General features: G+C 33.2%; 31 protein-coding genes and 4 long non-coding RNA genes across 89 annotated transcripts; 19 read left to right on the forward strand and 16 right to left on the reverse strand.

The window, feature by feature from the left end:
• Positions 1-61,901: 61,901 nt before the first annotated feature.
• On the reverse strand, positions 61,902-277,386 carry LOC122566368 (telomerase-binding protein EST1A-like). 7 transcript variants are annotated; one of them, XR_006316484.1, is made up of 30 exons: positions 277,202-277,386; positions 276,299-276,423; positions 274,874-275,306; positions 274,511-274,802; positions 274,153-274,431; positions 273,829-274,076; positions 273,517-273,711; positions 273,314-273,446; positions 273,058-273,236; positions 272,731-272,952; positions 271,783-272,109; positions 271,502-271,678; positions 270,889-271,413; positions 270,732-270,810; positions 270,539-270,649; positions 270,445-270,456; positions 269,566-269,790; positions 269,329-269,390; positions 246,406-246,551; positions 187,331-187,512; positions 185,130-185,203; positions 179,370-179,482; positions 169,604-169,707; positions 169,070-169,243; positions 166,903-167,106; positions 146,003-146,165; positions 138,519-138,739; positions 137,849-137,933; positions 136,661-137,067; positions 61,902-61,960 (listed from the first exon to the last, which is right to left on the reverse strand). XR_006316484.1 is itself a non-coding variant. In XM_043723510.1 (29 exons), the coding sequence occupies exons 2-29, from the start codon at positions 276,345-276,347 to the stop codon at positions 136,931-136,933; spliced, it is 5,148 nt and encodes a 1,715-aa protein (XP_043579445.1). In that variant the 5' UTR covers positions 276,348-276,423; positions 277,202-277,386; the 3' UTR covers positions 128,811-136,930. The 7 variants fall into 7 exon arrangements, 5 of the variants coding, with proteins under 5 accessions (XP_043579445.1, XP_043579444.1, XP_043579449.1 ...); XR_006316483.1 differs by lacking the exon at positions 61,902-61,960 and adding an exon at positions 95,788-95,992; XM_043723510.1 differs by lacking the exon at positions 61,902-61,960 and having other exon boundaries at positions 128,811-137,067; positions 273,517-273,708.
• Positions 277,387-277,691: 305 nt separating this feature from the next.
• On the forward strand, positions 277,692-280,740 carry LOC122566369 (3-oxoacyl-[acyl-carrier-protein] synthase, mitochondrial). 2 transcript variants are annotated; one of them, XM_043723516.1, is made up of 3 exons: positions 277,692-278,093; positions 278,761-279,033; positions 279,106-280,740. In XM_043723516.1, exons 1-3 carry the CDS (start codon positions 277,895-277,897, stop codon positions 279,846-279,848), a joined length of 1,215 nt encoding a protein of 404 aa, XP_043579451.1. In that variant the 5' UTR covers positions 277,692-277,894; the 3' UTR covers positions 279,849-280,740. The 2 variants fall into 2 exon arrangements, with proteins under 2 accessions (XP_043579451.1, XP_043579450.1); XM_043723515.1 differs by having other exon boundaries at positions 277,693-278,093; positions 278,653-279,033.
• An 89-nt stretch (positions 280,741-280,829) lies between these two features.
• LOC122565709 (gametogenetin-binding protein 2-like) lies at positions 280,830-285,460 on the reverse strand. Of its 2 annotated transcripts, none has more exons than XM_043721945.1 (11): positions 285,184-285,460; positions 284,000-284,165; positions 283,778-283,921; positions 283,492-283,704; positions 283,227-283,430; positions 282,984-283,152; positions 282,745-282,909; positions 282,580-282,669; positions 282,234-282,497; positions 281,749-282,153; positions 280,830-281,669 (listed from the first exon to the last, which is right to left on the reverse strand). In XM_043721945.1, exons 2-11 carry the CDS (start codon positions 284,098-284,100, stop codon positions 281,493-281,495), a joined length of 1,932 nt encoding a protein of 643 aa, XP_043577880.1. In that variant the 5' UTR covers positions 284,101-284,165; positions 285,184-285,460; the 3' UTR covers positions 280,830-281,492. The 2 variants fall into 2 exon arrangements, with proteins under 2 accessions (XP_043577880.1, XP_043577879.1); XM_043721944.1 differs by having other exon boundaries at positions 284,000-284,190; positions 285,184-285,458.
• Positions 285,461-285,503: 43 nt separating this feature from the next.
• Positions 285,504-287,672, forward strand: LOC122565711 (neuferricin). 3 transcript variants are annotated; one of them, XM_043721947.1, is made up of 6 exons: positions 285,504-285,642; positions 286,050-286,096; positions 286,363-286,747; positions 286,845-286,985; positions 287,046-287,232; positions 287,294-287,672. In XM_043721947.1, exons 3-6 carry the CDS (start codon positions 286,435-286,437, stop codon positions 287,478-287,480), a joined length of 828 nt encoding a protein of 275 aa, XP_043577882.1. In that variant the 5' UTR covers positions 285,504-285,642; positions 286,050-286,096; positions 286,363-286,434; the 3' UTR covers positions 287,481-287,672. The 3 variants fall into 3 exon arrangements, with proteins under 3 accessions (XP_043577882.1, XP_043577884.1, XP_043577883.1); XM_043721949.1 differs by having other exon boundaries at positions 285,517-285,642; positions 286,036-286,096; XM_043721948.1 differs by lacking the exons at positions 285,504-285,642; positions 286,050-286,096 and adding an exon at positions 286,104-286,194.
• Positions 287,673-288,199: 527 nt separating this feature from the next.
• On the reverse strand, positions 288,200-289,590 carry LOC122565897 (protein tantalus). Its single transcript, XM_043722394.1, has 4 exons — positions 289,537-289,590; positions 289,054-289,154; positions 288,739-288,894; positions 288,200-288,659 (listed from the first exon to the last, which is right to left on the reverse strand). Exons 2-4 carry the CDS (start codon positions 289,077-289,079, stop codon positions 288,269-288,271), a joined length of 573 nt encoding a protein of 190 aa, XP_043578329.1. The 5' UTR covers positions 289,080-289,154; positions 289,537-289,590; the 3' UTR covers positions 288,200-288,268.
• A 59-nt stretch (positions 289,591-289,649) lies between these two features.
• Positions 289,650-295,376, forward strand: LOC122565885 (transcription initiation factor TFIID subunit 2). 4 transcript variants are annotated; one of them, XM_043722367.1, is made up of 19 exons: positions 289,650-289,688; positions 290,142-290,194; positions 290,268-290,431; positions 290,518-290,734; positions 290,806-291,044; positions 291,117-291,338; positions 291,416-291,629; positions 291,701-291,952; positions 292,024-292,232; positions 292,319-292,558; positions 292,691-292,940; positions 293,017-293,157; positions 293,239-293,429; positions 293,504-293,715; positions 293,787-294,006; positions 294,079-294,232; positions 294,307-294,462; positions 294,551-294,724; positions 294,818-295,376. In XM_043722367.1, exons 4-19 carry the CDS (start codon positions 290,543-290,545, stop codon positions 295,061-295,063), a joined length of 3,312 nt encoding a protein of 1,103 aa, XP_043578302.1. In that variant the 5' UTR covers positions 289,650-289,688; positions 290,142-290,194; positions 290,268-290,431; positions 290,518-290,542; the 3' UTR covers positions 295,064-295,376. The 4 variants fall into 4 exon arrangements, with proteins under 4 accessions (XP_043578302.1, XP_043578300.1, XP_043578299.1 ...); XM_043722365.1 differs by lacking the exon at positions 289,650-289,688 and adding an exon at positions 289,723-289,850; XM_043722364.1 differs by lacking the exon at positions 289,650-289,688 and adding an exon at positions 289,767-289,825 and having other exon boundaries at positions 290,140-290,194.
• A 123-nt stretch (positions 295,377-295,499) lies between these two features.
• Positions 295,500-298,364, forward strand: LOC122565893 (transcription factor E2F4-like). The gene is made up of 7 exons (XM_043722388.1): positions 295,500-295,751; positions 296,066-296,175; positions 296,289-296,562; positions 296,653-296,870; positions 297,109-297,218; positions 297,296-297,343; positions 297,429-298,364. The coding sequence occupies exons 1-7, from the start codon at positions 295,644-295,646 to the stop codon at positions 297,536-297,538; spliced, it is 978 nt and encodes a 325-aa protein (XP_043578323.1). The 5' UTR covers positions 295,500-295,643; the 3' UTR covers positions 297,539-298,364.
• A 218-nt stretch (positions 298,365-298,582) lies between these two features.
• Positions 298,583-300,663, forward strand: LOC122565896 (mpv17-like protein). Its single transcript, XM_043722393.1, has 4 exons — positions 298,583-298,853; positions 299,459-299,730; positions 299,805-299,936; positions 300,019-300,663. The coding sequence occupies exons 2-4, from the start codon at positions 299,473-299,475 to the stop codon at positions 300,262-300,264; spliced, it is 636 nt and encodes a 211-aa protein (XP_043578328.1). The 5' UTR covers positions 298,583-298,853; positions 299,459-299,472; the 3' UTR covers positions 300,265-300,663.
• LOC122565892 lies at positions 300,649-302,579 on the forward strand. 2 transcript variants are annotated; one of them, XM_043722387.1, is made up of 5 exons: positions 300,649-300,789; positions 300,887-301,200; positions 301,398-301,712; positions 301,789-302,016; positions 302,098-302,579. In XM_043722387.1, exons 2-5 carry the CDS (start codon positions 301,012-301,014, stop codon positions 302,545-302,547), a joined length of 1,182 nt encoding a protein of 393 aa, XP_043578322.1. In that variant the 5' UTR covers positions 300,649-300,789; positions 300,887-301,011; the 3' UTR covers positions 302,548-302,579. The 2 variants fall into 2 exon arrangements, with proteins under 2 accessions (XP_043578322.1, XP_043578321.1); XM_043722386.1 differs by having other exon boundaries at positions 300,685-300,789; positions 301,028-301,200.
• Positions 302,580-302,793: 214 nt separating this feature from the next.
• LOC122565891 (leucine-rich repeat-containing protein 28-like) lies at positions 302,794-305,440 on the reverse strand. 11 transcript variants are annotated; one of them, XM_043722380.1, is made up of 8 exons: positions 305,265-305,439; positions 304,999-305,031; positions 304,176-304,535; positions 303,914-304,100; positions 303,651-303,809; positions 303,323-303,517; positions 302,992-303,237; positions 302,794-302,937 (listed from the first exon to the last, which is right to left on the reverse strand). In XM_043722380.1, the coding sequence occupies exons 3-8, from the start codon at positions 304,522-304,524 to the stop codon at positions 302,871-302,873; spliced, it is 1,203 nt and encodes a 400-aa protein (XP_043578315.1). In that variant the 5' UTR covers positions 304,525-304,535; positions 304,999-305,031; positions 305,265-305,439; the 3' UTR covers positions 302,794-302,870. The 11 variants fall into 11 exon arrangements, with proteins under 11 accessions (XP_043578315.1, XP_043578314.1, XP_043578320.1 ...); XM_043722379.1 differs by having other exon boundaries at positions 304,999-305,183; XM_043722385.1 differs by having other exon boundaries at positions 304,176-304,475; positions 305,265-305,431.
• Positions 304,542-306,044, forward strand: LOC122565898. Its single transcript, XR_006316309.1, has 2 exons — positions 304,542-305,035; positions 305,341-306,044. It is a non-coding gene; the product is annotated as an uncharacterized LOC122565898 (long non-coding RNA).
• A 57-nt stretch (positions 306,045-306,101) lies between these two features.
• LOC122565888 (little elongation complex subunit 2-like) lies at positions 306,102-310,348 on the forward strand. 2 transcript variants are annotated; one of them, XM_043722370.1, is made up of 10 exons: positions 306,102-306,662; positions 307,223-307,607; positions 307,723-307,953; positions 308,076-308,491; positions 308,600-308,835; positions 308,975-309,129; positions 309,257-309,404; positions 309,521-309,749; positions 309,808-309,998; positions 310,065-310,348. In XM_043722370.1, exons 1-10 carry the CDS (start codon positions 306,637-306,639, stop codon positions 310,103-310,105), a joined length of 2,058 nt encoding a protein of 685 aa, XP_043578305.1. In that variant the 5' UTR covers positions 306,102-306,636; the 3' UTR covers positions 310,106-310,348. The 2 variants fall into 2 exon arrangements, with proteins under 2 accessions (XP_043578305.1, XP_043578306.1); XM_043722371.1 differs by having other exon boundaries at positions 306,103-306,662; positions 308,978-309,129.
• A 137-nt stretch (positions 310,349-310,485) lies between these two features.
• LOC122565895 (ribonuclease H2 subunit B) lies at positions 310,486-319,517 on the forward strand. 2 transcript variants are annotated; one of them, XM_043722391.1, is made up of 7 exons: positions 315,237-315,419; positions 315,532-315,599; positions 316,207-316,620; positions 316,853-317,091; positions 317,220-317,505; positions 317,650-317,870; positions 317,948-319,517. In XM_043722391.1, exons 3-7 carry the CDS (start codon positions 316,533-316,535, stop codon positions 318,038-318,040), a joined length of 927 nt encoding a protein of 308 aa, XP_043578326.1. In that variant the 5' UTR covers positions 315,237-315,419; positions 315,532-315,599; positions 316,207-316,532; the 3' UTR covers positions 318,041-319,517. The 2 variants fall into 2 exon arrangements, with proteins under 2 accessions (XP_043578327.1, XP_043578326.1); XM_043722392.1 differs by lacking the exons at positions 315,237-315,419; positions 315,532-315,599; positions 316,207-316,620 and adding an exon at positions 310,486-310,918.
• On the reverse strand, positions 311,624-315,092 carry LOC122565894 (annexin B9). The gene is made up of 7 exons (XM_043722390.1): positions 314,975-315,092; positions 314,758-314,809; positions 313,661-314,042; positions 313,391-313,543; positions 313,051-313,224; positions 312,303-312,484; positions 311,624-311,816 (listed from the first exon to the last, which is right to left on the reverse strand). The coding sequence occupies exons 2-7, from the start codon at positions 314,785-314,787 to the stop codon at positions 311,763-311,765; spliced, it is 975 nt and encodes a 324-aa protein (XP_043578325.1). The 5' UTR covers positions 314,788-314,809; positions 314,975-315,092; the 3' UTR covers positions 311,624-311,762.
• Positions 319,518-320,317: 800 nt separating the features above from the next.
• LOC122565890 (bystin) lies at positions 320,318-322,153 on the reverse strand. Its single transcript, XM_043722373.1, has 3 exons — positions 321,868-322,153; positions 320,682-321,613; positions 320,318-320,614 (listed from the first exon to the last, which is right to left on the reverse strand). Exons 1-3 carry the CDS (start codon positions 321,997-321,999, stop codon positions 320,386-320,388), a joined length of 1,293 nt encoding a protein of 430 aa, XP_043578308.1. The 5' UTR covers positions 322,000-322,153; the 3' UTR covers positions 320,318-320,385.
• Positions 322,154-322,262: 109 nt separating this feature from the next.
• On the forward strand, positions 322,263-326,611 carry LOC122565887 (DNA replication licensing factor Mcm7). 2 transcript variants are annotated; one of them, XM_043722368.1, is made up of 12 exons: positions 322,265-322,400; positions 322,485-322,557; positions 322,996-323,157; positions 323,250-323,458; positions 323,950-324,113; positions 324,198-324,378; positions 324,446-324,583; positions 324,672-324,857; positions 324,940-325,153; positions 325,228-325,705; positions 325,824-325,975; positions 326,057-326,611. In XM_043722368.1, exons 3-12 carry the CDS (start codon positions 323,118-323,120, stop codon positions 326,470-326,472), a joined length of 2,178 nt encoding a protein of 725 aa, XP_043578303.1. In that variant the 5' UTR covers positions 322,265-322,400; positions 322,485-322,557; positions 322,996-323,117; the 3' UTR covers positions 326,473-326,611. The 2 variants fall into 2 exon arrangements, with proteins under 2 accessions (XP_043578304.1, XP_043578303.1); XM_043722369.1 differs by lacking the exon at positions 322,485-322,557 and having other exon boundaries at positions 322,263-322,400.
• Positions 326,612-326,899: 288 nt separating this feature from the next.
• Positions 326,900-575,568, forward strand: LOC122565889 (division abnormally delayed protein). The gene is made up of 8 exons (XM_043722372.1): positions 326,900-327,810; positions 343,565-343,705; positions 398,382-398,952; positions 403,944-404,145; positions 501,593-501,867; positions 557,175-557,319; positions 565,786-565,993; positions 566,915-575,568. Exons 1-8 carry the CDS (start codon positions 327,579-327,581, stop codon positions 567,019-567,021), a joined length of 1,881 nt encoding a protein of 626 aa, XP_043578307.1. The 5' UTR covers positions 326,900-327,578; the 3' UTR covers positions 567,022-575,568.
• LOC122565899 lies at positions 537,466-541,201 on the forward strand. Its single transcript, XR_006316310.1, has 3 exons — positions 537,466-537,585; positions 540,330-540,540; positions 540,664-541,201. It is a non-coding gene; the product is annotated as an uncharacterized LOC122565899 (long non-coding RNA).
• A 13,138-nt stretch (positions 575,569-588,706) lies between the features above and the next one.
• Positions 588,707-595,360, reverse strand: LOC122566091 (inositol polyphosphate multikinase). 3 transcript variants are annotated; one of them, XM_043722829.1, is made up of 5 exons: positions 595,074-595,360; positions 593,756-594,079; positions 591,605-591,781; positions 590,581-590,841; positions 588,707-590,317 (listed from the first exon to the last, which is right to left on the reverse strand). In XM_043722829.1, the coding sequence occupies exons 2-5, from the start codon at positions 593,922-593,924 to the stop codon at positions 589,608-589,610; spliced, it is 1,317 nt and encodes a 438-aa protein (XP_043578764.1). In that variant the 5' UTR covers positions 593,925-594,079; positions 595,074-595,360; the 3' UTR covers positions 588,707-589,607. The 3 variants fall into 3 exon arrangements, with proteins under 3 accessions (XP_043578764.1, XP_043578766.1, XP_043578765.1); XM_043722831.1 differs by having other exon boundaries at positions 595,326-595,356; XM_043722830.1 differs by lacking the exon at positions 595,074-595,360 and adding an exon at positions 594,594-594,732.
• LOC122566093 (meiotic nuclear division protein 1 homolog) lies at positions 594,820-597,813 on the forward strand. Of its 2 annotated transcripts, none has more exons than XM_043722833.1 (5): positions 594,820-594,960; positions 596,935-597,174; positions 597,255-597,360; positions 597,450-597,596; positions 597,659-597,813. In XM_043722833.1, the coding sequence occupies exons 2-5, from the start codon at positions 596,948-596,950 to the stop codon at positions 597,794-597,796; spliced, it is 618 nt and encodes a 205-aa protein (XP_043578768.1). In that variant the 5' UTR covers positions 594,820-594,960; positions 596,935-596,947; the 3' UTR covers positions 597,797-597,813. The 2 variants fall into 2 exon arrangements, with proteins under 2 accessions (XP_043578768.1, XP_043578767.1); XM_043722832.1 differs by lacking the exon at positions 594,820-594,960 and adding an exon at positions 595,413-595,553.
• On the reverse strand, positions 595,913-596,619 carry LOC122566094 (zinc finger HIT domain-containing protein 1). The gene is made up of 2 exons (XM_043722834.1): positions 596,478-596,619; positions 595,913-596,365 (listed from the first exon to the last, which is right to left on the reverse strand). The coding sequence occupies exons 1-2, from the start codon at positions 596,617-596,619 to the stop codon at positions 596,043-596,045; spliced, it is 465 nt and encodes a 154-aa protein (XP_043578769.1). The 3' UTR covers positions 595,913-596,042.
• On the reverse strand, positions 596,605-597,995 carry LOC122566095 (general transcription factor IIH subunit 5). Its single transcript, XM_043722835.1, has 2 exons — positions 597,839-597,995; positions 596,605-596,885 (listed from the first exon to the last, which is right to left on the reverse strand). The coding sequence occupies exons 1-2, from the start codon at positions 597,871-597,873 to the stop codon at positions 596,699-596,701; spliced, it is 222 nt and encodes a 73-aa protein (XP_043578770.1). The 5' UTR covers positions 597,874-597,995; the 3' UTR covers positions 596,605-596,698.
• Positions 597,996-598,513: 518 nt separating this feature from the next.
• On the forward strand, positions 598,514-601,202 carry LOC122566097 (cytochrome c). Its single transcript, XM_043722844.1, has 4 exons — positions 598,514-598,624; positions 599,811-599,860; positions 600,186-600,327; positions 600,407-601,202. Exons 2-4 carry the CDS (start codon positions 599,822-599,824, stop codon positions 600,550-600,552), a joined length of 327 nt encoding a protein of 108 aa, XP_043578779.1. The 5' UTR covers positions 598,514-598,624; positions 599,811-599,821; the 3' UTR covers positions 600,553-601,202.
• A 1,450-nt stretch (positions 601,203-602,652) lies between these two features.
• LOC122566099 lies at positions 602,653-604,378 on the forward strand. The gene is made up of 2 exons (XR_006316393.1): positions 602,653-603,861; positions 604,191-604,378. It is a non-coding gene; the product is annotated as an uncharacterized LOC122566099 (long non-coding RNA).
• Positions 604,379-609,962: 5,584 nt separating this feature from the next.
• Positions 609,963-864,514, forward strand: LOC122566096 (rap1 GTPase-activating protein 1). 8 transcript variants are annotated; one of them, XM_043722839.1, is made up of 12 exons: positions 643,257-643,584; positions 644,176-645,992; positions 649,472-650,216; positions 768,521-768,626; positions 768,918-769,010; positions 838,314-838,622; positions 854,998-855,180; positions 857,537-857,775; positions 859,613-859,891; positions 860,175-860,340; positions 860,490-861,332; positions 861,402-864,514. In XM_043722839.1, the coding sequence occupies exons 3-12, from the start codon at positions 650,176-650,178 to the stop codon at positions 861,561-861,563; spliced, it is 2,421 nt and encodes an 806-aa protein (XP_043578774.1). In that variant the 5' UTR covers positions 643,257-643,584; positions 644,176-645,992; positions 649,472-650,175; the 3' UTR covers positions 861,564-864,514. The 8 variants fall into 8 exon arrangements, with proteins under 8 accessions (XP_043578771.1, XP_043578774.1, XP_043578775.1 ...); XM_043722840.1 differs by having other exon boundaries at positions 643,257-643,513; XM_043722838.1 differs by having other exon boundaries at positions 643,257-645,992.
• Positions 864,515-865,506: 992 nt separating this feature from the next.
• On the forward strand, positions 865,507-883,739 carry LOC122577947 (disks large homolog 5-like). Of its 7 annotated transcripts, XM_043749693.1 has the most exons (14): positions 865,507-865,574; positions 866,223-866,328; positions 866,944-866,961; positions 867,367-867,514; positions 867,641-867,989; positions 868,086-868,505; positions 868,895-869,983; positions 870,060-870,624; positions 870,901-872,007; positions 872,173-873,196; positions 873,289-873,530; positions 873,652-873,881; positions 874,058-874,277; positions 874,366-883,739. In XM_043749693.1, the coding sequence occupies exons 2-14, from the start codon at positions 866,286-866,288 to the stop codon at positions 874,470-874,472; spliced, it is 5,562 nt and encodes a 1,853-aa protein (XP_043605628.1). In that variant the 5' UTR covers positions 865,507-865,574; positions 866,223-866,285; the 3' UTR covers positions 874,473-883,739. The 7 variants fall into 7 exon arrangements, with proteins under 7 accessions (XP_043605628.1, XP_043605622.1, XP_043605624.1 ...); XM_043749687.1 differs by having other exon boundaries at positions 870,060-872,007; XM_043749689.1 differs by having other exon boundaries at positions 870,060-872,007; positions 873,289-873,455.
• Positions 883,740-885,965: 2,226 nt separating this feature from the next.
• On the reverse strand, positions 885,966-897,427 carry LOC122566300 (protein spaetzle 4). 3 transcript variants are annotated; one of them, XM_043723394.1, is made up of 6 exons: positions 897,235-897,427; positions 895,735-895,910; positions 893,096-893,251; positions 892,108-892,899; positions 890,011-890,133; positions 885,966-889,231 (listed from the first exon to the last, which is right to left on the reverse strand). In XM_043723394.1, exons 1-6 carry the CDS (start codon positions 897,262-897,264, stop codon positions 888,991-888,993), a joined length of 1,518 nt encoding a protein of 505 aa, XP_043579329.1. In that variant the 5' UTR covers positions 897,265-897,427; the 3' UTR covers positions 885,966-888,990. The 3 variants fall into 3 exon arrangements, with proteins under 3 accessions (XP_043579329.1, XP_043579328.1, XP_043579330.1); XM_043723393.1 differs by lacking the exon at positions 897,235-897,427 and adding an exon at positions 896,897-897,014; XM_043723395.1 differs by lacking the exons at positions 895,735-895,910; positions 897,235-897,427 and adding an exon at positions 893,401-893,519.
• Positions 897,428-902,429: 5,002 nt separating this feature from the next.
• LOC122565756 (monocarboxylate transporter 14-like) lies at positions 902,430-920,315 on the reverse strand. 8 transcript variants are annotated; one of them, XM_043722063.1, is made up of 9 exons: positions 920,253-920,315; positions 919,716-920,154; positions 913,175-913,361; positions 911,122-911,392; positions 910,202-910,446; positions 908,585-908,888; positions 905,677-905,904; positions 904,351-904,545; positions 902,430-903,290 (listed from the first exon to the last, which is right to left on the reverse strand). In XM_043722063.1, exons 3-9 carry the CDS (start codon positions 913,253-913,255, stop codon positions 903,106-903,108), a joined length of 1,509 nt encoding a protein of 502 aa, XP_043577998.1. In that variant the 5' UTR covers positions 913,256-913,361; positions 919,716-920,154; positions 920,253-920,315; the 3' UTR covers positions 902,430-903,105. The 8 variants fall into 8 exon arrangements, 7 of the variants coding, with proteins under 7 accessions (XP_043577998.1, XP_043577996.1, XP_043577999.1 ...); XM_043722061.1 differs by lacking the exon at positions 920,253-920,315 and having other exon boundaries at positions 919,716-920,224; XM_043722064.1 differs by lacking the exons at positions 919,716-920,154; positions 920,253-920,315 and adding an exon at positions 918,331-919,692 and having other exon boundaries at positions 913,175-913,288.
• A 2,669-nt stretch (positions 920,316-922,984) lies between these two features.
• LOC122565579 (monocarboxylate transporter 12-like) lies at positions 922,985-945,205 on the reverse strand. 2 transcript variants are annotated; one of them, XM_043721662.1, is made up of 10 exons: positions 941,058-945,203; positions 937,004-937,379; positions 934,227-934,353; positions 933,744-933,887; positions 932,163-932,290; positions 931,722-931,862; positions 928,682-928,973; positions 927,828-927,983; positions 925,792-925,983; positions 922,985-925,582 (listed from the first exon to the last, which is right to left on the reverse strand). In XM_043721662.1, the coding sequence occupies exons 2-10, from the start codon at positions 937,082-937,084 to the stop codon at positions 925,419-925,421; spliced, it is 1,425 nt and encodes a 474-aa protein (XP_043577597.1). In that variant the 5' UTR covers positions 937,085-937,379; positions 941,058-945,203; the 3' UTR covers positions 922,985-925,418. The 2 variants fall into 2 exon arrangements, with proteins under 2 accessions (XP_043577597.1, XP_043577598.1); XM_043721663.1 differs by lacking the exon at positions 937,004-937,379 and having other exon boundaries at positions 941,058-945,205.
• Positions 945,206-945,482: 277 nt separating this feature from the next.
• LOC122565578 lies at positions 945,483-955,292 on the forward strand. Its single transcript, XM_043721661.1, has 10 exons — positions 945,483-945,963; positions 946,966-947,185; positions 947,817-947,943; positions 951,093-951,307; positions 951,391-951,481; positions 952,323-952,591; positions 952,968-953,227; positions 953,683-953,975; positions 954,273-954,467; positions 954,879-955,292. Exons 2-10 carry the CDS (start codon positions 946,979-946,981, stop codon positions 955,055-955,057), a joined length of 1,836 nt encoding a protein of 611 aa, XP_043577596.1. The 5' UTR covers positions 945,483-945,963; positions 946,966-946,978; the 3' UTR covers positions 955,058-955,292.
• A 2,058-nt stretch (positions 955,293-957,350) lies between these two features.
• LOC122566234 (cytochrome P450 4g15-like) lies at positions 957,351-964,966 on the reverse strand. Its single transcript, XM_043723195.1, has 5 exons — positions 964,799-964,966; positions 964,218-964,286; positions 962,116-962,284; positions 958,979-959,144; positions 957,351-957,600 (listed from the first exon to the last, which is right to left on the reverse strand). Exons 1-5 carry the CDS (start codon positions 964,964-964,966, stop codon positions 957,405-957,407), a joined length of 768 nt encoding a protein of 255 aa, XP_043579130.1. The 3' UTR covers positions 957,351-957,404.
• On the forward strand, positions 963,022-964,038 carry LOC122566235 (cytochrome c iso-1/iso-2-like). Its single transcript, XM_043723196.1, has 3 exons — positions 963,022-963,152; positions 963,810-963,814; positions 963,854-964,038. The coding sequence occupies exons 1-3, from the start codon at positions 963,022-963,024 to the stop codon at positions 964,036-964,038; spliced, it is 321 nt and encodes a 106-aa protein (XP_043579131.1).
• A 2,287-nt stretch (positions 964,967-967,253) lies between the features above and the next one.
• Positions 967,254-985,350, reverse strand: LOC122565684. Its single transcript, XM_043721900.1, has 3 exons — positions 982,968-985,350; positions 982,309-982,709; positions 967,254-971,648 (listed from the first exon to the last, which is right to left on the reverse strand). Exons 1-2 carry the CDS (start codon positions 983,597-983,599, stop codon positions 982,316-982,318), a joined length of 1,026 nt encoding a protein of 341 aa, XP_043577835.1. The 5' UTR covers positions 983,600-985,350; the 3' UTR covers positions 967,254-971,648; positions 982,309-982,315.
• A 10,979-nt stretch (positions 985,351-996,329) lies between these two features.
• LOC122565690 lies at positions 996,330-1,010,476 on the reverse strand. 2 transcript variants are annotated; one of them, XR_006316240.1, is made up of 3 exons: positions 1,010,201-1,010,476; positions 1,006,619-1,006,994; positions 996,330-1,002,947 (listed from the first exon to the last, which is right to left on the reverse strand). It is a non-coding gene; the product is annotated as an uncharacterized LOC122565690 (long non-coding RNA). The 2 variants fall into 2 exon arrangements; XR_006316239.1 differs by having other exon boundaries at positions 996,331-1,002,947; positions 1,006,619-1,006,760; positions 1,010,201-1,010,468.
• A 44,506-nt stretch (positions 1,010,477-1,054,982) lies between these two features.
• LOC122566360 (achaete-scute complex protein T3-like) lies at positions 1,054,983-1,055,885 on the reverse strand. Its single transcript, XM_043723489.1, has one exon. The coding sequence runs from the start codon at positions 1,055,883-1,055,885 to the stop codon at positions 1,054,983-1,054,985; it is 903 nt and encodes a 300-aa protein (XP_043579424.1).
• Positions 1,055,886-1,153,433: the final 97,548 nt, after the last annotated feature.

Genomic DNA, 1,153,433 nt, shown 5'->3' on the forward strand with positions numbered 1-1,153,433 from the left:
AAACGTTAGATATAGATAATGGATTTGATAATAGATTTCCTTGGAATATGCATGCAAAGTACGTATTCCTTAGAATGCTGAACAAGTTGCTCTGGTAGAAATTGAAGCGTTGGAAAAGATCCAACAGAGAATCGAAAAGAGTTAATGAGATGGTCGTCAGATAGTTCTTGATGAATTGATTGCAGTGAAGTGTTTAACACGAGTAGCACGTATTCGCGATTGCGTGTGAATTTGTAAACTCCTTCCTAGTAGATTAAAGGAACAGATTAACCGAGTTTTGACGTAAATGATAGAAGATTGTTCGGTATTGAAATGCTTTTCGCATTCTTCTAAATTTTAATTGCAGTATGTAGCTAGCTTCTCACGATTTAAAAACAAAATAGTTTACCGTAATATAACAAACAATAAATAAATTCTCTTTCGTAATCCCAATATTAAAAAAAAACATAATTTAATGATATGACTCGACTGCAAAATGATTGCGGATAATATAGTGCGTTCATACCATTGGTCCTTAATCGATTAAATAAACATTCCTCGAACAGAGATTTTATCACGACGACCACAGAGAGAATCAATGGAGTCGAGGAACAACGTTACAAATAATCTACATTTCCGCATTTCATAAAAGACATCCCATCTGAATGGTATCAACGATTTAAGAACGATTCCACCAAGAACGTTAATTGTATGCTGTGCAATGTGCATACTATGCAGATCCACGAAACATTTCCTTGCTCGTGGATTGCACGTTTGATGCTTTTTACCGTAAATACCATTAAAGTAATTAAATGAAATCGCAGCATCGATAAATGAGGGGCGAAAAAATACGCGAGCCTGCACTCGGAATCGTCGAAGTAAATCTGTGAATTAGTTAGGACGATTACTACCGTCGCTTATTATCGCTGACGTAACTCGTCGACTATGTTTTAGTCGGCAACAACAACGCCGAGTTGCGAGCCTCACTTTCTACACGCCGATACGCTCTCTCACAGCAGGACGTCTCAGATCTTTTATTGCCACTGGATGATCGTTCCCGGTCGAACATAGATGCTAATTATTGCTATTCAAATGCGTCTGTGCTAACGACAGCCTATTGCCGCGATATCGTGAACATTACAGAAGATATTGAAAACGGTTATCTTTTGATTTTTGTACAACGTCCATGTAATACGAGTGTTTCCCAGTTTTTGCTGTTAACTTGGTTAACACGCTTTATGGATAGTAGTATGAAATTTTAATAAAGAAAAATTTCTTTCGAGAATTTATTAAAACTTTTTAATTATTTAGATATAGAATGAATGCGGAATGTAGAAAATATTACGAAAGTGCATAAAATTATTTATTATATTCAAAATAAAACTAATTATTTAAACATGGATTAAATGCAGAACATAGAAAGCAAAGGAAAATTTCTATTAACAATTTATTATAAACTTCTTAAGTATTTAAATTAAATTTTTGTTAGGAATATATGATAAATGTATATAAAGTAAAGGAAGGAATAGTTAGATTTAATGTGATTTAATATTAGCTTGAAGTACACTCGAGGCTCATCTTGTTTTAAGTCAAATGTGATTTAACTTTGTCCGTGATATCAAGTTACAGTTGTGGCACGAATTATAATTTCAATTCAGAAAAAGAACTCAATTCTTCGGATTGAATAGCAAATTATGATATTTCAATATTGTGTCATCTGAGAGTTACAACGGTGAATGCCTTGTTTAAAAAATTTCTTAAGGGAATAATAAATGAGCGAAGTAGAACATTTTACGTTGATATAAAATAGATAAAGTGAATAAATATTACGTACTCTTATTGAACGAATTCAATAGCACGTCCAAGTTAGGTTTTTATTCATAGAGATGAGTAGAATTTTGAAATATGTATAAAAACTTATAGTTATATTTCCTTTATAATTTTTAATCTTTTTATTCTAAAATTTTAATCTTCAACATAACATTTTAATATAATGTGTAATATACTGAATAAAATTTCTTAACCTGTGATAGAATTGCACCTTTCGAAAATTTCTCATATCTTTTAGACCCAACAAACTACCTCGACATACACTAACCTGTTCAGATTTTAAAAAACGAGTCAAAGTTCAAATTTTTTCCTCGATGCGATTACACAATGCAACACTCATTTTAAATCGATTAATAACCACAAAATCAGGCGGAGGCGTAAAATATTATTTCTCCGAAGGCATAACTACTTGAAGCCCGTGATTAATTGTAATATAATTAACACTTTTATTGCTTTGATTGATTGACCAAAATCAGAAAGTTCCTGTAATGCGTCTGCCAACAAATTTTGGGTAGACCGTAATTTTATTACCTTGCGAGATGAAGCCCAAAAGCCCATTACGCCAACAGAATCCATAGATCATTTTAGTTTTTAAAATCTTACTTTATTAAAGAATTATCTTAGCCAGAAGAATTTTGTTAATATAATATATTACTGAAACTAAACATCACTTTGGTCAAATATTTTCAATAGTTGAACAATTTGCAAGAAGAATATTATTAATATCTAACTGAAGCTAAAAGTCATTTCTAAGAAAGATAGATTGAAATTGCTCCAGTCAAATATTTCTTCGTTAATTCTCATAATTTGTTGTTTGGTTGTAATTTCTCATATGAAAAGAATTAATCAGAAACTAATTCTCGATTCATATCGACACTCTTAAATTCCCTCACAGAAGGAAACTCAGAGTATCGTAAATTATTGTAGTATCGTAAGATCTATTTATTCTCCAAAGCTGTGAAATAGCAGAAAACGGATACAAATACCATTAAATCCCTTCGACTATCGGTCAAGCGTAATTGAGAAAAACGAACGGGAAGACGTTGAAGGAAGCTAAGGATCGATTAATCGATGACTGAGTTACAGGAAGGCAGTCGTTTATTGGCATAATCGATACCTTACCGGCCTAATAAATACATCCTTGAGGGACCTAGAGCTCGGTTCTCTCTTCGCTAAGCTTCTTCTTCCTCCCTATCTCTGAAATCTGTGACTCGAAAGAGAAAAATCCAGTTGTGCTACAACCATTGAATTCTGTTATTCTCCTTTAGACGTTTGCTCATCCATGCGCCATCTCTGGCACATGGACTGCCACTTTGGTTTTGGGATAATTAAAATAAGATAAACTCCATGGACTAACAAATTTTCAACAATATGAATCAGTTAGATGAAGTCGTCGGGAAGAAGCGCGCAAATATAATATAATATTTGATGTAGTATATTTCAATCTATTGCGGCTTCCAAGGTCAGCTACATAAAATCCCCGTGGCGGTTACTATGTTAAATGTTCGGCCGCCGACCGTCTGGCGAAAATGTAATACCTAAGTGCGAAAAGAGGATGTCGAAACGGTTGGAAAGTCGCGATCAAGGTTTATGTACACTTGTCGAGGTTCAATGACGTTCATCTTCTTCTGTTAGAGAGTTTCATAGGAACTTTAGATACTTTAGACAGACTTGTCAAATTAGGAATTACCACTGTGATAATGATGGCGAGTTTTTATTGCTTCATGGGTGGGTACAATGTAAGCTAATAGAGTGAATGGTATAAGAAAACGAATGAAGGATTGCGGGTTAATTAGAGTGCAAAAACGAGATACAGCTACTTGATGGTGTAAGCCTAATCTGGTGGCTTTATTAGTAAATAGCTTTATTGGCATTATTCACTGAATGAATCGAGAGCTAATGAAGAGAATGTTTTTGCTGTAATTTCTGTCCATTAACATGTTCACTCGTGATTCGATTTTCATTTTGTATAGGTATTATATGCTAAAACATTATCTAAAATTTCTAATTTTTAATTTTGTATATGCGTTCAATAGATGACTGTTCTGATAGAAATATTAAAAATTGGCCGACTTTTGAGAATTTTTAATGAAGAATTTTTCTCGCTTAAGAAATTTGTTAATCGTTAACTGATTCTTGAATCTAATCTTCGATTTTTGAATTTTCTCATTTAAAAATTTTCGATGAACCTATGAACCTATGAATGTATATCTTCGTTTAGAATATTCACACTTAAAAGTTGATAACGCGGAATACATTGTAACTAAAATATCAAAATATCTGTGTAAATTGAAACATCTTCTAAAGCGAATAAGTATTCTATAGCTTCTTTTCACAGTTTTATTTATCATTTTCTCTTAAAACTCAATAACGGAGAATACATTCTACGATATAAAAATATGAATTCAAACTTCTGTCGAAGCTTTCTTCGCTGGGAGGAGAATCTTCAACTTTCTTATTTCAAGCCCGCTTCCGACAGCTTCATTCCTCCACGCTCGTAGACGAAGGAATCTGATTCATCTGTTCCAACTTCGAGTGCGCTTTAATCTTCCACGTTCAACGTTCATCACAACAAAACCATCTAACATTGTACCTGAAAGTTAAATCTAATCGCAAGATTGTAAGGTTTTCCGTTACCAAAGTCTCTGTGAATCTCTCTCATCTCTACGTACAGTTGCACGCGATTCAAGAGTAGTACAAGTTGCACAACGCCACAACGGTGAAGATTAATGTCATCCACGACGCGAAATCTATTCATCTGACATTCTCTGCCTACAATGTTAGGGAGTTGCAATGTTGGAACACGAATAGTGTACGAAGTAGCGACTAGATTATAAGCTTCCTTCGTTACCAAGGACTAATCATGAGTATCCAACGATTTATCATTTTCCCACTAAAGAAGTTCTCACCCAATTAATCATTGACATATTAATTATAATTTGTTGACAATTTGTTGACGCGCTGTGTTGATTAAGATCACGAATTATTCTTGGTTAGGGATGAAGTTCCGTTTTTGCATTTCCTGTTACGAGGTTAATATTTGAACGTAGGGATCATGGTAACGTACTTCTATAATAGACGTACGATACACGATTGATCTACGATCTTCTATAACATAGGATTATTATTGGAATCAAGTAATTCAACGAAAATTGTACTGTTACGAGTGATTAATGTTTTTATAATAGGAAATTAATTAAAATTAAATTTAATTAAAGTTCTGTCAATAAGACTTTTATAATAGATTTAATATTGATCCAATATCAAATATTGCAATTAAAATTAGTTTCATTAGCAAATATATTTCTATGATATGTAGGTCTGTAACATTTTTGTAAAATACGAAATTATTTAAAATTAGATATAGGAATTAAAGTTAACTTTTTCTAATAGTTCTGCAATATGAAATTATTCGAAATTAATATTTAAATTAAAATTAGATCCTGTCAGATATCCGAAGAAAAGTTATAATAAACAATTTTCAGATAAAGTAGGAATTTATATTCGTACAGATTACACACTTATCATAACAACCGATATTCATTCATGGCTCATTTTGAATTTTAGCACTAACGAAACGAAGTTCAACGGATTCTAAAAATAATGAGGTACGACCACGTGTATTCTGGTTACGCGTACAGTTTTATTCTATCTTTTCCCTCGGCAATGTTAACACCTCGAAGTTTTACAAACACGGCTAGTCGGATAGGATCCTAAAAACTAGCAGATGATTTTAAGTCAAATATTAGTTCGTTAACGTATCAACGATGGCTTTTTCCGTGATAAAGTTCGTTCACCTCTACATCCCCGTACCATCGATTATAATCAGAATGTACATGAACTGCCGCGGTTACACGTGTTTCATTTCGGTGAAAATGAAAACGTATGGACTTGGCAAATATTATTACGTACTGCTGCAGGCGGTGTAATAACAGACTGTACCGATAATTCTCAATGCACTCACCAGACAAGGGTGTTGATTTAATGAGGAAGACGAAAGTAATTGGTTATAGAAAAACGCGTTAAATAATTGATACAATTTGTTAGATATAATTTCCTTCGTTTACTGTTACATCATAAAGCATAGTAAACATATTGCCGTAATCTACGATTAGTTGTATCTAGCTCTATACAGTTGAATGTGACAATTATTGTTATTAAAAAAAAATACATATATATATAAAGTCTTAATATACTTTTAATTCGCTCTTTATGGATTGGTATCTTTCAATACAAAAAAGTTCATCAAATCGTTTTTCTAAATAAATTTCGCTACAATGGTACGTGTTTAATTCATCAAAAAATTGACAGAATGAACATTGACGTTAGAAATTGTCCAAATTTTGACTATACGCAATAAGAAAAAAATAATCCTTCATTATCTGTTTTAAAGAACCATAACGTGATAACCATAGAACTATATCTGAATCTTCCTGCACAAATTTTCCTGTATATGACGCAGCCATGCACTTGGTCCGAAAATAGAAGGTCAACGACGTGACGGAAGAACCGTTGTACCAATACGCTTTCTCTCGAACGATCGATTCCCGGAATACCTCTTCCTCTCAGCTCGATTTCTAGCAGGAAGTGTCGTCGACCTCGGGGAACGATTAAGTAATCCCGGCAGCGAGATCCCCGTCCGTTTCTGGCCGACATGCGACAGGAGGGAAGTCCAGAACGTTCTTCTAGGTACACGCACGGGTGGAAAGAAATCGAAAGGACCAGTGCGTGGCCGTAACGTGCGTCGCGTTGAACTCGCCTCGAGGGTAGGGAAAAGGGTCAACCACCTTGCTGCTTGCAAGTGTTCGACCAAGAAGAATGCTGATTACCCTAATGCTTGTCTTTTCCAAAGGAGCATATAGTCTTTCACGATCTTCAATTCTGTAATGTTCCTTGTTGATTTGCTCCAAGGGTATATTTTACTTTTTGTTTACTATTGTTTTTGATAGTTTCGGCCAGATCAATTTGGTCGAAATTACCTGTTTATCTTACGAGAATTAACGTTTTTCGAATTATTAGTATGAATCAGAATATTGTTTAGAATTGTTTAAGATTATAAATGACATAATATATGTTTAGGATATAAGTATACTTTTTGTTCAAGAAAAACGTAAATAATGCTTAATTTTGTTTTACGAAGCTCATTCTCTTTGTTGATTTTCATTAAGAAGGTAGTGCGTTATTAGGTAGGTCCAAAAAAGTTTCTTCGCACATTTTAAAACACTACGTTCGAATTGTCTTATTTTCAAAACACACTTTAAAACAAGTATCCCATACATTTTCCTAATTTCGATCTTCCTTTATCTTCATTTTATTTTTTACAAATTATTTGTTTCGCAAAAATCACCAAAGTATTTGTACGGTCAATTAACTATTATATTAATAAGCTATAATATTTTGTTATATTCAATTTTCAAGGCCGTTATTCTAACGCTGTATACTAACATTTTAAGAAGTGAATATTCGCAATATATAAGTTGTAGCTTCTATGGTCGCATTCAGATTGATTCCAAATTTTATCACGATGCTAATGTAGCCTTAAAAGGCTTCAGGAAGACTCCAAAACTTACGGTGAACGTTCAGATACTTTTGTAAGTTGCTATAGTATACGCAAAACTTGAATTTTCGCCGCCGGAACGGAATCGGCATCCCCGTCGGCTGATGTCATCGCTGGATCGAACGATTCCTGCGGCTGTCCTTTAGATCGAATCGCGATTGTCTCTGAAGAAATTAACCGTTAGCTCGCGGAATCGATGGCTCGCTGTGTCTGATTTACGTTCGTCGCCAGACTCCGTGGTACACGCCAAAGAGAATCTTCCCGTGGTGAACGTCCATCGTAGTCTCAGCGACAGAGGATCTCGCGTGGAGGACTGAGCATCGTCGCGGAATAAGTTAATCATAATCGTAATTGAAATATTTCTTGTCGCTCGGTTTGGTCGTTCCACGACTATCCGCGCTGCTTATTTATCGGTCGATGAATTATGGAGAAGCCCACGGGAAACGTGGACACCTCTCTCCGCCGGTCGGCCTTTGCTTTTATTTATTAACCTCCGTTGGCCGTTGAACATCCTGGCTCAGGACGTTGTTCAACCGCGCCACGAGGCTAATGTACACCGTTGCAAGTGAATACTTTATCGTTCCGTCGGCTTCGCGAACGGTGTAATAACCGAGTTGTACTATTCGCTGTTTACCACCCGTTCTTTCCCGCGTTATGGTCGATCGGGGGAAAAGGATCGATTTATAGGACGTTGGATTAGCTGCTCGTAAGTAAATACATGCACCGAGTTCTCCGCGGTTTTCATTCGTCGCGATTTCATCTTGTTAACTGCGTATTAATCCTTTGGCTCATAGTGTCGGGTGATAGTCGCGATATAGTTTATAGACCGAATGTAAATGACACAAGTTATGTATGCGCTTGTGGTGCGTATTGTAGCACAGAGTTTACAAATGGGAATTGGGCTCGTGGTTTACTTGTCGTTGTAGTTCGGCTATAGGTAGGACTGAATTTATCTGAACTTGTCGCGGGATGAATAGCTCGTGTAGATGAAGTTTAACGAAAGCTTACTATGGAGATTCTCTTTATTATATCTGATCTATTTTTTAATTTAATCTAAGCTTTATTCTATCTTAATGTATTATTTTTCGGACGATAATGATTTTTCACATAAGAGGAATTTATAGTGAAATAAATCGACAGAAATTTATAATAGTAACATTTCCGTTGCTATCAGAATATGGATATTTATTCGTTTAATTTAACTAATAGTTTTTGCTTTAGCTTTAATTGCTTGCTGTTTGTTCAAATTCAGCAGTTGAATCGGAAATTATTACTAAGAATACGACAGTTACGTTGAGATAATTAAAACGACTCAACATATGCGTCAATAATATCAAACGTGTTAGTGGGACATTAAAATTTCGGAACCATAAAATGAAATGTGGTAATAGTTACCTGATCGTTTGTTTTAGCATAAATTCTAAGCCAGAAATTATTAGAAATTATCGAGAAATCATCAATATTACGATTTGATTCAATGATTGTACAAAATGCAAAGGTTAATTGTCTCGAGACAAGAGGGAAACGGGTTTTTGATGTTTCGTACGAGGTCGTAACTTTTAAACGAGACGAAGGATTACCGGACGGTTAAAGAGCGGCTTACATGCAACTTTGATGCGAGCACCAATGGGCCAGGATGGTTCTGCGATGAGGGGAATTATTGAACACCTAAGGAGGAGATTTACATGCTACTTTTTGATGCTTCTACTTCGTAATTCTGCCGGGCAAAGAATTATTGAACACCTAAAGAGGTGTTTCCTTCTAAATTATGGTTCGACAAGAAAGCTCGAGCAGGGAAAAATTCTCGAACACAACCACGAAAGGCGGCCTTTATGGAGGAGTTGCATGGCGAAATTAATCATATGTTCTCTGGTCATTCGATGAGCTTCTAGTGGTTTTCTTGGGTTACGTGTTAATCGTTGGCGCGCGAAATGGACACGAGATGGTTTGCTTTATGGTTTCTTGTGTGTTTTTTAACGGTTATGTATAAGCAACAGGATTTATTTTTCGACCGACCCTTTCTGGGGAAATATATTTCGTGGAAACTCAAGGAATCAAGGATTTTAGTAGATATTTTCTTTTAAAGAGATGCATCCGATACAATTTATGATCCCTTTTGGTAATCGTTTATTTATTACACTTTTGCAATATTCTTCGAAATCTCCGGTATTTCTGTCCGAGAATGGTTTATAATTCATGAAAATGTCTATGAACTTTACGTTCCCTTTACGTTTGATCCTGGCAGCAATTTCAGAGAATTATAATCATTCTGTAGAATTGTCATACTTTATGCAATTAAAGCTCTTTTCGAGTCACATTACTCGGAGGACTATGAGTTTTGCACTCTTATACATATTTGTGCTATAATTATTTATAACAATATCTGGCGAGGCGAGGAGATTAGTAGAATCGTGTTCTAGTGGAACAAGCTCAATTATTTTGTATCATGTACTTTAAACCTCGTTATTCCAGATGAAGTAACCTGCTAACTCTAATTCTTTAAAAGATGGCCTTTACATCTTTCAAATATCTTCTTTATCGGAACAGACATATTCACCATAAAACAGCAAAATCATTTTAAACTTCTGTCCTGTTTCAATTGTATAATACACTTAGCATCGTTTCTTGCGAAACGTTTCAACCCTCGACTCTCTAATCGCCTTATGACAAATGGTGTTCGTGCGGCAGGGCACGAAACGTTTGTCAAACAAGCGACACGAGTCTTCCAGAGGAAAGTGACTGGCTCGATGCCATGTGGATCAGTCGAACAGCTCCGTACTACGTAGTTCGGTTCGTGAAACGGTAATCAGTGTCGGGTTACCGCCTTTGACGGATTGGCGAAGGCTCGTAAACTTTCTTGCCGCCGTGACACGTGATGTCAAGGTCTGCCGAAGTCACCGCGAACCACCCACCGAGAGGAAACGAAGACTCTGGTCCTCTGGTCCCCTGGTCCTCCTGTGTTTACATTGCTCCGGATTAAAGCTGGGCTCACACGAACTTCAAAATCGGCGTCTGCTTTTTATGAATCCGAATCTTTTCATTAGTAATGACGATTATAATTATTTATAAAATGTTCGCGTCAAGAAAATCTACCACTGAATTCTATCTATATATATGAAGTTGTCGAACCACTTGTGTGATCCATTTTTTCCTAAATCATTGGAACGATTGCAATTGAATATTGATTGAATATTCTACCGACAGCGTTAGAGAAATTGAATACACAACTTTTTCATGAATCTTCCATAAAGCAATTTTTCTACAAACTGTTTAAAGTATTTTTTCTACAAATGTAGATATCCGTAACAAAAACGTTCGGCCTAAGATAGAAGGTACAAGGACCAACGTGATCTTCGATTTTTCTCCCTCTGTTTCCTGGTTATTTTTAGGCCCTCCCCCCTTTCCAAACAGACTTCCATGTGCCCATAAACTCGGAAAATGAATCTTCTCTGTCGGTGGAATAGGATATTTGTTGGTCTTGTAGATGGTGTACTGTTTGATCAGGAATGGTTAGCTTGGGCGGCAAATGGAAATTAAAGGAAGTCGGGAAAAAGTAAGGGAAACGTCAGGTTGATATTTATTTAGCTTCTGAGAGTCTCCTTGCTGTATTTGAGACTTTGAGAGAATTTGTTATCTTTCATCGTAATAACTGTCGCAGTTGAATCATAGTGATGTAAGTGAAACTTGGAGAATTATTCAGTCACGTATCATCTAAAACTTTGTTACATTTTGTTAGTACAATAATAATAAATAAGCGAATGTAATAAAACAAGAATTAAGAACACAAGTACATAAGCGTACATCACTTTCGAGGGACGTATAAACCATTACAGAGGGTTAGTACCTAACCACCGAATTACTCGGCCAATTCTACCCAATTTCGTCTCACTCCTATCCACTGCGTAACAAACCTACCCTCGGCGAGCAACCGAAACAATAAAAACTCCCACACACTAACCGAAAAATAGAAGCTTGGTCCAACAAACTTGGGCAAAAAATATTTTCACGAACACGTTGAACCTATGGACAACGCTTTTACCCCGAACGGACGAAGCGAGGGGACATTAAATACCGTTCGTCATAACGATATATATCTCTCTCTCCGGTGGTTATGCATTTCGTGCCCACGTATTTGGTTACAAACCGCGTAGCAATCTCGCTGATTCACGAGACAAGTCGCGCTAAACGACGTCGTTCAATTATATTTATATTTTTGCTAACGGTCCATTCCGCGTGGTTCGTGCACGGCCTGCGACAAGACGCGAGACCCGTGCTATCCTCGTTTTCTTCCTTTTTCCCCTGCTCTTTTTCGACTGAAATATCGATGCTGGCACGGCGGCGCGTGCATCCAAAAAGCGGTAGCGTTCTGCTACCGCCCATGGAAACGCATCAAGATGCGCCTCGTAATCCGCGGAACTCGTCCCTTTCCGCGGCCGCGTGGCCGCATGGAAACGACACGGACGATTCCTTTCTCGTCGCAAAATGGACGTCGCCGCGGCCAATTTCTTTTTACGCCACGCAACCCGGCTGAATTCAAACGGTGCCTACCGTCTCCGCTGCAGCTATGTTCCCTCGTTTCGTTAATATTTTCGGGGAAAATCGTAAAAACGCACTCACCGGCCCCTGGCTGCCCGAGTTCGGAGATGCAGAATGTTAAAGTGGTTAAAAGTAGTGGGATGAAATTCAGGAAGTGGTGGCGAATGAGACTCTGTACACTGTACGGGGTCCAGGTCTGTTGCGCGGAATGAGAAATAGGCTGAATGGGTTTTCGCCGCATATAGGGCTTTAAGAGCGCATACGTGGTTATTGAAGAGTCGAATGCTTGCTTTTATCTTTGTTTCGGTTGTTAGTTTTGAGTGTCGTTTAGCTGGTGATATCGTTTTCAGAATTTTAAACGAGGCGGCAGATATCAGTTGCGGATAAACCCGTGGGAAGTTATCGTGTACGTTAATCATCGCAAGAATTTTAAATTCCTTTTGAAGTATTGTCGGTTTACTTCTTTGTTTCCTATGTTTTGTTTCATTTGATTATGATTGCATTTCATGAATCTTGATTTTGTACCAATCGAAGGTATCATTTCCTGAATTTTGATGCTGCGTCCGTTGAATATACTTCTGTTTCGTGAACATTTACTCTCTAAATTTTAAATCGCTAATGGAACACATTTCTTACGAGTAATAAAATCGATAAAATGGAGAAACGACCGTCGTTTATTAATGTCACTTAAAATCATAAATCTTTGAATATTTTCAGCTAAAGTAACACCCGCAGGACCATTTACATCGATAATACGCTCGTATATTCACGATCCGTTTCCTGGTTATCATTCCACCTCACCCAATCACTCGTACTCGTGTAAACAGGTACCTGTCGCAGTAACGATGCAAACGAACAGCCATTGGATATCGCTACGAAACACTATCCCAAGTCATGTTCTTTCTTCGTCCGTCAAAATTTACGTAGTCGCTTCAATTGATCCCAGGAACCATTTCGTTCGACGACACTTGTTTCCAGTCGTTTGAAGGAATGAATGAACATTCAGGTTGCGAAATCTAGTCTCACTCATATTTCCGATCGAATGACGTTGAATTTCACGAATCGTCATTGCTGGTTGTTGTTAGCAACTAGTTATAAATTGAATGTTTATAGCGTATAACGTAACAAATAATAATACACTATACCTATTATGGATTAAAATTAATACGATAGAGCTCAGTAGTTAGAGCAGAAAGCGACTAGACAAAATATTCGCACCCAGACTTATTTCCCAATGAAGCGTTTTTTTATCAGGTTCTATGCTCCATTTTTATAGTAACAACCTTAACAACTACTAAGTGGAAATTGAGTATAGCTGGATCTAACAAATTAGTAATTAAATTTGTTTAATGAATACAACGGCGAGTCAATTCTTTTTGTATTCACTTTTCACATATGAGCGGCTTATTTACCAAAACGATTAATTGTCACGCAATAAAAAGTAGAAAAGATTGATGAAATTACGTAGGATAAGGAAGTTCAGAATCAAGTGCTTTGGCACTAAAATTTCGAAAATTTCATCAAGTAAAATTAATCACCTTGGCCTTTGAACGGTTCATACATAAATAATTTATGTGATACATTTTTTTCGCAATTAGATAGAACCTGAAATATCGAATTTTATATCCGTGTTATCAGCTGTCGTTGATAAAGTGTTTTAATAAAGCGAACTATATGTTTCATTTTACATCAACTGAAAAGAGTTCCAGGATCCCGACGAAGGTTAAAAGCTAAAGGCTCACAGCCACGCTAGGAACAGGATTCCAAAGTTTAATGACAACTCAGTGTCACGATGTGCGGCACTGTTATTGAAAACGCCGACGATGTTGCTCGTCGATAACGGTCCCACGAGATTGCCTTTAGATAATGCTGTTCAAGGAGGATAATCGCGGTTGTCCCGATGAAGTTGTGCGACTGGAAAAGTCCACGGGAATCGGGATATCCTGCCTCGATGAAGTTGCTTCTTGAGCGCGTGCATTAATCATACGTCCACGGAATCCGAATGTCCCCGACGACTAAACATTAACGTCGATCCTTAATTGCCCACGCAAAAAATGTTATTGCCTGATGAATTATTGCGAATGTGGTTAGTGGCAGTTGGCTTTTGCTTTGAATTAGAGGTTCTCAATCGTTTGCGGCGTTCTTTAGTTGTCTAGAGAATTCGGATAAATATTTTAAACAGAGATTATAAGATACTTTATTACCAATATGCTAAGTTCTGTCCAGTATAATAATTATTAATATTTATATGTAGTGACTCACAAAAGTATTCGAACGCTTATCATATAGAATTTTTTTTTATGAATATGTTAAGTGCATTATGCACGTGAAACTTCTTGAAATTTCATTGGTACTATAATGAGTCGTGGTTATAACAGTAAAATTTGAAACCAACCCGAAAATGTATATAGAATTTACAAAACATTTACAAAACATCGCAAACATACACTTAGTGAACAATTAGCATACAGTATGGGCAGTAGCCTTAAACATACAATGAATGGTGAAGATGGGTTCATTAAACCAATATACATTGTGGTTTATTAATAGAACGAGTAATTGACTGTTCAAATACTTTGGTGATCTTTGAGAACCTTATGCTTCCTATACATAGCTTGTAACTTGTATACACATTTCCAAGTCCCTTTCAAATTTTACCATCATCGAACATTTTTCAATCTTTACCGTAATCGCGGTAGCCCCGTTACAGTGCTAATGAGGTTTCAAGATGTTATTATATAATGTATCAAAGTTTTCTGAAGCTGTTTCAATACTTTTGCGAGCCACTGTGCCAATCTTAAACTATCTTTGTATATTTTCCTCCTACAATTCTGTTGTATCCCGAAATTTCTTTGAATGTTTTCTATCTAAATAGAATAAGATATGCAGTAAGAATAAGTAGCTTCCTGAATGGACAAACTGCTGGTGAACTTGTGACGCGTGTTCAGAAAGGGCGCGTCGCGTTCGTTCATCCCCCGCACGTAAAGGAATAATCCATGGCTTGTCGTTCTATTTTACCGGTTCGGCCACGACCAATTCCTCGCATAACTGGCCCAACTGTTGCGTGTATCCGCCCACGCGAAACCAGTTTCCACTTCCTGATCGAGATTGGCCTAGCGTCGTCGCGTGCGGCCCAACGCAAAAGGGAAAATCCGTGCGGAGTACATAATTTGTAAGTACGTCCAGCCGGACGTTGCTTACGAATGCATAATGAAAGCACCGGTCAGCGTATCGATTATCGAATTACAAGCTATGAGCGCCCAGTCGATCACGAAATCTGCCTTCATTTACAACCTTCGGTAGGAAGTTTTCAAGGCTTTTTAAAAATATCACATGAACAATACCCTTACGCACTCTGTTCAAGTTATTTATTTTATTATTATTTAAATCAATCTTCAATTTCATCTTATAATCTCCACTTAAGTATACATATGTATAGTATCTTTATTAAGGGGGTGTCCTGAATTAGAATGTTCTAAAACAGCTTTTTTTGTAATTTCTTTTAGAAGGGAATGAAGGGAATTTTGAGGTATGGTTTTATATATATTTAACGAATACAAAAACATTTTCTTCAAAGTAAAAACAAAAATTATAATAGATTTCTAAGACTATTTCATGGGCTGCAGTATTCAATCAGCGGGAAAGATCCACCTCGTAATCCTTGACTGAAACAAAAAACCAAAAAAGGTTTAAATTACTATATATTTTTCTTCTGGGTGAACTAAACAACGTCAGAAAAAAATGTGAAAATATGAATTTTGGCGGGTTTAAAAAAAATGTGTTTTTTAAAAAAAGAAAATAACTTTTGAGATGCTATAACAATTATTTGAATAAACTTTTTTCTGCCTTTGTTTATTTCAGCCAGAAGAAAAATATATAATAATTTAAACTTTTTTTGATGTTTTGTTTGTCAAAAATTACGAGGTAGATCTTTACCGCCGATCGAAGACTGCAGCCCATGAAATAGGCTTAGAAATCTGTTATAATTTTTGTTTTACTTCAAAAAAAATTTTTTTGTATTCTTTAAATATACATAAAACCATACCTAAATATTCAATAACTACGTTTCTTTCTTTCCCTTCTAAAAAAAGAAAACACAGAAAAACGCTGTTTTAGAACATTCTAATTCAGGACACCCCGTTAACGTTTAAACTTTATAATATTTTCTTTAGAAACGTGTTAACATTGTTATTATTCAAGATGTTTTCATATAATAATGATGTTTTATAATTGGTTGATTAAAACAAAGGTATAACTTGTAACCGGAGGAGAATATTTTAATCAGATGGCGAACGACGAGGTTCTCCGTCAAGCTCCTAATGAAGCTACACGTGATATTGGCAAAATATATAATACTCCTCAAAATGACGGGGCTTACAGACGATATTAGCTCCATTCTCCGAGGTACACCGAGGAAATTAACTCTTGGATTCCCATAACAGTATCCCTTTTGTCGTGTCTCGTATACCATAGTTTCAGAGTATCGAAGCAACTGTCTAATCAAGTTTTAGTCCGGAACCGTGAATGCGAATATGAAATTCCTGACATAAATCGTAATCCATGAATATAGGACAGAAACTGATTTCCGACGTTCTCCATTTAGAAACTAATTGAAATGTCTTCCAAAGTTCATAACAAATTTCTACATTTATTTTACATTGTATCGTACAACGAGAATACTTATTGATGCAAAATGTGAACGGAATTTTTCGCTATGCCAACAAACACTTTTTAATAAATAAATGTACTAGATTGTTCGGAAAGTGTTTTTCTTTTACAGACACGTGTCTTCCAACAACGCATCTTTATACAAACTTGAAACCTAATCTGTCGAACGTTGTGATCTTTAGTTTGATAGGATAAAATGGATCATACGTAATTCGATAAAATAATATAAAACGGAAAATGTTGTGTTTTCACAACTTTTCTAATAAACTCCTTCAATTATATCCATTATAGAATTTTGGTCTAGAATAGATCCATCTTTCATAATCTGAGTTAGAATTTATCTACATTTCTACTTCAATGCAACAACTTAATCACGTGGAACACCATTTCTATTTCTCAAAGATCACATATACTAATAAACGACTCGAGCCTATTTTATATAACAGTAAGACCGAATCTACAGAACGATATTTTTTCTTCTCGGAATACTAATGAAATGTTCGAAGTTTTTCAATTAGATACGTTCAAACCGATTTACGATATATTCAATCCCATCTGTAAAATCTACATACCTGCCATTCGTATACCATGTCGCAAGCTAACTTTCCAATTCTACGCAGTACAAATTCGCCGATAGATTTCAATTCTACTGGATGCCATGTTCACGGATAAATCAAGCAATCACGAACGAACGAGTGCTCGTAATTCCTAGTATCAATCGAACAAGAGAAGCCCCTCTTCAACGATCGTCGTACGCTGTTATCAAACGATCCCTAAGTCAATCTCTGAACCGGCGATCGATCGAAAGAGGATTACGCACGGCGTTCACGCTCGATTCCATAAATCCGTCGCGTGATTCCGCGCGGAACGCAGCCGATCAGGAGTCGGAGGATCGCGGACACGGGAAGACGGATCGACGAAACGTACGGCGCTCGATGTACGGCGATGTTCGACGAGGAATGCCGGTACCGAGCAAACCTTCTAACTACGGTAGTCCGTGTACGTTTCCAAGGGGGATTGGTGGAATTTAATGGAAGCTAATGGTTATAGCTTCGGGTCTCATAGTCCTTCGTTCTCCACAGAATCCGTAGATCGTATCCGTTTTTGTCTTTTCTGCCCTCTGAATCGCGTTCCTATTGATAAGTGCTGCAGGGAGACGAGCGTCCCGTTACGATGTTCGATCTCCGTGGTAAAAGTGTCTCTCGACGATTGGATGTATCGATATCGAGCCGACTCAGAAGGGGTTGTAATAAATGTTGGAGGACTCGCTGTCGAGAACAGAGAGGAGAAGTTTCGAGTGGAACGCTTTATTGCTGTTTGATCGGATGACCTAGCGTTCAAGGGTTACTTGACTGTTGAGAGCACCGATGGGAAATTATGCTGGTTTAACGATTGTTTCAGTATGTTCGGTTTCGTTTTTGAACGCGTTTTGCGGAGGATAGATTTGACGGATTAAATAGAATGTATGGAATTCGATTTTCAGCGATTAAGTGATCTTTTTTATTCGGAAAATATCGCAGTTAAAGAAGGAGAATAACACACGAGTACGACATTTTGAAACATTTTAACGTATACGATTAATCCTAGAAATACCTAGTTCTTTTGATAAGATATAAATATCTTTCGTCTGCTCGATATGATGGTAAAGTGACATGTGAATACAGGAGGGAGAAAGGGAAGGAAGAAATGGTCTCAGATTCCTGTTCACCAATTACCAACGTGGCGATCTTCTGGAAGACGCACCTCGTTACAATTTATCGGGGGTCGCGAGGAGGGCATCGCGCTGCCTCAAAGTCACCAATTTCTCGTAGGAGCCTCGCCGAATAATGGCTCGGTTGTCCAGCCACGATTTATTTCAAGCATATAAACGCGAAACGAGCCGTTAACAGCGGCTTCAAGAAGAGAGGGAGTTCTTTCTAATTACCGTGAAGAAGTCGATAGAAGCTGCGCCGGTGCGCAGGTTCGCAGTGGTGTACGCGAATTCCAGGAAGGTTCGGTAAATCTAGTAGAATCTAATGGGTATAGCCGCGTAGAGGTTAAAGCCACGAAGAGTTGACGCTTGTTCCGTTGAAAGGACAACCGTCCTGTGAATGGAGACTTAAATACGTGTCCCGTTAGCGTTGCGCCACCGCCACAGTAAATCTGGGGGGACCTGTGCACCAATACGAAGGGGGGATTCGCACATTTTACTTTTGTACAAGCTCTCTCGCAAGTTTTTCGCCCCCCGGGGAAAAATTTGTCTCACAATCATCGTCAGTTTCTTCGTTCAACCGCTTCATCATACGTCTCGTCGGGTATGTGGAACGAGAAATGCTAGAATCATGGTTTTCATTAAGACTGGAAAAATCATCGATTTACGAGGCTTCGGTGATTTATTCGACGCTCCATGTGTTGTATTGATTGGCAAGGTTTCGGTATTTGGGTACAGTAGGCGGTAGAACAAATATGTTTGATCGATGCCTGTTCGTTTTTCGTGGACCTTTTCGTTTTCTCTATCGAGGGCAACTGCGATAGATACGAAAATTAGAGCCGAGACCAAATATTTGTAAAATCTAGATATGGAATTTAGAGTCGAGGGAAATCTGTATCTGTAAAATTTGTACAAATCATTACAACATCGATACAACATTCCGAATTTTTCTAGGATCGATAAGTTCATTCTCATTCAACCAATTCTCCATCAAAAACGAACAATAGAATCTGACAATAATTCAAGAAGAAGATAGTAAATTAATTCAAACTTAAACTACTAACTCTGAACCACGCTAAAAAACAATTTCTCCGCTCATAATATGTTACAAGCAATCCTGCTTCCTATCCGACAGCGCGTGATTTATACAGTCGCCAACTATGCTTCCATGCCCTTTTAGCTCACGGCAGTATAATATAAATCGTGACAAACGTTCCGTTGCTTTCGAGGGAAACATCGAACTCTTGGAACTGGTCGATATTTCCAGCGGTGTATCGCGGTTACATAAAGACGTGCGTGAAATGGGCTGTGCACGATTATCATTCGCCGGACGATTCTGAAAATCGCGACTTGCAGAAAGTAGGCGCCTGCTGATTCCTGGCTGACAGCCAGGAGCATCGCGATCCCACACTCCGGACTTCCAGAAGTCGAGACCCGGTGGAAAGAACTCTGGTATCGATCTCTCGAAACGATGTAACGTAGAGAAGTGTTTCCTGGACGTGTTTGGAGTTGACACGTTGATAAATAAGATAGTCACGTCGCCGTCATAAGTATGCGAGTTCTTTCGTCGATCGAGCGAACCATCGCATCGCCTCGAGAAATCAATGTATCGATAATGGTGTGATGACTTTTTCCTTTCGAATGATTTAGGTATACTGTTCTATAGAGTGAAAGATACGCGTTTCTTCTCCTTTTCCGCTCGAAGCTTACACAGGAAGGCGTGGAAATCGTGATACGATTGAAAATTAGATGATTTCTTGCGAAAAAGTTACGTGCGATACTTTGATTTCGAAAAGGACAATCTTGAAAATTAATCTTCAATGCATTAACTGCCTTAAAATCGACGAATATCCATTTGGCATATAAATAAATAATTTTGGTAAATAACAATAATTGACAATAATAAATAATAATATTCCCATATTTCTATCTAAATTCTCTACAATCTCTTCGACTAACTGATCATACCACAGCCTCAAGTTCAACCGGAGTTCCTCCATTTCCGCTCAATCATCGAAATATGTATTCACGAGTGCCCCACATACAAGCAGCCGGTCACGATCAGGCATTAAAGGCGAATTCCCACCGTAAAGCGATCTCTGTCGGCGTCCTCTGACGGGAAGATAATTTTATAACTAAATTACTTCCACTCGCGATAACCGGTGACCGTTAGTCAACAAGACAAGCAGCCCCATACAAAGAAGTAACAATTAGCCTAGCAACTTGTTTCTTTTTCCGATCAAAATGGCGAACGATTGTAGTCTATGGTAGTTTATGAAGAGAAAGAAGCGAGAAAAATATTAGCATCCTTTGGCTTTCAGGTAATCTCCTCGTCGAACACCTCTTGACCGTGTCTATCGTAGACAGGTTGCTTCCCAGGCATCCATTTCTATGCCCGATGATGAATCCAGTCATTAGCCCGATCCACGCTCGATCGTCGTCATCGGAATGATTAGTGTCGATCGTTGAAGCGTCGTTACCGTTCGCGGAGCACGGGGGTTAACGAGAGTCTATACTTCCCTGGTCATCGGGGTTATTTCGCTATCGCAGCAGGAATTGACCCAGTACTCCTTTCTGTCACGGAATCTTCGCTTCGTTCTTCTATCTTCGATCGCTGGGAATTTTTCTGTGAACTTCGCTTCCAGAGAGTTTCACACGAAAGACGAATTAAAAGATAGACGTATAAATAAATTTTTTGATTAGCAGGTTCTTTTAATAAGCCACGCGTAGCTGTTTCTAAAAAGTAAAATGTTTCATATTCGATAAGGATAACTTCAGCATTTAAAGAATCTATCTACTGTAAAATTATTAAATTTTGTTCTTATAACAATGGAACATCTAAATTGCTATAGTGTTAAGAGAGAACCATTAACGTTAAAGGTGTGAATGTATTGATTGAATAAAAATTATTATCTAAAAATAAATTTATCTTTATAATAATTTGATAATTATAGTCATCATTTTAAAATAAATATCAACTTACAACAATGTCAATTTCATATGATACGATCTAATATGAAATAAACTTTGGAATTGCCAGAAATGGTAAGAATATCAAGTGGATTCAAAGAACGTGTACGATGGTAGTACGGAGTTTCGAGCTTGAAATGGTATTAAGTCGTCCAGTAATCCGGTATTACTCGCGCATTACGTTGAAAACTGTAAAATTTCACGGCCATTCCATTTCAGTCGAGCAAATGAAAATGCTCTAACTGCCAGTCTTCAGGGATTTATAATTTTCCCTGCCAGTTATGAATTATACGAAAAGTGTTCGCATCTAGCCACGGATACACCAATCCCATTATTACAACACGTAATCTGGTAAATAATCATCATTATCGTCGACACACATATACATCCTACATACCATTCCCTTAAATGAAACTCGTTCACTCAGAACTGCCTCATCAAATCGTTATCGCTTATTACCCTTGTAAATCAACACATTATCACCTTGGTTCCAATAATTTCCTGAATAACGAACAATATTTCGGGTAAAATCTTAAAGAAAGATGTATTTATTTGAAATTAATTACTAGATTGCAAATGTTAAGAAATTCATATTCTGTGTAAGTAAAGAAGTCGATCTTCTCGCAGTTCTACAGCGTTGTTGAAGGAAATTTCACTGAAAATATTTTGAAAGAAACCAAGAAGATGATAAAGCTTGGAATTGAAGTTCCACGAGTGAAACGGATACCGAGGAACTTTATCCAAAGTCTCAAGAAGCCATTCTCGTTGACCATTTAGCAATATAATCTATTATATCAAAGACTTTATCTCGTAAATAAATAAATAAATAATAGAATGGGAATGGTTAAGAAAATAATAATTTTTTAAACGAATATTCTTTCTCGTTTTCGTTATCAAGAATTTTGCACTTTTCAACGTAAGTAGAAGATGTAAATAATTGTGATAATAATAGAACTGTGTTTACACTGCGTAAAGGTTAAATTTGCAACGTGAGGTCTTGCGTTATCGTGCCAATTTAAAACGATTTTTCGGATTGCAATATCCAGACGTCGACATAAAATTTTATATTTTAACATTAAGAGAGGGAAATATATAAAAGTTAGGAAATAATAGCTAGAATACTGTAATACAAAGGCCATAGACAATGTGTTATAACTTATATTATTACTTTCAATGCGATATGAAAACTACATGAGCTTACGAACTAACCTAATATATTATCGGCTATTGATTATAACTTCGTCGTGGACAGACGAGAAAGAGAGGAAGTCTGGATCGAACGTCGCACTATAAAATAAATCGGTCTGCCAGATAAAAGAAGCTTAATTACTCACGATGAGACATAAAACGAAAGACCGTAAGCGTAATATTATTTTATACGCTGCATTATGTATAACGTTACATTTTATGGCGAAAATGTTAATATCGGCCGGAGAGTCAGCAACTGCCGAGTTCAACTTTCCTGGTAGTTTATTTCTAGTTTCGCGCGCGTTTAAAGTACCAGGATAATTATACTATTATCAATTTTGTACGCACCGAAATTCTTTCCACGATAGATTAGCTTCTTATATTGAATCTCATTAGTTTAAATAAACTATGGTTGAAAGACGGCAAATTTTCAAGACCTTAACAGCGGTACGAGGATAATGTGCCTACTTCAGTGAACTATTGTAACTTCCTGTATAAATTGTATAAACTCACAATATTGCTTTCTTTTTTGTTACTCCGTATTTAATGTTTTAATCAAACGCTATCCTTTATATTAGATCGTCCGCTTATCTCGCGAACTGTTTTCAAAATTCTACATAATTTGAGCCTTGTTTGTACAGGGAACAAGCTTATCGTGTTAATAGAAGAATTTTATGGAATCTCTGTAGATAGACGATCTAAAATACTTGAATATTTATATAATTTTTTCTTACCTTTTTTATTTTATTTTTACGAATATAGAAGATTATAAATGATAGCTTGCTATTTCATTGTCACGAAAAAGGTAGCCTTATATCTTTTATCACCACGCACTATTATATTCTATAACAAACATTCATAGATAGAATGCAAACATTCTCGCATTTCTCAAAAATTCACATGCACAAAAGTAAACAAAATACCCGAAGTAGATATCTAGTTCGTTATAATATTTAGAGGATGAAACTTTCATGTAGATTCGATTTTTTCAAAATTCATAAAAACATGAATATACATAGATATCCGGAATCTACTTGTACAGGAATATCACAAACTCATAAAATCTTTTCACAGGCTGCATAAATTATAAACAAACGTCCAAGGTGGCAACACTTTATAATCTCTAATCTACTTGTATCCAAGATATTTAGATAAGAGATGATCATCGACTGCATTGCCGGTGTTCCCTTATTCGTCACTTATCCTTCTACATATCCCATTTTATATCAGTGTTCAATGATTATATGCAACGGAGATTTAATCGAGTATAATCTCGAATTCATTAGCTCGAAAAGACAACCGGATCCGGAATCTGCGCTCCTGCAAACCAGATACACGTGAATCATTACTACCGACGACATGGCGCGTCATTTTTCATCGCTCGATACGTTAACACATTAATAGCCGATCTGCGTTATCTCTAGCTGGCTTTTACTCGGATTCGTCGAGACTACGCAACGGATATAAATAATCGGCACAGCTCATCGGTGCCGGCTAAACACCTGTAATCCCTTTCAATTTTTGTGTCAGACATTGTGCAGATAGGATCGGTTCTGTCTTTGTCTCTGACATAAGACAAAGAAGTTGAAGATTAAATTGGTATCGTAAAAGTCGATCCCAGGAAGGTTAACGCGTTCTGTATTCGGAGAAAAGCTTAATTGTGTGATTTGTAAAGTGGCAGATCGCAACAGCTTTTACTTTTGCGGTAACTTGGAAAATACCTGTTCCAAAACATTGTGCATATTATAATGTGTTTTAATCGCGGTTTCATTAATTTTTAGATAATATAATAAATAGTTATGATATGAAAAAGTTATAAAATATCCCAAGTATACTAATAATATTATTTAAGGAAAGAAACAAATCTCTATTTAGATACCATCTCTCTAATTGTGTTCATAAAAATATATTGTATATTTGTCTAAACGTGCCTAATCTAGTGATAAGTCTATTCTTTTATTCTTTTATGTACTTGACAATTTCTACTATATTTCTATGAGATCCCGTGAATCTCATTCTATTGTTTCAGTGCTAAAGATCGATAGTGAATAGAGGATCCTTTGGATGAGCAGCTAATTTTTGTCCGGGATCTACGTTTCGCGCATTTTCAAGATTTATCATACTATTGTGTGATTAGTCTGTTATTAGTTATGAGTCATTAAATAGTCGGTCGATAACTCTTCTCTGACAGTTGTTTTCTCATCTTATTCATTATTCATCGTTATTGTTCAACTTGCCCTTTGCATTGCATCGTTGCAAGAAAGTGCCACCCTATTCTTTGAATTGTTTTCTACAGAGTGTGCATATTAATTATGCACAATAACCGTGGAACATCGACAAAGAGAAATTAAACTTGGAGGTGTATAATGAACTCGTCGTCTTTTCATTTTTCATTTTTCACGTTTCTTTTCAACTTTATAACCCTTAAAGGAATGCGATGTCTGTAAGAAAAAAAACATTTTAGAAAGGCAAGATAATTTATTGAGAAATATTTCCACGCAATTCACGTTATGATTCACTAGGGAATTGTACAGATTTCTTATTCAAAGCATGCTTAATTTTTTACTTTCTTCTGTCGACCATTAACTCAAGATTGTGACACTCCTAACACCAGATATCCTTCGATAAGGATAATACAAATTATCAATAAATTTCAATTAACAAGTTCTACTAGATTCAGCACAAATATGCTTTGACTATTTTTCACAATTTTACGAATAAACTCCACAATCAACAATTATGAATATACCATGAAAATCGGCTTTCTACTTCAAAATAATAAAGCTCCTACTACAGGAAATACGTTATTCTATTCTCGTTTAAGAACCCTGTATTAAATCAACAATTCTTTATTTGTACGAATCTAAAAGTTGGAACAATTAAATTAAGGTGCACTAGAGCCGTTTCGATAAAGCGGAAAATCCAACAATGAACTTTCGGGACAGAGGAACGAACAGAGGCCAGGGCATGAGGAAAAATTCAACGCAATTCCTGCCATTAAATAAAGGAGAAAAAGCGTCCCTTCAATTTCGTTTCCGCGCACCCTTTGCTTCTCCCTAACGTTAGCCATTTGCTCGCGGCGTTCCGTCGTTTCGTTACGATTATGTCCCTGAATTTTCTTTCGTCTGGCTGAAAGAACATCGACAACCCGGCGCCAGGCTAAAAGGTAAACGAAGAAGGGCGGCCTTCAGGGTGAAATCCAGTGTAATGCGTTTCATCGAGCTGGACGCTCATCGAGCGTATTACTAACATGATTAATGGTTGATAATGCAATTACGCCGTGATACACGATTCGTATCTATGGTACCTCATTTCCATCAAACTGTCACCTCCCCTATTTTCCTCGTTACGCTTTTATCAAATTTTTTTTTTCCTAGAGTAGATGTTTTGTTTAATAAAATCAAGTGACTTTGGAAAATTGCTTCATTAATGTATCAATCTGGCGCAGCTTCTAAATATAGTATGTTCTATTTTCTTTTCCCTTAACTCGAAACGTGTTATCGTATTTTTCTGTTTTTTTTTCTTTTTTTGCTTTATTTCAGGTAATTTATTGTACGAGACAGGGATTGAATTAATTTCTTGTCGATAGGTTTGACGAAGAATTATTGATTGATAATCGTGATGAGTAAACTACACTTTGTAGAATTTTTATTCTTTGCTTAATCTCTTTGTTCTTTTTGGATTGTACAAGTTTTATCGTTGACTACGTTATATTACACGGCTGAGCTGTGGTAGATATGATTAACAATAAAAGAGATAGCAGGATTAATGATCTAGAGGAGACGAGATTGAAAGCACTCGTTAAGTAATACCTTGCTTCTCGACGACGTGTGAACAAATTAATGTCTTTAATAATATTAAACAATCTTCGCAAAGCGCAAATGTACATTTCATATCGGTATCCTACTATAAAATAAAATCATGTTCAATAATGTGTATTAGATATTTTCTGATTGCAGTAAAATAGATAATCTTCAATTCTTTTCTCTTCCATATCATTTTTACCGTCGTCAAAAGAATTTTTTAAATTTATATAATAATAATATTATTATTTATTTATTAAATTATTATTATAAATTTTATTACACGATGGAGACAAAGGATATATGTATAAATATTTTCTATAGCAAAAAGAAAATTATGAGATTTTGTGCCTCAGACTTTTATAATGTGCCATACTGAGGGGTAGGTATTACATTTTTGCAAAAGTTAGTGATTTGAATAATGATAATAATGATATTACTACCCCATACTTATCCTAATTACTCAATTTCATTTCTCATTCCTCTATTTAATTCCCCATTAAAGAAAGATAATCCAGCTGCTGTACTTTCGTATGAAAACCATCCCCCTGATTCTCGTATCGTGAAAATCTAACTTAAACGAGCCGAAGTCGCATAGTTTTATCGTTTCCAGCATGGTGAACGTAAATCTTTCGCCTCGATCCCGCGAGATCCTCGCGATGACTTACTCGTTCCCGGGCAACGTGATTCACGTACATGCCGATGGCTATGTGGATAATTATCCTTGGTGCAATTAGGTGCACCGCGTTAGGAGAGATAGAGAAAGATGGAACGTCGATTGACTCGCAGAGACTCGGGTGGGGGACAGCGATTAATTACCCGGTGGTTGACGCGTCGGAATAAGTAATTGTCGTCCGCTTCATGAAGTAGTCGTGACCCGAAAGAAAACCGCCAACCAGGGAATAGAGTGATTTACTGATCGCGACGTAATCGGTGATAAATGGCGGGTACATGTTTCCTTATCGGCGAAAAACGCGACGGAGAAGAGGCAGCGGTGGTGGCGGTATCATAATTAAAGGCGCGCTGCCACTGTGAAAATCTGTTTATTTCGTACCGTTAGAAGACTGATAACGTTTCCCGGGTGTATTTATCTTTAGACATTGTACATTTTATGGAACGACTACCGTATGTTAATTAGGGTTCCGGCTCACGGGCGCCATTTACAGCTTCGCGGATGACAGTGAACGATGTTGCGACTTATTTGCTACTCGATCGTGGGATTCGCGAGGGGAGGCGTACCCAGTTCGTCCTTCTTTTATATCAACTTTATAACTGATAAATTATGGTTACAAGATGCAAGGATTGAAAGGACTTTAATTCTTATCTTGTGGAAGAAACTCATTCTGACGGTTGAGGGGTGAGAATATTTAAAAGTTAAAGATTGGAAATTAAATGTAACTGTGGTAAGTAGATTTTTGTTCATTTTTTAAATTGTTTGTCTAATGACAGAGTATTCAGATGATAACATTGATTTATGTATATTAATAGGCAATAACAACATTGACGTTGGTAATTATCAAATTTTGTTGGACGCTATTTTTAATTCAAAGGCTAAAAAAAGTAGAGGCTACTTGACTAATAGAAAAGCTAGTTTTAGATGTGACTTGGTAATAATTTAGCCATAGTTAGAAATGAATTAATTTAATTGTGATGTATTACTGTGTATTAAGCTTCCTAATAGATACTTTAAATTTACAATCCATAGTTCTGATTCTATAAGGAAGCAGAAGCTACATCTATTGATTAACTCGCCAATAACTTATACCCTTTGGTAGAATCCATGTACTGTTAGTATAAATCAGTTAAAGCGTTCGAATACATAACATATGTATGTATGTAATGTAGTAGTATGTACATATACGTACATGAATTTATGATCACAAACAGTCTTTGAAACTGTAGGTGCTATTTAATTATATTCTTGCGTTTCGAAATGTGTCTAGTTTTTATCTTTCAACTGTGTAATTGGAAATTGTATATGGATAACTATATGTGGTTAATACTCTCTTTCAATGAATAAATCGATAACCAAGCGACTTTTACACTTCAAGCAACTACATAAATACTATTAGATGTTTATTTAATTTGCACGCAATGTTATCGTAGTAATATTCTATAGCAAAATTGAGTGGTAACATTATGAAATTAATAACTTAGATTCATAGCTTTTTTATCATAGAATATATCAACAAAGTCTTTGCGAAAGAATACACGAAGAATTAAAATAAAGATATGAAATAATTAAAGATCTAAATTTTAATGAAATTGGAATAAAAATTTCATTAATGAAAATTTACGTATCCTATAAAATAACATAATAATAATTACAAGATAAATTTAAGATAATATTGCTGTAAAATTAAATAATTTGTATCTTTATAATTAAACGTATTAAAAATCTCATTCAGATTTTAAAAGCAATAAACAGAAACGTTTAAGCAAATAGAAGGTTTGAACAGAAATCGTGTCAAGTAACGCGTGCAGCTTTTTGCGCGCACTAATACGTTAAAACTATCTGGATACCTTCTTCCTGGTTATAAAAACAAAGCGCACAGTAATTTCAAAAGCCAATTAAACCAGGTTCCGGCGATCTAGTCCCATTATCGATAAATTAAACAGCCGTGATGCCCTTCGATTTCCAGGTAACGATCCCGCTGCCTGGGAATTTGAAGTTGGAGAAAAAAATAGCTTCTTGGAAGAGGGATAGATATAAAAAGTTGGGTTTAACGAAATGTATTTATTTTAGCTAATTAACGATACACACACACACTGATCTCATCCTTGAAGAGAAAAGAAGGAAAAAAATTGTCATATAATTAGATCCTTTCCTAGTAGGAATCTCAATAAGAATCAAAATTACTTTTGCAGTGATTATAAAAAGTTCTACATATTTTAATTTCATAGTATCAAACTGTTTTAAATGCTATATGAAATACTTGAACTTAATTAATTGGTATATAAATGTTACAGTAAATACAATAACGTACAAATATTATCTATAGCCACTGGGTGATTTGATTTCTTAAGAAAATATAGAATATTCTTTACGCAAAATGCTTTGTTCCCGAGAAGAATAAATTTGAAAATTTATCGTACTCGCGTACCAGTCCAATTTTTAACTAAACATGTTCAAACTGTATTTGTATTTTTTAACGAAGCCTTAAACGGAGAAACTTTCTTGTACATTCTTGACATATTTTCGCACGAAGAATAACCTTCTGTTGATTGTTTGCTCATTGTCAATTGATAATTAACCCAGTTCAAGAATACTTAAAAAATTATCAAACTCGATTGTGTCGATAAGCGTCGTACAAATTTCCTTCCTTTTCCGTAAGGAGCCATCTCATGGTTGCTTCTATCTACGTGTTACTCGGCCGCATTCCGTGTACAATATAAAATATAATATACAAAATTGCTCTAAAATAAGCATATAACTTCCTCTATCCTTTCTCGTTCAACCAGTATCAGTCAACTTAAAATCCTTCGATACGAAAACAGAACAAGCCAAGGTATGACGAGATGGCAGGTAACTAGGATAACGTAATAATTTTAGAAGCTGGCCGAGCTATATTTAGCCCAGATTGCCTCGTGTAAAGTGTCTTCTGCGTGCGTGGATTCCCGCTTATCGGACCATGACCGCCTCGGCCTTTTCTTCATCGTTGTTTCTTGCTCTTCCTCCTCGGCTAGCTCGCGCTGCTACGCCTTTTCCCTACCCTTTTTACCTCTTTCTACGTCCACCGATACGTTCCTCCTTTTTCGTACCGACCAAGGCAAGGCATTCAGAAAACGAGTTCTACCTTGGTATGATGTGCGTGTTATGGTTCGCGAAGGGTAATCAGCTACCGGATACTTGTCTTAGAAGGATTTCACAGATGGAATTAGATGCGGAATCGGTTGAAAAATCAGTAACGGGGGATCATTACGCGAAGGGGGGAAAATTTGAGGTTAGAATGTCGGCCTCCTCCGAGGGTTTATGGCGCACGGCGCGGTAGTATAGCTCGGGTTAAGTGTGGGGGGTGATCTTGGAAGATGGTATGCGCTGTTGTTCCTTTTTAAGGGAGGATAGGTGAAAATGCTAGCTTCGGAAATAATTTGTGGCAGTCCTTATGCTAGGGTTACCTTAACATGGTATTTTGTAAATGCGAAACGATAATTCTTTTGTGTGCCAATTTTGATTTTATAAGGAGGCTTCCCACATTATCATAGAGTTGAATAAGTTTATCGTGATATTTGGAAGAAAAGACATAAGAGTAATATTTTCCTCGGCTAAAATAGAATTTATTTATCCGGTTAAATATATCCTGAAGCAAGCAATAAACTGAAAAATTCTTGTTGATATTATTAAATATATCCTGTAGTATGTAATTCGTTAACAAGAAACACGATCAACATATATAAACCTATTTCAGTTGAATCTACATAGTCGTACAATCCATCAGAATGAAGTTAGGATCCTATATCATCGTTATGTCCTTTTCATTCCTTTCTATACTTTGACAAACTACACCGAGTATAAACGAATGCTGAATGCAACCATACAATCAAAAAACTGTGTAACAGACATCCAAGAATGACACATTATAGGGATAATCGCGATAAAACAAGAACCACAAGGGGAAGAGGAAATTGAAAAACAGAGAGATACGAGCGCGTTAAATTACATTAAAATCGTTTCACAATCACAACACACAGATAACAGATGAAACATGTTTAGAGACGAAAATAATCCCGCGTCTGTCTATCCAAGAATACCGCATTAATCCTCCCCGAGCCTGTCTGATTGCCCGTTCTCTCCGAATAGAAATAAGCTCTTCCTGTTTCTCACAACCGTGAACGTTGAATCAACCCCGAGCCGTGAGAAGAAATACCCAGCATGGAAAAACTAAGAGAAAAGACCGGGAAAAAGAAAGAGAAGAAGAAAAAAAAAATTAGAAGCCACAATTCCGTTTACAATCGCGTCGAGGAATTTCCATAGATGAAGAAGAAATATATGTGTGGCAAAAACGTGTATCGATTGCCAGTTGTTCGATCTTGAACAGACTGCAATTTCTAAGGCGCTGTATCTTCTTTTTCTGTTGCAATACGATCATCGTTGAAGGAAAGTGTTAAAGTACATATACGTCCTCGCATATTTTGGCTCGTGAACCTAACGAATGCTTGAACATTTTTTACAGAAACACTAATCAAAATTTTGTATCATGCCATTTAATTTGTTTATATTACGAAAATTGTCCCTTTACTTCACTTTGGGGTTAAATATACATTTTTCCACGCTCTAAACTAAATGCTAAAATATTGAGAGAATATTTGCACTGAATCCCCTTTCGGATCTTCAACCCGAATTATTTCGCGTTATTCGCATGAAAGGTATTCTCGATCAACCGAGAAATTAATCTCACCGACAGGATACTTAATATTCGACGGAATATCTTCGACGAAACGTCGTCGGGTTTCATCGAAGTGGGAGGCTGGGAGAAGGCGAGAATCTTCCCTCCTCAGAAGCTGATGTCTCGTCGTTGGGCCTCGTTTCTGCTCGATTATCCGGTAAATTGATGTTCCACGGCACGAGGGACGTAACGAGTGCAATTATCATTGTCAGAAATAACGCGGGGCTGCGTCGCTCGGTTGGCTGGCCTGCTCTCTGCTCGTCACGCTGCCGCAATTTAGCCGCTCTCTCGCTTTCCTCTTCATCCGTCTCTCGCTCGCCTCTTTCTGGCCACCAACAACGAATTAAACGCGCTTTAATGAGACGATTTTCCAGTCACCTTTCGAGACGCGCGGACTCGAGAGAACGGACGCTTAACGAGCGTGCGTGCATGAAGTCGAAAAATAAAGAGGCCATCGAAGAAAAAAGGGACAACCGAAGGAGGCACAGGGTGGATGCGGAGAAAAAAAGAATAAAGTGGATGAAAAGAGAAGAGACAAGAGAGAGGGTCGAGAGTCTAAGTTGGAAGCTTCTGGAGAACGTGGAACGCCTTGGGACCCCGAAGGGACGATCGACTCCAACGACGGAGGTGAGATTGAAATTAAAATCAATTAGCCTCGGGTAATTGTGTAATCGTTAATCTGTCACGTTAACCACATCACATGACAGTAAGGTCCTGTAGTAGTTCACCTTACTCCGGTTAGCGCGGTCTTCGTGACGAATGAGCGAGGTCGACGAAAAAAGGAACAGATATTTAGTCGGCAGGGATGAGAAGACGAAAGTTTTCGAGTCTCTTAGCCCTTAAGGCCTTCGATGCAGATCGATCGAGGATGTTTCGGAACTTGTTACTCGGTGGTTGAGGCGAGGAAGCTGATTATTATCGTAGTTCAACTCACTTGTCAGGCGGTCTCAGATCTCAGTGCGAAGTTTTCCTCAGGAAATTCTGACGACTATGTGATTATAATCTCTGTACGAGTTTTAGTATTGTTTTATCTTTTTTCATCTTCGAGGTATTTTAAAGTAAGTATACCACTGTCATTAGGATAGTAGCATGAATATATTTAGAGCTCTGATGGTACTTACAAATATTCCTTCCGTAGAATATATATAATATACTCGTATATACCTTCGTATTATACAGATCACGAAGAATGAAACGGAAAAGAAACACCGTAATTTTACAAAGCGAAATTTCAATTGGGAAGGGCAGCGAACAGATATAATATACCTTGCTATATGAACAACATTTAAGTATTTGGCATAAGAATAGTAATAAGAAGTAAGGATGAAATAATTCGGAATAAAATTCAATTAACAAAGGAAGATGTTAAGAAGATTGGCCTGTGAATAATTTTCGCTTTAAACTTATTAAAATAATTTGACCATTCTAGGAATTTTATACAGCAAATTTTAATGGATATCGAAGTAGCCAGGTTTTAACATTAATGCTTTAGAATCACAGTTAGTTTAGCTTATTATCAAGTTTATATTAGAGGGGAAAAAAGGATTGATTAACCGATACTTGCACTTCTAACACGTGTTAGAATCCTAATCGCTTCATTACCAATTTGTCAGTGCCTTTATAAATGTATGGCATTCTTATGGTTTGATAATTACCTGCGTGACAAATGAGATACAACGGTTTCACAGATACGATTTGATAATGACAATTTCAATTCTACGATTAATCACGATGGAATGTTTAAAATATACGTCCTGAATTTCCAATCATTATTAAGTAAACAACCTTGAATTACAGTTATTAAATCGTAATTATTACACTCAGGAATTAATTACGTTACAACCACTTCATTTCACTTCTTATATCTTCCCCACAACTGTCAACTAGTCGTCATATAGTAATCTCTACTTAGCAATATATCACATTTGTCATCGGCTCCTAAAAACTTATTTTTATCCAACATTAATTGATTCGACTTGTCTATATATAATACTAATACTCGTATAATACTAATTATAACAGTATATTTTCGCATACTATATGCACTTTGTGAATCTGAATACGTTTAAACTCCTCATAAACGTATACATATGCACAGTCTACTTATTCAAAATAAAAAATGTTCTCTTAAGGTTTTCAAATGGGAGTAAAAGTTACTTGTAAATGCTTACAGAAGGAAAGCCGATTCGTTTTCGTCAATATTATTCACTTTCAAACATTGCATAAGATATAAGAAAAGATTCGATTAATGGATCCCTTAATACACAGCGTTCACTCTTCATAGAAACTAGCTCGATGCGCCACAAGCGTAACGCACGTAATCGTGATCAAGTACTCGGAAACACGTAAAGTACGACGTCCGTGCACGGTACTTGCTCAAATCCCCACGGTGTCCTTAAGCAGAAACGTGAGAAACAGGAATTGTCAGGATACACTTTATCGTCTGGAGAGCAATCCATGGTTCGTAGTTATCACGAAGAAATGATTGTCGTTGTACTTCCTGGCATTGCTGATCACTCGTTCTAAACGACTACACGCAACGCTGTCGAAGCTGTGCTGATACAATTTCAGATATAATCGAACAACTTTTCGCATACATACGTACTTTTACTACACGTAGCTTTAATATATCTAATTGTAAGTGATAGTATCTTACTTCTTTACTATTATTTCTTTTATGATTAAGCACTCCTTTGATAGTCGAAAATAAGTGTACACCTTGAAAGTACGACATTTATTCAAAATTCTAACACATACGTTGGTAATAAACTGAAGATTGATTGAAAAGATGTAAAATATGTAAGAATACAAATTAGTTGTAAAAATACATAGATAAATCTCTAGGTAAGTCAATGTTATACCTCGTTTTTGTAAATATGTATACTTACATTTGTCGCTCGCGTGAGAATTCTTCTATTAGGTTGTCCGAAAAGTTTCTTTCGTTTTATGAGAAAATAATAGACGCACAACGTTTTTTGTTTTATATTATTTTGTCAAATTACGTACGATCCATTTTGTTCTGTTGAGATGAACACCGCGACATTTCACAGATTTGGTTTCACGTTTGTACGAAGGTGCATTGTTATAAAAAGCACGTTTGCGAAAGAAACATACTTTCCGGACAACCTGATACTTTCTGCGCGCATGCTTATTCTACTGTGCCAAATAATTCACTTTCAAGGCCATAAAAATATTGTTACCGAAAAAAAAGATTCACGCTTGTCGCTTTTCATCGGAATTAATACGAAAAGAAGACGATTAACAGCATCCAACAGCGAAAGGATGTTGGCGGCACGAAAGGAATGGTAAGTGCAAGAAAGAGACTATCCAGCGAAATCCCATAGCCGTGGCGGCTAGCCTAACGCACGATGGTTCTTCGCATCTCCGTTAAAACGGCTCGTTTACGGACTTATCGAAGCCGGTTTATGAGGCGTCCGAATCGATTTTTTTTTTTCTAGCAGCGACGGCGCATAATCATTACATCGGACACGCTGGTTTAACCAGTCCCGATAACATCTTTCCCATGCTAAATATACCACGGTGTCGGCTAAATCCGTATCGCGGATTCGAAACACTGAATCGTGCGGTTCGGTCGGTCGCGAAAACCGGGTCTCCTTCCCTGGTCCTCCTATGGTGACCGCGTTGCAATTCATTTCGAGGTCTTGTTTCACTCGCTACGACTCCATAAATTCCGAGGTGGATGCGGTTTCTTGTAATTATTTCGTTAAATATTAATGGCCAGTTGGTCAAAGGTGTGGTATGTATGTCGGGTTAGAAGAATAAGCGGAAAGCTATGGAATGTTTGAGTAAACAGAGTTAATATCCTTAACCCCTTTTCCTATTGTTTCCAAGATAAATTAAGAATATTAACCAACTAAAATATAGTACGATTATAAAATTGTAAATTTAGTGAGATATTGTACAATATGTGATGATGGGAAAGAACAATGAACGTGAGAAAAATTCTGGAAAATTGCAATTGATCGGAACCGCGAAGAAAAGTTAAGGTTACATTTTACAAATCTTTTTGTCTGAGCCGGTAATGAAAATTTTGTTGAAGGTAACCACTTTTAAGAATCATCTGGTCTTTTTAGCTTTCTAAAGCACTGAAGCCATCGACAGCGCATAGATAAAAGACTGGGACGAAGGCAGACCATAAACAGTCGACAGGCGACATTGGCTTCGGGTTTTTCAGTTTTAGAGTAACACTGCTAGTGTCTGGACCAGCTCAAATTATTATTTCATTCTTGTACTTTTCACTTCTGTATTTAAAATATATTTTTCTACCTTATAATTTATCCACGCGTCTCTCTCTTTATACATCTAATAACCTCAACAAATTTAAACAATATTTTTTTTAGACTTATATACATGTATTTCAGTTATATATGTCGGAGAAGGATTGGAAGTATGGGTGTCTGATGAACGAATTGACCATCGTGGTTCGGTATTCTAGCCGATCGTTATGCGTACCGAGGTGATGATTACAAGAGGTTACAGGTAATGACAGCAATCGGACAAACGAGAGGTCGATGACAATGAATTTAGGTTCGATACGAATCCACGGCCACGGAAAGACGAGTCCGATATGATACACGATCCTGGTGTGACTCAACGTACAAGTCGTTATGATTCTCTTGATAACTAACTCCATAACTTTCTCGATACCTAACTAACTCCCAGTATAAATGGAACTGCCCTTATATAGTCCTCTCCCCACCTCTTTCAATCTTTGTTTTTAAGGAGAGCTGCATAATTATTCCATACCTCTGTTGTTACATGTCCATCTCGTGATCGCGACTACGTTCGGCGATTCACTATGTCACCTCCAGCCCAAGCCCATCGTCATAAACCCTGAATACACATAATCGGATTAGCGTCTTATAACTATTTCCTATTTTTATTGCTTAAGAGTAGCTACAGTAAAAGTCCGGGCTAGGATATTGGGGGTTTTCCCAAAAGAAAGGCTCGATGTCCTTTCATCTCCGACATATATACATACTGAAATTTTCATAGAAATCGATTAATGTTGCTACGAGCTATAAACGGTCAAAAATGGTGAAAATCGCGATTCTCCGCGACTTTTGATCTATATTAAATCTAAAGATTTTTCCATTTTGTACGCCTGTTGTATGTTTCTGTATCAATCGATTTCGGTGAAATTTTCACTGTGTAAGATAGCTGATACAAATCTACAAAACGTACTGTTTAAATTATCTCTACCAGACTCGAATAAAGAAGATACAAAAAGTGAACCTTACTATCTTCTTCCGACTACTTGCAATTTTGTCAAAATCTCCTTCGTAAATTAATCCCCTTTTCCTTTGAAAATAACTCAAGCTTTTTGGTCCAAATTTAAAAAACTTATTCTGCTTTACAGTGTGTTCGAACATTAACGTGATCGACTATGATACCTATACATATATATTTCAAATAATATATTTACAGAGAGCTAATTAGCTGTTTCATAAAATAGGAAAAATCTTGAAGATCCTTAAATACATAGTTTATTAAAAATAATTTTTCTCTTAAAAATATGAACACCATATAGTACCAAAAGAAGAATTTACTTCTACACATAAATTACACCTTTTCTTTATTATTCATTCACAAAAGAAATTGTAAATCTTCTTTAAATACATCTGGCTATACTGTCAAAAATGCAGATTAAAACCCTTCCTGTCTTTCTTTTCAAAAAAAAAAGCTAAAAAATATCATTCGTTCTTAATACGACATTGAATAGATATCCTTTTGAAAAGATAAATACCTTTAAGATACATATTATCCGCGTGAGTCAGCTATCTGTGCCGCGATAATCCGCGCGGAGCTTTAAATATCGAGCATTCAACTTCTCTCGCCGCTAATTAATGCGGCACGCGATTACGCGCGTATTGTGGTGATCTGATTCGCCTGCACAGATGCCTGTTGGGAGCCCCGCTCTCTTACGTTCGCGGAATCGCCGTCGAATGTAACGTACAAGATTAATGCGCTCACGGTAATGCGATGAATTAGCCGTGCAAGATTAATCGCGGTCGAGCTCGGACGATGAATTATCCGCGATTCGAAAAATCAATAAGGCTGGCTGCTGGTAATTAATTTGGCGGAACCGCGGTTAATCGCGATGGAAGGTTATGGAGTGAACGATGGAAAGCCACCTTATCGAAATGTAATGGCGGCCGAGTATGCGAGTATCGCGACAGAGACGTACGAATCAGACGTGGATGGGTACGTGTTAATTGGTGTTAACGTTTTCATTTGTCCACCCGCTGTGTTGATAACTGCTAAATTATGTCGTTTGAATCGCTGATGGATGTTGCGTAGATATACGATGAATATAAATGAACGAATCTTTTGGTTACTTATGGGTTTGATAGAAGATCGTGGAGGATGCTAGAGGGATGGATTAATTTGTCGAGTGATTAGTACGTTTATAAGAATAATAGGATTGTTGACGTAGAGGTATAAATAGTTTAGATCTAGATCTGCTTTGATTTTTTATGAAAGAATCGATATAGAGTAGATCGTTCCAGAATAGACAGATAAAAATGTCTGATACAAGAACGACAACAGAAAATTGTCAGTTTATTTCAATATTTAAGACAGATTCATTGGGAATAAATTTTGAAATTCCTTGCAACTGTAAGAGATTGAAGTAAAGTATATTTCTATCGAAGATTAAAAATCAGTGATTTATTATTAATATTTGCAACTATTAATATTAGAGGATAGAGCATTAAGATTCCCTCGGGAGCTGGTAGTTAAATCGTCGTTTCTTGGGCACAGTAAAGTATCAATTAAGGAACGTTCCTCTTTAACGAACCATCTTCCGTTAACGTTCGTTTTTAATTGCATCGTTCTGGTTCTAGGTAATTAAGGAAATCCTCCTGATAAAGGACACATTTAGAAAACGACTCATTCCAACAGAGCATTAAGTTTACTGGTGGCATTCGTTACAAGTTGGAATAAAAAAAAGTGTTTACCCTTTTTATCCAGTAATTGTTTAATGGTTCGGCATAAATAATCCACGTTCCGACCGGGTAAATAAAATCTCATTTCATATTGATATATCTTTCCAATACGTTTTACTATGTCTCGTATATCGAGCACTGCAGCAACGAGGCAGATTGAAAAGAGCAATTTAACTCATTCATCGATCGTTAAATTTTATATGTTGAGAGTTGCAAGGAAGATATGGGTCATTTATTCGACAACCGTTCGATTTCGAGATCTCATTTCTGTAAATTGAACGAGCATCATTTGGCTAATTAATTGTTTACTTTCGTATTAATAATAATTGAAATTATACGAAAATTTTCTACAGTTATTAAATAATCAAAAAATATTGATTTCGTTCTGTTGAGTTTTCCAATTGACAACACTTTTCCAAAGAAACTGATCTATATATCTGAAGATATAGTAGATAGAGTAATACTTATGAAAATGAAAGTTTTAAATAATTCATTAATATCTGTACTCTCATAGAACCTTTGTTCTTCCATTTATATAGAAATTGCTGAATTTCATGCATCATGCATTCCAAATGTATTTAAATAATTGAATAGTTATTTCTCAGTTAACAATTTTGCTTTCGATTACTTCTCTCTTTTCATAAGGGAGTACTTTTACTTTCGATTACTTCTCTCTTTTCACAAGGGAGTATTCTAGACTAGAACTTTCGAGAAAAATTTACAAGTTCCTAAAACTATGTCTACGAAAAGATCTTTTCTAATTCGTTAAAACAATAGAATTATCAAAGTTTGAATGCGTTTTCATCCCCTCTCGTATTCTACACAAAATAAGCCTAAAAAGTACAATTCTACGCTAGAATATCTCTACAATGTTACTATGACTTTTATCATAAATACTACATGCAATGCATAGAATTATAGATTACAGCGCATGTTATCAAAGAACAGTAAGAAATCATAACAAACGATGACATGTTCTACATGTACATCTCAAACACCTTTTAAGGCTTCGCTACTTATAGAAACACCTGTTGCACGCTCGAGGGGACATGTTTGACATATGTAGCAATCCATCAAATACTAATATTCCATTACGTCGTCTAATTACCATCAACATGACTCTAGAACGCGCGACTATCTTCTTCGGAGTTCGCAGCATGTTCGGTTCACTCGGTTGATGGACTAGCTTCGCCATCGACGTAAGTCGAGATTGAAAGGTGCACAAAATTATAATCCCGTTGGTATATACGATCTATACGTTCAGCCCGTTAGATATTACGAGCCTGGTTGAATTTGACAAAGACAAGGTGAAGGTGAAAGAACGGGAGGGAAGGATAAAGAGAACGAGAGGAGGGACACGCTGGTCTCTCCGTTAGATCGGATCTAGGTCGTTACGCGCATTTCTAAAACGATTCGACATTAGGAGCAGCGCTCGAGATGCGCTCGACCTTCATACTAATCTCGACCTCGAACCTCCGAATTTTTCGCGAGGACGTCGTGTGTCCGTGAGAACGTGGGTACTTTGAAAATCGAGGAGGAATAGTTGGAATTAATCGGATAGTTAGCATATGAACCATGATGGAATCACAGACGAAAGTATTTGAACATTTATCATAGAAGTCGATTTTTCTGTTTGTACAGAATGTTATATTAAACTGGACATTTCTTAACTATTTGTAAATACGGAGTTTTTAACGTTTTCTTTTTTTTTTTATCGATACTTTGAGTTAAGTAATTGATGTTTTAAAGTCGAATTATTTTACGCAATGCTCAACTTCCATTTTTTCACGCTTCAAAAATTAGCAGTAGGTAATTAAAAAAATAGTTTGATTATTTTCTGGTCTTTCATAAAAAAATCTTTGTTATTATCAATTCCTTGTTATTATTCTCACAGGTACGTTACAAAAATCCTTGCAAATAATTCTTGTTAAGTATTATAATTATAAGATACCAAGTTTGTATTTCCACAATTTCTTTATATTAACGGTAAGATATATTATTTGCCTAATAACGTTACATTCTACAAACAATTGGAGACAGATAGAGAGATAACTAACTGTACGACACACCAAACAATACGAGGACAAAGTAATGCTCACGTTTCGATCGTTAGAGGATCGTTCTAATTGCAAGACGTTGATTCGTAGTACCGTTTCGGTAAGAACAGAAAATGACGCTCATCAGGAGCAACGGAATTCAGATCGTTAGACAGACGACGTAGAGGAGACGTAGTACAGATCGACGGTGATAAGTACGCTGACGTTTCAGTACACTCAACTCGGGAGTAAACAAAGGAGAGTTCTCACACAGAATATGACAATGAACCTGAGAGCCCTTAGGTAACATTAACAGACTCCAGACGCGACAAAGACGCCTCGCATAGACGTGATCTCGTAATTATGCGCGGCCCGTAGACAAACTGTCTCCCTCTTCGCAGTTTTTATTCTGCTTCCCTCTTGTTTATTCCCTCTCAGGCGAGCATTCGTCGATTATGAATCATTAATAGTAACTTTTAAATGTTTCTTTTAATATTTTCCATTTAGAAATTGTTGCTTTTTATTTTAGTTACTTGGAATGTTTGTTTCCTCTTTCCTGTTTCTGACTGATTTTAGTTTATTTTAGTTGACGTTGTGAACGTCATCGAAAATAAAAATGACGAAACCTCATAAATAATTCGAGAAGTCGAAATCACGTAACTAATTAGAATATTTATCTCACACTGTTTTTTCCTTTCAAACGAAATGCTTGCGTCATCTAAAAATTCCTTTTAAGGAAACAAACATTTGCATGCTCGATCCAAAAGAATAGATGCTAATTTTCTACATACCTACATAATTTTTTCCGTTTCACGTTAGTGATTATACAGTTTACGACCTCGCTGTATTTCTTCTAACAATACTGCCTCGATTCTTGTCCAACAACCCAATAAGCAACAGTGAAAAGAGGTGACCAACAGAGTGGAACTGGGCCAAGAAAAGATGGTGGACAGGAGAGGAGGGCACGTATCATTCGCAATTCTCGGTAGCTGGTGTCGGTAAACAATCTGATCCCAGGACAACGGTTCGGAAGCATCGGTTGACAGTAAAATATCAGCAGGTACCAGTCAGTATGGCCGCGATACGATCGAGAGAGGAGGTAGGTATATAAGCGTGGTCGAGCTCAGGCGCTCCTATCCTGGCAACAGTCCTCGGGGTACTGTTAGCCACCGATGAATGATAACCATATCGCGATATGCGTCGCCGATACAATGGAGAGTAAACGGGCGAATGTATCGGATAGAGGAGGGCCTGGACCTCTCGCACGAGCCTGCGTTTCTGAAATAGAAGAACTATGTGATCGATAATTCACGGAACAGGAATAGACGCCGCTGTCACCGGCTCGATTCGCTGCCCTCGTGATCGAGAGTACTAGCTTCGAGTCTGTTAACTAAATGGAGATGTTTGTGTATTTTGGGGAAATATAGAGCAGCGAAAATAAACAAAGTGGAGGTGTTCTTGGAAAATTAATGTTAACTTTAATGAATTTTTATTTGTTGGAATACTGAAACGAATATAGAAGTAAAAAAGATATAGTAAGATCTTTATGTTGAACATTTATATATGTTTGATATACCTTGGTGTGTAGGTAGAGGCATGTCTCAAAATTTATACATCTTGTAAATTACGTAATACAAGTTGTCAGACGCGGATGAGACAGTGAGATTTAGTCACGATTTTTTAACTACGACGCTCTATGGCACTTTTATCTAACATTGAATCTCTGAAACACACGAACTAATGAACAGTACATCTTTTAGTATTTTTATAAAATTGCTTCATCTTGACGTTATTTTTATTATTAACTGTTAACGTAGACACAAACACACAATTGAAGTTAATGTATTTCAAATTTACTCTCGAAACATTTTCGGATTTTTTTCAATTACTACTGCAAAGGATAATTAGTGTAGCGCAATATCTACTTTATATATACGTTGTTTCTCAATATCTTCCTCGAAAAGAAAAAACATAAAAGTCAACAACCTCGAAATAAACTCCGTACTAATTGAATTAAAAGATAAACCAGTGCGATAAAGAACAATTCCACCACTGAAATATTTTTGCCGCACACCTGAACCACTCGATGAGCCAGTAGCAATTTTCCAATGAACGCCCAACGAAATGTTCCCGCAGGATTAACCAGCAACGTTTGTCTCCCAATTCCCATCCTTCCCTCTTCTTCCTTGAGTTCGTTACTCTAAATTTACGAGATTGCAACAACAAGCCTTAATTAACCGCGGTGCTCGTGGCTCTCAAGTTCGCTGATAATTGAACTCGTACTTCCACGTGAAGTGTTTCCGGTGCCTTCAACTCGTTCTTCGACCATCACCCGAAACGTTTTCTTTTTCTTTCCTTCCACTGATAGAATTTCTACTCAATAGAAATAGTCCGATAATATAATTAAATATTTTTCTCAATTTTTCCGCTCTTACGTCAGTTGATAGGTAAAAAAAAAATATTTTTACATAAAATAGTTGCAGAAGAAAGTAAATCGATAGATTCGAATATACAAGCCTTTTGCAGATAAACGGTGATAAGTCTACAATGTTTCATAAGAAATGACTAATTTTAGTTTAGCTATTCTGTTAATTTAATTTAATTAGTATCAGTTCGCATAGGTAAAGTTTTCCGCATAGCCAATGTCTTTTTATAGAAAGATGATTTTCATGTGAATTTTGTTAAAACCATGTTGAATTTTAAAACTGCTCTTCTACGAACGAAATAAAATGTGATTCATCGTGTTCGTGATTATAGTACGATAGTGAATATTAATCATGACCACAGACATCGCGTTTATTCTAATTTTGTACTGCAATATCTACTTCCTTCTTTCATCTCTTTTTTTGTCTAAAATTTTCCGCCTCAACCTATCGACAAGCTGCTTTTCAACCTTCTTCGAACATCAAACGAACGAACCTGTCCGCTTCCTGGAGCTCCTCTCGGTTAGAAGTTCGTCATCCGGCGCGATGTCAATGTCCTGGCTGTGTTTCATCACGTTTGGGAATCCGGCGTGTACCACGCGACCCGCTCTCTGTTTGTTCTTTGTACACCTCAAGAGGAAAGACAGCGCGCTCCTTGTGACGCTCAAACTGTATATATACCGATGCTTCTTTTTGCCTTGTTTCGTGGATCCGGGAAATTGATGTTCAACTACATTAGAAATGTTAAGAAGGTTTCACAAAAAATTCGCAATTTTTAGAACAGTTGATAGATTGCGGATTTCCATGCATTTATGGAAAATTTGAAGATGCAAAAATGTACAGAGTACAGGTAATATGCAAAGACATAAAATATTCGAAATGTGATACTCTTTATAACACTTAGTAAATAATTTAGTAGCATAAAAATATGAGTTCACATAAACAATCTAGATGTTTGTTTTACGTCGTGTCAGTCTTAAAAGACAGTAATTGGGAAGAGAAGAAGACTGGAGAAGTTCGTTTGATCGTTTTTGGACTGAGCAAGATTAAAGATCTTGTATGGATAATAAAATATTTATATTACTTTTTAGTTTTATTGATCATTTTTTGAACAGGTGAGATTGGTAGTTTTATACTTTTATGATATTTTTGGATAACGTCTTAAATAACATTAGATTTTGTGATAAATACAATATGTGTATAGAGATGAAAAGAAAAGAGAAAAATAGATACGACTGCAATTTGCTCTCACTTTGTTCTGAAATACCAGAGAACCGAGAGACGAGGAATCTCGATACAATTTCCACTTCCTTACAGAATCTTGGAGGCGAAATTAAGTAATTTACAGAAGTACCTGCTATTCCGACCAATCACAGGTTTTCCCCGAGCACATCTAGGCCAGTCATAAACCACCGTTTCTACCTGTTTTCGCCTGAAGCGTCGAAGGTGAAGATTCTTTAACGAGTCCCTTGTCTTTTACCTATAACCAGTAATATACCATCGACTATAGCCTTCGAAGAAACAAACTAGACAAAAGAAGAAAAGGGAAAGGTAAGAGGCACTATCAAGGGATATTCCCAATTCAATTCCACGAAATATCTTACGATACGATACGATCTTTATCCACGATGAAAATATATCTTGCATCAAAAAAATAGACAACTTACTTTCTTCCTATCTTTGTATTATGAAACAGTTATAAATCTAATATTATTACGATACAATATAAACAAAATGTTCCACGAAGAACTAATTCTTCTTTATTATGTATCATTGTCTCCATTATGTATATCTTTTATTTTCTATCTTTACATTTAAATAGAATTGTTGTAGATTTACGAAATAGTCACGAAGAAATCGTTTTATTACAAAATATACTACAAGATACATTATACCTTAGCAAGATACATACAAAATAATTATTTCCATGAGAAAAATCATTTTTCTCCGCCGTATATCTAACACCTTCCTTATTTTTACTTATATTTATCGAAAGGTGTCCTATCTGTTAAGGAATTAACAAATTTTTCGCAAAAGAACGATAATCTTTCTATATCATACGTACGTTCGCGCCCTATTTTTCGAGTGAAGTTCCTGCTGACTTACAAAGTGGCCTGAAAGAATCGTGTCTCGTGTGAGAAAAAGCGATTGACGCGCGAGACGAATCTCCTTTTTCCGTTTCCTGAGCGCGGCGGGTTGCTCCACGTCGTGAACAATTCCATCGACGAGGACGTCTCGTAGCCCGGTTTTTGCTAGTTTTCTAGATTAATAGCGAGCACAGTCTCGACGATGTCTGCGGTGTTTTTTCATCGATGAACCATGTGCACCATGGTCGCGTGAAATCACCACTGTAGTGAGAATAATGGCGACGTATGAACGGCAGGTGCGATGAAGGAACGATCGATGAAAAGTAGCAAGTTCTTTCGATGGTTTTTGCTCTGTACGGTATAACTCATCAATAAAAGCTCATCAACGAGGCCTCATCAATGGCGCGAAATTGAACGAGCCGGCGACTCGATAATGGCTAAAGTTGGCTACTATGTAGCTTGTATGCTTGTACTACCCCGGTTTATAAGATATAAGAAGCTTGATGGATGTTAAAAGCTGAATATGCATAATGAGTCATGACTGCGTAGGTTAATAGAATGTTTTAGTAGTTTTAATTTCAATTTTATATAGTACGTAATATCGTGGGATTCTTCGTGTTACTTAAGAGGATAGTTGCATCTACTGGCAAAGTCGAAGTTTCTGTTGTGACATTTGTCTGGGAATACCTTCTTATTTGAAAGTACAACATTCTGGAATATTTACGCTGGAAATATTGTAATATCACAGTTCTTAAATATTTGTATAAAAGTTTATATCAAGATTTCTTTATTGTAAAGAAAAATATTTCAAAAATCTGTAAGATAAATTTCACTGAAATTTTGTAGAATTATTCTGCACGAAATTATCCAATTTTTATTACATTTTTTACGTTCATCATAGAAAATCACAAAGGAACCAGTATATTTTAAGTTAATTACGACAAATAATAGATCATTTTATTTAATTTAAAAATCACATCTCTGTCATTTTTATCCTAAAAATGCCAATTTCAATATTATCTTTTAATTTCTTCTAACGAAATTTAGCTGATTTCTGAGCTTAAATAAATTTTCTCAAAAATCCTTGCATAGGTAAATTCTTTATAGACGATCATATTTAGTACTTCAACTAGAAAAATATTCGAGCAACTTCTGTTTGATAATAGGTAGCTAGAGTGCTTCTAGGTAAGTTAACTTTCCAAGAGAAGGACAAAAATGATTATCTAAATATTCTAGGAGAACGAAGATTTTGATGAAGTTTTATTATAGATAATGGAGTTTTAAATATTTGATCTAACTTCCGAATGTTTGATTTTACTGGGTCGTATTTAAAATTCATAAATGTCTATATAATTTAGAACTCGGGTTTCTGTGCAAGATTTTGCAAATATGTATATTGAAATTTATATTCACTACATTTGATGTATTTTGCCCTGATATTTGTATTTCGCCCTGATGTAATGTTTGACTTTTATTAACGTTTAATTGCTTTATTCAATCAACGTTTACTTAATATCGAAAGTGACACAAGGACTTCTCGGTACTCCTAATATCTGTGCGTAATTTTCCTATTTCTTTTTTTTTTTTTTTTTTTTAGAAGCATAAGACACGTCACCCGCCAATTTATTCGACATTATAAACCATCTTTTAACATTATATACGATTTCAATTTTTAAACTTTTCTGATTGGAAATAGATTTTTTTAAATCAATTGACTTGGCGAAACACGATTGAATTAAACATCTTATACGTTACGGTCTAGTAATAAAATCTTACAATTAACCTAACAATATCTACAACATTTAGTTACAATCAAATAATGATATCTCACAATTCCTATAGAAATTCATTAATCGTAGAAAAGAATGAATTGAAACTTGGAACGAAAAAAAATCGTACGTGTTGTTCACATGTAGTCATTTATGTACGAAAAAGCCAATATTTACAAGAACATGTGGGCCATGGCCCACTCGTCCTCGAAATTCCCTTTAAACATCGTCAATCGATCATCGTAAGAAGCAAAACTCATAAACCGACCAAGACAAGACGACTCTTTTTTTTATTCGCAATCATTCCACGAATTGAACAATGTTGAAATAATAGTATGACGAAATCATTAAAAGTTGGTCAACTGATTGCGCAGAAACCTACGCAATGAAAGTCCATCGGAATCGGAAAGTTCAATTTATTACTAAAGCTCGAAAAATGTCAGAATATTTGGAGAGTACATTACACGATTATGTAATCAATAGATATAGCTCTCGTTGAAGATTATTTCTATTTAATAATTATCACGTTTTTAAAAAATTATTATGAAACATAAAGTTTCGAGAAATTAATTTCTTAGGCAAATTTACTGGAATTTAATTTACTGGTTACAGTATTTTCGTATATTTTACTAAAGCGCAATCATAATTTACATGAACTTTTACATAATCCATCCTATATAGATAAGTAACATTTTGATCATTAAAATTCGTTTCAAGTTACAGTTATCATTCTGGAAATTGCTATAGACGAAGTGAAACAAGTGTCGATATTCAATTTTCGAAACAAACAGGAAGTGAACAGATACGAAATTCGGATAAAATGTCGAATTTTTACGAATTACTGCTATGAAAAGCAGTACTACAATATATGGCAACGAAAGCTAGACTAGTTCAATAATTTAAAAAAAAAAATCAATGCAATGGATTGAGTTTTCCATCCGTGCGAAATCGGTTACATTACGACGTCTACGTTAAGCATCGCGTCGTATCATACAGTACACCGTTTCCTGTGAAAAGATTAAAAAGGAACTGCGGAAATTTAGCTATCTGGCATCGCAACGCGACATCGTGCCCGTTTATCGGTTACAGGTTACGTTATTTGCGATGCGAAAGTCCAGCTATATCGATAAAAATCCACGGGGTAATTGGTTCCGGACGACCGGCGATCGTAATTACCGGATGATTGAGGTGAGGCGTGGCAAGGTGAGGCAAGGGGAGGCGAGGCGAGGTCTTGGCAGGTCGTAAAGAGCAGTTTGCGGGACGCGTGTGTTGCGCACGCACGTTGTACGATCGATCGTCTTCGATAACATCCGATCTTGCGGCTAAGAGAAGCAACGTCGACTTGTAGAACCTGAATCGGTGAAAGATGATCGAGAAACGAGCGGTTTTCGGCATAGCAATGGGGTCCATTTATGGGTTTTCAGCCAGGATCTTGTTGTCGCAGGAAACCGACCGTTTTACGACGTTGTCTAGGATCGTAGGAAGGGCTGACCGACCGACCACGTTTTGTTTCGTCTTGGATGGATGACTGGCTATCGAGACACGTAGATCGATCGTCCGTTAAGTATAATGTACGCGACGTTGTTACGGTTGAGGTTTGGAGCGGTTGTTAGATCGGCAGGAAGCTTGAATGGGTCCGCGGACGATTTTCATGGCCGAGGAAAGTATGCGATGCTTGCTAATCGCGATTTTTGACTGGCCGGTTTCCGATGCAGTTTTCGAGACACTGGCAATTGGACGAGCAGGTTGAACGGAAGATCGAGAGAGGAGACGGCTGATTGCTCGCTGATGGGAAATAGCGAAATGCTTGATCGATGGAAATAGGGGGAAGGGGGTGATGGAGTATCGGTGGAGATTGTTTAGTCTGAGTGAAAGAAATTCAGTTTGTTAACTTGCTTGAAGAATTAGACTGAAGAAGTAACTTTTAAATTTTCTGTGATTTTGTATACTGCGAGTTTTTATAAGAAGTAAATACAATTTTGGAAAGTACGTTATTAAAAGAATTAAAAATGGAGAAAGAATCAAATTGAAGAAAAAAATTGTGTAAGTGTCTTTGTGCAATATAATATCTTTGTACAAATTCAATATTTTTAATTTGATTAAAACATTGGAAAAACATAGTTTCTATTGATATGTCCAGAATTCCAATATTAAATGTCCGTTCGTTTCCATAACAAACTGAATCGGATTCTTCATGTCAGTCGTTTTGAGGGACACGTTCAATATTCGTCAAAACGAGAATCAATTCGTCGGTTTGACAGCAGATCGCAATTTATTGCTGATAAAGAAAGACCACGACACCATTCCAAGCGACAAATATACCAATCCATCAATCAAACGTTTAAATAACGAAGGTACAGGAAAAGAAGAACAATGGGAACGTTCGGATAGAAGATGCGTTAATCTAATCTGTCTGCTCGAAATGGTTTTGAACTCTGTCTAGTGTACGATATTCATTTGAGAACCATTTTGAATGATTAAACGCCCTATAAAAGATGAAAATTTCGGAAAATATTCCTTAGTTTGAAAATATTTCGAATGCAGTAAAGATAATTTAATAATTAATAAGAATAATTATACAAATTGGTGAATCTTAAAGGATAGGTTTTAAATTGTATCAGTTTTAAGTTATCTTTCTTTAGAAAAAAAATTTCTTCTCGAAAACTTTTGAAAACGAACAGATTCTTCATGAGTAACTTTATAAATGAGCAACTTTATCTGTAAATTCCTCGTAAACACATAGACATTCTCTATCCACTAATTACGTTCTCTCCTATAACGTTTAATCTCCTCTCCTTTTCTGACAAAAATATCACGAAAAGAATAGATGCAGATTCGAGGCTACTTAGAAAGCGAAGTCGAAGACAGGATTTCGTTGCTGTCGTTGGATAATCGTCGTAGCGTGAGAACAGCCGCAGGATATCGATAGAATGGATCCTGTGGTTGATGATCACCGATCGGCGATCTCTGTTCGAAGGATCGCGTTCTAAACTCCCTTAAATCGGGTCAACGGCGTTCGCACGAGCGGCGCGGTTGCCGCTGATTCGCGATTCACTGACCTACGCCGATTTACGGGAGTCGCGGCTAACGATCCGGCTGACCTTTGATAATCGCGCTCCCGAGCCTTTCGTCCCCTTTCAGGGTGAAAAGTCAAGTCCCTTGTAGTCGCGGACGAACACCCGGCACCGTTATGCCAATAGACGACAATAAGTCATTATCACGGTGAAATCTCCATTATAGTTGCGCCGCCCGAACATCTGTTGCGCCTTGTTCCCGAACAACCGCCATGGCTATAATCACGTGTTTGCCTTCGAATCGAGCTTCGATTTTTTTCATTTTCTTGGTCGTTAATAAGATGGTTAATTGATGGTTTGCGCAAGTTTGGAGATTAGAAGTTGAAGTTAAATATATGGTTAGATGTGAAGTATATATAATTAGTTGGACGTTGAATGGTTAAGAGAGAAGTTGAGGAGACGGTGATGAGAAGTTATTTATTTATTACGGAAAATTTAGTTACTCTCTAGTTAAGTATACGGTTAGAAATTGATAATAATTAGGTAGAAGTTACAGTTCAATTGAAAGAAACAGTTAAAGAAAGTTTATTCATTTGGATATTAGAGGAATTTATTTATAGGGTTTACAGGTACTGATTCAAATGTATTGATTCAAAAATAATGATTGATTAGCATTTGGTAATGTAATATGAGCTAGGAAAAATAATTTGCCCCATTATTTGTGCAGTTGTTTGCCGCTCCCGTGTTCAAAATGTCTGTCCTACATTTCTCGTTTCCATCAAATTTAAATCATCTGCAGGTGTGAAATATGGAATGATTCTAAGAAAAATGAATCCTATTTCAGTAACTAGAAAAGTTGTAGAATTCAGCAGAGAAGAATAACAGTTTTCTTTGGACAAGTTTCCTAGCAGATTGAACTACCTCAGCTGCCAACTGATTCTTTCTTCCTCGATCTAATATTCCAAATGGCTGCCGTCTACAGCTCCGTTATCCTGACAAATGCGACCGTTTTCGATCACGTCGAGAACTCTGAGTAATCCAAGGACGCAATGTGCAGGCACGAGAATGAATTATACTTCCGAAGGTAAAGAAAGGAAAAAGAATGGTCATAGAATATCTCGAAGAAACTTTAATAAAAAGGACTATGAACCTTTACTACGTCGCAGTGATTACTGCACTGTTTGAATTGTTCATATTCTTAGCAATATTCTAATAAACTAATTATTTTAATTTAGTATTTTACCAATATTATAAGCAATAATCTCAGCGATGAATGTGGTCATTAAATATACTAACTATGTGGTCATTAAATTTTAAAACGTTTAATTAAAAAGATTGTTTACATATCAACGTAAAACATTATCCGACTAGAAATATGGTAGCACAAAAGATATAAATGTTATAAAAGTGTTTGATGGACGATTAGTTAGCTCGAACACAATTGACAACCTCTTCGAATGAATTTTTTAGTGGCGTGTATCAATAACGAAAGCGACAAGGTCGTCATTAGCTGGATTCAAATCCTAAGACATCCTATGTATGGATGAATCATCGAGAGATATACATCAATCATACTTGATATGTGAAAATTTTTCGGCGCATATCTACATGAAACATATTACAGTATCTTTCAATTTTTGGCCTACGTGTATCGAAACATATGAATTAAAATATTTATACGTAATAAATCTTATTAATTACGTTGAAGCAATCTATGTTGAATATTCTATGTTAATGTACAATTCTATCTTAAATCCAATCTACGTTAATAATTACGTGTGAAGCAATCTATGTTGCGCAATTCTACGGTAATCTGGGAAATGGTTAATGTGCATCATTAAGTTAAATACGTTTTCAGTTACTATCACAAACAAAGTGAACACAGTGAATAATTTTTTTGCGTTTCTAAGTTGAAGGTGCATATGGCATCATAAGACAGTGGCATAATTATCTCTTCTTTTTATCCCCGTCATTTGTTAATTTCACGTGTTGAACTTTGTTGAAAAGTAGAGAAAATTTGTCGACTGGCTTTTCTTGCGTTAGACCGTATTCACACGGAATTGTTCAGAGCGAACGCGTGTAATTTGGAGGTCGTTACCGTGACGGAAGTACCGGCGATAAAGGCGCGATAGGACGGAAATGTGGTACACAAAGAAATTACTGAACTTCAAGGAAATAAAAAATCTTATTTGCCTCAGTCCTGTGTTCTTTCCTTTTCCGGCAGCCATGTGACGTCTATTAACGTTAAACTGTTGGCTAGCGTTAAGAAATGTCAAAATTAATAGAAATACGTTTATCCATTTATATTGCAAATATTCACATCTGGAAAGTTTCTATTAAAATTTGTTTTGATTTCGAATTGAAAATTTACACTTGCAGTAGAACTTCATTTACCTGAACTTACCCAGGTACAAATAGTTTATATAATTGCAGCTCATTATTATATAGGAGTTCACCAATCTTCTCCACTAAATATAAATATTTCTCTTTTATATCCCAATAGAAACTCACGTTCAGATAAATAAATCTAACCAGCATGAGTTCAGTTAATCAAACATTACCTACAATTCTGTTCCAACAAATATCCCGATTGTACATCGTTTGCCATTTCAATTTCTCGCTGAAACTTCATTTTAAAGTCTATTTCTCCTAAACATACCACTCCACCTCACCCATACAAGATCATTCGAAATTCGAAACCATCTAAACAACATTTTAAACACAGCGTGTTTCAGTGGGAAATGAAGGTCGACGTTCAGTGGTCGATGTCGGTTTCCGGCGTCGTATCGCGTCGGTTCTTCGTGCCGAGCGACATTTCACAAAACATCGGGCGGAGCCTGCGAATTCTTCCAGCAAATATACGATAACGATTCGAATGACTCGTAATCGTTACAGGAGGATAACGAAATAGGAACAGAGCAGACCCGTTATCTTTACTGCTCAATCTTTTTCGCAAAACTACGAACTAGAGGGTGGCCGTGCAGCCGATAAGAGATAACGGGAGCCAGAATCCAAAGCCGAGCTCTCTGTGGTTTTATTTACCGAGTCAATGCTCCAGCATGGGCTATCGTGGAAGCTAGTTTACGTGCATTTCGAGTGCCTCCGTCACATTCCGCGTGACAAACACGGTGTTGGAAGAAGCGTGAAGCCGGAAGTGGCTCGAGAACCAAAGGGGAGGGAAGGAGACAGAGAGGGTGAGGCTCGATCGAGAGTTTACGCGACGGACGCGTTAGGCGGTCGAAGTAATTTAAATTCTTCTGGAACGATAGGAATCGCCGTGACCCGTTCCCGGCTATACGAACGAAGGTACTACGAACGTTAGTCCAACTATTGGAGATGCATTGAGTTATCCGCGGGAATGGGATGATTGTGAGAAGACTGGTAGAGCGCCGGAAGATGCTGCAAGTGGCGTAATGGGTTGATCGAGCGAATTTTTTCAGTTAACGTAAGAAATTTGTGGAATTTTAAGGGGAAGATGAATATATATTTTAATAGTTTTTTAATATGGCTTTTTGTTTATTATATATATTAAAGATGATGAGTATATGTATTGTTAATAGAGGTTTTTTGTTTTTTGAGTGAAAAGTTAATAGATTGATCTAAGTTTACGTAATATCGTATCGAAGATTTAGTGATTTTCCTGTAATATACGAAAACTTATTTTAGAAAGTAATATATTCTGCGAGCAAAGTTCTTGTAATTCTTTATAGATTTGTTTTTTCTTATTTCGCGATTGACTTTAAATACTTGGCACAATTTTATCACAAGTCACCTTTTACATTAATAACCGATTTACAAAAGAAAATATTATGAGAAAAGTAAAAGAATGAAAAGCGCGGTCGTTTCGATTAATTGCATCGCATACAATGGTCCACCATTGTCCTGAAGATCCATTTCTCTTCTGGCTTCCTTTATCTCATCCCGTGCACGCAGTATTCCACAGAAATTTGCGGGAAATTGGAGTCGAGCGGCGATCGGATCGGTATGCGACATATGCGCGATAGTGAAAGAGAAATAATGAAACCGAGACGCAGAAAGGGCTATCGTCCAAACGTAACGTGTCCTCCCTTTTTGCTTTCACCGAACAATGAGCATTCCGGTTCGCGGGTACAATTAGCGAAGAATCCAGAGATCGTTCGGTAGAATTCAGACACTGTGACACGGGGCAAGGGTGAAACCGCCAGCTCCTTTAGTCGCTGAAACGTCTTCTAATTGCGAATCCCTCTAATTAAGGTTTGCACACTGTCGTAGAATGAATTGAAATTTTCTCGTCATCGATTCCTTTTGCTGATTAAAACGAAAATTAAAATTTAAAAAAATTTTTTTCTAGAACCCACTGCTGTTCTTTGGATTATTTTTGACCGAATTGTATTTCTCTATCGTTAGGAAACTTGTTAAGATTTGGAAAATAAGAAAGAATCAATCGTACATACGTAATTTCTTGTTTCAACGTTATGCTTAGAATTTTCTGAAGTCGTTATAAAACCACTTTGTTCGATCATAACGAAAGTGAAATTAAAATATGAAGAATTGGAGGATCAAAGAAAGGGGAAAAACGTAGAAATTCAAGATCGCCTTAGTCAAATTTTCCGGTTAATTAGACTTGATAGATATTGCAAAAAAATCGTATATGAGCAAATACACGGAAGAACAGAAGAATTTTTACGGCTGTTTTTTGGCCAACGTTAACGGAGCATTCGATGTATTCCGTGGACCGGAATCTCGTAATCTGGTCGCGTGACAATAAATCTTGTCGACGTTATGCACGCGGATTCCTTGCTCCTTTTCTTGCTCCTCTTTCTTCCGTGGCACTTAAAGGCCCCGGGAGTAATTGCCAGCAAATATTTCTGAAAGCGTCAGCTGAGAGACAGAAGAAGGAAGAAGGATTGTCAGAGATGGACATGGCGCGGCTTAGAATGCAGGCGAAATGAATTTTCTTCTCTTTATCCTTGCCTTCAATCGAATTCAGTTCCACGCCTTTTTTGATTGAATTAAATTCTTGCTCGAGTGCAACGGTGCATGGAATCGATATATTCGATAGTAAAAGCTTTATTTATATACTTTCGTCAGATTCTTCTTTCATCGACGACATTATGATTAAACTACGGATATTTATATATTTATGAGAAATTTCAAATTCAATCAGTCTCGTGACTTTGCATTGAGTCACGATAGTTTGAATTAACTTACTGCGTTTCATCTTAGATTGTATTTTGTAATTTTTAAAACTATATAGGATACAAAGGTATAAAGGTATGCTAAGATACAAATGTACATTAAAATTCAATACACTAAAATAAAATTAAGTAATTTAACACTAAGCATATAAAAGCAATAGGGTTACCACTTTTTCCTTTTATCTATGAAGCATTGTCACCAAAATTCTATCAATACCGTCTTTTAAATTCCGTTTTTCGGCGCTGATCAAAGACATTACATCTCTATGAAACGAAAGAAATTTACCTTCGCAATATCGCAAACGAGAACTGCATCGATGCGCGCTTCAAAGCAAATTGTCACCGCGCCCAAAGAGATAATCGCTCGCAATAACGTTCCTGCCGCATTTCGACAATAATCACGGCAGCTTTTTGCCGACGAAATAATCGCGGCGGTGCTGCAGCGGCGCGACTAAAAATAAAGTCGTCAGCCACTTGTCGCTCCGCCGCCGATTGTACTCGATCTTTTCTGCCACTGTGTCCCTTCCTGTTCTTCTTCTTCTTCTTCTGCGTCTCCTTTCGCATTGCAGTCGCGTTATTTATCCGATTATACATTCGAGTTCACTTAACCTGGCTATCGATCGAACGAAAATTGGTAGAATAGGTATTCAAGTATGGTTAGAGAGATACCTATTAAGAGAAATAACTGGAAAGCTCAAAGAATTTGTGAATTTTTTTCTGCGGAAATTAAAAACTTTACGAGCTTATTCTTTTGTACGTTTATTTGCCTATATTTTATTACTAATCTTATATTAAACGATATTTTCTAAGATAGGAACTCGAATGTTTCATATTAAGTATTATATAATATTTTAGTCGTTTAAAGTAAAAGATATTCATTAAAATAAATAACGTAATAATAGTAGTGTTTACTGAAAAGAAAACATTTCTATGAAACTAATTTACGAATTATTTGATATAAATTAGAAAGGAAGTTTTTCAACTAGAAAAATTAGTATAACGAAAACATGGATTATATATGGCAAGAATTTTAATGATTAATAGTCGCTATTAATCTAAACTGAGGCGGATACGGCTTTAAATAAATAAACAAATAGGTAAAATTGTGTAGGCAGAAAGAAGAAAGTCGGACGAGCTAGGATCTCAGTCTAGCCGAGTGTTTACTATTCCGTTGGGTTGTAGATCGCCTCTATCTTGGATCTGGTCGCTCTTATGGCCGCGTCGCGTCGTCGGGCTGAAGTTGAATGGCAAAGAAGAACGAGCCACGTTGAAGTCTCCCGTGTCAGCGCGGAGTAGTCGCCGCTGCTTGGCCAAGGATTTACAAGCCGCCGCTGTTCATCCATTATTGGTGCCATCCGCCTTACATACATCGAGAACTCATCGTGCGAGCAGCGTCCGCTTGGGGAACACGCGCGACCGTGACCTCTCGAAAACGGATTGTAGACGCGAGCAAACCATACTCCTCGATCGTCCATCTCGTGGAATTCGAGGAAACTTGATTGGTGACGTACTTATGTATGTAATTGCAAGTTTGAAAAAATTTTGATTGACGTTTGAATTTGAAGGTGAAGGCAGCAATCGAAGATCTGCTTTTCTTCCTTAATCTTAGTTTCTTGGATTTGAACGACAGTAACGAAGGTACCTAGGGATCATCGAGAGGCGTGGAGATCGCAGTTCTGATCTTTTTTTTTAATTTTATCCTCTGCTGCAGGTTACTGGAGAAATTGTGCAACGATGAGACTTTTCATTCTACTGGATTTTCTAGTATAAAGAAGATAAGTGTGATACTGTTATTAATTAACAAGAAAATGCTTGAATATTTCAAAACCGATCCAAGTTTTTTTAAGCGAAAGTATATATCATTTTTTGTAAAAAAAATACCAAGATGTTAAAGATAAAACAAACATCTCAAAGTACTGCTACATAAAAAATCTTCCAGAAACCAAGAACTCTCGTCTAAAGATTGATGCTCACAGATTTCAATCTCCCTTTGTACAAGGCCGTTTCTTACCGAATGCTTATCCGAATATCTGCGTATGTGGTAACGAGTGCACCGGACAAGCATTATTCAACACTTCGAACACCCACGGTTGCGTAGGCGAGCTGAACATTGTGCTGTAACGCACAAGGGAAACTAGGTTCACGCAACGAGGTCCTGATCGACATCGGCACTCGCTGCCTATAAAGCAAAGCCCTTCCTGAAAAACTTCGTCGTATTCAATGAATATTCACCGGCTTTTAATTTTTTTCAGTTTCGATATTGCTGATTTAACGGTATCTACGTACGGTTCGCCTGCTCTTTAGAATACGCGAACTTTAGAATATCACCGTAATGTAATACGTCTGAGAAATTACCTCGAATTACCTGAAAAACCTCGATAGGGAAACGTCGATTCGACGATGATAATTTAACCGAATCATTTGTTGGAAATTACAAAGGCAGCTACTTATAAATGCTATTTAGGTTCAAGATTTCTAGTTCATCGACGGAAGTAATTTTGGAGCATGATTCGTGAACTATGGATGTCTATATAAATTTACGTTTTTAAGAACACATTTAAAAATAAAGATAGACTCTTAGCAAAGATTTGGTTCAGCAGTAAATAGCATTAGTAGTCTTTTTTAAATAGAATAAATGTATATTTTTATGTATTATATCTTTTCTTTCTTAAAAGATACTTTTTGTACAAATATTGCATTCATGTATTAATCTTAGCTTCTCCTTTCTTCTTTATCAGTTATTTCTTCACTTTCAACTTCACTGAGGACAAAGCTTTACGCAGCTTATGCTCGTTCTATACCGCGCTATGGTGTATAATATAATGTAATAGTTCTAAGTAAAAGGAGGAGAATGAAAGAACGGAAGATAGCAATATGCAACGTAGCAAGAGGTTGCAAGATAAAGGAAAACTGCCTCTGACAACCTTTGAACCCGCGGTACTTGATAATCATGCAATCATATTCTGTGTAAAATATTCTCAAGCTAGGATGATTTTAAACGTGATGATGAATAGTTCATCTATAACTTCCTTTAAAAAAGAACGTATATACGTTCAGTGTAAATTACCATATTGAATTTAATAGAGAATCGCGAATAACCAATTAGATATTGATAAAATGTGATTTGTTGTAGTATTTCCAATTTGCTCCTCTTGTAAATCCAAACTTTTGAATTTCAGAATGTTCACAGGTCTTGCGATACCTAGTAATAAATGTTCAATCTTATAATTCCATTAGCTGTGCTTGAATTTTAAGCATCATACGTTGTCGTTGTATGTCGAATAATTTTTAAATTCATAGCGTATTCATTTCATGTTATGACATTGTTTGTCTCTGTACTGTGCGCAAGATGAGCACGAGAGTGCTTACACGTTTAACTTTCGAGGAAGACAAGATTAGACGTCGAAGAGAAGGCACTTGATGATTGAGGAGGACGTATCCAGTGTTCTATTTTCCGAAGATGCATTAATGCGATCCATTTCACTAGTTAAATATTTATTTTAGCCCCTCAAAATAATAAAAGCTTAAAATAAATGGAAACTGGATCGTGGATTGATGCGAAACCATGGTTCTAAATTTATTTCTTATTTTTCGAAAGTAGGTTGGCAGTGAGTTCATGTCATAAATAAAACCGGTCTATACAAATTTATGTTTTACCTCTTGAGCTGAATTATTTTGGAAAACATCCTTTTATCGCGCTTATTTTAAATTTACTTCCGTCATCTCTAATTATCAATCAAAATTTCTAAGAAAAATTTCTGATTTACACTCAAATTAATCTACCTCATTCCATTCAATAATAGGCAGATCAGCTCATACTTATATTTGTCAACATATTATTCTTATTCGAAAAATCTACTTCGTATCCAGTAATTATAGTTCTTATAAAACATATAAAAATTGTCTGTGGTAAGTGTTCCAATACTTACGTGAGCCACTGTAATAATTAGATTCACGCGTTAGCTTTGGTCGTAATTATCGTGGTAATCTATAAAAATTACAATTTAGATCTAAATGATGATCGTGCTCATTCGATTCCTTTTCCTTTGGTCCTATGAAACAAATGCAAATGCGAGACAACTGGACGGCCAACCAAAATAGCCGTGTTTATCTCGGTGACGTTTATCGGATCGTTAAACTTACATATGTTCGTCTTTCGTGGAAGCGAAAGAAGAGAAGGGCGCGAGCGAACGACACGTTACGCGGCGCATCGCTGCGAGGGATCGCGTGCAGAGAATCCAACGCGCTTGGAGGTCCTGTCCAAGGATCAGTGGATCAACACCGACCTGCTACGCGGGCCCCGCCGCATCGGCTATTTACTCGTCTCTTGATTTAACTGTGATTCAATGCGCGCCGAGAAAATCGAAACTTCTTACACCTTCGTTCCTCTCTCCCTTTTATTTGTCCCTTTTTCTTGGTGTTCGTGTTGTTTAAGATCTGGAAGCATTCCAAACTGACGTCGAAAAATTGGCATATTTAGATGTAGGTGCAGACTAAATTTATTTAATTTTCTAAAATTGTTTTCCATTTCTAGTATATTAAGTGTATATTAACTTCACTCGGGTTAAATATAATATTTACTATATAATCTCATAATTTATTAATATTTTCTGAGCGTTTATAAAAAAAACAGCAATTTCCTTAAAATGATAAAATGCAGAAACAATATAAAACGCTATGTAAGTAAAATTAAAACAACATATTTCAGTAATTTCTCTTGTTAAAACAAAACGTTTCAAAAAAAAAAGGTGCATATTGCACTATTCAGTTGTAACAATCTCCAAAGAAAGAAACAAATATTCAGAATCTTTTCCAAAAAAAACAAATAAGCTTAAAGAAACTAATATCGATCAATCCTCTCTTGCAACTACTAATTTACTAAAAGAATTTTCCAAGAATTCACGAGAGGAATCTCAAGACATCCAAACATTGAGGAATTTCCGAGTTCCGTGGATAAGCAGAACGCGACCACACGAGTCGAGATTTAATTCGTTCGCCGCAAGTTTCGAATGCTGTAGCAAGAATTCGCCGTGGCATGCTTCACAATTCACAGAGAAGAGAATCGTTCGATTGTATCAGCAAATGTTACCGGCACAGAATTTCGCGTATCGATGACGTAACAATAACGGCGCGAATATTTCTACGATTACGATACATTCCAACGGCGTCGACCTTAACCCTTTCTTCGAAAGACGCGCAATCGCGAATAAATCGTGATCGCGAGTCTCTCGTTTATAGCGATGACATGCGCGTATGTTGGGTGTAAAGGTGCACGAATTTATTTTGTTTAGATCTGCTGCTTGTGGAATGCCATCAATCCCGTGGTGATCGATTGCTAAGGAAATTGCGAGTTTGAGTCATTGGGAATGATGGTAGAGTTGGATAATCGTCATTCACGGGCGATTCGTTGATTTACGCGGATGCTGAGTTGGTATGTTTTTATCGTGTCAGTGAATCAGTTGTATAGTTGATTTCTTCTACTATTTTTCCAACGATATTTCTCCAACTAAAAATTGATTTTATGAGATTTTTATAGAATAGTATAAGGTGCTTTCTAGTTTGCGAGAAAATTGACTTATGGGAACGATTGCCTTTTAGATTCACTTAAATTGATCGAAAAGTTGCGAAGCTTCTCCTTATCCGAAGGAAAGAAATTAACTACTTTAACGAAGTCTGTATCAATTTAAGTTTAATGTAATGTTCATTATAACTTATATGAGTAGCAATTTTCCAACGATTTATTTGCTTCTTATAAGTCATTTACTTTCTTTTTATTCCTGTTATTAAAATTCTCTTTCAATGTATCATAAGTATTTTTCAATATTTATCTCCCTTCAAACAGTATTTACTTGAAAACTATATTGAAAGTATTGCAAAAGTGATGCTTCTACACTTTTTGCCAACAAAGTAGAACAGTAGCCACATTCTTAAGATTGCGGTCAAATAAAATAAGCAAACGGACACGATTCTTCAGACATTTTATTCGATTGATCAAGCAAAAGTAGCGTTCGGATAATGAAACATAACAGTTCGAATACTTCATGCTATCGATGTATCAATGTCTAATTAGGAACAAGTCTAAACGAGGCAGAGATAAGATAATTAAAGAATTAAAGTAACTGTTCATGTATTCAGTTGTATCAGTCGTGCATATATTATCACTAATTACAAAAGCTGATTGTGGCTAAGAGCAGAAGCATTTTCTAAATTGCCAGGATTTTATTGCTTCTATCAATGATACATCACTTAATGCCTCACCGCTTAATTAGAAGCTGAATAGTAGCTAGGAATTTTCGAAATTGCAAAAGAAAATTCCATACTGTACACGTACACCCTTCATTGAATACATATAGAGGTAAATAAAAAGATGATAAAAATAATATTTCTAAGCCTTCTATCTCAATCCCAAGCTTATACTGCGGATTTTTAACACATACTTATATCTTTGAGGCTATGGTAGATTTATGATATGATGATTTGAGAATATAATTTAGATGCTTTATATATTTTTCCACATTATATATATTTTAAATTTTTCATAAATGCATACAAAATCCGCAGTCTAATTATAATTTTATTTTAAGTAATTTTATATATAATACATAATATATTTGCATATTTATCTATAATAAATATATATATATTAAATTTATATTATAACTTGATTCTAAGTCTAATCATAATTTTTTCTAGATCGCAATCGGATGTGTCAAAATTTCATTCTGCTCACATAATTAAACACTCACGTATCTTCTGTACCCAGGGAAAAATATACACCTCTTCCCACGCAGCTGCATTTTCTTGCACACCCGCAAGAGCGTAGACGCTGGAATTTCCGCGATAGGCAATCGAACGATCGCTGCCGGCGACGCCAGCGCCTGCAATAACAAGAACATTGTTAAATTATCGGAAATCTCGCGTCATTATAGCCTGGTCGAGGCTCCTGCCGTGGTACGTAGGGAATCTCGCCGACTGAATCGCCGAGAAAAGGGGGATTAGCCGAACGAAACGAAAGAACGACCGCGCGCCGCCGGATATGCGGGTGTCGCGGCAGGCGATAATAAAAATAAGCTTGGAACCCAGGACTCCTGCGACGATCGTTGCCGCCACTGTGTTACCGCAGAAAGGTAGGGTTAGTTCTCAATAATACTGACGCATCACGCTGTTTGACGAATCATGGACGAATCCTGATATATACGCTATCTAATGAAAGTATTCAAACATTTACTATAAGAACTTGTATGTCCGTAATCTATACTATAGAAAAATTTTAAGTCCAAGTATGTGCTAGGTGAAACATTTGAAAATTTCATTAGCATTTAATGAGACACGACTGTCACGTTCATATTGGTAAAATTTGAAATGAATTCAGAGATTTGTACAGAAATTACAAGGATTTGCCGCAAATATATATATATACATATATTTAGTAAACGTAAAATTATTATGTGCACTCTGGTAATATTATTTAAATAGATAAATCGTTTGTATTTTTTAACATGATTAGTTAAAATACCATGATACTTTATTTTACTGATAATTATAGTTATTAATGTGCAATTAAAGTTCATTTTTAGTAGGCTAGGTAACTTTTAATTTAAAATCTAGAGGATTGCAAAAGTTAATAATTCATCTTCGTTTTGTGAAGGAGTAGCTCTACTTGCGTTTAAAATATGGCAAACGAAGTATCGAAGTTTTCAATTTGTTCCTTTTTTAACGTTCAGCTTGAGTTGTTTGTGAGCAGAAAGTAATTGAATTTTTCGCGGAGCTAGTTGGTATTATCATGCTGCGATAGCTACATGTATACAATGCCTCTTTTAACAGCTTCTTGCTATAGCTAATTGCGCGATACATTTACATTACATCGTTGTATTGTTGTAACTAACTATCCATTATCTTCGCCGATAATTCCTCCAGGCTGTATGCTGGAGCTTGTTCCTTCACGGTAGCTAATTATATTATGCTAATCGATACAACTTTATATTACGCTCGCCATTCTTCTTCTTTTCATTTTTCCAAATCCGTTTCTACCGAACGAAATAATACAAAAGACAGCGAATAACTCAACGATACTCACGAGAATACGCACATTAGAAGCTGTCATAGTATTAAGTCGCATCTTATGAAACATTCAACTTTTAAGGATTTATGTTTCGCTAGATTTTACACAGAATACATATAAAAAGAAATTCTCCACTTTAAAATGATATATCTACAAAGATAAAGATGTTTAAATATTTAAGGGGAATACAACTCGCACCCAATGAAAATACTTAAATATTCGAATACCTTTTTAATATTCATAGTCAGGAACAAAATGACAAACGACACCGTATTCAAATAATTCAACCTCGACGACATAAACACTCTAAAGAACGGTCAGCTATGTCAGCTGAAGTATACAGTGCGGCAGATCAGAAAACACAAAGTCAAGAACTTTTTTCCTACATATAATACCTTCCAATTCAACGGTTATCCTTTCTTTTCAACATTAAACATCCTGGTACTTCCTGCAGCATCGGACGACCGTTCACGTGGATCGCACGATGGCTACGGTGAACGGCAATTTAGATTATGAATTATGTAAAATTAACTGGGACAGAGGACAAAGGTTCGATCGTTCGGCGAGAGGCGAGCAACGTGCCGGCTACGGCGATGAATCAAACAACAGCCTCATCAGGATTACGCCGCCGGGTATTTGCGATTAGTGTCCATTCGACGCCGTCTTAAGGCCACCTTTTCCCATGACGACTCATTGTTACGGTACTCGCGTGACTTTTTCACCCTCGAACATCGCTATGAACGCGCGCGCGGCCGCATGCATGCGCTCTCTTCGACACGCGGAACGGAAACGGGTTATTCCACCAGTGCAGCTTCGCCCGGTGACCTTTTCAGGTGGCAGAATTTCTTTAGCCAAGGGACATTTCGCTTTTTTACCACTCCTCGATGTTATTATTTCCTTTCACATGTATTTCGCCTTTTTATGCTTGTTTCCTGTTTTAGTAATACGGCCTTCGAATAATGTACGAAATAACCTCAATTCCCGTATGCGCCTCTTAGGAGGCAAAGCGATCAACTTCACATTTTATAAACTTCTCGATTTCATTACTTAAATACATAATTAATATTCTACATATCAAGAAACAACTCTTTTTCGCCAATTTATTTATCAGAAAAGGATATTACAAATAATCGCAAATTTCAATATAAATTTGAAACATTATGTCCGTAATCATCATTCCCCGCTGCAGTTCAATTTACCCCTCTCTATCAGCGTAGCTACCGAGTAACTCATCTCAGAACTCGTCGACAAACATATCCTCCTCCACTCTCTAACAAACACCCCAAATCACAAGTATTCTTTGAATCACTGCATCAGCCTCGTTCATCGTTCAATAAGCTCCAATCTCATGCAATCAGGCCCATCAATCTGAACGCCGATCTAAAATCATAGAAAGAAGCATCCATGGAATAGGAATTCGCGCGAGGAGCAAAGGTTGCCGCGATTATGTAGGTTCCGTGTGCTGCACGTCGGAAGACCGGACCGGGACGATGGTCTTCGTCGATTATTCGTTCGAGTGGCCACGAACGGAGCCCTTTTCCGTTGGAACGCCATAGGGACGTTACACACGGTTCCGGGTGGACGTCGAGAGACGGCCTAGGCATTGACATTTCGGCGAGTGCCGCTGCTAATGAGACTCCTTTATGCTAATCGCTCGCGTGCTCTCTTACTTCGGGACCCCGCGAGCGGCTCATGAATTTTATCGGCGGCCTTCATCATTTTCTTCGTTGGCTTGGAACCGCGATTGAGTCGTCAGAGCGAGGAGAACGGGCCCGCCTTCCGTTACCACGAACCACCGTGGCCTAGTCCAAGCCGAGGGAAAAATCGAACCTTTCGCTCGCTTCGCTGTGCACGACGAGCTCCACGGCCGACAGATACCGGACACCCGCTGCTGGACGCAACGCGGATCGTGAGAAATGCATTCGTTGTCAGCCCTCTGCTCGCTCATTTCTCCGGTTGATGTTCCAGGAGACTGACGAGTTATGTGTTGCTGGTAATTGCTCGGCCAATTTGTCCGAATGCTGGTTCTCGGTACGTTGAATTTTTGGAAAAATGTAGGAGGAAGCCAACTGCTGGTTTATGTTGCGCACGGAATTGAAGTTTTGATGTTCGGTAAACTGGAGAGGCTTGGTTTCAGGGTTTAGGGGATGGAGCAGTGTAATCGAATCGCGAGGAATCGTTTTGTTTTGGAATTTTGGAAATTAAATTGCAAAAGTGATTTGATCGAAAGCTGATTGATTTTCGATTCGTTGAATTATTTGGAGAATGTAGAGGGATAACTGTTAGTAGCGCGTGCAATTTATTCATGCAAATTTTGGTGTTTGGTGAACTGAGGAAAGTTACATAGTTGTGGCAATTAGGGAAGAATTATCAGAGATGAAGTAATTAAATAAAAAAAATTAGTTTTGCAATTCTTTAGATTATTATTATTAGGAATTTGATTCTTGGATCGTAGAATTTTCGAAAGAATATCGTGGATATTCTTCAGATAATAGCTGAAAATAAAGTAACCAAAAGTACGAAAAATTCGACGATTAATTTTAAGTTTCTAGTCTAAGAGTGAAGATAATTCGACTAAAAATTTCCGGAACAGATTTTTAAACACAAACAAATTCCAAGTAAGCATCGCTCAAGTTAAACGAGTACTTTCAAAGCCCTACATCCACCACCGTAATCGCCATAAAATAAACACACAGCGCGTGACAGTTTCCTCCAGCGTGTCCCTCTTGAACGAACGAATTCCCGCAAATCTTCAAGGTCGTTCCTTCCATTCGTACGATTCAGTCGCGGTATCCCTCGAACGCTGTACTGTAAAAACACGCGACACCCCATTGAGAGCAGACGGTGGCGCGGAAGGTTGAACTGGCCATGGCACGTCAAAAGGTAGCCTTAGCGTAGAAAGAAACTGAAAAGAAGGAGACTGAAGCATCGAACAAACGTCCCTGAAGGGCTACGAGAATCTTCTTTCTCACCATAAGGGAACAGGTATACACAGAGACGACACAAAGAGAAATATAGAGAGAGAAAGAGAAAGAAAGAATGCCGCGATGTCGCGCAATGGCGATGGGAATTAAGGCAGACGATAGCTCGAAGGCCAGGTCCTTGGTGCAACGAGTCACGAGCGGCAGTCACGCCCCGCCGTGAGAAAATTAATTGATATAGATTTTTGCACGGTTTCCACTGGTTCACCACTGGTGGCTCCAGTTGAAGCCTGCACAGTCGATCAAACAGAAGATGCAGCGGACACTGGTTAGTAAACAAAAGTTGCTTTCTATAGTAGTATTTAACAAGACCGCCACGCGAATTTTATATATTTGCCCTGGCAGCTATTGTTATGTAGATAAAATATTATATTATGTATTATATTTATATCGTAAATGCTGTAAGTGAAAAAAGAAGAAAGAAGTCAGAAAGAAGTACGTAAATACATCGTATTGAGTTGTATTGCAATGGATAAAATATTATATTATATATTATTCATTATATTATTCAATTAATACATGACATAATATTTTATCTATTGCGATATAATCCAATGTATTTACGCACTTCTTTCTGGCAATGTTATCCAAGTTATTCACATTGTTGAAAACATTTTAGTCCATGAAATTTAATCCACACAAAATCTAGTAAACGTGAATCATCGATGATTCTTTGAAGTATCCAGCAGCGCAAGATATTCTTCGTAATATCAGTAATTTCCCTTTTGTTTCTAACAAACTATATTTTTCTTGCCATTATATACTGCGATAACAAACTTGTTCTTCCTGCGCACATATCTATTTCACGCTCCATTTGATATTGGCTTTTGAAATAAAGCATTTTCGTATAACTTACTTTTCTTTATCTTTACTTGTACATTATCCAGCTACAATCTGGTGATTTTAGAAAAATAGGAAACGCCTTATATGTGAGTCCAGATGTTCCAGATCACTACATACAGACGAACAGACGAAGAAGATGGTGCGTTTGGTATGTGGCCATTGCGAGCCTCGACACAATCAGCCCGTAACAAATGAACAAGGGGACCTTATCCTCTGGCTGTCGTAATAATAAAGCGGCGGATGCCGCAATCGCGTTCGCGGTCGATTAGTAACGATTATGCGCTATTAAACGGCAGCAATTACGGTCGAGTCGAGCCGCCATGGAGAGGGACGCGAACGTCCTTGCAAGGATGAGCGATCCGGAACGAGAAGACGACCGTTTCACCGCGAGAGGCTACGGAATTCTTCGTCAGTGAAGACCATAGCGTCGTTTTCTCTGCTGTTTCGTTGGTTTTGGTTCGCTTGGCTCGACTTGGCGGACGTTTGTCATCGGACGTTGAATGCGATCTGATAAGCACGATTCTTTCCTTGACGCTGCTGGAATGCACCGCTGTGGTATATTCTTTGTCTGGAGTGGGTTTTTAAAGGGATACGGGTTGCAGGATTTATTATCCACACGGGATATCGATGGTGTCTTGGCTGCGTTGCGGTGCATAAGAGGAATTGGAATAGAAACTGGCTAGATTGATGTGGCTTAGGCTTTGATAGCTCTTTAAATGATCGTTGAGATAAAATCGGGATGCTCTGGATTTGGAAGTTGAGTTAAAAGGATTTAGATTAGGTTCTTAACTGGGGAGTAAATGCTAGAAGATAAAAAAACGATATTTTTAGCGAGAAAAATTATGGAAAATAACAAGTTACGAGTAACCAATATTAATAGATACCCTCGAATAACATCGACAAGGTTCGTGATAAAACGAAGTTTTATTTTACAATGTACGTATTAAATGTATTTTCCAATTAATTTTGCATGTTATCCGATCATTCCATCAGCCGAAAAATTATAAAATTGCAAAAGATTATATACATATGCAATACAATTAATTGAAAAAATTATTGTGTACGAGAGTCCTGCAGAAGAAACAAGGCAAACAAAGAAACATTTCGATAGTTGATTCCACTTTCACGCTGATTTTAAGGAACGAATTAGAACCTGCCAGAGGATCATCGACTTCTCGACCCTCGAACCCCATCGGTCAGTCTTTATTTTCACAGTCGTCGTGCACAAACTGGCAAGCGTGACAGATCACTTCCTCGAGCAAAATCCCATCAAACACGACAGAGGCCACGCATTAGGAAACGCCGAACAGATCATCTGCCTTGGGAGATCAAATACGCTCCCATCTGTCGTAATAACGCCAATGACGCGAATTTTCGTCGAGTTTCGCAATCCTCCATCCTACGTGAGCAACGTTACGTTCATTTCAGTACGATTAAACCGTGCCTCGTTTCGTGATGGCTTCACGAAACGACGGTGTTCGTCCTTGATCGCACCAGGAAGTGTGCGAAAACGCCTCGAGTGATTCCCCGAATCAGCCTCGAAATTTGCAGCTTAAAGAAGACGATGGACACCTGTGATGCAGCTGAGAATGCAAACGTTCTGCGAATCCTTCTCCTTCTCGTTTCATTAAATTCAATGACAAATCGCCAGCGAATCGCTGTCACATGCGCTCGTTAATCACGGTTCCTGTATCGATTGGTAACGAGCTGTCACGGCGCCTCGAAAAGGGAAAATAGTCTCGGTCCGATCACGAGATTCCGGAAAGCTGGAGGTTTTCGCTAACAGAAACGTCTCAATCGAATCAAAACCTGCGTGCAACTGTGATTTCATTGAATTTTATCCGAGAGATGTCTCCATTTAGTTCTGATCTTATTTGGTCGTCACGGCAACGTCTTAATTGGGTTTTGCCTCGATACCTACGACTTCTAGCAAGTCTAATTCCAGCTCCAATCGCTTGTCGGATCTTCTAATGCGATTCTTGCGATTCTAGGAGATTTCTAATGAGTATCATGAATCTATCGCATTTTATGGGCGTCGAAGGACTGGGTCTGTGGATTTGATAGAACTCTGTTATTGATGAGGTTGTCATGTTGCGCGGTTTTAATTATCTCCTCTATGACTTTATTGATTTGTTCTGTGACGTTTTTGGAATTATCGAACGATACGGCAAGCAAGTTAATGCGACTGTTTTATGTTTTATTCATAGGGCCTGTGGCAATTGTTTAATTGTCTTGTATCTGTATCGGTTTGGTCTGTGACGTATTTGGAGTTGTTAGCTGGACGCAATTACTGAATGTTTCTTAATAAACCTGATGTGATTTTTGTTGTTTAAAATTTGTGACAACTTTAAAACTAAATTAGTTAATTTTCAAATATTAGTGTTAAAATTAATAATCATCCGATACGTAATTATGGCGCACACCTCCACCCCCTTTTGTGGCAATAACCAATCATCAACATAAATAATCAACATAAATAAATTGACTAATCAATAGGTTGATAAAATTTTTCTACAAATCGAACTCTACCTTACAATCACAAGCATATAAAAACCAAGGTATTACCATATTAATTTTTCCTCAAACTTTATTATTCTACTCATGCATTTCACCAAAGACGAGAGCTCAGCAGGCGAATCGCTAAGAACAAATTAAAAACGACTAACAGCTAAACAAAATCGTCGTGTCTACGATCACGAAGCAATATTAAAACCCCGAAGGAGGCGCCCAAAATTTTACGATATCGATAACGAATGCTTTTGACGACTTTGCCACCGGCGACGTAGCCTCTGGGAACGATGTTTTCCAGCGCGGTTAAAGCATGGCAGACGATAAAACGCGCCGTGTCGTGGTATTTTATTGAAATCGGAATTACAAAACGTCGGGATGGCCGAGGTCAGCGAAAGTGACGTCACCCGCGCGGATGATAATCATCGTGGAACACGAAGCCTTGAGGTGTCTGTTTGTCCTCGTGCCTGCCAAACGTCTAACGATCCATCGATCCGCGTTTCGTCCGCGTTCCCATCGCCTAACGCGACGAAACGTTAAATGTGCACACGCTAATGTTGGAACCTTGGGTGTCAAGGTCGTGAAGACGAAAACTTCATTACAGCCGACTTTGTTTCATTTCTTTATGAATTAATCTCGTATCACGTTTTTTCTGTTTTGGATGAATTAAATATTGCGAAGTTAGAAGTTGATTGGAAGTGGTTGTGAAAGTTTGACATGTGTTTTAGGTGGATTAAACCTTCGTAGACGATGCGGCTCGTTGATAACCAAAACAAAATTCCACCCCTTCTGTCCCTTCAAATTTTCATTTTATTGAAGAAAGATTTTATACACAGAATTTGACTTGACGAATGCTTGTAATGCGTTAGAAGAGAAAGATATGATAAGTTCATTTTGTCCAACTTTCTTCAAGTCCATTTTACGTTTATGTTAATTAGTGGACGAAACGAATTTTTCGCAAGTAGATGATAATCTTAAAAAATACAAAAGATAATGTTATAATTATCTTTGGCAATTTTCCGTAAAAAGGATTCTTAAAGAAATTTTATTTCCTAGCGCAATCAGGCAATTCCTGTTCTATGAGACTAGATTTTAATAGATTACAGACATTGTGAGAAGAGAAAGAAATCCTAATAATATTAGCAGTGATAAAGGCTAATGTTAATGACGATCAGAGTAGCAGAAATTATAGCGGTAGACATAATGAAAATCGTAATGATAGCAGGGTGTTAGCAGCGATAGTGATAATGGTAAGAAAAATAGTAAAAGATGAGGAGGACTAGCAACGGCGGTAGAGTATGAGATTAGGTTGATGACAGTAATATTAATAACAGTAATTGAAGTTGCGATGACGGTGGTATAGTAATAAAGGCGATAGCGTTAGCTGTGATAAAAGTGACAGCAATATTCATAGCAATATCAGACGTAATAAAAATATTCACAGTAATAAAACTAATAGAAAAAGCAAAAAAAAAAAAGAAAGTAACGATAGTAGGTGTGGAATGGTATTAAGGATAATAGAAGAAGTAACGATAATCGTAATAAAATTACGATGCTATTTTATATCATGCAACGTAGTATATAAATTACGATTCTCAGAGCAGAGACGAAAGAACAAACGAAAGGAATAATTATAATTATATGAACTTTTGTGAAGAAAAAGCGCGAGAAAAAATTCTGCATAACGAAACAAAAATTATTTTCCATTACCTTTGCCCTTTCGAGGTCTTAATAGTAAAATTATAATATTATTATAATTCTTATGGCGGAAAATGAAAGAAGTACTATTAGCAGAAATAATAATGATACTTAAAAAGTTATGACAGGAAAGAGAAAAGGGAGGATAATTCTTTAAATTTCTTCTACAGAATAGGTCAAGAATAAAATTCTACGTAATTAAACAAAAATTTTTCCCAACTACCTTTGCCCTTTCGGGATCCTGAAAACGAAGGAGAAGAACCTTTTCTTCTGTAATAATGATGGATCGCAAGTCTCCTTCGTATGTCCTTGTAGAAAATAGAAAGATGAATTCTCTGACATATAATCGCGCGCTGTTTAGATCATCTTATTTCCTGACCTCTGACATTAATACGTTTTCGTCTTGCAACTTTAGAACCTTTATGACTAAATTATTTGTGATTTAAGTAAGATTCACCGAGGAATATTCCACCTAATTACCTCATATAAGAAAAAAAATTATGTGATTCCACTTAAAATGGAATTTTATTTGAGTCTTCGGTACAAGGTAGCAACAAAAAGCTTTTATGTCATCGTATGTAGGTAGCCTTTTAATCCATGCAATTTTGAATCGTCCGTTTACCTTTCCAAAGTACAAAAAAGAAATTATGTGGTTCTATATTAATATCCCTGAATGAAAGAACATCGCATCATCATTTTTATTTGTGCACTTAAAAACTCAACCTTGACAGAGATCTTATATCTAAAGCAGAAATCAAATGGAACGTAGAGACAGGAGAAAATCTGTCAAAGTGTTTACTATTTAAGAAAATAAAAAATTATAAAGATAACATATCAAAACAATATGCATAATAAAATCTCCAATTTCTCCATATTAAAGATCTTTCCATACGTTCGGTAGCACAAAGAATAAAATTGCAAAATATGGAAAATAAAGTATCCGAATAAAAAAGAAAAGAAACAGAATAAGACGAGCGAATCTCCGCTAAATCTATAATAGTACTCAACGCAGAATAAAACACTTATACATTAACTCACGCCATATTCAGAAAACAAGGACGTAAATCAAGCATGCATTTCCACGGCCACTCGACGCGGTTTGCAAAGATGTTTGTTTGACAAACCTCGTTGACAGCTTCATTCTTGCCACGTTAAAAACGTTTGTCTTTCGCAACGAGATTATCTGGCAAATAAGTTTTCTCCTTTCCTCCCCTTCGCCTATCTTTCTCTGTCTTTGATTTGCGCCATACACTTTATCTTCTTCTTTTTTTGCTTATGTATCGTCGATTATGTTCACCCATTTATATAATGCGTTAATTTCTATGCTAAGTAAATATGACTCAACGGATGAAAAATTCCTAACGCGTTGCAGCCGCGTCGAAGATCGAGCGAAGAAAAAGAGAGGAAAAGAATAATTACTATTTAATTATCGCTCGAGCCGCGAGTGTTTAATTATCAGCAAATTTCGATCGACCAGTCGCGAGAAGCTCTTATCATCGAACATCGACATCGATGACAAGCTGCTTGTCAAATAGCATTAATTTCATTCGATTGTTGATCTCCTCGAGGATGATCTCGAAATACGAGAAAAAGGAAGGACGAGAGCGATGATGGTTTGGTTACGTTGACAGACGAAGAAATCGATTCCAGTTGGCTCGATCATTTAGCGGAAGATTACTCGCGAAGATTTCGTTGTCATCGTGTCGATCATTCGTTTTAACAATTTCGAGATTGGAATGGAAAATTTATCGTTTTGTTAACTGAGTAATATGTAGTGAAAAATGACTAGTACTAAATCAGCCAGAAGATGAACTCGCGTTGAAGATAAGTTCGCGTTTGCACTAAAGCTATATCGCTGTACTTTGAAGCATCTTGATAAAATTTAGAAACATTTGTTGTTTGTCACTTGTAACTGAGATTATAAGATATTTTAAAAATAACATACTCGCGATTTGTCTTTCTCTCGAATATTAATCGAAATACACTTCGACCGAGGTTTCAAACGCTTACCAGAAAGGAAACAGATTTGTCTGATTGTTTATTTAATTTCTATTTTTACTTTATTTCATTTCATTTCCATCTTTTTAGGAAGTGTTTCCTTCGAAAAATATACCGAACGTAGAAATCCGATAAGTGTCCTATTCTCCAAGATATTATCAGTTTCACAATATATCATTATACCCATATCGGTATGTTAAAACTATGAAACAGTGATTGATTTTTATGACAAGAAGTTATTACAACGTCATACGAGAATTCTCGAGAATCTAAAATCACCTTGGTTATTTTTCAAGAAAAGGAATAATGGTAATCGATAAATCGATTGATTAATGTTTTTCTTTTTCTCAATATACTCGGTTAATTGGTATTAGCTCGGTGGATAATTGAGTATGAGTAAAACGTGAAGAATTTCGTTAGACACTTTTGCTTTATCTTCTTCTTATGGGTTTCAAGCGTTTGATAGGGAAACATGATTTTAGCAGCAGATTTTTTCTAACTGTTACTGGTAAGATGTATGACTCCTTTCTCACCGTACCGTATCGATATCATCTTGAATCTTGATAACGCTGGCTACAAGTCGGAAGTTACTAGGAAAGAAGGTGGCTTGCGGCCGAAGATGTGGGAATTTCGAATAATCTTTACGATCAAGGAAGCTTCAAATACTCAATCGATGGCGAAAGCGACGGGGAGGTGCAATCACCTGCTATTCATCTTACAAATATTGACATTGTAACTTAAACTTCTGTTCATTTCCTGTCTTTCCAATGATTATACGTAATTCTGCATTTATGTTTGTTCTTATTTTCAGTTGCGTCAAATTAAAATCATCCTGTTTAATCATAAGGTAACATTAAAACAAGGAAATTAATAAAATAATTTTAATCATTATTCGTTAATTGCATTAAATACTGCTCGATACTGAAACATTTGAATACCGATCTCCACACTGTCTCCATTCGCTCAAAATTTTTATATCATCGACAGTGTCTCAAAAGTTCCATTTCAAATTTCGCGCAACACATTTACCAACAACAGTTCACCGCCTGAATGGCAAATGGCTCGAACGAGTGGTTCGCTCGTGACTGAAAACCTTCGACAGATTCAATATCAATAAAGACACATGGCAAAAGCTCACGACTACGAAGTAGCATCCGCGTCTATTTTATCCCTCGATGAATATTCGTTTCCGTTCCTCGTAAGGGCGATCGATCGTGATTAATCGAGCATCATCCCTGTCCCGTGTTTTCCAGTTGGAAAGCGGGGAAGAGGACGAGAACGATGACAAATTACGCGACGCGACCCACAAGACGCTCTCGTGGTTCGCGACTCTGCCCACACCGTGGAACAATAACCTGTCGCCGATCATCGGAGCTCGATCGATAAGTCATCGCCGGACACTCGATTTAACTCGACCTCCAGCGCCCTTCCTCTTACATTAACCGATGCACTTTCCTAGTGATCTTTATCCAACGCGCAAGCTATTGCAATATCTACTAATATTTTCAGAGTTAATATACAGCCTTGGATAAAAATAAGTGAACAGATGCTAGAAGTACAGAGACGTGGAAAAATTTGCAACCAGAATATTGTTCCATATATCTAATAGAATATAATAAAGTAACTTTGAACAATATTCTGTGTAAGAATATGATAAATAAAGGAAAATAAGGTAATACGCAAATATACTGTTATATAGTTGTAATTAATTTAAATTCTTTACAATACCGTTTCTCTAATAGGTAGTTAATGTAAATGTATTCAGCGGAATGTTTTCCACGACACTGTTCATATCGATTTAATCAGTAGATATCAGTTTAATCGAACTATGTAGTAGTAGTTCTATATTTAAGTTTTAATTATTCTATATTCCTATAGTATATAAGTTATTTATTGGTAAATAATTGCAATTAATATTTACATGTTTGTGTACGCAAGCCGTATTTAACGAAACTTCAGATATTCCTATTTATATATATATATATATATATATATATATATATATATATATCATATATATCTATTTCCTCGATGATCGTTACTCAGTTATTTCTGAAATCTTCATCGCCTGCAAAACACAAAACATCGGGCGTCCACGTGCAAAGTTAGCGAGCCTTTTAAAAAATAAAGAGAACCCGTCATTACTTTAACAGAAGATTACACCCGAGCTAATCGTCGCTACCGTTACCAAAGCACATTTCTAACTAATTGCTTAAACAGTACGTCATCTTCTGCGGCACAAAGAAAAACGCGACAAGATCAACGCGACCCATCAGACCCCTTATTATCTATCAGTCCGTGAAATCAGCGTGAACAAACTACCCAGCGCGGAAAAGGCGAATTTGCCGAGGGAAAAAGCTGGAGCGCCGTGTCGCTTGAAATCTAACTGGAAAGCGTGGTGAGCGGATTAATCACCGAAGGGGTTAATAAAGACCGGGTTAACGGCATCGTAAGCGAACGTTTAATTAGCCTTCTTTGCGCCGCTGCCTAATCAGCGTTGTATGCCGCACGTTCGCGGCTGTTCGCGCGAAAAACTCGTTAATTATGCCCGGCTAACTGTTCCTTTGACTGCTCGTTAACCCTTATTTACCGAACACGACTAAAACCTTATATACCTTTCTGTAAAAAGGGAAAGACCCCGGAGAAACAAAAACTAATAGAAATTGGCATTATTGAGTGGCGATCGAATCATGCGAGTAGCTAGCCACGTACAGGTTGCGAATAGTTTCTGACTTTTAGTTTCATTTCGTTAATTTAATATTTTTATTTAAAACATTTAGCATTTCCTATGAATATTTCTAGGTATATTGGTATTAGTATCTTTTATCTAAAACACAAAATGAAATGACGTATTTTTGCACGCATATACGCCCATTCTTCCAACTACTTCCCATATTTTCAATGTTATCGATGATGGATTTGTTTATTATAATTTGTCCGCCAAGTTTTCTAACATATTGATAGGCAGCTGCGATTTTGATTCGTTGTAAACTTCGATAACAGATTTACCTGCGATTTATAAGTAAACCTGTATGCATATGGCTGTTATAGTTGAAACAGCCGAAAAAATCTTGTAATAGCGTTTCCGATCGTAGTATAAGCGTAAATAGAATTAAGTTGACGATGGTTAATAAATCTTGAGAGGAGAACGTATTAGAGCTGTCTGCAGTGAAAACGTTTACTCGTCTGCCAGAGGAACGATAATGGAAAATGTAGTACTATTATGCATATAAATTAACACACGTGTTAGTTTAACGCCTCTATGTTTGAATTAGCACTAAAATTACCGTTTTGTCTCACCTACTTAAATTTTATATGTAAATCATTATAATTCAAATGACATTAATTAATGTAAATGGAATTCTACTGTCTCCAGTTAAATAAAAATCGGCATTAATTTTAACAAAAGTACCTATATATCTTCGGTAATTGTAAAGAAGAAAAATCTGATATCCGTTATTTTAACAAACAATAATTAAAAAACAACTTTCACAGCTTCTTTCAGAGATTTTGTCTTTAAATTTTTATAAGAATTTTTCACAAACGAAACGTTCAATACTATAAATCACACTGTAAATGAAACTCACAGAAACACTGAAAAATATTTTAGTAGATGAGTAGATGAGAAATTGTAATATGTATATTATATAAATAAAGAAAGTTAATGTATTCACGTTGACTTAATTTATAATTACATGATACAATTAAAATCATTGGTTTAAAATTTGAAACATAGTAATTGTGTACGTCCGGAAATGAATTTCTACGCGTTTGCAAAAGTATCTCCGGTATACGTAAACAGCAGCACCGACAAATTGCGGATTGAAAGTTTCATTTTACCTGGCTGTTTACGTGGGATGTAATTAACATTCGCGTGAGTCCATTTCAGATTCGAGTTTCCGTGTTAGAAACGAGTTTACTGGCTGAGTTTGGTAATTTTCACCCGGGCCTCGAGCATTGATTTTATAACCGGCATTAACCAAACGAAGTTGATGAAACTCAGCGAGATTAATTATTAAGTTGGATGAGGTAAACCTAGGTAATTTAAACCTGTAATGAAAGAAACGTAGAAAAATAGACGAATCTCAATAGGTATCATTAAATACGTAAAACGTTGAGGAATCCAAAAATGGTTCTTATATTCCAAAAGTTGCAAAAGACTCAACAATCTCTATTAACCAGGAAGATAATATGAAATCTCATGCTGATCAACAAAAACCACTCCGAGCTTATTATTATTTAAATCGTAGAATTTATGACTTGATCGATAACAGATAGATCGCTATGTATATCTAAAAAAATATCGTTCTTCATTAAGATTGGAAAGAAGAAAATGAGCTTAGATAAATCGTATACTCTAACACCAACTTCGTCCCTACAATTGAAAAGAACCATCTCAACGAGAAGAGTGTGGAATAAGGAAGAAATTGCGAGTGGTCGATGTTTACCAGAATCTTTTTACTTCTTTATACGCGACTTCCGCAATTCAACTACGAAGTTCGCTCATTTCTTCGCGATTCCTAATGAACTTCGTTCCACGTATCGAAGAAACGCAATTGCTACTCTATAGCATGGTCGTTCGTCATCTCACAGCCTGCAGTGGCAACAGATGAAAGACTTTAATGATAACTTTGTTTTATTGGACGAGAAAAAAGGATCGGAGAACAAGCGAGAAACGTGGATCAACAGAGAGTTGGTAAAGTTGCTGGCCGTCGATTACCGTAATCGACCGTACGATATAATTGCGATAATTGCTGGTGGAAAAAGCTAAACGTGCAGATACCTTGATAATCTGAAGGGAAATACAACTAAATTTGAATCGTATAGTTTCATTCTATATATGTTCTATGAAATTTTGATGTATTTATGGTGCATTGGAAGATAGTTCGATTAACACGTTGACTGCCATGGAGGTCACCGGTGATCGGCACTCGATTTGGCTATAGCGCCGTGGGGGCCACCGGTGACCGGCGACGCAGCAAATATTAAAAGTATATAGCACGATTGTTTCAAAAAAGGACAATCGTAATAATTGTCTACAACGCCGTGGGGGGTCACCGGTGGCCCTCACCACGAAAAATGCTTCAAGCATGATTTTATAACTCACTTTATTTGCTGCAAATAATATTTCAACATAATATGCATCGCATAATGGAAAGTTCACGTCTGCGCCTTGAGCAAACCATGGAAAATTCGTCTGACAGTCAACGTGTTAATGTTAAGAAAAAAGTGACAATTGTATAGTTTATTTCAATCCTTAGAATCATACTGTTTATTTATAAAACTTCTCTCTACCATCAATTAACTTGAAATATCTATTATGTGTTTTTAAGTACGAGTCGAACGTATTTTAAGTAGAATAGGAGCCCATATAATCAGACATCGGATAAGGTCTAATAAAGTGCCATAATTTTTTCTTTTTTCCTTTATATTTCCATTACCAGATTCATTGAATACACGTTGTTATTTGATAATACGTGCTTAACACATTGTTAACAGGTGGAATTTTATTGAAATTTTGCTACATGTTGAACAACGATGAACGAGCGTTCAAGATATTAAGTTTAAATGTTTTACAATAAAGAATCTAATGAAAGAACATAATTAACAGCAAAATATAAAATGTTCGAAAATCGAGAAATCTCGTTTTCAATTGTCAATATATTTCTCTACATACGATCAACATACTGATATCGAACACAAACGTGGATGTGTTGCTTGCAACGCAGAATTTTACTCAAACACGTGTATGAGTCTCTAGATCACAGTAAACGTTTTATCAGAGTACACGCGTGAATTTGTAATAATGGAATGATTAAAACTGCACACATAAAAGATTAACAAAACTGTAACGTGAAACACGAATTCTCGCTTTGCATTGTTTCAACGGAAAACAACACCTTTTCATCTGTCGATCGAAGCTCTTTACAAACGATAAGCTTGTTCCAACGACAGATGAATTATACCGTATACCGTTAATACCGACACCAGTTATTAATAAACGAAAACTAAATTGATTACTTGCACGAGAAAAATTTAATCGTCGTTTAAGGGGTCTTGCTATCTATCAATGAAATGTTCGCTAATCGCATCGTTAGTACGTAACTTTGATGTATGCCAAAAAGATCCAATTTGTAATAAACAAGAGAAAACTGTTGGAAAGGTATCAAGAGTCGAGATGTTAAACGAAAGAAGCAAGTATAATGCGTTGCGTGGGATAATCATCTGTTGAGCGATGTGGGAATATTAAATGAGAAGGATAATGAACTGGTGAAACGGGATTGCGTTAAATATAGGAAATGAGAAAACACTTAGTATGATTGATACCGTGAAAACTTGAGATGTATCATCATAAATCGAGTGACGGAAAAGAAATTCTGAAAATGTTAAAATTATGCGACGCTCGGGAAGAATTAGAGGAAATGGGAAGAGCTAAACGTTATTTAAAAGATAAGATAGGTAAGAAAGGTAGGATATTAATTAAAATTAATAAAAAAATGCAAAGCCTTAAGGAACACCGTAAGGGTTAAATAACGCTAAACAAACTAGAGTTTCATTCATATAATGGTCCCTAATAATCATAAATAAAATGACGATGAATCGCAATGAAAGGTCCAAATTGTACAATAAATATCACGTATCTAATTATCATATGGAGAGGGACATCACAAAATATTACATAGAATCTCATTGAACATTTATAAAATACCAAAATGCAATATCAGACGCAAGAAAACGTTGATTAGAGCGTATTATAAAAAAAAGAAGGAAAAGAGAGAAAGAATTTAATATAAAGCAAAGGAAGGTTCTATCGATCGAAATCTCAGCTATCTGATTCGATCTTCTTCGATGGCAATAAGACGCGAGTCTCTAGTTTGACACGTTCAATCAACGGCTTCCGATCGCCATCGGTTCAATTAAAACGGTACTGGAAAAAACGAACTCGATCGACAGGGGATCCTGGCCGTTTCTTTATACATAATTTCCTCTGCTATATTGTATTGTCCTTTCAACGACACCTGCACGATTCGTTCACGATACCAATACAAATCAACTTTTTTCTCGACAGGTTGCTATTAAACTCCATTACACCGTATTTAAGAAGTAAAATATCTTTTCTCTGATAGATAGTCTGCAATACCAAAAAATGGTAGTTGTCACGCTTTTACGCAGATACAATGTTTTATTGCAAAAATTTGGTAGAAAGGACCTTTTTTGTACGCGTGGATATTTATAAATGACAATAAGCGAGCTTTAACGTTTCTTTGATCGACCAGACGAGTCTGATTACAATTGTCGCAAAATTTATTCACGTGGTCTTAGTTAGAAGAAATTTACAGATTTACAAACGCGCCTCGAAGGGATGTCGATCAAAAATGGCTAAGAGAATGCCGTTGAGCGTCGTGACTTATGGCAACATAAGTAACTGTGATGTCTGTTCGACTATGACTGTTGCCTTAACAGAATTCTAATTTGTCCAAGCAATAAACAGTCCTCGAGACGGCAATTTATTTCGTTCTATTCACTTCCGCCAAGAGGATGCCTAGGTGAATGCCTAATATTTCACATCTGCCTAAGCTCCATTTGCCAACCTGTCGATTTGAATCACAGCTATCGAGCTTACCAGCTAAACCAGCAGAATTGAGAAATATCGTATCTACTCGCTTAATGAAACGTTTCATCTCAACGAAATCCAAATTAGATGTTACAATAATTTTCTCGCCTGTTATTTTGTTATAAAGTTGTAAGAGAAAAGAGACGAATAAACGGGAAGAAATGAAAGAACAAAGAAGAGACAACAAGAGGAGGAAAGGAAGCCTGTTTTACCATAACTCGATCAAGACATTTAATCGTAGACACCTCCTATGAGATTCTTACAAATTACTTTAATTCACCATAAAACCATCTATATTAACGTATAACAAGCAACGTCTAAATCTTTATTCAGCGTCTGAAGGCTCTCGTAGATCACATGGAAGCACCAACCCTCAGATTGATTTCACTAAATTGCTCGATTGCCAGCATCCGATTAATTACGTTGGCGGATCGAGAGGCCACGCGCTCGCAGCTGCGAACCCAACGATCGATCCGATCGGCTACATATGGCGATTCGTGGCAATCATTACGCCCTGCCTTGTACCAATTCCCATTTACAGGAATATCAGACGCGCCGGACGGAACTCAATTTCGCGCGCCGCCTCTGACGCCGCTCCGCGAGTTCGTTATCGAACCAACTTCCTTCAAGCGGCACCAGAGCATTAACCCCGTGGGTTAATTACCCACACGGGACACCCTGAGTTCGTCGGCTACATGGTTATGCTTTAGTAACTGCATTACGGTTTTTCAGCATACTCGAAATTAGGAAACTTAATTATACTCCTTTTTCGGTGTGTTGTTTGGTTGAAGGTCATTACGAACAGGGTGGGTTTTTTGCTGGATTCTTAAAGAATGACGGTGCAGTGGTAAAAAAGGAATTTTTAATGGCTTTCGAAGTGGAATGATGGCAAAGTAATAGGTAGGCTACGGAATACTTATGCATTCCCAGGATAATTGAAGAATGCATAGAATGCACATAATTTATAAGAATACATAGTATATCAAAAGTACAGTGTTTAACTCTGTATAATGTTTAACGAGTAAAACAATTTTCTACCAATGTCCCATTTGTTTAATTATATTTATAAGGATATGGATTTGCATAAATATCCGCAGTAATGTAATGATAAGTATACGGTTTCGTAAGAGTTTCCCGTTCCTATCTCAATCGAACCAACTTATTGTCGATTATATTTTTCCGCTTACCAGTCCTGTCTCCTAAATCTTCACCACCGTTTAGTTTATTCGACATCTGAGATTTTAATCCTAGCTATGGTTCGATAATCGATCGAGATTGGACCGAAGCAGCCGGGCCGATGCGTTCCATGCACAACGCGCCACGGCAATTACGTACCGAGCGGCGGACATTAATTAGACGCGACGAAATAATTAATCTCAGGCACTTAGATCATCCTCAGGAATCCTCTTCGGTCCAGCCTCGGCAACCACATGAATATATGCATCAGGCTGCGTGCACACGTGAATACAGGCTCGCTCAAACGCAACGAAATTCTAATTGGACGTTGCGTTGGTTGTTGTGGCTATGTTGCAATTCAGTTTTAGATATCTTGTTAAAATGGAATTTTATGTTGCGTTTGTCTTGTTGCAATTGGAACGTATCTAAGTTAGATTGAAATGTAATTTCGTGGTGGTTTATTAATGCATGTGTTTCCTTTTATCTTTTTCTTTCCTTTCTGCAAAATTTATTGCTTGTGTTGTAACATATGAAACGTCACTCCTAAGAATGTCTAGTTCTGAATTGGGCAAGTTGAAGTACAGTTGACAAATTTTCAAAGCCGATTTATTGGAAAACCGAGAAAAAATTTATTCTATAATTTCGATATATTTCTTTATGTAAAATTTGTATCATGATTTTTATCACGATATTATCAGAACATAATTACATATTAATACGTGCTGTATTTCAAAAATTTCTTGCATCCCTGAATCGCTTTGTGCGATACTGAAAAGCGTAATGGCCGCGGATGCGCGCCACCACGTCGTCACCGTTGAACAGATCGATTTATCGAATTTATTGCCGCTTCTATCTTGCTGGCGATCGCGCGCCGTAATCTCTATATATAGAAATCGCGGGGACACCTGCGTCTTCTTCGTAATTTCCTCGCGTTCACTCGTCTCCTCTTTTCTTCTTTCTTCTTTTTGGTCGCCTCGAGGATAGGGGAATGGTGGCTCGATCATCGAAAATCGCCTGAACGACCCTTCACCTTGACAGTAGTCGACCATGCCAGGTGTTAACGACGATCACGGAATGTAACTTGATTCGTTTCACAAGTTTACTTCGGTTTATCGATTTTGCCTTTTAATTCAACATCGTTCGCCAATCGATGACGATTTATTTCGCTTTAGCATTCTATTAATTGCGGGTTTCGTATAAAATTATCCTTCAAATTCCTCTGCAGAAATGTTATTTTGGAAGCATTGATATTCAAGGATCTTCGAGTGGCGAAACGTTAAATTTGTGGGTTTGTTTACTAGAGAACTTGAGGAATAAGGAAAGAAAAAAATGGACAACTTCGTTTAAGGAATTCGATGCTACTAAAATTTTACAGATGTGCGTGGTTTTTTGTTAGAAAAACGTTTCTACTTCAATAATGTTTATTGTAACACGTTACTTATTGCATCATCATAAAAGCGCGATACTTGCAACATTATTTATAGTGGAATTTCCAATAACCGTCAGTCACATCTGACGTAAATGCGATGATTGAAAATCTTTTAGAAATACAAAAACTTCTTCAACCTATACATATATCATGATACAAGCATTTCACACAGGTATTAAATATCTACTAATATATTTATAAAAACGCATGCAAAACGATAAATGTTAAATCGTGAAATAACACGTCTTACTGCACAAAATGAAATAATCGTCGGTGAAGCGTCGAAGCGAAAAATAAGTACCTTCGTTTCCAGCCACAGTCGGCAACGATTTCACGTGAAATGGCGCGAAAGGTCCCGTGAGCGACAAACAAAAATCGAGTACGCCCTTCCTATATCGGAAGCTCGATTCCCCGGTGTTCTTTGATCGCGGACCGCGTAATAACGCGGTAGAGAGACTGCGACGTGTTCATTAAGCGTCGTTCGAAAGCTCGGCGTGTTTGTCGAAAGCGAGGTGAATTTGCACGGTGCGTGCCGGAGGTCGCGATTGGTCCTTCGATTTGAATTTCAAATACCTCCTTCTCTCTGTCCCGCCTGAAAGGAAGCCGCGAGTGGCTTCTTGGAACTTTCGAGTTGATTACTTTTTCTTTTACTAACAATAAGAACAAACACTGATTTCTTACTTGTAGTATTTTATTACATATAGCAGTAGTTTACTGTACGCGAGTGCCGTTTTACCGATTTTTAATCGCTTCCTTAAATTTCTATTTTGAAGATCGTGTGTTTTGTATGCTGGTTTACCTTGAACAAATTTTCAAATATTTTTCACGTGAATCTAATTAAGGAGATGATAGAAGTAGAAATCTAATAATATATAGCGTACGGCCAAATAACTTGTACGTGTGTAAACAAAATTAGTAAAACTATTTTATTCTACATTTTTTCAAGAAAATTGAGTTTGATCACGTTTTGTTAAGAATTAGACTGGTATAGACGTTCGGTAAATTTTCTTCGTTTTTCTCAAGAACAAAGCATCTGGTAGACAAATTTTATTCTACATTTTCGATTTACTTCCACGTGTAGAATAAACATCTGTCGATTATTTACTCCTATGCAGTCCGAAATTAATCATGTTCAAGTATACTCGATAAATTTTTTAATTCGATCGTCTCGAAAATGAAGAATTATATGAAAAAGTTTTATCTTATATCTTCTTCTTACGTTTTCATAAAGAATCACCTTACTCTCACTTGTTATATGTTATTCGGCCGTACCCTGTATAAATTAATTTATAAATCTAAAAAACAATTTACTTCATGCATTGGGTACTAAAAATAAAGGGGTGGATTCAGCTTTATTCATATAAGTATCCTAGGTGTCTACCGAAGGATAAAATTGACGGTTCAACTGTGAAGTCATCGGTTTTAATTGCAATTCAAATATTGAATTACGAATACGCACGCGGGACACGCGAAGGAAAAGACTCTTTAAGTGGTGGATCGGGCTGGCTTTTAAACGAGCTCGTAAATCGTCAACGGGTTTCGTGTTGTCATTCATTACTCGTTGTTCGATGATTGTCGACGAGCTGACGTCGGCTATCGTACATGAAGGGCTGCTGATCAATGTCGACGGGTTTCGTGCCAGTAAAAGGACGTGTAATTTCTACCTGATAAACCTGTTAACGATTACTTGTAATAACGAAGATTATAAAGTGCTAAATTGGTTAACCGATAGGGAACCAAATTGAAATAAATAATAGATTTTAAGCTTGATGAAAAAGTATAAAGTTGTTGCTTTTCGTACCTCGCTATGAATTTATGAGAAATATTTTATGGAAATATTTATAATAATTGTTATTCAAGATTTTTCGATTAGATTGATAAGTTGTTGAACGAACGACAATAAATAAAGTGGGAAAATTATAGATTGAGATTTAAAGGATGACGTATTTGATAATATCTCTATTAATGATATAATATTATATTACCGGAATTCATTATTTCTTAATATATGCGATAACAAAGAGACTATTTCGTCTACTGATATGTAAAGACTGATAAAATAAATATAATTTTTGTAACTCTTTCTTTTTGTAAAAAATATTCCAGTTTGTACTAAATATTCTACGTGCCAAGCGCATTGACAAGAAAATCATACGTTTACAACTAAGTTTTCCAAAGTAACAAATAAAGGTATTAACACTACAACTATCGATAGTTAACACGAAGCTATTTCTACCAAAATCAGTCAAAATGACTGGTCTTTAAAAAATACATAATAATAGAATATTTTTCTATTTCTTGATTTATTACTTTCTTATAGAAGGAATTCCATGTTATGTAGTACATTTTAGGTATCATTAATCCATCTGGGACCATGATCCCTAAACGAGGGTTGATACATTTATAAGATTGTAGAACCAATCATTTTGATTGGTGTGGTGTTTTTAGTGTTAGGATCTAGCGATCGATCCGGAATTTTCCTGATAACTGATATCATCATATTGAACGATACGCAGTAAAAATTTAAAAAATGTGTGGGAAGTTGTACAAAACGAGGAAACTGGTTAATTGGGGTTCGATAAACAAATTGCAAGACCCTTTTACACTTTGACAAGTACCAGATATTTTGACTGGTATTGGTATAAGTAGCCTTGATACAAAATTATTTTCAGTTTGAATACATAGAAAAGAAAAGAAAATTCATTATATTATTCTTTTAGTTATCGTTGCGAAAGTCACTATATCATTGTGGAAAAAAGATGTGACATGAAGTAGGAATTTTAAAATAAAATTGTAAAACCAGTGAATTTGACTGGTGTGGTGGTTCTAGTGTTAAAGAAAAATTCCTGAAGTCAAAATTTCATCTCGCTTACCCCAAAGGGGTAGAGGAGTAACATGTGTTCATTATCGTGAAGTATGTATGTAACTTAACGAGGACGTTAAGTTACAGCATTAGGTTTCAGATGATGCGAGAAGAGAAAGAACGTGCCAGGAATCGAGCGAGGCTGATGATCCAAGAATAGAAAGAGAGGATGATTTATGCCGGATTATTTATGTACCTCGATTATCATCGTCCCCGGTCAAGTAAGTGCGCAGAATCGACGTTTATCGCTACTCGATCGTCGATCGATCGTCGATCCAACCACGTTTTTCCCCGGCTGACCCCTTCGTTTACGTAACAGCTTATTTTTTCTCTTCCTATCTCTCTCTTTTCACGGCGGATAATTTTTATTTCTATCGATTATCATCGTGTACGCATGATGTGAAGGACTGTGAACATTATGGAGGGCTTTTGATTCGCGTTTGGAACTCGAAATGGGATTATTAATCGATCGAATCATCAATGATGATTCAGCGATCAATGCGGGTTAAAACAACGTGATTCCGAACGAACCATCGTTGTTGTGATTACTGGTGATCTCATCTCGAAGATTGAAGTGTAAACGACGGAGAAATATCGAGGCGAACGATCTTGATTAATTTTTTGATTGAGCAACTCGGATCGGATGAGAACATGGAGGATTTGGATTTGGTAAGTTTGTCTGGATGTAACAGAGTTTAATTGATTTGATAAATAGTAGGTAAATGTGTTTATTTATCTTATTATTTACTTACCTTTATTTTTTATATTTGTACTTAAATGTTATATTATTTTTTATAACTTTCTGTAGCATGGGCAAAAATATATCGTCCTAATTTCTGCACTTTCTCAAATATTATTTATATCTTTGTCGTAGAACGGATAAATGAAATTAAGCACATCCCTCTTTTCTCTCGAAGACAGCCTTAAATTACGCAAAATTATGACGCTTATGTGTTTCTTAACGTCTGCACTATAGTCACGGTCCAGCATTAGACTCCTTAATTACGCTTTACGTAGCGTAGGAAGGCCATCTGAACTGCGAAGGTTAATGATTTCTTTCTCTTTTTTTTTTCTGTTTATGCTTCTTTTTTATTTCTTACTAGTCCGTGAAAGTAAAGGAAGTAAGATATTTAAAAAACCACGTGCGCTGGCCTCTGTTTTTATGACGTAATAAAATAAAATAATGAGCCAAAGCTACGCGAAGATGAATCCAGCCGATAATTTAATTGCCGTAGTATCTTTGCACACGAAATATCCAGCTACTTTTATTCAGATTCTCAAATTGATTTGCCAAAATTATACCTGACATTTATTAAGACGTGATCCATTAGGTCTTGAATTTCCAGGAGTTTTCAATAATGGAATTTTAAGCTATTTATTATTTTTAAGCTATAGAAAAATTAATGGCGCAAAAAATGCATAGAATTCGTATAATGCACAAAAATAAATAACTCAGCCGTTATACACCAAACGTACACATAATGCTATATTACAAAACACAAATATCTTCATCAATCTTCTATAGAAAACAACTCCTTTTTATAAACACTACAATGCAGTAGAAATTTTCTTGCAATTCGCACAAAATTCGTATACAATGTATTATGTAAGACAAGTTTCAAAACATTAAAAAAAAAAATCATATATTTATTTAACTTTAATAACCTTAAATCTTTCGAAATCTGGAAACTTCAATCTTTCGAAAAACACGGATTTGTCAGAAGCAACTATCAACAACTCGGAATCAAGAAACGAGAGGATATTCGTAATAAAGCGTAAATTGCAAAACAACATAATCACTCAGTTCAGCCGAGACAAACACGACGAAGTCGAAATTGAAATCATACGTGATAATTATTTTCTCTGTAATTCATCATCGAAATCTAATTGTTCCTTGATTAACACTTACTCAACGAGGAAAATTGTCCATTAACATTCTAATTGCCGATTATTAGAATCGTCGAATGATTAGTTATTGTTAACATGTTGCTGTTCCGTCGCCGTTTCGGATCGTATCTCCTCGATAGCAGTTACAACATTGAGAATCTCCGTTCTGGCTATCATACAAACGTAACAATAGCCACTTCGAGCGATAACTCGCAATAAAAAAAACAGTCTAATTGCACGAATGCATTTATGCGAGATTCTCGTCATCAGGAAACCGGCTGTATGACGTGTCGAAACATTACAAAATACTCTTGGCGAAGATAATGATCGTAATAATTTATGTTGAAGCGTGTTCATTCAATATTATCGGATGAATGGCAGAAAACGTCTTATCTTTTCAATGGGAATTATTTAATCTGGCTTTTAATTTATTTGAATGCTACGAACTGTTGGAAATGTTTTAGTTTTGTCTCGGTTGATGGATTATTTAAATATTTTAAAATATATATGTATGTAATGTTCAGCTTTGAATTAATACATAGAAGAGGAGAAATTAAATTTTTAATTTCCTTGACACGTGAAACTTTATAAAAAATTCTCTCTCATTAAAAATTAAGATAGAAGAAAGATTTTAAATAGCACGTATAAAACGGGATACAAGAATGTTGGTCTGATTCGCGAGTAAGTGACATAACCTGAATACATGTACCGTAATGTTCTTCATAACACAGTTTTTAATCTTCTAGGTTCCTAAATTTAGATTTCTATTTTAAGGTGCTCGCCATTTTATTTTCAGAATCGTCGAGGCTAGTGAAGAATAATGTAAATTCTATGAGTTCTTCGCGAATGAGGTCTGACCCTGACGATCTGATATCTTCCTCAGACAACGAGTCCCCTGAAAATATCTTATATTTTAAAGCTAAAGTTACATAAAACCCGTATTCCTGGAATTACAACACTGTAAGGAGTCCAAATGTTTTCACGGCATAAAGAAAGACATAATGCGGATATAACTATAGACATAATTAATTTCTGGTCAGTTTACATTCAAACTGAAACTATAAATAGATCTGCGTTCATTCAAGTTCCGTGTTTACCTCTAATAAATAATTACCACTTCATAAAACATGTTTTATGAAAATAAAGTTTTAGAACGTAACTAGAAATGCATATTTCGCTTGCCATAACATGCAAAAATTGAACAGACATACTTAGAGCCACGTAAATCGTGTGGCTCCGCGGAGCCAATTTTCATTCACATTCAGTTACTACTTCTTTATTTACACTAATTAACATTTACTATCGTTTTATTAGATAATATCTCTTAACTGTATATGGTTACTTGAGATGAAATCGGAGATTGCAATTAAATTAAAAGGTTTCATTTGAAAGGTATATTTTATACAGTGACCATAAAAATTATTTGCACGCGTCCTTATTTTCCAATGAAAGTAAATTTTTCCATCAGGTTCTACATCTCATTTTCATAGTATCAAATTTTTCTAGTCACCTAAGAGTGCTCCAAAATAATACGAAATTTAATATACTTGAACCTAACTCATTAGTAAATAAATTTTATAATACTATTAGCCAACGTATATTTAAAATAAAAATAATTTAGTGTAATGTAACATAATGTATCGCATAATGTATAGCAATGTACATACAAGTAGCATTCTCTCGTAATATTGTGACGATATCTAGTTCATACCAGATGCTTCACGATGTATCTCGATGTCCAGGAAACAGTGGCAGAGAGCGGTGGCGCGGTCCAATTTCAAGCACGTGCTCGAAATCACGATAATTCAAAGCACGTGCACGGTCGAACACGATGTAAAAAGGTCCAGAGGTTCGGTTAACCGAAAGAGCCGTTCGTTCGTTACCTCGCGTTCCGACCAAGCCGAGAGGCGGTGTAATTTTAAATTTTACCATTACAGACATTTACATTTAGATTAATCTGTTCAATGAATGGCAAGTATATTTGCAAACGTACACTCGCGCGAGTGCCATTCTCGCGATATTATTGATTATTCAAATAGATGAATATTCAAATGATCTCGCCCCGTTATCCAACTGGCGAACAGCTACTTGCACGCGCCATGATCTTTAAGTATCGTCAGCTTCGCATCAAAACTCGATCCTGCACCCATCTACCGATCCACCTCCGCCATTTGCATTTATATTAGTCATTAAACGGACGATATTGTAGCAAAATTAGGGGATGCTCGAGATCGTGGCGTCTGCAGCCATTGATTTGATCCTCTTCCTTCCTATGAACCATGAGATTCATCAATATTGCATGAATAGAAAGGAATCGATTGAAATATCGGTGACCTGTTTTACGAACGATAAATTCATGTTAAACGATTCTATCCTTCATTATTTCCTACGAGTTTCTATGATGTTTTATTCGTTTGATTCTTTCGCTTTTTATTTTTTGTTTCGTTTGTAGATCACGAGGATTGTCGAACCTTGCGGAAAAATGAAATCAAACGCGAAGTATGAAATATAAAATATGTATTATTATACGTTATATGCTTTTTCATTTTTATATTTTAATATTTTAACGTTTAGCTTTTTAGTTCGGTACATTCGATCAAATATTCTCTATATGTAAGAGAATAAGAATCACGTGCTGTTTCACTTTCTAACGCTTGCTGAATAAGCGGCTGATTACACGATTCTTAATTATGGTTCTATAGCGATCATGGTTATGTGATTCGTTTCTAAGAGTTCTTAGAAATTAACGGCATTTTAGAAAGGGATCTTCTTTAATAATGATAATGTGATTATTAATATGACTCTTCGCGATCTTATAGATACATAACGTTTTATGTTATACCATCGGGTTGTATTTAATCGACGATATTATTTTATTATAATACCGTCATTTTAATTCCGATTTTACCGAGGCGGAGGATTACTTATAAAAAAATTAATTAGATTATCCTAACTGAATTATTGCTCGACAAACCAGTATACTTAGATCAGTCGTTTTTAATTAAAATATCGAAAGATAATAACAGAATAATCTACAATACACACGATGAATTTTAAAGAATGCGCGATTCAGAACGAATTAACGTATCAAAAAGAATTTTTGGCAATTATCATCGAACGTCTTCGATCATCGATAATTCTTTTATCTCTTTTGAAAATAAAATTACATCATAACTTATTTCCTCGGGTAACGTTCTATCTACAACTGAATCTGTTTTAATTGGACGACTTAATTAACGATTTAACGGTATATCCGTGTTCCGGAACTCGCGTTTCGTCTGCCACCGGAAGATGACGCGTACTACACTTCGATCCCACGGACATTTGCATTTATTCTCCTGGCGGAATCACGCGTCAGATCCGCAGGTATATTTCATAGAGAACTCGGAACATTTTTGTTTCCTGCGATATTTTACCTTGTTTATGTGTCTTACGGTTCTTATACTAAATTCATATTATATCAGAGCTTGTACGGAACGAGATTACGTGAACTAATTTTTGTAAGAGAACGAGTATACTACTTTAAGTACGAAAACAAAAATTTCAAAATACTTTTCTTTTACAGATATTTTGATAATAAAAAAGACAGGAAAGATTTAAACAAAGATGCTCGTTTATTATTGAATTACCTTTTCTATATTTCTAATAACTAATAAATACTGTAAATACGAGTACCATTTAAATTTAATGAAAGAATTATGTATTTATAATAAATAGATTTTTCTCAAAGAATTCTTTCAACCCACATGTAATAAAACGATGAAATTGTAGTAATCTAATATTTATTTTGAATAAATACTATATTTTCTTTCAATGAGTCTAAATTTATAGTAACCTGGATAATACGATAAAATAATACATATAATTAGTTCGTTGCTGTTTGATACGAAACAACGTTTCACGAAGGATCATAAAGTCGAAGAAACATTCACAAAATAATTTACGATCTCCTGAAGCGTGTAAAGAATCCGGGAAACGGCACCGCGTAAAGTAAGCAGGTCTCATGGAAGCTGTTAGAAATATTCGACACAATGACCCGAGTCCGTTAGACGATTCGTTCCAGCGTCGATAAAACGCGAACGATAGATGCATGTAATTATCCTTAAGCGGTTTTAAACGTAAGGGGATCATTGAACTCCACCGGCGATAGAATTCGAAACACGATAAGACAATACGAATTCACGCAACCCAAGCAGTAAAAACTGATAGAACGATCCCTCATAAATGTTGTAAAAGTCCGATTGATTTATACGATCGCAACGCCTCCTTTACGAGGGTAGTAAATGTACCGGAAATATATGACTGAGATACGATTACAATTATCCAGGCGGAAGGAAAATAAAAAGAAGATAAAGAGAACTGATGAATTAAAACATGTTATCTTTTCCTTAATTCTCTCACGCATAATTAGCTAATTGAATTCTGTTTTTCTGTAGGGAAAGAAATATATCAATTATTAAAAGATGCTAGTGTGCAAATTGTGATTGTAATTTTATGGAAAGTATTTATTTTTTTGCTCAAACTGAGGCTGTTATTTGGAGACAGAATCAATCAGAATATCGAAATATTTTATAAATTTTGTAAATTCTTTATATAATCTTTTAACTTTTCCTACAAAATAGATATTCTTAATAATTTGTTTCGGTTAAGGTAATATTATAACGAATATCGGAGACAGAACAGAAAAATAGATATGCAGAAGTTACGATCAATTAACACTTTTCTTCTCATAAAGAAACAAAATTCCAATTAGAGAACGTTGAATGGATCTCTGACTGAAATGTACATACATTAAAAAATAAGTACATCGTCTCTTAACCGAACCACTTAAAAAATCCGCTTGAAGAACCCGAAAGATATCTTTCGAAAAAAAAAAATCCGGAACAACGTTCGATCTGCGGAAAAATGACTGGAGGAAATGCGCCTGTTTTTATGACTTCATTCCTCTCGATTCTTCAATAATTCCAGCGTACGGAAGGTATCCCACGGTGAGCCGGATAAAACCGTGCAGTTTCTTTCAGAGGTACTTCACCCTTGAACGTCGGAGGGCCACGTGAGGTCAAGTACTCGAGCCAGGTCGAGCTGCAATTTCGGTAATTTCGCGCCGCGAATCTTCGGTTATCGAACCCTTGGAGGGCGGCCCACGCGAGGCCTACGCGTTTAGGTGACCCGGCCCTTCGCCCTCCACCCCCGCGATCGCCCTCTTAGATTGCTCTGAACAGACACACAGTGGGGGGGAAGGTGAAACCGACAGGAGATGGGGGCGAGAGATCGTTCTCGATACAGGCGAGCTTCACCCACCTATCCTTGCCAGGGTCATCGAGAAATTCGACGGGAGGTCGTGCACGAAGGGGAGGAACGAAAGGTACACGTCGCGGAATTTATGGTGAGAGAGGGAAAGAGAAAGGATCGTAGTACCGGTGGTCCGAACGAGACGAGGCTGGATGGTTTTTTAAGAGACTTTGATGGTGAATTTTTGGTGGAATGATGATGTATGGTTGAACTCGTGAGTGACTGAGAGTATGCGAGGGGTAATTGTAAGAGAGAGTCAGTTTGCCGCTGTTATTAGCCAAACGATGCGACGGGGTAATTTGCTTAATTTGAGTCATTGGTTGCTTTGCGCCTTTTTCAGTTTTTGGATACTTTGTTATGAGCAATGTACAGTGGCTCGGGGAAGTATCTGAATACTTACAGATTTGTTTAAGCGTATAATGGAGCTTTTTATCATATAATGGTACGAAAATTGTATTTGTTATAGAATTTACGTGCTATTTAATTAGTAGATGGAGCAGCAGCAATTTCGCATTTCCCAAGATCATCATATTTAGTTACGAAATAAGTTAAAATATTAACGGACTATTAATATCCTAAAATATTGAATTCTTTTATAAAGAGATCCTTTTCCAAAGAATAATACTCGAAGCCTTCAAATTTTCACAAGAAATCATTCTCATACAAAATCAACTAACGTTCCTCAAGCAAAATAAATTATTCCAAATAAAACCTTTACTGCATGCAATCTCCAATACTCTAAATCGCAACTAACACACGAAAAGTACCAAGACAAACGCAACACGCAAAGACCCGAAAGACACAGATTGAAACAGAAGAATAAGGCAATTTTTCCATCCACTGGCCAATCCACGAAACATTCAGAATTACGTCCGAGGCGTAATTGCTTCAAACAAAGTCCCAACTGCTTCAATGCATTACAAACCACATCCCTTCGAAAATGAGAGAGTATTGGCAATCTAACGCTAGCTACCAGGCATTCGCAACACGCGATTCTTGCCGTTGGCAACGAATAAAAATCGTAAGAATCGAGAACGAGCAACATTCCAGCAGCGCGAGGTAACGATTCGGTTAAAGGTACGATAACATCCCGAAACGTACGCGCCACCGTGCACGAAAGTGGTTAATGACTATCGTTAAGTATCATATAATGATCTCTGGCATCCTGCTGGGGACCAGGTAAATAGTTGGTCGACGATGGAACCGATCAACGCATAGCAAGGAGGGGAAGACAGCTACGCCGTAATCACGAAAGCAGATCTCCGCGAAATTTATTCGAGACAATATTTTAACAACGGCCGTCGCAAATTATACAAATTGGATCCTTGCTAAATAATGTATTTCGACCGTATTTCTTTATGTTACTTTATCGTGACTGTGGCGGAGAGCACGGGGACGAAATCATTGCGTTATCCAGAGGAACAGCTTGAGAAATCGACCAGTTAAATCTTCGACAAATAGCGCGTTTAAACCCCGGGAATTCCTTAGGCTCTCGAGTGTGTTGCGTTAATGGCGGAACGTGGATTTAAATTTAGTCACCGTGCGCGGATTCGTGCTCGTTTTCTTCCATTATATTACCGTTTATGATCCGTGTGATAAAAATTTGGTAAAAATACATACATACGTATACATTAGTGTGTAATAAAACGCGTTATTATCGTAATTGTGCTGCTCTCAATCGAGGTAATGTTTATGGAATAATTTATTTATACGGCATAGGTATATGGCGATAATATCGGGAGCAAGTGAGACCAATAGCAAGTTTTCAGTGTTACTGTTAATTAATTCTGGAAATGTGAAACAACAACTGGGAAAATGTGTCGAGAACTTGAAGATGATGGCGATTTAAATAGTAGCAAAGGAGTTCAGGCTAAGATATTGGAACGATGAATAAATGAAAGATACCCGGCTCTGTTTATGGGTGCTTACAAATTAACACGGATGTGATGAATCGCAATTATCTGATGATGATAAATAATTCATTCTTGACAATGTTTTATTACTTGGTTCACCGATCAAACCATTAGATATAGAACCAATAAAACTTGCATTAGTTAAAATGTTTCAGTGGAATAATAGCAGAGGATATACTATAAAATATTCTAGATTTTTGTATAGTAGGTATTTCTTATAATACTAAATACCACGTACAGAAAATGAAAATATAAAACAAAAAACATTGATTTATTACATTTAGTATCAAATAAAGTTAATTAATAATTTAGTTTAGTATCAAATAAAGGCTAATTAGTAAAGATCGAAAAATCATAATAATCAAACCGTTCATAATATATTCTGAATATGCAAAAATAATTAAATATCATGAAGGAACCGTTTAAAATGCCAATGTACGTAACAAGCATTTGCGTTATGCTTGTGACCGTGAGACGATCAGCAGGTGAAGGCTTAGCCGAAAGTTTGAGGCGTTTGTCTGACGCTAAACGTTCTCGAAACGGCCGTCTTGTTAATAGATTTTGCTAACGGCAGGGCCATTAAACGATAATGGCTGGAGAAATCCTGCTGAGAAGGAATAATATCCCTGGTCCCGTTGTTGGCTCCTGGAACAAAAGGGAAGAGGGTGATCCATCGGTTGGGGGTGCAGAAATTCGACTCGAAAAATCGGACAGCCACTCGTTTTAACGACGAACGAAATTTATTGATGTCAGTGTTCGATTTGAGAAGAGAATAGATATTTTTCTTTATTTTTTGTCGACCGAATTAAATTTGGAGGTGTTGTATGTATATATCTACGGTTGTGTATTTTTTTTTAATTGATTTTTTGAGGCGTGTTTGGTTCAACAAAATATATATTAGAGCTTGAAATATTCATTAAACTATTTTTCTTCATTTATATGCGAGTTCACAAAGGGTATAACCTAACAAACACGAAGATGGTACCCCGTTGGGGGTAACCATCCACATTCTATGTATATTTAAGATATAATATTTTACCAAACGTCCCACTGGACAAATTGTAAAATTGCAATAAAATAATAATAAAAATAAAAATTTATATGCGAGTTGGATAATGTTTTGATATCAATTAAAAACTTATTCTTTTAATCGACGTTAATATACTTGCTATTAAAATATACTTATTCTCTGTTTATTCACTATTAAAATTTATTCATTGCACGAGTCGTACATAAAAAATGCAAAAATAGTTAAAAATTGAATAATGCAGATTTTCTCGTAAAATCAAGAGCACTCAAAAATAGTTGAAATAATTAACTAGTAGAATGAAAACTTTTTAATTATATTATTTAATTAATATATCGAAATGTACAGCAAATGCAATGACGTAAAAACCAGTTCGAATAAAATACTATGTCTTTGACCCGAACAACGAACTCAATTAAAGTTAAATTCCACAGTCTCTCGAGACACGTTGAATAACATTAATTACATCATCCGTTTCCTTCGTTTCATTATAGCTACATGAAGGCGAAGACAGAAACAGAGAGAAGCTCTTATAATTCGATCAAGTAATTCGAGATTCGAATTAAGGGGAAGCCAGCAAATCGTTGCGACACAACTTAATTAACATACCTTATTAAGAGGGACAGGTTTTGGAAATGTTACGATAGGTCAAACATCCTGCTTGTGGTTAACGATTCATTCAGATTCCGTTACAGGATCATATTAAAAACGAGCAACGTGAAATAAAAGCGGAATTCTTCGCAGAACGGTACGAAGTCGCACCGTTTTTCCTCCGCGAAACAACGCAACAACAATCTAAATACAAAAGCTGAATCTTATGAGCTGTGAAAGTTATGAATCTCTGGCCGCGATCGGACTCACATCGTCAGACCTCTCGATTTTCCACCTTAGGAACACCGTTGCGAAACAGTTTTCCCTACTGCTTTCTTTATGAAAAATGCAATAAAGATTCCCGTTAATTTCTATACTGTGATTAGAGGTAGATGGATACGGATCGATGTAGATTTACCTGTGAAGTTACTTAGAGGTAGTTAGGTGAGGCGGTTTATGATGATTAGGCGATTAATCAGTGGATTAGACGAATATTAATATGTTTATTTTAAAAATAGGAAGAATAATTTTTCTCTCTTCTTTTATTTTACTCTATTTGATTTAAATTCATTAAGATTTTATTTAACTTTCTAAGATAGATAGACACGTTAAAAAATGATTAAAAACAGAGAAAAAGATGCTCAAAAATTCCTCAAAAGTATTGCTTTAACAAGTATTACTTAAAATTTTAATGAAAAAATAATACGTGTAATAAAAGAATAAAAATAAAGATCGGAATATTCGATGTTGAATTGCAACGATAGTGAAATGTCATTATCCAAGAACATAGTAGATTACTTGTATCTTTTTCTTTTATGAATAACAAGTACTTAGAGTACATATTATAAGATTCTTGTCTAATGACTGGTCTTACAACAAAGATTAATTTCAGGATACATATGTATATCATGAATCTCTGACAATTTAAATACAATGATTAAAAGCGTTCATAACAAAAGCTAGATGTAATCGATCGATACATTCTAATCATTTGAAGAACGTCAAAGGACATCGAGGAAAAAACGTCTTATTCGTCCCCGGACAAAATTTCGAAACGCGCCGGTAACGATCTCCTCCGAAATGATCGTCCCTCCAAACTATTATATTATTACATCAAAATTCACATCCCGATCCCGTTACACGACAAAGCGTCAATCATTCCACCCATAATTACTGCGGATACTCAATCACAGGAGAACTGTAGAGCAACTGAACTGTCGTATATATCTATATGTACACTGCGTATCAAAAATTTCAAATCGCCAAGTGCTTCATAAAGCCTGCGAATTTATAAAAAGTCAATTTAGAATTTTGTTTAATGCATTCAAGACTGAATTGTTATTAGTCTAGGAGAAAGAGGGATCATAGAAGAAAAACATATTAAGCTAAAATTGTTTATATTTTACAATTTATTTTTCTTGTTTCACTTGCTTCTATTTCTAAGTATATACATATATCTTTCGTCAACATCGTAAAAGTGTCGATTGTCGTAATATTTTTGTTACGAAATTTGGTACATCTGTCAGCTATTAAAAAGCTTGTATCAAAATATTAGCTACTGATTAGCAAGTAGCGTTGCAATTAAATAATTCTCAAAAATATACTTATCATGTTTTTTCCTGTGGTCTTCAGACCTGTCAATCTTCACGTAACCAATTCTTATATTCCATACATCTTATCCATTTGACGTATTTACCTATATCATACGATATAGCAGTCAAACGATATAATCTCTCGTCGTTTTCACCGCTACGCAGTAATTTGTATTCTTACTTTACAGCCGACAAAGCAATTCCAACATTTTGATCGACAGTGTACGATCGTATCTCGACAATTTCTACGATGATCGAACGTGTAACGTGGATCGCCCATAGGCGACAACACGAGATCCCGACAGATCGTTCGAAAGGGTCACGCGATAAAACGTATTGCCCACATACGGATTTCTTCCGTTCGTTCTTTTAATTGACGTTAATGGAGCTCTGTCGGAACGTGGACGACATAACTTGATCGAGGAACGGAATCTAGTCGAACAAAGCAATTAAACATCGCTGACAAAGATAGAAAAAAAATAGGAAGACAAAAAGAAACGAACAAAAACGTGGCTCGAGCCGAGATGCCAGGACGAAGAAAGGAAGAGGAGGTAATGGGGGTTCACGAAAGAACCGACGGTGAGGTCGACATCCTTGCGAATCCTTGGACAAAGGTTCAACTATTTTGCTCGATTACAGTTAATCTGTTTCGAGGTCGATGTCTGCCCGATCAGACACGATGAAAGATGCTCGAAATTTTCGACCGTAACGCCATGGATCGTACATTAGATCGGTCGTTTTTTCGACTGGGATAAGAGCGTTTCGAATTGCTTGACACGTATAAATATACCGGCTGAAGAATCCTGGTATTAAGTGGTAACACTCGCTGAATGTGATAGCTGGAAGAATACTATCGAAAAAATAAATAAATCCCGGATTATATTATACACCGTGGTCCAAAGTTCGTAATACAAGCGAAATGAGAGAGATTCTATGGCTTGAAATATGACGAAAGTCAGGAATAACAGAATTGCGTTGGAGACTCCATTTTTTAGAAATTCGAGTTTAAAACCTTGTCAAGTATGCGTTAGTAGCAAGTAGTAAATTGGTAAAAATAGATAATTGACAGATGATTGATACAATGACTCACGAAAATATTTAAGCGTTTAGAAGATCAAGATTACATTTTTTTTTTTATTTTAAACCATAAAATCTCCATGACTTTACTTACAACACAAGTTTAAGACCACGGTGTACATTTGAACGATAGGTAAAGGAGCTCTATAGTCGCTTGAATCTTGTATTTTTTTATATTTTTCTTAATTCTTTCTTAATTCTATTTTTTTGTTTCGTTTTATTAAATAAAATTAAAAAGTTTATGTTACCTGTTTATGGAAGCATTTAGCCTTATTTATGGGATGAATTAACCGTTCATGAATATTTATCGCTTTATTGCCCCTGATTCATCTTCTTTCCATGAAATGGACAAAATCGTGCGTACAAATTGAAGTCGTAAAATAATCCGCTGATAATTTTAAAAGACCGATATCTCCTTATATTTTTGGAATCGGCATAAATATCAATAAAAAGATACATAAAAGAGGATGAAATATTTTTTTAACTATCACCGATGTATCTAGGTATAGATAACGAAATACAAAAAATAAACGAAGGCTAAACAAAATTTCAGACACGAATAAATTGCTAATGAATTTAATTTAACATCGATGAAATATGTGTTTGTCAAAAAAAAAAAAGAAAAAATGAAATACGATTTAAGATATTCCTGTTTTTTAAAATCAATCTTATAATAAATTTTATATTTCTCACAGGTTATCGTAATAATTAACATTCTTATTCAAGTTGTGAATCTGATATATTACAGAGACACTCTGATGACAGCATAAACCGAATCTCCTTGCGATACAAATCGCAGAAAACAAAAACTAAAAGGTATAATTTGAAAAAAGGAAGAAACCCAGACACGCGAATTCCTTTTCGGTCGCGAATGGTATAGTGTCGACATTCCAGACGAGGTCGATATCGCGATCGGCTAAGGTGAAACGCACGTTGTTATACAACACGACGGCCTTGAAACGCATAATCGTTGTCCGCGCCTTACGTCGACTCCACCACATCGCCTCGATCAGGCCCCTTTCGTTTCTCTCTTTTTATGTTTACCAACGTCTTCAACGCCAATGACTTCTACGATCGATCGATGAATTATTAATAACGTTATTAATAACCTTTCCAATGAACAAAGAAGACACATAACGAACCATGACTTTTGAAAAACTTTTTCTAACGGATAATTCTTTATATCGAGATGTTTTTATATGAAACTAGATAATAGTCATTTTAGATGTATGACGATATAAACAGATGGTAGATTTATATCACTAATTAGTTTGTATCGACATATTGATGTATACATATGTTAACTATACAACGAATACAGAACCAATACGATGAGAAACGTGTTAATAAAACTTTAAGATTCGTTTCCACGACACTAAATTTCTGCAATGAATAGAAGTATGCATTTTTACATAATAGGGTATTGAAAAATAAATACTAAGTATAGGGTAAGTACTGTTTTTAATTTAAAGAACGAGCGAAATTCTCCATAATAGTTGATTAAACAGTGAAGAAAATATAGGGCGCTAGAAAAGCAGTTTCCGTGTATCTTTCATTTTTCTCAGCTACATTTTGTACAACTACAACAGTATTCCTGATGCTCGAGTTACTCGAGTTTCTTTTCAAGCTGAACGAACACCCTGCAATTTCACCGTTTGTTACATTCCCCCAAGGAAACAACCCACGTTATCCGTACTGATGATTCCGCGATTCATCGAGCCGCGTTAAATCGAAAGACGATCATTTGTAATTTATTTCGTAACGCACTTCCTAGTGCAACTTGCATCTCGCAGTCATTTGCATAATAGTACGTTTTATTTTCACCTATATCCGTTATGCTTTCGGTGACCTTGAAATTTATTCTATCCAACGCGCGTTCACGTAACGGATGTTCTCTGCGGCCACGGTATTTTATTATTGCCAAGCGGCGACGCGCCGCGTTATTTTCTATGCAAGCATTGAAGTCTCCGCCGCTATTGCCACCGCGATCGTCCAAGACATGATTTTTCGCGCAACAAGTACGAGTTGAAAATTGAGAAACTTGATAACAGGACTGTGCTTAAAACTCGTATATTTACGATAATAAATAATATTTCTTTATATCATGCGAAAGCGGATAACAGAAACTTTTAAATTTACATCCGGCTTTACAACATTCACAAAAAATTGATTAATTCCAATAATTTGAAAACTTACCCTATAAAGAACAGTCTTTTTTCACTTGGCATATCGTTAAGAAACAAATCTATGCATGTATAACACGATATATATATTTACGATATAATAGCATAATATAATATGAATGATAATTTCAGCCTTACCCGCAGAACTGAGACTTCCATCGTCAATAACGCCACACCTTGCCGTACACGAATTTTAAAAAACCAGCTCCTTACAGTTTCTCAACGCAAACCCTTGCCTCTCAATCTGCATCACATCGACGCATCATAAAAAAAAAAAGAAAAGAAAAGAAAAGGGAAGCAAACGAGAGAATGAAAAACACGAAGGATTTAAAATTGGCCGAAGTCTGAGGCCACGAGGAAGCTGTTCCCATGTTAAATCTCCCTCGATACCACAAAACTTGTGCAATAACCGCACCTCGACGAGGGTAGGGTGGGTAATGAAAATATTTCAGCGGTGGCAGGACTCGGTCGAGCGAGAACGTGGCTCTAGGGAAAGAGCTCGAGTTGCTCGTATGCGCATAATGCGGCACGCGATGCGCTCCGACTCTTCTCGTTTGCTTTCGCATTAACGAAACACGCATTCCTGCGCGAGAGTAACTTAAGCACCCTGGAATCGCCTGGCTTCATTGAATTTCACATCGGGCGTCTTGTCATCGCGCCTTAGAAACGAGATCTCACGCGAATCCTTCGCATTTTTCGAATATCTGAAAGTCAAGCTACATGGATACTCCATCCGAGGCGATTTTTTGACGTAAAAAGGAACTCTTTTTGTAGTGGTTAGAGGGATTACAGCTGTCCGCAGCTTTTGTCAACAGGTATAAATCGATTTTCCTGTGAGATTCTTAGATATAGGTTTTCTGGTAAAATGATTCTAACTGATTGCTGTTGTAAAAAATGAATAAAAAATTTTATGAAGTCTGGTGCACTCACGAAACAATTATTTGACACGTTTTCATAGCAGATCGTTCAATTAAAGAAATTGTGCAATAATTCGTGATCTTTAATCATATTTTAACCTCTAATAATTAAACAGGCAGTGCTGAGTTTAAATGTTCACCATTTTATACACGTATTAAAATATTATTTATTTTAAGATTCAGAACAGCATAACCAAAAGTTTCTACATTTCGTTCCATCGTATTAAACACTGAACGGATTTAATCACAAGAATCTCAACCTAAACTCGTCCAAAACGGGTTGAACCTATCCAGGATCCATTCAACCCTTCCTGAAAATCATTTGAGCCTGCAATCATCTTGAATCTTCAAATCACGGCACAGCCAGATCGTACAACATCTCGTTTCTCCGCTTTCTCTCGTGCTTGGTGCACCCCGGCAATTAAAACATTCCTGCTTAACCGTTCACGGGAGAAAATAGAAAAATCCGCGTCGTTAACGCGACGCTGGAACGAGTTTGAAAGAAGCAACCTGTACGGAAAGAAAGTCAAAAGACGGACGAGAAGGAACAATAAGAGACGAAAAAGCGGCTGACGTGTCTAACTGCCCATTATAATAGCGAATATTGCGCGAGGCTGATGTATGGCCGCAGTTGCTGGCTCGGCATAGGACTCGGGCGAACGAACCTACTTCGCTAAAAGAAGCGAACGAAATCAGGTACAGGGTGTCTCGACAATCGTGCTACGATCGGCAGGGAAGCGATTCTACGTGCAAAGGTAAGTCGAATATTAAAAATAAAATTTGTCCATATGATGTCTTATTCTGAAGAAAATCGAGTTTGACAATTGATCAAGTATACCTGAACTTGCCTAATTCCGGACTAGGCAAGTGTGAATAATCGACAGAAGGTTGTTCAAAATAAATCGAAAATGTGGGATACAATTATGAAGCTACGATTAAACGTGTTGGTGTATATAGTGATGAAACGAATTGATACTTGGTGTAGTCAAATTTATTTAAAAGTATTCGCAGTACAGAGTTGATCGTCGTTTGCTCAGTGTTGTTCGATATGCGTATACAAGATAAGACTTACGTTCGCTCGATACTAATTCGCTATAAGAATGCTCGATACTAACTGACTGTCTTAACGATCGTGTTCGTTTATTTATACTGGAGTACCGGAAACTTTAAATTCAACTTCGGTTGACGGTTGCACATAGCGGCGACATTGTTTTGCCCGCAGTTTGTTTATCGTTACATTTTGTACGTCAAAACGGTGTCAATGTCCCGAGACAAAACAACAACATGAGTCGCTCTTGATTCGCATCGTCCTCTGACTCATGTGCCGCTAGACAATTTTTGCGTGGGACGCTTCGTTTCCAAGAAAATGAAACGTAGAAATGTATCAAACACGCGTGTACCAGACCAATTCTTAACTGAATATACTCGAACTTTATGTCTCGAATACGAGGCCTTGAACGAAGGCCTTAAATTAGCTAAGTATAATTAGCATGCTTATATTAAAGAAATTTCCACATTCGATTTTATCAAACATCCCTTGTATAAAAGAAAACCTTATTCTAGATACATCTGCGACTTATTCTTTCACGCTATAAACCACCTCCATGCCGATTGTGTTACATTTACTGGAACACCCTGTATAAAAAGGAGAGAAAAGCTAAGAAATGAGAAGAAAGGAAGAAAGTAAAAAAAGAAAACAACGAACGAGCGAAGAGGATAAGAAGGATTGGGGGTCCCTCCTCGATTCGCCAAATAATTGATGCACCTTCGAGCCTCCGCAGGGTTCGACGGTTAATAATGGGGGTACAAGCCTCGCGGTTGCATCCTCGCCCCGTTCACGCGGCCTTCCAGCACCATGTTAAATTGGATCGTAGTGAAAAATGAACGGGATACTTGATCCAGTCGCTTTCTCTGTCTCTCTCTCTCTCTCTCTCTCTCTCCCCGTTCGCCATCGTTTTGGACGTCGTCGTCGTCGTCGTTGTTTAGGAGCTTCTATATTATGCCCGAACGTTCGCCGATAATGCGTGCAGGGGATCACAAGAAACGCAATCAGCCGGTTCTCCTCGACGCTTATTTTGTCGCGTCGCGTGCGCCCGTGAAAAACTGACCCGCTGCCGCATAGCTAACGAACGAGCTGCGCCGCATCGAAATTATTCATCCTCGCGCTTCGCTCGGATAACGAAGATGTATGCTTTGGGAATGGAAGCCGCGAAAGAGGGGGTCAAGAGTGGAAAAACGGACGCGTTGTTAAATGGGTTGTTAAACGTTCGGTGATTATGCCTCTGAGAATGAAAATTTCTTGTGTCTGTTTAATTCAAACAACAACTACCTCTAACTCTAAAACAGAAAACGACAACAGACATTTTCTCTTATCACACGCTATATCTCGCAAAATTCTATCGTTCTCGATAAACAGATCTTATTACGATTGTACAATTTTTATATTTCAATACTTCTTTTACTTTAACAAACAAGAATGATTCGTTATCTTTTATGAAGATATTTAACATAAAATTGAAGCAAAGAATCACGTGAACCGGTAAGAACTTTTTCATATCTTGTTCGAACCTGAAATATTTGTTAACGTTAGCAAGTTACAATTGGGTCGACGATGTCCGAGAGAAGACAACAGGATTAAGTTTCAATATCTTATGTCTCATAAACATCTTCAGTTTAGTTCCTATACACAATGTGAGTAAGCACTAGCATTTATTGCACACGAGTGACGTTAGATATAGAAGAAACCTCAACAGTGAAAAAATAATTATTCTCTATAATAAATCATTCAGCCTATTATCATATAAGTCAGTGACGGCCGTATCGATGGTATACTAAAACTAAAGGTTTAGATTAAAGACATAAATGAGAGAAACTTAAACCTCATTATGTGTTACAGATTAAATCTTCGGTAAATTTATCGGGAATTCCGGTTCAGTCAGGATAGCCGCATCGATGTTCGATATTTAATTTAATTTGAAACACTTCCAAATTGAAGATAGTTTAGGGTATTTCTAGTATTATCGATTTGAAGATAGCACGAGATCGTCACTAAGAAAGAGAGACGATAAAAAGAAGAGGGGCAAATATTGATTAAATGTCATAAAAGCCAAATCGAGAAGAGTTATTCTAAAGTATTACGTAAAAGGAGATTCATTCATCTATCGTTAAAGAGTTGTTATAAAATGTTATGTCAAAAAATATTTGTTTATTTCTTATTCCGAAATATCATGTTATACCATGAAAACACTAGGATTCAAACTATTTTTTAGGCAAATACGTTTTTAAGCAAAAATTACAGATACGAAAGTCGATATTTCACAGGAAGTTCGCCATTAAAAAATAAGAATAATAATAATAAAAATATTGTACTTTATACAAAATTAGAAGTATCGTGGATTGGCCATTGGCCAGAGCCCGTTTTATTTCTGTTCCAGCTCTTCCTACTTTCATCCCTAGTTGACAAATCACGGCACGTCGGTGCACGGCCACATTTTTGGTTAGAAACATTCAAATTTCACGGAGTGAGCAGAAATAGCGGGATTACAGCGACCGAACGATAGCGCGGATTAACATTCCATCCGGCAATCGTGCGAGGTATTTCGATAATTCGACGGAGACGTGTCGTCGATCGTGATCGGCGAACGAATTCGCGAAACGAGGTGAACAGCGTGTCGAACCAATGTCCCACGAAACATTGATGTCACCTAGCCTATCTTTCTCTTACGTTCCGCAAGTTATCTCTTTTCTCCTCTCATTCGCGCGATCACATAACATAACGTATACCCTGGCACATACTTAATGAAAGGAATCGCCGAGAATGAACGACCGTTGGATCGTCTGGATTCGGTCGAAAATTCTTCGCGGATACTCGAATCGAAGTTTGGTCACGATCCTTCGATTTCCTTCGATTCGTGTGTTCCACGGTCTCGTCGTTACGATCTTGTCACTTATCGGGAAGATCGAAAGCTATTCATGGACGAGTATACGAAATCGAAGTCAAAAGTTGCAAGCATACAAAATTTAACTTTGTTTCATGCTTCGAACTTCTGTAAACCCTATTAGGACTTCTTTAACTCGTTTATTAGGTCAAGCTATCACTATTAGATTGCTGTATATCAAATCTAATTATACGAAATATAAAACTTTAATTTTACGTAGTTCGTTTCCAGGTCACGGAGCTTCCTGAAAAATATCGAACATTTGCTAAATATTGGATTGTAACATAAATACGTTCGATTAAACTCGACATCTTTCTTTATTTGGCCGAACTTATTTATCTTACAACCAGAAATAGTATACTTGTTCAAGATAATCTCCATGTCGTTCAATATACTTTTACTAACAAAATTTTCTTAAATTATAATAAATGTCTTAAAACACCTTGATGGAACTCTATTTAGTCAAATCATACTAATAAAAATTAAATAATCGTCCAAAAATTGAAGTTTCCACAGTTGCAAAAGCTGCTCGCTCCACGGATCAACGAAATATTTCAACCATAATCTTAGCTTTTCAGCATGCGTGCGATCGAACGCTGTCCGTATAGCTCCTTAACGGGCGATTCCGCGGCGAAGCATTTGATCGTTGGCAATTAATCGAATAATAATACGAAAATAGGCGGATTTTTCCCGCGGCGCGGAGGTCTTTGAACCTTATACAGCAAAAGGTGCTTGGCGTTGCTTGGTATCACCGCGCGAGAATGTCGAATGGAATTACGTCAAGGGAAACATCCTACTCTTGCCGCGTTTACCGTTTCGCGTTCGACTCTCTCTTCTTTCTTTCCCTCCACTTTGTTTCTTTCTTCTTCTAACCAACGAACAGGCCTAAAGGTTACAAACGCACTGACCCATGCGTGTCACCGTTATTCCCATTGATTTTTTGTCTCTCTCCTTCCCTCACTCTCTCTTTCTCTCTCCGCTCAGCTCGCCTATTGGTTCCAACTATGTGTCTTTGTTTCTTTCTTTTGTTCGAGCACGAAAAATCGGCGAGTTCGACGAGGAATCGAACTCCTCCCGTGGCACGTAGCACCAGCTTCGTGGCCTGAACCCTGGTGAACAAGGTGCACGAGGCAAGGCCTCTAGCCGACCACGGTTATTGGTTTACGATGCCACGAATCATACGTCATTATCCTATGTGGTACATGGGAAGCCGCGGTCATAGGTTTTCCAGAGAGCCCGCAGCTTGTTATGTTTTCCCTCTTTCTTCGACTGCCTCGTTTCTCGTTCGAGTCTCTGTCTATTCCATGTCGTATTTGCATGATTGGTGGGATCTAAGTTGCGTGATGATCGTCTATCGAACGCACCGATAACTAACCGAGCCGATCATCACCGAACGTACTTACATATCTAAGCGAGCGTAATTGGATAGAGAGACTGGATTTTCTTCGGGCGAGTTGATCTGAATTGTTAAAGACGAAAAGACGATAGGATTAGGACGAAAAGATTAACGTGGGATATTAACATGAATTAGTGGAAATATCGAGGTGTTGTTGAAGATATGGTTTGAAGAGTTTTGTTCGCGTAAATGAAAAGTATAGATGGTAACGATTCAGAGATTTATTACTTTGATTCAGCTGTTTTTATATACTCCGTAACGATAAATGGTTTGGAAGATTGCGAGTATGGATTTTTGTACTTTGTATTCTTCTGGGCATAAAGAATTGCAATTTAAATAATTGTTCGTTTCACTTATCCGCTACTGATGTATTAACAATTTTGTTAAAACATGCGTGAAGTTTAAAATTCATAATCCCATTAAAGACAGGTGTGTTATAAAGTTTTTGAACGAGAATGTACAAAAGATATTCGCGATATTCTAAAATTTTCCACAATAACTTAGCCCTCAGACCTAATAATCGACTAACGCAGACGTAAACAACTCGATTCCTGCCCGATAAATCAGCAAATTGTTTGCTCTCCGTAACAGGGTTGTTTACGCGCCGTTAAATCGCGCCTACGAAATTTTCAGCGAGACGACGGCAAGTATTTCCCTCTCGATGCCAACTAAATCAACTAAAAAGGAACATGCCAGAGATTTCGAAGGGACGTTCGTTCCTTCGAGCCAGTTCGCCCCTAGACATTATCAAGACCGTAGCATCCCCTCGAAGACGCTTCCCCTGCTCGAGGGATCGAATCGATCCTCAGGCTAGGGCCGCGCGAAGAATCTCGCCGAAGGGGAATGAATATGTATCCATTTCTGTCTGGTTGGTCGTTTACGATACAATGACGAGCCTCCTCGTCCCGCGACAGCCAAATTGAATCTTAATACACCCCCCGTATTTCTCGTCTCGTGATTCATCTTCGAGGATCTTATCGGTGGCGGAAATAGGGGATGTCACCCTTAACAAGATAATCGACTTTGGGTTTATCTTTCCGCGTTAACAGCGGTTCGGCGATATTGGGGACCGAAGGAGATCTCTCTGATTGAAATGATTGTTTCTGAGTTTTATGTACATATATCACCGATTATATACAGGTAGAAAAGAACGTAATACGAGTAGCCTTTTTGTTTTGGGGAAAATAATTGATTCGACATTTATTATATATATATATTGAGCGTGGTCTATAAATTCTTTACTATATATTATCAGTTCTTAGGACACTGTTGATTGTGGGAAAGATACGTTTGATATCGTATGGAGTAGGGAGTTAATTGGTGAATTTGATTCGAATAGATGGATTTAGAGACGCGAGTTGAATGTTGAAGAGAATAGGCAGAGCGAACGTATTGTACAATGGCCAGTGCGCGAATGAGGACGTTTGTATTCTTGTGTTCGGTCGGTGTAGTTTTGAAGAACAAACGATGCTAGTTGATGAATGAGTTTTGTGCGTTAGTTTGATCGTATCTCTATTCATACGAATGTAAGTAACATCTCCTGATACGAATAATAAAATAAAGGAACGACTACATAATTGGAATGTAATAATAGTATTATGTTCGTTCATAAGTCTTTTTACCTGTGTAAATACGTACATTATGTAGCGCAGTAGAACTCTATTACGGTAATTTTATATAAACTTGACCCGAGACAAATATTTTACTGGTTAATTGGTGTTCATACAGTAGGAGTTTACGTTCAGATAAGACAATAAAATGACACTAAAATAAACAAATCATCATGTTTCTTTCCTGTGATCTTCAAATAGATTAATATATAATTATACCTTCCTTTAAATGATAAAAATCAGAATTAGTTTTGTCAAAAGAATGGTCCTATACAGAAACGAAAAAGCTAAAATCTATCATTTCCACAGATTTAGTACTTAGTTTCAGCGTCAATTCTCTAGTTATCCTCTCTCGCTGTTAATTCCCCATTATCTCACCACGACCGTCCTCATCTGTCCAAAGAACGTACATGCCATCGTCGTGTAACACATACTCGAAAATATCGGCCGCCAGTACAAGCCCACGGATTCGTATAAGTTACAGCATCATAAGTATCCTTGAACATGCAGTTTCTGTTCACGAAGCAACATCTTCCGGGCCATCTACAAGGCCGCCATTCTCTCACAGCGGCTGTGGTACCGTTAACCCGGCGAGTTTTGCCAGTCGAAGACGAAACATCTATTAACATTAATAAGAAGAGCTGCCCGTAGGTGGTCCCTCATACAGAAGGACGTTTCCATGGGTTTTAGCCGTGGAATCGAATGAACTCGATTAAGTCGCGAGATGCAGTTCTTTGAATTTCCTTTTGCAACTGTATCTTGTATCGTTGAACCGCGTTGTCACCGTTGAACAAAAGAGAAGAATTTCGTAAAAATTCGATTGGTAGAAAGACTTGGAAACGTCAACTGAAACTTTAAAGAAACGTGAAGAGACAAAAATGGCTGTCGAAGTCCAACTTCCTACGTGTGCGCAGCGTACTTCAGTGAATACCAATGGAAGATGAAGAACGCCGAAGTGAATTCAGCCGCTTGACTTCGTCGTGATTTCAAAACCGTTATAAAGTGGAATTTCTGTTTAGAGGAACAAACATGGTTGAAAAGAACGAGGGTTATGCTATGAAAGGGTAAGTCGTGTCTAAAATATCCACCTTGATCGATGTAACAGACGTAGGAATCAATCATATCTTTTTTATGAAACGTTCAATATTTATAACGTATAATACCGCACAAAGGTGTCTGGATACTCGTTTACTTTGCTAAAATGTACTTTAATTACAAAATGGACGAAACAAACTTCCAGGAAAGTATAGGTTTGCTCATGAATCAAGTATAAAACTGCTTACGACAAATTTCTAGTTCATAAACGAGGAAGCTTGTAAATTTTGACAATGTACTTTCGCCATTACAGAACTTTGACGTCTTCTTTGAAGGGAAATGATATATCGTTGGCCGAGTACACAAGATGAATAATAATTGTCTCAAGAGTTATGGATAGTAACGAGATTTCATATTTATGGGTTTATGGTAACGAAGTCATGGAACTTCTGCTTTTAAGAGATCAGAGTAACTACTGTGCATCGCCAGCTCGAATAAAGTAACTGTATCCAAGAATAAAGTACCCGTAGCTTATACCGATTAACATATGTACTTTCCCGCTTCTACTAGTAAATAGACATAGTAGCCTGCAAGAATATATTGTTTAGTATCGTTGTTCTTTGAAAAGAACCGAGAAGTTAAAATATAAGATAACAGATTGGCGATCAGCCGTTGAATAAGACCCACCGTTATTGTACTATTTCTATCGTTTAGTTAGATATAATTATACCTTTCCTACTTTCTATTTACTGACACTTGCAATTCATTAACATATCGTTGCACCTTCTAATTCACTGCAGCAGACTTTTGCTTCTTCCTAATTCCAGCTGAGTAGACACTGTACGGAAGACGTCTACGGAATCGGCATAATCGACCGATCTAAACGAGTGCAGACTCCATGCCCATTGTTATGCGGACCCCGTAGGCTCATGGCTTTACGCGTGACTTCCCCGCAACTAGCAACAGCCTCAAAACGCTTCAAATCGTTTTACATGTTTCACAGTGAAACCCTTTGAAAGAAAAAATTGTATTTTAAAGGAGAGATTGAAAGTATCTATAAATTTGGCAGATAGAATATAAGAAATAACCTAGTTAACAGGTTAAACATTACTTCAAGTTTAACTCATCAAGGACCAAGCAACAATTTATCATAATGTTACAAATACTTTGTTTTTTAGTTTCATAAAATTGTAGAATCTAGGTGAAACAAATAGTAACAAAGAACATATCAATATCCCTCGAGTCCTTGAAATCTCTTTTCATAACTATAATTAGAAAACAGGATTTGTTGGTATGAATCAATTGGAAACAAAACTGCAAATGAAACATTGCGATCGTGTAATGTTACTGCCAGGGCTGAAATTGTTCGAAAACTCGGAGGAAGAAGAATTGAACGACCATCACTACCAGTGGTCGCCTTACCTCGACGTCCACCCACGAGAGGAACTCGCGAGACACGCTCACGCACGCTTACTCAGGCACGCACGCACGCACGCCTCGTGAGAACAACGCTCGTGCGTTCTCTCGATTCTATTGGCGCCACGCTGCAAACTTACCGAGCGTGCGAGAAGACGAACGGGCAGAGGGACGCAAGGGAAGAGAAGGAACGCGACAAATTTCCGTGCTGCTCGTCGTATATACCATTGTCCAAGGATACCAGCCGAGCTGGAGAACCGAGTGCATGGGAATAAAGGAAAATGTGCTCCCCGATCGGTTGACCGATCGACTGAAACTGTAAATCCCGTGGTACTACGTGGCCATTATATCAATAATCCTGTGTCTCCTGTTACCGTTTGTATCCTTCAGCCTGGTATAATGGTTAAGTACTCGCTTCTTAATAACACAGTCACCTAATATAATTTTAACTTTGGATACGTCAACAAATTTCCAACATTTAAATGACAAAATAATATTGGCAATCTTGCAAACTATAATCAGTAGAAGAAGATTTATCAGTTTGAATATTAGGATGAAACAATGGAAATGAGTGAGAGTTAGAAATACGTAAGCTAAGTCCTTTCTGCTGGCTGTGAAGTGAAAAAATAAATAAAATATATTTACGTATATATTAAGATGAGACACTTGTCATAAATCCTAAGTCATGTGGAACCTTATCAACCCCTGTCAAAGACTCTACAACGTCATGTTGTTCACAGAAGTCATCGTATATCCGATAACAGGAACTATCTTTATTAAAATAAATTTTAAATCAATGTTAAAAAATAAATCATCCAAAGTGAATTGATATTTGTAATTCTGTAAAAGTCTTGGCTTACTCATCCCATTACCTTAACCAATTATTCGGATTCAATATTTTATAGAGACGTTGTTTCGCCTCGAAACTAATTTTCATCCAATCTCCCTAGCACAGAATATATCAACATTACCACAGAATTTGATAAGATTCTAACAAGATTATTTCAAAAAAACAACCTCGTTATATACGTATCACGACTTTCATGATCGCCTGTGATTGTTAGTACCGCTACTTGACGCTTCAATCCAAGCCTCCCCTATATTTCTCCCATCAACCACTCTTTCGAAAGATATCACAATCTATAGTACCAGTAAATAAAACAGTTCATCTTACCAATCGAATAATACATCCAAAGAACATTTCCACCGATGCACGTGTAAATCGAGCAACATGTGTGACGAGTGTTCCGCTCGCGATATGAGAATACGGAATATGAGTATAAATGGCGTTTCGAATCGCTCTAGTCGGTCAAACGGTTGGATTACGTACCCGGCAGAGGATGAGTGTCGGCGAACCGTCGATCGCCGCCGATAAAACCGATTCGAAATTGCGATAAGAGCTGGAGGTAGCGGTAGATCGTAGCCGAGCTTTTCTACCATGTTGATCGGTTTCCCGGATCGCGTGCGCTCGCGCGCGTCAGCCACCATACTCCTGACACGTCTAACGAATGCACCATTAGCCGGGATCATTGATAAGTTCAACGTCGACTGATATACTGTAATCCCCCAACAAATTTATGCCTTCGTAACTGTATAGCTTCGTGCGGTTCGTTGGCCAATGAGACACGGTTAAAACACGAGCCGAACGAGTTCTTCTGTCACGGTTCGGACTTTGCCGAGGTTAGGATGATACCTCTCGATAGGTGCGTTTTACAGTTTCGAAAAAATCGGCGAGGTTAAGTACGCGGTGAAAGTTTGATCGTAGTGGTGATAGGGAATAGAATGTTAGGCGATAGTGGATTAGGTTTAGAATAGTTTTGATGTAATATGAGTGAGGGGAATTGATAGGAAATGCTTTGAAGGAAACTTTTCCTATGAAGCTTCTTGGATTTTAGCCCCTTCACAACGTAATTCAATTTAGATTGAACGATTTTAAAGATAAGAAGATCACGGTTTATCATTCTGTAATATATCATTTTGGATAATATCCTTCATATTCTTTATGGATTGGAGAGCATAGTGATCGAAAGAATCTTGACAGAGAAATGGAACGAAGTAAATTCATATTGGTTTGGAGAAATCTATTGGATATTTCAAGAAATATTTCGAGCGAATAGCATTTATTCTAACAACGTAGTGAACTATACCTACAGTGAATACGAGATTTTTCATTCAGAATAATGTGGAGAAGGCTATCAGACACTTTACGAGGTACCTTAACAGAATAAAATTTACCCTACTATGTAACCAAGTACTTACATATATCTACTATGAATATAACATTGCTTAATTAAAATAGCTCAAAATCTCATGTAACACCTGACTTATCGAACTTCTATTAACCTCTTATTATTTCGTACAAACTTCTCTTATATCCGAATTTAATCAAACTTTATAGATTTTCAAAAGTAATACCTTTCAGTGAAAAAGAAAAATTTTTGCTTTAAAGAAGAAGGTCCTTCTCCATTTCCTTATCTTTTAAATACATATTCTTAAAATTCGGAACATTACTATGGAATTCGTTTATATAAACTCAAAAGTCATAAGCAGTGGGAAGAATTAAATGCTCTCTTGTTATATAAAACAACCTGATTAGATGAATCTGTTACCTTCTCGACAGGTTCACATAAAAGCAGCTCTACTATAGGCTCAAATAGATGAGTCTACCGTATTTCGGTTATTCCAGAATCGTTCATTGTTAGACTAAAATCCACATCGACCCTAGCTCGCGCGTGGACACTGATACAGCCATTAAGCCCGGCGTCTGTCCGTAATGCGACCGCTAAGTGATGTACTACAACGGAGCTCGTACACCGGAATCCATTCGCGCGCGCGTTTCGATGGATGTAAAGTAGCTGCATCCGTCTATACATATACGCACCGCCTGCTGAATGGACGAACGAGCGATAGCGTTAAATAGTACGAGCTTGAACAGAGACACCTCTACCGACGAGACATCAGTTCCAGCTAGAGTCACGGATAGTCATCGAGTCCGGTCAGGCGTTCGCTGAGTCGCGCGAGCAATTCCATCACGTGTGAACGAATTGACCAGCTGGTCAATATAAATAAATAATGCCCATTGGTATGCGGGACGCGAGCAAACCGCTTACGTGATCGATCGTCGAACGCGGGCGTCGTTCCTCTACGTGTAGGCGGTAATCGGCCGTAATCGTCTACCAGGGCCATGGGAATCGCGAGCACCTGCTAGAATTGCTCCTCCTCCGTTCTCTTTCTCTCGTGTCTTTCTTCTTTCTTTTCGTTCTTTTTTTGTCTTTCATTCTTTCTTTCCTCCCTTCTCTTTCGGTCCCTAGGCTTTCGAGATCGTCGTGGGGAATTGCGTTAACCTGTATCGGACGAGTGACTCCATCGAGCGATAAACGTGAGAGTGCTGCAGTCATCCTACATAGTATGTTCCATATTTTTCTTTAAATTTCATATTTTTAACAAACCTTGCAATTATTTTCTAAATTATGTTTTTCTTCAATGCGCAGATCTTTGAAATAGCAAATATCAGCTTTACAAACCTTTCCTAAATATGTAAAATATCTTTCATATTGAATAAATTGAAAAACTTTCAATCCGCAATTTGCACATTTAACCAATATTTTCAACATAAAGTTAAATATAATTTCACATATTGTTGTATTTTGGCAGGTTGAAAGGAATGCTTCGTATGGTTAATCTGAATCGTTCTGTACTTTGCACTCCACTCTTATACGCCTGAATCGCTTGGCGGTCGAGATAAGAAAGAATAATAGCTGTAACGTCGACCTCTCGCGATTATGGCACAATACGTAACAATGATACGCTCGTGGTAACAACAGGTGTCGCAATTACACCGATTTTATGTGTCCTCTAACACACATAAATGCAAAGTGAAAATTACAATTGGAAAGCGAAACGAAGCATTTTCGCTCGTTCCAATTTTTTTTTCCTATTACAACTTGTTTATTTTCTATCTTTTTGCTCGGCCGTTCTACGTATATCATAACGCGCAAATTGCCGCAACCGGTCCTCGAAAATTCCGCATCCGCTCGTCGCGTGCGGTCATCCTTCCTCATCAGACGTCAAAGGGAGCGCAGATTCTTCACTTCCGTTGCGGGCGAACACGCGTCACCTTCCTAGAAACGCGTTAAACGCGTTCACGGATTTAAAACAGACATGATCACTGGTAAAACAATTCCTAAGCGAATTCGTTGAAGCTTTGGAATCCATTGAAGAAACGAAACACGTGTTCCCCAAATTGCTACATTCCGATGGAATGTGTCAATGTCTGGTCGTCGATCGAATTCGTCAATGTAACGACGATTAATTACATTAACGTCAGGTATCGGACTCGACTGGATAACGCATTCTTTACCATTCAGTTCTTTTTTTAAGAGCGTTTCCTCTATCTTTTACTAATACGCAATTATACTAACACCAAATGATTTATTTATAACGATCGTTAGTTTCCGAGTTCCATATTAAATTAAAAAATTGTAATCAAGTAGGCACTTTTAATACGTGCCCATAGATACATATGTTATACGAAATGTTATATGAAAAGGAGGGCCTCGGTAGAAAATTGTTTTATCCACCAAGTATTGTAGAAAATATTATACTTTGGATATTTTATATATTTTTTACATTGGCATAAAGATCTACAATCTATTAGTAAATATATATAATCGTGCTTCTGTCACATTAAAGATAAACATTAATATTACCAAAAATACAGGTTTTTAATAATTCCAAAATCTGGCATCAGTCATTTTGACTGGTTTCGTACTTCTAGTCTTAATACAATCAAACTCACGTTAAAGCGACATTATCGCGTTGACAAGTGTGAAGAAATGTTTTCGGTGGCAAAGGATCTTTTGTAACATTTTACGAAACTTTCTTTGTCGATACACCCGAGAAAGTGCATTGTGAAGAGCAAAGGTAAAAACTCGTTGCTTTGAAGTAAGAGAAAATATTTACATCACGTACGGTTCCTTTTAACGAAGAATCAGAAGTACGTTTTTATGCTGTTCACAGAGATGCAAATGTTTCGAAAAGGAAATTACGCCCGCCTCAGGGCGATGTAAATTCTTAAAGAAAAAGAAAATGCACGAATTCGGATAAAAATAAAAAGAATAAATAATTTAACATACGTGAGAAATGTAAACCTCGATCATCGCAGTATCTGTTTTTGTTTCAGCACCTTCACTTTATTGATCACTACTGATAGTTGGGCTGCGAATTTTTATGCAAGTTTATGTTCTCATAGATACAATTGAACGAATGAGACCCAGAAGAAGATTTGTTTCACCTATTCAAATTTTATATGTTTTTGCATATAATGTGAATTTTATGTGTTTACATATATTTTACCTTCAACTTTCTCTAAATTGCATAAAAATCCATAGTCTACCTATAGGACTCCCTCATTGTAATATTATTTGCTCCAACGTACCCTACTGTATATACGCTTAATACTCTATTTCCAGCGCCAAATAACATCAGAACCAGAACCCAACGAAAGTATATTTGCCATATTTTTGCCCTATGGTATGCATCCCTATGTTCTGCATCCCTCTGTTCCATTATAAACTGACGAAATTTCATGTCAGCGGTTGCGAATGTTTCTTCACATGCCATGCTTTCCTCGCGAAAAGAAAGGAAAAAGAAAGAGGGAAAAAAGCCACCCTTGTACGTTCCCATTCGTCGGTCAGGGTAATAGAATCGCCTTTGCCGGCGCGCGTATCTCTTCGAGATAGACGCTGGCGCTGGAATTCTTGCCGTCTCTTTCAAAGCTTTCGTCCTCCGGTGGACAATTACTTGTGAACCCGAGGGCCGGCCACAGCCGGCCACTGCAGAGACAGGGATTCCCCAGAGTCCCGGCGATCGTAGGCTTGATTCACTGGGGCATTGTCTCCGACGACGATACGCATACAATGGCTCAAAGCGATCTGAATCTAATCTATGACTTATGGCCGTGGCGCTCGCCTCCTGAATGAACAATGTGCCGCGGCGCGCGCCTTTTTCCTCCTTTTTCTTCCTCCACTTCGATCCTGGGCCCTTGGTCCCCTGCTACACCGACCACGAGCGCAGGGATACCAACGTCAGCTAGTCCGGCAGACGTCGTTCTTCCGGTCATGCGTAAGCGATCCAAGCGGAACTTCGTTAAACGACCTCCAACTTCCACCGAGGGGACCAGACTCCTTCCTTTCTCTTTTTTCTGTTTCTTTCTGTTAGACAGATATGAATCCCATCGTGGATTCGTGTTTATTAATATGATGTACGAACAGAGTGGCGGAAAATCTTCGACTGTTAGATGAAGTGTCAGATATGGCATCGCAGTGTTAGATAAAGATTTGATCGTTCGTTAAGGAAGTGCTTTATTTGATTCTTTCAGTTTCTATTTGCGTTACTGAGCTTCTATTTTTGAAAGAAAGAGGGATTTGCTTAATGTTGTGCTCGTCACTATATCTTTTATCGCATCTGGATCTTAGAATTTTATGATATTAGAAGAAATTGGATTAATTATAACAACTACTGTGATATACTGTTTTCTGTTAAGTCATGGGAATCTTTCTTGCGTTTTTGATTCATGGTAAACTATCTATTATAATGGGATATATTTATCGTATATTTATTATGTTAAATATACCTTTTGTACTTTAGGAACGTAATATATGTAAGTTACTTTAAGCACGTATCTCAATAATACGGACTATGTTTGTCAGAAAAGGAATCTTATCTCTACATTTGACGAAAAATCATTCAGAATAGGAAGATATGATACATCGGCGCAAATATAAACGTAACATTGCTATGAGTAATAAGAAATTGATCGTTACAATCAGTTTGTTAGTTCCAATGTTTAAGAAAGCAGTCACCGTATGGACGTATTCGCGTGTCAGCCGATGCGTGAACCGGCGCGGTGTTCCGAGCGGAAGGCCAGTTTCCCGTTGACGAGACCCGTAGCCAGCTTCCGTCGCTCGGAACTTAGGTAAAGCACCGCGCGAACGAAGAAGTCAACGGCACGACAATATGCATTTAGCTGGTCGCCAGTGGTATTACCTAACGCACGCCTTAAGATTGTATCTCCTTTACGCAGACACACAGAGAAGAAAGAGAAGAGGACGCGACTGGATGACTTCCTACATAGATAAGAATCACCATGGACGAGTATCCTCTTTAAACGACGAGGTCGCCGCTTCTCTCTCTCTCTCTCTCTCTCTCTTTTACTCTTTCTCTGCTCTCCTCTAGTATATCCGCCATTACGTTATTCCGTGAATTCATACGGACGTGTATCGATGTCCTGCTCGTCTTTCGCGGGACGGTGTACCTGTTGTCCTGTCGACATGCCTGCGATCCGCTCGTCAATCGCTCAGGATACTTCGTGGAGCAGTTGAGTCGGTTGGTTAGCTGATTGGCTGTCTGGTTACGTGGCGTCAATGGGTTAGAAACGATAGAGCTTACTTTATGTGGGTTGTTTGTGCTGTTTGACAGTTCATTTTATTCGATTAAAACAATTTTATAGTAATTATATAAATACTATAATTCTATAATTATATATAATAATAGATTTTATCGTAGTTACACAGAAAAGGACAGGACTTTTAATTCATTGATTTCATTGACCTTGATATAGGGAAAATCCGTACAGAATCGAATGTGCGCTTGGGATTCTGCGTCTATAACTTTTTCATTTATGGAACAAATTGTGTGATCGAAATTGTATTTATTAATTATCTTCGTAATGAACATAAAATAATAAGAATAGAATTCAAAAGTTGTAAAATATTTAAGATAGTAGAATTCAGAGGTATATAAAATATCAAAGTAATAATACATCATAATACAATATAATAATACATCATATAATAATATAATAATACTATATAAGTATTGACACATATAACATATACTTTATAACATTTGAAACAGAAGATATATCTCTGTGCAAGTATAACAGTCCTATTACCATCTTTCTGACTTTCGATCCAAATCCCATCGAACCTCCCCATTTATATACTAAACAAATTTAGTTTAGGTTTAGCTTCCTTCAAACTAATATTTCATAGCTAATATTACCCTACACTCGAATTTTCGTATCATGAAATTGCACCTACGATACCTGGATCAACCCCGACTCCAGTAAACCGATCGAAACTTTCATCCTCCCTGATATCCAATACAGGTTAGATGCGTACATCGTTTATCAACCAACCAGGGAAACGTATACCGGGTTTTGCATACTTTTAACGTATAAATACATCGGCTATCGGAAAATTACCGTGCGTGGTATAAATTCTGTCAAGGGGGATACGACATGAAGTTGTTCTCATCCCGCGAGCAAATCAGTAATGACTACACGCAGTGAAAATAAGGAAAAGCTTGAGAGTTGGAGGGATGGAAGAGATAAAGCGAAATAATGGTAAAAAAAAGACTGGTAATGCTACGAATTGCAAAATATAATAAGCCTGAGTTACGACCACGACCACGACTGTGTGGTCCTGTGGTGCTCATGGCAGCTAGTTAACTTTATGTCTTAGCACACGGTGCATACCTTGTAGAAACGAAGAAAAGACTCGCTGTAATGTAACTACGTAGTATTTTGTTCTTTCTTTTACGACTAATTGTGTAATACGTTTGATATCGATGATTATATGTAGTAGAAATTAATCTGACATGATTTTTAATTGAGAAAGTATCTTGAACTGAAATAATTAACTCTTTCATGCTTAATGTTGCAAAATTATACTTCAGTAAGTCATTAATTAAGTAAATGACGGATGTATCTTTTTTAACGTATCTTCCTATCTGTTTAGTTAACATACTGCAATTCATTAGTACAAAGATTCTTAATTATTTCAGTTGCGATGGCTACAAAAAGGAATCTTCACGTTATTGCATCTATTATAGAATTATGTCAATTAACTAGATCCAAGCATATTTCGTATCCTTTAATAATACAATATTTTCATAGAAAGAAAGTTAGAAAAATTCAATACTATGAAAATGTGCGATATGTATTTTACATATATATATATCCAAATATTTTTTGTGGTCATTGAAGACCTAAGTCGTTAAATTTCTATTCTGGCCCAGTGTGGCGTGTGTTTCTCTAGACATTTCGACCACCCCGTAGATCGAACGGCTCGTCTCCGCGAACGGACATGTTCCCCGAAAGAGCGGAGCTTTCAGCACGAATCGACGCGACGAGGGGAATGCGATTACCGCATTCGCGCAGTACGTCTTCTGCATTTCGTAACCCAGACGAGGCTGGAGCGCCTCCGACGAATACAGAAAACGCATCCGAGTGACCGGAGGGTTAGGAACCTCGTCCGGGAATCGGCGTGCGTCGCGATACCTGTCCGCGTCGCCGACTCTTACGCAACACTTCGGAAACGGAACGCGTGGGATTCGACCGCGAACGAACTGAGAGAGACAGACATCGCCGTGTGTTAAAACGACTGTCTGACTGCGAAAAAGTGGACGAACCTTGGCCTGGCGCTTAACTATTCCAGTTACTGTATTTATTTTTTTCAGGTAGATAGAAGTACAGTAGAGTTACGTTTATCTGAACCGAGAGACAAGCAGATTCGTATGACCGAATTGATCATACAATAGAGATTTGCCTAATTCTTTCGATTACTAACGACTTTTTAAACGTAATTTTGTCATTAATCCAGTTAATAGAAATTCACGTTCATACAAGTTCTAAATTCTAAATTCTATTTAATTACTATTAATTGTTAACTTATTTTATACGGAGACACTCGTACAAAGACACAGTAACGGGCAATGAATTTAGACAATCGTTGCGATGTGTTAAAATGAGATTAATCGAATGCTTTGTGGAGAATAGAATATTAAATGATCTGTATTGTACAATTTAACCACAAAGAAAAATATGAATAATAAAAGTATGGGAAAAAGTCAGTCAGATTCGTCTAATTGGTGTGATACTTGGTAGTTGTTCAGAACTCAACTAGAACTCAAGTGATTAGACACTAAGTATTTCGTTCGTTGTAAAATATAAAAGGAGTTTTGTTAGATTAGATTTTGATCTTCTTTGTCTCTGAAAGCTTTACGAGACGTTTTTTCTCCCTGTTCACACGATTATTTCGTTGAAGCAGCCCGTCGAGCGAAGAATTACGACAAGTTCAAGATCACGAGGTCGTTGCACGTGCTCTTGAGAGCGGAGGTGTAGTCGTGCTTTATCGCGGAGTCAGCTGGCCACGAGCCAGATGCGCTGGGACCAGCGCGAGCCGAACGACTTTCGACCCTCGCGGGTGGCCTCCCCGACGGTAATTGTGTTCCTTTTCTCGAGGAACGGGGTTGGGGAGATTTCGAGGGATGGGACACGAAAGATGAAAGGGTGAGTTTTTGTGGAGACTTCTTTTTATTTAGGGGATGGGAGATGAAGACGTTCTACGAGGACGCGAGTGTTGGGATGAGTGATAAGTCGCTGCTCAATTTATGTAGAAAGTTTTTGTCTTCCACGAATATTCATGCAGTGAATTTTGAACGTCGATCTTTCAAACAGAGATATTGTGTTTTATTCCTCTATATGATCGTTAGCTTTATTAATTTTATAATATATCTTCATCCTATAAATTGATTTTTGCAGTATGCAATATCACCTTATTACTTTGAAGCTTTGATAAAATGTCAAAAAGATTAAGAAAATTTTCGCAATTTTATTTTTCTACCAAAGAAAGGCATGTAATAAAAACAGGACAAATTTATGTTACAATCCAATACAAATTATGAAAAGATCCAACTATAACCTAACCCTAGGAAACATTCGCAAGAATTTAGGAATTTTAAATGCAATTACAACGAATAGAAAAGGGGAAGAATGAAGGAAGAGCCGAACGAGCAAACGGAACAAAGGAGAAGAGAGAAGGCTCGTTCTTCACCGTGGAAATGGGAAAAGGGACAGAGAAGAAGGCGCGCAATTTTAATTGCTACCAGGAAACACGACGCGGACAACACATGCGGTCCGTCGTGCGTGTCAGAATCTGGCCGGATCTACGCGCAACTGCTCCGCTTCGGTGGTGTCTTTTCTTCTCCTCTTGGCTCCGCTCGAAAACTGGCCGTACGGCATAGAAGAGATTTTAGATTCACGGGAGGACACCGGGATCCTTTTATGCCGGCGCACGCCGACCATTCTCTTTATGCTCCTGTCGGTCAAGTGCAGGCCTCTCGCGATTACGTGCTCCTATAAACGTAATTCCTGGACAACCGTTTCTGGCCACAGTTCTACTATGTTACTACTTACGTATAACAAGAGAGAAATACGTCTGACAATGAGTAAAAATGGAATTTGTTTTGACAGGTTTGCTCGTGGGGATTTAACCCTTTGATTCTTTAAACGTCGTTTTCACGAGTAAGAAACAGGGTTGTCGATGAATCTAACTTTAATGATCGATTACGATGGGTATTGCCATGTTGTGAAATATTTAACTAGTACCAATAGATTTTCATATGCAATTAATAATAATCGGACTCGGGTTATTTATGTAAATTCGTTTTAAATTAGATATATTAATAAACCACAATATATTCGGTAGAACCATATTTAACACTTACTATGTGCTTCCAATGGCACATGCTGTGATATACTAGATTCTTGGTAGACATATATTTGCAATAAATATCTTTCAAAGTGTTTCAATATATTCATAATTCAGTCGTGTTTCATTACAGCGCGCATAAAATTTCAAAACGTCTTACACAACACACACAGTATGAATATTAAAATTTTCTATGGTAGGCGTTCGAATACTTTGGTGAATGGTAAATATACATAAATGACAAATGGACGAAATGATCATATATACCAGAAGATCGACGTTCAAGACGAGGTTCCATGGGCTGATTCGACGTTCCAGGTGACCAAGAGCACGGCCGGGGGCCCAAGAGCGCAACACCAGGTATCTCGGTATGCAGGTCACCCCATTCGTGAGTCCACAAATCACCGGATGCATTGTCTGATCAGATAACGCGCGAGTTTATGTTATCTCGCGGTGACTACCGCATAACTCTCGCGGGAGTTATCACGAGCATCCACCTAGGGGGGAACCATAGACGGACATGCCGGCGTTCCTGACGTACAGCCGTGTGCACACACCGCGGCGTGAGCGTGTCTTACGCGTGTGTTGCAGTTACCAGCCGCGACAGTCACTTTTGTTGCGCTTCCTCATGAAAAACGGCGTGCACGGAACACGTGCAACTACGTGGACTGATAACTCCGATTAGCAGCTCTTGGATCTGCACGGTGTGTCGGGAAAACCATTTGACCACGCGGGTTTCCGGCGAAATGGCACGATCTTTGATCCTTATCTTCGTTTTACTTGACATCTCATTTCCAATTTTAAAGAACACTCTTTTCTTTGGTATTTTTTTCTACCTCTAAGTATTCTTTCGGTACTCTTTGATACTCTTTCGTACCCTTCAGTAAGGGAGTCTATATGAAATCGTGTGCTAGGGTAAAGCTGTATATTATACTTATTTCCACAAGTGATTGAACATTTTTAAGAGAAGATGATCACATTTGGCAGTTGCTTTTTGCCATATACTAGCAACTACCAATTGATCCCAAAACACGTATACTACGGTAAATTATTAAATTCCTACTGTTTCAAACATCCTGGTCTTACTTTCGACGATATTCAAACGACATCTATTTGTTGAAAGTTCATCTGTAAGTATTAGAGTTATTAAAATCTTTAAACGCTATTACCTAGATTACAGCCATAATGAAAATGAGATTATTGTTGCATGTATATTTGGTATATGAAAATGATACGTTCAGGATACCCATATGCTCCGGTTACCAAACGAGCGTGAAAATTTTTGTTAAAAGAACTGAAATAGTCGAAGCAACGTCGAACTCAGGAAAGATCAAACAAATATCTCGGTTCGATTGTTCCATGGGGAAGGCACATCTTTAAACATAACCCCGGCGGTGCAAGCTACGTCGTGGGACATATACTGGCGAATGTTAAGAGGTCCCTTTCGAGCGTGTCCCCGAGCCACGGTACCGAGGCCAGGATGTAGTATAACGTACGTCCGTGGTAGGCTGCTGCTGGGAATACAGCGTGGGTACTTACCTTTAGCCGAGAGAGCCGATCGCCTTTCTCAGAATTAGATAAGTCCCTTTATTGGTGATCGGATCACAGCAGCAGCAGCAGCAGCAGGAGCAGTAGGAGCAGGAGCAGCACAGCAAGTTCAAGGTTGGCTGGTTAAAAATAACCAGCCTGGCGGACTCTCGCTCGCCACAGAACTGCTGCTGCCGTTCCCTCCGTTGGATAAACTCGACCGGAAATCTACTGTCCGACGGTGAACCGAGTTTCCAGCTCCCCTACGTGGCTTCCCGACAGAGAGACGGTGATTATTCGAACGAACGAACGTCGCTTGACGATCGTCCTCGTGAAAGTAAGTTGGTAGATTTGTATTGCGCAGATGGATTCGGTGGATGATCGGAGTAGAATTAATGTTGAAAATAGTACAGGTAATCCTTCTACAGGGATTATAACAATCGTAACTCAAATTGAAAATGTTACTGTATAAGAATTAGTAACTTAATTTAAATGATTTTGATCGAGAATAACCGAAGTAACTTAAATATAAACGTATTATATGCATTACGTAAATTTGTATGGATTTCAATTTCCTAAAAATGTATAAGCATTTGGAGTGTAGTTATGATGCACGGTATATTATCCAAAAATCGCCCAGATAGGAGACAACATGCTTTCGAACAAATGTTCCGATACGTAGCTCGGATGGCTGTACGAATAAAGAAAATTAAATGATCGATAAGGTTCGTCGATGAACTCTGTAACGGTACGTCGATACGTCCAAGAGGAATTGCTTTTCCTTCGTCGGTGGAAAAACTATTCATGGAGTTTTCAGTATACTGGAACGCACGTTAGCCCGACGTGTTACGACATAACTGTTTATCTAATTACCGATATTGTAACCAGGTCGATATACATACACGTCGACGTAAACTTCGGAATAATATAACGATATAATTTTATGAGAAAGACTGTGTGTGCGATATAATGTGTTCAAACGACGCGAATAAAGGATGTATCATTTTTCACGATTAGGAATGCTATTCGCTTGATATGTTAAACATTCCATACGACCTAACTGTTAATATTACGTTACAGTAAATACACATTTTTATCGTTTCTTATCACCTTGCATATGTTATGTTGTACTCTAGGAGAAGATAATCTCGAGAAACGTTTTTACACGTGTACGCACTCTATTTTATTATCGAACACGCACGGTTGTTACGTTTATTTCGAGCGCGTTCGTTTAATTTCGAAGTATCTAGTTACTAATTACCGTCGAGACACATGCATGACCCAGCCTAATGGTTCATTACCTGTAACGGCGCTTCTTCGTTTAAAACTAATGCAATTACTGTTCCATAGTTACGTAGCGATGTGTTCTTCGTATAGCATGTATAGTATCATTATAAAATTGGTATTTCCGTTTGATATTTTTTCATTATCTATATATGAATAAATTTCGAATTTTCCTTAATTATTAAGGGGACTATAAATTATAGATTCCAACAACATTCCAACATCTTTCCCGTGTGTTCGTTAATTTCTTGCTAGTTATAGCACAGACTCGACCAGGTGAATATTAATAATCGAGAAAATTGCAGAATCTATCATATTTTAATCAATGAAAATTGGAGCAATTTTCTTTGAGTTAAAACGAACGTTAAAGATTCTAAAGTTATTCTAATTTTAATCATTTTTAAGATGTGTATGCTTTTTTAACTGCGAATAGATCTATCACAATTTCACTACTACCTCTGCTACTTATATTTCAAGCAATCATTATACATTTATCTTAACAATTTTAAACGTATAATTTAACTCTACGATATCTATTTCATTAGAAATAAATTTAACTCATCTCAGTTCATTAATCAAGTTCAATAATTTCAAATATTATCGAAACATTCTATAATTCTTCTAATCTAATCCAATCTATATTTATCAAACCTATCCAATATTTTTCGTATTGTTTGTACGTTTTTATTAGCCTGTAAATTACTGATCCTATTATCTCAATAATTCTAAATATCGTCATATTTTTTAACCCCGACGATAACCTACCTATATTATTATTAATAAATTTATTTCACCTCAATAACCAACTACCAACCCTTGTCTCAATAATTCTCTACACCATCAAACACATTTTACGACCACCACTCCAAGCTACCTATTTTATCGTTACTAAATTTAATCAACCTAGCAATAAGGGATTTAATTTAACCTGCCCCAACTTTATGCCCCAACCATTGTCACCAACGTCAACAACAAGCGTCGTAATTTGTTGTTCACGAATAGCCAATAACTTCGCGTCGAAAATTCATATTATACGCGGTAATGGTTCGTAACATGAAAAACGTTATCGGCATCCCGAGCCAGGACAATACCTAAGAATAAATTTAATAACACGAGCTGACCGCACGGACATAGCTTACTCTCTCGACTCAGCCTGAACGCCGCCACGGTGAAGTATTTAATTTCAGCTGCTCTATCTAATTACCTAGCTGGCCAAAATTCAAATGCCCCAACTCATATCAAAGCAAACAAAAGTTTGCTTTTGACATACTGTAAAACTCTGCTTATATGAACTTCATTTGTACGAGTGAAATTTTACAATACAGATCATTTATCATTCTATACTCCATAAAGTATACAGTTAATTTCATAATAATACGTTGCATCAGTTGTGCATACTTATTGTCCTGTATACACGGTATAAAATAAATAAAGAACTATTATTCTCAAATTCATTCCCAAATGCTTCAAGCTCGAAACATTATTATATACATACAATATTTGCGAGCAGATATTTAATGGAACTCGATTATATACACGGAAAATCCTATTAACTGAACCAAAAATCACATGTATGTAACGACTGATCAAACACTGGTTCTCAAACTGTGTGGCGCTCAGCGAAGCTTTGTAACGAGGCCGAGCGTGTTCGATCGGCTTTCAATGCTCGTGTTCGATCGGCTTTCAATGCTCGAGTTCGCGTGCTTTATAGACCTAAATATCGCGAAGTGGGTAAAGAGCTCGCGAGCAAACGATCCCAATGACGCGGGGCCATCGGGGTCGAATCGAGCCGGGAAAAGGCCGAGCAATTACTCGGAAGCGCGCACTAATCGCTGCGCGAGATTCTTCGATCTCATAAACGATGAAGAATGATAATGGACGCTTTGCCTGTTCGGAGTATTGCCATGCTTATGGATACGTAATGCTCGTATAAGAGCAAGAGGAATTTTAGTTGGGATCAAGTTTCTTAACTCTTTGTACCCTACTGGCGCCTTTATATATAGGGATATAATATAATATATAAATGGAATATAATATAATAGGAATATAATATAAAAATGTTTTCTTATGTTATTTCTAATAATAAAGAAAGGACAAAGCGATAATCAACTTATGTGGAAGTAAATGTTGCATCAGTATATAAATACAATGTGATATAATGTGAAGTGCATAAATACTGTATAATCCTAGAACATCATCAAAATTCATTTCAAGAATTCAATTGAAAATTCTTGAAATTCAATTCGAAATTCTTGAAATGAATTTTGATGGTTAGAAGAAGTGGGATCAGAAGAGTAAATAATACACCTTACACGTGAATATGTAACAGCGATTCCGTCAACTTCGCGTTTTATTGAATAACCAAAGTGGTAACACTATAGTACTGACATTCTTCATAAGTGTAATAAATGATTAGCCTAAAAATTCTACCGCTGCATCGTACTGATTATCATCATCATCGTCGTCGTCGTCGTTCTTATCGTCGCCATAATCATTGTTATCGTCGACAATTATTCGTCACATTATTCAAAAAGAAAAAAGAAAATCCTCTTTCCGAGTCAAAATATAAACGTACCATTTAACACCGTTCTTTTACATATTTAATTACTATACGCATATAATTGGTATTGTGACAATCTTGAATTAAAATCGATGGCCAGTGGTGTGTAATCGGTATAGTTGTGTTCGCGTGTATTCGTATTTTATATATAACGTATATCTTATATGCATTCATAGGTACACTTATGGTGTAAATCGTTCCGGGATGGGATAGAGACCACAGCTTTCGGCACGCGTATAAAACGTGCCATAAAAATCGTAACGTTAACAAGTTGCACAGATCGGTCGTATTCGTCGACGCCATATTTAATTCTATTTTCACTTGTCTCTAACCATCGTCTATCTTCCTTCTCTTTTCTTCTTTAAATCTCACCAAATTTTTACAGCCAGCCAGTAAAATCAATCAAGGCAAAAAAAGAAAAAGGAAGCAGAAGATCTCGATCCTCCGCAAGTTGATACAAAATAATGTCATTCTCACCAAGAATGTCTGGCGTGGTGGCTGAATGGAATGTAAAATTTCGGTTTTAACAGGAAACACAGTTACTTTATTGCGAATGTTATCCGATAACCACTTGTAATTAACCCTACTGCGATCCTTCAGTCTTTTCGAAAAAAATCATTAACATACGATTCAAACGAGAAATCAAGAACGATTACCCTATAATTTCCTCAAATTTAAGAAATTTTCGGATGTTAAAAGATACGATTCGATCGAAAATGACCCATGGAGCACAGCAAGATTAAAGGACGCCGTGACTTTAATTGCAGAAGAGATACAGTAGAAAAATAGACGCTTTAAGACGTTCTTGAGCTTGGCGTCGGCGCATCTCGAGAAGCAAAGGAACTGACGGCAAGTTGCGGAGGTTCGACACGCTGCGTTCCTCGACATTTGCCAAAGGAAAAGTCGCGGCAAATTTTTTGAATTTATTCGACGCACGATTCAACGAGCATTGAGCTCGTCTGGAGCGATGCGATGTCCACGTGATTTTGCATCAATCACAGTGACGCTGTGGGATTCGGCAGCTTTACATTTGTAAGAATGCAACAATCGATATACGATGCGATAAAAAGAAAACGCGCGTTTCAATCTACCCATCAAGAAGATCTCTCAACTGAAACGAGCATTTTTTTTCTTTTTTTTCTTTTTCTTTTCTTTTCTTTTCTGTAACTTCATCTTCGTCGATGTGTCGAAGAAACGATTTGAAATTTTCTAGATAAAATCTCTTATAATTTCTGCGGTATATGTAGATATTTAACTATCCAGTTGGTCGAATCGAATTCGTCGATCACAACACCGAGGACTCGCGCGGATCGACCGGAGACGTTACCAGTTTGCCACCTGTTATTGCACTATTCGGCTATTGCGGAGGAATCAACGTGATATGATGATTACAATCGGTGTTAGGACTTTTTGACTGATTCTGTTTATCGCCATTAACGCTAGAAAGACCAATAGAGTCGGTTTCACTAATGAACAGAATTGTGATAGCTATTATTCCCACTGACAAGTATAACTATTCGTAAATTTTGTGCTTTTGTTGTTTTGTTTGGGTCACTGAAGGTGTTTTAACACGTAATAGTATCTGCAGTTTTAGTTTATCTTTTAGCTGGTTTCCAACTTTTTTGCCAAAACAATAAAATATGATAAAAGGATTATAATTCGTAAGAAAATATGAAGCAGAATAGTTTACTTGTAACTTTACCGTTTTACATCAATAGAGATAGATATTGACAAAATGTTCATATTGCACAGTAACTGGAGATAAGAGCTAGAATAATGAAAGTTTTAGAAATACGTGTTTTATCTAAGACAATAACAAATTATTTTTCAACCATGGTGGTATTTCTAGTGTCAAAGGATAATTGTGTTAACAGTTTTTAAAGAAGCTTCGAAAATGGTGCAGCATCGAGCTGATCGTCTCTACCATTTAATGCATACGTACTACATGATGAAAAGAGGAAAAGAGTAACATTAATATCGACGATGTGTACAACTATCTTAAAAAGAAAAAAGAAAAGTGAACCAGTCGAAAAGATACGATCAAGAGGAGTTCCAGTCGATTACGAATGCTCTTATTTCCTCTTCGTGTCTCTTGATCACTTTCTCTTTCACTTGTTTCCTTGCACTCGCTCTCTTCTTGCAGAATTAATCGCTATTGATCGTTAAGTAACTAGAGTTTTCATCGAAAAATAGGACACGTCGCGTTCTCATCTCTCACGGTCCCTTGTTTATCAGTTTCATTCACTCTCTCTTTCTTCCTCTCTCTCTCTCTCTCTCTCTCTCTCTCTCTCTCTCTCTCTCTCTCTCTCTCTCTCTCATCCTCTCTCCTCCATTCTCAAGGATTAATACATATGAATTGTGGCGGCTAAAACGTTAAATACGAACGGATACAATTGTTCTCGATTACTTTGCTGACTCTCAATTATCATCGCCATTTTTTGTTTCTTTTCATTTTTATGAAACAGTTTGGAACAATCTTGGAGATAAGGCCATATAGGGCCTGAAAAACTTCTCTAAATACACATGTAGTTAAAGAAATCTTTGAACAGATTATTTTTATTTGAAAGTCTGTAAGTTTGAAGGACGATATTTATTATAGATTTATTATAGATTAAAAAATTCATTAAAAAAAATTCATTATCAATGTTTCTACTCGGTAACAATGACCGAGAATCAATAGATCAACGAATAATTTACTATTGAATTCAGTTTTAAAAAACGCAAGTTTGGTAGATAACAATTAACGAACGAGTCTCGTCCAAGTAACAAATCGGAATAAAGCTAAACGATAATTTCCCGATTCATCACGTCGCGTGCGATCGTCCCACCATGACATGATCATCGAATTCCGTGGAAAAACATCACGATACCAAAATTATTCACGATCAACACGTTCAACCAGTTCGATATCAATCCTTCTATTCGGAATGTTTGTGATCTCGATCGTACCGAATCTTAAAATACATTTTAGACGCGTTCGATTCGAGTCGATTAACCCTTTGTGGTCGATCATTTTCTATGTACGTGTGTATAAATTACTCACGATTCCTCATTTAATGTACACACTTACGATGATTATAGATTCGTTCGAATGGCGAGTATGTTCTAGAAAAATAAATACAGCGTGTACCGTAGAGAAGTATCGTAGACATTGGTGACCTAGCGATGAAAATTCCTATCACATGAAAAGTCGCGACAAATATACAGAGTGCTATTAGAAAAGGAATTAAGAGTTTGTAGACTTATACAGCGTCAGATGGAATAAAAAGAATGTTTGATTAACTTAAGTTGAAAAGCCGATACCTTTAGTGTAAAATGTGATTTTGTATGTATATTTTGCAAGGATAATTAATTTTATAGTATTACGATTTGCCTCATCCATAGGAAATAATAATTAATGGAAACTATATCAAATATATAAGTTTTAAGATGCAATGGATAGATATGTATGTTACTTTTCAGTTATTGCATATTAGCAAATACAAAATTACATTTTACTACAAAAAATATAGACTTTCTAAATTCTATATCGATTAAGAATTGTATACTTATTCTTGATGAATACTATAAGCACTTTAAATTTTTATCCTTATTCCTTGATACACTGTACAATATTTCTTTCTATGTATAGATATATATGTATATATATATATATTTATTTATTTATTATATGTTTTTTTTTTCTATAATCTTAATCTCCCGCAAGGGGTTAATCATTGATATGCAATCGAGCAAAAGTCATACGATCGTGTTAGGACATTCAAGACCTCCCGAAATCAACGACTACATGCGACAATAGATTTCTGTTATTTCTCCTAGTCTCTACACTGTTCGAGTGTTCTGAAAGTTCGTCGACACAGGCAAGAAGAAAAAGCGCAAGCGCGTATACACGTATCAGTGTTTCCTCTACATTTCCTTCCGTTGCTTTCTGCTTTGTTCACGTACGCGTAAAAATATTCTTTTTCTTCTGTTCGATTTATATCCGCTCACGTACGGTGGATCACGATGCAACGTTACGATCGATAGTTTCTCCTTTGATCGATGATTTTACAACGCAATTTTAGCAATTTTATGTCTTGCAGAACTGTCAAATATTGATATTAATTTGTTATGCTGACGCACGATTTACGATGATCCTTTGCAACGCTATACGGTCATTTTAACTATTTCGCGTGTGATTAATAGTTTCTCTTTCTTTCTTCTTTTTTTACCTCTTTTTTACCTTCGCCTTTTATGTATATACATGTATATGCATACATATAAATTGAAAAAGAGTTCATATATATAATATATTTCATCGGTGTTTTAACAATTTACTCGGTCCATTAAATTTCTATAAGATTAATTCATCATTTAAGACAGTAGAAATGAGTAAAGATAGTAAAAAAACATGATGCAGAGTTGTGTGTCACAAAAGAGTAGCGAAACCTATATAATTATAATTATAATATGTACACAATTATAATTATAATATATACAATTATAATATAAATTTCCCGTAAGATTATCGACGTTATAATTTCACAATTACAAACTTTGACTTTGTCAAATTAAATTAATAAGCGGCTCATTGCTCCACATACACGTGATCTTGATGGAATGAAAGGACGCCATTTCCGTCTAAAGAGTAAGACAATGCCAACTTTGATAAGAAAATAATTCGATTTTCACTAATATTATTAATAACACGAATAACTTGATACAGTTCACGTTTTCAAAAAAATGACATAATATTGCTTCATTAAATGATATTTACTTCGTTGATTAGATAACCACTTTGTCGACCAAATTATTAAATCTTGTTTAATAAACAAAACGCTTCTAGACATATTATTATTATATTACATTTATTCAAATACATCATAAATTAGTTTATAAAATAATGTAATCATTCGCTTGACAAAATAAACAATGACATTTACTTGATCAACGAATAATATTCCTAAATTAATCAAATATTATCAAGTCGATTCACGAAATACAAATTTGAAAAAAAAGTCTTTTATGTTATACTGTTTGCTACGCCCTTTAAGTAATTTTCAACGGAAGCTGAAGAAATTTTCTAAACTTGAAGAAACCACGAAAGATTCAAGCTTTTATTTTATGCCAAAGTTCATTATATATTAAGAACATTTTTGGTGCTTAAATCAAAAACAAGAACGGAGCGTAAGAATTTTAACACCTCAGCAGTATTGACGAACAAAATGATGAGCATTTAATCAAAAAAGTAATACCATTTAATCCAACAAAACAAAATCCATTTAATTTACAAATTAACATTCTTGATTCCCCTGACGAAATTTCACGAATTCATTGGGACATGGAAATGGTAGCAAAGTTAGTCGACAAAATGGCATCCGCCAACAGAAGGAAGGTCTCTGGCGGCAGTTATAAGCGAAACAAATGACGTTTCAATTTCGTGTCTGTGGCATTTTGACGCGAGCAAATTGTCTCGATTAAAAAATTCACATGACATTCTCGACAATGACACGCGAGCAGTCGCTGGAAAACGACGAGGATTCGGGACCTCTACGCCGTCATCCTGGAAAACTTTGTTTTAGTGGGAATGCAAATGGGGAGCGTCTCTCATGATTATATCCGGCTTAAAACACGTTCACCTTTTTTGTGTTGTAAAAATCGCACTCGTTCTCGCTGCGCCAACACCGAGCGCGTAAATTGTTATATAAAAAAAAATTAAAATCCTTCTTGTAATGCCTTACGGACCACAGGTGTGCTAGACTCAGCTATGATAGATTGAATGGATAAGCAAGTATATTAGTTTACATGAACAAAATTTTACTTAGTGTCTAATTATTTGAATTCTGTGTAATTGAGCACTAAGCTAAACATCACTGTTCTTTATTTTGACGATTAACGAATATTTGCAAACAAAATATGTTAGCAATTAAGTTAGTACGCGGTGGCTTTTTAAAAGAAATATTAACAAAGTAATTAATTGAAAAATATTAGTATGAAAGATAGAGAATATCTCCGGTAAACTGAAATAGTTTTACGATGAAATCTACGGATACAAGTATCTGAGGACCCGTATTAAATTTCGTTTTACGTAATTTGCACTAGTCAGTAGTTACTCCTGTTTCTCAGTTGATCATATGTATCTCTCCCCCGCCAATCTAAAAAATCTATATATATACATATATATTTATCAAACACACCTTTCTCTGCTCTAGATTACAATGGAAATTACGCCTGAAGAAACTTCGATAAAGTCCATAAGGCGTTACGAGACTCGTAAAAGGCAAAAAGAAGCTAACAACGAGTAAAAATAAAGGCATCGAAATTGTACGAAAAAACCATAGAATCGTTAAAGAAAAAAGTGAAGAAAAGTGAAAAAGTACGATACAAATATCGAAAATTGCATCCAAAAAAAAAGAAAAGAAAAGAAAAAAAAGAATAATACACGGCGTGCAAGGATAACTTTTTCGTTACGCGTACAACGAGAAAGAAAAAGTGTAGAAAAAGAAACGAAGGGACAGTCGAAAGGGAGAGGAAAAACAGAAAAGAGAAGAAAGAGAGAAAATTAATTCCAGAACGATCCGGTACGAGGGAGGGAGCTTGCTAAAAAGGACAGCATAAGAAAAGAGAAGAAAAAGAAAGACAAGCGACACACACGCGGGGCGGGATGTACGCGGATTCCGAACGCATCCTCCAACGACCGCATACGGTGTATACAATATTCAAAAGTGCGTACAAATATACATATATATATGCATATATACGCGTGTATAGACCGTTACAAACATGATAAAAGGTAGAGAAAAATGAAGCCGGCCGCAGAGCGGTCGTCATCGATAAAAATCAACCAAAAAAGATATTCACGTGTGTAAAAAATATCGACCCCTCTTCATCTCGTCTCGTTTCGTTTCGTTTCTCGCTTCATTCATTTTCTTGCTTTACTTTCTCATATGTTTCTCTCAGATCGAGTAGCATACTTTCCTGTCTCCGTTCTCGGGCAAATTACTTTGCCTCGATACGATTCAGCTATCAACGTTCTCGCGCCGCTTTACATCCCCCTTTCTCCTTACATGTACGAAAATCTTCATAGTAGCTGTTAATCGTGTTGAAGAAAACAGAAATCTATATTTCTCTAAATATAACTATTAGATATAATATATTAAAAACAGGGAAAGAAAGAAAAAGAAATCAACGATGGAAAGCGTCGCGATCACGCATCGTCGTTTCTATCTAATTATATCTATTTCCCTCTCTCTTATCCCTCTATTTCCGATCCTACTCGAAACAAACTACCGTTCTCCTTGTGTTTCTCCTAGTCTCGGTCGCTCCTAAAAACTCGATCTACATCGAGCAATGTCACCATGGAAAATGACCAGTCATATTCTCTCTCTCTCTCTCACACACTAACACACTCACTCACTCACTCACTCACTTACTCTCACTCTCATTCTCACTCTCACTCGCTCGCTCGTTCACTCACTCACTCACTCACTCACTCACTAAGTCACTCATATTCACTCTCTCATACACACACACACATTATTTGCCGATCTCTTTGACATCCTCGCCGACACGATGAATGCATCACCGCGGGTATAGGCACGACCTCGACAATCAGAACGAACTTACGTGTGGGAACGGAAGATCCGTCGCACGCGCGCGACGGCTGATCGGCCACGATTGAGGGAGCACGATGCGAGATATCCTCTTTTCTTTGTTTCCCCTTTTTTCCTCCATGCTCTTTCTTCCACGTTTTCTTTCCTTTTCTTTGTCTTGCTGCTGCTGTTGCTGTTTATGGTTGCTGCTGCTATTTCTGCTGCTGCTGTTGTTCAAGTTTACTCGGCGGGGGTGGTAACGGAAGATTTTTCGTTAGCGGGTATGTTTGGTCGGAAAAGCGTCTCAACCAAGGCCGGCCCATTGCATAAAATCGGGCACCTCTCTTACGGGAACATCCCTTGCTAGCGCCTTCACCCTCAAGTTCCTGTCATCCGTTAGTAGGACAACTTCTCTCCTGAGTCGTCGTGGCTGACCCTCTTCTGTTGAAACGAAAATTCCGGGATTGTTTAGCTTTCTAAAGGAGCTGTTGGTTCGATGATTGGATGAAGAGAGTGACATTCTGGTTGAGATGGTGGGTGTTTTTGTTAGATCATGGAAACTTTTATCCAGAGACGCATTTCGTTTGATCTATCCTCCTTAGTTAAAACGTCCTACCTACCATCTCGAAACATCCAAGAAAACTGAAGTTTTATTACTCTTTCTTGCGTCAATTTAGAATATTTGTCCATTATTTCGTAACACAGCCTATATAATATAAATTTAAAACCACAATCCAAATGTTTTAATATATATTAGCTCACGAATGTATTTGGATACTTGTAGAGTATTATAAAGAACGAACAGATATTAGACAGGACATTTTAACTAAGGAAGGTAGCGATGTAGTTTCGGTATGTCTTGCACAATCATGCCATGTTCTTGAACGTTTTCCCAATGAAGAAACCTCCGAGACTCAGAAATTCGAAAATAAAACAAAAATTACGTAATAGCAAATTATCAGTATTACAAATTGAGACGAATAAGCAGCATCCTATCAATTAATAAATTCTATTCCGATAAAGGCGAACAAAAGTAACGAATAGGTCGATCACGAGACCATATGTACTGTCAACGCCGATAACGGTTTATCCGCGAGCGGAACGAGCATTACAATCGGCCAGAGGCGGTATTAATCACCATCAAAGCGTCGGGAAACGCTTGAAACGTGTTCAGAGTACCCTCTGAGAGAAATATGCGCGGTGGCACCGTGTATGTACGTACCTGCATTTACTTGATCTTTGTTACCCGCCTTGCAGAGGCTCAAGCACGTAGCCAGTATTCTGTCATCGTTTCTTGTCAACCCGTCCTGCAACAGAATTACAGATGTTTCGCTTATTATTTTTATAAAATGACACGCGACTCAGCATCGCGGGAATTTCAATTGGCGGCGCTTCTGCAACCTCAAAAGATTCTTCTTGTTAGTTTCAGAATTTTAACCTTTTATAACGGCACGTGACTTCATGAGTCAGATATGGATTGGGTTGTTCGAAAAGTTCGTTGCATTTTCATTATAAATTTGTATTAAATAGTAACAAGGCGTTCGAAAAAATATTGTTCTTAGTTGTATACTATAATAAAAAAAGTTAAAGAGAAACATAAAAAATTCGTTACTAAAACAAATTTCTTCTTTGAATGAGACAACGTTGAGCTTCATATATCTAAGAGATTTGGAATTTTAATTGGAATGCTTATCTCTATCTGTCTCATTCACCGAATATGGTATAACGTCATTATTATTTATTACGATCTGTACAAAGCTTATTAGTTATTTTTTACTTTATTAATTATTATACTATGTATTATTTGCATTTTCTATATTTGAAGTTTTCCATAAATGAATAAACATTCGCAATCTCATAACCATCTGCATAAACCAAGCTGATTCGCTCACCTTGTCAACATCCTCCTCTACCGTAAACGTACTGGACGTCAGCACAGTTCCTCTGGTGGTCAAGCACCGAATCGCTGGATTTCTGCTTCTCGCGAAAGCCAGAGCTACCTTCGCGCTCTCAGCCACCCTGGCCACGTGTTCTGGATCCAAAGTCGCCCTCGAAGCCGGAGGACAATCTCTGGCGTCCGCACCCCTTGCCAGGCCCTCGAGCTCGTTCAGAACTGCAACAACAATGGGAACGTTTGATTATCTACTAGACAGCGGATGTTTATGTAAATTCATATCTTGTATAATTCTTTTTTTATAAAAGTTTCTGTGTATATTGCTCAATATATGTGCAAACATTTTGGTAATTCACTGTATATAAAAAATAATAAAACTATATCATCAGAAAAAAATTTGTTGGTATCGACATCTGTGTAAATAACAATTAAAAAAATAGCGATTTAAATATTCCATTGAACTTTTCTCGTCGAACAAACACAATATTTTTTGGTTTTTGTATAGTTAGAGAAATAATAGAATTTGTATAAAGAAACGAATAAAGTTATAAAATTAATTTCCTTAATCTTAAAACAATATTTTCTTTATTATGTTCAATTGTTTCTGTAAGTTTCTCTGTCTTTGGGGGGAAGCATGCAAGATACATAAAATCGAGAAAGGGAGGACGGAATAACAGAGGGATGAATCTATTCGTGGCAAGTGGGAAAAGTTTTTTCATCGAGGCTGTTGCCCAGAGAAAACAAGCGTCAACGCAGAATTTCAACGAAGGAACCTTAATAGTGTTTACTCGGACTTCGCTTGTCCAACCCCCGCTGCGTGAAAACGCCCCTAACGAACTTCCTGTCGAGTCATGCGAGGGTAACTTGGCTGTTGAATGATGCGGATATGTGTGAGACTGCTGAAGAAATAACGATTCATTCTGCTAAATAATAGTTCTGAATGGCTGATTGTATCGCGAAATAAATAAGTAAAGAAGTGAGATAAAATAAATTTTAGGAAGAGATAGGTAACAACGAATCTACATTCATAATAATATTATGCAGAACGTCACTAAATTACAAATGAGAGACGTTTAAAATCATTGAAACCAACGATATTAGCCTCTCTTTTTGAAGAAAATCCCATCGCGCGCAACTGTGACAAAGATAGCAAAAAGAAGAAGGAAATAGAAGTGAAAGCAAGAAAAATTCACTAGAAAGTTAAAGAGTGGCAAAGACTTAGTGGCTTATCTGCTGCACTAACAAATGTTCTATCTGCATCTAAACTAAGACTATCTAACTTAATACGTGATACGTGCGACATTACAAACTATTAAAATCATCTAATAAACAATTGGATCGAAGACCATTTCTAGATTTCTACAAAGAAATTTCAGAACTTTCCAACTTTGCTTAGAAGATAAAGAAAACACGGAGAACTTGAAATATTTCAATACATCTGGAAAAATGAAAAAATGCTAGATAAAATACTTTACCTAAATGAGATAGAAAACAGATATCACTGTGCCGCTCGTACTACTAACCAGATTTATTGAATAGTTGGGATGGACAATGAAATAAAGCTATTTTTTTACTCAGAAAATTCTATTTATCAATTTAAAAATTTTAGAGTTCTTTAAGAGTGCCGTTTTAAACATTGCATCGATATAATGGCAAAGCTTAAAAAATGTAGGAAGTGTTAATGTAGTCAAGAGTGTGTATACCTCATGAATCAGCAATATCCAATTATTCAGGAATGAATATTCGTAGGCAAAAATATTGACTTAGATTCATCCCCTTTTCAGTTGTACCGCTAGTAGGAAACATCGTGTATAAATATTGAGAGAATTTCTCGATTTATTTCGAAAAAAAGACGCAAAGGTCACAATAACAGAATTATCTCGTCGCAAATTATCGATGAACTCGCGGGAAAGCAATTTGGATCTCTCAGATAGGAGAAAGAAGTCAGTTTCTCGCAGCATGATGCAAGAAAGAAGACTCAATAAGTAAAGAATCAAATAATTCTGTAAAAAAATGTCGTGATAAGGTTCTGGGTTATTTTTACGACAATTTTCCTACTAATTGTTTTAGCTATCTTTCTGTCAAAAAAAAAAAAGATACGAATATATTAAGAACTGATATTTATTAAGTTCACTCGGTTTATTTTCAAGTTTATTTTGGAATAATTTATATATTATACATATATATATATATAGAAGAGATGAGGTAGACTATACAAACGACTCATTGTCAGCAATTTCTTTTGCTGAATAAAATGAAATATATATTTTATATACAAAATATTAACGGTCTTCCGTTATTATTTTTCTCTTAATTTTTCCAAATGAGTGGAGACTCGTATAACAAGTTTGGGACACCATCGTAAACGCCCCAACATATCATTGGAATCAGCACAAAATCAGCACATATCATTGTGCAAAATCAGCACAAAAATAGCATCGCTGCGTTTCTCGACATCACAATATCCAACAAGATTCCTATTTGCCGGGACATAACTGAGATAAACTGGGATATTGTGTAGTGGATCCCAAGATCCAAACGTCTTGTCCTGATTTTGCTGAAAAGTTGCTTCGATCGACCGCAGGGTAACACGCGGCGAGGTAACATAACATTCGTAGGCATTGTGACTTTCAGCAATTACCACATCAAAACTGTCTAGAGGTATAGACGTGTCTTCTAGCGATACCTGATGTTTAGGGATGTCACCTTCGATTACGTTAACACAAATCACGTCATCATTGGGCAAGATCAAGTCAGCAATCAGCTCATAATGCATTGCAACTGGTTTTGGAATTATCATGCCCATAGGAATCAGATCGAGCGGAGATTTCTTTGTTATGACCTTATCTACGATGAATGCACGACAAAGTAACACAGCATTCAATATGCTACTGTGTAGATGCTGAAAAGCACAAAAAGGGACTACGTCTTTGATGGAAGGGACCACAAACGCAAGATCATTGTATACGCATTTCAACAATAGAGGAAAATGTCGAAAAATCCAAATTATGGATAGACATAGGCGGAGAAAAGGAATTGGGATAATAAGGTCCTTTGCTCCACAAACGCTCAACCTTGTCACCCTTCACGATCTTAGGTATCTTCTGCTGTGCCAGAATTTGCTGCATCAGAATTTTCTCAAAAATTCTGCTTCGTCCAACTCCGTTTATTCCGAGTAATTTTACGAAATCAGATTACCGTTCTGTTTTCTCGGCCTGTTTCGACAAAATATGAAAACAATGAAAGAAACGTCTTCGTAAATTTTACAACGTAACAATGTTTCGATACACTGTAAAATAATTTAACGAAAAGCAACCGATTGTTACTAGATAACGATGGAAACGACGACACAGGAGGATCTATCTCGATCCAACATTTCATATTTCCGTACATTTACTTCAAAAAGGAGCACTTAATGACAAACAGGTTTATTTGCCAAATAAAGTTGGAAATGTTTGAATAATAAAAGATGGAAACCTGCAGCGCCTGCGCTAATAACTGTCTATGAAAGATAATTTTTACAAAAATAAGTTGATCTGTAATTCTCTCGAGAAGTACGACCAGATAGCAACTTCAAGAATGAAGATAGATGCAAAATAAATCATATAAAATAAGTCCATTAATTTGGTCAAATTTTTCCCCAATCATTTTGTATTATTGAATCTTATTCTTCTAACATCGTAGCTGTAAATTTCAAGAATTTCCTGAATATCTTTTTCGTCATTAATCTCTTCTTCCAGAAGATTGAAGTATTTATAACATTATAATAAACTAATTTTCTTTTCTGTCCTTTCTCAATTATGAACATTTTTCTTCCATCGCCAATTAACAATTAACGACTCTTACTCTATCTCCAATTAATCAATTCATCTCTTCAGCAATGTAAGGGTTGATCGCTGCTAACCATGAAAAAGAGAAAACAAGAAAGCTGATGGTATCGATTGACATTGCTAGTTACTTTCGTTGAGACGAATTGTCATGAAGAATCGGACTCGATGAGTGGCGTTTAAGGGCGCTAATGTTGCGCGAGGAATCTTGAGCGAAAAAGAAGTCTGTTCTGTGTTTCAGTAGCACGTGTTCTGTTTCAATAAAATTATTTTCTGATAACGATGTTCAGATCATTTGTCACTCTCACGACCCTATTTATAGCACAAATAGAGCAATAGGAAGGACAAAGATCGAAAAAGCATTCTCCATCGGTCGGCGACCACCAGCCATCGCCCACGTACGGATCGTGGCTGGGCAACGTGGCCGTGTCGCGTCGGGCCAATCGCTGACTGTTTCAGCCAGTATACACATGCATTCATGTATGAGCCGTGAGAACCTAACTGTGAACGCAGTCCGTTGTTGGGGCCAGACGGATCCTGGCTGTCCGCGATGCGCGACAGGGTCAAAGGGCAGCGCCAGTCGATTTTGCATGAACGCGCACTTTCGTTTTTCCGTACCACCCGGGTGGCAAAAGAAGACCAAAGAGAGAAACTAACAAGAGAACTGTCGCCTTTGAAGGCGAGCACGAGGATGATTAAAATATTCATTCGGACACCATCGACTTATTTCTTTCTTCAGATCCGCCTCTCGGAGGAATTTTCTCGAAATAGATTCTGTTCTTTTCTTTTCTTCGACGTTGCTGCAGGAGAAGCTCCTAAGAAGCATCTTTAAACAAATTCCTTCGGCAGAATTTTTCAACGAGATTTCTGTAATATATCTTTAGAACGTTCTTTTAGGAATAATTTCTGGAAGAAGATTTCTGAAGAATTTTTTAGATGACATCCCTTAGACAAACTTCTGAGAAAGACTGTCCGGAGAAGCGTCCCCAAGAGTCTTTTTAATGCAAGTATGGATGTTGATACGCGGAGTGTTTTATTGGAAATTGGATGATATTATCGAGTGAATGAGAAGAATTTTTTTCATTTCGTGGACCTCTTGATGTGATTCTGAGATCGTAACGATACCAGTAAATTACTCCACTTACGATACTTTCCCCATTCCGGTGCGGCCTCAACATCACGAATGGAGTTTCAACAACCAACGATCCCCCTCTCGCGAAGACGAGTCGAAGAAACATTTTTTTTCCACAAGCCCAAATAAATTAACCCACTGTCGGAGTAGACTGGAACGACAGGAAGCAAACTTTCATCCATATTCACGAAAAATCAGGGGAAAAGAATGAACGAGGGTCGAATTGTACCTTCCGAGTTGCTCGAATAAACTGCTGTGTGCGACGTTCGGCCGCCAAAAAGTTTCGGAGAATCCACAAGCAGACGTGTCTTTTTGTCACGACCCGTTGCCTCTATGTGCTTCCTTCTCTTCTAGTCCGCTCCATCCTCTTGGAACAAGCGGAACCCCTTCAAATCCAATAATCTACTGGCGTATACACAGAAGACGAGGGACGAAAATACCGGGACGTGGTTTCAACGGCAAATACGACGCCACCCATTCGAAACATTTTTAATTGGAGATTCAACGACATTTGCTATGCGTAAGACTATCCCCACCATTCACCTGCTACTATATAAGTGTAAAATTCGATAAAGATTCGCAACAATTCCCTCGATTCATCGACGGATCGGTTCAATTACAAATCCAACGAAACAGAAAATGGAAACGCTTGAAACTTGTATTACACTGTTCGTAACTATCTATGGGATGGGTGATGAGATAAAATATTGAATAAAGTGTCAAAAATCGTCAACAAAGATTTAAGTCTATGATACCCACCATTCATGTGGGATGAATATTTCGACAATAGTTTGAAATTCATTAAAAATACAATAGAGAATATTAAACCAAATTTTATAAAACATTCCTTAGATAGGATTTCGTAATGAACACTAACGCTACTACTGGCGAAACATAGCATAGTTCGTGATAATGACCGCGCGATGCCTCGAAATTGATTCGCCTGAATTATCGAGGCAATTATCACTAATTTGTGATCGCGTAACAGTGATTGGTGAACCTTCCATTTTAGATAACCTTGAAACCTCCTGAGTATATTTTATTTCAGAAGAACGACCCACTATTGCTGCTGTTTCACGAAGGTTAGTATAATAATCGATTGAGGTGATTTCAACGTAAAAGTGTGGAATTACAGTATAATTACTCTGACATATTGCATGAACAACCTCTGGCGATCTCTTCAATATCGATAATATAAAAATCTGTTGAAAATTTTGAGGCAGATGTTTTTCAGAAATTGACATGGTTTAATATGTCGTTTGCTTATATTAGAAATTGAATAATAGTAAGGGGACTGATAGCTCTTATTTTTGCTTGAAGATTTAGTTTTCGTTACGTTAGCCTTATATAGAAAAATGTTCTACTCTTTCTTTTGTCAGGAAGGAGTTACGACAGTCAGTAGGTAAAACAAAGCAGAACGTATTAAAACTACTCTCATAACATAAAAACTGAACTAACATTTATCTCTCTCAAATATTTGTACACTTATTTATGTTAATCAGATTTCAACAATTGAAGTGATTGCGAAGAACACGAATACTTCTTTACACTTTGGGGACCGTCTGCTCTGACAAGCATATAGCCTAAATTCCTGCGTGTTTTTGGAGCGAGAAAGAACTTTCCAGGCAACCAATATTATATCTAATATATTGATAACGGTTTCGTATTATTTGAACACGTAATTTAAAAACACTTTCATTCGTAGCATCCGTTGCTTCTTTTACCGTTTTACTGTTTTTTACTGTTTTATTTAACGACAGTTTTATAGGATACCGCATGATGCATAAAAGACGCGAGTTCGCGTCTCCGGTCCCCAGAGTGTTAAAATGCGCGTAACAGGAATCAGAGAAAGAAATACGATACGAATTACCGCAGTTCGACTATAAACAGAAAATATAATCTTACAATATCATAAATTATGTGCCAAGAATTTTCATTCCAGGATATCTTCCAAACCTTCATCGAAGAAAAAAGAAAATTGCATGAGATAAAAAGAAAAGGTAAAAAGAGTGCAGTAAGAAGATAAGAAACACGTCGGGATTACGATATTCGATCCGATACATCGGGCCGCCTTTTATTTTCGATCCGCGAACACAGGCCTTGGGACACGCGTGCTCGTGCACGAGTCACGACCTCCCGCTCGTTATTTATCGACGATTATTTCATACGTTCTACTTTTTCTTCCCCTCGCGACTTATTTCGCATGGCATTACACACCTCCATCTCGCATATGATAATCGTTGATTTTCCTCAAAAAAAAAAAAAATTCGCCCATCGCGACCGTGCAGAATTATTTCGTCTCTTTCTCGTAGCTCAAATTACCTAAATTATGTTTTATATTTGATATTAGCGACATCAAAATATTGAATATTAAAAATGGTAAAAGTTACGGTGGATATTAAATTTTACAGTCTTAAGAAATTCTGAAAGATTGATAATACCGGAAGTAAGAAATTTACTAAGCACAAATTGTATTTGGCATACTTGGTTCAAAAAGCAATTAAGAGGAGTCTACACACTTACCTACAAGTGGCACCATAAGCGTGTAAATCGGTTGAGCGCCAGCAATCGCTTTCGCGATATTTTGTAATTGCGGTAGATAGTCGATAAAGCAGTTAGTATCCGGCACCAATTGTCTAGGTCTCACTTCGATTTCCACCGAAACTGATGACTTTTGCAAGATTTGCTAAAACACAAAAATTCAATACATGAGTCTTTTTTCTATGCTATATTTGTTGTACTTACCTTACGTAAAGATTTAAAATGCATCCAAAATGTTTTAAACATTGTTACACCGATTGTAAGAAAAACAGAATGATACATTTCAACGAAACAAGAGATTATTACGCTACACTTAAATTAAATATAATTATAATATTGACTAGACCGTTCAGTATTCAATACGAAAAGACGACTTTAAGTTACTTTCGCGACGCCACGGCAGCGGTGGTATGATTCCTAGCGCAAATGATTTTCGTGGAAGAAGAATGAATAATGCGCAGAATAAATTAAAACTATTGAAGAGAAAAAGGAAGAAACGCGAGAAACTAAAAAATGAGACATCTGATCTCTTTCTTCTCTCAGTTCGATCCATACGAATCTTGTACTATTTGTTTAAGGATCGAGGAGGAGGCAGGATGTAATGGAAGACGCATTGACCATCGATTGAATCCCACGCATGTCCTCATTGTCAGTGAAACCATCGCGTAGAATAATATTGAGCCAGAGGCATAACGCGAATGCCAAGTAGCCATTGTTATACCGAGGGAAACGAAGATAATGGTCCTCTAATGTTGCCCTTGCTTCGTGAAATGATATAGATATAACACCTTTCATGATACTTTTCAGTAATTAAAACGTCTTTTTCAGATTATTCTTCATCAACTCTTAAACGATTTTCTCACACTTCTCTAGTGTCGACTACCTGATGATTAGCACGCGATTTTCAGACTAATAGCTGTTTCCATTTCTAGCCACGTATATATAGCTTTCTATAGCGTTCTTGTTTACACTTACGGTTGGAACTGACGGTTACAGGAAATAAACGCAACCAGTGATAAGCTAATTGTAATGAGATGAATTTCGATCCGAAAAATTAATACGGAAAGAATTCTTGGAAAGTAAACAGGTCGAAAAAATACGAATTCGATTATTTGATAATATAGATTATACTCCGTTCAAAGAATTGGATCGGTAGAGATAAGTAGAGATAAGTAGAAATAAATAAGATCACTAGTGTTGTTATACTTCTTTATTGGTGCTCTAACGAAGGATATCTTTTTTATGGGGATCTATCACCCTGGGTATAATAGATTGTAGCCAATGTACCTTCCTAGAGTAATGAAAAAAAATTTCCTTATCGATAATTGTTGGTAATAATTAAAAAATGTTTTCATCCCTTATAATAGTTATTCAAACCAGACCGCTTGAAAGTTAATACCTTTTAGCTGTGATGTATAGAGGGGCCTTGGCTTCCAAGAATTCCTCCCAAAGAGGCAAATATTCCTGCACGTACGATCTCCACGTGCAAATTGCACGTGATCATCTACGCGCGTGCGTTTGTTTAGAACAAAGGATGACGTCACGTGCCCAGAGACAAAGCCACGTGTACCTACAGCAACTCAAGAAATGCAATCCCAAATCAGGCAAAAATCTAGCAGTCGAACGGTCACAGATCTGTCATTTGGAACGAACGATACCAGAGCTGTTATGGAACATTTTAGTTGACTATTTTCTGTTATAAAATTAACGCATTCCTATGAACTGTTACTCCAGCGTTTTATCGATCGTAAAAATCGAAAATATTCACTGCGGCAAGGAATGGCGTCTGCATGACGATGCATAATGAACGAACGTCGTTGAAAATCGTCTCGCGGCGGTGATATTACGAATTCGTAGGTATTTCGAATGGCAGTGGATTCCGGAATGTTAGCTTTCCACGAGCTCGCAACGAACGCACAATACATGATAATTAAGCGCGGAACTGAACGTCTTATCGAAACGTAAGAGATGAGTCGTTCGTTTCGCGTGACACAATCGCAATATCAAATGCCAAAATGCTATAGAGGGTAAAACTTATATCGAACGCGTTGCTTGCATATTTGTACGCGTAAACGCTATATGCTGTTTATTTATCTCGAGAAAACTAAACCAAGAATAACAAATTCTTTTTATATGAATCGTGCGCAAAATAGATTACCATCGCCAATATTTCTGTACGTCATTGTATATCCATCATGTATAAATTTTCTTTTAGAATAAAATATTTCATGAATTTCTTGTTGGAAAAATCAACATAGCAGCCAATTGTTCGTATCCCTGTTATCATATCATTTTCGTACGATATATACCAATATTTGATGTTTTATCTTGCTCGAAATCTAACATCAATGATATTTATATAAATTAACCACGTAAGAATATGTTTAAAAAGAATGAAGGTATTCTTGAATACAAAGTTCGCACTTGATAATTTTGTAAACTCGGCACGTTTCAACGATTCATATGAAATGGGAAAGATCGTGCCAGCATAACTGGAGTTCCATGTGCAAAGATTTAACCAAGCGGAATTTCCTGGCCAAATTCCATTTTTCAACTTTTAAATAGTCGACAAATATATAGCATGAGAGTGTCGCTTTGCAGAACATTGTGATACGCGGCGCGAATTGCTTGCGTTTTGCCTTTGTTCCTTGACGTTCGTGATAGCACGCGACGAAAGTCGAAGCGGAGTACCGGTCGCGCTTTTACTCCCGTTTAAAGCATTCGCGAATTCCTAAACGATCGAGCACGTACCGTTGTGCCCGTCGCCTCCGTCCGCGTCTTCGTCACTTTTCCTTCGTTCCGATCGTCCTGCACCCCACGCCGTCCCTCGAGCACGAGTGGCGCGTGAGAACCCGCCTTGAATCACGCACCGCGGCTCCAACACCCACGCATATTAAGCGCGCCTCTAGCCACATTGTAAATGTTCCACGTCCACGTTGACGCGGAAACCTACTCGCGTCACGTTAAGGACAGGTTCACGGTTCAAGAGAAAGAGAGAGAAAGAAAGAGAGAGAAGCGTAGAACACCAGACACTGGCCGATCGCGCCAATTTTACCGGACAACCTGTATGGCGAGGCGTTCTGAGAAGTTGGGCGAGTTCGTGCGGTTAGGTGCGGTGGATCGTAACTGGGATCGACGATTGACTGATAAAATGCAGAATCTCAAGAGTGGAATCAGGTACTCGTTGATTGACTAATTGATTTAATCTCTCTTTGGAAATGTTGGCTCTCGGATTTTCTTCTATTTAGTAGAGCTTGCTCAGAAATGTTAAGTACCCGATTAGTTGGCTCCTATTGTTTGTGGAAACAAAACGGTCATGAAATTAGTTCACATGATGAAGGTTTTATTGTATCGAATTAATTAGAAGGAGACGCTAAAATGCTTTGCTGATAGTGCGAAGGATTAAAATTACCGATTACGCAATCCCGACAACATTACTCTTCTTTTCTTCAATGTTACATACACGACACCTGCTGGTCTCGAATTAGCATAAGCGCGATGGGAACGCGTTCATGGCGTATTCCCGCGCCCGTAAGAAATTTCATTCAACTACCACGGGATGAGAATCAATTAACGGTATCGCATTCCAGCGAAACGACACTACACCTACCATAAACGATAAGGTATACCATAATTAAAAACATAGCCGATCTGTTCGGTGGAATTGATAACTGGGTCAGAAAGCGTGTGGATCCCGATGAACTTCCGATTGAGCAGCGAATAAATGAAGTGCCCAGCAGCGATTACGTTCGAACACGATTACTCGCAATAGTTGCCAGGACTCACCTCACATTCCCGGCTCTCTCGTGATTATAAATTGCAGACCGGAAATGACATAACCAGTCTACCGGTTGAATGGAAGAAAAATCGCTCTAATTTATAGTGCATAGGATTATACACGATCGTCTAGATCGAACGTGTATACTAGCAGAGTAAAAAGTATGTTTCGTCGAACGGAATCGTTATTATAAAGCTCGCTATTATAAAAATATGTAGCTCCAAGTAATGTAGAAATCAATTTCTACAATTTCGTTACACATTTTTTGGAGAATTATCGAAAGATACGAACGTTAAAGAATATATGTGATCCAGATACCTACATTAATAACATTAAATTTAAAGAATCCTTACTAATCTTATTGCACACTTGCTTATCGTAAATCGTTATCGTCATTATCATCCTCCCTTTTCCACAACTCCGCTCTATTACATCTCTATACAAACAACCCAAAGCTTCATTCAATATATACCATCTCCTTACGTAATCAACCATACATACTCAAGTGTATAATCAAACGTGTGCAATAAGCAACAGTAACACCATCCCCGTAACATCCATTACCCAGCCACATAAATTCGCCTGACCAAGCTTCAGATCGCGTCATCCGTTGCATTATCGCCCAGAATTCCTCCGATCAGCTCGTGTACGCGTCATGTTCCGTGCTCTAACTCGTGCGAGTAAGATCGTATCTGCACGTCCTCCGCAGTCTCTCTTATCTGAAACGCCTTAACCTCTCAGAGATAGCGCGCGCAAGAACGCGAGCGGATGAACTACACCTGCGCGTGCGCGCGTGGACATCCTCCGCGCGCGATCAGCGAACGGACGAACATGGAAAAGAGTGGAGAGTCCATCCGTGCTCCTTTCTCGAGGAAGCGTGTAAATAACCGAGACGCGAACATGCGATCAGCTTTGCGTGATTCGATGGGACACGGTAATTGGGATGACGAGCCTCGTGCAACTGGGATCATGGAACGAGATGCGACGGCAGCTCGTTCACGGCCGCAACGATATTCGGACTTGATTAATTGTGGCGCATTCTCTGAAGTTTTCAAGTATAGAAACTATTTTATTTTATCTTATTTCATGTTATGTTATGCCATTTTATTTTATTTTTTATTACCATTACTTTTACTTTCTATATCTTGTAATTTCTATGTACGCCATCAAAGTAGTTTCGAATCGTAGATACCAATATAATTGTCACATTTGCGTCTCGTTAGTATTCATTTGAAAATTTATATAACACACATGGATATAAAGGCTTCCCGCAGCGAGTGTTCAAGTAGATACTTTCGTGTGCCAATGTACCTATCATAACATTCTACTTCATTTCTACCATCAATCAACATATTCGATTCTCCAAAAAGCCATTCATACGTCATCCCAAATCCCATGCCGTGCACGGAATAACGATAAACCTTCCTGAAAATAGCAAACGGCGAGAACAAAAAAAGAAAAAGAAAGGAAGAAAGCAAACCACCGACTAAGAACTAACAGGTATTAAAAAAAGCATCTCTCGTAAGTCCGTCTAGACTTTATTGGCCGCTCCACCCGGCCGTGGAATTAGCAGGCAGAGTTACACGCGCGATATATTAAGGGTAATCGCATTCATAAATGCAACAGTTGCGGCTACAACGATCGGGCCGCGTGTAATGGCGCTCGCAAATCAGATCTTCATGCGCACCCACCTCTCGATCGTCTCTTCTCCCCGCAGTCGTAAAGTACGCCCACGCCGAGATCGGCTCTCGACGACAAATACCGGAACACCTGGAGGGGCCAGCTGATGGCTGACGCCACCTCCGCGAGGACCTGTTACACGCCGAACAAGTATCCTGCCGTGTCAAAGTGTAATCCCCCGGGGCCGTACGTTTGCAAAGCGGCCTCGCGGAAAGCTCGAACCGTGTACGCTTCCTAGCGACCCGTAATTTATGCACTGACATCTCTGCTGGCTTGAACTTTTCGAATATCGAGAACGACAAGCGGAAGACGAGCGTGAAATGTTTAAGGGCGACTACATACGGGTCGACTAGATCGGTCGGCTAAACTTGGTCGAGTCGGCTAGTCGATCGCCGACAAAGTTAGTCGATTAAATTTTTGCTTCCACACAGAGCAACTTACTAAAATTTCTCGCCAATCAATCGCTTAATCGAACCGCTTGTACCCAACCTAAGGACAGCTGTGCATTTTACATAATTTTCCTGCGATAGTTACGCTACAAATTGTGTATCCACATAGAATAGTTTCAAGAATTTTTACTATGAGATACGCGGTAGAAAACTTGCCGAGAGCTTACTGTCACTATCCAACGAAGCTCTCAAAACAGTATTCATTTGGCATTTGAGGAATACCTTCTGTAGATATAACAGTATAAAGTATAATACAGTCAAGTTTGAAAAAATATTAGATGATCATTATTTTTTCATGTGATATATAATTCAATAACGTGATTTTATATTTCGATATATCTCACTTGTGTTCGAAAAATTATAACAGTGGAGTAATTTTTCTGAAACGTACCGTGGAACGTATCGCGTCATTAGTTCCATGTGGGCTGAATCAATAAGACCTGCATTCCTTCCGCTAGCCAACGTTCCAACATCGAACGGTACGTCTGATAAACGTACTTAGAGGCATAAAGAAGGATCGCAGAGAGAAGGCGCGGATAAGCAGGCACCGTTGACGTTTCCACGGCAGGAAGAAGGCAGGCCAAGAGCAACAGAGACTCGTAAGACGGAAAGGAGAGATACCAAGTCACGGGGAAAAGCTTGGAAATTAATGGAGGTTCATTGAGGTAGTCCCCGCAAAGAGCGACTAGTTCTACGTACCCTCGACACGAATCCATTCTTCCTGTACAACCTGAAGACACTCAGTCTCCGGCCGTCCTGAGAGTGCTTCGGTGCAACGACGCAAACATTGACATTGTCACGAGCCATGCCACGCTCTCTCTCTATCTCTCTACTTCTTTCCCTCTCCCTTTCTCTCGCTCTCTCTTTTCTCCGTTCCTTTCACCCCGTTCGTGAACCGGGGATTTCTCCTCGTCACGCTCAATCTTCCTCCCTTCGCGGCTTGGAATCGCGCGCTAGCACCCGGCGGGAAGCATCCGCAGTCTCAAGTGCATCCCGACTCGAACAACGTACCACGCGCAACACAAAGGAGTGTTTGCACTGTCGATGACTGAACTAATAGAAACGACGCGGTACGATCCTTCTCGCGTGTACCCTCTTCTCGCCACGACTGGCCACCAAAGCCAGGAATGTTCGCCAGGTGTCGACGAGTGGAATAGATTTTCCACGCTAGGAACCGTGCATTCCGTAAATGCTTTTCCCTGTCCAGGAACACGAATTCTTCCAGACGAACGTTTCTTTCTAAGTTCTTATTTTATACAGTTTGGTGGAAGCTCAAGTGTGGATGGTTTCAGATCTACTCTTCATTCGGATGATAAGAGTAAATGAATGGAAAGATCGTAGTAGAAATCAGGATTCGACGTATGAGATTTATAGCCCCAATTTCTGAACAAGAATTTAAAAATGGCACTGATGATCAAATATATCTTTCTATGATTTGATAAGTCAAGTAATAAAATCTTAACACATTTTCTACATATCTCTATATTAATTTTTCGTCTTAAACCATTTGTAAATTGTTTATTATATTCTATCTTATTGCAAAAATTAACATTGGGTTATATCATTCTAATTCTCAGTCAGTCAATTATCATTATGTCATTTAAAATTTACCTGGTGCTTTCTTAAACGATTCGTTTACCCTGAACCCTACGTTTCATCCTGAATCCCGTGTGGAAAGCGTTCGCACCACCCTCGACGTGTATACAAAGGGCGAAGTGAGTGGTCGATACAACATGGCGACACGCCTGTCCCTGAGATAGCGGAATATTGACCTAGGAGAGGAGTTTTCGCCGAATTGGAAAGGAAATCACGCCTTCGACTGTGACACGTCGGGAAAAAGTAAATCGTCACCTATGTACACAGGCGACTAGATGGCGAGATGAGTGAAGGGTGCTTCAACAGTCTGAGGAAAAATCTATCGAGAAGAAAAGGTTGCTTGTCGAACGCATCACAGCCAGCAGGCTCTCCTACCAAGAAAGGTTATGCTTCTGATTCAAAGAGATGAGCTCTCTTTAACTCGAAACGAGAGAGACAGAAACATCAGGAGGTCTGATGGAAAACCGTTTCAGAGAAATTCTATGGCTGTTAACGAAAGTGTCTGTCAGGAATGTTAGTTGAGCTTAAATGATGGATACGTCGAGATCAGAATCAAATCTTAATGCTAATGGAAAGATGAATAATGTAGAAATGGACAAAGAATATTTTCGTGCACGGTTTTAGTTTGATTCGAAGTTACTGAAACTTTTTTGTATATCTCAAGATATTTTTATAGAATTTCCTAGATTGTTGTATTTATTATTTCACTTTTTTCGTGTATATATACATATTTATCTTTTTTTATGTGAATAATGGAATGTACAAAATTTAAAGTTATTTCTTATATACAATATATTATTAATAATTCTTAATTTCTATATTTATGTTTAATTGTTATCATTTATATTAATCCATTGCAAAAGTAATATTATTATTAATAAATATTTAAATGCATATTTTCTTGAGATGGTGTTCTATTGTTCAAATTTCTATTGCTACTTATATTTCTGTGATACGTCATAATAAATTGCATAATATAGGTAGTTAAACATATCAATAAAAACTATCATGAACTTATTGTAACGAAGAAGTGAAAAAATGTATCGTTATCAAACAATGATCTTAAAACAGTATATGTTTTACGAGTTGAAAGTACACAAAGCCAATTTCGTTCCTCTGATTCTATTATCTCGTCTGATGAATCCAGAATTCTCCAATTCCCTCTGTGCTTCCACGTCGAGCTTTTAAATCGATTGCACTCGCAGAATAAGAATCACTGAACCGAATACGCATGAAACGTGCATCGTTCAAAATGTCGTGGAACTCAATCTAAAATCCACGGGAGCAATTACATCCGCTGGTAAGACAAATAAAAGAATGGTTTATACTTGAGAAGGTATTATACACTTAGAGATTACTATTGAGAAAAAAATACTTGTTAATACATCTTGGTAACTATAGCCAAGTGACGATTGTACGTACATATATGTGAAATTCTACAAAATAATGAAATTCGCGAAGAGTGCCTTTCTACATAATACCTAACTTTTCCACCTTTACGCGCATCCATCGTAACCATAGTTCAAGAGAACCACGCACGACAAAATTCTAAGAATGAGACAGCCTCCTCCCGAACCCGTTCCCATTCCTCACGTTTCGACACAAAAGAGGAACGCACTCCATAACCCATCTGTCAGAACGTTAGAGCGTAAAGCATTGGGAAGAAAAGACCGTGTAGTCCGATCTAAGCCGCCGTGTGCTCCATGAATCAAGCGTGCGGCCAGATTACTCTACGGGGGCGCGTTTCTCCGTACGAGGCCCCAGGGAGAACGAGTGTCTCTTAATGTCGTGGAAATTAAAGATTTCTCTCGTTCCGCAGAGGGGTGAGACCATTAGCCATGACTGCGTTGGGGAACAACCAGCACAATATCCTTCTGCTCGGAGGCCTACCCTTACGTCGGGGTTGACACGCCGGAAAACGTTATCTCGCTGGCGCAGATGACGCAAGGGTGAACACGAGGACGCGAGATCGCCTCCCACGGGATCGTCCGCCCCGTAATATTTCGACCATAAATGTTTGAATATCACCGTGTTGCCGTGCTTTTCCTTTTTGCGAAACGTACGAGGGTGCCGGCGAGCCGAGGGTGAATGCGCGGCGAATCGAGAGAACGCTCGGTTTCATAGGGTTCGCCGCGATGGGATTTTTTTTTTTTTTAAAGGCCCTATATGGACTCTACGTCACGGAAAAGTGGACAGGACGAAATGCACGCGCGGACTATCGGATAAAATTAACTAGAAGGATTAAGGATTATTTTTTTCCGCTTTTTGGAGATCCAAAGGTGTAACGAACGATGGTATTTTGGGGGAAGGATGATCGACTTTTTTGTGAACCAAATGAGCAAGGGGAACATTCTCGACTAATGTTTTGGAACATTTCGAATAATAGGTAGCGGGTTTTTTTCACGTGGAAATGGAAAATCGTTGCAATGCTGTAATAGGGATTTGATTCTCTCTGAATGAAACGATATTTTTCCAGGTACTATGGTATCGAGAAATGAGAAGTTAATCTCTTGCAATATTGCTGAAAATGAGAACAAGTTATTAAGTCTACAACTATAAGCCTTCTGCAGACCAACGGTGCAGCTATCAAAACAAGCGATATTTCAATATCTTCCATATTTTATAATAATTTCCAATATTTTAATATTATATATTAAGGGACTGTGTGTACAGTCTAATAATAATCTTCAACATATAATTCTCCATTTCTCAGTGACAACCAGTCGAATAAATTAATAAATTCCGGTAGCTGTTATTTAATCGCGCGTAAAAACGATTATCTCAACCTGCCTTAATGAATTACACGCGTTATCTGCGCTGCTCGTGATTCCACGAAGTCGATCGAGCATTAAAAGACAAACTAGTTTGCGAATCGAAATCTCGATAGCTCCTCCTTCGTTAAGTAATACTTAAACGTGAAAATTGTCGACACCGATCGGTTCACTAATAGTTCATTAATAACTGGTTAATATTCGTTAGTAACGTTTCCATCCGTTGCTAATGAAAATGTCATCTATCTACTCGTATAAACTTCTACTCGGGACGCGATAACACCATGACATCTGCTACCTTCAAAGGAACAACAAGTCAAGGTAGCATCGGCGATGTTCTACCGACTGTTACATCGATAAAATTAACTCGTACAACCTAGCCGAAGACAGCAGGTTGCAGTCATGTTATCGAGCATTTGTATTATCAAGGACACCGATGGCTCTTTTAACAACCTAACCATCGCGACTCGCTTCTATTTCAAATCCTCCGCTCTTCCCACCCGTTAACTGGTCACAAGCACGACTGACTCCCACGCTCTGTTCACCCTCTCCCAGGATATTGGAACGCTCGAATCTGCCGTATAAAGAACCCAATCCACGTGCAACCAACACCACGACGAATCGATTGTGATCGAGCGGATCGCGCGCGACAATTACGACACTATCTTTGTCGCAGGTGATAGCAATACCTCGCACGCTATCCTGGTGCGTGATCCTCGTTATTATTAGCGGTGCGAGCGATGCGGATCGCCAGTAGCCGGCGGCTGTCCGCGCGAAGTCGCGGTGTGCCGATATATGTATACTTACAACCGATGCCCGGCGACGATGGATAATTTATTGCGCGTTCGGCGTTTCCGCGCGATCGTTTAGGCAGGCCCGGCCACCGCACCGGTCGGAATATAAATGGCGGCGTGCGGCCGATTCCCATGCAGAATGCATGCGCGCGTGCAACCCCGCTCCAGGCGGCCGTTGCTTCGCCGCCCGGCATAAATGAGATCGTTAATAAACGATACGCTTTATTGTGATTTACGCGCTCGACCGGTCGCTCGTACTCGCGCCAACGACGAAACACCCTTCTTCGCAGAGGTGGTTTGGTTGAGATACGTTTTCACTGAATCGACAATCAGCAACTGTTTGTTAACGTCTAATAAATATTAATAAACCATACTTTCACGACATTATTCGCGAATGATTTTATCCTTTTCTGAAAACTGCCATTTCATACGAAGACCACGGGTGAAAAACATTAAAAGCGATATGCCTTGTATTTTATAGGAGAGCAATTTTCATATTCACTGCGACGTTCAAATATATATCGAAATCATCTTTTCGTTTGATATTGAGATTAAATATGTATTTTTGTTACCCTATTATTTGTTTCTTACGGAACGTTGTGCTACTGAGCATTGTGTTATAGAACGGTTGCGCTACCAAGCGACTAAATTCAATGCAAAATCCGCTGCATCATTTCATTCTCACGCCATTTAAACACAAATTCTCCGTGTTTCGAGCGATATTACACGCGTTAAGAAAAAACGAAACGCATCCTTATCCAAACACTATTCATCGATTCCGACCAAACAAAACCAATGCTAAGCTTTTTCGCGATAAACGAGGGAAAGGAGAAAGGAGGAAAACGGTCATTGTATACGATTTTCCCATTATTTCGCCGTGTTTCAACCAAGTATTACGTGGCTAAAGCACGAATCGCAATTGTTACCATCGTTGAATGCCGCAGCGGCGCGAGCCATTTTAAACGAGATCGTAACACCCGGACCAGCCTTCGTGCAACCTGCATTTGAATAGAATGGCCATATAAATACGCGACAAATATATGCAATTAGAGTCGTTCAGCGAGTTGCTGTTCCAACTCCTACCGTTGTCCCCCTTTGCATCGCGTTCTTCCTGTACAAGTGGTTGACGAAGCGTGTCGCAGGGAATTTGCGAACAGATTCGACCACGAATAGGGTCGAAAGTTAGAGAAATTGGAATTGCATGGGTTTCTAGTGCTATATTTGACCAGTTGGTGACGGCGGTGGTGTAATAATGGTCACGTTTGATAGGGAGAATTTACGGATGGACACATTCTACGTGCTGTTTAATTAATCTCTCGATGTTTGTTGTGCAAATATTTGTGGGTTTGAATATCTTAAAGGTGAAGGTAGGAGGTGAATGGGTTACAGTATTATTCTTAGTTAAAATATGTTAAATATTTACCTGCAGGCATATTCCTGGTTGCAATTTATATTTAGCAGAGCATTTGATCTCAATTATTGGTAAAGAATTAACAGTAGAGAAATCTTTTATTATAACTTTATCAATATACCGATAATAATTATAATATATGATAAATCTTTTAATCGGAAGCAATTTTTTCGGATGTTTCGAAATGGTTGATGGGACATTTTAACTAAGAACGAAAACATAACAAGTAGAAATGTATAATCTGTATAACCGCAAAACAATCCAATTACGAAGGGTGAAATCAAAGCCATTCTCGGCCACGAAGCTTTTTCAACGTCTGCCTTTCGTTTTCTCGTCTCTTCTCGTCACGAACTCCCCTTAAAAGGCCCATCGTTGTAATTGCTCAAAAAATAACGATTCCTACCGAGTCGAGTCCGTCGTTTATTACACGACACACGCATAAGCATATACATATGAACGTGCACACACAATCGCAGAAAGACAAAGAACAACGATCGAACGATTCATCCAGCGTTGTCGCTCAAGGTTCACGAGCTGAAGGGTCTCGAGATACTCCGTTGATGCGGTGCGGTGCTAACAAAAGGTAATTAGTTTAGAGTAATTAGCTGTTTCACTTCTCCCCGCTTTTTTCTTTTCTTCGTTGCCCTCGCGTTCCATCTGTTCTGCTTTTTCCCCGCCGTCGAAAGTGAACGCGCTCGTGATAGTAAAAAGTAATTGTTCTGTGCTTTTTTTTTTTTTCTTTAATAATACGATACCGTGGCTATTGACACAGAACCGAGAGAACTTTGCGTGCTCCCTTGGCTTCGCAACCTCCAAAAGATTTTAATGAGGAATCTGCTTAAACATCGCAGACAGAAGCATTTTGGAAAGGTTCGTGTGTACTTGTTTGGCTTTTAACGATCGGGTACAGAGGTTCTGTTAATGGCATTGTTCGTATAATCAGTTCGTAGTCGGTATTGTTCCTATACTTGTTTGATCGTTTAAGCAGTTGCAGTAAGCAGTGTAATTTATTTTCTTTCCAGATGAAACGGTCTCATAGCTAATTTAATTCTTTTTTGTTCTAACTTCAACTTTGTAACTTAAACGTTGAGAAAATAGATTACCGTTGCCAAGTTAGTTAGGAAAGTGGACTATGTATGTTATTACGATTAGATGCACAGAACTAGTTAAAAATACGTTCCAGATTCACATGACAGAATGAGGTTCGGGCGCTTTTCCGGAAATAATAGAGCCCGGCTTTAATTAACGTCTTTATTCCCGGACGTTTAATTAAATACAATGTCTTGAGTTAATTTACAGCCCGGCTGTTGAACTTCTCTTTGAAGGGAGAAGGGGACCCGCGTTGTTTTATGTAAATAGATCTCCGTCGGTCGCTGCACGAGTTGGAGAATTTACTTTTCGCAAGGGAGACGAAATTTCATGGACTGCTATGGTGGCCAAGTGTTCGAATGGAATTTGTAATATACAAATGAAATTATTACGTTAGCAGCAATGTAATATGTGTTGAATCATTTTGTGAAATAATATTATTAATAACATTACCGTAGAACCCCGTTTATATGACATTATCATTAACATAATAGCAGTCCACCTAGTTCTTTCCAGTAATTTCATAACGAAGCCTAAAACTTCACTAAATTCAATTTTTCTAAGTATTTCTCGACGAAAACTAGCACATTAATCTGTAGAAGAAGAAACAGGAGCTTAAAAAAGCTCAAGCTTTGCTCCAGCAAATTCCATCTTCGATCTTTCAACAACACGTTGATTGGCCTTCCGACGTGATAAATTGACCTTTGTCCGATTATGAACGACACCACCGTCTACCTAGAAGAAATTCCATAATACGAACGGGTCTAATCGATAGGCAAGCAGATGATCGTGGCCCGCGAGAGAGACACTCTTTATTCTAGCAATTATTTCTAATTAGCGACGAAAAGTTCGCCGACCTCCGCGGTTCAAGTGACTTCCACGACTGTTGCTTTAGAAGATCTCGAGCTTGCACCGCGGGATAAATTAGCACCAGGCTGCAAAATGACCGACGTCGTTTCCGAGGAGAGAAAGGGGACCACTTTCATCTAACAACGGATTCTCCGCGACCCAAGAATCTAGAATTTACTCGCTACGAACGTCTGGTAGAAAGGTTGCAGAAAAAGTCGTGGAAAATATGGTAGAAATGGATTTAGAATGTAAAGATAACATTTTTAAAGTACCTTCGTAAAAAGAGAATGGAAGATTTAAAACATTCGCGTATAGATGTAGGAAACAAATATAGAAACGTCGATGTAAAAAAACTACAAGAATTTTGAGAAAGTTTGTGAAGAAAGATATAAGAATTTAAGAATAAATATTGTAATATCTATTATATATTTTCAAATCTATCTGAAACTTTATCAGTATTATTGTGATAACAATTTCGCAATTGAAGTATATTTTGTTGAAAATAAACAAACGTGCAGATCGAACGATAATACGTAACGAACCAACGTTCGAACAAATTTATTACATGGCAATTCGGACATAATTGATCCTACATCCTAATTACACTCCTACGTAACACGTAATCTCATCAATTCACGGACATCAACTTCTTTGGGTAACGCGCCTCTTCGAAATTCCGGCGAACAAGATTACCGAATCTAACGCGTTACCCTCGAATCAGTCGCCGATTTCGTCCGAAATAAATGACCTTTTCTTAACGGTACGCGTAATTAGGAGCCTATCGGCTGGTCGCGTTTCCTCACGAAACGCCGCACGTGAAATATTTCCAGAGCGGCAAAGGTTCTCGACAGACCTCCCGGCTACGTTCTAGATCGTCGATCCAAGGTTCATCGACCAACCATGACGGTTTAGCTAGAAATAAAGGGAAAAAAGAGGAACCGTTCGAGATTGTATTGCGAAGGAGGGATATTTTAAGCGAGAAATTAATTGGTCACATTTCGCAATGGATGCGAACAGCGTCCAAGATTTCTGCTAGTTCCGCTAGGATATTGTCGGATGTAGTAGATATAAACATAAATTGTAATGTAAATTGATATAAAACAAATTCAAACTAATCGCAAAGTAATAAATATGAACGCGTAGCACGAATTTATATTATGACTGAATTTATATTACGCGTTAATTTATGTCCGTAAAATGATCAAACCGATCAATCACAAAGTTCTAAAAAAAGAAACAATAAATAGCAATCATTCGTATTTTCGAAGATGAATTCACATGGAACATCAAATCATCGCGTAAAGTGTTATACGTAACCTGTAATCGCTGCAAAACAACCCGATATTTACCAACAGATTAGCAGGATTCCATACCGAAAGTTTCGCAATATCGTTGAATCCCACGAACAACAATATTCCCGTCCGAATTAACGGTTCCGTTCATCGTTCGTTTTATCCTTGGATCCGAAACAACGCTTCTTGGGCCGTCTTTAATTCCCGCGGCCACGTTACCCAGAACCACTTTTTACGTCGCTTCTTTCGAGCAATCAAATTTGCATTTTCGAGTCTTCGTTCTCACGCGTCCGTTATAGCGTCTTGATCCAATAGAATATGGTTCTTTATGCCTGAGTTGTTTGCCAAATATTTTCAAATGAAATTAACATATTCATGGGCATGGCCGTGGTACTGGTTCTTTTCATGTGTAAAATCAAGGGTCACTCGGACACTTGTTATAATCAGACCTTTGTTATCTTTCGTTTGAAATTGTTTCGTGATCTTTCTGTTGTGAAAACACACGATGAAAGGTGATTCTCGATGAAAACTAAACGTTATGAGTATTTCATAAAAGAATTGTTTCTTACTATTTATATATAGAAATATCGAATTTAGAATAATTCCGTAAAAACCCAGGTAGAAAGTGTTGAAAGTTGAAAGTATATATTGAGATTATCGATTAAGAATTTCTTAAGGATATAAAAATTCGGAAAAAAGCAGGTATCAGATGATAGAAAATGAGAAAAATCATAGCTTTCTCCAGCACTAAACGCCACAACGTTTCGGCGCGAAATCGCGTGGGAAATGACACCTAGCAACTCGCGTTGATGTCGCTGGAAATACAGTGGTCGCATCGTTGTTCGGATTAAAAGCGAATTATACAGGCAACATTATCCAACTGGTTGTTGAACGTGTTCCAAGAGAACACGCGAAATTTCGATTGGATGCGCGCGGGACACGCCTTTATTTCCGTCAAGATTTATATCCCTCGTGGCGAATGAATTTTCGGCGGGAGAGATAAGAAGAAAAAAAAGTAACAAGCGCAATCTATCAGGATGAGTATCGCGGAGATTTAGAGTAAACCCCCTACCACCCTGATGACCGAAACGATTGGACGTCGCTAATGGTGGAACGGGTTCGGAACACCAAGTTAATTTCGGACGTACCCACGGCACTAGTTTGCTTTCGGTGCGTGATTATTTGATGCCCGGCCAAGTAATTGCAACGTGTCTCGGGTGTATCCTGGCTCGAAGGATGATAGGGGCGACTGTTGTTTTTGGATCTTGGAAAAAATGAAGATTTATGACTGTGTTCGATACGGCTGCTTTTTATTTCGCCTTTTGAAACTTTAGATTTGAAACGATCGGAGGAGAATAAGATGATGGGAAGATAATAATCAAGAAATGCCATTTGATTTGTTAGACGAAAAGTTGCTATTTTTAAATCACTTTTTATAATCTTTTAGATGCAATAATTACACGAGCAAGAAAGTAGACGAAGAAATAATTAGAAAGCGCAGTTAATTATCTCAGCCAAAAGCTATTGACTTTTCGTTATTTTCAATGTTCGAAAAAGTAACAGAAATGTAATAAAAATACTAATTGCCAAATATTTTCATTTGAACTGTTCTTTAAGCAGCAAGAACAGCTATGTTTGCATACTTTACTTTTACTTCCATATTTTGCTTTACCCCTTTAATCTCGTATACCAGAAACAGTTACAAAACCTGAAATGTTGCTTAATTTCATGCAAATGCTTTTGATGCAAATGAAGACCGACATTATTTTTACGAAATTTTAAGCTAATTAAATACATGATGTTTTTATTCGCAATTTACATTTGACCGGTAGGGACACGGACGAATTCGGAGCATCCCCTTGACGAATGACATAATTGGACGTCGACACAGGTGGAACAGGTTCCACTTGACGTGGAAATTGTTCCAGATATACGCGAACAGGTTGCTGCTTTCGGTTCAGAGATAATTGGCGCACGCGACTTCAACATTAAGTGTACCTATTTACAGAACAAGATAACGCGAATACCGGCACAGGTCGTAGCAGATACAATTTCGTTCCCACTGTGATCCCTGAGAATCTGACAAATCAACAGTTAGTCTGACACGAATAAAAACCAGCCCAATTATACATTCAATTATGTGGCTATGCAAATAAAAACATGCATTTTAGTGAACCTGCTTGCGAAAATTACTACAACCAGTGACACATTAAAGTATAATAGCTCGCTGGTGCTGAAACGTATGTAAGTGATTTCTTTTAATCTATTCATGCATGAAGATAACAGGAGAAAAATACGATAAATACATTTTAGAAGACGAAGTGATTTCTTGTATCTTATGCTGTCTTAGAGAAGTCGCTTTCCGCAATTCTGCAACTCTATCATCCTTCTGCCAAGTTTCCTTTATGAAACGAGTTTCATCGTAACAAGTTATTCGCGTTATTTATGCTATTATCTAAACAGGCTATGGATCAGAAACTCTAGAATTTCCAATCTCAGAAAACCATTCTCAAAACTTGCTCAATTTTTCAAGCAAAACTTTACCTAAAAATCTCTTGTCAATGACTAACACCAACATCCTACTATATGCAATTGAAACACAACGCCAACTTATCAGCCACACGGCATTCATAAAAACGGAACGTTTCGGACAACGAAAGCGAGGGTTGGGATACTTCAGGAAAGAAGAACGAGCAGCGATACAACAACCAGGATCCGATCGAACAGACTACCGAGCCGTGTACCATTCGGATATCAAAAGGTGTCCTTTATTTCGGCGCGCTTGTCACCGAGTCCCTTTATCGTTCCACGTCCAACCAAGCTAACTTTATATTCTACCATGATATTCCCTGTTCCATGGCGAAACTGTGACTGCGATAAGACTAGCGGCTTGGCAAAAATTCAGCAGATACAGGCGAATTTATTTTACCTCCCCGCATAAGGACGAAAAAAGTCGACAGGGCGCGGATGAAGATAATGCGAGCAAGGCGAAACGAATTCGGTAGATACTCTTGAAGGGGATTTCGTTGGTTGATCGAGTGGAAAGAGAATTTTGATGCAGTGTGAAGAATTAAAAGTGTGTATAGCGAGAGAGAATGAGAAACGGGCGGGTATTAAAGTTGAAAGGTTGATGTCGGCAGAGAAGATATTACGGTGGAAGCAGTGTGGATAATTACGAGTCTCTAGTGGTATTGGGTGGAAAACGAATGTGTATTAAATGGTTTTTGTTGTTGTAATTACGTCGAGATTTGAATTATAGCACTTGTAATTCATGGCTAGTTTTAAAAGAATCATAAAGTGTATATTATATCACCGGTGTAATATGATTCGCGGTTGCTACAGTGGCCCAGAAAAATATTTTAATATTTACAGGAGGTTTTTATGAACATATATAAAACATTTTGAAATTTCATCAGCACCGCAATGGGACACGACGATCATGATTATCCTCGTAAAACTTGAAACGAATTGGAAAATGTTGTTACGTTTGTTTCATGAATACAAATGGAACATCACTTTAAATGCGAACAGGAAATAATCAGTTAGAGTTCTACAAACCGTCTAACACGTATCTAATTACCCAATATCTAAAAATTTCACACGGTCCATGAAACAAAGTAGAAACATTAATTCGGTATTTATTTAAGATACAGGATACTCATTGTAAAGATAAAATCAACATATAAATATCATCCTTACATTCGACATCTCGAGAAAGATGTTCATAATTGGTAATGCTATTAAATATTTAATTTTATATAATTACATAAAATTCTTAATTACTCCGAAGTTCTATTAATTTTAAAACGTTCTTTGTATAGTTTCGTTAAATCTTTTTATTGTCTATAAATTCCTTAACTAGATCAGTTTTATTTGTAATATAATACGAAATTAGTTCGTTTTAAACTGTAGATATGACTAAATGATTGACGGCAGGCTTGACGTGACATTATTGCCAGAGACTTAATTTACCATAAAACGCTTTACTTCGTTCTGAAAGGAGTTGCCTGTAAATTAATAAATTAATAGAACCAATAATATATTCATAAATTTATCAATCACCGAAATACAAAAATTTATGTACTCGTAGGCGTAAAAACGAATTTACAATCGATATACTTCCTTTTGCGTCTTACCCAGATAAAAAATATGCTCTAGCTAAGCAGAGAAGCAAAACGGAGACCCAAAGACCATATAGTTCACGCATAATCCAGCCTCGGTCAGGGGTTCAATAATAAATATGCAAAAAGGAGGAGCATCGATGCCGTAAATAAAAATGGCGGGTTTGCGTGCTGCGATCACCGCGCGTAAAAGAAGAAGACGAAGAAGAAGAAAAAGAGGCCCGAAATAAAAGGACGAGATCGAATCGAGAAGAGAGCATACGAGCAGAAAAGAAACGAAGGAACGAACGAAAGAAACGACCAGGCAACTGTACGCAACCAGCGTGTCCTGGTAATCTCTTGATTTAGTTTGACTTAGGGCCCAAGGTACGTGTTCCCTTGGCCACTTTGTCGGCTACCTTCGCGAACGAACGATGAAGATACGGGAACAACCGGTGGATGTATCTTGAACTTGGAATCATCGAACCCCGCGATATCGAACTGACATCTTTATTTATAAAAGTTTCCAGTTGGTCGGTGTGAATTTGGAAATTTCGGTTTCTTCCAGTTTGCTCGGTAGACCAAGAATGTTTGATCACAGAACGAATAGTTGTAAATGTAAAATTCGTTTTAGAACGTGATTTTACAAAAGATATTCGATATACTTGTATTAAATTTACTAAACTTTCCCCTCCCACACAAAATAACAATTTTATCAATCGTATCACTCCTATCCTCCAAACCTCTCAGTTTTATCTAATATTTCGCATGTCCTACCTATAAATAACAATAAGAAAAACTTATTTCGTAAAATGAAGTAAAAACGATGATATATCAAATATTCTACGAAGAACACTTAACAAATATATATCACTTAAACAAATATTTCCTCGCTTTCGTCTTCCTCACAGTTCGTTTCAACATCGAGCTTCGACCAAATACATCGTCTACAACAACATAGCGAACAATGATCAATCGATATTTGATATCGATCGGACAGCTCGATAGATCATTTATCTATGCGTTTAACGAGCAACGATACAGTCTGAAGGTATTAGGTGTTTACCACTCACCTGCACTCGCTGTCTATGACGATCCTGTTTCCGCTGCCGCCTCTCCAATTCTTCTTTTCTCTCGATCAACGACCTTATCTCGACCGCGGCTACGGGCGCGATGCTATCGTCAGGTACGTCTGTGCACGAGGGTAATCTCTTGAGGGTGGAAACTGGCTCGTCTTCACCCTCGCTGTAACTTTCCACCAGGAGCTCCGAGTCGCTCTGAAAGCGAATCAAGGATTCCGTTTGAATTCATTACTCGGGACGACGAGTATGAGAAAGGGAAGCTGGAACTAATTTTCTCCATAAATTACTTTGTTTCACCTCAATTTTTTATTCTTATTGATCTTTCTAGATGTGTTTCGTGAAATTAAATTCCTTTGATGAAAATGATTAGAGTGTTTCGTATAAACTAACTTGTGTTTGTTTATTGCATTCGTTTTTTGAATTAGAAGAATAATTTTGAGTGGCTCAAATTTCACAGTTCACGTTACCTTTCCGAATTATCTACCATTTCAATAATGAAATATTGAATAATTCAATATTCAATAATGAAAATCCTCCGTAACAATATCACCAAACAGCTACTCCCTTCTTCTTACTACATTTACCCCTTCCCTTCAATTTCCCTAAACGACACGTTAATCCTCTTTCATCAAAATTCCATCTGCTCCTGAACGAACGCGAATGAACGAATGAATAATTCACAAAGGGGGAACGAAGAATAAAGATCGTTGCCATCGTCCTTAAACAAAATTCTTTTTCCTCGCCAAATGACAATTTTCAACGAAGAAGATCCGCTAAGTAACTTTGCTAGCGTGTTTAATACATTTCGTGTGGCGGAAAAATGAAAGCTGACGAGAGAATTTAGCATTTCTAAGAAATGTGAAATATAGTCATGCTTTTTTAGACTCTAATAAGGTAAATTTGAAAAGAGGATCCCTAAATTCAGACGATTTAGATTCACTAAATTTCCTGTTACTCAATGTCTCAAGCTCAGCATAGTAAAGTTTTATCCTCTTAATACACAAATTTTTCTTTACTTTACTGATTATGAGTAAATAAAAATAATCAGTTGGTTAAATTAAAACTAACCTATTGGCAATGTGAGAAATATCCTTTTGCCTTTTGATATACTGTATTTCGTTGATCAAATTCTTGAGAATACCCCTGGAATAAAATCCCTACGCCTGTTCCAATCCGAAACCCTGATCTATTGGAATTTAAATAAGCACTGTCGTATGACTATCGTCCTTAATAAGGTTAAGTTAACTGTATTCCGAGGAATACGTCAAAACTATGAAATATGTATATAAATTCTTATGAGCATACCTACGCATTTCGATCTTCAAATATTTCAATCATTAGATCACGCATCCATTGTAACTGTAGTGTAACGCGATAACCTTTCACAATCTTGTACATGCTATTAGAAATTACTAAATTACTTGTTGTAAAATTTACATATCAATATTGTTCCTTATTAGAAGCTGATATAGAGCACAAAATAAACTTCACACTGACAATTATTATGCATCAAGTAAGTTTATCAACTTTAATACAAATATTAACGAAAAAAGAGAATATCGCGTAAATTTATGAAACTAACAAACGCGAAAGCAAAGTGGCGTCGCGCATGCGTGGGAGTGCAGCGCGATTTTCGGCGCATCAGTGGCGCCCACTGTTGCAGTATCGGTGAGCGCTAACGTTAAACGCGCGTAATTCGAGTGCAACAATATTCAAGTTTTGAAATTTTTATTTTTTATATTGAACTTATTATCAGATTATTGAACTTTATGAATACACGATTATACAGAAAAATTATTTATAACAATTATTAAATCTTGGATCAACTTGTTGATCAAGGCATTACTTAACCAAAAACTTGTATAATTATAAAATTAATTATTAATAATGACAAATTGATTCTTGAGGTCTTGAGTCTGCAAGTCTAAATATGATGTAATTTATTTTTAATAGAGATGATACAATGAATTAAAAGATACGAAATGTATAAATAATGAAATTGCTATATCCTTAAAATCTCTTCAACATAATGGGAAACTGAATATCTAGTCTCCCTATATCAATAACGCATAAAATCTGCAATCTCTTCATAAGTAAATAAAATTCCGATCATAGGAGGTTAATTGACTTCTCCTTTTTCTTTTTGCAAGTTAGTTACCTGCTCTGGTGGTGAACTCGGCGTGCTCGTGCTCGATGCCTCCACCACGGAGACGTACTCGCTAATGCCAGTTTCGCTCTTCTGCAACTTCAATACCGGCGTCTCGAGACCGCACAGGAACACTTGGCCGAAGAACAGAATCTTGTTTATCCTGAGGCACACTTGAGCAACTTCCTGGAATACAACATGAGCCAAGACTTAGCGTGGACGGAAGAGAGAACGGAGGACGCAGGTCTGTTTTGAAATTTCAATCACGAGAGAGATCGACCTTTGTTCGAAGTTTATAACAAATAAGCCACGGGGAACGATATCTACGTCCTTATTATGTTTGATGGAAATTTTGAAATATTTTGAACAATATTTATTTAAAGATAATTTACAAGTAAGTTGAAAAATACTATGTTATAATGTACTTAACGTTTTCGATACTTCACCATACGACAAATTTTTTGTAAGGCTTTTAATGAAAATACCGCAAGAATATTTTATTATTGCATTTGTACGCAATATATTTATACATAACAAATGACCTACCATATCTTCGGTTTTTTCGGCGTAGCAAGGATCTTGCGGATTCGACATCAGCGGCGTGAATCCTGCCAAGGTCATATCTTCCGGCAGTTTTACCAATTCAAGTTCTGAAACGAACAGTTAGTCGACAATTCTTTAATAAATCGCAAATTTACAATCAACGATCGCTAAAAATAAGACCCCGTGCATGAATTTCACGCTTAAAGAACAAAATTAATCGCACACCCTGTCGCAGCAGCTTCTCCAACTTGGAAGTTGCTTAAATATGCATGAGCGTAGTTCACCAGTAAAGTACCGTTTTTCAACTTCATGTCATAGATTAAATCGCAATCGCGAAAGATTGTTAATTAAACACTTCTTGTACTTTGGGAATTAGATTTTTAAGAAAATTGAGTGCCCTTTCATAATAAATTAACACGATATTCATTTTAATCTTGAAAAGTTTTGGGATAACACAGTTCAGGCGCTTAATAATTCTGAAATTGTCTAAAGATTATTTCAACTTTAATGCACAATACGTTTACACTCAAAATGATTGATCAATATAGGTTTTATACACAAAAGACAATCCAGGAATTATGATCCGGAGGATATGTTAGTGCACAACAAATTCATATTTGATCTTAAGGGGTCGAACTACTTTTGTATAATAGAGTCACTCCTATTCCACAAAATCGAAAAATCTCCACCACCCAATTCCAATTATAAAATTTATAAAAGAATCAAACGTGCGTCCCACGAGGAATCAAGATCGTTCTTATGCATATCATAACTATTTTCAAAACATTCCCAATCAAATTATTCGTTACACATCCAACGGTAAACAAGTGCCATTCAAAACAGAAATAAAACTCTTCTATTCCACAAACGATAAAAAAATCATCTTATCACCGATCTCCTGGAAACATTACGAATAATACCCTACATTAACTCCCTTCGAATACCAATACCACGGTATCACATATCATTAAAAAAATTCGACCAACAACCACGATTGCCACTCTTCGGTCACGTTCCACCAAAAATGCACTCGAAAACCTAACAGAAAACGTAACTACAGTTAGAACGCTTACACCCTGTGAACACAATTACCAGTAGAACAGTCTGCGCATACAACGTTAGTACCGTTGCGCGAAAATCTACGATATAAATATGGAAATAAATAGTTACGAACAGCAGTTAGGTATTGCAGCCAGACGGTTTCCCGAAAATTATGCCGCTGGATCGAAGCGACAGATAATAACGATCGGCAGTCTGTTATCATGCAAATATCGAGCAAGTGCACCAACGATAAACATTGGTCAACAACTACCGGGGAGTGGCAGGGCGTTCCGGTTGGTCCCAACCACGGATGAAAGGGGCTTAAGAATATTCAACCTGTCCGATGACACGGTCTACGTGTACAGATCGATCCGTTCCTTCGAGTTACATTGTAGCTGCGCATACCTCGCGTCATTGATCGTCGATAATGGAACGATTTAACGACGGGAGGAACAGCCCTGCCTCGAGACTGTCCGGAACAGGTATATGTAATCGTTCCTGTATGTACAAGATGGTACTTTGAAGGCATGCTTTTTCGTACCCGTGGTATGCTACGAAAATTATGGTAGTCCTTGTATATGTATAATATAGATTAAAAAACAAAAACAAAAAAGACATGAGCGTAGTATAACGTAACTTTATTGAGAAAAAGCCTAGTTTATATACAGTCAACCGCAAAAGCTTTTGTACATATTATTAAAGGTAGCCCAGATTTTAGAGCCAAAATTGAATTATGAAGTTTAATATAATCGGTACTTAATAAAGCAATATCTTATACAGCTATTGAATTTGATTATATGTATTCGCTTTATGTAATAAATTTTACAATATGCAATTTATTGATCCCCAATGTTTGAAAGAAGATGGAATCACATTATAAGATTTTCTAGACAGCAATATTCATGCAGCAAAATTGTACATAGTTGTCTTAACAAACTTTCTCTTTTCCGTCGAATCAAACTCCCTAAATTCGATCCCGCAAAATTTCAATATTCAATATGCCTATCTAAAATTTCAATATCCGACATGCCTATCTAAAATTTCAATATCCGATACTCGAACGCCTAGCAACTCTCGAAATACCCAAACCTATCTATTATAACAATGTCCAAAATCTGATGGAACCGTGATGGATACCTTGCATCGTATTGTCAAATTCATGATTCGCTCGTGTTCGACATCCCCAGGACGATGTTGCGACTACCAGCGATTTCGAATGCAACACGCCAGCCGCCATTAATATTCGGCTGACCGCGGCTTGAATCGCTTTACACAGGCTGCATTTATCGCGAATATTACACGAAGTTCATGGTCAGCGTGGCCGGGAACTCGCGCGGAACGTGAGGAGGATCGAGTTAGGAGGATCAGCGTGGCAGCCTTCGCAATCGATCATCCGGAGGACCTCGCGCGAGGTAGATTAAAGCCTGGCTCTCGTCCCGAGCCTGGTGCAAGGAAATATAGAAACCTAATCGCGCAGGCGAAATAGAGAGCGTGCTCGCCTTGTTAATGCGAATTCCAAATAGGTGTCGTGGCATTCACGATCATGCGAAACCCGTATCATTCGTGCTAACGACGCGGAGGTTACATACTTTCATGAACAGAGTATTTTAAACCGCGTGGCATGACTTTAGGGATGAATGAAAAGAAGATATTGAGGAAAGTAGGAAATATAAAAATAAGGGGACAAGCTCATAGAGATATAAAGATAATAGGAAGTTTAAAAAAAATATGTACTTTTGTCTTGCTTATATCTTGCAATTGTTTTTAATAATTATGCTGTGTGTAATAAAATCTAAGATGTAAAGTTTTTAGTACTATTCTGGGTTGTATATGGGTTGTAAATGACCCAACTTCTTCGTTGCAATTTTATCTACTAACTTAACTCATACATAAAATTTCAAAGATCCATTCTTATTTTTTCAGTTAAAAAATCCAAGATCCCTCGTTCATCAAACGATCCCAAACTTCTGAGGATCAAAATAAGTTTGCAGAACCAAAAAGCTTAACTCGGTGTCCGGTAGGTATACCATCCAACCAGCCCTTGAAACATCATAATCTCACACGAAACTCTGCCATCAAACAACAACCACTAGTAACATGACGCAGCGTAAACTCTTTCCTCCATCGAACGTCTGAAAAGCATCTCTGCTTGAGTCCGCGAGAACCTATCTTCTCGAGCCGGTCGAAGACCAGCATTGCCCAGCACAAAAAGAAAAAGCAGAAGGAAAGTAAGAGAAAAAAAGAACTCGTGAAACAGGGAGAGAAAAAAGAAGAGTGGAAAGAGAGGAAGAAACATCTTGGATGATCTTCACAATAACATTCTTTCTCGGGTCCGGTGGGCACGTTCGCAACGCATTGGCCCGCCCAACGCAGCAGCCACCATCCTTTTCTCCTCTTGTACCTTTTGTCCAATTTATCCATTGTGCCTCGGGTGTAACGCGCGGGTAAATCGAGAGAGAAGAGAGAAAACGTATCGAGATCGTCGAGTGGACAACGAAGGATGGAAAGAGGGAAAAGAGAGGAATACAAGGGAACGCAAGAAACCATCCGAGCCAACAAATTGGCATTACGGCACACGTTACTGGATGTACCGTTACTGTCTCAGTTCCTTTTTCGAATCGTATCGCCGGCTGCGTTCTCGCTTGCACGCGATCCAGCAGAACCGGACGTTCCTGCTGCTTAGCCTTTCGATGTTTCGTGATTTTTCCCCAGGGATTTGGTTTTGTTCCTTTTCAACCGGGAAGAATGGATTTGTCGCCTTGGTATGCGCGCGTATGTGGTGTGGTATTCGTAGGAGGATTGAGAGTTCTCGTGCTAACTGAAGGCGGAATAGATAACTGCTTGATAGTTGATGCATTCGCGTATGATTGGTTGCCTCTTTTGGAGGAGAAAGAATTTTTTGGTATTTGCTACTTCACTCGTAGTTAAACTGTATCGATTAGTCGATTAAAATCGATTAAATTGGAGCTCACAAAGTATTCGAACGCTTGTAAAAAACTTTTGAAGCAGTAATATAAAATCGTACTAAGTTACGAGGAAAATATTTTATGTCTCAATAAAGAACGAGAACTGATCGAATTGTCCGTATTAATATTTTCGTTTCTGATTCTTTTATTCCATTTAACATTTCATATAACTAGACTTCGTATAATAAGTGTTCCATTTTTCTTACTATCTATTATTTTTCCTTCATATAATAGAAGTCTACTGTCACATAATAGATTTAACCGCTACAAGTTCAATTAATCGAACATTGAGCACAGAAATATTATTTGGAATACTTACGTTCATGTTTCTATACAGTATATACTATTATATACTGTATGCTATACCGTATACGATAGATCTAAACATTTCATCAAAAATTCGAGTAACAACTATAGTTCTATTCAAAGCACGTAACCATGCACTGCTTAACATAATGCAATCGAGTCGCCGTATCAAGCCATAAACTTCCCATCTAACCGACTCCGTCGACTCGAGATGGATAATCCATGGCGGATAACAGAACACTGTCGGACGTTGTGCTAAACACTTTTTCGTCCACTTTTCAAAGGAGAACAACTGTGATTTAATGAATTAACAACGGTCCACCTTGTACCGTCGATACGTACCACGATACGATCTATGAATTATGTACTGTTATCGCGTGTAAACCTGTCTCAAAAGTAAGTATAACACGACCAAGGACGCGCCTTGAAACTGGAACGCTCTTTCCCAGCAGTCTAGATCCGTTAGGGTAGACCTAGTTCCAATTCTGGAAGACTCGATTCTACATGGAATTACGAAGAAAAGTTCGTAACACTGTGATTTAATATCATCGGCACCGATGAAGCTACAAAGCCTTTAAGTTGCCATTTTTCATTGTATCATTGTGGCGATGCGAATTAGTAAAAATGACGAGATATCGAAAAACTTTCGATTGACAGCGATGAATGCTCCTTAAGATCGCATAAGTAATCAGCAATTGGTATGATTTGCCATCGTAGTACGGGGTAAAGCGTGAAAAAATTCGAACACCGCTAGATTCGTCGTCGATTATGAATTTTCGCTTGAATCACTGACTCGTCACTGGTAGACCTGTTTATTTCTCGAATCGCAACGAAAGTTAGAGAAATGGAAAATTATATAATAAAGTATTGCCAAGGATACGAAAGAATTATATGAACTATTGTAAAATATTAAACTTGTAACAAATAGAAATTAATTTTAGAAATAGTATTACATCTGTAATGTGGTGATATATTTATTATTAACTCTTGTTCATTTTTGTGAAATGTTTTGTAACCAACGCGATAGATTTTGATTTTGCACTTAATTTCCTAGCTTTGTATTATGTTTAATGTTTGACTATCAGTTTCTTCTCCAGTATAGGGCAATCCACATAAATACCTCATAATACTTAACGAATTGAAGAAGTACTATAGATACAAGTTCAACACGCCACAGTTCCCACAGTCAGTTATGGAAGGTCAGCAGGATTACTTTAAAATTTATTTTCCCATTTATTCAAAATTCATTTCGCATTTTTTTATAAGGACCGTTACTACCATCAATCCTTGTAGTTGTAACCTCCGCGACAAACCTAGAAAAATCCGCGGAATTTGAGCCAAGGAATCAATTAACCCAAAATCCCCCTTAATTCTCCATCTTCAGAAGCGTCAATTCAACACGACCTGTGTATTAGCGTGTAACTTCACCCTATGAAACATTACCGTGCATTCATAAATCATGCTGCATACGAAATACATCCAACGCATCAACACACCTGTTTCATTAACTCGTAACACGAACTTCCTTCCTAATGCCTAAATATCCTTGTATTTGTACAATTCGAATATTTTTTGATATCATTTGTTCGAAAAATATCCGAATTTTTGAATAATATAATAATATCTTGCTAAACGATGAAATTTGTATATTACTGACATCTACTTTTTGACGATTTGCCAATCCATTCCAAAGAATATCATCGATTTTCTAGAAAAACGGCGCAACTAAGGGAAACGAAGAAAAACTGTTTAACGCCCGAATACTATATATTAAATATCTTCAAAAGTACTTTAATTTGTCACAAATGAGCTAAAAGACTGTCGTTTAAATATTTTTAAAAATTTTGAAATCCAGTACGAATGTGCTTAACAATGACAATTATTTGAATATCCTGGAAGCTTTTGGAATCCGGAAATGTAGAAATAAATTCAAGAAACTATGTCTGAAACAACTTCGAAAAAAGATTGAAATCCAACACGAACCAACTCAAAAATCATAATTTAAACATGCACCTATAAAGTCTATACATTATAAAAATTAAAATACAAAATCTAAAATACATTACAAAAAGAAATGAAAGTGGCATAAACGAATAGAAAAAGGGAGCAAAGCAAACTCGAAAGAACAGACACGGTAACTTGGCGTATTTCTATAGAGCAAACGCTGGAAAACGATTGGCTGGCGACTCGTAATCGGTCGGCCAAGACTTTGAGTGTATATGGCACTGCAGTGGTCACATCGAACGGATTCACCGTTACGTAACCGGCGGCTATCCGCGGGTCAACACACGGCCAGAGGCTTCACCGTTCGAGGAACTTAGGTTTTTCGATTAAACGACTGGTCCAGAGGGGACTTCGAGAGAGACGCGTTATCGCGGGATATCGTCGCGTCACTGGCGCATGAACGTTCGCTCGGGAATTGCCGCATCGGAATGGTCAGACCGCGTAATGAACATCAGAATGACGTGGGTGACGTTTGCTAAGTCGCGAAGCGAGATTTTTGAGGCTAAGGGAGAACGATGCCAGACCGATCGAACCTGTGGATTAATATTTTTCTCTCTCGACAATAAAATGCTTGCAGAAACAATTCGACATGTTTGAGAAAGTTGCGTAATGGTTTCAACTAGTTCCAAGGTATTTTAAGTCGAAGATTCTTTTGATTTCGATCAAGTTGGACGGATTTTTTTGGTTGAAGATATTTCTGGTGTAGATTTGGATTACATTCAAGAAGAATAGCGATTCCTGTAGGAAGATTCGTCGAGGTCTGTTGATTTGAAAAATCTTTCGTATTCATATTTTTATCTTTGGAAATTAATACACTTTTGTGGACTTCCTGCGTACAACCATTAGTTAACTCCTCGACTATAAAACTATCTACACGTCTGATAACTCCGTTCAATAATTACTAATTACTTTCCACTTGTACTATTTTCATCCCGTTTTACACTTAAAATTATAATCTCATCCAGCTGCTACTTCATTCCGTCTTCGAATTGATCACTACTAAATCTAACTAAAGATCGAGCGAAAATTAATTCGCTTTTAATCACTTCAAATTTCATGTCAAACAGAATCTCATGACTAACGATCCGGTGAACCGGTCAAGCTGAGTTTACTTTCTCTATTTTCCAAACTACATTTCCACCGTAGTTGTGTCAAACTATCCACAAGCGTTTCGTGTTAGACAGATAATCGTTGAACAAGTTCTTTATTTTCAAAAATACGTATTCCTTTCTTTCAGAAATTTTATTTCTTTTGTCACAAACTATAATAAGTTATTAATCCAGCATCCAATACTCTTTCTAACTGCGTAGTACACTGTATATTCTATCCATAAAACAAACTAATCAACACTCTCCATACTTCACAGAATCCCCCATTTATTCTTCCCAAAAAGAACTCTCTCTTCTCTTCGATCACTCCAGTCACGTTCTTCGTAAATGAAAAGTGCAGCACGGTTACACACGCAACCTCTTATCAACCCTGTCCAAGATTACTATTGTTACGATACGCATTCCTGTGTAACGTTCACCATGCAAATCACTGCCGGAATATTAATTTAGCACCGATGCGAAACGAGAACAAACAAAAAGCTCGATTCCACCGTGTGCATCCGCGTGATACTATTAGTCGGCGAATTATTGACGTGACATTAGTAATACACGTATGACTGGCGATATCAGCAAAATCCGTTCGACAAAAACCGAGTTCCTGAATCTCTGATTGCATTCCTACGGCCATTAGTCGCGCAATTATAATACGGTTACTCCACTTGCGTTGCTCGTACTCACATTTATAATGGCGTACATGCCGTATCATTACAGTAAAGCCCACAGATAGTAAAGTCCCATTAAAATTGTGGATTTGAAATAAGAGCATCAAACTATCTTATACCTCGTCTTCGATATATGTATTCAGAGCCACTGATTATTATTACAGAGTATGTCCGTATAGGCGTGATCGGGCATTAAGGAATAACGCTATCGATCGGTATCGAATCGATAGATGTCTTTCGTTTAAATATGCTTAAATAAAGTACATATTTTGTTATTTGAGTAGATAAAATATTTAAGATTCATTTTTCTTTGCGGGAAAATTTCTTGATAATTATGTGGGAGAGGACACAGCTCGATTTCAATGATCTCGATGAACCAGTCTCTCAGAAGCCGAACTGATCGAATCCGCTTTTTCTCAATTTCATTATATAAACACACGATTAATGTTCAATTAAAAAACAAGATAATTGACTTTCTTGAGAATGTTTATTAGAAGGAGATGATACAAATAATAGAAAACTCCAAGGTAAATTTCGAAGTTCCTTTTCAATATTATCACCCTTTTCTGCTTTTCAATTTATTAATAATAATATAGCTGTTGATCGATGTAGATTCTGAACCACTCACATGTTATCGCGACCAATATTTAGGATCAAACCTGCTGATAAAAGTATTAGAACAGACCAGCTTCTCTTACGAATTTGTAAAAGAAACACGATCATTTATTAGATTCTTTTGTGAAATAAAAGGAACAGTATAATAATTAGCATTGCTTCCTTAGAGCAATTCCTTGACTACTAAAAATCTTGTTTTTTTATGTAAATTTAAATTATTCTTCGTCTTAACCACGTAAAACTTTTGGTAGTCGATGTATCAAACTCAAGTCTAGACAATCCTAATTAAGATAGCATTTTGATTTCGTGACCGTGTAATGAAAAGCAATGCCAACTAACGACAGATCCAGCCGTCAGCAAGATCATTATTTAACAGAACATCTGATCGTTATCTGCTCTGTTTGTGCCAATCATCGTCATGTCAAGGCGTGTCAACGATGTTTTAAGAATGCTGAACGGGTGGAAGGAATGGTGTTTGAATTACTGTGATCGAATCGAAAGTGGTAGGCTTGAATTGGTTCGTTGATGGATTTCTAACCTGCACTTTGTTTTCTAGAATCACTCGGTTTACTTGAACGTGTATTAACGATGATCGAATTAAATTGGTCCTGGGATGTTCTACTGAGAAGATGTTTCTCTTGAGAATGTTTGACGTTGAAGAAGTCAACAGCGTTTAGCTATTTATGAAAGGAAATGCATCGATTTACGAGAAATTTTATTTGCAAGTGGACAGTATTTGAATTATATCAGCATATATTACGTGTAGATGGAATTTTTTCTACCGTTTCTCTTTTTTTATTAGATACTAGTTATAATTGTATTTTTATAGTGGATGTAAGATAGCGCAAAATGTGATTCTGTTTTGCGAAATGATTAAGAAATAACAGGGATAATGATAGAAAAGACGAAAAAGATATATTTAGTTAAAATTCTAAATGATTCGAACATACAAAGGCAGAGAATTTAAAAAAAGGCAAGCTATCGTAGGTATGTAAATGGATTAAAGCGATCTCAAAAGCGTGTTTTACAGCATCCCTCGGGGATATCAGTTTATAAATTCACTCACCGTCTTCTCGACCCTCCGCGTCCTTGGCCTGGATAAGAATCGTTCTGGAGTAATTCAATTTTTCCAGTAGGTTCACCATCATGGCCAGTCTGCTCCAGGCGTCTCCAGGTGGGCTGCAACCAGACCAGAGTTTTCGTTCAACGTAAATAAGAAACGAGTCAAATTCCCATCGTTAGAGGTGTCTAGCTATCGGTTGAAATCGCGTAACTAGAAACCGGAAGGATCCAACCGCGGATGATACTTCCCTATTGCAATAAATATTCCAGCAGTGATTCAATAAGCTGCCAGAACAACGAACCAACTACATCACATCGAATAAGACAATTAGACGGCTTTGTGCTTTGTAAAAGTGACTTTACTCGTTTCGTTACTACTAGCTTACTGGTATTATGCAAAAGAATTTATAGCACGGATAATTTGTAACCTGTGACTGACAAAATTTCACTGATAATATTAGCTCAACTGTTTCGTCAGAATTTCACGATCCTCGCGTTCGTCGAACAGCACGTATCGGTGACATCGTTAAATATACGAGATGTCGGTCCACCGGTGTTTCTCTGACGATCGCGCGAACGTTCTCGCGAGAGAGCGCGTATCCATCGGCCACTTCCGTGTTACTGTAAATCCAAAGTCGTCCGTTTAATTATTTTCACCGCGATGAATGGCAGTGCGCGGGGGATCATTTTCCAAGCTATCGATCATTCGATGCTATCGTGCACAGCCCTGGAGGCGGCGATAAAGAAACGCGCAAGCAGAAAGACAAGGAGGAAGGAGAAAAACAAGAGGAGGAAGAAGCCGAAGAAGAAGAAGAAGAAGAAGAAGTAGTAGAAGAAGAAGAAGCGGATGTAAAAGAAACGCGCACGACGCTTGGCTCCAAGCCGGGATTAATCGATTGCCGTCATGAAAGGTCATTCGTTAATTGCGCTCTCTCCGCGTGCTGCACACGTTTCCGTTCGTCGTCCAATCGGCGAACCTCTTTATCGCTAAATTATTATCGACCGCTTCTGCGGCGGCTTTATTGAAAATTAACGCGTTCCTCGGAAAAATACTTGAATTACGGAGACGAGGTGCCGTGAATGGCTGACTAGCAAATGCTACGGTTACTGCATGCCTGCGATTAACGCGTAGAGAAGAGATACAGTAGCATGTTCGTTGCGAATTGAAAGTTATTATAGGCTACTTTGTGTACATATCGTGATTGGGATAAGTTGTGTGTTTAAAACCAGGACCGCTAGAGTTACTGTGTCTAATTTAACGTGGAACATCGCAATATCTCAGCAAGTAATTAAAAAAGTCAATCGATAACAGAGTAAAATATTTGATTAAAAGCAAAAGACAAGCTTATCCGCATTTGCGCTTCGCTAGGAAATCTGTCGTTCAATACAGTTGATTGTTGTATTTGAGGCGAGTTAAAAATAGTGAAATTTTTTAGCAAAGGCAACATATTACTTTTGCATGATTTATCATTTAACACGTTTGTTTTTAAGTGTTCGAAAGAAATTTATAGTTAAATTTATTTTCTTCTTAGTACAATTACCTTCTTTCTGTCAAAATACGTATGTAGCCAGTACGGAACACATTGAATGGTGCATAATATGAAACTTGTCAATGATGCTGCTACGATGATGATGACACAGAATTACACTTATTTTATAGCGGAAATTACAAAAGAGATAATAATAGCGAAGAGTAAGTCCAGAGTAAGAAGAGTTCAATGTAATTGTTGTTTTCATTGGGATCACAAAAATGTACTTTACATGCGTCATTCACGAGATCAATATGTAGAACACGAAGAAAACGAACATAATGTAACATAAGTTACAAAAATAGAGAACGATTGTTTTATTTGTCTTTTCTGTTTAAATAAATATTCATTTCTCACAGTAAAAATAAAGGTTTCTCAGATTACTTTAAAAATCTCTAAGGTGTTCCATATTACCTGCCATCTTTTTTAACTCGTTCCATTTGATCTTTTCCACATTTTTTACCATGACTTCAAGACCTAAACTTTTAATAATATTGTGTCTCTTATATTTAACAAATTCAATAACTAATTCTCAGCTATTAATTATTAATTTTGTCATGTTTCAACGTTAGTACCGTTGAAAAGAAAAGCATGTTTCGCTTTTTCGGGATGCTTTTAGAATCAAATGTTCCATATTCCAGGATACAGCTACGCTGTATTAGTAAATTGACAAGTTGTAAATCATAGGTATATAGAGCTTCTTTTCACAATTTTACAAATCTTACGTCAGATAGGAAAGAATATTAAACGGATCTCTGCAATTCTCTTTCATACTCAGATGCTAAAAAAATAGAACTCAAAATATATTGTATGTTGACCGATAAGAATTAGAAGTGAAATGTTCCATTAACACAACATTCCCGGTGGGTTAAACCGTAAAGATCGCATTTTTATCGATGGCTTCCCTCCAATAAATATTCCCTACCTCCTTCTCACCCTCTCAAGACACTCAAGAACGCCATCAAACACTGGAACCTCAAACTGGACCAACCTTCCAGCATAAAAAAGGCAGACAACGCCATAGAGCATAAATAGAGAAGTTTGAGTGGAAGAAAGGAATAGTGGGAGGACATGAAAAAAACGGTGACAGTGATTGATCTCGCAATTACACGCTCTCAGGCACGCGCGGTGGGAAGATCAAAGTTGCTATCCTCGATGAATGGAGGTGAAAAGAAGAAGAGAATAAAAAAAAGAGGAAAAGGTGAAAAAAGGAGAGGGAAAGAGATAGAAAGGGAGAAGGAGAGGGAGGGAAGGAGAGAGAGAGAGAGAGAGAGAGAGAGAGAGAGAAAGAGAGAGAAAAGGAAAAAAGAGCGGCAAGGGGATCGACGGAGTCGCGATTCGACGGCAGATTAATTGCGATCCAAGTTCTATAAATAACACCGTAGAGCAAATCCACGTTATTCAACGAGCTAAGAAGAGGATCGAGGAGGACATGGAAGACGATCGACGATGTTACGATCGCGTCCTTGCCAAGGAAACGCTTCGCTCGCATAATTGTTAATCGCTAACGAGCAACAATAATTAACTTATCCAGGCGGACATAGTATAGTATGGTAAGTTAGGTTGGTTGGGCTGGTCGAGTTGGTTGGTTGGGTTGGTTGCGCAAAGAGGCTGAGTCTTGGATCGCGAGTGTTCGCGCAGTTACGGGACTAAAGGGGCCTTGAAACTCGTTTAATGGACGATAGATCGCATCAGTCGGCCAAGCACGACTGTTTTCTCTCTTTTAGACCGGTCTTTTTTCTTTCGTCTCGTTAGAAAGATCCTGAGGATCGATACATTCCCTCGGTCCCCGCTCGATCCTGAATAAAAAGCCTTGTCTCCGATCGTGCTCGAATCATCGACGAAAAGACATCCGGCGCACGTCTAAAACGGTCCTCCTCGCTTTTTATAATCTTCGACTCGTTTGTAATCACAATCAATCATAATTAGACTGCGGTTTCTGACGCGATTTCTTACTTTTGCGAACTCATTTATTTCCTCGGATTGATTTTTTTTTTTTAATCGCTCGCTCCTTTCTCGACAACATCGAATTTCAGTGACCGTCGAAACGAGACACGTTATCGTTTCACGTGCGCACTGACAAGACCCTCGTTCCTTTAGGCTGGACCGTGATCGCTAACAACCTGTCGCGTCGATCCTCGCCGGCGATTCCATGGCATGGCTTTCCTTTGTCAGCCATCGAGAGGGAGAACGCAAAAAAATAATTACACGTTGATCGGCGTTTCCTCGAACCTGGCCGTGTTTTCCATTGCCATCGCATCGGTATCCTGTGTACTTTTATTTCGATGAGTCACTCCCACGCTCGACGTTTCGAGAACGGAACAGGTTCACTAGCTAAGATACTTTAACGGACGTTTGCTACTCTACCCAGCTGCACATTTTCCTTTTCCAGTCGAAGGACGATGTTGAAGAGAGATTTGTCGGATAGGAGTCGAATTCGACATTTTATCATAAGTGAAGATTACATTTTTTATTCTAATGTGATTTAGCTTAGTTAAAAACGGAAACAACTTACTCAGTTTGAAGATATATAATACGTCTTTAAAAAATCCATGAATTTCCATGAAAACGATAACTATACACCTGATATCCATTAGTATGATCAACATTAAGACAGTTTTGCTAATATTTGATTGATTAGGTTTAAAAATTGCTCACGTACAACAAATAAAAAGTGCGGTATATCATATTTTATACCTGTGGATTTGCTTTACGTTCAAAGACCGCAAGAAGAAACACGATAGGTCTATTTGTGTTGGTTTTCTGATCATGATGATATTTATAACGATCTCATTCGTCCAAACGATGATGCTTCGTCACAAAACAGTAACGAAATCATCATTAATTATTTTGAACCACCGACACGCACAACGATCAAGCATCCCAGAAGACAAGACCCCCACGAAGATAAGTTCATTCGAACAATTAAGCGGTTTTCATCGAAATTTCTCGTGCTGTCACTCGCGATAAATCACGAGCACACACCGTGATAGCGTTCGTCGTCGCGCATGATGTCTCTAGCATCCTGAACTTCCTTGGTCTGAGAAATTGATGCACCACGAAGAGAATTAATAGTCCAACACAACAGTCATAATTCACAACACCTGAAGTGTCAACATGAATTCGTAGTCGAGCGCGCTATAAGCTACGAATACCTTTCTGTCTCTCTATTCCTCTCTTTTTCAGGCGCTAGAATTTCGAGAGATTAATCGGTTTGACAAATGCAGCGCATAAAGACGACGTTGCATGCGTGTTCCTCGTCGAATTAAGGGCGACTTGGTCTCTACTACGCGAGAGAAGGCTGCTGAAGCTTCGCGTTATCCCAGATCGAGAATCGATGAAATTTTAGTTAAAAATCACAGAAAGACGCCTGATAAGTCATATTTCCCGAATTTTACAAGGGAACAATTTTAAAATATAATACACTTTTAATTGATCTTATATCGGCGATACCATACTTTTATTTGGTTCTCGGATTAGATACTTGCATTTTTTACGCTCTTAAACAATCGTATTGATAGGCTCAATCGTGAATAATAAAAAAAATACGACAAAGATTTAAAAAAAGAAAGAAATAAATAAATTGAATCTCTTGCAATGAATAATTTGTGGCCGTGGCGTAATCTGCTGGCGAACGTATGCATCGCGCGCTTACCGACTGGACTCTCTTTCTCTCTTCCATTCGAAGAGAGCGAGGATTCGGACCACAAAACCGCAAAACCACAGGATCAGCGAGTTCAAGATATATCACGTGTTCTTTCCACAACCGGCTGATCCTAATACGTACAGCCAAGCCTAGAGAAATTTCTATCCCTTGATGGCATTTAATGGTAGCGTGCCAGCTGCATGACGATAACGAGAAAGTTTCGAATAGCCGTACATGCGAGAATTATTCGCGTTTAAACGACGAAAACCGACTAAACGCCAGAACTTCCCCTATTATATGTAACTTCGGTCGTAAATGTTGGGAGTTGTGGATTTTCGAGGTTCGGTCGAATTTATGTTTGCAGCAAATGTTTTGGAACTTCTATCTACACTTTTAGATCGGTCCCAAGTTTTACCAATACATATAATCGTGACAATCGCGTCTGTTATATCGTTAATGGAATTTCGATATATTTTATAGAACCCATACAATATACACATAAAAGTCTGTTAGAATAAGCGTTCAAATACTTTCGCGAGTCATCATATAGGAAAAGAAGGAAATGAAAAAAGATTGTTGGACGACTTACCCGACTCTGTAGTCCGTGCAAGATGGCGGTGGATTCCAAACGGTGCTGTGACAAAGCATCCAGTCGCACCAGATCTAGAACAAAAAGATTCAGCGTGAAAGGAAACTATGTTGGAATGTTGGAAACTGTTTCTATTTATAGAATATCTAGGAGACATTTTACTCCATCCATCCTCCGGAAAGTGAATCGTATAGCAGCAGTCGTGTATCACGTCTACTTTATCGCTAATATTAATGGTCTTACGTGAGACGAGAGCGAAACTGTTGTTATTATTCCTGTGTTACGATAGCGATCGAAATTCTTTCCAGGAAGATCCACTCTCAATTATGCGATGACTTTAGTAACGGAAGTTCTTCGTACGCGATGTACTTGAATTAGCAGTCGAATGCACTGTAATAAATCTAATAGACCTGTGAAACATTGTGCACCGTAATAAGTCTACAAGAACCTTTTTTTCTACTAGAAATCCATCGTTATACACGCATCTAAAGGAGATTTTTTTAATCGAAAATTTGTTCCTTTTATAGACATTTCAAATTGATCATTTTTACTCTGCTAATTCTATCGATATCTCACTTTGCAACTAAAGCGCAGACAGAGTAATCAACTCTTTATACGATATTTATACCAGAGAACTCTAACAAAAGAAAAACACCGTAATTGAAACTATTTCAGGGGCATAGCCCATCACGAAATCCTTAACAACGACGGTATCGCGAATCGGTGCGCATCCTTGAAGGCTACATCAGCTCGAGAACCAGGAAGAAACGGGTGATGTCGCGGTTCCAATGGCTTGTCATACGGTTGACCTTTATCGATGGAGCGTGCGTGCATAGCTTACGTGCGATAGGTGCATTAATCGCGAACGCCAGGTTGCATAATAAGTCGAGACACGAACGAACCAGGTCCTGGGCCTGACAACGGCCACCGGCGCGACGGACGAATCTTGCGTGGGTGCGAACCAACCGTTGCTTCATAAATCTTCGACCGCTTATGCGCGCGCGCGTGCACATACACGTTCACGGCTCGGGATTATAACGATGACAAGAATGTCGACAAGCTACGATCGGATCGAGTTCAACGGAAAAATTGATATACGTTCATACGGAAGCTTGTGAATCACGTGATTGGCTTAAACCGTGTCGATTAAAAATGATAATAAATTATGTCGAGCGTGGTTGCATTGTTAAGAATGATTTGTATAGTAGATTAGTATATAGATTAGCGATAGTGGAAGACGGACAGAAATGCAACGTTGTTAATGGATGGGTGAAGAAATAGTATAATACAAACAGCCATGCTATTCAATATCCTAAAATTAGCCCTGAGTCACGTACCATTTGAGTGTTGGCACCGAAATGACCAAAGCGCTCAAATCCTATCTCGCGAAAAAAGCGCTTATTCTTGACCGTTGTATAAACTTAACTTAACGGGATCTTTTGAAGTTCGCAAGTTCAAGTGACACTCGACTCATATCGAATAGATCAATGAAAATGAGATACAATCAAAATAGAAGAATAGGAAGAGGAAAAACTTATTGTTTTGTTGGAAAATAATAAAATGAATTTAAAAATAAATTTCTATCTTAATGCTTAATTTACAATAAAAACAATAGATGAAGTACGGGTTTACACGATTGTTAGCACTAAACTTCGTTTAACACGCTTCATCCTGTATATATTATCAATTTACGTATCGATTTTCTCGACACTCATTATACCGTTTATCCAACTAAAATGATTAATCAAAATTCAATTTACAACATCGCTGTTGATTGACCGCTAAGTCATTCCACGTTATTTTTAGACCTCGCTGATACGACAATCCAAGTTGACTCATAACGACGATTGTTCATCATCCTCGACGGAGGCTGACTTTCTCGAGTCAAGATTCTTCTGATCGATCGATCGATGATCGATGCACGGGATAACGCGCGAAGGAATCTTCGACCGCATACATTACACGCCATATTTGCACGAAACGCGATAAAAGATCAAAATAACTATCTGAGCCTCTCGTATAAAATGCACGTGGTTTTATGTTTCTATTTCTTTTTTCTTGCCATTTTTCTCGAGATTAGACACGTCGATTAAAATCTGTGCAATTAGAATGACGCGTGGTTTTCCCGGTACGGTGAAAGTTTCTCGGAAAAAGAGATCTTGATAGAGGCCCATTAGATATGCCAGAGATAACGGAAATACCTTGATAGCTGGTAAAAGGACTTGCATGTCCTCGCTAACAACCATCCTCGACTCTTCGCCGCTGTCCAACTGAGACTTGAGCAAGGACACGCCACGTTCTAAAATCAGATTGAACATCTGCAAGGATACAACCAGTGCCCTTTCTTGGACCTCGGACCGGTACCCTTGCTCCATTTGGGAATCTGAAACAACAAACGGAAGGATAGGACCGTTAGCGACACGGACACCAACTAATCGCTTTTAAAAGGTTTCTTGCTAATGGCGATAGTTCAACTGTCGAGAAAAATTTATAGCTGCAAATATGTTTCATCATATATATCGCTAGTCTTGGAAATACCTAATTTTTCCATTATGCGAATTTTATAATTTTTCGAACATTACTGAACGCCAGCGGACTGTTACGTCGCTAATTTAGAAATTGATTTTAGTTTTCAAACTTCTCGTTGCTAAAGACGATTTTTTTTCTTTTTTTTTCCTTTTTTTTTTTTTTGTCAATAATATATTATAGCAAGTTTTTGGTCAATCAGAGATTTTATACACGGACCTTTACTGTAAAGATAATGTCCATAAACCGCATGTCGTTCAAGAGTCAACTAATTTGTTATTCGTAATTTAATAGATACGAAAATAAAATTTGAAAATTCGAGGTTAAATTGTACTGTAGTTAACCTTTTATAACCTCGTGTGACTAGAACGTAATGATCTATGTATCCGTATTTTTTTCAATATTATTTTGCACGCTTATTACCGTACCACCTTATTTTATCATTGTATCATTACTTTGCCAGGAAGCAATTTATACTAGTTATTAGTTCCTATCTCTCACATCAGAATGAAAAACTGTAATCAATCCTTTTTTCTTGCGAGTCAAGAAAAATTTGATTATAGATGGTTAAAGCGGCTGACCAGTGAAGCTATGAACCCGAAGATCGCGGGTTTGAATTCCCATCGCTAGAACCTTCCGCTTTTCGTACACTTTTTCACTGTAATATTGTTATTTTTATGTTTTATGGCATAATCAGCTAAAAATCTACTTTATGATACTAACCTGATCCGCAATAAACGCTATAAAACTATCATTTCCCAATGTAACATTATAAATTAAAAAAGAAGAAAAAACATCGCAGATTTTGCATTAACAATTTCACCAAACTACTTCAATACTCTCAAAATATCTTTCGTTCTGTCATCGATGATGATGTTTACAATCGTGATAATAATTTAAAAATACAGAATCGAAAGTAGAGGAAATTTCAACATGCAACGATAAATCTATCTCTTAGTTGCCCTATCAAATATTGTTTCTTCTTGAAACAAATTAATACAATTAGTACAATTCAACGTAAATTGCAAATAGAAAAGCCTTGGTTAATTCTACAATAATCGCTCGTTAATGCCATTGAACATTTCGCGTACAAATAGTAAATCTAGCATCGAGCATCCTCTCCTGAGAGATATAACGCTACCGATGCTACAAAACCAAACTGTACTACAAAATCCATCAGTGATTTCAACAAACCAGTCGAATATTCCAAGAACATGTTCTTCACTCTGAATAAAGACATACAAAGGAATATACGTATTCAGCGTCCTGTGGCGAGGGAGAGACGTAGTACAGCAATAGAGTAAATTGAATTTGCTAAGGGCAACCGGGCGAATGTGTTCGGTGTCCCTTCTCTTGTAACGCGGTCCGTGGCGAGCTATAAGTACGCGAAACGTACTCTCCCAACGATACCCATGGCGTCTGGCAGTTTAATTTATCGCGTACGAGGATAATAATTAGTGTTTAGCTTCGAGGTTCGCTCGAACCACGCGACCCGTGTGGTCTTCTTCCAGAGTTGGGAGTGTAAAGGGTAATTAGTTAGGAAGATTTATAGAAAGGCCTCGACTAATTACCAATACGATCATTAGCGAAAATTACGCGTATCGTTCTGTCGACTTCCTCTTCGATTTCCATCCCCTCCTTCTTCAACCCTGGGTCGTTCTTACCATTCCACGAACGCACGAATACGTTACGCGTACCTGCCATGAGCAGGAAGCTAGTGACGCGATCAAATTCGATGAAAAGTTCGAAACATTTATAACAACTGCTTTTAACAATTTTTAGTTATTCGCCAAACTGTCCCAATACTTATAGAGATCTTTTATTAAAAAATATTGAAATTTCGGTTGCACCGTAAGGAGACACGACTGTCCTCGTTCTACAAAAATGAAATCAATCTGAAAATATATGTACATAGAAGTTACAACACATTTGCTGCAAACATGATGTATAGATACAGCGTGTTCGGCTACGGGTGTCAGGAAATTTGTAGTTTCTTCTGGTTCTTTTATTTTTTCATTTTATGTGTATATATGTGAATATTGTAATATGCAGTGATCAGTAATTTGTGTGGAAAATGTGCGTGACTCATGTAAGACAGCGTTCGGCCACATTTAGCAGCTCCTCCAAAATATTTAATGCGTATGTGATTTCTCTGTGAACACCCAGTGTGCGTATATGAAGTTTGTGTGCGCTATTATTTATTAATTATTTACGGAGACGAAGGATTAGAGGAAACATTAATCCTCTCTAACCGAAAAAGCTATGAGGCGGTTTTTGATATGCTGTTATGGATTTTAATCTGTTTAATGTACAATTTTTCTTACGAGGTAAGCTACTGCACATGTATCGTTCGATTGGAGGATCCCTATGTACCTCCTTGCTTAGGCTGACCTACTTTCGTTCGTGTAAGGAGACTTGCGTGCAGGGATATTTTGGCCGATTTTTAATTGCCAATAACTAAAAGATATAGCCGAAAACGCAATATTTTTATTCTTGATTTTCGTCTTATTTCGGCTTCAAGAATCACCTCTTAATCTTCCGTAACCGAGCATCCTGTATACATGAAAGTTTTCCACACGGAATATTTAAATCTCAATTTTGTAAAGCTTGTTCTACGTATGGAAAATAAGAAAAGACGTTGCTCACTATATATAAGGATAACAGTATAACTTATCAATCGTTATCGTTCAACGAAGACCGAGGCCATCGTCCCTTTACGAGCTGGCAATTAATTACTCGACTGGCTTCTCTGTTTCGCGAGTACCAAGCGTTTAACTGGGAATTAACCCCGAGTAAAGAAGGCGAAAACGATCGGACGTGGGGTGAGCGAGGTAGTGTGTATGATTGACGGTGTGTTATTAGTTGTTAGTCACTAGATATTGCGGGAACCGAAGGCCTCCCGTTTTGTGAAATAATTTTTATTGTCGTTTAGAAATCGTTTTTCATTTTTCTAATTCTAATTCCATGTTTAATTTGCTAACAAATATTTATATTAATAATCTAATGAAATTCATAAATTTTCTTTAAAAAAAGAAAAAAAAGCTTCCACCGACTTCTTCCCTCTCTCACCTTACATTTTCTTTACTAGAACTTTCATTCCACAAACTTTACCGAGAACCAGGAAATCCAAACACAAACGATGTAGAGATCAACTCACAAGCAATTAACCGTCGACGAGAGATTTGATTGCCACTCAACAACTTCCCCGACTCTCAAACCTCGACCTACGCTCCGAACTACCAAACTCGCAAAGTATCAAAGCCGAAAGTTGCAACAGTTTGCGGAGGACGACTCTGGTAATTCGATTGATGCGCGGAACAAGAGCGCAACGAGGAAACCCGTCATCTTTTTCTCCTAACGAACTCTGAGCGCATCGTCTCTGGCGAAAAGCGGCGTGCAAACGCGTGTGCCGTCTAACGAAGTCGGCGAGGTACCGAGGTCAACCTTTCTGTTTCCAGGACCGATATTAACGCGATTACCATGCGAAAACGGACAGAGAATCGAGTTAGCCCAGCTGCGCGGATAATTCCATTAGCATCGATTCTAGCGGCCGACTGATTCGCCGTATTTGCAACGCCGGGCCGTCGTTCCACAGCAATAATGAATTTTCACGAGACGTTTAATTCGCCGACGCGACGTCGAGAATGAAGTCTCTTCGTTGTCAAATTAATGCTTCCTACCAATGCTGCAATGGTGGATGAAGTGAATGTCGTGGAAGAAAGAGAATACTATATCGTCCGTCCGATGGAATAATAATACAATTAAAAACAATACAAATTTGCAAATTTTGTGTTAAATGCGTCGCTAGTCTTAGAAGTAGCTACTTTTTCCTGTTACAAAAATTAATCGAATTCTAATTAAAATTTAATATAATAAAATGATATATGAGTGTGTATTATACGTATAAACTGTACCTTGGCCGGTTCGCATAAATACATACCAGTACATAGAATTCTACTATACTTGTACATATATATATTGATATAGTAACTTTTGTACTAATTATTCGCCATACTAATAACAAGATGATCACCTATTCTAAGATTCATGTTACATCTATCCATTGCTTTTGTACAATATAATTCCATTTTCTAAAATTATATTGTTTTTCTCGTGCTACTTGCTACTTAAAATTTCGTTTATCTGCCATTTCATTAAATAAACTATTACTAGTATGGTAAGGAATATTAGTATAGTTGGTCTAATCCGATTTAAATTCTTTGACAAACTTTGCACCAAACTCTCTGAAACAATTTCATGTATCATTTTATAACCCTACATATTTAACACTAGAACTATCGATAGTTAACACGAAGCTATATCTACAAAAACCTGTCAAAATGACTGGTATTTAAAAAATACGTGATAATAGAATATTTTTATATTTATCGAGTTATTACTTTCTTACAGAAGGAATTCCATAATATGTAGTACATTTTTGGTATTATTAATCCATCTGGGACCATGATCCCTAAACGAGGGTTGACACATTTATAAAATTGTAGAATCAGTCATTTTGATTGGTGTGGTATTTGTAGTGTTAGCATCTAGCGATCTAGCGATCGATCCAGAATTTTCCTGATAACTGATATCATTATATCGAATGATACGCAGTAAAAATTTTAAAAACGTGTGAGTAGTTGTACAAAACGAGGAAACTGGTTAATTGGGGTTCGATAAACACACTGCAGGACTCTTTTACACTTTGACAAGTACCAATAATTTTGACTGGTATTGGTATTAGTAGCCTTGATACAAAATTATTTTCAGTTTGAATACATAAAAAACAAAATAAAATTCATTATATTATTCTCTTAGTTATCGTTGCGAAAGTCATTACATCACTGCGGAAAAAAAATATAATATGAAATAGGAATTTTAAAATAAAATTGTAAAACCAGTCAATTTGACTGGTGTGGTAGTTCTAGTGTTAATCTTTGGGAGAAAAAAGGACAAGCCATCACTAGTAACATCACAAGATTAAAGAAAACAGTGAGGGATTTGTGGAGGGCAAAAAAGGCCATGGGACAAGCCGTGACAACGCGGGAAAACGGCTGTCCGTGCGTGGAAATGCAGTGAAGGCCGTGACGAAATTCCCGGTGTAGGTATTCGCGTTACACGTAGGTGCGAACAAGGCTTTACGTCGTGGCCAACGGCTAATTTTCTGGATTTATGATTTAACACTCGTCCCAGGGGAAAAGATTGCAAATGCGCACCATTTTCTCGTGCGGAAATAATCTTGGCTACTGCTTGCATGAACGAATACTCATTACCATGATAATTATCGTTATTAAGAGGAATGACTGTTGACTCGATTATTTTACGATTTTATAAAGTGCATGAATATCGTTTCGAACGGCAGTGGTGAATAAAACTTCAGTCTTAGAAGCTTTAGCTTAAAGGTGAGTTTTTAAGATTGACTTTATATGAAGTTCAAATTTTTTCAACATTTTCAGGTTGGAGATTTAACTTAGAGTTTCAATTTTTTGAAAACCTTGAGGTTCAAGTAAGAAAATTAATAATAATTCCTGTGACACATTTTACTTATTTCCTTGAAAGGACAACTATAGATCTCAATTCGTGGTTAAAATTGTTTCTTTGTAATTAAATTATCTGCCTTTAGATTATAATCTGTTCGGTTTGTACATGATTTTTTGTATTTATCGTCTTATAACATAAAATTACTTTAATTTCTGTTTTAATTATCGCATAGAAAGCGTAACTCTGCGATTAACCACCATTTCTCAAGTACTTCCAATAATTTGTCAAAGAAATGTTTTAAACAAAAGCTGATTAGTTTTCGGTTATACATTCGAATATTAAAAATTCTCCCAAAAATATCTTTCTGGGTCATCAAGATCATAATATAGTAGGTCGTTAAATTCGTTTCGACGTCAGCTACAACATCTATATAAGTGCGCAACTCAGGCTAACCTTGACAATTTTATTAAAAAAAAATTTTTTGGAAATTCTTAATATCCAAATATGTAGCGGACCGAAAACAAAACATTTTTTGACAGATTGTTGGAAGTGCATGAAAAATGGTAGTTAATCTTAGAGGATGTACGCTGTGTATAGATCTCTATTTAATCACATAGAATGCAATTTTATAAGCTCGTTAAGAAAATGCAAAGCTGATCTGTCCAATCGATGTATAATTTGAAGGAAAATTTGTCATCATTCCTGCAGAGCGCCAATGCTTCGTCGCGTATTTTCGCTGGTGCCGCTATTATTTTCTGCACGACGTGTTGCATAGCAAAAGAATAGCGGGGTATACCATCAGGCCAAAAAGAGGATAAAACAGAAAATAAAAGAAAAAGAATAAGAAAAGACGACGAGAATACGAAGGGGAGGACAGCATCAGTCGTGGATCCAGATACTTATCGCGTCCGTCCTGGAACCGTGACGCCAAGGGATATACAATGTTACAACTGCAGATTGATCGGCTGGAACATCGAGACGAAACGGCGTGTTTCACTCATGGCGAATCTCCTAGAGAGATGACTGCGATGATGGGTGTTCAACCCGTTGCTTGGGAATATATAATTGGACGTCGCGGGATTTTATAGGGGTGGCGATTATCAGTGGATGATACCTCTCATAAATATGCATAAATTTCACTCGCTGCAATTATGTCAGGTGCTATGGGATACTAGAAATACGCGAGAGCAGAGCTTATTGATTTCTTTGATGTTTCGAATGATGTATAGAATGATTTTTGTGCCTAAGAGTTTGTTGGTATCTGCATGAGGCTTTAAAGGTATTGCTTCTGATTCTACGGAGTGCTTTATGTAAGGATAGTGGAGAAATTTGACAGTAAAAATAAACATTTCTTTACAACTTCTAATATAAGCAAACACTTCCTCGCAACTTCCAATTCAAGCAAATACTCTCCGAAAATATTTCTTCGCAATGATCTTTCAGTGGCCAAACATGTTCGTTCAACACGGTTATAAAGACGTTAGAAGCAAGAAGAGCAAGCAAAGCATGATCAACGGGGGAAATTTTTCAGCAAGCAAAAGTAAAACAAGGCTCGCACGCGAACGTCATCATCGTCGACAACTAATCCCTATTAACATATCGAAACAGCTCAACATCCGCATATGTATTCCCTATTATCGTGAAAATTGATGATTTCAGTGTCTCTCTGGACTGGCAAGGTATATGGTATAACGAGAGGCATCAATCGAGTGAAACGGGAGGAGTGACGGTGGCACGCAAAGAAGCTGATCGCCTAAAGGCGCCTGGCGCCAAGACAGCTCGCCTCCAGACGCTCCGAGACGCCATGCCTCCGGCGCCGTGTGAACCTACCACTCACAACTATGCCGACACTTTAGTCGATTTGCACTAACAGTAGATGAATTTTACAAAAGTGTAGGAATTAAAGGCAAATGAATGATTAGGAACATCATTTGCTATCCTTTTACGAAGGCAGACTATCAATTAACCCATTAAGATTAAAGCAGCGAACGTAATATTAGCGGAGAATGTAAATAAAGTGAGTTACGTGCTCTTTTTTTCTTTTTCTTCTTCTTTATTTTTTTTTCTTTTTTTTTGGGATATAGGAAGTATGTCGGAATAATAGATACTTTATAGATGATCATTGGGCAGGTAAAATACAAACAACAAATTTTTAGTCGAGCTAAGAATATGATGTTATTATGATAAATATCTCAATTTTTTCAAACTTTATAAAATTGACGAATCTCGATAGTAGAAGAAAAAAGACGTCAACGATTAGAACTTGATACTCATAGACATTATTCAAATTTTATAATGTAAATTGACTTTTAAAAAAACTCATAAATGAAATGTACTAATGTTATTGGACAGCGGGATTCTTAACCCGCGCTCCGCGAACTTCCGAGGGCAATGAAATCCTCGCACACGCAAGTTATTATTGCATCATTAAAACAAAAAATACTATACTTATATAAAAATACGAACGTGTATTTATTCATTTACAACGAATCGCATCTCTCCGGAAAGTTTGTTGACGAGCAGTTGATAAGTGTTTTAAATATACATATTTGCCACATAAGAGACTTCAATTTTGAGTTAAATTTTGGACGACGAAAGATTATTTAAAAGGAATCCGTGGTAAACAAAAGGTTCAGAACCGCTATTGCACGATAAAAGAAAAGAAAACGCTGCGATAAAGAGATATTAAACAAATGGAATTTCTACCAATAATCACAATGTTCAGAAACAGAAATCAATGACCTTAAATTATTACGTAAATTAAACGCGATATTAGCCCTCGATCTTGTACGCAAAGATATGAACTTCCATAGATATCCACAGTTCAATGACCACAAATGCTTTAGGTATCTCAAACATTTTAAATCGAAGTAAATTGCTACAAAGATCAAGGAAGTATCCAGATATTTTTGGCCGGTAATGTATCATAAGGCTCTGTACACAACGGTCGAAGTGGATAATGCGAGGCGTCCTTGGCGTGTTCTTTTTCACCATGGATAGAGGCGAACGCGATCACGGTCCCCAGAAAGAAGGAGGGCAACGCGTGCACGCGGGCCATGAGGAAAAGAAACGACGAGGAAGAGGCAAACCGTGGTCGTTATGCCCGCTGATCGTATACGCGAGTTAAGTTATCGTAAACTGGTTTGCTTGGGGCTGGGGGAATGGCGCGCGGATTGCGAGGACGATTTAATAAAATGGCGCCAGCCTAGCTGGATATCCGATTACGATATACACAGCGCCGGCATCGAGCTGCTGATAAATTCCGCGAGAAACGGTGGGTCGCGTGTCGATAACCCTGGACACGGCGAGTTAACATGCCCTTCCACGCTACCGCTAATCGTACGAAACCGCTTTCAAAAGTCATCAATAGCACCTCTTCTCTTACGAATCACGAAGCTTGTTGTTCGACGGTGACGATGTCCTTCGATCGGACTGAGTGATTTTTTGAAATGTTAAGCAGCTACGCAAGCTCACGTGTGTGTTCGAACTGATTCTTTTCGTGAATATTCTTATATTTAGATACTCTTTATGAATATATCAGTGTGTTACGCAAAGCACTTTGACATTTCATTAACACCTTTATGAGAGTCGACTGTCATAATTAGGTATGTTACCACTGATCTCGACAGAAACGAAAAATTCTTACTTCTCCTGGACATTGATATGATTAAAACGCGCAGACAGAACTGAGACCCAAAAATAAAATTTGAATTCAATCCGAAATTTGAAACAATTAAAATCAGTCGGTACCCTCGTTCGCTGTCTTCTAGATATAAATATATGTGTATAATAGAACATAATGGTACCGATATTTCGGTAAGCGAATAAAATAAAATTTAGAACATACTAAATTATCGCGGGTATCTGTGGCGATAAGGCTTAATGGTTAAACATCGAAGCAACAAAATAAACCTTCTTCAACTTGAACATGCTCAAACAGGTGACGTTATCATTCGCCATTTAAAACAAGTTGGTAATCCCTAACTTTCGATCAACAGCGTATATCTCGTCTGGACATGCCAAACTGTAGAGGAATAAGAAGAAGAGCCGGAAAAGAAGAATAAGACGATCCAGAAACAACAACATCACCGACAAGAAAGAACATGGGGTAGGAAAAAGGAGGAAGGCTAGAAAGAGAGGTTTATTCGTCTGCAAATTAGTCACGAAGTCGGCGGATCGGAGTGGCAGTGGTAAAGCGAGGAATAGTGGTGGCGCTGCCACGAACGGTGGTGGCCGCGATGCTGGTGATGGTGAACAGCTCCTGCTGCCAGGCCGAGAGCTCAACGTACGACCTTGGCGAGGCCTTGCGAGGTCGCTGACATGATTCCGTCCTGTCCACGAGCTCGAAAGATCGCTTGGGATTAGGAGAGAAGCAGGGAGAAAGGTACAAGATAGAACGAGAGAGAAGGAAAACGGCTGAAGAAACTACCACCTCTTATCATCCTCCGCGTTCTATCTATGTACACGGCATAGACCTAAATTCATGGTGCAATTGAAGTTAGGAAAATTCTACGACTCGAAATAAGGCGAGAATTACGAAGAAGAAAATTCACTTAGAGACGTCATTTTTTAAAAAATAACTTCGAAAATTTGCAATGTGTATTTCACTCGTCTCTGACTGGATAGGGGTGGACAGTTAACAGAAAATCATGTCACGCGCGAAAATACGTAAGTCGTAAATGTAAAAAGATTAAGAATTATTTGTCAAAATGTACGAAGAACTTTTACTGTCAAGAGAAAAAGGAAGAATCACTGGAAGTGTTAATTAATTCGAATTAATCGATATTTATTGAACGTATTATCAATAATTCTTGAACGTATTATCAATAATTCTTGAACGAAATATTTCGCAGGAAGTAACAATTGATTCAAAATAATATCAAGTACCCTTGTATCCATTCATAAAAACAAAACATTTTTCGTTTGTTAAGACTTTTCACAATATTCTACGTATTGTTTCTTCCAGCGCAATCACCAAGCTAGGGCTATTTTTCAGCAAATCGGATACGTAATTTATGTGAATCTAGAGACGTCATGGATCCAAGCGTGCGTGCTCGTTCTTCTCTAATGAGTTCCTTGAAATCCTGTTTACGTCGACGAGCTTCTCGTGTTGAACAGAGTTCAGAACGTGGATCCTTAACTTGCGAGGACCGAGATTTTTATCGAGTTTTTCTTAAGTGGGTCGTAGCATGAGCGAAATGTATCAAACGGACAAAGCCGTTTCTTCTTTGGCGCCATTCTGTTCTGTTTTGTGCGTCTGTCATAGGATAACTGGCGAGGAGTGGTTAGAGATTAGGCCAAGGAAGATGAAAGGGACAGTCTGCCGCGTAACGAAGGACACAGAGAGAGTGTATTGCGAAAAAAACGACATTGAGAGCATCCTAAAAGGTAAAGCAAAGAGAAGAAAGACAGAAATCGCTTAATTCTTTTACGAATATGAATACTTACATACGTTCAAAAACCACATTGATCAACTCAAAGTTGAGTGATGATGTTACAAACATTATTTTTTGTAATTTTTACCTCAGAATTTATTATTATTTATACCTTCTTCTTCATGAGATAACTCCAAGTTTTAATGAACTCAAACAAAAACGAGCACTTTGATGACCAAACACTAATTTGCCTGCCTTAAATATACAAATCCACTTAAGTGAGACGAATAGCGTTACGAAATCACAAACTCAATTATCTTCAACCAGGGTCCGAAACTTACAAAGGTAACCTCGAGATGAACGTCATTCTAAAGTAGAAGAAGAAGCATCGTTTCGCAACGATCGCGACGATAAAAAAGCCAGCAGAAGAGGCAGAGTCGTCTCGTGTGGCGAACAATCTCATTTTGACTTTAATTATATACTTGGGACACGTTTAACGTCGGCCAAAGGAAAAAGGGGTAGAAAAAGGGAAAAGGAAACGATTTTGCATCGACGTCAAACCACGCGAGCACGTCCTCCTCTTCGAGAGTCGTGTCGTCCCTTTCCCTTGACTCGCATCTCGTAATTTTCCTCTTTTAATACGTGCGGATACGCAGCGGGGGCAGGAAGACTCGAGCTTCCTATAATCATGCTTGGAAATGATACTTCGATACATAGTAATGATCGTGCATATTACGTGAAACTAACGAGCTGCTCTATCGACTAACGTCGATGCTTCCGACAATGTCGACAACGGTGGAGACGATGCGCGACTCCAGCACTTGCATCATCTACCTATTTTGCGTTAAATGGTCTCGCGAGTTTCCGAGTAATTTTGAAGCGATTCAATGGCGTGAGAGCGTTTTGTCAGCTACAACGATGTGCTGATTTATCTCACATTTTTATTGAATATTTTATTTTAATATTTATATCGAGTATCTTGGAATTCGGTTATTTAACGATCGAATATTTTGCATTTAGATATTTTAATAATCGAATACCTCGTAATTAGATATTTGAGTAAGCTTTGCATAAATAAGGCTATGCTATGATCGGCAAATGAGACAATGAAACTTACAATTCGAAATTCCTTGGACATATACTCCCAAACAATGCAAAAAATTCATAATCGTGCAGCATTCGAGAATTCTGGAATATAGCCAAACAAGGGGATCAACTATTGAGAAGAGAACATCGAATTCGATTCTCTTCATTCCTTTCGTCCTTACCGACACTGTTCAAAGAAACGACCGAATTATTGCCGACTTAAAGCGTCCAACAGCCAGTTGCTCTGCCTTTGCGTCTGTGAGAAACGAACGTAACTGAAGGAAGCGTGCGTGGCGATGTGTTTTTAATGGGATTCCTCAGCCGCTTTAAAGGGTCGTGTACCACCATTTTTGCATCGTCGACGGAATTTGCTCTTTCTTGTTAGTCTCTGTAGTAGACACTTTTTTATCACGCATGGCGTGAAAATTATGGTAAAAACATGGAAATTGTGTTATACTCTAGTGCTAATAAAACACTCGTACTGGATAAGTTCCTGAGGTGTTGAACTGGAATCTTTCATGTATGTCGACGTGTGTTTTATGAATATGGTAATTTGATGCATGATTTTCAGATATATATGTAAGTATGTGTAACGAGTCACGAAAATGTTTGAACGCTTACAACAGAAACTTTTTACACGCATATATAAACTGTGTGTGTTGTATAAAACATTTTGAAATTTCATTAGCGCTGTAATGAAATGATTATTACGATTTTACTGGTAAAAATTTGGAGTTAATCTGAAAATGTATGTAAAAAAGTACAAAACATTCACCGCTAACGCAAAATTGTTAAAAAATTAATACACAGCATGAATAACTGTCTTAGACATATAAGTGTTAAAGATGATCCCACTGAATATTTAGTCTTATTAATCTAAAGAACAACTGACTATGTAAATATTTTTGTAATTTTGTACATACATACTTGTAATTTCTATACATACTTATACTAAATCATAGCTTGTAATTTCCATACATGTTTACATATATGTATTTTCAGATTTGTTTCGAACATCACTAATATAATCATGAACAAAAAAGAAATTTGCTGAAAAGAAACATGTGTATAGATACACATATTCGCCATTCTACAAGTCGATCAAAAACCATCGAACAACGGCAGTACAAAGATCTATCGATCACAAGAAATCAATGACGCTCTTTCTAGAATCAGCGTTCACCAACAGGTGACTGATCGAGGGACATTCCTATCCGGACGCGCAGAATTTTCAACAAGAACCTCGTGTTCGTCGAACACGTACATTATTCATTTTAGACGGTGACGAATATCAATAGAAAGAAGAGGACTAAACCGTGTAGCTGTAATGAGGCTAATAGATCATCAAAACGAACAAGTAACATGTCCCAAAAATGACCTCACCTCATTTTATTCGCCACTGCGATGACCAACATCTGAATCTACCTAACTTGAAATTTTCAGAATTTACAGTTTCATTGCACGTATTCCCTAATTAATACGTTCCCTGTCACATATTGAAATCTTTGTACAGAGACTGAATATTTTCTTCATTAAATCTAATATAAAAGATTTCTTAACGCGATTCTTGCCTTTCTTCTTATGCTAATACGCTCTATGAGTTACAGAGCCAAATATGCCCTATGTCCTACGAGGATACTATATTTGGTCTGTTTTAGACAATACTTCTCGCTAAAAATAAAAGGGAATAGCGTTAGAAGAAAACTAGCCTTGACTAACTAGTACTTTTCATCTATACTTCAACGTGATGAAATGTCACTATGTCATATTCAACACGAATAATATCGATGTTGCTTATTATTCATTCGTAGCAATGATGAAAAATACATCTTATCACATCATACTTATTATACTTACTTAGTATTATTAATAGTAATATACATACAAGTTATATTATTATACCATATATTTATTAATTTTAATAATTATCGCAGTAATTCACACAGGTGTAAATAAAGCATCAAAATTTCATTGAATAAATGCTTATTAGTGAAAAAGTAAGTATGATAAGGGACGCATCCACTGAAACTCTAGTGTAATCTCTTATTCAACGAGGAATCTTCATCGGTTTCCGCGTTTTAGAAACGTGAAATAAACTATGCAAAATCTACTCGAATACTGTGATCGTTTTCTTAAAGAATAAAGAGCAACACTGGACGAATAAAGGAGCTGCAGATACCTTGCATCTTTGGAATACCTCAGAGTATTTGGAATACCTTGTGGGGCGAACAGTAATAAACGACACGCGCCTGTTCCGATGGTTAGCCGGTCCGTTTGCATTTCACAAGATGGACAAAGGAGAGAGAAGTGGTGACGGACGTGTTAGCACGAATAGTATATTCTAGTGAGAGTACCGTTCGATTTACTAGAATAAAATTGTAACCAAATATTTAAGTGGATTTTTACGTGAATTTCAAAAGATAAACAAAGGAAAAGATAGAAACGTAGTGACGGATATTTGAACACAAATAATATATTATACCGTGTGCTAGGTTTAATTTAATACAATGTAGCCCATGGCTCATGGCATTTAAGATGCCAAAGATGAAACTACCAGTAGCTCAGCAGACCGTTTAAAATACAAAATCGTTTCGCTAGTATCCTGCAATTATTTTGAACGGTGTAATCATAACGATTTGAATTACCATTACCAGTGAGGTTTAACTTCATGGTAGGTTAAATTAAATTGCAGTGATGTTTATGCCATGGTAACGATCCACCAATTACTTCGACCGGCGTAAACCTTATGCTTTTGATTAACATTCATGCGATATTAATGCTGACGGATATACAATAATTAACTTCACATGATTGTATCTTCAATTAAATTCTGATTATGCTTCAAGCGAGTCAAAATCCAGGTTTACGCGATAAAAGTCGCTATCTATTTCGAATTGCGCATAGTCAAGTAACTTTAGAAATTTTTATCAAACAATATAAACTCCTTTAACTTGCTAGGAATTTCAATTTTAACTTATTAACAACGTATCGCTTTCTTGCAACAATGCTTAAACTCAAGGCAAAAGCTCCTTGATTCCTGGGAAGTAAAAGTCACGTTAGTCTGGCCAACACGAGAATGGTCAAGCGGAAAATGAACAGCTGGGAGACACAAAGGAATTCGATGAACGTCGCACGAGTAATAAGCCCGTTCTTCGGTCTCGCGCTAGCAATAATCGGCGTTGCTGAATGGATGGAGCTATTACGTTTATCTATCTGCGACAAGACGCGTTGCTCGTACGGGTGGCCGATTACTTACACCGACTATGTGCATTCCTGTTGCGCTATGTACACGAGCCTAAGACAATCGATCGATGAGCTTCGACGAAAGTCGCGAAAGAACTTCCCTCATTGTTCTGTACCATCAGTGAAGAACACTGTCGTCTTTAGTTAAAATGCCCTATCTACCATTTCTATCACATATGTAGCATTTCTTCGTTCAAATGAAAATATTCAGTCATTGCTTTATAACAGTCTATATAATTATTATAGATAAGCATACAGACAGATAATGTAGAATCAACGTAGCAATTTAACGAATCAAATTCCTACTTTAAATACCATTTCTTTAATTGTGTCCATAAAATTGGATTCGCAATTTAATTATAATTAAGCACAAAACTAATGGAACGACACATGCAAAAATTGAAATACTTAGTTAAATTCAAATTGCCAAAATCTTGACTTGTACTATTATGATCTTCAATTCTCAATCTGAACAATTCCAAACCCTTGAACAGTAATATATATCACAACTTGTAGCAGCTGTATTATCGTTCCTGTCGTTCTATCGACGAAAATAACACGAGAAATCCCACGAAAGAACAAGAAAAAAACGCAACCCACCTTCGTTTTCTGCGTCTTTTTGCCCGCATTGCGGCTCCCGTGAGACATCTCACTCCATCCCAGGCTTTTCTGCACGAGCGAAAACCATGATGACTCTACGTGACCAATCGAAACTATCTCACGCGCGTGGTTTGATTCATTTTTCGTGCTTCTATACACTCAAGAGACAGGTATTATGTGCAAAAAAAAAGGAAAAAGAAAGAAGGAACGGCTCTGCCAGCCATGCCATGTCTCGAGTTTGGACTCATAATGGTCTCGTGAAACAACCTGCGGCATCGTCTGCAGCGGATAGCTCGAGAAACAAGGAGAAACAGAGTACACGTAGAAGAGAAACGAAACGATATTTCACTAATTGCACACAAACCACAAATCGAAACGCATCACCGCACTTGGATAACAATGGTGACAATATAGAGACACTGTTTCAAACGAGACTCCTCGAGAATCGGCCGCGTCACGTTGGATGATCGTGGTCATCTTTGTGGAAAATTACCCTGTGGTTAATATTATCTTTTGTACTCGAACGATTTTTTCTCACGCGACATTTGCTTCTGTCATTTCTTGCGGCTAACTAAGTGGTTGGTGTGTAGCGCGAACAAGATTTATAGTTGATAGTTGTTGGGTTGCAAGTCGAAGTATCGGTTTCTTTCTAGTTTGAAACAGACGTAAAAAAAAAAGAAAGATCGAATGGACATTCTGATTAACGTCTTCGAATGTTACATGCGTTCACTGCGTGTATGATAGTACAAAAAATATTGGCACGCACACACACACACTTCTTGTCCAATGAAGCTTTCTTTTTATCAGATTCTACTCTTCAGTTTCATAGTATCAAATTTTCGAAGATTTCACCAAATACTATTATTAATTCTCTGAAATTGATTTTTCGTTTAATTAATTATTCATATAACGATATTTCATGGTGAATGCCAAGGCCTAACCATAACCCTTAACAAAGTAGCTTATATTCTTTAGTGTTCTCCCGTTGGCATTATCGCTTGCGATCACGTTGTTCCGATTACCTTATCTATATTAACAGTGGATCGTTAGCGAGAGCCTCGTTAGGATTAATGAAAGCGGCGTCTACAATTTCACGTGCGCCAATTCCACTTGACGAAAAATCCGCGCGATTCATCAATGTCAGATGCGATACAATTAATCTTTTCCATCAAAACGTACGTCGAGACGCGATTCTCCTTCCAATAAGCTCGTCGCTATTGGTCGTGATTAAAATCACCTTTCTTTTTTCTTTCTTTCATGCACCCTTCTCCTCGTTCGATATATGTATAATCGAATTACCGGCTGTATTATTACCTTATGACGACTGAATAATATATTGTCAATTTGTAACAGATAACTTTAGTCTATTCTTAAAAATATTCATGTTAATACATGATACTCCGTGATAAAGATTCCATAAATTTTCGCCTGAAACCCAGCAAACTTACATCCTACAACTACAGACAACTAAAGTTACGACACAAAAGCTTTAAATATTTTTTCATTTCGCAACATAACTCCATCGGCTCGTAACATATTTCTTTAAAAAATACACGGAGCGAACTGTAATTGAGATTAATAATTTATACGACGAAAATGTAATGAACATATTGAAAATGTTATTAGACTAGAAGATGAACGTAATTTAAAGTTCACAGTGCACGACAAATACCGAAAAATTATTAATTATAAAAAGATATCCTAAGACTTTGCGTTACAATGTATCTATCATGTAAAAAATATTCAGCAAAATGCACATAAATATAAAATCACCGAATCTCATACCCTTTACACGGCACTCAAAGAAGAACAGGATCGAAAGATCCATCGGTGAATGAGCTTAAGCTCCGAATCCCATGGCCAGGGGCTACAAGGCAGGCTGCATCGCATGAATATGCATGAGTCGATGTCCTGTTCATAACATCACTCTGCCATACATCAATTTACAGAGACCACCAATTTACTTCAGCCACGTACCACGACGGTATGCGCCACGTTACGTATCGACCAGTCCCTGTTATCCTTCCTCTGTCTCTTTTCTCTTACAGAGCTCGTGCTTGCACGCGTATTTACATAACGCAAATTTCAGGCACGTGGATATATTTTCGACGTACCATCGCCCACTTTTGCGCACGATATACTTTATGGCCGTATTTTTGTCAGCCATTGGAAAAGAAACGCAAGCACGAACAACCTTACGTTCCGAAGTAAAGTCGTTTCTGGTCGATCGAACCTTGACTAACGATTGGCAGGGGCCGAAGGGCCGAGGACGAGTTTATTACGCCATTGAATACGAATTGTAATCCTACGACGAATATTATTGGTTCTTTTATTTTCAGTCCCAATCGAGGAGCTTTTCGATAAAAGAATCTAGTGGATTATATTAAATATACAGGTGTCTGTATAGTACATTTTCTAGTCAAATAATTGAATTATCATGAAATTTATTAATATGTGGTTGATATTAAAATGCTAGAACTGATAAACCCACGATAAAAAAACTCACGCTTGGTAGAACATGTTCGTGGCAAATCCATCGGGAAACCAGCATGTTTCGCGCCATTGATAAATCAAATCATGCTACGTATAAGATTTACTGTCACGGACTAAATTTACAATTTGAAACGCGAAGAACCAACGTTGTCAATGTCGTCGTCAACAGAAAATTCCTAACACGATGTTTCAAAGTATTCTCGTCTAACTTCTTCGAAGGAACGAGTGTCAAAATAAACGCGGTAGGGAACATTTGCATCGAGGATGACCACGAGATTATTACACATGCAGATTACCTGTCCGTTCATCGACCATAGTATAGCTTCTGCTTCTTCCTTTTGCTCGATTCTCTGGATTAAATATTACTAACGCATGCTGATCAACATTACACATTTTTCTCGTATGTCATAATAAAAAGGCACGACCCTTACGCTCGATCAATTTTTTGCTCCTAATATTTACTATGTCATTAATTCGACAAAATTAAAAAAAGAAACGACGTCTCTTCGATACTTCGAAAACGCACCAGTAGATACTTTCAATTCAATTTTTCTCTTATGTCACACGACCAACGACACCGTCTATCCCGATATCTTTCATCGCCTGCACAATGAAAACAATTACTACGACTCATCATCGAAGAATCGCGAGAAACAAACACGAAGAAACGTCGGTAGCAAGAGTAGAGGAATCAAAAGGAAAAGAAGGATAGTAGAAGGCACGGAAACAGCCACGCGGATGGAATGCGTCATTAATGCGTCGACCATGGCACCACGGCGGATCAAGTCCTTATGGCAGGCATTCATAGTTATTATCCACGTGTTCGCGGCAAGTTATATTTTAACGGTCGTAAATGGTCCGACGCGCGAGTCTTCGTAGAGGCTATTTGCCTGCCGGCTATAACTGCTATAAGCGCTCATGCAAATACAAAGGTAAACGCGTGTTTCGACGAGCTCCCGCGGTTTCGCGCGCATCTTGTCACGAGGAAATGTCACTGGATGCGATGCTGTGAGGTAAAGAATGGAATGAAAAGATACGACGAGGGTGGCAAAATAAGTGTGAAAGGACTATAAATAGCGGAAATAATAATACATTTGGTGGAAATAACTTATTAATCTTTCTGATAATTATCCTTTACAATTTGTAAGAATAGCAAAATTTCACCACAACCATTTATTGTCTATCGTCTATTGACATCTCTTACCACAAGATAAAATATGTAAAACTTCTTTCTTTAGCCGTTTCGCGCCCACACCGCATACACCAATTTCGTTAGAACGTGTAATAGAAAATTCTACAGAGAATGACTGTTCGGCTCCTCGACTATTATCGAGACGTTTCCATGGATTTACTACGACTGGTCATAGTAAAAGTAGAAACGAGCTTGCAGACGAGCCAGCGAATCGTCGTCATGTTTTCACTCGATCCGTACTCGAAGATCGTTTAATTCTAAACGATAGAGCGATAGAGAGAGAAAAACCCGCGTGAAGTAGACGAGAAGCAGGAAAGAAGAATTTACGTTTCGAGTTCTGGGTACTCAAATACGATTATTTTTAACCGAATGAATTACGACTTATTTCGAGACGTGGCGGTTCGTTTATTCTTTCAAGCAATGAGAAGCGGCGGAGAGATAGAACAGGATGAAAGTAGATATTACCAGTCACGACCAGACTTCCGTTCTGACGTCGACGGCTGGCGGATTCTCTTACTCCTTTCCCAGCCTATTCCTCGTCTGTGTCGCTGTTACAGCCCTATTTCGACACAAATATATGTGACGTTTTAGTTACAAAGCACCGCGGTTTCGCGACCGTTCAACGTCCCGGCTTATTCCGATTTCGGATTCTTAGAAACGTCCAACGATCAATGAGGTTTGAAGTGCAGTTTTGAATAGCTGTCTGATCGTGTGTTTAGAAAGATAATGTTCAGAAGCAGATATAGATTTTACGGTTGAGAGGATAGCAATGATAAATAGACGACAAATTTTTATGCAAATTCGTAGTTTTATGAAGACAGCTAGGAAACTAGAAACAAGTCTCTGTTTTATCCTCCAAACGTTATATCAAGTTGGAGGATTTATTTTTTATTTTTATACAATATGTGGATTAACATATCATAGTAATCATATAGCAATCTTCGTGTATAACAAAATTGTAAAGCAATAAATTTCGTGAAGGAATTTCAACGATCTCCTCGATACGACTTTCGGGTGCAGAAAGATTGACACTGTATGATACGCGGCAACTTTTCCAATTGATTTACAATGTACATAAAACAAGCACGTTACAATGTACATAACAGAAGATTGGCGTAGAACAGACAGAAACAAGCGGTCATTACCCATTTGGTCATGTTTTGCCGATGATTAATACCTGTTCGATCGCTCGAATGATTATACGTAGCATGTATGCAGTTGCGAGACGTATACGATCACAATTTAATGGATTAAATGGAAGGTAAATTGGCGTGGAGTTGCTTTGGTAATTCGATGTGGTAAACGCAACACAATTTCGCGGTTGTATCATTTCCTACGGTTTTGCGTGTCAATGACTATTTGTCGTTGCTTTTCACGGAAACTCGTTTACAAATTAAGAGACCATTATACATATGGAAATATTTTAACGACAAAAAGTGTAGATCAATTTAAAGCGCTAGAAGAAAGCCTATGTTTAGATGAATAATATTTACTCTCCTTTAAATCTCACGTTCCTTGCTTGAAATCCTTTGTGATATTTTCATATTTTTGTCAAATTTGGGAAATTTACAGAAAGCTTTATATTTGAATATATCAAAAAATTTAGTTACACTTGGTGACAAAAGAAACGAAATGTAACTAGTGATAATAGGGATAGACACTTGCAGCGATAATGTTAAATTGTAAACTAGAGGTTTATAATCCATAACTTGTGATTTATCAATAATCATTGATGTTATTAACTGATACATTACTATAGAAAAGGCTGTCAATAATCTATAGGCTGACCGTCTATAATAAACATCCAAAGATTTGTAACATCACAGAATAATTTTCAAATCCAGTCCGGAAAAGTAAAACTATTAAAATTGCTCCTCTGCCACGTATTAAGAGAAACAAATCGCAATAACAAAATTACCAGAGGACACCTTGACATTTCGTAAAACGCGCGCAAGTAACCGCGTAACGAGCGTTTATGAAGCGACTGTCGGAAACTTGGCGATCTACCCTTAACGATGACCCAAATGACCTGGGTTAATCTTGAAAAGCTGACGGTTACTAAACGTAACACGTAACCGCGGAGCGTGCAGCCTCCGCAAAAGGAGCGTTCTCGTGGACTGAGAAAATTGTGATATCATTATTCCATATGCGCACCAACGAGACGAACGTGTACCTTGATTTACGTGCGATTTACGTGATTAAGATGTTCAATTACAGGGTTGTTAATGTAGTTCACGAGTCAATTGACCAAACATAAGCAGTGCAACTAGAAATTACAGGGTTGACGAATATTTTATAAAAGAAATATTGAAATACTCGTTGAATACTCATGGAACACGGCCAACTATACAGGAACAGTACAACAACAGTAGAACAAATTTTATTTCAAATTGCTAAACAGACTTTAACACGTTGACTGTTTTCAAAAAAATCACCGTCAGGCCACGCGTGCAGCAGTACCAAGCGTTCTCTGCTCGGTGCTCCCATCGATATTTTCATAATGCGAATCGCTCATCTGGTGGTCTTACCTCTCGTTTCTTTTGTTTCCATTCCTTCGCATTTGTTTCTCATTTCCCCACTTTCTACAAAAGTTTGAATCTTGGCCGAGCAACGAACGGTATAACTTAAAATCTCTGCCCTAATTCGTTACAATGTCGAAAAGAAAAATTGAAAACTTATTTCTTAGTAAGTCAGATAGCAGTGAAAAAGAAAGCTTTTACGAGGCTTATGATTCCGGAAGAAGCATTAGACGCGCATGCAAACTATGTTATGCAAATAAAAGACGTCGAATGGACCGAACAAAGGCACAAAAGAATTTGAAGAAAACAACAACTTATTGACCCAATTGTCCCGACCAACCTCAGCTATGCATAGAATGCTTTAAAGTTTTACATGCTAAATAATTTTTTTAATAAACCATTTCCGTATTATTTTTATAATAAACCATTTTCGTATTACTTTTATAACAATTCAACAGTTTTATTATTATGGAATATCTTTTCAAATACCTACGACGATCCTTCGCAAGTAGTCAAATAAGCGACACCCGAATATGGGTTTCGTGGCCTGACCAGAAACTTTGCTGACACCCGAATACGGGTATCGTGGCAGTCAACTTGTTAACGGAGAACTTTACGAGTGAAGAGTATTTTTTGTAAATGGAATAATTATGCTCTGAACCTAAAGAATCCTTGGAGGGAAGTAAAATAAAACAATAGTTTCAGTGGGTGAAATTCAACCTCAAGGTTAGGAATTTACAAATATGGTTTTTTTTTCTTTTTATTAAACTGTATAGTAGAAAACAATTCGTAAATTTCACAGTATTGCCAAACCCTACTTAGTTCTGAAATTAATACAAAATTGTTGAAAAATTGTTGAATATACATTCCGCGGATCGAATCAACTTCCTACGCAACAATCAAAAATGAACGGAACGAATAGGAAACATCGAAAACTTCATACGTACTTATCCTCGCTAATCTATCTTACGGTAACATTCAATTCCGAGGCAATGAAGACTACGCGATCCCGTGTAGGCCGGCGATGGGAACGATTGCTGCCGGTTATTGGCTTCCTAAACACGTCAAGACTAATGATTTACCCGTCTTCGCGGCGGCGGCGGCGGCATCGAAGATCGCTATTTGCACGATATTTCCTGTAATAACTGCCGTGTTCTTCCGCAAAGCGTGCACCAAGGGAGAAAACGGTGCATCAACTCGTTACTAGCAACACTAATGAGTCGTTTAGCGAGCATAAACGTTGCCGAGCCGCGGTCACGTGTTTTCTTCGGATCCTAGGGAACGCGTGAACCAAGAATGCTGGTCTAAGTGTTCGATCGAAATGATCGAACACGAGTTTTGGAATTTCTTCGTACATGTGACACATACAAGAAAGATTTCCCTTGTACAGGTGGTCGTGAGCATGAAAATAATTTCGTGGCTCGCGTCGAAACGCTCAGATTCATGTCCGATCCGAAAGATAACCAAATGACCCGGAGTATCGCCGGTCTTGCGTAAAGCTGGCAGGAATAATGATAGCTCCCCCGTGGCCGTGCACTAGCTTATTATTACACTGGTATCGCGCGCTCCCTCCGGCGCGGAGTTCCTTCTTCACGCATACATGGATACCAAGCAGCGTAAATCGTAGTATCAATAGGATACGAAAGACTATACGGTTCAAAATGAGACAAAAGTGAAGAAGAAAGAAATTGCGATAGAAACTTCGTTATCAGACAAAAATGCATTTGGAAACCATACAAATAATGAGTTAATTTGAAGATTTGATGGGGAAAATTTAGAAAAATTTCAAGATAATGTTATATCACATAGATATGAGTCGTTCCTTTTGATAGTTTTTGTAATCTTTATGAGATATCTTCCGATCTTTTCGTATTCTTTATTAAAGTATTCCTTCAAATAGGTTTTGTAACTCTTAGAGTATACAATCTTTTGTGACTCTTTAACCTTTCGCTGTTAAAAGAATTTTATAAAAATCGGAATAAACGATAACAGATCGATTACATTTGGTGAACCAAAGCAGTGAAGAAAATTTAATACACTGTTAACTAGTTTCATATTTTAATTTACAGTCCACCATGTATACTACAGCGTCCAGACGCGTCGAAGCAATAGGAAGAGAAGAAGAAGAAGAAGAAGAAGCTAGCTCTTGCTAGTATCTCTGCGTATCTCTCTTTTCTCTCTCTCTCTCTCTTTTTCTCTCCCTCAATACTGTTCGTTCACCCGACCTTCGCAAGGTCACCGAGCTAGGATGAAAAAAGGAAAGCTGTAGGGAGGAAGAGGGAAGAGCAGAGGAGAGAGGTTTCACGGAGGAAGAGGAAAAGGTAGGGTCTAATCAACGCCCAGAGTCATGCTCCAGAGAACACTGCAGGAAGGAAAGGCGGAAAGAGGAAGGGAGAGAGGGACAGGTTGCACTGAGGAAAAAACGAGCAGAGAAGAGATCGGAGGTGTAACGTTGGTGAAGAAGAAGCGGTGGATGAGGTGCGAGGTCGATGAAGAAGAAGTAACGTTGGATGAGGAAATAGAATCGCTTTAGGTAACAAAAGCTAGAGGATACGGGGTAGAAGATGTTTACAAAATTCTGAAGAGTTAATAAATTTTATAATATTATCACATTGTAATCTCGTGTCAATGAATACGTGCGTATCAATTTTGATCGTCAAAATCAATTAATACCACATTCGAATACCGTCTTCGTTACTAAACTTGACACCCTAAACATCTACAAAAACGGTACCGTTACAACTTTGAACCTTGTGACGGTAAAATTCAATCGTAGAAACTAAACAAAATCTTAGTTGATAACCAATTAACCATTCCATCTAATTGAATTCACTTATCTAAATATGAATTCCTATTGCGTGAACGAAGAATAATAAATAGCGAAGAAAATTGGTGAATGAATTGCCATCATATGGACTTCAGTTAGATGCGAAACATCTGCTCCCTAGCGAGTTCTAATGATACAAATAAAGTTCTATCATAGCGTAAAAAGGGACCCACCAATATCAATCATCGTCAGCCAAATGAAACTCTTAATTTAATCTTCCAACAAGACCACCCTTACCAATAGTAAAATACTAAAAATACCTTACAACTATACGAATTTCATACAAAGAGGAACCCATTCGATCTCGTTACTTTATTGTCGCGTCGGGGTTCAGCGCGAAGAGTACACTCGGTCGGCGCAACAAGCGCAGTATCCGGTGGAACCCGTTTTCGTCGATCCTCCGCGTATCGAGAACCCTTCGACCTCCTCCCCTTTCCTCCTTCATCGTGTTCCTCTTGCTGTAACCATGCTGCTGCGTGTCGCGCGATACCGAGTTAAAAATAACACCTTGGCGGATATTTATAGCGATAGAGGAGAGAGAGGAAGGGAAACGTTTGAAAAACAACAGGTACAACCAAGAAGAGAGTAGTAGGAGCATCGAACAGATCGGAGGCGATATCTGTCGCACGAACGAAGCGTAAACGACATGAAGCAAGATGAGGATCGAGTGAAACCAAGAGAAAAGAGGATAGAACAGAAAGGGGTGACAGGAGGGGAGTAGACAGATGGAAGTAGGAGAACGGAAAGTGGTCTACGAGTCGACAATGATCTGGAAAGAGTCCAGAATTAAAAACATCTTCACGCTGACTTTTTGCAAAATAAATCTGGTTTCTATGATATAATACGATTTTATTGCAAATTATTCAGAAAAACGCAGTTACTGACAAGAAAATATAGTTGGTTCGAAAATCAGACGAGCAGAGAGATTTTCAACTAGTTTCATTCAAAATCTCCTAATTTTGTCTTCGTAACATTATCATGCGAGTTATCAGTTCACAAGAAAACATCCGCGAAAATTGTATTTTGTCCACGGAATGCTGCTTTTTAGATCACTGCGATGTCGCGGACTGCACGGGGGTAGTTCATGTGGAGCGATACAGCGCGTTAGACGAACGTTGAAGGGAGAAAGAGGCGAAGGAGGACGAAAGCGCGAACGAACGAACGTGGCAAGAGGGAAAGGAAAAAGGAAACGGAGAAAGAAAGAAAGAGAAACGGGTGCAATGCGCCTGGAGCAAGGTGGCCTTGACGTGGGCCGACCGGCGAGGGCAAGGACGACTGCCCTAGGGAGATTCTCCTCTTTTTATTCCTTCCACCTTGACTGGCCGCCAGCATCATCCTCGCGACGAGGACTCCCATGCCTGCAACCGCGCCCATCCGTAAGTTCGCGTATATGTATAACGACAAATGTCCCTATTACAATCGCGGAACGAGCGCCAGGATATCAGAGCCAGTCGTTTCTCGATACGGTGATGTTACATTCGTTCTACGGTCCTTTAGTATAATATAGTAAAGTAAGTCACTTAAGTGGCTTAAGTTCGAGTCACTTGCATTTCGATATCTTAAAATTCAATCTTGAATTTTGAACGGGATGATCAAGCTTTTTATATATTATGAGACATCGCTAGCCTTTAAGATAGTAACGAAAAAAAATGAGACAAGATGGGTGCAAGAAGAAATGATATCGAAAAGGAGAAAATGATTCCAACGAGCCTGTCGTTGGTATGGTACGTTACGTTACGTAAAGAAACAATGACTTAAGCATCGATATAACCATCACAACCATCAAACTGCAGTACCTAAAACAACCTTAGGAAAAACTAAACCGATACTTCGATGAAATAATAACCAAAAAATTAACGTAATCTAACGATTGTAAGGAAAAAAAGCTTAAAAACCTATCATAACTACCCAACTCCACTAACCTTAAATAACCTCCGATACATCGAAATGGCACGTCGACGCGACGCACCGATCGTATTGAGATGCATGGTTCTTGCTCGCTCGTAGACGGTTAGCAAGTTATCTTGGAAAACACAGGCAGTGGAGACAATCGATATCTTCGGTGGATCGGTATCTTCTTTGCAGCGGAGGCCTTTTGTCTAGCGGAATGGCTGCCCCTTTTCCTCTTCTTGTTCTACAGCCCGTTGCCATGCTCCGTCCTTCTTCCAACGAGACAACGAAATCGTCCCTGAGAGTTGCCCGGCTCCAGAAGTCGTTGGAATAATTCATGACGTCGCGATCTCGCGCACGAGAATAGTTTATCGCGAGGGCGGCTCAAGGGAGGATGAACAAGGGTTGAGAGGCCTGATCGGAAATCGATTCACGTACCGATAAAATGCGGGCCCTTACGACTTTCCTCTTGGGGATGGAAGGTAAAGAGAAATGGGGGAACTGATAACCAGTGTTTCGTCATTTTTTCGACGGAAGGCAGAAATATTTGATGCGCGAGGTTGGGACACTTGAAGAGATCCATAATGCTACAACACTGATTTCTTAGATTTTAAGGTAGAACGATATTTGATTTTAATCTTTTAGGCAAATGAGTAGGTGATTATAAACTTGAGTTCAACTTGTTCAACTTGATCACTCGATTGGGAATAGTTTAATTTGAAATTGTAGAATTTGTGATTAAATGAAGTAATTTGTTCGATAATTGAATGTTATGTAATTATATTGGAATCTTCTTTGAGGAACTTTGCTTGTACTGATATGATGCACTGATTATTGATAACCTGAGATCATTTATGCATTTGTTTATTTATGTACATAACATGCAAAAATATTTTAAATATTCGAAACAGTTACGATATAATCCATGTAATATTAACACCTCCAAATTTCCCATAAGCGCGTAAACACCCGCCATCTAGTTAAGAGACTTTTATTTGAGAATTAAAAATAAATTCTAAGCGACCAAATCCCATTTTATTAACATTTGTACCAAACGACTAACGAATCGATGGAGACACCGTAGTTCACTCGTCGATAGGAGGAGCGTTCAGATGTTGCACCATCCGATTCGAATGATTACAAGTATGCTGGTATAAATTAGCAAAGGAGTGATCCATATTAATCGGCAGCAACGCATACGAACGCGCTGACAGCCGGCACGATATCGCCGTTCGAAATGATTTGTCGATGATGCACCGTCTGTGAATGCGTGGCGGGACCCTTGTCGTAACATTCGGTGTATACGAACGAGGAAATCGTAAAACGAAGATGTAGCTGCACTGAGAGCACCGCCGACACGGGTCGGTTCTGCATGTCCGGTAACGACGCGATAAATAACTAAGGACCGTCGATTGCTTGTCGATTTTAATGCGTGTACACGCGATAAATATCGCATCGCTGCTGGTACATATCTACATTTGCACAAACGATAAATTCCGCGCAGTGAGCGGATGCCTATTCGCTCTAATCACCGATTCATGAACCGCGTTTTGGATTAAACGATTGCCCATGAGTATCGTTGAACACAGATTTATCGATCAGACGTTAGATTTATCGATTTATTAGTTGCAGGGGGGAACATTGTATTCCTATAGAAAAAGATTTATCTCTCTTTTTAACCTTTTAACGGTTCCCGAATTTTTATGCTTGAATCCCTTAATTATAATGGATCATTTCTGTGATTGAATTACGATTAAATGTGAAATTGGAAAAGTCGATTCGGCATCTTGCATGTATTAATCTCGCTGTTTGCAATGCGTTATAGTATGTAATTGAAGGCGCACGGAAGGGGAACAATAGTCGTTCGACTGAAATGATGAACACGAAGAGGCGTGAAATAAACACGAACGCAGTGTTCGCAGAGGATTTAGTATAATAACAAATAAATAAGCCGACCAAAAAGTCGAAGTCAACAGAAGTCAACTAAAAATCAACTACTTTTTCGGACGCGTTGTAAATTCACAGTCAACTAATATTCGTACTAACTGACTTCTTCAAATTGGATACCTTATCTATACCAAATCTATAACTTACTTTCCTCTTGCGATACAATTGAGATATTGGAACTCTCAATATCGAAATATGGAATTTATCGATGCAACAAATTGCTCAGCTCCGATCGAACATTCCACCTTACATAATCTTCCATCGAGGTATTAAAAGGTTAATCTTTCAATTTTCTAACTCCGGTTCGAGCGCCTTCTGAAACCTGTCAAGAAGAAAAGGAACGCTTCCTCGTTGGTTCGTGTAGCCGTGCGTCGAAAAGCAAATCCCGATGTTTGCCGGAGAGAAGCGCAACGGAGCGTAGAGAAACGCGAGGTGAAGCGCGAGAGTACAGCTCGAGGTGCATCACGAGTCGGCAAATAAGCTTTATGCGAGACGACTCGGGGCCGGCTTCGATAAAAGTAGCGGTCCCGCGTGAACCAACGAAAGCGAGAACGAAATATCCTTGCTGACATATTGACACAAGGGAGTCGTAATTCGCGCCTCGCGGACAAACAGAGGGCTGTGCCCGTTGGTCGACTGTGAAAAGAGCCCTGCACGCCTGAAGAGCGATTTCGTTTCGCCTGCAACGGAGTGCGAACAGCCGGCGCAAATATTCGCCAGCTGACAGAAGAGGAGCCGTGAAACCGGACGTACGGATACTTCGACGTTCGAACGTCGCTTCTTTTCCTTTTTGATACTCCGGCTTTATACAGAGCGTTCGGTAACTGCTGGTACAACGGTGCAAAGGGTGACTCCTCATGAAAGAACAAGTCGAAAATAAATAAGTCGTAAAGTTTTTGCGCATGAGTGCAAAATGGAGTTGATGTATTAAATCTTAGAAAAATGTTATTACGATGGGCGTAAGATTTGGAATACGAATGATATGACGTGCCCTAAAATTAAACAATTTCTATGAATCACGATACAATGATATCAATCGAGGGTTGAAACTAATTTAACATCTGTATAACACTTCCTTTATCAGAAATGATCCGACTACAAATTTCTACAAGACAACCGCAAGAACGAACAACCGAACTCTACTCGAACCTAGCGTCTGTTACCGCGGCACTAGACACGATTACCAACGATGAACGCGAAAGAAACTCCCGGTAGAATCTCCGGGAAATAGGCAGGTACTAACGAACGATCAAGGGTTACGCACAGGCCGCTAATTATGCTGTGGCAATTAAAAAACTGCTATCTTGCCGGCGGTCGGGCTAGCAGCACGGTTATCGCGCGTTACAAGCAGTACAAGCGTGTACGAGCGTCTTGTTAAAGCGTTGTATACGTTACTAATTAGAAGTAATTACTATGCGTGATATACGTTGGCCCTTGGATTGGCCGAGAAACCAAAGGAACAGAGATAGCGAGAGAGAAAGAGAAAACTCTCTTAGCGTGTGTTTGTCGTTAAGTAGCCGTGTAAAAGGATTATAAGCTCGCGATTGCGTATCAACGATAATGAGACCGTAACAGGGACGTTTAGATAAAATGGAATCTCGAAAAAGCGTTAGGCTAAGTGAAAACACGACGACATTGTATGTACAAAAAAATTGATCAAGGGTTAATTAACTTCTCTCCCTGATTTTAATAGAGAGCTCGAAAGCTCGGCGAATAATTAGGGGAACACGATACAGTCGACGGTGAATACGATATCGGGGCAGAAATAACGAAGTTATACGAGTAAGTTAACGATGATTGCCGCAAGTTAGATTAATTAATGTAACGGGTAAACGATATATCGAACCGATCGTATATACGGAACTTTGTGGGTGAGACAAAGTTGCCAAATACACACTGGTATCAACTATTAGTTTCTGAATTAATGTTGGAAATTGAAGCTTGATGTTTCAGGCCCTGTTATGTGTTTAATGCTGTTTGGATTGTATTTAACTTTCCTTTTCGAGAAGAAATTATTTTGTTACAATTCTCGGTAACAGCCCAACTTAGGATTATTAATGTTTTTCGTGTGAGAAAGTATAAAGCTGCATTGCGTGCAGGAAAAATTCCCAAGCACTGTCAGAAAAATTATTTAATGCGAGATTACGTGTAATCGACGCGTTCTATTAATTCATGATTTTGCACAGGTTCTTAAACAATTCTGACGTCTTCCATGTGCAACCGGAAGTAACTATGGAATAATCGATTAATTAGTGTTTGAATGAATTGTGTTTCTTACGTTGAACGTTCAATTTTACTGGATTTTATATGCAGATAAGGATAGAATTTCTTTTGTGAAGAATATTTATTGTTCAATATTGAAGAGAAAAATGAAAATGAAAGATGAATCGAAATGAATGGTTGAAATTTATGCGGGTATACAAGAACAGGAAGGAATGGAGAGATATTTCTTTCAGGAACAATGAAAATGTATTTTACATGCTAATACCTCTACTAAATGATAATTCGTACGTTCTTCATGAATTATAAATAATTCTTTCGAGAACAATGAATTATTCTTAATACCAGTAATAACACGAGTAACTTTATTTTCCTTGTAGAACCTTCGCTTCTTGGCATTTGTTATTATTCACCGATACTACAAATCAATGTTGGTAATTAAAGGTTTGTCTTACATCTAATTATCAAAAAGTAGGCTAGTGCCGTTTTAAAGTACATAGACTTTTATCGCCCATTCTACATCCGCATCTTTCAAATTTTAATTTAATCCATTCATTCGCATTCATACAATCAACGTATCATAAAATACATAAATCTACAAGCCGCCGTGCATCGTGCACGATGTACTGTGTAAATTCTACACCCTCAACACTCGCAAAGTTTCTTCACAGTTTCCTCCCACAATTCGTTCTCGCAACTTTCCTTTCTCTCCATGAGACCACCATCAATTACACGCAAGCGAAATTGAATCCGAAGTTAACAGGCGTCCCCTCTCGCGCGTCCTTCGATTCGGGATGAAAATCCGCGCGCGACGAGAAACGTGTTAAAGCGGCGGCGCCAGGTCGCGAAGGTCATTTCGTATCAGAATGTACAAAATTGTTGCAGTTTCATCCGCGCACCGTTCAATCTCGGCAATCCGCGCGTGGTGTATATTACAAGCCGCACCTCCGACAGATATACCATCCCCTCATCCTCGTGCGTCCTCGTCACTCCCACTCTGGACCATGACCGGTCGCAGCATTAAAATAATTTAATTTAATACCCGGCAATTCCGCTTATTACCATTGCAACATCAATTTTAATAATAGCCCTCTCCTCGCGCTGAGATTCTATCCCGACACCCTCTCGTTAGGTTCCTCCATCTTTCTCTTTCTCTTTCTCTCTCTCTCTCTCTCTCTCTCTGTCGAAACCGTCTCTCTTCGTCGTATATATTTCCTACGGTGGCTGCAAGACAACGCGGCAAGTAGAGTTGGGATTGATAGCCCATCGATAATTATCGATACCAGTTTACGAATTTAATGTTATTTGTATCGAACGTTTTGAAATTTAGTTCTGAAATTTGCTATAATTTCCTGCAAAAAATCTGGAAGCGTATGACAATACAGATTTGCACAGAATTAAAGATTGTATCATAAATAGAGTTTCAATGCGTCTGATCTTGGTTCTTCTTAATATCTTCTTCTCGCTACATTGTCGAAAATTATCCATTTTTTTATCTTCTATATAACAAATTTTTGAGCCCTCTTTGAATCGTAAGTTCGCTGACGCTTTCATTAACGTGTACTTGACAAACTTTTGCTTGATGTTTGCTCGAAAATACAATTTGTCGACGACTATTGTTGAAAAAAAAAGCTTTACTGTAAAAGTCCAACGTTACTTTGTATTCAACTCGATACTTAGGCATCAAACTGTTTGAATATCATCAATGTGTATCATACTCTCTCAGTTGCGTCAGTAATTAAGCTTCCCACGCTTCTCACTGAGATTACTAATTCATTCATCTTGAGTGACGTTCGACATTACATTTTGTCATAGAGCTTATAACATTCGTAACGCGTTACACGCTTTTTGTCGTGTAAATTGATCGCCTTCCGCGCTTCTCGCGACGATCCCGCATCGTTCCACAATCTGACTTGATCAGCTTGATCGTGGTAATACGGGATTAATTTCTTATGAATTAATGTTCAGTGGTTTTTGCTAATGTTTTTTGCAGTGCAGACGTATGCACACGAAGATGACGGTTTCTGAGTAAAAGTACTGCGAATAAACGGAGCAGCGAGTATGTTAATGAGGCTTAACGGTGACGATCGTGATGTTCGCCGATATTTTTATGAAGAACTTTGTATTAAGTTGATGTTCATTTTGGTAGATTTGTGAGAGATAATTAACAGTAACTTAATACGAACAATTATCAGTTATCATTTGTAGATTAATAGAATTTTGTTTCTTATGTAGCGTTTGATTTCTTTTCATTCTTATTTAATCGATATTGACAAAATATCGTGATAGTGATGAGTAAAAATTAATATACTTCTACGTTTTATGTATATCTTATACTTGCTTTATTTTCAATTTAGAGGAGGCCCTTGCAAATATTAGCATCGAATTAAAACGAATAAGAAATTTTCTAACCATGGAAAAGCACAATATAATAAAAATACAGTCGAAATCCATATCGCCAATAATTTCAGATTAATTTATTAATTTCACAATAATTTCAGTAACATTTGACCCATCCTATACATCAAACTATAACGCCAGAAAAAAAGAAGGAATATGAAAGGACTAACGAATCCAACCAAACGTACACGTGGCCAGGGTTACCCACTGATTCTTCATGGCACATTAAACGACGAGAATACCGTCATGGAAAAGCGAGTCGCGTTTATTTTCTACTTCGAGGTCCGATGTCAGCCGCGACGGATTTTTTTCCTGTCAGGGACAGCGCCGGCGAACGCCTTAGCCGGAAATGGAGCAAAAGCCGTTCATTAAGGCCGGTCAGTGAGTTTCCTGGGACCGACGATATCGACTGGACGAGCAGGAACGCTAAATTACGCGATGCTCGGGACTCTAAAGCGAGACAAGCGCGGAGAAAAGAGAAAGAGGTACCGAGCAGAGAACCAGATACCGGACGCGCATTTATATCGGTGCATTAAGGCTGTGCATCGCGATGTGCGCCGCCGTGTCCTCCCCATGGTACGCCAATTGCACGACGATTACGCGAGTACCAACAGCCGTACATAAATCGACCAACGTTCTTGAAAAATCGCCCGGCTGCCTTAGATGGCCGGAAAGAATGGTGACCATACGCTTCGTTCGCGCCGCTTCTTTATCGGTCGTGCACTAACCCAGACCGAATAAATTCTTGCACGAACGTCCCACTATATTTTTTTACGTTGAATATTAACCCTTTTAGCGAAGTATTGTAGAAGGTCGAGAGTGTTTACGATGCTTCTAAAGCGGAGGAAGATCATGGAAGGGAGAACATAGGTTTGAGGATGATACTCGCTGTGGACGTCGAATGATGTAAAATTTAGAAAGATATGCCGTAATTAGACTGTGGATGTAATTGGACAAATTCAAATTTTTGTGTATCTTTATAATTAAATAAATTGGAACCTAAATATGTACATTATAACTAACATATACTTTGGATGTTTTATACACGTCTGTGTGTATTATATGCATTTCTACACTTTTAAATTTCCCATAGATGCACGAACATTCGCAGTGTAGTCATCTTTTGTGCAAGAGGTTTGAGATTAATAATAGATTTCTTTAAGTTGCGTATGTAACATAAGCCTCGTATAAAAAAACATTTTAGAAAATTTACAACATCGTTGGTCTTTGTTTTAAATGATGAGTAAACTTCGTCGTGTTAATGACGGGGCATTAATGAATGTAATCTATGCACACATTCCTTGAATTACACGCATCTAACTTGTCACCTATCTTGAACTATGTTTCATTTGCCATTTATGCCTGCTATTAAGGCAACTACAAGTTAAGTTGAATCTTCATTTAGAAACATAACTTCAGATTCCAGTCCAAGTCTAAGATAAATACTTCATGTCGAAATTTATATGTTAGCTATTAGCGAAACGGTTAAATGATACAGAAAGAACAGGATTTAATTAAATAGCAGATATTTATAATCATAAACATGACGATGAAGAAAGGATACCTTGTTTTGTGAGACTGTAACAAATTATTGATATAACTCACTAAGAACGCAGAATTCACAAATTTATAGGGAGACTACAGATGTATGTGTTTATGGGAAATTTGAGGCTGCAAAATTGCAAAGAATATACATAATAACATGTAAAATATCTAAAGTATAATACTCTTTACAACGTTCAGTAGATAAATCAATTCCCTATCTAACTTCCACTTTTTTAATTACATCCATAGAAATATGAATTATATTCGTAGTCTACCGATAAGATAAGAGAATAACCTTTACAGAAACTTTGTTAAAAAAACTACAACCTCTTTCAGTTAATTAATCAAATACATAATTTCTTCCACTAAATTCTACTAACGAAATAAAAATTCGAGCTTCTCTCAAACTTTCTAGCTAAGAGTTAAAAAAAATAAAAAGGAAGAAAGAACGATAAAGAATCAAACACTAGAAAGCTGCAGCAAATTTCTTTGAGCAGCACCGTAGAATAGGTTCTACGGCGTAGAGCCTAAACCCGAAGCTCCACTGACACACAAATCTCTCATGGAGGGCATCCCTCTATTTCCCTGGAGCAGCGAAGACCTTCCCACATCCATCGAAAAGCGGCCATCTTGACAGGTACGTTTCGACCGAAACATTGATTCCGCAGACACGACCAAACCCACGTCTTCGCAGGAAAACAGAAGGAGAGAGAATAAGAACATTCTTACGCGCCTTTCACCGACCAGCAAGAAACGCTCTCTCGGTTATATCCGTGAGCTCGTAGGTACACGAGGGCTTACAGCCAGCCACTCGGCGTGCCTACATAAATTTACGGGCACTGTCTGTACGTGTTAGCATTATTACGTGTGTCGAGGGAATACCGATCCGGCTCGACTCTTTTTTCCGCGCGCAGGTCGCGGCGAAACGTGGCGACGCAACGTCGAACCTTCCCGTAGACGGATAGTAGCTGAATCGCGTTACAGAAATTGCCAATTATCTATAACATGCAATTTGTGCCTGCCCCGCTCGCCCTGCTATCGTATTAATCCCCCCGCCTCTCTGAAACCCTGTGCATCCTTAATATACACGCGAGAAATTCACCGAGCATCGATAAGTCATAAATAGATAGACACGAGCTGCTTTCCCTCGTTTTCGAGCGAAAAGTTTCTCTTTAAAGCTTTGAGAACACTTACAGAAAATTAATCAAATCTGAAAAATCATCAAGAAATTCTCGTTCTTGGTGTATCTCTGTCTGCTTTTCTTTTCGGATTATTTCGTGTTGTTAACTTCGTACTTGCGTTTGTTTGCTTATCTGAACGGAATACAGTTATCTGCGTGAGTCAATAAGAACTATTATGTAAAATAACGCGTTCCCTGGAGGAAATTGCAGCAAATCAAAGACCTGAAGAATAATAACTAGAAAAATAACGAAGTGTTATAAATAATGAAAATAAGGGTTAAGGTGTAAAAGGAAAATACTATTGTTGTATTGGGTAGCAAGACTGATAGCTGGAAGCCATTCAAAGCCGAAAAGCAAGAATTATATAAATAATAAGAACTCGTTATCTATTGTATCAAAAAACCTTCTATATGTATTATGTTGTATTTGAAGACACTTATTCTACGTATGCAATTTGATTTGTTTACGTGCTATATTATTAATTTAGATATCAAAGTAGTGCTGTTACCTCGAACTGTTTCAAGATTAATGTATCTTTGTTAATATCGCGTTGTAGCTGACGAAAAAACGAATTCCTCTGTATGTCAATCCGCAATAAGGTAACTTCTACTTGATCTTAGATCTCAAAATCAGACAAAATATTAAGCGTAATTATATCACTTACTTTTAGTGATATTGTTCAGAATTTTCGTCGTTTATAAAATACTCAAGGTCACTTTGATATTTATAAAAATAATATAAGATCGTAAAAAGATCAAAGTAAATTGCATTCATCTTATTGCAAGATAAACCTCAAAGGCAACATAGTTCATTTAAAAAATTGTTCACATTGACTTACCCAGTATGTATTTCTACACACATTCCATGATCTATATTCTATAACTTCATATAGATTTTATGAAGTGTCAGCTATTCGTTATTAATAAACGTAGAACTAAGGGAATATAATAGAAGCATGTTACTTGTTTTGATATAAATTTAGCAGAGCAAATTTTGATCCTAATTATGGTAAACAATATAGAATTAATAATACAGAGACTTGATTTAACGATACAACAAAAATACAAATCTTTTGACGGAATTACAACCAGTCCAAATATATGTGGACTGTAGTGTATGGTAGGAAACTGAAAGATGTTAGGTTCTTGGCTCGGTCTTGGGATAATACTCGGGGGAAAACGTGTAAAGTCGGTTCAGAGATGGAGAGTTAGGGCAAGGTATAGGCACGTATGGGCACGCTGACGTGAATAGAATGCGAGCAATTTGTCGTGCGGGGTGAACCTTGGGGAATGAGGAGAGGTTTGCGGTGTCGAGCTGGGATTTCACGGACGGACTTGTTCGAAGTACGATAGGGATTTTAGTGGGATTTAATATTAAGATTTGCTTTCGTTCTTCTTATTGCCAAGTATCTTCTATATATGAGAGATTTTAAATTATTAGAGAAGTTACGAGATATTGCGAGGAAGTTGGCTTGAAAGTTAGTAATCGAATTGATTTGTTATTAAATTATGAATTTAATCGACTTACTTCGTTTCGAAATCAATAAAAAAGATGGTTGTTTCCGGCGTTATTGCTTTAACAATTGTTTCAGACATAAAGCAAGATTTTTAACATAAAATAAAAATGTTTACAATTTGAAAGATAAACTTCAAACAATATCTTTGTACATGAATTTCTCTCAACGATTTGATATCTGGAATTCCGCCTTGTAGATATCCGCTGTATCCATTTTGCGTATATTTATATCTTCAGCAATAAATACAAAAAAGATCTCAGCCTACTGATTACCATTCAAAAGCATAGTCCCGCAAAAGAAACGGAGGAGGCGTCGTAGCGGAGGCGTAACGTTCAACGTAGAAACGCGAAGCGTGATCATGGTGGCAGGAGCAGTTAGAGTTCCATCGAATAATTAATAGCCGCGATAAGTGGCCAATAATCAGGGTACAAAGGAGGAAGCAGCGCACGAACACGAGGATCATAGAGCGTGGAATCAATTTATGCACGGCTAATGGTCCACGCGAGCTTGTCTCCGAGGCGTTCGTAGCCCGGAAGGTTCGCCATACAGTCGGCCAACCTCTATATAAGCCTTCATTTGTGTGACAACGTTAAATTAGCATGGCGCGATAAACCGGTGTATAAACCGTAGTTTAATTTAAAGCTACCACGAAAGGGAACGAACTCGGGGGATAATTATTCCTCGACTATTTAGTGGCACTAGCACGGATACGAGATCGACTCATCGACTCTCAACTATTGACGCTCTTAGGGATCTTCTCGAGTGTGCTTAGTTATCCATAGAGAAAGAAAGAGAGTCGTGAGACTCGCTACTGTGGCATAAGAAAAATGACGGAGGTTTGAATCTTAAAAACGATTCAAAATTTGTCGATGTCACGTCCCGCGACTGCACGATTCGTAGCGCGAAAGTAAAATTGATAATTTCTTCAAATCAAGGTAATTTAAAACGTTTATTTGAAACCATGTTTACAGTATTTGAAGTGAAAGGCAGTTAAAGCCGCTAAAAGCTATATCTTGCGAAAACTTATCTAACCATATATTCACCTAATTATGTTTCTATAACGATATTAAGACAATTTAAATTTTAAACAAACTCGACAGATGAACAAACGTTGGGGATCTTCCCAAACATTTTCAAAAGAAAGACCCCGACGTTTTTTCATCTCCGACGGATATAGATGTAGCGACTCGGAGAATTCAGTATGAGAATATTTACCGTTCGCTTATCGAGCATATTAATTAATTACCATTGTCTATCGAAGAGTTACTTGTGGTTTTGTCAACCGAAGAATCATCATCTTGTCAACCGAAGAATTTTATATCCGTCAGTCTGTCAGTCAATTGTCAATATCGAAATCAAGTAAAATTTGAATAAATCATTACATATTGTTAATTTACTTTTGAACAACTTTAATTCTCTCCCATGCCAGTATTTCCGCACATAGCAGGTTAGCCAAAAGTGGAGCTTATTGCCAGTTGCATTAAACGTCAGTTAACGCTACCTTCTCGTCGGCAACTAAATAGAACGTAACAGTCGATATTTTGTGAAGATTCGAATATACTTAATTGCGGCACAAACTCGTCCGATTTTTATGTTTTGTCCTATAATGTCCACCTTATCGCGTGTTTTTATCTTTTCAGTAGTAGAAAAGTATCATGGTATGAAAATGTTATTGAAAATTTCATAAAACTTCTAGGAAACGTAATCTTCCGTAATTTTTTACCCATAGTATTAAACATATAATTATCACTAAATCAAGAGAAAACAAGGATTTCCCTTAAGTTTCTCACATTTCCTAATACATAATTATGCAATATTTAAACTACCAAGTTAATCACTCATAATTTATAACTAAGTACAATCAATTGTAGTTTATAAACAAGTCACTGAAACAACAATTGTTATATCCGTCAGATAACCTAACGAACTGCAAGTCCAATAAAAGATCCGTTTTCCTAGAAACCACCACAAAAGTCCAAATGATCCTCGCGAATGGTTCGATATAGTTGGAAAGTGCTCGATTTGAATACAACGCTCTGTCAAACATCGAGCCGCGTATTTGTATCCGTAAATCTCCCTCTTTTTCTCTCTGAACCAGCTGGCTCGTGATTATTTGCTCGTCGAATACGCTCGAGAGTCAATAATCTCGATGCAGCTCGTCTCTTCGAATTATTCTTCAAACACGCGAGGCCCGGGGCTCTGTATGCTCAGAGTGGCAATATTTGCAGCCCCGAAACTTTGCCAGCTCGATCGCCGGTATAACCGGCCGAAGCAGGGGTTTTTGTCCGTGAAACAATTAAATTTCGACCCTTCCTTCGGTTTCGAACTTCAGCTTCGAACGACGCGTAATTGTCAGTCATTTTCCAACTACGAAAGATGTTTCGAGGGGAAAGAGCGACGAGGGTAGGAAACGAGGGAAAGAAATCGTACTGATTGGTAACAGATTGTGAAACGAATATTTCGCGGCTCGTACCAAGATGCAGACAATACGTTCGAAAGTAACTATAATTCAATCTATAATCTGATCTTGCATCTCAATAGGTCTCAGTGGTGTCAGCAAAATTGGGACAGTCCACCTACTTTTTTGAAGATTGAATTACATATCCTATTTAAAAAATTATGATTTATATTCGATGATCTATATCATTTCAAATTTGACGTATTAGTCTGTACTGTTATTGCATCCAGTTATTAACGGTAAAAGATGATTGGCTAGCCAATGCATTTTTCATTTATATTTTAATAACCCTTGATGATACCTTTTACGCAGCTTTCAACTCTGTTTGCCATTCTGATCAAAGCATTAGAGCAACGTCTCGTTCAAAATCCGTATTACATCCTGTTTTCGAAAGTATGCGTTAATTCGCATTGGACGAGACGAAAAAAGACATTGCAACGCGAGTTCATGAACGTTTGTCAAGATACACCTCGTAAAAACACAGGTGAATCTTTTCCGGGTGAAATAACGTGCGATTAACTGGTTGAACAAGACGTTGAAGAGGTAGTGAGAGTAAAAATACTTTCTGACAGAAAATTATTTTAAAATTGTTTCCGATATTCTATCGATATAATCATCAATTTATTATAAATATGATCGTATCATATACAGAGTGTCTCATGCAACCGGAATAAGTCATAGCGTTAAAGCGATAGAAGATAAAACAAGATTTCAAAATTAAATGGTTTCGAGAGAAGCATCACGTGTTGCATGTGTCTTTTCCAAAAGCTGAGACGTTCCAACAATTTCGATAGCAGCTTTATTTTTTTAAATGGAACATTCTTTTGTGCACCATTCGATGCATCTTTTAATTCGTTGTAAAATAGAAAACATAAATAAAAAGATATTAAATTGTCATTCCTTGCCTTCTATACGATTATTAAGTAATAAAGTAGTATTGGTAATAAAAATACCTTTTAAGCTTGTCATTTTTCGATCCGAGTATCCGAATACTTTTTGTAGATAATTAAAAAAAGTATCGAGTGGCATATAAAAGAAATGTTTAAGACGCCTAAATGAAAATGCGAGCATCTATATGACAGAATGAAGTATAATAGAAACTAAATTTAATCGGAGATTTTTTAATATCTTAGAAGCGGAAGTCGCGACGATATGTATTATAGGAAAAAGGTGTTCAGAATGTTGGTCTTAACAACATGTTTCAAGCTCATTGAAATCGGTGAAGTGTGTCGTTTTTTTTTATAATTATATATATATTATATTATAATTATTATATATTATCATATATATAAATAATTATAAAAGAATAACATAAATAATTATATACATACCATATATATTTTGGGTAATTCCCAATATTCTATTGTTCATGTCATATTTATAAACATTTCCAATTTCTTGATGCAAATTGAAAGATATTGAATTACAGACACCTATATTTCTTGCTTGCATTAATAAAATTATCGATGAAAGGAGATGACAGCGGCAAGGGGATCTCGAGTTTATACGAACGAGTTCATGGTCGACTTACACGGGGAAATTCTACTTAAAAACTGTTCGAGGCATGTACATATGTGCGTATTAACCTCATAGTTGCGATAGACGGAGAAAGCGAACGCAGCTCGTATGCTGCTACGTTTTGCTTAATTAAGTTTGATTTACGCTAGCGAGTCGGTTACGGTTCGTTCCAGGTTATTCAATGCTGTTTAAACGGGCTAATACAGTCCAATTTTCAAGCGACCATGCCGTGACTAGACGCTAATGCGAATACAAATCGATCTTCCTGGCGGGTTCGCTAGTGAAATCACGTGACTGACATCTACTGTAAAATCTTCCGATTTCATCTTCAGATAGAAACAGAAAAGCTAAAGAAAGAGCTGTAAAGAAAGCTGAAAGTTCGTCCAAAGCCGAGAGGCACGGACTAAATAAAAAAAATACAATACAGAAAAGCTAAAGAAAAACGTGTAGCTTTGAATTTTGAATTTCTGTTGAAATACTTTTGGTATCTCTGCGAAATGTATACGATGTAGTCGTATACTTATACTAAATATCTTGCAATTTCCATATAAATTTGTTTCATATTTTACCAATATAAACCATCGTGACAATCGGCTCTCATTAGAGTGCTAGTGAAATTTTTAAATGTTTCATATAACACACATGATACAATGACGACAGCAAGTACTACCATCATACCATTGTATTTATCATAGCATTTAAATACTAATTAATCGGATCCAAATATATTGAATTTTATACTACTTAGTAGTATTTTCGTATCACTATAACTTGACACTATGAAAATGAAACGTAGAACCTAATAGAAAACAACGCTTTGAAGACAAGTGTATGTACAGATATTTTTTATAGTCACTGTATATTTCTTAAAAATTTCTACAAGTGTTCGAGTTCTTTGATGAACCAGGGTACTTGGAAAAGACAGGGAAAGAAAGAGACCAAGTGTCTTTCTAAGATATAATTTTAGGCGCGTGCTAGTAGTCCATGGAAACAAACGACAACCATTGAAAGACATTTCCCTCTCGCAGCGTGTAACGCCGTTCGCGGTTTATTATTAATAGGACGATAAGATCGCGAGGCATTACGCGAAACACACAGCTCGTCAAGCTGTAACTGGTTCCGTGCCGAAGATAGAGTCCCTCATCTATCTCCAGCGACACGCGGCTACGAGAACACGAGCGAGCAGAGGAGGCGCGCGTGTCCTCTCGTAACGCGCGCGCGTATGGGTTGAAAGCGGCGGGCATAGACCGCTTGTGGGAAGAAGCCCAGAGGAACGCCAGGTGGGAAAATGACGAATGTCACTACATTAGGCACGGCGCCGCGTACACCGCAACGGAGATTATGTGATCTCGAGGTAGTAGCGTGCGCTGGCTACTATACCGTGACGACCCGAACGTTTCTCATGCGAGTCGACGCTTGAAAAATTGCTGTTTAGAATTCCGTCGGGAGATTCGGAAAGTGGATGGAGACAGAGATACAGGATTTCTGAGAGTGATTCTAGCGGTTTGATGTTTCTGAGTATCGATGATGTGTTGGATTATTTTAATCCTTTGGATCCTCTAAAACGCCTATCGTATATTGAGGGAATATTGGTAAAATTTTGAATGTCCTATAAAAGGTGTAATGATCTTATTAAAATAAGAATTCATACCTACTAATAGTCTCCTAGCTTATACTACATGTGTTGAGTAACATTCATCCTCTTAGGTTATGAACATGATTAAGGGATGTCGTTGATTTGTCGATTTATATGATAAACCACATAGTTACGTCAGAGTATCTACTAATGAAGGCTAATGGAAAGGATGAGATACGATATTCAGAAGAGTTGAGTTTCACCAAGTAAATAACTGGTAGCTAGTAACTTATTAAATAATTAGTTAGCAATAAAATGAGAAGCAAGAACTATTGAATTCAGCTTATATAAAAAAAAACAACACCACGAAACTTACTTCTGAGGATGGGTATTAAGATAATCAAAGCATCAGACGGAATGATAGCATCCTCAAATCGAATCAAGTAAACGTAATAACCGTAGGAAGGGCGATTAGTTTAACAAGCAGTCTGATACAGTATAGTACAAGCTAGGAACATGTATCTTTGCATGCGTTCCAAATCGCAAAAGCGAAGAAATCAGCTTCTATCGTGTTATTAAACGTTCCCCTAATTGTCCCTTGCCAACCGCGAATTATTCGTGAGAAGCGGGATCGCAAAAACAGCGTCATCCTCCCCGTGAAACGTGCACACAGCCGGATGGATACGAAGAAGGATCAGCCAGGGCGTCATCTTCCCTGCCAATCCCATCCATGGAAAGAATTTACAAAAGAAACTGGAGTCAGTTTTTAGTGGCCTTGTCAAGGCTGACATCTTCTTGGAATCAGTGGCACCCGAGAGCAAAAAATCCCACGAAAGACGTGACAGTTGCAATCCAAGTCGAACTTATCGTCAGGGATTCCATATTTGTTCAGTTTTTCTTTCTTTACTCTATCAGCCATCAATTTCTTTTATAACATTCAATTATAACACATCGAGATTTCAATAAGGAAGATTAATGTAATAAAAACTGATGACATTCCGTGTGACAATCCTAATTAATTAGAGAACGATAATTCATCATCAAGGATTCCATTTCTGTTTAATTTTTCTCCCTCTGCTCTTCCACCGATAAATCGTGATAGATACAGTTCTTGTATAAAATATCGAGATTCGTTATCTTTGACGTATCAATGAGAAAAATTAATATTCTCAAAATCGGAAATAGAAGCTCCCTGTAAAATATGACAGTCTTAATTAATTTAAAAACAACTCGTTGTTAGCATTTTGATTTTTCTTCCTTTGCCCCTTCAACATTCTATGCTATTGTCACCGTGCTATAACATTATTATACAAAATATTTAGATTTATTATTTTTAAGGTATCGATGTGGAAGATCAATATTCTCAATCGTAGAAGAGGGACCTGGTCTGACCAACAAAGCGAACCATGCAACAATGTGGTCTCATATTAACGAGAAACAACGAATCAAATGGAACAAGCAATTAACAAGGATATAGACCTCCGGCAGTAAATGTCGCTACGTATCGGAACGCGATCTCTGTTCTTTCGGGTTCTTCCCTTACGTAATTCCGCTTGACGCGCAATTTACTCGTTCCAAAGGTTTATCCACGGACAATCTCAGGAAGCCTATTCTTTCCCCCATGAGCACCGTCCTGGTTTTTACGAGCTCGCGCGCGATCCTCCAATCAGATTCGTTTAAAGCCTTGACCGAGGTGTTAATGACCCGTGCAAAGTGTTGCATACGTTTCGCTCCTTCCGCAAGATCCTACGAAATTCCCTCTCGTTACGTGCAAAAACCCGCTCGTGACCCGTCTTCTCGTCGCTTTGATAACATCTTTTGGAGACCTTTGAGTCACGACGATGCATCCAGAGATGCGTATCCATTGGCGTCGACTGTTTCACCGACTTTTGCCTATTTTTCTAGCCCTTTCCTATCTTACTATTCTTTATGCTATTCTTTCCCCGGTTTCAACCGAATGAACATGTAACCAGCCCTGCGCTGGTAAACTTTTGCGGATAAGCTTTTATGTATATTCCGGTATGTTATCTTTTATATTATCCTTTAGAGTGTCCTTTGTATTACCCTTTATATTATCCTTTATATTATCCCTTATATTGTCCTTTATATTATCCTGGCATACCTATTTCAGTTTACTAACTGAGTGAATATGGAGATCGGGGGGAAGAAACCTGATAAATACATTTTTCTTCGTGTTTTTTGCTTCTAACGTCACTTTATGAACGGGTAAAAAAGTTTTAATGAAAACAACGATAAAAGCAATGTCTTAGATTGCTCTACTTTTTTGACTATATCCTTGGCCTATTTTTACAAAAATAGAGATCCTATTTTAGTAGATAAGACTATATCAATTAATCTAAAAATCATGGAAAGTAGTATACTTTTTATTATCCAGATATTATTATGAAGATAATAAATGTTAATTTGCAAAAAAGATTAAATTTTATTATTCATGTATAGATATGAAATGTTAATTAAAGATATTCATGCAAGTTTAAGATTTAATAATGAAGCTGCAAATCCAGTAACATTACATTCATCGCGTGCAAATGTCACGTGGAATAATGGGCACCGGTCCGAGAGACAGACTGGATTAATTTAATCTGCGGTAATCCAGCAGGATTCGCATCCCTCCTAATGATCCCTCCTAATATTCGGATGTAGCCGTGTCTGGGCGGATGCAAAGTTCAAAGGTCACTGTACCGCAATCATGCGGACGGGTCACACGTATAGATGAACAACGTACAGCCCGGGCAATCCAGACGAAGTGGGAAGAGAAACTGGAAAATGCACTCGAGAAACGTAGACAACCGCTTAACGACCAGTTTCGTGTTTTCAAATGTATCAAATATAGAAATAAATTTTTCATGCGTGCTGTTGTGCTATTTAAAAAACAAATACGATCATATAATATGCATATTTTTTGAAAAAGGATATAAATAAAAAAATGTGATATTATGATTTTCTTTGAGAAAAATATAATATTTTACTGAAGTTTTAAATAAAGTCAATCTGATCGTTTCCTTGACTGTGTTCTTGGGAAAAAATAGACAAACAACGGAATAACTTGTAACTCCCGATACTTATAAATGCGCATTTATTACATTACATTTTAAAATAACGCAACAATAAAATAACTTGTCTCGATACTTGCAAACGTAATTGTATTTTATTGGATAATTTTTCAAAATACCCAAACAATAAAACAAACCTTAACCAAACATCACCCGAAGCAACCATTCTGAAAAGAGAATTCTCCCATCCATCTCATGCAACAGTTACACCTCCAACCTTTTACAACCTCTATACACATCGATTCTTTTCAGCGCGTCGAACAACGGGGCTCGAGGCTGAACGGGACGGCTCGAGAAAGCTTCTTCCCTTTTCGTTTGTTCAGAGGAGTGTCGTGAAATGAAATTACATGGCCGCTGCCAGCGAGTGCCGGGACATTTTTACAAAGGCAAAGCGCGCGTGTGGGAGAGCACGCGCGAAAAGGAACCCGCGAGGGGAAACGGGACGCGGATTGAAACAGGCCGAAACCAACCAACGAATCCAACGAAGAACGAACCGGAGAACGGAGGGCAATAATTCTCGTGTTTTAGAGAGGCAATTTCGAACCGAGTACGCACGCACACGAACAGTGGATTTTTCGAGGGCTGTACTTTCCGATAATTTATGCCAACGAGGTCTCGCCGCGAGTTTCTCGGAACCGATTCCTGGCGCGCTTCTCTTCGCCTCTGCCAGCCTCGATCGGTAATATAACTTCGGATTCGCGCACGTGAGCAGCATACGGGAGACACTTCTTTTAGCTGAAATTTTAGCCCAAGCTACTACCTTCGTGTAATCTTCTCAAGTGAATATACCCGAAGCTCGAGCAATTTTGACGTGGGTCCTGCCAAACCATTTTTAAGTAACTATCATTTTCAAGCAATATGGGCTGCAGTTCACAAGTATGCAAACCCTTCGGTTTATATGTTGTGAACATATCCGACTTTGAATTTTGAATGTTTCAAATTAATGGCGAATTAATAGTTAGAAATAGCTTCGAAAGACGCAATCTTTCCCTAAACCTGGTTAGAAGGGCTTGTATAGGATCTTAAAATTAAAATAATTAATTCAATATACTTATTACTGACGATATTCTGTTTTCTTTTCAAATTTCTAACATTCAACCCTAATTACTGCAAACCCGAAATTACTAAAATAAACATATAAAATTCTACCAAAAGCATGGCCCAAAACAAAGAAGAATTTTTCCTGCCGATATCGAAATTCAAACCGCCCCAAAAAAGGGAAAACGCAACCACAAAGAACTAACCGCGATCATTATCCGCTGCCACTCTATCAACCATCGTTTTCCAGCGTCTACTGCCTAACCGGAAACCCTAAATTTAACAGAGGCCTGAACGACTTAATCAACGACCGTCGAAGGTGCAGAGTAGAAGAGGAGTATCCTTAAATGATCGCCGGGGGACCGTATCCGATAAAAACAGGAGCGACCGTGAAGGAACAAAGGTAAAAACAATGAGGCAATTTAATAACAGCGATACGTGCGGTTAACCGCGAAACAGCGAGACGCTCATCCAACTGACGCCATGATAAACCCCTTCGAAAATCAAACGAGATCAACAGAGGAAAACAACGAAAGAAACAGTTTGTCTGAAAGTACAAGATGTTTCAAAAGTGACGGGTCAAACTTTAGCAGCACATAATAGTCAACCAAATAAGTAAAAAGGTCTTGATAAACATGGATTTGAATACATATCGTTAATCTTGGACCTGTAACGAGTAACAGCATAAGAAACTTTATTGCATATATATCTAACTTACCTAGTAAATCATGTAAATTTGTTGTTAGATCAAGCATAATCAATACGACATGCATTAGTTGATTATACTTATATATCGATTTAATTAATATAGTTAATTATACTATATATATATATATATATATGTCGGGTTGGCGTTATAATTAGGGTTGGGGTTAAGGGCGTGAAACGAATCTTCGTTGTGATTAGACATTGTCGTTATGCAATAGAGAAGATATTGACTAGAGCAAATATGATTGTTACAGATATCGACAAGTAACCGTGGTAATTAGATACTCGAGACGCTAATGACAATGATCCTAGGTTCGATAACGAATCCACGGTCAACGGAATAGTAGATGTATGCTCTCACAAAATTTAAGTCCGACTCTTGGTTAACAAAGGTGAAATATTCACAGATCGTAAGGACGTTATTCTTTCTCGTTAATAAAGTCGCAAGCAGGAATGAATTTTCGTCGCGATGCCACCGAGGAAAACTATGACGGGGTGTGTCTAAGGGCACGAGATCATCGGATTCGTGGAGCGATGCCTTCGTTCAGAGGGTGAGGGAAATTGACGTTGCTGTTAATTGGTCAATTTCCACGTCGATGGTTAGAAAAGGATGCTAGCCGCCTTTGAGGAAAAGTTGCTGACGGGGAGCGTCGTTCGAGAGAAAGTAGGTTTCCCCTATCTTCCCGCAGTTGGAACAAAGACTGTTTTTCTGTTTGAAGGACTTTAGTTAACTAAATCTTAAGATTTACAACGGGTCCTCAGGCTAGCTGAACATACACTGCGAAAACGCATCGACATCTGGCGACCATCTTACCCGGAGAACAGAGTCTGCGTGTGGCGAGTATCGCTACAACTATTTCTTTTAAGGAGAGCTATACTGTTACTCCATACCTTTGTTAAACAAACGTTCATCCCTTGACCGCGGCTACGTTGGCGACTGGTTGTCGCCTCGATCCCAAGCTCATTGTCATGAATCTCAAATAAGTACAATCGGGTTGAATGACAATTGTTTAATTACGGCTATAGTAGAATCTAGATTACAATATTACGGGATTTTCCCAAAGTTCCAAAGGAAGGCTCCGGTGTTCCTTCATCTCCGACATATATATATCGACTTATGAAAAAAGGAATACGAGGAAGGGCAAGGAAAAAGAGAAACAATGATACGGGAGATAGAAACTTATAAAAATCCATTTAGTATCCGAAAATCAAAAATTAATAAAATACACGCATATTAAGTAGTTGTTTCGATATCACTTAGCAATAGAAACAAATCTCCTACAGACAATTGTAGCTTCAAAGCTAATAATATTTAGACTCGTGCTTATTAAAACAAATGTATCCGTTTTGATGAGTGTCATGCATCCCTGAAATTTGATCTCAACTTTTTGAAACATCCTATGTAATAAGTTAGCGGTCGTAGAGTTGCATGGAAGAACAACGTCGACATCGAGAAGTCGAGTATGTGGAAAAGAGCTGCGCACGGATATACACGGTTGGATGCAGATGATCTGAGATTATAGACATTAGGTACATTAAGTCTGGACGTCGGTAGGTATGATTGTTCGTTGCCTGGCCCGCGGTGGTGCGTACCTCACGCGCGGGCATTTTGCTCTGCTTCCCGCCAAGGAGATCGTCGTCGCCGCTTAATATGCACCCTTCGCAGCGGGTAAGTGATTCGAACCGCGTAATTTGCGAATTTCACTGCCGCCAACGTAGTAAGTCACGAGGCCTGCTGTCGCGGTTATTAATGGAGCGCGACGCCCTTGCACGCGTTTCATGCTAGCCTCACGGGCTACTTTCATAGAGATCAAGAGGTCGTGCATTTTTTTGTTGATAGAGGAGGAATAATAAATTCTTGTGTTTTGTTCCTTTTTATTTATTTTTTTTCTTTTTTTTTCACTTCTCGCCTTATAACTTCTTAGTCCTATTTGATGCTAGAACTCTACCAAACCCAATGAAATAACGGAATAAATTTCATTTCTACCTTTCGCAACTACTTACACGCAGAAGCTTTTGGAAACATGAATGTCGACTTTTATCAAATTTATTTATCTTCGTTATGTCACATTGATTATCATCTATATGATGGTATTATATATTGTATATTATAGTATATTTCCATTTATATATAGCATTAAGTGAATATGTTCAAAAATAATACACATCTTAAAAACAAAGTCTCGCGTAGAAAAAGTAAAATTGTATATTTTCGATTTCTTTTTTTTTTATGTAGAATTATCTTGCTCCCAGTTGTACACTTCCAATTACCTTCCTTGGTAATGTAATCCTTGGACGTAGATATATATTGCGGATTATTTTAGTCCGCTTTTGGTAACCACGTAGGTGCGTTCGGCGCCCAAAAAAGAAACGTGAGGTTTTCGGGATTTAAAGCATCACGATTTACTATAGTATTATTATAATTAAGCATACATTTAACTGCGCTATGTCTATTTCATCGAATTATATCGAATATTTGTATGTACTTCAAACTATTCCACAAAATCTTCATCGATCTTCTTCTATGAACATCAATTTCTATTTATTTATCACTTTCGATCCATTCCAATTTCTTATCTTCATCTTTCAACCGATCTAAAAATTCGATAGATCGCTCAGATGAAATTGCGATCAAACCGATCGTTTTTCTCAATTACCAGGTAAAACTTCTTCGACTTCCGTCTTCTAAGCCATTGAAATCAACAGTACAAAAATCCTTCGCACGCTACTAATCTGCGACGGTATTTCTTCCACCGAAACAATAATTGAATAACTGAATTCACTACACTACGCCCGGTCTCTGCCTCTTATCTTCACTTCATCTTCCCTTATTTCTATCAGCGAATCGCCAAGATACCTTCAATCCTTCTGATATATGAGAATAAAGTTACAACGTAGGAAATCGGCTGATAGTCTCCTCGCACGAGACGAAGTATACAACGCAACGGTACGATGAAGATAACGAGAGGGGTTCGAGGGAATTACCCACAAAATGATGAGGGAATTAGCTAGCTATGTCTATCGTATTATCGCAAATAATACTCGTCTGATATCCGGTACAGTTAGACGTAATTAGATAAACTCTAACGTGAAGATGCTCTGTCTTATGGCGAGATTTCCTATAAGCTTCAGATGCATTGTATATCGGTACAATGGCTATAAACATGCTTCTGTTTTTCTACAATACATAATCTTCCTTTCCGGTAGACAACAATACAGGGTGTCCCAGTAATCATGATACATACAATCGACAAGGCGGTGATTTTACGTTGAAGATCAATCGAAAATATAAAGTAAGTTTTCTTTCATACGCTTGAACTATACTCGAGTTCTTCGACTTTTCGCGACTAGGTGCAACTGCCGAGGATATAAATATCTCGGTTACGATCTTTCTTTTTCCCAAACGTCGAATCACAGAGCTGACATGGATCGACCAAGTGAAGCGGGATGACTGTCCTCGTACAACCCCCGATTGAATTTCATTCGTGATACGATTTTTGGTCCCTGGATTGACCATCTTTTCCAATTCAGTTATCTCCTTCGAAGATCCGATTACCGTGGAGGCTATAGCTTGCAAGGTGCTTCGAGGTAAAACGAGCAGACAAAATGAATGGACGAACGGGACAGGAATAAAGCCGGGTTTATACCTGATGAAGAAGCTTGCAGAGACGGAGACCATGAATGAAGTACTGAGATGATATAATACATTATATCTGTACCAATGCACTGCTACTATATTGTAGAGATGAAACAATTATTACTTTATCTGCTATCCACAATCGTCCTACGAAATCTATACCAAAGAAAATAGTTCGACAGAGAACAATACAATTATAATCGTATTCCTAATACAATCGCTACAAATGATAAACGAAAGAAAAAGGATAGCATAAAAAGAGAGAACGTAAAGCGTTACAATTCCTTTTCCTTCGATGTATCAACAAGCTGTAAATCATGTTCTTCGATGTCGTTTTGTTAAGTATGAACTTGGCTTAAGAAATATACGAGAAGAACCGCTCAGACGAGCGCTATTTATAAGGGAAAGGGAAGATTCCTTGTCGAATAACTCATGTACAATGCGACGGTACACGTTCGAATCAGCATCGATCTTATGCTGTTATCAACGTAATCGCGTTGAAGGAAAACTGAATCGCGAAGGTAACGATACGAATGGGACATTAGCGACGTTATATTTATACGAACACGTCTGGTACACTATATTATCATGATTTTTACTGCATCCGTATCGATCGTATTTCCATTTCGAATTAGCCGCTCGTACGTGCCAATTTTCATCAAGCGACTCGTTTGTCGTTTCGCACTCCAACCCCATTTGAACGACTGACAGGTTTATCGTAAATTGTTCCAGAAAATGGAAAGCCGATATACATTTCCGCTCTTTAATGCGATTTTTTATACTGATTTAACGATTTTGACGAGATACTGAAAAGAGTAATTAATTTTACGTTAATATATTTCACGTTAGTGAATTTTCAGCACATTTTTATCAAGTTCATTTTAGTATTTGGTTATAGACAAAAATGGGTGATCAATAAAGCAAAATCTTCCCCATGATGAACTTTAACTGTGGATATTATAACTTTGTATTATTTTCTCTATATCGTACTCTGTAGAATTTACTTTTCCCAATGTAAATAATTCATAAAAAGAAGGAGGAATGAATATTTATTAAGTCGTTTCTCATAGATTTATTATCCTTCTAAAGGGTTAATAGAGAAGATAAAGAAACGAAGAGAAGAAGACGAAAGATCAATAAAAAAAATCTAAAGATCCTCAACTCTTTGAAATCAATTAACAATCTTTTACCCCAACCTAGAAAACAATCCTTCAGAAAGAATATGTATCCACATCCTCGTCTTAAAGTAGCTCGACGAAATTAAAACAAAAATGAAGTAAAGCAGAGAAATAAAATAAATGATGATCCACGCGGTGAACGTCTCAATAAATTCCACGTAATAAGCTACGTATCTAAGCAAAAAGTAGACATAGAAATTATGCTAAACACACACATTGTACCGCGATATTGGACAAAGTAGAGCCTGAACTATGGCAGCCAAATAGAATCAAAAGGCGAATCAAACGACGAAAACTACGATTCTAGCGATGGCTATCCTGTAATCTGGACGCTGCCTTTCTTAGATCTTGACTTGATTGGCAACAACCGAACCCGGTGGTTCGAAAGCAGCAAAGTATATTCGCAGCTAGGTGCCGTGAAAGGTCGTTTACCCTTTTCCGCAGAGGAATCTCTTCATCATCAAGTAGCCACGGCCAAGACGTGGATTATCTTGCCCCGTGTGCAATATCTTCGGCTACCACTCGGCTATACAGACGACTCCTCGAGTGCTTTCAATTCCATCGACGACAAAGTGGATCTGATGGATGTCTCAAGGATGACTCGATGCTTCGACCCGAGAAAACGGATGTTTCGTTTTTACAGGGTGAAACACGTGTATGAAAAAGTTACGTTCGCAGCGAATAGGAGATTAAAATCGTTGAAAAATACAGTCCTCCACCGAGGACGAATGCGAACGACGTCTTGTACCGGTGGGATTCGATTCGCTTTTTTGCAGATTTAAGATTATCTCTCCCTCTCTCTCTCTCTCTCTCCATCTCGTTGCCTCGTGAAAAGTAATTGTGAGTGTGATTTTACGCTTTTCTGTCTGGTCTTCTATTCAGGGAGCAGCTTCAATACCAAATCGGACAATACAAAATTTATTGAAATAATTAGAAATCTGCGTGAAGAAGCGTTCGAGGCGAATATAGAAGAATTTAAGATTTCCTTTTTTTTCTGTCGTTTCTACGATTCATCTGTCCGTGATCAAGGTCTTCTCGAATGTTAACTTCCTGAGGAATGCGTGTGTATGTTTAATTTTTCTTTGATTCAAGAATGGTACCAGAAGATATAATGGACCCATCGCCTAAATCTGCAAACGTAAGGCAATAAGAGATTGTGCACCAAGCGTAATTATCACTGGGCATTAAGATAGCGTTCGTAACTCGGAAGAGGCGAAAGGGCCGACTGAAAATCGATAGAGCAGACCACAAGGATGCGCCGTGGCGGTTTAAGGATGATGAAGTCAGGACCCTGGTGGTCCGCGACATCCGACCGCAGACAGTGTCGACACGAGTCCATAAAACCAATGGCCCATTACTAGCGGTGTTTATGATTTCAATTACTGGCTGGCCGATTGCACGGCCATCAGCGTGTCAAAGACGAGGTTATTCATTGGCAAGTGTCAGACTGTATCTCTGTCACTCTCGATCGGTTTCTACCATGTCCAATGATCAGGAAGTACTTCTCTGTGTTTGATCATACGAGCTGCTAGATAATTAAAGCGTACTATAGCCTATCACCAGGTCGAGAAAGCCATAAACTGATCCGTTAGACGCAGTAAGATCGATGATTTGATTCGAACCAATCGTGTTGCATAGATGTTCAAGTACGAACGATTTGAGAAGAAGTGTATTATCGATATTGTATGTAAGATCTATATTATTTCTTGGTGAATACAAGGAAGTGTAAAAAAAATAGTTCGATGATTATGGTTTTAAGGGTGCGGCAGTGTTAACTCTCGGACAATGGACCATTTAATAAGAACTATCCCAATAAAACAAGAACCTATCGAGTCTCCACAACTCCAAATCCATCTCGTGAATCCTGGTCATTCAAGAAAATTTGAACAAGCTGTTCTAAAAATTTCCACAATCCTGAATACGCTAGACGATTCTATTACTATGCTGCAAGAAGGAACTCTGCAAAAAAATACTAGGATACGAGAAGGAAACGAGGATGAAGACACGTTTGGTATACGCGGAAATGGCTTTAATGAAAGAACGCTAAAGGGTTTCCGTGGAAACGAGTCGGAGATGTGTGGATGAAGAGTTTTCGCCGGAGGAACGTGTTCTTCTGAAACGAAACTACGCAGTTAAATGGCCAGCAGAAAAAAAGAAGAGGGTGCAGGTGCAAAAGATCCGCGCAGACGGTTTTACATCGGAAATAGAGCAGCAAGAGTTCAAACCCCGCTGATGACTCAGTGTGGCTTTCGTCTTCGAATGAAAGAGAAAGAGAGCAGACAGGAGTCCTTGACCAGGGTTTCGCTCTCGTGTAGGAATTAACGATAATTATATGGGGCTAGCACCTGCACGCGGCCGCAAAAACCTGGAATGCCCTGGCTGCTTCTGTTGCTTTTGTGCACCGCTCCAGCGGCGTTGAGTCACGTCGCTCTGAGGATGACTCAAAGGGACATTAAACAAAGTTACCTGGACGCGGTAATCCGGTTGAAATCTAAAGGAATTACAGGAAATCGTAAGAAACGTTCGTTTCGCAGGATTGAGAATATTAAAGAATAGTAGAGGAATACACGCACGCTTTCTTTTCGTTTTAGTTACCAAAACGTAATTAATTTCCGTTTCCTATCTAGTTTTTGCTAGCAGACTTTACCGATATTATTAAATGTGTGGCAGAAAAAGAATCTGTAAATTAAGACTTCTCTAAATGAATTGAAGATATTAAAAAATGTTTTGAAACGCCAATTAATTCTATTGAAATTATTCATAAACCTAGTAATCGCTGACCATTTTTTAGATTTTTACAGCAAACTCTATAAACCTTTAAATTACGTATGGAAATAATCAACGTCTGAATCAAACTAAAAATTTCTTTCCAAAAATGTTAATATTATACCTACACAGGCAACCAAATTGTCTCGATGTTCCTTCGAACAAAGTCGAAGCACTTACAGAATGGAATAAAACGACTATAAATCGAGGATATGTCTCGAAATCGGAAAACTCGAGCGCGAAACGTAATCTAGGGAGCGAATGGCACATAAAATAAAAAATGGTGGAAACGTGAGCATCGGACTGGGCAGTGCGGAGCCCGCGTATTCATCCCCTTCGATTTTACGTCGTCGAGAATTTCTTCTGGGTATTGAGTCGTAAACTAGCCGCGTTGCCATAGAAATTTACGAACGCCGCATTTTGAAAGAGTATAAATACATCCGAATGGAATGGCAGACCACCATTTCACGCCCACGACACTCCTACGAATTTTTTGAAGATCGAAGACTCAAAAGGCTTCCAGCCGTAAATAATATACGAAATAAAGAACGATACCGAGGAATATTACGCGTTGGGTACACATGCCTTTAACTGAAACGTTGAATAGTCCTTTGTAAATTATCGAGAAATATTTATTTTTTATCTGTAGAATCATTTATGAGATACATAGAGCCAAGAAACAATCGACATTCGTGAATATTGAAGGAATATTGGAGGAAAAGAAAAAGATTTCGTTCCATTATTTTGAGCTTATCTTACTTTCAATAAATGTTCTAACATTTATGTAACTGAAACAATTACACAAACAAAATTCCAGCTCGAAATAGAAATACTGAACAAAACAAAATGACTAACTTTGATATATAAGTCTTTCTTGTAAGAATCTTTTATCTTTCATTTCCTCCATTTATTATAACAATGAAGAGATTAAACTTATTGAAAGCTTGAACCCCATGTATCAGTCATCGTTCTTCTACAGAGCCACTTTGAAAAACCCACTTAACACGTCAAACGATGAATTCAACGATTCGAAAACTATAAAATCCACGTAAACTGCTGACGATTAATTCACAATTAATGACACAATAACTCGTACGATTATACGTAACGTGAAACGCTAACAAAATAAGAATCATTACACTCGCGAAACCATCACAGAGAATCCGACAAGGAAGTACAGGAATGCGTTTTATGCTCCGATTCGATAAAGAGACTTTGATATACGGGGCAAAGACAAGACAAAGCAGTTTGTATCGACAGAGCGTATACATACGTCTGAAAACGAAAAGATCCTCGGGGACGATACGTCGAATTGAATTCGAATGGGTTTTGGCAGCAGGCGTAGTCGTTATTCTGATTTATCGCGGCCGTCCACCGCTGCCAAGCACCGACAGAACGACGTGAAACAATAAAGCCACGGGCCACGGAGCGGGGCTTACGTACCAACGTTAAATAACGAGAGACGGACGTGACCGTGAAAGAGATTCGATCTAAAGTGCCGGTTACAACGTTGTCGTAACAACTTTCTTCTCCGCCTTCCAACAGTGCCGACTTATCCTCTCGCGAACAAGCGCGAACCTGTGTCTTTTATCGATCTATCACTGTAACGTCCAACCATGTCGTATCATCAGCCAAGCTTTTTCCTCGCTTCGATTGCCTTCCTCGTGGAGACGTAATTTCGATCAGTCGTTTCGCTTCTCACCATGTTAATCCTACTTTTTATACATTCTTTTATCCTATTCATTGGTTCCCTTGCTCTTTTTTATACACTAACACTACAAGAGAAAAGCATACAATATGCGACCATCTTATATCATCAGCCCAGCTTTTCCCAATTTCCATCACTTTCATCCTGGAGAAGGATTTTCCTTCCTTTCTACTATGAGTATAATAGTGGAATTAGATAGAATATTTTCTATCGCTTTCCGAGTGGCGATTCTGCGTGTTAATTAACACTTCACCGACCGATAGCCTATTAATTGGCTTTTGGTCACCGATAATCTTTCTCATTATTTGAACAGTAATTTATTATATAGTACCAAGGTACCCTGCTCGGTTGCGTCAGTTGCGTTGCTTTGTAAGCTCCCGCAGTTTTATACCAATTTGAAAAAATTACCGTTCGCGATGAACGAAAAGAATGGTATCGGAGATTCTAAACCGAAACAGAGTCGGCGCCAGGGAGAATCTGCGCCTGAGCTGCCGGTCGGACGTGCGTATGCTGTTGAACCGCTAGCGGTCAGTAAAGTGTTAACAAAGTAAGAAATATTCACTTTCGGCGGCTAAGAAGATGTTTGAAGAACGACCGCCATTAGGTGTGGTATTTCGATTTACGAACCCGTTAGTAGTCTCGAGGACGTGAGGGTTTGAGAATTAAGAATGACGACAAGACTAGGTACTCCTCGAGAGATGTCCTTACAGTTTATTGAAATTACGATTTTCTTGACTTACATTACAAGTTGTTTATCATAGAAACGAATATATGCGCGAGAAATTGAGCATAACTCGACGTAGGAAGTCATGTCAATATATAAGAAATGATAGCAATATCCTTGTAACGTGTACGGTGATTCACGTAAGTTGGACAAGTCATGCCTTTCTTATGGTTGCAATTAGAAAACTATGTTGGAAGAAACAGGCGAACGGTTCATAAAAGAGCAACAGCCCTCATATGCCATGATCAAATCAAGATAATAGTTTGCCACTAATAGAGGAAGAGATACATTAATAAATACAATTGGGGATTATTTGAATTTTGATCAATATTAACAATTTAGAAATTGAAAAGGTGTAGAAACGAGGTTGAAATTTATGACATTATTAATAGACTTTTTTCTTGCTGAGAAAATGTTGGTAAAATTAATACGTTCAGATTACCTTTTGTGTTATCCTATTAAAAACCAATATTTGATGAAATTAATTTATAATACTTTCTATATTTTGATAATCAAATCGATAAAATCCATTCTCAAAGCTCAAAAACACTGTTTACCATTTCTCAGAAATTCTGTATACCGTGCTATACAAATCCATCTAAATTCGAATCGCGAACGGGCAAACGTATCGATTCCATCCGTACCTACATAATTCACACGTGACCCCTGCATGAATAATTCCACGATAATAGTCGCGAATTGGAAACTTTCGATTCCATCTTCGACATTTCACGAGAGAAGAGAAATTTCTGCCTTCCTTTTTCCACGTCACGTTTCGCGAATCGTGACAGAAAAGAGCAACACGAGAGGAGATGAAATAAACACATGGAAAAGGAATATGGCGACTTACCCTTTAACTGCGTCGACTCGATGGCGAACATGTTCAACGCCAGGAGCTGAAGAAGTCGCGTCCCCGGAAGAGGCAGCGGCGAATGCTGAAGAAGCGCCCTGAACTCCTTTAACATCTGAACACCAGCTTCTTGGAACGTCTCCATTCTGAAACAAAGTTATAGATTACACTAGAAATTAGGAAACGTTATAGAAATCACGATAAAATTCATAAAACCGATAAAAATAGTTTCTGAGTGGTTCGCAATGCTTCAAAAAATTAGTCGGTCAAATTCAAATTTTAGTTCCATTCTACCGTATATAGCGTAATAGGGTCTCAGAGAAAAAGTAGAACAAAGAATATAATTTTCGAAAGGAAATCGAGAAAAAATACGAGGGGTAGGTAATTGCACCAACGATTCTATTTCTGAAGTTGCATCGAGAAATCAGTCACGAACGACAGAAAATCGACCGCGATGGTAAGGGTGAATGAATAAATGAAAAGGCAGCCGTGGCACGTATCAGTCAACTGGCAAGATCGTGCATATTTTAGGCACACTGGTCTGGATAAGGACATCGACCCGCAACTTGCAAACTTTAAAACAATGGAAGAGGGGCGGACAACGTTCGCCTAATATTTCCTGTTTTCTTCCCCGAATATCTGAGAAACTTTCGTGAAACTTTCGTGAAAGCAGATATACTCGACGAGTGCATTTACCGTGGGATGCTGAGCAATTTCGTTCGTGCGAAAAGAGCCTTTGTGAATTTGCAAACGGTTCTAGTAGGTTGCAATTTTTGCTCAAGTATAGTGATTAATTTAAGTGTACCGTATTCGTAAGAGTTATGTATTAAATCACGTGATTCGTGCGAAGCTTTGGTAATGAAGATGAACGGAATAAAGTAAGATGAATTTGCAGATGTTTGTAACGGCGTCGAATTTTAGTTCAAATCTGGTGATCATTGTATTGGTAGTATAGTATTAAATTGTGTAATGAGTTCGTTCGCGTTTCTTTAAAAGAGCGTCAAAGATCGTTAACCTGTTACATCCTCCCCATCCTACTACCTCATGTTAATACATAGATAGGAAACCTGTATCTGTAATTCCCAGTGAAGCTGATGATTAAGATAGCACACTAAGCAATAGCAATATCATCGTATAACATCGCGCAAATGCAAAAAAGATAGGCAGATCCTCTTCTCGATTCAGCGCTGTAAACGTAACATTAAAACGCGTCGTACATCGTCATTCGTTATTTTAAACGATTATTTGCAAAGATTATCACGCGATTAAGTGATCAAATCGCGTAAGTTAAGTGATCAAATCACATGACTTGTTAAAGAAAATAAGAACTGTTCCAGCGTAATATTTTATAAGAACAGAAAATAACAATAAGTAAATTCCTTAATCCTTAATGATTGATACTGAGAATGAATGAATGATATTGATGAATGATACTGAGTTTATAACGCTCTAAAATACGTCAAAAAATCGAAGAACTTTTAGACACTACTTAGCTCTTACTGTTTAAGCAATTCGTCTAGTTAACCAAGGACTCTGTCATCCTCTTACGCAACGGTCATGATATTAACTAGCATATCTATCTAGTTAAAATCATCGTAATTACAAGAGCGAAGAAGAAGAGGAAGGAACGACGTCGTCGAGGAACCGTTACGAAGGCGAAATAAATTCTGCCGGTGCCGGAAAAACGGCGGTATGGTTAATTAAATCGGCGCGCGCTCGACGTCGAGGCGCATTCTCGCTCGGGTCTCGTGCGTGTTTTCGCTGGCCGCAACTTATAGTGGAATTCGCAAATAAATAATCGGATACTCTAATTAAAGTGGGCTGATTCTCGTCCGCTCGTTAATCGGATGGTTGAGGACGCGAGGAATTTATTGGACGCGTTGTCCGCAAGAAAATGGCGAACGCCCGCGCCGGTATTGAACGGGTTGTGATAACTTCGGGCCAACGATAATGCGAGTTATGGCTAATTACTGGAACACGAGCGCTCTCATTAACGAGGACAGCCCTTCCGTAATCTATTCTAAAAGCGTTCGCCAAGTGATCTTCACCGGAAATTCGTCGACGCGGGTGTGACTCAATAAGATAAGAAAGTTCCTCGAGTTCAAGTGCGTTTCATAACCAATGATAGGATCAAAAAATAAGCCTCCGACGGCATATTTGTACACGAACTTTTCTCATTGTCTTGCCGTCTAGAATCATACTTGATAAATACAGACCACTTTTTTAACACCCCGTACATCATCTGATATACCGGAACTTGCGAGATTCCGACTTGCCAGAATGCGGCTCCAGCAGGATCTTCGCAATGGACGCTGGAAGAAGTTCAAAAGAGCCGACGATTGTTCCTCTTTTCACGAAAATTATTCAACAGACAGGTTCTTGTGAATTGTTGCTAACAAGGAACGTTGAGTAAAGTATCTGATCGATTTAGATGATATTCTTCGCACGAATCTTGCGTTGAAATGGTATTACTTTTCGAGAGGAAGACTGCTGTAAAATGTTCTGATTTAGTGATGGATACTGTTACATGTATGTAAGTAGGTTGTAGGTGATGTGGATTTGAAATATGTGCTAGAGTGGAGGTAGAGAAGGAAGAAGGATTTATGAATTCGCGTATATTGATGAGAGTGTATAAATAGTAATAAATATACCTAATGTCTAATTATAAATGTTACAAAAGGTAAAATACGTAGGATCTGGCAACTTAGATGGTATTAATAATAGTTCCCAATGTTTCGAGTCTCAAACTTTCGAATTTCCGAAATTTACAATTGCCCGAAATTTCCACAAATTTTCAGATCATCAGAAAAATGTTTGAAATATCGAATAACCTTACGGTGAATATGTAACAATTTATGTAATGAACGTAATAATTCTCTAATACTCTAAGCTCGTAATTTCTGCAAATGTCCAAATGGTCGCATACGAATTGGTCTTAAGAAGCGCTTAACCTCATAAAATTCAAGATTATCACGTTGAGCAAGCAGATCGCCGTAAATTTACGATTACCTTCGCGGTAAGCACGATTTCATACGTCCGTATATACTCTAGCACCTCTTCTAATATGAAATACAACATCCAAATGACCGCCCGATGGAATAAACCGAAACTGAGCTGCACCATGTTACCTGCTGCACCATAAGGTAATTAAAATGCTGTTTGGAATATTTATCGTTTATTGATGCTGGTACACCGATTTCGATGTCTTATTCTATACGCTCGTAAAAATCCACTGACCGCTATCAATTACATGAAGATTCTCAAGACTAACATTAATATCAACCCGGTTAACTCAGTCAATTACTGTTTCTAGACGTTGCTTTAAAATATGTACTAACATATTATAGAGTGTTTGCACTACCAGTTTTCAGTGTTTTCTTCGTATAAACTATATCTATTTCTAAGAAAAATAGAAAAGATCAAAGTTTCATTATTCTTCGTACGTCGCGCCGTATAAAAATAGATTTTTTTAATAAAGTAGAATATTATATTCTTTTAATGAAATAATATTATCATTACGCAAAGGCTATATCAAACTTTGAAAATCTATTCAAGTCATTGTACATAAAAAATAGTAAAATTTTGATATCCTCTATCTTATCTCCAAATTTTGCTACTTACAAGAAGTACGTTGAGAATTAATAGCGCAAACACTCTGCTATATGCGAATAGAATAAACGAAGTAAGATTTCTTTCCACCAAGAATCAAACCTTCCACCAAACCAAGAGATAAAGACGAGACGTGAAGTTAATCTCGCGAGTAATTAAAAACCTCAAGATCGTCGAATTAAAATACCTAGACACGGATCTCCGAAACACGAAATAATGCTAGGTCACCAAGATCCGGTTGATTTTGACGAGGATCAAGGGGAAGGACGCGAGAAACGAGAGGAAGCGAATTAACACCGACGCGAACGATCCTCCGAGCCAACGTTAATCTCGCTCCGTTGAATTCGAATGATAAAGCGGATCGTCGCGATGCTCCCGTGAGACCTACTGAACAGCCCGTATCCTCTCGTAAACACGGCCACGAAGGAACGACGAGATCTCACGTAGCTAGGTGCTATCTTTCCCACAACCTCGTTCTCTCCTTCGTGGCGCCGTGCCGCGCCGCGCCGCGCCGCACCGTGTGCTACCTTTATCGCGAATTTACGCTAGTAACGTCTCGATCTCGATCTCCCCTGGGCTCGCAAACTAGAGAATTCGTAACATAAAGCCGTCTTTTAGTCTAATCGGGAGATTCATCCCTGTAGGGATGCGATCGACTAAGTCGCTCCGATGGCTGATTTATTTACGCGTTTTAATTGGCAATCTTGTAACTTTTAGACGGTTGGCGGAGCGGAAAATATAGTGTGATGTTTGATGTTAAGCTGTAGATTAACGGATTTTTAATGATAGAATCTGTTATTAACCTTTGAAACGCTAAAAATATTATATGAATAAATTGCAAATGTTTATACATTTGTAGGAAATTTAAAGATATAAAAATATACGGAATACGTATAATTCACGAAAATGTACAAAATATTTGAACTACGACGTTCATTTGTAATTCTCATAATTTGTAATTCTAATTGTAATTATATATATTTATATTAAAATAGCATATGACTCGGTGCTTGCGTGAAAAGTGTTGCAATAACATTATTTCACGTGAAACACTTATTTTAATATTTTTCCACTACAACGTACATGTTTAATTCTTTATTCATATATAGTATGCAACGTTTGATATATAATGTGTAATATTTTTTAAAACACTTGCCAACATGCAGGAATAGCTTTTTGTTACACGTTTTACAAAAGTAAACGTAGTTGTCTTTCTCCGCCTCAAAAAATATTTCCACCGCCATCTCAATGATTTTCGCGATACATACCATTTATGGGCCTATCATAATTCAATACGACTTGAGGTTTTTTAGTTTTTAGACATACATCCGATACGAAGAAGTTACAGTGTCACGTAACAGATGACATACTCGTAAGCACGACCGTTAAGGATTAATACATGGGAAATATCTGAACCAGGCTAACTTGAATGCAGTTCGTTACACTAGCAATAATAATTACCAAACAATTCATTATTATTCGTTAACAAGCCGTTAACGATCTCGTTATTATTTCAAGAATAATGAAACCGTCATTACTCTGGTAATTATAATAATATTGTCCGTTCAACTTGAGTATTAGCCAGGCAATTTAAGTCTTATTGTAGGTTTTAAAGCAACATAACTAAGTGCAACCCTAATTTACAATCACTCAACGAGAATAGCTAATCCATCATATCGTTAAAGTGATTAAGATCTGTTATTACACAGGAAAATTAATTTTAGGTACCCAGATATCTGTGTTACGATATTATTTCTATCCAGTTAGTGCGAAATGATCAAGATAGAATACTACTGTTTTCATTATGAGAAGTATTTTACGATCAATAAATACATCTCCTACTAAAATTCCCAATCAACCAAAAATTAAATACATTTAGTTAGAGATTTAAAAGATCGCAAGAATCATAGGAATGTATTAGATATTCCATGCTATTCCACCAGAATTGATTGCAAATGCAAAGAAATATGTATACACGTGTTCTGTGGTCAAGACCAAGCAGGTAGGTATCTGAAACCATCCAGAATGGACTTCAGCTTGCCTGGAAACAGCCATAAAACCCGCTTCTTTATTAAGAACCTATACTTCCGTAGACAGAATTCCAATTTCATGATGCTAGACTTCGTCAAATAGCTTGTTTATTTCGACCTGAAGCCATTTTGTGGATCCATGTAACAGATCCAATATGAGATCCAGTTACACACTTAGAAAATTTTATAGCAATAACTTTATCTCAACGTTCAACGGATTCTCGATACTCGAACATCCTTTCGACCGTTTCGCTTGACCATTTACACGAGAATCGAACGATACCTTCATTCTATTACCTCATACAAGTGGAAGATTCGCGATTCTATTAGCTTTACAGACTAACCCACGGAAGTTACTCACATACTTTAAAAGATAGCTCCAAATATTGAAAATTTGGCTAAAAGGCTGCTCACCATAAATATAAAACTTGAAATTTGTAGCAATATTCAATCGAAGATGTGTGTTTTGAACAGAAAGGGTAGACAAATCTCAACAGAGAAATCTCTTTAATTTTGAAGTACTGCAATTTTTAATTTATTTTTTATACATATTTGAAGATACGATGTCATACTAAAAACTTGAATCATGCTTTAAATATGATATATTGCTTATATACATTCATTGCATGGAATAACAAAAAGAAGAATAAAAGAAATGGAGCTTGAATAAAAATTTGTTTTATGTATTAAATATTATAACACATACTTTACTTTGGATACCGTATACATTTTTTAATATTACGAGCATCTTATAGATTTTTGCACTTTTAAATCGTCTATAAGTGCATAAACCACCCTCCCCATAAAATGCCACTTCTTTAAGCCGCTCTACTTAAGCTTCTTTATTCTTTTCAGCTTAATAGAAATTATTACTATCGAAATTTCATAATATCGGAATAAATGACTTAATAGAAAAAGAATGACGAAGAATATGAGAAAATTCATCACTGAAATCAGCAACTGCGATATCCTAATACTTGACGAGCATTTGAAATTCAACTTCCCGTGATCGAAACAACGATATCGCCGCGTTCACTCGTTAACTTCGATCGTTCTGCTCGCCGAGTCAGTGATCGCCACTCGATTTTCAACTAACCTCCCAGAGAATTGCGAACTGGCACGCAGCCGTGCACATCCACAGTTTGTAATTACACGGGGGTACATAATGTTACGCGGTATGGCAACTCGACTGGCTCCGGCAAACGCTTCTGGCACGCAAATCCTGCCAGAGACTTCTGTTGCTTCGAGTTTTCAGCCAGCTCGAATACGCACGTGTTAGCAGCGTAAACACGCTGTAATTATTAACACCGGACGGTATTCTTCATGCCGCGTACCGGTGGCTGTTCATTAGCAAAGCTTTATTATGCTGGCTCATACTTTGCACGAGGAACAAGAGTTTCTCCGCTAGCCTGGACTGATCTTAAAAGAAAAGGACGCCAACAATCCGGCTTTAATTTGGACGAAATATCGTAGACTCGAAAAACAGCCTAAATATTACGATACGTATATTTTTTTAATTGCGGTAATTCAAATTTAAGAGGTGAAACTACCCTTTCTCGAGACTCGATTCCTCGAAAACTAATTTAGAAAAAAACTTGTTTAACAAAATTATTTTATTAAAATTATGATAGCAAAACGAACGGCTGATAGCAGTTGGTCAAGATTAGAAGTCTGATGGATTTTCAAGTGTACGATACTCGATTAGCTTTACGACATTTTAAAAACGTGATTAGCATACATACAGGGCTGGGTAACAACGCCTTAATAAGAATTGGTTGACTATTGGTGAACCACGTAGGCCGCGATAAACGCGCACTGCTTTCACGTTCCCGGCGCCGTCGACCGACTGTCAACAAGACCGTCAACGACCGTTTCGAGGCGCCTTCGCCAACGGACCATTCTCACGACAGTGAAACTGTCGCTCACGGCCATCCCGCTACCTCCGTGATTCGCCATTAGCTCGACAAAGAGATACGAGCTATGGTAGAGCGACCAGGTTGTTGCTCGAATTGTTATGCGCCGCGTCTCCATGCGATAAGCTTCTTCCGCTACTTGACACGAGGACAGTCGTCCAGTCTCGCCGAGATTTACTCAATCCGGAGAAAAGTGGAAGAAGTTTATTTTGCATTTTTTCTTTTTACAAGATACATTGAAATATTTCAAATTTGCCGTATTTAAGTAGGAATGGGACATTCGAAATCCCGAAATTCGGAACTTCGTACTATTCTTGAGATCCGAAACTTTCGAAACGCAAGGAAAAAATATAGAAAATATCGAAAGTAAAGTCGTTAGAATATCTACAAACTGGAATAAATCTTTATTTAAATTTCATCTTTCATATGTGATATTTATAAAAGAAAAAGTATGAATTTGCATAGACATTCACAATTTACGAATCACCCTTGCCAATCGAGCTATTGAAGCCACCATTACATATTCCTCAAGCTCCGACCTCTGACATCGGAATTACCAAAAGCCCGCGCCTGCCTTCGCGATTCCACTTAGCAACACACAATGAGCTCACGCGGTGCGCGGAATCACGAGGGAACCCGATGAACCCTCGAGCGCGTGGGGACTGAAAGGAACAGGAAAGCCGACAGATAGAGAACGAGGATTAGAGAGGCTGGAGGAAGAGGGAGAATGGCACTTTAGGGCATAACGGCATCCCCACGACCCACGGTCGCCGTGTCACGGAGATGCGGTTGGAGTTTCTGTGTCGTAGTGCAAAGAACTACGGTAATACTTGCACAAAGACCACGGCAGAACGGACGAAGAGGTAGAGGAGAAAGAAAGAGAGAGTACCAGGGGCAGTCTCAACTACACCTACAACACGAGCACGTTCCTCGAGCACGAGCTCGTTGCGTCGATGCCGCGGCGTCGAGAGAGCAGCAAGCTAAGGCCCCAATGTCCCATCGACACCAAGCAACTCTATGACTAACAAGTTTGCACTTTAGCGCATAACGGGGTATTCCGGCGTGTTTCATAGCTCATGGTCCATGACCCACGGATTGCGTGGGCCGGGCACCATAACCATTCCTCGCCGATATAGCGACGGCGTGGCCACGGTACCACGAGCATTAAGTTTCCAGCTTCTTCGTCTTCCTCCACCTCTACGATCGCCCCTTTCTCTACGTCTCACGAATAACTCTTTTCTCCTTGCTCTTCATAAGGCTTTATCTATTCCCCCTGTCATGTACATTATCGTTCAGAAGTATTCGATCAGCTTGGTAAATTTGTAACAGCAGTATGTGAATTTTACCAAAGTGTATAAATTAGTAAGGAAATAGTAACCGAGTCTTCCAAAAACCAAAATGATCAACTCGACTCTTCGTAAATTTCTCAGTTTCATTTTAGAGATAACGTAATTAACGTTCGGTTCTCGCGAAACGGATGATTTACTTCAGTAGATCTGTTTACCACAGGGAAATCGCATGAACGACAATAAATTTCAAAGTCAGCACACATGCAAGTATCTGAATACTTTTGAGCCATGGTGTAGGTACAGATTTCCCTCTATCGCGGGACGCAGACCGACTTCGCTGCTTTTGATCAGCGGATAATCGCGCTAACGGATTATCCTCGAACTTCCCCAGCGCAGCGGAGGGATCGCCATTTTTCTTAAATCTGATCGGAGATCGTGTGCTGCTATATACCTGTTCCCATTATGGCTCCCCTCTCTCTCTCTCTCTCTCTCTCTCTCTCATATTCTTTCTCTTCCTGACCGTTTGAATTTGGAACGAAGCTTTTTCTTCTTCTTCGTCTGCTTCTTCTCGGTGCTCTTTTTCTTGTTAGTGGAAGTTTCTCGTGGGAAGTATGGTTCGAAGATTAAGATCGAATACGATAATGGATAGTTGTGGTACATAGAGGATTTGATTATTGACTGGGATTTGGGACAGTGAGGAAAAGAGAGACTAGGAATTTGAAATGTAAATTAGATCTGTAACTTACCTTTCGTTTTGATCAGGTTTAGGTAAAGGGATGTAGAAGGGAAAAAATATTACAATCGGAGGTAAGTGGTGAAAGATAATGATAATTTGCGAGATGAAAGTGAAATTTGTTTCATTGTAATTTGTGTTCTCGATGACATTCTAATTTCTTTAATACTATTCCGATCACTCGTTTACTTTTTACGTTTATCGGAGAACAGAAAACAGTGTTCTATCGTCCATTAACAGAACGATAATTCCCAAGTAACTTCAACATATCTACTCTCATGCTCTTCATCAAGAAAATACCGAAAAGAGAAAAATATGTTTTAAAAATTCCTAACCCTCCACTTCGCTATCAAGAGAAAAAGACGTGGCCTTCTATACCCCATTAACGCAATGATATTTTTCAAGGAATTTCAGCTATATTCGTACTCTTCATCGAGAAAATACAGAAAAAACAAAAACGTATTTTTAGAAATACTGAAGTCTCCACTTAACTATCAGAAGCGGGGAACGCGTCCTTTTATCCTCCATTAACACAACGATATTTCCCAAGTAACTACGTATCCACTCATAGTCATCATCAGCAAATTACAGAAAAACCAGAAAATACTTTTCCGAGGTCAGGGGTTATCGTCGCGTGCGTCGCGGCACGCAGTTGCGTTCCTTCAAATTTATGCCCGTTCGAAGAATGCCATAAATCGCTGGGTCCCGTCGCGATTGCCCAGTTCTCTCAATAAGTAACTGGTAACGTCAGAGGAAGGCGTACATCAGGAAATCACCTCGGCGCGGTAAGGTCGTCGTGTAAGTAAGAGGCTAAGGTCAGGATGCCAACGCTACTGCGCGTTGCCCCACACGGAGAGACCTTATGCTTCGCTGTAACGAGCCACCTTGCATCATTGATACTTAACAAACCGAATCGAATCTTTCGAGAGAAAGATGCTAGCAACGATACCTTGATTACGACGAATGGAACAATGCGAGACTCTATTGGCAATAGAGATAACGATGCTCTTTTAAATGCTGTTGAAAAATGGTATTTGTGCCTACTTTGCGTTTCACAATTATAAAATTAATCAATTTTCTATTTTTATATGTCGTATTATATATTTATATACAGTTATGAAACGCGGTATGTTGTCAAAATTGATTCTTTATTATGTCTCATAACTTGAGGATATGTATTTGTAATACCGTTCACAAATATAATAACATATACGGATAGCAGGTAGACAGTTTGATTAATTTATAGTAACAGTATGTGAAATTTTACCAAAGTGTGAAATTAATGGCAAATTAATGACTAGAAGCAGCGCTTACTGACTTCTTATGGAATCACCAGACTATAAATTTAAATTATCTATTAGGAAGCTTAGCACAGTACGTTACGACTAAATATGTGTTCCGTTGATGTATCCACTTAAATTATGAGTTTAGGGAAGCCTTCGTCTGAGTGTAATTTAGAATTAAATAATGTAAGGGTGAAGAGGTTCTTAAGTAACAAAAGAGGAGCAAAATGACTCAGAATTGCTAACGTCAATTATGTTACAGCATATCAGTCCTTAACAATAAATTTTATTACGTAATAATACTTTATTATATGAAGCTGTGTTAAATAGAAATAACACAGCAAAATATTCGAAAAATTACGAAATATTGTAACATTTAAAATCAACCGGTCAACTCTTTATATCGATGCGATAATTCCGTAGTAAATTTACCTGCATAAAACAGCGAACTGAAATTACACGTATTAAAGGGTATGATTTATGCAACAAGGTTGCACAACACATAAAAGTTTAATGAAAAGCAAAGTTCATAACACGAGAACCACTTAACCGAAACGTAGCTATAACCAATCCTCCATTACGTTTTCGAACACGACAAGATCAGCCAGTAAAGGAGATTACCGCTTAAACGACTCACTGGAACCTACAATTTGAATGATAACTCATCGCGAAGAAACACGCGTTCGGATTGAACCACCCTCCACAAGATCAAATCGATAAATCAAGAGACTACGACGTACGCATAATCCACCAATGATTTAGCTTCGTTTTCCAAAAAGAATATAGTGTAAGCGTTTATCTCGCGAAGAGGAAAGAAACACGAGCAGCCATCGAACGCAAACAAATTATCCTCACTTTCTCCAATTCCACCGCCACGTTCTATACGCCCATTGGATCGATGTAACGTGATTACGGGTGACGATTAATTGGCTATTAATATCGAACTGCCGCGATAGAAATATAATGCGACTGGATATTATCTCGATTACAAGATCTAAATGGCCCGGTCACCGCCATCAATGTATCACACCAGATCAAGATCGAGATCATCTAGCTTGATACCTTTTTATGATCATAATTATTAACACGTTCACAGTCTGCTGATCCATATGTGGCTCATTGTACTTATTTTCTATTTATACTTTGTACATCTCTTGAGTTAAATGAGTTAGAAGCGTAAAAAATCAGAAATTGTACCAAATATATTTGTATACGAGTGTCCCTATTTTTTCTACAAGAAGATGCCAGTTTATTCTATGAATAAAATTAAGGGAAAAATATCATATAAATATAGGCTCGAAAATGCTTTGTTAAAAAGTTATAACAAAGAATTCGAAATAACAGCGGACTAGCTAGCATTCGTGTATAATGTAAGAACAGATCGGCGATATTTGCATACGCTAATTCCATTTCAATGACATTTGTCTGTTCCGTATTTATAAGAACGGGCGAAAGTAGCAAACACTGAAATGGAACTAACGCGGATAAATATCGTCGGGCGGTTCTTATATTATCGAGCGAAAACTTGATATCTCGAATTCTTATTATAATTTTTTAGTAAAGCATTTTTGAACCTATATATATACGAAATCTTTCCCCTTAATTTTACTTGTGAGATAAACTGACGCCGTTTTGCGGAAAAAGGTAGGAATATCCTGTATATGCCAAGAATTTTTTCCAAGGATGTGAAAAAAGTGAAAACTCACAATCAGAAGTTTCATATGTATTCACAAGATGCTATATTATTTAACGCGTTCGTTAGTTGGCTTAAGTAAAAGGAATCCTAATAATATGAATTTCTGTGTTTATAATTAAATAAAGCATTCATTAATGCGTGAGAAATATGGTATCGTAGTGCTATCGCAACAATTACAATGTTTTAATTATTACTTCCCTTATTTTTCTCGTTAAACATGTTAATACATGATCTAAAGACCTTTTTAAGATCTCCTTTCTTGCATTTTTTTTCTATTTCTCACATCTCTTTCTCATATTTATTATATATTCATATTATTATATTTTTCATATTGCGTTCTCTTTCTTATCCCTACAATAGCTTAAACGAAACTAAAGAATTATTAAATAACTCGAAATTCGAAGCTCAAATAATTTCTTTGTTATATAAATAACTATTCTATATAGATTTTCAAATAACGACACTATACAATACTCGGACAAAAAAGGAAATCAAAGAATGAGATGTTTTCAAAATGCCGCTAGTCTCAGCACGGCCATTACAGCACAATTTCAATGTGAAAAAATCGAAGCACTTGAAATAATAGGAAGTGGATCTTGAATGACACGTATTACATCTAAATCAATCTCGACATCAACGCGAGAAGATCCAGGCGGTCTGTAATAAGGTGTCAAGCTTAAATCCTTATTACCATCGCCCACGGCGCCAATATCGAGGTTCTTATATGATTGATACATCGTGCACGTTGTTACGCCTTATGGGGAGCCTTAGGAGATGCCTTTCAATTCCGTGAAACAAACCTCCTTCTAAGTAGAAGGAGAATTTTATGCCGTTGAACATACAAGAACATTTATTACAATTTCTATTGATTTTGTCAAGAGTGTTTTTGTCGTTCTCTTGAACGTTTAAAAATATTAAGAGTATTAGTTCAGTTAAATTAACATAACAACTTTTCCTTACAAAACAACGTTTATTATCCATCCTTAAGAAAATTCAATTATTTCATATTCAAATACTTGTTTTCAACCACCAAACAACATAATAGTCACGAAATCGAGAAAAATGGATTTATCATGTTTTTTCATATGGTCTTTAAACGTTCTCGTCTGTATTATGAACATTAGAATATCCCATTCTAAACAAGTTCGCGAAAAACGATCATCGAACATCGTCGTGCCGATGAACAACCGCTGCACGCAACAAAGAGAAGGCGCCACCCGTGACCATGCCATTTTAGCTAGAACTCGAGATTACAGGGTTGGAACGGATGCACTGGAAAGGTGTTGTTGCAGGGCAACGATCGCTACGGACTCTAATCAACGGCTGCGAGTCGGCTCCGTAGCGTGCGTGCGCCAGAAAACTGATACTAAGTAAAACCCAGTTGGGAAATCTGAACGGGGAAGAACCGAAGACTAGGAGGGCTGGACGAGCAAACAGAGTTCGTAAACACATCAGCAGCCAAGGCTTAATAAGCAGCTCGCGGTATTATAGATGATCTCTTTATTGACCGCCATAAATCAGAGTTAAGACCAGGCATTATTACTACCAAGCACATTATCCACTACGTCAAAAACCAGTGATAGAGTGCAGTCAGCCTTTCATCGACAAAGACACCTTCAATTCGATTACAAAGTTAAGTAGAGTTATTTTAAACATTGTCACCGCTGATTTCAATGAAATTTAATGGTGCCATGGTCCTACGCATAGAACGTTGAAAAAGTGGACGATATTTATAGCTTGATCCTAGGCATCGAAACAGCGAAGAAAATTCACGTGCAAAAATATCGTTTGACGCTCCTTTCCAAACTCAAAATCAATCAAAATCAAATCACGTGTGCCTTTATTCATAGATGTAAATTTACAATCAGTTAATATTCGCAGTGATAAATTTTTACACTTTTGAATATGAAAGCATTGAGTGGAACTTGAGTGGATACCTTTGTAGCCAAAAAATAAGAGACATTGAGAAGATTTTGCAGGAGGACAGGGCAAAATATCGTTTGGCCTAAAAATAGCCAGCGGGTCGGATTAAGTGGAGTCTTGGATAAAGAAGCGACTTTTCAATTACCTGAGATGAGACAAATATTCAGTTCTAAGAGGGTAAGCAGCATCGACATCCATTATGGAGGGAACGAAGTCGAGAAGCGGAGGGATGATGTATCAAAATGCGCATCCTGCTTGGGTGAAAGAAGCAGATGATGGTTCTGTCAGAAAGGTTGGGAGCTAGGGATCTTGTTTTGAATAAGAAGCTGCCGGGGAAAGTATTCTACTGTCGCGTTAATCTTCCAGACGGATTAGGATTTGGAAATTTATCAGAATTATTTGTTGCATTAGCGAATCTGTTCGAATAATAAATTAGACACTTATTTAGTCGATTTGGAGCTTATATTTCTTTTTCCTTTTACGCCTGCTGCAATCCTCAAATTTTTATGTCTGAATCTCGCTCTTGTCTCAACAAACAAACCGATTGTTAATGGCTTAACAAAATTTATAGTAAAAGGTTGGAACATAAAGTCACATATACCTATGAATAATGATTATTTTTATATTGATAAACAAATACGATTAGGTCTACTCGATCCAGAAACCAACAAACATCCCTCGACAACTCCGTCAGCCTATACTTCCATACCGTACTAGAATGGCAAAATCAATCAAACTCATAATCCACCCTCAAGTTCAACCAGATTTGAAAAAACACGACGAGGTTGAAGAAAAGAAGGGATGTAATTAGAAAGCTATTGCGCGAATCAAAATCATGGTAGGATTCGTCACAGATTCATCAGCCAAGCGTAGAACTCGAAACGTCTGTCAGAGGCTATCGACAGGCAACAGGAATCCAGATAGTCATGGCACGATGCATACGTGCACTCGGTCGTTGAAGATGGTCGGGTTCTGGTCCGAGGCTGCGGTGACCAAGGGTGTCCTTGAAGCGGGCGGGGTCGTCACTCGAGGGCTGCGGGTAAACGACCATCAGGATCCATGTGTGTTAGGCAGCCGAGGCCTTATAACGTATCTTACACTGATACTACTTAACTTTCTGCATCTGTATACGTGACGTTGTTCTGCCTCCTTCCTTCTTTCTCCCTCCCCTTCCATCCTTCCTGCGCCCATGCGCTTCTCATTCGTCTCTCTTTCTCTTTACTTCTGCCCCGTGCTCGTGAAATAAAAGAGGCTACTGCCTCAGCTCTTACTTTACAAGTGTTATGAAACGGCGAACCCTCCTCCACCCTGCCTTCATCCCCCTTCTCCCTCTCACGATACCGATTTATAGATTTAATTATCGCGTCTTTATGCACGTCGACGATCGCTTAGGGTCGCGGTAGAACGAGTGGAAAACGAGTCATTGGAAAATGATTTCAATCAATAACATCTAGTTGTTCGGTAGTATGTACGTACATCCTGGCGAGTTAGTATTAGCGCACTCGTAAGGCAACATGGTCAAACTTAACATGTCATTAGAAACCTACTAAATCTCGTTTGGTACCTACCGAACCTGGACCATATGGAACTCGTATACTCAACATTGCGATAAAGATCTTACCAACTAGATACTTTTCTTTCCGTGTCTGTTTATATTTTGTATTATTAACTCCATTGTCCCGATACCCAGAGCATATTTCTTTTTGACTCCTGATTCCTGATTTTATGCTCACGATTATGGCCCGAACTATATATTTTCCTGTCATACTTCGTCACTTTTAGCTCACTCTTGCAGGGTTCAATGTACGAACGCGGCAGATAGAGACGCATCGTGGCTCGTGATAAATGCGGCCCGCGAGATATGACGAGCGACGCGTACATCTCGACGCGGAGAGGAAACAGTTCGAGAAAGGGCGCACGGTGCATGGAAGCCGTCCTTAAGGGCATATAACACACAGGTGAGGTGCAGGACGATGCTCGGCCGGTAATGAGCCAAATCCATTACGGCACTAGGCAGCAACAACGCAACATAGCAACACACCGTAAGACAGCCTCGGGACTCTCTGGCTGCAAGCCTTTTCCCCTACCCTATTCTCTAGTCTACGAGAGGAGAGGAGAGACAGAGAAATAAAAGAGAGAAGCACGGCATACACGCGTGTATCTATGCCACGCACGTATCGCGCGGTAACAACCACCTAACCAATGGCACCGGTTCGCTAGGCAATTCCAATTATAGATCGTAAGTATATTCCACGGAGCCGAACTGTCGTCATTCCACCCTGCACGTCCTCTATCCCACCGTTCCGCCCATCGATCTCTTCCCCTTTTCGCTTCCTGATCGCCGCCAAACCAATTATGCACAGAATCGTGCAGCACCAAATTGAAAACTTCTGGCTCACGCCCCCAACCGATGGCGGGATCTATCAGGTGATGCTTCAACGAAACTGCTAACGAGAAGAGGATATATATAGTGTTGTGTGAAACAACTTTAGACCACTTATCAGAAGGAAATATCGTGGCTTTATCGATGAATATATAGACATGCAGAAACATGCACTCTCCATTAAGAAACCAACCCTCTAACCGAACCTTTGATATATCAAACCAATTAAAATAAAAACGGTCCGTCAGTCGTCTCTCTGGGAAGATCTCACAAAGAAATCTATCCATAAAAAGAAAGAAATAATCAGAAAGAAGAAGCACCCTCGTCGTACGAGCCCCTTTAACCTCGAGAACAAAGCTGAGCCAAGGAGCGATTCGCGTACGGTTTTCCAGAAAGGTTGGACGTGTGTCCAGCTGAAGCAAAACGACCGGTCGTCGATAAATTCCACGAAGAAACCGGCCGTCCGGCGCGAATAAATCCCCGCGCGAACTATAAGGGAACACCTTTTTACCGCGAGGGACGACATAAATCGCGCCAGCGCAGCGGATCCGCCGCTGAATATCGACAGCGATTTTACGACTATCACGTATGACGTGCTCCATCCTACCCGTCGCTACAATTAAACGACCGGCAAGGTACCCGCAAGGTCGTTACAACTACGAAACACCGGATATACACAGACACACAGGTGTGTCCATGTATATATGCACTTATATAGGTACACCCCCGTTCAAAAGTGCGCAGGCACTTACAATTTTCAATCATTAGACTGCGGATGTTTAATTTTAAAAGCGCAAAGTTAGTTAAATCATTGGTTTTTTTGGCAAATTTATGAATTTCGTCGTACGAATATTTTATACGCTCAAAATTCATTTACGATTTCATACAATAATTGAAGATCGCACGGGAAAGATATGATAAGCCCATACTTGTTAATTTCCTGATCTTTTTATTATTTAGTAGCTAAGGTGCAAGCGTCTTCATAAATGAAGATCACGGGAAAAAGAAACGATAAGTCTATTTTTATTAGTTTTCTGATTTCGAAGTTACTTGATGTATAAAAAGAGATGTATAAGTGGGCTTGTATTTTGATATGAAACAGTCGAAATGGAGACAAATCTATGAATTTTTGCGAGAACAATATCTATAACTTTGTACATTATTATTGTAAACCTAACTTTATAACGCTTAGTATCTTTGAAAAATTCAAGATACTGGCAGAAAAAGCTACTTATCTTAAACCTAAAACCAAATAAAGAGACAATCGTGGGATGAGTTGACAGCGTAACAGAGTTTAAAAATTGATTTTCCTATAAAAAGTGGAAATATGGTTTATTATGGTTTTGCCCTGTAGTCTTGAATTTTGAACGAGGGTGTACGAGCGTAAGTATATAGACACAGACGCGTAGAAACGGGTGGAGGATGGCACGACTGGATATATACAGAATACAGAGAGATGCAACAGCCTGGGAGAGAGGTGGGGCGGTGGTCAGTGGCGCCACGCAATTGTCAATTAACATTTTTACCGCCGTGCAAGAAAACACGAAGTTACGTGCCGGCGTACGTGGCCACCACACACGGCACACGGTGAGCTCGACAGGGTTCCAGAGATCACGGAGCCCGAAGAGAAACGGAGAAAGCAAAGACTCCACGAGGAACAAGACCGTATTCCATTCGATGGACTAACTTACAACGAAGAAAGAGGATTATGTCTGGCTGGAGGAGAAGAGACCGAGAGAAAGAGGAGCAGCAACGTTAGAAAGGAAAAAAAAGAAAGAATCGAAAGGATACATTTCATTACGATTATGCGCGCAATGGATTGCTAATCGTAAGCGCCTCCAGACCGCGCCCCTACAGCAAACCCAGCACCGGACGCTATCACTTGCATAGAAACCTGTGAGGCTCGTTTTTCACACGTGGGAACGGAGAACTTTTCCACGCAAAATGCTCGAGGAAGGATTCGAGAGACTCTATTAGTATTATTAGCATGCACTATATGGTTCATTTTCTTTTTATTGCTTGATCTTTTAGTCCGAGGAATTTATTGTATATCTCATTTTACTTTTATGGACTTTTGTCGCTGATTTTATCAATGAATCTTGTTACCTTCCGTCTATGGTTAGCTTTCCATGGCAAGAATTCAGCTATCGATACATACTGCTAGAAAATGAGTCGGTATTTCCAGATTACTCGCTCTTTATTACATTCAACGACGCTCTTATAGAGCTCGTAATATTACGTTGCGAGAAGCTGCGATAGCTTCGAATATTACATTTAATAAGCTGGTATCGGTTTCGCTCTCTATTACACGGAATATTACACGATGAAATTTTTTGACGATCCGCCTTTCTTTTTTCTTTAACTTTCTTTCGAACCAACGAACGACGCACGACTTTGAATAAGATTTATCGGTTTACGTAATCGAGGTAATCTTGCACAATAATTTATCAATTAATGATGTTAATGAACTAACAAATTACAAGTTGTAGGTCGTGAACTTCTCAATCCCACTCAAGTATCTTACCAAACGAATAAGAGAAAGAGGGAACGAAGAAAAAAGAAATTGAAGAAAGAATGACAAGAAATTACCTACGACCCAACAAATAAATGTCTGAATAAAATATTTATTTATAAAAAGAAACACAATCAAGACCAATTATAGTCTCCTTATTTTCTCAATACATGTAATACTATTCAAACATTCTGTCAACCAAATACAAAAAAAAAGATAATGAAGAACCGATGACGACAAAGTATTTAAAACACGGCAAATAAACAATATATAATAAAATAATTTATGTACTCGCAAGAAGGTCAACCAAGATCGATCTGCCAACATACCTAATCTTTCAAAGCGATAATTTATATGGAACATAACAAGATCTTTAGAAAGAAAGGCGAAACAAAGGGCGTGTTGAGTCGCTGTTGCCGTCGGTGGCACCATCGAACCGTATCGGCGTTCGCTGCCCTGCGTGTTACACGATATGCCCGTGCAGAGAAGGGTGTGTGGCGTTTTACGAGATGCAAATATCGGGCAGTCGGACAGCCAGTCAACCGCACCATCAACTCGGCTACCGGTGAACTGTGCCGAGCGTGTCCCTCTTCATCTGTGACTTTGTAGAATGCGTCTGGGACACCCGTGGCGAACAGCTCCGCAAACCGCAGAGTTCCAAGTTACCTGCGGCCTACGAGACGAGCTGTCGATCCACAATTCGGATCGTTGGACAAAATATCGCCAACTACATGGTATATAAAGCGATGATTTTGGGTAACTGAGATATCTGGATACCCTGATATCCACGAAATATTCGACTAAAAGAAGCTTATTCGCACTATTATTCATGAGATATCCGAAGATATAAGATTGTAACGTGCAGGGTTTATATAGCAATCTTCAAAGCTAACAATAAAACAGAGCGAGACAGCTCAGGAACAGGAAAGATACTCCGTAATTTAATTTAAAGATTTTGGGTATCTGAGGAACCTAGTTGCTCTGGTATCCGTAAAATACTTGGATAAACGAAAAATGCTTGGCTTTATTTTAAGAGTCATGCTTATGAAAGTGATGACAACTTCCATTACCTCAGATTATTGTAACTTTTCGATCCCAAGTGGTCTTGGAAGATAATTTATTAACGGAAAGATATGTGTGCGACAAATTTGTAGATACGATCATATTGTATTAAGGGAAAGCCGATAGTTTTATTAGATTATAAGTCAATTAGATCTGACTTTCCTTACACGCTAGCCTTCTTTTCAGCCACGAATAGCGATTACTAGCATATTGTATGTATTACGATCAAGCGTTTCACTGCTTCGCTTGTGACAATGCCGTGCGTCGATCGGTGATCTCAACACCGCAAACCTGCACAGGCGAGATCCATCTCACGAGCGGACGGAACACCGCGGCCGCTATGGCCACCGCGCCCAGTAGCCTCCGTGAAACAGAAACGTAAACGGACAGAAGAGAAGAGGAAGGTTTCGAGGGACGCTACTTTTTCGCCTGGGAAACCGGTACTTCGAATTGCGAGCACGTAAATAATTAATGCGAATTGTAAGCGTGAGCAAGGCGCGCGACACGCAAGAACTTGATTACCGGCCAGGCGAATGCGGACCAGATTTTTGTTAACCTCGCGAGAATAACAAAATGGGTGTGTTCGAATACGATGGATCGTTAAACGAGCCTGTGATAAGAGTTAAACGATTTTAATTATAAGTTGTTGAACTTAATGAAGTTTCTAACGATATGTCACATCTTCAAAAGGTATTTCCAGCTTGTATTTTATATCAATTTCGACCTATCATCAAACTATGTACAATATAGAGGAAGTTATTTATATCTCTGACTGAAAATACCAAAGCAAACAAGTATAATTAAAGAAAGAAGATATTTACGGTTTCTTGCATGAATATTTTTTTAACACAGGCGAGTCAACAACTTTATAACTATATCGTTTAACACCTTATCATTTACGGCCAATTTTACTCGAACATGTTTCGAGCACCTATTTTAATGAGGCAACTTTTTCACTTTTCATTTCAACGTTTCGTGTCTCGTTTTAAAGCCACGCTTACCACGTATACGCTATGAGAAATTTCTCATACGTTGCCACTAACGCGCACCTTAAGGTATACCATTATCAGTTTTCGATGTTACAACCCGACAATTACACATACCAATGGAATTACCGTCTAATATGCAATTCCATGAATTCAAGAGCACGGCACGACTTCATACGGTGCTCATTTAATATTAACTGCCATAAAACAGGCTACTTTTCTTCTGTCAGCATTTTATGCATAACTAGCCAATAGTTAATGTTACTTAGGGATCCAGAACGCTTCTGCTTTTCTCATTTTTCAAGACGACTAATAAAGGCAGGAGAAAACGACGAGAATCTCTAAACAAGACCACAAATAAAAGCGAGAACACGGTCAAAGACCTCTTAATGCTGCTAAATATGTGCACCGTTCGAGACAGTTAGATGATCACCTAGTCAAATAATTTTATGACTGAGGAAGCTCTTCTACGTGTATTGTTAGGACGTTTCGGCATCGTGTAATACTGATTCATATATTTCTTTAAATATTTTGTAAATTTTCTTGGAATAAAAAAGTCCAAATCGATAGTAATCTAAAATACAACACTTGGCCTTATTCTTTAAATATTCCTTCACAAAAGCGCATTCTTTAATTTTTGAAGAAAATAACACAAAAATGGAATATTCAGAATGTACAAAATTAAAAGACTTAAAGAACATTTAATAATATTTCTTAAGACATAAATATTAAATTTTAATCTGCGCAGAACTCCCCTAAATTAATAGCGACTTATCGACAGCATTGGAACTTGGAATCTCTACGGTGCAATTAATAATGGACCGTATGGTGATCAAAGTTATACACAGTAAGCCCTTTGCTGAGCGGGAACTCTTCGTTATGGCTCTTCTGGGAGCCATTAAAACTATGTTCACGTAACAAACGACGGTACACGGGTTAATATCACAGCCTAACGAGAACACATGATGTACATATATTTTCTTACATGAATTCAAACACACAATATCGCGTAAGTTTCATGGAATAAAAACAACGAAAAAAGAATGAAGTAGTTCAAATATAGTTCTAAAATCCTTTCTTTCGAAACGTACAATAGTTGGTTAAACGAGCCAACATTTCACGGAAATATGCTGAACAAACACAGCAAATCCGCAGTCAACTCTCCACCGTGTATTTATAGAAGAAAACATAACAGTTACCAAGTATGTAAAAACGTACTTCAGTGAAAGACACGACAAAAAGTTACACGTTGTTTCTTCGAATTATATTAGCTTACCGGTTATGCGTTTAAACAGAGATGAAACAGCGATAATTTCTCTTTTCTGTTTTAAATATATATATATCCTCAGCGTTCGTCTATTCAAAAGTTTATCGTACAAAGTATTATCTCGCATATGATCAACGAGATGTATTTCGCGTCTTTTACTTTTGAAGATACATATAGCTTTTTAAATTATTTTAAAAATAATAAATATTACAAATTATAAACAATAAAATCACTCACCCTATCTTATTGATCAGCTTTCCATGAACGTGAAGGTAGGATGTGACGAACCGTTTATTTACCTGAAACATACAAAATTCACAATTTATATTAAAATACGATTTAATGGCATGATTTATTTGGAGATACATATCTAAAAATATATTTAAAAATATGCTACTGAAACGTAATATATTGTGTTCTATGATATAGATTCTACGATTAAAAGGAGAAGTAAGTTTGTTTATGCCATTTTACCTCAACGCTGCTTAATTGTGCCAATTCTTCTAAATCGCTATGAGATAATCTCGCTTCGTTGGCAGTGGCTGCAGTAGTTGTACGATGAACTCGTCTTCCACCAGGATGAATCCAAATTTCTCTTCTTAGTCCTCCACCAATGTTGTTCGCTCCCTCTTTCTCTTTCATCCTGGCTCGTTCTTTCCATTCTCTCTCCTCTTTCCGTTTCCGTTCCGTCGATTCATACTATTAGAATACATTACAATTAAATCCTATACGTAGCTTGTTATGAAATTAAGGACAGCATAGGGCATAGCGTAAATGAGAGTTCATTATCTTTATAGGAGTCCTATCAATTATCCTATTACACCTAAATTCTCTCAAATACTAATGAAAGATACAAGCATCATATGTGTAAAGCGTAAAAGGCTCTTTAAATGTTTGTATCTTTCGATTGCACCTATTTAAAAAATATGCATGCTAGTATCATGTGCGAAATAGTGCTAGTAACTAACAGAAATGGTGCTTTTATTTATAAAAAATAATTCAGCAAAATGCAGCGGACTATACTCAAAAAATGTTCAAACTATATGTGTCTATTCTCCGTAAATACTACCGTCTCAAATCACTAATTACGCTATCAGTTATAATTAAGCATAGAATGATTTGCTTTCAAGTAATTATGATTGTGCGAAAAATATTGACTTTTATACATTGGACTATTAATAGTCGAAAGCGTGCGAGGAGGCATATGATGCGCAAAGAAAATTTATAAGAAAAATCCAATGCAAATAAAACAAAGGTATATTAAACGGTTCGAAAATAAAGAGGACTACTTCAAGCTTTAGTTAAGATAACCGGTACTTAGAGATATCACACCAAGTATCGAAATTTACTTACATAATGTAGATACTGGCAGCAAAACAAAATCAAAATATTATTAACGTTAGTATTAATACAAACATATACGAAAGTACTTAAATTTTTGTCTTACCTTCTTCCTGTTTTCATCAAAAAGTGCTATTAAACTCTCCCTTGCAGAATGGAAAGGATTAGATGCCATAAGAGATCGCATATAATAATACACCGCATCCAACTTTCGCCTCTAGAATCAAAATTCATATTTAATTTGTTTAATTTTATTTATTTCTTTTTTCATTCATTATACACAAAGTGAAAATACGTACAGCATAATGTGCTAGTAATGCAAGCTGGTTGTAAGGCCTTCCATTCTTTGGATTAAGTTGTTGTGCTTTCAAATACCACCTAAAAGAAAATGAAATTTTGCATAAAATAATGTCATTTTTATAGGACGTAATAATAATGTGTCTATTTCCTACTTACTGCCGAGACTTTCCATAGTTATTTGTTTCATTTGCCTGTTCTCTATATCTGGCCAAATCACCCAGAAATAGATATATTTTTTGCGCACTTACTAAGGCTAAACCTAAGATCCCAAGACCCTTAGGCAAAGTCGACGATGCAAGAAATGTATCCAATTTAAATTCGTATTTCGTTTCAAGAACAGTCAACAAACTCTCTAAATATACGGTACCATCGTCAATAATTTTTAACATAATTTTTTTATAATGCTCTCGACCTTCAGAACTTTCTTTAGGCATGCCTTTTCGCAGCATTTCGATCATATTATAAAAAAGTATTTTCCAAAAATGTTGTTCAACGTTCTCAGCTTGACAAAATTTGATATCAGTCTCGAGCAAAGTTTTTAAACTTTCTTGTAGAAAGTGTCGTATGTACAAAACCCTCTCCCAATTTGATGTAAAACCACCAGAACTTAGTATCCACTGCAATTCTAAATCAGCGCGTTCTATATCCAAGAGTAAGTAAGGATTTTTAGCTATTCGAAAACTGTCAAATGAAGAATTATAAATTATTATTAGGATAATTATACTTATTTTTATTCATGATTTGCAATATATTTATTGATTTTACATACCTATCGGAGTAAGGATCATACCATGAAGGTCTTATATTTCCAAATTGGTCATTTGTCATGTATGGTGGTGGCACGCCATCCAAATGCGTTCCCTGGAAGTTATGATGAGTAGAGCTAATACCCCCATGGGATTGAAACACTGGTATACTTGAACCTTGAGATGTAGTTTCACTTTCTCTGAATGTAAAACATTCAATAAATCGATTAACTCTATTATAAAGAAATTAATTAACTTAATAAAGAATTAAGAAGTACAGAAAACTTTTTTTATATATTTATACCTTTGTACTGCTGCTCTACTACTAGGAGAGATAATAACGATTGGTTTATTAGGATTATTGGGATCAAATAACGTTCTTTGTTGTTGCACTCCTTGTTGCCTCGAAGTTTGATGATTAGGCGGAGATTGGCTAGTATCAGGTAACACTAAAACACCCGGTGGTTGAGAACTGGTATATCCAGTAGGTGATGTTTGATGTGCTGTCAAAGTATTTGCTAACGGGACAGAATGTGAAGAAACACTAGGTGTTTGTCGACCATCGTCAGAATCACAAACTGACATTTTTCTACCTGTTCTCCAATTTTCATCTAGATATCGATCGGACGCTCTGAAAGTCATGTATCAATAAAATAATGATTTTAATTCCTAACTTAGATAACACAAAATATACGCTTTTTAAAACAATTTATATAAGACTGGTCCAGAACGTAATACCTGTTTATGTATGAAAACTATAAAAAAACAATGGAATGTGCTTATAGAAGGATTTATTCATATGCTGGCATATGAAATTTCCATATGAAATTTCGTGTTTAAATAACTAGTACTGTCTTTGTTTCATACGTTTAAAATAGCGATGCGAATTGAAAATCACGCCAATGATGAACTGTCATACCTTTACACCTTTCGAATGCTGAAAACGTTCGTCCAAAAGAAATGTACCGTCAAATTACAATAGTTTCTGATTTAAAAAAAGGATGAGCAAAATTGAAAGAGTTTTTGGGTGAATAAAACGCCTTGTAGGAAACACTGATTTAAAGGACGTGAAACACTAGTTATCTGTACTCGTGGCGGAAGTGTGTGACGGAGAGGCGGTGGTTGTATTGAAAAATAACTAAGTATTGTATAATACTAAAGTTATAAATGAAGAAAATTTTTTAAAATGCATTTATATTGTTGTAACTTTAAAACGGATATTACTTTCTGGACGTCCCTCGCATATACATACCTATGTCGATGAAGGTCATCAAAGTTTCGATTACCACCACGATAACTTCTATCTTTGCTAGATTCTCGACTACGTTGTATAATATTACGGTGTCTTTTGTGTTCATATCTCCTACTACTGTTATTGTTTTTTTGATTATTGTTATAGTTATCATTTTCTCTATTTTGTTGATTATTTTGCCGATCACGACTATTAACACGAGCTTTATCTCTGCTATTACTCCTTAAAAAATATAGGAAAATAAATTTACTATAAAATAAATTCCTATTCTTAATATGTAAATTGTAAAGTATATAAATAATAGCTATAAATTTTGGCAATTCTTACCTCCCTCGATCTGCCGCATGTTTCTTCTCACGCTTTTTTTTTTTACGTCGACTATGACTACTTGTTGTAGTTTCATTTCCTGACACATTAACATTTTCACGTAAACTCAATACAGATGAACTACGACTTGCACGCTCAGCTTCTAGCTTTTCACTTAATTCAACGTCTTCACTCCAATCCTATGTATAATATATGTATTTAAATACGATTATATGTTTCTGCATAATGATAAATGTATTTAAGATGAAATACTTACAAATGGATGTTCAGCCGATATATTTAATGCAGTGTTGATAGATTCACCTTTTGATGAACTGACACCTGAATTTTGTTGACCGTTCTTTTTTTCTTGTACTGTATTACGCTCAGATGTATTGCTACACCGTTGCCTTAAAAAAATCAAAACATAATTAATAAAGATATTAGAAAGATAAATATTTATTTATAAATAACCATTACGTTTGAGTGCGGTGAAAAGCTGGAGATATTCCTCGACGATGACTCTCTGGCGATATTTGACGTTTGTTTACACTGGACATTGAAGTAACGGGTGATGCTGATGATGGCGGTGGTATTGTTGAACTATCTACTCGACTTAAACTTTCCATACTAGTATACATAGTACTATTACTGCCACGACGATCGTAAGATCTACTTTTAAAAGATACGAAAATTATATTAAATTGCTATTGTCCATATAATAAAATACAATGTTAAGAATATCACAAAATATAATACACATTTATAAATTATATTCCTGCAGAAATATACCTTTGCATAAATTCTTGGCTTGGTGTATGAGATCTGGAACTTGGAGCTGAATACTGATCAGGTGTAACACACCTAAAAACGTTTGTTGAACTTTCTAAATCTTCTGGTCTAAGTCTACCTCTACCTCTAGCTCGTGGTGGTGCTGTATTAGACCAGCTAGTTTGTGGAGGTAATGGACCAGATGGAGGTAAACTTTGCATCGTTTGTGAATGTTGCATTGCAGGTGGAAAATTATAGTTTGATGGTGCCTTTAAAAAGATAATTTATATTTAACGAAAAATTTAACAAAGTTTATTCAAATTTATAAAATAATATTGATTTTACCTGAAATGAAGCACTATTGCTATTCCATGTATCTTCAGACGGTGAGGAACTTGTTGGTAAGGGCAAACCATTATCCAAAAGGTATTTTTTCTGAAATCTAGGTGGTAAGTGTTCTATTTTTATATTTTTTGGCAAACTATCTTTAGTACCACCCCATTTGCCTGATGGTGGTTTGCCTTGAAACTTTTCTGGATGTCCAGCAGGTTCTACACTACGTGTATCTCTAGTACGATTGAAATCATTTAAGTGATTCGTTGTTGCAAAAAGAGGTTCTGAACCCTAAACAAATAAATATTATAAATTAGTTTTATGAAGGAATTCTTTGGACAATGCAAAATACCAACTTATTATTTCAGACCTGTCTAACTTCACGAGAACTATCTTTCCTATTTCCATAACCTCTGTTAGATAAAGGAGAATCGGATCGCCAACGCTCTTCATTTTCATTACCATGCCGAGTTCTTCGATTACCTGAATATCTTTTATCATGCTCATCTCGGTTTTTACTCCCACTTTCGCTATCTCTTCTGCCATGACCACTTAACCGATTACGTTGACTATCACTTTTATGACTACGATTGGAATGAGAATCACGATCTTCACTATGCTCTCTCTCTTGATCCTGATCCCAACCTCCTTGATTGGGAGATCTAAGAGATAAGAATTATATTTTTATTCAACCCATTAATAATAAAACAAAATTATTTTCTATGGAATTCACCTATTTGTTACATCTTGTTCAGCCAATGCTTCTTTTACTTTTTTAGGTACATATAATAGCTGTTCTGGTTTCTTAGTTTTCCTTCTTGAATCTCCAGAATTACTATTTTGAGAAGAACCTTGTGCCTGTTCAATGTTTGTAATGCTTCTGTAATTAATATTTAGATCATTCAATTTTTCTGTTACATTTTCAACTTGAGATGATGGTGGATTATTTTGATTTTGGTTGGATTTATTGAGTTGTGACTGTTTTAAACGATGTTGGACGGAGCTGGATTTAGGTTTCTCCCGTGAAATATTTTCATTATCTAAATCATCTGTAGATCTTCCTGATTTTCGAAGAGGTCCACTTCCTGGCCTATATAATGCTTGAGGTGCTCTATTTCCTCCACCTTTCATTCCTATTGACCTATCCTCTTCTAATTTTGAATTATCTGGAAATATAAAATTTTACATCTTCTAAGTGAAGTACGTATATCTTAATTATCTAATATATTATATTTATCTTTACAACATTATAATTTAGTTTAATTTGAAGTATATACAAAATTAAAAATAATATGTTGAATAAATTAAATATAAATGAAATTGTGTTTGGAGTTATTAACTATTTATTAATATGTATAGCATTATAATAAATGAAATTTAATAAATGATAATATGTTCATAATCAATGTTTAAGCACTATCACTGTTTAAGCTGAAAGATTAAACTTAAAGATATATCTAAAGAAAAAACATACTAAAATTGCTAGATCTTACACAATATTAATATATATTGAATACTATGAAAAAAAAAGATAAATAATTCATATCACAAATTGAATAAGGAATAAATACAATATTCTTGTTTATGAAAGCATTAATATTCCATATATAAGTTATATATTTCAGTCATAAATGATTGCTCTAAAATTTATTAAATTATGGTTGGAGGTCTATGTATGATGTATCTATAACTGTAATAGTCTTCTCCAATATTTTTAGTACATTAGATGACAGAAATTCGTCCATATACGATAATTAAGTATTGTTATTAGTTAAATATAACACTTTGCTAAGTGCAATAACTAATAGTGATTGTTGACACTCTTGACAGTAACTGAAGTTATCAATTTACAAGAATTAGGAATAAAAGTTATATAATCCTTAACTACTCAAGATAAATTTGCAATTTCTAGAAAAGTCTAATACAAATTATAATATATGCTAAATTTACTTCTTACACTGGTTAAATTTCACAACATATCACAGCATAATTCCCGCTGTATTTTTAGGTTAGCTTGTTTGGTGAGGTTAGCTCTGTAAATGCACCCAACAGAATTGAAAAGGGGCATGTGTGTTTATTACATACACACAAAATATAATCATGGGATTACAAATTAAGATATTTATATTATTCAGCGAAATAATTTTTTTCAAGGTACCTTGTAAAAATTCTCCCCACTTTTTGCGTCCTTTGTCGCGGTTCGCCATATTGAAGTACAATCACATCCAAATTTTTTAAAATCAGAATTTACTTCCAATCATGTATTCGGTTGATACAAAAGCTCTAGAATTAATTACTAATTAATTTCAATAAACAATAAAAAATGTTAGCAGAAATAGCTTTTACGTACTACTTGATAAATTAATAAACTATTTTATTGTTTATTTAAATATTTTATTATTACTAAAAATAATTGTGAACAAATATATTATTTAATTGTAAAATATAATTTTAGTTTAAAAAATGTAATAATACAGTTTATATATTGCACATTAAAGTAATTTTTATAACTGTTTATTCAAACAGAATAAAACGATATTCTTAAAATTGATCACACTCGACTAAAACATTTTCTGTGATATTTGATAAGAACATAATAATTAAATAAATTAATATAATGCTTATAATAGTAACGTAATACCCATCCAATAACACTACAAATAATCATAAAAGATAAATCATATTTAACGATATATATACAAATATACATATTGTACGTATATGCATATATTTCAGTATTATACATATAAAACAATTTACTTCACATTCATAAAAAGTTAACTATAGATAACAGTAATAAAATTTCATTTTGTTATTAAATATATAAAATCAATTTTATAAAATTAAGATTAAATAAATACTAGGTATTATAGATTTTAACGTCATATTTAGTTATATATCTATTGTATTCTACAAAAATATTCTTATTGCATATATTTTAAGGATTACTTGGTATTTACATTATATTTGTTTCCAATTATTATGTGTAAAATGAACATAAAAGATTCTGTAAAACGTAAAATATTGAGTTTTTCCTAGTAAAAAGTAATGATATAATAACCTTAATACATTTAGCTGTATTTCAGTTTAGGGGACATAAAATTATTGTCTCTTTTTTGTATATATTATAACAGTTTTTGACGCATAGAATCCGAAAATGCAAGTCTTAACATTAGGAATCTAGCGATTCGAAAGTTATGTATATGTAAAGTTTAGCGTTTTTAGCACAGAAGTTTAGCGTATTTTACACGTTACTTTGACGCCATGTTGGCTTCTACCCATGATTCGTCCAATGAGTGGAGTCGCTGGCTGTAAACAAATGCACGTGGGTGGCGGGATTTTAAATCATGAGTATTGGATTAGGTTTGGGCACGTAGACTTTTATACATTTGGCAGGTTTGAGTTACGTTTTATTCTCCGGACATCGCGCCATGAGGCGACCGATTACATTTGTATATACAAACCTACACAAACTGATATTCGGTGAAGTTCAATTCAATGCTCATCTGTACGAACCAATCGCATGATGGATAGAAACAATATGGTGTCATACTAACCTGTACAATACGCTAAAAATGCTCGGTTTTATATACACATAATTCTTGAACCGCTGAATTTCTAGAATTAAGGCTAGCATTTTTTAATTCTTCGCGGCGAAAAATATTAAATAACAAAAAACAAGTCAACAATTTTATGTTCCCTAAAACGAAGTTAAACTATATATTTCTTTCAAATACTTATTCTTATCGGTCAAATGTTTACTCCGCTTGTTATTATTAATCGTAGATTAACAACCGCTGCAAGATGCAAACGGCGAGTTGTTGTTACAGGAATGGGTATAGTATGTCCTCTGGGAATTGGTGTACAAAATGCTTGGCAAGCACTTATTAATTCTAAATCAGGTATCACCAAATTGACTGATCCGGAATATGACAAGCTACCTTGCAAAGTTGGTAAGTGTTTTATATATCTTTATGTGTTCTAAATAAATTTGTATAAATATCTCAAATTTTTACATTCTATAAAAAATTTCCAATATATAGGGTGATTTATAAATACATATTCATACTTCAGGGAATGAATTTATACATTGAAATAAGTAAAAGACATCATATGAACACACATCTTATGTACTTTAGTTTTTGAGTTATGGATGATCAAGGAAAATGTTCAAAGTCTGTCCCGTATCTTAATATATACATTGCAAGTCTTAATATTGTTGTATACACAATTGGAACATATTTTGATCTGTGCAAAGTTTATAATTTTTCTTATTTCCACTTCTACAATACATGAGTAATGAACTTGCAAGGACATAATATTGATTCTCTAAAACTCTATCTAATTCGAGGCATGACAAGCTTCTGCAATATTTACATTCAATGCTAAAGTAAGCAATTATGTAGAATACATGTTTATATTATGTTTCTTATTTATTTTAATGTGTACATTCAACATCTAAAGTATGCATTTGTGAATTATCCTGTATATAATACAATAATATTTTGATAGCTGCGTTAGTACCTAAAGGAAATGGTCCTAATGAATTGGATATCGATTCATATTTTACAAAAAGTGAGTTACGTACAATGTGCCCAGCTACTCCTTATGCTTTGATAGCTACAGAAGAAGCATTGAATGATGCAAATTGGAAACCAAACAATGAAACTGATAAACGAGATACAGGAGTAGCAGTAGGAATTGGAATGATAGATTTAATTGATGTATGCACAACATATGAAGCCTTAAAAAAAGGATATAACAAAGTTAGTCCTTATTTTGTGCCAAGAATATTAACAAATATGGCTGCAGGACAAATTAGTATTAAATATGGTCTTCGTGGCCCGAATCATTCTGTGTCAACAGCATGTGCAACTGGAGCACATGCAATTGGTATTATAAGTTTGAACAAAGACCAAAAATATTTTCTGTTTACTATGATTATGTAATATAACCAATTTCTAGGTGATGCATTTCGTTTTATTCGTGGGGGAGAAACAAGTGTAATGATATGTGGTGGGGCAGAAGCATGCATCAGTCCTCTTGCTATAGCTGCTTTTTGTAGACTTCGAGCATTGAGTACTAACAAAAATGATTTTCCATATGAAGCATCAAGGCCATTTGATAAGGATAGGGATGGATTTGTTATGGGAGAAGGTGCTGCGATACTAGTGTTGGAAGAATTAAATCATGCACTTGAAAGAAAAGCTAATATTTATGCGGAAGTGTTAGGGTATGGTTTATCTGGTGATGCAACACATTTGACTGCACCTAGTGAAGATGGTACAGGTGCTATATTAGCCATGGACAGAGCAGTGAAAGATGCCGGTATAGAAACTGTAGAAATAACTTTTATTAATGCACATGCAACTTCAACCCCTTTAGGTGATGGTATTGAACTGAAAGCTATAGAATCATTTATGGGACAACATAGTAAGAACGTAACTGTCTCTAGTACAAAAGGTGCACACGGTCATTTGTTAGGTGCAGCAGGAAACTTAGAAGCTGTTTTTACTATTCTGGCAATAAAAGAGAGTGTAATTCCACCAACATTAAATTTGCATAATTTGGATACAGAAACATCCTTAAATTTTGCTCCTAATATAAAAAAAAATTGGAATACAACCTCTAGACGTGTGGCATTAAAAAATGCTTTTGGTTTTGGTGGAACAAATGCATGCTTATGCTTTGCACAATATAATGAATAAGTTGATCATTAAACTAAAACTAGTTTGAAAAGAAGCATAATACACAACGTAATCCAAACTAGTCATTCCTCAATGTACATTAATTAATACATATACAGATGGTGGGGCATTTAAATGGGAACACTGAAATATTTTTGTTACTAGCAGTTGTCTGAAAAATCTCCAAAGCTTCAAAGTTATATTATTTAGAAGAGCACATACAATAGTAAATAAAATTTCTTCTGAAAATCATTTTTTTTAATGAGATTTTAAGGGTATCATCATCATTTTTAATAGGAGCATATATTTTTTAATATATTAATCGATTCATCTCTTCATTCTCTATAAAAATATATTATCCTATTTATGTCAAAAGCTATTAGTTTAGTTTTAGTTTTAACCTTAATTTTGTCAAATATATAAAAGATAAAGACAATGTAAACACGAGAATACCGCTTTCTTCCCTTGTCTTTCATATAGTATAATTGACAAAATTAAAGTTAAAACTAGAACTAAACAATTAGTTTATACATAAACATAAAAATACCTTTTACCTTTTTATAAGAAATGCCGAGATGGATTGATTAATCTATTAAAATAAATGGTTTCAATAAAACAGACGACGATAATCTTGAAATTTCATAAAAGAATGACTTCCAGGAAAAATTTTATCTATCATTACTAAGCAGTATAATTTTTAAATCTTGAATTTTTTCATATGACCATTAATAATGGAGATATTTCTGTGTTCCCATTTAAATGCTCCACACGGCATATGTTGCATCTGAAAAACGATATATATGCATAATTTTACTTTTTTATAAGAAAATACATTTGAGATTGGAGTTTAAATATGTTTAATACTTTTATCTATTGTATAATATGAAACTCTTGTAATATATTATCTGAGAAGAAAGCAAAATATTTTATATTATTATAGAAAATTGTACAAAAAAGACATAACTTGAAATAATATAATACATAATGGAATACAATATTTATTTTGTATTAATATTTAATATTTCTTGGCCATATTATTATTACAACATTTACATTCATTTTGCAAGGAAACAAATCCAAAAAAATAAAATCCTCTTAAAAGTACATAGTAATTTATACAATTATTTAGTACGTGCAGTTGATCATTATTCGCCATATTTTATGACCAATACATGCTCATAAAAATTATCATTTAATATTTAATCATACATACAAGCATGTAGAAATCAGTCTCATAATTCTGATCACTGACAAATATTTGTGCATTAATGCGACAGCTCATATGTATTTCTTTTAATCCAGTTTTCAGAATTAATATTTGACTATAAACTTTGCTTTCATTCATTTACAATTACATTTTTGATCTACAAATGTCTTTTAGTTTTATAAATTCAGCTACATAGAAAACAACAGAATTCAAGGCATAATTGTTTCTTGGTACCTCTAGTTTATTAGATGCAATTCTTTGCTTACAGATAAACCATACCATACGATGTTCGTACGATGTATATCTTCAACAATATCTTATTCACATAGGAAGTTTGACATCCAATGATAACAGTTATATGAAATACATCTATTGCACTCCTGTTTATCTACTGGCAGTAAATCAATATAAAAAAGAAAGATTGTATCCTATTAAGTAACTGTACCTAGTAGGAATTCTTAATTAGGAATGGTAAAGGGTTTGTGATGACTGCATAAAATAGCAAAACGTCTTCTTAGTGTTTGACGCAATTCTTGTCGCTTTTCAAGGACTTGGCACATTCGAGATTTAAATTCCAATACTTCCTCAGCTGGAATATAACTTTCTTTTTCTTCGTCACCTGATAAATAAGAATCCTAAAAAGAAACAAATCATATTAGAGAAAAAAACAAAGTCCTAAATGAAGTTCTGAATTAGAACAAATTACGCACTTACTTCTAACATTTGTGTAAGTGTTAAACCCCCACCCCTTTCCTTTAACAACGAGATACTAGAACTGGAATGAACAAGTTTTTCAGATGGTCTTATATCGTGACAGTCCCTCTCATGGTTACAACATCCATCGCTACAAGCTACTTCCGATCCTTCTGGAGTACTAGGAAGGGAAGAACTGCTAATGTTATGCTCCGACGAATAACCACAATCTTGCGACGATTGTTCACTTGAAGAACGACTTTTCCTTTCTGAGATTGACAATTCAAAACGTTTCTTCATTTCTATCCACATATTACATCTCTTGCTTGGTTTTCCGATCCAAGCATCTACTATTCCTTTAGTCATTGAATCTTTATAATCTCCCAGATTATGCCAATGATCATTTTCAATCTTTTCCGAAAGATCCTGTACAATAAAAGATATTTAAATCTTATAACGCACGATAAACGATATTTAGAACATGTATTGACACATTAAATTATTACCTTACACGATTCACACGCATCAAATAATTCTTCTTCAGAAAGGTTTTTGACAGGTATATTACTTTTCTTTGTTTGATTTGCAGGAATTTTGGTCTTTAATTCAGAATGTTTTTTAATTGTATTTTTTTGCATATTTGATGATTTTTTGGGGAATGCTAATTGTGTTTGACTTTGTGATCGTGATATACCAGACTTCGATTTTTTTACACAGTCTGGGCATTTACATGTAGGTGGTCCCTTATTTTTTGGATCTAATACTTGTAACTGCAATAGACAAACAATGATTATTAATAATAGATACATACACTTATAATTAAGTAAAGAAATATAATAATAATCTATCTACCTTATGTTGATCTATGTTTTGCGTTGTGGGTTTTGAATCCCCACAAATACAAGGCGTATCGCTACTACCACTTTGCTTTTTGCTTGAACACTAATAATAATTAATTTATGTCAGAATATTAAATACATAAATTTGGGAAGTCTAAATTTACAGATAATAGCATACATCACATGTATTTTCTTTTTCTTCTATCTCATATCGTCGTTCTTTCTTCTTTTTGCGTTTTAAACGTAACTTTTCTCGTCTCTGTTGTTTTGCTATTTCTTCTCTTGTTAATTCTTCATAGAGAAGTTCTAGTTGAGAAATACCTTGTTTGACTTCTACAGCCATCTGTGAAGAATCACATAATCATTTACAAGTAATTCTATTGATTTAGTAATATAAAATTTCATTATCAATTATACTTGAAAATTCCTAGATAATGCATCTACTGCAACAGCAGCTAATACTTTGCATACAGTTTCCTCTTCTCTTAATCGTCTATGAATTCTATGCAAGCGTTCAGCAACACACATTGCTAGACATGTAAGTACTTCTTCCTGAGCAATTTCTAATGTTTTTGCATGTCGTTCCCTGTAATTTAAAGGTTACTTCACAACTGAATTACAAAATATAATTATGAATGACAATATCTTGCAGTTCTATACCTCCCCATCAATTCTGGCTGTATACGTCCCATAAGATTATCCATAAAATATGGATTTGTAGGTATATGTACATGTCTATCACGTATGCAACGTCTGATCCCATAATATAAAGAAGCAACATAGCCTTTTTCTTTTTCTGGTTCAGGCTCTGTTGTTAACAGAGAAAATGCCAGCAATACTTTTGTCCGACATTCGCCACAAAATCTATAATTGTAGATATGATACAAAAATTTTTGTGGACAATCATAAAAATTTATGAACTTACCGATGTTTACGTAAATATGTATCCAAAGTAGCCTCAAGGCTATTACTTTCAATCAATGAAAGTGCTAAACGACATGAATGATCCATGCAATCCCATACTTCTTTCCATGCACTTGGAGGAGGTCTCATACGCTGAATTTCTAATGAATGTAATACACATCTCCGTGATTTTTTATTTCTAGGTTGGCCTTCAACTAAACTGTTTAACCTAGTGCTATAGTAAATATTACAATTATTGAATATCTCTAATATATTCAAGCAATATATATTCATATATATTGTATTACCTGTGTCCTTGCAACATTGTACAGAGCAATTGTGGTGATTCTAAAACATCATCTTTTATTGATAATAAACCTTCAGGTGTAATCACTAGTGGATCTAATGCTGGATGTCCTGATTTCATGAGGTCATAGAATAATCTCTCAACACTAAATGTATACAATACCAATTAATATAAAAAATTAACGCATTCAATATATATATTTTATTTAAATGTTTTATTATACCTTCTTCTACAACCAACACATGGTACAGCTTGGCCTAAAATTGCAAGCATATCCTTGCATGTTACTTCAAATGAGGCCTTAATTTCTTCTTTTGTAAGCATATTAAATTTTCTCGTAAATTCATCCAGTTCTTTACCACAAACTAATGGACTATCACAGATTGCTCCTAAACCATTTATATCCATAACCATCTATAGAAAATTAAATACTACATTATAAGATTAAATTTAATTTTATTCTTTCTTGAATATTAAAGCTAAATTGTACTTATGAAAAAAAAAACATATTCTTTTTATAATGTACTCTAATTATATATTTAATTTATAATATATTCTAAATATATAATTTAGATATAATATAATAGTATGTGAGTCTAGCTTTATAACATTGAACAACCAGTTTGTATTTATAGATAAAAACAAAAAAATTTTTATATACAAAAGTTTTATCTAATTATAAACATATCCAAACATGATCAGTCAGAAATCTTAAACAAAGAAAACATAAAAAGTGTTTGAATCTATAATTATTCACAACACTGTATGTATCTATATATATATTATTTTACATGGAAAATATAAACTTTATGTAGTTATTAAACAATTAATAATTGTTTAGTGCAATTGGGTAATTTGTGTAATTAGAAAAAATTAAATTGAGTAATTAAAAAAATTACAATTAACAAATGAAATATATATAGGATATTTTATTAAAATTATATATTTGTATTTATTTTAGTCTTTCCTATATATGAAATAAAAATATAGTATATCATCAACATTTCTATCAATGAATTTATAGTTCATATTTTCATGTTTATTTCCATTTGTTCAATGGTATTTAATCAAAGAGTGAAAAAAACAAATCATTTTGACATTCTTTTTTTCAAAAAGAAAACAAATAACTTTAAAATCAAGATAAATGCGTGTGTTCAAATAAAGATTGGAAATGATTACGAAAATTTCAATTCTATGAAGTGGCAGTAATCAGTAAATATTAAGCAGAGCACTGATATCAAACATAACACACCGAATTAATTATGGTATAAGCATGCATTCTTTGCCACGTTTAGGTTAAGTCAGAAATATCATGGGATGCCATTACGTAAGTCCTGTTGAACTTTAAGCTTTTAGTAACCACAAAGTGTAATTAAGAAACAAATGATAGAAGAAGATTATATTCACCGTAAGATTCTCATCGACAATGAACGGCATTTGTCTTCGTGTCAAATCGACCGGGTCATCGTCCCGCCAAACGTCCACTAACTTCGCCATCACTGTTGAATTCTTCTATTAATAACAATTACCAATGCGACAATATTCAATCTTGAAGCCCGTTACGATATACGACCACGAATAATTGTAATCCACTGGCACAACTATACCAGAAAAATAAGTAGACACTATCATACGTCTGCCATTTGCAACGAGTGGTTTCTCACTTCCGCCCTGCGTGCATTGTCCCGCTTCCCTCTCTGTGCGTCATCTTATCCTTATTCTAAAGAGATCGTATAGTAGAGATCATGTGCATTGGTCGCTCAAGGACATTTTCCGCTAGTACATTTAAGTAATCATAAATCATTCCTAACGTTTCTCCCATATACAATTTTTTTCTTGGGATGTTTAAGTAGATTTGGTTAAACGGTATGTTTAAGTGTATCTGTCACCTTCACTTAATTTTTGTGTTTATTCACACAATAATATGGAATCTTCGTATTTTTCTATTAAAATTATGTATCAATAGATATAATTCCTAATTTAATTGCATTTAATGATTTTATTTATCATTTTCTACCTAGTAATTTACAAATCCGAAATATTATGATACATATAGTTTATTAAATAAAAATATCAATATGATTAACAATATTTTGATTAAGCGTAATACCTTCTTAAAACAATTTAGTATACTTGTTTACCACATAGAAAAACAAACATTTATTTAAATACGCATCACTGTATACGTACTTTCATAAAATATAATAAAATATAATATGTACTAAATTATTAAAATAAAAATGATTTAATTCATCAAAGAAAAATTTATATAGCCCGCCGATTTATTTAAGGACATCTACCACTGATGCATCATAAAGCAGTAAGTACTAAATAAGAAGTTGTCCCAAAAATATATTCACATATTTTGTTATAGTACATCTCTTTATTCATCTTTTTCCACAAAAAATTATGTAAAAAGTATGACAGCAGATTATATTAGATTCAATAATTAAAAACTTTTTATGTTTAGATTATGATCATTACCTCAAAATCATTTTAATATTTTATTACATGAAGGGAAACATAAACATTTACGCTAATTTTTTAATTTCTCATTTTCTTCATTATTAAATTTTTTATTTACAGCGTACGTAGCATCTACATTCCAAACACTATTAATTTATTAACGAATCTGCTTAAAATTTTGTTAAAAGAATTATGTTACCTAAGTACATTTGGTTATTACCATTATTTGCATCTATTTTATTATACTCAAATGATTATTTGAATGGCATCAAATTTAATTTTTTGGACAAATGGTTAAATATTATTAAAAATGTGTACTCTGGACTTAAAAAATCAAATATAGAGTTAAACAAAGATACAAATCAGAAAGTATTTACATCAACTGAACTTAAGAAATATACAAATTTGAAAGATGGTTTATACATTTCAATACTAGGTCAAATTTTTGATGTCACAAAAGGTGCAAAACATTATGGTCCTGGTGCAACTTATCATGTATTCACTGGTATAATCTTTTATAAGATTACATGTGTCAATGTATTTACAAATTATATATATATATATATATATATATATATATATATGTATTTATGTATTTTCAGGTCGTGATGCATCTTTAGCATTTATTACTGGAGAATTTAATGATAAGGGTTTAACAGATGACATCTCCTCATTATCTATACACCAAGTTAAAGCACTGAATGATTGGGTCCAATTTTACAATAAAAACTATATTTATAAAGGTACCTAGAAACTAAGTGTTTATTTCATAATTATTTTATTACCTTATTCTTTTTAAATAGGAAAATTAAATGGTAGATATTATAATGAAGATGGTTCCCCAACTGAGGAATCTCATAACATACAAAAAATATTAATAAATGCAAAGGAGAAGCAATTTGAAGAAGCACATAAAAAGAAAATGTTTCCTCCATGTAACATAGAATGGAAGTCAGATTCTGGAACTGTAGTATGGTGTACTAAAAAGAGGTAGCCACAATGTGTAAAAATCTGGAATTTTATTGGAATCAATACTATCTTTTATTTTTAGTGGAGGAATAGAAAGAGATTGGATTGGTGTACCAAGAATGTTATTTGAATCTCCAAATTCTAAGGAATATAGATGTGCTTGTGCAAAACTTGATAGTAAAGAATATGAAGAGACCAAAGGCATGTTGAGAGAATATTCTCAATGTCCAAAATCTTCAACAAAATGTGCCGTGAAAACAGAATACTAATAAAGAATAAAGACATATTATAAATGTTAATGTTGACACTTACAATTATATGTAAATATTTATTTAATTTGATTGTTTCTTACATCTATGAAACTATTCTTTCTAATTGAAACTAATCATTTTTATATCTTCTGTAGCATTTTTACAATTGTAAATAATTTGTAATACAAAATATAGTATATTTATCACGAAGAATATAATAGTTATTCTTTTTATCGTTAAAAAACGATTTTTTAAAAATAAATATTCATATTATTTTTTAATATATACAGTCTTTTATTGTATACTGATTTTAAAATTCATAGAACTTTTTATTACTATTCAATATATATTTAATTTTATTAAACATATATGTATCTATTCCGTACATTTCATTGATGAACGTGTAAAAGATAAATGTTGAATATCCAGACATTCATATATAAATATAAACTACTTTATATACATAAAGATGTTATGATGTAAATGCACTAAATAATCAAAATTTAGTAAATATGTATATAACTAAACAAAAATTTGAAATTAATATAAATTTACAAATTATATTGTTTTTAAGATAAAATTACGTGTAAGCTTTAATTATCGTTTTAATGTAAAAATTCGTTTTTAAAAATACATAACTTTCTTATTAGTGTTTACTTTATCATATGCAGTATTCATGTAAAGAATTGATAAAATGTTATAAACAAATCATAAAGTATCATTAAGAAAAAAGGTAATTTCTTTTTCTACTGTTATATTTTAATTGTAAAAAAATTTCTTATACAACTTAATGTTTTTACATCTTCTTACTTTATCTCATTTTCAACTTTTGCAGGTGATTCTACTCTAATACCATTTAATTTATCAAGCAACATCTGCATAGATGCACGTCTTCGTTTGAAATTGATTTTTGACCCAAATACTTTTTTAATTTTTGCCCTTCTTTTCTTTAACTTATTATCTGTAGGTTGTTCTTGGAACTGGATCATACGTTTGTACCTCTTCACACTCATGTATGTAATACATTCACTTGTTTCATCTTTTTCTTCATAAATTGTTTCCAAATTATTTAATCTTCTTTTTAAATTTTTATTTAAATAATATTCTTTACAATCAATTTCTTCTGTCTGATATTTACTTTTTCTGTTATTATCTTCCATTTCTGAGCATGTTCTTTTCCTTGGTCTTAAACTGCATCTAATAATATATATATTATGCAATAAAATTGCAATTAACTTATCAAAATTATGATATTGTGTTGTAAATATTGTTGTACCTTCTATTAAGATTCTCATTAGATTCAGTTGCAGGCATTCTTTTCCTAAGTCTTTGCTTGTTTTCTGAAGATGATAAATTTGCATTTACTGTAAGCATTTCTAAGCCTGCCATAACTTCAGGTAAATTGCTATCGACTATGTTATGTGCATCTTTTCTGAAAAATATAATTTGCATTATCAAACAACAAAACAATTTATCTCAATTAAAATTCTCAAATACACAAATATTAACAAAACATTAAGTTATTAAAAATCGATAAAATACATATAAATATATTAACAACTTGAAGAATGTTGTTTATTAAAAAACTTACATTTTTTCAGATTGAATATTGTCCATTTGTAAGATCTAAATATATTTATTTATTTATAAATTACTTAAAGATATCAGTCACTTATAACCATAATTGACGACCTTCAGTGAAATCAGTAGAAGAAAAATGGTTAGAAGAATCTTAAGAATATATCACAGTAATATATGCTTCAATTCTTTAATATTTAAGAACTTTAAGGAAAATTGTTAAGATTAATCTCAGGTAGAACATTCACTATATTTGAAATTGTAACAGAAACTGTACATCTTATATACTATTTCTTTGTTTTATGGAATGAAAAAAATTGAAGTAATTTCTTTTTAACAGAAACAATTACAAATTATAAATTTTTAACACTTCACAGTCATTGATCCTTTTCTATTATAATGCATTGATTTCGCCATAAAATACTGAACTTAAACTCTAAAAAGTAACAGCTCTCTCTTAAGTAAAACCCTCTCTGGTAAAACTTAAAATACTTACTGACAGTTACTAACCAATAACGGTACAGAAAAATCAACTAACGCTTTTCATAAACGCATACACGTTTATATACTCCTATAGTATTCACATGAAAAGAGGGCTTAATTTCATCTTTACTGGATTTAATACGTGAAAATGTGAAAAATATTTATGTACGGAGATAAATTCGAGAAAATATATAAATATATAAATAAATATATAATAATTACTAAAACGAAGTAGTAGAATTATATAAATGTTAAAATATGAAGAAAGAAAGAACGGCCGACAATAGCCGACCATATAAATTATAAGTATCTTCAAGAGTCTGTAATGTAAACAATAGTATTAATTACAATTGAAGTTCTAATAAGCAAAGTTTCACGTATTTTTGCTAATTTATTTCAATGAATAATTGTAGAATATCTATGAAAAATTTCATTAACGTGATATTTAAGTCTATTCTTATACTATTATATTAAGGTTACGTTTACAAAACTTCATAGCTACAATTTTTATAATTTCATAACATTAAGTTGTAACTTCCTTGTGATAATAAATAAATTTATTTAATTTTTTTTTTAATTATATTAACTATTGTGTAACATTTTCTTTTCATTCCACAGCTCATCAAATATTGAGCCTTACAGGTATAAGCTTCCAAAGGAAAAGCATTATCGTAAGCATAATAATTGCAGTTAATTGAAATTATCTTAATTTTAACTTATTTAAAAAATCTATTTCATGTGCAGGGATTTGTAGAACTAACAATAGTTCCACTTAGGGATACATTGAGACTCGTGAAACTAAATGCAAAACAATGTAGGATCTATAGAGTGTGTTTAAATGATACTTATGAAGCACCGTTTCAATATTTTGATCCATTTTTAGATATTTGTCAAGGAGATGGCAAGCAGTAAGTATTTGAAATCAATTAAAAAATGTTTATACAACAAAAACTTGGTTAAAACAATATAATATATTCATCTGATATTTTTTTAGACGATCATTGGAGTTCTTTTCCAATATGCATTTAGCAGCAGCACAAAGAGTTGATCCAGATAATAATGCAGGAGAATTGGTTGTACAAATTCCACCAGATGCTGCACATGTAGTTGCAGAAGGTAGAACATTAAGAATTAGTATTGAGTTCTCTCTAGAACAGCCTCAGGGTGGAGTCCATTTTGTTGTACCAAATTGTGACGGAACATTAGCAGAGGTATAATAAATTTTTTGCATGCAAAAATTAATTTTAATTTTATGTAAAATTTATTGAAGAATTTCTTGTAGAAAGGTGCACATATGTATACATATAGTTATGAAAATTCTTCAAGACTGTGGTTTCCATGCATTGATAGTTTTGCAGAACCATGTACATGGAAATTAGAATTTACTGTTGATGATTCTATGACAGCTGTATCTTGTGGTGATCTTTTAGAAGTAGTATATACTCCAGATATGCGTAGAAAAACTTTCCATTATGTTCTTAATACACCAGCATGTGCACCGAACATTGCACTTGCAGTTGGGTAAGTTATATATATATTTTAATTTTATATATAGTAAACAAATTTTATATTTTTAATATATCTTTTTTTCAGACCATTTGAAATATTTGTGGACCCATATATGCATGAAGTAACACATTTTTGTTTGCCACAATTACTACCATCATTAAAAGTTTCTGCAAAATATATGCATGAAGCATTTGAATTTTATGAAGAAACATTATCAAACAGATATCCTTATTCTTGCTATAAACAGGTTTTTGTAGATGAGTTAGACGAAGATATAAATGCATATGCTACTATGAGTATCTTAAAGTAAAAGATTAAACTAAATAATTTTAACATTAAATATTTCCATAATAACTGTACATTAAATGCTTGTTTACTTATAGTACAAATTTATTACATTCAACTGCCATCATTGATCAAGTTTATATTACAAAAAAAGCTATGGCCCAAGCTGTTGCAGAGCAATTTTTTGGTTGTTTTATATCTATGCAAAACTGGTCTGATACATGGTTACCTAAAGGTGTTTCAACTTATCTAACTGGTTTATATGCAAAGAAATGTTTTGGAAATAACGAATACAGAGAGTGGATACAATCCGTAAATAAATATTTCTTGCTGCCATGTATTAAAGTAGTTTTCTAAAAATTTGATACCACTGATATTTTTAGGAACTGCAAGAAGTGGTAAAATATGAAGAGCAATTTGGGGGTATAATATTAGATCCTTCGCAACCACCAGCTCCATTACCTATTGCAGCTAATACACCAGCACCTACACCTAGAGCTCCAGACCCTGGATTTTATTTTCCAATAAGAAATTTACATACAATGTCTCCAAAGTATATTGAAGTACTTTGTAAAAAAGCACATTTAGTTATTAGAATGCTAGAACATCGGATTGGTCAAGAATTACTTCTACAGGTATATACTCTGGCAAATACTACATCATTCTTAATTTCAAATAAATTAAAACATATTTTATTATTTTTCAGGTTTTTAACAAACAATTGTCTCTTGCTGCTAATGCTGCGCAACAAAAAATTGATTCTGGACTTTGGTCCCATATGTTAATTAGTACAAATGTATTTACGAAAGCAATTTTTACTGTAACTGGTAAAGATATGGCAGTTTTTATAGACCAGTGGGTCAGAACTGGTGGTCATGCAAAATTTAGTTTAAGTTTTGTATTTAATAGGAAAAGGTACTTATATTAGCAAATTTTATTTTAAATTTAGTTTAGGTTTATATAAAATTTAATTATTTATCAAGCTAAAACGTATTATATAGGAATACTGTAGAATTAGAAATTCGACAAGATACTACAAACCAAAGAGGAATTAGAAAATACGTTGGTCCACTCCTAGTTAATATTCAAGAATTAGATGGTACCTTTAAACATACTCTACAAATTGAGGGTACTGTGGCAAAAGCAGATATAACATGTCACAGTAAAAGCCGTAGAAATAAAAAGAAGAAGATCCCACTGTGTACTGGAGAAGAAGTAGATATGGATCTTTCTGCTATGGAGTAAGTACTATTTCAATATGTGATACATATTCTAATATTATTAAAATTTGTTTTTCTTATTTTAAACTAAAAATTATAGGAGTAATTACATATAGAAAAACAAATCTTTATAAATTTTTATTTCTTTTGCAGTGATTCACCTGTGTTATGGATAAGATTAGATCCCGAAATGACACTTCTGCGTGCTGTTCAAATTGAACAACCAGATTATCAGTGGCAATATCAATTAAGACATGAAAGAGACGTTACTGCGCAATTGGAAGCTATTGAAGCTTTACAAAATCATGCCACACCTGCTACACGATTAGCATTAACTGATACTATAGAAAATGAACACTGTTATTATAAAGTTAGATTACGAGCTGCACATTGTTTAACTAAGGTTATCTATATTTTAAATATTCATGATTTAAAATTACTTTTTTACATACAATTCTTTTATATTAATAATTATATAGGTAGCTAATGCAATGGTTGCAACATGGGCTGGCCCACCAGCAATGTTAGCTATATTTCGGAAATTATTTGGTTCGGCTTCATGCAGACGGATAATTAAACAGAATAATTTCTCAAATTTTCAACATTATTTTTTACAAAAGGTTTAACTAATGTTTTCTATGATAAACGGGCTATTATTTTATATTGTAATCTGTAATCTATAGTTTGTTTTATGATTTTAGACTATACCTGTAGCGATGGCTGGTTTACGTAATGCTCACGGTATATGCCCACCAGAAGTTTTGGCTTTTTTGATGGATTTATTTAAATACAATGACAACAGTAAAAATAGATATTCGGATAATTATTATCGAGCTGCATTAATTGAAGCACTTGGAGCTACTGTTACACCTGTAATTAGTGTGCAGCAAGGGTATAATAAACATTAAAAAAATAACATCTATTATATTTTTGTGATTATATATATATATATTAATCTTTCTTTAGAACATCTATTACCGCTGAATCTCTATCAGTTGATACTAAAGCTATATTAGAGGAAGTCACCAGAAATTTAAATTTGGAAAAATTATTGCCTTGCTATAAATACACAGTCAGTGTTGCTTGTCTTAAAGTCATAAGAATTTTGCAAAAATTTGGGCATCTTCCAAGTAATCCTCATCTTTTTAGAGCATATGCTACATATGGACAATTCATAGGTATATAAGGTGTTTTATATTTTATATCAAACATATTAATAATGCCGAATAGCTTATCATAATTGCTTTAGATGTTAGGATTGCAGCTTTAGAAGCATTAGTAGACTTTACCAGGGTGGATGGTAAGTGGGAAGATCTTGAATTTTTATTAGATATAATAGAAATGGATCCCCACCCTGGAGTACAACATAGATTAGTGAGGCTTATGGTTGAAAACCCACCGTTTGAAAGGGCACATAAACATCGTTTAGACCGTCCTGAATTGGTTGACCGTATATGGAATTTGATTAAGTATGTTGAACTTTAATTGCTATTTATTTCAATTTTTTCCTTAAGACGTTCAATGTAAAATTATTCTTACAGTGGCATGCTCTCTCATGATCCTAAAATCCGATGTGATCTAGTTGATTTATATTACACTTTATATGGATCAAAGCGACCACTTTGTCTTCCTATTCCTGAGCTTGCTGCTATTACTAAACCAAAAAAAGCAGGACCTCCAAGTCCAGAACAAGACGTAAGTTATGCTTAAGGAGATCCTGTTTTAGGTAATTACAAAACACGTCATTAATTTTGGCTTTTAACGTTTAGATAAAACCAAATGTATTGCATATAAAACACGAATCATCGATAGTAGAAATTGAAAATACAAGTGGAGCAGGCAAAAGAAAACCTTCTCCAAATAGAGATATTTCAGGTTCTTCTAATTTAGTAGATTTTATTCCAGAAGTAAAGCGACAGAAACAGGTAACCAATAAAAAAAATAAAATTAGACAATGTTTTAGAAATGCAATTATAAAATTATATTTATTGTTTGTATTTGTCTATTAAAAAGGATGATCGTACACCTTCTGTAACTGGTGATGGAAAAGTAAAATCAGAATATTATAGTGACAATTCTGCATCATTACCTGGTATTATGGGAACACCAGGACCAGTAGGTTTCGAACCAGGAATGTTTAAAAAAGAGGGAGAAGAGCATAAACAAAAAAGTGATTCTGTTAACAAGGTAAATCATGTTAAAAATTCTCTTTATTAATATTCTTATTTCGTATATGTATTTTATATGCTTTTGTGTTTATTTATATTATTTATTTTGTAGAACAAAAAAAAGAAAAAGGACAAAAAGAAGCACAAGCACAAACATAAACATAAACATGATCATAAACACGGCAAAGATAAAGAGAAAAAGGACAAGGACAAAGTTAAAGAGAAGGAAAAGGAGAAAGAAAAAGATAAGACTAAAGATTCTTCAAATTTAAAGATCAAAGAAGAAACTTTAAGCTCAGCAAGTTCTAGTCTCAGTCCAGATGCGACGACTGTTACTAATGAATTTATTTTTCCATAGTAAAATAAACGTATTATGAACTTTTAAAGCAGTAACATTGTTTACATCTTATATAATTTTAACATAATTTACATACATTCTAATGCATTATAAATCATGACAACTTGTAAAAGAAATTGTAAATACGCATTTTTAAATATATTATACAAAAACTATTTTTATTCATTTTGTTAAATAAAATAACTAAAAATTAAAATTGTTTTCTTTATATATATATATTATTATGACTGGAACAACCATCCTTGTAATATAAAAGAATAATGGTAACGAATTAAAGAGTATAGACACTGAAACTAAATAAAACTGATCCAAATAAAACTTTGTAAATTTATTTAAAAATATATGTTTAAATAAAAATTGCTATGTTATATTGCTTAAAATTAAAAAACATGTTAAGTGGAAATATCATTTGATAAAACAGTAGTTTAGATAATAAAGCAACATTTTTAACGGTATGTCGACACTAGAGACGCGCTTATATTTAAATACTTCTTGCGCATTAACTAGGATGGCGTCTGTGGTGTTGCGGCAATTTCGAAGGGAATAGTGAGTTTTGAAAATTTTGACAACGACCTCGAGAATGGCAGATAATCAACAAAGTAGATTTGAAAAGTCCCTTGGTCTATTAACGACTCGTTTTGTCACTTTATTACAGAAAGCAAAGGATGGTGTCCTTGATTTAAAAGTAGTAAGTGCTTTCATAAACGCTTAAGTATAAAAAGTTAACCTACTTGCTAGGTTAAGTTGTCGCGGGCGTACACGCCATTTCTAGCTTGCGGGAATTTTGAAATAAGTTTCACTGAAGTCAATATTTCATGTTCATTCGCGATATATTTTTATCGTAGATAATTTCTATGTCGCAAATTAATTCTATTTAACATTACACAGTAAACATGTTGCAAATTTTAATACCTCAACGTGCTATCCTACATAACCTAAAAGATAGAACACAATTTACGATTGTATTTGATAACGTATGATAGCAATTTTATAATGTTCTAGGCAGCTGATATCTTAGAAGTTCGACAAAAACGACGAATTTATGATATTACTAACGTTCTTGAAGGTATTGGACTCATTGAAAAGAAAAGCAAAAATAGCATCCAATGGAAGTATGTTTCACTTATGTTCATCCTTTATAAAATACTTTATATATCCTTTAACATGTCACAACTACATTTTTGTATATGTCATGTCTAATATAATGCTCTAAATATATTATCAGAGGAGCAGGTCCAGGTTGTAATACTCAAGAAGTTGGTGAAAAATTAACCGATTTGAAAGATGAAATAAAAAAATTAGAAGATCATGAACAATTATTAGATATGCATACTCAATGGATTCAACAAAGTATTAAAAATATAGAGAATGATTTAATTAATAGGAAATATGCATATATTACTTATGAGGATGTTAAAGAAAATTTTCCTGATGATTTTGTATTAGGAATTCAAGCTCCACCTGATACAGAATTAAGCGTACCAAAATATATAACACAGGTATTAATTTACTTTTAAAGAAATATATACTTGTGGATAATCTTAAGTGTATTAATATAAGTACATTTGATTGTATATCATTATTGCTAGACATCTGAAGATGATGAGAAACTAAATTATGAAATGTTTCTAAAAAGTAGTTCTGGAGAAATTAAGGTGTACATGATTCAACCAGAACTAGCTAAAACATATGATAATAAAATATTAGAAATGAGACTACAAGAAGAAGCAAAAGGTACAAAAAGAGGAAAAGAGGAAGAAGAGAAAAAGGAGGAAGTTAATGTTAAACCAAAGAGAAGAGTTGGAAGGTAAAAGTAGCTTTATAAATGTAAAAAAGTTTGCTCTATTCGCATCAAAAATAGTAAAATATTATTTTTGATCTGCAGAGAGCATAGAGTAAAATGATCTTTATAGGGGTGAATAGATATTAAGGAAAAATCTATTCTATTGGTATAGATCTTACATTTGTAATATGCTTCAGTATCAGTCCTTTAAAAAATCAATTATCAATTATAATTTAATTACAAATTTCAATTTAAATCTTAGGCCCCCAAAAGGAACCAGTAAACCTGACCCTGTTATATCTGATGAAGATGAAGAGGATGATGCAGAATTAATAGAAGCAAAGATAGTACTTCGGGATGTTAGTACTTCAGGTAAATAATATTCACTCCTAAAACACACTCCTAAAATATAGTAAATAATATTGTTGAATTGCTTGATATAATTTTAGATATTGCTCAAAAGGACTTAGAGTTATTTGATCAAATTTATTCTGACAGTAAGTAAAAAGTTAATAACAATATCCGGATTGGACAATTGAATAAGTCATAATATTCACATAATTTTCTAAACTTTATTTTCAGTTTATGGACCATTAGTAAGATTAAGTCCTCCACCCAGTGAAAAAGATTACCACTTTAATCTTAGTGAAAATGAAGGAATTTGTGACTTGTTTGATATTACAGCAAAATGAGTAACAAGTTATATAGTTTAAATGATTGAATGGTTCAGACTGTGCCAATAATGTGCAAAATTGCAGAAAAATTTGTTGACAATTTCTGAAGGCTGTTCTGTGTATATAATTTTAAAGAATGGATATGGATAACGATCATTGAATACATGCAGTATTTTTTTATTAGTAGAAATAAAAAAATAATACAAGTTATAAAGAAAAATGTTTGAATAACTGTGTTTAATTAAGTAACAAAAGCTCCAAATATTAACAGATTCTTTATAATCTATGACGCATGATTTATTTCTATAAGTTTGTTTACAAACTTTATCCTTGTATGCATTCAAAATGAAAAAATGTGTTTTTATTTATAGTTATTACATACAAGGAAAGTATCAAAAAGATAAATATTTTTATGAATGATATATTATGCCCAAATTAGCATTGTTTTTATAAGCTTTGTACATGTTTTATCATATGATTTTTTTTACGTATTTGTTTAGATAACAATTATTTGAGATAATATAAAATGTACATTCTCTGTATAATTGTATGAATTTGTTCTCTTAGACAATGTATAAAGATTATCATGATTTATTGTAAATGAGTACATGTATATCTGTACTTTCTTTATAATATACTTTCCATGTTGTATATTGTACGTTTGTTACTGCATTCAATGATACTAATTAAGTTTGTGAATATTATAGTTATTTAAGAAAAATAAATTTAAACGGAAACAAAATTTAACTAAGGAGACCAAGAACCCATAATTTACTTTATAATGAAGTCATGTTTTTCAATACTGTTATATATATGTTATATAATTATAGAAAAACAATTTATCTATAAATGTTTTATTTAAAACTTTTTTGCATCCATTTTAAGCGAATAGATTAAATCTCAATAATTAGACCTACATCTACTTCTTACTTCAAATTTCTCTGACGTCAGGCATTCCAATATTGTTTTGCTCTCATTACGCATTGTTATCGACATCATCTATTCATACGTAATCAAACTGTGATGTGTAGTCACTTATACGATATATGAAACTATTGGAAAACTGTACTCGAAAGACGCGAAATTACCAAGGACAGATAAGAATGGATCGAACAGTTTCGTCATCGCTGGTACTTTTGCGCGTGTCGAATATAAGTCTCGTCCCGGCGATTGCCAGTATGCGCGTGTTTCCCTAGTAGTGAACCATTTCCAGATGTATCGACCTTATAGAATTGTTGTTTCATTCAAATCCGCGGTGCAGCGAGTTTTCTCGCGTCACATTCAAACAAACCGCGGTGACATTATCAACTTTTCAACTTCTTATCAAAAACAGGTATGCATAAAAAAGAAATATGAATAAGCAGATAATTTACATATCATAATTTTGTCATTTGTAAGTCTTATGATACTATATGGTATTGTCATTATCACATTTGATAACTTATCAGAATATTTAAAAAAAGTAAACAGTACAGTTTAGATGACAGTTCGATACAATAACTTGCATTGTCATAACTTCCAAAAAAAATTTTTTCTGGATATACATGAAAGTAGCTGTATACGTATAATATATACATATATAGAAAATACAACTCTATCTCTGAAACATTGCACGCACTCTTTTGTTTGGCGCGTAGCATCATTCATTCTGAATTAGTTTGTCACGTGCCGTGAACAAAGAAATCATGAAATTTATCAAATCCTTTGGAACGAACAAATACGAATATAAATTACACAATGATATAGTACATATGCTAACACAAATACATATTCTAGACAACAGTAGCTTCAGCTTTTTTATTTAATTGTTCAGGTTTCAAACTTCATTTAGTTTGCCTATGCGTTGTTTCATCGATTTTATAGTTGTTTATAATGAAGATTATTTAATAATATTATAATATTATATTTTATTAATAATCAAAATGTTTTGTATTTCAGTAACCACTGCAAAAATGCGTCTTATTTTTATAAAAATCCGCGAGGTATCGAAAAAATATCCGATTGTAAGAGGAATGGTTTCTTATGCTGTCATATGGCCGACTGGAAGTCTAATACAACAAAAATTAACAGGACATGACGAATTAAATTATATGCAAGCATTAAGATTTAGTTTATACGGTGGGTTTTTTGTAGCTCCAACACTATATTGTTGGATGCGGTGCTCTTCATACTTTTGGCCAAAATCAGACCTGAAGTCTGCAATTACCAAAGTATATTAAAATTAATTGAAACAATTAGTATTCACAAGATGTAACGTTAAAGATTAATAATATTTATTTTTTAGGCTTTAATAGAACAAGTCACATATGGTCCTACTGCAATGTGTTGCTTCTTTTTTGGTATGAACTTACTTGAAATGAAACCAGTGGCTGAATGTATTGAAGAAGTCAAACATAAATTCTGGCCTACTTACAAAGTAAAATATATACATATGTAATTAATATAAAATACATTCTCTACAAATAAGCAAAAAATTATAAATAACTATTATTTTTCAGGTCGGTGTTTGTGTGTGGCCCATTTTACAAACAATCAACTTTTTTTTTGTCCCAGAACATAATCGTGTAATTTATGTAAGTTTTTGTAGTTTAATCTGGACATCTTTCCTTGCATATATGAAAGCTTTGGAAGCAAAGAAATTACAGGATTTAAAAAGTGACAATAATTTAAAACACAAAAGTCAAAAAAGTATCAATGTTGATCAAAAAGAAGATAAAAGTAAAAGGTTATCCATTATACGATAAAGATTTATATGACAGTTATTTAGCTCAATTGATTAACTTACATACATGTATATGTATACAATATGTACATGTAAATATATCTGTGTAACAAATTATACTGCACAACAAGGTCAATTACAACACCTGTTGTCTATGGTACAAAATGAACTAAAAGATTTAATTATGCATATATATATATATATGTAGATAATATGTTTGTATTATAATAGGTATAGTTAAAATTGATAACAGTTCAAAATCATGAAGGTATGAAAGACATAATTTTATTGTTAAATTTTCGAATGATATTTATTGTGACGCTGTTGATAATAACTTATTTATTGTTAATAAATAATAAAAAATAAATGATTGTTAAACAACCATCGTCAAAATAAATTTTCATATTTTAGTTTTAAATTATATCTTATTTTACTTAAAAATCTAAAAGGCTAATGTTTTATCGATTCTCTCTCTCGTTTTTCTATCGATTTTAAGTGTGTAGCGAATTCAATATGGCTTCATTGAAGATCAGAAATTCAAATCATCGTAAGTTGTCAAATGCAACTTAATATAATTAACATATAATATAATAAGAAACATGTGATTTTTTGTGTATCTTCCTAAAAATATGCATTATTAATAGTGAAAAGTAGTTTGACTACACAAATATAACTACAATAATACGATATGAGGTTATGATACAAGATTAATAGTAGTGACTAAAATTTTGACTATTTTTTAAAAATACCGAACTTCTAATGCTGAGATATGGCCCGTTCCTCAGTATCAGCACAATGTGACTTAATTGCATCATACATGGATGGAGTACATGTTAAAATTGCAGAGGCCTATAAACCTCCAAGAAAAATATGTTTACCAGCTGCATATAATAATAAACTACCGGATGTATCCAAATTAACTTATGATTTCAATTTGGAACGATCAGTACTTGAGAAGGTTAAGTATTACTTTACATAAACTCGTGATATACATTTATTTGAAAATAATTTGCATTTTACAATGCATATAGATTGATCCTATGATCTTTCTTAATATATTTGTATAATTATTAATGTAAATTTGGTTTCAAATATAAGCTTGTATGTTAGTCAATGAAATAAATGAACTATAATTCGCAATAACTTAATTTATAGATGACAGAATGGCGTAATGTTAGGCAAGTAAATAACAAAGCGCGGCATGCACGATTAGATGAGAAAAGGAAGAAACAAAAAACTGAATTTTCGCCTCCACCGCCACCTCCATTGCCTGATACTACAAAGCCTATAAATGCACCTGTGCCTGAAACAACAATTCTTACTCCACAGCCTTTATCTCCACCTGCCAATGATCTTCAAGATCATGTGAAAGCAAATGGTCTTGACTATGCTGATTTTGATAATGATACAAGCAGTCCATTTGATAATATGGAATTAAAAACAATTAACGAAATGGAAGAACTTGCTCAGGTTAATAAAATATCTCTTAATTATTATAATCAAGAAGTGAATCATAATCTTAACACATATATTGTTCATATTTTAGGTATTACAGCCTACATCTCAATGGATACCACCAGCAAAATTAGAGAGTTTATTGAATGATTTAAGTGTTAATGATAAGTCGAAAATTCATGCACAAGAAAAAAATGATAATGTCAAAAATGAAACGATTGACCAAGAACAAGTTAATGAACAAGAGAATGTCAAACATCGTAGTGTATCTGCGATTGTACAAGAACTTCAAAGAGATTTAAAAAGACCACTCATGGAGGTAATAGTATTTTTTATAAAATGTAGCATACTTTTGAATGATTTCAATTTTTAAATTACTTATCCATTATATGTACAATAGGATTGGAAACCTTGGCCAAATTTAGAAAGTCCCGACACTAGCACTCATGAAACATTAAAGCAAGAAGAACCTATGGTAACAAATCAAGTTGCTATTATGAATTTATTATTGGATTTAACAGAGGAAGATAAAAAATTAGCTCGGCATTTGAGCGATATGGGATTTCCTTTATCGAGAGCTGCCCGTGCTATACGCGAATTAGGTGGTCAAGATAATAAAAAGATTGTAGAATATTTATTGGCTGTGCAAGCTTTAGAAGAAATTGGAATTTCCGGAGAAGATGCTGAAAAAGCTCTTGCTCTTACAGAATACAATCAAGAAAAAGCCAAAGTTTATTATGAAAATCTATGTGTCTTACGAGATTTAGGTTTCCCTGAAGAAAAGGCATCTACTGCACTTTTAAAATGTAATATCGACCGCGATAGAGCTTTAGATTTCCTAATAGCGTAAATATAGAATTTTATAAAAAATTATTATTAGAATGGTCTAAACAAATTTTTTACTGCGCAAAAAGTAAAAATTTAACATGTAAAATAATTAAAAATTAAAATTCTAAAGAAATATTATATTATTTTAAAAACAGTTATATAATAAATAAAATAAATAATTTTTTCGTATGATGGGAGTGCAAAGTACTAGCCATTGTAAGATAAAATAATATGTAAATGTTTTGATATTGGAAGATTGATACAAAGCTTTTTACTCTGATTTAAGACATTAAACTTTTATTTTTTTAATGCAATTTATTTACAGAATTATTTAATAAAATATCATTAATTTATACAATGCCAAGTATGTCTGATAGTCATATTGGAATGTTTAGAAAATTCAGCTGCACATCTGAAAAATTAAAGCCATTATCATATATGGATCTGTATATAATACTTATCTTACCTTTTACAACAACACAATGCAACTGTTGTTATAGACTCTGTGTAATGGCTAACACCAACAATAATCCAAGCTTCTGTGAATATTGGTTCTTGACATTGAAAATTCACACAAATACTAGTTGGACCATTCATTAGCAAATTACATGAAACATTAAAATCAAGTTTCTGATAATTTTTTATTGCAATTGGTTCATATTGAACATTTATGCTTATAGGTGATACAGAAATATTAAGTGTATGTTTATATCTAAAATTCAGTATCAATCAGATAATGTATTCTTAGAATATCAAATGATATTAGAAGTCTAAGTTTGGTAAAAATAAGCAATTACCTTTCAGTATAAACTTTTCTTAAAGCTAACTCCCATAAAGAAATAACTTTATTTTCATGTATATTATGAACTTTCAAAAGCTGACGTGGTAAATCAATCATGAGATCAGTATCTTTTTCATGTAAAGCATCTATTTTTATCTTTAACTTTATATTTGTATATAATGTATTGTTCTCACAATGGGTTGTAAAACATCTGTGATTGTATATATTTATAGATTCAGTAACAAATGCAAATAAATTTGTTTTAAAGGATTTTAACACACTTTAAGGTTACATTTTTCATTATATTATTTTTAAATTGTATATACTCTATAAAATGTACATACCTATAGCCCAAGATATTTCTTTGACTTTGAATATATGAATCTTGAATTTGAGATGTTAACTGATAAAGAAGTGGATAAGACAAATAATTCAAATATATATTTGCATCAAATCTAATGCAAGGGGATGATACAAATCCATTTAATGGTAAATATCTTAGCCTACATAAAAATTATTCTGCATAAAATAAAAGCATTTGAAATGTTAACAAAAACCTATCGATAATAAACTATGATTTAATGTAATAATTATTTAATATAACAACCTGTTAGAGCATACTGAAATTATTGATAGTTGTGGAGATAAAGTCAATCTATTTGGAAGTTCTTTCAAACAATTGTTATCAGCACTTAATTCTTTTAATTTAGGTAAGGAACCAATCCATTCTGGTAATGCAACAAATTTATTTCCAGAAATAGACAAAATTTCTAAGTTATGCATTTGATTCATTTCTATAAGAATTATATATAAATTCAAGTTAAATGAAGTTATTTATTTGATATTTCTTATGGCATCAAACAACTTACCAAATGGTAATTTGTTAATAGAATTATCATTTAATAACAAAGATTTTAGGCTAACTAAGTTTCCTATGGAAGGAGATATTTGCTCTAATTTATTTGCACTTAAGTCAAGAACTGTTAATTGAGTCATTTGACAAAGTTCTGGAGGTACTTCTTTGATTAAGTTTCCATAGATATATAAATTAGTAACATTAAAGAGTTCTATAATCCATGGAGGTAAGGTAGTAAGTTTATTCCATTTCAAATATATTTCTTGAATGTGGCCCCCATAGACCCTTATCGCTTCAGGAAATTCCACAAGACCTCGACAATTCCAATGTAATATTACCTTATTTTTTATTTCTTTCACCATTTCTGTAGAATCTGAGTCCATTTTTAAATAAGTTTAATCAAAATTGTTTTCATACATAAAATTGAAGAAGTAGATTCTGAATTTCTGAGGTTGGCAACCAACCTTCAAGGCATGTATGCTCAAAATAACTTTGGCCTGCTTGAAAGATTTATATTAATAACCTACTATATAACAATATTGTTCTATACTGTATTTTATAACTGTTTTGAATTTATAACTGCATATACATTTACAATATACTCATTTTCTTCAATAGACACAAAAATGAACAACATATAATTTCTTGAAAACATTTTAAATTACAATTATTTTGTAATAGTTAGTAATATTAAAGTTGACATTTCTAATACAAATGTCAAAATATAGCAATGCCATTTATTACAATACATTATTCATTTGATTAAATACAATTTATTAATGAATATATTTAAAAAAAAAATTTACTTCTATTTCACATTACAAGTTTGTACTTACTGTTTTGTTAATAATGGTGAAAGAAAGTGGACACTAGGTAAATAACAATACGTTTTTGTATTATATCTGATTATACATTTTGTTTAATTATATTTTATGAAATATGTTATTAAAAAATTTGGACTCAGCATATTGTGTAAAATTTTGCGAATAATATATATATATATTCATATCGAAGGCAAATACTAAATGTAAAACATATTCTTATAATTATTTTGTATATCAAGAAGTGTTTACGTTTATTTATTGTCAATCGTGAATCTTACCGATAGCTTGTACACACCATAATAATCAATATATATCGAACATTATTTATTGTCACTATATATCACTTATATATAGGTTAAATTAATTGATTTAACCATGGCACGATGAAATATAGCCAAAAGCATGACCAGAAATAAGTAGAGATCATCATTGCTTATCGGCGAAATTTTGCTACAAAATGGATACAGAGGGCCTCTCGCGGTCAATGGCTGCACTATTAGCACATCTCGTCATCGGTACACTTGGGAAAAACGTACATATGCGTGGCGAGAGAAGAAATGTACAATCGTGAGATCTTGGCTGCTATTTTTGTACAAATTTATAAAGTTTTTACTTGTATTTATTCAGAAGAAAGAAACACATATATTTTTGAAAACATAACTATCAATTCTTACATTTTTAATACCTACATTACAAACACCTCCATTACAAACTTTTTTCTTTAAAATTATTACAAATTGTTTCTTTTTATACGTGGAAACCTTTTTTCACATTATGTATTTTTTAAATAATGACATTAGTAAGGGGTATAGCAAGATAAAGGGATTAAAACTGCACCATTCACCAACAGCTGAAAGAGAACATCGTAAAGCAATTATGAATTCTTTACTTTAACCAGAAATGTATTATTTATTTTTCTTTAGTCCGTGCCTCTCGGTTTTGGACGAACTTTCAGCTTTCTTTACAGCAACCAGAAATGTAATTAGAGTAAATAGAATACGATGTTTATGATAATAAATTTGTAAAACGGAAAGCATAATAAATTTTGTGCACGTCAATGACTATGATAGTTATATCTTACCTGTTATTGTCATACCTATTATCAAGGGTATGACAAAATGTTTACGCGTTTCTGCTCTATTGCATTTACATAACGCTAATCGCAAGAACTCAATCTTGTTTGAAATGTCAAAGTCTTGAGTGCTAAAATATATAGGATTTGTTTCTGCACATAATTTGTATAAGTTCGTGCAGTAAAATTTCAGGTACCATTTTTTGTGGAATTTAGCATTTTTGGGGGCTAATTTAACTAATTAGTGTTCTGTTGATCACGTGAAAAGTGAGGGCAGTAGAGCAAAATGTGTAAACAATTAAGCAGTGACCTATTTTTTTATCATCCTTTGTTGCGTCCAAAGCTAATATAACTAGACAATTATTTTTAAAATTTACTTGTGTCTATTCTATGTTATGTTATCAGAGAGTGTTGCGAACTTTAAATCTACAAATTTAGAAACTAAACGCTAATGACTTATGTATGATAACCTAAATCATACAATTTAAACAAATTTTTGATACAATAGAAATGAAAAAGTTCTATAAGAATAATTGAGCATATGCAGTTCATGAATAGTTTATTTCAATTTATTAATCATGGATAGATTTTCAAGTATTGATTGGTAAGTACGAAGAATCATTTTTAAATATCTTAACTTATTAAGAATTAGCATATATTTTAATCAGCAAAAACCACCAAGATTATTGCCATTTTTTTACTTTAGCAGAAAATAGATGATATTTATCATTTTAATGAAATTTATGATTCATACTTTGAGATGGACAACCATAAATTTTATTTATGCAAAACAAAAATTTTGTATTTTTTATTTAATTTTCGTATTTTTTCAACCTTATTATGAATTATATTTTACTAATAAAGTAAATTATTTTCCATATGTTTATGTAATAATTTATAAAAAATATTTGAAGAAAATATTTTTTAGAAATATTTTTTCTTATTCTTTATTAAAAATATGTAATCTGTTATATTATTATGAAAGTTTCTATTCTTAATTACATATTTTAGTTGTTTAAGATACTTTGTCATAAAAAAATGTATGTACATGTTAAATACATTTATTATTATCTAAATATTGATTATTGAAATTGATATAAAATAATTGTAAATTTCTAAACTATAATAAATAAAAATTTTAATATTATGTATCAAATTTAATAGGAATACTGCATTGGAAGACCTAATAGATAACACTTTTATTAATGAAGGAAGATTAGAGAAAGAAAGTGTAATGTATCGAATTATGACTGGCAATTTCAAAGATCCATTTAATGATATTGAACAAGATTACAAGAATGTTAAAATAAATCTAATGAAGGATGCTGATCCTGACTTAAATGAAATGGAGAAAGAATATGAACCTAAGCACACAAAAAAGATCAAATGTTATATACCTGGTATTGTTAAACCAATGTTTAAGACTCTTAAGAAATCCAAACTAAACAAGGAACAACAAGCAATGTGTTTAAGAGTCTTGTTAAGATTTTCAAAATCTGATAAACCGAAGCTAACACAAATAGAGAGAAAAGAATTAGAAGCGTATATGGTACTTAAAGCATAATGTCATAAAAAATTATTGAAATTACTCTCTTAATAAAGAAGTTATATAAGTGCAATTTTAAGTTATTTTCTATAATATATAATTATGTCTGTTATTGTAGGACTTACAACAAATAATATCTCAAGAACAAGATGAATTTTTGGAATTTGCAAAAAGTAAATGGCATGAAAGATCATTTAAAATCGCATGTGAAGATTATATAAATTTACATTGGAAATTAAAGTTACAATGTATTTATAAATTACCTAGATATTACACTGAAGTAACAAGCATTCCATTTGTAGCAGATAAAAATATTCAAGTAAAATTTCTTTCTAATTGTTTACAACTGGTGAGTAATACAGATATTATTTACAAGTAGTTATAAATAATGTATATAATTAGAGATGTAGCTAATAAAAACAATATATTATGTTTTATTGCCTTACAAATCATTTTTTTTCTTTTTTGAAGGGTAAATTACAAAAGATAGTGTTGCCAACTTTTACTGGACCATGTATGCTACATATAAATTCAAAACAATTACAAAAACGATTTCTTCCTGAAAAAGATAATGTCAAAAAATCATTGATGTTTTTTAAATTACCTGTAAGTGAAGATGCAAATTGTCAAAAATTGGCCGAAGATAATAATGTAGATTTGGTAATTTCATCTAGTGGTCTTAATTGTTTAGTAAATAATATTGGTCCAACGTATTCAAATTCGTGGATTTTACCCATAGTCATTAAAAGGCACAATGATAAAAATGTTATCTACATAGATAAGCCAGCACCTCCAGTTGCAAGTACTATACCAGAAAAAAATACTTGGGTGTATAAATATATTCTGAAATATTTTTTTATTGGTACCAAACATTTAACTTTAGAGAGGTAAGGTAGAAACTTATTCTTTCCACATATTTTTATTTAAATTATATTTCTCTTTTTAATTAATTATGAATAACATTACAATTTACACTTTTGACTACATAATAATAGTAATGAAGATGATAATATATTTGATGATGTTAATTGTGAGAAACTATTAAAATTAGAAGAAGAATATGAAAATGCTTCAACAAAAATTAACAATGAGTTATCTTCTTCAAATGCATCAGAAGAGGATAAAAGTTTTGAAGAAATTTTAACTCAACAGAATCTGACAAACTGTGAAGAATCTTTGCATACAACCACTTCTAATTTTTGTAATTCCTTTAGTTCTACAAGTAATGAAGGTAAAAATATATGTAATGTTTATATAGATATATGTCTCTCAAGTTATGTCTTGATGAAAATTACTACTTATATAAGCTATAAAAACTGAAAAAAGATTAAGTAATAAAAACATTGAAAGTAATCAATTTTGTGAATTAGTAGATATACAAAATGGAACCTCTGAAGTGATGGAAAATTGTGTATCATATAACTTGTTTACAATTGGGTCACTACTTTCAGAACAGAATGAATTAATGAAAGATGTTATTAAAGAATATAAAATGTTAGTTCGAACAAAAACACATGGGTTTGAGGTTTGTGTTTGCTATGTAATATTTAATATCCTTTTAATTTATTGAAATGTTTCTAAAAGGTAGTCTGAGAAAAACAGTTAAAATTAATAATATAGTGTTTAGTTAATTATTTATCTTATTTTTACAGACTTTAGAGAATGAAGTACAAAGATTGTTATTGTTAACACCAAAATTAGAGCATCAGACTGATCTTGGTGCTGAAGCTGTAACATTAGAAGAAGGATTAAAACAATGGGTATCTTTGATATTTAGGCCTCATACATTTCTAGCTCGAGGTAAATTATTTGTAATCAAAAATATCGGTATAATAAATTAGTTGTATTATATTTGCATAGAAATATGTTACAATAATATATCCAAAAGTAATGCAATGTGTGTATATTTATTTTAGTTCGAATATTAAGTGAAACATCAGAAATATTACAAATAGAACATCGTACAGCAACATCTATAAATAATGAAATTAAAAGACTTTATAACACAAAAGTTGAAGATACTTTAATAATTTTACATAATGTTATTCAATCTCTTGCAAATTTATCTCCAGGACGTTATATTTTGAGGCATACAATAAGAAATGGAGCATTTGCTCCTGTTTTTAAATTAGCAGAAAGTTCAGGGTAAGTGATTGTAAAATAATGTATTATTTAATTTTATTGTCCCACTATCTATTTGCAGAAAAAATAATCTTGATATTCATACAATTTATGATGAGATATTTCACACTTTACCTAATCCACCTTGGATTCCATTAGACAAAACCTTACCAACTCCAATGCTTAAATGTTTTGAAAGAATGCCAGCTTTGTTTTATCCATCAAATAATAAAACATGTTCTGTTAATAAAAAACACACCAAATATAACACAGGTATATAATACTATATAATTATGATTATGAAGATAGCTATAATTAATGTTATTAATATTTCCTTAGGATTTGCATGTAGAAGTTTAAGAAATAACAAGAAAAAATGATCACTACTCGATATCAACAAGTGGAGAAATACATTTCTTTAACAAATCAGCTTTTTCTATTGTTTTTATTTCTCTACTTAATATACAAACACAAATTTTAAATTTTATATGCTTCCATTATTATTTGTTTATTACAGTGAGATCTAAAGTGTGATACAACCTGTGTTACAAATGTATACATTTGATGTAATTTTAATTGTTTTTTAACTTTAACTATAATAAATTATTATTGCATCTGTATAATCTTCTGTATCTTGTGTGAACTACGTAATATAATAAAATATAGCAGAATATAACACGATCTATCATATATTATGGAATAACAAATAATATATCGTAATATACAGTTTCGAATCGGAATAAGCAATTCGAGACTATACCGGCACTATTTGGCTTAATTTTATTCTCGAATGAGACAAAAAAGAACATGGAGAAGGAATGAGAGGTTTGAGACAACGGCAATTTCATAAAGTGATCGGCCGAGCAGTATATAACACATCAGGATCGCTAATATTAGAATGAGAAAGCATTATATATATTCTATTCGTTGTCTATTAAATGATGTCACTATTCGTTCGATCACAAAAATGTATGGCTTCTTGCTTTCACAGACTTACTCGTTTCGAATCTCTCACTCTGTCGGCGAATTCAAATGAAGAAGAGGGGATAGCGAGTTGCTTATTTTGAGTCAGAAACCAGTTATTATAGGCAAAATTTATTTCGAGATAAAACTGTAGTATAGTATATTTCAGATTTGATTTCAGTTCTAGTATCTTAATTACCAGTCGTATACATTTTCTAAAGTTTCTTAAGGTAAGATAGGATAGTGAAAAGAGAATTGGACTTATGCTATCTCCTCTTACTATGTTCTCTGTATGTTTTTTTATTATTGGTTTTTATTTGAGTATTTGCGTTGTGTTAGATGCTGTAAAGTTTGCATATTTAACAAGTTAGGTATATATAAAAAAATAAATATTTATCGTATCTTTTACGTGTATATAAAAATAAAAGTATTGTCTTTTTTTAAATAAATATAAAATAATTTTGTAAACGTATAAAATAAACACTATTAAAAGTAAATTATGTTATAATAATGTTATGTGTAGAATTTATAAATATTGAAATTAAATGTTATATAAAAGTATGTTTGATAAATATATAAGACCAGAGAGGAAATTTCCTCTCTGATGTAACTTACACATATTTTAAGACTTATATATCTATAAAACACGGCCATTAAATATACAACGTACTAAACAATGTTTAACATTTTAATATATTTATATTCATAAAGATTTTTTTTATAACAATTTGTACAAATAGTAGGTTTTCATCGTCAAATATACATATATATATATATAAACATTCTTAATAAAAAATAGTATATAACTATGCAATTTAGTAAACTAGTATACTTCATAAAAAATAAATTTTAGTATATCATAAAAAGCACAGTATAGCACCATAAAGATTCTTTAGAGATTCCAAAATTGTGTAAAAGATATAGTAAAATGCACAATCTTTTATACCCATATATTTAATTAATAGATTGATGTAAAGCAAAAGTATAAGCAAAAGTGTGCAAGACACTCATCATTTATTTGGGCCATAAATATTATTAAAGCTTAGGAATTTATCATGAAATATTTTCTTTTAATTAAGTAGAAACAAGTGAGAGTAAAGCCTTTTTGTAATCTCCAGATGTATCACCCTAGAACAGAAAATTTAGGTATTAATTTGAGCATTAATATTCAATTGTATGTGATGTAATCTACAGTTAGAAATTTTTATTAGAATGAAATCTTTACTACTTCCTAATTTTAGTACTATGAGCAAAATTTTTGAAAATATATATAGTTATCTTTAATTCTTTAGATACACGAATAGCCCATTATATATCTATAAGATTATTTTCCTTAATAAATTAGATATAAATCCTAACATACTGAACTAAGTGCTTGATCGATAATGTAATACGTATCTCATGAGTATGAGTATTATCTGAGCATCGCATTACTTAATTAGTTAAAATCAAGCTTTACTTCTATTCTATGTTTTTTAATATAATAAAACAATTTTATTATAGAATTATATATACAGTGTACTGCTAGAAATATATTTTAATGACATATTACAATACTTTACTAACTAATAATATATCATAAAATATTGAAGAAAGAGTAATATGAATACATACCGCAATCCAGCTTTCCAATGATTTTCCATAACGTTCTTCAAAAGCTTTTTTAATATCACCCAAATCAATTTCACTTCGAGAAACAATGATGCGGATCAATGTTCGATCTTTTGTACCAATACCATGCATACTGGCATATAATCGCTCAGCAAAGAAACCAACTTTTGATTTTACACATTTTACTGTTGTGTAAAAATTGTGTTGTAAATATCATTTATATTAAATTATATAAAATACAGTTCTTAAATTAAAACATAAATATATAGTATATAGTTCAATAATGTCAATACTACAATTTCATTGTACTCAATGTGTACTCACTCAATGTGAGTTTCCCACACATCATTGTAATTATGTTGAAAATCAAGAAGTTACAAATAGATAGAGCATTGTTTAGATTTCTTACAGCAAAAATAAATTTTCTAGTGTTTATTAGACATTAACGAACATACTACAAACGTACAGATAAGGTTTTCCCAATGAAAGTGAGTCTAAATAAGATCATATTTGTACTCATTTTAATTAGGAAGACTTCATCTATCTATTGATAATATTCTCATAAGAGAGAAATAGAAATTTTTATTTCTGTTATGCACTCTTTGCTCCGTTTTTTTTTTTTTTTTAATAATCAGTCACATGGCTCTGAGGACCTGATCTAGCAAAACATGATGAGGGTGTATTGAGAATATGACTGTTACAATGATCCAGAGAACACTGTATTAAGCATTTCTATAAACAAAATACTGACCTATTCCAAGGAGACCCTTCTCAAGGCTTCCAGAAAACTCTTTCTTAATAGCAACTTCAATGTCATGACCAGATATTTTTTCATATTCAATAAAAGTCTGTCTTAATTGCTGATAGCTACGTGTTACTAAAATAGCATTAAACTGTGATTCATCTGTGCCCCATTGTTTCTCACCTATACCAAAATAAATAATTATGTTTCAAGTAAATATATTATATTACTTATGATTAATAATTCTTATATCAAAACAAAACACAGATTTCTTTTATTTTATTAATAATTATTGAAAATAATTATATATTCCTTTTTCATTAAAAATAGTTTGTATTATTATAAATACCAGCTTCATAAAGTGCCTGAGCATCTGCTATAGCTTGTGCTTGATCTATTCCTTGATTTTCATCCCTGTTTGCTTGAACAAGAGAAACTAATAATCTTTTGAAATGTCCTGAAGTATCCCCCTTTAATTCACTTTCAAGAGATTTTCCATATACTGTTAAGAACAAAATATTTTTAAATTAAGAAATATAAATGTTTTATATAATAGTCCTATATAAACTTAAACTTATTTTTCTAAAATTTAATTAAAATAAGTAATTGCTAGACTTACAGTTCTCATAAAATGTTGCAATAGTACGTATACCGTAATTGCTCAATGTGCATAAAATTTCTACAATTGCTTCTTCATCAGTTCCTAATCCGCTAACTGCATCATGTAGTTCTTTAGCATAATAATGAGGTAACGGTGTCATAAGAGCTATTATAACATCTTCCAATTTCCCTGTTAATTCACTTTTCAAATCACTAACTAGATCTTTTCCATATAAAGTTTTATATGCTTCAGCAATTTCTAATCTCTGAACAATTCCTCTCCTTGTAAGTACATCAATAATAGTTTTTTCATCAGTACCAAAACCTTTCATTGCTTTACGCAACATTGTAGCATCTGCATTTGCATCAAATGGTTCCGCAGGATATACCGTCGGAGTACACTATAGAGGATTATTTTTTTTATATCATTTTAAATAAATTAAAATATTTATATATTTATATGTCTTTATATTATACAATTCATATGTGAATAATAATTATCTTTTTACTTAAATCTTTTACTTATATCTTTTACTTAAATCATTACTATAAGCTATCAACAAGTTGATACTATGATATGTAAGAAATTTAAAAAGATATGATTTATTAATATTAAGAAAAATGTTTGTTATCATTAAGTAATATGCAAATTTTTTTCTAATATATATTTTAGTAAAACGATATTTAGTAAATTAAAACAAAAAACATATATTTTTTAAATATATACTTAAAATTAAAAAGCTTTTTTATATTAACATAATATGGAACTTATATCTAAAGTGCGTGTGTAGATCTTTTTTAAAGTAAATTCTTTTCCATTTAAATTAATTTTCTATATTCCAATAATTCGAACTAAGGACACAAGTACTCCATTGCAAATTATTATGATATAAAGAATTTATAACACTAATAATATTAAATTTCTAATAAAGCATAAACTGTTTTATAAATATATATTCATAATACGAAGAGAAGTTGAACGCTGATTGATTAGCTCAAGCGAAGGAGCGATAAAAATACAGTCGATCAATGCTCATACCAAAAATAGACTAATCTTAAAAGCAGTCACTTAAAGAATATTTTTAAGCTTCTAATAAATAATTAAGAGATACTTACTTTAAACGGATAATACTGTTGTTGTGACATTTTTGACTACGCAGGAAACTGCCTAAAATAAATAAAGGTAATTGTTAGTTAAATTGATCAATACCAAAAAATAATATAAATGTCTGTATTGTACATTGCAATATAATCTATAATATTATTTTTTATGTTAATTTATGCTTATATGCATGAAAATGTATTTAAAATAAAAATATTTTTAAAAATTTACCAATAAACTGTTTCCGAAAAATAAAAACGGAGAGAAGCTTTACGTTTGATAGCCGGGTAACCAATGATGGGCACACCCACTTTCGCATCACGTCATGTACATACGTACATAGTTCTTTCAAGGTGCTTACTAACTAGAGAGTGAGTAATGAGTAAGAGAAAAAAGGCCACAATGCTTCCAATGACATCATAACGAATACTATATGTATAAACGTATATACTTATACTTACATATTTACTTAATCATTATGAAATCAAGATTCGGAAATGTCATCAGTTAACGTATTTTGTATGTCCTCTTATGTTTACTAAATTTGTGCTACACTATACGTGGATTTTTAAGTTTGAAATTATATCGTTGCATTTTCTTTATACTCATATAATAATAGAATAACTGTAGTTCAATTGGAAATTTTATAACAACTTCTTTCGATAATTTTTAGAAGGTTATTCGTCTTTTACAATTTTTTTGTTTAGTACATTCTATATTAGCAACTCTTACAAAAAGAAGAATGCAATGTAATTTATTTTAATAAATTTCTTTATTTTTATTTGCAGTTAAATATTGTTTTTGCCTGTATAAGAGAATATCAACAAAGAAGGATTTCCAGTATCAAGTTATAAGTGTAAAATATTCAAACTTACATTTTTTTATAGTTTACTTATTGCAAAAATTAAAATTTTACACATCCAAATAATTAAACTATTTTCTTGGTATCTATATAATACAATATTGATGCATTACATAAGATTTAAAAATTTAGTCGGATCATCAATATAAAATATAACGAAAACTGCTGATTTAATTATTTTTATATAATGTTAAATTTATTAAAATTATGTTAGTTAAGTCTAGATATGTTTTTATACAGATATATTCACCCGGTATGACTATTGTGAAAGAAATATACGTAATAGGATAGAGAATATTTATAATTGTTATATTCCTATGTACGTAAAATTTAATATACATATAAATACAGGCATACATATACGAAAAAATAATAAGCGTAATAAAATATATAGTGTTAATTATGCTATTGAATTAAAATAGATTGAAATTATATTTTCAAACTATCAATATTTTTTTATGTATGTAAACATTAAAATGTGTTTTATACAAAATTACATGGGAATTAAATATACATATATCATATCAGTAAAAATGACATATGTGTAGTTTAAATCTTTCACACTAGAGTACGATTTTCATGTATCTTTCTTTTTTAAAAGATGGCTCATTAGCGCGGTAACGCCTCTTTTCTGCTAATACTCCGATCATCGACCATTCACTGATGTTCGACTACGCATCGAGATTTCAAATGTTGTTTCCTACAACATTGGCGGCATGTCGCGTTTAACCTGTTTATTTATTAAAAGAGATACACAATATAATATATTTCAATTATCTAGTAATAAGACGTTACAATTTGAGGGTTCTACGAAAAATGGCTGATCGCTAAATTTGTTGTGTGTATGTGCATTAATACAAGGGGAAAATTCTGTGAAAGGAATAAATAACCTAACGTAATATCGATTTGTGCAAAACGCGCGTAAATATGCCGCGTACCAAAGCATCACCAAAAAAATGTGTTAAAACAACAAATTCACATCCAGGCACAAATACATGGGTTTTCCTAATGAAAGGTGCATAAATAAAAATTATTTCGCATTTAAATTCCTCTATTATATAGTATTTATAACCGTTAGACATATACCAGTATTACCCAAGATGATTAAACTTATTAATAATTCTAAATATTTTCCTATTATTTATTAATTTTAAATATTTTCCTATTTCTTATTGTTTCATTAGTTACACTATATTTCTTAATAATATATTCATAAAATGGATCAACATAATCTCTATGCCTTCCAGGTGATAGTTTAAATAATACAGATGGTGGTGTACCTGATGTTATTAAATTAAGACATCCAGCTACAAATCAACCTGCAATGTTTGTATTTAGTCCAGGCAATGTAACAGTACAAGAAGTTCTGACATTTGATGAAAATAAAAGGTCATGGTTTATAGATGATAATGTAAAATCTGATGGAAAGTTACATTTATCTACTCCCATTGATCCAATATTTTTAATATTACCTTATTTAAGAAAGGTAAATCTCCATTATTATATTTTACTTATTATTATATATGTTAATCTATTATGACATAATGTAGGGATTTAATTGACTCTGTTATGGATTTAATATTCTAAGTACTAGTAAAAATATTACACTCGTAGTCGCAACAAGCACAACCATTAGAACAATGTCTTTGGGATGAAGATTTTATAGAAACGACACGTCTTACTCAATGTCAGAATTTAAAACTGACTCTAGTCGCTGATCGTAAGGGAGATGAATCTTTACAAGCTTATAAATTTAATGAAGAAAAAGCATTAATCTGGTTGCATAAGAAAGTGGAAAGAGTAATTGAAGTATTAAAACAGAAGGGCATTCATGTATCACAGGGTGCTATTAGTGCTACTTATGTTAAAAGTACTAAACTTGAAACTGCTTCAGAAGTGGGTAAGATATGAAATAAATTTCATGCATGAAAAATTTTAGTAAATAGCAAATTCAATTATTGTTTCAATAAACATTCAGGGATAAAACAATATCTATTTATGTTGAGATTAGGAAAAGGTATTAATATACTCATTTCTTGTTTAGAATATTTAAAATATGCACATGGCATTGTATCAGAGTATCTTCAAGAAGATTTATCAAAAAAATTAGCACAACATTTAAATTTAGCAGATGAATCAGAAAATAAGAAACGGAAATTAAGTAGTCCTAAAGATACCGTTGAAGAAAAGAAACCTAAGAAAGATACAACTGAAAATGAATCAGTATTAAAACCAAAAACACCTGAGTCAACTAAATTAGAAAAGGTAATTTAAAAAAGGGTACTTGTGTCTTTCAATGCATTTTTATAACATAGGTTTTCATGATATATCTTTTTATATAGCCTCAAAAAACTACAATTGGTAAGAAAGAATTAGCTAGACAAAAAGCAGCAGCTGGATCCAAGAGCATTACTAGCTTCTTTAAGAAAAAATAAATTTTAGATAATTTGAGAAATCTAAATATATAAAAATTTTTGAAATCTCAAATATTGCAATATGTATACATTCAAGTTGTAGCACTGTTATTCAGAACCAGGTTCACAACATTGTAAAAATATCTTGAGATATTTTAAATAGTTGTTTAACCAATAGACAACTCTAATCAATAAGCAATTTCTTAAATATTTTTTAATATATATGTTGCAATCTCTCTACACTGGGGAATAGAGTATTTAAGTATTTATTATAATTTTGGATGTACGTAAAATATATTATAAAAAACAAAAATTTTGAAAATAGCAAGTTTGAACATGTAAAAGTATTGATCGTGTTCACAATACATTATTTTTAAATTAAAAAATATATTAAAAAGTAATTTAAAATGGATTATTTTTAAATAGATAATTTAATATTAAACTTATATGATGTATAACTCATAACGTATTGGAAAAAAATTCATTGTAAAATATCTTATACAGTCTGGAAGAATCAATTACCAAGGATCACGATAGTGGCCTTAAATATAACAAAATCTATTAGTTATTACAGCAAATGTACTAATTACCATTATTGATAACAAAATATCAGAAGTTTTATTTAAATTTTTAAATCCGTATTTGAGATTGTGTATAATTGAAAAATCTAATTGTACAATATTGTTCAACATTCATCAATTTGTATTATTGAATGTTTCTACATGTAATTTCGAAAACTAATCTAATAGTACAAGCACAAAAATAACATCTGATTTTAACATCTCAAAGTTCAATATTTTTGTATATATTTTGTATATCCATATACAGTTAAATATGTCAATATTTGAAAGCGTTTGTATTTGTTTGGCATATTTCTACTGCTCAAAATAATTGTAATCAATCAGTCATTTTTAATAAAAAGGTAAAATATTAAAAAATTAAATGTATCGTATATGTATTTAAAATATTGTTAATGTGATGTAATTATCAATTTTTGTTTTTATTGAAAGCCTAATATTAATGTAGATATTTCAAGTTCATAAAAAAATGAATAAAAATTTTAACATATATTTCATAGTTACTAAGAAAGTACATAAAATTTTAAGAAAAGAAACATTTCAATAAATTCAAATAATAAATACTAATTTGAGCAATAGTATTTAGAAGCTTTATGTTAATACAAAATGATATAATTTAATTTGTTAATATACTAACTTGTCTCAAACTAAACTTTGTTAAGGTGATATTTAAAGTAATATTGAAGAGTCAAAATAGAAAGAATATGGAGTGAACAATATTTAAGTAGTTAGTATTGTTCGATTTCACACACATGAGTTTTTAAGTATTTTGGAGAAAAGATAAATCAGATATGAATATGCATAATGAACTGATACTTAGTACTTAAATTAGGAGACTGAAAATACTTAAATTGATTCATTAAAGTGAAGCCACATTAAAATAAACTTTGTGAGATAATAAATACATATTTTAATCATTATTACTTCTTTATTAATAGCAGTGATAAACGTTTTGATATCAGGTTTAGCAGGATTAACACTTTATAAATCATATTAATTATGAAACTCTTCTTATTTTGTACTAATTGCAAGTCCATTACCATTCCTTTTATATCTTGTATTTTTCTTACAACTTTTTAGTAGCTTTTCTTATACTTATAGAACATCTTTATACAAAATTTAGCAAAATAACGGAACATTTCATTTATATCAAAATCTTCAATAACTTATTATAGATATTCATCTGTAAGAAAAATTATTTTTTTTTTTTTAATTATTTACAAATGTTTGAATTTATATATCTATGTATGTAACATTTATTTACAAGAAATATTATGAGTTATTTAAGCTTTTTGTTATCAAAAATGGTTATAATTACCCAACTCAACATAATTATTGAGTACTTTATATTTATCAAAATAGTTAGTTGCTAAAATTTTGTATTTCTGTAATTCTAGTCGAACATAGCTTAATATAGCATAATATAGCAAGCTAGCTGACATTTTTATTATATGTATGTATATAATTGTTATGTTCAATTGTTTTGATATGCAACAATTCCATTATCGTCATTAAATTTGCAACGTACCATATATTGTCTAGAAATTTTTCTGATTCTTAAAATTTGATTGGATTAAAATTTATTTATTTATTGCCTGAATTAACTTAAAAAGGATTAATAACTTACATGTTATTGCACTCTGTTTTCAGCAGAGTACAAATTCATGGATCAAGTGTCAAGTATAATAACAGTAGTTAGAAGTTAAGTTGAAACATATGATAAAAAAGATGAATTTCATTTTATAACTATTAATGCTTTAATTTACAAAATTAATAAAATACAAATATCTAGCAAATCATAGGTTCTAATTTAGGTTCTGTGATTTCTATGTCTCTGCATTTAGCATGTTGCAATTCTCTTCTTATTTCAGCTGTAATTGTATGATGAGATTGTTTCCTTAATAATCCTAATAAAGCTTCTTTTTGTTCAGAACTAATATCACCCTTATAACGTTGTACAAAAGTTAATAATGCCTGATGCCATAAAACTGGAAGCTCTCTAGGATCTCTTTCAAATCTAAAAATAAATGTTATTACTGAAATTGGAACATTACTAAAATTATATCTTAATTTTAAATTTTTACCTAAGAAAATGAAATACCACTGCATCAATAACTCTATATGGAAGAGCATATTTTTTATCTAAAAATATTCTAAGAAAAATGCTATTAGCTCCAGTGTAATCCATTTCTGCAATTTTTAATATTGCTGCTGAAGAATGTAAAATTGGTATTGAATTTTTAGCAAGCACAGATCCAATAATAACAGCTTCTCTTAATGTACAGGTTCCAGATTCTAAAAGTGGAAGTAAAATTCCTTTCATGAAACCAGCAGGTTTATACAGAGCTTTCCGTAATGCTTCATATAAATGAAAATTTAATCTTTTATATTCTGCTAAGTCATCTCTAATTCGTGGTAATAATATTAAGTTATAAAATCTTTGCGCCATTTTTTCTTTAAGATTAGAGGCAAATATTCGAGTAGCTTGATACATTGCTGCAGCTGACCATTTTGTTGGATCAGTAATATATAATATTTGTTCCCAATTTTTTAAATTAGGAACAATTTTGAATGCTTTAGGTAATTTTCCACTGCGATATTTTGTTAATACATCTCTAACACCTTCATACATTGCTTTCACCCTTGGATCTAATTCTTGCATTTGAATTGAGCCTGCATCTGAAAATTGAGTTTCAATTTCTGTTTTCTTTTCTGTTAACTTTTCTAATATTATATCAGCCAAAGTCTTCATAGGGGCAGGATCCTTAGACATGAACATTTGTATAGCTCTTTCATCTTCTTCATTTATTTTAATATCTTGATAATATTGTGCAGTATCCTGTTCATCTTCACTTGATACTTCCTCTGAATCACTAAATTCAGCATTAGTGTCAAGTTTTGTTAATGGTTTCTTTATAGATCTTGTACTTTGTCCAATTCCACTTTCTTCTTCAATTTCCATTTGTTGTCGTCTGGCTTGAGATAGAATTCGTTTTGTAAGAGCAGGATCCACAAACTATACAGTTGCAATCAAAGTTATATATTAAAAATTAGTTTATACTAAATATTTAGAATGATTTATTATAGTATGAGTGATGTAAAGGTAAATTAATTTTAAAAATATTATATTTTATTCCATGACAAATTATACTAAAAGACTAAAATTTATCAATCAGAATTGCTACTGTGTTTTAAGAATAACACACTCAATAATAAAATATTAATCAAAATCATTTTTGTATTAAAAAAACAAAGATATATAAATCTAACCTTATCATCATCTTCATGGCGAATTCTGACCTTTCGCCTGTTGTTCGATTTTACAGCTTTTTCTTCTTCTATTTGATCACCTAAAGCTGTTTTAGGTTGTTTAGAAACCTTTATCTTTTTTGCTTTGCCCATCTTATTATTTTACAATACTTCATACAATCAAGAAAAACATGCAACACAAATCATGAACATAGAAATATAAGGAATAGGAACCAAGCAATAACTGAAGTCATTTCCGAGGAGCGGGAAATGTGATATTTTGGGGCCACATTGGTAATTGGTTATGATCGCGCAAACGCAATCTTATTTTGATCGAGTAAGAGCGAATCAGTAAGACTGGTTAATTGGTTTATTTCCTCTTTCTGATATACGTTATTGAATCAGTGACCAATGATCAGTGCGGCCCCAAGTATCTCGTGATCATAATCTAAAACATTATTTTATTATATGCAAATAATAAATAAATCTTTATTTTTAATAAAATTACATCGTTACTAAAGATAAAGAGATTTAACTTTACTTGTGATATTAATGTACATATTATATTTGTATCTCTGGTTTATATCTTATTTTTATATGATTTATATATCTATTTTATTATTTATCTATTTTAACAGATTGTTTTATGTAGTGCTCGTGGTGGAGAGATTTACCAAAGGGAGATTTGAATTTTTCATGTTGAACTTATCTGTAATATCCATATTATAAATTTGATCCAAGCTGTGAAATCTAAATTATACCTAATAGAACGTTTTAAATATTTTAAATGTTATTAATTAAATTCTTTATATAATCAGATAATATATTAATGCAATTTAAATATTTAGTATCTTAAGCTTTACGCAAAATTTTGAAAGAAAACTTTATGAACAACAATATAAGCAGAAATATAAAGCTTTGTTAAACTTTCAGATAATTATAATCATAAAGATATATTATGAAGATAAAATTTTAAGAGATTAAATGTTAAAAACTTTTTAAGTAAAAGGATGATTTGCAGTTATATTCCGTATTTAATTATCAAGTTGTAGATTTGTATGTTTTAGAATTCAAAAAAATTACCGGTGTTACAGTCGAATATCGAAAATTGTGGATATTACAGTCAAGTAAACATTCGGTTCGGTTTAGGCGGGAAGATTGCTTCAAGAATAGCGTGTGTTTTTATGCTGTATTAAAAAAACCTAAGTTGTTCAAGTAAAGATAATATTTACATTAAATTTTAAAATAATTGTAAAAATAAATTTAGAACAATGCCACCAAAAATATCAATGGATTATGCAAAAGTTAGGGGTGAGTATTTATGTTATAAACTAACCACTACAAAAGAATATATCGTAATTTAGACACATCTAACAAGTTTGTTAATTTCTCTGTTATTTTAGAACAATTAAAGATTTTTTTGACGAGCTTTGTAGCAATAGATAATGAAACTGGCAAGAAAGCACTTAAATATAAGACACAACTCAGTAATATTGCTCACCGTGAACAAGTAGATTTACTAATAGAATTAGATGATATACATGACTTCGATGATGAATTAGCGATATCTATTGCAAACAATACTAGAAGATATGTCAATTTACTTTTGGAGGTATGTTTATATTTATAATATGGATATAATATATAGGGATCTTAATATGACAGAAACATATTTCTCTCTCATACCCAAATATATGATACATATCTTGTTCATTCATCAACAAACATGATTGGGAATTTAGGACTTTAAGATAAAGAAGAATATATTGGTGAATTTGCAGAAAGATGTGATTTGCAGAGAGATATGTTCCTTATATTGTTATTGAATCAATTATGTTTCATTTTATTCTGCTAAATTATAATGTTTAATTGAATTATTTCTTACATGTGTATAATGCTTATAATTCAGTCATTCATTTATAAATTATTTTATAAAGAGTGGACCTGTCTCAGGTTTATCATATCATCTGTTATTATATTTGATTAAGGAATATCATAAATCACATATGGACATTGTGAACATGTTAATATATTTAGTTTTTAATATGGCGTTAAGAAGTTATTTATTACATTGATTGAAAAGATGTATTTACATTTACGTAGCTTATTCAAGAGATGTTACCTGAGTTAAAAGAAAGACCTGTACCACCAAAAGATGCTTTGGATGTATATATTGAACATAGATTATTAATGGAAAGTCGTAACAGACATGATGGAGAGCAACGAGATCCGAGAAATAAATATGCCCCAGAACTTATGAGACGCTTGTATATGATTTTAATATTCATTTTTGTCTCTATATATAAATACATAATATTATATAATACAAACATATTTTATGAACATTTCAGCGAAGTGTATTTCAAGGATTTTGAAACAGCAAAAGCATATTCTGTGAGAGATATAAAAGCTGACAAAATAGGAAAACTAGTTACAGTGAGAGGTATAGTAACAAGATGCAGTGATGTAATGCCCCTTCTTGTTGTTGCTACATACACATGCGATCAATGTGGTGCTGAGACATTCCAACCAGTAAGAAATAAATGATTCTTTCATGTTACAGAATGGAACAAAAATTTAATAAAATTGAAACTTTTAGGTTCAATCTCTCAAATATATGCCATTACGACAATGTCCCAGTGATGATTGTCGTATAAATAAAGCTGGTGGTGTCTTAGATATGCAAACAAGAGGGTCAAAATTTGTGAAATTTCAAGAAATAAAAATACAAGAACATGTAAGTTTTGTATATGTGTATAAGTTTTTTATATTCATAAATATTTGGTAATAATTTTTATAATTGTACATATTTTAATAATTCTAAGAGCGATCAAGTTCCAGTGGGTCATATTCCAAGAACATTGACAATATACTGCAGAGGTGAAACAACAAGAAAATGTTTACCTGGGGATCATGTACTTATCACGGGTATATTTTTACCTATTATAAAATCTGGTTTTAGTGTTCGAGTGGGTGCAGCTCTTCTAAATGAAACTTATTTAGATGCACATGTATGTAATCGATTGTTTTAATAATTTTATAATATCGTAATATATCTAACATAATTAAATATATATGTTTTTTATGTTTTAGAGAATTGTCTGTCTCACTAATTCACAAACTGCTGATGATAGTAACGCAGTATTAACAAACGATGAGTTATCCTTAATAGTGGAGGAAGATTTTTATGGTAAATTAGCTCGTTCTATCGCTCCAGAAATTTATGGACTTGAAGATGTTAAAAAAGCGTTGTTATTACTGCTAGTTGGTGGTACAGATAAACAAAGAGAAGATATTAAAATTAGAGGTTGTTTAACATTTAAGATTATTGTTTATATATATATATTTTTCTTTTAGCTTTATTATATCTATCATTTGTAGGTAATATTAATATTTGTTTAATGGGTGATCCTGGAGTTGCCAAGTCTCAGTTACTTTCGTTTATAACGAGATTAGCTCCTCGATCTCAATATACGACTGGTAGAGGATCTTCTGGAGTAGGTCTAACTGCTTCAGTTATGAAAGATAATTTAACTGGCCAAATGATGCTCGAAGGAGGAGCTTTGGTACTAGCTGACGAAGGTGTTTGTTGCATCGACGAATTTGATAAGATGGCAGATGCTGATCGAACTGCTATTCATGAAGTGATGGAACAACAAACTATATCGATTGCCAAAGCAGGAATTACAACTCGTTTGAACGCAAGAGTTTCGATATTAGCTGCGGCAAATCCTGCTTATGGTAGATATAACCCAAAAAGAACAATTGAGCAGAATATTCAATTACCTGCTGCTTTATTATCACGATTTGATTTATTATGGTTAATTCAGGATCGAGCAGATCGCGGTAATGACTTGAAGTTAGTATTTGTACAAATGTATTTTTTTATTTACATATACAGAATTTCCACAGATTTACTATCCAACTAGTAGGAAAGTGTGGGAATATACAATAATTTAATCAATATATTTTTTCAGAATGGCCCAACACATAACTTACGTTCATCAGCATTGCATACAACCACCTATGGAATCGCAAGCTTTGGATATGAATTTAATTAGAAGATATATTACCGTATGTAAAACGAAACAGCCTGTTGTTCCAGAAGAGTTGACTGATTATATAGTTGGTGAGAATTCTATTAAATTTCTCTAATGTGATATTTATCACTGTATGCATAATTATATTTTTGAACAATTGCCATTTCCAGAGTCCTACGTGGAAATGAGGAAAGCAGCTCGTAATAGCCAGGACAAAACTTTTACATCTGCACGTAATTTATTAGCGCTATTACGTCTATCGACTGCACTGGCGCGTCTAAGATTATCAGATGTCGTTGAAAAGGCGGATGTTATTGAGGCGAATAGATTAATAGAGATGTCTAAATATTCTATTAACTATTCTGAAACGTTATCAACAAATGTCCAAGAAAACCCAATGAGCCGAATTTTCTACCTTATTAAAGAACTAGCAAGCAATACGAAAACTGTTAAAGTATCAGATATATTGGAACGATGTACTACTAAAGGATTTAAACCCGATCAAATTAACGATTGTATCGAAGAATACGAGGCATTGAATGTGTGGCAAGTAAATCAGACAAGAACACAAATTACGTTTATTTAAATTTTCGTTTCGTGTGGATTTAATATGCCGCTAAACATTATTTTTATACTTTTATATTTTGAAAAGTATTCTTATATATTTTCACTTATCATTATAAGGAAACTTTGTATGTTAGTGGCATAAATTTTATTTATATATTCATGAATTCTTTTAATTATACATTACCTAAAACATATGTATCAATATAATAGTCTATTTTGCACGATGTGTATGTATTTGGTAAAAATAAGGCGAGCAAAGACAATAGTCGGTGGCGGCCCGTAACGTCTTCGGAAGGTATCAGGAGTGCCATTTGGGTAGGTAAGTAAGCAAGTAGGTGGAGAAGTAGTTCGGTGTGGATTGAAAGTTAGGTGGGAGAGAGCATAGAGGGTAGCGAGCAGCGAACGAATCGGAGGGAATGTAGTGTGGTGGGTAGTGGGAGAGTGCCGGTCGGTCGAATTGTGAATACGCGGTGCCGCTCTCGGTTCTCGGCACACTCGGCACTTCAGTTCAGTCGCATCGAGCTACTCGTGGAAAGCGTGTCGCGTAGTGCATGCATGCATGCTTGCGTGCGGTTAAACGTGCGTACATGTGTGTGCTTATTATTGTGGTGTACCCGGAGTGGTCGCGTGTGTATATGTGCGGGCCGTAACACGTTGTTGCGCGATCTCGACAGTGGATGTCGTGATTACTATAGCCATCGTCTCGTCTGTCCGTCCATCGCGCGATCACACCAAATGCACGTCTCGCGCGTCTCGAGATCTCGCAGTAACACCCGTGATTGTTGCCGTGCCGTTTGATAACGCGCGGCCGATTCGAAGAACCAAGAGGAAAGGGGAAGCCACCGCGTCTCGTTCCGCGGTTGATGACTCTTCGAACGATCACATCGTACCAAATACGCGACGACGACGACGACGACGACCACGAACGAGGAGAAGGAGAAATTGAATTGTCTCGTTGCTCGTGCTTCGTCTCCTTTCCTCTCTTCTTTTCACGCTCTTAAGCACGATTTACGGAACTTACCACCAGCCCCTGTACGCCACTGTGTTTCCGCTCAGTTTCTCTTTCTTTCGCTTTCTTCCCTATTTTTCACCGATTTGTTCTGCCGATTTGGCTATTTTGCCAAAATGAAAATAATTCAGAGGCATCGTCGTGCGATTCTGGCACCTGTGTCGATCGTGATATTATTATGCGGTTGCACCGATCTCGTATCATCTCGATCACGGTATTTCGGTGAAATGTCAAAAAACGATACCGACTTCACGTCTACCGATTGTGAGCGTGTAAAGCCCTTCTTCGAGAGCAAGAATATCACACTCGTGATTACGAAGGAACCTGCAACGGAGAATAGTGCGAAAAGTAAGTGATCGGTTTCAATGTTGTTTAATCAGTTCCTATAATGACTAGTCTTTCATGATAGTTTCCATACGTTAAAATCTCTCTTTACGACTTGGTAATTTTATCGCGCCAAAATCTTATCGAGGCTGAAATATTGAATCGAATCGAATCGAATCGAATCGAGCTGAGTCGAGTCGTACGAAGCATGGACTATATTCGTTTTAAATTAACTAACCTTGTTGCACCGATGAATCACATTAGTTCCTATTGACTAGGAATTTCGGAAATGGGCGAAACATGGAGTGGCAGGTGTTTCGCCATTCGTTGAAGGAAATGAACTGAAAGACTTAATTATAGTCGGTTGACTCTAATTACGAAGTTTTATTTAGTAGTTCTTGAGAAGTCATTATATTAAACGGCACTTAACGTTGTTACATCAAATACCACTCGAGTACTTCTTGTAAAAACCTGTTTCAATTGTCGTGAGAGCAATAAATCTTACATCATAAATATTTTTTATCCTAAGTTTTTTACCGACATATGCTTGATAAATAACGTTCGTTCATAAAGAAGATTTTGGCGCGACTATTTACAGCTTTCTTAAAAGTCACATTGATATTTAGGTTATTTAAGGAACTTCTGTTTTCTTTGTTTAAATACAAAGAAGTTCCATATTATATTTTTTAATATTATAAAATTTACTATAAATGCCAGTTTATTTTTAAATTTAATGAAATATTCGGTTATTGATGACCGATTTAATAAACGCATAAAATTTTTCAAAATATAGCGGTTAAAAGTTTCATTAAATGACATTTTTTCTGTCAGATTATTTCATAACTATTGTATATTTTTTTTAGAAGTGTCGAGCTTTTGATAATTTTTGAATTATTCTTTTTAAGATGTTAACGTAAAATATATATTTTCTCTGCTGTGTTAAATTTTTTATTTATCATACTATTTTGTGAAGTCCAGAGAATAAAATGGATAACGTGATAATTTCAAGGTATACTCTTTTTATTTTATCTAACCTCTTCGTTGTGTGAAAAGTAGCTGAGAGAGAGGGAAAAAAGAATTCTTTTTTGATTCATCAGTATTCATCATTTTTGTTATATTGGTATTTGGAACCAATCTGAAAATGTATAGATATAGTTAGTATACAGTATGAATAACCATCTTAAGTGCATAATAAGTGTTAAAGATGACCACTGAATATCGAAATTTATTGATATAATGGATAATGGTATATAAGATAATAATAGATAAGTTTGAATACTTTGTGATTTCTATAAAGTACTTACATATGTACTTATATTAAATATCTTGTAACACCTATATACATATATATTCAAATATATTTTAAACCTGATGAATATAACCATAACGTTTAGGTTATTACGCCAGTTTTTCAAAATGTTTTGTACGACACACATAAGATATTCATGAAAGATTTCTATACGTGTCCGAATCCCTTCGTGAGTTACTGTATCTTAATTAAAAGCATATTCAATTCCGACAAACTTGGAAAATTTAGGTGCTAGTAACTTCCGGCCATAATCGACGCAAAGCCCGCAATCGCACGTACCATATTCAAGGTAAACCAAACCGATACCGCAGTATGCGGTGAGTGGTTAAGGATCTCGTTTATTCATCTAGATTCTCCCGAATAATCTTGAGCAGACCGGAAGTGGACTGTTAATTGTTAACACGAGGTAAATTGGTGCTGGCTGAGGTACGGACTATATTTGGAGAAAATTGTGTACCGGTGTTACGAGTAGATCGCGAAGTCGTGTACGATATTACCTAGGGAAAGGATCGCGTGCCGATTTCCGATACGTTGTGTTACGTTGTTTGATCGGAGAGCCGAATGAACGAATTACTCTCTCTGGACTATCGTATCCTAACCCACTTTACACGACTGTAGCCACTCGTCGAATCGAGGCCGAAGGGTCGCTGATGTAGCTTCCGGTTTTATGCACTTCCCTGCATCAAGTGCCGTACATCACACCTACCGGAGAAAATGGAGAGAGATAACCGTCCACGCGTAGAGTAGCCGATTCGAGTGCTATGACGCTAATGTTCTTAATTTAAATCGACAAATCGCTTACGAAATCACTTCGCCGCTTTTTCGGTGGTTAATTTAATTACAACGGTGCATATTTTGCACGTGGAGATTAAGATATTTGGAAACGGTGTAGTTTTCTTGCACCTGACATCCTTTATGTACTTATCGGACTGCTATAACTCATGAAAATATTTAAATGCTCTGATGTGTAAACCTTGTTATACGAGACATTTTGAAATTCTATAAACATTGTAATAAGACAAGACTATCATGCTTATATTGATAAACTAATGAAATTAAAACTGATCTGTGTTTAAAACTAACCTAAACCAGAATGAAATAAATCTGAAATCTTGAACTAATCTAAATTGAAACCAGTTTGAAAATGCACAATATAAATTACAAAATATTTAATGCAAGTATATATATACATACATATATATATATTTCGTAGAGATTATACAAGTTTTTAATTATCCATTATATTAATAAGTCTTGGTATTCACTGATATTATTTTTAACACTTATTATACATTATATTGAAGATAGTTATTTATGGTGTAACTAATTTTTCAAATATATATATCTACAGTAAATACCTTATAACCTCTATACATTTTCAGGTTACTTTTAAAACACATGGTCCACGTTTAAATTTAACAGTCAGTATAAAATCATCAGTTATAATAGTTACATATGAAACATAACAGAATTATTAAACCGTTATTAAAAAACTATTATATAAATTTTAAAAAGTTTAAATAGGACTATACTTGAATTTCTTTTTTATATTTTCCCATTCTCTAAACAAGAACAAGCAGTAAAAAAGAAAATTAATTGGAAAGGGTTATAATGACATGCTTTGCAGTGAATATAAAAGTAGTTAGTATTCAGAAAATTATACACTTAACCACAGCCAGCTTTATGATGAAAATAGAAACGATTAGGCATAGGAATTATTTATTTAACGGTTCAAACCTCGGATACTTATTTGACTTTAACGATTTTATTAAGGATGTACGCAATACGATGTACGCAAATAACATGAGATGAAACTTTGATAATTTGAGTTAATCGGAAGAGTTTCTGCCTTTAAAATTTATCATTTTTTTTTAGATAATCAAACGATTACATTTCATTATAATTAATTGTACATAAATGTGAAATATTTTGAACTTTTCTATATATGTCAATAATTTTTCATAATTTAATTGCGTTAATTCGTAGCTCGAAATTTCTGCAATGATCAAATATGCCTAAATAAATTAATGTGATTCAATTTTACTTGAATCGGTTTTATATATCCAATAACTAGGATAAGATATGTTTTTGATAGAAATGAAGCGATGCATCGGTAAATAAGAGATTCCTAAATAAATAATTTATTCTATCCAAGATATTGATCAGATAATAACTGACGAGTCAACTCATTTTCCCTTGTTCACAGATTAAAATTGTCCTGCATTAACTCTTTCCACCCTGTTGGGACGCATATGTACGTTCCAGTGAATTTTTGCAATCCTCTGTGGAACAATATGTGCCACATATGTGCGTGCAACGTAGTAACGTGCTGCATAATTTTTATTTTGGTAGAATATGTGGTTGCAGAGTCGCAATGATTGAAATCTTATTCTTTTTTTACACACGTAATTGAACAATTCTCTGAAATTTATTATCGCAGTCTTTCAATCTATAGCATAATGTAACTGTTTTCGTTAAAAATGTTTTTAAATTGTTATCTTTTTATTTATATTATTGAACATAGAAGTGTCTATACTGAGCACACATATCACATTAGATATTTTCATTCTTATTCCTGAATACTGTCGACATTGTCATTTCTGTTTAGTCTTATTTTAATCGGGCATATCACAAGCGCGTTGATATAAGTTTCATAAAGAAAGAACGTAAAAAGTAAAAGTAAAAGAATCTCATCAGCATTGTCTTACACTGACATCCGATCCCGGATCGAGTTACGTTACTGTCCGTCGAGCATTGGTGCATTGATGACTCTTAAGGTTCTGATCTGTACCCATTCGTAGCTACGAATAATTCAATTTCTTTCTAACAGTCGATTTTCACAAAGAAATCCAAGTAGAAAACAATTGGTCGAAAGGGTTAAATATCTTGACATTTTTTAATTTATTTTTAATCCTGAGTTATCAAGTCTCTTTTATGTCATATTTATTATAATTCACGTTATCTTATGTAGTATGAAAAATCTGTGAAAATTTTATTCTAATCGGATTAATGGCATAATCAGGATTCAGCTTCAACGAACATTTCTTGATTAAAACCATTCGAAGCGTGCAACTAACGCATTTTTCGCGATTTTTGATCGATAAGTTTTATTCTATTTCCCGATTTTTCTTTATTTTTGAATCGCAATCAGCGAAATTATTTTTATACAATTTAAAAATCAGAATTGTTTAAGTCAAGAATTAAATATATCATATTGATATTAATATTATTACCACATATCTACGCACGCAGCATATTGAAGTAACGTGACTACCGCATACTTATCTTTTTCAACAAATTAAAGCTTGCAAAACATTAAATGCTGATGAAAAATAGCGTCATGTTCATTAACTGTGTAGGTTGATCTGTTAATTATTTTGAATTATATCAAATGTACCTATCGATCTGAACTTACAATTTATATCATAATTAATACGAATTATCTTAATGTACACATATCAGTTACATGATAAACTATGTGTTACCATTATTATATATTATTATATATTAAATCCTGTTGCGTGTCTTCGACTAATTTATGGCCAATTGCATCCTTTCATGCGGGTCGCAAGGTTATTAATTATTGTTAATTATGTTTATATTACAATATTGATTGATGAAAAAAATTAAATATATTATACTCGATAAATAAGAGTTTCGTTAGAGGTAAATACTGCAAATGACAGGCATTTCAATTCTCAAAAATATCAGTTTTTCTCACAGTTAATTACGTTTCACATATTTTCATAAAGTCAAAAAATATATTAAACTTTCGACTCGCACGATAACAAATACAAAACATCGTTTTATGAAACATAGTAGCACATTGATTTACATTACATGTTGTGATTTTCAGTCTGCCAATTAGGGAATTTGAAAACCGAATACTTAAAAACATATACATACATAGTTGGAGTGTTATTTTGCGTTTGACACGTAAGTAAGTAGATGTATCGTAAAAAGAAAAACTGGGAAAAAGCGTATGGCATTTGCCGTGAGAACGAAGCCGTTTCATAGCCTCGCGATGAGCCGCACCACACCCCGACAACGACAACGACAACGCATCGTAAACCATTCGGGAGACATTCTCACTGTCGGTCTCTTTTATTCCCTTTTTTCCTTCTTTTCTATCTCTATTCGTGGCGTCTCCGCCATTTCGAACGATTCAAGATGGAACTCGTCGCACAGGTACAAGGATTCTTGACCTCACGACATTAACAGGATACAGGATTGATGTATACTGTACATATACCAGCATGTCCTGTAGCCAGTGGTAAAACCTTGGACAGGATTGGCCACTTCTTATTTGATGTAAATGTGATAAATAAAAAGTAACAAATAAATATTTATCGGAATAAAGTTGATTGTAACTAAATTTCAAAATCTTATTTGAGAAGTAAATTATTTTCAGTTAATTTACTTGTCGAATATTTGATCATTTCACATAATGATAAAACATCAAGGATAAGAAAAATTGTTCTTTTCGTGTAGAAAAAGCGTGTATATTATATCTATTGGTACGAAATGCACTCAAACGTCACTCAAACATTTCATTGAATTAAGTAGCGCGAAAAAAGTTAAGAAGTATGAAGAGAAGTGTATTTGCATATCTGGACGTATGCGTAGATTTACACGTTATAATTTTGGGGGAAACTTATCTGGCGCAGAAGTTACGTGATCAAGAGAAAATTATTTGTTATTCGTTATTTTCTGTTATTACTTGAAGTAATCAAATATTTGGTAATTTCAAATAAATTTATTTATTCTTTATTTATTACTTTTATTGAAAATAAAATGTGTTCAACACTGCTTGACATAATGATTTTGCTAGTAGGTATTTCATATGCTTGCGTTTATTCTATTGCATAAATAGAGAATGCATTGAAACAGACCATTCGTGCGTAAACTTTCTTATTTTAAAAATTGTCAAAAATATTTCTTTCGTCTTGTTGAATATGCCTGCAATTCTGCTTATCGTACTAATGAAATTTTTCTTCGTATGAAATGGACCTTTTTTTAATATGAAGTATATCTAATGCAATAAATAAATAAAACAGTAAACGTAAAATAAAAACATAGCTTATGGCAAGGACAAAATATATAAAATGATCCAAGGGTCACATATGTAAAATCTATATATATATTCTCGAAAACAAAGTTCGAAAACGAATTACTCTTATCCTGGTTATACCAGTAATTATGATTATGATACACCTTGCATAGTCAATATCGTGTGAAACTGGTACTTATAACAGGTTAGCATCGAATCGGTATTAATTGGACATGTTTCTCCTTTTTGGTAAATCGTTTGATTAAGATCCGCTTAAACTAGTTACACCTATGCTATTTTCTTCACTGGACGCAACATTAGGTCTAACATTATGCGTAATAAATTAAAAGATAATTTTCAAATAATTAAAGAGTGTCGATTAAGAGGTGGCGACTAACATGTATGGCTAGGTTGTGAAACATGTTTTGAAGAATACTTTTACGAGCTGCTAGTAACGTTTTTATAAATATTAAAAATTCTTTAGATTTTTTACGAAGGGAAATATTTCAACAGAATGTTTACGTGGAATGTGTTCGTATCGATGAATAAAAATTTTTATTACGTTTTTTTCGAGCTCGCGGTTTTTATGCTTTTGCGGGCGATACGATTTAGTAATGAAAAGGACTGCTCGTTAGGCAAACGATTACGAACATTTGAGTATTAATAAAAATGAGTAGCAAACGCAGGTATTAAAAGTTTTAATTTCAGGTGTGTTAATCTTCTTGTTGTTGGTTTTTCTTTCATATGCATTTATCAGTGCGTACAACAGGATTTATGGCAAATGAAGTTTTAGACTACTGAAATTCAGTATCATGTTTGTTAGTACCTAGAAGAAAAAATGTTTAGAAGCACAATAATATTCACGATATTGCGGTTTATTTTAATTTTCAGCCGAACAAAACTGTTTGATAATTAAAGTTGATTCGATGAAACTGACAAGATAATTGCGTTAAAACACATTGAAATTAATTGCAGGAATTATTCAACCCTGTCTCGGATAGTGTTTATTTTATTTTCATGTTTTTTCGTATGCAAGGTCTGTTCTTTGTAAACAATGAACAAGATATATGTATGTGTATATGTGATATATATATATATGTATGATGAGAATTGGATAATTCGTGTTAATTGAAAGATTATTTGCTTCAAAAATCCCTTGTTTTAGGTAACTTAGTTATTATATTTTAATATAAAAAATAATAGTTTGTTATGGAATGTATCGTTCAATTTTGTAATAAGATCGAGTATTTTTTTTACAAATCGTTTACACTAATACGTATACATAGATAGTCCTCAACACTCTTCTCGTAAATGGTAGAATCCGTTAAAAAGATTGAGAAGAGGAGCTAGTTTGGCTATTTTTTAAATTTACCATAGTTTTTGCATAATGACGAGAATAAGGATAACGTTGACAACTTCGAAACGCCCGAAACAAACATATAAACTACCTTGCACTCGGAACGTTTACTTTTAACGAAATCCACGTCTATCCTCTGCCATCTGAACATTATGGCTAGACCGCAGATATTTATGCAAATTCATATATCCATGAACGTGAATAAAGTAATGGAATTTAAGCAGAGGTTGGTTTCCTCGTTTAATATTATAATGAATATTATTTTTTCCGTATTTTGTATATTTTTACATATTATGTAGATTCTGTAGAATTTTGCATCTTTAAATTTACCAAAAATGCAGAAGAATCTGCGGTCTAGTTATGGCTTGATCGTATTGCGAGAAATGTCCTGTATACGATATAATGCGTCGTGTGGTTTCGGTCGTGTAACGGTGAAATAAAGCAAGCATGTTATCGGAATTGTTGCGAAAACTGCACGAAAGTCGATCGATAAATCGATATTCTTGCGGGAAAATATAATTTGTCGTGTTGTTCGTCTGTTTATCCCTAGTCGGGTTATTCTTAGGTAAGCAAATACTGAGCCCTCCTGTCCGTCCGAAGAATCGGAACGTCTTCGTTTTCTCTTCGATACCGTCCTAGAGCATTCCATAAAATCGGCGTGGAATCGTAAAGTTCCCTGTCACGAGAGACACTGTCCCGGTGTCCTTCCCTTTTCTCTTTCTCTTTTTCATTCCTGCTTCGGTTCTTTTATATTCGCTACTAGGAATACCTTGACCGATCTAGGTAGCGCCACACAGAATAGCCAGGTATCCAGAAAAAATCTTCTCCTGTTTTTCCGTTACGATTTTTCATGATTCATCGTCCGCCTTCTATTGTTTGACTCTTCTGACGGGTTATACCTTCCGAACACACACACACACCAATTTATCGTTTTCAGTTTGCGCGCGAATGATTCGTCAGCAGGGATGAATAATGGGCTGGCTGCACCGTTTTCAATGCTTTTCGTGTTTCTTTCAAATATTTGAATCTATTTCTCATCGTTACGGTGTATGTCCATATGATGTAATTTAATCTGTGAGTAATGTTTTTAAATCTGATTGCGAGAGATACAGCGACTTTCGAAATTGTTGCAACGTCCTTTCAAACTGAATAACTTTCTTAATATTGGACCAAATCACATGGACTTTTTCGCCAAGTTAGAAGGATTAGTTCGCTAGATGACGTATAAAAAGAAGTTCAAATAAATTGAAATTGGTCGGGATGAAAAAAGTAAAGATCGCGTTTCTCAATTTATTTATCTTGGACTGTAACGAAAATTTAAACAATACGTTTTGAACATTTATATTAGATATATAGGCGTTGAAAATTTTGTTGAAATCGGTTGATGCGGAAATAAGCGACAGGTGTTGAAAGATGTAGATTTTGGGCAGAAAATCGTGAAAACTGTGATTCTCGTTATTTTTAATCGTTTACAGCTCATGGCGACGTTAATCAATTTCAATAAAATGTTCAGCATATATATAACCGATATATATGTTCAAAATGTGTTGTTTAAGTTTTTGTTACAAGCCCAGGTAAAAAGGTTGAAAAATACGACCTTTACTTTTTTTCTTGGCAATTCCAATTTTTTTCTACGCCATCTAGTGAATTAATTCTCCTGATTTCTCAGAAGAAGGCAAGTCGTTTTGATCAATCTTAAAAAAGTTGTTCAATTTTAAAGGATGTTGCAACAGTTTTGGAAGTTATTGTCAAGTACGCGGCATTTGTTTATCTTTTACGAGATTTAATTTAATTACAAAATTACGAATAAATTGAACTGCAGTGGCTTTATGCTTTATAATCGTCGCAATTACCTGTAGTAGAATATTCTGACGCGATTAAATTGGTTTTGCGAAGACGATATGCAATAATAAAATAAATTTGTAACTATCAAATCTTTTATGTACAATTATTTCGTTACTTGAAAAATTCCTCATTTTTAGATTCCTCGTTTTATGAATTAGGCATTAGATCGAAAAGGAACATTTATGTTGATGGAAAGATTTCAGATGTTAATATAAGTAGCAATATTTAAAAAGTAGATATATGTAGGAGTATGTACATATAACGAATAGTAAAGTACAGAGGATGATCAATTTTACTTTATAAATGCTTCAAATTTAATCTAAAATTATCTTCTGAATGTTCGTTATTCGAAAAATGTTTCAAATGAGACTTGTTCTGTTTCAAGGAGGATGTAATTTAATATAATTACTTGGTTTGTAGGTGGATGCAGAATGGGCATATGAATGTTAAATTTATTTTTTTAAATGGTATCATATATTTTTTAGTTATTTTATTTTTAACGCAATTAAAAAATATAACTATGCAATTAGTTAATCTACGGTATTGCTCTACAATAAAGGAATTTATTTATATAGGGAAACCATTAGTTTTGAAGATGTTTTAATTCTAATGTTGCAAATTTTATTGTATGAAAGGAAGACGCAAAGCAATATTCTTATGTTTCATTCGTTTCAAGTTTTTAATCCAGCTGTGAAGATTTTTCTTAATATGTAATTAGGAGTGTTAGGTAGATGTATAAAATTCTATACCATCATTTATGATATTTATGATGAAATTAAAAATTAAATTATGTGTAGTATTCCATTTAAAAATGGAAACAAGATTTTAACATTTTTTATTATTTATCCTCATAATACAAGATTCGTTATATAGTTTTGGACGTTGTTACAAATGTATTTTAATTGTTCTATACAAATGTTCTACTTAATCAGAAATAATTTACGCAGTTGATTATACAATGTTGCTAACAAAATCATTTATAAGAGCATTGAAAAAGTATTTATTAATATTCAGAACCGTCATTTTCAAACAATTGTAGTTCTCGAGTTCGATAATATTTTATAAATAAATACTTCACTATTGTTCTTTTATAATGGAATTTTAGATCGATATCTATTAAACGAAAATGGTTCACGTTAAAGATAATTACTCGAAGTATAATGGGATCTGCATACCTTCATTAATTTGAATTTCTTAAATGTAATGCTAATTACATGCAAAAATTGCATACTGGATGTAATGTACCCTTTTAGCATGAATTTTTATCAATTGTATAATTAAAGCTATAATGAACACACGTTTTTTTTTCATTATTTCCTCTTTCATATAACTGTAATATACATATACTTACTTGTAGTGAGATAGCAAATTGAGGAGTAACGCTGACATTGTATTAAATGTCTAGCTCGAAAATTGTACTTTGCTAGTTATGATTTCTTAGATATATTTTAAATTATTTAATATTCTATGAAATCATATCGCGCGTAGTGTAAAAGTCCCAAATAAATAACTATAATATAAAAAATATAATAAACAAATAAATTGATACTAAATTTCACAAATAACCGTATATATGAAATAAAAAGAATAAAAAATTGCATAATAGTAGAAGCAAGATATGCGATTCAACGTACTGTACAAGATTGGTGCTTTTTATATTCGGCCAAATCTTTATTATTATTTATGTGGACAATAAATATCTAGGGATTAGTGAAGACGCTGAAATGATTTTAAGCTACGCAGTGTTTCAAGGTTCGACTAATATCGCTGGCAAAAGTAATTTGTAGCCTACATTTAGGTCTTTTAAATTTCGCAAATAGTGTGCTCGGTCGCCTTCTGGTATTTCGGCGGTTGTTGCACTGTGACCGTTTAAGTGGTCCTAAATGAAATTAAATTGAGAGAATCGTCTGATGCTCATCCTTGTGAGTGTTGTAACAAAATGTGTATGCATGCTATATTGCTACGTTACGTCGCAGAATTTTGATTCGTTAAGTGTCCTTAAAAGTGACTAGAAAAAATATTTACGCATATGCTTTCTTTCCAATGAAACGTTTTTTTATCAGGTTCTGCATTTCACTTTTATCACACGAAGATACTACTAAATGATACGAAATTTAATAATGTAATTGGACCTAATTGTTTAGTACGTAAATTGATGTAATTTTTGGCATATTTAATTTTCTTTCAATTTTATCAAAGATGTCAATTTTAGGACGTTATGAAAAATTTTCTTATACGATATACTTTATATCGAGAACACGATAAGAGGCAATTAGCGTTTTGGTTAGTTGATTGGAAGCATTTCGTGTTTAATACGTTTCACTTTCGTTATTTCCTTTAAATGATTTTAATATAGTCGAAGATATAGAAATAATGTTTAAAGAAATTTTTAGAGAATATTAAACTAAACTTAAACTTTAAATTTTGCATCGTTGTATTTCTGTTATAATTTATTCCTTTTTATGAAACTGTTTATAAGGTCAGTAAAGTGTAATTTATATTATATACATAATAAATTAAATTCGCTGTCATTCTCGAATTTACCAACAATTGAACAATAACTCATTTTTTTAACTCTGTGAGTGTACAGCAATTATGAAAGCTAATTTGGTTTTATAGTTCCTGTTCCTCGGTGTTTTGTCCAATTAGGTTACACATAAAACGATTATTATACATTTCTTCGAATTTTTTAATTTCAAAATTCTTTCCCATTTTATGTGTACGTGATCATAAGTTTTACAAATCAAATATGTTATCTGAATATTTTCAGAATTATTTATATTTAGCTTCTAACTATAAAACTAGGTTTTAGCCGAATTCTAAATCATTCATTTAGACTGATAAAGTGTAATGTTTATTTTTATAATATTGCAACTTTGCTTTAAGATTATAAAATATTCTTATACATTATACAAAAGGAAAGAGATAATTTCCTTTTTTAATTATCAACGTATTCAATTTTGTCTTAATAGCCTATATTGAACGTTATTTCTTGTTAAAAGATAGCAATAAATCATCACTTTATCAAATCATAATTATGATAGTACTATTCTCTTTAAAAAGAAACATTAATGATTAATGTACTTACTATCAGCTATAAGATTACCTTCGACCAATTATAAAATGTTATATTCTAAGATACGACAGTAGAAGATAGATATTCGTGTTTCTATTTAAGATGTATTTTCAAATCGTGGTACAGACACACTGTACATTTTTCTCGATTAATATTCTTAGAATGTTTCGTTTCGTTCCAAAGTCACCAAGCATCCGAAACGCGTCTGGAAATCCTACTTTTCATACTTGCATTACTTCTAATTTGTGTAAGTTTAAAAAATGTCCCGTTCATTGTTCGCTTCGATGTTTAATAAGAACGTAATAATTTATTTATAAACAATATTAGAGCTAAAACCATTGAACATTCATGGATTAAAATATTATACATTGACTTAATAAAACTGTTTTGTCACATTCCTCGTTCTTTTCTTCTACTTCTCAACTGATCACAAATAAGTGATAATCTCAATAAGTACAAGGACATTCGAGTATTAATTTCAAATATTGATTGGATAATTCAAACGATAAATAAAGAATGTATTTTTCTGTTGTAAACAATAAAAAATTCTGAAAGTATTTCAAACGTCAAACAATCTTTATTGTTTTAAATTTAAAATTACAGAAAATTGATCCTCCTAAAGCTATTTTATTTTATGTAACTTTAAATGTTTCTCTTGATATTTCGCTTCGTTTTAAGGCACACCACGTGATCGTGTAAAAACTTTCGCGCAATGACCATGAGGGATGGAATTATATGCACGGACGTTGGCGCGTATTGGGTAAAATGGGGCGCACGTATGTAGGTTTGCAGTAAGGACGAACAATTGGTGGCGGGTAGGATGATGTGAAAAGTAGAATGAGGCCAGAAGGACCTATTCGAACGAGTCAGGATCTCTTGAGGATCCCGTTAGCCTCGTTCTATTTGTCCGTTCATGACCCTTGCGACATAGATGCAAGTCTATCGTATTTTATCGAGCAATCGTCGTCGTGCTGTAATTGCACGAGGAGACGCCACGGGATGCAAGACGTCCACTTCGCGTTTTCGTGTCACGGTAAATTGGGCTGTAGAAAGAACCGTCGAACGATTATTGAAATCGTTTTTCACCTTTGCTCGATCGATTAACGTTGAAACGTTCAACGACCAATCCTGTCTACTACGTGCTCCATAAAGCAGCGAACTCTATTTACCTCGATGACGCGTCGTTTGTTAAGCTTTAATGGTGCTTCGATCTCTTTTAAATTGGCGTATAAGCTGGTGTAGGTACTATTTGCCACGAGGTAAATTGCTATTTGCTACACACTTTTCTTTTGAAATGTATTATCATTACTGTGACTTCCTGAATATTTCCCCAGTGAGAATTACTATGTGTTTCGAAGACGACCGTATACCGAACTTAAACATTTGTTCCCTATACTTATTTCGTTCTTACAACAGCTTTCGTCATCGACACTTTGGCTAATACGTATACATTGTACTTGTTTGTGATGTCGTAATTTGCATGCAAAAACAGAATAATATATATGTAGGGGAAGCATATTTTTTGAAGGAACAATTCATAATTTCTAATTTTTTAATGTTTCAATATTGCTTATAATTTTTGTTCTGTATTATTTTAGATATTACCATAGATACTATCAAATATTAAACCATATTTTATTTTTACAATTTCCATATTAGAAATAGAATTTTAATTCCATATGTGAAGTAAATTAAAATCCTCAAGATATTACTTAGATTTAATTGAATAGAATATATTTTATAATTTTCACTATCGTAAAATTTGTAAACATATTTAGTATGTATTTATATATTTAAAAATGCAATTCTGATTTTTTTATTTCATCGTTAATAATATCAGATAGTTATGGCCAATCTAAGTTTTTTTAAATTTATTAGTATGATTTATTAATAGTTAGAAACAGGACATTTTTTACTAAATGTTAGATTATTTAATTTGTAGTACAAGATACAATTTTTTTAATAGTAATAAATCAGATAGTAACATATTTTGGTATGATTAATGAAAGTAGATAAAAACTTTGGTTTGCTAATGAAGTGAAAAAAAGCAATACGAAGATAATCTTGAAGATTATAAGAGAAGATAAGGCGCGACGAGAACATTCTTAATTTGTTCTTTTATTTGTAAACAAGCGTCTGTTTCTTCTTTCATACACATTTGATTGTAATTTATAATATACCTGCACACACATTATTTTACAAGCTTGTACAGGTTTTTATTCTTTTAATATATGCGTAATTTATGCAATGTTTCGAAAAGATGTTGTAATTATACACCTGTATTTTTTCTAAGTTAGAAAAGTTCAAAATTAAAATCATTTTTGCGAATCATTATAAAATTTTTAAATTAGACGATAAAAATTACTTTTTATTTTTCTAAATTTTCCAAATTAATGTTTATAAAATTTTACAAACAATGACTTATCCTACATATCGTTCTTTTGAGGAAGTTACTGCTAATAAATGTATTTGTGCAATATTCTACGAAACAATACTTTCAAGAAATTAATGTAAATTAACATTCTTGATATAATATTTTCAGAAGAGGCTTTCTATCATGTAAAGGAGTAGAATATATACATATATATTACTTATTGGACTTGGTTTACAATTTTTTCTTAATTACCATATGCAAACTTCATGTATCTCTGTCGCACATACTCACCCCCGACATATACACTTTTCCACCCTTCTTACTCTATAACAATCACATAATTAATGCTATACGTTTGTTACCCTCAGAAAGGTAGAATAAGAATAGTTTAAAAAATTATTTAAATTTTTGACAATAGAAATTAAATATAGCTTTAATAGGAGTTACAATGTACTACAAAACCATAACGCGTAAATAACATTAAATTGAATCATATTTTGGTATTGTTTATTACAACAAGAAATAATTTTAATAATTATTTTTAGCAAAGAAATAACGCTTAATCTTGCTATTTTAATTATGGTATATCGTACCATGTAAATTAGTCGTTGCATAAGTAAGAACATAATAATACTACTAGAATATTTGCTATTAATGAAATAATTTAGAAAATTTTGTAATTATATAACTTACCTACATGTATATGTATCTTGGACGAAGTATTCAAGAACTTTGGGTATAAACTCAAACATCAAATTTTATTTCAGCAACTTGTGATGGCATGTGCTGCAACCGGGAGACTGAGGAACAGTTAAGACATCAAGCCAGGGCAGATTTTCATGACTTGATCCATCACCACAGCAGAAGTTTGCAAGGTCTTCTGGCAATAACGGCGGATGCACTAAGGGGTAAGTCCAACATATTCTATCATAAATGGAGTAATTAAAACCTTTCAACAAGCGAGTAAAAAATGGAAATATTCTTTCGTTATATTTTTTGTAAAAAATATCTTCTAATGGAATATGTTTCAAGACGAAAGGACGTAAACCAACTACAATATATTACTATTTAAGGATCTAATTTGTTATAGATACTCTTGAGTCTAATATCTAAAGTACTCCAAGATAAAAAGACATCGTTATAAACATTGGAAACGTATTTTGTCAATACCAATACTGTATTTATTTTAGAATTAATAATTATAATTTTTAACTGGTTTTGCTTCATAACGTAACTAATTATGTATCAGAATATGCTTTTATCTTTTAATCTGATAGCCAAAATATCTCAAGAGGAAATGTGAGATACTGTTACAAATCATTAAGGCCATTATCAATTTTTCTTTATTTTTATTATTTTCTTATCGATGCATTAAATTCGCCATTGACAATGTCAGGTATTTTATCCGAACAAGTAACTGTTACATGTACGAATAATATTTAATTTAAATATTACACCTGATAGCGAAGTATTTCTCATCTCTAAAATTTGTTTTTTTTTTCGAATTTTGCACAAATCTGATCCCCTCATTGTCTTGTAGCGATATACGATTTCTATTGGAATAATGGCATAAGATAACAAGTAGGTTTCTCGTGAGGTGAAATTAACAGACAGCAGTGAGCGATTGCCATAACCACGAGGTTGATCTATCTGTCTTCTCTTTGTTGATTGGGTGAGAAGGAGAGAAACAGCATAGTAACGACAGATCGTTCGAATGGGGCATTTTGTAGCCTTGCTGAGAGTTCCAGAAATGGGATTGAGCGAAACAGTTTCTTAAATTGGCAAAACCAAACCGAGGTAACTATTTTTACGTGCCAACTGGAACGTGCGCACATTCTCTTTCTTCCTCTCTCCCTTTCTCGCTCCTATCTCGCACTTTCTCTATCTATCTTCCTTTATCCCCTTCACCGCTGCTATCATCTTATCTTTCTCCATTGCTTCTTCTTGTTTTCCATCTAGACCTAGCATTTCTCCACGACTTTGGATAAGTACCGCAGTTGGTGATTTACTAAATTCATCCTCGTCGGAATATTCTTCTTTCAAGTTGTTTGCTAGGAATTCTTCTTCTTCTTCCCTTTGTTATCGCCATATTTACGATCAGACGTACTGCGAATCTTATTACTGTGTAAATTAATCAATTTCATTGCTGTCGCAAATGTCTCTATTTGGTAGCAGATACATAATATTAGATATCGTGTTACATATTCATGTTGGAAGAAAACGAAGACGAAGAAAATTCATCTTAAAGATAAAACTTTGGGACTTATTTTATTATTACTATTAAAGGACTAAAGGAAAAGCTGTGCGACATTTTTAAATTCAAATTTAATATTTACAGAATGATATCTTAAAATAAAGAACATATTGTTGCCACAGTTAAAAATTATAGAGCTCTCTATGGACGAAACTGTGTAAAAGTAATTTACCTGTGTTTAAATAAATTATCTGATGCTTCATTTCATAATATGTAGATAATTGTCCATCGTCGATTCATAATATCTTAATTAAACGTTTGCGTCGTAAAATTCGAAAAATTTTTATCACAGAGGAAAGCGGAAGAATTTTAATCCTTTCTGCTCGAAATGACAATTTTCTTGGCACAGTTCTTTTTGTGTCACGTGAATAGGGGCAAGGACATTTATACTTCATGTTTGATACGGATAAAGAAGCGAAACTTGAATAAAAGTATGTCTTATCTTCGGAACGTTATGAAATATATCTCATGTTTGATATTTTACATTATCTTTGTGCTTATACATTTGTGCTTATCCTTGCATATTGTTGTACCTATCCGTACATATTTATCCGCAGTCAGCATATGAGTTTTATAAATTTGTCCACTTTACTTTGTATTCAAAAATATTTTCTTTCTTTTAGTCGCATTTAAAAAGAAATACATACTCAAATATATATATGAAATATACAAAATGATATGATGACAACGATCTAGACAAACTGACGACTACTTTGATATCTTTTAATAAAAAATTCATGGGATGTTTCATTCCAGAAAAAAATTCACCGATTGTTCAATTAAAGCTTAGAGTGCGAATAAAAAGAAAAGATAATCGTTCAATTATTTCAAAAGATATTTAAGACATAAAATGTAAATGTAAATCGATATATTTATTTCTTAGTGACAGTAAAATAAATTCGTTCTCACGAATCTAGTTTTTAATTATCAATCATCGGTGGAGCGAGATACTAAAATGTCTTTCAACTGCAAAGGCTCATGATCCATCGAGTTTTAGTAAATCCCGAATATTTCCTTTCTCTTAAACTGTGCATTTGTTAAAATATGCATACCAGCAGCATCGTTGGAAAATTTCTGGAAAAGCAAAAACCGTAACCGCTAGAAAAAGTCTTGGCGGGAAACGAATGAGCGCGACTAAATATGAATCGAGCTCTCGATAGCAATACTCTATAGATGTACCGCCGATGCCGGTAGCGGTACTAGTGGTGGTGGTTTTCCTAGCTTTTCTTTCAGTTTCTCTTCCTCGCACGTGCCCTTCAGCTTCCCCTCGTCCATTCTGTCTTCTTTCTAGACACGTTCAGCTCGCGTTGCAGCTTTCGAAATTTTTTTACTTTCCCTCGTCTCTTTCTACGCGTTCCACACCCTCGTTCGGTCCCTTTTCGTTACTCTTTTCCATTTTCACCCCTCTATTCCTCTGCCGGTGACTTTTTTCCTTCGCTGCTCGATTCGCTTCGCGATATGACGTAAAAATGGTACGAGTCCTCGGCTGAATTTCACGGAATGGTCTCTGTAAACGCGTGGCCGAGGTAAATTTAAATTCGTAAGCAGGAACTGGGAAATAGCGTAGCTAAAACTACGTGATCGTTGGAATAAGAAACGCGAGCAATGCCGAACTTTCGAAACTTGGCTATTGTCTTCCGCGAAGTTCCCCGATTCGATACCGATGCAGGGAGAAAGCTGAGAATTCTCCTCAGAAGTATAAGAAACCCTGTATGTGATCGCATATTGAATACATACTAAACAATATCGTTTCGCAAAGTTTTTATAAAAATGTCTCGCGTCACGCGTTTCAATTTTTCTAATTTGAGCGCTTATCAAGTTTGTTACGCTTGTTACGCGATTATGAAAGTGACCTAAATCGAGGATCTTAAAAAAATAAACTTATCATTCATTTTGAGTTACGTTTATTAACGTTGCAACAATCTGAAAATATCTTTGCAAAGCAGTAGCAATTGATGATGCTATTGCACTGAGTCGGTTGTTACGTCGTTAACAGAATTCAGAATTCGCGAAACTTTAAATATCTCGAAATGAAAAATATATGACCCAGGTGGCTTTCATAGTCACTGGCACAAATATGATTTATCGAAGCTTTTGTGATTCTATGTTTCATAATATATTCCTTTCAGCTTACTCATTTTTCGATGAAAGTGTTTATCGAAATTATTAATTTGGCTGTTTTTGAGTAAAGGACTGGTAGATCGCTTTAAAATTGTTTAATCTATGAATTTTATATGCAACATTGTATTATTTGAACAAAAGTTTCAGTGAAAAATGATTTATTGGTACAAAATTTTCTGTCCCCTAGGAATTAAATATTAAAAATTTTCAAATCAAATTTTGGCATATCAGAAACATTGATCATCGTGATATTCCAACTTGATAAACTTGATAAACAAGACTTTTCTGTCCAAACGTCGCAAGCTTAATTATCCAAACGATAATTGAGAATCATTTATTAAATCTCGATTTAAATATATTATTTATCTTTTAGTTTTGATATCTTTCAAGATATTTCGAAACTTAATTGCTAGTTTAAATCGTTTATGAATGCCACGAGTAAGAAAATAAATATTAGTAGCTTGGAAAATAATAGTAACCAAAAGCGGAGAAAATAGAGAAAGGTGGAAGGAAAAAGAATAGGAAGCGAAGTATGAGAAATAAACTGAAAATAGTCGGTTTCTAATCCTGGCGAAGTTCTTGCGTAGGTTCTCTCTCTTGACGTTCCATCGTAAGAATAGAAAAGCTTTGCGGAGCGAAGACGATCTATTTAGTAACTTCGTTCGCCATTGTCTCTTTGACTTCGGATTCCTTTATTGTTCTGTAATGCTTTTGTTACAGTTCGTCGGGCTTAAGAGGATTTAGCCATTGCAAGTATCTATGGCTAGTGTAAGTGTAAAGACATGCGTTTTTACGTTTTCAAGAGTAAAACGCATTAACAAGATATATTATCTACCTTTTTTATACGCGATGATAAATTATAAAATTGCGGTTCTTTGATATCATTAGTGTTTAGAATGATTACTGACGAGAAATATAATATTGATTTAGAATGTATTATTTGAATGAATCTTAGTTTTGTGTAAAAAGACACTGCAAGGGTGGCAGTCATTTCTTTGTGAAACAAACCTAGAACACGGTTAATTTAAAAACTCTAAAAATTGTTTCTCTAATTATAAATATGCATATTTTACTCTGCTATCGATGCAATTTACGATATAGTGTATTATATAATGTCATACATCGATATCTTCGTATCATTTCGTATATTTGAAAAATATTATTTATTTCATAGTAATATATTTTACCTAATATTATTTACTATTACGCGATATTAATTTACATAATATCACTGTGTTACATAAACAGGCAATAAAATATTTATAATAAGATCAGAGGCAAAAGTTAGATTAATGAGTTTCATTTAAATTATATCTTGTATACCGGCAATAATTTAAGAACGTCCATACATATATATGGTATACGTATACCCACGTGAAGAAAAGATTAACATTCCATAGAAAAGGAAAGAAAAGAAATAAAACAGTGAAAACATAAAAAATGCAATACCACGAGCCAAAAGATTTTCGAAATTAGACACGTTGTAACGTGAGATGGGCAACGATCTCGAGAAGATTTTGAACAGCCGTATTCGTTTCCGATCCCACGACGATCGATAAACGAACGTTATCCTGCGGTTGCAACGGCAGCGACCTGTCGATTGCACCTGGTCCAGAGAGTGGAGCGTAGTCGCACATACACCAGTTTGGCGCCGCAACACAGCATATCTGGTCCTGTTTGATGTCCAGGACCGGGTTCCACGGTCCGGATCAGGAGGGTTAACAGCTGAGGCGAGAGGGGAACGAGGGAGAGGCAGAGCTCGCTTTCTCGCATCCGTATAAGGTTGTGCGTGCATTGCAACTTGCTATGCTGTTCGGTGCTCTCTCCTCCTGCTCCTCCTCCTCCTTTCTCTCTCTTTCTCTCTTCCTCCCTTTATGGAAAGTACAGCTTGCACGAAACCTCCGGGCCACGAATTTGAGACTGGCCAGCCCATTCGGCCACGCAATGTGCTAGTAGTAATTATCGCGAGAAGGTTGTTTCACCCTGCGGCCATGCTTCTCCGTTGCAAAGCGGATGCATCGTGGATGCATCACGGACGCGTTGATGCCTCGCTAGGTGTTATTCAATTAACAAAACTCTAGAGAAGCGGCTAGACTTTAGCCGTATTCAATTCTAATGTTCATGCGGGTATGGGTGTCTTTTGTCGAGCCGTACCGTAACTCTGTTTGCCGTAATGAGATTAGCTACGCGTCGACAATACGCCGAGAAATTTATTTCTTTGCAAGGTGCGAGTTTCGTATCGGGACACGCTCTCTAACAATGTCTTCATTTGTCCTCGTTTGTCGCTGATAACTGCCTTCGAGCTACCTACCGGATCGGAGTTACCTTTTTAGCGAGGATTAACGCTGTTGATATGAAAGTTGAGAACGTTGTGTATCTTCTGTACCTCGATTGCTATGAAACTCACGGTTGCCTCAATATGATCGTGACATTTTATGACTTGAGAATGTTAGTGTTTTAAGAGAGTTGCCGAGGACGAAGAGTTCACTATTATTGAGGTATATCATACCATTGCGATGAACGAACTTATGGAAATAAATCGTTTGTTGTTTCGAAATTGAACGTTAATCGTGCATCTTGGTAGCAAAATTGAGAAATTTACAGAAAGTGGAATCGATCGGTAACGGGCTTTTAAAAGGCTCGATTGATTCTTGCCTTCGCTTTACGGTTCGATGCAGCGATCTCAGCTCGGAACACGGCCCACGACATCGATTCAAAACGAGTCGATCCATTTCTGTAACTAATATTTCTACCGCAAACAATACGATTACACGGGCAATTAGCTGGCAAGTCGCGGTCGAACCGCAAAACGATCCAGACTTGGAGCAAATCGAGCGAACCCCACGTTCCAGGTATGTATTCCTTTAAAAGGCAGAATGTCGATGGTATCAGTGGGGTTAAAAGTGTTGCCTTCTACATTCCGTTTTCGCACGTGGGGTTGTTAAAACATCAACAAGTACGACCGCTGCGATTCTAAGTGCACTCGCAGTTCCACCCAGCAGGAGAGCGTTGCTATTATTGTTGCTGGTGCATTCATGAGCCTCGACACGCGTGAGACACGTTTCGCGCGGACAATGCCGAACAATGGAGTCTTACCCGGCTATATGGAAAATTATCTCGAGATCGAATTACATTAATGTTTCCATTCCGGACTATTTACGGCTTATGCACGTCAGGTTGCATTCGATTCCCTCGCATTTTCAACGAAATTTTAACGAGTATTTGGAATCAAGACTATCGAGCAGCGGAGATCGGTTCGTTCGGGTTTGGGCATATTTAATGGATGCCGTGGCGGTTAATTTGTATCGCGTAATACGAAGTACATTGTGATGCAAAACGTATGTATTGTTAAATTGAACATCGGACCGTCTATCGTTGATACAAGATGATCTTGATTTTCTGTTAAAATCGATGGCCTTTGTTAAACCCATCGCATCTACAGACGAGATATCTACATTAGAAAGTTAACTCATATAACAAAGCAGTACAAGGATTCTAAATATTGTAGTCTTGTTATTGGGTAATAATTCTTCTTCTTTTATTCAGTATTTGAAAATTTTATTTATTTATTTATTCTTTTAAACCAGATAGCCCTGTCTCTCCGCTCTCTGTGTTACTTCTTTCTTATGCGACCCTGATATCGACGGTCTAAAGTCTGAAACATATTCATAATTTTCTTCATCAATGCTCTGTAAGAAATTAATGTTACTGCTAAATAGTAATAATTAATTCCATTTCCATTTCACTTGTACAAATATCTACAATAGTCGTATAGACAAATCGTGTTTATCTCACTCTGGTCGCTAATAATCTTGCAAGGTGCACGCGACCTTAAACTTTTAATTAAGAAAAAAGAAAAGAAAAGATGGTTGAACTACGTAAATTTTTTCGATAGTTTTTCGAATGTCTAGGTTGGACGATCATAATTTTTATATCTACGATGAGAGGCAAGCGAAGTTTCCTTCTTTGGAATCGTCGGATTAACTTTGGTGACTAACAGATAGAAAATACCAGATATCTTTTGAATTTCCTCTGGCAGTAAAATTCGAAAGACAAGATGTCTCAAGTTTGTCTGGGATATGTTAATGAAAAGACACGCCTGGTATCTCGTCGAAAGTGTCGCACGAAAGACAGGTTGCGTCACGAAATATCTTATCCGTGGATGGGAAAGGGTTAAATGCACGATTAAAAGTTGCCAGCGAACGTGACAACGTCCTCGGAGCAAGCATTATGCACTCGTGTTTTACGTGTGTCTGCAAAGGGTATCGTTGATAGAGTTACGAGCTTGTAATATTTTTAATTGTACGATTCAATTATGTCGGGTCGAATTTCCGTGGATAATTTCAGTGCGAAAAGTTACGATAGACCGCTCGAGACGATAGCGAATCTCGAAATTTTACCTTTGACTCTGTTAAAAGAAGATTGCGGCTAGTGACGTGATTTGAAACAACTTAAATTTCTTCGAATTTATACACATACGCTATAGTTTTAGATTTTTAGGTATGCTAATTTTACAATTAGATTTCGTAGATTTGTATATATTTTTATCAATGTAATTGAACAAATAGAACTTAAGGGGAGATTCGTTTCGTCCATTAAATATTATATCGAGTAAAACGTTAAAAATGGAAAACGTTAATAAGAACTGAGAAATATAAATGTAAAAATAATATAAAACTGATTTACTTCACTTCTCACGTGGTACCTATGTCAGCAATCTAATGAAAAAGAATACTCCTAGATTGGATTAGGAGATCATAAAAAGCAAATAACCTTTGAAATAAACAATGTGTTAATACATAATTCAAATTCTCAACTATTCGACAAATCAAAACTCGGACTCATATTTAGCATGCAGTGGCTAAAATATCAAATCACGTTCGGAATGATTTGAATTCTTACAGTACTAGAAAATCTCGAAGGAACACGGAACGAAGTATCAAACTGAAATCGCTACTTAGCGATAGCAGTCTCAATTAGGAATCTTCGTTCTTGGATCATGTTCTTCCGAGCACGTTTTCGGCTCCGCGTGTGGCGAGCTGCTGGAGGGAGAAAAAGATTTTTGCACGTGTTGGGCGGGCCAGGTCATCGGCCTGCATCGCAGTAATTTATTTTAAACTCATGACAGAACGTCGGACAAAATTTCTCTCGGCGTTGCGCAACGCCGTCAGTTTCGGTTGTCTCTGTCGTGTGTTTATCGTTCTCTCGTGACCAATTAGTAAAATCGGCGCCTGGATAAGAATATTTCATTTCAATTGCTCGCACCTTCAGTTTCCTCACGTTCACTGCAAATATCCTGCGTTACTAATTATAAATACGTATTAGGCAACTATAGAGCTACGATCGTATTAACAGGTTTTGAAACTTTCGCACTCTAATATCGCATTGACGATTGATTAATATCCATACTCGATTTATATTACATATATGTATGTATGTGAAATACGGTTAATAAGGATCAGAAAGCCTAAGATCCTCTTGTAGACTGTGTTTAACTCTTTGAGTGTTCACTAAAATAACCAAACATCTAGGGGCATCGAGGTGTACTTAATTTCAAGATAGTATTCAGTTTCCTCAGATAAATAATCTAAATCTATAAATATAGTCTGTTAATTCGTGATTAAGTATGCAGTTATTCGCTTGTCAATTTGTTTAAAATATATACTGTGACTTGTGAAAATATTTGAACATTTATACAAAAAATTTTGCACGTGATACGGCATAATATGACTAACATAATCACACTTGCCAGTTACTTATTACATTAATAAGTCTTGATATTTAGTTGGATTGCATTTAGTATTAATTATACGGTTACAACACAGTTATTCATACTGTATGTTAATTTTTCAGTAACTGCATATTCGCAATAAATATTTTCTAACTTTCATATGTATTTTTAGATAAATTTCACCAATATATATATGATAACATACTTCATTATAGCGTTAAGGGAATTTCAAATTATTTTATATAACACCTATAATATGTACGAAACAGTTTGCTATCGTAAGTGATTGAATACTTTCGTGAGCCGATAAACGCTCATAAACGATGTACAGACTGAACACTCAGAGGGTTAAGGATGAGCAGTATTTGATGATCGAGTGTTTGGAACATAATCTTGTTTATTTTGCGATATTTAATTATCGTAGTAAAATTGTTAACACTGGATAAGATTTAAATGTAGAAAACAAATTAATTTTGTGTACGACACTCTTTTTCAAGTGGCTTATAATACTAAAGAGAGAAAACTATCTTCAATCAACGTAGAATCTAAAATTATTTTTTTTTCGGAACAGAATATGATTTTAAATTGGCGAATAATAAGCGTTCAGGTATATACGGATCATTAGCTTGCCACTAGAGGATGAAATTGTGGTTCTTTTTGTTTGTAATACCGTAACTAAATCGCATTCTGTAAAAAGTATGCAAACGTTCATATACTTTTGAGTGGATGTGTACACCACCAAGTGCGGATTAGGATTTTGAAAAAAAAAAAAAAAAAAAAAATGATTTCCTTAAGTAAATAAATATTTCATTCATAATATTATTCCGTTACAGTATTTAAGCTAGAATTTTCATATTTAAAAATGGAAGTTACGATCATGATATTCCTATTTCTGTAGGAGAAAAAAGAAAAAAGAAGATAAGCGATATAAGATCACCATACCGATGAATAAAGTGCTCGAAAGATGTCGTTTCACGATCGATTACTTCTTTCAAAGTGACCGTAATATACTTTGTATGACAGTTCCATAAATTAAATTAACAAAGCTGAATATGTATGGACACAGGTTACGCGCGGTTGCATTAAACTTCTGAAGTAGATCTTTTTGCGAAAGAAAGGAATGAAAATACAAGTTTGGTAGCGAGGCGATAAATCGTAGCCATCGCAACTGGGAAATACAGCGCAGATTCCTAAGGCAAAGAACATAAATCATATTTCTGAATATCTGAAAGATTGAATAATGGCATGAAACGTAACGGTACGGCATTCTTTATTACTCTCTTGTTGATTTTCCTGTATTATACGTTTGTAGTTGTCGCCTTCGACTTGCCAGACAACTGTACAAGCTCGATGGAAAATTATATCGGGAAAATCTCGTAGATTGCTTTTTCCATTATATTCCAATTCGTATTCGTATTTCTTTGCGAAGAAGCCTGCTAATTTTTCAATCGATTTTTATCCTCTTAGTACGTAAATAAATAACGTAGAAATCAGACGAATTCAAAGTTTACTGTTAATAATTATTCTTGAGTCGTATTTGTCTCTATCAACAACTATTATAAAATTGGTTGCAAATTGTACATTGGTCCCTTTCAAGAACATAAAATGATAAAGGTGAATTATATTTCTTGAAAATGTCTCTGTATACGCTAAATACAATAAACAAAGATATTCCTTTTGACGAATTTATGAAGTGAATGTAAATACGATATAGATAATAGAAACGAATTAGATATAAATGTGATTTTTATACTGTATAAAGAATTTGTAGCATTTACAAAAACGTAGATTTCACAAGAAGTGGACGAACAATATTTCTACGACAAGTCACTGATTTATTTCCATATAATGAATTCAAAAGATCTCACGACTATTCGATAATAATCATTTTCTGTATAAATGTAGTATATATATGCAGAATATTAATAAACGTATCTATTAGTTATCTGTCATGAAATACACATGTTTCAATAAATTAACAAGTTCATTTTGTTTTTAAATGTCTTAGCTCTATTTTCAACTAATCTCAAGAGAGTACTATGATGTTCTGGTAATAGTCAGCAGATATACGAAGGAATGTAATACACGAAGAAATATATTAATAGCATGTACACATTTACATACAAATTTCGGGGATTATTGTCAATCGTGTCGTTTAATTATTTTGCTATAATAGCTAAAAAACGAAAATATAAGATATGGAATATAAAATTTTGTCGCTTCCTACGTACATTCTCAAATATTTAAAACGACAATTTTTCAGTCTACCTATATAAAGAATCCTTTCTTTGTTTTAATGAAGATTATCAAGGAAATGCTTTAAATCCTATCAAGGACAAATATACCTTTTGTTCGCTCTGGCAATTTTTTATCACTTATCGCTCACTAAACAAACCTATCGTCCTATTATTTTCTCAATATCATTACGTCTTAAGCTGCGTATAATACGCGTTCGTAGCAAAAAAGTAATACGTCAAACGATTTTGGCTTGGAGCAACTAGTAATTTATTACGCGCCGTGATAAATTACGGGAGGTTTATTGCTTTATTCCAAATGAAATTTACGTTCGTAACTGTATATTTACCGTTCTAGAAACACACGGCTCTGTCAATTTGTAAGCTACGTAATTTATCGTCGTATCAGAAATTTACATTTTGCTTCTTCGACATACGAGAATGCGCTTCTGAAATATTACTTTCTGCACGAATCGTCTATCTAACGATCTTGGATGTTAGTTAACGTAACTATAACTTCGAACAGCTATCTAGTGAAAAGGATAATTAATTTCTTCCTGTCAACTTGCATCTTTACGAATAATTCAAGTTTCCACTTTCTTCAAGCTTTCTTGCAAAATGCAACCTACGAACGATCTTGATGCCCTTCTTTTCTCTTGTCCTCTAAGAGAATGCCAAAAGTAGCGTTATTATCGAATTGTTTTTACCATACAAAATAATTTACATTTTCTTAGATGAGTATCATTTGATGAAAAGATCAAAATAAACAAGCAAGCATTTATCATTCGCGCATAGCTAATCGTACACACAACTCCTGGATTCATTTGTCAGTGCTATCTGTATCAAGACAAATTGATTCACCGAGAATTCTTCTAAACACATAAAACCACTTCATATATTCCTTTGATACATTCTGTAATTATTTACACATCGTTTCTTTACTAAATGTTAGCTAACGAGATTGGTAGTGAATAAATGGACAATATTTTATATGTATTTGTATTTATAATTATTACTTTTAAATCAAAATGCATCCATTCCAATCCATATGGTTTATCCACTCTTCGATCGACGAGTTCTTTGATAGCTTCGAGTAGAAAAATTGTTACGTCCTGAGAAGTTCAAAGCGAATGACACAGGTAAAAGACACGTTAAGTCAGTCTTTCGTAAAAGAACAATTTTAAAATTTATAAAATACGTTAATCAATCGCATATGAAAATTTGTCTACGCTGCTGTTTGAGAACAGCCCGCGAGGAGCATAATATATTTAGTGAAATATTTGAAAATTTCGTCCTCGCAATGATCAAACACGGTTGCTCTGATTATATCGATAACATTTGAAACTGGTCTGAAAATGTATATAGAAGCTACAAGATATTTACTACAAATATATATTAGCAAACAAAATAATACACAGCGCGAGTAGCCTTTTTAAACACGTGATAAGTGTTAAGAATAGTTCCATTGAATATTTAGCTTCATCGATATAATGGATAATTGTTTGTTTAAATATATCTGCGAAAAATAACGCAGTATATACTTCTATATAGCTTCTACGTAGCAGTAGATTTTCAAATTTTCCTGGAGCTTTATTAATATAATGTTGTTGGTCGAGTCACATAACAATGCTAATGAAATTCTAGAATGTTTCGTACAACGTATCTACAATATAATATATTCGTAAAAGGTTTCTACAAGTGTTCGAATGAAGTGTTTCGCGAGCAAGTGTACGTAGATTCAACCAGCAGGAGTTCATTTAATTAAGCATTCAGTACAATGTCATTCAACTAAATGAAATTCTACCGTATTCTGTTAAAATGAGATGTAGAATCTTCTACGATAACGATTCGTAGGAAACGAAGTAAGGGCGTGTACAAATATTTTCATAGTTACTGTAGAATTATATTCTACATTGCGCACCTGTTTGAAACGTATCGAGTAACGACTCAAGACTGATACGTTATCAGCTTTTACAAATTACTTTACAAACAATCGTTGCAATGGTGAGGTATAGCTAAGTAACAAAACCTGTATTGTATATTCGTGAAGAAATATCTAAATGTCTACTAAAATCAGAGAAGCAGATATTTTGTAAATATTTTTAGAAATCGTAAAACGATCATAAATATCTTAGATGCACGAGAGAAAATAAAATTTAATTGTTCCAATTTTAACCCAAAGTATATTTTACATCGTCGCTTCAAGTCTTTCTTCGTGTATTTCTTAGGTATCTTAATAATTCGATTCAGAAGTAATTTTTCTTCGAATTTGACACGGGTGAGAAGTATTCTCGTCTCGGTCTTCAAGAAAATGGAAAGTGGGATAATCTAATATTTTTAAACCAATGTTCATTCAATATTTATTTTCCGCCGAGTGATTCTACTTTTTAGAACATTGTGCAAATCTTTCTCTTCCTTATTCTAGGATAATCGGCGTTATATTTTACTTAATTTCCTCTTCAATAGAGTTACCTGTTACTTAACTCACATCGAAAACTACGAACAAAAGCTATAGTACATATAGGTAATTATACATTCGTCGTTTTAAAACTTACCATTCGAGAAGTACGTATTATCTCAAGAAAATCTCTATAAATTTTATATACTTTGATATAGCAGGGTTCGTAAAAGCGTTGCTTTATTACCATCTTTAGTACCAATTGACAAGGACAAGCTGGAAATGAAACTAGGGCAAAGCATTGCAGATGTCCTGTATTATAAATTGTAAATGCAATTGCTGCGTGACCAGGTTGCAGTACAAAACTACGTTTGAATTGTCGAGAAAAGAGGAATCGCAATGACTCTTCCTCGAATAGCAATCGGTAGTGGCGTGCGCTTACGTATCTTGGCAAGTCTCAAGTCGTAACCTTAAAACGAACCCCTGGTTTTAAGTACCGTCTTGACCAACATCAAGGATCTCCGACAGTGGTGGAGTGGCCATTTCGTCACGGCGGATGAGCTCCTCGCTCGAAAGACATATATGTAGGTATATATCTATATGATGGTGGTAATGGTAGAGTTTTTTATGCTGCTGGATATATATTAGTTTCTCGATTTTGTTTACTAGCTTCCTAGTTTGTAGCGGAACCTGGTGATAGGAGATATTGTAAAATTGCACGAAGAAATCTGCGTGCAATATTCGAATGTAAGATAATTCCGGGATAAGCGAGCTTTGTTTTAGCTCCTTGAACTTATTTAAGATACAATGTAACTGAATTGTTATATATCTGTATATTGAAACATTATATAATTTCCACTCTGCAAAGTTAACTACGCGTAACTGTGCTTTTTTTTGCGTGTTAGTTTAGTTTGCTACTAATAGCGATAATAATACGTAAAATATAGAATGAGTAGAAAATTAAGTAATAGCGTAAGAAGTTACAATATTTGGTATTAAAAAATTATGACATTAATTGAAAAGATTATGACATTAATAGAAAAGAAAAGATGCAACTGTTGTTGTATTCAAATAAAAATTTTAATCTAAACATTTATTATATAAAATAATACGCTCGTAAAAGTTAATTAACCGTAACTGTTTATTCAGTTTCCTTTCTCGGCCTCAGGATGCATCACAAATCTATCATTAGAGAAAATGCAAAATCCTAATTAAAATAAAAATTATCAGAATTAATTAGGTATCAATAATTGTAATGCATGAAAAATGGACGAAGTAATTCGAACTAATTAAGCACCTGCAAATGTGAGAAAGTTAATTACGAACACAGGAACCAAGTAATTGGTTTGTAATACATCTTCCGTGCATATATCAACCGTAAAACGTTGAGGTAACGAAACACAAAAAGAAAAAGAATTCAGACTGTACATAAAGGTTGAGTAAATATCTCTTTCCTGAAGATCGAGCTTATCAAGTATTTGTAAGATACCGAGTTCGTACAGACAAATTTACATTAGCGAAACTAGGAGAAACACGAATACGCCTTTTATAGGGTAACAGAGCTCTATCAAAGTGTAGTGTGTGCAGTTGTCCGTAGAAAAACATCAGAATATAGCTGTAGAGATTTAATTCAACGAGATTAAAATTGTAGTGGAATCCGTGAGCTTTTCAGGTCACATTCTCTACAACTCTACGAACATTTTGGAAGAATTCTTCATAAAGACTTCGTTCTAGGAGGATTGATACTCATATACTCATATGCATAATATAACATCGCAACCGGGTACCGATCCTTTTAGAACGAAGTTTTTACGAGGAATTTTTTAAAAAAGGGAAGAAATTATTTTTTAATTATATCAGAAATTTTTTTTTTTCATAGTGAATCATAGCTTCGAATAGCAAATTACCTTCGTAAAGGAAATATTTCCAAATTTCACTAGGTGATTATAAACTAAGCAAATCTTAAAATTCGAAAATCCCAAGTATCGTAGAAGCTCGATTAATATGTTATTTTGATCATTTAAAATTAAATATGCATTCCCAATTAAATGGAAAATTATCGAAAAAGTTCATTTATATTATTTATATCTTCAGAAGTGTGTCTTTTTGGGTTGTAATCTTTGTTTTACTATTCACAATTTAATAAAATTTTGTAACAACAATAAATTATTAATTACAATAATAAATTAGCGAAATTGATATGTAATTATATCTAAGTATTCCATTGCTTGCTTACGAATCCATTTCTTACTCTTCTATAGGTTTCCGAATTATTCTTTTCTTATTTATAATTTCTTACATCTGTTTCGCTGTAAACGTTACATTATTAAATAATCGATCAATTAGTGAATACGTAGTTATTTTGTTGAATTGCAATTGGGTATTCGATATAAAAGTAATAAATAAATGGGCGTGACAGCTGCAAAAGACTAATATTGTTTCTTAAGCCCGTTTAGAAAGTTCACGTCTATACATATCGCAGGTTTTTCGAGTCAATGTCACTATTCAAGTGTTGACTAATGGTTTTGTAATTATAAGATACATACATGATAGATGAGTAATCTAACAACATAATAGCGACGGAGACTACGATCCTTACGAACGATGTGGAAAGACAAATTGGGCACACAAAAGGTGTGGCACATGTTTTAAGTTGTGTGTAATGTGATCTCACTGCACATACGTATATCAGCGAGCACGAAATTGAACGAAGTATACATAAGATAAAACCTTAAATACGAGATGGGACGAAAATTTTCTTTTTTACACAGATAAACATTTAAGCATTAAGATAGCATTTAATAATAATAAAAACAACAGTGTTTGTATAAATATAATTATTTATCGGATTAGATTTATGTGTATTAATCGTGCAACGTACAATGTGTAGTAAAATTTTATCGTTAACATTCGTTTTTTACAAAATGCACGTGTATTCGAAATTTGTGTGCTCTGTTAATTTAAATTAATTTTGTAATAATCGAAAAGTATATCTATCAATTTTTTATACTACATCTTCGACTTAATACAAATACATATTTAATAAAAAAAGAAAAATACGACCTAACGTTAAGGATATTTATTACATCGATGAAAGATCATCTTTCAAAAAAATTATAAACTCTGTAACGCTGTGCTTTACGTTTATAAACTTATCACACACATCTTCATTTCTGACGGAGTAGAGAGGTCAATTAACAACTTAGTTGAAAGTTCTACTTTTGGCATATTTTCAAATATGACCAAGTTTGCAAGAACGCTCGTAATTTAATGCAAACAGAGATCAAGTTGTTCAGCAACTCGAGGCAAACGGCTTTTTGCTACTTCGTACTTACAATTTAGGGCATAATAACGAATCTTTCAAATTAACATACGAGTACATTTATATAGGAATATATGTTGTTGTACTTGTGCATACGGTTATGCACTGTTTGTATTTATTAGTTAGTCATTTATTTGCATATTTAATTATCAAATATTATAAGTAATTGAATTCAGTTTACGTGTGAGCGTATGGCTAATTAAGTGAATACAAAGTGAAAACTGAAAACAGAATAATTCGAGAGCATACGCGGTGTTCATGCTATTGGCAACTGTTTCACAAATGACTTAAAAAGTAGATGCATAAATTCATTTTTAGATTTATAGTTGTACATATGTAATATCTTTGTTACACGAAAGCTATTAGGATGAGCTCAAGGATCTACAACAGCATAGACTTCAACAATTAACAATTAAGTAGGTATTATTGAAATTTTATAACATTTTGTCAAATTCCTTCACCTTTATACTTTAGAACTAACAGAATACTATTCTGTAGCTTACTGAAGTCGTCTTATCAATCGCTTTGATAGAATATGAAAAATTATTATAGCTGTCAGTTTAAAAATACTTATGGTCTTGTCACTATACAAAAATTTCACCAACTTTAAAAACTTTGTTCTTTTCTACTTCTCTCACAAATCTATTCGTTACGAAAAAGTTAATGTAAAATAATGGCAAAATAAATGCGAAAAATTGCCAAACAATGTTGCAATAATTTATGGTATTTTACTTCTGAAATTCTAAATATAATATTTAATATTAACATGTCAATATTAATCCTCTAATTCTACATTTAATATTCCAGTTCTAAAGAGAAAGAGAATCGAATGTTTCCTTTTTCTCTGCACAAATTCCTACATTTATTAGAATACTGATAATTTTATACTATTGTAAACGGTAATTTTTCAGTTTTAACGGACTTGCGATGCGCAATTATAATTTTACTCTATTTTAATAGATGATAATGCAAGATGTAGGATACGTGTTACATTTTCTTAAATCGGGCAGTGAAATTTTTCTTTTACTTTTACTGAATCTTTATGCGCGATTTTGATCCTTTCTCGTTTATGAATAGTTACTGCATTTTATATATCAAAGTATCCGAGATTTCCCTGCAGAGTTGTTGCTTATTTTACGAGGTTCTCAACTCTTCCAGCTCCATATTTTGCACTATTTTATCTTCACATGGAATTTACCTTGCCAATTTGATATACTTATGATACTTTTAGGATATGCAACCTGCACAGTTAGTTTCATTCTGTCCCGATACGGACAGCGAATACTGGAACAGATGTTTTATTATAATTTCGATTAGAAAGATCTTGATTTTCCGTACATCGTTTTAAGGTAAATTAAACTGTTATTCGTAGTGTAATATATCAGATAAAAATTATTTCATACATTTAATCAAATGTCTAAAGATTCATTACTGCGTAACACTATACAATATACAGGATGTCTCACCTGATATTGACATCTTGATTTACGCCACTATTATTATCCTTAGCGAAAGTGTTTCAGATGAGAGCGGAGCTCGAGGGAGCATAGAATTCTATTAATAAATATTAATATAAAATCTGGCAAAATTTATATATTCCTTAAGACATTAGTCGATGCAGCTCGATATTCTCCATAAAAAATGTTATTAACTTACTTATGTCGAAAAGCTATTAGTTTAGTAGATATTCTAATTTTTATTTTATGAAAAGCAAGGAAAGACATAAGCCGCTACTTTTGTATTTGTTTTTCTGGAGATCATTATTGTATGAAATATTGCGAGTAATATCAGCTATTGTTTTTATCAGCATCTATCAGCTGCGTGATTGTCCGAGATAAGGTCAGAGGCTAAAATTATATTAAAGAATTCCATCTGTAATATATTTTATATGTTTGCCATAATTCAGAAGAATGGCCAAAAGTTTACGCAGTGTACGCATACACATGTATATTTCTAAAGCAACTTTTGAATAAAATCTTCTGCTGATGTGTTTTACGAGCTGAATAACGCGTGACGCCCGCGGTGACTCACGAATTTTTGGGAAAAATAGTCGCCAACGGTGACCTCATAATACAAAGGGTTAAACACACGTTGAATATGAACTGGAGTCGTGAGAATCGAGAAAGCGATTCACGCGGTGACTTTCGACGAATGCACGATCCGGCAGCGAGGTGAGATATAAAGGAACATGGCAAATTAGCGGTCGTAACGCGTATTGCACGTAGTCGTAGTAGTCTGAAAAGTGGAGAAGTCGATGTAGTCGTCCACCCTCGAGACGTCTCAGGGTCGGCGCAGTGACGATTTCACAAAGGCACGCACCTACTGTGCGACGAAACGAGGAGAGCAACGAAGGCGGAGGACGAAACCGACTGACTAAACAACGGTCAAAGGAGGTGGAGGTGGACGAGGAATCCGGAACGAGCCGCCTACACGACCGAGGTTCTCGTACAGGGAATCTCGAACCTCCTATCTTAATATCCAACGCTTTTGTACGCACTTGCTCCCATTCTTGTTTTCTTTCGTAACTTTTGTCGTCTCGTTCACGCTTTAACACCTGCCCTATAGTTCGAAATTGTTATCTGAAAATCGTGGGACTGATATACAACGGTTCACAAAAGTATTCGAACATTCACACACAATATTACGAACGATACAAAATTTACGAACGTATTATGTGCTGTTATGTTATAGGAAATTTTTTGAAATTTCATTAGCGCTGTGAATAATTGCATTGATGTCCTACCTATTTATAAAATATTCGAAGATGCAACATTGCATAGAATTTAACACCGTTATACGTGAAAATACAAAAAATATTTAAAGTATAACGCTCGTTATAATGTTTATATAGTCGGGGAAAGAAATCTTTGCGCAGGTTTCGTTTATGTTCGTGTTTATAAAAGTATAGATTTGCATAAACATGCGCAGTATATAGTGAGACACGCTTATGGCGATTACATTGACAAAATTTGAAACCAGTTTGAGAATATATTAGCAAGTTAAAAGATATGTATAATATCTGACAAATATTTACGTACATAACAAAATAAATTTTTTCGGAGAAAATGTAATTTTGTATTTATGAGCAAATATATATGAGACGAAATTTTGTATCATAGGCAAGGATTATTATTATTAATATTAACAAAAAATCATAGAAAGATAGAGAAACTTTAATTCCGACATCACATTGCGCTGCTTGTGAATTTGAAGAGAAAAATGTGAAATATCTTTTATCCTATTCTCTATTTTAATAAATGAGGTAGTCGTTCAAATAATTTATGATCTTGTTATTGCATCAGAGGAGGGCGATTAAAATAATTCGTCGTTTTATTGTTTGTAATTCAAATATAATACATGTTATATGTGACGTATGGTACTAAAAGCTTCAATTTATTTGTTTCTTCTAACGTGAAAATGAACGTATCATTCGATTGTTTTCATGAACTATGATCTTAAGTTGTTATTTGTTTTTATCTTAACCAGAATTTTCTCTCTTCTATGATATGTGCATCATGATTTAAATCGCTGTTATGAATTGAATAGTTTCATCCTTTATGCTTAATCAAACGTAATTCGTATTTCAAAATGTTTGTTTGTGAAACGTGACGTAAAATTTTATACGTATCTCTGTTGTATAGAAAAGAAGAATTTGACAGCTCTCTTTGTTGTACGCACAGGATATCTTAAGCGCATATTTATAGATATTTGTAGAGTCTCTGTGCTACATTTTTCGAACGAGCTTCCATCGACCAAACATAAATGTCCTCTGCTTCCGACAGAAAATTTACTGTCAGAAAGTTACTTTCTCATATAATATAGGCTGTCGACCCTTGAAACCTTCTATGAATTGTACATACAGGCGACAGAATATATTTTACGAGGAAAAGGGTATCAATATTGGGGGTAAGCTACGGAAAGAGGAAAAGTAGAGTGGTAGTTGCTGAAATATTTTACAGTGCAAGAACTGGTTGTATTATCGTAAAAGGGTATTGTATATATCATATTTGAACACTTTTATCGATAGAAAATGTTTATCTATTGTAGCTGTAAAACATATTGAAACTTCATTAGCACTGTAATGAGACACGACTACCACGATTTGAAGTTTGAAGTCAATTTAAAAATGTAGGTAGAAATTACAAGATATTTATTGCAAATATATATTCAATAAGAAATTAGTATAATTACGAGCAGTCATTTTATGGATATAATACGCGTCAATGAAATCTCTAAATTGTATACCACGCACAATATATATATAAAGAGTGTCTACTTTCATGTGTAACTGCAAATATTTTCCGTCGTTATCTCGCATAATTTGATAATACTGTATAATAGATAAAATATGTGTACTTCGACACTCAACATTTAGTAATATAGACGAAACTGTTTAATTTTATGTTCTGATCTTGCCTTAAGTTACCATATACAGTTGATAGACATGTATTGATAAAAGCAATAATTAATATTAATTATTATAAATGAAGACTACAAGGGAAAGACACGATACGTCAGATTTGTGTCTTTCATAAGAGAGTAATTTAACAATTCTATTAAACCAATCACATGTTACCAAAATCGCCTTTGTTCTAAATTTGGCTATGGGATTCCCACGAAGAATATTTACATAAAAAATATTGATTTCCACTCTATTATTATTCCATATTTATGACAAAATATTTATGGTCATAATATTTTAGTCATTAGGTACGTCGTTAGTTTGTTCATAAAACTTTATTGGACTTGTTATCTGTTGTTTAAAAAGCTTATGTTTTTAGATCGATTTAAACAACACCCTTGCGATCGTTAGATAACAAAATATAATAAGAATACGTATTTATCATATTTTTCTCACGCAATAATTGATTTTCTCATACAATAATGAAAGGATCATGAAACAGGAGGGCGGAAACACCTGACTTAATTGATTTCAAGCGTGTCTGTTCAATGTTGGGATCTTAAAGCGACTGAAATATATGTTTCTAGCCGCGTTCTAAAAATTTGCATAGATTTTGCGAAACCTCAACTGTTCGTTATAGATGAACACGAACGCGCGTGTGTAAGCGACGGCAGGTATGCGTTTTAAATTAATTAAAGTTTACCAGTGTATTCTATATATTCAGTGTAAGAGGTAAAGAATTGACAGTAGAAAAACTTCTTCAGCGATAACTTTGAAAACATACGTCAAAAAGCTGTGAACGCTTTTCTTGTTTGATTGTATCAGGCAGGTGTTTAAATATTTATGAATAGTGGTGTAAGTGAAAATATATCATCGCGTGACATAATGCGCGATTGATTTTATTCGGATAGGATCTCGATTAGAGGCCACTGGGTGAACACCATTGCACACACACATACGCGCGCGCGCGCACACACACACACGTGTATTTTTCTTATTATATAAATTTCGAGAGTCTTGTCAGAATTCTTTGGATCTGAAGACAATAGAGTCGATGATGTCAAGTTGTATTATCGCCACTTTCTTTTTTAGTGGAAAGACAGAAATCAAAGTATCCAACAGGCGGCGATTCCGCGCACATCACTGCATGCGTATAATTCGATGCGTATCACGACTATAGGAACGCATGCTCGGCATGACGATTTATTTAGTCGTTTGTTGAATTCGTAATCGAAGATCGTACCGATAATACGATTTCATATTGCCTGATATTTTCATTTTTGAAGAGATAAAATGTTTAGATTCTACTGTTTTTACATGTTTATCTTTCATGTACGTAACTAGTAACTAGAACACACGTGTCGTTATCATTAGCCTATGGGAAGTAAAATTACGATGAGAAAAATGTAGCTTTGCGACTCACTAATTATTAATCAAAATGAAATGTAATTAGAAACTATGGATTCTTCACTTTGTAGTGATTTTCCGTACGAATGAATCAGACACATTTTATTCAAGTATTTACAAAGACTGGAAATCTTTAAAAAATCAACTAAAATATAGAATTCTACATAGATGTTCCAGCCGTTGTCAATTGAATTTATTTGAATCTATTTGATTGAATTTCTACGAATCAATGTAATAAATAGTAAAAATAATAATTTCTCGGAATAAGTAATTTTTAAATAATACGGATAATTATTAATATATAACTTTTTTGAGAAGTACAGGCAAGAAAATAGAAAAGGTTTTTTTTCCTATAATTCTTTTAACGTTAAATTTAAATATTATTTTTACTTGAAAGACTTGAATTAAACAAAATACTTCAAAGTATTTATTCTTCTATCAAGGTGTGTAACTATGTAGAGATTTTGAATAACAATAAAAATAATCTAAACTATTGTTCGTAACTTACTGATATATCAAATAAAGATGATATATTTCACGGGCGAAACAAAGATGTTTAAATTAGGTGAAACCTATTTTAACAGAAACAGTTCGAAATACACGTTAAAAATGGTTCATGATATTATTAAGTAAATACTATAAAAATCAAACAAATAATCAATCAATAATTGAAGAAGATATGTAAAGACAGGATATCTAATTACTTGCTTTATCGTTTTAAACAATTCGACAAATTTGATGAATATTTTTAAACATTTTCCAATTAATAAATAATTAATAACTTATTAGTAATTTTGTTTCTTGATTATTTGTAACTGTATCGACTATTATAATAAGTAATTAGGGAATAATGAATCTATCATGACAGTTTTATAATTTCGCTCATCTGTTTTCTATGTTGTTTTTATGTTTGCTTCTACTTCAATAACAAAAACGTAGCGAAGTTTCTATTTTAGATCATGATCGCTACCTGTTTTTATGAATAAATTTACATATTACGATGTAAAGATTTAAACTCTAAAGTTATTTCAATGAATTACATACAATTAGCGGGAAGAATGAAAGTTATAAATCACTTCTATGCAAAATTTATGCTGGGAAGATTATTTCCACCATTTACTATCCTCTGGAAATGTTAGTAAGTACATATTATGCGTTCGAGGTCGGATCTGATTATAATACAACTCCCAAGAGGCGGCGTATTTTAAATGTCCCGACAAACACGCTTGTAAATTGCTCATTTTTTTTCTTCAACTTTCAATTAGTAGCAATTGTAATTTTTATATGCTTTCCTTTATTATTTTACTGTTTATTTTATTCACGTGTTATTTTATTTCCATTGTACATAGGATTCTAATTATAACTGGTACTGATTTCTTTTTCTTATTTTTCTTATTAATTTTTTTTCTTAAGAAGAATAGAGCTCTACATTTTCAAGGTCATTGAATATATCAAAAGAATCAGAATACTTGTTTCGTATTGACGGAATACAATTTAATTACAAAATTATAGATAAAAAGACTCGCAATGATTTTACTAATTAATTGTTTTATACTATAATTAATACTATAATTGATTCTAGAATATAATGACGTGAAAAAGCTGCCTCCTGAAAATTAATATGCAGTAACGTAAATGGTGCTCGTGTGTGTTAAACATCAAGAAATTATTACGTCGTTTGAAACATTCGTAGGAAGTAAAAAATTGCTAAATTAATAAAACAGCTTGTTGTAATTAATTCAGGCGATAATATTTAAAACAGACGGGTTTGTTGGTAAACAGAGAGAACTGCGTATTTAATTTTAGCGTACCCACTACCGAAAACTAAATAAAAAATAATTTCACTTTACATAATGTATAATGTATGGATTTTACGTATGAGATGTGAACTATTGCTTTTAGTTATTTATATATCTAAATTATCTAATATTATTTACTTATTCATCTAACATGAAACTGATACGAGAAATAACGCGTTTCAATAACGACAATTTCTTATTACTCTCCAACTTATAAAATTTTCTAAGAAAAATAGATACAATTCGGTCGAAAATAATGCGAACGCAAGAACGTTAAAACCTGTAGCCGTAGCGTGTGCAGTGCTGTTAACCTGTGTAGTCAAAGATCAAAAGCGATTTATTAACCGTAAACATGTTCTCGTTTTACTCTGCGTAACAATTAGAAACTGTTTATGAAGTAATTTCACGTCCATATACTTTTAATTGCTACTTACATTTAACGTACGTACAACAATGTTGTTAAGCTACATCGTGAAATTCATAGACTATAATTATCGCAGCAAAATGTTATTCGAGTATATTGTTTGCATTTTTCAATTGCTCACTGGAACACAGTGCCCTAAATCGTTTATCTCTTTCATTTCTTGCGTAAGTATGGACTTAGTAAGAGCAGCGAGATGACTGTTAATATAATGCAAACGCATTCAGCAGAAAATGATTATACAAGTGACGGTTAACTACAACACAACGAAACAAGCATAATTCTATAATGTCCCATTTCGGATAATTGAAATTCTGAACTACCGTGGAAGGTGCATGCCATATAAAACAATTCGACTGCATAAATACACCGAAGTTTTAAATTCTAAACTTATAGACTTACTTGGCACGCTACATTTATTAAATTTATTCTTTCCCAACGATATTACAAAAATATATAGCCTAGTTAGCAAGAAATATGTTTTTCAATATTGGAAGAAAACGGGAAATTCTTTGTTTCTTATAGTCCGTGCCTTCATGCACCATTTAGAACGCTTCTGTCAAGAAAGAATAAAGAGAAGAAAATAGGAAAAAGAGTACGAAATACGTAACTAAGCTTGAAATGTATTTACACCTACAACGAAGCTCTCGGTAAGCGGAGAGAGAAGCGAATATGGAGCCCCGAGTCTGGACAGCCGCGAGTTATCTCGAGGAAGGAAAGGCTCAAGGGCGGAGAAACCGGTGGACGTAGAAAATGTGCAAAATGCCGTGTTCGTAACTTATGGTATTAAACCGCAGGTGACAATTAACGTTGGCGGGGCCATTAATTGCCGCGACGGAAAGGAATGGAGAAAAGAATCGAGGCTCCTGCCTTCTTTTCCGGCTCCTCTGCCTTTGTCCCGGCCCTGCCTATTCTGCTATCTCATACGAGTCACGTTTGTAAGCGGACAATGGTCCTCTCTTATCTCTAATGATCCTCGCGGATCTGTTGTCCCCAGCGCGGAAAAAAAGTATCTATTGAAGCGATCCGCGGCGCTCGAAGGCGCGGATAAATATCTCTAGAAAGCCGGGCTTCCCAGGGCTCTTCGAAATCTCGATAAATCCCTCTTCGAGAGAGAAGGAAAGAAAGAGAGAGAGAGAGAGGAGCCGTTTTGCGCCGTAATTTTAATGCCGTGCCGTTCAAAAGAACGCTCCGGGAGTGCCACCGCGAAAATTCCACTCGATCGCTATGGAACCGTTAGTATTTGTCGCGATCAACTCATGGAAGAACATTATTTTTAAACAGCTCTCTGGGTGAATGTATCGTATTAATATAAGGAATGTTCAGTCTTTTAATTTAAGCTTTTTTTATTTTATTTTTTATTCGCTAATCCACACGCTTCTCTGCAACTATTTTCGCATTAGAGCAATATGATATCTTATATATTATACAATATTTATGTACACTCCGCCATGCGGTAATAAAATGATGATTTTTTAACCGTTTACCATAATGCAATATCGGGTAGATGAGAAAGTAATGTCGATTTTGTGGATATAAAATTTCTGTACTTTAGCCGCGATAAAAACCGATTAATTTTGCTTTATTTATTCAGTTATATAATATCTATCGTTTTCTGTGATTTTTATCATTTTGAAGATTTTGAGGATTTTTTCTCATGGGAAGAAATTGGCTTGGATCTTAAAAAAGTGTTATTTTGTATCGTTCGACTTCAATCGATCTGCTTACAATGTATAATTTATTAATATGTAAGGGAAAAGATTAAATCGCTACTAATAATTCGGATATTATTTCGTATAATTCCACCACAATTTCTCGTTGTTCCATAGAACGATCAAAATTCTAAGAGTAATACACGATACGACGTAGAAACAATATTTTTGTTGAAAATATGGTTTCTCCGAAAATTACACGTCGTACATCAAATATTTTTCTAATTTTCCTCAAGCTTTGTTACGGCAAGGTTTTCCTTCTTTCCCACGTCACGAGCCACTTATTCCGCAACACGAAACACCAGTCAACCACTTAACTCTCAACAGGTAGGATATAAAGCTTGTTAAATAAACTGATAGCGTTGGTTCAATTTCAGCTCAATTAAGCACTCATGTATATACATATATTTATTTGAATTTTGAATTACATCAATGTGACATTTTAAATAACAAAATCATATCCGGTGTAATGTTACGTTAATTACTTTTACTAACCGGTAAAATTGTAGAAATTGTTTCGAACTGAAACAATTAAGATTCATCTCAAAATTACATAATCGTTACATTATTCGATATGCATAGATATTGCACATTGATGTGCAAAATTTTGCTGTCAGATATATTCATTTTATATTGCAAAAGCAATATCTAAAAGAATTTTAATCAATATTGAGCATAAAAGGAAACCGTATAACGAATAGACATTGTTACATAGTTACACAATATTGATTAAAATTTTTTTAAATATCGTTTCTCGCAGAATATAAAATAAACGATCTATCTGATCGGAAATTGTTGCACATCACTGTTTGCGTTTATATTTTATATTAAAGTTGTAAGATAAAGTTACATGGCATCGTGTATTTGAAATCGAAGAAACGATTTTCATAAATTAGTTGAGGCTATTTAGTAACCATTTCTGAACGAAAATTAAATGTATCGGAAAATGATGAAAAGTACAGTCACGAATAAACGAAATATGTTATTACGTTGATTAAAAAAAAGTGAGATAGTTGTATATGACAAAACTATTAAATTTTATTACGCTAATCTTACTACTTGTTTCGGTTACTTTTGATATTCATATGTAAAAAAATTCATCTCTTAGACATTAATAAATTGTTTCTGCAAAATGTTATTTCATTTATTCCCCTGAAGGAATCATTACGTGGCACGTAATACGTAAATACGTAAAACGTTATTTTCATTTTTGTCTACTTTTGAAGCTCGACACAAGTGTTGAAAATAAAACACGCGAGATCTCGCGCAGATACCCATCGATATGACAATAAATGCGAAAGCTCGGAGATCGTATCGCGAGTCGTTTTAATTCTGGCCTATCGCTTAAGCACAGGTAACACCGCGCGTATGCTTATTTTATCAATGAATTTACATTAGCCCGTAACAGAGATTAATAGCATTGACGAATCACGGTGAGATATCATGTCACATACCCTTTAATTAATTCCATTAAAATAACCGTAACCAATTTCACGTTCGATCGCGTATAATTCCGCGTATGAATAACGCAGTCGGGTAACTATTGTTTCAGGTCGTAGAAGGATGAAACGCTGTACGATTATAAATTACATTATCTGTAGAAGATATATCGCGGGCACGTAACTGTCATCACGATGCCCGTGCGCTAACGTAACAGATGCTAACAAAAACAATTCATAAATTCATGAGACCAGGTGCTAACGATCGAAAGCACGCATTCTCGTGTTTTGCTCGCGCATGCCAAAAGTGACAGCCTTTAAGCAGCTTCGATAATACACAGAGCATAAGTCAATACTTGATAAACGATACAGGAATGCGAATTCAACGTTTCAAAGTAATAAAATAATGATTGCATATATTAGGAGTCTGGAAGTTTCTTGGACAAAATTCGTTGGTATATGCTACAGGTAAAAATAGGACAAAAATGTTATCTGACAAATTCTGTAAATGTTTTATTAAAAAGATACAACAGAAATGTGAAACGTAAATTAAACACTACACGTATGCTGCATATACATGTTTGTCATTGTTTGTATTCATTGTTTGCCTACATGTTTGTAGTCATTCAACGTTTATCGATATAAATCTGATGTCTACATAATTGCTATATAGGTGCTAAGTAAATACGTTGTAAATTGAATGTCTTCTCTATTTTGCCTGATCTTCTTGCATTACACATTTGTGTAAATATCTTTGTATTATAAACGTGTTTTTAAAGCTTTTAAAGTTTTTAAAATTCTATGGTCTATCTATATATACAGGGTGGTTGGTAACTGGTGGTACAAGCGGAAAGGGGGCGATTCTACGCGAAAAAAGAAGTCGAAAATATAGAATAAAATTGTTTCGTTTGAGGCTTTGTTTTCGAGAAAATCGACTTTGAATTTTCGCTCGGTACGCGTGCACTTTATCACGTCTCCTTATAACGGATCTCACTGTAGATCGTTGTCTCGATGGATTATTATCGCAGTTTAAGTTTGTTTTTGCCGTAACGGAAGATTAGGAATACATAATGAAATAATATGAAGTAAACATAAAGTTTATTATTACAAAAATTGCTGAAAATGTTGCCCATTCTGCCGAACACATAGTTCTGCTCTTCTAATTAAATTTCTATGAACACTTTCTAACGTATTCGATTGTTTTAAAGTATGAAAGGCTACAATAATCTTTTCTTTCAATTGCTCGCAACTTGCGATTTCTTCAGAATAGACAATTGATTTAATATGGCTCCATAAATAAAAGTCAAGCGGAGTTAAGTCAGGAGAGCGTGGTGGCCAAGCTATTGTTCCAGCACGACCAATCCAGCCTTGGTAATGTTGGTTTAAAGAATCTCTCACATGACGACTAAAATGTGGCGGTGCACCGTCTTGTTGAAAAATTAAACTTCCTCTAGTTGTCAGCGGTACATCTTCTAATAATTCCGGTAGTTTGTTTTGTAAGAAATCGAAATATGCTGCTGACGTTACATTTCCTTCGAAAAAATATGGCCCAATAATTAGATGTCCGATTATGCCAGTCCAGACGTGATAAAGTGCACGCGTACCGAGCGAAAATTTGAAGTCGATTTTCTCGAAAATAAAGCCTCAAACGAAAAATTTTTATTCTATATTTTCGACTTCTTTTTTCGCGTAGAATCACCCCCTTCCCGCTTGTATCTCCAGTTACCAACCACCCTGTATACAAAGGCTATGTAACCTGGAGATTCGACTATCAACATCAAGTGTTTCTAAGTCTTTAACAACATATTAAGTTGTTACATTAGACATGAAAATAAAACGGCATCTGTTAGTTAGCAGTTCGTATAAGTTAATTATACTATTTTGAATGTTTAAAAAAGACACAAGAAAAAAATACGTTATTTTTTCTTTTTTGTTGCCTGAATATCTTCTTGAGATATTTCTCTATCGCTTTTTCTATTTTTAAATCAAATTTCACGATATATAAATGAAATAACGATATTTACGAAACGGCTTATTTATGAGTGACAATTGATTATGTTAATGAAACAGCCGAGATAAAGAAAATAACATGATCTGTATTGTAGTAATAAGAAAATAAAATACAGTGGAAAGTAGAAAATATTTATATTGAATTAGCCTTTGCGATATTTGGGATGCAATTTTGCTTTTATATATAAGTACATACAGTTTCACAATTGCGGAAATTCTCTCGTTCTAAACACGTGTCGCTATAGACGATCGTTATTGCTGTTCTCAACAGCGGTTGCTATTCTCAGCATCAATTAAATTTTATCACGTGAGTAACCACACTAATTTAAGAATCCTGTATAAATTATTCAACGTAGCTTCCATCTTTACGTCGTTTACTTAAAATGTCAGTTGCAGAAGCTTCAACGTTAAGCTACACCGTGTATAAAGCTACGTTTCAATTTTCTCTATCTACGTTGCCTTTATAACTACTTCCATTTGCCTGTGAGAAAGAAAAATTGTAATTCACTACGATCCTTCTTATAAATCCGAAATTTAGAAAATATTCATTATTATTGATATTCGAATAAAGTAGAATTAAAGAGAATAAACATGTACATCGATTAGTCGAGTTGCAATAAAATGTATAAATTTAGTAATTAGAAACTTTCTGTACCTTGTTATATATAATTAATCCCTAATAATCAAAATACACGGTAAATTTAAAGTAAAGTAATAATAAATAAACAGAAATACTATTGAAGTATACGTTAGAAGTGTCTGTATTAGTTTAGAAAAATGTTCTTAATCTGAGTCACAATTCGAAGATTAGAGAATCTGAAGATGAAGAGCTTTAAGTAATAAAATATTTCTATGAGATACGTCAATCGCACGGCAATTTTATTATTGCATATTGGTGGTTAAAAATCAGTTCGATTAACATACTTCAAACAGAAAATCATTGCAGTTATTCATGATTTTGTAATTGAATGCCACGTATGAAAAAACATAAAAAGTTACATTCCCTGTCTTTTATAGACGAACGATGTTAAAATTCAATTCAAAACTATCTTTTCATTTGGTTGTTGAATTAGATATATATAAAAAAATATATATGCTACATATATAATATGGCAATAGCACTAAAATAAAATATACCCGTACATACTCATTAAACTTTATATATTTCAATGACATGTATCGATGAATAAAAGAATGACATAAACGTTGAACAAATCTTATAAAATTAAAATAGCGTTGATAAGCAGTCAATGAAGTGGTCACGTTATGTATCTCTAAAAGACTTTCCGTGTATTCCAGATTGAGAACCATTGTACTAGATGGTTAAAAAGATGCGTAAAAAGGTGATGATACGTCACGTATAATTAATCGTCCTCGTGGAAGAACGTTATCATGGATCGCTCGTAAACTCGCGCGTTTCAGCTGGAAATCCCTCTCTAAAAGCAGATATTAATGCACGTGTACGTACCATGCTGAACCGGCGAACAACCAATATTGACGTTATTGACCGTACGATAATCAAGACATTTGCGTAATTAATGTAACGAGCAGGGAGAATCCGAGTCGGGCCGTCGAGGAAACAATGATTAAGTTTTATCTCGCAGCGATGCGCGTTTCTCCATTAATGGGAATGAATCGAAAACGGCGCGGCGTGCTATTAAAAGCATTGAAAAATGTGCGCGTTTCCGGCTTTCGTTCAACGTTATCGAGTCTTGAGAAACGAGAAGCAGTGGTCGATGAAAGTAAACGAACTTAACAGACTCTTTGTCGAGTTTGAATAAAATATGGAGCTGTTTAAACGGTTTAAAATTAAAATCGCGTGAATAATAGAATCGTCGGCAACGGGTGAATTGATTTACGATAAGGATCTCTGATACTTTTATGGTTATGCGATGCTTATCTATCAAGCAACAAAGAAAATTGTGTGGTTTTTTAAAGGCATAGAAACGAATTATTTATTCGTCGAAATAGTTATTTTCGCGCAATTATTTTTTCTCAATAGCGAACATGATTACAAATATGAGTCTTATAAAGTGACGATTTTTGGAAAATAAAAAGACTGCTATCCCTTCTTCTTTGGCAGCCGTTTCATTTTTAAATTATTGCTTTTGCAAAATACTGTTTAAATTAAAAGAACTGCGTTACAGGCTACAGTTAGAAATTTGAAAACATCGAACGACATAGATAGAATTGTTTATTTTTGCGGATGCAGAATTTTGCGAGAAATAATAAGATTTTTAGCAATTTGTAAAAATAATAGAATTTCTAATTATAGAATGTCTAATCATAACTGGTTTGCGAAGCACTTGTGAAAACATAACCAGCGTTAATGAATCGCAAGGTTTACGTAATAATGCAATTCTGTACCTACATAATAATGCAATTGTGTTCCTAGGTAATGATGCACGTCGTATGAATTATCTGTGACAAGATCTAGCTCGTAGATAGAAACTTGCTATGTATTTCTTTTACTTTCCTGAGTCTGTCGGATTGTTATCTCTTTTTAAATCTGAACAATCATCCGCAGTAGTAAATAACACAGTTCAAAGACGAGAAGGGTATACAGAAAAGCGAGATTGAGAAGGTTTTTCATTTCACAAAATCGTGACTTTCATTAAACCGGTATTTATAAGCTTGTTTCCTATTGAGAAAAGATAATTGCGCGTTGGATTAATTACATGTGCGAATAGAATGTTTCCTTTTACATTCTTTGTATTTTTCTTTTCTGCCATAAAAAACGGCGGAACTTTCTCGCTTATTTTTAATAGATACGCTGCTACTCGAAACAATTTGTTTATTTTCAACATGACGTTTTATTTAATCTAATTGCAGAACTAAGAATGAAAAGACCAACAATGACTTTATTATTTATTATTTATATATACGCATATATCGTATAATATTGAATTTAATTTATAAAAACATTTATTATGTGATTAACAAAATTGGTATTTGCAGGCAAGTATCAAATGTTGTAAAACAATTGTGTTAATTTAGGTGTTTTTTATCCACAAATTATCTAGTTCCTAAATTTAATTAATTGATATTTAAATAATATGTATATATAATAAATAAGACAATATTTAAAAACCGGTGTCAACATTTCATTACATCTAAACTTTTAAATAAATAGTTTAAATTTAGATAGCTCTTAATTTTTAGCTATTAATTTACAATCAACGTATTTGTTTTATTAAAATTCATGTATTGTTACTACAACTGTTACTACAATACCAAAGTGGATATTGATAAGCGATACTGTATACCGATTTAATTTGTTTTGTTCTCGTCTGAATAACTTCCTTGCACTTTCAGTTTTCTTAACGTTCAGTTTATCACCGAGCACGTAAGACTGGCTTTGACGAACTTTCTTCACACTTACGTGAAATTGAAGTTTCTTCTTTAGCTTTGCGATAAGATTTACTTGATACCCGAAGAACTTCTTGTGTATTAAAAACGGATGACAAAGAAAAGTCGTTACCTATACCATTCAGGAAATTGAGCACGAAGAAATGATAACCGAAGAAACAATCCGAGAATAGCGAAGAAAACAATTTACAGAGGAAATAGATACAATGAAATATTTTTTAACGCGTATAACTATCAAAGAAATTATTTTCTTCCATCACTAATATTCCATGTGATACAATTTTGAACTGAAAAATCTGCTGGAGAAAATATTGATAAAGTCTAGAAATATATATATATTTGGAATATATGGCTGGAATAACATTGTGTTAATAGAACTATTATGAAATAACTTAGAGAAGAGATGGGCAAGGGCAATACGAGATGGGAAGGAAAGACAAGAAGGTAGCACAGCAAGGAGGCAAAAGACCAAAAGTGGCAATAATGTGTAGCCATAAGTTGCAATAGTTTTCAGTCATTAGTTTTAGCTGTGAGAGATAAGAATAAGCTAAGGGAGTGCGATACAATAGAGCGGATAAGAGGTAGATATATAAGGAGCAAAATAAGTGTAAGAAATGTAAATCGAAAGTTCGTCCAAAGCCGGAAGGCACGGACTAAAATAAATAATAAATAATTATGAAATAACTTTCCTTGGCTTCTGCAAAATTTTGTCAACTATATTTTTGGATTTGAGGGGTTCTTTCCATTTTTAGCTGTTTTATATTAAAGTACAATATTTCTTTTTGATCGTAAAGCAATACTAAATAAGAAAAAAAAATGAACAAGTTTATATTTATCATGTTTTTTCCTATGATTTCTGTATGAGACATATGATCTTGAACGTATATGTTTTTTAGGGGGGTTTTACTCATCGACAATCGTCAAATAAAAGTTGATTCGATTAAAGATCATATGAGAATTACTATATTTATGTATATAGGTATCTATCTATACTTTCTCCCATTTTCACAGATTTGTGTATATCAAATCAATTTCAAATTGCCTATCAAACAACTCTCGACGGTAATTACACTTCGTACAATCTTCAAGTGGGTCGCGAAAGATTACCATTTCCGTAAGTAGGTCTCGATTCGTAAAAGTTTGGAAATCCCAACTGCAAAATATGCAAAGTAAAAACTCATAATGTTTGGTACGCGGAATGTTCGTCTCCTCTTTGTACAACTCCTATATTTCCAGTAGCTTTCAGAAAAACATAGATTTACGTAAGCATCTGCAGTTTAGAAGACGCAGTTATCGATTCGGTAGCTTGAATACAGATTCCGTCTTGCAAGATTCTACGTTGTTCACAGAAACGAAGATGGTTAAAACTAGACATTTGCCGAATGAAGCTGCGACTCGAAATGCGTCTCATGGGATCGTTGCAAAACAGAAATACGTGAGATGGAAAAGAAATCTGGTGGAAAAAAAACGTGAAATAAGAGCGTTGGACGAGTCCTCTCGGCGTAATTAGAGGAGAAGCTCTTATAACGCGAGAAATACGTTTCGCGTTATACGAATTTCGTGTTGTACGGTATCCAGAATTGAATAAGTAAAGTAAATTCTTTTTTTTTTTTTGAAATAACACAATCAATTCTGCATAGAAACAACTGTCATATAATGCAATTCAAAAATGTGTTCATTTGCGTAACACGAATGAGTCAAGCTCGCTACAAAGCGCAGGAAAGCAAGCGCAACGAGACAATTACAAATATTCTCGCACATAGTTTGTTTATCTTGTATGTTTAACACAATAATATGCTTGCGTGCCTTTAACATTTACTGTCACATACATGTTTACATATACACGAGTCGTTTTTTAAAAAATTTGTAATCACGTTACACGAGAACGCGGTTGGTATTTTCCGATCGTGTTACACCAGTACGGCGCACAGTGCACCTGATTGACATTGTAGATGGAAAAAGATCGAAAACCGTTTAAATTTGTTTATTTAAAGTACAAAGAGCTTTAAGTAACAAATTATTATTTCTAAAGTGATCGTGCCATTTATGAACGCAGTTATAAAATAAATTCGATTGGGCTTGAAACAGCATAAAATTTAATATAAACTATGGAATAAATATAAATATGAAAACAACAAATGCTATTGAAACACGTACGAACAAAATAGAAAACTTTGGTCTTCTTTTTTACTTTATCGTCGCGTTCGGCAAATTTTTTTAGATCTTAGGTAGATCTATGATTTTCTAGATCTTGAATATACTTATCCTATAACAAACTCTTTTTTTCACCAATTATTATACCTCGAAATAAAAATCTCTTTATTTCTTCCACAGCCTCGCCATGTTTTTCTTTACTTTTAGAAGACCCAAGTTTTTGAAATTTCTAATTCGGACACATCACTAGTATTTTTTATGTCAAATTTGACCACAACAAACGCATAAACGATCTAAAAATAAAGTATATCAAGCTCATTAGCAAAGAGCACTTGAATTTTCACAGTTTACCTAATACTAAGTACATGTAGAATTCGTGTATGAATTTCATGATGGGATTTCGCGGGGCTCTATAGATATCCTCTTTTAAAGTTTATGAATCCAAATGTTAACTTTAATAAGCAAATAAATCGAAAACTATACTAAAATGTTAACTAACTGTGTTGTAAACGATTAATAATATCTACTTGTATCAGTCTTCGCCTTCGATTGTTTCTCCTGTTTTATATGTTTACTTTGCCATTGAATTCCAACAATATTCTGCGATTAAAGCTTAAAAGTATCTTTGAACAGAAAGAGAGGGAAATTAAATCGATCAACAATATCACCTATTTCTTAGAACGTCGATCCAGCCTATTGAACGGCGTTCTAATTGGTCCTACGATAATTTGTCAAATGGTACTGCGACTGGAAACGCATCTTATTGGATAGTTGCAAAAGAGAAATACGTGAGGCGCAAAAGAAATCGCGTGGAAAAAAAATCGTGAAAGAAGAGCGTTGAGCGAGTTGCCTCGGCGTAATTATATTCCATAAGGTTGGAAACGCGCGGTGCGCTGGAGAAGCGTGGCTCCTTTTCAATTCCCCTTCTGCCAAAGATAATCTCCGATACCGGTACAATTCTACAAGGTACTAGTCGCTTCATGTGGGTGGGTCGAGTGATCAGGTAACACGTACAAGCATAGTAAAATCGTCGATGTAAGCTTGCCTGTGTATTACCTGTGTTTGTTCCTGCGTGTACGTGTGTAACCGAGCTAAACGGCTGGTTAAGCCAGAGATAAGCGAGATGACCCGTGTCGTCGGTAGCTTACGGGGCCATCTTTCTCTTATTTCTCTGTCCTTACAATGGCAACGCTACTTTTTCATTCGGTTGCTTCTATCTTTATCGTCGTCTCGCCGGGTCAAGCGTGGTTTCTTTCTGCGACTGGCCCTCTTCCCTTCACGACCGCGGCTGCGAAGTTGTAATACTCACCCACAGCTTACTGAGAAAATATCTTGCGACTCTCTGCAATTATTTTTTTTCTTTTTCTCTTTCTTTACTTAACCGACCGGTATACCGGTATTCAAGGTGTTAAAAAATAAGAATCATACGGACTTGTGGTATTCGTTGAGAGGAGAAAAGAATTCTTCGTCAATACAGAATCTAAAATCTTGCAGAAACGTAATTTTACATCTGTATTTGTCTTTCCCATAATTTTAATCTTTTACGACCGGAGTCACCTATTCAGATGGCATAATTTTTTCGAAAATGTTATCGAATGAAAATTTCATTCCACTATATTTGTACAATTATAATACTATAGTTAGAATAATAATAATAATATATTTGCATTATTCCTGAAGTATTCTGTAGCGTACAGTAATATCAATTACAGTGGCAATGTTCAGTGGTATTGTATGTTGCGTAATAATTTATGAGAAGTTGTAACCGACAGTAGGAAACAAATTGCATACGTTTTATGAGAACAGACAAACAAAAAGAAGACGTCGGTAAATCTTCGAATGTCTATGACAGCGCATGAAGGCAAAAGGATGTTTGTAAGCTGGTTTGAGTAAGACGTTTTCTATTGCGATATTCTCTATTATCATTACGCTGTCGTACCGGTATCATGCGGCAGCCGATCCAAATATTTACGTGACATCAACAAACGTTATTTACCGGATGGAGAAAGAGTAATGTTAACCATGGTAACATTGCGACGATATACATTGTTCTTCGTTTCACCGTTTGATAGTGCTTCTGTTATGTTCTATTTTTTAATTTTTATTTATTTTGATCAGTAAAAAAAATTGCTCAGTAAAAATTTTCAAAATGTGGAAGAAACACGGAAGCTGGTCGGGCAACCCAATCGTTCAAAACTTTATTTGAAATGTATTTCAAACAGCTATTGGAATCTTAATGGAAAACTATTTTGATCGCTGAGTTTCATCAAAGAAAAGCAGTAACTTGTATAGAAGAAATTTTGATTCAGGAATGTCAGAATAAGTAGAATTTTTGTCACGATTATAACTTAATTATGCAGTATTGTACGTAATTGACCGATTGCACCACCGTTTACAGGATGATTCTTCGTGAAAAAATATAGGGTAAAATTTCGGACTGAACAGGAGCAAATAATCGTTAGGAAGTTACGCTACATGTGAACATAGGTGAAAAATGTAGAATAAAATTGTTCCATAAAATGTTTTGTTTCCGCGAAAAGTAAGTTTAAAAATGTAACGTGTATATACACTAGACCAGTTCTTAACTAATCCTGTTCAAACTTTCTCGAAAATAATTTTATTTTAAATGGAAAAATTTTATTTTACATTTTTTGCTTATTTTCGCATGCAGAATAATCTCCTAATTGTTTGTTATTATCGAGTCGGTACGTAACCAATTTTAAATATACTTGCAAAATTTGTAAACTCGATTTTCTCAGAAACGAAGCGTTAGATGAACAATTTTTATTGTACGTTTTCAACTTATTTCTTCGCTTAGAATTAGATTATGGGATACCTTGGATATGTACGACTATTTTCGTTCGTTATTTTCACAAGTAAATCTTCTTTAGAAGCATTCGTTTATCTTTCACATAATTTAGCTCATTGTGCATGAAATAATCAACGGTATTTTATGTTGAAATACACAATGTCAACTTTATATCGTTAAAAAAGTTTATAGCGTCACAAAACCTATTTTGAACAATTTTTCATCTTTTTCGATAAAGAATTCCTTCAAATAGCTTCAGTGGGCTCCAGACTATCTCATGTCACATTTATGTCTATTGAATAAGTTACGTCAAGATCTCAATAAATAACAACGAGACTATATTACGTTCTATCCGATAGAAATGATCATCTCGGCTACAATTAAAACAAATGTCCCATTATTTGATACAAATTCATACTAAAAGCGTTACGAACTCCTCGAACAACCCCATAAAGTGAATTTATTCGAAACTGTAAAATATGAGCCACTGGAAACTGTGCTTCTTAATACCATCAAAAGTCGAAATTACTTGCCTACCAACTGAATATTATAGGGACTAGTTTTTGTTATAAACTCTGCAACGATCGTAGTAGCCAGCCATTGAAATTGATCGATGTAGCATACGAATTTAATCCCGAATCGATCGATATCCCGCAAATCGGCATTCTGCTCGAACAAGAACTCAAGCCAACCGTGGCGAGAACTTTCAAAATTCTCGTCCCTGAACCTGCGCCATCGCAGTCTGCGAGACTTCCTCTCTTTGTCTCTCCTTTCATCTCTCGCTATCTCGTCAATTTCGCTCGATGTACATTCGAAATTTCGCGCTTGAGGAAGAAAGAAGAATAGTATCAGATTTCCGCATTTACATCATCGGGGCCCTCAGGGCTCGACGAAGTACCGTCGAACTTGGCCCATCGCATACATACGCATACATATAGCTATACGCGAGCATATAGACGAGCCAAAGGGGAATTTTCGCATGTACCTAACTTCGTTGTATCACGTTTCCCCGCGAAATTCGCATCCGCGACTTCATCCTTTACCGTATTTGAGACGATGGCTAGGCAAAGGAATGCGGGTTTGATCGGTTATTTGTGATAAACATCGTACAATTGTAAAGATAAGCTGTGTGCTTGATCGAAAGTATCACATACGCAAATAAAATCATACAGCGACACGTAACGGTGAGCAATAGAGAACGATACTTCCGTAACTGTTGTGCTGTCCTAGCCAACTTTTCATCTTTGTATACGTAGTAATAGAGTATGATAGAGAACGATACTGAAATAGTGATTAGGTAAAGGAATACGGGTCTGATTGGTTATTTCCGATAGGTTCAATACAATCGTAAACATAAGTATTGGCTGAGAGTGTCACACTATACAAATAAGACAATATAGCGACATATACTGGTGAACGATAAAGAGCAATACCTGCCTTGCCCCTGTACTGTCTCGCTAGCTAACTTCTCATCTTTCTACAGTACTTCCGCCTTTTCGAATTACACATATAATTGATTTCTGGTGAATGTTCGTATATCGGTATCGTAAATCGAGGTCGTAAAGCGGCAGTCTATTTGCCTTAGAAATAATATTGTAACGTTATAAGCGAGAGTTATGTTCGTAAGAGAGAATATGTATAAAATCTTGTACGAATATTAAATGATCGGTAGAGATTTTACCCGCCAAAGATTTACATACTTCAGAAAAAATGATATAAGGAAACTTTTTAATTAAAAAAGATTCTATGAAAAAGTTTGTTCGTTTCTTCGTCATCGGATGAAGGCAGCCGTCGATGTAGCAGGAGATATATGTACTAGTAAACTTCGGTGCATCGTTAAAAAAAAGAGAAAGAGGAAAGAACGCCTTCAAACGCATTGGTCGGGCTCAATTTAAAATAAAAATTCCGCTGCAAGAAGAAAAAAAAGGGGAAGAAAGATCGTAAAAATAGAAATTCGTAAAGCCTGAAAAATTCATAAAGTGAGAACTATCTGCATTTCTCTTGCGTCTGGACCGTCCCGCTAATCATTATTCGCGCCGCGAAGTGTCGCGAGAATTAGCCTGGCGCGCATGAAAACGTTTATTCGGAATGACAATTCGCAAAAATTCTAACGAGCCGCTCCGAACTTTTATTTCACCGCCAATGTCCCTATACATCGAGATTCGATCTGGTATTATTTGTAAAGTTTGTGACATTTATCGATGAGTTGATGAATCGATGTAAAAATTGATCAGCTCCATTATTGAGAATTCTTTTTATTGTAAAACAATGTCGGGTTATTTATTTTATCTTTTTTTGCTGAATGTGAAGTACACAATATTTTCTTGCGTTTTTCGTTATCATGTATTGAAGACTAATAATGTCTCATAATATGCCAGTTTGATTATTCTGTGCAAAGTTCAAGGTTGAATTTTAAGACGTTGGAATTTAGCTGACTCAAGTCAACTTATCTTGCTTTCTTAATAAAAATAACCCTCCAATTACGGTTACTCTTTTATTATACTTTATTGTATGGATTATCAGTTCTCTTCTTTTTTTTTTATTTTCAAGCCTGTAATAGAAACATTCCTTTTTTGTTACATATTATTTTATTATATTGACAATTACTAAATTGATGTGTAGTAGTAAATTCAATGTCTATACACGAGGGATTTTACCATACTTTTATCAGCAGAAGCGATCTTCTTCAGAAATAACTTCAGTGATGGAAAAAGTGACGATAGCTAATGAGAGATGTGAATATAGCAGAATTTTATGCTTGAGGTCACTCGGATTTATGGCATCAAGGATAAGATATACAGCAGCAATCTTTCGTAACAAAAGATAAACCACTATTTTTATTAATCAATATCAGTTGTTTCAGTAGATGACAGAGAGAATGAAAATTTAGTTGTTCCATTTAAAAAAATATTATGGTCAACGCGTTGAAATTAGAATTTTTGTTTGTTTATAGGGGGAAACATCATAACTAATTATAGCTTCTTACTTGTATCTGAAATTTCGACACTAATAATTACTACAAAAAGATCATTTAGTTCTATTATAATGATAGACTAATAAAATAGAAAAATACAACGATAAGCAATTGGAACAGATTATTCTAAATATTAAGTAGTATTTAAACACATGTACGCGTTATAAAAATAATCTACCCAACAAATTATTTGTAAGTTAGTTCATATACAAAAATTCAATAATTTAAATATTTTAAACCATTATCCGAAAAATTGAACAATTTTTTTATACCTTCTTAAATTATTTTTTATTCTAAAGAAACACTTGTTTTGATATATTTATCCGTACTTTTTTTCATATTAAATATTGTAGAAAGCTTATGAGATTTATCTTATTAGAAATGTATTCACATCGCAGTTTTTGTAGAATTTGATCGACGGATTATTAGGTCTATTGTCATTATCTTATCTATTTCCGTAGTTCCGGTTAAAATCGAAAATCTAATTTCCATTTATAGAAGATTTCAATAACTCTTTCATTTCCTTTCTTGTTTCCCTATTCGAATTTTGTATTATAAATTTATAGAAACATCTACCTCGAAAGCTAACATTTATTACATTAAATAATTATATTATTTACTATATTAAATAAATCATATGCTGTTAGATCATACATAATAATGACACAACAACCTGTTATTTACAGAATGTCGTGAAAGAATTATATAATACGAATAAATAGTAATTATCTCATTAAACTAACCGATTGCTATTATTATACATTACTATTATTATATTGTTACATAACATTATTATATGTCATTATGTATATTACAACATCATTATATCATTATATACAAATTGTTTATTTCATTACACGAAGCAGTACTTGTTAAAAGTTCACATCGTTGAAATTAAAATTCTGCTGCAGCGGTTTCAAATGGAAATGTCGTAGGTGTTTGCATATACCTTCACGCGTCCACGTTCTCGCGAGTTTCGAAGGATAGTGAAAACGTTGAACCGAAATCTGTAAGCTAAATTTTCCCGTGAATTTTCCTTACACGGTCGGTTATCCCTGAGCTATTTTACGGTGGCTATGCCCGCGATGCGACACGCCGTACGTTCGCCGGAATTTATTTAAACGTATGATAATGCGGTTAAACGCGAATCCGCATTTCGCAAGCCGCGTGCTACCCCTTGCATTTTTCCGTTACACCCTCGTATTCGCCGCGCTCGTTCGAGAATTGGTGGAAAGGTAAAATACTAACCGAGGATTTTCGGATTTGCATCGGCAAAGAGCGAAGGGGGACTCGGTCGACCGATAAAGTTAGTCCCGCGAATATATAGGCGTGCTTGGGAATACTAGTGGCTGCACTAGCTTCGCACATGCACCTCCGGCCTTATTATGTCGCGTTTCTCCGTGAGTTTCGCGCCGCGTGACTTTGCCCACCAAGAGAGAGAGAACGACAGAGAATAAGCCTTATCTATATTTAGATAAACGATACCGCGAACCGTGCAACTATAAATTACAAGAAAATCCTGCGAAATTCTCTGCAAAATATACACGGTGTCTCGGGCTATGTTGGGATCCGTTTCAGCAATTGATTGCATACACCAGAAAACAACGAAGAACGTTTATATATAAAGATAATAGTTTCTCAGAAACTAGATTAACTCCATTTTCTACTAATTTCTCAATTACATTACACAAGTACGCGATTAATATTCTGCTGTCGAGAAACAAGTGAAGCCTGTAAATTGGTTCATAGAACAAGATATTAAGATAAATTTAAGGAACAGTGTTTGCGACATCACCATTTTTCGCGATTATTCAATTTACCAGGTTGATAAACGTTTCTTCGGAATTGCTCACTTCTTCCATTCGTTTCTACTTTAAGACGTAACGAGCCTTGGGTTTTGTCACACGAAGACCGCATGGAAACAGCGTGAGAAGTTATGGCTTGTTGAGTATCTAATTTTGATACGCAATAATTTGTAGCTAAAGAGATGTGCTTCAATATATATACACAATTCTATATATACAAATAATTGGGAAAGGAAATAATTTCCTGAGAACTATAAATAGTTTAAAAATGACTAATAAATCCACCATGTTTTTTTAAAAAAGATCAACGACTTGACTAATGTCTTTATTATCGATATTTTGTAGATATTCAGAGGATGAGAGAAACTTACGTTTCATCCCACGATCAAGTTTCTACTTGAAGGAGAGCAAGATTGATTAACGATATCCTAAATTACTTTCCTGCAATAGACAAAAAATATGACCTATCATATTTTTCTCCTGTGTTCTTTGTTTATTAGGTGGTTAGCCTTACGGAAGATGTTCAAAATGATCACCTTGCATTTCAAGACAAGTTTGTAGACGCCTTGTCATTAATCTGGCTCCTCGGCCGAATTAGTCTTCAAATTAGAAAATCAACAAACTATAATTTATCATGTTGTTTCCTTGTGATTCTAAAATAACAGAACACAAGACCAATATCTCACGAACAAGAACAAATAACACATATGTTTATATCAACTTTTTCCACTTTTTTTACATATACAATTAATTTCTGCGTGAAGAAGGCCTCACGTATTGCGGAATATGCTACATACACGTCTATTAATCAACTGTTTATCCCTCCGTTATTTCTTCTTTCCTTTCTCCTTTTTTGTTCAGCGTTGATGTAATCTTTGAAGCTAGTGGGGTGCGAGGGTTTCAGGAAGAAAATTTTCATCGACGTATATAGTACAGTCAGCAACGAAAGTCTAATACTTTATAAGATCTGTGTATACGCTTCACGAATTTTGTATATCCACCTTATCGGAAGAAACTAGAAATTGCACTTTATAATACAATTGTTCTCATTTACATATTGACAGGAAATGATGTTAATTTTTCTCAGTACACTAACGTATCTCTAATTTGAAAATTATGTAAACGTTTAGGTCGCGAAGGTCCTGCGATGAAATTATTCCGGAAACTTGTAAAGTCTTTTATCAACACTAAGAAGAATATAACAAATTGATATAATCTTTTAAAACAGTTCTTTTCGCTTCTCATTAATTAATGTGTATGAGAAATTTGTTAAACACGTAGCCAAGTTCATTTAATAGAAAATTTGCCTGAAGTTATAGCTTTGAAATTTAAGGGATGTATATAGGCTATTGTGACTGTACGTGCATACCCACAGTTATGAAAAGCGAGTTTCCGCTTGATTCTGAAAAGCGTAGACAAGAATTACGCGTAGGTACGCGAAACGTTGTAACACGAAACCATAAATTACGAGAAATTCTGTGGAGCACTCTAAGTCAAAGGTGGATAATCGTTTGCATGACAACTCGAATAAAATTACCTCGATGTTCCATGGTTTTTTGTTCTTCAGACAATTGCTCGCTTTATGGAGAATCTTACAAAGAAACTTTCCCCGACGTGAACAAATGTGTATGCAAGTTAATGATCTGTTACGATGTGCAGATGTTTGCATGTGATCAGTTTAAATTATACGTCGCAATTCTGTCGTTCGGTGGACTTCCAGTTGTAGCACTGTGTTTCCAAGCTACCACCAACTAGTAGTTTGAAACTATGATCGCATCACAGATTTTACATATCGCTTTCGCAAACTGTTTCACTGGTACTTCGAACGAACTTATGGTCTCCGATTCTCCTTTCATTGCTCTGATTAGTCTTTTTCATGTGCATGCAATAAAATCGTGGTACGTACTTACTTGTTATTACAAGTTTCTTGGTAGAATATTTTTTAAAAGGTGACATATCGTATGATTAGAGAAGAACACGTTCACCGATTTTTTATTTTGAGAACCTCGGCATATAATTTGGGGAAATTGTCTCTTTGAAATAAATTTTCAAAATATATTAAAACGTAGAGAATTCTGGCTGTTAGAGATCGAAATTGAAAGTATGGATAAAAGATTATGAAGAAAGTTGAAATATCTCGTGAACTATTTAATTCTTAATCGTCTGCCACTTATACTTTTATACACAGGATAATCGAAGAGATCGGTTCATGGGAACGGGTTTATTGAAAAATTACCCGACAGCATTGTATGTGTGCGTGGAAAGGACCGCTACTGTTGACAAATGGATACTAAACTCGTAGATCAAATATTTTTTAACAAATAGAAGAAATATTCAAATAATACCAAGTACCCTTATATTCATTCATAAAACATTATTTAGGTAATACTCAGACTTTCGCACAAAATTTTACATTTCTTAAATGTTATGTAACAAAGATGATAGATAAAACGTTGTTGCATAGTTAGTCAACCGGATGTATGGAAATACATAAGTGAAGACGTGATCGAATTTATGGATGTCGAAAGAGAATCGAAGGCAAGCAATTTGTATTCTCTGGATGCAAGCGTAAATGACGTTCGAATAAAATGTACTGCGTCAGCGTAATCAAAAAGTGAGATAATTACTGTTTGCGAGAGCACGAGTCTTGCCTACCGTTTAAAAATTATGTCAAAGGATAAAGATTTTCTTGTAACCAAAATAAGCACTATGGTGTTTCTCCTGTACGTATTCTGAAAAAGCTAAGTTTGTATTTATGTATTAGTATGTTCGAAGATATTTTCCTGAAACATAAGCATTTTTATTTAAAATGATACGAGAAGCTACTTATTTCAAAATTACGTATTGTAGAGACATTTCTGCAATTACATACGTGCAGCAGAAAAAGTTAAACAATTTATATTAAAACTTTGTTCTGTCTTGTACCGTTGTTCGTAAAATGAAAAAAATGTAGAAACTTTCGGGTGGATTTTACCTGCTGAAAGTGATTTTTCGCAGGACAAAAATCTGTTCTTTGCATACCTCAATCTGCGCTATGTATACACCAAGTTTCATTAAACTCAGAATTTTCGGCGTTCCTTTTGAGTATAGGCGCAACTCGAAAAATGAGACTTTTTCCAGCAGAAGTTTTCCGATTATAGAAGTAGATAAAGTTTGCCAGGGTTGAGTTTAACAATGAGGACGAAGTTTTGAACTCTCGTTATTCGAAATTCCACGAAGTCATTGAATACAACATGTATATTATAAATTTCGCGTCTTAAAAATGTAATAGAATATAAATTTCATCGAACACATATAAGCGTTTACAGAACACAACGATGGAATTTCTTTCGACATATATATAGTACGTTCATAGATCAAACGAATGAATTTTGTTTGGCTCGTGTAGGATAAGGTCAAAGGTGTTAACAAATTAAAACGCGTAAAAATGACGAAGCCATAACACAAACGAAACAATGTATCAACAAAGAGCAGAATCGTCGATTTCGCTGTATCTTTTCAAACGCGTGCAATAAACTTTCCACGACATATGCTTCTTGACGGTTTACAGAAGCAACGAAACATAAAAATGCCAAAAAACAAAGAAAAAGGAGAGGAAGGAGAAAAAAAGAGGTAAGGAAAGAAAGTGAAATATACACCGGACATGCAACATATACGGTTCACGATAAAATGAAGAGAAAATATATTTAGTAAACCACAACGCGCGGTCTGGATGGAAGTCAGAGCTCCGACCTCGGTTTCGGAGTCGGCATCTCGGAGAAAATCGCACGGTGAATTGCGGAGCCGACGACGAGCTCGGGCTCGTACTTACATACGTGCATATGCGTGCATGTTTATACAGCGACTAGTTGAATTTCTTTAGCACCGCAAAAAAACGACAGAAAGAGAGAGAGAGAGAGAGAGAGAGAGAGAGAGAGAGAAGGTTAGTGAGAAAGAGAAAGAGCAAAAAGGAACACTAGGGAAGTAGGGAGAAGCCGCAACGCGCATCTAGACTCGTTATTTCGCGTATCTCCGTGATTTTCGTGGCGCATGACTTCACAGTCGGACGTATGGTCGTCGGTTGAGTATATTCGCCGCGACGTATAGTAATTTCACACGGTAGAAAAATAGAGGAGGTGGCTCTCGGCGTAAAGGCAGAGAGACACTACGAAGAAGAAAGCGAAAGAAAGAAAAGCGAGAGCAGAGAGGAAGAGGACACGAAAGTCATGTACGCGCGTGTCGTTGCCTCGGCAACCTACTAGTCTCTAGGCTTTCGTCTGTGGCCCGTTCTATTTCCGATACTCGCGGAAAACGCGTTTCTACCGCGAGTTCGAGATGTTTATCGCGACGTGGCGCGCGCGGGTCACGCGTTTTCGATTCCCTCGGCGTCGAAGCGTTCGCGTTTGACGCGACGCTGTGCGCCGCGCCCACCTAGTCTTGCGTGGGCGTTACGATTCGCTCGTGGTTGTTCACGTTCGGCGGAACAGGTTTCACCGACGAATCAATGAATTAATTAACATCGGTTCCGTCAACTTTAACGCGCCAACTTCTCGTCTGGTAGCCAGATGTCCGAGACTCGCGCCGGGTATACAACGTTGTATACATGCGCTTACATGTTTTTGCTTTGTGTTTTGTTCGAGGCAAGTTTTCGAATATATCGACGTTTTCGCTGGTGGATACTGCCGGCCATAAGTCGCTTGCTGATATTTAGTACAAATTGAATGATTTTTTGTGTTTTTTATATCAGAAGGATCCTTTCGAGGGAACTTACTGATATAAACGACCAACATCGAAAACCAGTGATTTTGTTTATAATAGAGAAAGAAAAGATCTTAAGAATTACAATTACTATTATTCGAAGGAAATCTGTTATATTCTGAATATCAAGATTTGTTTATGTGTAGGCAATATACGAGTACTTACACATGGTAACTGCTAGAGCAGTTTTTTGACGAATGTTTAACGCTGTTCGATCCTAAGATGCCGAGGTATACCAAGCGAATGAAAATGCTCTAATTGTATGTAATTCACGCGTAATCCTATTAATTTTAATCTTATCGAGTACGGTGCAAAGAGCGAACCCTAATGGCAACGAAAATTAGATTTTCGCCAGGCTTTGATAATGGATAATTAATTAGTCTAATAATAATCGTTATTGAGCATGCTGTTAGAAGACCACAGATAAGTATCTCAGTAATAATTATTCCCTCTTGTCATCGAGTAGAGGACGTGTTCGCCACTCTTTAACTCCACTTGAAACGGATAAGAGCACCTTGTCGAACTCTCGAAGCGGCTCTTCTTTCTTTCTGTCTATTTCACGCATCGTAATTAAGCTCAGCCGTGCCGCTCACCTATTTCAGAAAAATGTCATTTCTCACAATCTACGGCCTACGCTAGTCTAGAGTACTCGTGCGCTACCCTTACACGCTGCATACTCGCAACATGCACCTGCTCTATCTTCATCTACATGATAATGTACATATACGCAGGCTCGTGAAAGCACTCTGGTAGACAACTTTTATGAATATATCATAAATATTAGATATGCGAAACGTTTTGAAATTTCATTGGCACTGTTATGAGAACCATCTATCAGGATTGTATCGGTAAAGTTAGAAAATTAGTCTGCAAGCAGATAGTGCAGGTGTTAGATATCCAAATATTTAGTGACTAAGATATTTATCACAGGTATATATTTATATATATTCTCCAGAAATGACAAAAATATTTAAACAGTCAAATCATTTTGCCCAACATTCATTATACGTATTAATAAATCTCAACATTCAGTGGGACCATACTTGGTACTTATTACATGTTTAAGATGACTACTCACGCTTATACTAATTTTTTATGAAATATATGTTTGTATATTCCTATCTACGTATTGTCAGATTAGTTTCCCAAATTGATTAGTATAATTATCACAGTCGCGTCTCATTGCGAAACTAATGAAATTTCTAAGCGTTTTATATAGCGTATGTAGTATGAACCTAAAAATTGTCTATGGCAAATGTTCAAATACTTCCGTGGGCCAGTGTACTCATATTCATTATATATATATATTACGTATACCCTAATAAACTCGAGACTCTTGTATTACAAGCATATACATATGCATGCAGTAATGTCACAATTAGAGTCGATTTACACATATCTACGTTGCGTCCGTTCCACATTTGTTCTTTAGAAACGCACGTACAACGACACAGGCGGAATTCACTGGATAGCATGAATAAGAATAGAATAAGCGGTAACGTCCAAAACTATTCAAATAGGGGGTCAGTCTAAAGAATAAATCGAGCGTTATGGTTGAAGTTAATGCTATGTATTCTAATATTTTTGTTCCATGTGTAAGAAGTAGTTCGAAAATACTGAATATTAATAAGCATCGATCGTCTAATAGATTAAATTCTGAAAGCAGAAGAAGCAATTCGATATGAATACAAATAGATATTGGTTGATGATATATTGGTAATAAAAATGTAAATAAATTATGCGTAAAATAAGTAAACGACATTATAAAAAAGTATAATATCGAGAATAGACAGTGTTGAATAATTTTAATTATATATATTTCCAGATTTTTGTACGTTTAGTTATTCTAAAGACTTGTCAGTTGCTTGACACTGCCTGTAATTTTAGTGTTTCTAGCTAAGCCAACCATCTATCGTATTATGAAAATTACCAAAATCTATTTGTTACATTTAAACTACAATAAATGTGTTTACAGTAAACATAAAAGTAAATAGAAACGAAGGGAAAATCTATTATGTATTGCCATATTAAATAACAAAGCCTTTCTCCATTTACGACTGCTGTACATTATAAAAGGCACTCCTAGAAACAAATTTCTACATCTCAAGTGGCACCTCCGTCAACAAAAACAAATTCTAGTAACGTTTAACAATCAAATCGAGAACTACGATCTCACGTGTCATTTTGCACGACAGAAATTAAAAATTCCCTTACTTAAAAAATACCCGCTTTTTATCCGTACGTGTACGCGCAATTTGTGCCGAGAATTCCTGAAATAAAGTGATAAATCATTCCTGGCTATCGTGAACGAACGTGTCCGAAACGACGGGCAGTTCCTCGGGTTCGGACATAAAGCGGTTAAAATTTTGTTCGGTCTGAGGCTGGTCCGGCAACGACCAAGTTGCGTGGTACAGTTCCCACGTACCTTTTGCACCCCCTCCGTGCTCCGCAACATGGCCACCATCGGATGCAAGCACACCAGCATCGCCGTCCATCGGCCTCGCACGAACGAGCCTCCGAACCGGAGGGTAGGAGAGACTTCGGCGTGGATGTAGAATCCAAAGAGAAGAGAAGCGAGAGTAGACAGACAGTGTGGGACAAAAGAGAAGGACGCCGAGCGAAGCTCTGTGAACTGAGAGTATGCGAAAGATAGAGAAGCAGAAAGAAAAAAAAGGAGAGACAGAGACAAAGAGAAAGAAAGAGAAAGACAGAGAGAGAGAGAGAGAGAGAGAGAGAGAGAGAGAGAGTAAGAAAGATAGAGATAAAAGGGCTCTCTCCCACACGGTGGCGCTAAAATAAAATGACCGGCGAGAGGAATGCCGAAGCTCTCTCCTCCGTGCCGCGGAATGGCCTCAAGTGCCTCAGGACGAGACGCGTCGTAGCGACCAAGCGGATCAGGAGTAGGAGATGGAGGAGAGAAGCGCTGAAATCGTACGTAGGTAAAAGAAGCCTTTCTGAAGAAAGAGTAGAAGAGTAGAAGAGTAGAAGAGAGAAGAGAGTAGAAGAGACAGAAGAACACGATGAGGTGCTGGAAGAACTGGGCACCGATGCTCGAGTCGAGTCAGGATAGTAGACATCGCGACGATCCTCTTTTCCCCTGTATTCTTTTCCTTTTTCCTTCCGACGTGTTCCGTTCCTTCGATCGTTCGTTTCTCCTGCTTTCCCTTCTCATCACTTCTTCCTTCTGTCGCTTCTGTTTCTTCTTTTGCGTTCTTCCTGCTGTTCCATTATTCTCCTTTTACCGGCGATTTCCTTCTTCGCGAGGTATTTCGAGGACCAGATCGCGAGCCGATTGCGGCGAAGGAGTAGGAGAAAGAAGACGAAAGGAATGTTACTAGGTCCCAGGTCTGTGCGTCGGCAATTTGTTCTTACGTTAGTCATCGTCCGAAGGCTACGAGATGGTCCTCCCTGGTTTACATCGCGCGGACCAAGTCCATTATTCTTCAATGGTTGCTGTGATAGCCTGATATTTGTTTTCGCTACCCGTGACTCTAGACGCGAATAAATTCATAGGTATCCATGGAGTTTTCTAGCGTCTGCTTGTTTGATGTTTGGACAGCATTTTCACTGGATTTGCTCACCAACTAGCGCACACGGACGTCGTATCGCGTCTGCGAGTCTACTGTATCGGAAAACCGATCGAAATCCAAACAATCGTACGTCGAAAAAATCTTGTTAGCGATGGATTTGTTGAAAGTTAGTTGTTTGGAATTGCTGTTTGTAATGTCTGCGTCTAATCGAATTTGTTCAAACGCGAAAAAATTTGTATACAGAGATGCTAGTATTTTTAAATTAATTTCTCTTTTGTTCGACTAGACGAAATATGGTCGAAAAATAATTTGCATATTTATTATTCTTATACATACGAAGTCTACGAATTTCTATTTTATTTAAATAAAACAACGTTTCGGTGTATAATTTTTATTTTAAGCCCATCAATAATTCTGTCATTTTCTATAATTATATTCCGCTTTCCTACAGCACTATGCACAACGAACGTCTGCGCTGTATCTTCTGTCGCTTAGAATAGGATTATATTTTCAAGGCTTTTTGAACATTATTTTCTCTGTTAATGTATCTTCAAAGAGATGCTATAGAAACAATAAACCGAAAGTGCAAGTTTGTTTACTTACTTAATTTATTTATACGCGATATCTGAAATGATCGAAGGTGCGGTTTTAACTTTGAAAATTTACATGGATTTTCGTATTGTAAAAACAATAAATTAAATATGAACTTTTTAATATTTTTCTTGGAAAGAGACACTTTCATAATTCTAATTTAGATGTACCTGAAAGTATTTCAATGAATTTATATAAAACTTTTTGTGTTAAGACACCATTGAATCCGAAAGATATCCATACATTCTCGTACGAAAGTATTAGAGCAATTATTATATTCGCTTCAAAATTAAAAATAATTCATTCAACTTCGTTTGCTATAAAACCAAGTTTACCATTATATATATTTAATTTGCTATTAATATATTTAATAGATAAATGCATACAATTTAAAATTCATAATCTATACTAAGTATCAATATTTTATTAAATATAGAAGATATCCTGTGCTTTTTGAACACGAGAATAGAGAGTTCTCACAACTGCGTTTATGAGAAAAACATATAATCTGACGGGGAAAACAGAATCTTTCCAACGAACGATACCTCAATTATCAGGAATGACGATGAACGCGTCAAAATATAAAGCTCATTCATCGGAGATAAAGAGTAGCATCTTGTTTTAGGAGCCTCAGTTATCGTCGTTACAATGTCTTTAGATCCTATTGTATAATGTACTAGCAATTACAAGAGTTATTTCGTCTCAATAAATTTCGATTACTTCGGTAAACGTTCTCGTTAACGTTATTACCTCATCTTTACGATGTACACGCTGTTGCGCCAACTATAAAATCTTCTCACCCTTGTAATTCCCAGCTTCAAGGAACTTGTTACTGCTATTGCCATACTTTTACGATCGATGTACCCTACCGATAAATGCGAGATTTTCTTCTGTGCGAAATTGCCGCGCCTCGTTCGCGATTTTTCTTCCTTCCTGTAATATCACAGTGTATTTTTCTCTATACGTTGTAACTACGTCATTAATATCCAATGTACATACGTATACACATTTTTCTGAATCCTTATCGGCGAACACACAGTAACGAGAAAACGACTATAGAAAATCTGAGAATAAGCACTACCTCGTTCCACCTATTATATCTTCGTTAGAAAGAAATTTATTATCTTTTGTCACGGCATATTAATCCATTGACATACTAGCTTTTTTACACTAAACGTTCCTGCGTGCACGTACCGTGGGAGACGAAAGTATTCGTACAATTGGAACGTAGAGATAGAAAGAGAAATATTTCTTATATTATTAAATATATTTAAATATATCTATGTATATGTAATTGAATATTGTATAGTGAAGTTTACAGTAATAAATGCGCGAACAAACGATAACGCAATTATTTGATAACTTACAAAAGTAAACAACATTCACGTAACATTTTGTTTATAACATAATTACACGTTCATCGAGACAAAAGTATTCATACGGTATTATTAACAAATATCCGTGAGTTTTTTTTTTTTTGATAAATATTTGTCTTTTAGACAGTTTATTCGGTATGAATAATACGAGTACTTATAGAGTTACACCGTAATGTAATTTCAGATAAATGTTATTGCTAGGACATTAAATACAGCAATCAAAGGAAAACGTTTAGATATTTAGAAAAATGTTAAACCTTTGCTGCAACATTCTATTTGATCACATTTACTGTGCAATCATCATCTGATCATCATTTATTCCATACAAAGTTGCTTTATCGCAACAAAATCGAATACTTTAGAAACCTACAAACATAATTTGGAAAAATTCATTACTGAATTTACCACTAAATATTTTTAATTACAAGACAGTATAACGATATAAAACGAAGGTTACAGGTGGAGAACATGATAAGTCATACTTGTTGTTTTCAATAGAAAAGCAATTTAAAACTCTAATATGTTGTTAACCTCCTAAGCATGGAAAAAATATTAATAGAATCAGTTATACAGTTTTGCATATTAATGTAGAATATCAAATAAGTTCAATTAACATACCAACTGAACTAATGTTATTGCTTTTTCACAAAACATTATACATTTGTTGCCTATATCCGAAAGATTTATATCTTCAACTCGCTCAGACTGTTCCCTTTTTCAACTGTTTCATGTTGCAATATTTTTTTTTAGTCACCGCATATATAATAGAAGCAAAAAAAATTAACAAGAACAGATCTATTGTATTTTCCCTATGCGGTCTTTAAATACTAATTCCACAAAAAGATTACCGTAGACTACCAGGAATTTTTTGTCAAATTTCACCACGAACATTTTGTACGACTCAGCGCAATAATCTGAACGAGGCTATAAATTTGTTTCTTAGGCCACGACGCAGGTCTGCTTTAATCTCGGATGTTTTTGTTTTGCAGAAACGGTGACGATGTTGGCGAGACAGTCGGAGAACAAAACCTTAACCCTGTTCGATCAAGTGTATCGCACGATGGCGGTGTTGAGCAGGCCCTCGATAAAAGCGTTGTACCAGGCGATGGTCGATTACGTGTCACCGAGTAACACGCCGGACACCTTGCAGCAACCGCTGACCCGCGATATGCTTCAGGAACGGTTCATCGAATTCTTCACCAAACTGTTCCCCATCGCGTATCACAACGCGGTGAATCCTCACCAATACGAGCAAGATTTCACAGAAAAATTCAAGACCTGTTTGTATGAGACTATGGATGAAATTCAACCATTCGGAGACATACCGAAACAGGTGGCGAAATCGGTGAGCAAAAGCTTGGAAGCGACGCGGGTGCTCGTTCAGGCGTTGACTCTTGGCAAGACGGTCTTGGATAGAACAGACAGTGTGCTGTTTTCCGGTACCAGTCCTCAGCAGGAAGCCTGCTACGGTGCACTGCTTAGGATGACCTATTGTCCCAGGTGCCAGGGCATTGGTCCCTCTGTCAGGCCCTGCAGCGGATTCTGCACTAATGTCATGAGGTGAGCACTGTGTTTCCAACTCTGGTAATTATCTAAGCCTCATAGGTCGGCCTATTCACTGCGGTCTTTGTTAATTTTCAATCGCATTAGTCATTGTCACGTAGCTGCGGCTCTGTGGGAATCGTTTCAATGTGTACGACTTTAAAAACTCAGGACGCCTATGGTGGCGAGAATTGCGTCGGATGACCGTGAATTTCTGGAGCAATACGAATGTTTCGCGCATTATTTTCTGTTCTCACAACGGGTACATAGCGAGTACACAAACGTGAAAAAAAATATGAGCGATTTTTGTACATAAACAGAGGAATTTGCTTTACCTATTTACCTTTGATCTCAAAGTGTTACCAAGAAACGACTCCTTTTTGATTCTAGAAATGACTTATTTTCGTAATACATATTAAATTCAATTAAATTGTTTTTCTCTTACATTCACCTTTCGTCACAGATAACGCTATCGGTTTACGTACATTTTATACAAAAATTTAAAGAAGTTTAAGTTATGAATTAGTTTTTAAGAAGAAATATAAAACTGAAAAGCCATATTATTACTTTTTTTTCTATGTTCTATAAAATTCTATGTTATATAAAGTATTTTGAAATGTTATCAGCGCTCTAGTGATACGCGACTACTATTCTGATTCTACTAATAAAATTTGAAACGAGTTTGAAAATATATACAGATAATGTATAGAATTCCTAAGATATTTGTTGCGCGTACTTCGCGTAGATCATCAAACTATATCTAATATTAGAACAGTCAGTTATTCATTATGCTAGTAAGCTTCAGTCCTTGGCATTAATCATATGTTTAAAAGCACTGTTCGCGTTGAATACCAAGCTTTTACCAAGTGTATATCTGCAACAAGTATCTTGTAATTTTTTAATATTTCTTCCGGATTCATTTCAAATTTTTCCAATGTAATCGCTATAAAAATTTCCTGTGGTCATTGTTCGAGTATTTTCATGAGTCACTATACATATATAGACGTAACATTACCTATGAAACAACTTGATATATACGTAATTATCGTTTTCGAAGTTGTAGTTCAAACACGACTATTTTTCAAATTCTAAATTAGGTGAAACGCTTGCTGTTGCGTAGCAATTTCGAATTGTGTACTTACAATAATATAAATGTTGACAACCGCTTGATGCAACGTAAACATTAGTTAAACATGTTGATTCTAATCTGCCTACATTCGATTAATAATTACTGAAATTTCGCGTAATCGTCGTGGGATCGCGTTTAACAAGTCAAACCATCTAAACTCGGAAATGAACTCTGCTATTCACGGCGAAATCCATTCAAAGTTTATTCAAGCGTGGAACAAAATGTCTCCTGCACGTTTAATTCGTTGCATAAAATGATCGTACATGTTTCATCATCCGGAGTTTTATGAAATCGTGATAAGCTCAGGAGCTTCGAAGCAGCTTAATAAGAACTTTTTAAATTTGAGATGGTGAAGCTCTAATTTGTATATGAAATATCTGGACGATGTGTAGAGACTCTTTATTTTGTTTTAAAAATTTTCTTACCTGCCATTTAATGTTATAAAATTTTACGCTTGTTACAAAAAAAATTATTGCGGAAAATTATTGGCGGATGAATTGCTTATATAGTAAGATTTTAATATCTTAATCTATTTTCAATTAATTAATAAATATGCCATACTCTTCTTTATCAAAGTTTGAAGTTTAAATTTTTATTTGCCGGTGATGATTCTTCCGTTTTAGGATAATTTACCTAGGATTAGGATTATAATAAGAATTAGAATTAGAATGTTTAAAAACGTGATTTTTTAATATTTTTGTAATTATGTAATTTTTCTGTTTATTATCTTAGTACCGTTATTTTATTTTACTTAACTCTACTAACCATTCGTGATACAGATTTTTATTAAATTCGTGAATGAAGATTTATGAAAAAAAAAAAGAACATAAATTCCTTCTTTTACGCGTTTCTTTTAACCTTAACGACTCACTCTGTATTCTACGTTGACATCGGTTACTTTCGCTTTCTTTTATCACCTTTGATGAGCCGTTTCCTCGTGTATGGACTGATATTTGTAGAAATATCTTGAGTTGTCTGGCCAATTTAACTTCAAGGTTAATTTTAAGTTCTCGCGCTTTACACTTTTGTGCATTTCAGTTGTACATTTCCTTACACGTATCCATAGAACGAATATATGCAACACTGAAACCTTTAACTTTGTTTAAACAACGAAATACAAATTTTGACGTTCAAAGCAATTCATCTCGCGATATTTCACAGCGATCGATTAGATATTAAACGTGAAATGTTCAGTATCTAAATTTATCGAGTTGAGGTTCAATTTGTTTTTGCAAAATCGTGGTTTCCGTAGATATTTATAATCTCGTTGTATTTTATAAAATATTTCATCGTGGTAATTTATTTCATTGTAAACAGATGTTAGATCGTAACATATATTTGCCTAGTTTTCTTGTTTATGTAAGAAATATAAAAACAGGACGAATCTATATAATCCAATAAAAAATGTTTTATTTAGAATCTTTTTATTCGAGCTTATAAAATTCAAAGTAGAATATTTAAATAAATTATAGCAATAAAAATATGCAAAATAATTCATTATACTTTAATTTATAAATTAATTTACAAATTTTATTAATTATTTTTATTATAATTATAAGTTTTATATTATTATTTATTAATTATATTTATTTACTTTATTATTAATTTATTTATATAAATTTATTTAATTTAATTTTTAATATAATCGTTTTTAATACTAATATATTGTAAGTAAACAAGAAAATGAGTATAAAATATGTGAAAAATAGTACCAGACCGAAATTTTTGCTATACAAAGAAGAAGAAATAAATTTATTTAAAATCGTAAGATATTAATTGTGAATAAAGGTAATTATTAGGATTACTGGGATTATGGTGATTCTTTTGCCATCCACGTCCGACAAAACCACTGAAATCGCTCACTCGAGATCTAAATATACGCAGGTCACGTGGGTGTGAACCAAAATGCGTTTTGAAATTGTGTCGAAGATGATTTCATTGTGTCCCTTTCCGATTTGGGAAATTGCGTTATGGCTAATTTTCTTGCTAATTTTCGTTTCTCTCGATTTTATGAAATCTATCGATGGACTAGCCTGTTTTTAATATGAGAACATATCTAAACTCGAAATAAATGTTAATTATAGTAACAAAAGTTGCGAAATATGTAATGTTCTACGTACGCTCGAACATCGAAGGCAAAAGATTTTTAATTTTAATTTTTAAAACGTAAGAATTTGTGCAAATGTCAGCAGTCTACTAATAAATAACAACTGTTTCGTGGATTTGTAAATCATTCGAGTATGTACATTTGGTTAGCTTAAAATAGAAAGCCTCATTTTCCTCGTTGAATATAGGCAAACGATGACCATGATGATGATAAGAAATGATTTGTACTATTAAACAAGATGTCACAGCGTTCTTGAAGTAATATTTCTCCGTGACATATTGGTATAACTAGATGCAGACATGCGGAAACTTGTAATTGCTTTACTTGGAACTTTGAAGAGTAGTTGGTTATGCAAGCAAACACACTTTTCAAAGAAAGGTATGCTTGACTATATTCATCCGAGTACAATACTTTTTGTCAAAGTTTTACTTATGTCTATCGCATACTTCCGAAAACTAATATCATTGTGTAACGTTCTGCACATAAGTGCATAAAATCGTAGTTTACAAAATTGAAGTTAGTAAAGTTTATTGCTTTAATTTCTTATGATCGGAATGTTGCTTGATTATATGAAAAAAAGATGCGATCCTTTTGCGTTTATTGATGCAATTGATTTTAATTTCAAATCTAGGCACCTCGATAAATAAATGTATAATATCAGGAGAATAATATGCTAATAAAATACAATGGAACATTAATAAATAAATGAAATGCGAGATTTAAAAAAACATAAATACCTGATATTATATAGGAAGTTTTTCATATATGAAAATAATTGACGAATATATTGTTAATAAATTGCATCGGCGATTTTTATTTCTCTATCAGTTTGTGTCGTCAGATTTTATATAAAATTGTATACTCGATCGGTTGCTCCGTTAAAATAATATTCTAAGTAATAACTATCGATAACATCATTACATAACATTTGTTTGTACAAATAATTGTTCCAGATTATATTTATATTTTTATAAATGATAGAAACTCGCCGTACTTATCTTTTTCATCATTGGTGATCATTCATGTTTATAGGCAATACATATCGCACTTATTTTTCTTCGTCACAGATATATATCTTACATGGTAGATTAATCGATAGATAAATGTAGGTAAATAGAAAAGAAAAAAATAACCGTAACGCGAATAGAGTAAGATATTAGCTCTGTTAATACGTAAATTTGCGGTAAATCGTAACGTCTGCTCATTATATGTTGAGAAGAAAGCCCAAACTATTCCCGAAACATAACAATATTTTTCAAATGTCGAGTTAGTAAATCTAGAAGAAAAAAATCATAGATGTATAAAAAATGACAAAATATTTACTACGAGTATATATTTTACAGAGATGACAAAATATTTACACAATAATTATCCATTATATTAATAAAGCTCAATAGTCAGTGCGAACATCTTTAACACGCGATTATTACACGTTGACCCATACGTAAGATGACTGTCCATGCCTTATACTAATTTTTCACTAAATATATGTTGGCAGCAGTAAACAGCTATACATTTTCAGATTACTTTTAAATATCAATATAATCGTGTCTCATTTGAGAATCTTTTATTTAACACACACTACACATATTACATTCATATAAAAGCTTTTTATCATAAATATTCAAATAAGTACTTTCGTGATCGGCCGTATATTATTGTTAAACGTAAAGAGTGACGAGAAGAGTCGTAGGGAAAAGTCGGCAAATAAAATATCGTTCTCAGAGGGAACGAAACGAAACTCGGAGCTGAAAGTATATAATCTGATTGCAGAGGTTGTCTGACAGAGCCAGCATCCGAACTGGACCTCGCATGGTCCGGGTACGTGGAAACGGTCGAGAGGCTCGTTGTAGCGGTCGACGGTCGTATGGATCCGTTGGGTCTGAATGCCGAGAGGGCTGTCAGACAATTGGACACCCGCATTTCGGACGCCATTATGCACGCGATGGAGAACGGACCTGCACTCGAGGAGAAGGTGAGTATTCGTCAAAAGAATTCGAACACTTGTATAATCTTCATCCAATATACAGGGTGAATCTTCTCTCTCGGGCGTATAATGAATGTACGTTTGCATCATCCTTATCCTTGACGTTATATTCCTCTTTTTAAATTCGTATTTGTATCGCTGACTTTATTTTACTTTTTTGTTATAGTTAGCTTCTGCTTTATAATTTATTATACAGCCAGCTATCTAGTCAGTGTGTCAGACAGAAACTATGAACAAATTATATATATTTTATAATTATTCATTTCTAACCTAAAGGATTGAAATTAATGTTAGAATTGGACTTAAGCTAGAAAAGTAGTAGAAGTGCATTTTTCTGAAGAATTGAAATTAATATTAGAATTCAAACTGTTCTAAAAATATGGTACAATTCCATTTTTCTCAAAACCAATATTCGAGTAAATACAGTGAACGATAAGATCTATATTAATCCAAAGAATTTTGTGAATTATTTCCAATCGATTTATCAACATATGAGTGTTGTATCGCACAATATCTTAACGTGTGAAAGTACGTATATAAATTTCTCTGTTAAACTTTAACTTTACCTACAAATTTCGTATCAAAGATTTTGTCCATTGTACCATTTGTCCATTCTTTCAAGCCCTTCAATACGGACTATCTTTGTTGAATCAGAATTATAATTCGTGCCACTTATCTATGCATATCGGTTGATATTATAAGGCAAAGTGTTGAAGGAGATCGATTCAATGCACGATAGGACAGGTACGACGTGTTTGACGAATTGTTTACCGGGAAATTTGTTATTATTTGTATCGGAGTTTGCAAACGTTCGTTCAGTCATGCTGATAAATTATCATTTTGAAGATAGCGATCTTTGGTTCTTGATACTCTATTATTACGAGAGTTTCCGTGTGCGATCACGTTTAGTTGATAACCGTTGTAACAATCACGCCGATCGATAGAACATTCACCTTTTACAAACCGTTTCCACGTACAGGAAAGCCATAAAACAAGTAAGTACTTACGCGTTTTCGATGTCTTCCTCTTGTCACTTCGTAGCTAGAGCTAATTGCCTAATTATGACGAGATAACTAGGTCCGATGGAACGCGTGGGCAAAAAATATTTATATCAAGAGTGGACGGAGACGGATGGTGTAATTTATCAAATACTTTCAACGTTTTGCTTTGTTCGATAGCATTGGGTTGGCAGCTAAGTGATTGCAGATTTTGCCAACATCATCTAATGACAAAATCTGCAATCACTTAGTTGCCAATCCAATATATTGAAACGAAACTTTTACAAAAACTTTCTTGTATGTATTATAATTTAACACGTGATATTCAAAAGTTTATGCGGCAGATGTTCTCCTTATCAGCTTATGAAATTATATATTAATAGTAATATAATTTCCTTATCTATTACGTGATGGAAATGTACGCGCAATATTATCTTTCAGTGATTCGAGTGCCTAAAACCTATTTTTAAAGTTTAAAGGAAAAATGACAAAAGATAGAAAAATCTGTTATACTTTCTTTCATTTTAAACGAAAAGTCGACTATTTCTCTCGGTTTTATCTTACGTGCCAGAGCAATCAGATTGAATGAAAAATACGTATTTGAAATAGAAAGATCTTTCGGCAAGATTATGCCTTTTAATCAGAAAATGTAACGATATTCACGAACATTCATATTTATTTTCTACGTGGATTCGACATATTTTTAGTCGTTGTAATGGTACAAGAAAAATGAAATTCTGTAAAGCCACGCAGCGGTAAACTGGAGAAATTTTTCGGGTTTACTTGGTAAAATAAACGAATGGTGCCCGCTCGTGGGGGCCGTTCCAGACGATTTCTCGAGCACCGGCGCAGACATTCTTTCGATTCTTTTGATCGTTTTGTCAGTCCCCGATTCGAATCGCTACGGTGGCACGGCGTCTACCTGCGTGCAGACATGTGCGTGCTATATTTTTGTTTTCATTGTTATTGATATTAGCGCCGGCAGGCGAAGGAACGCGAGGAACGAGCATTATATGCTCACCGCCGTTATATGCGCCGTCATTGTATGCATTTCCATAAATTTGCTTTTTATTTAGGAGAGAAACGGACGGAACCAATTTGCGGCCTCTATATATATCAAATCTGTCGCGGATTAGGGGCTGTTCATATAAATGATCGCGAGAACTTTCAGGAAACTACACTCTCGCTCGTTCAATTTCGAATTTAGGAACAGACCAACCGATCTACGCATATACTTGCATTATGTGTATGCGTGTCGCAGGCCGAACTTTCCAAAGGATGCGTTTCGAACGGTCATTATTGTTGAGTCACGCGGTACTTACCCTATAATTTATGCGAATTTTCGAGTTCGTGCTGTTCGTTTTAAAGGAATTCCACCGTTTGCGAAATTCTATACAAAAGGGCATTCGGCTTTAGAAAGTATTTGTTCCGGCAAGTGCATTTAAAACGTTTTTTTCTTCTTTTTATCATTATTTATTCCTCTTACTGGAACAAACCTCTATTAGCGTGCAAAAGATTGCCGTAAAATGCATAAAAAGATGCAAGCGCTATAAAAAATGAACGAAATAAAAGAAATAAAAGATACAGAAAATAAAACATAAAAGAGATGTACACATTTGTTTCACGAGGTTTTGCGAATGTGAATATGCTGATATCAATTTTAATGTTAATTTCTACGAACATGCGCTGATGGATAAAAGTGTTGGTACGGACGACAAGTTATTTTGTGAAATTTTATGCATATTTATATAAAATATGTTTTGTTTGGTTTCTTTATATGATATAGGTATAATGAATAATATGTATATATTGAGGAGACGGTACATTTGATAAAATTATTTTGCAACTTTCCATACACTTGTGGATAATGAATATGTGAATAATTTTAGATCCATCTTTTCGGGTAGTTATTTTATAGAAGATTCACTAAAGTCGTTTTGATGTTTCAAATTGGTTTTATTTTTCAAGTGTTTGCCATTAAAAATTGTACAAAGACATGTGCGATTTTTTAACCCATTGCAGAAAGCTTTTAGATATTTTTGAAAAAATAATACAGATATGACTGAAATAACCATATTTCGACATTTCATCGTACTATATACAATTATTACATTAACATAAAAATCTTGTTTAACAATAAGACCATTTATAAAAATAGTAGGATAAGTAGACAACATAAAGAAAATATTTAAACGTCGAGCTGCTAAATTATTCAACCAAACGGTAGATTTATACTGCATTCAATTATCTGACTTATGGAGAACTGTTGACAAAACTCCATAAATTCGCAAAAGCCGTTATTTTTATTTTATATTACATACGTGCCAATATCATGTATGAATAAAAAGTTAAGACAGAGCGTGATTAAAATTAAATCAATGATCGAAACGATGTTTAAACCGATATCGTTCTCGACGTCGTGATGTTCTTTTTACGGAAGTAAATGCGATCTAAATTTTAAAAATCCCGATAAAAGTTGATATGCGCAACTAGGGAGTGGCATGTTATCGTGTAAGAAACGTAAGGAAAAGCTGATTAAAATGTCCCAGTTCGTAAGGTATCACGTAAGGGAAAGCAGTCCGTCGTGAACGCTCGTTTGGACATATTCAACGAGCGTGCAACGTGCGACATGCAACGCTAGTTTGCGCTTGATATGCCGTTCGATGACTTTACATGTTACAAGACCATATTTTGCCAAGATTTAGTGATGTCTTGGAAGCCTGAACCCGTCGACTGGTCAAATGTCTTACTCGATGAAAGGTGTTCTTAAATCGACACAGTGTCCAGAAAATAAAATTTTAAGCTAGTAAAAGTAAACGGAAGAAAAAGAGCATTGAAATATTTTCTATTAAAGATAACGATTAATATCGTATCATTACCATCAGATTTTCTCTTTTTCTATATTTTACGAAGCATCGGAGCAACAGAATGTTTAAAATACAGGGTGTCCTGAAAGGCAGTTCTATTACTTTAATTGGTTTTCAATTCTCACATGATGCAACTTTGATAGAATCATTCGTTATTTAACTGTTGTAAATAGAGAGAGACGTAGGAGATTTGTCATGGAACACTGTACAACTGAAGAATATACACTGTTTCATAAGAATTTGGATTTTACTTACAGTATCTATAAGCATGAATTTTATCATTATCGTAGGATGGAAATCGATGGCAAATTAATAAGAAGCAACACTTGCTACCATCTTACGGAATAGTGTACTATAAATTAAACAAATTAATTACCAAAACTGGAGTTAATATATTTTACTAATTATTACATGTACAACTGAATGCGTCTACTATCTGACTTTTAAAAATTAATTTAATTGTGTCACAATATTTTATTATTAAATTATTATGGATAAAATCATTGCAGATTGACTTATATTCATAATTAAATTCCTAATTTGTAATTAAATTATATTGGTTTAAAAGTAAAAAACTGTCCAATACTTTTAAAATATGTATATTTATCGCTGATTTAACAGAAGAAAGTTATTAATTAAATACGAAACTAAAATTATGTGACTAGCCATAAAATAATTAAGTGTTGAACTGAGAATTCCCGTCCGCTTGATGATAGCTTAGTAGATAGACCACATTCTGGTCATCCTTGATCGGTCTGGCTGAATTTGAATTGCGCCTAATTGATCTGTATGTTTTTCTTTAAATAGCGATAGAAACTCATTAACTTAATTTTCTTAACTCCGTTAAATTAATTCTGTCAAGCGATAAGGTCGAGTCGAACTTGGTGTAACTTTCGTGAGACTTGCTTTCAGGTTATCTTAATGTCCGAAACCGGTGACATCAATTGCCCGCCCAGGTCGTCGAATAACAGTGCCACTAATTTCATCTCTTTTCTTTTTTTTTTCTCTTCTTGAGTTTTTTAATGGTTGAGAATTGCTCCGATAAATCAATTGACAGAGAATATTTGTTAAAAAATTAATAATAATTTTTCTGAAGAATTATAAAAATGTCATGTAAAATGCACTTTAAAAAGGTCAAATTCGTGACTTAAAGAAAGGAGATCGTCTTTTTATGTTTAATATATAAATTCTAATAAATAATGTATTAGGTATAAATTCTACATGTGAAAACAAGGGAAAAAATTCACAGACATGAATTCGTAAAACAAATGCCCAAAATATCTTTAAACATGTTTCGCTATAGACTGTCGAACTCGTTCAAAAATATCGGACAGCATTTTTAAAATAATATATATATTGCATTATTATAATATATATACATATATATCATTTTGGTATACATGATACAAATCTAGACGTTAATGCTTTATGAAATTCAAACTCGATAAAGTCGCGTTTCAGGACATAATAATATACGGACGTGTATTCGTATGAACTCTTTTTGTTGTTTCAACACATAGAATTTCTACTAAATTGTTTCCCAAGCTTATTGAAACATTGTATTGAAACCTTGGTTTGTTTTAAAAATTATTAAAAAACAAACCGTGCTAACAGCTTTTACGATACTTCGTAGTTTGATTTTTCATATTGTGCCAGTTGACCTTATCTATTTTCAAAATATTCCAAACGTGGTATGGTCGTTTATACAGAAATATAAATATAAACGCGAATAAATGATCATCGGACTACGGATATTTAAGTATTTATAGGAAATATAAATGTGCAAAAATGTACAATATAAAATACACACAATATGCAAAAATGTACAAAATATTCAGAGTAAACCATATGGCAATATCCAATAAAAGTAAGAATTATTCTTCTTGAAGAATTGATCTGATCAAAATGTATAATAACGTAGTCAAAAGTTTAAAAAATCGCCTCATTGCCGCTATAGCTAAGGATGCTGGAAACTTTGAACCATTGTATCATTAATTCCCATGTTTCTTTCGTATTATGAAAAATTCTTATCAGTCATTATCCTACTGGTTGCCTTGTACCTATTTCCATTCTATTTGTTTAGCAGCGTTTATAAATATAAAAATTTGCATAAAAATCCGCAATTCAGTGATAACGTGCTAATTAATTAGAACGCATATTTTCGTTTCAGAGCGTATTAATATGTATACATAATCGAGGAATATGACTTATGAATCATTGCCGCTGATTAAAAATGTCTACGATTATTGACAGTAGAAACAGATAATTGCAGAAAATAAAATAATCGTTACTGGTGCAGATAAGACAAGTTGAAAATAAGTTGAATGCTAATGTGATTATGGAAGTATGTAACGCTGTATGCCTTGTTTGATATTTCACGTGCAAAGTTTTAAATAGATTCATTGAGAACAGCATTTAAAGAATAACATGCAATAAATATTTTCTGTACGATTTGTATCGTTACTAATATGTTTATCTGCTGTTACAACTTGCAACATAAATTTCCATAGCTTGGAATGTTTGTGCGATTACATTGTGTTTACTTATGCAACATTGAAATCTAAAAATATCGTATTTATTCACAGTTAATCCGTTATTCGTTCTTTCCCAAGACTATGTTTCATCTTTTTGGCAATTTTCTAATTCACTTCTCGAAAGATTGTTAAGATCTTGTCACAATTTATTCAGTTACTGTTGTCAGGTTTTTCGTTACGTTAAATTTTTTATTCTTTATAGAACTTTGTAGCGATCGAGATAAATGAAAACCTGTTCACACTAAATCTACAGAATGACATAGTAATTGTTAATTATACTCTCTTATGTTATTTAATGTTATTTGCTGCGTACAACCGAACATTGACGCAATGAAATGGCATTCTTTTCCGAGTCATTGTCATCGATAATTTCTGTATCGATGCTATTAGTAATCTTTGCAATTGCTAATTATAAATTGTGACAACGTATGATTTTACTTTAGAAATTCGAGATAGATACACATTAAGAGTCGAAATTAGTTACAGAATGATCTCATAAAAGAATAATCGCTTCATAGAACAGTGGGAAACATAGTCGATGATATTGTAACGATTTTAACAAGATTTAGGAATTAGTTTCTTTGCATTAGTTACATACTATTTCGTTAAGTTAACAATTACGCCACTTCACAAGCATCTCCGAGTGTTTTATTCAAAATTACATAAATTGTATCACATATGTTAAAACTTCCACGTTTCTGCAAGATTTGTGCCAACTATTTTGTAATATATAATTTATACACAAACCACTTACCTACTAATATCTCGTTGAAAGCATGTAGTGTATTTTACACAAGCTGTTTTGAAAGTAAATGTTACTTGGCTTTGAAATTATGTCACTTGTCTGTAAGCTACTTCTGTGAAAGTATCTTCGATAGCACATTTTCATAATTTAAAAATAAAGATGGAAGGTGTAACTGAATTTCAAATTTTCATCTCGTATGGAATATAATATTCGTTCGAAATCATTAATGATTTATCAATCAGAATTTTCAGAATATAATAAAAGGTAGTAAAAATTGTGTACATAGGTTGTAAAAAAAATAATGGATTAACGATTATGTGTTAATGTTATAATCTCCTGGGCTAAAGATCACAGAGAAAATTTGAATTGATTGATTATGGTGAATTAGGTACGAGATTTATGCCAAAGTTTACATCTGTAAATGTGAGGAATTATATACATCATAAGTTGTAATAATTCATAACCATATAATAATAATTAATGATACCAATATCGAGATTGGTTGAAGTAGTTATCAAGATACGAGCGAAGAATTTAATTTAATTATAAATAATTGATCACAGAAGAAAATATGATAAGTAGATTTTTGTTGATGTTCTGATTTTAATGTCGCTTTATAACTAAAAAGGAATATTGTGATATAAAGTAACTGAAAATAGTTAGGTCCAAAAATATACATAGCTAATGAATTATTGCACTTAGAATTAAAAACCAAAGGTGTAACTTTTAAGATAAACGATATTTTAATATCTTTGATAATCAAATATTATGATAAGTAATATTTTAAATTCCGAAGAGAGTAGAAAAATACTAAATTTTTAATACTACTCCCTTGCAAAAAATCAAGAAATATATTCTTTAAAAAAGAAATATGTTCTATTGTTTTGAAGAGTTAATATCAAATATATGAGCTCTTTATAATATAATTATAAAACTTCAAATGATAATAATTTTATAATGATTATTCCGGTTCATCTAGTTTTTCGTAACTGTATTAATATTTATGAACGAAGATACACATTCGTGTAAGTAAAACACAAAGGAAAGATGTTTTACGAATAAGCATTTGATTTGTACAATAAGAATATATCAAAGATATAGTATATTTCAATTTAAAAAATGAAGGCAATTTTGGCAATCAAGAGATATGGGTAAGAAACAGAGACAACTTACTCGAACGCTTGTCGTGCTCGACACGGAAGAAAAGAAAGGCCGTGAGGCATGTTCGACGCGTATAACATTTCTGAAATTCTTTAGCAGTGTAGTTTCGTTTGAACAGGAATGTCGTATGTTATACATATAGTCTGAAGGCGTGCGAAACGTATCGCATGATAGTTGCACGTAATACACCTCCTGGTTATTTGTCGCATCGTTATTTCCTTTCATATCCTTTGTTACGTAGCTTATACGTAAGTACATTGTACAGTTATCGTACATGTGGAATAGATTAATTGCAGCAGAAACCGAGAAAGTAAGTAATCTCATTTCGAAAGTGGAAAGAATTGTTCGTATAAAATTATTATGGCGAGAATTTGCAAAGGGCACGAGAGCTGTAATATTATATAATACATGTACGTAATTAGAATGAATAAACAACTAAAATGTTAGAATTTACTTCATTTGATGCTTTATGAAATATTTGAAGATCGCAGGAGAAAATGATAAATGCATTGTAGGGTCACTCCGTTATCAAAGGTTCACGGCGTGCCGACACCTATGCAGTAGTTTCGCTATTGTTCTGTGTGTATGGTTGTAGATAATTTACTAGAAATGCGCCATACAACATTTGTAGGTAATGATGAGGCTATTGCGTAGTAATGATAATGTCGCGATCACGTCGGGGTTACCAGTTGTAGAGCTGCAAACATGCGATGGAGAAGAATGGAGAAAAAAGAAAAGGACGAGTGCTTCACTGACGAGTCTTATATTTTTCTACGTACATTTTCTCTGATTTTTGTATTTCAATGTGTCGATGTGATTAATAGGTCTTTCAATATGGCATGGTTGAAAATGAAAAGAATCGTTTAGGACCAAAGATGATGTTTTCAAAAATAGTTTATAGATTGAGAAAATTTAGTGAAAAAGCTAATCACAAGCAACATTTTGATATTATGGCAAGCGATATTCTTAAACTTATTGGGAGAACGTAGAAACCAAATAGAAAGATAATTTTAGTAACGTGAAATTGATTGTCAACATACGGAATTTAAAAATTGCTCTCTTGTAAAGAGTGGAAAATGTGACTTATCGCGTTTTCCCCTTGCACTCTTCTTTTATGCAAGAGAAGCTTGTTTTTATTTCAAGTAGAAAACTGCAAACTAAAATCTAATCCTTTTGGTATAAAGATATATATATATACATATACATATGTGTTGTACATTCGTGTACGCCCCCAAATATCGGGCAATTATTTGTTCAAACCGTACATGTACATCTTTTATTATTTGTATTTCCATCTTTATGTGTTATGCGATAATTAATTATATACAGAATGTATAAATGTTCATGATTTATTTTTTCCGTATTATTAAAAACGCTTGTAGCTTTGAGGATATCGCAGCAAAATGGTTAATTTTTGTTATAAATTTCTGGATGCTAGTGAGATAATAAAATAAAATAAAATAAAATGGAATAAAATAAAATAAAATAAAATAAAATAAAATAAAATAAAATAAAATAAAATCAAATAAAATAAAATAAAATCAAATAAAATAAAATAAAATAAAATAAAATAAAATAAAATAAAATAAAATAAAGTAAAATAAAATAAAATAAAATAAAATAAAGTAAAATAAAGTAAAGTAAAGTATAGTAAAGTAAAGTAAAGCAAAGTAAAATAAAACAAAATAAAACAGATAAAAAATAATAAAACTCAAGGAAATAAAATAAAACGGTAGGATAATGAATACGTCACTTCAAACTCACCTGATATTATCAAAGCCTAACTTGATACTATAAAATTGGTTGTCACTTTTTTCAAATTCACAATCAGATTATATTGACCATACTTGTTATATTTATTACTTTAATCACTCTGCCTCTATTGCAAGATTATCCCGTTCAAAAATAAAAACATAAATCAATAGCAGCTCGGTTCTGGGTTGTATTTCTTGCTTCTGTAATATTATATTTTGTTAAATACGAATCTCGCATTCATAAATCCCATTTATCCGTACTGAAATTTGTTAAATTCATATCTCATTCGTTCCATCGAAACCACTTGCCATGAAAATATTTAAACCGATAATTTAATCAATTCGTATAATATCGTAGATATTCGGCAAAATGCTCACATCGTTGTTTCAGTTTGAAATTTTGATGAATAGAGGTGAAGGAAGTTCACAAATTTATAAATTTTAATTAATTAATTAATTAACAATATTAAAATATTCATATTTCTGACAAGGTTAAACAATATATTACAAATTTTACATACGATTAGAAAAATTGAAATTAGTATTTTACAGATTCTAAAGCGTTTTAATGACCAGTTTATTACCTACTTCAATATATTAATTTACAATTCTCTATAGCTTTTAACAGCTTTTCTTTTTTGCAAAAAAATGAATATTGTACATTTAAAAAAAGGTACATATAACTTATGCAACATCAGTATATAGTACATATAATGCAGAGTACGTGTATAATCGATCCATATAATTCAGTAATATATAATTTCCTGATATTTGAATGAAGTAAATTCGTGAACCATATTGTTTTCTATTAATACAGATAGAAATTATTAAAATTCCACATTTTCATATAAAAATAACCAAGAAGTAGAAATTTATTCATATTAATGCTTTAATTCCAAATAATTTTTTACTTTGAAATATAGTTCTTAAATCTATACAAGTTAACTGTTAAGCAAAAATCTAAGACGATAACAATTTCTCTGTTTATGTACTTTTTTAGTCTATACAAATGTTGAAATAAACTTCTCGCGAGGTCTAAATTGAAAGAAAAAGGAACAGCGCTAAAAAGAAATTTTTGGAGCAACTGTGATCTTTGAGTATCTTTTTCAAAGTTCGTTCGTATCGTCTGATTTTGTTGAACACAGACGAGGAAAAGCGACGAATAGAGCGATCTTATCTCGGGTTCTTCGGTTTGCATTTTCACGATAGAATGTATCAGGCGTATCGGTCGTTAGACGCGTCGATCAATCCTGTGCATCGACTCTTTTTGTCTGGATGATCGACACGTCGGCGTCGAAATGGGAAATGCATGCTAGCCCGATCGGAGAAAAAATCAGCCGGCGAAGAGGAACGGATAGAAACGAAATGAATAGACGCTATAAATTCTGATGCGCGCTATAAATTTCACGGCGGCCGATCATCCGACTTCACGCCGATCCGTGCCACGCCGTGCTGTATTACACGCGTGATAGGCGAATGACACCAAGGGCGTCGTAACAATGCACTTTGAACGACGAGCACCGAGGAGGTGGTAAGAAGAAACGGTTTAAAACATGCTTGAAAAAGAATACGTAATGTATATACATTTATATATATATACAATAACTGCACCCGCGTTGTGTCGAATACGTAAGTATAGTTGGTAGATTGTTTTATTCGCGCCAGATGTGCTTGACGCATGCAATCTATTGTTAATGAGAAAATTTTCGAGATAGATTGGAGTTATTCGAGATAAATCACTAACAATAGAATTAAATGCTCTGGTGAGTGTTTTGCTGGAATTTTAGGCTAAAATTATTCCAGCTTATTATAACTTAGTACTCTGTAACTCAGAGGTTCGAAAAAATATGATATAAGTGACAAATATCTTTAGTTTGACAAAACTGTAAGTAAGATTAAGTATTGATGTAACATGACAACAATTTTGATCAAAGTTGAGATGGTTTCAAATACTGAAGTATATTATTATGTATTCATAAAGGTTTCAAGAAATTTATGTTAAAATCTTCGAGATAAATATAGATCCTTCGCATAGTTCACATTCTTCATATCGTTTCCTTTGTATCTCTTTTGTTTCTAGAAAAAAATTCACTTATACTACTGTTTCTTACCTGATGATTTACGGTTTCAGGAGAAATGTGGTACAAGTGACAAATATATTTCATTTGAAAAAATGGTATGTAAGTTAATTTTTCTTGGAAAGACTGCCATGCTTTTAAGCATTCAAACACATTATTCACCTATGTACGCCATATTATGTTATATTTATTAAATGCTCGAAGAAATGTACGATAAGATCATCTATAGCTCTTATATATTTATTTTATTTATCTCGTTTTCAGAAAAAATATAATATTCTTACTTGTACTACTTCTCCACTGAATCTTTCGATTCACATACTACCGATCGATCGTAGAGGTCTTCGCTTAGCGACGTATCGAGTTCTTTATGACATGGTTTCAATATATTTCTAATATTTATTATAATAACACATAATGATTGTTGTTTAAAAGTTCTGATATAAACATGTAGGTAACTACGAGTACATATATATGTATGTCTCATATATAAGTCTCATGTAAGGAAGCGAATATATACAAATAATTTTATATCTTGTTTAAAAGCACAAATCTGTACCAATTTTATCAATGGTAAAAAGAATGGCATCGTAAAAGGTGTAAAGTATGGTTTGCTAACAAAAATAAGAAGTGTGTTCCATATGTATTTCAATTTTTGTACTATTATTAAATATGCTTATCTATTTTGAACTGTTGTCACAGTTTATGAAAAGATTAAATTATACAAATAAGATAATTTTACTTTCGTAGATTTTGTACAAGTTGTTTTATGTGAGTATGATACATGTACAAGATAATTCTTATTTTAGTTGATATGTGACTGCTATTTGTGACTGCTTTAAAAAGAATGTTACTTCAATTGAAGAGCTCATAAGAAAGACCATCCCTCGTTAAATTTTTCAATTTTTCAGATAATATTTTTATCCCAAAAGTGAAAAGCAAGATTCGCAATATGATAGAATCGGTATTATGAAAAATAATGACTTATCGTCGAGTGGAAATCAAACGATTCTATAAACGTGATCTTTATCAATATTTTATAATATCATGATTTAATTAAACATAAGGCATTTAACTTAACAACGTCTTCTATGGATAACTATAAATAAACTTACCACAATTATGCAATATGATGAATATCTTGTTAAGAGAAATATATTGAACGGAAGTAAACAATTTTATAGCGTCTTTGAGTTTCCAATTATTAATCATAGTAGCCATTTTAATAAGTAAAATGGGTAAATGTTAAGCTTTTCTGTCTTTTATAATTGTTTGCATGAAAATTCCAAACGTTAAAAATGAATGTGAACAACGCTAACGCATCACTGGCAGCTGTGTATAACAGAACAACTTTCTTTTCCTTTTACTCTGTTTCTATCCGAATAGCAGCACAGGTATTTTCAATTAGGTTTTTCAGGTTCTGCCATGTTCTTGGTGACGTACACGACGTTCTTTAGTACGCTATAGGTAACGATCTATTGGTGTTAAAACAGGAGATCGAGCTGTATACTTCCACGTTTCCTCTTCGAACCATTTATCTTCCGGATAAAGTGACATTAAAAAATGTCTCATATCGAGTTGATAATGTTGAGGTACACCATATTCTATTAAAAGCAATATGTACTCTTCGTTTGAAAATAGGACAGCAAGAGCTCGTATGACGTCGTCTTGTAATACTGTTAAATAGGCACCACCTGTGATACTCGATCCAAAGAAAAATGACTATACAATTTCTTTGGACGACAGACTTAACTGCAGTCTTTTAATATTACGCGTGGGTATTCCTTGGCCTAGAGCACAATTGCGTCGATCATTTACCATTAAGTACGAATTTGAAATCAGTGCCATTAAACCAATTATGCATAGAAATTTTCTATGAATGCAAAATAATTAGGACAGATGATTATCTCGCGCACCGCTTACAATGGCAACGAGCGTTACAGGCACTTTGCACCTGGAATGAAAATTTTTAACACAGTAGTAGAAGCAATTTTTAATACGGTAGAAGTAACGAAACGCTTATTAGATACCTTTCATGCAGGATAACACCCTAAACTAACTTGCAAAGTTTTATTTGCCCGTAGAAAAACACTTCAATTAAGAAAATTCCAATGAAAATTGTATTTGTCAATTTGCAAAAAATCAAAACTCTGACTTATCTGTAGTTTGAGTAGGCGTGTAATTTGCAAACAAAACTTCGCATGAAAATCGAGAAATATTTGCAAAAGATATTAACGAAAAGATAACAATGCATTACTTAAACAAATGGACTTTTTAAAAATTAGTCTTCACAGTCATATTCCCCAAATACAAAACTCGTTCGTTTACGCCATATCTCTGTCTCGAGTAGTTTCCGAAATATTCCAAAGAAATGCGACTTCGAGCGCAACGATGGCCGATAAAGAAATAAAACATTTCTGATCATATTATGTATCTGTAAAATTTCATCAAAATCGATGTGCCACGTTCGAACGAGATCCTTTGTAAGCGATTACACGAAGTCAAAATTATATGCTGGAAAAGTTAGCTTTTCGTAGTTCCAGTCCGATAGTTTTGTACATCGCGTCGATCTGCTTTTAACCACGCCACAAGATAAAAATCAACATTTCATGTCGAACACGTCCGATCGAAATTGATAAAATCTCAAGATACCAGTGACTAGAACGATTCAAAGCGGAACGCCTGCATCGTATTGCATAAGGAACAGCATTGACACGCGGGTGTGATTTATTCCAAAGGAGCGACCGATGGAATAGCGTCATCCAGGTCGCTCGGGGAATTTTACAACTCGAACAACTTACACGCTTCGTGGAGCGGGACTAACGACGGATTAGCATTTTCATCGATGGCCAGCGCTTAGAAACTCATCAGACCGCTGCGTAATCGTGCCGCAAATCCTGTATTTCTTCCGTTTAGTCGTTTCTTCTTCTGCTACCGTTATTCGCCTCTAGCCCGGATGTTATTTACCTCTGACACGGGTTATCTTCTTCAACCCTCTACGTTTTCCGTACTTCTTTCCAACGGCTTTAGCCAGCATAGGTAAAGGCATTTCTGCGATATTAGAAGCTTTTCGGCAGTTGATTAAATTGGAATACCTCGGTAAAAGTATGTTTTCGGAGCGAATATCAACACACACCCCTTTACCTTCTCCCTTCTGTTATCGCTTTCTTTTCTCCTTCTCCCGTATTTGCCTACCTCTTTGTTAAGCTGTTTGCTCTTTCATAGCTGATATTGGATTCTTTGCTCGTGTTTTCTTCCCCTCTCTTCATTCGGCATTTTAATCCTTACTGAAACATTTTCCAGTATTATTATTTTTTTAATCGTCTCGTTTGCAATTGGGGCTTATAAATTTCTGTCTCGGAGTAAAAAGTCGTGTTTAGAAGTTCTGGCGAAAGCTAGCATATTGTTTATTCTTTCTTTCATCCCTCTTTTACGGTTTAGCACGAGTTGCATAAGATTTAGCGAAAAATTCTGTCTGTTACAATAAAAAAGGAGCCTATCTCTTACGATAGAAATGCTGTGTATTGAATCTTTGAAAACTATATCCTTGGCGAATGTTGCACTTGCCGTAAAGTAATATGTTTTTAATTATACACTTACTTTATGTATATAGTCTCAGAATTAAAATTAACCGCTTCATATACATACTTACGAAATGGTTCATGCAACTGTTGGAAGCATAATTCTTTCCTTGGTGTATGTATAAAAAGAATGGTAGAAAAGAGACAGATGGTTTAAAGAGCGAAACACACGCATTCATCAATTGCATTGTCTTTTTAAATGGAGATGCATATTTCGTTCCGGATGGGCCGAATCGATTCGTCGTTTTGTTTATGAGAATATTGGAGCAAAATGATAGAAAAATATCTTTATTAATGGCCTATAACAATTGCATGGATTACTATGTATAAGTATAATCGATGCATTTGTTTGGCAGTTTATTTATTCTAGCCACTGATTCTTACGGATTCAAGATAAGGCGATAGAATACATTGCATCCATTATCATAAATCTTTTTATTATAGAAACACTTAATCGTTGTATCAACAAAGTGAAGAAAAATTTCCGCGGTAGGGGATATAAATTATTTTTCATTTCTACAGCTCATATTTTAGTAATTTGCATTTTAAATTCTACGGTAGTATTCAATTTCATCATAGCACACGATTCGTTCCCAACGCATAATAAATTGCTCTATTCTCTTCTGTTCCGTTCTATTACGTTCATTATGATCTAAACTTCCTATATCATTCTTTCATCGATTCTTTGGATCATTGTCTCTACGTTTCTATACGAATTAGTCTCCCAATTGGTCCTTTCTTTTCTCCATCTATCGATTTCTATATTTTTAACCGCTTCGTGAATTTTATATAACGATAACTCTACTCTCATAGAACGTTATAAGAAAGTTATTGTTAGAAACTTATCTACCGTACGAAGTCAGTTTAACCGAAGTTTCGTGTTATGCGAGGTACCTTGAACTTTACCATAACTTCGTTCTTTTTAAAAGATTTAACATAGAATGTACGAGAATATAAATGGTCAGGTATTGTTAAGGCAGCTAATCAAACTTCCAATCAATTAAGTAGTTAATTAAACTTAAATACATGCACAATATTACATTACCAAAATATTCTTTAGAATTTTATTTCACGATTTATTAACAGTCATGGACCCTTCCGTAGTATTCGAGGTTTTCGATTATGCGAGGTAAGGTTCGATTCATCTCTACATCGAATAATCGAGACTCTACTGTACATATTAGGATTTCTTATACGGGATCATAATGTTTGCTATGAGTTGAAGGAACGTTCTATATGCTTATGTCTTCTTAATGTTTTAATATCAATTTTGCAATAAGCATGAAACTGAAGATCGGGATGAAACCAATAATTAAAATCCAAAGGCTTTTAAATGCATTGTTAAGGTTGAAAGGATTAAGATAGCGCTTGAAAAACTTTAGAAATATGAGATGATATATAAAAGATGTATATACTTACCTGTACCATATCTACCATACACCTACATGTAAAATAAAATTAGCCGCGTAAAATTATATGTTTTATTTGTCGAATGAATGTTTACTAAGTGGAAGTAGATGAATAAAGTTTTGTAAATGTTATTTACTTTTCACATAAAAATGGAACGTATCTTTTTAAATGATACATATTAAAAAAGAGAACGCTAAGTATTTTTAAGTATATTAGGTTGTCCGAAAAGTTTCTTTCGTTTTCTGAGGAAATAATAGACGCACAATGTTTTTTGTTTTATATTATTTTATCGAATTACGTACGATCCATTTTGTTCTGTTGAGATAAGCTCAGCGACATTTTGTACGAAGGTGCGCTGTTGTAAAAAATGCGTTTGCGAAAGAAAGACACTTTTCGGGCAACCTAATACACGCTATTTACCAACTTAACCTTCCTAGATCACTGCTTGTAAAAATATCTAATAAACGTGTCATATCCTTAATCGCAAACCTTAGTGTACGATATTTCCGATGTCATAACAAAATACAGCGCAATAAAATTTTACCGTAATTATCTTTATAAATACGCGATTACTATCGGGATTATGAAATGTCATACAATTGTCATCATAAACTAATTATAACTGTCGATTATTATCAATATAATTATTATAAAATATTCATCAACTGCTTTGAATAATTTTCAAAACGTCAATTCGGAACGTATTTTTCTTACGTGCGAAATATCATATATTGTCACGGCATCAAATCAAAACTGCACTTACTTTAAAAATAACAAGATTCCTATATCTCTGTTGAAAGGATCGTAAAGTAACTGGAGCGTGTTAGCGAAGTTTGGCCGGGTATCCCAAGACTTATCGCTAAATTCCGCGAACAATTCCACTTTGGCACAAATAAGTATCTGTTTAGCTATTTCACACGTCAGTCACGTTCACATACATTTAGAACGCGACTCCTCTCGACGACGAAACGAAGTGGTTGTACATTCGAAGCATTTCCGATTTAAGGCACTTGCCCCGTTTCCCTTGGCTGCGACTCGCGTTACCGATTGAACGCCGAACGCCGCGGGAAACGATTTTATTTGCCGAGACAATACCGTTTCACGGTCACGGGGGTGCAACATAAGTATCAGGGCCAGCAAACCTTCTCGTTTTCCGTTTCTCCGGCCACTTGCTTCCCCTGACTGGCTTTCTCCGGCAACTCCATTTCTTCGTCTCGATCTTCCTGATCCCTGATCGCTTTCTTCTCTCTGTCTCTCCCTGTTGTCTCTGTTTACCCTTCTCATTCCCACCGGTCGAACGAGACGGCAGCGCGTGGAACGCAATTAAAAGTTTCTCAGAGAACGGCGTTGCAGGAACGACGACGACAGGATCGATCCCCTTTCGAGAGATTTCTTTTCTCATCGTGCATCCCACGGGCACAGTGCTGGATCGATTCACGAATGGATCAACCGTTCCGGTTATATCTTCTCTGGTCGTTTAAAAGGGGATTACGCGGCCAATGCATTTTTAATTGCGACGATTATTCGGAATGGCTTTTAACGGCGGGATACGTGCATTATTCCGTAGCCAGCCTTTTTGATTTGAGTTTGCTTTATGGAAAGCGCATCCCGTTTACGCGATAGAGCCATCCAGTCGAGTCTCCTTCTTTTTTTTTCTCCCTTTTTTTTCCCATTCTATATTTTACGTGTTATTAACTTACGCTCGATTGAGCGCAGATAGAGCTAACGGTGACGGATCGATTCGTAATGAGCACGACAGAGATTGGAAATTTATATGTTAACTGCCGCGCTCGTCGAATTTTCGTGACTCCAACTAATTTTCGTTTCAAAAAGACGGAAAGTCTTCTTATGTTTTGGGAAAATCTTTATACGTAAAGCTTATCTTCAGATTTGAGAAATTTTTTAGCGATAAAAGAAAATACGATAGGACTAAAAATGAGCGAAAGAATGCGACAGGATTGAGACTTTCGCAGCCACAGATATCTTGCGTAGTACAATGCTTTCCATAAAGTACCCTGCGTGTTTATTTTTGAATATTTGAGACTAAATTTTGTTTTATGTACAGGAAAGAAACAAACAAAATTTATTTTTTAATACATAATATGTTCTGTATATGTGTAGTATCGTTAATTTCCTCGTATCTGTAAAGTGATTTTATTCGAGAATCTGTGTACGAAATGTCATTATATTGCGAATCGGACATTTTGTTAGTACACAACCGTGTCCGATAACTAGCTATCTTTTCGTGTAAAATATTTTTGAGGTGTTGCCAATTGTTGCTACGTGCTGTTGAGCTACGATTACGTTTGATTGATACGCATAAAATGGTATCTTGTCAGGGGCCTGTGACAGTAGAATACGAAGCGCGAGATATCTCGCTATTCGTCCGCAACGCGAAAGATGTGCAAGATATCCCGTGCAAACGTGTCAAAGGATTAAAAATGGTACATATACGGCCCAGATATCGTTATTGATCAAGTCCTTTTTTTGTTAGAAATTATCTCTCTTCCCGGAATTCTTGCACATTATTTTTCAATTACAAGCTATTCAATAATAGGGAAACGTGGAATATGGTTATTTAATACGCGTTATTTACTTATTGTTACAAATCAAAAGATACGTTTCTTAAATTAATTTGCTTCGAATGTAGTTAATAATTCATTTCTTCTCGATTGCTTGCAAATATATTGTCTGGCGGTAAATGAGAAGTTGCGTTAGCTTCGATATAAAGCTGCATAATATTACAATTAATTTGCATTTATCAGTCAACGCACGATATTACATTCAAGAACGATTGGTTTGTAAGAAGAAGAATTTTAACATTGAAATATTATAGGTCGTTAAAAGAAGTAATAAGCGCTCTTACATTTGCTTTTGCATGCTACGGATATTACTATTAACGACTTGAACATTTCTGTGCGTTATGATTCTTTCGTTAGATGTTAAACATTGATAATGTTACTATTTTCTTCGAGAAATTTGCATTACAATTTATTCCATTCGTTTCCACGCTTGATTACGAATTATTTAATAAAAATTCTACATCGTCTAAATTTCATTGTCTTGTTTAAATAAAAATCATTTGAGATAATATTGTACTAATCTATAAAACTAATTTGTTTCTGTGTTCTATTGATCTATTCCCGTGATAATTACATATTACTACATGTCCAAATAAAACTTTCAACCACGAAATTAAACAAATAAAATAATAACAGTGCACGCGAGCTTATTAATTCTACTACGCGTACAAAATAGAAATGTTTTTATAAAGTACGTATTTAGTTACGTTCTATATACAGAGTGGTTGGTAACTGGTGGTACAAGCGGAAAGAAGAATATAGAATAAAAATATAGAATATAGAAAATATAGAATATAGAATATAAATATAGAATAGAAATATAGAATATAGAATCGAAAATATAGAATAAAAATTTTTCGTTTGATGCTTTGTTTTCGAGAAAATCGACTTTGAATTTTCGCTCGGTACGCGTGCACTTTATCACGTCTCGTTATAACGGATCTCACTGTAGATCGTTGTCTCGATGGATATTATCGCAGTTTAAGTTTGTTTTTGCCGTAACGGAAGATTAGGAATACATAATGAAATAATATGAAGTAATCATAAAGTTTATTATTACAAAAANTTGCTGAAAATGTTGCCCATTCTGCCGAGCACATAGTTCTGCTCTTCTAATTAAATTTCTATGAACACTTTCTAACGTATTCGATTGTTTTAAAGTATGAAAGGCTACAATAATCTTTTCTTTCATCCGAGCGAAAATTCAAAGTCGATTTTCTCGAAAACAAAGCCCCAAACGAAAAATTTTTATTCTATATTTTCGACTTCTCTTTTCGCGTAGAATCACCCCCTTTCCGCTTGTACCATCAGTTACCAATCACCCTGTATATAAAGCTTGAAATCAACCATTGTTCTACATAAAATTTAAAATCGTATATTTCATTTATATCCTTTTAAATTTATACACAGAGCGAATGCGAAAAAGCCTTATAAAACCGTATTAACGATATCGAAAATGTTTTGGTATACGTATAAAAATGAATGAAAATTGTGCAAAAAGGAGTTTTTATACCGCAATATATGTCTAAAAATACTAGAATTTTAAATGTTAGAACGTCTCGGTAAAATGTTCCATATATGTCTAAAATAAATTGCATGAAACTTTCTCTGCCGATAATTTCGAAGAGATTCACTTATCGTGCTTTACTTTCCCCACTCTGCATATGGCTTTTAGAGGATACTCCATAGTTCCCTTCTTTTTTCTATCGCGTACGCTTTTAACATTTTGCAAATACGTAACAGGTTTCATACATGTGCAGAGTAAAATTTCCCATTAAAGCGTCGCGAGGCACATGGAGCGCAGATTATTCGTTTAACGCACTTTCAATCGTGAAAGATACTCACGCCGCTTTCGTTAGCCAGGCATGAAAGAGCTTTGCTAACTTTCATCATAAATAATTCGATCGGACAACGCAAATTGTCGTGCCGTAAAATAATCATTTTTACTAAAATGCAAGTGGAAGAGAGAGAGAGAGAGAGAGAGAGAGAAAAATGATTTCTAACGTGATTCTATATTTTAAACGATGATGAAGGTAAATTAGTCGAAGTAACATCTGTTTAAATGACACGAACAGTGATTTCCGTTTTCACGACAATAGTGTTCTTGGAATATTCGCGCACAATGTCGGATCGATTAAACCCTGAATCAATTTCCACGATTTCAATTTCTCTGCTCGTTAACAAGAGATTACTCCTACGAGCACCTCATTGAGACAGACGTTGAAAACCGCTTTTGCATCTGCTATAATCTGTTGAATCACATGCCTTTTGGCTTTCGCGTATACGTAACGTTCGTATCTTTTTGTTCGTTTCCCGCGTTTGAGAGATTATTAAGATTGATTATTAAGAATTTCTTTTTTTTTTTGATTATTTTTTTGATATTGATAGATGTAGTGTTGTACGCTTAGGAATAGATTGACTAGAGTTTCGAATAAGTTTAATAATTAAGTACGTCATTATGTAGCTGTTGTATTATATTCGCCGAGAAGAGTAAGAAACGTCTAACCAATGTACAATGGTTTACGAAAATATTTGAACACTTGTAGAAATGTTTTATGAATGTATTACATATGTGTGTACCGTGATTATATTGGTAAAATTTGGAATCAATCCAAAAACATATGTATATAGAAGTTTCAACGCTTATTGCAACCGTACAATTAGTAAAAGGTTAATATACAGCATAAAAAATCATCTTAAGTATATAACGAAAGTTAGAGATGATCCAATTGGCTTCAGATATACAAAAACGAAGATTGGAAATGAATCTGAGAATGCGCATAGAATCTACAAAATATTTAGTGCAAGTACATATTTCGCAGAGATCATCAAAGTATTTAAACAGTTAATTATTCATTCTATCAATAAATCTGAATATTTAGTAGAACTATCATTGACACTTAACGTTTAAGATAAGTATTCATGCTGTGTACTAAATTTTACAGACTCTATGTTAATTGTACGTTTTTTATTTCTCTCGTTTGTAACGCTCTGTACGTTTTGATATCTAATTTGATTGTAATGAATCAAACTTTGCGTATTCCACAGTCGTATTAAAATTTTAAACAAAATTATTATATTTTCAGATAGAACTACACAATTATAATTTGATATAATTTATTTTACGATTTAAACTTTTTCATCTTTAATATCGCTATCTACGTCAAATTTAAATTTACGATATGTAACGCTGTAATTATTTTGTATGGTGTTTATAAAAATAATTATTTTGCTGATAGTAACTGGTTTAGTTGCAAATCATATATGAATTATGGATCTCACAGTCAAAGTTTAATTATGAAACGCGTTTATGTGGAATTTAAATTATTAATAATACTTATCTCTGCAATTTACTCAGATCAAGAAGCAAGATTATTGACTTTTCCCAATATTCTTGTTCGTTAACAGAAAAAGCACACGCTTTAAATGAGAAAAATCTAACTACCGTTTGAAACAACTTTCACGCCTGTTAATTTATTAGTATTACAAGTTTCACCCCATCTTGCTCCTTGAATATCCTTGATGTAATAGAAGATATGAATATGCATGTCTGAATGCAAAAACATCGTTTAGAAAGCGATCTTGTTTTTAGTAAGCGTCGCATCAAGCTCGTGCTTACATTCTCACTGCTTTGATATACATTTTTAATAATTTGTTACGTTTACTATGGATCAAAACACCTGTAAAAATATCAAATTATTCGACGTGCTTTAAAAATGTATTTCTTTGAAATGGATTCATCGTATTCGAGATTTTTGGATTAAAAATCCTTCAGAACATGGAATACGATAAAAATAAAATTAATCTTGTTTTTTTAACGAAATATATGTAAATATTAAAGCTAGTTTGAGACAATGTAGAAGCTTAAAGTTTGAAAACCGTTGAAAGACCTTACGGTCCAATTTACGATAGTTTCAACGCTAAGTTGATAATGTGACTTCTGATAAGATTCTCGTCGCGGGATCGGAAATGTGTGGAAATTTAAAATTCTGATGCAAAAATTTAAAATTCCAATAAGGGAATTGATGACTTTGACGGGACGGTCAACCAGTCAGATAATTGGTAATTATTAACGGTAGTACATAATCTAGTCGCTCAATAAATTTCAGTGACTATCAACGACTGAATATATAAAATATAACTTCAAAACAATATAAATGTAATTATTATAAAAAATATAATTGTTATTTTTGAATAATAATTTAAATATAATTATAAAGAATATATCAGTAATATTTTTAAACAATTTTAAATATTATTATCATAAAAAATGTTGTATAAAATTAGAAAATTTTATGCGGTCGTTCGAATAAACCATATCTTCATTTTCAAATCAAGTTCTAATCACAAGTTTCAGATAAGGTGCAGATAATATTACATTAATATGTATTGTCAATCGTTTTATACGCACAAACATACCTATTATTCAAGAATAATTGAGATTGAAACAATTTTGAGAGCAAATGATGTTATATTATTTACTTATAATTCTGAATGAGAATTGATTGTAAAATTCATCCAAATAAAAAAAAAAATGATGTTATATTGTAAACTAACTATAGTTTGCGTTACCTACTTCATTTTATATTATTTGTTACTTGATTTAATTTAACGCCAGACTACGCTTTATTCAATCCTAACACAAACTAAAATAACTTCCTCGCCTAAATAATTTCTAAAATAAAAATAATCCATTGCTCCGTACTATTACATATTTAATCGACTGGTTACTACGTTTTGATCGAGAGTAATGAACCTACTATTAAAATATATATTTCTTACTACAAATAGACAACTTTGTTTTCAACTGGCTTCGTTTGTCGACATTCGATTTCGAGTCTGGAATACGCCGCTGTACAGCCGGCATTTTTTCCATCGGTAACGATGTCGCAGCCGGAGGACCCTCCATGCAAGAAAACAATTTCTGGGCATGCAGCGGAGATTCCGGCGGGTCGGGATTGTTTCGGAATTCCGGGCGTTTCCGATGCGCCGGCGTAACGATTGCAAATGTAATCGATACGAATCGATCTGTTCGTTTCGAATCGGGGACAAAGGCGTAGCCGAATGACCACGTGGGTGTGTGCATGTGTTGCGTACGCTGGAGAAAAGAGGATGATAGCGCTACTTTTTGCTCGGTCCAGGGGATGAAGTGGAACTGGGAGTTGGCGTACCTGTTCGTACCTGGGGACTCATTCTCCTGTTGATGCAAGTTTATACTCGTACGAACATTCTCGTGCGACCCCTTTTTCGTTGCACACGGGAACGAACGCGTGTATGGAAATTCACGTCCTAGCGCGACACGCTCCAACGGCTTCGTTAAACCTGTCTGCGATGGATGCTCGTCTCGTTGACTTTAATTCGCGAAATTAAACGAGTAATTCCTCGTCTTCTTTTTACCTATCAATTTTTAACTAAAATTTGAAAAGTACAGGGCAAGTATCTGATAAGTTACATTTTCCGTTCTTTATAGGGCTCTTTTTTTAATAGGGTTTGGAAAGGTTTTATGAGATTTTTTTAAATAGACTTCCAAAATTCTTTCTATTTGGCTTTCGAGCTAAATATTTGTTTCTCCGCGCGTCTTCTTAAAAATGTTTGTCAAACTATCAGGTATAAAAAATATCCTTTTACATAATTGGGCCTATCAGCTTCTTTCCATTTTAAAATATCCCCTTCTAGTTATAAAGTAAGGTTTAAATAAAACCATCAACAGAAATATACTTCTCAGATTTGTTTCTGTGACTTCCGCTTGTCCATTTTTGCGCAGTAAGATTCTAGATAACAGTTTTAATAAATAAATCTACCTGGCAAGGAAAATTACTTCAAATTTATTAAAACTTCAATTAGTTCACATTAGAGACACTCGCATGAGTAGTATGTAAGTACTATAGATAATTACCGGGATAAACCATAAGATTAAAGCACAGAATTCCTTACTACATGTAATAAATTAATCTATCTGGAATATTTCATCTTAGAATCTCAATCGGTCCACATTAGATGCACCCAAAAAGAAATAGACGATCGTGATTCCCTTAATTAAGCCAAACAACCAACACGCCAGCTCTCGCAATATGAACGTGGCAGGATGTGCACTTTTTTTTTCCTGGCGCGGATCGCAGAAAGCGGCTACGAATTCTATCCGGGCGTCCCTGTACCTGTTCCGAACCCACGCCCAGGGGGTCCCATGGGTCCCCTTGAATCCAGTAATAATTCCCCGGGCCGGCGAGCCGTGAGCGCGCATTCTGCTTGCATTACGTGTCTGCATTCCACGTGGCCTTTGGCCCCACCCCGGCGCGGGGCCTCAGGGATCGTTAAGGTAGCACCTTAACGGCCCTTTTACGAAAAGACGCCCGAGGTGGTGTTCTCGCGGGCCGCCGTCCCTCATTATTATTCACCCCGCGTCCACCGACCGCGTCTCTTTGTGTGCTGGCTGCCGACGATGTGTGCGTACGCGTTTACCTGTCTGCAAATGGCTCCGGTGCTTGCTCGTTCCTGCTCGCGGTTCCTGTCGTTACTCCAGACCCTTCTCGCCGACCGCGGCAGACGTTCGTTCTTGTTAATTCGCGCGAAAATTCAATCAGCCTGCGCTTGCCACCATCCACGGCCACACCGATCTTCAGCAATTTTTTGCCATACTGTTTCCCACGCACATATTTTCTTCTGAATTTCTTCTCTTCTGCATCATTCTGTCGCTTGGTATTTTGGGCAAAGTTTATTTAATTTATGCGCGACCGGCATCTACGCTCGAGTTTATTAGCAAGATTTTATTTTGTAGTAATTTGGAAAGTACGAGGGATATCAGTCGCCAGGCATTGTTGTTAGCTGGTACGTGTTAATCAGCGCAGAATTTGATTACTTTCTAAACAAAATAATAAGTACGCTTCATACTCGTTAGATTATTCGCTCATATTTAATACACGGCCGCAAATTACGGTTGTAGCCGTTACAAGGAACTGCATTTAGTAGCGTTTACAAAAACAGTGTGTGGTAAAAGGTTAATACTTGATGCAAATTGAGTACATTTTACTCTTTTTATTTTCTAGTTACTTTGCCATCACATTGTTATTTCTCTCATTCGTACTACATGCCCTTCACGGTGCGAAATATTAACTACAGTAAAATTTACTTTATTTGTAAATTTCTCTGGGTTCTTGTAGACGTTATCGTACTACGATGTGCTGAAATGATTACCAGGCTAGATATCAGTTATGAATTTGACTACTAAATATGTATGACTCGATATGAATGCTTTCTATACACACATATGCGATCTGTTATGATCATCACTGCAAACATAATAATTCTCATACAGTACTGTAACATACTGAAGTTATTGATCTGACCTTTTATTAAAATTGTGCAAAATAGGTGAAGTATACTTTATTTTCTACATACTCCAAGTATATTACTGACTCATATTTGTGATATTTCATCAGACTCATAGATATAACAGGATATGATAATTGGTTTATGACATTCATTGGATATGTGCATATATGTAGCTATAGTGTCTAAAGGATAACACTGACCTCAACGTTCGAGGTCGATTTTGACTAGGCTTTTTTCAGGTACTGATACATTATGTGTCTCGACGACCCTGAATGTGGATTACTCATCCTTTACTTTCACTTTTTGGCCATTGACAGTTTGTCTGAAGAGTAGATATCTTCAAGAAAACGTCAAGTGCCAAATAATTAATATTATGTACTATATGCTATGTTAGTTATACTCTAATTACATAGCATATATTATATAATTTATTATTATGTAAAGAAAAAAAAAAGAAATGATTTAATTTTGGGATCGGAATAACGTTGACAGTCAAATCTGTCGCGCTTAATAATAACATGGTGTAATTAAAAAAGTGTATATTAAATATGTTTTCTTTACCATATATAAAAGTGTATTAATCTGAAACGTGAGAGAAATATATATATGTTTCTATCGTAATTGGAAATTTTATTGAGTTGTCAATGAGTTCCTCCAAAATTCGGATTGATTATGGGTTTTATCGTGAATAAAGAAGAAGAAGTAGGAATTATCGTAAATAGATCACCCGACGACACGATGACAAAATGAAATAGAAGATGAAAAATGTCAAAGTAATATTTAATAACACACAAGAGTTACAAAAATATTAGAAAGGATTATACATTTGTATATATTACAATCGTGTTATATATTTTCTAAAATTCATAAAGTCCTGCCGCTTTTAAATGTGATAAAGCATTTAAAAACTTTTATACGATCTTCCTCTTGTACGATCTTATTCTATTAGCGGAGGAAAGTGAAATATACGTAGACGTAAAGTAAAAAGTAAATCGCAAATTGAAAAAATTATTTTGCTAACTTGTTGGTGAAAAATTTCAAAGAAAGACTTTAATTTCAGAATACCTATTCGATTCTCGATTGAAATTCACAACATAAAATTAAAAAATGAGGTCAAATACACGAAACGCAAAAGAAAGAATACATATAAGCACTTTATCATATTTTTAATTAAATTTCATATTAAATTTCGATCTGATTATTTCACGTTGTCCCGAGTTTATTGAAAGAGAAATGCATGAATTTCACATATAAATATCATTTATAAACTGTTATGATGAGCTAAGAACTCATTAGATCAACTTACGGTTCTTTTATTCCTGGTTTTCAGTTAAGTCTACACACAAAAAATTTAATGTTTAAAATCGATACACTTTAATTGATTATAAATAAAGTCTAATGAACATAAGATATTTAAGGAAACATTTGTGGATTTGAGAAGGCTGTCGAATATGAATAAAATATGATTGACTAATAGAGATTTGTAAAAGATAATAGGAAAAAGAAAAAATACCAATTTTTATATATTAAATGTCCTTGAACGTATCCTTATAACGTACTTGTTAGAGAAGTTTACAAAGTTGTAATGTAAAAATTCCTTTTCCATCAGTGTTATATCTTTGTATGATTATAAAATTAATCTGTCAATCAAATTTCAAAAAGCGCTTTATACATGTTTAAGGTATCACAATGGCATGGCGGTTAATAACAACTTGTTTGCAAATTAAGTATATCTAAACCATCACTATCGAATTAGATTCTCGATAAGAGAATATAATAATGTTAGTACACGTAATATAACAATAATAATATTCTATCACGATATTCAGTATGTAATTAAAATATTTATAGCGATAATTTTATTCATTAGAGAAGGTTAGTGGTGGAAGATATGAACTACTTCTCATAGAACGAGAGTACGTAAAGTAAGGCAATTAGACATAATTAATGATGATTCTCTGCATAATATTTTAACAAGGATGAAAAATCACATATTGTTAAGTATTTCATACTTTTAATTTTTGCTACAAATTAGCCACTTGTTAACTTCGTTCAGTTTACAGATTTTAAAATTGCAAGTTGCAGCAATTCTGCAAGTTTAATTTCATGTACAGCTGGAACGCTTGAAACTCTTCGAAACTCGAGGCCTTATGCCGTTTTCATAATTCGAAATTTGTATAATTAAATAACTAATTGATAAATAAAAATAATTAGTTATTTAATAAGAAATAATTAAGTAATTGTAACTTAATTTGTATAATTAACTTACAAGAATATTGTCACGATATAAATTTATTTTTATTTTTATTTAAGCAGCAATTTAATCGAGTTTCTATTTAGATCGTAACCTCGTTTAAAATATAGATATGTTTAAAAAAATGCGACAAAACGAATATTCCGAAATTCGAGAATCTCAAGTTTCGAAAATTGAAACTTAAATTATCCGACTATATAATGATGCTCATCGATAGAATTCCATCTTTATATTTGTTGTAAAATATTATTATACATAATATATGTTTATTTAATGACGCAAACGAAGATACAACAGAAAATTGTATGGACGTTGGATAATATTAAATTCTGAAAATTCTCTATATAATTGCATACCTGTTTAAGAGTCTGTCTCCTCCTCTCTTTCTTCGTTCTTGTTTATTTCTTGCGTGCTTGAGACTGTCGCTGCTGTTGATTCGCATGAAAATTCAATCTACCTAAGAAAATATTTGAGACCTCACTCTACAACGATATTTTAGTAGATTTCGTTTTGTTGGTGTTAAGTTGTAGAAGGAGATTTTTTTTTCGAACGATTTCAAGTACAGTAGATATTACATATTAATAAATTTGATGAAAAATTAAAAATATAATTTCCTTGAAATTGCGTTTCTCAAATTGATCGGCATGATTCCATATAAGTCAAAGCGTATTATCTAAATTAATTTCGAGAAACGTTATTATATTAAGACTGCTGCAGTTTTATTCATCAATGTATTTATAGAGAACGTTCTTGTCAATTTTGAACCATCATTACATTTTCTATTGAATAATATTATTATTAAATGGAATTATTATTATGTCGATATTACCGCGGGAACATTTTGACTCATCTTCTTTGCGTGATATTCTCTGACTGTAATCCGGTTGTCCAAGCTAACAAAATTGACGAACAGGATTGGAATATCATTGAATGATATTTTAATATAGCTCGATAAAATACAAGGTATGGAATTATTTATGAAACAGTATCAAAAACTGATTGTATTATGTTTAATTTTGTTGTGGCTTTAGTGAAAGAATAGGAAACATTTAGATTTATTTCGTTTGTTACAAATCGTATTCAATTGTTTCCAAATCTCTGTGAAACAATACGGTTATTTATAACTTTTTTCAGTGGATGTCGCAAATATATTTTATTATACATATACAAAGAATAAGGATACAATTAATATAGTATCAATAATAACTTAATTTATTTTTGGAATATTAATATATCTTTATTTTTATTATCTTTGAAGGAAATATACGGGTTTCATTTTACCTTAATAATTCCCATATGAATATCTATTTGTTTCATAAATCTCATAGCTACAACTATCATCCCTGCGGCATCCAAAAACACATCAATAAGTTTCGCGATTTGTTTTGAAATAATTCTTATAACTGACGAGATTAAAATATAATACTATACACGTTAAATGAATTTAGAATTCGTGGCAACAAAGTTAATGTTCGTTAAATAAGCATGTAAAATTACAGTACCTACGTAACATAGATCGTCTACATGAAAATTAAACCACTGTATTAACACCATATCGAGTATCATTAATATTTATTCACGATTATTCATTAAAATTATAATAAATCTATCTTTTCCGTCCAGCATGCGCTGTTTGCCTTTTTCCTCTATCTTCCGTTCGAATAATTTTCCAAAACCATGTCTCGTACACTTAGCAAGCGATTTCTAGATTATTTCTTCTCTCAATCATGCACGTTTAAAGACACGATCCACCGGGAGGAGAAGATTTAGCTCGACGGTGCAACCCCTCGAGTCAGAATCTGAAAAGATGGGAAGAATATCTCGTTTGATTTGGAGACAGGGTACAGAGCGACCAATCGATCCCGGAAGGCGGTTATTATTCCGTAAAAGCTTTAATCTGTTTTTTTTATTCGGTGCTTGCAGCGCTAAATTATCTTTGATTGCAACAACAGTTATTCAACGATCGACTGCCGCTTCGAACAGCATGCAAAGCATTGTTATGTAGGAACAGCATCGCCTATAGACCTCATTTCCTGTACTCTCGATCGCGCCCAGTGACTTCTATAGGCGCTTTTCTCAAGCGTTCCGGTAATTGGACGAGCGAAAAAGAAGCCATTGTCTTTCTTCATCCACGGTTGCAGCAAAGGAATCATAATCCCTCATTATTATTCCTAGTGTTTCTCCTTTCCCCCTTTGTCCCGATGCTTCTTCCTTCTTCTTTCTTCGTCCGCTCTTATCTCCATACAATGCGAAGGTCCTCCGCGTTACCTTGCTCCCTCGGCCGCGAGCCGTACCCTCAGACTTTTGCTTGTTCTTCTTCTCCTCCATCGTCGTCGTCGTCGTCGTCGTCGTCTACATCGTCTGGAGCTTCTATCGGCGTCGCTGAATTTATCGACCAAGATAATAATGAATCTGGATCGTGAAATTCGAGAAACTCGTAAACGCTTAGCGGTTCGTTTGTTCGAGAATTAAGGAACGTTTGTTTTAGTTAATTTTTCTTGAAACGATATCCTTCGTGCTAATGTCTCGTGAAATTCTTACCTTCTGTTTCACTGCGCAATTATACGGCGATAGCTAGTTCCGTTCGTTATACCGATAGTGTGACGCGCTTAATTCAGTTTCCTTTAAACGCGTTCGAATTAGAGCGGGCTAATATCGGGTGTTTAAGTCGAGTTAACGCTGAGTTATAAATGATCGTTTCCTAGGAAAGTTCTAAAAAAGATTCGGTGAATTCTCTCGAGGGAAATATAGTTTTGACAAGTAACGATCCATTACTCACTGGTTTTGAACGTTAAAAATGTTTTCACATTTACGTTTTGCAATCGTGCTTCTCATTGTATTATACTTTTCTAACTACATTTTCGTAGTAGATCGTAGACAAGCCCACTAACGCTATAACAAATGACGGTTATGGCTGTGAACCTGTTATAATGTCTTGAAATTGATACCTTGGATAATTGGATTGAGTTGATTTATCTTCGACCCACACGAACTCCTGTATGATAATATTATTATACCTACCTTTCTTCATTCAGGTAAGATCGTTCAAATCGTCGACATTTGTAACGAGGATAATTAGGTACAGTGTGTACATGAATAACAGGAAAATTGTAAGCTACATTTTTTTAAACTTCATTAGCACCGCAATGCGACACGACTATTGCGATTATACTGGAAAAATTTGAAATCAATTTGAAAAAATATATAATAATTACAGACTATCATTTATTAGTAAAATTAAGAATATTAGTACTAATTATTAATTAGTAAAAAAAAAAGATAACAATAAAACACAGTTAGTAAAAGTATAGTAATAGCATTAATTTCCAATGTCGTTCTGCAAAAATTTGTTACCACTCGTTAACAGTGCTGTCTAGTATACCTAGTTGCATCGTTATCTAAAGTTAAAATAACGGTTGCCTGAAATCCTTTTTAATTTATACGTGCCTACTTTTTTCTAGGATGTTTCCCTGAAAAATCTGCTTTAATTTACACACACGCATGCAGCTTCAATAAGTCGTTTTAATTATATGCTTTCAACGTTAAGCGCCGCGGTGCGTTTTTACAAATAACAAAGATGCTTTAATTGCGTCGCGCGAGAGCTACCTCGAAATGCTTTGCATCTATTTCCAACGGCACGACCAGCTCTCGCTGTAATAGTTGGAAATAATTGCGAGGGTATTGTTTGCAAGGAGAGTGTATGAAAATGGAAAAATTCGATGCTCGTTCGCTAGAAGCGTGTACCAAAATTATACTGTAAAATGTTTCGTGCGGCAGACGAAAAGGGATTCACGAGGGAAGCTGGATAACCCATTGAGGACTGTGAACATGTGCGAAAAAGGGAGGGAAGAAAAAAGTACGTAACGCGTGGGAAACGTTGGCGCATTTCCAATTTTCGAAAAATAAGCATAACATGACGGTTACGACCGTTCGCACTTTGATATTTTTCAGCCTCGACTGATTCAACGATTTCGATTTTAATAATTTTGCGAGAAAATGTTACATGTATAAAAAATCCGTGAATCTCTTTTGGATGCTTTAGATCGATCATATGTAGTCAATGGGATAATGAAATTAATAAAAATGATTCCATAAACGTAACAAGTATCAATAAAATTGATCGAACTCTATGGATTCGTACGGTTGTTGAAAAAAGTTTTTAAGTATATGTTAAACAAGAAAGATTCTTCTGAAGTGGAAGACAAAATTACCATAGTCAATTCAAACAATGACGTATGATATAAAATTAGCGAATTTTTCATTATTAATTTGGTACGTTCTTTAATAAATAATTTATATCTATAACGAAGTACGATCATCAATTTGTCATTAATTCACGTTAACTTTCTTACGCTATTTGTATATTATTAGCATACTATTGCTACAAATCGTTTAAAATGTAGAAATACTTTCACACGAGTAGTAGCATATATAAATTATCTTTCCTATCAATTTTCAGAGACAAAAATTCATCTATGAATGAATCTTGAATTTTGGCGTCGATTCGAATTCTCGACGTGGACAGGTTTCATTTATGTCGAGATAATTCGTCGGAGAAAAAGAGACAGGCTCACTGGCGCGCAATTAGCGAGTTAGATCTCAAAGGATCGTTAAAAGGGAATGAATTATTTATAAAGTTCCAACGGCTTCCAAGTATTTGGATGGAAGAATCGCGGAGACATCGGACCATGTTCAAAAGGGATGCCTTTCGATTAGAGTCACGCCAAGTGGTGCGGTTCCCACGCACTACGTATCCTTGCTTATCTCTCGTTCAAAACGTGACAATTAAAGCTCTTTGTTATTATTCCACGATATTCCATGATATTTCGCGTCATCTTCCTCATGAGTGGTTCGTTGTCTGTGCTCGTTAAGCTTCCTTCGTGAAGTTCGATTCAAATCGCTTAAACTTCGTTCATACAAGTCAAATTATCTTACCGCAAATGGAAGTTGCAAATGAAAAATTCAGGCATAAAATGATGTCTACATAAAGTCGTCTCGGTTTAAAGAATCGATACCAGCATGATCTAGAAATAACACTGTGCTACGTAGCAACTGTCGTCCCGTCCAAATCGTGGAATAATTGAAAGGATCTTGACTTTGCTTGAAACTTCGAAATACATACGTTTGAAGTGAATTAACACTTTTGTATCAATTTCCCTAGAGTTTCTCTTTGTATCCAATTTCTTTATTCTTATTGATTACATTTTTCTCGATATGATAATTAAATTAACAAAATTTTATAAGAAAATCATCACAACGTTTATATCGAACAATTTCTCACCTTTTTCTCTACGCTAAGTTGACGTTAGTATTAGGTGGTATATCACGTAGCAACTGTTGTTCAAGTAACAAAGTAACAAAGTAATTCAAGTAACAAAGAGATGAAAGAATCTCGATTTTACTTGAAATATGAAAACGCATCCTAATAGAATTAATACGATGGATTGGCGTCAGTGAAGTGGTATCTTAAATTGCTTGCAGTCGAATGATTCAGTTAACGAAGATGAGATCAAAAATTTGAAAGGATATTTTAAACCAAGTAAATGATACTCAAATAATTCAACTTGCATTACTCGCTTGACTTAATTTAAACGAAGTTTCAAAATTGTAGGCAATCCAAGACTGACCTATACCAAATTTTGCAAAAGCTCTTTTGATCGTTCTGGCACGGTGTCACCGTTGTCGACATTTTATTCCGCGAGAACGTGAACTGCCCGGTGAACCGTCAAGAAATCCACAGTCGAATTCAATTTGGTGCACGAACGTCGTGTCGTCGTCATACGTGCGCGGAAAAGAATATCTGAATCCGTGGAGGACTTTGGCAGGATACACCCTCGTTGTCCTCTTAGCTACACAGGGAGGGTCTTTTGAATTTTTAGCAACGCTCCTCCTATTCGTCGTTTCGATCTTCTTTCTATTTATAATGCTCGTCTTATCCCGAAATTCTGATATTTTGTTCCCGTTTTCTGGGTCAGGCCAGAGATATCCAAATGTCACGCGTATGCCACATTGTAGAGGAATAAAAGAATGGACAATTGTTTCATAATGGCAGGAGATACGAGGTTTCTTCATGATTTGATTTTCCGGTTGACTGGTTCATAATGACGAATGGCTCAGGAGCCGAGAATATCGCGGAATCGAAATGACGATGACGTAGAATCTGCATTGTTTGAATGGGGTCACGCGTTTTAATGTTTTTAAAAGCAGCCTGCAAATGTGAGGGGGAAGAGAAAACGCGAAAAATATGCGGGCAAACGAAAGTTAAGTTGAAGATAATCGAAAATAGATTATTCTCGATGAGTCGGAACTGTGATTCGCTTGTAGGAATTATGGATGTAGGAGCAGAATCCCGTGCACGTCGATAGGGAACACGCGAAATGGTTCAGAACGTTCGCAAACATTTGTATTTCCCAGAGGAGACTTTTGGATGCGCTGGAATATTCATAGCTTGCACGAACAAACGTTCCTCAAGTTTAGTTATGTCAAACAGATATACTGCTGCTCATAAGTACCCGGACACTTTGCTCGAGTTCTATTAACGGTACGTAAACATTAAATATGGGAATTAATGACAAATTAATTACCGAAAGCAATGCTATAATCTGCAGCTTACGAGTTTATACAGCTTATTACGAAAGTCAGTGGTAGGATATTAATTCTCATTCGTTCCTTGTTTCAGTTTATGACACGTTGCAATAAATGTAGTGAAACAGTGATGCTCTCTACATCGCTTTATTAATTATAGGTAATACGAGTAACTATACGTCTGAATGTACCAAAATTTCATTCTTTTATTTCAATAAAAATTATTTCGATGAAAGTGTTCGTATATTTGGCTATTTATTATTACATTATATAAATTGTTTACTGTTCTGTTAATTTCAGACTACGGTGCAAATTAGTTTGAAATTTGTAATTGTTTCTGTAACCTCCAAATTCACGTGTTTTCATTTGTACTTGAATCGATGTTGGTTGGAAAAAATTGTCGGCCCGGAAAAATTGTTATCAGTCGATTGCTGACTCGAGTATCAAACAATCTGAAGATAAGGACGTTCCCAAGGAAGGGAACAGTTTTGTTAAGTTTTTATTAAGTACAAATTATAATTCTGTTATTACGTATCAATTCAATAATTTATACATAAAAATCGGTTTTTATCGTATTAGAATGACCAAAAGTATACAACAACGATTTTCATAATAATAAAATAGTTACGAATTCCATGATGTATAATTTAAGTTATATTGTCAAAATGAAATATCCGCAAATTGCAGTTTGTCAAAGAACATGATTTTCTAACGTGTGATTAGCACACTAACGGAAGTATTGGATATGTTGCTCATTTGTCTGATTAATTTTTACGACATTTCAACTAGGAAGTGGACGTACGAAAAAATGTTCATTCTTCACTTTTGTTTGTAACGTGAAACACTTATGCGTGTATTGTATTGCTTTTTGCATTCGTAACTCGGACACAGCGTTCCTCGTTTTAGCTCCCCTCTTTTATTCGATGCATAAATGGGGCAATATTGCAAAGTGCTCTGTTTGAATTCCTTTTTTGCCATGTTCTCTACTGCACAAAATAATTAGCGCGTTACGCTGCCAGAGTATTCTGCGAAGAAGTATTGCGTATGGCGTATGGGATACAGACATGCTTTTGTTCTCTATATAACTTGTCGAATATATATGTAGACTTTTAATTAATGTTGTCAAATAGTTCTATGAAATGTAAATTAAAATTACGCATATAATCAAACGATTAAATTATTGAAATAAATATGCATGTAATATTAAATTTAGTAATTCGATTTTATGTTCAAAGTTAATAATTTCTATTATATTTTTAGTATCTTTTGATATAGACATACATTTTCGTGTTATAAATGGGCAAATAAGTAAGTTTTAAATTTATAATTTTTCAGAATGTTATAAACGAGCTTATGGAGGAGATGTTAAAGTTTCAAATTTTTCTTGAAAATCAGAGAAAAGTTACAGTTACATTTATAATTGTTTTATATTAATTGTTATAATTGTTTTGTTTGCCAAGATCAGAGTTTATAAAAGTTTTCGTTACATGATTATGTTCTTTATGATATATTAAAAATGCAAATTAAGTGCAGCAAGAAGTCGGAAACTTTAATCGATGAAACTTTTCCGAACGCTTTATAGTAAACCCAACTTGAAGTTAAAACGAAAGTAGAATACATATGTACTTTAATAAAATCAACAGAAACTAAAAGTGGCTATATGTATTACCTTAACATTGAACCGTATCGTTCGACTATACGATGCATGAAACAGAGAAAATTTCATAATTTTATAGAATAATTATTTGATATTTACAAGAGAATAATTTATTTATACCGATAAATTAAACGAATAATTTATTTCTTACAATATTTCAAGGTGTATTTTCAAATCAGCATCGACTCTTTTAATTTCATTTGAGAAAACAATATCCGATAAATGGTATTAATTTTAGTATAAATATGTTAGATATTTCAACATAAATATGTTAGAAATTTAACTTAAGTCACTTAGTTTTATTAGGATATTCAATTATAATTTATATTACATATTTTGCATCAGCAATAGCGTTTATCACGTAAAACATGCAATACAAATAGAAATTAAGTACTTTAAAACTGAATACTCTAATTCCAATTATATATGTATATATAAATGTATATATAATCCAATAGCACTAATTGAACATTAACACTGACGGATATAGAACAAATGATTAATCTAATTCCAATCATTATGAGTTATCAATAATCCAATAACACTAATTGGACTGATGAATATAGAATAATTGAAAAATCAATAATGTTTCACTTTATTCCATAAATAAATTGATCCCATAATGTTGAACAAAAAGCATAGGTATCTTATTATAAAATTTAAGTAATAACAAACTCGTTGAACTTTACCCTAGCAAAAAACACATACGCGTTATCAGCGAACATTCACCTGAGTCGCACCCAAATAAAAAATACATCTCCGGAAAGCAATTGCTTAACACAAAAGATAAATATATTTCGCAATAATAAATGTATCAGACGTACACACGATGAAGATTTATCTTTCAGTTTGGTTATCTCTAGACGGATGTTTATACAAATTTATATTTTTACCAGTACGACTAAAGAAATAGACCGAACGTAGAAATTTGGATGATCCACTAAATAAACTAACGAGTATTATACTTTGAATATTTTATATATCTTTTGTTGAGGTTATTAGATGTATAAAGAGAGAGACGCGTGAATAAATTATAAGGTAGAAAAATATATTTTAAATACAAAAGTGAAAGTACAAGTATGAAATAATAATTTGAGCTGGTCCAGATCCGTACGCTAGCGGCGTTACCATATAACTGAAAACCCCGAAGCCAACGTCGCCTGTCGACTGTTTACAACGTCCCAGTCTTTTGTCTATACGCTGTCGATGGCTTCAGTGCTTTAGAAAGCTAAAAAGACCAGATGTAGAGTTTTCTTAAAAGTGGTGACCTTCAACATCTTTGCGTATTACGCGCATACTGTGTAATTTTGCACTTTCAAATTTTCTACGAATACATAAAAATACGCATTTCGTCGACGTCGTCATCGACGATTCTGATACTGTCGAGAGAAGAACGAAGCAAAGGTAAATTGAATACGAAAATGCGCGCGTGTTAGACTATTCGCCTAAAAATTAGAAATCAATTAAAGATTTATGTTCTTAATACACGTTCGTACGAATTACAAATACTCGTGTTCATGGATATTGGTGCATCGATATATACATATTTGTATACGAGGAACGGCGTTTTGAGGGAAAATTTGCTTTTCCTATTTTACCTAACTGACTATACTCTAGATTTATAATTTTACCTCAGTCTTATGTTTCCATAAACGTGTATATACACGGTTATTTACGCGTACGTACAATTAACGAAATCGTGAAATCAATTGATCGAACTGACACGTTTTTCGATTATCGTCTCGGCAATTTCTAGAAAGCAATAAATTTTCAATCGCGTTCGCGACCGCTACACGTTTAACCGTTTAACGGTTATACACGTACATTTAGGTGCACGTGTAATAGAAATAAATAGATTATTCTGTGAAACAGAAATACACGGATACCCGTGTACTAAAAATTACACAGATTGAAATTCGGACTCGTTTACCACAGGTGAAACACAGGGACCTTCACCAGAAATCTGCCTAGGGCATAGTTCGATCGAACGATAACGAGATGACGAGTCCTGGTAGAACAAGAAGCAAAGAAAGAGAAAGAGAAATGTTCGTCGAGTGGGCTTTTGCGATCGATTGATACTCGCAGAGTCCTTTTACGTTCGCTAATTCGTAGATGGAGAAATGTGTTGCACTTAAGCAGCGGAATTATAACTTGTTCCCGCAGGTATTCGTTCGATATCTAGAAAGAGCTCTGTTTCCAAGCGGTAATCGTGCAAGTGGTCGTGCAGGCTATACGTGAGTGATGAGTAATTTTAACTCGTGTCCTCTTTTCCACGGAATTTAATAGAGGCGAAATATAACGCGTTTAAGCAGCTGCGAAATATAGATTGGCGAACGAACGATTGGTGATCGTTATGAATATCAGAGATAAAACTAATCCAATCGCGATGCAATTGTATCAATCTTCTTTTAGATAAGACATCTTTTCGATACGTGTTTTCAAACATAGGCGTTTTATTAAGTGACTGCGATGTTAAAAAATAAGTTTAAATAAACCATGTATCTGTATAAATTTTGAATCTTTATTTCACGCATAATCGAAATTTAGCTGAAGGTTATAGATGAAAGACGTGAAGTGAACAATCAGTCAAATTTCTTGTCTTTTATAGAACAATTTTAAAATTCGATATGTTGTCACTCAGTTCCTCGTTTGATTCTCTGCTTAATATAAATATATTTCACTCTCTCCTTGAACGTGTAAAAATATTAACAACATTAGTTACATAGACTGATATTAATTGAATTGTGCTGACATAATAACTAAATTGATATTATTTCTTTCTTACAGCACATTGTGAATTTACCATCCATTTTCGGAAAGCTTACATGTACATAAGTACCTGTCATGTTATCATCTCCAGCTATTTGTCATTAGGTGGTAATGACAAAATCCACAATCACTTAGTTGCCAACCCAATATTTCATATTCAAATACTTCTTTTTGGCCACTAAATAAGAATTAAGAAATTAATGAGAATGGGCTTTGCAGATTTTCCTGTGTGATCTTCGACTGTAAAAATTCGTTTTGTAACATTTGCAATAGTACAAATAAAGAAGATCGAACTCAATTATTCTTGTAAGAAGACTTTAAGAAGATCGTCGATTGTAATACAACTTTCATGTCTCCGAGTCGTCTTCTATTGGACTTCTTGTTCTATACAAATCACCTCTATATAGGAGCAGATACTTAAAAGTTTTTGAATTATTTCTTTCTAAAGCTCTTACGTGATATAAATACAAATTATGTTTCCCAATTACTTACAGTTATCGCTAGCGTTATAAATATTGTCATAATTTTTATATTTATAGTACTGAATAAGAGAATATAAATTTCAGAAAAAAAAAAAATATTTTTTTTTTTTGGATTTGGTGAATATTTTAAATGGAAATAGACAAAATACAGCCACACAAAAAATACACGCACAAATCGTAGGTATTGAAAAATATTTAATATAGAGGATTTCTCGTAATTACACGATAAATTGTTTTGAACGAATAACACCTACAATATTTTCTAATAAATATTCTATCAATGCAGCAGGATATGTGTTTCAAAATTTAGAATTCTAAACAAATCAAATTTCTTAAATTTCTATATTACGATATATCATCATTGTAAATATCTGCACCGCTGGAATAAATCAGGTATTTTCGAATATAGCTGATATCAAATGTTGGATTAAAAAAAAAATATATATATAAATATATGTTATATTAAATATATTAAAAAAGGATATGTAAACGTATTGCAAAGAAATTTATTTTTTCGCGAAATGTAGAGAATAAAACGATATTGAGAAAGCGCAGAAAAGCTGTGAGCAGTGAGAAATTCTCGATCTCCTCGACATTCTTTATTTTCCTCTGACAGGTAATCTTCAATAGTGAATACATGTCAGAAAGTCAAAAGTAAGAAAACAATTGTCGCAGCTCTACATCGAATCGCAGTGTGATTTTAGTGATCGTAAATCGTACAAATACTTGCGATCGTTTATCAGAAGTATCCACAGAAGCCAAGCGAGAATTTTATATTCGATTCGACTTGACAGAAACTTGAGTTTCGTAATTCTCAGACGATAACGCACTTACATAGTAGATCTACATACACGTGATCGTCTAAATTACCGACGATATTTTGTTTTCGAGAGTAACACGATTTTTCAATTCGCTTGTAAGAGATAAATCGATCGAAGTGAATCAAAGTAACTGTACCGAATCGAGCGGAGGAATCAGCGAGTCGGTGCAATTCTCACTTGAACGTTCATTAATTAATTGAAACTCGATAGTCAAGAGATTATTGCTTAATTTGCATACGCGCATTTACATGGCGTAGAGTCAATTGGTTAATTAAACGTGAAACGTAATACGTCTGGCTCGTATACTCTCGGATAATCGTGTGTACTGCAATTTAGTTGCCTGGTAGATGCGCGGATAAACAGTCGATTCCTTTAGGAGTTGTTGATTCATTTGCTCGTGCACTTCGACAGACATGCTCCGTGCAGCTATAACTTAATTATAAACCTATTTCGAAATGGATATCTAATGCCTTTACGATATTCGATTCCAATAATTAATGCGGATACATAGCTGGTAGAAAATTACAAAGTCAATTAACACATTTAGTTAGTTAGGGGTAGCAGCTATTTACGATAGTGCTTGTGTTAACATGAAATCATTATTTAATATTTTATAATTACAGTGTACGGTATATATATACGTTACATATTGTTTCAGACACAAATATCTTAATACTTTTGTATAAGGAATAAAAAAAAAAGAAAAAAGAAAAACGTATCGACTGGTACATAAGAAAATATAAAGTTTCATTTGAAAAAATTACGTAAGCACCTAAATCTCGAAAAATACGATTACGAAAGGAAAATATTTTGTTCCATAATATTTGTTCCTTTAAACCAGACACTCCAATTCTTAAACATTGCTTCGTATCATTAAAAGTAACAGAGTGATACCCCGTATATACAGCATATACAGGGTTATTCATAAATGCACATCTTCAGGGGATAAATCTATGCAGGAAAATAAGTAAAAAGAATCCTACAAACATATATATACCTGAATTTTCGAGTTATGGGTGTTTAAAGAAAACGTTCGAAGTGTTCGCCTCGCGCCTTTGACTGTGCTATTGATAAATAACATTTTAAGTAATGTGTATCTATATTAAAGATAAATTTATATTGATCGCGAACCAGCAACTGTGATGTTCACATATTCTTCGTTCGAAAGGATTTGGGTTGGAAATGGGTGAAAAGTGAGACTATATATTGTAATTCTTTGTTTAACACATGTTATATCTTTCCAGGGCAAAAGTTCGTTATAAATAATGAAACACAGAACTAGTTTTTCTCCATTTCTTTTACATTCTTAACAAACTACGTCTCTACGAAAATCTAAACTTAGGCTTTCAACAGCTACCGTGTATACAGCTTCCGCTCCAATTAATTATTCTTTTTCTCACTTTTACAAAATACGAGTCAACGTTTGGTTTTTAGTTCTTTGTTCTTTCGTTGGTTTTTCACCTTCCTTACAATTATATTTTAACTACGTTCTTTGTCAAACAGTATTTTAAATCATATTTAATTAAAAACTGAAATGTATTGCATACTGTACAACACTGAAAATCTGTATACATTAATAATAAATTTAGTAGTGTTTTTTATAATTATACAAAATAATTATACTCATCGTATAGTATACTCAACTATAGCACACTCTTTCTAGTTAGCAGGCTATCGGTTCTCTATTCATCATTAATAGTTAGACTTATACGTGAGGAAATTATTGAAAGCATTCAGTATAGTATGTATAAAGTATAGTATACAGAAAGTATTCAGTATATTTATTATTATTATTATTATTTATTTTAGTCCGTGCCTTTCGGCTGCATTCAGTATATATGTATAATATACATACTGTATACTAATGCGTCCAGAAGCATTTATGAAACAATCAATATATTATAATATATAGTATATAATAATCAATAGAAGGTATGAAACAGAAAAGAAAGGTAATTTTGTGAAACTAGTAATTTCAAAGAAAATGTGTAATTTGTCGATTCGCAAAAACAAAAAGCATGTAAAGATAACAATAAACTTAAATAATATAAACGAGGAATAATATTTTTAAATTATATTATAAGTAACTATAATGGGGAAAGAAAAATTCAAATTTTACTCTTTTCTGGCTTCGATAAATTTATCCATGAGGAAGTTAACCGAACGTTATTGTTTTCATCGGGTATTTTCTTCACGCGATATCGAGGCAAAGAAAAAGGTGATCGGTTCGAAAGGCTGGCAAGAAAATGCATGCAAAATAGATATTCCGTTCAAGCGAATTTTCCTTCTACGTGGATACCGTAAATCATCCGAGCAAACAATTTATCGACGCCATATATAATCTACACTTCTGGCAAATTGTCCAGACCCTGTGCTCGCTTCTTGGTTTTAGCGTCTCGATGACGTACGTCATAACCAGGCTTCTCTTGGAAAATGTCGATGCCGACGTTCAAGTCACTGTAAAGAGGAAGCCTCGATTTCGTTCTCTGTTGTTCTCGTTTCTCTAGTTTTTCCACTTCTTTTCTCGCTCAACTCGATCGTTTAACTTCGGTCGATGTCCTAACAGAGCTTGTGCTCTTCCGTAAGAAAGCTAATTTCGTTAGGATTGTCTTTACCAGTCGTACGGCTCTATATCAGAATTAAAAGGTAGACTCATTCTTCAGATCTAGTTTCCAACTTGCTTAATTAAAATTTTTACGATTTGAAGTACATAGTTGAAATTGGAAGATATGTTTAGAGTTAAAATTGGTTATATTCTGTAGCATTTATAAAAAGGAACCGACAAAGTAGATTGTACTTTCGATTTCTCTGATTTTCCAACTCGCACCGTTTTCCATTAGGGATCTTTAATAAAACTTGAAATAAAGTTCAGTTCCTATTAGAAAGGATGGAACAAAACGTTGTCGTAACGAAAGACGATTTCTCCTTTTTGCCTCACTAGTGATGACCATATTTCCGTTGACACTTTTAATTGGATTAAGCATACATTTCTATATTAGTTATTTGAGTTTCCAATCGGAATTTATATTAAAATGCATCTGTTTAATTTTCTGGTATAGAGAATTTTAATCTAAACTCGGTTTTAACTATTTATTATTTAATAGACGATTTAAACTCTATGTGTAAACGTTTAATGACAATTAACTATTAAAAAATAATCTTTCTTTGTCGCGGAGACATTTAAACGGAAGAAAACTAATCGTCTTGTGCGAAGTACAATTAAGTACAAAAGTTTTTCTTTAGTTCTTAGTTTAGTTAATTAGTTTAGTCCTTTAATTCTTAGATATTTTTGCACAATATGTTATATGTATAAAACTATAGGTACTGTATTAATAAAAAACGAAAAAATGTATAGTGAAGAGTTAAGTTAGTAACTGAGTGCAAAATTGCAGATACTTTTGTGATCAGTTTTATGTTGAACGCAAAATGTTTCATCCTTTTTCAATATCTTTTCACATCATTAAACGATTATTATTAAGAGATTATTACGATCATCTAGTAAATATTCATGTAGTAGTTTATTCTCTGTAAGACTGTAAGACAACGGAAGCATTATGAAATATTTGTGTGTATGTGTTTAATAGAAATTAAATAATCCCCATTATAGTTTTGTTATGTCGTAATGTATGAAGATGTGAATTTGAAGACTAGGTATATGGGAAAACATGATAAGTGTATTTTGTTAATTTTCTGATTTGTATGTCACTTGTCACAGGACAACGCAGGCATTATGACAATGTTTGTGTGTGTATATGTTTAATAGAAATTGAATAATCTCCATAATAATTTTGTTATCTCGTAATGTACGAACGTGTGAATTTGGAGACTAGGTATATGGGAGAATATGATTAGTGTATTTTTGTTAATTTTCTGATTTTTATGTCACTTAACTAAGAAAGGGAACGAAGGAAACGAATATCATCAGCTTACCTTTTATGTTAGTTTAAAAATTAATAATTACCTTAATTTAAAAATTATCTTAATCAAAAATATCTCCGAAAATTAAATGAAAAGATAATTTTGACGTAGAATTTCTTGACAATGTATACATAAAACAGAGTTTAGAAATTGTTTCCCTACAAAGGACAAGAACTGTGACTTTCCATATTCTTCTTCACCTATAGTCTACATTTTGAAACTCTTTGAACTGGCAAAAATAACTACAAACCGTCGTCAAATTTTGAAGCTAAATCTAATCGAATCCAATCAAATTTACCTAACATTCAATCGTAGGATCGGAAACATCGGAAACCGATATTTCTCACACAAATCTGGATCGAACAGACACAGATTTAAATAAAAACCACCTATGTGTAGAACGTTCTTGCTTTATATACGCACATGCTCGTGCATCGAAATTAGTTTCGGTAATTTGTTTGAACGTAATTTTTCTGGAAAGTCGGAGCCCTCGAAAATCCAAGCGGGACTTATTACTCGAGTCGCCGATACGGGGATGTAGGGAGAATTTGCCGTAACTCCGGTGAAACGGTATCAGGGGACCAGATCCCCGAGCAAGTAATAAATATTTTTTCGTTGTGGGTGTGCGTGTGTCGGTCGGATCGCTCGCCGGAGCAGATATATAGCGAACTTAGCCGCGACTTTGCTGGCTTCGCTCCAGCCTCCTACGCGGTCGATATAATCATCCGGCATCTACGACCCACGAAGAACGATGCGTGGAGACCGCCGAAAAAAAAAAAGAAAAGAAGGAAGACGAGACGGAAGAGGCGAACGAGCCAGTGGAAGAAGAAATACTGGCACGATGCCGGCCGAGGAATCAATGACCCATTCCTCCATCGGTATTTTCGGTGCCTACTTCGAATAATTGCGTGCTATGGTAGCGAATACGCGACAAATTCGCAACTCTACACTCTTTCCAACCGGCTCGTCAATCGGATACCTCGACATCCTCGTTGATCGCCACGAATCTCACCGTGATCGTGCTTTCCTTCCTCCCCCTCCCTCTCGTCTTTCGCGGGAATTTCTCACTGGAATTTCTGTCGAACGTCCTGCCCGACTTAGAACCCGGTTATATCGGAGTTTTGGTATTTCTGGGAATTGCTTTAACGTCGCCCGAGATCGTCGGATGATGGAGGCCTCGGCTTTAGTCAGCTACTTGGGAGTTTTTGAGTTGCTGGAAACGTGTCGAGTAGGGGCATATGGATGTTGGAATTTCAGCAACAGAGTAGGTTATGATTTAATAAAATGTAAATAGAGCGAGATGAGAATGTCAGGAAGAAGGAGGGTGGCTGCGCTCCCTGATGGAGTAGTTCTTATCATAAAAAAGAGCTTACAGCTGAAACAGGGTATGAAACGGTGTATTTCATGCAATCGTAAAATTTCATGGGGACTAAGGGAGGCAAACATGAATTGCAACTTTTGTTTTACGAGGGAACTTTGTTGCTTTGATATGGTTATTATTCTTTCTTATCTACGGAACGTATAAATAAATAATAATAACGTATAATTTATTTCTTCCCCAATCGTATTTTTTTATATAAAAGTTATTTAAAAGTTGCAGACTGTAGAATATTTTTCACGACATTAGTTTATAACGAATGATTTTCTTCTCTTCTATATTGACCTCTTACCCCTTCTAATTGTTGCTTATTTGACATTAGAAAGGATAGGTATTTTGAAGGAATAAAACAGAATGTAAAGAAATCACAATGAAAGAAGTAGTACTGATAATTGTAAAAAGATAATAATCTAAAAATCAGCTATATTTCGTATGAATATCAATTATTATTACAACTTTGATAATTTATCATTAATGTTTGTAATTAATTAGTTCATTTTGTATTTATCTTCTCTGTAATTATTTTTAATATCTTTGTTTGTACCACAAAGTAATAAATGAATCAGGATTTGTAAAAGTCCATTAAATATCTACAATAATTCGCGTAAGTACTCAAATGTCTAAAAATATTTTCGCTTCCATTCGAGAATGTAATTACATCCTGTAACTTGTAACATTGTCTTTTGTAAAATGTTGCTTCTTTTTCTTATCTATCGTACTAACGTGCGATCGTTGTCTTGAAGATACGTCTGGCGTGAAAATTATTCTGTCATATCAGTTTGATAGAATCTTTGATAAGAAACTGTTTCTCATACATTGGCAAGCCAACCTTGCAATTTTTAAAGTTAATGTATCCGGACATCTTTTTATTTCATGAATAATAGTGCTTATATTCTTTATTCCACTTTTACGGAAGTTTATTTGTAAGAGATTTTTTACAATATAATAAGTTGCAGATTATAAGCTTTACCGAGGAGATTTTCCTATCTCATAATGTACGCCCATATACGTTTATATCAGCCATTGAAAGCAAATATCTACATACATATACATTTTCGAATATTTTTGTAACCCTCTCTACATTGTTTTCACAAACTACCATTGATACGAATACCACTACTATATAGGTACATTGAACACTTTTAACTTTCAATTTAAAACACGAAAAAGGAATTCCATTATATTTACAGCTGTTAAAGCGCAATAATTCCACACGTTGGTCACCCAGGCAGACGCGTAAAGGTAATTTGTTCCTTCGACAGAGCCACGTGCAACTTATATGTTGGTCCTTTAAGAACCGCCAAAGTAGAAACGTAGCATGTAAACATTATTACGTACAAATATCGTACAAAGTTAAACTGTTTTCGCGTGAACGTCTTTGCGCGTACGTCGAAGTTGTGCAAACTAGAAAATTCAAGCAAACAGGCCGACGCAGTTTATGAGCGTTTACATGTCCCCGATTTACGTCGGAATTCAAAGTACACTGCAGATCGATTATGTTAGAAACCCGAAACACTCAAGTCGAAGGAACTTCCCGATAGGAAGGTGAGAGCAGAAGGAGCAACGACACAGATATCAAAGCATCGACTCGATTTCTGCAAATATCCTTTATATTATACGATATATCTAATATATAGAGCGTCTCGATGCAGAATTGAATACCTTCAATCCTTTCAGTCGTTGGCTTGAACCTATTTAAGGTCTATTTGGAGTGAAGAGAACGGTGTTCTATTTGCATCGCACGGGTAATACGTACCAAGCATCGTGTCCTGGAATTAATTCATCTAGATATGCTCGGTCTGTACGGATTACGATATATCCTGCACGCGTTACGGTATTTCCTTAATTTACCAAATTTGAGATCCCGGAATTAAGGGAGCGCAATTACGAAATCTTTGTGACTGCTGCATTTAGTTATCGCGCGTTTCCTACGTATAATTATAGAGATCTCTTTGAAAGAGTTCTTTTATTCAAACGGAAAATAGGAAGGAAATTATGGAACGTGTCAAAGAGAAATCCTTTTTCGGTGCTTTTATACAGAGAATATGGCAGATACAATATGGCAGATATGCGCATATGTTAGAAAGATGACGAAGGTATCTCTAACTGTAGATGGGGAGAATATAGCTTTACAAATAAAAGTAACAGAATGTATGAAATCGCTATTTTTATTACAGAAACTAGATCGATTACAATGAGCGCTTTTAAAATTCATTATACGACGAAGATAGCCATTTCGTTTATAATTTATTGCTACTGAAATACGAAAAAGGTATTTTATCGTTATTAGGAGAAGTATCGAGGATTTGAGAGGGATTGGAGATACCAAATTCGCGGACCTTTCTGTTTTCTTTAGATAGATAAGTATGATAAAGATTGGGTCTATAAATATTCTCATACAGTTCTCCCCAATAACTTCGTTTCAATATTTTGATTCATTCCATTGTGATTTCATAATCATTGTTCATTTATCCTGTTGATATCATTGGCCGGATTTCACGAAAATTAGAAATAAAACGAATAAGGTAATTCTAACATTTTTGTACAGATAATAAATTAAAATGAAAACTACTGCAAAAAGAGATAGAAATTATTAGTCCTTCGATCTAATTTTATTGATGCTCCGCTCACGAACTAAATGCTGCAATCTATCATTTTCGAAATTGGTTTGCTCTTATTACATTCTACAGCACAAGAATTCGTTTAATGAAACAATCTCACGGATATCTGAGAGAAACAATACCACCAACTACACATACACATGTGTATCGCATACTCTAGATTCGAAGCACATACCGTGATCACTAATTTCCATGTACATATCAATCGATATGTGGTTGGGCTGGTCGATCATCGTGGAAACACCAGCAAACATGTTTTTGCCTATGATTTCACGAAACGATACGATGGTAACTTTATTTAAAAAATTATTGTCGACTTCATAATGCGATTGGATATCGGTTTGCCTACGCGATTTATCGTGGCACAATTCTTTGTAATGATACAATTGCTCGTTAAACCTGGAGGGAGATGCGGCAAGGCATAGAATGTAATATGATCAAAAGCCGTGTAACGATGATGTATGATAACGTTTAATAACAACAAAGTGGCGAATGGATAATACATTCGTATCTGCATATTATAAGGCTCGCTTGCATTTCATTATTGCGCTACCATGACGTACCAGATTACAATTTTATGATTTTGAACCTCGAAGTGTTTTAGATTGTATCTGTTAGATTGGTGCGCGTAACATGTAGATTATTCGCTTCCTTCTTTCTTTTCTTTTTTTTTTTTTTGTAGTAAAACATTTACTGAAAATGACAACGTGAGTTCGTGCTCGCCATTCATATGCAGATGCGCTAGTTACAATAGATGGTAACTAGAAGATAGTTTTAAATATAATCGATAGATTTAATCGATAGGTTTAAGATGTTCTTTTGTTTTTATCCCTAGACCATGTAAGAAAGTTCAATAAAGGTTTTTCGGCTTAGAACGGCGTGATAGATTTATTCAAAGAATAAAATAATAGCTGATATGATCCTACTTCTAAATACAGAAATAACAACAACATTATCATTATATGCGAAAATCGGAAAATAAATGAAAAATTACATAGTAAGTGGGTCTTTGCTACTCTTTTAATTCTAATATCACGTCATGACTAAAAAAGAATATTAGCATAAAATAGATAGAAATAGAAAGGATCTGTAACATTCAAAGATATAGTTGGCGAAACTTCACAGAAGCCGAAGATATAATTGTTGAAGGAAATAATGCCCTCGATATTTTAATATGTATCATGATAAGCAATATTATTTTTAAAGTTATAAAGAGGATGGAAGAATTTCAATAGTTTTGGCAATAAGAAATTGATTGACAATATATTGAATTTTAAAACTATTTCCTTGTACACAATGGATAATGTGACTTTCCAGCACCAAATTGCTATAACTGAGTACAAAGTGGAAACTTACACAAAAATAAACTAAAAATATGCAATAAAATTTTGTCGTTTTGTCACTCTTACTTTCGAAAAGTAACTCTACATACATGTACTTATGTATGTAGCTGGTGGTAAGACCAGCGTTGACCATCGTTGAGTTATGTTACAATATGTATAATTTATACATAATGTCCACATTCTTACGAATTATTATTAGATTAAAAATAGTGCAGAGAAAAAATTTGTCAACGATTGAAACTCGTTGTGTGCTTGTTTAATTATCTATTCATATACATATCTCTGCTATAAAAGCAGAAAATCTTAGCGCTTTAAATTTTTATATTAATAGTTTGACTTGTAATACTGTGTAATTAACGTTTCATATTATGTACTTACGTATTAATGTTCTTAATTCAAATAATTTCTACATAATTTTATACACTCTGTCCATTGATTACTTATTTTTATTACTTTATATAAGTAAAAGTCATCGGGCACAGTATTAAACAATTTTTTGAACGCTGCTCTTACAGTTTCTTTAGTTGTTAGCTCTTAGACGTCACATTAATTGACAAAATGTTAATCTGTAAGTAAAAGATCGAAGGACTAAATTTTATTCTAATCATCGAACCTTATTACACACGAAACTTTGCATTATCATGCAACAAAATTGACATTGGTTCGTTCATCAATGGAACGACGAGTGATTTTTTTCTATTATTTCTGTGTATATTCTATTTATTCGTTTACAATATATTTTTGCTGTACAATTTCAAATGATAAGATATAACAATGAATATGACTTTGATATACAGGGTGGTTGGTAACTGGTAGTACAAGCGGAAAGGGGGTGATTCTACGCGAAAAAAGAAGTCGAAAATATAGAATAAAAATTTTTCGTTTGAGGCTTTGTTTTCGAGAAAATCGACTTTGAATTTTCGCTCGGTACGTGTGCACTTTATCTACCTGTATCTACCTGTATCTACCTGTATCGGTTTCTTGATATGACTAAACTTATGCAAAACACGTTTATCGGTTTTCTTCGTATTTCAACTTCAATTCAGTTATTTGCGTCAAGCGTGGAATAAGATTTTTTTATTTTGCTCGAGATAATTTATAATTTGTTCATTAGAACATCCGGTATAACGAGCGTAGATAGCTCAGTTTCATTCGATACCTAATTTTATTTAAAACTCTATCGTCGATGACATTTTCTGGCCTTCTCTTCGCTCGTTCTCCAACAAAAGATCATCCGTCTTGAATTCCAGAAATCAACGTTGACAATGCCTACATTTACAGAAGTTCCTTCAAGTACCAAATTTATACCTTAAGCAACTTTTACAATACGTTTTCCAACTTTAAGCTTATAACAAAGTTACTCTAATACCTCGAAAGTCTTAACAAATTTAATAATATAGTTATTTTAAAACTTGTATACTATTATAAATATCTTTGTGATCATCAATAATGTGTATAAATCAATGTGTTTTATATATCAAACAAAATTGAGAACATAATGTCTAATTGTTAATTTTAAGCTGTGCAGAAATAACGTTTCATATGTATCAAAATAATTATTAATATTAATTGCATCTCAGAATGCAGATAAAAATGAAAATCGATAGAATATTTTCTCTTATAGGAATTTCCTAATGCTTGTACTATATATGTATTATCTAACAGGTGCATTTAATTTCATAATCCATAAATATTACTAACATAGATATATACGCTATATTTAATATTAATGATTTTATTATTGAATTCTGTGTTAACTTGTATAAAATGATGATATATATATATACGTGTTTGAATTAATTAAATACCGTTTAACTTGATCTATGAGTGTTATTCAAAGGTAAATTGAACCTTGAATTATACAATTATACTTGTTACTTATTTTATGTAAATAACATTATATGTTAGCTGTATGATGATATTTCAAAATATAAAATTTGCAAGTGTTTTAACAACTCTGATTTTTTAAAAGACGTTCGTGATCGAACAGTTTGGTCAATATATTGAAAAAATACCATTGTCAGTGACAAATAAATTCCAAACGATGTACGAAGTCGGGTCGCTGGATTTTGGAAAATATTTCGCTGTCTTGTTTACTGTCTCCACTCATTTGTAAATCTCTTCCCAAAATAAACTATACACATCGAGGTTTGGTTTAGAAAATTTTTACCTCGAAAGAGTAACTTAATTTGACAATATTTTGTGTTTAATTCTTAACAACTCAGAGAATACCATAAATATGAAACATAATCCAAGAAATTATTTATTAATAAAGGCAAAAAATATGACGTTGACAAACTTACTTGATATGTAATGGATAAATAATTAATAACTCTATGAATTAATGAATTAATAAATTAATGTATATAGATATATAACAGACTTATGTAATAGATTTATTGTATAATATAAACTAATACATAGATTTGTTATAAAATATTTAATAGATAGATCATATAATAGACTTATTTTCGCAGCTATTTATGTTATTTTAATACAATTTTTCTCTAACATGATTAGACCACGTATGTCTATGCAAATTCAAATTTGTACGAATGCAATTAAGACAATAGATCATAAATAGGATCATTTGATCCTATTTATTTGATTCTCTAAATATTAGGTGTAACAAATGCCTTATTTCGAATATTTTGTATATCTTTCCAAATCATATGACTCTTTATATTACATTCTCCATAAACGCATAAACATTCGCAGTTCAGTAATTACCTATAACAATTGCATATTCTAGTAAAGTGGAAAAAAGAGGGAGACTTTTATTAATTCTATAATTCTTGTATTAATTCTATTTATAACATTGATAACACAGTTAACTGCAAAATTTGGCACTTATCGTTTGATTTAGTCTTAGAAATTCAAAGTACGTAATACTAGACTAGATTATTAGAGGAATGGCCTGAAACTGATTTGGCCCGCCTCTCCCAACGTCTCATTTCTATCTGGATTACCTTAGCTAGAACATTCTAATAAGACTTCCTACCTCTGAATCACTCCAACTAACGTTCATTACGAAAACTACATAGTGGTCGAAGTTACTCTAACGAATTATGGTAATTAAAGAGCTTTTTTTACGTCGTCTTTACGACTGTAGTAAATGACTTCGACGAAAGCACGTCGGATAATACGGAGAAACACGTTAAGGTTGTACAACTTATTACATTTTCAGATTGAAATGTTCGCATTATCCTTGGATAGACTAGGGGTCGGGCTTCGTTGTACCTGATGTTCTGTAATAATGTAATTCTACGTTACGCATACGTACAGGGTGTCTCAGTAACTTTGTTACAACGCGATATCTTGTTACTTTTAATGATACGATGAGATTTTAACGATAAATTCTTGAGGAATGAATTGTTTGGTTCGAAGGGACATATATTATGATGCGAATTATTATTTTTTCGTAGCAATATTTCTTGAAATTTAGATGTTTCTGGAATCTTTTTTAAATCGAACCTTATACGTACATTTTTATATATCATTCGATATACTTTTTTATTGTTACAATTAAAATACTAAGATCCGAAACTGCTTAGTTTAAAAGATATTTCAATTCGAATTTCATCAAATTTATTATATGAGAGACTAAAAGAGGGAGCAAATTTACTATACTTTCTCTATGCAAGGGAAACATAAATACAACGGTATGTACGTCGTTGCTTGTTTTTCATATGCAAAGGATTTACAAAATTAAAGTTGAAGTATTAAATTAAGCGGACACAAGTTTAAATTAATTCCAACACAAATACCTTGATATTTTCGTACAGGAATTAAAAAAATGCATTGACTAGCTTATAAAAAAATAAGAGGTTTCATTCCTCTTAAAATTATATAGTATAAATAACATAACAAACAACATATGACCATAACAAAAAAAAAAAGGAATGTTTCGCAACATATGTCTCTCTTTGAACCAAACATTATGCGTTTCCTCACTTCATTAAAATCAACGAAGATATCGTCCTGTAACATAGTTAATGAGACATCCTATATAATAGCAAACAAGAGTGTAATGGCCACGCGAACTGATCGCAGTTAAAAAGGAGCTCATCTACTGTATGAGAATTATTCGGAACCCGTGATTACGCATCGTTATTCACTGACTATCAGTTATCTCGAATATGCTTGAAAACATCAGGATTCCCGGTATATTAAAGCATGAAATCGCTCAATCGGCGCGACTAGATCGAAGCCTCGATCAAAGAAAACCGACAAAGTTTCCACGTTGACGATAAATAATCGCGTGGACCACTTAGCGATCGTCTTAATTGGCACGGCATGCGGACTGATAATAAAAAATCGACTTGATTCGATAACAAACTCCCGGTGTTACGAGTACCGGCGAGGAAGCCAGTCTGTTCTCGGCTTCTTCGCGGCTGGAATTCCCGAAGGACACGTATTAAGTCTCGATGAGTCGGGGGCCGGGCCCGATCTTGGTCGTTGGCACGCCGAAACTTGAAGGAAGGGAAGTCAAACGGTGGGACAGAGGAAGAAAAAGAGAGGAAGGAGGAACACGTACAGGCGTAGGTTCGCGTGTAAGTACGCGTGCATGGAGAGAAAGAGACACTCGCGTGCAGTGATATAGAGGGAAAGAGAGACGGCCTTCCTTAAAAAGGGAGCCTGAACGAACCTGTTATACCTAGTGATGGGACCAAGCTCGATATCTATGTATTTATAAATTCCAGTCAAACCCAAATTTCCCAAGCTGCATTTTATAAAATTTAAATACTCGTAACATGACATGTAATGATTCGTTCATTGTATTATACTTGTCAAGTATTTTATCTTCACAAGTTAGTTTCGAACTTCGGATCGGATAGTCGTAAGTTCCGAAAATCCATTTATGGCTACGTGTGTATTTCGATGTTCGAACAGATCGAACATCTTGCAAGTAGCGATGGAATCACGAGAGTCAGAAGGGCATCGTTATTTCACTGAATTCTTCTGACAAATTTCGGAAAATTCGACAAAGTTATAGACAATAAACAGAATTCTAACAAATTTTATTTGAACGTTTGCAGCTATGCAAGTATTCGAAAATGATAACCACGAATAATAATTTTAAGCGAACGAAAAATTTCCCACTTATTGTACAGTTGTGTTCGATTCTACTTGAGCATACATTTCTCATTTGCCGAAGTACACAAAGATTATTCGCGTCTACTTGCACCTGAAAGCACTGCTTCTTTATATCGAAATATTTAGACGGTTCGACTCTACATTTATCGGCCAATGTTCGAATCTACCTTCGAGTTTGCGACGTACTTTAGCCCATCGCTAGTTACACCAGAAGGAACCTTGCACGCATATAAGTGTTCCCTCTCTCTTTACGGTTAGCTTTGTTTCTCTTTTCTTCCCGGCGGAGCTTCCCGTTGTCTTTATCATTCCTCTCCTCTTCGTACCTCTTTACCTTGTCTCATGAAAGTCTCCCTTTTTTTTCTTTTTCCCTTTTTTCTTTTTAAATCGTTCGTCTCTTTTCCCCTATTAGAGACTCCCTTTTCGTGATACTCGTTCTTTATCTTGGCGGTGGTTCGACGAAGCATTTCGTCCTCGTCCGTTTTGTTGGTTGGTCGGACGAACAACCGAGAGAAACCAGGATGGGATATGGAATAGTTGAATGGGAGAGGGTTGGCGAAAGGTGGGAGAATGGCAAACGAGAGATTGCTGTTGCCATGTGACTGCGGACACATCGACGACGACGATTTTTCCAGCCAATCGACGCACTTGCACCGGAACGATTTCTTCTTCTGCGCTCGTTCTTTTGCTCCATCCCTGCGTCGTTCCTGTTCTTTGCACCTTGACAGCGAGTTCTTAACGTCTTGTTAAGGCGTTAGTCACGTTTCACGTAGCAAATATCATCAGTCCATGTGCGCGTTCTTTGAATCGAAGCAACTTGAGATTTAGAACATAACGAACATAATCTTGAAACATGAGACTTCTTAAATGATGCACTTATAGATTTGTCAACGAACAACAATTATTCCTGACGATAATTTACGCGACGACGCACGATTTTACGAACGAGTTATTTCTAATAAAATTGATGAAATTATTTTGTCTTCGAAGAATTTCACACTTAACTGTACGACGAATGATTGCCACAATTGTATAGGGTGTACCATTAATAGTGATACAATCGGTAGTAGAATGATTCTACGTAAACAAAAGAAACAAGCCGGAAATATGTAATAACATTTCGTATGACGCTTCACTTTCAAGAAAATTGAGTTTGAAAATTTGCTAAGTGTACCTGGTCTTGGTTAATTGCGGACTGAACAGGAGTAAATGATAATCGGTAGCAGATTATTCTGCATATGAAGATAAGTAAAAAATGTAGAATAACATTTCTTCAGAAGATGCTTTGTCTTCAAGGGAAATTTGAAAATTTATCATGCGTCTGTATCGGTCCAGTTCTTAACTAAATACGTTCAGACTCTATTTTCATGAAAATGAGGCTTTAAATGGAAGAATATTACTCTACATTTTTCACTTACATTTTTGCGTTTAAAATTCCCTCTTGTGTGTTCCATCAGTGTTAGCAACTCCATGGGACCATCAATATTGGGACACTATGTATGAGAAATTTGTATATGCACAAACATATGTAAACTAATTATTACAGAAATACAATTAATTGCTAATCTTGATTGTATAAGATACAAAGTAATTTGGTGTAATGACATTTGAAATATAGCAAGAGATAACAGCTGCGAATAACATTAGAGAATGACATTGCAAGACATTTAAAGTTCGTAAAGATATTCGGAAAACCATTGCAAAGGAGAATATCAAACTTCTGCAGTGCAAAGGGACAAAGTTTCACGACGTTCGTAAAATTTTGTCGAACACCTACTGAGAATTTTACTTCTTACGGCTGTAATCGTCTTTAATTGTTTGCTTTCCATTAAATATCTAATTTCTGAAACGCAAGAATCATGACACACATAACGATAGAGGACATGCCATGTCGGACAAATGTTTCCAATTAATAGCGTAATTAATATATGTGCGATTAATTAAATCGCGGAACGAACGTCAACGGTAGCGCCGAGGAATACATTTAATCGTTTAGGCGAGTATAATGAAAGACGGAGGAGCTGAATGTATGCTATAAAATCGTCGATAGACCATTATTCCCGATATGTATGATCCATGCGTGCTTGCTTAATCACTTTTGAAAATTAATAGCAAGGTAACAATGGACAATCAGTGGAGTACGGTATTGGTCAATGAAAAGATAATAAAATGGCATTCGATGTCTCGCAAATCGTAGCTTGGTCTGTTGGCTAATTGAAGACTCACGGTACCAGAATACAATACTGCACGCTTAATTGTCGTGGAGTTATCCACTTTAGTTGCTGGAATGAGCCTTCTGGGTACTTAAGACTCGTGATTAACAATGAGTCATTTATTAATCAACGTTAAAATGAAAAAATACAGTTTTTATCATTGTTATTTATTTAAATTGCATTCTTATTTGATCGAAGGAGAATTCGGATTATGGGAGATTTTAAGATGAGAATGGTACAAAGCATAAAATTATTTTCTCTTTAAGAGCATCTTGATATTTGAATTGTACGAAATAATCATAAAATACGAAGTCTGGATGTCCAAGACTGGAACAGGATTTGCTCCTGTATTTCTTTGAACGAAAAAGTTTTCTTTACGCTATATAGTTATAGACATTTTTCATTCGTTCTAGATACGAGCATTCAACGTTTTAACCACTTTTCCTTTCAAGCTTCTTTTACCTCGGTCAGCGAAACTTGCAAAAAGGTTCATATTCACGTTTTAAGGTGTAAAGTTTCTTGGAAAATGTAGAGTTAACAAAAGAATAAGTATTTAGCCTTGAGAAAACAGATCGTGGGCAATGATGACTGGGTCGTTTTTAGCCCACTTTTTACCTCTTCTGAACGAGTTTGTCTTATTATTTTATTAAGGGTTATATGGTGTATTATATTATTATTTTATTCTTCAAAGTGCTTCTACGCTACAATAGATAAAATACAAGGACAATAAATTACAGTTGGGAATTTTATTTACAAAGTACATTTATTTATCGTAACTATTGCATCCTTAATGTAAACCTATGATAATTATGAAACTATTAGGTTGTCCGAAAAGTTTCTTTCGTTTCATAAAGTGATAATAGATGAACAATTTCTGTTTTATATTATTTTATTGAATTAGATATGATCCATTTCGTTATATTTCTATTATTACGTTCGTGCATAATTCAATAAACTAATATAAAAGAAAAAACATTGTGTGTCTATTATTTCCTTATAAAACGGAAGAAATTTTTCGGACAACTTAATATATGAAGATTATAAAACTATAAATGTTCAATTTAAACTACCAGTGTTACCATAAAGCATTAAACATATTATGTTATGTAACAAAAATTATGGTTTCCGTAAATTTACTAAAACTATGTTGCCTAATATGTGCGTCCTTTCTTTTTGAAGCACTAGACCATCAAATTGCATTCTTTAGTTTCGTTTAACGCTCTGGTCTCAAACGATTCAACCATAACTAGACGAGAGTTAAGTAGCGATAAACCAGAAAATGCTATAAAGTGGATATTAACCAGAATCCTTGAAGTTTTTATGTCTCAATTTGAATTTCGTTTCAACCGTTCGAATAAAGGACTTTAATGTTTTCAGAGAACCTTCAACGCAGAATCGAAACGAAAAAATGCATACCAGTCCTTTCTTATTTTTCTCTGACTAAAAAAACCCTTCTAACAACATAGAAATACCCCAACGACAATCTCCTTGACGTGAAATAAATTTTAATAGAAATTTATTATTTTCTCATAAAATCGTGTTCTATATCTATTGTTATAAGAAATTCGTTATATTTGTTGAAATTATGAAAAAACGTCATAGCAGGAAGTAAAAGTATAATATCGTTAACTAATGGAACGATACTTGCAAGAATCTAAACGTGTGGTTAAATTTAAACTCTTCAAATCTTGCTTACACTATCCTCAGCCCGTCAATTGAGGTTCAACAATTTCGTAAATAAAACGATCATTTAAATATAATTTAAGATGAAATTTTGTATCTGAAATTGTACTTTAGTGCCTCGACGGCAACAGTGTAGAATCGATATCTATCTAACAGTATTTCGCTGTATGTCGTTCATTTTCATTTCTGAACCTGGTTGCTCACTGAACTCTTGGCTAGCTAATCTGAAGCAGGGAGCAATTCCAGGTGCGATACCTGCACATTTAACTATCGCAATTCGATTTCAATCTCGCGATAGCCAAGTGTGCACTATCACGTCTCCGATCACGCTGTCATATTACATTGACAAGTGTAGTAACTCCGTTGACGTAGCTTGCCTTGCTAGATCTTCGGCTTAGCAACCGTATAAAGGTTTATATTATCAATTCGGACACGGAATGGTAACGAGATGGTTCCGTTCCGACAAATATTGTCGTATATTGTTAAATCTGTCTCCTTATATGCAAAATGTTTAACTTAAAGGTAATCATTTATTGTAATACTTCTATGTATAAATTAATTATTAATAAGTATTAATTGTAATTACCCTAAATAAGTCTTGTAAACTAGTCCTGCAAGTAACTACGAATGTTTACGTACGTAAAAAGTAAATAACTAAATTGTAAACGTTGCCAGGAGTCGGATTAATTATTTATTTATAATACGAATTACCTAAGGACTTTGACAATAAACGTAAAGACAGCCATTTAAATATCTTCCTCAGCTGTGATAATACAAAAAATATGTACATGACATACTTGAACGATATCAGGGGATGAATACGTTACAAGGAATATTTTTGTATCAAAGTCATCTCTTCGGGGAGAATTTTAATGTAAATAAACATATTTACATTTTTTTTAGAATAAAAAAAAGTAGGCAATTTGGGGAGGTATGTAGAAATTACAAGATACTGATTGCAAATATATATTTAGCAAAAAATTAGTATGCAGCATGAATAGCTATCTATAGTAATAATTATAATCTCACTGTATATCGAGGTTTTGTAATGATGAATAGTTGGATGTTTATAAGCATTTTTGTGATTCCTGTGAACATGTACTAGATATCTTATAATGTTGTAGCTTCTATATACATTTTCAGATTAATTACAAAGCTTAGCGATGTATAATCATGATAATCGAGTCTCATAAGAGTGTTAATGAAATTTCAAAATGTTTCGTACGTTCATAATATATTGGTTTCATAACATATTCATAAATGTGTGTACAACTGTTCGAATACTTTCGCGAGCCTCTGGACATGTACTGATGCCATAAACACTGACTGTCTTTGTCAGGATGAAACCATCCCGTTACCATTTCGTGTCTGAACGGATAATATTAGTGGACTTTAAACCGGTCTTTTTTTCGTCCGGATAATCCAGATTGGATCGTTGATCCGTTCGTTCAGTTACGGTGAACAAAATCGCGGGTCAGGTCGATGACTCGTTTACTCGCGTGCACAGTGTACAGTACTGTACAGCCTACAGAGACACTTCTATGTATACGTAAAAAAAGGTCGGACCTGTTGGTCGTTCTTTGGAAAAGAGACTTAACACTCATCGAGCAGAAAGAATCGATTTCTAGCCGTTTCGACGTACTCCACTCGAGATATTCCGCAGAGTGGATTTTCAATCGATTCCAATCGCTCTCATAGTCGCGAAGGAATGGGAGACGAGAGGTGGAAGGAAAAAGATAGTAAACGCGAGTAAAGCTTAACGTGGCAAACAGATACCGAATGGGCTGTTGCTAAACGCACGCAGCTCGTTCGTCTAGTTAAATTTAATACAAAGTTGATCGACAATGATAAAAAAGCCAAGTTCGTCAAACGTGTAACGTAAAATTCGAATCAATTTTTTGTTCTCGTCATATAGTATCATATAATAATGTTGAAATTGTCTATATAAGTGTACACCCCTTTTCCTAAATATTAAGATATACTTTTCAAGTAAACCTGAAAAATCGTTAGGAAATTATCAAAATTTTTACGAATGGCCGTTTCATTCGAAATGGTAGACTATAAGAAAACCATATATTCGATATCAGCGATATGATCATTTTGATATAAGAAAATGAATTCTCCTCTTGTCTATGTATGCATGTATGACTATCTATGTATATCTGCTGTTTTAAACCGGTTTCATCGATTTTGACATCCACATTATTACTGTTTCTTGTTATCTGGATGATATAGATTACTTTCACCATACAGATTCGAATATTCATCAGATTTTTCAAAGCGTTCTATCTAATTCACCTTCAATTTTATCAACAGGATTTAGATTAGGAAACTGTCGAGGCGCCAACACATAATTATTATAATTTGCTATATTATTGTAAGTATTTCAGTCTTAACAAATTTTAATTTTTTTACATATATTGGACCGCGATATTATACGGGATATTACGTGAATATAAAATTCTGGTTGATTAATCGGTTCCTTGATATTTTAGATTAATCGCCACGTTCCGTATGAAAGCAGCAGGTGTTCTAGTACTTATTACTTATGAACGAGAGCCTACATACACCGTCGCTCATAAATATCCGTACGTTTTAGTCGAGTAGCAACACTACATGAATATAAATTAATGAGAAATTAGTGGCTAAAAGCAATACTTATTATCTTTTTATAGTCAACAAATCATAAGGAAAATTTAGTTATTTGGTTTCGACGATATATTGAAACTCATTGCGTGATTCACTGATATATTTATTGGTTTTCATTATCAATATTTTTTAAATATTACTAGCGTCTAAATATTCTACAACGTGTTGTCGTAAATTTTGCTGAAAACTCCACAACTTCAGGAATCTCATCTTTTTGCTGTAATAATTTCTTCAGTACGGACATGTTTGTGCTTGTATTTTATAAAGTAAGATAATTATTTTTAGTATATAAAAGCCACAGATATGTATCTATCTGCATATACAAAAATTTAACATCTGATCTAAGGGGAGAATTCTGAATAGAAAGTGATATATAAACGCATTATCTTTAGACTTTTAAACGTAACATTTTTCTGCGAGGGAGGAAAACTACGAAATAAAAACTGATTTATAATTTCCGAATACTAAGAAAAGTTCTGTACTAAATTCCAAATTCGTATGATTTATCGATTAATACTTCTTAATGATTGAATTTTGTAAAGATCTTTATAGAATTATTTCTCAAATTAATTTATAAGCTTTTGTTCATTAAGGAGCATAATGAAATGAATAGGATTTTGGAACAGTTCGAGTATTTTTAGATTAAATTCAGGTTGCCTTTATTTTAATTTATATAACCACCATATGTCCAATGAATACTAGAATATAAATAAGCAAGTATATATTTATAACAAAGTTAGCAGTCAATATTTAACTTGTACAATTTTTAGTTGCAACACTTATGTAGCTTGAAATTAGAGCTCGTTATTGTTTAAATGATTATGGGCTATTTTGCTTGTACCTATTTATATTTTTATAGTAATTATTAAGAACTTTTTTTACTTTTTGTTTTACTATTATAATAATTTGATAATAAAATTCAAGTACTCTTTATAAAAATGTATGCACATGTAAAGGATAAACCATAAAAATGGCTTTGAATTACACCTTTTGGAAGGTGTAACAGATATGTAACATTGTAGCGGAGAACAGTTTGACTTCTTTGACAGAAGACACTTCTAATTAAATAATCTAAACAAGAATCAACAAAAAAACATATATTTTACATGTATAATAATACCGACTACATTTTAAGGTATTACATTTACATAAAATATTACACTTAATAAATTTATTTTCTGCTTTGAAAAATATGAATGGCGTTGATTTATTTAAAGAGATACTATTTACATTAAAAATAGTTTACAACCATTTAACTTAATCATGAATATTGCTCCATGCCTTTAATATCAAGGAAAATAATTAGGTGTCTTATTTCTTCCGAACTGAATCATTTTGTCCAATTAGTGTTGCGCGCTTTAATAGCATATTACATTTCTCTTATAATATTACTAAGTAAGAGATAAATTAACATTTCTTCTGATGATTAAATTAAACTACTTCGTTCAATTATCCTATTATTTTTAATTTTATAATTTCCTTTAATTGCTTTTAATTACTATCCATTTTAACATCAAACGAGAATTATGTAAAAAATGTATGATTAACAAAGCAAACATAATTCTTTCACAGGAATTAATTGTTCTTAGAAGTTTGATTTCCTAGAATTGCGATTCCCATTACCGAAGATTGCATGGTAATTCTTTTAGCCTTCATAGCCTTAGAAGTTTCACGTAGTATGTCGTTCCATTCCAAGAATTTTGTGTGTGCGTAAAACGAAAGAAATTGATCGTTTATTGATTGTTTACAATCGAATCGATTACTATAAGAGATTATCAAGACTCAATCGAAATCATAGGTTGTATTCTTATACTTTTTGTAAAGGCTTAGTTTCTTTTAGAAATATTAGCAATTGTAATGTTCAAACTGCGGATGTTCATGCATCTATGGAAATTTAAAAAATACAAAAGTGTACAGAATATACATAATAACATGTAACATATGCAAAATAGAGTATTCAGTATCTAGTAAGTGGAACAGTTCTTTGTACAGGTTTTACTATTTTCGTTGCATTCATATGAACATAAAAGTGCACAAACATCCGCAATATAATCATAAGAATCTTTCCGAATTTACGTTTATTTGAAATTTATATTCAAGTGTATGATTTTCTTTGTTTCAGGTGAGCGAATATTTTTGTCGAATTTTCTAGGTAACGATTTCTCGGAGTAAGTACGAAAATAATTCAGATTTCGATTATTCGTAACACGCATAATTGAGAAATTATAAGTTATAAAAAGTATATTTTATTTTAAAATGAAACCAAATTTATCGATTTTTATTAATATTGCAACACTACAGTGTCCGGCAGATTATTACATTTTATATATTTGTTTATAATAGTGTTATTGAGTTGATTGTTTTTTAATACAATACTTTTCTTATCGTAGTTAGTAGCAATATAGTTTAAATTTATTTAATGCACGTAGTTTTTTGCATAATAAGCAACAAAGTAAATAAGGGAGAAGTTTAATGTCGTAAAAGTATCTGAGTAACCAGTAAGTTATATTAATTTTATGTGAAGTATATATATACAAAATATACAATATATACCATATAAATTTAATATAACTTGCTCATTATACGAATATTTTCACGACCTTAAATTTTTCATAATTACAATAAATATTAATACAATACATGCTCTGATATACCAAAAAAAAAAAAACAATTCAATAACACTATTATAAATCAATATGTAAAGCAACAATCACTCGAATACCGTGATTTCCACATATTAGTAGAGTCACTATGTATCAAAAATTTCTCAAACATTCCGTATAATTATTAGCAAAAACCAATAAAATCGTAATGTAGACATTGAAGAAATGACTGTTGCAAATTCGAGTTAATTATAAACTGGAAAATATAAATATAAACTATACAATCGAAATTGAAGAAAATAAACTGAAAGAGTTGTAATGGCTTATGTTTAACCACCTCTGATGCTGTATGATCATTGAAAATTCAAAACAAAGCAATACGATCTTCGATTATTTTGCATATCTATGACTAACGCTTTCCTGTTTCGTTGTCCATTCATAAAAGTAACAAGATTTAAACCGCGAAATGGATTAGCAGAAAAGTAATTTTGCAATTCCTTTTTGCCATTATTCGAATACGTATCTTGTTAATGGCATTATGTACGTGTATCGGGGGCTATGCAAACGATATGCTTAACAACATCTAACGCGAGTAATAACTCGCCCAGTTATTATCTATCTCTCGTATCTGCGAGATGTAGCCGCGTATAACCATGTACTTAATGTAATTATTTTATATGCAGTTTACATGTAGACCACAGTGACGAACAACGCTGCTTCAATTATGCTATATCGATTCTGGAAACAACGTTGTTCGACTGCAGCTCATCCTTCACCACGTATTCCTTCCATTTACATTTAACATTTTAATTGTCTAATTACTTTACACGAATTATTTTTGCATATAATTAATGCGATCGCAACGGACGATAAACCGCTGCGAAATTGGATGTTGCTGAAGAGCATATCTTATTGTAGTGAATCACGAAAGTAGCAACAGCTTCTCTTATTGAATAGTCGTAACTTACTTAGAAACGCGTATTTTCTTGATACAGAATTTACATCGTATGATTCTATTAATTTCATTAAAATCTATATTCACGATAGATTTTTATCAAAGAAAATGAATTTACGATATTTTAAGACTTCAGTATAATAATTTACGATCATTGATAGCCAATTGACCATTAACCCGATGCTACATGAAAAAATAAATTACGCATGCACACTTATATAATTAGTTTGTTGTTCTTCGGTATTATAAACTTCAAACTATGATTGATTTATATAAGAGCGAAAAAAGTCAGATCCCTGAAATGGTAGTCGATTAACATCAAACGAATGTTACGTGAACTAATTTGAACAAGGCCGTAGCAGGTGTACTCGGAAATGAAATTAAACTAGTATGTTCGATCGATGGCTATCCCAAGACACACGAAGTTGATCGTGAACGTCTATAGAATACCTATCTCGGGAATATCATCGTGGAAAGTGTTCTAAGAATCGATTATGAGAGTTCAACGTACCAAGCTACACTGAATAAGAGGTTTACTCGCGAAATATAGCGAGGAAACGAGGCAGAGTCCAACGGACTGCGATCGATTCAGAGATACACACTGCTAGGATTCTGCTTGTTCGAATTCGATCCTTGTCTCCGCCTCTACGGAAGCTATACTCTGTAGTTCGCCACTGTAACTGCCCGCTTGTAATTTTTTCATTGTCCTCGTCAACTCGATGCACGGTTGTTCCAGTTCTATAGACTTATTTCGAGCTGCATCAACTCACCGGACTCACAATTAGCCAAGAAACTTGCAGCACGATCATTCAAGCAAAACAGCGACGATACCACGCGATTGTAGTTGTTCCAAGTTCCCAAAAATGCAGAGTAAAGTTACGAAAATTTCAATTTACTTCGATATAAGTACTAATTCAGCAGTGGAGGAGAAGATAAAGGATATTTTTCATTTGTGTAGAGAAAAGTTAATAATTTTCAAGTTGAGTATGTTTTCAATTAATCTCATGTTTCTAAATTGTTTGATTTCGAAACATGTGTTTTTCTATCTTCTTTCATCTTTTCATCTTTCGAAATATTTATTGATTATCGTAATATTAAAATGATAAAAAGGTATTAAAATATCGTTTGTTTTAACAATTATACCTTTGATTCTATAAAACTTCGTCGACTAAGTCGTTGGTTCTTGTACTTTTAATTATTTTATAATAGAATATTCTTCTTTTCTCGAAATTAAGAAATCGAAAATTAAAAAATACACTTATCACGCGTTTTTTCGTGCGATCTCCAATTCCACGTTCTAAAATCTAAAGAAAAGCAACTAAGATAAAATTATATAAATTATAGTAAAACTGACAATGTGTTAAGGAGATTAAACTCTCTTAGTTTCTGTCATCTGTGATACTATTCTCCAACTAATTTCGAACTTCGCTATCTATCCTTTCGTGAACCTGGATATGCATATTAGGCACATGAAGTGTGGTTTTCTCCAAGAGAACTTCAACCACGTATAATTTCTTCACAGCGCATGTTTAATCAAAATAATTTTTATGTGAACATCTTTATGTAACAGCAGTTAATTAGTTTTAATATTCCAGACGTATAAAAGCCATTAATTTCTTATAAGTTAAATAAATAATAATTAACAATTAAATTATTCGAATACTGCTTTTATGTTTTTTATAGTTTCTTCAATCAATGGGAAAGATGATTGCACACTACTATTGCATATTAATTAATTAACCTCGGTTATGTAGTCAAATAGTACTTTTATTTGAATAAACAAATTCAATGTTATAGAAACAAGAAATCTAGAGAAATATTTCATCAAAAAATATGGCTATGCGTAAATACTGTACTTTTATATTTTTTTACATAATTCTTCTCTTCTCTCTGTTTGGAACAAATCCACCGAATTGAAACGTTGTAGTATAAAATAAACGTTGTTGCATTAAATTATTCGCAAACTTTTATAATACTTGATCAAAGGCTTTCGCTATATCGCCTCTATGTTTTACTACTACGTTTTACATCTTCCCATACACAGATATGAAATAGAACACTTTGATGGGATTACATATATCGGTTGGAAAAATGGAGAAAGATTAACGTTATGTTCTCTAATTTACTGAACGAAAATATACCGAGGTACCTCTTTCCATTAAATGCATAAATTCATGCGTACACATAGAATCCATTTCATATTTTACGAGCAAGTCTCGTGAAATGTTACAAAATCAACATGTCAATGTGTCAACTGTTAACAAATACTCGTCGAATGCACACTTTGTCATTTCCTATTGTATTATGTAGGATATTTTTCACATATAGAAATGCAACAAAAAAATATTTTTATTTTGCCGAATTTTATTAATTAATTCAGAACAAAGTTGAAAAATTGTCAATTAATTTTGTTTTTCTTTTACATCATATTTTTTATTATAATTACTATAATTAGAGAATTATTATAAAATACTATTAAACGTACGGAAATTCGATAATGACTTCATCATATCGAAACCTAAATCATGCTTTTCATAATTGAATTCGGAAATTAGTTGGGGGGAAAAAAGCTCTACTATCGAATATATTATATTAGTATCGTAGTATACTATTATTAGTATTTATATTAACGAACATAATTCCAAAGTAAATGCCAAATATAACGCAGTATATGTTACGTAAAAAACGCAATAATACATATAAAATGCTAAGAAAATCATAGTTTGAAGAAGTTTATTTCCAACCAGCATTTTTCAATTAATTTCACACAAGTATCTCTAGTTGCATTTCAAATTGACTATTCTATACACTACTTAAGAAAATATATCTTTCGTATTCGAGATAAGAATTTGATTTAAAATTGTGAAAAAAAATCACTCCGGAAGGTACATTCGCTCATCATCCAAATCGTTTTCAAATAATTGTTGACCGCGCGCGTAAGTAGAAGACGCGAGTGATCTCCAATTAATATTCGAGCATGATGATAAGCTAAATTCTCGTAAAGAGGATACTGTATCGAAGAACGTAAAAGGTTAACGATTTCACGGAGAACGTGGATCGAAAGGCAAATCTGGAAAGAATGCGGTCCGTTTGATGAGAGAGAAAGAGAGAGAGACGTTGCGATGGGGAAATGAAGCTCGAGAGGTATATGTATAACTGGCGCGGCACGGCGATCGTCTCGACCTCCAGGCCCAGTCAGTCGCGAAGTAAAGTAGGAGCGGGTTAAACCGGAGTAGAAGCATTGGTCCCGCAAAATACCGAAGTACAATCGATAGCGTTCGAGTTTGATCCTCGACTACGGTCGGCGAGTCAAAGCGGTTTGCAGCGGCGAAGGATGTGTGGAATGCAATGGGCGCGCCACGGGGTGATGTTCTTTCCTCCACCCTTTACCTCTCTCTATATCCTCTCTCTTCTCCTTTCTTCTCTTCTATACTTTTCCCTTTCACTCCCTTTTCCCCTTTTATCTTCCTCGCTCCTCGTCTGCGATTCTTCTTCCTTCGTTTCTTCTGGCCGTTCTTCCTCTCTGTTTCGCGGTGTGTTTCGTCGTATGATACACAGTATATGTGTATTCCACCATCATATTTTTCCTTCTCGCTTACGCGTTCGGTTAAAAAGACCTGGTCGCTTGAACATGAGCAAATTAGTTATTTCAATTCTATTTTACTATTTCCGATAAATTGCAATCTACTTACTCAGCTGAAATGCGCGCGATATTGATTCAGTGCAAAATCGCGAAATTACGCTACGAACAAAGAGGGGAAAGAATCTGTGCAGAGGTGATCAAAAGCTAATAAAAGTAGAGCTTTTGCCGTTTATACGTGACGACGGTTTTTATCCCCTATGCAATTTGTCGCAGATTGTGCATACACGTAGCTAATCTAATTTGAATGTTTATGGTTTGAGTTTGGAACTTCCGTTTTAATTGAACACGCGATGTACAGAGCGATATGTAATGCAGTAAAAAATGAATGCTCTCCCATGCGATTGTGAGTGCGAAGCAAAATAACAATTTCTCATATGCAATTTCATCCGAAAAACAACACTATCCTCCGATTCATAAATTTTCAGATTATTCGTATTATCGTTAGATATCACCGACGATATAATTAAATAATATAAAACAAGGTTTTATGATAATTTACCATACAACATTTTTATTTAAATTTGCATTTACCAATACACGGTAATTTTATGAATATTATATTTCACGCTCATATAGATTTTTAAAAATGTTATTTTGTATATTTTGTTTTTATCGTTAGGTGTAATTTTATATTAATTTAAAATATACATTATCTTAATTATTGTTTCTATTTATACTTTGTTAGTCACATGACTTATCGTAAAAGATTTGAATTATGGTTTTTGTCCCCATTTTTCCAACAATCTTCGCAACAATTGAAAATCTTCCTCTGTACTATTAGTTTATTTTATTAGTTTATTTTATCAGTTTATTTTATTAGTTTATTCTATTAGTTTGTTTTATTAGTTTATTTTATTGCAATATTATCATGTGCGAGTAACAACTGAAAATGAAATAAATAAGTAAACTATTTTATAATCGTAATAACTACTTAAAAAGTAAAGTAGAACATAGCAGTGTTTCTATGCTAGAATGTCTATTTGAAATAAATCAGAAATAATTAAATTATGAATTATTGCATTAAAAATTTGTCACAACTCTCTATAATCTGAAATTACTCTATTTTCAGTTACCAATCTTCATCGTCATTCGAATATATCTTATATTAAATTTAAATTAACTTATATTAAATTTATATTGATTAATTATTCATACATATTTTTGCTCTTTCGTCTTACAATTTTTCTATAACATTTAAATAAACTTTAACTATTCGCTATTATGCATAATTGTATTTAATAATTTTAGGCAAGAAGGGAAACCTGAGGAATTAGGACTAAAACAGAAAGATTTACAGCTCTAATGAAGAAGCTGCAATGTATAACTTACACTTTTTATACTTTCTTTTATACTTCTATACTTTCGAATATGAAAGCTACATCTAAATTTATTACTATGAATTTTAATTGACTATAGATTTATAATACGTTTGAAAAAGTATTTGATTTAGCTGATTTCTCTTAGCTTATTCAAATTACTGGGAAGTGGAGCTCCCTGTTTGCTCGAACAACTCCCCAATTATGATTGAAATTAAATTCTTAATTGAGGGAATTGAATCTGTAATCCATGCCATACGCATGATATTGTATGAAGAACGCAGGAGAAGAACATTATATTTATATTTTTGTTGATTCTTTGACTTTAATATTACTTTTGTTTTCGAGCAGGAAGATTTTAATATCACATAGTTAAAATCCAAAGCACTTTACGTATTAGGTCTACGGATGTAAGTTCTTTCAAAACAGTTGATAATTTAAGAAAATTTTATGAGAATCAAAGGTACAATTATCGATATAATCGATATTTTAATGTTATATCGAGCAACATTTTAAAAATTTTCAGCGGTATAAAAGACACCTTTATTTCAGAATTGATTGACCAGATAAATGAATTTTAAAACTGTTTCCCTGTAAAAAAAATATGAAATTTCACTTCTAGACTTCCCCTGTAGTCTCCAGATCGATAATCAATAACCAAGCGTGATTAATTCAAAATCACTAGCTCGCCCATATACAGGATCCAACATGCTCACCCCTGTGGCAGCATCCATTCTCAATATGCACATACACATCCCCATACGAAATACAAACACTTTCACTTTCATCACCTTTATATGTCTGTATCAACGTCGTCTCCGCCGCTTTTATTCCCCTTTCTGTTCCGTGCTCCACGGTTCTGGTTATCACGGAGGTACACGTAGCCACCATTTGTATCGTTACGCGTACTGCGCGCATAATTACGTTGTTTATAAAGGGTTGTCCCCGGAGCGTAATAAATACTGCCTTTCGCGGGCCTCCGTCGTTTCACGTAAAGGGTAGGAGATTCGCCGCGTGGCCTGCAGCAAAATTTCGACAAGAACACTACTACATCCTAGGAATTCTTCCTGTCTTGGACGCCCCTTGCCTTTTCGCCCGCTCGACGCTAAGAAGACGAATTAAGTTAGTTGCTCGACTACTTTGACGATCATTCGCACGGTTAAGTTTCGCGGTCGCGGTTAATTCTGCCGGGAGGTTTTGCATGATCTCGGTCTAGCCGGCGCTGGCGGCATGCTCGCATCTGATTCTTGTAAATTGGTTAAATCTAATTCGCCGGGTTTTCATTAAATTGATTAAGCGGTTAATTACACGACGGAATAAACGTTGTCGAGATTTATGGGTATCGTCGCGTTAAATCCGACGATCGCTCTGTTGCTGTTTAACATTAGCATTTACATTACCGTCCGTGGTTAATTTGTATAATAACAACAATATGTAAATGTCAGTAAAATGTATAAATTTCACGATAAATTAGTGATTAAAAATAATACGTGTCGTCTGCTTGAACGAATAGATTATAAGATTACGAATTAATGTGCAAATTATAGATCCGAAACGTTTATTACTAATAACGTATCGAAATTATCTTACTAGCGTACTGATTATTTTGGATCATTGCTGCTTGAGTCAATGATGACTGTCTATTTTAAAAGATGTTTCTTCGTCAAGTGAAAAACATAGAAACTAAAGGATCTAAGGATGGTGAATTTTTTAAACAATAAAACAGTTTCATAACGACGCTTACAAACGATAATTTTCTTGCTATATATTAATAGACTGCGAATCTTATGTATGCAGAATGCGTGTAAATTATAAAAGTACATAATAGATGTCCAAAGTAAAGAATTCATTGTAATATTTAATAGGTGATACAGATCTTCATTAAGATTTCATTTTTTTAATTGCGATCATAAAAGTGTACCTATTATTTGCATAAATATTTGGTATTGACGTTGTATACCGATTTTATTGTTGATGATAATTATAATTTAAACGATGATGCGAATCGTCCATCCATCTCCTCTCGTTGTATCCAAACGAATTTGCATAAAAGCAATTTCAGCTGAATCAAATAACTCAATGACTTTATTTGAAATTTGCTTTTCTGGAGAATATAATGGCAATATAAATGGAATTAGCAATCGTTTTATGAGATTAATGTTCGTACGACGTGACGATTGAAAAATGAAGTAGATAACGATATGTCGATTTTCATTTCTTTCTAGATAAAAGAAAACATAATGAAATATTGAGGATAAAGACAATTTAACATAATATTATCAGCCAATTTGAGCAAAATAGGGAGAAGTTAGTATGGTTCAATCGTAAAGAACGTTAATTTTGTATGTTAATACAATTATATAACAAAACTGTATCGTGTTTTAATATACACATATACAATGTAAAATATTAATATTTTATATTTATTTTATATTTATATTCGTTATGAATTTTTCGTTTTTTATGTGTCTTCTTGTACAGAAGAATTTTCTAAAAATCTTATATATTTTTTGTTATCATTGTGTTTTCTTTCTCGTTATCATTTGAATAATTCGTTGTATTTTTATCAGCATCTAACAATCTCTTAAAATGCTATAATGAAAATTATTTCCTGCTGCTGTCACTTTTTTGTTTTCTCTAATTGATATCATGCATTAATAAATCTTTTTATTTCTTTCAAATTAATAGAGATCAATGTGATTTCTAAATTAGCAAATATCATTTGAATCCCATTAAACGAAAAAGTTTGCGATGAATTGGAAAACTCTAGAAAGTTTATTTAGAATCTAAATCTGACTTGTGGAATAATTCGCAGCATGTAATAACAATAAACGGAATGATTGGAAGATCATAAATTATATATAATATTATATTATTTAGCAAAGATTACCTATAGATTATATTACTTTTACAGATTCGAATCTCAAACAAGATAACTACTCGAAAAATTTAGTTCTTAAAAATTTGAATAATTTCGTCCAGGACGATAAAAATGTAAGGACAAAAATGTATGTAGCAAGACCATACGTAGCTTTGAAACCATTTGATTAAATGGCTTACTTGACACGAAACGACAAACGTGATTTAGATCTTTCCGAAAGGGAAATTCTTATAACAAAGTTGGATGAGGCAAACTGTCTTCGATATGAAGCTCTACCGTAGAAACGAAAAGCATAGTGGCGTGAAATAGCTGCGAGTGTCTATTGTTCGAGGGTTAATGGAATCGTTAATAACGAGCATCAGTTTCTCCGGAAACGCATCCCGTTGGTCGATATCTTTCCCTTCAGTTTGCATTACGCCGTGGAACGTGTGCCAACTGGTGAACGAGTGCCTCTGACGTCAACTCGGTTAAATTGGCTGAACTTTGAACTTGTGAGTAATCGGCCTGTCGTCGTTTCTCGCATTTCGTTCTTTATCCAGTTGGTCGAAGTCGAGGGACGACTACACGACAGCCTGCGAAAGAACTCTTCTTTCCTTTTCTTCTCTTCTCTCGAACCACGTCAACCAGTGACGTGACTTACAAATACTATTCCCTGCACCTCGGCTTCTTCGAAAAATCCCGAAACACCATCCTTGGAGAAAGTTGACGAGAAAGTTAGATTATCGGAACCAACACATGCCAACTCCGAGTGACCGTGTTAAAGTTTATTCATGCTCGTTCGCTCGAATTTGATCGGCTCGAGTGCCATCCTAGTAAATGGGCAAAAAAAAAAAAAAAAAAACGTTACCAAGAGATGATTAATTATCCCGCAACTTTAGTCCCCTTCAAACTAAACGCTCTGCAAACTTTTCATGTTTTCGTATTTCAGTTAATTACTGCTGATGTTATCTGACGCTGCCAGAGACAAAAAAATGTAACGGATAATTAAATTATAGGTCTATCGTGTAGTTGATGACGCAATAGCACGAAAAAATTGGGTTTCATTTTTTTTTTTTCGAGAAAATTATACCTACAGCGAGTCAGGTAAATATCATCGACTTTAAACGATTGAAATCATTTGTAAAGGTTTCTAATCTTTGTATTTTTAAATACAAATTTCAAAATCTTTATTAATGATAACGTAGACTGGAATAAAAGTAAATTCTTAAGGAAGTTTCCTTAAAAAATATATATTCCTTATCCTTATGGAATAAATTTGTCCCTTGATTTGCAATGAACCAGATCTAAGGGATCAAGGTCTAGGATCTAGGATCTAAGGGCTCCAAAAATTTGTATTCTGTCCCAATATCTTTTTGAAAAGTCTCTACCATGGGTATATAAATATAGTCAATTTAATAATCAGTATTATATGTATATTAACTCTGATCTTCGCTTGAATTGATTTTAAATTCATGCCTGTTCCGACACAATTGTGATATATGTATATTGAAACTGCAGAACTGAGTATGTTATTTGTTCCAATAGAGTTGTTAACAACATTTCGATTGGCTATACTATCGGAAGATTGGCTGTAACATTAATATGCATCAATCAGAAATTCAATCTCTTCTTCTTCCAACGTCATATATCACTGGTATCAGAGAGACAGCTCCGTTGCTAGTGCACGCGCATTTATTAATTTTGCAAGACCGGCGACGACATGGAAATAGATCAATCGTTAACCAGATGCTAGGTCTTGAAAACAAAAAATTCGTTCTGCAGTCACGTCGCGTCGTCAAATGTGCGCACGTTCGTACAGATGAATGCCCTTTTCGTGAGCGACAAAACTGTTGCGCGACGAAACTGTTGCGCCACAAAACTGTTGCTCGACGAAACTTTTGCATTAAAAATTGTCAACTCTCTTAGTGCGGCAACTCTTATTGGTAGATAATTAAAATATCATTTTCGTGAGCTAGGAACTGAAACCGACAGTTAATCAGAGCTCGAGTAGCTAACACGAAGCAATATCGTAGGTACACGTAGACGGCTGATATCTTACACGCTGTGTCGCGTGTCCTTAGAGAAAAATACAAATATATATATCACGATGCGAAAATGCAGAATTAAATACACAATTATAATTGCCTTATTTGTAGCTTAGAGTACAATAATAATATCGTATCCGCGATCTGCAGGAAATTAGCGAAATCGCGAAAGTGATGATGAGGAATGTTAGTCGACAATCGGGAATTGGCCCGAACATAACAATAGCATTGCGATTATTGGATAATACGAGAGCCTACGAGTTGCGCGGGACGTATGGGAAATCTTAACTGGATCACTATGCATACATAGAGACAGACCTCTGCAAATGGGGATAATCTGTAGTTCCTGCTTAGGCAATGCTTTTGTGCGGGCGGTTCGCATTGAAATCCCCCTCTAGTCGGAGGGACCGGCCTCGTTTGTACCTGCACAAATCAAATGGGTTTAAACAACGTCACGTTGATAAATGAGCCTTTTGACTATGCCCGGCTCGGGCTAAAACAGACAAATTAATTTCACGTTGAAACTAGGTTCCGTTCTCCTTATCGAGTTTCGACGCGCATTCATGACGCGCTTAGTATTACCTCTATCTCGTGCCTTCGTTTATCGAACAGTGGAACGTAGTTTACAATTTCTGAATAGAATCCTTGAACAATTTCGTTTTGTCCAGTGATTGACATTTCTTGTCAGAAAGTTGTCATTCTCCGTTTGATATATTCGCTAGTATGGAAATACGGTTATCATCCAGTTAGGCATGATTTATAAATTTTGTGACTATAAATAATTTAGATATAATATAGTTTAGTAAATTATATACATAATATTTTTTTCTCAGTTCTTCATTTTAATCCTACAAAGTTAAGAAAATCACGTGCAATTTCAGTTAGGGTTACTCTTGCACGATGATATATCGGCTAATATGCAATAGTAGCGAAGTAACAAATAACAAGTTGGTAAGTAAGAAGTCGCAGCTAATAGATTTCTTTCTTATAATTTTCTAACGTTCCATCGAATAGTATAATCAGATAATTTATAATTGGTAAAATTTACTAGTAAAATCTCATTTGTTTTATTGCCAAACTTTTGATCTTATGCAATTATATTTATTGATACTAGCAACATATAAACTCTGACTCGTAAAATTCCAACTAATAAAATTTAGTTCAATTTTGCAGGAGGATAGACTATTTCCTTGTTTGAAAAATAAGTAATTTACATGGAATTAAGTGTTTTATTACTCTTCAGTATTAAACAAAAGGTAGAAAAATGATCGTTTACACATGATATTATTACGAAACTATGGTATTAAAAGAGAACTCGCGTGGGATTTTCATCCCTAACAGCCTTCAGAGGTTAAATGATAATGACTGTTCCAATAATTTGTCCACTGTTTTATTTTACTTTTTAGGTCATTTTATCGAAACATGCTGAATATAGAAATGTAACAGTTGCATTAGTAGTACATATTATTTATTATTAATTGTTTCCAAATAACGTATGCTTCAGTGATGGCAACGGCTTAATGATTATCAAGTAGAAAGAAACAACGTTTGCGTTCTTGCTACTCATGGTTTTGTATTTTACAATAAATATTGATTTATAATATTTTTGTCTCTTACTTGCGATAAACATGAGCCATTCATTGATATATTGCTTAATCCTTAAAATACTTGATTATAAAAAGGAAGTAAATATTACATATATATAATTTACCGAATTCTATTATATCTAAATTATTTAGTGTCGTGGAATTTATAAATCATGTTTCCTATTACATAATAAATAAGCAAATTGTACAAAGGATTTTAATCTTTAGGAACGTTAAGATGAAGATTATTCACAAATAGAGTATGACTTTTTTATAATTTTATGATTAGCTTATGATAAAATTTAACATTTTACTTTATTATGTTGCTATGTGACTGACCATGGAGATAGAATAGTTAATAAAAAATATCGAAAGTTGTAAACCAAACGATAAGTTTTCTTGATCATGTGAAGTTTAATGTCATACTGTTGCAAATTTGAAAGAATTCGGTGCTATATATGTATGTAGCTGTACTCGGTTCTATAAAATTGAATTAATTGTTTTTGTTCAAAGTAATAATGTAATGGCTGTGTAATAAGAAGAAAATGAAGATAAATTTGAATAAATATTTTAATAAATAATTTTGATAAACATAGAGGGCACGGTTTCTCGAGGCGTGTATAGAATTACTAGATATAGAATGACCAATTATAACGTAATGCAAACACGAAGTTGCAATCAACCGAAACTAATTTCGAAATATCGAGTTTATTATAACGCAGAGAGAATTTGAAACTCTCCTTTGAACAAAATTCGTTCCAGATTAACTCGTTTATGGCTCATCCGTTTCCACGTAAAGCTCTTTCCATGCGGATTAATCACGCGTCGAAGACAGACAAACCAACACCGCCGCCTCCACATTATCCCTCATCATCTTAATAAATTTGACTTTCCGTGTCGGTTAATTATTACCTTTCTAAATGAAGCTATGAATAGGACGAATAGATGTATTTTCTGCACCAGAAAAGCATTTTTATTCGAGACAGAAATAATTTACTTTTGAATTTCGTATGATGACTGACATTGTACTTTTTTTTTTAGTAAAAGTCTATGAATATTATGATACCACTAATTTTGATTTTATATTGAGACTAAATCTTGTGATTGACACCGATATTATTTAACGATAATTATTGGAAAACATTTTTCAAATTCTGCCAGACATAAGGTAATCGTAGTTACGTAATAGTTGAAAAGTAAAAACTGAAAATATTCGATTGATTGAAAAGTTTAAGAAAATTTTAATAGCAACGTATGTTCACATAATTAATATTTATCATTGTTTAAAATAATAGTTTGACCATTTAGCGTATAATTTCACGAACATTTTTTGGACAAATTTTTCACCTTTTTCAACAATGAATTCCTTCAATTTTCTAGTATATTCCTTTACGATCAAAGACTTTTGTCAAAATTAAATGACCGTGTCCAATAAATTAATAAAATAGAACATTCCAACTAAAGTTTGACATTCGTATTTAATACTGTACTCTGTACTTAATATAATATTGTAATACTGTACTGTTTCTATTATAACGTTGTTTAATCGTTTTATCTGACAACGCGTAGTGAATCGTGATATAATAGTATCAAATTATAAAAAAATAATCGCGTCCGATTGTATGTATTAATTGCTACATTTAATATCCCAGTAAGAAAGATATTTGTTTAAATTTGATATTTTATTATTTAACAGAAGATATCCATGCGCATTTAAATTCTTATAAATACAACAGAAAAACAGAATTGAGATGGAGATTTGCTACACCCGCTAAATGTTATGATAAAGTTATTTTGCTTTGAGTATTTTGTGCATGTCTATACACGTATATTCCATGAGCATTCTTGCATTCTAATATGCACATTCTATATATATTTGCATATATCAATTCCCTCCGCCCTCTATTAAAAGAATAAACATTCGCAGTCTGTTTATAACAATCTTTCCTTCTAGCCAAGTGCAATAACAGAATATTGTACCGATTATCACGATAGTACCGAATGGTACGGATCTTCGGAACAAGTGGATACGTCCTTTTCCATGTAAATTATGAACAGCATCCTTGAATCTAGCAAGTTTTTAAGGTGTTTGCATACTAAGTTTTTATACGATCGTTAATAATTTACTTATGAATTATGTATTGTTTCCCGTATGTTATAGGTATTATAACGACCATTACGATTTACATCGAAGTAATCCAATTACGTACAGAGTGCAAACGCACGCGAGTACATTCGTTTCCATCCAGTAAAAGTACAGGATAACCTATTTTCTTATTTCAATTATCGTTCAGCACGGTGGAATAATAATTTAACGCGAACGCTTGAGTGTGCATCGGGGGAAAGTTTATATACGGTAACCGAATTAGTCGTAGCAGCGGTTTCCGCGTGTTATTCTGAGACAGGCTACGAGTTGGGTGGAGAAAATAAAATAGGCTTAAAGTAGGATTGGAGTATAGCAACGCAGGGCAAATGCCGCAACATTAGCTCGTGTGCACGAGGGTATCTAAACCTCGAGTTTTATTGCGTTACATTTACATTCTATTACGATACGCGAACAAAATCCAAGCGCGATAATAGAATCAGCTCAACTGCGGCAAATAGGCGGAAATTAATCATACGTTTTTCTATATGTAGAATTCAAATGAATTAAAGACCGAAGTGCCATAAACAAGGTGAGAGAGTTTTAAATTTGCATTCCCGAGAAAAATATTCGTTACGATCATATCACGTTTGAAATTGTATCGGGATATCAAGATTTTGATGATGATAGCAGGGAATGAAATTTTTTAATATTATATTGAACGAAATAAGATTGATCAGTATTGTTAATATGGTTGAAAAATTTTAATGGCGTATGTCTTATAAAGAGGACTGAATGTATGAGTGTATATTATGTAAGATAGGATAAATAGTGTTAGATTATTACATAACAAATATATAGTTTCGATATGGATCAATAAGCGTAACTTACTACTATTATACTAAGCTATTAATACTAATACATTTTTTATCGCAATAAGAATCACATGAATCAATATATTCCTTTTTTTCTTTTAGTAATTGTAGTTAATAGATTGTTGTATAATAAATTGGTTCAATATAATCGATTCGAGATAAATGGTATTAATAGAAAGCACTTGTGAATCAAACTGAGAACAATTTGAATTGTTCCCTTTTTTTATGCTTGTATAATTGTACATTATATAATATTATATAATTGCACAATTATTGATTCTAATTTTTTAAAAACCTACTGATTTTGTTGTTTCAACGTATTAGAATGAAGTTTGTTAACAATTGTCTTTATTATTTCTGAACGATACTAACAATTTCATGTCTGAATACATGCAGAAATTATGTACATCGACTTTTGTCACCACACCAAGAAGAAAATTAAGATTGAAAAAAAAATAAGGGGCAGAGAGTTAAACAATATACTAAACAAAACATTTTAAAAATATACACCGCTTTATTTTACGATCTCAGATTTTCTTAATTATTTTCATTTTCGCGAAACTCAAAGGACTGTGTTATCAGCACTTCGATTATTCGTTAATCACCGAATGATTGATTTCTGGAACTCGAGCCGATCGAAAGTTTGCATAGGATAATCGAATTAAGCCCATCGTTATCACGGTAGACGATCCTCGTAAAAGCTCTCGTTGTTGCCAAGCCAATACTCCACCTTGTAAGACACGAATAAAGTATGACATCTGTCTACGTATCTGTACAAGATATAAAAGTTTAAATTAAAAAAGGGGAAAGGATATCTATGTATCGTAGAGAGAGCAAAATGTTATGCGATTCTTTTGCGTTACTCTGCCTGTCTCCTTTCGCGTTGTAACGATCGAGCTAATGGAAGTTTGTCATGAAGTAAACTTGTCTCTACTTATGAACACGCAACGGCACCTTCAAGAAGGCAGAAGGTATTATGCATTAACATTGCTGGCATGGGCAGGACATGTACATGGCCTTAATAAACGTCCGGTATGCCGCTATGGGAATCCTTCAAATTCCAGCTTTAATCCAGTTCACCTGAGGAATTCGTGCGCGAACAGCGCAAACGAGTCACCCTCTTGTTACCATTTATTAATATTTTTGCTTCGCATTGTTTACTTATGCAAATATTAAAGGGCTGTGTATATACCAAAATGGAAATGAAAATAACTGAGATGAACTAAAAAAAGTCGAATTTGTAGATATGCATGTGCAATGTGTAATATTTGTAGGTATATGCAGTAGATATGTGCATTTATAGGTATGTAAATTTATTGGAATGATAAATTTACGACATACTAGATATAATGATAGATGTATGAGCTGTATTTGTATTTAAAAGAACGTTGTCGGAAACACTTAAATTATTGTATCAGCGCAGCTGCTACTTTGCAAGGTTATACTGCATTCAGTCTTCTGCACTTCGTCGTAGAATATTTTGTGAGAAACTAACACTTTTCATGCTCGACCTCGACATAAAACAAAATGGAAATTTGCGACTTTGTCGGTTGAACGATATAAAAATTATCAATTTAGATTATTATAAATGATGAATTATAAATGGTACTCTATATGTAACTTCCTAATCATTAATCCTCTTCGAGTATTTGAGAAAAGATCATATTAAAACTGAAATGAAATATGATTCGCAGTTCGATCGTTTAGGTTAACTGACAAAAATTTATTTACCTAAGCAACTTGTAAAATGTTGTTCGAGTACCTGCCTTGGACAATTGAATGATTCAAAACGTAACGATACATCTTTTAATTCGTTTTAGAATTCTTTAAAAAATGTATATTTTGAGAGTAGTTTGTCATTTTGATGTGTGCAATTAACGTATGTATATGCTATTTTACAACAAAGTTATAGTGACCAAAGGCATTCAGGCAATAATTCAGTTATCAGCTTTGCAGCATGTACCATACATATTGTAAAATTTCCTTGGACTCCAGCCGTGTCAAAATTTGCATAGATACATACAATCTATACACCCTAAAGCGTCGAAGCAATATGCAAACGGTGATATTGAACTGCGCGATTCCTGCAGTTTATTGGATTTGCAAATATTTTCACTAGTTTATTTTTTTCGTCTGGTTTGTCCGAAATGGACAATTATGTATGTTGTACATAAATATATCTATACAATTTGAATATAGACATCTACTACATTGTTAACTTTAGTATGCATTGATACGTGTTTCATGGTAAAATATCGATAATATTTAATATTGTATTTAAAACTTTCGCGTTACTTAATTCTAGTGAATTTAATTACTCATGCGTACTCGACGTATAACTTTGGTTTTTATATTTTTGTCCCTCAATAACACCATATAACTTAGAAGTTAAGTATCTACGTACTCGCGCATTAAACATTCTTTTAAATCTTATTTAAATCATTTTTTAATTTCTATTGTTGCGTTCTATTGGTAGACAATTTTCTTGTTATCAATCAATTTCTTTTTAATAATTATTAGCATGTAGGTTTCAAATTAAAGTAACCAACTTATTCTTTCATATAGAATCAACGCTTCCCGATTATCCTACTAAACAGTTACTGAACATCTCATATTATTTTGATATAAGACGTATTTGATGTAAGGTATATCATGTTTGGTGGAATCATATTTTCCTCGATTAAATAAAAATTTTAAAGATCAAGATCAAATTTTGTAACAAACATATCTAGGTAGGTAATTTAAAGAAATATATAGATATAAAAATACAAAGTTTAAACCATTGTTGAATACAGAAAATGGAACTATTCATATAATAAATGAATACTTGCGATTAGTACAATAATTGTACAACAATTTATTAACTCAACGTATTAATCGAATTTCTTTGGAGATTGTTAGTCTCATATAAAAAATCCTTAAAATCCTTTAAAGATACATAATTGTCCACCACTCGAAACTCTCAGAGAAAATTCATTGGCGAAACTTTCAAATTCTCATTTCATCTCTCATCTTTTATACTTCACTCCATCTTCGTAGCCATTCATAATACACACACCACACCGAAGCCTATTCGTACATTCAGTCATGGAATTCTACATCTGTCAAATTTTGTAGATTTGACTTACCAAAGAAACTAAAAATGCACTTTATAATATATATCCGACAAAATTATTTATATCTTATTTGTATCTTATTATTAATGTACTATATTAAATATACAATACTGTAATAAACTATTATTAATTTATTTCTAAAAGGAGTTACAAAAATTGAAAAGTTTAACTCATAAAGATTTTGAGATAAAATTACATTAGGAATTATAAATCCTTTATCAATTTTTCAAAATTTCCAAGAAAATAGCAGAATATTATTGATGCTTACGTAAGTCATTTACAAGAAATTAATACAATCTTTATCTTTCATGATCTTTCTGATCTCACACAGATATGACAGATGTACGTAATTCTTAGAATTTTATACTTTGTTACTTCTTTCCTCGATAAAGGATTTTTTTTTATTTAATTCTTTACATTCACAATTTGTCCAATTTGGACATTTGGTAGAATTTTTTAGCTGTTTGATTATCATGTGGGTGGCTACCCCAGCGGAATACCATCTTCGTGTTTGTTAGTCTATATCCTTTGTAAGCCTCGATAAAGGTGAAAGCGAATAAATTGTGTTACATTCTAACAATATGTATTTTTACGTGTCGACAAAATTCGTGCAGCTAATGTTCTTCCTGTAATATTTGATATGAGGGACGTACATATATAGTCTTTCGTGGCTCACTGTATATTTTGAGCCTAATTAACGATCTTTTTATAACTAATTTCCATAAGTCAACTAAGCTTCTTACTATGAATGATTCTAAAAGGTTATGTAAACACTGAAAAGGTTTTTTGTAGTATACCTCGGTTATAGTTCTAACAAGTTGTGAGACGAAATTCGTATTAGTCGTAGAAGGTCTGGCACTGGTGTAAGTGCATGTGCATACGTAGACGCGGGGAATACTGCGTTTGACGAGTTATGTATATGGCGTATCGTAGAAGGCATGGCCTCCGATAGATATGGTATTTTATATTCTTCGCCATGACTCGAGCTGTCTGGACAGGACATAGAGGCGTCGTGTGTGTGGATAGTTGAGGACCCTCGGAATGGTATTGTCTCGTAGGTAGGGCAGGATGCGTTATTCATCAGTATTTGAGGACAAGCCTTGCACTCTCTGCACAAGTTTTTTGAATGCCTGTCATAGCGGTATGAATCTTTCAAATTCCGACTTCCACTTGTTGACGGAAGGAATTCAAATACAATTCCCAGGACAAATTTCGTTTCATCACGTTTACTGCACGATAATGGTCGTACGTTTTTTCTTTTTTTACATGAAACGAAACAGAATTTTCTTTGGAACGAAATTGTATACACTATTCTGTTAATTACTTTAATTATCGACGAATTTAGCGAGGAGTAACAATAATTACAGTGGTTGATATTGTTACAAAGTTAGTTATTTATAATTTACCTCTGTAATAATTATCTTCATTTAAACATATTTGTATTAATTAACCTTCTACCAATTTTAGGTAGTTAAAATTGATAAGATGTTCGTAGTTATCTCAATATAATTACGAATATAGTCGATGCATGTAATTACAGTTAAAAAAAAATTTGTTTTTCAGTAGATCGAATGGCACTTTATCGCTATTTTAAAAATGTAGTGGGCATATAATAATAATTAAATCGAAGTTCTTATTTTATTTGCTTATGGTTAATTATTGCTATATATTATAATCTAGTCCCTCTATTGTATCTATTTAAATTATCATTTTGTAAATATCGATAATTAATTATATGAACGAAAAATTGTACTCCAACAATTGATTTATTCTTTAGAAGGAAAAAAGAAGTTGAAAGCAGTTGTTGAATGTTTTTTTCTTAGAAAAATAATTAAACTTGGTTACGATTTTACTCGAAACTTTTACCTTAACACTGAGGCAAACATAGAAGAAAGAACAAACAAGCTTGAACCGAATAAACTTGAAGCGGAAAATTTTTCTGAATTTTATCACAAGCTGCTGAGAGTTTTGTAATCGATCTCACTGAGACAGCGAAAACTCCGAGCAGTGAAGAAGACACCACGAAATGACGTGATTCATACTTACCGAGAAAGTTTTCAGCATCGAGCACATCTTTTATCCGCATTAGGATTCCTCGTTGCTCCCAGGTACGTTCAACGTCCACAAGCATAAACTCGAACAGAACGGAATCACGTTATATCACTCGAACAGCCATGTACATTTTCCTCAATTATTTTCCATGCGAAAGTTTCCGGAAGGGGATGAATCTTCCGATACCGTTTTCCAAACGGCGAAATTCCAGTTGTGCAAAGTAATGATCCTCGTATATTTCGAAGCAAAGAGGAGAAGGAATTTAGGACGTACGTTGTACATTGACAACAAAGTATTTCAACATTTGCTATAGAAAACTTTTATTCGCGTTTGTGTGTATCACGATTATACTGGTCAAATATGAAACCAGTCTGAAAATGTACAGAGAAGTTGCAAATTATTCATTTAGTAAGACATGTATTTAGTATATAATAATATAAATAAACGTATAAATAATATATAATATAAATTAGTATACAGCATAGGTGTTAAATATGATCTCATTAAATATCAAGGTTTATTAATTAATTGAAAAGTACTATGCTCAATGTTCTCCGAGTATTTTCAAATAGAAATTTTATAGAATTAAATATTTTCTGTAAAAAGAATTCCACTTTTAACATACTTCTTTAATTTAGATATAGAAAAATATGAAATTGATAGTGAAAAGTGACGTTATAATATTATAAAGTTGTAATATTTCATATCATTAGTCTGCGTGTCATTAATTTCTTTCTTTTGGCTCCAAAATAAAGGTTTTACACGGAGTCGCAGAATATTTAGTTACAGTTTTTAATGGAAAAAACCATTTCTAATCATTATTTTTGTTGCGAATTACAAATTTATAATGCAAGATCAAGCAAAATTTTTCTTTTGGAAACTTTTTAGGATGCCCGTGAGGAATGAAAATATAAATTTATCTTTCTTCGTTACAAGTTTTTTGTATATTATAATCAATCATTGTCGGTAAAAAACTTACCTGGTCAGTAAAAAATGGTGTAGAATTTAAAGTAAAACATATATAATAATTTATCAATCGTATATTTAATACAAGTACTTCAACACGTTACTATGTATCTTTCTAACACGTTTTTCACTCATAAAAATATAACTAGAGGATACTTCTCCAACTGAGAGATATTCAACTAAATTTAATCTTTCGTTTAAGAAAATGGCCAAAAGGTTCTTTTCTATTCAACGTTGAATATTTCTACATCCGCAAGTGTTATTCATCCTCCTCGATTCTATAAAAGCCATAAAGCCTTCATTCAATATTGAATATGTACATATCCTCTACCCAGCCTTTCATACTCTTAATACCATTTGTATCTCTCCATTTTTATCGTTCCGCTAATTATTAATCGAATTAAATACAAATAAAATTTCTGGAATTCGATTTATACATGAAAATATTTAACAAATATTTATTCTTCAAAGCGATGAATTTATTCCTAGTATTTCTAGCGCCTTAAATTTTTTATCCAGGTAAATTTAATTATCATTTTACAAAATATATGTTACTTTGTTATTCTCTGTAACGACCTTCGGTTTTTAATGAAAATGAGTATGGAAATTTAAGTATGTATATGTACATACGTGGCATTAGCTTTTCCATCTACATATTTAGTAAGACATTAACAAATATAGAAAATTGTCTTGGTTCATACTACAAATTTCAGTAACTAACTCAATATCTTTAATATTTACAGTCAAAAAATCGTAATTCACTATAATGATAATTTTATTTTAAAAGATATATACGAATATATATATGTAAATACTGTTACATAGTGCTTATATGTGATATTTATATATTGTTACATTTGTCGTACATTATAGGGATATGTAAGAATTTTTATAGTTTATTCATCCAATAATCATAAGCAGGAGAACCTGGTGTTCTTTGATAACTATTATAAAAATCTTTATATCAATGTTAGCTATTTTTAAATATCAGTATCAAGTAGCTGCATTTATAATGTCGTTTTCACACAGGAAACTTGAACTGCGATATATTCGAAACACCATATACGTACATATTCAATTGAAATAATTTTCACATAATCGTATGAATTTTTCCCAAGGATTAACTGATTTCATCATTTTATCAAAAATGATTAATTTATGAAGTTATTAGTTTCTGAATTCAAAAGTTTTTCATTCGCTCCGGAACGATTGATGGATTAGATGGATTGAAATAAAGATTGCGTAAGAAATTAAAACATTGAAAATTCGCAATTGCAGGATCAGGAAAATTGAGAGAACGTGATAAAATCTGATATTCTAATTCATGAAGTCTCATTAGTATATAAGATTCCACGGAATTTCAAGATTCATCAAATTATGTAACGAAGTATCAGAGCATATCTTTTACCTTTATAATTTGATATATGTATATATCTAACTAGATGTATAATATTTCGAAGTTTCAAAAATATATTATCAGCATACGAAGTTTCAGGTTATCGTGAAGCAGAATCGATCTAATTTTCATCTATGCAGCAATGTGAATTGCTCCTTCGTCGATTCCATACGTATTTCGTTTATTGCTTAATAATATAATTATACTATATTATAACAAATATTCTCAGATTATAGAAAATGATAACAAATGAAATTTACAAACAATTTATAATCTTACAATATTTGTCAGTACAATTTAAAAAATGGATATTTAGTACTTTGGCGTGACTATCTGCATTCATCTATAATCTACTTGCGTTTTATTTAATTTAATCTTATTGCGTTTAATTTATACAAATTTGGTAATTTATTTCCTCTATTTTCTCTATTTAAACCAGGTAACGAATAATAGCAAATAATGGCAGTAGGTAATGTCTCTTGAAACATTCTTATCAACGATATTTTCTCATTTTCCTTCTTCTGTTTTATTTAATTTTCTAATGAAAAATTACCAACCTGGAATATCTTGAATCAAAGTTGAGCTATCCTAAGATTTACGTAATTTTTTATAAATGCTTATCTGTTCAACAATTTTTCCAATATTTTACCAAAATGATGAATCAAGCAATGTTCAATTACGATAGTTAAGAGGAAAAATAAAGACTAGAAATTATATATATATCTTAATTATGTTTTATTATGTTTTAATATTTATTTATGTTTAAATGTGTTACTACAAATTATATATATTAATTATGAAACGAGTATTATTCAGTCAAAAATTTGACATCGGTCAGAAAAACAGCATCAAAACTCGTAATAAACAGCCCCGGAAATGACTTTATTTCGCCACGTAATTTTTACGTTTCTCTTCAGCGTACAAATTTATATTTTTACACGTATTACTATTTATACACACAATTGAAACAACTGAAACCAAACAAACGTATGAATCTCAATTTCAATTGTGAAGCTTAAAAATGTTTAATCGCCTCAATAATCTCATATTATTAACATTTTAATAACTGAACACCTGAGCAACTTCCTTACGAAAGAATTTCGTTACGTGTAAGGCATGCTCTATACCTTCGTTGTCATGGTTCATCACCAATCAAAAACTCTAAGATCCTTAATAGATGCACCTTGGTATGTTACCAACGAAACGATACATCGCTACCTTAAGATACCTACAGTTAAAGAAGAAATATCCAAATTCAGTAATAGATATAACATAGGAATTAACAACCACCAAAACCCACTGATTACTCAATTACTTGACACGACGGATCGGATCCGCAGGCTGAAAGGACATTACCCTCTAGATTTAAACATTAGATTCAGCTAGAATCAAACATACGATAATCACTTATTATTCACGTTATAGTATCTCGCCAGAATAATTCATTTATAATTCTCAATGAGAATTGATTGTAAACTACTTCCAAATAAAAATAAAAAAGAAACAAAAATGGTTCATCCAAATCGTTTTTCCTGGAAGCTCTTCAAACGCGGCTCTCGTACGGAGTCGAATTCGTACCTTCGATTACCATTTAGCTATGACTCACTTGCGAGAGGGGATCGTCGGTGTAGGTGGCAACCGAGTTGAGAGAGAAAGGGACGGAAAGCGAAGGGCAGGAAGGCGGAAGAAGGGGAGGAAGGAAGTAAAGAAGAGGCTCCGAACGAATCACCTGTGCAACATGTAAGAAATATCACGTTACCGTCGAACAGTAAGATTTCATGTCAGTATCCTCGTTAATGACATTGCTATGCCTCTCGAAACGGCGATCTGGTTCGTTCACCCCCTCGTCTCGTTATCGATATCGCGTTATCATCCGACATCGATACCCCGTCGTCAGCCTGATTTCGTGGTAACATCGACCCGTCTATCGATCGTTCACCGGGGCCACCCTGACGCGACGATTGCATGAATGTATGCATACACGAAGGAGATATACTATACGTATATCGCGTTAGGCAGGATTTCCCGGAGTAGTTCGGTTGTATTTTTCTTCTCACGTCGACGATCACGTAACGAGAAAGTTCTGATTTCGTGGCAATAGCGATTATCACGAACGAGCTGCCACGTGGAGAACTATGGGGAATAATTATTTCCACACAGACTTGGCCGTGTTCTCGACGTTTAACCGTTCAACACTGTGCAGGAGTGGCATTTACTCTATCGTTTAATGCCGCGATGTATTTTTCCTTCTATTCAGAGATTTTTATATCCTCAGCTCATTTTATCAACATTAATCATCTTGTAGTTCTTATCAGCGTAGATTTTGCGTATCACGTGAGATTTTAATTGCTTACGAATTAACTATTTCAAGCAATCATTATTTATTTATAATCATTATTATCATATTAACTATTTTAAGCAATTGGTATGCTCCGTTTGGTTACAATTTTCTGTCTACCGTTTTCTGTCCAGTTGTTTCAAGTCCCCCGTGTTTTTTTTGCTTTTTAAGTATAGTTACAGTGGCTACGACGAGTATTTGCACACCGTGATTAATTAATTGGATTCAAATGTATTAAATTTCCTATCATTTAATGGTAAATACCTTCATACGGCTACTAAAATTTGATATTATAAAACTGAAATATTTATACGCACGTATAAACTGGTCGAAAAATGCCTCGTTAAAGAATGAAAGATTACTTTTTGTAATCCCCATATATTTTATAGACTGTTATCAAAAAACAAGGATGTCTCGAAGAAAATGATAAAGTTTCCATTTTATTCAGTTTCGAGAAATAGTAATTAGGATAACGATAGTCACTTTGTTACTACATATATATAATTTTGACGCAATGTCTCGCGAACGATATTTTTCAACTCGTCGTAAATGTAAATATTGTTGACAAAAATTGAAAATTGTTGTTACAAATTGTAACAGAACGCGAGATAAGAAAAGAGATACAACGTAACGGAAATTCAAAATGCCACGAAATTTTCATTCTCAGGATGAAATTCTTACAATCAAGGTTCGAACGAACAAAGGAAGGGGAATAGAGAATCTCTCGCACGGTACGACGATCATGGTCAACGATTCTTCTCCCACGCGGCTCCGTGTCACGAAACATCACTCTATCGAGATACAAAATCGTTTCAAGTCCCCGACCACGCGGCCCATTATCATACATTATTACCGGCGGCTCGAAGAGCTCGCAGGACGCTTGGTATGCGTGCGCGCTTATCACGAGATAATCCGCCAATCTTCTAATCTTCTTCATTTGAATCGCGGCGCAGAAACGGAACACATTATTATCGTTTATATTCCGGGTCAAGGGTGACGCGTCTACTCGGCCGCCTCCTTTCTTCCTTCGGCATGAAGCGAAGGTAAACGCGAGTTAGAGCACGCGGAGGAGGCGGAAGATCGTCCTGAGTCGCCTGCGTCTTCGTCATCTTTGCACGCCAACGTCAACGTGGGAGGAGAACGAAAAGTCGACCGTAACTAACTAACACACGTTCTTTCAAACGGATGTTGAAATATGTTTCTCCCGTTGAAGCTTCGAATATTTTATGTTAATGGTAATGCGAAATTGCTACAATCTTGAACAGAAAATTGATTCGATAACTTCTTGGTTATATCACTTTTTTAATGAACCGATATTTTGAAGATTATATTTTTTAAAAGTATTTTCTCGGCAGAAAAACGAACAAATTAGAAAAAAATTGGTGCAGCTACTTTCCGGCAGATGTTGGAGCTTCGAAAATATAGGTCGATAGTAACGCGAAATTAATAAAATCTTCATGTTGTTTCTTGTCTAATTCCTTATTCGCATTAACTTCCTCCAAATGACCTGATCCATAGAAATTTATTGCGTCGATTGCATAAAAAAACGCGGGTGAAACTTGCGTGCAAATATCGATCGAGTTGCAGCGTTGCGACCGGTATCGAAAATATTGAAGAGGAAACGGACGTCAGAGTGAAATGACAGGATCTCATTTTCGTGGTGGATGACTGGTTTTCTGTAGAAAGGAAAAAAAAACAGGTCACCATTTATCGTTCTCGAGCCATTACTCGTCGTTTGGTTGGTGTAATTGCCGTTACAAAAGTACACGCGGTATATTTCTTTGCTCTACTTTGACTTAACTGAAACTAATGCGTCATAAAGTGGAAAAAATTTGGTCAAATACGATTCTCTCCTCTAGTCGATGATTCTATTCGGGCGATTTTATTGTATCGCATCGGAATAAGTACAAAAATTTATTGATAGTAAAATTCAGGAAATACATTATGTTGACAAGAAATTAATGTCAGTTTTCAAATTATTTTCAAAACCACAGATCTCGTCTCGACTCAGAATAAACTTTTCCAATTAAAGTAATATCCATCGCCACGTATACGTTTTTGCCAACAAGAAATAAATCTTCTAATTGCAATAGCGTAAAATTCCGGTGCTAGAATTAATGAATCTTCAGCAGCAGCTTGGTTAGCGAAGAGTAAGTAATGGTCGTTGTGTCCGAAAAGAATGGTTGTCGGTTGTCGATAGGTTCTGTCCATCTGGAAGTCAGTAATTTGAGCACAAATTAATGGTAAAAACAAAAGTATAGCTAACAGCATGTAGAAGGACATCTGCACTGTAAAATGATATTGTAAAATAAAGAGAATGAAATGAATTATTAGCTTGATACTAAGCGTTAAAGTTGAAAAACTCGAAAACCGACGCTAATTTCTTAACAACATAATTACAAGCTGTAAGCTGTAATAATAAGCTATAATAATAAGCAAACAGATATCTACGTAATAAATTTATATTGTAAAAATACAAAAAATCTAAATCAGTTCAAAATTTTAAATTACTCTTTGGAACTAATTTATACGCAATGTAAGTTAATATTGGAAAAGGGAAGTTTGATGTTAAGTACATCCATAATACATTTTTTATGTATCGTATATGAAGAACATAAGGGAAAACAGGGTACTTCATTTTCAAGATGCAAGAAGATGCAAGTTAGTTAAGAGCAGGTTATTTATAAAAGAGATGTATATAAGCACTCAGCTCTAAGTGATTCATTCATAAAACAAGATAATTACAACAAAGTTCCATTAAGAATAGAATTTATTTAACATCAGCGATATCATACCTCAAATTCAAAGCAACTCCGCATTTGTAATATAATCTTAAACTTATCGTTATATCATTAATCAAATTTAGGCTCAAAACTGGTTTTTGAAAAGTCATTTCGAAATAGAAAATTATTAATTATTCGGCTATTTGAAAATCTGTTTGAAAAATCTTTCGTTTATAATTTAAATAATTAAGACCATTTTAATTTTAAGGATTTCTAGTAAAATATTCTTTTTGTGTATTTCTTACGAAATATTAGAAAGAGGATGAAGGCTTTATTTCAAATTGCGATATCGTTTTTTGTTAAATATTACAATTTTATTAAGTACTCTCTCTCTCTCTCTCTCTCTCTCTTTCTCTCTTTTAAATACTGTCCTCTTCTAATAAATAGCACACTCTCCGAATATAGTTTTCGCAGATATTTTATAATTGCGCGATTTTTAAACTCACTTTCCGAAAAATCGACGCGACGATATGCAGCTTGTATTCACAAAACTTGAAGCAAATTTATTTGACAGAAGGTGAACCCAACTATAGAAACAATTATTTCCATTTACTTCGCAACATATACCTGACAATAACAATGTTGCTTTTATGATGCGTCATAAAAGCGGTGCGCTTATTGCGTTCAATCAAAGGAAACTGCCACACTTCATTTCAATATCATGCAATACTTTTCATTCGTTCTTATTCCGAGCAAATTAGCATACACACATATCCCGACTGTTAAACGTCGTTTAGCACTTAAGCAATGTCCCTGGATTGTAACATCAGCTTTTCAAACGTTTGATCAAACTATAGCATATTCCAATTATCATCTTAGACGTTACCTTGGATGTAAAGTCTAAGCGAGTTTAAATATCTTTATTAGTTTGGACTCGATTCCCTGGCTTTAACTCTAATAATTCTTAAACACCTTCACTTTCAACACTCTTCACTATTCTACGCGATAATCAGCCGTAAAGATAAGAACATTACGAAACAAGAAATGACAGCAAATTGTCTATCTGTTACGACAATTGAGAAAGTTGAAAAGATGAATAAAATTGTCGTACGTATTAGATGAGACGAGATCAAGTTTGCAATTGGATTGTAAATATTCTGTAAATGTAAATTAAAAGATTAATAGGAACAGTAGTAAAATCTTATTGATCTTATTTTACTATATATACTAATTTTATTTTGTGTTGTTACGAACGAACATCCTACAAATTTAAATTAAATTTAAATTACTGCCTGTAAAATTGATTACATTTCATAAAACAAACATCTTCCTGTAACGTTTCTAGGCTAAAATCAATCAATGATTTTTGTACAACTAATGTCAAACAAATATATATTTCGTCAAATTTTGATCTGGCAGTATGGAAAAATATTAATCCATCCAATGTAGGTAAAATTTAAATTTTTGTACTGTTTTATTCGTCGGTCGATTATTCTACTGATATAGTTATCTAAACTAGGTATAGAAATTTCATTTTTAAAGCCAGCATTCGACAAATTATTCTAAATGGCGAACAATATTATAAGCGCACATTTTGTTTGTCAAAATAATTATTTTTGAGAAAAAGACGATTCAATTCTGTACAAATTCAGTAAACTCCATAGATTCATATAGAAACTTTCTGACGTGTAAACTATGTGAACATTGAGCATAGAAGGTCACTGAAAAGTGTATCCAACCATATTGTTTAATTATTCATCACATCTCTTATTACTTTTCTCTGTGTTTGCTCCATCTTATCGCTGTTTTAAAGATATAATGAAAGGAAATTCGTATGTTTCTGTTTGGTATATCAAGTAACAGTCAGATCGCATTCAAAACTATAACAGGAGTCATTTATGACGTTACTTTCGAGGAATTCGCTTTCATCGGTTAATTATTTTTGGATATAGAATAACTAAAGCATATGATATTTAGTTACTTGTTGGCCGTTACTGAATCATCGTTATTGAAATAACTAGTATATTTTATAATATTTTATTCCAAGAAACCTATATTTTATATAAAATAAATATTATTATCTCTATTGCAGATAATAAAATAATATCAAATAGAAAATTATAGTTTTTATTATCTTGTGGTAATATTTTCATAAAACAATTTTTCTTTTACATTTTACTTCGTTTTCACATTTTCTCGCCATTATTGAATTATGAATTCAGTTTCACAAAGATTTTATTTATTAGAAGCTATCGAGGGTATAGTATAGAATATACAATTACAATTCTGATTTTTCTATAACAGTCAATTTCTCCAATTATTTTCTTCTTATCTGAAAAATTTCTTTCTCCTGTTTACTTTCATGTATTTTTGCAAAATAATTTCAACATAACCATTGACATTGCAACGAAATTGCAATGTTCCGTCAAAATCAGAAGCGTAGTATCTTCCCCACCAATGCTTCATTTGAAAGCAATTTGTAACAACATTTTCGTTCTCAAACTCAATCGTTTGTATCGCGAACCTAAAAGGAAGATTGTTGCGAGATTAATCCGAGACACAGAACGAACAAAACATCGTGTGGAAGGCAAAATTACAAGTCGACTATTAAAAAGCAAACGAACACTAGGATTACGGTGCTGTGCAATATCGACGAAAGGCTGAGAAAGCAGGATAAAGAACAGAAGGACGAGAGATAGCGCGAAAGATAAAAAGAAAATCGGCGAAGATGAGGAGAGCGACGTTTGCACGCCCACGCGTGCCGTCTTAATTACGCCCAGGCCTGGCGGCTGGTTTTACGATTATGCCGGTTCGAGAAGCTCGACCGCCGGCTTACTTCCTTTTATAGTCAGCGTTAAAAAGTAATTAGGACGAAAAACCGTGGAGAAGCACGCTGGCAGATACGAACGATAACCTTAATGACGATCGTGTATGCAAACGTCCGCGTATACGAAAGCGCTGCTTCGAGATAAACGCGCGCAACACCGGCCACATGGAAATTGTGAGGCTGATATTGGCGGCGATAACTCTTTTCCATCGGGGCCGTCCCCGGCGTTCCTTTCAAACGGCCGCGTTAACGTCGGCCTCGTGACGGATGAACGATTTCGCGGCGAACACGAGGCAGCCGTAATTTCCGGAAAATAAGGGACCCGCGTGCAACACATCCACCCACGAGAAATGTAAAAATCCCGGTGAAACGGCGGAATTTTTCGAATTGGACGAACGCGGGGAAAAGTTAATTGCGGCTTCCTGTCCGCGCCGGATCGACGAATGCGAAATTTTACCCTGTTATTGAGAAAAATGAAGTACCCGCTGCGAAAGCGTGGACGAAACTTCGCACATGATAAATATATTCATTTCTCATCGCGGAGGGGTTCAATCTATTCCAGCAGCAATTTTTCACCGGCTTTTTGCGAATTCAACTGTCCGTGGCTTTGGCCGCTTTTATTGCAACCAAAAACGGGACTTCAATGACGAACAGAAAATGCTTGAAATGAAAAACGTTTGACTTTTCGAAAAACAACGGATGTGATCTCTGTACTTTTACTCTCTCGCTTTTTTTTCTTTTTTAACGGAATAAACGCAAAGTGGCGGAAAATTATATAAGCGACCTTCTATGTTATACTGAAATTTTTATATCTTTTTCATCCTAGTTTATACCGTACCGTGTACTCGATCAGTTTAACAACTACATATTTTATTCCGTTGTCCTTTATGAATTCTTTCCCTCTTTCAGTTCATATTCTGTGCTTTTTCGAGTAATTAACTTGTTCAATCAGATAATTCGATATCCGATAAAGCGTGTAATTTTCAATAATTTTAACAAGTTATGTATATTCGTACATGGGATAAAAACACCTATTCTTTAGAAACGCAACATTTCATTTATTTTCAACAATTTTATATTCACTGTGCGGAATTTCCTTTTCAATTAATTCAATTATTTCTGAATTTATTGTTTTTTCCTCTTTCATACTTTCGTAATGAATTTATCATATGTTTCTCTTATAATACTCGTACAGTTGTCTGTACTATCGTTGGATCGGTAGCCAAAATTAGGTCACAGAGAAATATATTTCATTATATATGTGATAATTTGCAAATGTAAGAACCTATTGATAACCTCGTTACATAACACACGATGCGATCTCGTTCTCTGTGTACGAGGACATCGTTTCAGGAAAGACACCCTCTTCCACGTTGCAATATCATCTGTGGAGACGCGATAGAGGAAAGTCGTAGCGCATCAAGGGCAGTAGCGATAAAATAAAACTTTATTCGAGGGGCGTTCGGTCCCATGGTTTTTAGTAGAACGATGAACGGATGCGGATGGAGGATAAAGAAACTAAAGAAACGCGGCGATGTGTTTCAGGTGAGAAAAGTGTGCGGCCGTTCGGAACTACAGCCATCGAATCAAGGGACCGTTACGGATGCAGCTGCAACTGAGAAGTCGACGTCAACCGGGCTGGAGATGCACGCAGCTGCGCCGACTACCACGCATCGAACATTACCGACGCAGTTGCACACGCAGCTGGGTAATTTCTTGGCCAGTGTCGTCAGGTCTCGGACCTTCTATGGCACTCTGGCCGACACGATCTGCGAAGAGTATCCGGACAAACGATGTTGGAATGGCGAACGCATCGGAGAGTGAGTACATTTGCCATTTTGTTACCGCGTCTTCAACCGGACGCCGCACCACGTTGCACAGTCTGTTAAAACCACCATCTAACCAGGAAAATGTCATAACTTTGATTATCTAACTTTTGTTTTTCTTCGATTTTCTAAATTCTCGGGGATCCTCGGTTAGAATATTACTTTCCTATAAAAATGACTTTGGGTGTTAGTAATCTTTGTTGCCTGAAACAATTGTGACCAACGTTTTGTCGTTTGTAAAAGGTAACGTTTAAAATAAACCTATGGAAGAAGATTACATATCTAAGTTCCATAGTAAAAAAGATTAAGCAAGGACGACATTTCCGAGAAACCTCGAGGATAATTAACTTTAAAGAACGTGCACTAAAAAATGCATGTAACTTGGTTCTTTTGGTTCTTAAAATTGTATGGATCGATACGAATTGGTTAAAATTTCACCGCTACCTTACAATGGCGAGAGATTTTGTTTTTTAATTTCTTCAAACATCAAGCGCACTATTTTGTCAGCTTCTTAATCTTGAAATTCGCGAACACTATAAATACTCTACATACGAACATCGCTTGTAATTTGTTTATTTCAATTGCTATCCTACACCGTATCTGTGGGTTACTATTATGGACTGTAAAACAGAAATAAATAAAAGAATTAATATATGTATATAGTAACTTGAATAGTTAAGCGCTGCGTGATGTTAGTTTGCATGGCGTCCCATGACTTTTGCGCGGTCAGACGACCATTTTAGCTTCGGCAAACTGTACACTGACGAGATCCGTAAATTGTTAACAAAGGACACGCCTCTGCCGCGACTCACGCTTGAAGTTTATGGGTTCGCCAGCGAAACCATTAAAATCATATTTGAATCAGTACTCGCACGGTTTTACGAGCCGCGAAGCTTTTATTGTCGCTGATTCTCCGTGAAACGGCTGGATATTCGTGACTGAACGATATTAGGTTCCATTTTTTAGAAGTATGGTTTTGCAAGGTATAAGTAGGTACATAGTTTATTGAAACACAAAAAGAACCGTAATAGTGAGTTTGAAAGCATAAGCTAATGGAATTTGAAAAAGGATTATTATAGCTTTTGAATTTGCTTGATCATTCTTCTTTATCTCTAGAGCCTTGATACTTGGAATTTGTTAATTTTCCATAGATTTTGCCACAAATATTGTCCAATTTCTTAACGCGCTAATTTTGATTAAACTCTTTATAGAAGAAAAGAAAACAAATAACACTGAAAATTAGTTATAATATGTATTCTTTGTAAGATATGTATATTAAAATACTTTAGTTTAGGATATCGTAGCTTCAATTCATGGAGATTAACGAATAAAATTGAAAATCTTCGTGAAGATATAATAGAAATAAAAAAATATATGACTTGCTAAATTTAGCTATTGGTTAACTGTCGTTGGTCAATTTTTTAAATTCAAATTTCATATTCTTTTTTCAAAATCTCTATGTTTGATTTATCTTACCTGAGATACTACTATTTTGAAAATTTAATAAACTTCAAACATGTCGGTAATATGAAACATCAAGACACAGTTGTGACTTTGTCAATCGTATTACTAATACGATGTTCCATCTCGTTCATCATTTTTTGAAGTGTTATTTCGGGAAGCTCGATATTGAAAAATAAATTAAATATTAAATTTTTTACAATATAACAGTGTATAATCAATTTTCTTTCTTCTATGAACAATTTTCTAACAATTTCAAACAAGCCATTGGAGGAAAGCCATTTCTACTAAACGAAATCGTACTAGAAACGTTTTATTTCATTGATCATTTCGAATTGTACGATACGTGCAACAATAACACTGTCTACTGTCAAGTAAAATAAAAATCGATTAGTCCGATTGCACTTGCATTCGCGGCGAACAGGTGCACGACTGTGAACGATTGTGTCAGTAAATGGTTTGGGACCGGAAAGGATTGGTAAGAAAGCGTGTGTTGGCTGAGAGTATGCGTGGAACATGTTCGTCAATGATCGAGTCATCGTTGAGAAACGATTTCCAAGCACGTACACGGTTCTCCTCTTTGCCCCTTTACTCTATTCTCGGTTTCTCTCTCGATCCTCTCTCTATCAGTGGCGTGCCGATATACGGTTTTAGACCCGCGATAGAATCAGCTTCGTAGACACATCAGGCAAAAATGAGCTGCGTCAGAAGTGCAGAGAGGAGAAGTGACGACATTTGCATCTCGTGACCAGACTTCAAATTTTAAACGACCTTTTCTCGACTGTTCCTTCCTAGTTTCCCCGGGACAACGAAGGCGATTCATAGTATCGACTAAGCCTTTAAACCTAACTCTCTAGCTGGAATGCTAATCTTTAAATCGAGTTTGTCCAGTTCTACTTCTTTTTACGTTTGCGCGACAGTCTTTCTTTCTCTGTATAATGTTTCATTCCTTTCTCTGTCCTGACTTTCCTTTCCGGGGGTTGGAATTTGTATAAGGGTGGATAAGGTCAAGTCCAACAGCTATTATGCATATCGGAGAGTAGCTCTATCCGGTCTTTAACATGTAGGAATTTTTGAATAACATTAAGACCCATATAGATTTACAATGCGTAGATCATAGGATTACGAGGCTGCATAAAGTTGAACCTCAAAGTAGTGCAAAGGTTCAAAGATAAAACTCTACGAACAATCGCCTGTTCACCATCGTACGAAGTATCTATACCAACATACATATTTATCGAGACCTAGGAATAGAGGAAATTAAAGACGAAGTTAGTAAATATGCCATAAATCATAACTAAAGCCGCGTATTCACCGAAGCGACAATGAGGACCTTTTCGTTGATGTTCCGTGTATCTTGGAAAAGTCGCCGTTTGTTACCGAATGTTTCTCCAAGTTTCTTCGTGTTTCTGTTGCCGGAAACAAATGTCGTCGCATGTTCCTTGTTCTCATCCGGAACAGTAAAGATCAAAGAAAAATAGGAAACACGCGACAATGCGTAGCAACAGAAACTAACGTTCCTTCTGTGTATGTTTATTGCTAGTAGATACAGCAACAAGATACGACGAAAAGTTGCTCATTGTTTCTTCGGTGAGTATAAAGCCTTACATTGCTGCGTAAGTTTTCTCGTTCAGAGTATTCCTTCTACAAACGTTGACATTGTGACACTTTTTTTTTAGAAGAAATCTTGGATCCATCATTAAAAAGAGAGACTTACAATATATTTTACAACATGAAATTTTATGATAAATTTTTACAATGAAAATTTATTAATCTCAAATTTGTCACTACAAAAAAGCCTATCGCATCGTCTGTAAATTTTAGAAGCACAGTTTATATCGACTATTATGTCGATTGTAATATCGATGTCTTACTTATATGAGAAAAGAAGCGGACAGAATCTATGCAGCAATAGTTAGCATCAAATTATTATAGAGTATTAGTATAATAATTAGTAATAATAAATAGATAATTATTAGTATAAAGGTCTGAAGACAAAAGGTCCTGCGAGATAAGTAGAAAAATTCTGTAAATTATTTACTTACAAACTGTTTACTGCTTTTTGATTTTAGAAAACTAGAATCCAATATTATTTTTGTAATTTTACATTCACACGCCTTACAATGCTCCCTTGGCAGTTTTGATGTTCTTCTAACGCAGAGACAATTCATTTTTGATTTTACACGGAAATTTAGAGACGAAAATTTGAGTCTCGATTTGAATCAAAATTTGTAAATACATTCTGCTATTAATTGCATACTGACTTTGAAACTTAGAAGCAAATATTCTACATAGAATTTAAGTAAACTTTTAATCTAATAAAAAGTAAAATATCGCATTATAAATGGCATTTGATTAAACATTATGTTCATATCAGAATTTAATCCTTTTAGAATAACCTCACTTTAAAAAGAATTCTTGTCGTCGCTTCAAATTAAATTACCACAGCGAGATTATCCAGAAAGTTTGTAAAGTAACTTCATTTAATCAAATTTAGTACCTTTAATAGTCGCTATAAGAAAGTTTATAAAATTTCATGCTTCTTGAAGAAAGAATTCATCGTAATTTATTTTAAACTAATTTAAACAAATTCTGAAAGAAAGAGGAAAATAAATAAGAAATAGATAATAAACGTAGCCTCATAACATATTTTTGAATAAATCGGTCTCTGCTTTTATATCGTTAAAATAATTTTAACCCAGCAGGCGTAAGGAAATATATTCATAAAAGGATAAATGAAAAACAAAAAAGGAAATTAAAAAAGAAGAAATTTTGATGTATCGTGTCAAAGTCATTTAGAGGAACACCAATCCGGATATCACGAGTGACAAGCATGAATATCAAACATGTGCAAATTCGAAACAGGAAGCTGTCAACCGAATGCAGAGAGAAGCGTGAGAGAAGAGGAGAAACTGCTACAATGTTTCACCATCGACAAAGCAAATTTTTTGTTGTGCCCCGATATACGTTGCACCGAAGTATAAAACGAAATTACAACAGAAAAGAAAGAGTAAAAAAAATTAGGGTGGGGGAGAGAAAAAGAGGTGAGGGAAGTAATGTGAGCGCATTTTAATGTAACGTTTCAATTAATATGCGAGCGAAAAGGAAACGCGAACGGAATAATAACCGTGGGAACTGATGCGTAAAAAATTTGTCAAATCCGGCACACCTCGTAATAGTGTATGTAACGCGAGTCGTGCATATTCGTGAGGGGTCCACAACAACCGCATGCAAATTCTCCTGTGATTAATGTAAATCATTCGAACCAATGGTTTTATTTCGAATATTAATACGCGGGATAGCGAGGTCGTGTGGTCAACGTCGCAATAAAAATTAATATTGTTATTATTCTGTAATTGTAACGAATGCGACGAACACATCGGACGCGTTGTAAAATAGCGATATCAAAGATTTTCGATATATTTAGTTTCGATGAATTATTCATCGTCGTGATATTCGTGACTCGTGAGTCGGCATGTGAAATTGTAATCGAGAAATCGGGTCCTAATTACCGAATGATACGGCAGATATTGAAATTAATTTCGAGAATAAATTTGTAATGAAAAATATTATCGAATAACGTCATTTTTCCAATTATAAATTGTCATTCTAACGTGTGAATCAATGCAATTTAATCAGTTTGAAGAGCATTAGTTCGGCGTTTTTAAATGGCATTCTTAAACAATTTCGTACGAAACGAGGCAAAAATCCATAAAATTATTTTATGCTGAAGTATTTCATTTGACTACACGCTCATCCATCTGTCAGAAGCTTTCAAGTTTCGTAATGAAAATTAAGTATTTATGATATATGTGTACTCGCTTGTCAGTAATGCAGAATTTCTTAAAAACAGTTTTGTAGGAATCATCTTTATTTCCCTGTGCTTGCGTGGACTATTGCCAATGTTAACACTTGATGCACGACAAACTGTTACACGTTTGAGCGCTGCATTTTCAAAATCGGAGACTCAAACGTTAAAACGCTGCAAGCCAACATAATATTGACATTCGACTGTCAGAGATGAACATAAATAGCACAGTTGTTGAAAGAAAACGTTAGATTTCGTTCTCGGGTCCGAAATACTTGCTCCTGTCACGTGTAATAAAATTGTGGAGGAAAAACGAGGAAGATGAAACGAAAATCGAAACATTTACAACTATAATGTAGAAAGTTTTGTAGCGGAGGAAAACCGTTCTGACAACTGACCAGCAAAGAAAGAGTGGCTCAGCAGCGAAGATAAATAAATAAAGAGAAACGTTTATCACGTACGCTTCGTATCTGTGAGAACTTCCAATACAAACACTGCAATTAACGAGGTGAAATAAAAAGGCAAATGTGGACTGCTTTATTTTAAACGTGTTTAATGAACGAGTAAAAAAAGATTCGAAAGCTGAGTTGAAAACGGGACGTGACCGTTATTTGTTTATTAAACAAGGACATTTGGAATGCAATGACTCACATTGCGTGCGATTTCTTATTGTACGATGTACTTAATACTTAATGAAATATCGCGAGAGGCAAACCTAAGCGAATTGAAAGCTAAATATAAGAGCTCGGTCACATGAGCATTTTTGTTACAAATGTTTTGACGGACACAACGTCGAATTTTGACGGACGTTGTGACTGCGGTTACAGCCCATTTTGTCATCCATGCTTACAATGAGTCGCAAGAATATTTCAGACACTTATCATATATGCATGTTATATAAAACGTTTTCAGGTGTCATTTTCACCGAGACGCGATTATCATGATTACAGCATATAAAACGCATGTAAAAGTTACAAAACGTTTTTTTGCGAACATACACTTAATAAGAAATTAATATAGAGCATAGAGCATGAATAGCTATCTTAGAAATACGATAATTAATGTTAAAGGTGGTCTCATTAAATATGAAGGATTATTAATATAATGAGTACTTGATTGTTTCAATTGTGTGATTTTGTGATGTGTATGTTTCCATAATACACATAGTATATTAAAACAAAATTCCTGTAAGCAAAGAACAGGTTTCAAATATTTTCACGAATCACTGTATGAACTGGTAGAGATATATAGAAGCAGGAATTTTGAGTTTTACCGCTTTAGAATTTTATCAGAAGGTGCATTTTATTAAAACTGGAAGAGTATATTTTTATTCTGAAATTGAATGCCATAGCAAAAGTGAGCACATGTTAATTAATCTTGTTATAAATAATCTCTAAAGTCTTTTTTTAAAACATATCCAATTTTCTGTTTCTTGAAAACCTCAAGGACTTGGATATGCAAATTAAATCGATAAATCAATAAGACAGATCGATTAACAAAAACTACCCTGTAGAATTATTAAAATTGTTCGGCATATAAGAGAGCAAATTAAGAAATTGCTCAAGATATTGAATGAAGAAATTTGTAAATGCATAAAATATTTACGAAAGATCACAATGACGAGCTCTGCTTAATTCAAATATTTATATTGTTAACATATGATAGTTGCAAATAGTTGTTCGTCACATTATAGGTACTGGCAAGATTTGAGAGAAATTTGGCAACCCGTGTAACGGTTACAAAAGATTTATTTTTGTTAATTGCAAAATGCAAAGAGATTACGAACACAGTAACGTAAATCTTAATAAACGCTCTTTTATTTATTGTTATTTTTATTTTTAATTTTCTTCATTAAACGTTCCTATTTTTTTCTACAAATATTTACATTTTTTGTCTCATCCCTTTTATTTTAAACTTGAGAACTTGTCGCGTTATTCGTTTCAACGTAAGGTCGAAGTCGAAATACAATTATAATAGATAGAATTATAATGTATTTTCCAAATATAAATGATACCGATAAAATTTCTTGATCGTTTCTACGTCAGCTATTAACTTGGCAACATCGATTTTCTAAAAAATATAAATTTTATTAAAAAAATAAACCTTTAAGTTCAAAATAAAACATATGTGTTTAATGTGTGTAAATGATATCATGTTTTCAACCACACGTTACGTTATATAATATCGCGATATCATTAACATATAGATACTCACGTTCTATAAATATTCGATCGTTTTTACGATCTATTGTGCATATTTTAACGGGAACGAAAAAGAGAAATGTAATATTTATTACGGTGTTGTCATCATATTTCAGATAATGAAAAATTAAATGAACGTCTGCTACTGGGATAAATCCCATTTAATATTCACGATATATACAAATAATACGATAAAATTGTCTATTGTATAGAGAGCATTAAGATTCATATATATGAATAAAAGTGGCATTTTTGTTATTCACATTACTCGTGAGTCTGTCTTAAACATTTAAACGAAAGTCGCATATAGGCTTTTTTTATTTGATTAAAAAAGAACGCCCGCTTATTAGCATAAAAATAGAACTATATAGGTGGACCCATTTAAATCGACACACTCGAATTTCTTCGAAACTGTTGACAATACTAAAAGATGCGTCAGACAAAAATTGAATGGTTTCAGGGGGCACATTATCCGATGTAAGTTTTCCCCATGAGGACGCTTAGAGAACCTACGAACATCAACTTGGCTTTTTTTTTTAATGGAATCATATATTTTTTTAATGCACTAATATGTTATCACAAGTAATACGTATATCACTTCTGACATAATGGTAAATACTATTAGGTTATCTAATAAATTACGCTGTTCTTTCAAAGACGTTTGTTCCTTTTATCAAAATATTCTGATACGTGTATTTTACATTATTTAACGATCACTTATGAACAATATTTCCCAAATATCAAAGCGATTAAACAATTCCTTTTATCATTAACAGCAGAACAAATCTGTAATATCGTAAACCAGAACGAAACAGAATAATTTCTGCTGTATCATAAAAGAAGTCTATAATTTTAAATGCATTGTAATAAACAATTTTTGTATTAAACAGTCCTTATTATTAAATGGTTCAATTATAATTACTCGTCACTGCAGCTAACATAAGTGATATTTTTGTATTATTGCGCAAAATATAACACTGATAGGTGAACGAATTTATTACACGATTTAATCAGAACGATCTTTAAGATATTATACATACCTTTTTAATTCTTAATTATCTTTAAGTATACAGACTATACAAATTGCGCAAATTTTAGATCAGTATGTACTCTCACAGTACGTGTCTTAATAAAGCAGTTGTAAATTCTAAACCAGTACCCAGAGGATACATTTCGTATTTTAACGAATCGCAGTAGCGTACTGGCGTCGTTTTACATCTACGCGGAAAGCGACTCAAATTGTTAAATCATGCAAATGTATTCGGTCGGAGTAGTGAAATTACAGACGACTACATTGGATCAGCCAAAAAAAGGTTAATCTACTTGCGGAACTTTTTTATCTACCGATATGTTCCATGGTTTTCGATTAGTAATTACGAACTCTGTAAAAATTGAAGACGTCTAATAATCGCGTAACGAAAAGAAAATTCATTTTACCGTGTACTTTTATTCAGAAATTAGATACATATTATAAAAGAAATGAATCTCCTATTTATATAAATATATTTTTTCTTGCATTTCTATTGGTTTTTTTTCAATTCTATCATATTGATAACTTTTGAAGAACACATGTTATAGGTAGAATTCTGCTGAATAAACAATCCTTATGATTTTATAAGCAACAAATTAAATTGTTAATAATACAAGATAATTGCAAAATGAACAATTGTTCATAATTGTATATCATTATGACTATCAAACGAAGCATAGTATTCTATTATTAATCTTGTTGCTACTTGCAACTTGCACAATTTGCAACTTGTACAATTTCCCTGATACTTGGTACTAATTTAATTATGCAAGAAGCGAATTGAAAACTGTCATGTTGTAAATCACACAGATTTCTGTTACGCAAGTAATTTTTGCCTATTCTTACGACGAGTAAGATAATCGTCTGTAATTTATAAAGTTCATTTATAAAAGTTAACTCGTTTTATTACCAAGCTTGTTACCACCACGTTCGAGAGAATTTGTTTCACTGGCAACTGGAAATTTGCAACTCACAGGATTTCAATAATAATGTTAATTCAATCGTGCGAGAAATCGAGAGAATCCTGATCTGTCATTATAATTTCCAAAGTTTGATTTTTAACAAGCGTACGAGCCATTCGTTGAAACTATATCCCGTACCCACGTCTCCGTGAAAATAACGCGATAATCTATTTTCTCCTTGAGGAAAGTTCACGTTCCCCTCGATATACCTCCTTGTCAGCCAGCAAAGAGCCAACAGGAACAAAATCGATTTAAGAGTTCATAAGAACATAACGTAAAATGCAATGAGGAGAGAGGAAAGCAGGAGTGTGAAAAGGAGAGAAAATGGAAGAGAGAAGCAATAGACTGAAGGAGCAACGAGAAGGTTGGAGAAGCGAAAAATAGCACGGGGAACGTTGCAACATTGTGACCTCGTAGCCGAGGCGTTTGGCCACGTTCGTGGCGAACGCATCAGGCCGCATCGCGTTGCTTCGTCCCTATTAGTTCCTTTGGTCCGGTTTCGTTCCTCTTTCCGTACGTACGGATGATTATATGTACACGTGTATGCATTGCATATGTAACACACAGAAAGAGAAAAGTAGGCGACGTCGTCGCGTCGTGGCGCCCGTTTGCTCTCGTTGCCAGACTCTTTGGCGGCTTGGCGTCCCACAGGCTACTCCGATTTTCTCTCTCTCGCATCTCCCGTTCCGTACAGTTCTCCCACCACTAGTTTGTTATTTCTTATCGCCTCGAACTGCAACGTCCGCGACGCCGCGTCGCGTTTTAACTCTCTGCTTGTTCTTCTCTTCGCTGTTCGTTCTTTCCCACACACGCGATGTCTCGCGATCACCACCATCGAAGAGAGGATGGTCGTTCGATGGACAGTCCTTCGGTCCTCGTTCGATTCCCGCGATCATTTGTCATCGCGATACACGTTGGGGGGATAACATCGATCCACCACGTGCGTTCCTTTCGTCCACAAGGGCGAAGGGTAAAGTTTAATTCGCGATGCTATCACGATACGAGATTACCTTCCTCGTTGATCGTACACGCACTCCGACTATGTTACCCTCGCGTCAACCTCGTTATTACGCTATTAACGTTGGCATTCCTTTTGTGGACTGTTTGATCGCCCCTGGGAATCGTTCAGCCCGATTTTGATATTTGCTTGTTTGAGGATGATGTGTAGCTACGTATGTCGCGATACGCGCATGGCACTTGCAAATGTCAACTGCATAGAAGCTTTTTACGGGGAAATTTACGTTATATGTTATAGCGTGTTGTTGCTGCAGCCCTTGTCTCGCCGAAAAAGGTCCTATGTCTTGTAATCACTTGGTATTTTGCAACAGCTATTCGTTATACATATTTGAAATTTGGTACAAAATTCTAGTAAATACACAGTACATATTTCTTTTTCCAATTACGTACGTACCCTAACCACGTTTCAAGGCAACGATAAGATAAAAAAATCGTATACAAAATTATCAGTTGCTGCTATGGTTAATAACGTATGATAAACGAAAGAATATTTAATCATAATATGGAACCTTATCATTTACTTATCATTTACTTATCATTCTCGCATAGGAATACTAAACTTATCTGCACTCGCATTAAAATATTAAACTTCCTGACATTACATCCACAGATGAGACCTGTACTAGTTCGAAAGACACTGCGGCCTGTAGAAAATACGTGCTAATAATGGCATACACGATGCAGCCTTCAAGATTCCTAGTTCCGTAGTGGCTTACTACGTGGCCACCTATTTTGCGCATCTTATTGCTCTATTTGCTCACTTTCGTTGACCTCGTTGCCAGACTGTCTGATCCATCGTCCTACATACTGTAGTTATTGATGACCTTTTTTCCCCTATGTTACTATTGCGTCAAATCCCGACCTCCGCAATGCAGTTTCCCTTATTTGTCTTTCATTATTCATGTCCATCTATACCGATAAATCGCCACTGTAGGATTTTTGTATCGTTTAGGATTCTCGTGTTTCTTATAAGGGACACTTGATAAGATGCATTGCTTAATTATTAGAATTTTTAATTAATAAAAAAGTAACCGGCAATTGGTTATTAAACTCTTTCGTTCCTAAATTATTTTTAGTTACGAATACATATTTCTGTAAGATTCAATTACTTGGTAAATAAGCACAGCGTAGAACTACAAATGAAATAAAATTCATTCGATTATTCTTATACGAAATTGTAATTCCAGTGTGAATAGTATTTAATTTCATAATTATAGACATGCATACGAGTACTGTAGGGACGAACAGCTTAACACGTTAATTCATTTTTATCTATGACCTATTTGCTTGAATTAAAGAACAACTTACGCAATTTAGATTCCTCTAAGTATATTGAGAATTAATATACTTGAATCGTTCGAGGGAAATATTCTACACACATATCGTAAATTACTCGTTCTATTTACTTTTCGTTACTCATCAAAGTGCAGGTGCATTATGCAAACGATCGTAATACGAATTTTCCACTCGAAATTTCCTTGCGGAGATTAATCAGTGTGACAACGTGTCGCATCGCCTTGCAATAAAATAAATATAATCAATGGAATTAATTTTATCGATCAGCTTCCCGTAAGAAGAAACTGGTCTCCGCGCCTACAGAACTTTTCCGTCCTATCTTCTTGCTTCGTCCACGTTTTGCTCTTCTCGCCCCTTTTCCACAGTCTATTTCACCGTTTGCTTTTATCCGCTCTCTCATCTTCAGCGCCATTACTCATCCTCACTTTCTGAATCTTTCCCATTAAAAACCTGTACATACGGCGCCCAGTCGACACGTATATCCTTGCCGCCTCGTTTTCTTGTCGCCGGTTCTTCCATGGACTTTCCAGCCCCTTACGCCCGATTATAAGAACGACATTGTAAGTTTTTAATTGAAGCCAGATCGGACGGACGATTTAATGGGACCGTGCATCTTAACGATATAACTTTCGCCCGATCAAAATGCTGGCAATCGAACGAACCTGCCGGTTAACATTTTTTTATGCAAATCACCAACCACGCCAATGGTACGTCGATTATCGATAATAATTGTCGTTGGCGCCAAACTATATCGTACTTTAGTATCAAACCTATCTAAGTGATTTGCATCAAACAAGATCTACAACTTCCTTTAACATTTTCTAAATAACTTCCTCAAAAGCTAATGGTGGCGAACCGATCGGTCCCATGCTAAGCGCAGATCGAACTTTTCTTATTCGTTTTGTATCATTTATACCGGAAAAATGATACGCGGATAGCGATTCTTGTAATGTTCGACAGTCTTGCTTGGCTTAACCCGATAGTGTATAATCGATTGGTTTGTTCTTCGTTTTGCAAGAAATTTCATTTAGGAGATAGTATTATGTAAAATCGTTTGGAAATCTAATTACATGCGGTAAATGATGGCTCGTAATATCTATAACGAATTCTGAGAACAGAAAATTTGCGATAGATTGATGTAATTTGCGAGAAGTGATTTTTTAAACTACTTCGACGTAGTACTTCTTTTTTTTATTTCTTCTGGTGCTTTTACTCCATCGTCCAAGGTTATAATAAATGCTGTAACTATTTTTAAAACTTTCATATTTATACTTACGCGTAATTCTTTAAACGTTTGGAGCAATTTTATGATTTATGCATTGTAGAAATGTTTCTCACTTCCTGTACGCATAAAGCAATGACAGCAATGATAAAATACTATTAATAATGCAACATTCATTATGATATATTTATTATCGCTATTATAAATGAATAATTTGTTGAAGCGATACTCTTGTACTTAACACACATGACTGATGCAACACATTAACAAGGAAAAATAGGTTCTCAGATGTTTGCAGAAAATTTTCGTACTTATCAGACTGCTTAATTGAATATTTCGTATGTTCCATATAAATAGTAATTGTATCAAATAAATATCAAACATAATTTTCTACTTTTTACAAGTTACTTAAATTAAAAATAGAACATTATTATATACAACAATATATTTATTTGCTTACATTTTTATCTAATTTTCTAATATAATTTCCAAAATCTTTCCAAATCTGATAGTGAATAAAGAAAGATAACCGCAAACATTTTAGGTATTGATCGAAAACGCAGCTACTAGCTGGGAATCAATAAGCATAGCTTTAACATAGCTGGGCACAATCCAAAAACATTAAAAGAGAAAACTGTTCAAAGGTTTTTTTAGAAGTTCATATTTTCTCTTTCAGCTGCAGCTTTTTTTCAGTTATTGTATAATAATATATGCGGTAAAATATTGTAAAAGTTTAAAACACTTTTTCAATGCAAAGCACTTCAATTATGTATATATCCGATATCATTCAATAGAGCAATAACATTAAAAATATAAATGTAAAAATATTTATAACTTATATATTTTTTTTATATAGCTTTCCTGATAAATTCAATTATTATACAGCACTTTATTCAATTTAGTGACTATTCGATTGTTATAAAATACAATGAATTTATAGACCAAGACAATTTTATTTTCTATCTCATTAAATTCCTAATATTAAAAGAATTGTTGAATCTCCAGAATGCTCAGTAAATCTATCAAAAATCTATGAAATAGAATCTATGAATCTACGAAAAAGACTGAATCTATGATTTGGCCAAAATTATTTATTTTCAACTAATAAATAAACGGATTGTATGCAAAATGTTCATTAAAGATGTAGTTCATATCTCAATATATAATTAAATAGATTTCTTCGATCTTTTTTACTTACTGCTTCAATTTCTTTAATTTTATACACCGAATATCATGTTTTTTTAAATGATACTTATCATACATGTATATGAGTAAAGAAAAATTCTCGATAATTTGGAAATAAATAATCCCTAATCTTATCATATTTGTACAATTTTTGAACCAATCTTTCTTGTATATCTTCTTTATACTTATTATCGAGCAGTAACATTGCATTTAATCAACAATTTCCCATACGTTTATCTTTATAAGCCAAGTCACAAACGGTTACTATTATCAAAAAAAAAAAAAAAAAAAAAAATCAATTCTTTTGTGCTATGCACGTGTAAAGCCAGTATTTAGTTTTAAGAGATAAGTTAATTTCCATTTCACGGAAAGCATTGTGTACGAGTGGAAATTTACATGATAAGCGAATGCTTGGAACGGATACACCTTCATGTATCATAGGAAAGAGGAGTGAAATGTGAAAAATGGCGCGTCAAAATTCTTTTCATTTCTCTCGCAAAATTTACGGCTTATTTTTCACGCTGACGTATTTTGATGTCAACAACTCGCGGGGCGTCGCGTCCCTGAATATCTTTTTCCATCTCTAAACTGTTAGTAATAAAATGATGAAAGCACTTCTAATATATTCTTTTAGTTTCACTTATATCTCTAAGTACTTTTTCTTGGTATTATTACGATTGTTGCATTTCTTCTCAAAGTTAAACAAATTTTTGGCGATAGAAAAACACGATTGGATGGAAAGTGACTCGAAAACATGGTTGATAATGAGACAAATGATATAAATGATTGGCGGAATTGATAGAAGCACCGATGGAAATTTCATTTTGCAATTTTCAATGTTTCACTTTTTTGTGCAATATTTTTAACAAATGCAATCAAAGTAATTTTAACAATGGTTCATAGCAAATTGATATTTATTTATAATAATTTATACATATATGATAACTAATATAAATTTTTATTAACATACAGCTCATTTTATACTTAAATAGATTTATACGGAAAACGCGTTTCTACAAATAATTAATACGCACCTATATCTAAAACTAAAGAGATTAAATGTTTATTATTGGAATGTTAAAAAATACACGGCGCAGATCGACAGTTATCAATTTATTTACAACTATTTCTATTTCTCTAAACATATGACCATAACATGCATATCTCTTATATTTTTTTAATGAATCGGGCAAAATTATATTTTTCTAAAAAAACCAGTTGATATGCATCTTGGCAATTTATATAGTTGAGTATGCAGAAACGTATGCATAGAAACATTGATATCGACTATTTATATCCTTAAATTATTGCACTGTTACTAAAATAAAAGAAGGAATCAAAACTGTTCCGGAAAAGGAAGGGAAAAAAGGAATAGCATGCGAAATGGAAACGTACACTGCCTCTACGTTGTGTTTCAGGCAACAACTTTCTTTTATTCGTTCACATAAATATACGAACGTTCCGAAGCGTGTCACGCATTTCTGCGAGAACATATTCTCGGACCATACATCCTGACATCAGTATCAGCTGACACGGTCCTCAGTTTCCCTCCCTCCTTTTCTTCTTTTTCTCCTTTATCCTTTTCGAGTTTCACGATCTTCCTCTCTATCCCTTTCTTTCTCCCTTCTTTATCGCTGTTCAATCTCGTTCCACGATACCTTTCTTTGCTATATAAGAAGCGTTCCACATTTCGATTCGTTCCATAAATCCTTATAGCCACACCGTCCGTCCCAGAGATTATGTTCGAATCTCCCTGTGCAATAGCTCGACGCGAAAAAGAAAGATAGGGGATGATAAAACAGCATGGATGGCGAGGAGTACTGCCCCACGGTCTTGTTTAATAGCCTAATAATTGCTGCTTGTAAGCGTGAATCATTGCAACGATATTTTACTTCAGGCAATATTGTGTCGTTCACAACTTTGCTAAGAGATATTCTTGCGTTTCCTGGCGGTCACGCAGCATTTTTGATGTTTCGTTTTTATCTTATCATTAATATTCAACCCCTTAATTACCATAGTTCAGATTATGAAAAAATGTTGGAACTTTAAACATTTCCATCTAAAATGATAGGTTTCAGAACTTTATTTTCATTATCATATTTGAGATACTATATTTAGGATATCAATATCGTATTAGTATATATATAATGTGTTCAGATAGCGTCGAAAGCTTTTAAATGTATGTAACTACTGGAATATCAATATAATCAAACGACACGATATATATATGAATAGTAAATCTGCTAAAATTATTTTAAGAAAATGAAAGCAAAAATTCTGCCAGTGGCATTATATTATGAATTAACGTATTAAAATGTTTACTAGTCTGGTTATTAAATTGCATTAGAACTTACAGGCTGTAAATTAGCTTTTGTTATGTAACAAATAAAAAATTACATATGTATGTGTTTAGAAATTGGAAAGTTAATAAGATTAATAAAAATAAATAGCATAATATATAACACAGATAGAGTTACTTATTCACTGTGGAAGATTTTCGTTATAATGCTATATTATATTAAGCTTCATATCATTTTTTTTCTGTTAGTACTATGACATGGCTGCAAAAATTTAATATTGAAAATGATATGTGGAACCTGATGTGCACATACATTCTGTAGCCATCGTAGATTATTTTTACATTACTTATACAATTCGTTGAAAGCAAATACAATGTACTTTGAGAGCCTGTATTTTTTTATGACTGACACGAATATGTAAATAGAATGGCAGGCTGATTTTATGGTTTATGACTCCTGACTTGCTAGGGTCGCAAGGGTAAAATTCTAATATTACATTTTGATATGTTCATACGTACACGTGCACCTTTTTCTTCGAGATTAGCATTACTGATTTTCATATGAAATTAGCTTACATTATATTCAATACCTGCAAGGAAAATTTTTCTTTTACGAACGAACGAAAGGAAATTCTAATTTTGGAACAGTTTCTATTATCATCAATAATTATCTGTGTTTTTTAAAGTAATATCTACAAAATTGTAGAGCCATAAACTTTTTGCTTGTGAACGAAAGTTTAACTTGCGTTTTCTAATCTAATTGCACATTTTGTACGAAAAGTTGTACGTTTTTCATTTGGAAGCTGCACTTAAATCTCTTGTTGCTTAAAACATAAGAAACATGGTGAAATTTAAGTATTTCAAGCTATTTGAAAAAATATAAAAATAGAGCATTTTTAACTTAGAATGACGGTACAGATGTTAATTTCTTCATTGCATATTAACTTGCAAAAAACAATTTTAACAGCACGTGTGATAAACGACAAAATCGTTTAAAATTATTGTATAATTGTAATTTTATAATTAAATTACGTTTCGTCGAAGATAAGCAAATATCCACACACTTTCAAGTGGTAGCGAACAATGGCAACAGAAAGTAGTTCCACACTATTGTATGTATCATTTACATATTAAATAAATGAAATTCAAGTATATTAAATTTCGTATAATTTAGTACTACTGTAAGCGGTAATACGACTATAAAAATTTAATACTATGAGCATAAAATGTACCCAGAACCTGTTTAAAAAATGCTTCATTACAAAATAACGGTACGTGCAAATACTTTTTATAGCCATTATACTTCTAATATTTTCGTTATATCACTACTTTCCAATCAACGTTATCAAAGTGAATTGCATTAGTAAAAAGAGAAAAGAAACAGAGTGACATGCTAGCAAAAGAAGCACATTAACATGTATGACATATATACAAGGCGACACACCCCTGCTTTTATCCAGGTTCTCGCTCACCCTTAGTTTAGTGCTCAGCCCCGATTCGCAATATTTTTCCTCCTCGATGGCAAGAGTGCAATGCCATCCAATTCGTTCGATAAATCTCTTAGACAGGCTTGGTCGTTCGAAGATTATGCAGAGATCGTCCTGTACAAAAGGAAAGTGTCGACGATAACAGAAAGTGGAACTGTTGAATGGAGAAGAAACATGGTCTATCGTCACGTTAACTGTGCAATCCTTGATTTCTGCCAGCTGAATTAATCCGTCGGATTATTTGTAGAACGTTCGCGTGCATAATACCGTTCCTTGAACGTGTTGCCAATCCATTCGCTACGCGATAATTGTTTACCATTGATAACTAATGTTCCTCGATCTAATTATCGACGAAAATGTAAATAGACGAATAACGATGGATAACGACGAAAGGATGAATTCAGAGCGGGTATTGTAATCTGCTTTGTTGGCATAGTATTATGCAATTGTTTACGGAGCACAACCAGCAGTATATTACTTATTATTTAAATATTTTTCATTTCTTGCGAAACCGTATCGGTTGTAAAGATACGACGTAATAAATTGACTGAGATAGTTACAATTTCGAAATATGAAAGTTCCTATTGTATTGAACGAAACATTTCTATACACTTTATGCAATAATCGAAATTAGAAAATATTTAAGTTCGTTCTTCATACTTTTAAACTCAAACTTATCTTTATCAAAGATGATCTTGATTCTTCATTCTTCGAAAGTTCGAGAATATTTTCTTTTTTCAACGAGTGCATTCGAAGATTGGCGTTAACGCCAATTTTGATTACTTCTCTTTGGGAAAATTTCTGAACGCGATTGAGACATGGATAATTATAAAGAATACCAGCCGAGGAAGTTCTAAGCTTCTAACGTACCATTCGTAAAAACGTGTTAAAAAAAATCTTTAAAAGGCAGAATATCTCTTCTAAATTTCGTCGCGAACTTTCCAAACAATGAAATGTACAACTGGAAAAACCGTCTTGCATAAATGATCGAACTTCCACAACGAATCTATAGATATTTCAAAGAAAACGGCTGAAAGAGGCAGTTTCCTCGAAGACTTGTCTTTTAACGATCTCTCGAGCTGGTGAGGCTCGTTCAGCAAACGACGCGTCTCCTCCATTCAATTTGCAACACCGCTGTTGACCAACGCAAAGAATGTTTTCCACCAGGCAACTGGTGGATGTGTTATAGGCTGTTTTGCTCATCGACAATTATATTCCTAGAATGTTTTTGCGTGAAAGAAGGCTGCGCGCGACCAAAAGAGAGCCAAAACTGGTAAAAGGAAGGAGAGAACGCACGCATACAGCCTGGCAAGAACCGAGGAGAGGAAGAGTTTGGGAGGAAAAGGGAGGAAAAGGGAGGAGGAAGACAGCCCTGCGGAAGATCGAATCGAATTACCGTGGAGGGCGAGAAAGGCGGTTTCACTTTTCCCTCGATTGGCTACGAGGATTGAATCGTGGAAGCTCGAGGCTTCCTGGACGGATCGAATCTCATTTAGATTTCCATCGTGAGATACTAGACGTCGGTTCCGAGGTTCTCTCTCTTGAGTTCGACGGCATGCGAACGGCATTCCTGTCTGCGCGGTAATCGTCCGCGATTTATACGACACTGTCCAGTCCAGCTTTTCGAATCTCTCGGACTAGTTTCTCTCTTGCCAGCCAACCTCCGTGGAACAGGTGGCGTTTCCTTTTTTCTGCCCCTCCGACAGCCGCCGTTTCTCTCCGCCGAGTCTCCGAGGGACTCGCACATTTTGTCAGCCGGTTTCTTGTTCAATTAGACACGATACATTAATGCCGTTAATGCGACTTTACATATACGTGGCTACATGCTCCTCTGTCTCTCCCTGATGTCTCTTTTTCCCGTCTTCTGTAATACTACCTCTCTTTTTCTTACGATTAAATTTCAATGAAAGCACACATATCGCCGAATGTTCTTTAGGATTATCGAACGTTCTTTGATTATACACGTCCCTTTTGTTATTTGAAAACCGGTATTTGCGAATAAATTTAAATAGTGAATATTTGGAGTATGTTCAAAAGTTTTGAAATATGCTAATAACGTGATAAAATGGATTGTGCTCGTGTGTAATTCCTATATGCGTACGCAATAATGAGTCGATTTTATCATATAGGTAATTCAATGAAATCAGCTTTTCAGTATTGCATATTAAAATGATAGCGACCATGATTTATAGATATTATCTTATATAGGTATTAGGGAATAAAAAGTATTCGACTCCAAGATTTGACCACTTTGATACTATTATTACGATTTCAAAATAGAATTCATATACTTTAATTGATCGTACTTTATAACTTCGTGTTTATACATTAGGTTTGTACGTTTGTAAAAATTGTAAATGTACTTTCAATATTCCAATTGATATGATTTCCTATGTAGAAATAAATTAAGAGTGCAGAATGAAATCTTGTCATCTGATATTTAATTAACTTCCAAAGAAAATTGTTTTTAAGATACCATTTCCTACGTATACAATAAATCGTATTCAATGTTTCTTATGTATTTATTTTTGCATAAGAACTCATATCTTATATACGTATAGCGTAAACGGAATAATTTTTACATTTAATATATTTATTAATGTGTAAAAATATTGTATCATATTTTTTCATGCGAATTACTATGATTACGGTGTTTTATTATCTGGAAAATTGATTTCACTAAAGAATATGTAAATTTACTCCTTGAAGGAGCCTTGAAAGGCCGCTTTCCATCTTTTCTCTTGACATCCTGTGTTTAATCAATCGCTTATTTCCAATCAACTTGCATTACATTTATTTATACATATAAATAATAGGCGAAAGTTTTCCAAACATTATACACTTAAAACAGATATATTTATGCATGTTTGCAACAATACTATTTTACTTCTAAAAGCAATCGATAGAATGTGCTTTTGCTTTAGTAAATTATATTCTTGAAGAATACTTGTAGATATAGTAATTATTATTACAATTATCTATTTATGTTTCGACATTTATTTTTATAGCTGCATAAATTATTATAATTTTGCCGTTTTTAATATTTAGTTTTAACAAAATTAGTTTTAGATTTTTACGTAAAAATTGTTTAAACATTTTAACCACAATAAGTTATTTGCCTCCACGCATCATATACGTATATATGTCGTCGATCAATTTTAAATTATTGGAATATTTATTAAAATGGATTTAGAAGATAATTTCAGAAATATAATAGAAATTTGTTCCTTGGAACAATTAATAAATTTCAATTACGTTCTATAATCATAAGGTTAATTTATCTTTATGGAAAGTTGTACGTAACAGCTGAGGATATGTACGTTACGAAACTTTAAAGACTAGAAAATTACGATTTAAAAGAAAATTCTTGCATACGTAATACATACTTACCTATATATAGTTGAAATAAGCTTTTTCTTAGGTTTCAGATACTGAATACAAAAAAAAGTTTGTTCTTGCTCTGAATGAACTAAATATCCGGCGACGTATGAACGTGTATGTACGTGCACACGTATATGTAGAGATATGTAGGTCAAGTAAAATCGTAAGTTTAGTAAGGCTCAAAATTATACGTTATACCGCATTGTAATTAACCTTACTATCGCACTGAAATTATTAATACCTCATTAAACTCATACGAATCATTCAGAACGTAATTACGTAAACGCAATATTAATCAATCGATATACTCGATCAACTGATTCGATTGCGTGGAAATTTCCATTTATGCGATACATGAATGCCAATTGACATATTTTCATTATAATATTCCCAAACGATACTGGAATTTTCATTAGTCGTCGGCGCGTGAAGCATTCACAACGTTGAAATGGCACGTTTTCTTTGTATCGCGACGAACATTCACATATAACGTCTGCTTGCCATTGTCTTGTTCGGTAATTTCAATGATTTATGTGCATTCTCTCGTGACCAAATTTTATCCGGCGCGGTTCGTGCGGGATGGTAATTACAAAGCGCAATTTAACTGTACAAATGAACGGGCTAAATAATAAAAGAATACGAAACTTTATGTAGCGAGTACTACACGAAGAGGTGCATCGATTCTCTTTTTTCTGAATAAAGGCAGGCGTCCATTTAATAGCATACGATTCGCTACATTAATAAGCCATAATATTTAGTGAGACCATCTTTAGCACTAATTCTATGTTTGAGACTACTATTCATACTGTGTACTAATTTTTCACTGAGTGAATATTTGCAATTAATAGCTTGTAACTTTTATATACATCTACGGATCGGTTTCATTTTACTATTATAATTACGATAATCGTGTCTCATTACTATGCCAACGAAGTTTCAAAAAGTTTCATATAAGGCATGTGATATATTCATACAAAAAGTATTTCGTGGTAAGTGTTCAGATATTTGCATGAGTTACTGTACATGCTCGTGATATATACAAGCATATCCTTGACAATTGACAAATGTTTGATAATTTGTTTGTTTTAGCCATTTTGCGAATTCAAGCCGTAATGTCTTGCATCAGAATATATATTTCATAAAACTTATATCACTCATTTTTCTTGTTCATGGTTTCTATTGTAGAAAAATCTTAATCATTTTTATCGATAAACTAATGAAAAATTTATGTGTTAAGAATCTAAACTGGAATTTATTAATATGTATAATACTATGTGTTATTCGAAATTACCTTTTGCTTTGATGTGAGTTTAGAAACAGAGCGACCGTCTAAATATCGCGATACACATGATATCTAAAAGTACTTGAACATTTTATCTAAATCTTCTTTCGCACACAATATTATTTAAATCTGTTTTCCATTCATAAGAACATTATAACATTTTACAACAAGATAGTCTACGATCCTGTTTCCGTTGACGCGATTTTTCCTTACATCCACCTCTATAATTATTGTATAGAAGACACATATAATCAAACTGATTATTGTTATTTATGTTTATAGCAGTATAACTATCATAAATTGTAATATGATGCGTCGTATATCGTCTCTCTGTCGGAAATAACAATATTTGCATTGCGTAAAAAAATTGTAACAGAACTATGTATGTATATAACTTAGATATAACTGCGTGCATTTATCGATAACGACGACAATGACACTTATTGCATTGCCTTGACAGCAGGAAAATTCTCGATATAAATGCCTTACCGATCAGGCGACAATAACAGACTAATTGCCTGTTGTGTTTTACGTACGACAAAACAATAGAAATCTATTTTAGATGATATAGTTAAGTATTAGAGTATGATAAAATATAATAAAATAATTATTAATTAAGATAAATTAATTTAATAAAATTTAATAGATTATTTAATAATCTACAATACTAACGCGTTGCAGTGTTCTTTTCAGGATGATGGCTGATGAAAACTTGATGGAGTTTACCACTTATTTTTATATTGTTGACTCTTGCTCGTTCCTATCCTGGTGATATAACATTGACGTCGCATCGATATTGACGTTGATACATTAGATATACAGTAAAAAGCATTGATACGTGAATAATTGAACATTGCTGGCTTAATGCCGTGAACGACAGTTTTAGCTCTTAGTTCGAACGACTGGAGCTCTTAGCATCAATTTGTTCGATATTTTAGGGAGATAATAATCGCGTGAAAAGGAAAAGCCACGACGCAGACGATAAAGTTGCCTCTTGATAAAAATTAATTGAAAAAGTTCTCGGCTAACGATTTTATTCTTACGCCGCACCGGGTTAGCCACCAAACGCGGTGAATGTGTTCCTAATTGTTCGCGCGTTGAAATATCGAGTTTCCGATGAATAGACTGCTGATTTTTGCCTTAACAAATACTTCTCGAGGAGGTGGAATATGTTATTAAAGAAATGTATGCAATATATACATTTTTTACGCAATTTCTCTTTTCTTCTTCACTTTTACACGGTCTTTGTATTCAATCTTTGCGCAATTCACGATATTATAAGGATCAATCGTTACTTACGGAAGCTAATGTTAGCTAAAATATTCCGTTATCTTACATCTTTTCAAAATATTAATTCTCAATTTAAATTATTACATTTTAAGAAAATGTCTGACATAGTTGCAGTATTTGTTATAAGTAGGCTGCGAATATTTATGCAAATTCATATTTTTGTGAGCAGAACTAAAAAGATGGAACGTAAAAGAAAAGGATTTGTTTCACTTACTAAATGTTATAACATGTATTTTACTCCAAATTTATTTTATATATTCTGTGTATCTTTACATCTCTATATTTCTCATAAATGCATAAAAATCCGCAATCTAATCCTTAAGTTAAAATACATCCTTTACTCAAGGGAAGCAGAGCCAGAAGTGGACAAAGAGGTAGGGAATAGGTGGAGAGAAGAATAATGATAGGAAGCAAAAATAGGGAAGAAAGAAATTAAGAACAAAAGAATAAGAATAGGGTGGACAGCACGTAGTAGGTAATAGATTAAGAGGTAAGTTTGTGGTGGGTAGAATAATTGGGGTGTATAAGCTGTATACAAAACATGGGAAAACGAGGAAGAAAATGATATGGATCAAAAAATGAAGTCGACAATGGGTGACAGGTTAATAGAAGACAAGCTAGAATGTATATCAAAGTGGGAGCAAAGAAAAAGGGGCAGACCACCGGCAGAAAAGGGTCAACAAAAGGAAAGCCACAACAGCAGGAAACCTTTTTCGCTCACGTATTAAATCTTAATTTGCAGAAATCAATTTATACTTTCATAATAAAATTACATTTTCTCCAGAAACTTCCAATAGTTATTGTATACTGTATTTTACAATATACTAGCATTTAAAATTTCATTATTTTCTTATTGGTAAATGTAAAATAAACATTATATATCGCAAATTATATGTCACCAAAGATATAGATTTATATTTTAAGCAAAATATGTAAATTATTATTTTACTCTACTCGTCGCATAAGATAAGAAGAAATTTATATTTTCATGATACTATCTCTAATGTATTTCTAATATGAGGGTATAAATATTTTGCAAATGAACATTGATTATTATAACGTCATTTTTCCTGCTAGAGTTTCGTAAAAGTTCAGGAATTTATCACTTCTTTTTTAATTTTACCTTTGCAGTACTCGCAATGTTAATCTGTAATATTATATTCATATTTTGCAAAGATACAGAAATACGAATGTGGTCTTTGCATTAATAACATAAAATATTACTTAATGTTTAAAGTAGAAAAATTAATTAATTTATATAAATACGTAGTACGATATGTTAAATTTTATTATATTTACGAAAATTATATTCCTTTCATATGTATTCAGAATCTATAGCAGTAAAATATATTCCAACTGCTATAAGAAATATTGAAATACATATATAAAATAAATCTAATACATACATACATTAGATGTATTAATATAACTTACGTATAATCCTTGAGATATTTTACATTAAGATGCATTAAGGCGCATTAAGATACATTAAGATACATTAAGGTAAAGATCTACAAATTTAAGTTTTATTTGAAGTTTTATACCACTTTATCGTCATTATAGAAGTTTCCATTTTGAATTATACAATTTAACTGCATCTTTTATTGTAAGCTTTTAAACTTTTTCGTAATTTAATGGATATTGAATACTACTACAATATCAAAATAAATAACGTTATCTATGTATATTGTAGATACTCGTAGAACATGTCCTTTCAAACTTACAGTATTTCTCATCCATTTACGATATTTTCGTCGCATTAAAAGCTTCACAAATATAATGCTTTCAGCGGTTTCAAGGGAGCGGTTATATACTGAACGCTATTACAATGAATAAATTCAATTTATAATAAACTTCGAACATAAATTATCCTTCTTCTGTCGAGAGACTGTCGAATTGTATAATTTATCATTAATTGAACCACCAGAGACAAGTCTTTATACAAACAAATTGCCTCGTTCTAAAAGCATTATTATATACGTATCTCCTTTCATCCTGGATTATCAATTCACCATGCCCAGGAAAATAAATATAGCAAATGTCACTTAAAATCATATATTACTTGCAAGTTATTTCCGTATAAATTGTCTTCATAATATGCTTAGAATAATTCATATATATAAAAGAGTTGTTCATAAGTCTTCATAATATTTTCAATTCTCGTTATCGTCTCTGATAATTACATACGTACGAGAGTGCGCAGTCGATGTGGCGTTAAACTCTATAAAAAAATTATTTTTTAAAATTATTTAAGTATAAATTTATTATGCCTAATTTTTTAATATATCTGTTTTGTTTATAGATACAATATTTTCAGTATTACCGATCAGAAATGCATACTCAGACTTTCTGTAACTTTTCCCTTAAACGGGATGAGATTTTCGAATACTAAACGGATACTAAAAATGTTTTTGTGAATTTTTCGACATGCGAATTTTTAATAGTTTACTATCTCAACAGCGCTAGTTTGATAATGTGTAGAAGGATTATGCTTCTAAGAGTTTATATCTTTTTTGATTTTCTTTCTATTTTATTGAATACAAAATCATACATTTTATATAATATATTGCATCGAATCTTTTTCAAAGTACGCTTCCCATCCTGCTTCTACTAACAATTCCTGCAACGTCATTGTACCTTTTACAGTTTTTATAGTGATAAAATACTAGCTCGCGTTCTTCGATACTAATTAGTCTGGATAAAATTAAAGCAACGTTTGTAATTACATAAAACGTATAAGAAAGCAGACGAAGGATGACCAACCATTAAACAGCAAGAAATAATTTCTCTTTTCAATTATTACAGCTTTGCTTGTACCTGATATTTAATACGTTTTTATTAAACGCGTTTAATTTGCCATTTTTAAATTAAACTTGCAGCTTGCAAATTATTACACGTTAAATGAAAATATATTGAATCGTTCATTTCAAAGTTATTTTCATTAGAAACTACCCCTACATGTTATTTTCATCAAAAACTCCCCGTGTATATTATTTCATAAACAAAAATGGTGTACGACTTCGATGAAGCGACACTTACTGAACGCGCCAATATTCAATAAATAATCGGCAACGACTTATCGTGACGCACTAAGTACTATGCAAATATCGAGATAGGAACGTAACCGGGAGATAAATCTCGACGTTCGTAATTCCACGGCAGCGTATTTCTGGCTTTCTCGTCCGAACGGTGAGATTATCGATCAGTATTCAAACAAAATACGGATATAGCTTTCGAGCCGGCGGTTAAACGCATTCCTTATCGATCGCGTTGCAGGGCTAATTTCTTGCAAGTCACCGGGTGATTGGCTCGGTAGGAAGGAATAAAAAGAAGATCGTGAGAGGTAGAAAGAGTAATCATCGTAGCTGAGCACGTTGGTTTCGGTGTGACGGTGGCTTAAAGAGCCGCCGCCTGCTCGTTGATTAATAATCCCGCGGGCGCAAGCTGCCTTCACACAGTGCTCCCTTCTCTTTTCTTTATTCTCCTCTGTCTTCTTCTCTTTCATTGGTTGGCCCTTTTCCTCCTAGATCTATCCTCTTTCCCGTGGTTTTCTTTGTTTCACCTTCTTCTATCCGCTTTTTCCCTCTTTCCTCCAGCCCTCTCCCTCTCTCTCTCTCTCTCTTTCTCTCTTCCTTTTTCTCTTTCTCTTCTTCCTCCCTTCTTTCGTTCATCCCTTTCACTTCTTTTTTTCCTCTCGTTCCTCTTTCAAACCTCCTCCCTCTTTTCCTGTTCCAGCGGCACTCGTGGCTGTAGTCCGTAAGTCCGCACGTACTAGTATAGGAGCTCGTTCATTGGCCAGGATTCTGTTGGAGGACGCCGTGCGCGGGTCATCGGGATCGAAGACGAACAGTTAATTACGCGGAGTGTCGTTAATTATGACGGAAAGGAATTCAGGCACTTATTTCTAGCCGTCGGTCGAGGGGATCTGCCTTCGCGCTTGGGTGGCATTGGAAGTGTGTTGGGTTCGATACGTTCCGGCGAAATGACGGCAACTCGTCTGCAAATGGCCCGGAAACGGTTTAACGCAATCTGTAGTTATTGCGAAATTGGTTTTTCCAAGGTAGGGTGCTTAGTGAGACGAGGATAGTATCGGTGTGTGCTCGGAATTCGGAAATGGTGTAGAAATCTATTGTTTACGAGTATATATATATATATATATATGTGTTTCTTTCTTTTTTGTCAATTGTTATGTACACTTTGGAAAGGATTACGGAGGAATGAAGATGTGAAACCTTTCATTAGGTGAATAGCACAGAAACGGAACAATATAATCGTTAGTGTGGGAAAACTATAGCCCTCGATCTTGGAAATTCTTTCAATATGACAATTACGTAATTCTAGAAACATGTTTTATCCTCTTTACGATGTAATAATATTTTTATTATAATATTGTGATAACGATTTATCTTATTAATAACATTTTGCAACATCTAAGTAGTAACTGAAAGTAACTAAAACGTGCTAATAATTGTTCTGTTCTCAATATCAAACATGAGTGCAAATTAATTTCCTTTACCTTTTGAAACCTGAATTGCTTTTTGGACCGACGACGTGTACATATATCTCTTATTTTCGTTTAAAATTTCATTTCAGTCCTGCAAAAATCCCACATGAACAAAGTTTTGAAATATTTACACCCTCTAAGTTGTTTAGCAATTCAAATATATCTTCCATTCGAGTTTATAGAAGATCAATGCCTAAAATTTCGAGTTTATAACTTGGAATTAGGTTCTTACATGGTATTATAAAGCTTAACATGCGTCGATGGAAACCGTCTGGCGCATTTTAATGTAAAGCGTTTAATTCAGGAAGCGACGTGAAAAGTAAACACGTTCCATTATAATTGGTGCAAAAATGAAGGTATTACTTTGCAGATTAATCACTGCGCTCGCGATAAACGCTTCTTGCACGCGCGTTCAAAAGTAGCAAGGCGTAACCACGTTCTATTTCATGAATTTCAACTTCATCGAAGTAGAAAACATTCATTATGTATTTATGAATCCATCATCTATGTAGATTCTACGAAACTTGAGACTTAGTGCTCTGCTTTCGATCAGTCTTTAAAAATAAGTCTAGTTTCCGCTCAAAGGAAATTTAAATTTAATTGCATCTTCAAGCAAGAGTTCTAAAAATCAGATAGAAAATTAAATAGCCAATTTCCTGCACTCTCCGCATGGAAAATAAGAAAAGAAGTAGAACGCTCATGTTTACGATTTCCTTGTCTTCCGTAATAAAAACTATTCCGTTATTGTATAACAAATATCATTTTTTAACGAGCTTTTCAATTATTTTAGTTACTTTATAATTGCCCAATACTGGACGATTGTTTTTCTTTTCGTGCATTACATATTCTTTACAGTCTTTCTTCAGTCTTATAATTCCCTTGATTGGTTTCGTAATACTTTTAAAGCAGGCACGTACATTCTACTTCTTTCAGAGTGCAACGTGTGGTTTTCGGACCATTTCAAATGTGCAAACTGATTCAAATTGTCTCGAAAAATCAAACGAAATCAACAGACCTATATAATTATGAAAAATATATCTATCATATTAGATGGTTTTAATTAGATATTTTCATCTTAGAACAGAAATTATGTTCGTATGTAGAAATTAAAATTAAAAAATTATATATATTTTACGAACTATTAAATATTTAATAGTAGAATTTTAAAGTTTTATCCTACCTAGAACCCTTCAGGTAATTAATTTAATCATGCACGAGTTTTTTAATTGTTTTATAATTTTTATAAAGTTATTGAATAGTCTTCCGTTGATCTTTCTCACTGCTGAAATAATTAAGAAATTAATTGTTGAATCAATAACAAATTATTATAAAATAGCAAATTTTGAGTAGTTACTAAGGGAATTTATCTGAACAGGATATATAGATGAAATAATTTTTTTATACATGATCTGTCACATTTCATGTAAATTGAGATTCATGAAACTACGAGTACTTTTATTTTAATAAAAAAATCATTAAGTTTCAAAGTACTAATATTTAGTTCTAAGACTAAGGCAGATTCGAAACAAGGAGAGAGAAAAGATCAACAATAGTCAAAGTATCCGCTTCAAAAATTTTATACAGTAGTATAAGTACAAGTAGCGAAAGTAGTATACATATATTAGTAAAATTCATGATAAAATTATAATTAATAATAAAGTTGAAATTATAATTACAGATAAAGTTACGATTAACGGCAACTCACAATTATAAAGTTATAAATATTCTCTAGTTTTATTATTTTAAAATACAAAATGACAAGAAAACTGCAACATACATATTGATATTTTTGAATAACTGCTTCCCATTAATAAACACTGTAACAGATCAACCGGAGGAAACTTCTTGTATCATAAAAATCCTCTTCCGAATCTATCGAATGTCTACTCAATATACTCAACGAATATTTATAATCTCCGTAATAGCAAGGGAGTTCTTCAATCTCTCAGATCGTATACAACCAAATACCTATGCTGATAAGATTTAATAAATGCTGATACAGTCCCGCTTCATCTCGAAAATCGTAAGAGAACAAAATTAAATGATCCGACTTAAAGTACTACACGGTTGAATTTTCCCCATTTTCGTATCGCGAAATTTCAATCACGAGGTTTAACGACTTGATACGAATAGTTCGTTTTAAATTCGCTCGATCATGCGCCTTATCGAATCTGTGAGGTGGTGATATATGTAATACATTAATAACGTTCTTGAAATGCACCGATCATATAATAAGCGCATTGAATTCGAGCAACACCGAGAAATTCTCATCGAAATATGCATCAGGAGAAGAACCACCCGAATTTCCGGCTCTCTTAGCCAACGGCCATCCCTCTAATGAACTGTCAATTCCTTATCACGAAATTTATATTAGCCGTTAAAATTACATTAACCGTTTCAAGAAAAATCTGCTTCATCCGGCGAGTCGGGGAACACGTGAAAAAGCGTGAAAACGCGAATGAAAAATACGCCGAATCGTGTAACGTTTACTGGCTAACGATGCTAGTTATCGCGATTGTGTGTCAAGAATTATTAATGCTTTTGTAATGTTAACGTTGCGTTAAACGAGAAATTATTAAAATCAGCTTTATTTCCATACGCATTACGTGCTAAGTAGCATAAAATTTCAATTAGCGAATTGTATAGTCCAAATACCCTGCTCTTTTTTTTTTATATCTCTCCTATCTTTATATCAATTTAGAATTTATATCTGTTCATTCGTCCTATAATTCACATTTCTTGTCACCACGTAACTGTCTGCATATTGATTGATAAAATTGGAAATACGCGCGGAGTTTTTATTCAATGTATTTTGTGGTTGTGCAAAATGAAGTATTCACTCATTGCCTATTCTATATATGTGCAGAGTATTCCAACAGTTAACCCATACGTTTAGAGAATAACAAAAGGAAGAATAGTTTCATCAGACAAAATGGTTGCATGATGCAACTTGTATAACATCCCGTTTGTGTCCGCTTTGAAAGTAGAGGTCTTCTAAAGATTTGAAAGTAATTCGTTTCTTTTTTCAAAGGGACTACATATTTTTTTTATACACAATTGATGCACCTTTATACTCTTTATTGAGATATATTTAGTCTCGAAATATCTCGTTTTGAAAATTAGTTGCATAATAAATTCGATTTCGATAGGAACGACTCAATAAATAATATATACCTAATATGTTTTAAAATGCAAATTTTTAGCCAGAAAAAGAACAATTTTATACGATACATTCCTTTTACTATCGTACAAATTTATCAATTTCAGTTTCGTAAAACTCTAGTATTCTTGCTGTGTCCGTATACTTCGATCAAGTTTATTCGAAATGGTCGAAAAAACGAATTTCTTCCAAGAATGTTGCAATTGAAAGAAGTATATATATATTTATTTTAAGAGTATGATAGTATTATGAAACCAACGAATAAAGCAATAAAATTGATGTTTTCAATGAAATAGTGCACAAAAGGAAACAGTTGTCGAATATTTGATGATTTCAATATGAAAACGACACACTTATTACGTTATTATTATTCAAAATAACATTTATTTATTTATTTCATGAATCTCTTTGTAAGAATTTGCAACACATTTTTCCAATTTAAAAAAAAAGCTCATATTTAGAAACGGAAAGGAAACCGCAATATAGCTTTATATTTCTTAATAAATTCCTTCGATACCAGAAATACTGTTAGACGTAGAAGAAGAGGCACCACTTTAAGAATTATCTCGGCGGAAAATTTTAACAGTGGATAGTTAATAAAAGTTATACGTCGACAGTTTCCTACGTACATACCCAGTTTCCTCTCTTCTTTGTTCCGAGTAATTGTATTAGAGAGACGGAAGTTCGGACAAAAGTTTTAAACAAGAGGTTAAACAAGCTCGAGCCACTCGAGGCACAAATGTTTCATGTGTCGTATACCTTTACTACTTTTTGTTCCATTGAACGAATCTATAGAAATTGCATGAACCTTAGAAAGCGTAATTGCATCGGCTCGTCTGTTGCTAAACGTGCCTCAGCCTCTTGCTTCCGGCTACTTCTTCAATTACAATGGTTGCGTCATATTATTAATGGTCGATTTGTTTAATGCCCCACGAAAGAGATTAAATCGCCCGTTAATCGTCTTAAACGAAGTTATCAACTAAATTTTCCATGCATACGTCTCAATATTCACTGTTGAATAGCTAGGGGAATTTTCGCTCTTTCGAAGGAAATTTATTTCAATTTTCAGCGAGTAAAATTGGTAACAAAAGGTAAATTAAAATCGTTTATGATGTACAGTAGCGTTTAATGTATTCATACGCATTAATCGTTATTTTACGCTAACAATAAGAGAAATCAGGAATTACTTAAAAAATCCATGCGCTCGCGATGGATTTTTAAATGAATAAATAAATAAATAATATTAAATGCCATTGCCGTAATATTGAAAATAATAATGACAAACATATCTAGTAAAACTAGTACAATATGCGAATACAGTCAAAATAACAATATTTAGCGCTAATGAGTGAAGATTCGTACATATGTATATCTATAGAGTGTGAATTAAAACCGAAGCAGCTTTCAGCCAAAATGTTACCTGAAATATGATTTTTAAAATTCAATTAGCCAACCATTTCTGTAACAGATGGTTGAATCTTTACATATCCGAAATGTAGAAACAGGAGCAAAAAATGTATTTTGTTTTCACTATTGGACGTAACAGTGCTTGATATTATTTTAATTTTGCCAATACTTTCTAAAAACTGTTTAGTTCAATAATTACCTTCTGGAATTTAAAATAAGCGATATTTTGAATGTCTGTGGAATAATTTCTCAATAAACTCGTTTCGTATTTACCGTTATTCTTTAATCAGTATTCTAAAAGCGTAGTTCCGTTAGTTACATGTGTCCTATAACGTTCAACTTAATGTCATACCTATCCTAATTTGATAAATAAAAACACTTTCACAAATGTTTTCTATGAAAGTAATGTCATAGCCATTATACATATAGGTGACATATTGCTATTGTAACTTCGATAATATAAAATCTTTGTACGATATCGTATACAAGATACTATGTCTGATATAAACAAAACATAATAAATTACGAACAAATAAATCCACTTTCATCATCAATATATTCCTTACGAGTGAAGTAAATTTATCTAAATGTACTTATGTAAATGTGTATCTTTTTATTCAATTATGGAATATGAAATTTACGTCGAAACATTGGCAGTCGTGGAAAAATCGCTCTCATCGCTGCGATTCACCTCGAAACTCTGGCCGAATTGAATTTCTTATTACATTATGAGAATCTCGTACATAGCACGTATCAGCTAACATATGTTCCTTTCATGCAAACGTGAATTCGATTCCTCTGTCTATTATAACGCATTACCAAGATTTAGCCTTTCATGCTGCGTCCTAATCCCACCGTAATCCTTTTGCAATCGTTGCAAATGCAACGGCGATGCCTTTCATCTCAATGATTGAAGGCTGGCCACGCCGAAGAAAGAACTGGCTTTCTCCAACTGTCTCGGGTCAGGCAATACCGCTTCTGCGGCTTTTGGCAGAAAATTTAAATGCAAATTTAGTCAGGCCAAACGAAATTTCCGGCTCAAGCGAGCGAGAAGTAATTAATTCCAAAAATAACGGAAGCTAATTCCACGCTTCGGCCTAATTATTTTAATGGAGAGATAAAAATCGACATTGAAAACTCGAGCTTCGGTTTGTTTTTAAGCTTTCGTTGCAATGCGAATGTTGATATGTTGTGAACACGTGGCTTCCTTATTACGATACTAGGGTAATGTTCTGTTGATTCTTGGATTAACTTAGATATATAGAATAACAAGAGGGAAGTTTGGTATTAGAAATATATTATTGTGTATGTATCATTTACGTATTTGCATTATTTACATAGAGTAACTTTTGCTATAATTTGTTACACGTAGAAATAAACGAAACGGAAATTAGAAATTAACAATTTATTTCCAATAATAAACATTGTAATGTCCATAGAAGCGTAACAGTCGGACAAAGAAAGTAAATATTTGTTTATTTTTCTTTAACCATAAAATATGAAGTCACCTGTATGGGCAAAATACACACGTGCAATGAGTAACAAAACTATTCGATACCCTAAATTATTTTCATCAACAGATCATTTTGTTATTAATTTATGTACACTTTCCTCCCGTTATTGTTGTAATTCAATTGCGTTATTTGTTATGTATAAGTAAATTAAGCTTATTAAATATTTTATACAAGAAAATGCACATATGTAGGTATACAAAATATGCGTATACTTGTTGCAAATTTCGCACTAAAAGTACTGTTTTTTTAGAATGTATGCTGACTTTGTGATTTCTTTCTTACTTTTCTTGGTACGTAGGTACTACGAGTCTTTAGAATTTTAGATTCTTTCTTTGAATATCCTGTAAAAAATATATTCCAATGTTTAATGCTTTTGTATCATATAGACTAATATCACAAAAGTATATCTTTTTTAATTTATTTATAAAATTTTACTAATTCTGTTCTATTGAGCCATAATCTTTAAGCCTATAACTTGAATTAAATACGTATGTATACCGTATTGATATATCGATTTCAGTTATCTATGAGGAATATCTCCAACACAGTGATATGAAATGAATTAAAAAGAAAAAATTGATAGCTACATTTTCGCAAAATATTATTCTATTTTGTTGTGGTAATATGTTCTAAATAAAATGCTTTTTGAGTAAAAATTTATTATTTACATGGAAGCTCCTAATTGATAGAATCTATCAGTTATTAAAAGATAAGTAAAGATACTTTCGATGTTTAATCAATAAAAAATTTAAAAGCTTATAAACTAACAAAAGATACATTGCACCTGTTCTGATACTTATGTTGTTAGATAAACTGTTCTATTAATCAATTCCTTTTTGTTATTGCAGTTATATCAAAATAACTTCCATTCATAGATCATAGAAAAAATTTAATTATCCGATTATCAAAATAAAAAAGAGAATATACATTTTATACCTACTTATAAAATATAAATTCTTGTAGAAAGTTTAACAAAAGAGTAAGAGTAATCGCAACCATTGTTACGAAATATCGTTAGGAAGGAAAGATTATATCAGCGGTAGCGTACAAAGACGAGGGCAAAATTGAAACGAAGTTAAATACCAACGACACTCTGTATTTCGATAAACCAATTATTCGCTTCGCATTCCCTTAAGGAGGGAACAAGTTTAATACGAGTTGTTCGTGCAAATAAGAAGATAAAACTACCACGGAATTAAGTACACGGTAAAGTACCTCGAACTTCACAATAAACAACATATTTTAAAGAGAGTTTTATCAAACTCTTCAAAGTAACTTGCAATTTGCATATTATATGTATCTATATCTGAAGGAAACCACCGTTTGAATTCAACCGAGGAATTTTAATATCATTTACGAATTCTATCAGCATCCGTTGTTATCTATCGTGTGGAATGACAGATGGAAGGCATACGTCGAATGCTAATTAAATAATCAATCTGAGTTTCATATATACATATCTATTTTATTAACGTTTTTGTTTTTGTATGCGTATATTCTTAACTCCTAATTGCAAACCTTCGTATTTTTCCAACTATCGCAGACATTTAGTATCTATATTGTTTATTTACTAAATCATTGTGCAGTTAATCTAATATAACTATTTTATTTAATAACTACGAACTGCATAAGCATCCAGATACTTTGATCGATTTGTGTTCATTTGAAAGAATTTTGCCAAAATGTATAAATTAATAATGAATTAATAATTGGAAGCAACATTTACTATTATTTTATAATGATGTAAATTATCTATTAAAAGTTGGGTCTTTTATTAACACAGGAAGTCTTTTATCATGTTAGAAGATTTTTTTTATTTCTAACTTATACGTACGTGTATACAATAATTTAATAATTAAAGATTCTTTGTCTGTAGGTAGGAATTTGTCAAGTAATAGAATACTTCTATAAAATTGGATAATCAAAAATGCCAGTCCAGTTATCGCATATTGATTTTCAAAAATCATTTTAGCTTTAATATATCGCTACTCGTAGCTGTGGTGATTATAAAAAGTAAAATCATTTCAGTTTGATTTATCCGCAATTATATAATTTTGTGATACATATATCTGAACAAGAGTATTTAAAGCGTATTAAAAATAAAATATTTTTGATGTAATGTACGTATCTTTGTTTGTTAAAGTTTCCATAATTAAACATTGATACTTAAATACGGGAAGATCTGAAATTTTCTATTAAATCGTAATAATGAAATAAAACTTCAGAGACGAACGATCTGTAATTGTAATAGAAAGTTAAATGGACGTAAAATTGAGCCGATAAAAGCATGGAAAATGTAGAGGATTGGATAACTATAATTTTGCGTAAATGATTTTAAGTAAGACAGTTTTAGTACTTTAGTTAGCATTCTGGTAATTAATAGAGCAAAGTACGAACCGATTCATTTACGTTGAAATGGTGTGTTGCGATATTTATTTCGATATTTGTCAGTATGCACAATAATAGAAAGTACGGCGTGTGAATTATGTCGATACATGTATTTGCATCGTACGATCGTAATGTATAAACGATTTTATCGAATTTCCCGTAACATCGTGGATTAACTTCTCTCTGAAATTTCTGCTTATTTTCAGTTCTGTTTCGAAACTGATGGATATTTTTGAATTATTCAATAGAAAAAGAAATTAGTCATGCCTGTATACTGGATATATTAAAAGAATTTTGCAGTTTCGGTAATTAATACTGTTATATCGAGGGATAATTTATAAAATGTGAAAGAATTATACAATACGCATGTACGTAGAAAAAAACGAAATTAAAAACCCATCCAAACACATCATTGAAACCGCTATTTATGAAGTTATCAAAATGGTAGCAATCTCGTGCTTCAATTCGTATGCAAAACATGATTCGTCAAATATTTGTTTTTCAATGAAATTTTACAATTAAAGTTTTGATTACAAAAAAATATGACAATATAAAGATTTATGTGTAATATCTACATTAAAAATATAGGTTTCTTATAAATGGAGTATATAAATACCTTGTTTATTATTAACATGGAAGAGACATGTATTATAAAATTTTTAATACTACTACGGTAATATGTTTAATACCTTTTAAATATGGAGAAAATAAATACATAGGTATTGAAATGTAATTTCATAAATATTTCCATTAACAAGATATATTTAATTTCATAATAAAACACGGATATATTTTAAATTATTCAACTATCTCAGAAAAGAAATTAATAATGCGGTAATATTTGACAAACTATCTTCAACTTTCTAGAAATATACGACCTTAAAGATCTGTTCTTTGAATTTTATCTGATACATATATGAAATCTTTATTTCAAGCATCTTTCGGTAAGCCTTCAGATAATTCATTTGTCTATTAAATACTATAGATATGTATCTGTACACTTATCGAATGTAAATGCTAATTTCGAAGATAAATAAATTTACTGTACAATAAGTTGGACTTTGTAATTACGTTAAGTAAGAATACTTATACAAGGTATATAAATTTGTATGTTTTTAAACCTTAATGTAGATCTTGATCTTTTATTCTAACTATTTAATCTGAACCATTTCACGTAATTTTAATGTATCTTCCTGATAAACATTGTTCGATATTATTTATTAAAACAATTTCGTGAAAATTAAATAAACTCTATACGTTCGTATATTAAAAACGTCTATCACTTGCATGCATTGCTTAGAGATGTAATTCATTTGAAAACACAGTGTCCAATAATTATTCGATTGAGACAAACATATCACAGATCGTTAAAGTATATTAAATTTGAAACATACCTGATTAAATTACACCATTAAGGGAACGAATTCTTCAGTAGCTTTGCGTATCTGAAAGGTATGGAATCGATCGCAACATTTATGAGATTATCAATTAACAGAGAGACACACAATGTCATATCGACATCTAAAGGTAATTTCATTGGCTTTAATTCACGAATATTCCAGCACAGAGGTGCTCGGATCTGTGATTCGCAACCAATGAAGGGCTTTTGAATTATACACGAAGATGGAGATCCAGGGTTTTCAAAGTGGCTCAAATAACGTGTCTGAGCCTCGCCACTGACGCCAGTGAAATATTAATCCGACGTAAAGCATGTGCTATTCTAACTTCCTCGACAAATCGATCGCCGTGTGTGCATTTGTACAAACTTGCATGGTACGTCCAGTTTTCAATACATCGAATGCAAGTCGCAGATATGTGAATTTAAGTTAGATTTTTAATCTATTATCCAAACGGGTGAATTAACGTGACGATAAAATTGATCGTTTAATTTTTCAGATACAATAATTCCTTTATTTTTGGATCTCTTATATTTTAATGCGAGGCGTTCCATTTGTACTCGGAACAAATTATGTTTAGAAGAATTACAATCGTCCTATTTGTATGAAATTAATTTGTCTTTGTAAACCTTTAATTTTATAATTATAAAAATTTTTAATTAAAAGGTAATAGATTCTAATTAAAATATAAATTAATAGATTAAAAGATGAGAGACTTCAATATGAATACGTCACACTTTTACCATTAGAAAACACAAGTTTACTACAGGGATATTAAATTTCAATTTATTTATCATGACTATAATTTAAAATATTCTTTTTTATCGTACTATATTACGTTGCTATGACATGAATAAAAAATATTAATTTAATGAAAAGTATAGCAAAAGTTATATTCTTCTCCTCTTCAAAAATTATCGATTATTAAAAATGTTAAATATATCGCTGCTAAGATCAGTTTCGCATTTTTGTAATCTATAGAAATTGTAAATAATAGAGTTCTCAAACAAATTAACTTTAAAGTATAATGTTGTCACAATTATGAAGATAGAAGGACCTTTGTAATCCTTAATTGATAGTTTATTAACTATTAATAAATGAAACAAATTTCACGATTAAATAAATATATATTTAAAATTAAATTAATCCAAAAGATAGAAAAGAAGATAATAATATCAGTAATTTTAACTAACAACCGTTTATATATATATATATTAATAAAAATTATTTAATGTCGGAGAAAAAGATATACATATTCAGTTTTTCAAGGTAAAAGTTTTATTTAACGTAATTTAACGTACTTATATTTTTATGAATATTAAATTATCGTATACCGTCTCTTATAACTTTTACGTGAAAGCCATCCATTTTTCTTTTTCCACGTCAATTAGATTCATATCAGTTTGAACATGTCTTACAACTCGACTCTCGAGAGACCACGTAAAAAACATTAATCTCGTGATCGTCGACATGATTTTAATGGCCGATAAATTCGACATATTTTATATGCCAAATGCAGGCAAAAAATATAAATCCTTATGATATTAATTTATACTTATATCAAGTGCCTTATGAATTAAGACAAATTATACTTATACATATGTATATTGCAAAATACAGAAATATTAAACAAAAGTTATTTATAAAATATGTTACATTGTTGTTACGAAATCTTATTCTGTACAGTACATAAATTACACCTTAGATACAACATAAAATAAATAGCTTTAATATCAAAGTCAGTAAAATTAAATATATAAAAATAAGTACCGAAATTCTTTTGACAATCCTAAAATTTAAGTATCTTTTGTTAAATAACTTGCATGAAATTCTGTAGTCAAATTGTATAAAATAAAAGAAATATAAACGTATTTAAAAATATATATATATATATTGTTATAAAGAGAAATGTAAAGAGAAATAATGATGAAACTATTGACTACTATTTATTTTCTTTTAAATATTGTATTACAAATATCATTTTACATTAACGTTCATTCTTTCCTTTCCTTTCGATTAAAATTTTTATTACTTCGCTTTATAAACGACGCGTATCGTGACTTATAATGCAGCTAATTAAAATTTATTTCAACTTGTGAACATCTGAAATGCAGTCTTACTTTTAATTCTCCTAAAAGTAACATAAAGTTACTCTATTACAGAATTACTATTATAATCTATAAGCTGCAAAAAAGCATAATCAAATGATACGTTATTCACGCTGTTACAGAATCCATTCGACAGCGTCACATTGCAACGAATAATTAAAATCACATTTTAGATATAAAATTAAATTTTTACGTTATTTATTACATAACTTCGAAGTTTAGTATGTTTGGCTGATTCTAGAGTTTTCGAAGGTTGAGAATAAAATATACTGACTTTCCTCTTATTACAAAGTATAGTTCGGACTAAAACTAGGTTTCTTTCCTTAGGCGGAATAGAGCGTTGATTGTAGAGTGTAGACTATTCTATAGTTCAAGCTGCGTAAGGTTCTGAGACAAACGACTCCATTAAGGACAGGTACAGGGTCGAATGAAACCAGGAAAAATTTTCAAAAATCTGGTGTATAGGTGAAGCTGCTGATTTACTTATTATAGGTTCGAACTGAAACTGAAAAAGATGGACGAGCATATAACAGCGTATAAGCTGCGTGAACGACGAAAAATGACAAGTATCGCAGAAATACAATTACCTTACTGATATTGGTTTACTTGATAAAAATTGAAACAAAATACAAAAATGAAATGTGCCTTAGAGCGCAACGTATGGTATTCGTTCTAATATATTGTTGGTGAAACAAATTCATGCTTAGGTTCTGATTCTCCCTTATTCGTAAAAATGTAAACTTCCCTAGATATCCGCGGTTTAGCGACGTCACATCCCTTATCAACCAAAACCAAATAAAGAGGAACAAAAGCGTTTGACACGTATCAAAACCACAATTCATACATTCACAAGCTGTCTAACGAACGTTCGTCGCTCCAAATGCTGCGTATGAATTTCCTGCCATAAACTCGTCTACCGAGATCTTATTACGTGACAAAGATAGCGCGACAAGGCAGAGACGCGTTGATCCAGCTAAATGTTATTTCTACCATTGGTTGATCTGTATGATCGGTCGAGCTCGGTGAAGTTTACACGTGTGCGCCGATTGACAAGAACTCGGAAGGATGAATTTCTTGACGAGACGTAAAAAATAAGTTGACCGTTGAAACTAAGAAAGAAGACTCTGTATGCAAAAATCCCTGTCCCATTGGAAACCGTACGAAGGAAAACCTAACACATATACCGAAAGAGCAAGGTGGAGACTGGACTCTCGATAGCTTTCGATCGCAGCGAACCAGTTTTTGTCGAACCGCTTCTCTTCTCGTACGTCCTCGATTCTGGACGGTCGAAATTGCATCAACGGCGAATTATGATCGTTAACAAGCAGAAGAATGCGAGAAATCGTTTCGGAGGCCGAAGCTCCGACGCCTCGGTGGTCGAATGGCAGGGAATCGAATCGAGGACCGCCAGAGAAATTGAGAAAGGGCCGAGAAAAAACGGCTCGAGCACGGTGGTGCAATGGATGGAAGGTTCGTGGATTCGTTCGTGAGCGACGATCGTTGAACTGGAATTGACACGAGAAGGGAAAAGGAAAATAATAGGAAAGTACGGAGACAAAGAGTAGAACGAATGCTTTACCGAACCCGAAACCTTCACAGACAGCGGACATGACAGTCTGAGGGACGTGTGCGGATCTCGTTTTACGCTGCCACGGAATTCCTGAGGATCCTTCAAATATGCGGAGATTGACTTAATTAGCGAGTAGAATCATCGAGGACGACGTGTGGCTGAATAACGGGAAAAACGAACGGCATTTGCCCAGTGGTTACCTTTTATCCAACGAGATTCAACCAAGTCTTTTAAGATCCTGAGCGAACCGATATCGGGTAATAATTCTGTCCATTAATGTAATTTTTCATCTGTTTTACCCGGTATGAATGAACATATCTAACGTAAAAGTTGGAAATAAAATACTGCTTTAACGCAGCTTTGATTACCAATGCCTTAAAGTTAAAAAAATAATTTTTTAAATAGCTACATCGTTGAAAAACTGGTCATTCTTTTCCTCAGATCTTCTATTTTAAACTGATTTCCTAGCAAATTTATTTTCTTAATTTTATTACTCGTCTAGCAAACCGGCGGCATATGTATTCATAAAATCCGACATTTTCTACGTACATATAATCTTATACTGTTCATTATTCGAACGACGTTAGCGAGCAATATTTGAACGACATAAAGCGTAAAATGAAACGCGTACCGACGACTGTGCGTAATTAAATTTCGAAATTAAATTAGATCTCCTTACATTTGATTAGCATGCTTTCAGACGAGACGGATGACGGGTAAAAAAGGAGTACGGAAATGTATACCAGTGAAAGCATTTGTATAGAGTATAGACTGTACACGCTGAACAAGAGGAGACGAAAGGTAAAACATGATTAATAAGAAAGTAAATTAAAAAGCGGAATCGTAGACAAAGACTAGTGGCAGAGAGAAAATAACAACGGAGAAGTATATGGGAAAATTACTTCCAAAGCAAAAAAAAGAAAGCGTGAAGTGAAATACGAGCTGAAAGAAACGAACGAAATGTAGGTATAAGACAGAACAGTAAAGAAATACAGGACAGGAAAGGTTTGTGAGTATGTGCACGTGAATGGCTGGCATTGAGAAGCGCCAAGAAGCACAGCTGCATCGCAATACTTGCAGAAAATTTTTCATCGTTGATACGTATCCTACTGAATCTTTATAATTTTTCAACACGTTTCCGTTTTTCCTTGTTCGTTTTTTCTTCTTCTCAAATACATCCACGACGTTGACGTTCAAAATTATTATCAAGCTGTTCCTTCATACGCAAATTATATTACACCTGGTTGTATTTGTCTTAGAAAAATGACCTGGATTAAAATGAACTGTCGGCGAGGTTGTGAAGATTTAAGTTCCCTTCACTAACAGAAATCTTCGTCTTTCATATATTTTATTCCAGTTTCACAGGGACGAATTTCTCAAAGTTGAGAAGAATTCCGTCCCTTTGTTTAATCGAAGCTTCCAATAATAAGACAAAAAAAAAAAGATATAAAAAAAAGTATAGAAAAGTATAAGTAAAGTCAATTAGTCTTTAAGCTTTTATGTTAATTGCTTATAAGATAAAAACTAAGCTGTTCGTAAATAGATACTTTCAACACATTTACCAAAAAACGAAATAATTTTGAAAAATTACTGAAAAATTGTTAAAATCTTTAAGAGCTATTATTTCTTTTCTGGAACCTTAGATTGTAAAGAACTCATATGTTTAATGTTAGGATAATCATCAATTGCATAAAATTCATTACGTACTTCGATCATTATTTTAACCATTGTTTTATCCAAATATTATTACCCATTCCTATTAAACGATTCATAATAATTATGAAGTGATATCGAAAAATACCTAATGAATCCATATATATACATATATAACTAGAAATATCGAAGAAAAAGATATATTGAAATAAAATGCAAATTTATTAAGACATTTCAATTTCAATATTACGAATCGAAAAAATATTACGAACTTGAATACAAAATATTTAAATTTATTCCCATCATATTTTACGATATCAAACTATAGGACGAAGGTTTTCGATTAATTATGACTAACATATCTAACATATACACATATCTAATATTCTTTGCAAAATACTTCACACATATAAAAACATATTTTATATAGATGTATATTATTTTATAAATTATATATTATATACAATATTATATATTGCATATTATAACTTGCATATAAGTATTTTAATATTTATAATATGCACTCTAAAAGCAATAATACGTCTACATTCAGAGAGTATATATTTAATATTTAATTTAAGTACAATGAAGAATTAAAAGTATCGATGCATTCGTTACTGAAAAAGATAATGTTTGTGCAATGCCGTGTCGCATACCGTTTTTAGGTAAAGTTATTCGATATTATTTGAACATCAATACAAAGTACATAACGGATAAACAAATGACGTGTGTATATATAATCGTATCCTGCCAACGAGAGAACCATGAACACTAATGAGGCGCGCGAGGTTAATAAAATTTCTTGTTCGATTTGCGCGAAAAGTGTAATCGATCATCCGCCGATTCGATATTAATTTGCACGCGTGTAGCGTGCGAGGGAACGAATCCGACCGCAAGAGCGATCGATCAAAATGTCGCCAGGAGCTTTCTTCGCTCACGAAACGGAACACGAGAAGATCGAGCGAAAAAGGAAAAGAAACATACCGAGAAGGAGAAAGATAAAAAAATAAAAGAAAGAGACAGAGAAGGGGAAGGTGGAACGAACCTAAGAAAAATCGAGCGAAAGAACGAAAGGGACAACAAACTGAGTGTTGAATAAGGACTTATGATTACCATAGGCATACCGCAAGATACGAATCAGCGAGACACGCAAAACAGAGAAAGGAGTAAGGAAGGAGGAGAATATAAGCGAATTGTTATCAAGATGTTAGCAAGGCGAAGGAATTTGAAAATATAGATTGCAGGTTTTTCCGTACAAACTTTTATTGGAAAACGATACAAAAATCGTTAGCTTAATGTTTTACTTCCTTGAACTATTGCCCGCGTTCCAAAACGAAACAGACACTTGGTATATACAACAAGAATAAAAAGACGGACTTTCCGAACGATCAAGCTATTGATCATCGATCGCCTATCGAAACGCTTGCACATTCAGTGTGAGAGGAATATTCTGTGGGGTCGTCCGTGTCAGTCACCTCCACATCACACAGATCCAATGTACTTCTTTCAGAGACATAACGCGTTGAGGACGTAATGGAAGGAAGCGTACGAGGTCTGGAAACTCTACGACAAACCACTATTCACGAATTCTGTGCGAGACACGCGTCATTCACATTCGGCAATAAATTTCAAAAGCACAGTTTTCTCCGAATCAAACGCTCGTGCAATTTTTATTCTTCAATCTTCATCGTCGAACTTAAACCTTCGAACAAGCGACTGGCACGTAATCCGAAAGTAACGCGATTGCACGTAATGCGCAAATTATTTCATAAATCGGTTTATCGTACTGGGTCGTTCCATCTTTTGGATTCTATATTTATATTAATTATATTTAAACGCGGTAGATTCCGAACGACTGGATTCCGTATTGGGAATGACGGAGCAAAGATAAATAACGTTTATCTTTTCAGTTGGATAGGAACCTGGCAGAAAGTTTCTCGTACTCTTATCTGAAAATTCCGCGAGAATCTTACGGAAAATTTAGGGGAAGGTTGGTTCGTTTGATAGATCGGATACGCAAGATAGGTTTGTCCAAGGGTCGTTGAGACACGATAGGATCAAGAAAGGAGAAGAAGAAAAAGAACGAAAAAAGTGGAAAGTCGTGATTAGTCGACGATAAACGGAGAGAGGATGCACACAGACGGAACCCTGGTAGTATTTGCGGTGTGGTGGGTTGGTTAATGAATGGCACGCGATGCCTTCTGTGGGAGCGTGCGCTTCAAAAGTGATGATCTGAGAATAGCTAACGCAAATAGAACGGTCGCTCCTCCTTCTCTACCCTATCTCTTTCGCGGATAATTCTTTCCTCGCGCTTCTCGACGAGCGAACGAACAAGGGAATATCAAACGGTGCGCTGCCAGGGACGAGATACGGCGAATACCGTACGTACAGTTTCTGCTTTCCCAGACGTTTGAACCCGAATACCCGCGAATTGTGACTTGTTGCTTGGCAACCTGCAACTTTAGAACGTTTCACGGTTAATTAACTGCTCGCTGTTATTTACTGCTCTAGCGGAGTCGTTAAACAACGCCGGCTGATAAAGCGTTCAAGTGAGAGAGAGAGAGAGAGAGAAAGAGAAAGAGAGAGGACTGAGGGAATGGGAGAAAAGAAACTGGCTTTATGCAGTTGAAAAGTTCAGTGGGATTCTTTGAGAAAATATGGTTCCGATGTTGTTGCGAGTTTTTGAAGTTTGTTGTCGGATGATGGCATGCTCTTATGCGATTAAGCGATAATTTATTGTATATATTAGGTAAAAGAGAAACAAACGAAGAATACTTGAAAATAATACTTGGAGATTGTAGTGTCCATTAGCTGACGAAATTTTATTTTCATTTGCATTTACTGTAAATTGTTTAGTACCATAACAGGCACAAGATTATAACAGTAAATTATACTTAATTGTTCATGAGTCGATTTAAGGTTAATTGCTAATATACTTTTTTTACTAATTTTGCTAATATACTTTAGTTTTTATGGATTATTATCATATGTTATAGGTGCCTCGTTCAACATATTCATTATACACTGGCTTTACGATGACCATTAGTTATTATTAGTTAATTATGTTTATAATGATTATTAGTTAATTATCTTTAAATTTCAGTATCATGAATTATTCATATAGTTATCCATGAATCGGTATTTGCAGAAAAAAGTCAATATTACTAGCATTAAATCTTTCATCAAGATGACTTTTTCTCTTAATAATGAACATAGTAATGTATTCATAAAGACTATGATACCTTCAGATTTGAAAAAAATAAATTAAACACGATTTATATGTCATATAAACTCAGATAAATAAATATTCCATTAGAAAATCACAATAAAAATATGAACGACAATAGATTTGCAACGCATAAAATAAATAAACGAATGTGAATATCTTGTATTGATATATATATATACGATGTATAATATGAAGTTAAGCTTAAAATTAAATCGTTAAAATTATTCGGCCAGTGAAATATTAACTCGATAATTCTATCTTTTGTTAACGTGTAACGCAAACATCACTTACCTACTTTTGCCTTGAATTATACAAAGAGTAACCTTGCTATCATGCTTCTCCCGTCCTATATTTTTGTTACAATTTTTTAACGATGCTTTCACGAGCCTCTGCTTATATCACATTCTTATATATTTTTAACTCTGGAACACGATAGCAAAATTTATGCGAACTTCCATGAAACATCTTGTACAATATCAAAGTACAAGCTATTCCTTTATATCGTTTTCAATCTTCCCTTTATACCAAGTTAGCTTAAGGTAACACGGAAGGACTTATAACACGTCATGATCACAAGTTCCGGGGCTTTCATACGATCCTATCGAACGAGCTACAAAATTGTCCAAAATTGATCGATAAGCTGTTTCTTTCTAAACTTTTTGACCCTATAAACGCCTACATATATACGTTAAAATCCATTCTTTTGGCCTATAATCACATTCCTATATGTAAGCATCAATAAAAATTCCATCGGTGTAAGCTGTAAACGTTTATGTGCGTGCAACAGAGTCTGTAATCGTTTCCTTCGAGCAAAAATATGCGTTGAAGCAAACACCTTGTGCAGTCGAAGGCCACATGTGAAGAATATGATAAACTCACATTTCATGTATTTTATAGAACAACAATTTTTAAATCCAATAAAAGTATGAAATATACGTTCTATCATCCTGTTCAACAATTGAAGAATGTTAATAACATTGAGGAGTTATGCAGAATATTAAATTAACAAACATAATAATTAAATAAAGCATGAATTTATTTTGGGTTATTCTTTTTTCAACCACTGCAAAATTCTTTCTTTAACAAATGACATAATAGTGGGAAAATCAACAAAGTAAACTTATCGTAATTTTCTCGTATAGTCTTCAGTTAGAAAATTCAATACCTTCTACAATTAACGGATTTATATGGTAATTTGTGCCTACATCGGTCACAGTACGGTACATATTTCGTGCGAATGTGTTATATGTGAAAACCGAGTACTTTTTAACTGATGCGTTTTATTTTAACCCATGTAATTTATTCACATAATTTTGGCAATGTAAATACGTATACTACTGCTCGAGAAGCATACGAACCATTGAATCGATTTGTAGTAAGAGTATGTGAATTCTACAAACAAAAGTATACAAATTAACGATAAGCGAATAATTAGAAGCAGCACTTCTTGCTCCGTTTCCTATGAAGTCAGCAATCTATTAGGTCGTCCGAAAAGTTTCTTTCGTTTTATAAGGAAATTCGTTTTATATTATTTTATCGAATTACGTATGATCCATTTTGTTTTATCATGATAAAGATTACAACGTTCGACAGATTAGGTTGTTGTAAAAGACGTGTCTGTAAAAGAAAGACACTTTCCGGACAACTTAATATAAACCTGAAGCAACCTCCTAAAACCATAGCGATAATATACTTTACTATATATTACATAGGTATCTCTCTATATCTATATATTACATATTATTATATAATATAATATATTATTATATCATAATATTATAATATATTATATATTATATTATATATTATATATTATATTATATATTACATAGATAATCTCTCTCTACATATATTTAATATTTAAATATCATTGCTTGTATCAACTTCCAAAGTTTTTCTATCAGTTTAAAAGATTCTTAGTGATCTAATATCTAAGTCAGAAATTACAGAATGTAAAGATGAAGTTGTCAAATAACACACTAACTAATAATTAAAGTTTAACAATTACAAACACCAATTTTATTACTATCTGTTAAAAATCTTTCGGAAATCAATTTAATCGCACCACAGTATTCTATTACGCGTAGTTGTAATAGTTGCAAAGAGTGAAATTATTTTATTAAATTTTTTTATCCAGAGCGACAGCATACATATTTATTACACCAGAGCAAAATAGTCTTTCCCACGGTGAATTACCTACTACATTATTTTATTACCACATGACATTATTATCGTATAGTATATACAATTATCGTGTTACGGTATCCTATACTTTGTCCACAATTTTTTTAAAAAACCAGAATATATTCATATGTGGAACATGTTTTAGTGCTTTAGATATTCCATCGATACTAATGTGTGACGTAAACAGTGATCCATGTTGAAGGGCTTAAACAACATTTTCGTGGAAACAAACTAGTGAATCGATCGCACATGTCTCACCGTCGACTTCCGTAATAAGGTTGTTGCAATTATGGCAACATTTTCTTAACCGGCCAAACAGCTGGCCTAGCTTTCGCGTAATTATTATCGTGCTATTATTCGCGGCTGTGTTGCATTATTAACCCCTATTTGCATGCATAAGTGTAGGAATATGATGGCCAGCGAACGATCGCCCGGAGCACCGCTTGTCCGAACTTCGCGAGTCCTGGCTACCCTATTGCAAAAAGTCCCGCGATTTTTCCCTCCTCGTATCCCCTGCCAGCTATTATTGCATCGAAGATAGCACATCTCGCTCCGCCCTCGCATAAAGCGGCGGTATTCAATGATACTTTCAGCTCATAAGCTGAGCGCGTGCTTCCCATGAAACTGCGAAGTTTCGCGAAACGAACTAAATCCATTTCGCAAAGCTGGCAAGGATTTATTCCGTGCCCGATTTTTATAATCTATTTGGTGATACTTTTAGTAGGGTAACTTTGATAGTGAAAAAGATGATTCTGTTTTTAAATGTGTTAAATTTAAATATTTTAATATTTGGTCATATTAAATATTATGCTTGTAATATTATATTATAATATTACATATCATGCTTACTCGTTTTTATAGCAAAGTGTATATTTTTTGAACCATGTAATTGTTATATTTGATGGATAATTAATTATTATATAATTTGAATTATTGCCATTCTCTCCTTTATTCTTACTGGTCCACCTTAACAACAGTTGTATTGTTTTATTAAATTAATTTATTTATTCTATTGGATTCGAATTAACTGTTGTAAGTTAAAATTATATTGTAGCTACATGTTAAAAGAGTTCATCTCATGAAAATGGTACAAACATTTATATTAATTCTTATGACTCGAGTGCAAGTATTTATATTGTAAATTTATATTTTTTAGAATATAATTTAAAAAGTACGGGCTCGGTAGAAAATTGTTTTTCCTACTAAGTATTACGAAGAGTAATATACTCTCGATATTTTACATATTTTTTCATATCATGTACATTATGTGAAATTTTGCACCTTCAAATTTCCTATAAATGCATAAAAATCAGTAGTCCACTTATGAATATATAACATATCATTATTATTACCAGAAATTAAAATGATTTCTGTTAAAATTTTATCGAAATATGATGTAGAATTTACAGCTACTTTTAATTAGAGTTACAGAATAAATTATTATTTTACATAAATTCATTTTTTAGCATACTATAGATGTATTATACATATATACATACGTACATCTTGTACTGTACATGTACATTATATATACGTATATATAACGTCCCTCGCTATATATATATAGCTGTAATTTTGTTAATGATATTTGGTTGAGACTTTAAAGCTTAGAATTTCCCTTTCAAAATAAATACTTAAATACAAAATGCCTGTTAGTAACTGCTTATTCGACTCATACTGGTTTACAAAGACCAAAGAGACTAACACTCTACGATCATGGAAACAGTAAAGAACGTTTGTAGAATATGTGGAGAAGGCACAAAGGTTCAAACTTGTCAGATGCTTCCATAAATTCTTATCAAGAGATTTTTATTTAGATAATGTGTCACATTCTGGTCGATCAAAAGCGATATGTTGGAATAATTTACAGTCGACGATTACCATAAATCGTCGCATTACTACTAGACAACTCGCGATGAAGTTTAATGTTCCTCAAACACATATTGTGGAAGCGTTCTGTCATCTTTAAATATATAGTTTGCAAAACTAAGTGACTGGGTTCTAAGCTTGTTCTATGTCAAAAAGTCGAATACCAAAATATATCTTATTACGAGATCAACTAGTGTCATTTGTTTATATAATTACATATGTACATATAGCGAAAAAGAAGGATATTTTACAATGGTACTCAAAGATGACAATGATGAAGACAGTTAAATCCATCCTGTTAGATAAAAAGTAATATTTTATATAATTAAGCATTATAAATACGTAAAATATTATATCGCATAACATTATATATAATATCATTAATATTGCATATAGAATAATGTGTTAAAAAATAAAACATGTAAAATATTTTTAAAATACTTGATCTTTTGTATCAATAATCATGACTTCTTTTACCTCTAGATCTATCTTTGGAACTCTAACAAAACATTCTTTGAAAAAAATAGAAAGAAGGTACAATATTCACCCCCAAATATTCCAATTTGATAAATTCTATAAGAAGAAAAGAAATCTATTCTTCTTGGACATTGCAACATAATTGTGATAGTGGACAAAAAATCTAAGTTAAACAAAAAAAGTTACAACTCTCTTTAGGTAAATTTTAAATGTTTGTTTTCAACGCGAGATTTTAAACAGCTCCTTTCAGTAAACATCCTAATAGCCGCATAGTATATAATCATATGTGTATCATACACAGCAAATATATATTTTTAGATTTCATCTTATCATCATTTCATGATTCCCGAGTGAAACAGTCACCGAGAATTTTTCACCGACCAGTGTTACGCAAATTTGTAAATGAAATCTCGTGCAACCGATACGAGTTCAATATCACGAAATTATTGCACGAAACGCGTATAGATCTCCTTAATTTCATTATATCTCCATGTTTGCAAAGTTATTAATTAAGTATGCATTGAACGCGCAACGAAATTACATTATTAAAATCCTACTTATACCGCGAATGGATTAATTCAGTGCCGCCAGCGTATGCTCGATTTCCGTAGCGTAAATGTCGAAAACATTGAATGCCTTGATTTCGCATCATTTGACTGATCACGACCAACGGTTTTTGTGGCATAATGATATGTACTAATAGAATTACGGTTTAGCCGTGACACTTGCTCCAAGCGTCATTTTGGAAGCGTCATTTTCGAATCACATTCGATTGACGTGATGTTAGTTTAGCTCGACGCATTGATGATTTAATAATTCAATTCAAAATGGCAACATTGACATTTGTCATTACTCTTGTGTAATTAAACGCTTTGTCTACAGGTATATTTATAACACTGCCATTTATGCACATATACCAATCTTTTAGTTTGATATTAGTTAACTTTTATGGGATTATGCGTTATTATTTGTTATTTGTTTTACTTTATAGTATCTTCCATTCATACGCTGTAGTATTACCTTTTGTTTTTGCTATGGTTATTTGCCGAGTTAAAATGCATAATGGGAGAAATCAATTTGTTTTCCTATTTATTATGAGATGATTTTATATCTATGAAAAAATTTTTCTTATAAGAAAAATCATTCTGGTGCAATAAGTTTTGAAAAACGGATGACTTGTTTCTTTTGGTCAAATGATTATAATTTAGTCAAATGATATTAATTGTTTGTTGTCCTATTACCTTGTGACCATTCACATAAAATATATGCATTATAACATTTCTGTGTCGTTAAACCTCGATCGCTATCGCTGGGTTTTGAGTTTCGTTACATTTAGTTCTAAAGTATCTGATTTTAATTTTTGCTGTATATTTGTTTTTTATATTCTCGATAAATATTATGGATGGTCTTTATGATGCAAAATATACAATAGAAATTAGGCTGAAGTATTTTGAAATTAAGTAACTTATCTCTTAAAGGCATGCGAATCAACTGGATGATATCAATTAACGATTAAGCATGCATGTTAAACTACTTTTTATCGTCAACTATTCTGAATATCAATTTCTTTTTATGTGTGACGTTGATAGCAGATTATTAGAAACTGAAACTCCATCTGAAAGTTTTTGAATTTCTTTAGGACGCACGATCATATCGTAAGTTCCGTCTTTAAGATTATCCGAACGGTTTCCTTAACGAGCCACGGTTTATGTCAGCAATTCCCAGGGGGTTCGGTCCGCTCTATAAACTAATTTTCTTAATTTGGCTTTTTAACTTGAAGCAATCTCGGGAGAACTTCATCTTAATCCCTGACCGTTGCGAATCAATTTTCTATTGCCAGCAAGCTATAAACGGTATTTCGCTACAGCCATTTGAAAGCCATAATATAATTATGTATTTCCGCATTGATATTCCCAGAGCATTGATGTATAAATGTATCAGTAATTTTAATAAAAAAATGTTGATCTTTGTAACCGATTTCCTAGAAGATAAACAAATTGACCTTCTCGATCAACTGCCAATTAATTTGAATATGTTAATTTATTTTTATATCTAACACAAAGAATATAGATTAATAGGAAAAATACGTGAATTAGTGCGCCATTAATATGTTAATCTGAAGCATTTAATGGAACGAGTAACGCAATAGTAAATCACAAAATTATACAAACTGCAAAATTTTGCAAATGAATCAGTGATATATCACAGGAAGGCCACTATAAAAAAAAAGTTTCATTCAACCTAAATTTCGGTATTATTTGAATAAAATTCGGAACGAAAAATGATTATTTGAATAATATGTTGTTTTATTTGACTGTTAAATAGATGTTATTTTGAAATAATTGTAGTATTTTATTTGAACAAACGACTCGCTTTTCTCTGAATTATTTAACTGTTAAGTGAAACAATCTTTTGTTTTATTTGATATCTCACGTTTCAGTAAATGTTTCCCGAAATAATCTCTTAAATAGGCTTTGATTCTATTCATTCAAAATACAATATTTAAAATTCAATGTAATATTTTACTTGATTTTGAACAGACACCAAAATTACCTTTTTCCATTATTTCAAAAAATAATAAAACAGTTAAAACGAATCGGTACTTAAAATTGTTATTTTTCATCTTTATCTCAAATAAAATCTTCCCTAGCCTGGTTCATCCCTTATAAAATTAACTTTAACTTATATATAATATATAAAAAAATTACTATCAATATGCGTAATTTCCTTACAATTTTATACTGAAAACAGTTCTACAATACTCAGCCTTTTCTTGCCTGTTGAACCAAAGCAAAGTGTTGGGTATAAAAATTCGATGATTCGATAATAGGAGTACAATCATTCGCCGATTACCTTAAAAATTAAATCGTCTCGTTTTCCATTCAAAGAAACGTGACAGAACGAACGTAATCATTGATTCCTTTTGTCGACCAATTCGCGGTGGAAGATCGTTGCGGTCGACCAACGAATCGGAGTTGGTTCGTCTTCTACGAACACCTCATTAAGATTGCAACAAATGTATTCGCGTGCAACGTATCTACACGACGTCCGGCTAAACCGATGAATTTATCGGCAGACAGAAAGCGAGGGGCGGAGATAGAGGGAACGCTCGATATCGAAGTGGCTACCATTCGATATTTATCCAATTACCATCGCACTCAACGGAAATCGCGAAATCGGATTTACGTTTCCGGAAAACGCGGTGCGTCGCCGCGCGGAATTTACAGTCGCTTAAAATGCAAAAGGCCGCGATTCTATCTGCCGTCAAAACGTTTTGATCGCACGGATACGGCCGATGCTTGATATTTATTCAATTACACCGCGATCAATCAACGGTTTCCATCGTCTACTCTCTCCGGAGAAAATGCGCTGCGATAACAATGTAACGTTGACGTGTCTTTCGACGTTGCATATCTCATTGAATAGTAAATTTCCGTTCAACCTACTTATCGAGCACATTATTCGTAATATGGATTAGCCTATGGAATTATTTCATTGTATCGGAGAATATATGTCGCGCCAACATTGTATTATTTTTATAACGCAGAATTCAATTTGTGCACAAACAAATTTTCAGATTCTGGTGCACAATTCTTCTTTTTTTTTATTTTTTTGGTACGACGTAATGTTACATCTAACGAATAATTGGCTGCTTATTACATTTTCGTGATCTCTGTGAAATATACATGTATGTATACTTGTTCTAAATATGCATACATACATATACCTTCAGGTTTGTTTCAAGCTTTTATAATCGTGATAGATGAGTATCATAATAACGCTAATAAAACTTCAAAACGTTTTGTATGATACGCGTAAAGCATATGCAAGTGTTGGAATATTTTTGTGAGCCTGTGTATGTACGTGCATATCGTCATTAGCAAGCTAGTTAATTTCACATATTTTCTCGTTATTCGCAGATACACAAAGACGGTAGCGGATTCGAGTTTGATGGCGCAGAGGTACAATCCTGAGTTCACCATAACGACAATGTCGCCGACGACAACTTCCTACGGCAACGCGAACACCAGCGTGCTCATTGACCAATTGAGGCACATTAATCAGGTGAGTCCACGTTCAACCGTAATGTGTTCCTCGACTCAGCCTTGGCTGACCGTGTTTCCGATTGAATTGTCTCTCGTTCACATCCTGTTTTCGACTTGCGACTTCGGATTGCCAGATAGACGAGATGCGTTTACTTTGTCTATTGCCGGTTCGACAGGGTCGTCAACTTTATAATTAAACTTCTAGATTTTTATACATTTATGGGTTTAAAGAAATAAAGATATATATATATATAATATACAAAAATATATGAAACACGTAAATGAAAGTATTAGTTATTTAAAATGTACAAGAAATATCTACTTAGGTTCTATATTTCTTCTCTTATTTATAAAAATCTAAATTGTATAACTTGTAAAAATATAAAAATTTATAAATAATCATAGTCTACCGATGACATTATATTATCAGTTTTTGAACTCTCAAAGAGTACGTGTAATCAAATTATACGTACGATAAGCGTAGAAAGTGTTCGTATATTAATCTATTTTAAACGATAGATCGCAGAATTATAGTTTAACGAATTTTTTCAGATATCTTGTAATTATGTATTCATAAAACAAACATTAATTTTGCGGCAAAACAAATAAAATTGCATTATTAAATTATTGTCAATTATATAAATTGAGTGACGACTTTTTGTTGTAACTAATTTATTAAATGCTTATAATAACGGACAAAATGAAAGAAGTATTATTTAATTTTTTTAATTTTTTGTTATTTCTTATTATTTATTTCTTTCATATATTTATTATTAAATTTTACTTACACATAATATTAAAAAGGAAATTAATAAGTTTTTCATATTTTAAAGAGTATTTATATATGATAACGCCCTGTAAAAGATTACTTTAAAAAAAAGAATAATTTATTATAAAGAAACTAAGAAGGTATAACAGTTACTACAGCAATATTTATTTGTTCTCGAGGTTTGATCTCTGATGGTAATGAAATTATTTAAAGCACCTAAGAGAAATTACTATTACTTAATACAATATTTTAAATAATTAATTAACTAATTATAAAATTTTCAATAATAAATTAAATAATGCTAGCTGATATTAAATTAAGTATATTTAAAAACTATATTATTTCAATTAATAATTACACAATAACTGTTTTGTAATCGTATTAAACAGTATAAGCAATATTACATACAAAATTTAACAGACAGGCAATATGTTAATATCAGTTACAATTTACAATTCGTACTAAATATATGAAATAACTGAGTAACTTCGCTAAACTTAATATCTCAATTATACTTGCAATGAAAAGAATCAAAAAGCCAGCTATTTAAAATTAAGACCGTAAAATGTAGAACGTTAAACACAGCGTTCGGTATAGCAATTTCTAAAGAGACAGTTGGCGAAACAATATTCTTAATCTTTCTCCAAGATGCCTTTATGCTTCGGTATAATACAATAGTAGCCTCGCGGTTGTAATTACGAACGAAACAGGGCATTTCTCTGCACTTTAGCCTCGCGTAATCTTGTTCGTGATTATTAGCTAAACGCGAAAATCGCTTTAAGCAAATGCGGATAGCAGCGTTTAATCCTTCGCAATCCAAATGTACCTTGCGGGCACAGACAATGTGAAGCGTTGTGGTTCAAGTGTGCTTCTGAGACACGTGAAAGTTTAGACTAACATTACTTGCACATTATGTATAACGTTTTATAACAAGCTGCAGGATATAAGAAAGTACACGCTATTCCCTGGAATAATTTTTACGTTATATCATACAGGGTAACTCACGCAACTGAGACAACTTACAGCTCTGGAACGATAGGAGATAGAAAAAAATTTCGTTGCGCGAAATTGAATTGTTTCGATTGATAGATTATAATCTGGTGTAGGGTACTCGTTCCGAAAGCTGTAACGTTTTGAGTAATTAAACATCTTCTCAATGTTTTCAAAATCAGCTCTGTTGTTACAAAAAAAATTATCAATCTGTTTTTAAAAATAAAGATGATCTTAAAATATTCGAAGTACTATCAGTTCCAGAATGGATATATCGTATTATTCGTATATTGCATATATTATTCGATTGACTTTACTTCGTGAAATTTATTTCTATCTTCTACCATTCCAAAGCTATAACTTGTCCTGGTTACGTCGACTATTCTGTATATTGATATTATACAAAATATATCTTGTAGATATTGTAGTAAATATTCATAACCGGAAGGAAACATTTATTTAAATATTATCAGAATATCATAGATATCTGCTCTCTTTCCTTCCACGAAATCAATCTTTGAAAAAGATTTCAATTATTACAAGTAAATAGCAATAGTAAATTCGTACTATTATTGATATTATAAGAAATAACATTTTGGTAATTTAAATAATGAAGAACAAACGTTTAACAACTAAATGATCACAATATTATAGCTTTTTCTCCCTCTTTGTTTCCACACTCCAAATTTATTTATATACATTGTCATGATTACTCAGTAAACCCTCAAATCAACTTGTTTCCCCTCCGTTACTACATTTACTAATCAATAATTAAGCATTGCAAATAAATTAATATTTTAACTAACAACAAAGAAAAGAGATGAAAATTTTAACATTCATCATATGGAGAAAAAAATGTTTTAGTAAACAATTTTTCGTTTCCATTAACGCGAGTGACATGCTCTCTCCGAAAGCTATCTTACTGATTGTGAGATTATCTTTCCATTTCTTCCTTTTGAGATTACAGGAGATTTTCTACATTTACCGCTCTCATTTTCGCGTCAGAAACAATATAATAATAAACAAATACTTAGTGAATAATAATACTATAATAGTAAATAAATAAATACTTTAAATAAAATACTAAGGTTATAGCCTCATCGACTTTCTAATTTTAATTTCTTCCTTATGAGAATTTCTTGCAAATATAATTGATTTTTCTATAGCATTACTATGACCAAATTATGTTAGAAAATATAAAACACCAATGAAACTGGTAGCAATCCCTGAATAAATACGCGGAATAAATACGATATTCTGACATTCTATTACTTTCGATAAACTCTGGTCAACAACATGTATCTATTTCTACAACATCTACAATAACTTTCCGCAAATTTCAGCTGTGAATACATAAATTAATATTTTTAATATTTAAGTCAATTCTCCCTCATAAAGGTGTCACAACTTAATGGAAGTTGATCGCTATTTACATATTTTTATTAACTAATTCTGTAAAAACATAAAAATTCCAACGATACGTACCGAAATATCGGGATCCAAGCATAGAATAATTATGCAACAAAATGTAAAAATACGTTATATGTATATATTTCGAAAGACAACATTTATATGCCACTTTTTACTTTGTTTAAACAGATATTATTTATATATTATTTACATTCTCAAATTTGTCTCAAATGCGAAAAATGATAATTGAGTCTTGTCTCACACTAGAAATGAAATTTTAGAATACATATATCCTACATAAAACGAATGATAATAATATATATATATTCATAAAAAGTTTCTATAAATATTCAAATGTTTTTTTGAGCTTCTGTATTTAAATTCATTAAACTTTTTCCTTCTGATGGACTAAGATATTAAAACTTCATTTTCTCTATAAGGTTCTTCTGTGACATTCTTTGTCCTTTTTCCCTACCCTTTTATATTATATGAAATATTATATGTTTATGAAGACAGTCATCCGTGGTGGCGAATTCATAATCGTTAACGTAAACCGGATCCGCTGACAAGCCATTGTGTGAAACAAAAGGACGGTAAAGCGTTAGTAAGATATTTATCGCATGCTAATGGAGACAGACATTTCAGCGCATTTCCGGACAGGGAAGGGTTGCAATTAGTTTCAAAGTTAGATTAGTCCGCGTAGCCATGCGTAAGATGTATATACGTAATAAGGATTTCATTAATTACTGATTTCGTGGAACGGAAACTTGTCTCAACGTGATTTGCTAGATGAAATCCTTCGTATCTGTATGAATTTTCACGTGTTTTATTTTTTTCATATCTTAGCTAATTGGATCAGTGAAACAAGAACACAGATCATTATTCAGGGAACGTATAATTTCTAAGCAGCTTCGTTACTTTCAGACGTTTCTTCAATTTGGCAAGTGACATATTGGAATGCGAAATCTAACTTCTCTTTGTGGTATCTTCACGATGCTAGTAACATTCTATTAAATATATTACTGTATATAATAACAGCGACAAAGATTTCCGCCAGACCTAATATTAATAGGTCATCAGAACACCTTCTTCACTTCGTTACTTTCAGATGTTTCTTCAATTTGGCAAGTGACATATTGGAATGCGAAATCTAACTTCTCTTTGTGGTATCTTCACAATGCTAGTAACATTCTATTAAATATATTACCGCATATAATAACAGCGACAAAGCTTTCCGCCAGATCTAATATTAATAAGACATTAAAACACCCTCTTCACATTTATCTTAATAAACACTACTTATCATAGTTAAAGTTCAATTAAGCTCTAAAGACACTTAAATTTCGTGTCGTTTCACTTGCATTGTCGTGACTCCACTTCCCTTAAGTATCACGTTAAACGCGTGTGTCGTTTCATTTGTATTCGTGCTCGTCTCGAAATTAAATACAACACAGGAAATACTCTCGCGAACGAGTAAGTAGCCGCTTTAACCATCGTGTACATGAGCACACAGTCACCAGACACCCATAAATTACCTTCTAATCTGGAATTATTCATACGAGCCGCGAGTTGTGTAGCCGGTGTGCGTCTGGCGCGTGGACGTCGAGCACAGGAGGAAGGTGCGAAAGATCCGTCTAAAAGGTGCGTGGGTGAGATTGGTGCTGCGAGTCGGTTCTGATTGTCCGTGATTGGCGAACAGGTGCAAACGGCAGGTATCTGATATGTAGGAAATCGACAACGCCGACGCGTCGAGTCTCTCTCGTGAATGCGCCGCGATCGAGTGCTTCGAGTGAGGGTTTTATGCGTTCAATTGTGAGACGTGCGTTTACGGAATACACGTTTGAATGATTAATAAGAAATGTAGATACGCGATTGTAATCGTGGTTGGAATGGGTAGTTTCATTGGAATAATAATTCGTTAAATTGTTCAGTATTAGGCTCCTTTTTCCTTTTTATTATTTATAATTAACAGCAATGAAACGAAATCACAGCAAAAGAACAGAACATTCTAGATAATTTAGTAACTTTTGTACGTATTTAGAATTTTTGAAATTATCCTTTATTGTCACTTTCACGTTGAATTGCTGTTGTCTATGGGTAGAATATTTTTTACATGGGAGGATGTATCTGTGATTGTGTGAACATAACGTTGCACAGTTTACAAAACGGTTGGTTTTCTTTCTTGACAAAGTGAAGAACATAATCTGGATTCGTTCCCGTGTTGATATTGAAATATTAGGTTGTTCAAAATCTTCAGGATTAGAACTAGGAAATACACTATAAAATATCTATACCAAATATATTCACTTTCATTAATTTAAAACTATGTAATAGTTGCAGCATCAAACCTTATTAAAACCAAAAAGGAACGATGCATACCTACGCATAACTATAGTTGATCTATAGTTATCCATCTATTTTACATTATTTTGCAATCTGTTTCCGAGCACTTTATACGATTGATTCGATTGTACGTGTGTATTTATGCGAACTATAATTGGATCTCAAAAGCCAAATCGATCAACTGTGCTTCATATTATCCAGATACATAATTGGTATTTAACATTTCAAAAAAGAAATCTTATTTTCATGAAACTTATTATTGCGTAGAGTTAGGATAAATAACTATAATATAATGTTTGCAATTGTCATTGTACTATAGATTTTAATTTATGAAATTAACGAACGCGACTCACCTATAACAGATGCTGTCGCGAGATCGTAAAAGGTCTCGAATTCTAAAGAAAAGCCCAACCAATTGCGACGTGCAACGCAACATTTTAAATCGTTCGATGTCCATCATCGGTTATCCGTCATTTGACGAGGCATCTTCTAACACTTAGGCACACGTTAATTCGCATGTCTAGAAATCAGGCAGGTGATTTACGCTTGTTGCGTGTACGACACCTGCACACCCGTCAACTGCGGCATATCGCACCTGTGTAATCCAATTTGAAATTATACTGAGCCAGAAGAAGGTGACGGGCGCGTAACGATACGTATGACAATGTGCGAACTCATGAATCATTTATAAGCGAGTTCATGCGACAGCGTCGAGTATGAATACTCGGGGGGTCGATCTTCTATTTCTTCTATTTTCCTCCGGTGGGATAAACGTTTACCCAGTTGCGATTTACATACATATAATTCGTGCATGTTGCGTATTGCTTAACGTAACATCGATCGTGCTGGATTTTAATTAAACAATTCAACTAGATCGGAATTTTCAACAATGTTATTAACATTGTGGAACCGTGCGGAGAGGGAATACTGTAAATTCCAATTAAACTGAAGTTAATTTCGGTGAGCAGAAAAAATTCCGGCGTAAAATTCTTCGTGGAAATGTATGGAAAAGAAAAAAATAGTTAGGCATATGGAGTTCCCTATGACGTTGATGGTATATTAGATTGTCCGAAAAGTGTCTTTCTTTTACAGACACGTCTTTTACAAAAACCGCATTTTTATACAAACATGAAACCTAATCTGTCGAACGTTGTGATTTTTATTTTAATAGAACAAAATGGATTCGATAAAATGATATAAAACGGAAAATGTTGTGCATCCATTATTTCCTTATAAAACGAAACTTTTCGGACGACCTAATATATAATGTGTCTAATTTAAATATAATTTATAAATCTGGGTAACTATTACTCAAGGTCCAGTCTTGGAATAACACGTGGAGAGTGCATAAAAAGTAAATGTAAAGACACCACAGTGAGTTTCTATACCTCTGCATTGATGGACATGTATAAAAAAGAGGTCCAAGGAAAATTGATCTTTACCTTGAATTTCAAGAGCAAATGTTTTTTGCTTGCGTCGTATTCTACTCGTCACGAGGACTAAATTTGTCAAAGCAACCACAAGTTGCAACCGGCCATTCTCTTGAATAATAATGCTAAAGTTCCATTGGCTCCGCTGACATTATTTATAATATATTTTTGTAGTATCTTCAATGGAATATATTGTTATTATATCCTAATATTTGTAATTTATTTACAATGAATGGATTGTACAAATATAGACAGAAAAACGATGGTAGTTTAATATGAACTAATCGCAATAACACGCTACAATCTAGACAACTCTCGACACAACGGATCCAACGTTCTCTCTCACGCGGACCACACTCTCTCGACAACGTTAACAGCACTATATCGACAACGCAACTCGCACTCTCTGACTTCTCGATTCACCGTTTTCTCAACTCAAAACTGCCCTGCTCTCCCATGTCTTTTGTCTTCCCGTAGACCCGCCACACACGTGTTCTATGAAACTATTCACTTGAAGGACCGACGACACATTTACGGGCCCATCGGCACCTCGGCTCTCGGGACATTGTTTATGGTTTAAAAACGCCTCGGCTCTCGCGACATTGTATGTGCTTCACCCGCTAACTCCTAGGCCTTATGTCCGCGATACTACATTTGCAATTTGCAGTCACATAGAAAATAAATAGCGTCATATTAATGAAGAAACTGGATTATTTCTTAGCGCGTGAGACAGTCCATCCTATATAATATCAAAGCACCTAATTTCATAATCTCAAATTATATTAAAAAGTCACGTACTATGTAAAAATAACCTTTCGAGTTATAACCTTTTGATGCCACTAACTTTTTTGCAGGTGAATAAGTAGAGGACATACGAATAGTAATAATATTTCCTCAGCTAGCTTTCGGCATAAGCAACTTAATACTTTCATATCGACGTTCGACATGCATCGTTCAATGCATAAAGAAATGTACTTCTATTTAGAAGAAAACGTATCTAGTAAACCTTCGTAGATCACAGTAAGGATTCGATTCGTTCGAAATAGTTATCAGTAGATTCTCGAAACTTGCGAGTACTGGTTGCGAGGTGCGAAACTAGTTTGTGAAGATCAAATACTTGGCAAGTGTAAAATGAACGAATTTCGATTCATTCTATCGCAAGGTGCGTCCTCGCTGATTTTTGCAAACAGTTCACGAGCAGTTGGTCTTCTATTTTTCATTCGTTTGTATACTGTTCGCAAACATAGTCGTGTCACAGAGTAGACATGAAATGTTTATGAACATCTTGCAAACGTTATGTTATTCGCGGACAGTGTTTGTAAACTGTTAGTCTGTAAGTTTATGAGTACCGTTTGATTCCTATGAAGCCTTAAATATTGGATTTACTTTGGATGTATATGTACATATTGAGCTTGATGCCATCACTAACGTTGGTCGATCGAGCGATCCAAGTTGTCGATGAATTTTTCTCTGCTCCCTGAGCTTATTTACTTAGTATCAAAGATGACAATCATCTGTGAACGTTCCCTTTCCTTTCTCGTAGATCTTGCAATCTCAGTTGGCGTCGGCACCGGATAGTGGAATGCTGCTTGCCGACGAAGCTCTGGATGGTTCAGGAAGCGGTGACAGGCCAATATGGAGGAAGAAAGACAGAGGAGAAGATGCCGATAACGATGATGAAGATGAACATGGTGGTTATGGTCACGAAGATGAGGAGGCATCTGGATCAGGAATGGGTCCTAGTACACCAGGTATAGATTCGAGATTTTTCAAATTTATATTACCCATTATACGTTATTACGTAATAGATGTCATTTTCAAGATAAAAGGTCCCGGTTATAACTTGCTTTGAAACGAAAATTTGTAAAATGAAAATAAGGTAAGAACTTACAGGACTCGACGTTATTCTCGACAAATTGGATGAAAAGTTTTGTATTCGTAAAGAAAAATGGCTAAAAAATCATACTTTTAAAAAGGTGAAGCATCGTTGCTTTAAGAGAATAATCAAACTACTACTAAACTGTATGATAAACAAAAATCTTCTGAATTAAATAATATACAGGAGAAAATAATTGTGAAACCTTTTACGATTTTAAAATTCCCGAAACAAAATCTGATATGGTAGTTTATTATGCAACCTAATAATTAATTTAATCGAACGTTTGAAAACATATCTACTAATGTAGCTTTTTTTAACAATTCGTTCAAGCTGTCCATTTTCCCGAGTTAATTCTGCATGTTGTAAAATATAAATATTCTTTTGTGATAAAGAGAGATACACATTGACTGTCGAAGGGATATAAAAAATGAACAATTAATGAAACAATTAAATAAATTTCAAATTTAATACGTCGTATAATGGCTACTTCTTGTCGAATAACGTTAATACGTAGCTGTTAAAAAATATTGATAAAAAGTTTTGCAGATAATAATCTGATAAATCAACTACAACGACCGCAATGTTGGTGAATTGTAATCTTGATCTCTAGAATTGGTTCCAATTTTTCTGTACAAAACATACTCTCTATCTTCTTGAAAACAATGGCAGCATACAAAGAAACTAATACGACGTCGTACGGTTTCACCGCCACGAATATTTTCCATTTATATTGCGACTAAATTTTAATTACGGATTAATCCATCAAATTAATCGAAATTAATCATTGTTGCAGATCCAATGTTGAAGACGAATCGTGAGAATCCAACCACGGCAGGGGCATCAAGCATTCTCCTGTCATCCGTGACAATGGCGATCGCCTGCGCATCGCTGATCGCTTAAGTTGAATGGAAGCCGGGGTGAAAGAAGGGGACGACGTTTCGACGACCTAGACATGGATGTAGACAAACGATTTTGGTGCCCGCGTCGGCGAACAGGATGATCCTGCTCGACACGAGGGATCGATCTAATTCCGGAACTTACGAATCTGCTTTATAGATATTTATCGTGCCGCCTAAACGGAACAGCTGCGAGGAATGTCCGGAAACAACGGAGAATCTGTTTTATTGTTCGTGGCTGAGAATCGATGTGCGTCGATCGATCGAACGAAGACTGTGTTTCGTATTCGAAGTTCGAGAGCAAGGTTCTGAAAATCGTTCGCGTTCGAATAATCATTCTGGGCTCGTTGGCCGACGCGATTGAATATTCGACGAGTGTCGATACAAAGCTGAATAGACATTTTTCCGGAAGATCGTTCCACGCATGGAAATCGTCGTAGGCTAGGATAGGATCTGATTATCTGATGTCGAATGGCCGGAAACAAAAGTGTAAGAAAAGAGTTGGACTCTTGGTCGAGTATCTGCTAGCGGAAATCACCAGCGATGGCGTGTCCTGCCTTTAACGATTTGCCAAGAATCGAGCCACGGAACCGTATGGCTGGTACGAGGATCGAGAGAATACTTGAACGATTGGAAATGGTGCACTGAACATGGAAGAACAACGAGAAAACCGATTCTCATCTGTCGCGTGTCATGTTGCTCGCAAACGACCACGGAAAGAATTATATTTAACGAGGTAAAACTGTGTCGGAAAGAATTAAGAAGCCGAGTTAGCCGAGTTGCTTGTGTGAGAAAAGAGCGTTGATAGAATAGTCAGGCGAGACAGAAGGTCAAAAGCAACGTGCATGTAAAAATGCTCCCTTCCTGTTTTACAGGAACATGATAACAAGCACGATGGCCATCCGGCGAAACTGACTGCACTGCGATTTCACGAAACGATGGAAGGTTGCTTTTCTGTGCAGCGCATCTTGTTTTTGCCGAGGAATTGGAAAATTGAAGGGAAAAAGAGAGACCTATTTGTACGAAATTAGAGCCAGACATCTGCGGGAAATCAGATTTGATAATAACGTAAAGCGACGGATGGTGAAAAAGAACAATACCGCGCTTTCGCACGAATGGAGAGTAAAAAGTTTTGTCATTTATTTATGCTATTAAAAGTGATTCATAGAAAATTGTTGTATTTAAAAATCTACAGGAAACTTTCTGTACAGTGAAATAAGGCAAACACCGTGTAAACGGACAGACACGACCCATTCTGACGACGATTCTCATGCATTCGAATTGCTGTGCAAAATGCGTGATTCATCATTCAGAAAGTTATTCGTATTTATTCACCCACGTATACATATACGCTACGCTTTGGAAATGTTCTTTTTCACCGGAAGATCGAACGAGACGAACGCGGAAAGAACGAGCAAGCTACAATCACGAGCAATAATCGTCATCGTTGATGATACTTCACTTTGCTGTGAATACTTTCCGAACAGCGAGGAATCGCCGTTAGGCAAAATGTACGTCGTTTGTGTCGCACGGGGAAAAATCAAAAGTGTCTTTCCTTTTTGAAAGTATCAGACGACAGTTGTAGCAGCATGAACAGCAGTAGCAGCGGTTCCGGCTTTTAAACGATCCGACCAAGTCACAGAGCCGAACAACGAGACTCCGACCCTTGTGCCTCGCGTTTTGCGCTGTTCTTCGTCACGCATGAATTGCCTCTCGTTCGCGACGACGCTTTTTGTCGTCGACGTCGATACACAGACTAATCACGGGGTCATCCCCGTCGGTGATATCGCGCGTGCATGCCATATATCAAAGCCAACTGCCAAAACGCCAGTTACGCGGCCGAAGCTGCTTTCTCGTCAAGCGATCCGGTGGTCGTACTTCGAATTTCACGCGAAACGAGCGTCGCCTTCCGCTTGCATCGTCTCGAGACGGTCGTTTCCAAGGATAGTCACGAGAAGTTTGACGTTAATTCTATCTTTACAAATGCGACGTTTCCGCGCCACCGTAATCCCCACTCCAGCCATTAATCGCCAATAACGTGCGTTCCTTCTTCGCAGATGGAGCATTCGTGGAGGATCGTTTCGACTTTTTATAACTTTTTCAGTAGGATGCGTACGGAGTGCTTGATACGCTGTGATTAATCGTACGAGAGCGTATAAAAGATCGTACGACCGATTGGATATAGTCGAGCGAATCAGCGACTCCTTGGACGTCTAATCGTTGAAAAGGAACTCGGAACCCGATCGCGGGTGATTCGAATTGAAATTGCCGAATGAAAGCGTGGGCTTATCGAGAGCCCGACGAAAATAACGATAAAGCGTGATACGATAGTATTTGAGAAAGTAAAACGTGTAGACGTTGTTATCGAGCATTGTGTTTTTAGTCCTTGAGGTACTAAAATTGTTTGTAGCCACCTGTCCAGTGCCATAATTTTTCCTATTATTTCATAGAGACGCAAAAGATCATCCGTATTCTTTGACTCTGTTGTCTAAAATTCGATGTATCGTTTTCCGTTGATTCTATTTCTACTATATTATACATTTAAATATCGTCAAGTGCCAAAAAGCAAGAAGAAAAAAAAAGAACGCCAAGTAGAGCGCTAAAAATTGTCTCGCGATCCGAAGCGAGAGCAAGTTCCTCGACGCGAAAACGCTTTAGACGTCTAATCGTAAGCTTCGAGGCGGACCTAGATTTTGGCGGTTTGCTTTCCAACTAAAAACAAAAAAAAAAAAAGGAAAAAATGAAAAAAAAAATCGACTTAGGCTAGTGTAAGAAAGTAGGAAGAGCTAAGGAGACAAGAGCCTGTCGGTGTAACCTCGTATGCGTCGACTCGTATGCGGCCGCACTGATTTTGTACATTTGATTTTTCGGATCTTTGAGGGTTAGTGCCTTTTTGAATATCTCTAGCCGTGACGTCGTGTTATCATCTCACGCCCGACAGAAGGAATGAGAAAGCCATCGATATAAATACGACTGTACAGGGCATTCATGCTGAAGAGAACGATGTGTGCGCGTGCGACCTTCTTTTCCTCCTTTTGTAATTTCTTTCTTCTCTGACAAGAGAAGAAAGGAAAGAAAGAAAGAAAGAAAGTAATTCGATTTAATCTGGGGTGATCGAAATATCCGCTAGTGTAACGGAAGAAACGGCCAACGCTTTTGGAATTTCGCGTTAGTTCGAACAGCCGAGGAAAAAAATGTCCTTGTCAACTTAAAGATATTGATGAATCGCCGTCTTAGATAGGGTCCAGACTGTGTTTCAACTTAAATCGACGCGAACTTTGTAGTAGTAGGCTTTTGGACCGAAAGGCTTTTTTTTCTATTATCAATCGTCGCGTAGTTTACTTCTATAAAGTTAACTATATGAACGATGAATACGATACGCGGAAGAAACTAGTCTATCGACCAGCGCGGATAAAATTAAATTATTTGCTAAACACTAAAACGAGATCTTCACAGATCTTTCAATTCACTTTTTATTATTTGATCTATATAAACAACCGAATAAGGAAGAACGTCCACTAAGGATTATTGTTAATTTAACGAATCGGCTGGCGAATCCGACTCGTTCTAGGTATCAATAATAATTAAATATTGAAATAATGAATGAATTAGCTTGGTATTCGAGAATATCGTTTTATATTCAACGAGCCTTTGCTATCTCGAAGGCCGTAGAATCGTTTTAAAGATACGTGATTATAACGAAATTTGATTAAAAGTAAATCGTGATAATTGAAAGTAAATTCGATGATGTATCTTCCGAGCGAACGAAGATATTTTTACGACGCAACGCAGCCACGAAAGATATAGAGGAAGAGCGTTTGAATTTGAGGAACCGATACACGCACTCTTTTAAAGTCCAATTAATTATACAGTCGACGTTCGACGCGACGACGGAGGAGCCCAATTTAGTACGACTCGGACATAACTGTTAGAATTTATAATTGTAATTATTCGATGAATAATTGTTATTATTCTGCTTGTCGGGCGAATTTAGGCAACGAGCGAGACAAGTGATCCCTAAAAACTCGCCTCGTTGCTCGTGTACGGCTGCGTGACCCTTTTAATTGCGGAGATATTAATATATATCCCTTTTGACGGCACACGCCTCCTGTAAATTGTATGGAGTCGTTTTAACACGACATACGATGACGAAGGAAGTGGCCTTACATTCGATTCCTTCGATTCGTGTTGTTTCGCTTCAATTATCAAAGCATCGTTGAGACACTATGAAATCGATCACCTATTTATAATGCTCTTTGTTATACATGTTTTGTGGTGCTACACTGAATAAAAAAAAAATTGCGATTAAATAAAAATGATATATTTAAAACAAACGAACTGTGTTGATACTTGGAATGCGACGGTCTCGCTTCTTCTTGACCGCGATCTACACGATCGGTCGATGTCGTCATCGTCTTAAACGAAATTTAGAAAAATTTATTTCTTGCGAATAGCAAGTACACGTGGAATCAGACGAACGGCTGGATCATTGAATGAACTTATTGTACTCGTTTAAATTGGCTCGTTGAACGTTGAATAGCTCCGATGGCGAATTTAATTAAAGCGATACACATTAGCCGTCTTGCTACAAGCGTCCAGCTGCATGTCGCCCAGATACAAAGTATAAAGCGTAGAAATTAGAGGCGAAACAGAAACGCAAGAAACGCACAGAATCCGTACTTAATACGCACAGACAATTTCTCACCCTCTAATTACGTGTCGTCGCGCTGTGTCGTGTCTGTGTTTCTATTAAAGTAACACGCCACCGTCACGACTCCAGAACAAGCAAACCGCGTAAATCGCACAAATTTAAGGCCTAATTCAATGTTTCTCGTATTACGTTAATCACGGTAAAACGGCAAATGCATATTACACTTTGCGAGACTGCATATGTAAGTGGAATAAAAGAAAAATAAAACGTACACACACTGTCTGAAACGCGCCTATTTCGCGCTATGAAAATAAGATTTGCTAAACCGTTAAACGTACCACAACGCGCCCGTAACGAGAGCGGAATTAAAAATAGAATTGCTTTTACGAAGAAGTAATTTACATTAAATCGTATCCGTATAATGTGATTTACATATACAGCCATAGGGGCGCGTTTACTCGTGTGAAAGCGTTAACGAGTTTGCTCGAAAGTAGAGCTTAATTAACCGGATTAAGTACGCGCGACCGGCAATTTATTACTCGAGGAACATTCCAGCTAAGGCTTCGGAAGCGGTCACATCCCCCATTTTAACAAACGCTGATCAATTGACTCGTCGCGCCGTCACTCTTTAACCCTTTGTATTTTAATAACTGATTTTAATAGCTAGTTTGGGTCATCATGCTAAACAACCATCAAACGATATAAAGAACCTTCTGCTTTTTAATCTGCTCTAGCTAACCATCGTAAATGCTTCTTTTTTTTTTTTTTCAAATAAACATCTCGATTCGTACAGTTGAATAAAAAATAAAGACTGAAAATAGAAACATCGAACTACATCGAAAAACATCGTCTTTTAGCGAGAAATAATTTTACATATAAATATCGGATATGAATTAAAATTACCAGAAATAGTTCAGGTTTTTAATTTACATTTCGTCCGATATTTGCGGCACGATCGATGGTAAAGAGGAAATGTCGCGCGATTAAAACTTCAATTTCATCGTGGTTGCTCTTAATTATACGATGACATTTACGACACGGCGAGACATTTATTAATGTTGCGTGGTTAAAACGTTATTAGCAAATATCATTCAACATTCCATGCGAAACTGCGTACGTACGTTAAAAACATCGTGAAACCCGTAACGCCGGTGCTTAACCGAGAATTGCGCTTTCAGTTTCCAGAAATCCTGTTTCGCAAATGTGATAATTTTGCGTCTTAACGAAACTTTATATCATCCAGCATTTAGAATATCTGTGAGATAATTCGAGAAATTTAAAAAATACAGGGCGTTCCGTTAACGCGCGGCAACGAATTTTATTAAACACGGAAACTTATTTAACATTTTTAATTTTTAGTAATCGAGTTTACAACCGTTGACATTTTGCTTGCAGATACTTAGGAATTATCGCTTCTATCAAATAATATATTCCACTTTCCTTCTTCTTTTTCTTCTTCTTCGTTGATATCGATATGAAATTATGAGTATGATTTACGAGACACGTGAGAATATGTAAAGTAGCAGCGCAATTACAATCTACGCACAAGTACACAATTATTCGAGGCACGTTGAAAAATTTTGAAAACGAGCAATATCTTTCGAAGCAGTGAAGCAACGTTTAATTTAAATCAAATACACTTCTCGAAAGTAATTCTGTTTCTAAGAAAGAAAGAAGTGATTTACAAAACTGTTTCTTCAAACACATTTACTTACTTTGACGGCGATGTTTATTTTGAAAATTGTCAGTAATGGTTTCGATTTCCTTGAAAAATTAACGTGCAAGATAACCAAATATGTACGAATGGATAATAACAAATATCACAATAAAATAGATTTTCGTCTTGTGTAAAAATGTCACAATGAAAATGTCTTCGTATGAAAATACTAAAGCGCCTCAAATCGTAAATAGCTTCGTATGATATTAACATATTTAGAAGAATCATTTTTCTAGGATATATTATACAAAATTTAATTATTCATTACATTTCTATTGTTACACGTTAAATTTTATAGATTTTGTACAAATAAATTCAATACGACATTCATTGATTATAAACAATCTTCTTGATATAAAATGTAATATATGATATTTTATTATTATACTTTTACCAAGCATATCAAAATATTGCGTAACATTCAATTTGTTTTCACGAAACGTACTTACCTATAATCCACATCTTACAAATCACATTCGTGGGAAACACATTTCTATATTCGATTATTCCGGAATAATTTATTAAAATACTTTATTCGAATAAAATAATCTATTTGAATAATATAGCAAGCGATACTGAAATTAAAGAGTTATAATCTTATCTACCAAATATGATGCATTTAATATAAAAATATGTTAATACGTTAATATAATAAAACATATGACACTGCCTTATACGCACATAACTGACGTTAAATGTGACCCAACTAACGATTATATGTACAAGTTTACTAATAATCTACCATTTATATGTTTTAACCGTCTTCATCATCCGATATTTATATCAATTACCGTATAAATCATGTAACTATTTGTTTAATTTTCTCCAAATCAGTTAATACGACTTATCGTACGATTTATAATAATTTGAAAACCGCAAAATATTCTTCGTTCATATTTTTTTATTAACTGATATATCTAGCAAATCCGCGAATAACCAAGAAGGAACGAACGATATAGAAAGAATTAAAAATATTGTTAAAAGTTTAAATAAACTATATCATCGAAATAATTACCATTTCTCGATCGCGTTCAATGTCTAAACAATATTTCTAATCCGTGTAAAACGATGTTCGTCGTATGACTCACCGTACTGCGTGTATCTTACAGAAACACGATAATCGATTGCGTCGTGATCCACATGGAAGAAAAAGAAACAATTTCTTCCCGATTTAAAATTCAAGCTCGAACGCTGCGCAAACGTCCTGCTCTACGAATTCGTCTGAAGTTTCTTGCACAGCGCAGCTTTCCTGTAATTTTTCCACGCGTAAGACAAATAAACCGAACGCGCAGTCTGGACTTTTTCCGAGGATTACGGTGAGCAAACAGGGAGGAAAAGAGAGGGAAAAGAAAATGTATATGAACAAGTAAGAGTGAGAATGAAGCTGAGGGAGCCTGTATATAATAGTGAATGCGTGTTGTATTTATATGTTATACGCGTAATATACATATATATATATATAGAAACATATACATATACGTATACATACATATATATATATATTAATACCGTCGACCTAAGAGCAATCGTAACAACAGTGGAGAAAGTAACGCATTTTCGATCAGGTAACCAATTAATCGTAACGTAATTATCACGCTAATTTACCGTGCAAATAATGATGCCGTAAGCAAGGCAATTGAACCCGTTGCCTTTCGATTCTGTCAGCCTTTTGCTATTCTAATGCTACGTTCGATGCGAAAAATTGAATTATACGATCCATTTCAGAACTCCATTTATTGAAATGATATTTTAGTTAATATCAATTAAAGCCACTTATTTGGGCCCTCTTGCACGATTGAACTAATATTATTAAGAAAATTTTACAAGTCACCAGTCACAAGTTATTGGAATAAATGAATCCTTCTGCGAAACGATAACACGTTCAATAATAAAGCAAACATATACAAAATAACGAGTAAACTTTACGAATGAATCATTGTAAGCGATTTAACGTAAAACTGTGATGTTATAAAACCGTAGCTAATAGCCTACAGCTTGTAACTTGTCAATTCACTAATATTATTAGTTGATAAATTATTGTACAAGAGAGCCTACCGTAGAATGCGAATTTTTATTCTGTGAACGAAAAATCGCAGATAATATAATAATTAATGAACTTCTATTATACAGATTGTTATACTGTTTGCTATTGATGAGTTAAAATAAATGAAGTTCTACTGTAATACATACATATAATTTTTACCATTACGTTATCTGGAAAATTTTCAATGTTTCTGACAATCAATATATTATTTTGTTATAAATTTCGGGCGACTGGAATTCTGTTTCCAAGTTGAAGAATAAATGCAAACATTATAGAGAAATATCTGGGATAGACTAATAAGAATAGTTTTGCTTTCCAATGTACCAGTTATTAATAATCGGCGCATATTTTCTCTGATGTTTTAGTTTCGCCAGAAACAAGTATATTAATGTTTGGTTAATTAATAACTTGTCGAAGTATAACGTTGAGTATCTAACACCGAATATAAAGAGAATAATAATTCCATTTACTGGCAGTACATTATACTACATAGGTTCTGGTGTTCGCAAAATATTGCAGAAAATAGTTGAAAAATTAACTGTTGTCCAAAACAATGAAGCTACTCGATGACCAAAAATTATTGGAAAGCACGATGCATGCATTGTTCGATAAAATAATGGTTTGATGTAGATACATTACCTCTAAATATTTTTTTAATTTCTCTACGAATTTTCCAAACAACCCAATAACATTAGACGGTTCGATAATCTGGAAATTTAATTAAACTTCAATTAAACTAAAAGTTATACTTTTATGCAAATACAGTCTGAAACCGTTGTATTTGGTCTGTTAATTCGCGCAATGGATGTCATTGAACGTTATAAGGCATTGGGTTAACTCGTGTAGCTGTCTTTTGACATTGACACAATACGCGACAAGCAACGTAGAAGCGAAGATGAACGATTCGTCGCTACTGTTCGTTCGCTAGATCGTGCCAATTGTTTCAAAATGGAACTCGAAACTCGCTTCATAATCGCAACATTTTCCAACGCGGCTGCTCCTTGCGATATCGCGGCCGAATTCGTTTAGCTTTGAAACGAAAAATCGGTCCTCCTCGATCTTTCACTCGACAGAAACGTTTTTCACCCTTTTGAACGATTTGCCTGCCTCGTTTCTTTTCGTAACAGCACGATTATTCCGCTGCAATCGCAATTTCAGACGATGTAAGGAAAGAGAAACGAAATTTGACGAAGAGAAAGTGCAAATCGATCTTGGAATGATTAACTGGAACAATGGCGTTAGCGGGCATCGATGAATTCGATGAAACAAGTGTTTCGTTTAATGTTCAAGAGGTTTCGAGTCAATCTCCTCGCGTTTACACGAATGGACAATAATAAAGCAAAATTGAAAACTGGATTCTCTGCGCGTGTGCGTGTGTGTACGTAGGCTGAATTTGATTGAACTATCATTTTCGGAGATACTCGTATATGATGATACTTGTAACGAAAGAGTCATTCTCACGGCACGCGTTAGAAGAAAAAGCTCGGCCATTAAATTTCACGCTTCTTCCCTGCTCTTCTTTTTTCACACGTTTGATTAAAGTTTCGATTAGAAGTAAAAATAGTCACGACGATCACAATTTACTTGCTTAAATATTATGTCTGTCGGAAAGGTTTGTTGGTTTTCATAGCTCTAAACGTAGCTACAGTAACGGACAGAAAATGTTTAGATAGGTAAATGATATAAAAAACATTATAATTTTACAACACTGTATTATATTTGACAAGAACTATGAATAAACATGATGTATACGGCAGAATGGATAACTTGATGAACAAAACGTTTCAGTGAAAACTTTTCTAGTTATTACAAAAGTTATTACGTAATACTCGTATAGTCATATGTACAAGTAGCAATTTTGAGTTTCCTTTTCCTCGCAAAACTGTATATTATTTTCTTTGCTAACTTACTTAACTTTACATAATAATCTTCAGTTTCTCCTTTAAAATTGCGTCATTCTTTCTTGAGATATTTTTCTTAGGAAGGTAATTGGGACGGTCGTCAAGGTAATTTCCAAAAGTGATACGCAGGTTTTCCATCGCAATGATAACGTTATCTACTCGTTAGATCGTAATATATGAAATGGTCGTTTTCGTCAGTTAATATTAAATATGCATTTATCTTTTATTAAAATAAATTTATCGATCGAAGTACTGAAATCGACATAGTTTCATCATCAGGACACAATGTTCCTGATATCAATCTCAAAAAATATTATTATTTTTAACAAATCGTACATATAGATTATCAGAAATGTTTAGAAATGTTATGTCATCTAAATCATTGTATACGTTCTCGTCATCGACAAGAAATTATGCCTCGCTGAACAAGGTAAAGTACATTTATCGACGCATTTTTATACATTCTTTGCGGAGTCTTTTGATTGAGAATCATCTCTCCTCGTTTAGAGGTGAAATTAAAGCTTGTTTCGTCCCCTTTATTTTTATAACTCATAAATCAAATAAATCGTATTGCATTCTTCATCATCTTCGATCACTACCTACTTACGTTGTTTTATGAGTAATAATACATTCTCATGAAAGTTACCCGGCTTAGATTTAAATAATGCACGGATCTTATCGACGTCTTATGATCATCAACAATTAATTTCTGATCTTAGAATCCGTCAGAAGTTTGTTAGGAAACTTGACCGATCAATTATTACGACTAAATACGTGGCACTTAATTTTTTCAACGTCTCTTAAGGCTTTGCTTCAAAGTTACAACGTATAAATTAAAGGACGACCTTTGCCCATGTTTATTCTCTTGCTGAAAATTAAAACAATACTCTAACATCTTTAATGTTGTTCAATATATATTTCAATTTCCCTAAACAAAATATGTTTATGCACGCATATGTATTACATCATCGTAACTGTTCATGTTACTAACTAACCATTTAACTAAATTATGAAATTATAGATCTCGTGACAATAGTTTGTTTTATAGAAATGATTAATTTTCATTCAACAATAAGACACAAATGGTTTTTTATAATGCCGATACCACCATGTTTATCAATACAATAGAATGCGTTATTATCGGAAAAGTTTGACAGGAGTTACTTTTGTAACGAATCCTTCAACTAACATAAAACGTACGTTATCAACGAATTACACATGACTAAATATTTCTAAAATAATTCCTAAGGAATCTTTGTTACGAAGATTACTGACGAATAATATTTGAAAATAAAATTCATGAATTTTGCTATCTCAGAATAAAATTTTTTAAAATTATATATAAAAATAAAAAAATATTTAATTTAACAATATCAAACAATTGACGATGTTTTTAGTATACAAAAATAAAATCGACTAAAATAGAGTAACTATTTTCACGTAATATTCGTAAAAACCAATTCGAGGTCTCCAACTACGAGCAAAAATGCTAATTGCATCGCAATGACACTGGTTCGAAATCGCAGGAAACGGATCCACGAAAATAAAGAAATTAGGAATCGTCTGCGCGATACGATCGCGTCTCTTTGTGACGTAATAAAATCTCGATAAAACAGTCGCTTTTACGTTCGCTATTTCGAAGTTTGCTATTTGTAATATCACGGTTGTCTATGCAATTACATGGATCGATCCATACTATCCGATACACAGGAGAACGTCGTGCCATTTATTCTGTTATTTTTCTCTCTGTTTTAAACATGGTCTGTGTCACAGACCCTCGAAATAATACCGTCAAATTACATTTAGTCTCATTTACTTACGCTGAAACGTTTCGTTCTATCGCGATACGTCTGTCTTGCGAAAGATTTTATGAACGCAGAACATTCACGTCCTCGCAGCAATGAAATCGAAACATTCTCTGTTATGGCGAAATAAAAGATTGCTTTGTTGCTTATTTTTAACATTACATCTGTATCAAACCCGGTCAGATTGATTGTTTGAATTCAAGTTTTCCTTGAATTTAAATAATCTGATTTTTCGTGGATATCTGATAAAAAATACGAATAGACTGAAACAACGTCGAAAAAAATGATGCGCGAAAAACGAAACACGAGATTAAGGAATTAAGGAATCACTTACTTTAGCTCTATTTGAAACTTGAAAGGATATGTCGAGTCAAGTAAATAAAAAGTTTTATATCGATAAGGTGATATCAAGTTGATTACAATCAGGTAACATGATTAGTCTGAACGAGAACTTTTATTTTAAAAATGTACAAAATATACAAAATGTACAAAATGTCTGTCTTCTTAACACTTTGATGACACACTTCGTTTGAAAAGATTCATCTTCGCCGAGCTTATTTTAACGAGAGGTCGATCATGGATACAACATGATTGCGTAGTACATTCCAATGATTCACTTCCCTTAGTACATACGTGCAACATTTTTATAATTACATGAAAGTACACGCTGTACATTTATATCGTTATAATCGTCATTGTCTGCTATTATGTAAAAAGGCCTCGTTAAAACAGACCTGTGCCTCCTTTTTCACTTTATATGTTTTTATCGTGATTTGTAGTAAAATTGTGTATACATATATTTTGCATACTATGGAATTATCTATTCCATAATCGATCGAAAAAAAATAAGACAAGTATGCAAGAACATCGAGTATCTATACTACCTATCAAATAAAATAATAGGATAAATAAATATAATAATGATTTTATAGAATATAAAAATATAGGATAATTTATACAGATATGAATAACAAATAGCAATTATCAAAGTGTTAAGTTGAATAGAAATTTTATTGCTATAACGAAAAATATTTATCAATTCATATAAATTTTTTTGGTTTGCGATATGTATAAGTAGATATTTGTCAACACATTTGCAATATATTATTAAATAGGTAAATAGAGAATGCATTCATATGTGTGTGGAATTACATTGTTATATATTGTCTAACATACACAAATTCTTTACTCATTATTGTATTTCCACTCCATCAAATATTCTTACAAGGAGGTATAAAAATTATATTTTACATTTACAAAATATCAATTTTATGATTTATAACAATCAAATACTTTTTATTGCTCTGGATCATCGCTATATATTTTGTACTCTTTAACACATAGACTTTCTTGAAGAAAATCAACCATTAACTATTAAAACTTTATTAATCTCGCGTAATTATATTATACCAAGTAGTTACTTGGTAGATAAATCAGAAGTTAATCTTCCCACCCGTTCTACACGTCTAATCAAACGAAGCTTTTCATCTTGCGAAATGAAGTTCAATAGCGAATAAAAAATTATGGAACACTGCTAAGATAAACACAGATATTCGAAACTATTACAAAGGTAAAAAAAGGCACAAGACCATTGGGGAAGAATTTATATAACGACGTACACTACCAAAACCGAGGCCATTTTTCACGGTATAATTAAGAATGAAATAATCAACAATAGCAAATCAAAAAAGAAACGTAGAATGGTTGGCTCTTTGAAACCGTAGCTTCGTGCAGGCGGCGCAAACAAAAATCTGCTAGTGTTCTGACGGAACGGTCCAGACAATTTTACTGGTTGAATAGCGACGATTGACGAGCATTGGCGCGTCGCTATGTGATCAGAACCACAGCAACCAGCAATACATCTTGCTACAGCGATCGTGTTAACTCGCCGCAAACATCATACGCTTCCATGGCATCGGAGTGGTTGCTCGCCGTCTGGTCAATGTATATTTCAAAATTGTCGTTCGTACGAGAAGCGTGATGCGAAAACAGCCTGAAATTATCGATTGCCACCTAGCCCGCATCCGTTTTCAATTTACCGCGTAGACCGCAATAAATAAGCAAAAAAACGAAGGTTGGAACGTCGCGCTTCGTTCTCGTGGCTATGCTCGAAAATTATGATTATGCGAACGAATTCACCGAACCTCGACTAATTTCGTTCCAATGAATCGAAGTCGCATCGTGCAACATTTGTTTTCTGTAGACGCTGATTTCGCCAAAATTTCGCGCGAAATTCCGATGTTGAAAGGTACACAGGCTCACGATAGTATTCAAACACCTACCACAGAAGATTTGTACATATATGTACATGGAATATTGTGTGTGTCATATAAAAGAATTTGATATTTCGTTAGCACTGTATTGAATCACGCTAAAAATAGTCCAATTGAATATCGAGGCTTACTAATATAACGGATAATTCGTCGTTGAAATATCATTGTAATCTCTGTGAAACATACACTTGTTATAGAAGAGTACGAGGTACTTATATAAGTACATCTGCATAGTAGGATGTCTAACGTGGATGTTTGGGTTTGGATAGAATTGGGTTTGGATTAGGAAAGAACAGATTTTATAGAAAGGGAAAGATATCATTTGTACTGCCTAAATAATAAACAAAAATATAGATAATTAGATAATGAAATTTTGTAATGTTAAAATGTGCAAAACTCTCTGACGTTTACTATCACCTTATTTCGAAGAATAAGAAATCATATAGGTATATTTTAAATGAATAACAGTCACTGAGTAATCGAATAAATTTTTCAACATATTTAGTTGCAAAAGATTACGTTCATTTTATTACAATATATTGTTAAATTTGCGTATGTATATATTATGTAAACGCATATAAGCGATATAGAGTGTTTCGCTCGAAGTATTCTGATTTTAGCGAACGAATGTTTCGCTTCGACAAACGCTTATTCTGCATTCAGTAGAAAATTACTAAGTTTCCAGAAATGAGAAAAAAGAAAATAAATACAACAAAATTCTTATAACTTTTTAATTAATACGAATAAAAATATATGTATTGTATCGATCACATAACTAATTTTGATTCGTTAAAACGTTAATTTTGACACAAATTTTCATAATTGCGACATTTACGTCGATCTTTTATCGTTAATTGGCGGTCGTTTAAAAAGTCGCGGCAAATTTCTTGGACGATGTTTGCAAGCGAATAGAGAATTCTGTTGAACGTAATTACATGATCAATCGTTTCTATTGAACGTTGGCCGCTGTCCTCGACATGGTCCATTGGCTGGCCGTGGAGAAAAAATTATTACGTGGCATTGAACAGACCGGCATGCTCTATACGCGTGTTCATTAATTTTATTCTTTGTCACGAATGTCGTAAATGGCCCCTTTACCGACTCTTCCATCTTCGTTGCTTTCGTACATTGTCATCGCTCCTCTCCTTATCCTTACATATTATATTATGTTCAAGAAAAGACAAAATACTAGATTTATTGTTGACAATTGCTTTTAATGCTAATCTTTTTTATTTTACAATAGATTTTTTTTTTATTATTTCCAAATGTCGATAATTGTAAGAATTGGCAGTATTTGTATTATTATGTTAAACAGCGAGCTTTGGTAGAATTAGAAACGTATCGAATTACAATTGTTAATGAACATCTGTAAGTAATTAATTATCTTACGTGTTTTACTTATCTATAGTGTGCTGATCGAAGTTATATATGATCGATGAGCGAAATTTAATATTATGCAATTGTAATACGATACTCGCTGACGAACGAAGTTAAAATTCTCGCAAAATAAATTGATCAATTCACAACTATTCTATTCATAAATATTATCTATGCATATTTTGGAGAAAAAGGATGAGTTAAGTTTGCGCTTATGTTTAAATGTAATTTATCTATTAGAACATGACGTTCCATTGATTTGTATTCATTAGATAGAAACTTAAATTAAAACAATATACATGAAATATATTTGATTAATAGTTCACGCATTAACCGTTCGTTAATAACTAATTATGCTTAGTGAAAACATTATGCTTGTTATTAAGTTATGTTTTTATAAGAAAATAAATTTATGGTTATTGATTGAATTATTAATTTACGATACATTTGCATATATATACGATACGCAACGCATACGAAGCTGTTCGATTGTATGAAATTAGTAAATGACTTTCTGCAGACTGATTTAACTTTGTGAATACGTCCTTTTCACTGAACTTATAGAATTTCAATTTATTTAACTTTAAGTAAGTTCATTAAAACTTATCCAATTTCGATGGAAATTAAGCTCCCGTATATTTCGAAAAAAAATGAATCATATGATCTTGCCATATATAACATTTTGTTATAGTAAAGAGTTAAACGTGTACATTCGAAATCGAAATTTTATATTGAAGTTGCTAAAGTTATCTGATTAAGTGAGTGGCTCAGTTCAAAAGGCAGTTTTTAAACAAAAATATTATTAGGTGAATGTATTTATATTTCCGTAACATTCTGATTTCATTACAAATTATAAATTATGATTACAAAATTGTCAGTCATTTCTTTGTAAAAGTCACATCAGTGAAAATTTTTCTTGACTAACAGATATTTATATATCTGTGTGTATGTCATCCTTTTCTTCAAAATTTACTCACGAAATTAATATTATACACGCTTATACTATATATACATCGCGTTTATTTATTTAAACATTTTATTTTGTTAAATATATATAAAATATATAAAAAGAAAATATACTGTGTGTACGTATCATGTTTTGTTAAAAGAAAATTTTTTGCACTATTTATTAGAGATTATATTTGTTTTATCATCATTTATCGAACAAAAAAAGATTGTACTGCAAGAATTAATATGTATATGTAATGTTTTATTAATACTAATTAATACATGTTACTAGTATCACGTAAAATTTATATTCTGCATAATCAAAGAAATTAAAGAAATTGATTTACTTGAAAATACAAGCATTTCTAATATACATTTAAAAAAAATTGATTATTTGCAGATATATTAAGAATGGTAATGTAGCTTTTGAAATTAACAGTATCGAATTTAACTGCTTCTGTTAACAATTTAACATGCTCATAATTAATTTACTGAATTATAAATTAAAGAATTGTTTGAACGTATGCATCAGAAACAAATCATAAATTACGTATGCTATTTGTTTAAAACATTTTTTGTAAAAGTCCTGCATTTATCCTGAAACAACCGATGATACGCAGTAAAAGTTAATCAACCATAAATGTTGTAATTAGTTACAACACAAAAATATTCAAAACCAGCTACTAAATAGCCAATGGGGCCAAAAGATTTATAAAAATACAAAAAACTGACGATGTAAGAATAGAATCTTAACGTGGTTTCACAATATTTGGAATTAATCAGAAATTTTTTGAATACACAAATTTTATATTATCATTTGATATTATTATTAAAATATAATATTCGTAATATGCCCTTTTTATTTATTTCGTTATAATAACAATGTTATGATATGTACGATGGTATAAAAAGCTATTGACGAGTTGAAAACAATTAGAAACTAAGAGAAAGAGTTGAGCGTAAAATATTCGGGACCGGGACCTTCCATTTTGCAAAATCGGAAGTTTCAGAAGAAAAAAGGGGGCACTTCAGACACGTAATGAAGATAAATTAGTTAAACACGATGCAAAACGAGTGAGGAACGTGAAACAAATTTTTTAGTTAACGTTCTCAATAGAATGGACCGGGGAAGAACGGAACTCGCGTTCTCATGCGGTTAACAACCGCAGAATTCAAATGGGTGCGCGGGTGCACGTTTCCTCGTCTTCTATTTCCGCAATCGGGATGCTAAATTTATCACGGGAGCTCTGTCGCGGTCATTCGGTTGAAATTCGTTGTGAAACCAATCTTTATTGCGTTACACGTGTCGCTATGTATGATTTTCAAAGAAAAAGACATAACTGCACGATTTTGTACTTTTCTTGTAGATTTAGAAAATTCGATTAATTTCTTAAATCGAGTTTGAGCAATTAAGTACATTAACGCACTTTGAGCGAAAGCATAAACATTGAAGCGAAGATCAGTTCGTATAAATTGTTGTATTATCGACATTAGGTAAAGCAGAGAATTTGTCATTGTTACTTGGCGTATTGTTTAAAAAATAGTATGTATGAATTAAATTGAAAGAGGACAAATACATAATAACTAAAAATGTTGAAAAATTGAGATTCGCTAGAGAAAAATTTAATTCCTACAAGTATATACAATTGTTGCAATTATTGTTCTAAACTTATTGTTTGAAGTTGCAGATAAAAAGATGAAAATGATTTAAGAAAAGAATCCTTTATAGGCCATGGAAATATTCCCCTAAAAATATTATTATAATATATAGGTACTGTTTGACATTTTGCTTATGTTTTTAAATTATTATAAATAAATATAATTTGTGTTAATTATTTTTAATAATTTAAAATATGCCAACAAATGTTGAGGATATAAAATTATCCTCAGTTTACGATACGGACAGCACATCTGCTATTTTTGAGAAGTTGAAATTTCTGACATTGCAAATTATAAAATTACAACTCGTACTACGTTGACAACTTAATTAGCATCTTAAGCGCTCGACGGATCTGCTCAATAGCAAACGACGTGTCATAAACTTCGACATCAGATGAGAGCTCGACAATAGACCACTAGACGATGTCACTAACGGGACGTTGCGCTACGCATCCTTAACCAGGTACGCACGAGACACACCACTTGCGAAACGCTCACGACAGTTCGACAGTTACAGGATTGGACAGACACAGATTCCCACCTCACAGGAAACGTCGACGAAAATCCACCCCCTAGACTGACACCTACAATATGAACACCAGGCGCTTCGAGAATAAGAATTTGTGTTCAATACACTACATTTAAAGACTCTCATTTACGTTTAAACCAGACTTATGTTCATACAAGATACTTCAAATAAACATACAAATTACAAGAATAGTAGAACTCTTTAATCTTCATCCACCTTGAGCATTAATATCGTTCAAGGTTCGCGACTCCAACCGAGCAGTTGCAATTTAACCGATCGCCACCTATTGAGAGGTCGCAACAACAACAGAAGAAATTATCGCGTTAGAGGAAATTATTATGGTTTCTTGATATAACGCGCACTTGCCAATTCTTTGACCAAATAATCAACGAAATTTTGAATCTAGTTACTTTTGAAATAAAATTTCTATTTTGCAAAAGATCCACAGATATGATTGAATAATGAAACACTTTTATGCAAATATATAAAGCAAATTTTGAACACGTATGATCTAACAAACTTATACATCTGTATCAATCAAGAATTAAATTTTATTTTACTACGTTCAATATATATATATATATATTAAGTTTATAAGTATTTAATAGTCTTATTTTGTTTATTGTTGCATCTACGTTCACTATGTGATATAGAATATCATTGTTTCTTATTAATATTAATATCATTATCATTAACGCAGGTGTCATCACTACATTATTACTTTGTTATATATCGTTATATTTAAGTATAATCGATAATCAAATTTCCTCTGTAGCACACCTCGCATAGCGTATAGTGACATAAACGAATGTAGTACATTGCGATCGTTTCTGTCGCGCATTGACTATCAGAGACTTTCCTGCTATTCAGAACACGTAATTCAATTTGAACCGTGGTAATCGCGTTTGCGGGTTGATTAACAGAACCCCTCACCATTAATCGCGCTCCCAGTATATAATTACATTAGGTACCGATACCCTCGAAGGTTTCCTCTGTTCAGGCACTAATAATCGTCATGAATTTATCGTGCTCGCAATTCCAATGGCGTTTCGTCATAAGATTTAGGATTTATAGCACTAGGATATTATCTTCGACGATATTTGGTGAACGGATTGAAATCCGAACATACCCGAACATACGTAGGTATATATCACGTGTGTCGGATACCGATTACCGATGAAAAAGATCGCACGAAGTCGAGTCATTCTGCACGTTCGATTTCTACTAACCGGCGTTTATACTTCCGGTCTTTGTTGCACTTTGTTACGCATTTCCTAATTATGTCTATCTTCGTTCACAGAACGCGTAAAAAGAAACATTAAAATGGAAAAGCTGACTGACCTGTAGTCCTATAAATCATCGGATGCCGTAAACAGTGTAGACTGTAACTCGCGAGCGAGAGACGATCGAACTCTTGAAAGTGTAAGTACGTAAGAATGAGAAAGAGTAAGAACGTGTGATGTATGCAACGCGGAAATGTATAAGCAGATATACTATGGTAAATGATGTGCCACGTAAATACAGCCGATGATCAGCAAGCAATCTATACATAATATATGTATAATATAAATATGAACATAAATACAAATATAAATATTCTATATAAATATTATTATAAATGTTACGAGAGATTAAGCAAATTATTAACTATTATCAGTTGACATGTCGTGCCGGTACGCTGATTCGACGATTCGAGCGACAATGTAAAAACTGTTTACGAGTGAATGGCGAATAAAATATACAATAACGAAAAGTTTTTCTTAATAACCTACCACTTAACCGAGTTATTATTAAATAATTATAATTAATAATTATTTCTTCATTAATTTGAATCTGCCTTTGAATTTAAAGAATTATTCAAATTATCGATAATATTAAGCAGCAACGATTGCAAGAAGGAATTGTAAACAACTTGTTTTTAATAGATCAATCTTGTTTTCTAAATAAATAAATAAAGTTTATGCACAAATTTAAAAAGGAATCACAGACGGGATGTGACATTGGAGTAAAACTTTTATGAAATTAATTATATATTAAATTTATTTAAACGTTATCTTCGTTTAGAAATCTACATTAATTTCGAAATCTACAAAAGAATTATAATTGCTTCTAGTAATATATACATTGAAATAAAGTATGTATGTAGTATAATTTCCAATTATTAATACCTGTTAATACCAAGTAAATAATATTATTTCATAGCGAATTTATCTTGTATTTTTACTTTTCTGCTAATTTCTCTTTCATTTTTTTCTAGCAAATCTCTGATTTTGTTCACACGATAATTTTATACTTCAATTTCAAAAATTTGAAAAATGAATTGTTTTATATTTATCCCATAATCTCGACAATTAAATATTAATGAAAAATAATTTCTAATTTTTTATTATCTGGGCATAACTGAACTCGTTATTATAACAATAACTTCTTATTTTCTGTGATTAAACGTTTCTCAAGATGAATGAAATGTTGTTTTTAATTTTGCACTCAGAAGACAAAATTTTACTAATTATATTAATAAAACGTATCAAACGTTTCTAATTTTTAAGTGATAAAAGTAATTAATATGATTACTTTAATATCTTTAAAATAACTTCTCATATCAAATATCTGCATTTGCTAGTTAACATATTTGTAAGTATTGATCATGACAAATTTTCATATCCTTATAACTTTGTAAATTATTGCATTATTGAATTTCAAAAATAGGAAACGCAAAAAATCAAAAACTGCGTACATTACATCTGATTGTTACAGAAAAATTAATTAATCAGATACACATAACTGTTTTCTTATTCTTATCTTTATTTTTGTATTCTCGTTAATAAAATATTTACAAACATACGAGTTAACTTAATACACTAGAATTAAAAATAAATACAAAAGTAAATAGCATGGTAGTAAAATTGATCTCTTGAAGAAGAGATCGGTTCCTCTCCATACGCATATACATATGTACTTCCATAGATATAATTTTATTGTTGTTTCTATTTGAAAGGATTATAAGACACAATATCTTTTTTTTTATTAGGATCCTGAATTTATTCAAAAGGGTAGGAATAAAGATATTCAAACTTTACATTAACACTTGGATGTTTTGTATTTATATTAACATAACAATTTTCGTATTTAGTAAGTATGATTACACAATCTTATTTGTACGATAAAAACATAAGTAAAGAAATAGTATGAGGAATCAATGATTACAACAATTGTTGTACGAATGACGAATATATATGTATGACCAGGTATATAAAACCAACAAATATGGTCTTTAGTAACATGGAATATCGACAAGTGAGGGTGCATCGAAAAATGTGAACGTTAGAAATGTTATTATATTTGGTGCGAAACAATTAAGATTCAGTTTTCAGTGCTTTCATTATAATCAACTATAGGTACAAAAAAACGTTCCATGAAAGCTCTAAAACGATAAATATTTTACTGTTCGATCGTGTTATATACCCAATAAGCTTTCACGGAACATTCTTGACCTCGTATTTTATTTATGCGGTAATGTGCATACATTGTCACGATTTACAACTTCCGGTTTACGATTCTCTCTAACCTACCGTCAAAAATTAGTCTAATTTTATTAAACAATATAAAATACAGTTATGTAACATCTCGTATTGCAATTTGAAAGAAAAAAATGTAACAACTTCTTATATTGTAATAAATATGGTTCATGCAGTGGTATCCTTGGAGACTAAGAACATCTCCACGAGTTTAATCAGATTTTCGATTCCTTCTAGATAATTTAGATCAAGAGCACTTTGATCTTCCGCTGGGAAGACGTGCGTGAAGTCGATCATGTTAATTCTAACCCAGTTCTGTTTCTCTTTCATCGAACTGGTAAGTTCGTTCAGCAAATCATCGTAATCTTCTTTCATTCTTCTAATGTCGTCGTCAAAGTTATTGACGTACGAATGTGTACGGCAGAGTCGATCCACTTTAAAGTCCGGGCTACACGATCCACTTCTATTCAAAGTCTTTTCTTTGCTCGAAGAATCATTCTCGCCACTCAAGCTGATGCTCCTCTTAATAAAATGTGCCTTCTCCATCGTCCGATTCCTGTTGCTTTCGATACTTGAAACTGAATTACTCGTCGCGTCATTCGTGTGTTCGAACACATTCGATGTGGTTGCATAATTATTTGTGGAGGAAAATGACGTGGATACGTGGCTAGGTAATTTACTGACGTTCGTGTTATTTAGGCGGAGATAATGCCGCAACCTTTTTGCATCATATGCCACCAATAGGGAACTAGAATAAAAGCGGAACAACCGCTGCATACGAAAGAATAGTAAGATCTTCCACAAGAAAGAGAGCAGCATCACAATCAATTGACGACAGGGCGGTCTTTCTGGACTTATATTCAGGAAGATTTTCAGCGCTGCGCAGGAAAGAAAAGGCACCATTTGGAATAGTTTGAATAAAAAAAGTAAATTGTTTAAAGTGTTCTGGAAATGGCTTCCAGCGTTTCGTTACAATCGTTCCTCATATGATCCAATAGTGATATGTATACCACTTATACAACTATACGTACGTGACTAATGAAACATTAAAAGACATTTGAATTATAACAGCTAGCGATAGCTCGTAAATTCATAATGCTGTGTATAATTCCCTATAAAATAATTGAAGTTAATGATATACCTTCCACGACACCATTAGCATCAAGAGTCTTGCCATAATGTTTGCCAAACTGTTTTAATTTTCCGGAAGAAACGCAATATACTTGAAATCCGGTTATACAGAATCCATAAGTGCGTTTAGATTCGGCGTACTTTAACTCTTCCGTTGCTTTTTTCTCTGGCGTGGCTAAAGGATCCCACGTTCGTCTACCTATTTTTATATCCATCACGCACGGTTCCGCCATACCATCAGTAATATCTTTCAGCGTAAGGAATGTTACTCCTAATATTTTACGAAAACGATTAATCATATTGTGTTAAACTGTACGATTTTTCAGCAATTAAGTGTAGGTACAGAATCTTGGGATAAATTCTTTAATAATTATTAATACATGCATGGTAAATAAATAACATACTAAGCATCGAATATATATGAATTTAACCACAACTCATCTTCTATTTTACGCAAAATTGCCCATAAGAAGCAAAAGATCTATTTATTTTCTTTACTGTTAAAGATAAAAAAGAAATTATTCGAAAAAACATCCAATGACTTGTTATCGTAAATTAAGTAAAATCCTCTTTTAGAATTAATTAGTACCACTAACAGCTTTACAAAGAAACAATAGATATGTATTTTTCTAATCCTACAGTATTTCTTAATCCTACCATAGATAATAACATCTATGTTTTTCAAATAAAAGATATGACAACACCGAATGTAGTAAAATATCCATGTATTCTCGTAAAATAGTAGTGACAGTGACAGTAATAAAAAAAAAGAACATTCGGAAAAATATCGTCTTATTTGCATTATGAAAGTACCTAACTTTTCTCTCAAATATTTATCTTTAACTGCGAAAAAAATAATTACATATTTTGTTTTTAAAAAATAGTGTTGTACAATATCGCCTATTTAATATTAATTTACTTAAAATGACTTTTAAATACAATTGTGACAATGAAAAACATATGGAGAACGAAATTAAGGGAATAAGAAGAAATGTAAGAAACAAATTAGAAATTCGATACTTTTGATATCTTACGTTTGCCAAAAATTTGTAACTCTGTTGTGCCGTAATATCGTGGAACATAATTCTTCAATTGTGACATAACAGGGTCTTGAGATGTTTGTAAGTTTTCATAGAACGAAATTTCTCTTTTTCCAAGTAACGGTTTAACAACAGGTTTAAACACACGGCCGTCCGACCTACGTAACATGCCTACAACATTTATTAACCTTTTATAACATCATTGGTTACATAATAAAAATTAAATAATTTTTGTTTTCTATTTCATAAACAAAAATAACAAAGTACCATGTAAATATAGATTCACAGATATTTAATGAGAAATTTACAATAATGTATTAAATAAATAGCAATAAGTATGAAATAAATATCACGTATGAACTTGTCGTTCATGAATTGCAGTTGAAAGTATTTATGCAACTCGCTCGTTGGAACTCTTTTCACAATAAACTCGTAACATAATATTCCGCTAGATTACATATACTAAGAAAAATGATTATTCAATATTTACTTTTTCAGGTAGCACAATTGTATATGTTATCATGAAGAATTCTCACGATTTAATTTTCACAGAGTTTTGAAAAGTAAATAATATATTAAATAAATATGAAGTTTACAACAAAATAATAAAAATTATTTTCATCGAACCTAAGTTATAACAACAAATTATAGTTTGTCTCATTTTATCAAAATCTCGATTAAGCTCCCTTGAACCTATATGTACATCTATATAATATTTTCCTATATTTTCACATGTAAGAGACATTATATAGATATATAGTACAATTTTATCGTTGAATTCTCAAAATAAAGGAGAAGTAATACAATTTATGGAAAAAATATCTTTATTACCAGATTAAACAGTTCAAACTAACTCAAAATCGCATCAAATCATATTTCTAGTATGAAGATGTTTGTTAAAATAAAACGAATGAGAAACGCATAATTCTCATACAAGAAATGCTAATCAATCTTTTCAAAATCCGACAGTAAAAGACTGCGTGATACCACCACTAACAGGGTTATCTCTAAATCATCGACACAATTCCACCGACACCGAGTTCACCGACAATATCTATTTACCGATATGTTCAAATCACCAACTATCACTTCACTGACATTGTTTTTTACCGGTAATTATTATACGTACCATCATATGTTATCGTTGATTATGCACCTTTATCTACATTCGCTCCTGTTTCTTACTGAAATCTATGTTATTGATACTTCTTATGACTGGCAGAACTGAGTTCTTATGATTTTCCGTAGAAGAGATGACTCACAAATAGTAGTGAATTAAAAACGTGGACGGAGGATGGAATCCCGCCCCCTGAATCAATATTCTGAAAGGATTCAAGCTAATACAAATCTAATTTTACTTTAGGCAGAAATGAATGTAAGTGAAGTTAGTTAGATTTTTCCTCCTCCGTCCACGCATTTGATTTACTAAATATATCCTCCATTAAAACCTTCTTAACACGATTCAGGGTAATGACCTTGACAGCGTATTAAAAAGTTACGGAAATTGAAGGTAACCTTAGTTTTTGTAAATATTTATCTATATAACTTGTATCATTTTCCTTTCCCCTTTATTTTTTTTATGCACGAAAATGAATATTTAGATATAAATGTATAATTAACGATAACATATGTATGTGGAAAATGTAATATTCGATAACAATGAACTGCCAGTAAGAGTGGATGTCAATGAGGTGATTGTCGATGATTTCAACGCGTCGACAAATAAAAATTATCGGTGAACTCGGTATCGGTGTCAGCTTCTTAGACTTAAACGTAATCCCTACTAAGGAGACTACACAGATCGCATCTATTGGACAAATGCCCAATACCCCTGCTGGAATACTAGTGAAAGTGAGAGGTACAAATACGAACGAATGTAGAAAGAATAAGTGGAACGAATGAATGGATCGACTGAATGTTAGTAAAATAAGTATAAATCGTGTAAAAAATCTACAAATAGTAAGATTGGTGCATGAATAAGGGAGATTTATAAAGAAAAACATTATTTCTTTGAGAAGGTAAGAACCAAGACGCATTTGAAGTTGTTACTTTCCTTTATCAAATAACTAAGTATCGAGACGATTCAATAAATCTGTTTTCTCCGCATTTCATCTTCCGCGGCATTTAATTCGATCAGATGCTTACCAATAGTCTGTCGTTCGATATCTAACGACGGATGTCCGGCTACCCGAGATTCCAACGGGCTTATTCCAACAGGAAGTCCATAGTTGGATGGAATTTCAGCTAAGTCCGTGTTAGAAAGCTTATCAAGATGGCATAAACTTTTATCGGTCTGAGAGTCTAATGTCGTCATCGTGTTATTGCAATGAGTGGTACACAGTAATTACTTCTGCAATTAAAGGGTTGCACGATTTGCAAAGGTCTTATCTTCGCTGCAAAATCCACCTTAGCCACCAGTAGTTAGTCATCAAAGCTTATTCTAATTATCTTCGGCTGTCTTACTTCCGTCTATAAATACAAATTTCAGTTGATGAGGAAGTTCAACAGACCAGTTACTTAGGTATAATTATATGTACTTATAGATTGCAATACTATTAAACTGACTGAATGATTTTTAAAAGTCAAACGTTTTTGCGCTTCAACATAATATTTTGCAATACGTTATATTATTCGTTGTTCAAATAAAAGAAAACGCGAATAAAATTCGTATTTTCCTAATAAAAATTTGGAACTTTTCTATATGATTTACAGTTATAAATTAAGCATACAAGCCTGCAAAAATAACTCTTAAAAAATGATATCAAAATGATATATTATTTTCATTTACATTTTTGATATCAAATTTTAATATTAGCGTTCATGATTTAACATAATTAATATCAAAGTTCCTAAAGAGTAAAAATAAATTATTACATAAAAATTACGCATGTACATACATTGTTTAAAAGAATTTCCATGTCTCGTATTTTTCGTTTGACAAAATGGAAATTCTATCGTGCTACAATACCGATAATTTCATTACCTTCGATTATTCTTTCTCACTCGAAAATCCACAATTTAAAATTTTTAATTAAGCGTATCACAGGTAAATTCACATCACACTGAATAATATATAAGGTGCAGTCTCTCGATGCTCTTTCAAATGATCGAAAACCAAAATAAGTTAGAACAAACATTTCGCGCGACTCTTAAAACATCGTATTAAGGTACTCGTCTAGATCGGTAGAGGGCAGAATGTGTTTGCGAAAACTGAATATTTTAAATTCGCGCTTTTACCAACAAATCGTGATATTCGTTCGTCTTTTGAAACTGCAATATTAGCAAAAACAGTATTTATAAAATTACATTAAATTCGAACAATTTTCTATCTGATTAACTACTTCTACAAGGTATGAACACGTACATTCATTAATTAATACGAGGAAACTTGTAACATTTTAGGAATCGACATTTTGAGCATACGAAAGAATCATAAAATACAACTCATATAAAGCATACGTACATTTATTGGAAATAACAGGAGAATAATTTATTAGCCACTCTTCTTTTACAATTGTTATATCTATGACATTTTACATGCCTATGTATTATTATAACCTATACAATAACCAGTCCACAACACACTATAGTATGCTCGAATACGTAACACTTTCACATAGACAATTTCGTTCGAATCCGTCCGTATATTAGGCGGAACAGAGATTACATTCACGAATTTAAACTTCACATAATTATAAACGATTATATGTCCTACCACTAGACGTTTTTCTACTTTTCTATTGCTACCTCTTTCGTCACAGTACAAAGATTCTTCTGGATTCCACCAGAGGGCCATTGTTTTTATAAAATGAAAATCGTTCCCGCCTTGTTCTCAGAGATTTATATTAGTCAGTTAATACGTTACCTGAAACTACATGTTTCAACAACTTGTTTTACACGTTTTTTATTTCGCTCTTTCCTTTGGCTATATTATAATCCAAACGTAAGTAATATTGTAAACAATAAACAAAGTACAAAGCAATAAGTATGTATACAGTGTTTTTTAATAATTCATAAAAAAATATAAACATTTCTGTCTGACAATACATACTATTAAGATAAGTTTTAAAACAATCGTTAACCATAGTTTCTTGAAATAATAAATGATGTTTTACATAATGTTGTATATGTAATACAATTTTAGTACATGAAAAAATACAAATTCTTCATAATTACATATCAATAAATATATTTAAAATTGCTATTATTATATGAAATTACTATATATTTAAAACTTATTAAAAATTTTTAATTTATTATATTAGTTTATTGCATCATAAAAGGAGAAAAGAGTACCAAATATTAATATAAAAATACACAATTTTAATGAATATTTTTTTCTTACATATATTAGTCTTATTACGTTTACAATAAGGAAAATATGTTTTATTTATAACATTGAACTATAAGCTTCATAATAACCACATATTTATTAAGCTGTCCATTTTAAACATCTTGTGTCAAGATGAGTACCTAGACACTTCATACTGCAATATCTAGCTCCACAAGGAATACAAGTATAATTACTAGGGAAACCACAGACTGCACAAAATTGTCGTTCTGGAAATCGGGATGGTTGTGCTTGAGCAGATGCATAATTAGGTGGATTTGGATTAATATTTAGATCTTCTTCCACTAACTGAGCAAAAGTTTTACGAAATCGTTGTTTATAATACTCCGCTGATCTGGTTTTTTTTCTTCTACCACCTCTATTATCTAGAGTCTCTTGAAACTTTGGAACTTTCTTGCTCATTACTGAAACAATTATAATATTTGTAAAATGTTATAAATTGTTATGCCCACAATGCTATAAAAAAATTATATTTGAATTGTTAAACAAATAGAATTGTCCAATGTATTTACATACCCAAATCCGCATGCGGATCATCATGAAAATTATCTTGCTCCAAAGCCTCCAATGCTTTCTTTTGTCTACGTTTACGAGCAGCTTCATCGAGCACTCTCTTTTGATATGCATCTTTTATTCTACCAGATTCTCGAGCAGCCATATTTGATTAATTTATAGTAATTCACAATCTTTCAATCTATTTTGTAATAGGTTATAAATAAGACATTCTTTGATAGTTCTTATATTCCTTTCTCAGCTAGAGGAAATGATATTTGATCCATAAGATCATCCACTTTTGTTTGTAAGGTGTCTAAAATATCGGCAGAGATAAATAAATGTCTCTCATCTAGATCTTGAATAATAAATTTTCGTCCTAAAGCGAATGTCTCATCTAAATGCAAAAGAAATTGCTTCATAGCTGCATCGCTATAAACATAATAAATGATTTCCATTAAAATTTATTACTTCATTACAGTTACTTAAATAAAATGTCTAAACGAAAAGGAGTTTCTTTTGAAGAAAAACGTATGAGACTGCTTCATCTGTTTTATGAAAAAAAAGAATTTTTTACTTTAAAAGAATTAGAAAAAATCGCAGCTAAAGAAAAAGGGATTGTTGCACAGGCAGTAAAAGATGTACTTCAAACACTAGTAGATGATGATTTAATAAGATCAGAAAAGATTGGTACTTCTGTATATTTTTGGGTTTTTCCAGGGTAGGAACAAACTATATAATTCTGTTTTATATAAAAATAATATTACATTAAAAATAATAATAAGTAAATATGTTGTGCAGAGAAAATATTACTAAGATAGAACAAAGAATCTCTGAAGCATCAAAAAACATAGTAGAGGCAGAATTTAAACTTAAAAAACTGAAAGATGCTTGCGAAAAAGAAAAGGTAATATTGTTACAGGAAATTAGTTGATATATAATTACAAAACTTAGGTTATGTTTTTCTCTATATATTTATTGGTATAAAATATATAGATAGGAAAAGAAGATACAGAGGAAAGACAAATTTTATTACGTGAATTAGAAGAATTAAAAGCCAAAGAGAATCAATTAAATAAACAAATTGCTAAATTCAGTGATGCTGATCCAGAAGTTATAGCTAAACTTGGAGAAAAAGTACAGGTATAAGAGTATTAAAAGGTTTAAATTTACATTAAATTAATATAAATTTTCTTATCTTTCAGAAATATAAAGAAGTTACAAATACATGGACAGACAACATTTTTGCTATTCAAGGTTGGTGTAAAAACAAATTTGACATATCTGTAGAATGTCTCAATAAACACTTCAATATTCCTGATGACTTAGATTACAAAGAATAAAGAGATTTGAAATTTAACCCAATTTTTATTTTTTATACATACCATTCAACTAAAATCCCTTTCGTGACATTTACCATGACTTTTTCTTTTTTGTCTTTCACAAAAATGATCAGATATATAGATTTTTCATAATTATCTTACGTCTGCACGCATGTGTAGTACAAAGTACTATTATAAATTATAAGCATAGGTATAAACTTATAGGTATGACTATAAGTCATTGAGTATATTCGTCTCCAAGTATTAGATAAGAAAATCAGTATGATTCAGATTATTTCGTTTAGTACATAACAAGCGTCAATAGAGGCGTTGATAACGAAATTTTATATAACCTGACATAAATATATTTTATTTATAAATTAACAATATTTTCACAGATCATATTATATATACGCAAATGAAAAAAATAAGATTATAATAAATTCATAATAGTACTTTTTCTATATTATTTAGGAAAATTATAATATCATATAAAGCAATATATTTTATTTATATTCATTACCAAATACAATAATATATTATTTATAAGTATTTAAAATTCAGTATTTATTTATGTTTATCCCAATAAGAAAAAGAATTTATGGGGCAAGTTTAAATTTTGCACAAAATGTTTTACCAATCATAGCAAGAATTTCAATAATATTTTACCTAAGCGCCCTCTGGTAGAACATTTCGAATGTCCATGAACTATTGCATCAGCCATTAAAATACCCCGAATTGCAGCCCAGAGGAAATCAGTAGTTATACCTACATTGATCAAAGCGTCTATTCACGGTCAGACCTCAGACGCTTGTGAAATTTTGTTCGCGTGAGTGTTAGTCACTTAAAGTAAGTTCGATTCTCATTTTTTTTTAAGTGTTCAAAAGTATTATCGAGTATAATTATTACTTTTATTAATGTTTTCCATTGAAATTATGAAAAAATTGTATAAGTTGCTAAATAACTTAAACAGCAATTTTGCATGGCGTTTACAACACGTGTAATTGAATCCTTGAAATCCCATAGCTATCGAAATTGTGAAATTTTTGTTCTACTGTAGCAATAATTTTCAGTTATTTTAATCAAGTATAAAATTAATGTTACGTAACGCGGTTATTACCGAGCTACTACTCTATTATTGCATTTCCATTAATAAAATATTCTAAATCTTGTAATATAATTTAGTTTTCTTACCACAAATAACTAATGTTCGCAAGAATATAAAAGAATTAGGGTTTATAAATTATATTATAAGCTATTGGGAAATAAATGTGTACTTATATCATTCTCTTATAAAACTTTGTTTTATAAATTTCCGTGAGATTTAACATTAGTGTTAATTTCGTCAGTATAAAAATGTACTTAGGCACTCAGTATCGCAAAACTAGAATGCGAAGTGCAATTTCATGAAGAATTTCGTGAATCGTAAGAGTGTCAATTTATAAAATTCTTATTCCGATTAGATTAGATTGAATTCTGGGCGATGCTGCACCTAGGCATATACCCATATATAAATGTAACTTATTTGACCTTTAGACAAACTACTTACGTCAATGTCACAATGCCATCTTTTTTTAAATTGGATGTTTTTATAATCTATGTAAGATATTATATTTTATTGTTATCTTATGCATTTTAAAGTGAATTTTACTATCTATGTAACAATATTCAATTATCACGTTCTTTCTTATCATTTTGGGAGTGACACGTGCTGAACGGAAAATGTAAAGTAACGTTTTGACTCTTGATAAAAATGTCTTTTAATGTCTTCTTTCAATGCAGCAGAAAAATGTTACGTTTTTCTATTTTATGATTAAATTTTTAATATGTAAATTATATACAAATTTCTCATGTAAGAATATTATGAAACCTAAGACTTGTTCACGTGCTTCGTACTTACGTAATGAACAAGAAACGAATCGGAAGTCAAAGTTATTAAAAATTTACCTTCTATGCACAGTAGATTGACAAAAAAATGTTAGTATGTGTATGTCATCGATATCTTAAAAACTTATATTTTAACAATTTTGTCCAGATTGTAAAGCTATGGGTGTTCCTGCTGGTGATCCAGAGAAAGGCAAAAAGGTAAAAATTAAAAATATAAAGTTTTAATAATTGTTTGATTTGTTATTCAATTTGAAACATGTTAAAAATTTTCATTAGTTGAAATTTATGTCGAAAAATGCACAGATAATTTAATCTCTCATGACGTATGGAAACGTTGATACGTATACACGTGACTACACGTCACGATAATTTTAACTTCATCGGTAATATGGATTTGACATTTTATTACATTAAATAATTATGCAATTTTTGTTCTCATCTAAAATAAAATTTTTATCAAATTGTTAAAAGTTATTGAATATATATATATATATATATCTGTAAAAGTAATCTTTTCTGTTAGCTTTTTGTACAAAAATGTGCACAATGCCATACAATTGAAGCTGGTGGTAAACACAAAGTAGGACCTAATCTTCATGGAGTAATGGGTAGGAAAACTGGCCAAGCTCCTGGTTACAGTTACACGGATGCAAACAAATCCAAAGGTATACCTTTTATTAAAATGTTTTTTAATACAATACTAAATTTTTGAAAAACGCTCAAATTGTATACATACTATTGTAGGTATCACTTGGAATAAGGACACTTTATTCGAATATCTTGAGAATCCAAAGAAGTACATTCCTGGTACAAAAATGGTGTTCGCTGGTTTGAAAAAACCACAAGAACGTGCTGATCTAATTGCATATATTGAACAAGCATCGAAGTAAGCTTGATACCTAGGAAAACTGATAAAGCACGCTAGACGTGTTTAGCGGGTATAGAGGAATTTAGTACTAATATCATCTCAAACCTCATGAACATCCCGCTACATTTCACTCAACTCATTCATTGATTTTCTCCGTCTGGTACTCAAACGTTTACAAAGTCTGAATAGTGACAAATTATTGTTAATTATAAGTAGGTGTATCATGCATGTAACTTATGTACATTGACAGGAGTTGGACTAGATCTGACTCTGCTTCATCGCTAAAGATATTTTGGTGCTCTCTCACGGTGGTTGAGCCATCCGTAGATTGTGCACTATTATTTATTTGTGATTGTAAACTGTTGAAACTGTTCTATGAATTATTGAACTGTAATGCAAGAGTATGCAAATACAGATTCAACAATGAATTTGTAATGTTCATTTTTGCTATATTAAGAAACAATAAGTATACCAATGTCAAAAATATGGTAAAGTACAAAATGGCACTGAAGTGATACGCCCTATCAATAATTTGAATCTAAATCTATTTGATATTAAAAGAATTGTATTAATTACACAAAGGAGGAGCAAATAGTATCTATAGTAAAATATTAAGAACCCTATTCAAAACAAATGAATGGAAGTAAAATAAATTAAATAATTACGAACATATTTAATTGTAATATTTTAAACACTAAAATCCACTCTAAAAGTATTAATCTAGATTAGTTTTTGTATTTGATAAGAATCAGGAAGGATGCGGTTAAAAACGCCAGGAAATGCCTTATTTGAGACTTTGTACAGTCTTCCAGTAAGAACTACTGCATTTCGATTCGACAAGTCGTGAAATTACGTTCCTTCGACTAATTTTGAAGTTATAATGGAAAATAATTCCGATTGTTGCAAAGAGCAAAAGGTATCGAGTGATACTAATCATCGTATAGTGAAAAACAAAGAAAATTCATTAAGGCTTAAATTAGTTCGTGTATTTAGTTCTGGAACTTTAAAGAGTCCAAAAAGTCCATTAAGTATTTCGAGCTCTCAATGTTCGAGTCCTAGTTACGATAGTCCGCGTATGAAAGCGAGATATTCGTGGAATTTATCCTCACTTAGTGAAGAGTACTCTACGTTACGTGCATTAGAAAATGATACATCTTCAAAATCAGCTATAAATACTAGTCCTACAAATTCGCCAACTAGTTCATCCTCTCCGCATTCTCCTTATTCAACGTGGTATATCAACGAAAGGTAAGTTCCTTATAAATTGATGAGTATAAATAATGTTAAACATAATCGAACTGATTTAAACGTTAATTCAAATATAAATAAGCAAAAATATTATTTATTTAAAGATTACTTTTATTAAAAGCTTTCTATTCTCAGCATGAATATTTATAAGTAAGGACACACGCATATAGTTTTGACAGATATATATATTTTATATATCATGATATAGATGATGTTTTAATAACATTCGATGTTATTTTTTTTATCTCAATAAAAGGACACATTGCTATGATCGCAATAATGTTTTCAAATATTATTTAGAGTAGAGTCGTGTGTCAGCAATGTCTTATCGAATTAAGAAACTAATGTACGTAAATGCAAATGTTTACGCAATCTTAATTTTAGTATCAGATAAGTGAGTGAAAATTAAATAGCCTTCGATGAATTATTAGACAAAGAAATCTATGTGAACATGAACCGAAAAAAGTAAATAGGTACTCTGAAGGTACGTTGAAAGTTGAAACGAACAGACATCGGTAGCAAAATGCGAATGGGTCGATGCAGCGCCGGCGCTGCAGAAGATAACCAAGAAGACGAATATCCCCACCAATCCTCTTCATCGTCAAAACGATCGCGTCGACGTGTACCCTCTTCTCCATCCAGCGTGCAAGACAGAGTGAGAGGAAAAGAGTCTCTCTACTTCTCTATCTCTTGTTCTCTTTCCTCCTCGCTCCTCGTCTCTGTTTCTTGTCGCACGAATGCACCTCGTTGTGCTCCGCAGAACACTACACGAAGCGCCTCGAACCAGTGTAGAACGGTTTGCAGTAAAGTAGGACCGTTGTCGCGTTTACCTCCTCGCGGGGAATTAGGAATTGAATAAAATACAGGTATGTATTAAACTCATACTGATTGCGCCTTCAATCATAGCCTGTTTATGCAGTCGACTATTTTTTTCGAATATAATACTTCACAATTGTAATTCTTTGTATATGTTTTATTTTATAATGTTAAAATATATAATGATAACAGTGACAATTAAATTGCCGCGCTTTTGCATAGCATAGAATATACAAAGTCATTTCCTAAAAATTATCGTGCAAAGTGATCGCGCGCGCGTATCGCAAAGCACATACAAACATGGATCATTGAAAACCTTGCTTGGACTCTTCCAAATATGCAAGCACTGTAGAAAAATCGCGAAACGTATTTTTTCATGGCTTTAAACATTCGTAGAGTTCTGTTTTCAGGTTTTACCTATTTATTCATGCATTATCAAAACACTAGTGCCGTAACTATTATGTGAGTTATTCTTAGATTTATTCATGAACGATTTATTCATCAACGATTTATTCATCCATGTAACGGTTTCTTTCAACTGCCGCGATCAAAACCTATTGTAATTTGTAATTTATCCGTTTCATAAATACAAGCCATGTATTTATGGTCAAAACTATATTTTCCACATACTATTGTTAACAGAAATTCCAATGTACGTGCGTGCATGAATGTTATTATTAAGAATAATGCTATATATTACACGTATCCTGATTCAAAATTGTTTTATTATTTGAAGTTAAACATATTTTATTTTTTCATATAGTATTTGTTTGTTTATCTAAGAAATTATTTTCAATCACTTTGCAAGCAATTTTGATTTGAAATAAATTTTAATATAACATTTGCAAGAACTCTATGTGATGTTCGAAAAACTTTGCGATCACGCAAAGCAAAACGCATTTTATACTTTCAGTCTTTCGAGTGTCTGAGAATGGCCTCGAGCAAAGAGTATGATTTAGGACATAGTGTTTCCTAAAGTATGTAGGTATACATACGTACACAGTAGAACAAGTAGTACATACACGTCCATTTACACACATGAGTGTTCGTAACTATACCTATTTGTAGCCTGCATCATCGGGCAAAAAGTAGGTCTAGGGAATCAGCTGACCGAAAGAGGCGCGTGCGCTTCACTAAAAGCAGAACACATTTGAAACGCCCACTATACACCTACTCTTGGAATCCCAGAAAAAAAGAGTTCTCGAAACGCGGATACTGATAAACCTACAAAAACTTTCGTTTAATCAATCCCTGACTACATGTACATGTACGTTCACAAAAGATATAAGCGATATTTTATATTTAGAAATATAGGCCATGCATATTTGACTCACATAGTAGTTCATATATATGTATATCATACTAGTAACACGAATCAACTATAAAAGTATCATATGTACTTCCTCTCTCAACATAAAAAGGTGTAATAAAACAGAATAATTTATCATATAATAGATAAAAGTTTGAGTTCAAAAATAGAATTTTATTATACTTAAAACAATTATATCATCATACTTTGTTCTCTAATTCTATTTTCTGTTTCTTCATTTATAGAAAAAAGATTTTTAATTTTAACGTAATCCACGTATTCTTTAGCTGTCATATCGGTGCACATTGCAATGACACGTAGCGGATCTTTGGCCATGGCCGAGTGAGAGTTTAGCGCAAATAAACATAGTCAAGGCTGACATTTGCGTAAAAAGCCGTGAAATTTTGAAACTGTATTTCATCCGTCCCGCATCCACTTTATGGTGTAAAATAAATACATCTAATAATAAGAAGAATGGTTTCGTTTCTATATATGCGGCTCATTCGTACCACTGCCACGCTCTCTCTCTCTCTCTCTCTCTCTCTCTCTCTCTGTTGCATAAAACGGCTTTCTTAAACAAAAGAGGATTTGCTAGTGAAAGGAATTTCACTATTAGTCGTGAGAAAAAAAGTAGTGCAGTGACATACGGGAAAATCTCATTACTTAACCATATACTATAGTTAACTTATATTCTGCAGTCATAAAATCGTTAGTCTATTTTCAAGCTCGGCGTCTTCTATTTTATTATATTGTATACGAATCAGCTGCAAAAATAAACTAATTTATAGACATTTTTTCATTTGACATACCAAATTTTTCTTTTTTTATAGTGTCATTAAGAAATAATGATGATTTAAATTTATTTTATCAAATTATGTCAAAATTGGAGGTGGTACATGCTTGAATTGTTTTTAAACAGTGTAACAAATCTTATAAAATATAAGTGAATGTTATATTATCAAACAAACTGAGAACATCATAGACGCACGCGAGGTCTGATCAATTAACTCTCAAAGATAATAAACACGCAATGAAAGCAAGTCGCGGATAAATTACAATAATTAGCACACGTAGCGTAGCTCTTTGAAACTGTGACGGGTGAAACGCTTCCTTCCTTCGATGCTTCCGCGTATATAGAATTTTTGCATGAAACGCGCGCGTGATTCCCATAGTTACATCATTATGGTCGAATTAGGTGGGAAACTATGAGAAAATACAATGCTGATTAATTGTTCCAATGATGATACAGTGATGAAGTACTCGCCGCAACAACAGCAGCAAAAGGAAAGGAAGTCGGAGAGCGACATTTGCTCGATCGACGCGGCGACACCGAATCGAGGAGCGCGGTGTCACTCGACGTCGACGGAGTGCAAAAATTTGTCAAGCTCGTCGACGAGGAGCGCGATCTGTCGTTCGCCGTCGACGGGGATGTTCGCCTGGATGCGTGTATTCCGCCTTGCCTCGATGCTTCACCAGATCGGCTGCTAGAGCCGAGTATATGGAAAGCGAGCACCTCTTGCCGCAACTCATAGATGTATTTAACGAATTAAAAATTTAAAAAGACCGTGTACACGTGTGTATGTATGTGTGTGAGCGCGTGCATGTCAAGTGTTCGTAAGAGCGCATAGCCTGCGCCTACACTTATGCAACCCGGCTCGTTTGCGTATCTGCACGCATGGTCACACGTGTACAGGTGCATTCGACGACCCTCTCCTCTTGGTCGTGAATTACCTATCCATAGGGTGATCGGTTCGTAACGTAGGGACGGCCGACGTTAGCTCAACTATAGTGCGTTACGCAATAACAGCCACGTTAACAGCCACGGGCGTCGTACTGGTTACGTTACGCCTACTTATGTAGAGACGAAATTACATATACGCGCGTTCTCACGTATACGCGCATAGCGGTAAACGTTTTTGTAAGTGCGTATACACGCGTGTGCATCGTTGCACATAGAGCGCAGTCCCGGGTTCCAGTTAATCAATTGGTCATTTGCGAACCATCAATTAGCGCGTAAGCTTCGAAATCGGAGGTAATTTGTCGCAACACGTCGCTGGTGATCCATTCCAGATATATCCTCTCAACGTTCTCTTCTCTCCCTTCCTCAGTTCACTTACCTTTGGAGTTACGGGTTACATGTGCACGCGTGTACGAATACCTGCCATAGTAAATACGGTTTTTTAGCTTGTACGTGAATAGTGATAAGGATATAACGTGGTGCTATGTTCAAAACATTCCTTCATTGTCAAACTGTCCTTCGTTGCTTTATTTTAACTTGTCTGTTTCTTCCTCTATTTTTACCCCTTTCTCTCTCCATTTCCCTGTCTATATCTCTATTCTTACAGTATCGATTTTTTTGCGGATAAGGACAATCTAACACCGGTGAATATTAACTATTTTTGTACGAACATAAATAATCGTACTGCCTCCTATGTTTTCGTTATGGATTAATTTGATCTGAAATTTATTAAATTTCATTCTATTTGAAGAACTGAAAAGCGTATTGAAATTGGTGTAACTTTATATTGTGCATTTATTTCTTAAAAATTACTCCTATTGAAGCATATAATATCGCGCGCGCTTCAGGTATCTACGATCACGAATTTACATCCGATTTCATCCCCTCCTCGATTTATTCTTATGCAATTGTTAAGAAAATCTGTCAATGTTGTTAATATCGATCGATATATTTTATGACTACGCAAATCGACAAATAAATTCAATATTTGCTTTAATGCGCGATTCACTATTTTATGCGCCAATCCTACAGACATCCCAGGAAAAGATCTCCGTTACTGCGAAACTGTGGTGGAACTGCGACCAGAACTTTTAGAAGTACGTTTATCTTTGAATAATAAAACGTTGTTCTGTCAAAAGATAGTGTTTATTGATTTATATCCAGCCAATAAAGCACAGAACTCGTTTGCACTACACAACTAGTATAGAATAGTAGCTTTTATAGCGAACTTTCGTTTCTATCCTTGGAAAACTCTGTAGTTGCTTTTCAAGTTTGACGAAATGAAATCTTTTTTTCTTTAACCACCTACGCAATGCTATGCGTAGTTCAAGTTAAGTCACTGAAAGAAGTGTAATTGATTAACAACTACGAACCATTTGTGGAGCATACGGAGGCAGAGAAATAATAAACGAAAGTGAGTCACACTTGTAGGTTAAGAATAGATATGATTCTTTACAAGGTGTGTGATATATCGAGTACAAAACAATAGACTGCTAAGTATTTATTAATTTTTAATGAAGCCTATTAGAGAGCTATTAAGGACCCCAATTTAAAATTATAATTTAACATATGTACATATATATATAACTTCCACGCGATTATGAGACACTAAGGTCATCAATTCGTGCATGATAATGATTGAAGTTTGTAAGTCTACATGTATACGTACGTCAATGATCTCATATTGTCAGCTCTCCGTTCTCAAGGACCATTTTCTTTATGTAACACATTTTAAATGAAGGTCTCTTCTTTCTTCCTAATATATAAGTTATTACACAACTAGTGATTATTAAATATATTCTATCCTAAACTTTTTATACGTAATTAATTTGATAATTAAAATGGTTTAATTCTATTACAAAAAAATATGTTATAGTTACTCATGTTATATTATGAATGATATTTAAGTTTATGAATACCTACCTTAAAGATAACATTGATTACGAAAGTTTGGAAGGTTTCAAGTTTCAACTTGAAGCGGATTGAGAAAAATAACACACTTCTCTTTATCAGTTTATATAGATGTAACATATAACGTAGACATTGATTTTATTTTTATTTTCAAAGATAACTAACACAAAGTACTGAATTATTTTTTAAATTAAACTCAAATAAAAACCAAGATGATTGATGTATCGTGATATATTTTTACGAATGACAATAAAAAGTGTACGTTTGAAAAAAAAGAAATATTCTAATGAGTACTTAATTGAACTCAAAAGTGAATACTAAAATTAAATTTACACCTACTATAAATATTAATTATTTAATATAGACCAAGGTAAGAGTGTCATAACATTTTCGTAATGGTTATATATATTTTTTAAATTATATATTTCGTATAAAAACCTTGAAATATTGGTACTTTGTGGAAATAAAAGCAATTAGTATAAATATTTTTTAGTATCTCATCTTAAAATAATTTTTACATCAAGAGGGGGAAAGTATTTCAAATTACCATCTTAATGTGGATCAATACTATTATTCTTGACATTTTATTCTTTGTTTTAAAATTAATTCCTTTCGTTTTTGAAATATGTTTCTTGCTTCTTCGTTTCAATAAAAAAATTATAATAGCAATAATATATTTTTTATATTTTGCAATTTTGCCGTATATAATTGCTCTAATTTTTAAGAATGTTATCATCTAATGATAATGAAGCTTTAATTATAGACTACGCAATTGATCTTTATATTGCACTTATATGCCCTGTAATTAAAAATCGATTACGTGGGTAATATACATATGTATATACATATTTCATAATATATGTGTTCGTTGAAGATATTTTTGCAATTGACTTTGTAATGATCTATGCCTTAGTTGTCCTTGAAATCTTTAAATCGCGTTCGCAGAGAGATACGTTTTAATGGAAGAACTTATTTGTAATTTCCTTACAGGCGTGGGTTTGAAATTTATTCTTAATTTTGTTTTTCATCGCTAAGAATATATGACTGTTATGCTAATTATTGTTGGAACACACCAGACAGTGATTCTTTGATTTAATTTATTTATTCTGCTATCAAATTCTTAATTCGATTTAAAAACTTTCAACTTTCAACGCAGCTTCCATGATGTTAAAAGTTTTCCTGTTATTTAAATTATTGACCAGCGTAGTAATAAATGTATACTCGTAAAAGTGAATGTGGCATTAAACAAAATCATAAGATGTTTCTTCTACTGCATTCTACCTACCAAGTAATGTCACAAGAGCGTCATTGTGTAATATCATCTGCAGTACATACTTATTTTAAACTTATGACGTAAATGTCATAGGTGCATAACCATTATCAAAGTGTATTTAGAACAATGGAGTGTTGATACTTCTAATAACGTTAGTAATACATCTTTTGTTTCAATGTAAAATTATTTACATGGATACTTTGTTAACACAATGCAAATCTTATCTCGTTATCTACTGCTTGTAAAGCAGTTTATGAATTCTAGTATACCGGATGTGGGTTTTCTTATCAGAGTTGGTTATTTTGTATGCATATACTTTCATTAGAAACATTTTCTGAACAAGATGAATTTAGGAAATATACAAGTACTAAACAAATATATAAATTGTTTCTTTTACGGCTAAATATTTTATATGAAAATGTTAAATGTTAAATAAATATCAAGGAAATAAAGATAGAATAATTTTCATCTAATATGTACATTTTTCAATAGTTATTTATGAAAATTTTTTTTAGGTTAATGGCTGAGCGTCTGCTTTTCAATTTCCTTTTACTTCAATTGTGATAATCATAGTCTTTGCATTTAAGGTACTGTATTTGAAAACCTTAATCAATACTGCATGGTTCACGTAACCTATAATATATAACGTATAATATAAAATAAAAAAGTACATAATTGAAATATAAAATACCATATTTTCTTTTCTAATTTCATAAATTAGTGCAAAATTACTGCAAAATATAGAAGTTGCATTTATGCATATAGTTCATCAAATAATTACAAGATAATGGATACTTATTATTATATTATTATACAACTCCTTTTTTACACCTATTATACAATTAATTTAATAGTAACGCAATAGATATATTGCACTTAGCCTATGAGAAACATACTATGAGAAACATTAAAACAAAAACTAGTAATGACATCTACAGAAGCAGTCGGTAATACAGAATACGACTATCAACCCCTTAAAGCTATCCACCTTACCGGCTAACGTTTGATGCTCGGTACGGTTCAGGACTGTGGGTGGCAGGTAAGACAAATAGTGGTAGGGCAGGAGGGTGGGGGGTGTATGGTCGTAAACACTCGCGCAAGAAGTACGTACATAGTCTCGCGAGGACTCGTGCCGCGATTACGTCGTTCCGGAATATGAACGTGATCGACGTGTAGTGTTCAAGCGAAACGGCCGTGTAAATCAGAAACACTTGACAGAAATTGCTACGGATTTTTCCTGTTGAACGATCTGTTGGACGAACTACTTCAGGTTATTGTCATAGTCACGTGATATCTGTCGATTCATTCGAATACGAAGAGATCGAGGCATTTGTTAATTTCGCGCGGCGGTATTTCGAATGTGCCGGTGAAATAGAATCCTCATGCGATGCGTCGTCCCCTAATTCGCTATCTCTCTGAGGGTGGTGGCGGTACAGGTGACAATGCCGGTCCCAGGAGGCAGCAATCCGTAAAGGAAGACGATCGTGGGAGTTACACCTGGAATTGTCGTGAATATGGGCATCATCTGTCTTCCTGCGACCTTCTCAAGGTTCCGACAGCCCTCGGATGTCGCGGGCATACCACGTCACCGGAACCACGAATGGCGATCCACAGGTAGGCCGATTTCGATCAGCAGTAGTCGCGTTTTATGTTGGTAGGGGAGGTTAGCTCCGGAATTGTCCGGGTCAGTGCATCCTTCGGGGGCTCATTCTGGGTAACCGCGCTCGCGCACTGACTTAGCTGTGGTTAAGAAAAGAATCGTTCAGGGAACCTTTTGTTTCTTCAAAGTTTAAAAAAAAAGGTTAATTTTGGAAAAAATTATGATATGTCTGATTTGTTAAACTGATAAGGGTGAAATTCATAGGTCTTATATATTGGGCTGTTTTTAAATAAGCTAAATGTTGAAACTTTATGGTAGTCATCGCCTTGTATAATTGGTATTATGACTCACGCAATATGTATTAACTTTAGTTATGATATTATCAATTTTGAAATGTTGATACTTAAATATTTGACTTTGTATTAGGGTTTTATTTACTTATTTGTTTTGTTTTATTTATTTGAGCAAAAAATACTGACAAATATTTATTATAGATTAGGTTTATACATAATGAGTAATAAAACATATTGCTTTTAGATGCTTCTGTTTTGTTTGAGTTTCTGCTACAAAGTATAATTTCAGAGTAATTTTAGATTTTAATTTATAATATGATTAGATTCTAATTCATAACAATGTTCTTTACCTTCAATGAGTGTAATAAACATTATAATTTATACAATAGAATACTTAATAAGTGATGATTTTTTTTAAATGCACGCATATATATGTTGCAGAATTGGCAAAAATTATATTTATTTGTCAAATTACAATAACTATTAATATATTGTACAATATCTGCTTCTTTCCATATTCGTTGCAAAATTCGTTACAAAATGAACATCTGTAAAAATTGAATCATTCACAATGAAGTAATTGTGTATTATATCTGAATTTACTGCAAAGCTGCTATTCTTAAAAATGTGTATATACATAATTCTGTATGGAACAATTGATGAGTTTGTTTTTCTTTTCAAGAATTACTTTCAAACATTTGACGTCTTACATTCCTTGTATTTCATGAGATTGTTAAAATATTTTGTCAAAAATTTCAAAATCCCGATAATTCTTTCTTAATTTATTTAAGGATTAGCAGATAGAGCCGGATAAATTTATATCCTAAAATATATATGATAATCTCAATTTTTCATCTAAAAACAGAAAATCGGTGTAGTGTATAAAGGAAAGAGAGAAACGAGTTACATTATTTTGAATTCAATTCTCTCATAAATTATTGAATTGTCGATGTAGTTATCTTCGTTGATTTTCTACCTGAATATAATCTATATATAACAGCAACCTACAAATATTAGAACGATTTAGTTTTTCAAAATCAGTGTCCTATATCGATTGTTCACACATTTCTGCATATCTTCTAATCCTATAGGCAAACCGACCTTTCAAATACCTTGAACATTTCCATAGACTGTATACCACATACATACAGTCGGACACAAAAAAATTCGGACACTGCACAATTTTAATTTCTAAGCTCTATATTTTCAGTAAATGTACGAGGACCAACAAAATTGTATTACATTAAGCTATATTAAGATATATAATATTATTATATACATATAACAGTAGAAAAAAATCTTTCAAATTATTTATTATTGTCTAAACATTAATCGAAATACTGATAAAAAGCGAATATTTATTTCATAAAAAGTTGCAGACGCGAGATAAACATCCAGAAATTTCTTAGTTTAATTCGCCATTACGTAGTGCCAGTGTTTGTATACAATGTTTGTAAAGAATGCTTCGCAATGAACCAAAAGTCGCAAAAGTCGAGGTACGAGTTTTGAATACATATATATATATTGTATATATGTTTATATATATAGTATATATTTGTATTGTATAATATGTGTTTTCGAGAACACATTGCATATCCCGTATGTCCCGAACAAATTGTATAATATGTATTCATATTTATTTCACTTGGAAAAGAAAAAGTCAATTCATGATATGTAGTGTATGTTAAGAAACAATTAAGAAAACGTTTGGAAGTAGAATGGAAATAAATCAGCGTTGATTATTTAAAAGAATTTATTTTCATTGTACCAAAACCTATGTTTAGGTACACTACGTGATCGAACATATGGGATAACCGACTAGATATTAAACATTTGTGACTAATCATTATCAGTTTTAGTTGTTAGCATGTATAATTTGATTATTTAGTTTTATGTGTATAATTAGTATTAGCGTCCGAAATTTTTTGTGACATAAAAAAATCACACCTTTTCGGCGTTACGTTTAATATTTAGACAACTATAAATAATAACTCACAAATTCTTTTTTTATTGTTATCTATATAGAGTAAATAACATAATGTAATACATTTTTATTATCCTTGCAGATTTACTGAAAATATAGAGGTTAGAGATTAAGATTGCACGGCGTCCGAATCTTTTTGTGGCCGACTGTACATCTAAACGTACACGTACAAAACAAATAAACATGCCCTACAATCTACAAATAAAGACGAATCAAATGTATGGAAACAAACGTCGAGTTTAAAACTGGCTCTATAAATTTCAACTTTAGCCCATTTCAACACTCTTTACTAAACAACATATTACTACACTCTTCTGTCACAGGAATATAATTTCATATTTAGGAAAATTACGTTATTCACGACACGTACGAGGTATATATATTCTTGGGTTCTCTTGCACAATAGTTTATTAACTAAATAATAATACTGGTGAATTAACAGGTTTCAAATTATAGATTATAAACTGTTTTTGTGATTTTATAATTTTTCATCAAATAGGATAATCGGATAATTTACCTATAATTTGTAAAACTTACTTGTAAAATTTCATTTGTTCTATTACAAAATCTATTATTTTTATGTAAGTGTATTTATCAATACTGATGATTTGTAACTTATAACTTGGGATATTTCGCTAATGATGTTAATCCAGTTGTGAAAGAGGGCCCTGGACATATTTCTTGTATCATTCTTACATTTATACAATCCATTAGATAATTTAAATTTAGGTACAATTTTCATAGTAATATTTATCTTAGCCAAGATAATAAAATATATATTTTTTACAACTGTTTCTTCAATTAATTTTGAATGGACGCAAAACTACGTTTTTATAGATAAGTATAGCAAATTTATCAAATTACTCGAAATTGCATTGTGTCATGTCACGAGTATTTGTTTACGAACAAAAAGTATACGATAAAATATAAACGGAAACGATAAACAATAATATTAATATTTTATACTTTTACATTTTATTTAAATACTTTGGCTTTAGCCACGAACTTATACGAGTTTTAAGCAAGAAAACTATTATAAAACAATTTCTAAGTTAAGTCTGTAGAAATTTCTTCAAATCACACTTTACAGATAGTTCGTTGCAATTCTGTTGCATTGCTCAGTTATTTAATGTTTCCTAATACTAATAGTAAGAAACGCATACTATCGTGTCTAATATTCATGTAATGTAATAAAATGTCTTAAGTAACATGTATAAAGTCCATGTAATCAGATTTCTTTTTCACAAATTCATCTGGTGCTCAAGTACGAATTAAATTACCCTAGGGAACGAGTGGCTTCTCGAGCCATATCGAGGCGAAAATGTAAATATAAAAAAGCTGAATATTTTCTTGGGCACATATTTTTATGCATGAATTAAGGCTGCGTTCTATATTTCGTGACCCAAATCCTCTTGGGTCATATCCGAGGAAGGTGCATTTTCTAAATGACGCGGGGTGCTCGAGTTGGTACCATTTGTCGACAGAACGAACGTCTCGTGGAAATGTTTATTGCGTCGTCAAGTTGTCGCAATAACGATTGGAATTATTTGAGGAAAATAACGTGTCCCCGGTTCGGCTAGTCTCTACGACTACAGGAAAAGTCGTAGAAGTTTGTTGCTCGTTTGCACTTGTACCATGAATGAAAACGGTAAATAATTCGAGTTGAAATAGGTCAGCGACAAATGTACGATGAAAATAATCTCTTTTGATTTTAGAACGAGACCAAGGTCAAAAATTTTGCGTGGAATGTTATCGAATATGCGATGGAAGCGAAGCAGAATTCACACATGATGAGATCTATCGTGTTAGTATACCTATATATTCAAATGTTATTCTATAACCTTAGGAAGTTGATTTTTCATATAAGGAGATCTTCCTACAGATCATGGTTGTAATAGATTCTAATTCTAGATAGATAATAAATTGTTGAAAAAAAAAAAAAATTACGTAGTATGTAAATTTTATGACATAACGAGTTCTACATATGACTCAACAAGCCCGAGGTTGTTGTGGTGGAATCTGTGAGGTAGAATGTCAGAAATTTCATTTACGATTTCTTATACGTAGAATCAGCCATTCATCTTTCAATATCCTTCAATATCTCAGAAATTTATTGGCTGTTATTAGAATGTCGAGAATATATGACGATTTAATTAAACGATGGGGACATTTGACGTAAGGCAATGTTATTTACTTTCGATGATACGCGTAACCCTTCATCTATGATTGATTTCGTAATACAGAATCTAAGGAAAGAACCTGGTTTATCGCTTGCTGCATTCGAATCGATATAATCCATCATGCAGGCACAATTGGCCACAATTTTAGAAAGAAAAGCTGCAGGAAGAAAAACAGGATAAAATTGGAAAGTAAAAATCCCATTAATCTTATTCTCTAACTGGAAAAAGTTCTTTCTCTACGAAAGAAATCACTCGTTATGTTTTCCTCCAATTTCTTATTTCAAATAAATGCTCGTACAGAAATGTTTAAATATCTATATTAATTCGTTTGAAACAACAATATTTAAAATCACAATTTCTAATTGTTATCGAAACTGCGTCATTTAGTTTTTCCTTAAACTATATATTATTATACAAAATAACAGTTTTAGAGAAATGTATTTTGCAAGTTACATGGAAATAATTTAAAATGAGATTACAAATCTCGATATATACATATATTTATGAATTATAGTTTTATATATACCTAATTCAACAAGTGTAAACACTTATGCTCGCTCTGCGAATACTAACTTGTTGAATTGTAATTTATATCTCTATTATAAAAGCATCTCATATTTGATCTGATAGTTGGACAAAAATGTCCGGATAATGGAACTTTTCGAATAACGGAACAACCACATTTCTGATCTTAAGAAAATTGTTAGCTTCAATATTTAAGAATCCTATGTTTTTCGACTGTTCGATTACATACATTTTTTAACATAAATCGTTCTTTTGTACCCAAAAAGCCTTTCTTCGAGATTTTCGGATGATTTAGTGTACGAAGGTACGTTTAGATTATTTTCGTTCGCAGTTTCAATCTGTGTAAAACCTACGTGTATGGAATCTTCGTCGCTTATAAACGAAGCGTTGACTCGCTACGAAATTAAATATAATTTCTTACATGTTTGATCAACCTTCGCAAGTATTGGTTCTGTATTTTAGTAAGGATCATTCTGCAAATATGAAAAACATATCATACATATCCTACATGTATTTCAAAAGTACAACTCAGATACAATTGAAGATACAACTTAGACAGGGTTTCCAGAAAAAGTGAAAAGCTATTTGGAAGACCAGGATATTAATATAGAGATTCGAATATGGAAGAAACTACTGTAATTTCCTTAAAAAGTTTGAACAAAGTGTAATTCATATGATCATTTTTATTTCGTTAATTTTACTTTCTAAATTTCACGGAGAAGTAATATGCTTAAACGATTCTATACATATTTGATGGATGTGCTTAGATATTTTTACGCAAGAGAAGTTTACTTGCAGAAGTCGATTCTTGAAGGAAGTAGACGAAGTGCGGAAAATAGAAACTACATTAATTTTGTGTCTTATTCAACAAGTGTAAACACTTTTATACTCGTTCCGTCTAACCTGTTGAATAAATATGAGGCTGAAAAGAAGCAGTTCGGCCACGATCGTATTTCATTGCTGGCTTCTTCAAGAAGATTGTATGGAAATAGAAAGCTGACTAAAAACGCGGAAAATGAGAAGTTCCTTTTACTGATTTTTTCGAGCGGAAGTACCAAAATGCTTCTGCAAGCTGGATGCATTATAAAAATTGTGTCCTTTTAAGTCACATTTGTTCAGCCGCTAGAATTTCTTGAAAACCTTCGTATGTTAACGCATCAGGCGTATTTGATTACTGATAACCTGATAAGGATGATATCAGGAGAACACACGATGCATTCATTTATTAAAACTTCGATAAAAGCGCGGTTAACACGTTTGGGAAATTCTTTTATTGATTTTGGCTACGGACACTTTATCGAGAATCTGATAATCACAAAGTACAATCACCTGACTTTCGATTATGTGTCTATGTAATCAAAAATTCTCGTACCTGCGATGTAGAAGCAATTTTATCCGCCTAATGAAACAGATGCGTTGTTGATGATTGATCGAACTAAGAAAATGTTTTCTATGACATAGTCATTTTAGTATTCTCAATCATTTTTATTCGTTATTTTCGTTTCCAAAATATTTATTATTATATATTATTAATGTATATTACATATTATGTATATATATTATTGTGATAAAATTCATCTTCCATAAAGAATTAGTGACTTGTTTTTATTTCGCTATACATATGTATGAATAAAAGGTAGATAAAATGAACAGGTAGCAAACTTTTCCTAAAGGTTTCAGTCTTTCATTAGCTATATTTTGAATGATTTCAAGAAAAATAACAATAGCTTAAAAGAAATATAATAGCTGCTTTGAAATTTCTAGGATATTTCGTTAAATATTGGTCCACTTTAGACAATACCACTGATCATTTTCAAGTCATTTATTATAATAAGATATTAATATATGTTTGGAAAGGACATTTTCAATTTTTTATATCTTGTTATTTGTTCTCTTTTTTCCAATATCTAAACAAAGCTGCTAAGATATGTGATACTTGCTTGTTTAATTTAATTTTAATATCAGATTTGACAGAGTTGTTAAATTAAAAACAATAAGCGTAAGGTAAAACTACCATTAATGATACAGTTTACTTAACGAATGCTAATAAATAGCTGATTTATAAACAATGATTTCTTTTCACAAATCTGCGTTTGAAGTTTTAATAATAATTGCTGCTTCTTAAGCAAACGCAGTGTTTGCACATGGAATTGAAGTAAAAACTAGCACTTATTCGTTACACGAGAATACAGTCTATAATTAAAGGCTAATAATATTCTGATTATAAGACTGATATCAAGTCATCTGTGCGTGATAATAGCTTCTAAACAATGCTGCTTTGTTCACATAGGTTCATTTCAGTTTAACCTTTCTGATTTCATTATCGCGACAAAATCTAATTAATTGGTACACCTTGTTAATGTGCTTATTAGAATAATGGCTGAATTATTAAAATGTGTGCGAACATACATGTTTTTCATTATTTATTCTTGATTATGATGTTTATTAAAAGTAGCAATTCTTATATCCTCGTCTCGTTATTACAATTAACACTTTTAAATATATGTAGCGTTAATTACATATTAAACATAGTAGTACAATTGTTTAATCAGTTTTAATTGATTTAATTTCCTATCAGTTTCCTTTACATATTCGTTGGAATACAAACTAAATTTAATTAATAATTAGCAGAATAGGAGTTAATTTCCTATTTGAAATTATTCGTATTATTGATTATATAAATTATATAAATAATAAATTGAATACGTAGAATATTTAACTTTTAGCAAACTCTGAATGAATTTCCTTGTTTTAACATATTATTATTTAAACTTGTATTTAGTAGTTTGAAGGCCATTAGGTATTTATTATTTGCCTTCGTTGTTTGCTAGTCGAGCAAGATTTTAACCAGATTTACTCAAAAGCCGCAAATCGTGTACTCCAAACGTTAAATACAATGGAATGGTGGAGATTGGATGATAATTAATTCAGGAATATTTGCAACCTACGACGAGTAATTCTCGAATGCGAATACTAATACGAAATAACCTGAACAATTTATAACAAAGTAACTGTTACCCAATCTCTCGATCAGAAATTATAAATTTAATTCAAATATCTGAAACATTTCAACAGAATAACCACTAGTATAGAAAGTACTTTAAAAAATCGTAACACGTAACGTTTAATCACACACGTTGCGTATTGTACAACTAAAATTCTACGACCGCGAAGTAAAGAAATCGAATTTCTTTTTCTCCACGTATACCGTAAAATAAAAATTACTTCAACACACAATGAATCGTAAAATAGCTCACGATTCTTTGATTACCTCCCGCGCTATATTATTAGGTTGTCCGAAAAGTATCTTTCTTTTACAGACCCGTCTTTTACAACGATGCATCTTTATACAAAGACGAAATCTAATCTGTCGAACGTTGTGATCTTTATGTTGATAGAACAAAATGGATCATACGTAGGTCGCTGAAATAATATAAAACGGAAAATGTGCATCCATTATTTCCTTATAGAACGAAAGAAACTTTTCGAACGACCTAATATATAATATAATATGGTATAATATAGTATATAAAATTAATCCAGTTCCATTAAGATAAACTTTAAAACGTTCACTAACATGGTCCAAGCGATGAATGATTTTCAACTATGAATAACGGAGTGTAAAATAACTTGACCCTATTTGATGTTGGATTAGTTGACCATGGAAATGGTTTGAAATTGGCTGTCAAGCACAGCCGCGTTTACAACGCGTCGGGTGTCTGATGATCGTTCTCTCGATGTAACATCGTTCAGGTCCACGTGTGTACACGTATAATATTTAGCGTGACATACACAAACTGTTCTTTTACATAATCAAGGGGGTCGTGTATAGCGAAATACCAGGGAAGGGTATAGAGTATAGAGGACATCCTCATTCCACCGGCGATAGTCGATCGGACGAGCGGAGATGATCGTTGAGTAATAAATTAGTTTTGCCAGGAGGTAACACGGGAGATTATGCAATCGGTGCCAATAAGTGGGACGATCTGATGGAAGAACGGAGATGACCTTGACTACGGTCCGGAAATGTCGGAAACGGAAGCCTGAACGCAAACGAGACGGTTTGCTCGTTTTGTTCCAAGCTACTCGTACATCCCGTCCCACTTACTTTTCCTCTTTCAATACATTCGACGTAAATGTCGCAGTCTTAGATCGTACGGTTCTAGCGGATTTCGTCTGGCAGACGACTTGCGAACAAGGTTTCCATTGTTATTGGTAGGCAATAACAGAATTTAGGAGTCTCAAGATCGAGTAGCGTCGACATCTTCGAACTTGTTCCAGTTGCTTAACTTCATTCGATATTTTAGTGTTATAGCTTTTGTTTCATTATCTTAAATTCACAACGTGAATTAAGTAGTTAACACTTCATCGGCAATCTTACTTTTTCCGACGTACTTACTTTTTCTGTATACTGGGTCGCTTATAATCATGCAGTTGTTTTTTTAGGTTTCTGTGTTTGAGAAAATCCCCAAAAATCCTTAAATACTCTTCCAAGTTTCTAGAATAACATCTGACAGTGTTTATTGTTACGTGTTATTTTTTTAAGCAAAGCAAGATATAAACAAAAATATGGGGAAAATGAGAAGTCATTTAAAATTACTGGCCGAAAACGACCCAGCATGCAGATGGAGGATTAAGTAATTATACGAGTTTATTAAAAAAAAGAATAGTTTATAGAACCTCTGGTGGTGACAGAATGAGAATGGACTTCGTAATTTCCCAATTTTTATTCGTTGAATTTCTTTTCGCACAGACGCTTCCAGATTTTCGCTTATTTATCATCCATCGATTATTATGGTAGATTGATGATGAAGGGTAGAAAATGTATATCGTGTGATATAACACTTGGGAAAAAAGTAAATGTCACATATGGTATATCGGTTTTATATCCAAATTGATAGAAAACATCGACGTTTTTTATTCCTCCTGGTGACGATTATAGACTCGTAAAGTCTTAGAGCCTCCTTTTATAACCCTGTATAGACATAACATGTTTCTGTGTCAATACGGAATATGAGTTTTGTAAAAAAAGATACAAATTTTAGATTTATTTTCGTTTAATTTAATCAGTCTGATCTCTTTGTGAATATTTATTTATTCGTCGAAATTCGGGAACGATTAAATCTAAAGTCGAAGAAATTTTTTTTTTGGAAGGAGAACAAAGTTTCTCTGTAAAAAATAGAATTTTATTAGAATTTTATAGCGTCGCTGAAGCCACGATTTATCGTTATATCGACGATTAAAATGCTAAAAATTTGTTAAATCTAGCTTATCCTAGAGACTTGTAGTATTTTCATCACGTTATTCATTTGCAGTAATAAAGTTGCGTCAAGTTTGCGAAAGATACAAGCAGCAGAAGTTTTAATAGTTAAATGATTTTAATGTCAAGGAAATTTACTTTTCTCGGAGACTGTTTAATTATGTAGATATTCCTTGTTATAAGACTGCAAAGCTGTATCTAGAGGCAAACAAATAGCGCACGAAGAACGTTAAAGTTAAAACATTAAAAGTTAAACAATTTTTTTCCATCTATAATCATATCGAACGATATCGATTGAAGATTACATTCCTTTTTATTTTCTAATTTTAAAGTCACTTGATGACCAAACAGCAGGGTTATAATATCACACTACTGAGAAAGAAAACAATCTGTTAGATCCAAAAATGTTCGTGCTTTAAAAGTAGTTAATAGATTAACGAAGTTTTCGAAAGTCGATCATCTAATTATTTTAAGTAGCATTCTACTATCTTCAATATTTTAGTATTATCACGCACTATTTTTAAGACTTTGAAGACAATGAAAAAAAGGTATGTCTAGCTTTAAATCCAAATAAAAGGATAGTTTCTATAGCATAAGGTTTGACTGACAACGTACTGAATCTTAAAATTGTTATCGTACAAGCATAAAATAAACTATATAATAAAATTTGATTTATCGTGTTTTTCTCCTGTAATCTTTTTCAATTAAAAACACTTCCGAAAACAGTACCGTGGTTACGCGATAACGAAATTCGACTAAATTCCTCGGTCAGATAGATCGTCAAAAGAAGTAGTTTCTGCTGAAAATATTTGCGTTGCTACTATGAGTGCGTGTCGGATGTGTTCAGGGCAGAAATGTTTCTTTTCGAGCTTTAAACTAGGCCAAGAAGAATTAAACCAAAAGCCCATCGTGTTTAGTCGTTCGTTACGATTAAGCGGTAATTTGAACTTCTATTCATGTCGCGTACTTCCCGGTACTTCGGTGAAAAGAAGGCGACTCCATGGGGAGCAGAATCGGTTGTAGCAGGTTGCACGCGTGCTCCACGATACCTTTGATCTCCTACATAGGTAAATGTGCTATGTCCATTCGCGTGTCCAGTCATTCCCTGCTGCTTTTTCTCTGTATTGGTGCCTCGTGTTTCCGCCTCGAAGCAGATACCGTGAGGAGATCTCGTTTTCTCTCTTTCAGGAATTGCATGCTCGAGAAATCGTCCGAGAATCCCGAGGAGGATCGTTTCAACTTCAGTCCGTAGGATTTCGCTTCGTAGATGGTAACGTGCCGAATCAGGAAGTAGTTTCTCGGGAATTTCATTCTCAATGTAAGAAACCGTGATACAGTTAGATGGGGACCGCTTTGTGTTTTGTAATTAGTACGCGGTTCAGGACTAATTATAGATAAATGAAGTTTATTAATAAGAAATAACGCACGTTTCTCTCTCTCTACTGGCTCCGCTTCGTCGATGGAATCGAATCTATTGACGGTTGCGCTATAAGAATTTTAATTAAAGCTTTTGTTAGGGGGTTTCGAAGTAACGCGACATTATAAGCGACGCTTCCACGCCTTCTTCCATGTCGATATTGCGCGGGAAATGGAAATTAAATATTAATTCACGTAAAAGCTGGGTCGCTCACGATGATACAATTGAACAGATGTTTTTGTTTATTAAAATCACTTATTAAAACTTATTGAAATTGTTGTCGAACGGGCTATAAAATTAAAACCATATCTAAAAATACAAATAAAAAATTGCAAGAAAGTTTTTTTTAATGTTCTTTTTCAAGATAGAAAGATTAATCATTTTTGCAAGTACAGAATGAACTAAAAATCAAGTTCTTTTTCAATTTATTTTTTTACGTAGTAGTAGTCAAGTATATTAGATAAGTATGTTGTGTGTGAGTATATTAGGAGTTAATGTTTACGGTAATAAACATTTTTACTGTATACTAAACATATCTTTTTCCCTTCATTCTCAGTAAATGTTATTTGAAATACAACTATTAAAATAATAATTAACATGATTAGTAAGAACGCGTGCAATGCTTTTAAAAAATACTGATAATATAAGAATATAACTCAGTCAATATTACACTATATATATATATTGATTGAGTTGTCTAATTCCAAGTTGTCTGGTTATAAATCCGCTACATTTATGATTTAAAATTCATGTAATACTTTCGTAACTTTCTGTCAAAATAACATTTTGTCTATAAACCTAGATAACTACCGGTGTTTACTTTGTTTCGAACATAATGTTCCAATACACAAACAATACATGTCACGGCGTATGACATATAAAAAGGACACATTTCGTTTAATAGCCCTATTATACACAACCCAGCCTGAACCACAATTTATTATCATAACTGCAATTGTTTAACGAACAGTTATTACGAGCTTATTATGCCAATCTGTATGGTTTATAAATCCCGTAGAACAATATTCGATTCGTGTTTCGAATCGTTTTTCGAATCGTTTTGCTTCATTAAACCGAGCGCAAGCTTTTCATCGTATAATTTTCCTTTGATCTATCTCGTCTCTTCTGTTCCTCCGTTCTGAAGAGCCTCTGGAGCTCTTGAACACGATACCTACAGCCTATAGGGTATATAGCTTCTCTTTTCTCTATTCACGTCGGTACGTGAGCCCACATCGCAACTAGATTATCCACTTCTACTTTTATCAGGTTCGCCGCAAAAAAGAGTGGATCAACGTCGTCTGTCCGATCCGGTCTCGAAATCGATATCGTTTGTTCCGACCAAGTTTCCGCGGTCAGGGTACACTGCTGCAGCCGTCAATTTTTGCATTGAGAATTGATGAACGCAGCGGGGCATAAGGTTCAAGGACACTCGCAACTTTCGACAAAGATTAATGATCGGCGTCGGCTAACGTGGAGGGAGCCAGATAATTCCGCTAAATTTCACCTTCACAATGCCGTGAGATTGCTCGCGAAAAAAGCACGCGCCACGCAACCGTAATTGACTATTCTAGTCGAAATGCACCCCGAAATGCGCATCCCATCCTTCCCTGTCCCTTTTTTCGCCTCGTGTACTGGCTACAGATCACAACCCCTGCTCGAGTTGCCATAATTGAATCGTCCGAAAGGATTCTATTCTCCTCTATCCTTTTGGTTAGAGCGAGGGGTTGCAGGGCGTTCGATTTTGACCACGAAACCCCTTTTGATCCAGGGGATCGTTGTCCGTGCTTGAAACGGGGGCTAACACAGCGATAGAACGTTGTCACGGGTAAGCTTCGGATCAGTTTAATTAATGATCCAGATACGTCGAGGTATTAACCGTAATTCATTTATTGCGAGGGATTATTAAGGGATGTTATGCTGTTTTGCGATGCATTCGCGTTGACTGGAAAAATAAAACAGATCGAAGCTGCGTTAAATTGTATCGGGGCTTTGCATCTTTTGATGATAATCGACGATATATCATTGCATTTTTGTTTAGAATATTGTTATTTATTGTATATAAATCGTAATATTATTTTTGTAAATTTAATAAAGTTTATGAAAATAACAATAACGTAACATCGTAACATATTACCTTTCGAAAGTTTCTTTACTTAGGGAATTAAAAGTTGATTAAGCCGGATTTCCATTAGATTGGTTTAATTCTTGGAATATGAAACGTAACTTATTCTTGATGGAAGTAAAATGGTACATTAAAGAGCAAGAAATACCGAAACAGATAATTTACGTTTGAGACGTTTCTATTGCAGAAGACGAGATAACTAGCCGATTTGCAAGTAAATGAAAGAAAATTTTGCTTATCATTAACGGTACAGAAAATAAACTGCAACGTTAAGCTTAATTTCTATCTTTATAAACTTTTCTTGAAATATTAATTATTACATAACGCTTTAGCAATTTTCCAGTGCATAGTACAGTCTTTATAGGTTTATAGAAAGTAAACTTAAACTCTGAAATCTAAAGGATTGAAATTATACAATTTCCGACATTTTTCTCTCTACCTGAAGAGACTTTCGGAGCTTGGAAGTTCCGTGTTATTTGTTGACACTTGAAAGTTATAAACATTACAATTTTTCTCTTACGTTTGAAGATAACCATCTCAAAACCTTATGTTTGGAAAATATATTAAAAATGGTAATAAAAGGAAGTTGTGCATACAGTAATGTGCAACAGTAACCCTTTCGATCAGATAGATGTTTCGCTTTACATTCCCAATGCGATATCCTAAAGAATTTTGACTAATATCGTTTAATTCTTTAACAGTGTCTGTTTGTCGCATTATTTTGCTTTATCTGTTATACTCTTATACCCAACACTAATTAAAATTCTTTTAGATATCGCTTTTGGAATATGCAGCGGTATATAGCGAACAATTTATGTGGATAAAAACTGCCGTATACATAAAGACATACTATAAAGGAATTTTACCGTGTTATTAATGTTGACAGGTGAATACGAGAAATTTCTTAAATAAATCCTGATATTTCCAATTCGATGGCAGTGTATGAAAGCACTGAGTTCAATCAATCTTCTTGTTCAACTCCAGCGATTAATTCCATCATGGAACTTCCTCACGATCGATGCTATTTAATGGTGCGTGGTTTAAAATAAAACCCATCTTACGAGTATTTTAACAGCTGTCAATTTTTTATCCTACGTACGATTGCTTATTTTCTACTCGACGACGTTTCCAATCTTAAAATAAAATATACGCTTATTCGTTGACGTCGACTATAGAATTATTCAATTTTTCAGTCTCTCGTTCTTCGACGAAAGAGAAAGAAATATGTAACTTCTGTGCGTTGTTCAGCTCAATTTGAATGGCATGATCTTTTTTTCAGGATATTCTTAGTTCACTCTATACTTTTCCATCTCTGCTCCTTCTTCCCTCTCATTGCTTTATGAATTTCTACGTGATTACTTGTACATCTGTCTCTTGATTATTTCTCGTATATTAAATTAAATTGAATTAACTCGATTATTTCACAATAATAATCTAAAAACATTTAAACACGCTCATAAAATTACTTTTCCTGTTTAAACTTACAATACTTGCGTACAGTCAATCACGAAAGTCTACATATGCCTATTGGATTTCGTGCATCTAACGTACCAAAGAAAGAAAATATGCTGTTACAAAATTACCTGCACTTGCAAATCGATATAATTATTATTAATGCATTTCTAGAGGGCATTAAAACAATAAAAATATTTAACCGGCAAATATTTAGGGCTAAAATTACATCAGAAATTACAAAATTTTCAATTTTATCAATATCAAGTAGATACTATTGTAGGTCATTACTGATGCTTACAGACGGATGAAGAGGGGGACCTGTAAAGAGATTAATATAAAATTAATTAAAACTACTATTTTTATGATTTCACGCAGGTACAACAGGTGTACCTAGGCGTATGTACAACAGGTTACATATATTACACATTTTATATATATTTTCTTTTTACTTCTTTCTCCTTAATAAGGATGAAGGAGAATGAATCATGTGTGTTACATTTTAACAATACGTGTCTTGGCGTGCCATTCGTAGAATTAACGCTTTTACTGTAAAATTGTATACTTTAACAGTGTACATAGACTTTTGTGACTGATTGTAAGTACACAAGAACGTGTGTCACAACATTAGACCGTATGGGATTTTTCAATCCACAGATGGAGATAGTGATCTCCGAGTGGGACGTGATTCGAACGCACGAGGGAGCCTCGTGCCCGTCGGAAAAAACCGTACTCACCATGTTGCGCAAATCAGAAAGAGGGTTAAACGTAGAGATTTGTACGAGGTGGGAGGTAACCGTTTATGGCTTCTCCCGATAATACCCTTGTAGGGGTCTGGTGAAGGCGCGAAGACCCCTAGGTGCTCATCAGATAAGAAACAGTGAGTTACCTAGAAGTACTCGCACGATTATCCTCCCCGGTTGATTTAATTGCTTCTTTTTTCACGAAACCACCACGTGATGGAACATATCTCGTTTTGTACAACCGTTGTTCTCTTGTTTTACAGTGTCTTGTACAGGGTGTTGAAAGATATGCATTATTTTTCAGCGTTCAGAAGCATCGAACGACTCCGTAAATTGTAAAGAAGAGGGAAACAGTGATGTTACAAAGATTATTTTTCAAATTTATCCTAAAATCCACTATTTTTTATGTCATCTTGTTGCAATAAACCAACTTATAGCAGTAAGTCATTTTCTGAGAATTGGACATCAATCGTGTACTTACGTAATGGAATCAAGAAATTGTGAAAAAGTGCGAGCACGTTTATATAATGTGATTTTACACATCAAGTTCATCTAGAAAAATGTCGTTTTATAAAACTTTCAATACGTTATACAGGGTGTCCTGAAACTGGTGCTACAACCCGTAAGGAGTGATTCTATGTGGAAAAATATGTCGAAAATATTAGCTTGTCGCAAAAGTCTCTTTCGTTTTATGATGATTCATTTTGTAGTAATAGAACAAAGAAACTTTTGCGACAACCCAATACAACAGCGATTGAAAGGAACGATGTTCGTTTGGGTTTCATCCCTGATCGCGATTAACGAGAAATTGCTTCCCGTTTTCGCCTCTCGTTGGTTGGTCTTAAAATCGTCGTTATTACATGTGAACACGAATGTACTGATCAGAAACATTCAACGATTCACGTTCAAAACGAAACACATAAAAAGTAACATTACCGATTCCAGTTTTATGCTTCGGTTTGATCGAATCTCACGAGCAATTATCGATCGATAATTTCAAATCTATCCAAGGCTTGATCTGATCTTTCTTTTTGTTTACATATGCTTAAACTACTTTGTATATGTCTCAAGTATCTTAATTTACAAACAGATTTTATCTGTACCAACGACTACATTTCATCGAATAATTGAAATAATTCCAAACGACAAACGAAATTTTTTCGTATAACGCTTCGTTTCCGAGAAAATCAAGTTTGGAAATTTGTCGAGTATACTTAAACTTCGCTAAGTATCGATTAGGTATGAGTAAATAATCAGCAGGCGGTTATTCCACATGCGAAAATAAATCAAAGATGTAAAATAATATTTTTCCATTTAAGGTCTCATTCTCAAGAGAACAAAGTTTGAACATGTTTAGTTAAAAATTGATCTAGCGCACGCGCATGATACATTTTCAAATTTATTTTTTTTCGAAGACAAAGCATTTTGTGAAGAAATTTTATTCTACAATTTTGACTTATTCTTAGGTGCAGTATAACCTCCTATCGATTATGTATTCTTGCTCAATCCAGACCTAGCCAGGTATAAATAAACTTGTCAAATTTTCAAACTTGGTTTTCCCGGAATGGAAGCGTCGTAAGAAACAAATTTGTCGTATATTTTCGAATTATTTTTCACGTAGAATTACCCCCCATCCGATTGTACAAACGGTTATCAGACACCCTGTATAAGTTTAGTATTTAGCAGAGCTTTACTTTTTACAAGTTTCGTATAAAACAGTTCTGTTTTAATTTTTCATATCGAGTCACAACTTTCCAAAAATTGGTTGATCCTTTGTGCTGTACAGATACAATGTGATTAAATAAAGAAATTACTTCAAAGCTCTGTTTCAATTAACAGAATAACGAAATATAAATACATACTCTATATGATGATATCTTTATATTTCTAGTAAAATGACCTTAAACTACGTGCGTTTTTCCATTGTGGGTAATTGTAAAAAAATAAGCAGACGATTTTACAAAAGCATTTACACTACGCAAAAATACTTTTGTATCTCTTATTCTATGGAAACAACCAGAGTGCACAGCTGTGAAATGAAAATATTTTTGAACGCGATATTTCGAGAACAATGTTGTTACAGAACGAAGCGTGTCTCTTTTGAACTCGCGTGCATTTCTGTAATAGGGGAAGGTACAAAAGGGATAGAAACATTTAATTTCAATTTACTTCAGCTCACGATCGTGTCGTGACTAGAATGGCGTTCCATTTCGTCTAAGAATCTAATAAAATATGAACTATGGATAACTATAATTTTTGTAACGACTCGTCGTTATATGAAGTTTGGAAAAAGAAAGCTATTGTAATTTTCTAACATTTTTCTGTAGTGTACGGCTGCTTTATCTGCTCGTCTAGTTGTAGCAAAGAAATGTCGCCTGCATGCGGCTAGTGGAACTTCCTGCAGTACTGGAGTTGTTATCTCTGGGTGGCTTCCCAAGAGAATCTACCGCAAACAAATACATTCGTATCTTCGTTTGTGTCGACCTGAAGATTGGAAAAACGTGGCACACACGTTACGAAAGACCGTTAGTTTGTTTTTTTCTTATCCCCTACTCTGAGTCGTATAGACTATGATTACCAACTGAGACGCGTCCTTTTTAAATTAAAGAAGCTCATTGTTCGTTACGTTTTAAGGTCTGATTCAGCTATTTGCTTTTGACTTTGCAGCCTGCAAGGAGACATATAATTTTATCTATGCACATAATAAAAAATTAGAAGGGTTGTGTCTCTATATTGCATGCATATAATAAAACGGTAAAAGAATTGTACATAGGATAAAAACAAACAAATAAAACAAAATAAAATAAAAAAAACGAATCACCAAGGAACAGCTTGTACGGTATGGAATCGAAAAAACTAACTTTTTGAGCTTTTGTCCGTCTGTTTGTTTGTCTCTCGTATCGTATCGCTTGATATGAGTATCACGTAAAAACTACTGAACGGATTTTGATGGGGTTTTCTCTGTTGTGTAGCTTAGTGTCGGGGAAAGAAAATGCCTTATGTTTCATCTTGATCTGTTTTGTAACAGTTGAGAAATAGCTTAGGATTTAAGTTGTATATGTTTTCATGTGGGGTAGAGGCCAAACAACGATGGTTATTGATTACGTCATGTTTGTTCTGAAATCGGATCATTTTATAATTTAATACTTTTTAATACGGAGAATAACTAGAGAGAATAAGCACAAGTTTATTATTAGACTACTATAAAATGTCCTACTTTAAATTTCAAGACGCTTGAGAAAATTGAAGTTCCATCGTTGTCTTTCTGCCATCTCTGTTCTTATTTTTTTCAAAAAATATATATAGCCATTACTTCACAATCATATCAATAACTATTATACTTAAGTGTACAAGGGGTAATAAGTGTGTATTAATAAATTTAATTAATTATTAAAATAAATTTTATTAATTTTTTTAAAATAAAATTTTACATATAATAAAATAAAAATTTAATAAAACTTTTATTAATAAAATTTGATTGATTATTGAAATAATAATTAATTAAATGCTTCAAGTAAGATATTTTAACTTTGTAGTGAGATATTAGTAAAAGTATCACAGTAAAATTGAAATAAAGTGTGTCATTTATTTTTTAATTCTTTGTAAAGTGTGTGTGTGTGTAATTCAGCTGATTGTTTCTGTCTTTATTAGCGAACGTAACTTATAATTTTATGAGTAATGAGATCAACAGTATCATAGATTTTTTTGCAATTTTGTTTACTTCTAAACTGTACTTTTAGTACAGTTTATATAATATACAGAATATTAATATAAATGCTACAGTAAAATTGAAAATGTGAAGTATATTTATTTTCATGCTTTAGGTGTAATGTGCGATAATTTACATGTATTATGTACTGCAATAGTGTTTGATGCTTTTAATTCGAGGAAGTAATTTTCTGCAATTTAGTGTTACAGAACTTTGTAGCAAACTGACTTAGTTCGTAAAAAGTATCTTATGACTAACAGTACGCCGATCTTTTATCACGCAGCTTTTTTCTGTAATTTAATTTGACAGATGTTTGCAATAAACTGAGGTCGTATAAAATATATTTTACAAATAATATAAAACAGTACGGGTCTTTTATTACCCAGCAAGAGGGACCGAGAGAGAAAGAATACTTCTTTGAGGTATTTTTACCGTATACCGAAATCGACACGTTGAATACGTCCAGCTAAAAAGAAATATAAATAATTGTACTAAACAATTATAAAAGATTCATAAAAACGATCTTTACTCCGCACATTACTATTAATAGTCTTATCTTTTAGAAAAATCTCACATTTAACATTATTTTTATTATTTATATAAATAGATTAAATTTCCATTGACATGATAAGTTTTCTGAAAAATAGAAAATAATCAAAATATTTGATGTAGGATGTTTGTTACTTCGTTTTTAAAAATATTGCACGAGTATCGTTCACTTTTTAACATATAAAAATATTAGTTGCAAATATGTCAATAGTAGAGTATACAACATACCAAAAGGCATGAATATATTTATTTAAATACCTAATGCATGTAGTGGGACCATTATTATTTGAATATTTACTATCCAAAGTCTTGTATTATTCGAATGTGCCCCTATCAAAAGTTCTATTATGCAAACAGTACACTTTTTTCGTCATTTTAATACGAAGCTGGTATTATACGTACCGGCACTACCAGCGTGTTGGGCCATAATGTGCAATGGCATCAGAGAAGCAACGTATGACATTATACTAACTGTTGCAACGAAACGAGAGATATCTTAAAGACGAAGAAATGGTAAAAGCATGGGGAAAGTCATAAAAATATATAACGTTGAGGATATCTGCATTCCGAAACGTTTATGATATTGAAAAAGGGACATTTAGATTAGTTTAAGGCATAAATGGAACATAGTACAACACAACCTAACGTATTAAAAAGTTTGTACGATTTCGCAGTAAAAAAAAAAAGCTATGGAATCTATAAATAATAGAAGACATGTTACATTTATACTACATCTTATGTTTTTTGCTTACTGATGTTATAGCTGTTATTTTTTCCTCAACGTAGGTATAACGATACAAATGTAATGTATAATATCACATAAAGATATTATCCTATGTAATATCATCATAATTTCTCATTAATTTGGATACTGCAAGTTTCAGCATACTTAGTGTAATCTTTAAAAGACATTAGAATCAGTAATACAAGAAACCGGATGACCTTAAGTAACTTTATCCCCGATGTTTCTTTATACAGGATGATCCTAACACTTGGGGCGAACTATAATACATTTCTATTATAAGTAAAGCTGGGAAGTTGTAGTACAAAATTTTATATTGTTTTATAAACTATATCATTATGTGGCATGATTCTTGTTTTAAGTGTTTTAAGTGAGATCAAATGAACCTTTTGCATACATTTTTCGAGTTATTATACGAATAAAAGATGTAGGAAGAAGAAAAAGAATAAAAGTGTAGGAACACGAGAGTTTCCATAAAGTTTTAATATTTACGATACAAATATGATATTGATATGTATATATCATGATTCAATATTAACATAGCAATTTATTTTTACATATGATTACTAAATAGCTAAATAGTGTAAAACGACGATGAAATATTACTATACCTTTTTGAAAGAATAAGCTACTCCTTACGACCCCGTTAAATAGTGCAAAATCTACACTCGTACATACTTATTTTCTAGTTATTATAATAAAAAACCTGCTATTTCATTCGCGTCATACGTAAAGTACTAGATAAAATAAAATAAAATTTGTTAGAGCTTTTCCCAAAACTATAGGTTCCTATATAATGTAGTGCTCGTTTAACGCGATCACAAACATTTTTAAAAAGGCTACAATACATGTACGTTACAATATTTGTTAGAGATGTAAAAACATATTATTCCTATAAACACACAAGTAAACAAACCAGAGCAATTCATTTGCTAAGCTTTTCTTTTGTGCTTTGCCGCAGACTTGATTCATTCGTGACATGCAAATGTATGTTACTAAATTGATTGAAAACCGTAGATATGCACAAGCTTCTGTATAATAACGAAGACTTCACGCATTGTACGATACTTATTATATACTATACTATAACTATAATTATATACTATAACTATAAGTCACTTCAAACAAAGAATTTATTTTAGATTTTGCGTCGTGGATCTCGTATAACGCGTAATTTGTACAAACACGTAACGTATCTTCCTCGTTATATGAGTTCTTACTGTAAACAGGTGTGTGTTCTAATACCCTGATACTTATGGTCGGCAGTATAGTCTGGCCTAATTACTAGAATCACCCTGTACATCTCGTAGCTAGAATAGTAAGATATCGAAGACATCTTGGAGCGCGCACCACCGAAAGGGATTCGTTACTTCCAATCAAACGATTGTACCGAGAGTTGCATCGTCTCGTACCGATCTCTGATTGCGTTAGCATTTATTTCTCAATGTGTATATCGCGTCTCGTACATATTAATTACAAGACTCCCGACCGCGTGTGATTCTATAGTGAGATGCAAACAAGATGTACGCGATAATTGAATCTCGTATAACACGCGTGTAACGTCGCAGCGGATAGCCAAAGAGTCGATCACGAGTTTCTTTCTTTTTCGTGGCGACCGCGACTGCCCGTTTTTCCACAGTTCTCCGGGTCAAGCTATTATTACATTGGCAAAGCCGATCATTTTCGAGTGGGATAATAACACAGGGAAGAGGGCATGGGACTCACGGAAACAACAGGCTGTGTTACCGAACCTGAGTAACACTCTGCTCCATGCTTCGAAGATGATTGCTTTGGCTGACTGCATTAAGTATGAATTGTATAACTTGCCTCGTATACTGAACTCGACTCCATTCCACTCGACTCGAGATGACCGCATAAATTATCTTTTTTCGCAAAGGGAAATGACTGACTGATTGGTGGTGAGTTTTTCTATTGATCGAATGTCAACGGTAATATTTTCTTCAAACGGTACTGGATAATTTGAATCAACACCCTTCGTACGAATAGTTTTCTATTTTTATTATTATACAGTACCGTACAAAAAATCTTAAAACATTTATTAAACAAAAATGTGTCGTTCTTATGAATTAATATAGCGATATCTTATTCTGATTACACAAATGAATCAATATATCGTTAGCAAAATTGTATAAGTTACAGGTTGCAAATTATTAAGTTGCATATAAAATTATTAGGTTGCAAATTACCAGGGCTAAGAAATTCTATTGTATAACAATAACGAGTTTGGTGATAAAAGAAATGATATTGTGCGCGTCAATTTTAGAAATTACATACTATGTAATCGCATTATTTTAATAGGAATAAAGTATAAAATAATAACGTTATACGATAGGTATCTATAGCTTGTAATTTATCGTTTTTCAATTCACTTATATTATTAGTTAGTAAATCATTATACAAGAGAATTCTGATGTTATTTTAAATTTTTATTTCTTAAGAAGTGTTTAGTTAAAGAATTGTTGATAATTTGTCCAGAAAATTTTGATTAATTCTCGAAATAATTAATATTTCGTGTAATCTTCCGTTCTTTAAATATCAAGCTATATATATAAACTCATTTCGTACTATAGTCCCAAATACCATCGGTATTATTTTATAAAATATTAACTTATCATCGAAACAATTTATCGTTCTATTTTATTTAATGTTTAGCTCTCAACTTAATATCTTATTCAATAATTAAAAATTTTATGAATTCCTTAATGTTTTCCCATTTCGTAATAGAATTACCTATACTATATTGGAATATAGGACAGCACATTAATTGGAAAAATGTTCTACGTAGTTTGGCTGAATTCTGTACCTTCCAGAAGTTCATTTTTCTTCGACTTTCATCGTATAGAAAATACTATTTCCTGACTAAAGGTAGTTCAACCGGTCTGCTGCACAGATTGCTAAAATTAAAAAGTTCACGCTGCTGTAACAGCTTCTGTATAATGTGCTTCTAGAACGTAATGAAGTTTTACAAAAATTTTCGTTTAGAACAATGTTCCTGGTTAGAATTTCCTTCGCGCTGTTATTGATTTTCGCTCATACATACGCTTAATTTACACTTTTTAATAATTCTGTTTTAAAATTTCTGACGTATATTACTTGTAATAATTTATATGCTAGATTTGATTTTTAAATTTTACTTAATACCCTTTTCATACGTGTAACTTCCTCTGAAGATCGATTAAAGATTTCAGGGGTGTTATTTGGAATGTTTGTTGAGTTCAAATGAAAATCTTCAGCACGGAAATAAAATTACAATGAAATAACTAAAATGTTCCAAAGAAAGAGAATGAGCGGAAATGAATGCATGAAAAAAAAAAAAAAAAAAATAACATGATCGAGAGCGAATTACGTGTAATTAGTACTTGTTGTAGTGCAGTGCTTGTTTACTTTAATTAAGAAGTTGTGTACCTACCTACTGCTCTAAATCTCTAGTTTATAAACATTATACATGTTGTTGAAAATTTCACGTAGAGTCATGTATTTAATAGTAATGTTATAAAAGATTCTTTTGTAATAATTTTATTCTTTTTCAAAAATACTATTTAAAATTTCTCTTTTGCTTATTTATACAAATAATCAAATATGTAATACGTAATTTACATAAAATTTCCAAATTAGATGCAATCACTATCGTTTGAAATGTCAAATGTTTGTTTATATTGTAGTATACTTTAAATATGTAATTTCACATTTTTAACACTTCACGAAGGGGATACTTTGTATAATGTATATATATAGATATGAGCTTATTGAAAGCATGAGAAAGTGGCACATATTTATTGTACATCAACGCGCTAGATAATCACAGGTCAACACGGTACATAAGTGAACCACTTAAGGCACGATTGTAAAGCTGAACTAAAAAATCGATGAATAATCTAGACTTATCATTCCATTGATGTAATCGACTGTCAATTAAATATCACTTGTTCTTATTAAATTCGGTTATAAAACCTTGATGCTAGGTTTCTATGTAAATGATTTCAAACTTTATATTTTCATTATTAAACTTGTATCTATATATGTATATTCATATATTATAATCAAAACCTATTGTTTTTTCAACATTTTGATGACTGTAATATTGAGTCAGACTGCAAGAACATAAAAACGTATGTAAAAAGTATGGTCCATTTAACAAGCAGTCTTATTTGCAATACATTATAAGTAATGCAATTACATATGTATTATGATAGTATTGATAATAATTAATTATTATGAACGTAATGGTATTATTTATGATTAGTATTTGCAATAGTTCCGAATACCTTTATCTACATATAAGTACATAATGAGGTTTATCGCTCATTAAAGTGCCTGAAATGATGATCCTAATGAAAATCAGAAATATTTTCTGTATTATTTAATTAGAGTTCGAGAAGTCAATAACTTTTTTATTAATAAATTAATTTCAGTGATATTACATGCAATAAATGCTTAACGCGTGAAAATTTGTTCGGCTATGAAAGATGGTATTTTTTAAATGAGTTCCAGTGGCTAATTCATAAATTCGGGGCCATTCAATTGCATTCTTGATAGCATTGGTTAATGTGTAAGCTTTAGCTCTCGAATTTCTGCACGGATATTCTCCACAAGCTGCTCAAGCGTACTCCGTTTGTTCAAGTACACCCACTCCTTCAGGTATTCGCGCAGGACGTAATCGGGAGCTGAAAGGTCGGGCGAACGTGACGGCCAATTAATCTGGGTATTTCCTGGAATTATATACATATAACTATAGATAATGGATATTCTTTCTTCCTGAAATTCACCACGATGAATCTTCAACACAGTTGTAATATGTAGCTGCAACAAAAAGATCGAGTTATTAACAGAAAATTTATTTACTTGTCAAATCCTATTCTGGATATTGGACCATGCTATAGATTTTTTTATTGATGAAATTAAAGAAATGATCAATTAACGAGTAATTAAAATTATTATACAATTTTAATAATTATAATAATAACGTTAATAAATTAAATATTTAACAATTTGACAATTATGTACAAATATTAGAAATGTTTGAAGCGATGAGTTAGGTCTTAGACTACTCTATGTACCTAGGTATTTACTTTCATTCGTATTAGAGTGATGTGTGATGCATATTGCATACTACTAGGCGCACGAACAGGTATAATAAAGTTGCGATCTCAAAAAAAAAAAATAATAATTATCGTACATAAATAAAACATATATTTATATCAATTTCTAATACGTTTATTATTATTATTACATTACAATTTTCTATTTGACAACTGATGACTTATTGAAGAAAATAGATATACATTTTTTCTATAAATGAGCTTCAAAAATATTATTATTTATATTATTTTTATTGGAAATAATTGATAACATTTTTGTTAATAGTTGCTTTACTTCTGTTCTATTACGAATATTAGTAAAAAGTTATTCTAAAATTAATCTATTTTTATCAATATCTTTTTCTTACAAAATAGAATATTTTAAATTATATTCTTATCATTATTATTATTTTTTTAATTGCTTCTATATTATCCGAAAAATATTGCCTCAAAGGAATTCGTCTTATTCTGTGGCGTATACATACCAAAGCAATCATACCAAGGCAATCGATATAAGCGAAATGTTTATGGCTTTATGATTACGGCTGTTCAGCAGTATATTGGCAGTTTCAGTGCATGGCAGCTAGATTTTTCTTCGAATTCGTCAATGATGAGGCCAGATATCGACTGGTTTTGGTAATAAGGCAGTTCGAAAACTTTCATGGAATGTATATAAAATAAAAGTATGAATATTTTTTAGCTAGCTAATAAATAATTATTATTTATCGTCTGCAAATTAGAATACAAAATTTTTTTTCTTTTCTCAGTTAGTTGGAATATTTTTAATCATTTCCCTTGCATACTATTTTTGTTTATTCAACATAAATATTTAAATTTTTCAATCAGAAAGAGAGAGAGAGAGAGAGAGAGATTGCGATTGTAACTTTTATATACAAAGCAATAAGATATTATAAATGCATCTTTTATAATAACAAAAGTAGTTTATGAAGTATATGTACATATTAAATATTAAAACATAAATTCACAATATAAAAAGTAGAAAATACAGTTTCCTGCATCTTCGCTACATATTATTACAGTCTTGCTTTTGCTTTGATCATCTATTCTGTCTTGTTTTCTTTTTTCTATCCATATACTTATTCGTTTGTAAATATTTGATGAAATTTAGGCAACTTTTACTCTGTACAATTTGTAACAAGTTTCGCAACTAGATCTGTAATTACACACAGATCTCATTAATGAAAAAAGTGAAGTATTGTTAGGGACTACTTTTAAACACATTCAAAACCTTCATTTAGGAATTTCAGAAGGAACAAAGAACGTATCCTGTGTCAGAAATTAAAACACTCAACGCTCCATTACTAATGAATAATACACGGAAATATCATATGTAAAGGTTAAATTACCATTTAAAATTTCTTCTGAAACAGACATAGATTAAAATCTAAATAAGAATGGCTAATTAATTCATCAAAAGAACAGCATCATTAAGTCGAAGAACTAAAAGGAAGAAGAAAAGAAAAACGAGTTATACATCGAAGAAATAATACATAGAACCAAATTGCTCCAAAAAAGTCGACAGCTAATATCATAAATATTCCAGAATGATCATTACTTGATCGTTCTTCCGCGTAACATTAATTCCAAAAACTCGAGTTCGGCTAGTGAATAAATTCCTAAACTGGTATCGGCTACTTGCTATGAATATAGCGGACCATAGAATACAGCATGGTTAATCGCTGAGAGCAGGCCACTTATATTCAATGAACGTTGACGTGGTTAGTGCAGATTCCGCTGTTAGTCGTGTGGGTCCTATGTTCACCATAAATATGCGGTACCTCCGGTCACCGTGTGTGCTCTCGATTATACGTGTGTACACGCTACCAAGCCCTCGTCTCGTTTCGGTCTCACGAGCTTCTCCAGGAACAAGATGGAAAGAGTCGGGGGGATAAAGAGAAAGATCGTCGAGAAAGAGGCATACACAGCTTGAGGGCTGAAAGGAGAGTCATTGCCACTGGCGATGAATTCGACGAGAACCGAAATCCTTCAGCTAGTGTGTGCCTGCAAATGTTTCTCTTTCCTCTTCTTTTATCTTCGGTATTCTTTGCAATTTGTTAGTACAGACACGAGGTAAATTGTTACATTTTTTGTTAAAGAGTTTTGTTAAATAGTATTTCGTACACACTTTCTCCATTCAGATAACATTTGCACTGGTAAGATCTGTTGATTTAATTTACCTGTATGTATATACGTTTATGTGTTGTAGTATGTGCAGCGTGTGCTCTTTGAAATTTTCAAAGGAGAACTATATATTACGTGTACCTACTAATTATCTGTACCTGCATTTTGTTGGCTGGTGATTCGATCGTGCGTCGATTCTCTTTTGTATCTATTGGTTGATCTAGTTGTTCCTTCGTGTACTATAGCGATGTTTGGATCTTCTCTTATTTCTTCACTCTAAAGTAGCAACTGCAGCACCGTCGAGCTTTTATTGTGCATCGGATAATTGATTGCTAAGCTGATTCAGATTAATTGTATATGACTTATTGTTGTTGTAATATAGCGGTATGTGATACATTGAAATAGATTTTATTATTGTTGTGATATATGAGTTTATGCAATATTTACCTTAACGTTTTTCATTTGTCGTCTTCATATTGTTGAATCGTATATTCGACATTCCATGCTGTCTTCACGCGAAGGCAACTTGTTGTCTGCAAACGGGTTAGGTAGATATAATAATCCTCCAGATACCAAGAATTGTGATTTGTTTTTTGCTTTTAATCGGGTCATTTTCTTGCATGGAAATTTTATGTTGATGATATATACATGGTGTGCAAGCATACAAATTACTTGAAACGGAATAAAATGATACTGACAGTACTGTTTGAGTATTTCGTGTGTTAACTGGGTCATGTTTTAATCTGAAGTGTTTTTACACATGCGATTGAAAGTTAATAGGAACGAATTAAGTTGTTCTATTATTTTCAAATGGAAATGTGACAATCGTAGTATTTTTAATACATCAAAAATATTGTAATTCACAGCCTAAAAAAATGATTGAATTTAAAATATTGATAACTTGAGTAAGTAGTGTTTATTTTCAACTTATAGTTTAAAATAAATCAAGATGCAAAATTCGTTCCTGTTACGTGTCTCTACTATCAAAATTGTTTATTTCTCTTTCCTTTTTTTGGAACAGAGATTTTGGAAATGATGAACAATGTATGATATAAACACCAATGTATGTAATTATAATAGTATGTATCTAATTACACAGTGGCGGATAAAAAAAAGTTTAAAATTGGTACACTATGAATCTTAGTAACTTTTGTATTAACAATTTTTTACGATGTTGATAATAGTCATCCACTCTGTAATATATATCTATTCATTTATTATATTTATTCATTGTTCTCGTTAAATTATGGTATCCTTTTATGCTTCTTATTTTATAAACTTTCTTTTGCCTGCCATTGTGTATTGTATATTACCAATGTGGGGTAATCATATTTAATTGCAAGTTGTTAACGTATCAAGTAATAATAGCTGCTAATTACGGGGTGCAGTTAACTAAACCATGTGTTTTAATCCAAAGCGAATTACTTAAACCTAGATTGAGAGAAAGAAAGGATTTTATAAAAAGGTATTTGTAGTGTAATTTCTACTGTATTGTAATTATATTGTCATTAAAACGGAAAATATGTATATTGTAATATATTACTTTTATCTCCGTTACATTTAATTACAGTTATACAATTTCTTAAATATACTCTTTAAAAAGACGAATGAAAAGCAATTAAATATAAAGTGCATTTTTAATTTTATTTTATGCTTTCAAGTTTGCAAATACAACTTTGTTATTTACAGGTCAATGATCAAAGATTCTTGAATCGAGAAACATTAATTAATAATTTTTAATTTTTTTAAATTTGTTTAAAGCTTTGTAAGTTGAAAGATAATTTAACCATGTGAAAGTATTATTTTATCGGTCCACGTGTGCATACATCTGTACATACATCTGAATATGTATGTGTATTAAATTAATATAATCCTGTAATAAAAGTCGGAAATTTTTAATTGCAGAGATATTGAACGTTTCTTGTGTTGTAAAAAATGTAACTGAAATTATATTGCCGTAAAGTATTCGTACTATTAGAAAAATGTATATGATATGAGAGAAAACGAATCCTCCTCTTTTCTTCGTGCTACTGTTCCTGATTATATTTTACGTTTTTCAAATAAGAACGCACGTGTATGCAATAAAACTGCAGAACTTGTTCTTTATCGGCAGAATGACTTTTTTTGCATGTGAATAGCGTACAGTTGGACAGATTGCCCAAGTAGTTGATTACTGTACAAAGAATGTATAATCTCAATGTTACACAAGCTGCACTACTTTTCATGTGAAAAAAGCGTATGAAACCGTTCTCCGTAATTTTGTAGGTTGAACGATGTGGAATTCATACAACATCCGTTTGTAGACTACACACGCAATATTCGCCTAGAATATTTGTGAAAGAAGATTTTCTTCTTTCTTATTACTATTTTCTATGAATTATGAAGCAGCGACACTGTATCTTCAGAATTACAACTACATTTTGTATATTTGTATTAAACTCGTTTACTTTATTAAATATTTCACTACAGCTTCAAAATTGAGGATATTTTCTAAAATTTCATATATTATATTTTTCAACGTGTTACGTTTAAACATACCCTGGGTCACGAAAGTATTTGAACATTTAGAAAAATTCTATATGAATTGTGTGTGTATGTATTACGTATGTAAAGTCTGAAATCTTGGAATGTATACAAAAATTATTTATTTTTTACGAGATATTTATTGCAAACATATATGTATTTAGTAAAAAATCAGTATACAGCATGAGTAGCCAAAATGAGTGTCAAAAATGGTCCCACCGCATATCGAGGTCTATTAATAATTTTTATTTTGTATAACCATATGTATTTTCAAACTTGTTTCAAACTTTATCAATATAATCATGATAGTAGAGATGTATTATAGTGCTAATAATTTCTAAATATTTCGCATAACATGCATAATATATTTATAGAAGCTTCCGGATATTTTCGTGAGCTACCGTATTTATCGTACATAAACATTTCGAAATATAAATTACATTAGGCGTGGAGGAGTTGGGAAACCGAGCTTCATATAAAATTCTTTATTGCCAGCTTTTCTCGGAACTTAGGAATTATAAACGTAAAAAACGATACTTCATACCAACTGAGAATTGCAGAATTGCAGAAAAGCGAGAAGTACCACTTCTTTCCTGTGAAGATGAAAAATGAATAATATGGAGCAGACGCCCGGCAGCTATGTATCAACCTGTATTTTATGCTTGCGTACACCGATGCTCCTACTCGTCTCGTGAATCTCCCATCAGAATGAAAGTGAAAGTAGAGCTGACGCTTTACGAGGGAGGATAATGGAGAAAGAGAAACGGCGAAGGGGTTTGTCGGAAGTTGGAAGTAAAAAAATAATCGCACGTTGGATGTAACGATGTACTTGTTTCTCCATTTCAATTGTTATTTTTTCACGTTATCCTAAGAACTTTTGAAATATTTTTACCTCTTGTCAAATACAATACCAATTGAAATAAAGTATGTAGAGTGTCACTGTTTTGTTAAATATATTATTCAGTCAGATAAGGTTATACATTGTTTAATTCACATGGAACATCGAAATTTGTTTTCTGAGTGCAATGATCAATTAAAATTAAATCGTAATTAAACATAGTAAATAGTACTTAACATATTAAAATTTATTAAATAGGGGGTCAATAGACGAAAATAAATATATTTTACTCGTATTATGAATATTATTATAAATAGATAAAGATAATAAATATTATGTTGCAAACAAAATTCCTCGTTATCTGTACATCGCTTATTAGAACATATCACGTGCGTATAACACTTCTATCCATCTTTTACTTTTCACCTAGAAAAAGTATTACAAAACGGTCTGTTAGAAATTTTTGCTTCCGCTTGAATTAAGCACGCACAGAAAGCATAACGCTCTCTTGTGAAACGTATGATTTACGGTGAAAACTAGGAAAACAGTAATCAACTTTCAAAATTTCGCGAGTATTTTTGGAATCTATTCGAAAGGTGGCTTACTCTTTTAAAAACTATTTTACGTAATTAAGCCAGCAGGAGTCGACTCAATCGACTATAGAAAATATCAAACGAAACAAATAATTTCCATGTCCTTACAACTAATTCGTTGGCTTTTAATCATACACGATCTTGTTAAAACGTTACGTTACTTGTTATTTTTTAACAGTTACATGCAGTAAATGATTTAAGAAAAATTAGTTAAGATCAGTACCTAGCGCAAATAATCTTCATTTTATGATTAATAATAATATTTTGAATGCTATTGTTTGCTCCTGTGCAACTGAAATTCGAAACAAGACAAATTGAATTCGTAGCATTTACTTAGAAAGCGGTTCGATCTTGATGAAAATAACATTTTCACTGGGGCGTACTTGCGAAATTCTCGACGACATGATCGTACGATAAGCCGCGCAACAAGAAGTATAGATACGTGTGACGCGCTGAGGGTTTACAAGCGGTTAAACCGATGCACGTTCCCTCCACCGGCGGCTTACTCTCATATAAGCCTCCGGTTGTCAGACTGGAGGTGGTTGCGGAGGTGGAGGTGGCGTCCACAGGCAAGAGAGAAAGAGAGAAGAGAACGATGTTGGAGATCGAGAGAAGGGAGTGACTGCCAGTGGCGATGCATTGAGCAGCCACTAAAACAGTCCTCCGGCACTTCGATCCGTTGTCAGGTCGAGTAGCGCGTGCCGACCGAGCACAAGCTGCCTTTCCTCGATCAGACGATCAAGATCGATCGAACGCTCGCTACCTCGTGTTCCTTCCCGTTTCTGTCTCTCGGTGTGCACGGATAGAAAGGTTATCGCGTGGCTGCTCGATTCCACGCGCGACGCCCTCGAATCACCGGAAACCAGCGATCGATATCATCTTCCCGACGAAGTTTCACCAAGTTCTTGAAAACGGCGGTAAATGCGCGAAATAGTCTAGCCGTATCACGATCGTTTCACGCACAGAAACAAAGATTTTGGGATAGACAGTGAGTACTGCGGTCGTTGAACAGATCAATTAGAAACGCATTGAATTCGATCTATTCGCAAGAAAGATGTACAAAGCTGTTCATGGCTATTAAACGAGAAAGTATCGGTCAGAGTTGCTCATGCACGGGGTTCGCGTGCGCGCCCAATAAAATTAGTTGTTGTCTATGCAAACGAGCTAGCACGGTGGCGAAGTATCGGGGCAATTGCTTTGGAGCAGTTTGCCAGTTGGCAAACAATGTTATCTGCCTGTTGCTCGCAATTGCTGCAACGACAACTAATTAGCGTCGGCTGATGTAGCGTACTAGGTTAATCTACAGAAACGGCGAGATAGTTGAACGTATCCGTCCGGTTGCCGCGGACCGGAAAAATCGCATTTTACTTGACCATAACGAGTCACTTGGCTCGCAGTAATTACCGCATCGCTAACGGTAATTATTCTTGCTCTGTCCGCGCGCTAATTTGCAAGGTGTAAAGTAACGCGTGCCTGGAATCGTCTGTGTGCTTTTTGATGACTAAAATTATCGGTGACAGCGTAGCTTAATTTCTTCTTGTCTCCTATTATCGCGATATTTTTATCGCCGTTTTTCAAGAATTATCGAGGAAGTTATCGATTCGGTGAATGAGGTTTCTTCGAAAGCTGAATGAGTTGCACACGAAAAGGAAAGAAGGATAAATAAGGGAAGGGGCCCTGTGCTTGATTGGGCACATCTTTTTCGCGATGGCAAGCGCAGTGCGAGATAAAAGGGGAAAAATGTGTCATCGAGTTTGATAATGTGCTGACGTTGAGAATGTGAAAAAGTCTTTCGTGTAGACGTATCGTGCCTTTATATCGCTGCTACGTCGCGAACGGGTCGTGCGTTCTTCCGGCGGGATTTGAACAAAGACGTTGCCGTTAAGCGCGTATTCGATTAAACGAAAAAGAAGAAGAAGAAAAACAAGAAGAAGAAGGAACGGAAGTGGAGTACGCAAACTCCAGTTGGGGAAGCGAACGGATCGCAAGCAAGTGTCAGTTCATATTTTTCGGTGACTAAAGATTGTTCTTGAGTGATGCATCGGCGGATACGATAGCACAGAAAAACGAAATCGCTCGTACCCTGCCCAAGATCGGTGGATCTGCTTGATCTGTCGTGCCGACGAAGAAACACACCAAGGGAATTAATCGATCGCAAACGATAACGGGATCTCGGTGTATCTTAGGACGTGTAATCGCGGAGACGTGATTCGGCGAAACGGGTAACGAGCAACGTAACCAAGTCGAACGGTAAACCTACCCCCTAGATTGTATTCCAGTAACGAGCATCGATCTCGAAACGCGCTCTTCTTTCGTCTTTGCGATCAACAAAAACTGTTATAACGTGATTCTGTGGCAACGTGTGTTCGTGCTGAGACTTCCAGCCGATTGATACGTCTAACGGCCGAACAGGAATTCCTGTCACTGAGATGTTGACGAGTTGACTGCAGCGAAATCCACGATAGTTGACGATCCAAGAAAAATTTCGCCTGGAAAATTATGAAGTGATCGACGGACTACGACGCTTCAATTAACTGACCGGTTGGATGATCGTAACGCTTGTTGTTACGATTCCACTTAAATCTATCATTATTGCTACGTTCTTCTTAGCAAAGTTGTAGACGTATCCGGAGAAAATTGTGACTGCATTTTTGCGTAAACGCGATTAGAACGGGAACTTCTTGAAGAAGAGAATTCAATTATTGTTTAAATTCAGACTGCGAAGTTTCCAGTGAGCAGCGGCTATTTCTATCGTCTATGCAATTAAACTGTATTCTTCCGGACAGCTTAATTTGAATGAACACCCGGCCAACAGAATTTCTTTGAGCTTAAGCTTATCCTGAGAAGAAGGATCAAAGGTATATTCAACGTTTAAGCAAGTTTCGAACGAGGCTTTAAGATGGATCGCCGCTTAAGTTCAGGCTGTGGGATGGAAAGAAAATGAGGCCTGCATATATTGACATACATTAGGTCCCTTCGACCAGAATTCAATTTCTCCAATGCGTCAAACGTTTATTATCAAACGTTGAAAGACACGAACGAATATCTCGTGGATATTTAAATTTCTAGAATTGTTAGAATAAATTGTTCGATAGAAAAGTCTCAAGTTTAACATTTCGTTATATTGGAATTTCGTGACGATGAGATATAGCTTCGACGAGCCTTTAAAACAGATTTCACCGTAGACAGCATAAGAAGCGACTTTTATCGGAATCGTGTCATTTCTAAAGGAAGATCGAGAACAAGTTGCAAAGTATAATTCCATTTTAAAGGAGACTGAGCGGAAGCATTGATTAAATTTGAACGATACTAGCAGTATATACCTTGTCAAGTACTGTGAATATTAAACATTCGCTGGATATTACGTTTATACAGCAAAGCGTGCTGCTGAGAAAGGTAATTAACGTGAAATATCGTATAATAAATTTTACACTGAAATTTCATCCTCAACGCGATAAAAAATATCAAGGAATTTTAACACATCGAAATCATTATCATCCATTACTGTTGCGTTTTTTTCGCGTAAAAGTTATCAATCATCAATATCATTATTTCAGTTTTCAATGCACTTGATGATATACATTTCTCTAGAAAATGATAATTTCAATAAAAATTTCGATTGAATATTAGGAAACAGTTGACTGTAATCAAGATTAGGTACAAAGTTAACGGTTCAATATTCGCTTGTCTTAATAGGTATATCGTTATACACATAATAAATTTAATTAGTCGGAATTACATTCACTTTCTAATGTGTGATTGAGAAAGTGTTAAAGTTCCATGTGAAACTTTGAAAAGTGAAACGTATCGAGTTTTTAGAATCTACGTTCGACAATAAGCTTGAGATCATTCCCAGTAAATTATGTACGAATTTATTTATTGGGAACTTCCATCGACAATTTGTTACATCCTACGTACGAGATTTATAAGGTTTACTTGAACATTACATTTTTGGTTGAGCGAAGAAAACGCTTCGTATCCTCTTGCAACATTTTTTATTTCATTCTAACTGAGATATCGCATGTTAACTTTTAACGATCTTTTTTAATGAAATTTTCAATTGTTGCATATTTACTGTTCGTCTTTCTTAAATTAACCAAACACACCTTCACGTTCATGTTTCTTCATCAATATTGCTTGTTACGAGTTACGAGAACTTATTAGATAGATAGATAGTTTAATTTCAGCCTGCCGGCCTTAAAGTAGGATTTGCATTTCAATTTTTATGAATTTTCAACATTTCACATTACTAGAAATATCTTTGGTCATCAACAACTGTCTTTACAACTTGCGCCTCTAATTTTCTGCAACTCGTGAACTTATTAATTAGTTTTACTTCTTCTTTTAAACTGTTCTACCCAGGTCAGAACCATATGTTGTTTTCACCGGACAAAGTAGACGATTCTTTAGAAATAGATCCATACAAATGGTAACGCCTTCTCAAAAATGCATTGTACGAAAATGCATAAAACATTCAGTTCTGTATACTGAACGGCCCTAACAACTGAACAGGCTCTATCTTTATTTGAAGTAAAGTTAGACAAAAGTGGTAGGACAAAATTCTGTACTATTCAACGAGCTGTACCATCTTATACCACGACATTTTTTTCATATCTGATTCATGTAAAATGAAATTACATTTCACTGGAACTGTACAAACCTCTTCTGTATAAATTAATTCTTCGAGTTGTTCCAACTAAAGCTATAAAGTCAGATTAGTTTTTTTGTTTCTTGATATTGTTTCTTGACATTTCCCATTACATATGTCATCGTCATTATCTTTATCATACGGTTACTAACATATTAAGATATTAAGATTATATTAAATGTAGATGTAAATATAAAATAACATAAGTAGTACGTATATCGTCGCTCATAATCGTATGCAAATATATAAGTATTTTGAAAAAGTTATATTAGTAACTAAAAACTAAATGAATTAATGAAAAGTTACTGATTAATCATTATACTTACTATCTTCTTGCAAAATAAATAGTATACATGTATGTATATATGTATATCATATGGAATATAAATGGTAATGGATTGAAATGAAAGACGCGACAGTGTTGTATATGATCGTAAATGTTATTGTTAGAATTATATCGTATAATCGTGATAGTCTCTCTATATTTTATTTATAGCTTGATAACCATACGAACAAAGGATAATGAATTCTTTAAATAATCATACTATTCGATACGGTCTGACAATTACAAATTCCAATTCTTTTATTGCATATAAAAAACAGTCATGTAAATTTTATCGTGTCAAAATATAAGTTCTAACAAAGGGCGAAATTGTCTTGGATAAATTTTCTATTTATAATTTTATAATTAAACTTGCATTCAAAGGTAACCAAGTATTTAAATACTTTTACAATAGTTACGAAAACACGATAACAATTGTTGATTTCACGTTAATATTCTAATATTCTAATCGTTGAAATGTGTCTGCAGTAAAAATAATTAAACAATAAAATGGAAAATGTAAAGAAACCTTTTCATGTACTTCTTTACATTATTACATTGAAAGGGATAAAAATAAAATATCTCGTGAATTCAGTATTTAATGGTCTTGTCTTGTTCAGCGATGCACTTGTAGGAAACATCACGCGACAGGATGATAGGGCTTGTTAAACAGGGCAAACTTTTCCTCTACGACATTTTTCTAACTTGTCTTACGGAATGGAGATATAATCCAACACAGTTGCTAGTATCATCCCGTATTTTCTGGAATTATTGACAAGAACAATGTGACATCGACACTACACGATAAAATACACCTACACTATAAAAAGGAATGATCTCAAAGTTAAAGTCTGCGTTGTTATACACATCGAAAATTCAACGGATGTTTTTGTCGATAAAATGACGTTAATCCGGTCGGTGCGCGTCGGATGCATCGCGCAACAGATAAATAAATCATGGCAGAATAAATTATCGTCATCTCAAAAAATAATAATATAATCGCCACACGTTCGACGCTCGCTTTTAATAACTCATCGTGTAAACGAGTCACTTTCGATTCGGCGGTTCGTGCTTCGATATTCAACGTTCGGTTATTATGCGTATGAATTAAATTTCAACGAATAATTAAGGTGCAAGGATATCGTGCATGGAAATTTATATCCACCGGAGATGTATAGCCTCGGACGTTGTTGATAATATAATTGAAACGTCCGAAAGATGAAGCCCGAGAGTGTTCCTTTTTGTCGTTCGATCCGTTCATGAGGATCGTTCGTTAACCGATAAATACCGAGTGAGCGAAGAGGCAAGAGAAAATTGTCGAAAGCGCGAGAATTTCTTTGGTCAGGTATCCGTTTCTGCGTGGCGCGATAACGTAATTGAAATGTCTCGAGGCTGAGGTTCTGTTCGGAATATTCCCGCATAAATCACAGCCGTCCGATCGACTCCTTTAAGTGGATCATTCGTTAAATGTAAATGTTGCAATAGAAATCTCGCCGGGGTTCGAAGTTGTACGTACAGATTTTCCTTTCTCCCTCTTCTCGCTCGCGAACCGATTACGCACGGCGAGGTTGCCTCCGGTTTCCGATAATGCCGGCGAAACGTTCTCGATGCGCACGCTTTTATCTACGCTTTAAAGTAAATTACAAGTTCTTTCTGGAAGATTTAACCTCATCGTGCCGTCCGAGCGCGACGAACGACGTGGAACGAGCGAGCGTCGAACGAGAGATCGACTACCGAGCGAAATGAATCTTGTACTGGATTGTCGTTTCCGTAAAAGATGCTGCAACTTCATCAAAGTTTCACGACGACGTTTGAACATGAGGATATATATCGTGCGACTCGTTGCCACAAATGGCTAGCGGAAACGCTCTGACTCAGTTCGCTTTTTTCTGCTATCCGACACAGGGCTCTGATTAAACACTCGAGGGGATTGTCGACCGAATGCCGAGCGTCGCACACGAGGCCGACAGAAGCTACGAGAAACGCGTAAATCGTACGTTGCTGATTTTCGAAAGGACGATTGGCCTGATCGAACGGAACGCTGTCTAATTAAACGCCACTCGTAAGACCACGCATTTGCTTCTCTTACGACGTTCGACATTACGATTCAATCGTATTCGAAATCAACCATCGGATATCGTAGTTACACGTCGTGAGTGTACTGCACCAGATTTGGCGAAGAGCCAATGAAATAAACAATTTGCGTGTTCTTCGGTACATATTTGAAGGAATCAACAAAGAGAGCAAACGAGGAAGATTTACTTTCGACGTCTGTTAATCTGCAGAGGATTTTTCCGAACTCTTCGAACTGGTTGCCGTCGAATCTAAGTGTTCGATAACGCAATTGAAAGATCCTGAGTGCATACACACGTGCCGAGCGTATCGAGCATCACGTATTTACACGCGTGTTCGATTCGAGGCTTCGGGGACGTGGTACCGTTTGATTCTTCGTGTTAGACTCTGTCGATATCGGCCACCTTCCGGTCGTTCCACGGTCCACGTTCTTCGACGTGCACGGAGCGGGAATTTCGCGATTCCCACGAGCTGCTTCACGCCGCAACTTCCATTCGATTTTCCTTGGAATTGCCTCGTGTGCGACTCGCCCTGAGATGCTGAAGATACGCATGTTGGATTACATCGGGGACACTGGGTAAGTGTTCTTGCGACAGTTAATAGTTGTCATTTTGTTTAATATTTCAACGCATAATTGCGAGCTTTGATCTTGACAGATCAAAAGTCATGAACTAGCGTTATGTCCCTGACGCGCGCTCTTAATCGGTGCGTTGCGTAATAATTATCGTTTCGCTATTTATGTTGACGTGCGTGAAAATGCATGCATTAAGGAAAAGCGAGGTTCCATTTCCCGGAGTGCCGCTTGTAATTATTTAAACGATAACGAATCTCGATTTTATTTTGACAATTATTCTTCCTTATGGCAATAATACTTTTCTAATTATTTCTGATACTTATACTGTCTTATAAAAGGGTTTAACGAAACTAAACCTATTCGGAAACCTTTTAAAATATTGATTAAGACATAATACTGGTTTTTACTTCATTAGTCTATTTCGTTAGTTTTAAAATGTTCCCTCGTTTATTACAAGACTACAATTTTTATAAAAAATTATCAATGAAGTGGAGCTTGTATAGTGATTTGTTTTCCTTTTAGAAGATTTTAATCGTATATTTTTTATTTTGCAAATGTTGCATATTTCGTACGTGTTGTACATGTCTCTTAAGGAATTATGCAAGATTATATTATCTGTTATTTAATAGTTCACTAACATTATCTTATTATTTTTCACATATATGTTTATCATATTTGTTTTTATTAAATCCAATGCAATATTGCTTATTAGAGCTTTGAACAAACTCTAAGTGTAAGGTCACACACAAACATATCGAGAAAAATCTAATGAGAAATCTAACGATGAGCTAAAGATGTTGGAGAAATTATGTCGGAGTGAAATACGATTTTGAAGAGAAATCCAACTTCAAAGAACTCTGTTACGAATTAATGAAATTTAAAAATCGTGGAAATATATTTAGGAGAAATAAATTTAGATATCTACTATGAATATATATCGAGTTAGTATAAAGTAACTTTAACTGACAATACTTATTGATTAACTGTTACTAATATAGACAAAATATTTATCGTATCATTTTCTCAATATACGAAACTATTTATTGCATATTTTAGTATTTAATATTTAGTATTTTAGTATTTAATATTTTAGTATATTTCTACAACAATAAATTTTCACATTTCACATATTTCCTATCTTCATTGCAAATTGAATTCACGGAGTACTTTATTATCTTCAATAGACATATATGATTTACGAATCCTGAAACCATATTCGTTGAAAATTATGAAACATTCATAGTTCTTAATAATACAAAACTACTGTTCCATCATTTTCCATTCAAATTCACACTCCCTATACATAGCTAATGTAAGCCTATTTTAGAAAGCTGTCCAATTAATTGTATTTTTATATTTATCTCGAAAATTCTATTCCAACGTTTATTAATCTTTTTTCACCTTGGTTAATTATCAAATAATCAAGCGTATTACTCATTTATTAGTTCTTCTTACGATAAAAGAGTTAATGATACGATCGCATAAAGACGAGAAGATTAATATCCTTTTCGAATCTTCATAAAGAATGAACTTTTACTGGCAGGCATTTACTTTACTAAGCTCTTAGCTACGCTTTCTGTACGGTAACGTAAAGTAGCATATGCATTTATAGCGACGATGCCTTTACCTTCGCGTAGCTTTGTGAGCGCGTGAACAGACTCATTCATAGTCCAGTCGCGAAATGATGGGTTGAAGCGTAGATTCTTCGTTTTAGGTCGCTCGGCATCATGCGCAATAACGTTCATTTGCACGTGTAGGTGATTACTTTATGTTAATAATGGAGACTGATATTTGGCCTAGATTGAATTGGTAATCCCTAGGCGATTTTGCGAAAGACGCAAAATATCGACTGTGCCCACGTGTTTTAATTAATTTCGATAAACGTCGTTGGTTGACATTTTTTAGAGAAAAATAATTTGATGAAGGAATATCGCGGTTCTGCCATATGATACATTCTAAAAAAGTAATAATTATTGAAAATTTCATATTATTCTATGCTCGTAATTTAAAATGTTTGTTGGAATATGAAATCCTTGAAAACTATTCAGATTAACATATTTTCACGCGATGATTTCCTTTAAAAATGGACGATTAAGTTCTTCATAAAAGACAATAAATATTAATCAGGTATTAAAACTGTTATAATTTTTAAAACGAGCAAATCCTTTCCAACAAATTGTAAAACTCAATATATGATCGATTTAGTCGTTAATAATCTATTTTAATGGTTTAATTTTATTAAACAATTAATTAAATTTTCTAAAAAATTCTTTAACGTGACATCGAAACTATAACATACAAAGTATCTTTATTTACGTGTGGAATACTTGAGCTCTAAATTAATTACTTGAACACCAAAATACTAGAATACTTGAACATTAAAGGTTCTAGGACTTAGCAGAGAAACGTATTATTTCTGCAATGAAAATGTGTAAGCGAAAAGAGGTAGGAAAAAAAGATGGAATGTACAGTTCTGCTTTAACATTGCCATACTGCGGAGATATCCATGCACTTTTACAAAACAATTTGAAAGTTGCATTTGGCAGTAAGGTCGACGGGTAACTGGTTTTTTCGATTTTTGGAGTGTGAAAACTGGTTGTACGCGAGATAAAATCGTCTAAAAATGGTCAAAATTACATATAACAGCCTCTCGTTATTTTCTATCGGTACGTTGGTATACAACATTGGTCGTGTCTCGCGTTTCCCAATTATTTTTCATTCGTGCGGAACGCGATTTACTTAACCTGAGGGCAATTAAACGAACGAGTAGGAGGGTCAGCATATTTCGACGCCTTAAATCCCACAGTAGTAGGTGTACTTTTTTGTCATGACATGCTTTTAAGAACAGACCAGGTATTTGCATTTGGAATGAAATTATGATTGGGGAACCCATTTTACTCGTCTCGCTGCCGACCACTAGAAATGTATCGTCCGGAATACTAATGAACACGCTTGAGAACAAGACCGATATTCTTTTTCTCTTCGAATATAACGACGGCTCTGCAACGTACTTAACGTAGATAAAATTTAAGACGGAATTAGAACGAGCAGAGACCTCATTTTGTCAAAAGGGTTCGCCACGGCCAGATAACCTTAAATCTCTGAAATTTACGATACGCTGTTTCGTACGTAATTGCACCATTATCGTTTAAATATTTGTCAAGAGCTATCGAATGGCGCTTCGTCGATACATTTGCCGCTTTTACAGAGTGGTCCATAAGTCGCTTTCCCATCTGAAAAGTGTATAACCTTCTTCTTATTGTAGGTGTATTTTTAGATTTTCCTTCCCGATTTTTTAAGTCTGTTTTTTTTTGGAGAAATTTATAATGGAGATACCTACAACGGGGCAACGAGCAAAGATAATTGAATTTTATTTTCGAAACGAGTGCTTCATTATTCGAACGTAGAGAGCATATACTTGTTATTTTAACGATAAAAGTCCACCGACAAAACTAGCGATACGTCATTTGGTGCAGCGTTTCCAGCAACAGGGTTCTGTCGGTGATTCGCCACGAACTGGAAGACCACGTTCAGTACGTATGGAGGAAAATATTGAACGTTCCCAGGGGAGCGTTCATGAAGAACCTGGAACATCCATTCGAAGACGTTCTCGCTAACTTGGACTTTCAAGGAGTTCACTACAGTGTACCTGAGACTCGGTGGTAACGAGATGGGGCAACTACTCATGCAGCCAGACTCATGATGTAATTGCTAGGAGAAATTTTTGGAAATCGTTTAATTTCGCGAGCTTGCAATTTTAATTGGTCTTCCTGGTCGTTCGATACAATGGTTTCGGACTTTACGATATTCAAATGGAAAAGCGACTCAAATCTGAATTATAGAGAGAATGCAACATCCTTTTATGCAATTGCGAGAATTTCAAGACAGTTATCTGTATGCAATGTACCTAATGAATGTAGATGTACTGTACCAGGAAGTCCAAGAACTTATATCTCCCTTTAAGAATAATAGAAAAATTTTTGAAGATCGGTTTGCTTAACGACTTTTGGAGTACTGTTGCGTTATATTATTGTATAAATAATCCATAAATTTATTTCACTGAATCGATTGTATAAATGATCTAGAAATTTATTTCAGCATAGCTTTCATATTTAAGTAAAAAGGAAAGAAAATACTTTTGCAGCTTTATTTTAAGGAATCATAATAAGGCTCATGAACTTGAGTATTTATGGTATGCAGAAAGAAATAATTTAATAACACTTCAAATTGTTCTTTTTATTACAATTTATATAGGACAGACACATTTTATGGAGTAATGATTGTTAGGTTATTACTCACGCTTGTCAATCGAAGAGATATATTTACGTCTAGTTATTGAGATATACACACGTATGTCGTAGTTGATATATGACGAATAGAAGGTAGCACATGTAGAGAGATTTATATTGCGTAAATATAGACGTAGAACTTTCCAACATTATATTGGATTGAGTATAATTGTTTAGGAATTATTATCATCCTTATAGAATTAAAGTTATACAACGCTCTTTTATTGTTAACTTTAAGGTAACAAATCTTGAAAGATATTATTTATCACATTATTTAAGCATTTATCGTTATACTATTTCATGGTATCTTTGTTAAATGTGGAAATTTACCGAGTAAATTCTTTATTTCGCAAAATTTCATTTAGTTTGTTTAGTGTAGATATTGTTAATTAGGTGCCAGTTGGTTAAAAATATTTTTTCGTTTATTAATTCATTTTCTATATCGTTAGTGCTTTTTTGAAAGTTATAAATTATTCAATCGATTTTGTCATGATTGTGAATGCGCACAATCGAAAAACGTTTCCTCGAACACAACTGTCAGTTACCTGTGTTTTCTATAAATCGCAAAAAGCTATACTACTTTTATCAATATACAGTGTAATTTTTCTAACACAATATGTAGTTATTTTTTAAGTTCCATTTTTTTTTTGTAGCTTCTGTTAAATATATGCAATCAATTAAGTTTCAATCTATACGTGTTTATCTCTTTCAAAAATACCTGTTCCCATACAAATCACACAGGTCCACGTATTTCATCCTTTATAAATGAAACATTCATGAGATTAACACATAATTATAGAAATATTTGTTAGGTACTTGATACTCAAATTCGCTTACTGAAATTATCTGAAAGCGTGGTTACTTGTTCATTGAAACAGTATATTTCTATCCATTTGAAATCAATTATTGTTCGTTCTATGGAACTAATTTTGGGGCGTAATTCTCCAATGGTAGTTAATGGAATGGTCAAAGCGCGAATCCGCGAGAATACGTTTCTAATTTCCTGTTTATTCATCACGACCCACGCCGTCAATTTATCCGCGATATAATAAAGGCCGGTTTGTGGGTGCAAAATGTTGGCAAATTGATCTAATGAGGTCGTCGATGCTCGAACAGGAAGGCAAAGAGGCGTCGGAAGGTTTCACTCGGTGAAACTTTTTCAAGCGGCAAGAACGAGAGCACTCGCTTCGTGACGCGTTATTTTTAAGCCGCTCTAGTCTTTATAATTTATACCCTGGTCAAAAGTTTCCTGATATAATTAAAAGAATCGTATTATAGTTGGAAAGTGTCGATTTCTACGTTTGTATTTTAAATGCAGAATTAAAAACAAAGGCAAATTCTATACTAACGAATTTCTATTCGCATCTAACGGTACTTAAATTGTGTTTTTGCGTGTGTTTCAATAGAATAAAAATACAATTGTTAATTATAAAATGAAATATTAAATATCAGATAACAGTTGATGTATTTGCTACATACCACCCGATATAATTATATTATATATAGAAATACTAACATAAGTCTAATTACTTATACTAATTAATCTGTACTAACATACGAACAAAATTCGAAAACAAATACTTTTCAGAAAGTTCGTAAAACACCTTAACATTTTAACGACGGAGGTATGCCAATTAATTTCCGAAGCAATTCTTATATTATTTACGAGGAGTGAGATCGCAATTAATTTTTCTAAAATACGATTCAGAGAAAACGATCAACCTTTCTTTCAATTTTCTAAAAATATCCTTAATAGCACATTATTGTTTATGATAAGAGCATCTCATCGATAGAGAGTTAACGGATATAGAAATAAATGAAATAATTATAAAATAATATTTTATATCTCGCCTCGCTCTTTACATGAAACATGTCAACCGTTGTTATAAATTTTACTTTTAGAAAATTAATAGTGTTTTTGCAATTTAATGCTTAATTTTTTTTAGAATATAGGAGTTATACAAGATTATATTCAGATTCATTAAATTTTATTCAAAAGAAAGGACTGGCGAAGAATGATTCATTACTATTAATCATATATTCACATTTATATCCAGGAAGTAGTTCGAAATGTTATATTCACTCAGCTCGCTCAGTTTCAAATGAAAATCGTTAATTTATCATTGAGAATTGTTTTTATGGTTGGAAAAAGGTAAAAAGCGATTCGTATATTTAAAATTAATATTTCAATATCTACTGTTTAATCAGAAATTATTTACTTAACTAAACTTCAAATTATTTTTTAAACGATTAAAATTACAGAAGTTAGCACAAAAATGTTTTTAATTTAATAGGTATATTAGTATTGTCTTTAATATTCAGATGTTTATATTCCATAGGAACATTGGAAAATAATAATATTCAGATGAAATAGGACATATTTCGTACATGTATCTGGTTTAAATGAACTAATAAATAAATAAATAAACTATTTCGTATATATCCAAGGCATAGAAGATACGTGCAATTTGAAATTACGTTTAAATGCATACACGTACATGTATATAAACGGCACAGCACGAAAATTCCATTTTTCAAACGACAATACGTTGTGCCGGATTTTCAGTGAACAAAGTGGGTGCAGGCTTTTAGAGTGCGGTTTTGCGGACTGTCCACATTGTCTGCGCTGACTATGTATGTTCGACGATTACCAGCCGAAGCTCGCAAATTCGATTGCGCATCCAGACCAAGCGCGGCGTGGCGGTTGTTCCATCGTGGATATGTGGCGAACGCTATGACATCCTATAGGAAGTTATGAGATGGGATACGAGATTGCAGAATTCGTATTCTTGATTTCTTCAGAAAGCAATTTAGAGTAAAATACAGTTGGCAACCTAGTCTTATTCTACATTACTCAATCTACGATATTACTCGAAATCTTATATCCTTTGCAATTTACGCATCTTGCTGATGATGTTGCTAGTGATTGATACTAGGCAGATATTCTTTAGATATGTATGCTTATTGTTAAATAGATAATTTATATTCTTCGTAAACCAATATGGTAAATGGAATTGGTATACTTAAAAAATATTATGAAATGCAGTTTGTCTATGCATCTACGAATTTTATCTAATAAATAAGTACTATCTATTAGTAACTAATACCTTCGATGTTTTGAGGAATTGGGAAAGCATAGTCGTTGTATATATTTTAGTCTCGCTCTACTTGTCAGTAGGTATTTCTTTCATTTTTATTTTTTAAACAAAGAATCATTATCTGAAAAAAATGAAAAGAAGACGCGTTACATTTTCATGAATCTAATTATCATCACATTTCCTCATTTTCTTACAGCTTTCAAAATCTTTCTATCACGTTTCGCATTTAATATACTTTTCAAGTTGATGAAACTATTTGAATTCAAGTATATAGTTCACTTCCCACATAGACTTCAGGTTCCTGTTCGCACAAGCTGAGGTACTTGACACTACACATATTGCGTATATGTATCTGTCTATTCTATGAAATGTCATAGTTTTCGTAAAGTTTTAAAAATTTAGAAATCTTTTTGTTGTTTCACTTATATGTGTAGTAATACATGTACGCATATACTAAATAATATATTATTGTTTATACCATTTAAAACGTATTTCATGGCGAGGAACAGTCGCTTCAGTTCAAGCGACTTGAAGTCAAATAACTGGATTATAGTTTCGGTTATATTATATAGTTGCTGAATCGAAGCAATGTGAAATTACCTTTCCAGATACACATGGCTTGAAATAATCTTTTAAGTTTCAAATGACACTGAAATCTGTTCAATTACCTTCTGCATAAAACGAACAACAGTCGTTGGAGAATATAATGTTACTGTAATTTCGCGCTCGTTCACTAGGTAATCCACTTGCAATTAAATCAGTTAAATACTTAAAATGAAACGACTTTGAATCGGGCAACACGATTTGTATGAACCGAAGCCACTAAGAATTCAATGTTTGTAGAATTTGAACAACCTGACTAATGCAAACGGGACTTAACAGTTTCAGAAATATCCTGTAAAGAACTTTCTCTTCTAAGAAGTGTCCAAAATAGTCATTCAGCTACAGAATTATTTAAATGAGCGAGGTTGAAAAATGATCATTAAACTGAAAGGCATCGGTCTGGCAAAAATGAACGGATAATGAGAAACTGAGATACATAGTAATCAGTGTCGGGCAATTGTACACGTTTCAGATAAAGTGGACAAGCTTTTAATTGAGAGCGAAATATGCTGGAAATTATTAGTTGTTAACACGCTGAGCATTCAGATAACAGTTGCGGTTGTATTTTAATAGCAAGACTACACTCTTGATGCGTAGGTCGGCCTCTTACTATATTCGTCGTTGTATATCGAATGAGTCACTTTTTGAAATATAATTAAAGTGTATTCATGATTATTAATTCACTCGTTATATATTCAGGCTGTCGTTCGTTGCGCATTCAAACCACATATCGCTCGAACTGTACTTACATGGAGTTGAGTTTGACTCTCTATTCGCGTGTACTGCAAGATCTGTTTATAATAAAAGAGTTTGACCTTATTTACTATCGAACCTTAGAAACAGCTGTGGACAAATTTTTAATATTCTTCTAATAATTTAGCGGCAGAAATGATCATTTTTGTTATAATAAAGACAGGTAAAACGTATATCATATTAATTTTCTGTAGTTATACCTTATATAAAAATAAGATAAGATTATGAAACAATAAAACAGCTTGATCGTATGGAAGGAAGCTTTGTTTTTGAGGAAATTGATTCTAATGGAACATCTGCTGTACATGCGTGTAATTGTACGATTCAATTTATCGTTCTACAGATATCAATTGTAGGTCATCGTTCGATAACCAGGTTTATACGTAGCAAAAAGATCAATACCTTCAATTGCTCGTTTGTAAAATGTATAAACTATGATCGACTCGCATTTCGTTTCATTGTATCACGTACGAAATCGTAAAAAGGTTCGTTTACATAGACTTTTTTAATGACATTTTAAGCTTACGGTTTCACAATGATACGAAGTTCATTTATATAGACTTTACTTTTCCTATTTTACTCTCACGTAAAGTATAATAATTCTTTCGAATTCATCCCAATAATCTATTCTTTTCCAAACATCAGAACGATTATTATTTTATTGGGAATAAAAGTTCTCATCTAGCACTTATTAGCATTACATTAGGTTGTCTGAAAAGTTTCTTTCGTTTCATAAGGTGATAATAGATGAACAACAATTTATGTTTTATATTATTTTATTGAATTTTATTGAATCCATTTCGTTATATTTCTATTATTACGTTCGTGCATAATGCAATAAACTAATATAAAACAATATTATTTCCTTATAAAAGGAAAGAAATTTTTCAGGCAATGTAATAGATCTAAAATATTGTTTCCGTAAAAATAAGATTTAAAAAGTCGAGCGGAGAACTTTTCTTGTTACATTTTATAGTAGATTTCTTTTTCATACATCATCATCGTCATTTTTTACGCAATTAATTAAGTTTCTCGCGTAATAAAATTTGCATCGTAGATAAATTAAAATATCGTTCTGGTAAAATTTACATTTAAAAAGTGAAGTGAAAAGCGCGATTCTAAAGCTTTAATTACTTATCGGTGGTTAGTAGCGCGTATGTTCGCGCAAAATATCACGCGATCGAGGTATACTTCTTCCTTACTCCCTTTATTTTGTTCACCAATATGTAGCCTGTAAGCATATGGATACGTTGGTATTCGTGAAAATGATACTTCGCGGGCAAGGTTGTCCAGTTCGTATAACTACGTTAGGTACTACCTACGTTTCTATATACGTAGGTATACAGAATGTTTTAAAACAGGAGGACAGCTAAAAGAACAAATCTCTGATGTTTCATATACTTCTAATATACTTGTAACGTACTGCTATCTAATCTACAAATTATTCTAAAAGCAATATTTTCATGTTGCTTTGATTTGCAGTTTTTATAGCATGTTCATTTTTTCAGTTTTATGAACCCCATTTTGTTTTACCGAGCATGATTTATGATATACTTGTTTTCGATCTGATTTAGCAAATAAAATTATCTCTGTAATCTTTCCTCATTAAATTCATTGGAATTTCACTTTAAATTATTTACGTCTTAACCCATCTTTTTTTAATCTTTTGCAATTATACTTCGTAGCATTGTTTAACGTTTTTTTCCTTTGAAATTGTTTATTCCTTCGAAATTGTTGCTATTGTGAAACAGCATATTATATAGTGTGTCGATTGACAAACAGTGCAAGTATGTTTTACGAATAAAAATATGGAGAAAATGTTATATAAACGTGGGCTTGTAAATGTTTTATTAGAAAGTTACAGTAAAAATATGAAATAACAACGGACTGGTTTTTCTGGTTCAATATAATGGTTAAAGAAGCGATAATTCTCGACGATGGACAGGTCGTAGAAGACGGATTCTTCGCATACCGAGATTATTGAATATCACGGCATTGAATTTTTATTCGTGGAAAGCTTTAAAAGACAAAATATCGGAGGTTATTATAAAGCTTATTAAAAATTGATAAGCCTTAAGAATGCAATAAGAAGTTTATAATCAGTCCGTTGAAATGAAAGGAAATCAACAAAGAATTCAAAATATGACAGATTTTACTTTTTATCTTATTTGTAAGAATACATAGTATTTTTTCTATAATTCTTTAACAGGCATTTATGAGCATACGTTTGTACGTATAGCTTTTTTTTTAATTCTTCTGTACACATACTAACACATACTGTATACTTACTTAATACATGTTTCGTATATTAATTTTTAGAAGTAATTCTTATTTGCTTGAGCGGCGATGTCTGTTATGGCAATAATATTAAAATCTGAATAAGATTAAAAAATTTGTTCTTCTTTTACATTTTTATAGTAAGATAATTAATTCGTTAGCTTTTACAATTGGTGGATATTATCGTATCATATCTCTCGTGATAAGGTATATCGTAAATATTAGCACAGAAAATTAAAGTTAAAAAAGCAAGAATTATTTTCAAATATTAAATTTTTTAATTACGTTATTCCGTTATTAATCATAGTTTCCTCCTTTCTTCAGCTTTATTTTCTTTAAGTAAATATTACATTTTTTAATTACATTTTTCTGTTATTCGTTTCAGTTTCTTTCTCTTGGATTTTGTTTTTTTTTCAGCTTCGCTTTCCGACATAATATCGAATTCAATGTTGAAGCAAACAGATTGTTTTATTAAAACGATTGCATTTACTATTATGCATTACTATAACGTACATATAAATTAGTATATACTATTACTTTTATCTTTGATTCGATGTTTCATTTGTCTAATTGTTCAGCTCTTTTGTTTTCTTTTTGATTATGGAAATTGTTTTACACCTATGAAATTGTATACTTTTCATACTGGATAAACATACCGTTATGGCTGTTAGCAAAATCAGTATTTGGAATTTCATATTCTTCAACATTTACAGTGAATATCATCTGAATTACATCTACAGTGAATTAGGTATGAGTATAGTATATGTTACCGCTAAGTATTAATTATTACACGTATAAATTATACAAGCAGCACCTTGTTGTAGATTGAACGGTTACCTGTTTTCCACGTTAACATACCGGAAAATTGACTTTCAAGCATTGCGTTTCTGAATTTCTAGTGATTATAGATTTAAAGTAATGCATTTCATCTTTTACAAGTATACTACATTCACCTAAAAAGATAACTACGAATATTATATTTCATGAAAATTAAATTACGTATATTTCTAGAAAAGAATAGCTACATGTAATTTCATTAAGAAGCTAAATCACAAAGTACAGAGCAAACGATTAAAGAAAATTAATTTTTGCATAAAGTATTATCACATAGACAGTTAACAGATAGCCATGTAAATAATTTGCTCCACAAACATTCACGCCACTTAAATCAAAGGACAAAACGCATTTTAAATACCTGTGTCTGTAATGTGCTGTACCGTACAGAGTGCGAACAAAGTTCTTTTCAGTTTCTTTCAATTAAGATCTGATAAGTAACAGGATATTTTGCTGGTTGTGCGAAACTTTCGAATTAAATTAAACTTGTAGCGCCATTTAATATATCGGCGAGAAAATTGGAGAGTGGTTTTAACTACGATAATACAACGCATCGTTGATCGATTGAACAGTTCGAAACTTCATCAAGTAATTATAATTTAATCGACATAAATTGATTTGCTACGTGATCATCTATTCGTAGCTCTGGTCGTCCTTGCACGTTCTAATGAATAGATGAATGTGTAATTGCCTGGCGCAATTCGATCGATTGGGTTCCAATTGAGCCAATGAATCTGTCAACGCTAATGACATTCGAAAGACAGTGATGTGAACCCTTGTTGCGCCAAGGTTACGTTACGCGTCCGTTTTGGTTTTCCTATTTAAAAGGAACGTTAATTAACGCCTAACTTCCCGAGTAATTATATATGTCCTTGCAAAAGAAATTCAACAGCAAGGGTAATTTCGTTAAAAAAAAAAAAAAAATACAAAAGTTATCTTTACATTCATCATTCTGGTTCGTGCAGGAATTCTCTTCACCATCGTTATAGAATTATTTATGTTAAATTTAGTAGAAAAGTTTTACTTCCTAGTATTTCCAAATAAATCATATTGTTTTAAATTATATCTAGTTTCCAGTCAAATTATTTTTATCTTAAGGGAATAGAATTAATTTTCTTTTGATAACGGAATTTTGCGATATTTATTACGTTTGTAAAATCTTTAATTAATGAAGATTTGATAGTTAAACGCTAGATAACGATGATACGGTGTGTAAGAATTAATGTTTCTTCTTTTGGCTTTGTAGTAGAAAATAGTATATTTTTAAATTTCTTCTCAGACAAAGATAACTTGAGATAAAATTTAAAAGCAAAATAGACGGGGATGTATAACGACGCGTTTTAAAAATGTATATTAAAATCCCTTGAGGCAACGTTACGACAAATAATGTGAATGTGTACGTACATCAAAAAAATTTGAGTAACACAGAAAATGATGTTCAAAGATGTCAGTATACATCACGTGTTCCGCATCTCGGAGCGTGATGATGACAAGTAAGCATGGAGAACAGGGAGAATATCTGAAAGGCTCGGTTCTTTGTTGAAAAGAAGACGCTCTATGTATATAGGTACACGTACAAATATGTAAAAGCTCTTTGGCAGCGCCATAAAAAGCGAAGAGAATCACAGCCGTTCCTTTTAGGTATTACTGTATCGAACAGTCGAAGTGCAGTGAAATTTCCAAGAATGTAAGCTGAGATTTAAAAGAACAGTTGTAAGAAACAAGACAATGAAAATTATATCTTTTAATCATGCAAATATTCAGTCAAATTATACAACTTTCATTTCGAAAATTTTTCATCAGATCACGTGGAGATAAAGAATGTAAACCTAATGAGATATTTTCATTGATATTTATTTACTGAATTAATAAAATTCATAATTTCGAAATTCATTAATATGGATAATGCAACGTATTGTAAGCACGATGTTTCTTTAAAGATACATGTAATTCATTTAATAATGATATAAATGTAAATTTGATTCAATTTAATTCATGGCATTCCAATTAGCGAAATCGCTTCAATTTGTGTTAATAGATTACGAATGTATAAAATATAATGGTTATTTTTGTTATGGGTCGTGATACAAATGCAATATTTTTCTTCCCCTACGTGAAATCATTCGAAATAAATTTATTGAATTTTGCGATACATCTAGTATAATAGAATTGAAATATCTAGACCGTGATACGAGTGAATTGTCACAGTATTTCGATCGTAGATCATGAAATATTCATCAATGGGCGTATATTTAGTATCTGGTAAAGAATTATTAAAATGTAACCGTATAAAATAAATTGATGCCGGAAATACATATCTATGTTTAAATGAAATTTAATGCCGATGTACTTTTTCATTATTCAGTGCTTTCATATTCTACGTAAATTGTAGCGGAATATTAAATACTAAAAAACACATTTATATATGTCGGGTTGTCATTATGATTAGAATTAGGGGCGTGTAACGAATCTTCATTTGGATTAGATATTGTTGTTATGCAATAGAGAAGATATTTACTAGTACAAATATGATTAATACAGAATTTGGCAAGTAACCGTGGTAATTAGATACTCAAGATGTTAGTGGCAATGATCTTAGGTTCAATAACGAATCCGCGGTCAACGGGATAGCAAATGTACTTTCCTCCAAAGTCTAAGTCTGACCTTTTGTTAAAAACGTGAAATATTCACTGATCGTAAAGACGTTGTTTTACTCGCTGATGGGATCGCACGAAAGAGTGTCTTTCCGTTACAATGATGCTGCAGAGGAAAACTATGGTGGGGTGTGTCCAAGAGACACGAGATCATCGGATTCGTCGAGAAAAGCCTTCGTTCGGAAAGTGAGGGAAATGGACGTTCCTGTTAATTGGTTAATTTCTACGTTGGTGGTTGAAGAAGGATGCTAACCGCCCTTGAGAGAAAGATGCTAGCAGGAAGCGTTATTCGTGTGAAGCGCAGATTTCCCGTATCTTCCCGTAATAGGTGGTAAATTTAGGGACTGTTAGGATAGAGACTGTTTGTCCGTTTTGAGGACCTTAGTTAACAAAATCCTAAGATTTATAACGGCTCCTCAGGCTAGCTGAACATATACTGTGAAGATGCATCGATATCTGGTAATTATCTTGCCCGAAGGATAGGGTCTGTCTGCGGCGGGCCACGAGATAGAAACCGTTGTAATGTTTACTGCCAATTGCCGCTACAACTATTCCTTTTTAAGGAGAATTATACAATTACTCTATACCTCTATTAGGTAAAAACGTTCATCCCGTGACCGCGGCTACGTTCAGCGACTAGTTGTCACTTCGAGCCCAAGCACATTATCACAAATCTCGGACAATTATAATCGGGTTAAATCGTAAAGACTAAAGTATTGGGGATTTTCCCAAGAATTCCAAAGGGAAGACCCCGATGTCCTTTCATCTCCGACATATATATAAAAAGTACATTATACAATACATAAAATTATTCACACTCGTTTTATACATATTCTCAGAAAACAGGCTCAGTAATTTAAAGAAATTAATAATCGATAGTCAAACAGAGGCAGATTACTGTTTTCCAGCCGAAAATCGCTTGATGCCAAGCCGTCATAAGTTTGAATCTTTCTGTATGTTATTATACAGAGGTTTCCACTTGGCTTTATGACGCAATTTCAAACATCATTTCGTGCACGAAATAAATTTGGATCTCTTCCCATCCCGAATATTATCTTCCGTGCTTCGTGTTAATTTCTGTTTATATGCAAGTGCATGCTTACAATATAAGTAATCTGTATAACCGTTACTCGTTTAATCACACACGACTTCTCTTCTTTTGACACATATTAAAAAGAACAGACCGACTGCTGCCTTCGTGAAACGCAAAATTTTATGCAACACCCTTCTCTGCTCAATCAATCTTCAAAACTTGCGCTGATTACTTGTTCGTCAAAGGGAAACATTAAATACAATATATTTGCATAATGAACAGTTGCTTGAGCATACATATTACGACGCACAAGTTTGTTCTTTCCTTTCGACGTTTCGGGTATTACACCCATAATACACAATAATTCAGAGATGAAGAGAGATGAACTTAGATTTTAAAAAGTTTCCTTCTTTATTCGGCATTTGAAATTTCGGACCAGGTTTATTTCAGTTGAAAGTATTGAAATTATAACCGTCCAACGAAATATATCGCCGCGCTATATATCTATGACTCGTTAAAAAATTGGTTACATCGGTTATGGTTTCTCCATTATTATTGCTATTAAGGAGGATCACTTAAGTAGAAGTTGTAAATTCTTATGATTTCTTATTAGAAGCTAAAATGTTGATTTGTTAGAAATAAAAATTTGCAGATACATTCATGAAAATCACATTGACACATCACGCAATTGACAGTAGTAGCAGTTTGAAAAATATGCATACATTTACATGGTTCATCTTTTCTGATTGTTCAGTTCTAACTGAATTATCCTGCTACGAAGGAAGTTCTAATCGATGTTAAATTTATATTTATATTTATTAACCATTGTCATGTTTGTTATGAATAAACACAACACATAAATTCCGACATCATTGTGATACGAATTATCTTGCGTAAGAATACTTGCAAATGAAAAAATAGTTTTATTTCAACGGAATTGAAATATTGTAAGTTATGACGATACGCATGAATCTGTTTTATTGTCCTCAATGTTCGTATTCTTAAATCAGCAATTGTCTTTGCTTCTCAAACATTGTATTCTCGCAACTACGTCAATAACTGCATCGAAGTAATCATGCAAACCGAATTTAACTGCTTATAATCAAATCTTCAAAGAAATGAATAATTAATAACATCGTACAACTACTTTTACATTATACAAAAATGTATATATCTATATCTGAAACATTCTATAATAATATATTAATTTTTCTATTGTAACAGAGCTCATTAATAAGGCGTTTGAAAAATCTTTCGATTACAATGGGCTGATTATAATGATATCGCACTGTTACAAAAATAAAGCAACGTGAAAAGCAGTTATTTCATTTATCGCTACACGGAAAAGTTTTTTATGATTCTTTGGAGTTATAATAATGAAACGACGAAACCGATATTTGATTTTATTTTATGAGCATTGTTCTTTTAGTTGATTACGGACCGATATTGCGTTAAAACGTTTTGTTCGTTGTTATAAAAGGGAATTCGAGGGATTTGTTTAACATTTTTTCTCCTATTTAAATTCTACGATTTTATTAAAAAATTAAAATGTTTGCTACAATAAACTAGCATTATACCTAACAAATAATTTCTTTCTTTCTTTTTCGGGTATGCCCTCAATCCATACAATACGTTTGTGTAAAGCATCTATTGCTCTGACATATTTTTGTACCTTAACGAAAGAACATGCCAGTTATCCATATTTATCAATAACATTATATTTTTTATTCTATGAAAAATTAATACTTTTGTACTCTGTCGCATTCAAACTAAAGTCGCGATGCCTTTTTCAATCGCTTGCATTTCCATTGCACGTTCTGTGTCAATAAACTAGACCTTTAAAATACCGAGACGCTCTAATAGTCATGCTCGTCTCGACGCCCGAATGGTACGATTTATTAGGTATAACGAGAGCAAGAAGACGAACGAACAACATCTTCTACCGCAGAAGATTATATTGTATGCAACAATTTGTTAGGCATTCTCATGCGTACGTGTACGTATACGCTCGTTATGAGGCACGACATCAGTGACGTCGGTTGATCGGCAAGGTATGCAAATGGTATGACACCCCTGATATTATCGTTCTTAATAACCTTGTTGCAATCTTTTCACACGTGTAATCGTACGGTTGTTCGATGGTTCGAGTAACAAGAAGCAGCCGCGAAATCTGATGAACAGTCGCTCACGGCCAGGTATCCTCCCCCCACGGTGAAGCTGCGAAGAGTCGTTACGCGATACGAGTTTCCGAGTAAAATCAATTTGCAGGTCCGTTTCTTAGTTACTTATATACTATGGTAATTGGATCGCAGTTAGTCTCCGTCCGAAGTACGTTTTCCAATTGAATTTCATGCATCGTATGAAACTCGATTTCGTTGCACAGCCGCGCCGCGCCGCCGATATTATCCTCTTTAATAACCTCGTCTCTAGCTTCTCAAACGCGCAATTTCGCATTATGACCGGCCGACGCAGATGCACAGAGATGGTTCGCATATGAAGTTTGTCTGGTTGTTCAATAGTTTCTTTTCGCCAGAATGCCGGTATTTTCTGGATATCAATGCGCGCGTTTATTCGAGGATACCTTGGTAAAGATTGCAGGAGGGAAGTTCGAGTACGACTATCGTTTGTTAATGATCGATGTCTACGATGTAGTACGATGTAGTACGATGTTAATTATTATTAGTTTACGAAGATTGATAACCGACCATGTATCGTAATCGTTTACACGATTAACAATTTGAAAGTGGTCCCGGTGCGCTTGCAATTAGGGATAATAGATGACAATTTGCAAGGCGAAACTTTTGCACGATCGAAATTAATGTTTGACTCAACACCTTTGTCGATTATTTATTACATCGACGCCGGTTTCGCGCAATTTATCGTTCGCGATACACCTGTGCGGAAACACTCGGAAGAGAAGCTAAAAATCGATGATTTTTTCGATATTCTGCTTATTAATAACCTGAATGCAATTTTCTCAGCGTGATCCCGCCGCATGGTGCAACTATGTAAATCCTCGCGGCAGCGTAAAGACGCGATTTCAATTTAACCGTCGCGTCGGTCAGCCGGATACAAAGTTGAAATATTACGAAGATATCGCGATTGTATGCGAAACAATTACGCTATTATGCGGAATATTAACGAAATAACACGTTGCGCTGAGAAACTCGGTATCGTTACGATCTCATTAACTCGATTATGGATATAAATTCTCCTCGATACAAAGTATAATGGGGTTCTTACGTTGATGAGCATATAACGCTATTTCTTTTATCTTATATGTTCGAAATTATTACACTCTAAATATATATTTCAAATTATACTCAAAATTTATATATCGTATATACACGTTATGGATATCGACTATATGGATGATAAAATTGAGTGATGTAATTAATTGTATTTTTTTTCTCTCCAAATTGCTATGTACTCGCTGTTAAATCGCAATACTATTATCACGTCCGAAATTGTTATTTTTGTTATTAAATCTTACGCTGCTATTTTGAATTTTATAGTGAAAGTTGCCAATTTCCTTTTAAACGTAATTTCCTTAGTTTAGTTTTTTAGTATAAATTAGATTTCGTTATAGCGCCATGTAAGATAAAGAAACAACACCGCAGTATAAAAATTGCATGAGAGTAGGTTAGTTTACAGTATAATTGGAAAATAGTATTAAACGAGAAAGATGAATGCTTCGAAGAATGCTACATTTGTAAAATTATTTTCTTTGCAAGCATAATGATCGATGTATATTTAATAATTGTGTTATCTTTGTTACGGAAAAGAAAGTATTCAAAAATGTACCTGATCGTTTAAAGAGAAAAGTTCAGTTACTAATTGCATGTAGATAAAATTTTCACCATAAGTGACAACACGTTTAAGAAGCGGGTACTGTTTCTTTCTTTGTAGAATGAAATGATTATCATAACTACTCATTCAAGCTCGTTCATTTTCTTCGTTTTTTCTGCTTAAATCAAGTAACGAATAATAGTAGAAGAGCTTACTTTCATTTTGGAAATTCTTTTCTTGTTCATCATGGATCATTTTCGCCAATATTTGTTTCAAAACAGTATTCTCGATGATATTTTCTGGCATTTTTCTTGGTTCATTTTCTAACGAAGGATTACCAAATAACAGTCGACTATTGTAACATTTTTATAACTTTCTCCGAATGTTAAATTTATGTTTCCAACAAACGAAATTTATCGCAAGTTTAAACTCGTGTTAAAAAATCACATAAATATTCTAATTATCCCTAATGGTTGATAATGAGGTTCTAACATTACTTCTCCTTGTCAGCATTTAATACGCATGTATTTCGGTAAAATTTTCCTTCATTAACGGGTTTGCTAACAATCGACTTAATGTTATATAATTTAACGGACCGATAAATTTAAACTCAAGAGAAACATTTGAGTTCAGAAGCGAATTAGCCGCGTTGATCATCGAGATGGGATGACACGAGCAGAAAATTGAGACATCGATGTTACGATGTTTTATTTTTGAAACATGCGATTATTTGAATTGCTGTATTCTCGCTTTAATTCAATTTACGAAATACGCGTGAATTTACGTAATTCACGTGTACAAACACGTGAGAGGAATTACATCGACACGTTATGCGTAAAGGGAAATATCGATCCGCCGCGTCGTTTCTTTTTTGAATGGATACGGAAGGAGCTCGAGGTCGGAACAAGATTTAATAGCGTCACAGCGGCGATATTATCGCGGTTTAATAACCTTGTCGCAATTTTTTCTCATGTAATCGTGAACATTGTAGTTCGAATGACGTGCAGAGATGCGAAATCTGTTCAACCGTCACTCACCTGGTCATAAAAAGTTCTCCACCTCTGGAATATTAAGTAGCGAGCTCTCATGGTGTGTTCTCTCTTAGCGTAGAAGCCCTACCGATATTTTCATGCACGCCCACTTCATTTTTGCGCTCTTCTCGCCTTACATCCTGGTTGAAAAGAGGCCTCCCGTTGAAACGGTCCACACGAATTAATGTGTACTTGCCAGGTACTCGGCTGAATCTAATACATTCACCGTATCGTAGACAGCGATGAAAATGGGGTACAGACTGGCCCTTTACCTGCTGAACCTGCTGTTCTTTGTTCGTGCACGATCTATGCCCGGTTAAAAAGGAAGTTGCAACGAAGAAGGAGGCGTATTACATCCGGCGACCAGTTTCGTCTGGTAAGGGAAATCTTTTGAAAGAATCGCAGCGATCTCCGATGGGACGGTTACACTTTGATCATTTCGCTACTTCAATATGAAGAAGATTAAAAGCGGATGCTCCTTTCAATTTGATCTTAAAAAACTTGTGTCTCGTAAGTACGCTTGGACTTTGATGAGAGAAAAGTTTGGGCAAAGTTTAAGCTATGATTATTATTATGATTAATAAATTTTTATTATACTATAAAAGTGTATTTGTTACACGTATTTAGATAAATATAATATAAAATGTTGACATATGTGCTGTGTGTGTATAACATTATTTAAAAACTGTATTCTATTTTTGTACTGTATTAAAGTACAAAAGTTTCCCTTTGAGAAGCTTAATCAAAAAATTCTCTTGAGAAGCAAAGGAAATTGATTTTAACCGAGAAGCGTATTCGCTGTTCTTCCGTTCCACTTTATTATAATCCTTACAATAAGATGTATAATAGCTTATGATAAAAGCTCTAAAAAATAGTCTTCTATATCTAGAGATATTTTTCTATTAATTAGGAACAAATGTTAATTCTTATTGGTTTAGGAAACCATTAGTTTCGCAGAATTTCACCTCTTCGTGTTTGCTTAACATTTTATTTATATTAATAAATTAATAAAGTTGCAAGTACGGTAAAAATAATTCTATACAAGTATCAGTATATTTGTATAATTTTAAAAAATATAATACGAACGATGAAGTGTAGAAGTGGAAAATTAATCTGATAATAATTGATACGATTAAGCCGATAATTGTAATATTAATTTTGATTAAATTCCATATATAAATGAACCGATTAATATTTAGATTACATTAAATCGATGTGTAACAAGCATTTCAAATATTTGGATAATGCTAATTCCAATAAGTTCTCATGCGTAACGGCAATAAGCACGCTATTGAAACAAATAAAACTCAAAAAACCGTATAAAACAGTTTAACCCACAGAAATTTATAAATGACGCATTATCACCTGTCATTGTCTGTCACCATAAATTCGATAACGTTATTAGTTAGTAAATTGTTGTGCACAAGGGTCCGGGTACGATATATCAATTGATTAGAATACATTGACACGTTCAATTCGCAGAGAATAAAAGCAACGCATATTATGAAATCGTGCAACGCGTAATCGATTCTCCAACCACTTCAAGATTTCAGTATAATTGACCTATTAATATTACTTACACCAGGCTCTGTACACACGTTCAATTGCCCCGTGTTTGAAATGTACAATTACGCGTACCCCTTTTCAACCGCGTCACTTTTTACTAGACGTATCGAGTAAAGGATAGTAATTTGGAATCACGTTTAAACGTATAAGCACAATTACACAGGGAAAAAGCTTATGGATCACAGTGTTCGGTCAAATCAGTGTTTCCCAACATGGCGCATAAACCCGAATTTTTAATATTTCAAGGACACTTGGAAAATTATGTTACATTCATCACCTTCACCAGCGACATAGTAAAGGATTTGTTTTTATACCAACAGGCGTTTTCTTTTTATGTAACATTTCTATATGTTATTAGCTGTTGGATTACCCAAAAGTTGCGCTACTATTAATTTAAATAAAATTAACAAATTTGTCACAATTATATTAAGTTTATTTAACAGTTGAAAACATAAACACAATCTTTCATATTTTAAAGATTTACATTCATCGAAGGCAGTCAAATTAAAAACAGTTTACCTATTATGTCCTGCTCCTTTTTATTTGAATTATCCATTTATACCGTACTTTTTTTAGAATTTGTTTAACTATTATACTAAGTAGTAGCAAGGAGGCATCGAAATCTCTGAGACTCTGAGGCAGGATCAGAAAAAGGTTGGGAAACACTGAATTAAACTGTGTCGAGATAATTACGGAGGTTGACGTGGCACGAATCTGCACGCGGCGTCCACGAAAGTCCTGAAACCAGTCATGACGAAAAGTAAAAGACCGGAGATAAGATGGAATTAGATAATACGTCCCAGTGATTTCGTCATGTCATTTTTCCCAGTGTCACTCTCGTATCGTTTCCCCTCTGTGAAAAGTCTAATGTGCCGTTACGATCGGCTTTCAGTTCCGTGCAAACTGTAATTTATTCATCGAGGCAAATCGTGCGTTTCCTTTTTCCTTTACGCGCTTTCTGTAGAAAGGACGAATATATCAAATGCTATATTGAGCAATAACGCAGGGGATATTTTATTATCCGAGATCGTGCGTGATATTGCTGAGAATACGAGGGAAATATTCTCAAAACGATGTATGTAGATCGTAACATACCTAATGCCAAAATTTTTGTTATTATTATAATAGGAATAAAGTATGAAAGTTTGTGCAGGTGTTGGCTTTAACAATTTCAATTCTTAATTTCAGTTTATTTCGTCAGTTTGTACCGATAAAGTCAAAGCAAGGGTAACCAATATAAACATTTACTTAAAAATAACTTTTAGATAATGTATAAATTGTATAGAGTACATATATAAACGTAGAGTACGAATGTGTGTATGTACACTGCTAGCTGTAAATACCAAGATACCTGATGTGTTTGAATACAACTTAAATTTATTATAATTTTAACAATTAATTACAGTTTACAGTTAGTGCAAATTGAAGAATTTTTACTGTTCTTATTTCGTTATTATTTTATCATAAATTTTTTATTTCAGTTACATCATATGTACCTTACGATATAAGATTCTGAATTAACTAAAATATGATAAAATTTGCTAATAAATATGCAACGACTAAGTACCCTAGTATTTATAGTCAACGATGCATGTATCGTGTACGTAATCGTGGTAAATATGATATCTTAAAAATTTGTGCTTGATGGTCAAATTTCTATGATTCAATATATAACGTTTAGAAAAATGTCGAATAGTTTTACGTTTAAAATTTCCTTTCATTCAATATCAAGAATTTAATTGTAACAAAAAATATCAAAGAAACAAGAATTATATATAAAAGATAAAACACAATATTGAACACGAATATTGAAAAATGATTTGTCAGGGATATCGTAGCACAGTTGTTCTACATTTCTGAATCGGCGAATATCTGCTACAAATTGTATCAGAAAAATTGACCTTGACTTTGAAATTCAAGGTCAAATTTCTTTTTCTTCCAGCATATTCTACTCGTCAGAAGGATCAAAAGTCTGAAGGAAACTATAAGCCACAACTGTATCATTCTCGTGAGAAAAAATGTTAAAGTGCCATTAGTTTTTGAATTAACTTTATTTGTAATGTGCTTATATTACGCAGTCAGATACTGGGAAAATAGCATCTAACGTCGCACATAAATACTCGAGATCCACCATTATATATCCTGTATCTTTCTTTTTTTCTTTCTTTCTCGCTAATTAAGCAGCCAAGGACTCACATTTCTACATTCCGGTCAAGTTTCTCCCCAAGATTACTCACTGAAATAGACGATGAAAACCACATTTGATCCAAAGTTTTAAATTGTTCAACGGATGTAATCTGTTCACCCGAATTATAAATTTCTTTTATAACTCTCCAGAGGTAGAAATTCACTAAAACTAGTGAAAGAGGAGGCCACAAGTGAAGGGCAGGTCTGCATCCTATCTACCATGATCCAAATATTTTATTCAAGAATTGATGCACTCTACGATACCCGTGACAAATCATTTTCGAACACCCTGTAGAATAGATATAGCGAATTTATTTGTTTTATTTAATACAAATAAGAAATGCGTTTTTTCCCAGTGGAATACTTACATTGAATTAATTAAAGAATCTTTAATTACAACTCTGCAAGGTTTGTTTAAGACAATAACGAGCCACGATAGCAGAAAGTTACACAATAACACAGATCTTTACGATATGGTCATAATAGAAAAAAAGCTTTGTCGTAGACGTATTCAACAATTTTGTAAAAGTAGGAAGTTCACTCGTTTAAGGGTGGGTTAATATTCTTTTAGAACACAATAACTCGGTTTATAAATTCAACGTGTCTATAGGCTATGATAACGCCGATTAAAAGCCAGATAATTGTCGTTGAACAATTTCAACGTACCTAGTGTAGTTTCAAATTTAATATCTCTGAACAAACAAATGAAGTAAAGACTATCTGACAAAAACTAGTTTCATTTGTTTACCCTGCTGTGCGAATTGTCGCGTGTCACAAAATTGTAGTCATATCAGCCTACCCGAATCTTTACAGATTCTCATAAATTCAAACTTCGTTACGCAGTAATAAAAATAATTTATGCATTGTAAAGCGTGCGTTTGGAAGTTTAAAATATGCAATTACACTATACCGTTCTGTTCATTCATTGGATAATTCCTTAACGCGCTATTATCATATTCAAAGAAATTATTACAGGCGCTTTAACACGTGTATTGAACGCGCGCCTGAGATTCTTTTAAAGCCGAAGAATCTCAAGGTAAACAAAAAGTCAATTTGTATAATACAATGCAGCAGTTAATTTCCATAGTAGGATCTCTCGAAGACGGTTCACGGATGCCTTGCGCAGCAAGGGAGCATCCTTTCCTTTTGCACGACGAAATATCGTTAGGCTATTACCACGGGGCGCAACTGCAAACGTGCACGTACAGACCACAATTTCTCGAACAAAGCCACTAACAAGTGAGCGGCCTCTTGTGAATGAGGCTATATCTATGAAGTGTACAGTGACCCGACGTGCTCGTGAGTTCGAGCAATAATCCCTTGACACCAGCAACGAGAACGTCGGCCACCAATACACAAGCGCTTCGGCTGTTAGCTTCACGCACCAGCGTCTCTCTCTCTCTCTTTCTCTTTCCTTATATCGTACGCCCGCGTTATGGTATATCGAGTTGTGCGCGAACTGCCCGCAAGAATTTACTTTTCACCGGTGCGCGCAGAAATGATCGTTGAATCTGGAAACATATGCAGAAACACTGTTGCTGTGTATACTTGGCCGCATATGTAAAACCAGGCAACCCAATACAAATAGGCGCACCATTTCTGTGGAAAGAAACGAAAGCAGTTTTTGTTGCGTCTTGAAGCGTACTTTGTGTATACAGGATGTGAAAAACGGTAAAACAAAAATCTTAATAATAAGATTTTATAGCAGGAGACACTTGTACATAATTATATATATATATATATATATATATATATATATATATGTATAGCGAGATATGGTTATTTGAATTACTTAAGCTTTCAACGTTCTACAATATGTTAAAGACTAATTATCGTTAGTCTCAGAATATATAACATACAAAAAAAACTTAAAAAAAGACTTAAAAAAAGTACGAAGATATATAAAGAGTGGGTTTACACTGGAAGAACGATTCTTTTGAGTAAACTTTAGCTATCGAATCGGGAAGAGGTAGTTGTTTAATTAACTAAATTCTATTTTGAAAAACACAATTGCGGTTTATAGTATTATTAAGGTCTATGCAAAAAGAGAATTTCCGATACATAAAATTCGCTTCTGGTGATGTGTAACTGTATACGTGTATTGTACAAGACACGTCCTACTGCTTGAAAGAAAATTTATGAGTGGACTGCGAATTTTTATGTATTTATAGGAAATTTAAATTTACAAAAATGTATAGAATGTGTAGACTACTCAAACTAAGGTATCATAATATTTGAAACAAACTTCTATTTACATTCCTTTATCTAGGTTCCTTAGTTATATTCATAAAAATATGAAATTGCCCAAATATCCGTTGCCTATTTGTTAGATTAACGTAAAATAGACGATTTCATATTACACGCGTTATATCGGAACCGCATTCTATAACTACTATATTATACGAAGATTACACACTTGTGTTTTATTAAATAAGATGGTCCGTCATCATATATTTTGATCATTTACCACTGGCAGTGGTAAATACAGTAAGCAGTAATGCATAAATAAATTTGACAATTAACGACCGAATTCCATCGGTTTCTCGCATAAATCTTATGTTTGTGCTTCCACCGATCGTTCGCAGCGACGAGCAAAAATCGAACAACACGAGTTTAGAAGTGAAAGCGATTTATCTGTTATAAACCGGTACAAAAGGCGCGAGATCGTGCGATAAGATGTTACACGCGGTGTCGCATGACAGTGACAATTGTTACGCGTAACGAGTCAGGTTATATTACGCAAAACGACCGGGGTATACGCAACGTACGTATAGGCGAAATGATCAAACGAAAGAAGGTCCAAGACGTAACTGAGCTTTTACGGCTTTCCCGCAAGCCGCATTACTGCCAGCTCGATTGATTTACCGTCAGCGTGCGTGCAACAGGTGTGTTGTTCTGTCGCGCGTATTGTGCGATTTTTCTCGTACAACGATGCGGCTATTCCTCCATTCCGTCGTTTTCGCATCTTTTGATAAACCACAACGATACGACGTACAACATATTGAAGCAATAAAACATCGTATTTCTATATATGTTCTTTTTATCTGCATGCCATTAAATCGTTTCGCGACGAATCTCAATCGGAAAATATTTAAGAATCGCTTCCTTTATGAAAGAAATATCTTTTCTGAAATCGTTTTATTAACCTTGCTGCGTTCTTTGCATTATTCTAGACGTTTTTTTACATGTTTCAGGTGCTTTTTATATTCTTAACAAGTTATTCTTAGAAATTTGGATCGGAAATATTTCTCTATTCTTAATTAATTTTTTAACCTCGAGGAAAGTATGAAAGAACGTTATTGATATGTGTAGTTTCTCGTTGTAAGTATATGCTAAAGTGTTTTTTAAAATATTGAAAATCCTCTTGCTTGTTCGCAAAAGATATATAGTGATACAGATATATTACTCGCAGTTTGTTATGCTACATGTAGAAAATGAAATCTATTTCTGATCGTAATATAGAGTGGGCTATCGGTAGCACCCTTTTTGCAAAATTTTTACATTTTTTATATGAAACGTTCGAGGACAAAACGTAAATGATACCTGTTACTCAGTAAGAGGAATCATTAGATTCCGGACATGTTGAAAAATCTAAATTGCCATTTACATTCAGCACACTAATGACAATAAATGAACGTATTAATATCACAAATGATAATGCTTACATATGTGTAACGTACCAGTACTGGATCTGTGAAACTTGTAATCGTAGAACGAAGTTTTGAATGTTTAGACGACACGACGAGATTTCAAAACTTTTTTGAATCTCGAAGCTTGAGTGTTTCTAAGCTTCGATTGTCTCGTCGCTACTTAAAATACATCTCAACGCCGTGTAAGATTAAACGTGATTTCTATTATCGCGTTAGACAAATCAATTTGTTTGAAATTATCAATGATCATTAGCATAGCATAGCAAATTAAGGGAAAGGAGGAAAAATAGCAAATAGAGCTACGAAGCGAGCGTCACTCTCCAATTCCGATTCGCGTTCCTTTCCATCATCGTATCCCACTTACACGGGGCCTCGGCAAGTGTCTTTACACCTCGTTAGTCACTGTCTCGGAGAAAACGGACGTCAGGTCGATTTACGATCCGCCGACAGGAAGAAGGATTTCCATCCTGGATCAAGTATACTCATTCGTTTTATCCACAAGTGCGAGCGAAGGCGGGAAATAATGTACCGCTCGCACGGCCTTTCCAATCGCGTGTCATTCTGTCTAGTATTTTTTCAAGAGACTTATCAAAGGATTGATGGACCTCTAAACGAACTCTGAAAACGTAGTATGAAGAATGTGTAACCAGTTCGCGCGATACCATGTAAGCGAAGATGTGAATTCGCTCTTAACGAGTCTATTTAATTAAACATTCTTGTTCATTCATCAATTATAAGGAATGTTTTATTGTAATATTATTTTCCTACTGTGTATAAATGGTATACACGATGTTTCAGGTTTTTTTTTGTCAATTGACGTCCGTTACTGTACGAGGGAAAATACGAAACGAAATTTTACAAACGTTGCTTATAAATACTCTGTTAAAAAACATATACATAGTATATGCATACGAAGTAAGAACGAAGTGGTTTCCTTTAGCGCAATATTTTGATAAACGTTGCCAGAGATACAATCGAAAAATATCAATACTTTAGTCGTGAAAATTTTCAGTTACTACAGCCCTGAGATTTTGGTAAAAAAGAATGCAAGTCCGTGTTTGTAATGCATTATTACGATTTCTGTCGTGCATAATTAGATACTATAAATATGTTTAACTGAACTTAATTCGATATTATTAATACTGAAATCAACGTTGAGACAAAATAACAAAATTACATAGTGGCTTAATATTAATACAAACAATTGATAATGGATTCGTTGAAACGAAGGATAATCAACAAAAATTTGTAATATGATCGATTCAGTTTTTCATTAATATCAAGTCACTATTTGAAAATAAGATAATAAGACTTCAGGAATATATTCGGTAAATCGAGTATTATAATGATATCAGTTCGGTATACCTATTGTATTTATATATCAAAATGTTACCTATTATCTGATTCTAGGCAAATAAAGGTTTTTGCCTCAGCATTTACAAATTTCAGCTTAGCAAAAGCCAGTTACATGAAAATTAACTCCGATTAACTTCAAGTGATAAACAGCAGGGGAAGGGAGAACTATTATCCGACTCCTATTATCCTACTGATCCAGTTATCCAACACGTCTTGTCCCCCAACCGTGTCAGATAAGCGAAGTTTTACTGTATTGTATCGAGCGAAATACGTAGGTATATTGGTAATTTTAATACGATTTTATAATAAAATATTTTCAAACTTACATTTATTCTACTACTTTCTTATTATTGGAATACACCAATAAATCGACAGGTATAAGTCCTTTCATTAGAAATTATTATTATTATGTATTCTAAATGAACTATGAACTACTTTTTATATAACGTTAGAAACTATTATTACAATAAGCGCGACTTACGAATATGTAATATGTTCATTACATCAATTATATCAAGTAAAAGTTTCTATTTTCAGTAATAATTTCTCTATTTTTTTATTTGAGATTAAAGATATTGTTGTTTAGAACGTGGCACTATTGATTAATTTGTTTTCGTTTTATTCATTTAAAGTCGTATGTACTTCCATCGGTTGATAAAAGAGATGCGAAGACTCGTGATATTTGCAAAATAAAAATCACTATGCAACGCACACCAATTGATTAGTTTTCTTTCAAGTATTACTCCAAGATATATTCACGTGTTTCTGTTAAGCTTTAATTCAATAAACTATTATTAACCTCCTATCTGGCTACAGAATGAGTTGCAGCTTAACTGCCTCTGGCCCTGTATTACAAGCTGAACTTCCTTTGAGCTGAACAGCAACTTCTTGTTGTAGTTACCTGTCTAACACAGATTATGATTAAGCGAACTTTAGCTTATATTCTGTATTAAAATGATGCAGATTGTAGCGGACTTACATAGAAAAATATCTGTTGTGAAGCTTTTCATAATTCCTAAAGGGACATAATATTTTTAAAAATTGGTTTGTTGCAAATGAAGTAATCAAAATTAAAAAAGAATGTTTAAAGTCTATTATTTCACTGAGAATATTTACTAACAACACTATCTGTTTAACATGCTCGTTTAATATGCCAACTTCAGATATTTGTAAAACAATTTTTAAATAGTTTTACTTAATAATTTTACGTTCCCAAATACGAGAAAGTCTTTGGAAGTATTTTATACTATGGTTTTGTTGCTAAATTTTTTTGCGACTAAGATGTGATCTAAATTCTAGAAAATATGATAGACTTGTCATCGTAAATGATAATGTTATATAAGAAAAATTGTTTGATTTCGTGTTAGAACTAGCCATCATTGCTTCTGCATATCCATTTGATCGTTGAGAACACATTTGTCTAACTGTTTAGTATTCCCTATGGCTTATAAAGGTGACGAGAAACTGTTGCATAATGCATACGTAATTTATCTGCAATATCCACTAGATACGCTTTGATGTGTATTTAACTCGATTAAAGTCCTTAATTGATCATTATCAATCATTTCTATTTCTTACCCAAGTGATTCATTTTTATTTAAATCCTTCCCTATACTAACTTTAGAAGGTCGTATCTTTTTTTCTTAATATTATCGGTAACTTTTGTTACGCCACGTACGATAATAAACAATTGCACTAAAAGTGTACTAAACACTAATAAACAATTCGAATTCAGTTTTGAACTAATATTAGAAGTTTCTGAGTAGAAGATTCTGAGTAGAATCTTACAGACACGTCTTTTACAACGATGCATCTTTATATAAACATGAAACCTAATCTGTCGAACGTTGTGATCTTCATATTGATGGAACAAAATGGATCATACGTAATTCGATAAAATGATATGAAACGGAAAATGTGCATCCATTATTTCCCTATAAAACGAAAGAAACTTTTCGCACGACCTAATACATACATACATAATTTATTACTTGAACGATATACAGCTTCAGCGTTTATTATCTTTATAGATTCAGAGGGAGAATAAAATATGTCGGATTAATTAAACTCACTCATTTTACGTTATACTTTCATTTCTTCCAACCATAGGCGACACTTTGCGGTGCTTATAATCCGCGTGAAACTTAAATCTTTTTATACCTTTTTAGGTATCTACATTTGCGATTCCTCTTAATTCCTCAATTCTCTTTGACACAAAATGTGTCATTTTATAATGAAACAGTTAATAAAATATTTCATACTTGATCATCTTCATAATTTCCTGTATGATTGATGTACATTTTTTAGCTATGAATTCTGGAAAGTAAATCTAGTATATAAATAAATATACTAAATAATATATATACATATATAATAAATAAAAATATGTATATTGTATATAGTTATTATTATACTGTATATGTATGGTCACTATGTATGTATGTTATATGGTGTATGGTATTGTTTTATGGTATTGCGCATAAAATTTTAATATATCCAACATCAACATTACATTTCATTAATAATAAATTCTGAAATAATCGCTCGAAATAATTAGGACTCCTTTTTTATTATTTCACATTTTTTCAAAATTCCTTCGACCATGTCCGATACTAATTAACTAGCTACTACTTTAGAAGAATATCACAACAAGATTCTAACGTACTGTAACCTGCAATTATATGGCGCTATCTTTACATCTTAATTTGGACTTTCGATTCATTTCCTCGCCGATAGAAATCGTAAGCTCCTGCAATCACTTTCCGAATCATGATTACCGTTTAATGTAAAAGAGCGGAATGAAAGGAAGAAATGGCCGTCAAGAAAGCAGATTTCGAATCTAGGAAATCGTTTCCGCTTCCGCCTTTCGATGCAAGTGCCCTTTACGTCGCACAGGAAAGAAATTTCGTGGTGCCCGAAGATCTCGATGCGCACGCTAACGCAGATTTAATTTACCGGAAACCGTATGCCGGAAACGAGAGCGGGCAAATGCCGATGGCGAAACGTGATTCGAATGATGGTGTCGTTCTAGTGTCACATCAGTTGACCCTCGTTATGCCTGTACTGCACGTCGCGCCGCCAGCAACATCGTCGGAAGAAACAAAATTAAACATTAGTGATGGAGGGAACACGTTTCATTGTACTACAATCGTGTTAACTGTTGTCAGGTAGATTACGCATATAAATTAGTTTATATCAAGATGTAGGATTCTTTAGTGGGAGAAAAAAATGCGCTTATACTATATATTAAATTAATTATATTGGAACAAATATTTAAATTTTACATAAAATTATTCGAAACTATCTTTATTATGGATATGATAATAATGCTAAATTAATAACTTACATAGGTAGAAATACAATAGTTATATATGATAATAATAAATTATTAAAATAATTTATTAAATTATCTTATTAGATTAATAATTATATACATGCTGGAAATTTTTTTCGTTAAGAAGTATATCTACGATAATAATAACAATTACATTACAACAATTAATTTTGTAAATACGTTACATTTGAGAACATGTTATTACATAAAATTTAACATAATACAAGTTAACAAATATCTATACTTATAATCATTATTTATAATTAAAGAAATTCATGGTAAAAATCATTTAAGACACAGACAGAAAATTTGAATTTATTTGTCTTTATAAATAACTTTATATGTTTTTATATATTTGAGTAACATTAAAATGCAATGAATAGATTATACTTAATTATATTTTAATTTTGATTGTATTTAAACACAATTTCTAAAATAATTTTTAATTACTCTTTACGCATAGTTAATATTTCTATTTAATTAGTTTTATTTATGAAATTTTGTAAGATCGCCTCTAGTCTATGATATACATTCGCTCAGTATATTATCTTCATGTCGATTATGTAATTAGAATCATTTCTTCAATTAAATGCCGTCAATTAAATAATAAATTTAAGAAATTACATAATAAATTAAGTAAAAATACCGATTTAATTTTATATCCATTTCTGTTTGCGCTCACGCGATTACAACTTTTTTAAATAATAGAGATTCATACAAACAAATACGAATTGACTGATGGTACACGAAACATCGCGTTAACTAAATTATCATAAGAAAATAATAAGTTTAAATTATCATTGCACGTCACCATCGATGATTTGGGAATGAGACAAAAGTTATTATATACTTTGTTGCTTACTTGTTAATAGCGGATAATTCATTAACGCAAGTATGTTAAGCTATGAATAATCAATTTAGGATCAGCTCTTGGCAGATTAATTAATTAAACAAATCATCCATACTGTGAAAGCAACAAATAGCATTTACAATTATTATATAATTGCTAGAATTTATTTGACCATTATCAGTATTTAATAACATCGAGATTTTATCTATATAAGCATAATCTACACATAGAATACATATGCAATCAGTTCGTTCTGTTCATTAATTTAAATGTAACTTGATTTTTACATAAAAATTACGTGAAAAATACTGTAGTGGAAATTTCTCTATAACCACTATGTTGTCACGTACATTTCACGAGAGAGAGAGAGAGGGACAGAGACAATTTCATTTCTGCATCGTATGAATAAAACAAATATTCGAAATAAAAATTTGCCAACAATTATATCCAATGCGTATCATGCACGATGTTTCGTTTAAATAAATTAGCTGTCAACCTGAAACGGCGAATGAAATGAATGGCTATTCACTGATGTCGGATACATTTGCAGTGGTGATTGGGGCATTGATGGTCACGTTCAAATTCATCTTTTTACGCAGTACGAAAATAAATGGTGGTAATTCGGAACTCCAGGGAAAACGCCCTATTCCTGATACGATGAGATTGAGAATAATTTCGCCAAAAAATGAACTCTGACACTCAGCATGGGGCACGAGCGCGCGGAAACATGGCAAAGCCTAATGAAAGAGGGTGACAGGAGTACATGCGAGAAAATTTGTCCACCATAGAAGTTTTGTTCGGAAACAACTGGCCCTTCGTCGTCATCAATAACGCAATACGTCTGCCTGTCGCACGCGCATCATTTTGTCTGATGATCTTTACTGGTACTGGCTCGTACGCGTGTGACGGTCGGATAAACGGGACAGAAATAGGTTCCATGGCTGTAACAGGTTTCTATGGGGCACCCTTCGTCTTCCTTCAACCGCATGGCTAGTGTTCCCCTCCAGCGTGACCCTATTTTCAAAGCACGCGTTCCAATCATTTTGTATCCCTTGTTGGGTGCTGTACATACGCGCACGTGTCATTTATGGAAATGCTCGCATTTTTATCGGTATTTTAAGATTCGAATATTAAGGTATTAATGGTGTGTGATATTTCTTCAAGCAGGGTAAATGCAGAATATGAAACATCCGACTGTGAAAGTTTGCACAAACATAAAGAAATATTTCTCTTTAATGGAAACGATACAATCTAAAAGATTGTAAATCAATATAAAAATTACTGAAATATCGTTAATTATGTAGTAATGTATAATCCTAATTTTTCAATTTTTCTTTTTGCGTCACTAATAATCATAATACAGGTAATTAATACGATAATAAATAACCGAAGAAACAAAATACTATAAGCCGACAAAATTAATGGATATTCATATTTAGCTAATAAAATATATAAAGTTAGAAATTTTTTGAAATTGCTGTAAAGAAAGTGGATAGAAAATTTGTAAAGAAAATTCAAAAGCTTTATTTTTCTTACTAAAAATTAATATTTATTTATATAAAACAGACCAATAAAGGAATAGTTCTCATTTCATAAAATTAATTTTATTCTGCTATCTTTTGTACATATTGGACGTATGTAACTCTTCGTATCTCTAATGAAAACAAGAAATACATGTTGTGCACACTTTTCTACTTTATTATCATGTTTATAGTTGCCGTTGAAAAATTAATATTCCGTATCATTATCGCTATCTTCATTATAATTTTTCATAATTTATATCTGTTATTGAATTGACTACATTTATTATCTATATGTTAGAAGATTATCATTCTTTTATTTTCTTTAGTTTTTTTATCTACCTTTAGCATACAATTACAGAGTCTTTCTTCTCTTTGCCAGTTACTTTTTAATTTTTCATCGAATGACCTTTTTTAAAATAGGGGATTTATATAGATAAAATAAAAAGTATTATTGAAAATAAATCTACTAAAATATTTTCAAGAAATATCACTGAAACCAATCTACAACAAACAGCAATAGCAATAACGCTTCAAACGAATCAAATAATATTCATTTTAATATTCAAAAGATTATTTCAACGATACTTTAATCTTAGAAAATAAAATACTGAATTTTATTTTGCAGCTTTCCACGGTACATAGATGAACCTTAATATTACATTAAACTGTAATAATTACGTAAAACAGTAATAATAAGTGTACCACTGAAGATACATCTATTTTACAAAAGTATATGACACGAATACCTATTTAATAATCGAATAATTCGATTGGCGTATTCTGAAGCCTTTTATCAGTAAATTGATAGGATAAATACTTGAAGTAGAAAATTAGAAACAGATACCCTACTCGTTACTTAATCAATAAACATAAAGTTATTCTCCTAAATTATACATTTTCTGAAATAATAGCGCCGTTATTATTATTTATTCTTCCGTATTCTCTTCACGTCCTTGCATTTTCCTTTGCTGCTGTTCTGCACCATCCAGGTGTTCTACAAAATTTGATAATATTTTGCTATCTCGAGTTCCCAGCCCATGCAGAATCGTGAATTATGAAGCGCACAGGGAATCGTTTATCTAAACACGATTGCACATCCCAAATGTCGTTGCTCCAGTTACTCCAGTTGCTCCATTTGTTACGAAACGACGCGATACGATGCAACGGTGAAGCAAAAACGATCGAGTGTGCGTTACATTATTATTTCGTTTGTTTGTTCGCTACGGTTCGTGCCCCCTTCTTTCCTCCACAGGATTCCATTGGCGAGGCTTTTCGAAACCGAGCAGCCGTGTGGTGGCTCCTGTCAAAATTCGTCAAGGCCTGTCAAAACGATGATGTTCATGCCAAAGGGGCTTCTACCCCTTCCACCCGCCTTTTGTTTTCCCGTTTTTCTAGCGTCGCACCATGTTTTTTTCTTCTCCTTTTTTCTACCATTATCTCGTTCGTCTATTCCAGATTCGATTTACGAGGGAAAACCTAGTTCCTCTCAAAGTTCCATTTGCAACGACTCACCGCCGTCGTTATTTGTTTTCCTGTTGGTATTCGGTTTTGCTGGCTCGCAGTTCGAAGTTATTCTCGCGAAATAGCACAGCTACCTAATCTTAGAATTAGCCGAACCCGTATTATCGAGAAATTTTAACAGATAGAGTATATACTAAGTCAAATTCAAAGTTCCGAGCTGTTATTATGGATATACTAAACAGAGTTTAGGAGGAAAGTTATGTGCGATGCATACACAAATTATAATTTGTGCACACTATATTTTTCTTTTAATTAGATCTATTTTCAACCTTTTTTGTATCGCGTTAAAAAGTAATTAACGTAAAGTAAGTTAGTTACGAGGAAATTTATTTGTGAAAATATAGTTACATGAAAATTGGTAATTCAATCCACTTATTTAATTAGCATCTAATTGCAGAAATAAAAAAGATAGTACGAACACATGTTCCACAATTAGTTTTAATATATATACATAAAGAATGAGTTTGGATGGAAAACTTACTGCTATTGCAATCAACAATATTTTTCTTTAAAAACAATGAGTTACAGTTAGTATAATAAAACGATGCAAAATCGAGAAAGAAAAGGTAAAAAGCTCTTTAACTAAAGAGTTTCCCTTTTAATTTCTCACAGTGTACAAGATATTCATAGGCCTATAACGAATCAGTGTCAATTCTTCATCAGAGTATTTTGTTAAGTCAATGAATTGGTAACGTATTTATGAAGACTAATCAGTTAAATACTTTCATTAATGTTACTGTTCAGAAATCTAGTTTTGAAGAAAATATAAAAGAATAAATATAAATGGGTTCATAGAACATTTAAAACTTTTTTATTAAAACAAAAATAAGACTGGAAATTAAAAACTCGAATATCGTAGTAGATTTAACGACAACTCGAACTCTGTACCCCTTCGGAAGGCGGAAAACGCGAAACTAATCTTCTGTGATATTCTGAAGAATAGCTTTAAGTCAAGCTAAGTAATTTGCCTTGTGTTTCGTCAAATCCAATTACGAACAATTTTTAACCAATTTATATTTGAAAATGGATTATTATTGGCGTGATAAATAATGAGTAACACCTAGATCGATGGCTATAGTTTTCTACCAGGACATAACTTCTATCACTTCATGAAAAGGAAAGTTTGTTCAGCTAATATTAATATTTTTTATATAATTACAATATTTCTGAAAGTTACTTTGTTGTTTATTTTATAATTTCTTATACGATATCTCCTGGCTGACTCGAATAACCGTATGATATTATACGTGTACTTATTTTCTCATTTATGATATATTTTCTTGCTGAACGTAAAGTACATGATATTATCTCATTCTTCCGTTATTATATTACAGAGTAACAGTGTCTTATGATATACAACAAGTTTCGTTATTCTATGCAAAGTTCAAAATTGAATTTTAAGATGTCTAGGCCTAGATGGCTCAAACAATCCTACGTTACTACATCTTCCACCGACACGTTATTTATCTTAGTCTTTTATATTGGACCTTATCTTAGTCTTTCTTAATGTACGCCCGTGTAACATGTTTCGGCGCATGTGACTCATTACGTAACTGTGCTTATTCCTTTCCCGCGCGGAACAAGCGCATTTTCCGCAGACAGGTTCCGAGGTTCTTCGACCGAGTGCATTGTCCTTCCTCGCGCGATAAAGGAATCGCAGAGGAATAACGAATACAATTTTCATATTAATGAACGCCGTGATTCATAATACAGGTTATCGCCTACGGCATCTACGTTATCGTGGCGAGCGTAGTCGCGTCCACGCCTCTTCGTTTATCACTATTGCGTCGTGTCGGTCGCTAATCTCGTTGTTTACGAAATCCACAGCACGTTCGTTACAACGTACTGGCTTGCAACTTTGTCTCTTTCTTTTATTGCACGTTTGTGAGAAAGCAAAGGCAGTTACGCTACGGGCGTTTATATTGGCTATATTGTGCAATGGAATTGCACGAGACCGTAACAGAACCAGCGAAAAATCAAGAATTGTGATATATGACGCACGATTATTAGCATAAGTTTTAATTTACCTTTTATTTTAAACGTTCTTCGAAATTTATTTATGAATTACGTAATTAAAAATTAAAGTTAAAGTAAGAGAAAATGTTATTACGTCATGCGATCGCTAAAGAAACAGACAACTCCTACTCTGTCTCTAAATAACAAAATCATATAACAAACAAATGTTATTAAATATTTGTACACATTCTCATCTTAATTGTAAACAGTCTTCAATAAAATGAGACTCCAGGGGTAAAATCTGCAAAACACGGTTTGAGTTTCCTTATGAAAAATATTAATATTATAATAATTAAAATAATTGTATAATTGCAACATATATGTATGCCTATCTTAGGTGTAGGTACTAATTGTTATAGGTGTCTCATGATTTATACTGACGATAGTATATGTATATGTACGTATATGTCGAAATATGTGTAGACGAGAAATTAACATAGGCACATCATATTTAGAAAAAAATATAATAGGTTTATATTTATCTGAAGATTTAGGGAAACAGCAAAAATTTCGGACAACTAAATGGTTGTTTGTTCCTCTTATATCAGTTTCGATGATATTTAGAAAAGGAACGTTAAGCACACCTATGTATTTTATTTTACTGCTTTCTTTCTGATACGATAATAAAAATGAATACATGTAACTAATATTGTGCTTGGCTATAATAGAAGCTTCTCTATAGAAGAGTAGTTCAGGTAATAGATGTTCAGCTCTAAGCTCATGTATCTGAAACTAAACAGTATAATAAATGAAAAAGAATAAACTAAAAACGAAAAAAGAAATACACATGGATTACTTAGCAGGGAGGAAACTTTTATTACACGTATCTCGGAAAACAATAAATATCTGTAATCAAGCTTTACGAAACAACAATCATATAAAGAAAATCGATAGTGATCCACACGCTGTTACACAGTAAAAATAAGGATTTCAGAGAAGATTCCAAAATTGAATTCGTTGATAGGACATTAAATAAGATATTAGGAAATCTTACCCAAGTTTAATGTGAAGTTTATTAGGTGAAATTCATGCGACAAGAGCAGTTTCTAAATTATTAGGATCTTACAAAGACTAGTACAGAACTTAAAAGAGTAAATATAAATAAAATTACAATGATTAATATATTTTTATATTATTTTACGTGATTCTAAAAATAGGATTGCTCTTAAATTATAAAACACGGGACAGGCTATTAGCGTCTTCTATAAACATTAAAAGAATTAAAGTAATCGCATACTTTGATAAAAAATACAGACACAGGCTAGAGCGCCTCCGTAAGTCTTACACGAGATATTATACCATACTAATTTTCTAGTTGTTTTCCATAAACAAATTACACATTGTAATTAGAAATTTGGAAAACGCGTGTATTTTTTTATGTTTTGTGAGCTCCTCTGGTTTAGATTTGAACAATTACGTAAATCAAATATATCTTTTTTCCTTAACCCTTTCAATAGATATATATATGTATATGTATATATTGTGTTTTATGTCATATACATCGACATTGATACAATGTTTAAGGTGATAAGACGTGTTCGTTATCTGAATATATTCCTGATCTCTAATATGTAAATAAATAATGTAGAAGTTATTAAAAGTGTGATCAAGAATGATATATGTACACAAGAATGATTACAAAGAGATTTCAAGTATATCGTACATTTTTAATGAAAGACTATTATTACGTAGATCATAGCAATGGGACTTCTTCTTACGGGTACAACATGTTTATATCTATGATGCACGACATATTACTTTCATAGGCAAGTATAATGGACTTTGCTTAATTCTAATTGAAATATTTTATTTGAACTATTCTCAATAATCTTAATAGCCATTAGACAGTAACAAGGATTATTGAAGAAAGGAATATTAAAAAAGATAGTAAAAATTTGTCAAATATGTACTCGATGTTGTAATAAAACAAATTTACGAACAACATTTACATATTAGTAAAACGAAAGTAAAACACATACTTGTATAGGTACTGATTGTGCACTTAAAAACACGTTATGAATTAAAAAGAATTTGATATAATAAATTTAGAAACAAATGCAGCTATAGGAATTGTTTCAAACGTTTCAGATAAAGATACAAACAATGTTATGAAAACACCTATAAAAAGTCTAAAAATTAAACGATTAATGACATCATCAACGAAAGGAATCAAAATTTTAACGTATTTTTAATTTTCTCTTAGTTCGTACAATTTTATCTTGACTTTTATCTTGACTCGTGTTATTCTGATTTTTACGGGCTTTCTGACTTCCGGTCTTGTTACAATGGACTCGAGCGTCACCCCTCTTAGCGATCTTGATATCCGATTAGACGTTCCTTTTTAAGTGCAATTCTTTACTTCAGAATTTCCGTTCCTTCCCCTTGTATACATATATCTCTAATCATTAGTTCAATAGACTCGAAAGTTTATATATATCGTTGTTTATCCCTTCTGAGCACGAAATTTTAATGAAGGTAAAATAATTGGAGATCTAACTGCATTGTTTGTAAATGAACAGACAACTGTACTCATAGTCAGTAATTCTGTTAACATAATATTAATGTGCCATTGTCTAATATTCTAGAAAATGATTTTGACATCTTGAGATAAGGTGTAAGGAAAATTTCTAACATTTACCTACATTTTCTATTTCATTCGTTATTTCGCTTTATTAAACATTCAAAAATTATATTACATCGTATTTCATTCAGTACGTGTTCAGCTTTGCTTCTAATTCAATTTTTTGTCAGTATAGTATGCAATATACTTATCGCAAAGAAGAGCTTTTAAAAGATTTTCATAAATTAGAGTTACAAGGCATCGAGACGTCAATGTACAAGATACACTTTAAAGTTTATATTGAAATTAATATTTAAATTGAGCTTGTTCTGGTGTTAAGTTTGGAAATTTGAGCTTGGCACTATCGGGCAATTTTAAGGGAAATATTCTGCGACAATAACGCGGTAGAAGCGTCCCTAGCACGTTCATATCAAACGCTATTGAAATTTTCGTTTTATACGAATACGAGAGCGTTTAATATCGAATTGATTTTCAAATTATAATACCTTGACCGACGCTTAAATAGCTATGCGCTGAAAATGTCGAGAAGCGAACAGAATGACATTAATTAAAGCGTAAAATACATTTGGAATTATAGTCACCTCGTGAATTTAAATTCACGTTTAATTTAATTCCATCTAGATATTCATTTACATTCAGTTTCTGAATGATCCTCTTACATCAGCATTCTTTTATTATCATCCTTATCTCTGCAATTGTAACAAACGTGTGGTAACGACATTCATAATTCTTATGTAATATTCAGAATAAACAGCATTGTATTCAGATTAAATTTTTCATAAATTTTTAATAAATAGCTTATATCAAACTTATTGATAAAAGTCAAATTTGATATATTTAGACAGATTCGGTTTAAACCTCGAATAAAAACAAAATGACATTACTTCGAAAAGTGTGAAAAAATTCGAGCTTATCCGAATTAATCGCGGTATCGGAAATGTTATCGGTATGTGAGCCGCTTTTAAAGTTCTTGCCCGTTTAGTGCGTACTACCACAGACGGGATACTATGATACTACACTCGCATAGTTTGCTCGCATTAAGCGAGAGCAAAGCGTTGCAGAAACGGGACAGGTTGGGTGAATGGATATGTACGAGTAGGTGAGTAGGTAGGTAGGTAGGCAGATAGCTGGGGCAAGCGGTTGTCATCGTGTAGGTAGAGGGAACGTTTGCGCACATTGACGCACACGTGCCACCCCGGAGATTGAAATGAATGCACAGGATGCAGCTACCGAGTCGAATAATAGACATCCATACCGTAATATCAGTTATTATCAGTTTAAAAAGTGATCTTTTGTCAGATACGCCCGATCCTTTGTTCAACGTTGATTTTTCCGTGTACCTGCATATTTTTGTACACGGAAGTAAAATGATCGTGTGTTTATTCTGAAAGTTTCCACGTTTGAATAAATATACATCGTTCTGTAGAATGTACCTTGCGCATTTCGTGAAACTATACTTTCTATCTAATTGTATTATGTTTGATTGAACAATAATATTTTCCGATTACGGTTGTAAAATACGTATACGTTGTTAACAGTTTAATAATTAAAGCTTGAGAGTTAATTTACCAGCTGAAAATTTATATAAAATTATTCCTGCGTTTGATTTAATTATTTTCAATGAATATATTATTATTGTCTTATATCACAGGGTTGCAATAACCGATATGAGACAATTTTCAAACTATTTAAATAAATAGATTTAACATTAATTTAGAGAAATAAACAATATTGCTTCCCTTAAAGATATTATTATATCTAAAGAAAAAATTGTACGATGAAACTCCAAAATCGTGATTTCATAAAACATATTGAATTTTGTTGAAATGAAATCGATGAAGAAATAAAATATTTATAAACGAAATAATAATGAAACACTGCGACACGGAAAAGTATGTAGCTTTCTGAAGTTGTAAAAGTCATCGTGTCAAAACTTCTACGTGCACTTGAATGAATCGATTTACGAGTAAGCAACGTACAAAAGTATTCCCGACGATGCATTTCCTACATAAACAATATTCTCGCGGTGTAACTATCAAGTGCTATAGGATCGCTGACTTTCATTCTGTTTGTTCACGTTTGGAACAATAGTAATCAGACCAAAGGACTAGTATTGTGCTTGTGTAATTTACGAGTGCCGCACATATGCTTCGATGGTGCCCTGTATGTTACTGGCTCGTGTCTTCCACATTGGGACACTATCCGACGTCAGCTGTGAAAGAACCTGTAAATCATCATCGTAACATTGGCGTCGATTCCAGCAATCCACTTTTCTTTCGTTAGTTACAAGCATCGATAGTTCTGTTCCTTTCGTTTTCTCTTTATCTCTACTTATTGTTACTTTGTACTATTCTTAGCTCTATCACATGATTTCTTATTAACGTTTACACTATCGTTCGAAAGTATCGAGATAGTATCGTTGAATCTGTGATGATAACTTATTGTTATATATGTCGGAGATGGAAGGACACTGGAGCCTCCCGTTTGGAACTATGGGAAAAATCCCGTAATATTGTAATCTAAATTCTACTATAGCCGTAATTAAACAATTGTCATTCAATCCGATTGTATTTGTTCGAGACTTGTGATAGTGGGATTGGGTTCGAAGTGACATAACTGGTCGCCGAACGTAGCCGCGGTCACGGGATGAACATTTTTCCTCGGAGATGTCAATATAATGGGACACACGTTGTATTAACAATCAAACTCCAAGCAGAGATTGCCTAGCAACGGCGATTGGAACCTTCTCGAAGCTTCGGACCAGTATATAACAAACGAACGCAATCAAAAAAAAAAAAAAATTCCATCAGTCTATGATTCGTGCGATCGCTTTGAAGAGTTACACATCGAGAAGTATATACAGAGCGTCCCATTAAACGTGTTTGAGTGTTAAAGTATTTTACGTTTAATAAAGAGTTATCCTGTTGACCGTGGATTCGTTATCGAACCTAGAATCATTGTCACTAGCGTCTCGAGTATCTAATTACCACGGTTACTTGTCGATATCTGTAACAATCGTGTTTGCATTAGTCAATATCTTCTCTATTGCATAGCGACAAAGTCTAACCATAACGAAGATTCGTTTCACGCCCCTTTAACCCCAACCCTGATCATAATGCCAATCCGACATATATAACTTGTAGGTCTAGATTTTGAATAAAATTCATTGTTGTGATACCTCAAACCTTATTAGAGAGTTAATATATGTCTATTTCATTATAATAACTAAGCGTTAATATATTTCTTAGCACAAAATAGGGAAGATTGGTCAACAGGAACTGTATGATTATAATTAATTTACGCAATCATCTGTATAATATTATATCAGAAGCTGTTTATTCTCCGGCAACATATGTACAAAGTCAATATTATCAAATCAAAATAAATACAGTATTGAATTTAATCAATATACAGGCATTGTTCCATTTTATCACTATTGTACCTACATACAGACAGTTTACCAATTATTACTTAACTCTGGAATTAGCAAAGCTATCAAAATAATATGTATCGGATTTTTTCTTTTTGTAATTGTTAAGAATACCATATATAAGTATTTTTGAAAAAACTAACGTTAATTTTTATTTGAGATAGAAATATGATTACATACATATAATCTATTCATTTTCGCTATACAGCACTTTATTTCTATTTATTTATAGAATAATTCAGGGAAATATTTGAGTATTAATTTTTGGTGAGAAATGAGAAATGGCTTTGAAAAGAAGAAAATAAGAAAAAGGTTCGAGTTAATAAAGGAATTCAGTTTGATAGAACGAACGGAAATTACGCAGCCCATGATCCCGTAAATGAACAGCCAGCATAAAGGACCGAAACGGTAGCCGCAGGTAAAACGCGCTTGAATAATTAAGCGTGGTAACGATTCAATTCGCCGACGAATTAGACCTATTGACGCATAATGATTTCTGACCGAAACGTTCGACGATCTCGAATCAGAATCACTTACGGCTCGGCGAATCGTCGATTATCGATAACAATGGGCGTGCGTTTAATTTTCATTCCTACGCGGTTTTGCGGCGGCCGGGTCCGCTTTCCCATCAATTTCCCCCGAAAATTGGCGGGATCGAATGACCGTGGCGCGCATATGTCGCGTGCCATCATCGAATTCCCGTGAGAATGGTTACCTTCGTCAAATGAAAGAAGGGGTTCATGAAACGCAGCACGTTTTTCCACTTATGTGGAAGTTTATGGATCGTGGATAATGGAGCGTAGCCAAAACGTCATTGAATTTCAGAGCAGTGGAAAAATGAGTCTGCCTATGCAGCCATTCTCTTTTGCGACCATCTCGAGAGGATTTTAACGGCATGATGCGCGTTTACACGCTGGAACGCATGAAAAGTCGAGTCTGTGAAAGCTACGATAATTTACATTAGCACCTGTTCTCGCCGTTCATTTACATAAATGGAAATTTGTTCAGGTAATTGTACGAAACGCGTGCTTCCTTTGATTTGCTACTGCCGAAACGGTATAATTAATATGACCCTGTTTTCAAGCTAAACCGTGCTTCTTATCGCGCGTGTTATTGAATAACTGCAATAAGAAGCAATGAAAGAAAATTAAACGGCGGTTTGCTATTAGCATTTAAATCCATGTCCGTTATGCACGTTGCGTGTTTGTTTTTCTGATGCTAAAATGATTTGAAGATTATCGTCATTTGATGCCTTTAATTAATTCTTATTCGGTACATCAGTGATAGTAATATTAAGAGTATCCAATATTATACATGTCACTTCAAGTTTTACCTTCGCTTAATCCGGATATTCAGACAAGAGCTTATCGCATTTTGCAATCCATAATAATCGATTGTATAAAATACAAACGAAATAGGTATTTATAGAAAGCAAAACATTCGTAATGAGCTTATGATACGATGCTTTGCACATTTATTCAACATGAGAATTGCGTTCAACAGATAATTATGTGGTGATATCTAAATTATTAATCCTGTGAAAACATTGCAATTCATGTTTGTCCGTGTAAATTTGTTATTATAACGAAAACAGAAACAAGTATCGTCTGACATTTTAGATAATTAGTCATGAATATTTTAAAATTAAATTATGCGCGCTTAATAAACTAGTGAATTACGAACGAATGACATATATTCCGTTAATGAAAATCGTAAAAGAGTGAAAGAAGTGTAGAAAAATATATTTCCAATCTTTCGTTTTAACCAAATAACGTAATGTATTTTTACATTTTAAATTCTATATATTTTCATAACATCGCTCTTCTAAATTTTGTTTGATAACGTCCTACATGCAATTACAGCTCATTAAATTAAATTGTCCGATATATTTTTTTCATAAATGTTTTCACGAAATTGAATGATTCTATTGTATCTAAATTCGTTAAGCGTTATTTATTTTATTAATTATACTAATTTAAATAGTGTTCCACGAGAGAAATACAACGAAAGAGATCATAATACTCGTTCATATAAATGAAATACAATAAATAAAGTATATTTGATCGAAGGATTAAATTATCATATATATTCATAATGATATGCACAGAAAGTCTGTCGGTTGAAATACAAATTACAATAATTGCTATTGACAGCATTGAAATAAACATGCAATTATTAAATAATTACTGACGAGTGAATCGAATTATAAAAACAAGTGAATTATTCGCAATTTCCTTACAAGTAAAACCAATTACCTCGGATATCACCTAAAAGTAGCAGGACACACCGTCACGACATCGAGATGGGAAAAGAGGTCGTGGGTGGTCATAAGTCTCCTCGATTTACATCATCGGTGATTACCACCTACAGTCTTGAACCTCGCTGCCAACAGCCACGGAAACATATGCACGCGCATATTTAACACATAACGGCACACACAGTGCTTGCAGAGAGCGCGTGACATGGAGTTAACCTACAGAGAGTAATAGACGAGCAGAGGTCACGGAAAACGGAGAGAAACGAATCCCAAAGAAGCGGACGAAATTCCGGAGCACGAAACGAGAAGATACACTGCCAGTCATAAATATTAAAACATCTATGTACTCGTTACTGGAAAAAGACTTTTACCCTATTCAGTATTTTACATGATAACGCACATACTTATGATGCGAGTAAAATAGCGAGTTTATAATTAGATTGCGGTTGTTGATGCATTTATGGAACATACGAAGGTGCAAAAATCAAAAAACCGTACATAATATGGAAAAATATATAAAAATATACAAACTACGGCATTCGTTTTAATAATATTAAATGAAAGAAATTTCTGCCCGCGGTCTACTCTTCTAGCTGTTTCTATGAAAATATGAATTTGTGATAAAATAAGCGAACAAACAAAGAAAATTTGTACGTTTAATTTGTACTAAATTGATTTATACTGAACTTGACTTATAGTAAATATATATTGATTGTCATATATAGTATAAATTAAAAAAATTGATTTTATTTTTATTGAAAACACGAGCTTCATAAATGCAGATCTTTTGTCATGTGAAATTGTGTATTTCTTCCTGTATTAGTTTCATGCCGGGCGATAGAGTCTCGCGTAATAATTTAATAATGATTAATAACGTTAATAAGTAACAAGGTGTGGTTCTATTTTATTGTTCCGATAACCTTACAATTTTGCGTCAAGTAGGGCAATCAGTTTGGTAATTTACAACTTATAAAATTTCATTAATAATATTAAGATGATTGTCTAATAATACAAGCTAATACTACTCAGATTAGATGTGAGGGAGAGATAAGTAAAATTACACAATTGAATTTTCCAGTGAGATGGAATACATGTGTGGCATGTGAGACATCGATTTTCGATTTCTTGTACTATCAATTGTCTCACGCATTCTATTCTGATGTAATAGCGTTCGTTGCTCGATTCCAAAGATAAATCGATATAACGAAGATCTAAGAACGAATATGCATATACGAACGAAATAACCATACATCGCTACGCAACCACGAATATTTACAAAAATGGATGAATCTTGTTAACGCGTGTGAATCAGCGTGCCAGCATATAAAGCTGAATGATAAACAATAAACGTGTTTAAGAAAGTCGAGAGAAAGTCAAGAAAAATCGATGGTGCTATGTGCGCAAGAATCATGAGGGCGGAAACAGACGACACGAGTAAATGAGAAACAGCTCGAAGCAGCAGATGGAGAAAGATGGGAAACAGGCAGCAGCAGAAATACGAAACAGATAATCGCGTAAACGAGATAGCAAGTAGCAAGATCGCAAGGCCACAGAAGTGAGAAAGAGAGAAGCAAAAGCCGGGAGGGGGAGAGATATTTCCTCCCCGGGGGCCTACTCGTCGATTTTCCCTTCCTCTCGTTCCCCTAGTGAGCGCCGTGCCCCCTCCGGTGCAGTTGTGCCACTGCCACTAGGATCGGGGCCTTACGAGAGCGTGACGCATGCCTTCTTGTTTCATACTCGCTTCGTCGGGCTGCGCGTACGCACGTGCGTTCTTTACCGAGGCCCATTCAAGTGTACGTGCGGGAATCCTTCCTTAGCCTAGGCTGTGCGTGTTTGTCCGAGAATCTGCGCCGGCTGATACGAAGCTCGGTTTTTCAGTTGTTTCTCATCCCTGCTGTGAACATACCGCTTTCTTGTATGTATTTTTCACGTAATCGAAAATTACAGCGAACGAATCGGCCGGATATGGGTTCACGAGTGTGAAGGACAACGTGGCACGTGCGTGTTTGTCAAGACGTTACATTGTTCGTAGAAGTGGAAGTGTTCGAAGAAGACATTGAACGATAAGCGGGAATACTTTTTCTCCGTTGCTATTTCGACCGGCATTGTTGACTATCACCATAACAAATCGTAGAATTCTGCTTGTTGGAAGTACACCTTCGAATCTCGTTTTCCAACTTTGTTCGTGATAATATGGTCTAACGACTACCCTGCTGCCTTTGTGTTTGTTCCGTTTCTCGCGCACACGTGCAGATTGCGTTTCACGTCCGAGCGAAGACGATACGGGTGGATTCATCGCGCACATCTCACGTGTGAAGTTCTTTGAACTCGAGATGGTTAGAAAATTCAAACTGTTAATTCGGTTCGAATAAAACAGACGAATACAGCAAGAAACGCCGACGAGTTTCCCTGGTCTGCTTACGACGGCATGTGACGTCATACAGAGAACGACTCACTGATATTCACGCAATATTTACACGCGTATCAGAGGTTGCGGGTGTGGAACATCGCAGTATCTATCAACGTCTTCAAGTTTTTTCGCGGCCGCCTACGAGAACTCTTGTTGACTTTTGCCATCGGGCTCTTAGAGGACTCACGGCTCCCCTCTTTTTGCTGACACACTCTGCCCCACGATCGTCCAACAATCTGCAATCGGCACGCTCATACGTAGCGATGTAAGCATCGCGTTCGTTTCACAGTTGCTGTTTATAGTAGTTCACGTGTTTCTCGCGTTACGTGTATAGTGCGATCGGAGGTTTCGATCAGACTGTTCGTGTAAAAATAATTAACCCGACAGGAGTATCGTTCCGTTCGAAGAGGAAGATAAGTTTAAGACGTTTGTGTGAATTGTGAACTAAGTTAACTCTTCGCGATTCCCAAATCATAAATCGAACAAAACTGGATTCAATAAAAATAAATTAACGTATAGATATTATTAGTTATAAACACTTGTAACTATAGTTAAATTCCGAATACACTTTCGAATTTAATATATTAAATATGAAACGAGCGCAATAAAACGTTGAATGTGGCTCAGACCGCAGAAGGTTAATATCGTGTCGTGAAATTCCATTAAAGTTGCCTATACTGTCTCTGCTTTACGTTATATATTTTATATACTTATAAAGAACGTTTGTAGTTTAAACGGAAAATTTGTTGTTGGACACTAGCGATATAAGTTAAATTTAATTGTTTTTTAATTTTTCAATTCATCCAGCGAAATGTTCTAAATAGAAAGTGTTCTCGTTCGAAGTTTTCCGCTTTTATGCGACTCAAAGCGTTTCCAACTATATCCCCAATTACAAGATCCACAAGTTACAAGCGTCTTGTTCCTTCGCGAACATTCGGAACCTGAATTTCGTGCGTGATTGTGTTTCTTGAAAGGACTCTTGACTGGAAGAGAGCGACACAGTTTTCAAGCGGAACGAAGCGTGACTCGACCGGACTGAAATTTAACGATCTCGAACAGTTGACGGTGTCGTCGGTTTCATTCACAAATCGGAACTCGACCGTGTGTAACATCTTGAGCGCGATAAGTGCGAGAACGTGCGTGTCGTTGTCGTTGCGTTGTCGCCGGCTCGTTCGGAAAATAAGTATATAGCGCCGTCTGTTGTGGATTGTGCTTAATCGCGGACACGAGGCATCCTCGTCGATGCGATAAAGCGCGTGAGCGATTCTTTGTGCCGGGGACGCGGTGATGAATTGCTTGTGCACTCACGTATCGTCGCTATCGTTTATTTCTCGCGTTGCGAGAGGAATGACTACCCGTACCGAGAGTATTCTTGAGCGTGTCAAACATCCTTTAAGCGGACAACGTTATCGTTTTCGCGGTGAACGCTCGACGAGTACCTGAACTCTCGAAAGTGATCGTTGGTTGTGGCGCAGCGTGTTTGTTTCCGGCGGATCGAGCAGTAAGGTCGCGAGAGAAGAAGAAAATTTAATAGAGAGCATTTCAGCGGGACAGTGACGCGGCAAGAAAAATATCGAAGGCACGCGATACAACTCCACGCGGTGTCAACCGAAAGACATTACTGTCAAGGCTGCTTTTGATCTTGGCAGGAAACGGGAAGCAAGCGAGTTCTTGCCACTGCACTTATGCTTATCCAGCCTCTGCCTTGATCGTCGAGCAAAAAGGCCACTTATGAGGTCCATGCTTTTTTCTACGCGGCCGTATAGACTGGCAGATAGGTTTCGCGCGGTGCATTAGCTGCAATCTGAAAATCGATTCTCGCTACGGTTGTGAGAACAGAAACGTGTCACGAGTGAGTATCTATCGATGAAGGGTATATAGGCTTTTGGCTGGAGGCGGCGTTCACTTATCGCGGTAATAGTTGTTTAGAAGAACGAGAGAGAAAGGGAAAGAGGAAAAGAGAGAAAAGGAAGTAAAGGATTGAGAAAGAGGAGGTGGTGCAAGTACGTATCGAAGAGAATCGTGGGTGGAGAAGCAAGAGCTCTTTTCTCGATAAGGCCAGCAACAAGCAAGAATTATCAGCAGTAAATTATATTACTGTTGGCTAGGAAAAATCACCGACGAAATAATTACCTAGTGCGTGGCGAGTGGAAAACGATTAATCGTACCTTTGGTTATTCCCGGCCGGACCCTGTGAATCGGTCAGTTTTAAAAACACCAAGCGAAAGCACAGGGCGCAAGGTGCGTGGGAGTGGTGCGTATCTTGTGTGTCGTGGGCGGTGTTCAATGATCATTGTAGTGTTGTTCTGCACCTTGTCGTCTGTAGACGCGCGTCGAATTGGTCTGGATGCCAGTTTTAGAGGGTGGTGTAGCTAAGAAGCGAAGTGTCGATAGGGCAGCTCGCAAAATGCGGATGAGACTTTGCACCGGCTCCAAGGAGTCGTACACGCTCCTATCCAAGAAACGGTAATTTATCATACTTCTTCCCCCATTTGTAGCTGTAATAGTTTGTTTTTGGTCAATCTATCGATATGTGGCGCCTTCCTCGACCTCCATTATTTTCAAATGTGTCGTAAAGCTCAACATTCTGAACAACTTTTTTCGATGCGTATAACCGGCGATCGGTCATAGCTTTCCAGTTACATACAAGAATATTCCGCCGCTCGACATTATTAGTTTTCAAGTTGAATTGGGTTAGTATGTAGTAATATCCGGTCGCCACGCACTGTTTATAGCAATATACATATCGCTGTTTGACAATGATGGTGACACAGCTCAACAAATTTCGTATATGCTTTTATTGCATACAAGGTCTACGCTGTGTTTCTATTTTTATCATGTAAAACGGCATATTTATAATTCTATCAGTTTTCCGTCAAAAGGCAGTTATATCAATAAAGCCTCTCCTCTAGAGTTTACATTTTTTAAGTTGCGCCACTATCAATGCCAAGAGGCGATATATTGATAAGGAGATTCATGGGGCCGACCGTGCGGCGCGGCGGCCCGATTAATGTTACATACCAGATTGAAAACATTGGAAACTAAGGCCGATCGCCGGTTATATGTACAAGAAAAAATTGTCCAGAATGTTGAGCTGTGCAACGTAACTTTGAAATCATAGAAATCGCACACGGTGTTACACATCGACAGGTTAACCGCGTGTCTATTAGTTGTGAACGTGTATTAAACAGATACGTCTACTTAGAGGAAACACGTGGAACGTGTTTTAAAGCAATACAAATTTTGAGCCCATCCTAATATTACAAATATTAGGAGTCTTTAATTCAAATACATGGGTATATGTATATCTTAATTTTTATAAATCTTAAATCTTAAACGAGAAAAGAATGATACTTTACGATATATATACATACAATTTTTGCATGACTTAAGACTGCCTCACTCAAGTATATTGAAAAGTAAATTATAACCTTGAAAACCTGAAGGTCTAAAAACTGTTATTGTCTCAAAGACAAAACTGACGATATATTAGGTTGTCCAAAAAGTCGAATTTTTGTCGAATTACGTACGATCCATTTTGTTCTGTCGAGATAAACACCGCGACATTTCACAGACTTGGTTTCACGTTTGTATAAATGTACACTGTTGTAAAAAACACGTTTGCGAAAGAAAGACACTTTTCGGACAATCTAATAAATAACTGAGGCAAACTTTTTAATTTTTTTCTAATTACAATGAGTCATTGCTACCAGTATTAATTCCAGAACCTTTTGATATAATATGATGACACATAATGTGGAAAGATATAATGTAAATGCTTAAATTGATGGGTTACACCTGATACATTTGGTTTTTGAATGGCAGCAGATAGGTTTACTCAATTTACCACATATTAGCCTTGTTGCGATGAATGTATTCGCTGTCCCCGTTTAAGCAGTTCTGTAATTTATCGATGTCTGACTGTTAAATATCGCGGAACAAAACTGTAGACAACATCAAATTTCGTCATAATTTTTTTTATAAAAATCTCTTTCTACAGCATCTGTTCTCAGTCGTATATTAAATCTACAGTGAAATGGAAAAATTGGGTTAGGTCAGATAAAATGATTTTTTAGAAAATTTTTATAATTTGTTACATCGCAATTTTAAAGAACTTGTTCTTCTTCGTAATTAGTATTTCATGACATATATCTTTTCTTATGATGTAACTTGTATTTCTTTATGATTGTTTTTTAATGATCATAATAATCATCCTTATTTTTATCGTATTGTATCTAAACAATAATAATATAATAATATAAAAAATAGTAGCAATTTAAAATGACATCTAACACAAATTTAACTCATAGTATTTGCAAAATACATGCGGTATATGCATAGACATTTTATATGAAATGGTAAATTGCACATTATAATACTTCTGAGGTAATATAATAAATATAAATGTTTATTTAGTAATATACAGTGTTTGTGAGCGAATTTAAGTAATATATGTTCTTTCGATATTCGAATCGCGTTTACGAAAAATGCATGTAAATTACATGAATTTGAAGTGGCTATATAAATCTTCTGTTATAAAGTGCTAAGGGATGACAGTTTCCTCAATGTATACTAACATAATACTACTGTTCATAGCTTCCAAATATAGAGTTATAATTTGCTCAATTTGGTGTAATAAATTATACGTATTATCCTAAAAACGTATCATTTCAGGAGCTTTAATTCCAATAATACATCAGGCATTATACGAGAGTTTTTAAAGATTTAATAGTTGTCCTTATTTGGTATTAACATTCTGAAAATAATATGATTTAACAGTAAATTCAAGATTATCATAGAACGCTGCTGTAGTATTTATTTGCTCAAATTTAGAGCATAAACATTAAATAGTTCACTTGAATTATCGAAATAAATCTCGAGAATTTCCAAGTATAAATTATATGATTCTCTTGAAAATCTCAAACGTTTCATGGAAACGAAACTTATGTTCATTTCTGTTTATTCGATATCACAAAAATACCTGCTACTAATAAAAGATCCTTTTTTGATTGTGATAAAAATTATTTCGAATTGGGTATCGCCAGTAAATAGTACAATTGAATCAGTAACGATAGATTTCATATTAATCCTTATTTATTGTTACAAACAATAAGGATCAAAAAAAAAAAAGAAAAGACGAAAATTAATAACATTAATAACATTAATAATTTTTAATTTTTTAATATTTCGAATATTTCTTTATTTACCTACAACAAGAAGTATCCATTAAGTTTTGGGTAGTGTTCTCCGCGATAAAACTTTTTTCTAGTTCCTAGTACTTCGCTATGTTTCACAGTTATTTGCCCGACTCGTTAAGATTATCATTATATTAATAATTATCATCAATATTTCATTCGTACATCGCTTCTAATTCAAAAGCACACGCTATGACTATCACTGTCCGATCTACTCTTACGCTGAATGATCACGTTAGCCTATTTAAAAAGAAGCGCGATATCCTCGGGATAAAACTTCAGTTTGGCTATCCTGCGCAGCCAGCACCCAACTCGGGATGCGAATTAGGGTAGCATGATGCAAGTATTCTTCCCCTACGGTGTATGTCGTTAAGAGTTTAGAGCATGTCCGTTACATCCTGGACGGGAGCGTACGAGCACCGTGAAGTTTGCATGAAGCCACGTAACGAGCCGTAATCTCGCGGTAATTTACAAAATGACAGTCCATAAATATTTCGTTGGTAAATTGTGATTACGGGTTTGATCGACTCGGCGTTTTTTTGTCTTGACGCTCCTCGCCCCCTTTCTTAACTGTAATCACTGTTCACGTTTTATGTACGTACGTACGTACATACGTTAAGTACGTGTGTATACGTGGTACGCGAGTCGCGTTGAATTCCGGGGACGAGGAGGACGCTCGGCTCGGCGGCGTTTCAGAAAATCGGAATGCACGCTGTAACGCGATACATGCGGATGCACCACGTTCCCCGGAAACGTGTTTGTTTTTCGATGCGCTGCGCGGACACGAGCGATTTTTTATGGCGACGCGTTACGTTACAACCGCGATTGTCTTCGAATGCTTGCCGATCAAGCTGTCTCTTTGTTTCACCATAAAATACATTCGGATAAAACGAACCAGCGGCAATCAAAAATTAATTTTCGCAGTGTTGGAAATTTGAGCGGTTATATTTTTTTAGAGAAAATTACATCTAAGAAATGATTAATTTTACAAACGCAGAAATATCAGTGATCAAACGTATCGTTAATTCGGTTGATTCGGTAGTATTTTTTTAACATTAAAAAATATCTCGATGTTGAAATACGGTAAATGATATATGATAAACTGTATTTTGTAATACTCGCTTTTAATTCAAAGAAGAGGCAAAACATGGCAACACTTAAACGCTTATTATGAGCTTCTACCATGATTCTCGCAGCTTGAATTTATTTTTATTTTGAGAGATATAATATTTTTTTAAAGTAATCGCACAATTTATTATACATAAATATAAATCCTATTAAATCCATAATGTTTTGTTAACGATCTTTTTAATATTATTATATTAATATTATAATATAAAATAATAACAGTATTTATCTCGACAAGGTAGTTTGTAATAAAAATTTCAACTTTATGCTAATTAAAAAAAAATTGCAACCATTTGTGGTGGGTGTAATTGATAGCATATACGAAAAAAGGAATTTTCCTCTTCTAAAGCCACAAACAATTCTACCTTATTCTAGTTTCCAAGAAACTGGCAATTGGATTGATCTCTATCTTGTTTTACGATTTCTTTATCTCATGCGGGTATCAGTAGATATAAATACGTTACTTGCACTGAATGTTTCTCAAGAAAGCAATTCATCCAGGGAAAGCTAGGGGTTTAACAGTAATTTAGATTAGATTGATTATTGATACATGTAAACAAGAAAATTTGACAAAAATTTAAAAGTAAAGTTTACGATTATCTAAAACATACACGCTACTTACAGTCATCTTTCTATTTACGTCCTTCTGTTTAGTCATTCTGGTCATTTACAAATAGTCCGTCGCTTCTTGTGTAATTTCTCAGCTCAAATAATCAGATTTCACTCAGTTTGAGTGTTACAGTTACTGTCAAGTGGCACTACACGGCGTATGAACAGCGTATCAAAGAGTTTAAATATTACCACAATCATATTAGATACATACTACTATAAATAACTTGTGAGAATTGATGAATTGTCAGAAGAAACGTACGAAGCCAAAAGTAAAGATTATAATCAATTAGTTTCTATAAATACAGATATTACAAAGCTTACGAATATCGCATTTAGACTGTGGATTTTTATTTAAATTCATATTTTTGTGAATACCACTAAAGTAATGGAGCATCGATCGAAATTTGTTTCAGTCTTTAAATATTACAAGTACGTTGCTTTCGTTATTTTATACACTTTTGTGAATATTCTGCGCATTCTGTAGGTATTAGGTTGTCTGAAAAATTTCTTTCGTTTCATAAGGTGATAATAGATGAACAACAATTTCTGTTTTATATTATTTTATTGAATTAGGTATGATCCATTACGTCATATTTCTATTATTACGTTCGTGCATAATTCAAGAAACTAATATAAAACAAAAAACATTGTGCGTCTATCATTTCCTTATAAAACGAAAGAAACTTTTCGGACAACTTAATACATTTTAAAATGTGTTTAGATCTATCATAAATGCATAAGAATCCGCAATCTAATCACAACAGTAGAATACTACGGCAGATGTCCTGAATTGAACTTCTTTCAAGACACGACAATTCGATATACAGAAAAAGTTTACGACTGCATTTCATGTTCCAGTTAAATAACTTGACTTTTGGAACTTTCATCGTCGACGATAAACGCGCGCTTGCAACCATTTGAATATCAACAGATGCATACTTTAGCGTCTAATTTTCACATTATCGGGTTAAAAGGATTCACTCGGCGACCATGAGATTTCGCGTAAGATTCAGCCAGGAAAAAATGCGATTTCTTGGGCAATTCATTTAAATGGAAATGAGGTATACATATATCACTGTTATGCGTCGTTTTAAATATCAATTCGGCCGGAGTAATGGATATGGCTATAATTACGCTTGTTGAAGTAATTAAAGGATCTCGCGTTTCGGAGAGAAATTAAGTATCCGATTCTGGAGAATAAATTGAACGTCAAGAATGATAAAATTGTTCGTATTAATATCCGCATTAATTCTTGTACATTGGAAATTTGGGTTGAGTGGTTAGTCTCGTTTATCATTTTTAAACGGTGCAGCTTTTTGTTGCAAAATCGTTAACTTGAATTTCATCATTTTGACACCATTTTAGTTAAAATTATTCAAAATAATATTAATTGCTAGTGGTTATATTACTTATTTGGTCGTATGTCGAAGACTGAAGAGAGACGATATTTTAGTCTGTTCGATTCTTTTAATTATAACATACAAAATATCACTTCTTTACGTTGTAATATAATTTAACTCTAGAACTGTTAAACCAATTAAAATGATTGATAGCAGATTGTTTCTTTTCGTAATTACCAACAAAATGCAATGCAAGTATTTCTGGTAACATTGCTTTTTGCTCTTACTGAAACATAAACATGACTACATATACATACTTATTCATTCTTGCATATTGGATTAATTCTAATTCGCTATGTGTAATGTAGGTACCTGTTACAGGTCGATAGTTCTAATGTTCATAGAAATATACGATATACTATATACACCAATGCTTACGACCGACGAACATACGAAAATACAATCAGATCATGAAGAGTACCAACATAGTTTATTGAATTATAAACCAACTGACATAAAATATTAATTGCAATTTGAATAAAATGCTATTAGTTAAAGATTATTGTTATTTACTATTGCTATTACTGTTATATCCATTATATGTGTATATACTATCTATGGAGAAAAATAAAAAAATTCAGACTTGAAGAATAGTATTGTAATGAATACTATGAAACGAATTATATCGAGCTGAACGAAAGTTCGTTGCATTTTGTATGGGATGCTACTATAAATAATTCGTTGGTAGTTATTGTTTTGCTTTCATAACCTCATCTAGTATTCTATTACGTGCTGTGATTGTATTCTGAAAATCTCGTTAACGCAGAAGAAGTCGTCCTCTATCGGCATAAGGATCTAGTATATGCGAATTTTATGGCTCACAATCCGAGAAGATAAAAGAACTAAATTGATTATTCACTCTAAGTGCTATTTGATTATTATTCATGCAAATAGTTAAAGAATCATTTGGATTGAAAAAATTCAAAATGTACGTGAAAGTCAATATCGCTGTTCAAAATTAATTGTTTTAAGCCCAAGCAAAGAAATATCTATGCAGAAGAATATAAAGAGCTTGTGTAACATTAAAAAGTAATAATAGAGGCTAACATATGTAGATTACATTATAGATCATAATGTTAGATTATAGCACATACGTATATGAAAAATAAAATTTGTTTTCGATTGTAAATATAAATGTGCTTTTATTTTTCATCAGATTAAGTTTGTTACTTGAAGCAAGCACGTGCCACTGTAAATGACACACTCGTATATTCGAAATATAATGCGTCCGACAATACTTTTAGAAAGTATTGTTTTGTATTTTATAGAATCAGACAACGTATGTTATGTTGCCTGAGTTTGGAAATATTTTATCGCTTAAAAAGCTTAAAAGTCGATGTGTTAAACCAGTAGGAGAAAAATAAAATATGGTAAATCGCTGAAAATTTCGTATTTTTTAATGCTACTCGTGAGATATGGACAATAGGGAATGGGATATTTATGTAGTTTTTTCATCAGTTCTTGGAAGTAAAATTCTTTTTTACTTTAAAGAATTATGACATATTATACCAATAATGGCCCACTAAATTATCATTTATTGTGAGTTGATCTGGATATGTATAGTTCATTAATTCAGTGATTATCACAACGGTGATTTTTCGGTGTTATATAATTTTAGTACCAATTATATTACCTACACTAATAAGTATTATTGACATTTTTATCAATATTAGCAATATTTCTAATAATTCAAATCTATTCTCAGATACTGATATCACATTTGAAAGAGTTTCTTATAAAAGATATAAAAACAGAGAAAAATTCAATTTTATGTAAATTATGCTGCATAGAAACGATATATTTCTTGATAACATAAAAAATGTAATGTATTTAAAAGTATTCAAACGTAACTTTCACATGTTAAAAATATAGCGGTATCTAATATGATAAAAAATGCAAGAACTTTCCGTACAGCACAATAAATCTGTTCCGTGCAATTTCATCTAGACATCTTTTATTTAAGCATTGATTAATATTGTTTAACGTTAAATCCCGGTCTCTCGAAACGTGTGACATTTTTATCGAATATTCGTTAGCGTGACCCGTTCTGAGTCAAATACAGCGCTCTATATTTCATCCTTACACACCATCACCGGAACTAAAAAAAGAAACCACACAGAGGGATACCAGTAATATAACTCCAGACATATCCGCCCGTGCTCTCGCCAGATTGATCTACCCGTTAGTTTTCGGTTTCGCAATAACGTGTCTTCACAACCGCGAAAAAATTCACTGACGTATCGTCGCGAATAAATTGTGTCTCAGGAGCCATAAGGATTATCGACAAGCTTCACTTTTACAGTATCCATTTTACAATCGCTCGATTAACGCCGTCTTTACTAAGTTCATAAAATGGAACAGGGTTAATGTGACCTTTTTATATTTCAACTTCTCTAGATTTAGATCTGTTATTCTGTCTACTTCTGTATTTGTTTAAAAATACTTAAACGAATCTTCTATAAAATTTTATACATAGTCGTTGCCAAAATTAACCCAACTTTTTACAAAGGCAACGGTATACTTAAACTTGATGTTGCTCGTGTACAGTCAGGATCGGTTCTTGGTTTATTCTTACTTTGACATAAGATGCTAAAATTTAGAAGGTGTTCCTAATGTTCTACTAATTACATTAATCGCTGTAAGCTCTGTTTATTGTTAATGTCCATCGCTAGAATATATAGCACCTATCGGCTATGAATGGTATTAGACATACTTATACACAAAATATACAAATAATGTTATTCTGAATTTTCCAGTCCTGTGATTTTACATAAAACGTACATTAAAATTAAGAAACAGACATATGAAATATTACAACGACAATCGTGGGTAAAATTATGGTATTTCGAGGACCAAGATCCGGTGTACCGTTGCCATAAATATTCATCCATATGTAGAACCAGGCAGTTAAACTATTTACATAGATGCGGATACGAGCGAATTGAGAATTCCGAATGGTTCTTGGTGAAAATTTTTCGTATCCGATTACGACTGAATATGATAACCACCTTGATGACTCGAGGATCCTTTTCACTGGAAATGGGCAAAAATATAAACGCGCCCCGCGAATGAATCGGTGTGGTCGCATCGAAAATTGTCGAGTAATTAATTACAGATGGGTCGGTAAATATTCCACGGAGAATATTTGTTTGATGTTCCTTTAATGCGCCATTGAAATCCATCCAGAAAATGGTAAATATACACAGGTTTTGTCGTGTAATGAGTAAGAAATATCGTGAAGATGAATTCAAACCTTAAAGAAGATGCAACATATTGTGAATTTTGTAAGATTGTAGTTAAAGCAAAAAGAAACAAGTATGTCATGGTAACTCTTTATCACAATCCTTGCTCTATTTGAATATTGTTCAAATAACATATTTTAAGTATAAATATTTGTTACAATTAGAGCATAAATGTATACAGTGGTAATAATAGTGATAAATGCATATAATATAATATTCAAATGATTCACATTATTTTTGTTTCTGCTGTTTACCTCACGTATATGTACAGAAAACTTGGAAGAAGCAGCATTTATGTATCTTAGTAAATTTAGTTTATCTTAATATAAGTTAGCCTACAAATTAATTTCCATAAATTAAATATACTTATTGAAGTTTGTAATAGAAGCCACGAATTATTACAAACTCGCTGAATGGTTGCTCCTTTTTCGCTAAATGTTCTTTTTGAATTATATTTCTTTCCTGTATACGATGTAATTGAAATGTCCACACTGACGAAAGGTGTCATGTTATTTCCTAGAAGTTAGCGAATATGTACTTAAGAAAAAGGAATACATACAATTATTTCCTTTATCGTTAGAAACTTAAAAGATATTCGAAACAAAAGGTGAATGGTTTCTTGGTGTAAATGAGGCCTGCAAACAATATCCTCATTAAAATAAGCATTTTCTCAAATAGAATTATTTATTTTTCTCCGTGGGGTCGAAGGCCTGTTTTAATTAAAACTTAGTAGCTTATGTTAAGTTTATATTAAACTGATGCATTAATGCACGAGGTATATAGAATGTAACAAATGTTCCAATTGATGCAATTATTACTACTGACAAGTTACGATTGTAAAACGTAATGCAATTATTGACTTAATGCTAATATTTATAATATGTACATATATTAACAATAATTTTCAAATTTATTTTCATTTTCCTTCAATTATATGTACAAAGAGATTTATATAATTAAAGAAATTATTAAATACTGCAACAAATAAAATTACTGTTTCAGTTTTCCGGAAAGAATAGAAAGTAATGAAAATTAAAAATATTTATACACTTATCTTCAAATTATATAAGCACCAATTAAAATTACTCTGTCGTGTATTTTTATCTTTCTTACGTTTTAACACCGCTTATTTTGTTCTCTTGGCATGAGATGCAAGTAACATTAAAAAGTGTATAAAGCTTTAAAATATATAAAACGTCAACGCGCGCGCGCGATTTCCCTTCGACTACAGTTTCGGAAATTTTACGTCGCCATTAACGTAGGGAGTAAACCGGAGACAAGCAGTAAAAAATAAGGTGCTTTGCATGGAATCATCAAGATACTAAAATCCGATTAAAAATAGCAACGTGGAAAATTTAAACGTCGAAATTTATGGGTTAACAAGGACTTTCGTTATTCGAACAATACTCGATTTAAACGCTCCTTCTGCTTTCGTAATATTATGTTCTACCTATTCTAAATCACAAACATTCTACAACATTCCGTTTATGAGACCTGCGTAAGTATCTGCATAACTTATTGTTAGTATAAATCTATCTACATGACTGTGCGAATAAACCATTTGGACAGCAGTGATTACTAAAGTAATATTCTATCCATTATTATGGTTGACTCAACAATGAAACGATATATTATTCATAGTAAGTTTATTCGCAGTAAGATTAGCGTAATAATGCTACTTCCAAATTGGAAATATTAAAACCTTGTTGTAAGAAAGTGTCTCTGCTATGGATGTACAGAAGTGCACTTTAGAGATAGGAATTATGTCATACATATTTGTTTTCGCTTTCGAACACTCTTATTCAATGTCGTGTGCAAAATTATTTCTCTCTTGTTAAATACTTCGGTAGTACATGATTTATCCGTAGAAAAGCTACAAAATCTCTTCGTATTGAACGAGCAGCGTATACGTAAGTCTTTCAGTCTGAAGTGATAGTTAGTTAGAAAATATATAATAACAATTATCAAGAAGAATAACTGCCTTTCAAGAACCGTAAAAGAACTATAGGAAAGAAATAAAGTCAAGTAAGAGATATTATAGACGATCTTATTATTTTCTTTACCTTTGAAGAAATAGATTAGCATCAAAATAAAATATTTATTATTATTATTATTTTTATTTAGTCCGTGCCTCTCGGCTTTGGACGAACTTTCAGCTTTCTTTACAGCTCTTTATTGCACTAATCGCCTTCTTATCTCTAATCTAATACTAATGCTTATAATCTATTTACACTTATGTCTACGATTTATTGCAACTTAGCCTACACACTATTGCCACTTTGGTCTTTTTGCCTCCTTGCTGTGCTACCTTCCTGTCCTTCCATCCCTTCTTGTATTGCTTTTACCCTTCTTTTCTCTATTATCGCTCTCAGGTCCATTAGTCCTTCCCCAGTCCCATTTAATATTTCTTCCATTTCCTTTGCTCCTCCTGTTATTTCACATTCTTTTAGCACATGTCTCAGGTCCTCTTCTTCCCCTCCACATAATCTGCACCTTCTTTCTTCCTCCTCTTTCCAATGTTCTNTTCGCTTTGGTTTCGTTTCCGCACCTGAATCTGGCTATGATTATTCTGTCCTTCCACTTCATCCTCCCTTCCAAGTACTTTGGCCTCTCCTCTTTGGTTAATCAAAATAAAATAATTACTTATGTACATTTTGTGGTCTTAACAATGGAATCAGTACAATTGAAGCAGTAAGGTTAGCTTAAAGATCAATTAGAAGAAAAAGCCATTTCTGGTTTGAAATTGGTTTTGAAAATTTCCAAACCAAAGAAATTGGTTTGCAAAATTTCATTCAACCATGAAAAATTTCTAAGATAGAACTTTTTTTTCTTAATTAAAATTTACAGTCGCATCAACTGCGCAGTTACAAGTCAAACCATGGAGAGGGATGGTATGGTACTTTACATTATGCTATTTCGTTGAATAGCCCAGCTTCCGTGATAAACCTTAATAAGTCATGACTCTTTTCGCCTTTCAAGTTATCTTTGAGATAGTAGGAAAACCTTTCTTCGTTTAGAGAAGGGTTTTCTATCTGTGTTTCTCGCGCAGTGTACTATACTTTGGGTAGTTCAAAATCAGGTGGTCTAATGTTATTTGTGAATTACACTCTTCGTATTGTTGGGTTGGTTCTTTTCATAGAAGGTAAGAGCGGGAGATCTTGAAGAGCCCTGGTTTCAGCTGATAACTATTTGGACTCATCTGGGCTATGAACTGGTCGTTTTGTACCTTTTGAGAAAGTTTTAGTCGATGTTTCTAGCGAGGAGATACTGCTTTCCTTCATAAAACTTGTTCAACCGATTTTCATTTATTTAGAGATCTACACAACTTTTTAAGGAACAACTATTTCACAAATGACAGAAGTATAAAAAGTGCGGTTTTATCAATGAACATGAATTTTCGTTACAAGTAGATACATAAATGACGTGTTAGCTCCTCGCTGGAAAGCATTTTTAACTAAAACGCAAAGATACGTATTTTCATTCAAATTTCTCCACGCAAAAGGACAATTTAAAGAATTCCTTTCAAATACTACAATAGTATGTACTATGTATGTACATATACTGTACAATATTTTGAAGATCATATCAAATTGATATTAAACGACTAAGTTTTACACTCCATGAAAGTTCCCTTTGAAGAACAGTGAAATATGTCAATTTGTATGAATATCGATGGTCCCATTATGATTCTGCATTTCTCTATCCCTAACATACACGTGCTTCATGACGGTTAGCAAATATAAAGGTCCCTTTATCAAGCCGATATGTTCGGTTTCATTCGAATACGCTAACCGATTCGATGACTTGAATTTTCTTTTGATCAATGTACAAGGGAAATATATCGTTGAGGTAAATTAACCGACACGTTACATCGTCATGAAAATTATGACATCAGATGGAGCGGTTAAACCCCCGGGAATTATTGACATTAATACAGATTTAGTTGAAAGGAGACGAAAAGGGATGGTTGGGGCGCGTGCAGGTATGAACGGTAAATACATATCGTCCGTGCACCCCTTTTATGTAATACATGTTCCTTCGGTAACGCGTGTCTACTCATTGAAAAGTCTGTTAAGCCGGTCAGCGTTAAGTCGACGGTGAACCAATAAATCCTCGACCCTTTTCTTTCGTTACGAATGCACATCGCGGCAACGCGAGTGCCCTTTGAAGTTCTATTTAACACGAAACATCTCGTGTATCTACGTACAGCATATTCTTACAAATATATTACCGATGCATTTATCCTTGATTCCGAAATATTATTTATTCCGCTTCTCGTAATGGATCTATTATAATTCCGTAGCATGTAGATATTCATATGTTTCTTTATACCCACGTTCTGTTTCTTTCTTCTATCGTAGATTTTCATAAAATACACTTTTTGTAACGTCTCTTAATTTCTTGTTAAATATTATTAATTCGTAAAGTTTCAATGCGTATCACGTTTCATTTATTGAAGAGGTTTAAATTATCGATAGTACAAAAGTGTTTAGTAGCGAAAAAAAGACAAAATTTTTAGATAATTATCAGTCAGATTTTAATTTTTGGTAAAAGTAAGAATTTATAAATTTGGAAGAAAAGTTCGATGTTGAGTTAATGTTAAAGTTTAGTGTACCAAATTGTAATACACAATTGCGGCATATATTTTGTGTACACAATTGTTTCCACAGACAGAACGTTTTGTGGGTAACTGTGGCCATGCACCAGGCATTATTTAAGGTCTGCAATTGAATGTGCACCGAGATCATCAGGAATTGAACGTATAGATGAACTGTAACGGAAACACGGATATGAATTCGTCGATTTTACTTATTCCCTTATATACAAGAATATGAAGGAGTTACGTCTACAAATGTTATATTAATTCGTATACATATATCGAATAATTCGACTGAAACGTTTGAAAGCTTTTTCTCCGAAGGAAGTGGAAAAGCATATATCACAGTAGCATTTTTCAAGAAACTTCATAAATTTTTGTATTTACGGAAATTATTTAGATCTAGGTGAGTTGTAGGTATCATATTTTGCATCGGGGTAAATCATTTATATAAAGAAATTCGAAACTGGAATTTCTTTTTATTTTTACATTGAAATTTTCTATTACTGTTACTCTCTATACGCTTAGTATTTTACAACAATGGAATTTACATTTCAATCAATAATTTATTCCGTATCTAAAGAAGATGTCAAAATATTGTCAAATACAACGTCAAATTTGAGAATCAGTTGATGTGATAGGAATGAGGAAATATTTTCTAAAGTATTTTTTTCAAGTTTATTGTTCACTGATACTTCATTCATTCGTCCAGTGTGCATTTATCGTTATTTCAAATTTCTAAAAGTAAATTTATTTCTGTATATTTATTTTTCTGTTACAAAAGAACGTCTTGTAAAAAAGTTTTAACATACTTACTTAGTACCTAGATTTATTTAGAAATTCTATACGATTTATAAATCCATACGTACTTTTGATTAATATTTTTCTTTCAGTATAAGTATGGTCGGGAAGGATATATCGACCTTAATGTCTCCAACCATTTCGTTATCCTTTCAATCATCGTTGTTATTGAGATCGCCTTATTGGATTTCATCATCGTTTTCATCTGCAGAACCCGCAACAAGTTTTATCATCAGCGGAGATCTATTGGTTGGTCAAGGGTATACGATATATCAAGAATCTCATAGGAAATGTTAGTTTGCTCAAGTAAAAGGGATAATACGACTCATCCATGTTGAAAAAATTGTGCCGCGGGTAATTGGTTATACACGCTCATTGCTTATACACTATACAGCAGACAAAATGCTATAATTTTACATGAAATTATAGGACATGATAGATTCATAGAAAATTACATATACACAAAATATGTTGATTGAAACTAAAATGAATTATGTTAAGATTATCCATTTTACATATTTTGTTCAAACTATGCGATTATTTTATTAGTAATTAATTTTGTAAAACGTAGAATCTTAATACTTTTGTAGATATTAAATATTATGATAATATCATAGATCTAAAGTAAACGTTACCTTATTATTTTTAAATTTTGCCAAAATTTTCATATGAAGTTTGTACGTATATAATGTAACCATTTAAAACATATCTTATTCTTAATCATTAAACGATTGTATTATTTCGTTGAAATCTTAATATCATATTTCTAATATTATCGAATTCCCAATTATGCAAAATTTTGATTATAAATTTGGTTTTTATTCTTTCATGTTGAAATAAACATTTACTTTATCAATATATTATATGATCGCAAATTCACTTACAAGAACTTTAGTGTTCTGTCTTACAAATATCAAACGTAACATTGAATAATTTAATTCTCTATAACTTTTGAGTAAAAGATAATATTTTTTTATATGGCAAAAAAGATATGATCTGGTGTCAACCAATTTATGCATTGCTCGATACCTATCTACAATCGAGTATAAATATCCTATTACTAGGAAAACAACGCACCCTTAACATGAAACGTGAAAAACCATTTGAATATAAAGTGAGATAAAATTCACATATGTAAACATTATGAACTAAAGTTTGAAAAGATGCAAACATAAATTTAAGACGAGGAACTGCAATTTATATTAGGTAAAGATTTCCATTTAATCTGCCTTTCTGCAACGATATGGATATAATAAATATATTGATGCGATAATCCTGAAACCTGGAACATCTTTTCATAAATCTTTTGATAAATATATACCTAAACAAAAGAAACTTTTTGTATTTCTTACGTAAAATGAATAATTTCTTTCTTCCTTGATTTTACTCTTACATTTTACTTCGTTCCTGTACTGCATATATCAGATTCGATGACTATAGCACACATAACTCAAGAAACAGCAAAGATCACGCAGTACATATTATATTGAAAAGTTTTACCCCGAGACAAGTATAAGAAGCTAACTAAGATGAATGATCGCACTTTTAACCGTAGGTAAGAGATCTTCCAGCAGATATTCGAACGCGCTTACCTCGATGACAATAGATGATTTACACGTGGCGCGTACTGCGGAGGGACACTAGGCTTAAGAAATGTTGGACACATTTTTGTATATTCGCGATCGTTCGCAAGAATATCTGTATGGACCCGTAGTACAAGCCGCGAAGGCTGGGACACAGATATAAATTAACATGTAAGTCGAGAGAACAAGTGACCGTATGTTCGTGATATCTTCACCAGCTTCTCTCCTCGATCCTTCCTTTTCTTCGCGGTCGCAGCTGCCAGAGTTCCGTCTCTACGCCTGTCGTTCCTTTTTCCCGTCTCGTGCGAAGTCTGTTTCGTTTATTCACCCCTTTCCGTCCCTCGATCCTCCAGGATGAATCGAACCACTGTGACTCGTACGGTATTCAGCGAATTTTCAATCGGTCGAGTAGTCGCACGAAGGAAACCGTGCGTCGTTAAACTCGTCGAATCGGAACTTTCTCCGAACACTGAGAGCTGTTCGTGACAGTTCCTTGGTATATCGGCAAACGTTAAACTGAGGCTAGTTGTGGCACTCGATTCTCGCGAGGGAAGTTTCATTGTACAAAGTTATCTATCTCCTCCTTTTTTCCTCGCTTTTAAATTTCAGCGAGATTAAATTACAGTGACAATAAGATAACAACGCAGTTTCTTTCTAGAGAATGTGATAATTGGCATATCTTAATTAAAATATCCAGGGTACCTTGGATAAAAATTAGGATAAAATTTATTCGCAAGATGTTACTTATATTTTTTTTTTTCCGCCCTTTTGAGTTTCAGTAAGTTTCAATTATAATACAGATACATGTAGCCTTTTTCTGGAAAATATGATAATGATATATTTCAATGAAAATATTGGGGATGCTCTGAATGGACACGGTGGAATACAACGTTGATTACTAATTTGCTGTTTATATGGACACTAATTATGAAACACTCGATTTTGAGAAGAATTACAATTTTTACTTCACTGCCACAACTTTCAATTAATGCAGGAATTTAGAAGTTCTAACGTTTCTGTTATTTTATACATGACTCTGGTAATGACAAAAATACGAACGTTATACTTAAGTATTAATCGATTGTTTATTATATTGACTATTTTCTTGAAGTTAAAAGACGAAACTACATTACAATACAAAAACTACATAAAATGATAAGAAATTACACAAGTTGCTTCCTAGCGTATGTTGTTCAAAGAAACTAAAAAAAAGAAAGAAGGGAAATGAAAGAAATGACGTCAATTAATTACGTAAGAGATATAGTTTCCACATTTTTTTCAGCTGAGTATGAGTAAGAGAGGATACTAATATAATTAAATTTTGTGTCCATTGCATTATCGCGTTTACTCGGTTCGACGTAATGACGTTGTAAGTAGTTGACTAATTGGTTTATTGGCATCATCGATATTACGCGGATTGCATCGATTCTGAAAGCCTCGTGAAGGTCGGAGTGAAATTTTTCTCGAAGAAAATCACGAACTAGCGGCGTTTTCCCTTCTTTCTCGCTTATTTCATAAATTTCTTATTTCACGTCGAATATAAAACGTGACCCGGTGACCCGAGCTGAAAACAAATGGACTATTCCTGTTCTTCTATGCCACTTTTTCTCTAGAGATCGAAGACTTTCGAGCGGCAATTAGAAAAGAAGGACGGTCCGAGTCAGGCTGATTTATCGCAAAACTCATCTGCATAAAACTTCGCATTTCCTGCCTTTAATCTCGTTGAATGTTTAATAGCCCGAAGAAATTGCATTTATTGTCTACGTTACGTTGTTTATGCTGCAATTTTACATATTTTCTTCGTCTTTATTTCGAAACTAGTATTTTATTTAACAACTGGAAAATTAAATATATAATTCATAATAATTCCATTGTTAAAAATTAGAAGTTAATTTTTTCATTCTCTAAATTATTAGATACTTCATCTGAACAATTTGAATATTAAGCTTGGTTAATTATTCACTTCAGGGCGTGCTTCATCGATTTTAATCATCTTGAAGTATGTTGTCAAGATCATCGTTCTGAACAATTTTTCCCGATATATGTTACCGCCCCTGTTCTTAATTTCCAAGGTATTCACAAAAGAAATAGAATTTAATTTACGATTACATTTTATTTTGGAGTAACCGGGTGCATCTTTATATATACCAGAATGAAGTGTAACGGAACTAGATTTAGTTGAAGATCTTGGTAAATATCGCAAAAACTAGGGCCGGTAACATTGAGAAAAGTTGTTCGGAATAACTTTGATAACATATTTCAAGATCATTAAAAATGGTAAAGTATGCCATGATATAAAAATAATTACTATCAATTTTATTGTCTATAATTAAAGTTCGCTGAAACTATTTTTTCGATCCGCATCTATGCGAATAATTTATTTTTAGCTCTTTTCGAACTCACCATTCTGTAAAAGCTATAAAAATAGTAGCGATATATGTTCTTTTTAAAACGTTATATTTTACAATACGTAGATCGGTGTAACACGATTCGGTTTGTCCATTTGACAGGGCATTTAAATAATACGTTTTCATACTACATATTTGCAATTAACGACAAGAAACGAGTTTTTAATGTAGTCGGTTCTTATCTATGCTAAAATGTTTTATCAACGTTCTTTGTTAGTCCGTCCGAGTACATGGTCGTTTGAAATTCAAAATTATATCTTGCAAGCACAGTTTAGGTCACCTCCGTGATACGGTTGAATAAAGTGCACTGCCAAATATAAGGAACGTATATTTTGAAGCTAAGAATAGAGAAAGAAAATCCAACATGCGATAATTATATAAGCTGATCAACTAATTTCCTACAGTACTTCATAGCGCTCCATTGATATTCCTATAAAATTATTTAACACTCAATCCTAATATATTTTTATTTTATTTTGTAATGTAGCAGTTAGTTTTATATATAATTCAATTTCTGCTTTATTTTTTAATGTAAGTACATCCATAATTGTTTGATCGTCTTGCGATTTTCATCGATTTAACAAGCAAACCCTTGAAGTATATGCTATAGGGGAGATACGTACTTGAGAATTTTTTATACGCCACAAGATGAGTGTATTATCATAGTAAAAAAAGCATAGAAGAGTGATGTCATAGTTGTAGAAGTTTGATTTTGCATAAAAGCCGGAAGACGTCCGGAACGTTGGCCTATTTTACATTCATTAATTCGAGGCATGCGTGTAGGCGCCTCGTTCTTAACTTTATTGCATCGCGACGATATCCGTATCTCTCGGTGGTTTTCGCGGAAACGAAGAATAATGGAATAGAATGGTTCATTGTGTAATAGCAGTGACGATTCCTCAAGCCTGATTCCCAGAATTACGAATCCAATTAAGTATGTTATTTCCAGTTTATAATATTCGTACAGCAAAAGTGAGTAATTCTTCTATAGGTTGGAAAAACCGTGCTGCAATATTCCCTTTACAGAAAGTAATCCTTAGATCATCCAGCTATAGATTACGCCTTTTACTTCGTTCAATTTACACGCTTGTCTAACTTTATGTGTGTGCGTTATTTTTCAGTATTTCATAAATATTTTACGATGTTTACACGTATAGAAGATTTATGAAATGCGTGAAATAGGATTTGGATGAAGCAAGCAAACAGTTGAGACGCTTAAATTTATTTTGTAGAATCCGCCTTAAACCGCCTTTGGATCAGTTTTAACTTCGCGTTTTTAAAATGCCAAAGATTACGTTTTATAAAGATTTTTACGATGGGCTATGTGATTTATACGTATACTGTATGTATGGAACAATCAAAATACGTTCTTTATGAAAAGCTGAAATAAATTGAATTTTATAAACAGTGAAAGGGTGGCCTAGTTTATTGCAAATTGTTTCATATTAGACGTTGCTAGTATTACAATTAAGGCAACAATGAATCAAGTTTTAATGTCAGTGTATAAAAATTAATATATAATTTCATATTGAAGTAGAATATCATCGTCAGAATGAACATATCTATTCATTAAAATATTTATCTATCTGCGTAAACTTTCAAAGTAGTATTTCATTATAAAATATTGCCCTTAATAAGGAATAATATACCGCCATCAAAACTGAAAACAAACGCCTTCTATGCGATATAATTTATTCTCTCGAGATGTTTAGAAATACAATCAATTAATTGTTCCGTATGCCATTGAATAAATCCCCCGCCGTATGAAATGTATTCAACCGCTGTTACGGATGTCTGTGGTGTGGTATAATTGAGCTTTTATTCGGTCTCACAATGTGTCTTGGTTTCTTCGCAGCATCTCTAGAAACACATCGCGTTGATTATTTCTATTAAACGCAATCAGTATCATTCACTTTACAGCTACAGTATAAAGTCATTTAATGGAGCATTAATGCTTGGGATAGTCTCGATAGGAGCCATTACACTTTATACCCGCTATTCCTGTGTGTTTCTCTTCACCGGGAATTTTCATGCTACAGTGCGAAGTTATTCACAATAGCTTTCCTCCGATCACCAAAGTTCAGCCATGCCGCAGCTATTTCGTATTTTAATGAACAATCATTAAGCAGGTCTGTATATGGGGGAAACCCGTACAAAATGGTACAGGTGCTTAAGATTCTAATTCACGAAACAAATCGTGCAATTAAAACTGTATAAGTATAAGCAGCTACTTTTATAGAAGAGTAATATTTTATACATTTTCTGTACATCATTAAGTGTTTTGTCATCCTCTAGAACATTAAAAAAATATTAATAACATTAAAAGTTTGTAGACTAATATTAATTAAATATAATAAATACAGGAAAATGGGGATTTAGAACGTGTTAAATATTGTTGAACATCAATTAATTATAAAATTGAGGACATTACGTTTTGTTCGACCTTCGTCTTGAAAAAGTGGAAACTTTTTAAACATTTCTTAGAATAAATCCTAATTAGAATAAACATCGTGAATAACGATTCAATTTTAGTGATCTTGTCACACGGTTGAAGGCAGAGGTGCTCGTTCCCCTTAAAAGAGAACCAAACACTAAATCATTCTTCGACCAAGAGTCCCCACGTCTACGGCAGGAGGTTCCGTTCGACCCTTGATTCGAAAATCCGGATCACGAGGGAGGATTAGCACGCGCTTAAGTCACCGGACCGGGGTGACGAAGCCCTAACATTTTCATGAAGCCGGCTGTGCTCTGTCGGATTCATCACACCGCGTTCTAATGTATGCACTGTAGTCTCCATGTTCCTACTTACATCCTACACGCTGAAATTACAACCTTGTATATTTAGCTGACGCATATTTATTGATTTCTCGGAATTTTGCTTGATCCACATTTAGTCAATGTCGCCATTCTATTTTCGAATTCAAACTACGGTCAACTTTTCATAGGATTTGCATTTCTGCTTTAGAGCTATTTATCAGAAAGTTAGTGAACTATCCCCTTGATTCGAGATTATAGTACTGTGAGAGTACTTCAGCTATATTTAGAATAATTATACATGTATGTCGAATGTAATTAACAGTTATTAAATTTTAAAGGCGATTGTGAGTGAAATCTTAGCCTATGTTAATTCTACTTTAATATTATCGGCTCGTAATGATGTTATTTAATGTATCTATAATCATTTGCAAACAATTACTTTCTTATTCTTTACTTAATATCGAACAATAATAAAACGTTTAGTCGCGTTCGTTCAAGTTTATCTAAAGTAAAAAGAAAAATGTATGGAGTTGCACCTTCGGGAACATAAACGTGATTATCGTTGATAATAAGTTTGAAGATAATAATTTTGAATGTAACTGTCTTCTTTAAAATATATCAACATCCCATTTTTAATTAGTTATGTTTTAAATAATTAATAAATAACGCACGTTCAGTTTATATACGCTATATGTTCTGCTTCGTAACTATAAATCATAGACTGACAAGATCCAGTTTAATAAAAAAAAAAAATTCCGGATTGTCGCATTCATTTTTTTCTTAAAGCTATTGATACGGTACGAGGTATAAGTTATTACGTGACGTTGACATTTGCTGTAAATTTAGTCGTGGGTTTTTGGTTACGGGAAATTACACACAAATTTAGTCGGGTCTTCTCGATTTCATGGGCAATTTTTCGAAATTGTTAGGGCGAAACGAAAGAACATATGTTCTTGGTCTGTGCTTTCTTTTGGCCTTTTATTATTCATGCTTTCTGCTATTTTTTCTTTTTTTCATGTATCCAAATTTTATGATCAGTTTATCATATGCGCTCGTCTTACACACATTGAGAAAATATTGTGGCAAATTATACAGCGTTTTATTACAATTACAATTATAATATTTTCCATTTTGTATTGATCAAAAATGAAATAGGTTTTCCTTTTTACAAAACTCTCCATAAAACAGAAGACAAAATGCAAAAAAGCAGCTGACAGCTGGCAAATAGGTACATTACGTTCCAGGAATATCGTAAAGCTAAATTATGGTGAAAGTCAAAAAAAGGAATATTCAAAAAAGTTTTCAATACAAAGGATTAAATTCAATTGGACATTTATAAAAAGACGCCGTAATATTATCTTTATTTAAGGCGCAATAATATTTTATTGTATTTGAAATTAGATTCTATAAAATTTGTATAAAAATACTTAATAAACTTATTGAAATCTTCGTCAAGAGCAATATGATACGTATAGGCAGGTGCGTACCTACTATATTCTTTTTCCTGTCTATTTAGAAACTTTTCACAACGCACAACTTGTATCAACGCGCTTTCCAACTAACTCGCATTTTGCCTATCTTAATATTCAAGACATTCGAAAGAACTGAAAGCAGGTTACAATACAGAGAAGTCACGTTTATAATGGCTAGTGGAAGAGCGAAAAGTTTCCCAGAAAAGTTTCACTTTTGTTTTGCTGCATCATCGTTCGTGACACAGACCGGAAGAAGTGACACGATCCGACAGGAATGTGGAACGCTTTTAAAAATTGAACGGAATTAAGCCGGGTCAAAGATCTAGACAGACGAGGACTCGTTGATCGCGGGAAAAAGAACGTTTTTCAAAGTATTGCGTCACCACTTGCCGGATCAGACGAAACGTATTTTACCATTAAGAGCAGCGAGGAATTAATTAAGCATCTGCTTCCTCTCTCGTAACACTAACGCTGTGTAAGTTGCATCGGTGATGTTCGTTTTGCGTGGAAAATATCGATGGAATGTGCGGAACTTGGAAAGAAAATTACGAAGTCCTTAGTTTGCTAACTTTGGAGTTGAAAATGAAACATTCTTTTATAGACATCGGTTGATGTATGAAAAGATATGTAGCTTGCTGGAAAGAAAATGTTGATGATCTTGAAAATTCGAAGAAAAACCATTAAGGAGAAAATGTCGTGAATCACAATGTTCGTCATACTGAATATACTGACTTCGTTCTCATAGAAGTACTGTTTAATTTATTTGTATTGCAAGATTAAACGCAATCAAGCACAGGAATTTTCGTTGATGTAGTTTACCGCATGGATAACATGAAAAATCTTCAAAAATTCCATTATACAGTTCTTTTCTGTTAACACTTGTAGAAGTTGCGCTTTTTAAACAATACAATTCGCATGAGTTGATTTATGTCAATGTATTTTTGGCATACTTTTTATGTAATGGCAATGTTTTTTTTTTATAGTGGAGACACATTCAGTAGTGAAGGTGAAGTTAATGTGACGAAATATAATTATATATGGTTTGAAATGAGGAAATGAATGTAGACAGCTTGTATTCGTTTTGCATATAGAACTGTCATTGTAGCTTCAAATAAATAAGGCTTTTTACATTAACGGATTAACGGGTTCAGAAATCAAATAGGACTGTAAAAATATGCTAAATACATTCGTATCTTCATATTTCTAAATAAAATTAAAAATGATACATATAGTAAAACAGAGTTATTTTAGTCAGCTAACTTCGTCATCTTAAAATTTAAGATGGAACATCACATAGAATAATTAAATTTGTTGTATATTATAACACTATTAGTCTTTAATATAATAACGAAAGAATAAGAAAGTATACGATATACTTCAGGTCCGAAAAAAAAAAACGTAAGAAAAAATATCGAAAACGAGAAAATTATCTTAACAACTCTGTGTTAAGGATATTTAAGTCAGTGAGAGGGTATTACTTAAAATCTAATAAAATAAATAAAAAAATAACTTAGAAATGAAGCAGTAACACGCGCTATGAATTATGATAATTACAATTGAGAGTATTAACATTAGCTGAATAATCTTCTTTACGTTGGTGTGTAGAAATTATATTCTCGTAAAAGACTATGTATATTGTATTTCTACGTACTATAATGTACGATGTATTTCATCGTTCACTATGCCACGCTAATAATGAGTTAAACAGCCTGTTTTCATTATTTACAAGCCAAATTAACTACCTTGATTCAAATAAACCTGCCTTAGAAATGTTAAAATATAATAACGGTATAATAAATATAATATGATGTGAAAGATCAAACATTCATAAATTGAAAGTACGTGGGACGTACAGCGGCTCTTGTGAACAAATTAATGTGAAAGTACGTGTAGTTTACAGTTAGTATAATTATGCAAGCTTTTTTTCGATGTTACTGTCGTCATTTAGAATGACAGAGCCACCTGATGAGGTAGAGAAATTAGCATTTCCTCGTGCCGTATTCAGAAGACTACTCTTACTTTGCAGAATATTTATGATAGGAACTTGGTACATATTAGCCTAAATAGCACTATTTACTTGATCCACTGTTGGACGACATCCAAGTATTCACTCATTTAAGGCAATGCTGCCCATGTCATACTCGTGAATAAAACAAGCTGTTCTTACTATTATATCTCATGCATTGTTCTAAGAGCAAGGTAACAAAGGAAGAACGTAATATTGGGCTTTTTATTTGATAGTAATTTTTTTCTGACTCCTCTTGTTCCTATGATAACAATATACGGAAAAAAGTACAATGGCGAATGTATTCATTCACAGATAGCACTGATTCCAGGTTTAGTTATTCATAGCACAGTATTTCCAGAAATAATGTATTTCATTCAGAATTCTGAAAATAAATTTTACATTCAGATAAATCTGGATTTTGTATAGAATGATGTATGCTAATTGTTTTTTATTTAAATAAATTTATTAAAATATCTTTTTACTAATTAAAGAATTATATTGGCGAATAGTTTTGTCGCGAAACATAACAAAATATTAAAATAAACGTAATCTGGGTTAAACATTATTTAGACAAACCTCTCAAGTACAATTATCAACTATAAACACATATACAGATTAAAACGTTTGAATATTTCAACTGTACTATATATATCACTATATATATTAACAATCAAAAAATTCTAAAAATATATTTAAAGTATAATAATTAAGGATTTATGTAATTCTGTCAAGGAGATTTTTATTAATTATGGTTTCGTTACAGAAGGAAAAAAGAAAGATTCTGAAAGGTAACTTGAGCTTCCTAATGCGGGAATACTGCTTTAATCGAGCTCCTTAATTGACAAGTGAGTTAAGTCTTACGCGGTTGCATTGGACTTACGCCTCTCATCAGTTGAGGAGTTCAATTATTGTGCGTTTACTATATCTGAAACTTATTGCACTATTCATGAAATTGTACTATATATACGAGAGGGTAATGAAATTAAGTAATTCACGAGCTCAGTATACATATTATTGAAATATCTCTAGGAACTTGTACAACGTTTGAAAATTAAGAATCATTGAAAGATTTGTTCTTCAGTACACGGATCATTTTGAATTTTATAGGAATATTTTGAAATAAATATATATATATCAAGTGAAAAAAGTTAAGTAAGAATTAATGGCTGATATAAACAAATTGCTTAGTGATAAAGCAATAACGCAAGAACAAAATAAAGTACGTATTTTAAACGTATTTAAAAAGTATAGTTCATCGTGGATTTGTCACTTTCAAACTATACGAAGTAAGTTATGAACAATTAAAAATACCCTTCATTTAAGACGTGCATGGAACTACAGACATTACAAATACATATTCGTATTACATATAAGGATATCAGTAAATTGTCCAGATACAGAATTCTGCAAAATATGAACACAAAACAAGTATGTATCTACATACATACGTACTATGCGACGCAGGATATACATATAATTCAGTGTAATAGCCTACATATGATATCCGTGGGCAATGTATGTATGTAGATTGCTTGCAATGCCCGTAAGTTTGCACACGCTACTATAATAATATATGTACAATAATAGAGTTTTAAAAAATAACGTTTACCATTCCACTTCAATGTATGAATATGTTTCGTGCATGAAAGATTAAGTATTTACCTACTGCTTCTGATGCAAGTTCCATATGTTATCTTTAGATGATAAAGCCTCTGCAATCAGCTAGACAAATAGACAAAAACAAATATTATCGATATTCTTTTTCAAGTCTCAATGTACCACTGACAAATTGTTATAGCTTAATTTACACATTGCTTTCTAACTATAGATCTGTATTTAAATATAGTCATTATATTCTTTAATAAAATTTCAAATTTATCGTTCGTTTAATTTGAATATTAACGTACTCACTGTTAATTGCATTTTCATTAACTTACGACACTGTATACTAATACATAATATATATACATTGCGGTCTATTTCATTGCTGCAATAATTGCGTTCGGTGACTAGTTATTTTTCTGCGTCAAATATTTTTAAATCTCTTATGGTTTGACAGTTGTTTGACAATTATCGACATGTCAAATATTAATTCAGAGAAATAATTTAAAATTATAGCACATGTTTCTATTTTTCTTATCCGTTATTTTAAAAAATGTTCTTAGTTTTATTACATTTTATTACATGCCTTTTATTGATTTTATCGCAACTACAATCATCATCAATATCATTTGGAAAGTCGACTATTTCCTTTCAATTTTTTCAAAATTTCTTTATCGTATAACCATGTCATTATTTTCTAAACTGTAAAAGTCAATTATTCTAAAAAATAATCATTATCATCGACGTCATCATGATATTTCCAAAAAAATTGTCTGCATATGTTTCTATAATTTGATCAATCTTGTTACCAATCTCCATGTTTAATTGGTTTTTAACGAAGACTGATTGCCGTAATAAATCATCGAACAACGTCTAACTCGATACTGAGTAATAACTATTCTCGATTGACAAATAGAAAACGCGAATGATATTTCGAGTTTTTCTGTTTCAGAACGTGTTGTATATCGCAGAACGTTTAGCATTGATAACAGTGGTTATTACACCGCCTTGATTGGAACGCGATCACAGATGTTGATCTTGTGGCGCGGCGGGAGGATTGGACATGTTACAGGGTCGGCCTGTAACGACGCGATGCGTTTGTAATCTGATTAGAATCAGAGAAACGGTCGAAGAATCTCGCGAAAGGCGAGTCGATTCCCGTGTTAATTGGTCGATGTATCGCGAGGTGGTTCCGATGAGGGGTGCCGGGTCTTGTAGTTCCGACTCCGGTACAGGAAAGGCGTTCAGTTGGCTTCGCTTCTGGACAGGAAACGAGCAATTAAGTGGCCAGAGCAAGCTTATCTCACACAAGAGACGAAGTAGCATGCAAGGCAGCAGCTTGGCCCTCGGCTGGCAGAGGGTAGTTAGGAGCAAAGAGGAAGGACAGAGCGAGGGAAAGAGAAAAAGGAAAAGGAGGTCGTAAACTCGTCCACGAATTGGCGCGAGACCGTGTGGTGTGCGCGAGCGAGCACGAGTTCTCTGTAAAACGATCGTGATTGGAATGCCATAAGAGCCGATCTCTGACTATGCTTACGGACCCTCTCCGATCCAGGTGCAATAAAATCGGTGATTTAGTTGGAGCTGTGCGGAGGAGTGTGTGTGGAGGAGAAATCGAATAATCGAAGATGTGTAAAATTGATTTACCACGTAGATCGTTTGCACGAGATAAGAAATTTTCTTGCGTCCCGGTTTTGAATTTCCAAGGGCCGTTTATTGGCTGCCGTAAGAATTTTCTCCCCCCTTCTCTTCTTTCTCTTTCTCTCTTCCTCTGCGTTCTTTGTCCCTGCTCGCACCGGGTGTCAATGATAAATCTGTCTAGCATTGATTTTATGTTTGCAACAAATTTCGCGCCACTAGCCAGGTCGTGCGCTTGTATTTTACGCGGTGCGTCGAACGTGTCACGGTACTTTGCTCGTGAAACACAGGCTAACATTTGTGTCGTTAAGAAACCAGAATTTCTTGAATAGCGATAGACGAGGCCACCGATATTTCTAGACAAACAGAATAAACAATTGGAATTTCGAGTTTTCAATTGGTTCTGATTCATTGAGTAATACAATTACACGGGATTCGAGTAAGATTCGATTGAATTGTAGATAAAAAGTTTGTTTGTGTTTAATTCCAGATAGTAAATTGTTTTTAACCTTTATCCATTTATTGCGCCAATTTGGCACGATATATTGAACGTAAAAAGTTTATATGTTGTGTATATATATATAACTTTTCTGTTATCTGTAAACAATGTATTTTATACCCAAAAAAAGGTTTTGCAAATTTAACTATTTATTTTTACATTATACTGACTGTCTTACAATTGTGTCAGAAGTATATTTTCAAACATACGAACTTGATTGTGCGAAAAATAAAAAGTAACATGACAAGTATAACATGTTTAAGAAATTGTGCAAAATGTATTTTGTCTAACATTTTTAGATTCTTTATTCATTACATAATTTTTAATAAACTGTTTCTCCGAAATAGACTCCTACTACAATTACGTAGAGAAAATAGAATTATTAGAATTATAATATTTGAAAATAATTTATTTACATAAACAAATTAGGTAATAATGAATATAGGTGATAATGAATATATTGTATAGAAAAGCAAGTATATTAAATGGAAAAGTTAAATACATTAATGAAGCTATAAATATACATTTAAAGTATTTATTATCAGCGTTGACACATTTTAAATAAAACGTCTTAAATAAAGATACATTTATGTAATTAAACGAAAATAATTGCCATCATATCAGTAGCATTTAAAACGTCAAGAGTCTCCTATATGCAGAAATTAATTCCTATGTCGTCGCTGAACTCAATTATTTCTGTCACTCAGTATCAGTAATTAAATGTCGCTATTTTCGGATTACTATGTGGTAAATTCCTCCTGGCAAATTACATTACTTCATCCATGGTCTAAGTAAACGTGATTGTCAATGCATGAAAATCAATCGTAGTTTAGTGAACGAGGCAGAACTAACGATCGGTAACAGAACGATAAAACCATCTAATCCGGTGGAATTACGGAAAATCTGTTCCGGGAGATTCCATATCTGCGAAATCTAACCAAGATAAACAGATTGAATTACGTAAACCCACTGGTCGATGAATCTTTAAATCAAGTAGAAATAACATAAAATTATTCTGCTGTGACGTGGAATACGTTTTTTTATTAAACATAATTATTTTTGGTTTAAATTGTAAACGCTTAGAAATTTCTGGTAGAGAACTTAAAAATTCTTTAAAACTATTTAAATTATTTTAAACTCTTGATTTGTATTTATATTATAGCAGTACTTTTATTATTATTACAATACGACGATTATATACTAAATTTGTTATAATGGTAAATTAATTGAATTTATTATATCTGAATACATAGGAAATAGATTTTTGTTTCATTTTCTATAATTACATGTAACTTGGTACTTTCATAGTCATGTACTATTATATTTAAAACTTTATTTTACTTGTTCGTTACTTAATAATTATATCTTATTATTATACCATTATCTGAGATTAGATAAATTATACTAATATATACATATTGTTATAATAATTTTATTATATTCTTAATAATATACAATAAATTATAATAATTATTTATATATATTACTACGTTAATTTTATTTTCATTATATATACATAGATATATAAGAAAATGTTATACCAATCGCCTATTTATATTATTTACAATTTTTCCATAATGCAATATTTTTTTAATTCAGCATTCATTAAACGTTTCGACAAAACATATTAAACTTATTTTACGTCTAGAGTATAAAAGCAAACCAAAAGTATCGAGAGAGCCATTGCTTGTAGTAGCAAAAAGGGATTAAGATACATCCCACGTAGATGACACGGTATTAGAAGGAAGCACGCACAACTCAAACACAGAGACATTAACCGAATGACCATACGATACTTGACAGCTGTGGCGTACCTAGAGTTCGCTTTCACACAGTTCTCCATATCGAACAATACAATCACTACATCTTTACTGACTACAAAAAGTATTTTCCACATACCTTCATTTTCCAATGAAACATTTATTTATCAGGTTTTACATTTTATTTTTATAATATCAAATTTTTATAGTTACATGAGAATGTTACATGTATAACTACGTGATACGAAATTTAATATTATCCTGCCTAATTAATTAGCATGTAAATGCTAAAATAAGTACAGTTGTTCAATACTTCTTGTAGCCACTATAAATAAATATAATTTTCTATAAACTATAGTAGGAGATTCTGTGTTATAGGAGACCTATGAAGTAAAAAGTGAAATAAATTCTCTTCCAAATTATCAAAACTAATTATGTGTAAAAATAACTGTCGCACAATGTATAAAGTCCTTCTTATTGTACAAAAGTTCATGCGCAACTATGATCTTCGAAGCGATTAAAAAATATATACATTCATTTGCCAGGAATGAGTAAGTCGCAAGAGAACACAGAAGGGGAGCACACCAAATTATTACAAATATTGTTCCGGTTCATTTAACTTGTATATTTGAGGCAATAATATGCTCTTGTATTTTTAAAATTTGCTATTACATGAACATATATAAAGTTTCTAAGGGATTTTATGATCACGAAAATACGATAGCAATTTTCTAATCGCGTTATACGAATATGTACGGCATCCTATGGCCCTACCATATATAATAGAAAACCGTTGCCTTAAAGTCGCAGACGTAATCATCGCTAACGTGCCACCGACATTCCGCGCCTCGCATCAACGTTTTATTAAATCAATCCGATTATACCGGACCAGGGAGTCATGTTTGCACAAAACAGACGTTATCGAGCACGTAATCTTGGTGAATGGAGTCGTCGAGCGTAACCGCAATTCCGGCGTATACGGAAGCGTGGTTATAATACCGAGGAGGGACTGCGTATATCCCTTTGCTCGGTCAGGGCTCCGACAATACCACGAGATCGGCAGGGTGTGCGGGACAGTGGGCACTTTGTGAGTCACGCGTCATCCACTGATGCACCCCTCCCGAGATCATCATCGACGACCCCTGCGGGGAGCCTTCGATACTTTTCCCTTTTTCTACCATCCTATTCTTTCATATCCTTTCCTATCATTTTCGTATTTATTCCATCTTGGTCAGTTATATGTGAAATTTGTTTTTCTTTCTCTGTGCGCTTCGCTCTGTCGTATACAAACTCAAGAGTGACTGATTGTTATTTAAATACGTTTCATGATATGGGATGCTGGTAGCTTATGTCAGGCGCACAGCCTCGGTTTTCTTCTCTTTTTTGTCTCGTTTTTATCTCGCTTTTATCTCGTTTTTAACGCGCTCGCTAGCTGCCGAATCGTTTTGGACAGGCAGGCGTTTGAAATGCGGTTGACGATAGACTTTGATAAAATGAATTCAATAATGGAAATGGGTGGAGCACCGAGCTTGAATCGCCATATGTCATAATTTAACATTTGCAATGTGTTCATATTAGAACGAACGAAGTAAACAGAAATTAGTATTATGTTTATTAATAAATCGAGATATTTGCGAGATATTTATTTTTATGTTATTACATTTGAGTTATTACATTTGAGTTGTTATGTTATTACATTTGAGTTATTTTTAATATACAATTGTTTTGTATCTAGAGAGTGGATGTTTATGCATTTGTGGGATATTTTGAATATACAAAAATGTATAGAATGCATATAATATGCAAAAATATATAGAATATCCAAAGTAAATTTTAAATCCAATCCAAAGTAAATTTAAGTAAATGTTATAACATTTAATAAACGAAGAAAATTTTTATTTGAGTTCCACATTTCTTTAGTTTTATGTAGTTGTAATCTGCATAAATATTCAGTCTATTTACAATTATTTTTTTATAACGTTCAGACAATATATTAAATTTTCCGTAACTATAGCTAACTATATCTTATATTGTTCTATTCTATTCTAACTATCTGGATATATTCCCATCACTTTTGTTGAATAATGTGAACAGAAGGCATACAAGGCCAAATATCGCTGATTTATTTACGTTATTACGTTTTCATACGTGAAATATGAGTTCTATTACGCAACGAATGGTAGAAACTGGTCATTGGACCCATTGTAGTTGTACGGTAATGATAATCGACAATGTGTACAGCACAGTGGGCACTTTGTGAGTCATGCATCATCATCCGCTGCAACAGCCCTAGGGATCATCATTGTCGGCGATTCAGTTTACGCGATTCATTTTTTTCTTGTTTCTTTCTTTTGGCTTGTTGAGCCTGTAATCGATTAGCGGATAAGTCTATTAGAAACTGAATTATATACTTATCAATTTTGGTATAAAGGGAATTCATTGAGACGGAAACATTGATTTTAGCAAATCTTGATGGTTGCAGTGCACTGAGGAACGTTAATATACCACTTTTAGTTGCTAAATTTTATTTCGCGATTTAATAATTGTAATTTTGCAAAATAACTATTTAAATTTTATTGTAACAACGAATTTTACACCAATCACATAAAATTGTAGAAATATAGAATTTTTTTTTCATTACATGCTGTCATATTTCTGCGAATAATTTTTAATTTATTTCTAGTTAAATCTCAGATAAAATTTAATACAAACATATTTTTAATTAATACAATAAATATTATTGCTTTAATAACTTTTAATATTTTATTATATGCCTATTGTCTGAAAAGTTCGTATCAATATATTTAATGTACAACAATTGACTGCGTCGAAATAAATGAAAACGAATGAGCGTATGATATGCATATAGGTATAGTTTTAAAAGTTATCGCGTAACATTTCCTTTGCCAAAGTTTCAAATTTGGTTTTGGTTCTCTAAGCTTGGTTCGTTTCTCTAGAAGTTATAATATTTTAAAGATAAGGAAAGATATAATACATTTGACATATTTAGCGCTTTTCTTTGATCAGAGAGTAGAAAGTGTGTCAGTGAAACAGTAAATGATGTTTGCGAGGAAGGTGTAATATCTGATGGAACTGTTCATAAATGGTTTACGAAGTTTAGGGACAGCAACTTCGACATTAAAGATGAAGGACACTCTGAAAGATCGTCCTTTATTCATCATGATAAAATCAAGATATTAATTATAAATACTCTACAACGTACTGAACGAGAATTAGCAAAAATGCTAAAAATATTAAAAGCTACTATTTACTTGATTAGCATAAAAGTAACATTTTTGTTTAACTAAAACTTAGCCATCGTCTTTTTAAATGCCTCAATAATAGAAAGTAGAATGGAGACTCTTAAAGGTAATTATTATGTTCATAACGTATATATGTAAATTATTACATTACACTACATTAGCTATATGTAACATAATTAAAACACGATATGTTTTACATCTTTCGTAAAATTTTCGTATGAAAATACTAAGCATATTTTTGCATGTAGTAACTTCTGTAGCATGAAATTTGTGATCGACACACAAGAATTTATATATTATATTTGTAGGTAAGAAAGATTAATATATAATAAAAGAATTGTGAATTGCGATGAGAAAACTAAGTGGAAATCTCAGTCACAGAAAACAAGTCAGTAACACAATGAAGTTATGGCTTTTCTGAAAGACGTGATATTACATAACAAAAACGTTAATGTTATATATTAAAGTTGTCGCTAATAACCACATATGCGCAATTGATGCGACGTTAAAACCTATTAAAAAATATTACATGCTCATAAATATATAATAAAAGATTATCTATGAAAATGTGTAAAATTTGTTGAACATATCATTTAAGTATGCTATTATAGACATGCAAGAAGCAACTATCGTGTTGAAACTAATGAAAAGTTATTTGAAAATAATCTCACGGTAATAACAAAATTGATTTAATGATGTTCTATTTTCGTTAATGTGGCCGTGCTTTCTAATTGGACTTATTCTGTTAGCTATGCTACGTCACGACTAGAAGCTTCATGAAATTTGATGCTTTCGGGATAACGATGAAATTCTGATCATTGGCAACACAAACCCGGTATAATTTTACACGTACACGGTATTATTAAATATTTAGATTTACTAATTAAGTTCAACAGTAATTGTTGATTGTCCAACCTAGAGTACACACAAGAAAACAAGAAAAATGTTAATACTGTATTTGTTAAAGATGAAATATTATATATGTTGGGTATAAAACATGTGATCATACAACACGCATTTTCGCTGTCAGACGAACTTTCTTTCCTGCGCGTATATATCTTCTTGCAGTAACCTCCAACCTTCCTTCTTTTGTTTTCTATACACTCATGCATCATTCGTATTCTTGGTGTTTTTACATTCCTATATATAAGACATGCATGCATATGTATACAGTAGTATACAAAAGTCTTAGGTCAACCGAGATAGCAATCTAGTCATATCGTCAAGAAATATTTTCACGTAGTGTTATATCCCTAAGAAATATTTTCTCATAGTATTATATACATAGAAGTGAATTTTTAGATTCTCTATATATATACCAAATAGTTTTTTATTCATCTCCCCTAAAACTGCCATTGCGACGAGACTTATTAAATACTTATGTAGGATGATGTAATAATATCTGCTAAAAGTTGTCATATGAAATTATTTACTTTAACAAAAGAAACTTAATATTTGAAATGTTCGAATTTGTTTAATCCTTTATATTGAGATTTCGATATCGTCTTCCTGCCTATGCACACATATTTCTATTATCCTGAATTTGTACGAAGCATAGATCTAAAAAATGATTTATTGGATATTTTTATAAACATCGGAGGCTAATATCAAGTTCGGGTACTGTGCACAGATGAGAAATTGAGATGGTACTGCAGCATAGGGGTAAGATGGGTACTCCGTTACTTCGCCTGACTGCACTGTTGATGTTCATCTATGCACAGAGATATCCGATAAATTATCATCCTCGCATACGCTTCATAAACTTGGCTGAACGCATCTTGAAATGTGTAATAATTTTTTAATAACAAAAATAGTTTCACTTGACCTTGATACTGTGTGACTAATTTCACTTGAAGGTGTAAATTTTAGAATAACATTATTTAATCTTCAACTTTCTTTTCACTTTCTATATTACTAGTCCGATTTTCCATCTTAATCAATCAGTCTCTTCCATTTTTTCATATCTCAACCAATCAACTCTTTGTATCCGTTCAACATACGTATTAACGTTTTTAATATATTGCATATCAAAATATGTAAAGTATATATGATATACGATCAATAGATTACGAATTCTCATGCAAATTCATATTTCTATAAATATAATCAAAAAAATGAAACTCAGGTAAAGAATTGTTCTATCTACTAAATATTATAACAAATATTTGTTTGCATCGTCAAGTTTCCCATAAATTCATACAAATCCGCACTTTAATACTGACGCTTTACTAATACTAGGAAAATTATTTGTAGGTAATAAAAATCTAATGCACAGTGAATACATTACCGCGACTCTGCATGGTTGGTACGAGCATGAAACGCGTTCGTATTTTATTGAGACTTCGATTCGTAGCAGGTTGCGGGAAAAACAAGAGATATATACGCACGCATGCATCGTATACGATCGAGTCGTGCGCGTCTATTTAGTTGGCCACGAGTAAGCCGCAGAAGAAAATTTGCCGAGCAGTTGCGATCGAGAATTATTGCCGGTATTAAATTGTTGGTATACCTTGCATCCAAATAACAGAGTAGCGTAGATATTCATAACCACTCTTTATTGTAAGCAGAGGTTACGATGAGGCAGTGGTGCGTTACTGATGGTTTCATCGATAATATCGAAAGCCACGCGAGGAATTAATCTTCCACAGACAATCGAAAAGAATGCACGAAATGCTCGTCCGTGGTTACGCAGCGATGCATAACAGACGTTGGACGCTATGCGGGGGCGCGTTATTTTCCCTTTCAACCAAGGAATTTCTCGATCGTTGAAAGCAGCCCCTTTTATCGGCAAGCAATTAAAAATGATTAACTGCCAAGCGCTGGTTTATATACACGCGTTGAATTTTCACGTCGTAAATTTGGTTGCAGCGTGAACACGATGGAATAATTGAGAAAGGTGATGGCTAGTAAACCGATAAACCAGTCACTGAAACGATACCGTGAACGTTGATAGCAGTTGCTATATTGGTACTGTACTATATATACTACATTGAACTTGTTTTAGTTTAGAATGAAGGTAAGCAAACGCGAGAAGTTAAAAAAATAAGTTGTGAAGATAAATTACTTTATGGTATATCTTTGATCAAAGTTGAAATTTCATTTCTTTTCATCTTCAAACTTTGTCTAAAATTTTTATTATATTAAACTTTTTACTGATTATACCTGTAATTATTATCATACACGCTGCTAGATTATTTTTAAAAAAGTTTGTAATAAGTAATTCGCAATAAAAAATAAATATGTATCTGTATATCTTTTTTCGTGATAAAGATCGTGCGAAAAAAATATTTTTGAATTCAATTCTACTAAAAGGTGTAATAACTCTCCTCGTATTTTCGAAATTTTTAGATACTCTCGAAAATAAAAATATTTCTCTTTTAACGTCTGATTGTTTTTCTGCACTTCAAAAGCCAATATAGCTGTATCGTTAGTTATTGGTTATTTGTCAAGATCTTACAGCACTTTATATTACGTGTATGCATTCTATATCTCTTTATTTATTTGCAACATTTGGAAATAATGCGTAGTTTTATGTTTTATTTTATATAAATATCATTGTGCTGTATGGACAACGTTTTTATGAAATAAGCTTTAATAAACATGTATGTAAAAGATATATTCTCTACTATATACTATACTAAAAAGCATTGATTTTTGTTAAAACTTTATCGAAAAATGATGAAAAATTCATAGACACGCTCGATTACATTCACCGTAATAAAACAGCACTAATGCGGACTTAATAATTGTGTAATTTGAAAAATATTATACCTACCTAGTCCATCCTTAAATGAATTATCACGTAGGAAATAATTACAATGCAAAAATTACGAGACATATGAATTAGAACAAATTAATTGCCAAGACATACGTACAAAAATAATACCGTCCTCTATTCAAATTTTCAGAAATTAGTTTAAAACAGATGAATTTTCTTCGATTACTTTTTTTAAATCAAATTTTGCGTCATCTATAAACAAACTTAAGCAATCGAAACACGTCTCGCTGACATGTTAATTAATAATGTCTGACGAATCGAAGCTATCCAGTTACGGGATGATATTTGTGCAATTTATAATCAAGCATTTCAAGCCGCAAAATTGGAATCCGTATTTCGCAGTAAATTGAAGAGGTCACGTGAAATATCAGATCCGAACAGCAGGTATGCAGAATGTAATACGTATTCAATTATATATAACATATGAATGGAAAATCATATGCTGTAATTTAAAGGACAAAACAGTAATGGATTAACCAAAAGTGACATATTTTTTACTCTTTAATTTCTAAAAATAAAATGTGAGAAAAGTTTTGAATTAATTTTTGGCATATTAACAGGTATATACTAATAATAAACTTCCATAAAAACATATTTTTAAACACGAACATAATGTTGCATGTAGATACCGTATCCTATTATAATTTATTGTTGTTTCTTTAGGTATCTGCTTTATCGTTCTAAATTACAAATTTATCTGCCTGATTTACAGGACTTTCACGCGTTTTATCGCTGTTTTTTTATCTATTTTCCTTTGTCGTTCTAAATTACAAATTTGTCTGTTCGATTTACAGGAATTTCACGCGTTTTAAACACCGTGTTGTATCCATTATCCTCGAGATGACACGCGTTAATAAACGTTGATGATAAGTGTGTGTGGACTGTGGAGGCATACAGAACGAAGACATTGGTTAATTAAAAGCAATGGGTATTAGCATCTTTTTAGTTGTCGAGTTCTGCAACGTTATCCAAACTGTCATATCCATGTCACGGTGTATTTATTAAATACCATTCGGTAAACTGATATTGTAATCTAACATATGGGGATAACAGGACGTAAATAACTTGGGATTACACACGTGGCAACCGTTAATAACAGCGACGGTCGCTTCTGTCGCGTTTGGACGGAACAGAGAATTTTAGCGTGTCAATCGGGCACGCCCCGTGAAACGTACTCGAGTAATAAGGCGAATTAGCATCGCGAAACCAGCAACGTAAATGCTCTGTAAAATAATAAGGTGCATGTTGAATCATCGCCACAACAAACAACTTTTCCTTCGCGTGTAATGTACTTACCATGTAGAATTATGTGCGACATTTCAAAGTACGCAGAGGTTCAGACACCATATTTCTTAGCTTAAACAGGGCGCAACATATACCGTACATAGTACTATCGCTCAAATGTGTACGGATACTTGCTTATTTTTGACAATACGTAATTTAATGAAAGAATCACAAGTAAAGATTATGTATTGTGAAAACATTAATTTCGCATTAATAGCGTTTAAGCAATTTATGGTACATGTAGCATGTTATTACGTTGCTACTGTGACATTAAACATATTAAAAATTGTATTATAACCATTCATTTAAATGTTATAATTACTTCCGGCATCGTCTGTCACCAATGACCTCCATGACATCAATATAAAAACCAATGTTGGTAATCAACTGACCAGTGACCCTCGTAACAATTAACACTATCTGTTGCTTGAAACTAGTTAATGCAATAGATAAATTACCTAGAAAATTGTATATCCATTTCTATTGAATTCATCATAAGCCATTTTCAAATAAACCAACTCCATCACAAATATTAAAAAATTATTATATAAAAAATATTAAAAATTTGTCGGAGAAATATAACGAACTTCGTATTTCAATGTGCATCGAATTATTTTAGTCCAGTAGAGAACTTGGCAATGTAATACACAATTTTCTATACTTTATTTATATGAAGAATTAAAATCGTTGTGTAATTTTGGATAGAATCTACATAAAATTGGAATTTTATGCAGATATTGGGTTTTATTTCATACATAATTTTACTGCATAAGAAACATTTTTACAATAATATCCAATTTATTACACTTTACTTTTATGAAGGATTTAAATTGTTGTACAATTTTGACAGTATCCTGGTTTAATGCAATAGAACTTTGAGATTGGATGTGTAGTTCCATCGTTTCTCATGCACGGCTCCAGCGCACTGTTGTCAGGCTTTCGAGACTTTCAGGTAATTACTGACGGAACACGAGGCAGACACAACACGATATCGTACACAGCGTTATTACATGAAATTCCTCGGCGCGCAATAATATATTCTAGGTTGAATCATGGTCTCTCGGCATATGGACGTTCCGTTGGCACGCCGATCGTTGCGTGTTGGCCGATCGGAACTGGTGTCGAAGCAATCGCTGGAATCGCGTGCCGCGTCGTGGTCGACCAAATGAAAACGCCAGCCAAGGCCCTCGAGCACGTGGGCCTGTAAATGCCTTGTGCATCGAGCACGCGTGTACACGACACGATTGCGATTCTATCTCGATACAGGATAGAGATACGTAATCCACACCGTGTGCAATCGTCACGGCCTTCGTGTTTCGACCGTCATCTGCTTTGGAAACTCGCTTAATAAGATTTAGGTCTGAACGCTCGTGTCATTGCATCGAGATGCATACAAATGAATTCTATAATAGCGCGGTCGTCCCTCGTTTATGACCGTCGTCATAATAGACCGAGCTCACGAGAGTATGGACCTAGAACAGTCGTCTCTTTTTGTTATGATATTTTCTCTTTTAATTAGGCTCGCGTTATAGTCTCCTGCGAGAATTCGAATTCTTTTCCTTTCCTATACTTATTACTCTGTGGATTGTAGATGTTCCGGAGGGAAATCTTAGTAGCAGCTGCGAGTCTCATTTATGCGCTTTCCGTGTTTGCCGTGGAGAAACGTTGAAAAGTTTTTTTTGTAATTAAAACACAGGTTCTTTGAGTATATCAAGAATTTAAAAAACGGCTGAAAATAATAATTCACATTTTGTGATACAAAGGGAAATTATGCGTAATTAAATATCATTTTATTATACATTTAGGTAATAATGGAATCAATTGTGAGAGCGGTTGCCAGTTAAATGTAAATTTTATAGTGTATATATAACAACCATGTGTGGTATTCAAATGAGTATAGACACATATATCACAAGCTTACATAGAAGCAATTCTCATATTATTTAAATTAGTTTGATCAAAATTAATACGATACAATGACATAATATAATTATTGTATTTAAGAATTCATTAATTCTCTCTGATTGAAATGAAATATATAAACGTGAATTAAACACATATTAAGGATATTCTTCATAACTGTATTAATTAAAAATTATTTAAATAATTGCTTTTTTTATATGTTCACACATATCCATTATATTATTGTCAATATACATACATATAGACATTTGGATCGAAATGTTCTAAATTATATTGAACTGTATTAAACTTACACAGCTTTCAATAATAAAAATGTTTTAATACTATTATTTTTCTTGTTGTTATCTTTAGTGTCACAGTTAATTATTCTTGAATTTCCTAATACCTTGGAATAATTAACTTAGTATGTAGCTGAATTTCTACGTCCTTTTCAAGATTATAAAGCTATTTCAAGTAATAAATAACATACCGTTGTATATAAAAATACAGATAATTATCTTCGTATGATATAGTAACAAGGTAAAAGATTCGATGTAAAAATCAAAGCTTTCTGTTCCTGTACTAGATTTTAAACTATGACAAATTTCCCATGACAAATTCAATACTTCACACATCCTCGTATTTAAAAACTAACGCGTGTAAATTCGTATGCAGTACGACTACAGCGCCTGTTCTATAGACGGAAGTCATCGTTCCTCCTACGTCTCTGGTAGACACGCCGCGTTCCATGATCGATATGCTTTGTCGGATCGCATTGAACAGGGGCTCGTATCGCATAAGCGTAAACGTTCGATAATGTGTTTCGACGAGGAGCGATATCAAGGATCCAGAAGTCTCTCGAGCAGAGAATTTCGAGGGTGCCATCAAGAGGCGTGAATGCTCTCTTTGTCGGGATGCAAATGTCACCGGGAGAGAACGGCAGGCCGCATTATGTTCGATGCACAATACCGAAATACTCATAATAATGGTAATGAAGAAAGAAATATGGGCTATGCAAATGCAAGGACGAGTCTGCAGAGACAGGACACGGTAGAGAAGCTCCGTGACAGTAGCGCGATAGAGAGATAAAGCGAAAGTGAAAACGAGGAAGAGCGAGGACAAGAGAGAGGGAAAGCAGTCTCATATTTTTCTCGTGTAGATTAAAGGCATGCGGCTATTGATAGAGGCGACATATGCTCGGTGCAGGGTTGCGCATATATCACGTGGTTGTCAACCCCTCGAGCGGCCGAACCCCCGAAATTACGGGGCCACTGTTTATTATTTCTTTCATCTCCTTGGTCGGTACCCTCTGTCTAAACATACGGCGCGCGCGATGTCGATGCGTCTTTCGACCGATGTTTTCGCGGCTCCATGTTAATTCTTGTTTAATCGTCTCAAGATAAACAAATCCTTCCGCACGGCGTCCTATGGTAACACTATTTTTCGACGCCTCCGGTCTTTCTTTTATTTCTCCTCGTGTCACGCGTATCCGTTCGAGAGGTTTAATTGTTTTGCTGCTTGGTTATAAACGAGCTGCGTGCCAGTTGTTGCCAATGAGCAAACACGAAGAACATGTATAAGGACATGGGCAAGGATATCAACGGTGTTGATATCGGATGATGTTTAAGTGGTGCGTTGCATGGTCACTTACGTGACAAATTACAGGGTACGTTTGGAAAAAAATTGTAGAGCTTGTTTCGAATCAAGGTTAAAAGCAGGTCGCGTCGGTATTTGTCGTCACGAATAACCGATGTGCTGCGCAAAATAATTGGGGCGCCTTGTTTTTATAAATGCCCGTGCACTTGATACACTGTTGTACTTTGATTTAACCTTTGATTTATGTAACATATAGAGTGCTACACATTTAAGAAACAATGTAATCACTGCGTATGCTATTGCGTTAATACCATACTAAGTCTCGCAGTTTGTATTTTTGTCAATGATCTAACGTCCTCTTATAATTTATCATTCTCTCAGTTAGACGAATAATAAAATTCAAATTTATTTAAATTTGCGAATTTAAATAAAATTAGTCGATTTTTACTATGTTGTAAATAAAGACAATTTGTGTTGCGAAATACGGATAATTTAGTTCATTATACATACGTAAGATAAAATAAAAATAAATAAAGTTTTATATGAAACATCTAAACATTTAATGAATTCTATGCTCTGTGGGTTTCCAGTAGTTCAAATTAGATAAAATAAAGCTTTCATTAAACGAATAAAGATATTGCTTAAAAAAGATAGAAATGACAGAAGATCAAAATATATGTTACAAATACTTCTTTAAATTCAATAATTTATTGTTTATTAGAATTTCAAATTCGGCTATAAAGTTTCCTCCAACCACAAAACGTGATAAACTCTCACATCTGTAATTTTACGCGTAATAAAATATTTGACTAAAATATTTAGGCTTGATGCTTACAATTTTAATTCAAGAATCTGTTATACAATAAACTCGCTTTGCTCGTGCCCAACTGTTCAAATAAACCGCGCAGGCGTGTTCGCATGGACGTACATTTCGCGCGCCGGCCAGCGAAATTTGAATACATTAGAAATATAATCATGGAATGTCCATGTATCTAAATTCACAGGAGGATCGAGGAAGATTGGCTAAACCTTTGGAAACATACAGCGTAGGGGTCAATATATTCGCCAGTTTATTCGATTTGGCATCGGTAAATGGAAAAGAGAAGTAGCATGTGTCCAGGACTTGGGCGTGTTTTCACGAGGTTCTTCGACGTAAAGCACGTGGGCGTCGAGAAAATTACGCAAGTATCGCGCGGTTTTCACGGAACAATCGGTCCCTTTCGATCGTTGAACGAGAGACCAGGGGTCAACCGGGACGAATCATCGGTGCTATTCAGAAGCCCCTCGTCTGCGGAGACAGTGTCGTTAATATTGGCAAACTTGCCTGCCATAAATCACAATGGGGTAACGCCCGTTGGCGTTGACGCATCGTCGTATCGATTCGTTGATTTTCCATGCATCGTAATGAAGTTGTCGCGCCGATCATTGTAGTTTGCGAAGGAGTACCGTGTTTCGGTGATTGATCGACACCAATGCATCTCGTGCCTGGCAAATATTTGCGTGGCGTCGAATCCGGACAAATATCGATCTCTTTGAGAAGCAATTCGACTGCACGCACGAACTAAGTATTTTCCTGAGTGTTTTCAAGTTTGTCAACGGCAATTAATTGCACGCTTTCGGCGAGTTCTGCTGGAATTTGATTTGCCAGGCGGATCGTAAAAATTTCTTTGGCGTCGTGGAGTTTTACGTGCGATACAGTAGTGGTTTCCGGGATGAAACGCATAAGCGCAACAGGATATTGCTTCATAATGTAATCGAGGCTTGACTACGCGTCGTAAACTGCGGTATAATATTTCCTGATTTCCTTTATTCTCGTATATGATATTGTATTTTATGCTATCGGATAATTTAAGAAATGCAAGATTTTTTGCCTTTCTTTTTCACATCAAGCTTATTTATTTTTTAACGATTTAAAATTTTATTATTCAGAGGTTAAACATTTTTATCAATTTGTATTCATTACTGTAATGTACAGATAACTAAAATTTAGAAGTAATATATTTTTTTTAAAAATAAGTTTAATCTAAATCACGATACATGTTAAAACAAAAGAAATTATTGGTAGATTTGTTTATCGGCTTTAATTATTCGACAATCTCCTTTGTTTAGTTAGGGATAGTGAATATTTAAAAGGCATGCTTTCTTCAAAATGTATGCATTCTTGTTGTACGTATATTCCTTTTACAAGAAATATTTAATATTCACTTTGTTTTTTCTTAGTCTCAATAAAATGATAAATTATATTTTATATATTCTAAATATCTTGTATATCGATGTGTTTTTATTGGATCATTTATGGGACTATATATCGCATTGTTTCAATCATTTGTACACTTTTATGATAGTATTAATAAAAAGCTTAGGGACATAACATAATTACTAGCCATATTGCATATCATATCGATAAAAATATGCGATTCGAATAAAAATAAGCAAGTCAGTTGGTTTTCTTTCTATACTTTGTAATTCCCATGAAAGTAATCTCTTAAACGCGATTTTAAATAAATATACAAATAAAGCAAGTTTGAAAAACGATATCGAAAGATACGTGATACGAAGAGAAGCAGCAGACAGAGGAGCAGGTAGATCGTTAATTAATAGCATGATGAAATTACCAAAATTGGTTGGAAGTTTGCGGGGAACTGTCGTTCCGCTTTGTGCATTTCGGAACTTTCTACTCTTGATCCACTCTTGTTACACAAAGCCCAAACTCACTAATAATTTCATGGTCGGGATGTACGCTGCGGGAGTCGGCTCATTCCTCTTAACTGATAGTCTCTTCGATTTTCCCTTTCTTTTCTCCCTCTCTCTCTTTCTCTCTCTCGTGTTGAACCAACATCAAAGCGTCATTGGTCGATGTTAAATATCGACGCGTGTACACGAACCGTACCCCGTAATAAAGTGATCACGGAGAGAAACGCGATGCATTTATCATCGAGCGGTCGCTGTCGGGTGTATTACGGTGCTGGAGACGAGGCCGCGAATCGATCGATCGATCGATCGATCAGGTGAAATTCAGTAATCGGAGGCAACAATGTGAGTCGGGTGTGTCCCCGTGTTGTGCTCGTTCTCGTAACTAACAGTCAGCGAAAAAAAGGGTCGGCAGAGGACCATGGAAAATGAGAGGAACGACGAAAGAGAAAGTGCGTGCACGGTTGAGCTTTATAATCCATCATCGAGTAAGCTTGTCGGCCATGTAGCAATGACTGATACGCATTAACATATTCATGCGTGACATTGCAAGGATACATGCTCTCTGGACGCATCTGTCTGTCCGTCAATTTCTAACTTGCACCCTTCTGTTCTCTGTTACGTGTTTTTTAAATGGAAACCGCTATACCGGAACGAAATCTCGGACAAATCGACAATGGCTCTTCCAATTCACTTCTGTGACGATGAAATAATTTTGCAAATATGAAAAAAATCACGCACGCTATCATGTTCCCCATAAAAGACATTACACTTTTCCCTCCGTCACTTTTTTTTCACAAACTTACTATTTTCGATAAAAATGCCAATCCAATATATTGCAAATGCCCTGTATAGTTCAAATTATTTCTACAATTACTGTCATGATTGTGACGGAAGACTGACTGTATTTGTGTTTGGATTTTTATGGTACTTTTGCTGATACACTTTCTTATCGTTACGGTTTCCTTGATAATTGGAACTGGAATTTATGCACTACGCATACGCGTACATTCTAATATCAAATGTTTGAATATCAAATAAGTAATCATAAATTTATTTGTTTTGCACACTTATTTTTTTGGATTTCTAGGAATTTCTATCGTGTTAATCTTAAATATTTTACATTACTATAGTGAGCAATATATTGTCAATATTAATTATTAATAAAATAAAATTATTTAAATAGTTGGAGAGTTTGTATATAATTGACTATAATTTGTACAAAGAACAATAAAAGTGAGTTGAGTAAAAGTAGGATAATAAGTTGTTAGTTGAACAAATTTTAGTAGTAGTAGAATGTGCGTATGAAATTAGTTCTTTATTGACAAGTATAGGAGGTAATTAAAATGGGGGTCACGCTAGAAGACATGTTTGCGATCAGTTTGCAAATATGTTGTTACAGCCGCTAGTCAATTTCTCACGAACATGCTTGTTCAAGTTGACGAATAGTTACCGAACACCAAGATATACATACAGTGGTATGTATCTTTAAGGACCTGTCCGAGTACCTCCTTAGATTTTCAAGCGCCTTGCGTGCGCTCGGGCTGAGAAGTACCTTGGCAGTGCAAGTGAAGCAGAATAGGCGGAGTGAAATAAAATACTTACTCCTAAAAATAAAATTTCTTACTCCTAAAATTAATGCGAAGATTAATACAAATATTGTCATGTTTCGTACCATTTTGATCGTACGAATCTCAAGAATGTAACTACAATAGAAGGCCATTTAGTAATGATATAATAAAAAATATAAAATAATTATATTTTTCGGTTATGATCTTTCGGACCTATGCGTTATTAACTAAACGAGCACCATTATTGTACATTCTGTTGCAGCTTCTTAGAAAATATTAAATTTGAAAAATTGACTTTTGGCCATGAAAAGCGGAATTCCAGACTATTGTGCATCGTACGTTGGAGAAATGCTTCAGGGTCTTTCTGGTTTATAATGTGTCATTAAAGCATCAAGAAGGGCGCACAAAAGTCTAAAACCTTTAACTGTGTAAAGCAATTGCTATCGATAATATGAAATCAACAAAGGAGACGTTATATCTACCCCAAAATCCTTATCCTATACGATCATATCATAAATAGTTTCAATAAATAGCCAAAACTATATAGTGATACATCTTAGTTTTCAGCACCGTGGTGTACAAGATATTATATTATTAAATATATCTGTTTATAATAGTGTAAAAGAATTGATTGTGCTTTTTAATGTTTTGAAGTAATTAAATGGATAAAGTAAATGTTCTTACCAATTACAATATTCACTTTAATATATTAAAAAATATAGTCAATTCTTTTACTGTATTGTAGACATATTATAACCAGAATACCCAAATGTATTTTTCTTTTGTGTTCCTTAAGCGTGTGCGGAAAGTTCACCTTGAAAGCGAACTGGCTACGAATAGCTTTCGAACAAACCAAGGACATCATAGGACATGTCGAAATATGTAATTAAACGCTTGGGCCCAGTTCGCATACTGTTCGCGAACAGTTTCACGAATAGAGGATTCGTAGCTCGCACTATTTGCGAACCTGTTTACGAACTCCGGTATGGATGGTGAGGAACATCATGACGTGACTTACAAATTACGGTTGCAATTTATCAGTCTTGAAATAGAGGGGTCACTAATACGGCTATTGATGATTTTAAATAAGAAAATTAGCACTGACAACCAGCCTGAGTGGATTGGAATTTACACGAGATGAAGGCCTAATTTTTGTTTAACCTTTTGTTTAACCAACAACGGAATAGATATGTGTTTATTTTTTATTAGTTTTCTTTCAGTGATGCTTGGTATTTAGCTTGGGAAAAAGTTAAGTATGTTACAGAAATTATGTTACGCTTTCATATTTCATATACATGCGTGTAAAAGTGTTGTTAATAATTACGATAACGAGCTGTAGTAAATGGCAAGCTAATTATGTTGTTTAGCGAGGGATTAAGTAAAGTGAGTTGCAAATTACTAGAAAAATAAGTATTTAAAGGAAAATTAGCGTTAATGTCGAAAATAAAATTACAACGTTAAAGTTATGTACTTAGAATAGCTCCATACATTCAATAATCTATTCCAACGTATTGTTACTTTAGTTTCCATTAGTTTATACATATTTATGTTTAATTCTTATTTTAGATTTTAAATATTCATATCTCTACTTTAAGATTTCTATCACACAACAGAATTTAATTTTAAGCTTCATCCGGAATTTAATTAAGAATTTATTAGGGGTTAGATACATATTACATTACGTTAGATTACGTATGCTGCTGCAGTTGTTTCACATTCCTGTAAAATTTCATTAGTTTCTGTACATATAAACTTGGAGCACTGGTTAACACAATTTTAACTTCAATACAAATAAAGTCTTGTTGTTTTTGAATATAATTTCAAAATTACTTCGCTTGCGGTGATTTCGTTCTTAAAAATTTGATAATTGTAACACTTAATCCTTTACGATCTATTTTTCTAATATTACGCCTGTCACGAACTAACTTACTCGATATTTGATAATATAAATAACAATGCTACTGTAATAATTTCATTATACTAAGATGATACTATATCATAAAAATGTAACATCAAGAGGATAAGGGAAAATAAATGTACAAAGAAAACCAGTGACGTTAAGCATTTTATGCACGATAGTTATTTCTCAATACGAGTGTTTTATGAGAAAAACGAGGAACGCGATTGTATTTCGAGTACGTGAAATATGCGCGAGACCACCGCGTTTGAATCGGTTGGTTTTCAATCGAGAGCTGAAAGGTCCGCGCAGTCAGAATCTAAGGCGGATCAGAGCGTTCGCGTACCTTGTTCAATAGCAGAGGTCACGTTAACTCAAAGGAACTTTCCTCGAAACTGATAAACTCGTCTAGTTCACTAGAACTAAACGGCCGGTGTGATAACTTTCATAAGATAAAATAGTTACGCAATTCGACAATCGACATATCTCACTTTGCCCTAAGACCGATCATATCAATTTTTGTATATTATACTCATACCTAACTCAATATTGGAAATATACATATTTTTAACCGTCTCATTTGCCACATGGAATTTATCAATTAATCAATAAATTCTTATTTAAATGTTCCATTCACAGGTTTTCTATTATTCCAAATAATATGTTTCTTAAGTATATGATTTTTAGATTCTTTTTCAACAATTCTTGGTATTTATTCTGTCGTTTAGGAGCGTGCATTTAAAATTTTATTCCCTAATTTATCAATGTCATGTATGTACAAGTATTTGGAATACAATGTTTTCAATGTACTCTGCGTATATGGACAGTAAATAATTTTCAATTAGATGCTTACATACACTGTGTAAGACCTAGAATTACCATGTAAATAAGCAGGTATTTAATAAGTTCTAACATTGTTATATACAGAACAAACTTTAGGGAGTTGTAGATGTATGAGAAAGATAAGTACTACGAAGAAATATAATCATGATCCTCTTAATCTATAACAGATGGATAACGAGATAGATATCTTGTATTTTCTTTTTATTGATCGACAATAGTTATTAGAATTTAATGCTCTAAGTATATTTATATGTAGATGGAGTGAGCCAAAGAGATTAGTGATATTTCAGAATAATTTGTGTATTAGTTATCGGGGACAAGTGACGATGAAAATATGGATATTTGTGGGGATAATACGATTTTCAAAATACAGCAAAATAATATCACATTACTAAAAATATGAGGATATGAGGGAGTTGTAGATAAAATGGACAACTTTTTAAGTGACATTATTGATTATTATAATTGTAATGAAATCAACTAACGACATGCAATCAAACTTGGCACATTTTCAGAAGCTAAAAACAAATAATTTTAAAATATTCTCCGAAATTAAATGTTTAATACTAAATATTAATTGCTAATAAAGTACAAGCAATTGATTAGTATTTGATAGGAAATATAATATCGTGAAAAATACTTAACTTGAAACTTCCATCAAATAGAAAAAACTTTACAAGGATATAGGCTGAGTTTTGTTCATTATTGTAAGAGCTCTTTTCCTTTTTTGATCCATTATCGATTTCTTCTGCGGTTGTCGCATTAAATCTTCTTCTCATTTCCGATTACCTTTAATACTGGTTGTTTTGCATTACGTGGAGGTAAAGATAATAAAACATATCGTGAAGTATATGAACCAATCATGGCATAAACTCATGAAATGATCTGTAAAATGAGAAGCGGCGTTTAGTGTTACTGCAATTGTCGCCACGACGTATTCGAAAATAAGAAATCTATTAGGAAGTTCAACCTGGCGTGCGTAAATGGTCTTTTTGTTCGTTGTCCTAGCGGCCTAACCGCGCCTATTCTCTCGTACGCCTCGTCACGAGCGCTTATTAAATTAACTCGTTTAATTGGACCCGTCCTTTTATTTCACCAAGCGACCGCACGTGCAGCTCCCGTAGAAACCTGATTCCTATGAGAACGAACGTCGTTCCATAGTTTCCTCGTGTCTCCTATGTGCTACCCTTCTTTCTTCTATCTCGGACGAAGCTAGAACTATTTCCAACTTCCAAATGCGAGCTGCTTCGTTGAAGAACAGCTTGCTAGCTTTGCCAGTTACACGGTATGGACACGTTTTACGATAGATTGACAAAATACGTAGTACGTTTTTAGAATTCAAACGTTCATGCTCAAATGGTTTGACTTTTAAGATAAGATGCATTTCATTCATTAAAGACGAAGCGAGAAAATATGTAATGCGTAAAAGTCGCGTGAACGTAAACTTCATAAAATTGTATAATATTAATAATTGCACGTATATATACATATACAATATATATACGTATACAACATAATTATATATAATTGTAAAATTTAGGTAGAACAAGAAATATCAAGCAACAAAAATATTAAACAAATTCCTGCAGTTACATTTTCTAATCGCAGTATTAAAGAAAAAAATTCAATAACGTAAATTGACTAAAAATATTGCAAGTGAAATGTTGTATTAACGAGGTTTGGAAAGAATCGTTTTAATCAATTTTTTATTTAACAAGCTTTAACTCTGCCTGCTACAACAAGGAAGAAAATATCATTTCAGTTATTTGTATTAGATTATTCAAACAGAAGTTCGCATATTATTTTGATAAAATTGATTCATTGGATTTGTAGAATACTATAAATATTAATTTTAAACATGTTTTAAACATTTAATACAATTAGAATTCTAAGTATTTTGTTTCGAATAAATACGTTTAATGAGAAGACTATATTTTATTATCGCATTCAAGATTCTTACAAAATGCTCGTTTTAAGAAAAACTTATCTTTATGGCTGCCCTGTTTAGAAAACGAGAAATGATGTCTTGTGGAAAGTTTTCTAAGAAATTTCTAATAAATTGAGTTCAAAGGATTTATTCATTGCCGTTTATTATACTTTTGCGTTTATTATAAAAACGTAAAAATTTTGAAGACGAGATACATTACATAATTATAGTCATAGAAAACATACGAGAACAATTTACGGTTGATTGTAATATTAGTCGAACAAGGTGTAATAAAATTCTTTAAATGACTTTTCATTGTACAAACATATTCTAATACTATTATTATATTATATTGTATTATATTATATATTGGTATAATATATTGTATTATATGTTGTTATACTTACATTATAAGTTTACAATATACTTGTAAATCCAAGTAAGGAGAAATACAACGTAAGAAACGAGAGAATTTCAAATTTCACGCGTGAGTGTGTATCGGAAACGCAGAGTAAAACTCGTTAAAACTGAGGTGAGAATGCACTCGAGATAAGATTCAGTATTTAGTGTAGTATAATTCAATTTACAACTACGTAAGACGATAACGTGCACGAAATACATACCGTGACACTCAAGCACGCCGATCTTTTACGGTAGCCGACGAAAAGGAATGCGTGATTATCGATAGGAAGGACCATAACGACCAAGCTACTTGGAATTCCGAATCATGTTCGAATTAACGAGTTGTCATCTTGGAAACAAAGTGTATCAATTTTTCTTGTTATTTCTATATATAAAATAACTCATAATTACAAACAAAACTACTGTAAGATATAAAAGAAGACAATTAAGCTATTTTAGCTGTTAAGATGAGTTAAATCGTTACTAGATTGCTATTGTTTCAGACGAATGTCTTATTTATACAAGAATTTTCCGCTTTCTAATGTGTAATTAGTGAAATAATTGTACGAAACATACATTATATTACGGTTGATGAATTCGAAAAAAAAAAAAATAGTAAAAAATCTTATTTTGAGTTTTTCTCAAATGCAACTTTTCACGTGAATGAAGTTTAATTTCACATTTATAAAGTCTTTTAGATTTCTATTTGAGAAGTATACTAATTAAAATAATTTGTAGTCTCTATATTTACATTTCTTGTCTAGTTCAATAAATGAGAAGATAGATAATATAGAGGTAATATCACATAAAGACATTTTTTCTAAATGAAATGTGATTTACTTCTTCTAACGTCTTATTTGGTAATTAAATAAATAGGCTTGAATAGGGTTTATCTTTAAACGATCATGTAATACTGTCGTCTTCAGTATATCACTTATAAAATTAACGAGCATTAAATTGGAATGAGAATCTACTCTTACGTGAAATTACAGTGACAAATAATATATTTCAAGTGGAAATGTGTAAAGGTATAATAATAGCATAGTAGTCGGAATTAAGGAGAGCTAACTAAGTAGTAAATAACTAGTCATTTAAAAAGTATAATTACTATAATCTATCTTCTTTTTAATACCTATGGTTTCACATAATTGTATCGTTAAAGCAATATATTTGATTAAAATCTGCTACTTATAATTTCAATGCATATATTTATTGCTGTTACTAAATATTTTATGTATTATAATTTGTTAAATCCATTTTTTAAACGAATTGTACAACAAATTAAACATTGGTAAGTTATATTCTCTGCAAATTGTAAATAGATTCCTCGTTTTCAAAAAAATTTTGCAATTTTAATTTTTTCTGTTTATTATAAAATTAACTATTATTGTTAAATTAACGAATCTGGTATCAATTATAAATACAACGAAATGATCTTGCATTAGTGTTAGGAATAGGTTTATATTACTTTTGAGAAAAATTAAGTCACAATATCGTGATTTAAAAAGAAATACATCTTCGTATGATTTATTTATGAAATTTAAAAAGGTACAGGTTTGTTCGAAAAATTAATTACTTACCTATGCGCTATTAATGAAGTTCCTTCTTAAAATCAGTCTAATAGGGAAACGTTAGGGTGTCTTTATTTTAATGGATTATCATATATAAAGGACAAGAAAAAAGCTATCGAAAATTACCGATCGTAATACGAATTGTATTACTATGTCGAAAGATTTTTCTTTTCATCTGCTACACAAAGAAAATAGATTTCCTTACAAAAGTAACGATTTATAATTTCAGACAATACATTTTTATGTCCAGCTACATATATTAGCATCATTTCGATACAAACAGACCTACATCCTTCTATTCAAGAAATAAATTGAGACTAACAATAAAAAGTAAATGTCACTTTTTTCAAATAGACGACCAGATTTACAGTACTTGTACTTCAATGAAGCATTTCCTGCATGCAGTGAAAGTACCGAGTATTAGCTGGAGAGTAAACAACAGATATGAAACCTTTATGTAACTCTCTCTTTACGTCCGTGTGGTTCGTATGGTTGCTGTATGTTACGAAGAAATTCATCGCCGTAATCAGCCGACTCCAAGTTCCCGAGCACGAAGCAACTGTCAAATTTACAAAAATCATAGCTATTTAGGTCGGCGATTGTGCTTTATCCGCTACCTCTATATTCCGTTGCCAGCGATACGAGCTGAGTATCATGCAGTAACAGCAGTGGCAGAACGGTGCTGAATATGAAATTCTTCCGAATGGACCGCTACTAGTCTCCTCCCAGATGCTGAAAGCAGAAATTCTCGATAGTCAGTGTGTACACAAAGCATATGAACGACCGAGTCGGTTGTAGCGACGGCGATCTGGGCCGATCGATCTGTGCTAAATCGATTGGATAGGTAGTGTAACTGTATCCCATGTCGCGCTTTGATTAGTTTTAGTATCCATCTAACGACTGTTATTACTTGCTGCTCGTTTTGATCGATGTCGCTGGCAATGAGTTGGACGAGGTACATCGAAAACGCGCTCATTGCCGCTCATCCGTCTCGCATAAGTGGTACACCGTAATTCCAAACTAATTGCCGACAGCCCTCTTCTACATCGATAGGATGCAAGCATTATGCGTCGATGCGTATCATTCGTCCGTTATGATCGGGATAATTCCAGAAATTAAGTCATCATCGCGTTCTCCGTGGTGTTTTCGTCTTTTTGTTCTTTGCTTTCGTTTCACGTTTTTCCTCTCTTTCTCTTTTCTTTTGCCCCTTCTCCTCCTCTTTTTTAGCTAAATATAGGAAGCTTCGCGTTTACAAGAATCGAGAAGCAAATATTTTTCATTATCGAGTACATTTTTACCCCGAGAAAACGTACACATTATCCGTGTTTTCTTTTTTTTTTTGCGCTCGATCTTGTTCTAGGCTCGAGTCTGTGTTTATCCGACATTGTAAACTGGAAGATTAATGCAATATCAAGGGCGACTATGCTTTTTTAAAGGCAAATAATCGCTTCCGACAGTTCGTGGCCATTACCGCTTGCTTTGACGAAACGTAGCTTCGATATCGACACTTGTTCGCATAATTTTGTATCAATTCCCTTAAATGTGACGATAGATTCTAAAGTTACATAGTAAAGTTGAAATACGTGTGTCGTTTTGCTTTCGAAAACAACAGAAAATTTTTAGCATTAAATGTGCCCTCTAGAAGTTTGATCCACGTTCTTCATATCTTCTAGTTTTTATCGTTGCATATTAAGAATATTTGAGAAATTGTTATTAACAGAAGAATGAAAATATCATTTCTCAGAAACCACTTTTTGAAAAATTCTTTTTTAAGAATCAAACATTTATATCCTTGAACAAGAAAGAGTACAGTACGTTAAAGATTCCTTGCTTTCTACTCGTATAATGCTTTTTATTTTGTTTCGATTTATGTTTTAAGTATTTGTTGATTCGTGAAAATAAGCAGAGTGACACTTTTAGAGGTATTCTAAATATTGTTACATAAATAATCATTAATTTCAAAAAGATTAAAGTACCTGCTAAGCTAAATACTTCTTCGACATGAATAGGTTAATAATTTTTATAGGAAATGTCAAGACTGATCGACTAGTACATTAAAAATTATATGATTCGATTTAAGAACATATAATTCGTTCAACTAGATAAGCGTTTAACTACAGAAAAACTAATTACGCCCAATTATGTCACTCTCGAAACCATTCAATTTCTGTCTGGATATTTTTTTCATACAGCAGATAATTTACTAATAATTCGCATTTATAAATTAAAATCGGATACTTTGTATACGCGTGTTTTATTCACAAAGAATAGTTACGAAAAGAATTAAATATCCTAATGTTGACTATTATAATTATTTCTGACCCGGTGATACTAAATAGTTGAGAATTAAATAAAGTATTAAAATTACATATTACAATGGAGTAAAATGTAAAGTGTCCTATCTTTATATTTATATAAATAGAAGGGATTCGAAGCTTAGTATATAATAACTGAATGCTTTTTCTAAAAACAACATGAAAATTAACTATGAAACCATTCAAAGTATCAAGTAGGTAAAACTTGTACTATTCGAAAAATACGAAGATAATTTGTGAAAGCTTCGATTACATTATCTCTGATAAGCTTGTAATGATTGACTAGCCGTTTAACTCGTAATTAATACCTATAAAAAGATATCAACATCGCTAAATGATCATTTTAACAGTATATCTACGGGCTGCATTCGTGTTGCAAACATCGAACGTTTTTTATACCTTTTACAAATTAGGTTCGATCCTTTCGTAACCACGTTGCAGCAATTAAAGTTAACCAGCGATACCATGTCCTTCATAATTTAAATAACACAGCTTAAGGTCGCTATCATGCTAGTCTGCTGCCACACAATTAAGTATTTATTATCTTAAACTCGTTTATGTAAAATATGCGCTAATTATACTATCAGGAATAAATACTCTTCTCTTTGCTATTTTTAAATAACAGAATAAGCAAAGTAATTTTCCTTTCGTTTCCTTGTCATAACGACCAATTACCAATGTGAAATAACTCGTTACTAGGGATGAGGTCAATTTCAATATGAACTTACAAGTTCAAATCTTTTCTAATATAAATGTTTTGCTTCATAGGAATCGATCTCTACTCACGAGAATCAATGTTTCATTTTCTGTACTTATTATTATTAGAAAATACTCGAATTATACGAATCTATTTTGGACAATGGAAAGAGTATTTTACTATGATATTTGAAAAAATCTAATCTCATGAAACTAGTGCTCTGGAAGACAAGAAACTACATATCGTAAGTGTTATGCACTTACACTTTGATTTCGTTCGAATTCAATATTGTTATCAGTAAACTGTCACAAGAGTACCGTAGTCTGTAATATTCACATATTTGTATAAAATAAAATGGATAAAGTGCTTATAAAAAGCTTAGTAAAAGTACTTATCTCTTTATTTTTTACATTTCTCGAAGTACTTACAAATCAATTAAAAAGTTATCTCGAGTCTGTTTAAAAGTGTTCATTTTTTTTTAAGGTAGATATCTATATATAAGATTCGTAATTTTTCAATCCTATTCACATTTATTTACAATATTTGGTACTTACTATGTTTGCTCATTACTAATGGTGGAATCCACTCGTAACTAGATTCAAACTTTGACTAATTGACATAGCATTGAATTACTAGCATTTTCGAAACCTACAGATCACTCTGAATTTCTAAACCAGCTATAAATCTAACAATTCATTGCAAGCATAATACACATAATACACATAATCATTGAAACGTTACTGCATCAAGTAATATTTCAAATTTATTTCTGATTTATGATATTCGTGTTATTTGTTCTTTACGTTAGATCACTTAATAAGTATTAATCAAAGTTTAACATGATATTAGAAGAAAGAATCGAGTTCAGTTGCCGATGCATTTTCCCTTATCCTTTTCCATTTAAAATCTACCTTTTGATTTCTAACTTATAAAATCTTCGTAATTTAGAATTTGCTCAAAATTTTGAACTAAAAATTTCCTTCCTGAAACTTCGGAAACGATCTTCAGTGTGTTCTTATACGTTTGCGGATAAATTGAATAAATTGATAAATTGCTTTATCCTTTTACAAAATTGATAAAGGATACAGTATTGTTGCAACAACTTTCGGTTGTCATTCTTTCCTCTACCAATTTTACCTATTTACATCTGCTAAAAAATAAATACTAGTTAAGAAAGAGCATACAATTGAAAAACAACATGGTTTCAACAGGCTTCGATCAATACCTCATTAAAATGAATAATGGAAAGGCGACAGAATTTTTGTGAAATGTCATAATAACATAAACTTGGTTTCAGTCTGTGCTCAGTGCACACTAAAAAGACTGGAATAATCGGTGACAATACCGTTCCGTTTCAAAGCAATTTATACATGAAAACTTGTTTCAAAGGAGTAGGATGAGCGAGAAGGGGAAAAGCTCGAGCTATCCGAAACACTTTAAACGTTACAAAGAAAACGGAAAGCTATTCCTATCACGGTGAAATAACTACCGGGACATTTACTTTTCCCGTAGTTTTTTCTTAGTCTGTGCCGATTTCGAGTGGCGAGAGCCAGCTATGGTAGGACACCCCGCGACTCGAGCTATGCCACTGCTCCTTTATGGCACTCGACGAGGCGGAATGCGCGATTATCGACAGATACGACGATAAATGCCAGTCGCAGAATGATTGCAGTTCGTTTTAGAAGCTCGCCGATTTGCCTTGTCGAGGCAGACCGGCCTGGCTGTCCGCTTTCTCGCTCGCTCGACCTTCTTTCGCAACGTTCAATCGTCGGCTACGTGCACGCGTTGTTATTGAATCTCTAAATCCTGCGTGAAAATCTCGGCAACAACTGTGTACGTTTCCTTATTGAACGAGATTTCGCGATTTCATGCTGGTTGCACGTGGAATTTTCGAACGCTTTTCATAGCGTTTCGACAGGAACGAATCGTCCTTTCATCTTGCCCAGGGATGCGTTGAAGATAATCCAGATTCGCCCACGATCCAAATATCGTTGATCAAGGTGATGGATTTATTATGAAAGCTGATGAGTGGCGTGAATTGAACGGATTTAATAACATGTAAATTTATACTTTAGATAGAACTTAATGTTTCATCGATTGGACGAATAGACAGTTTTACGAGCTTTTGCTCGCGATTGTGTAAGCTCTTCTAAAAAGAGCTTAGCATCGAGTGTAGTAATTGTGGTTCATTTTCTTTCTAGAAATGGTCGTCACAGTAAAAGTGATTTCGATGAATCGAGAAAAGGAACGAAAGACGGGAAATTATAATTGAGCAGGAACATAATGGATTTTGCTTAAAAATTAACACTAACGTTGCAAAAAAAAAAAAAAGAAACAATTATCTTGTAAAAATGAAACAACAGAATTTGTAATAAAAAATTTATTTCAATATGTTAGGTACATTTCTTAATTAGAAGTTTTAAATCGTCATTATACTGTGGATGTTTATGCATTTGTGAAAAATCGAGTCGAACAATTTTTGTATAAAAATTCGCAGAATGCGCCTAATAATACAGAAATACGTCAAATGTCCAGAGTATAGTAATCATTATAATGTTTAGCGACTAAAACAAATCACTGTTTAGGTGTTCTCTTTAGTTATATTCGCAAAAATTTGGATTTGCTTAGATATCCGCGGTTTAATAGTCGCAATCATATATTTGTTTTAATTTAATTTAAATTTAAACTGCATTTGTTAGTAAACAGATGATCAAATCTCAAAGAAATATGTTCCGATTTTTCTTAATAACGGCACATTACAGACGAATACAATGTAATCGCAACGAAATACAAACAGAATGTAGGCAATAGAACGTAAAATAATAAGACAGAATTGCCAGGGTCTTATTTGACCCGGTCGTTTTATATCGTAATCAAAATGACAGAAAAATAAGAAGCAATCACGGGATACGTCGATACGGTGCTTCTTTAGAGTTAGGTTATTTAAATTACTGTCACGTCACACAGTCTTCCTTTCTCTGCGATTGAAAGGACAGCTCTTTCTTTATCTCTTGCGATGGTGTTACGAAATACCGGCAAGATGCGCCGCGAGAGATCCTCGATCCACGATTCTCGCAGAATACGACTCGGTCAATCGCGATCGAATGGATGATCAACTGGATGAGTTGCAGAAATCCAGCGACTCGTCGTTGTTATTTTTCCCCCATGTCTTTTGCTCGCTACGAGGTGACGAACAGCCGCCGCTAACGATAAGATCGCGTCATTTATTTGGCCCATAGCAGTTACGATTTCCTTTGCATCGAGGTGTCACACGAAATCGTATTATGCGTCGTATATTTTATTTGATTAATTTCGAGAACCAATTAATTATAGACCTTTTACTATCTTTTTCATTTTAATGAGTGTTAAAATCAAAATAGATAAAGACTAGACGATAATAAAGAAGATGATATACGTATCTTTCTTATTGGAGATTCTTAAGTAATTAAAATAAAGCGACGGTTATAAAACAAACAAGACACTGCTTATTTTTGTTTATTTTATTATATCTCAGAAATATTGTTTGCCGTAATATGAGAAATACGCTGATTTTTTGAGAAATTTCGTGAGCCTGTAACTATTTAAAAATTTCTCCTTTCTTGGATTCAATATAACATTTCTCTTTTGAATTATGGAGTGATATTAAAATCAGCAAAGTCCATAAAAATGAACTTATCCCGCGTATTTCCCGTGATTTTTAAACGTTTCTATCCATTAGCACGGTTATATGAGAACTTGAATTATCTATAGAATATTCTTTAATACGCGTATGTAAACAATTTTTAATAAAGTATGTTAATCTATCTTTATTTAATACGGTAGTGTAGCTCTATTAAAATGAATAAAGATTGAAAATTTTCGCTTAAAAGCATCACGAGTTAGAGGAACTCAAGCTATAAGTATATAAAACATTAAATCTCTTAAGATAGAGAATACTCTTAATAATTGCTTATGAACTCTGAAATTTTCATTGGAAGTTTTATTAATTTGGAAAGTAGAACAGGCACACAACGAAGTGTATAATCAGTACATCTACTTTGAGCAATTTAAACTCTGTAATCGAATTTTTCCGCGCTTCTAGGCAGCTACTATTACGGTTGATTACATTTTCATTCTGAGGCAAGGAATAGAAACTAGTAACTCTTACATATACATTGCGTAATTGCGATATAACGATATAGTAATAAAAGTAAATTGTGTAGAGTAAGTAATAAACGTACAAACTAATACTTAAAAGGTATAATAGATACACATAGGTATGTAATTTTCAAATCATGTCACGCTGTAGATTATACAGTTCTATTTGGCAATTATACACGTTGTAAATGGGGCATTCGGTCTTAGAAAGTAGGTGTGAATACGTGAGTTTAATATGACCTTTATTTATTACGTCTATTTTGTTAGGTTTATTAGCATTGTTTCTGTTGTTTTCGTCTATGATTAACCGAAACTAATAATTGTTATAGACAGAATGCTTAATAGCAGTAATATAGCGACGAAGCGGAATAACAAAGTATAAACGTACATAGGCATGTGACGTACGTAGGTGATTTTCAAATCACATGATGCTAAAGAGGGTTATTTGACAATTATACGCGTTACAAATGGAAGACTTGATTTTAAAGAGTAGACGTGGATGCGTGAGTTTTGTATGGCCTATTAACATTATTTTTCCGTTTTGGTTATAATTAACAGGAAGCGATAATTATTATAAACAGATTGCTCGACAGCAATGATATAGTAATAAGACAAAATTGTACAGCAATAAACGTATAAAATAATACTTATAAATCACAGATATGGACACAGTATGTAGCTTTCAATCCACGTGACATTATAGAACCTTCAAAGAATGTATGTTTACTTCACGATGATTTGACTATAGATAGACTTACACGAATGTGTAAGTTTCGAGAGTTTAACCTATTTATTTATGTTATTTTATTTTACTTCATATGAAAATCGGATGTGGTACTGTACAATTTTTTCACTTAATGTTCTACAACAATAATATTGAATATCAAAGTTCTCTTTAAAAAAATTTTCAAGATCAGTCAGTTGATCGACTCTTCCATCAATGGAAGGGTACCGCTCCCATTCGGTCGATTTCGAGGACAGTCATCTAAAGTGTCACAAAGCAAGGTTAGAGTTACATCGAAGGCACCGTATGTTAGAGCATATTGCCGGAAATATCTTGGCCTTTGGCCGCGGACACTTCAAATCGGAACGCACATCTGCTCGAGCAATTTGGAGCATTCGAACAGTTAAGAGTACTGCAGTTAACACTTTCGACCGTGAAAGTTCTGTTAGTATTATGATGCTTGCGCTTACATTGCAACTGCTGATATTATCCTATAATGCCCGATAATTATTACAGACGTTTGGGTAATGTATACACTTTATAACAATGATGAAGCAGGCGAAGTTAAAATTGAACGAGATGAAGAAACAATTTGGAAGAACATGATAAATGTCTGTTGGCAGTTAAATTGTTCTTGCAAGTCAATTTTAAGTTGATCTAGTAATAACGCTCGAAATGATTGTGATTGTATTTTGTGTGTGTGTATTTAGAAATATTAATATATTATATATGATATCATTAATATTATAGAAAGAAAAGGTCTGTATGTATGCTAGAGATAATCTCAGAAACTATTCAACGGATTTGCATAATTCTCTCACCGCACAATTAGAAGCGAAAGTACATTTCCTTCAGGTAGACATTATTTTATTACTCAGAAAACCGAATCGTGAGCATGAATGCGACTCAAGTTGAATTAACGCAGCCTGGTTTCCACCGCACGATTGCACCTCACTCGACTGATAGTCGAGTAGGTATGTGGATATAGGTCTAAGGTCTAATTCAGGCGAACCACTTTAGAACACGTCACAACCACAAAACGGTGGTTGCTTGTAGTTATTGTGTGGTTGGGCTGTCGGTGGAATCAACCACTCACGAACCATTTTTTATTGGTCGCTTGAAGACCGTACCGACGATAAACAACCACACTACAAGCCTAAGAACATAATGAATTTCGAAGAGAAAACGTTGTTGTTTGCTTCTATTATTACGTCGAAGGAAACGACGTCGTAGAAACAATATTTTTTGGGCTCATCCTATGGTGGAAAATAAAAACGAGAACTAGTTTAACTTAGTTGGTTATTCATTGAGAATATATGGTGACAGGCGACGAATAAAAAATTACTCGCGAGTGGTTGATTCCATCAACAGCTTAATCACAGAATAACGTCTGTCTCAATTAGGCCCAACCTAGGGAAAGAATATTTTTCTTGCCGGTAATTATACGTAATCGGTTTATTTTTAAGTTTAAAAAAGAAGTTTAAAAAATCAATATCAATTCTTAGGAGTAATAGAACTAAAATTTGTAGTTTATATAGAGGTATTACAATATCAAACGAAAAAAAAAAAAAAAAATAGGAAAAAATATCAGGTTTCTCCAGCTCTACACGCACTAAGTCGCGTACGTAGTAATGAAATAAAAAATTTACAGAGTAAAGTCACCTTTAAAGTGCATTATATAATTCTCGCAACAAATTACATCATATGTTGCCTAAATTACACTGTCTCAAGTTATCTTTACCTTCTAATTCATTTATTACGAAACCACATATCGCTTTGTGCAATTATATAATCGATTCATAATTTAATAATTTATAATTTGTAATTTATATCTCAAAATGGTTTTATAATTATTCTTTTTCTGCCAAATCTCAATCATCGCTCGAAGCTTGCTCCTTTTACACCAAATGAAAGATCTTTATCTTTATTATCTTTCTTTACAAGATGAGATATACATATAACTAAGCGAATGATCATATTTTATTTACAAGATAAGATAATATTTAATATACGATATATGTATAAAGTGGAACTGTTTTCCTATTGTCGCAATCCTTTCAATTTGTTCCTGTAGAATAATATCAGAAAGATAAAATATTTGTTGCAATTCAAAAATCGAGAAAGAAGTAAAGTGTGTTTAGGTTGTTTTGTTTAAAGTTATAAAGCCAGTCTGGTTTGGTATTTTAATTTATTCATCAAAATGGAACAATTCTCTCCTAAAACTGTGAAATCGAGACTGGTACGAATACCAGCGCTTCGTTACTCCTAATCGAGTTTAGCATCGTCGAGCGCATTACAGCTTTGTGAAATAAATATGCCTTTCTTCCCCAGAATTTCAACTTCAACGCGAAAATTACATTATTCGTCTCGCATCGAGTTCTGATTTCCTTTCTCGCTTAAACACAATTTTAACGGTAGTTTCCATATTACGGTCGCCGAATGCAATACGAGATTTTTGCATCTCAAACAGTTAAATTCTCTGCCCGAGTAAATTTACGAAGCCTTTGATATTTCATTTCATTGTTTAATTTAAATTAAGTAATACTACTTACCTGCTACCGCTCGTAGCCAATTATTTCGATCGATTTGCAGTAGCCACATCTGAATTTTACCAAAGTATACAACATATAATAATAAATTAATAACTTGTGCAGTAATAAAGCAATACCGCGTACTATCTTTGCCATGTAATTAGTAGATAATACATTTAAATTACATTACCAGTCGAATTTTACGATTACTGAGTCATCCGTTTCTGTGTATTAATTTCAAAAAAATTGAAAAATTCTTGAAAAATGTAAAAAAAGAATAAAATTCTGAAATCAGCCAAGGTGTCTTTTATCTCCGAAATCTTTATCATTAAAAATTTATAGAAATAAAGGAAAGTCAGTTCTTGTAACACTAATTTGGGATTAATAAAACATATATTGATATGTAGTCCATTAGTTGTAAGTGTCACTGCTAAAATAATCGCAATAACCTTTCTGTTAGTTAAGAAAGATCTTTTTCATCTTATTTATATGTAGCTTAGAAATTAAGCGTCTTAAAGATTAACGCTTTCTTAAATACCAAAATAGCTCTTGACAATTACAGATACCAATATTGTCACTATATATTGTACATTTTCAAAACCTAATTTTATCATTCTACAATATTCTACCATATATGTAGTTGTATTTAAGGGTGGGTGTTTATAAATATGTGTTTATAAATATATTTGTTAAAGGATAAAATTATTACAAATTCTCTTGTTGGTAATATTATACTTGAACCACTTAAAATATATATATTCTGTTCAACGTAACATAACCCAGTTACCTTTAAGCGATTCTGTAACTTTTCCATTTTTCACAGCCAAACTAGATTGTCGAAAAGATTGGAACCTCCGAATCAATACTTCGCAGGGTTTACAACAAGAGATTCGAACGTTCTTGCTTTTGTACGTTTGAGCTGTACTATCGAATTTTTCGAAGGCAGAATTGGTTGAAAGCGAGGTCGGCGCCGACGATGTTGAATTTGCATAATATATCGGCTTGGATTCACGTTTAAATTGGTTGTTCGGGACCAATTGTAAACAGATGCGTGCGTTTGTGTCTAGTAACACAGGGAAGTGAAGATAAGAGAAAATAGTGACGAATCGTAGGAAATATTAATGTTTTCTAAAGAAATTTCTAAAACTACATTTCTAACGTCAAGAGAATAAATTATTATATTAGAAGGAACTCAATAGCAAGAAATGTACTTTTCTACTTTGCAATTGGATTTATTTGTAAATGGAAGTAAATTTTCTCTCTCGTCTACAACGTAATTATATTTCTATATATTTCTTCTATATATCTGAGTAGATTAACGCCGCGGTGTAAGGTTACTTGAAATTTATTGCAGATTACAGTGAATTTATTGGAAATTAATTTGTTTAGCACGAAACAATATTGAAAATTTCCCCAGGAGTTAAAGGTTCTTCGTTAATAGTTTACAACCAGAAACTCTTTGTTTCTTTACGATAAATTTTCATATTTTTCATTATTGCTTGACAAACACGTAAACCTCTTTTATTCGAATTAGCCGATTATAATTATTTATTCACGCGAAAGAAGATTATACTTTTTCATTTTTGTCTTAATATTTAAAATTAATAATTGTGACAAAGATATCGTTTAGTTTTAGCATATATACTAATTAAATTAAATACAGAAGAACGGTCGATAAAAATTTAAAAAATATAGATACATGAGTGTATGACTCTATGTATACATTATTATTTTCAACAAATATAAAAATAATAAAAAAATATAAAACAAAATACCATTACTCGTAAGTTGTTATTTTGTTTTATATATTATATATATATATATATATATATATATATGTATACGATGTATCATTTTATATAAAATATACGTATATGTATATAGAATATATAAATATAAAATTTATAATGTATACTAAATATACATTAAATTTGCTTCGTATATTTATAAATTTTCTAAAATTGTAATAATTAAATTTAAACACAAATACTTGACAAACAAGTAATGAAAAATATGAAATGATCGATTATGGTAAGACAAATCCAACGTTTGCACATTGTAAATTTCACAAAATGCTTATATTAGATATTTTCAAAGTATCGATTATTTTAAAGAAAATTTTAAAATAATTGAAAATAGAGCCCGCTAAAATCTATTTTCTACTTAGATGCTCAAGATGCGTAAAAAAGTAACTAATAAAAGCCAACCAATCAGCCGTGCTTGGCAATATTATGATATTAAATTTTAGTAGAATCAAATGACTGCCCTTTACTCACTAAGCATAGTGCGTAAAGGTTATCGGTGATCATGTACTTATAATGTTATGTGTTCATACAACATAAACAAATTACAAAGTGTAGAAAAAGAAGAAAGTGAAAGTTTGGGTTTATTTTTAACCAAACAATTTTTTTCTAATATACGCTTAACATCGTAATTTGAAATTAGTTTTCGCTAATAACGAACAACATCAAATAGAACGTTTTATGAGTATCATTCTTTTTACTGCCAAATTTCATCGACAAAGTGGTGCGTTGTTACGTTCAGACATATTTTCAATGCTTTTTTTTCGCCAATTCGAGTGGATCAACGTTATTTTTTCCTGCTAATTGCAATTAGAAGAATGTGAGAACAAATCAAACGAACAGAAAGATTCGATAGTGAGACATAAAACGATGGTTTAAGAATCAGCAGCTGTTGCCAGATGCGCGGTTGTTTCGGAGAATCTTCGTAGGAGAGGCTCGAATTAGGTGATCTTCACGACTTTTTCGGGGACGTCCAGAGTAGGCATTAACAACTCCGCGTTCTGGCCCATCTGCTTCTTGATGTTTCACTTCTAAATAGCCTAGTGTCTTAACCGTTCGATACGATAAGGAGTGATGGATGGTATCAAAAATAGAACGGAACTCGATTAGAGCAGTTTGTAAACCAGAGTGTAACATGAAAGGATACATGTAGAAGTAAAATACGATGTTGATAATTTATATAAAATCCTAACAAGATTTAATAAAGATTCGTCATCTGTTATTTCGTTAAATTCGTATTTTCTGGTACTCTGTACGTTAATTGTTACTTGCGGCTGTAGATTGATGAAAGATTCTCTCTTTGAAGTTTTTAAGTACTTTCGTCCAAACAGATATTTTTTACAGAAAGCTTAATTTGAATCTTAATGCAGTATAACACACAGTGGAAATTTAAAATAATTTAAAATAACATGAATATCAATGTTGCGAATTACATTTCCATTTTAAATAGCGTTTAATGTAGTATTTAATATTGTATACCATTAATATATAATAATATACAATAATAAATAATAGTATAACATTAGAATTTATTTTCAATGAGAATTGCTTGTAAATTGACGACCAAATAAGAAAAAAGAACATTATAATTTAATATACGAAATCTCTATATAAACGTCTAATCATTTTTTCTAGGAGACAACAGCTTGAACAATCGGTGTATTGTGAGGCTGAATCCCGGCGTACCGCTGTCGAAGATGAAAGACAAAATATTCAAGGTGCCAATCAGGAAAAGATAAAGGTAAGGCTGTGCTCGAAATAAACGAGAAATAATATCTTTTTTTAATGAAGTCCATTTTTAAAATTCTTAACAATATGTACACATTTCTTATTAGTTAAAATGTCTCAAATATGCATAGTTTTACAAAATTCGTTTCGTTGAAATTAACTACTGTATGAATACTTCATCTACTTACTGTAGATTTAACAATTCCTATCAAAAATTCCAAAATGTCGCGACTGATTTTGCGATGGCACCTCGTTCGAACTAGCTACTCGTTCGTGTCAATACTAAGGTTTTCTGTTTCTGTAGGGTACTACGCAAGATTTATTCGAATTGCTGGAAAGAGTGCAGTGTTCGCGTCTTGATGATCAACGATGCGTTTTGCCACCGTACTTCTCCCAGGTAAGAGACACATTAAGATGCTTATTCATGTTCCATTCTGCTGAGTCGAATCCATGCTTTCCAGAAGCTTTGGTTCTAGAAAGATTGGCTGGATTAAAATGCTCCATTAAGGAGTCTACGAAGGCTAATATCTTTCGCTAATAACCATTATCATCTGTAATCGTCCAACCATACACATTGAAATATTTTATTTTGTTCAATTTCGACTTTCTTAAAGTTCGTTAAGGGACTTAGGTACTTTTATTGCTGTCGATATATAGCTAGTTGAAATTCAAGGATTTTATAATCTACTTTTCGTGTAACAAGTTGCTTTGCCTTTCACATATATGATTTTCATGGTAATTAAAAATTCCCACAGTGAAGATTGTAAAGACAAAATATATAATCGAACTGCTCATTATATCAAATGATTAGATTTAATGATCTGATTGGATTTCAAGTGGAGCAAGGCCATTTATATCCACTTTCAACAACAAAATAGGTATTAATAAAATATCCGTCAGACATATAATTATCATTTTAATTGTACATTGTGATAACAGTAATTAGTAGAGAGTTAAATAATCAAGTGAAATGAAAAGTGTTATAAATTTAATGAAGCTTGAAAAATCTTCGCTTTATGTCTGTGATTTACAATTTAGAAATTACATTATCCTATATTACTTTTTAATTTAATAACTTTTTAATTTCAAAATTTATTTCCTCATATTATGGTATTCTGCAATGACAACGGAGAATAAAATTATTACAACTCCTTATATCCATAATCTATAATTAAATTACATCGTATAAAAACTATTTCAAATTACTGTTCAGCTTAAAAAATACATATATTTATGTACCGTAATTGGATACTTTCTTTAGAAATATAGCTACTAGTCTTCTAATGCTTGTAAGAGACGAATAGCTTAATCAGACACAAATTATTTCACTCCGATACATGTTACTATCAATATCAGTGCATAAATTCTAATTAATTGATACGTCGTATAATCACAATTGCATTAAGTTATCCATGATATGAATATCTAACGTTTACACTCATGATCCAAATATAATAGTAGGCGCAGTTAGTATAAGCACTGTAGTGGAAATCCCAGTCCACGGATTAGCATAGCAGCATCGTCGTTCGCATAAGGGGATTTCCTGATAGAGAAATATTTATCTACAAAAAGAAAAAAGATAATGGCATAGTAGCAAACACGTACTAGCAAAAAGTAAGGTAACGTAATATATGTATTTGATTCATTGTAAGTCCCATATCTTTTGTTATTAAACAAATTACACAAATTTTATGATGCCAATTTGAACAGCATTTTATTTACGTGTTAATCGTGTTCTTTTCTAATACCGGAAATAATTTGTCAAACACCTTGAAAATGCCTTCAACGTTGTATATTTTTGCCACTTTCACGATCTTTTTATCGTTTTCTAACTTCGAAAGTATTTTTTCCTTTCGTCCTGACAGTTAGTATCATACATTTCCTTTCTGATACTACTGCACAATTTATTGGACATTTAGTACATCTAGGATGGAAATAAATGTACGCAATAAAACTTTTTGTTTTACAAAACAAATTGAAAGTTTTTTTTTTATTTATTTACTATTTGTTTACATTTTACAATTTGTCCAGCAGGACATTTGGTAAAATATTATAGTTTAATATTTGATAAAATATAGCATGTGGATGGTTACCCCCAGCGGGACTCCATCTTCCAGGTTGTTTATTGTTCTATTATGAGGTCTGCAGGATGCTTCTTCTTCAGTCTTCTTTCTATTATTATTTTATTCGTTTCAGCAACCAGCTGATTTGGGTGTGTTGCGAGTCTTTCTTTATACTTTTTTGCATATCTGGCGATTTCCTCTTTGACTGTTGGAATTTTTAAATTTTTTCGTATGTCTTCATTTCTCACGTACCATGGAGCGTTAACTATTGTCCTTAAGATTTTTGCTTGCTCTGTTTCTATTTTATTTATGTGACTCATTGCCGCCATCCCCCATAGTGGGACTCCGTATGTCCAGATTGGTTTGATTATTATTTTGTATATATTTAGTTTATTCATTACGCTTAATTTAGATTTTCTATTGATTAACCAGTACATCTGCTTCATTAACGAATTGAAAGTGACGCGCGTTATTGCTAGAAATACCACACCAGTCAAAATGACTGGTTCTATAATTTTATAAATGTGTCAAGCCTCGTTTAGGAGTCATCGTCCCAGATGGATTAATAATACCAAAAATGTACTACATAACATGGAATTCCTTCTGTAAGAAGGTAATAATAAATCAATAAATGTACAAATATTCTATTATTATGTATTTTTTAAAGATCAGGCATTTACACTGGTTTTGGTAGAAATAGCTTCGTGTTAACTATCGGTAGTTCTAGTGTTAACCACGTGCGCTATAGAGAAAATCAAGCACATAATATTAAGGTCTATTTTAATAAACATTATTTCTAAAATTAGCAACTGTCTGGCGATTTCTCATTGGACGCTCGATGGAACTGTACTAACGCTCATTTCGATTTTATGTTCATGTGATAGTAGAAAAGTATTGTTTAAATAATGAAACCTCTGTAGGGAGATATCTGTTCCTTTTATTTTATGTGATCACTTCTAGAGGTTAATATTTTTCTAAATAACAGGAATACGAGAGAAAATATTCTAAATATTGGAGCCAAAAAATTGGAAACAAGACGATATTAATAACGAGAATAACAGCTAATGATAAGAACCAATATAATTAATGGAGTTTCCAGTCTATATAGTTGATAAATTTTCAGTGTAAAAATCTGAAATTTATAAAAAGTATAAATTTCGTTAAGTCTTACACATGAATTAAATTCATTTGAAACACATAACAATAAAACAATGAATAACATTTCATTTCTAAATGTATATTTTTATAATTTCTATGAAATGACACGAATTTACGTAATCAACTATTTTATTTACGAGTTAGATCTAGAATTACTTACCTTTATGTATTTAATTAAATTCATTTATTATATTACTATACTTTACACATTTATAAATTAGTGTTAAAATAACACTCGTAGCTTTCAATTTTATAAAACTTCGTCAAATTAAAAATTTCAATTGGACGGTCGTCGTTTAATCGTATGCATCGAGCAGTCATCGAAAGGAATTAATAAAAGTAAATAATGGCTAATAATGATAAGCACACTTTCATGATTTTCATTGGAAGACCAATCCTGTACCGCGATTTCAATCCACTTAGTTTACCTTGTTTAATCAGAGATTCATTCTGCCGTTGTTTAGCCGAAAGAATCAAATGTATATCTTATCCGGTAGAGAGAGAAGAAACACACGACCAAAGGCTTTGGCAAGGGCCCAAGTAGTTAAGACGCTATTGTGGTTGAAAAATCTGTTCGTATGCAGAATCGGTTTGGAACGGTGCGCTTGCTTACTTGTCTGGTCAGTATCCACGTGCAGCCGGAATCTCAATCTGTCTGCCACGAATGACTCGAAGATAAATGAACGTCATCATCCACGGTGCGAGTAGCAAAAAGCTTTAGGACGAATCGTTTGGTCACGCGCTGCTTGAATTTCAATCAGGATTGTCTGCCGACCTTTCTCGTCCTTCTAGTGTCTATAAAATTTTCGGTCTGTCGATTTCTAGGGGAGGATCTTGCTAGTCACGTGTTAAACCGTTCCAAGTGGAGAGTCCGCGCGAACAAAAATGATCATGGAACTCGTTCATTGGGACGTTTCGAATCGCGATTATCTAATGAAATCTAACGACAAGACTATTTCTTTGTTTAATAACGAAATTAAAACTTTGATGGGAGATCCTTTGATGGGAGGGAAGTCTATCCTTTTTCACGTTTGCAACGTGTTGGAGACTGACAGGAATAGTTGAGCGATTGATACTAATGAATCTTGTAAGTGAAGTGTGGAAAAATTACAAAACATACACAAAATAATTTGACGGCAATGCGATAGTATGATAGTAAAATAAAAATTTCTATAATATAGACATATCAATATGAAACTGTAAAACTATATGTACATTATAAAGGTTTAAGTGTGCTTACCTTATGTTAAGAATCTAAATTTTTTCTCACTTACACAGGTTAAAATAAAAATGACAAGTACATCCCATCTGCCTTTTTGTATCTCTACTTCATATGGCTTCCAAATGCAATAGCTCGTAGTCATGTGTATAACACGTGTGACAATGATGTCGTGAGAAACTTGAATTCGCAAGAGTTTTTAAGCTTTTCTGCTTTCGAGTATTGAGAAAATTTGTTCGATCAACCAATTACTTACCGTGTATCGGTATAGTAGTTTTCTTTTATGACGGAAAAATCGACGTACGGTAAGTACGTGTGACGAGTAAAGGTAACTTACCGACAGTTGACACACTTTCAGTTGGTTAGTATGAAACCTTTTTTGTTCGCTGTAATCAATTCAGATTTAGTTGTTTGAAATCTGTTTTATTTTTTGCGAAAATTAGAAAGCATACGAAATTTTACTTATAAATAAAAAATAGTAGATAAAAATTATCAGATTTTAATAAGACAAAGCAGTGTTTTCCTAGTTTTTAAACAACAAGCTTAAATATTTTTTGACAATAAAATATAATATATAAAGAATTTACGAACAGATAATAGTGAATTATAACAGATAAACTTAGAGCAGAACAATGTATCTATATTCTTATCGATATGTTAATGCCATATCCAATTAGCCAAATCGAAAAAATTACAGGATGTTAATTTATCTTACATATACATATTTACACATATGAATAAAATAATACATAGAAAAGGCAGTAATAACAACTCAAATTAATATAAGCAATACAATCCTTGATGTTATTAAGTATTGAAAAAGCAAATAAGCACGTATCTATTTTGTAAGGAAATGTATGATGGACAAGGAGGACAAGGGTTTAAAATGATTAATTTTATTTTAGAAGTCTCCATGTATACGGAGTACCATAGTTATTCCGTGTATTGTATTTTACTATGGACATTCGGAATGGTTTGCTTATTATCTATAAGTTAAGATAATTTAAAGACATATAGAGAAATAAATTTTGTTTATTAAACATATTTAGATAAATTTGACTTTTCAACGCAAGGAAGATTGCTGTCCGCATTGCCTGTTATTCTTCTTTATCATACATATTGTTTGATAAAATTAATAATGAACAAATTATTCACATGATCAAACAAACTATCCACATTTTCTGCAGCGAAATATAGGTAATAATAAATTAGGTTAATTGCAATTTTCAAAGTATGAGTACTATTTTTTTCTAGATGAAATTTTATCAAAGAAAAATTTATTTTATTATCTTCAGAGATTCTAAGGCTATTGAAAACAAATTAATAAGCATTTCAAAATAATTATATAGAATTTGTAGTCGGTAGTGAGAAAAAAAAAAAGACAAAACGAGATTTACAAAACGATTTACATAAAAACGTAGTTTTTTATAGAGTTAAAAAGTATCAAATTTGTAGCTAATTTATGCATCTAAGATTCTATTAAAGTTAAAAATATTGCATAATTTGTGGTTAGTGATGGATTTGTTAAAAAACTGCTCAAGAAAGAAACGAATGAAATATAACAATAATTCTTCGTATTCAATGCATTTCATCTTATTTTCGAAGTGAGTTATACTATAATAACGAACATATTTCACAGAATAAATTTGTATCGTAATACTTTATCTTAACTTGTCGCGTTTTATTGTTATTAACGAGTCGAACGACATGTTTTCACATACTACATAAATATCGATTTTCCTTTATGAAATAGCGTTCGAATGTTTACATTTCATGCATTCATTCCGAAGTTACGATCATTTGAAATGAAGAAGTTCCAATTTGCCTTTCGGAGCACTCACCAACTTCTACATTTTTTCTACCATTACATTTGCCATAAGTAATTGTACTTTTGCGGTATCTTAGGACATCTATTACATTATATTATATCAGCATACCTATACACTATATTATATTGCGATTATGAAAATTTTACTTGCTCAAAGGGGCGCTAATCCGACACATATTCGTCATTCTTTCTTTGAATCGCTCGAAACGTTGAAACCTTTAAAATTCTACGTTCGTTCGACAAAGCAGCAGGTATATAAAAGGTACAGGCTGTAAATCGGTTTTATGTTTTACTGGAAATGCTATAGGCATCGGCCGAAATGTTCGAAATGCGGGTTGTTGTTATTGGTAAAGCAAGGTGCATATACGATCCTCTCAGGATGTAAGGGGGAGGAGCGCGCTTCCAGCCGTGCAGGTACGCACACCGGAAGTGCCGGTTGAACCACCACGACCGGTCGTCATGGTGTGGCTTTAACCGAATGGCCGGGAAGATTTTCTGATTTCTGTCTGCTCGCAACCCGTGAAGATCAGAGATCCAAGTTTGGCGACGTTCACGGTATACAACAGGTTATTGTATCCGCTGGTTTCACGTGGGAATGGCCCCGAAACTAGCGCAAACAGAGCCCGAACTTGACATCGTTACGCTTTGAGCACTTTATGAAAACGTTTCTGCGTCTAGTATAATCATCAGGTTTTCTGCATTTTATAGTTTCGTTTGTTTGTAACACGATATACTACGTGTTGCGTATCGTAGTAATACATATTAAACTCTTATTTGTAAGTGATGCATAAAACGCATAGCTCGTGAATTAATTAGTTTAACACCATAAATAAAGGTTAAGCTATTCCTCTTTCTTATACATGAAAAGATAGTTCAAAGTAATTTTTTTAATTAGAAAGATAATTAGGTATATATAATACATATGTATAACTCGTCGTTGTACGATGATTATTGCTGAAAGTAGAGGTTTATTGTTAAATAAATGTTATTGGACCGTGTTACGAATACTGTAAAGAAAATTTCTACTAAATAGAGGAAATCGCAGTAAAGAATTGTCGTTCGTAATATAAAAATAATTGTAATTTTAATATGCTACAATATATTCGATGTTATAAATATTCATATAAACGAATTTGATGAGAATCATAAAATTCTACTAGTCTCTGAGAGTATTTATGTTGACGTAAGGATATCTTTCTTAAAATCAGTATTTAAACGGTGGAAAGTCGAAGGAAACCTGTAGTGTTTGCGGAAAGAGAGGTAAGAGAGATATGAGGAAACTTTTTAATCGAGGTCGTTCAGTTTTCATCGGTGCTAAAAGTGAGACGTGTGAATAAGTATTGTCATGATAATCAACAATTCTCGTTTCTGTTACCTAATTTTAATTGTCTCTGTGTCAACAATAGAATACCCTCTTAATTTGACGCAAAGAAATATTGTGAAGTGGCATTTATTTGCGTAATACATTTCGTGCCCACGTGGCATCGTGCATCATTAACTACATCTTTTATCTCCGTCGAATTAAATTGAAATTTTCCGTATCTAATAAAACTTCAACGTTCCAGTTACCATCGATAGTTCTTTTTGAACATTAAAATTCCGATATTCTGAACGGAAGAACATCGTTCTTTCGAAACGAGTTTCTTCTCTCTTCATGAAAGTTATTAAAGAAACCTGTGATTGAAAAAGAGAAAGTACAGACGTTCGGTTAGTCAAACATAGCTGAAATAAAATATCCGTGCATCGACAGATACGTGTGATTCGACACGTTGCTTCTCAACAATAGTAATTTAACCGGAGCTCAACTGTCGATTATCTTAAATTCGAATCTAGTTCTGTAAAAACAGAGAGAAATGGGTAAAAGAAGGCCGATATCGCTATCTATTCGCTTTGTCCGATAAAATTTTCATTGAGTCGAGCACAGTCGCAGTCTTTCTTCTCTGAGACTTTTGCAGCTCAGCCTATCGCCGTAAATCATAGCACAAATTTTCACGCGTAAAGTAAGCTTCACCGTTACCCTATGACCAGCTACTCTCTCAGCGAGAAACTTCGGCGTTCGAGAAGAATATAGAAAATAACGTCTACCCACGCATCGAGACAGCGGGTCTGAGTTGGAGTTGGAGTTCGGTCGACGCTTATTGCCCAATGTCTTTGACTTGAAGAGCAGTCGTTAAGAATGGAACAAGGTTAGCATTTTCAAAGAGTCGCGCGACGTGGAAGAAGATACGCGGGAAGAAACGGTGAAAGGGGGAAAGGATGGGCCGACCGTGAAGGAAAGGAGAGACGACGGGCCATGGATCGAAAGAGGAAGTGGCGAAGAGGGGGGCCGCATCGCGAGACGATCCATGCTCGTAACCGAGGAGCGCGTTGTTGTGTCTTCTGTCGCTTTCGGACGCAGGAAGTTGGGTAAAATAATGAAAGAGGTGGACACAAAGGAATGGGAAGCCTTGGTACTATCTACCTACCGGTAACGAAATAAGTCGACCACGAAATGACATCCGCTCTGCTGCCAGTCTCTCGCTGCCATGGCAGTCTGCTTCCTTTTGGTTTCACCTTCCCCCCAACTTCCCTCCACCTGTCGTTAACTTCTCCTCGAATACCAAAGAATTTGTCTCTTGATTTTTTCGGTTTAACGGAAGCGTGCGGCTTTACCATGTGATCGCGTTCCTTTCGCCATGTAAGACTCGTTCTCCGCTCATGCTTGCAAATTGCTACAATTGGACCGAATACATTTCGAACGAATTGACTCGGACAGGATTGAATTGCGGTTTGCTCCTTTAGAGTTGATCATCGTCGCCGCTTGAGAACTTCTCGTCGAGCATCGTTCCGATTATTTAAATCAGATTGCGGACACCTTGCTCCCCATTCTACGAATGAAGGAACGTCATGTTTTTAGTATTAAGTTGTTCGTTGTTAGAGTTGTCGGAGCAAACGTTCGAAGGAATTGATTTACAAAGTTTCCATTGTCGTATCAATTTTAATCGTTTAACGTATTAACTCTTAACTGGTACTTTTGAATCACCGAGGACCATAATAATTTAAATTATCTATTTAATTTTAGAATTTTTAATTCATTTTAATTTTGTTATTGATCTGTATCACGAAGAATGTGACGTATGAAATGAAATGAAGTACTCTAAATTTTAATAAACTACCACAAATTATTATAGTCATCTAACGATGCTATTTGAGGATTAATGTTTTCTTTAATGAAAAGCGTGGGTGTCTTATTGACAAACTAAAACATATTTTTCAATATAAAATCATTTAAAAAGGAAGATGAGGTACAGTTTTAATTTAGATCAATAACATTCTATGCACACGGTATTATATCGTCATTTCATTCGAAAATAGTCTTTTCGATATTAATGATACTTTTTAACATGATCCCCCGCTACAAAATAGGTCGAGCAAATAAAGTTCAGTAAGCTTGTTACACAGAGAAACAAATCTAGTATCATTAATTCCGATGACATTCTGTAATTTATAATACAGGGGAGGAACAGTGTAAGTTCATCATAATTTAAAATGTATCATAATTTATAATATTCATACAGTCATGACGATATATCACAGAATCGCAGTAAGACAATAAATTACATATTAGCAACATCAACATAATCATTGTGAAAAAATGTTTTCGCGAAATTATGTTATTAACTCTTCCCACCGCTTAAATAGCTTTTGCCTTCTGTAAACAGTTTTAAGCTCTTGTATTTGTTTCTTATGAAATATTTACATAGGAAATACGTATTTGTGAAATAATTTCTTTTCTCCAAAATTAGAAAAGTCAGTGATTAGTAACAACGTATTTTAAGAAACAAAATTTTTTATTGAAATTAAACTAAACGTCCTTTCTCAGAATTAAACGAACGAAATATAATTATTGGGAACTAATGTATTATAATATGTAATTTAATTATGATAGTGAATTGGCCAACATTTGTTGCTTGAAAATTGAATTCTAAAATACGATTATCGTAAGTTATTATATCTCATTCACGATGCTTGATATTATCCAACAATTAAAGAATTATATTTAATTACGTGAACAGTGAGCAAATACTTAAAAAAACATATCATGGATTGATCATCGATGTAGTTACTGATAATTTATCACTTGCCTTTATACGTTTTAAATATATTATAGGATCGTATAATAGCTAAATAAAAACAACAATGTTCTTTTTATCCAATCCAAGCAAATTTCAGTGATTCTAACAAGAGTATTAGCGCACAATTACAAAATTAATAATTAATGTTTCGAAACGCGTCAAATATCGTCCCGATATTTGGTTTTTGTTCGATGTTTTATTTTTTTTTATTTTATTTGAATATTCAGTGTTTCCATCGGAAAAAATTAAAACTTTAAACATTGTCGATAAAAAGCAAACAGTTAACGAATGCAATAAAATTATCAGGAATATCGAGAAATTTATACATATCGCTCATGCGTACGATGCCTGGATTTACGTAATTCTTACAGTATTTGAATGTAAGATAATAAAAATATTTTGAAATATTTCACAGCCTGTTGAATTAACCAATCGTTAATTACTTATTTCTAATATATTCGTGTATCACTTACTAACGAAGTTTTCGATTATATGTATAGCTGCATATTCAAAAATATGCGTTGGAAATATCTAATGAATATATATAATAAAATACAGTAGTATATTATAGTAATAGATAAACAAAATAAGATTTTAAAAATTTAAATACGTAAGTACTTGGATATATAACTTTCAAATTATATGGCGTCGTAGGCGATTAATAGTAATCATTAAAAGGTTTAAAATTTTTCGGTCGTTAAAAATATTCCTGTTATTAATATAGAATCATTTACTTTAATTTTTGGTATTACATGCACAAACATCTGACGGGATTATATACTTGGTTGTTAATGATTAAGATACAAGAATCAACAACTATACTTCAAAATTATCTCTCACCATGAAAACATTATACTAACAAAGGATTAATGCCGAAGACTACGATGTACATTAATTGAAAGTTTACTTTCAATTCGAACGTTTCGAAAAAATATATGATTATTGTTGCAGAGAAACTTGAACCTCTTACTTAGCTGTAGAGATTAAATACGAAGAACTTAAAACAAGAATCAGCTAAACATTAATCGAAGTGTACATAAGTTCATACATAAAATGGCCACAAACATTATATTCTAACTAATTAAGTCCAAATATATTAAGTTACGTATCATATACATACCGCAGATCCTGATAGAAGAAATACTTCATTGGAATTTATATTCCAAGGACGTACCCTTATATTCACACATATAACAATATTTTCTGTAGCCATTTTATATTTTACATTGATCTACGTTCTAATAAACAAAAAACAATTAAATAAATTTGTACAATCTTAAATTTGATAATAGTCTACAATCTAAGATGAATGCTTCAAAAGAAAATCGTTCGATGATTACGTTAAAACATTAGACTGAAAGAAATATTTATTAAATAACGTATATCGTTCTCACAGCTGTATGTAAAAGTGACATGGTGTTAACTAAGAAAGACAATTTGAAAACGCTTCGATCGAATCGATCGATCGTTAATCTCGAGGAAAGAAAATGATGGAAGTTTGCGTGAAACCGAGTTTACGCGTTTGATGGCGACCATGGCAACGTTTGTTCACGGTACGATAGTAGGATGGTGGGAGTTTTAAGAACAGCAGGACGTTCAAGCCACGAGCACCGCGGGGCGTAGAGGAGCGAGAGGAGGTGGTGGTGGGGAGGTAGAGACGGCAGACGAGGCAAGCCTCGAACCGTACGGTCTCGATGCCAGTGCCAGTCGCGCTCCTGCACTTCTACGCTACCGAACTGAGTTAATACGCGATCGCTCTGGCACGTTTATGTGTTTCTTCGTTCGTACGTATGTACGTATGTATGTATGTATGTATGTGTGTACACGATCCTGTCTGCCGAACGCGCCCACGGTGTAAACACTTTCTACTCTGACCTCGCTTAGTTGATCGAAACGTGGGCGACGAACAAAGCTAGAATAGCCAGGAAAAAGTGACACGCACCGTTAAGTGATATCCTGCGCGTTTGATCCATCGTATGATTACGAGATCGAAGTATGAAAATGACAGTGAACTTCAGTGACCAAACGAACAATCACACGATCAAATTCGTAGTGAAGGATCGACTGGGTTCTTAGTTCTCTGGTGAGCGTATATACGATATAAACGAAAATAATGTCAGTAGGTACGCAGTGCTGAGTTACCTACGCCTTAATCGGAAGTTACTAAAAGATAGAGTGTAGTCTGGTGTTGTTGAAAACCTGATTTTTATCGGTGAATACGTGATAGAAGAATTTACCTATGCATATTTCCGAAAATCTTTCCCGCGCGTTTCTCAATTAAAGAAAAAAACGAGTGTGCGAAACGTATCACGTATGTTCCATTCGAATTTTGGTGCAGCGTACGTCAACTTTTACAGAGTCGTATTTCTGCTACAGTACGTCGACGTCAAGGTGTCTGGCGTTTCGAGGATCAGCATAGCCTCGTAAAGGGTGCAACAGGACACTCGCGTTAGGTTAGGTCGGAGCGTCGAGATCGAACTGGTTCCCCTAGTGCGGACGTTGATACGATACGCGTTTGGTAGAGTCTTGAAACGTAATAGAGGATACAGTAGGCGGTTATGATGGGTGTATTGAGATGGAGGCACGATCTTAGATCGGATGCCGGCCAACAGCAGCAACAACGGCCCAACAGCGAACGGTCTTCGACAGGACACAATAATCATGCGCACGCGCATACACACACACTGCCGAAACTTATATCACAGGTGAGTTTTTCCCGCGCTCACGGAAATTCACTACGGTTACTCGACTATTTTATTGGTCGTTTTGTTATTTCGCGAGAATTTTTTCTAAGTATCGAGCTTAGATCCGATCGAACGGGCCGGAACTAATTTACGAACTTCTGTACTTTTTCTATTTTTCTCTTCCCATTATCCCGTTACCCTGGAGGTTTAGAAATAAGATAGATTTTCTTTAGAATCAAGGGATTGGTTATCAGTTTGATCAGATCTGATGGAGCCGAGTTTTTATTGTCGACAGATGTCGATCTATGAAAGGAAAATATTATACGGCTTACTGGCATCCTTTCGTTTTATGAATGGAACATATGTTCCATGAGAAGATCTTTTGTAAGATCTATCATTGTGAAATGGTACTTTCTAGTACCTTTCTATTTGATTATCTATTTTAATTTAGCTTTTGTTCAACAAGCTACTTACATTAAGGTGTTAGAAAAAGAAGATAGGAAGTTGCAAATCTCTCATTTTACATTATTATCGAATTGGATGTATACGTACAATCGATTTATAAGTCAGATAAAATATAATTGTTAAACATTTTATAATTTCCTATTTAACAAATTATCGAATAATTCCTGCTTACAATTTTCACAATAATTTACAATGATTTAGCGATTATTCTTTCTTTTATTATAATGATTTAAACTTCCATAAAGAGATTATTTTGCAGTACATCATACGTTATAAATTACAAAGTAAATTATAGTTGCAAATGCAATACAATTACAGTTACGACATATTTTCTTCAACCATTGGATAACATATTGTTTACCCGGTTAGTTTTCGTAAACAATATAGAATTGGAATTTCGAGAATTCTAACAAAGACACGAAATAAGCATCTGGCAAAATTAAACTCACCCAAACTTTCGGCCGTTTGGCAGAGGTACAAGCGTAGCAGTCGGGTATAAACCTATCCACGAAATCTAAACGATCTGACCGAAATAACTCGTCGCGTTTCACAAATAACGAGGAAATTCCACGACGGACGTGCTTCCACGGATGCTTTGAAGTAATTACTAGTGATAGGATCAAGTTCAATATGTAACTTATAAATCCGAATCAAATCCAATATCCAAGTTTCGCCTCGGTACGAATATTACTTGTAGGATATAATGGTTCGTTAGTTTAATGGTTAGTTTCGTGAACACTCGCAGCTTTCGAAAATCTACTTGTAATTATCTATTTCGATATTCGAAAGAATCGAATCTGTTGCAAGTAGCAATTGAATTGCAACAGTTAGGAAGGCATAATCATTTATAAAATTTCATAGATCTATAGACTATAAACGAGATACCTAAAAATTTATTTGAACGTCTGCATTTGTGTCTGTTTCAGAACGATAAATTTGTGAAATATCGTGTAAATTCGAGCAGCGTCCAATTCTATTTGGGAATGCATTTTTTATTTGGCAAAGTATTCGTAGAGTCTTGGATCTGTTGCGTTTAGATTCGAGCATACTTGATAGTACACTTGTGAAAGCTACTTCCTAACTTTCATAGAGAACTCGAATCTAGTCGATCGATGTTCGAATCTACTTACGATGTATATACTTGAATCCACCAAGCAGTAATTACACCAACCGGTTGTCATTGTCTCGTGATATAGAGAATCGTCGATCGAACCGGTAAACGCAATGATGGCCGAAGCGGTAGGTACGCGTAACAGCTCGGTGCGTGGTTCGCACATTCCCGGATGATCCGTTCGCGATCTTAATTCCTTCTGGTCGCGCATGCCAAGTACGCTTCCGCGTATTTCGTTTTCATACGTTGAGCAATGCCGTGGCACGTCCACTCCGCGCCACAGAGAAAACGTATATAACACCGTTGTTACGCTTTTTGCGCTCAAGCTTGACGAGCTTTGAACCAGTCGGAAGGAAAAGTAGCAGAAAACTTTAGCTGCAGCGCTGTAACGGCGGCGTCCAGACAAAAGAAAGGTTCCAAGGTGGAGGGAGATGGAAAGGAAAGAAAAGGAGCAGCAGCGAGAAACGAGCCCGGTAACTGTAACCACAAAGATCAGCTTCGCGGTAATTTTCCTCTAACAACCCGTTACTCCATCGTTCTGTGCTACGAGACGCTTTAAAAAGTCCTATTTTCCCATGACCGGCCGACTGATTGGTTATGTGTGCGTAATGTTGCGTTCACGCTAGAGATGCTGTTATAATCTTATCGATAAATATCGATAATATCGAAAAGTTATCTCGACGTATTAAGATAACTCGATATATTGATAATATCCTAACGATATCGATAACTGACTACGTGCACGCGTAGTAATTCCAAACGAGGCGTGTCCCCTGTTTGAAAACTTGTATTGTCAAGACGATATGATCTATATGATCTATATGATATGATTATCCAAATGTATATGATCGAATGACATAATGAAATACGAAAGAAGTTAAAAAATTTCTCAAGCTTATTTTTAGATTGCGGATTTTTATCCATTTGTGGGAAGTTTGAAGATATAAAAATGCATAGGATGCATATCATATGCAAAAATATCCAAAGTAGAGTACTTATAATAATGTTTAATAGACAAAATAATTTTCTATCTGGATTCCATTTGTTTAATTGGTGGTATATTCACAAAAGTCTGAATGTACATAAATATTGGTAGTTTACTTATGATTGTCTTTTAAATATTTATGCATACTGCTATAATAGATATAGCTATTCCAATTAACAAATTATTTCTTAAAAATAGGACAAATTCGTTTTAATGCGAGAATAAGGCAACGGTTACGGTATACTAACAATCAGTTCGAATAAGACAAAAAGGGATAAAGGAGTAATGAATATATTATTTATATGTTATATTTTACTTTAGTCGATATAATTAACGATATTATCGATATCTTAATATGTATGTACAAGTTATCGATAATGTATCGATAATTGTTAGCAGCATCTGTGGTACATACTGAAATTCGCAAGCAGCTCGCAAACAGATTCTGAAGTTTGTTTGCCAGCAATGTGGTCACTTTCGTGAACAGCTTATAAACTTGCCAGCGACTACATATTCGCTCAAGAGTTCGCGAGATCATTATTAGAACGTATGTAACATACGATGCAACACGTTATTAGCACGTTTGACCATTTTTCTTGTCAATCTACAATTTATATTCGATCTGTGATTGGTGGTTGGTTATAAAGTGAACATTGCTGTGTTTGTTTCTATCAGAAATATATACTTCTTCGTTTGAAGACTTTTCTCTGTCAGTATATTTCTTCTGTTAGGATGTTCTCTTTTTCATCCGACGCTATATCTTTATATTATTGTGTATATAACTGATACGGGCAAGAATTTTTGTTTATACACTCCTTTGACTCTCTGTAGAGCAAATTTATTTTTCACGCTTCGCAGATAAACCGAGTCGTTTCTGTACAAGTCTAATCATTTACTGTTCTACATTTTTTAATCCTGAAAAAATTCTAGAATACTTACTAATATCTTTCCTTCGCTGTACAATCAAATTTTCAAGTAAAAATCTAAAGGAAAGAAACTCAAAAATGGAATTTCATTTGGAAGGTTACATTCCAAAATTTAGTTTGTTTAACAACAATCACTCGTGAATATCGAATGAATATTATATATTAGATATATACATATATTATATCTCAATTCACTTATTTCTAATTTCAACATATATATTATACCTTATTTGATAAAGATAAAGATATATATGATAAATATTTGAAATATATTCATTAAATAAATAATTAATTAATTGAATATGTAATATTTGAAAAATATTCAGTAACCTAATTCAGACTACTGTAGTCATTGATGACTAAATGATATCAATTGAAAGTTACAATAATTTTATATATGGGCATTGTAATAATTCTATAACCACTTATATTTTACTCATAAACTGTTCACAACTTGTAGCATCATGCTGCTGTTTCTGTTGCGAACAATTTTAGACAGTTAAATGCCGTTCAAGATACGTCTTGACAGTAAAGACTGGTTCAGACACGGCCATTAGTTTAGTCAAATAACAAATTAAGCCGAATTTACGCTGTTGATTCATCGAAAACGTCGCTTTCATCCTCGTTTAGTGAATAGAATTAAAGTGAACAGTGTAAATTCGGCTTTACCTGTTACTTAACTAAACAACCGTCTGATTCAACCTTAATACGCGTGTATATGAGTTTCTACGCTTTGTGCGCCTACACGTGAAAACCTATACGTTCGCGTAATTACTCGACGGGCCTCGGTACGACTGCCCGACGAGTTAAAGGCTCGCTTTTAACGACTTGCCAGCACGTGCTCTCGACGACAGGCACTTTAATTCTTGCCGAAGACGAACTGGCCCTGATTGGCAAGAATTACACTTGTCGTCGTCTAAAGCGAATTAAAGTTTGTTTAAAGATCACGAAACCAAGACTTATTAATGACGTGCACGGTACTTGCTGGTTGTTTCGTTGTGTTTGATCTCACCGATAGTCCTATTATGCATAGGGTCGAGTACAGGAATTCTTCTACCTGCCATATAACCATGTACGCATTGCTGAGTTGCTTAGGTTTGCTCGGGTAATTGGCAAATTCCGATTGTAAAATATGCCTAGCTCTCTGCATTTGTTCCTACCATCTTGTAACTAGCAGTATTTGTTTGGCTCTGCTTGTTTAAGTACTTGCGAGTAACGCAATTTAGTATTGTGTAAATTCGAAATTGTGTAACGTGCCAATGTAATTTGATTAAAGCCAAATGTTTCGGGGCCAGTGTTATGAATTCGTTGTACTAATAACTTTTTGACAAATTTACATAGGAGAAAGTAAAATGTTGGTTGTATATGCATACGTTTCGAGAGATAAATCTGTGCCACGAGAAGAACCAAAGATATATTTGTAGCTCAGAATGGAAACACGTTGCAAAGTAAAGATTATACAATATTTAGGTTTTCTTTTCGAAATTATACTACCTTTCAAAAAAGAAATATTTGATTTGACTGTTAAAAGGAATTTAGTATTTATATTGGAGATTTAAATAATTTCCTATTAATATACTGAAAATAATATTGAATATTAAAAAGGAATTTACATCTTCAAGGATCCCGGTTCTACATATATATACCTATACATGTGTGTAGTAATACCGAAAGATTGAAACATATTTTCCTCGCAATGTTGATATACTTCATCTGCTTTAAATGACTTATTATTGCAGGCTTTTGTGTTATAAAAAGAAACATTTATTTTCATTATTATTTTTTAAAACACCCGTTAATAGATATAAGTTATTCCAAAAGAAGTTGGAACATTTTATATGACATGTTAAGACTTTTTAGATGTGTTCTTTATCGGTCGATAACATTGTTTGAATAGATAATCTAATTGCTCTTCGTAATTTATCGGCAAACATCAGGGTACGTCAAGATACATCATTCTTTATTACCTCCTAATTCTGAAAATGAACAAGTAAATATACAGCATATAATGTTTCTCGTTTTCTTTTTATTTCCTTTCCTGCGCAACAAAAAATTGGCATGATTTCTTTATATAACACATAATGCTATTATAAACTTTGCAATAGCAACTGGTTATATGACCTTATTCATGTTTTGGAATAAATAAAAAAATTTTCCATCTTCTTAACCAAAACCTTATTTTCTTTTATTTTTTTGCCTATAAAATTAAAAATTTCTTTTAATAAATTCCTTTAAATACTTATCTAATACTGAGAGAAAAATGTCTATCTAAAATAATACTTTTTACTACAAATTTTGGAACTTCTCGAAAAGGCAAAAGAGAATCAACAGAGTCGATAAATAACATCGAATATACATATGTATTTCGATGCAAAATGGTTTGCCACAAAAACCAGTGGGGTTTATCTAAAACAACTAAAATTCATTTAGTTCCTTTCTGCTATACACATTCCATTTCTCGGTTCTCTTAATACACTGTTTTGTTGCATTCGATTGTGTTTGCAGTTTATGCAAACTGAAAACGACGTTGCCGTAACGCAAGAATTATTGAGAAATTGTTTGTGAAGAAACAATTCTCGGTAAACTACACATGTATCGAACATAATTGAAATCAATTTTTCACGAATATTATTGCTCGAACATTTTAAATTTGACTTTTCTTAATGAGTGATTTGATCTTCCTGATTTAATGTATTGTATTAAACACGAACCTGGCGGCATAACACGTCTGACAGTAAAACAGCACATGTTCATCAGCAGATTGTATTTCTGTCCTGACAAGAACGAAATTGAGACTAGTTTCATTGGCAAGGATCTCTCATTCAGCGCTTAATAACTGAATACGATTCGAATGTAAGATCTTGGCACGTCGTTTCGTTCAACGATGACGTCACTTACTGATAGAGGACGTTTACTAAGTGTTGCAGGTAATACATTGATAATCACTTTATCGATGGTTTAAGCTTGATATATCTTTATCCTAATATCATCGAGAATAATGTACATATCAATGTGAAGTTCGAGTACCGTGAAATTTGTCCATTTTATCAAATTTTCTTTCGTGCTTTAGCCATGTTTTATTTTAATTGAACGATTAATAAGTATAGAAGAGAATTGTTATTCATAACGCTAAGACTTTTTAATTCATGAATTATTTAAGTACTTTCTGGCACGTGATCGATGAAGTATGCAGGTTTCTTTCTTAGGGAAACTAGAACATGACCTAAGATAAATTCTTGAATTTTGCATAATAAATGAGCAAGCTTTCAACGCTGGAAGGTTCGTGACAAAGAACTCGTCATGCCTTCGAAATAGTCGATTCCCTCGATATGATTCATTGGTTCTACCCACTTCGCATTAGTATGACATTGAGATCGATAATAATTTACGTAATAGACTGGCTGTAATTTAGCTAACAATCTTCCCTCGCAGCCTGTACGCGTTAGTGATTTAAATCGTGTCTACCTTTGTCTGGTCGCATTTCGTATGCGAATACATACGTCTTAAGTGTTGCCAGCATTTTCTCGTTTCCTTTTTGGTTAACTAGTAAGAACGATCTTCTGTTATGTCGCTCGTTAGCACTTTACGACTAATCTCCTACATAAAGAAATTTCTATTTTTATATCTCCCCAGTTGCTTCGTTCCAACTCGCGTGGCAGTGTTAATGACATTCGCGTCCACTTAAATCTTTCGAAAGATACACAAACGTGTTCTCGAATGATTAAACTGTTAATCCAATAGTTTATTCCGTTGCGAAAGCGATGGGTACAATTTGCAGGTAAAACACGCTCGACTCGAACCTCGGCTCATTCGATTTTCTATGAAATCCTCCATTTTCTCGCGTGCACTCTCGACGCCCCACGTAGCTGCATTTTGTATCGACGTTCCATTCACTTTCAAATTTCCTTTTGAAAACCGCGGGTTGCTTTCATCTCTCGTAACCCCGGAGTAGCCTTCAATGCCTCGCGAAAAAACAGTTGTGACTCATAAATAGCTACGACTGGATTCGCCCGTTGAAATTTCTTCATTTGCATGCGCGTGGTAAAAGATTAAGGCCCGGACGTCGCCTGTGAAACTGTTATTCATACTTTGCCGTTTCTCAACAGCCTATTAAAAAATTGTCGTCGTAATTTATATTGCAAAACGACTGGTTTCATTATGGAAGTGGTTGCTTGCTGGTTGTAATTGTTTCGGGCTTTGCGAAAACATCATCATTTACAGTTGATGTAAAAGAAATGCGTTGTTCAACAATACGTATACATGTATATTAATATGTTGACTGTGATGATGATCATGTCGACCGGCGCCAGACTTGCCGGGAAAGCTATTATTTTGTAGAAATACAAACAACTAATTACAAATCGTACATATCATATTATTTAATTAACGTTTATATGATATGTTTGAATATTATTTGCGTTATGTTTTGTGTATCGTATTTGCTTTGTCTTCTTCCTTTGATGTGATTTTGCTTACATTTTATACCTATTACGACGCACGTTTATATTCCAAATAAATATAAATAAAAATTTATAAGTAAAACAAACACTCAGAAAAAGTGGGAGTACGTTGTTACTAGCTACACAATACACATGAAATTAAAATTAAAAGATTTTTTATATTTGTGGTAATGAAATATCATCAAATATTTGTATGAAATACTAATACTTCTTATTATACTTTATTAATGCTTCAAGAACATTCGAAAAATTGAGTGTAGTATTTAAACTAATTCTTTATATTTAGTTCTGTGAAATTAATATGCGATTAATATATAAAAGGAAACAATGTCGGAATTTAATACAAATTTATTGATTTATTTGTTATAATAGAAGAAAAAAAACAATGTTTCCTAAAAATATTTGCACACCAGTGTATTATAACACATACTACTAATTAATTAGGTATAGATATTATCAAATTTCGTATTGTTTTGTAGTACATTCATATAACTAAAATAACTTGATACTACGAAGATGAAATGTATAGAACTTGATAAAAAATTGTTTCATTATAAAATAAGGGTATATATACATATTTTTGGTAGCTGGTGTAAATGATATATGTAAATATATGTATGGTAAATTAAGCGATAATACTTACTTATAGACGCTGTGGATAAATTGTCATATTTACATTCACGTTAATTTGAAGATTATAGTATTGAAAGTGATCTTTTATATTTTCCGCTCATTATCAATCATTTTCTTCGAATTCTTTAAGCTGACTGAAATAACGGGATTAATTAATTTAATGTTTATATGTATTGTTTAATTCGTATATCTCATTAAATTCTCTATTGATATTCGAGTATTTAGTTAAGAATACTTTATTATCCATTACTTTATAAGAATGAAATATATTATAAAATAAAAATGTTATAAATATTTGGAAATTAGGATATTATGTATTATTTGAATATTATTTTTCCATTTAAGAGGGAGAAAAGTACGTTTTGCCGAAGCTTATATTTCTTATCTAAATGAAAAGAATTGGAGTTGCAACATATAAATAATTTGTGAATAGTTCTTACTTTTTTAAGCTAGAATTAAGATAGGAAAACAAGAAAAACCTGTTATAGCAATACATTTGTTGCGGTTACTTCTAGAGTAAAATCGTACTTATAAGATATTCATATTTAGAAATATCTTTATCAATGCCTCAGATGTCATATAGAATGCATACAGAAACAAAATTATTTGATTAACAAGTAGAAACTCTATCATTTATTTATTATGTTGTAATATTCCTTTAGAAAAGTGTTTCAAACGTATCAAGTATAATTTTTTACTTATATTCTCATAAAAAGTTGTAGTTTAATTGTGGAACCTTGTACCAAGGTAATCGTGATACAGTGAGCAAATAAGGTTATCCTGTAGTTTTTGTAACTTCTCATATTCTCGTACGATATCAAATATTCCATTTGCAAGTCCCCGTAGGAAAACGTTGGCTTCCATATTTTTCCGTATTTTCTTTCCACTTTTTGAACGTGATAAATATTAAGAGAGAATATTGTAAGACACTGGTGAGGAATGTTAGAGTTAAAAAAGATAAAATTCCGCGTTGTATCGGCGGGCAGAAACGTGGCCAACGAAGAGAACGTTTGTTGCAGCCATGAAAGCGAGGACTAGCTTTAAAAGGAGTCGTATATACTCCGGTTTTACATACATCTTTTTTTCCACATTGAGTTTTATTATCGTATTCTCTGAATTAAGAATTACACGTTCGAGAATCGTATAATTTTCAATGTTTCGTTATAGGGGGACGTTATTATCCCGAATGATACGAAATCCAGCATTGAGAAATCCTCGTTCGTATTTTAAAATGTGCAAATTTTTAAAAATATTGAGGATGATAAGGTTCTATATCATTTTCTGCTCGCTTATATGAGTTTTTATGTTTTAGTTTCTCCTAGCTGAACTTTATTGATATGTTCTCTAAATATGAGTAAAAGAAATGTGTTATATAAACATGGGTTATTTGAAACTTCATTAAAAAATTGTAACCAATCCGCGAATATGTAATACTATCAAGTGTAGTGGTATCAAGCAAAAGTTAACTCAAAGGAATTTGAGTTAATGTTTTTTTAATTTGTAAGCGTATATCCATTTAGCTTCATAATCAATTTAGGTTTTAACACTCTCTACGTTTCGTGCTGCAAACATATGAATATCTTACAGTTAATTTTATGAAAAGTAGTACGAAGGCCGACGTAAATTACCATGTTTTTTAGCCCACTATTTCATGCTTAAATTTTTTAGGGAACATCTTATACGCATATATCTGAGCCAGTAGAAGTTCGTATTTCTACATTAATAATCATCTAAAAGTTGGGCATCGTTGAAAAAGTAAATGCTGCAGAAAATTTTTTACTTCGTTTCCTCGAATTCTTTTCGTTATACTGACTGCCTATGGTAGGAATAATATTTTGCAAGCGTAAAATATATTCTACAAGCGATTACAAGCAACTAACGGTTTATTACAATAGTACGTAACGCTGCTCTTCACACGATGTTCGAAGAGAAATATCGTGAAAAAAATTGCTGGCGCTTTTCTACAAATATCTGTTTTTACGGGTGAATTTGGTTCCGATATAATAGAGACATCCTGTGAAAAACATACGAAATAAATTGCTTTAATCTCAGTTACGTGTAACTAACGGTTTATCACAATTACATATAATTTCATCTAGTAAAAACACCATGAGCTGCGTGTACCAATTTTCTTGACATAAATTCGTACGGTGAATATTTCGAAACGGTTACTGTGTTATTACGGCCTTCGTTGTATCGATACACGTGACTTATCGATTTACCGATCACGAAATAAGTATGACAGTATCTACTCCCGGCGGACTTGTACCATATTTGAAATGGAGTTGAAATGGATTTGAAGTCGATGGAAAACATCGAGCTCAGTGTCATTCTATGTGATTTAAAAGAAATAAATATATGTACAAATAACACTTATACCATTTGAGACAAATAATTCATTTAGAATTTGGCCAGTAAAACTAAATTTATTCAAGAATATTTAAAAGAATTTTTCTGATGTATATATATCTAGAAGTCTCCATAACTTCTTGTCCGTTTATGATAAAAGAGATCATAAATCATTATAAGTTTCTTACTTTTCTTGAAATCCAGCTGTTAATTATTTTGAAACCATAATCTTGAGTAAATAAAATAAAATTTCGGAAATATAGGTATATAGGCGTGTCAAGTTGCGTAGTGTTATAGCGGATTAATTGGAAAGTTAATTGAAGATTGAATAATTAAAAATGTTTTAAGTTAGAACATAAATTTAACACAATAAAAATATAACAATATATTTTTAATAAAGATAAAGACAATTTAGGTAAAATCAGACATTTTTCATTTAACAAATGAAATAAAAGCTTTCATTTTGTGAACACATAGGTACAGTGTTTTTAATAGCTATGTGTTTACGTTCATAAATAAATAATTTACTGAAAGAGATGGAATCGTATACATAATTTTAACGTTAAACTGGAAAATACGAAGACTCATCATGATACAGGTGTAATGTTTAAGTTCTCTTCAAAGAATTTCAAAATTTATAACCGTGCGTAATGCATAAAAATATTGTTCCCGGAAGTATTGTAAGATAAACGGAACTCTAGAAGAGAATACTTTCCGTGACTGCAAATGCGGGCATACATACTACGTAGATCGAATGCATTTTAAAAAAGCAGCGCTGAGCCTTTTGTATATTCTCTCCGTCACCACTGTTTTAGTCTACATAGAGATTCTTTTAGAAAAACGACACTTAACATACAGAATGGTTTAAAAGCTTTTATATTTAAAATTAAAACTATTACATTTGAACTTCATGTTTTAAAATTTTGTATAAACATTTTTTTTCAATTTCCATATATAAGTGTTAAAATTCTTGCTGATATATAGTGTAAATTGAATGCTTTCCTCTGCTTGTATCTATTTTCCAGTTACTTTATTATAATTATTTCGCTGACATCATACGTACCCTGTTATGCAAAATATTAAATAAAATAAAATTTTCGAATAAATGTAACGAGTGGATATTCCCATATTAAATTATTTATATGCAGTTCTCTTCTTTGGTCGTCTTTAAGTAAATGATGCAACTTTATTCGTTGGTAATCATTTACATTTAAATGAGGAAATAGAGTTACGCAAAATTAACTCCAGCGATGTTGGAATAGCAAAGTATGTACATACTTACATATTCTCCTAAGTATCCTTTACAGTTCCTTAATTTGAATTTGTTATTCGGAAATATTTTTAAAGATGCAGAAATTTATTCATTTGACTAAACTAAAATGTTTAATTAGGAAGGTTATTTGACAAAAAATAATGAAAAAAGATTAATCTTGATATGACTCTTGAGTTTTTGTCCTTCAACAAAACAAATAAAACAAATCAAAGAAATAAAAAGATTTGTAACGTTTTAAGAGAAACACCTCAAAGAAAAAGAAAACGAGAAATCCCACGTATTCAGAGCCGTTCCTTTATATTTTTCTTGAACTTATTTTATTAAAAATACAGAAATGCGGTTAGTAGGTCGAAAGTAAGCCAAAGAACGTAGCAGAATGAAAAAAAAAAACGAGATTTACTATATTCTTACTCATTATTTCAAGCTGTGCAGAAATTTCATGGCTTCACATTCCACCTTAAACATTTAAGAAAAAGTTTAAATAATCGATGCATGGAAATAATCGATTACGTTAAGAGAGGGCAAAACTCTCATTTGTAATCAACGTATTAACCGCTGCATTCTTCGAAACAAAATACGAGCATGGAAGAAGAGCGTGTAGTTGAACCGTAAAAGCCGGTCGGTCGTACGAGCAGCTCAGTTTCGTTTTAAAAGGCGCTTCGCAAAAGGGGCCGCACAGCTGTTCGTACGGCTCCTTCTCTCTTCTTTTTTCCCTATTTTGACGTATAAGGTCCGAAGCCAAGGTGGAGATTCACGTATACGCAGGCTATGGCTGCTTCAGAAGAGAGAGAAGGAGAGAGAGAGAGAGAGAGAGAGAGAGAGATTTAGTGAGTCGCCATCATCGTAACGACACGTTTGCTCGGTCGCCATATAGATAGCCAGGTGCAAAGGGTATCGCAGCTGCCATACACCGTCTGCTTACTGACTAACGAAACGGCGAAAAATCGATCCATCCTAGACCGGAATCGAGCTTTCGCCTAGCGTGTGTGCAATCCACTGAGCGGCCAGAAAATCGATACGCTAAATTACCCTTTAACCCATATGCAACGTCAATATCCTCCCTGATGTGACGCATACACGCATACACGAATTTCGTCAGTGGAAGAAATTGCCTATTGGTGCTTAGAATAGAAATAAACACATTTTCACACACATCGTAGGTATATGCTTGATAGTCAGTTAATTAAAGATGTTCACCTTCTTAAATTTCATTACATTTTTCAATTTGTTCCATCTTATTATTTTTCTCAAGGACTCGAGATTTACATATTTGCTTGTAGTATTCAATAGATTTATATTTTATTAGTTTTCGCGCATTTTACACTTTTCATGAATAAAGTACTTGGAAATTTGAGAAGAAGATATCTGAAAGCATATGAAGTGATACATGAAGAAGAATTGAAAAACAGTAGATTTGAAAATCGCTTGAATTATTAGTGATGCAAAAAAAAAGACGTTACTACAGACTATATTATTAATTGAAAGACGTTTACTATAGTCTGGATTGTTGTTTATGCTGTCATTTGGAAAATGTTGGCAGAGTCAATATGAATGTAGTTTCTGATATCATACGGTCTTATGTAATGTAAAAAATAAGTCAAAATTAGAACAAAGAATAGAATTTTGCAATATACCAGCATTTGCTATCAATTAAAAATGAATTTCACAAAACGAATATTGTTACACACTAATACACACTAATAATATTAAGAATTAGGATACGACATACAATCATCACTCGTTAAGACAGATTCATTTTATTAATTGTGCAATGCCAAATATAGTACATCATTCCACAATACAACAAATATATTTTCTCTAAATTACATGCATATATGGTATTTGAAATACTAAAATTTGGCATTTGTCAATTAATAATTAACAATTAGTTCATATTAGTGTAAAAACAATTGTACGATAAATTAATTGTAAATTTTCAAGCACTCGATACATTCCTTTCTTAGCTCATAAAGAATTGTCAACCTTCGCGTAATTGAAAGTTTCTTTATTTGAAATGGAATGTTGACGTTGCATCCTTGCAAGTCAGTTCTCTCATATGTTGCCTCAGCTCAATGTTCCTCATGGGTCACAGGCTTAAAATTAATAAAACATAAATATAAATTCCTCTTTACATCAAGCGAACGGTCGTATTCTTCGAATATTTGGATTTTTTTGAAAGGTTAATGTGAACGGACAGGAGTTAATACCGGTGGATTAAACTCTATATTCACTAATATTGTATAATCATTTATAGTAACTTATAGTATTTAACAGCTGGGATGTGTCCTTTGTCTAAATAATTAATTTTAATTTATATCGTGATTCTAATTATGAAAATCAAAGTTAGATCAAAATATCGTTTTCAGGAATTTTATAATAAAAGGAGGTTATTTTTGCCGACAAAATTTTATAATGCATTTTCTTTAGTAATTTTAACAAACTATTGTTGGATTGTCATATTCCTAAAGCACACTGCAAATAATTAATTTAATGTAAATTACATAAATATAGGATTTTCTTCTTCAGGAAACTTCATCGTTTTAGCCAAACTTATTATTTTATATTGTTTGAAAATTGAAAGTGAACTAATTTCAAATAATTGATTTTATTAATTTTATTGTTATAATAACTTTTTGCCATTCATGTCATAATATATATCAATATAAAAGTACAATATTACGAAGAATACAATTTATTGACCAACATAATTGATGAATTGCAAACATTAAAAGAAAATTGCTAGTTGCTATATTATTATTTTTGTTTTGGTCAGAATTACATGTTTCTATAAACAAAAAATTGTTCTAGCGACCCAATTACTTCTTTCTTTCGATGCCTTTCTTTTCTTTAGTGACACGATGATGTATAACATCGGTGTAATTATCGATCTTATCGTGGAATTCAAATGAACGTTGAGAGCTTCGCGAAAGGTTATCGTAGTCGGATCGAAAGATAATACGCTCGAATTAGCTTAAAAAGCAAGTGAATACGTGCAATCTGGTATTGAACGTTTCATTCACTGACATGAAAACAGCTTCATGTTCTAATACAATGTAACCATGTTTACGATGGATCGTGTGATCGTTTGTGTAGCCACTAATTTCACGTTATCGACCTTCACCTCCTTTCGAAACGAGTATACGACACGTTTGTCTCTTTCAAAACAAAGGACAATAAACGCAATACAAATTTTCATCCGGCGTCAGATAGAATTAATTAGGTTAGTGGAAAAAATTTGAATAAACGGAGTTTCTTTTATATGTATCTCCTTTTTGTCCATTATACATGTATACTACCGTTTATAAGTATTAGGACAACTGCTGGTTTCATGTAAAATAAATCGATGATAAATAATCTAAATTATCAAGGAAACAATTAACTTTTCAGATATATATATGTATAGGGGAAATTTGTTAAAACTATTTATCAAACATAGTAAAATATAATAATTACGTGTTAGTTAGTTTTCTAACATAAATTCTATCGCAAAAATTTGAGTTGCATTGAACACGAAACTTTCAAAAGTATACCAAAAATTTAAAAATGTGTTACAAAATCATTTATGGTATGCATACAACCGAATTACAACAAATGCAATACTAATATGAATGTTAACAATATGATGTCATCAAAATAGTAGATAGATGTAGAGAAAAGAGAAAAGTATATAATTCTATTATATATATCAAGTTTATGAGAACACTATTCCAATATTAAATATGGATTCTTTATAGTCTAACATGATAATATCCTAATGACCTTTTAACTTTGAAGTTTTTGTAAATGTGTGTCAAGCTTTTTGAATCTATGGCTCCTTTATACTTTTTCCAATTTTTATAATTTTCAAGGATATCAGAGTTATGTTCGTTACGATGTAAGTTCGTACTTATCGAAAAGGAAGTTGAAATTATTTTTTAATGAGTTTTTTATCTATATTGGGCAGAAACTTAAAAAGTATCAACTTTGTATATTCAAACAGCCATCAAGTAAGTATTAAGATCGAGGCTTTAATTAATTAAACGTTTATTAAATGTATATTATAATGATTTCTAATTATACATAAATAAAGATATCATTTCCGAATAAGTATTTGGGCGTAAGAAACTGTTCCTCCGCAGTCAAAATACGTCTTGCATAAATTAGGCTTTTAGTAGGAAATCTAACAAGCTTTTAAACGCATAAGTTTGAAGAATAAACCCACGAAAAATGCAAAAATATCAAATTAAATGTAAAAATTTATAAAAATAATTTATCCGCATCAAGTATGTAACTGATCGAAATAGGAACAACAGAAAAAACCTATTATTTGGTAGGTATTTCGTAAATGATCAAACTATATAGTACCATATTATATTTGCACCATAATTAGTTGGGATAGTCGGACAGATGGTGGTTTTATAATTCTAAATGCCACTCACTCGATAGTGAGCTCATTAATCTCTAATGACTAACGAACACTGAAGCGTTAATTGGTATTATACACGTTTGATTGGTACCCTATTAAGCATTCGTTTTATCATTTTGATCTTTTTGCTTGAGAACATTAAGCGCCGATATCAAGGGAACAAGTAAATCTCACGACTTTGGAGTTCACATGAGGATAATACAAATTTCATCGTCCGCCGCGTAGAGAATAGCTGCATTCAAGATATTCTCCCGTAAATTTTCCATCGGGGATAGTTTCGGACGATATATTTTTAGTTCCAGAGAGACTTAGTTTATTAAATAATGATTAAGTTCAGAAGGGACTATAAAAGTTCCGTGGAATATTCTAGAAGATTTTTATGAAAATTCCCGTTATTTACATTTCGCAAATTTATTAATACCTTTTGTTGGTTCCTATTGTTAAATTTATTTATTGCGATATTTAAGAACTTAATTTTTCTCTGTTTAATAATAGAAATGCTAACATTTTACAATTACATACATAATTAATCATTCCAGATGTCTAGCGGATGTTCTTGAGAAACAATCATAATCACAGCTTCCTCTATAATTCTTGCATACATATTATCGGACAAAATGTTTATCAATTATTCGAGCTAAATGTATCTATCTTTATAAATATTATATAACTTGAAAACACAAATCTTAAGAATTATTTAATGTTAATTTTGCAGTATATAAATTTTGAACTTAAAAATATGTTACGTGACATACTGGAAAATTGTTTTGGTCTTGTTTGCTATTATAAAAATTCCTGTAACTGAAAACATCGTATTTTTAAAACAGAAGGACAATTTGAAAATAATCAATTGCATTCACGAAATTCAAGAGTATTCTTCTCTGCTCATTCTGTTTATAGGTCTGCATTCAGAGCGATTCGAAACGTAACATGGAAATAGTATTATATAATATCAAACTGATAGTTCGCTTTGTCGGAGAATGATTCATGGTGAGGATGAAACTTCTATTTCTTTAGCAAATCTTTATTTCAAATTCATATCGCGAAACATGCTTGTTTTATCGCGTATCGTTTACGCAGCATTATTAATAATCGCATAAAATTAGACATTACTTAAGCACGTATGTTTCAAATACGTTGTTTAATTTAATTCCTTTTTTAATTTATTTGCTAAATTTTATCGTTTTACGTATTAACAACTTCTTACAGCATTTTATGGATTTTCTACTATTAAATTTTTTTCTCAGTTTCCAAGTTTAATGATAAACAAACATTTATTGTATACGTCATATTTTATATATTTTTATATTATTTTTTATATTATCCCCTTTGATTTTTAAAGCATATTTTCGTTGTTATGTATAGAAAAGAATTGCTATTAATATTTCTCAGAAATATAGTGTACAACATTAAATTGAGACACATAGATATATATGAACAGTTTAAACGGAATTAAATGTTAGCGAATGACAGTATTATAGATAGACAGTTAAACTTTACTACATTCTTAGAAAGTAATAGTTCCTTCAATGAAACTTTCTTATAAAAATGCCGCCATATAACTTTTTATTACAAAATTGAGATCATATTAAAAGAATAATAAATTACAACTTTATGAGAGTTATAGGAACTTATGGGAAAGGGAAACATCTTCTGCTTGCTGATATTGTAGATAGCTTTTAAACTGAGAAGTAAATCTTTTTATTAAAGCCGCAATTTATCGTTTACGTTCTATTTTTCGTTCTATTATATCATGTAATAAGATCGTTCGTCTTGCAGTGTTACATTTTAAGAAATAATGAAAAGACGTCGCTTATAACAAGAAGCATGCATAAATATTACCTGTAACTTAATAACCTAATGACAATGATGAAATAAAGCTAAATATTATGAATTTTTAGTAAAAAAATTGTTTGTTACGTATATAGATCAGATTACAAATTTCTTTTATGACACAGCAAACACTATTACATTGTCGTTCTGACTACTCATAATTGAGATTATTTGCTATACTATTAACATTGAAACATCAATTGTTTTAATATTTGGGATATTTCGCTCACAAGCAGGTAATCATTTATTCTTGTTATTCTTACTTTATTGTATTGGAAATTTTTGATAAAATACTCTTATTGGGACACGTTTTGATAAAAGAACGAAATACTTTGAAAACATGAGCTAAATAATTTAGTTAATCGTTAATCCACTTGAGGAAATTAAAGTCAATTAAATGGATCTTATTTAGGAGTAACGATATTGGACGCTTCTTCAAAGAAATGCGAACGACCTTATTACACGAGCGAATTAAAATAAATTCTGAACTTAATACAAAGATGATTCATGCCTGCAACAGATGGATACTCGATCATGATCAAGCTGTAGGCAGGAAGGTTTTGTTTTGCCAACGGTATACGATGATTAAAGGAAGTAACATTTCCTCCGCTGTTTATCGATGAGACGGAACAGAAGGCGTAAACGACACGTAGTTTACACGCAGGACGGAAGTGGTTCGTTTTGCAAATGAAAAGCATAAGCTGTAACTTGTAAAGATAGAGAGCATCTTCGACTTGGTGACATTCGGTGGTACGCACGGATAGGTATAGATTGGATGTTGTTAGTGGAAATGACCGTGGTTCACGACGACAATTTCATTCCTGGCACACCTTCTACTTTATGTATATACGAGACTGTACATGGGCGCGTCCAACTATGCGCGCCCGTACTGAATTATTCATTCCCGCGGGAGACAGCGTTTCTCTTGTTTCTTTCTCCTTCTCTGCCGTATCGGACGAAAGAAGAGGGCTCCTTTTTTCCCGACTTTCCTCCTTTCTTTTCTTCTATCTATATTTTTTTCGGACGTACAATCTGGTCAAGAGGAAATCCCGCCGTTTAGTTGGCGAAATATTCTGAAAATTCTTCGTGCAGAATCACTTTTTTGATTTTTCTCGCGAATCTTCTCCGTCAAACAACGGATTTCTCAGCTAGAATTTCTATTTGTCGAAGCTATTTTGTTTTCTTTCCGACCAGATTCCCAAGAAATTCCCGAAGAAAAGAACGCTTTCCTACCTTTTCGTGTCAAGATAACCGATTCGAGAAGATACATTTCACTCGAAAGCGTTATTGTATCCAAATTCCTTTACTTTCTTGTCACAATCGAGAGATACGTTCCTTGACTTTTAAAAGAAATGATAAATTTTCTTCGTCCATTTAACATAGTTAAAAGCTTTTTAAAATAACATACCTGATTGAAATCAAGAAAATGAAATTTTAACTGTACGAAGCGTTAAAATATTTGTATTCTTAATTGTATTTTTTGAATTCATAATTTTTAAGATTTAACGAAATCGAACGATATTTGCAGTTTTCGCGGAGTTCAGCATAGCTTCGTCCATTCATAAAAATGATAAATGACGTTGCTAAAGCTCAGAATATCAAATGTTCAATATATGTGCATATTCAATATTCTATTGCATTCGTATGCGCAGCAAATACTAAGTACCTCCATCAAGCACGGTTTTCAATTTTATATTGATCCCACTTCTATTGTTATTTATGCAAAACATATTTCCAATTTTTTGTTCGTAATGCTCGCTCTTCTAAATTGAGAAGTGACTTGCAATGTCGCTATAATGAGTTCATAAAATTTTCCGACGTACGTAAGTGTCTTTCCTCGAAGATATTGAGGAATTGTGCGGTGACTTAATAAATTTTTATGACAGAAAATTCTAACACTTAAACGAGCATAAAATGTGGACATTGCACCGTTTAGTGTAATCGCGGATATCGCTGCCTTCATAAACATTTTTTGCGAGGTAGGAAAGCGATTTTGTATATAGGTATACTGTAGGACTGACGCGACGCGACGTCTTCTTCTGTGAACGCAGTCAATTTACGTTTTTTGTTTGCTGCAACTCTGTTACCAAAGAAAGTAACGAAGATACTGGCTATTATAACGGTGTGGCTGAAATTTTTTTTATCATTCTGCGGAAGAACGTTTTTTACTTATCCTTCTCCGAATTCGTTTATTTATCTTTCTTAATAAATAGAAGACCAGAAAAATAAAATCTAGTCGAGAAGTAAACAATGTATATTTATGTATATAACAATCCAGATATTGAATTAAATAAATATTAGATCGTATATGTGAAATAATTATTTCCTTTGGTTAAAGTAAATGTAATTTTCCCTTTCATCATAGTAAACTTATTAAATTCAAGTAGATACTGTAATAGAATGGATACGCTTTTACCGTAAAGGTGTATACTTACGATATTTTTGATAGCTGTTACTCCCAAAAAATATTGTTCTACTGAGTTTTATGAAATTTTTGCACACCAATTTTGTTCTTTTCTTTCGAGGCTGGTTGTGACTGATTCCGAGATTTTACTTACTATCGCTAAAAGAAAATTAAGGAAATCAACGAGGGATGACAGACTTTTGAATAGAAATCTCTTCATAAACTACGTTAATAATATTAGTACGACTTTTCTCGTGAAACAACTCAGTTTAAAATGAAAGAAAATGATTCGAATGTCACGCGTATTCATTATACCAAACACTAAAGAACTCTCGATGCTATTTGAAACAACAGGTACGTGAAATAAAATATCATAAATCGATATTTAATTTTAAAATCGTCGCCATGCGATAGACGATATTGTTTAATGGCGTTAAACTTTGCCATGAAAGTGAGAATAAGAGACAGAGATCGGCGATACTAATTATGCGAGAACCTATAAGATTAATTACCGATCGATGATGCAGCACCGTGTAGTTACTACAGTGGAATTAATTATCGCGCGTGATCGGTACGTAGTCAATTACTGACGTAATTAACGTAGATACGCAAGAAGTTTTATCTTTCTGTTAATTTTTCTCTTTCTGCGCAATTATATTCGGGACTGTTTAAAATCCTGGTGACGATGAATCTCACGCGAGTTACCAACGCGACATAATTGCTTCGTTTCCCCTTGTTACATCATCGCTTACGACTGGTTCGAGCTGCAGCATTCTTTGGTATGTAGCGTGTACACACATACATATGTATATTTCTATGACTAGGTTTTTACAGTTGTAACTGGACATGCATGTAAGCGCATGGATATTTTTCGAGCCACGTGCATATATATATATACAGTAGGAACCCGTAGAACGCGGTACTCGTACGACAGGATCAGAAAATTGTTACCGTGACCTTGTATAACGCGATTGCAAAATTGCTTAAAAAGATTTTATGCATGTGACAGTAAATTTTAAAGGTGCAAAATGATTGTCTTGAACATACAAAATAAACAACGACGGTATATATTTGTAATGGATCTGTTGCGCTTGCCTTCTGTTGCTGTTGCAGGCTTGATCCATTCGTTTCATGCAAGTGTGTGTGTTTTTGAATTGACTCGAAGATCGTGGTCATGAGTTAACTTTTGTATGACAAGGAGATTTTTTACGTATTATGTGACAGTTAGCTCTACATAAAATTAGTGCAGAATTAGTACAGAATTAGTTGTGTTACTACTACAGAAAAAGAATTTATCTTAGTTTTTATGCTATAAGTGCCGTATAACGCGGAATATATCTGGGATGTGTGTGTTCCAGGGTATTTTACTGTACTTATGCACATTATTATTTCCATGGGAGTTTATGAATTAGCATTTGCTGCTTTTAACATTTGTTGTATTTTACTATTTTCATCTCTGACTGTCTCTCGCTTTTGCCTCCGTTTGCTTTTTCCTGTTAATTCTAAATCTACAGGTTTAGGCGACATATTTTTCCATTCCCATTCAGTCGTTTTATGGAAATTAAATTTCCTTCTAACGGTGCGTAGAAGGAAAATAGCAAGGTTGGTGTAAAGCGTGTAATAAGTGCCTCGACAAAATGGGATACGTTATGCTTTAGCAAGTTTTGTATAATCTTCAAGTAATTTTTTCGCTCTTATAGGTTGCTTTGTAATACTATTCGCGAGCATTTGTGTACAAGTACCTACCGTACCTATTTCAGTAACCGCGCGTGTTCTGAAACGACCATTAGTACTTATTCTTCCGCGGTTCGTATTCTAATGATAAATATCCCCCCCGTCTGACAGTTTCTGTCCGTGTTTCCGTCTGCCTACCTGTTTCTGTCATTTTATACCACAATCCCCATAGGTAACCACTTATATATGTGTACAGTGTACAGCGTCGCGTTTGCTCGGATGGGTGTGACTTTGCATATGCAACACGTACGTCGGTATCACGGAGCATCACGAGGATATTTGCAGACGCATTTACGTCCATTGTACGGTGTCACTCACACGTGCCAACGAATCAACCTCTGACATACACTTTCGTTTTTTTTATTCGAGACTCTACAAATCATCTATCAAAATCCAATAAAACTGATTTCACCGAGGTTTATTAAATTTATATGACACGCGACATATTGGATTTTCCGTTTCGTTATATGAATGCTCATAAATTGTCTGAGTATAGAGTATAATTAATCGTAAGTTGTCTGACACAAGAAAATTGATAACACGGTATCGGCAATGCACGATATGATAAACGTTATAAATTAAATATCATTATTTTTTTAACGCTACTAATGTATTTTAAAGATGATTGCCACTTGTGGCTTAGTAAAATTGTTTAATCAGCATGAGCGTACTTCACTTAATTATATATGAATATTTCTGGAACAAATTGAAATTTTTCAGTTATTCGAGTATCCTTTTAACCAGGATTTCACGAAGTACATTTTCATATATTAGATTAAGTCTTAGGTAATTTTGTTTTCTGGGTAAGTCTGCAAGTTCTCCATTAAATAACAATCTTCATTTCTATCAGTATATAACATCCAGCGATCTATAAGATTATTAAATTAGGTAATTGATGGATCTCCATTATTTAATCCTTTACGTTTGTTAGCTAAATATCCTTTTGATATTGAGAAGAAAGTTTGTCAACAAATAAAAAAACGCATTGGGCTACTGGATCGAAAAATAATAGCGAACAAAATGTCCATTCTGAAAGGATTAAGTGTCTTCTACGGCAAATAGAAAATTTTTACGATACTGTTATTTGAATTCTGTTGACGAAGTGAGGTAAAGGTAAGAAAGCAACGTTTCTCTCGATCCTTTGAACCGGTTAAGACCAGATAAAGTTTAATTTTGTCACTAATACGTGCAGAAATGTTTGACTTGAGTATACACAGAAAGGCAATGCTATGCAAAGTCGATGGCACGCCCATTGCATTCGCCGATCGGTATTGCATTATATTCTGGGCGTGATTTAGTCTTTGACTTTTCTCGGAGAATCGCAAATTTGTGGAAATCGGGGGTGTGCAGCTACGTTTACAGAAGTGGCTGGCATAAAGGTACGTAAATACGAGTCACACCGTGCGCCGTAACGTTTATGCGGCCACATAGATGAGCGATGGTACGCACACACGATGAGAAAAGGGAACGGGGAAGGAAGAGGAGACGAAGGAAGAACGATGAATCTGCACTCACGCAGTTTGCTTAGGGTCGAGGGATAATGCAGCAAACTCCCCGGTTTGTCAGGGGTTAAAAAGGCCTCTCTTTTTGCCGATTTTCCGTCTCGCCCTCACGACTTGCGTTATTAATACGCGAGTTGCGTTCAGCCTTTTCCTTCCCGCCTTTCTACCTATCCCTCTCTTCTCCGTTTTTTTCTCTCTCCTTCATCCCTTTTTCTTTCTTTTACGCTCTTGTTTACTCTTGTCGTTCCTCGGTTAGCTTCAACCCTGCCCGCAATGGCACACCGCGCGAAACTCATTCGACCTACCGATTCGTCTACGTCGAATACCAACGTTCGGATATGTGTTATTTTAACTCGTCTAACGAATGTTTTTTCATTAAAAGAAACATTTGAAATTCCCTGACGATTATAGATGTGGAAGACGTGCTCGAAGCATGTCATATACCCACTGCCTTCTCCGCCAACGCATTAGAAAGTCCTGCATTATTTAAGGATGAGTATACTCGGAGACAATTCATGGCAACTACTTATTAAGAAGCTTTTGATTAATATGGACTGGCAATATTTCGTAAAGCAGTGTTTGTCCCTTCGCCGTGGATTATTCTTTATGCCATGCTTGCGAATTGGATACATTTTTGGTTTTTTAAATGAAAGCTGTAAATAAATAATGCAAAATAATCATCAAGACTATAACACACAGAATGATTCATAGGCTATATTTACGTCAATGGAATTTTTTCCGATGTATTGGATTAGGTCATGGCATAAATAATGTGGCTTTTCTGAGAGATAAATTCAGTCTAATGCAACTCGTGATGAAATTAGAATAGAGAACTTAATAGAGAAAGATAAATAATTGCAAAAAGATGAGCGAAAATGCATTGGTGGTCAAATACCAACAAGTAATTTTTTATTTTCAAATAATAGAAACAACTGTATTACTTATATATTATATTTTATATAAATATTATGTCCTCTTATAGGATAACCTTTTGCTCATTTCCGCTCTAACATCATTTCAAATTACCTGTTTCTATTATTAAGGAATTTTAAATCACTAAATTTGAGGAAAATATGGCAAAATAGTTATCCAGTTGTTATTTGAAATTTATGTTAATGTTTTTTTCGAAACTTAAAAAATCCTTACTGGTCGAAGAAGAACAAGATTATAACATGAAAGTTCATTGAAGAACATTGCAGAGTTAAATTATATAGACAATTCGATAGTTTAAAACTGCTGAGTCTATCACAAGGTAGTAAATGCTGCTTTTAGTGATTAATATGTATAATTTGATAAAACTTCCATGCTGTTACTACATATCAATCAAAATTCTCGGATGCTTATGAGTAATAGAGTACATGTTCATAGGCCAAGAGAACGGGGTTTAACGCATATAATCGTAGATGCTGTTGAAAATGTTAAATAGCTCAAGTTACTCAAAACAAATTGAACAAATATTACAGGTACTATGTACAATAAAAATAATGTAGATTTAGATGTTATGCATTATGTCGATGTAATTTTTCACACCTTATTTTTTGATAAACATGTTAAACTTCATTCGTAACATAAAATTGTAAATATGATTTCTTGTGCGATAGAATATTATTAACTTCGATCCTTTTCCTCGGTGTGATATACTCTGCAATTACGATTGACTGCGTCACGTTTCCTACTTAAGAGCTTCTACCTCCTAACTTGCAATTAAGAAGGATGTAAGTAATAAGCTTAAAGCACTATTATCTCATTGTTGTAATCTTCTGGTGTCTGAAAAAATTCATTATTCTAAAATCAATATTTATTGATAGAAATATAATGTAATACATATAATGTATATACTGATATATAGTAATAATAATAATAATAATATAATATAAATACACAAATAGATAAATAGATGAAATACTTATAATCACGAACAAAGTGCAAATTAATCATTATTCGCTACAAAAAGGAAGATTTTGATTGTAAGAAAAAGTTTAGTAAACTTAATTCAATTTTTCATAATACGAAACTCATTGAAATTGGACCTTTTCTTAAAGCTATATTAAAATAGAACGGCATGACAGCGTGTAAAGTATCTTATTATAAAAATACAGATAAAAGGGTAATAAGAGTGGTTGCGCTGATAATGACAAGCCTTTGTTTTCACGTAGCATGCGACGGTTAAAAGTAGCCCGGTACTTTCAATCCTGAAACGGAAAACCTTATTTTATTCTGTCACATTAGAATTGCTTTTCTTTGCATTCGATTTTAATTTCCTTGGCTTTGTCTGAATGTTTGTTTCAGATGTTTTATTAATATGTACATTCACTCCTAAATTCCCGTGTGTCTTTCTTAGCAATATTCTGTATGAGTGCCTTATATTTTAACATAAAATTCAAAATATTATCGTTCGAAACCTTGGAATCACTTTTAATTTTCACGGTTAATGAATGAAAATAAAATCTAAACTAGCATAATCCATTATTTATTGTCTTTAATAAATAATTGTAACTTTTCTTGTATTGTCATATGTATCCTTTAATTTTACGAGTATATAATAATATTTTACTATATTTTTGTTTATTTCATGTACCTCGAACGTAGAATTCTCCAATTCGAAATTATTTTTATACATTGTAAGAGAAATCTATGGCGCTTCGTGTCCTCGTTACATAATTAACCTTTTACGATACTCAATATTTTTAACTACGCAACGTTAAATATATGCAGAAAGAATTGACAATACACGTCGTGTGAAGGATCGAGTCGTTAAAACATTTCGTATAAATTGATAATTATAAAATAACGTTTTTGCTGTATGTTGTTAAACGTACCAATTTAAACTATAGAACAATTAGGACGTATATTTGTTCTTTTTCACATTAAAAACTCCAGCTTTCCTTCTCACCAAATAATTCAGTCGAAGCTTTTAAATCGCGGTGTACGCATGGTTTCAATGGAAATTTCAATATTTGAAACTGTAGATTACAACGTGACAAAAAAACTACAAGGTTAGACAAGTGAAAGGAAAATCAATAAGACAGTATATATACTGCTTTTTTTCTATGGTCTTTCATGACACGTCCTGTGAAAAATAGCTCTGACAGAGATAAGAATTCATTGGGTCTCTAACAAGTTAAACAACAGCATTGGAGATAGGTTTGTTCAGTTGAGTTTCGCACGGAACACATTTCTGTGATCGGGGCGATCGGCCTTTATCAAAGTATTATGCTCCTTCAATAAATTCTACATCGGTATTGCAAGCAATACATGAGTCAGACACGAAATTGGCTTCTTATCGTGACTACCCGTGGTTCAATCGATTCGTGGAGCTGCTAGTCTCTTCTTTCGTTTCTTTGGCATATAAGAACCGTATCGAAGGGTTGGTGGAGCCGTCTATTACTGGTCCTTGCCTAGGAAACTTTTCTTTTTCCTTCTCCCCTTACGGTCGTTTGCATTCTCCCCTAAAATTCTAGGAACAGAGATATGACTAAGATGTAGCCAAGGGTATCTCTCCCTTTTCTATGTTTGCTTCGTTACCAATGACGTACCAACCACTCGTATTTGATACTCTCAATCTAGATTTTGTAGAAAAAGATCGACTAATTAAGTGATTTTGCTTGTATAGTTAAGTATAATAATAAAGTTACAGGTTTTGTTCACGTCGATTCAAATGTTATAGCTGTTGTTATATAAATTGTATTAATTAAGAATCCCACGGGAAAAGAATTAAGAGAGTACTCTAATATAGTGAATATATACTTACTAATAACAGGTACTTACACAGTTATTAAATTTTACAAAATAAGCCTTTTAGAGATAGATGATGAACGTACGCAATTCTTTAACAAACCTATAGCATAATGTTATGACAATTATTTTTGAAATATTCAAGATAATGGCAAGGGTTTATATTTAATAGATATAATTTATAATTTACATAATTTAAATTTATATTTGATAAATAGAACAAAACCCAAGGATCTAATGTGAAATAATTAATTACAGCAAGTCTATTCCTGAAGGACTATTAATCTGCGTGTACCTTTTCGCACGCCATACTGACGTAGATCACGTTTACTAAATGACTTATTGTGTGTCAGTTGCAAACTTAAAATAATTTAATAAAAAAAAATTTTAATCGCTTTCATGAATATTTTACATTTCGTTTGCATATTTAAATTTTGATATGAATGTAATAAATATTCATTATCATAATATATTTATATGAAATAATATTTCAGTGTACAAATTATATTTCAAACTTACATATACATACATATTTGAATGGTTAGAAGAAGACAATGTCGGGTTGAATTCGCGTGACCCTCGAATTTCTATTTTTAAAGTCTTTTTATTTTCATATACTTTCATATAAAAATATTTTCATTCTCGTATAAAGGAAGATCATAGTTTAAACGTCGAATCGACAAAAAGGTGCGTTTAACCACGCTACATTCTTTAAGATATTTTCTACTTATTCGTTATTTTTACCAATAACAACTTTTTAAGTTCGAGGGAAATATGAAAGAATGTTTCATGCTACAATTTTTCTTAAAAATCTTCTTGCTTGTTGATTGAGACATAATTCGAGGATCATAATAGAGTTAATCATATTAAATTTAATCATATTTTCTTTTTGTATTAATAGCAGTATCTACAAATAAGACATAGATACATATTCTTTCACGCCAAAGGGTAACCGTAATGAAGCGATTGTAAAATCACGTAATTTCGTAATAGCATAATATGCAAGTGACATAACTTACAAAGTTAGTGATATATATTTACATACATACCATTTATTGTATGCTATGTTAAACTAATAGATTTAAAGGTTATAAAAAGTTCAATGCTCCACACTCTACAACATTGATTCCTAAAGTGTGGAGGAGTTTATTCATCGAGAATCGTCTGATAAACAATTCAAAGTCGGTTCGATTAAAGATCATGAGAATTAATATTTCTATCTAATCTCTGTCAGTTCACAAATCTATATCAAATAAATTTTCCAATCTTTATCAATAAACTCTTGACAGCAGTTATACATTATGTAATCTTCGAATGGGTCGCAGAAGATCGCCATTTACGAAAGTGGATCTCGGTCCATAAAAGTTTGAGTAGCCTTGCTCTACTAGCATATAAATTTTTTAAATACATGTATCCTATACATTTTCACTTTTTGAGTCGTACCATCATCAGTGAGCTATACGATATATTTAATTATTCAACGAATCAATTAGCTGAGTCAACCGATTCTCCATTGACCGACTAGTATAGCAATCTCGAAGTCATTCAAACTGTTGGGTAAATTAGATCGCGAACTATAAACTAGTTGGTGAGAGGATATCTTCGTCGAAGACACTGTGTATACATGTATTGGAGCGAGTGATATATCTCTGAACTTGTGGAGGGAACTTTCTCCTAAACACAAATGCTCGCACATTTGCTCTCGATGCTGCTTCCCGCTCTACCATCATCCATTCCGTAAGTTCATGCAGTCCTCCGTCGAGTTATAGCGTTCTCGTATTCCTCCTTGTCGATGCAATCGAGGGTTTTCTACGGTTGCCACTCGATGAGTCACGTCGTACACCATGGTTATGCGTTGCGCCTCTTGCTGAAGTCTTATTCCCTCGTTTTCTTTCCTTCGTCCCCTCTCTGTTCTTGGTCTCGATTCCGATGCCTGGCTCGTTTCTTTTTCCTCGTTTTCCTACTTGTCGTCTTCTCACCTCCCTCCTCCTCTCGCCCGTTCCTCCATATTTCTTTCAATTTCCTAGCTCAGCCATCGCGTCCAGAGTACGACCAATGCGTATATTTTTGTCAGTCACACGTCATTATTTATAATTCAAGTGGATACGCCTCCTCATTGGTGTACAGGGTGGCATACATTCAATATGACACGCATTCGCTGCATTATGCTCCCTGAATATAAACAAGGAAATAATGGAGTTATTGTGAATAAGCCTAGGTGCTTGTAAATTATCGCGATAAGGTTGACGCTGGCGCGTCGCGACGATTCTGAATGTACGTTGCAACGAAATGCTGAAAAACCCCTGAATTTTTCATGTTTCTAAAAAACGATGCTGTATAGAAAGATTTTGCGTATAGCTCTACGATGAGTCCTGTCCCTTCTTAACATAACACGCGAAAAAACAGCAACTGTTCCAGTTATTTTCCAGAAATTATAAACATTACCTGGAAAACAAGTATAAATTGTGAATATTATTAATAAATAAATATTTATATTCAGATAGTTGAAAATATTTGAAATTTACTACCTAAAAGAATATGAAAATAATTTTCATTCTTATTTTATATTTTATTGTTATGTTTCCTGTTTTTGCTTCATAAGAAGAATCTTTAGCCGCTATCGAGTTTAATACTAACCCTTCTATATATATATATATATATATATATATATATATATATATATATCTGTATGTATATCGCTTTTTATCTCTACGTAGATTTCAGTGTTCAATTCTGCTTTTATCTATATCGAAGTTCGTACGTATTTTTCTATACATCATCTCTATTTCATTTTTATCTGTATCTATCAGCCCGTCGCATCTCTGGTTCGCCTCGGGCTTGTCGTTCGGCCAGCTTATTGAGTCTGCTTTTTGTACTCTTTTGATCGATTTTTCAGTTAATTTTGCCAGAATTACTTCTTTTCGCTGTAGGCCTTTGGATATATTTGTAATCAAGCGCGAGTAAATATTTCTAATAAATCAATTATATTATATAATATTATCACATAATATTTGTCGCCATACGTATAGGGTGTCTCAGAAAAGTTGATACAACCAGGCCAAAGATCATTTTACTTACACAAATAAGTCGAAAGCAAAGAATAAAGCCTTTTAAGGTCTCGCTGTCAAGAAAGTTAGGTTCGAAAATTTGTAGATATAATATACGTATAAAGTAGTGTGCAAAAGTTCCTGGCCAGATATATTTTTCATATTATTTCCCAAAAGCGATATGTAGATCAATACTAACTATTACTATATTAATTGTTACAGCTATGGCAATTAAAAGAAAACAGAACCACAAAATAACAACGCTTTGTTATCCCTTCATATAGATATTTACAAAATTGTTAATACGATGGGGTCAAAAGTCTCCGGTCAGTCGTGTCTCCCAATGTATTCAAAGTCTATTACGCTCTAGTTATGTTGCGTATGAATGCCAACATATCAGAATTAGTTACTGATGCTTCGCCAAAGCTCTAACACAGGTCGACATACTTCTATCGATCGTCGAAAGAGAATCGTTGATTTGTCAAAAACTAGCAAGTTTACTCGCGAGATCGCTAATATTAACAATCGAGAAATGGTAAATGATTTTATAAAAAGATATCGTTCTGAAAAAGATCTGGAAGACCAGCTACGAAATGGGAGCCCGCGAAAAACTATTAGAAGAATTGACCAATTAATAAAAAAAAAATCTGCAGTAGATATAAAAAAGACTGCTTCTGAAATAGCCCACAAATTACACGAGAAAGGACTTTCTAATATTAATCACTCGACTATGATAAGACATCCACACGAAGTAGGTCCTTTCGGTAGATCAGGTACAAGAAGATCTTCCATTAGTAAAAAGAATCAGAAGGCCTGAATAGAAGATTTGCGAATGAACACTTACATTGGATAGTCGACGATTGGGAGAAAATGTGGCATTTTTTGACGAATCAAAATTTAATCTTTTCGAAAGTGACAGAGGACAATATGTGAGACGTTCTGTTGGTAAAAATATGGTGTGACATATCAAACACCAAGATTAAAGCACGATAGAGAAAATGTAATGGTTTGGAGGGTATTTTCTGCTGAAGTGGTTGGACCACTTGTGGGCATCGATTGATTTGTGGAAATCAAGGGAATGAACAGTGTCGTGTACTAAGATATCTTAGACAGACATTTATTAGACTATACAGAAAGATAGATGCCAAGGGAGTGGGTATTTCAACATGATAATGAGCCCAAGCATACCTTAAAGCTTGTTGAGCTGTAGTTATCGCCCAAAAAATAAAGGACTTAGACCGGCCAGCATAATCCTAAGACGTAAACCCAATGAAGAATTTATGGAGATAGTTAAAACGACGAGTTAACAAAATTTAAACATTCCAACAAGAAAGAATTATTCGAGAATCTTAAAAGAGAATGGAATACAATTTTTTCAGACTATATTTCAACATTAATCAAATCCATGCCTCACCGCTGTGCTGCAGTCATAAAAGCAAAAGGCATAACGATGAGAATTAAAAATAAAATAGAATAAGTTAAAATACGAATTTCTTTTGTAAAATGGCATGGCTGGAAACTTTTGAACGCGTAATTTTGATATTTTTGTAAAAAAAATCATAATGAGTACTCGATACTGTTTATTCGTCATACTATTTTCTTTCATTTGTTACAAATGTTTACCTAATAGTAGTTAAACTTCTCTCACGTATCGCTTTAAAAAAATAAAGTAGAGAAATATCTGACTGGAAACTTTTGCACGCTACTGTACATATAGTACAGCATGCGTCTATAACTCCCAACTGTCAATAACTAAGGATTGTGTAGAATGTTACTATGCATTTAAAGATAAGTCGAAAGTGTAAAATAAAACCTTTTCTTCTGGTCTGGTTTTCGAGAAAATCAAGTTTAAAATACTAGTCGTGGACACTGTTGACTATCGACAGCTACGCCGAATGTGTCCAATCATGAAATAGTTGAGTGCATGTATATTGTACAGATACCCCACGGTTCTTCAAAGTCGGTGTTCTCGGAAATGAAGTCTGAAACGAAAAAAAATCGTATTCCTTCCGTTCTCGACTTATCTTTATTCGAAGAAGTATTATCTGTCAAATTTTACAATTTGTTCAGAGAAATTCTTTAGTTGCTTTTTCTTATCAACTTTTATTGTTATCCTTTTTAATATTTCTTTTCTATTTATTGCTGTATTTACCAATCTTCAACTTTTTATTATATTTTCTTCCATTTAAATGTACCAAGTATTTATATACATTTATTAATTATATTCTTTCATGTTAATTTATAGTCTTAATTTAATAATACGTTGAATATTTAGTACACTATAATAAGAAGTACAAATAATTCATTGAAATGAATTATTACTTTGTTGATAATTGCACGTACTTGAACATGTTCAGAAAGTATCGAACTAGAATAATTTTAGATAATAAAAGTAGTGATGAATAATAATGTTATAAAGCATTGATTGTATCTATATTATGATAGTAAATTATCATACAATGATAATAGCATTAAGAACTACTAAAGGTATTTAAATAGTATCACATTCCTCCATAAAATCATGCAAAACAAATTGAGAGAGATCCAAATAAAACTACATTGTGTTTTCAAGTTAATAAATGTCATAGGTGTCTTATTGTAAGTTGTAACTGATGTCTTCATTCTTTACAACCAGTTCTCTGATATATAGGACGTTGATGATAATAAAACTTGAAGTTACACAATACAGTTTTTTCCAGATAAAATGCAAATGGTCTTGTGACAACGTATCGATCCAAAAATATACTAGTTGAAAACATCTAAAAAGAAAAAAAATATTGTATCATAAGGAAATATCATCGCTAATATCAATCATTAATAATTACTAGTATTAACGAAACGAGAAAGAAAAGAGTAAAATAGCACATTTTATTTGGTATTTGATATGTCTTTCTTTCATTTGAATACAACATATGTAATGTATATTACACATGTATATTTTAAATATTTTTGTTTTACTCTACATTATCGTTCATTCATACATTTTCATTCATTGTTGCAATTCAATTTTATTATTTTCCATAAACAGAAAGGAGATAATAACGTGAAAGCCAAAGAGTGTTGAACGATAGAGTGTTTGATTAATTTTCTCATGACTTTTGCTCGACTTCTTTCGAATAGAATCTAGTGAAAATATTAAGTTATGTGATAACATGCTATCGAAATTAGAAAGCTAAAGTTTTCTGAAGCTTCGGAATATTGTATGAGTTGGGTGATATACGATATTGGATATTAAAATATTATATACAGTAGCCCGTAGAAAATTTGTACGAATACATCGTGTGCATTATACGATACTTTTTGACATTTCGTTACCACTGTAACGAGATGCGACTATCACGACTATAATAGTAAAATTTGAAACCAGTCCGAAAATGTATGTAGAAGTTACAAGATATCTATTACAAACATACACTTAGAGGAGAATTAGTATACAACATAAACAGTAATCTTAAACATACAGCTAATGCTAAAAGTGGCCGGACTAAATATTGTGGCTTATTGATATATATAGCGAATAATGGATTGTTTAAATATTTCCGTGATCTTTGCGAAGTATATATATGCTTCCAATAAATATCTGGTAACTTTCATAGCCATGTCTCTCTATAGTGTTTACGAATTTCAAAATCTTTTATATAATACATACATATGAAGCTCTTACAAATGTTCGAATATTTCCGCGAGTCAAATGAAACAATATGGATTGTTTTATAAGTTGAAGAATAACATGTTCATATTTCGTTAATGTATGCATTTGAAGGAATATTACAAAGATATTACTACTATAGTGGATAAATATACTGAAGACTAAATTTTAAAAATTTCAAATAATTTCCAAATTTCCAAGTATGCGGTGTACATACGTAAAATGTAGGTTTTACATGGATTACTTGAAAAGAATTTCTACTGGACAGAAGTTTCTTTTTTTAAAATAATTAACTGTGATACATAATATTAAGTTGTAATATGCGTCCTATTTTCTCCGCTTGATGCTTTCGCATCGTTTTCATGATCCTTTACCAACCTCATGCCTACAAATATTATATTAAGTTGTCCCAAAAGTTCTTTTCGTTTTACAAGGAAATAGTAGATGTACAACATTTTTTATTTTATATTATTTTATTGTGTTTTATGTTATTATTATTATTAATTACGTTTAATCCATTTTATTTTATTACTAAAAAATAGATCATACATAAATCCATAAAATAATATAAAATAAGAAATGTTGTGCATCTAATATTTCACTTATGAAATGAAAGAAACTTTTGGGACAACCTAATATATAATTTTTAAAGTTACATCCCAGCGAACATGATGATTAAAATCTGTTGTCTATGTTTGTTGCTTATGAAATTTTTAAATGTGCCAAGAAATAGAGAACATTTCTGTCATATTACTACCTTTTTTCGCTTTTTTACTACCAAAAGACCGAAAACATGTCGCAAGATTGTGAGTATTGTGCGAAGGATATAAAAACGGGACAAACGTTAATTCAATAGGTATTATACAATTTTATAATGTGTTTGAACTTTTTCAATTGTAGGAAAGCGTAGTAGGCATAAAGGTTTCCTAATTTTTCTGGCGTGTTTAAAATGTCACAAAAAGGCGTTAAGGCTCACTGATCATCGATCGAACAAACTTCGGTCAAAGTGATCGCCAAAATATACCTACATACATTTAAAACGAACTTGTAGGCTTGAAATTTATAAAGGATTGTAGAAATGATATGTCCAGTCACTATCGAGCATATTCCTTCCATGACGAAATTATAACAGTTCGGTCTGAATTTACGATACATGGAAATACCAAGATATTTATCGAAACTTCTGTCATTTAAGTTTTTAATTTCCCAAAATCTAAAAAATGGTTTCCCAGCGAAATCAATGTATAATTAAACGTATCACAATTGTTCAATAAAAAGACAATATTTTACAGAGATAAAATAAACAAGTTGCTTAATACGCTTACAAAAAATGATAAAATAGAATAAAAAGAAATACAGTCTGTTCTGATATTGTAAATTTTATATGAATATAGTAACATTTCATACGATATTAAAAAAGTAATATTAAAAGCACGCTTATCGATCTATTAGTGTACGTTGGATTTCATAAAACAAATTCGTATGCTCTTTAATTCTATTGGAAAACATTATTATTAAAGCGCGTTGGTTTCGAAAATATCCTGAACTATACAGTAACCTCTATTCCCTCTGAACTTTTTAAGGCCATAAAGTGCATTGATATTTTTCTAAAGCTGAGGTATCTAAAGCTGCACTTTTAGTCTTTATAACATGGCATTTGATGATCCATGAAACACCGTAATTATGTAATGAAATAGCTTTATCATCCAAGTTTGAGAAGTTCCAAATGCGAAATTAACGCAATCTAATTTTTTGTCTCATAATAAAGAAGTAAAGTTTTACACTAAAGTTTCATTTACTCTTATTACCAATGATGAAAATTTTATGAAATGTAACAATTTTGCAAACAAGCATGTTTTATCTTCATGGATTCATTAAACTGCTATTAAACTAATGTTTGTTTCAAAATATCTCTTTCAATGATTTATCGAAGCTGATATTTATACGTGGATATTCGTGATAAATGAGCAAACATTACCTAACTCTCTTTTTGCAGAAACCTTACTAAAAATCTGTCACTTTCTGTGTTGAGTTACTGCTATTTATTTAACTCGTTTGGGCGACAGTTATACAATAGATGAATCATAAATTTCAGTTGCGGAATCAAATCAAATTTCAATTTACAACCTTGAATACTACCCCCATCAATCTCTATAATCAATGAATCGTTAGACCTGTCGTACTTTTATCCGAAACACAGTTAAGCTATGATTTTTTACTGCGTTCGGCCTTTTTGACCAAACCGTGTAAAATTCCATGTAGTTTCCTTGCAGCTTGAAGTAATTGAAGGACAATTGCTCAACTTTATTAATAAATGATAATTAAGCATTTCAGAACAGTGTCGCGTCTAATGTGATTGGACATTTTTATGCAGTTAAATGCATATGTTCTATCTATTTTATCCCTAAATTAATTAATATTATTATGGAAATTTTACAAGTTACCGCCATTAATAAATATTTTTACACGACACTAACAAGTTTGGTAGTAAAACAAATGAAGTAAATTGAATTTTACAAGAAAATTTTACAAACTGTAAGTTATCCATTCGAGGAAAAATTATGAGATTCTAAAGAAGCCTAGAACCTACAACTAGTAACTCGTTAATCAACTACTATTATTTATTTATCTTCTTGTATTATTTAAAAATAGGCATATTATGTACATATAATATACGAAGGTATATTATAATTAATAATTATTTTCTAATAATTATTCTTCTTAATTTTGCAACTTATCTTGCAACATTTTCTTTTCTTTCTACACTGAAATACATAATAGTTTTTGCCGGATATTCTGAGATACATTTGCCATTACTTGCTTTACAAGATAATTACTTTTTTGCATATCTTTGATTATCTCTCAGTGCATTAAGGTACTCAGAAACAAAGTTACAAGAAAATAAATAGCACTGCATGTAATTCACTTTGGAAAATGATGCAACACTTTTCTACATCAGGAGTATATGTTTAACGTGCGGTAAAAATGTCTAGAAATGCAAATAACATGTATCAGTTCAGAACACGTTAACAAAGTACGTCGAGGAGCATTGTTCTCATTGAAAATGCAGGTTGGTAACAATCGGATAGTGTGGTATTATAGTTCCGCTTTTATGACCTGTTAGAGCGATGCTCACATTGCGATTTCATTCTTGGTTCTGCCTACATGAAAGCAAAGTATTTCCTGTGGTTCTACCTTCCTCTCTTTTTTTATAAAATATATATCTAAGTATGTGTATGCACGTGTACGTATGTTACGAAAGCTATTGCCTCGAGAGACACGTCCTCGTCAGAATTTAATCTTTAAAGACTCTAAACTCTGGCCAACCTGTCCTAGATACCTAACTCCCATTCACAGGTGTTTAACAGTTTTCTGTTAACATTTTTAAGCGACGTAATAGGGCTATGATGAAAAAGTAAACACATTGCCAGACGTAAATGGTAATGCAAAGTGTTGGGAAAATAGTTTGACACTTTGAAAGCATAAATTACTGTTTAAAGCAAACAGACTGTGAGTAATTTTTTAAGATTATGAAAGAAAGTTTCATATCTTAAGGAACACCGATTAAGTTGACATGAGCATTCGAACTATGTTTAAATAAAACGAATTTGGATCGTTTAAGTAGATTTATTCGGCGCTTGTTTCGTTCTTGTATTTGTAAGTCTTTAGTAGAAAGAAAATTTATAATTAAAATTTATTTAAAAGCGTATTTTCGTAAATTTAAATTCGTTTACATGATCTATGAACTTTCAAGATGAGCTTTTTACAATCTTGATACATATGTACTTCTGGAAATTGTAAAATATTAAAATCCACGAGTAATTTTATTAAACAAGCAATATCAATTTGCTTCAAATAGATATGTCCAGATTGGTTTCATAATCATTTTGTGCGACAATAATTTGTAGTATTAAGTTGTGACTTTTTCTCACCATAGGTTTTTGTATGTTTATTTCCCATGTGAGTCTGTCGAGGTGTACGTCCAAGTATTTAACCGTATCCTGTTGCGATGCCATGCCGGCATTTAAACTGACTGCCGGACAAGTTTTAGTTCTCGTTGTAAAAGTAATATGTATTAACTTGGTGACATTAGTTTCTATCTTCCGTGTTTTTAACCAGACTGCGATTTCGTTGGGTTGTGACTGTAATTTCTCCGGGGCTTCATCTGGATTAACGTCGGTGGTTAAGATTGCTGTGTCGTGAGCATATGTTGCAATTACCGTATTGCTTTTTGTCGGTAGGTTGGCGGTAAAGAGAGTGTAGAGTACTGGGCCGAGCACTCTTCCTCGTGGAACACCAGAGTATATAAAATACAGGTTAGAGATGGTGTACCGAATTTTTACTTCGAGAAGTCTGTCGGTCGAATACGATTTCGAAAGGAGGTAATATGAATAGGGAAGTTGTTGTTTAATTTTAACTAGCAAAGCCGTGCGCCATGCTTCATCGAAAGCTTGCGATACGTCGAGAGAAGCAGCTGAATAGTCTTCCTCTTATCATTTAGATCTTTCACGATTTTTTTCGGATATTTTGTGATTTCGTTTAGTAGTGGAATGTTTATGCCTAAACCCGAATTGATGTTCCGGTATTAATCGTTCTTGCTCCAGTGTGTGGGTATAAGTCTTGTCAGAAGCAGTTTTTCAAATACTTTTGATATAGTTTGTAGTAAGGCTATTGGTGGTGAGATTGAGCGTTTTCCGTAAGTTTAACTGGTTTTGGAACTAATATAATCTGGGCAATTTTCCAAGAGATAGGTATGTAGCTAACTTTCAGTATCGCGTTATAGATGGCGGTTAGAAGGGTAATGGCTTTCTTTGAAAGTTTCCTTAGAGTTTCCCCGGTTATGAAGTCTCAGCCAGGAGCTTTCTTAGGATTCAGCGATTTGCAGATTTCCTGTTTAGAAATTAAGTCAGGTTGCTGTCTGTGAACGATACTCGAATAGCAATTATTTTAAGATAATCGTGTAGCACAATCTGTTTCTCTCGTCTGTCGTTTGATTAGTATCGCATCGTTAGAATTCTAAGACTGGTCTCATGCATATGAGCTAGCATAAGTATCACAATTAACATATAGAAAATTCGCGGTCGCGATTATGCAAGGAGAGTAATCGACGTTCACGCGTGTAATCGCTGCTATCGCTTGCGCACGGTCAACGTTTTACATCGCAGTAAGTTGGTTAATTATGTGTTCATTATCGACATAGTGGTCGGAACAGGAACTAGCATTATCGCATTAAAAAATTACCCGACGGACACGTGACGATCTTTCAAACGTAAGCATTGTCACGTATACAACATTTGCTTAAAGATGTATTAACGTTGAAAGTTTATTTTAAAGCTTTTTATGTTACATTATATAAGAATAATCGAATTCATGGTAAAATATGTGTAGGTATAACTTTGTTGGGAATAATATTAAGCAAAATATGTACATCAATTATCATTAATTGTCATACATCTTGAATACAAGATGAGCTTATCATGAGCTCATTACAGTTAAGGCTTATAGTTGGTCATTATTGATAATCTCTAAACTTTATTCTTGATCTTTGCATTTTACAATCTAGATTTTTCACAGCAATGATAGATTATTTATTTTGTAGTTTTTCTGAATTGATCTGTATCGATATTACGATCAGCCTTTGCCCCATTATGTTTAAGGTCATGTAAAAGGGTATTTAAAAATTCACTTTTACTTTATACTTCGCTTTAATATGCAATTTTCCAGTTTCTAATAGAATAGGCGTAATATATTTAACGAGCTTAAAGCTCTAAGCCGAGATACAAACATTAAGATCAACCACTAAGTTTTAAAAAATTTCGTGCGTTTTTAAAATTGACTATTCCACATGTAATTATTTGATACTTAATACCTCAAAAAAATTCATTGCTGAGAACGAGCGGTTTTCGAAAAAATAATTGCGGAGCTAGTCGATAAATAGCAAAAAATACGAAGAAAGGGGAAGTACATGTACTATTTAATGAAATACTGGTGTTTTAAAAATACGTTGCCTTTGAAATTCTCTTAAAGTTCTGTTACGTAACAGCCGAACAAGTAAGCAGATAGACAGTTAACTCGGCGTATATCTATGAAAAATGTGGCCACGTCTATCGCTCTGGATATTTTAAAGCGAATATTACGCAACGAAACAGACCAACGAAGTCGACCTGAAGTTGCATAAACGCGATTGACAACAGTTTTTCAATGTCACCAGTGGAAGGAAACATATTTTCCAGTTGTGATGTTGATATCCATTGCATAATTAATTCTGCCAGAAAGTCGATTTATGAAAACTGGAGAACGTAATTGAAGCGTCGTCACTTTGAAGTGGCAGGTAATTAAAATTGAAAAAAGGGAAATTTAAATTTAATGAGAGTTAAAATAAACGCAATTGTTTTTCTTGCTTTCTTTGGTACAGTTATTTCTGAAATTGTAATTTTAACTTAAATGTATATAATAGAAAAAGAGGGATATTAATGTTTGTACAAATATTCTGGATAGACATATTAAAGTTTTGTTAGAGTACATTTAATATAATACCTACGTAAAAGATATTTACAAAAGAGTTGCTGGAATATTGAAATTCTTGTAAACTGGACTATATTAATAATATACGATATTGTGCAAGAGTTTTAAATCATTCACAAAACGCAAATGGTTTGTTTCTGTGAATTAATATAAAAATACTTGGAACTATTTTTTATCCGTTAAAATTTGTTAAGACTTCGTTTTTCCAAGGTTAACCCTTTAACCTTTTAGACTTTAAAGGGTAGTTAGTTAAGAGGTTTTAGGGGTAGTTAGTTAAGGGGTTTTAGGGGTAGTTTGTTCAGACTTTGGCTTTAGGCAGAGTATTATGGAAAAATTGCTCACATGAGAGCATTTATTTGGTTTGTCTGATTGTTTGGTTCAAATAAAACGTGTCAATGATCAAACGTCCATTTGCAATGAAATATACACGTACATATGCTTTACAGACTGTACAATGTGACCGATTTATTCCGCATCCTATCGTGTGAAGTAGATATATGTTTGTGCGCTGACACGACGATAAACATTATTTTTTAACCCCTAACATTTGTATGAACGAATGTAAATTGGGAAGCCGATACATGCGATGCTTAGTTTGTAATTGCCGACAATTTATCAGTTGCTCCCTCCGTGTAGATCATTTCGTACAAACACTACCATTTACCGTTTTGCTTAACAATATAATCGTGAAAATTGTACCTAGCTGTGAATAATGAACCGAAGCTGGTACGTGTAAAAGCTAATATAGTTATTTATTAGTCGTATATTAATTAGTTACATAAAATTGAATTAAATATTCCTTTAAATAGACTGACATTTAACTTCTACGTCGTGAAATTAATCTTTTGTATTCTTCAAATTATTCTTTTTTCAAAAGCTTCAATTAAAAAAGAAATCTTTTAATGGCACGTGAACTCTCTTTTGCTTCTAATGTCGTAGAGTGAAAATTCGCTGTATCTTTTACAACTGATTTTCATTATTAATTAGAAACAATTTTTCAATACACAGAGAATATGTATATATTTCAAATTCGAATATCCTTGCAATTTGGTAATAACTACATGTAAATATGCGCGGGTTATAAATTGCATTCACCTCTAGACACTTTCGACAAATTGTGCATCATTACGTCACACTATACGGAAATAGCTTTTACCTAGTAACACACAACCGATGATAGGTGATATTTACTTAAATACTAGCTTGATATTTGCAGCGAGACCCGTTCCGTTCGATAGGAAGGTTGTATCAACTTTTAAGCCTCATCTTAACACTGAAAATTTTGTGTTACACATGTATATGTACTCAAGTATAATTTTGTACTATGTATACAGTTTTATACATATTTTTATTTTAATATAAATAAATGGTGTAATACCATAAATAAATAATCATTGATTAATATAAATAGAAACGAGGAGAAACTGACGATACACTGCGTCTGATAACTGTAAAGTCACTTAAAAATTTTCAATTTATATATACGGAGTACGAGATGCAACATGATAAAAACTGACTTGAAGAATGCACGACCCAACAGTTAAAGTTATAAGGGTTATCATACCAATTTTACCTCATTGTAATCTGAATTCAATTTTTGTGTAACGAAATATTCTGTTACGTTGGATCTGTACTTACAAAAGGAATAAACTAGTTTTTCTTTTTACCAGTGAATATAATCTATTCCTTTTTGAGGAGAAGAGGATAAATTGTCTCATGACGACACGACATACTTCGTTCCTTATCACGTTAACATATAAAAATATAGGTATAACATAACATATTTGGTTTGACATTAGTTCTGTAGTTTTTTATAGACGAAAAGAAAGAATGTATTAATTATTAAAGAAGAGTAATTATTTTAATAAATAAAACTATATTTTTCTGTACGTATTTCGGTATTATTCCTTTCTGTTATAGAATTGTTTCTTTCTTTTTCTTTTATTAGTTACTTCATAGCTATGGGACACGGTGTATTTCTCATTTATTTAATAGTATTTAATAATTCATGTAACTCATTTTGACACTCAGCTCTGATCAAAGAGGATTTGAAAAAATTCTGAAAATTTGTAAAAGTTGACTTCTAGAACTCGCTACTCGGATTCTCACTAATACAACATCGCTGGATGTACATACAAAGTGGTAGTTCTCTATCGTATCATCGTGAAATCGTACTTTTGTAGGTATACATAGCGCGTATACGTCATGTTTAAATATTTAAATCGTGATTAAGGCCATCTCGTTTGTTTCTCCTATCTACTTTTCCACGTTGAAAATCGCCAGGAAAAGCAACCATAATAGCAATTGTTTTTCATCGTTCTTGAACTCCCAGAACAGAACACGAATGTTATAATTTCTAACCCGTTAAACGCAAGTGGAACGTCTTTTTCTTCGGTCTTCCCACGGCGCAGTTTCCACAAAAAAGAAAGCTGCCGCTAGAAATTCTTTCACTTCGGCCCTTTCTCTAATCATACACACATATATATTTGCGTTTGCTTGCTTACCTCCGAATGCAACGCATCGCTAAATTATCCAATTGCTTGCGAAATATTACACGATTTATAGGTATACTAATGTTATTTGCGTATACTGTATAGGACCACCAACGTGTGTTGAATACTCGTTCCGAGCATTAATTAAATGCGAAAACGAAATTTCGTAATTGAACTGCCCATTTCATGCCCGTTTCCACCGAGAAGTGTGAGATAGTTTTAATGAAGAAAGAAATAAAGCGTTCAAAGCACTTCTATTTAAAACGATAAGGCACTTTCGAATGAATGCAAAGCGAACGTTAATTAATTCGCCAAATATTATTTTTGGAATATTCTATAACCAAAGTTACGTAGTAGGAACATTAATTGATTTTTATTATTTCAATAACGTTAGCGTGTTAGAATTTAGTTAGCCGAACAAATATACTTTTATCCTAAAATATGTATGTCGACGACATACAGAAATTCCTTTCCGATGATTTATGACTTATATCTTGTATAATATACGAAAATTATTTAAATTCGACGATATTTTACGAAATTATTAAACATTCACCGCTCGTCTTGTTTCGTATTATTCGCATTGTTCGTTACTATACGTTAAACAGAAATTTAAAAATGAATTACTCAACAGCTACAAAAACAAATCAAACAATAAGTAAAAAAGTGTCATGCGTATTTATACGCGACATACAAGCTTCGTTCTGGAAAATCGAAATTTCGTACAGTCGAAAATTCGTTCTTACGCTTAATCTGTTGGTTGAAGAGCGTTTTAAAAGTTACCGTTAGTTCAGCTGTGTATTAATGCGCGTGCAAGCACGTAGACGCGAAACTTTCTCGTTCCGTGCGGTTCCATCTCAACGGATTTCAAGAATGAATAGGATTTTAACAAGACTGCGAGTGGTGGAACACGGCTGAAAATGGAGGGGGAGCAAAGAAACGAAAGGTATTGGAAAAGAAGGAAAATATTAAATTGATGGAAAAGAAAGTGAAGTGTAGCCGGTTTCATAGGGACAATGAAAAGGAGGGGCAAAGACACGGTGGAGTTTAAAAGTAATGCGGATGTGGGTGCTCGGATTACGTTTCAAAGTCTTCGTCTGGTTTCAACTTCCTGTAGTTTCTGATGCCGAGTCGTGTGCCATTCGTCGTCGAAGAACTCGCTGCCCGTTTCCCCCTATCCTTCGGCCACTAATTTAAGTGGCTCTAAATTCGTGTACGACAGGGAACGAGCAACAAAAAGAAAAAGGATGAACCATATACGAGATGGTCTAGTGGAAAAACGAAAAGAAAGGGACGATGATCTTTTGGTTCGCCGTCATTCTACGCTTCTTCGCTCCCTTTCCTTCACTGCCAAATATAAACCTGAGCCGTTCGAAGCTTTGGGGAAGAAGAAGCAATGCTACCAGGGGGAAAGGATCGTGGAAGTGGAACAAAAAGTTAAACAGTGACAGCAACTCCATCGCGACTTCTATTCAACTATCTTTAGATCGCCCGATTCCACAGGGGAATCCCGTTGCTTCAGATAATCGAAGCATTTGCGAAATTTAAAGTAGGTTGACCTATGTATATGCTCTGAAAGCATAAACACGGGAAATGGGAAACATACCTGTTTATAGGTATTAAGTTATTAGACGGGAAATAGCTTGTGGTATTGCTCTTGTATTTGCATCAACACAAAATCATTGATCGTTTTTGTATTATTTTCCATGTAAATATATTCATATTAGGGGAATTAATTTTGCTGTTAATTAATTTAAGCACTGAATTTTTTTTAGTTCTAAAGGCCTCAAATGTTTGTATTATTAATTCTTAATTTCATTTATTGTTATCAATGAAAGTTTTATTCGAAGGAATTTATTATCGCTTTGGTAATTATTATTTCATACAATTCGATTTGCCTAATTATTATAAGATATAATTAGGATTAAAAGAAGGTAAAATTGCAAAAAATTACCTCTTAAAAATTCGAGAACTTATCGAGATTAGCTTATGATTTAATTGTTAGTTAATCAACCTCGTGAAGTTCGTCAATGTCCGGGAGAACAAAAGAAATTGCGTTTGTACTATGCTTTCGAATAAGTTGCACTAAAACAATGCAATAGATTCGAGTCAATTTGGAATAAAGGAAATTGTACACTACATCAAAATTGAATTAACGTGGATTATATTCCTAACATGTACACCTATAAATTATGGGCAGTGTTCGGAAATATATTTACGATATAGATATGGTATTACTACAGTGTAGATATTCTTACTCTATTCAAAGGCAAACTTCTTTGGTTAGTTGTATGTTTGTCAACTACTGGCTGGCATGAGTGGGGGTTGATCGGTAACTACTAATCGACGTAACTTCAAACAGGAAACCAAATTATTCAGATGTGTATTAACGAGAATGCAATCTTGTTACGTATAATTGGAAACGAAATGAATAGCAGCAAGGTCGAAGCGAATACTTGGCCTGTTAAAGTGTCGACCAGGAACAGGCGACGACTGTTTAATTAACGGGAGCAAATGTGTTTCCGACACATGCTTGAATAATCGTTTAATTATTTATTCCACACATCTACTTTATACAGCTTGGATTTGAAGGGAGAAATGATAAAATATTAACGTGAGATATTTAATCGTACGTTATTGTATTATTTTACTGCCATGTTCGTAATTAACGTATTTTTCATTCTCTATCAAGAACAAAATCAATATCTGTTTGCATACCATTAAATGCTGTTAATTTATTAACAGAAATAAGCCAATTAACGAGTAGATACACGTTACATATATAAATAAAAAATTGTGTTATATTGAAATAATTTTCCTTCAAACTGGTTCTTTTTGGTATCTAACTTTGAGATCCAACTTGTTTTTAGTACCTAACGTAGAAATTAGATTATGTAGGAAGGATTTACCGTGGAGATGTTGTCAATTTAATAACGGACTAGGGTCGACCCGTTAACCGGGAAAGAGAAATTAACTGGTCACTCGGATTGTTAGTTTCTTGGATGTAACATATACTTTTTATATTTATAGCTACCCTATTCTTTAAAAATTAACTGTAGATTATATTTACGCGTGCCAAAACTAAAACCAACTAAAACATATTAAGTTGAAATTATATTAAGTTGAAGTTAATATGTAATTATACAAATACCATAAGAAATTTGTATGTGAATAAATTGTATACAAAAGTATATTTGCATCTCTCCGTTTTTCACTTAAGAATTACAAGCTTATAAATATTTCACAACAATGAGGAACCAATTTATTGTCGTAGAATTTGACAAAATAACGAATACATGAGAAATAAGAATCACGCATGTAAAATCGAAATAGGGACGACGTTCACTTGCACGTCTAGACTCGAGATCCAAATGGAAGTGCCATTCTCCGAGGCCAGGAACGAAATCGTTCCTTTTGCTTACGAAATGTTTTAAACGAGAAAAGGCCAGCACGTCGCTTTGGTGCGCGAGGAGCCAGCTGGAAACTGAAATAACTGATTGCTTGCTCGATATCGTGCGAATACTGATATTCACGAGTAGTCGTTCATATTATAGCATCACCTGCCGCAACACCATATGTTCCTATTATTAGCGTCCACTATCTTTTATGGTCAGTACATGTCGTTTTTATTACCTGATCGTCGAATACATTTTATTTCTGCTTTCGATAGAATGATCGAAATTTAGTTCCATGAAATAACGTTAACATTGCTATTCTCGGTTAGTTTATTTTGCATCGAACGAGAGGCGAGGTCGCATAATCAACTTACTTCGCTGAAAAAAGGCTTCGAAGTGTCGTTCAATACGAATCATTTAACAAACTTAATTTCTCTTAATTCTTAATCGCTTCCTTTCAACGTTTCACGTTGTAATAGTCTAGAGATCCACTGTACAACCAATCCATTGAGTGGGCGAATCCCGGCGCATAAATTCTTTATACTCTGTATCAAAATCAATTTTTTGATGAGCTATATCCGCCACAATATTCAAAATGTCTAGTTGCATTATTAGGAAATTCAATTATATCAATGTTTCATAAATATACCAAGTGTAACCTATAGATGTATAAAGATAAAAAAATAAAATGATCTGCATATTTTTCGAAATGAATTTAGTTAAATTTGGAATATTTCGGTTTTTCTTACAATACTTACGCGAATAGACCTAAGACCGATTAAATTAATTTACTAGGATAATGAAATCCATCGAAGTATTTATATACTTTATTTTGCATATTATGAATTTTTATTATTCTTATAATCTTTGTCCGGGTATACGTGTATGAGAAAAAAGAAAATGAGATAAATGCTTACATCGCTTTACGAAATAACAAAACTTCTTCTTCCTAGAATGAGAAGTCAGCTTCTGCTACGCAGTCCATTCTGCTACGAAATTGAAATTCGTTTCTGTCTTATTTTTGCATATCAAGAAATCAAGCGCGTAAAGGATTTTTTAATATTAACTTTTCCAATTTGCAGTCGAAATGGTATAGAATTCATTAAATTTATAAAACTAATTAGTCGAACATACACGTTATTAAATTAAAATTTGAATTTGGGAGATTTTCATAGGAAACGCTTGCACTCTCGTTGTGAGCGTGTGTGTGAAAATGTTCATCATGTACTATATAGATATCGATTTTCTGATTGATGGAGGGCAAGGACAACTTTTTTGAAATTTAAATCGTTTAAATTAACAATTAGAATAAGGTAGCGACTGAATATTTTATTGCTCCGCACCCGTTTACACCTGTTCGGAATATTATGATACAACGATGTCATGTATCACCTGCAATGTGCTCAGCATTGCAATTTATAATTATGAATTGTGCACACGCCATGAATAATATGAAAAATTTCAGTTCTCATGGAAAAATAAAATTTTATCAAATCGTCGATTCACAATTACAACCATAGGTTTTAGGTTATTTTAACCAGCCGGTTTTATTAAACTCGTTCCATATGCGATAATCAAATCCAATTGCTTGATTAATTTTACAATGGAAGGGAAATATTAAATTATTCTGAACATTCTTCACTGTGTTATCTGTTCCTGATATTCTCATTCTATTTAATGGAAAATTTAGTCAAATTACGATATTCAATCATAACTAAAATTTTAGCTTTATGAAAAATACATTATATAAACATCAATTGGGAAATATTTGGATGTAATTTCGTATTGTATTCCTAGCACTAATGTCAAGGATAACAAGTATTTATGTTATGTAACAAAATATGTTATTCTAAAGTTCTATATATTGCCCGTTGCATAATTTTTTATTTCCTTAATAATTTTATGTTTTATGTTAATTAGAAATTGCTAAGGCGAAGGTTGTAGATAATTTATCAACATTAATTTTAAGTTAAAAGATAATATTTTAAAATAGAACCTGAATATATTCCGATAACTTGCAAATTAAAACCAATTAATGTTTTGCAATACTATCAGTTTTAAAAACAGGCGAAAGATTATTACTTAAAATAATATGTTGAATTTATACTTATAAGTACTACAATCAATAGGTAGTTATCTTTATGAATAACTAGTTCACTAACAGTTAATCGAGTATTGAGAAACAATGAGAGAAATTATCGAAGGCGCATCTTGCATTGAAAATCGGTCTCCAATAATCGATATTTCGTGTGACACATGATAACGTTCAACCGCTGATATTTCGGCAGCACATGCCACCTGCTTGCAACGCTATGTATTCGATGCATTTTCCAACGTATGTGCTACATTACGTATGCCTTCCGCTATACCCGCTGTACATGTACGTATTTTGTCAGCCGTGTAATATAATTTATCAAGAATATTTATCCTCGCTTATTTTTCATAGAAGGTATCATCAGTAGTTAATAAAAATGTTTCATATCGATATCTTTATTGAGATATATTGACATACATATGTATTCAATTAAAATTAATATATTCATTTATACGTACTAATTTGAAGTTATTAGTTATTTAAAAAAAAAAGCTTATAATGAAACTTCAAGAGCTTATAACACTGACCAACAGACATAATTTAATCATTATAGTCTTTAAAATATTAAAATATAAAATATTAATATTTTAAACATGTCATGTCAATACTGATATTTAATCCTTTTAACATATAATATAATTTTTACATCGCGGATATTTGTGCAAATTCATATTTTTGAACACGAGCAAAGAGATAAAACCTAAGCAAAGATTGGTTTTATTCATTAAATATTATAACAGGTGATATATGTATTTGGTATATATCTTTGCATTATATATATGCATAGTATGCATTCTTTGCATCTTCGCACCTTTATATTTCCCACAAAGACATAAAAATTCTTTTCTGTCTATAGTATTTACATGATCTTCATGTTGTTTTTGAGAAATATTTCCCAGCTTTTTATCCAGGTACTTAAAATGAATTATTAGTTAAATGTAGTTTTAGTTTGAAATCGTGCTTAACGCGATACAACTAATCATCTTAAATATTTCCTAAGTTAAAAAGGAAAATAAGAAAAATATTACATATATATAAAATACATACATATCATTGTAAATATGAAAAGAAAAATATTATAATGCTTTAGATAACTTAAAATTCTGGATACTGTGATTAAATCTCTGGAATTTAAATTTTGCTATATAACTTTGCGTGAAAGAGTCGTTCTATAATTTATCCGCATCAATTTAAGATAATATAAGTATAACAGTTTGAGGAGTGATATTAGTAAAAGAAGATAAAAGAAAACTCTTGGTAGACTATATAAATTTGATGTGCAGGTGCTGGAGAGCCAAGTTTATTTCAGCTTTAAATAATAACAGCAGTTTTACGAGAGATAGAAAGGGGGCAAAGGAGGAAATATTTGATCATGTTGGAATATTATTACGCAAATGCTAAGTACTTCGACAAACGAGTCGATGTTTCAATGTGATGTCTGATAAGTAAACTACCGGTATTTCTATCGGTTGTCTGTATCTATTACCATATATGTACGTATATGTACGTTAGAGCATCCTGAACGTTGTTAACTGTAGATGTGTGTACACACCGTCCGTTTTGACATGTGAATATATTCCAATTTGAATTTCTGTGCCTACGGGAACTGTTTAAATTCTCATTGAATCGGCGGAAGACTGTTACGTAAATACTTTCATATAGGTATATTTCTCTTTCAAAAGCTGATACTCAACGATCGTATTACTCGTTTATTTCCTAAAATGATGAATTTGCATTGCTTTCATTGCAGTACTTATTGTTAATACTTCGTTTTATAATCTACTGCACGTGAAAATGGAAGAATTTTCTATAAGCGTGTGACGTTTGTATAAATTCCTTTTTGAAACATAATGTTACTTTATTAAATATAACAATTACTTATGCAGTATTTGATAAATTCATTTTTATCTATTGTCTGTATTCCTAAAAGTCTATTATTTGTCGCTTTCAAGACTTTCTTTTATTTTATTTTTGAAGTACAAATGAAAATTTTTGAGAATTCTCACGCAATATTTCAATTTGTTTCGATCCACACTTTCTATTCCCATTTCAATTCGAAAATATTCCGACTGAAAAGTCTAATAAATTTGTTATTCCCTTTGGCATTGTTCTAGAAACAAAGCTTGATTGAATTGCTATTGTTGTTATATTGTTGATTGAATTGTTATTGTATATATATGTTCAAACTTTAATAGCTCCAAGTATTCTCCAAACTACATTTTATTCACAATTAGTTTTCAGTAAATATCGAAAGTAAACTTGAGACTTTTCGCTAAATAGAGACACATACTAGACATATCTATGTACGTGCGTATGTGTACTGCATTTTCATATTACAAGGAGCGTATATTAAGTATTTTTCAATTTTGTATCTATCTGTGCTTCCTCGATTAATGCAGTTTTATATATCATTTATCTTGATGCATAATATAGTTTTAATTTACATACACATATGTATATGCTATAATTTAAAAATATTCAGGTACTTGTTTATTTTTTGTACCGTACAATTTAATTACGAAATTACGAATAAAAGGTTTTCAACCAGTTTATACTTCATGGTGATTACAGCCGTGTATAGTAGAATATTATAATATAATACGATTGAATTTTAAATTCTAACATGTATGTAACAGGGAATTTAGCTTTTGTAATTTTTAAATACTGTAAAACTATTGTTGGAACTGAAACTATGGGAAGCTTCTTACCTTCAGATTATTCAATTTCCAAACTATGTATAACTTAGATAAGATTAGCACGTATGCATATATCATTGTGAATTGCTTATTTAATAATTGTAATATACTACTAGTAGGTCTGTATATGGATAATTATAATCTACGCTCTGTTGATTTCATTAGAAAATAATCAATATTGCTCATGATTATTAATTTATCATTAATATCTGCGGTTTTGTAAAATTCACTCTTATTACAGATCAATCAAAATGTACAGATTTTATGACCGGCTGAATATAATACACATATATTACATTACATTATATTATATTGCATTGTATTGTATTATATTGACATAATATAATATATTATATCATAAAGAAGAATTGCAAAAAGTATGGTTTTGAAATATTATATATGTATGTATGTGTGAAACGAGAAGGGCAAAATATTCTGACTTTTTAAAAAATAAACCTATAAAGTTCTATTGCGCGTTGATAATGATTTGAACAGAAGATTCATAAATAGTTGAGATCCAATTTGCTTGGTAGAGATGTATACTGTCGTTTTCGCACTATAGGTTCTGTTAGATGGCGCAATTAATTGGAATTAGCAGATCGAAAGATGAAAATTTACGATTATGATCGCGACGAGACCATCTGTGATTCATAACGTTACGATATTGCTTCTGAATGGATTATTTACGACGTTGGTGGCGTTAATTTTTTCAAATGATACTGATTATTTTATAGCTACTCGAAAAATTGTTCTAGATATTAACAAATAGTTGGCACGAAAGGAATATTTTTGCTGAAAAACAAAGCATAGTTTTGATAAACAGGTTTGTTTGTTTCCATATCAAAGTAAACTTCCATATTGCATTAAAATGGGGAAATTACGTCGAATAACATTTTGTATACCGAGACACATGTATATAACCAATTTAGGACAATGTATTTAGCTGTTTGTGTATTACGGAATTGTGCGATACTACGTACTTACACAATAACTTGTTATTTGCTTGATCAAATATTTTTTCGCAAGGTATCGCTACGCATTTTACTCGATTATTCGTTTTCTCTTATTTACAATTTTCCGCCATTATTCTTTATTTTGATATTAGCTCATCTTAAAAACATATCGCCAATTATATCATAATGAGAAGAACGTATACGAGTTACATCTGCCTTAATATCGACCTTAATTTCACATATGTAATTATGAGGTCGTTTAATGTTTTTATTTTTCATGAAAAGAATACTACAAAGGATACGTGTAACAAGTCTAACAGAACGTTACTTATTAAATCTAATTGAGGGTAAAACTAAAAGTGTATCGTTTGTAAATGGAGCATACTGTAGTATTATATAGCCTCGTTCTACAACGTTACAATACAAGCGTTATGCTATAACTCGTTTTATCTTGTCATACAACAGTAGTCTTTATCTTGCCTTAGAATTAGAAATAGTTTATAACGTTCTAAATAACAGCATAACTGCTCTACAAACTACACACAGACCGAATATTTGTACCGAGTGCGGTTGAAAATATGATACATCGAACCCCTGAACGACGCAAGGATTTGAGACGACGTAATTGAAAATCCGCGTATAATTTCTCCATAAACGTAACAACAATAACTTACTGTCGACCGGAAGCCTACGTTACCACTAAACTGCGTATATTTATGCAGATTCATATTTTTGTGGACAGGTATACCTAACCAAGAAAAAAAGATAGGAATCTAAATGGAAATTAATTTCATCTGTTCTATACCATGAGAAGTAGCTTGCTTTGAATATTTATATATCTTTTCATATTGGATGAATTTTGTACATTTTTTCGTATATAATGCTTATATCCTTTATATCCGATAAACATCCATAGTTTAGCTATCGCCAGGTATTTATACCAAGATAAAGCAGAACAAAAAAATGTTATTAAAAAAATTATAAAAAAGAAAATCTGTTTGATCGATCAATTTTCTCTTAATTCTAAATAAATACGACATTTTTTTAATCGATCCGAAATATTTCAAGGAGGAAATCTGCGTATGATTGGAGCCAGATTGTTCAAGAGGCAAATGTAGAAACGGGCAGAAAGCGAATTTCGTATTAGATTATTGCACTTTTAGTATCATGAAATCGAATTGTACAATAAATATTTTCAGTAGTGTATATAGCTAAAGTATAAATAATATAGTATATATTATACTTCTAATATAATACCTAAATTTTCTAATGCAATGTTTACATGACTTTCATGAATTATCGGATTTAAAAGAGGAGAAATAGAAATATTAGTGTGTACATACGCAACGGTTTTTAAGACCTGCTTCTCTCGAAAACTAAACGTCGAATGACAAATTTTTATTTCACGTTTTTTATTTATTTTTTCATGACGAATCGCCTTCTGTTTGTTTGAACAATGCTTTCAGCCACACCTTGCGTTATGTATTCGACATTTACGTTAACTGACATTCATCGATGCACTTACTTCGCTTCCTTTTTCAATCCGCGAAACCATTCAGTCGTTCTGGTTTCATGAACACGCGGAATTGTCGAAGACATTCCGATTTCCTGCAATACGACCATTTCTTTTGCCTCTTCCGTTCCGGCGGATCGATCGGTCGCTTCAGTGCCAGCGTTGCGACATGATTGAAATTGTATGAAAGTGCACTTTTATTTATGTAATGTATCAGCTAAAGCAGAATGAAACAGGATACTAGATAGTAACGCGAGTCCCTGCATACGTCAGGAATTTAAAGCGATTACATAGTTGAGTAAAAGTTGAGTAATTGCTGTGAAATTACATTCAACCCAAGTTTCTCTTGCTTCCTACTGTTACTTACTATCGCTTTTGCTCGCTGTGAATTAGACCAGGATTAATAAAAAAATTGTTTTATACAGTAAGATATGTAAACTTTCCTTGTTTACACTTCAGTCATAATCGTATTACTCGATTTTAAAAATATTATTAACTTGAATCACTGTACGTAGAACATAATTTGGTTCGAAATAATAGTACAGCGAGTATCAATGTCTTTTATTTATATTTTGCACTTAACTTATCTTTTCCTTTAGCGGTTTCTTTGAAGCTTTTGCAGACTTCTAGAGTATCTGATTCCTTGTCATGATAAAAGATTCGTAGATGCAAAAATACGCGATGAGTAAGGCAATTAAGATTGAACATCCCAGTTAAAACCTAGAATTGTCTGCTTGCACTTTGTCGACAAGACAAAGTCTAATATTATCTTGTTAAAAAATTCCGGATTTTTTCTTTAATTGCTACATTTAATATATCCAACTTAACGTAGCGTTTGTCCAAATTCAATGTTTCAATTTCAACGTTATTTGACAAAAATACATAACAAATGATTCTTCTCTGTTCTCACCATATACAGGACAGAACCTGTATCGACTGTCAAAAACATTATAAAACGAGCAACACGATAAAATTTCATTCGGCAAAATGTAATATACATTTACTACACGGTATACGTATCAAACGAATGTTATTCACTAATGAATCCAGAACAGCATAAAATGGAGTTTCATCAATTTGTTTTTAATTAGTTTGTTACATCATTCGCTCGCGTCTGTTAGACTGAATATGTAGTTGGCATTAATTGACTGCATCCTATTCTGGTTCTTTATGTAACTGAAACTATTCAAAGTTCCGTAAAAGGGGTGGCACGATAAAGAAACATAGAAAGCGAGTGTGGAAGTTCTGTACGTTAATGGTACAGGACCAACATGTATGGCTGGTAACAATGCCAAATGAAATTCATTAAAAAGCGCATATGTAATAAAGAAGTATGCGCGCCAGCCGCGGTACTCTAATAATAATAGTTAAAAAGAAAGCGAGAAGAAAGAAAAATAATTGCTTGCTTCCCCCGCGGCCAACAAAACTGTTCAGCAATATTTTATGGCAAGTATACGTAATGTATAGTCAGTTTACGTCGTATATCCTAAAATAAATGACGTGCACGTCAAGAATATTCTTCTTCAATGTCGATTAAGTACATATTTAGAACTGCATCGTGCGTACATACATATATATTTCCTTATGAACCGATTCGAACACTTGTAGAAACCTGTTATGGATATATTATGGATATATTATTATATTATAAGAAACATTTTAAACATTTGAAACTATTAATAAATTTTGGAACAAGCCTAAATATATATGTAGAAGCAACAGGATATTTAGCGCAAGTGTATGTTTTCCTAAGATTACAAAAGTATTTAAACAATCAGTCATATTAAAACCATTTAAAAAACTTAACATACACAACACACACATAAATAAAATTTATTTAAAAATGTATATAAAATTTTTTATGGTAAATGCTCAAATACTTTTATGAGCCTCTACAGCCATATGTATAAGAAGAATAAACGAATACCATAATCGAAATTATTTAATATCTTTAATACCTTATTTAAGGTCTTGTATGTCTGTATCTTATCAATTATATCAATGCGCGGAATTGTATTATGCGCTTTAATTGGTTAATTGGTTTCATAAATTAAACGATTCTCTTCATAGATTTAATAAGAACGGTAGGAGAAAGAACGCGAAAAATTGCTTACATGCGTTTCTTTGATAATTCACAATGCCCAACATAATTTAAATAACACAAATAATAAGAAATTTAAAAAATGAGTTAAAAAATGCTTCATATATATTTGATTCTATATTTCTGATATTCTGGTAAAAAAGCTTTTTTAGTCGTTGCAACATCAATCTTTTCTTCGGGGTATTATTAAAGATAGCGAAATGCGAAAATGACAATTATTGGAGTGGCTTAAATTGTGGAAAGTTCTAGATCTCTCAACGATTCAATTTAAAATTCTGAAAGGGCTTTTAAAAGATAGACTACATTGGAGGTGAATTTGAGCTCATATCGAACTGGCCTGTCGTGATTACAGACCCCGAGGGAGGACAGGGCAGCGTCGAGTCCTGGTAATCAGAATAATCACACACCCACGCCATCCCCGTCACCAGTTGGCGATGCACCCGCTGGCAGGGCTCTTATGGAGGCTGCGCTTCAGCAAGCCACTTCCGGAACTCAGCCACCTCTTGTGGTGACACCGCCTGGATACTGGGTCGACGGTACCGATCATCGACACGCCCTGGACTCAGCTGGCAGGGCGTTACTTCCGGCACAGCCTGCATGGCAACCCAGGATAGACCAAGATGATACAGCCAAATGCTATAGGCGATTCTTCGTTGGAAGGGTATGTAAATTATGTACGAGTATATTCTCTAATATGTTCTTCGACGTTTAACGTATTAATCGTGAATTTTATTTTTATATCCATTTTATCAGATTCTATTTTGTTCGTATTGTTTTGAAATACTTTTTGGGCCGACTTGCACGATTAGACTATTATTAATGAAATTTTACAGACCACAAGTCAGGCTTCTAATAAATTAAAAAATAAATTAAAAAGTAATAATATTATCCTAAAAAATAATAATAAATTTAATAATATTACTTAATAATACTTACTTTGAATAAAGTAGAGTATGCATATTAATTTTATTGAAACGAATATATCAATTACAGAACTTTATTTCATTTTCTAAATATTAAGTTTAGGACTGATGTAGAGCTTATTCTAATGTGAATTATGGAGCTTTTTTCCTGTATTTAGAAATTCTTTTCATTCTTGAAGGAATTACTAAAACACCATTAATACCTTTAAAAGCTCAATGTAAACAGTGGAAATAAGAAATATAGAGAGTAATTCCATTTAATGCCCGTGTTAAGAAGTCGAGGATTTTAGAATAATTTTAATGTACAAATGTAAGAAAATGATTTTCAATGAACTAAACATGAAGACAGAAAAAATTTGTACGTGATGAATTGGTGTTTAGATTTTCAAGTATAAATTAAATTAATTTTTCGTAAAATTACAATTTACAGAGATATTCAATGTTTGTTGAAGTGTTTATTTAGTATTTGTAAAGATATAAAGTAAATATCTGATTTTTTCAGGTACTGAAAGATATATGTTATTATTAATTCAGGATTCAGGAAAATAATTTTTTAACTTCCTGATCTTCTGAGAAAGAAAATGTGATTATAGAATTATAATAATTTTATTATATATCATTTCACTTTTATTTTTATGAAACTTAAATGCTAGGCGTTGCTTAAATATCAGATGTTGAGTATACTTATATATGTATGCACTCAAATACTTCTTTCACTATTTAATAAGATACAGGTTTCCAGACTACGCTACATGCTTATTACTAACGACTTCTAGCGTAAGTTGTAATTTACTACCACTTTCGTGTTGGAATATGTACGTAAGTTTTGCAAACAAGCAAAACCAGTTAAATTTTAATTATATTGAAAATAATATTAGCTCATCAATTATTCATTTTTATGGTATAAAATTTAGAAACGGAAATGTAAACAATTTTGTAAATATAAATGTTTTCTTATATAATATAATTATGTTACGTACAAAATGTTCTTAATTTCAATTTTTCAATTGCGCTGTAGTATTTCATCGTCCGTTTGAACTTTCATTCAGATTGTGTAGAATTTGCTGGTATTGTGTAATAAGTATTACAACTTTTTTTATATTTTTTATACGATATATAACAGACTAAATTAATTGTTTTTGAAATAAATTATTGACAGAAAATTAAAAATGACACTTTAATTACACTGTTCTCGAAAATGCGAGCATAGGAAACTAGTTTTATAAAATTATAACTGAAAATTAAAGTCTTATAAAGTATTAATTGAACATTACTTTAACGAAATATGAATTGAAAAGTGGTCCTATGAAATTGTTTTTCGTTCGGAGTACAATGTTTACAATTTTATATACATTACTTTCATTACGCATATTCATTTATGTTTCGTCACGTGACGAATTTGAATAGGTTTCAGTAAAGGAAGTACAACGAGATTAATTTATACATAAAACATCTGAAAGGTTTCTTGTTTAAACCATAATTATAACATTACTTAATCGCATTTTTTACGAAAATAGAGCCTTCTTATACAATTTTATTGAAACATTATGTGTTTTGGAGTTCCTTAACTATCACACATATAAGATATTAAGAATAATAATTATTTATACTATTAAATCAAAAATAAATTTAAGAATTTTAATAGCAACGACTCCAATCTGTGGAGCACTCTAACGAAACATTGATCAATGAAAAGATTAGTCGTTATACTTAATTCTCATGTGATATCTGCAAACGTAAAATATAAAAATATCACTTAGTTTCCTTAAAATATTCTATAATTTCAAATAAACTTACATAACATATTAGTTAATATTTGCTATTATATTATACTTTAACAGAACTCGAACGGTTATCATCGATAATTTATTTTAATCATAAATTGCTTTAAATATAATAATTTCTTTTTGCAATAAAATTCTAATTTTTTAATGTATTTCACTATTTATTATACATGTTTATTCCTCGCAGAACATACCGTAATATACGGAGGCTTTGGAAGTTATAATTATACTGTCGTACATTATTGTTGTATTTTTTCGTAAAATTATAGCGAATATATGCATGCGCATACCTAGAAAATAAATTCATATGTTAGAATCACAGGGGACATTGGTTGTATCCCATCCTCTTTCCGTAAAGTTACAGTAACTTTAAACGTTACAGAAGTTAATTAATACTACGATACGCGAATAATGCAAAATGGAAACGTGTTTAGGTTTCCATAAACTGTATTGTATACATAAATTCAGTATTGGTTATCGATTGGTGCCTATGGTGTTCAAATGTATCAAGATATACCGATTTTCTAAAAGTTTCGTATCTCGTTGGAATTACGAACCGATAATGATTCGTTGTCCAATAATTTGCATTAATTTGCATATGTCTTTCGATAGATGCTCGATCTTGTAGACTAATTAGCCCATTAGTTTAACAAGTCGAATATAAATTCCATCGTGTACGTTTCACTACCATTTTATGGTTACACGTTGTATGAAATCGCTTTGGACTAGCTACTAAAATTGTAAATCCATAATGATTGGGCAGTGTTGAGAAGAAATTATAAGATTATAACGATTAGCCAGTCTACCTTGAGCCGATTAGTCATTCTACTCTGAAACAATGCCTAGATATGCAGGTTGAAGTAAGCACTGATGATTGTGAACATCACCGTCCGTATCCTTTTGCTAATTACTTCATTGTACCCAAGAGTAATGGCGTTATTTAAACAGAATCATGGAAACACGTTCTTATATTTATGAGCGTAGATGCACCTGATACAGTTGAGGGAACGAACAATATATCTACATAATTTGATTAAAAAGAGGCGAATGTTGGTCAAAGATGCATATACAATGGGAAAATCATTGAGATACTTGTATGTACGAGTATATCAAACTTACGGAAACGAGTATCGAAATTTATTCCGAAGAAGCAGCCCGATTGAAAAATTGTAAAATAGAAAATTTGAAATTCAATGAGCAGCATGGCTTTCATACGGCTCGCGATGATTTTGCAAGATGATTTTCTATTACATATTACATCACTAAGTCTAATCAATAAAAAGCGTATAAAAATAGCATAGCATCTTTGACATTTTCCGATAGAAATGGAAAATAAAAAAGATAAATTAAATCAAATTAGATTTTACGTGAAGAATATATTCGACTGATATCGTTTCACCGAGCGATCGTTTCACAGTTCGTTTAACCGAGATTTTAAGTCACAGTTAACTTATTTGAGTAACAATTAAGCGAATTATTTTAAGTGCTAATTATCTCGGTCGTGTTACAACACTATTCATTCATTAAAATTAACATTCCAAAGTTATTAAATCTGTTTAATTCGTTTGGCTATACAGTCACTAAAGATAAATTGGAAAAACTGATAACGTCGACCGCCGAATCGAATAATTCTAATTTTATTGCAAAATTTGCACGCATTTTGAAAAATATCACGCGAAGAACTAATTTCTGCCGTTTCTCTCGTAACTGCTTCAAGCACGGTTAATGGGCAAGACATGCATATGTAAAACACTATGCGTGCTGCAAAACATGATGGCTCTCGGTAAATACAGGGTGATTAGAAAATAAATTCGATCCTTAGATAAAAAATACATCTACTCGCATCATTTTTTTACAAAGTAATGATAACATAACGATATTAATCTATTTTTTTGTGTGATATTGCATATTTCGTTGTATTTAATTTTGTTTTATTTCACTCTATTTTCCTATAATAAAATATTGATAAGGTAAACATGGAGAGTATAAATGTATCTCTGTTACAAGATATATGCAAGTTTGAATCACTGAAATTAGTTTGTTCATATTTTATTTAAATAACAACGTTAATAAAATTACATAATTAATGAAGAGAGAAAAAGGGTCAAGCTAAAAAGCAGACAAATGCCGTCGTGAGTTACTCTAGTGAGTATCTAAAACTTCTCGTTTTCGTTCCACACAAAAAATAAAAGATATACTCCGTATCGTAAGAAGTGTCTCATCTTGATAAAAGACAGCTGCAGTGTACCAGTCTGGGATAAGTATCATCGACCTTAACATAGAACCAACTTTCATTCGTCTTCTTATATATCTACACTATACAAATATCCGGATATTTACGTATTTGCCGATTTTGCATAAATATCTTACGGATTTGATTTCTTTTGTGGATTTATTATGTTGGCCTACAATCTCGATCTTATTCCTGCGTAATATAAGAAAACGCGAGATTACTTTACAATCACCCTGTAGGATGGCTTGCGAATGCGAGCGTTCTACACATGTAGGAATCATGAAGGTGGATAGAAAAGGAAGATGAGGCGAGGCAGAAAGAAAAGGAGAGAGAAAGATGCGCATGTAAAGGAAAAGAGTACTTCGGGCGTGGGAGTGGGAACGTTCTCATAGTCTACAAGCAATACCTATATAAGAAGAAACTCACCTCGCCTCCTCTCTTCGACATCCCTGATTTTCATCCTTAACTGCTTTTAAGGTGCCTCCGCTTTTCTTCCGCTTGCCCTCTTGCTCATCCTCCTCCTCCCTCGTCCTTCATTTTCCAACGCAGAATTATTTGTGTAGATACTAACTCTGCGTTGGCTACGCTACGGTTAGGCTCTTTCAGTTGCGTTGTTTTTGCCCGCTTCTTCCGGGGTTTTTCTTTTATAGCTTTGTGCGGTTTTCATTGAAATGTCGGGAGACCGCGCGGAATTCTGAAGGATATAACTGCTCGCTTTCTCTTTACCTTTCCAATGGGCTTTCGTGCGCCGATCGTTCCTCTGTGACGTGAGAATATCGGAAATCGCGAGTAAACGTTCTATTTAATAAGGTATAATGAGGAATTAATAAAGCATAATTAAAGTGTTGGGCGTTTCTGTTTGGAAAATACCAAGAGACTCATGCGTGTATAGTGATTTATCTTTACTGTTACAAATTAATGAGAAACATGTTTATTTCGAAGTTGGAGTTAATGTTAGTTTTGATTATCAAATTTCCGATCTATTACAAATTGCACTACTAGATCTCTCGTTTACTTTTTACACAGTACACATAATTGTATTCTCGTTGATTGTAGATTACTGAAACTGTTATTGCAATAATTTATATAACCGAGTATTTTCACTCATAATCCTAATCGTGCATCTATTAAAATAATTTATTGTTCAAATGATATAGATATTTTACGCATCATACATATTTCGAATTATTAAAACTGATATTTAGTAGAATGAAAGTTGATATATTATATACAAACAGTTCAATTATTTAGATTTATAATTTGTGGGTTATTCTTACATAAGGACATTTTTCTAGAAAAATAATTCTTAATATAAATTCAAATTAAAAAAACAGTTTTTAATTATTCATTACATTAATGTAACTATTCTAAAAATGATCGAAGAATTAATTACAATATTACTTTCGCCTGCCATGCAGAGGAACATAGATTGAAAGTTTGATATTAAAATTCATAAAAATAAATAAAGTAGCATACTTTATCTCTAAAGTGTCTCGCTTTTTAAAAATAAAGGGAGGCAAAGTTTTCGTACATAAATTTAGCAGACAAAGGAAGAGGAAAAGTTTCTAAGCTATTGTAAATTTCATAGAGTCGCGAAGACGGAATTCATGAGGAAACAACTTTGTGCTTTTGGGAAGTGTTTTCAGGAATTACCTTAAAGTACATTTCTTTCTTTTTAATGAAATGAAATTGTCTTTATCTGTTTGCCGAATCAGTGCGTACGTTATACCATTTAGTTTAATTGTTTAATTAATTCACTTTGTGCTTAACTAAAAACTATCTTTTAATTGAAAACAACAACTACAACATTGCTTAAATTCAATTTCTTAATAAGAAATATACTAATTTTTCTTATTCAATGCATTTATAGACACTTTAATTTTACTAATTAACATATACCGTTATAATTTTACACAATTATATCGATATAATAATATTTGCCTGTAATTGCCATAAAGTAACGCGGAAATTACTTCGAATTGTGATGAATAAAGAACTGTTAGGAGAATGGTTAGATCAATTTTCTTCTCCAATTAGTATACGAAATGGTGCATTGTAGCTACTGGTATGTTTATTTCTTTCCCAGTTTTACTGTTCTACTCTTCTAGGAAATAATGAACGCTATTCCTTCCATTCCGTTTTATCCAACCATCCATTTACTATCATCTCTTTCAGTACACATCTGATGCAATGATTTTGTATTTATCTTATTTATTTTTAATATCTTGCTTTCTATATTTTATGACGGAAAATTTTCTAATTATGGTTAAAATCGAAAAGTTCAAGAAAAATATATGTCTGTATGATGGGAAAGGGAGATACACAAATAGTAATTGATAATAATTTCTTCAACTTTAATACAGTATCTGACAAAGTCAAACATTATTTGTTTCATGGAATACTTCGCATGTATTCTATAAGATATATTTATCGACTTTTCTACCGTTTCCTGAGGCACATCGTATTTAAATATTTTTTAAATTCAATAAGGCAATGAAAGCAATTAATAAAATTATCTTGCAAGGCATTCTTAGATCATAATTTGTGGTATTGTTAATGAAGCAACGAAGATTCTTTTAAAAGATCCTAAAAGCATTAGGATTATTAAGACTTTCTTCAATTACTTACTCCCATTATCTATCTTCCTCGAGTATCCGGGTCTCGATAGCTAATAGTAAAGCGCTTGGAGAATCATCATAAATATATCAGCCACATACGATAACCGTAGTTTACTCGGATAACCGAATCGAAGGGGCACATGCGAGAGAGAAAATGGGAAGAAAGAGATATTTTTTATGTATATTGACAAAGTAGCTTCTATCTGTAATGGCCGAATCGTATCGGGTAGGCCAATTATTAACGCCGGAAAGATGTTAATGATCGTATATTGTGAAAAAATGTTAAGAGAAAAAAGAACACTCACAATTCAATTTTTATTCTAATCACGATTTAGTATTGAATATAATATTCGGTTTTATTTTTACTAATTCGTCATTGATATGCATGCTTGCTAGCATCCTATTACGTAAACAGGTTTGATAACTACTAGCATTCGGATATTTTTAGAGTTATGAAGCTTTGAAAACAATTTATTTAATGGCAGTCATTCAGCTGTACAGAAGATATTATATCAAGATATATATCAATTTAAATGCTTATTTGGTGTTTAAATTTTAACGTAGCTTTAATTCAAAAATTTACAGATAGTTAAGAGTAACAGCAAAGAAATTGTTTGATATCGTGTATTATTTATTTCAAATACAGTAGTACTAACATTTTATACAATTTTAACTTTATAACTTTTACCTTATAGGGAATTATGTTCTATTTTAACGGTTTACCGTTGCATCACATATATATGTTTTCTTTACACAAATGCTTTTCCATTATTGCGTAGCAAAATAATCAGAAACTTATGTAAGAGTATTAGGTATATGTATCAAAAAAGTTATTTGATTTAAATACAAGGTGTATTTTTACGTATAACAAGGAAATTATGAAAAGTAAATCATTCTCGTATCTAGTCACAGGAAAATGAGCGCATAGTGTAATACGACTCGTTTTTGTATGTTGTAAGCTTTATTAGCAATTAACTCTAGCGGATGTAATAAATAGTAGAGAAATATAAATATTTATGTTCTCTTGCGAATTCAGTACGACTTAAAATACAAAATGCAATTTTGCCAGAATCTAAAAAGTATTTCTCGTATATTTCCTCGTGCTACATATTACTAAATAAACTTGTATGTAGAAGAACAGAAAGCAAAATACATTCTCGAAAAGTGTAGACATTCTCTGGTATATTTTATAGAGTATGTACGTACTTTAACTTCTCTTATAACGCTCCAATTCCACATTCAAGTGGTAAAAAGAAAAAAAAGAAACAGAGAAAGAAAAAATATGCATGCAACTTTTTAACGCATAAAAGAGATTATACTCGAATATACGAAGACACTAACATCACGATGCAAAGAAATGAGTGATAGCATAATCCTTCAAAGCTACGTGATACACGATACTATGAGTGAAAGAAAAGAAACCACACAGCATGGACTTTGTTCGTGATAAATCTGATTAATTCAATTAAAAGTATAATTAAAAAGATTGCTGTTATTCTACTTCCTGGAATATTTCGTGCTATTGCATTGGCTCGAATCTAAGAACATGCCACATATTCATACAGGAAAGACCTAGGACAATGTCGGTTAGAATGCTCTACCCGCCAACCAATCCGTTAATAATGTATGTACATACATCCGTTGTATAAAATATCGTTCACCTAATTAACTCTTTCGCTCGAATACGACGCGTATTATAACGCAAATTATTAAGGCATCCCGTTTGCTATGGAGTTTATTCAACTATTATACGTATGAACTTCTTTCCGAAATTATTTATTACGAACTGGAATGCGGTGAAATTTTGCTCATGTTTAAACTCGTTGATAGCGAGACGAAGCAACATTGATTAAGAACAGAGTGTGTATATATGTTAGCTAGTATTAACATTAAATTTTTGTACGCTTTGCTGTTGATAAGAGTTGTAGAAATATCGTACGTAACCTTGGTTTGCCTTGAGTGTTTACGGTTGTTGAACTCGTGGAAGTAGATATTGTAATTACGAATGATTAATTCGATACAAACGTGTCTCTTTCTATAGTACTTCTTTTCCGTATGTTTTAATGCTACTAATCTTTATGAAGCTAAATATTTTCATGTCATTTGTATACATATATGTATATAGTTACAGATTATCCCATGTAATTGGATCAAGTCATACTTCTAAAACGATAAAAGATAGGAAATTTCCTATGAAGCAACGTGAATTTCGATGAGCTTTTCTTTGTAAGAAGATATTAAGATAGTTCTATTAACAAATTCAGTCATTGATTGAAAAGGTGCTTATTAATTCAGATACTACTTTGCTAAATTAAAATTAATACACCCATATATTTTTTGAACTGTGTAATCGTTTTAAGATACATAAGTACTTTAACATTTTTTTATAAAGAATAAGGAAACGTATCAGTGCATTAAAAAATATGTAGTTGCATTTAAAGAAATACAGACGACCTACAAATTGATTGAAACGTGTCCATTTCCAGAGCAGATATATTCGAATCCATTGTTTTGATTTTCGTATTGCCTAGTAAAATCTTATTTTATCTTCTATTGATCCAAAACTATAACTTGGTCCACTTGCTTGAAACACTGTATAGTATCTATTTATTTACATATATACTTCTATTTGTTCATTTTACGCATTACTTGACTTTAACGAATACTTTTCGCATAATGTACGTGAGCATGTTCCTTGAAATATAGTTCTCTGAGGCATTCTCACCAAAACTCTTTCAAACACAGTATAATGAACATATATAAAATGTCTTTGCTAGTTTCGAAAATTTATTATTCCGTCCGGAACACACGAAAGAAACGCGTGAAGCTCTCGTTAATAAATACTGTAGCGTGATCGCAAAAAATGCTTATTTTTGAGTTTAATCTTAATATATACATATATTATAGAGTAAACACCGCATATTCTTTAGAATCTTATCGTTAGTTTCTTTCGTACGCAGTAGTAAGGGATGTGTTATGTACTTGGTATTTCCGGAGGGTAATTTAGAAACACATATGTACTTATACATAACGGTAGCAGTTGCTGAAGTTTCTGACCTGGAACCTTTCTGAAAAACTGAACGTCTTGCATCAGTTTAGATAAATCTCCACTCATAGTAGAAGACGCAGTAAGAACACGTGGAGAGCAGTCACGTCACTTAGGGTGCTATTGATTGGAAAATTACATTTTTAACGACAATCAATCAGCACGCATCCTGAATATACAAAACAAGGTTCGGGCGCTCTCAGTAAAAGACATAAGCAGACATTTTCCAACTCTCGAAGAGTAAACATTAAACACAGAAATTCTCTAACATTCATTAGTAGATATCATTCAAATACAAGAGACGTCCTTAAACATACTTAAATGATGTAAATACAACACAGTAATACACATTCACAGTAATACACAATAATTACACAGTAATACATTCAAACAGTGTCTTAGTCATTCAAGTTCATTAACGCATTGTTTATATTTATACATCGCTCATGTAGAGGTTGAAAAATCACCGGAGAGAGAGGAATGGTCATATATTTGTTACAAGTAACATTTGTGACAAGATCTGAAAATGAAGGAAGGAATGAAGTTTGTGAAATAGTTTATTGACGAGCATGTTTGCTGATCAGCACCCTTGAGTACAATTTGTGCTGTATAAAAAAATTATTTGTTACTATTTCTTTATAACATATTATGCAAAATATGATTGATTTCTGCGATTGCTTCAATTGCAGAAATAGAAGTAATGTTGTTCTTACCACAAAATTTCTTTACATTCTATAAACGATCAAATTTGCAAAGAAATATCGTATAAACAGAAATGTTCAACTAAATAGTTAATCTTGAATTTTATCTATAGAAATCAAACTATGTAATATTTTGATGTGGATGAAAATTAATTCCCTCAAAAGTCGATTACTGTACTTATTTATTCTGTATTTTAATATAAAATTCATTCTCTATCTGCGTAATAAAATTGCTAAAAATAACAGAAACGAAAGAAACATACAAGTGAGTGTCAATAGAATTCGATTGAATACAGTTAATTATGTGAAAAAGGAGACGCAGTACCGTGTCGATATTATCGTGGCTAAAGATAGCGTTATCAATAATTCCATGTTTGAACATAAAAGCTTTTCTCAACAACCGTTTAATTATTCTTAAATATAATTCCATCTTTGTAAACCTCGCACATTTAAATATAGAAGTTTTTTTATTGCTGTTTGTATAACAATTACACAATAGTAAAGTTTACAATTATCTTTAGTATCTCGCGTACAGTACTTGTCACATTTATATAGAAAATTTTAGAAATGCAAACAAGCAATTATGTATAATTGTATTTAATTAACATTCATACGGTATGTTTCATTATATTATCTTATTTTTTGTGCATTATGATTACTCTGTCCCTTTCTCTTGACATTATTTTTTCCAAATTATTGATTTTATAACTATTATGATACAAACTTATATTGCAAATAAATATAAATAAATTTGTGAATAAAAGACAGATATTCTATAGAAGTGGAATATAATTTAATATAAAGACATTGTTGTCAAAATTCCTAAAATATTTTAAATATATAACAATCTATGAACGATGCTATAATAGCTATATGATTTGATTTTGTTACGCTAACTACATGTGTATATCCATATGTATTTTAAAAATTTTATTTTATTTCATCTCTATAGAGGTTATTCTATTTCATTAATATACCATATTAGCGTTAAACGATTTATTTATTGGTATCTAAATTTCAAATTTGATTAAAGTTCTTTAATCAAAAAATCGTGTACATTTGTGCAAATTTGTATTTTCATGAGGGGCAACCAAAGCAAGAGAACATAAATAAAAATTTACTTCTTACTTACCACATTACATCTACTACAATACATTCATTACAAATACTATAATATCGTGTCGTATCACTCTTAAGTTTCTAATAAATATATAAACATGCATAGTTTCCTAGCCAGTTACAATCTCTTTTTTTGTCAGCAAACAAAATTCTGCTTATAAAGGATTAACGATTCTTATGAAACTATTTTTATTAACATTTATTAATGTTTACGCAATACATAAAATTAATGGGTTACATTCTGTTATCAAATATTTCCGACACTAGATATTTGATTAGAAGTGCGTCCGAATTAAAATTATGAATTCTTCGAATATTCCATGCAAAGTAATCACGAGTGACAACTGGATCGAATTACGTATAAGTAACTAAGTATTTTTGTCGTTTTATACATGCAATGGGAGTTCCTTGATGGTTGCGTCACTGCGTAGATTTGTGGGCTCATTGTGCGTGCATGCGTGCACGCATCCTGTTCTCGTTGCAAGAGTACACAATATATTTACGGTGAAACGCTTTCATGAGTCGCAAATCAGTCTTAGGAAAAAATTCGAAGTCGTGAGACATCTTTTCAAAACGTACATCAATGCAGCAGGTCTTTGTTTAGAAATTAAATAGAATTTCACTTGGAAAATTACCTGTTTGATGTCTTCTATCACAATAGCTAATATTGGTTCAAGAATCGTTTTTTCCTTTTAAGTTTTTAGATCTCCCATGAGATTCTGATGTTAGTACTTTCTTATCTACATTATTCAATATAATGCATTGTATGTCAATCCGTTGTTTAAGATACATGAGAAAAATATCGATTATACGATATAACAGAAATTATAACAAGAAATTATGAGAAACTGTATACACTGTAAGGTATACAGAAGAAAATAAGAAATTATACAAAATACAATATACTTAAGGTTCTATATATGTTTATAACTTCACACTTTATGAGATAAATTATATTTACCAAATTCTTTTATAATGAATATCAAATAACAAAACTAATACTTAAAAATGATTTAAAAGGCTTAATAAAAAGAAAAAAGAAAAATGAACGATAAAAGGAAATCTTTTCTTTGACTGATTTTGCCACGTGGAATGAGTAAAACCCTATACACCGCACGATATCTGAACTGACAAGGGTAACATTGAGAATTATTAGTTTATTGGAATCTCCAGATGGTGTGCCCTTTGTGTGCTTATCCACCACATCTTATACACTATACTCAATCTTCACTCAAACAGCTCACGCTATATTTTTCCTGACGACATACACGAAGATTATCACTATTATTGTTTTTCCTAGGTTTATTTGCTTTGAATTATAGTTCGTTGGTTTTTGTGTTTTAACTGTTACTATAATAAAATTAAACAATAGTTTATGAACCATGAATTGATTCGTACTGGTTTCATCTCGTAGAGCTGTAAGAATCATATCGATAATGATTTTCGAAATATACATGTAATCCTCAAATAATATTATTGAATTATAGATGATTACCATAATTTACATTAGATTATGGAAATGTAGGATACTTAATTTGATTTTGTATCTTACATTCTCTGTGGTAGAGATCAATACTAATATATTAGTTTAATTAAAAATTCAAAAATTAATTAATCTAACCCTAAATTATTGTGGTCTCCAATGATTCAATCTTAACTGGCATCATACTAGTTAAGAGATAATATAAATAGATGTTGTTAATATATTTCATTATAACTTACCAACTGATAACCAACCAAAAAATGTACCAGCTGGTACATTTTTGAAAACAGTCGAAAGTAAGGCCAGAATACTTGAAGATACAAGAAATACCTTGAAGTATCATATATAACTAACTATTAATTAAACTTATCAAGTTAACGTAAAGGTTTGGTTTAGTCATTGGTACAGTTACATTAATTTGTAGTAGTATACCAATAATGTAAGTAAACCAGAAATGAATAGTATATCATTAAATTGAGTAAGGAAGTTCAATTTATAATTTAATCTTAAAATTCCTCCATTTAATATAAAAAGCTAGAAACTAATAATTGCTATAAACAGATCGCTTTTTAACAATATAATAATATAATATTAAAATATAGTGGTATAATAGTGAATAGACAAAACAGTATATAAAAGATATAGGTCTTAAGCTATATGAGAATGTAGAGAATTAATTAGTCTATCTTTATTAATAGGTTCTATTATCTCGTGATACAGTGACATAGGTATCTCTTCAAGTGCTGTAATATAATGTAACGCGCTACCCTAACGTACGATAATGAGATACTGCAACGTGTTATGCCGTAGTACATATTATGTAACGCAAAACACACGGTGCATCATATCATCTAACATACATCTTATATATCCAAGCACATAATTACGTCTTGAGTTATTAGAATTCCTACTTCTTCTCTTATAATATATGTAAATGTTCGTCGAATAATATTTTATCAATCATTAATTTCTACGCTTTTTTAAATTTCACACCATCATTGAAAAATTTTGCAGATATACTCTGTTTCTTTACCGGACTATTTTGGTTAAAAAATGCTGCACGTGTTTAACAAATTGCCAGTTACATATTATACATATGTTACATTTAAAAGTATTCTTACGGGATCGAACCTCGTTTTCATTCATATTCTTCTTATTTACAATATATCACTACGCAATAATTATTCAGATAATTCAGTCCACTTTGTAAAAACTTTCGGTAACGTCTGGCTATTATTTCTATAATTAATATTTTTTCTTTAATCAATATCCGGAATATTGATAAAAACCGATCGTCTTTTATTTTTCTGTCGCGATATACGTTAATTTTAATATTCCACGTTGGTTGTCAAATATCAACTTTTCCAATTATCAAAGTAACTCAATAAAGATAATCCAAACTTCGTATAATATAAGAATATCTTGCATCATCACAAAAAAGTTTTAAAAGAATAGGATAGTTAACCGTGGGAGTTATGTTTCAGCTCCGCCGCTGCCTATCCATCAAGCAACAAGCCCTAACAAAGCAATGCTATTATGTGTTAACGTCATTGTCTTCTAACTGGATGTCATCAACTAAACCAATGTTTTACTCTTATCAATACAAACTATAAATACTCTAGGAAATAGCTCGTTTCAATCAGAATGAGGATATAGTACAATGATTTCAAAGTAGTATGTAATAGTACCTATTAGTATTTTGAATCATAACACGCTAGAGGAATTAATATGATTCATTGTTTATATAATATTTTTTGTTTAGAATGGTTTCTGAAATATACTGAAGAAGTTGATCGGTTTATTGCCAGATCACTGTATATAGGGTGTTCATTTTGTAACAGTCACTACGCTTTTTCAATCAGTAATTTAACAAATATATATTATAATCAACAATAAATCAAAATACTATCAAATTTGTTCAATGGGAAGTTAAATATGTATGGCTTCTTGTAGGTAATATCGGGCTAATTTCAAGGATGTCTCATTTAGTTGCTTTCTTTAAATAAGCTGCTTAGAAGATCATTTGAAAATATAAGGTTCCTTAAGGTTTCTCATCTCTCTCTGTCTCAATGTATTTGATATCTTATAAGTTCATATGTGACTTACGTCTTAGTAAGGAGTTTTATTATATTTCAAAATGCCTTCCTAGTCAAAGTACTCTAAAAAAAACATAAGATATTGTTAAATTTATAACGATGCAGCCTACAATACTGGATAAAAGAATTACGTGCTATCATTTAAAAAGTAAAGGCGAGCTTGAGTTGTTATTAAAGAAAAAGTACTGACTAATTTTTGTTTGTAACATCTACTTCAAAATTTTGACAACTGTACACGCTCTTTATACTTTTAATAAATACATACGAAAGCTAGGGGGAAGGCATGATAAATTAAATTTCCCATTTTCCACAGGGACGCAGTTTTAAAATTTAATATATTTGCCAATCAATCCTATGTCATCAAAATTGATTTTCTATTTAATTTCGGAGCTAAACGTGTGTTTATAATCCCCTTAAAAATTTTTAAAACATTGTTTATTTTTAATTTAGCTTCTAAAAGACATCATCCACTTATTTATTTTTAAAAAGCTCCCCTTTTGAACGTCACACGTTGTTTTCATTTTGAATTATGTCATATAATACTGCGTAATGACTGCAGTTTTTTATGCGAAATTTTATTTTTTTGAACACTGAAGTAGAAGCTTAGATAAAGATTGGTTTCAAATATCTACTAAATATCATGAGTACTGTGCTCTCGATATTTTATATATCTTTCTGTATTATCATTTTTCTGTATTTTTCTCTTGTGTACTTCATATGTCGTGCCATGCTTTTCACGGTGTCGCAGAATCTTTTATACAAGAATACCGAAGCGAAGTAAAGGAATCGATACGTTGATCGTAAGTCTCTCGACTTTTCAAGACACGTGCACCCTTAAGTGCGCCGTTTGGGCCACCACGAAAATGTTGCACCTTTCACCGGTGTATGTACTCGGCGTAGAAGGGCATCAAAGCCGGCCGACAAAAGCAGCGGTTGGTGCATTTCGCACGAGCTGCTGCGACTTTCGATGGTCGGCCTCGATCGTAAAAAGACCCGCTTCGTTTCAACCAACTTGAACTTTTTTCTTTTACAGGAGCACGTGAATCTGGTGGGTAGGGACGGAGAGAACGGGCCGGTCCTCGTCTCGGTGAAGGCCGAGACGGTTGCTGGACAGGAACATTGGAGGGTTTTGTTGCGATTGCGAGCGGGTTCGACTCACGAATTGGTACCAGCCGCGAATCTCGGCCCGAATCCATCACCTGCGAAAATGGTCAAGGTGAAGTCTCCCATCTCTTTTTAGTAACCCGCTCCTTAGCAAAACTCGGAATTTCGAATACCCCTTTTGGTCTAATGCTTTCATCGAGCGCGAATTTCTCCTTTTAGAGTATTTATCATTATACACAGTTTCCCTACGCTTAGGTTAGGTTAGTTAGAATCTATCGAGCAGATAAATTGCACTGTTTACCCTTTCGTGATTAGGAGTCTGTGATGGAAGGTCAAGTAACCGAGAGAAATGCTGACAGTAAGCGATTATTATGAGTAATAAGATAGATATTGTTTTAACGTTCTACATAATATATTTTTTAAAAAGTATGTATAAAATGCGTAGGAAATTATTAGTGAGCATATCGGAATATCTTTGAAAATTGCAAGTACACTTTGTAATAAAAATTTATAAAAATTATAACAGGAGTGATAAGATGAGATTTAAGGAAACTCATTTTGCATATCGATATCGAAACGAATGAGTTTTCAGGTCGAATAAATTTGTAACATTCATTTTTTACGAATAAAGAAGGACAGTAATTTTCTATGACAGAATTTCTAATATATATAATTTATTAATCACATGAACGTACAAATAAAAAAATATTAAGCATACTTTTACATTACTCTGTATAATAAATATGTATCATTTGCAATTAGCTGTTTAATCTGAAAAATTTTTATCAACAGCAAAAAGAAATTTGCATTATTTAATTTTTCGAACACAATGCTTTTGTTTTTATCTGTGAGGATAATCAGATATTAATTCGACAGCAGTGTGTCTGGCATTTTCTTTTCTCATGATTACGTACTTGGACTAGTGCCAGTTCCAAAGAAAATAAGGAATAGAAATTAGAGGTATTTTAAAACTGTTTTATAAATCGATCATGGAAAATTTCAGACAGGGGTTTATGGGTTTCAAACTTTCAAACAGTTGTTGTTTTGAAAATCGTTAAAACTGAAACAGAAGCTGACGTACCCAGACGGTAAATTCATTTTAAGAATTGACGCAATCAGAAAAGTATGAAAAGCTGAAAGAAACTTTATTATTGTAATAACATATATATATAAATTTATATTATTATTTATTGTCACATCAATAATGCAACAGGTCTTGCATATATATATACATACCTTAGTGAACATTTTGAAAGTAGATTTTCATATAGTAATGAAAAGTATATTGTTTAATGCAGTATAATAATGTTACTTATGAATTTTAAAAATCTCTTGTTTCTTTTTTACAATAAAAATTGTTTATAAATGTTTCAATAATTTACTGCAAGAACTTGATTCGTATCTGCGTTTTAATTGTGGGCTTCTAATTGTCCTTAATTTGAACCCATAAAGTAGCAATTCCAGTCTCCGCTTCCTGGTATTTGCAACAATTGTCGAGATTTGCAAGGCTGTATGTTACATTATGCAAATATGTACATATATGTACATATTTTATGCATATCGTTTGAAAAATGTCACTGTTTATAATTTTGTTACTTATTTTCAATTCAAATGATTTTTCATAAATTTACATTTCATATGAGCAAGTGTTGCGAAAGCTTTTTTCGTTTTGAAGAAGCAAGTAACACTGAAGTTGTGAATTCAATGTTGTTTGCTTGTAATTTTAATAGAAGTTAGTTGGGGAAATAAATATATTAGGTACCCATTTTTGTTTGATTTTTTAATACAAAAAAATTTTAATTTAGTTTTGTTTAATCTTTTTAATATAAAAATATTCTCTAATATATTAAATATTATCATATCGCTCATTTATTAATCAATGTTTACTATAATTTCTAGATGATCTGTATTTTCATTAGATAAAAATCAACTTTTTGATTTTACATAAATACTTTATAAATTTCATTTCAATTAAACAGATTTGAATAGAGAATCAATTAATCTTATATTACTTATTTTTAGATTTCCAATTTTTTGCGAATTACTATATCTTTTCCATTAATAACATATCCAAAGGTTTAAAATTCTATCTGTTAACTATTTCACGCGAATGCATAGGACTGGAATGCACAGCAGATAAGTCTTGAATAAAACGGTTTAATACTATCAACGATTTTGCTTAAAACTGTCATGGTCAATAAAAGAGAACCAGATGCTAACTTTTAATCATAAACTGAATCATTGCCACATGTATCACATGAAAAGTCCGGTACAAATTATTTTTTATTTTTCTCTCGAACTTCCCCTCGAAGTTACTTAAAGTTTCAAGATATAATGTTAATAGGTTTATTATAAATAAATTATAATTCCATGCCAGAAAATGATTGCAAATATGTACATCCCCAAAGTAAAAGAAAAAGACCGTAATCTATCAGCACGGTGGAGCATGACGTAGTTTCTTTTTACAGGCGATCAACGAATCCCTGAACGTGAGCACGCTGATGCCAGTTGTCTGTTCCGGTGCTGGTACGTTGATAGCACGGTATGACGAACATGCCTTGGTATCGAGGTTTAAATTCGGTGTTCTTCACCAACGTGCCGGCCAAGTTACCGAAGAACAACTCTTTGGAAATAGACAAATTACACCAGCTTTCCAAGAGTTTCTTGACTTATTGGGTCAGAAAATCGACTTGAAAGATCATAAAGGGTTGGTAACATTTGTTACAAGATATTTGATTAAAAATATTTTTAAAAATAGCATAACACACAAAATAATAAATATCCATATACAACCGCTCAAAAGTATCTGGACACTTGTTTATTTTCAACATAATGTATGTCATTTATACAATTATGGATAAGTCAAACTGCAACGATTTTATTCTTTATAATCATTATAGTCCTTTCTAATCATTAAATTAGTTCTTAAAGGACAATATGCAATAATAAGATTGGTATTTGTAATTGAAAAACTTTATAGAACTATTTTATCATTTAACATTCTTTTTGTCCATAGATCTTTTAATTTCTAAATTAGAAGTCAGATTAATAAGGATCTTCTAAATACTAAACTGATACATTACCAATGTTAAGAATATCAATGATATTTAAATAGTAAATGCACTTAATAGTATTGTATACAGTAAATAGTAATATATATTATTGTTACGTATTCTAATAGGTATTTCAGTGACTCCGTAAAAAAGTATCAAATGTTACTTCCAGTTACTAATTCATCATTAACTCCTACACTTCGCTAAAATTCACTACTATTAAGACAAATTGATCAATATATCCGGATACTTCTGAGCGATAATGCATACTTTGTTTAATATGAAATTATGCGATTTTATGGCTGACAAATAAATAAAACTTGTTTATTTAATGTAAGAACCTATTTTTTTTATAAAATGTTTTATATGGTTAACACGTTTTGTGTTGCATGTGCTATCGGTAATAGTTTCACTCAGACTATTTAATATATTGACAAGGTACATAATTATAAAACATTTCGTAATATTACTAATAGATACATAATTATTATATAAGTGGGTAGTATAGTATAGTAATCAAGCTTTAGTCGCTATGCTACATTTGTCTAGACATTGAATTTTATTTTCTTGCACTATATATTTAATAACGTCTTTTTCCATGATTTATATATGATTTATCATAAAAAATTATTATATATGAATTACAAATAACATTATATTCTTTATTGTTAATAAAGAATTATATTTATTATTATATATTTATTAAAACGAAAATCTTGACTTAGACATATTTTTAAAAAAACCGAAATAGGACTATTTATGGATTTGATAAATTTTGTAATGTTTTATATATTTCTATTTCTACTTGTTTCGTTACTTTGCATCTTGTATATTGAAAAATAAAAAATGCATTATTCTTAAGACATATATCGTACCTAGTTGTAAAATATATATGTATTGTATAGAATAAATGTAAACACTATTGCTAGAAACGCAGCCCGAATGAAAAATTGCGATACAAAATCTGTTACTATATATAAGTTGGGTAACATTATGTAATGTTTGCATAAATAATTTTTAAAAATACATCCACACAAAGTTTCAAAATGTTTTTTATATTTAAATAGTAATAATGCAATCCATTTTGATTTAATTTTAAAACAAACTCGAACAATACTTTTAAAGAAGCTATATTCTACTATTAGTGTTCTAGTTATACATTGAGGATTAACATTTCTAATAATTATCATTACGTATTTTGTTTCGCATTTAACAAATTTTGTGAATTTAATGAAGTTTGGAATTAAATATCCGGTAATTTTAAATCTACTGAAGAATTCACTTTACTAAAAAATACTTTCACTTTAACAAGAAATTCACTAATTAAAAATTGTAATTCAGATATAAAATTAAATATTATATATATAGGTAATAATCATCATATTATATATATATATATAGTCTAATATCGGTCCTTAATTTTGTTTTTCGCCTCTTAGGCGAAAGCAATTACGTTACTGTATGGTCAAATATGTGTATCAATGTTTGTAGATACCGCGGAGGTTTGGATACTCGACATGGACAGACCGGAGATTCCGCGGTATACGAAGTATTTCGAGGTCGAGAAGTGCTGTTTCATGTGGCTTCTCTGTTGCCATACAGTCCAGGAGACTCTCAGCAATTGCAGCGTAAAAGACACATCGGCAATGACATCGTCGCGATAATATTCCAAGAGGAGCCAACCCCTTTCAGTCCAGATATGATCGCCAGTCACTTCTTACATGCATTCATCGTGGTACAAGTCGTCGACCCCTGCACTCCTAATACAAGGTATATTCTTAGATTTGTATGAACCGTGTCTATGTAGTAAGGTCGTATAAAGTCCGGGTGCGTCAGTTACGAAATCGCTATTCCTAACTTTGAACAAACATCCGGTTAAATTAGTTCGCTAAATGTTGCGTTTTCTCAGGTACGGAAGATAGGTTTTCTTTTTTATCAATTAATAAAATATTAATCTAATAATCTAGTATTAATCAAAGTTCTGATACGTTCATATATTAAATTTTTGACGTGGTAAATAATTTGTAGATACTCATTTGAATTCTGTATGTAGGTACAAGGTCAGTATAACGGCACGAAACGATGTTCCCTGGTTTGGTCCAGCTTTGCCAACACCAGCTGTATTTTTGCGGGGAGTCGATTTCAAGGAATTCCTTTTGACGAAATTAGTGAACGCTGAGAATGCGGCGTATAAAGCTGAGAAGTTTTCAAAACTTGAGGTAATTATCACACGTTTGCAAAATTATTAGGTATATTCTTAGCCATAGTAGAATAATTATAATAATATAAAAAAAATAGCTTTGATGATAGCTTTTAATTATTAAATAGTGAAAATCAAACACTAATATTAGAATTTTTAAACATACAGCTAAGAACGAGATCAGCTCTGTTAGAATCTTTAACGGAAGAATTACAAGCAAAGACTGCAGAATTTCTCGGTGGAGCGATCGGCTTAGGAGCTACCGGCATGGGGTTTGGAGGAAATTGCCCAGTAAGTCCAACAGCAAGTGATGCATCAGGATCTGGTAGCGGTGGAAGTGGTTCTAGATTTATTGATACCGTTCGAAAGGCGCTGATATCGCGTGTTAGAAATGCCTCGACGGAGAGCGTACCACAACAATTATCGAAAAAGGGCCAGTCAGAGCCTAGTCCACCGAGCAATCGACAATCGACCTCGAAAATTAGTAGCAAACGTTCGGTAGAACCTTCGAGCCCCTTAGGTTCTCCGGATTTAACCCTTAGAAGAGATTCAGAACGTGGAAGCCCTAGCTTAGGAAGTCAGGACAGTAGTTTATCCAATACAGACAATCAAGATAGTAGTTTGGCCACCTTACAACAAGATGAAGTTGATCGTAGAGAATCCACTACTTCAATTTGCGCTAGCAATGACACGACGTTGGTGGACAAAACTTCTGTATCATCTGTTCAAAGACTGACTCACGAAAATTTACGAAAACAGGAGCGATCCGAGAAAACAGAAACAACACAACGTGTTATTTCGGAAAGTGACGATAGCTCATTAAATAGCGAGCTGGAGCTAGACCAAGCTGTATATCCCGACAGCGATACAGGCCTCGAATCAATGAGTTCAGCTGAAACTCATGATACAGCAAGATGTACCACTAAGGATGGCGTTTTAGAAAATGAAAATTTACGAATGGAAGTCACTAGGCTTAAATGCGATAAGTTAGATCTACTGAGGCAAAATGTGGTATGTATGTAAAGATATGAAATTTTCTATGTTTTTTTTCGATGATTTAAGTATAATTTTATTTTATAGACTTGCCAACGTGATATAAAACGTCTACGAGAAAAGGAACTTCAGTTGCAATCCGACCTTGCAGCTGCTTCAAAAGAAATTCTTCGATTGCGAGCAATGTTGAAAGAATGTTCGACGAGTATTCCATTGGATAACAATAATCAGCAAACGTCTACCGTTTAAAGATCTCTTTGAGATACGTTTAATACGCCTTTGTCGACGAATAAAACTTCCCGTTGCAATTATTAGATTTTAATAATTAGTTAGGTGCAGTAGTTGAAAACTCTATACGTCGTACTTTTTCGGAATTGCTTCTTCTAAAGAAATTTTTCCGAAGTAGTTTGCAAAGAGTTTGAAACTCGCAATTGAGAAATGCTTTATGTTATGTTGTAACATTGTGGTTGAACTTCTTTAGGTAGAAATTGATACAAACGCTGTATATTACAAAAGGACGGGTCAGTGAAGAATATTTAGAGGAAATGTTTTGCGATATAACTATAGTGATGCGTCTTTCGAAATATTAGCAATGTAGACGCTAATTGTTACTTGTAGAAATATTTGTTTGACTTTTAACAATATTATTTATCTATTAATTTATTAGTAGGTGTAAGTTAATCTCTAATAGTCAATATAGATACAAATAAATGATCACACAAGCACACGCAACACATAAATATCAATAGGAATGTTTAAAAAAGTAGATACATCTTGTCATTATATAATAGATAGATTAGAATAAAAAGTAAAATGGCCTTTAGACTTAGTTTCCGAAATCAAGAGTAAATATACAGAAATTAATATAACATATTTTACCTGTAATAATTAAATGTGCATAAATCGAGATCGATATATATATAATATATATGATATATATACATATATACATATATAACATATGCATATATGTATATATAAAGCAGCAGTTACAGTTCTCGTACCGTCTTCAAATGAGACAAATGCATATTGTCCCATAAAACGATCTAAGGTGACTGGTATAAGTGTCCACACGCTTATGGGCTATAGAAATATGTGTTTTATCGATATATTTCTGACGTCTCACATTGAAACAAGGATATGTATCGCTAGTTACAGTATTCGTCGCGGTGAATTTACCGAAACCATTACTAGTTTTTTAGTATTAGTTCAAAACAACTTTAGGAAACATGAGAACACCTCGTTAGTTAATCTTACGGCATCATTAGCCGGCTTAGAATAAGATTAGGTTTTCTAGCCGTCTTAACGGTTATAATGATTTAAATGCACCAAATTGTTTAATAATACATGATGTATCAATGTGTCAATAACATGCGAGTAAGACACGTATTATCATTCATTGTTATAATACGCAAAGTAAACTAAGTGTATTTCATTTGCTTAGTTATGCACCCTTTTCTTCATTATCTTTCACCAATGGTATTAGTATGATTTTTTATTATTATTATTATTATTATTATTATTATTATTATTATTATTATTATTATTATTATTATTATTATTATTATTATTGCAACTACTATATTATTATTACATTATTATTAATATTATTATTATTATTACTACTACTATTATAATTACTATTAATCTCGTTTTACTTTATAGCATTCTTTCTTCTTTTGTAAATAATTGACTATCTTTCTACACAGAAAGATCGAGGGTGTTGTGAAAGAAAGGACAGAGGGACATGAAAGTTCACTCATATATAATACCAAAGTTTATCATAGTAAAAACTACTTCTCTTAGTTTTCTACATTCCTTTTCATACGATATTTGCCTCTAAAACCTGCGTATAAAAATAGCATATACTTTCCTCAAGCAAACGTTTTTTCTACAAGTACAAGTTTTCTTCTGAATTTCAATGAATCTTTATATGTCTTTACAAATACTTTGCAGACATATTACGATTATCACTGCCTGTATAATGTCGTTTTGGAGTGTATCACATTTTTCCATTTTAAACGAAATTTCTGGTTTGCAATTTACGCGGTACGATACGATTTTTTCAATTACTTGCATTGCTTATCTCGGAAAACTTCTATCCACGAAAATCTCTATCCTATATATAAGAGAATCGTGGTATATAAATGAAAATTTCTCATCGAAAAATCGTCACTATAAAGAGCAAACTACGTCTCCAAACATATTTTATGATAATTTACGTTCGAATTTACTTGAAATGATGATCTTTGTAATGCCGGCTGAGATCTTCAGGAAAATGAAGCTTCCAAAAGATACACAAGAAATAGCAATCGCTGCGAACACTTTTCAGTAGTACTATTTTTAACTGTCGTAAAGATGAGCACACACGGTATATTTTATACGGTTTACGATCAATGTATTTTTACAAAGTTCTTTTAGAATGAGCGTGAAGTAGGTCAGCCGAATATTTGGTTTCGTGAAATTTATAAAACAAAATATTCAAAACATCTGAAATATCAGAAACTGTGCATTACAATTATTTTGAATCTTAGAATATCTCTTTATAAACCACAAACATTCAATAATTTGAAGAAAGCACGCACATACATACACATATACATACGATAAATAAATTTGAAGCTACAGGACTTAAAAGCGATTTTAATAGAATGTATTTCATTGTCAAAGATCAGTACAGGTACTCAAAAACTTTTATTACTGCGTATTAAATTTGATATTTACGTATGAAGAGCTCGGAATTAATCGAGGTTACTTTTACAAATGTATGTACATAACGTGAATTGCGTTCAAATAGTGGGTCATCTAATGAGAGCGTCTCTTTGTCTAAAATTTAGGAAAAAAACTGTGTTTACCATTCTCTAGTGTGATTTCTATGCTGGCCTTGCAAAATCAAAGAAAGATTATCTATATTACAAAGAGATATGTGTTATTATATTACGAGAGAGAGTGTGAGTGCGAACGAGAGAGAGATAAAATATTACTGCTATAAATATATATTTTGTATTTAATATTAATCGCCCAAATCTATCTAACAAAACTGCGAATACTATTATTCTCTGACACTATAACACGAAAGTATATATTTCTTATGACTGGTGTAAGTATTCGCATAATATTTTTTTCTTTTCTATGCACAACTGTCAACTTGAAAATCAGTGGTAATGATGTTCGCCAATAAATAAAATAATTTAAACCAATTGTTTGTAGTTATTAATACGTATATATAAAATACTTAATGTAGGATTAAATATATCTATTACTGATTTTCTATCAGTTATCGTTATCATATAAAAATAGATAAAATATTTTAGTAGAATATAAAACCAATAAATATAATTTTTTCCGATAGACTTAATTAAAATTTTACAATCGTTTATAATTTTTTTGTTATGATAAAACATATTTAAATAATCAGAGTTATTTTTATACGATTTTTTTTATTAGCTTTCTGTCATTTATTTATTTTAAGTCGTATCAACCACTGAATCTACAAAGACAATATTTATAGTTTTTGAAGAAGATAGGTTGTATTTTTTTAAAATCTCAATAGCTTTTGTATCTTCTTTTTGTCACTGTTGCTTTTCTGCATACAGTAATCGATGTCGCAATTCTTTTTTTCGGCTGAGAATGTGCTACAGAAGAAAATGAGGTGATCGATGGTTAATATGGTGTTATACTGTAACTATGTATGTACGTATGTATATACATACATATTTTACAAATTTCCATTTTGTTGATGTCGGAATAAATATTATCATATATGTATTACTTTAAATATATAACATCTGAAATTCGTATTAATTAATTAATTTCATATTGGTCTTGCTAAAAAGAATTTTTTTATTAAAGTTATACTTTCAAAATCTCAAAATAATACATAGATATTTATTTTTCTTCTCATTATAAGTAAATACATGAAAATAAAAATTTTCTCTCCTAAGATAACTTAGTTTTAACAACAACAATAGTGGTATAATAAAAGTGATATTTTATATAAATGAATTTATCATTTCGTGAATAAAATGAATAAATTACTACAACATATTGCATGTCTTGAATAAAATTATTTAGGAATGCATTAATAGAATGAGTATTCTAGAATGAGCCTTTTTAAACGACATAATCGACTGATTTCATATGGATACTAGCGCCACAAGTAACAAGCTCGTCCACAAAGTATGTTTATTATCGACAATGCGAAACAGAGAGTAGTGGCGGAATGAAAATGGCTAATTGTCAGGTTCGTTGGTGTAGCAGGTGAGCGATCAATTATCGTTAATATCAGGACATTAGTCGCTTTGGGATGAACGGTGCGCAGTTTGTAGCGATCTGAACAGTCGAAATCAGTGAAAATTGTGTCGATTTTAGTGTTGTCGAGCGACTTAATGGATTATCTGAAGAGGTGCGCGATCGAGATTACTGCTGAAAGGCTTGTTGGCTCCTTTTTTTTCTGCAGTGATAACAAGTTTTCAGTTTGTTAGATATGAGCTAGCCGGTGATCGATACTTGTCTGGACTCGCTTGCGTACGAGAATCAATAACCTCGCAGTTGACAGGAAAAAAAGAAACGGATACGACGCGGTCTCAAAAGATTGAGACACATCAGCAAAACGTAGATTAATTTATTACGTCCATTCAGAAAACATACGTCTACCCGTTGTTTCTCCCGTATCAGTAACCGCGCGGAAAAAAGTGATGCATGAAAAGTCTCGATATTACCAGGCACGTGTCTGTATTGGAGTAAGAGCTACTCTGTGTGTATGTGTGCCAGGTGCACTGTTGCATCCCTCTGATGAGAGCCATGCACCGTTTAGACCATAGCCATAATGTCATCCCGAAGGCTACTTCTTAGTAATTCACAAAGGGTTCACTCTTCCGTGAAGTACAGCGCATGGATACTTTCCAGGCAATACCTAGCACGTACCTTGCTAGAGAAATATTTGTGGTAGATCCTCGATGAATCAAGAGTATGGCTTCTGGTGCGTCTTCCTTGGATAGTGCTGGAAGTAGTGGTGAGTATAGTTTTTAGTTTTCTATATTACATGTTAATATATGTTTGTATTAGTTGTCCACTCTTATAGGTACAGATTTAAATGGAAAGTTTGATCTAATAATTTCAATGCTATTAAAAAATGTTTATTTTAATTTTAAACTCTACAGCAAAAGAAACAATAATGGAAGCAGCAATATTCTATCTATTTCTAAGTATGGAAAAAAGACAGTCTTATGTAAACATTTATATAATGTAATATTTGATATATTTATATCATTTTACAAAAATTCATTGCCAAAAAGTAGTACCAAATTTTATTTTGGACAAATAATGTAATATATAATTTAAATACATAGTTTTATAATTCTTGAATAAATGGAGCATTGTAGGTGTGTGATACTTAAAGAGTATTTATAATTTCACCTTGCAAAAAACAGTGAATCATGATGCTTACATGCGTGACATAGAGTTTCTTTCCTGGTGAAAGCTAGCTAGACCTCTGATTATATTGTTCTACCAATTGTAACAACATAGTGTATACTTGTATAAATATAGTCATTTCACTTTTATATTTATAGTGGATCATATATTATACTTACAATTGCTTACATTTTTGTTCATTGTTTTTTTGCAGATGGAGCACTCAATATGGGTAAGATTAATATGTGAAGAAAGTACAAATTAATGTCAATCAAATTGTGTTGTGTATCAAATTATTTTGTATCAAATTATTTTGTATCAAGAGAGTTTATCTAAAATGAGCAAATTATTCATTTACTGTAGTATTCAAGTTATATTACTATCTTTTTATGTATTCTGTTAAGATGTGTGTTTAATCTAGATTATACCTTTATGTGAAGCAAATTAAAATTATATCCTTACATACAATAAATTTTGACACAAAAGCATTTAATATAAGCTATTTTCAATTTAATGCACACTTTGTTGCACTGACATTACTTTTATATGTAGAAATACACAAATTATATTTAATTGCATTGTATTTATTGTTTTGCAATTTGCATTATTGGATATAACTTGGGTGTATGGCATGCAGAAAGAGATAGTGGAGGCTATGGCAGTGTTGGCAGTCCTGTTGGTGGGCCTGAATGTCGTAGTGATTATGATGGTTTGCAAGCTCAATGTGATCAAGCCATGCATCAGCTTCAGCTACTTAGGCATAAGCACTCCGATACTATAAGACGGTTTGTCTTGGTTTTGTTTAATGTGGTATTGCTTAATTGTTTGTGATATTGTGTTTGATGTTTTGTACAAAGTAAATATAATTTAAATAATTATAAATTTATTTAATGAAGTACTTTAAAATGCAGGTGTGAACATACTATGAAGGAATTGGAATACTACAGGGGACAGCATATAGCAGTCATGAATCAATTAGAGGCAACGTCACAAGAAAGTTCCGCACTGCGGGGCAAATATGGAGATTTAGTAAATGACAAGCAACGCCTAGATCGGGAAGTCCAAGCGTTGCAAAAGGAAGTGTCTGAATTAAGGTGTCAAAATCAAGAAGTTCTTGTTTCTGATGCTAGTAATAGTGACACTATGAATCAGCACTATCTATCTGCGCTTCGAAAATATGAAGCCGTTAAAGACGAGTACGATGCCCTTAGGAAACGGTACGATGATTTAATATCATCCCATTCATCGGCCGTTAATAAGGTATGTACAAAATATTAATTTACAGAACGTTAAAACATATATGCACATATTAAGAGTTATTTGTAATTCAAACTTTATATATTCGGTTCAATATAGTTGGAATTATCTCAAGAAGAGGCTGCCAGGTTAAAAAAACAATATGATGAAATTGTTCAAGAACGCAATAGCGCAGTTCGTGAGCGTAATGGTTTAAAACAACAGTGTACAGCTGCCATTAGGCAGTGGGATATTGCATTAAGGGAAAGAAATGAATATCGTGAAGCCTTAGCCAAAGTACAGCAACAACACGAAGAAGCAGTGAAGGAAATTAATCATGCAATGGTACTACGCATGAAAGCTAGTAAGGATATGAAACGATTAACAGAAGAAAGAAATGCTGCATTACAAGAATACAGTTTAATTATGGGCGAGCGCGATACAGTGCATAAAGAAATGGAAAAACTTGGTGATGATCTTACACAAGCATATACAAAAATCACACATTTAGAGAATCAGAATAAACAATTTATGGAAGAGGTAAATTTTCTTAAATTAGTCATAAAAAACAATTAATTTGTCATGTAACTAAATCGATGATAAATTTATTTGTATTAAATTTAATAATAATATATATATATATATATATTATTATTATTATTATTATTATTATTATTATTATTATTATTATTATTATTATAATATATATATATATATCTTTATTTATTACTTAACCATTTAAATGTGCTATAAAACATCAGTATAATATAATTAGAAATTACTAAGTACAATAATCGGCTCATTATTACTTTCTTCTCATAGATTTTGTATTGGTTTTAGTTATTTATACACTGCACATTACTTGCTACTACGTGTACTATTTTTAAATTAATGTTCTGTATTTTAATATCTGTTTTCTTTATTTTTAGAAAAAAGCTTTATCCTATCAAATTGAAACTTTAAGAAGAGAAATTTCATCCGCTTTGCAAGATCGAGACGATGCTTTAAAACAATGTAACGAATTACGCCAAAAGTTTGGTGATTATTCTGAAGGCTCAAACAGGGATTATAAAAATCGTATGGAATTACACTCATATAATCGTGAACGAGATAATTCGAACAAAGAAGCTGAAAGAGAAAATAACGCTACAGATTACACTAAACGGGATAAGGAACGTATGGATAACTTGGATCAAGCTAACTTGGAATTAGATAAACTTAGAAAATCTGTCGATAAATTGCAAGCAGAACTCGAAGAAGCCCTCCAAGAAGCAGAAGTATCAAAACGAAGAAGGGATTGGGCTTTCAGTGAAAGGGATAAAATAGTTTTAGAAAGGGAAAGTATTAGAACTCTCTGCGATAGATTAAGAAAAGAGCGCGATCGTGCTGTTTCGGAACTAGCGGGTGCTTTACGTGATTCTGATGATATTAAAAAGCAACGGAACGAAGCATCGAAAGAATTAAAGGATCTCAAAGAAAAGATAGAATCTGGTGATCATGCGTTAAGAGCAAGTCAATTTGCACAAAGCTTAGCGCATGCACATGATTCGGCGATCGATACTGATGTTAGTGACTGGGAAATTCTTACTATTCACTTGGATCTTAGTCGAGTTTGCTTAGATTCTGATCGTGATTTGGGATTGACATTAGTTGGAGGTCGTGATAATCCATATTATCCAAATGATACAGGAATTTATGTTGCTCAAGTAACATCAGGAAGTGCTGTTGATGGTAAATTAAGAGTGAATGACTGCATTATGCGAGTAAACAATGTAGATTGTACATCTGTTTTTACACGTGTAATTATGGAAACTTTACGTACCTGTTCGGTGGGATCAGCTACATTAACGATAAGAAGACGGCGTTTAACTAGAAGGTCATTAAGGACAACGCAATTGCCTGTTGGTTCAGTTCCTCATGGTATTTCTTTGGAGCTTGGAGTATACATTTCGAAGATTTCACCGGGTAGTTTATCTGCTAAAGATGGCAACCTTGCTGTTGGAGATAGAGTTTTAAATGTATGTCTTATACATATTTTGTATTGATTTTATTTATTTATTCCTCTTGAAATTAATATAGTTCTTTGTTCTATAGATTAATAGTAAACCAATGGAAGGCATTAATTCCAGCCACGAAGCGATGGCAACTTTGAATGATACAAGTACGGATGTGTTAACTATTACGACCCTGAAAGGAATACCATTGCCTTCAGCAACTAGTTCTGAAACTATGACCATTGATGGTAGCTTTGGTACTGAGAAACAAAAAATGGTGAATAGTTGTTCTCAAACAGAACAAGAAAGAATATTGTTAAAGATTCCATCGGACGATTATGAAAGAAGACACGTTGCTTCGAACTTTGGTGATAGAAGTGTTTACAAAGTTTCAAAATCCGTTAGTGGTGAAAAACCAAGTGGAATTAGCAATGCTTGGGACAATATACGAGAGAAGATTGATATAGTACGAGGACGTAAACATAGCAAAGATCGGGAGGAGAAGAAGAAACGACACCGCAACTCGAGTCCAAATACCTTTGAGCAAGAGCAAGATGCAATAGCGGAATTAGATTCAGTAATAGAGAGCTACCACAAGAAAGCGAATAATGGAGTACTGAAACGAAGTAAGCGACGCGGAACCGAAAAGGTTGAGAAAAATGGAGGTACGTGGCCGAAAGCCAGAGGTGGACCTCTGATTCAAAATGGTACTGGTACTATTTTACATCCACGTAAGACAAAAGAAAGGTTGCCCTTAAGTGTACTCCTTAATCAACCACCAAAGTATGAAAGTTATAATTATAATCGTATTTCTAATCCTATACCCTTAACCAATTTTTCCAATATGAACAATCGGCATACGGTTTATAAACCTGTAGAAAAACCATTACCAAATTTCCTTAAAACTGGACCGTTATTTAGTCAGAAATCCTTTACTCCAGTGGTGCAGTTCAAAGATATCCCGATAGATAAGAAACCAGCAACCGAATTCGAGAACACGGAAAATAGACTCAGTTCTACGCTGACACCATCTGAAACTAGCATCGATTTTTCCGTAAAGTCTGGAAATACGGGAAAAGATGTAGAATATTTTTCGAAGAAAAGAACGCAAAAGTATACTCCTAGCAACGAGAATCAAGTAGACACACTACAGCATAATAGAGTGCAATCTCAACTTTATTCCGGGGCTGGATCATCAACTTCGTCGACTAGCGGCACGAGACAGCAGTTGACTGGTAATTTTTCATTTCCTCCCTATACGCATTCGCATCCGCATCCCCATCAACAAAATTCTTTACCTTCGAGATACCCTTCCCCGCCGTCTTTGCCGTCTGCACAGTCCGGGGAGTCAATAGGACTACCCGATGCACGATCTTATTGTTTCGAACCTTCATATAGCCCCGGCCCGCAAACAGGATTCGGGCATTTGCACACACCCTCTGTAGATTTGCATTACCACAAATCTCGCGCTCCACCGATTGGCACTACATACGACGTACCAGCGTACACACATGGCTACGAAGGTGGAACTTTTCCAAGAAAAAAGGAAAATCAACGTTTTCGAATACCATCAAATCCTAGTGTGACTTCAAAAAGCAGCGTGGGTAAATTATCTACTGGCAGTATAGAAAGAACTTCAGAAAGAGGCAGTCCGATGCCAACATTCCACGTGGAAGTACTTAGTCCTGGTACCGGTAGCGGAAATAGCTCTGGTGGAACTGTCAGAGGAAGTAGTGGCAATAAACGGTCCAGCATGCCGGACTATTGCTACTCTCAACCTAGGCCAGCACCTGGAGAACTTCGCAGAGTTCACATAGACAAGTCAGTCGAACCTTTAGGTATCCAGATTTCTTGCTTAGAGAGCGGCGGTGTATTCGTTTCCACTGTTAGCGAGCACAGCTTAGCATCTCAAGTCGGTCTTCAAATCGGTGACCAGTTGCTTGAAGTCTGTGGTATCAATATGAGGAGTGCTACGTATCAACTTGCTGCCAATGTGTTACGTCAGTGCGGTAATTCCATTACGATGCTGGTGCAGTACAGTCCAGACAGTGAGTACAGTGTTTTGTTAGAAAAAGTAGAATATCCCTATCACAAGCTGCACTTTATACAAATCTTCTTGCACCTTTCTTATTAAACGTGATCATTATTTATCATTATTGCATGGTTCTTATCTTGATACAACATCACCCTTATATGTCCCTTCTTTTTGCTAGAATACAATGAGTTAGAAGAAGGCTCTGCTTCTTCGAGTTCATCAGAAGCTGGTGGTGCTGAAGGAGGTAGTCGTAGTGGATCACCCACTCCATGTAATAGTCCTGAAGCTCCTAGAAAAACAACTATTGAGTCATTGGATAGCTCAGAACCTGAACGTGACGCTTCTACTAGTTTAAGTACAATACGTGATACTTCCAATACCTTGACTATTATGCGCGAAACTTCAAATACTTTAGAACCACCTCGTACAATTCGAGAAAGAGATATCAGAAATTCTGCTTCATTGGAAGTACCAAGTACGCAACAGAGAGAACGAGAAATTAGAGCATCAGCATCTTTGGATATTAATATCAGAAAGCCGGAACTTCGTAGTTCAGCTACGTTAGATAATATGCGTAATTCCGCAACTCTTGATACATTACGTGGTACTGCTAATACTCTTACACGCGCACAGCTTAATGCAGCGACCACGTTGCAACGACAAAATGCAACTGTAAGAAGTCCGACACAAGAAGAACAAAATCGTAAAAGCCCACCACCAAGTGAACCGAGGTATCTTTTTATCGAAACAAGAAAATGTTCGAATTTAGGTATTTCCCTTGTTGGTGGTAATGGTGTCGGAATATTCGTACACTCAGTACAACCAGGTTGCCTCGCGGAAGATGCAGGATTACGTCCCGGTGACCGTATCCTAGAATATAATGGTGTTGATCTCAGACAAGCAACCGCAGAACAAGCTGCTTTAGAATTGGCTAGACCAGCAGATAAAGTAACGCTGATTGCTCAATATGTACCTGAAAGGTATAACGAAGTAAAGGATAAACCTGGAGACAGTTTTTATGTGAAAGCAATGTTCGATCGAGTAGGCGAAGTTGGAGATAGCCTACAACTTAGGTTTAGTAAAGATGATATTTTATATGTCGATAATACAATGTTTAATGGTACTCCGGGTCATTGGAGAGCTTGGATAGTTGATCAAGCTGGAAGAAGACAAACTTGTGGTATAATTCCAAGCAAATTCAAGTAAGTTGGGGACATCAAATATTGAACGAATCTCTTTTAAGATTATGTTTTATATTTCTATTATATCTCATATGTATCCATAATATCGTTAGGGTCGAAGAAGAACTGCTTTTACGACGTTCATTAGGCGATTTAGAAACAGATACTAGTAGAAGAGGTAGCACAAGCGCAAGAAGAAGCTTTTTTCGTCGAAAGAAACATCAACGTTCTTCTAGTAGGGATAGTAAAGAATTGTCACATCTTACGGGAGTAAATTTGGGTTGGTATAGTGATAGTGGAACACTAAATGAAGAAACTCTTCCAGCAAGTTATCAACGTGTTGAAAGATTGGATTGTAAATATTTGTTACATCAAATATTTATTTAATGCACAATTATTACTACTTATCATTAACCATTATTTAATTCATTCTATCAAAATATTAAATTCGTTTTTATACTTTTATTTTTATGCAGATCCAGCTTTAAGACCTGTGTTGATCATTGGACCGTTAAGCGAATGTGTAGTGACAAAACTATTACAAGAATTTCCAGGAGAGTTCACCAGGTGTCTCGCAGAAGCTATGCACTGTTCTCAAGCGACGCTTGAACAAGGTTTGCGCGACTCGCTTTATGTGGACTATAGAAAAAAAGGAAGCTATTTCGAGTGTACCACAGTACAAGCTGTGAAGGACATCTGTGAGAAGGTATCTTTTTTTATCCAATGCCTATACAATATTGATAACGTTATTTATAGTAAGCGTATAAACACTAGGTTAAACACCTAAAAGTAGATCATTTAAAATTTATATAATTCTGTGAATTTCTTTTTATTTCTTTTTTAGCTTTTATTAAAACTTTGTTGATACATATTTATTTATAGAATACTCATTGCATATTGGATGTATCAATTGCGTCGATCGAGCGACTTCATCGACATCAGATCTATCCTATAGTATTGTTGATTAAATTTAAAAGTACCAAACAAATAAAGGAAGTCAAAGATTCCAGATACCCAAGTGATAAAGTTAGTGCCAAAGCGGCCAAGGAGATGTATGAACAAGCATTAAAATTGGAAGCTGAGTATAAACATTATATTTCTGGTAAGAATATTTATGAAATAAAAATGCAACTTTATGTCTTACTGTGAATTTGTTGCATTATTGTTGATACAACTTTCACGTATTTCAGTTGTAATTCCAGCTGGAGTAAATGTCGCGTACATATGTACTCAAGTAAAAGCTGCAGTAGATGAAGAACAAAGCAAAGCGCTGTGGGTTCCTAGAGGACCTCCCTGACATTTAAGGGGGGGTCCCCACAAACCACAGTGGAAATCAATCTAAATTCCACCAGGGGGCCCTTACGTCGTACGATTGTAAAATTGTTACAATTTTTTTTATTTATGGTCTCTTATTTGTCACGACAGTGTGCAGGAATTTCGGTTTTTCTTTTCATGGTTCCATTACTACGATCTTTTTAATTATTTTTATTTATTTCGTTATTGTAATGCAATTATGCAAAGTTTTTAATATCTTTTTTATCTTTCTTCCTTTTTTCATTTATCTTTCACTTTGAAGTCTGATACAAATTATACAATTTATTTTAATAAGCTTTGTCATAAGTATTTTAATAAGTATTTCACTATTTCAGCAAATATTTGATGCTAGTTAAACAACACTGATATTTCCTATAAAATATTACGAGATAAACAAGACGTTTTATACAAATCCTATCTTATATTTTCAACTTTAATATCCTTGATTTTTACTTTCCTTATGAAAATGACACTATTGATGTATTACATTTCAATATTTCACTTTTATGGAAAAAAATCAGCATAGTATAGTTTCAACATTTAATTTCCCTTAAATCAACAGACATGTGCAAGAATTATTCTTCATGCTTCATAAAAGTTGAAAACTTTGCTTGCTGCTTCGAACCTCGATCGATCATAATTTCCCAATAAGGTATGCAACAATGTGAAAATTATTTGTTGCAATTGGCGTGAGACCATAAATGAATTAATGTAGCAAGTAAAAATATTCATCGTATTGTGGCCCGTAAAACATTTGGTGGATAAATGTAAAGTTCATTAGTTAGTGAATAAGTCTCAGCCATTCAGTGCTTGGCTGATGTTATTAACCCCTCAGATCACTTCGTTGTACAGAATAATTTTGCGTGATTAGTATTATTGTACAGAGGATGTTATAAATTAAAAGAGGTTACTTATTTGTATATAATTTACTTATGAAACTTATGGATTATATGTTTATTAATTTTTAGTTTAGATGAATCCTTTAATTGTATGTTTAAATTTAAGTGATACTTTAGTCATTGTTTTATAAAACTGTTTATAATCCATTTGTTGAAGTTGCGTAGCTATTGGTTTGAGGGGTTAAAATTTTAATGTTGTAGGTCCAGGAATTAAAAAATGTAAAGAAATTGAATACGGAATTGAAAAAAATGGATTGTTTTTGCCATTTTTTAAATTTGTAAATATCTGAAATGATAATAAGCAGTAGATATCCGCAACACAGAGAAACTCAATATAAAGCGCTCGTAACAAAACGTATGATGGAGTATGTTACTGCTTTTTTATTTCTGTAGTTCGAATTATTTTACGAATTTATACTGTAATGTTTTTAAATCGAGTTTAAGACGCTTTGTAAGGTGCAGTCATATTTTTGAACACATTTAAAATGCGAGTACGTATCATTACGTATCTACATTCAGAATTCAGTACATATTTCTTACTACATTTTTAAATATAAGGACGTCATACATTTTTTAAATAATTTTTACTGTTATTATCTTAAAAATTATACTTAAATTTCCCCACTTCTTGCTTTCTTCCTAAACATTTTGATAAATATAACAGGATCTTTTATATTGTTTTCAATATCTGGATGTAGATACAAGTTTCATATATACATATTACCAGAAAAAATTAAGAGTACATTAAATGAAATAGCTAAAAGAAATAGCTATCGTAAAAGTCTAGTAACGATGCTTCGATACTTAAATACATAATCTTCTTTTTTGTTCGAAACGAAGCCTTTCTAATTTCGAAAGAGGCTTACGTTCTTTAATGATATCGATAAATATCGAATATCAAGTTTAGTAACAATTTGTACGTACAGAAAGAATCCAGTAAGAGTGGAAGACAAACAAATGAAGTTAAACATTGCTTTTTGTAAAACAGAAATTTAGTTTTTTAACAAGACAATATTTAGGCGTAAGTTATCAAAGTGAGACCAAAAATTAAAAGAATATTATGCTAATTCATAAGGATTACAATTAAATTTATTCGTATCGTTAGCGTCGATATGTTTAATGCGGAAGTGTAGATATATACTTTTTGATACGTTGCGAAATCATCGGTACGAATTTCGTAATAAAAAAGGCTCAAAAAGGAAGAAAAAGGGAAAAAATTATGAATTATAAAAAATGCCGTACACACTTGGCAGCTTATAATAACAAGGAATTATTGTATTTCGCACCCAAGGTAAATACTCTTTAAAAGGCTATCGTGGACAATCTACGCGTTAAAATTAAGAATTTACTAGCGAACTAATATAACAAAATATTTTCGGGAAAGAATATTTAATTCTTATTCTTTTAATAAGTAGAGAGGATATGATAATATATGTGTGTGTACGTTTATATATTGCATATATTTGTACACACATATGAATCTTGAACGTTATACATGTGTGGGGTGAAGTAAATTATTTAAATCGACAATCTTAATTATATTTTATATGACGATATTACAATCATACAATACTTATGAGAGTAATGCATTATATATTTTTTTTATAACGATTTTATTTTTCCTAATTTATTTTGGCATTGTTCTAATTGAAAAATACAACAAATCTGTTTACTTTTTGTAAGTATGGCAGTAATTTTCTTTTCAATGTTGAATTGACGAAAACACGATTGAGATACTTAACTCTAAAAAGAAAATAGCAAAACATTAATATATAGATATTTTTTTTTAGTACATGTATAGTATCTACGACAAATTTAGTGCAAAATATAACATAAGACTCAGAATGTTATAAAAACAGCACGCGTTATTTAATTTATATTAAAAATAAAACTACAATGGATATTAATTCTAAAAAAATATCCAAATCGTAAGTCGCGCCTTGAGTAATATATTTCTTAATTAAAATTAAGTATAACGTGACCGAAGAGTAAACCGTAACTTCATAAAATTTTGTTAATTATTGCAATTGTGTCGTATTGAATAATTTTTTAGATGAAACGAAACAATAAAACTCTCACCTTACATAAGAATCTTGTATAACGGGCAAGATTCGTTTGTGGAGAGTTAAAAGGTTTGTTTTCTCCCGTAGCTTGATACGTCTACAACTATCCTATTTTAAAAAACACAAACTATCGATATTTAAATTAAACATAATTTCTGTGCGGTGCAAGAGGAAAAATTAAGATAGGTCGAGGGCGAAGTAAAATGCCAAAAATAACAAAAAGAGAAAGAAAAAGAAAAGAAAACAGTATCGAAGGAGGAAGGAGAAAAGATTAATTTTGTATTATGATTATTCTCAATCACAGCACTGTGATACATATAACATTTACAGCTTTGATAACATATCAATTTCACAATCCTTCTACATTACTATTATACATATACATACATATTTTGGGCAATACTTACATATACATAAATGTTATATATATTTAACTACGCACTTTTACTATTTTTCATAAGCACGTGATTCTGAACCATTCAATACCCACATACATAGCATTAGTGCGCGCAAATACGTCCGTAATAAACGAAGGATGTATGATGTACACTTTTTTCGATAGAATTTCGAGTGGATTGAATTTGAATGAAAAATTCTAGATATTTTCCATATATTATCTAAAAATGTATAAAGATAAAACTTATAAAAGTATGTTTTTCATGTAAAATTTAAATTTATTACTTTTTAACGCTCTAAAATGAAACTAGGATGCAATTATATCTTTTTATTTATCTCAGATTAGAAATTACTTATTTCTAATGATCATTGAACTTATGAAACAAAGAAATTTGTTATTATTTATTGTTACCATTCATTTATTCATTTGTTGTTTAATGTATTTTTAAAAGAGCGTAATTGAATTTGTCTAATCAAGGAAATAAATCATATATGTTTTCAAGTATTATTTACTCGAAATGTTTCTAAAAATATTTGAGACGTAATTGACACACGTGCTGAGTGGTGCACTAACAAACAATTAAATGTACCATAATAGAAGCATTAATTACTGGCAATCATTGAAGCGTTTATGGTGATATATTACTTAGACGAGAAGCAAAGCCTGACGATTGGGTTTGAAAAATGCGCGATACAGATCGATGATTTATGATTCTAATAGCGATTTGTTCAAACGATAATCGCGACTAGTCTTCAATAGTATTCTATTTTCTATAACGAATTTCTCCTCGCAATATCACTTATATGCTCCAGCCGAAATTTTATCGTCTTAATATCATTGTGTCCGACATTATATTCGCTATCTCCCCATAGGTTTCCTATTCTATTTGTATCGCACTATTTGTTTAACCAATAACGATGTACGTAACAATTACACTGCGCATCATCACTGAAAAGAGTTTATTCTAAACTTAACTAAAAGCACGTTTGACATTATGTTTCATTTCTTCTTATGTTTCGTTTCTCTGGTTTTATCTTGTCTCAAATATTTTCAATTAAACTCAAGATTAACAAAATTAGATGTTTTATCATATAAAAGTTCCTAAAAATCAAAAAACTCTAATTATCTTTTCTTTTTAATTAAAAAATTCAATTTCAATTAAATCTCAATTTTAATTCAGATTCAATTAAGAATGTTACTTTTGAAACGCAAAATGCTGAAATATAGAGAAACGACTTACTATAATAAGAAGTATTGTCATTGTTTGCTCTTGTCTTCCAAATTTCCACAATTATAAATCGTTATCACCCAATCAATATGGTTATATAAATTTGATGAATATCGAAAAAACAAATTACTTATCTTAAATTTGTAATTTATGAGAACATATGAGTCTATTATATTAACGATTCTATTAAACTTCTGTCATATCTGTATATTTTTCAAGTATTCTACGAGTCTTTTATCTTGTTACAAAAGTGATTATAGCTATCAATCGGCAAAAATATCAAAATTTTTAATAGATCTAAATCTATTGTCTAATCAGATACACTTAATTTGTCTGCAGCCTTTCCTATTAATCAGCATATTTTTTGAAGCAATAAGATTCTTATACTCATTGAAAAATTAGCGAATAGAGCTCGCGAATGTATAATATAATAATATCAACTTGGTGCTGTTTGTTCTTACACATTTATTACATTAGTTTTTATACACATATATTAAGAATATTCTCTTATCAGTCAATGCAATTGTAAGCACTTGTGCATATCCTGGAACTATGATATTGAATGGTTTGAAATTTTTATACCTGTATGTGTATACACATCTTTTGTTAACATATGTATGTATTTTGATTCTTATTGAGATAATGAAGATTATTACGATTTCGGTAAATTCGAAAAGAATCTAAAGAAAATTCATTGATGAACAACAGAAAAGTTTATTAATTGGGCATGCAAAGTGTCTTATTCGTCTCTCCTCATCGGTAGAATCGTCTTTGAATCAGAGTATTACCTCATCAGTAGTAAAAATTTATTCCTGTTTTGGCTAAGGAAACGTATAATATGTATAAATACAAATGTAACAATGTTGCGAGCGTAGATAAATTAGATTTGAGTATTTTTCAGTGAAGAGTATTTATCGATAATAACACTTAATTTTTATATTTAACTCTTTGATTGTGTAGAGATAAAGTTTTTGTAAATTTTGAAATACTTATGGATTATATTATTATATTTTTCATGGTATAAATTTTTGATCTTTTCCATTGTTTGAAAACGTTTTCGAAGAAGACAGTTTTGTTTTCAAGAGGAAAACAGTGAAATGTTCAGCGATCAGAGAGTTAAGAAAAACTAAACAAACAATACTGACTCTTAAAATGTACTATTTATGGCTGTTAAAAAGAAATGCGTTAATTAATTACAAAATGAATGACTACATAATATCAGAATGCAAGAAATTCAGACTAAATCAAATTTTATAAAAGTTAGATTACAGAATGACGTTTCTAGTTTTTTGATAATCACATTTCTACGTTTTTACACACACAGAGTGCATTATTGAAATGGAATTGTATACATAGTTACTAAGTGCAGATAAACCTAGACTGATTTATAAAATAATCAATTATCAAATTTGTGTCTATTTTGTCGGTGATAGAATTATGAGACATTGATCAATTTGCCAATTTGAATAACTAAAAGAAGAAAACGTTGTGCTTCATAGGTTGTTGAGATCTCCAATATACAAGCAAAAATCGGAATATATGGTTGTATCGTTTGTTTATAAACGCATTCACTGCCAAATATTTATTTAACTTTTGTTTCTTTATACTGCTAATGCATAGAGGAGGTTAAATATTTGCAATGTAATAAAAATATACGTATGAAACGTATTATGGAGAAAAGATAGATAAATAATTTGCATCGTGGTGGGAAAATCGTCTTGTAAAAACTTATTGTTCATAAACGTAAAGAAACTCAAGAGATTTGATTGTAAATGATTTTTTGTTAAATAATATTATATTAATGCAATATTATTGAAATAATGTTAAATGATATTATTTAGTAATATTATAGTGATATAATATTATGTTTTATAAATGTATTGTATATACATATGTAGCATATTTGTGCGTAATGTATCATGGATTGTATAAAGAGAAAGTTTTCGTATTACTTTAAGTGAGCTTTAAGGATCATTTTAATTTTGATTGGTAACGCAGTTTTCCATATGCTTCCATAAAGAAAATACCGAAATCTTATTTACTCACACGAAACTCCGCACGACAGGTGCCCTTATTAAGTTATTACATCTTCAACTATTTATTATTTATAGTTAAATTCTTACATAGTCAGCAATAAACTTGTCTGTTTATTTTCAGAGTACGTGTTTTCTTGTTATCTCAGTAATCATCCAGCATGTTTGAATCGTTTTGTTTATTGCACGTAAAATACAAAGATTTTATATATTTTTACATTTTATATTTCTATTGAATTTTATATTATTTACTCATACTTATATCGTATAGATGGAGAATGGTTAACAAACTAAATGAAAGGAGGAAGAGATATTTTATTGAGGGTATTTATCAATCACTCAAAATATTTCTCGCATTTTAATTCTAATCACGAAGGTTGTAATCAAGACGTCCAATACTTACACTACTGATAAACTAATACAACGTAATGTACATTTGTATAAATCCTTCAAGTATTCGTCATTCGATCTTTCCCACCAATGTGCTTTGTATGCGTAAGCTTTAACAGTGAATGCGTGCACAATTATTAATATAATATTTTTATCGCGCTTGATAACTAACAGTGTAATACAATTATGCGATTGTAGCATCTTTTTTTCTCTCTTTTTCTCTTTTTTTTTTTTTTTTTTTTATCAGGATCGAACGGATAGGATATTTCAGAATCTGTGATCAATATATATCGACACGTATAAGCAGCATGAAATTTGCGATTATACTAAGATGCAAATATTTTTTATACGAATTGGTGTATACGCTCAGACGGTAGCCGATCGTATTTAATGTACCGAGAGACGAAATTAGTGGTAGAACTTAGTACATGGTTCGACAAATTTTCCGAATATCAAAACGTTCTATGACAGTAAATTGCAATATTTTTATGCAATATTTATTGGAACGGTTGTTCGTTGTTATTGGAGCTAATTATTCGTTCGAATACGAAGTGAATATTATACATAAGAATGGAACGTGATTAATTTTATTTCTCTATTTCTTATAGTCAAGTTTAAATTTCTTGAAAAATTGTTGGCATCACATATTACGTACAATACGAAAACGTAACATAATCTTATAAAAAATGCGATTCTGTAATGAGGAAACAATTCAACATTTTCGGAGATCAATTATTTTATACGTTTACGTTATCATCTGGCAACACATCCGATATGTTGTCGTAACATCTTATACCAATTTCACAAATAGATTATACATTGATTTTACGTGTTGAAAAGGATCCGATTTGCAGCGCGAGTTTTGCTTGAATTTTAAATAAAATTCAAGCTGCAGCTCAATATTTATAGCTGATACAACTACTAAGTATATGCTTCAAATGTCCAATTTTACACCGTTCCCTTGAAAGAAAATAAGTCTTCCTGTGTCTATTCCTGCCACGCGTTGACTGCCCTGAAAATATTTTTTACCAAACCTTCACGATTTTTCATCACATTTGAATGCTAATGTATACGATTATAACTGCAACGTTACTTTCATGGTTAGTGAAAATTATTTTTGAAATCTCTTATTAATCGTAACAACTAAATACTATACTGATCCCAGTTAGTATTATCTGATTGTAGCTATTCACGAAAAAAGAAATATCGCAATTATCAAATACGATAAAAATTGCAATAAAAATCACATGGTATGAATAAAACTTTCAATTCTTTAAGATCAGAACGATTTGTATGATAAGGTTTCGTACAGTGTATGAAACCGAATTATAATAAATTAAATTTTATTAAAAAATTTCGAATATACCATATGGATTCGTAGGCCTTTGGAAATCTAAACAATTAAGACATTTGAAAAAAACGAAACAAATAAGCACTAGTTAATAGAATTCGAGTTTTGCAGAAACTCAATGAGAAAACAAAACGAGCTTCAATTCGATCCTAAAAATATGAATTCATGAGTAACGACAGAAAGTTTTCTTATAGGCTTGCATACGGTAATAATAATTAACATCGTAATTTGAATTGTCCTCTTTTAAACGACAACAAAGTATCAAAATTAATAATAAACACAAGACTACAGTATATTGAGAAAGAAAAATCTTAAACAATCTACTATGTAATTCGTAATCTATTTATAATTACTAGCAGAATAATGAACATGGAACATGTTTTCTTTGTTTTTCATGCAACTAATTTATCGATCACCATTACGATAACAATATATAAAAAACTGTATTGTATCATTCAATTTCCTCCGTTTCTTTTCTAATGGTTTTGATACCAAATGTTATAGCCCGTAATTTATAAATACGTATACTTCTATTTATATAAGCATCTCCTCTATATACATATAAATACATATATTGAATATATGTGTGTGTATATATATATATGCGTTATATGATATGTACATACATATATTTGCAACGCGACGATACGCGGACCGTCGGCAATCTTTGTAATATTATAATATATATGTATATGTGACACTCTGATTAATATGTATAATATAAGGGATGTATCGGTATTGCTGTGAGACTGTTCCAGCAACACACGAACGCCCATATAATAAATATTAACGTATCGACGTTCGTTATTCTTTGTAAGCCTTCTTTCTTGTAAAACGTACAAGTTGTCTTATGTAGGAGAGCAAGGAAATAAAGTCGATTGTACCGAAAGCTTCTCTCATCAATTCTCTTTTATTCAAGTAAGAAATTAATAGAGGAGAGTGATTGTTTTACATATATCATTATTTGTAACGCATATACGTTATATACGTATGTTTTATATAACACCCGTGCGTCACTGATATCACGTTTCATCGGAAGTTTGTTTTTTTTGGGGTACTTATCTTTAATATTTTATTTCTTCTGTTTTATCTCTAGAGAAATCAAATTTTTATTTCTTCCTGAAAAAATGTTGATGGACAATATTCTCTCCCGACCTATAACATGTGATCGATTATAAAAATATTCAAACTTATGTTCAATTTTTACTGCTAAGCTTTGTAGTTTAAATAAATACGTCAGCGTAATAAACACTAAAGACGAATTAAAAAATTGTTTGGAAAAAGAATGACAAAAAATTAACATTCGCTATTTACATAAAATAATTTGTAGTATACCAAACTGTTTAAAACGTAAGGGATATATAACCCAATACATGTTAAATTTTTGTTAAAAAAACCTATTGTAATTTTATGTTTCGATTTTTTAGTGCTCAAATATTGTCGTAATATAAAAATTCGGAATTTATAATTTTTAATTATTTAAAAAAACCGGTGTAATTTTATTTTGCAAGATATAATTTGTAATTTATCTTATTTAGTCGTATTGAAATATTTTTATTCTTTTCATTTCTTAGTAATTTGCTTTACGAAAAGAATGTTTATCTTAGGTATATACGTATAGTATCGCGTTTGATTAATTAGTTTATTGTTATAATTGTATCTCTCTTTTGTAGCACTTTTTTAAAGCAATTAGTATGGACGAATGATAAATGATGTTATTTTTATTCGTGCATATAAATATTGTGTTGAACAGCAATGTTTTTTAAACTCGAGGTCTTGAGGTCCTCAGTAGGTCATATAATCGATATTATTGATTGTGATAAGAATATTATAAAATAAAATAAGATTGTTAATTTAAGATAATAAGTTTACAGAATATAAATAGAGTGTAAATTTGCAATAATTTCTAAACTACTTATAGTAGTAGTCTGAACTGCTTATAATAGTAGTCTGAACTACTATAATGTAGGAGTAAAATTATGATCCTCTTTTTATAGAGCATGAAAATTACATCGAACGTAACAGTTTTATTTTTAACATGTGAAGTTTCTGAACCAGCTAAAAGGTAGTAATACATCAAATTTTTAATTATTTTCAAAGTGTAGCCAAACTGTTTGATTTGGTTTGTGCATCGTAAACGTTTATGTGAACGAATAAATCTAAAAGCCTAATTATAGCATAAATCAAATTATCAGTAAATATTGTCAATTATAATTTGTATAGAAACTGTTTCTACGAGATATGATACAAACAAACTTTAACGTAATTAAAAACAATTTCAGTACAGTGATATGACATATAATAAAATTTAATAATATTATACAAATCGATCGTAATATTAATGCTCTTAGAACGTGTCTAGTGTTTGAACTTCTATAGAAGTGTCTTCTGATTCACAAGGGATAGTATTATTTTGTATTTTATGAACTATTTCAATTATTAATTTACACATACATGTATTTATATACATGTATACGAAATTCAACAAAATTTTATTGTATTTGAAATTTTCTTATTATCTATAACATTGTAATCAAAATATTTCAAAGCTTTCGTGTAAAATTACGTAAGGGCCTTATATGTACGCAAAAGAGTAGGTAGGTACTGCTTATCATTAATATCAATAAAAACTGACAGTGGTTGAAAGTAAATTAGAAAATACCTTCATCGATAATGGTTATCAGTAACTATAAAAGAATTCCATCATCGATAATGATGATTGGGGATCAAAACGACAGACGAAGTACAGAACCAAAATAAATTTCGTCATCGATAATGATTATTGGTAGTCAAACAGAAGTCTTTCATCGATAATGGTTGCCAGTAACCAAAAAAAAAATTTGATTATTTATAATGGTTATTCGTAATCAGAGCATTTAAAAACTAATATTTTTTAATCACTTAATTTTTTAAGAGTTTCTTTAGGATTTAGTAATCACTTTCTTTCATTTAAATAAAAATTATTCTTTTGTTAGTAACTTTTTTCACGCAAATTTTAGAAATTACTGTTATCGTTAGCCCTGGTTTGCTTTTACTCCATTGGGAATATTCTAATTTTCGATTGTTACTTATACAAGAAATTGTAATTGTAGTATGCTGAATTAAATTGCTCATATAACAATGTATTTATTCTTTATTGTAAATTAACATTGATACATACATAATCACGTCGACCCAAATTTCTTACGATGGTTACAAAATCAACGAATGAAAAGCTTTTTACATTAATCTTTTGGTATAAAACATGCTAAATAAAACTTGCTAAATAAATAGTTACATTTTAAACTGTATGTTAACAATTATGGGTAACAATGTTATATGATTTAGTATTACAAAACTTTTGCATTTCAAAGCTCCATTGCCATTGTCTGCTACATGTTACGAATGTATATAATCTAATGGTCAGATATGTAATATCTAGTACTCAAAATTAATTAACGACAAACGCAACGAAAACATGGCTTATATAGCTTTATTCACGAGCCTTATCTTTTTATAGTATCTTGCAACAAATTGTCTAACAAATATCTTAAACAGGCCTTAAAGTTACTATAATATAGGCATTAAAACCGATACAATTATAATAACGAATAAATTAATTAAATACGATACTATGTATACATATAAGATAAATGTGTTTATGTGTACTTGCTTGTATCTAGAAGTGTTTCTATGTAATTAATTATCTTTTCTCATTGGGACGAAAATGCTATAAACAATACTATAAAGAGAAGCATTATGCTAAACATATACAATTTCAATAAAAGAATTGTTACAGAATTCACTGAATGAAAAACTAATTCGTAGAATAATAAAACAATTCACTTAATGGTAATCTGCTTTCGCCCACTTGTTGTAATATTGAAACATAAAGTATCATAATACTTATATCGATGTATTATTTGTGTTATGCTAATTTGTATTTCACTTGTTATTCTTTAATTATTTTTACCATAAATAATTTTGATATTTTAACCAGAATGTTACATATTAGCGTTTAGAGCGTTGTTTAACTATGGAAATATGAATTTAATTTGAACAACATATATGTGTTTTAATCCACGTTATTTGTTACTTTACTTACGTAAAAATGTCTTGAAAATTTATGCATTTTAACATAGTATTTTAGATGTTTTCGAAACATTACAGGAATTTTAAGATTACATTACAATTTATAAATGATGAAACATTAACATAACTTTTGATTCTTACTTATGATAACAACCACTGTTGCATGTATATTTTATAAAATAAGATATGGAAAGAGGTGGTTTATAAATCATCGGTAAAGAAATTTTTCTTAAATATTCGTATTTGATCTGAAAGTACTTTTTAAAATGACTAAGTAATGATAAAATTAACGGTAACAAGTAATAGATATATAGTTTCTAAATATTGATTAATAATAATAATACATGCATATCTTGCAAAACCTTTAAAGGCATGTTTTTCGTTGCTTCTGAAGAATAATGCTCAGTAAAATGTTGATAGAGAGAATCTACTAATTTCTTTCCAAGTTGTATATACATGTTATCGCAAGAAATACAAATGGAATTAAACTTTCGTGCCATGTATAAGAAGAATCTTTAAAAACATAAGATTACCAATTTAATAGAAACCTAATATAAATATTGTATTTTCTTAAGACGTTTAAAAATAAATTCAGTTTCAAGTGTATAATACCAAGAATAATATTTTTTTTACTTTTAGACGTTTCATTGTATATATATCGTATCTTCTTATAAATTATCGTTGCTTAAGCGAGTTTTTGAGTGATTTTTATGTGTAAATATCTATAGAAACATAATATACATAACAATGTAATACATCATTCGTATCTATCGATATTTACGACAATTGAGGTTTATTATAAAACAATTAAAAGGAATGATAGTATATATTGTGTTGATAATGTTTTTTTCGTGAATTATACTTTTTCATTTTAATTGTTTATATTTACATTAAACTACATATATTTCAAGTAACATAATATTAAATGGCTATGGCAAATGAATTGTATGAGAGAGAATTTCTTCCTTGTGATAAATAACAATAACGAAGACTAAATTTCTTGACTAGCCTGGAGCCATTAAATTTTCGTAAATTTTCAAACCGCACACATTAATGCATATTCTTTCAATTTCTGCAGTAGTATGCTTTTTGTTACAGGAAATAACAATAACAGTGTAAATCGTAGTAAGACGATTCTTATTGTATATATAAATATATATTAAATTCTTCATGCAAAGAGAACATATTTTTGTACTGCTTCGTTTTTACGAAAAAATATTTTGAAAATTTACTTGATACACATACGATTTGACGTAATTTAATTTAACCTTTTGCACTGCAAAAATTTTTAAGATATAATCGACTAGAAAGCCCAGTACTACTATAACAAAGCTTTTTGGAGTCGACGAATACATTTCATGAAGAAAAATATTATAAATATTTGCAAATTAATTTGTATATTAATGTCCCTTTCTTTCCCAATTTGTCGTGAGAAACATACAAAGATAATTTTCATATTAGCAATGTCGTTGTAGCTGCATCGAAGCAGTACAAAGGATGAACGTTACATTAGTGTTCATAACTGTTGATAACGATATAGACTAATTAAATCAATTAATTTTTCCAATTACTCATCTTTTTATTAAAACTTTATTTCTTTCTGCATGAAAGATTATTTCTCTTTTAATCGTACTGACAAATTATATCTCATCCTATGTGTTGAAATCCTTCATCAAAATAAGGTATGAAATTTGATAATGGAATTATTTACAAAATGTTCAATATACATGTTAAACTAGCGATGGAAATAGTGAAAAGTTCTTTCCTGATATTTAATAGGCCGCCGTTTTTATTTAAATTGCTTTAACTCTTTTATAGTGAAATAAGATAACGAGGCATTCGGAACAAGTGACTTAGAAACTAATTACCTTTTTGTTGTAATGATCTTTTTACATTTGTGACATCATACAGTTTACTTTTTCTAGTAAATAAATTTTAATAATTCTTTCATATATAACAGTATTATAACTAGAAGAATTAAAATTCGCTATACTCTTCGACATGTATCAAAGAGAGTGACAGGCTATATTTTCATATTACACCGAGAAAATTTGTTTCTTTGAATATATCTAATGAGTTTGCGGCGGTCGTACCTTAACTTGTTGCTTCTGCGTGCGAGGCGAACGCGATGTTACGTGAAATTGAAGAGGTAAGTCGTAACAGCGACAAACACAGCAACTTGGGAACTTGAACCAATCGCTGAAGATACCACGACACTCGTTGTTCGGATCGTAAGCTAACAACCGATGAAGTCTGTATTGCTGTTCGCATCTGCATCCATTTCGACAGTACATCTGCTTGTTTTCGTGTCTTTAAACAAACAAAATGATAGTGAATAATCCCACGTAATTGTTCAAGCTACTGAAGATGAGAATCTTAAAGCGGTACATATTTTATTTGAAGCATTTTCTTCAAGATTTTTGTAAGAGATCTATGGAGTTTATTTTATAGAAAAAAATATAGGAAGGAACAATAACATTTACTGTTTTCTTTTACAAGTGTTTTAAGGACTAATTAAAACTAGTTATAGGTAACAATATTTGTTGAAATACGTGTATAAATGTATTGATACACTTAAATGGAATGCATATAAAAATAAATAAATTAGACAGATTTGATTTCAAAACAGTTCTCTTTCAAAGCGACACAATATGATAATAAACTGACAGATGGAAGTATATATTATAATTACTAGACCACAAATTTTTATGCATTTATGGGAAATTTAAAAATGCACATAATACGTAAAAATATATAAAATATGCAAAGTTTTACACTTATCTATTGCAATAGTTAATAGGTAAATCAAACTATTTAAGTTCTATTTCTTTATATGTTTTTATAAAAATATGAATTTGCATAAATATCCACAGTTCCATAATTAGTTATTTTTCATGACATTTTTAGAAAACCTGTTTAAAAGTGTGTTACAGTGCTGATATTGTTGATGTAATGTGTAATACTATAGTATCAACAAGTATTTAATTAGTGTTATCTTATACTAACAAATATTTCAAATATTTTTCAAAAGCATGAATTAGAATATAAAATTTGAAGTGATAAAGGAATTAAAATATTATAATACTCACGTGCATTTTTCCCAGTGAACGTATTGCTCGAACGGATAAAGATTCAAAAGTGCCAATACCTCGCCTCTGGTATTATTCGCCCAAAATGGTGCAACCACTTCCTCTTTTACGGGACAAGCATTTCTGAAATATTTTTAGTATATATAGAAGATAAATTATAACTGTCAGATTAGATTATATCTGTTACATATACATTTATATACGCGAAATTCAAGAGGTAAGTCGTAACAGACTATAATTGTACAATTGTACAGCGCATTTTTTAACTTCATTTCTCTACACTTATTTCTCTATTCCTATTATTTTTTTTTTTTTTTTTTTTAATAAAACCTCTTACAAAGTATGAATATCATTAATGAGATTGTACTGTTCCGTTTGAGGAAAGAAACCTTAATCGTCCTAGTGATTTCTTAAAATAAAATATAAATTTACTGTTACATATTAATTATAAATAAGTAAAGAAATATTACCATAAAAAGGTAAGAAATATTTTATATGCATTTTAAAACAATATCGATTAGGTATACATTATGCAGAAAATTCTTACATCGATGTAGGTATGGCCTACATAAGTATGCTATGATATAAAATGTATTGAATATAACTGTACTCATAACAATGCAAATAAAGATGTAACAAAATTCGACTTTAATAAGTATAAATTCTTAATCACATAAACTAATACATAAATGATCATATCAATATATATGTATATAGGGCGTTTAGAAATTGTTTGTTAAGAGCATCATAGTCTGCATCATAGCATCATAGAAAATCTGTAAAAGAAAGTAGCCGCAAAATTGACCTTGACCTTAAAATTCAAGGTCGAATTTTTTTTTGGTTGTATCGTATTCTACACATCGTGAGGATCAAAGGTCTCAAAGAAACCATGGTACTCAATCATTCTCTCGTACTCAACCATTCTCCTAGAAAAAAAATGTTAAAATGGCATTAGTTTCCCAGCTTGCTTTAGTTATAATGTGTTTACATTTTGTAGTTAGATGCTGGGGAAATAGTATCTAATCTAGATCTATCATTATGTATCTAATACCTTCCTTTCTTTTTTCTTTCCTTCCTTCTCGCTATTTAAGCAGTCTCAAACTCGCATTTCTACATTCCGATCAAGTTTCTCTCTACGATCGTGCATTGACTTTAGATGATGATAACGATATTCGATTCAATGTTTCAATTGTTCAACGCATATAATCCATTCATTCGAACGATAAACAATTTCTTTCACGCAATTTTGCGTAATTTCGTACCCAAAGGAAGAAATCCATTGGTCAAAACTGATGAACGAGAAGGCCATAAGCGAACAGCAAATTTGCATACTGCCCATCGCGACCCAAACATTTTATTTCACCAGTATGACGTAGAGCGCCATCATCGACCGATTCGCCAATTTTTTCGTCGTTTAAAATCGGTGCGTAATGTTAGGAAGAAACACGACCGGAATATGAAATTGCGAGTCCGCTTAAATAGCTGCTTAAATAGCGAGGAAGAAAGGAAGAAAAAGAAAGAAATGAAGATACGGAATATGTAATGGTGAATCTAGGGTAACTACGTACGAAAATAGATGATATTTTCCTAGCATCTAACTACAAAACGTAAACACGTTACAATGAAAGCGAGTTGAGAAATTAATGGAACTTTAATATTTTTTCCAGGAGAACGGCCAAGAAGTTGCGACCTACGCTTCCTTTGAGACTTTTCGTCCTCGCCATGAGTAGAATACGGCGCAACAAAAAAATTTCACTTTGAATTTCTAGCTCAAGGCCAATTTTACGTCTACTTTCTTTTACAGATTTTTACCGATGCGAGGTGTAGAATAAGACTACGATGCACGTGACAAATAGTTCTCGAACACCGTGTTCTTACATAAAAGAAATTTATTCATTGATCTACCGTTCCTCCTTTTCCTGTCTATTTTGTCGTTCTCTCCTATCATCTTAAAAAATAATTTCGCGTTTCCAGCTTATGTCGTTCTATTGTTTTAATCATAGGTAAGTGTTAAGGAAGTATTAAGAGTGTGTTGAACAAGATTAAAACACCTTCGATAAATTCACAACTAATGCAAACAAACCGAGAGACACTTACGCTCCTCGAAGCTTCAAAACCGGTTGTCCCTGTTGATCTTTCACGGCGGCGTCCTGATACAACTGTTCTCCCATAGTCGAAGTTTCCGGCTTAATGGCAGGTCGATATTCCGGTCGTGGCCTGAACTCTTGTTCATTGATCGAACTCAACGTTTCGTCCTGAACAGTTGTTCCTTTCGGCGTCGCAAATAGACTCTCGCTGTCATTGAGTTCTTCCGGAAATTCGGTGGTGTCCGACAAATTTACCGTCGACGTTTTCTCGGGGCTGGATTCAGAGACCTCTACTGAGACTTCGTCATCTTCTTGCATCGCCTCGCCGACTCTGTTTATGTGTTCGACAATTTCGTTGATGTCGAAACTTTGATCTTCCAAGGCCTGAAATTTTGTCGCAACAGGCAACGTCGTCACCTTGTCCGCGAAGTTTCCTTTTTCTTCATTTGTCCTATTTGCTACTGAACTCGTTATCGAAGGCGTGGATTGAGTGGTTGTTTTATTGGTAGGCGAAGCAGTTGACGTTATCGTCGATGATGTCTTTTCCTTGGTTAAAGAGGCGGTAGTCGTCGATGTTGTGGCTGTGCTAGTGGTCGCTGACGAAGTTGAAGTAGTAGTCTTCTCGGTTGGTCGGAAATGAGGCCTCGTGTGTTCGTTCGATTTCGGAACTTCGTTTGCCCGCTTCGCGGCATTGCCATTGGAGGGTCTGCTTGTAAAGCTTCGCCCCTCGAACTCGTTGCCGTTTCTTTTTAAATTGTCTTTTAAGTCGAAGTAATCGTAATCGTGTACGTGCTGATATTTTCTAAAATATTGTTCGTGAATAGATAACGCATTGTATAAGAAAACAATGTGATAGGAAACAAATTTGATAAAATGTGTTAAGTCTGGAATGCACAGTCAGGGACAAAATTGAGTGTCATTCGTTTACTCTATTAAAGACTGTTGCACATAATTACATAATATTTATTAACACTACTTATTTTATTTCAAGAACTTACTTATGATCGTCAGCAGGATGCTGGTAATAATCATCGTAGTTTAACTCGATGTCATCTCTCTCGAATTCGGCTTTTAATACATTGATATGCCTTTCATCGCCATACATGCGCCTCATTAATCCTTTGTTTTCGTGCACGAAACGACGAACCGCATGCCTAAAATTATATAATAAATATCTTCAGATAGTTCGTTCTAATATATTGATTTCAATGATAACTTTTAGAAGAATTTCTATTATCTTGATGTTTGATAAATTTAAGATTAATATTATAATTCATACGGATATTTTGCAGTCTAAACTCACACTGAAATTTCGATTTTCTTGCTACTAAAATATTCGATCTAAGCGTGTTATTTTTCAATAATATTTGTAGAGGATTGGTTTAGGTAGATAATGTAAAATAACGAGAGCGAGAGATTGCTGTTGCAACCCGTCAAATATATTTGGAATATATTATTTATTTAAATAAATAGATAAATAAAAGTACAAATACTGTCGAAAGACGCTCGTTCACTGTATTCGCAACGACAGCGTATGATCGCTCACGGAAAACCTGACTCGCAGATATTCATCGCTAATTCATGTCACTCGGTATATACTGACTCGCACGCGATCGCGTTTATTTATGCTAGTCGGGAGGAGTCGGAAAATTTGAATTTGTCTAAGATCGACGGTTGCCCATAACGCTGACTTTGTTTTGTCTATCGATATGTTTTGAGCGTCCAGGCTGTGTTCGTGTTCCGAGGCACAACAACAACATGAGTCGCTCTTGATACACCTCGTCCTATGACTCATCATGTGTCGCTACATATTTAAACAATATTTTTTGCTTTCACGTCTAGTAATATATGAAACGTATAATATTTTTAAATTTTTAACATATATGTACATATGTATTACTGTACGTGTGATCTAAAATTAATAGATAATAAAATATTTAACAAATATTATCATTATTGTTAATTTAATATATTATTAATTTAAAGTATCTATAAAAAATTACAAAATATTTTGGGAACATTCTTAAATAGAGAAATGACATTATAAAAACAGTTTCTTTATTGGATTTATAGAATAGAACACAAATTTTCTTTTCTTTTATGTATATACATATGATGGTTTCTCTAAAGAAAAAATTCTGCAATTATCAAATATTTTCAAATAATTCAGTTAAGCGTCTAAACATTTATTTCAAAATATATTGATGTATTTTCGTAGATCTAATATTTTCAAAAATGTATTTTTAAATTCTAACTATACTCATATAAAGTATGCATAATTGTGTTATAACTCAATGTGTAATCTTTAACATCTTTAAACCTAACATGTTAAACAAACAATGCAAATTTTTATTTTCTTATAAGTATTTTATCAATACTTAGTTCTATTATAGATATAAATATGTATATTTAATTATAAAAAATGTCTAAACCTTGAGGTACATATACATGTGTATATTCAGTGAAAGTTGCTAAACTGGAAACCTAAGTATCTCTATCTTATTTAAATCACTTATTATTTAAAGAAGTTCTATTTAAATTTCTTTATTTATATTTGAAACACCTGGTGTATTTCCACTGCTTTTTACCAGACAAAATTCTTTATTCTTTTAATCTTAAATTTAACTTTTAATTTTTCTAATTCCTTTAGTTTAAATTTACGAACAATTTATTATCGTCTAATAAATCTATTCAATTGAATTAAAATTCAATTAAACGATGCACATAGTTACAATAAACAGTATTAACTATTTGTGCCAATGGGGTTGAATAAATATAACGAATTTATTAAATCAGGAATGAAATGTGAAATGAAACGAATATTATTTCACGCAATTGTCATCACTTGGAGTCTTTTGTATCATCGAAATTATAGCATGTCAAGTTTGTGTATACATTGTCGAGAGTAAAAGTACGTCGTTTCCTCAATACTCTCACAGTTTAGTCACGTAGGATTTTAATAATTGAAGTTTCAATGTCCTGCTTAAAATTCAGATCAGCAATGATACCTTTGAATAGTGAAACTCCCAGAATATGTCTCTGCCCGTATTGTCAATTAACTTTCTACTGTCAATGAATGCTGTGTAACTTTTTACTGATATTCATTTCTTGATATTATCAGTTTGTGATCTAACTAATTAGTACGCTAAAATTCTTGGTGTTTGATTATTTAATTTCTGGACAGATTATTGCAGATTCTCGAATTTGAATTTTATGTGTTTCGTTTATCTCAGATTGTTTAATATCTTAGCTACTTTTATCGATACGAAAACTTATGTCGGAAAAAGGTTAATTAGTTCAAAACGATGAATATCACGATTCATGATTTTCTTCTTCAAGATCCTTTATCCTCTTTCACAAATCATGATAATATAAATAAAATTTTTCGTTCAATATATAAAGTACATAATATCATTTCGATTTCCAATATAAAATACATTTAGTATCACACGTTAAGTGTATTATAATTAATACATGAAATATATTAAATATAATATGCGTTTGAGTTATATTTGAATTGAAAATCTTCAGTTCTCTATACTTGTCAGTAAGCCGGTAATATTGCACAAAGAACTATTTAAAAGCTAATATCGGTTTATTTAAGCATTTCATTGGACAAATGATTTTATTGGCTTACCAGGGATAACCGCTACCAGCTACTGTACACCAGCTTTGCTGTTGAAAATCACAAGGAAGATTTTCAAATCTTGAGCGGCCAACTCTAGAATATGGTTTACTGCAAGCCGAGGATGCGTCATATCCAAAGGTGCTTGGTCCACCTCCTTGACATCTTACAAGCTGATATATGATCACCTGCGCAAAGATCGAATTAATGTTAGATGTACTTACGTATGCTGTCTCGCTTTCTTTTAATTTCTTAAACGCAATTTAATGTATTTAAAAGGAACAGGTTTTAGTAATTTTATATCTGTTTATTCCTTAATCGATTAATCTAACTACTTCCTCGATCTCAAACTATGTTATAGACTATGTTTCTTCTGTCTTCTATACATGCTTCGAATATTACTGGGTGTACCTTAAGTATGTATTTGTAACTTTCTATTTTGAGGAGGAAGGATAAGATGTAGAATATGCATAAAAATACATATTATGATATAAGAGTAAATGAACGCATAGTAAATATAATAGAACTTATTCTCCGATAACCATTTGGATAAAGGCAACTAGGTACAACAATTTCTTTACACAAATTTTTACTCTGAAAGTTTATCTACAGCAGAAATCCAGTTGAATGCATTTTATAATATTCTAAGTAGTATTTTGATATGTAGGTAAACATTACCATAAGGATAATTTTAAATCTATCCTTTATTATTTTTCAAGTGTTGTATCCTCTATTCATTTACAGGTCTGAAGTATTTTGATAATGTTGACCTTCTCATTTCTTTGGTAAAATAGAAAAATGTTAAAATTTATATGATTCTCCGAACAGTTATGTTACATCTTCTTTCATATTTCTTTATACATTTATGATATATATCAATCGCGAAATTATTCTTTCATTCAATAGGTACTTTTGAAACGCAATTATAAATTATCTATAACAATTACTAAAAATATATTGATTTAAAAAAACCTACAAGATACATATTTGTATCCAAGATAATCCTATCCAGAGAAGCTATCACCCCCTTCCCAAGAGTAATAAGATACAAAAATATCGAGTCGCATTTTGAAAAATCTGTTAGTAACATGTACAATTAATGTAAATTTAGTCATTCCGACTACAGCGTCCGTGTTCTTTTTCCTTTACGATAATTTGTATAAAGGAAACTTACAATGCTTTGATCATGACGATATATCTTACGCATTTCACTTCACAAATTTGCGGTTATAATACATATTTCAAATCTATTATTATAATTTCTATCTCATAAATGTTCAAATGAAGTTATATAAGGTTTCTCAAGCTCTTTAAAAGAAAGCCTTTACTTATAGGAAAGCGTACTGGACATCGGTAACACACGTTTACATAGCTTAAGGATATAAAGTTACCGTAACATACATTTACAAATAAACGAATAAACACGCGGGATCTGCATACTTATTACTGGACTTAGTAAAACCTCGCAACGAACAGAAGAGCTTAAAACGTGAAACATATAGTAGCGCTTACCTGGAGAACGAGATGCACAATCACATTCATAACTCGCGTTTGATGTTAATTCGAAGCTTTGGTCCGGTGAGCGAGGTCCAAGAGTATTAATCGGCGATCACGCTACTAGTCCGCAGACGTAAACCGTTTTCACTGACAGGAACGTTTGCCGGCGTAAAAAAAGACAAAGACAAGCGGTACGGTAGTTCGCGGTTACATGACAGCACCTCCGCGCACGAGGAGGACGCTTTCATTACTGACCGTGTAATCAGCCGGCGTCGCGTGCGATGCCAGGGGTTCGGGTTTGCTCGGTAAAAGTACAGAGCAGCAAGGAAGCAGAGAACAGCGAACCGCTCGCGTTCGACGCTCGCTTGACCGAGAAGCAACCGAGACAGAGGCGAACAGAGAAAGGGTGCAAGGAAGAGAGGAGATACGAGAAGGAAGGAGGAAGGAACGAGGAAGAGAGAGCGCGCGTCACCCGGTGAGTAGGTCACCGCGGAGGGTACCGTTACATTTCGGCCCATTGATGTGTGTCACGGGGCCCCACAGTGACGTAGCAAGGGCCCTCCTAGGCGCTGGCGCAACAGACCTCTTCTTGCTCGGTCAATTAGGAGAAAGGTAGCTAATAGCGCGTATCTCGTGCCTTTAGCCTTAGCACAGTGCTTCTTCCCTTTTTTAATTATGCACCACCGCAATACCTCAAAGGCTTTCATCCCACCCATAGCATAACAGTCAACCAAGTTCTACAAAAGTATCTGCGTATAATGTTGATAGGTCAAGTAAAAAAGAAAGAAAGGAGCGTAGGGTTAAATCGTTTTTAATTTGACTGCTTTCAATAAATATAAATTTGGAGAATACAAAAGGTCGTTCGTTTATGTCCCAAATTGTTATATGGACTTAATAGAATTGTGACAAAACGTTCGTTTTATTTAATTAATAGTAGCGCATCTTTTGCGCAATTAGAAAACTAATAGGATATAAAGATGTTGTATCGAATGAAACGCCTGTTAGCGTATAAAACAATGATGATCTTTTGACTTTTTATCACTGATGCAGGTCACGAATGCAACATAATTTTCTAATTGAACCAAAGATATTAAAAATTGCTCTCTAGTGGATTGTTCGCTTCACATCGAGGAATATTGTTCTAGACGATCATCAGAAATAGCTATGTATATTGTTCGAAACTGGTGAAATCTGGCGCAATATCGGCTACTTAACCGATTTTGCGAATCTATGGTACTACTAGGTTTTTCTTTCTTTCGCTTTGGGCCACCGTTTGCGCGGGATTTCGGATATGTCGCTATATCCTTTCTCTTTAGCATTATATTTTGGCTCGCGATCAGTTGTTTGAGAAAGGTTAATGGATCGTGCTATCGTGCGTCCCTCTCTGACCTTTCGTCTCTTCTCTTCTGGAATTTCTAATTTGAGATTCCAAACATTTTTTTTATTTCTAAACGCCTTTTCTCTTATGACACTTGTTTCTTTCTTTATTAAGTATTTCAAACCTTATGCGAGATTTATTTCAACTGTATATACAACTATGTGTAACATTCGTATAGGTGAAATGCACGTAATTAAAGTAGAACTCGGTATTAGTCAGTTACGTACAATTCACGGATGCGTCTTTTGTCGATGTGACTTGATCGCATCATTTTGAAATACTTGGTGGAAATATTAAAGTTTAAGTAGATGCGAAATGTGTAATAGAGTGGAAAAGAATCCAACAAATTATGTCTGCTCAATACGTGAAAGACGAAAAGTAGCTATCAAGGAAATAAAATAGTATCGTAAATATTTCTAACATACATATGTACTTTTCAAAAAAGATTATATAGACAACTAGGTATTTACTTATTTTAACCTACTTATCATATTGCCCATGTTAGAACTTGGCTAGAATCTTGCTAATTCGTTTCTCACATAAAACATTACGATGCTCGTTTGTTTGGTAAAATTGACAATTAATGTTTGTTATGAAAACAGTTAACAGTTTTCTAAAAGAATCAAAAGGTACTACATAGGTCAACTTTACTGATAATTAATTTTATTGCAGTATACTAATTATATTTTCTTCACATTTAATTAATAACGATTATTACTCCAGCTCGTTTATATTGATTGGTACATCAGATAGTTAATTATATATTCATAATGACAAATAATTTGAATATTTACATTTTTGTTTGTTTATACTGATCCAGTCCATGATTACTTACAGAGAAATGGATAGCTCCGCTTATACCAATGTTATTTATTGATAATAATCAAGTAATTAATGCTTATTAAACATAACGCTTCAGTCTTATTTGTTATACCTTATTTTGTTATATGAAATTAAAGTAACATTATATCAAAGTTTATTTGAAATTGATATAAATCTTATTTAATTTTTACATGTAAAATATACTATTCTCTAACAATAAAACAAAATACTAACATGTATAATGAAAAAAATATAAAAGATAATGCTGCACAATTGCTGCACCTGTAAAGAAGTTCTGTTTGGAATTTCTGTCATTTCGTAGTTATTCCTTGTTCATTTTGTTTATTTACAAGGAAAAAAAATCTGCGGAGTATGGTCGTAAATGCTGTTTAACGCTTCCAACGAAACTTTCTGCGTGTTCCACTGACCTCGTAACCACTGTCACTTGGAATCTCTTTCACTGCATTTTTTTGCTTTTGTACGATGCGGAGGCACCGACCATTCAAAGACGCAACTAAAAATGCAACGCTTTCGTTACCGCATATATATATATATATATGTATATATGCATATATGTATGTGTCATGATAATCCATTCGATAACTTGTATTCGATTTCAAGAAACATACACAACATAAGTAGTTGTAACTGATATTAGCAGCATTCTTTTAGTAAACTCTTATGTTTTACATTAATATAACGAATAGATTTCTATTTCTTTCTTTACATTACTTATTTTTATTTAAGCTGATAACAACGCAAAAAATGAAAAGCTGCGATTCTAAGTTACCATGCAATTTAGACAATTTTGTACAATTTAGTGGTTCTTCTATAATATTTTACTGTTTGTGGATTTGATCATATGGAAAAGTCACATAGATTCAGTAAGTTCTTCTTAAATAATATTTATTAATGTAACTTACTAAAATGACTAAATTGATAAACAAACTTCTTTGTAATAAATAAATAAATGTGTTCGTTATATTTTTTATATTTATAATAAATTATAGATATAAACATTTATTTGCAATAGTAAGAAAAATAAGTAAGTCTTACAAGCATCGTAGTATAATATATAGTAATTGTGGCAAAATAGTGTTAAAGTGGGACTTTATTTATTTCTATATTTTCCACAACTATATTCGGCGATTATAAAAAAAATGAAAGTTATATAGTTATATTATATAGCATACAGGAGTATATATTTTCCCTGAAGAACTATGAAGTACAACTCTAAAATTATTCCTTCAAGATTAAACTCATGTTTGTCAACAGCATGATAACCAAGTATACGAAATAATATGTAATTTGTAGCAATTTGTTAAGCAAAAAATCATGAACAGTATGTACTCATAGATTTTCCACGGATGCCATGCAACTGCAGCATAAATGTTTTACATGTGCTCACTTGCTTACTTGCTCACGTTCCTACTTTTTACTGTTAAAGGATGCATCTTTAATGCCTTCGATAGCCTTAAGGTAATAGTATTATACTGTACTATTCCGTTAGGTGGATAGCATTGGATTATTGGAGCATCGTTTCGCCCGATTACTAGTTGGCAAAATACCAGTTTGCCGCGGCCGCTGGTGAACGCAGATACAGGTTCTTGCATCTTCACCTAGCAGTAGAAAAGAAAGCTGCTCGTCGCGTACACATACGAGCACGCACGGACTTTAGCGATTTCTGATTACGTTACGATTTCTGATAATGCTATGGAGTCTCATTAGCGGTATTACATGAACTCGGCAGAAACGCGCGCTAATAAAATAACTGTAATCGTGGAAAACTCAATATCGAAAATCATAAATTCCGAAACAACACAAGTTTATCTTTGATGTCATATCAGCTTTTATTGATATAATTTCAACTTATAATTTAAAGTATTTATTGTTAAATAATCGTACGAATCATTTTTTATTAAACAGCATCAAGTAGAGATATCAAAGTAAGAATGTTACATATATTAGTTCGCAAATTTATTGTTATGTATAAATCTAGCCAATAATAATTGTATTATTTACGTAATTACATAAAACTTCTTTAAATAAATGGGTAAAAAATATATTTGTCAATTACAAATCACCACCCTTCTTTCTTTAAATGCTAACGTTTAAAATAGCACAAAAATTTTATGTTTAAAATTTGTGAACCACAATGATAATCGTCAACACAATATTTATTTCGTTATAGCTTTCTTGTATATAAACTAAATAAAAGAATCACTTTAAGATCCTTTCGGTCTTTCCTTTCACTTCTTCTTTGCTTTTTCTCGCTTAAATAAATTATAATAAGCGTTGAAATGAGCGATTTAGATATTGGTTTTCATCATTTCGAAACAGGAATTTAGATGTTGAGGAGAAACTTAATGTAGCAAAATTTTAATTATAATTTATAATTGTTGTTTTTAAAAAGCGGAATGGCTATGATTTAAAATCATTAATTTAGGAACGTTATTTTTAATATATGAAAAAATTAGAGATTTTCTAATGCAACAAAAATATTACAGATTACAGATAATAAAAATAAATATTCTATGACTAATCTTAATTAAGTAAACCGCGCGAGTAAAATTTTGTACACATTTATGACTTTCTTACTTTAAAGTACAGCTCTTCTATTCCATCATTTTATTTTACTTTTATAATGTGGTTGCAATTGATTAATTAAAATTACATGCTTACTATCAGATTATCTTTTTTAATAGAAGATTTATGTAATACAGAAAAATTCTTTTAAAATAGTAATTACATCGCGATTAATATAGTTTTATTTGTATCCTATACTTATATTTAAACATTCAATAGTATTAAAGGGAACGATTTTCTTATTCTTTCAAAAATTCTGAGTTTAATTTTTCATGTTTATTATTCTTGTGAAATCAGATTCTAATTAAATTAGTAGATAAAAAAGTGATATCTTATACAGTGATAAAATGTAGAACTTCTATAAGCTTTTCGTGGTCTTGAAATTGTAAGGGAAAATAAAATAAGAAGTTTAAGAAATATAGTGTATTTGCAAACATTGTACTGTTTATTTTTTTTTCTTTTGAATTTTTACATGGCTCCATACAGCATAAAATTTGATAGCAAAATAAAATAACTATTCTATAACAACATTATGTGATATTATTAATTCAGCCATTTAAAAGACAAATTGATAAACATCGTTTTCCGAAAGATCTTCAATTTTAGTATTAGATTTTATCAGATGAATTTTTCAGAAATCAAATGAGAAACTCTAACAGAGTTAATCAATTTGTCTCTTGTATGGCTTCATTAAAAGACTGTAATATACCATAAAACTATATTTTACAAATATACATTATTAAATAATTTAAGTTTTTTATCACTCGAGGAGTCTTTAACATTATATAAGAATCAGTCGAAGATAGCTTGATTTAATAACTTAATATTAAATAGCACGTCATAATAAACATAACATAACCATTTAACATAAACATTTAATACTAATAATATTCTCTTCTTAATCCTTGCAATATTATTCCGATTCCAATGTTCCATAATATGCTTCGAAATCACGCATAAATTTTACATCATATTCGTGGAAGGTACTTAATCATTTTATTTTATCAATACTATACTAAATATTTCTTCTGTTAAATTTTGAACTTTTTCTCCCAATTGAAATTCTGTTTATAATCGATCCAATTGTATATAGTAAATGCTTATACATTACATTCAGGGCAATTTTCTTGTGCTTGAGACATTTCTTCTTTTGCGCTATGGTTTTTAATGCTTTTATTAAATGTCCAAAGTCCTCCCATGTACCATAAAACAACACAAGATAAACTCAAAATTGATGTGAAATGGAGTGCGCCTACGTAGCTCATCATTTGGTCATGTACTAAACCTTAAATATTAAAACAAAAAAAAATTAATAATAATTCAGAAGCTTATTTTTCTAGTTGCATTAAGAAGTATTAATTAATTAATTCTAGATGCAGTATGATACTAATATTTATACATATGTATTCTATTCAATAAATTCTATTCCACCGGTCACATACTGTGTCTAGCTTTAAAAATTTAATATTATAATAAACTGTATTATAAGTGTAATACACATTTATATCATATGGAAAATGTATGTATGGCATAATAGTTGATTGAAATTGGAAGTCAAGCATTTTGTGTAACCGAGTTGTATAAGTACTTGTATATGTATACGTATTTGTATACGTTATATACTTTGATATATTTATTTATATATATTTTTATTCATGTGTGAAGCATTCCTGAACTTTCCATCGTATGGAAGATAGCCAATAAGGAAAATACTCTACATATTTAAGATGTACAAATTTAATAATCCTTTTTATATTTTTATACACACAGCAAAGCAAAAGTATTTAGCACATTGAGATTTGCACACTGAAAACGCGCTAAGCGAATCGAGGTGAGGCATAAAATGTGGGTCAAAATGAGAAAATGCGAAAGAAAAGCACAAGAAGAATGAAATCAGGTGAGACAAGACTCAGTGTAAACTTATTTGCCAGTTTTATTCTGTTTTTTCTCTGTCTAAAATTAAAATTAATTTCGTAAGTTTCGTTTACTTTCATTATGAATGAAACTACAATTTGTTTATTTATACGGTAGTCGCGTACAGATAATATTATTGCACAAAAGAAAGATCTCTGATGATAACGAAAAGCGATAATTGAAATAGTAACAAAACAACAAAACGAGTTTCTAAAGAGCCGCGATATACATAAAAAAATTACCAGGTAACAGTAGCATTTATAATTTTCAATCAGATAAAAAAGTGAATCTGTAAAAAGTAAATTAATTAATAAAGGTAGGAATGGACAAAGCCGCTAACAGCTTATTGTAATAGTTGATGCGATTGTGGACAATAAAAAAGCTTAAAAATAAATAAATATAAAATAAGAAAATTAAACACAGTTCTTTACCTATTAATGGGCCTATGACAATAGACAATATACCATTGCAAACCATTTGCATCCCATATGCAGCTGGAAGTCTGTCAAGAGATACATAGTCAGGAATTATTAGCGTTTGGAAGACAGCTTTCGTTCCTTTAGCGATTCCAATAATTAATGCAACGCCGATTACCACAATGTACGTACTGCCCCAGGTTGATAATACTGAAATTAACGATATTAGTTCTGAATTTCTTTTATAAAATGTCATCTGCTAATCGTTCAATTAATACAATTTTATTAATGTACTATTTATTTATTTGTCTTACTTATTTATGTGTCTACATATACAGATTGGTATATGTAAATAATTTGTACATTTACACGACTATTATTTTTCTATTCTAACTTATAAATTTTCCTTAAATTAATATTAATATTTTTTGTAAATTAATATCTATTCTTTGCAAATATTGAATTTTATTCGTATGTTGGCAGTCATAAGTATTTTATTCTGCTTTATCTTTTTTGTTATATATAAGCTGACGCAGTTTTTTACGGTCAAACCTGGTAAATATGTTTTATAAATAAAGTAAGAAAAAATGTATTGTATGAACATACATACGTATGTAGATCGTCTGAAACTAGATTAAATAGAAAAAAGTAAAAGAAAGATAAAAAGAAGATAAAACAATATAACAACACCAAGAAAAAAGGAATTACTTACTGAAATTGGCAGACTTTTATATAAGAGCTTAACAAAATGGGCATATTAAACTGATAAGAATAAGCGATTTATTTATTGAGATAGGACGAAATAAGAAAATGAATTTCATAGAATGATATCTATTGTGGGTAATGCTCATTTAACCATCATATCTAAATGAAAAATCGATTCATTGTCATTTGGTATTTTCATTATAACGTTTTACTAAAGCACTTATGAATTGATGATGTTTATATGATATTTGTTACTTATTATACTTTTACTCATAGAATAAGCTGACACTGTTTTGCGAAAAAAGTTGAGACTCGCTCTGTATGAACTGACCAACAAGATGTAAGTTCTAATATCATAGACATTTATGAATTAAAATTTGTATATATGGTACAAGAAGAAACATCGATAAAATATTAACATCAATAAAAACATCAATAAAATAATATCAAAATCTTATCAACAGAAATATAAAACAATTCGTTCATAAATGCTTCAGTAGAACCAATATTCGTAACTTCTATTGGTTCTATGCAGATTACCAGAAAGCTGAAATCAACCCACCCAGCAGATCGTATATTCGTTGCCATGAAGGGGTCGATTTCTCATTTTCGAATATTTTACGTTGCTGTACGTACTGATCCTTCCAATGGTGGATCCTATTAAAGACAACACGTAAAGGTTCCTGGATGTCCAACCAGCTTTGTGCGCAAGGAGTGGAATGCAAAGACGTCCGGTAATATCTGACACAGCTTGGATAGACATTATGGTTGCGATCGAGTCCCTTTCAAGACCAGAAAGTTCGGTTAGGACGAAAGGAATCATCGTGTTGAAGTTTGTTTCAGCGACTAAAGACACTCCCATACCTGTCGTAAATAAAATGCAATAATAGTGGAGAAATAAACAAATTATTGTAATTATAGGACCTGATGTTTCATTAAATTATATTAATGTTATTATAAAATTTGCACTAAATTATATATTGATAGAAGAATGCAAGCTAACAGAAATCAAAGAAAAAGGATTAAAAAGAGCAGCAAAGTATGAAGGGAAAGCCTTAGAATCAAAAAAGGAACTAGTAAAGGAGTGCATAAAGGAAAGAGAGCGAAATTGGGGAAATGACCAAGAAGGAAAAAGAAAAAGAAAGAGAAAGAAGAGACTAGAAGAGGTGAGAAATGGAGGGACACAGATGGAAGCAAAAGGAGAACAAGAAAGGATGACAGCAGATCAAATTATAGAAGAAAAAAGAAAGAGAGAAGCAGAAGAGAGGGGGAAAAGGATAAGGGAATCCAAATATAACATATATTACAAAAAAATCGCCAAAGAAGAGTTACCAAAGTATTTAGAAGGCTGGAAAGAAGAGGAAGAAAAAAGATGCAGACTATGTAAAAGGAAAGACGAAGACCTGAGACATGTAATAGAAGAATGTGAAATAACGGGAGCACCAAAGGACATAGAAAAAAACATTAAATGAGACTGGAGAAGGGCTAAAGTACTAAAATCAATAATAGAGAAGAGAAGGGTAATATAAGACGGGGAGAAACGACAAGAAGGAAGCACAGCAAAGAAGCAAAAGCCCAAAAGTTGCAATAGTTTTTAGTCATTAGTTTTTAGTTTTTATAGATAGAATTATTATTATTATTATTATTATTATTATTATTTATTTATTTAGTCTGTGCCTCTCGGCTTTTGACGAACTTTCAGCTTTCTTTACAGCTCTTTATTGCACTAATCGCATTCTTACCTCTAATCTAAAACTATGCTTACTATCTATTTCAACTTATGCCTACGAATTATTGCAACTTAAGCCTACACACTATTGCCACTTTGGTCTTTTTGCCTCCTTGCTGTGCTACCTTCCTGTCCTTCCACCCCTTCTTGTATTGCCTTTACCCTTCTTTTCTCTATAGATAGAATAATTAAGGGAGTGCAATATAATAGAGTGGATAAGAGGGAAGGTAGATATATAAGAAGCGAAATAGGTTTAAGAGATGTAAAACCGGAAGTTCGTTCAAAGCCGAAAGGCACGGACTGAGAAATAATAAATAAATAAAATAAATATAAAATTTGCTTTTATAAATATTTACTATGCATGTATATTTTATATTCTTTATATACAAGGAGTCCCGCATAACGTGGTCAATCGACTAGATTATGTTCTTACGTGCAAAGAAGATAAATCAGCGAAGATAAACGAGCAGATTAAGATAAAATTCTGTTGCTCTTTTTTCAAGAAAATCGATTTTGAAGATTTGTACAATACGCGTGTACAGGATGTTGCCGAATCGGTGTAATTAAAAATAAAAATTACGGAACGACAGCCTTATTTCTGATTAGATTAACGCTAAAGATTTATCTTACGAATATGCTTACATTTGAATATACTATAGACTTGTGCTAGTTACGTTTACATTTATAAACATCAACAATCTTATAACTTGTTATCGTTCCCATTTCAGACTCCGAGTCTTTGTCATTCTATCGTTGTGACTACGTAAAACAATCGATAATGAATTGTCATCTTCCTACTACAAGAACTGGACGAATATTTATAGAAAGAAAAGTAAGAAAATAGAAAGGACCGTGGAATAAGAATAAAAAATTCTTGAACTAAAATTTTTGTTCGATCTTTTATCTCTTACTATGTATTGCAGTGAGTCAGGAGAATTGCAATGATGTCTGTTAGATGTAGATATAAGTGAGATGAGGGCCGAATTAAACCTTTTTGTAGTCTGAGATTATCGACTCAATTACAACGAAGATCCAAATCATAGAAAAATAAAAGTAAAATGGTAGAGATAAAAGTGAAATAAATTAAAAAAAAATTATGAAATAATATTTATTTTGTAATAAATTATATTTAAAAACTAGTTATTTTTTAAAAAAATTTTTTCGTGATTGGACAGCTTTTATCAACGGTTTGGAAAATGAGGATTCTTAATGAGGATTCTTAAATGGTGATAGCTGGGGCTATAGTCCACAAAATATCCCTTCCCTTAATCCTGATCTGCGACATAATGTATAAGAATGTAATTAAGCATACGCGTACTTGATCGATCTTCAGCATTGATCCATTAAAAAATAAAGCTTTGTGCGAAAAGATACTACTTTATATTTTCGGGTGAATTTTTATATAACTTCATCCTTAGAGTTACACCAATATTTTGCCCGAATCCCGCATAATCGAGAATAATATAAATTTGTAGAAAATACTAAAACTTTAAGAAAAAATTAACTTTAATGATATATAACTCTTTCACAATGTAGTAAAAGATGAAAATTTCATATCTTAAATGTTATTATAGATTAAAAAATTATTAAAATATATTATTCATTGAGAGCTGAAAATATAATATTTTATATGTTTCGTATTAGAAAGATAGCTTCACTAAATATGGAAACCTACAAGAAATCTTTAAGAAGAAGAAATAATTATTTTTTAATTCTTATGTTATCTTATTACATATTGCGTAGAATGAACTTGTAAAATAATTAATAAATAATAAAAAGCCACATTTATCAAATAATTTTCTTATGCAGTATTACCTAGGATGACGGCGACATAACGACTATCCCTTAAAAGGTCAAGATCCATATGCTGTGTTATTTTTCCAAAAATCGACTTCTTCTCTCCTTTGCTATTTTCGCTATTCACATTTTCTGATAAATTCTGCTCAAAATTGCTCGTATTTTGTTCCAATCGTTCTTGCAATAATTGAGAATTAACACCGTCGTTTTTGACATCAGTTACGTTTTCAATTTTTAATCTTTTGATTTCTCTCAGTATACCGTTTTCATTGCTCTCTGCGGAAGATGCCGTGATGTCATTGTCCTTTGTTATACTTGTAATCTATTACAAATTAAACTTGACCGTGAACGTTAATCATTGTTATCTCTATGTAATAAGAAGACAGTGAACAATAAAGGATGTATTATGACTATATCTAAGCAAGCAGATGTTTATGCAACTATTATACGAAAAGTAGCAAAGTACTGATTGTAATATGTATTTATCGTGTGCAATAAATATTCATATAAATTACATTTTTATAATTATGTACATAAAAATAGAACTTGCATAAACATTCATAGTTTAATAATTACTAGCAATCATAATTAATGAATTATATTTGATGATCATGAATAATAAAATATTCTCGTAAACTCGATCAAAATTATAAAGTTTCATTTTAAATATATTATGCATATAATAATGTTTGCAAAAATATATATACTTAAACAAAAACCAACCCTTTTTCTCTGCCTATATGCCTACTATTAAATAGATTTTGTTAGAAATAAGAATTTTAGATTTCAATTATACATAGAGATAACATCTTACACAGCTAGATTAAAACACTATTCTGTACTTATTCTCCAGTATTTTCGTAAAACATTTTTTATAGAATATACATACATACCTATAGTCAGTATCTTTTTACTTGTCTATCAATATATTATTGTTATGTATTACTTAACTTATTAGTTTGTAAAAACATGTGTACATGATTATTATTTACACAACTCTTGGACGTACGAAATTAGTACATAAAGTTATAAATACTATTTGTAACTTTACAAATAATTCATTTTTATTCGTCTGACCGCGGAGATTAGGCTTTTAATTTTAATTTAATTTTATTTCCTATTTGTTTTATACCTATATTTACTGTCATTTTTGCGGTCCTTTTAGAAAAAAAATATTCAGTGTACATATATAATAATATAAAGTCTCAATAAAATCAAATGAAATTTCGTATCAATCGCAATTAAATAATGATAATGCATACACAATACTAATATAATAAAGTAGATAAGCATGATCGATAAAAAGGAGGAAACATTTTGAGATAATCATTTTCAGACGTAATATTTGCATGCCAGAAGTCATTCATAAATTTGTGTACAAAATTCATATCAACGGTTTTATTAATGTTTTTGAATAATCTAATTCAACTATATGTTAAGCTACTTTTTGTCAAAGAAGTAAACTAAAAAATAAGTTTAAACGAAGTGAGTAATCGATATAAAATTCAATTAATTGTGGAAGGCGAATTACTATAATTGCTAAGAAATTACAATCTAGTTTCCAGTACTAAATACATCGTTCAATGTCCTCTTAACACATACACATTATCCTTCTAATACGTTTATTAAACTCACTTCTCTTTCCTTAAATGGTTTCAATAGCGCTGCCCCGATCAATGAATGCATCGCTATACCTGCGATGATCAAAAGAGTCCCAGTGGTAGCATAATTTTCCAATAATTTTGCTATTAGAAGCGGCATCAAAATAGGCCCAAGACCAGTTAAAGTTACTGACAATCCCATAGCCACATTTCGTTTTTTCCGAAAATAAGTGTTCATCGCGAGATTCGTGGCTGGAAACATGATACCATGACCGATACCTATAAATTACGATTTAATATTAATGTTTATGTTTCTCGGTAGAAGATTTTAACTTAATAAAATAACGTTTAACATCTACAAAAATGTTAATCTTTTCACATTCGATATTGTACTTTAACTAACTTCAAACTAAAAAGATAGATATATTCGTATATACTTCTTTCGGTAAAACTAATCTCAAATTTTACTACAAATGTATCTTCTTTAAAAAACAATCCGAAAGTGTGTTTCTATCAGTCATCATTAATTTCTCTCACAAGTTAATAAAAATTCGATCTTGGAAAGACTAATGATTTTTTGTTTCAAAGGCCTAATTTAGTTGTGTTAGACAGATGATTACGTTAGAGTCCATTGCAACAGTGTTTCAATTTAAGTACTCTTCAAGATGTATTTATTGTGTAGATATTTCTTATCTGTTACTATTATCTCTGACTACTTATTATCTATCAAATTCATCATCATATTGATTTTCACGGAATTTTAATATTAATTATGTACATAGTTTCTATTCTTTGAAAATATATAATACGAGAGAAATATGTTATTTCATTCTACTTTCATTTTCATTTCTCACACATAACGTTATAGATATAAAGTCAAGTACACCGCGAGAATAATGCGCTGTTTTATGAGGATTAAAAAAAAAAGCCAAACATCCGATAGAGATTACTCACCGACGATAATACAATAAGTGATAATAATGGCGGGGAGAGAGACTGCGAACGCAGTCGCACAGATTCCAATGGCAACAGTAAGACCACCAAGAAAGGCAACTTTTCGAAACGTGAATTTCTTCATCATTGGACCGCTTATCAAACCTAGACTGCTTGTAATGGTACCGTTCAAATGAACAATTAACGATGTCTGTGTGGCGGTTATATCGAGTGAAAAAAAACGTTCCCTAAAGATTAGACCGAAGCTTTGCTGTATTGGAAGTATCGCCAGCTATAACATATTCATTTTTAGCAAGTAGTTAGAAATGTATCCATGCTCCCACATACATATGTAATAAAATAAAATCGGGTCAAGCCATTTAAAATTATTTTATAATATAACAGTATAATATCTTTACATTAAATGCAAAAATCTGTTAATTTAACAGGTTTTTATAACAATTGTTGCACGTGTTTGATAAATATGGACTAGATTCGGTTTTACGAATATCTCAGTTTAATAAGTGTTCAAGCTTGACACTTAGATATTGTGTGTAACAATGTAAAATTAAATATTGATAAATACATTTGTATTCTTTCGCATTAATAACACGATTTAGTGTGATACAGTATAAAGAAAAGGAGAATAAGCTGAGTTGTACAGTACAGACAATAAATTGACTAATTGAATAATTGGATAATTTGAGGCTTCAAGTGTAATTCTTGCTTACTGTTCTTGCATAGTTTATCCACCTCATACGTCATAAATTTATTTTAGTAATGTTATATTTTAGCTGAGCTTATATTTGAGCTTGTAACAGAATATGTTATTTGGAGTGTTTATGAAGAATATAGTTGAACATAGTTCAAACCAAACATAAATTTTTCTACATATAACTATATTGTTTACAATTTATTAAATATTATTTCAATTTAATTAAATTTTATTTAATTATAAAAGCTATTTCATTTATTTAAGAAATATCACCGTAAATCATGCATTTTTCATAGATGTATCAATATTTTATGTATTACAATTTTTTAGAGGAAATAATCATAAATAATTTATGAATCTACTTCACAGAATATTTATATAATGTATTTTATGCTGTATTTCTACTTTATATTATATAGATATTTCTATACAATACAATATGTACAATACTTCCATACTAATCCTCGCTATTGATATCTACTATATAAATAAACACACAAGAGAAAGGAAGTGACAAAACAATTACTTTTAGTATAGTCTTCCAAGTCCGTTAAGTTTGTTTTCCATACAAGGTCTTAGTTTTCGGCTTATACGGAGAAATATTCTGTTGCCTGACCTTAGTTTTTAAATTCAGTTCTGGATTGAGTTAGTATTATAATACAAATCGGCTATCTGACGACACGGCGGGGCGGCTGAGCGCAGTGAATTCTCTTATTGGCATTTATATAAACAACGCTGGCTGATCGCTTCATGGCGCGCTGCAACAGCGCGGTAACCAGATTAACCACTACTATATTAACTTACTAACTCAATCTAGTTTGAAAACTAAAGCCAAGCGGAGGAATACTTTTGCATATAGGTCGAAAATTACGGTCGACCACAGTTTATATGTATAAGAAAAAAGTTGTTAAAAATATCAAGCTTTGCAATATACATTCAAAAATAATTGTAATCAGAGTGAAAGTAGATTTCTGACAAAATGATGATATTTTTCAAATTTCCAACGGTTTCCAGGTAAAACTACTAGTGTCGTTACACTTCCAATTGATGCTGTAATGAATCTGACATCTTTTTCATAATGATCATTATCTTGCATAGAATGAAATGTAGGTGTAAATGTAGATACGTTGGCAGTGTATAATTTGAAAATCAATAATATTATTACACAGGATGAACCATAATATTGTTTCATTTCAGTTTTATATTTTGAGAAATAAACAAAAGCACATGCGTATGGAATATGTCTCATAGTAAGTACATATGTATGTATCTGGTAAGTCAATTCAGAGCACGCGATGTCTCTATGCCTATAGCTTGTATAGGAGACTGGAAAACAGAAAACTCACTGGGGAAACTCACATTAATGATTGTCACGCCGGCGACAATTATCCACGCCCAACCTCTATCAGCTTCACCACGTGACATTTTATTGATCATCATCGAGATACTGCTTCCACTTTCACGTTACGATTCCTATAGGAATGACAAGCGTACGACGTCGATCCCTTGTTTCTTTCGTGCCTTGGAGTCGATCGTAGACTGCAAACTTAACGTGTCGACCAAATACAAGACGGATTGGGTAAATGATAAGATACGCGCTAGCTTGGATAAGTATTAGACGTCTACGTCTACCCAGAGACATGTGTATATACCAACTGTTTACAGTTCCATAACTTCCATAACCACAGAGAAATCGAACCGTACCGCTGTTTGAACAGTCAGTGATGCTTGGTTCTGTATTCGTAATTACGTGTTTGTTATTTGTAATTAAAAATATTTTTAGAAGAATCGGTCTGCGTCTCTTTAATCGATATGTTAATTGTTCAAATCGGTAAAATATATAAATTGTTTCTAGATATAACTGTGAAATGAAGTTTCGATGATAAGGTAGTTACAAATTTAATTAATTCTATTATTATTTTAAATAAAGAAATTTACTTTACTTATTGGAGAAACCTTTTTGTTATTTTGTTACAGCAAAAGATGGGTTTCCCTATCAAGAAATTTACTTGATGAAAGCAGATTTAAATACATTTAAATGTATGTACTTATAAAATCTACATACAATTAGTGTAAAAAGTATTCGTACAGTAATTTATTTCAACAAAAAATATTATAAAACATCGTTAAGGATATTTTAATAAATAAAGGATATCTACATATCCTTATGAATCTGTAGAATAATTTTCATGAAAGAAAAGATGGGATATCTATATTCTTTGTGAAAATATTAACAAATATTTAAAAAATGGTAAAAATGGGTGGACGTAATAAATGAATCTTATTAGTTTTTCCCATTAAACCGTAATTGTAAGAATACTTATTCCGCATATATTTTTGCCATTTTTTAGATATTTGTTAATATTTTCATATGGGATATAGATACCCCACCTTTGCTTTCATGAAAATTATTCTGCAGATTCGTAAGGATATGTAGATATCCTTTATTTATTAACATTTTCTTAACGAACGATATTTTTTGTTGAATTTCATTACTGTACGAACACTTTTTACCGAGATTGTACGTATTTTAATCTTTCACATAATTTAAAATAATTTACTTTATCTCTCATGTAACTTACTTTTCGTATTTATGGCTCTAAAAAAGAAGAAAAAACAGCATACAAGGACAAAATTTATATTATTTCAAACGATGAATAAAGTATGTATATTCGTACAAAATGATACACATTGATTCACGTCCACGCAAAAGTAATGACCATTTCTGAATCGATTCCGTTTCGATCTTTTAAAATATACTAAATGAAAAATGTAGACATCTTTTCGGATTAATCGGATTTTATTTAAAATATAATCAAAGTAGAGATCAAATGTAATAACAATAAGTATCTTAAATACTTTACATATCACACATAATCTGTGATCTGTGATGAGGCTCAGATTAGTGTGTTCCCCTATACGATATAATATTAAATATTAAATATTATTGAGGGAAATATGTCTGTTTTAATATTGTATTTTTTTTAATCAAGAAAATAATGCAACACTAAGTCTATAAATTATTATAATGTTCAACCTATGTTATTTTCTTATAATGCGTACTTTATATACCGAGTACTAATATATTTAAATTAATGTCTTAAATTTATTTCTTTTGATTTATATAATTAATATTTATTTAAATACGTTATAGGATTGGATAACCAAAAATTATTTATAATAATAAACAAATATTTTTGTTGCACTTCATCCTTACTAAAATTCATTTTGATAAAATTTTATCTGTCCAAATAATTCTTAATTTCAAATATAATGTATAATTGTAAAGCGTAAAACGAGAAAATCAAATTACTCTTCTTTTTCTTTTGAAGAACAATATTAAACGATGTATCTGTTTGAGGAACAGTATATTATATACTTTATCTTTTACTTGTCTTAAAGTTTGGCTCCAACGTTTTGTTTGATATTCATAAAATATTGTTTTCTTGATTACAGACAGAATACTTCGTACGACATTGTAAAACGTAAGATCTACAAATTATAGTAGATAACAGAATAACGGAAAAGTTTGTGAGAAGTTATATTTATATTTTAGAACACTTCAGATGTATGGTTCTTCTTAACATTATTTATAATTTAACGATCAAAGTAGAAAATGATTAGTTTATTAAACATATTTCTATATATGAGTTAATATGATTATTCGTATAGGATGATATTTTTAATACGTATTTGACTGATCTTTATGAGATATGAAATAATTCAACACTTTTTATACAACTTATATTAGATACCAAAAAATATTGCCTCTTAAGAAAATTATCAAGGGAATTGAGAGTACATATGTATATTTTTATACTGATAATGATGATACGATAGAATAGTACTTGATAATTGATAAGTGCAGTAAGAAATCTTCATTATTATCTTAATTGTTGTATGACTTTTTAATATCAAAAAAAAAAGAATGTAAAGACGAGTAAAAAGATGTAAGAAAACATACTAGAAAGTTATATTGTACTAAAAAGATTATTAATACACTCTTAAAGTATTTTCATTGATATAAGCATATTTCGAATTAGCAGTAGTATATTATTTTACACAAATAGATAATCAATAATATTAATAAAATATTTCTAAAAAAATTTTTTATATTAGATATTGTAGTATTATATTGAATAAATGAGATATAATAATTAATAGTTAATGAAACATTCGTTTATCGTGCATAATATTTTTAAAAATATTTATTAGTAACAAATAATTGAAATATTTATCACCATTCATATTACTGCATACATAATATGTTACATTATCAAATAAACATGAAAATACATTTTTTATAAATATGTATACAATATATGAGAAGTTAGACATGACTTAAGCGAATGATACTTTGGTTAAATATTATATTCTTAAAATATAAACTATCTTCTCTATTTTGCAAGAGAATCGTATATTGTATTCTTGACTTAACTATTTATTAAATGTGCTATTTATTATCTTTTTTATTTTTATTTGTGAATTATGTTCCATTCGATGTACATAAGAACTAAAAAATTAATTAACGAGATGAACAAAACTGTAAAGATTTTGAGTCTTGCAATAGGATAATTTTATGAAATGATTGTATTTACTCGAATGTTCATATATCAAAATTTATGAGTCTATCTATAATAATGTAATCACAAAAAAATAATTGAAAAAAATTCTGATGAACATTACTACTTGAACCTGGTTATATGATTTATTTAACTTCGTATTTTAAAAAATTAATTTTTAATTTACTATTAATTTTAAAATAAAACATTATGATCCAATAAATATCTCTTGTTTCTTAAATAAATTCAGAATCTCTAAAATAGATATTAAATAAGATAGATATTAGACAGTTATATATATATTAGTTGATAGGTACTTATGCATGGAATGAAAAAATCTTAAACGCAAGCTTTTAAACGCGATAAGATGATATTAATGACAAGTGCTTCAATTATAAAGAATAAAATTCTCCATCATGTATCCTACTTTAGCCTATTGTTTAATAATGGTTTGATGGCCCCGTTACTACTAGTTTGTCCAACTAGGTAAGCATTTGATCCAAGTGAAAATGGCCACTTGATAATACTTTTCCTTAGCTTCAAGCGTTCAATTGGATTGAATTGGATTATGCGTTTTATTCTTTAGCAAGATATTTAATAAATGTTGATTTAGAAACGGCTTTTTAATTTAAAACATACGATTTGTAATACGTAATTGCATTATTACTAGGAATTGAATTCAAGATTTAATTATTTTAAGGGAATGTTTAAAATATTTTTAAAATTTTGTTTACGTTAGTAATCTATGATATAACAGATATTAAAAATAATTAATTCTTAACAAACATTATGAATTATTTCATAATAAGTAACAAATAAAAGTATAATTTATATTCGGATTAAAATGTGAGAAATGTAACCCGAAGGTTCGTCTAAAGCCGAAAGGCACGGACTAAAAATAAATAATAATAATAATATTCGGATTATTGAGAAGTAATTGATAATTAAATTATTTCAAAGAAAATGAAATTCGAGTGTATATCATTTTTATGGAAATTATTGGCAAGATGATATAACGAGATGTATACTAATTTTTAAATTATTTAAACATATTTTGTTTATAGAAAAACGATGATATTACTATGAAATTTTATTATTAATAGATAAAAGATTCTGGTCCTAGAGAAAGGAAGTTATGGACATGTCAGTTGTAAAAGGACATATGGGACCTTCTGACTCGCTGATTATTGATATTTTTGTTTTATATTTTATTATTGATATTAATATTTTTCTTACATTTAGATGTGTCCAATTCTCTTAATAATTTGTAAATTATTCTTTTAGATAATGACTAATAATAGTTATAATAAAATAATAAAATAAATAAACAATGATAAATGAAATTTAAAAAGTAAAGATTATTTAGCTAGGAAGATAAACCAAGATAAATTAATTATTTATAACCAAAACTGTAACAATGTATAGCAATAATATATATTTCGTATGTAAAATTATTACAGTTTTTGTGATTTATTAATTTTTTAATAAGGTAAAATGTTTGACTCAGTGTAGTTTTGAAACAAATGTAAAATAAATTAATAAATTCGTAATCCTTATTTTACTTTGTGTATATACATACAATACAATAATAAAATAATATACAAACACAACAACAATACACAAAAAGAAGACTGAAATTAAATGAACTAATTTTAGCTACTAATATACAAAATAATTTTCGATTTTCGGGAAACAGGAATAATCGAAATTATCATTACTTACTGTGTACGCATAGAACGCGTGCTGTGAACGCATAGAAGTGTTCTTAACAATACAGTACAAAAATGAAAGGAAAGAGAAACAAATTTTGTATATGAATTCATTTGCACAAACATTTGAGCATACATGAATTTATGAAAAAACTGGGTTGCGACTCACCATTCATAGAGAAACATAACAAAATTTATGACAGAAAACGGAAATCAGAGAAAATAAAAAGGAGAATAGACTTACAATTTCTTTGAAATAAAACGTATTTTCTCATTTCTCGTTGCATTGCTTGAATTATGACGATACATCAAGCGATTACATTGTAATTCGCACTTAGATTATTATCACTGTTAAAAACGCGTTTCATGAACGTAACTACCAACTAAGATAACTGAAACTACAACAAATACAATTTCCTATTGTGTTCATTCACTGGAAGTTACCGTATTTCCTGGTCGAACGCATTCTTGGAAACTTTTCACTGGTAGCTGTTGCGTCGCGTCCTGGCTCGAGTAAGGCACAAAAATAAGCAACATATACTCCGAACAGAGCTGCGGACTATTTGTGACTGACTCGATGAAGGGAAGTCAACCGATAAAAACCGGCTTCGTGACTCGACTCTAAGCCGCGCCTGGTCTTTGACTTGTGGCTTCATTTACGTGCATCATTATGCCAGCTTGAGACGAGTGGTTTGCGGCAAATTGCCGCAACAACGGCGAGCTGGAGGAATAGAGAAATACATATGTATGTGTCTTTCTTTTGTGAGACAGAAGAACTTTATATCTCCGTTCTTCCAACAGTGCCGATTTGCCACAAACCGCTCGTCTTGAAGCTGGCCTTAAATGTGGTTCTACGTGCTTTACCGCACGAACGATCAAAGTATAAACGCAAGATGATATTCGGAATAATTAACAAGTAATCTTTTCCATTGTCACGTATACTGTAAATTTTTAAGACTTAGAAGAAAATATAAGTTCCAAAACAGTGATTATCGTTAATCATATTATTACGCAATAAAATTATTACGTTAGTTGAGATAGGGCGTAGAGTGTAGAAATATATTATCCATAATATGATAATCTGTAATACGATTATGTCACATTATTTATTACATCATTGTATATTTGCAACTGTTATAAAGTTGGAGTCGAGATTACAGTTAACCAATTTATGTAATTCTCTGTACCATCTCTCTAAAAAGTAATTAAGCTTATTTATGCAGTCTATTTTAATTTTGAAATATATAATTTCTTTATTACTAACTTAAGATATTGTGTTCACGAGAAATTAGGAACAAAACTAATAAGAGAAATATAGAACGATCGAAGTGGGAATTAGAAAGATGGAACGTGAGGAGAAAATGGGGTATTCATGCGGGTTTGAGAATGTAGCAGAATCTAGAATGTGAATGTAGAGATAGGTGTAAGGGGAAAAGGTGAGAGAAAATTATGAGTTCGAAATACAATCCATAATATAGATCGGTCAAAGCAGAGGTGGAGTCAGCATATATTCCCAAATTGAAAGAAGAAAGCAAATTTTCCTGAATCTTAAATGATATAAAAATAACATTCAAGTGGAAAAATAAGTAACACAAAAGTAGAAAAATGTCGAACTCTTACATAACTTACCTGAATATCAATCGTAGAGCTTGATTCTGAAATTCCCTCTTAATTTCCTTAATTAAAAATGGTCCACTATCATCTCTCGACGGTGGTGAAACCATGCGGCGATTGTCTCACTTGATAAAGCAGAGGAATCTCTTGATGACTTTATCTAAAGGCAACCGCGCGTTCTTGGAAACTGAATCAGCTGTAGCCGGAATTACACTTAATTTGACCAATATTGCCGTAAAAACGTCCAATTCCGCCTTCGCTCTCTGATGGATTATACAATTTCATCGGTTTTCCATGAACCGATCAATTTTTTATTGTGCGCAAAGGGCCATATCCGCGTAAGCAAACAATAATCGCTTCCTTTGAAGTTGCAAATTCCACAAATTCCATATTTACATATCCCATATTATATAAAAACGTACAACAACAACAAAAATAGCAGAAAGAGGAAAAGCTAAAAGAAAGAAAATAAAATGAGAACAAACGCAAAAGAATTTAGGAAACACATGTAGACAGTGCGAACGCATTGCATAAACTGAAAGAAGCTGTTACCTGCATTCTGCAAGACAAGTGAATCGTATTAGGCCAACAAGCCAAACATCTGCAAAACACATGCAAATACATAGAAACATTTGACTTATCCTATCTATATGGCCATCAGCCACGTGCATTTATACACGCTAGTAACTCCAGTCAAAATCAGAGGCATCAAAGTAATGTGTAAAACGCGCTAAAAACGCTCAGCTTTACATACATGTAACTTTTGAACCGCTGGACTCCTAAAGTTAAGACTTACATTTTAGGATTCTACATGTCTAAAACTATTAAGTGACAAACAGAAAAAGCAATAATTTTCTGTCCGACAAGCCAACATTTAGCCTTGATATTATTTACATTAATATTAAAACAGATAAATAAAAATATTTTAGAAGAGCAAAGATGAATACATTATACATTGTTATGTGCCAGAAAATATTTTCGGAATGAATGTATATGTCGGATTCACATTATGATTAGGGCTGGGGTTAAAGGGCGTGAAACGAATCTTCGTTATGGTTAGACTTTGTCGTTATGCAATAGAGAAGATATTGACTAATGCAAACACGATTGTTACAGATATCGACAAGTAACCGTGGTAATTAGATACTCGAGATGCTAGTGACAATGATTCTAGGTTCGATAACGAATCCACGGTCAACAGGATAACTCTTTATTAAACGTAAAATACTTTAACACGCAAACACGTTTAATGGGACGCTCTGTATATACTTCTCGATGTGTAACTCTTCAAGGCGATCGCACGAATCATAGACTGATGGAATTTTTTTTTTTTTTTTTGATTGCGTTCTTTTGTTATATACTGGTCCGAAGCTTCGAGAAGGTTCCAATCGCCGTTGCTAGGCAATCTCTGCTTGGAGTTTGATTGTTAATACAACGTGTGCCCCATTATATTGACATCCCCGAGGAAAAATGTCCATCCCGTGACCGCGGCTACGTTCGGCGACCAGTTGTGTCGCCTCGAACCCAATCCCAATATCACAAGTCTCGAACAAATACAATGAATGACAATTGTTTAATTACGGCTATAGCAGAATCTAGATTACAATATTACGGGATTTTCCCATAGTTCCAAACGGGAGGCTCCAGTGTCCTTTTATCTCCGACATATATATATTCATAAATATGTTGTTGATATAAATTTTTAATGAATTATTTCTAATAAGAGATTATAAAATAGTTTGAGCTTTATTGCAGTAAGATTTCTCAAAGTTCTTATATACAAATGTATTGAATAAATGTGTCCTCGAAAATATTTACAAACTTAAAAGATTAAAACATTTTAATTGTAATAAAAAATACTCTTTCTCAGACTTTTTCAATTAAGTAGAGTTTTGAGTTGTCATTTAAGAACTTTATATTTAAATATTAATTTTTATTTTCATTTTAAATGAAAAGGAATATTATTTTCTATAATTCTGTATGTATTTGTACTTATGTATATATATATATGTCAGGTAAGCGTTGAGATTAGGGTTGTAGGCGTCAAATGAATCTTCACGGAAATTAGCCATTGGTGCGGTACAACACAGGTGAAGTTTGTTACAATAATGGAGATATTACAGTCTTGACAATTAACCGCGGCGATTAGGCACTCGCGACACTAGTGACAATGGCCTCAGGTTCGATAACGAATCCGCTGTCAACGGAATAGCGAACTTATTATTTTTGTCAAAGACTAAGTTGGACTATACGTTGGAACGTGAGATATTCACAGATCGTAAAGACACCACGTAACTCGCTGATAAGATCGTACGAGAGAGTGTTTCTCCGTCCCGGTGACGCTACAGAGGAAAACTATATGGGGTGTATCTAAGAACACGAGATCCTCGGATTCGTCAAGGAAAGCCTTCGTTCGGAAGGTGAGGGAAATTGGCGTTGCTGTTAATTGGTCAATTTCTATATCGGTAATTAGAAAAAGATGCTAGCCACCCTTGAGGGAAAGTTGCTATCAGGAGGTGCCGTTCGTGAGAAAATAGGTTTCCCCTATCTTCCCGTAGTTGGGACAAAGACTGTTTATCTGTTTGAAAGACTTTAGTTAACTAAATCTTAAGATTTGTAACGGGCCCTCGAGCTAGCTGAACATGTACTGTGGAAATGCGTCGACATCTGGTACCCATCTTACTCGAAGAATAAGATCTGCGTGTGGCGAGCTATGGGACAGAGACCGTTGGAATGTTTACTGCCGAGTGTTACAACTATTTCCTTTTTAAGGGGAGCTATACTATTACTCCATATCTTTGTTAGACAAAACGTTCATCCCTTGACCGCGGCTTCGTTCGGCGACTGGCTGTCGCCTCGAGCCCAAGCTCATTATCACAAGTTTCGAACAATTACAATCGGACTGGATGACTACAATTGTTTAATTACAGCTATGGTAGAATTTAGATTACAATGTTACGGGATTTTCCCAAAATTCCAAAGGGAAGGCTCCGGTGTTCTTTCGTCTCCGACATATATATTATTATGTTGTATGCATTGTATGTATTTTTAAAACTACGGAGAATATGTTATTTTATTTATGTAAACAATATTAATATTTTACACAAATAAATTTTATTCTGGGCGTGTTTCATATTTATTTTCTTTATTAGAAAGTTTGTATAATTTTAACTACAATAACAATTTAAATTCAACATACTGTTTTTTGTCTAAAGAGGTAGGGAGATATGTATAGATATAATACTTCGACTAGCAGTTAATTTTCGTCATAATATTACAACAGATTGCGACAATTTTTCTTAATTCTTTTACTTTAAATTCTCATCAAAAGTGCTTCAAAACTAGGTACATGAAAGATTCCTACGATATACAAAATGTCAGGTACATCTCATTATTAGAATAATAACATGAAATCTATGATTAACATCATAGCATTTATATAAACATTATTAATCACATCAATAATCACATCAGTTTTCGACTTTCATTGCACTTCCTTTCGATGTGTTTGGTTATTTCGAATAAAGAAATATCTAATCTTTAAATTCACTATGATAAGTTACAATATTTACACGTGCTTTGGTATTTACTAATATATGAATAGCTAGTAATATATACACATATCTTTTTAATAAGATTGCAATAAACGAATTAAATAAAGTTTAAAAATTTAAATTCGATTGTCATATTGTAAGTAACATAAATTATACATTATATTAGAAAATTTTATATAAAACATATGACAAAAGTTAATGAATAGTCTACCTCACTTAACATGATCACCTGAAATATACCTATTATTTTAAGTGATACAAAAATTAGTTTTGTGAGATAATGTTGAGGTTCACAAAATATATAAATAGTTAGATCAGTTTCAAGATTTTACTGATGTAGATAAATTTAGCAACAACATAATTTTCAGCTGACCATGCTAAGTGGAGTATCCTGTATAATATAGCGAAACTAAATTTAAGGATATCAACATTTAAAATATCACGAAGATAAACTAGCTTGCATGTTATATAATAATGGATACACGTGTAGAAGTTGCAATACCGACAGTTCCTAAAAGACACAAACCTTCTTCAACTAATCTGTAGAGAAGAGTCGTGCAGTATCGACCGGCATACAGTGATCAAAATTAGTACTGATCTTTTTTAACAGATATTAGCACTTTTATTTGAATAAACAAATGAATTTTTGAAATTTTGAAAAAGCAATTCTATGTAATGTATAAATATACATTATGATTTAAAACGTTTCCACATGTTTGTCATCCAGTACTAACGAATCAGCCATAGATCAATACGGTCCAAATTTTATCTATCTATAAATTCAATTTGTTAGCAACTGAAATTAAATTAGAAGATATTCATTTAATCTTCCTTGTACGTTTTCCCGCAAAGAAATGTCTGAAATTTCAAAGTAGAGAAAAGGGAAATATACAAAGGAGAATATGAATGATGCTTTGTAGCGTCAAAAATAAAATGATCCAGAAACAGGCCGCTGAGGCTTTCAATGTTCCAAAAAACGACGAATGTGAAGGCTGGGCACACGTCGCATGTACAGACCAAAAGAATATTAATTATTTTACTTTTGATATATGTAAAAATAATATTTGAATAAAAATATGTATTCTAACATATAAATGTTTTCTTTTAGTATTATTAATCATTTAGACCGAAAAATCTACTGATTAAATAATTGTTCGGTACTGGACGACAATTTTTCGTTTTGTACAAATTACAACATATTTACTCTTGCAAATTATCAATTCTTATTATTGAATTTCATTTTTATAATGAACAAAATAACATAAAATTCATTTTTCTTTCCCTTCATTAAATACCACTTGTACCGTAAGCTCATTTTAAAAATTTTGTTTTTTACCGACTCTAGCCAAAGATGTAACAAAACTTAGAACGGTCGGTATTACGCCACTCATCCCTAATTGACATCTATTATACATAAGTGTTCATTATAACAATGTAAATATTGTACATATCTACGATAATCTAAGGACATACGAGCTTAATATAGTATAATGCAAGCCTATATAATGCAACCGTGTAGGTACTAAGGTACTAATGATACTATGGTACGCTAATAATAATAATAACACTCAGAGGTGAATGCGATCTTAAAGGAAAAAAAGATAAAAATAAAAAATAAGGAGCTACGTTTATTAAAAATAGCTTCTAATTAAAAAAATAATATTGCATTAGATCGAAACTATATGATGTATATTAGTGATTATGTAACGTAAACGAAAAATTCATCTATCTCCACTAAAACATTATCTAGTACTTAACTTTTACTTTTGTAAAATTACTTACAAAAGTATTTCAAGGCTTGCAATCTAAGCTGCTAAAAGATTAGAAAAAATATAAGAGACGGAATTATTGAATACAATATTCATGCTTGCAAATGTTGCAAACAGTTATACGCTGCAGACAGTATTGTGAAATATTTTTTACAAGTTAATTAACATATTAATATAAATTTTCATAATAAATAATCGAATATTCATCGCTCGATGAAATATTATAATATTCAAATATATAAATAATAGAATATTTTGATGAAACAGTGTTCATTTACCAGTCAATTCATAATAAATATCCATTACCTATTTAGATAAAGTTTTGTCTGAATTTCATTAAAATTGTGTTCTACCTGTTCTTATGAAAATGTTAAATATTAAATCCTAAGTGATAATTATTCTATCACGATGTCTTGTGCTTGTTTAGCTAAAACAGATCTTCTGTTTTTAAACGTCCTATACATACACTCGATACTCCATGTAATGAACGTGATGCTTATCATCAGTGTCATAACATGTATACAAAGTGCATAACTTTCGCTGACATCTCTGATGTATCCTAAGATAAAAATAAAAATTGATTAACATAACAAATTTCCATCACAGTTAATAGTATATTATGATTAGTATATTAGTGTACATATCCTACAATATTTTATCCAAAATTCGACTTATATTCTTTTGCTAACCCACCATATATATATTATGTATAAAATTAAAATCCTGTATTGTATACGATTCAATTAAATTAAATTATTAAAGACCTACCAATTAAAGGACTCAGCATTACAATGAATAAACCTTTAAATACCATAAACATCCCAAAGGCATTTGGCAGCTTGTTTAAAGGACAATATTCGGAAACGGTAAGGTTTAAATTTACCAAAGTGGCGCCACGTAAAAATCCTATTATCACGAATGTTATTATCAAAAGTATTCCTTTAGATTGCGCTGCCATAACTGAAAAGTATAATAAACACATATTAGAAAAAATGAAGGAACAATATTAATACATTTGATGGTAAATATCTATTCAAAATATGCATGTAGTTTCAGTAACAAGAAGTTGCAAAAAAAGAAAAATATAAAAAGAAAGATTCTACTATAAGAAAATTATCTAAATACTAGAAGAACTATAAGAAAATTGAAAGACTCATAACGAGAAAGGTGTTTATTCATGTTTATTTTTCTATAGAAGAGCCAAGGGATACTCTAGTTTCTTTAATTTTTACTTATTACTAATGCATTTTAATTTTATTCATTATATTACATAATTCTTGTGAGTGTATCTGCAATTGTACCGCGAAAGAATTATATCTAATTAAATCATGTGGACCTCGCGTCAAAGCTTTTTCTAGAATTGTGTAATTTCATATGACAACGAATCAAGATATAGATCATTTTTTTGTAATGTCAATTCCACCATGCTGTGAGCTTATATAGCTTCTGATAAAAACGGTATGTGTTACTATATGAAAAGTTAAAAAATTTGAAGGAGTCATTTTGATTTTGATACGTATCCTTTAATTAGAATATTGGGTTTCACAGAACGAGCGATTTGTTATTTATTGCTTTAAGTCTGTTTGGGATTTGGAGTGACCCTCAGTTTATAATTCGGACGATACATATCCCTTTTTTGAGAAAGTCCGAATTGCTACCTCCCCGAGCTGTAAAATCTTATGATGCGTACATCATTAACTCATTTGCATCCAAACGCGGATTATTCCGCAATCAGACGACTGTCTTCTATCACCAAGCGCTATTACGCGCGCTGCGGCTGCTTTTTTTATTTCCATTTTAATCTAAATAATTTTAAATAAATAATTTTTACCTTTTTCTCTGTTATAAAGAATGTAAGATGCGATTTTTGCGAAGTAACATTGTCTACCAATCGTTTTGAACAGTAAATTTTCAATAAACTCCATGAAGAATTCAGATGTCATTTACTGCACCTACGACCGATCGCGCGCGGTGATAGAGACCAGTCCTCTGAGGTAGGACCATGATGCAAATGGGTTAAGAGGCTAAAAAACACCTTTTAAGTGTCGATGGTTCAGGGCATAGATAAACAGCTGGCAATACCAGACGATATGCGCTCACGAAAGGACAATAAAGCATAGAAAACACGGGACGGAAAGTCAGAATATACGAACGAGACGAAGCTTCTGGTGGAGGGAGCAATAACATCCTAGAACATTCTTCATCAGAGCGTTGTACCGTTCGTGTGATACTACATCGTATTCAGTTTCAACAAGATCGTACAACCGTCGTGATCAGACGTAAGACTCCTCGTGTATACTAAAAGTGCAAATAAAGTACCAAATCATACTAACACTCGATATATTCAATTTACCTCCACCTTGAGTATTAACTCATTCGAGGTTCGCGATATCAACCGATCGGTTGAACGTGACCGATCGCTACTTAGTTGAGAATTCGCATCAAAGTTAACGATAGATTATTATTAGATTGATAATTTCTATGCATTTATGGAAAATTTAAATGTGCAAAATATATATATATATAAAGAAGTATGCTAATCATTACCAATACTTACTACGTAATTTTACATAAATGTAATTTGTCAAAAGGCATGTTGCTATTCTTTCTGACTATTGAAAATATATCGATTTAATTATATTTATTACTACTGCATTACTAATTATTGTTCTCATGCTTTCCGATATTGACACTGAGTTCCTTTGACATACAAAGTATCATTAATGGCAACGTAAAAACTTTATATGCGTATAGAGTATTTGTATGTGGAAATAACATGGTAGATATAAATGCAAAGTACATACTAGATCGTCCAATTCCAACTAGAATACAGAAAACCCAGAAGATGGTTCTGTTCTTGAATCCCAATCTATCGAAAATGGTTGGTAGTAAAAGGCGGGCAAGAATGTCGGTGAATGCAGATATCGACAAACAAGAGGCAACTTCCGCTTTGCTCATTCCTGTCGACCAAGTTCCTTCGAAAAGTCTACCGATATCCTAAAAAATGGCGCACAGTGGAACGAACCCCGAAAAACGCGATAAACGATCGAAAAATTGATTCCAGCGTTTCACAGTTTTTTTTTAAACTCACTCTATTATTTAATTCATTTACTACTAAGACTAGGTATATTCATTATAATATTTTGATGAAAGTCGTTTTATGAAATTTTTCTGTTCATAATATCATTTTCTTTTATTTATTTATTTATTTATTTATTCATGATATATAACTTTATAGTCCTTAAACTATAACATATATTAGATATGTAGTATATTATCCTCGCAACACATGATGCCGTTAGATTAATAATGTTTTATTAGAAATTCTATAATCAAGTTTTTGACCATTTGTCGCGTTTTTTCGGGTTTTGCTCCACTGTGTACCGTAGCTAGGATGTTAGATGAAGCATAAACGTTTTCCTACTGTGTTATATATTGCAATATTATTGTTACTACTTTTATCAGTACAATATTCCTAGTCTTTATATTAAATATTTAATATATTTATTATTTTATTTTCTTAAACTTATTTGTACAAAAATTAAATATTTAAACGAATGCGATATTAAAACATTTTATATAAATTTTAATAGTTTTTAACAACATCCTCTGCTACGGTACCAATCTTACTTAAGTTCGTCTTTAAAGAATTACTTACGTATGCTAGTTAAAAAAAATGGTGTCATTAGTTTGAAGTTTGATTCAGCAACATAATATAAACTCAAGCCAACAACTATGTTTAGGTAGATGCCATCTTTAAGTAAGTCTAAATCAAAGGTTTCCTTTATCTTCCTAAGGTATTCATTTTGAGACTTCTTTTTTATCTTCTCCGTCTTATTATACTCCAGCATATTATTTTCGGAGCCACTTGTATCACATTTAACTTCCTTCACCATTCCATTGTTTTCTACTTGTAATAACATGTCACTTCTAGTTGAATTATTTCTATGCTGTTATAAATAATAATTGTCCATTAATTTCTTTTTCTTTTTAGCCTAAGTCATCGATATTTATCAAATGAGAATATTATTCAGAATTATAATACAAATTTACAAATTGTAAAACTAGATATTATTAGAAACTAAACGTAATTCGTTCCAACAAATTTCCACTAAAATATTAAGTTCTTCGCCCCATTTGTTTATTTCAACGTACACTGAATGAAAGGTATCGTCAATTTGCTAGAAGAATGGCACATTTCAAAAATTGTCAATCTTAAAATATCTGCAAGAATTAATTCTTAAAGTGATTTATTTCTGAATGAAAGTGTCATTACCTTGCTTAATAAAATTACACATATTTAACAAAAAGGATGTTACAAGTGGAAAATTATTGTAACTCCTTTTTTAATAATAAACAATGTATATAATACAGGAACAATATAACTGCTGACCTTTACGATTCAAAGATTATTATCTGAATTCTAAAAGTAAACAAATTTTTTCGTTGTTAAATTGTCAATATTAATATTAGATAATATATTAACCTCATATATTGCTCCTTTAGGGATCATTGATTTTTTGAGAAATGTGTGAAAAAGAAATGCACTACGTAATTTTGACCAAACTTAATATTACGGAAGTATGATATTAAAATGTTAACAATTTTATACTTCAAACCTTCTATTGTGGAGTGAGAATGCAATAAACAATACAAATAAAGATAATATACAATAATAAAAATTTACCTTTCGCAATTGTGTTACTCTTCCAGCAAATCGATGATAGATAAGGTGCTCTTTATTTTTCCAATATCATATAAATATAATTTTATCGTTTTCATTGTAAAAAAATCAATAATTCAATAAACAAAGCTTTCTAACAATAAAATGAAATATGTATGTGCCGTCACTCTAGCTCTTAATTGTTTTCTATCTCCATTAGTTTGTAAACTGAGGATACTGAGTTTAAAGTTTATGAAGTTTAATATTATTGCCTGGAGTTAGAATTGAATATTTCTTAATTTCTAAATAGAATTTTCATGATTCATATTTTCATAAATTTGTACCCTTTATACCAATGAAATATACGTGTATTGAATTTTTTTTTGGAAAATGGAATTTGAACAGAAGTTAGAACAGTATTGAATTAGAATAGAAATGAGTTAGAACAAAAGTGGAGTTAGAATTCATTAATAATTGAGTCATCATGGTATGAATCAATCTTAGATGACAGGGATCCTTAACTTTGATGGATTAGCTGTGTAAAATGGTAAATACCTGACGATGGTTTCTAGATAAATGATTAAATATATATTTATTTCCGCTTGAAGTGTAGTCAACCCACCATATGTTTACTGTATGAATTAACACGAGCAATGACAGATGATATTTTATATTCGCATAACTAGTCGATAATAGTGAAATATTAATTTAACATTCAGTTATCCTTGAATGATAGAAATTTGAAGTTTTATATTTGTTTCTAAATCTATGAAGCTAATGTTGTTGGATTCCTAAAATTTCTCTGATAAAAAGAAATTTAAATACAACTTTATTCAATCATCCAATTATTCGATAATTTATATCGTTTCTTATTTTGTACTTTAAATGGTAATCGCTGCAATTTAGAAACAGAAATTAAGGAAGTGATAAATAGCATCAACAAGGAAGTAATCCATATTAATAAACTGGACATTCATGTTTCAATTTATGATAATATTTGGTCGCGCACGTTGAAAATATTACATGGAATAAAAAACTACTTATGACAATAAAAAAGTATTATTAGAAGCTATTACATCAGTCGCTTTATTTATTAAACTTAGCTTCGACAAATTTTTATTCGTTTTGATTACCATAAGATGATATAAAGTGTAAAAAAATTTAACACAATGAAAAAACGATAACTGACCAATTGTCAAAATTATAACAAACTCTCGAGAGAAAAATTAAACAATTACTATTATATTATATTACTTATTAATAAATATGATATATTACACTTTCCAACATTTTGAGATGAAATGGAAAAATACAACACTACTTTAAAATGATTTAATAATTAGTTATCGTTAACATATAATTAAATATAAAAATTTTCTCAAGAATTATTTTATAAAGCAAATACTATTAAAAGAATAAAGAAATAGTAATTCAAATTGACGTAAAACAGAATACTATTTAAACGAAATTATATTTGAACTTATTTCTGTTTGCAGAAAGATTCATCGGTAATAGTTTCATGGAAATGTTATAAAGAGTACAAAGGTGACTTTGATGAATTATTTATTCAGCACTAAAACTCCTTTCGAGCCATAGTCAACTAATCTGTTCTTTTCTTTCATTCAACCTTCGTATAGTAGAATCACTCGAAATACAAAACGGTGAATTGAAAGATATAATAGGATCAAGAAATAAAAATGACACGCGAAATTCTATTTCCATTAAACGATTTCAAGTGAACCTATTTCGTGAATGCTTCTTTGAGTGTTATTATAGTAATCAAACAGATCGATATCTCTAAATCTTTTTGATCAAATCTAATTTAGCTTAGTAGATATCTAAGTCTCCTAAAACTTTAAGGTATTTTCGAAAGAAACAAAACTTCCATACTTTAAAAAAAAGAATCGAAATTTTGCAATTCTGATTTATTTTATAATGCAAAACTTCCTGTTTTTATATGTACATATTTGCATCACAAATTACGTTGAATTTTCAATGAGGTCTAATTGAAATTTCAATAGTAATATAATCTTACCTTTGTATCGGCATTTGTACTTTTAATTTCAGGTTCAAATGGACGTAATAAACAAGCGCCAATAGTGGAATGCAACGCCCATCCTCCAACCACTAACATCGCTCCACGAAATCCATATGAATTCAAAAGAAGATGAATTAACTATAAGAGAAGAAAGAAACCATCGATGAATATAATTTTTATAATTATCTGAAAAATACATCTATTGAAATTATTCTTATAAAAGATAACTTATCGCATTATGTATTTAGAAAGATTACAGAAAAGTCTGTAGGGATATATCGTATTTCAAATCTGGCTATGTAATATAAAATATGGCATAAAGAAAATATATTAAAAGTGTTAAATAATATTAGCAAATATTGCTATATTTCTTATGAATTAATGCTTATACACACATAAAAACAAAACGTAACAATTAAAAACAAAAATATCTCGTACCTGAGGTACTATCATCATGGCCAAAGTTGTTCCAGCCATAGAAAAGCCAACAGCTTGTCCTCTTTTTTTCTCAAAAAATGTATTCAACGCCACGAACGCTGATGCGATGGCCAGTCCAGTTCCTAAGCCTGTATAGTAGTAGTATATGAAAATAAATTAAGTAAAAACAGTAATACTTAACAACAAATGAACATAACGAGGTATATTTGTTCATTATTTGTTATGAATAAAAACATTGACTATCATTCCTTATAAATAGTTGTATTAAAATGTTAGATAGATTGTGTTTGAAAGATTAAAATGTTTAAAACGTTTAACAAGTTATTAACTACATTAAGGGAGAAATTTTTTTGTAATATACATATATCGAATACGAATAAAATTTCTAGAAGAAATACCAGAATCTAATTGTAAGCGATCTTTAAGAAACGATTAAATTTATATGAAATTAAAATTGAGAAAACAGTCGTAGAATTTATAAAAAATAAGAATTTTTTATTTTCAAATGCATATAAATGTTAGTACAATTGTTACATAATAATAATGTTAGTACAATGATTCTTGAAATTGGAAAAGAATGATTTTTCGTTTAAAACTAAGGCATGTTACGAAAATATTATTTATACAGGCAATAGTAATATAATATAATATTATATTATATTATATGTATTATTAATTACATATTATAAGGAAATAGTTAATGAAACAGCAAGGTATTATAAGCGTATAAAATGAAAGTAAGTCATTTCATTGATATTCTTCATATGGTTCAAATAAAAAAAACTAAGAATAAAGTAAAAAAGGTAAACAGATGCGTTAATTAATGTACAGAAACTGAACAGAATGGATGTAGTCACCAAACGTGAAGGAAATAAATAGCATCGAGTTTTAAAACAAATTGTCATGTGTTACGATTGAAAACATTTAAGATAAGATCTTGACAAAAATGAAGAAACAAAATGTATACCAAAACTGTCGCTTCCTTTGTAAAGAGTGATATATTATTCTTTATTTATTATCATTCTCTATAATCTAAAACTACAATTACGGCAGAAACATATTAGAAACAAATCGATGAAGTACATGTAGGATTAATAATAAAACATCTTTTCTTTAATAAACAAATAGAAATCAACCAGAATATGAAATCTTGCTTAAACTTACATTATTTTGCAGTAAAGGAATTGTAAAAGTAGCAATAGAAAAATTTTTGGATTTTTATATTATAATTTTAGAATTTTAGAATATTTTAATTTATTAGAATTAATTAATTAATTTATTAGAATTATAATTTTTGGAAAGTCAAGATAATGAAATTAATTGATTGTTGGAAAGTCTGCACATAATGAAATAAAAATTATTTTTATGAAATATATGATGTTTTAAAGAAACTACGTATAATTAAAGTTTTATCTGAAAAACAACGATGTTTCATATGCATTAACCTTATGTAAATGGTTATACATATGTATATACACGAGAGACCAATTCAGAAAGATATATATAACGTAAATATAAAATTTACGTGCAAAAACATGTAATTAGCATATTAAAATCCAAAGGCTTATCTTGTTTTCATACCTCCTAAAACACTATAAGTGCAAACAATATGGAACATGCTATTAGCTCTCGACGTCAATATCAGTCCAGTACAGCTTAAAAGAGATCCAAAGAAAGCCACTTGTCGATAAGAATACTTTTTCAATAACGGTCCTATTAAGAGACCTAAATTATAATCAAACAAAAAATAATTACAATAAAATAAATTAAATTTATTATGGTAAATTTGTTTTAAAGAAAAAATCATTGCATTTACGTATAGGAATATTTAAAACTAATAATAAAATATAATTGTTTTATAGATCAACATACGGTATAATTAAGTATCAGAAATCACTCTAATGATAATTATTTATGAATTATTAATGAAAAAATTTATGTTTTCTCATGTAGAAAATAACACTATATATATTTTATAATTACTCGTAATTATAAAACAACAATTGGCGTTATATGTAAACAAATTATATTTTATTTAGATTCATTTATGTGTTTCCTTACTACCTGAGAAATTAACAATAGCATCAAGAATGCTCATTATGAATGACGCTCCTGTGGAGTCAATCTCAAGTTCTATAAAGAGGTCGTGGAAAAGGAGTCCAAACGAGGGATCCAAAGATCGTAAAGAGAGCTGAAAACCAAATTTGAAAAATTTATGTATTACATATTTTCTATGTTAAAATAATTACCATAAAAGCATCACGTTAGTTTTGTAGATTTGAATAAAAATGTACATATAAATATTCATCATGTTGAATAACTATCAATCTCCTATGCATATTGGGAGTTTTTTTATACATTTTCAGTACCACTAGTGCATGCGCACTTTTATTAATATTTTTAGTGCGATTTGGCGCGATTATATTATGTAACATAAATATATTTTAATGAAGAAAAATAAATATTCAAAATAAAAAGAATAACTTTTCTTACTATTGTTATTTATAGTTATACTCCGAAATATTGAGATTCCTAAGTAATTTATTTATTCAAATTTGTGCGATAACTTTTACGCCATTATTAAGATGTACTCATTCTTAACTAGAAAGTTGGAAAGATACACCATCGTATAATATTCAAATCATATTTGCAAATGAAAAGTCGATCATACTGTTGATACAGATGTCTTTAAAATAAGCAAGATAGCCAAATATACAACAGCTCTCAAAGGTATTCGAACATTTACTACAGAACTTTTTTATGGATACATTATTATGAGCGTTATACGAAACTCGTTGATACTTCATTGACATTATAATGAGATACCACTATTGTTATTAGAATAGTAAAATTTGAAACCACTTAGCAAATCTATATAGAAATTACAAGACATTTATGACAAATATATATATACACATTTAGTGGAAGATTGATGCACTGCATAAATAGTAATTTTAAGTATACAATTAGTGCTACAAATGATGTCACTACATGTTACATATACTAATATAATGATATACTAATATAGTGAATAACTGACTATACAAGTACATGGATCATCTTTGTGAAATATATGCTTCTAATTAAATATTTTGCAACTTTTACATATTTTCTATATATACATTATCAGATCCATTTCAAATTTTTCCAATATAATCACAACAGTCGTGTCTCGTTATAGTTTTAATGACATTCCAAGATGTTTTGTGTAACATGTGTATGTATACATAAACAGCTTTTAGAAATGTTCGAATATTTCCGTAACTTACAGTAAATACATAGTTTTAAATAATTAGTACATACTAATTAATAATTAAACATTTAGTACACACATAATATATGTATATTAAATAACATAGTATACAATAGCTACTAAATGTATCTTCATATAATACTAAAGATAATACCACGTAACATTAATGCAACAAAATTGCACGAAGTTACCCAGAACTGGCAGAACTACACTTAAATTTTACAACGAGGAATTATTTATTTACAAATTCTGTTACATATTATATATTTTTACAAGCAGTTTTTTAAACAGAATCAACGCTACTAAAAAAATGTGTTGCATCTGTTAATGGTATCATTATTCTGTAAAAAGTTAATCAAAATCGGTGTTTTTTAATTGGGTAATTTTCGTAGACCGCGGTGCTTCTCAAAACGCGGGACCGGGTTCCGGCGAACGCGCTGAACCTATCTTGCGCCGGCCCTGAAGTTACCTATCAATAAGATTTGTGAAACTAAAAGCACAAAGGTGATAAGTCGATTTGTTCGCGTTACTTATTTTAATCGCATAAACTGTGGGCTCATTAGCGACTACTTTGATTTATACAGCACACAGTTGTTGTGTGAGTTATACATTATGGTATTCGCATACAAAAACTCTAGTACTCTGGGGCACATGGATATCTGTTTTTCGGCACTACTAATTTAACGTTTCAATGCGTACTCGCAGGGCAATAATGATTTTTGGTACAATCGCAAGACATGTGAGATTTACAGGTTAAGGTGGGTCCCACCACCAGAGGTCGCGCTGAAATAAACACATATAACTACGAATAAATTGATTTGCAAAAGTGTCGGCTGAGAAAGCCAATCGATTTGATAACAAAGATATAATGATATCAGAATTATCAGATATCAGAATATAGAAAAAATAGGTTACTAAGACTTCAAACATATATATATATTATATATAGTATATTTATATATATACAATTAAAATGGAAAGTTCATGCACAGTGGCTTACAAATATATTTATGCATAGTGTGCATATTTATGTTCATAAATACATATATAGTAAATTTTTATCAATATATTATGTAATATCCTTATGTAATGCCTTATGATATGAATATATTATGTAACATAACATATTTTGAAATTTCATTCGCGGTGTAATGAGACACGACAATTATAACTATACATATTGGTAGAAACGAATCTGAAAATGTATATAACATATATGCATACAACGACTTATACAAACATACATTTCGTAAAGATTGTCAAACTGTTTGAACAATTAATCATATTAGTAACCCATAATATGTACCGAGAGTATCTTTAGCATCAATTATATGTTTAAGGCCATCGTTTATGCTGTACACTAATTTTTCACTAAATGGAAATATACATTTGCAACAAACGCTTCGTAATTTCCACATACATTTTCAGATTTATTTTATATTTTTATATTTTATCCATATAATCAGGATAGTTGTGTTTCATTACAATACAGGTAAAATCTCAAAAAGTTTTGTAGAACACGCATAATATATCCATAGAAATCTTTGATACTGAAACACAAGGAACAATTATAAGTAAATATTGTTACCGTGATGAGACTACTGCCAAGGCAAACGAGCCATCCCCAACCGCCATCGAGCCCTTTCTTCTTCTTGTCACCAGAATTCATCGCGTTTGGTTCCAACTAATTTCTCACATATGAACGAGTTACATGCATGAACTGTCAGGAATCTAACCGATATCGTGCAATACGTGTAGTAAAATGAACTTGTCGCGATCGTACGCTGATTATTCCATGTCCCAGAATAGTTTAGTCACCGCCTCTTTATTCACTGCTCAATGATCCGACACGTAGTCTGGTAGGCCGGCTCGATGTTTCTATCACTTCTTGCTTCGATTAAGTACTGGCAAGTTACTGCAATGCCATCTCGAACCGATTCGTTTCACGTTTGCCCCTCTTTGTTCTATCAGCCATGGAAAAATACGAGTTATATCCTTTTGTAGGACTCATAACAAGAAAATAATTTCACATGAAACGGTATTAATATGGATTGGTGTCTCATGCGATTCAAGGAATGAAAAATATTGCGAGTCTGTAGCTATCATTACTTATGTGGAGAGGAAATCTTTTTACAGGTACATTCTTCAAGAATGCATTCGTAATACTAAAGTCATTTCTTCAATTGCTTAATCTATGTAAATTTTTATTATTTCATTTTTATTTCATTATTGTTTTATTATATTACGTAAATGTATGTAAAAGAAGTGTGAAGTCATGTATAAATTTAAAGTAAATATAAAGCAGAGGTGAGAGTAAATTATTTGTAAAAGCGTAGCACATTGTTTGTTAGAAATACGGTATTACCTTTCGTGTTAATTACTATATTTAATTTAAGAAAATATTTCTCAACTGCAACCGTTAGTTTCAGAATTTAGAAGAAACATTAAGCACGTGCTCTTTATTTTTTTGTATTCATAAATAAATGTAATGAAATATTAATAGACGTAATAACCAGATTGCGGATTTTTATGCATTTACAGAAAATTTGAAGATACAAAAATGCACGATACATATGTAAAATATAATAAATAGAAATGTTCGATAACGTGTTATGCATACTTAAAGTATCGAATAACACCTTCCATTTCTTTCGCTATGACTATATCATTCATAGCTATATGATTGATTAATTGTCCATTTGAGCAGCTATACAAATAATCACACATTCGCTCCAGGAAAATATAAATATATAATAGTTATCGTATAATCGGTAATGATTCATACAATTGTAAAGTCCATTACTACAATTATACTCCTTCGAGTACACATTCATTTGTTTGTAACTTTCATTTATTTCGCCTTTCGAGTCATATTATATACTATACACACGTGTAGAAATGTAAATAAGACATTTTCTTGCTATACAGCAAGTTATCATAAGATAATTATAACTCGTGATACTTACAATTTATACTATAATTGCTATCAAAACAATCATGGAAGTTTCAGTTTAATAAATATAATTACGTGTTACTTAAGTTGGACATTTTGCTTCTTCGCGGAAAAGTACTAGACAGCAGACAGAAAATAACACCTTTATTTCTTCTTAGACGAGTTGAACTGAATTTATACATATTTTCTATAGACATAAAATTTAACATATCATATTTTGAATTTAAGTTTCGATCATGCGTAACAGTTCAGGTTTTATATCTCTTACAAGACTCCATAGATCACAGGTGTTCCAAAAATGAAACTTGAAAGTGAATTGGGAACACGACAAGCAAAAAGGTTATTTACAGTAATTGGCTGCTTAAATATCTGAAATATACTATGCACAGTTATAACTAAGTTACATACATCGGCATAATTTCTAAACAGCACGAGAGAAACGAACGTCTTTATAAAAAGGCATAGATTCATTGAAACGTTGATGCGTGCGAACATAGGCACATGACATTGATTGTTAATATGTAAATGCGCAGAGTTCTCTATCTCACTTTCCGTTTCATTTACATTTTATACTTTTCATATTCGTTTCCCGTCAATTTGACAGTTCAAGACGACAGAAGAAGAAGAAAAACAACGAATGATCTTTAATATCGTAAAAGATTAAGCGAGAACAAGAATTATAAAGGTTTTTTAAGTAACTTTGAAGTATTTTGAAAGAGACACAGTATTCCTCCAATGACAAGTAACCGCAGGAAATCGATCGCGAAAGATAAAACGGATATCCAGAGGATTTCAAGCGTAGAATGGTTATACTATTAGTAGAAAGAATTTTTGGTGAATATCAAAGTTCAAGCCCGAAACATAAGTATATTTGAATGTGTGAAGTAAAAAAATAAATTGTAGGTGAAATTTTTAAGTATATGTTTATAATCTCCTAATTTCTAACAATAAGTTTAAAGAACTAGCATCAAAGTGATGTTATCAGAATTTGAAGAAAATGTAATATTATCTACAGCAATAACACAATTATTGTACATAGTACAAATTATTTGTTATAAACATGAATTATCTGAGAATAGCAATTACAAATATACTCGTAATACACGTATTACGTTATTTAATTGCATCATCTTTAATTCATATGCAAATTGACAATATATAATGTGCATTCATTAGTGATAATTTTGATGTATCTTTAAGATTAACATTTTATAAACGTTAATTTTAAATTGTACCAATATAATACTGATAATTATCCTGCCTAGTTTTGCTAGCTTTAAAAATATACTGATATTTCAAAATTACCACAATTTATCCAAAATTTTAATTGAAGAATGATCGAATGTTTCGAAACATAAAATACGCTTACTATAAAATTTGTCGTATTAATATCATTCATTTATTGCAAAAATTATTACTTATATATAATATTAATATACATTATGAATCAACTTACTATATTATTTTTGTATTTTAATTTTATTTCTTTTTTGTAGTTAAATTATAAATTTTGTAATTTAATTTTATTTCTATATATTATGTATTTTAAAATTATAGCTTTATCCTATAGCTTTAAATACACAACTTTCTGATTTTTTACCATCCACACAACTAGGCTTTCAATATGTTGATTAAACGATATAATCAGCCTGTATGTTTAAAAAAATTGAACCAAAAATAAAAGTGATTACATAATGTATCCATTTTGTTAATTAACATTTCTGAATCCAATATTTTCGTTAATCTTTCTGTTTAATTAATATAAAATAAGAAACGTCAATCTCTTAGTAACGATCCTTTTGCACTTAAATATAAGCAAACAAATGATATCTATTAAAATAGAAAATTCCAATCTGATCATTATATTTAATATGATAAATGTTGAATGATATTAAAAAATATTGGAAGAATAAAATAGATTCAATAAGATAATTACTATTGTAATTTCTGTAATTAATGAAAGATTTACTTCATAAATATTTATCAAAAATTTGTTAAATAACATTAAAAGGTTTTTAATTATTTCCCATGAAGAATATGTAAGTTAAAAAAAGGTATTTTGAATATGATGAATTATCTTTCTTTCAATATTTAATGTACCTTTCGTACAATAATAGTCGAGATCGGATGTACGAAAATGTTAAATAGATCCTCTGGAATTTTTCGATCTTTAAAAATATTAAAACCTTTCAATTCTTAATATAATTATGCGTCAAGAATTTAAGTATAATTTTTGTTATCTTTTGGCAATAATATCTCCTATAAGTAAAATTAATACCAAACGAATGTCAATGTAAATAGTACAAGAATATGATGTTCCACTTAATTTACTTTATAAAATGATCTTAAAATTAGAAATTTATTTCTTTATGTCTCCTATTTAAAGTTACTCTATTTTCATTATCTTTCAAAATTTAAAATCGTTTTAAAAGGACCATATTTCACTTAATGTACTGTATAAAGTATGCCAGTTTACGTCACATCGAATTAACGTTGATTCAATGAATTAATTCAGTGAATCTCTGAGGGCCAAATATTACGTAAAATAATAATCCAAGAAATTGTGCAAATTGTACACCGTATTAAACACATATCCGCAATTTTATTGTAATATTTTCACTATTATAACGTAATATGAAGTCAATTGTACAAAAAACATAAATTAAGCTAAACGAAAACGCGTACTTACAATGACAGTTCAGAATATAGAACAGATGTATATCGATAATCGTATTCGGTTTCAAAAACTCGTGTTTCCATTAAAAATATAACCAGAGTCGGACGAAAGAAACAGTTCGTCCTATTGTCCATATTTCACCATAGAATCGCATATGTTTCGCACACGAATTTCGTCTTCCCGTTTTACGGATCGCGTTCACTATGAATGGTCATGAACAGATGCCATCCAGGATGGTGAACATTGAATGTCGCGTATTGAATTGTCTTCGTAATGTCACACGCGTTTCCACTGCTATGTTTATCGTAGTTCGCGAATAAACTGGAGGAGGATCGACAACGAGGAGAAACGAAAACCCGAAGCGGAGCAGACACAAGAGATTACCGATATCTCGTTATTCTCGTTTGACCACGATCACTGCTGCTTCGCGTTCGTTTCGTTGCGTTCCGCGGCTAGTGTGCAGACGATCGGTCGATCCAACCTTGGTTTTCCCGAGTGTCACTTCTTCGTTTTTCTCCGTTTCCCGAATCGCAGCCGATTTTTATTATACTCGGTCTCGGAACTGACTGTCTCGTTGCATCGTGCACACCTCGTTCTATTACGTGAACTTCGTCCGAGTGCGACACTGTACGCGCGTGGTGAGAACGATTTTCGCAGCATTACCGGCGAAATGTGCATTGATGTTGACAAAGCTTTACGTTCGAACATCCGCGTCAATATCGCCGCGCGATATTGTTTCATTTTGCATTTAATAGAAACACGCTTCTCGTAGCGGTCATTTACACACCAAGGAATTTAAATTAAAAACTGAATCGATTCAGGCTAAAATGAAGATACACACATATTGCTCGCAACGGTGATAACAATGATGGATTGATTACTAATGATCCTTCTTCTTCATGATCATGAATCATTTCTTTCTTCCGCCTCCTTTCTAACCTTTTTCGTTCCCTCGAACGAGAAGGAGTTAAGTGAAGAAACGGACTTCGTTTTTCATATTACGTTTGATTCTCCTTTTTTTTTTTATATATAAATTCGCCGGTTTGTTTATTTGTGTGTGTGTGTGTGTGTGTGTGATAATGGCTATTTTGTATCGAATCTATTTACATTGCTATATCTTTTAACAGGTATGCTCAAATAAAATGAAATGCATGTTGATTTAATGGTCCAAAATGAAATATTTCAGAAATAGATAGCTTTATCACTTTCACAGTTGACATTATTGCTATTATCAATACTATTCTAATTTCTTTATATGTTACTGCCATTACACTTTGATTGCACAATTCAAAACAACTCAAGTATGTGAATTTTACGCTTTTGTTTTATTCAAAGAGTAAACCATAGATGCAGTTACATATAAAACATTTTCGATAATTCACAATACAAATCTAGCATTATTTTTATGATCTGGTGGCAATCTTTAAAAGAGGAACATAGCTAGCACAACTAACATGAATATTCAATACATAAACTACTATGGATGCATACGTACTGCAAATACTTACATTTGCTAGTTGAATTTTTAATGGTAAAAATTATTTTATTCTATCACGTTACACGAAAGAAAAATTGTATTCTGATCTAATTTCAAGAATTTCTCAATTATCTTCTTATTATTTATTATTCTTATCATATTATGTCTCGCGAAGTCCATGTGTACATGTTACAATAAGATTGATAACACAAGCGAATAACACCCCGTTTGTACATTAAAAAATTTCTCCTTCTTTTTTACAATATGAGGTGCTTTATATTGACAAGTCACGCATTTTTCATGACTTCATTGTTACGATACTTCATGTTAAGTTACATAAATGTGTAAGCTAAATTTATTCCTCCAATGTATAAAACAAATTAAAAATAAAATATATCGCAAGGAGAAACTGAATAACAACAAATTTATTTTTATACGAAGGTTATGGAAATATAATAATATAAACAGAATTTTATACACAACAATGTCAATGTGATTGATCATTAAAGAGTTATTTAAATCAGTTAAATTATTCATTATTAGCTTCAGTAGTAACTGTACGTTACATGGATTAATTAACACGACCACTAAGAATATTTTTTACCAACGGTTTAAATTACTTGCGGTATGAACTAGCTGCGGTTTAAAAGCAAATTTATTTTTGCACCGCAAATATACTTTGATCACAATCAGTGTTTCAACATTTATAATATTATTCACCCTGAACTCAAAGATTAATTAAACTAAATAATGAGAGGAGATTTATCGAAATTCATTTTTTGTTGCCAATTCAAATAATTGGTAATAAATTTAAGAAAGGCTAAGAAAAAATTATTTATTGGTTAGTAAAAATATCAGTAGGTGTATTATCCATACGATTAAACATAGAAAAGCATGTACATATACGTGAATTATATTAATAATGTCAATGTGTACATAATATTTCTCATACAAACGATCTATCACGTGTCGGAGACTGTATGTATTGTATTTTATCACGTTGAAACGTGATAAACGTATTCGGAACGCGTTAATTATGTTACTTAAAGCGCCAAGAAACGCAATTTTATTGCTATCATATCTAGCATATGAAGTTATTGACTAAAAATATGATTTTCAATACATCGACATATTTGAAGCACTAAATTATAAAAGAATAAAAATAGACACGTATAAACAGTAACTATGTATTAGCGTATAGAGTTAATATTCTAATTACATTTAATTTAATTTATATTTTAATTTAACTTATATTTTAGACTTTCATTTCTATTTAAATATCTATTAAAATGTATTGCAACTGATATAACAGCTTTGAAATGTTGCGATAAGAAAGTAGAGTATGATACATCGTTATTCAATTACTTATATCATCCTTATTGACATCAAATATAATCCTATGAAGTATTTGAAGACTAAAAATACGAAAATTTGGGGAAGTAAGATAAAGAAATAATTAAACGATAAAGCAGCAATTGATTACTATAAAAAGATTGTGTATGCTTATGTATTTATAGAAAATTTGTAGGTGCAATAATACATAGATACACAATGTGCAAGAAATATAAAATAATAACCCTCCGTATATCACCTCATTTTTACTGCCATTGTCTGCATATGGGATTGTTTAAGTCCATATAGATATTTTAGCTCTTTGCCTTTTAAATCACTCAATAGCTTTTGCTGCCATATGTTACTTTCATTTTTTTTAAACAAAACAAAATTTAAACAAAGATATAAATAAAATGAAAAATTACATTTGCCAGGTGGAACAAATTATTTGGATTCCGTTTCTTTAGTTATGGTTATGGAAATATGGATCTATATAAATATCTGCAGTCTAGTTATAATATTTCCATAAACTTACAAAATTGTTTCTTTTTGGAATATAAATCTCTAAAATAGATAGATATACTATATCTATCCTGGAGGGGATATTCGTATCATATGTGGGCGATAAGACACATGATATATGGTGGAACACTTATAATACGTAAATATTGTAGTGATGTATCATCGATTTTCTTTGGTATTTCACAAATCTTCCAATGCGTAGAGCTTACAGTCTGCGTACGCCTTATCTCCTGCAACCATATCTATACAGTGGAAATTGTAGTGCATATGTTAGGATCAAGAAGAAGTATCGTTTAAAGTTTAACGCATTGTATTATATTTTAAATTACATGGAAATGAATTTTTGGTTAATGATTTCGTTTAGCGAAACAAAGTTCTTAAATTTATTAGGAAAAATATCATGAAAAAATAATGGTTGTTATTTATGGAGTGAAATCGTTTAAATGTAAAGTAAAATTTTTGAAATATTTCTAACGATGTGAAAGATGAAATATTTTTAACAGGGATGAACTGTGAATATCAGAAAAACCGGTGATCAAATAAACGTATAAACAGTCGAAACATGCAGGTACATAATGAAATTATGTCTGAAAGTAGCGTAAATGTGTGAATAAAGTAAGTGATTTTAAAAAAATTCTGAACGAACAAAATTTGCTACTATTTACAATTTAGCATTCCAAACCTTTAACGAAATTTTCAAAATGTTTGTACACATTTAGGCACAGATATGAAGTTGAAACGCGTAGTATGCTTCAAACTTAGATGTTTTGTTACCTGTATTTCACTTTTATATTTCAGAGAATGTGTTATAGTTTTGATTTTAATAGAATCCTTGTTTAAATCATTTGATCATAAATAATACGTGATAATTATAAAATTTTATCTATCTTTTACCACAATTATAAATTAATTTATTGCAATCATTAATTAAAATTACGTTTTATAATGTACACATGTTGCATGTTATTAAAATGTACAAAAGATTACTAAAAAAAATATATCATCGGTTATTTTCATTTTTATGATTACGTGTCTTTTAAAACAATTAAAATACATATTGTCAAATCACAGATATATTTATTAGAGACATTATATTTTCTCCTTTTTTGCTATATTATTGTAAATACATATTTGTATTCTAAATACTTCTTTATATTATGTCTTGTACTATGAAATAATTGTTTATTATAAACTAAAGTAAAAACCTAAGAGAAGCGGAATACAAAAACAGAGCACCGTATATGTGTATGAAAACATATTACTGTATTGTTATTATTTCCTTATTATTATCTCGCGATTTAATCAGTTTTGCACGTAGTATTGCAAAATTTCATTTACAATCTGATTTTTTCCTCAAACGATTTCCTAATTCCAGATGCTACGGTAGCAATATTTCATTCTTATTAAGGATAGGTATTTAGTACGGTGACATTGTGTACATAGATAAGAAAGTCTTCGAAATCGTTTGTACCCTGTTTCGTTCAGTCAAAAACCATCCAGCCGACTGTCATATACTGTATAAAATTTATTAATTATAACCACAGTTCCTCTATCTATCAATTGGAAGAAATTGAAGACTTTCAGCTGGTAAGATCCTCGTTTATGTATTTAAATTTGTCTTGTACCATACTTTGCCACTCGATTGTGTTAATATATAAAATAATTATCTTTCATTCATTCAAAAATATCTTCTGCGATTCTTATCAAGTGCACAAAATATGGATACTGTTTTTGTAAACAAGTTTTAGGTACTAATAGATTCAAGAAATTTTGTCTTTCCTCTTATTCTTTAATTTATATGTATGTGCAATTTTTGGAAAGTTTTGAGTGACGCAGAATTTATGAATATAGTAATATTGCAGTATCATGCTTAAATATATGTAGGCATATACAGGTTGTCCTTGAGAAAGATCACTTAAAGAAAATGGAAAAATAAAATAAAAGCTGTCTTATCAATGTAATATCAAAAATATAAATCCGATTAAATAAATAGTGTTTAACGAATTATTAAATAGAATTGTGGAGAGGTTAAACAAACGCATCAAAAAATATTAAGAGAGATCGTAAAATTCAATGATAAGTAAAAGTGTTAGATGTATCCCAACAGACGTTTGGATCGCTTTTGTGATGATTTCAGTTCTGTAACAACGAAGATAGTAACTATACCGAAAATGTATTATAATTCTCATTTAATTATGCCGTTATACATTACATATGTGTACAAGATAGCTTTTCCCTCGTTTTATTTAAAAAGAATATCTTTTCCAGGGACGCTTTATATTGTTAGATTCTATTCCTATTTATATTGTTAGATTTTATTATAGTCCTTAAAAATACTTAATACTGATACTAAGGCGATAACTTTCAGCTTATTCTTTTCAACTTAGTTATTTACTTGTTAATTAAAATTGTGTTTGCACATAAAACTGATGAGGATTAAAATGTAAAATACTAAAAAAGTTCTTTCTAAGCTTTAAAGAAATTTGTTAGTTTGTGTTAGAAAAAGATTGAGAGATATTAAACACAATTCTTAATATGATAGTGAATAGTCAAAGCAGTTAATTAACAAATATTTTCTATCATATGTAGATTTGACAAGAATATGACGGTAGCTAAGAGTAATGGAACAACCACAATGGATGCAACTACGACCGTCTTTACCGAGAATGAAAAGAAACTTCAAAGCAACGCTTTGTTACCTTACAAGGGAGGAGAAGATGACGATGACGATGATGAAATTACATTAGAAGACTTGGCTCCAGATGGTGGCTGGGGGTGGATGGTAGCTTTTGCTATGATAGTAGTATTTGTTAGTATTTATATTCAATTAGTATTAAACATAAATTTTGCAATTTTTCTCCTTTAGCTCTTCTTTCATCGTTTAATTTCATTTATTCATTCAGACTTCTTATAACAATTAAAATACAATATCGGTATCATTTCGTATGTATGATCATAAAATATATAAATATACCATTCAGTAAAGTCATTACTTTTGCAAATATTGCGTATTTTATATTTAATATGTATATATTTTTTTATTAGTCAAAAGAATAGCGAAAATACAAAATTATGTAGAGTAGATATATTTCAAAAGTATCTTTTTATTAATAGCCGATTATATTGTTCTTCAATTATTAAGAATTCTTTAAATTTTATTTTTGCGATATCATTAAGTGTGTGAATTTTAACTTACGAATAAAATGACGTTTAATACTTTGAGACAATAAGGCATTAAAGATGTAATTGTAATTCATCTATTAAGATAATATAGTAAAAATCATACAGAACAGTAATTATTTCATTCGTCAGAAATTTTCTGGTGGCATAAGTATTTCTTATAACGTTTGAAAATTATCAAATTGATAGAATATTGTATAAGAGTCATCTGTTTTTCTTTGATTACTTTTATAATATGCAATTAATTTTTACTTTTTTAGATTACAACATTTGGACCAACTACATCATTTGCAATAATATTTGGAGACTTTCTTGAAGCAACTGGTCAAGCTGGCACAGCAATGACACTATTCAATTCCGTTTTTATGATCACATTTTCAATTGCTGGTAAGCAGCCTGTCCCACTTTGTATTCTTTCTATCATTGCAATGGAATCGGTAGGTACAATATACAGGGTGAGTGATGAATATATGTCTCCATACTTCAAGCGGTGAATCTATGCATTAAAATAAGTAAAAAGCATGACCATATATCCCACGTATCTTTAGTTTTCGAGTTATGGATGATTACAAAAAATCTTTAAAATTTTGCCTTCTTTCCTTTTTACAGTAAGAATATTCCTTAACAGAACAGATGAAAAATGGATTTGAGACTTCATGAATACTCAAGAAGAATACTCATTGTTATGATATGTAATACTGTGTGTCAGGGCACGAAGCAGGCACTTCGAACATTTTCTTTAATTATCCATAACTTGAAAACTAAAATATGTAGGACATATGTTCTTAAAACTCTTCTTACTTATTTTTCTGTGTAGATTCACTCCTTGAAATATGGACATGAACAGGACATATATTTATGATTCGATCTGTGTACATGTACATATATGCATGAATTCTTTTCAAACTGTAAGAGATATAACACTATTACCCGTCCGATTTGATCACATGTATTTTACATTTATCCACGTGGAATGAATATGTCTAGACACCAGGAAGTCGTGAAAATCGTGTCTATCCGTACAAATAATGTACCTTGCCTTAATTTACAGCCTTAATGCACGCGTTCAATGTCATATTTCTTTTTTATTTATCTATAATATCAATAATAGATATTCATAATATTTATCCATAATATTCATAATTACAGAGACAAATTTTCTATAAAAAAGATTATTTTTCAATATAATATTTCAATAAAATAAAGGAACATCAAGAGATAATTAAATTATGATTGTAGTATAATTAAAAGTTTTTCAGTTACTGCAAGATATTAAAATAAAAACATAAAAATAAGGATTTGAAATTTAACAGGAAAAGAAGTATATCAAACAATGTGTCTTTCAATAATTGATTTTGAAATATTAAAACAGACGAAATTGGAAATACTAATGGAAAATAACTATTACGAAACTAATCATATCTACTTTACAATTACATATTATAGTTAAATATATTTACTTCTTGATATGCTTTGTTACAAAAGAACACGAAAGTGATAAACGTCATTGAATAATTTTAGACTTTATGCTTGGAAATTCTGACGTGTTGATACAATATATTTTTAGACTCACGTGTAATTCTCGTTGTTAGTAATTGAATTGATAATACCATCTCATGATAATAATAGTTCATATAACGATAATAGTTGATCGAATAATTAATTAAAGAATTATAAAATAGGTACATTTCATACAATATTTATTCCCATGATGTTACAAGTTATACTTTTTATGGTTACTATTCTATCTTCCTTCGAATATATAAATTATATTTAATATTGATTTATTCATAGTCGATGTCATCGCCCTTATAAATAAGAATAATATTCTCATCAAAATTAAATTAAGATATATAATTTTCAATAATTTCGTTATTCACTATATATTACCAAATTGTTTCAAATAAAAAAGAAATTTGTTTAATAAAACGTGATTGTTTATATTAGAAAATAAATCTGTATTACATTACAAATTCTATATCTTTCTGTGTATTTCAGTACTAAGATGTTATGTAGTGTTTAGAGTTACCTAATATAATTATAAGTGCAATTAGATTATCACAAAGACTATCATGTGTTTCCTACTAAATACTATCAAATACTGAAAACACTACCGATAAGCGTATGACGACGGCTTACGAATTGTTATGTAAATCTTTTATAGCTTTACGGGTATTAGATAAGAGCGAAATTGCGAAACAATTATAGTTAACGATTTTATGGCAAAATAACAATATAATTTAATGATAAGTATACTATATTTTTGTTTCTATTGCAAATATTTGCATTGGATATGTCATATAATTTATTAATATAATTTATTTATACGCAACACAATAATTTTGGGTACTTCCAAGTAATAAGTTAAGCAGTCAAAACAATAGACAAGTAATTAATTATTTAATGTTTGCACAAAATAAAAAATTGAAGTTTGAATATATTAATTCAATAATTCTTTGCCTTCCTATGAAAGACTTATTAAAACGTAAAAGTTTAAAATAAAATTTTCCTTCAAACTTTCGGTATTTTGAATTATACTGAATAATATTTGCATTGAGTAATAAGAAAGGAACCGAAAAATACGATAAAGCTAAAAAGTGTAAAGGAGTTTAGGAAAACGTATTTTGTTTTCTAATATAGCTGTTACAATGATTCTAGTCTGAAGTGGAACTGATTCTTTAACCAGAGCTCAGAATGCTATGAACTGTTTTGATTGTACTATGGATCTAATTTCTCGTATTGATAACTTCTACATTTAAAACAAATTTTTATTTCATTCATTGTTATCAAGGAACAATGTTGATAATGAATTCGTGTCGAAGCTATAGACTATTTGCAGAACTGGGATTTCATTACTTGATAGATGAATCAGCAGATTCTAATTATTGCATCCACTTAATCATTTGCTTATCTAAGAATAATTAAACCGGTTGACAACTTTAATGTAATTTACATTTTATTTGAACGTTCTTTATAATACGCTACGATACCTCTCTGTAAATCTGTAAATCACATAAAAGTGATTTAAAGATTTGTGAATAAGTATAGTGCTCACGGTGGTGTGATGGTTATATTTGTTGTTAGTGTAGATACTTTGTAATTGGTGAATGTGCTGCGATCACTTGAAGGTGAAAAATTAAGTAAACTACGGGACTTAGACTCCAGGAGATAAACTATTTGTAGCAATAAAGAAACAATCCTAATATTTGAATTGTATTTATTGCAAAGGAAAGGGGGTATAGTTTTCAATATTTAGAAGTTCATTATATACAAAGTTGCAAAACTTTATTAATATGAATATTATTTAACTATTAATATTTATATGTTTGAGAAAGTACTTGATTCCTGATTGGTTCTTGTTGATTTATTGAAATCACTAGAAAATAGAGCTGTTTCCTTATTGCAACACCTACTTCAAATTTTATTGAAAAATATAAAATTATTTTAAACAAAAGTATCTCACAATTATGAAAGGACTATATCACGGATTTCAACAATTAGAAAATAAAATATAATAATTGTAACTTAAATTTCAGGTTTAATGACCAACTCGCTAATAAAGAGGTATTCTATGAGACCAGTGGGGGTATTTGGTGCGGTGCTCTTCTCGTTACCAAATGTCTGTCTGGCTTTCGTTACGAATGTCTACGAAATGGCCTTCTTAAATTTTCTCCAAGGAATGGGTCTTGGTCTTATTGTTACCATTTGCAACACGAACTTCAATGCTTACTTCGTAAAGAAAAGGGCACCAGTACGTAAATGCAGGGCCGCTGGCCGATATAATTGTTAACATACTTATATTTTTAGTTTTTTAGAGAAATTCTTGCTATTTAGGTAATGAGCGCGGCCCAAGTTATCGTCGGCTTAGGAGGAATCGCCTATCCTATATGTATTGAAAAAATGATGAGGATGTATGGGTTTCGAGGTAAATTTCTTTCTATATTGATAACATATGTTTATAATATTAATACAATATTAATATTAAACTATATAATTACATATGCCAACATGTCAAACTCCATTTGCTCGATCATAACAATCATGCAAAATATGAAGCATCACAATTAAAAATGTTGCGCTCGCTGCAACAAACACAGCTGTTTAAATCTGTCTTACTTCGCTCATTAAACATTTTTGGTTTTTAGGTTTAATCGTGGTATAAATTACTTGAGGGAGATTCTGCCACTCAAAATAAGACAAAAGTCAAGAGCAACAAAATTGCATTGGAGGTTTCATTTTCGAGAAACATTCATTCGAAAATGTCAGAATTTATTTGCTATCGATAATTAAATACTTTATTTTCTAAATAATATAATATTTAACTAATGTTATGGTACTCTATTAATTCGTTCTTGGAGTCTGAAAATGAACATAATGAATTTTAAATTGCTTTAATCTTTACAAACGAATTGATCAACGAGCCATATGTATCCCCGATGCTGGTACACATCAAGATATAGAATGTTTCACATTTTGACAACAGAAACGATTTGTAGCACTTACAATATAATCGAATGACGCATTGTAATTCGAGCCACACTTCCCCCTCCTCAGTCTACAATTATTTAACCATTCGACCAGTTTATAAATCCACGAGTCATACATTTGCAAATAGAAAATTCGTCACTTAATCGACCAGTAGATTTTCATACGCCGCTACATCAAGCATTATCTGGGTTTTGAAAATTTTTGATCTCAGCTATAACAGAAAGTTTCGACATATTGAGATTTTGAGTATTTGATCCCTAACTTTTACTGTGTTATAGGAACAGCATTGATGACGGGTGCCATGAGTTTGAACTGCATCGTCGGTATGACAATGATGCACCCTGTCGAATGGCATGCGAAGAAACCGGAAGAAGTTCGCGCGGAAAAGATGCGTGAGAGAGAAGAACGGAAGTTGCGCGGTATAGTATTCTCAAATCGTCGTTACAGTGAAGTTATACGAACTCCTGCAAAAACCAGGTGGAGCAGCTTAACGAGTCTCAAGGGCGAAAGCGGAAAACAGGTTCCGCTTTTAATTGAAACATTGAAAGTAAATTTTATACGTTGTTCTGGTATTGTTACTTTGAAAGAAGAAATACGTATTAAGAAAGACATACGAGAGAAAATAATTCTCTTGAAAAGTTTTTTTCATACAACTATGGAGAAGGCAGACATTTAAACGATTGTATTCTGCTGGGACACCCTGTGTAATATCGTGAATATTATGTTTAAAAAATTGAAATGTATTGAACGAAAATTAAAGTTCCTAAAGTATTCTTTTGTTGTCCTGGAAAAATGCAGATATGAAAACGAGTCATTTCTATTATAAGTTTTTCAACTATTTAAGTACATTAGAACAATTATTTTTAATAAAGGTCTCAATTTCGTACTTTATTTATTAAATTTACATGTTCTGTTAAATACAGTCACCCGCGAAAAGGGTAGCTTCGATATCGGAGTTAGAGGGCAGAATATGCAACCGAATAAGATCTGGATCAATGCGCGAGTTGCTAACACGACGACTATCGACCTTGTCATCATCAAGTTTAGTGAATTTGGTGACAGGTATTGGCAGTTTAGGGGACACTAGACAACATCATCCTGAGAAAACTAAAGAAAAACGAACAGAGAAAGGAGTTCAAGTTTCTATGCAGGAAGAAAAGGATATCGGTAAAGGTCAATTAGAGTACGTGAATTATTCTTACATACTTTTCTTTATTGTTAGGCTTTAAACACTCTGCAACATCTCTTGCATTTGTCAAATTGAAAATCGTAATGGTGTAAGTTAAGTTTTTAGAAATTTGAATTTGTTCATACATTTCAATTTTCGAAACTACTATTCATTTCGTTTTAGAATTAATTATGTTTTATAATTAAGTAACTATATTCTCAGTCGCAATGATCCCATGATTTGAGAAAATATCATGAATTTTTTGCAGTAACATATGCAGAATATTGTTTTATAGAAACGAGCAATGAACTGACTTACACCACTATCATTCTCAGCTCTCTATTCCTTTCTAATTTCTTTATAATAACTCAATTACTGAATATGACTTTTCATATTCTATTAAATTTCCTATAATATCTAATTTATCTAAAAAACATCGAAGATCAATAAGAAAATTTTTAACATTGTAGAGAAATATTGGGTGAACTTCTGGAAATTTCACTTTTAAAAAATTGTGGTTTCCTAAACATTTGTCTGGGCACTAGTTTCGTTATGTCGAGCGATTTCACGTTTACTTATCTTTTGCCACTGATGATAACCAACAATGGTTACACGAAGAGCCAAGCAGCCCAAGCGATTACCATCTCCGCAGCCGCGGAATTGGTGTCCAAGATTTTACTTACAATTTTCATTTTGTTGGTGAAAGTCAAAGCGAAGTACATGTTCTTCGTCGCTATGATTTGTATGGCGTTCGCAAAAGTTGGTCAGTAAATTATATGCATCAAACTTTAATATAATACTTTAATATAATGGAATTACGTTTCACAATATTGTAAATGACAAAAGGAACCAAATATGAAATTGCTGCAAGAAAGTGTTTCGAAATTTTGAGAGTAAATCATATTTGCTACATCCGAAAAGAGAAAAAGATCTTAGTAAACATAGATGGCAAAGTTAATACATATTCTCAAAATTATAAACAATTTTTTGTTTCGGTTCAAGCTACTATCGCGTTGCATAAAAACATGTATACCTCTAAAAGTCTGAATTTATTTTTCAGGATACTTGTTGTACAATGATACCTTGATCGGTACATTTGTGATGATAACAGTTATAGGAATGGTTAGATCATGGTTATTGGTTCCTCAGCCATTGGCCATTATAGAAGATATCAGTATTGATAAATTTGCTTCAGCATATGGAATTGCTGGCGCTATTAACGGAGTGATCTCTATATTATTTGGTCCAATTGTTGGTAAGTAGAATTACCATAATCTGCTGAAAAAAATGTCTTAAAAATTAATGGTAATTTTAGTTACTCTACTTTGTTGCGATCTTCGACGTTCTTACGTCTCAGTTTCGTTCCCGTTTCAGTCGAGAGGAAAACTTTAAATGTTTTAAAAAAATCTTTAACGTAAAATTGAAACGCGCGATAATGTTTCTTTTCTATTTCCGTCAAACTTAAAAAATCTTCTAGTAATAGAAAAATATGATTCGGTTGTAAAAATAAAAATATTTATAAATACAAATTTTTTATCATTATTAATCACTTGTACTCAAAATCAATGTTTTACTCAAATATTAATGACGAACGAAATGTAAAAAGCATATGTATTTATTATAAGGAGATGAAAGCGAATTTTGAAATATAAATGATCTCTTTCAGGATTCCTGAAAGACTGGACCAATAGTTTCGTAGTCTGCCAGCTTGCCCTTATATTAATGAACGTCCTGTTCGTTATTCCATGGGCAGTACAGTTCCTTTCAGTAGATTTACCAAAGAGGAGGAAGGAACGGATGGATAAAATTGCTGCCCAAACTTCCGGTTCCTTTTCTGCAGATTGATGCAAAAGGAGAGAGAGAGAGGGAGAAAGACCTTGTGTGTAATACACGTCTTTACTATTTGATAGTAGAAACTCTTTTGTACAAAAATAAATTTAGATATTTTTTTACGGCAATTAAAAATATTTTTTTACAAAATGTATTTGTTCGTAAAATGAAAATTGTTGTGAATCGGGAGTTACTACTCATAGCGCTAATTATTGCAGTGTGAAATACAATGTACAAATCTTTACAACGATATGTGGTCATTTATATTTTTCAGATCATACATATCAGTTAAACTTTTTACATATCCTATCGTAAAATGCTTTACGAATAATCGGGAAAGCCACAAATTTCAATTAATTTAAACTTGTTAAGTATAAGCCATAATATTATATTGAATGTACATAGACAAATCTTGTATCCAATTCTGTCTGTCGCTACATCATACTACAATGAATATTTTATATTCAAGTTGTTGTACATATCGTGGAAATTATTATTAAATGTAGAGATAAGAAATAAATGAAGAGAACATTGTATAATAATTTTTGTGTAGTACTTTTAAAAAACGATTTCTTTTTAATTTTTTTAATTATATATTAGTTCATAATTTGTTAAATTCGATTAAATGTGGTTCATAAAAAATAATAAGAAAAATTGGAGGATAATATATATATAATAATGTATCTTATATAGCATATATGTAGATATATATATGTCGGAAAAGGATTTGAAGTATGGGCGTCTGATGAACCTTCACTCGAATTGACCATCGTGGTTATGTATTCTCGCTGATCGTTATTAATTCCGAGGTGATGATTACAAGAGGTTACAGGGAATGACGGCAATCGGACAAACGAGAGATCGATGACAATGAACTTAGTTTCGATACGAATCCACGGCCACGGGAGGACGAATTCGATATGATACACGATCCTGGTGTGACTCGACGTACGAGTCGTAATGACTCTCTCAATAACTAACTCCATAACTTTCTCGATAACTAACTAACCAACCGTACAAATGGAACTGTCCTTATATAGTTTTCTACCCACCTCTCGAGTCAATCTTTGTTTTTAAGGAGAGTTGCATAATTATTCCATGCCTCTATTGTTACATGTCCGTCCCATGACCGCGGCTACGTTCGGCGACTCATTATGTCACCTCAAGCCCAAGCCCATCGTCATAAACGCTGAGTACACATAATCGAATTAACATCTTACAACTATTTCCTATTTTTATCACTTAAGGGTAGCTACAATAAAAGTCCAGGCTAGGGTATTGGAAATTTTCCTAATCACTCCAAAAGAAAGGCCCCGATGTCCTTTCATCTCCGACACGGCCATTCTGACAATCACCCGTCCTCGGGTGCATCTAAAATATCGTGTTTTCTTACATTAGACTCATTACCACTGCTATTATTTACCATTTGATCAAATATTCCACCTAAGTTAAGAGTTCGCTTCAACACCGAAATTTTGTTCAGAGGTTTGACAGCCAAAGAAATAGGAGAGAACCGAAATTAGTGACGTTACAATTAATATTCAAAGTGCTAATTGCATCCCGTGGGTTATTAGTCAGATAGTACGGCTTGATGGACCATTCTCGATTTCGCACCCAAATGAATCTCGAATAAATACAATCGGATTGAATGGCAATTGTTTAATTACGGCTATGGTAGAATCTAGATTACAATATTACGGGATTTTCCCAAAGTTCCAAAGGAACACTCCGGTGTTCTTTCATCTCCGACATATATATATATAGCGATAGTCACTATGAAAAATGAAAGGTGAATTTGGAATGTGGTACTTAATGACAGTTAATTCTTTATTTAATATTACACATATTTTTATACAGTTTTGTATAATATTGTTTACATCTTTACAAGGACAACAGGCAATTTGACAACACGGTGAGTAGATGATGATTGCTAGTATAAGATTAAAATAACTTGAAATGAATTTTTATTACTTTAATATTTTATTATCTCGGAATCGTATTTGTATGCAACATGTTATAAATAAATCCTTTTTAAGTTTTCTTTCTATTCTACAACGTCTTTTCGAGAGTTCAAAAAACAAAAAGATGTTATGCAAGGTTTTATTCCTAAATCTAGATATAATTTTAACACTTGTGCCATTTATGCAATCATTGTATATAAACATAATTTATTCACACATATAAGAAGCCTTGAATGTTTTTTTCTTATAATATACCTATACATATCTATATATACCTAATATAATGTTTATTTATATCATAATACATTTTATATTACTCACAAAAACGTGTGCAGATATTTTGAGCATGTTACTACTATTATCGTTGATAATGTAGTACGAATCATCTATGATAACTTTATTTAAACGAGAACCTCCTGATTGCTTTTGTTTCGTGGCTCGATTTTTATTTGGAAGCCGTCTACTCTTTTGAGAATAATGTCAATCTTCAGCCGGAAGTCCTTTTCTGTGAGATCCGACAGGATCTTGTAGTTCCGCAGGATCGTCGACAATAAAACCTTCAACTTCAATATCGCGTACTTCCTTCCCACGCATGATCTAAAAAAAACGCAATATAATAATGTAAGACACAATCACATTTATAAAAAGCGGAAATTAAACCTCACAGAGATTTGTTTTATTCATTAAATATCATAACGAATGTCATATTTTGAGTATTTTATATACCTTTGCGTATTACATGCATTCTGTACATTTTTATAAATATTCACAGTCTACTTCTGACATATGAAACGTTTTCTTTAATTAAAACTTTACCGACTGCTAGCGATTCAACAGCATACGCACGTCCGACCGGCATCTCAGGCGCAGATTCTCCCTGGCGCCGGCTCTTTTTCGGTTTAGACTCTCCAATACCATTCTTTTCGTTCATCGCGAACGGTAAGTTTTTCAAATTGGTATAAAACTGTGGGAGCTTACAAAGCAACGCAACTGACGCAATTGAGCAAGGCACTTTAGTACTAAATAACAAATTATTGGTCAAATAATGAGGAGAATTGTCGGCGATAAAAAGCTGATTAATAGGCTATCGGTCAGTGAGCGTCGGCAACAAAGAGCCGATCAATAGGTTATCAGTCGGTAAGCGTCGGCGACAAAAACCGATTAATAGACTATCGGTCGGTAAAGTGTTAACATAAATACGTTGTCGCTTTCCATCAAAGTAAATTTATTAATGAAAGTTAGAATCTGGACATCTTTTACTTGTATTACTTTTTTATTGTTTCTATTGTTTTTATCATTATATATTTTCGAAAAACATCGTTGTTTTGAATTTTATAAAACTTTTGCAGCTTTTAAGGTTGGCAATACTAGATGAAAATTTAGAAAATCATCGACAAATAGTATTGTCATTAAGCGCAGAAATAGATCAGATTAGAGTTATGTGAGTTTCGATAGTTATATAAAAATGTGCGATCGATGAGAGACAAGTTGTTCCTATTTTATTCATTTCTAAGGACTGATTTTTATTATCTAATAACATTACTTGATATACATTTTAAAAGAAATATTTCTATGCATAACCCAATATCGGTACTTCGTTATAAAAGGAACGGTGTAACTGAAACGAATAAAACAGGAACAATTTAGCGGGACGGTGGCCGCATGAATTTATCATTATCTACAATGTATCCACTATAAACCTCTAGAAGCCTCACAAAGAAATAATGGTGACTGAACAATGTCAATTTTGCTCACATTACAGCGTCCCATGTTCGCTATTCAATTATTTCCTCGGACTTTATCAGGCAGTGGTACGTAATGCTGACATTGTATGGGCAAAGCCGACTTTGTATACATACTTTAATTACTTAATTCACATTATGCCTATACAATTATGTAAAATATAAGGATATGAATAATGATAAACATAACGATAAGATTAATGAACTGATGCAAGAATAAAGAAAAGAATTACCTTGGCCCTGCGCTAAAAGAAATGAACGAGTAATAATGTCTGTTCTGCTTTTCTTCCGGCAAAAAGTTATCAGGATCAAACACATCAGGGTTTGGATAGAATTCTTTCAGTCGGTGAACTCTATAATCAAAATCGTACAACCTTTTGGTAATAAATAATTCCGTCACTGTAACAGAATCGTTAAACAATATTTTAATTAGCAATCATTGATACTGAGGATATTGATAGAATTAATTTTTACGAAGACATTCGAATAACCTGAATAAATATTATACATTTTCAGGCAATGTTAATTCATTAACAGAACTGTTCGTGGGACAAAACCTGTTTATTTGTAACGGATTTAAATATGAATGAATGACGCTTAAAAAATGGGAAGAGTACTTCCAATCCTTAGGCGACAAATATATCGCAGCAGGAGACTTTAATGCAAAGCACACGTTATGGGGTTCGAGAATTAATACACCGAGAGGCAGAACACTAGAAAAATATATTAGAAATAGCAACCTCAACGTGCTATCTACAGGAAGACCAACGTACTGACCGACAGACCTCAATAAAACACCTGATCTGTTGGATTTTGCAATAACAAAAGGATTAAGTGTAAGTAAATTAAAAATAACAGCCAGCCTTGAGCTTAACTCCGACCACACACCAATTATATTAGAATATACAGGCAAACCACTACTTTATAACAATCAGAGTCACTTTGCAATAAAACCACCAATTGACATATTTTTAAAGAGCTAATCGAAAACAAAATCAATTGCAATATCCCATTGAAAACACCTGAACACATTGAGCAGGCAGTAGCAATTCTGACAGAAATAATACAGGAAGCAGCGTGGGCAACCACCACTTATAAATTAAATAGCAGGCAAATAAAAATTATTCCGCAGGACATCCTAGATAAAATTAGGGGAAAAAGAAAAGCGAAATCAAAATGGCAAAAACAGAGAACACGAGAAAACAAGAAAAATTTAAACAAACTTACAAAGGAATTAAAGAATAAATTAAGGGAACTTCATAATAGCGAATTCTCAAAATTCATCGAATCACTATCCGCGCATGAGAATACCAACTACTCCCTATGGAAAGTCACCAACAAAGTGAAGAAAACAATAAAATCAATCCCAGCAATCAAAAAAATGGACAACTCATGGGCCAGAAGTAACGAAGAGCAGGNCAGAAGAATTTTCGAAGCACTTACAAAATACATTTTCACCGTATGAAATTAATAAGAGCATTCCCGGAGGGCAAACACATGAAGAAGTGCAAGAAGCTACAAACTTAATTAAGGCAACAAAGACAAGTAAAGCACCAGGATTTGACTTGATCAATGGAAAAATCTTAAAAAACCTCCCCCAAAGGCAATAAGACTAACAACGATAATATTCAACGCAATTCTAAGAATACAGTATTTTCCTGTATTATGGAAAATAGCACAGATCGTAATGTTACCCAAACCAAACAAAAACCCACATTTAACTGCATCTTACAGGCCAATATCATTACTACCTGCGTTTTCCAAACTACTAGAGAAAATAATATATAACCGCCTAAAACCAACAATAGAAAAAGAAAAACTAATATCGGACCATCAATTTGGATTCAGGAATAAACACTCCACAATAGAACAAATGCATAGACTCGTCAATGAAATCTTACAGGCATTGGAAACAAAACAATATTGCACGGCATTATTTATTGACATTGAAAAAGCATTTGACAAAGTTAACCATGAAAAACTTCTTCAAACTATCAAAAAGCAATTTCCAGAACAAATTTACAAATTACTCAAATCGTACTTAAACAATAGAACCTTTGTAGTAAAAATAAATGACGCATATTCTGAAATTAAGGATATCAAGGCAGGAGTACCGCAAGGAAGCGTCCTAGGACCTGGTTCCTAGGACCAATATTATACACGCTCTATACAGCAGACATACCAACAACTGTCAACAGCAAAACTCTAACGTTCGCGGACGATACGGTCTTACTAACTAGACACGCAAATCCAGAAACGGCTGCCGCACTATTACAAGAACACATTACAAAAATAGAAAAGTGGCTGCAAAGCAAACAAATAAAAGCGAAGTAAGTACAATCACATAACATTTACGCTTAGAAAAGGAAAAACACCAGACATCCAACTAAATGGCGCCCACATAGCACAAACAAAGTATGTCAAATATCTAGGAATACATTTAGACACACGCCTTACATGGAAGTATCACATAAAATCAATAACAAACAGAATACGTGAAAAAATGAAGCAGATGTACTGGTTAATCAATAGAAAANTCTAAATTAAGCATAATGAACAAACTAAATATATACAAAACAATAATCAAACCAATCTGGACATACGGAGTCCGACTATGGGGGATGGCAGCAATGAGTCATATAAATAAAATAGAAACAGAGCAAGCAAAAATCTTAAGGGCAATAGTTAACGCTCCATGGTACGTCAGAAATGAAGATATACGAAAAGATTTAAAAATTCCAACAGTCAAAGAGGAAATCGCCAGATATGCAAAAAAGTATAAAGAAAGACTTGCAACACACCCAAATCAGCTGGTTGCTGAAACGAATAAAATAATAATAGATGGAGTCCTGCTGGGGGTAACCATCCACATGCTATATTTCATCAAAACCTAAACTATAATATTTTACCAAATGTCCTAATGGACAAATTGTAAAATGATTTATTTAAAAATAAAAAAAAAAAATGAATGATTTCTGATAGAAGAATTTCATAAACTATCAGCAACCAATATCCAAGTGATATCTCTCGTATTAAAAATGTAGTCGATTATATTATTTACATTAATATCATTTATATAAATTAAAATTGCAAGTATGTATAATTAATCTGTACACTTTAATATTTTTAATCTGATTTTAAATCAATGGGGACATTTCGAAAAATTATTTTAAGTGATAATAGGAATATGCCAGTTTATAATAATATCTATTTTGCAATAATGAAGAGTATAGTAAAATAATTATTATTTAATGTTCATTGCTTCTGGGAATGTGGCAGCAAGATTTTAACTTGTAGTTGTATGTATTATATATTATGGAAAAATAAATAACAAAAAATATTCGTTTGTTAGATAAAATACAAAACTGACCTATTTTGACGTCGTTGTTAAGATGTCTTGCAATGGCGGGGACTGATGGGAAATGTCTTAATGTTTCGTAAATTACTCTTTCGAGATATTTCATTTCTAGAGAATCTTGGAAGGTGCAAGGCCTATTTGATTCCCCGAAAATCTCGTTTAGTTCTTCGAATACTCGTTCCTGTAATAATTATTATATTTTACAGATAATAAAAATACAGGAAATATTAAGCTTTACAAGATAGGTAATTAAATGAAATATAATAAATAAAAGATTAATAGTATGCTCTTATGATCTATTTTCATGTAAAAGAGATTATTAGAAATTAATAACGATGATTGTTAAAAGAAATAAAAGAAGAACTTGTTGTAGAAAGCAATACATTCTTATTAAAATAAGCGAAGATATAGATTAACAATTAATCATATATGTTTTACACGATTGAATAATATTTAATACGTTTAACAATTTTTAATTACAATTGAAATAGTTTATTAAGCAATCATCAATTAAATCAAGAATTAAATTAATAATTTAGTTCTTTAGCAACAAATAAAGTTTTAATTAAATTGTAATTGATAATTAATGTTTTTAATCAACGTCAAGATAATTACCAGTATCTGTAATTATCGATTAATTTCATGGACTGATTAACTCAACTGCAATTTTTCTTACGATCTGTACGATCGTCTAATGGTAGGTTTAAAACAAAATAATAGATGATCTGAGAAGGACAAATGATTCATGTCCGTAAAAAACTAAATTTAGCAAGATATGCCTTACTTGAAAACTTCAAGTTATATTGTAATCGATCAACATCAACGTAGGACTTAGAGGAATGATAAAACATTAACCTTCAATTATTACACAAACAATCGATGTAACCTTTTTCACCGAGAGGAAATTTTTGTGCGAGGATGGGAGATCCAGTACAGGGGAAAACTTTGTTTCTCAGAATGTGTGGCATGTGTCATACGTATAATAAAAACGAGCGGCATAAAATAGGTCCTAACCTTTTTGGAATATTTGGCAAAACATGTGGCAGTATGTATATATTATTTTTGTATATTAATTAATTTTTACACTGAAATACGGAGAAATATGTCTTGTGTATGTTATATGTATATTATGTACGTATAGGATACGAGTAAATATGCATATGATTTATGTAGGGACATATACAAAACATATATGAATTGTAACTAAATATTATTTTCGTTTTGTATTTAACATTATATATAAGTACAATATAAAAAACTATGTCTTCAATCTATATTCCAAACATACCGACGTAATATTTAATTTCATATGATAATTATACTTATATTTATCGTTTATTCAAATTCCATTCTCTTCATACACTATCCCATTTTTATTAACTTTTATTTCTAAAATATACATTTAACCTAACATATGTGGATCATGATATACAAATGTTACTATGGTACACATATATGTTTCCCTCAGTTTCTAATTAATTTTTAATTATTTCTAATTAATTAAGAAAATAGGAGTATCTTCTATCTTTCTCATTATGAAAAAATTCTTCCCTATTTGGTTTTTCGTTATCTTCGTATACCCAAATTATATCGACACACACATTCAGACGATAGGTACATTTAATAATACATATGTCATGAATAAAAAAATGTTCGTTTAATTTTTATTTAATTTATCGCTTTATAAGTATCGTATTTGCTAAAAGTTCATGTAACATCATTTATAAAAAATTAAAAATTATAAATTTAGCTGTACCTGGATTTAAATCTACGGAAGCGATGAGGACAAAAGGTATTGTATGGGACGAGAACACTTTAAACGAATATTTACAATTTCCGAAACAATTTATCCCTGGCACGAAAATGATGTTCAATGGTATTAAAAAAGCGGAAGATCGTAAAGATATAATCGCCTTCTTAGCAACGTTGAAATGAAAATTCGAAAAATTGCATCTACTTATGTGAAATATTTTGTACAGTGACCAAAATAAGGTATTCTTAGCGTTAGTTCGATGAACATAAACAAATAAAATAAATAATAAATTAACAAAATTAGAACAAAATGACTCGTTAGATTTGTTGCCCATGTTTTAATGCACTATTATTCTACTCACCTGGACGTCTTGATGAATTCCAAGCACGCAAAGAACGAAGCTAGAACCTGCAGCGGTAGTGTCATGATCCTAAAATGTATGTAACGTACTTTCATTATACGAAAAAAGCATTTTTATATTTATTTCCTGTTTTATTCGAAAGAAATTTTTTAATAAAAAGAGATTATGTAATATCTAAAAATTTATAAGCTTTTATTTTTAATACAAAAAGCTATAACTTTGTACTAAACACTGTAAAATAGTGTCATTTTCAGTTTAAAACGTTACTTCTGTATAAAATTTATAAAATTTATAAAATAAATTTAGTTTAAACATTTTCTTATGACATATTACACACGAAGAATGAAGGATTAATTATTTACATGATTTTCCGGACATTTGAAAGTAACATACAATCGAAAGCATATTTCGAATTCACTCAGCTTAGTTTATCATAAAATTGAGCGACGAGATTTTCTATATGTATTACAAATAAATAATTATCAATTGAACTCCTTTACATATGAAATTTTTGTTAAACCGTGGTTCATTTAAATATATATGCTTTATTTTAAGAACTTTTGTAAGGAATGTAGGATTACTTCTATTATTTCAAACATTATAGTATCTACTTCTTTTTGAATTTTTTGATCGGTAGATTTTGCCCCATTTCTTGAAAGCTCCAATAAAAGATCCAGAAAAGCAAATCTTTTCTTTTCACCAATATCATTTTCATCGATATCGTCTAAATCATCTCTAACATAATGCATTTTTGGAAGATTTTTATACTCTTCATTTACATTTGCGCTATCCTTCTGCAACACGTCTATTTCTTTTTGTTTCGTTTGTTTACTTTTAACGCTTAAACGAGACGTGAAAGATTAATTTCAACAAATTGAGCTATAGTTTGTTATATTTTAAAAGGTGAAAAATTAAAAAATGCTAGTCTTGAAAGGTATAGTCATTTTTAACTATTACATTACGTGTAAGTAAATAATATGTTATACATACACGTATACACGTGCCTTAAGATGAAAAGACGATTATAACAATAACCGCTAGATCGTTGATGTGGAAACAAGTACTTCCGGAAATGACGTAGCAACTTGCCGATCACCCCCTACATGGTACGTGTCCGGAAATCGACCCTGTAAGATAATAAAAAAACAACGAGGAGGGTTGTATAGATAGAAAAGGTACGAAATAAGGGGGCGAGAAGAAGGAACTTTCCCTCGTCGAGTTCGGTTAAGCGGGACCAATTTCACGAAATTACAAAATTATCGATGGACGCCAAATCAACCACCCTTTATTACTACTACCGGCGCTACTTCCTGACCAACCGAATTGTTCACAGACAGGCGACTGACACGCCTCGATGAAAATACGTTTGTAACCCATCAAATGCACGATATATTCTTTGAAATTATTTTTCCAAAATAAAAATAAATACGATGTAGGTTGAAAATAGACGATATAGATTGGAAATAGAAATTATAGGTTTATTGTACTGTATTTATACTCGTATAATCTAGTTATACGATATCTGTTACATTAATTAAATAGTATTGTTTACAAATATTTAGATACTTTGGTTGAATTGTAGCAATAACACACCAATGGAGTTAGAATATATAGAATAATAACATACCAATGATATAATCGATTATCACGTATTACGGATTTAAATTATGTATCAAAAAAGCTTGTTAATAGTATGTATGAAAATTGAATAAAATAAAGAACTTTTGAAACATGTAAACAATCTTATAGGATTAACTATCGATGGATGTTAATTTTTTTATTACATGTGTATTCATTTGTAAAAATTTATTTTGTTATAACAGTCGACTATACATATGTATGTAACTGTAGAAAATAATCGCTTTTTTAATTATTATAAATTTACGTAAATTTGTAAAATTATGATTATTAGATACAGAATATCATTAAATACATCTATATATACATATGAAAACTAAAAATATTTGATGATTAGAGATATGTCTATAGTAACACGAAATTCAAACATTTTTAATCTTATTCTGTCATTATATCCAAACATCTTTCAATTAATATTCGATATCATAACCAATACTTTTAGGGAAAGTTATATAAATTATATTTTTACTAAAATCTATATTTAAAAAATATAATAAATAAAAGATACGAAAGACATAAAGACATCATTTAAAGGAAAATGTCAATAATGTAAATAAAAATAAAATTTTATGTACATGTATAAATATATAAACGTGAGTCATTTATTTTAATTCCAGGTGAACAAAATTTATTATTCAACACGGATATAATCTGAAAATATTGTATTTGAATTCCAGTTTGAATGTAAACGTATTGAAACAATAATGAATACCAGACGTCATATGTTTCTATCGTATATGTATATCATTTATAATGAAAAATAATTTCTTTTCCTCTTTTGCGGTATACATACATATGTATGTATTGTAAAATGTTCCGGTTAAAGTTTGGTTAGTTCTCTTATGAAAAACGATACTTCATAAATGTCGTGAATAAAAGTATTATTTGCGCTGGTTAGTGTATCTTCTAGAAGTTATCATCTTATAATCTTGAAAATGATATTTGCAGAATTTTGTATTTGTGTTTCCATTTTAACGCGAATGAAAAATGAAATAAATTAAAAAAGAGAAATAATAAAGTGTTTTTATATTATATGATATATGAATGGATTAAGAATAGAGAGAATTGAAAATATTTGATACTTATACATACATGCACATGTATAGATATTAAACAGCAACCAATATCGGTAATTATTCTCAAAATTTTAGAATTATAGTTCTTATCTGCCTAACAGGTAATAATAAGAAATTATTGGAAATTATTGTTTAATAATGAAGTGTACAAGATTCTATTTACTATAAAACCAGATTTATAAATTCAAGGAAAGAGAGTGTAAATAATATTCCTTCATTACGTTGAAGATTGATTAAACAAACAACATTATTATAATTGTACGCACTTTAACGAGTCTCCCACGATCATTTATGAAGGTATAATAAATAGATAACAATCGAATTGTATAAATAATAAAATGTATTTTAAATATTTCATAAAAACTGTTACAGGAGATACAAATTAAAAAATCCTTACGGTACGGGACTGAGAATTTAATATAAATGTTTATAGCGAGTGGCTGAGTTTCGAATGATAAAAATGCGAGGAAGATACCGATTACTTGAAATTAGACTACGAAAGAAACATGTATGATCAGATGGTCAATCACCCAAGAACGTGAATGTGATCAAATGTGTTCTGGGAATATTTACATAGATTGGACTGAGTGACAGTAGCAGTAAAATAGAAAAAGTGCAAGCTTCAGTATATATTGTGTGGAAAATACGGAATTTTTCTGTTTTAAAAATTCTTTTCTTGCTCCACTGTCCTACAGGTCCAACATCAGGATACATACACTTTACATTATAATTTTTCTGATACACGCAATGAAGTGAAAATAAGCCACTCAATACAGAATATTGCGCTCATAATAATAAAAAACATGATACGCAGGACAGTCGTTGATTGGAATTGAGAGCAAAAATCTTTTTGTATTGTCAAATCTTATTGTATAAAAATTATTCTATTATAATATCTTTACATTTTTATATGAATTTATATGCGTGGAACTAACTCGACCGAAAATCCCAGCTTTTCATCATATCGAAGACAGCTTACAAGTAAAATTCCTACCACTGTAGTTATATTTAAGGCACTTGTATTTACAAAGATTTTTTTATTGTGTCGCACGAACGCAAAATAATTTAAGACTTCTGTGCAAACTTCCTCCCTTCTATATAATTGGACGTACGTACTGTGCGTTTTATAATTAAGTTGGGAGAAATTGCTACATCGTTATTAACTTAAGTTCGCATTTAATTAAATTAATAGAAATAAACAAGTACTTTAGGCTAATGGAGAATTTACAACAAATCGATATTTTTCATAATAGTGAAAAATGTGTCAATGAAATACATACATATAGTATACAAAAAAAAGTTTATGATACATAGTGAATTACAAAGACATTCGAATATATGTTCGAATATAATACGGTTCCAGCTTTTAATAAACGATTGAATTATCTTATTGTCCTATAATAAAATATGTTAATGGACCTGGTAGGATACTAAAATTTCATTGGTAAATTTTTTACTACTTAGCGTCTCATAGAAATATTCGAACACTTACCATAGAATTTTTTTATGAATATATTACGTACTTTTTGAAATTTAGTTAGTACTCTAATACAGTACAACTACCGTGATTATATTAGTAAAATTTTTATGAAATTTCTAAATGTTTTGTATAAAAAGTTTCTAGAAAAGTACTTTCATGAGCTTTGGTATATGATTTTATGTATCTAGCAACGATAATCATGAAAAAGTAACACATTCGGTATCAAATGCGAATTTTATATCAACGAAATTTCAACTAATAATAATTAATAATATATTAATTGAATAAATTTCTATGGTAAATGTTACATAAATATTGTATATCGATATTAATATTTATATAATAGATATAATATTTCCAAATTTCATTTAAATATAATCTTTATTATCTGAATATATGTAACTATAAAAATTTCAAATTAATTTTTCATATATTCAATACTTTTACTGTAATTATTCCAATGATTTTGTAACTCACGTAACATTCTTGTATAAGAATAAACTAATTACAATGGATCCGATCGTAAACTCGAAGTCAGGTTTTATAAAAATATGCAATTTTGATTTAATTGATGCGTTTCCTCTTATGTACTCCTAATACCGAACGATCAAAAACCAGTATAATTTGTATAATAATTCGTTTAAATTTTCCATTTTCTTAACATAACAGATACTGACCAAGACTTAATAGTAATTAAATAATATCGTGGGAGAAACATTTTCCATTTTTGGCACGCGAAATTACATTTTTTTTTTCTTTTTCGAAGCGTATTGCCTTATGTATTATAATTAATTCCTAATGAGTGGACAACGTTGTAAATATAAATAGTAAAACGTTTCTTAAATACTCGTTAAAAAGTATAAAGTAGAAAAAATAGTTTAATACAATTCCCCTCAATTTCATTTAAGGCACTTCCGTATTTACACATTATTCGATTTTACTGTTTCGCTTTTCATTCTTATATTGTCTTTAGTCTAATGATAATTCGCATAATACTAGTACGAGGTCAAACATAACATCCTGGACGTGAAACTACATCACCTTTTCGGAAAATTTATTGCTTTGCCTAACATTGCGTGAAAGTTTGGTGGTAATAAATCAGCTTTAATAAGAATTTTTATTTTGTGAGTAATAAAAGTATCGCCTCTCGTTTGTGAATCATATCTCAAATTTACTGTAATATCCTGTTGTTGAAGTTTCAGTACTTCTCTAAAAATATGTTTATTTAACAAGAATATGTTTCGCATATACAGAATGTTCGTAAAATCGTAGTATAATCATAACCGGAAGTTGGCTTCCCACGCAGAATTAACTTGACAATAAAATAAAATTTCATATTTTTCATTTTCCGCATTCGAACGTTCGCTAAGTACCTACACCTGCTCCATCTTGTTTCGTTCGCTCAATTTTGCTTCTTGTCACTATATTCCGTTTACAGAATAATATCAAATCAGTCAGAAGTTAATAGGACTGTAGAGAATAATGAACAGCGAGAATTAATAATTTATTTACTTTAATATTTTAAAACATCATCTTTTTTTAAATTGTTCGATTTTTACTTATAGCCAAAATTGACTATCAGGATGGAAAATGTAAATGAAGTAAAAAAGATATTGCTGTTTATTAATTTTTGAATGTCTGATATTGTTTGTTAACGTAAACATGATTGGTGACGAGTAGTCCGATTGAGTAAACGAAACAGACTGCATCTAGTAGTAAAGTGGAACCGTATTTAACGAAATTCAAATTTGATTTTCTCGAAAATGAAACTTTATATGAAAAAATATTAACTTATATTTATGACATCCTTTTACATGAGAAGTCATCTTCGTTTCAATTGTACCACGATTTCATAATTAGCCTGTATAAATAACATAGACAACAGTGTTTGTTAAAACTAATTCATTACCATTTATATTTTACGATATTTACAAAATTTCTTGTTCGTAGATATCTTAAAATCTTATTAAATGGCAAAAAATGAAGGAAGAAACAGAAATTTCTTTGTTATTTCTTTGTTATTTTTGTTGTTTGTTTACAAATACGTAAATTTTTTGCTTGCGAGATCTTAGATGGTATCGTATATTTGTTGGTATTGAGTGACGAGAAAAGCATAATTAAAAATTTGTTAAAATATCATATATATATATATAACTATTATGTCTTATGCAAACCATAGAACGTGTACTTATGCAATATTTTAGAAATTTGAAATTTAATATACATACAGTTGTTTTATAAATAAGATATAAATTTTCGTCAGCTGTATCTTTATATCTGAATCACGTCGAAAGGCAACAAAATGTATAAATGCAAGTACTATGCAGAAATGAGAAGATGGTTAGTGAAATGGCACACAGGCAAAATAAAGTACATTCGAAAATCTCATTATTTTATTTTCAACAGCACAGAGATAGATAGGGATAATTATGTTCCACCTTGTTGATTTGTTCTTTACCTTGTATTAACGGTAATTACTTTGGATCCATACAATACTCTGAAGTTTGTATCTTATTTGATCTAAAAAAAGTCCTACTTCTCCTCTTCGTCACGCGATGTCACATATTATTTGATTTGAAGTATGTAGAATCGGGATGTTTATGTATTTACGGGAAATCTAAGAATGCAAAATACCAAAAGAATGATATTTCATATAACACTCAGAAGGTGAAACATTCTATTCTTCCAAATTTGCATAAACATCCGCAGTTTAGAAATATAGTAGTAACAAAAATTTCTTCCGCTAGTCAATTTCTTACCTCTGCACAGTATTTAGGTATGTCCTTAGATATACAGAATTTTTAAAAAAATTTTAATATTCATTATGGTCGTTAAAAAACTTATTTACTTATACTTAAATTTATAAAAATTTTTATAAATTTGTCAATCTTTCCTCGTAATTCAAACACACATATTACGATTTTAAGGAATTACTTTAATTAATGCAGAAATCACTTTGCTCATATTTGAAACAGTTGTATTAAGGCACTCGAGCGAGAGAAGTTTTGCTATCGAATTGGGTCACGCATATTCTATATGTATTATCAAATAAAAAAGATAAAACCGAGGCGGAAAGACATCATAGGCAGTGGTGTCTTTGCGGAAGTACTTTGTGCGGTAAGTACAGGTTTTGTCGTTATTCTTACTGCCACGTTAAAATCGATTGGAATTTGGTTCCGAAGCAACTCTTCGTGAGATCACTCAAACGAGTTGTGTGTCTAAGATTTTCTAAGAGACCTGTAACATACAAGAAATAAAAAAATTACTAATACAAATTATGATGAATCTATGATGAAACAACAATAATGGAATATAGCAAATTTTTATCAGCTTCAAATTCAACAAGATCAATTACTTTAATTAAGTACTTTTCATAATGTTAAATTGAATTAAAATAAATTATATACTGGAAAATATTACAAAAAGATTAAAAAATAAGGAAGAAGTATTTATTTATAGCAGTAGAAAATGTATTATACATAAAATAATTTAAGAGATGCATAATCTTTTTATTCCAGCATAACAAGGAACTTTTGGTACTTTCTAATATTTAAGATAGCATAGGAGGGATAGGAAAAACAAACAATTAAATTAGATTGAAACAGTAGTATTTACTATATTTTATTATGTTACTTACTATGTTATAGTCATGAAATCAATGTGATTTTTAATATGATATATATTTGACTTGTAATTTAATTTGCTTCCGGTACACAGGTCTACATGAAAAAATTTTCCTTCATTATCATTTACCATGAACTACATAATTACTTATTATTTTATATGTCATCGTAGACATGGAAAAGAAACAATACGACAGTGATTAGCTATAGCCATATTATCAAGATAGTCTTTTCTCGTGAGAAACCGTTATTTTAACGGAACCCCTCAAATTCTTCCTGAGTGATTTATTTCAGAAATCAGTTTTTATAGTTTCCCTAAATGTTTAAAAGGTTTAAAAGTTTCTACGGGAAGAGGAAGAAGACTCCTATATAACCTCGGGATACTATCCCACCTGGCCATTGTATTTCTTTCAGCTCGATTGTGAAGATCCTTATTTACCTGGATCAACGAGAATTAAGTACGGAAACGAACAGATGAATCTTAGAGACACCCTGCTGTAACTCCAGAGATCGTGGGAAAAGTATACGCATTTGGGAGAGAATTCACGGAAGTATCCATCACTTGATGACAAAAGGAACTTATACTTTTCCTCACCAAAATTTGTATTGTACGATTCTTGGAGAAAATTAAGTTAATTTTACAACTCAATATTTACATATTTACATTTACATAATCATTCATAATCTACTTGAATCTCCATAAAAATTGCTAAATATTAATTGAAACATGATTAACTAATGAAAGTGCTTCTTAGAGAATGCAGTATGTTTTTTATTTAATAAATCATTCTATATGATCTTTTACAAAAAATATGCAATATTAGACAAGATGTACAGTCTCTCCCTAAATAATCTAAGGCTATATAATATGTATTATAGTACTCTTTATCTTATGACAATTTCGACTATTATTGGTTAAACAATTTATTTACAGGAATAACATTATTGATTTCAACTAATTACCTGATACTAAAAATTGTACATGTTCAAAAAAATATTATTTCTATGATAGTTTTATGAGACTTAATAATTTTCTAACGTGTTACATTTCATGGAAACTCATAGTAAAGAAAGGATATTTAGGGAACATATCGCTATATTATTCGTGTAAATGGCATAAATGCAGTGAAGTTAGAATAAAAGCGTCAATAGCACTTTTACTGGAAAATTTCACATGCTATATTACCACTAACAAATAAATTACATTAATTATATATAAAGTCGCGATCCTTGAAAAGTATCGCTTCCAGATAAAACAAAAAAAAAAAAAAACGAGAAAGACACTGCAAGGACATTTGCTTATCAGTAGCAGGGCGCGACTTGAAATTGCTTTTAAGAGGAACACTTTGAAATGTTAAAGAACCACAGAAAGTGGTTCTTTGACCGAAAAGCGTCTGGAACATTTTCATTTTATCGCACATCATATTTTATCGTATTAGTGGAAAACGTAGGCGTGGTAGAGAGCTAAAGAAGCAACGGCGAAATTGATCTTGATCTTAAATTTCAAATTTTTTTATTACGTCGTGTAAGACATGTCACAACGGACAGAACTGAGTTTAGTTATAATACGTTAAATCTCGCAGTCAGGTAGAATTTACATAGCGTGCTATTGATGAAGCTAGTAGGACTTATTCTTCGGTATGTAAAATATATCGACAATCGGAAAACAACAATGGAAGACCGTTGCGATTTAGAAAAAATTTCAGATCGTTGTGATTTTCAACGATTGGACCATTCAATGGATTTAAGTTCGGCTGGATGGAGTACATCCGTTGAACAATTCGAACATCAGATTAAATATACCTCGTAAAATTATTTCACATAATACTTTGGGGAGACTTAGGCGGAATATGGAAATGTGTGTCCGAGGTTGCTTAAACGACAGTAGTGACGTGTAGAAGTTGCCACGTAGACACGAACATTACACAGATACGACAGGACAAAAAGGAAAACATGTTACTGTAAGGCAAATATATTATAAAGAAAATTAGTTTCATCTCGTATATATAATTAATGAAAATTTAACATTTTCTTTCCAAGAGAACGATTGAGTTGAGGGATCCATGGTCCCTTTGCGACTTTTGTATCTGGTAACAAATTCTACATAATGTAATGAAAAATAATTTAACTTTAAAATTCGATATCAAAGTTAATTTTCCGGTTACTTTTTTAAATAAATCTTCACCGTGCCGATCCGAAGGTGTAGAATCACCTGTCAAAGCCATGATAAGTAATTTTTTAACACTCGGTGCATAAACTTCATTATGTTATATTATCAAAGTTATGTACCTATTTTACTGGCTTAATTCTTTCCTATCAAATTTATTCAAATTTATTGGCATATTCATAATCAGAAATTTAACAGTATTATGGAATTTAATATAATATAATAAATAATATATCTTCTTTGTTAGAGTAATACTTATTTTCCTACTGCAACTATTCAGATAACAATAATCGCATTAATTTGTTCTATATTTGTTTAAGTTCTCTCTAGTTCTTAGATGCATAATTTTAATAATATATCTCTTAATATGTAGTTAGTATGCAGATAAGTGTATGTATTAAGTACACAGTATGATCTGTTTAAATTTTTAAACTTCGAATATTCGTACTACTAATTCTAAATAAAAATCGTTTAATGTGTAAAAAATAGATATAATAAGACGAAAAATAATCTATCTTTTATTCTATTATCTTATTATGCACCTCTATATTTAACTTACTCTAAACTTCTGTAGATAATTACAGTACACAGTGAACAGGGTACGTAATTAATATTTTCATAATAATAAGGTAAAGAGTCTAGTTACAATAATTAATGTATAATGTATAATGTTATAATGTATGCCTGTAGCGGACATTAAATAAAATAATAATAAAAAATAAAAAAATAATTTTGAAAGTTCTTTTTTCATTGTTTTGATACATTATAAATATATAATATACATGATAAATTAGTAGTCTCAGTGTTTTATTATATGTGAAAATATCAGTGTCGCAAAAATCAGTAATAAAAATTATTTTGATGTTACAATGTGACTTGTAATTAATGGTATATATATATATAATACTAGACACATATATTAAAATGTTTCTAAAAGATAAATAAAACAATTCCAATTTTTAAAAACACGGATCTCGTTCGCGGAAAAGGTTTAATTTCTAAACAGCATAATCGGCTGCAAACCGTCGCTGATACGAACGCCGTCACATTGTCATGCTGGTAATGTTTATTGATAAGATAGGCAACATGCGGGTTACCAGCATGGCAAACCTTTAAATTCTTTTGTTCTTGGCGCACCAAGTCGAAGGAGAAGAACAACAGCAGGCTTGCATAAATGTTGCTACCATTTTATTTTATGATGCAGTTGCACGTCTTACTACGTTTGTTTTTTAAATGGAAATACTGGATACGTATACTATTAAGTTGGCTTCAGCAAATACTAAATAATTCAAAGAAATCACCTGCTTGCCCTTCCTGTAACTTCTTCTATAATTAATATCTTATAGGTAATTTTTCTTAACTATTTACTTTTTAAAAAATTCTATCACGTAAATATATTAATTTTGCATATAAGTCATATATTCTCCCAATTATAAATATAAATTAATATATTTTTACAACGACAATGTATTCAGCGACATAAAACTCCGAAATATAAATTAGCTTAATTATAGTCCAATCGTGAAATTTAATCGAACATATTTTTCTTGTGATCACGATGGACAAAGATTAACAGACTGTCGCTATTCCACTACACTTTCCAGCAATAACATCCTTTACGTTCGCAAGAATAACATTTGTACCTATCACTTACGACTAAACGTAATCGCACGTTGTATGTCACGCGCCCCGAAGAAAAATTCGCTCGATTAACAGCGGGATTAAAACGCTACCGATGTCGGCGTACTTTTACCCGCCGTAAGAAATTTCGGTCGGCGTATGAGGATGCATAATCATTAGTTAAAGAAGAAATTTCATCGAACAGCTTCCGGCTTTTCGTATGGTCGCCGGAGAAAAATAGTCGCGATTATAGCAAGGTTAAAGTTTCGGCGTGCTCGTTACGAGCACAACAGTGCAGACAGAGGAGAACGAAACAAAACAAAAGAGAAGAATAAAAGAGAAGAAAGGAGAGGTCAAAAGAGAGTAGTGCGGAGCAGAGTAAAGTGGAGAAGCCGAAAGAAGGCCGATGGGCTCGCGCGCAACGGGACGATATCAACGTGACCGGGAGCCAAGGAAGGAATTTATTAAATTAATTTGCCGCGGCGACGCATCTCGTAAATTTCGTAGATGACCTCACTTTATAATTGTCGAGAATTACTTGCTTGGTTGTCCACTCGTTCGTTCGGCCCGACTCTCGCGTGAAACTTCTTACTCCCTAGGATACATATTTTATTGCTACTTTCATCGAGAACTACGCCTCCGGTATTCAGAAATTTCTCGTGAACCAGGCCTCCGCGTCGAGTATCGTAAAAACCGGAAAGAAAAAAGAAAAATCGAAACTGGTGGACTGCTTATTGCCAGAAGCGGATCATTTTAATTTGTATGATTGACGCGGGGAATTCGTTTTAAGGCCAATGTAATTGAACGACGTAAGGAACGAAAAAGAGACTTTATAAGGACCGTAAGAACGCAAACACGTTAATGATTTCTTTTAAAGGTGAACCTTGTGGAAAAAGCTTTGGCCAGCAGGACAAGTGGAAATTAAATTGCGTATAACGTGAAAGTTAATATCGGTCATTTCGCTAAAGTCGCTAATAATTATCAAAAAATTTCGACATTGTACCTTGCACGTAGCAGGGTTACAATGCTTAAAGAATCGATATGTTCGTTCAATAATGATACGTTTTAGAAATTGATTCAATACTGGCAATCTCAAAATGAGAAATTGGAAAGAAGGCGGGCATGCACAAATATATATTACTTGACATATGGTAGTCGTTTCGCTAAAGCTTCTTAATCGCAGTGCTATTACCCATATGGCACTGAAACTCGAGGGTTTCAGTGTTTAAGTGAAGTATAAGAGAATTCATATTTATAAACATTTAATGTATTTTCTCATAGTAGATAATAATGTCACAATACAAAGAATTAAGGGAAACCTTTTAGATATTCTTCTGTGATCAGTAAATATATGATACGTTTTGAAATTAGTATACTATATGAAAGATTTCTCCATTTACATTTCCAAAATAGATTCCATTATTTTATGTTATTAAGAAAAATAATCTTCAAAAAATGTATTTCGATATGATCTGAGTAGTTTCAAACAGGCACTTTTTAAGTAAGTTAAAAATACCAGATCAATGTTATAAGTAATAATGACATTGTCAAACATGAATGTTATATTTTTTTATAAATATCTTACAACGTTATTCATACTTGTTAACTGTTAACATAGACACGTATTAAATTTCGTTTTAAAAGGTTATTATATTTCTACTATTCAATTACAAATTTTAATTATTAAAACAATCCTTATATGTGCAATAATTATATAGCGATAACTGCAAGTAAATGCAGATACATACATGTACACACGTGTGTATATATTTTTGTGTAACTAGTTACTATTGACCTAATTTAATATTTTTTATTCAATAAGAAGGCATATCTTACTTGTTTTGAGAAATTGTTAATTATAAGAACAATATTTCTTTGTTTTACACCCTCCAAAATACCTACAATAGTCACAATACATTTAACATCTACAATATTTATACTATTGTATAAAATCCCGTCTACACTACAAATCTTATGTTTAAATATTCCATTTACGATTGGTGAACTAAGAATCATATCAGTTTCTAATACTATTTTGTAATAAAATGATATTTTACGTATAAAAACCTTTATATATTTTTTCGAAGTTACTACAGCATGTTCCTATCGAGAAAAAGTAAAAGACAACTATAACAATATATAAAAACCAACATAGTTGTCTATGAAACTTAAGAGTTGAAATAAAAAGAATTTACTTATATCATAATTATTATATAACTTTCCACCAGTCGATTAATAAAATTATTATAATATTTTAAGATTATTTCAATTAGCTATATATAGAATTATTTTATACATATTAATTGTGCAAAATTTAAAAAACAAATTTAGAAATATAGTATTTTTATCCAAAAAAAAAAAAAAGGAATCGAAGAAACAAATAAATACTTGTTCCGGTTTTTAAACTCGAATTTTAGTTTCCAAATTATCTCCCGTATTCCTTACTTAACGACTGTCCTCTTGCCACCCATATGTTAAAAATACGAAGAGCTTCTGCCGCCTTATGGCCGCCTTGAGTATCGATATGTGCACATGTATCAAACATTATATCAGACTTAGTATATGGCACGTGGGTTACGAATGTTTTTAAGGAAATCATGATTTCTATTTATAACTTGACGACTGCACAGCAAGCTGATTTCTTTTCTCTATAACTCGATTTCTGCATTGCATCTCCGTCGACGCTTATTTCATTAATACCGAGATGCGAAAAAATTGAAAAAAGTTTTTAATTTATTTCCGTGATAATTAACCCCCTTTTTAATATGTTATATAACTGCATCGATTCCTTTTTAGCTTTTATTCTATTATAAAATTTAGTTCTCGTGTTAGAAAGTTAGATTGCCTGGAAACATCTGCTTATACAAAAATATTTCTATCGTTTGTTCTAGGATTTTACGTTATACTAAGTAACACATTTTAATAAAACACTCAACGTTTTAATATCTTATCTTAGCTAATAATAATTATCTTATTTAAATGTAATTTATTAACACATAAAATCGGTAATCATTCATCTAATTGCTAAGGAAAGATAAATAACTCATGTAACTTAAATTTTGTAATCAATCTTTGCATATTTGAAATTAGAACTAATGTTAATCATTAGTAATTATCTGAAAAATCTAATTATTATACGGGATATTATACAGTAATAACATTAAGTGTAATTCCGTGACAAATTGTGTTATAGAGTGATGACAAAGAACAACTTATTTAATAGAACTAATCAATACCTACAAAAACTAGCAACACCTGATAAAAAATAATACTTTTCTTAGTTAAATATTTGCTTATATAATGCACGTATACATTAACTGTAAAATTCTATTCCGTCGCGTAACATGAAATTTCTACTAACAAATTCATTATACGACAAAAATCTTACATCTTTGAAACAACCTAAAAACATAAAATACGATTTAACTTAGGGAGGCGAGCATATGCGTGAGCGACGCGAAGAGAAACGGATCAATGTCGAGCAATTGGAAACCACGAAGATTGAGAAAGGTCTGGTCGAGAGATATTTTCGAGGAGGATAGTTAACATATGGTAAAATGGTAAACTACTTCCGTTTGTGGGAGCGCACTTTTGATGTTACATGCCACAGTGGCAGCAGGGTTTCGAAACGTACGAGCCGACTAGTCGAATAAGCTGATATGAACTTGAAATTTCCTTGACGCGCGTTTGTTCGTATACCTGACACGTCTATATAGCAAAAGAGCTGCCTTCATGGTATTGGCGTAAGTACACTTTAGCGTAATCTTATCACGAGATATAAGTTACTATGTAGTACTGTGCATTTATGAAATAAACGAAACGAAGAAACGAAATAGAATACAAATGAATGTTATTTACTTCACTTTGTTGAACCAACTAAAATCATCAAAGCATGAAATTTCCTTCTCCTAAAAATAGAAAATAACAAAGAATAAAATATGTGTGTTAACGTAGCAAAAATATGAGAAAAGTGGAAGGTGTATAACTATCATGAACAAAAAATTACAAAATATTGTATACTAAAGAGTAGGAAAACTTTGGCGTGTTTTAATCCTTTTAAGATTAAATTACTCTGTTCTGTAGGAAAAATATTTTCTTTATCAATTATTAATAATAGAGTACCAATAATAGGAACATATTTTTTCTGATAGTTTTAGAAAAGGGACACAATGCATTAAAATTTAACACCGTTATTATCGAAAGCAAATACATTTATCGATTAATAAGTTAATAAGTTCTTAAAGATATGCGATATGTTACATTACAAGCAAACATATCGAATTGTTGATAAATGCGAAAAAAAAAACAGAATAATGTAAACGCAAAAGTATTTCTTAATTTATCTTGTTCTAGCAATAACGTAAATATGTATTTTACATAAACTGAAGAAAAAGTAAATGAACGAAGTAATAGATATACTACATAGTATAAAATTAAGTGACAAAGTGGGTCGTTTTTATCGCAAGATAATGTGCCTCTTTATTATGGAATTATCCCCGATTGATATGCAATGTATGAAATTCATAATTTTCTATAAATAGCACAGTATATAATAACCATACATATTAAAGAATTGCGATTTGTAAACAACTTATAAGAGATACGTATATGTTTAATCAAATAAAGAACCTGACAACTGAAACACCTTAACTTTGAATATTTTGTAAATTATTTAAATCTTTCATTGAATGAGATTAAAAATATTTATTTCTAATTTATTTCTAATTTCAAGGTGTACTTTAAAAATCAGCTACACATATTTCCCATGTACTTTAATGGGGAAATACTTTTTTATTTTGTGTAGAGTTATGACGATATTAAAAGATTATCTTTGTAAAAACAATATTAAAATACTTGTACGTTCCCGTCATAACTATTGAACTACACAGAATAAAAGAACAAGCTTCATCTAAATGTTATCCGATTCTATAATAATATTAAAAAAGAGAAATTAACTATTTTCCGTTTAAAAAAATTAAAAAATTCCCTTGGAAATATAATTCAAATGAAATAAATTGGTTCCATGCAGTGGTGTCTGAAAAATTAGCTTGTGATGGTTATTCAGATTATTTTGTATTTACTTCAGCTGAAGAAAATAATTTTTGGAGTGTTATAATCTAATATTTTATATAAAGTGTATGTATTGTAATATATTTATATTAAAAATCTTTCACTGCTCAAATACTAATTTTTTGCAAGTGCTGTTTCAAAGGAAATCATAATTTTAATATATATGTATAATAGAACATTATTCGTGAATATTATACACCAACTAAAGTATATAAGAATGCTCAATGTATCAACATTTCATAAAATATCGATTCATTTAAATGTACGTTCTTTTACTACCTTTTTCTGAAAGAAATAATTATGTAATTTTATTTAATCTTAATCCACGCTATGAGACTTTGATACAAATCAATAGTTTTGGTGATTCTTTACCTATTGTTTCCCATTTTTTCACAATATGCATGATTACGTTCAATATAAGCCATTTAAAGAGCCCACTATATAAATACAATAAACTTTAAAACAAAATATCATCTCGTCGTATGCAAATAAGTTTTTACTCAACATTCTTTTTTTATTGTTTTGAAATTGGAGTGCATATAGGGTGTACTCGAATGTCACGTCGTCACATACTTCGCAAAGTGGTTATAACGTGTAAAGTTTATTTTTGGGAGCGTCGACGCTCGAGCACGTGTTCGAAAGGAAACGCCGTACACGAGTTTCCACTTGGCGACGCTTCCTCGGAGTAATTGTCACGTGCGCGGCGCTGATCAACAGCCCTGTCGGTTCAAGCCACTTAAAGTACTTCAATGAGCACTCTTCTACTCGGACCATGTGAGTTTTACGAACGTAAAACAATATTACGCGGTTCTCTATTGTCGCTCATCCGGTTCGTCGATGCACGACCATAACGCACGTGTAACTTTTCTGAATTTTGATAATGACGTAGCTTTATTTCACGCTCGTTGTTCATCAATGCTTCTCACGATGAAATGATATTTTTGACATATGTTATAGCTCAATATTGAAATATTGAAGGATGTAATTATTTATATCCTAATAAGATGTCTATTAAACTCGTGAATAATTTTTGAGTAAAGACAGATAATTTGTAATCATTCCACATTGTAAATAAGGAATGCAAAATGTGTACTTTGAATTTCTTTAATTTAGTAAATACGTAATCGTGTAATCAGTAGACTACGGATTTTTATGTCTGGGAAATTGAAAGGTAAAACAATTTGCAAAACTGAAAAAATGTATAAAGTATACGAAATAGAGTATTTATAATATTTACGGAATAAAATAAATCTCTACAGAGATTCCATTTTTTCAATTACGTCCATAAAAATACGAATTTACATAAGTATCCCCAATCTTAGAATTACAATCAGTTACGGAATTCATAAATTCTCTATTAGAAATGAGAGATAAGGTAAATGGGAAAGATTTTATAAAAAAAAGGTAAAGTACGAACCTTCCTATTACACGTGTGTGAGGCGTTGATTATGTTGCTGATGTACTAGCCTACCCTGCTCTTGTTCCCACCAGCTTACGACGTCCATGAATTCACCGGATTCGGTGATCTCCTGCTTATAATACAGAGCTCCAGAAAAGGTTTCCGGACTTGCCGCATAAACGGTGGCTGCACCCTCTTCGCTATCCCCGGCGCCACTATACGGCGATAGAATTTGAGGCTCGAGGTTCTCTTCATTTTGCCCATAATATTCCGAAGGTGGAGATGCTACCGAATTAGGCGAGAGTCGGGAAAAATTCTGCGTATTTGATAGAGTCCTTGGTTCGAGGTTCTCTTCATCCCCTATCGAGGATGAGTAGTAATCACGGGGCGATGTAACTGCAGTTCGATTTGGTGACAATCTGAAAATCATTAATATAAACATTGTTATTACTTCAATCCGTTTTACTGGCGATACTTTACATATTTATAACGATTATCCGGAGAAGAATATTATGCTAGAGTATTTGAGGTTTTAATATTTGATTAGTATAGTTGTATTAATTGAGATAATTTACAATTTCAAAGAAGATTAATTTAAACTTTAAATTTTAAGTTGGGCCATTTTAAATAAATTGCTATATTGATCAACATAAAAATATAAAGTGTAAAAAAATTACTTGGATGTAGTTTTCTGTTTCCCAATTTCTTCGTCTTCATCTAGCTGTTCGCCATCATCGTCTTCGGCAGCAAGGACATCGTCTTCCAAGACGAGTCTCTCCCCAGAACCGTTGTGACTCGATGAAACAACGCTGCTGGTGGGCGAAGGCATACACTGCGTAGCACCAACATTCGAATCGTATTCAACCCCATCAGCTTCGGCGAGCAACCTTTGAAGTCCCCTAATGTACTCCACGGCCATTCGCAGCGTTTCTACTTTCGACAATTTCTTGCCTCTATCACCATAACCTGCAGCGATGTGACTCGGAATGTGTTGTCTCAAAGTTGCGAATCCATTGTTCACCTGTTTAACCCGATTCCTCTCGCGTGCATTTCTTCGTGCAACCGCAACTGGCGGCGGCTGTCCGTTTTTTCCGTGTTTCTTCAATCTAGAGGGATCGTAGGGCGGCAACACGGTTGCAGAAGCAGTTGCGTTAGTATTATTATTATTTTTGGGGACTATCAGATGAGGTTGATTGCCGATTATGTTACTTTCGTTATCTTGCAACGTTCTTAACAACATTAGTTGTTCTTGATCGTTTCCATTTATTTGTACCCTATTGCAAAATACAGTAACTCCCATAGTCGTCATTTTGATCACTTTTCTGCTTTAATAGCCAAGCCAAAAAGTGTCATTCACTGGGCAAATACATACAACGGTCAAAACAATCGTTGGTGAAGTCTGTTATCATCAGTCTTTTTCAAGTGCATGAACGCGAAATCGTTCAATGTAATTTTAATACAAAATGCTCTTTCTTAAAAATAACAAGCTTGAATCGTGGCGATTGCAGAACGAGCTTATATTGTGAGAATAGCGAAGAGAACGAGTAGCTTATCGACTCTAATGCCTTTCGAGGACGAGTCTAATTGATAGACTTATAAATAAACCACGCTCTCCCTTCGAAGACAAAGATGTTTATCGATACAGACGGTTAGACGACTATTCGATTTGATATTTAGATTTGGATCAGAATATCTTTTGACGACTAAAATCTTGAAGATTATCAAAGTTGTCTGACAATGATTCTTTTTAGAATTATATCTTCCTTAATAGTAAAAATATCACTCCAGTATAAAGGTATACTCCCATATATCATTTAGTTTTGTTTTAAGAGTTTCTAATTTGCACTTTTTATTTTACAAGAATAACAGTACCATTTATTTCTAAGACATTTCTTTCGTTTTATGTATCAATAAGTAACGACAGATTATATATCCTTTTTATACCAAAAAATGATTGAAATTATTTATGATTCTTATAACTTAACAGGTACGAGAGCGTATACTTTCTTGTCGAAAAATTGGTAAGCATAAACAGATATTTAATTAAACGCTGTTATTGCTACGATCTCTGCTAAACGAGCGATTTTGCCGAAGTTTTCGATAGGCCACGGGCCTTTTTTCTACCAAATGATGAAGCTGATGACCCGAACCAAGATCCAATTGTCTCGTTGTCGGTCACAACGGCTTAAGTAAAGCATGAGGTCACCGTCTATTCTTCTCCACGACGGTCGTCGACTCCTCGGAAATTATTCTTCGGAATCTGAATTCGTTACTTGTCAAAAACACTAATAATATCAAAAACAATTGTCAACGTTCAACTTCTCATTCGCGTATCTCTTGCTACGAAACAGTAACTTTGGAAATTATGGAATATCATTCAAACGTCGCGTGACGTCTCAATTAGAATCGAGATCTTTGAATCGTATTATCACAATATGACTGAAGGAATTGTATAGCACCAGTTAAATGCTCTTATTTAGAAGGAAAGCACTTTAATAACTTCAAATAGAGCATTGAAACGATCTTAATGATTTATAACGGTACAAACAACCATTGTTCATGTTTCAACACATATTACGAATCGATTTATCTATTTCGGCTATTGAGGCACTTGTAACCAATTTTCGTTCCTCTATCTGTAGGACTAAGGTCACTTGCTACTAAAAATTTAAGGCACAAATCCATTAAGTAATTCAAATGGTCAAGAATCCTGAGATCAATATTTCGATATAGGTCGTTAATACTTTTCGAGCACCATACAAATTTTCTTCTTTGGCGTAATTTCAACATTAACAATTCTTTTGGTCGGTTATGTTTTTCAAGACGAACGTTACAGTCGCAATTCTGCTTCGTTGAAAGTGGTCGAAATTCACATACGTTACACAGATATAACTCCATTCAGGCGATAAAACTGTCACCGAGCGTTCGCTACCGATCAGAGTAGCATCGTTTTAAACAAAACCGCGTCGCGGACTGCATAGCGTTTAACTACAAAATGAGCGTGGAAACCTCTTCGTCAAGAGGTTAGATCCCGTCTAATATTTTACTACGCCACGGAATGACATGGACGTGCTTATGTACGGTAGCGCGCACGGGAGTAAAAGGGGTAGCAAAGGGACCAGGTGGTGGGGGGTTTTGTAAGCACGCGCCGTAGCCAATGCCGGTCTAATCAAAGAAACCAATTTAATAATCTCGAACGACAATTACGACAGGATTTTACAAACGTTCCCGTTTTCTTCACACTTACAAAATTCGTCGATCGATTCAACCTTCAACTTGTAAAAATATTGAACTCACACTGAATGGCGAATTTCTACTAACACGATCTCACGTTCGAACTCACTCGCGATGAGGTTCCTCGTTAAAATCATTCGATCCCATCGAACCGATCGAAAGAAACAGTCACGCGAGAGCTGAGTCCGAAATTCCTCGGGTTATCAGGATTTCGTTGACACTATAGCCGATGATTTCTCGGCATTCGTCAGCGGTCACTTTTTCACAGAGTTCTTCCCGGCGAATGGCAGTTCTCGTTTCTGATCAGACCTCCGTGCTACGCACCGCATGGCGTCTGCGTTGAGAATGAACGCGGACATCCGATAGATGGGTTAGGTTTCAGCATTTTGCTGCACCATAGAGTGAGACCGAGGGCTGGTTTCTGGAGAGACGCTGTGCAGGGGGCGAGGGGAATTAGGGTTTACGAGAGACAGAAAGAAGGTGAAAGAGCGAGCAAGAAGCACGCGAGGGAAACGCGTGTTGTGCAAAGAGGAAGAGGTAGTGGGGATTTTGAGCACGCGCCGCAGCCCCCTCGTTTCTTCTCCCCCGGAACTGAAAAGGGGGACCGTGCGCGCCATATGCCGGGGGGAGCGCGTGTGCCAGTTGCGTACTTTATGCACGTATGGGTCTGTGTCTATGAGACTGTGCATAAGCGCGCGTCGCGCTCGAGGAATCTATTGGCGAGCAATGAGAACGAAAGCGCGCGCGCCATACATTCATACCCGTTGATCCTTGACTACAGCTACTATGGACCCTGTTATTTCGAGAGCTACGCGAAAGTGAATCCGAGGACACCTACTGTAAAAGAAATGTTCCGGAAATTTGCGAGGGTGGTTCGACGAATCAGTATGGCGAATTTAATACCACCTATGATGCTCGTCCGGGAGAATTTTGAGTAAACGAGTTTACCCAATGTTAACGGTAATATGTACATATTATTAAATCGATGACGTTATTGTATGATATAATTTATTTAAACGGAAATTGTTACAGATATGATTACAGTAAAAATATTATACCATTAATTTATTTTCTATAATAAAAGAATACAGTAAAATTTGAACTTGTAGAGCCTTTTTAAATGGATATTACGCCTTGGATTACATTAAATTATAGACATATCGAAAGTATGTTATGATTAACAATGGAAACGTTGATTTTGACTTATATACCATAACGTGTAAAAGAATGATTTAAAAATATTTTAAACCTATAAATCTTCTTTATTTACACGATATCAAATATTCTTTGAATAACAACATAGAATATTGCCGCTTTTTAGAATTTTTAACCATTCAGTCTTTAGAAAAAGAATGAAATGATGCAACAACTACATGCAATTAAATATATTTCAATAGGATCAGTTACGAAGCAAAAATAAAAATCATTACTTATATCGTGTTCAATAATATTATTGTTTCTATACATGGAAATCAGTTTTTTAATTAAATTAGTAGTCTATTAAAAAAATACTTTGCCTGGGTTCTTCTTATTTATTCTAACTCTATTTGTAAGTAAGTTTCATTCGGGTGCTAGCATTAAAACTATATTATTCCTCAGTTGTTGGTTTTAAGCAAGTAGGTATCTAGATTTAGTCACAAATGAATATTTAAGTTACGTCCTTAAAGATAGAGCTGACCTTATGTTTTATATATGTACTTACTTTAAAACAGTCTTCACGACAGATAATGCTAACAATTACGTAGAAAGCTTGTTTAATTAGATGCACATAGTCATAGTCCTATTAATATTGTTTCATTTTAAATGTGCATACACGCATGTTAGAAACAAAAATATAGAATATGTATAGGTAAAATTGAATTTAAAGTACCTTATTTGCACACTATGTAATACCACCGTGTATAAAATAACACCTTCAAATTCCCTTATAGTATTTATTATTATAAGACGATGCAACTGCAGTCTTACTAATATTTACTGATTTATCTTGCAAAAATCATTATCTATAAAATTACACACTTGAGCTAATAACATTGAAAAATATGCTTTGACGTAATCTGGTTTTTCTGTTAATCGCGGATTATGTAAATCTTCCAAAAAGGTATTTAAGCTATGGAAACAGATTTTGTGATCTATGTTTCCGAGTAGTGAAGCTGACTACACTTAGCCGAGTTTACATATCAAGTTTCCGTCCTCAAAAAGATTTCAGACGAGAGAAAGGATTATTTCGCTGATCCGATTTCCTCCATCCCTTTGTGTATCAACGTCGGTTGTATATAACGAAATGAAAACAATTTTTCAGTGCATCTGCAGATGGTCGATAGCTTCACAATCAAAACGAACCGAAAGATATCTTTGTAGCTTCGCTTGCAGATTAAATTCTTTTATTTCCACTGAAACGAGTTTAGATATATTTCAAACAATCTTATGTCAGATTGTGAAAGCTTCGTAATTAAAGGTCCACTGAGTGAATTAATTCATTTTCCTGCGCTAAGTGTTGCACGGTGCAAAACAGGAAGAACGACATTCGGTTTGCCACGGAAGTTTCGTGTTTCGGGGCGGTGCACTCGCGAAGGCCGGTAATGTTCCAAGCTTAAAATAGAATTTCCATTACGATGTTTAAAAGTTTGACCATATTCGAGGAAATTTTAATTTTCCGTAATATCGTGATTTTAACTTAGTATAACATATAGTAATAACTAAACAAACGATAAATGATAAATGATAATCTATATTGTTTAAATATATCATATTTAAAGCTAGTAAATTACGCGTATGTATTTATTTTGTGTATATAAGAAACATGTATGTGAGTAGAAGTTATATCTTAGTTTATAGTTTTATACTATATAATTTTGTGGTATTATTATATGTAATAACATACATATAATATTATATATGTATGTTATGTGTATATTATATGTTTTTATAATTCACATTTTATAATTCTTTATAGGATACTCGCTTATTAATATCGTAATCCTATGTTGTATTTCAATAATGTTAAAGTTTTTTAAATGTAATCTAAAAAATCTCTAAGTAATTAATAAATTTCAAATTTAAAATCAATAGTGTGCACAAGTAAAATAGTGAATGCAATAGATAATAATATTCAATTATATACAAAAGCATCTTAAATTATTTGTTAGTATAATGTCGTCAAGATTATTTACATAACACTGTATTAATATTTAAACATTATTCAAGAATAATGTCAATATTGTTCAAATAAAACGATAACCATAGTATATGCCTTTTTGTACCATAAAAATTGGATTTTGAATTTCACTAATAAAATTTTGAGTTGAAGCACGCGAAAGATAAATTAGAAGGTAAATTATTTTTCGGTCACCATAACGATTAAAATAATTATACACAAGTGACTCTTACACAAGAGTGCAGTGTAACGGCATTTCCTGCTCGTAAATTGTAATATGAACAAAAAACGAAACTCCAAATAAATTTTCTCACAATTCATCCATGGGTTCGTGATTGTATCGCAGGAACGAAAGGTCCAGAGGGATTTGGCCTAGATCCAGTTTATATTCTGTATACCTAGGCCTGAGAACGCAGGCCAACCCCGTATAATGGGGGGCACGATTCAATTTATAGTGTGAAATATACAGACGACGTGCAATCCCTTACGGATCTCTGATTATAATAATAATTTGCGACTAGGTTTGGCATTAGAATTTATGTGTATTCAGCTCGTGTATTTGAAAATAGATCCTTTGTCCCATAGATGAAATTGAAATAATTATTCTTATGCCAAACCAAGTCTTTTTAACTATAATCCACGATACAGGATATTTCTAGAACACTTCTAACAATGTAAACACATTTGGGAAAGAATTTATAGAACAGAAAAGAAACTTCCTTAGTTTGTATAAAAATTCCACATTAATATTCTAATTGAAGAGTAACGAACAAAGTACAGTAAAACAAAGATGTTGAAAAACTGGAACCAAAATTGAATTTATTACCACCATTTATTATTTATGTGTTGAAAAATGACAACCAGTTAAACTCATTGTGTCGTATATTTTTCTAGAATTGTATATTTAAATTGCAAGCTTTATATTATAGAGAGAAAGATATTCAGCGAATCGGATCAGAGCTTTATTTTCTGTCTAATTCTTAAGTCTCAAAGTCTCAAAGTACCGCTTACAACATAAATGTAACACTCTATTCACAAACGAAATAAAATAATAGTTATTACCATTGGTATTTAATTTTATTAAAATAAATATGTAAAATAAAATGTTTTATTAAAATAAAATAAATGTTAAACAACAATTTATTTTCTTACTGCATCCTAAATTATTAACAACAATTACGTATTGTTAATCATGTTTCTATTAAGGAATCTTTAAAATATAACTTCACATAGTAAGGTAATCTGAAAGAATGACAAATGATTGTTATAACTACCATTACAATACATTCTTTTAGAATATATTACCATGCCAATTTTGCATTTTGTAGGATGTTACATAATAATACATCTCCCCTGCAAATTTTGTAAAATAGCCAGCAAGTTTTTTTTTTTCAAAGCACCCAAAGCACTTAGAGATCTCCCTAGAGATCTGATCTAGATTCTGTATCTAGTCTCATGCCCTGCGAATCTAAACTAGGGAGTCTAAATAGATTCCACGACGAAAATGGGGAGCTCGGCGAATATATAATACAAAATATATAGACTCGGGTCAAATAAACCCTCACAAGAAAATCTTTAATCTCCGCTCTAGAGAAACGAACGTACGAGAAACGACGTTGCATCGTTCAAGGATTATGCACACCGACAAATTTTAAAATCCTTAGTTGGCATTGTTAGCTGAACCACAACAGCTTCGTGGGGCTCCGCGTACACTTTCATGGGAGCTTGGTTGCACCAGGAATGGCATAAAGATATAAAGTTATCAAACTCGAAATGGTCAAATAATCGTATCGATACTCGTATCGTGTATAATACCGAAATTCCGTAATATATACGTGGTGTGAACGAGATCTTAGCCGTGAAACGCCGATCGGATTCTCGATTTCGTTTGTTTGGATACGTAAATCCGGATGATAATAATTTATTGAAAGACCCTTTTTTGCATGACTGCTTGTTGCCTTCTGAGAATCTTTTTCTCCATTGCCAGACGTTCGACATCTACGGTGGCAAGAATTAGTCGGTTTCTCCTTTAGAAACTTTTCAGTTTGTTTGTTTGTTGTTGGATCTGCAACGCCGGATCAACATATTATGTAGCTTTATTAGTATTGCAGTAGTACGACCTTCGGTGCATGTAATTCGCAAATTCCTTGTTGATTCGCTAAGTAAGAAATTTCCATAATCGTTGGGTAATTTAGGATATTTGACACACTAATCAAAGATGTGATTGAACGAGCATAAAACTTTGAGACGATTACATAAGCATCAATTACTTGAACAATAACGGCAAGGATAATAGAGATTATAATATCTTGAATGTAATTATAGTAGAACTTTGAAATATCGGTTGACGATCGATTATCAAACATCGATTAATCGAAAATTACAAGACAATTTCCTGTACCGAAAATTAAAAATCGACAATGTTGGAACTGCAAGAAATTATTACATTTATTTTTACAAGTTTTGGTTTCCGTCTAATATTAACATTTAACTAGTATTTAAAATATGAAAATAAATAGTTCGGTTGTCTGAACAACGTGTATCATGATTATTTCTTATAATCAAGGCTGTATATAGATGAGTGGTGTGCCCCTTCGTTAATGTTAATGAAGTCAACATTCTTCATGTAGGGATCAACTAAAGTTTTTAGAAAAGTAACAGTAAACGGAAGTAGGAAGATCACTGTTGCGACCGTTCATTCATAAATCACTATCGCTACGAACATTAAAGTGTTCCGTTAACAAATACCATATGGAAAACGTTTTACACGAATGGATCCAATATGGTCCTGAAATAATGAACTTTTTCTATAAAGGTGTCACACACACAGTTATACTAACTTATTTAGAACAGAAATGTTTTATCATTCAAACTGTGTGTATCTGTAATGCAATTTTCAATTATCATTAAATTTAATTTTTATTGTAATACAATATTATTATAGAAAATATGATAGAAACATGATCGATAAGTACGAAATTTGTAAGTACGAAATTGAACTTCTTTAATTTTTTTACACGACAGCTTAATTATATGCAATTTAAGTACACAACAATACAAAAATAGAAATGAACAAACTTCATGTCATAATTTCAAACACTGACACATTCAAAAGCTTTATATAACTTTTTTAGGTATTGATGAGAGATACAAAGTGATTTATATCCTTCGAAATAATAATTTACCGAAACTATTAAATCAGTAACAAGAATATACATGAATGGAAGTATTTAAATGTTCGTTTCATAATTAATTAGTAATTAACAAAAAATTTAAGAAATATTGGAAGAAGAAAAATTAGCTTAAAATGAATCATCATTGATTATCTTAAAATTATTAAAATCACTACTACATGAAACTTAATTTCAGTCACTCATAAAATTCAAACACCACTTGCGTATACCATAAAATAGTCTCATTTAAGATTCCGTCTTTTGTCATCTGCGTGAAATAAATGTTATCGATGTAACATTGAGGCAGCAATCTCCTAACGGAAACGATAATCCTGTAAATATGGGTAAAGTATTTCCAAGATCATTTTGTGTAATTGCTAAGGATTGAACGGTGACTTACCAGCAGCGTAATTTGCGCCTCCTTTACTACGAAAATGGTCGCGATGGAAAGCGCCGCGGGAGGCTGAACGATGAAAAAGCCGTAATAACGCAACGAGTAGTTCCAACTAACAACGTGTCAAGCGACCGACGCGAGTAGTCGACAGGGTCCTAGGCACGTATGAGAGGGAAAAAGGGATGGATAAAGTGGGGCAGAAAGGGGGTGGGCCGGTGCGGGCCCTTTGTTAGGACGCGTGCCCTTGCACGTGTGCACGGCCAATGCCTACGCACTTCTGTTACGCACTGTGCCACGGTGCAGGGGCGGATTTCGAAGCCATAAATTTTCCAAATCGCCGCTGCCACCGTCGCGAAACTTCGCTTCTGTACGTGAGCAACAAGTATTTCACGGGATGGAAAAGCGGATATCGGTTGTCTATAAAAATCTTTTTCGCAAAAATGATTCCGTATAATAAGATGATAAGTTATCCTATAAACATGAAGTAAAAAATAATATTCATTTTTAGTGAAGTAGTAGGATATGCAGGTAAAAATTAATCTTTTCCAAAAATAGAAAACGAAATGATTTCCTTTAGATTATGTATAACGGTTCACCGACGAAGCTGGATCTAATTTGGTCCGTATTGTTTGCGTGACTAGAAGGTTGATGAGAAAATTGATTCTTTGATGCATAGAAAAAGAAAACTTATATTGGATCAAACGTGATCCGGCATTGGATTTCGTCCGATCACCGAACCTTTAATCACCCGACGGTTAATATACTTACTTTATATTAACGAATATTATACGATTTTTTTTTTTAATAAATTCTTAACTAATAAAAAATGATTCGAATAGCATATCATTTAATTATAATAGCGTAAATTTAATTTAATTATAAGATGACATTTATCATTTAGTCGAATTTATAGTAGTTATTATTTACAATTAAACATCTTGATATATTTTGATATTCATCTGTCGTTATTATTTCGAAGTTGTAGTATTATAATTTTTTCAATTTAATTCCTAATATATTTCATTTATCTTGTAAAATGTTCATTGTACTAATGTAAAATGTGTGTTTTAAAACATACGGATAAATGAATATATTCAAACTATACTTCAAGTTTAAGAGATCAAAGCAAATGCCAGAAAAGTCTTGTAAAATAAAAAGCTTATAATTGAAATTTCTGTTATATCTTCCCCACCGCGTTAAAAATTTTACTTTAATAAATTATTTATGTTTTTTATAATTTGAAACAAAATTTTGTTCGAAAGAAATATACGATAAATTATTTATGAAGTTTTTCAATTCAGTGTTCCAATAATTTCCTTTTACAAATTCTATGTAGGTATCCTTTTTGTTGTTTCGGGAAGGAAAAATAGAACGATCGTTTACAATAGAAAATCTGAGCTGAGAATCAAAGGGAATGGATTAGTTTCGCAGATAGAGGAACGTAAGCTGAGCAGGGTGATCGTATAATTTTGTGCAATGTGTAAAAGCTATTCAGGGTTCGCAGTTCAAAGGGGAGACTAGAATTACATTTTTCTAGTTGAATAGAACCCACCTACGTAGGTACGTAGGACGAATTGCAGGCAATTGTGTGTAAGTACGTTGCGAATCAGGGACGGATTAATGAACACCGGAATGGATTTCAAAAAATCTAGAACATCTATGTTTCAGACAATGCACTATATATATTGTAAAAGTAGTAAATAATATAACTAATAAATTTATAAACAATTACATGAAATTCAGTTTGATTAAATTTTATTATAACATATCGCTACAACTGTAGGTAATTATAACAGGTAATTATTGTTTCCACCGTCAACTTAGATTATAATTATAATATAATTAAAAAAATAATAGTAGCTCAAAGACAGTAAATATATATCTGTAATAAATTCAACTGCTATATTGTATAACGATATTATTTGTTAAAAAAACTCTTTTATAAAAACTTTACTGAAATAAATGTATATTTAAATTTATATATTTCATAATTTTTATGTTTTTATTAATCAATTAAACTTTCTTCGTGATATTAACTTTCTAAATTACATATATTATCTCCTTATAAGCAATAAGATTTTAAAATACTTTAGCTTGGAAAATATAAATGAACTTATTATATCACAATATAGTACATGATATCAGCAAGAAGTTATTTTTATGAACACGTAAGTTATGAAGACGAAAACAGAATTATTGGTTTTGTTTTTTGTCCTTACACTTAGTAATATTGTATTACAGAAACTGGTGAAATGTGTAAGTACGGCTTTAACGCGTACAAGTATATCATACTTTATTTCAACGAAATAATTGGTTCGAACAATTTGAACACGCAGAAGTTAAAAATCTAAGGCGTTTCCCGTCTCAGAATTTGTTGGACCGCAAAAGGAGCAGAAGAAATTTTCGTTTTTGCTCGATGCAGTCGGAGCTATACGGTTTAATCCGCACCAACGGATCTAACGCGAGTTTTTTACACCTCCAGCGAAAATACCACCGCGAAGCAGAAGTTGGAGTTCTACGAAGAGCCATGACGCATGTGCGACAAAATTCTGCAAGGGTACGTGACTAATGATAATAATCAAGAGTTCCAGTCTAAAGTCGCACCACTGGAAATCATTCAAGCTACTTTTAATGTAGATCGTTTTCAGTTTCATACGCGGGAATGTTACAAATTTATATAATTGATAATTTATTTTACACACAAATTTTTTCATGTAAATGATATTTACAAAGGCAAAATTTTTGTTTAAAATGAACGTAAAAATTACAGCAATGATAATAAAGATCAGTTATTTTATACATAAAAACTTTATTTTACTCTTTGCTTTAGATATAAAACTTCTGTGAAAATTGTTGTAATTATTAATGCCACCATATCTGTTATAATATAAAAATTAGAGATGTTACTATGTGCTAACTACCTTTTTCGTTAACTTTTGTAGGTGATATGATAAATAAATTGTAGTCAAAATCTCGTTTATTTAATGCAATTAAACTTTTAAAATGTCTGCTTGTGTATGCTTAATCGTTGGCATTTCAAAATGGAGTTCAAACTGTGAATACTTCATCCACATACTTATATATCTATATACCATATCAATCGTGTTTCTTCTTTTATACGTACTATACCTTTATATATGTATGAAAATAGACAGTGCATAAATAGATATTACGGAATATAAATTGCAAGGCAACTCGACCCGAAGAGAAAAGTATATACGTACATGAAACAGTTTGTTTCACTACTGGATAACTGAAATATGTACGTCACCTATAAAGTCCGCAGACTTGTGACCACACGCACGCGTATTTGTACTTTAACGTATATTAAAGGAACGGTATTTCATCCGGTTTATTATCACGAAGGTTTGGGTCAACTGTTATCGAGAATCGCCTAGTGCCGCAGGGTCCACTGACGACTTATAACCGCACGGTACAAGAAAGAGAGACTCCCGTATCGATTGGAGTCGCGTGGCCGAAGCGTGGCATATCATCCCTCTTCCTTCAATGGCGTATGTTTCGTGCCGCTTGCACAAGAAAGTGAAACAAGGAACGGCCGTCGTGTGTTGTATGTTCAAGTAGGATACACGATCAGACGTCGGAGGAAAAGGAGGAGGGAAAGGGAGAAAGAGAGACAGACGTTTCAGACACGCTTCGTTCGTGTGCCTGAAACGTCTGACGTGAGACCAGCTGCCCTTTGGCGTGCTGTTTCGACCAAACGGAATCTCGTTTGCTTCACGACAATACGATGATCGTCCTCCTCTTCGGAGAGTTTAAAGGGAACGAGATGTCGAGATCAAGGTGCTGGTCTTGGTCATTCAGGAAACATCTGATCGACAATACGCTGTTTTCTGAATTGTTTAAGCGAGAAAGCTGTGTGTAACGTCTCGCTTCACGAAATTGCTACCGTACCGACAGATTACGTTCACTTCAATTAACTTTGCGGTTACAGCTTACGGAAGAAACATGCGCCCTCGTTAAGGAGATATGACTGATAATCGAGATAAATGTAAGTTGCAGTACGATTAAAGAACATGACTAAAGAACATGATACAACAGTTCCAAGCATTCTTAATTTCAAACACTTCAGTTTGGATTGGTTGTACGAACGGTGTTGAATTGGACCGAATAAAATAGCTGCGAATCTCATAGATAGAAAATACGTCTAATATAGAAATATTACTACATATGTCTTTCCTTCTCTAAACGATGTTTATACATCGTAGATATTTTTTAAATTTAGGGTTACATTTATATACATTTCTTTATCTTAAATACCTAGATGCAATAAACGAAAAACAAATAAATTATTACGTCACGCTTACATTAAAATATTTATTTTATATTATTGGTGTTTAACTAATAACAATGTATTAATTACAAAAGAGAATTTACTTACAAGTAAAATTTTTAAATTAGTGTGCGAGTTAAAAAATGTAATCCCGTAAAAAAAAAAACAAGCCTTAAAGCATCGTACGCAAACAATGAAAGAACCGGCTATAAATATGTTCCACTTTACGCAATACTCATTAACGTTCGATTTATTTTGCACTGATTTGAAGGCGGTTTACTCATCAGCATCGTCGATAGCGATGTGCACTTTCATAGCCGGTGACTTGCAGGTACCTCAGCGCGATGCAGGTGAGAGTTACTTGCACCTGGATACACCGAAATTAACCAATACCGAGCAACAATCGAATCGACATTCTATCGAAAATGCAATCGGCCAAAAGAATTAAATAATTAAATAATCGCGTTTCTTGTCGTAACAGATTTTGTTACTTGACACACGATTTATATAATTCATTTATTAGCGCATGACCGAATCAATCCAAAATAATTAACATAGTTCGCGGCTTTTTTATGTAATTCAGAAAGAATTGGAAGTTACTATCCTTTTCCCTTTCTATTTTAATGTTTAAACGCCTTCTGTTTCACATTATGATCAATATAATGATATAATCTTGTTCCGGTATTATGTGAAATCTGAGTGAGCGTGAACTAAAAATCACAGAAACCTGAACGGAACCAGCCTCCCCTGAAGGCGTGTAAAATCCCCAATTTTTCTTCGAACCACGTTCCTTAATTAAGAAAACACCCGTTTCCTAGTGTCCGTGAAGGGGGGGGGGGGAGTTCGCGGCTTCCGACTTCCTCTGCTAGCCGGACAGATAGTCGGTTCCTGGTTTCCAATGAACGGTTCTTTCTTATGGTTTGCGTCCAATATCCATGGAGCATAACATATGCGGGCAGATGGTTTCTGCCCTCTTCCATTCCCCCCCTCTCTTTCACCAAACCTGGCCACATTCGATTTTGGCCTTTCCTTCTCTCTTATTTCTCTTTGCCGCGCTCTTTCTTTCTCTGCTTCCCTCCTCCTGTCTCCCTTCGTTCAATCGTACGCGCAGCGACCCGATCCAAAAAAGCCCGGGGCACCCTCTACGTAGAGTGCTCTTGCCTGTTGCCCACCCCAAAAATATCCCAAGACTCATCCAACCACCCTGTGCACCCATCAGCCACGTGCACAGTGGTTCTCTCCTTCGCTGACAACCACTTGTAGAGTTGTAGAGTCTCGCTTTTTATATATATCTTCGGATATTGCCGCATCTCTGATGCTACGTGGATTTCCGGCGATGCGGTGATTAACATTATCATATCGTTGACCATTCCAATCATTTTAGTTAACTTTCGTCTTTCTACGGAAATTAAGTGTCGCTATGACGAAACCCAATTAGAAAATGGTTTATTTTTATCAGAAATTTTTATAATGTTTGGAGATTGTTGCACTAATCTCGCGGACATTTATACGTATTTGTAATGTATACTTATAGTAGATTCATCTTTCTTCTTTTTATTTTTGTATTGTATATTTTTGTTGAAGAATATCAAGAAATACTTCAGTACTTGATAGACATAGCGATATTTGCACAGCAATTGAAAGTAGACAATAAATAATTTAATAGATTCTACTTCTTTTTTAATTGCACTATTTCTAGGATGCAGTAATTCATAGCGCAATAGATCCTTTTGTAGAAAAATTGTAGCTTTGTAGTCAAATTATATATTATTAACAAGCTGATAATGAAGTTAACAACATATTTGATTGTCACGTACATTCAATAACATTTTCCTAATGTAACAAACATTGTATCTATTTCAAATGATATCGATACACCTCGAAGTCAGTACATATTGAACGTATCTTTGACGAATGGAATTTAAACTTCCAACGCACCAACAATTTTGCCGATATGAAAAATCAATAAGTTGTCTGTAAACGAGTTCCTTTCTTTTCTTTCCGCTGCATGTCTACTTGCAGTCGCTGACTAGAATCGTGCATTGCAATGTTAAGGCAACCTTGCACACGTGAGAGAAGCGCAGGAGAGTGAATTTTAGGGGTGGATTCAGCCCCGTGGCATGCGACGTTATTCTTTTGTGTCTTCGACCCCGTGCGTTCGCACCAGCGCCGTTCTCCTTACTCTTTTGCTCTATCTCCCCTTTTCCACCAACTTACTCTCTTTCTTACTCTCGCTCTCTCTATTCCACTTCATATTTCTTTCTTTCCCCGCGTCTGTCCTCCTCTGTTTAGCACGCTCGTGCGTCAGGGGTGCCACGCAACCCTCCATTTATCTCGGCGAGTGCCTGCACATGCGTGTTCGCACGAGGCCAGTGGTTTTCAAGCAATTAACGGTTAGAGAAATGTCTGTGATTTTTTAAATCCTGGCATTACGTGATTGCCTAATGATACTCCATTCAAGGCGGAATGATTTTTGCACGACGAAATCTGATCGTTGCCCCTGCGAACGTTCCTCCGTCATTAGCGATACAGTTCGTGCTTGGCATTGTTCACCGTAGCTGAATTATAACCCCTGATCCCGTAGATTTAGCTGAGAACCGCCTTTTTATGTAAATTGAATATAGCAGTTTCTTTATGCCGCATCGAACTTTTTGATTGACTACGCGTTATTCTCCTTTGGGTGGAATCGTGCATGTCAGACGCTCGTAAACTAACAACTTTATACGGAAACACGCGACGAAATTGCATTCGTAGCAGATGAAAAATTTATAAAACGCGAAGAATCGTCTTAAACACGTTTCGATAAATAATTAAAAGCTATAATTGAAATTGAAATGAAGTGCAAAGTTAGACATTTTGTTGTTGCTCCCGTTCTTAAAATTTGTGTAAAAGTATCTTGATGTTACCGTCATTTAATAAAAAAAATATATCGACGAAAAATAAAACGCAGTTAATTCGATTGAGGATCACTGTGTCACCACATGAGATCAGTGCAGTTATGCCGGATCACGGTTCTCGTATCGGCATACGTTTCGGCCGTAAGTTCTGGTAGGGGCGACATATGCCACCTGAATGCCGAAAATCAGGGGAGCAGTCAGGTTTCTGGATCAAGTCGAAGTTCGGGGATGCAAATTGGGATTAGCCCTTGCCGATACCATGCCGGTTCGCCCAGATATGCCTGCATATTGCGTGCGTATGCATTAGTCGCGTATGCATATCTAATTTATCATTTTATGCGCCGATACGACTGAAAGGATTTCTTGTTCCTTTTTTATTTTCGTCCAGACTTGATGGTTTGTTCAATAGTACAACCGTCTGTACACGTAGGTACATATGCTATTTACGTGCAACAGAGTATGTATAAGTATAGGTGAAGTGTATACAAAATGATGTATTTCCAGTATCTCTTGCTTTCCAGTATGAAATATCCTGTCGCGATGAGTTATTTTCCGTTCGTAGAGTAACGTACTTACATTTCGTTGTGAGACGTGTTTTTACTTTTTGTATAATCTTAGTTTAATATTTCATATCGAATGTAACCACGAAGTCGGAGAAACATCAATTTTATTCGTTTATCAAATTAATAATCAGAAAATGTTTACAAGTTGAAAATGACAAATTTTTCAAGGGAGAAATATCAAAGTAAAGATTCACTGTGTTATTTGATTTTTCATTTAATATGTAACAGATTGTATCAATTTATCTAATGTGTACATATATGCCCATGTATAACATTGACATTAGGATTAAATATTGAGTCGAGACTTGTAATTGCCATAAGTTTCATTCATTGAATAATATGCATTTTCATGCAAAATAGAATCCACGAAATTTCAATTTTTCTAATTTAGTAAATATCAAACGGTTTATTTTACAAGAATTATAAAGTCTGGTAACGATAAATTTATTAGTACATGTAAAATATTATATTTTATTAATTTTATATTATAACACTAGAAAGTACCTATGCTAATTCTTTACTTAGTCTTGTTGTGACTTTCGATTTTATATGTTCCAATTTTACTTTTATTTTCATAAACAAATAAAGCTTTTAATATCCCAAGGAGATCTATGTCTAACATAAAATTGAAACGTGGATCATAGACACTAATAACAATTTTTTCATACTTTATTTAAACTCGTCCTATTCTTTAACGTTAGAAAAATACAATTGAGACAAAAATGACAGAAAAGTATAGCGCCTTTAATGTTTTACAAATGTCAAACTACGATATATCGATAATTTATCACTTTAGTTGGCGAACGAAATTGTGCTTTAAATTATTGCTTCTTTATTAGTTATCACACAAATATCCAATAAATTAAATTTATTATATCCCTAAATTAGATTTAGCACATTTATAATGTTCTGAACTCAATAAAAACATTGTGTACATTGAATATTAATACCCGTTATGAGTTAGATACTTTGTAAGATTTACGAATTGCATTTTAAAATGTAAAATAGAAAATGTAAAATCATAAACATATCAGAAAAAGAATACACATGTGCTGGACTGTGTCAGGACTGAATTAATGGAAATATTAAATAACTATATGCAGGCGGCCGTTTGAACGTGCGCACGCATACATAATTCACGGTTTTCGTGGTGGATATGGGAAAAGGGCCTGCGGTCTGCTTCAACCGAATGTTATGTTGATCGTATCACCAAAAATAATAGCAATGACCGTTCACCATATTTATTACATCTATCTTTAAGTTCAGTATTTTAATTCCCTTTCGATGACCTATATTCGAGTGAAAGATATACTAATTGGTGGCGGATGTTATTTCTGTCAAAATGTATTGAACCCACAATTATCTTGAAGTAGGTCCGTAATAGATAAATAAGTGAAATGTAATAATACGATATAAGATATTAATTTGTACAAGGTATAAAAAAAATAAGAATATATAATCAAATGTGGTTTTATTTTACAGTAACTGTACGATTTTTCTGTCATTGTTACTTATTTCTTTATTGCTCAAATTAATTAGATTCAGTAACACGCTGTTTATAGAAAATCTTCCACAACAGAGGCAAGTTCTGTTTTTAAAATGATTAAAGATAAGAAAAATGTCACAAAGCAAAGGAAAATAATATAAAATGAAGTATACTCCGGAATTAATTTTATGTATTTTCATGCGTCGACGCATATAAAAAATACATTGTAACTTTATTCTAAACCTGATACGTTTGGTTACGTTAATTGATACATGTAATTTCCCAACTTTTATCAAAAAGTGTTAAAGTAGGTTATGTACATGCCGTGAAATCATTCGAGAATTATCGCAGTTTTAGATAAATTAATTTATTCCATCGGCAAATATCATGTTTATTTTCCTATTATTTTTCATTTTTAATAATGTAATACACGATAAAAAAAGAGTAATTTTTAATAAAAATAAAAAGAAAGAATTTTTATAGGTATTTTGAAACAACTATTTAAGTCTCTTGTTTTGTGTTAGTCGCGATAAAAATTAGCAAGATTCTCCGTATTGCATCGTAAGCTGCTCTATAAAGTTCAAAGGGTTAAACACGAGTATATGTTTAAAATAGACAATACAAAATTTGCTCATAAATTAGAGCTAATAAGTTACCAAATAGAAACCATTACACAATAATGAACTTTATTAAACACTGTCAAGTTTCATTAATTGCTCTTATCCTTCTGTTTGCCTTCCCACTGTCATCCGTCACTTGTGCTATATATCTGTAAATACATGCAAAGCGCAAAGATATTGGGTGCAAACAGTCCTGGAAATATTCGTATCAGAAAGATTGTATACTAAGCACCCGAATGAAAGAAAGCGAAATCTCGCTGTCAAAATTCGACGAAAGGTAGGAGATTTCCCGTAAGAAATGGATATCGGCATGACACGATCGAATCTGAACAATAAAATCTCACGTCCCTCACTATCCGACGAGCGACCAAGAACCAGGGAAACTGAAAGAGAAAGACGTCCCAATCGTGAAAATAAATCTCCATATCTGACACGAGGCGGAATAGATCGACGTTCTTCTATGGAAAAACCATGGAAGAATACTCTTTCAAGTTATGGAACCAGAGAGGGGGACGAAGGGTGATAGAAACGAAAAGAGAAAGGAGGGGGGAGGGGATAAGGCCGGGTTGAAGGAAAAAGGAACCCAATGATTTCTACTTCGCTATGAAAGAAATCCTGCACGAGCCGTTGAGGGTAGAAAATGAAACGACAGAGCGAGGGAAAAAGAGAAGATAGGCTGGCAGAAAAAGAGGAGGAAACTACTGGAAGTAGCGGTTCGTTCTTCGTAGCACGGGGGTCGTCTCGAATCCGTCTGCTCAAAGAAATTCCCTCGAAGGAGAAGAAGAGGAACCCTCTACGAGGCCGATGCCCGTTCTGAACTCCCTTCGGCGTTTCTCTTCTCTCTGTTTCGAAGGAAAAGAAGAAAATGTTGTTCAATTCGGCTGTCATTCGATTGATACCGTAAGCGCTATAAGGAAATTGATGGCAGGGAGCATATTATTATAGAAAAATGCTGTGGATATATCGTACACATGTGATATACTAGGGATAGTAGATGATTCTTAAATTTCAACTTAGTCAGCACTATAATAAGATACAACTAGCATCGTTATATCGATAAAGTTTGAAAAATTCTGTAAAATGTAGAAGTGCATACATTTCGTAAAGATCATAAAAGTAATTTATGATATGAATATTAATAATATAAAATAAGGTTTATTACTATAGAATGTAATATGATATGAACAGTCATTTTAAAACTAGAGATACAGGTAGAGATACAGGTAGGAGATAGAGTCTTACAAAAACACATTGAAGTTTACTACAATCTTATAATGAATTGTTATCTGTTCAAATGCTTCTGTGACCTCTGAAAAGTCTATTCACATGTGCAATAATTATCTTGTAACTCCTATATACATTGTTGAACTAGTTTCAATCTTTACTAAAAAATTTAGTCATTGCAGTCGTATTTCATTATAGTGTTAATAAAACTTCAAAATACTTTATATATCATATATTCCTACAAGATTTTTATAATAAGTATTCAAATAATTAATCATTGCTACAAAATAATATATCGACCTCATTATTTACCAAACGAGCTCTGAAGCATATGTTTGAACTTGAGATTTACTGGGGCGGGAGGAAGGGATCGAAGAAGTTCGCGCAGGTCGATTCGTTCCTTTCATTCGATCTAATCCGCAAGAACGATGCTTGCTTAGCTGAATCAACTTCCGTTGCCGTTGAGATATTCTTTGGTCGCGATTTGTCAAGTTTAGCCACCAATCTTACGAGAGAATCGAGTGTTGAGAAACAAGATTACAGGTATCAATTTTACTTTCCTTATTTGAACTGGTTGCAATTTTAAACGTCCAGCTGTCCGTTAGCATACAAATTTTCAATCGTCCAAAAGTCGATATCGCTGCTGTCCGGATTTTATTGTAACATAAAATAACAATTTATATTCGTTTCTCTCTCCTTTGCCTCTGATTTCGTTTCTTGAAAACTATCACGCACAAAATCTATTAAGTAGTAAAACTTTAACTGTGTTACCAAGTCAGATTAGTTAATTCGAACGAAGGTATATACATTTCAGACGAATACGTCGTTTGTTCTTTGCACCGAAACGCGAAGTAAGCATAATTTTAAAAGTAGTAAGATTCTATTTAACAGATTTTTAAGCTGACAAGTTGGAAATTTTTGAACTTTATTTTTGTAGAATATTAACATCTCTGTTACTTTTAATGTATTATGTCTCTTCTTAATACACTTTAAGTAAATGAAAACTTCAATAAAGCATTTTAGTGGTCGATTAATCTTATATAATCTATGAAAAAGTGCCGTCTGAGAAGATATCTCCTGTACAATATGTTATCAACTAATAATCTTAGTGAATGGACAAGTGATAGGTTGCAAGTTAAAGACTTCAATGTTGATTCTAATGCATAAAGAATTCTTCCAATTTCATGTTAAATAGGACACTCAGCTAACTTGTCATTTGTACAGTTTATTTATTGTTATGTAAGGAACTTTATTTCTATAAGTAACATTTAATTTGCAATTTGTCAAATTTTACCACTAACATTAGTTAGTAACTAATTTAATTATGCAACAGAGTCTAGATAACTAAATAGAGGTTTAAAAAATTGTTTGATATTTAATTATTGGGAAATTATCAGGGGAATTAGTTTATAATCGTATGTGTGAACTGCATAGTTCGTGAAATTCCCTACTTTATTAAATTTTTACAGATACTATAACGCGTTAGAACGTTTCTACCAAAACATTTCGTATTTCCTTTCCAATTCGATACCTTTGTGTCTTTGTTTCAATTCAATTATACTTAGCAAATCCAATTTGAAGCTTAATATTATTACTTCAGTAGCATCCAATGTTATAACAACAAACGAATGAAATTCGATTTAATCCAGAAGAACGTATGCGAGGTTCTTCAAGACCGAATATACCCAAGTTAAAATAATAAATTAATCACTATAAAAATAAAAAGTGATTGGCTCGCCAATGTAAACGTGATCAAACCAATAAAAGATCGTTTCACACTGTACATCTTATGATAAAATGTATAAACAAAATCATGCGAACAGGAATATGTGATTCAGCTTAATCTCGTTCGATAAAGCCTTTCTCAAATTTATAGAATCGTGTGATTTTAATGTGATAAAAGATTAACATAATTAGTGGAAGCATCGGTATTGATCGAGACCGCGGTCTTAATGACTCTTTTGAGGTTTTTCTATCATGTTAATTTTCTGTTAGCGTGCCTCCACGCACCGTACAACCTTGTGAAGCGTATTTCGAGTAAGTGTGGCACGCGCCGGAATACGTGGAAGTCGGTATCATGGGATAAGCTGGAGAGAAGTTGCAGTACAAGAAGTGGTCAGAAGACGGTCGGAAGGGGGCGGGGGGCGGGGGGTTGAGAGAGAGGGGAAGACAGGTGCATCGCACCGCCAATTATATTTCGGAAGGGAAAAACGAGCAGTGCATAAAAACATGAAAAAAGTCCGCAGGCGCGCGCGCACGTACGTACACAGAGTAGGAAAAGCAGAGGAACGGAGAGGGAGACAACTACCCGCTGAAAGAACCGAACTAAATGAAGAAAAATAAGTGTGTGCACTGCGAATAATGATAAACATGGTGGGCAACAACGCGGGAACGTAAATACAATATAGCAAAGCGAGCAGTCCTACTTTATTTATATTTTATTTTTACTATCTACGCTGTCGCACATTTTTTCAAAGTTTGGATATTTTCAAAAATTTTCAATATAAATTCCATTTCATGCGCAAATTAATTAAAAAAAATTAATTTCTCCGTTCAATTTTCGTGCTGTCACGGGCAATGAAAATTTAAAAAATAAGCGGAATGAAAAATATTGACACGAAATAGAAGAGCGGACAAGGAAACTGTATAAATGAATTTATAAACATTTGTAACGTTTTTCTTTTCGAAACACGAACCTTGGTTGCAAAATGTTTCACTGTAAAGTTTCACTGCACGATAGAGTACAAGGCTTAATATCTCTTTCACGCGTGCTACATAAAGCATGGCTACATAAAAACTGCAAAAATTGTGGAATACTGAGAAGTCATTAGAAAAAAGATAAAACATCGTTGAGTTTCGAAGGTGATAACTATGTAGTACGAATTTCTATTTTTTCTGTTTAGAGATACTTCAATGGAGAGGCATAACTGTTAAGTCATACGGACATAAATGCATGCGGTTCAAACATATGCTATATCGAAATATATGAGTATGGAATACCGGTCGAAACTCTGCAATTATTTAACGCTGTATGAAACACGTAATGCAAAATGTAGAACGTAGAATACCTATTACAAGGTGAGATGCGAAACATAAACTTTAATGTATAACGTAACAGTCATAAAACAGGAGGAGGTGAAATTTTTGCTTCAGATAGAAGTAAATTTCTCTGGTGAAGCAGTGCAAGGTAGAAAGTTTACGTAAGAACAGAAAACACTTGTATACAATCAACCGTACATCCCATAAAAAGAAACGGAGCAAAAATAAACAAATCGAATTATTAACGTACCTTATTAAGTTTGCTGAACGTTCGTGGTTGAACGAACAAAACCATTTAGTCGTTTCAACTGCTACACATACGTTTTATAAGATAATATAAATTTTCATTAAACGTCCTTGTAACAAGAATTCCAACGGTCGGATGCGTCGACCTGCAAGAAAACGAATTTACCCAACTTGTCTTCTCTCCTTTCGAAAAAGCGTTGCGAAAGCGTTGATAAAAGGAGACAAACGAATAAAAAGACCCAATATATACGTCAGAAAGGAAAAAAGTTAATAAGCACGGCACGCGCCCTGCCTCTCCTTCCCTTTCTTTAATCGTTCGGCTCCCTACTTTGCAACATTCTACTTTCTTCCTCGCTCGCATCCTTCACTGACACCAGTCTCTACAAACGTGATCAAAATTGATATTTCGTTATTATAAAAGATTATGTTTATAGTATCTATTAATAATAGGTTTTGCTTGGACGGTTGGTTATTGATTACAGGATACCCGAAAGATTCAATAACTATATCACATATTGGTACGCTCTTCTTCTTAACACGTGTATGAAAGTTCAATGGTGAAATATTTAATCGATTAATTAATTATTACATTAGTTGGTTTAACATACATTCCTTTACAAATTTATCAAATGAAAGAATATTAAATAGATGAATAATTCGTATGTATCTTCTTGCAGAAAAGAAAAGGATTTGTTCAAAATTGCTTAACCAGAAATTACCTGCATTTTGGCATAATTATAAAATCATACAATATTTTGAAACATATTTAGGAATATTCAGAATATTTTGTTCGTATCAAATTTTTATTGCGTACATTTTGTACAATATAAAAATGCCGAAATATTTCGTTTATAAAAATGTTCGCGTGTTTTAAGGTAAAAACAAATTGAATGACCCGCTTAACTGTGAGAAAAACAAGTAACGAAGTAAAAAGGGAAGTTGAACCGATGACCGAGACACTGCTAATCTTCGAAGAGTCAATTAAGGTGAATGAAACATCACCGAAAGAACTCTAAGTTCAATCAGAGTCAACATAGTAGCAGTTCTATACGGCGACTCGTTCCACTCGTTTATTGCCCTAAACGATGCGACATCGTAGATTAATCCGGATCTCCTACCACTTGTTTGGTTTTTCTCTTACGGGAAGGAGGAAAGGATGGACGAAAGTGACTGTGGTAGCACGTGCACGGGGCGAACGTACAGAGGAAGATGAAGGGTGGGATAAGACAGAAAGAAGGAAGAAGAACGAAGTCGGTGGCGTGCGAACAGCAGGTGCACGACCTCTTCATGAAAACCGTCGCTTCTCCAACTTCTTTCTTCCTCCTCTTTCCTCCTCGTTCCACTATTGGTTTCTTTTTTCATGGATGATCGTTCTTGTCCACCCATTATTCTCGTGTCAACTCCATCCGAGTTCCGTCGTAATTAACGGCAAATCTCAGCTTCCCAAAAAAATTAAAGAAGCCACAGTGATATTTTTAAAGAAGATTTAATCTTTAATATTTCGATTAATTAGTGTTGAATCCCTAGTTAACAGTTAATAGGTAACTTGTACAGACTTCTATTGCACGGATAGTTTTTACGATTTCGTGTCAAATAAGGCAGTCAGGTAACTTGTAATTTGCAAAGTTTACTTGCCAAACTTTGCCCGTTTTACCACATTCGGTACTGTCTTGCAAAAGAATTTACTAATTTGTAATAGTTGAATCACTAGGTATGAAAAGACGCTCGATTTAGACGGAATCGTTGTTCGATACAGCAATCCGCTTGTGAATTACCGCAATATCAGGCTGCGTTCATACCTACCGGCTTCTTAAGGTCGATGATTGTTATTACGGCACAGGTAAATTCGTACTCTCGTGCCGTGCATGATTGCCTGGGATTTCAGCAGGAATTTAATACCGATGGCTTAATTCCATCGTTTCGCACCATATAATATAATAATGCACATACTTCCGGCAATAAAAGCTGATCGGAGTTCGGTCAGTTGTAACCAGATGCAGTAGATTTTTTAGAAATGTTTGACTCTCTTCATTTTGATAAAATGTTAAATGAAGCTGTCAGTTTAATGAGGAAGGTATTTCATTATTATCATATGAAATTGTACATAATCTTTTATAGTTAATATTATAATTATATTATATATTATATTGCAATATAATAATTAATATAACATAATATTATATAGTGTCTCAGAGAACTATTTAAACACTTATACAAGCTTTTTATGAATATATTACGTGTGTAATGCAAAACTTTTTGAAGAAGAACTTTACACTTTAGCAGTGTAATGAGACACGGCAATGATAATTATATTGATATGAAAGTACAAAGCTGTGGCTAGTTCTGGTGTTTTTAATTGTTTGTACTGCCTTAAAATGATTTTTTAAAAAAATTAAATGACTCACTTTCTGCTTGATTTTCATAACAAGATTGCAGCCCTGTCAAATAATTCCTTCGAAGTTGTAATTTGGTTTTCATATGGACTCTGTAAGCTGGTACATGCAAAGAATCTTTTAATGGTTCCATTTTAAGGATTCTTACATTATATAATTGCAACGGATGCGATTCTGCCTTCATACTAAAATCGCTAATATATATTAATGATTCAAAATGTCTGATAAAACAAGATCGGAATGAAAGATCTGATAAAACATTATTGCAGTCTTTTATTAATTTAAAAAGTTGTCATAGTAACATAACATGTCAAATAACAGATAATGATAATCTCATAAAGGCATAAAGGAATTAGGATTCAGGGAAACAACAACTGCGTTTATCCTGAAGATACAAGTAATCTCATTTCTTCAGATATAATGCTATGCAATTTCACTATATAGAAAGGTGATTCATGACATGAGCTGCTTGTTATTTGCCGAAAATGACAGGATGTGATATTAGAGCCATTACATTCCATTATAATTAAATCCTTCCTATTGCGCTAGATCATTCATAATAAAGGTTAGCATGACGTATTTCTCAATCAGTCAACGTTAATAATAAGATAAACGACGATTGAAGATAACGAGAGGAGAAAAATAAACAGGTTACATAATTCAAATGCATCATGATGATTGATGAACAAGCATTGGCTATGATCATGAGGAATTAAATTTGATAGCTAGCAAGCTACATATTTGATAGACACTTGCACTGAATAAAATAACTTTTTGATGTAATAATAAAGCCTAAAATTAAAAACTCGCAAATTAAAATAAATTATAGATAATATAACTCCGTTATTGCTTCAAAGCCCGGTTTATGTTACTTAAGTAGTCAAGAAATTCATTATATACATAATCACAATGGATTTTACGAATTCATTCTCATTTCGAAATATGTAAAAAAAGGGATGAAAATCAATTGGAAACGTTTAAAAAGAGCATACGCAGGAATTCGCAATTTATATCTTCATCGTATTAAAGTGTCAAGGTATGAAATTCCTCGAAATTAAAAATCGGCCGTATTAACGAAAATCCAGTAACTTTAATTCGTTCTTTAGCTCACGGCATTTACCTAAATCAGCACGTTTGCCCGATAATTGCGGCAGTCCACGGGACAATTAAAGACCAATATTATGAGAACTTACCTCAGTTAATAGCAGGTTTGGCTGTTAAGCCATTATGGATAAAAACCGAGAAAACGAACTGCCCGGTCTCTGGTCCTCTTGTTCGCTCCTACCCATTGGCCACTCGTAATTAAAAAAGATAAAACTGGAGGATCACTTTCGCGGTTTCCGTCTTTATCTCGATGGTGTGCCAATCCATCGTGGTGCCTAAAGTACGCCGCATACATAAGTCGGTTCTGGCAGAAAACGTATAGCGGTTTCGCTGTGGCTCATTAGCTCGCTATCGCGGTTGGCGCGAGCGAGTGTTGCCTTCGGCCTGGCACCTTGCCTTCGCGACAGACAGGTGCATCTCGTACTTTTGTCCTTGTTTCACGTATCACGTGTGAAGTCCAGCCATCCTTGTCCACCGGTCCGATAACGAGAACGAACGGCCAACGAAGAGCAACAATCATACGACGAAGAGGTCCGAGGCACGTGGCACCGAAATAATCGTTTGAATTGCTCTTGCGACCTGCACGATATGCAGATGCCTCGGGGAATTGTGGCCTTCCCGAGAAATCGTTGAAATTACTTTACTAGCACAATTTTTCTTTTACTATATTCTACATTTAATAAGCTGCCATTATTATCATTATTTCATTGTTGTTAATACGATGTCCTGTTTGCGGTCTTCATGATTTCTGTCATATGCACTTCCAGGTAGTGTTAATTTAATAAACTTCCATCATAGTGAATTTCTGATATTCTGAATCATGTTAATGTCATTAATTTTTTATTGTTTCTACCCTAATGGCCAAATTTGTAATTGTATTGTTATATATTTCGTAATTAATAGCTATTCATTGCGTTCGCAATATATTTCTAATGTTTTACTTCGCCAAATTATCAAATTAATAGCTGTTTGTTGCATTTATAATAAATTTCTACTGTTCTTATATCTTATTGTATATTCTGCTCCTTAAATGTCAGATTCGTAGAAATTACAATTCTATACAATATCTCTCCAATTTTGATAGTAATTTTAGGTTATTATTTTGAAACAATTTACCTAGTAATACTAATAACATAAACAGGCTGATTATTGAATTAATAATGTCACACTGCTATGTACAAGACATTGCCATTTCATCTAACGTTTACGTGTCCTTATAAGATAACAATGTCGATACTCATATGTTAATTGTAATACATGCAGTCACAGATCACGATATTGTGGGTAGATAAGAAAAGAAAGGATAATATATAGACAGAGCGATAATATCACTTGATCATAATAAATTTTATTTTGCGTAAAAACTGGTTTGGGCAACATTTGCTTCGAACTTGTAGAAAGTTATCGACGCCGGAACGATGATTGCACCGCTACACACCAGAGAAATGGACGCGCCTATATCGCAGGCGTTGCGTAGACTTTTGTACATCTATTTTTTATGTTAGAATTTTTTAATGTAAATATTTTTACATAATATTTGAGATCATAATCGATGTATTTGTTTATTTGTTAACATACTTATATTATATTAACTAATAATGTATATTACGCTTTCAGCAGAAAGTTTTTATATACTTTATTTTATTATCTATTTATCTCTTATTCCGTTTAAGCAATCCCGTGAAATGATAGGAAATAACAATGTCAATTATTCATTTCAATTTACTTAGTGAGCAACTCAAAATGCAAAAACCATGAAATATTTCCAACTTATTTATTTAGTTATTTAATTTCTTGATTAAGTTATTATATAAAATATATTATATGAAGTACATAAAGTATATTATTTAAAGTATAAAGTTATTTAATACTCTTTTTATTTTTCTAACGAAATATTATAAGATTAATACAGTTATACGTCTTATAAATAAATCGAACCTTCGAGCGACACTGATGTTTCCGTAAACTAAACTTTTCTTTTTCAATTTATATAGTTTAGTGGCACGAATATATAGTTGTTTGGCTATATATACAAATGAATTCCATCAAGGACAATGACGATAGCAGCTAGTGACCAAAGAGGCCTTATCTGAGGATAACCCAAAGACATGAATGCTTCTGATTACAAATGGGTTCAGTTAAACATATTAACGAATACAACAAAAGTGAAGATAGTATTTCTCATCTTCACTGAAGCAATTTGTAGCTTCTTCTTGCAATATGTTCCATTATATCTTTACCAAACGACTTATACGAATATTTTATCCATGTTGGAACAACATTTGGCCACAAGTGGCGATTTTTTCAAGCAACAGGAAAAGCAACATAAAGTTACTACATGTTGTATTTTCTACATAAACCATATGTGGTTTAAAACAACTAATGAATAAATAAATACAAATGCTGTAGTAAGTATAGATATATCAGTACACATTTCAATTCCCTCAAACATGTATGTTGATTTAGGATTGTTCTATTCCCACAGGTGAATACAAAGTTTATCTTGAATACAATAAATTTTCATTTAATTTTAAAATAGAACATACAGTTTATATTATCAAAATTTGTAGTAATTTATTAGATATTTTTTAAAATATGATAATAAAATACATCTAATAATTGCGAATTGAAATTATAATGCCACGTGCCAAACATTTAGATAATACATTTTACAATAATATCTGAGATAATTTAAACGTATATTTAATACAAATATTTTATAACAAAACACATTTCAATACTATTCACAGAAAGGTATGAAAGTTTCACTTACTTTACAATACTTAGTTTTAATTAATTTTAAAACAATAAATTTATCAAAATGTTGTAATGGAACTATGTCAGATAAAAGTCGTATCATTTTAAAATTAAATAATGCTCAAAATAATATAATAAATAAAAAAGATAACATAACGATTACTAATAAAACACAAATTGACTACTTTACATTTTTTAAAAGGAAGTTCTTCCTTTTAACATTATTTTCGTTAGAAAAACTAGGCATTAGCAAACAATTGAAAAATAGTGGCTAGCTGACCAGTATGTTCCCCGAAGACAAATTCGTTGTTAAATTGTTTAACAGCAGGGTATTATTATCAAGATGGTGTTGTTGGAACCCTATTGGTTGGGCCTACACTCATCTTTCCTCAGCGTACATACTGAAAGTGTGTTCGATTTATCACTGAAAGGGATCTTCGCTATGTTCATGTGCTTCCTACCCGAGTATAGCGCTATTTGAGGGCTGCCAGCGAATGGAAAGGAAAATTTGTCTTCCACATTGTTCTTCTATTGTTTCTCAAGATTAATTCTGCTACTCAGACTGTTACTAAGTGTATACTCGCACAAGTTATTTGTATCAGTTTTCGTTGACGTATAAATTAATTAACGGCAGACACTTTGTTAGATTCTTTTCCGCTTTCATGCAAAAAATAACAAATTTTATATTAACAACTTATATTATTTATATAATAATATATTAATTTTATATTAACAAAACCAGACTCCTACATTCATTCAAGCTGTTTTGTTACGATATAGTTGAATCGTGTAAATTGCAAAATAAGATGAATTACAGGCGACAATTAAAGAAATCGAACTTAAATAAGCTTGTTTTATTTATTAAAAACTACAACGAATATCTACTACGCTTTGGATATTTTATGCGCTTTTGAATAATATGTACGTTTTGTGCATTGCTATATTTTTAAATTCCGCATAAATGCATAAAAATCCACAGTTAAGGAATGCATTTTATGCTAAATCGTAAGTAATAAATCAACAGAGGAAGTAAGTGGACAAAGTTACGATATAAATATTTGAATATGTATAATTTACTAGTACTGATACGGGCTAAGACATATACATACTCGTATATTTGAATAAGTAATTACAAATATATTAGGAGCAACAATGCGATACTTTGATAACACCCAATATTAAATGATCGATCATTTCTAAGATTGATCCACAAACTTTCGGAGAGATTAAGTTTTGAATCAACGACAGAAACAGAAAGTAGTCTGTAAACTGTAAAGGAAGATCGACGACTCCGTAGATCATACAGGATTTATCGAGGTTGAAGATCTCCGGTTAAAAATGGATCAACCAATCGTCGTGATTTTCGTCTAGCCAGAGAAGAGCATAACGGCGAATTTAATAAATAAAGCTACATAAAAGAATGGAACAGTCCCCCATTATTTTCTATCCAAACGAGCCTTTTGAATTTGGTACCTTACGCCCGCCGTTTCTCCGCCGATCCCACTCTTTTCAGAAAGAACCTATTATTCGCGGATTCAGATAAAATCACTTTTTCTTTTTAGGATAAATCGTGTTGCGGATTCTCTTTCTTCGAGTTACAATCTTTCAGTCAAAATTTAATAGATTTCATTTTTTGAAAATATGTTCAGATTTAAACTTGATTTGAAGCAATAATAATAGTACAAGGAATTGAAGCACAGAGATGAATTTTCTATTGCAATATAATGATGCCTATGAATTAATCGCTGATAAGATCGTTCCAATGTTTTCCTGCATCTTCTTCACGTATTGAAATTATAAGTGGTGCAAAATGTAACGTTTTTTGTTTAATACCCATAGGATTAATCTATTAAAAAATTTAAGGAAACATAAACTGTACGCGCCAGTGAACACGAGCTTTTTACTTTATGAACCAGATATTGAAACGTGTTCTCATGTATACTTACCGGTTTCTTAAGTGATGTAATTTCTTTGAAATTTTCTACAATTTTAGTTTAAAACCTCACGTATATGTTTCCTTTTAGGTTTAATAAAAGAAGAAAGAGGGGAAAAGTGGTTACATAAAACAAACGATTTGATCCTTCATTTCCCTCCGATAATTATAGGTAGTTATATCATGTTATTCGCACATATATAAAGTTACATCTTATTTCAAAAAACGAAAGAATCAGAGAAACGAAAATTTAATACGTGTATTACTTTTAATACTTTATGTATACTCAAACTATGTATACTTAAAAAGTTGACAACAAGATCTCATTAGGAGTCAAATTACGGAAAGTTGATTAAAAGCTACATCGAAATTCACATAACACCTTGAATGGTCGAGGTCGAATACACGAACCAAGAAATAACATTCTACCAGAGACGGTGCAATTATTTGAAACAAGCCGTTTCGTCGATCTACTTTCAGTAATTGCTTCTCGCGTTACACGTTCCTGATTATTATCGCACAGTTCATCTGAAATTTACCATCAGTAAATGGAAAGGAAATTAAATTCATCACAATAAACATATCGATTTCTATTTAGTGTTAAAAGCTTCGTTTTAAGTTACGTCTTGAGTAGCGCATTTGTCTTTACAATATGACGAATTGAATGCATGGAAAGTGAAGAAATTATTCAAAAGAAAATGCATCGATGGATCTAATTTCCGTAATTGCCTCTCGCGTTATTCGTTCATTGCAAATTCATTTATTCGTCCAAAATGTAAAATGCGAAGTGTGAACAAATCTCTTTTCTACAAAAAATAATTTTTCCTATACAAATTATTCATATACATATATAAATTGAAAAACAAAATTATAGTGTGGATGCCAAAACCTGATTTTTGGTTGACTCTGTTATGTTTTAATTTTAATTTTATTAGGTTTTAATACCATCCCTTTTCTAATTTATCTTTGCATTTAAAAATGAAACAAAACACATATTAAAACAAAAATAGCTATTAGGTATATTAATATATCTTATGGAGTGAATAGAAACAGTTGACGGTATATCAGATAGTTATATTTTGAGTGATAGAATGTTTTGGGAAAAAATATTTTTTAACTTCAAAAATGGAACTTTATCCAACAGAGAATAAAAGATCATGAAATCATTGCAGAAAGTAATTTCGGTTAAAGAATATATCAGTGTTCAATGTTTTAATCTTCGTCCGAAGTTTTTAGGTGAATTTAGTCTTGCAAAAACTTAGCAATGATTGTACACATTCTATGATATCGAAAATGTACTGATTTTTAAAATTAATTATAGAAACTCTCATCGCTCTTTTTGATGATAAAACCGGTATTCGCAATTCTGGTTCTCAAGAACTGCACTTGCTGCTACGGTTTTTCGGTTTACAGTAAAACCTTCAATTGCTGATATAAACAAAATTCACGTTCAGCGTAAATATGTCCCTTTTGTTTTGATATAGAAATGTGCAATTTTGTTTTATCTAAAAGAGACATAAAAATAGCTAATTAAACTATGAATATTTACGCATTTCAAATATATTAAAATGTAAAATGCGTGAAATGTGAAAATATAACGCATGAACATATGCAGAAATATATAAGTATACTAAAATGTGCAAAGAATATGAAATATTTTCCTTATTGTAGTAAGTATGTACATTAAAAGTATACTATACTAATAATGTCAGTGTTTAATGTAATAAAATTAATTTATATCTCGATATTTAAAATCTAATATTTAATTTACCCCAATGACTTCTGTCAATTTTTCTATAACTTTGTCCAGCTTATAACAAAATTTTCTCTTCAAAATCATATATACTCACTATTTCCTATAATACGTATTATTAATTCACTCATTTCTTTTGATATTATTTAATAATTATGGCGAATTGGTTAATAACAATTATTTGGTAACATACGCGATATATGTACGCACACGTGTGTACTTGTAGTGTATAGTAAACAGTATTGAATTTTATAAGTTTTGTAAACCTGTACTAATATATTTTTTTATTTCTTTATACAATATATTTTTGCACATTCTTAATAAAGCATACAAAGCTTGTTAAGTATACAAGATGTATGAAATAAATAACACCTATATGCCTAAAGATCAAATAAAATATCCACATCCAACTTTATTACAAATTTTTTAAAAAGATTTTCTAAAGATGGTATCTGTCGAATAACCTTTAATAAATTATTTACTTTTATGTCTAATGTACGTAAAATGTATCAACTATTGCTATTCACCTCATTTTACGGTATTCCAAACGAAAGTGTGACATGGTGGCCCGTTCTTGAATGGGTTTGCAAAGTTCTCGTATGATCAGATGGTGTTTGATACCTGACTGGATTCTCGGTGGACGTTAGGTCAATTCTCCGTGAGCGGCGAAAAAAGAGGAGATTCGTCGGTCCGTGTACGCGTGCGCGCACGCACACGCTCGCACAGGAAGTGACGAGGTAGGGTGGCGGTTCTGGCGGATAGAAGAAGAGGAAAACCTGCTCAAGATGAGACGAGAATGACCGGGGGGCAGCGCACGCGAATCCATAATGATACACCATCCAGCGAACAGGCCTGCCTGGTCCTGCTGGTAAAAACAAGTGGACACTCTCGCGCGGAATTGCATCGACGACGCCAACTCGCTCGTCTCTCCCGAAAACGTGACTACGGCTCATTACAAATTATGCCGCAAAATCGATCCTTCGGCTGCTGCCGAAAATTCAATCAACCAGGGCGACAACCTTGTCTCGTTGTGTATTCTCCTTCAAACCACTTATTCGTATAAGTAGAATATTATTATTTGGTCGGTTGTCTCAGCAGAAGTTCACTTTCCATCTCGTTTCTTACGAACACCGCTCGCCAATTCCAATACGTAATTGTATGGCTGCGTGTTTCAGCTGGGGAACGACGCTCACGGTTTTCCAAATTTCGCTAGTTAATGTTTATGATAGTGCCAAAATAATTAATATACGTCTTCGAAATTAAGGACACTTGTGTAAGTTTCATTGTGACGTATGCGACACTATGTATATTTACATAATACAATTTACATTTTTTATAATACAATAAATTAGGCATATGTAGCTCGTTTTATATATTTACGAATGATATACAGTAAGGAAAGTTTATTTCCCAAAGATAATTTAATGTTTTAAATGACGTTGTCTGGTATTTTCTATGCAAATAAGATTCAACGTGTAAAATTGAAACAATTATATAAATAATTAATCAAACATATTTTAATTTACATCTTAAAATTAATACACTCCAATCACTTATAAATTTTTGAAATCCAGCATTCTCACGATTTCAACGTTTTCTATAGAGATATTTTAGCAAAATTTAAACTGAAAGTAGAATAAGAAATATATTTTTCATGCCTAGTTAACTACACATTGTTATAGCTAGGAAAAAAAATACGAACTATAGGTAGTACAAATATTAAAGAAAGATACTACAATGTGGCAGAGAATATTTGTACATGTAAATATTTCTGAACAAGTTAGTTTTTGGTACTATTCTAATCAAATTCTTGAATATTTTCTATATCACAATTTTTTGTTACCTTTTATACAGGTTTTAGTTATTTTAATATGTAATTCTTAAATAAAATTCAGCGCATTTTTCATGCAGGTTATAATACACGTCTCGGGATTGCCTACCTATGGCATTCCGTAAATAAATCCTCCAAAAGATTCAGTAACTTCCAGAAAAATTCAGTAACCTTTCATTTTTCATGAAATCTCAATTATTTGCGCATTTATTATCTTGGAGTAACTACTTTTTCAGCTAATGAAGTTGTCCTCTAAACTGTCTTAACGCGGAATTATAGTTTGTTAGTTGTACATTTATTACAAAGAAAATCATATGGTGAATCTTTAAAATTCTACTCCACAATATAATTAGAAAACTTATTTCTATAGATTTGCACATTTTGTGTCGAGTATAGAAAGTACATGATATAATACAATTGAATCGTATTGTCACGACTTTTGAAATTCGAATTCTTTTATTACCCTACTAGAAATTGTAAATGTTCCACCATATGTATTATATTGCGACGATTACTTGTATTTTTTTTTTACCATTTTAATGTTATTGAATGTTTTGGTAGTCGATATAGAAATGTATAGAAATGCCTTAGCCTTTATTTGACGTTAAAATAATATTAAAGAAAAATTGATCAAAACAAATAAAATATTGTAGTATCAGAGTATTGCATAATAAATATCTCTTTTCGATAAGGCCTTCCTTCAGTTATTTTAATGTTAAGAGACATTTAATAATTATTTTTGTTTGTGCATTATTTTGTTTAGGAGACTTATATTTTCTTTATTATTTGTCCAATAATTATAATGTCGCGTGAATCGCTTGCATGGGCACACTTATCTTATTTTCCTTACTTGTTTGATAATATCCGCAAAACGACTGAATACGAACTTATGAATATAAATAAATTTATAGTCACAGTAAATGACAGAAGTATTCATTAGTTGAAATGTAGAGATAAAAACAAAAATGTTTTCTATCTTATTAAATATATCCAAATATACCAATGTAACTGTATACTTTACGTTTATTAAATTATTTGAAAATTTATAATAAGGCAAGACATAATGGTAACATTTTGTCGATGCAAAGACATTTATATAGTACCATTAATTATTGAAAATATAAATAAAAGAATATATTCCAAAAGAAAGAATTTCCTGGAAAAGATTAATGAATTCCTGCATACATCGCCATAAACAATTTGGAAAGTGCCTTTTAATATACGTCATAACTTTGCTTACATATTCCATCCGTACAGAACACAAAGTTCCGTGATCATCGATCCAAATTACCGATCGATTGATAAATATCCATTCGCTGTTCGCGAAAGCTCTTTCGAAAAGTATCGGTGAAATCGCCTGCAGGCAGGACCCGGTTTTTTTTTATCTTTTCCTTTCTCATTCCTGGAGCAATAAGAGAATTGTACTAAAAAAAAAAGTACGAACTACCATTGCGTAATCTTTTACAATGACAAGAAATTTTCGAAGCTCTAATGAACTCAATTTTTTGCCAGTTACATATGTATTTAATGTATTACACGTGATTGACTGATACGATAACAATAACTCATTGATATAGATGAATAACTATTAATTATAGTAATAGCGTAATTTTGTATCTTTCATTTAAAATTAATTTCATTTACGTAGGAGTTTCAAGTGAAATATACTTTTAAGAATGAATAAACATTGTTATTTATTTACGTAATTTAACAATTTCCAAGCATGTACTATTTAATCAACGATATCAAATAATCTTATGAAATTTTACAGCAAATTTTTACTGTAAGAACAGTATATTTATTTTTGTATTTTTCATAAAATAACTAGTAAAAAACTAATTAGATATTCCCTGTAATTTTTGTAACTTGAATACAGAATTCCCATTCATGAGTGTTAAATCTACAGACGAGTAAGATTCTTGCTGTTTATTTTCTGACATTTCATTAATGGCTATTGATAATTTAGTAGAATTTTGATTCTCGCACGATGGAGAACGTGTTATAAGAAAAGGATTACTTGGAACATAAATTATTTACTAAAACTTAATTAAAGGATTACTATATTTATAGTGTATTAATAATTGCATTATCAATTCAGTAAATACATAAATTATATTCAGAATAAAACATAAAATATAAATTGCATAGTGAAAGTGGATATTAAGTTGAAAAACGAAATTATTGGAAAGCTTGAGAAATTATGTGAATATAATGTACATACTTTCCACGGTTATATTCAACGTAATATTTATGTACTTTATGTTATTCACAATATGTCAATTTCAATATTTTCTTATATTTCTAAATTATACCAATTTACATATATAACGTATGTAATAATATGAATGTATGTATTTCCTCTTAACTTTCGAGGTTGAATTTCAAAAAAGACGAAGTTAACTTTACTTTCCTTATGCATAACTACTTTCCCGCTTATTTCAACGCCAACTTATTTTCATCACGCGACAATAATTCAATTGGCGATTGAAAGGTACATGAACTTCCTGAAAATAGGGGCTGAATACAGCGGTATTCTTCGGAGACAGGTTGATTGTTGTGCAGAACAGTCTTCATAAAGGCGTCTTATTCCGAGAATACCACTGTTATTTCATATATTTTATCTTACTCGCGTAAATAATGAATGCGTAATGCATACATGTAGGTTATCATAAAAAGTCATTTTAAAAATGCCTGTACTTTCATGGTTCAGAGTTCTCTTTGTCGATTGCGATCTAAATATCACTACAACATCTTTAACGAATTTAAACTAGTTATTTTAATTAGAATTTTTACTAAATTAAATACGTTAGAAATGCGCTCATACATATATCAGAACCTTATATAACGCATCTTCCTATACGTTTCATTATTTTTATTAATTTCACAAGGAATATCAATAATTTGACTAGTTTCGTTCAGTGCATAAAAGTTTTGCGAAAACTGTACTTTTAATATATTATGTATTAAACAAAATGCAACAGAGTGAAACATCATACTATAGAAATAATTAGAGTGTTCCGTGAAATATAACGCAATCAAGCAGGGTAAGATTCTTCATAAAAAAATAGATCGAAAGAGAAATGGTCATTTACTTGAGTTGAAATATGTTTTCAAGTTTCAAATGAAGTCGTTCTTTTAATTATTCGTTGATTTGAAAGGAAGTAGCAGTTGCTAGGTAACGTTGTCTTCAAATGTTATTTCCAGTTTCGTACTTAATGACATCGAAGCTCTAAACCAACTGAACTATTCTTGAAATATTCAGTCATATTTCGATTGTGTACATAATATTTCTATTGCGTTTATTATTATAGTTAACATTTTATGTACATAAATGCATACGAGCATATATATACGTAACTAAGTGAGTACTTCCTTATTATCTTCCATTGGATATCCTGTTGAAACTAGATTACGCGAATACCAACGGCTTTTATTTAACGGTATTCTACTAATCTCACTAATTTGATTGAGTTAAACGAAAGTGACTTAAACAAAACAGATAAATAAATGGAATAAATGAAATGGAAGTTCGATACGCGAACAGCAATAGTAATCGGTTGTCGCGAAGCTGATTAAATTATTATTAAATCGTTTTTGTTTGTGGTCAGTTTGTGGAAGGTACGCGAAAAGGGGCGTTGCGCGAAATGAGTTACGTGTATGTCTTCGTCTATTTTGTTTTTCTGTAGCTTCTCTTAGTGCCGATTCCACCTCCAGCTCGTTTATTTTCACGAGGCAACAGTGTTTCAGTCGCTGAACGGAGGGTGCACGCACGCCGAGAAAATAAAAGGCAGCCGCCTCGGGAGCGCGTTTCACGATACACCGGCTCATCGTTGGAGAAAAGGATCGGCCACGCGGCGGGTCAGACAGAGACGAAGAACCCGGGTTCGGTGGGAACCCGAGAAGTTGCTGCCGCTCCCGCTCCCGTCGTCGCTCTAGCGATGGCCACCGATCGCCCTCGAAACGTTTCAAACTCACCGCGTTCGTTCATTGTCTGACGTTCCAATGGATTCCATGATACTACTTGTTTGTGTTGCCCTGGCCTTCGTTTTATTTCGCATTTTAGGCGAAATCTCGAATAAAAAAAAATTTTGTAGGAAATTTTCTAATGTTTCTTGAGGAATAACAATTTGAAAAGTGTTTATGTTAGTAACAAATAACTGCTATTAAGAGCTAAATGACGAATTAAAAGGTACTTTTCTCTCGATGATCCTTTCATATTTTTCTTGTCTTCTATCTTGTCTAATATAATTTTTCATTCTGCTGATAAAGTCATATTTGTAATTTTATACAAAATGCTTTAGAGTTGTTTCTCTTTCAGTGGGATTGTATAATTCTCAGCATTTGTTATTATTAAATTGTTCTCGAGATTATTCGAAACTATCTAAATATATAAATCCAGTTATCTTACTTTCAATATTTCTGAAACTTAAGATTCTAAAATTAAAATAATTGAACGATCATAATAAAAATCTAATAAATCGAGGGAAGAACGTAAAATAAAAGAGGAAGTAATGGTTCTTTTTTTTCTTTCACCTAACATTTCCTATTTCACTCATTGCGTCCGCACGATTCAAAAATACGTTATATCTGCGAAACTTCAAAACTTAAACGTTACTCAATAACATCGATTTACCCTCGACTGTACGCATGTAAATCTTTTAACGTCCGCCAATAAATACAATTCAAACTATGTAAATCGTTCTAGTACACACGTAGTCCATCACTGGCAGAGAACAACAGAGAAGACAACATGAATAGAATGCAGCCACGCAGTGTGAGTGCACGTTGCCTCGAGTAAGTACCTACTACAAGCGCTTGAGACTGAAAGAAGCAACTCGAGAAGGCGAGTAAATCTGACGGCGCCCGAGAGAAGAGAAGGAGAAGAGGAAGAGGAAGAAGATCAAGAAGAACAAGAAGAAGAAGACAGGGAAGGAGAAGGAGAGCTAAGAAAATATAAAAGAAAATAAAGGAAGGGAAGAAGAGATGTTCTTTCTACGAGAGGGTGGAGATGAACCGAGATACTAATCGGTATTTCTTGATAGCAAGCGGAAGGGGGACAGAGAAAATTGGTGAGAACGAAAGTAGGAGGAAGTGAGATAAAATTTTAAGATAGCGAGCGTGGCGGTCGCGTGGCGAGTAAGCAACTGCGCATGCGCGTATACTATCGTCATGGTCAGTCGCGGTTTATCGCGCTTATCAACGGATTAATCGCATGCTAATTTCGTATGTTATATAATCGAACAATTAATTGTTTGGAATACATTCGTATACCGAGTGCTCATTTTTCAAAACGAAACATGTAATTTTACTAGGAATTAAGATATTCCTCGCACAAAGTAACAAAAGATTTTTTTAAATCTAATAAACAAAACCTGATCTAGTGAACGAAATTTAAGGATAATACATCTAACGTCTCAAAAACTTATTAAAGAATATAAGGTGTAATATAAGGTCAAAAAGATCAAATTTAAAGAAAATTAATATGTATGTAAAATTTCACGTATATTATTCCTGAAGTACCATTTATGTATTTTTGGAAACGTACATAATGATATAGAACAATTATTTAAAAATATTCTTCCTGTAGGCAATATAGAACGCATGATGATCGGAACACGAAACGATGTAAGAATCGATAAATTTATTTTAGCACACCATTGATATTTCTAATTAATATTTCTAGTTAATAGCATCGTATCTATAAAATATTTCAACTTAATATTATTGTAGTTCTGACATTATTTTACATCATCAAAATTTACAAAAGCATTTCTCTTACGCTACACGTTCCTCGTATAATGCAGAAATTAAAACATATCCTTTTATGCATGTTCGATTACGACATCAGTTAATTTTACTACATTACTCTATATAAGATGAAATACTTCGCGATCGTTCCTTACCTTTTATCTCATATTACTTGCATCATAGAATTGACAAAGACTCTAAGCACAAACTAATCTTTTCAAAGGACCTTGGTTACGTGGCAAAGAAGTACTTGTTCACTTTTACACTTCTTTTCTACTTGAAAGAAAGTGCCGCGTAGAGGGTAAACGTACCCGAATAATAAGGTCTATTGGAGAAACGTTTCGGCGGGACGATGCTCGCAAGAAAGACGAGTGAAACGAAAGGGCCTGGACGACCCAGAAGCGTAGCCGCTGAAGAGGGACAGTGGCACGCGCGTTACAGCATTCTCTGGGGGATTGCAAAAAAGTATCGAGGAAACGCTACCGTACTTGGCGGCAGGTCGAAACGAGTCGCTTGCTCCTACTTGCAACGATTACAACGGTACCGAGAGTACTACGGCTCCTGTATATCGCCTTGTGGCTACATTGAAGCCACTGGAACGCGGTGAAAACGATGAAGAACCGGTATATACCATGTTCGGTAACTGTTACCACGCTGCATCGACAACTCGTCAGCCGCGCGCGCGCCTATGGGCCTTGAGAGTGGACGCACGCTCGTGCGCTCCTTGAAACTCGAAGAAGTCGCGCAAAAAGCCTGCCCGAATTAAGTGTATGCACACGCGTACACACATACACTTATCGTTGAACAGGTGTTGCTCGGTGTCATCGAGCTTGACTTCACTCGATCGTGAAGAACGTTATAGTCGTTCCATGCATTACGAGCGTGCATCCATCGTGTGCACGATGAAGAATTAATTGTGTAAGGTGTCTGAAGAATGAAGAAAATTTCAAGATATGTTCTTACCAGCCAAGATTACTGACTTTCACGAGAACCTGCTGAAATACGGAAATTACATCGAACTGCGTATAATGGTATCCGCTTCTTAACAGTTAGTAAAAAAAAAAAAAAAAAAAATGAAAGGGGAGAATCGTTCGAAGCACGAAGAGCGTTGCTTTCGATTCGTCGTGGCGGCACGATTGGTACAGAACCGACTTTTAATTTTCGACTGACGCTTACGATGCACTGAATATTTCAGAAGGCTCGTTATGGAATCGCTGGGTAGTAGAGCGGAGGTATTGTTTATTCTCGTGCACACGTATAACCACGAAAAAGGGAGTTACAGGTTTTTGACGGTTTGTTCTGGTCAGACCCAAAATGATCGGGAGCGCTGGCTTCGGTTTGTAGGTTCGTGTGCCACGGGGCCAGTAGGCTCCTTTACGTGGAAAGTATGCGTGCACTCATGAACACGCGCACGTTCCGACCATACCCACAGGCCCTCGTGTGAGTTTACACGTTAATCCACTCGCACAAATTGCATGCACAAACCGTCGGTTAGATCTTGCAATGTTATCTGACTCGTATTCGGCAAATTCACTGTGTTCCTTCGAGGAACGTTTCGAACGATATTATCTCACCTCTCTATTCTTCGTCTTTTATATATATCGACCACCAAGGATGCTCATTGGATGTCAATTTGAATTTCTAATTTCGTTCTTGCCAGCAGATAACTGAATATCTTTTTGGTGTCGTCTTGTTTAAACACGTATTCCTTAATTGCCAGTTATATGGAACTTCTATACGGCTTGGTGCGAACGTAGTAATTAATTCTCTTAATCTTAATCGTTGGTTTGGGGAGATCAATTTCATATTCTATTCGTCTATTTTACATGCACGTGTATAATATTATATACATGGTGCTGTGAGTGTTAATAATGTAGCATTTGATTGCTTAAACAAATTATGTGTTTGGAAACGCTAATATAAAAAATACAAATTACATTATTACTGTATAATATGTTTGTATTTTATGCCTGATAATAAATTATATGCAAATGTTACATTACAGTACTTCATATATTTAAATGAAGATAAAATTCAGGACTTCTATTTAATTTAGTGTCAGTATGTAGATGTGGACCATTTCATCCTCACATTACAAAATGTAAGATACTGATTGATAAATTATTAAAAATCGTACATTAACTACGGTATTTATGTAAATTTCACTGCAAATCACGATTCTAGCAATATTATATATATTCAATTTTTATTTGATAAATCTGCTTACCTAGAATTGTTAAAAAGTCTAACTACCCCTGTATTCATATTCGTCGATCATTAACTAATTTTCAAATAAAAATATTATTATTTCTAATTATAAATATTATTATTTAATTATTTTGTAATGAGAATAACGCAAATATTCGTATTTCTCACAAAAGGTACATTAAAGTACCTGTTCACTTTATTATTACAATCTCTTGTTTAGTGCGAAATACGTTATGAAGCAGAGAGTGTATAATTATTTCAAATCGAAGGTATTTATATTTCAATTAATCCTCCACAAAGTATAGTTTCTTTTCCTTTCGGTGCAACGAATTTTTCACCGAACTGAAATACCTATACGATTCTTTGGATTCCAGAAACTAAACGACACAGAAAGAATAATCATGTTTCGCCAAGGTAAAAAAGTAGATAGCTAAACAGGCAGAAATGGACGGGATTAGATAAGTAATTGACAAATCGCTTCCTGTCGAAATTACCGAGGACGTCCAGTCACCCATTAATTGGTCCTCCAGTAATTATGATACGTCGCATATCGCACCCGGCTCGGCGCGGCGCGTCGCACGCGCGTGTGCGTGCACGCGTGTATGCAGGCGCGGACGATCCTACACGCGAGGACTCGATTAAAAAAAGCTGCCCCGTGCCCTTCTAGCAGCGGGACCACCTTGAGCATCCTCTCTCTCTTATATTAATAATTACGCCGCCGAAACCTGTCCGGTATATACTCGCGCAGAGTACGCCGGGAGGAGCAACAGGCTGCTCGTCCAGGTACTCGTAATTGTCGGAGCCTCTCTTTGGATCCACTCGCTGAATACCACACAAATATACTACGGCTTTACCCACGGAATTCGCTTCTCTCCCTCGTTCCAACTGAAAATCGAGCACGTGCTTTTTATGACAACGAACGTGGCACCAGTGGCGTAGAATGAATATTCTGGATTGATTAAGAACAATAATTGTAACTTCTCAATAGTGATCGGACCTTTGTAACTCTCGACTATAATCAAGAAATAATTTAGAACGATTAGGTGGTTGGTTAATTTAAAACGGCGATTTAGAATTGGTTACGTTACATTTACACATGTACATCTAATTTTTAAATCTAACTCAACAACTTGTAAAAATACATCTTTTTGGACTGGCTTAAATATAGAGAATCTCGTCCTAAATTTCAGATTAAAGAACCTCTACTAGAGAAAGATATGACGTTATATAACAAAATCTGATCCTCATAATATTTTCAATTCTCACTATTATCCTTAACACGTCCATATGCGCAGTTGATACTATATGAAAAAAAAAAGATAATTGCAGTTGTTTCTTTTTTGGCATTATGTTTACGAATAAACTTTTATAAATAACCTTTCTATTTAGGCAAAACATGAGTGATATTTATAAAACTGGTTTTTCTGGCTGCTAAATTATTTGAATTTCTCAAATTTTATAGTTTGTCTAATTTTGTGAATGAAAAAGCTACATAGCTTTATGTTTTACAGTTTCAGAGATAACATTTTTCTTTGGTTACAACAACAATTGATTAAAAATGTGAAACTGTCATAAAGTGCACGAATTTTATTTGTCTGTTTAATCTTTTATCTTCTGTTTAAATATTTGGATCTTGTACTGAATGTTGTCCTATGATCGCTGATGGACGATAAAATTTAAATGAAAATGTGTCTGTTGAAATATGAATTTTCTCATATTCTGATATGATGTTGGCACAAATCTGCAAGCTAAATTATGAAATACATATTAAAGACACATTGAAAGTTTTTTAAAGACGAGATATCATGATCATGATTTATGACAGACATCGAAGCGTTTTATCCTTCAATACATGTGCATGTATTTACAATGTAATTGGAAATAAAAGAAATATACATGTTACTTAATATAGTGATTTCATTTCTGAAGTTACAAAGTATTTACGACAATAAATATAGGCAATGATACAATTTTATCGATTTAAATAATGACATCGAAAACTGCCACCTTTGATTCAAACTTCAGATCACAATATTTTAACAGATGCTAATTTTATCATTTATACTTTCACAATTGGTAGGAACAGTATCGTAAATCGATAGTCCGAAGTAGAGTGACTAAGTGCTGATGCATTCGAGTTTAATTGCTGGGATGATGAGTTTTATCACCGATAGGATGACTGGAGTATTTTGAATAATACAGATATCCTTTCTCGATTAGGAATATCTGACTATTCATAAATATTAACCCGCTGTTCTATTCTTGTCTTTCACGCTACATTAACCTGTTTGCATAACATTTTTTTTCGTTCAATATTGCTATTAGTAGAGTCTGACATAGTAGCCAAGATTGATGATTAGGGTTATGTAAATTATAACTATAAAATATGGTATATCTAAAATAAGTCTTACATCTTATTCGAAAGTAATACAATAGCATATAAAATAAATAAAATAACAAAATACTTTTACCATTAAAGAATTATTTGAAAATTATGTATCTATACTGTCGGTCATAAGTATTAAGATATATTCGTAGATTTTATTGGAAAATTTCAATTTTTACTTTTTTTTTTCGTTTTGCATTGTAAGACATATATGGAACGATCGTAACAAATTTATAATAGAACAAATAGAAAAACAACAGTGAAATGCATTCAATTTGCACTAAATATCAGCAGGTGTCCTTAATACATATGGCCAACAATGTATATTTCAATCTTTCTTTTCAATGTTTAGCAAAACACGATTTGCTTGAATTTGTTCAAACTGATCTGCTTGATATTTAACAATTAGACATTAACATGGAGAAGAATTTCTACGTATATTTTTCATTTCTATACAAATTTCATTGTATATTTTATATCAGATGCGATATTATCGATGAAGAACTATTGCTTGTTATCTACAATTTCTTATTGTTTGGTCCTTCTGGTTAAAAGATACTTCGATATACTACGCTATAGCAGCTTGATTTTCAGCATTCACTGATAATAACGACGGTAAGTCGATTTAATAAAACACAATCAGGTCTAAGTATTGTGTTTGGAAGAATCGCAGGAAGGGAAGAATGGAAACACGAGCGCAAAAATCACGATACGGAACCACCAGGTTTCCGATAAATCTTGATGTCATTGTGAAAAGGAGGGCGTGATTTCGGCAAAGTGGCTGTAGCATCGACAGCAAGAATGGCTCGAATCGCAGCAGTATTCTGCGTGAATTGAATAGAATACCGCAGAGAAGCCCGTCTCCACGGTCCATAATTCCGCGGCTCGAGCCATCTCCCTCATTTTTCCACCGCAAACTCGGCTTCCTTTATTTTTCACGGTTTCTCCGACACTCTTTCCCCCTCCGATGCGCTCCGTATCTCTGAGGGGGGTGACAAAGAGTCGCTGTCGAAGGAAGAGAATGAAGCACTGAATGGTAGCGGTCAATGCCGAGGCGTGAGACCCCAGGACACCGTGGATTGTCCTCGAGAGAAAACGACAGAGAGGTGAATGGGAAAGAATGGGCTCCAAACGAGGCAAAGTTAGTCGACCTAAGGGTACCTGCAGAAGGGAACGGGGAAGATCCCCGAGGAAAAATGGACGGGGATGAGGTCGAGACGTCGCGTCGCCGTAAAAATGTTCCTCGCTTGGAAATTGCGCCGCCTCCCCTTCTCCTACCACTACTGCGATAATATTTTCCTAGGAGCCTACGAAAACTCGATACGTTCGTTTGGATTCTGGGGATTCGTCCTGTGATCTCGTTTTCCTTGCCGCATATCCCGAGCATTTTTAGATTCTTTCATCGACGGATTAACTGTTACGATGAGCCGACCCTCGTGAGCCTCGATCATATTCCCTTTCCTCTCGTGCGTCGATCGTGCGTCGAAGTATGCAGCCCCTCTCTTAAGGTAATTCCGTAAAAATAAATATTTTCAGGAGCTAATTCTGTTAGCTCTATTCAGAAGCATCGGTCGGGTCTTGCCTATATTTGAACAAAGAATCACTTGAATTTTCTTTGATAATCGAATAAGAGATTGGCATTGTAGAATTTGTAGAACGAGAAAATCTTTTGATCTTTGTGACGGAGTAAAGAAAGAAGACAAATTTTAGATTTTAGATTTAGGTAGTATTATGTCATGAAAATGGTCGTTGATAACCAGCCTGCGGATTTTTATGTATGTAGTGGCACATGAGTCATCGGACTGTACCTTAGAGTGTCAACACTGTTTTGATTTATGAAGTTCAAGTATAAACGAATTCCGTACAAAAACATTATCGCCGTTATGAGTAATCGTCAACCAGAATCACATTTGAACTTTTGGTAAGTCCACTGGTCGATATAAATAAACAAACATCCTCTCTAGGAAGGAGAATCTTTAGAGCGAATCAGTATAGCGAAGAGTATAGCGATCATCATAGCGAATTATTATAGCGAGTCATATGGTAGAATTGAATGAGCGACAGTTACGAACGACATATACTATCTCTGTACTTATATTTAAAGTGATTTTAATATACACTGACTATTACATTTTTACTCGTCTGTTTAATAAACTAACACGTTAATACCACTTCATATATTTGTGGGAATATTAAATTAAAGCTGCAAAAATGTACCTGAAAAATCCACGTAATATGCAGAAATATAAAAAATGTGCAAAGTGTGGTATATGTTGTAAAATTTAATGAGTAAAATAAATTTTTATATAGGTTCCATTTCTTCAGTTACGTTAATAAAAATATGAAATTGTATAAAAATATGTAGTCTACCGATGAAACATTTTCATTGACACAGGTATACGCATATACTTAATAATTGGATAGTTTTTCAATTAAGAGAACCGTTAAAAAATTAAATTTCACCTATACATCCTCTAAGAATGAACGCGTAACGATGTGATGTTCATGATATCGCTATTGATCACGAAAGTCCTGCTGATGTTTCAACACATTAAGCAGACGATAAACGTTCGAAAAAACAAGAAAAGATGAGGATATAAGACGTATAAGAAATCGATAAAAGATGGGTAGATTCGACTTTGCTGCAGTATGAAGTATATCTTTTTAATTCTTGCAGGCAGATTAGTAGGCTTTGTTGCTTTTTTTTAATTCGCACAGCCTTTTCAAGATCCCTCCTAAACTTCCATGTCGACGTGTATATTTAGGCTGGTATTAGGCCTTGCCAACTTCTATATGGTTGCTTATTAACTCCACTTGAATATATTGCTTTCGTAATGCAACTAACAACTGAAGCCTCTGCGTTTACCATGGGCTATCTTTTTCCCCTGGTACCTTTAATGGTTTCAGAAGCATGACTAATTTCTTCATGCCATACAGGATTGATAGGATAATTATTATGGTTCCGGTTGCTAATGTTGATCTTTTTCGCAAGAATTTCTTATATACTTGTAGGTAGTTGAGGAATCGTAGTTGCAATTTTATCAGATCCGATATTAGCTTACCTTTATAGGTTTCCACATTTTCCATATTTATGATCTTTAACAATCCAAAACAGATGTCGTTGTTAAAATTTAAAATAAAATAACACGTATAAAATTATAATCTATATAGAGCTTTCTAAAAAGTTTAAAAAGAATATGCATATTTATAATTTTGTACATGTCGAGTTACTTTTTATAAAATAAGCAGGTTCCAGTACAAATTTTATTAATACATTATGGAAAATATTCATCTATGAAAGATATAATAAATGATTCTTGATATAAGAAAGATATAAAAATAATTCCTATAAAGGTAGCTTTTCTGTATTTAAAAAATAATTAAGAAAATTATATTGGAAAATAATTTATTAGTGAAAGTTTCCTATAGATATTAAAATATAATTTATTATTATAATGATATGTGCGTTGACTTATGAAATGAAACATTTATAATTTCATGAATCAATTAGACACAGTTGTTCTGCTGTGTAACTACAGGTATCATATATGATGAATATTTTATTTTTGAAATGTATTTGTACAGAAATTAAAAATGCTATAATTCCATATATATAATGCTTTAATTTATCTTACTCTTTATTTTATTCGTTTATATATATATATATATATTCAATTACTGAAGAGTTTAATTAAAATATTAATAACGAGCTATCAATAACTTTCACGAAATACTTAAGGTCATACATAGTTTAAAAACAAGTTGGTAAAATATAGACAGTAACCATAGTTAATAAATGCAAAATTACATTTATCCATAATAATAATTTCAAGTGTAGAAGTGATACTGATAAAGCTTTCTTTGTGATCGTTTTGCGACTTCAAATCGTTCTTCTTTAACTTGTAAATGCCGACCACAGGGCAAAACGGAACATTGCGTCACATGAGTACAATCGAGCTCCAGTCAAGCTGAATCGCGTTGTAATCGTAAAAGACGGCTAGCTAGGCAAATATTTATAGTCACTTCCTGCCTTGGAAGTTTCTCACAGGCGTGGGATTCCGGCATATAGACGTAGGAAAATGATCTTGAAAGATCAACGTACGGTAAATCGTTTTTACCGTGGAAGACCTATGAAAAAAGCGAAATTTGATCAGCATCATAAACTTCATCCTGTAACTCCAAAACAAATGAAATATTTATTAAAAAAATTTATATATGATTTTATTCTTGAATCTTTATGCACCAATCTCGCTCTTGTTTCAACAAGTGAAAAGATTTTAATATTTAAAAAAAGCCTTCAGTATAGGATTGAAGAGACAAATCTTGCATATTAACAACGATTCTTTTCTATATTTTTTGAACTCAAGAAATTGTATTAAAGTAGAAAAACACGAGTCAAAAATAACACGATAATAACGCAATAAGAACGCAGCAAGAAAAAGAGATTGTTCATAGTTGGGATAAATAGATTACATCCGTTGAATAATTAAAACATTGGATTGAATGTGGTTTTTTGTCTCCTAAACTGAATGTGTAATCTTGGGAAGAAACTTGGTCGAAACGTAGAAATGCCAATGTGAGGTTGCTCAAATAGAAGAAAGATAAAAGGATAATTTAATAAAAAAATTAAATAAAAAATAAAAATAATCGAATAGAGACAAGAAAGATAGAAAGCAAGATATGTGATATACCAATATAATGGATCTGAGTAAATTATCTATATGCGATAATAGATGCTATTTTACCTGTATCTGACTGTAAAATGAAAGTACATTGCAAATAAACTAAGTTCGAAAACTAGCGGAACCTTAATGTTTTTTCCCAAGAAGACGATTGAGTCGCGCACATGCTTTCTATGAGACTTTTTAACCCTACGATGAATCTCATACGATGCAATAAAAAAAATTTGACCTCCAATCTTAACGTCAAGGCCAATTTTGCGTCTACATTTTTTACAAATCTTCACCGATTCAGATCTGTAAAATAACGATATAGTGATTGGGACAAATCATTTTCAGACACCCTGTACATTGCTATTAAAAGTATAAAGTAGTTATCTACCTCTAATTAAAAGAATTCACCGAGTATCCACATTCAGACAATCAAATATAATGTAACATAATATAATGGTATATAAAACACTACTTAAGAGTTTTATCGTTACAACATTACAAATCGTTAAAAAGATAAGATTCCTTATTTTAATTGTTTATTTCCTGGTAACTTTCGGAAGTTACGATTCTTTTCACTCGAAGCCTTTTTTATTTTTTTCTGGTTGTTTAATATATCCAGTTTTTGCGACCTCCCAGGAAGATATCCAGGTGGTCCGTATGTCTCGAGGTTGACTTTCTTCCATCCGGTACAGTGATATGCCGGTTTCATATCGGCAAAAATGATAATCGAGATCGAGCGGCCGATAGAACGAGAAAAGGTAAGATGAAAAACGTAATTTTCGACGGAGTTAGACTTTCCTCCTTTTATTTTCTTTTGTTCTTTCTTTTTTATACGGACCTCGAATATAACGATTAGGAAGCAATTAGCGCCTCGATCGATTGTAGATCGTTAAATTGGACCCCCTGCGGTCACTACCTATATTCCACCGGATACTCGATATTTCAACGGAGATCCTATTGTTTTCCTTGAATTGCTTTCTCACGATCGAAGGTAAACGAATCTCGTTAATAATTCTGACATATTTGTATGGAAGAAATATGAATTGCTCAGGAACCATTTAAAAAATAATTTCCAGGGTTAACATAGTATACATCGTTTGTTTTCTAAACGACGTTAACTTACTTTTTTCATCGTTTCTTATTACTTATGTCGTAGCCTTCTTTTTTCTCTTTGGATTGTAATACCTATGTAGTAAAAATAAGAGATTAGTAACGTTTAGGAATACTATGTATAGATTGGTTATAAATAAGTTATGTTATAGCTTCACGAATCCTTTAAGACTAGATTTATATAATTAGAATAATGCCTATTGAATTACTGCTTTGCATTAGATTATGGTGTTACTTTACGTATGTGTACGTGAGCAACTATAAAGTAAAATTATATTCAGCGTAATGTTTATTATCGAAATGAAGCTGTTGCACGATGATAGACCTATTTGAAACCAGTTTATGTTACACTCGAGTTTGCCAACTAATAGTAAAAGGAAGGTTCAAAAGGAATGACAAGAATGAACGTTTTGAGCGAGATTATTCTATCTTTCCTATCATTACATCGAAAATAAACTAGGCGTATAAGAGAACTAAATTTAACATTTCTTATAAACATCACTTTTAGCAAAGTTCTGCATATTTATAAGCGTTGGAATTGTCCGACATTAAACCTCATCAAATTTCTCATTAAAGTTTATATTACACCATAATAACGATTTAGAATTCTAATCGTACGGAGAAAAACACCCCATTAATCACAAATTTTTATCATATTTGTTGTCTTTTACTATTTATTGACTTTTATACGTTTAATTTTTGTAATAATTTCACATGCCATTCTTGACCCTGGAAATTGCATGCAAAGTAAACACTTCCCTTTAGGATCTCAATCGATATTAACGTTAATACGTTTCGATAATGCTATCTTCAATGCTGAGAATCTCATACTTCTTGAAATTATGGAAATTTGTAAAAATATGTAATATGTATATATATTTATGGCAAAACGTATCTATGCATGCAGTGAATCTCATAAAGAACGCGTTGGAAATCTACTTTGAATTTATTCCTTCACTACAACAAATGTCTATATCAATGGTTTTGCTAAAACTTTTCGAGATACGGTTGGTTATATCTAAGCAAGTAAAGTCAAATGAATAAAGTAACAAAGTTATTAGAATAATTAATATACATTGGTAATATTCTGTGCAAAATTTATGTCACTGCATTCGTTAAACAAAAATTTGTGAGATTTTTGACGTTAAACATTTAACGAAGTAAAGCTTTAAACAGTTGTTTCAGGCAAATCACAAGAATGTAAGTAATAAAAAATTTTGCTAAAAAAGCATTATCGACGTCAAAAAGCACTAAAAAGTATGAAACAATATCCATTTTATTTATATTTTATTTAGACACATATGCATACATAGATCACCCACTTACTTACTAAATAGCGTACTAAATTTCATTGCATTTAATTGCAATATATTATAACAAAATTACCAATAATATGATTTCATAGTGGCTAAATTAAAAAACGCCGCTTGTATCCGTGCGGATACAAATTGCACTCAAGGTATTTAATATCCATATATATTCCATCTATTTATTATTTATGTCAATTCCTAGTTCTTATTAGTGAATAAAAAATTGTATGGGCTGTTCAATTCCTCATGCGAATAAGGAATACATCAGTTATACTCCGTTACCGATACTATAGAGATAGGTAAGAATAAGATAGAGAAGCATATTTCTATAACTTAATAGTATACCACATATCATTTCGCAATGAAAGTAGATTTATGCTCGAAAACGAATTCACTGAACAATGTTTCCTGGGACGGAAATACGAGTTGAATTTTGAGAAACGCAATTTTAAAGCGTTGGCCAAAGTTGCTGCCTTGAAATCACCTCAATATTAATGCAAAAATTGCAGAGAAATCACTGAACACACGTGAATAAAATTGATGAACAACAAATTCTTTGCAATAATGATTGTTAACAATGAACAAATTGGGGAAATTTTTCAAACATAACCGATCGGTGGACTACTACCTCTAAAAGATGCAAAGGGTTCCGTACTGATAGCTCAATCCAAATTTGAGCAGTCGATGAACGTACATAAAAATTGGATTTTTGCAAAAAAGATAGTTTACAAAAAACAAATTCAAAGAATTTGTAGCTAGGTCAGCGGGAGAATACGCTCTACGAAACGCGAAAAGGAATTATCTTGATTGGTCAAGCCATTCTGGAGAAATCGATAACCACACACCAAATTGGTGTAAAACTGTTAGCTTTTTGAAAAAAAAAAAATAGTTTTGGATGACCAAACAATTTTTCTAACGAGACCAATGAGAGAGCATTCCCTACAAGATGCAAAAAGAATCATACGGATTGATCAAGAAACAAGAGAAAGATATACATGTTGAATTCAGATACCTTTGTTCTTTCCCGGAGTCGATAGAGAAAATATTAAGCTGAAATGCCAAATTATAAATTTCCAACGATTCATTTCACAACACAATAAACGATGATATTTTATTTGTTATTTCATGAATAGCGTACAAGAACCGATACCTACACATGATTACTTGGAAAAACTATATCATAATAGAGTCTTGTTCCTGTTATTGTGCATTGAAGTAGACTAGAACGAGATCTGTGTAAAGGAGAATTTAACGAGGCCAGGTAATCCAACGCATAAGATGGTTTTCCGCAACAAAAGTCTAGGTTATAGAAAAAAAAGAAAAAGGAAAAAGAGAAGGAAGACAGAACATTCATGCCGTGTCCCCACTCTACTGACGGTACTAGCAATGAAATGAAAGGGAAGCCATGGTAATTGAAGTTAAACGAGATAGCCAGCCATTCATGGGTTACGGGATCATGACAATGAAGCTCGCTCTTCGTTGAACGGTTGCCTCGGGCGACAGACAATGGCTCTGCTGGAGTTTATACCGTGTCGAAGAGTTATGTCGTCATACCGTAGTCATCCTGGTATTTTTCTACGAGAAATGCGCAGACTCTGCACCATCGTTTCCCTGTTCCGTTTACAAAATTGTCGTTCCTCCATTCATTCACGTCGCCGCAACCACAACTTTGCTTAACTCCCTCGTCCATTTTACTGAAACCTTCCTATCTATTTCTCTCGGTGTAATTTAAAGCAGCAAACACTCGTATTTTCCAAGCAAAATACAATCAACGACCGACTGTATATGTATTAAATTAAAGAGTTTTATTTGGTTAAGTATGTCCTCCATATTTAAATATTTCATACATTCAAATATTTATGGATGATAGTATAACTTCACGTTCTAAGCGTCACATTGATGTGACGTGCAATTGAAAAATTAAATATATAAATGTCATTTACGATAAAAAGATGTTCCTGTGTTTTGCGATATTTTCTAAGCATTTACCAACGCACTGAATAAAATTAAGAGAACCACTCAAGATATTACCTACAAATAATATGTACTTTATGCTTTTACGTTCGCAAATAAGTTTAAGTGCAAAAAGCATAATTAATATTACTGTAGATTTTTGTCGTAACGTGTCCCTTCACAAAAATTTTATCATAGTCGTCGTATCATATTACACACAATACGCAAAGTATTCGAAAATGAACAATTAAGGGGCGGTTACGAATAATTTCGCAAGAAATGATATATTGGAACTACATATAGAACTATGTAGAACAGTAACTGCAATATGAGAACAACGGATCATATTTATCAGATGTGTCCCTAAGTTTAGTAACAGACTATAACATTGCGAACACGACATTTATCGTTAGCCAAGACAGATATACTGGCGATAATCTCCATCTTCGTCACTTAAATCACTATCACCATAATCCAACCAGCAACGCCAGTTCTGCTCGTAACCCGGCATGGTTAGAGAGATGTTTCAAAGATTTTATCCGGGTACTGCCTTAAGTCTTGGAAACCCTCCATGGCTGATGTCGAGTGAATGGGTCATCGGTCATCTCGTGAAATTCGATCGACCGCAGTAGGACGTTATTTACAAAGCTTTACCTTTGTCTCCTGTTTGAGAGAAAATGGTCGAGGCTACTCGATCTGATCTACTGGCGGACGCGAGTGTGAGTCTTACGCGAGATGTGGTCACCGCGGGAGATTCTTCATCTAGTTGTACAGCAGAAACTAGAGTATCGATCTTCTTATCTTTCACTTTGTATTATGGAGCCTATCTCTAATCTTTAATGTGGCAATGTGGTCAGACGTCTCTGTGTGATGTCTTACTTCAATTTCTTCTACCAGATGCAGACTTTCATACACGTATATATTGATACATTGTTTTGTAATGGAAACGATAAATAAACATATATAGTTGATTATAGAGAAAAAAATACAGTTTAAGTAAATATGAATCGATGAAGTTTACTATGTTAAAATTTAGTTTTAAAACACGAAAGTACTTGTCTAATTTTTAATAAAAAATCATTTTTTAAAATTATGGTCGAATCAGGGTTGTTTCTTTGACTCTATATTAACTTATATTGCAAATATTTTTCCCGTAAGGTAAAGTACTATGGGTAAAGTACTCTATAGGTACTATGTTTCATAACAAGAGATAAGAAATAGTGTTGCAATATTTTCTGAAGTTTAGAATTAAGACGTTATATGAAATAATTATTGTAGTACACCTAATTGTACGATCGATTATATATACTACTGTTTGCGCATATTCAAACACTTTGATTAATTTGTAGAAACGAAAGTATGTTCTGAATTTTACTAAATAGTACAAATTAATGATTAGGAACTGCATATACTTATTTACTATCTTTACTATCTCTATAAATGTAAATTGTTTATTAAAAACACTTATGATACATACAAAAGTATATCATAATCAAATATTCATCGAATTACCGATTGTAGAAATCAAGACTTGAATATATTTATACCAAAATATGTTTATTTATTTAATGCCAAAATCTATCTGACATATAATTTAGCAATTAATTAATTCGAGGATAAAACTTTCTTCTAGTGTAAAACTTATTCTACAAGGTTTAACAATGAAGGATACAAATTTTGTATTATATATAAAAAATGAAATCATTGCAGATCCACGCATTTGTATCTTTTGTAATTAAATTACATTCTATCAAAAACAAGTGGCCCAATATTTTTGATTGGTAGTGTATATGTATCAATTTAAAATATCTTCAATCTTGATGCCATTATGTATCGATAGAAATAAATTGACAGCTTTCCTTCTCGTTACAGTTTTTCTTCTTCAAAATAAAAGAAAAAGAAATCGCATACGATGCTAATTTATAACGTCATATTATACAAAGTATTTCGTTTATTTTGCTTGCTCTTACATTTTAGAAAGACTATATTTAGGTTTGTACGAGAAAGTATGTGAGAAAGGATCTTTTGATATATATATTATATAATGCGAAAAAACACAAGTAACTACAAAAATTAGACAAAATTTTTCCCTACAGTTATGAAATATTTGCACATTCGTCTAAAACAATCGAATAATTTTCTTCTGGCACATTTCTCTGTATTTCATCCAAAGTATAAGACACTGTATTAAATTGAATTTGTCTGATTCAACCTAGCCGAATAATCCACGTTCTATTAGTGCATTAATTTTTCACTAATGAAACGCACATAACTGGATACGTTCTTTGTTAATTCGAACTATGTGTAATAATTAAATCGGTCAAAAAATTACCGGTGGATAATAATAATTGTAGTAAGGAAATCCGTAGTACATTGTCTCAAGCTCGTAAATGTCTTCCTGCCAGTGAAACGACTGGTCAAGTTCGCCAACGGCGATCCCGGTATTCCCGGTGATCGTCAGCATCACGATTGTATCTTCGATCGGCATCTCTTGCAGTCGCGCGTCGAATTCCTTCCGAAACCAGAGGGATTCCGGCGCGTTCCCTGAGGAAGCCGTTTCATCGTGACCACCCACGATACTCGTAGCGAATTTGTAAAACGTACAAGCATGGGCTGTATCCCTTCTATTCTCGAATCGCTCCGTCTCCTTTTTCCCTCCCGCTTTCCATTCAACTCTCGGAAAACTCGTCGCTGCTGCGAGTTCACTAAATGGTATCGTAGTGGAAAGGAATGACGACCGCCCGCGAGGATCGCTTATAAAACGTTGTGTGTCACGATTTTCTTTATACATCTCTGAGGGAAGCTTTTCACAATCGCTTCCGGCCGTCGAGATGACGATTTTATTAACCCGAACCATGCGGTGCATGAGGTGTGCGACGATGGGTTTATTGCATTGTAGTGCAGCGCGATATCTGTACTGAATAGGTAGAGTTGGCAAAATTTTATTTCGAATAACGAATAAAAAATAAAGAATGAATTTTCAAGAATTATTTATGAACAACGAATAATTTTTATTATGATATATAAACGATTATTATATCATAATTAATACGATATATAAATCATTTTATTCGGTGATAAAATACTACTCGAATAGTTCTATAAACTTTGTTTTGAGCTTTTATACTACTTTAATTCTTCGATTTCTAGGAATTGTGGGAGCAATACGAAAATTTTATAGTGCAATAAATGTGAAACTTATTATTTGTTAATATAGGCAAAATGATAATAAAAAAAATGTTTTGTTTTAATGAAATTAAACTGTTATAAACAGGTTGCGGATATTTATGAAAATTCATATTTTTAAGAATGTGATTAAGAAAATGGAACTTAAGTACAGAATTGAAGATTACAGGAAAAACATGACAAGATCAGCTCCGATAAAAATATTTTAATACAAGGCATTTAAAAGTAGGAAAAATCTGTGAACGCTAGTCAAAGATATGATTGTTAAGATAAATAATATTTAAATATATTAAAATAAGAGAAACGTAACAATTTTGATATGATGCATATTTAATTTCTTTATATTGATTTATATCCATTTTATAAATCTGCTTAATTTATATAAAATGTTCAATACTTATCTCTTCTTTACATTTTTTAAATATGTTATTTCATTTAGCTATTTTATTACCAAATAATTTGCGATATCTTGAAAAATTATTGATTCCTTCGACTGCTATTATCAAACACGAGTACTTTTATAAACTTATTAATTGTTTTGAAGAAAACATTGTTCTAAATGGAAGGTAACTTATTAGACAAGGAAGTGTTAACAGGAATAATTCCATTGATTGTCGGAATTCAGTAATTTAAACACATTTTGAAGATGATGATACTTTGTAATGTGAGAAAAAAATTAGAACAGCTTATTTATGTTGATATTCATACTTACTAGAATTTATTTATACTCATTAACATCTACAATTTGTAATGTATCTTACAAACTCATAATTTGGTTATATATAAACTAAATTGTCACAAATATAATAACAATATACATTACAACAGATCCTTAACTTCCTACATTGTAATAAGCATTTTCAATCTACATGTTAATTTATAAGTTAATATGTATGTAATTAATAAAATATGAACAAAATAATTTTCCGACATCGTTATAATAGACAGTGCATATGAAGACATTTATCCTATAACGAAGACGTTCATCCTTGAGTAACTTGTTCTGTTTATTTTAAGATTATATAAAATGAAGTACTCCTATGCTATATAACAAGTTATGACACTTTATTAAAGATCACATATGATAAGAATATTTCGAGTCATGTATAATAATTTATCTCAGTCTTTACTTTTACATTAGCGAAATTGAGGAAGCGAGCAAAACTGAAAACAAAATTTCGACTGCAAACATCTAACACTTTTAATCTTACACTAATACTAATTCTTTAGAACTTGTAGTCAATATCAAAGCTAATATGTACCTCATTTTTCTATTCTCACTGATCGTAATTTCTGACCTAACGGTAGAAATTGCACGAGCTACAGATAGAACTTCAAAGGTTTTAAAACGCAAAACTTGCTTTTAATTATTCGACTGGGTGTAGTTAACGGACATGCAGGCGTGCATCGCGTACACGTTGGCGGCGCAGCGAAACGTGATTGCGAAAGGGTGAAGGAAAGAAGACTAAACCGCAGGAGGGAAGAGCGGACGATGCGGAATATATTATAGACTCGTTCCTTGTGACCTGGCACTCGGCTAAAATCTCACTTTTGAGATAAATGATGAGTAAAATAATGTTGAAACGAACTGGAATAAATTAACTATCGTTCCAATTAACATATCGATCGTTCTTTGTAAACACTTTCGATTGCAGCCTTCTACGAACATTCCTAGTATTATGGAAATATACAGAATGTGGCAATAAAACATAAAAATTATTTTTTTTCGAATAGGACCACCCTTAAATTCCTATTATCGAACCGCGGATGTTTATGCATTTTTGGAAAATTTCAAGGTGTAAATTTTTCTCTAATTATTATTTGACTAATATTATTTATATCTAATTATATCCATAAAGACATAAAATTGCGAAAACATCCACAGTTTACTTATGGTATTTTCAATTCTTTCTTATTGAACATTCGAATTTTTATATGAGGTCTATTTCAGATATGCAGTTACATCTATCCTTTTATAGAATTATGAAGTTCTACCAAATCTTTTTTACTAATCGAAATATTTTTTGATAGTTTAGGATTATTTCGAAATGTCTTGTCAAAAAATTTAGTTTCTTATTTAAAATATTAGCAAATTAAGTTGCAGATATTTAGAAACATAGAATATTTATAACAGTCATTAATATTTTATCACAGATTAAACACAATAAAGTATATTTGAAGAAAGTCAACATTTCTTATCAGTAGAGGTTGCTTACAATATTAAAGTAGTCTACCTGCTTATTTTTGGAACACTCGGAGTAGGTATTTCATATTGGGTTGAAACTTCAGCAAACAGGTATCGCATACTTTCCATCATGGACTACACGGAGCAACTTATCGCGCGCAGAAATTAAAGCGCGTCCAAGAATTTACAGGAATCGTGTAAAATGGAATTAAAAAAATTACACGTCACGATATCCAACAAGATTATACATCTTTTTATCGACCCGATTTCGCTGCTCACCGGATGAACGAAATACAAAAATAACACATATTCATTACATATACATATATATGATTGCAATTTTGCGAAACAAGCTGGAGGTACTGTGAAATTGAAAAAACCGAAAGGCGTGCATCTGGGGAGAAATTACATGTATTCTCGTTTCTTGTTTCAGCTCCGTTTAACATGACAATTTTGCTTCAGGCTACACTTTACACTAATAAGCACTCCCGCAACAAAGTTGAACTAAAATGAAGCGAACGATTAAAACCGTTGAGAAGTATGATGAAGACAATGTTAAACGTATCTTTTAGAAAAAAGTTTCTAGCTCACTCAATTCGTTGAAACTAACTCTTTGAAATCTACTACAAACATTGATTATCTAGAAACAAATATTTATTATTTTTTTACAAGTAATTATATTAAATACCTAATAACTTCAGCGTGCTATTGTTTAAATCATAAAACTATTGTTCACTTTAATTCTCTGTCAACGTGTTTTATGGAGTATGAAATGAAGGTGTTCTAATTATATATTACAAGAAATTTAATATTTAATCCTGCATTTCTATGTCTCAGTATGGTTCTGGTTTCAATGAACAATAAGATTTTTAGTACTTTAGTCTTGCATATCTTTTTCAAAGTTAAACAATTTTTTAACAATAAATAAACATAATCGCGTTGCAGCAGAATTAAATTGAAGTGTAGTTTATACTCAAGAAATAATGAAAATAAAGTAAATCAGAAAAGCATTATGAAAATTAAATTTTTTTATGCTTTTACACAAGTGATAATATTATGCATGTTTATAAATATTATAGATTATCTATATCTATAAGTATAATTTTAGTAATAATCTTATAACGTTATCAGTGATAATATCAAGTATATACTTGCACATGCCTAATGATAAGAAAAACACAATGAGTATACATATATAAATTATCACTAAATAGTAATACAATAAAGTCTTCCATATCCTAACTCATAGAGGGAAAATTACAGAGAGAAAATTATTCGGGCAATCGAATTTTCAGATAATAGAAGAATTCTGATATTATACTTCTCTGGTATTAAATTTTATTTGTTCAAATAGAGATCAAGGGATGTGTTTGTTTTAATAACGAAGTTTGTTTTATTTTTTTGACCGCTGAAATATATAAATTTTTGGCGTAGGATACATTTTCATTATTTTTACTTGCTGTTTATTCTCCAATGCATATGGTAATATCAAGTATTGATATTAATAACAGACGAAAATATCTGTAATTAGCAGACATTCTGTTCGAATAATAGAATACATAACAAAGCAATAAAATAATGAAGGTTTTGGATACATAAGATTCTACTGTATTCACAGTCAGCTGTTATATTTAAAAATTTTATATTTCTTTTCATTTTATGATTTTGCATAACTATCCTTTTTATGAGGTACCTTTATTACACAATTCCTACCAATTAATACCTCATTCACACAAAAAATGCTTTTATTCTTCTAATAATATATATTTCTATTACAAGAACAAAAACTTATATAATATGAATTTTTATAAACATGCATATTTGCATATTTTACTATAAAACTAATGAAAATGATCGCCATCAATTTTTTTATCGCTATGTTTGCCAAAAGCGTTTAGGTTCTCTGGATCTTCCGTTGCATTCAGATATTGGTATCTTTATGCGACTCGTTTTACTGGAATACTGGTCCGTTTGAACCAACATTGTCGTAAGAGGAAAATTACTACTAGCTTAACTAATCTCAAGTATACCTAATAAGCTAAAGAGCAAACACAGTGGTTTGATGAAACACAGAACGGTGGAATTCCATTAACGGTGTCACATTATCGAATTCAAATAATACCTACTGTGAAAATATTACTATCAGCATAACTTGTCTTGTAGCCGACACCAAAGAATAAACTAGATAAAGGAAAACAGGTACTATTAGAGGTTGGTAACTTGAAGATTTTCAAGATTGAAGCGTTCAAGATAGCAATATTTGCAATGTTCACTGCAAGAAATGTACGAATTAAAAAATGCATTGACATTAAGTATACTTACTATTAATAAATGATATTAATCAATAAATCTTGAAGCAGTAGGTTACGGCTGTAATTATATATAAATATTGTTCAAATAATATCAATAATACAACATAATCTGACTCTTATTTTTCTAATATTAGTAAGTCACATGTTATTATAAAATATTTTTGAAGTTCACGAAAGATATTAAACGAAAAAATAGACAACAATTGTAACAAATCTATTTTCTATATGCATAATACATTTTATAACAATTAATTGTGGGATACAAATGAGGTGTATTAAAAGTAGTTACTGTTGAAGTAATTACTTCAAGAAAATTTCTACACTTTTTCTTTTGTATATCCGTGACCTGGAGACCGCTATTACGAAGAGAATAGAATTTAGTGAAAAAATTCAAAATAAGAAGAGGTACATAGTATTGTGCCCTCAGCTAGAACTACACACCAAGGTTAACTTTTTGGTAATGTCCTTTGTTATAAATATATGAACGTACTCCCTATCATTCTTCTTCCTATTGTAGTGCAACACTATAAGAGTGAGGATCTGGGTCAGCATACACTACACCTGTACTTATACTTATTAACATGTATATACCTACATACATATACACGTATATCTATTAGTATACCATATGTACGAAAGTATTGCACTAATTTCTTGTGACGCATCTAAACAAGCAAAACATATGACTTACTAAGAAACAGACGAGATGAGTGTACTTTAGCTCGTATATGATATAACGATTACAAACAACTATGTAACAATTATGTAGCAATTAATTAAATAAAAATTTTTAAAGATTAAAGTACCCTTATCTTGATTGTCCTATACGTAGCAACAATGTCATGGGTACTTTCGGTACTTCTACAAAATATAAATACACATACATAGATTAAACATCCCAATGTATGCGTATCGCATGTATATGTATAAATTGTGTTCGTATGCGCGTACGCTGCACGCGAAAATTTAATTGTCAGATTGCATAAGCAGAAGCATCGAGAATTTCGAAACCCTTTCCGCAATAAATTCTGAAAGAGATTGAAATGGTCAGGATAGCCACTGAAGGTTTCTTTTTGTACGACAAAAAGATTAAAAGAATCGTCGTAACAGTTCTCCGAAAAGGAATCATGGTCGCGTTATAAATCTCAAAATTTAAATCCAATTTAACGTGGCCTTAAGAAGGGGACGTCGACGAGATAGTAACAAGGCACAACGAGTGTCGTCGGTTGTTCTTTCCGAGGATCCTTACTGGCTAGACGGTTCTGCGTTCGTATGTTTAATGTACCCTTAAGGAAGAACCTCGTCCTTTTAACTCGTTGCACCGGTAAGGCCAGTCTGCGATTCGATCGTTCTGCGTACGTCTTCGCGGAGAGAACTCCTCGCGTTCATCTTCATGTTCCTCGTCTGGTCGGGCGTCATCGATGCGGATAAGAGGATTTACTTGACCGAACGTCTCACCATGAGATTTCCAAGTAACGCGTGCCTACATTACGCTGCCGACTAATACGGTAAAGCGATAATTCTGATCTTGAACTTGATGAATTTTGTCATCTTATATTACTTGTCCAGACAAGGTATTCAGTTCTTTTTTTGTTTATTCGTTCGTTTCCTCTTGTACATTTACTACCATTTTACTGCTTGAAATAATTGCAAAATTGAGTATATAGATGAGTAATTATCTACAAATATTAAATCCTTTATTAAATTCAATCCATAAGCTTAAAAGCTTACATTTTACAAATCGTATCCTTTCTTCTTCTTTTATTAGAAATGTGCTGCTAGGAAATTAACGAAGTAACGAATTATATCGTTTTAAGTAATTTTAAGTAATTTGATCGTAAATTTGTATTACTACTACTAATATTATTGCACTTATCGTATTTCTGTACTTATTCTATTTAAATATTACATACTGTAAATATATATTATTTTTGTATCTAATTGACTATTTGTACGAGATTATTTTCGTATGGTACCTTTCATTCAGTAAGAATACATGCACAGGATATTTCACCTAACTTGACCATCTTAAATATCTCGCATATCTTTTATGATAAGAAATAAATATCAGAGGAAGAGAATATTCGGTTCGAAGGGGCAAATGTGATGACAGGCAAACAAATTTTCTCCAGGCCTCTTTTTCTAGATCTCAAGGTCATCGAAATATTTTCAAACGGGACTACATATTTACATTACAACAGTCTTATAGTTCATAAAAAACAAATTCAATGATGTCCAATATATTGATCTTCACGTGACCTTCAACGAAGAAATCGTGAAATGTTTGCCATTAATTTCAATACTCGTTCGGGGACGGTAAATGATGAAATCTCAATTTCATTGGAACAGTGTGTCGTGTAATTATACCTCATGCTCATAAACAGACATTCGTATTCTCCTTTTATCGTTTGAAGAATGATTACATGCATCGTATCAAAACGATAATCCTAGCAGCCGATTATCACTTTACAATCAGTATCAAAAGCTACAATACAATCAGTATTATGTTCTATGTATTGCGTCATTAGACAAAATTACAGAAAGTGGATGAATTAACATTTTTAGATACTAGTGGTCGTAGAAATTTTTCTACTTGAAATCATTATTTAAGTATGTGTAATTACCCTTGCATTGATTATTCTACCAATCTATTTTTATTTGCTAGACTTTCATTTTGCCTGTAATATTATCTTCCACATTTCTTTCTGCATTTACTACATATATAAATTCTACAATAATTTTTATTTTAATACATTAATAAATTGTATAAATACTTTATAATAAATCTTGACATAAACAATCTTATGCAATTTCTAGATGTGTTTCTGTATGTCACAATCATAATATTTCATAGGATTAATTTATATCATAGAATATCAAAAATAACTATGTAACGTGTAATAGATAATTACGAGCATGTATCAGTTATATAACAGTTCACATTAACTTTTATCACTTAACCTTTCCAACCTGTTGGAGAAATGATTTTTTATTAATTATTAATTAACTTCGGTAGAAGCATTTTTTCAAATTATTTTATGAAGAAGACATAATATATTAAAATTTGAGACCAGTTTTAGTAAAATCAAATACATTCATCTTCAGTTAATTCATAATTTATATAAGTATACAACACTGCGAGTACGCAAGATCGGGCGTGAAAGGGTTCCAATTCATTGAAGACATAAAGTTCGTACTAATATTGTGTATTTATTCACAATTCTTTCCGTGAAATATTTTCCAAAATCTGCCAGGTTGCTACATTAGTGTTTCTTAACGTTTCTATTAATCACAATGCTTTCAGCAAACTTCATCTTCTAAGAGTAATATTGTTCCCGCCGTACTAACGACTCATAATAATAGTTAACGAACGAGTGGTGACGTGGAAACGTTTTTTCAGACGATCTACCTTAATGTGATCTACAAACTTAGGCCCATGATGATATACGCGCTCCTGAAATGTTTTCTTTCGCGACAGTATACTTTAAAAGTATGGTACAGAAGGGCGGAGTCCTCTCCCATTATCCCTGTCAATGTCCTTGCGGTTTTTGAGTAAATAACCAGCCGAAATAACAGTAATTTTTCTGTCGAAAGTCTCCTTTGGTTATTTCTCGGTTTCAGAACCGCAAAAGACGTAAATCAACGGAAATCGATGCGTCGCTGAATACGCAAGTACAACAAGATCTGCGGTTAAATATAACACACTTACATACGTGCATATGTATAAGTAACCCAGTATCATTAATCTACATTTTTATAGAAAAATTGTAGCAGTAAATGAATTAATTATATAGATATACTACAAGGCAATGTTATTTTTTGTATGTACATAAAATATCTACATTGGTTTTCATAATATTTATGTCTCATAATTATAAATATTTTTATAAATGATAATCTTACACATGATACTTACATAAGAATAGATATATTTTATTATATTATAAAATTAAATTAATGAGCATATATTATTGCAAATAAAAAGAAAGCATTAAACATTACGATACTCTATATTTTCTGAATATTTATTGTATTATTGTACAATATAATTCATTGGCTTTGCTGGTTGGCTCGGCAGAGTCAGTAGTAAATGTGATATAAATAATAAATAAAAAATAAAAAAAAGAAAATAATTCATTGATGTAGTTATTTATTAATTAAATAACTCAGATCTTCTATTTAAATATTGTAACAGCTTTAAGTTTCTTGAACCCAATTTTTGATTATAAAATTATAAAATATAAAAGCTCTACTTTTAAAAAAAATCAAGTACATATTTTGAAAACATTGAAAGAATAAAGAAGTATGAATTAATGTTTATAATTATTATATAACATAAAAATGTATTGAGTTAATATTTAGTCATGCCGGTATTAATATCTTATTTAATTAAAATTATGGATCTAAAATTTTTAAAATCTTAGGTCGTTCATTTTGAAGAAAAAATGCGTACATATAACACAGTATGTTGCAATTCTTCATAAAAAACTTATATTTTCAGTTTCTTAAATAAATAAATATCATTTTAATGAAAGCCTTTCCTGTAATTCGTTAAAAAATACAATTTTTACTTAATAAATATTCTATTGTAATTTTTTTATACATACAAATTTTACATAGATCATTAATTACCACCTATCATACAATACAATCAATCCCATTATTGCCTTTAAATTTTTAATTAATTCTTGAAGGAAAGAATATACTTACTCTGTGATATGTTGGTCATCACAAAATCACAAAATTTTAATTGCTAAGAAAATAACATACAAATTTTTGAAGAATCAAAACGGAGCACGAAGCGTTTGCTGTTACGGCAATTATGCAATTTCTGCTCTATAATAACTTTCAAACTTTGATAGTAGTAAAATGAAAACTTAATACTATTTTTCATAGATTCTGCTTATATTTAAAATAAAAGTAATCCAAAAATTTATATATAAAGTGAATTTATTAAAACTTGCAGAAATTGCTACCAAAATACAAAAGAGTAAAAATATTAGAGTAGCATGTATATACAAAACACAAATGTTATTTTACACATTACAATGACACTTTACACAGTTAAAATTCCGATAAAATATAGTATACTTAGCTTTCAATAGTTTTTCAAAAATTGAATACTAATGTTATTTATGTATATAATTAATATAAGAAAGTTTCCAGTTCCAAGAAATAAATATTAAAAATATATGTTAATTCTTCATTTGTACTTTTATATTTAAAATATATTCATACATAATATTAAATTTCTATTAATTCAGATTTCTATTAAAAATAATGCCACTAATTATATAAATATTATGACGTAACAACTTCATATACGTATATCAAAGTCTTAAATAAGTTTTAGCAATTTCAATTTTTAAAAATTCTTTTACTTTTATCTACTAATAATTCATAGAGCTGTGGTTCGAAGTTGCATATTCGATCGAGTAATTTATCAATTATTTTTCTTAACTCAGTGATTCTAATGGTGAGAATAAAGAGACACCTTTATATCAAACGACAATGCTCGATTTGTGCCGTGAATTTGCTCTTCGTATCAATGTAACAAGATATCAGTGATCAAACGTGGCGATAACAACACGATAACATTCTTTGTGCTTTCGATTACATTTTTCAATAGTCTACGATGGTTGCAGTTGCATTTATCCGGAATTTTAAATAACTAGAAATTTCCCTATGTTTAAATTTTATATTAAATAAATATCTTATCGACATGTATAAACGAATTTATAAATGATCTTCATTGTACATTATATCTTATATAGTTTCGTATATAAAATATTGAAAATTTACGTATTTAACTTGTAAGAAAGAAAACATTCTTGTTTAGAGCTTTTTTTACAATTTAGTGGTAACGTATTTTTCTATCATAAATGATTACTATACAACAGCAATATACCTATCTAATTTAACATACCTCGGAATAATGTTAAATTGCATAATAAGATTATGTAATTTATATAACTTAATGCTTCGTCTATTCAATTATCTATCCAATTAATTAAAATACCCTAGAATAAAGATTTATGAATTTTAAACACTCTATGAGTCACCGTTGCTATTCCTATATAGTAAAACTTTACGACTGAAGTGATCGATATCTGTCCAAGGAAATTATACTTGAAACTATAGGATCTGTTAGTACAAACAATTAGTAACAGCAATATACCTGAACATAAAATGGCAGTCGTTAAAATTCTTTTCATGAATATGCAGAATATTGATTTTTCGATCGATATTTGTTACAAGTGATAGGTGCCGTTACTGTACAACAATGAGTATTCAAGGATTTTTCATGGGTTCGAACGGGAGTAAACGTATTTGTACCTTTCTATGGGATGAAGTCAGATCTAAGTTAGGTTTCGTGAAAATTTCTACCGACCGCAGCTCAAATAAATAAATGTACAATTCCATAGTTTCCTAAGAATATTATCTTTTGCTTCATCATTTATTATGATGTTGCCTTTTGACGTGTTACATTACATAATGGAACTTTCTATCAAAGATGAAGCTTACAGAAATTTGAAATTAATAAATATCAAAGAAAAGCTCCTTGTTAATACTGGTAAAATAGTACTAAGTAGAAACATAATTTTGGATACTCTTTTGAATTGCTTGTTAGTAAGTAACGGAAATAAAAATTTTCTAAACATTAGAGGAAGTGAGAGACACAGGAAAATAATGAGATTTGTATTCTGTATTATTCGTAACGTTGTTCAATATATTTAACGAATTATTTTTTATTATCTATTTACAAGAAGGTATCAGCTTGATGGAATTTTGTGATAAAAGTTTAGTCCAATGTGAACTATGTGCAAACTAATGAATGAAATTTATCAGTTCTAACTTTGTTTGTTATGTGCATTATGTACAATATTATTACAAATCACTATAATACAATCAAGTATTTCACAATGTGTCTTTTAAGGAAATCTCCTTTAAATAATAACGTGAATCAATTTAAATATCTTATTTCTCTGATACTTTCATTTAGTATCGATTGAATTATTAACATTTGTAACTTCTATAACATTTATAAACTTTACAACAAATCACTTCTTATAATACTAACACCTAATATCTTAAAACGTTTCTTATCGGATCTTTCTCAATACCGCAACATAACATTCTTCTAAGAATAGAAATCTAAGAATAAAATGATTTATCTGAATGGAACATTTGTCAAGTTATGTTTCCTATTAAATATTAACCACTCTTGTAAGGCACTCAGGAATGCTCCATCCTTTGAGAATGTCCAAACATTCAATTTTTCTTAACGACGAGATATGACATTTCTATACTCGTACTCTCTATCCTAATAAGTATTTTTGAAAACCCGTTTCATACGTACTAGATTAAGTAATCTTGACTCCAGTACAAAGAATTACCATTAATCTAATAGAAACGACATAATTTCGATCTCGACTCGTATAGTTACATCTGTACAATATTGATATGACTAGATCACAGTGTATAGAAACAGCCGCTATTTATCGCCTCCTTTTGGCCCTTTCTCCTACTCGTCATCTTTCTCACTTCTGTAACATAAAAATGAACAAATTTTTTAAGTTAACGTACCATTTGTGGTTATTATATATCAGACTAAAACAGATTCTCTATCAGAAGATAAAATGCTTTAATTTCTTCAGAACAATACATGTATGGTAAAAGTTCATTTACAAATTGATTGTTTAATTGGTTGTCTAACATTTATTTCTTTGTGTTATTATTTAAGTGTTAATATTACTGTAAATTACGGTGAAATTTTCACCTGGGGATTATCTTTACTTAGGTCCTAGATTTCACGTTTACTTCACAAAATATCGATATTGATGAAAACCACGTAATGCTACTTTATAAATGTATTCTTGAAGAAATTGGGATTGTCGAAGATCGGTAAGCAGACACTACAGGTATATAAGTGAGAGAAGCAGGGGATGATTTCAGGTAAGGGCAGTTTTACTGGAAGGGACTCGCTCTTCATGGGTAGAACGAAAACGAACAAATCTGTAGAGACGGTCGGGAAGAGAGAAAGACGGAAGAATAGCGTACCGGTTCAAAAACCTACAAAAGGGGGACTGAAATATCCTGAAAGATGCATTCAGGTTAAACGCAGCAGACGAAATCGTCTCTTGTCAAAGAGAAAAAGAGAGAGAGACTAGTCAGAGAAAATAGAGAAGAAAGAAGAACGAGCCGAAAAGCAGAAGAAGATAGAAAGCAAGGAAAAGATCCGCGGGAAGAAACGTTGGAAGCTTCGATGGAACGTCGGAAAAAGTTATGTCTATCAAGATTAAAGTTGAACTTGGATAGACGATCAACGTTTCTGTTTACTCTTCGAGGGTATGTAGGTAACTCGATGTCCTGAATAAAACGAATACACGTCCGACTCATATTTTTTAATATAATATATAACACATTTACTTTGTATTATCATACAAATACAAAAATATAAATTTTGTTAATTAAATTATGGAAAGAAAATTACAGTAATTATTACGTTGAAATTTTCTTTCTGGTATGGAATGTACCATTGATAATGTGCGTTCTAGATGAATGTGACAGAAATTGTATGGACAACAATAATATCTGAAAACGAGGATAAGATATTTGAAGAAAGCGAAACCGCAGGAAATGGATATTCGTATTTTCTTGTAACGGGATGTTGTTAAGCTTTCGCAGAAGGTGGCAAAATTTTCAGAAGAGACGAATTGAACGACTCTAAAAGTTGAAGAGTGAGGAGGGATGAAAAAACGGTAGAAGGACCGGCACACATATACTGGTGGTGACATGCGTGTTAGTACACAGTGAAAGAAATCGGGCACAAAAGCGTCGTTTCTAGAATGTATACTCGGTGGCCCTCTGAATGGAGTCTGCGATTTGAATGGCTGGAGTTTCAGCGAGGGGTCGCGCGCGCCATTGTGACGGGGCAAGGTCACAAATCTGGTCGGAAATTTCTTTGAACTTCCTTGGTAACGCGGATGTTACCTCACGAGCAAAATTTACGGTCGTTAAGGAGCGAGGGAGGTGAGAAACTTTTTTAGAAAAAAGTTCTGAATATGACGCAATGTTTCTTTTCAACTGAGCGTTTGAGATTGTTTCCATATCAGTTTTTGCAAGAAATATTAAACAACAGTTCTATATTAAAGAAAAATAATTAGAAATGACTAATTAATAATTGATTCTTCACAGTAAACAACCACTTAATAGATAGTAAGACATAGTAGATAATATTATTTCGTCGAAAAGAAGCATTTTATCTTTTGTTTGAATTTCATAATCGAAAAAATATCGCTAGACCAGCACGTAAATATAATTAATACTAAACTAAAACATAAATTAAGTGTATCTACTAACATTAATTATTACATGCCTCACTGAATCAATTTCAAAATTTCAAATATTGGTACGACTAAAAAGGGTACTGAATAATAGAAAGAAACTGAACAAACAAATTACGACACTAACCTTTGAGGTGAAGAATGGATCCAAATCGGAACCGACGTAGACACTGGTTTTCTCATTGACTTTGTTGCCACCAGGAGATGACATCCAATAGCTCTTCGTCTTCGGGACTCATAGGTTCGTAATTATCGTAACCATCGGAATGTGTCGCATAAAGAGTACCCGACGTTCCGTACCCTTGACTGCCAGCTGATGACGCTTCGGAAACAAAACTCGGCGTTGGCGAACTCGAAGCTTCGGAACAAGGTGCTGGTACGAATGTTGGGCTAGGATTTTGCCGTAAATGTTGATGTCGATGCAAGTCCGAGCTACTATGATGCCGGAGTTCATTGTTGACATTGCTACGAAGTCTCAACTCGGGAGAATGGTGACTGGATTCGACGTTGATTCCATTGTTGGAACTACACGTGGATGAGGCGGAAGAGGTTGACGAAGGCGATGACGACGTTGGCGAAGATACACTCGTGACATCTGAACCACTGTCGTGTTCTTCCAGAAGACGTTGCAGACTCCTGATATACTCGACTGCCATCCTAAGTGTTTCGACCTTCGATAGCTTTTTACTACCGGCTCTAGATCCGCCGTGCGTGCCAGCTGTATTTCCTCCAAGAGCTTGTGCCACGCTTTGAGGTATATGCTGTCTCAAAGTGGCGAATCCATTATTCACCTGCTTAACACGATTTCTTTCTCGAGCGTTCCGCCTCGCAACCGAAGCCGGTTGATGAGGAACCGTGCCATAAGGACCGGTCGTCTGACCGTAAATCTTGGATCGCTTGCAACCATGTTGTTGAATCTTGATGTCATTAGCCGGCATACTACTAGTGGAAACAATCACATTGCTGCGATGAGTTTGAGCACTGGTTGTTGAAGAACCGTGAAGATTGTGGTGATGATGCTGTTGCTGTACGCTCAACATGATCGGTAATACGTTCCCCTCCTTCGATTCCACTAAGGTCATATCACTGATTCGATCCCCCCCACTACGAGAGCAGGAGTGCGCGGCAGCGCGTGCCAGATGACCTTGAGAAATAGAATCCTCGATGTGCTCAAAGTACTAGTTTGCAAACCGAGTACTATGATGCTTCCCTCTCTAACGAGCCCCCTTCTTTTACAACACCTTGGTTGAATACGCACGACGCGTCCAACGAATGTAGTAGAATACAAACAATAAAACACGTTCAAAACGAGACGAATGATTACGTGAATTAGGAAAGTTGAAAATAAAACCGCACCCTTGATGCTAACGGTACGGATCTGGCTCCCGAAATGCCTTACTAAGAAGGGTTCGAGGCCTTATATAGCCAGGGCGGGCACGCGCCTATCCCCTCCATTGGGCCTCATACTCGATCTCGGGCCCTAAACCCCCATCTTCTCCCCCTCTTTCCCACCCTACTGGCTTGCAGCGCCTCATACCCCTGTACGTCCCCACCACTACCGATCCAAAGGCCCTACAACGCCCGAGATTCTCATCTTCGTGAATCGCCCTCGTGCTTTTGCGTGTCCGGTTGATTCTATTTGCTGATTTGGATATTTAAAGATGATACCCCTCGCTGTTATCGGCAAGATAACTTAACTTGTGGTTCTCGTTTCTCGGAAGTTGTAGCGTGCTCCGGATTCTATTTTAGTTGCGCATTTATATAAGCTCGAAAGTCTATTTCCATTATATATGTACATACGAATAATATCGATAATACGTGATAGTGATAATAATATTATTATAATAATATTATTATTATATTATTAAGCGCATACATAGAAGTATTTGCGAATTAAATAAAAAAGACACAACGTTATACCATTCTTGGTTATAATCTACATTTTTATGTGACAAGTAAAGTATTTAACAAATAGAATTTAGAATTATTTTGCTTTGCGCATCGTTTTAATACTAGGAATTATTCGATCATTTATTATAAAATTTGAAACGTTAAGTATCAATTCAAATTTCAAACTCGATCCTTTAATCAATTAGCGGGTACGTTTAGACAATATTTTAGGTGCTAGTCTTCCAGATTCAGTGAGTTTAACTCTTCCGTTGATATGTATGTTTTCGAATCTCAAGTGACATTGCAACGATCCCCGAAAATTTGTGTACGCGTGAGAAACACTGGCACGCACGCAAGAAGGGTCCACATCCCCACCGACTGGCCGGTGTCTCAGGGATCGAAATTTGAACAGTTATATACCGGGAGAAAGAAAAGCTGGTCCAGAGACCGAACGAGCTGGCCGAGAGAGATACGTGCACGTACTACGGCCAAGTCAAAAAGAGAGGAATCGTGGAGAAAGAAAAGAGAGATGCAGGCGAAGAAGACGAAGTAAGAAGAGGAACGGGAGGAAGAGGGGGTGGCGGCTGAAGAGATGCTACATTGGAAAGAAGGTACTAGCCGCGCGAGTGGAGTAAGGGGGTACGCAGGATATGTGGGCCCGAATGGAGGTAGGGAAGTTGGGGGCAGCAGCGTTCTGAGCATACTGGCAGCGGCGAAGAGGGCAGGGGGTGGAAGACGTGAGCCGTTCTCCCCTCCCTCGTGTCGTGGCGCGCGCCGACCCCCATCCATCGACTACACACTCCCCACCAGACATTCGGTTTTATCCGCTACGTACGAAGCGTGCGCGTACGTGCGTACGTGCGTGCATGCGTGCGCGCGTGCGTGCGTGCGTGTACTAGGGCGCACGCGTGCTTGCCGGGCCTCGTGCTTAAGGGGAGCATGAACGGGGAGGATGTGCGCGCGCACAGCGCGCGTGGTCCTACAATTGTGTGAGTTGCGTGTGTGCGCTCACGCGTGGAACAGGTATATGCCCTGTTCCTTTCTTTTTTTTCATTTACCGGCGCTCTGTCTCTCTCTTTTTTTCTATCTCTTTCCCCTTATCGTTCTCTTTCTGTCTATGCGTGTCTATCTTTTTCTGTGTTGAAAAACCGACGCATAAGGGGCACTTGAGGGCCACTGGACGTTCTCCCGGTGCGCGGAGCGTGCGTGGAGTCTGTGATAAATATCCGACGCCCAAATGTCGTCTGACGTTGGATTCCGACAGATAAAGGATGCTTTGACGCTTTAAACTAAGTTGTACCGAGGTACTCGTGTATCACCGATAATATTCGATAAGACCAACTGGTTGCACAAATTTCAGGAAATATCGAAACTGATATGTTATTTGGTTTTCTTATTATTTGACTTTATGGAGATATATTCAAGCTATTTTAAATAAAATGAATTACAGGATTTATAATCTGCTTTAGGGAATTACACACGAGAAAGATTCATCATTCCAATTGAAAAAATGAAAATGTTAATTCTACATTTATAGAAAAAGCGAAATTAAATCTGTACTTATTACTTAAATAATTTATTGAACATTTTCTCTATTCTAAAAGATTTAGTGTAGAAGTTAACTTGCAATTTTATTCCACTTGTCAGATAGTATTGAAGCAATTTGTAAAAAGTGTTTAGAATAAATAAACTTTAGTGTAACTGATAAAATACTTACAGTTGGACAAAAAGGAAATACATATATATAGAAAGAAAATTACGAATAATTATATATGTATAACATCATATTATAGTAAGCATACAAGTATTATAATGAAGATAGAAGAAATCAGAAATAGTTCTAAAGAAAAGTAGTTTATTATTTGTTCTAGTTGCTTTTGTTATTTTAGTTATTGTGTAAAAGGAATTACAGAATTAAGGGGTAAATCCTTAATCTGAAACAGAGAATTGTTTTGAAGCAAAAATTCTAATTGGGATTAATTATCGTCAGGTAGTTTATTCTGTATACGTGGGAAGAGTTTGTCTTCATACAGAGTTCAATTTCTTCTTCAAGGAACCCCAAGGCAAAACGCAGGGATCCCAACGAAGACTTACGAGTCTGTCGTGTACTTTTCGTTCATATGAATACTCACTGTACGACAAATTTGCAACCGCAAAGTTGAAGGTCCTATCATTAACATTTCTTGTAGAGCTTCTTTTGATATGGCAACCTATTTCAAGAAACACGACGCTCCTTTCCGTGGGAATCAAAATATTAATTTCTGCTGATTATAGTGCACAGACATTAACATACATTTTCAATTTTGTTGTGTGGAATTTTCGCTTAATCAGTGGACCCTTTTTAAAGTAATTGTATAACTACAGAAATAATGCTCGACAAACGTATTTTATTGATATATTTAAATATTTAAAATATATTGAAATATTTTGTTTTTAAATATTTGGGTTTTTTAATTTGGCTGAAGTTATCGGTTAGTTGATGTTTAGAAAACATGAAATAGGTAGATAGAACGAAATATGTAATCAGGTTTACATTTTCTTTTATTTTTAATTGTATTTAATGATATATATACTGGTCATATTTCTTTATGCATCTGCATTTTCTTGTTTTAATATCTGATTTCTGTATAAAAAATAAGATTTTTAAATGCAGCGAATTTTCCATAGTATAATAAAAGCATATTATCATGTAAGCAATATCGGTGAGCAACTACGGTATAACGCCATTATAGGTGATTAATAAATAAAGAAAAAAGCATTGTTTTTATTCGCGTACGTGAAATGAGGTAAAAGTCCAAAGTACAATGAAGAAACATGAGAAGTGGCAATGATGGTGAATAAAAGGACGGGAGAGAAAAGGGATATTTTCCAGAACGTTGATAATGGCCTTATTACCTTGAACCTTTGGTTGGAGAATTTATTCTGTAATTATATTCTTGGACCACAGCAGCCGGACTAGCTGGCCACATCGCCGCTAATTATCGTGAAATTAATTACCACTCCGAGTGGCGGGATGAGTGATGCCACGGGCTGGCCAACTTGAATTTTCTATTTTAACCCTTGCATTACGTTACTTCTCTGTCTTCATATTAGATATGATTTTGATTTTTTGCCTCCAGCACTATCCTAGAACCTAGTATAATCGTTATGACTGATCATAGAGATTAGAATCTTTGTAGTTTACAGGATGAAGTATAAGCTGCGTAACATGATTTACTTTTATTTCTTTCCCTTTGTAATAGTTGTTATCATTCTGGGCAAGAGTGTTATATTGTCGTGTGCATCTTAAAAGAGTATTATTTTGTTTTCATTCATAAAATATAAAAGACAATGTAGTATCGAAATATTATTGTATCTACGTATATGAAATTGTAATTTAATTAATTTAATTATCAAATAAAAATGTTTATACATTAATTATGATTTTAAAGCTATACTAAGATGTAATGTTTATGTGTTAAGTATAATGATTTGTAGGTCATAATACTGCATAATACACTACATAATACACTACATAAAGTTTATTTAAAAATATTCTATAAGACTGTAGTCGTACGAAGAATATTCTTAAAAAAATTAAGTGTTCCATTAATATATTATTCTATATAAATTATTACAGTACTATATCTTTTAACGGAATTATAAGTTTAATGGAAATATAAGTTTTATACATTATTAGCAGTATTAGATTAGAATATCATGTACAACCGTACAATTATCGTAAAACTACACTAAAAGCTATACTAAATAATATTTATACATTTTTATATACGGTCAATAATAATAATACGTATGGATGTAAATTATCGAGTCTCGTGTTACAGAAAATTGGTACTAGTATCGTTGCTATTATCAGAGGGCGTTATTATAACTTCACCTTTTTTTTGTGGTCGAACGAGACTTCTCGAGGTCGATGAGAATCAACTTTTCTGTGTCCCTGTTAACGAGAATATTGCTGGCTAATTGACGGACTGGAAAAGCTTATTAAACAAGATACTTATTTTGAAACTGAATTATATATTTCACAAAAATGGACCGTCTTGATTTCAGCTGTTTGATATGGAAACTGCGAGAAGTTCTACCATGCTAAGGATACATCATATAATGTTTTAGATTGTATTATACATTGTATAATTATATAATTACATCATTTATTTTTTATTCATGCGTGATTAACACGTTATATTTCACATTGGAAATTATCTTTGTTTTATAAAGTATAAAACCATTAACAAAATTACGATATTTCTTATGATATTTTTGCAACACACAAGTTAATTTTCATAACATTTCATTAATGTCAATACATTTTATTATCTAAATATTATGTATAGTTTTAGCTTAACTTAGATTTGAACACTCGACTTTCTTTCAACGATGTATAACTTTATAATGTAAAACTGATTACTTTAAGTATATGTAAGTAATAGAGTGGTTCTTACACATTTTAGTATAATATCTACTATAATAACATCATATCATATTATAATATCACATTATACCTAAGTACTTAATTTTTTCTTTCTTCTTATGAATCTTCAGGATGAATTGTCATTTATTGATGAGAGTTACAATATAAAGGAAGTACAGATCTTTATAAAATTGTTCCTACGAAAACACGAATATATTTTTGTACAATTATAAAGGAGATTACTGTTCTAAATTTAAAAGAATTAAATTATTTATTGATGACAACAATTTACTTGTAATTATTCATCGTTGTAAATAACTGCAAGGAAATTAGCATCATATCCAATTACCACTTAATTGAATTTATAAATATTATTAATATTATTAATAATATATATTTAATTTTCTTTCAATCTCTATATACACAGCGTGTATTATACGGCAGGTAAATATTGTTATAGAGTAAATAGATTATTCAGCCCTTAAAGCGTACGGAAAAGACAAACAAATTACAGTTCTATTATAATATGCAAAATATAAATATGCAAATGTAAAATGTATGTCGTATATACAGGTCTGCCTTGGAAATATCGACTTACACGTGTTGGCATTTTACTACCAGCTGACATGTGTGCTACAATAATGTACAGGTAGCACTCGACCTAGAGGGGTCGAGGGAGGAAATTTATGCGTGTATACACCTTCGTAAAGGACCATGTGGGGTTGCTACCCATAACCTAATCGACTACACATATGGTGCTTTCATGAATGCACTCTTAGAACGTTAACAGGTACGGATATCGGTAAGGTTCCAACGTACTAAAACATATGCCATTTGCAGGTTCACTGAATTCTTGGCGATACCAGTGGATTTCTAACACCATTTTTCCTCGACATGCTGTATGCATATCTAATGTAGTGCATATAATAACTAACTGATTTCTAGGAATTTGTTTGCGTTACAAATACTACTTATTAAATGGTAATTAACATTTACCTATATGCACGAAAATATATAGTAATACTTTTACTTATGATTTTTGTTAAAGAAACGTCGATCTACTACTAGAATCTACTAGTACTTACTATGATGTACTACTTTCCGTATCATGAAAATCAGTTTTACGGCTCTGATTTGTGTAATGGATTTCTATAAAGTATCTACATATGTGTTTGTATACTTTTTATACGTCGAAGAAACAATATGTAAGTTATTTTATTACTTTCTTCAATGATATTTTATGAATGAAATTTTTACACAATATGCCATAGTTCATTCCTTGGTAGATTACGAGTATATTTAATTATTTTATTTGAATGATTTATTATCAATGAACGGCAAATATTACAGTAAAACATACTACATATAATTATTACAATTGCATAATTCATCAATCCCGGATAAAGAAACACATTATTTTGAGATGATTGATGACGAAAAATTATTTTTGCACTACATTATTATACGAAAGTATGATTAGACACCAATTTCCTTATGTAACACTTTATGACTCGTTTTAATTCCTTATCAGCATTAGCCGTGGTTATAAGAAGATATGTAATCATACACAATTATATATTTTTCTGTAATAAATTGTGAGAGACGTCATATGTATATAGTATATACTTATAAACTTTTGATTACCTATATTAATCTACCTTAATCGAAAGACACCACAAAGGGTTTCTCGCGACTCATGGATCGAAATCATAATAGAAACAGCTTATTCTCTAAATGAATTTATCGTTTTCTGAAACGCGACACGAAGTAAATAACTCCGAATATATCCATCTCAGATTTAGCAACCATGAGCACTGTGCATTGTTCCAACAGGTTTACCTTCGAAAGATATAAACCGCGAAGATAAATTCGCGATAACAACGTGTCCCTAACAGGAATTTCTCCATCGGTTTTCACTTGAAAGCATACTTTGCAGATGTTATGTGCAGATATCAGAACCATCGAAAAGGTTTTAATTATCCCATAAAGTATTCAGATATCATACCGGCTAATAGATTCCATAGATTTTCTCCTGGTAAGTAATGAACAAAGCATGATCCTGGCTTGCATGCGTATCTTGTTTCAGAATATAATTTGTCGCTGCATGTAATGGTTCACGCTATTGCTGCAACTATAGTTTGGTAATTTATTGTCACGTGTGTCAAGAAAATTCATTTATAATCAAACAATCGATTATGTTGTGGTTCGTTGCCGGCAAAAAGCGCTTTCGACGTTGAAAAAACGGACGTGTCCTCGTGCGACTCGCTTTACCTCGCTTCGCCTTACCTCGCCTCGCCTTGCCACGCGTGCAAAGTTGCAATTACTCGGCTCGTCAGTGAGTAAATGTATCCACGACTGCTCGTCGCACCACGCGAACTAACACCCTTCTCCCGACAACGGCACAATGTCTGTTTAAATGCAAAACGACCACGACTTTACGGCTCCATCGCATCGGCTGCTAGCGGAGAGTTACGCTGATTAATGATCCTGGACACGTCGTTCCGACAACGGGGCTGTCGCTTTCCATGCCTCATGTACGACCTTGTCGAGTTTATCACTGACACCCTGTCTTCCAAGAATTATGCGAGACTGGAATTGCATCGACACTAGATTGCACTTTCTCCGTTGATAGTGAACTTGACTAAGGAATGCCATTAGGTTAAAGTATGGGAAATGTTAAAGCTTGAAATTAACATATGTATATCACACTGATTACAATAGGTACAATCTTGTTTATATTGATTATATACATTGCAGTGATAAATTCATTAATATGTATATGCTTATCTGGATCGATTTATAGTAAAGGTATCTACTTGAATTTGAACAAAGTATACAGATCACTAATAAATTACTAATTATTTATAAGCAGCATTTATTATATTTTCATAGACTCAGTAGACTATAATTTATATTATCTATTAAATGATATGGCAATAATACATTTTACACTAATTATTTAAATATCACACTACTTGGATTAATGCAAGTCTTGTTACAAATTTAGAACAACTTTCTTAATCTGACTAACACGTAATTTAAACATTAAAGAACCTGTTAAATAAACAAAATAATTCTATATACAATGTGTTTAACAGTTACGATAATATTCCACCATGCATAACTCCACCATACCTAGGATAACTTATAATTTCATAACAAAACTCTCATAATTAATTAGCTGCCTGTCATTTTCACTTGTAGGCTATTTTCCTGCAATTTGATTAGGACTTTGGGGACACCTTGTACCTATATAACATAACAGAGTTTGTCTCAATGGCACATACAATATAACATACATGACATACATGAAACACACATACGATACATACGAGATACAATTTCTTGGATAGAAATTCTTTTACGTTTCAATTTGTTGTTGATTCGGTGCAAGCAAACTTTTGTGCAAACAATTTTTTGACGGATCATCGAAAGTGTATAAAAAATTGTGATTTTATTACACTGAAGAGTGGTTATAAAGAGTATTTGTAGATCATTATATTTATTATATCTTTTATATATTATTATAATTAAATAAATCCGAGTATATTAAGTTTCGTATCACTTAGTAATACTTTCATATAACTACAAAACTTTGATCTATGCGAATGAAATTATATAAGATTTGATAAAAAAAAGTTTCATTAGAAAATAATGTGTGCAATGTGCAAATACACATTAGCAGTCACTATTCATACTTAATAGTGAATACGTATACTCTAATTGCATTAACTGAACTACCATTTCCACAAATTAGGATATATAAATAATTAATTTGTTCAACATATATTTAATGATACAAGTTTTTAACATTTTAGTTCTATTATATTCATAAATACTTCTTGGTTATATAATTCAAGTTTGAACATTCTGTAGTTGAATTTGTATTGGTGTCGCAATACGTTTACTTATAAGTAGAGAAAGAAACTACGAAACATAAAATACTTCTTTTATATGGAATATTACATTTTTAAACACGGTACATATATAATTTCGTTACGTAACATCATAATTGCAACACATACCTTGCTACATAAGTGCACCATATTCCGACGTTATATCCATGAACATGCAATAAATCAGCCAACCTATGTCGTTCAATAAGAAATACTTCATTAAATTCTGTCTACGCTTCCATGATTACTTTATTTCGTTAATTAATGTCTTATTTAAATATGTTTTGCGTAATCGTAATGACGCTTATTAATCAAGCTACTTTTTTTAAGTCAAGCCATGTCTTACGTAATGGGTTATATTGTTTACATAATTATCTGAACAAACATCTTATAATACATCTAATTGAATTGAATAGCGTTATTTTATGTGTAAATGGGTGGAGTGATATCGTGCTTAATTTACATCGTTTGTAAGCTGAGATTTCAACCTTAATAATAAATATTTATTATTAATTATTTTACATATATAATATTATACATAATATTATTATTTTACATATTTTTCCTGCCGTCATCATTCGATAAATACTTATATTTACGGTGGTGAACAGAAATGATTCATTTTCAATGTTTGAAACTCTTTGAAGATACCCGCGTAGGATCGTTTGTAGCGGCGCGTCGCGCCGTCAAGCAAGGATCGATTAGCGGCAGAGCTATACGAGATCTTTTGCTGAAAGATTTATCGGATGACTTGCTTGGATTTTCCTTGTTGGCAAACAAGGCATCATTTGATCAATAATATGCATTTGCTGAATAATAAGAGAAATTGACGAATACGTAAAATTAAATATCATTAAAGTATCATTAACTAAACATGTTAGATAGCTCAAAAATGAGACTGCAAAAATGTAATATTTTAGGTAAAACAGTTTTCTAAATTAATTTATAAAAGATTATAAAAGTTTAGAAATTTTTAATACCTCAACAAAAGAAAGACTGAAATAGCATCCTTCTTAAACTATTAAATAACTTTCCATAAAACTCAAATTTTTAAAATTCAAAGATTTTCAATTATATTTTATGATAAAATATGATTTTTATCAAATATTGCCTTTAATTTGAATATATTTTTCTTTGATAATATTAAGATCATGCTGATTTCTTAAGATGTAGATTTTATGTATTATATGTAGAAAGATGGAGATTGAAACAGTAAAAATTTTAATAAAATTTAAGAAAAACATTTGAGCAAAACTACTTATTGTATGGAATATTTCGTAAACATGTAATTTGAAATAATTTCCTTTCGAAATAATGGTTTAACATGTTTCTTATCATTATGAATTTTTTTTCATTCAGTCTAAAATTTACGATTCATAGTATTATCTGTGATCATTACAAATGATAATCAATGTTGTGTCATATAGCTGCGGTATAAGAAGCGCCATAAGTAACTGTAGAAAATTACCTTATTCTGTATTGGCCTCTAAAAAGCTGTACAAAATTATCTTATTTTACTTTCGTGTTGGGTCGTCACATTGCGTCGTTCCGTAGAAGGTGAAAAAAATGGATTCCTATCTTTTGGTCCGCTGTGTAAAAACATCCGTAGCTTCTTGTCACGAGACAAGAATCGATCGACCGCTGACTTGTACACACGCTTACGCAGACTAAGATTTATAGTACAACTGGTGGTATTCTCTCTGTCCTTCGCGTAATTCCGAGACTCTTTTTCCCGTAGCGGATCATTCGCCGAGTCATTTTTCACGTGAACGAACAAAGGCAATGCCACGAAGGACAGCACATGCTTCCAGGACTATCTGGCAGGATCTGTCCAAAGAGCTTGGTATTCGTTAGGAATGCTTCGTGCCGAACAAAACTTCCAATTTCGATCCTCGAAATTCTCACTAAATTGTTTGTTCGCAGTTATCCAATCATTTTATGATTTTAAGAAGGTATAAGCGATAATCATTGGCCGATCACTTCAGGATCGATATGATTGTAAAAATGAATGATTAGAAAAATGCGTATTGTGCGCAACAAAAATAAATAAATTTAAGGCATTGGCGAATGTTCTTGTTACTAGTAAATACATTATACGATTAGGCAGATATTATTTAAGTAAGATTTTATTTGGACAGAAGTTATTTTTTAAATTATATATTAGCTTCTCCGAATACGAAAATTATTTGACTATCATGTTTTACTTTTTATTTGAATAAATGTCCTTTGGAATAGTTTGTCAAATAATTTTAGTTTATTTTACCAATTGCGTTACGAATAAGTACAGATTTTCTCTCTTGTCTTCATGCACATAGGCTACAAATTGACATGTATAACTATAATTATAGCTGCATATGTACGTCATTCAAAGGTAATTAAAATAAGAACAATTTTGAAATAAGATAAATAAATACTGTTATGTTGTGTGAAGGACAAATTTATCCAAAAATGATTCTAACCATTGAAGATTTTTAAACTTTGATACAGAAAAAGTTATCTTGTCCTAATTTGTTTTGTGAAAATAATTTACTTTTATTTCAGGTTGTTATATTTCCATTTCATTTTAAATAAAATCTGTTTTTACATACAACATAGTATGTAATATAGTGGTTTTAGTGATATCGCTAGTTATTTAACATATTCGATGTAAAAAAATAATGTACTCAATGTTTCTGTAGGTTTATCCCTATTTTTCTTTTATAACTAGGCTTATGTAAAGTTTTTAAATTTATTATAGGATTCAAGGAAACAAAATATATGTATTAATTTTAAAGTGATAATTAGGATTAGAGATATATATCGCTTATTTACTGCAACATTGACATAACTCAGAAATCGCGATTTTATGGAAAATTTTGAATTGTCATAATTTTGTAAGAATATCGCATTAGAGTATCAAATTGATATAACGAGATGTCAAGATTAATAATATATTAAAGTATTATTATATTTTTATTCGGTTTAATAAATTCATATCTACCCTTAAAGATACCCCCATTCTGAGGTACAATGTTCTTAATGTTCATTCTGCGATCAAAATTTATTTAATATTGTGTCGTTATTGTTTAAAAGATTACAACAAGAGCCATATCATATTTCGATGATAATAATTCAAAAACTCCAAATTTGAATTTATGTTATAATCGATGGTATCTAGAGTGAATCACGTGAAATATTTCGTTTCTTGTTGATTTTATCAAAAAATCTTTGAAATTAAAGTCATTGTATTTTAGGAGACTCATTATATGCGTTTTGATTTCATTACGTCTTATAGTTTCTGAGCTACAAAGGCGACCTTGAGTTTTTTTTAATAGCACTAGATATTTTCATTAACATTGCATTGTAGCTGCCAAAAAGACGAAATCAACGACTTCTAATAAAGTGCTTTTTAGGTGGCCTCGAATTTCAAAACGAAATGAAACTCTTTGGAGAGTAAATGCACCATTTACGCAAGTGTCTGCTCCCATAATGTGTGTTCGAAGTTGTAGCTATTGACATCTGGACATTTTTGCGATTGGTATCGGAATGAAGTAAGTACAAATGGCTCGTTGTGTGTCAACAAGAATTTCCCCATAAACTTTTTTTAATATGCCTCGCATGCCTTCTGAAGTAGTTGATGTATGCTAATGTACAGCATCTTCCAATGTTATCCGCAGTAAAAAAGTCACATTAATGCCCACCGAAAGAAGCTATCTTGTAGTGTTTCCATTACTTTGAAGACAAACATTGAATGTAAATGCAATTATACCAAAAATGTTCATTTCGTTTTGAAGTTCAAAGTCATCAGATATCATCTTATTAGAGATCGTTGAATTCACCTTTTAAGCGGTTACAACACGGTACCAAAAAAGATGTGTAGTACTACTTTAAAGATTCAAGGTCATCATGATATCTCGGAAACTATAAGATATAATAAAATAAAAATGTATCCACCTAATAAATTTTCTTGAATAAAATAAATTTCATTTCAAACGTTACTTGATAAAATCAACAAGTACCGAGTTATTTCAGGTGATGGTTTTCATCGATTAAACCTGCACTTTGTATCTTGCGATAAAGACGATTGATCTGTAATATCGTATTAATAATTTTATGATATTGTTAATGATCAAATTTTTAAATATTTCCTTGAAATCATTGTTAAGGAAAATGTTATATTCTAATAATTCACTTTCCATCATATAGAATTAATGAAGATCTTACATGAGTTTGAATCAAATATTTTAATTAAAGTGGAGTCTAATGTGCAATATCTATATATCATCGTGTTTAACAAGAACGTTATTTATATATGCTTAATGATAAAGATATGAAATAATTTATTTGAAAGGAGAAAAAAGATTTTCATAAACTCAAATTTGAAAAAAGATAATAATCGATTGAGGAAATGATATCGAGAAAATAAAGGAAATATCGCATTAACCCATGAACATTAAGAATAGAGGTAACAATCGAGTTCTATGTGAAAAATTGCCTTCCATTCCTCCTCGATAATTATTAACCCACAGTTATTTACATTCATAATTCCTTCTCAGAGGAAATATAGCTACACTGTACCAATGGCAATACATAATTGTCAACAATAAATATTTAATATATCTCGAGATTTTTATAAGCGTATAAACGACCGGTGCAGAAATTCACAATCAGATAAGCACGTCGCTATGTGAATTCCCTTTTTCCTTTTCCCCTCGATCGATCTCGCACAATTTTACCGCGGCAAAGATTTGTTGAACTTCGAGTAAAGGCTGTTTGGTCGCTTTACGACTTCCCGGATTTCGACTGCCCTCAGCCTGCAAAAGGATCCTTCAAGAAAAATCTCGGTTATACCCATCGTACAGGGGAATCTGTACGGCTTTTTTGACAGCGTTATCTAAATTGTCAACGGTTTCGGGGCCTTTGACGGGCTTACCGAAAAATGTCAGATATTTCAGATAATTTTCAGATAACATTTAATTACAGGTACTGAAATTAAAGAAAGACATTGCCTACTCTGGTGGCACATGAATCTTCTCGTCTTTTACTGTTCAAAGAATGTTGATTTATCGAGTTTTGCCTTTGAGAGTCGTTCTAAGAATCGTGAGATATCGTTTGCGATAAATTATAAGCAAAATGTATCTTGGTTATAAGTAGCTGGGATTTATATAAAAATAGGAAATAAAATTCTATTTTATAAATTCTCCAAAGCATTAAAAATGTTAATTTAATTGGTAGGTTTTAATTCTGAAAAAAATAATTTATTACGCATGTTGTAGAATAATTTCTTACTTTCTAATGCCAAAAATTGATTTGTAGTTTTAAACCATGATATTGTTTGACTTCATATACATTTAATACTAATGTCAGGATTTCTTATAGCAGGTAATATTGAAAATTAAAAGAAAATCGCAGAAAAAAAGCTCCTTTTATTTGATAGTAAATAGTGAAAAGTATCTATATTGGAATATAATTAATGAAAGTGATATTTCATTCTATTATTGTGAATCTTTTAGTTGAATTATGCCTTTAATCTGAGATAAATGAATACATAAAATGTACAATTTACATCATAAAGATATTATGTGGAATACATTATTTAATAAATTGAAGTATTAGAAATTACTGATAATTTACTAATACCTCAATCTATTAGTAATATTATTCATATATTAATAATATAGTTTTGTGCATAATACTTCTCATTTTTGTAATATCTCTAATCAAAACAGTTTAAATTGATATACAGAGTCTCTCACATAACGTGGTCAATCGACCAGGACATAATTCTCTGTGAGAAAATAAGTCGAAATGTGCAATAGAATCTTTTGTGCGAAGCTTCGTTTTCAAAAAAATCGCCTTTGAAAATGTACCAAGTATATTTGAACATGGCTAATTCTAGACTAGATAGAGGTAAATAAGAGATAGAAGGATATTCTACATGTGAAAATATGTTGAAAATGTAAAATAAAATTTTGTCATCAACTGCATTGTTTCCGAGAAAAATAAATTTGAATTTATTCGGTTATCATACGCGTGTATTAACTTCCTTTTTTTTGAAAATGGAACCTGAAATGGGAAAGTTTTATTCTACATTTTTGACATATTTTTACATGTAGAATAACCTATCGCTGAATGTTTACCCATACTCAGTCGTTAATTAGCCAAGTTCAAGTATCTGAATTTGAGAATTTTTCAAGCCCGATTTTCACGAAAATGAAACCTGGGACAAAAAAATTTTATTCTACAATTTCGATTTATTTTTACACAGTGAATCACCCCGTAATTGGTTTGACCATATTATGCGGATCACCTTGTATATGTTACCCATCCATAAACGGTATTCTCTATACAAACGTAAATGCTATGAAATCTGTATAAGTATATACGTGATTCATAGATAGAGTGTGAGTAACTATCACAATCATAAAAAATAGATATACATATTCATTTACAAAGACCTTTCACTTACAAATACATTTACAAATATATTCATAAATGTTTAATGAAAGTCACAAACAATAAAATTATCTTCATTTTGATAAACGACGATGTCTGCCCTATAAGGTTGAACAGGTATGAGATGTCAAGGTCCCATGAACAAGGACGCCCATACAACAAACAACGCTTTGCTTCGCCGATGACCTGCGACCTCTCCTTGCCAATCTTTATACCAGGGATAATAAAACGTTTAAATAACTCTTTTCTTCGTTAATACTTTTCTTATAGCTTGACCAGTATGCGTGGTTGACGATGAGAATTATTAATGATAAGGTATGCTATGCAGGGAAGAGCAACGTTGGTTACAAGTTCACAAAAAATATTCAAAACTTTAAACTAATGATTGAATTGTACTGAGTAAAGGTATATGTATTAGGATTAATAAATTGCAGGTAGTAGATATAATTTTATTCAAAGATCGTTATATTGTTCCAGAGAAGCTATGCAGTAACGTTACATATAATTTAGTACTAAAAATTGATACGTAAAATTTGTTGCTCTTTTATATATCAAGTTCTTTCATGAAGACTTTTAGTAATATGATACAAAGCAAGTTCTATACAAAATTAAATTTATTTTTTCATTTCAAAGATCATTCAATTTATCAGTCTTATTCTGCAGAATGAAAAAAAGAGGTTGTATGAAATTAATTAAAAAAACATTTAAAAAAATATTTTTTACGATTAGAATCAGATAGTTTAAGATGTCGAAATTATACCTATTAGAAATTTACTCACTTTTAAATTTAATTCGTTATTTACAGATAAAATATAAATTTATTAATAACTGATATTTTATGAAATTTATGAAAACATTTACAATGTTTACTTAAAATATTCTTTAAAAATTGTTTTTAATTTACAACTAATACAACTTTAATATTTATATTATTTGTCTTTCTATTTATATATGGAATTTCATAGAAATGCCTTTTTTAATCGTAAATCACAACGAAATGTGGCTTGCGAATATATTAACCTTACTTGAGTAATTCTTACATAATTGTGAACTGCACAGTTTTTTAATGTATACATATACCTACATATGCATATGTAGCTTAAAGTAGATTAAGCGAAAAACATTTTTATAAATACTTTCAATTCTAGCAATATTCGTAAAGAAATATTTATACTTCTAAACTATCTAGAAATTGCGAACGATCAATTTATTGATTTTGAACAACATATATGGTATTGATAGTCAATGTAAAGTAGAAAATTGCTCCAAATAATTTCATATCGGTAGCAAACCACGTTTTATTACTTATTTGTTATTATAAATATGCAAATAGAGCGCTATTAAAATGAAGTTCTAAAACAAAAGTACACCTTTTTCATCTGGCCGAGGATGACGAAGTGGTAGCGGCGACGCAAAAGTTGTCGTTTTTTCGTTCGACCCCATCTTTGGTAATCGACTCATTATCTGGCAGGGGATAATTACGATCGGTCGAGGTGTAATTAACAAGGTACCGGCGCTAAGAACCTTAGGGAGATGCACTATACCGGCGTTATCTTAAAAATCTTCTTGTCTTCTCTTCCTCTTTTCGTTGCTTTCCTACTTTCGTTGCTCCCTTTCACTTAACTCGATTCGCACTTATTCTTCCCTCTCTTCTTCTCGACCCTAGTCCCTTTTTGGCGCGGCTCTCTTTCTTCAGGGTTCTTTTCAGGTTTGTTCTTCGTTGTTACTCACCGAGATTATCGATGTTTTTAGCACCTCCGAACCGCAAAGATTTTCTTTCTTTTTATTCTGATATTTTACGACGTAGCCTTCTTATCTCACGCTATTGAAATACAAAAAAAAAAGACGATGACGCGTTTGTTTCGTATAACCGTATATATCGACTGCGTTTTAGTTTCAAAGTTATTATTTCATTGCTCATCAAGAAAACTTTGGGTTTGTACTTTTATAGAATTAGCATTTTATTGAATAATATTTGTATATTGTTTCGTATAACCGTATATATCGACTGCGTTTTAGTTTCAAAGTTATTATTTCATTGCTCATCAAGAAAACTTTGGGTTTGTACTTTTGTAGAATTAGCATTTTATTGAATAATATTTGTATGACTTTTATCGGTAATCTTTGGTAACTTATGGACTAGCTTCATAATACCTTTGTTGAAAACTTTTGTTTCCGTTACGAGGTGAATTCTTTGAACTAATTCTTTACTGTCTCTAGAATATTCTGTTACTTTCTGTTAAAGACAATAGTAAATGGCAATCGAATTTCATATAAGTGCTATATACATATATACTATATATGTACTATATACACATATATACTATAATATAGTACATACATATATGACATTTGTTAAACACTTCAGCTAAAAATTAATATTTAAATGTTTTGTATAATGCTTTTATTTATTGTTTATTTTCGCGACATAAAACGATTTTTTAATGCATTTAGATTTTGTAAAATATTGCGTATACTATTTATTATATGTCTATATATCTCTCGTTTATTATAATGTTTAACACTTTTTTTTAAGGCAATTCCTTCTCGTTTACAACTTTTAAGAAAACATGTACAGAAAATAATAAACACCTTTCATCATTTCTGCCTCTATTTAATATTAGAAATAGTTTATGGTTTTTCAACATGTTTTCATAATAATTATATGTACAAAGACAAAAGTAATTTAGATTTAGAAAGTACAATTATACGAGCGAATTTTTTTGCAATATGACAATACTCACGACCTCAAACCCAGAGAAAGATAATGTTAATGTCACGTATATTAATTTTCATTTCTATAAATTTATATAAGGTAAAAATTTGAATGCAAACAGGTGATTATCTCTTTATCATACGATACAAAGTTATTTTTTAATATCACACAATCGGGTATTCACTTTTTCATTATACATCTCTTATTCTATTATTTGTTTTATATATGATACATGTATTATTAAACATTTAATTTTCAGCAATTTCAATCATCTATAAAATAACTGAAAATTTAATTTGTCATTAGACATTTCATACATCTACTAGAATAAGTTTCAATACTTACAACTGCGAACAAAACTTGTATGAAAAAATATAAGCCAATAATTTATTACTAAGATAAGAAAAAGACGTTGCAGTAAGTATAGCGGTGCAAGAAATCCGGTTGGAAACAAAACGGCAGATGGATCGTGTTCGAAATTTACTGAGAAAAAGGGATTTCAAGGTTGGGGAAAGCGACGCCATGTATAGTAAGACCGATAGATATTCGAATTAAAACTGATAGCAAATAGTTTCATATTTCATTTCTATTGAATTTTATTTTGTTTTATTCAGTATTCTTCGATATACCTACTTGTACTAAATACTTAATAAATATCTTATGATATAATTTCTATGTATATTCACAGATTTGGTAAAAGTTTTATCATGACAGAGCTAATAATATTTTTAAATGTTTCTTATAATACACACATATATTTATATAATGTACAAATATTCGAATATTTTCATAAACTACTGTAATTTGTTCAAGCAAAACTTACACTTCTAAATATTTACATCCTTCTTCTTCCTAGATCATTATTCGCCAGATGAGCAAGCGCAATTGCACGTAAGAATTTCGCGATGCGGATGTAGGCTCTGCACAAATTTAATGCACCTCTGATCGAAAACTGCATCAAAAGCAAAAGCATTCCACACATCGTTTTGCATCTCCGGATTTTTCATAAACTTTAATTGGCTGAGATACAGCGAGACGCGTGCCAACGTTTCTTTTTCATTTTTATTAGCTTCTTATTTTCGATGCAGGATACATGTCGACACTTTGAAGATGCGGGCCTCCGAGGGTACCAATTACGATCGGCAGCTGCCGCGTTGAAACGTTACGAATACACTTTGATTTGAATGTACGAAAAGTATAGGCGGATAAATGTTTACCTACGATTTTGTAACTATGGGTCACTAAAAATTTAATCAACTAAGACAATAACTATTTCGTCCTAAAGAGCAAACATGAATCTAATTCCCATTCTAAAATTATTAACATTCTATTCGTACGATGAAAATTTCGAGATACAAACTTTTATGTTATATGTTTAACTACTTGTTTACTATTTTAGTATCTTGGTATTATGTAAAAGAAAACATTTTTAATTTTGACGAGAGTTTTACATTAATAATAAGTATCTACGATATTTAATCAAAGCTAGATAAAGTAGCCTGTTAGTCAAGTTAGTTCTAATTCGTATAATTTTTCCATTTTGTTTCTTTGAATATTAAAATCTATAAGCAAATATGCAATACCCGTATCTATCCAATAATATATCTTTAATTTCGATAGATTATAGAATAACATATTTACCTCACGTGATGTATCTTTTATCCAGAGTATAATACAAATAGAAGTACAAAATTCAGTATATTCAGAACATTTTACTCATCTGAAATATAAACAAAAATTGTATACACATAAGTTCAGAAATACTTTACTTTCGGGATATAAACACTCTTTATTTACTTAAATAAATTGTTATAAAAAATTACCTTTTGTAGCTAAGCATGTATATTCATTGTAATTTCTGTAATGTACATATTCGTTCCAATACCAAATCAACTTGTCCGATCATATACACTGCAAATCCGTTCTGTAAATATCATGACTGTAACTACTCGATAGACGTTTTTGTGAAGATTTATTGTAAGTTAAAACTGTTTATATATCGAAAAATATTTTGTTATCATAAAAACAATATAAAGCAATAAAAGTATGATATAAGTAAAGTAAAATGAATGACAATATAGTATATACAACAAAATATCATAAATTAAATTTCTATTTTCCTTAAACAATGGTCAAGTCACTAGAAATGAGGAATGTATAAATATTAATTTAAAAAGTTATTAAAACTACACTGATCTTAGATCTAAAAAAATCCACGAAGAAATACTACACGGAATGAAATTTTTTCGTTAATTCATTCAATTTTGATATACTTTGTGGGTCAAAATATAATTGTCAGTTTAATTTGTTGGATCATTACTGTCGAGGAAGCGTCACGTATTTCGTTGCATTTTATGGTTCGTAAACGCTTTCCGGAAGGTTGACATATTAGCTGCGCGCATTTTCACCGAGAAGTAACACAGGCGCGTGCTCAATCGTGGTCGAGCACGCACGCGCGAAAGAAATATCGTGCATCAGAATTCATCTTTGCTCGATGCACCTGCACCTGTCTTTGGCTCAAGAGCTCGTTTACTGTCGCACGTTACGTCAGAGTCTCTCCTCGAATGAACTCCAAAGACATGCAATCTGCCAGGAAAAATAATGTATCCTATAATTCTACACGATCTAATTTTCGTTTTCCGTAGTAACTAGTTCCGATTCTTCGCGTTTTATCAATGAAACGTTTGTTGCGAAGAATACATTGGCAGACTAAAAATAAATCTGACGATGAATCGTATAAATATTCAAAGTTACGATAAGCTCACGTAGATAAATCTAAAGGCGTCTCATGTTCAGAATAAAACGTATTTCAACTGAAATTCTAAGTTTCACTGAGATTTCACTGAGATTCTAAGAAAATCATTCATTGAAACGATACTAGAATTTTAACGCTAATTGAAGCTATTAAACTCGTCAATATGACGAATTACAGATTTCTTGTTTTTGTGATTATTTGTTATATGCAGCTGCTTTTGCCAATGTTTATGTTGACTTTTGTTGAAATAGAAATATGATTTTATATACTGCCCTTGTTATACGACTTTAATTATAATCGCGTACGTGTATTATACTTGTTATAGTATATTACAGGCTGGCTGGTAATTTCAATGTTAGATAAATTTTTATAATAAAATTGGATGAAACTATTAGTTTCCCTACGCTATTAGTTCAATTGATTATAAGAAAATTATAATATGTAAAGAAATTACTTATACAATAATTTCTTAGTATTATAAATAGTAAAATGAAGTAATGATGTTATATTAATAGTAGCATACATTGAAAATAATTTTAACTCAGAAGTTTACCACTTCGAAAAATGTGATATCCAAGGTATTCAACTTGTTTACCGAACATGTAGTAATCTACGTATATACATACACTGGGAACTTGTTCTTACCACAACGAATTGAATTTGTTTCCAACATAGAAATTTATTGTCATTTATTGTCAAGTCGAACATTGGAGACGAAGGTGGCGCGATTATGAAGAATCGTATTCCTTCTCCATTCTCCAGAACTTTATCAGAAGCTCGCTATCGTCAAATTGATTTCAATCTGTGAATTTCGCTGGTAACCCCCACTTTGCAGCCGAAGAAGTTAGGCAAGGTGTCGACGGTGGCCGTAGGACCGTTGGGAGTTGGGAGTCTGCCAAGGTGCAGGTGACGAGTCCGGTGGTCCTCGTGGACGCACGACTCCACGAAAGTATGCGTGCATACGTGTCACCGCGCCCGTGAACAAGGACGAGGAAAGACGGGTGGCGCTCGTGCGACGAGGAGGAAAGCAGTAGGGTGGACAAAGTAGGGGGAAATAGAGGCATTGGTGAAAAGAAGAAGAGCGGAAAGGTGAAGAGCGGGGTGAAGAAAAGAGAAGGAGAAAGAGAGAATGAGAGAAGGCGACGTCGCGGACCTGTAAAATCGTATCCGAAGAGAGTCGAGCAGCGGAGGGCGCGTGGCAGCACGCAGCTGCAGCTGCCGTTTCGTTCTCCGCGTTTGTGCGTACGAGAGGACCGCAGCACCGTCCGTATCGTCTCGCTCGTAGAGAAGGCTACCTCTTCGTCTCTCTTGTCTCTTGTCCTCTTTTGATACGCGTGCGCCTGTCTACGGTGCGCCATCACCCGTCCTCTGATACTGTGGCGCGCGCCAACACTCATTAACGCAAAACTCCGTCATCGTACTTTCCCGCGTTTCGAGCCGCCGCGGCTGTTTCAGTACGGTTTCTCCGTCTCCACCATCACCACCACCTTGCCACCACCGACAATGTCTTGTCGATACATTTTTTCGCTACGTAGGGGACAATTCGTTCAACGAATCGCTGTTATCGTTGAATGCGATAGTCACTTTTAAATTAGCCATACTAATTCCTTCTTTTGTAATGAACCATTTAGCGACTGGTTATACCGGGAGCAAGAATGTGTCGGGGAAATTATCGGGCGGTAAATTATCCAGTTGCATTACTGAGTCTGGAAACGATTAACGATGTAATTTCTGAAGGTCGTTTCATGCTTCATTGAACAGCTAGAATACGTTTATCTGCAGAAAGCTTACAGCGCGCTATTACTTCTATAAAAGAATTTTATTAAATAGTTTGTTTAAAATGTTTAGGAGATTGTTTGTTGAAACAAATGTATTATAAAATTAAAGTATTCGATATTTCATAAATTATATATAAATCATCTATGTCTTGCATTTTTCCAAAGTATTTACATCTGTTCTATCTAACATAATTTGTATGTTTACTATCTAATATGTGCTATAAATTAAAATCGTTCGTTATATATTTTTCATTTTTGTAATCTTGATTCTTATTTTCTTCATTGTGTAATACTTTTACTTTATTATGCGTATATAGTATATCATTTATATGTTATACTGTTTCGCAACAATATATTTATCGAAATAATACGTTATTGTATGATACTGTCAAGTAAATTATCAATTTTTGCGAACTTTCTTTGTAAACCAAGTTATTTACAGTGATGTGTAGTATACATATGTGCAGTGTACTCTTCACTCTTCTATTTCATATTCATGTTTCATGGTATATATTTGTATCATTTCAGAATTGATAGTTTCTTATGTTAATAGATACTTTCAAAATTAGTTAAGAAGTTATTGCGGTAAGAATTTTTTATAATACATATACTTTATTTTATTCTAATCTGTTCTATTTTATACTATTCTTTCTATTATATTATTTGTCTAAATTTTACATATAAAAGCTTTTACTCTACTAATACTAAAAAGACACAATAATGTTTCCCAGTAGATCTGTAAAATATTATCTATCAGTATTTATTAAAACATTTCAAATGTCTGATGTTTTTTAACTATTCATTCGCGTGTAAGTATATCGTTGAGGAATACTTTCTTTGTGATTTTCCTTTACTGCCACTTCATATTCAATTTATGTAGGCAGAGGTCCGTAAATTGGTATTCTTCGAGTTTATACCATATAATTTTGTACAGTTTCCCTCGTAAATTTGTACTCACATAATGGTTTACACAAGTCATCGATAACGACTTTTCGTGAATCATTCCATTTGTCTGATGTTTTAAAAATTATTTTGTGACCCAAAATTTTTTATGAATTTTAATAATGAATCATCTGCGTTTTTATCTTTATTTCATAATGACATTCCCGAGTATATAAATTTTTTTTTGTAAATTCTTCGTTCTATTATATGTAAGATACGATTAGATTATAATTTTTCGTATCATATATTAGTTGTGTGATTAATGTAATATACTAAATTAAATCAATCCTTACTTTGTAGTCAACATTTTAAGGATCCTACATTTTCCTATAGTATTTGGTTGCCTTTTCACGAATATTTGCTTTCTATACTCGTACTCTGTGAACATTTTGCACCTATATGTTAACATAACAAAGATATATATATATATATCAATGATGATATGCTATATGCTGTTTCTTACTGTTACGTGGGGTATATTAGAGTAATTTAACTAGAAAACTTTTACTTAATATATTCTATAAATTCCGTTATATTTGAGTAAATCGATGTATATTCTATCTATTCAATTAATAACTGATTATTATTAAACAAAAGTATTTTCTAGTTAAATTACTCTAATATACCCCACGTAACAGTAAGAAACAGAACAGGTATTTTCCTTTTTGGCTCTTAATAAATTTTGAAAATGAAGCTTTTAAAATTCCAGTATCTATATCTATCATATATTAATATATTATGCTCCTTTAATCGTTGATATTTTACTTTCATGAGACATTTGAAATATTTATTTATTTATAGTATCAAAATGTAAGATGGAATATTGAGATATTAAAGATCTTCTTTGCCTGTGAGACGGAAAAATTATACAAAAAAGGCTTGATCGTGTATATTTATTGTTAGCTTCCATAAGTGTAAGTATGCCTCTTTATACTTTTTTATAGTTATATAGTTTTTGTGTTATAAATTTTGTAATTACTGGTAATTAACTAACAACACGTCTTTCTTAATTTTACTTCCTTGGTTTCTCTCTATTAGTCGAACAATATTTTCCGATGGATGTACGTACAAACTTTCAACAGCCAGTACCATGTAATATTGCGTCATAAAGGGATGAATCATTTTGAATATCGCACAAAATTATGCACTGGTTCTCGTTAATGCAGATTAAAGTTATATGTCGGCAAAAGGTTGTGGCTTACATGTGGCGGTGAAATAAATCATGGTATTCTATCGTTCTACCCCACGTTTCAAGGCGGTGTTTTGCCGGGAGCGACGGACCGCCATTCTCTGCAACCGTTTTTCATAACGGTGGCTTAATTAACACGAGCCATCTGACGTCTGATGTGTTTTGTAATATCCTGCAAAATTTGGTAATAACGATACACTCCAGGTGATGCTTTCAATGTTTTGTTATTCCACTTTGAAATCTCCGCTGGCGTACTTTTCGATGGACATTTTGTTAACACAAGAGATTTTCCGTCAGATACGATAAAACTGCCATGTTCGGTTTGATATAGTAAAAATGATGAAAATGTGAAATATAGAAATTTACGAAAGGAGATAATAAGTTGTAATGAAAATAATGAAATAGGCATTTACCTGTATGATTAAATTTTTAAACTCATTGTATGTATATATATATATACACAGTTTTTAGTTAGTGAAGTTTGGAAGAGTAAACAAGAAATTACAGAATGTTTATATATTATATACATACAGTTTTAAATAAATTGGATTAAAAATTGTTTAAATTTGTATAAATTTGTCTTATGTCGGATAATAATTACATATCTACAATACAGATACATAATGCAGTTATGAGTCTTACAATACTTAGGTATATACAAGTAACTTCATGTAGGTACACAATTTTAATATCATTAATATTATATGCAATATTAAAAAAATGATATATAGGTATAATTTTAGTTGCATAAAATTGTATAAAATATCCAGAGTAAGATACTCGTTGCAAACTCATATTTATATTTATTATGTATGTATCTCGTAATGTGCAAAAATAATTTACCTTTTAATGTAATTGCTATCAAGATTTATCGTTAATACGAAAAATTTGATTAGTATTAGATTTGATTAGTACCTGTATCATGAAAATCCTTCACGCTTTTGTTGAAACGTCAAGTGAAGGCATTAAGATCTATATTTTACAACTTCGAAGTTAATATCATTGGAATGCTGTCAAAAATTACTTCTTTTTAGTAACTGCCATAGGTCATTGTAAAAGTCGGCTTTCATGTGGCCGACAAATAAACTCTTTCCTTTACAGCTACGATTTTGTTTTTACATTTGCGATGAAACAAGGAATTGCGAATGGTCACAGGATTTCGTGATGTCCTGCCGTGCCCAGACACCATCCAATTTGGGCACTAAGGATGGGTTAGAGCTTTGGCTAATTGAATTAATGAGAGTTTATGACACGATCCGCTTCACATAATTATCGCTTTCGGATTCCGTTGCCATAATTATCTGTGCTGTAGGATACTGGCTTAGCAATTTCGTTCTCACTTCGCTTTTCTTTATTGTTATGATATTACACGCATAAAAGATATGCTACTTGTGAAACTACATACTTATAGCTATACAATAAATTGTTTTCGTACATTAGAAGTTACGTAGATTCGAGAAGATATTAGAAAGTAATAATAAATATAGGTAGAAGTATATAGAATTCACTTTTTAATGTAATATATTTTTCTCGAGTTACAATTATTTATTATTTTCCTAAATTCAATAACCTGTTCTTTCATGTTAAATCTAGAAAAATGTATTTAACATTTAAAATATTTTATATACTAATTTTTTTGTTATTATATTATATACATGCACGATAGCCATATGCATAGTTAAAATGTTGGCAAACTGCTAAATTGAAGTTATGGTGAAGTTCCAGGAATATTTCATAAATAAAATAGTATATGTAGTAGTATGAATGTATTGCAAATATATTTCATGCTTCACTATGACACAAAAGCATTCTTATGCTACTAAATACTATTTCCCCTGAACTAGTATTAGAATAGAATTATTAACGAATTGAACGTTTCTATTTATTTATAAATTAGAAACTTTTAGAATGGTCCCAATATTAAAAATTGGTCAGAAATTTGAAATGTTGGACCGACATATTTAATTGTCTAAGATGGGACCGAAGTTGTCAAATTAAGACATAACTCAAAAGACATATCATTTGTCAACAAATGGAACATATATTTGCGAGACCACCATAATAGTATTTCAAGAGTAATCGTATAAAAATAAGTATTATCTGTTCTTGCTTTCGAGGTAATCAATCTTTCGTTCATGCAAAATATTCTATAAACTGGTTTGATGCAGGTGAATCGGTGCTACAAGAACAGTCTCAATTTGTATTCGTTTTATTTGCCGTTTAATAACCACTTCTTGACACGGTAATTCATTTGTCCTCAATTGAAGGAAATAACTCGTCGTTATTCTTCGATAGGGATTTCTCTAATAAAATATCTGTACGGTCTACGCGAATATAACATTACAGAGATTGATGTTTATCGATCGTGTTGATTTTAAACAGTACTTCATAGTACTTATAATTGAAAATATTATTGTATGATTAAGATGCATGTTTAACATGTTTGTCATCGTTTTTTGCGAGCATCTTAATGGATATAAGTTACTAGACTAGCAGGAAGAAGCTATGGAGTGCAGCGAACATCAAGATCCTGTATTTCTGCATTATACTACGACAGAGGCTACCTTGAATTTCAAGGACATCTCCCGCCATAGATTTCGCAGCTGTGATGTCAAGTACATATTTACCACCTTATTAAACGATTCTTTTTCTTCTCTATTCTATCTTCTTTTTATTCTATGTTATTTTTGTTCTCTATTCACATCGTGACAAAATAATGTAAGATGTATCTCGTCACTTCGTAGCACGAGCGGAAGATTAAGTCGATTAAAAATTTATTTACAAGCGGTTGTGCAAGAAATTTCGCATCGACACTGTTTTAATCCTTGATTTATGCTGGTACGTACGTAGTTCGTACACGTCGTGTTACATTTGTGTATTCTGACGTAGCCACGTATTTTAAGGTAAGAGATGTGGAATGTTGTAGATATACATACTTACATGCGTAATTAATAAAAATCATGCAGAGCTCTTATTCATATGTTTGTACAAATTATAAAACATGATCAAACTGATTCTGATACACGTATTTTAATACTTTCGAAAATCCAAAATCTTTACACGTTACCTGTCTACGTATATACTTAAAAACATTCTGCTTTATGCAAACTTCGTTATGTTGATAATCGATTTACACAAAATTTCAAATTATGAAATAATGGTTACAAAAGTATAAGAAATATTTTCCTTATGGATTCTTTTCACATAATACTAGAGAAGTGGGTAGGAATATGAATACCTAATGGATTTAAAAAAATTATTGAGTTCTTTTAAATTACTTTTAGATGCGTCCTTCCCATTTTTACCAATATTTCGGTAGTATCTTTGAAAGGCGTGATGATACCATACAAATAGAAACGGTACATTAAAGGGAAGTGATAGAATTATATCTATGATATAAAGACATACTGAATATACATATAAACTGTGCTAATAAAACACTAAACTTCTCACATTTTTGAGAATATCGCGAAATACTTACCAACAAAGTGAGAAATCTCGCGGCTGTTGTAGCTACGGGCGCAGGAAAGAGATTTCAATGAGCGGAAAGGAAAGAACGTCAGAAGACAAAGCATCGTAGTGAAATCGTAATCTACAGAGAAACCGTAGAAATTAAGTTAAAAGGACTTCCAGAAATGGATGGGGGCGAGTGGCGTCGCTCATATCCGGCTGATTGTAGCGTCGGCGGAGCAAACGTTTTTCTGCAGTATTGTTCGCCATGACGCGGCAGCGATCATTTATCAATGCGAATAATAACGGGAAGATTTTATGTGCACGCTCACAAGGAATACGTACATACACAGGTACTTACACATTTGCGTATAGTTATAATAAAAGCCGATTTCAAGCACAGGAATAGCGATTCCGGAGGCGGTTCAATGCTTGAATGCATGGAATTGAAAATAATGCCAGAGTGGGCGTGTATTGTGCTCGGTGCCTGAGCTTTTTGTCGGTAGCTCTCCCCGATTTTGACGTGGCCAGCCACTTCACGTCCTTTTCGTCGCGGAACGTTTCATAGCCCACCGCCCCGGAACGAGACGCTGAAACCAGATGAAGCAAATGTTGAAAGAGAAGCAGGGTCTCGAGATATGTGGAAACGTCAGAGATGCTTCCGTTGTAGAAACGGAAATAAAAGAGCAGATATATATTTTTTTATAGGTGTTTAACGATTTTATAGATGTTTTATAGACGTTTTCTTTATATTATGTATTTTACATTACAGTAAACAATTATTAACAAACTCTTAAATATTCAAGTAGTATTAATCACAATAATATAACTATAGCAACGTATTTATGTTGTAATGCTCGTTATTGTAAATACAAATACATACACTTCTATGTAAAAATATTTTTAGTATTTTGGCATAAATGTTTCAATACTTATAGATATAATACTGTGAACTTCTCACTAGAATTTGAGGCTTAGGTTGTAATTTTAGTTACAAAAGAAGTAAAATTCACATTAATACGATAAACAATGTAATCTTTATAATACGATTAATAAGTGTAAAACTATACTATATTTTTATAAGACTGATTATTTATACAAAACGCATCGTTAAATACGCTTTAAAAGGTTTGAGACATACAAGTTAATAAGAAAGCGTTGATTAAGTTTGAAATTGAACATAATTTTTGATAAAATCTATTTGATAAAATCTTGCATACTGATAGTTATTAATATAGATGAAATATTTGGCTTTACGATGCACCAAATATGTATTCGTTAAATAAGATTTGTATCTATAGGTACTTACAATACATTCAAGAATACTCAAATAGCGTTTGAATCATTTTACGGTATATTAAATTTCGAGAGGCATCAGTTTACGCAAGGTTATAACAATTTATGATCAATATAATTCTATATAATTTAATTCTTATAATTGTAAGCATAAATAATACTTCTGTCAATTTATATGTTATTTATAACATGTAATAATAACTGTAATATAACTTTAAATATAATCCACCTAATATCCAGTCACATCTTTTGTATTGAACTTGTATTGGATATATTGTTTAAATTTTGAGGTAACTTAAATAAATATGAAGGATGTTCCATATTTTCACAATTCCGTTCTTTAACTACCTTTCTTGAATAATAAAACTCAAAAATATATGCAGTGTCTACAAAACATATTTATACATAATCTTGTTTTTCAATGATATGTCCTATTTTATCAGTTTTCACATTTCATTTTCAAAGTAATAAATTTTTGTAATCATATAAAAGTTGATACACTTGCGGACTTAATCAATAAGTATATAATTGTTATAATAGATACTCGCTATAGTTTATAAATACCTTTTGTCATTACTATATAATACACATAATACACTGTAGCGTTGTTGTGATGGAAGACGATTTTTCTGATATTGGAAATTTTACAAAATAAAAAGAATTTCTAATTATTGTAGGTAGTAAAATACTACATAAGAGTGTGGAAATAAAAAAATATTTACTACAAATTACTTAATAGTACATTATACTGATATTATATAGAAAATGTAGATATTTTCGTTTAAACCAAAATATTCGTGGTCTGCAGTAGTATTCTCTATAATGCGGCAGATATCACGGTGCAAAAACTAAAATAAATTCTGTTTCGAAGTAGCTCAGTCAATTAATCATAAAAGTAAGTGACACGCAATACGTAAAATCCTTCTTATCGTACAAAAGTTAATGCTTAATTATGACTTTCGAGTCAATTTAGGAATACATACGTTTATATATCATGTATGAGTCAAGTCTACAATAAAGCCCAGAGAGCAAGGGTAGAAAATCAAAAAAATGATAAATACTGGTTTTATCTGTTTACCTTGCATATTTATGGCAATAATACGTTTTTACACCTCCAAAATTTACTGGCGCATATATGTATGTATATAGAATCTTTTTAAGCAATTCTCTGATCATGACGTCGGCAAAAGGTATCCGGTATCAGAGTGATCCCTATGCAACTAATAGGAAGTGGCTGGAAGTAGGAAGAGAGTGTTGTAGAGTGCAGCATAAGAACATAGAGCGTCGGTAAATGCGAAGAAACATCGTGCAAGAGGAAGAGGAAGAGTAGAGGGGATGGTTGGCGCGTGGCTCGATTCCTCTCTCCCACTCGGTTGAGCCTTCAACGATCTGAAACTCGCGCGCCCGTCTAGAGAGTGAGGCAGATGCCTGGGTACTTCTTTTGGGTCTGGCTCTTACCGAGGCGGCATTAAAGGTATATACGAGAGAAGCCGACACCAGCGAGAAAGGCTGTAAGAGGCAAGCACCTGCCGTAAGCGCATGGTGTCGGGTCACTCGGCTGCTCGAACACGATCGTCCATAGCGCCTAACCTGACTGGTTGGCTTTGGTTGCCTTCTTCGATGGCTTGACTGCTTGACTGGACTGACTGCCCCTATGCCCACATCTACTCTACGAAAAACCATCGGCCAAGAAAGAGAAGACTCACGCGTACCTGTCGCATAAAGTAGCCGCATCATTAACTAGTCTCCCCCCATGTATCGTCTCGCCGGCTTCCTTCAAACCGTCGATAACGGCCGAAAGAAAGATCCGCGGACCCGAAACAGATTCGAAGGTTACCAATGTATGTCGTTATTTTAATTCTGTCTTTCACTTTTCATCTTGACCGAGAATGACAGCAAACTGGAGTAAATTGTCGTCTCGATTGAAATATTACCGGGCGTCATTTTTCGATTTGTCGTAATTGCAGATACGTGTGTATAATGGATGCTCGTATATATATTGCGTATGTATGCTGTCGAAATTAATAATCTCAATGAGCTCTCATGTATAATTTGTAATATTAACATTTCGAATGATAACGATAAGAACGTAATGTATATACATCAAATGTATTTTTAATACCCTCCGATGTTACAATTACGCTGGATGATTAATGAATAACTAAATGTCTAAAAATGAAACTTGTATTTCAGATTATTTCATAACCACTAGGATGTTCTATGCTATTTCATTATTAGAAATATATATATTGGAAATTACATTTAATATTATATTGTATTAAATGTACTAAATGAAATATCAGCAAACGTGTATATATAGCGAACATAAAAATATGTGTGGATATATAATAATATCACCGAGTAAAGTATAAATGAAATCACATATATTTTACGTATAAAATTAGTGTAATCTAGAAAATAAGAGAACAACTTTTCCTAAATTATGTATATAGTATAACTTTTTTTCAATATGTATAATAACAATTAAATTCACACTTTATATATACATATTATGTATATAGTATACTATAATATATTGAATGTTAAAAATATTTTTACAAAATTTTCTATATTCCAGAAACCCTAAGAATCGAAAAAGGATAAATACTCGATAGTACGATAGTAATGTCTTATGTTCTGTTAGACACAGCTCAAGATTTAGCAGATTGTTCCATTGTTTCTCCTATAAAGAATTTGATGCAAAGTAGGGAAGGCTGAGGCACGTGCCAGTTCTTCGTTAGCTTCGCTTGTTCGTCGTCATTTCAAAGTCGGATGATAGGCCACAGGGATCAAAGGATCAAAAGATTAAAGGACAATGATCTCGGGTAGATCGAAGGATGCGCCGTCGCAACAGATACAACCTGCGTTTATAGCTGACCAGGAGGAAGAAGAAAGAAAGGAAGAGCCGAGAGAAGCAGGTTGCCAGGCCAGCGTGCTGGTGTAGGCCAGTGGGTACGACCTGTGTGTATAGCTATCGCGAACAGCGGACCCGCATGATCAAAATGAAGAAATGGTGCGAGAGAGAAAAGGAAGAAGGAACAGCGCTAAAGAGACTCGGTTGCATCGATCGGCAGTACTAACCCAGTGAACGTGACATCCAACAACTGCTGAAGCATGCAATGTCCGTGCTGTTCAAGTTTTCGCTACTTTTTATCGAAGACCGGTCTAGCGACGTCTAGCGTTAGTCTACTGTTGTCGTGAATTTTCCCCTTTCTTATACCATCAACTTGTGACATAGCGAGACGCAGATGAGAGACACAATGATGAAAAATTTGTACAACTTTGTTAAAAGTTTATTTCAAGCAATTTTTTGTTTGATTAACCATGATATGATTAACATACTTCGCTCATAATCCACCTACACGCAGCTTTATTTACATCGTTGCATGGAAGCTTGTTAAGATATTCAATTATTCCGACCAATCTTGTATTATAAATGGAATCCTAAATTTTCATGAGAAAACTGTCGCAATACAAATAGTATATGAATTCATGCACATTTTTAGATTTTTGTTTGTCTGGCGTTATAGTATTTATATAGTATTATAGTTATTACGTATCGTATATATATTATTAAGTGTCGCACATTGCGATACATAAATGAAACAAATGTCGACGACGAAAATAGGGTGACGCAGATTGGCACCCTGTTCTGATTACGTCTAACATCACCTGCCCCCCTGCAGGTGGTTGCCTATCCCACGATATGCGAGTATTTATCCTCGTCCCTGATCGATAACCGACCATCGACCAGCCGCTCAACTACCCCTTCCAAGATAATGTCGATACGTACACCCCCATAATCATTTTCAGCACCCTTTGATCGCCGACGATAGTCTCGTTTCCGCCCTCGGAACGAAACTGTAAGGGATTTTGCCTGTTTTGACTGCAAATGATCGAAATACGTATAACACACATTTTAACTCATTGTTAGTAATTAAATATTTAAGATGTACGCAAAACACATCGAGACTCATTTTAACTTTTCTATATAACACAATTTTGTTATTAATAATAAAACTAATAATTTCATTTTTATTTGGCCGCCGTTTCACCTTTAGAAAATTAAACTATTTTTAGCATTGCAGTTAATTAAAAATTGTTTAGACTTGTATCTTAATTACGTTTACATCGTTTCTATATCATTATATTAAGGAATGTAGTTTTAAGAAGAGAATATTAAAAGAGATTATATTTTTTAAGTCAAAATATTTATCTAATAATAAACATATTCCTTATATAGATTAGGTTTAAACATAAAAATTTGCTTAACTTCATGAATGAATAATACCCGTTACTTTAGTATGATAAATCAAATTTTACAGTAAAAATTTTCATATAATAGTAGATTTCATGTAACAACAGATTTCAAAATTCATGTAAAAGTAGATTTGGCACGTTACAGGACGGAAATAACTAAACGTCGCATCGATCCAACTATAAGCTCTTGATTATCGGAAAACTAGTATCAATTTAGTTTGTTTGATCTGTTTTTATCACTGACCACAGTTATGCTAACGTCCAACCGTATGCCAGAACATATTTTTTTTCTACCCACCCTCGCTTTCCTGACAATCACTTATACGGGAGTTCGCACCTGGCCACCCCCGCACGCGCTTATTCCTTTGACAAGCTTACCTGGTTCTATGCATACTCATACATGTGTTCAGAATCGTTTCTATGATATTTTTCTGTTACAAATTTGTTAATTAATCAAACATAAATTTCAGTTAATCAACGTCATTTAAAGCGCAGTAATTATACTTTTCTGCAGTAAAATACTACTGTTATACTACACAGATGTATAATAAGAAAAGAAATATCGCACATATAAATTTTTAAGGGTTAATTTAGAATCTTATGTAAGCATTTTTATGTTCAAAAAATTTTTAATATTAGCTAAAATACTAACTAAAAAATTGCAAAGATATTAATGAAATAACGCGGCGATTGAAACATTATTTATTAAACCCAGTCATACTTTTTCTAACAAATGCTTTGTAAAAGCACAAGGTATTTAAGACGCTTCTGTATAAACACCAAGAGGAGTCACTTCATATGGAAGGATACATAAACACAGCTAACGACTGTCACGTCTCGAGTAACACAATGACGAATACTTCAAACTGTCTCAGTCGTGCCATAATAGCTACTTAAATGATATATGCGTTTGATACATTCAGTTCGTCCATTCGTAAAGAATCCATCAAGGTTTGTGCAGATCCGTGACCAGACAGATACGGTACAGGGCAAAAAGAACGAACCAGCGTCGAATGAAACTGTTGAATTTAACGTTCAATACGTCCATAAACGGCTTGATACGCGTCTACGTGCATACAGGCTACTAGTATGAAGAGAAGGAACGTTGACTACCACAATTGCTACTTTCAAAGAAAAAATCCAAAGTAACGATCGAGGCAGATGTCAGCATCCATACGTGAATTTACTTCCACACCTACGACCCTTTTCTCGAATACAGATAACGCATAATCGTCAATAATGCTTCCATTCGAGCCTTCAACCCTTTTCCCAATTCGTTCTGAACCACAGGAAAACAGCCTCTGGAAATGTGGAATCATCCCTTTCACTGGTACACACAGCCTGCCGATGCAGAATTATTTGAATAAGACATTTAGATGGTCGGGCAGCTGCACAGCTAGATCGGGCTTTTTTTTCAGTTTTCCAGAGATTTTTGCATGGTGCAGATGATGCGGGCACGCGACCACCCCTTCCTCGTCCTTTCCTCTGTCCTCCGCCTGTCTCTTCTCAACCACTCGTACCCGCAGAAATCCTTTCGAAAACTGTCTGCCGTGAGTTACGAGGATCTCGGTTCTCGAGGAGAAAGGCTTCTCGCTAAGGGGAAAAAGAGACGAAGAGTAACAGATGCCAGGTTTTCCCGATTGTACATGAAGAACGCGCTACCACCAACTGTGTACACGTCAAAACAGTATAATTCCGTATTCTGTCTGCCTTTTTTCACCAGATCCGCTACCTTTCGTATTTTATTCTTGCCTGTTAATTTCCAGATAATTCTCGTAGGAATATTTCCTTCGAGCCAATCCTTTTATCAACGACGTAAATGCAATAACATTGCAATAATTTGTATTATAGGAATAATTTGTTTTGAGATTATGGTTGTTGTATAAAATTTTTAATATGCAGGATATTTGTCAGTCATCTCCGGTAAAATTTTATTAGTATCTTCTAGGAATGTGAATAAGGGAAAAGATGTTATATATAAATATAGATGGTTTGAAATTTTATTAAAAAATTATAATAGGAACACGAAATATGAAGCGTAATATATTTTCACTAATATCATTTCATTTCACGCTACTATACTTCTACTATACTTGTGTCTGAAAGCACAAAAATCAGTTACGTTAAACAAAAATTGAAATGGATAATAAACTAGTTAATACAATGTACAATGAAATAGTTTATCCATTGAGATAGAAAAAAAACGGAATAAGTTTCGTAGAATAATAAATATGTATCATACTTCACCGCTGTCAGAAACTTAACAAGAACTATTTGTCGACAGAAATAGTCAACATCTTGAAATGAGATATTAATTATCATGTACATTAAAAATATAGGGATTACTTATATTGAAATCAAGCTGTGTGTATGTCTATATAACATTTCTTTTTATTTATATTTATAAAACATATTTATAAAAGTATTTATATTTATAAAAGTTTAGACGAACCGAACTGGGAAACCTATATAAATCTTTTTGACTCCTGTGTATAGATTTATATAATACATTTATATGATTTATATTTATATCGATATATTAGCACACGAGAAAAGTAATTGAGTTTTTGTTTTTTATGTTTTATGTTTTACCTTAATAGTTTTTCTCTGAAAGAAAGACCAAGCACGATGAATTGAGACATAGTAACAAAACTGTTGAAAATTCATGCAGATACTTCCAAGAATATATCGTTATCGTGTTTTCGTGCCGCTGATCATTATGCATTCGGTGATTCACATTCGGAATGCGCATGGTAAACGCCCCTGTTTTCTTGTTCATAACGTATAAAATAGTAAACGATGTAATGATATCGTAACTAGGTATTTTATTCCCACGCATTTTGGGTTGCGTGGCACAATCTGGCACGCATAAAAGCCTACCCTCGGTCGTTGTCCACTAATGTAGTTCACCGTACCCTTTCAATGAGAAAAAACTCCCTTAAATCGCGTTTGCATGGAACTGCGTCGCGTAATTACCGACTCGGAGAGAACCTGGCAATAACAACAACAACGGCATCGATTCACAGCGACATCACCTACGCCATATGGTGCTTTCTCGCAAAGGAACATAACGGTTTCCACGCGTAACATTCCTGGTTCTCCCATAGCCAAGAATTCACGAACGAGATCCTACGATTTCCTGAGAGTAAAAAGGGGGGAAGAGATCAATTATATTTATTATTAATTAAAATAAATTACTTTTTAGTTGAACAAAGGACGTTTAAATTATCATCAAGTATTACGATGGAAAATAAGCAGTTAGATAAAATATTAACAGAATTATGTATAAACGGAACCCAACAGATCCACGATTTAAATTCTAAAGAAATTTCTAAAAAATACGAATTTTTAAAACAATTTTGTAAATGGAAGAGAGAAGTGGTATTATCTTTCACTCTCAGAATTACTGTACTAGTAACTCATCTTCTGAATTTTCAAGAATATTTAAGATATTTAAGAAAATTAGCGATATCTTCTGCTCTCAGAATTAATACATTAATTTATCTTACGAACGATGAACTCAATTTTATTTTTATATTACATGGCATTTTCCTTTTTTTTCTACAACGATTGATGTCGTATTTTGATTTTATCTGCCTTCAAGAATCTGCTGATTATATACATTTCATGACATTGTATAGATGTATGTATAAGAAATTTCAGTGACCGTCGAAGTAACTCTACTCTAAAACCGCCCTTTTCCATCATCTCGTACTTGTAGGCCTAAATTACACGTTCATGTAATTGGTACCTCCAAAGTGGAATTCTTATCATCATTAGTTATGCAAACGTTAATGATAAAGACTGCGAAATAAAAAATTTCTTACGTATGCGGTTACTATGTAAGTTTCAATCTTTCTTAATAACCGTTTAATATAATTAAAACAGCCCAGGAGAAGATTAAACAAATACCATGAATCAACACATTTAATGTTAATGCTTATAACTTATAAGTCAACAAATTTTAATATAAATGTATTTAAATATAAAATTTAAATTAACTTCTGGGGTTGACAATATTAATTAAATATTATTAGGTTGTTACACATAAATTGCTAACTTCATAAATATATAAAATAATTCAGAATTTGGTGACTAAAAGTTCTGAAGTAGATAATATTAATTAAGTATCATTAGGATGCTACACATAAGTAACTGATTTCATAGATATATAAAATAATACAGATTTTGGTGACTGAAAATGCTATCAAATAATATTTATCAAGATATCAATTGAAAATTTGTAGCATGCCGAGCATATTATGATGATTGTTTCGTTAATTCTTTTCGCTAATCGTAAGGAGGTAGATTATGTATTAAAGCGAATCATGAATTATCCTCGAATTTCAATGCAATTTTATAAAACTTTAAACACTGACTTAATACAGTAAATTTTGCTGGTAACATTACTACAAATTTTTGGAAGGCTACATTAATAAGAGAAATTTAGGTTGAAAATACAGATTCCAAGAAAAAATGATCGACAATGATTTTAATTGTAATAATCGTAACTTTGATCTACAATGGTTAAAATGTATTGAACCTGTTGAAATATATGTAATGTAATTAATATCAATTTCAAGAAAGCCATAAATGTTAAAGTTTTATTAAGAATTCGATCATTCGATTTGCAATGACTTAATATGTATAATGAATACTACAGCAGTATAATGGTGCCTAGATAAATTGCAATACTAATACTATTTAATTAATTATATTACAGTGCAGTACATAATATTATGAGAACAAACTAAAAGATAATCGTAACAGAAAGGTGATACCATAGAGAAAGCACAGAAGAGAACAAGCAAAGCAAAAAGAAAACATTAAGTTCGTTGTCCTGACACTCATGCTCGCGATGTTACCTAGGAGAAGCGTAGGTATCTATAAAGGGTAGGAAAGACAAGACTATAAACAGCGCCTGACCGCCAGCCACATGTCATCAAGATGCCTACACGTGTGAAGAAATGCGAAATGCATTGCCTATTGGCTGGTGAGAGCAAAGAATAATAGGTGGTCACCAGAGACGAAGAGCGAGCGATGTTTTTAGCAGCGAAGGTGCTGCATGTGAAAGGTGCTCTGAAGCGAATACTGGTACGAACGAAAGGAAAAAGAAGACGAGCGAGGTAAGTACCTATTGGGTAACATTTATGCCGTTTACGATCTTTCTGGCGCGAAGAAGAGACGAAAGGCACGCTACAAAGGGAAAAAACAGTGTCGAAAAAGGCTGGCTTGGCACGAGAGTAAAACCGTTGCGGTTCATAGCAGATTTTATGGCGTAACCTGTATACTACGCAGCTATTATTATCTATCCCGACGATAGGGATTGGCTGTCTTCTAATTTTAATAGATACTCACCCCACATTTTGGATATCTTTAATGATAGCTAACTCAGTCGCGGTCGGAAGCTCGGCTAGGCGCAAACCGGTGGAAACGCGTTCACCTATTGTGACGTACAACCACGAAATTAGCACACCTTCCAACGATTCATCGAGATATTTTTTCCACTGCGGTTTGACCTCCAAATTCAACGTAGATATACTGCCATTTTTCTTTTATGAACGAATTTTATTATTACATGTGACTCATTCAACCTTTCACGATCGAGGTTAACAGGAAAATATGACTACAACTATGCATAAAAGCAGACAGCGATACTCGTCTATTTAGTTATCTCTCAGTTATTGTTCATTTTTTAAACATTCATTTTCCATACGAACAGAATAAAGATTTATATGATTATTAATCTTGTAAAACGTGAGTACAGTGTAGAACTCAGATATTATATGTCATGCAGAAAAATGTTACATTATGTACTACATATCGTTAATGCAAATGAATTTTAATTAAAAATTCCATTACTGTTTTTGTTGTAAATGTATTTCATTATTTTCAAGGAATTTATTTAAGACCCATTATCACTATTTTCTAATTTCGAAAATTGTTAACTTTCATTTACATTACATATTTGCTATTATATACGTACATAATCAAGTAATTTAAGCATATATAGTTACTCACATTAATATTCGGACACCCTTTAAAACAGAATAACCTTTTTAAGATTAAAACAGGTGACCTGAGTATTTAAAAAATTAAAAGACTTAGTTTACTAGACGTATAAAAAAGGTTTTGATTGATTACAAGTGCTGGAAATTGCGAAAAGGAAAAAGAAAAGATCGCTTTTCACAACCTCCGTATCTGAGCCTATAATGACAATTTAAACAACATATATTAAAGATTTGTGCCAGTTACATATCTACATACTGAAAATTTCACCGAAATCGATTAACTCGCTGCTATAAACTACAAACGGTTAAAAATGATGAAAATCGTGGTTTTTCACGACTATCTGGCACTTTTTGAGTAATAAATGTAAAGATTTCTACAACTTTCGATGCTTGTCGCTTGTTATCACATGAACTGATTTCGATAAGGGACAATAATAAAAAAAAGAATATTTATGTATATCGTTATCTATTATATATCGTATATTGTCGCATTATATTACTATTACATACTACTTTGTGTTAATAGTATGAGTCATTGCACGTTAAGCAGTCTGCATGCATGAAATAACTAAAGTTCGATTTCACGGCAATAACACTTCCGCCACCTGCGTTTATTCGGATTATTCACAAATGATGAACCAAGTGGAATAACTGCTACGATTTCACAAAGAAGCACATTCAATGATCGTATCCTTTCTTCGTTAATATAATCGTATGCCGAACGGTTAGATAAAAGAACATGGACACGTTTTGTACTTGTAGAATTTATTTCGCGATCGATTCGATGCCTGAAGAAACAATGCGAAAGTTCGGCATCAGATGGCAGAGCCGCCGAACCAGACGATCGTGGACCATCTGGTGGTCCACCCTGGCATACGGCAAGCATCCGATGTATAAGCGTACGAAAAAAGTACAAAACCCGATACTCTGGATATAAGCCTAAAGGAATTTTAAGATAACTAAGGCGGGCATGAGGGAGACAGCTGTATAGGATAATCCCGATTAAAGCAAATGAAAACAGTGTAGATCTGTCAATAAACAGTACGAAATCATTTACCCCCTTTGAAATTACGTTCAGATTCTAATCCCATTACTTTGATCTCGTCTTCGAATAATTTGTTGATCCTAACTAAGACGATTCCGTTAGGAAATATTTATCGCTGATCTTTATGTTGGTACTGCAATCACTGCTTTCAAATTTTCAAACCACGATAAGAAACTACAATCGAACTTAAATATTAATTTATGATATTGCTAGTAATAACCTAGGTAATATGATGCATTTTATTAAATAAACGAAGACATTCAGAAAATACAACTATCGAAACGAGTTTTCAGTTCTACTACATACCTTTATAATTTATTTTTTAGATATCCAAATTCACTATAATAAATATGAACAGTTATTATTATCTTTGAAATAGATAATAACTATACATAAAAAATTAGAACAATCCATTTTAACATATTGGCTATTAGATATTACGTTTCACTAAAAACATTTTAAATATATGTAAAAGTAGTATTCTATTAATATTTGAAGAAGTTTAGACAATACTTAAAACATTTGTTGCCAATTACAATTTCCAATTATATTATATCTTATTTACATTTGGTAGAATTAAAATCGATTTATTTGAAATTAATTTGTCATCATTAACTTTTACTTTCACGATGGTAGAAATGTTTCGTTAAAGTATGACTCGATTAATAGGTTAATGGTTATCGTTACGAAAACCTAGATACAAAAGGTATCCTGAAGAATTAACAACAAAGAAACAATCGCACAAGGTAGAGAAAAATTATGGCGAACGATCACAAAAAATATTAAACGAGATATTTAGGTCAGAGTTGCGCAGTGCACCAATGCAATTTCAAGCTCGGACAGCCGTGAGGTAGCAGGAGAGCGCGATCGCTTTGTTTTTCAGGGTGCGACAGGGGCAAAATAAGACGGTTAACTAAATATAAGACGAAATGCTGACCGAGTCACGTCTGCAACAAGGCACGTGCAGCACGCGTGCTTCGACTTCGTACACCGACAAAAGAAACCCGTGCGTACAACCAACCTCTCGAACGAGACTCGTATGCATACTTACGAAAATACAATTCTGTTTACCAGTGTCAAGGACGATCGGTAAACGATTCTTCATTGTCCTTGAACCGAGATTTGCAGCAAATAGTCATATATAAACATCTGATTACTTGAAACTACGACATGTAAATACATAAAATGGCCCATCCGGTACATGACAATTTAATTATCTTCATCATCGTTGAAGGAGCAAAGCAATGAACAAGACAGAAGACTAAAGGTGGAGAGTGAAATGAGGTACGAAAGTAATTTGTTCGAAACGTCATTTTTGGTTGAAGTAATTAAGATGATTTATTATTTTTGTCAAATGAAGTTGCATACCACGATTCTACGGAGAGTTCAATGATATTTAAAATTATATATTGTTAAAATAATATATTTTAATACACGTTCACAATAACTATGCGCGCACATCTATTTGTCATTGAAAAATATTATTAACATTATTCTATTATTGATATACGTATTATATGTAATTATGTATCTGTATTTGTATTTATATAATATATTATGTAATTATGTATATTGTTATTTATGCTTTAAAATAATTGCCTGTTTAAATTTACGTACTTCAGTAATAATTTACTTTTCAGTACTACGATATACGCATTCACGCGAATAGATCTACATAGCTTATATATCTTATATCATAGCTTATTTATTTACAAAATGATCTTTCACATGATCAGCTGTGTCTACTAGGAAAATGTGCAAATTATCTATATATAGATATATACTACTACTACTTTTCTATTACTCTATATAAATTATCTGTAAGTTCAGGAGTCTTGTAGACTCCACCTCGGGTTTTACGTTCCAAATATGATGCCTCGGCAATGGAGAGTTAATTTCGATAAATGAAAAATGGAAACTCTCTAGAAGACTTGCAGCGACTTGTCTACTATTTCAGTTTGCATTATTCGCTTATTTTTTATCGATGTCAGATGGTAATTTATTCATAGAATATTATTTAAAAATAACAATAATTTATTGTTATCGTCTAAAAACATATATCAATTGAGAACTATCGATTCTAACTTCTTTGAAGTCAATGATCAATCAGCGACAAGGGTTAACAACGAACAAAGACAATTGTTTTGTCTCGATTAAGCATCGGTTTTCCCCCCTTTTTTCGTAGTTCTTCTTTGTCTGCCGTGGCGGCACGTACCCTAGTTTTGGTGAAGTGATTTACAAGTCACTCCGGCGTGAAGGCAGGTGACCGTGCCGCTCGAATGCTACTTAAGTACTTGCACGAGTCACGAACACAGCCACGACTTCACCAGGAAACGCGTGCCTTTGTCGGTAATAATTTTGATATCCACCATTTGGATCGGAATATTTAACATATTATGAAAATCAAGAGAATGTTGTGGAAACGGAACATGAAGCGATAATATGTCTACTAGAATGACATCTAGGCTACCAACAAATTTCGATATAAGAGAAAATCCAAAGTTTAAAATGAAACGAGAGAAACTGAACTTTGATTCATTAAGGTTACGAATGTAATGAAAATTTATGACACGTTATGATTCGCACAAAAGTATTTTGTAATACTTTAATTTTCACAAAGTGTCTTAAAAAAATGCAGGTGCTGATGTTAGTGTATAGTTTTGGAATGTTTGAATGAATTTAGGTTTCATGCAGTATAAATAAAAATATGCATTGGTATATTACCTTTCCTTTATTCACGTAATTAAAAATCTGCATTTAATAAAACAAAAATTAAATAATAAAATTAAAAGCGTAGCTACGCGTGGTATATCTTTTGCTGTTTGTATTATAAGTAGAATATTTCTTCGGTTTTAAAATAGTTCAATTTAAACAGAATTTAAAAGAAATAGGTTTGTATGCACGTTTATATAAAAAAATTAAGCTTGGTCTTTAATAACATTCTTTTACCATTCGAATTTTAAACTGTCTCTTTTAGTGTAAGAAATATAGCAAATGATAAGTACGAAGAAAGCAGTTTCCGGATCTAGGATCGCTTATTCTGTTTTCAGTAAAAATCGAATCAATGTGTGCAATGGCAGGTATCGTACAGTCATTAGACCATAAAATTATCGTCTGCAAGGATTCTGGTATTACCCCCTGCACATTCGGAATCCGAGATCGCTGTTGAAATCGTTCGGACGTGACGAGCTGGTGTACAGCAAAAAATGCATGAAGAAAAAGGCATACAGACAAAAATTGTGGATCTGTAACTTGGAAACTTTTGTCCAAACAATAACATTAAATGTAACATACACCATCTCTTCTATACAATTTTTTACCCGTAGCGAATAGATTTCAAATTACGTTTGACATATTTGCACATGACATAGTTTCATCGATGATCCACATAAAATTTTCTCTTTCGTTGCTGAACATTTGTTTAAAGTCGTTCTTAGTTGAAGCGTTAAACTGTGAAAGCTATCAAGTACTTATGGTGTTACGTCGTTAGGCACGTGTTCGTCTCGGTTTTCAGTATATTCTACTTTTTCGTTACGAGTGCCAGTAACATTTCACTTATGTGTAATAAAAAAAAAATCGAAGAGATAATAAAACGAAGGCAAAAGAGGTGAAAGAGTAACGGAACGGTTTTACGCTATTTGCAATTACTTACTCCTGGCATTCGTCTCCTGACGTGCAAACGAGCCAATGTGTCAAGGGCGTCGAGAAGGAACTTCAATTTCTCGTCTCGAGAAAAGCGGGAACGATCTTTAATATTTGGCTGGAGAATCGTTAACATGGCTGACTAGCGCAAAAGTACCGACACCCTTCAATTACTTCTCACGTACCAAACCGAAACCATGCCGGACGGATTATGGTTTGCGCTCACGCACTCTGCACCGTAATGTACAAGCCGACACCATGAGGGTACCATAAATATCAGTTTGCACGAGAAACTGATCGCACGAGCATTGTAACGCGAAGGTTAAGTCGATCTTGTGCAGTTGTTTTTCTTGGTTCGGCTCATCGCGTGCCTCGTAAATCGATAATAATTTGATTGTACGTTTATTCACGTCTATATACCCAAATATAGTATCGACTTCCGAAACCATAATACTTTGCCATTTGTGTCTTTTATTGTAATAAGTACGGTCAAAATTATTGTGTACTACAAAAACTTTGTAATCATTTCCGAAAATTACTATTATTGCTTCATTATATTCCAACCAACTCTGTTTTTTAAATATGCCCATTATTTTAAGTATATAATAAAGAAAACAATATTTATGATTGTAAGAACGATATAACATGGTTAGGGATTGCGATATTTTCTTGAGAGTGTGGAAAATCCTTCATATTTTCATCTTCGTCAATTTTACTTTCTTGAGCGGTATTCCACGTTGAATTTTCCCTACTTTATATGTAAATAAGGAACATATCTGCTTGATCTTGAGATGCCAATTCGTTAACAATATTTGTTAACACAATAGTTGTTTATATCAAGTATAGCCTATTATATATACTTAAATATTTTCGAATGAAACTGATAAGAACGGGAGTGTTTTGATTATACAAAGATAGAATGCACCAGGCAGATTTCCTCTACACCTCGATTTGTAAAGAAATTCACATCGTCAATATATTATCTTCTTTCTGCAGCTATACAATGCATGCAAGAGTATTATTTCGTGTTACTTGTTATTTTAATATAAGTTTGTTATTTGATCGTTATTTCATCTTCCCGTATCCGCAAGAAGTTACAAGATTTTTACTGCAAATATTAACATTTTTTCACAAGAGTACGATATCGTTGCGACCTATAGCTCCTTCAAGACTTTCGATTCTCATGATGAGTAAGATACGATGTAATAAAGAAATTTGACCTCAAATATCAAGGTCAAGGTCAATTTTGCGGCTACTGTTTTTACGGATCTCCGCCGATCCGAAGGTGTAGAATCACGCTATAATGGTTTTACACTTACTTTTTTTTACGCCCTGTACGTATCATAACCTTCGAATAAAATTAATTGTACTGTATTATATACAATAAATTACTATATTTCCAACATCCTTGCCTAACATTGCATTAAATTAAGTAGTCGTACATGTATTTTCTAGAATTCACAACGATGCGTTCAGAGTATCTTTATATGACATTGACGAAGAGGGTAATACCGAAGTGCAACGCAAGCGTGAAGGCACGTGCTATCGTGCTCATTTCACGCAACTTGCCGCCTCTAGTCGTGCGGGTGTAGATACCACGCAATGTTTGTTCACAAAAGGAAAAAAAAGTGCGAGGACCAGGAACGAGTGGGGTCGTGGTAGTCTGAACGAAGGGACAGAGAAGAAGGTGTAAGAGCCAGCGCTTCGTCGTTGAATCGGCTCGTTGTTAGCTTCCCCTCATATCCTTCTCTTTCCTTTTCTTATCTGCTCGCGTACCTCGTCCTCTCTTCTTTCCCCGTTTCCAGCGTTTCCCTCTGACCTCTCTTTTCGGCGGTTTGTTCAGCCGTAAGCGCATCTCCTTTCATTTCTCGCGGTCGCAGGAAACGCAGCTATCTGTTGGAGCTATCTCGTAAAATAGAGTACACACTCCGCCGTTGTCGAATCGGAAGACTTTTCAGTAGAAGACTAGATGGAAGCCGCTAAAAGATTTCATCACGTCTGTTCGTAACTTTGAATTGAGGTTATTACGCGTTCTTCTTTGTATACCAGAAGAATGGAGTTGGTTTGAATTCTTCGGCAACGCTCCAACATTTGATTCGAAGGAAACAAGCAAATGCGCGAATCGGTTAAGCATTTGAGAGTTTTGACGATTGAGATAAAGATCTGTTTCATTTTCTTAATTCCTGTTTCACAAAATTTTAATGTTCTGGTGTTAGGATGAAATTAAGAATTGAAATTAAAAATTCGAACATTTGATATATTCCATGAGAAATATTGTTCGAATTTTTCAAATATCTCGAATCCATTATTGTAACTACTGTAAGCCACTAGATAAAGCTGTTTCTGAGGATTATTTACGAATGTTATTCTCTAAAGCATCTATATCCAATATTTTAGACATTCACATGCAAAATAGAGTATCAAAATGTAAATAAATACGTGTTTCATTGAAGCATTTCGATGCCAGCTTACTAAAAAGGACGCAATGAGATATTTTATATTTATTTACTATACAATTGTAAAATTCTACTATAAAAAAAGTGACAGATAGCTTTTATTTAATCGTTTTATAATTTTGTAATATTTGATATCGAACACAAATAAATGACTTGTACTAAAATACGATCATTTTAATACTTTGTATAATATATTTATATTCAGTAATTTACAAAATTTCTATATATCTAACCACTTTAAGCTACTGTTCATACTATAGCTTCAAGAGCTGCAGTTACGCATATACCTTGTTGTAAAAAATAAAAAAAAACATGGGGAGAAATACGACGATCTAAAACGGAATGAAGGAAACTGTAGAATGCATGTAGAAACAAGTAGCAGGCACATCTTTAAATCAGATTGAAGGTTATAGGAATACCGACCGAAAAGGAACGAAATAAGAAGAAAATAAGCGTACACGCGCCAAGCTGATTTTTAGATAGCTGCGAATTTTATTGACATGCAGACGTGCATACTCAATGCCATACCCATCCCATTGGAAAGATTCTTTTAGCATTTAATTGCAGTATTCTTCGGCTAAAAATTGACGTAAATTCTTCTTATACCTGTGAAATAATTACCTGTGAAATAAAATGTAAATAATTTCGTAATGTATAAGCGATAAGTTACGAATTATTTAACATAAAAGTTGAATTAATTCAGTGACGAAAAAATATATTAGACAAACAAGCATGAAAAAGTACAGATCCTTAAGGAATTACTGCATGAATCAAAATTATCTATTCATTTTCGTAAGCTGTACCTAACTTATCGAATATTATAATAAATACCCTTCACCGATGTTACACATTAATATGTGATACGTAGTTTGTAAATTATTTTAGGTAATAATTTTATATCTTCAAGTATTTTATTTGACAATATCTATTATTTAATATAGATTATTAATATTTAGAAAACAATTATATGATAAGAGTATATTATTTAATATAGAATTAATATGGTATTCATGATTAGGATTTAAATTTCACTAAGATCATTCTTCTTTTTAAGAATAATTTCATTCATTTCTTTAAATTGTATTAACTTTATAAAAACGCGTATATACTAACAAATATGTAAAATTTCGACTGAAGTATCTGAATGAAACATAAGAATACTTCGGCTTTATATACGTACATATACAAGTATCTACATACTATTCGATATTAAAATAGAGACTTACTGTAATTCTAATGTCAAAACTTTTGTTATACTTCTACATTCATAGAGTTAAATACAAAATCATAACTTTGTTGTCCTAAAAACAAACTTTGATTGTGAGATTCCCTGCTAAAACTGTCAATGACGTATTTATGGAAAATTGAAGCATTAAATAATGGTAAGTATTCATGGAAATATTTAGTTACTAAATACCTTTCAGCGCTTCAATAACAATCAAGTAATGCTATCTGTATTCTTTTAATATTCATGCTGATGATTGCCTCAGATTGCATATAATTTCTGTATCAAAAAGACCGATACGAATCACTGCCTCTGGCTACAAATAGTTTATGCAAATTATCTTCATAGTCTCGTGCCTGTAGTCCTTCTCGTATAACCGTTAACAAGAGTATATTTAAACTTAAACATTTACCTTTGTCAATAGAATTTTTTTTACATATCTTATCTGTAGAGAGGAAGAGAGAGAGAGAGAGAGAGGAAGAGAGAGAGAGAGAGAGAGAGAGTGAAAAAGAGACAATAGCGTTTTATCTATATCTAATCAAATTATCGGTTGCTCTATTGTATACTAAATATAAATAAAAGAAGAAAAATGATAACAGTAGAAAAGTATAATTTAATATTTTTAATGCCACAATTTTATAGTACTTATGTACGATTAGAGATTAATAATTTATATATACATTATTAAAACCCAGAATTTACATCTGCGTATTATATTAAAGAATAATATATAATAAAATAACATAATGGCACAACCTTTATTTTCCAATGAAGTTCTTCTTTCATCAGGTTCTACATTTTATTTTGATAATATCAAAATTTTGTAGTTATATGGAAGTACCAACAAATATATAATACGAAATTTAATATAATTAGACCTAATTAAATAGTGTGTCAATGATATAATAAATACAATGGCGTTCCAACATCTTTTTTAGTTACTGTATTTTGACAATGTTCTAACAATTTAAAAATATAGTGAAAGTAAAATACATGAAAAAAAATGTGACTAACAAAAAAAAAAAAATTATCCTCGCCACATCGTGTAAAATATTTTAATAAATCATTGAACTACAATGATCCTCAAAACCATGAACGTTCGTATTGTTTGATATCGAATGTAAACTTGTGTTTAAAAAATCTGCATTCTATATTCTAAAACCGAAAGGCGACCTTGCGTTTCAATCAGGTAATCCTGGTTGGCCTGGTGAAATCGAAACAGTCCCAAGGTCTTTTCATAGGTATGACATTACCGGTCCGTGGTGTGCACAAACAACAGCTACCGTACACAAGAGATGCCATCAGACATTCGTGACAGGATCCCTGATAGAGGTCTCGTGCCATTCAAGTCCTTCCAGAAATTAGTAAATCCCCCACGCAGTACGCGCAAGCTGTGCAACTGGCGCTTCGTCAGGCTGTCCCTCCTAGTGGATGCACCGGGAATAAGAAACATGTGCTTCGTAGTACACCCACGCGTGCATTATCGGTATCTGAAAGGAAAACATCGATTCTTTGCAAATATTATCTGTAAATAGTAACGTGTTAACGCTCAGCGCCGGAACGGTTTTAAAGTATTTACTGTGGGATGAAGAATCGTTCGATTATTGTTAAATATAGCCGTTACAGATACGAATAGAATTATACGATACTAGTATCTAAGTTTCAGTCCTACGGTAATGTTTTATAATACTTTATACGTGTACGATCCATAATTTTTGTTGAATATTTTTATACGTATGTTATTTAACATATTTTCTATATTTTGAAAATAATTGTAATGTTACTGTTTCAGACAATTAATTTTAGGAATGGTTAAAGAATTATTTAATTTGTAGCTTATTCAAACGAGAAATTACTTACTATTGTTGTTACTAATTAAGATGTTAAAATTCTCGTTAAAAATATTTAGCAATAATTAGTTGTATTTATATATTGCGCGCTGTAAAGATAAAGAAGCGAAAGTAAATTTACTTGATATTTGCAGAAAAATATTGGATCAAATCTATCACTAGATGTTATTCACCGTTTTTCCACCTTCTCTTATCTCTGTTTCTCTCCTTCCTGATTCCATGATGGTGACACCTTGCCACGCGCCATTTAGGTGTATGGCGGACTTTTTCTTCTTATCTCTTCGCGCAAACGTTTCTCTTTCATGCTTCTGACGATTGCTATACGTATCTCTGTCGTAAATTTCCACTTCTTTCCCTCATTTATGTGTTTATCTATTATGCTGAAATTTCATACTATTTATCACACAATTTCCTGTTCCTAGAGCAAAATATATCCATTTATAATACTTAAATATTATATAATATATTATATAATATAAGTCTATTATATAATATAAGTTAAGCATAAGTAGTTAATAAAATTAAATATATATATATAAAATTAAATGGTTATTGTTTAAGTACAATAGTATTCAAAATATATTGATAATTTGTTGATAATCTAGTAATGGTTCTCCTTATTATTCGCAATTATTTGTATTATTTGTTATTCGTATTGAAATCTTAATTGTTATCTACGATTTTCATACGCATTTTATTAATATAAATTAGTTTACTATATTTTTTCTATATATTTATTTAATTTTAATACACCAATTAGTAAAAGTTTTATACAAATATTTATTATTTTTGTTTATATTACAATTCGAAATTTACATTATAGTATATTCATTTGTTTAAATAATTTGCTTATTCATTGAAGTACTTATTGCTGGAAAAATGTGAACATGACTTTTATTTCGGATATTTAAAAATTATTTCTAATGTTGTAGGTATAAAGATATGGTTCCTTTCATTGTCTTAATTAATGTTATACACAGATTTTTAATACTCAACGTGTTGACATTGTTTTTGAACAATGATTTAAAAACTTGAAAATAAAGCAGCTTATATATTACTATTTAAATTTATTTTACATTTATATCCTTCAATTTTATTTCATAATAATTTTATTTAATTTAAAGCGGGATAACATCTATTATTATGTATTAACATACTTCATATTAAGTAGTTAATAATATATACGTTTACAAAATTTCTCAAGTAAATTGCATCAATCATATCTCATCTCCGCACATTTGTCATATTAAATCGCTATCATTTTCGTTCAATTATTTTTCATACGTTATAACATCAGTGTAATCAACTAAAAAAGGATAATTCACTTTTATCAATAAAAGCAATCCGTATGCTGTAAATCGACAATATATATGTATAATTCGCTAAGCTCAATTCTCAGTTATTTTCTCAGTAGCGCGCATCGTTTTCGGTGAAAATGAAAGAGCAAACAGGCTGTCGTGGAATAAAGTTGCTTCGTTATTTGAAGTAAATTCTCGAGGCTGCTCCTCAATGGCTCCTCGCCTTCGGGGCCTTCGTAAAGCCAGACGCAAATAAATAATTTCTCGCGCGTGCCTCCCTCCTTGGTTCGAGTGGTGGAGCGAGATTAGACGATTAACGTCCAGACCCTGTCGACAGCCTACGAGATATGCAAAGTTTCTTTCATGCGAAAAAGAATACAGATTCCCTCGAAGCTATCGCGACGGGAATACTAAAATTCTTTTTCTCTTTCCCGTGGAAACACTCCCCTTTCCTTTCGTGAGAATTATGGAGATTTTTAAAGGAGTTTTTTCCTTTCTCTTGACGTTACATCGAATCGGCAGATTTCGTCGCGATACACGACGGAATAGTTTGTTGAACTGTATTCTGCATGTACGACAACGGTTCATTTGAGAGAAATTCGTGGTTATGGAGTGGCATAGGGCAACTTAAAATTCTACTCTTACCCTTCGGTGGGATTTCTCGTAAATGAGCACTAAAGATAAAAAGGACATTCTTTTAGAGGTAAAAGGAGATATACATAAATATGCAATAGTTGAACATTTCTAAATTATAAATTGTAAGTAAAATACACAAATTTCATTTAATATTTATTACATTATTTATTTTTTAATATTTGAAGTCACTTAAAAAGATCAATATAACTTTGACTTCAGAGTATTTAATATTCGTTCTATATTTTTTAAAAATTGTTACTTATTGTTTGCAACAAGTATCAACTAAATATTAATTTATTTGATTCGGTTTCTGTATCTACTCTTATTTATTCTTGGCTGCGAATGTTGCCAGTTTATAAGTGATGGATAAGTTGAATTCATTTTACTCTGTTCATATCAGATTTATAGTTAATAATATGACTTTCACTATGAACTTGAATAATAATATTTAGATGAATATGTGTTTATAAATGTATTAATTACTTAACAAACGTTTCTGTTAGCTGTGTTGCTTTGTTTATTATATATCAATATTACAAATTCCAACTTTTATGTATTACTATATATACATATCTATACTATACTGTACTACACTATACTATAATATATATCAGTAATAGTCTTAAGTTTGAATAAAGGAGAATGAAATTTATGTTGAAAGGGACATAACGATGTGCATTCAAATTTTAGTTCGTGATATTTCTCAGGTAAACCTTGCGTTTAGCGCAGTGACGGACTCTTTCCGTGGGAAAATATGAAAATTTTGCAGCCCACTGCTGGATACCGGACCATCGATTATGTGTGAGCATAACATAGCTGAGATTTTAGACCATTCTCTCCGCTTTGCGGTAAATTTCCAACCTTCCCATGACTGTAATTCTATATGAAAATAAATAATATTGAAGTCTTGTCAGATAAACAAACTTTTATAGAAATAATAAAAATTTCTTTGTAGAAAGAGAGAAATTTACAAAGATTTGTAAATCTTACTCACGTGAAAATAAAACACGTTTTATTATTGTTAAACATTTACAGTATATTTTTCTATTATTAAAATATATAAGACACATATATGTATGGACATATGAAATTTATGTAGTACAATATAAATAAATGGAACTTAATTATCTTCAATAATCGGTACTTAATAATTACTTAATAACTTTATGTCATTAGATATATTACAAATATATGTACCAATATACGTTCTCCATGTACAAGAAGAAACGAATGTAACATAAATATATTTAGAATGATGGAGCCATGAAGCAACGAAAATATTTCTTTTACTACTAAATAAATAACAGCTTCAAAAGTAACACTCGTCCTTTGACCGAAAGCTCAAGGTTTTCTAACGGGTTCAACGGATTTATGGAAAAACAAAGATCGATCTGTCTGTTGGATTCAGCTGTTTCTAACGGAAACGTATCAAATTTTCTTATGTCCCTTCCCTTCCTATTTCTTTACCACTCTTCTCGAGTGCTCTTTCCTCTCGCTGGCTTCATCTCACCGGCAAATTGTTACGTCACACTCCTGTCAAAACTCTATCTTCCTTTACCTGGTCTCAAGAGATTTCGATCAAAGCGTACCTAAAAAACGTAAAACGCCCTAGGTATTTTTTCAGCATAGTTCATCCCTTTCTGAAATCTTATATTGTTCCGCAGCTTCGTTCATCGTCACTCGTCGCCTGTTTTGTCCCCTTCTTTTCCGTTACGCGTTTTTTTCTACACTGGGGATAATTTTTTACAAGAATTGTTTACAATGCAATAAAACAGGATTTTTCAATAAGCGTTACGTTGGATGAAAGGTAAAAAGATTTAAACTATCGTGATTTTCTGACTGATTCTCCGAACGAAAAATATATTTGAGAAAATTGTTACAAATTAAATAAATTAATCATAAATTAATTAAATATACAGAATAGAGTTTCAATAGACGTTCATTTGTAGCCACCTGTATTGGTTAAATCGATATTTAGACGAGATCTGAAATAAATAATTACTCTTGCTAGACATTTTCATAAATATTGGTACAATTGGCGTATTGCATTAATTGTTTTCTAAATACTAGAGTCCAAGTGATTTCATTCTAATTTATCCAAGTAAGAATTCTACTAGTAATTATTTTTGTTTCATACGATTTTCCTAATTATGCTTTTTTCTAACAAAAGCTACTGTTAAACGTTAGTTTCTTTAGTTCGATTCCTAGTTTTTCATTACTTTTATTAGTTTATTTATTAACACGTTTGACTGATTTGTTTTACTTAATTATTCAAAATATCACACTTACAAAACAGAATTTTTCCACACAGTTCATAATAACTGATAGTAAAAGTAGTATGTAGCAGGAGGGCCACATTTCTTTCGTAAAAGATGGGAAGAAGAAAGAGATAAATATTGTACGAGAGTTAACAATTTACACGGAAGGTAAATATGTAGCGAAAGAGTCAAAATACAATTGGTTTGTTCGCGTGCAGCTTTCGACACAAAATAAAGAAGCTAAAAGAGCGAGCCGCAGGGACAAAGGGCGGCTACGGAGGAAGAAAAACCTCGCCAGGGGGTCGCTGGTCGGCGAGTGAAAATAATTAATACAGCTCGTTTGTTTATGGTCATAGCAAACTTGACAGGATGCGTGTAATGTATACCATGGGATTGCTTGATTTTCATTCGTTTCTTACCTTGTTTCACTAAGGAGGATCCCGTAGTATCCACTTTTCGGCTGGAAATGACCGGACGTTGAATAATTAGATGTATTCGCCGCAGGCGCCAGGCTTCTAATAATTGCTGTCGAATGAATTTTTACGATTGGTCCGCAGGTGAACATATTTGTGAACGATTTGATTGATTTTTAATCCTCAATGGCTGTCTCGAGAGGGAACTAAATTGAATTTAGCCCATATTTGAATAGTTTCATTTAAAAATATATGGTCATTGGGTTGATATTTATGTCTGTATCCGAAATGTCTGTAATGGAAAATTGAATTAATAATAAGATATACAAGATATAAAGATATAAAATATCCTCCCCGTATTTAGGTAAGAGTAGTTAAGTATTTTAGAACTTTTATCGATTTCTTTTACACGCCGAAGAATTTGTGAAAAGAATTTAATTTCAAACAATTGACAATCTAATATTTTACATGCGTGCATGATTCATCTTGCGAGACAATATAAAAACTCACATTAAAATGATATTTGCTGTTTCATCGTCTACGAGTCCACGATGAAAAACGCCGCAGTCATTTTTCCATCAGCCCTAGGTAGGTATCAACCGCCGCGCCGCTGGGAGGTTGGGAACTTGAAAATGTCAATTCGTCGAAAGATTCCATTTGTAGAAACGGCACGGCGTAGGTGTGCACCTGGATCAACCCTTTCATCTTGGCCTGGGAAGGAATTCTAAAGGTCTGAGATTCAAGTGAATGGGTTTCCGCAAGAAATGATGCGAACCTTGAGGACTGAAAGTAGGAAGAAAAATCGCGTGAACGCTGTCAAATGGTGGCAAATTTTGATTCTACGTTCCGTGAGATATTTTTTTCCTTGACGGTGACAAGAATCTAGCGGACATATAGAAGAATGTCACTGCTTTGAATGGAAGAAAGCGTTGGATTCCTTACGAATAAAAGGATTGAAATTACTATATCGATGGGAAATAGTTGAAGATTTCGTATCAAAAACTACCTTTGTAAATTTTTCTCTTTTTCCAGCAGAATAACAAATACTGCAGCATTTTTCATTTTTATCTAATAGAATTTAATCATTCTAATAAAATGTTTGTCATAATACGTAATTACTGTGAATGTTATCTGTAGTATATTATGTATATATGTAAGTGTATGTGTAAGTGTAGTATGTACATATACTTTATTATAGTAGAACTGTATCCAATTAAATCATGAAGTTGTGAAATTTACGATTAAAATTGCTAATAAAGTAACAAAATTGACGTTTTAATTTTTCTTACCAGTGATACGCATTGGCTTTAACATTCCACACTGTGAGAGGAATATTGACAACAATATACAGAGGGAGTCATAAATGCATGTACATATCTTAGAGGGTAAAGTTACACACTAGAGTAAGTAAAAAAGCGTCATATGGACATATGTTTTTAGTTCTTTAGTTGTGGATAATTTAAGGAAATATTCAAAGTCTTCGTCTCGTTTCTTCTTTGCAGTAAAAAAATTCTGTAACAGTAGCATCGCAAAACGATGGATAGTGTGAGATGGATCCATTGCATGGCTACCACGATCTAAATTCATTAGGTTTGCTAGTGAACAGTGTACACGATCTGCAATCTCATTTTAAAAGACTGGGTTGAGACTATTCGAAGAATACTTGATATTTTTGAGTAAGTTCGAAGCTCAATATTAAAGCTTGTAGTAAAGTTTATTCAGTAGTGTTGACTGTTGAGACACGGGACAGGTAGTTCGAACATTCTTTTAAATCATCCATAACTCGTAAATTAAGCATGTAAAGTAAGTAAATAAGGCATGTAGGACAGTATCTTCACAAAACGATTTCTATTTGTTTTAATGTATAGATTTGCCTCCTGAGATATTGGCATGCATTTATAACTCACTCTGTATTGATAATGCTTCTTATAATAGAAAAATAATTAAAAGTAATCAACAGTTGTTGCCATAAATTTTTCTCGCTAATTCAACAGAAAAAGTTCTATTTTTTGATTATATAAAAATTCCAAAATTTCATTATTCTTTTTCTAGTCTAGGTAACTTAAATTAGTGAACGTTACTTGTCGAACTTCACTTCTTTTATTATTGGACTTGTTACTTTCATTAAAGAAATTTGTTAACACCAGTAACTTGTACAATTTAATCAATAATACTACTTGAAATATGCAAAAGAACTAAGAATATAATACTGTATCTGTTTCTTGTAATTTTTTACAAAAAATGTGTTAATCTTAGTTGCAAATACGTATTAAAATATTTGCCAAAAGAGTTCCTTGTTTTCAGTGTCATGTAAATAATGTAAATGTATCTGCAATCCTAGGATCTGTTCAAAGAACTTCAATTTGGACGAAAAAATTATGTAAGGCGGCTGCACGTGTTTAAGTTTCGAAAATAGGTTCCTAATTTTCAAAGGAAACCGACATTGCACCTTTTCGGGGTATCGATTTCTTGATGTACAATAGATTCAAATATGCCGATGTTGTATCAACGTGCGGTGTTTATCCTGGTGGTTTACGCCCAGTTGTCTTACGTATCCACAGAAAATGGTTATTCGGCCTTTTAAAGTTCGCAGCTTGGAAAATCTTTTACCTAATCTTACAAATTTTCGTAATCCGCATTGCGTTGTAGATCAAGCAGCGGTGAGCTTCGGTTACAGAAATGTGATACCTTTTTGTATTCAAGCACAAGCGTCAAAATTATTTAAAGGAATAGATTTGTAATGGACAACGAATTGAGTATCGTTGAATGGTTTAACTTTATAGTATGTGGTATAGACAGAGACTATACATATACCACCTAACGTATATGTATAGTTTTATTTTATATTCCAGTTTTATTATAATATTTTCTGTTTAATTAAATGCTTCCTCAAATAAGTTATGGAGATAGTTAATCCGAAACAAGTGGAAGAAATCCCACAAATCGTAAAATTCTGGATGTGTAACTTTTTAATTTCGGAAATAAATTACGCAGCATTATTTACGACACAACATTTCACAATTTGTTTTATTATGATCTTTGTTCGTTATAATTATAGTTTACATTACAATAAATTATAAAAAATGTGTACAGATTTGAGTTGTTAAGTTCGTAAAATATATTTGTCTACTATCTTTTTCTTTTCATCCATCACATAATTCAGTATATAGATAATGATGCACAAATTTGCATCAAAATGATTTATTCGAATTCGAAATAGAAGCTGTCACATATAACTCTCAAGTAACAATTCAAACGTATACACGAATCATCCGTTCTAATTATCAATTAAAGTAATTAAAATTTAGTTTGGAATCCGAAGAAATAATGTTTCTCTCAAAACTTGTTTCCCTGTAAATGCATAATATTATAACATGTACCTGTTCTTCATTACACTCCTCAATTGTCAGTAACTCTCAATAATAAGATCTGAACATATTTCTAAACGAATCAGATTCCGTAGGGTTAAGGAAGACTGGGAAAGTAACGCAGGCCTTCATCAACGTCTTGCTTAACAAACCGACTAATGTAACGTAAGTAAGGAGGGAGACCAGTTCTTGAATATTTTACGCGTAAGGCAGGCAGCTGCCCGGGAAGATCGGATCGCTTTCAAATTATCCGGGCGACTTGCCATGAGTGCCTCCGCGCCTACTTCGCGCGCACACGCGCGCACGCATGCGCACTTACACGCGGCCGAATTGGCGTTCGCGCGCAACGCGTGCACGCAGCATCTCATCCTTTTAAAAAAGAGAGCAATTGGACGAGCGCACCGACACGAGGAGAATACGGCCACCTTTCATTATTTTCGTCTTTTCGCCACGAAATTGTGGCCAAGTGCCAGGGACACTTTACCAGAGCACGCTTCTTTCGCGAGCGTACTTTGTCATTTTTCTTTTTTTGTCTCCTTCTTCTTTTTCCACCGCTTCGTCGCCCGGTATTCTCCCCACAATCTGGCTACGGTCTGCACAAGACATCGTAACTTTCTGCTTATAACTTCCCAATCAACCGTTTTCTCGCGGCAGTCTATGTTTGCACGATATATACAGTGTAATGTTGTTCGAATATTTATGCATCAACCAGCATCACAAATAGCAAATGTTAATCCATGAAAGTTACAAAGATGATAACACATGCGTCCACTTGTCGAAAGCATTTAAGTTTTCATGAAGAGATGCATCTAAGGCGCGATGATAAAATCTTTATTCTCTTCGCGATGTTTCGAATTGCGAAAGTTATGTCGTAAAAATAATCATGTACATATGTAGTTTTCTCGCGTATGATATCCACGTTCACAATTCCAAATTCAAATGAATTATTGTGTATTCTATATATATATATGAAAAGAACCACTCTAAAAATGTAATTTTCTTTAGATTTGTTGTTCAGGTGTTCTACAATCATATCTTTTTTAAATATCTACAAATTATGTTCCTTAATTTAGTATTTGGATTTGACATGATGAGATTACATTTTCCATTATGCTTATGACTCGAATGTAGGATACATTTATAAATTAATAGAAAAAAATGTACAAATTAAAATTGAAGAAACTTATAATAATTTGCATAAAGCACACATGTAAAGTTCTACAGTATAGAAAGATTTTGTTTAAAGAAGAAATCGTTTTCTGATATATATTTGTATGATTAACAGAGAACGTATCAAGTTGATCTATAAAATAAAATATTTTTACAATTCTCTGACATGTCCTTATATAGACAGATACCTTTCTTCTTCGTTTTAAGTATGAATAAACGATTCATTCTTCAATGGAATGTTACTAATACATAGTTGATTTTTTCGGTTTGGGTTAATATATATTCATGTATAGCCTCACATCAAAGTGATGCAGAAATTTCTATGTAAAATTTAATGAGGATATTAAATATGATATCGCTACGTCATTTTCATTCCATGACTAGACAAAAAAATAAATGATTTATTTCTTTCGCCGAAAGAATCAATCACTTCTAAGAAAGTATAAAGCATGGCCTTTTATAATGCAGTTTGGATGGCGTATTAACGCGTTTTATTTTTTCCAAGAAATCCCTTGTTGTTTACAGCACAGGTGATACTCCTGCATAATTTTAGTAAATGATGTTGCGGCATGCTGTAAAGAACATTGTTGCGTGAAGAATTTGTTTTTTCCCCGTCCTTTCTCAAGAATCTGCCGACTGCAATGGTTTGCGTGATACAGTAATTACGCCAAAAATACTCGAAAAATGACACTTTAATCACGAAATGGAAAAAAATGTATAGTATATATACTTTAAATCGTTTCTTAAATATTATACGTGTATGGCATTATACATTATAGATAGCATATATCTATATTATAAATATATATAACAAACTATATATAAATATATATAACAAAGTCTCAAACACATTTCTTTCATCTTAATGATTCAATAATCTCAAATTTATACTTTTAATAATTATTATCATCAATAAGTTAGTTAAATTTGTGATAAATATTCAAATATTAAACGTATATGAGAATGTCTACGATTTAAGTTGCACTAGTCGAAGACTTTACGATTTATAGTTAAAGAAAAAAAATTAGTGTAAAAAGCAAATAAAAGATAAAAACTTTTATTCCAATATGTTTTCTTTTTTTTTTCTACATCATTGGTATACATACAGCTAAAATGAAATGATACATCGAGTTTTCAAATAAAATACTCGTATGAAGAAGCATCTTGGCAAGCTATGAATTTAATAGTTATATATCTATTTACTTTATTTCACGGTATGGTAAGGGATATAATAAAAAAACACAGAGAATACGAAAAAAACAGATAAAAAAGTTTAAAAATGTATTCACTTTCACATCGTGATTGCAGATTAATATTGAATTAAACAAACTTTCTCTTATTAAACTCCAGCTATCCGTATCATTTGCGACATCATCGCTTTTTGATTGTGACACGCCTTTTGCAACTTCATCTCTAACCTAAGTTATTCATTGAATATTTAATATAATATTCTATGTAATTACGAAATTACATTCTTTTTCTTTTCTTTTTCATAAGTCAATGGTTCAATGGATAACATTAAGTCCGATATTCCGCAGTTAATTAATATGTCGAACAGTAAAATTTTTTCCATTCCTACCAATAAATATATTGAAACTGCATGATGTTATCCCGTTTACATACTCGGAGGTTTTTGCAGAACTTAATCTACATGAGACACCCTCGGGGGACCGAGATAATTATCAAGATGAAAAACGCAGCTCCGAGAAAGTTGTCGTGCACCCAGCCACGTGCCTCGCATGAGATAATGAAAGGTGTCGTTCTTCTGGTTTTCCCCCGCCGAATTTTACGTCCTGCGAAAGGAACAGAATTCGTTGAGCACCAAAATTGGAGGAGAACGATGTATAATGTGTGCGCGTAACACGCGCAATAAGCATGTACGCACGTAACGTGCGTGGGGAACATTATTATTAACCCAATAATAGACGCGCCAGATGAAATTATACGAATTAATGCTTCGCTTCTGAAACAGTTTCATTAAACTCGATTCTTAATTGTATCCAGGAAATGAAGTTATCTGATGCGTTTATTCAAGGAAAGATCTCATAAAAATTTATCCTAAGTTCCATTTTTTCTTCTCTTCTCTACATTTTCTTCCTGTCCTACAATTATGGTAAAATTCAGGTGTTGTACTTTTACGGCTCAGAAGCTATATTTGTTGCAAATAATTTTTTTTTTTTTATATACCTACTGAATTCCACTAAAAATGCTAATATATTAAAAAGAAATAAAAGTCTAAAATGAAACATTAATTGTGAACTTGTCATTGCACTTCACTTTTTCAAAAACCTAAATAATTTCTTGATATTAAATTGTTTCGAAATAAAGACAATATCCATATTTTTTTAAGTATTATACGTATAACAGCATTATGCAAAATAAATATAAAACATATTTCTATATTTCTTTTAAATTTCGAATATATTTGTTTCTTGCTAATGATGAGCTATTCTTTTCTTAGTTCTGTACTGTCAATAGTTATTGTTATCAACGTCATTTGTTACGTTTGGAATAAATACTCAGATTCATTTCTTTTTTTATTCAGTTTCTGAAATGTAGCATTTGAAGAATTTTGGAATTCTGAAACCGATGATTTTCATAGAGCTTGACAAAATTATTTAATCGTTGTATGATAGAAACACGTAGAAAATAAAGTTTTTATGAAATCATATGCGACTATTAACGAACATAATAATTTACTAAAATAAGAGAATCTTATGCAGATATAAACAATTAATTGTTTGCCACTGATCACCAGTTTCCTATCACATGTCGCTATATGATTTTTTTTACCAAGGAAACTAAGAATAGACCAGTGTTTGTAATGAAATTGCTTATGATATTATACCTAATATAAAAGATAAAGAATGAACGTCGAAACGCCTAACATAGAAAATTTCAGAAGATTAATTATATCATCGAACTCCTCCTATCCCGAGTAATTAACAATTGATCATACTGTGCAGACATTTTTCTCGATGTAGCGAATTTTTTGTGCACAATTTTGGAAGGCGTGTCCGGGTGTTCTCTTCAACCCTGGACCGCTGGTCATCGCTTCGTTTCTTCGTGATTGTACGGCGAGAACAGGGCATAAGATCGAGGTCGACTTTCCTTCCTTGAAATGCGATCGAATAGCATCTTTAAAACGGTAGTAACTTCCAGACGATATGGAAAATGTTCGATCGGGTAGGTAATTTTATACGGACAAACATAATTAACACCATGATGATTAAAAATTTTACAATATGAAAACGACACACATCTCTGCTTTTGACGTTGAAAAATCCTCGTTTCTTAAATTTACACAGATATAATCTTGTACCATTTCATTTTTTTTTTCTTTCAACGTCGATGTTCATGATTCTTGTATTATTTATGCGCGATTTTGCCACATTGATATGTATTGTACACCAGGTAAGTGCCCAATAATGATTAAATGCTAATTAGGTTATTAACTGATTTAAAATCAAATTTTACTTGTTAATTACCTATAGAATATTTCACTTAATTTGTTCAGGATGAAATCTTCCAGTAATTATGTATGGAATGTTCATCTTTTTACTGATTACTCACTAGAATGCACATAATATGTATATCGTTAGCAACTTTAAATATCAATTTAATTTACATATGATTAAAATGAACCTTTGTTTACATAAACCATATATATAGTCATAAATAAATGTTTGTATATATTATACATGAAAATTTTTAGAAAATCATTTTTTATTACTGTTTTCGAATTTTACTAGTAAAAAGATTAATATATTTAATATATTTAAAAGTTAATATATTTTATTATCATTATTTTTACTAATTTTTATACTATTATAATTCCTAATATTTACCTGTGTTTCTTACTAAATTCTATTATGAACGATAAAAATAAATAAATTATTACATTATAATACATGTAGCTAAAATAGTACTTATGTATAGTTTTGTACGAGTTATTGGAATTGTATAAAAAACAATTTCTAGCAATTATTATTTAATGTTGAAATAGAATCCATATAATATAAATAAATTTCTATGTTTATTTTACTGGTGTATCATAGAAAATAATATTCTGTATGATTCTGTAATTTTAATTAAGTTTATCTAATTGTCTTTTATCCTATTGCACATTTCAGTTTTTTTTTTTCGATCCAGTCCCGTTTTTCTACTTCTCAGTAATTTCATTTTAATACCATTTTAGTAATATCATTGTTAATATGCATAATTTTTCGTTTCAATTTTATGCTGAAGCTTTTCTTAATATTTTCTTTTGCTTTCAAAGGACGGGGAGATTGAAATATAGAAGTTCGAAAGCCGTAGTGGAATTAACTTGTCTATAATTACATTATCAATGTTCGAAGAAGGATATACTTGTCAACAAATTATATATTTTTGTGCTCTATTTAATACATTTTTCTTGTTAAGTTACAAAAAGTTGAGTTACATCTAATGAAATGGTTGATGTTATAGTACGCACAAGGTGATACAATATGCAAGCTTTATTTTTATGTGTGCAACAGAGAAGTTTTTTCATTATATAAATATAGAAGAATATAGAAGGATATGCATATGTATGTATGATACACTTAAATATATCTCCGATGTTGCGACGCTACGGCCAAAAACTCCGGAAGTAGGTCAACTAAAGAACTTTAAGCCTTGGTGAAATGTCAAAGGACGCCGACTACTTTGAAGCTCCGATTTTTTAACTTTTACGTAATAGCTTTAGTCTTTCAAGTCACGAACACGATTGCATCTGAGAAAACTTAGAATTCGACGACTATTATGTCGGGACTCTTGACGGGAAAATGAAAGTCTCCTTGACTTTCTCCCTGACACTTTTCGAACCTTTGATTACCGGAAAGATTCCTTTTGGTGGCGATAAAAGATAAGTTTAGTGATCTTCTGTTTCCGGAATTTTTAAGAAATGCTATAATAAAGAAAAAAATTATTTTACAAAGTTTTATTCATTTTTTCTTGCGAGTGAAAACTATTTGAAATGGTACTGCACGCAAGATTTTGCTTATGTAAGTAAATTTGTATGTAGTATGCTTACTTACTTAACTTCCTTCAAACCGACATTTTTCCTTTCATACTTTCCTATCATATCTTGATTCAGGTATCGTAAGAGCTATAATTAAAATTAAAAATATTAGTATTAATAGCTTCATTTAAATGACTTTAATTACGACTAACCATCATAAAAGATCAATATGATTATTTTGGTTATTGGTAACTAACATTAATGCCGGTAAATGTTTCTGGTTATCGATAAACATTACTAATGAAGAATTTTTTTTTTACTGCTTCCGGCCATCGTCAATTTTTATTAACATTGTACTGAATTAATATCTGGAGGAAAAGTACCAAAGTCAATTAATTTTTACGTATCTATAACTTTTTAATATACAAGATAAAATTAGTATTTTGAAGTCAAACTATTCCTCAATTAGTTCTCAAACGGTATAATTTGTAAAACATAAAGAAATCGCAAGCTAATTATTGTGAAAATACAATAAATTATATTTTGTTGTTGATTGTACAGAATTCATAAGTACTTCATCATAATAATAACCTAAATATAAAAGAACGAAATAATTCGAATCATAATATCTATATTAAGATAATGAAACGAAAAGCTTATTTATGTATATGTGCATCAGTGCTTTGATAGAATGAATACGTTGGAATATATCGCATCATATATATGTACAGAAAATGTTATACGTTTGCACATATAATGATATAAATGTGTCATTATAAATACATTCAATCAGTTAAATTAGTACAGATAAACCAGATATTCGCATATAAAATGTGATGGGCCTAACGACTTCAGCTATCGTAATGTTGATCTTCAGGAACGCTTGTACCAACAGTGCACTAATTCGCTACATATTGTAGATGTATTATTTACAAAATATAAATATTCTTCTATTTCAAAATACTAACACGAATTGTTCATAACGGTTTTCCAGTTGGATCCGCGCTTCGTTCCCCTCGATTGTATGGCACGGCCAACTCGCCCATTTGTGACCCTCCTCTTTAAAAGAACGTCAACGATGGAGTAAAAAGGTCTTACAGGGACGCTCAGAACGCTATGATGCATAATTATGCGGTAATCAGTTTTTTTATCCGCCATTTCTTTCCTCGAAAGCCACGTTGAACAACGTTACAGGCATTTGCATACTCAGAGGGATCCCACGAAGGATCCTGAATCTGAAGTATGTCTTCGAGCAGAGTATCGGTACCTCGAAATTCGCCGTGTAATTTGTTCGCCATTAATTTCACCGAATACTCGTAGCTACGTGTTGAATAATGGCACCGTGAGGATTTTGGTTGCAACAGGCTTATTTATTCCGTCTCACGGATTTTTTGCGGATCATTGGACACGGTAACAGGACGCGTGACGAGCGTCAATGTTTTCTGCTCATGACTTAAATCGAGAATGAATTACAAGCTGGAATGCAAAAGTGAAGGAACAGACCGATCGAAAGATCTTTTGCACGTATATTAAAGTAGCAGTCGCCCTATGATTACGCGTAAAACTGGTTGTGTCTACTGAAACATTGAACACGTGTCAATACAAGCCTCTTTTTTTACTAAATTGCAACTTTTAATACTTAAGTCGTTAAGAGTACTGCAATTTAAGTCCTAAGACTTTTACGAAATGATATGTAGTTTTTATTAAACGGAATAAAAAGCTAAACGAAGGACAAAGACGTTTACGTGAATAGAATTTAAATCTTGCAATTCTAAATTTTCATATAAAATTTTGTTTCTTAGGAAAATTTATTTCAAGTGAAACGAACAGAATTATTTCATTGTGCGTATCTTCAAATTTAAGTATTTCATCAGTTAATAAGAAGATATTCGTATACTATCGAATAAACATAAGTTATGCTAGAAGACAACTTTTTTAAAATATGTATAACATTAATTATGTAAACTTTCAATAAGATAATAGAGAATATCAGATTTTAAAATTAAGATCTATGTCACTTATTATTGCTAAAGAACGAATTGGATAAATGATCAAGTTTGATTTATTTGTACTAGGAGTAAATTATAAAATTATTATTATAATTATGTAATACATTATGCATTTCATATTACGTAATATAGTAAAGCATTATTAATGAAAAATACCATGTTCTGTGAAAATATTTTTAACCCAAGTATTACATTTTGCCATACTAAAGATACTATTTGAATATAGTAAAAATCATGCGTAAGGTATGGAAATATGTAAGTACTTAATACCTTCTTTCTTACCGGTCTCATAATATTTATGCAAATTTGCTGGTTCACAGCAACTTTGTACGTGTTTATTCAAATCTACACACCGTCAACTAAAATATATTACGGCTATAATTTATTATAATTTGTTATATTCTATTATAATCGTAATATATTTATTTAAGCTAATAGATCTTCGTGATATTATTACACGATGTTTGTTACATGTAGCCGTACGCCAATCGCAATAGGCATATTAATGCATATTTCATCGAGAACTCTAATTACGTATTCCACGATCGGAAACATGAAATTTTGTCGTTGGTCCCTTTTTTTGTCTCTGATCGATGCAGAACTTGGAGAACTTTTAGCTCGCAGGTAGATATTTCGTGGCGGAAACTTGTCAAGGGATAAAATTCAGGTCGAAAAGGGGGATCATTGTGCGGCACATTGTTCACGGTACACGGTAACCTCACCCGGAATAGCATTAAACCTTGATTCTAACTCTGAAATGATTTCAGGACGAGAAGAGAGGCAGCCCGAGTTCTTTCCTCTCTTCGCTTTGTCTTGCTATTTCATATAGGGAAACCAGTGGAAACCCGACTTAAAAGGATCTCCAAAATGTGGGTTATGTGCACCCATACACGTAAGCTTCATATAAGCGGTGATCTATATAGCACGCACTAAAAGTAATTGATAGTTTATCGCTTCTAATGTTGTAGTAATAAACTATATATCTAACTGTTCAATAAAATTGGATAATTAGACATTATTGGACAATATAAAATAAAATAAAAATAAACTGCAGATGTAGCGAATAATACTTTAAATTTAATGAAGTAAACAGTTATGATTTTGGTAAAAGTATAATTCTATTTAGATTACCGAGTTATTAATGCCATAGGAAGCATATAGATAAAGTATGACTGTTTAAAGGAATCTTGAATGAGTCTTTAAACTTATCAAAGTTTCACATACGTAGTTCTGTATCACCCGTTATATTTAGATCGAGTTTTTCTCATTCTCACTTAACGTTAGAAAAAGAAAAGGAAGAGGACAGGAATAAAGCAGAGATGCAGGTAGGGAAGTCGTTGAATGATATCGCATCGAAAAGAAGTCCTGCCCTAAATATCCGTGATCGACAAGCGGGTTAGGTCAGGCCCAAGAAAACTGGTGCGCAGGTAAAACCGTTACCGCCGTGCCAACCAGCTCACCATCAGTGATTCGTTGATGTTTTATGGGACACTTCTCGGGGCGTACCTAAGTTTCGAGTCCTATCGTCTATTATCCAGGTTTATATAAGCGAGCGCTAGATTTGGGTCGCAACCTAGAGGGTGCTTCGTCAGTCGCATGACACAGGGGTGTCTTCCTTTCCTTCCTTAAAAAAATGTTTTACGAAAAAATTATAACGATAATCGTTCAACTAGTAACTCTTTGTTTTCCTGTTCGAAAAAAATGTTTTACACAATTGCATTATAATAATATTATTAATGAAATTTTAAAGTTACAAGTTACTACTATTAATAAATATATCTGTATAACATTAGCAACTTTGATAATAAAACGAATGACATTTTAAAAGTAAATTTTATAAACTATAAATTACCTGATTTTCGTATTTGAAAATTATAAATTTGTAAAAATAGAATTTATGAACTAAAACTTATAACTTGTCAATTTACTAATACCATTAGATGGTAAATTATTATGCAAGAAAATCTAGATTTCATGAAGTTAGGTAGTTTTCTTTTTGTCTTCTCTATAGAGAATTCTCTATATCTGGTGATAATAGCGGCTTTCCGAGATATCGTGATCTCTAAATTCAACCCCGAGGCCGAATGAGCAGTAGGATAGTAGTAGTCTACAAAGCCACCGGTGGATTTATGAGCATTGCCACGAGAAAAAGAGTCGCGTGGCTTGGCCAAACTTTTCTTTCTTTCTTCAACATGAATTCAAATAGATCTTGTTATCCTGCTTGTCCATTTCATTCGTTAAACTGGCTCGTTCGAGCCTTCGGGACAAGCCAAGAAAAAGAACGCGATAATCTATAGACGTTGCGGCTTCTTTCGGGGTTGTTAGGTCGATTCGTTTTGAAATTCAAGCTGGTCGACATTGAAAATTTGTAAATGAGTGAAGCCGCAAATGGGCGTTTTTACAATGATTTCTACGAGATTTAGAGCGTGCGAGCGATATAGTCGTTTATGACGTTATCCGCCCCGCCTCCTGTGCGCCGCTACAAGATTTTCCATTTCAGGATGAAATCCTTTCCAATCCACTTTATCAAGATCTACCTTCTATGTTCATGCGGTAATTGGTTATGTCATACGGAAATAATTATCGAAACCTTTCTACGATTCAGTAAAGAATCAGTTGAAATCATCCTGTTAATTAAATTGAATGAGCATGTCTGCACAACTAAACTATCAGAGTTACAGTAGAATTTCAATTAAATTTCTCCGTAAATAAAATTTTGTTAGCATATTTCTATGTAATAAGTTTAGGAGATATGAACATACGATTAATACAAAACATTTAGTAGATGTAAACTTTCTAATATTAATTAAGTCTTCAATTATTCAAGTATTTATCAATAAATTAAAATTTGCTATTGATAGCTTATTAATACGAATATACAACGAATTATTATTCATTATTAGTATTATGTAAATTCTTCATAAAGTAGCTTTTTACAGTTCTGCAAAATGAACCCGAATCCAGATTGTACATTAAATTTCAGTAGATTTCTACTTTTGAATGTAACGATAATTTTGAGAAGTAAGAAAGGTATTTACAATTTCAAATATTTTTTTACGAAATTCCAGGAATTGAGTTTTTTTGATTCCCAAAAAATGTGGGAATATTCTTGTTCGACGATTTATTGCTTTTCAGCTCTTCCTTTCGGTAACGTTCATACACTTTATACTTAAGGACACCAAAACAAATCTGAAGCGGTATCGTTTGAAGATTTTTAAGAAGTTTTTCGAGAAGCTGTGAGTTTAAAGTGGGTGGCTCGTTGATAGATTTTTACGATACTAGATGTGTCTCCGCTCCTCCTTCCGTTTTTATTTTCTAACTTATTTCGCTCATTGTCAACTAGATAAAGGTGACTATTCTAAATTATCACGCAGCTGCATCTTTCCTTCATGTACTGTATTTTTTTGTTATAAACAAAAAGCAGAACTGTTTTAATATTTTATGTATAATTTCATGATATAATAATAAAATATATTTGTCTATATATCTACTATATAAGCAGATTTGATTATTTTTATACATTATTTACATTTCATAATTTCATTATTATAGTATTTCAGTAAAAATTAAAAAGTACACGTTACTCAAATATCATAAATATATACTCTTTAAATATTTTAATTAGTTTTATAAAAAAAACTGTTAAAAAATACATATCTATCTTTATTTGGCAATATTATTTTCTAGTATCTATTACGTATCAGAAGTTAGGACATAAAACATTAATTAAGAACTTCATAAAGAGAAAGATCTAACAAAAGAATATTTTACAAAAAGTACAACTAATTGAAATTTATTAATTTAGAAATAATATAAACGGCTTATTTTTAATTATTTTCAAGGTATGAAAACTTTCATAATTTGTTGCTTTTAATGAATGCAACATAAATATGATTCATGTACAGATTGACAGGATATTTACATTTGTTATTTAGACAAACTTGAAGGCAGTTAACATATAAATATCATTATTAGAAAAGCGGGAGTTCTGATAAACAACAAAAATATAATTTGTTGGAATAAGAAGAAGAAAAGAGAGTTAAACTGAATAAACGAACAGACCTGAAACATAAATTGTAAAATTGTTTCCTTAATCTATGAATTTAAATCGTTTAATTGTTAAATATTAAGGAACATTGTCAATCTATTAATCTGAATTATTAAATTGTGAAATATTGAGGAACATTGCTGTTAAACATTTGACACACTTGATTTTCGCGAATTTTCAGTTTAAAAAATCCAGTTGAAAGGACCATAACTGTGATGTTCTCACGGATGTTTTTAAATAAGTATTTATCTATCTCGAAAAATGTGAAAAAGAGATGAGAGAAGGACAGAAAATGAGCAATCCAGACTGTCGTAACTGTCGGAGAGTCCATTAAGCCAATACGAGTGTCCTTTCCGTCGGAAGTCCCGAAAAGTGGATATATACTCGGTGTATACACACGTATAGAACGCGGAACAGGATGAGGAAAACAGGGTGAAGGCATGATGAAATTCGAGCCCTATTTGGGAAAGAGAAACAGATTTTGACGTTTTCAGAACAGGAGAATGAGAAAGTTTTCTTATTTATGCGCGATTTCGGAATATTCTATTGATTCTATTCACATTCTTTCGCGTAAAGTGGAAGGATACAAGATTGAAACGTCACATCTTTTTGATCTATAATTTTTAATGCTTCTTCAGAATCGCTGTATAATTACTGGATAAAGATAAGTTAGAATAAATAACTGTTGAATATGTATTCTATTACTTCCAAACTATTAGTTTAAATGTACTAAATATCCTTATCAGTTATATGCATAAATTGAAATTTAGTGATATTACCTTATATCTTTGTCATGTAATATTAATTTTCATGTGTAACATTGACATCCAAATCTATTAGAAATACCTTCATGAGTGCTTTTCTTCATAAAAGTTTATTTTATAAACAAGTATTCTTATTATAATAAATACAAACGATGCGAAAATTTGTGATATAATCTTGTACTAATTTCTACACTTTTAAGTAATTTTTTTATAACATTTTCCAAAATGCAATATTGAATGACAAACGGAAGTTTTACGTAACTTATCTCATAATAATTCTTTTATAACTTCGATACATTCGTATAGTTAATCTACAAATTAGTTAACAACAGAATATTCTTTTGAACTACACTATAGAAAATCACAATATAGAGAATTTTGATCTTTTCAGGTTAAGAGAAATCTAAATGAACATCTCAGTAAATAAATTTCAGAAGTTTTCTCCTTCCTGAAAGTTTTATAACAAAATTTAATCCTGGCAATATTTTCAGTGTTCTTTATTATCGTCAACGCGACATTAAAACTTTATTAAATAAGTTTACAAATCACGATGTCTTCTATTTTTCTGTTCGCATTTATATTACCTAACTTCAAATCTAAGTAATTTCAATATGAATTGATTGATTTTCGGTAGGCAGTCAGTAGCCAAAGATAGTAGTCAAATATTTACAATATACGATTTAAAGCTACTTCTTTTCCGGAAGAAATCAAACATCAAAGAGTCAGGAAGTAGTAATAGAGTAAAAAAGAAATTGTCGTTTTAAGAGACATGGCGCCGTGTTCCGTTGTAAGCACAAACACGCCGAAAGAGCCTTTGAGTCGATGGACACTTTAATTGATGCGACAATATTTGTACCGTCTAAAAGTCGTCCGATTTATTTAGGACGAAATGGGTCGCCTGTTTATATATGCCTACTTTGTATTCACTTTAGCATATACACGTACAACGTGCAACTGTTTTCTAAGCTACTAGCCAAGGTTCTGCTCGTGAATTCGTCATTAAGTATGGATTTTCTATTGGGAACTTTTAATTTCTCATACAAAAACTAAATGCGTACATACATATATATCTATTATTAGTGTGAATTTAAACTTGCCTTCTTAAAATTAGACCAGACATACGTGTTGAAACTGCTTTGCGGTTTCGTAAAATCAATAGTTGTTAATAAAATCACTAGAAAATATTTTTAACTTCGTGTTAAACTTCATTCATTTCTGAATTCACAAAATAATTGTCAGAAAAGGAAAGATTTTGGAAAGGAAACATTTAAACTTAACTTAAGTGAGGCGTTTAATATCATGCCACTGCATTCAAAAACTATTCGTCCTCTTTCTGTGTTTTTTGTTCTAAAGAAAAATGTCAAAAAATTTAAATTTATTACCAATAATTTTATTAAAGTGACAGGTAGAATACGTATAACAGTTTTTAGATAAGATCTAATAAACAAGACAAGTACGTAGTATATTCTAGTGTTCTTAAAATTGATATTGGAATCTTATGTCTTTCAATAAAATAACATTTTTTAAATATTTTTTTTAAATATTTTTTTTAACGGCGCTACTTTAATATGTTAAAGGAAGTAATATTAGTACATATTACAGATATATAATATATAATAGATATATAATAATATATAATAATTGATATATATTAATGATACATCAATAAATATTAAGATTAATTTGAATTAAAAATTAAAAATAGAAATATTATTTACAATTCATTTCGCAGTAGAAGATGTAATAAATAAAAATATTTTCTACTTATGCTCTGATTAATTTCAATTTATTTTATCTTAAAATATTTAATATTCGCATTAATATTATAATACTATATTGTTATGCGAATAAAAAATATGTATTTCTTATTTCTGCAACTGTTAGATCATATTTTGTATATTTTGAAAATATACATCGTTATGGAACATATATACTAGCTAAATTATTAAATTTATTATATTTATAAATTAATTTAAACCAAAGGAGGGAATTATTTACGTTAATTTATTAATTTGATGAAACATTTAAAATTCTTCGGTAGCAATTAGGGACGAAGAATTTTTGTAATAGTAGGGAAATAGAGAAAAAGAATAGTAAGCTAGCCACTTACCTTTAGAATGATAGAAAGGAACTCCACCCTCTCCTAATCGAACTATCCCACAAAAGTAGACATTCTGCTTTTCGCCCGGTCTTTGTAGTAGCCGACTCTTCGATCGTCCATTAATACAATTATCTTATAATTAGTCGACCGGTAAAGAAAAAGGATTCGCCGCTACTTGTTTTCTATTTTTTAAGATCGTTGATAAAATTTTCTTCTCCGGTGGTATTTTTCTTAATAAGTTCTATCGATATATTGTTCCGAATAAAACTTTTCGATAACAACTGAAAAATTAGAAACACATTAATCGCAATTAACGTTCTTATTTTTTTATATTATTTAACCATTAAAATTTATACGAAAAATTTAAAATAAATTATCTTTAATTTAACGTTTAATGTTTTCAGTAAGTTTCAATAACAAATTATTTGAAATGCAATATTTAATATGTAATAATTTTAAAATAATATGAAAATCAAATGAATGAAAAGTATATTTTTCTATCGTTTCTTTCATTTATTTAGCTGCAAGGTGTACAAAATTGGTTGTGTTGAGGCAATGTCAGCGTTATCCACTGCTGCTTGGTAAAATCCGGAGAAATAATTGGACAACGAATATAATACGAACAGAGTTGACATTGTTCACCACCGCACAGGTAAAGTGGTGCGAAATGTCAATTTCGCTCATATTGCAGAGAGCATGTTCACCAACGGACTTTTCCAGGCAGCGGTGTGTATTTGACTGCTTAATGCTGACATTGTCCGGGAAATGACGACTTTTGTATACCCTGCGGGCTTGATCAGTAGCATACATATACGTATTGAAATTTTCTATGTTTTCAATGAAAATAGTTACATAAGATGTTTTGCTAACAATAATTACCCTTGTAAAAATTATCCATTGTAGAGTTTGGGCACAGTATCAATTTTCCAAAAGTACATCTACCATTTATTTTAAAGAACCATTCACTAGATGGATCGTGATTGTCATAACAAACTAAAGTTAATCATTTAGTTTGTCATCTTCGGGTATTTGTCGCCGATAAAATCCATGTATGTAACCTGAACCTCCAGAACCTGTAAAATCGTGTATCTACGATTGCAGTATCTTGTACTACTTCTTGTTTTATTATATAAGCACAGTGGTATCTTCAGTATTCAATGACCTGTGGTTCAAATGATTCTACTATACGAGCTATCGAAACTTTTGATCAACCGAACAATATTTCCTATTTTTGTCCTTTACTTTTACATGTTTTTCTTACAATTTTATATCTTTTTGTATTACATTATTGTGAAGATAATATTGTACGCATTAATATCTCGTGCGTAATGACACCAAATAGACTATCGCACTTATTTATATATTTAACCTTGTGCATATCTGTCAATAATGAATAATAAATGTTAGAGAGGATTTTAATTAATATGGTCCTCCTCGAGGTTAATCTTAATTATCGCTCGCGACGTATTAAATTCGGTTCTCTAATTGAAATTCTTTTATAAGTTTTACATTAGATTTTCAATATGAGAAAAAGAACGTACATATTGATATAAGAAAAAGAAGTCTATTTGCCATAGTATGTTGGCGATAATTGATTTTAATAAAATAATTAAAATATTCATAACTAAATAAATATGTTTAGATAAATTTGTATAGAATAATACTTGTATTTAATCGAGTTTATTAATCAAAAATTTTCGAATAAATTTTAATTAGAGAAGTGAGAGTTTACATTTTTATGATGTAAAAATATGAAGCAGGAATTTTTACGAATAAAACTATAAAATACTTTTTGCAAAGGAAAATCGTCGAATGAATGGAACTGACATCATGAAAGGAATAAATCGAATTTTTCGTAATACGTATTAGTCTCGTTGTTCGGGAAGAATTTTGGAAGAAATACAGATATCGATACAGTAGTCACCTGAAAAGTGTAAAAGAACGACGATGACGCGCGACGCACGAATGAAAAGAGGGTAGTATCCACTTGAGCACGTGCTGCGTTCCACGAAAGAATCTTATTTTTCTTGATGAAAGCAACCCTACCTATAAATGGGTTATGCAACACTTCACGGATATTTTCATAGCTGTGCAATTTGAGAAAAAGTATCAGATTTCTAGTAGCTCGTATAGAATAGAAATTGACACTTAAAATCCTTTCGTTTCACAGCTATGAATGTGTTTACTGACTTTCAAATTTCATGAATATAATTTTACCGTTAGTATTAAAATTTAAACGTGTCATTCGTTTCATTAGCAAATTTTTAATTTTCAATTTGTATTTGTTTATCGAAAGTTTTTATTTAATAAATTAATAAAAATGAAATAAAGTAACAAATTTTTATTTTCTGCAACACTTCTTTTGTACTTCAAACATTAAAGATGTCATTTCAATTCACTTAGTCTTCACAGATGGGGATTAAAAATGTGGTACCGATCTTATCAAATATCCGGGAAAGACGGCTGTACCTTCTTATTTCCGCGTCGTATATCGAAACATCGTAAGTCGTTTATTTTGGTAAAGGAATATTCCGTATACTTCTTTTAACCTTTAAAAGTTTCTGTTGTTAACTTCCGTACAACAAAAGTTAGATTGTGAAAAATTTTCAAGTACTCTGTATGATAGTCGAAATGAACACTAGTACAATTATAAAAGTAAAATGTGATTACTTATCTCGAAAAACTATAATGCAAAATCTTCAAGAATAACAAACGAAATTCATTGCTGTCTGGCTAACAATAATACGCAATTGCGGAGTCTCTCTCGTAACTGTTCTATAAGTAAATCACATTCTGTGAAAATCGGATGCTTTTGACCACTTGTGTATATGATTACGTATCTTCGTTTGAACTATAGCAAATTTTTCACATAAGAGACATACATATCTCCTCAGATTAGAAATCAAAAGGTACAGTCTAAAAATCTCATTGCGATATACACCATATAAGCTGTTCGAACGGCTATAATAAATGTTTCGAATCGACTAATCAAGGGCTTGGTGCAGTATTCGAATAAAAGGACCGCTCTAATTGGGCCGTATCGGGAAGCATTACATCCGTTAAATGGATCACACTCGAGAACGTTTTATTCCCTGACTGGCGGTGATTACTGCCGATAGCCAGGAGGGCCAGATGTTCGAGCGGCGATGACGCGGTAAGATTCTCAATCAATTTTTATTACGTTTCAACTGCCGACGCCGAACAGTCGCGTGGCACCTTCGTGATTCGGTTCTTTCTTCAGCCACCCTCTTCCTTCACTTTACCATCCTCCCACAACACCCCTTTCCTACTTCTATCCTTATCTATTCGCCTATCTTCCGTTGTTTCTTTTGTACGTTTCGTCTGCTTCTTCACCTTTTTCTTTCCCTTCTCCGCTTTTTTTTCCTTTCTTCTTTTTTATTCCCTTTCGCGATCCTTATCCACGTATCTTTTCGGTGGGCTTTTCGAGGATGAACAACTGGACGTGGAAACGAGATGGACAATCGTACAGCTGTTCGCTCGCAGGGGCGCATCTGCCTCCCGTTCAGCTCGCGTGCAGTTTGAGAAAAAGGTAAAGTTCGTATACGTAGATTTACCGACCTTTTTAGTTCGCCACAACAGTTTGGCATATTAGCGGATAGTTTTGTTTTGATTCACCTATTTTCGCTCCAGCAAGCATCGCTCTATACAATAACAAATACTGCTTATACTAATGGTTCGTATATCTATAGAATTTAGCGTCATATGATGTCTGAATACTGAGTGCTGTTCTCCATCTTCAATTTATCTGTTTTTAAGTATCGAACAGGAACATAAATTAATAATCAACTATTACATAGCTATTCGTGTATTGATGTATTCCAATCTATTTTTACATCCATAAACCTTTCAAATAGGTTAATAGCAGTTTTCTTGTTGAGTTTGTTAATGAATAGTTTACATTAGCTCTTCTAAAAACTTTATAATTAACATTTTTTTTAAAAAGGATGTTTAAGGAAACGTTTCTAGAACTGCAAACAGTCTGAAAGTTACGAAGAAATGGAGATAGTTTATGTGAGTACTGTGTTATTGGGAGTATTGAATTGACTTTAATAGAACTTGTTAATTATTGTCTATGTTTATTGATAATTGTTGGCATGAATGATTCTAACTATTTGTTATAATTTTAATACATTTGATCTACTAATCGCATATTACATTGCACTGCCATGTACGGTCTGGAAGCATCACTGACTCAAAAACCACTCATACCGCAGTATCAACATTTGCACATTTCTAACTTCGTCTCTAAGCATTGCGTTAGGTAGCATTCCGTAAAATTAGCAAAACTCTACCTGTGCATACCGAAGGATAATATAAAACTACTGCACCACCGGAAACAGTTCATTGTTTCATAAATTATTAAGCGTCATATAACTACATATATACATTAAATATAGGACGTCTATAACATGTGTATTATATTGTTCGTCAAACACCGTTTTTGTTAAACTGATCAGAATATATGTATGTCTAAAAGCCAAGCTTTCAACCTTTGTTTTCCTTAACCCGAACCCCTGTATCCGGATACCCAACCACTTTTCTGGGAAATAACATCGATTCCTTGCGCAGGATTTTCACCTTTTCATACCTTAAATGCTGGAATGCTAAGACATGAGAGTACAATAGGAATAGTTTTAAACATTTGGCATATTAAAAATGAATCGATTAAATTGTATTATAGGCAGAACACGAAAAAGCAATATAACTATTATTAATTTATTATATATTATTAGTATATTATTGTTATTGTTACTGTATTAGTTTATTATATAGTTATTATAACTATAATTATTATACATAATATATATATTTAATATTCATAACTAATAATAACATAGATGTATCATTTAACGTTTTAATTTTTCGTCCGGGTGATGCCTAACTAATATACAAAACAAAAATTATAAAGTAATACAATTGCCACGGTAGTTGTCGATAAGCTGCGTCACGAAAATTTTGTAGAATGATTAAAATAACATAAATAGGTAACGTTATTATTATCAAAAACTGTACACAAATATAATATAGTATAGGGCAAAGAGACCTTAGAGTAAAATATATAAAATTCAGCCGACAGAGAACGCATTAAACATATAAAAATTGAAGATGATTAAGAGCTTATTTCGTACGAGAGAAAGAATATGACAAAAAAGGATTTTGATCGATCCACTGTTATGTAACTAAATTGAGGTGGCCATATTAGTATTTCGTCATGTATTGTAATTAGTGTTACACGTTTTTACTGCTTCTGCAAAGATATTATTCTCAAACATTATATTTGCATGTATTTTAACTGTCAGATATAAGTTTTAGTCTCGCTTAATCATCGGTTATCTCATAAAAACTCGATTACTAATCAAAATCATACAAATCTACATATAAATTTTGCACACAATCCTGTACTGTCATACTCGTCGCAATACTGTTTGTTGGCGTCCTTCTTCTTCTCGTGCAAATTCGCAGATGTCTTTTTCATACAGCCTAAAATACGTGCAATCGCATGACGGGTAAATGCACCCGCGAACAAACGTAATTCATAAGTGTTTCGGACTTTCATTTACATATATACACAGGTATATTATTTTATTCATACTGTACCATTGACAAAAACATAAACTTCAGTGGAGCGAAAAACATAGCGTGAAACGCTAAATATACCTGATGACGAACGACACTACACGCAATACTTACACATCGGATACATTTTAATGACATTTTTCGCCGCCATGCTGTCTCTCGTGAAATATAGTTGCGCCATTTAAAATTTAAATCATGCTTCATTGACATGGTACTTCCTTGCGAAATAACATTCTCCAGAGTTTTATTGTGTCATATAGAATGTGGTACGTTACATAAAGATGAACGAACACCCTTAATTTAACTGCGCGACAGTGTACTTACGTTACGCGACTTACTTTAAGGCGTTTTAGTATATTTTGCCATAAATATCTGCTGAATTGAATTTTCTTCTTTCTCTCCCTTTCTTATGTTTATCAGTAAAAGTATACATATAGTGTATAGTATATATAGTACATATCATATATAATATATACAGTATATATATAGTAAAATATAATATAAATGAAAACCTAAATAAATTGTCGTGTCCAGTAATCGCAAACGTACGAATACTTGTATGACTTATTGTAAATTAAATTAACATTAAAAGTAGTGCTTTAAAGTAGTTTCAATTCATAAAAGTTGAATAATAGTAAATAGAAATACAATTTTATGTAAATAATATATATATATAGATTTGTTACACAGAAAATCTCTTCAAATGAATAACGTATACGTAGGCTTAAAATTCTTTTTTCCAACATTACATGTTTGAAAAATTGCAAATGGAATTAATGAAAATGATAGCAAACATCTATCTTCTTTATAAAATAACATTTTCTTCAACTTGAATTTAAATTTACAGATTCTCAGCAATCAATTATTTTACTATGTCTAAATTATCGACTTACTTAAATTTTTAGAAATTGAAAAATCGTTGTGAATAATTTAATACAACTTACAATGCTATATAATTTAATTTGCGAAACACACAGAGTACTCATCTAATCTAAGTAATTAAGGAGCAGTTAAATATGGCGAAAAACGAAAGATTCAGGAAGATGTTTCGAACGAAAGTGGAAATTATCGAGGAAGATATATGATATCGATGTTTATTTAATCTTTCAATGATATTGGAACTGTTTGTGAAGATCTCAGATAAATATTCAAATTTGATATGTTCATATTTTTGTGGTTGATATAAAAACATTTTCACGACATTAATTACATTGCCTGGTAGAACCATGCTTATGGAACAGATAATGAAAAGCGCTTCAAGTTCATAAGAAATTAAAAGTACGTGATTGACATTAGTTAGTCAGCAATCGCACTGCGGTTACAAAGCGTATTAGATGCTGAGTTTAGAATTAAGAAGTTGATCGCGTGACTGACACACAGCTTGATGTAAATGAGCGTGTAACCGCTAACCACAGATCATCCTTTATCCCTTTCTCACACCACTAAAAGTTCTAAACGTCAATTAAGGTTGTTAACAGAAAGATATGCAAATCTTAAACCAACAAACCAAAACCGCAACTGAACATTATTTCGAAATAGAGCGATTTAGTAGTTATAGATACTTATGCAAATAAGTTTTCTTTTCCATCGTTTGCACGATGTGCTTCTTCCCTCTGTGTCATATTTTTAGTTCTTTCCCGTGTCATCTACCCTGTTCTTCGACATCGACTCCGAACGTCTGTTTCTTAACATAACCTTCCAACACAAATAAGCGAACTAAATCTTATTCCATCGTGTTATGAACATTTCTGTTTCTTTGTACATATAGGTACAACAGGACCTAGGTTATTTAAACTAATTAGTTACAAAATAAAATAATAATTGAATTTCTCGAATGATAGAATGGGTGAAATTATAACTATGCATTTGACATAAAAAATGATAATTTATTGTACATTATTGCAGAGAAAATATTAATTATTTTACAAGAAGATAACAAATTATAACGTGGCAGTCCAATAGTCAGAGCGATTTATATGTATAAGTGAATAGTATACATGTATTATTTTATGAAAATAATAGATATAAACCTGGATTGCGCAGGTACTTAACAATACTTTGTCTTAAATTTCAATCATATTAGTTCTTCTGGATATATTACATTCGATGTTTTCTTATCAGAAGGTAGTCACATAAATTGTGTATTCTTTTATCCCACACATAATGAGGCAACATACAATTGTCTACGTGAAAACAAATTATTACATAAATCTACACCGACACGCTTGAAGGATTGTCTTTGCGTTTTATTAATTGTCATGGCAAAACAAATTTTTATTGGATATTGTATACGTTTGATCCGGAGGAGTATATTTGGTGGAATTATTGAAATACGTGATGAACAAATATAAATATATATATTCACCAATAATAGGGTGAAAATGAAAAATATTATAGTTTCTATTATATTATTTTTGGAAGCTATCACCTGCGATCTTATCCCATTGCAGACCTTCGAAGGATCCATGTTCTGCAGTAACATAATCGAGACTCCAACTTTTATAATTAATTGGTGTGGTGGCAGTCCAGGTAGATTTAAAATTTTAATTGTTTAGAAATTCTTGTGGAAGATAGTCAGAATTTACGCGTCCTCAAGCACTATCAACTTACCATCCCCACTGTTACAGTATCAGTGACCTGCTCGCGTTACGACCACGGATATAGCGGAAACAAAATTTTTATCCATCAATAAACTTCCTGATGTAATAGAGCAAAAGAACAAAGTCTATGCTCGTTGCAAGATTATAAGAAACATATTATTAAAAATTCGATGAAAATCGATTCAGTAGATTTAAAAATTACCGCAAACATACAAACAAACAATCTTACATCTTTATAGATACATGAGTATAATTCTCAGACTGTCACGTTATGATTTGTTATCTTTATACGCACATAAAACTTTACGATTGAAATGTTGAGTGAAAATTGGTGTAACAGCGTTACACTAAAACTGTGACTTCAATAATAGGTTGAGTTTTTACGAGGAAAACACACATCCATATAAAAACTCATAAGGATATCTGTAAGCATTAAACAAGCCCTCAGAGGCTAATATTACTTAATTACTCTTAAAGTCATTAGTTTGCGGTTCTCAATCGATTTAATTGCATTATTATCATTCATGAATATTCATAAGCTGCCGATTTATGAGCTACTTTTATTTTCGTGTTAATTCGTACGTATTTATCGGATATCAATTTATTAGTTGGCTTTAATTCGATTCCAATGCTACATATTAAGTCTGAAGGCAGAAGTGACGTTCTTAATGCAACACGTCTTTTAATAAATTATCGAAAGGGCTGTGAATAAGTCATAACCGACGAGCAGGCAGAAAATCATGCACAGCGCCATGATAGTGAGCATGACTTTTTGAGCACACACATCCTGCAATTTAAAAACAAGTTCTCGCATTGAGCGTGTTATGTAATCACATAGGAATAAGCAAAGAGACGACACGCATTTTATTTGCAAGCTATAAATACTATTGCCGACGACTTAAATAATATTAGGTCTACATATAAGTAATTTAATAATTTTAATGACTAAATTGTATTTTTTAGACATCGCTCTATTATATTTATAGAATCGACGGGTTCATAATAAAAATAAATTCCGCCTATGTTTCCGCCTTTTTCCAACAAAGCAAAGGAATGCCATATCTTTAATTTTTTGCTGAATTTTTAATTCAATGCATTCCAGCTTTTTGAACAAAATATTCATTTTATTACACGTGGCAAGATAATACTCATCAATAGATTACGGATGTAATTCATATTTTTATGAACACAACTAAACCGCAACAATAAATGGAGCCTAAGCAAAAATTTGTGTCACTTAATAAATATTATATTGTAATTTATTTTATTTGGTTTTATTATATTACATTTTACAAGTACATATATTTTGTTCATTTTTTCTTCATCAAATTCCCTATAAAAAAGTCTACTTATAAGTGTTTCAATAATTATGGAACTACATAATTATAATTATAGGATAATAAGAACTACATACATATGTAGCAGCTATATTTAATTGAATCGTGAAGTTGTAGTGCTCATTATAATAAAGGATTTTATATTATTATGTATAACGAAGTATAATTATTTAACTATTAGCAGTTGAATATCTATGTATGCGTGGATAACAAATGTTGTAAATTATCATTACGAATGAAAAATAAGGTATCTGAGTAGAAAACATCATCGCAATATGCGATTACATGATTATACCTTTTTTTCTTCTCGTAAGAAACAAGAAAACATTTTCCCTCTAATTTAATACATCAAGCGTTTAAATGGCTCTGTATATCATTTCAACGCATCTGTTCACACACGCATAAATCTCATCGATTCCAAAATACTCCTCGCCAATTAACCCGTTAGACCTTTAAAAAGAGAAATAAATAAAAATGAAAAGGAACGTGCTACCGTGCGGCAGAACACGAGTCGAAGGGTTAATAATAAACACAGGACAGACCGTACGTCCCTAACGAGAGTAGAGAGAGGAGAGTCTGTGAATGAAGATCGGCGAACGAGGGATCGTTCGGGCGGTTTCCCACGAAGTCTTCTTTCTCTCATTCCCTCTGCTGGTGAAGTCGTCGGAGGAGGATGCGCAGTGCCAGGACCATTCGTCCTTCCGTACTGAATGGGAAGGAAGGATAAGCAGTAGGCCTCGAGGCAAGTCTCCGCGAAGAACTGCTAAACTCTGCGGGGGAATTTATCAACGTCCGGATACGAATCAGGCTGGCTTCGTTTACAAGACAAAGCTCGGCCGTGTGGTCAGTGCCGGAGACGCAACCGAGTAGACGGATACACGCGACCGGTCATAGGCGTCGATCTCGTTCTCCTCGGATAAATATATATTTCAGCCGTTTTTCACGCATGACGCCACGAATTTAGTATTGTACAATAGAAATACTATATTATTATATCAAGTATTACACCAAAAATACTTTCTATATCAGAAAACTTACTACATCAAACGTTAATTTCGTTATATGAAGACCACATGAGAAAATATATAATAAGTCCATCTTTGTTTCGCCAAGCCTTTTGAATTCTATGCTACTTTGTCGTTGAAAACAAATTTTTAAATAAAATGATTGAAAAATAGAGTCGAAGATGTAGGAAACTGAATAATATTGGATTAATTGTTATGTTAATTTAACTTAATTAATAATGTTATTAATATTCTTTAAGTGTTTGAGAGAATAATGAAAACATATATTTAATCAAAACCAGATTCAAAGATAATTTTGATGTGGAATTTGTTGACAACGTATTGTATCTGGAAATTCTTCTCCTATAGTATACGATTATCGTATCTTTTATCGTATTAAAACAATATCATATCCTTCAAAAACTTTTATGTGTTCCGAAATAATGGCTTTGTTTCGATAAAGTTTCAAAGAAGGGATTTGTGGATTCTGTCAAGCTACTTTCGATTTATTTTTGAATTTCACTTATCGTAGCATATTGTGAAAACACAGCTCCAATAAATTCTACATATTACAATTCTTCTAATTTTATAATTTTGATTAGCGTTATTGTAATGGTGAATAAAAGGTAATAATAGAATAAAATCACATTTTAATTTTAATTTTCAGTTCACCGTTTTATTTGTGAATCAAAATAGCCATAAATCTAATTTTTATTGTATTAAAAATAAATCAGATACGGAACATATCATATAATTGATATTACTTATACGTATGTGTATTTTGTTTTATAGTATGCATGTAACTTTTATGTTCTGATAATATTAAAATTTATTGTCATAATTGAATATCTATAAAGTTATAAATTAATATCTAGTATCTAACTATACTACTGTTAGAATCAAGTCAATATTTACTTATTGTAGCTATAATTTGATTACTTCTATTCAATAGGTTTTCGATCACAAAGACTAAAGATATTTCTCCATTCTATCAATATGCTTTTGAAAATTTCAACTTATCTAGTGGCCAAATAATTTTTCTTAATGTTTATACGTATTATACTGTTATATAGAACTTGTGATAATTCAAGTAGAAGTATATCAAGACTGGAAGAAAAAGAATGGAGAAATAACTAAGAATGGAAGAAGGAAAAGATAAATTAAAATTTACAAAATATCGAACTAAGCTGAAATTAATAATTAAATGAAATGTAATATTTTTATTGGGATAACAATAACATTGATTTTTACCAATCTTTAGATATATACATTTAAGTGAGAAATAACTATTTATTATAAAATATCCCTAAAGATATTCTCATAATGTTACGCTATATATAATGTATCGTTTTAAATTATTTAGCTTACAATGAGATATATTTTGTTACGTTTTACGTTTTCCAAAAGTTAGTGTGATATGAAGTTTATTTTTTATATTACTTTATCAACTAGCATTTATTGGAGCGGAGATATATCGATACATTGAAAACTCAACCGATGTGAAATGTAAATGTTGATTCAAATCATTTCATAGAAAAACATCTAATTAGAATTTCTTGGAATCGGTCATTTAAATCCATATTAATAAATAACATCAGCCGCGTTTGAGCGGTTCACTTCGAATACCAATCCTAATTAAAACTCGGCAAGTCAAATCGGTTTAATGCGTTTAGATAACTTCCAGAATGGAATTAAACATGCAAATTCCAGTTCGTTCAGGTTTATTTGTGTTCGGCGCTTTTGCACGTGCGAGAGAGTTGGATGAGTGGAGAATCAAGACGATCCTCTGGTCCTTTTGATTCTCCTCTCCAGTTGGGTCCACCCACGCCGAGGACTTAATTCGCTCGATCGGACGTGCTGATTTAATCGCAAACACTCGGACGCAACAGAGCCAAGAGAGAAGTGTGTGCATATTTTTTGTTACCGAGACAATGGCCGATCCACCAGTGTCTTAATTAGTAACCCGAGATCTGCGGCCCTCCGACATCAGAACGATCCAATCCTTCCTCTTTGCCCGTCTTGCCATTTTACATCTTTATGTCCCACATTTTCGAAGCATTCGTATATATGACTGTTATTATAATAAGCTGGTTGTATCGAATTTTCAATGCGGCATTTTTTCATGTATTTTGCTATAACTGCTAATTTAATTTAAGTTCTTCTATTACTATTAGTAATGTTATGATAATTATAATATTCCAACAGATTATTGTTTAATCATAGAAGAACCTCGAAATTGCACGAAAGATCGTTATTTCTTACTAAAACGCGAACTACTTAATGAAATGTCTTTCTCAAAGACGTGGTAAAATATTTGGGAAAAATAAAACGCTAAAATAAATAGATATACATTTTATGATTATTTTTGACTTAATATATAGTCCAAACATTTTTTAAAACACGACCACATAATATCACTTTCTTTGGAACGATTAATGCGTTTTTAAAACAACCTTTCTTCTAAGGTATTTATTGCAAGATTATATCTTAAACGGAAAGATAGACATAGAAAAAAAGATCTGACGTTTCGATCATGGTGGCTCGTGCATCGGAGATACTAATTAAGACGTTGAATCCACGATTGTCTCCAAAACCAAATATCTCTGTCGATCTTTTTCGACGAGGGACAACGATTAAATTCGTCCCCAAAGAGACAATGGAATCTTCGTCTTGCCTGGCGCCACTTCTTTCAGCTATACCTACGTATTTGATGTATTTTTATTATTACGTTGCAACGGTCTTTCCTTTCTACCTTCCGCCTTACGGCACAGCGCGACTCAGCACAAAGTAAATAAATTTAGACAAAAATTAAACATTTAATAAATTCTAAAGTAATACCTAAGTAGTTGTATTTAGGAAATATTTATTTCATCCTACAAAATTTTGAATCTGAATGCTGTGATTTAAAATAATCTAACGTTTGTTTATTTACAGAAAAATATTTATTAAAAAAGAAAATAAATCAATAATTTTTCGACATAAAGTTGTAACTTTTTACTGAAATTAAATGACTCCAGACGTTAGATATAATTTTTTTTGTTTTCTATAAGCTTTAATGTAAGGACTTACTTATGTTATTTGTTTTCGAAATATTAAAACGGTCGTTCTAATAATCAAGAAAGAATAGTAAGCTATGATTTGCTTTTTATGGTCTGAATATATATATATTAGGAGTTGAAATCTTAATGTTACGGTTAACTATGTTTCAGGAGTTTCTTTATCGACAATTTACAGTACACTATGATAGTAATGCTATACTGTATACTACTTAGTAGTATAATCAGTTAAAAAAATGGACGATATTCTATCAATGAGCAACTAATGACAATAATACATATTTGACTTATTTTGTTTACAAGAAATCGCAAAACTTGTATATCAATGACTCAAACGTTAATCTTGGAAGTCAAAATATCTATATCGAAGGAGAATAAAATTCTAATTAATAATACAATTTTACAAATACATTTTTTATAAGTATGAACTCAGTCTTATATGTATGTATGCATGTACATAAAATACTGTGCCTAGATTATATGCGCCGTGCTCTATTCGATGCATTTATGCAAGTGTGTAGCGCAGGCTATCAAGAATAAGGGGCATTCTTAAGACATCAATCATTACATTCCTTTTCTCCTTCAATAATATTTAATATTTAATTATCACATTCCATAATACCATGCTCGATTGTTATAAGCGGATATTATTAATGATAGAGACATTTATTTTTACATATTTTTTAAAATATTTATATAAGTGCGGAAATAATAATTTATAGACATTAAATATATTGTGAATTTAATATGTGAGACAGATAAAGAAACAAATTCTCTTACAGGGAACTCCAATAAAGTTGTCGATAGTAAATATAAGTAAGAAATGTTTATTACTATTTATTTTTTACAAATATAAAACACACAGTATTTGATTTCAATTATTCTATTTAAAATATGGAACAAAAATTATGCCGGTAAATGAATTTGTTATAAATGTAATTATTGATACGTAACAATGCAATAAATATTCATTTTGTATACAATTAATATTCTATCATTTTTTATTTAAGCATTCCAAAATCTCATAAGAAGTTTATTTTAGCTGTACAAGCATTTACAATAATTGTGTAGACAAAGAGCACATGATTGGAGTAGAGTACAATATTTGAAATTAAAGAAAATAAAAGAAAAACATAAATATTCTATATGTTATTAGATATTTTTAATGTTACTATTTTCAAATATTAATATTCCACATATGTTGTCAGCACAGTTTATGATAGCGTAATGCTTTTTTACTCGCTACAAATGGTTAATCTCTTAAAAATTTAATCACGTTGGAAAAGCGCTAAATTTCTCGATACTGTTACTGTAAAAAGATACGGACCATTCGATTTGTTCAGCTTCCATTTTTTTTCATTTTTCTGGGATACAATCAGTGAACCGAGAAATCTCGCGAAATGAGGAAGAAGCTTCAATTTTTCGTAGGGGTGTGGCGAGACATCGTTAAGGGTGCTTACTAAAACTCCCAACCGACGATGAAAGAGATACGAAAAAAAGGAAAAAAAGAGGTTTCGAATATCTTCGAAAATCGTGCGCACCCGATAGATTGAGGTGCCGGAAGAAGGGTGTGGCTCCTATATTCCGACCATATAGTGAGAATTCCTTTCGTGATAAATGGTCAGCAAGGAACGTTTCATCTTCTTTCTCCTCTTTGTTTTTTTTATCTTCCGTTTTCTTCGTTCTAGAAAAGGGTTCCTTAATGCTCCTTCTACTATTTTATTTCGTTCAGACTTGCATTACTCTTTGTTGGTGTTGATGAAAATTATGAAACGAGCCGTTAAACCTTCAGATGTAATGTAGATGTAAATTAAAATAATATTAAGTGCTTGGAGAGTTAATTATAATGTCCTGATTGTAACTTTGTCGCTGTGCGTGCTTAGGTTAAACGTTAAATCTATACAATTATACAATTATAGCATATAATATAGTTTAAATTTACAAATATATATGTGTAGGCTAATTAAAAGAACTATATACATCGGATATATTTTCTTATATAATAATACATAGTAATAAAAATAATTCGCGTTTAACGAAAGATTTTAAGGAAAGAGATATTCAGCGATCACGAAAAATTCAAAATATTAAAATATAAATTCTGAAATTATTGTTAATTCGGAGTGGCTTGTTGTTTTTTATATAATAATAATTATTCCAAACTATGATTAATTTGTTATTTTCCAAGTCAAATATTACTACTGAAAACTGATACAACGAAACTTTTCAGAAAAATTTGAAAAAGAAATAATTGAAATGAAACCGAGAAAGATATGATTGCCTTCTATTAAAGTAAAGATTACCGTATCCGATATTCTTTACACATGGAGCCCAAAACTTTTTCCGCTAGATTAAATGTCCCGTTCGTAACAGAGGAAAAGGTAAGAAATAAGTTAAAATCCTAGATTAGATACAGTTCCGTACGTTCGTCTTTATTTTATCTTGCTCAGCTACTAAATAGGACTACGGTATTTTATCCCTAAATATCTTGAGACTTAAAATTTGTTTAGCCAGGACCTGTGATTAGTTGCGCTTCTCCTGGATTTGGATTCCATATTCCCCTTTGAAATATTAAAGTCACGCATCATTAAGAAATTGAAAATTGACCGAACCCTTAACAGACCGCGAGATATTAATATACTAACGGCCCCTTACTTGTAGCTACATATTTCATGTTCGTGACGAATGTATATTTTTTATGATATTTGTTAATGAGGTTTGCGTCGTATTTATCCATATACAATTACAATCTATAATGTCAATCAATTTTTTAATCTGAAAGATTAACCATATAGAATGCCTCTTACATTTGATTTGGTTTCATATATTGTACATTGGAAACTATGTTTCAATACAACGTAGGAAACTATGTGTCAGTTATGTGTGTGTATATATATATATATAAGAAACACGTCAATAAGAATATAAAATTATTTCGTTTAATAAACCATTCTTATAGAACGGAAGAATAAAATTATATCATTTAATAAACGACACCGTTTAGGGTATTGTTTAAAACATTGGATTATGATTGGATTGGATTGAATAAAATGATGCTTTATTCGGAGAGAAAATGAATTTCTTAAAAAAATTACGAACTTTTAAATAGTAAAGACGGACATATATACTTGTTCGAACATATAAATTAGTGAATTGTTTCAGTATTTATACCATTATTTTCATCTTGATTATATCGTTTGGTTAAATATATATAACAAGAAGGTAATCAGATGTTTATCTATTGAAGCACCTTTTGTTAATCCAACACAATTGGGATAATTTGGAATGTTATTTGGGAAAACGAATTGTGAAAAACAGTATGGTCAATTTTTAGCTGAACGTGAAAATTAGCTGACCAAACGTGGTCAGTCGCTTTGCCAAAAATGTTGGTCAGTCGCTGATGGCAAAGTAAAGACGTCCATGGGAGAATGGAAGTGACAAAGGAATATGAAAAGGGAAATCATTGAAAACGCCGAAGTTGGTTCAATGACCAAACGCATGATAAACGAAAAGATGAGATCTCACTCGGTAAATTAATGTTTTCGATCTCTTGGTTAAATACTTTGAGCCAGACCGCCATAGCTATTGAATACAACGAAAAGAGCTACGCGCTGCACGAACACCTACTGCTTTGGACAGCTTTTCCGTTAAGGGTTGCAGGATAATCGGCTATTAAAAACTAGACGAAGTTCGTGCCGGGACGTAGTTTTAATCTCGTTTTAACCCAGCTTTACCGAGACTAGAGGGAATCTGTCGTCTTAGGAATCCTTCTGGCCACTAACAAACTCTAAGCTCGAGTTAAAATGCATGTATTCTAGTCCTGGTTTGCGATTGGTCCTTTCACGGTCTCGTCTGTCATCTGTACATTTGAGATTTTAGTGTCGAGTTAACACGAATTCAGCAGTTTATGCTGTTACTTTCGTCACGCACAAAGGAAACAAGAAATGGAACGTGTCGATTGTTGTGTTGAGTGCGTGGACAAGCTTTTCCAACGTTAATCGTAAGTGGTATATCTAACGCTTTCAAAAGATCGAGGCGGCTGATAAATTAACATTCTTTGAAGGATCAAGTGAAATTAGCTTTGTACGCAGTGAGCTATTGTTGCATGTACATTTCCTTAAACCGTGCCACGTTCAACCGTGCCAGTTTCAATAAATCTTTTTATATTTAATATCCTATTGTTAATGATTTGATACCTATTATTTGGGATCTTGTATCATTATACATAAAATAAGTTAAGCATAAGTTTATGCACAATACGTATATTTTTTTAATGAAACAAACTATTTTTCTTCAAATCTTTTGTCCAGAACAATTATAAGTTAAAATGTGGAATCGAATATTTTCTTTCTGCATATACATATTTTAAAGTTGTGGTTAGCGCTCCAATTTTTTTACATACAGATATTAATTATAAATAAAATGTGCGCATTACAAATGATATTAGGAACAAAAACATATGTTTAAGAGAATATAAGGATGTTTTTGATAATAATGCCGTAATAAATATCTTATCTTATTAAAGTCATACAGTGGCGGATGCACGAAAGTTTAAAATTGATGCATTATGAATTCTAGCAAATTTGTACTAAACATATTTTATGATAATGATAACAGTCATCTATTTTGTTGTATATATTATATTTATTGATTGTCTTTGTTAGATATAAATCCATTTTATAAAGTTACAGTTTCCTTCTACATTTCTAATTTTATAAATTACTTTTATTTTGCCACTGTATTCCTGTTAATTATATTTTTACGTTTTCCAATTACTTGCAGTAAACAGAGCTTTCTATATATTGTATAATATCTTTAGGCACTAGTGCTATGCCTTTCGAAAAATTAATTAATACAGTTTCTTCTTATTGCCAATTAACATTAGTGGATTAGGAAAAAATGGAGTATAACAAAACAGTATAACTTTAGATTGTAATAACAAAAAATCAGAAGGATTAATGTATGACAGACTTTGTTCAATTTTGTAATAAAAAACACTTTGTTCAATTCTTCCTATTTTATTGTGGTCGATGATACTATGCTTTCTATATTCTAGAAAAGAATGAGTGTTCCATCAAAAAACTCTATTATACGTAATTCAAACAGTGAAAGTTTCACTATACATATTACATATTATATATTGTAAATAAAAGTAAAAAACAGCCACCAACAGATGCTTAAAATTCGTTTAATTATCCTACATATAAAAATATTGTTTTACGCTTTTTCTTGTATAAAACTATCTCTAAAAATTGGTTTTATTAACATTTAAATAACACAAAATCTTAAGTGGCGATGTTTATTCACAAGAAAGAATCCTCAACTCAGTTAAAAAAATTAAAATTCAAAAAATTATGAAACTGATATGTAAAAGATATGTAGATAAGTATGTATCACTAAAAAACAATTTCGTTACATATAGATACCTACCTATATATCCTCCACATAACTCCAAAATTTCATAATTTTTTGAGTTAGCCGGTTGGGTACCTTCCCTTGTCGGTAAAATAAATATCAAGTTCTATTCCAATATAGTTTTCTACTGAATGCTTTTGATATAAAATAAATTCTCTTTTTCTCTTTTACTTTCATTGTAATCGTCCTGTATTAGTCTAGCAATTCGTAAATCTTGGCAACTTGATCACACCTTACTAGTACGGTGCGCTGTTGATTTCGTTAGTGTGCACTTTAGTGCATTACCCTTTCACTCCATAACTGTTCCGAAGGCAAGTTACACCAATCCATGAATCTTCCGTCGGTTATATTCGTTCATCGCTTCTAATGTCAAAGACAATCAATTAGAATCTTCTAATGATCTTTATTTAAGATCAAAATTTCGGTGAATTTTGTAAAATTGTTAATAGGAATAGCAAAGGCAAAAGAGGATTTGTGTTTCGTGCCGCGAGAAGCGTTCGAGAGCGATCTGCAAGAATTCGTGCCACCCACGTGCAAGTAGATACGTAAGGGCGCCCATATGATCGGGCGAGGTCGACGAACGCAACCAGATCCACCTTCCTCGAAGGTGGAGGAGCAGGAGGGTGGAGCACGCGGACCGCTTGGATGCATCGTGCTACGGCGGTGCAACGCTGCCGTTGTTGCTGCTGCTGCCTCCGCCGCGCCGCCTCCTTTGCTGCTGCTGCTGCTGCTGTTGCTGCCGCTGCTGCTGTTGCTGCCGTTGGCCCCGTTGCCCCCGTTGCCGCCGAGGCTGCAGCTCCGGGCGGACGATACAAAGAGCATTATGTACAAAGACGTAAAGCGAAATGGGAGCGAGATATCCGACGGTGTTCGGATGAATGGAGAAAAAGGTGGCGGAAGTGCAAAGGGAGGGTACTCGAAGGGCGTGGGATGCAGGAAGAACAGCCGCGAAACACCAAAACTATTTCATCGAGATGATGTAATCGTTGTAGTTGTACCCAATACTTCGTGGGACTAAGGTTTAGTATCTTTTTCAAACTTTAATTGTATCGAGAGGAATACTTTTGATATATCCATCAAATAGTACGTAAAATAATGTTACGTTAAACATTACGTTATTGTTAATTATTTTTAGTTTTTAAAGATGTGCGTCGATTGTAACATAACTCTTTACACTTATTGAAAAACTATAACAAATTTTACTTTATTTAGTATCTTATAAGGTACATACATTGGCTCACGCAAGTTATCGAGCACTTATCGTAGAACAATTTTATATATATGTATCTATTATATTTGTTACATCAAACATTCTAAAATATTATTATCTCTATACTGGTGAAACTTGAAATCAATCTGAAGATACAAATAAAAATTAAGGGACATTAGTATACCCATGCGTAGTAAAAAATTGCATAAATAGCGATCTTAAGCATATAATAAATGTTAAAGATGATTTTATTGAATATTGAGGCTTATTAATAGTATGCACAAAGTTTAATAATAGCGGATATTAATATAATCGAATTTTATTATACTGCTAATGAAATTTCAAAATATTTCATATAATACACATAATATATTCATAAAATCTCTACAAGTGTTCGAATACCTGCATGAGCTACTGTATAATGCGAATTAAGTAACAGATTTGTAATAAAATAAATAGAAGAAAAAAGCAATGAAAAGTACTCAATTTGTATTAAATATCCGCAGATGTTGTAATATTTACGATCCGTAGTGTACGTGAAATTGAATAATTCAATTTAAATTTCGAAATAGCTTGTTCGTAAAATACAATAAAGCAAGTTGTATTGTCATCAACATTATCTCAGTAAGCCTTCAAGGTATCAAGTGAGTCGATATAATATAGATTTTTAAAAATTACCAAATGTGATAGTCATTACTATAATCATCATGAATCAAACATGAAACATGAATGTCGATATGTGTATTGCGAATATAATTAATGCGGTTAATAATAGCATTAATTGAATGTCGTAAAGATTTGATATTTTTACTGTACCCGACACGTTATAAATAATGTATTAATTTACTTGTTTTTGAAAGTAAATTGAAAGTAAAGTTTGCAACATTCATTTTTGCGTAAGAAATAATATATTTGCAAATCAGAGTTTACGAGTTAAGAAATAGGTTTAACTAAAAATGAAAATGTTTATAACTTTAGCTACAAAACATTTCACAACGTTGATGTATACAACTATTTTCCTAGAGGTTCGTTGGTAATTTTAGTCGTATGTACAGTAGGTATGTATATGTGTACAGGACATAGTAAGTACAAGATAAAAACTGCTTACGATAACAATATTTTAATTCTATAAATATATTCGTCGAAATAATAACGGAAACTGTACTTTTGTAATAATAATATTTTAAATACCAATAAAGAAGTTTTATTCCATAGTTTGGTAAATCTATATTATTAATTTCAACGGTTTAATTGTATTTCATATAACTGAAATAAAATTAGGAAGAACAATTTTCTTATATATACGATGGTTCTTCCATGGATCTTTCTTCTTTTCGCGTTACAAATATAATTAAGGAATTCTATGATAGTTAATCTAAAATGTATATTTTTACATTTACACCATCTATGCACTTGTTTGGTTATATTGATAATAGCATCGAATAGCAAAATTGAAAATAGATAATATTTAATATTCTAATATTTAAATGTAAATAATAGTATGGTAAGTATAAGTTAAATAACAAAGCAGAAAAGCATTCAATAAGAAACAAAATTTAATAGAATAATATAGATAATTGTTATAAATGAAATTAACGCAATTATATATATATTTGTGTTGAACATAATTGGCCTAACAAACCTCCAACTGTAAAATATCATAGTTTATTGATTTTTTTATAACGAAATATCTTTCTTTTATTTACAGAAATACATTAAACTACAATTTTTATAACATTAATGTATAATTGATTTAAGTAATGTAATTTTAATTTATGTAATTTTATGAATAAAGTGCACAATTTAAAAACAGTTACACACGTTTAATAAGATATAAAATTCCTTAATATGCATTCGGTGTATCATCTAAAAAATGTATAATCGATAATGCTTAGAAATGCTTACAGTGTTTTTCTATATCCGTCACCGTTATGCACACTTTCCAATGTATAAATATACATGGCGCGAAACGAATATAATTTAATTTAATGAATTCCCTCGCGATGCCCGAAGATGATATTTATGCACGCAGCGCGAGAATAGCAACGAAAACAGAGAATACGTACGCACATATGTAAGATATATTCCAGGAAAGGTGCTGGATTGCAACGAAGAAGTACTTTCTTGCTTTATAAATGATTGGTACAATACATCGAGATTCAGTTTCTCCTGGTTCCAGCAGTACTCCCGGAGGCATTAAATCAAGTTCGTACCGTTTCTGTTTCTCCTTACGAACGTACATATGTACATATAGAGGGTTGTTCAGTGTGTGACTCCACTATGTTAGGATTATGTGGTGATATATTTAATACTCGTGAAGTGAATATTTCTAATAGTAGACATCAACGAAGCGAATGGTCATTACCTAAAGTCATTACTTTATCTAATTACAGTGTAATTAATTGCTACTTCCTTGTAACACGCCAAGTTAATTTTCGATTTTATCAATATAAGCTTAGCTATGTCTATCGTGGATCCAAGATATAAACAAAATATATAGCATTTATATGTTTTCTAATTATGCAAGGAAATCTAACGTCTATATGCATAACATTTATATATATGCAGATAGTATTTGCGAAACTAAATAACAAATAAAATCCGATATTCGATCCAGCACTGTTTATACTATTATTAGCTTCAATAATTTTATTTTCTCAACACGTAACAAAACCTTTCTATTAAATTATGCTATTATATTTTATTAATTAAAAATCATGGTTTAACTACAGATATTTTGTTACGTTAACAAAAGTCAGTATATTAAAAACTTACCAAATAAAGTAACAGATATTTTCGAATAATCATATTCATTTATATTCATGAAAATCAAGAAATAAGATAAGCATGTCATTCAAACTGAGTGGTTTGTTTAAGAATAGTGATCGATGTCCATCGATTATCGTTTGCCTGAAAATTCAAAGTGTTTTGGAAGACGCCGTAGACGAGCGGGATTGGAGGCCCCAAAAGGAATCGAATAAGTAGAAGCTTTCGCGGACAAGTAAGGCGATGTAAGCGGTTCGCTCGTTCCCAGGCTCGATCCGCGTTGCATCCGATCGTATCTCCTCGAGGATTTATTGTTTGGTAAATCATTTAGTCGCTGCCAACCTGCCGTAGGGGGAGTCGAGCTGACGGTGCTCTCCGTCCTTCTTCTCTCTCCTTCTCCTTTTTCTTCCAGCGCCATCGTTCTCAGTCCTCTTTCAATTTCTTTTTTACTTTCATTCGTGGATTTACTCGAATTCACCATGAGAATTGGAACTTTGCCGATAACGTCGTAATGGGCAAATTTGAAATTATTGTTTCGCTAACGTATTGCCTCAGAATCCACCTGCTGGACCAATGGATTGCTTCTTTTTGAACGTAATTATATATTTTAAATATTTATTCTTCCTCTTCCTTTTGAAATAGAGATTTCTATGTTTTCCGATCGTTTAAAACTACCATGTATTTTTTTAAAGAATCGTATACATATGGTATATTATTATGTATTCATAATAATAGTGATAAATTTGAAATTATAATTTTACGAATATTTCGCTTCAGAATTCAACTGCTAGTCAATAGTCAATGGATTGTTGTTTTTGAATGTATTATACTTTTAAGTTGTTTATTTCTTTTTCTCTTTTTTCTCAGATAGAGATTTCTATCTTATTTTTATAAGAATTACACATTATTATCAAGTATCTGTAGTACCTAAAGGAGATTAATAGGTTTTAGCTTAGATTTGCAGATTAGTTTATTTCTACGTATTCGTGATTACAATTGATAAATGATCTTTTCAAAAGTGTAATTCATTTACCGTGTTGAATATATTTTGAAACGATTAAGACGATTGTCTATGAAATGCCATACATTGAAATAAGTATATAAAAATATACAAACATAAATATAAAAAACAAGTAAATTCGTCAAAGAATAGAAATTTAATATTTATAGTATAAACTTGAATTTAAGAAACATTACATATATTATTTGAGAATTAGTTTGTTCAGACAATAGTATACCTGATAACCAGTTTACATGTTAGTTAACAAAACTAAGAGCAATGCTAACTAAACGCAAAAAAATGTATCGAGCAGGTGAAAACGAAGCGCGCTTTAAAACAAAAAAAATACCT

Source organism: Bombus pyrosoma, linkage group LG3 (assembly GCF_014825855.1).
Source record: "Bombus pyrosoma isolate SC7728 linkage group LG3, ASM1482585v1, whole genome shotgun sequence".
NCBI lineage: Eukaryota > Metazoa > Arthropoda > Insecta > Hymenoptera > Apidae > Bombus > Bombus pyrosoma.

Bases quoted from the DNA above. Each gene is read 5' to 3' on its own strand.
- LOC122565579 (XM_043721662.1), bottom strand. From the start codon at position 937,084: ATGAATTCTGGTGACAAGAAGAAGAAAGGGCTCGATGGCGGTTGGGGA. The intron at 928,974-931,721 runs GTAAGATTATAT...TATTTATAACAG, and splicing joins GTACAAATGCCGATACAAAG to CATAGAAATAATTCAACTAG. The intron at 927,984-928,681 runs GTAAGTAATTCT...CTTGGTCGACAG, and splicing joins ATTTTTTTTAACTAGCATAC to GAATGAGCAAAGCGGAAGTT.
- LOC122566235 (XM_043723196.1), top strand. From the start codon at position 963,022: ATGGGAGATCCAGTACAGGGGAAAACTTTGTTTCTCAGAATGTGTGGC.
- LOC122566097 (XM_043722844.1), top strand. From the start codon at position 599,822: ATGGGTGTTCCTGCTGGTGATCCAGAGAAAGGCAAAAAG. The intron at 599,861-600,185 runs GTAAAAATTAAA...CTTTTCTGTTAG, and splicing joins ATCCAGAGAAAGGCAAAAAG to CTTTTTGTACAAAAATGTGC. The intron at 600,328-600,406 runs GTATACCTTTTA...ATACTATTGTAG, and splicing joins GGATGCAAACAAATCCAAAG to GTATCACTTGGAATAAGGAC.
- LOC122565897 (XM_043722394.1), bottom strand. From the start codon at position 289,079: ATGGACAATATTCAATCTGAAAAAAT. The intron at 288,895-289,053 runs GTAAGTTTTTTA...TATATTTTTCAG, and splicing joins AATATTCAATCTGAAAAAAT to AAAAGATGCACATAACATAG. The intron at 288,660-288,738 runs GTACAACAATAT...ATATATTATTAG, and splicing joins AATGAGAATCTTAATAGAAG to ATGCAGTTTAAGACCAAGGA.
- LOC122566096 (XM_043722836.1), top strand. From the start codon at position 610,213: ATGCGTCGTCCCCTAATTCGCTATCTCTCTGAGGGTGGTGGCGGTACA. The intron at 838,623-854,997 runs GTATGTAAATTA...TTTCTTTTACAG, and splicing joins GGCGATTCTTCGTTGGAAGG to GAGCACGTGAATCTGGTGGG. The intron at 860,341-860,489 runs GTAATTATCACA...TTAAACATACAG, and splicing joins AGAAGTTTTCAAAACTTGAG to CTAAGAACGAGATCAGCTCT.
- LOC122565896 (XM_043722393.1), top strand. From the start codon at position 299,473: ATGCGTCTTATTTTTATAAAAATCCGCGAGGTATCGAAAAAATATCCG. The intron at 299,731-299,804 runs GTATATTAAAAT...TTTATTTTTTAG, and splicing joins TGAAGTCTGCAATTACCAAA to GCTTTAATAGAACAAGTCAC. The intron at 299,937-300,018 runs GTAAAATATATA...ATTATTTTTCAG, and splicing joins AATTCTGGCCTACTTACAAA to GTCGGTGTTTGTGTGTGGCC.
- LOC122565709 (XM_043721944.1), bottom strand. From the start codon at position 285,273: ATGGCGAAGTTAGTGGACGTTTGGCGGGACGATGACCCGGTCGATTTG. The intron at 283,431-283,491 runs GTAAGTTCATAA...CTACAATTATAG, and splicing joins ACATATTTACGTAAACATCG to ATTTTGTGGCGAATGTCGGA. The intron at 282,498-282,579 runs GTAGATAGATTA...TGTCTATTGCAG, and splicing joins AAAACATAGATCAACATAAG to TTACAAGTATTAGATCCAAA.
- LOC122565894 (XM_043722390.1), bottom strand. From the start codon at position 314,787: ATGTCACAACAACAGTATTATCCGTTTAAA. The intron at 314,043-314,757 runs GTAAGTATCTCT...AATCCTCTATAG, and splicing joins AACAGTATTATCCGTTTAAA to TGTACTCCGACGGTATATCC. The intron at 312,485-313,050 runs GTCAGTATTTTG...TTTACACAACAG, and splicing joins GAAGGGTCTCCTTGGAATAG to TAAAATGTGTAAAATCAAAA.
- LOC122565892 (XM_043722386.1), top strand. From the start codon at position 300,756: ATGGCTTCATTGAAGATCAGAAATTCAAATCATC. The intron at 300,790-301,027 runs GTAAGTTGTCAA...CCCGTTCCTCAG, and splicing joins GATCAGAAATTCAAATCATC to TATCAGCACAATGTGACTTA. The intron at 301,713-301,788 runs GTTAATAAAATA...TTCATATTTTAG, and splicing joins AAATGGAAGAACTTGCTCAG to GTATTACAGCCTACATCTCA.
- LOC122566091 (XM_043722829.1), bottom strand. From the start codon at position 593,924: ATGACGACATTAGACTCTCAGACCGATAAAAGTTTATGCCATCTTGAT. The intron at 591,782-593,755 runs GTAAGCATCTGA...TAAATGTTGTAG, and splicing joins TATCGAACGACAGACTATTG to GCATGTTACGTAGGTCGGAC. The intron at 590,842-591,604 runs GTAAGATATCAA...GTAAAATATTAG, and splicing joins GTTACAAATTTTTGGCAAAC to GAGTAACATTCCTTACGCTG.
- LOC122565890 (XM_043722373.1), bottom strand. From the start codon at position 321,999: ATGGGCAAAGCAAAAAAGATAAAGGTTTCTAAACAACCTAAAACAGCT. The intron at 321,614-321,867 runs GTTAGATTTATA...GCAACTGTATAG, and splicing joins GCCATGAAGATGATGATAAG to TTTGTGGATCCTGCTCTTAC. The intron at 320,615-320,681 runs GTAAAAATTTAA...ATTTATTTTTAG, and splicing joins GTGGTATTTCATTTTCTTAG to ATTTGAAAGAGATCCTAGAG.
- LOC122565893 (XM_043722388.1), top strand. From the start codon at position 295,644: ATGGCAGATAATCAACAAAGTAGATTTGAAAAGTCCCTTGGTCTATTA. The intron at 295,752-296,065 runs GTAAGTGCTTTC...ATAATGTTCTAG, and splicing joins GTGTCCTTGATTTAAAAGTA to GCAGCTGATATCTTAGAAGT. The intron at 296,871-297,108 runs GTAAAAGTAGCT...TTTAAATCTTAG, and splicing joins CCAAAGAGAAGAGTTGGAAG to GCCCCCAAAAGGAACCAGTA.
- LOC122577947 (XM_043749687.1), top strand. From the start codon at position 866,286: ATGGCTTCTGGTGCGTCTTCCTTGGATAGTGCTGGAAGTAGTG. The intron at 873,882-874,057 runs GTATCTTTTTTT...ATTTATTTATAG, and splicing joins TGAAGGACATCTGTGAGAAG to AATACTCATTGCATATTGGA. The intron at 874,278-874,365 runs GTAAGAATATTT...CACGTATTTCAG, and splicing joins GTATAAACATTATATTTCTG to TTGTAATTCCAGCTGGAGTA.
- LOC122565889 (XM_043722372.1), top strand. From the start codon at position 327,579: ATGAAAATAATTCAGAGGCATCGTCGTGCGATTCTGGCACCTGTGTCG. The intron at 343,706-398,381 runs GTAAGTCCAACA...TTTGTTTTGCAG, and splicing joins AACGGCGGATGCACTAAGGG to AAACGGTGACGATGTTGGCG. The intron at 565,994-566,914 runs GTATAGATTCGA...TCATTGTTGCAG, and splicing joins AATGGGTCCTAGTACACCAG to ATCCAATGTTGAAGACGAAT.
- LOC122565711 (XM_043721947.1), top strand. From the start codon at position 286,435: ATGTTACCTAAGTACATTTGGTTATTACCATTATTTGCATCTATTTTA. The intron at 286,748-286,844 runs GTATAATCTTTT...ATGTATTTTCAG, and splicing joins AACTTATCATGTATTCACTG to GTCGTGATGCATCTTTAGCA. The intron at 286,986-287,045 runs GTACCTAGAAAC...CTTTTTAAATAG, and splicing joins TAAAAACTATATTTATAAAG to GAAAATTAAATGGTAGATAT.
- LOC122565684 (XM_043721900.1), bottom strand. From the start codon at position 983,599: ATGACGACTATGGGAGTTACTGTATTTTGCAATAGGGTACAAATAAAT. The intron at 982,710-982,967 runs GTAATTTTTTTA...AATGATTTTCAG, and splicing joins AAACAGAAAACTACATCCAA to ATTGTCACCAAATCGAACTG.
- LOC122565756 (XM_043722063.1), bottom strand. From the start codon at position 913,255: ATGATGATCAATAAAATGTCACGTGGTGAAGCTGATAGAGGTTGGGCG. The intron at 910,447-911,121 runs GTGAGTAATCTC...CGTAATTTATAG, and splicing joins CACTTATTGTATTATCGTCG to GTATCGGTCATGGTATCATG. The intron at 905,905-908,584 runs GTAATACTGCAT...TATTTACGACAG, and splicing joins TTATGTCGCCGTCATCCTAG to GTATGGGAGTGTCTTTAGTC.
- LOC122565578 (XM_043721661.1), top strand. From the start codon at position 946,979: ATGACGGTAGCTAAGAGTAATGGAACAACCACAATGGATGCAACTACG. The intron at 947,944-951,092 runs GTAAGCAGCCTG...CTTAAATTTCAG, and splicing joins GATCACATTTTCAATTGCTG to GTTTAATGACCAACTCGCTA. The intron at 954,468-954,878 runs GTAAGTAGAATT...GATCTCTTTCAG, and splicing joins ATTATTTGGTCCAATTGTTG to GATTCCTGAAAGACTGGACC.
- LOC122565891 (XM_043722377.1), bottom strand. From the start codon at position 304,545: ATGGACTCAGATTCTACAGAAATGGTGAAAGAAATAAAAAATAAGGTA. The intron at 303,810-303,913 runs GTTGTTATATTA...ATTTTTATGTAG, and splicing joins ATTTCAGTATGCTCTAACAG to GCTAAGATATTTACCATTAA. The intron at 302,938-302,991 runs GTAAGATAAGTA...TTAATTTTTCAG, and splicing joins GCATTGTGTTGTTGTAAAAG to ATGTGCAGCTGAATTTTCTA.
- LOC122566234 (XM_043723195.1), bottom strand. From the start codon at position 964,966: ATGCATTATGTTAGAGATGATTTAGACGATATCGATGAAAATGATATT. The intron at 964,287-964,798 runs GTAATCCTACAT...CATACATTTTAG, and splicing joins TAATGTTTGAAATAATAGAA to GATCATGACACTACCGCTGC. The intron at 957,601-958,978 runs GTAATTCTTTTC...CGTTTTTTTTAG, and splicing joins TCTTTTAGCGCAGGGCCAAG to ATCATGCGTGGGAAGGAAGT.
- LOC122566369 (XM_043723515.1), top strand. From the start codon at position 277,895: ATGTTTACTCCGCTTGTTATTATTAATCGTAGATTAACAACCGCTGCA. The intron at 278,094-278,652 runs GTAAGTGTTTTA...ATATTTTGATAG, and splicing joins CAAGCTACCTTGCAAAGTTG to CTGCGTTAGTACCTAAAGGA. The intron at 279,034-279,105 runs GTATTATAAGTT...ACCAATTTCTAG, and splicing joins AACTGGAGCACATGCAATTG to GTGATGCATTTCGTTTTATT.
- LOC122566093 (XM_043722832.1), top strand. From the start codon at position 595,486: ATGTTTCAACAACTTGTTTTACACGTTTTTTATTTCGCTCTTTCCTTT. The intron at 597,175-597,254 runs GTAGGAACAAAC...TATGTTGTGCAG, and splicing joins TATTTTTGGGTTTTTCCAGG to AGAAAATATTACTAAGATAG. The intron at 597,361-597,449 runs GTAATATTGTTA...TAAAATATATAG, and splicing joins ATGCTTGCGAAAAAGAAAAG to ATAGGAAAAGAAGATACAGA.
- LOC122566368 (XM_043723509.1), bottom strand. From the start codon at position 276,347: ATGGCGAACCGCGACAAAGGACGCAAAAAGTGGGGAGAATTTTTACAA. The intron at 272,110-272,730 runs GTATGTATATGC...CATGACTTTCAG, and splicing joins GATGACCTTCATCGACATAG to AGCGTCCGATCGATATCTAG. The intron at 146,166-166,902 runs GTGAGTGGTAAA...TTTGTGTTTTAG, and splicing joins GTCATAGACAGCGAGTGCAG to CAAATCTTGCAAAAGTCATC.
- LOC122566300 (XM_043723393.1), bottom strand. From the start codon at position 896,929: ATGCGTAAGATATATCGTCATGATCAAAGCATT. The intron at 893,252-895,734 runs GTAAGCCAATAA...ATATAATTTTAG, and splicing joins GCTGGTAGCGGTTATCCCTG to GCATGCGGTTCGTCGTTTCG. The intron at 892,900-893,095 runs GTAAGTTCTTGA...ACAATATTTTAG, and splicing joins CATCCTGCTGACGATCATAA to AAAATATCAGCACGTACACG.
- LOC122565887 (XM_043722369.1), top strand. From the start codon at position 323,118: ATGCCACCAAAAATATCAATGGATTATGCAAAAGTTAGGG. The intron at 323,459-323,949 runs GTATGTTTATAT...ACATTTACGTAG, and splicing joins ATGTCAATTTACTTTTGGAG to CTTATTCAAGAGATGTTACC. The intron at 324,584-324,671 runs GTAAGTTTTGTA...AATAATTCTAAG, and splicing joins AAATAAAAATACAAGAACAT to AGCGATCAAGTTCCAGTGGG.
- LOC122565888 (XM_043722370.1), top strand. From the start codon at position 306,637: ATGGATAGATTTTCAAGTATTGATTG. The intron at 308,492-308,599 runs GTAAGGTAGAAA...ACATAATAATAG, and splicing joins AAACATTTAACTTTAGAGAG to TAATGAAGATGATAATATAT. The intron at 308,836-308,974 runs GTAAAAATATAT...TTTGTGAATTAG, and splicing joins TAGTTCTACAAGTAATGAAG to TAGATATACAAAATGGAACC.
- LOC122566095 (XM_043722835.1), bottom strand. From the start codon at position 597,873: ATGGTAAATGTCACGAAAGGGATTTTAGTTGAATG. The intron at 596,886-597,838 runs GTATGTATAAAA...TTATGTTTATAG, and splicing joins AAAGGGATTTTAGTTGAATG to CGATGCAGCTATGAAGCAAT.
- LOC122565885 (XM_043722364.1), top strand. From the start codon at position 289,782: ATGAAGAAAGAAAGAACGGCCGACAATAGCCGACCATATAAATT. The intron at 292,941-293,016 runs GTTATCTATATT...ATAATTATATAG, and splicing joins CTGCACATTGTTTAACTAAG to GTAGCTAATGCAATGGTTGC. The intron at 293,158-293,238 runs GTTTAACTAATG...TTATGATTTTAG, and splicing joins AACATTATTTTTTACAAAAG to ACTATACCTGTAGCGATGGC.
- LOC122566094 (XM_043722834.1), bottom strand. From the start codon at position 596,619: ATGGCTGCTCGAGAATCTGGTAGAATAAAAGATGCATATCAAAAGAGA. The intron at 596,366-596,477 runs GTATGTAAATAC...TAATTGTTTCAG, and splicing joins TGATCCGCATGCGGATTTGG to TAATGAGCAAGAAAGTTCCA.
- LOC122566360 (XM_043723489.1), bottom strand. From the start codon at position 1,055,885: ATGACCTTAGTGGAATCGAAGGAGGGGAACGTATTACCGATCATGTTG.
- LOC122565895 (XM_043722391.1), top strand. From the start codon at position 316,533: ATGCCGCGTACCAAAGCATCACCAAAAAAATGTGTTAAAACAACAAAT. The intron at 317,092-317,219 runs GTAAATCTCCAT...TTACACTCGTAG, and splicing joins TATTACCTTATTTAAGAAAG to TCGCAACAAGCACAACCATT. The intron at 317,871-317,947 runs GTAATTTAAAAA...CTTTTTATATAG, and splicing joins AGTCAACTAAATTAGAAAAG to CCTCAAAAAACTACAATTGG.